The 1,153,433-nt window shown below is 45.3% G+C and overlaps 1 protein-coding gene and 1 long non-coding RNA gene across 3 annotated transcripts; both read right to left on the bottom strand.

The window, feature by feature from the left end:
- Positions 1 to 568,894: 568,894 nt before the first annotated feature.
- LOC138493241 (uncharacterized) lies at positions 568,895 to 1,066,323 on the bottom strand. Of its 2 annotated transcripts, XR_011276325.1 has the most exons (5): positions 1,066,185 to 1,066,323; positions 772,271 to 772,420; positions 719,322 to 719,467; positions 602,318 to 602,425; positions 568,895 to 569,358 (listed from the first exon to the last, which is right to left on the bottom strand). It is a non-coding gene; the product is annotated as an uncharacterized lncRNA (long non-coding RNA). The 2 variants fall into 2 exon arrangements; XR_011276326.1 differs by lacking the exon at positions 719,322 to 719,467.
- Positions 1,066,324 to 1,084,084: 17,761 nt separating this feature from the next.
- Positions 1,084,085 to 1,088,149, bottom strand: FAM43A (family with sequence similarity 43 member A). The gene has a single exon (XM_069618581.1). The coding sequence runs from the start codon at positions 1,086,872 to 1,086,874 to the stop codon at positions 1,085,756 to 1,085,758; it is 1,119 nt and encodes a 372-aa protein (XP_069474682.1). The 5' UTR covers positions 1,086,875 to 1,088,149; the 3' UTR covers positions 1,084,085 to 1,085,755.
- Positions 1,088,150 to 1,153,433: the final 65,284 nt, after the last annotated feature.

The raw sequence follows: 1,153,433 nt of genomic DNA, 5'->3' as shown, positions 1-1,153,433 counted from the left end.
CTCTTCTATAATTCTATTCTCCTCCTCGCTCTCTCCGTTCTCCAGCTCTTTTTACACTGAATGTTCCCTGTCCTCCCTGTGCTCAATCCTACTTTTGTTCTTTTCAACTCCTCGCTCCTCTTCCTCTTTGTTCCATTACTTCTTATTCTCTGTTCCGTTCTTCTTTAAAAACGTACTTGCTTCAGTCGCCTGATTGATTGTCATTGGCATTATTTGAACATTGATTTGCATTACTGATTATATGTACAGATTACCTTTTCTCATGTAAAGCGCTTTGGACAAAGGCGCTATATAAAGTAAAATGAAAATACTAATACAAATACAATTTCCACACACTCTCACTGAGACTTATCTACCTTTGGCTACCATACGGAGCTTCATGGTGCTGCCACACAGAAGGGTGCCTAACAGCCACAGATATCTTGATACAGTACTATGTGATGCGCTCGTACAATGGAATGTGATGCGTTAATAGGGACTCTAGCGACCCATCCACCCACTGGCTGTACTAATTGACACAATGCCCAACCATCCCATTAAAGTGTTGCGTACACTTACATGATGAAGACACCTATGTCCTAGTGTTGAGCTGAATGTGTGTTATCCATGCCAGTGTCCTGGCTCAGTGGTACCATACAGGATAAAGTTAATTCTTGCTGTCCACTCTGTTCTGGTAAAGAGTTACCTACAGCACAGTTGGCACAGCTCATCAGAGTCCCACCTATTTGCAACATGTGAGATGTGAAATTAAAACTGCTTTTGATAGCGATGGTCAAAGAGCGGACCATGCCAGGTGAGGGCCATGTACAATACTCAAGACTTGGGAGAACTCTGTTGGTTGGCGCTACAAGATCAGATACAACTCCCCTTGCTATAGATTACAATAGATACTGGTTTGGGACACAGAAGCTCTTTGTATTCCAATGTATCATGGGAAACCCATCCCCCAACATGAGTGAAATGCCATCATTCTTCCTCGGATCATTGTTGGTGGGGCCCAAATGACAGGTGTTACATTTTCAAATAATGCTAAAACTGGGTCCTGAAGTGGACAGGGCAGGCAAATGATGGCAATGTGATCAATTGTACGAAAAGACAATGCAGCTTGCTCTATACTAAACTAATCAAAGAAATCCTTAACATGGCAAGCGATGCATGCTTACAGAACACAGGGGCACATGATGAATACTGTGTGCCACAAGATCACACGTTTATACTGCACCACAATCCTTCCACCCAACCATTGATACTGTAACTGCTTTCCAAAAACATACTGTAGTAAGATACTGCCACTGTTGGACTCACTGCACGTCTGAGTGAAAGTTGTGATTCATTTGTAAAAATGCAGCCACTGTCTGTAAAGAAAATGAAACTCATCAAGGAGGAGAAAAACATACCGGATGCACTTGCACCTTGACTTTGTGAGATACCAGCCTGACTCTTCAGCCTCTCAAGCATGTAGACATAAATTGCTGGTGGGACCTCAGCCATATACCCTGACCCCTACTTTACAGTAGGAACACTTCACTGTATCCTTTAGTTTATAGATTTGCTCCAAATGATGACACAGCTGTGTTACTTTTTGTGTCGTTTCGTGTAGCTTTATTTTTGACTGACATCATAAAAGCATAAATAAAAATATAAACAATTACACAAACAATGTTAAAAATTACCTTCAGATAATTCATATGTTAAATAAAGAGGAAAACCTTCCTTGAGCACTGAGATCCTAAAAAAGGTAAATTAAAAATCCTGATTAAATAATGTATCTCTCCTGCGGCAAGCAAATAGAGGTACATTGCAACATGGAACACACTATCTCCCAGCAACCTAAATCATGCATTGCAGATGACAAATGTACAAGTATCTTGCTTCTCAACCATGGTTGTAAGTAACCTTTATGCAAATCATTAAGAGTAAGACATAGGGCCTCATTACGAGTTTGGAGGCAGCCATGCCCTTAATAAGGGCATGGCTGCCTCCAAACTCGGGTCCGGGTCCGTGGTCCATGAATGGGGAAATACCAGGCCATTCCAACCTTGGAGGACCCGGTATTTCCCCATTCAGGGAACACATTCCCATTCCCATTTGAGCCCCCACAGGGCTCAATGGGAATGGGGAGGGAGCTAACAACAAGCCTGTTGTTAGATCCCTGGCCCCCTTGCGGGACCCGTAAAGGAAGTCTGGTCTGACCAGACGTCCAGAGCGGGTCCCGCAAGAGAACCTTGTAATAGGGCGGAATGGGTCTTACGGTACGGCACCTTTACCGGCGCTGTTAAACCCATTCCACCTGGGTCGTAATGAGGCCCTGGGCAGTATATTGCCGATGGGGAGGAGACAAAGAGGGGCATTGCAACTGCCATTGCGGGGACCACAGCTGCCATCGCAGCGAACACAGCTGCCGTGAATGCATCGGCTGTGCTCATGAGGGACTGTCTGGGGGCAGTAACCCAAGTCCTAACTTCCATCCTGCTCCATATGCAGCGGCCACGCCATGGAGCAGGCGTGGAGCCTGCCTCAGGCACATCCACTGCCGCAACACCTGCATCCTCATTCCCCGCAAGCCCTGTGCGGATGACCCGAAGGAGTGCACGGCACTCAGAGATGCCACCCCCGGACAACAAAAAGTCCAGGAAGTAGAGTGCCCAGACAATGGGAGTGGGACACATGGTTGTGGGTGAAGGGAACCATTTCATGGAGTACATTTGGGGACTTTTGGGGTTTGTAGGGTGGGTTAGGGAGTTCACTGGGGGTTTTTGGGGTTTGTAGGGTGGTTTAGGGAGTTCGCTGGGGGTTTTTGGGATTTGTAGGGTGGGTTAGGGAGTTCACTGGGTGTTGGGGGGAGGAGTAGTAACATTTTCTCTGTTAGAATAAATACACCCGTTGTGTGGAAAAGAATACAATGGTTTGACATTGTTCATTTTGTGTATATCCATTTAATGTGTGACGGTGTTCAGTGGCCAACTCCAAACAATCCCAGTGTGCATGTCCACATGCACCCAGTGTGTCAGTGACACATGTCTATCATAGTCCCTGCGGTTCAGAAGTATTTGTGAATCAGTGCTTGGCGTACTCCATCCTCATCATCCTCACCCGGTGCATGCATGTCAATGTCAGGTGGCAGTGGTACATTTCTCCGGATGCACATGTTGTGCAGCATGAAACAGGCCAAAGTGATCTTTGCCACCTTCTCAGGACTATATAGGAGTGCCCCACCAGACCTGCTTAGGCAGCGGAAATGCGCCTTCAACAGGCCAAAGGTCTGCTCAATCACAACACGGGTACGGCTGTGCACACGATTGTACTCCTCTTCATGGCTGTTCTGCGGGTTCCGCACAGGGGTAAGTAGCCACAGCCTCAAGGGATATCCTCCATCACCTGCAAGCAAATACAAATAGGTGTGTGTCACTCTGAGCTGCCACCTTCAGGAAGCACAGTCATGGCCGCAGCTATTTGGTGTGGACATGCACATGTCCTTGTACGTATGCAAGATTGTTACGTTGATGCATACTATACTGTTATGAGGTGTGGTAGTCTAGATGGCGTTCAATAGATGATGCAGGGTGTAATGATGCATGCTGAGGTGGATGTACTGTGGTTGTAAGACAATGTTTTGCCTCCCGTTCAAGCTGTGTATTCTACACTGTGCATGGTCACACTAGCCACATTGGCACAGTTGCAATCCTGTTCAGTCATGCATTGCTTGTCAGACCCATGGTGGCCTGGTCGTGCCTCTTACTTGTTGTGTTCGATATGCATTGATGGTAAAATGTGTGCCAGTGATGTCTCATGTTCTGTTTGGGAGGTTCAGGTCAGGAGTGTTTAGCTCTTCATGCATTCTACAATCACCGACATGTCCCACCCAGGTGGAGTATGCATCCCCCCCTTTCCCACCCAGGTGGAGTATGCACCACCCCCCTTTCCCACCCAGGTGGAGTATGCATCCCCCACCCTTTCCCACCCAGGTGGAGTATGCATCCCTACACATCAGTGGCCCAAAACACTGCCATGGGCCAGTTGGGCAACACACCAAGAAGCCAGGCATGTGGTCCAGCATGTCGCTCCATGTGACGGGGTAGCATGGGGTTGCGCAGCACCATGGCATCATGTGTTGATCCGGGATATCGGGGGCAGCAATGTGTGATGATCTTGCTGGAGTCACATACCATCTGCACATTGATGGAGTGGTATTGCTTGCAATTGCGGTACACTGCCTCTATGGCATGGGGAACTACCAATTCAACATGGGTGCAGTCCAGGGCACCAACACAATTGGGCATGCCTGCCAGTGCATGGAAGCCTACTTTGGTGTCGGCTATCTCCTGGGCAGTCCGTGGTAGTGATATGTGGGTGCTTGCATGCTTCAGGAGGGCATCCAGCACTTGGTTCAACATGCGTGAAAAAAGTGGTTGTGAAATGCCATGCAGCTGCCCCAGTGTGTGTTGATAGGTGCCTGTGGCCAGGAAGTGGAGCACGGACATCACCTTTAGTAGCGGGGGATGGCAGTGCGTATTTCTATGAGGCTGTCAATGTCGTTGTGTATCATGTCCACTATGGTGGTGATGGTGTCACGGTCCAAACGGTACAGGGTGTGGATCTGCTCAGGGGTTAGGTTGAATGGGCTGGGTCTGATATGAGGGATTGGTGGCTGCCTACGAGGCACTGCTGGCTGCGCTGGTGGTAATTGCTGGGCGTGTCTCACCCTCCTTCTCCTCCTGCGTCTCCTCTGTGCTGCCTGTTGTTGCTGCTGTTGTTGTTGGTGTTGGTGTTGTTGCTATAGTTGTAGCAGTATTGGCATGTCCTCCAGCGCCATGATTGCAACAGCTAATGGTAGCATTTTGGTATTGGAAGGGGTGTGGTGTGTGGGTGTGCTCATTTTATACTGGCCCAGCCTCCATTGACTACATCTGTGGTGATTGTGTGCACCTGTGGCAGTTGGCTTGCTTGCTGATTGCTGTTTGCGGGTGGTCCGCGATGCCTGTATGGCCGGCATCGTGCAGCCCATGATTACCGGCTTCTGGATGCCGGTATTCGCATTTCCGTGTGGGTTGGGATGTCCTCCTAATACCGGCATGCTGGTATTTGCTCCCCGAAGGGGCACGTGTACGCGCCCACGCCACTATTAGAGGCACCGTTATTTCGGGTGCCGCTAATAGCAGGTTGCCGGGTCATAATACACCGGAGCGGTAAGCAATGCCGGTAATCCTTTACGGGCATCTTTTTTCCATTACCTCCAACCTCGCAATGAGGCCCAAAGTCTTGTGTGTGTAAATCCCTGACGACCACTCTGTCCAAAACTCCCTACTTGAGCCCTTCCCACCTGGAGGATTACCCTCCCCAGCACCCACGGCTTGTCCCCTTTGACCCTAGCACCTTTATTAAGCACTATCCCAGTCCACCTTGCCTTGACACCTAGCACTTCACCCACTCCTGTGCCTCCATCATTAGCTCCCATGCCTAGATTATCAGCCTTGCACCTCCCGTTGTGCATCATGCACATTTCACTTCCAGTACCATCCCTCCCGCCGACCAAATTGTGTGATCCTGAGCAAATAACTTTAACTCACACTGCCTTATTCCTCTTTTATAGTGTATAGGAGAATCTGAAAATGTTTCAGATGGTAGTACTTTGCCGGAAGGCCTCAATGATGTATAATGTATGGATCAATACTCTATCGTGTTTCTCCATAATTAGTATTCAGTAGTGAGTCGGTGGTTTTGTCAATGTGCAAAGTGCTTATGCAACCCATGTCACCTCTGGCTGCTGATCGGTATGTGATTATAACAACACTAATTTAACTGTACATATTTTGTACACATTTTGCTATCCAATTGTGGAAACCCATCAGGTGCAGGAAACTTGTGAACTTGTTCCTCTCTCTTTTGGAACCCAGAACTGCCTTTATTCCTTCTTCTCCCTTGAGTGGGAGACTGGGTTTTAGGGACCACTTACTTTACACTGCATAGGGCACAACTCTAACTGGATTGTCTTTTGACTCACATATTGGCAGTATCTCTAGTGAGCCATGGGCCTTTCCATAGTAAACTGTGAAGTAAATGATTACTTCATTCTATAATTACACTTCATGGGACATGCTTGACAGTCCTTAGATTGCAACCCCAAACAAAGATTTTTCACGACCAGTTGGGTCCCCCCTTGAGTTCTGGTCCCACTAAACGCGCTGCATGTAATGCATATCATTGATTTACACTATCGAAAGGATGGAAAATAATGCACCAGTGACTTTTTCTTCATTACATATATTTGTGGTCCCAGCAGCCGAAGAAGAAAAGAGATGACAGAACAGGTGCATGTGTATTACTCTAGATTAGCACCACATAGTCAATAAACCAAAAAAGTACCCCATTCACATGTTTGTTGCGCCACAATCATGCCACCTGTGTGTCAGCCTCGTACTTCTGCCCCTTAGAGGAGTAACAGACATAATTACACTACAATATGAAACTCACTGTAGGGCTGACCCAACAAGGTGGCGTTAAAAAGGGTTTGCTTTCATGAGACTAAGCCTGGCTAGATCATTGCTTGATTAAACGCCTTGTGAAGGCCAGCCATGTGCGCATGGGCGCCACCATTAACCTGCCTGAGTGAGCAATCATCACTGTTCACATCACACTGAATACATCAAGGAAGTTGTCGCTTGATGTGTCCTTAAATGGAAGGCAATCGGGTATGGACAGTTCTGTGCAGCCCACTAGAAAGACGGGTCCTGGCCAAAACACGCTCCAAGGTAAAGCTATTTAAAATCTCACTTCAAACGCTCCCAAGAACCCAATGTCCAGCTTCTGTTTCCATTTCACTGAGATGAGAGAAACAGCATTTTATATTTCATAACTCATACTTCATCCAAGAAGATGTGAGAATTAAATAAATCAAACAAATTAAATAAATAAATACATACATACATACATACCTACTTGCATACACAAATAAATTGAGTCGAAGAATAACCTGCTCGCCTGCTTACAGCAGGTGACATTGAGCTTTGTCATTTTAGGCAATACTTCGTATTCAGCTGACCCTCAATGGTACCCTGTGTACTGCAGCAGAGTGCTTAGTCGGCGATTATTAAAATGAAAATGAAAAGGGGTATGATATGATATGATACGACATGGCATTTATAACGTACCTATGCACAAGTGTTTCAAGTGTATCAACTAAACATACTGTACTGTATATTGAATTGAGAGAAAGAGCTCTGACCAGTACCATGTTGCACAGTGTATGTACTATGGTGCTCGTGTCCAGCAAAACACCTGCATCTCCTGTTACGGATGCAGAAGGGTATCCTTGTTTGGGACAGCTCAGCAAATCGCGATATGCTCTTGATTGCCTCTAGTGGATACAGAATGCATAGCATATCTCATTCATTTCAGGCACCACACTGCGGAGAGTGTGAATCAGCAACAAGAAAATGGTATAAATCAGCCAGAGGCTACTCGATGATACATGTGGTCTTGTTCAGGGCGATGGCGGCCGCGATTTATAGGCCGAAATTAGAAACCACCATTACATCAACTGTATGTGTTTTTGACTGGAAATGGGGCCCACTTTATTGCTTTTATTTTAAGTCTTGAGTTGATGTGAGGTAACAGCTTTTATTTATTATTGTAATATAAATGTGTTTGTACCCCCTTAAGACATTTGTCACATTATGCAGAACATCTCCCTACTTTTTCAAAACTTGGAGCAAGGACTGCTATCCGGTACCAGGAAAGACTGCTGAATTCGCAAGCTGAAGGTTGAGACGCAGAGACATTTATTGACAGACAGCCCTGGATTCTATGATCTTTATGTCAAAGCCTATTTTACCGTGACACATCATCTGGAAAACGACAAATTGAATCAAATATGGGGTCTTTATATTAGGCTAATAATACATTATTGAATTTTACTATGTATAATATTTGGGTAAAGATAGAAAAGAAATGGAGCGACATGACATTGGTATGTTGAAATGTGCTACACTGTTATTGGACTTGTTTTGTATTGCCTGCTGGTATTAGGATGGAGGAAAGTTTTTGGTTTTAGTGTAATTTATTTGCTTTTTTTCATGTAAGGAAATTGTGATAACAAATTGGTTTTTGAGGGATTTTAAGTGTTGCATATGAATTGTATGTGAATTGTATTATGTTTGATTATTATTGTAATGTAAATGTCAGTGTTAAAAAGGTTTATTCAACCATACAACGCTTTAATTAAAAAAATAAAAAGGTGATGCTGTTTGGCTCTCTGGAGCCACTAGACCAGGGTCACACTGTCTAGCTAAGTGGTGGTAGAATGTACGGGTGACATAATCACGTGGGCTATTACTCTGTCCAGTGGGGAATGTCGTTCTCTTCTTCTTTCAATGTTAAAGGTTGACATTGCCCATTTGTTTCCGCTGAGTTACGTAACATTTCAAGCACATTATGTGAAATACTTACCTTTGGGTAAAGTTCAAAGTGCATTCACAATAAATCACATAAAAATAATGATCCAAACATGGAACACAGCTTTTGAAAGAGCTTTACATATGTGCTGAAATCGTCATGTTGAAGGAAGACCTGCACTTGAACTCAGATAACTGGTCTTTTTTGTTGTGCTGTGTGATATGTGCAGCCAGGGTAAATATGTGTTCCCTTGGAAACACCAAGCATTTCCTAAAAATGAAAACTGTCTTTTTGTAGCTATCACTCTGGGGGAAAGGAATACCTCAGACATTTGAGTTAAATCAATATAGATGTGAACAGGCCTACCTTATTTGCCGTACCCCAGTCCCTCTTGTGTGTAGTGCTGTAGAGGACCTAAGCCAGACTAGTGATTGATGGTACCATCCTCTGCATTGCCACCACCTGAGCCAGCAGCAACAAGAACATGTACACAGTCTCTCAAATGTATTCACCCAAATTCCCCATAACCTGGAACTGTATTTGTGCACTGGTTGATCTTCTGCATCATAAGGACCCCTGCATTGCAAGCAAAGAGACTTGTCTTTCTGCTTCTGATGGTACCTCCTGCTGCGCTACACAAATTTACAGAATTGATACTGGGGATCATTATGAGATTGGAGGTAGTCATGGCGCTATTTGCGCCATGACTGCCTCCAATAACGGGACAGAGTCCGGTGTGGTGCAATGGCGACTTACCGGTCTAGTCCAACCCTGGCAGGACCGGTAAATCCCCATTGCACCAACCATTCCCCATTCCCATTTGATACCCCATAGGGCTCAATAGGAATGGGGAAGGCGCTATTTACGGGCTTGCTAATGGCAGGCCCGTAATTAGCGGCCTGGTCCCCTAACGGGACCCATAAAGGACGTGTGGTCCGATCACACCTCTCTTGCGGTTCCCGTTAGGGGACCTCGGAATTCAGAGGTAGGGGATTACCGGCACCGGTCTCCTTACCTGTGCCCGGTATCCCCTACCGCCCGACTCGTAATGACCCCCACTGGCAGTAAAGCACCCTAGATATTTGATGAGCAGCATGCTGAATGTTGGCCACTTCTCCACTTTGCCGTGCCAGCAATGCAGAGGCTCCTCGTGTATGTACAGCAGCTCCTTGTATGCGAGCTACTGCTTGAATATTTCCTCTGCTGTCATTCTTAATATGCACAATTATTCTTTAGACGTTGTCTTTAATCCAAATGTGGCTAGCTCTTTCCAAACACTCTTCAATGGCTTTGCCTAGGAAACCTCTCTAGAAGAAGACAGATTTGAACATGTGTGTCTGTGCTGCCTACTAACCGATGGGCTAGGCATTGGGGAAGCTAGTGGTTTCCACTTCCCTGCAAATGTGATGGAAGGGGGGATCCTTATGCCCCTGGGGCAGCGCTCAGTGGAGGTGGAAGAAGAGAGCATTTCTCCTTTTCCTTCCCTGGGAACTTGCAAGTAAGACTTTTCCCTCTCATGTGCCCCAGTTCAGTCCGGGACCCATGTCTTGTATTTTTCCATCTTACCTTGCAATAGAAAAGATCTACAGCATAGGTTTAAAATCGATGCACAGTTTCACTCAGTGGAGCCAACTTTGGCTGTGTTGTTTGTTTCTAAGCACCAGTGTATGCTATTGGTGAGACATACAACTTCGAATTCATCCCTAATTTCCTTCCCCATGGACTTGATCTGGTCTTTGAGCACATACACGATAGGGATCACATCACTGATGATAGTGTTATCATTTGTGTTGCAAATGGTAAAGGCCCTAGAAGCCAGATTTGCCGATACAAGATACCCCCATTGCTAGGAAACAAAGACCTTGATTCAATATTGTTTTGAATGTATACTCATTGATAGGTGTGTGCTTTTCAAAGAGGCATTAAAGCATGTCTAGGGCCAAGCTGGGGAGAAGCCATTTGTGGTCTGGCATTTTCTCAGCCCTTTGTGGGCTTTGACAGGATGGCTGAAATGGCCTCACATTATGTGATATATGACCACTACACTGGCTACCTATGTGTCTTCTTTCCAGGAAGTCCTCTACTATGAGGTAAAACAGGGCACATGGTATTAGTTATCATCTGCATTTGCAAGCACAATGTTGCTGCAATTGTTGCTAGGAATTAAAAAATAACTGTTAATACTTTTGATTTAAGCTATCGCAAAACTTTGGCTTTGAATATTGACAGCATGTTTGCTGATCTGTGTGTCTTTCCCAGCCTTTAATTGTAAAAATGCACCAAAGTATAGTTCTAAGATAGTTTAAAGACTGGTTCTGGGATAGTTTAAAGACTTGATGAAAGCAGTCTTTATGCTGGAGGATTGTTGAAGACTAGACTGTGAAAGCGTGCTGCCAGACCTGGCAGCAGGAGTGCCTGTGTGCCTAAGTGATAACCATGAACAAGCAGGAGCCACATTAATGTGCCACCTGGAGAAGGGCACGGGAGGGGGGTCCTTAATCCCCTGCACGCAATTTACGGATATCTTCTGAGTACTCCTTCACCATCATCATTTTCTTCTTGTACCATAAGCATTGCCCCCCAAAGAAATTCCAGCAGCCAACCCACTTTTCCTGATGAGGACACAGAGCCCTCACTGATGGTTTGCCAAGTGATTCCACACTCCCCTGTCCTATAATATGTGCCCAGATTACCAAGTCGCACATATCTTTTGCAGTGTGTGCAGAATTCAATATGGTTTTATCAACAGGCAAAACTGTCCAGGCCCTGCATTCCTATTGTATATTAGGCCGACTAATACAGGCTGTAATCAGTGAAAGGCCAACGGTACCCACATTAACTCTAACATTCTTTATCCATTATAGGACAACATACAATATCGCGGTGCTTTAAGGCTAGCCGCACCTCTATTCGCCCTCATTGTATTCAATTCAATACGGGTCTACTCGCCAGTTCCAGATGAGCCGTGAATACTGATATTATCATATTTGTATTTACTTTCTCCTTGCAATTTTAATTACAATGGATTTGGAAATATTTCATGATACAACAGTCCTGGTCCATGCGTACATGATGTTTTCTTCCTTTTTTTTGTGCATTTCCCTTGCATGTGACGTCACACCATGAATGTGACGACACACCGTACGTGTGACATCACACACTTTGTTTACACTATTTATAGTGCAACAAAATGGCACTGGATGCACGCCACGAAGAGACACACAGGATCAGGAATTTATTTTGATAGTCTGCAACCTATTTCTTAGGTATTAACACCATTTATTGACCTTTTGTGGACCTAGCCATAAGAAGCAGCGCCCCAACTACATTACAGCATATCGGCTCACTGCAATAATAGACGATCAGCAGATTAGCGGCCCTCTGGCTGCCATGGAATTGAATATTACCATGACATGGTAAGACCTATTTTAGCATATTGAGAAGACTTTTAAGCAATATCTTTCACCACTCAGCCCTTAGTCGTACAAACTTTTAGAATTTATTTTGTTTTCAGAACAAGTCAATTTAAGAAAAGTCAAAGATTACCTTCTCCACAACAAGTGTTAATCCGGCCTTGGTGATATATTACTTTCTGATACACCACAGGTAAGGGAACAGTTTGTTAATTCAAGCTTTGCATTAAGCACAACCTAGGATTTCCAACCTAACATTACTCCTTGCACTTCCATCTAGATAGAGAATTCAGCTATTGTCCAGATTGGTCGCTTCTCTGTTCTTCACTTTAGAGCACAAATTAACACACCAACTAACACTGGTTTTAGATCACATTTTCTCCAGCAATGCATTTCAGTCTGCCAACATAGAGCATGTGGTGGCCTAATGCAGGGGTCTGCTTAAGACACCCAAATATGGGTTAAGCCTTAATTGTCTGATGTGATACTGGCATCTCGTTCTTGCAAGCCTTTTCACTGATTACATCCTGTATTAGTCAGCCTCATCTTCGATAGGAATGCATGGTCCCAACCAATGGTACGGGTAGCACCCTCATTCTAGAGCATGCAATATTGCAAGACGCAACATAATAGTGGATGTGATTATAGGTTTGGTATATATTAAATAACTTATTTTATTTGATTTCAATTTTATCATTCCTTCCTCTGCACCTGCCTTCCATCCCTGATATTGACTGACATCTTGGTATCTAACTACCGCTCTGGTTTACTTTGTATTGTTATCTGTGTAACTTTGAGATAATTGGGCCTCATTGCAAGGCAGGCGCTGACGGAATGAAGGGGGCCGGTATGGGACCGGCCCCCTTCATTCCATTAGGGCTGATTACGAGCTTCCCATCGCAGGACCCGGATCGGATGCTGGTAAAACTCTTCCCGCGAGGGGAAGAGGGAGGTAACAACGGGACACTTATAATGTGCCTGTTGTTACCTCCTTCCCCATTCCCATTGAGCCCTATGGGGGCTTAAATGGGAATGGGGAATCGTTCCTGCATGGTTCCTATGTCGGAATGACCCAGTAAGTCCCCATTGCAGGAACCCGGAAAAGGAGCCCGGTTTGGAGGCAGCCATGGAGCTTATAGCTCCATGGCTGCCACCAAACTCGTAATGAGGCCCAATGTATTGATGCAACTTCACATTTTGTTTTGCAAATCATGGTTCCTTTGGACATAACAGCCTTGAGGACGACCTTCTGGTCGAAACACGCGTCGGCTGTTTATCTGTTTAAATACTTCCAATAAATCAAGACGTGTATATTGGACATTTTGAGATTGAACCCATTTTGTATTTTTCTGAAAGAATAGTTGATATATTTTACGTCACTGCACGGAACAACAGCATACTTTTCTCATTTCTTTACATTTATCAGGAGGCTTTAGGGGGGCCTAGTATGCTGTTACTGCTGCATTTTGACTGTCTTTTGGATTACAGGAGACTAAGCGCTCCCTAACTTGTTACTCCCTTTTTCATCTTTTCCTATACTATAAAAGTAAACTGCGGCCACCAGTTTGTCCTAGGCACACTTTGTACAATCACCAAAAAATCCTTACAGGGGGTCTAGGGCCATAAAACAAAAGGACCCCTATGTGCGGTACTGTAAGGTACTTGACACATAGAAAAAAAGTTACCAAGAAATGGCAAAATAGTCAAAGACCAAGGGAAACATAGTTTCCCTGTACTGACAGTCTGAAGGGTTACTGAGACCAAAGTATGAAACCAACAACAATCTGGCCACCTTCACTCCAAGCTCCAAAACTCCAATCCAAATTCCACTCACTCCATTCCGGAGAACAAGGAGACATACCTCATGCTCCCACCAACATAGTCCCTTCAACGACCTGCAAAGTGACCAATCCACTATCCAAAACACTTATAATCCTTAGCAGGCCTACCACAGACACTCCCACCAAAAAAACAGCCTTAACACTCAACACACCAACATTGCCACAAGATCCCAAAATAACACCCTCATTCATCCTGCTGCCAGTAACTAAGTTGTACTGAAACACAGCACACCCATCATCTTCTAGTATACTACCAGAACAAATTATCAAAGCTCAAAATGCGCAGAGCACAGGCACCCACCCTGTGCACAGCAGGCGGAGAGGGCCACCCCCTAAGGTAATGGCGTTCAACTCCCCAAGGCACTGGCAGGAAACACCCTCAAGTGCTGTGTCCAACACCCCATTATTTGTGGCACCGGTGGCAGAACACCACTATAAAACGTGTGCCGGGTTCCAAACCCCAGAATCTGTGACACGGGTGGCAGAACACCCCTTTAAAATGTGTGCCGGGTTCCAAAACTCAAAATCTGTGGCACAGGTGGCAAAACACCCCTATAAAACTTGTGCCAGGTTCCAAACCCCAAAACTGCAAACTTGCTCTGGGTTTTAAACCCCAAAGAACTGTGGCACGGGTGGCAGAACACCCCCTTAAAACTTGTGCCGGGTTCCAAACCCGAAAATCGGTGGCACGGGTGGCAAAACACCCCAATAAAACTTTTTCCCAGGTTCCAAACCCACAAAACTGTGGCATGGGTGGCAGAACACTAGTACAATTTGGACACCGGAGCACACCAATGGTAAAGAAAGTTTTAATCAGTCGTATTGAATATAACTCTATGGCCCTCATTACAACCTTGGCGGAGGACCATGCCGCTAAGGTTACGATTCCGCCATGGTGGATGGCGGAATTACCGCCCCATTCCAAGGTGAGTGGGGTGGTAATTCCCCATTCACCATTTGCCCTTCCCCATTCCCATTTTTGCCCCCATAGGGCATAATGGGAATGGGAAAGGCGCTAATTACAGCACCGTAAATTACGGTGCCGTTATTAGCTCCAAAGTCCCTTTGCGGGTTGGATTTTTAATGCCTGCTAAAAGCAGGCGTTAAACACCAACCCGCAAAGGGACACTTGTAATCAGGCGTTAAGGGTTAACGGCGCCGTCGGCGCCGTTAAACCCTTAACGCCTGAGTTGTAATGAGAGCCTATGTATTTTAGGTGCGGGGGAGGAACTGGGATGTTGGCACAAAACCCCTACAAAAGACAATGAGAGAAAGAAGATTCTACCTAGGAATCCTCCCGTCCCCTGCACACTTTCAAATGTTTGGACAAGATTCCACTACTGTAATTAGTCAAAAAAGTATGATTAAATATTATATGAATTAAATCAGAATGGGTAAATAAGATCTTACCAGAGGATTGTTTTAATAGGAAAAGCATTTAATTAAATGTCAAATACAAAAATAAATTTTAGTTTACAGAGAAGAAAACAATACAGCATCATAGTGTACATAAAGAAAGTAATACAAAAAATAAAGAAAAGTGGAGTCCGTTATATTCGGCGACGCGTTTCAAGGTTTTTTCCCCTTCTTGAAATGGCCAGTACAGACTCTTTAAAGGAAGGAGACAATAGTATATAATATTCTGCTCAACATATTGAACTATATTTATACATTTTAACATATGTTCTACAAAAAAAGCTTGATACAACAATTATTTCCCTTGAAGGAATGGTCAATATTCAAATGAAGTTCCGGTATTATCACAGAATTGCCATATTTAAATTTGGTATGAGCATTAAAGAGGTCTTCTACTGTAACTATTAGTGGGTGTCTTTTGTAAATAAGTGAAAAAACAGGTTGATCACTCAATTGGTGGTTATAATGGTAGGTATACCGAGGTTTCCCCGAGTGGTCCCCGAAAAAGGTCTTTCGGAAGGAAAAATGGCAGGAAGTCAAAGCGGGATAAATAGGGAGAACTCATTAGCGAAGGAAACTCTAATGGACAGTAAAGTATGGATAGTCCCGCAGGATATCTCTGGATAAGATTGGATTCATAAAGCACAATGAACATGGGAAACTTATCTGAGACAGAAACTCAAGTAGAGAATCAAACATAATTACCAGTTGCGGTCCGTGCTCAGAAGCACGGTGTGAATAAACATTAGGAAGCGTATCTTGATTAGGTAAATAGGCCCAGTCATGGGTAAGTACATCCAAGGATGGTCACAAAGTAATTCCACAGGCAAACTCCAGCCTTGAAAAGTAAGTGTTGTTAATGGAAGAAGTAATGATAAGTAGAGTCCCTCAATTCCTATCCCCATGCTATGACATACCCAATTGGCATCTGATAGTGGCTGATGAACGACCGTTCAGATTGCTAGAGAATATTCTTAATGTCTAAATCCACATCATCAAATGGAGAATTTAAAATGAGTGCTGGGTTCCAAACCCAAAAACTGCAAACACTTACACTATTCTCCCAATGGACTTCACCCTCAAGCACACACAAGTTGATAAACTCCAAACCAATTGCTGAAACGCTAAATATTTTGTGTGAAAAATCCATAAAGTACACGTTGGTCCTGTAGACGAAACTTAGTGGCTGTCATATCACAGTGTTAAAAATTGCATTGTTGTCATGGCATGTCAGAGGCCACGACAAATGTTCACCAAGCTCACCAACAAGAGACACATTCACCTTAATGCATCCACTATAAGGTATTATCATCAACAATAACTCTTAACCAAAACATTGCAACATTTCACCCAATAACAGGGCTCACATCACAACCTGCAATCACACCAAGTTCTGGCGACGTTGCAGTCCTTGGATTATTGGTTGACGTCATCATTAGTTCTCAGGCAGCGTTAACAAAAGAACTCCCACTCCGTGACATTATGCACCCTGCTGCGTCCCCCAGGAAACGCTCCAATGTCACACGGTAGGTCAGAAAATACTATTGTGCCGCCTCTCACTGTAACTTACCACTCTACACACGCCGCTGTAGGGTTGTACGCACTGGCCCGGTTTCACCTAACTTCTGTTTCAGTTTGCAGCGGATAGTCGGGTGCTCTCTTCATGCAGCCCCTCTCTCCCATTTTTCTGATGATGTGCTGCAGTTGCCATAAACTCACGGAAAGCCCGCTGTTTCCCAGTGCCATAGAACTCACTGATGGCCTCTCTTACTACGGATGCCCCACTGTTCTCCAGTGCCATAAATCATACGGATGGCCAGATACTTGTAGGTGGCGCCACTGATGCTGGTGCTTACCCATGGCCAAAGTCTTTCAAGGCTACCCCACTTATGCTCCAACTGCTCTCTTCAGTCTCTTCCCACCCCGGCTGCCGCCTTCCTTCCTTGTCACTGCTGCTGGGCCATGGGACAGGGGTCAGCCCATCTTTGGGATGCGGGGAGCCAGTGGACTTCTTTACGAAGTTCCAGTGACAAGGTATATGCATCAGGTAGGTCCAAGGGTCATTAAGTAGGGAGGTACACAGGAAATATCCACTGGCCTCCTCTCTTACAGGCTGCTTCACTCCAACTGACATTAATGGAGCTTACAGGGGCACTCACACCACAACATTCCACAGGCATACATTCCACCAGGCATTCTCTCATGCAAGCATTCATGCACGACCAAGATAGCGAAAACTAGACACAACACTGTGCTACACTGGAAAGGTCAAGTTAGGTTAGCAAACAAAAGCCAAATATTTAGGGGTCCACAAATGGAGAGAAAATTGCACCTAATGGAAATCTTTCCTAACACCCTCCTAATGGGAAATCCAGAAGTTGGTCTGTATAATATCACTGGTCCGCTGGCTTGCCAATCAACAGCATCACAATTGGGAGTATGATGTAAGTTTTACTGGGCCACAGTGGCTACATACACATTGGAGGTTTGTTGTTGGTCACTTTAACATTTTCTCAGGTATATTATTGACAATATTAGGAACTGTAGATTGTTTAACGATTCCATTTGTAATGCTCATGTATGTCTCTACAAGATAATACATATTCATAAAAGCTGAACAAGAGATTGAGAACATTATTAATGCATTTCTATTTATGAGTATTAAAGACACTATACTATTGGTGAGGAAGGATAGCTCGTGGGCAAATCATTTGTCTTGGAAGCAAGACAACGCACCCCAACAGAGGTTTGAATCACGATCCTGCGCTTAGAAACCACTCACTGGTATTTAGCGCATTATAAAAGAACAATTACTTTAATATTATACTGCAAGTGAAAACACTTGTTGGTTTAGTGATAAAACGTGTAGGGAAGTTATTGATAGTATCTAATGTTTATCGTACACACAAATACACACAAGGATAATACACATTGATACATAGATTCACCCAAAAGGTTGAAGCACAACAATATTGCTGTCCAACCGTAAACCTGTCCGGTGCTCAGGAGTAGTAGTATCTCTTACACTACAACGCAGAAACCTAACTTCCTACAGATCATTGTTCGGGTACAGCACTTTTCCCTCTGCTACAAAATCTACCACAGCCCTAGGTCGGCATGTAGATCAGTTTTGGGTCGATGTTAGACTGTGATATGCAGGGTATGATGCAAATAATGGATTAAACTACCGACATTCAGGGAGGCAGGAGACAACTATTAGTGACTGTTTATCTCTTGAAGGGAGTGAACTGTGCAGGTGCCCTTATGTGACTCTCGGATGCACTTTCGGGGAGTCACGACACAAGATAACATTGCTGGAATAGAGGGAAGGGCACAGGTGCCCTTGGGCAACAATCGTGGGCAAGAAGGAGCAGTGAATCCCTGAGCCTACCTTTTGCTCTTTGGTTGGCCACATCCCACTTGTGGCCAGAGAAAGATAAAGACGGTGAAAGCTGCCACATTCTGGAACTCCTTGCCACATAACTTGGGAGCAGATCAACCCTATTTACGCTTTAGAAGGAACCTCATCCATCATTTGAATTCCAACAACCCCCGTACATAACTGTATATTTTACACCGCTGTATAGATATTGATATTTTTCATGGCTGAGGATTTTGTATATTTTAAATTTTTTCTTTTTTTCTTTTTTTTTAATTGTATATATCTATTACTTGTCACAACTGTATATCTCTGTAACATTGTAAGCCTCGCATATTCGTTCTGTTTGCGCCCTGCTGCCCCTGGGTATGGAGCGTCCTATAAATGAATAAACAAACAAACAAACAAACAAACAAACATTCGGGGAGGCAGCAGGTGTTCATCAGTGTCCATCTCTTGAAGTGAATGGAAAGCACACATGTGGACAATGTGCCGGGAGTACCCAAAGATCTAGCGGCAGGGAGGGAACATGCTCCCTATGGTCTCTTTACACCGGCGGCAGCACTTGCTGTCTGCGCTGGTGATGCTAGAATATCAGAAGACCAATTACAGAGATCATCAAACAAACATTTCACCCCCAGACCCTCAAGTCATTCTGAGGAGCATGCAGTACAAGTACCTTCACACGTACTGCACCCCAAGGACTGTACACATTTAATTCCACACGCTATTGCAGGGGACAGCAAGCAGATTTCATGTAATGAAGATCAGGTCAGAACAACACCCAGTACCCTTGAGCTGCAGGCTGAACGTGAACATTCCAGGCCGCTATCTCCTCAAAGCCCATCCACTGAGAAGGGATCTGAGAAAAAGGGAAGATGTTTTGGATGTCAGGAGGAGAATCAAGATAAAGATCACAGCACATCAGAGTCTGCAAAAGAACGTGCATTGCTGCTGTACAGCCATAAATCTATTGGCAAAGAGCAGGAGGTGAATGTGACTACAAGCACAGAGGCAGTAGTAGAAATGTGCCCTCCCCCCCATCTGTGTACTGCCTCTTTAAAAAAGGAGGCTACCTATTGCACGTTAGAAAGTGCAACACATTATTACGTGCCACCTAATCGAACAACGTCAGCACTCACACCATCACCAAAGTGTTCGGGAAGTACCCAGCCTAGATGTAGTCAACCCACGGTGAAAATCCAAACTGTGGCAGTACTTCACACAGAATAAAATGCAAATGAATCTGACAACTTGCACAATATGGCAGACATCTGTGTGCCAAGGAAATGCAGAGACCAACTGGTGTACCACATCTATGCAAACCCGTTTAGCATGGCACCATGCACAAGCATGGGAAGAATTCAAAAGACACAAAGTGCATCCTTACCCCTACCAAATGTGAAGAAGCATACCAGTACCGGTCTGCACAATATCCCCCAAAAATATTACAGCTGTTGCTTTACTTGGGACCCCAAGCATTTAAGTAGTTCCCCAGCAATGCGTCCCAGTAGTACTCCATTGCACCAGGACACTGTTATTAAAGCATTTCAGTGTGGTCAAAAGTATCACCGGTCAGATGGCCGACAGTGCCTGCTCACTGCAAATCTTCACACTGTGTTGAAAAGCCACTTGACCTACTGTGTGGTTGAGAACCATGGATCCCAGTGACTTTCGTGAACAGCCAATCACTGCTGGGAGAGTCCCAGGTGCTGTTTTCTCTCATCCAAGGAAGTACCTGAATTGTGCACTGACGTTATGTCCACAGTATGATGGGTACTACAGCAAATGTTCCAAAATGCACCTTAATATGGACATATGTACCAATGGTCAGAGCTTTGACTGCATGGCCAGCACGGAACACTGGGTAGCCCTTCTATTCTCTAAAAGACAAGAGAGGTCTGTGAAAAGTGCAAGGACTTAGCACATGCTGGTCCTGCACCAGGCTACACTTTGCATGCAAGGATTTCAGGGCAGAGGCCACATTGGAGGTGACATCTGGGAGAAGGTGGCGGAGGTAGCAGCAAAGTGGCTAAGGCCTCATAATTTTTAGTTAGGCTTTGCCACGTTGAAATTGGATCAAATGTCACTGTTGCCTTAAGAATCGGAAATACTATGCACGTCCACTGCTTACATATGTACTGCACCAGGTCCTCACACGCTTTATTGACAGCTGTCAACCTGAAAAGGAAATGGCCATAGTTTCACAGAGGCTCAGCTCCAATTTCAGCCAGTCTTACCATGAAAAAAGGCCCTGTGCCATTTACATGTTGCCACAGCATAATCCAGAAGACCTCTAGAGCCATTCATTGGTGTTGCAAGTTGCAAAGGCTGTGGGAATGAAAGGAGCATGATGCTAAACCTTTGAATCTCAATTAGAGTGATCTGGTGTGATTTTCACATCAACTAAACTCTAGTGAAACTTTGAAAATTAGAAATGCCAAAATATTTTTGCAATTTGTTAAAGACTTTCAATTTGACAGATATACAAATTGGGTTTCCACAGACTGAAAACTAGGGACTTATTGAAGAAACTTTGCACCAGAAACTATAGTCTTTCATACACTTTTGTACCAGTGTAAAGGCCTAGGGCTAGCAGAAAAAGGTCTCTGGTGCAAAAATAAATTAAAAGATTATGGGCCTCATTACGAGGTTGGTGGTAATTCAGGGGGTCAATCCACTGAATTACCACCAAACAAGTTTATTATTATCGACACTTGGGGCCTCATTACGGATCCGGCAGTAACCCTGCCGGTGCTACCGGCGGGTTACATCCGGACACGTACATTTTACTGTCGCCTGACTTCCTGGTGCCACTGGCTAATTACGAGTCCAGCAGCCGGGAAATCAGGTGCTGGTAAATTTGTTAAACCCCATCCCCATAGAGTCCAATAGGACTCTATGGGAATGGGGATACAGAAGCACCGGCACTGTTGTTAACAGTCCCAGTGCTTCCGTGGCGGCTTTGCCTGTCATGACCGCTGCGCCCAGCGGGGTCAGACCTGTCGGGCACAGTGGCTCCGGCAGGCAAACACGTCGTTTGTCGGTCCGGAAATAAGGGTGCCGGTGAGTTTACCGGCACCGTTATATCCGGACCGGCAAACCTGTCATGAGGCCCTTGGTCTCTTGGGTTTAACACAGCATTACAATGGGTGGTAGGGTGGTGTAATTCGCCATTTCATGGAGGGCATAGCCTCATGGGGATTTTTGAAGGATCTACCAGCTGCGAATTTAGAACGCAGTAAAATCAGCACATTTTTGGATAATTTGGCAGTGTGGCAAAAGTGGCAGTAATTCCGTTACCACCAAAAAAGTGGCTGTTACAGAATTACCATCTCTTTTTGCCCACAATGCCGAACTATCGTGCAGCCCTATGTTTATTTGCACTGGGGCGTTAGCTCTACTTTAAATTGCACTACCACGGGTGCAACGTTCCTGTAATATCCCTCCAGCTGCAATTCAGACAGCAAACAAATGCCTGATGCATTTTTCGTCACTGCAGCTAAAGTGCTAATCTACTTATTAACACCAACCTATATATATATATATATATATTTTTTTTTAAGTGCTAATCTACTTATTAACACCAACCTATATATATATATATATATATGCATATATATATATTTTTAAACAGTATTAAGCATCCATGCTAATTGTGTTGTTAATAGTTAGACTTGGAAGGTCGTTGCGGCACGTCATCGATCGCGAGGTTTTGACCCCCGCACAATAGTGCACCGCTCTACGCAGAGCGCTCGAGGACAGTTTCACGCCGCGCTCACGTTCCGTACAGTCCTGCGCCGGGCGTCATTAGCATATCTGGGTAGCCTGGCAGAACACAGTGTTCTTCATGCGGGCGCTCATGATTTAATCTAAAAACCGCCTCAGCTGCGCATCTTGGGCTTTGCATCTGGTGCTAGGTCTCTGCATGTTTATTCATGAATTAATTATTCATGAGCATGCCGACATTAAAATGTGTATGAATTATGTATGTATAGTTTTGGGGGGTAGGGTGTTAAGAATAACGATTAGGTGAATTCTGACTTATAAATGTTGTCAAGCAATAACCTATAACACAGCATTTTTTGCTCAATCGCGTTCCACGGGTGTAGGCCTAAACGCGGGGAGATAAAATACCAAACGTATAGCACGTCAGTAAATGGGGGACCTCTAGCCGTATCTATTATGTACCTTTTCTCTGGGTCAGTGTAACAGATTGGTAATTACCAATGTACTTTTCCTAGGCAGTTTCCTGCCTGCTTTGGTGTCCCTCATTAGCAGTATTAATGTGGCTTTATAGAGCACAGTAAATGCACACTGGATGACAGCGTTATTACACTCAACTCCCTTAATGAGCAAGATGTGCTTCGGGCGAAGTTGTCTCTGAGGAGGACGCTATGTAGTTATTTAGATCAATTGTCGACGAGATGATTAAAGTGATGTGGATATTTTAGCGCGAGAACTGCATCTGACATCAGTCAACGCAAATAACAGAAAATAATCAATAGCATGATATGTTATGTGACATTTGTATAGCGCCTAATTGCCACTGTCATGGCCTCAGTGTGTGGGTTGTCTGGTAATCTGTTAGAGGGAAGTCTGAACATTGCACGCTGAACTGTAGGTTACATTGCAGGAAAATTGCACTGCGTCATAAACTTTGCTTTAAATTGCTGGGGAATGATGATTGCTTTGGCAGCGATGGCTAGTAAATATAACTCTTAAATATCTCTTTAGCAAGTTTGATGAGCTGTGTGCAGAGAACTGTGTGGGTCACTATATCAGCAAATCAGTGATTGCTAGCATGAGAACATCATTTGGTTGTGGGGCTCATAGACAAATATGTGTACACGGCTCTAAAAAGTAGAGCAAGCAGATTCAAAACAACTGACTGCAGTCGTGGACTCTGCGATTGCATGACAAAGTGTACAGTACACTGCTAACAAGTTCATTAGACAGTATCTATTTAAGTAATAAGCCCTGAGCGGGGGGGCCTTACCACTTCAGGTAGTGCACCAGGGCCCATAGTTACAGGCCCGAGCAAAGCAGACGCACTGGGGACAGAAGTGCTCCAACGTGTCCGCTCCCGAAATGGACTTAAAAGAAGGTAAGTGGGGGTGGGATGGGTGGGAGGGTCGGGGAGGGAATTCTGTGAATGGAGGGAGGAGGGAGTGTAGAGGGGTAAGACCACACTTACCTCGTTCCCCAGCGGGGGAAGATGGTGGCCTCCAGCTGTAAGGCAGCTCAGAGCTGTATTGCCCCCGTTCTGAGCCTCCTCATTGGCTGAGAGGCTGCCACCCCCACCCCCACCGGGTTCTAATACATAATAAACAGTACATTACATTGTGCGTGGTAACTTTGCATGGTAAACTATACATTACATTGCAGTGCAGACAATAACTCAGAGAGATGATTAGTAAGGGCAATGTTTTGTATATGTGATAGGATCAGTTTCAGTTCAGTAAGGCCAATGCTTTGTAGACACAGCAGTATTAAAGGAATTCCCACAAGAGTGGACCTACCTGTGCCCGAGAGCATGTACCCTTGGTTCTCCTCCCCATGGAATGGTTAAGGTTTGAAGTCCAATTGAGAAGCATGTTGGCTGCCTCTCATAGTAGGCAAGCAAAGCATTTAAGTCCACATTACATCAAAGTGGTGCAGAAACATAGCTCATATCATGACGCTGCAGAACAACGCACCATCTCCGGAATTTGAGCTTATTTCCATTAGCATGTAAGGTTATGATTGGTTGCATCTATTTCAATGATATGTTGTTTGTTTTTATTGAGTTCCAATCCTTCAAGTTAATTGTTATATGTTGTATAATGGTCATTTCCTGTGCAGTTAATGGTTTCAAAGTTCATGTGATGACACTGCCTGTAATATTGTAATATATCCAGGGCCAAAGGATCAGTGAAGTCATGAATGTGATTGTATTGCTGGGTGGATGAATTTAGAGCCTAGAGCTGGCCTTAAACATGGGGCCAGTCTTCTCTTTGCAAGTTTGAATCACGCTTGGACAGCTCAGTCCTTCCCATAAAGGTCATCTCAGCCCTTCTAAGGTCTATACCCTGAGTACCATTAAATTTGTAATAACACTTTTACTACAGTGTTTGGAAGCTGGAGGGATCAAAACTGAAGCACTATATAAACCTGGTATTATGAAGAATGAGTATGCTAAGTATCACTCACCTTCAGGTATTTTCACAACATCACTCCTGTATTAACAGGTATTTTGGCAACATCACTCCTCTATTAAACTTAGTGTGACTTGCTCAATGAATCGCCTTTACGAATGTCCCTACCCTTCCAGACATGATCCCATTACTTGCTCTGGGTCGGAGCGACCATTTGAGAAAGTGGTAGGGACTTCGAAGTAAACGGACATTGGATGTTTTTTTCAAGAAATACTTCTCCCTGCATCATAGTAACCTTTAGCACAGCTGTTTCGATTGTAAGTTGACTGCATATTGAACGAAGTGGCCACACATCCATTTGGGAGATCCCACTAAATAATGTGACCCGTGACATCATGGTAGGACGTGAACTTCAATTGCTCTTACATAATCTATGTGTACTAATGTTCATCTATGCGCCCTGCCTCCAGGGACGTCATTTCACCAAAATGTCAGGGGTAGCGCAAATGACATCACACAACCTTTAACCTATGATGACATCCCAGGAAGTGATGTCATTTGACCCCCACCCCGAAGTGACAACACGGCAAGCGATGGAACATGACCTTTCACCCCTTAACAAAACAGGAAGTGGTATCACATCGCAAGTACACTACGAAATATATGGTTACCATATCACTAAAATGTGATATACATTTCATACAACAATGGATCATCATATGTATCATTAATATCAGTGTGTATAGGCCCATATTACCAAATTACTGTGAATGCAAGCAGATGTCCAAGGCCAAATGATAATGATGTGTTATTATATGGGTGTCAGAAACTGGGTGCCACTTACACTAACTACTCGGATGACACCCAAATACTCCTAACCATTACCAGCAATTATGATACCGACTCCAACGTACTGAAATATACTTAACCATTCAAGCCTGGATGGTGCAACACAAGCTCTGCCTAAATGATGAGAAAACGGAACTACTCCTCATTGGCACTCAATCTCGGCTAAATATCCTTGCTGACTCTTATAAATCTTTTACCATTGATGGAAATATTATCACTGTGGCCAAAGAGGTAAAAACCTTAGGCGTATATCTAGACTCCTTGCTTTTCCTAACAAGGCAGGTAAACGCTATCGCCTCGGCTGCAGTTTACACCGCCAAGCTGATCAACAGCAGCCAACCAATCCTGAAAAGGTTTTCACCCTCACCAGAGCCCTTTATACTGTCTAGGATTGACTACTGCAACTCCCAATTTGCAGCTTCTAACTCGCGCAACATTGTCAAAATACAAATCATCCAGAACAATGCTGTAAGAGCTACACTCAATATCCCTAATAAAGATTATCATTAGCTAGACGCAATATCCACTGGCTCCTAGCCCGGGAACGCATTACATTCAAAACCTTATCTCTGACCAACAAATGCCTATCAAACAGTGTCCTGATCTATCTACCGAGACAAATCTCCAAGGCCCAAACCAATAGACCTACCCGTTCGGCATACACCTGCCTTCTTGCCATCTCTAGATTCAAGCACCTAAAAGCCAGAGGTTGCAGCTTCCCTGTGATTGTGCCCAAACAATGGAATTCCTTGCCTTTAGCGCTTAGATCAGATCCCTCCCTTTGGTCCCTCCACAAAGGCCTTAAGGCCTGGCTTTTTTCACAAGATACCTAGAGGAACGACAACTATACAATTCTTATCTTAACTGTGTACCAGCAATCTACCCGTACTGATACCTGCTACCAACTGTATATATATATCATGTCATGCATACAATGTCTTTTACTGGATATCTGCAGCAACAGCCGCACTGCCTGTAACCAACTACCGTAACCATCATTCCTATGTAAGCCAGCGCCCAGTTGCCTCTGGTTTAGGTGTGCTTTACAAATGTCAAAATAAATAAATAAATAAAGCTTTATATAGGACAAATATACATGCACTATCACCCAACCTGTGTTGGTCCTCATTTATCGACCTCAGAAGGATGAAAGGCTGAGTTGAAGTATTTAAGAACAGACTAAATCAGTGACTCACCCCCTGAAGTGTGCCTGAAATAAACCTTTAATGAGTCTAGCAATTATTGTGTAAAATTCCAGAAAGACAAATTATTTGTTATTCCTATTCTTTCTTATTTCAGATCACTGCTCAAATTGTTACACTGGTGGAACACCCTGTTTTTTTTAAGAGGGCTGAACAAGAAAGCCAGCCACTCCAAAAATAAAGAGCCAAATGGCACTGGCCACAGCCCAGGAGCTTACATTTAAAATACATGTGGGGTAGTGAGGGAGATCACAGGTGTAGTAAGTGAGACCTCATGCGTCGCAACTGCGACCCCTGGCGACCCCCCAATGATGGCCCTGCCTGCCTTATCAATCTGTCTAGCCTCTTTTATTGAGATCACCCTTCTTCCCTCAGTGCAGGTTCAGGCTGTGGCACGGCTTGTTTTCATTGTTTTTAGCAGTGTCTCTAAAGGGTAAAATGAGCCACACTGGACTAAATGTGCAACGAAAAATGATGTTTTTTCATCCTATAATTGGCTAAAGAAAGATCAGATTTACATTACATTTCATGTACTCCATGGAAGCCTAATTATGATGGCCTAGCCCAACAAATGAAATGTATATTCTGCCCCACTAATAAAGCCTCTAAGGTTTGTGACAAAGGGTGACTGCGGAACACCTGTACAGTATATGGAACATAGTAGCTGCCATTGGTGTAGGATTCACCAGCCTAGCAGATCCTGTTCCAAGTCTCTTTCTACTTTACACCACCCAGCCATGTAGACTTTAAACCATGCTGCCATCTAGTGGCAAAAAGGGTTTGCTTGCAACCTACTCCCACACATCCTTAGCCTTTTATACATATGGATGGCTATCCTTACATCTGGCAATGTCCCTTTGACACAATTTTCATTATACTCTAATATTATCGCACTGCAAATTCTATGCTAAGCATAAGTCTTGATCAGGCACAGCCTTTTGAAAAAGACTTCCGAGCTATACCTGACTAATTGCAAACCTTTTAGCTCCCGTATTTACACAGTAACTATGTCTACTTAATTATTTAATATTGGACATGACCTCGAACATGCAGCTCGGCTATGCAATATTTAATTTAAAGCTCATCTAAATATGCTCCTTTGAAGATGTGGTCCCCTGCAGATCCTCCTGCTTCAATTGAAAATACAATCTCAGGGTCTCACACCTTTTACTGAAATGGGGAGCAGGAAGAGGTCGACGTGTCGCTCTTTGGTTTTCACTTTCTTGTAACGATCCTAATCAGGCCTAATAGAACCATGATGTTAAGCAATTCAGACTTGGTCACTCTCTGTTTTTGCTTAAATATTCCTGGAAAAGGCAAGTGTATGTCTTAGCAACCACTGGCTCAGAAGAACACACAAACTGGTGATTCAGTCACAATCTTGGCTTTGCTTGCTCACGTGAGTCCTTATTAGTTATCAGTAGCAGTGCATATTTCTAAAAGCAACTGCTTTATGCACTTCAAATTTCCAAACTCTATGGTTCAGAAATTTAATAGGCCCGCAGAAGTGAATTGTATGGAATCTATTTCTTTAACCACTCTGTGTGTACCATTTAAACGCAACTCTAGGCCTCAACCAGCACCAAGGGGCCACACACAACATGCAGGGAAGTGTAACGAAAATCACATTGTTGATTTACATTAAACCTTCTTTATGTTATGTTGTCATGGTAACCGAAGGGATGGCCCTAAGAACGTCAGGACTATGGGCTATTAATACATGATACAAGGGGGGTTGTCCTGGCGACTGTGTTTCTGGGGTCTACTTTTTGATTGCAGTAACATACAGCTTTTATTTATTTAGCTGTTTATGCATTTCTTAGTCATGCATTTGAACTTTTTTTTTTGTGTGCAAATCCAGTAAATTAAGGGTGGTTTGTTCTTACCATGTGTTAGGTCACCCTCTAGCCTGGCTTTATAAAACTAATTGTGACACCAATTACTGCTTTCTGTTTGGTTGTATCCTGTATATGAACTACCACTTGTCACCATAGGTGGTGGTTACACATTAACCTCAAAGCACTACTTTGTTTTAGCTTTGTACAACTATATTCTGTTGCCAATTCAGTTATGTTAAGGTTTTCTGAATGTTAAGAACAAACCACCCTTAATATACTGGATTTCAAAAAATAAAAATAAAAAAAAGTTCAAATAAGCATGCATAGTACTTGTGAGTTATGTAGGAGTGGAGCAAGGAGCGGGTGATAGTTAGTATGTTGGTTACTCACAAAATGCTTCCAAGTATTTCCTCCTAGCTCATCCAGCTGTGACTCAATGGTACCCTCCAAGTCTTCCAGCTGCGGTACAGTGGCCGCCCCGCCACCTCTCCAAGCTCAGAGCACTACCTTCTCCTACAGGTTCCTCTGGCTGCAACACATTGGCTACTCCCATTAATCCAGATATATGCTGCAAGAATTATGAGATACAGTTGTGCTTCTGGGTGTTGTAAGATTAACAGCTAAAGTGACACATGTCTAATCGGCACAAACCTTCTCGCATTGATGTGTGTCTAATCTACCCAATCTATCTAAAAGACGCATTGTTAGTCTGCGTAATTCTATCAGATGTGGTGCATGGCTAACTCTCCCCAGATTTATTTATGCGGCATGCTGCTCGCAGTCGCAGTTTTCCCTGTTTCCTTAGGGTCCGGCCTTTGGGACATAACCTGAACCAACAACGTGATTAGTTCTGCCGAGGTATGCATTCTTGTTTTGGTAACACAGTGGGGAATCATAGCTCGAAGACTTACTTGATTCTCTAGAGACATGTCATCGCCCTCAAGTGGAAATATTTCCAGATTCTATCAAGAGAGTAAAATCAGGATTCTGAGGCTGGATTGAAACTCAATCAGCAGACAACGCTTCCAAGAATGGGAAAGTTCGGAGCTACCTCGAAGTCGGGTTCAATTCCTGTAAAGTTTAGAATGGATTTTCTGCCAAACAGGTGTATGCAATTTGATAAGAAACACAGAAATATAATCCCCCTTTCTTTTAATGTATATAAAAATAGTTGCAATGTATATGAATAACTGACAGTGGATTGGCAAAGGGAAGATAGTTTGGTATTGGCCTGACCCGCATATAGAAATGTAACATCAATGCATCACGTTTAGACCGGCTGAGACGAATTCCTGCATTGAATAAAGAATGCAATTGTGAGGTTAATTAAAGGCATTTGATACAAAGGGAATGGATCTGGGATAAGAATACAAGGATGTACAGTTAGTTGCGATAGAATGCATTCGGATAAAAATATGAATAATACAGAAATTGGTTTGAACTCATTTGTGAATGAGTATGTGCATTTCCTTTTAGAAAAATGTGCTCTGATGATATGATGATTAAGAAAAGCATTTCACGTGTGTGACGAAATATCTCATATATCATACATGTAAAATCTGCAGGTAGCCATGAAATCCAAAACCAAACTTTACTGAAGACCGCTTCACTCAAGCAAGCATACCTGTGAAGCTGCTGTAAAAGTGACTATAACAGACATCAACAAAACCAACATGTAATGGATAGAACGTTTTATAATAATCATAACCACTGACATTGCACTGCGCAACCTTTCAAAGGACTGTTGTTTGGTCTGTCTGTGGCACTACAGAAGCAGCCAAGCCACATGCACACCAGTCTAGGTCCTGACGCCAATGGAACCAGCTGATGGGGCTGCCATCTCTGCCTGGAAACATCAGCAACACCAAACATGTTTCAGTCTTGTTGTGCCTCATCAGTGAGTTGCAGTCTGACTCCCTAAGGTACAGAGAGCAGGGGACCTACATCTTGTCGTACACTCTGGCAGTACCCATTAGTTTCAGCTGCACTTCCAAAGGCTAGAATCCAAACTACATGTCATTTTTCGATGCACTTTCGCATGTCACAATGACATGATATGATATGATATGATTGTTTATTTATATAGCACCTATACACAATGTGTTTCAAAGCGCTTCAAGGCAAGGGAGGGAACAAGGGAAAATACAACCACATTCTTACAGGCCGTGAACAGTAAGGATGTGAAATTAACTATCGTACTCGGCCTGACGACATTTCAGATAGTGCAAGAGCTAAGACATAGATACGGAAGGGAGGGGGAGAGTGGGAAGGAAATGGAAACAGACAGGCGACTACCGTACTAGGCCTGACAACATTTCTGGTAGAGCCGGAGAAAAACAAAAGGTGAGGGAGAGGGGTGCAGAAAGGGAGGGGAGGAACAAAACAAGCGACTATCATACTAGGCCTGACGACATTTCAGATAGTGCTGGAGGGGTGGTGGGGAGGAAAAAACAGTAATGGGAGGGTGGAGGAAACAGACGAGGTTGCTATCATATTAGGTCCAGGGACAATTCTGATAGAGTAAGTGCATAGAAGAAAGTAAGGGGAGGAGATAGGAAAAGGGAGAAGGTAAAGGAGGAGAGAAAAGAGAGTAAGCAGTCAAAAAAAGAGTGGAGAAGCAAGAGTGGAGAGCGAATACAATTGCAGAAGTCAGTAGTAACACATAATGTTGCAAGCTAGAATACAAGATGAAGATGGGAACAGCATGATTCAGGGCCACCATGAGTACAAGATGCAAAGGAAGTAAAGTTAAGTGAGGCTCCCACCAATGTTTTTAAGGATACACAAATCTGAAATGGGGGATGTGTTTCTATACGTGTACACTTTCAAGTGAAACCTGAGGAGTTTCACATGGTGAGACTTGCAAAACATCATTACTAAAATTCAATAATGCATTGTGCACACATGGATGTCACTGCTGTCACAGCATTCAACTAGGGAGTGTGTCCTGTCATGTGTCCCCACTCTAGGCAGACTGCACAGCTTATAGCAATATCATATTAGCCATTTTAAGGTTGTGCCTAGAGCCAGCTGTATCGTTCCTTGAGTTGTGCTAAAAAGGGGAAGGGGACAGAAAATTGCACTGGCCAGGTACAAGGCTTTGACCATACCCATCATGTCACATTATCCACCATCCTGCAGACTGCGCATTGAAAGACATCCATGAGACGGTGCTGATGGGCATTTAGGCATATATGAATGCACTCTACGACTTTTGAATGTTCCCACAGGCGTCGTGACCATGGCATTAGCAGTGTAGAGGTTTGAACACTCGGCTTGTGTGGCTGAGTTCGAACTTCTTCGATTCTTTTTATGGCCAAAAGGACATCTAATGACCTACCTTCTAAACAAAATATTAAAAATAATGTGATCAGTTGTACGATGTTTCCATTTTAAACAAAGAGAGATGACAGCCTAAAAGTACACCATAGTGCAATGTAGTTCAGCGTAGGAACACCCAACGACCAAAGTACAGCATAGTGCAATGTAGTGCAGCTTAGGAACACCCAACTTCCACAGTACAGCATAGTGCAATGTAGTGCAGCGTAGGAACACCCAACTGCAAAGTACAGCATAGTGCAATGTAGTGCAGCGTAGGAACACCCAACTCTCAAAGTACAGCATAGCAATGTAGTGCAGCGTAGGAACACCCAACTGCCTTTGGGCTCTGGGGAGTCAGCCATCACGTTTCTATTTCAGCTTTCTCATGGATAAGCAACTCACGGCTTTGGGGGATGATGGAATGTGCTGCCACCTGTACATGGAATAGTTGCAGAAAGATCAAAGTACACAGGTTCCGAACACCTATACTACCAATGCAAGATTGTAAAATCTGTTTTCCCCTAAAAAATGCACTTTCATTACTAGAATGAAAACTAATTGATTAAAATGAGAGCTGTTTGTGCACAAAATCAGTGGTGACGCCGGGGAGGGGGTGACTTGACCTTTATCTGTATCCAGCAGGATCTGTACATTTTTGTCTTGATTGGCGCCCAAATGTCCCATAATGCATTTGGCAGTAAAGGCCCAGCCTTCTATCGTGCTTGTGTGGTGACAATAGAAGTGGCCAGCCACACCAGAGCACATGGACAAACATCTCTCTGAGGGACTGGGTGCAATGTGTGATATTGTTTTTCAACGAATTTGCTGAATGAAAAATAAAATAAACGACAGACTACAATTAACAATGGGAGGTGGCTCAAACCACTCAGACACACAGCTGCTTATTTTCCATAAAGCCACGCCAGAAACCATGTTGAGCATATTGGCTCAGTGTCTGTTGTTTCAGGGCTCAGTGTTCTTGCTCCGATCTTTCTGTGGCATGGTATTTTACCACTTAGTGGGGTTCCCATTGGTATGGAATCGCTGATGTGGAATTATGTGTTAAACTCCTGAAAAGGGATCTGCGTGAAATGACCAAGTTGAAAAGTCTGAATATCAAAAGTATGTACGCCCCCCATTTGTTCACATATAAATATGTAGGAAAGACCCCCAAAGCCCCCAGCTTACGCCTGTACGTTTTTTTATTAACTTTACCCCCACCCACACATACATATGAGAACAAATGTGGGTCGGACTTTTGGCACTCGGTCCTTTTGACCTCAGTCATTTTGGCCTAACTCCTGAAAAGAGCCTTGTGCTGCTTCTGGCATCTTGCAAGATGTTGATTGACAGCCTTTCAGATAGGCAAACTGGTGCTGACTGTTAGTGTGCCAAGCCTTGATAGGTGTGCTCAGCCCTGTGCTCTACGAAATAATTACCTCCCCCATAATGGCTTTAAAAGATCCAGGATGCCAACCCGATCCAGTAAAATAGTCACTGTGCAATGCCCATTTCTGCGGAGAGAGTGACCACGGGATGTCGACCTTGTGGAGGGAGAGCTGGATAGTTAGCGGCTGGAGAGAAGGACACATGAAGAGTAGCAAGCAGAGGCAACCCATGGGTACTTGTGAAACAATACAGTTGAGTTGGCAATCACCAGCCTCCCCCCCCCCCCCGGAACCACTGCTTGCTGACCACCTGCATACTGTGTCCCAGACTGCTGCTTCAGACACAGAACACATTAAAAGAATGCCCACTGGCCTCGATCATCACTCTACAACATTGGCTCATACCCTGGGCCTTGACTTGAATTTGATCTTCTGCCACGGGAAATTCTCTGCAGTCCCTGCCTTCTCTTTAGGTCTATGCTGGCATTATGTGTCCCTCTTCCTTGCAATGATGTGAGATGCAAACGGTGGTAAAATGCAAATGTCCTGCTGCACAAAGTCCTTTAATGAATTATCTTAACTTTTTGCAGTTCTAATTTGGAATACCACCATGATACACCGTTCGTTTACATGTTGTCCTTATTGTATCTTTCTGTGTGTAGTCATTGGGCTGTGAACAAGACCCTCCCATTTCGTTCCCTTCCCCTAAAGTCTCACAATCTTCTTGGAAGCCACATTACACTCCGCCCGTGCATCATCTTCACTACCACGGATGCTCCAGAAAATCCATCGCCTTCTTACCTAACATGACACAAAAACACTCATCTCAACCGTGGTACTCGGTTACCACGACTAACCATGGGTCTTCCTCTATACCTCCACTATGCGATATTTATCATTCTTCCAATTCCTTCTAACTGTCTTCAAGTCAGTGTTTGGCTTTGCCCTCCTCCCCCTTATTTAGCTGTCTCCAAAACCATGGGGGATGTTTGGGGGATAACTTTGTTTGCTCTCATATGGCATGTCATGCCATGGTGTGTTGGGTGGCGGTGCTGGGGAGGGGTTGGGTGACATGGCACTGTTGTCATGTTGTGTCTTGCAAGGGGGTAATGATTTCAGCAGCATAGAAGTGTTTCTTTTGAACACAGCATTGGTGCTGTTTGTGTAGTTTGGGAAGCACACAATGGAACACTTCCAGATGTACAATCTCAGGCTGGTATGGTTGTGACAGTTGACTGTCCATTGACACATCATAATTGTCAGTAACAATCATCATTGATTGTCAGCTGGTATGTGCCAGGGCTGTGTGCACTCCACAGGGGTGTGATTTTATGTGAAGTAATTAGCCAAGAGCTGCGTACGGGCTGCCTCACCCCGTGCCCTTTCCCCTCCCATGCGCAGTGGGCATGCATGTGGTTGGGGATGTGGGGGCACCACCATGTCCACGGCCAGGCCCCGGCGTGTTGCAACATTGTGCAGGACACATGCTGCCACTATGATCCTGCACACTACTGGGGGAGCGTATAACAGCTGCCCGCCAGAACGGTCAAGGGAGCGGAAGCGTGACTTGAGCACTCCGAATGTGCGCTCCACGATGCCCCGGGTTGCAATGTGGGCTGTGTTGTATCTTACCTGGGGTGGCGTGGTGGGGTTCCGAATTGGTGTCATCATGTGGGTGCTGAGAGGGTAGGCACTGTCCCCTTGGGAGGTGGTGATGAGTATCATCAGTGGGGTTGTGACATTACTCAGTATCTGACATGCATGCATGCGCAGTGGCATTTATACTCACCGAGCAGCCATGTATCGCCATGCCGCCCAACTTCTATGTCCCGGTTTAGGGTAGACATTCTGTAGATGAAACTGTCGTGGGTGGAGCCTGGATAGTTGGCGTATACTGAGGTGATGATTCCCTTGGCATCACATACTACCTGGGCGTTGATGGAATGCCAGTGCTTGCGGTTTCTATAGTTGTGCTCAGTTGCCCTGGGGGGACGTAGAGCCACATGGGTGCAATCAATGGCACCTAGCACTTTGGGGAATTGTGCCACCCTGTAAAAGTCCTGGGCAACAGCCTGCCTTTCTGCAGGTGTTCTGGGCAGGTATATGTGCCTGCAGACTGATGGGCGTGCAGTGATGATGGCCAAGACCTGGTGTAGGCAGCGTGACTGCGTGGCCTGTGACACCCCCCCACTATGGAACTTGTCCGCTGAAATGATCCAGTGGCCAGAAAGTGCAGTACATTGAGGACCTTCTCCAGGTGGCTGAGTGCTTGGGAGCACAGGGTGGTTGATGTGAGGTCATCCTCCCACTCATTGACCAGGTCGAGTATTATGTGAGGTGGAAACCTGTACCTCCCATACACATGGTCATCAGGCATCCCAAAAAGGCTGGTTCTGGGTGTAAAAATTCTGGCCCGGACTATCCTCCCCCTCCTCCTGCGGTATCCCACGGCCACTGCTGCTAGGAACGGTATGTTCATCCTGGCGTCTGAGCTTGTTTGTTGTTTGCGTGCACTTTTATGCTGTGCGGGTCGACGTACGCCGACTTCCGGCTGGCGTACGTGTTTCCGGATTGGCCACGTTCGTTTCCATGAATACGTGTTGTAGGCGAGCGTGTAAAACTTCCCGCACAGCCCTGGAATACCCGCACCCAGCCCAATGGTGTGTGGTACTTCTCGCGCACCCCTGAAATACACGCACACGCTCCCCCAGGCCCGATCGCGTGTGAAACCACCCACGAGCCCCTAAAATGCACGCACCCAGGCCAATCGCGTGTGGAACTTCTCGCGCACCCCTGAAATACATGCACACGCTCCCCCAGGCCCGATCACGTGTGAAACCACCCGCGAGCCCCTGAAATACACGCACACGCTCCCCCAGGCCCGATCGCGTGTGAAACCACCCGCGAGCCCCTGCAATACACGCGCCCAGGCCAATCGCGTGTGGAACTTCTCGCGCACCCCTGAAATACACGCACACGCTCCTCCAGGCCCGATCGCGTGTGAAACCACCCGCGAGCCCCTGAAATACACGCGCCCAGGACAATCGCATGTGAAAACACCCGCGAGCCCCTGAAATACACGCACCCAGGCCAATCGCGTGTGAAACTTCTCGCGCACCCCTGAAATACACGCACACGCTCCCCCAGGCCCGATCGCGTGTGGAACTTCTCGCGCACCCCTGAAATAAACACGCCCAGGACAATTGCATGTGAAAACACCCGCAAGCCCCTGAAATACACGCACCCAGGCCAATCGCGTGTGAAACTTCTCGCGCACCCCTGAAATACACGCCCACGCTCCCCCAGGCCTGATCGCGTGTGGAACTTCTCGCGCACCCCTGAAATACACGTGCCCAGGACAATCGCGTGTGAAAACACCTGCGAGCCCCTGAAATACACGCACCCAGGCCAATCGCGTGTGAAACTTCTCGCGCACCCCTGAAATACACGCACACGCTCCCCCAGGCCCGATCGCGTGTGGAACTTCCTGCGCACCCCTGAAATACACGCACACGCTCCCCCAGGCCCGATCGCGTGTGGAACTTCTCGCGCACCCCTGAAATACACGCGCCCAGGACAATCGCGTGTGAAAACACCCGCGAGCCCCTGAAATACACGCACCCAGGCCAATCGCATGTGAAACTTCTTGCGCATCCCTGATATACACGCACACGCTCCCCCAGGCCCGATCGCGTGTGGTACTTCTCGCGGGTGTAGAATTTTGGCGCACATTTTTTTCCTGCGCAGGGACGCTACCGCCTGCTTTCGTGTGGCGGACATGTATGGGCCTGTGCGCGTCTTTGGCCATGCGCTGTTTTTCCCTATTCGATTCCATGAATACGTGTTGTAGGCGAGCGTGTGGGCGTTCTGCGCCCTTGCCTCCTGTACTTCCCCCGTGACGCCCAGATTTTCACGAGTTGTTCCCCATTCTGCGTGTAACGCCCCGTGTTACGCCTACTTTTGTTATGTGCGCCGCGCTATGTGCGAATTCGCTGTGGCCTTATCGCACGGCGTTCGATGACCTGTGCGCCAGCGTGCGCCAGCATGCGCCAGCGTGCACCACGCACTTTTTCAGCGCACATCCCACATTTTGCGCATGCACGGACTTCCATGAATAGATGTGCGATGTTTTCTGTGCAATAATCGCACTTGCACCGCGATAATCGCACTTGCACTGCGATTTTTGCTATTTCACTGCGAATCGCACGTTTTCGCACGCGTGCGCCGTTTTTTCGGCGCACGTTGATTCCATGAATCGGCTAGTATCTATGCTGACTATACACTTGTTGTGCATGCGAAAGTAAGTTCTACAAAAAAGATTATTATTTAAACATCATGAAAGCCAAACATTGACACGCAAATGCACCTTGCTATAAATACATAAATAAATAATGAATAAAGTTAATGCACCTTGCTGTATGCGTGTACGTGTCTGTATATAGTGAGTATCCCCCTATGCATACTCCTCTCTGCACACTGTCCATCTGTGTCATCCCCATCTTTTATTACAACTCATAATCATCCTCAAATGGTACATTCTCAAATGTCCAACTATCTACTGGAAGGGCCATTCTCACAAAACTCTTACGATCTCTGCAAGGTTTGCTTACATGCGTGAGTTTGTTTGAAACGCCCTGTCTTTGCAATGCATGCAATACATGCAACCGTAGACCTACATCTTGTTCCCTCAGGATTGCATTACCTTCTTCGCTAGTTGTATCCCGGCTCGGCCCAGATATTCCAGCTTGTTTTGCTGGTGATTCTCTCTTGGGTAGGCTCCCTCGGCCTCTTGAGTCCAGAAACGTCCATGATTGCTTGGTGAATATGAGGATCTCATTCTGAGCTTGCTCTTCAGTTCTAAGCTTCACCTGTAACCATAGAGAGGATGTGATTCCTCTTTTCCAGTGTTCTCTCTCTTTGGACTTCTCTGGAAGTAATGATGCTCCTTCACCCCTTGTGTATTTAAAATCATGCGCCTATCTCCAAATGGAAGTATTTTTGCCGTTATCGTTTTTATATGTTTGTGATTATAGCTGACCCCCACATAGTAATCAAGTTGATGGTATCCCGTGTGCTCTCTCACCTCACAAACATGCATATAGTGACTGATTATTTTCCAAGTTCTGATTGTATCCAGTGTTACTGAAGGTCCTTTGCTCCTCATTGATCACCCTGTCATGCCCTTTATGTTAATTTTGCTGCTTCCTAAATGATGTTCATTGTCATCTTTCTTTTGCTCGACTTTTAGCGTTATGTTTTGGGGGTCTCCAAGGTCATCAATAATAATCTTTTTATCTATTGGAAGAAAGAAATGCCTCAGCTGTCTCTGGTTTATTCCCTATTTTTGCTAGAGAAGCATCTCCAGTGTGTCCTCTATTCTATGGTCCATCTCGCCCAGGATTTGTTTTAGGTAGTGTTCAAAGCTTCCATTCGTAGTTAGGCAGCTTGCTAGTTCACTTCCGTTTTGCATGGTGAACTTTTGCCTAGTTGTCTGACTTTTGACTCCAGTACAGCCCTTTGACTCTTCGTCACTGTTTCTGGTCTCCTCCCACCATGTGCTGTCAGTGTATTCTTGCTTGTTCAGTCATCCACCCATCTCTTGTCAATCAACTCTTCCTATGGCAAGATATTAGGTCCTATTGATTTGGAGCTGTCAACAGTACATCAGCTACAATCCTAGGTTTGATAATCTGGTTCATTTCAGCTCTCTGCAGCCTTTCTTCTGTGTTAACCCTATATTTGCTTCTGCAATTTGCGACAGGGTCACCCACATTTGGGCTGTCCTTTCGATGGAATCCTTTTGAGGCAAAACTCCTTCTGTGACCTCCAATGATGGATTCCCAGATTGGATCGCCTTCCATTCTAGCATGATCTGGGGCGGTGCCTTTCCCTTTCCTCACAGAATGCTTCATTTGTGTTATCTTTCAGCTGGAGTACCTTTGATGTCCCTGACTGCACCTCTCCACCCACTGAGCTCAGGCTCAGGCTCCTCAAAGTCCAGTTGCCCTCGCACTGCCTCCGGACTCCCCCAGCACTTAAGGGTCTGTATCTGCAACCCTACAGTCCCTTCTCTCTGCGCTTATGAGCCACCCGCTGGCAGCCCTTATTGAGTTACTTGCACTTCCCCCTCACCCCCGACCCCTGGCACGTCTCCCCTCCCTCTTCCCTGCACTTGTGTGATCTGAATGACACAAGGCCTAGTAAGATTGTTGTTTTGTCCTCCTTCTCTTTCCCCCTCCTTATATTGTCGGGCCTAGAAACACTTGTGTACAGGCGCGTTATAAATTACTTATCATATCATATCATAGTATGTCCAGTCTTGCCCCTTTAGGTCACCATAGCCCTTTTCTATTCCTTTATTCTGCTTTTTTCCTTTATCTGATAGGGCCAACCATAAATCACACGTGTTTTGAGAGCCCCCTTGCCAATCTACACTTAATTCTTTATGTGTCTTGTAACATAGCTGCTCCCTGGTCCTCCCATGGAATTTGCCCTCTCTACGGTCTCATCAGTGCATCAGCCCATTAAGGCATATGCTGAATTCTCTCCCTTTCCACTGCACCCCTGAAGCCACTCTGCGCATTTGCATGCGCACCTCAACCAGGCCATTGTCCATGACTCTGATTCTCCACAGCTTACCTGGAGACTGTGGCAGACATGTCTTGCTCATTTTATCTGTGTATCCTCTTTCTTCCTACGTAACAGTGCTCGCAGCTTCTCCTTACTTGACTTGCTGGCACCATGCATCCTCCCTAAACTTCACCTCCCACAGAGTTTGTCTTTCCCATCTGCAGCGTGACATTACGAGACTTTAATTTGTGTATGCATCTGTGGGGACTGATGCCCTACATTTTTTTGGATCAGTGCTTGGACTATCTTGAACCACCTGCTATAATGTCCCTGGTGTTAGGGATTTGGTCTAACTTCTTGTCTGCAGAGCTGCCAGACCCCGTTCACTGAACAATTCCTCTTTGTTCACCGTTGTCCCATTCTTTCTGAGCTTTGCTCCCTACCTTTTACTTCTTTCAGTCTGTGTAATTCTTTCTTTGTTATGTTTTTTCCTGAAACGAGTTAAAATCAGGATATTAGTGGCGCTCCAGAGAGAGTCTCGAGCTGGCTAACTAGGCCACGTCCTATTCCTGTGTTTCATTATATCTGAAAGTACTTCTGTTCCTATTTTAAAGTGTATTTATGGGTTGCGGGAAGAGTATTTAGCATCTGAGATGTAATTCTGGTCAATTTGAATAAAGAAGTAAAATCTTCATAGACAGTCTCTTAAGTGAGTATTTTTTCTGGAACTAGCAACAGGGATATGATATGATATGATAGGTTATTTATAACAAGCTTAATACCCAGAGGTTTCTAAGCTGTGGACCCGGGATCGAACCGGTGTTGCTCCATGTTGTCTTGCTTCCAAGGAGAGCACTTTGCCCCTGAGCTATCCTCCGAAACTCGATTGGAAGCTTAGATGGGAAGCTTCTCTTCATGCCACAGCAGTACTGCCAATGTACAGAGACTTCTAGTTAAGGTCAGGAAGTACTGAAAGAATGGAAGGGGAACAGAACACCAAAGTAGAGCACGACAGGAAGCAGCAATGGAAGGAGGACCTTCCATACAATTGTCCTCAGCAAACTGTCACCCTGGAGCCCCACAGCTTCCAGTGCATATGACATTGAAGGGAATTGCCTCAACTGAGTGGACAAGAGGCACCTGACGTTAGAAAGATATAGAGCCTCACCTTTCAGCGAAGTGGCCCATTGGGTTGATACTTTGCCGCAATAATACATAATAATATAGACAACAAGGCCCTTCTGATAAACAAGACAGATAAGTAGTACATTTCCGTGGTGTACAGTGGCATTTTCGGTGTTAGAGAAAATAGATTTATTTCACACCAAATATGCATATATGGGAAAGAGAAAAAGAAATGAAAGTGTATTTTGCAAATGAAAAGACTGAGCAAGCTTTCCATAAACGTCTGTGTTCTATCTTCCCTCTGGGTGGAATATTTACATTGCCAGGTCTTTTCTTTTGTACGGCAACCCCACAAACAAAAAGTAAAAATATGCATTTATTGGGGCACCAATGCAAAAGACACCTTCAGAGTCTACTGTTCCCTAATATAAGTGCTGACTGGAGTATCTGTATGTATTTATTTATTTATTTTGTGAGTTAGTGACAATTTCACAATTCAAATTTCTTTAAAAAGGATGAGAACACTTTGACATGAAATCACACATCTATTTGAACAATCCGTGCCCTCATCAAAAAAAAAAAAAAAAAAAACATGAATGCACCCAATGCAGAACACAGCCATTAGAAAACAAATACCTGTTGGGTGCTACAGGCCCAGTCATGGCAACAGCTCGTTTGAGGTAGGCAGTGCGACTGGTTCCTGTTGAACAGATGGCTTTCCATTGTTCCTCTGAGTCTGTCCTGATTAGATTCCTTTAGCCTATGAAATAGTGGAGGGCTACCACATTGGCGTAAATAATTCCTTCCATGCAAGTGGATACTAATAGCCATCGTGGTCTTCAATGCGCGGCAGAGGCAAAGGAATGTGAGATAATCGAGTGTTTATAATTAAGAGTAAAACAATGTAAAATGTTTTGAAAATGATATCCCAGAATGTTTTAAACTGTTAAAAGATTGAATAAATGAATACAAAAATTTAGCATGTTTCTGATTTATTTCCAATATACTAGGCCGCATTACGAGGTGGGCGGTAAGGGAAAAGGGTTTTTTTCCAGGCGTTAAGGACGGGATCCGCAAAGGGACTCTAGAGCTAATAACGGTACCGCAATTTGCGGCACCGTTATTAGCGCCTTCCCCATTTCCACTGAGCCCTATGGGGGCTCAAATGGGAATGGCGAATGGCCCTGGTGAATGGGGAATTACCGGTCCCTCCAGCCTTGGAATGGACCGGTAATTGCTCCATTCACCAGGGTGGAGTCGGAACGAGTTTGGAGGCAGCCTTGGTGTTAATAGCGCCATGGCTACCTCCAACCTCGTAATGAGGCCTAATGTTTCTCTACGTGTCCACTACTGCACCAGTTATAGTAATGCCAATGTTTATAGTTGTATGAAGGTTTTAGCCACATTTGCATACCAAAATTATCATATTACATCACTTTTTTGTACATTTTAGCAAGTTTAGAGTCTACAGATTAACATAAAATCTCCTTCAAAACAACTTACAAGGCCTCCTCTGCCTCTTCCCAGCATTCATTTGGGTGAAGTTACGAACAGCTCAGAGAAAACACACCCACTCTAGGCTTCTCATTCATTGGTACATGGGTCGCAACCTGTCCCTCTCCAAGGAGCCCTCACCATTCACTATGTTGGATATGGCTGATGGGAGTTGGAGTCCAAAACATCTGGGAAGCCAAAGTTTGTGGACTTTTGAATTTGGTTTTGGAACTCGTGTCACACTAAAGTGTGGAGAGTAGAGAATGGCAATAGCAGGTAAATGGTACTGTGTTGCTAATTTGCAAGACTCCCTTTTGTTCCCTTTCCTGATTTCCCTATTGGCTAGCCATAACGTGATTGTCTTTTGCCGTTTGTGTAGCAGCTGTTTTGTTTTCTCTCATCTTGTTTTCACTGGGAGTGGCACACTTTTTAGGTAACATTTCCGATGATTTTTTTCTGCAATTAGTCTTCCAACGGCTGCAAGCTGGACAGCAATTTAGATTCTGCTCTCTGTAAGAAGGTGCTTTAAAATCAGCTGTCAGTGACCTGGGTATGCATATTGTCTGTTTTATTTGTGAGACAAACTCAAAAACGATGACCTAAGTCAAAGCATAGAGTTCAAAGGGTTTTTTTTCAAAGGGTTTTTTGCCTAGAGGTCTGAAATCTAGTTTTTGGAGACGTCCCAACAGATCTCCTCCTTATTGGTTTTTGGGACTTTGGACCTCAGGTCCCACAGTGCAATCTGTTTCTTGGTAGTCGTTCAATTACAGTGCATTGGGATTTGGCCTTCAGCTTCAGGTCGCAGTGATCAAACCTCACTTCTTTAATGTCGTTTGGGACCTTGCACTTCAAGTTCCAGTGTTCAGTGAATCTCTTAACACTAAGGGCTCGATTCATGGAATTTTTTGCACGGTTCAAAATGACTTTGCACTGGCTTTGCACTGCGAAAATACACTTTGTACAGTTCCGTGAATCAGGGTTTGTGCCAGCAGTGCAAAGTCATTTTGAACCGTGCAAAAAATCCCATTAATCGGGCCCTAAATTGTTAATGTCTCTTGGGACCTTGAACTTGCAGTCCATTTACGCAACTGTACATGTTCTCAATGTTCTTTGACAACTGTGAGCTCAAGTTGCCCTTCTCAGTGTGCCCTGGGAACTCTAACTCCACACTCCAGCCTCCAACATTTCTTCTAAGGTTCAGTCCCTCAGTTTGCGCTCAGGCTCCACGTTGGAGCATATCACATTCATCGGTGTGTTCACTTTCTCAGCATATTCTAGGAATTCCGACTTCAAGTGCCCGCATGCAGGACTTCTTCGCATTGCATGTTCTCAGTGTGCTCTCACAGCCTTGACTCTGCTGTGTAGTGATTCTCGTGTTCACTTTCTCAATGTTCCCTAGGGACCATGACTCCTACATGTAGCTTTTCTTTTTCTGTGCACTCACTTAATGTGCAATCACAGCAATGAGTCTAAGTTGCATTGGGCACTTTGCCTTTCTTTACATCTCTCACTTTGTCTTTCTTTCTCTAAAACTCTCACTTTTTCCTTCTCTCTTCACCGTTCACTTTGTCTTTCTTTCTCTGTCTCTATCGTTCTCCCTTTCTCTTCACACTGTCTTTCTCCCTCTCTTTCTCTGCCACTTGCACTTTGTCTCTTCCCCTTTTTCACATTGTCTGCCTTTAACTTTTTCTCTTTCCCCTTCTTTCTGCCTTCCTGTGTCTTGAATCACAGATCTGAAAGTCTTGGAGCACCATTTCAGTGTTTGGGTGTGTGTGTCTTACATCCCCAAAGTTTCAACTAATTCCGTGTGAATCTCTCTCTTGAAAGCACATTCTCACTTGCAGATTGTCAGTCTCACACCTTTGAGCTGTCTCGGAAGGAAGGAAGGAAGGAAGGAAGGAAGGAAGGAAGGAAGGAAGGAAGGAAGGAAGGAAGGAAGGAAGGAAGGAAGGAAGGAAGGAAGGAAGGAAGGAAGGAAGGAAGGAAGGAAGGAAGGAAGGAAGGAAGGAAGGAAGGAAGGAAGGGAGGGAGGGAGGGAGGGAGGGAGGGAGGGAGGGAGGGAGGGAGGGAGGGAGGGAGTAGGGAGGAAGGATGGGAGGGAGGGAGGAAGGAAGGAAGGAAGGAAGGAAGGAAGGGAGGGAGGGAGGGAGGGAGGGAGGGGGGGAGGGAGGGAGGGAGGGAGGGGGGGCGGGAGGAAGGAAGGAAGGAAGGAGGGAGGGAGGGAGGGAAGGAAGGAAGGAAGGAAGGAAGGAAGGAAGGAAGGAAGGAAGGAAGGAAGGAAGGAAGGAAGGAAGGAAGGAAGGAAGGAAGGAAGGAAGGAAGGAAGGAAGGAAGGAAGGAAGGAAGGGAAGGGAAGGGAGAGGGGGAAGGAAGGAAGGAAGGAAGGAAGGAAGGAAGGAAGGAAGGAAGGAAGGAAGGAAGGAAGGAAGGAAGGAAGGAAGGAAGGGGGAGGGAGGGAGGGAATAGGGAGGGAGGGAGAGAGGCAAGGGAGGGAGGGAGGAAGGAAGGAAGGAAGGAAGGAAGGAAGGAAGGAAGGAAGGAAGGAAGGAAGGAAGGAAGGAAGGAAGGAAGGAAGGGAGGGAGGGAGGGAGGGAGGGAGGAAGAGAAGGGAGAGAGGCAAGGCGGGAGGGAGGGAGGGAGGGAGGAAGGAAGGAAGGAAGGAAGGAAGGAAGGAAGGAAGGAAGGAAGGAAGGAAGGAAGGAAGGGAGGGAGGGAGGGAGGGAGGGAGGGAGGAAGGAAGGGAGGAAGGAAGGAAGGAAGGAAGGAAGGAAGGAAGGAAGGAAGGAAGGAAGGAAGGAAGGAAGGAAGGAAGGAACGAAGGAAGGAAGGAAGGAAGGAAGGAAGGAAGGGAGGGAGGGAGGGAGGAAGGGAAGGGAGAGGGGGAAGGAAGGAAGGAAGGAAGGAAGGAAGGAAGGAAGGAAGGAAGGAAGGAAGGAAGGAAGGAAGGGAGGGAAGGAGGGAAGGAGGGAGGGAGGGAGGGAGGAAGGGAGAAACATCACATGTTTGTCTGCACGGTAAACATTGAGTCCAATAGCACTTAAACTATTCATACTTTCTTTATAATTTAGCATATGTTTAAGAGGGATTCAAACTCTGGTTTCAGGGTAACATCATTCATGGAATTGCCAAATAAGAAAATGTTTGGTTTATAATTGTAAATATATTGGCATACATATACAATTGCTGTTTTGCATTGAAAGCACAGCTCATGCATGGATATAAGATAGTGTATCGCTTGAAAGGTGCAATATTTCGATTTGATGGAAAATTCACTGTGAGGAGCCTCAGCTTTTAATATTGTCCTGCAACCTGCAAAAGTATACTCAACCTCAACGATGATGACCGGGTGAGCTACAGAACTCTAAAGGAACATTGATGAACCTTTTCCCTTAAATGTAATGTATTCTTTACTGTGTAAGGATGTGGGCATGAGGACAACATTTGTTATCAAAGCTTCCTGTTGTAAGAAAGGTAATAATGCCTAATTGGTGCAACTATTTATGTATAAGTTCTTGAACCTTTCCCCAAAACTTCACATTTAAAAGCGCAAGCTGCATCAGGTATATCAGATGCCAATCCCTCTCTCGCTCGTTCTGGAAAGGGTGCCGGGATTCTGACATTCCCTGTAAGGCACTACATGACAAGCCTGCATGGTCTGCAATTGTATTTCTTATTTTCTATAGGTTTTTGCGGGTTCAGCAGTACTACCAACTGTTGGGTATTTTGTGGATATTTGGGGCTTTGCGGTATTTTCTTACCGCCAAAATACCTTTAGCAATAAGCACTCTCTGTATTCATATTGGATCACACATAACAATAATACATTGCATTATTTCAGAATTCAGACCTATTTAGATAATGTGCGCAATCATTTGCGTGGTTGGTTTATTTGTGGCCCCCATATCCAACATCCCTTGTTTTTTATCTAGATTGTTCTTGATCACTAGAGAGACCTCAGGCCTACATTTTAGGGATACCACATTTTCAGTGTTAGTGTTGTGTGCCACCATGGGCTATTGTGGTATTTTTGTGGTAATTTCACTAGCTTATATACGGTATGGAACTATGTCCAGAGAGTCTCTCTTCCCGTTGGCTCATGTAGCTCCAACAAGCTATGCTACAAACAGTCACTCACAACTGTCCATACTGAATATAATCATGCACACATCTGTTTTACAATGACAATTGCACTGTTTAAAAATCTACCCACTTTTAAACCTTTTCCCATGCAAAATGAAAGAGAGAAATAATACACACTAGCTATCTGTTTTCAGATATTTTTGTATTATAGAAATTTCCTTTAAACACAGTTTAACTCTTTTTTACAGGAATAAATGAAATGGTACAACATTATTTGTGATAAAATGAACAGAGAACTGCGAGAATATATTCAATTGGTAACATTACATATGCTGATAAGGGACTGGGACTCCCTCGAATACACTGACTGATCAGTTTCGCACACTTTCGCACAGCTCCCACACTTCTGTAATTACCTTATCTGTTCAGCATGAGTTTTCTCCGGCTATTCTCTTTCTGAATTTGGCTCCCTTGAAGATTAACCCCAGTGAAAACAAGCGTCTGTCGTTCTCAAACCGGGGTTATTGCCTGGAATTCTCAGCTTTTGCAGCAGGAATGCTTCAGCCAGGAAACAGGTCCTTCTCCCAGCTCTGCCAGATCTCGATTGTTCTCCCCCTCTCCTCAAGCTTCCCCAGCAAAACTCTAATCACAGCCTCTAGCATGATACTTGCTATGACGCTGCTCCAATCAGAATCAATCATGTCATCTCCTCCCTCACTACACAATGGCTCATTTCTACAGTAAAAATTTGTAACCAACTGATTTCCTGTTCCTTCGAGCTCTTTGTTTCCTGTAGTTATGTGGACAGAGCAGCAGAGAAAAAAAAATGAATGTGCGTTTAAAAGTTCACTTTCAGAGTAGGCCTAATTCTGCAGTGGAGACACATTTTTATTAGTGGGTTATGTTAAATGCAGTTTTATTAGTCAGGTTAGTTATTAATAAGGTTAGTTATTAATTTTCAAATGTGTCTCTTGCACCATAGGCATTTCAGGTGAAAAATAGTGTGCATTTTTGAATGTGCACATGTGTTTTTAACTGTAAAAATAGATTTGCATCTTATATGTAAAAATCGTTTTTGACTGAATAGCCTGTCTTTACTTATATGTCCATGTTACTCTGGCAACACATATAGCCATGCACCACACCCATGTGGTGGTGCTGCATCAAACATCAAAAAAAATTGCTACCTGTGCAGTAGTGCTGTACTCTGTGCTGTAACACACCAAATATCCTTACATACCCTCCTTTTGTTTTTAGAACTTGGCTACGATCCAAGCCAATTCCTAAAAACAACTTGTTCTTTTTTTTCTTTTAAAATGCATGTGTATTGGGATATCTTTCTCTTCCTGACGCAGCTACTAAAATCAGGAACATTTTCATTTTTACTGATAGCACAATCAACCATCCACCCATGATTAGTACCAGGACAGCCAAACCCACTATTGAGCGTTCCCCCCAGGTTCCCCAATTAAATCTTTCCACTTCTATTATCCCCAGATTACTAATTGTAATATTGTTTTTTCTCAAATTCATTTTTATAACATGTCTTTCTTTGTGATTCAATAAATATTCCACATCCGGATCTATTGGAAAAGTATCCCTTTGAAAAAAATCGATATTTTCCACTTGGCTTTCCCAAACATCATTTGTTACATGAAACAATGTTAACCCCCCAATTGACACAATTGTATCCTTTGGAACCTGTAAATAAAAAACATTATATTTCACCTGTTTAACCACGTATGTTCCATGGTTTAAATGTACTACCGTCATGTTCTTTAAACAGGTGCTGACCAACCATTTACCTCTGACCATCTTAGCCTGTGCCATTTCATCACTCCCCATATTGCTAATAATCACTTCACATCCTTCTGATATACTTGGGTCAGATTTCAAACCACAAATAGCATCTGTGGCATCAGGAACAAACGGTTTACCTGGACACATATAATTTTGTTCTTTAAATTTGACACATGTTTCCAGGTTTGGTATTAAATAAACTTCAGGTTCCCATGACTGAAATGCCACCACTTCTGGAGTCTTAATCTTAATAAATTTGTCCTCTTGCCAAAATCCCACGTTGTGTACCCACTTCGTTTGATAAATAAGTTCAGGGGCTACACATGGGATGCATAGCAAAAATCCGATCTCTAGCCTTTCCAAGTCCACATATAACGGCATTGCATTACCCATTTCGAATGCAATTTTTACCTGTATTATATCAATTTCCCTCCTGGTCAATCTTTCTATCATTTGACGAATAATATCCTGCAAAACAAAATACAAGGGGATATGTCCTTGAATCAATTGTGAAACTGCAGTTTGAACTTCTCTCATATAATTCGTTAATAGTCTATCAACAGGACTCATTATGTTCAATATTTCATTTAAAGTTCTGTCATGCTTAGGTATTATTTTAGTCGCCCGTTGCATTACATCCGCTTGTTCATTTAGAATGATTGCAGTTTCATTTATGAATCTTACTTGCTCATCCAGTCCCCCTCTAATTCCATCTAATGTTTTTTGTATTATTTCTAGGTCAATACTCAGTTGTTGCGCTTTAGTACTCAGTGTTCCTACCGAAATAGAATTGGCTGTTGATATTGTGGTACCTATTATGGCTCCAACTATAGACATTACCAATGATATCACGAGCATCACCGCACCTCTCTTTCCTCTCCTCTTCTTAATGTCTGCTGAATTCACAAATGTTTTTTCCAACTGCATTAATATATCTCTTATTGACTGCTTAGTGTCCTCTTTTCTTATTTCCAGCCACTCTTTAGTCTGTTCAATCTTAATTCCGGTATTGTTCAAATGTTTTTCAATCAAAATCTCAGGATTCAATGGTATGTATATATTTTGGAAAATCATCCTTCTATCACTCATGATGAATCCTGGTGCCTCTTCCACCGCGATACCAGATGCTGGTCCAGGTTCAATGACAACCTGTGCTTCTGAATTCTTGAAGATCCCTCCAAATATCATCATCATTAACCATATCATCGGTATCATCTTCAATGCTGATCGCTTTGCAGCCTTGGTCTTCACCCCTCTTTGGGGCTTTCCCGGAATCCGTCCACGTGGGCTCCGGGACTCCATCGTCTCCCGTGGGCTCTGATCCCGGAACCTCCGACCAAATAATGTTAATTTTCTAAATCAAATAGAAAAGAAACAAATTAAGTACATAGCACAATACTAACTTCACCCTTTTGCCAAAAATAAAACATGCTTGGTAAAAACATTTTTTTTTTTTGTTTTTTTTTTCTGAAATTAAAAAGAAAACAAGCACATATAAAACAGCATTCAATATTTAATACATTTTCTCTCTGCACACCAACCATGAGCTTCCATTATATATATTTATTTATTTATTTATTTTATATTATATATTTTTACATATATTACAGTGTTTATGTGCCATTATAACAATCAACTTTTTAACTTCTTTGTCACTGCCTCCTGATTGTACCCATTTATTTTCTCTTTTTGTGTTCAAGGGACTTTATCTGTTTCTACATGCTCAAGCTGCCTGATCTCATGTCTGGGATGGCATGGTTTGATTTGATTTACATGGACGAACTGCTCTATTGCCGTTTCACCTTCATTTTTCAAAATTTTATAAACTACAGGAGAGACCTTATTTATAATTCGAAATGGCCCCTGCCAGGCTGTTAGAAATTTAGAATTTTTCTGTTTACTTTTTCCAAAATGAAACTTGTACACCTGATCCCCTACACTGTATTCCTTTACTGATGTCTTTTTGTCATAATAGGACTTTGCACTGTCAACAGCTCTTTCCAGATTTCTCTGCACAAAAGCAAATGCATGTTGCAAATGCCTCCTCAGTTCATCAATATATTCATGAACTGTGGATGCACTCACAAGTGTCTGCTCATGTGTTCTGTATAGTAGGTGTTGTGGTAACACCATTTTCCTACCTGTCAAGACCTCATGGGGGCTAACACCTGTTGCTTTGGCAGGAGTTGATCTGATTGCCATCAAAACCAACGGTAAACGTAAATCCCAGCTGGAACCTGCTTCTGCCACAAATTTCTTTAAAATATCCACAACAGACCTATTGCTTCTTTCAACTGTACCTGAAGACGCTGCCCGATATGCGATATGTAGTTTCCTTTTCACACATAATATTTGCCATACCTTACTCATTAGAGTACTTGTGAAATGACTTCCTCTGTCTGACTCAATTCTTTGTGGCACCCCAAACCTTGAGAACACATGGTTCACCAGCAATGTGGCTGCTGTTTGCACACTACAATCTGGTGCAGGAATGCATTCAATCCACTTCGACATCAAACATACCACACTTAAAATATAACGGTTTCCCCTGCTCGACCTTTTTAAAGGACCTACATAGTCTATTTGCAAATCTGACTATGGGAGAGTTAGGGCTCTTTTCATCAATGGTGCTCTATGCATTGGTGAAGCAGGTTTAAATTGGGCGCATACTAGACATCCTCTAGTATATTATTCCACATCTTGGGACATATGTGGCCAGTAAGCATAATCTTTTAGTATTTCTAATGTTTTTTGTGAACCTCTATGGCCTGCAGGTATGGCATCATGTGCATGGTGTAGCATTAGCCCTCTGAATGAAAGGGGTACTATCCACTGTATTTGTCCTGTTATGGACTCTCTAATCATGAATCCATCCTGTAATCTAATTCGTGTTTTGTTCTTTAATAGCACCCTCAACTCTTCTTTTCCCATACAATCATTTTCTGTTAAAGAATTTTGTTCAGGATATATCAAATGATTATAATAGATTCCCAAAATTCGATCATTCTTTTGTGCCTCAATCAAATCTTGGTCTGGAGTGTCATGACTCCACTGCACCACCGGTTGATCTACCTCCTTTGGTGCTTTAGAACGTGTCACTGCATCAATTTGTATTTCACCCATTAAATAATCAATAGGTAGCAATTCTCCCATCACAGCCCCAATCTTAGCCAGGTGGTCTGCCTTGTCATTTCCCTCCTTATCCTCTCCTGATGTTTTTAAATGCCCACAAATTTTTCTCCAGTATATTGTTAAATTATTCTCTGACACCAATTTGTCTATGGCTTGTATCATTTTCCCATGTTTAAGTGGCTTTTTGTTGTATGTAACCATGCCTCTTGCTTTCCAACCAGGCAAATACTCCACAAAGCTATTCCGTGCATAGTCAGAATCAGTCACCAGGACAATTTCACTGAACTTATTATCAACTGCAGTAGCAATTGCTTTATAAATGGCTGCCAATTCCGCCACCTGACTGCTCCTATCTCCAATCCTCATCCCTATACTGGGGACGCCTTCACATTTCAACCAGACATTTCCTATTCCTGCCACTAATTGTTTATTACTGTCATTTTCAATGTGAAAAGCACAACCATCCACATATACAGTTGGCAAATCCTTGCATGTTTTTTCATCAAAAGCTTTGTGTGGTGATTGTTCAAATTCCTGCAAACTAGTTTCCACTTCCATTTCATTTGGTATTTGTTCAGCTGCGCAGTCATGTAAGTCAGCTAACCCTTGAGCAATTAGGTTCTTTTTATTTTGTCCATATCTCATTTCTACGGGAAAACCTTGTAATGCCAGCGTCCATGAAGTGATTCTGGACTGCGCTAGATTACCTGATCTAATTCTTTTACTCTCTAAAAATTGCAAAGGTTGATGATTTGTTTCAATAATCACCTTTTCTCCCTGAACAATGGGGCGGAAATGTTGTAGCGCCCACACAGTGGTTAATAGGGCCTTTTCACATTCATTAAATTTCATTTCAACTTGGGAAAATTCCTTACTTGCATAGGCAATGGTTTTGTGATTCAAATTGTGTTTTTGTGATAACACTGCTGACATACAATGTTCAGAAAAACCTATTTCTATAAAGAAATCCCTGTCCTTTATGGGGTATGCTAAACATGGTGCCTTTACAAGACATTCCTTTAATTTAGCCACTGCATCAGACTGCTCTTTTTCCCATTTCCAGGGAGTATTCAGTTTAAGCAGTTTAGTCAATGGTTGAGTGATTTCTGCATAATTTTCAATGAACTTTCTGTTATAGCCTGTCATCCCTAATAAACTTTTTACTCCTCTCACATTTTTAGGATCTTTTAACCTTTGTATGGCCTCTATTTTCTTCTTTTGTGGATTTAGCTCATGTTCAGTCACTTCATGCCCTAGAAAGTTCACTTTTTTCTTGCACCATTGTGCTTTTTGCAAAGATACTTTGGCGCCTGCTTTCTGCAATTGGCCAAGTACATGTCTTATTTCATCAAAATGGCTTTTCAGGCTTTCATTTTTTATCAGGACATCGTCCACATAAACTATTGTTCCTCTTTCCGCTGCATCCGGCATGGCCTTTCTCAAAAATATGCCAAATTCACTCCCACTATTGATGTACCCGAACGGAGCTCTAAGCCAGGCATATTGAATCCTGTCAAATGTAAAGGAAAATAAATGTTGTATCTCCTCTGCCAATGGCACGCACCAATATCCAGAGGTGAGAGCTAATGTGGTAAATACATTTGAACCATGTACCTGAGCTAGGCCCTGATCAATGAATGGCAGTGGCCATCTAGATACTGGTACTCTTTTATTTAACTCTCTCAAGTCTGCACATAGCCGCCATTGACCATTTGGCTTTAACACACCTAAAATAGGTGTATTGGATGTGCTATGAATGGGCCTGATGATTCCCCGCGATTCCAAATGTTTAATAATCTCTGCCAATGATTCTAAACATGCCAGCGGTAGTCTATACTGGCGTACAAACACTGGATTTCTGCTACACCCTTCTGGTAGTGTGGCCACATGTAAATCAGTTAAACCACAATCATAAGCATCTTTTGCAAATACATCCTTAAACTCCATAAATATCTCCCTCAGATTGTCCCTATCCTCATTGCTTTCACACGCATCCGCTAAGGAGATCTGCTCTTCTACCATTTTGGAAAATTCTGGAAAATCTTCTGGTAAGGGAATCTCGGCGCTTTCCTCTAACTGTGTGGCTGTGTCTTTTTGTAAAGCTGCAACTTTTAAATATTTTGGCATATCAGCTTCCACTTCAATGGGCTGATTTTCTGTTTCATTTTCATTTAAATTAAATATTATGCAATCCTCTTGATGGCAGCACACTGTCTCATTTGAATCATAAGGATACACAGAATGAATTTTAAATATTCCTTTGGGCTGAGAGTCCAGGTGTTCTGGCAACTCACCCTTGGCATCTACATACTTTTCAGGGATATTTCCAATCACCATGTTATTTAAATCTGCCGTATAATGTGATTTTTGTATGGCCATTCCTAATGGGGAGTTTTCCTCTAAATGAATATCCTGACAACCTTTATTATTTACCATAATTTTTACAGATCCTTCACCAATGTCTACCAATGGAATGTATTCATAATACAGGCCTTGCTGTTTTATGGATTCATTCAGACATACAAATGCATCAGAGCCTTTCATCTGCTGTCCATTTTTGCATTTCAGTGTTATTGCAAACTGTTTTGTAAATGCAGGAATAATAGTATTTTTCCTCATTTGTAATTCAATTGCATAAGGAACCAGTTGTGCACAATGATAAGCCCTTCTTTTGTCTTCAAATTCAGGTGCCGGACCACCTAGGCGTGACCATATTTTTTGATTAAGGAAATCTAACACCATACACATTCTGTGCATGATGTCATTGCCCATGTAAAATTCATTTTGTGCTCCACTCACTATCCATACATTATGGTAAATTGTTTTCTGCCCAATGCTAATTTTAAGCATGCATCTGCCTGCAATTCGGTTTTCAAAGTCTGGACTGTCCAACCCAGAAACATATTGGTTTTTAATCCTAAATTTCGGGATATCTTCCCTCTCCATTATTTTTTGCAACAATTTCTCATTAATGAAACTCCTTTCATGTCCAAGCGCTAAAGTTGCTTTTATTGTTTTAAAATAGTCATTTATACCAACATGAACCCATGGTTGCTCATCTTCCATGTGTATTTTTGCCAGAGTGGTAATGTGTTTTTCTGAATCTGTTTTAGGAGCAATATTCTGTTTGCATGTTTTCTCTTTTAAATAAAAACGTAATGTGTGCTCATCTATGGCAGTCTGCCAATTTTTCCTTGGGTCCAAGTATATTTGTACAGGTAGTTTTTCATTGTCACTCTGCATTTTGTCTTGACACATTAATATAACAGTGACACTAGGTATGCAGCTATTCTGGAGATATACCTCCACAGCATCATTTGTTTTAGCAACGATGTGACATTCATTTATATTGCTGTTTTGTGATTTTAGTTTCTTAGGCCTCAATGGTTTTTTGGTTAAGGACCACAGCACTCCATTCACCCCATCTATGAGAGGAGACAATCTTTTCAGGCAATCTGTCCCCATCAGAAATGGAATTTCACAAATAGATGTGATCAATACCTCTTGTTTCATTCTGTGCTTTCCTATTTTTATGTCAACCTCAGTTACACCTATGATGGGCACCTCCTCCCCATTAAAGTTATGCACTGGGCCTTGATTTTCCTTCACTGTGATCTGACTCTGTGGGGGTCTCCCTTCATTGATACTCTTTACCAGCTCCTTGGACATAATTGTGGCCTGTGCGCCAGTGTCAATCATAGCAAAGGTGTGGCATTTTTCTTCTACAGTGATGGGTGCATAATATCTGTCCTCAACTTCCTCTAATACACATAAGAAGTGTGAATTCTTACTGATTTCAGGGCTCACCTTTCTCAGGTCTTTTTCACTTTTGGCTAAGCACATTGGTAAATGGAAAGACATTTTTCCCTCCTTTTTACCCATTTCTGCGTGAGAGACTTTATTCATTTCTCCATGATCAGAGGTTTTTTGGAGTGTGGCCACTGTTCGCCCATCCATCTGGGTAACATCAGAGACCACATTACAACCTTCCAACTGAACATGTGTAACAACATCATTCAGCAATTTGTCATTTTTTAATTCTGTGCATTTGTGATCATTTAGTGTGATACCAGCCCTTTCAGCCTCTTCAAAAATATGTGGCTCAAAGAATTCTTCAGGTGATTGACTTGTACCTTCCTTTTGAGTATTTCCTTTTTCTGTCTGTGTTTAGTCATTGTTTTGCTTGCCCAGGGAAGGAGTCATAGCATCCTCACTTACTTCCTGTTCACTGGTATTCCCCATGCATGAGTCATTTTTCTTAAATCTGTCCCTTTGTTTTTTTGGAATTCCTAATGTTTCTTTTTCATTTGTACAAATCTTTACTGTTTTATTTAGCTCCAGGTTAAACCGTACCTCTTTTTTAGAAGTATTTGCACTTTCTGTCACAAGTTCATTTACTGGCACTTTCATTTTTAATCCATTAGGCATCTCAGAGTCGTTATGCAAAATTATATCAGAGCAATCTGTCATTTTGGCACTGCAATTACCATGAGTACTTAGTCACTTTTCGGAAGCCCCCCGGTCATTGCTATGGCCATCAGCCCCCTCTTTGGAAGGTTGTTTTTGCGCTGTATAGAGCGTTCCTATTTGCTCAGCTAACATTTTCACTTGGGCCTCAAGGCACTGGAACCTTTCCATCTCTCTAGGATCCTCTTTCTGTGGCCTAGGTCGATATTGGTTGTTTTCCCCTTGATTGGATCTATTCTGATACCTCTCAGGTGATTGATGTCGGTTGGGATGGTTTCTGAACTCTTGATTCAGTCGTGGAGGGGAGCGGGTTGCACCCATCCTTTGATTATAGTCCCCTGGTGGGGAATCATTGTACTGACGTGGATTGTAGTTCACGTTTTGCCTCATGTCCTGTCTCTCAGATTGTGGGTACTGGCCCCTATGTTGATTTCCATTATCAGTAAATCTATCCACATATCGGGGTCTATCCTGATTACCATATATCATGGTGTTGGGATCAAATCTGCTCTGTGTCCCCAATGACTGGTAGGGACCATCATTTCTTTGATCTTGATTTTGTCTCTGGTTATTGTTCATACCTGCCATATCAGGCCGATATCCTACCCGGGGTCTGTCCCCTAAATACCTAGGGCTGATGTAGCTCTCTCTATTACTAGGTTCATGTGGTTGGAACATTGGTACAGGAAATGGCGATCTTTGTTGATTACCCCTTTGTTCAGGTGTCACATTATTTTTACCTTGGCTTTGAGCAGACTCAAGGGACATTGTGGCTGACCTGATTTCCATTACTGTGGCTGAGGGTTCTTTAGATTTAGGTCTAGTATCTTTCATTTTATCACTTTCTCTACCCTGACAATAGAGTACCTCATATAGTTTTGTGCTTTGATGTACAATCCATTCAATGGACTTGTCACGGTCAAATTCACGGACCAATTGGGATATGATGTCTTTCTGTAGCCCATAGAAGTATGCAGTTTTAAACTCATTGGAATTTGAGTCAAAAGATACATCAAAGCGAGAAAATGCTCTTTTTAAGTCTTGTAAAAATTGGCGAGGGGATGTATTAGGTCCAGCAGTAATTGTGTAAGCGACTTTCTTTGCCTCCTACAATGACTGAAAAGGAGAAAAATGACGCCTAATTTCTTTTTCAAACTCCAACCAGGTCATATTCTGCTGTTCATTTAATCCCCTTATGATGCTGGCCGTCGGGGCATCTAAAGTTAAATGAAAATATTGTCTGTACTGTTCCTTAGGTATCTGGAGTGCTTTAAAAATGTCATGCACCGCTTCTAAGTGATCCTCAATGCAGCATTCACCTCCCTTTTTAAATGGTTTGATCAGGGCTTTAATGGATTTCATTATTTTTATGGGGCTACTTGTTGCAATGCATGGAATTGCACTATTTTGTGATTCAATCCTGTTTTCAGGTGTATGAGATTGGTGGCTGCCCCCAATGGGAGTATCAAATCCCCCAAGGGCGGTGCAACCAAGTTCAGTCACCGGCCCAATCACTGGAGCACTAGCTCTTTGGGCAGAGCTAGAATTCACCTCCACTCCATTGAATGTGGTACCCTGCCGCCTCTCCTGGGACCTGGGAATGCACATTTGCTGTTCTAAGTCCTTACACTTTTTAAGGAGTCTGTTTGCTTCATTTTGCAAAGAGTTGTTTTCATCACTCATCTTATTAATCACCTCCTGCATGTCGCACATTTGCATTTGGCATTCATTGAACTCTTTATTTCTCTCGTCTCTTTCTTGAATCATTTTAATCATTTCTTGTTCTGCACTCTGGAGATCACATTCTTGTTCACAATGTTCTTTTTGTAAAATCTGCATTTCTGAAACAACCTCATCTTTATCCTGTCTAATGTGGTCCACTAAGGCTTTTAAGTGTACCAATTCTTGCTCACTATCCTCAAATTGTTTCTTGCTTTTGGATAACTGAGCATCAAAGTCTCTGCATTTTAATTGCATGTCTTTTTGGCATACATCCAATTCTGCTCTTAACATTTCCTGATTTTTACTTGCCCCATCTAATTCAGTCTTTAACCTGTTAATTAGCTGGGTATCATTCTCCTGCATTCGCAGGGACTTATTCAAAATAAACCATATTTTGCCGCATCGCCGTATTAAACAGTCTTTCTCTGCACTTTTATCGGCTGCATTCAATAATCTTGTAAGGCAGACCTGAATTATGCTGCCGTCTGCAAAAATATTGTCTAGTTTTTCTTTCTGCACCTCACCCTGAATGCGGTCACGCCATTCTAAGGTGCCGTTCGACAACCACGTCCCATGTGCAAACAACTTTGCCTCTAAATATTGCACTAGGTCTAAAAATGTGGTTTCCCTTTGTGACATTCTGAAATTCGTTTTTAGTGGCACACTGCTATTATAAAATGGGTTCCCTTTAATGTGCAAATGGCAGTGTGAGACACGCTTGCCACGCCCAGTAGGTACTCTATGATCACTTTCCCGGCCTGCAACGCACCATAAATATGTTGGGTATTTTGTGGATATTTGGGGCTTTGCAGTATTTTCTCACCGCCAAAATACCTGTAGCAATAATCACTCTCTATATTCATATTGGATCACACATAACAATAATACATTGCATTATTTCAGAATTCAGACCTATTTAGATAATGTGCGCGATAATTTGCGTGGTTGGTTTATGTGTGGCCCCCATATCCAACATCCCTTGTTTTTTATCTAGATTGTTCTTGATCACTAGAGAGACCTCAGGCCTACATTTTAGGGATACCACATTTTCAGTGTTAGTGTTGTGTGCCACCATGGGCTATTGTGGTATTTTTGTGGTAATTTCCACTACCTTATATACGGTATGGAACTATGTCCAGAGAGTCTCTCTTCCCGTTGGCTCATGTACCTCCAACAAGCTATGCTACAAACAGTCACTCACAACTGTCCATACTGAATATAATCATGCACACATCTGTTTTACAATGACAATTGCACTGTTTAAAAATCTACCCACGTTTAAACCTTTTCCCATGCAAAATGAAAGAGAGAAATAATACACACTCGCTATCTGTTTTCAGATATTTTTGTATTATAGAAATTTCCTTTAAACACAGTTTAACCCTTTTTTACAGGAATAAATGAAATGGTACAACATTATTTGTGATGAAATGAACAGAGAACTGCGAGAATATATTCAATTGGTAACATTACATATGCTGATAAGGGACTGGGACTCCCACGAATACACTGACTGAACAGTTTCGCACACTTTCGCACAGCTCCCACACTTCTGTAATTACCTTATCTGTTCAGCATGAGTTTTCTCCGGCTATTCTCTTTCTGAATTTGGCTCCCTTGAAGATTAACCCCAGTGAAAACAAGCGTCTGTCGTTCTCAAACCGGGGTTATTGCCTGGAATTCTCAGCTTTTGCAGCAGGAATGCTTCAGCCAGGAAACAGGTCCTTCTCCCAGCTCTGCCAGATCTCGATTGTTCTCCCCCTCTCCTCAAGCTTCCCCAGCAAAACTCTAATCACAGCCTCTAGCATGATACTTGCTATGACGCTGCTCCAATCAGAATCAATCATGTCATCTCCTCCCTCACTACACAATGGCTCATTTCTACAGTAAAAATGTGTAACCAACTGATTTCCTGTTCCTTCAAGCTCTTTGTTTCCTGTAGTTATGTGGACAGAGCAGCAGAGAAAAAAAAATGAATGTGCGTTTAAAAGTTCACTTTCAGAGTAGGCCTAATTCTGCAGTGGAGACACATTTTTATTAGTGGGTTATGTTAAATGCAGTTTTATTAGTCAGGTTAGTTATTAATAAGGTTAGTTATTCATTTTCAAATGTGTCTCTTGCACCATAGGCATTTCAGGTGAAAAATAGTGTGCATTTTTGAATGCGCACATGTGTTTTTAACTGTAAAAATAGATTTGCATCTTATATGTAAAAATCGTTTTTGACTGAATAGCCTGTCTTTACTTATATGTCCATGTTACTCTGGCAACACATATAGCCATGCACCACACCCATGTGGTGGTGCTGCATCAAAAAAAAATTGCTACCTGTGCAGTAGTGCTGTACTCTGTGCTGTAACACGCCAAATATCCTTACACAACCAATCAGTTGCAGTCATGACAAAATAAGCATTTCTTTCTTGTTTCTAACAGAAGAAAGAGATATTTGGTTTCAACCAGAGCATGGCCGTTTGAGAAAAAGTAAGTGCAGTTTGAGTGAGAAAATTGTGTGTATTCCCGTTATAGAAGCTATTAAAAAGACAATTAATTATACTAACATTATAGAATCATGTTTTCTTAAAATTGTCCAATGTTCATTTCTAATGATCACTTACAGTATATTGCAGTCATACCAATCATAATTAGGATATCCACTAGTTGACCATTTTGAAATACCACAACAGAGGTAAGGCAATAAATAGCACCAGTAAGGGTTCCTGATTAATTTCCATTAAACTAAATAGCATTTCTGGAACATGTGAGTGAACACATATCTTTATATCTGACAAATGCGTCTTTGATAAAATCGTTGTTTGCTTGAATCACGAAGTAGATAATGTACGCTGGGCTTAGTGTTCATTTTATTTTGCTACCATGAATCATACACGCTCTTTGAGACAGCCTCAAAATGTTGATGTAAGAATAAAACGGCTGCCATTATAAATCAACCAATCAATCACAGAGCCTAATTAATAGAGCGTTTTCCAATGGGGTCTTGCCATTATAAACGTTTTTGTCAATTAGGCCCTAAATCTTTATTTCGGGCACAGCCAAGAAAGCAATTCATTTCACATAATACATACATGTCAGCAATAAAAAAAACAGTCATGATAGAATATCAACCCACTGTTGATTGAATGGCTGCCATTGCTGTCACCCCGTGGCGGAGGGCCCTTTTGCTTCTGGTTTCCGAAGTCAGTTTTAGAAAATGATGGACTGGATATCATTGTAAGGAGGCCTATGGGCCTTTGCGAGTAACCCGTACCCAATGCATAGACCTCAGCACAGAGTAACATACAGGATGAGTAATACATACCTCTACACCTGGGTGCATCTTTTCTGAAGTCATGTGACCCATAATGTATGTAAAATACAGGTTGACCCAAGCTTGAAATAAAGATGGGCAGACCATATTAATGCAGACGCCTGGAAAAACAGTTCACAGGTGCAGAGTACAGCATGCCTCTTACTGTCATTTGCCTTCCTGAGACATGGCACACACTGGCAGCTATTTTAGGAACTGCTCATCCTTTTGGCCCAGTTCTCCCGCGCAGACGGGGATCCTTGTGTGCACTTTGCGCCTTCAGACACATGTCAGAATTTTAAGTGGATTCAGTGCTCTAATTGTGTCCCGTATTTACCTTCAGCTAGGAATTTGCATTGTGATTTAAATGCACAGTTACAAATAACATGTAGAACAGAAGCGTACTGTGTACAATAATGCATTAGAACATGGGGATTTGTATACACAATACATAAATTAAATAATGGTTCGTACATGTGTTTGTTTAATTTCACTGTCATGTCGAGGGTTAACTGTTTAATTCCAGTCCTAAAACTACTTCCAGGCTGTAAATGAAATGCTTTGCTCTGCCTTCTTGACATACGACCTTGAAAATATTACAGATGGGCCTCATTACAACCTGCCAGTCCGGGACCGTGCAAAATCCGTGATGGCGGTAAAAACGTTCCGTGTCCGCAAGGGTGCGGAAAAACCGTCCGATTACACGCTGTCGGTCGCGCGCACCACACGGACTCGGAAACGTTGTTACCGCCGTCACGGAATACCCCACGGAAATGGAAATAACTAAGCCACAAGTGGCGCAAAACCCGTTTCCGCCTCCGCCGCCACGGACACGGAACCAGAAATACCATGATCGCCAAAACAGGAAACAGAGAGGCGGCCATCATATAAAAGCACAATCCATTGCCATCCAGAGCCAGCACAAGCACAATCCTGCCTCTGAGAAGCCAAAAGGGACCACCAGCATGTCTGCCAGGATTCCTGCTCAGAGGCAGCGCAAACAGCGCTTCAGCGAGGCGGAGCTAACCGTCTTGGTGGAGCACATTGTGGACAATGCTGAGATGCTGTTCAGCGCCGACCAACGGCATGCCACACAGCAGCGGAGGAAGGAGGTGTGGGCCGAAGCCGCACGCAAGTGCACCGCCGTGGGCGTGGCAGTGAGGAGCGTGAAGGACTGCCACAAGCGTTGGGACGACCTGAGGCTGAGGGTACGCAACCTCATTTCCACGCACCGCCAACGCAGCAGTGGGACAGGCGGAGGACCCCCTTCCCCACTGAGGCTGCAAGCATGGTAGGAGCGTTGCAGCAGCGTCCTCCACCTAGAGGGAATCCATGGGATTGGGCAGGCTGAGGCAGGAGTGAGCCCACCTGCAGATGCCGGTAAGTGGCCAAACATGAATGCCTCATGTAAATATGCAGTTGTGAGTACTGGGCCAAAGGACCCATTAACAATCCCCCCCCCCAGGCAGTGCATGTGTGGGCCAAAGGACCCATTAACAATCCCCCCCCAGGCAGTGCATGTGTGGGCCAAAGGACCCATTAACAATCCCCCCCCCCAGGCAGTGCATGTGTGGGCCAAAGGACCCATTAACAATCCCCCCCCCCCAGGCAGTGCATGTGTGGGCCAAAGGACCCATTATGATCCGTATGGCAACCAATATCACTGAATGCAGACACCAGCAATCAGATGCATGTGACTAACACTATTCAATGTACAATCTTAATGACGCATGTGATGCACCCATCTGCCACCACAACAACACTAATTGCATGCCCTTTGTGTCCCCACAGCCGTTTCAAGTGACAGTGATACTGCACAACAGGCCAGTCAATCAGCATCGGCAAGTACACTAGCCACCGCCACCACACAGGAGGATGCTGCCGGCAGTTCTGCACCTCTGGCCACATTACCGGCCACTACAGATGTGCGGCACACCACCACCACCACCAACATCCCCACCGTCTCCACACTGGCTGAGTCCAGACAGGTGCCACGGGAACCTATCATGGCCACCCAACACAACACCGAAGGCAGCAGCACTGCAGAGGGGGCGGCCTGCAGTGATAACAGTGCCCCGCAAGAGCACTCGGAAACGGGGCCACAGGGGGAGATGCCCACATTGGAAGACCTGGGCTCCTTCCATGAGCTGGGGTTCAGCCCCACTTCACTGGGGAGTCCCATGAGGTCGCCCACCCCATCCATGGCCGAACTGAATGCCCGCATGCAGCGGATGGAGGACCAGCAGGCTACCCTCACCCAGCTGGTGGAGAGGCAGCTAGAGGAATCCAGGCTGCAGAGGGAGAGCTACAGCGCCTCAGTGCGTCGCCTGTCGAGGTCCATTGGACGCTTTGCGAGCACCATAGTGACCCTTGCACGCCATGTGCGGGAGGGCAATGACCACATCTCCAGGCTTGTGGAGGCCATGTTGGTTGGCCAACAGGCAAATCTGGCACGGATGCCCTCAATCCCTGATTCTGGCCAATCAAACACTACCACCCCATCCAGCTCCACTACTGCCAGTCCGAGGAGGCGCTCGAGTAGGCTAACGGGTCCCTTGGGCAAGGTTGCACAGAAGCGCACACGGAAGTGATGGCATGTGTGTGGGGCAGTGCAGGACACATGTGGACTACAAGGGTGTGAGAGGGGTGGGCATGTTTGGGTGGTGGGGTAGGTAGTTTTGGGGGTTTGGACAATGGGCTCTGATTGGGGGTGGGCACGTTTGGGTGGTGGGGTAGGTAGTTTTGGGGGTTTGGACAATGGGCTCTGGGTGGGGGTGGGCACGTTTGGGTGGTGGGTGGCCCCGGGTGTACAGCTTCCCTAACCAATGCACCTTCTTCCCTGTTGTTATTACATCAATACATCACCATTTCAAATCAAGACATACATGTGTGGACATTGATCATTTATTTTGCAGTGCAACTATTAATTCATTGTCGTCACCATGTTTGTGCATTACTGTGAATGTGCTGTGACTCAAAAGTAAATGCGAATCAGGGCATCCCGTGCTCTCTGGCCATCATGTGCACCCCCAGGGGGAGGCGGTGCCATCCCATCCCCATCTCCATCCCCATCTCCATCCCCATCCCCATCTTCCTCATCTGCGTCTGGTGGCATTGGGATGTTCCTGTGCAGGCATATATTGTGCAGCATGGCACATACCAGCGTGATTTTGCCCGTCTTCACTGGGCTGTACAGCAGTGATCCGCCAGATCTGCTCAGACAGCGGAAACGGGCCTTCAGCAGTCCAAATGTCCTCTCAATCATTCCACGTGTGCGGATATGTGCCCTATTGTATGCCTCTTCATGCCTGTTCCTTGGTCTCCGTACAGGTGTCATCATCCATGGCGTGAGTGCATATCCCGCATCACCTACATGGGATGTAGATGGGGGAACATGTCAGTGTTTGTGGCATCATGTCCTCATCTGCTGCTGTGCATTCTTGTATCATCATTCATTCATGCATATGTACCATGCAGTGTCTGGAGGTATGTTTTGGCCATCACGAGGAATGTCGCTGACTGCATATGGGCCTACACATTAACTTGCATGTTTGCTGTGCCCTGCGGGTGACATTTGATTGTGTGCATGTCATGGTGCAGTGCTGTCCACACATGGCAGAGTGACTCCACTGTACGGAAGTAGTAAATACACGTCGTATCATTTACACGCCTCTCGTGCTTTTTGGGGCAGTGTTTCAATTGAGGGTGGGTGTCTGCAGTGGCACAGGGTTCATGGGACAGTGACGGGATTGGCTGTGGCAGCGTGTGCACGGGCACATTGTGGTGCCCTGTCATGTCTCCCTTCATGATGTTTGGCATCCGCTGTGTATTTGGTAGATGGAAGGGGGGGGATGCATGTGCGGTCACAGCGGCACACTCACAAGGCTCATTGGCCTGGACACACACACACCACTCCGACAGGGTTGTAGCATCGTCAGCTGTACTCACCCAATAGCCATGTGCTTTGTCCGGCATAGCGTTCCATGTACCGTGGCAACGTGGAATTCCGCAGTACCATTGAGTCATGTGATGAGCCTGGGAAACGTGCACAGCAGTGTGTAATCAGTTGCATGGCATCACAAACCATCTGGACATTCAAAGAGTGATACTGTTTCCTATTGCGGAACACCGCCTCAATTGCATGTGGTACTGTCAGCTCGACGTGGGTGCAGTCAACTGCGCCTATGCAATTTGGCATGCCTGCTATGGCATGGAAGGCCAACTTGGTGGCAATGACCTCGGGGAGGGTGCGGGGTAGGGCTATGTGTTCCGACACATGGCGCAACAGGGCATCCAGTACCTGTACCAGGATTTTTGAGAAACACGGTTGTGATATGCCGTGCAGCTCACCAACCGTGTGTTGATAGGTGCCAGTGCCAAGGAAATGCAGAACTGAGACAACCTTCAAGAGGGGGGGGGTGGCGGTGGGGGTGTCAATTAGGCTGCTGATGTTGTACTCAATCATGGCGGTGATGTGCAGGATTGTTGCTTGGTCCAGCCGGTATAGGGTGTGGATCTGTCCTGGGGTGAGGTTCCAGGGTGAGGCCCTGATGCGTGGTATTGGTGGCTGGCGGCGGGGTCGGGCTGGCTGGGCAATGGGGTTTGCCATAGCTGCAGGGTTGGCTGGTTGCCGCCTGCGCCTCCTCCGCCTACGCCTCCTCCTCTGCGCCATTACTGCCACCATGTGCAGTACTGCCTGTTGGTTGAGTAGGCCCAGTCCCAGTGCTACTAGCCCTGCTGCCTGCATGGTTCTGTGTTGTGTTGGGCTGGGTGTGGCCCTTTTGTAGGCTCCCAGTGGCCTGCTAGGTCCAGCTGGGCTGATTTGGTGCACCTGTGCCCTGATTCAGTTCAGCAGGCAGTGTATAACGCCATGTTCGCGGTGGCGGCGGTTCCGCCACCGTGATCACGGTATTTCCGCCATTTTTTTCCCGGTATTTCCGTGTCCGCGCTAGTTGTGATGCTCACGGTGTTTCGTGTTGCCGGTAACGGAGGGGTTTCCGTGCAGGCGGAATTAAGGAGAACCCTATTTCCGCGGTGGCGGTTTAGGGTGGTGCTATTACCGGGGCCGCGGGTCATGATTGCGCGGACATGGAAACGGTGCCGGTATGGTTTTACCGGCAGTGTTAATTCCGGACCGGAGTACTTGTAATGAGGCCCACGGTGTCGGTGGTGTGAGTAGTGGATAAGCATTAAGGCAACTGACATCTAGCCTGTTTGATACAAAGTGCCTCAGGCGATTGGAAAAGGGTGAATCCCACACTTATTGGATAGCTGACAATACAAGCAAGTAAACTCCCAAATGGCGTTCATCTGGGAGGAAGAGCCTATTAAACAGATGAAAAGTTGGTGAATGCCGAGAGGTAACATAAGGATTGGAAAGGCCCTTACATTTATGAACTAAGTAAAAATGTGTGCAGGCCACTTCAGATCTTCTGATCCGAACTTGTGTTGCGCTGCTTTGTCTTGCTTCCAAGACAAACGTGTTGCACCTGAGCTATCCTTCCTCACTGCAAATGTTTTGGGCTACCAATGCCATTTGCCGTAGCCTGAATAGTCACTGGGAAGGAACATGGAGTTGCAGTCCGAAACATGTGGAGGACCACAGATTGGCAACAGCATTTGATCTAAGAGCGACCACCACGGAAAGCAGGGGCACGCAATGCTCCCGGGAAGGACAGAGTTGATGCAAACAACTTGGCAACATTTGCTCTCAGATAACTGAAGCAAGTATGCAAGCCTACCATTTTTAACAGGTGACTTTATAATTGGTTTGAAGATTTGGAAATTGAGGCGGGCAAGTTATGCATTTCTAAGTACAGGCTTGGCAGGTCGGGAATCCAGACCCCCATGCCCTTGTTGCTAAATTACATTGCTCCTGAAGAATGTAGGAGGCAGAGAGGCTCTCCAGTTAAGATCAGGTGAACTGACTAGGGGTCTGCATTGCTTAAGACACAAGAACAACTGCAAGCAATGATATTAACAGTGGTTCAGAGAGAACACGCTACAGAGACGTACAAGTTTGGCAGATTATAGATATGATAGGATGACAGGCTTCAATCATACTGTCAGACTCATGCCCAAACCCAGCCCAAAACCCAAGACCAAGTTCAGGAATTCCAAATAGCTCATGACCAAAGCCTAGTTCAAGAAGTCCAACCTCACAAAAGCTAATGACCACATTATATGGCTGGCAGTGTGAACTCACAGGCAGAGAATGAGGAGAAGCAAAGAAGCAAAAAATAATATCTTCAAGAAAATTAACAGCAATATGGCCTAAAATCAAACGACTGGACACCTCGTGGACCGTTTATCTAAGCAATAAAAGTTGCTGATAAGGATTTGAGGATAGGAATTTGGGTTACATGTATCTCTGGCCATAGAACTGTGCAACATGGTTAGATCAGCTATAACAACAATAGCCCCAAATTCCCCTTCTCTGTGGAAATGCCAGGCAGACGTCTTGTCCAGCCTATCTTTTCAGCCTCGTCCTTGTAACACGCTCCCAATTCTAGAGATCTTTTTCAAGCCAAAAAGAAGAACTGTGTAAGGTGCAAAAGGACTCACAGCCATATCCCTGAGCAAAGAACTACAGCGTACTTTTATAGTTTACTTCAGATATTACAAGAGATTAAGAACAGCAGCTGAAGCTTATGAATTCATGTTAAACTTCAAATATCCAGTTCAAAGCCTGCATGGCTTGTCGTGATGGAGGGATAAACAATGCTAACCGTGTGCTGGTTGAAGACACCCAACAGCACTCAATCTCATGGTCCACATTTTTACTTGACTCATTCCATTGTGTCATCCAACTCCCATTCACACTACCTTCATATAGATATTTGTTCTCTCTTTTCTCTTCTTCCCTTTTTCCAGTATGAAATATCTAAAAAAAAAATCATATAGTTATCTGTATTCCATAATAGAAACATATAAAACATATCAAGTAAGAACATAATTAAAATCATACATATTCTTCAGGATACAATTATAAAACGTTATAATTAATTACACAATCTCTAACAATGCTTGTATTTTCATCCACATATGGTATATCGTAAAATTCAATACCATCAGAGAGCATTAGCACCCAAGATTGATCCGAGGCATAATTTAGCAAGTCATGTCTCAGGTTTAATTAACCATTTTTCTAAATATCTCCTCATTTCCCACACATGGTTAGGGGGTGTCTCAGGGTCTCAATCTCTATATTAGCAAATCTACACAGCCTTTTAAAGCATGGGATGCCCCTCCAAGCTCAAATTTGGGAGAAAGTAGGGAGTAGCTCCAGTCTGAGCATCATTATAAACCTTCTTACATTCATGTCATAATGATTTATAAGACAGTTGCAAGGAGTCTCATCCCGAAAACTCTGTTTGATATATAGATCATACTTTTTGATCTTTCCCAGCTTTGTAATATTGCTCTCCAGATCCCACACCCTAGCCAGATTTGTTCTTTTCCTTTCAATCACCAAAATTGGGGTTGCTATCTCTAGCATATAAACCAATTTCATTAAAGAACACCATGTTATCTTTTTCCATTCTTTCTTAATACATGTACTACTATTCTCATTCAGTAATATATAGATTTATTATCCTCCAACTTGAGCAGCATATGAATATAGAAAATACCCGTCCTTATTTTCATTTGTGTATTTAATGATGTGAAACCAAGTTCACGGTCAATCCCATCTACTGGTGCATTTTTGGGTAACCCCAACACTCTCCGCCACAATTTTACCTCCAAATTGTTTGATCCACATTTTTTCTCTTAGTGTAAAGACTTCCAAACCATAGGACAGACATGGTATTAAACATGTTTTATATAGTTTAACCAGACCTTCAATTGATAGAACACTCTTATGTTTTATTAAATTTGATATTGTCTGAAACCTTTTTCAAGCTTCTGTCATATATAGCTCTACAACATAGACACATTTAATGAATCCGATATGAAAATTCCCAGATAAATTTAAGTATGCACTACCTCAATGTTCTCATGCTCCATCTTCCAATTATATTTCTGGGACTTTCTTCTATCAGAGCAGATCATCATCATTTTTGTTTTGCTATAACTAATGCTTAAATTATTGTTTTTAAAATATTGGCAAAGTTTATCCATGCTGTGCTGTAACACAATCATGGTTTGATCTAACAATAAGGTATCATCCGCGAAAGCAAGCCAGCTTACTAGTGTTCCACCAAATTTAGGTGGGAAGTTATGAGCTTCACTGAAAGAGTCATGCATGTCCGACACATATAGATTATAAGGTGGACACAATTGGGCAACCTTGCTTAAGTCCAACATTTGTGGATATTTTCTCACTCAGACTTCCCTCCTGATCAAGGCATACCTGAACAACATTTTTACTGTAGAGCTCCTGGATAAAATACAATACCTTAGCTCTCACACTTCTTACTCTCAACCTGGACCACAGGATTTCTCTATCTATTGTATCAAACAATCCCATGCACTCAATGAAGCAAATGTAAAGGGATTTATCTCTCTCTTTGATACTCTGATGTATCAAGTACAAGAATGTTCATACATTGAGCAATGTCTCCATACCTCGTCTGAAACCAGTTTGCATAATATGTTGTTCTTTCTTATCCAATCATTTAGTTCTAATATTAACATTTGGGCTAACATTTTTGAACAAGTATCATACATAGCGAGCATTCTGTAATTGTTGGGGTTGTCTCTTGCTCCCTTTTTAAATTTGGGATCAGGATAGAGGCTTTCCAGCTAGTTGGGACAATTCATGTAATTCCAGATTGTGGTAAACATGTTAGAGAAGAATCTGGACCATTATTGGGGCATATACTTATAAACCAAATTTGGTATACCATCCAGGCCAGCCATTCTCGATGGTTTCAGTTTAGTTATAATCTTCTCAAGATTCTCCATGCCAAAGTCAAAATGTACATCCACATCATCGTCACTCACTCTATTATATAGCTGTCGGACATGCATCATCCACATCAGCTCAGATATTGGGTTTATTTCCTTTTTCCCCATTACGAGTATTACAATGAGACCTATATAGTCCAGGAAATCTGTGACCGTCCGCAATTTTTTGACCATGCTATGCAATTGGAACCATCTTAATTCGGAATCTGGTGCCTTATGTCATTTAATAACATTTTTACATTTTACGTTTTTGTATTGAATATTTTCTTCTTCAGCATGAGGTCCATACAAATGCTCCTCTTTGCCAATTTAATTTCCCTATTAAGTCACTTTTTTCTCTATCAATCACAGCATTGTATGTGTTGCTCTTCATTATAATTGTGTCATCATATCTAGTTTCAAAATTGTGTATATACTGTTTTGCACTTTCTAAGCATATTGTAAACATATCAGGTCCTATATTGTCTTCAAGGTGATTCCATCCAATAAGTTATCAAAGAAAGAGACATACCTCTCCATGTTCTTAGTCGACCAGTACCCACTATAAGGTCTTTTTCAAATTGTATACCAAAGCTCTGTTCTACGTGATCACTTACATTTGTGGGAGTCAAGTAAAGTTGGCCCATCAACCCCAGCATTGAATTGGGGAAAAATACATAATCTATCCATGAAGATGTATTCCTGGCCGACCACAGCCCTCTCCACGCTCCACTCTGCTAAATCTGATACTCTTGATATCCTTGCCCGTGTCATGAGAATCTGCCTGAAGCCCAAAGCCAAGTGCAACTCATGGTACGACTCGGACCTCATCACCCTAAAGCGCAAGTGCAGGGTGGCCGAGAGGAAATGGCGTTCTTCGTGTACATCCTCTGACAAACTGGCCTGCCGCCTGCTCCAAAGGCAATACAAGCTCTCTGTTATAACCAAGAATAGATCTCATATCCAAGCCTGTGTCTCTGCGGCATCTAACAACTCGACCGGACTGTTTAAAATCTGCAAGGAACAGGCCAATCCTGCCGGAGTCTCTACCTCTCCTGTCCCTTCCCAGGCCCTCTGCACGGCACTGGCTTCTCACTTCATCTCTAAAACTCAGGACATTCTATCCTCACTCTCCCCCTATCCCCTCCCTCCACTCCCTACTCTTCCTCTAGCCCTTCTGCAGCCACCTCTCCTCCCTCCTTCTCTGCCTTTCCCCTGTTCTCTGCAGACAAGGTTTCCAGACAAGTCCGATCTATGAAAGAATCATCGAAACAGGTTCAGCCCTGTTCCTCCAAAACTATCAAGGACCACATCGACTCCCTGGCTCCTGCCCTAGGTGATTTATGCACTCACTCCTTCACCATTGGAGTCTTCCCATTCCCCCTGAAGCACTTCCTTGTGCACCCCCTTCTTAAGAGAACCTCTGCTGACCCCTCCTGCCCAGCTAACTGTCGCCCAATCTCCACCACTCCCTTCCTGGGCAAGCTCCTGGAGAAAATGGCCATCTCCCAGCTTCATCTCCACATTGAATCTGTTGGTTGTCTTCATGATCATCAGTCTGGCTTCAGAGCTGCCAGAAGTACGGAAACTGCTCTCCTGAACATCCGTGAAGACCTGCTCTCCAACCTTAACTCTAACACCCCTTGCGTCCTCATCCTGCTTGATCTCTCTTCTGCCTTTGACATGGCAACCATGCCATCCTGCTCAACCGTCTCCGGGGGAACCTGGGTATCACTTCTTTCCTCACTGACCGACCCTCTCAGGTCCAACTTGGGTCCTTCCTCTCTGCTATCTTTTTCTCTACCTGTGGTGTCCCCCAGGGGTCTAACCTCTCTCCCTGGCTGTTCACCCAATACCTGGCACTCCTTCCCCATCTCATCGCCACTCGTTGCCCCAAAATTCAGTGCTATGCAGATGACACCCAGCTCATTTTCAGGCTACCCTCAGCCTCCTCCTCTCCTTCCCTTATCTCTGACTGTCTGCCTGCTATCCAGGAGTGGTGTGCCGCCAATGACCTCTGCTTAATGCCAGTAAGACTGAGATTCTCCTGATCGGCACACCCGCTCCCTCCTTTCCTGCAGCTCTCTGACCAGCCTCTCTTGCTGCTCCCACCTGCAAGACAAAAAACCTCAGGGTCATCTTCGACTCCACACTCTCCTTCTCCCCTCACATCTCTGACTTCTCTAAGAAGTCACATTACCAGCTGCACCTCCTCAGAGGTATTCTTCCTTTCCTCTCCTTCCCCCAGAAGCTCACTGTCTCCAGAGCTCTGGTTCTCTCTAGGCTGTACTTTTGCAACAGCCTCTTTCTAAATCTGCCTGTTTCTACTCACCGCCCTCTGCAGCTTATCCAGAACAGGACTGTGAGACTTGCCTTTGGCCTCAAGCCCAGGGATCGTATCTCACCTGAACTGAAATCTCTGCACTGGCTCCCAGTGGCTGCGAGGATTAAGTTCAAAACCCTCTGCATCTTCCACAAGGCCTTTTGGGGCCTCGGGCCTCAAAACCTTCAACTCTCTCTCCCTAAATATCTTCCTTCTCGAGCTCTACGCCCATCCACCTGCAACTCCCTCAGGGTCAGTCGCTTCTCCAAGCAACGAGTTGGTGGTAGATCACTTTCCTCGGCTGGTGCCTCCCTCTGGAACAGCCTCCCTGTCACCCTTAAACTTGAGGAGAACCATCTCTGGCTCTGGAAACACTTCAAAACCGTTCTCTTTGCTTCTGCTTTTTCTCCTCCTCTCCTCTGCTGACCTAGCTGTAACAGGAACTGCACTGGCCACCTGGACACCCTCTGATCTCCCCCCCACCAGCATCACACACCTGCAATGCCCACCTGGCAACCCCCGCACTTGGGGACTGTTTCTGTATCCCTACAGTCCCCCCTACCAGCCTTGACACCTGATGTCTGCCCTTACCCATGCACTTGCCACAAGCTGGCCGTTACTTACTTATTGATATCTTTCACATGTACTGCACTGTCCTTGCCCCTCTCCCACGCACTTGCACGATCCGAATGAAACCTGGCCTAGTTGGATCGCTGTCTGTCCTCCCTTTGTTCCCCTCCCTTGCCTTTTCACGCCTTGAAACACTTGTGTATAGGCGGGTTGTAAATGCCATATCATATCGTATCATGTATATGGGGCAATACCATTCTCCACTTTATCTATATATAGTTGGCATAATCCATTGGTATACATAAACGATGCCCATAGATCATTAGGTTTAACATTCTCGTCCATCTCTTGTTTGATGGAGGCTCCTCGCTTATTTCTAATGATGGGATATGTCTCCCAAGTCTCTTTCATTGATTGGGTGAATCTTGTATGATTCAAATCCCCCATAATTATATATAGCGCCCCAGTATTTACCCTAGTCCAATCCTCAATGATTTCCAATAGCTCTTCAGTTACAGCCCCAGAATAAAGATTATTAGGTGGATTATATACATTAATAATGTGTAATTTTTTTCTCCACACCGTTCATCTTAGAGTTGTGAAGGGTTTTGACCCATGCTGAATCAATAGACTGGGTAGATGTGGGGATGAGCTGTCACCGCCCATCATTCCATCCCAGAGTCCAGGAGAACCGCGCAGTTGTGCGCATACCAAAAGCGCCAGGGGTGAAAGGTGGTGCCGAAGGAAAAATAGCAGCACCTGTCAGAGCAAAAGCGCTTTTAAATCACCTCTGTTTCTTTGAGGGCAAGCTCCAATGTCAAGTTCAAACATTGCAAGATAGCTAATACCGGAGACCTTTGTTCAAAAATCCATCTTACTGATTTCAAAAAGTTGCTGAAATCATGGGCACAAGACCACTCTAAAGATTCAACCTTCTTGTGGGGGGGTTCCACATAACCACTCTAATGTAAGGATGCCTATCAAAACAATAGCAAAAATCTCCTGTCAAATTCAAGACAACTCCTAAATGGATGCAGTACCGACAAATTCCACAAGGCGGCGCTAGCGGTCTAAACTCTGACAGGAGAACTGAGTTCAATAGCTGACAAAGGGACCTGAGTCAGCTGGACTTCAAAGCCTGTTGGTTAATTAAAAAATCTTAGCCACCTGCTGTTCCCAGAGGCCAAGAGGCTAGGAAACCTTAACACCTCAGAGATTCCCACACCAGGAGGCAGGATATCACATGGCCCTTCTGAGTGAGAAGGAGGGGTTTTCCTTCAGCTTGCTGGAGCCCATACAAAAGACTCTTTCCCTTGAATGGGGTATGTTAATTTTGAGTGTTTCCTGTCAACAGCCCTCTGCCAGCAAGGAGAGACATGTGATCACTGACCCACCCAGACTTCTGGAGGCGGACCCAAACACTTTGGGGAGTTGAATTGAAAGCAAATATATGTTTCATAAAAACACTGATAACTCTTTGTAACCAGATGACAGAAATGTGAAATTTGGGGATCCTTAAAATGAAAACCGTGCCCACAATTCAAGACCAAACTCCAATTTGTGTGATGTTCTGGGCAAAACCCTGCTAATTATGAATATTGTAGACACTGTATTTAAGCTAGAGACCTGGAAATTTACTGGGATATTTGGAGAAGGGGGGTGTACCTTTGTATAATTTTTGATGAAAAACCAATGTTGCAGAACCCACTAAAATCGAAAATAAGTTGCCATTTCTTAACCCAAGCTCCTAGAAACGCCAGAGTCGGAACAGAGACTACCTTAAGCAATGTGTAATATGTACATGTAATGTCAACCACTTGTGTACCTGGGAAATATGTATTTGGATCAGAAATAGATTTGTGTGCACATTGACCAGGGGAGTGTCATTTCTGCAGGTCATAAAAATGACATCACTCTGACACACTCTCCCTTCCCAAATCAGGGACCAAAGAATCTATTGACCTATCAAATTAAGAGAGGGGCCGGCTTAGTGAAGCTAGCCTCTCCACCCACTTTCTAAACACATAAAAGCAGACAGTGCAGGACAGATAGGGATTCAATTCCATTTTCTGTGGGACGCTCTGCCGGGAGACTCCAGACTTCACATCCATCAATCTCCAGAGACCAGAATTTTACTTCACAACTTAAAGCAGGGGCCTAAACCCACAAACTGAGAACTCTTCTCGGCAGGCCTCAGCATCCTTAAAATCATTTGCAAACTATTCCACAGCCGGGCAAGCTGTCTGAATTCTTTGCCAAGAACTTTTGCCAGTACCCAGAAAGCAGTGTTACATCCAGAATCCACTTGATCCGGACCGGAAAGCAGAGCAGTATCCAGAACCAGAGGCCGCTGTATCCAGAGAGGCTAGACCAGCAGAGCAGAGCTGACCCAGACGCTGTGAGCAGAACCGCCTAAGTCCAGTCCAGTTGACCAGATCCGTGACGAGGCCCATTCATTTCAAAATTAGGAGTGAGTATCCGCCAGAACTGTGCAGAACCCAATCTCTTAGTTAAAATAATCTAATCCAAACTAGTTTAACCTAAGTAGAACTGCCTACTAGAAATCGTGTCATCTGTCATTCTACAGCTGCGAGCTGTCATCTGTCATTCTAAAGCTGCAAACTATCACCTGTCATTTTGAGTTTTACTTTAAATCCGAAAAACTACCTTTACTAAATCGTCCGTATCTCTGGAACCGTTTGTCCTAGGAAAGTGGTTTGACTTCCATTTAAAAGCTAAGATTCTAGGCTTTCCAACGAACCTATAACCGACTTGTTATTCCTTATACTTATGCCGTAATCACGATTCACACACTCGCGAATTTTACCGCGATTTGCGATTTGGCCTGACTTCTTCACCTGTAAAAGTCAGCAGCTCCTTGCTTTCCTTGGCTAAAATCCATTTAACCTGCTAGTTACTCATAGAGCATTGCTAAAGTGAGCCTGAACTAATATAACATATCTCTCCCTCACCCTGAACCTCCTGCAGGGAATTAAAAGCAATTTTAGCACCTTTTCACTTCCTTGCAAACCACATTAAAGTAATGTGCCTGTGTTTCAAACTTCTACCTGTTTTCCTCTAAGCTTTCTGGGGGGGAACTGAATTTCGTGTTCCATTTGATTGCATTCCTGAGAACTGTGTGCTCCTCCTTCCATTTCTTACATTGCATAGGGGGGGTGAATTGCCAGAGAAAAAGTGATTATATTATCTTTTGCTAAAATCATATCAAGTTATTTCTGTACTGCATTTCATTCCTCATTGCTTTTACCTTGAAACCATAAAAGTATTTTCTCTGCCTTACCCATCCTATACCAACTCCTCATTGATTGTAAAGAGGTGTGCTAGTGTCAGATTACCCATTGTTGATCAACATTATATTCATAAGTGTGATATCAATTATTAATTTATTATAAAAATGTGATATATATATATTGTTTAATTTTTCAAATAAACCTTTTAAATTTGCAAAAAAAATCTACTTCTTGGCTCAGTGGGTTCAGGGGGATTCTAAGAGAGGGGTGTTATACAAGGGTTCATCATCCAGATTATAACTTGCCATAAAAATATATAAATAAGGGCTTCCCTGGGGCATCCCAGACAAGGTACTGACTTAATGGGATTGCTTGATTGGAGTCACTTACAAAGTGGGGGCTCGTCCGGGATCTTCTGGGTTAGTTTTAGCACTTGTGCAGCTTAATACAGTGTGCTAACTGACGGGATACATACATCCGGTCGGATCACCATGCTGTGTTACGCTGTAAAGCACTCCTCAAAGGAACGCTCTAAGGAAACGGTCTGTTTTGCAAAATAAAATACAAACTTCTGTAAGTCAGGAAGGAACTCAAATTCCAGAATGATGACCTTGGTAGATATGAAGATAGCTAGGGAGCACCTCTTACATAAACTGTTTGCGAGAGGTGAATGGTCTGAGCAGGACCAAAATGTATGGTTGCAGGCGATCACACAACAGGTCACTAAAACTGGGTCAGATATGTGAAGAGATCAGGGTCCCTTACATGTGGCCCTGAGTGAACTATATATGGCTTCTAAGGCCAAAGATGAACACAATAAGATTGCCAGGATAGCGGCATATTTGTATCTATATATGGGAGCCATGCAGGACAAATGTGCTGAAGGCCAAGATCTGGCTAATAGGCAACAGATGGCGTTAGAAAAGGCCCAATCTGACCTGGACTCTTCTGAGCAGAGGGTGCACAGGAGCCAGGAGTCAGAAAATGATAGTAGACAGTACTTCATTAAAATAAAGGAGGATATGGATATCCTGCAACAGGAAAAGGCTGACCAGGATACCAGAATTCTGGCCTTGCAGAAGGAGCACCAAGACAGTTTGGACTCCCTACTGCAGAGCCAGAAAAAGCTGGAGCAACAATTAGATTTCAATAGGGCATGTGCTGAGCAGGTAGTCACCCTGCAAAGCCACCTAGATAGGGAAAAGGCAGAGAGCAATAAACTGATCCTGAAAGACCTGAATACCAAGGCAGAGTTTGATCAGGAGCGCCAGAAAGCTGGTGCCCTTCAAAGGCAAAGGGACGACCTGGCGGCACAGTTGCAGACTCTTAGTCAGGAAAGGGACACCTTAGGCCAGGAAGTCTGCCATATAAAAATGCAGAAAATCACGTGGCCCTCCAGGGGCTGGGTGACTCAAAAAAAAGAATCAGAACTTGTTATAGCACACCAGGAGGGTGGAAGAGGCTTTGGCAAGAAAGGAGCAGGCCAGTAGGGATGGGACTCAGGAGGTAACCCTCCTGCAGCAAAGACTGGCCCAGTACTCCAGGACCAATCAGGAGGCACAGAGAGAGAATGAGGCTCTCTGCCAGCACAATGACAGGCTACAGCAACAGGTAGCGATGCAGGAGAGACTGATAGAGTCTAGTAAGGCCTTAACTGAGGAACTGAAGGTGCAGGCTCTTGCATTGCAACAGGGAGCAGGGGCGGATAGAGATGAGGTTCGCTGGGAAAGAGAAACTCCTGAGCATAACCTCAGGAGCCCTAGTACCAGAGGCCTTCATCTCTCCCAGTCCCTGGACTCTGCCACCCCCATGTCCCCTCGCGCACATGAGCCCAGGGCCACGGGGATGGCGGATTACTATCCAGCTAGAAGTATGGGGCTCATAGGCCAGTACCTCCCAGGAATGGATGGGTGGGCATCCGGGTATGGGCACCCAAGCACAGTGCAATTTAGTGGGGAACCCCAGGACAGTAGGCCCATTAAGGGCATCCTGAAAACCTCTGTCCAGTTAGGTCAGTGGGGGGGTACCCATCAAATCCTGGCAGCAAGGAAGGATCTGAAGACTCCTCTGAGCATTACAGGACACAGGAGACCAGGTCCCCACATTCTGCCAGCCATTCCCAGGCTCGCAGAATCCGGGAAAACCTGGAAGATCAGACGGGCACCTCTGGGAGCAGTGCTTCTGAGTCAGAGGATGAATGGAGCAGGGTTACCCGAACCAAAAAGGCCAATAAGGCAAAAAGGGCCTTGCTTAAGGACCCATTGAAACAAATAAAGGCAATAAGGAGTGTCATCACGCCTTATCATAAGAACGCCAAGTATTCTGTTTGGGAACACTTGGAGCTCTCTGAGCAAATGATGGAGACTTTCCATTTGAAGGACAGCAGTAGCTGCATCCAGTACGTCAAATGGACCTTCTCACCAGAATACTCCAGTTTCTTTGCAGGGCTGGAGGATCAAAACCATTCAAGGTGGTCCACATACAGGGCGGCCATCTTGAAACATTTTTCTGTGCACAGAAATCCTCAAGAGGCTCGCAAGGCAGCCTAAAATTTGCAATGTGGGGAGGATCAGGCCCCACAAGAGTTTGTGCAAGAATTAAAGCGTGCTTTTGCGCAGACCACCAGAAGGGTGCGCACGGATAGCAGAGTATTTATCAATACGTTTTTCCATGCCTTACCCAAATACATAATGACCCAGCTCGTGAGAGATTTTCATGAGAAAAGATCTTTAGACTGGGTTATTGAACAGGCTACCCGGATCTATGAGGTGCAGAAGCCCATCGAAAATAAAAATAATGTGCAGAAAAACCCCAAAACCAACACCACCCCTGCTGCTGCCAAGGTGGCAGAGGTAAAAATCACCCCCGTTTTAGATTTGGAGATGGGGGGTCCTAAAAACCTGCCTGCACCAAATAATTCACAGCCCAGAAGGCCCTCGGGCCAGTCACAGACAGGGAGTCGAGGAGGTAGTCCCACAAATGGGGTCCCTCGCTCCCCTGATTATGTAAGTCTCCGCTACAAGGGAAACCGACCCATCCTGGGTTATGTGTGGACTCCTCCAGCCCAAGGGGGGGGGATCCAGCCAAGCACGTGACCCAGGGAACTTCCCTCCTAACGTCCCCCAGGCGGGTAGAAATTCACCAAATCCTGGGCAGAACTTTTTCCCCAGGTATCCACCCAATTTCCAGCCCCAAAATCATCCATCCTTCTTTCCCCAATTCCCTGAGCCCAGACAACCTAATCCGGGAGAGGGGAGGCCAAGGGTGGAAGGGTACCTGAATCTTCCCAACCCAGGGTATTACCAGAGAAGGGATAGCTACCCTTCCCGGGATCAGCCCAGAGGAGAAAATAGAGCCCCGTATCAGCCTGAGCGGGTTTCCCAGTTAGAGCGCCAGGTCCAAAATATGGCACGGGATCTGGGTCACATACTGAGGGCTCAACAGAACCCTCAGATAAGCATGCCACTGCAGAATGCCCCAAACTCTGGACCTGGTGCTCCAGAACAATGACGGGGGCAGCACCCCGATAACCCACCGGTTCCCAGGGAGGAGGCACAAGGGGAAGGGGGGGTCTAAAGCCTTGGAGGAAGCTTCCTTCCCAACTTGTAAACAGCCCCTGCAAAACCAGGAACCGGAAACAAAATCTCCTGCCCCTGAAAGCCTGCCTCCCAAGGAGCAGAGGGGGGTAGGAGAAACAAAGGACCCAAACAGACCCACTTTGTGGAGGAGGTACAGGTCTTCCAATTTGAGGGAGAGGGATCCTCAGAAGATCCCGGGAAAAGGATCTTCTCCTTCAGAGATGGGGGAACTCCTCCCAAGGAAAAATGGGTCCCAAGGGATGCCAATTCAGACTGGGGAGATGTGGAGACTGAGCTACCGCCGCCCATCATCTCATCCCAGAACCGACAATACCAAAATCCCATGAGTCAAACCCATCCTGATGACTGCCTCCAAAAAGGGGGGGGCGGCCCAGAACCCGAAACCATTTCCAGTTGCCAACTTTTTCTGTCAGATTCCAAAGGCTCTGGAGGTGGCGCTGTGGAGCAGCCCAAGATGGCTGCCTAGCCACTGAGCTCCGTGTGGGATCGGTGAAAATCTGCTTACATCTGCGGCCACAACGTGCGTTTCGTTCCTGTTTTTACAGTGCCGCTACCCTACATCACTGTGCTGCCGCCAGGGGAACTCCGGCTATTCTTCGTCCCTGGGAGCCCCGGACTGGGCCTTCTGCCGGAGCGGCCCTCTACATCGCGGAAGCCGTGGCGCTAACCCGGATCCCGCCCCCGCCTCTCGGCCCGCCTGCCCCTCCTGGCGCTCTGTTGGGCGGACTGCGGCCCGACCGCGATCCTTGAGGCTCCGCGGCGAACCCGTGGTCTGCGGCTGGGGCCGTCGCGGCTTCGCCTGCCCATCCGACTGTGGACCTTCGTCGCCGTCCCCCGCAGGGTGTCGCGGCCCCTGGGGAGCGCGGAGCGGCTCCCCCCGAGGTGAGGATTGGCTGCCCACACCAACTTGGTCCCCTCCAGGGGGTGATCGGTCTGCCCCCCTTCCTCCCCCCGCTACTCCTCTGTCCATCCTTCCTGGGGGGGCGGGCGGACTGCGGCCCGAACTGACCCTGTATTGTGTGGCGCGCGGCGGCGGCCTCGTCCAGGCGAGCTGCCGCGGTTGCGGGTTGCTGCCGGAGCCATCGCTGAGCGCCCCCCGTCGCCCAACATCTCCCGACTGGCTCCGCTCCCCGGTGGCGTGGAACGGCCACCTGCTCACGTCCTGCTGGGGGCGGTACAGGGACCCCTCGGCGCGAGTTCTGCCCGGGGGGCGCACCTCTTGCCCCTGCAGCCTGGTAGACACTGGCTCCAACCCCTGTGTGACTCTGGTGTTTCAGCGGGGTGGCAGGCGGGATAACAACTACTGAGCCATACCCCGCTCCCGCATCTGTGCCGCAACGCCACCCCCCGGATCCTTCTACTGAGGCGGCTGACCCTGTGGTCTTAGCACCTTCTCATTGACAGTCCCTGGAACCACCTTACGCCACCGTACCAGTTGATCTCTGCCTACCCGTGCCCCTCCTGGGCCCTGCTCCCATCTCTGCTGGGGTAATCCCAACATCTACAGTCTGCACCCCTGACCTGGGACCACACTCTTCCCCCCTGTGGCCGGGCCCTCTGTCTGCATTTTCCGTGGTCCTATAACAACAATGCCTGGCAAGGCCAAGGGGAACCATAAGGGGGGTGCCATGGACAGATTCGCTAAAGCTGTCCCGAGGGGAGAGGCGGAACAGGACTCGCCCATTCAGGATGATCTGGAAGTTGACCATCACCCCACTCCCGCACCCCCAGACCTGACTACGCTCATGGAATCGATGGCCAAAAACTTTGCGTCTTTTCACGAGAAATTAGACGACATCAATGCCAATGTTGCCTCCCTAAAAACGCGGATGGATCAAGCGGGGACCAGAATCAGCGACGCTGAAAATCGTATATCCACCAATGAGGACGAAATACATGCACTACAGGACACAGTGGCGTCCCTATCACGTGACATGCGCAGTGTGAAAGCGAAGTGCGACGACCTTGAATCGCGCTCTCGCAGAAACAATCTGCGGATCGTCGGTGTCCCTGAGAATGCCCTCAAGGGACGCATGGAAGACGCCGTGGAATCCCTGCTAAAGGACCTCCTGGGCAACCCAGTCCTGTCCCCATACTTTACCGTTGAGCGCGCTCATCGGGCTCTGTCACCGAGGCCCAAACCTGGCGACATCCCAAGGCCCATTATAGCCAGGATCCTCAACTATCGGGACAGAGACCTCATCCTCATCCTCCGGCTGTCACGAGAGAAAGGTGACCTGCGCCTCGAATCTCATACTATAAGGATCTTCCCGGACTTCTCAATAGCGGTCCAGCAGGAGAGGCGTCAGTTCATCGGAGTTAAAAAGCTGCTCAGAGAACGAAACGTTCCGTATGCCATCCTGTTCCCGGCTCGCCTCAAAATCACACATGATGGGAAACTTTATTTCTTCACTGTTCCAGAGGAGGCTGTGAAATTCATTGAGACGCACCTACCGCTCCCCAACCCAACGGGGGCCCCGGTTGATGAGGGGTGAGGAGTGGTAACACAGGCCGGACACTATTTCTCCATCCGGAACATCCGTCACCTTGAACGTGCATATGGAAACAACACACTACAGATCCATCGCATCAGGCTCCCCCAGCGCCTGACCGGGCTGAGACTAGACCCAACCACGGCGGACAATGCTCCCCCTGCGGTTCGGAGCATCGTGTTGTCTACGAACCCTAGAACTTCCTTCATTCTGGTCTCTCCCGCAAAGCTCTGCTGGACATGGGCTCCTGTCTTTAGATCCGCTCATCGCAGAACCTACTCACGACAGCCTAGGCTGTCCTACATCTTTGTCTAAGAACCGCCCACACGGCTACAGCACACCTCGCTGCAATGGCAACGGTTTTGGTTTATTGGTTGTCACTGCTTCGGTGCCCCTGTTGGGCACAGAATGGGCCTTATCCCTGTTGGATTTCGCCCTCCGAACTCCACCCCTCGGGGAGATTCGGTACTGTTGGTGACACATTTTTTGGGGGGCAAGGGAGTTACACTGCAAGTTGGGGGTGGGCAGTGAGGGTGGGGGGAGGTATGGGTTGTTACCCGGGAAATGTTTTAGAAAAAGGCAGTGGCGGAATGGCAGGGCGCTACACACTGGCTCACCTATATTTGTGCATGCTCACTCTTTTATTTGAAATTCAACAAATTTCGTGGGATGTACATTAAAACCGTAGAGATGCATGCAATCGTCTCAATCACAATCACCCTGGGATCGGGGGTTGTGGAGACAGAGTTTGCGGCACACGGAAGGGGACACTGGCGCGAATGTCACCTAGTGGGAGATTGTCCTCCATGGGTATTGTGTTTAGCGATATTCTTGTCTGATGCGCTAAGATGTCAGTGACGATAATGTCATGGAATGTCCGAGGCCTAAGTAATTACACCAAGGGCCGCAGGATCATGGCTTATGCCAATAGACACGGCTGCAAGGTACTGCTCCTGCAAGAGACACACTCCACTGGTCCACTGGCCAGAAGCATTGCGCCTACCTGGGGACCCCACAGATATTTTACTTCTTATTCCACACGCGCCAGAGGAGTCCTAACATTGATCCACAAGTCTCTTAAATTTGTCCTCCATAGGAGCTATATAGATCCTTGTGGAAGATACACTGTGCTGTACTGCGCCATTGCCAATAGAGATTTCCTACTTGTAAATACTTATGGCCCCAACGTCGACTCCCCCGAATTTATTGACCAGGTGGTCTCCATACTGCTAGGATACACGGATGTGCAAATCATCTGGGGTGGGGATATGAACTTTATTCTGGACACCTCCCTAGACAGGACTGGCATAGCGCCCAGGCCCCCGTCGGGCGCAGCGCGCAGACTCCTATCTCACTGCAAGACACTTGACATGCATGACGCATGGAGAGCTCTACATCCGTTAACACGGGAATACACCTTCTACTCATCGGTCCACGACAGTTCGTCCAGGATCGATCTATTCCTACTATCTGGTCCTATGCTAGGCAGGGTTTCCAAGACATGTATACTCGCTCGCACACTATCTGATCACTCACCGATCCTGTTGTCTGTTGACATGGGCATGCCAGCCCCCACTATTAACACATGGCGCTTTAAATCTGCTGCCCTACAGGACATAGTCTTTAGAGCAGACATACTTGCAGATATCCAGTCCTACTTTGACAACAACTCACCACAGGACACCACCCGGGGGATCCGCTGGGACGCCTTCAAAGTCTTCATTAGGGGGGCGTCTATCTCTAGGGAGGCGGGGGTACTCAAATCCATAAGAACCACCCTATCACGCACTGAAACTAAGCTACGAGACCTGGAACGGGCCCACCCGGCCTCCGTTGACCCTGGTATACTCTCCCAGATCAGTGAAGAACTCAAGATCTTCAATGAACAGGCAATCAGGGAAGTGCAGTACTTCAGTCGTCCACAGGCTGCATGGAAATACGGTGAGGGAGATAGACCCGGCAAGACACTCGCTGCCCTGGCCAGGGGGGAGTGGGGCCAAGCCCACATTACCAGTGTTAAGGATAATCATGGAACGACTCAGTGGGCCGACCAGGACATACTGGAGGTCTTCACAAGCTTCTATTCCAAACTATACTCTCAACCCCCTGAACATAGCGAATCCCATATGCGCGAGCTTTTAGACCAGATACCCACCACTATCATCTCCCCGGCAACGAGGGAACAGTTGGATTCCCCCATTACACTAGATGAGATGGTGGAAGCCATATCTAGTCTCCCGAAGGGGAAAGCACCGGGCCCCGACGGGCTTACGGCTGAATTCTTTCAGGAGCATGTGGCCATTCTGGGACCCGAATTGCTTGAGGTATGGAATGAGGCCCTCCGGCTGGGATGCCTTCCCTCGTCTCTACGTGAAGCCGTTATTACGGTCCTCCTCAAGCCTGGCAAACCAGCCGATGACTGTGGTTCGTATCGGCCCCTGTCACTCATGAACTTGGATACGAAAATCTTCGCCAAGGTGCTCGCCAATCGTTTCATTCCTATTATGTCATACATGGTACATGAGGACCAATCCGGCTTTGTCCCTGGTAGATCGACATCGCACAATATTAGACGGCTCCTTAACGTCATGGCTCGTATCAATCAAAACGTGTGTGCGGTGGCGGTCACCTTGGACGCCCAGAAGGCCTTCGACATGGTGTCCTGGAAGTACATGTGGTTGGTCCTGGAAAACATGGGCGTCGGACCCGGGATGATCGCATACATCAAACTATTATACACATCCCCAGTCGCCAGGGTTCGCGTCAACTCCCAAACATCTGCCTTGTTTCCTCTCTCTCGTGGCACCCGACAGGGCTGCCCGTTTTCCCCGATCCTGTTTGCCCTTGCCATCGAGCCCATGGCGGACTATGTCAGGGAGCGTCACTCTTGCAAAGGGATACGCCTCCAGGGTACACCCGAAATTATCTCACTCTACGCTGACGACATCCTGCTGTTCGTCAGGAGCCCAGATCTCCACCTTGACCCTCTCCTTCGGGACATCACTCGTATCGGAACATACTCAGGCTTTACTATCAATTACACCAAATCCGAAATTTTCCCCCTCACACACTCCACGCTCCAGCCGGCCACTGAATACCCACTCCGCTGGTCCCCCAACGGGATTAAATATCTGGGAGTTCAGGTGTCTTTGACCAAGGAGACTCTCTTGACTAGCAATTACCTAGCAGTGGCAGAGTTAGCCGAAACCAAGATTGCGCGCTGGCGCCCTCTCCCGTTGTCACTTGCTGGGCGGTTATCACTGGTCAAGATGATACTGCTTCCCAAATTATTGTACACATTCACAAATGTTCCCATATGGCCTGGCAGGAAATACTTCACTGATCTGCACAGGCTGTGTGCGCAGTTCCTATGGCACTCCGGTGCTGTGCGGAAAAAGTGGGGGGATATGACTCTGCCCTACGACAGAGGCGGGTTCACGGCCCCTGACCTGATGCGATACTGGATAGCAGCGCAGGCACAATTTGCCACTTACTGGTACCCCGGACCCTCCCCTCGCCCGCACGTCAAGCTTGAAAACCTTGCTGCCTCCGGCGCAAATATCATGACTCTAATTTTACATCGTCGGTACGTACCTGACTCACCTATAGATCCAGTCCAGACCACACTATCAGCCTGGGGGCGGTTGTTTGCTGCAGGCTCCGCGGAACACCCATACTATAAGTGGCTCCCCGCCTGGCAGCTCCCCGGGTTGGAACCCACGAATGACATAGCCCTGGCGAGTCACTGGCGGTCCCTAGGATACCTGGCCCTAACTGACTTCTATCCGGATGGGGTGTTTATAACACCACAGACTTGGAAGCCATCCCACTCTGGTACACCGCTGGAACTGCTGCAATACTACAGACTCCGAGCAGCGTTCCGGACCGCTTGGCCTGTGTTCCCTAACGAACCCCCCGACCATCCCGCTGTTGCCTATATCGCCAACTCCGGTGGGGCTCGAGGGGTAGTTTCATCGCTATATAAACTCCAACTCACAGCTGCCACACCACCGCCCTTACGGGCTCGGGACGACTGGGCCTCTGAACTGGGGGTTGACATTACAGACCATCTGTGGGGTAAATTGTGTTCCCATACCGGCAAGGTATCCCTGAATTTCCGATACCGCACAATACAATACAAGTTGCTGAATAGGCTATACTATACCCCGCGTAGACTCTCCAAGTTTGCCCGCTCCGAGATGCGGCTCTGCCCCCGCTGCGGAGCGGAAGACGCTGGCCATCTCCACATGTTTTGGGACTGCCCCCAACTTGCCCCATTCTGGGATGAGATCTTTAAAACACTGTCGGAAATTTGCGATGTGACGATTGAGCCTGACCCGATGGGGGTGTTGTTCGGAGTGTGGGGTGAAGGAGGGGTCAGAGGGGAGGCCAAACTCTTGAATATATGTTGTATAATAGCCAAAAAATGTATCCTTCAAAATTGGAAATGTGCTGCTCCTCCCACCTTTCAGAAATGGCTGAATCTACTGACCTGGTCCCGAAACTGTGAGGAAGATTATATTGCTACTCTCCCATTCCGTTCCCGGCCAAAAAACATTTGGACTGCCTTCAACAGTTATCTTAACGGTCTTGATGTCCCCTCCTCCGGTGTCGGTTCTCCCTAGGTCTCCACTGTTATGTACTGAATTCTCTGCAACACTGTTTTGCTTTCCTCATCTTGGGGGTCATCCCTCGCTACCTATGTACACCCCCATGTATTACATTTGTCTTGCACTGTTATCTCATAATCGGCCTAATGTGTGTGTATGTCATCTACCACTGCCAGCAAAAATAAAAGTTTAAAAAAAAAAAGATTCCAAAGGCTCTCCACAGAATTCTGCCCAAATCTCTTCGCTAGCAATGTCCAAAACCAGAATGTTAGCCCACCAGTTGTCCAAAAATGTGCATTATCTGTGCCCCCTTGAGGAGAAGGAGGGAAGATATTATGCCCCGGTACAAGTACAGGGGCAGGGTACAATTTCGGCACTGGTGGACACTGGATCCCAAGCTACCCTTCTGTCCAAAAGGGCCTTTGATGAACTAAATGCAGGAAGGGGGAGAATTACTGTATTCCTCTCACCTCTCTTCCTGGACAACTGCAGAACTTTGACGGGAAGGAAATTCCTGTCAAGGGGACTGCAGATTTGGACATCAAAATTGGGCGACACAAGGTGAAACACGCGGTCATAGTAGTGACTCCAGAGGGCACCCCTTGTTTACTAGGGAAAGACCTCCTGAGAATGTTGTCACCCCTAATAGATTGTGTAAACAAGGTCCTCTGGACCCAGACTAGCCGACCAATAAAATTAAAAGAGAGTGTCAACCATGTTAGTTTAAAAGGCGCCTGCCACAAGGTTGAACAAAAATCTGACCAAGTAGAATTTCATTTCCAGAACAACCAAATTCCAGACGTGACAGTAATAGCAGTAGGACAACAGACTGGTGGTGGGGGGTCCTCTCTGTTTCTGAAAATCAACCTTCCTTCCAGTTTAAGGTGGTATTCCACACTGGAAGGAAACACTCTGAAATTCTTTACCAATCCACAATCAGACACTCCTACTCCTATAGTCCAGAAAGAGGTGAAATCAGCTCAGAGCCTGGCTGATATTCAGCAAATTGGAGAGCAGTTGTTCATCCCTGTTCAGTTAAATGATGGGAAGGACTCTGTTCTCGCCCGAGTGTGTGTGAACAACGGTAAGAGCTTCATCAGCAAAGCCATGTTCCGCCAACTCCCAAAAGATCCAGCCATTCCCAATTTCAAACTGATAGAAAAATGGGAAATGGACCTGGAAGCACCCAATTCGAAACATCTCCTGCCAAGCAGGTGTATGCTCAAAATCTCCATTGGCAACAAGAGCATAGCCCATAATTGTTGGGTCGTGAGAGATGTCACTGCCGCCTTTTACTTAGGCAGTGACATTCTCAATCGCTTCGCCATTAGTTTGGACCTAATAAACTTCAAAGCTTGGTCCCGATTAGCAGATAATCCCATGGGCCTTGCTGATCCAGAAAAAGCATTTAGGTCAGCTCAATTGCTACCTTATGCAGTTGAAATTCAGATTAAAGAGGAAGTCACCATCCCAGAAAGGACCCGACAATTCTCCCTGGAAGTGAAAGTTAAAAGTGGACAAAAATTGAAAAACCCTGATGCTTACATAGATCTAAATGCTTCCCTCCAACAGCAAGGGTTAGGGGTAAACCAGACTCCATTAGTCAACATAGAACATGACACCATTCCAATAGAGGTGGATAACAGCGACTTAAAGAGTATTACTCTAGCCGCAGGCACCATTATTGGAATGGCGGTTGATGACCGACATTTTTCCATTGATCTAGGAAATGAACTGTTAGGACCAATCCCCAAGGACTGTTTTGACAGTGACAGTGATGACAACACAACACCAGACAGGATTTTCACCCGGCATGGGGGGAACTTCCTGGTGTACACTTCTTGCCCTTATGGTATTATGGTAAGGAAGATGTGACTTGTGACTTCAGGAGGGATGAGGTGATTTTCCGGGTCCATGAGGGCTGCCTTTCCCACCTGAAGCCTCCGGTCCAAATCAGGACTCTGACCAGGGACTTCTCCACCCAGCTGGAGGAGGCCGCTGAGATAGCAAAACCAGAAGTCTTTTCAGGCTTCAGGCAGATGGTGGAAGTGAGAGTCAACCTAGCTGATGCCTGTGTGACTCTGGAACAGAAGCAAAATTTGAAACAAGTTTTCTTGGATTTCCAAGATCTCTTTGTGGTAGACTCATATGACTGTGGTCGCACCGACATCCACACAACAACAATTCCCACGGACCCTGGAATGACTCCAGTGTTTATGAAGCAATATCATTTTCCTCTCGCATCCATGGAGTCCCTTACTGAAATAATTAAAAACCTTGAGTCCCGGGGAATAATCTGTCCAGTACACAGCACCTTCAATAATCCGGTGCTGGGAATATTGAAGCCAAACGGCCAGTGGAGACTCTGCGCCAACCTTAGGGAGCTCAACAAACGGGTCCATACTTCCCGATGGCCTCTGACCTACATTGTCCAAGGGCTGGCCCAGATCCAGGGGTCACAGGTATTCGCAGCAATAGACCTGACCAATGGATACTGGACCGTGCCTGTCAGTAGGGAGGACCAATACAAACTGGCTTTTACCTTTGGGGACCAGCAGTACACATGGACCCGGACTCCCTTCGGATACCTCAACTCCAGCAATTAATTCAACATTTTCCTACACAAGGCCATGCCTGACCTGGGTGCGAGGGGTCACCTGGCTTATGTAGATGATGTCCTCATCAAAAGTTAATCTGTGGAAGAACACATAGCGGAGATCCGTTATGTTCTGACACAGTTGAGGGCCGCCGGAGCAAAACTTTCCTTCCAGAAAGCACAGTGGTGTAGAACCCGTGTTAATTTCTTGGGTCATGAGATTACTCCTCAGGGTCTCTGTCCCCAAGAAAAGAAAGTGGAAACACTTCAGAAACTGAAAGACCCCACAACTCTGCGGGAACTAAGGAGCCTCCTTGGACTGACTAATTACAGCAGAAAGTTAATTGAAGGCTACGCAGAGGTCACTAGACCCCTGATTCATCTCTTGAAGGTGGGGGTAGTCAAGTGGGAATGGGGTCCAGAACAATCCGAGGCAGTAAGACAACTCAAAAGAAGCCTCTCACAAGCGCCTTGCCTAGCTTACCCTGTCAGAAACAAGGAGTTCTTCCTGGAGACAGGGTTCTCTAATACGTGCTTGATGGCAGTATTATACCAAAAGCATGTCAAGGTCAATAAAGTAATCTCCTATGCGAGCAAAACTTTATCCTCTGTGGAGGAAAAATTCAATGATTGTGAGAAGGCACTCCTGGCAACAGTGTGGGCATTGAAGAATTACAGCCTGTTTATCCAGGGGGAACACATCATAGTTGAGACTCCACACCAGCCTCTGCAATATCTCCAAAGTGACAGAATCCGGGCCGGAAATGTGAGTAATTCAAGAATTACTTCCTGGATTCTGTCAATGCAAGGCTTTCCTGTAGAGGTCAGATATGGCCAAAACAAGAAGAGTCCCCTCGCGCAAGGTCTGGCTGACTTGCATGATTGTGCCAGAGAAAACTGTCTCGAGGACGAAAGTCTAAAAATCAAGGACAACATGGAGGCATACCTTAATTCCCCACACAAAGTCTTTGAAGAAGACAAGTGTGAGGGAATGCCCACTGTCTATGTGGATGGATGCTCGTACCATGTTGACAACAACGGGGAGAAAGAACTGGTGGCCCGCGTAGGGAATGCATGGGTGAATGAGTCCCCAGAACCCTCCGCTGGATACAAAATTGGTCCCCGAAGTAGTCAGGTGGCAGAATTGATGGCTGTGCATCAGGCCATCCTCACTGCTGTCCAACATCAACTCCACGAACTGGTCATAATCACAGATTCGGATTATGTACGGAACGGTTTCGCGGAGCACCTGGTTAATAGGAAAACCAGAGGCATGTTATGTGCTAATAACAAACCCCTGAAACATGGAAAGCTAATCCTAAATATTGATGATCTGGTCACATCGAATGGGATGACCATCTACTGGAAAAAGATCAAGGGTCATTCCAAAGTAGAGGGACCAGACAAAACTGGAAATGACTTAGCTGATCAGCTGGCCAAAACCGGGGCCATCCAAGGGGATCTAATAGAAATAGAGTCCCTGTTGGGGGAAATCCAGGTCACTGCTATCACTAGGTCCCAGACAAATGCTCACAATGATCTTTCAACTGCACAATGGAATAAGGAGACCCCTGATGCTGATGTGATTATAGCTCAGAAGGGGGATCCAATAATTGGTAAGTTTAACCAACACATTGAGGACCCTGAGAACTTTCCTCTGATGGATACCAATTACATTGGGAAAGAGGACCTAAGAGTGTTGATGAAATGTCCAAAAATGTTCCGCATCCAAGACGGTTTGTTGGTAAGGAAATCCCAAGCTGGCCATGATCAGTGGGTGGTTCCTACCTCATTCCGAAGCCTGATGTTAAGTCACGGGCATGATGCGGCCACCGCCGGTCATAGGGGGTTTCATGCAACACTTGAAATCTTAAGAGAGGTTGCATACCGGCCACACATGGGGCAAGACCTCGACCAATACTTGAAGGGGTCTCTTGTGTGTGTACAATTTCAGCCATCATCCGTCACGCACCGTGCACCTCTCCAAAAGACGGGGATGACACTGCCATGGTCAGATTTGCAAATCGACTTTGTAGGCCCTGTAATTCGCTCATCTAGAGGAAACAAGTACATGTTGACCGTTACATGCTTGTTTACCAAGTGGGTGGAATGTCTCCCGGCCCCAAACTGCAAGGCAGAAACAGCAGCTGCCCTGATGATTAACCACATCTTTTCCCGTTTTGGTCTACCTCAAAGGATTGAGTCAGACAGAGGTAGCCATTTCACCAGCGAGGTAATGACAAAGATGTGGGAGATTCTGGGGGTTAAAAGGAAGCTTCATATTGCTTACCGGCTAGCTTCTTCTGGAGCAGTAGAGAGATACAACCGAACCATTGTAAGCATATTAAAAAAGTTTGTGGCAGATTCTGGGCTAAGTTGGGATATCCGATTACCTCTGGTCCTAATGGCCATCAGATCTACCCCTTCATCTGCAACTAAAATGTCACCATTTGAGTTGATGACCGGACGCAAGATGGTGCTTCCCCAGCATCTGCTCTACAGGATCCAAGAGCAGACACTGATAAATGCCTCCACAACTCATGAGTATGTGGAGAATTTAAGGAAACACCTTCAGCATGCTTTTGCCTATGCTCAGCGGAATCTAGAAAGATCAGCTGATAGCATGAAAACCCACTACGACCTGAAGACCACCAGGAAGGAATATACTGTGGGGGAACGGGTCTATCTATACAATTTCCAAAGGAACCAGGCCAAACAGCAAACATTTTTGCCTACATGGAAGGGACAGTTTGAAATTATAGACAAGATCTCCCCTGTAGCGTATAAGATCCGCATCCCCAAAGGTAGTCTGGCGGAATGGGAAGACAAGTGGGTACATATAAATCAGCTAAAGTGTTGCCATCCCAGGCACACTCTGCAGCAACTGGAGGAGTCCTCTGCAATACCAGAGGGGACCGCTCCAGATTAATTCAGTTCCAACCCTAAAATATCCCACATATACTCTCTAAAATATTATGACGCTTGTAAGCCACTGTCTCTGAATTATATCTTGTTTTTCAAAATTGGAATGCTATGTCTATTAAAGTATAAAATGTATATGTCGCCCCACTATATTAATAGTGGGGGAGAAATGTCTATGAATAGGTATTGCCGCTTTCCTTTGTCGTCCTAGGAGAAAGAAAACCTGGAGACTGGCCAAGGAGGACGCCCAGGGACCGGGAGCAAAGATCCGAGGGGCCCGGGGTACCGCCCAATATTCCCATCAGGACCGGCGAGGAGGACCGATCGATCCAACTGGGTGGAGGAAAATATGCTGAACTGTGCCATCTACAGAATTGGAAGAAGATAATGTGGACATACCAGCGCAAGGGCTCAAAACCTCCTTTGCACCCGACTTCCCCTCGACTTGAATCAAAGCGTAGTCAAGCGGGGGGGGGTTTGTGAAGGGTTTTGACCCATGCTGAATCAATAGAGTGGGTAGATGTGGGGATGAGCTGTCGCCGCCCATCATTCCATCCCAGAGTCCAGGAGAACCGCGCAGTGCTGAATCAATAGACTGGGTAGATGTGGGGATGAGCTGCCGCCCATCATTCCATCCCAGAGTCCAGGAGAAACGCGCAGTTGTGCGCATACCAAAAGCGCCAGGGGTGAAAGGTGGTGCCAAAGGAAAAATAGCAGCACTTGTCAGAGCAAAAGAGCTTTTAAATCACCTCTGTTTCTTTGAGGGCAAGCTCCAATGTCAAGTTCAAACATTGCAAGATAGCTAATACCGGAGACCTTTGTTCAAAAATCTGTTTTACTGATGTCAAAAAGTTGCTGAAATCATGGGCACAAGACCACTCTAAAGATTCAACCTTCTTGTGGGGGGGTTCCACATAACCACTCTAATGTAAGGATGCCTATCAAAACAATAGCAAAAATCTCCTGTCAAATTCAAGACAACTCCTAAATGGATGCAGTACCGACAAATTCCACAGGGCGGCGCTAGCGGTCTAAACTCTGACAGGAGAACTGAGTTCAATAGCTGACAAAGGGACCTGAGTCAGCTGGACTTCAAAGCCTGTTGGTTAATTAAAAAATCTTAGCCACCTGCTGTTCCCAGAGGCCAAGAGGCTGGGAAACCTTAACACCTCAGAGATTCCCACACCAGGAGGCAGGATATCACATGGCCCTTCTGAGTGAGAAGGAGGGGTTTTCCTTACGCTTGCTGGAGCCCACACAAAAGACTCTTTCCCTTGAATGGGGTATGTTAATTTTGAGTGTTTCCTGTCAACAGCCCTCTGCCAGCAAGGAGAGACATGTGATCACTGACCCACCCAGACTTCTGGAGGCGGACCCAAACACTTTGGGGAGTTGAATTGAAGGCAAATATATGTTTCATAAAAACACTGATAACTCTTTGTAACCAGATGACAGAAATGTGAAATTTGGGGATCCTTAAAATGAAAACTGTGCCCACAATTCAAGACCAAACTCCAATTTGTGTGATGTTCTGGGGCAAAACCCCGCTAATTTTGAATATTGTAGATACTGTATTTAAGCTAGAGACCTGGAAATTTACTGGGATATTTGGAGAAAGGGGGTGTACCTTTGTATAATTTTTGATGAAAAACCAATGTTGCAAAACCCACTAAAATCGAAAATAAGTTGCCATTTCTTAACCCAAGCTCCTAGAAACGCCAGAGTCGGAACAGAGACTACCTTAAGCAATGTGTAATATATACATGTAATGTCAACCACTTGTGTACCTGGGAAATATGTATTTAGATCAGAAATAGATTTGTGTGCACATTGACCAGAGGAGTGTCATTTCTGCAGGTCATAAAAATGACATCACTCTGACACACTATCCCTTCCCAAATCAGGGACCAAAGAATCTATTGACCTATGAAATTAAGAGAGGGGCAGGCTTAGTGAAGCTAGCCTCTCCTCCCACTTTCTAAACACATAAAAGCAGACAGTGCAGGACAGATAGGGATTCAATTCCATTTTCTGCGGGACGCTCTGCCGGGAGACTCCAGACTTCACATCCATCAATCTCCAGAGACCAGAACTTTACTTCAAAACTTAAAGCAAGGGCCTAAACGCACAAACTGAGAACTCTTCTCAGCAGGCCTCAGCATCCTTAAAATCATTTGCAAACTATTCCACAGCCGGGCGAGCTGTCTGAATTCTTTGCCAAGAACTTTTGCCAGTACCCAGAAAGCAGTGTTACATCCAGAATCCACTTGATCCGGACCGGAAAGCAGAGCAGTATCCAGAACCAGAGGCCGCTGTACCCAGAGAGGCTAGACCAGCAGAGCAGAGCTGACCCAGACGCTGTGAGCAGAAAAGTCCAGTCCAGTTGACCAGACCCGTGACGAGGCCCATTCATTTCAAAATTAGGAGTGAGTATCCGCCAGAACTGTGCAGAACCCAATCTCTTAGTTAAAATAATCTAATCCAAACTAGTTTAACCTAAGTAGAACTGCCTCCTAGAAATCGTGTCATCTGTCATTCTACAGCTGTGAGCTGTCATCTGTCATTCTACAGCTGCAAACTGTCACCTGTCATTTTGAGTTTTACTTTAAATCCAAAAAAACTACCTTTACTGAATCGTCCGTATCTCTGGAACCATTTGTCCTAGGAATGTGATTTCACTTTCATTTAAAAGCTAAGATTCTAGGCTTTCCGACTTGCTATTCCTTATACTTTTGCCGTAATCACGATTCACGCACTTGCGAATTTTACCGCGATTTGCGATTTGGCCTGACTTCTTCACCTGTAAAAGTCAGCAGCTCCTTGCTTTCCTTGGCTAAAATCCATTTAACCTGCTAGTTACTCATAGAGCATTGCTAAAGTGAGCCTGAACTAATATAACATATGTCTCCCTCACCCTGAACCTCCTGCAGGGAATTAAAAGCAATTTTAGCACCTTTTCACTTCCTTGCAAACCACATTAAAGTAATTCGCCTGTGTTTCAAACGTCTACCTGTTTTCCTCTAAGCTTGCTGTAGGGGAACTGAATTTCGTATTGTATTTGATTGCATTCCTGAGAACTGTGTGCTCCTCCTTCCATTTCTTACATTGCATAGGGGGAGGGGTGAATTGCCAGAGAAAAAATGATTATATTATCTTTTGCTAAAATCATATCAAGTTATTTCTGTACTGCATTTCATTCCTCATTGCTTTTCCCTTGAAACCATAAAAGTATTTTCGCTGCCTTATCCATCCTATATCAACTCCTCATTGATTGTAAAGAGGTGTGCTAGTGTCAGATTACCCATTGTTGATCAACATTATATTCATAAGTGTGATATCAATTATTAATTTATTATAAAAGTGTGATATATATATATTGTTTAATTTTTCAAATAAACCTTTTAAATTTGCAAAACAAATCTACTTCTTGGCTCAGTGGTGTCAGGGGGATTCTAAGAGAGGGGTGTTATACAAGGGTTCATAATCCAGATTATAACTTGCCATAAAAATATATAAATAAGGGCTTCCCTTGGGCATCCCAGACAAGGCACTGACTTAGTGGGATTGCTTGATTGGAGTCACATACAGAGTCTAAGGTAGTCGCAAGTAAACATGGCTTGGTCACAGACTTGTTTTATTCTACTAGTGTCAGATGATTCTTTACTCCCAATGTAAGACCACCCGAGGGTCTACCCAACCCTAAGTATTTGGCGTTTTTCTGTATTATTTCATATCCATCCAAAATAAAATCATAACATAAGCAAGTTTCTTCGATTGCAAAAACAACCGAACTCAACAGGATGGCCATACCACAGCTATTAGAGACAAAAGAATGGAATCCCCTAGAATTCCATGTAACAAAGCATAATGCCTCCCTAACCCTATCATTCTGTCAATCAATATCCTCACAGTCACCATTTGGCAAAATCGTATTGTCAACATTAGTGTTATACAGGCCAAAAGCTTTTAGGTATTTAGCTTTCTCTTTAGGTCTTCCACAACTTTGTGTACCAGGTTCTCAATACTCATAATGCCAGAACCTTCCATTTCTGCAGTGGTTTGTTTTGGTTTAACTGTTACGCGCCTTCCATCCTGGCTCTTATGGAACGCTTGTAAGTTTCACTGCCATTAAACTAATACTCCACGCTGTTCACGTTGCTCTCTGCAACGTTCTAGTCTTTTTTCCGCTATGGCCGTTTGTTTTCCCATTTTAACCACTCCCCTTATTTCCTTTGGAGCATTGCAACCCTTACCACAACTTTGCTTCCGGGTATAACGCTTAGTTTGTGCTTCTCTCACCTTTCAGGCTTTGATCTTCCGCTGTTTCTGCCTTCCTCAGCCTTTCAGTCCTACGTTTCTGCCTTTTTTCTCTAACTGCTTCAGCCCTCTGCTCGGGTCCCGTTCCTCTGGGCTGATTCTGTTTTCTTTTCTTCCTTGGCAGCTTCTCCGGTCTGCCCTTCTCTTGTGTATTTTTCTCCCCCCTTTTGTGATTTTGTTTACTTTTCTTTCTGATCTTTGGTATCCTTTCTTATCCTGGCCCTTTGGCTTTCCGTTTTCTCTTCACGGCTTCATTTCTCCCTCTTGTTTACTTTTCCTCAGAGCTTCTTTCCGCTCTGTCTTGCTTTCTCACAGAGCCTATTCACCCGCTCCAGCACCGCTGCATATAACCACAGCGGCTTCTGTCTGTTTTCAGTGCTGCTTGCCGGTTTGTTAACGGGGTGTCTACGATCCTCCACTGGTTGCAGACTTCTGTGCAGAGTGCCCCATCTGTTTACGAGGTGTCTACTATCCTCCATTGATTCCAGTCTTTGGGATACTGCTTTTCTCGGATTAGTCATACAATCTGCTCTTCTCCTCAACAAGGCAGGGTGAACTCACCGAACGTGTTCTCAAAACTATCACAGTGAACACCTGTGAGGACTTCTACCAAGGACCAACTACTTAAGAGGTTTTTTCTGCCGCTGGCTTTTTCCTCTTCTCAGGCGTCCTCCGGAGGGTGCCTTCTTTGGTAAGGCAGCATAGTGGCTTACACCCGAGGGAGGCCGTATCTTTTCCAAAAAAAGCAGATTGACCGTAGGAAGAAGGGTAAGAAGCATCTTTCCTCGTCTGAAGACACAGGTGAGGAGGAGGGTGACTTAACTGAGTTAAGTGAAGAACAGGAAGAATCCAACCGTTTTGACAGTTTACAACGCCACCCAAACACCAAAATGGCTACAGCAGAGCAAATAGAGGAACTGATAAACGCTGTACAGGGCCTATCTGTTAAGTCAGGGTATATTCCTTGACAAGGTAACCAGAATCCTGACTTCAAGATTTTGAACTCGTCGTGTAGAGGACGAGTTCTTTTTGTCAATGTACCCAACAGACAGATAGAAGAAACTCTCTGAACGGTCAATTGACCTAAAGATGAGAGGACGTCACAGGAACCGGTCAACCTGCAAAGGAACCGTACATTAGTGACAGAAGACAACCTGAATAGCAATGTACAGACAACCCAAACTCTTAGTACCTGAAAATTGACTGTAGTTGACTGAATGGCAAATCAGAATAGTAACGTTGGCGTCAGAATTCTATGAGGACAAAAATAATCAGTGATTCACCGGAACCCAAACAAGGATCAAAACTTGAATTAGAAATATAGGAACAGTCTTACCGGTTGAGAGTTTCCAAGGAAGTTCAATATCCGGAAGAATAAATGAAGAGCAGGAGCGATCCGTAAAGCAGGAGCGTAGATCCACCTACCCACGCCGGCACGAGGACGCCTAAACCAAGAATCCGGTAAGCAACAATGTCCACCTGAAAACCGACGGCACGCGGACGCCTAGTACACTAGAGAGTCTCCAGTTCCATGGGACAATGAGGAAGTCTCTATCCACAGGTCAGTAGAAAGTTCCGGTAGCAGTAGAATGGAGGACGTAAATAGCAGCACAAGCCGAATGAGGACAAGAAAAAATCTGTGAACAGTTCCAAGACTCGAAAACCAAGTGGGCAAAATTCAAGCAGACATCCGTGATCCGTAACAATTACAATGAGCAGTTCCGAGGGTCGGGGCAACCAACAAGAGGGACAAAACAAGGGAAAACCAGCAGGAGTCCAGTAGGCGATCCGGGTCAAACACTAATCCAACAGAAGCAAAGCAAGGTACGTAGCGGCAAGAGAAATAACAATTTCAGAAGCAGCGAGTAGCGGGGAGGCGGGGCATAAGAACGAAAACCAAAAAAGTCACGTGAGTGTCTAACAACGTGCAAAGACACGTGACCTCAAGTACGCAGAGTGACTGTGTTTCCATGGTAAAGCCCAGCGCTGCTTAAATGACACAGAATGAACTGGCTGAGCAAACTTCCGTGTCCTGAACCAGCGTCTCCGTGACAAAAGCGGAGAAAAACCAGGTGAGGAAGGTAAGCGAGTAGGAAGGGAAAGACTGCCAGTATGCCTCCCTGATTTACGAATCCTGACAGCATCCTTCCCCAATGAAGCATTACCCTCACGAGAGGCCAAGAATCGTGACATGAGATCAGGCACATGGATATTGGAAGCCGGTTCCCAGGTCCTGTCTTCCGGACCATAACCTTTCCAGTCCACTAGAAACAACTGCTTGCCCCTGACCGTTTTAACATCCAGAATGGCCTGTACCTCATATTCTTCAGTACCCTGGACCTAACAGGTGGTGGACGAGGAGGAGAACCAATCGGTGAGAGGCAAGGTTTGAGTAATGAGACATGAAAAACTGGATGAATTTTCCAGGATGACGGGAGATCCAATTTCACCGCAACCGGATTAACCAAAGAAAGCACTGGAAAGGGACCCACAAAACGAGGCAAAAGACATCTGCGACCTGGTATACGGAGATTCTTGGTGGACAACCACACTTTGTTCCCTGGTGTATACTGAGGGGCTGGTTCCCTATGCCGGTCAGCATATTGCTTGGCATGATCCTTTGCTAATTTTAATTGGCGAAGTACAGCTTCATGAATGGTTGTAACGTCTCGTAGACAACCCTGTACTGCCGGATTAGCAATGTCTGTGGCCAAATCCAGCAGAAGGGTTCGGGGGTGTTGGCCATAGATAGCAAAAAATGGCATGGTGCCGGTGGAAGTATGAATTGAGTTGTTATATGCGAACTCGGCATGGATCAGCACCGAAAACCATGATTCCTGGAATTGCAATGTCAGACAGCGCAAATATTGCTCGAGGGTGGCATTGAGTTTTTCGGTCTGACCGTCAGTTTGTGGGTGGTAAGCAATACAAAAGCGGTCGTCAATGCCCAATGAACTAGTAAGATGCCTCCAGAACCTGGAGGTGAATTGAGACCCCCTGTCAGATATAATAATATCCGGGAGACCAAAATCACGAAAAACATGACGCAAAAATAGATCCGCAAGAACAGGAGCAGTAGGCAAACCTTGACAGGGAACAAAAGGAGCAAGTTTGGTGAAATAGTCCACAATAACCCAAACCGTATCAAAACCTTGCACAGTTGGGAGCTCGACAATAAAATCCATGGATATCATCGACCATGGACGGTCAGGGACAGGTAAGGGTTGCATAAGTCCCATAGGTTTCGTGGTAGATCCCTTGCACTGGGCACAGACAGAACAAGCAGAGACATAAACAGAGACGTCTCGCTGTAAAGACGGCCACCAACACCAGCGACGTAACAATTCTTGAGTCTTGCGTCTCCCTGGATGGGCCGCCAGCAAGGAATCATGGCACCATTGCATTGATGTGCGCCGCGTAGCCAGATCAAGTAAATATAAACAACCTTGAATACAAGGCAAAGAATTGACGATGTCCATGTTATATTCTTTTAACTCACTTGGTTCTGAGACCACCCAGTCCCGGATGGACGAGACTAGTGAGGATTGTGAGGTACAGGCGCAGACTACCTGGTAACCCTGAAGAATAGTACCCCCCCAAGAACGCGGTGCGTTTCCATGCAGTCTTGACAAGGCATCAGCCTTGGAGTTCAAGGGTCCAGGACGATATGTGAGAGTAAAGTTATACATGGAGAAGAACTCATGCCACCTCGAATGACGGGCCATAGTACACTGTAAGGACTGTAAGGCCAGAAGATTCCTGTGATCAGTGTAAACTTGCACAGGTAAGGCTGCCCCCAGTAAGTGATGTCTCCAAACAATGAAGGCATCCCTTACGGCCAAGAGCTCCAATTCCGAAACAGTATAATTCTGTTCATAAGGGGTGAGTTTGCGTGAATGATAAGCCACCGGGTGGAGCAAACCAGTGTCTTTACACATTTGTGACAGAACTGTGCCAACCACAACTTCAGACGCGTCTGCTTCCACAAAAAATGGTTGGGTCGAATCTGGATGCTGAAGCACCGGTGCAGTGGTAAAGGCTTGTTTCAAAGCGTCAAATGCTTGTTGTGCCTCAGTATTCCAAACAAAAGGCCGTTTACTACTGGTCAATGCAGTGAGTGGAGCTACTGTTTCAGAGAATGAACGAATGAACCGACGATAGAAATTAGCAAAGCCAAGGAAAGACTGTAATGCTTTGATAGTAGAAGGAGTCGGCCAGTCCAACACTGCTTGAACCTTGACATTGCTCATCTTTATGCCGGTGTTTGTTATGTCATAACCAAGGAACTCTACCTCTGTAACATGAAACAAACACTTTTCCAATTTGGCATATAAGCGGTTTTCTCGAAGACGTTGCAAAACTGCAGATACGTGTTTTACATGTTCTTCATAGGATGAGGAGTATACCAATATGTCGTCAAGATAGACAACGATGTGACGGTCCAACATGTCGCTGAACACGTCATTGATAAACCTTTGGAAAGTTGCCGGAGCGTTGCAAAGACCAAAGGGCATAACCAAATATTCGAATAACCTGTATTTGGTTTTGAACGCTGTCTTCCACTCATCTCCTTTCCACATTCTGACCAAATTGTAGGCTCCGCGTAAATCAAGTTTAGTGAACAACTCTGAAGAACCCAGCTGGTCTAAGAGAACAGAAATCAAAGGAATAGGGTATTGGTTTCTGATGGTAACAGCATTCAATTCGCGATAGTCTATGCACGGTCTCAGATCTCCCTCTTTCTTCAGCACAAAAAAGAGAGGAGACGCGGCAGGGGAACGAGAAGGACGGATAAAACCATTGGCTAGGCCTTTATCCAAATACTCCTTCAAAACGAGATTTTCCTTTTGAGTAAGTGAATATATGCGTCCTGAAGGTATTTTAGCACCTTCCAGTAAGTCTATAGGGCAATCGTAAGGACGATGAGGCGGAAGGGTATTGGCCCCTATCTTATCGAATACATCCTTGAACTCCTCATATACCTTTGGCAAGGCTGAAGAAACGCCACCAACCACAGCAGCCGTATCCAACAAGGAGATGCACAGCCCACAAGACTTCGTAGGTACTGACAGACAGTGTTTCTTACAATGGTCCGAAGAGAACGTAATACAACCAGACTGCCAATTGACCAATGGGTTGTGGCGCACTAACCATGGTAACCCCAAGATGATCTTATATTGAGTTGCGGAAATGACATCAAAAGTTATTGATTCCGTATGGCCAGATTCTAATGTCACGGTGAGCTCAAAGGTACGCTCCGTGACCAGACCTGACAATAGGGAGGTGCCGTCAACAGCGTTGACCACCTCTGGAAATTCCTTTGGTTCAACAGGGATCTTCCATTCCTGTAAATACTGTACGTCTATGTGGTTTCCCGTAGCACCTGAATCCAAGACAGCATGGACAGTCCATGGACTGGCAGACTGAAAGACTAAGGTAGCTGGAACAAAAAAAAGGACGGAGTGCCTGTAGTCCTGACCTAGTTTCCTCGGCAATGGGACTCCATCTATTGCCGGGCCATGGAGTTTCCCTGTTTCTTGGGTTTTTTAGGGCATTGTCTCAAAAAATGTTCGGCTGAACCGCAATAAAAGCACAAATTACTTTTCTTGCGATGTTCTCTCTCCTCCGTGGTTAAGGGACCCCGTACTGCTCCTATCTGCATAGGTTCCTCGCTGCCTGGCACAGGGGCATTTATGGAAGCGGGAGCAGGAACGGGGTCCCGCTTTTCACCCTTCCGTTCTGCCCGACGGGCATCTATCTGGAGGACTAGATCCAACAGTTCCGGAAACGTGGAGGGTACTACCGGGACTGTGGCCAATATATCTTTCAGGGATTCAGAAAGACCCTTGTAAAAAAGGGCTGCCTTTTTCTCATCAGGCCAACCGGCTTCTGCTACCAACTGGTTAAACCTAGCCAGATAATTCAATCACCTTGTTGCAAATAGAGAAGTTCCAGATCGGTGGCCCGGGTTTTATACCTGGTATCAAAAACCCGTGACAGGGCTTTAATTAATGCGTCACAATCATAGAGTAGATGGCTACCCTGCTCCAACAGGGGATTCACCCAAACTGCCGCTGTGCCACCTAAATAAGACAGTACGAACGCTGCCTTGGTAGTGGAATCAGGAAATGAAGTAGGGCGGCACAAAAAATGCAACCGACACTGATTAATAAAGGTCCGAAATGTTTTTGGATCCCCGTGAAACCGCTCCGGTGGAGCCAGAGGGAATTGGGCAGCAAGAACCACGGGAGCGCTCTCTGGATCAATAGGAGCAGATCCTGAACTGGCACCAGAACCAGAGGAGAAACCAGACGTGCCAGCCCCAGCAGATTGAAGGCCTAATCGCAACTCATGGATGTTGTGTTGTGTGTCCTCATGGGCTGCTGTCATGTCAGCCCGTAAATCAGCCACTAGTTGTGCCAATGCGGTTTACGGGTCACCTGTGACGTCCATAATAAGGCTTCTGAATATGTTAAGTCAGGGTATATTCCTTGACAAGGTAACCAGAATCCTGACTTCAAGATTTTGAACTCGTCGTGTAGAGGACGAGTTCTTTTTGTCAGTGTACCCAACAGAGAGGTAGAAGAAACTCTCTGAACGGTCAATTGACCTAAAGATGAGAGGACGTCAGAGGAACCGGTCAACCTGCAAAGGAACCGTACATTAGTGACAGAAGACAACCTGAATAGCAATGTACAGACAACCCAAACTCTTAGTACCTGAAAATTGACTGTAGTTGACTGAATGGCAAATCAGAATAGTAAGGTTGGCGTCAGAATTCTATGAGGACAAAAATAGCCAGTGATTCACCGGAACCCAAACAAGGATCAAAACTTGAATTAGAAATATAGGAACAGTCTTACCGGTTGAGAGTTTCCAAGGAAGTTCAATATCCGGAAGAATAAATGAAGAGCAGGAGCGATCCGTAAAGCAGGAGTGTAGATCCACCTATCCACCGCCGGGACGAGGACGCCTAAACCAAGAATCCAGTAAGCAACAATGTCCACCTGAAAACTGACGGCACGCGGACGCCTAGTACACTAGAGAGTCTCCAGTTCCATGGGACAATGAGGAAGTCTGTATCCACAGGTCTGTAGAAAGTTCCGGTAGCAGTAGAATGGAGGACATAAATAGCAGCACAAGCCGAATGAGGACAAGAAAAAATCCGTGAACAGTTCCAAGAATCGAAAACCAAGCGGGCAAAATTCAAGCAGACATCCGTGATCCGTAACAATTCCAATGAGCAGTTCCGACGGTCGAGGCAACCAACAAGAGGGACAAAACAAGGGAAAACCAGCAGGAGTCCAGTAGGCGATCCGGGTCAAACACTAATCCAACAGAAGCAAAGCAAGGTACGTAGCGGCAAGAGAAATAACAATTTCAGAAGCAGCGAGTAGCGGGGACGAGGGGCATAAGAACGAAAACCAAAAAAGTCACGTGAGTGTCTAACAACGTGCAAAGACACGTGACCTCAAGTACGCAGAGTGACTGCGTTTCCATGGTAAAGCCCAGCGCTGCTTAAATGACACAGAATGAACTGGCTGAGCAAACTTCTGTGTCCTGAACCAGCGTCTCCGTGACAAAGGCGGAGGAAAACCAGGTGAGGAAGGTAAGCGAGTAGGAAGGGAAAGACTGCCAGTATGCCTCCCTGCTTTACGAATCCTGACACTATCTGAGGAAGTCCAAACACTGAAGGCAGAAAACACTACCGTACGACAGATGATTACAAACAAGGATCGACAGCGTGCCAAACTCCCTTCAATGCCCCTGGCTTACGGTAAATATGATGAATCACCCAGAAGGTTAAAGTTATTTATGGAAGCCTGCATTATCCATTTCACCATCGGCCCCCAAATATATGCTTCGGACCAGTCTCCCAAAGGTTTCCTTATCTCTAATTTAACTGGTAACGTGCTGGCATGGGCAACTCCACTTGTGACCAGCGCAAATCCAGTCTGCCAAGACTATGGGGCTTTCACTGCCCAATTCAAACAAGCCTTTGAGAGACAGGAGTCCGCTCAGGTGACCAGCAAAGAATTACTTGACATCCGCTAGGGCTCCTCCGCTTTGCTCACATATATTACACATTAGAAACGAGTGGCTGCGGACACCAGCTGGCTGGAAGCTGCCCAATACATAAATTCTGACATGGGCTACGACAAGAATTTAAAGATGAACTGGTCCGAGTCCCGAGACCTGTCTCCTTTCCGGAGTTATTGTCCACCACTTTACAGATCGACTATCAACTCTCACAGAGAAGATCAGAAAGGATGAAGGGTTCAGTCCTCTGTTTCTCCCAGAGCCACCAGTTCCGACCTCCTCCTCATCTCGCCCTGCTAAAGAGGAGCCAATGCAGATAGGAGCCACCAGAGCTCCGTTTTCCTTAGAGGAACACAAGAGATGTAAGGAGAACAGCTTCTGTATGAACTGCAGCTCTGATCAGCACCTGCTTTGTGATTGTCATGAAGTCCCTCCTCGTTGGCCGGGAAACGGGCGCCCTCAGAACTAGCAGGGACGAGTGTCCGATTTGGTTCTTCCAGTCCCTACGTTTCCATGTCTGTGTCCTGCATGGTCTCGACGGAAGACAGTAGGCTGATGGTGGTGGCTATCCAGTTACTGATCAAACAGCAGATAGTTGATACATTGGCACTCATAGATTGCGGAGCTGCCGGAAATTTAATGAACATTTTGTGGGCCAACAAGATGGGTATCGAGCACATTGAGAAGGAAGAAGACCAGAAGGTGGAAGGGGTGGACGGCAAGCCTCTTAGTTCCGGGCTCATAACCCACACCACCACTGGGTTAAGCATGTCGGTTCTACAGAATGAGGAGACGATCCAGTTCGATCTCATCAGGGCTGCACATTTTTCAGTGATCCTAGGGGTGTCTTGGCTACGAAAGCATAACCCGGCAAAAGACTGGACCAAGAACCAAATAGCCTTTAATTCGGAGTTCTGCCATACATTCTGTCTGTCCTGTGGCAACTATGAGACTGTAAAGGCCTTAACTGGCTCACCTTCCCCTCAGACATCACTTGGTGTCCACTCCATACCCACCAAGCTGTGTGACTTCAGTGAGGCTTTTCTGGATAAAGATACACAGGAGCTACCACCTCACAGACCAGAAGACTGTGCCATTGACCTGCTACCTGATGGCCTTATCCCTTTTGGGTGGATGTTTTCTCTCTCACTAGAGGAGAAGGAAGTGCTCTGGAAATATTGCGACTCCAACCTGCACTGCAAAATGTCTTGATACAACCTTCCCATTCTCTGGCCGGGGCTTCACTGTTCCTCATACCCAAGAAAGACACCCAAGAATTAAGACCTTGCATTTACTATAGAGGCCTTAATCGTGTTACCATCAGGGACAGATACCCCATGCGACATATCAAGGATATTTTAGAGGCGGTTCAGGGAGCTGTGGTGTTGTCCAAGCTGAACTTAAGGCGGGCGTACCACTTGTTACGTGTCCGTGCGGGGGACGAGTGGAAGACTGCTTTCCATACCCCATACGGACTGTGAGTACAAGGTTATGCCGTTCAGCTTGGTGAACGCTCTTGCCATATTCCAGATATTTATGGACCGTTTGTTTTCGGATCTGTTGTTCCACAATATCATTGTCTACTTTGATGATATCTTGGTATTTTCTACCTCCCTTCAACTTCATCAAGAACACCTCCACAAGGTCCTCCAACGTTTCAAAGAACACCACTTACTGGTCAATCCAGAGAAGTGCCTTTTCAAGGTTTGCACGGTGCCCCATTTGGGCTTCATCTTGTCCAATTATGGTGTGGATATGGACCCTAGGAAGGTGGCAGCGATCCTGCACTGGCCTTCTCCCACCTCTGTAAAGGACATCCAAAGATTCCTGGGCCTAGCTAACTTTTATCGTAAGTTCATATCTGGCTTTTCCAGCATTGTACTTCCGATTACTAACCTCTTTAAGAAGACTTCTACACCATTTCTCTGGTGGTCAAGGGAGGTGGAAGAGGCTTTCCTTCACCATAAAAGGCTTTTTGCTCAGCCCCGGTCCTTTGTCAACCTGATCAGAATCGACCTTTGGGACCATTGGGACCGCTTTACTATAAGAATTCGAAGGAGTAGAACACCCTGTGGCCTACCTCTCGAAGACCCTAACCCCCAGTCAGGCCAACTACTCCGTCATCTAGAAGGAACTGCTCACCATGAAGACCGCTTATGCGGAGTGGCGTCACCGTCTCCAAGGAGCTGTGCATCCTTTTCTAATCCGGACCAATCACAAAAACCTGAAAGTTATCCAGCAGATGGAGTGTGTCAATTCCCGGCAGGCCAGGTGGACACATTTCTTCACCCAATACGATTTCACCATCATCTACCTGCCAGGCACCAAGAACAGTCTGGCTGACACACTTTTTGGGATACCCTTACCAGGTCTTTCTTCTGAACATCAACCAGAGTTGATCTTTCCACGCAAAAGAATTATAAGTAAGGTATCCACCTTTCTCCAAAGAGTCAGAGATGTCATCGGTCTCGCTAACACCCCTACCAGAACCACACCACGGGATGTTGTCTGCAGACATGACGGATTGATCTTCGTCAACAACTGTCTTTTTCTTCCGGATTCCGTTTCACGACGGTATGCCCTGGAATGGTGTCATGACAGTCCTATGGCAGGCCACAGAGGCTTTTCCACCACAGTGGATCTCCTCAAGAGGCAATTCTGGTGGCCGGCTCTATCGGCTGATGTCAAGAGATACGTCAGTTCTTGTCCAGTATGTTGCAAAGCCAAGTATAGCACTAAAAAACCTGCTATGTCTGTTACAGCAAGACTCTGCACCTACAAGACCTTGGACTAACATCACAACAGATTTCATTGTTGACCTACTTCTCTCAGAGGGTTGTACATGCATTATGGTTACGGTTGATACCTTTTCCAAATTGGCAAATTTCTCTCCTCTTCCCGGTTTACCGACCGCAGCAGAGATGACAGCCGTCTTTGCCAAATATATATTCCAGTTACTTGGATTACCTGAAAAGATTTCCTCAGACCGAGGAAGTCAGTATACATCTCATTTATGGAAGGCTTTGTGTGGTAAACTGGGGATTGAGAGAGCACTGTCCTCAGGTTTCCATCCCCAAACCAACATGCAAACCGAGCGATTGAATGCCTATTTGGATCAGTACCTCCACTGTTATATCAACTACTAACAAGACAACAGGGTCATGCTATTGCCCACCGCCGAGTTCTCTTACAATAACTCAAAACATACTGCCACCAAGTCTGTTTTACTGCACTTATGGCTTTCACCCCCGCAACCTGCTACCCAGGGATTCACAGGCCTCTCCCGTACCCTCAGTGGACGTCGTACTCTCCAACATTACAGAAGCACACAAGGTCACCAGAGAGGGTCTTCAAGACAGCCAAGTCCAGTTAGCATTAGCCATTTCCATTTTTGGGATTTGGGGTTTAGCAGCTGGGGGATATAAAACCATGATTAAATTAGCTTATCTAGTAGTTAAAGGGCTTAATGAGACCTCTCACGCGTTAACTGAATTGTTACTGGATAATAGAAATTTCAGAAAAGCTATTTTACAAAACAGAGCAGCTATAGATTATTTGTTTTTAAAACATAATTTAGGATGTGAAACAATGAAAGGAATGTGTTGTTTTGATTTGGGAGATCATTCTCAATCTATTGAAAAGCATATTAAGGGGTTGAAGGATCTAGTTGCCCGAGTAACACAAGATCAAGACAGGAATTGTTGGGAGGAATTATTTGCATGGATTCCTGAAGCACTGCATTCTGCTCTGATTTGGATTTTTGGTGTTTCTGCTGTAGTAATTAGTTTTCGTTGTGGTGCTTCATGTATTCCTAATTTATGGATGATGGTCTGATTGTTTTGGTTACCTCGTTCTCGCCCATTGGGTTATGATAGTTGATTGTCCAAGGGGTGGAGTGTAATGCTTATGCGAAATGCGAGCTTAAACAGCATGGCGCTGGGGGGCAGCCATCTTTAACACTCATCTCCCATCCCCATAATGAAAGCCTGCGTCTTCATGGGCTTTGTAAAGTAAATGAGCATTTCAGTAGCGAAGGCAGACCAAGGTCACATAACTGCATAAATATTGCTGCTGAGTGGACTCACTGTGGAGAATAGTTATTGTATTGTCTGCTGAGTAGCGCATTTGAGAGGGAATCGGAGCACTGCAGGTGCAATGATAAGGAGTTCTGGGAATGAATGCAAGGAGAGAGACGCTGGGTTTTTCCACTACCGGCTGTTTTTTTCCAGTCTTTGCCCCCTTAACTTGTGATCTGGTCTTCGGCCGAGCGCAGTCATAACTGCAAAGGGCGGGGAATGCCCCCATAAGGAGAAGAGGATTTTCCTCTGTGGTCAGCAGTTAGAATTCGGACCCCCAGGTGATGCAGTCTGGCTGAGAGGGAGGACGCTCTGCTCCAGACCCCATTATCACAAGTGATCTCTTTGCCTGCCTGCTCTGCGACTCAGCAGTGTCCTAGTGGCCAAGATGAAGGTGTCTTTTGCTACATTGATAATCGTGATGCACTCTTTTTCTATGTTTCTGTATATCTGACGATATTTTTTATTTTGTGTATGCTGGGTTCATATATACTAAGTGAATAAAGGGCCTATAACGAGTCATTTACATGTTTACCATAACTAATGGTCTGAGTGTGATTTCCTACCTATCTGAGTCCAGTAACTTGTTTTGCCAGGGTCAGGGGAAACATCAGTCTAAGGTTTTCCCCACGTGTCCAAGCAAAAACAAAACAGAGCCACTTCTGCAGACCCTCTGCTCAGACAAGAGCCATTGCAATGGTGAGCTAAACAACGAAAACCATCCTCTTTAAAATATTTAGTAGAGAAAACGCATTCCGTACGATGATCTGTGCACCACACAATGCCCTGAAATCTCGACTCTATTACCACTAGACCTCTTTCCTACTGGGTATTTTACTTGATAAAGGACGCCAATGTGTTGCTCTTCCACAAAATCTAGATTGCTTTGTAAAAAAAAAAAAAGAGTGTTAAATGCCTTCGTAATGTATAGGTTTGCTTCCAGTTTGAAGAAATATACTGGGATCCTAAACACCTTTGCCATTAAGAAGAAATCTGCAACTACAATATTTTAAAGCAAAAAGATGAAACCCAAAAAACAGCAGAAAATTGAACACACGTGCATGTCTCACTTTAAAAAGCAAACTACAAAGAAGACCTTAATGCTAGCATCCCTTCTTTTGGCCAATGCTGGGTGGTTCTTTTGCAGCTGAATTCAATCCATTTGAAAAGTGCGCTGTTGGTTACAACCTTTACTTTTCAAGTGTCCAAAAGGAAAGTGTTTTTTCTGTAACCTTCTGCAAAGTCACGATTTAGCAAAGCCTTGAGTTACTTGCAGCTTAAAGTGCTTTCTTAAGTAGAAAGTTGGAAGCCTTCGAATCTATACTTGGCTGGAAGCTGTTTTTAAGCTGCATATGCGGGGGCACATTTACAGTGCAGAGTGCAACCACTTGGGTTGCCCTCTGAAAGCAGTTCTTTGCCAATGTACTTTTGTGCTCATAGTAGCTTAGTTAAGAAAGCAAAACTTCACACCTCTACCAATAATTTATAGCGGTATTTTATGTCTTGGCTAGATGCATGGGGATAATACGAATTTGCTAATAAATCTACTTTGATCTTATTTTGCGCTTCCATTTTGTAACTTTTTTACTGTCTATCGAAAATGACTTTTATGCAAGCCATCCATTAGACTTATATTGAACTTCCAGCAACCTTGAATCTGTTTATGTTGTGTGCGAGGTATCATCACCACTGGAAACTCTAATGAGTCTCCAGAAGCTTATCTGTTTCATTCCAATTGACCCGGATCGGTGAATCACAGTGTGCACTGCCTTACCCGTGATAGCGCCTTGATGAATTGATTAATTGTGGGCAGTGCTTCGTTTGTAAAAATAAAAAAAGGTGCCTGGGCCCATTATTTCCTAGCAAGCGTGTGGCACATCACTGCAGCTACTCACCACCCACGGGTGCGTGGGTGCTGACCAAGGGCCCCACAGTGCCACTATATTTGGGGTTGCAGGTGCAACTCCCACCAGCTCATTGGTGGTGATATACCACTACCCATGGCAGATGGGCGACCTACACAAAAACAATGAATGTACTATAAAATACCATTACACAGCAAAAGTTTAACTCTTTCTTTAAACATATTGGACCTGATTTACAAAATAGTATTTTGAATGGGAATTCCCCATTGGAAAATGCTTTGTCAATCGGGTCCATTATCTTCCTTATCCTTTGATTGTACATGTTTTGAACGTCTAATGGCAGAGCACAGAGAAAACGTGTTTTGTTCCTATAGTAAGGTGATGGACAAAGGCAGACAAAATAATCACTCGGCTGATGAAATGGCTTATCACACGCCCGGCACCCAGCACAAACCTTGCTCCTGGCAGGTGTCTGTCCTGTTGTGACAAGTCTCGGTACCCGGTGCCCCTCTGGCCCACTAGTGGCACTGGTGGCTGTGCAGAGCTGATCACAGGCACTGTAATGTGCCTGTATTTAATACTCAGTGGGGCTCATTATAAATTCCCCGTTCTGGTCAGAATACCGGAAACAAATGCTAGTAGTTCCAGCACCAGCATTTTATCCGGACCGGTGCAACACATGTTTGCCGCTGGGGGCAGTGATCTACTGGCAGACCTGACCTGCCGGGAGTTGAGGCCCTTACTGGCAAATAAATGCCAGAATCACTGGCACCGGTACCACCGGTGCTGTTAATTCCGGCAGTCCCATCCCATGGAGTCCTATGGTATGGGACCTTGCCGGCATCTCCGTCGCCTGTAAAATCCCAGTAATGTTGAGATATCGGGCAGCAGAAACCGTAGTGCAGTTTTGCCGGCATGCTGCCGGAATTACCAGCTGGAAAACGGCAAAACTGTAAAGAGGGCCTGGCAGGTATGTGCACATTGGCAGACCCAATTGTGGCTGCTTACTGGGAAAGAGGGCCAGTGCTCAGCATGAGCCAGAAGAGTGCTCCGGTCTGTTGAAGCACAGCGATGCACGAGCTTGGCATTCCACTGAGTGTGGCCCAAATGCAAGCAGGTGCCTGTTGCCCACTGAACTAGGAAGCTGCCCCCGGCACTTCCACTGCTTGGGTGCTGCCTGCAAACATGCCCAAACCTGCTCCCTGATGTGCAAGTGATAGTGGGCATTGGCTTAGCAGAGGAGCACCAATGTAATTTAGGCTGATTTGAGCAGTGTGCGAATAGGCCCTATATGAGTGCCGAACATGGTCACCTTACAGCTCATTGTTACTTATGAAAATGTATAACTTGTACAACATCAGTGGTGTGGCTCATCGGGTCCATGCATAACAATGACCAGGACTAGGAGGCAGAGCCTATGCACACTGCTGTTCCCTGTCTCTGACAACGACTGGCTGATAGTTCAAATCATCAAGTTGCCAAACCACCACATCAAGCTAAGTCTGAGACAATAAGTGGCAGGCAAGCACCCCCACCTATCAAGGACTGATGATGGGTGCTATCTAGTCACAGTTTCCTAGAATAATGTTGTGGTCCTTCTCATCACATATGGACTAATATCTAACTGGTTGTTCTTTGGTTCTTTAGCTCTTTAAATCTGCTGACAGATGATGTGTTGAGAAATACATTAATCTTGTAATGACCTTTGAATCTGCTTGGGATTTTGGCTTCATAGCCCCAATATGTTCCTGCCCTTTCCCATAAACAGTGTATTCTTTGGGTAGAGTAGGGTAGGGCAATAGGTAACTTAGAAGTTCTTTCTAATAGTTTGCAATTTTAAAATATATCATTGCTTCCATATTAGAGTTAGTGCCGCCACTGGCTCCAGCTGCTTCGAGCTTTGGAATTATGTGTCAACTAATTGTATTCTAGTCTACACATCTATCCACTGGTGGCCCGTCCCCCCACCGACCTGGATAGCACTGTCTGTCTATTGCTACTCTTCCCCTTGCATTCTGCTATCTCAAACACTCTTCATTCGTTCAGCGCTCTACTCGCCCTCTGCTGCCTCTCTCTTTCATTCCTACACCCTTCACTACTCACCCTGGACTACTGGGCCTCCCGTCCTAGTGACATTATGCCCATCTCCACTGCGCCAGGCCTCACAACTGCCCTAAAAAGGCACGGATGAGAAGAAGGACCCAATCTGGTGACTGTCCTACACTTATCCCCTTGGGCTCCTAGCTTCTAACACCTCCTTTGCATACATGTATGCACTGTGCATGATAATCTCCTATTAGATCAAAATGGTGGTCAGTCATAATGTAGAATGCAATAATGTCGAAAGTCAAAATGTCGAAAAAACTTTTTAGAAAACAATAATGTCGAAAACCAATAATGTCGAATTTGTTCTACATTTTTTCGAATTTTTTGAAAAAAATAAATAAATATATATATAATTAAAATTTGTTGAATATGAGGGGTGAGAGGTAATAGGTGGGGAGGTGAGGGGGGGTGGCCGGGGGGTGTTGGGTGAGGGGGGTTGGGGGGGACCCCCCTAGTAAATGATACTCTTCTTGTTTATGTATTTATTGATAGTGCTAATAGACATTTTTTTTCGACATTTTTTTTTCTAAAAATTGACTCTTTTCATTATATGTATAGGTTTTCGACATTATTGTTTTCTACATTTTTTTTTCTACATTTTTGTAAGTCGACATTTTTTTTCTACATTATGACTATAAACCATCAAAATATGCAATATTTTCAATGTTGTTTTCTGCATTTATAATTCTTGTCATACCTGTTGGCGCCCTACTTTGCCGGGTTAATGTATCTGCCGCTGCTCCTCTGTACTAATAGTGTAAGGGACCAGGGCACGGCTATGCCGTGTCAACCATACGTCCTTGTGTTTAGTTTAGTTTATTATTTGATAATGCGCTCAAAACCCTGGGGTTGCCGGGCGCAGCGGTAACAAGAATACTTAAGCTTAGTTACATACAGAGAATACATTACATGTTATTACAGTATTCACCGTACAAATGTACAGGCTGTCAGTACATCCCTTCCACTAGTCTAAGGTGCAGGTTTCAAAGTAGTACAGGTTTCAAAGGTATTTACATGCAGAAGTCCAGTGTCTAGTACCGCAGAGCAGTTTGGAGGATGTCAGTAGTCCAGAGCCAACTTTTCACTTTACATCTGAATCTAACGTATGGCTGATCATCTCTTAGTGCAGAAGGGAGTGTGTTCCAGGCGCGGGCAGCTCTAACAGGGAAGCTCGCACCGCCTGTTTTTGTGAGTCTGAATCTGGGAGTTTCTAGTAGGAGATGGTTGGCGGCTCTGGTATGGTGACTGGAAGATTTTCTAGTCAGTCTAGCCGAGATATATGGTGGCGCGGTATTGTTCAGTCCTTTGTAGGTGATAGAGAGCGTCTTGAGGAGAATTCTGTCACTTATTTTTATCCAGTGGTGGTTTTTCCTGATATTAGATATATGTTCTCTTCGGGGTATGTGCAAGGCTGCTCTAAGAGCATTGTTCTGTAGTATTTGCATTTTACAGAGCATCTTGTCAATGCTCTCATTGCAATAAAGATACATTCCATAAAATGATAAATGAGCATATTCTACCTGTCAATGTTTGTGGATAGGAAAGGTGTGCCTCGCCTGCCCGCATTGTCGCTTGTTGAGCTCTTTGAAGGCAGTGGAATGGAGTCAACCCATTGATTGGGGAACTGTCCTGCTGTGTGACATCTTCTTCCTTAGTTGCATCAGATGTTTTATAAAACCACCATCGTTTAAAGAGTCAAACTAATTGATGGAGACAAACGTTGTCTGACACGCAACTCTTTGCTTGAAAATGTCAAGTGCCTTTTCTACGCTTCTCCTTTGTGTCGATAATGTATTATCCTTCCCCTTAGCGTGTGTCTGTGGAATCCACTGCCAGGCTCGGGTGCTGTTAAAATCCGTGACTCATGCCAGCTGCAAAGAGGGCGCCCCATCCTTTCACTTAGATACCAGAAACACGGGGAAATGAGCAAATTAAACAAAGTCAAAAAAGTTCCTGACAGCATTATTCAATAAACAATTAAAGGGAGGTATTCCAATGTAATTAATAAATCAGCAAAAGCAGTTATGCGAAATAAATTGTGTGGACTAATGTAATTCACACTCACCAAAAGCAAAAAATAAAACACAAAGTAATAGCGCTGTATCATAGATCCATTGGGGACATATCACAAACAAACAAGTAGACTCAACACACATGTAAACACCGCAACATTTAAACAATACATACAGAAATTCATCCACAAATGCCACAAACTTGTTTGGACTTTTTTGGGCCAGGAACGTTCATTTCTCATTACAGTGTTGTTCAATGCTAGGCGTAAAACAGAATCTGCCTCCTTATCATATAGTTTTTAGGCACGACTTCTCTTCTGTTAAATAAATACTACTAGGAGATTTGCAGCTTAAGTTTCAGCCACAACGACAAGAGATTTATATGACCGGCCTTGTTGTGATGGATTCATGTTGTCCTGTTTGTCCCACCATGCCATTCATGCAAGGTGTTAGAATGTCGGTGGTTGTATTGAGTGACAGCTCAGGGGAATGTTGGTCTACATGTGTGGGTGAATATTCCATGAATGGCATTTGGGGCCTGAGCTGGGGATGGATGAGGATGGCTGGTGGGACAAACAGGACAACATGAATCCATCACAAGAGGCCTTCTTTCGGGGCGAAGCGTACTGTAGATATGTTCCTCTTCTGCAGTTGATACTCAATTACTTTCTTAGGAGGATACATCTTAACAAATAAGAGACATTGCGCGGCAGGTGTCCATCGAGTGGGGCCCCAATCAGCAACGCAATAGAGTATAGCCTGTAATTTGTTTCTGCAGTAACCAGCACATTTTAGGATGTCACTCCCTTAGGTTTGCAGTTATTATAAACAAATAGAGTAGTTCACTGCTCGCAGCCAGGTGATCAACTTGCACACTCAACTAAATCCATTCACTGTCATCTGTGACAATGCACATCTTTAGGTTCTAGTACATATTACATGTTATATGTGCTGCTTGGATGGTATCAATATACCCCTGTGGCATATTGTATACTTAAGTGAATAGGCACAGAGTTATGGATGTTACTGAGAACTAAATCCTCATCACTATCTTGCCATCCCTCAACAGAATCATGGAAGTCTTTGTCACAACCCAACCTCAACAGCATTACCACAAACAACCTCCTCAAACCCTTCCAATCTGGCTTTCAGTCTGACCACAGCACCCAGATCACTACAATTCACATGCTCAACGACCTCCACAATCTCACAGACAAAGCATATACAGCCTAACACATGCTCCTCCACCTCTCTTCAGTCCTCCATACCATCAACCAAACCATTCTCCTCAAAGTCCTATCCCACAGGATGAAACTTCCAGGGACCATCCTCGAATAGTTAATCTCCTTCCTCACTGACAGAACACAAATGGTCTCCATACCCCCTTATCGATCCAACAGGATCTCAGTAAAGTACAAGGTCCCACAAGGCTGCCCCCTGTCTCCACTCCTCTTCAACCTATATGTAGAAACCCTCGGACAGACCTTTAGAAAATACAACTTCCACTTCTGCCAGTGTTATGCTGATGACACTCAGCTCTCTTTCAGGCTCCTCTCAGCCCCCTGTTCTCTCTCGCACATTCCTGACTGTCTATCCATGATACAGAATTGGTGCACCTCCAATGATCTCTGCCTAATGCCAGTAAGATGGAGATCCTTCTCATTGGGACCCCAGCTCCCGCTTTCCCTCCTTCACTCTGACCTCCCTCCTTGGGCCTTATTCCTTTGCCTTCCTGTGAGGCTAAAAACCTTGGTGTCATCTTTGACTCCACTCTCTCCTTCTCTCCTCACATCATGGACCTTACCAAGAAGGTCCACTATCAGGTGCACCTCCTCAGATGCATTTTTCCTTTTCTCACTTACCACCAGAAGCTCACTGCCTCCAGAGCCCTGGTTCTCTCTAGGCTGGGCTACTGCAACACCCTCTTTCTCAATCTGCTTTCCTCTACTCTCTGCCCTCTGCAAAGAATCCTGAACCAGACTGCAAGACTTGTCCTTGACCTCAAGCCTAGGGACCGCATCTCTCCAGACCTAAAATATGTCCACTGGCTCCCGGTGGTTGCAAGGATCAAGTTCAAGACCATCTGCATCGTCCACAAGGTTTTCTGGGGCCGGGGCACGCACTACATCCAACTTTCTCTGCCAAAATACATTCCTTTGCGAGTCCTTCTCTCAGCTACCTCAAACTCTCTGAAAGTCAGACACTTCTCCAGGCATAAAGTGGCTGTAGATCTCTCTGCTCAGCAGGTGTCTCCCACTGGAATGGCCTCCTTGTCCCTCTTAAACTTGAGGCGGACCACCTGAAGTTCCAGAAGCAGATCAAGACTTTCTGTTTTCTTCTCAGATTTTTCTCTCTCGCTCCTATGCTGATCTACCTGTCTCCTGCGCCAACTGGTTGCTTGGCCACCCTCAGAGTCCACCGGGTACCAGGTTCCTCCATGATCAGTCTCCCCTGCACTGCCTCTAGGCCTTCCGTTCACTTAGTGTCTGTAAGGCTGTAACTTTATGACGTAACAGTCCCCTGCCTCCTTGAACTTACCCAGAGCCACGCTGCCCTAGCTGCACTCACTCAGAGCAATGCTGCCCTGATATCACTTTCCCCCATACCTCTCCCTGGCACTTCTCCCTCCTCCCTTCCCCCTGCACTTCATGTCGTTGCACTTGCACAATCTGAATGACACAAGGCATAGTAAGATTGCTTGTCCTGTCATCTCTCTGTCTTCCCTCCCTGGTCTTGTCACGCATAGGAACACTTGTGTACAGGTGCGTTATAAATGACATATCATATCATATAATAAGCAGAACACACACACATATAATTCCAAATCTTGTCCCCCTTACATATCCACTCTCCGCACCGTCAAAAGCGGTCCCTTCACCATTACCGCTTGGATGGCCACCCACTTCCTCAAACTCAACCCTTCCTAAACGGAAAGCCTCCTCATCTGCTCCCCAGGCCCAAACCTGACTTCAACCCCTTGGATGAAAGAAGTCATCACAGACAACCCACACATTACCCTCCCACACATGTCAAATCCCTAGGATTCATCAGTACCCCACCTTTCCTTCACACACCACATAGCTGTTGTCACCAACACATGTAACCTACAACTGCACCTCCTATGCAAGAGGGGACACATCCTTCCCCCGATGACTTCCACACTGCAAAGCAAGCACACTGGTTCTGTCCAAGCTGCACTACAGAAGCACTCTCATCACTGGACTCCCCAACAGCATCCTTGCCTCCCCTTTGAATCATACAAAATTAAGCAGCAAGACTCATCCTCCACCTGCCCAAACACTCACACATCATCTCAGCTCTCTGCCAGCTCCTCTGGCTCTCCATACCCCAGATAATTCCCTTCAAAAGACTCTGAATTGTATTCAAAGCCATTTTACCCTCACGACAAACACCTAACAAGCTAGGCAGCATCGTCTACGCATTCCATGCTGCACACACACACAAGCATTTACCCAGTGGGCACCCAGAGCATGGAAAAACCTACCACTTCACATCAGCACGGCATCCTCCATCACCACTTTCAGAAAGAGCCTCAGAACATACCTGTTTCCCCACAAATAATCCAGTCCCTACATCTCCCCAGTCATCACTATCTAATCTAATCTTCCTATCCTGTGCCAAAAAAACGTTGCAACATCTGTTTCCCCTCCCCTTCCAACCTCCCTTTTGCACAATGTACCATGTAAGGCGCTCCAAGAACCTCTGGGTAGGGCCAGTGCTGAGCAAACATTATATTAAAATAAAACATTACAGAATTGATGTCAGTTTTGAAGATGTCTCAGTGTTTTCATGTTTCACTTGCATAGGGAAATTATATTCTTGCAAAACTCCCTCTCACTGATGGTTTGACTTGACTTTTTGGCTGCATTTTTCAGTCACACTGTGAGCTCCGCACTCTTTTGAAACAGACAATGTAAAACATGAATTCTGAACCATGTGCACTTTAAGGCCGTATTATTAAATTAGATCCCAATACTCAGATCCATGCGTTCCTGTTTTTTTTTTTTTTACAGAAATACGGGTGCAGGCTATTGCACTAATGAAGTTAAGCAAATATATCATTTTTACAAATCCACTAATACATTTCTGATTATATTAGAGTGTGGCTAATGGGCGTTATCCACTCGATATTTTGCCAAATAGACAGAATGCAGGCTAACTCTGTATGTGTCACAGTGAACCAGGGAAAACACACATTGACAAGATTTGCACATTACTTTTAATGCAGCAGATATAGTTCCCCTAATCACTTTTTTGGAGTGACATTTACTATCACATCGTGGGTGACTCATGCACAGTGGCGAAGTTAAACCAGAATCTCTGAACCCGTTGTGACATTGAGTTTCAAAAGGGTATGGCTTATTCATTTATTTATTTATTTATTTATTTATTTATTTATCCGGATTTATAAAGCACTTATGCCAAAGCTCTGTACACATGAATTGAATAAATTATAACAAATTCATGATAAACTTAAGGCTATTAACATGAAGCTGTATGATAAGGTTAAGATGCATATAAGAAATACGCTTTCAAAGAGGAGCAAAGAAGAGTGGGTGCAGAATGCAGTAGCAGAGGCATGGTATTCCACAGTTTTTGACCAAGAAGAGAGAAACAGCAGAATAGGATGAGCAAGGGAGGACAGGGAAAAAGACTGATGGAAATGGGACATCTAAGGAAGCATGCAATTCGGGGATTAGACATAAATTAAGGAAGAAAGAAAAAGGGGGGGCAAGTCCATAGAGACACTTAAAAACAATACATAAAAAGTGAAACTTGACACTGACAGAAAAGAAAGCCAATGTAGAGCCAAAAGAGAGGGAGAGATGTGAGAGTGAGGAGTAAGAATGCAGCGAAGACAAATAGCAGAGTTCCAGTAAGACTGAAGAGGGGATAAAGCATAAGCAGGAAGATGCAAGAGGAGGCTAGCAGTGTAATCTAATGGAGAGAAAACTGGTGACAATGTAAGAAATTCGTAGCAGAGAAAGTAAGAAAAGTTCAGATTTTACCAAAATTACAGAGTTGTTGCAGAGAGGAACAAGATAGAGAGGAATGTGATCTAAAAAGGAAAGGGATGGATCAAAGATGGCCACTGGAGTTTGAGCGGATGAAGAGAGAGTCAAGAAATCAGGAGGAAAAACGATAGAGGAGAAAATATGGAACAAGCGTGAGGGGAGGGGACAGAAAAAGAGAATATCAGTTTGGGTAAAATTGAGATGGAGGGAGTGAGAAAGCATTCCATTCATTGCTTAACCAGAGAGAGCCAATAAGAGAGAGAGACCTGATACGTGGAATACAAAAGAGAGAATGAGAATAAGGTCTCAAAGTCATCAGCATACAAATGACAGTGAAGACAGAATGAGAGAAGCGAGAGGAATGGTGTGAATGGAGAATAATAGGGGACCAATTACTGAGCCTGGTGGTACTCCAAAATGGAAGAGCAGAGAATACGAATAGTTCCAGCCCAAGAAACAGAAGAGCGTGGTTGGAAAGGTATGAAGAAAACAAGGGAAGAACTGAAACAGGTATTCCAAGAAAAGATAAATAGGAGCAACAACTAGAATGATCCAAATTGATAAAAACAGCAAAGAAATGTAGAGTGGGCAAAATGTGTTCAGAAGCAAAATAGAAAGATAGTGGGGACTAAGCAGTGCACTCAAAAGGTTTAGCTCGGAAGAAAGAAGAGTGATGGGTTTAGAAGCAATGGAAGGCTTTAGGAAGGGGTTCGTCAGGATTTGAAGAATAGCAGCTCGTGCAAATGAAGAAGGAAAGAGGCCAGCAGAGAAAAAAGAATTGAAAATAGAGCTGAGAAAAAGAAAAAAAGAGGATAGACCTTGGGATTAAAAGCCACAGCCAGTGATCTAATGGGACCGCTGTAACATTAGCGTCCTGAAGCAGCGGACTGAGAGAGAGGTGTGGAGGAGACAGGGCATAAGAGACAGACGAGAATGAAAGGAAGAGTTTGCATTTTACAGGTAAATGTGGAACTTAAGCCAGAAGCGTTAAGAAAGAGTTCAAAGTAGGGCCGGAAGGATGGGGAGCCATTCAAAAAGACAGGAGACACTCTGTGTGTGCAGTTGAAGAGTATTAATGAGAGAATGATAGTTGAGGTTATGTACATTTTTTGTGCTTATCTAGTTCCCATAGTTCCCAATAAAGATCAGGTTATCTTATTTATTATATATGTATTAGATAGTTGATTTATAAGGGTCACACACATATTTTAATAAGATAGTCCAGGGTACAGTGAGAACTATATTTCATTGTTTGATTAATTAATTAGTGCAGGATATGTTGTCATCAGTTCAATACTCACCCTGAGGTCTTCCGTTTAGTGACGCTACATAAACATCTTTTAGATTGATAGATATTCAGTCAAATGTTTTGTACTTGCTTTGCTCCTTCATGTGATCGTTGTATTTGTGCTTGATAATTGATTGTTCATTGTTTCTGATCGCTTCGGGTCAGATATCCTTCTTCCTTCTATAATGCTTCTCTGTTGTACTTCAACGTTATAGATGCCATTTTCTTCCTTCTGGGTGTTGTGTGTGAGTTCCTAAAATATATATTTGGGGTCCTAATTGTGTAGCTACCTAGAGTCCAAATTTGCTCACACAGATCGGTCTTTTGTAACCAAAGTTTGTGTAGTTTTGGTGTTGATGGAAGCGTCCCCTTTCATGTCCTTGCCCTAAAGTACTTTATGCTATTCGTGATGCGTCCTTGTTATTTGTGTAGTAGTGGCAATTGGAATCAGAACATAGACCCTCATAATGCCCCTTCTGTCAAGGGGAAGAAGTGATCCATGATGAGTGACTATCTCATCTACAGATGTTTCTAACTAGTACCCAAAAGACCACACTGTTCTTGTATTCCGTCAAATTATAACTACTGCAAGTCACAAACATTTTGTGTTATGAACCCATAATACTACTAAAAGGTGTATATATAACGAACCTCAAACCCACATGTTAATGTTCTCATTTTACTGTCGCACTCTGAACATGATGGTCACAGAACCATTCCAGGCAAAGTAGCGTTGTCTGGAAATTCTCTGTGACCAAGTAGTATGTACATTGTGGCAAGGAAGGTCACTCACTGCACTTATGCTTCGACCGCTGCCCATACTGGTATGCACCTTAAGGTGATCACTAGACAGCACAATGCCCATAACATTTGTAAATGTCAGTGGAGTGTGCCCACTTTTTCTGTGCCAGTTTACCCAGGTGCCAGAAATGTGGAGGAAGAGGGAGAAGAGCTCAACATGTGACCATTGCACACAGGAGAGAAATGTGGAAGAGTCAATTTATGCAGGAGTGACATACCTCAACAGCAAGATGCACAAAGGCGGGGTGGTTGCTCAACCCAACTGTGAGGAGTACAACAAAGAAAATGGCCAAGACCCAGAAATAGTCTGGATGCCATTCTTCATATCATGCAGGCTACTACCAATTACCATTCAGATCCATAATGGATGTACCAGTTAGTAGCCGTGACAAGTACCATTTGAAAGCACTTTTTATAGCACAAGACATTGCAGAGCATTTAGACACTGCACCTCAAATGCCTCTGAGGCCAAATATGTGATTACTTCTTGACTGACATACCATTCTGAGCTACATGATATGGCCTGGGATCTCTGAGTAGGAGACGGAACACTCCCATTCCTATTATTTCACCCAGCCCTCCAAAAAATCACCAGCAGGTGGCACCTCCAGAATCCATGTTCTGTATGATATGATATGGCATTTATAACGCACCTATACACAAGTGTTTCAAGGCTCGTATTAGTGTGGATAATATCTTATAAGGTTTTGTGACAACAAAATATATTGATCCTACATCACTGGTGAATGCTTCCCTTGTCCCCACTGTCCTTCACTGTTAGATGCTCCATTAGTTATGGAGATCTTTTCTCCTCCCATGCTGACTTTACTAAAGACAGATTCTTTCCATCCTCATCATGCTCATCTTTGTCAATCCAAAGTGTTGGTCACTGTCTATGGATGGATGGCTTTCTCCACCTCTACTCCACAAGAGATGGCCACAAGTTTGCATTATATATTTATATTCAGTGAAAAAACTTTGCTTTCAAGAGAATTAAGGTGATCAGATTTAACACAAAAAAACTTTAAATTCAGCACTCGCATTTGACGCAAGTCCACCTTAACTTTGCGCCCTCTATTGCGCAGTGTTTGACCACAATGTTGAAATCACTGATGACATCACTGGTGACATCACTGGTGACACCGCTGTACTTGTTCTACCAATTAGCTTCTTTGGGGCCCACTAACCACGGCCTTTGGCCACCAATAGGTTTCTTTGAGCCCACTAGACATAGCCTTCGGCCATGTCCACTGTTCATGTTGCACCAATAAGTTTCTTTGGAGCCCACTAGCTATGTATGACCTTTGGCCATGGCCAGTTGCAAAAAGAACCATTAGCCCCTGCCTAGTAGATGTGATCACAGTGTAAAATGTAAGTGTAAAATTTCCTGCGCACTTCCCCAATATTCCCATGATAATGGAAACAAACTACACACCCAGAAGCAATGAATTACCCATGCCCACGGTATACCCTTGATAATCCAAAAACTTTTCAAAATCAAAAACTCTTGCCATTCATGTCAGGCACTCACCAAGTGCCCTTCTCTGCTTTCCATGGTCCTTGCATTCCCGCTCAGCTGCTTTGTTTCCTCCCCGGTCCACTCCCATTGCCCCCTTTCACACTTTGATTTGTGTGACTCACATTCTTTTCCGCGGGCGTCTTCCATTGTAGCCACGGGAACTTTCGCCAGATTCCCATGATAATCTGAAAAGTTTGAACTGTAACTGGCTCCCCAGACCACCCTCAATTCTCCAATTTCACATGTTATCCTCTTTCCCCAACCCATTTGCATCATTTTCTCTCTTCCAAATAGCTTTTTGAGCACTTTTTTCATTTCCACATTCCACCAGTGTTACCCCATTAATCGCTCACATGGAAGAAAAAAACAGTGTTTTATCATTTCTGAAAAGCCTCTTTGCTGCAAAACACCATGACAGATATAATGATTTTTTTGGGAGCAGAGAGCCCCTCCTTTCCAGTCTCCCTGGGTGGATTTACCCCAGACCTGCCCCGGAAATTAAGTCAACGCCTCATGCCAAAGTTATTTCTTATTTGGTCGAAATCTGCCGATCAGTTTTGGGATTTTGGCTTTACCAAATTTGGACTTTTTCTCTGCGGGAAAATAAATGGGTGTAGGCCCAAAACAGCGTTTTTTGCTTTCTTAATAACCTTTTCATTTGTTCACGAATCTTCGCAAAAATGTCCAATCTGGGGATGCCTGTGACAAACTTTGAATTTTGAAAATGTCATCCAAATCCAACATGCAAGTCAAAAGTTATTAGCAATAGAATTTGGGGATTTCCTATGACTCAAGGCTATCAACTTAACTATAGGGCACAACAGCCGCCCTATGATGTATATATATATATATTACAATATTCCAAGAGAATCCTTTTCCAATGAAGAAAAAATAAAGGAAGTGGGGTGCACTCCCAAAAAGCAGCAGAAAACGCCTGGATGGCTTTCTGCAATGAAGGCAGGGACATCGTGCAGATTCCAGTAAAAAAAAAACATTTTTTTATTCAAAAAGGTCACTGTCAGGAAAAAGCAAAAGAACGACGCGTTTCGCGGTGCTCTCACCACTTGGTCACGTTGGGAAGATATATATGTAAATACAGCGTGAGTGAGAAGCTTACGTTGGCTATGATGTCACTTGGAACACAAAGGTGAAATACACCCCTTGGTTAAAAGCTATCCATCTGCAATTCTCCCCCTGCTCCCTTTGCCAACTCTTGCAATGCTCCTTATGGACCAGCATTGGAGGGGGTGTAGGGTGTAGGCATGAGGGACTACATACAACACAACAAAGGGCCTCATTCTGAGTTTTAAGGAGCAGGAAAACCTGGTGGTAAAGTTGCAGTAACAGCCATATTACAATTGATTTCCTGCCATGTCAAATTTCGAGGTTGGGGTAAAGTAGAGGAAATACCTCCAGGACTTGCTGGAGGTTTCTCCTCCACTTTAACTCCACAAAATTGAGGATTCACCACAGGAGGAATGACCACCATTGGTAAATCCCCCGAATCCCCGGTGGAGTCCTATGAAGTCCAGGAATGGGGATCACACTTGTATTCTGCCACTCATAATGAGATGAATTTGGCATTATTGTGAGTGGTGGAAATGGTAAAGGAGATTGGTGGTATTTGAACAGCAGCAACAGATACACCTTGTAATTAGTCTCCAAGCTCCCTCTGCCTTTGCCCTAAAGCACTCTAAAAGGGATAAAAGGGTACCGAGTAATTTCATCGCTGGAAATAAACATAATGGGGGAAAGGATTTTGTTTTTAAGCTACTATCCAAATTTAGGACTGGAGTCTGTCTATAAAATTGCACCATTCCTAAAATATGTTGGGGAGGGTATTTAGTGGCTTATGGAAAATATTGTTTACCCCTCGATGTGTACTACCAGCAATGAAATCGCATATAACCAGAAAAAGACTTGCAGAGGAAATCTTGTATCTCCCTGTTGTGATGGCATAGCAGTTGATTATGACTTTTATAATCCTCTGCTATGATAATACACCAGGGAAATAGAGCATTTGAAATAGAAATAGTTGCTAATGGCTTCCCATCAAAGCCATACAAAACAATATTATGCACTGGCATCCTACAAGGATAAATCCTCCATGTGGCATTATTCCTCAACCAGATCAAGTTGTGAGGCATAATCAGATAGGACCAGTCACGTCTCATGTAACATCACCCTGCATGAAGCAGACATTCATCCACAAGAATTAGTTAATATGAACAAATAGGTTCACTTGATACTCTCATTCAGAGTCATTTCTCCTTCAGGTTAGTCACATTAAACATAACATGGCACAACATGGCCCAATTACACATTAAAGTCCAAGGTACATACTTCATCCTCTCAAATAAGGGGAGGTATATGTACTTGCTATTTCAGAGGTTGTATCAATTTAGGACAGCTCTTCAGTTATTGAAGCCATACATCTTCACCCGAAAACCTTGCCTTTTGATTATTGGAAGTGACCCCCGATGGAACACTTAAATTAAGGACATTATTGAGTGGAATTAAGACCATGACAAACTCCCCAACAATATCCCCAAAGCAGCAGACAAACCCTTCAAAGAAGAATTGGACCAGGGTGTGGCGGTGTTCCAGTTCCCGCGTGATTATTCATTGTCCAATCAGAAGTGGTCTATCTTGTGAAAAATAATGGTTTGCGTTTGTCTGTGATTATTCAGTGAATCAGATGGCAAGAAAATCATAAAGATGTGTGTCCCCCTGTGTAAGTTCTGATCACTTCCTGTTCCTTTGTGGGTTTCGCTAAGCTGCGAAGGAAAGTGTTAAACCAGGCAGGCTGACACTTGGAGGGAGTTTGATGGTGTGTTTGAAGCCTTTGAGGATTTTGGAGGGGTTTTACTGGATTTTGGTTAGTCCTTTGTGTAGTTGTTTAATGTTTGTTGTGTTTTTGAAGCCATGTTTTGTGCCCCCATTGTCTAGCTGTTTGTTCAGTGTGCCTTGTTAGTTTCCTCTTGTGTTTTTCCCCTTTTGTGTCAACTTATAACATGTATAAAAGGCAAAGACTTTTCCTTCACCTTGTATCCCCACAACAAATCAGAGCATTGTCTACACTTGACCTATGTGTTTCACGTGTACTGTTTTGCATAGTATCATACTACTAGCATTGTATCAGTATAGCATTGTGGGTAGGGTTGTAGTTGTATTTGTTAGGAGTAAGATGGTTTGTTTCCTCTTTTGTTCACTTGGTGAGTCACTTGGGATTGTGCTGTGGTTCTCTCGTGGCTACACACTTTTGGGATCTCAGACTGAGCACATTAAAACACTGTGCTGGCAAAAGGCACAGAGGCAGGGGGGGCATCAAATTGACATTCCTACACAAGAAATGGGGGAGCAGTAGGGGCATGGTTCCCATGTAGAGGGGGTTTTAGCATCAGCAATGACTCTGATGGAAGACGTCTGCCTGTGTGGGGGGTAAAGGGGAGGATGTGGTCTCCATCCAACCGGGCTCAGGTGCTGTTGTGGATTAGTGGAAGGTCTTCCAGGTGAAGATTCAGGGTGAGGACCACCTTGCATAGGTGTGCTAGCAGGTGGTGGACCAACTTGAGGGGGATGAAGAGTATCAGGTGGAGGAGGACGATTTTGTTTACAGAGGGGGGGGCTTTCATAGCTCCTTTTGTGGCTGAGGAGGAAGGCCATGCCCAGGAGGAGCATGATGGGGTTGTGACCTCAACCTCTACAAGGCCCAGAAAGTCTTGGGTGTGGGTCAATTTTGTCCAGCAGCGGTAAAAGACCATCACAGGGGATGATCTTATGTACACGTAAGGGCTATGAGCAGGCAGTCAAGTGAGGGTGGAAGGAAAGGGGAAAGGGCCATGCCCTAGTGGTGACGGAAATGAGGAACCATGTGCGCCAGTGGAACTGGAAGGTGTACCAGACGCATATGTCTACAGAGCCAGCAAAGGTGGCTACCACTACTGTCCCCTTCAGCAGTGGCATTGAGGGAGCGGGTATTAGCATGCCCCACACCCGAGAGCATCAGGGTGGCAACATTGGGCATAATATTCCCAAACCACATCCATCCATCCCCCTAATAAGCGCCAGTGGCACTGACAACTGTTGATGGTACTGCCACAACAAGCAGTTGGGAATGGTGTGCCCACCGGACTGTGCATCTTTGTGCAGGCCCCCCTTTGGCACATCAAATTGCAGGGAGGTGCCCACTGGCTTTATTTTGGGGACTCTGTTAGGACTCTGTTAGTCTGGGTGAGCTGGACCATGTTGTGGCGGTGAACTTTCTGGGGTGGCACATGGAACTCCCCCACCATTCCCTCCTGTAGGTTGTTGTGCAGGAGGAAATGAGACAATCTTGGGGGGTGGACGTAAGTCATGGGGGAGTGACTTGCCCCACACTTGCAAGGGTGGCAGTGACCTGTGACAGAGCTCAAGATCTTTAGTGGGTGGCTGTTGCAGGGAGCTGAAGGCCTCGTTCCCTGAACCAATGGATTAAAGGTAGGAACATGTATTTTCTTTAAATGTGTGTAAGCAAGTGTGTGTGTATATATGTTAAAAATGTAATGTGCCTGAATGAGTGAGTGCATGATACATGAGTGCCTTCCTGTGTGTGCCTGTGTCAGTGTATGGTGAAAGAGTGCACATTGAAACTTAAATGTATGGGTGGCTGGGTTTGCATGTGAGCGCATGGTGAAAGGGTGCACACCTAAATGCATGGGTGGCTGGGTGTGCACGTGTGAGTCTATGGTGAAAGGGTTCACACTTAAAAGTATGCGTGGCTGCCTGGGTGTGCCTGTATGGTGAAAGGGTGCACAATTAAAAGCTATGGGTGGCTGCCTGGGTGTGTGTGCTTGTATAGTGAGAGTGTGCACACATAATACATAATACATGGTACACATAATACACATAATGCATAATACATGGTCCACAAGAGTTCCGGTCCTCTGCAACACCGGTAAGCTTCCCTGAGCTCCCTTGGGCTCTTGCGGTCTGCGCTCAGCTTTCGGTGGCTCCACCATGCTTTTTTCTCTCCATACATTGGGTCTCACCTGGACCACTGAGATGGCTTCCTTCCTACCACTGGATGTTAAGTTCTCAGCCGACAGGCGAGCCCTCACTCCGTTCAGCCTTCTCGAATGCCGGTTTCCCTCTCTCAGCATCCGGGTCTAAAGCGTATCCTCCCTGCGTGGCTTTGCTCTCCAGCTCAATGCTTTTCTGTGGCAGGACCTACCCTGAGGAGAGTCCTTCATCGGTTTTTAATGGAAGCCGTCTTTCACATTGCAGAAAACTAGTATGTATGTCTTGGTTCCACATAGGGCTCTTCATTGTCCTGCTCTTCTTTGTGTCAGTACTTCTGGAGCCATCTATTCTCACTCTTTCCCCATTCTTCCCCGTCACAGTATTTCCTATCTGAAAGACATGGTTACAATGCATAAAGTTACTTACAGAAGAAAAAGGAGACATGGAGGGCGGGGGTGGTTGGCCCTTATCTGTTCTGTTGGATGAGCAATACATGGCAGCATGGTAGTTAATATACCCTGTTCCCCCTTGATAGTCTTCCCTTCTCCTGCGTAGGATCCTCCTGCTGAGTACCACCCCCAGGGGGACTATCGGGTAGCGGCCTCCCTCCCATGCTCCATGGGAAGTCTCCCCCTCCAAGTCAGAAGTGATGACGCCAAGGGATTAGTGACATCCATCAGTCTTGGTAGATGCTCTTTGTCATGGTACTATACTGGTGTATTTTCCTGAGCTGGTGCATGTACCACAGAGTGATTTGCAACACATTGTGTGGAATGTCAGATGGATGATAGCTTCAATTGACCACATACAATTCTGGAATTCTCGGTGCACACTGCATGTGCAGTTACAGAAGTCAAAAGACCACAAGCAAGATTCTCGCCCTTCCTCTGACTTGTTCGGTTGCTGACATGTTGTTTTGAATCCATCCACATTTGGTCACCCATCTACTCAAACAACTACTGCTCCATTGCAGTAAAATAAGGTGAAAATACCTCTCCCACAAGATGCCTTCAGTGATTCCTGACTCCACCTGCCAGGTGTACATCAAACGATGGACTCTGACTGCTGTGTCCCTCACCACCTCCCTGAATCACTGCTACTCCCTCTCTGCTAAATCAGCCAAATGTTACTCCCACAGAAGCTTCCCACAGGGATTTCCGATATCCGTCATCTCCCGCTTCTACTTCCAGGTGTCACATGGTGGCCCTTATATTGTCCACTCGATGTATGACCCACCTCTGCGAATCTCTGCTGCTTACTCCCTGCAGCATCAGGGGAAGGTGACTCTCCCACAGGCTGCTCTCAGGGTACTGGGCTCCTCCTATTCAACCCCCCGGTGTCAAATTATAGCTTGTGTCTCATCCACTTACCTCAAGATACAGATGTTGCTGGTGTGTCATGCACCTTGCAAAATCTCTGCTTCTCCCTCCTAGCAAAATCAGGTGAGAGTGACACTCGACAGGCTCCTCAGGGTTTCCTGGCTTCTCTCGTTCCTCCTCCTAGGTGTCACCCAATGGCACGTGTCTCGTCCATTTACTTCAAGGGAAGGGCACTGATTGGTGTGTGTATTACCTTCCAAAATCTCTGGTGATGGCACTTGGGTTGCTCCCCTGTTCCAAATCACACACTACCTCTCCCTATCCTTGTTCCTACAAGTACTCTAAATGCTCACCGCTTTATTAAGCCTTGCCTAAATATTTAAATTTGGCCACCATCAATGACCTTCCACCTCTCTGAAAGCAGTATGTAACTGATTGGGTTCCGCAACCATGTGTCCCAATTTAAGCCATGGGGTCAAACTTCATTTTGAAAAGTGTTTGTCCATGATCAGGATCATTGGGTTCATTGCAGGAACGTTGGTCCAGGCCTAGTACCAACATCCACACTCAATGGGCCTCATTACAACCCAGGCGTTAAGGGGTTAACGGCGCCGTAAAAGTTGTCGGCGCAGTTAAACCCTTAACGCCTGAGTACGAGGTCCCTTTGCGGGTTGCACTTTAACGCCTGCTTTTAGCAGGTGTTAAAAAACCAACCCGCAAAGGGACCTAGAAGCTAATTACGGCACCGTAATTTACGGTGCCGTGATTAGCGCCTTCCCCATTCCCATTGAGCCCTATGGGCCAAAAATGGGAATGGGGAAGGGCCAATGGTGAATGGGGAATTACCACCCCGCCAACCTTGGAATGGGGCGGTAATTCCACCATTCACCATGGCGGACCCCGGCATGGACCATGGTGCTAATAGCACCATGGTTTAGCGCCGGGGTCGTAATGAGGCCCATTGACATTACTTTCATGACTTCTCCCTCATTTAGAACTCTGCACTCTCAGTATCTCAATCAACAACAACAGAGAGCATCAGCGCAACCACGTGTCCGAAATAGAAAGGACAGAAAGTCTGATTCCAACAAGCAATCTTCCGAGCAATCCATTTACTTTGATCTGCTTGTGAAGAGGAAAACTATCCAGACTTAATCCTTTCATCATGTACATTGTGTGCATGTATTTTAGGCGTTCTGCTAGCCAGTCTGGGACCTATACATCCCATGCCTGCCTCCTAATTCATGCTATGTTCGTTGGCTTATTTAAAATCGGATCTTTTACGCAAACACATACTTTTGACTGGGTCCTTTGGGTTGGCTTGCTTCCGCCAAAGAGCAGCATGCGCGGCAGATTTGCATCCTGACCATCTTCACTCCTTAGCTTGATTTCCTGTTGGCAGCGCTCTGTTGCTATGGCGCTCGCGTGAACCGGCAATCCTCAAAAATGCAAATGAGATGAAGCAGAGAATGTTACAATCTGTCTTTACGGATATGATTTTAGCTTTATTACTCCTCAAACGCTCAATTTTCTCACTGAACCTCAGAAGTCCAAGTCTCCTTTCTTAGCGTTGCTTCTGCTCTGCATCTTATTGCACAAGCCACAATCTGGGCCTCATGGGAATTACTATAATCAGATGCATTGTGCTCTTGCCCTCTTCTACACTTAAAGTGCGTCCTCTACTCCTAAAGCTACACCAATTTCTGATGATGATTTGTAGTTTCAATGCACAGATTATTCATTCAATATATGTCTAATACTTAAATGAAACCCTAGAACCTGAAATTGTTTATTCCAGCAAACAAGGTGCCTACACCACCCAGTAATCAAGTCACGTGGTTATATGTATTTCAATGAACAACTCCTGAAATAGAAATAAGTGTGTGACTAGATTATAGGGTGGTGTAGGAACCAGATGTCTTGTTTGATGAGATCTAAATTGAAGGCCCACCTCCTGTCTAAATTCCGGGGTCCCTACCATTTGATTTTTAGTCTTTATTCCAGACCATACAGTCACCGTGAATTGTGAATATCCAGAGCTTTTTCTTACGGTCGTGGCCATCTCTACCTGCATCCTGCACATGTGCAATGCTATCTTTATGTTCTTTCAGTAGGAAGCTTTAGATTACTGACAGAGTTCATGAAGATACATATTAGAAAGGGGCCATGGGTTCAGGCAGTTGCTCAGTGATGCAGAACGAGTGCATACTAGAGAAAGCTCTGTTATCGCAGCAGCTGTTGTATGGCGTGGAACGATCTGCATTGGCGAGAGATTGTTTCAAATGATCCTTTTAAGTATATGTTTTGTTTTCATATTGTTTTTACACTGATGTATATTTTCACTCTTGTGCGTATTGGTGTGAGATTTGTTAAATATGGCTTTCGCCCCGGCTGTGGGGGGCGGACATGGCCGGTAAAGGCCTGCTAGCCCGAGCCTATGTAGGCCCATGTGAAGCGAAGGCCTCGGCTAGGGCTGGAGGCCTTTACCAGCATGTCCGCCCCCCACAGCAGGGCTGAATACCATTAGCATCCTAGGTTTTATCCGTGGTGCAAATGTTTTTCCCCCCCTTAGGAGATTGGCGTTGCTTGTGCAGCCAATCTCCTGAGGGGAAAAAAACAAAAGGAAAAAAAGATGGCTGCTGCCATAGGGAAAAGGGACGAAGTCCATTTTCCATTACTATGCTGGAGCCAGGAGACGGGAGGAGAGCTCGGACCGCATCACAGAGCTCTGGTCCAGCAGGTAAGTGGGGAAGGAGCAAGGGTGTGGGGAAGGGATAAGGATTGTTTTGGGGGGGTTGGAGAGGTGAGGAAGCATCAGGGAGAGGCTCCATGTTGCCTCCTCACATAATATAAAATGGGGCTAACCGGGGAGGATCTCAGGTGGCTGGAAACAGTGGGCGCAGAATGTGTCTTTTCGGCCACTGTTCCAACCACATGATTGGCTCAGCGCCCTTTCCCGGGTGCGAATGATGCTTCTAAGAGAATGTCTTGTTTCCATGCAGCTTCACTTTGATGTTGCTTTTCACTTGTATGCTACATAATACTATTCTTTAATAATAAAATAGCTAATACATCCATTATCCCCTGCAATTGACTCATGCACAGGCGGTAAAACAGACACAAGGAATACATGTATGTTGAAGGGTGTGGTTCACTGAACAGCCAACAGATGTACTCACAACGGATAACATTGTGCCAAGAGATCCAGTTAAATGGTGATGTAGGATCCAGTTCACCAAACAGCAAAACACATGTCCTCAGAATTGTTAACATTGACCTAAGGGAGCTAGTTACATTGTGAAGTAGAGTGCAAAATAGATGACACTGAGCCCAAGGGATAGAGTTATACTTGGCTTACTGTGGATCCCACTCACTGTGTGATGTTAACAGACCAAACTTCCACCAATGATGGAAGCTTCCGCCTTCCGAGTATGCCAGAGAACCACTCGATCACCACAATGTACTGCAGCAGAGTTACTTCAGCATATGTTGCAACAGCAGAAGTGATGTCAAAAAACCTACTGCTGCCTGTCCGACTGCCGACGGAAGCCTCTCCGCGAACAAGCGCCCCTCACCAACATCCACCATGACACTGACAGGGGCCATGCAAACAGCGGAGGGGACAGCCAGGAACGTCATAGTTGATCAAATATGAATCCCATTGCCCATTGGCGGTGAGCAGAAATCCTGTTTCCAAACCACAGGACAGTGTTTATCAGAGAAATTCCATGTATCCTTTTAGCAGTTATCCTGAGAACCTGTGGTCACTGAGAGCCATATCCCAATTCGACATATTTTTTACATCTTATAATTTAGAGTCTGGATTCCAAGCAATGGCTCAAATCTTTCACAAATTATATTTTCCTGATTACTTTTGATGTCGAATGACGCATGAGGCGTTTATACTTATTCGGTTATTCTTATTTACATGTCCCACACAAGTCTCATGTGCTATGATTGGGGCAGATGTCTGAAAATGGGGAAACGGGGAAAAGCCAGCCTGCCTAACGCCCTGCCTGCTTCGGTAACATGCTTGCCTAGTCGTGCTGGATGTACAACGCAGCCTGTTAAAAAGGTACAACTTCGCCAGTTTGGATCTAAACCCGGTACTACCGTGAGTTTCTGTGAGACATCTGTGTAATGGGTTACCCCTCCGGGGAGCTTGGTATCTCCCATGCTCGTGCTCCTGTCTCGTGGCAGTGACCACGTGATTGGAAATGAATAAAAGGAATGAGTGGCCCCCCGCTCATCAGTCTTGAGAGCAACTAACCATGTTGTGCTGTGTCTTTATTGTGCAGCACCATGCTGGTGCTGCATATCTGGCAGAGGGCCTGCCCTGCAGGGCCCTCCACCATGACAGTGCCCCTGCTGGGTAACGCTGTCCCTCATGGCTGTCTGCCATGTATGTAGAGCCCATGCTGGACAACTCTTACCTCGAATGCCGGTGCCCAGAGGTATCTGGCATTGTAGGCCTGGGTGCCCCCAGGCCATGGAGGAGCCCGAGTGCCCCCGGTCTGACCAGGTGCCCCTGGTCCGGAGCTGTTTGCTGGGTGCCCCCAGCCTCGAGGCCATGTCAGGTGATCCCGACATAAGCAGGGTGATCCCTGCCTGCATTTCTGCTGTGTGACCTCAGCCCCTGTGTCTGCTGGGTGCCCCAGCCTTGGTCAGCCTGTCTGTCTCAGTAAAAACTGTATTGTGTCTTTAAATTACGTGTGAAGAAGGCTCTTAGCAAAGTGAAAGGCTCCACCAGCTGACTTGTCCTAGAGCGCGTCGAATATCTTCATCGCTTTGCATGCCCGCATTTCACATAACACTGCACAGTGTAACTGAATTCAGGAAGTGGAAAACATGGTCAGATCGCACAGCCCCTGGAATGTTCAGTACAGTGGCAGCCTCAATCCCGCCTGTGTATGTAAACATGCGTTGGTTCTATCGGCCCTCTCCACAGCAGGGATTTGTTTTGGTTGTTAGTTGTTTGTCCTGGCATAGTGGGACTCGTTGGGGGCAAGAATGGCAGGCCAGGTCCACCTGTGCGAGCCTGTGTTTTGTTTGCCTTGGGTTGTAATAATTCTACTGTTGTCCTGCGTCCTATCAGCAAGATGGTTGTTGTTTTGTTGAGTGGCCCGGTGTTATGAACTGCTTGTGTGCAAGTGTGGCAGGACTGGACTGATGGTGTCAGGCTCAGACATGTTTTGCGAGTATATCCCAGTATTGTGGGACTTGCTGTAAAGTAAGTCCATCACCAACACAAGTGCCTCTGTAGTAGATGTAGTCAAGTGTTGCTTATTACAAAGAATACCCCATGCATCAGCCCCCCGCCAGGCTCACAACTCAGTCACTACCACGTCTGAATCCAGTCGGTGCGGTACATTCCACCGTGAGGTCCTGCAGTCCTAACACCCTCACAGTCTACGTTCCACCCTTGTCAGTACTGATGAGTGAGTCACCTTTGCTTAAGGCGCATACAACACATTGTGAGGTTCCTTTGTCAGCCTGAAGGAGCACAGGGCCCTTGTTTCCTCACACCTTCACCAGTTTACATTCCACACTCAACATTTCTCTCTTCACAATGAATTATTTGGTACCCCCATTTCCTCACAGGCCAGCTCGTTTGAGGCCCATTTGATCACGTTTTCTTTTTTTACACATTTCAGCACAAATGTAGATGGGGGTTGGGATTAGGTATTTATAAGGGAGGGGGACTTGGGGGGTTGTGAGGGTCTCCCCCCACATTTTTCTGTGGTGAAATGCCTAGAAAAACTCGAACAAATGGGCCTCGAGCAAATTGCTGTGAGGAAACATCATAGAACCCACTCGGCCACACTCTGCGTCAAGTAGAAATGCCCGTCAACGTGACCCTTGGCCACAGGGCCTAAAGAATCCATGGCTAACTCATTCCTTGTACTCCTTGGCATGACATGGGGCACAAGGGTTAGGGTGCACACCGCTAACACCTTCCCTGAACTCTTACACTCCTGGAATTCTTTTGGGATCCTCTGCACCTGTCGGTCAAAGTGAGGCCGCCCGTAGTTAGATCATAGCACAGCTGTTGCATGGGACATACCTATGTGCCCACAATGGGGAATTCCTGTGAGCTTCTATCTCAAGTTTATACAGACGACCTGTCTGCCAGCACGATACCGTCTGCTTCCCTCAACAATGACCTAATCCATGATTTCCCAGAACTCCTTCTGGACTTCTGCCAGGCTGTTTGTGGCATGCAAACCCCCTTACATAAACTCTTTCACACACAGAATCTTACAGTCTTCGATGCATTCCTGTTTCCATTCCTTGCATCCAATGAAGCCATTGTGGGTCTTATACACTTGGTTATTCCACTTTAACGTGGCTTCCTCACAGTGTGAAAGACGGTCTGAGAAGCTATTCTCTCTTATGGGGCGATGCTTAACAAATCAGGACAGCCCACAGGAAACGCAACTTGCTCAGTGTCTTGACACTTCTTCCTATCCCTTTGCTATGTTATGTTATTGCGATTAATACCATGCACCACTGCCATTTTCATGGTCTCCAGGCGGTTTTGAAAATCTGAAAAGAAGGGGGTTGGGAGGGGTTAGTTAGTGGGATTGAGTGAGAAACGCGCAAGAGAGCTTTGATGTGCTGTTGGTAGCTTCAGTTCAGAAAAACGATAATTGTGAGCTAGTTTGTTTTTAGTTGTTCGATGTTGTTTGGTGTTTGCTTCAAGGTTGTATCTGGGTGGTTTATGTGCATTGGGTTTAGTGTCCTGTTGGGTGTTATGGAGTGTCAGTAGAGTGTCTGTAGTTTCCGGTGTTTTTTTTTTCTTCTTTTTGCAGTGCTTCATATATTTTTCTTTGAATGGTTCATGGTCCATCCTCAGGATGATGAGCGCCCCTTGCATGAACGTGCAAAACCTCTTTATTACCCAGTGACCGAAAGGATAGCTCAGGGGCAAAGCGTTTGTCTTGGAAGCAAGCAAATGCAGAACAACACAGGTTTAAATCCGAGATTTGCCTGCGGTATGAAGTGAGGAGGGGGGATAGCTCAGGGGCAACATGCTCGCCTTGGAAGCAAGACAACACAGAGCAACACAGGTTTGATCCCTGGTCCACACTTAGAAACCTCTGGGTATTAAGCGCGTTATAAATAACCAATCATATAAAGTGTGTTATAAAAGATAATTAATTCATGGCAAGCCAGATATTCCTTATCTTACATGGAGCACCTGAGTTAGAGACCCTTTAGCACTCTGGAGGCATGCATAATCACTACTTCGACACCTCCTTGGATCTGAACTAGCACAGACCCCCTATGCCTTTGTCACTGGCATCTGCAATTATTAAGGAGGTGCACATCGCATCAAACTGTGACAAGGGGAAACACAGATTGCTTTCTTTCTTAATGGCCTCAAATTCACTGGAACAATTTTAGTCCTATACAAATTCACATGTTCTCTTCATGAACTGTCTCGTGTTACTCTCTCTATCTACCCATGAACACTTTCACTAATTTCTGGTAAAACTCTGCCATGGCTAGAAATTACCCCAATTCCTCCTTAATATAGGTGCCCTTTCGTTGACATATTTGTATGGTGGCCACCAGCTGTTTTTTCAGGCAAACATCATCTCTGGAAATATTTTGTCCTAGATAACCTGTCGCTGATGTCCTAAACTCACACTTTTCCCTTTTGATGGTGGGACCTGGGCCTTTTTTAAGGTCTTCTCCTGCTCTTTCATGGTTTTCCCACTAATCAGGACAGGGCGTCGTACCGGAAGCACTGAACACGACATTCACCTTGGAATAGCTTGAACATTGTATTCTGGAATACAGAAGTGGCAGACACTAACCCTGATTGCATCTTTCGAAACTGGAAAACCTGGCATCGGTTACAAAGGCTGCGGGGCATCCGAACTGGGGCTGCAACTTTATCAGATAATAGGCTGATGCCAAATGGCTTTTTCATGAACACATCCAGGAAGAGCCTCTGTTCTTGTCTCACCTCTCTGATTACTCCCATATGCAGTGTGTGAGGCACAGCATTGGCCTCTTGACATACCTGCAGCTTCTCTGGCTTCTTGTATTCCAATAGGCGTGCCCCCTTGACTGCCACGCACACCTTGGCGCCAGCTTGCCACCCCTTGATACTCGTACACATTGTACCCTCCAGGGCATATTTGCAGAGGACGTCATTCCTGTACAATAACCCCCAACATCAGTTTCCACACACCCTTGGGCAGCTGGAAAGTCATACAGCATTTCCAACTCAATGATCAAGTATGGCGGCCTTTGGGTTCTCACAATCATTCACCACCTCAAATTCTTCGTCGTTTGATGTCTTTTCGATCATGTTTGATCATGCGCACATCATCATGTTCACACGCATCATCGTCAGGGGATGGGGGAGATGCCCTTCCATCTGTTATCATGCCCCGGCTTTTCCCTTGCAGGCTGCCTGTGAAATGGCCAGCTTGGCCTTTCAAACTAGGGAAGTATTGGCATTTTCTAGGTGCACCTTCCTTCAACACTTAAACCAGGCCCTCCCAGAACCCTTTTGGGAGCCTGGGCCAGACCCTTCAGTGTTGTTCTTGGTAACCCTCTTCAAGGATATTATTTTTCTAATATGTGAATCCACTGTTTGGAGCAAGGCATCCTCTTTCGCATCTTGTTCCTATAGTGTGAGATGTTATTTCATTTAGGAATTTGAATGTACATATCACACCACTCTTGCTATTTAATCCAGTGCATGTTTGTTTAGGCTACTGTGAATTACTTCTTCAGAGTTTTCGTCTATATCAGTTGTGTAATCCATCCCGAGGTAATATCAGGTATAATGTCAGTTAATACTAATTGCTCCCAGAGTCCTGTGAAAAATAATTATATTTATTAGGAATTCTCTCATACTACAGTCTAGAAAAATACAATGTTACCTGATCACATTCCAGGGTAGCAGGAACTTTGCTACTTTCGATTTTGAAGGAGAATGTAATTGTATATGCATAGCATCAATAGACATTCAGTACAGCAACATCATATTGATTGTATATTCACACTTCCAGTGGAATTTCACATTTCAATCAGTTCTATGGTCGATAATCACACATGTTTCCTTTCTGATATAGATAACAGCACTCACCATAGAGCGTTATACGGTGACCAAGTTGCGTGCTGCCCATGCTTCGGCCGCCTAGTGAAGAGAATTAGACGTGACTGGTTCTCAAGGAATGATCTACTCTAGTTGAAATGTTTCAACATTCGGTTGTGTTGAGAGTATTCCAAAATAACCGCTGGACTCGGATAGGGAAGCCTATCAGCCTATCAGTCAGCTCAGGTAGTAAGCTGTGGTTTGTGGTACACACCTGTGTTCCGAACTGGGGTCCCACCACTCTCTCTCACTTCAATGCTATTCACTTAACTTTTGTTCTGCTCATTTGTTGCTCCTTGGCTGACGGATCCACCTCCTTCTGTCCCTATTCTTTTATCGGCACTGAGGCTCCTACACTGTATTGCAAAAGGAAGCGCATAGTTTCTGTGCATGAGTTCCTGCTACATTTCCAAAGGACGATGGCTGCCATGTACACGTCTGGGTCTATGTAATCACTGTGAATATAACATGTCGAAGCCCAAAATACTAATTTATTCTTACCCCATTTCACTGCAAATATATGTGGGGGAGACCCCCGCAGCTCCCCACTCTACCCCAAACCTTTTTTATTAACTTGACCCACCCCCGCACCTGCTTCACCACATTGCAACAACAGACAGACAACACATAACGCGTATCAACAGCACATGGGAACTCTCACCGACCCGATAACCGCACTCAAGCTCAGCTTGAAAACCGAACTGAAGCTGCCAACAGAACATCACAACTCTCACTCTCCTATTCCCACTACACCCTACTAACCCCCCACACCTCCTCTTTCAGATCCGCCAGAGTGCCTGGGGACCACTCCGGTGGTGACTGTGCACGGTACAAATACCTTTAACATTAACTTAAATATACAATGAAATGGGGCTCTAGAAATTCAGGATTTTGGGCTTTGTAGTGATGGGCTGCGGTATTTTGTTGTGATAGCCTATTTTATTTCTTGTCTTAACTTTCCCAGCCACAATACAAATGCCATTGTCATTACAACAAAAACAGAAGCCAATTGAACCTGCACCAAAAATGCAGCCATTCAAGGCAGTGGCATGAGGGCCCTAAAGCACAAACCACTTCTACATGATCACATGTGTGTACTGTTCACACAGGATAGATTCTTGGCATTGAAGCAGCTGCACTTCAGAAGTTAACCACACACATTTCAGCCTGAAAGATTTAAATAGAGCTCTGAAAACTACATGCAAGCAGGCAAGAGAAAGAAGCACTACTGGGCTGCTCGCAGAGAGGCGTGAAAGGATTGGGTAGTCTCAGTCATGACATGTACAAACCTACTGAAGGCTGGTATGTTTTTAGGCAGAACCTGGTTGCATGTCCCTCCTGATTGAGCTGTTGCCCACCATGTCTATGTTTAAGCTCGGGATAAAGAACGCACTGAGTGACCAAATGAACTATTGTATTGAGAAAATGAATCAGGCTGTTGGGCACATTTCCAGTGTTGCCTCTAAAAGGCTGTTAAGACTGAAATAGAGCAAGCCATTGGCTGATCTCTTAGTGAGACTTGTGGTGGCACAGTCATCTACATGTAGAGGGAGAACAGAGTCATCTGTTAGGCCTTCTGCCTGTAAAGGCTTGCGTGAAAGGGTGAGTTCATAGAGAGTGTATTTCTCTGAGTGGAAAAAAAGACACACAAAAAAACATAATCTGACATGGAACAGGAGCCCTGGCAGAGACCTACGGGAAGCTTGTGGGGCATGGCTTTTAAAGTAGATGGAGGGCGTGGATAGGAGTGAGTTTGGGAACAGACTATTGCTTTTATTGCTTTAGAGAGGCTGGTGGGGCTGGGGATGTGTCAGTGAAGATTCATAGAAAATATTATGGGAAATAACAGGTCTATATTCTATCTCCACTGGTTCTCTATGGGTGTAAAACGTGTGAATCTTCTAACTGGGATAGTGACCCGTGAAGCCACGGTGTTGGATCAAACCATCTTAAAGTGCATTGAAAATCTTCATGCATTTGTATTCATGTTTTTCTTGCATTTTCTGTCCTAAAGATAGCTTTCAGCACTGTGATTTAAAATCATCAAGGGTGCGATTTGGTTCCAGAAAGTATTCTCCGATGTGTGCGTCCTTTCTGCGTCTTCAAATGCTTTGCCTCTGGAGATTCATTTGCTTATGTGGTTTCTGGCCAGTTTCCCCAACATACACATTATAAGATACACAACACTGCTGGATGCACATGTGAAACATCCCATAATTGTGTAATCCTGCCCTGTGTGAGGTATCTTTACTGTATTTGTACTGTAGATATTTGGACAGTTTAAACATCTTTTTTTTCATGGCATGGTTAAATTTCCTGTACGATGTGGATGTAACTTGCCTCTTATCATCATTTTCTTTCAGATTGGATGGCTGTGTGAAAGCAAGTAGGGACTTCTCAGGGTATAATTTCTAAGCCATCAAGGTTGTAGATCCTGAGCAATCTAAGAGGTGGGATTCTAAATCAAGATGTTATGTGACTTTTGCTCTGTATTTCTGGAGGTTTCTGTGTGGCATCCTTGTCTCTCTGTGCATCTGGATGACAATTCAACAGTTGTATCCAAGCCTTCAGCAGTCCAATCTCACAGATTGTAAATTCGTATCCCTGGTCCCTTGAGTCTGAGCATATTTGGTTATGTGTTAAGGACCGGCTGAATGTGTGGCATGCTTTGTGTGCACTGGATGGAAGCTGTTACTCTTCAATTGTTCATCACCCTAGCAGTTGCTAAAATTCGGCAAGGGACTTCGTCACACTTCCTACTTGGATTTCTAAATTAAGGTGTAAACTACGATATATATATATTTGTGCTGATTTATTCAATGAAAAGACTTTAGTTGAGGGACAGTTAAGGTAAATAAGTTCAGTGCAACAACACCCTTGCAATTCAGTGATGTCAAGGTGCTGATTTAATGAAACAAAACACCTGAAATTAGGCAGACACCTTATGCTACCTCAGCTATAAGGCCCACATTGCGCAGCCCCCAACCACACTCACTGATGTTACACTCAATTTCAATAGTTTTTGTTACTGAACACATCTCACCACCTGTAATGCCACGGTTTTCTCTCTGATAACACATTTGATGTAATTCCCTTTGTTATCAATATGTGCTCTTAAGCTATGCAACATGGGGGGTTTTCAAGTACCTCTTTTTTTACCACTAGATAAGAATCAAGATCTTCAGAGCTCATTGCCAAACAAAACAAGATCATCATTGTTCATTCAGATTCATCTAGAATTCTTCTATATTCCACAACTAGCATATTTTGTGCTTGGCACACAATTTCTTTTATATTTTTGAAGTATTTACTCTTTTATTTTGCCATACAAAAAGAATCAAGATCTTAGATCGCAATGAGACTTGAGATCTTTGAATAAAAAAGTGCATATTTTTCTCCCTCTTCACTGTATCATTTTCCAAAGAGACTCGACTGCTACCTCTCTTAAATGCTCCTTGGATGTTTGCTTGATCGATAAAATTGTAAATTAAGGTTCTATAAATACATGGGTTCTACACAAAGATCGAGATTTTCACCACTGATGTGCTCCTCGATGAGAAACAAGATATTAGATAGAAATGAGAATTGAGATCTTTGAAAAATTCGAGATCATCATTGTTAAATCACATGAAACCTTTGTTGAATCAAAACAAGTTACTCTCACTTCTGTGGTGCAGTTTTTTCAATTTAAATCCACAAATGTAAGCTTTCTTAGATAATCCCACATCCCCAAATCGCAACATCTCCGTAATAATGCACTCCCACATAATGTAGGTTGATTTAGGAAGGAATCCCTGACAGACCCCAAATATTCCCAAATCCTCGTCTCTTACCCTCCAAACATTATTCCTGCATTCAAAACTAACACTAGGCCTTTCCCTTATATCAATGCAATGGCATTTTAAAAAAAGAACACAGATTATTTTTCTCCCGCAACTCTTGATTTTTTATTTGGTGGATTTTTAAAAGATAAAAAATCTTGGGTCCAGCAATGCACCATAGGAGATATAATACATTTGTCACTGGGGGCACCGCACTCTGCCAAATTTTTACAAAACTACTGGATGGATTTACACCAAACAAACAAAAGATTTCTTTCTAATGTTTTGTGTCCAACTTTGCTCTTATTTGCCAAAAACTCATTCAAAATTTGGGCTGTGCACACAAATTTCACATTTTCCATATGGGAAAACCAAAATGCAAATACAAAATGTGAAAACAACTCTTTTTTTATTGTTTACATGTTTCGTACCATAACACAGATTTGCGCCTAATCTTCAGGTTTTGATGTGTCACGGCCAGAAATTCGGTCTGGAAAGTTTCATGCAGTTCTGTCATATAAGTTAATGGTTTTTAGATATAGAATATTGGAATTTCGTATGGATGATAGGTTTCACCTTAACCATCTGGTGACTAGTGTTGCTCTATTACATATAACATAATTTTAACAACTGTTGGTGTAAATACCAGGCAGGCCAGAGGCCATCTGGGGATTCGACCGACTCCCAAGGACCCAACAACCGTTTCCCCAGAATGAATGGATGACTCAGCCAAGGGCAAGTTAGACTGTGGTTTATTACACAAAACCAACAGGGATCATACAAGACAATCACGCTTCTCCAGTACATCTCAACTTGACAAGGCACGTTTCCCAGTTTTGATGCTACATGTCGTCATCACCTGTGCCCTTCCTCAAAAATCTATCCCCACTGCTGATTGGGTGTTGTGAGTAGTAACACATATAGCTATCCCCTATTGAGGTTATTCTACTGGCCCTCGCATGTCAGGTGGCCGACCTGCCCCGTCCCCAAAGACTATCTAAACATGGTTGCAGAGTCGTAGACATACCATTGGCCCTTGCTCTTTGCCATCCACCCCTGGAATTCTGCTCTTGATTGGCTGGATCTCTTCTCCCCCGGCCTAGGACACAGTTTGGTTCTCAGCCCTCTGTGCACCTCCTCAAGGTGATTTGAAATGACTATGTGTCTGAATTTTAACTGGTAGTACACCACCTTTGCCTATGAGAGTGTGCTCCCTGTTGCAACACTTATTTCACTTCTCGTCTGGGGTGCTGAGAACGGTTCATCTTCCCACCACGGATGAATGTCCATTGTCTAGTTCGGCTACATCATATGGTTGTGGACCGCAAAATTGAGCTCTTGGGTCTGCATGTATGAGGATTACATTTTCCTGCAGCTCCTCCAATGTCGTCTGGAGCTTGGAATGTGACTGTTTATCTCTGACCTTGCCTGTGATCTCGGCCTCTGCTTTGTGCAGCCTGAGCCTGCTAATTTTGTCTGGTGTACAATGGCTTGAGGCCTTCTGTCATTTTTCTTTAGACTTATAATATGATTTTGACATGCTTGTGCTGTGCTATGTTTCCTATAGATTAGTTGTGCGTGGTCCAATAGGCTCAATATATACTCCTGTAGTCCCATAGGGTTAATTGCCTATTAGCGTCTGTAAGCTTGCTCAGGATCTCTTGCTGCTTTGCGTTTCTACGTTACTGCATGTGGCTAATGAGAAAAATAATAAAAAGCTTCAACAGTATGTATAGGTATCTGTCCTCTACAGAAGTGTGTAAGTTCGTTCCATGTGTATGCGAGTGTGTGCTCAGGTATGCTGTGCAAGGCTGCGAGTATTCTTCATGGCTAACGCTGAAACGTCGTGTTGTCACTAGTGACATCAGCACAGTGGCTTCAAGTATTTCTGAATTATACGGCTTTTCCTATTAGCATACAAAATCATAATGGGTCAGTTTGAGGAAGTAGAAGTAACGCAAAGGCTCTACTCGGCACACAGCTGCAGCACTTCCTTTGTTTTGCCATTACCACATAGCAGTTCGGAGTGGCCAAAATCAAAAGTGAACCAATTTTCAAAAATTCATGAAAGTAAATGTAAGAGTATCAACATTGAAGACCACCTACAAACCACAAAATATTGCTGCAAAGATTGAACTGTGACACATTGGTGACAGGAATCCAATGAGAGATAAATATTTCTGTAGGAAACATGTCTGGGGTTGCTTGTGTTTCCATGCAGAGGGGACCTGGCCTACCTGGTCAGGCAGGGCTGCTACCATTGGTGGCAGTACTGTACTGATTTGCATATGGCTGGACCCCTTTTGTAATGGCCCAGACAGACTAAAAACCAGTGGTGTGGAAGGTTGCCTAGAGCAATGCCAGTGGTTCAGATTCATTCAAAACCTTCCACCCATCACTTTGGTGGTTGTAGTTTGTCTCACTATGTGAGAGAGGGTATGTCTAGACTTGGGTTCCTTGCTCACTGCATCATAGGGAACCAAACTGTACCTCACTGAGGAGGCCCAACAAGGCCAAAACCTGTCTGGGGTTGCTTTGTTTCCATGAAGAGGGGACCTGGCCTAGCAGTTCGGGCGGGGCTGATACAATTGGTGGCAGTACCTGACTGATTTGCATATGGCTGGACCTCTTTTGCAATGGTGCAGACCTGTAAAAAACAGTGGTGTGGAAGGTTGCCCAGAGCAATGCCAGTGGTTCAGATTCATTCAAAACCTTACCACCCCTTTGTGGTTGAAGCCACAACTATTGCCATGAATAACACCTCCGGGAGGGAACTTATGTCAGCAGTGTTGAAGAAGCCACAACGGGTCTGTGTAGTGCCAGGATCTTATTTAAGGCCCTTACATTGGTTCCCAAAGTCCAATGTCTGTGTTGTTTTATTATCATTGCAATAGGATCAGATGACACTGACCAAGCCAAGAGCTTTGATCACAGAACAGGTGAGTGGTTGTCATTTTTCACAATGCCTTAAACAGTAAATCTGCACCAGAAAATGCTTCATAAAATGCAAGCTATTAGTACTCTGGTCATGATGCTGATATCCTGATAGCAAATTAGGATCCAGTGCTTCTGGCCAATATGTGCCATTGTAGCCATTTTTCCTGATGCCTGTCAGGATTCCAGTCTTTGCCCTGGTGCACAATGCTCCTCCTGCACCCTTTCCCATTCCCCAACACTTACATTTTGCCTATGCTCACCAGCCACTCCTTCCTCCCTTTGCCACTTGTGTACATTTGCATTTGCACGGGTAACCCTGTGGGTCTACCTCCATGCTGCAGAATGAGGAACGGACTTCACTCCCTTAGTGGCCGAGAGAGCGAAGTCTGTTTTTCATTTTAATGGCATAACATCAGAGCCACGGTGGAGTCAGGGAGAAGGTGGATGCACCAAGCCTTAGCGACGACCACCTAGCACCCAGGGCCTAATAGGCTTATTGCCTGTGGCTAATACCCTCCTTATGCACCCTCACCTCAATCAGACCAATAGGTCGGGCTTGTAGGCACATAAAATGCTGATTTATGATAATGCTTAGTTACTATTGTTGTTTTTATCATAATACCAATCGTAATTAATACATAATGAAGGAATTATCTAAATAACAAAGTTTTTAGTTCTTTGTAAAATGTGATAAGGGATTTAGCATTCCGAATGTAAGGGGTTAGAGAGTTCAACAGTTGTGGTCTAGCTACTGAAAACATCTGTCTCCTCTTGTACAGTTTGCAGAAGGCATAATCAGCACATTTGTATTTGGGGAACGTAATGAACGCGAAGGTTGATACGGTGGCAGTTTTTGGGGCTAGTCGATGAAGACATTTGTAAACAACCAGGATTTTAAAAATGGTACGCTAGTTAATCAGAAGCCAATGTAAAGCCTGTCGGAATTCTGAGAAAGATGCCTATTTAGGTAGCTTGAATATATAATCTTACTGACATCGCCTGATTTTTTTAAGACCGTTTAGTAGAACCTGTGGCAACCCCACATGTAAGGCGTTTGCATAGTCCATTCGGGAGTTGATCAGGCAGCCCAGCACCATTGGGTGGTGGAAGTGCCTTGAAGGTTATTTGCAATGGAAATGTCAGCCTGTATTGTGGGCACAACATCATCAAAGTGATTAAAGTGGGGATGCTTACATATATTGAGGATATACCTTCATGAAACGGATTTGCAGTGTCAATGCTGACACATTGTAGGGTCAACCTCAAGTAATTGATTTTTATTTGTTTTTTTTAATTAGTTTAAAGTGCTATATTGGTTAATTAAAGCCTTATACACTAAAACACAAACGAATATAAAAAAAAATCACATACAAATTTGAAAGAGTTAGTAAATAAACATTATCTCCATTATTCATATTAATTCATCCTTCGAGGATCATATTTACATTTACACAATATTTACATATAAAAATGTACTTATGAAAATATCAAATATTCAGTGTCATCCATTTAAAATTGCTCTCTTCCATATATAAAAGGCTGCCCCAACATATACCATGGTTTCACCCTCATAGATAGTCGACCAAAACTGGTCTGATCTTATCATATAAATCTCACTCACCAAATTTCCATATCCTTTCAAATACCATTCCTGTAGTTTCGTACACTGAGTATCTGTTATATAGTTTCTATCTCGATGTTGCAATGCCTACACCATCTTTCTCCCCAGGGTATCTTTATCCAGGCCCCGGTGTATTCTTTACATGGAAGAATATTAAAACAAAGTTGCATAATAAATCTCACAATCTCTCTATTTCTCGTTTTAATAAGATATGTCCTTGGTGTAGCAGCTTTTAAACCCTGTAAGGTATATCCTTTATATAGTTTCTTAGTATAAAGGTATGTCTGAGTTTTACACAAGTCCCAAATTATTGGCAATAGTGCATTGTATTGTGGCACAACATCCATGTGATTTACAGAAGGAATGACGGCAGAAATTGTGGGTGCAGGTTAATGAAAGTGATTTATAGTGCAGCATACATGGGTGCAACTTCAGGAAAGTGATTTACAGTGGCAATGTTAGAATATTTGTGTGTGCTCCTGGCATATATTGGATGCAAAACATCAGCAACACGAATTACAGTGTGAGTACCCCTATATACTGCAGGCAGAGCCTAATTAAAGTGATTAAAATACAAGTGCTGGAATATATTGTGGATGCAGGTATCATGAACATTTTACAAAATGATTGTGTGCAATATTTGTGACCTAGTGCCTATTGGATTTTGTCATGTGTACCTTAGAGAACTAATGTTAATTGTATGGCGTTTTACCCTGTTTCTCTAAAAAAATATTCTGTAAAATGCACCATTTCAAACCAATATATTTAAAGCTCTTTCTCAGTGAAACGAGGGATCCCCTGGAACCATCCTGCATTTTATAGGGCTCGCTACTCTAAATCACTCGCACTAATTCAGAGGAGATCTTAATGCTTCGCCAAAGAAAATATACACACCCGCTGGCTGTAGGTCGTGGCCACATAGTGAGTGCTGTGTTGCCTTCCATTAGTGCTTTCTTGTACCTAACTGAGATTTCAGTAGAATGCAGTGTGAAACATTACATACATTGGGCCTCATTGCACGGAAGGCGGTGAGCCATGGCGCTATTAGCGCCATGGCTCATGCCGGTAAAATACCGGCACCGCCTTGGCGGAAAGGGGATTTACCGCCCCATTCCAAGGTTGGAGGGGCGGTAAATCCCCCTTCCGCCATTGCCCTTCCCCATTCCCATTTCTGCCCCATAGGGCTCTATGGGAATGGGGAAGGCGCTAATTATATTTTGCGGTGCCGTAATTAGCTCCAAGGTCCCTTAGCGGGTTGGTTTTTAACGCCTGCAAAAAGCAGGCGTTAAAGCACCAACCCGCTAAGGGACCTCGTAGTAAGGCGGTAATGGTTAACGGTCACCGTTACCATTAACGGTGGCCGTTAACCATTTCCGCCTTCCGTGTAATGAGGCCCATTGCCTTAACAATGACACCGTTATTATAAAATTAAGAGATGGTAAATTCTATCTGGTCTTTTTATCAATAAGCAATATGCAGAAGGTTTTTTCGGGGTTGTAGTGTGATTTGTGAGGTGTCGGCAGTGCAAAGTCACTTTTCAGCAGTGCAAAGTCACTTTGAACCGTGCAAACAATTGCAAGCATTCCGGCCCTAAATCTGTGGCTAGTGTTATATGTGTGAGGCTATTGAGACGGGAGCTGATGCTGCACCAGAGGCAAGAGGTATTTAGGTGGTTGGGGTGTGTGATCGTGTGTTTGTGTGCGACTCACACATTATGGGAGCATTGGGCTGCACCGAATTTTCACTCTGAGCCTGACCCTTCCACACCTCACAGATTCTTTTGTGCACCGGGTGCATCAGTCTTTCAGTGAATTGGACCTGGTCTGTTTGCAATTGTTTATTAAATCCAGGGAGATGTATGGTCATTTCCACTGATTGGACCACTGCTGAACAGGCATTTAACACTCAGTTCAAAGGAATGACATCACCGTTTCTTTTCCCCGTTCATTCCTTTTGTGGCATCATGTATTACATTATGCAATGATATCCTTTCTAGTCTATATATACCCCACAAATGAAAGCGAAATGCTCCTTTTGGAGTTTGGAAACTGCATTGAAGCAAGCAATATGCACATATTGCATTCAGGGCATGTGCACGTGGCAGACGCTCACTCTTTAACTCTGTACAGTAGCTGCATCCAAATGCAATTGAGAAGAAAGCGCCATATTGGAAGCAGGTACATTTCAAAGCTTTCAAGTGCACTTGATGGAACATGAATCGTGAGGTGACTAGAAACAACTCTCCAGAGTTGGGGGAACTTTTTTCAGGTTTGTGGAACCAATGTGAGTGGAAGGGCATTATTCCGCGCGTGCTTCCGGGTATACCGGCAGCGGGACCGAACGGAGGCGCTGCTGCCAGTTGGGCACTTAGAGTGAACCTTTCAAGGAAGTAATGCGATTCAGTAAATGAAGAAAAGATTAGATTTTTTTCAAACGCAGACAAGATGTCGCGCCAAGTCTAAAAACGTATGCTAATGGCGGGAACAATCGAATTACGCAGTGCCTAATCAGAAAGGGCTTTTAATGATCCAGTTCACCGACGTAGTAGAAAAAGAGGCATAGCTGTGAAACCAGGACTCCAATTACCAAACAGAGCAATGATTCAAATGAAACATGGGATTGGACAATGTGGCTGAAAAAAATACTATACTCTAGAAGACGATATCCACTGATGCTAAAAATGACTTCCTCGCGCCACTACTGTGCAGCCATTGGAACTCTCTGTGGTAAATATGCTTCTAGCACAGGCTACGAGCTAAGCAGACACGACCCCGAGAGTACCACAAGACGGTGCTGATCTGTACTCCTCGATGCGTTTAGGTGGGTTTGCTATACTTTGTATGTAGACATTTCAATGTGAGCTACACCTTTAAGAGAGCCACAGGGTATAGGTGCCACATGCAGTGCCGGTCTTAAATGCAAAACAAAAATGTGGCGCACACCACGCCACTGGTCAATGCCAACTCCCTGCTATTTTTTATTAAATCTGCCCCGCTCATGCGCTGGAAAGCCTGGCTCCAGCACAAGAGCGGGCCGCTTTTAATTTCAATAGGGCGCCTGCCGCTCCTTCTCCCACCACGCCTGCTCAGAGGAACCCTTGAAAGACTCCCTAGAGCTGGCGTGGCAGGGGGCTAATGGCGTCCCGGGCAGTCGTCCCGGGTAGCCCCGGGCTAAGGCTGGCCCTGCCTACATGTGCACAAGGCATTTCCACCTCAGCAGCGTTGCTTGAAGGAATGAGCCTGACTCATTTCTAATCCCATTATTTCCTCTACTGAATAATATAGCTTCCAAAATCAGTTGTTTTGCGCAGATAAAGTGGGAGCAAAAAAGACTGGGCAATATTTTTTTAAAAGTCCAACCAATGACCAGCCGGCACTATTTGTAGCACAGGAGCGGCCATGACCTTTCTGTAATAGGGAACGTGCAGCCACTGCTTAGTGGGCACGCATTCATTCACAATGAGCAATAAGCGGCTTTGCATGCGTATGTGGGTAACTGCCCTCTGGGGTGACAAAGTATGCCCTGTGTTTAGTCTTTTTCCAGAGCCCCATGTTAGAAAGGAGGGTGGGGATGACTTTTAACCTAATAGCATTCAGTTTTTCCCAGAACCCCTCTGTGCTCCAGATCCGGGAAGTGATGTCATCTCCCCAGTAACAGCTAGAAATCTAGGTAAAAGAACAGCCAGGGTTGTTCTAGAAGGCAGGTGTGGCCGGCCATCCCTGGGCGGTGTCCTAGTGTTGTGGGAGCCAACACAGGGTGGCCAAGAGAGAGCCATCCTCTGTTCAGCACATCTGTGAGTCCACTGTCCTGTAACCAGAGCAAGGTATGGTGAGAGCCTTATGCAGTGCGACTGACTGAGGGCCTCTTTACCTCATGTTCAAGGCCCCAGTCTGCAAGAGTACAGAGTGATTCACACATGCTGCATTGGACACCGCCTCCCCGAAAGCCCCCAAAGAGAGTAACCTTATTCAGCTACGACTGGCAGAGCCTCTGGCTCCAGAATAAAGGGGTCATTGTCCAGACACATGGCACATTTGCAAGCAGGCCATGGAGCAGAAGCTAGCACAAGCGTGTTTCTTAAAGTGTGTTTCTTAAGTGATAAAAGAAATGTCTAAATAATAAACCATTCATAGTATAGTTCTTGAGTTTTGCGTTGCTTAACATAAAGTCGATGGGATAGTTTTATGGGGAGTCAGATCCATCACTGTGGGGGAGATGTCTCTGCAACATGAAACTCCTTGAGGCTTCCTGTCTGACCAGTGGAACAATTGAAGACACAGTTAGGCAATATAACCTGAGGACAGGGGCATTACCGGATGGGTATTGACCCCAGGGCCATAGTCAGAAGCCCCTGCAGCATTACCCAAATGGCAATGCCTCCCTCCAAAGGTTATATTGCCATTACTAATATGTATTTTTCTCGAGTTGAGAAATCGTTTCTCGACTCAAGAAAAAAATGGCTGCCAGGGATCAGGGAGAAGGGACTACACGTACGTCTCCCTTTCCATGATGGCCATTGAAACAAATGGAATAGGGAGAAGGGACTTCATGGCGGCAGTCACGTTGAAGACGCTGCTACAGAGGCAGGATTACTGGTGAGGTAAGGCTTGAAAATGCACAAATGGGTGCGTAGAATTCATTATCAATTTGCCACACCGGATAATTATATGGCAATAAGCCCAGAGATTGCGAGCCATTACCGCACTAGGTCTTAACGAAGGCCCCGGGGCATTACCTTATGCAGTAATGGCCAGCAGTGTCAGGGCTTATAGACCGGGGTACTCATGTTTTTTCCAGCTGCGAGACGTGTTTCGTTTTGCTGCCAGAAAAAAAAGTTTAAAAAATGGCTGCCGACAACAGAAAACATAGTCTGTTTTATCTTTCCGTGCAGCCAAAGAAAATGGCCACCATGGAAAGGAGAAGGGAATACATGTAGTCCCTTCTCCTTTTCCTGGTGGCCATTGCAGCAAATTAAAAACAAAAAAATAAAAAAAATAGTGCAATAGAAAGGGATACGGGATCAGAAGTAGTCCCTTCTCCCTTTCCATTGCGCCCATTCCGGAATTAAAATGTTGCGTCGGAACCGGAGCGAGATGCACGCCATCGCATGCTTAGGATTACCATGCAGTAAGGCTCGAAATGTAGCCAATGACAGCTACGTTCTTCTCTGTTTTTTTCAACGCTGGGTACTAAAAGTCCTTAAAAAAACTACGTGAGGCACTTGATCGTTGACCCTACTGGGATGTTGCCTAGGTGCCATCGGGTTGTGAAAGATAATTTGGGAGAGCATAGTCCATAAGGCGCCTCCTGTCTGCAGAACAGGTGATCACTATTAAACAACGGAGTAAGGATTACGTCCTTGCTGATCCCGGCACATGGTCTCATTATGGATCAGGTTCTTGACCAAACTATCACCGTAAGAAGGAGGGAAATATATCCCACCCAGAAGGGGGATCTACATCATACGCCTACATGAATCAAAACAATTAGTAAAGGCACGAATGCTCTGGGTAGTGTAATTACACATCGGGGGTCACGTTCCTAGTAGAGTAGATTAAAGGTCATGCATAAAATCTATATATGAACCTTTTACTGGCAATTTTTATGGTACTGGACATTTTCACTCATTTGTATGGCACAGAGACATGGGCGTAATTATAGGGGAGAAGGGAGTTTTGTCCCCCCAACTTCTGTGGCATGCCTTTTTGTCCCCCCCAACTTTAGGTGGGAGGACAGGGGGGCCGCAATCATCAATTATGTAATTGGACAGTGCAAGCCCGGCTGGGGTGCCCAGCAAGGCTTGCGCTGTCTCATTACATAATGCTGAGATGCCTGGCAGCCGCGCTGCAACACATTCAGGGCCGGGATGCCCTGCATGGCTCAGTCTCACCCCGGCTGGCCTGACTCACTCAGCAGCCAGGGTGCTCAACTGGGTGTTGCAGGGCCTGGTGCCTGTGCTGCCACGCTAGCAGCAGTACTTCCATGGGCCGCGGCGCAGAGAATCACTTTCTGGCTTTGTGTTCGTGCGACACACAGACAGGAACTAGGAAGCTCATTCAGCTTACTGGTTTCTGTCTAGAGGTGCGTAAGTGCGAAGAGGTTAGGTCGGTGTAACATGAGACGTGGCCCGGACGGCATTTGAAAGTAGAGCAGAAGTACTTTTTTTTTTTAACTAATGTTTAATTGTGTTTGTGTATGTTTGTTGGGGAGCTGGGCTGAAGGCTGACCCTAGTCTGAGGCCGCGTGTCACATTTGGACAATGTGAGCAGAGCTCATAGTACACATTAAGGCCCCAGGTATCAAGACACACTAACAATAACAAATGGTGCATTCTCTGTGGCAAGCTACAGCTCAGCAACGCCTCTAAAATGAGTATTGCCTCTTTTCAGTTGCTTCTAAAGGACCACCATCCTAATTTCAAAAAGAAGTTGGCGGAAGGTGCGCCCTCCCAAGTAGAGTGGAAAGAGTCAAGCTGAGAAAACCTGTGACCCAAAACTGTCGCACTGTGCAAATTCTGTGAAATGAATTTGAGTGCTATACGCATTCCAAACCTGGTGATCCTGTAGTTAAGCAGTTTTTGCTCTAGGTGTGCAGAAGGAACTGTATGGAATTTTGTGTTAAAAGCACACTTTTAGGAGCCCTGTATAACTTTTCCCCCTGCCGCCAAAAATAATCTTCACCAAACTTGCAAAAAGTATTTCGAGTTTTGCAGACACTTTTTCAGGACAGTTTGGTGAAAATTAGTAAATGGGTGTCATGGTTTAGGTTACAGGCCACCAAAAACTGCTTCACTTACTAAACTAAGCAGGGGAGTATCCAGCATTGTAAGAGTGTGGGGGCTGGGGGTGAGCAACGAAATGCAGTGTGTGGAATTCCACATGGTCTCATTGGCGCCCCCAAACCGCCCACCCCCGACCCAATCTACTTTTTTGGTAACGTTAGTGGAAGATGCATTTTAACACACAACAACACAAATAAAATCACAGGATCATTCCAGATGCAGGAAACGCATCTATTAGAGCTCTGACCAAGCCCTCTGAGGCAAAATACATGCAAACTTCCTAATTATTATATGGATTGCAACAAGTGACTGCACAGAAAATGACATTGCAAGGCGCATCATCAGTCTTTGATACTTGGAGGCGCCGTGGAAGCGACTTTAGAATAAATTGCCATAAATAAGCAAAGTGACAAATAACTTTGTGTTGCAAAATACCTACATTTCACTTTTGTTATATGTGGAGCATCTCTATAGTCATTAGGCTTTTCCATTATAATACCATGATGCATTTACATAAGCTTTGAAGTGAATCAGAGTCACTTGCAGAGCTGCAGATAAGTCACAGTGTGATTAAATGATTTGCTCAGGATCACACACTTGGTTAAATGGTGAAACTGTGATGTGGACAATTTAATCGACTGTGCACATCTTTCCAGGTTTAGTTGATATTGATATTTATTGAGGGTTTGCTTTACATTTCATGTGCTTAACTAAGTATTGATAGCAATGCCTTGGAAGCAAACCACATTACATAATAAACTAGCCTTTCATAGTAAACTAACCATACACTATATACATTGTCATAGAAATATGTTGAGCAATGGGAATATGACTTTAGTTTTACTCTCCCCATTCTGTATGCAAATTCATAATAGCATCATGTAGATTAATGTGAGCCTAACAAATCCCCCTTGGGTTTTAAAGCCAAAGTCATTATTTCATAAAGCATGCAACATTACTCACCCTTCTCACTTCTGATCACTCCCTCCCTTTCACAATTCCAAAGCGACAAAAGTCCCTGGTAATGGTACCCCCCTCCCTCCCATCAGTGGCTAATCGCTCACATTGTAATGCTCTGTTGATAAAGAGCCACCTGAGGACCCTCTACTGCCCAGAGCTCCTTGGGATATTACCCTGGCAGCGGGACACCTCTACCATTCAGAACGGGTAAGGTGTCCTGCTGCCAGGACAACAAGCATGCTGAGCAGGAATTGCTTAGCACACATTGGGCCTCATTACGACCCAGACGGTAAGTTACCGCCTGGGCCGTACCTTTACAACCATGGCGTAAACTATGTTTACGCCCTGGTGGTTGGCGGACTTACCGCCCCATTCCGAGGTTGGTGGGGCGGTAAGTCCCCAATCCCCATTTACCCTTCCCCATTCCCATTTTTGCCCCATAGGGCATAATGGGAGTGGGGAAGGCGTTAATTACGCCACCGTAAATTACGGTGGCGTAATTAACAACAAGGTCCCTTAGCGCCATGGATTTTAACACCTGCTAAAAGCAGGTGTTAAATCCTCCATGGCGCTAAGGGACCTCGGAATCAGGCGGTAAGGGTCGGCACTGTTTACGCCGCCGTAAACCCCTTACCGCCTGGGTCCTAATGAGGCCCATTGTCCTGCCAGCGGGACACCTTTGCCGTGGGGCGCCCTCTTTGATGTGCCTAATGGGAGAAATGTCCCAATGACAAACATCCCAGTCTGGCTCTTAAAAGGGCTATCGGGGGAAGCTCCCCCCCTGTCTCTCCTGCTTGGTATTCCTGTTAAGCTGTGCGTCTCTGGAGCGCTGCGTACCTGAAGTTTCAGTTGCTGGTCTCGCCGGTGATGCCAGACTGGTAAACCTCCAAACTGAATGCAGAAATTGTAACGCTAGGAAGCGACCCCGACCCAACCCTAATGGAACAGGGATGGATTGGAATCACCTCCCAACGCCACTGGCTCACCTCCCTGCGGATTAAAGTGACGTCGGGACAGTGCAAGCACTGACAGGGAGGTGATGAGGTGTTGAGCTGGTATGATCCGGTAGAGGTTCACAACTGGAGGATGAGAGGTCTTCAAAGATGTCCAGGCACGATCCACCAAGGTAGTTGATAATCAGGAGGGCTGGCACCCAGAGCCAATATGACAAGAAAGATCCAGGCAAACAAGGAGATCAGGAAGAGAGTGGACCCAGGGAACAGGGGGGCCCAAGGGGAGGGAGAAGGCCAAGAGGGGAACCCCACAACCTCCTAAGAGCCACAGAGCCAAGGGAAACTGATCCCAATAGAAATGAACCCAGGGAGGGGAGAGGAAACTGGAGGGCAGGAACCACAAGGAAGGGACCCAAGAGGAGCTAAGGCAGCCCGAAGGCCAGAGAATTGGACAAGGAAGCAGGAACCAAGGAGCAGGAACCTGATGCAAGGCACCAAGCGACGTAAAGTGGGGAACAAACCGCGTTAAGACGCGATCAGTAGAGGGCTGGACGCTATTTACAGCGTCCGGCACGAAAGCGAGGCGTGGAACGCTAGCGGGACTGCGCATGCGTAATGGCCGAGCGGGCACCAGAACGAGGCTTGGAACACAAGCTTGTCTGCCCGTTCCTGGTTACCCGCGAGGTTCGCGCATGCAAGCGAGCGCTGGCCCGCTGCCTACAGCCACGCTTCCCAAGCCGGTAATATGGGTATAACTGCCACGTCCGGGAACGGATGCGACGAGAAGGCCAGGTAAGTGTCCTAACACCATACCCCCCTCCGGAAAGACCGGAAGAACCCGGCTTCCAAGGAAAACGGGCATAGAATTCCTTAACCAAACGAGAGGCATGAACGCTCTCAACAGGTTCCCAAGTGCGATCACAGGCAGGATAGCCCTTCCAGTCAATCAAATACTGCAATTTACCCCTAAAGAGACGGGAATCACATATTTCCTGCACCTCAAATTCAGGGAAACCTTCCACGTCAATAGCAGCGGGTCGGGGGCAGGCACGATGGAAGGGATCCGAATGATAAGCTTTCAAAAGAGATACATGAAAAACAGGGTGGACCCTCCAGGATTCTGGCAACTTAAGTTCAAAAGCTACTGAAGATATCCTCTTGACAATCGGAAAGGGACCCAAAAACTTGGGAGCTAGTTTCAAGGGTACGTTCCGTGCGGGCAAATATCTGGAAGATAACCACACAAGATCTCCCACCCGGAATGGTGGCTCAGGGCTCCAATGTTTATCGGTCTGTCTCTTCATGGCCTCACGTGCCTTGGCCAGGGTACCAGCCGCTCGACGTTGCAGATTCTGGATATCGGTGACAAGGTGATCCGCCAAAGGAACATTACTTGATTGTACTGGAGTAAAAGGCAGCAATCTGGGATGAAGGCCAAAAGTACAAAAAAAGGACTTAGTCTGGTTGCAGAATGAGCTGCATTGTTATACGCAACTTCGGCCAAATCGAGATGCGACATCCAATTCGTTTGGGAGGCATTGGCAAAACAACGGAGGTACTGCTCCAACGTTTGGTTCGTCCTTTCTGTCTGTCCGTTGGTCTGAGGATGGTATCCAGAACTGAGAGCCCTCTGAATGCCCAAATGCTGGCACAATCGACCCCAAAAAGAAGAGATGAACTGAGAACCACGGTCAGATATTATCTTAACAGGTAATCCATGCAGGCGATATACATAGTGCAAAAAGGCACGCGCTACTAGAGCAGCCGTGGGAATTCCAGGGAAGGGAATGAAGTGGGCCATCTTGGTGAAACAGTCGACAATAACCATGATGCAGGAATGACCTTCGGAGGGCGGAAGGTCGACAATGAAATCAGTGGCGATTGTATGCCAAGGAAAAGGCGGTGTTTCCATGGGATGTAAAAGACCCACAGACTTCATGCGTGGAACCTTGACCTGGGCACAGATGGGACAGCATTCCACATAACGTCTGACTTGCAAAGTCCATTTAGGCCACCAAAAATGTCGAGAAATGAGTTCTTGCGTAGACCGAATACCACGGTGACCCCCTATCTTGGAATCGTGAAAGCTTTGTAGGATTGTCTTGCGAAGCTCATCCGTGGGTAGGTACAACTTGTTCCGGAAAAAAAGCAATCCGTCCTTCTCCCTAAACTGGCGACGTCTCACCAACGTATCCCGAGAAGAGTCAGATAAAGTAGCTTGCCCACCCTATGCAAGAACGACGGCAAAGCCAGTAGAAAATGCTTGGGAGCGATCACAGGCAGGTCCCGTCCCTCATGTTGCACATCAGCAGCCAAAGAACGGGAAAGAGCATCCGCCTTCACATTACAGTTACTGGGTACATAGGTGACACGTTAATCATACTGTGAAAAAAAAAGGCCCATCGAGCTTGGCGGGAGGTCCGACACTGCAGAGAGCGTAGAAATTGCAAGTTTCGATGGTCAGTGCGTACCTCCACTGGAAAGCGTCCTCCGAGAAGATGATGGCGCCATTCTTCAAAGGCGGTCTTGATGGCCAGTAGTTCTTTTTCGATAATGGGATAGTTCCGTTCACTAGCCGTAAGTTTTCTGGAATAGTAGGCCACAGGAAACTCCATTCCAATGCTCGGATCCATCTGAAGTAGAACGGCTCCCACAGCAAAATCCGAAGAGTCGGCTTCCACGATAAATGGCTGGTCGTCTTGGGGATGATGTAAGATAGACGCGGAACTAAAGACCTTCTTTAGTTGCTCAAAAGAGGCGGCAGCATCATGCCCCCAAACAAAGATTCTCTTACTGCTGGTCAAACAGGTTAAGGGTGCAGTTAGTTGCGAAAAGGATGGACTGAATCTCCGGTAGAAATTAATGAATCCAAGAAAACGTTGAAGAGAATTTCTGTCGCTGGGGACCTTCCATCCTGGGATTGCACGAACCTGGGCTGGATCCATGTGTATACCCGACGCACTGATCACATACCCAAGAAATTCAATATGGTCTTGGTGAAAATGACATTTCTCAAGCTTAGCGTAAAGGTTATTCACATGTAGCCGCCGAAGTACCTCTTTTACTTGTACTATGTGCTCTTCGAGATTCCTTGAAAACACCAATATGTCATCCAAATAAACCCAGACTGAGGTCCCGATTAAATCAGAAAATATATGATCCATTAGACGCTGAAAGACAGCTGGGGCATTACATAGCCCAAAAGGCATAACTCTGTATTCATAGTGCCCGCTTGGAGTTTTGAAGGCCGTCTTCCATTCATCCCCGGCCTTTATCCATACCAAATGGTAGGCTCCACGGAGATCAAACTTGGAAAACATTCTTGACTCACGTAAAGATTCCAAAATGGATCGAATCAAGGGAAGTGGGTATCTATCCTTTCGAGTAATGTCATTTAGTTGGCGATAATCAACACACGGGCGCAGAGTACCCTCCTTCTTCCTTACAAAAAACAGTGGGAATCCTGCCGGTGAATTAGAAGGGGCAACATACCCTTTCTGAAGACATTCATCAAGATACTCCTGCAAAACCTCCTTTTCTTGAGCGGTCAGGTAGTACACCTTGCCGTGTGGAATCACAGCGTCGGGCAACAAGTCGATGGCACAATCGAAAGATCTGTGAGGAGGTAAGGGTATGTCCTTAGGTTCAGAGAAATTCAGCATATTCAGAGGGAACTGAAGAAACAGAGAGTAAGCGTGGCACACCAACCCCTTCAGTCTGGGTGGCGATTGAAGATTGCGTTGAAGAAGAACCGACATGGCAACAGTCCTGCACGCAACGATCAGAGCTGAAAACCAAGGTCCGAGTCTGCCAGTTGATGTTGGGGTTATGATGTAACAACCAAGGCAACCCTAAAATGATCGGATAAGAGGGAGTCTTGATAATATCCAAAGAGATCTGTTCATGATGTTCTTCAATCCACAAACTTAGTGTCTCGGAATGTTGATGGACCGGACCCGAAGACAACGGGGTACCGTCAATAACTTCCACCACCGAAACACAGTTCTTTTCAATCAAAGCAATACCATTCCTGATGGCAAAATCTGCGTCCATATAATTTCCAGAGGCTCCACAATCCAATAATCCTAGCACCTTTATGGGTTCTCTTCCTGACCAAGAGACCTTGAGTGTTAAGACCATAAGCACGACTGATTGCATGGGTTGTCGGACCTGTACCGAATCGGGAAGGACTGTAGAAGAAGAGGGGCCCATCGTCGCCTTTCCCCTAGACGATAGGCCATTCAGTTTTCCGACTTTCGAAGCGGTCTTGATGGACAAGTACTGAGATAATGGCCGGAGGCCCCGCAATACAGGCACAACCGTAGGTCACGCCTACGTTTCTTCTCGGCATCAGATAGGGGACCTCTGACCGCTCCTAGTTGCATTGGTTCAGGAGTTGGTTCAGACGAGGTAGATGCTTTGGCTGGTACTGGAATGAATCTTGATATTGACCTTTCCAAACGGCGCCTCTCACCCCTTCTCTCAGACAACCTGTGATCGATCCGCATCACTTGTTCTTGCAATGCTTGCAGGGTTTCAGGTTCTGGAATATGGAGAAGTTCATCCTTATATTCATCTCTCAACCCCCTACGGAAAAGGGTCTTTTGAGTAATCTCAGGCCATTGTGAATCGGTGGCCAGCTGACGAAAACGGCTGATGTAGGCGATTATATCACTGGATCCTTGCTTCAGGTCCATGAGCTCATTTTGCGCAGCAGCGGCGAGGTTGGGAGACTGGAACACTTCCAGAAAAGCCTTCTCAAAGGCCACAAAGTCTTCCAGAACTGGACTCTTGGCAGCTACCAAAGGAGTGGCCCAGGCCAATGCGTTTCCGGTGAGATTTCCCGTTTCAGAATCGGAACTGGTTGTTAGGCGTCTTAATCTGTTAAGCTGTGCGTCTCTGGAGCGCTGCGTACTTGAAGTTTCAGTTGCTGGTCTCGCCGGTGACGCCAGACTGGTAAACCTCCAAACTGAATGCAGAAATTGTAACGCTAGGAAGCGACCCCGACCCAACCCTAATGGAACAGGGATGGATTGGAATCACCTCCCAACGCCACTGGCTCACCTCCCTGCGGATTAAAGTGACGTCGGGACAGTGCAAGCACTGACAGGGAGGTGATGAGGTGTTGAGCTGGTATGATCCGGTAGAGGTTCACAACTGGAGGATGAGAGGTCTTCAAAGATGTCCAGACACGATCCACCAAGGTAGTTGATAATCAGGAGGGCTGGCACCCAGAGCCAATATGACAAGAAAGATACAGGCAAACAAGGAGATCAGGAAGAGAGTGGACCCAGGGAACAGGGGGGCCCAAGGGGAGGGAGAAGGCCAAGATGGGAACCCCACAACCTCCTAAGAGCCACAGAGCCAAGGGAAACCGATCCCAATAGAAATGAACCCAGGGAGGGGAGAGGAAACTGGATGGCAGGAACCACAAGGAAGGGACCCAACAGGAGCTAAGGCAGCCCGAAGGCCAGAGAATTGGACAAGGAAGCAGGAACCAAGGAGCAGGAACCTGATGCAAGGCACCAAGCGACGGTAAGTGGGGAACAAACCGCGTTAAGACGCGATCAGTAGAGGGCTGGACGCTATTTACAGCGTCCGGCACGAAAGCGAGGCGTGGAACGCTAGCGGGACTGCGCATGCGTAATGGCCGAGCGGGCACCAGAACGAAGCTTGGAACACAAGCTTGTCTGCCCGTTCCTGGTTACCCGCGAGGTTCGCGCATGCAAGCGAGCGCCGGCCCGCTGCCTACAGCCACGCTTCCCAAGCCGGTAATATGGGTATAACTGCCACGTCCGGGAACGGATGCGACGAGAAGGCCAGGTAAGTGTCCTAACAATTCCACTGCTTGGAGCCATTTGAACACAGGAAAACATACCTTAATTTTAATCAGTCAGAATCTTGTAGAAAAAATCTATCAGAACGTACACATATCAGGTGCTGTGCAGAACCCAAGTTTTGGAGATATATGGCATTTAAAAATTGATACCAAGTATACTTGGTCACCCACTTCACTGCATTACCCAATGGCTTCTGCCTTTGAATGAAAGGAAAAACCAAGGGAATTGCTGACATTCCAGTGAATCGGTTCCTTTTGGCCATAGCTTTATAGTTCAGCTAGGTCAAGTCAATTTAGCCCAAAATTTCAGGGGGTGATAAAGTCTGGTCTTCTCAATGGACGTTGAGCTACTGTTCCCATGTGTTATTGTATATGTACATATAAATGTTGTGTGCACACAGTGTATGTCAATGGAGGTGCTGGGTGCATTTGTGTGTGAGAGTCTATGCAAGCATATGTGTGTGGACTTTTGTTTCTGAATGAATGATAAATAATGCATTGGTTGTATGTTCTATTGGAATTAAGTTTGTGAATGTTATGTTGTGTCACTGAATGCATTGCAGGCCAGCTGGAGATGTGTGGGGACCCAATTGAATTTTAAAGATAGGCCACCAGTCTTATGAAAGTTAGTACAGAGCGTCAGCAATGGACTCTTGTGGTGTAGTACTCTAATGTTATCGCTCAGGGATTTAGGTTGTTTGACCGAGGTACAAAAACACGGCGAAATTGACGGTAGTCATTTTTACTGCAAACACGTTTTCTACCTTGGTACAAAAAAACAAAACCATGTCTGCCCAAACAGCCAGTACACCCATAAACCCCCCATACTTCTTTTCTCCATCCGCCGCCTCTCCTGTACCCTGCAGCGTTTTCTTCTTTTGTTTTTGTTGGGTGCCCTGCCACCAATGCTGAGGAAGCAGGGGACATCCCCGCAACCACAGAAGTAAAAAAAACTGAACATGGTGAGCAGGCGACACCCCTGCAGCCCCAGCTCTTAATGTTCGGTATCTTTGGCTTCAAACTAATGGTGGTGACCGAATTCAGTCAAAAATCTATCATTCAACCATATTTTATCAAACAATTTGGCCAAAACAATCCCTAAGAGCCCCCACCCATCCTCCCTACAGCCCACCCATGTCCCCCCCAAAATTTTCAGCAAAGTTACTCCACTACACAGAGAGTGCACAGAATGCAATTTCTGGGTCCTCCATCTTCATCACCCCCTGCAATGCAAATGACCAAGAAGTTATGCCAGCATGACAATTTCCTGCTGGCGCAAATGCTGTTTTTTACACCAGCAAAAATCATACAAATTCTCTAGGATTCCATCATAAATGCCGCCTGCCATATGTAAATAGCAGGCGGCATTTATGTAGTTTGGACTGCAGTGAGCAAAAAGAAAGCATAAGGACGATTTTGTCTGCTTTTCATGACTTGAATTTGCACTGTGGCATACATGATGAAAATGGCTTGGATGGGTACTGTTTTGCACATATGCGCAACCGTAACAGGTCCCCTCAGTGCTATTTACAGTGGCCTGCAGCATGATGTCCCCCATACTTTCCAGAGGGCAGGAGTGGAGAGTGAGAAACCCAGGCTCACTGTCAAAGTAGGCCCCAGGGTTCTCTGAGGGAATGCTAGGCAGCACCTCTACAGCCAAATAAGCTGGCTCCGCAAAAGGAATTCTTCCCCCCTCCACTGGTAGGGATCTGAGGTTCCCAACGTGGGTGAGTGCAGTCGTTGGCTGCCCCGGTACACATTCCATGTGTAATGTGAGTGCTTGCACATTTTAGCACAGCAATCAGAAACACTGTCACTCTGTAATGGCGCTCATTCTACTCAGCACCATGGTGAAATGTAGGGACCATGGAGGCAAAACATCTGCACCGCTTGCATTTATTTATTTATTGAGCATTTGTTAAATGCCTACACAACAAAATAGTATTTCCAGGCGCCACAAGACAATGGGGAGGGAACTGGGGAGTTAGTAGTAATGGCAAAACACAATAATATACAGTTGTGATCCTGGTAGGCCTTGTGACATTCGCATGTGCAAGTGCAATGAGGAGAAGTGCAGGAGATGGGGTCAAGGGGGCAAGGAAAGGCAAGTGCTGGTGAGAGACCAGGGCGGGAGTGCCGAGCGGTGACAGGGGGAGAGGCCGCTGGCTAAGTGCAAGGGTGGCAGAATCCCAAGGGTGGGATGAACAGTCGCCAGGTAGGGGTCCCAAAGGGAAGTACTGGGAGGGGGGGGGTGATGGTGCTGGTGTCAACTGGGCAGGGGCCTGGTAACCTGTGAGATTCATGAAGGTCCAGGCGGCCAATCTCATTGGCAATGGGTGATTAGCAGGGAAGGGAAAGAGATGGAGAAAAGCACAGTTTCAAGAAGTTTCCTGAATTTAGGGAGGTCCTGCTCAAGTCTGAGAGGGGCAAGGAGGCTGTTCCAGCGAGAGGCATCAGCTAAAGAGAGGGAGCTGCTCCCCATTCTCCGCTTGGAGAAGAGTTCGACAACGAGAGAGTTGGAGTTAGAGGAGTGGAAGGCTCTGGCAGGGAGATATTTAGGGGGAGAAAGTTGGAGAGTTGTATGGTAAGGTGCAGAATTCTTTATTTGGTCCCAAGAGTGGTAATGTGCCAAGGCCTTAATGGTGCTTCTTGTTTCAGGCAAGACTTCGATGGGTGCAAATATAGTCGCATAGTTTTATAGCTTGCACTGCAAGGAACCTCTGTCCTCAGATAGGCAGTGCCTTAGTCATGTCTACTGAAAATGTCATGTTCTGCCTACTGTACAACTTTATTACAACGGTTTGGTGTGTTCTTTTTATATTGTATGCAAAGTATGTGAGATGTGTGCAACTTGGAAACCTTTAGAATCATGCACACAATGACATGGGTTCGGTCTTCACTGTCAGTTATATGTATACCTTAAGAGAGGGCGTACATTACATATCTATTTTGTGATTTCAAAATGCATATGTTTTGTATTCTAGAATATACAGTGCTGGAAAGATATATTTTAATATTCGCTAGTCACTCGTGAACGCGCCAAGTCAAAGCAAATCTCACAGTTGTCCTCAGATATAAAACAAAAAAACGACCTTCTGGGATTGCATCTCAGTGGGTTAAAGTGTGGTATTAGTGTCCGCCATAATAATGCATGCGACAGACTGCGTGCGTTATTTTGATTTTCGTTCAGAGTTGGAGTGATTTCCCCGCTTATTGAAAAGCACAATAATTGCAATTTTCATTGCAACACATAGCCCTCATTACAACCCTGGCATTAAGGGGTTAACGGCGCCGTAAAAGGTGGCAGCGTCGTTAACCCCTTAACGCCTGATTACGAGGTACCTTTGCGGGTTGGAGATTTTAACGCCTGCTTTTTTCAGGCGTTAAAATCCAACCCACCAAGGGACCTTGGTGCTAAGTATGGTGCCGCAATTTGCGGCACCTTACTTAGCGCCTTCCCCATTCCCATCCCATCACCCAGTCAACCTCGGAATGGGGCGGTAATTCCCCATTCCGCCATGGCGGAGTCGGTAAGTTACCAGCATGGACCATGGTGCTATTAGCACCATGGCCCAACGCCAGGGTTGTAATGAGGGCCATAGTATTGCATTGCAATTCATGAATTTCTATTTCAGGTCTGGCAATAGAATAGAAGGATAGAAGGTGTCATGCTCTGCATGAGCATCTCCATTCAGAGGGCTGGGCTGCAGATTCTCTTACAAGGTGGGATAGGCACAGAGGACGAGGCAGACTGAGGAGCGCATTTCCTGGCCCATTCCTTCGCCAAGGAGGGATGGGAGTTGGTATGCATTCCACACACCACACGCATGCCCAGTGCAATCATATTTTGTGTGAGGGCCAAACCTCATTCTCAATAGAATGTTCACATGCAGTCATTCATTCTGTCAACTGGCCCTGGTGCAAGTGGCTTATATTTTTGACATTTATATGGGAACTTGGCACATGTGAGTTCTGCGAATATTTGGTGAATTTGTCCTTTTAATTTTAAAGCAAAATTGGCAAATGACACAGTTCTAACCTTGCTTGAGGGAACTTCTTAAGCCAGGGGTTTGCAATCTGCAGCTCTCATGTTGATTTGGAGTATGACTCCCCCGATTGTCTCGGGAGGATAGCTCAGGGAACCCGCCAAGGGACCTTGGTGCTAAGTACGGTGCCGCAATTTGCGGCACCGTACTTAGCGCCTTCCCCATTCCCATAGAGCCCTATGGGGCAAAAATGGGAATGGGGAAGGGCCATGGCGGCATGGGGAATTACCGCCCCGTCAACCTCGGAATGGGGCGGTAATTCCCCATTCCGCCATGGCGGAGTCGGTAAGTTACCAGCATGGACCATGGTGCTATTAGCACCATGGCCCAACGCCAGGGTTGTAATGAGGGCCATAGTATTGCATTGCAATTCATGAATTTCTATCTCAGGTCTGGCAATAGAATAGAAGGATAGAAGGTGTCATGCTCTGCATGAGCATCTCCATTCAGAGGGCTGGGCTGCAGATTCTCTTACAAGGTGGGATAGGCACAGAGGACGAGGCAGACTGAGGAGCGCATTTCCTGGCCCATTCCTTCGCCAAGGAGGGATGGGAGTTGGTATGCATTCCACACACCACACGCATGCCCAGTGCAATCATATTTTGTGTGAGGGCCAAACCTCATTCTCAATAGAATGTTCACATGCAGTCATTCATTCTGTCAACTGGCCCTGGTGCAAGTGGCTTATATTTTTGACATTTATATGGGAACTTGGCACATGTGAGTTCTGCGAATATTTGGTGAATTTGTCCTTTTAATTTTAAAGCAAAATTGGCAAATGACACAGTTCTAACCTTGCTTGAGGGAACTTCTTAAGCCAGGGGTTTGCAATCTGCAGCTCTCATGTTGATTTGGAGTATGACTCCCCCGATTGTCTCGGGAGGATAGCTCAGGGAACCCGCCAAGGGACCTTGGTGCTAAGTACGGTGCCGCAATTTGCGGCACCGTACTTAGCGCCTTCCCCATTCCCATAGAGCCCTATGGGGCAAAAATGGGAATGGGGAAGGGCCATGGCGGCATGGGGAATTACCGCCCCGTCAACCTCGGAATGGGGCGGTAATTCCCCATTCCGCCATGGCGGAGTCGGTAAGTTACCAGCATGGACCATGGTGCTATTAGCACCATGGCCCAACGCCAGGGTTGTAATGAGGGCCATAGTATTGCATTGCAATTCATGAATTTCTATCTCAGGTCTGGCAATAGAATAGAAGGATAGAAGGTGTCATGCTCTGCATGAGCATCTCCATTCAGAGGGCTGGGCTGCAGATTCTCTTACAAGGTGGGATAGGCACAGAGGACGAGGCAGACTGAGGAGCGCATTTCCCGGCCCATTCCTTCGCCAAGGAGGGATGGGAGTTGGTATGCATTCCACACACCACACGCATGCCCAGTGCAATCATATTTTGTGTGAGGGCCAAACCTCATTCTCAATAGAATGTTCACATGCAGTCATTCATTCTGTCAACTGGCCCTGGTGGAAGTGGCTTATATTTTTGACATTTATATGGGAACTTGGCACATGTGAGTTCTGCGAATATTTGGTGAATTTGTCCTTTTAATTTTAAAGCAAAATTGGCAAATGACACAGTTCTAACCTTGCTTGAGGGAACTTCTTAAGCCAGGGGTTTGCAATCTGCAGCTCTCATGTTGATTTGGAGTATGACTCCCCCGATTGTCTCGGGAGGATAGCTCAGGGACAACGTGCTCGCTTTTGAAAACAAGACGACACGGAGCAACACAGGTTCAATCTCGGGTCCGAGCTTAGAAACCTCTGGGTATTAAGCTCGTTATAAATAACCTAGGTGCCGGTGCCGGTAAACATGGTCTGCCCTATTACGAGGTCTCCTCGTGGGACCGGCAATGGGCGCCTGGAAAAACCAGGCGTCCTTACCGGGTCCCGCGAGGGGACCAGGGAGCTAACAACGGGCCCGTCATTAACGGGCACGTTGTTAGCTCCATCCCCATTCCCATTGAGCCCTACGGGGGCTCGAATGGGAATGGGGATGGACCGGGTCTGGGTTCCTCGGACGGGGAATTACCGGGTCCGCCAAGGTTGCGATGGCCCAGTAATTCCTCATTCAAGAAACCCGGGCCCAGATTGCGGTATGGAGACAATCACGCCGCTAAAAGCGGCATGATTGCCTCCAACCTTCTAATGAGGCCCACTGTCTCTCTCTGCCATTAATGTGCTACCAAGAACTGAAAAGGAGGTGCTAAAGTGCCACCAATGAGCCAAAAATATTTAGTCTTGCTAGTTGGAGCTAATACACAATTTATGAGCAAATACTAATGCTACCACTAAGCTGCTACTTATGAGTTAAGGCTAATGGTTGGCTGTAAACTTCCGTCTATGTGCTAACACTGTTACCTCATCAGATGGGGCCTCGAGGAACCGTCACCTATAAACCAAATGATGTGGCCACATTAGGAGACCTTGGGTATTCTACCCCGAGTGCACTGTTTCTCTTTTATACTTGTGGACCCTAACTTCACTACGTTACTTTTTCACACCACCCTTCCCTTCTTCCTTGTATTCCTTTTCCTCATAGTGCTTTGAAGCAAAGCTTAGGTGTTTTTAAGTGCTGCGAAAACATTGTAAGAAAAAATTAGAAAAATACTCCAGTGTCGCCTATGTGCCAAAGCTAATGGTGATATTAAAGCACCACAAAAAGATGAGCTAGCACATCGAGTAGAGCGCTCGAGTAGAGCGCTCGCTTTGACATCTGTACAGAGCCCGCCGATGCAGGTACAAATCCCGGCCGGGCCAAACTCAGCCTTGCATCATTCCGAGGTCGACCACCACACGCCGTGGTTAATAATAAGCAGCGCTCAGATGCCTGAGGGTTCGTAAAATAAATAAATGCCGATTATTATATGAGTCAAGCCTATTTTGCCTAAGGGCACTACAAGACCTTTCGGACTCTAAAATGTATGCTATCATCCCTCTCGCTAGACAACTTATATGAATATGTTTGCCCTACTAGATGGCTCTAAAGTGTATCTCTTCAGCCAGAGCTAAAAAGACACACCCGTTTTTAGAATGCTCTATTTGATTTTGTCAACCAATGACATCATCAAAAGAAACTATTAATTTGGATAACAAGCCTTGGTATGGTTCCTCAGCTTACATTCAAAGAAATTAAGTTACATTGTTAACATAGAGTAGACCCCTAAGGTTTTCCAGGGGGATGTTTCTGCTTTCTAAAGCCTCTGAATGCCGCGTCTGCATGTTACATTTGTCACTGTGCTACTGGTAGTAGGCCTTGTCAGTGATTGTGCAGAGGCAAGAGTTGATATTAAGAGCGGGCAGTGGCATGCTGGGTGACATTTAGCCGGGTAATGACGCTGCTGATGTACTTCAAGGGTTTTCCAGCCTTGCTCCATTTATATGAGAACCCAGAGATGAGATACTGGGCCTCATTATGAGGTAGGTGGTAAGGGATTACCAGCACCAGTAAGGACACCGGTGCTGGTGATCCCTTACCACCCTATTCCGAGGTCCCTTAATGGGTCCCTTCCTTAACACCTGGTTTTACCAGGCGTTATGGAAGGAACCTGTTAAGGGACTTCAGAGATAATAATGGTACCGCAAATTGCGGTACCGTTATTAGCTCCATCCCCATTCCCGCTGAGCCCTATGGGGGCTCAAATGGGAATGGGGAATGGTTCCCGGAATGGGGATTTACCGGGTCCTCCAAGGTTGGAATGACCCGGTAAGTCCCTATTTCGGGAACCCAGATCCGGAATGCGGTAAGGGGGTAGCCATGGTGCTAATAGCACCATGGCTACCTACTACCTCGTAATGAGGCCCACTGTCTTTGGTCCAGCATTTCCTGGGTTCTCAGTTTGCTTGCACAGAGTGGAGCAGTCCATACTCATTCTACATGATGAAAGTCCACACATTCGATGTGTCTTGTCGGCTGAGATGTCCGATGCAGTCTGGGCTTGGAAGTCACCTTGAAGCACTCTGCAAAGGTCCTGATGACGATGGTTTACTGGCATGGCGACCACAGATGACAATCTCACCCTAAAGCTCTAAGATCAGTGGTGGTGTACATGTGACAAATTGTAGCCAAGCAGATCTGAGTATCTTGCGTGCCACTCGCTGCTGCCAGGGGACCAAGCCTTGATCACTCTTTCCCATGTGTTCACTCTCTGGGCCTCATTACGACCCAGGCGGTAAGTTACCGCCTGGGCCGTGACTTTACCACCATGGCGTAAACTATGTTTACGCCATGGTGGTTGGCGGACTTACCACCCCATTCCGACCTTGGCGGGGCGGTAAGTCCCCAATCCCCATTTACCCTTCCCCATTCCCATTTTTGCCCCATAGGGCATAATGGGAGTGGGGAAGGCGTTAATTACGCCACCGTAAATTACGGTGGCGTAATTAACTCCATGGTCCCTTAGCGCCATGGATTTTAACACCTGCTAAAAGCAGGTGTTAAATCCGCCATGGCGCTAAGGGACCTCGTACTCAGGCGGTAAGGGTCGGCGCTGTTAACGCCGTCGTAAAACCCTTACCGCCTGAGTCGTAATGAGGCCCTCTGTCTTTTATCTCTATCGTTGACCTCGTTTGTGTCAGTGGCCTCCTAAGAGATGTTTTGCAACATTGTCCTGGGGAGGGAGCATACTCTCAGTCCTGGTCATCAGAGTTTGATTCAGTGGAACTTGTGGAAGGTGAGTACTGCATTGTGATACGCTACTTCCCTACGCAGTGCATGGATTCTTCCTGTCCCGGGCTCGATGCAATCTGATCACCTTCCCCTTTCGCTGCAGATACACGTGACTGGACCTCCTCCAAAGCACCCCCTGTGCATGTACTTCTCCATCTTGCAAACCAGAGTCACCCGTGCCAGAATGTACAAGACTCGGTGTGATGCTTGCCATTAATTAAGGGGAGAAAGGAGAGCTCAAGGGCAACACGTTCTTCTTGGAAGCAAGGCGGCGCAACACAGGTTTGAATCCCGATCCTGCGCTTAGAAATCACTTGCTTGTATATAATGCGTGTTATAAATGAACAATAAAATGAATTGCTGCACAATCCCACAAAACATGTGGACAACTCCATTGCATACAACGGATGCCTTGGTTGGTGTGCAGGCCCCCACGCTGCAAGCCTTTCGCTGACGCTGATAAACGTGGTGGTTTGGATATGTTGAGGACTGATAATTCATTTAACTTGTTCTCAATATCAATTTGATTAGGATCCTCTTTTATAAATTGTAGGTCCAGTTGTGGATAAGTACAGTGGTAGCGTATAGGGCCCAGTGCGCCGCCAGGTTTATGGACATTGATGCAGATTGAATTTCCTGAAGTGAAAATACTAACACACGGTTAGAGACATGTTGAGTAACAGTGAAGATGAAGGATTCTCAAGGACTCTCTGTCTTTCTAGTAAAGATCATTGCAACTGGCAGTAGCAGGTATCTTCAGTTATAAAACTGTCTAGGCTGGAATGGGTCTGTGCTACCCGTCAATTGGAAAATGCTGCCTGATTTACCACATTAGAGAGTTACAGGATTTAGTGCTGGTGGTATTCTGCGAATGGTGTATTCTGTTTGCAGGATGGAATACCGCCATAAAACACTTTCCAATCTGATGGCGCCGTATTGATGCCTAAACTAGGCAGCACTTAAATAGTACAATATATTCTACATAAAAAAATCAATTAAGAAAATCAGAAATTACGTGTAATGCTGCCGTTCTGAAAACTTCAGAAGACCAGGAGGCTATGGAGCAAGGAATTTGGTGGAGATAAACAGCAATATATCACAATTTCTATTCATAAAAGTTCACCTAAAGTAAAACAATCAATGACAGTAATAATTGAATTAGACATGAATACTACACCCTACAGATGTCCAAACTGATTTGTACAACCGATCTTTGATATTGTATTTGAAGCCTAGCATGACAGAGGTTGTACTTTCGCAACGGTAGCACATAGCGCCTGCTTGTTATTGTGGGTTAATCATATGTGCAGCGCTTTAGTATCCATAGACAGGAAAGGGAGACAATCAGCACATGAAGATGGAGGCATTCATTGCAGTCCACTTGGTGCTCCTCGACATGCACAACAGACACTGTTATTATTCTCATAGTTCTTATTATTATTATATTTATTGAGCGCATACCTAGCTTCGAGAAGCAACGGGGGGGCATTACAGAATTATCCAACAGAACAGATATACAGCATGGGGGTAGGATACAGCGGGACACTGACGAGGGGTACAGCTGCACAGGGTGGCGGGGAGGAAAGGGGCGGGTAGTGTCAGGCAAGTCACATGATGCGTGGGCGACGTGATGGTCTAGGGCCTAAATAGGTTTTGGGCGAATTTTAGCTCAGGAATCATTTTGGGGGTAATTACAACTATCACTTGAAGCATTCCAAAAGATCCACCCACTTCAGGGTGTTCCACTGCCACAGTGGTAACAACAGTGTATTGCTCGACTGTCACCAGCGGTAATGCAGTAATTCCAATGGCTCTATTTTTATGTCTATTTCTCACTCATGAGGGAGGTAAAATGGACAGTGTACACTAGTGGTTTGTGTTATGGCTGTAAATGTTTTAATGCACAAAATGCTATCTTCTGATCCGTTTATGAAACAAATGGGAAAGGTCGTGAGAGGGTTTGCATTAGAGACTCTCTTCTTTTTTGTCCCATTGCACTCTCCCAATTTAAAATGTGTGTTACTATATTGTGCTTTGCTTCTCTACAGGAAAAAGCGCACAATATATTACAGGCAACCATTGAAATATTTATCGCCACTTCTCGGTAGGATGTACACATTGGTGCAATTTCATTTTGGAACTCCAACTTGGAATTGGACAGTAATTCCAGCCGGCAGTATAATACATGCTATCGTGTAGATGGAAGGCTGTAAAACCAGATGTGCCCCTTACCCCTCAATTCACAATGAGGGCCTCATCTTTTGTGCTCCAGAGGGAGGAAGGAAAGAAAAGAAAATTGGTACAAGGAAATGAAGACACTCATCACAGTTCATCCATGTGCTCTTTAGCAATTCAAATATTATGTCCTCTTACATTGTATGGGAAAGGCAGAAAAGTAATCAGGCACGGGAGTTGGAAAGATTCATGACAAAAAAGCCTTGTGATCATAAAACAAGCAGTACATGTGAGGACTTGTTTTCATGGAGAGGCAAGGAGAGGAATCAGCATGTGGAGGGGAAGGGATTCTATGCAAAGCAAACTTGAGATCTTTACTGTCAGTCTATGTTGAGCCCTTGTTTTCCAGTAATGAGGCAGAAAGCCATCAGCACTGCAGTCGGTACTGGGGAAGGAGCGGTTCATTATAGTGCAGCCTTCTGATCTTGGACAAACAATACCTCCAGAGCTCATGTGTTGCATTTAGGTGGAGGACATGAACCAATCAGCATTGGAAAGGGAATGTCTTATGTTATGTTTTGTTATGTTATCTTAAGTTGTCTTATACCATGCACCGTTACCATTGGCATAGTTGCACAGCAGCCATGTGATCTTGGGCTAACAGTGTATTTTGAGATTGTGAATGTACAGCCTATCATGAAGCATGCCCCACAAAACTCTGCAGGAGACGTTCTTCTTGTGTGAAGGATTCCTCAACCTCATCCACCACTGCATTGATTCAGGTTCTTATCACTTAATCACCCCTTACTCTTTCCTTAGTCTGCAAGTTAAAATGGTTCCTAGAGCACCCTGCTTTCTGCAAATCGTCAAAAAGCAGATTTTGAATTTTGAATTTGCAGATAGCTACTTGGCAGTGATACATTCGAAACTTGGAGGTCCCGTTAAAAGGATTTTTTAAAAATTAAAATGTCTATAGTTTATATCTTAAACCTTACATTTATCTATACATATTTCAGTTCAGTAAAACATTCTCTGTCAAAGAAAGCACATTCTTAATGTTCACTGTTTTTTTTCTTCCTTCTTTTTCATTATTTAAAGTTCAGTTCATTTATCCATTATATCGGCATTAATGTCTGTCCAGAATCGGATGTTGGTCGTTACCATTTTTCAGTTGTTGCCCATTAACGTCTAACTGGGATGTAGATCTGAGATACATTTTGCTGTAGTGAAGGCGTTTCTCATTCAAAGCTGATTTCTGACCTTATGCCTCAAGAAGTTTGTGTAACCTACATTATGTAATAATTTCCTTATGTCTCCGTGAAACATTGCACAATTGTGATACAATATGATGCAAATCTTCAACTTAAAAATAGAGCAATAAAGTTAATAAACTATTTTATTTATTAATTTACAGTTTTTACATAGCATGAACAAGACAAGTGTATCAGAGCGCTGTAACGATGCTCTCAAATATACAAATATATAAAAAAGCCTATGCATAAAATACATTTAATCTCTATAAAGAAATATATAACAAGATAAAACCTATTCATTAGAGAACACTAACCTTGACAGTAAGTTCTAGTTTAGTAACAAATAGTATACCTCAAAATGCATTTATTGTAGTTTTATACTAAAGTTTCAAGGGTAAAAGCCCTGCTGGAATGACCACCGAAAGCCCCCCAGTAACGTCCCATGCACACCCCTGTGCATAATAGTTTTCATGAAGTTATATAAAGCTGCTGGAGAGGCGGGGTTGCATCACATGCATGTGATATTTATCTTCTCTTTGGAAGTAGAAGGGATGGATCTACGTGATAAAGTTACAGCGGATTTGAATGCGGCTGAAAAATGCAAAGCTGAACGTTTCGCATAATGAAAATTATGAAATGCCCTTATCCCCTCTACCCATTGTAGGATATTTTGTGTACATTAGGGGTTTGGCAGTATTTTTCTTACCGCCAAAATATGAGCGGTAGCTTGGTGGTAAATTATCCTTGCATTTAGATTGGGTTTGTCCTCATATCATTCTAGTGACCATACCTTGTTATTGTCACGACTCGCTCCCTTAGCTCTCGTTCCCGCCACTTGGGGGCATGTTTTGGGGTTTATTCCCTACTGGACATTTCCTCCGAACCTAATGCTACAGTGCTGTGATGAATTGGGAGCGCTAAAACCTTATTTTCCAAGTTACTTCCCTTCCGGATCCATTCCAGGTTTTTGGCAGCCAGCATGCTACTTTAATCAAATGACTATGCTTCCCAGAATGCCTGGCTCACTGCTTCACCTCCTCCCTTGCAGGACAAGGTTGGGTGGAGGATAGGCAACACCTGGGGCTGCAGGTGCAGCAGGTGGCACACCTGAGGGGTGTGCTCATTAAGCAGCTTTAAAAGCCTCAGTTTTCTTCAGTCCAGCGCTGGTCATCGTTGCAGTGTTCCTGTTGTGACTAGTCCCTTGTTCCTTGTTCCTAGCTTTTGTGCCTAGTACCTAGTTCCTGTTTCTTGTTCCTCCGCCCTGGATTTCGGACTCATGTGCTTAATTGATTTCTTCTTCCTGGATTTCCCTTTCTGTCTTCATCTGTCTGCAGGCAGCCTTTCTCTGTGCTTTACCCTTTGATGCAGCCCAATTTGCCTGTGTTTTCTGTTTCTTTGATGCTGTCCTTTGCTACTGAAAAACTTGATTCATTAGTCTTCCCTTTTTTAGGTTTAGCTTCCTGCCTTTTCTCCTTGGATGGGTGGGAAAGGTTTCCTTTTGTGATATTTTCCCTGCTCCTGATCCTTACTTTCTATTGGGATCCATTCCATGTTTTCCATTTCACTTCTGCTTTTATTTCCCATTTGATTATTTAGGTGTGGGGTGCTGTTGTAACTAGTCCCTGTGTGAATGCCTTTTGTTTTCCTCACTATTTCTTTAATCACAATTCCTACTTGCTCCTTGACTTAGGTCTTAGGTATTTAGTTATCCTCCACCCATTGCTGTTATAGCCTTCTGGGTCCCTGTTTGATCAACTGGGTTCGTGAGTTTACTGACATTCAAGTGGTCTTTCCGGTTCTCGTGAGTACTGTTTCTAAGTTCCTTATTCAGTATCATCCAGAGTGTCAGCACACAGATCCTATCCTTGCTTGCCCTCTACGTGGGCTTAGCGCTGTCAGTATCTGTAATAGCATAGTGGGTAAGGAGTTTGCCGACTTTCCTTTCAGTCATAAGGAGGTTCTAAGTGCTTACCCCACATCCCTTTTCATATATTGGTATTTTGGTTTCACTCTATCTGCACTCCTGGGTTTTAGTATATATGAGTCGTGGTTCTTGTGTGCACGTTGTTTGATTCAAGGTTATTCACTCTGCGATTTTGTGCACATTTCCCTTGCCATATTCGCTGCCTTTGTACTCACCTGATTAATCCTGACAGTTATGTTATATTGGAGAATCTAGTAATATATATTATTTGCGGTATTCTGTGGTGGTATGTTGTTTGCTGTATTTATTGGTGAGCATGGTTTCCTTCACCTACATTATAACCTCATCATAAACAAAACCTTCCTTTCTATTAGAATGCCTCCTAGTTATCTATAGAGATCCTTGGACCTATGCATACAATGAAACCCAACACTTTTATACAGAGTGCCACCCACAGTTTTTGGCCGGTATCACTTGCTTATCTACACCAGTGATCTATGCGCCCGTAGGCATTAATGGCTCATAGACCTCCAGTAATCTATATGTTATATTAGATTTCCTCCAAACAACATGCAAGGAGGACACACACACATACACACACACCTATGTAATCAATGCTTATTCTGGTTGTTATTCTATCTCCTTGGACAAATTGACAAATGTACTACCAAAGAGAATGAATCCCCCCTGTGTCTTCAGATGAAGTCCCAAATGCAAAAATGACACTAAACAATTGGTTTTTATATTCTGATTATATTATAGGCAAATACAATTCACAATTCAGTGCTTAACATGAACATTTCACCATCATCTGTAATACAAGAAAAAGAAACAGAACAAGCAAGCCTTTTAAGAACATGGTTTACTTTTTAAAATTCTAAACATGGCAAAGTAAAATGCAGGGGATTTCCTTTGCTATCTTGCCTAATTCAGTCATCCATAAGACCGTACACAGTGACCTCACTTAAACTTATCTGTTTACCAGAAGTATTTGTTTGAAGCTTCCCCACACAACCTTGCTTTGCTCGCCCCAGAAAGACAGGCCCAGTCAGCGAACTGCTCATGTAATCATGGGTGCTTTGAATGCGCGGCGAGAAATTCTCAAGCCAGCGCTCAGTGACACCAGGCACTTCTGTCTTTAGAGCCCAGTCATCCCGAACTCTACTCTCTCTGTAATCCTCCCATTAGAAAAACTCAGAGCCTCCCCACATTTGACGTGGCATATCTGCAGACACTTTCTTCCAATCATATTAGCAGAAAATGTATTCTGTTACCACCCTCATGTTCCAAACAATGAGAGCTTCAGAGCATAATAATAACTTTTTGGTTTCCTGCTGCCTTCTTCTTGCTTTCTGCATTCAACACAGAAAGAGAAAAGAAGAAGACAAATGTCAGTGCACATTTAAAAATGAATTTCAAAATATGTATTTTCACATCATTTTGTACATGGGACTACATTATAATGTTAATGGACTTAGAGTTAGTGTTTAGTAAATGTTAATTAAAGTTAGTCAGTTATATAAATAATGTAGTCTTCTACGTATGAGGTATTCAAAATAAGAGAAAAGAAAATGGTGCATTTTGCTCTCTGCAGTTTCACATTGAGCTTTTGCTGCGTTATGAATCCTGTACCTTGCATGCCACAAGCAACATATTCCCATGTTATACTGGCAACATAAAAATGACTATATGTGTGTGCCACATTACTGCTGGCAACAACAAAAAAATGCCATCACATTTATTGTAGCGCTATACATATTATAAAGCACTTTATATATTATAAAGCGCTATATATATTACTACACCACCACCCCGTTACCCCTTAAAATTATACCAAAATACCCGCACTTGCCTACTTTTGGCTCGCTGCATCAAGCTTCTCCCTACAACGTCAGTTCCATCTCCCAATTATGGGTGGAAACTGATGCTTTAGGGTCCCTTTCTTTTTTTTTCCTTTACTGTCCCCCGCTTTCCATGTAATGGAAGTGGGGGATATTCCTGGAACTACCGAACCCATAATGTCGGACAACGGTAGCAGGGTACACCCCTGCAGCCCTGCTCCCCTTGTTCGACATTTTGGAAATTTGTCATTTTTTATCAAGCCGAATGCACATAAAAAGTGACTTTGCTTTTTTTGACATTTTAGGGAGAAACGGAAATGGTTGGTCTCTATAGCACTATTTCCCAACAATTTCAAGATTAGTGTGTTTGTGTTTATTATCAGAGCACTGCCCATACACTCAACATTAATGTAGTCAGTGCAAAGTCTTTGTACTGCAAACATGACTTACAAAATCACTTTTCAGCAGTGCAAAGTCAGTTTTCAGCATGCAAAAAAATCAGTGAATCAGGCCATTGTCTTTTTCAAAATTATGATTTTAAGCACGACCTGGGGATTCAAGCGACAGTCGCCAGGTTCACAGGTCGAGTACTTCACCATTACGCCATATAACCTGCTGAAAAACAATGAACAACTAACAGTGAAATGTCACAAATTGGGATTGCACTCTGCAGGGAAAACATTGGCATTAGTTCTTTGGGTTTAAACGTGCACTTTTTTTTAACATTTCCAAACCCTATTAGAAGACAATATCCTCTCTTGTTTTTTTGTGCATGTTAATTAATAAAAGGCAAATGCCCTTTTGTCCTGTGCAATTTGTATGGTTATGCAAAGCCAATTGAATGACACTTGCATATTTCACCTTAATATGCTAATTTCTGGTGACTTTGTATTTTGTATTTTTTTTGTGTTTATTTTTATAGCGCGCCTGGCCCAAGGGCATTTGGACGCATATCTTGGTTACAATTACATGTTACACATAATGACAGCAGGTTAAATTACAAAGGGGTACAAGATTGGAAGTGTGAAAAATAGTGAAACTTACAAAGTGATGAAAATATAACAGCAAGGAATCAAGAGCTAATCAGAAACACAGTATTTACAAATAATTACAGTATTTACAGTATATTTACTTTGCATCCCATCACATATGTCAATGAGTCATCCCGCTTTCTTTTTTTAGGACTTGCCCTCTGCATGCAGAGCAAACAAGCAGCTCAACAATATGGAAGACGTTACATAGTGGAAGCAATGGGAATTCTCTCCAAGGGCAAAACTGCAATAATAGGTGTGTTGTCTCATTGATTAGCACACGCGGCAGAGTGACATAACTCCCTCACGAGTGGATCTTAACAAATGGGGCAGGTCACGTGCGCTGGAGAGAGCACGCCTGGAGCCCAGACGAGATGCAGAGCCTCACAAGTCTTCTGTTCGCCATGGGCCTCAAAGTGCACAGGGCGGTTCCTACTGAGAGGGTCCCTTCCACATTGGCGACAAGGTGGTCATCCATGCTGACACGGACCAGCTGGGCTAATGCAGCGGTGAGAGGATATGATATGATATGATAGGTTATTTATAACGCTCTTAATACCCAGAGGTTTCTAAGCACGGACCCGGGGATCGAACCTGTGGTTCTTCGTGTCATCTTGTTTCCAAGGCATGCACGTTGCCCCTGAGCTATCCTCCAGAGACTAGGAGGAGAGCTACAGCCGTGTTACAACTTTCTCTCAAGCTGCAGAGCTGATTCAAAATGGACGTGAGCAACAACTCCCTCCTGAGTTGTGCTGCTGCAGAAGCATTGGGCGTTGTCAGCGTTGCATATAGTGTGTATGTGGAAGATGTGCAGGTGGTCCTCGGAAGGTTTGGAGAGCTAGTCATAGCGATTGTCCAGATCGTGGGCAAGCCCATGAGGTTATACATTGATGACTCCATCCAACCTGTAATCTTAAAGCACCGAAGAGTCAATTTTCATCTGCGGGACCTAGTGGACAAGGAGGTGGAGAACCTTGTAAACATGGACATAATTGAAAAGGTGGAAGGCCTGACGCCCTGGGTCTCGCCCATCGTGAACACCCGTAAACCCAAGCAGCTGGAGTCCTTCAGGATTTGCGTGGACATGCGACTCCCCAACAAGGTCTTCAAGCGGGAGATGCACCTTGGCTGATGACATCATTGCAGAGTTGCAGGGAGCAAGGTTTTTCTTCAAGCTGGACTTGAGAGCAGGATACCACCGGGCCGTGTTGCACCCAGAATCTCGGTACATCACGATGTTCACCACACACCAGGGGCTGTACCGATGCAAGCGCCTCAGTTTCGGTGTGTCGTCAGCTGCTGAAGTTTTTCAAAACCTGATACGAGGGGCCCTGGCAGACTTGGAAGGTGTCTTAAACATCAGTGACAACATCCTGGTGTTCACCAAGTCAGCAGTGGAGCACATGGCACGGCTGGTGAGAACACTAGAATGCATCCAGGCTATGTGTTTGACACTGCATCGAGAGAAATGCGAGTTCCTTCGGACAAGCATTGATTTTTGCGACTTTGTGTTCAAAGAAGGAGGGGTGTCCCCGGATCCCCACAAAGGTAAAAGACATAATGGCAGCAAGGCCCCCAGAGAATGTGACAGAGGTTTGCAGCTTCTTGGGTATGGTCGTCTACTGTGCCGGTTCATCAAGAACCTGGCCACAAGGTGGAACCACTGAACAGACTGATGAGGAAGGACACCACCTGGCAATGGGGCCCTCTCGAGCAAGTGGCATTCGAGGATGTGAAAGGGACCCTCACGGCAGACAACACAATGGCATTTTACGACACAGCCTTCCCATTGGAAGTGGTGGTGGAGGCATTCCTCATGCAGACAGACGCCAAGGGGGAAGCAAGTACCATTGCGTATGCCAGTCGCGCTCTGTCGGACACTGAGCAGAGGTACTCCCAAATTGAGCATGAGGCCCTGGCGGTAGGTAATGTGGGGATGCAGGCACTTTCGACTCTGCCTGCTAGGGAAGCCAGTGATAGTTTTTAATGGATCACAAGCCTCTGCTGCCCATCATGGCAAGCTCGTCCTCTAAGCCGCCGGCCAGGATTGATCGATGGATGCTGGTGCTGCTGGAATATTGGGTCTCGCTGGAATACCACCCCGGGGGCAAACAACGCAGTGGACTATCTGTCGCATCACCCCTAGGATGAAGGAGAGGGCATGGATGCGTCCAGTGTTGAGGAGCCCGAAGAACACGTGCAGATCGTCAGGGAGTCGGCTAACCTGAATTCGATTCCTATCCAGGAGCTCGAAAAGGTGCCCAAAAATGATGAATGCTTCAGGATCCTTAGTAGCGCACTGCAGAGAGGGGAGTCGAAGGCAGTTCTGGCAGGTCTGACCAAGAGAACCCAGGAAGCTCCTATAACTCTGGAGCAACTCTGGAGGGTCCAGGACGAGCGAACATTCACAGACTCCGGATTACTACTGCTGGGAGACAAAATGTCATCATGGGCACCAGGGGATGGCCAAGACACAGGCCAGACTGCGGCAGAAGGTGTGGATCCCGGACTTGAAGAAAAGAGTGGAGGAGTTCGAGGGTGCCTGTGTCTGGTGCCAAGCAACATCCCCAGTGCAGAGGGACCCCCCATTGAGTCCACGCCTCGAGGAAAACGACCATTGGAGGCGGTGCATGTGGACTTTGGATCCTTGGGAAGAGATGTCCATTTCCTAGTGGTGAAGGACCAGTGCTCTAGGTATCCAGAGGTGGAGTTTGTTGACTTTGTGACGTTCGATGATGTGGCGGTAGAAAAGGTCTTCACAACCCATGGTCTCCCACAGACTGTGCTCAGATAATGGACCGCCTTTCCAAGGTGAGAGCTTCGGCGAGTTTCTGAAGGAGTATGGCGTACACCACAAACAAATCCCTCAGTGTAGCCCTGCACCAACGGCAAGGCGGAGGTGGTTAGAATCGGCCATGTATAGGGCCAGTGCTATCGCATGGCCATCTATCAGTTCCTCAGGGAATATCGAGCAACTCCTCACTGCTCGACTGGGGAAGACCCCATGGAAGCCATGTTAAGGAGATGCTCCATGGGCCTATTGCCAGAAACGGGTGACTGGGAGCTTGCTGTAATTGAAGACGCCCAGTTGGAAGAGGAGAAGAGGTGCCGGAATGAGGGCGAAAACATGAGAAGGGCCCTTCGACAGCACCAGTTGCCCCAGGGGATGAGGTGATCGTAAGGAACATCCATCCACGGGGGAAAGCTGTCGCTGACATATGAGACAAGCCCCACAGATGTGGTTGCAGTGAAGGGGTCGATGGTGACGGCCTCAGATGGAACGGCAACTGTTTCCAGAAATGTCAATTTTTTCAAGAGACTAGATGATGGCACACGGCTGGGGTCATCACCGGGCAGAGACTGTGCCGAAGAACCAGATGTTTGTGGTGGGGTTGACAGCCCTCAGGTTCCCATGGATCGAGGGGACTCAAGTAAGGAAAGGACGAGCTGGGAAGGGGGCAGGCGGTATCTACAGCAAACTGGGAGGGGGAGACCTGCCTGCGTAATTGACTATGTACTGGACCCCTGAGTCAAGCAACCGGGAGATGATAGAGACTGTGTTACTTGCATGTCAATGTGGGTGTTTGATGTGGTTTGCCACATGTTTTGAGTGGGTGGTAGTTGTTACATTTCTGTTTGTTGTTATGAAAAAGCAGTGTGGTGTGGTGTCACTTTGATTAGCACACTTAGAGGAGTGACGTAACTCTGTCATGTGTGGATCTTAATAAAAGGAGCAGGTCACGTGTGCTAGAGAGAGAACGCGTGGAGCCCGGACGGATGTGGAGAATATACTTTGTTGTCCTATGTAGGCAGTGCAGAAAATGTGTGCCTTCTACGTTTACACATCACAGAACATTGACCTGACAATGCTTGTTAGAGTTTTAATGCATGTTCATTGTGGTTCCAAGTTGTGTTAGGCTATATTTTGTTGCAGTACATCTAACATGACAACAGTACCCAAAAATCGAAATTCTTCAAAAGACCGATGTACAACGCTTTGTTGACTGTTTCCGGCTGATGTAGACGAAAGGGCAGTGGTGCGTGCGCTGATTTTTAGAAACCTTCCTTTGGAACCCAGAGGGAGAAAGAAAGTGCATTAGGAATGCGACGGATCTGCTCAGACTGTACCTGTTGAGAAAACATTAGGCTGCATAGCTCGTGGCTTATCCCATTCATTACCAAATGTTGTCCTCCCCCGGTGGAGAGAGTTCAAGTGCAGGCCAGGGAAGAGACAACATCACAAGGATGGTTTGGAATTCATCCAAAAGAACCCGGCCAGGCCTCGAGTTACTGCATTTCATTCCTATTTTGCTGTGTGATCCAGTTCAGGAAACTGCCTCCCTCACTGCATCAGGGCTCTCATTACTGCCACTTTGCACCAGTTCAAATACAATTTTCAACAGAATTAGCAGTAGGGCATTTTTGCACCAGGGCGATGCTTGGCCAAGTACCAATACCATGCCATATCAGCACTTGGGCAAACTTTGTACTGCCAGTGCAAAACTGCACTAGGGCAAATTCAGCCCTTTTGTAATGATGTGAAAAATTGCATTTGCACTGGGTCACCATTCTGTATTGAGGCCCTGACACCCATTCCCGCCTGCAGTTATGTGCCCATCCCGTCTAATCCTTAACCGCGGTTCCTCAACAGTATCCCAAAAGCCACTCTATGGCTCGGTCGCTGTCTCAGCTATTCAGTCACTTCTGCAGCAGGCCATATTATCTGCTCTGTTCCTATTTGCAACTTCACCTGGTGATCCGCAACACTTCTCACTATTCCAGAGAGGCATGCTAGCAGTTGGTCGCATGCTCTATATAAATGCTCTATATAAATAAACATGAACTGCACCAATTTATTTCCACAGAATCGCACCTCCAGACAGTGGCGCAACACAAAATGTGTGGGGCCCCTGCCAACCATGCTGAAGCGGCCCGCTCTCCAAGATCCTCAACAAAGCACCGGCCTTGCCACACTCCCACCAAGAACATGTTTTAAATAATGGGTTAAAATGGTGCATTAAGTAGCACACTCTGGTTGAAAAATTGGATAAAATGCCAGACAGTTTGCAATCGGTTTTGTAGGGTAATTTATGAAACAAATCGAATAGATGGAAGTCATCAACGGTACACATGAGCATTTTCCAATGCATTTGTGTGATTGCTTTCCTCACAATAGATACCAGTATGAAAAACATTTTCATTTTTGGCTCGCCCATATATCTCCCATATAAGAACATACTCATGTTTGCTTTGCACATTATTCCTGCAATGATAGTATCAGAAAATATGTCCAAGCTGGCTCTGACAATATATGCCAGTAGCCCCATGTAAGAACATACTACTGCTGGCTTTGTTATTAAAAATGCGAAGCCACAATAACAAAATAATATGCCTAAACTGGCTGTACCTATGTAGGCCAGTCTAGACACATAATAATACTTATCATGCTTGCTTTATCATAGATGCTCAATATAAATTATCATGCCACAGTAAGAAATGGCTAGACTAGCTACACCAAAATCCCATTCTAGTCACGTAAACACTCATCATGTCTGCCTCATCATAAATGCCCAGTAAAAATGTCACGCCAATGGAGAGACCTGCTGCACCAAAATGTCGATCTAGCCACATAATAACATTCATCCAAGCATGTCAATATAAGGAAATGTCATCATTGCTACAGTTGAATGGTTAGGTTTCGTACAGACACAGAACAAACCGCCAAGATTTTTCATAATTTATGGGATGTAAACTTGAGGTGGAGCTGGAAGTAGAAAATCAAATTTGCATTCCATGGTAATGTGTAGTTGCCCCAGTGAACCGAGCAGTGAGGTCCTGAAAAAAAGGAATTACAGTCCTCCACATCAGGGTTTCTGATTTTTCCTCAGTCATCATCTAAAATCACTGTTAGGTGATGAACAGAAGTGGCAGGGCAGCAACAAGGACAAGGTCAGAGATGGAACTGGAGGTACACACAATAGAACCTACATGAATGTAAATAGAGGCGGTAGATACCAGAGAATGTACTGTTAAAGCCAAGCCAGGGTTTCTTACTTTATTCTAATAGCCAAACAATAGCCGAGTTGACCAGAGACTCATACCTGGCATCATGTCTCCCCAATGCCAGAACATAAAACCCATAGCTTGAGTCTTGCCTCACCACACTCTCACGACAAAAAAGCCAAACATGACTTCCTGCCTCCCCAACCCCACAGCACAAGACCATAACTGGTGTCATGCCTCCCTATACACCTATGACACAAAGGCCTTACCTGCTCCACTGCCCCCCATACCCACTCCCACAAAGCAATCGCCCACCCTGACTCCTGTCTCCACCCCGTTAACACACGCCTCTGCACACACAAAAACCTTGACTGTCCACCCTGCATGATCATGGAAGTGTTCTCAATGTCTCCCATTGCTATCTTGAATGTCAGCATTGTACCCATTGCCCACACACCTATAGACTTCCACGCAAGCACGGTAACCCCACCCTGCAAACATACCCGCTTCCTATGCCACTCAAACACCGTTCACTGTCTAGAAATATTAGTCTGGCATATGGAATTTGGACCTGTGCTGAACTACAATGGCAAAAATTCCACTTTCTAGTGCCATTCATTAGTTTTATTGATGTCTAATATTGTGTGTTTGGGTTGCTTTGATTTACTGGAACAATATTCAATGATCTTTCCACTGGAAATATGCAAATGAATACAGACAAACTCGTATGCCTGAATTGGATCTAGTAGAAGCCACGTTCAACTGTTGAAGTGGAAATGAGGCCATGAAGTCAGCACAACACCCTCTTCCCACACCCTCCTAGGACTCAAAGGGATGCCCTCTGCACAGTGAGTAAGCCCTTTCCCATGCACATTCTCAAGGGCTTTCACACAACAGTACCTCCCGGGCAGCAGCACCCCCCTGCACCTTTGAAAACGTCCAAAATACTCAGTAATAAATCACAGTGACAAGGCCCGTCCGGGAGTCCTGAGTGATAATGAGGGTAACGACAAGAGAGCAATGGCACTGATGAAAGAATATCCAGAAATATTGCAACTTGGCAAGGAAACCGCACACCGCGGCTCATATAAGTCTTGATCCTGAGATGTTTTTAAGCTGGAACAATATTTACATCCAAATGAAGTCAGCTGGACAAAAGCGTGCACTCACGATACGTGTTTCCTTATTGAATTATCCCTGTGTAATTTGAGGGAATATTTTCTTGGTCATAAATGTGTATTTGTGGGTGATGGAAGCAGAGGAGTGTTTTCCTGATGTGTATTCGCAATTCCCTCCTACTTTCTGGGCAGCGCTGAGGAATTGCCTCAGACCAGAAAATGAATAGGGGCGTGCTGCTCGAGAGTTCACACATCTAAAGCCGCCTTTGACAGCAAAGCACAGGTGCTGCAAACAAGGCCTCAAAAAAGCAACATCGATAAATAATCACAAAACAGTGTTGGCAATATAGTTTCTGAAAAGCTCTATGTGTCTGGCACAGGGACGTCATTCAGGGGTCGCCAGGGGTCACACATGCAACCCCTGAGGTCTCCCTTGCTACCCCTGTGTTCTCCCTTGCTACCCCTAAAAAAACATGTTTTAAAGGACCATTTTCTTTTCTTTTTTTAAAGAAAATCACACGCAGGCTCCTGGACTGTGGCCAGCAGCATGTGGCTCTTTGTTTCTAGAGGGACTTGATTTCAGATAGCTATAGCTGGTAAGTAAGCTCAGTGGGCTGAGCGCTCGGTGTTGCAATGTGTGTGTGATCTGCTGGTTGCAGGTTTGACTCCCAGTAAGGTCAACTCAGCCTTTCATCCGGCTGAGGTTAATAAATGAGTGCCAACACAGGTTGGGTGATATTGTTTGTATATTTATTCTATACAAAATGCTTAAGCGTAAGTGCCACATAACACATCATTATCGTTTGGCCTTGGACGTCTGCTTGCATTGACAGTAATTTGGTAATATTGGCCTATATGCGCTGATATTAATGAGACATATGGTGTTCCATTCTTGTGTAAATGTACATCACTTTACAGTGATATCCTAACCATATTTTTTGAAGTGTACTTAGAAACAATGCTACGTGATGCCACTTCCTGTTTTGTCGAAGGGTGAAAGGTCGTGTTCCAATGCTTCCTGTGATGTCACTTTGGGGTGGGGTCAAATGACATCACTACCTCTGATGACATCAGAGGTCAAGGGTCGTGTGGTGTCACTTCCGCTACCCCTGGCATTTTGATGAAATGACATCCCTGGTCTGGTATGGCGTTACAACCCATACCCCCTCGAAAAACTCTGAGCAGAGGCTGGGAACTTTAGGCATGGGAATGATGCTGCCTTCAGCAGGGGCGTCGCTAGGGGGGGCTAGGGGGGCTATAGCCCCGGATGATTTGCTTGTAGCCCCGGATGAAGATCACGGGGCTACAAGCAAAGGCTAGCCCCGGCCCGAACATGATCCGAACATTTTTTCTGCCGCCTGCAGGGCTGTGCTGGAAAGGCGGGTGGGCTGCACTGTGTGCACACACTCACAGCAAGGTAGATAGACGCAGCAAATTAATCATGCAGGCAGGCCAGGAGGCAGCGCAGCAACGTTCGTTCGTGATTGTGAGTGACATGATTCGAACATAGCTGCCTGCCTCCTGGCCCTGGGCTGCTACTCGTGCTGCTGCCTGACAGTCTGCGCTTGCGCAGCAGGGAGCCGAGCCACCGCCCAGGCACAAACGCACGTGCCCTGGGCTGGGTCTTTCGCTGCATGCGCACTTGCGCAGCCACAGATCAAGCCAGTAGCAGCTCATGCCCAGCCTCGTGTGACCCCTCCCCCCCAGCCGTGTCAACGCGCCCCCCCACCCCTGTGAAGCTGCCGGCATATGCACTGGCGCCAGGCAGCTAAGGTAGGTGTCGTCACCCTGTGTGGCTTCGAAGTGTTACAGACTAGTTCTATATGTGCCCAGGCGTGCATTTGAATCACGTTCAGCCCAGTGAAACTGACATGCGTTCGGGTTGGCCCTTTTCATCAGTGCCCTTGTGTGCCACACCAGACACCTGAAATCAGGCCAGGCAACAGGCCACGCCGGTGTCTTCCGTTTAGTGCATTTGCCCTGCTTCTACGAGATGCCAGGCCTGTCACTGAGCTCCCTGGCCCGCACCATCCTCATGACCCAACTTGAGAATCAATACCATGGCACCCTCCACCCTCCTGTGGCCAGTCGCTAGTTTGGGGATGCAGTCTGGATTGCAATGGTTTGCAGGTGCTGCTGGTTTCACTCCGCACAGCACATGGGGGTGAATGGTTCTGGTGATGTTGGCATAGCTCTCAACTCACCCGCTTTTGGCATGTGTCACCCGCCTTGCAAAGGGCTGACTCACCCGCCAAGCCTCCTGCACGCCCATTCATTCCAATGGGTGTCTCACCCGGCAAAAACAAAATCGGGTGATTTCACCCGCCTTTGGGAGACAAATGGTTGAGAGCTATGTGTTGGACAGGTCCGTTGAGTTGGCTGTGAGTGTGACTTAGCGGGGTTTGCTGGTGGGTATGCAAGCAGACTAGAGGTTTGGCCCATCAACTGAACCAATACCGACGTGTGATAGATCGATGTCAAGCACACCGTCAATCACGCACATCATGTCTGGATGGTTCAAACCCATCCTAGCATGGCCATTGCAGTGTGCGGCATCCAAACGGCCCTGCTGCAAGCCAGGTGCAGGGGAGGGCGCACTGCTGCAAGCCAGGTGCTGGGGAGGGCGCACTGCAACAAGATGGCTTGCAGAAGGTGCCATAAACAGAAACGCTCAGGTAAAGCATGACGGTTTCTGTACTTTTTTCCATTTCCACTAGTCAAGCAGGGATGGAAATGTAAATAAAAACATTGACTGGGGCCTGGGATGGGTCTCTGCCAATTGAGCATACTGCACCCCTGCGAGTGGGTGTCAGAGGGCTGACCCCAGCCTTCCGCCTGTGTGGGTGTTGTGGGCCATTGCTTATGTGAGTGTCGGGCGCTCGTCCGACACTTCCATTTGCGTGGAGGGGCTGTCTGCAGTGCCAGTCCCTTGGGCTCGCAGCCAGGTAAAACCGGAGGTGGTAAAACAGGCGGTGGTTCGGGACGCCACCTGTTTCACCACTGGACTTAATTATGGAAGTTAAAGTATAACCACCACTTACACTGGCGGTAACGGACAAGTCGGAATTACCGTAGGCATTCATTCCGCCCATTACCATTGGAGTCCAATGGGACTCTAAAGCTGGACTAATCAAATGAGGTGTCAAATTGCGGTTACTGCATGTTATACTCATATGATAAAACTAGTAATTCAGTTTGGCGGTTTTAGCATAGCCAATACCGCCAAAACTTAAAAGAAGCCACAAAGGTAAGGCCTGCAGGGTATCTGCTCTGTTTTGGCAACAGCTTTATTCATTTTGGTGTTTTGTTGTAGAATGTATATGTCACCTTGCAGCCACTTTAGAACACTGGTTACCAGGGTGGCCATTGTGGTAATGAACGTTCCTTCCTCCTTTGTGTTAGCAATGGTAATTATTTGATTGGCCAGTGATTACACTTACAACTAGGCAGGACCATCAAGGTGCATTAGCCACGCATTATTCAATTAAAACATCATCAACATGTCCTGGCACTACCGAACATGCCCAGAGTCACGCACGCCGATGCCCATCCTGCCATCATACAGGGAGAGTACATGCTGCTGGGGAGCTGCTGTAATTCCATTGTTTCTAGCCAATGAGTTCTTTGTTTGTGAAACAGGGCACTCATTTACCCACTATGCCAGCCCCTTACAGCTATTCCAGTCCTTTACCCACTATGCCAGCCCTTCACACCTATTCCCATTCCTTTACCCACTGTGCCAGCCCTTCACACGTATTCTCAGTCCTTTACCCACTATGCCAGCCCTTCACAACTATTCTCAGTCCTTTACCCACTATGCCAGCCCATTACAACTATTCACAGTCCTTTACCAACCATGCCATCCCTTCACAGCTATTCCCAGTCCTTTACCCATTATGCCAGCCCCTTACAACTATTCCCATTCCTTTACCCACTATGCCAGCCCTTCACACCTATGCTCAGTCCTTTACCCACTATGCCAGCCCTTCACACCTATTCCCATTCCTTTACCCACTGTGCCAGCCCTTCACACCTATTCTCAGTCCTTTACCCACTATGCCAGCCCTTCACAACTATTCTCAGTCCTTTACCCACTATGCCAACCCATTACAACTATTCACAGTCCTTTACCAACCATGCCATCCCTTCACAGCTATTCCCAGTCCTTCACCCATTATGCCAGCCCCTTACAACTATTCCCATTCCTTTACCCACTATGCCAGCCCTTCACACCTATTCTCAGTCCTTTACCCACTATGCCAGCCCTTCACACCTATTCCCATTCCTTTACCCACGGTGCCAGCCCTTCACACCTATTCTCAGTCCTTTACCCACTATGCCAGCCCTTCACAACTATTCCCAGTCCTTTACCAACCATGCCATCCCTTCACAGCTATTCCCAGTCCTTTACCCATTATGCCAGCCCCTTATAACTATTCCCAGACCTTTAACCACTATACCAGCCCCTTACAACTGTTCCCAATGCTACCCACTATGCCAGCCCCTTACAACTGTTCCCAATGCTACCCACTATGCCAGCCCCTTACAACTTTTCCCATTCCTTTACCCACTATGCCAGCCCTTCACACCTATTCCCATTCCTTTACCCACGGTGCCAGCCCTTCACACCTATTCTCAGTCCTTTACCCACTATGCCAGCCCTTCACAACTATTCCCAGTCCTTTACCAACCATGCCATCCCTTCACAGCTATTCCCAGTCCTTTACCCATTATGCCAGCCCCTTACAACTGTTCCCAATGCTACCCACTATGCCAGCCCCTTACAACTGTTCCCAATGCTACCCACTATGCCAGCCCCTTACAACTGTTCCCAATGCTACCCACTATGCCAGCCCCTTACAACTATTCCCATTCCTTTACCCACTATGCCAGCCCTTCACACCTATTCCCATTCCTTTACCCACGGTGCCAGCCCTTCACACCTATTCTCAGTCCTTTACCCACTATGCCAGCCCTTCACAACTATTCCCAGTCCTTTACCAACCATGCCATCCCTTCACAGCTATTCCCAGTCCTTTACCCATTATGCCAGCCCCTTACAACTATTCCCAGACCTTTAATCACTATGCCAGCCCCTTACAACTGTTCCCAATGCTACCCACTATGCCAGCCCCTTACAACTGTTCCCAATGCTACCCACTATGCCAGTCCCTTACAACTGTTCCCAATGCTACCCACTATGCCAGCCCCTTACAACTGTTCCCAATGCTACCCACTATGACAGCCCCTTACAACTGTTCCCAATGCTACCCACTATGGCAGCCCCTTACAACTATTCCGACCTCTTTTGCCACATATTCTTCCCCCTCCACGCCCCAACCAATGCCTACGAGGTAGCACCTCTGATGGACGTTCTGCTGAGTAGACTGGAGACATGGCGGATGGCACTGAAATAGTCGCCACATGCTTCCAGGAAAAGACGGCCGAGGTGGACCTCGAAAGTGGGACTGTAGCTTGGATGGGGGCTGAGTCCACAGGGACAGCCACAACAGGGTGTCACAGTAGTGGGCATCGTCACAGTTAGATGGCATAGATGCTGCTCTGGGAGGCAATGATGGTGAAGGTGATACCGTGAGGGGACCGATCATGGGTGAGGTGCAGAGCCTGGCTCCTGGCAACGTTATATAGGAGAAGTGGCGCTCAAAAGAAGACATGTCAAACTGGCTGAGGGGGCAGCAGAGCAGGACAAGGCCGAACAAGGGGAGGCCAATCGGTAGTTCAGGAAAGAAATGGCAGACTTGACAGAGAAGCACTTCCAGCACACTGGACATGCTATGCCCCTTGTCTGTACGGAGGAAGAGTCTGTATTTGTTGCATGATGTGTGTAAAATGTGTGCACAATGCACAGCAGTCGATACCTTGTGCGTGTGTACATGAGGGGAGTCAGCTATGGGTACCCAGATTCCATTCATGTCACATGAGCAGTGAGGAGGAGAGTCCAGCTTCTGTAGCAGGGTAATCCAGCAGGTTACTTTAAATCTGTGTTCTTCAAACGTTTTCATACCGAGCCCCAACCTTGACGGAGTAGTTCCTCTACATCCCACTAGACTGTCGTGAAGTAGCAAACTTGTTGGTATTTTTGGATTAAATAGATTCTTTATTGTTGTGATCATAGGAAAGCACCTTCTAAAGACAAGGCGAAGTCGAAAATATGTGAGTCATTGCCTTTTTGCATATATTGACCACATCGAGATACAATCTCTGCGTTTATTTTATTTTTTGCCGGCTGATTGTATGCTTGGCTTGCTCCCTTGGTGCCTCACAGAAGCTTAATTTCTTCCCTCAGGCCCTGAGCTGTTTCATCCTGCTTTGGACCACCAGAGGACATTACAGGGGATGCCTGGTCAGGGTTGGACTGGGAACCAAGAGACCCTGGAAACATTTTTCAAAGTGGCTCCATATTACACATTTTCAGCAAGCCCAGCCCTCTTCCTATGAGAACATTTGAAAATAAAATAGTTTACCAGACAAAAGAGGCAGAGTGTGCAGAGGCCTACCAGGAAATCTCCATAGTTCCCTGTAGGCCAGTCCACCCTGTGCCTGATCGAGGTGGGCAGTATGGCTACATCCTCAGCAGTGTTTCAGCGATGAAGGTGGAATGTTAGGCAGGCTCTTTTTGGTCTGTGGCAAAATGTGTTATTGTGGGCCACTGTGTGAGACCACGTGGCTTTGCTGGTGTTATTAGCCACTATGGCATCTTGTGCCTATTTAACACACTGCCATGTGCATCCTCTAGTGCCAGGAGCTTCTGTCTCCCTGCACTCCTTTCTCCTTCACCTGCAGGACCCATTTTTTTCCTCTCCCTTGGAGGGTGTGAAGGCTGCATGGATGGGCACAAGTCCAAAAAAAATAAGTGGTGGAATAATGAGCATTCAGAATCCACATCAACAGGATGTGGCACCAGTGTGTGAAGTCGCACCTGGGCAATGTCCGCCCTGTTTAGCATGTGGTTTACCTAGCCCAAGGGCAAAGCCATGTAGAGGGTGCTAGGAGACTCATACCCCCCGAACCCTTTCCCAGACACAGACAGGATTTGTTTCGGAAGCTGATACCATGCCAGGATGTGAAATGGTAATGACTGGTGACCCATCTAGCATCATAACTTCCTTTACTTCGGCCTGGTCCCTTGGGTTAAATTCACTCACAGTAGTAATCTGCTGAGGAAGACAATTTGACAACGTTACTAGGTTTATTGGAATTCAAACTGCTACCCACTTACCTAAACTCATCCATTGTCCTTTCAGAGCTCTGCAATTGATTGTTTTTGCCGGTCCTGGCTTTTAATTTGTCATTTTAATTCCTCTGTGTAGAGTTTTCTTTTTTCCCAGTAATATTAACGCTTGAAATCGCAACTTGGCGCGTACGTTCAGATCATGTATTTATGTGAAGTCCAAACTTGCAATGGGCTCTAGCCCCGGATCATTTACAAACCTAGCAACGCCCCTGGCCTTCAGATTCATGGTGCAAATATATGGTGGGGAGTAGGGCAGCACTCCCCATGCACAAATGCCTTTTCAAGAAGGCACAGCAGAAAAGCACACAGATTCAATTTAACGTCATGTTAGAGCTTTAATTCGATTTCTTTTCTTCTATAAATATGTTTTTTTTACTAAGGGAGTCTCGGCGTATGATTTAGCCAGAAGATGGATTAACTATGAACCTAGAGTCCACCTACAGACCCTCCCCTCCCAGCCCCCCTGCCGTCTGGCTAGAGGTTTTCCTGGCTCCCCCAGGTGTAAATATGTGGGTGTGAGATGCACACTCCTTACCTACAGGCTGAAAGGCTGAAGAAGTGCAGGCGAGCGGATTCCTCATTGTGGCAGAACCATTCTCTGGGGTACATCAAATGCTGGAATGCTGACTGATGGCACGCATGCATAACACATTCTCAAATTCAACCGGAAGGAAGGCGGAACCAGGTAGTGGGCGGGGCTTTACAGGCCGTGTCAATCAAAGTGAACCAAGAGGACGCTGATTGAATGTTGCAGCTGACATGTACCTGTAACAGTAGTGCGATGTAGGCAGGACTTTGATGGTCAGTCAGTGAGAGGTACACGTCAATTACAGATTATTGGTGTCCATTAAGGAAGTTGACAAACATAAAGGACAAATGGCCTAATTTCTTGAGTGTCCGTGATAATTACGGATTTGTGGTGACCCTACTGGGCCCCTTACTGGGCATGGGGTGTTAGGGCCCCCTGCACTGTAGGTGGGGTGCGCGGGGCCCACGCTATACCAGGGCCTCCAGAGGGAGCTTGCTTGCTATGGTGCTATTGGGACAGTTTTATTAGGAATATTGGTTGCGGTTTTGCAAACATAGGGCCTGATTTACAAAAATGTTTTAACATGGCAAAGTCCCATTGAAAAGAGTTTTGTAAATCAGACCCAGAATGTTTACATTGAAACGACCCGCCGCCGCCTGGCTCACGAAATCTAATGAAGAGCCTTTTCCAGTTCAAATCGCTGACTTACCCCCGTAATAATTAAGGCGTTATCGGCCAAACATGGTTTTGTTTTGCGCATTCAATTTATTTGAAGAGGATTGTGCATCTTCTTATAAAACATGTTAATTCATTCTAAAACCAAATCTGAAAAAATAATGTCAGCCAGAACAGAATGTTCATTGCGATTCATTTGCACCCCAAGCGAGCAAGATAATAATAGTTTGTGTTCTTACATAACATGTCATGCCACATGTCTCCACTTTGTAAGCACTATAATAAACCAGTTCTGTGTGTTTGACTGAACAATGTTTCATCACAGTTTTTTTTTTTTTTACCACACTTTTATTTTACTGATTGCTGCAAAATGTGAGGGAATCCTCTCTGGCCCCTGCTACACTGCCACCCAGCCCATATTGCTTCATCCAAGTCTACCGCCTGGATTTAGCAGCAAAAATTCGGAAAAATTCTGCAGTGAGGTTTGTGTGGTAAAAATACTGAATACATGGGCCTCATCACAAGTTTGGAGGTAACCCTTAAATCCGGTGTTAGCGCTGTTACTGCCGGATTTAACGGTCTGCCAAATCAGGGCTTTGGCAAATTTTTCCCCAGCTCTGAGCTGCGGGGAAATCCGCCGGTGGTATGAGCGCGACATTTCCCCATTGAGCCCAATGGGGAATGGGGCATTCCCAAATGGGCTTAGTGGGGAATGGAGACTTCCAAATCCTCCAAACCCATGATCCGGCGCTAATAGCGCCGGTAGGTTTGGCGGTAGGGCAAATAGATCCAGCGCTATTAGAGCCGGCGTTACCACCCAACTCGTGATGAGGCCCATAATGACGCATGCTATAATTACTGAGTAACAACTGCTGTTTTTCAATACGTTAAAGTATGCATCTAAAAAATACGTCGACATTAAGAGTATAATGTGTCTTGAATAAGGATGTGTAATGGGACACCCTTAAACTCTACCTACAAAAATAAATAATTATGATCGAGAAAATAAGAAATATTTAGCATTAAAAAAACAAGTTTCAATTAGCCACTGGGAAGATACCGGCACCATCCAGGTGAATAGAATCATGAATTAAAGTCACTTTTGAGGTTAACACGGAATATGCTTCCAATCGAGGCTGAAATTGCAATGTCCCGACTGGTGATTTTACTGAACATTTGGTCAGAAACTGGGTAACTAATGCCATTTTGGCTCAAGGGTTGGTGAAATAAACATAACATGCATTACTGTAAGATCCAGAGCAGTTTATGGAGGGAAATTGTGTCAAATAATGTGAACAACTTTACTCAGAAGTTGTTTCTCCTGACTGTGCCATTTGAATAACTTCTCTGATAGTTTCTATATGGTTAAGATGAGTAAAGACCAAGCAGAAACCAAAAATGGTTCCTTAAATACCTGGTGTAATGAAAGTATCCAGCGAGATAAAAAAGAGTACATGGCAATATCAGGTTGTTATGCAGCGCTTCCTGCCAAATTCCTCCCACTTCCAGGAGCTGTAACATTTTCTGGTTTTTCTGCCCAATTTGATGGCGCTCAATTAGATTTCGGAAAGATGAAGGGCTTAGTCAGCCCTGCTGGGATTAAAAACTGTGTCTGGAAATCACGCGCACACACACACTGAGCTATCTCATGACTTACCTGGACTGTAGAGTCAGCCTGTGGATTTTATGACCACTGTCAGCACATATGGGGCCAGTGCAAGAATGCTTGTCACTCTAGGAGCAATTACATTTCGTCTCGCACTTGGCATTATGTGTTGGCTGTGGGGACAATCTGCCACCCTCTTGTTGTGGCACACTGGGCAGCTGTCTAGTGTAACCTTTTGCTAGAGGCAGGGCAATTCTGATTAATTTCTTGTTTCTTTGTATTGTATTGTATTATATTTTATTTATATAGCGCACCGAGCCCTGAGGCAACTGGGCACATTTCTTAGGTACATACAGATATGCATATATACAGTTACAGGTATAGAGAGTCAACAATTACAAGCATGGTAAGTAATCAAAATACATAGTGCATAGATATATCTACATATGCCAATCTCCGGAAGAATACCCTACAGAATGTAAGCTACCATTGTGACAGCGGCACAAGTGACAACAAGTCAGAGACATTGGGTCTTATTGAATTTAATTGAATTTATTAAAAATGTTCAGTCCACTATGGGCACTAATACAAATAGTTAAAACACTGACCACTGAGCTCCATATTACAGAACGGTTGCATCTGTGTAAGTGCACATAGAATGAAGGGGAGTCCACGGTGAAAATAACGTGTACTTGGATTTTTAAAAGAAAGTGATGGGGTTAAAAAAACAAGAAACTTCTTTACTGAAAGATTCTTTCAGAGCAAGCAGATCAACCAGGAGGTAAAGATGCCTGACTTCCTAAGTCATCTGTGGCAGGTCACAGTAAAACAATAAGAAACCTCTTTACTTAAAGATAATTTCACAGCAAGCAGCTCAACCAGGAGGTAAAGATACCTGACTTTCTAAGTCATCTGTGGCAGGACACAGTAAAAAAATAAGAAACCTCTTACTTAAAGATTCTTTCACAGCAAGCAGATCAACCAGGAGGTAAAGATGCCTGACTTCCTAAGTCATCTGTGGCAGGTCACAGTAAAACAATAAGAAACCTCTTTACTTAAAGATTCTTTCACAGCAAGCGGATCAACCAGGAGGTAAAGATGCCTGACTTCCTAAGTCATCTGTGGCAGGTCACAGTAAAACAATAAGAAACCTCTTTACTTAAAGATTCTTTCACAGCAAGCGGATCAACCAGGAGGTAAAGCTACCTGACTTCCTAAGTCATCTGTGGCAGGTCACAGTAAACAAATAAGAAACCTCTTTACTTAAAGATTCTTTCACAGCAAGCAGATCAACCAGGAGGTAAAGATACCTGACTTCCTAAGTCATCTGTGGCAGGTCACAGTAAACAAATAAGAAACCTCTTTACTTAAAGATTCTTTCACAGCAAGCAGATCAACCAGGAGGTAAAGATGCCTGACTTTCTAAGTCATCTGTGGCAGGTCACAGTAAAAAAATAAGAAACCTCTTTACTTAAAGATTCTTTCACAGCAAGCAGATCAACCAGGAGGTAAAGATGCCTGATTTTCTAAGTCAACTGTGGCACATCGCAGTATTTTTCAGAGTCTATTTGACAGCTTGACTGAAAATTAGCTCTTTCTAGTTCCGAAGGATGCCACAGAAATGTTGGAGTGACATGTTGCTCCATCAGACCGTGAATGTGTACTGCAGTGATCCTCTAGAAGTTGGTTGGGGTGGCCAGAAAAAAAGGTCTTTTGAGGGCTGCAAACGTGTTCTTTCACAGCGTGTAATTTAAGTAACTATTACCAAGGCCAGTAAGGATTAATTCTTTCATGGGATCCTAATCTGTTATACCCAGCTCTTTTTCAATTTCAATTTTTTATTAAATATGTACTCAGCCATCACTGTCTTTACATATTACACAGAAGTTCACATACAATTTCATAAATAATTTTGAACAATCACAATCACAAGTTATCTAAAACGGTTTATACATCACCCTTTTAAGTTAAAATACCAGCTGACAATTCTCTTAAAATGGATAAAATTAATTCATAAAATTTCCTCATATGATATTGTCCCGGGAGGATAGCTCAGCGGCAGCGTGCGCATCTTGGAAGCAAGACGACACGAAGCAACACAGGTTCGATCCCCGGGTCCGCGCTTAGAAACCTCTTGGTGTTTAAGCGCGTTATAAATACGTAACCAAGACAAAAAAATAAAACATAATTAGCAACTAAGAAAAACAAACAATTCTTGTAACAGCGCCTCGATGCCTGCGGGCTGTGTGAGCGCTTTATAAATGTAAAAATAAAAAAAAAAAAAAAAAATATAAGGTTAATAACATTACCATCAAGGAGATTCTGCCATATTACCTCAAAATGTTCTATCTTACATGCGTTATCGTGCCCAGTTCTTTTTAGTTTAGGTTATTAGTTGGTGCGCAACCTACATGCCGAAACTATTGCATTAGAGTACAGCTATGGAGGCATGGCATATGAGGAAGGGCACACCGCTTATAGGTGTTGTTTGGTTACTTACCCACCCCTTGACTGCCCATGGCCATGCTAATCCCTATGGCCATTCCCACCCACTTCCAGGCCCCTCCCTGCCCAAAACACGTCCTCCTGGGAACTCTTCAGCTCAATTTAATCAGGTTTTACCAACAAACTTTGCACTCAAAGGGCCTGATTCACTGACATGTTTTATAATGGTGCAATCCCATTGGAAAATGCTCTGTGAATCAGGCCCAAAGTGTTTACCAGTGTTTTCTTCAAAACAGTCTTCTGGGAGTTAATGATTTAGTTGGAGCTGTAAATGTACTAATGCAGCAATAAAAATGTATTAACCAGGTCTACCTTCAGCCTCTAGATTTATAAGCACTATTTGTGTATCCTTCACTGAAGTCCTACTAAAAACAAGCATTGTCAAAGGCAACAGTTTTGGCTTGTGTATAAGTACTAGGCATTTGCCAGGCACTTCTATCAAATGCCCTAGTTCTCATATCATTTTGCAGCTGTTAGTATCAATGGCCAGTTAATACCAATGCGGCAGTTCCTGGCAAGTGGCCTTCCCATGCTTATACAAAAGCCCAAACTGTTGGCATTGTCAATGCTTGTTTCTATCAGTTTCCTATCATATGTCCAGACTATTCCTGTAAATCGTTGCTCACTAAGCCATGGTAATGCTTTGCCTCTCAAAGCATCTCTGATTTTTCTCTTTACCTTTCCGGGATCGTTATTGATGCAATGTCCATAGAGTTCGCATTGCACTCCTCCAGCAGCCAGGCCTTCACTAGGCTCCAGACTAAACAGTTGTGCAAGGAAAAAAACAGGAAGCAGTCCTCCCTTTGCTGTGCCCTTGCCTACTGGGCCTACAGCACCCTGCTGGAAACCCTCCACTTCAAACGAATAGCAAACGGTCCCACCCACAGTGCTGAACATAACTTAAACAAAATATTCTGCAGTGATAGACTCTCGGCCGTTGCCCCACTGATACCTGCCTTGTGGAGCGATCTTCATATTATCCCATTCACCACCAAAATTCCAAGCCTCATGAGGCCCACAAACATAAAACTCCCTACGACAAACAAAAGAAACTTGAAGAGTCTTAACAATGAGACGCTAACAGACCGTATGGAATCAACCAAACCAAACACCTCCCAAATGAACAGAATGACTCCGGACTCAGCTGAAGAGGAACTCGACACCTGGATCACAGATGCCCTAGACCAATTAGCACCTGCAAAACTAACTCTTCAAACCCACCCCAAGGAAAATGGCAGCAAGGTGGTTCACAGAAGAACTGAGGGAACACAAAAAACATACTGCAAACTGGACAAACAATGGAGAAATCACTACAACCAATTGTACGAAAAAAAATGCTGACGACATATTTGAATTTACAAAGCAGCAGTCCTGAAAGCAAAAAAAGCATATTACACTACAAGAATACAATCGGCAACAAACCCAGAAAAATAATTATTTAAAATCATCAAAGAAATTAAAAACCCAACCTCATGCAACAAATGTGTGATACCTATTACAATCCCGATGTGACAACAGCACAACCCATCTAAGAATAAAAATAGAAGCAATATAACTGACCAATGATGCAAGCTGCCCTACCAAAAACACCCCCCCAGAACTACCACAAAGCAGCGCGCCACCAACAACCACAACACTGAATCGTCTTGATCCTATAAGCGAAGAAACTTTCAACAAACTAATTAAAGACACCAACCTCGTCAGATCCCCCAGTGACCCATGCCCACTGGGCATCTTCAAAAAACTCCTCAGCCACAGAACACCGGCCCCATATTTCTGACTACTAACAAACCTATCCCTAAAGACGACAATAATACCTAAGACATTCAAATCAGCATACATCAGGCACCCCCTAAAAAATGAAACAGGAAATGCAGAAGACCTTACCAAATACAGACCTATATTGAATCTACATGCCCAGTGGAATTCCTTGTGAACCACATCTACAAGGTGCTACTCAACCATGTAGAAAGCAATGGAATACTCGACCACTCCAAAGTCGTCTTCAGACCCATGAGAGGAACTGATTCAGCACTTCTCTCCATATGGGAGTGACCTAGAAATAAACTCAGACAACCGCACCCAGTAAGCCCTCATAATCCTTGACATATCAGCCACCTTCGACACAATCAGCCACACAGCACTAATGCAGCATCTGGAGGAAGGCAGCATAAAAGATTCTGCACTACAATGGCTGAAATCTTTCCTCACCAACCGATTAGAAATAATACACTTACCGCTGTTTACATCAACACTAAAAATAAAACCTGTGGCATACCACAGTCTCTCCCCGCTCCTCGTCAATATCTATATGTGCCTCCTAATGATACTCATTGAAACAAATGGACTGATTGACTACAACTACACTAACAATACCCAACTCATCTTCAAGATAACCACTGCCCAATATCCAAACAAGAACCTACCTCAACAAATGTCTCACTGACAAATGCACCTGGCTGACAAACACAAATATCAAGCTAAATCCGATCAAAACAGAATTAATGATCTCCCCTTCAGAAGACAATGCAACACGGACATTCCTGAGCTGGCCACAGTGCATGGGAGACCAACCGGAGACATCTTCAGTGATAACTGCCTCCCTACCACCTTGAAACTTGAGGACAACCATCTACGGTTCCGGAAGCTCCTCAAGACCTTCCTCTTCGCTTCTGCCTTTTCCCCGCTTCTCCCCTGATGATCTGCTTTCTCTCTCTGCACTGTGCACCTGGCCACCCTCTGTCCTTCGGGCCCAGGTACCTGCTTACCCTGCCACCCTCCTGCACTGCCTCCGGGCCATCCATTCCACTGGGGCCTGTATCTGTACCCATACAGTCCACCCTATTCTGACTAACCTAGCACTTTGCCACTTACCGGCTGCACTACCACTGTTTATCACCTGTATTTATTTATTTATTTGACTTATTTATTTTGTTCTTTCCTATGCTCTGCATTTTCCAATTTCTCCCCCCTTCCATGCACGTTCCCCCTTTTCCCTTCCCCATGCACTTGCACGTTCTCAATGTCACTGGGCCTAGTAAGATTGTTGTTTTTGTTTCTCCCCTGTTCCTCTCCCTTCACCTGGTCGGGCTCTGAAACACCTGTGTACGAGCGTAATCCTTATGGACAACAGAATTTCTCTAGAACCGTAAGTCAACGCAATAGCAAAAAGCAAAGAAATCCTTCTACCCCCTGTGACTAATAAGAAGGATAGTCCCCTACCTCAACTTCCCACACAGAAGCCTTGCAATCATGATAGGATATGACATGATAAGGCATTTATAATGCGCCTATACACAAATGTTTCAGGGCACAAATCATCTCAAGGTACTATCGAGACTAGACTATGCAAACAGCCTCTACCTTGGAAGGCCAGAACTCATCACAAACAAACGACAACGCAGCCAAAATACTGCAGCAAGACTACTCCTGAGACTAAATAGAAGACATCACTTCACACCAGCCCTAAGAATTCTACACTGGCTATGAGTAAAAAAATGCATTAACTTTAAAGCCCTCTTCGTTGCCCACAAATCACTACATGGGCAATGAGCACAATTTTACCAAGCTAAAATCAACCCCTACCAACCATGAAGAAAGGTAAGATCAAGCAATAACATGCAAATAGAAACAAAACACTACAGGAAATGGAAATTAGAGGAACTGCATACTCCTACTTGATAGCCAAACTATGGAACTCGGAACTGAAGGAAATAAGAAAGACAGAAGACCAGCTAACTTTCAGAAAAGGACTGAAAACTGGCTATGGCATAAATCATCGTAACATAGCATAACCTAACATACCATACTGCAACACAATCCCTGTGGCAGTCTGGACTGTGCCAGTGCTCTTGCAGTTCAGGAATGAACCTTAAGACCTTAGTCTCCAATGAATACCTAGTTTCTGCATAGGGTTGGTGCGTGTAGCTTTTCTTCCAACAGAAGTGGAGGATGCTTGAGTGAAATCTTTCTTGTCACGGGCTTTCGATCTTGATTAATCAGTTATCGTATTCTTCCATTTTTACTCCATTTGACAGCCAGGATTTCCTCTTAGTTAGGCATGAGGCTATGCCTGTGAGGTCTTTCTCTCTATGGCCTTGTCAATTCCTCCCACAGTTTATTTAAAACAGTATTTCTACAGGAAAGGAACATGAAAGTTTTCTCAGACTCAGCCTGTGCCTCACCAACTCACATCACCTGTGGAGTGCCGCAGGGCTCCTGTATCGCCCCCACCCTTTACAACCTCTTCACAAGACCCCTGTTCAACCTTCTTGACTCCCTGGGCATCTCATACACCAACTATGCTGATGACACCCAGGTGCTCATTCCCCTCACGGGGGACTATGAAGTAGACAAGACTACCCTTAACTCCATCTATAGCACTATCCAAGCATGGGTGGCAGAAAACTGGCTGTGCCTCAACAGCAACAAAACTGAGCTTCTGCTGATTGGCTCTCCTGCCATTTTGGGGAACCTTAACAAGAACTACTGTTCTTTCTCCATTGACAATATACCCATAGCTGTGTCCCATACAGTCAAAACCTTGGGAGTCTACCTAGACTCCAATCTCACCATGAACAGGCAGGTCAACGCCATTGCCTCTTCATCCGCCTACAATGCAAAACTGCTCAATGCAGTAAGACCTTACCGAACTACTCTGAACTGCCTCTCCATTGCTAGGGCTACTATCGGCTTGAGACTGGACTACTGCAATGCCCTCCTCAGAGGGACGTCTAGCAAAAACATTGCGAAACTCCAACTTGTCCAGAATAATGCCCCCAGGGCTGCTACAGGATTCGCTAGAAAGGATCACATTTCAGACCGGAGGAGACAAGTCCAATGGTTTCCCGTAAAACAAAGAATCATCTTTAAAATCTTATCCCTCACACACAAATGCTTACATGAACTTGCACCACCTTACTTGGCTTTGCACGTAGCCATGCCCACACCCGCTAGGCCGTCCAGACTAGCCTACACCAACATGATCACCAAGCCCATAACACGCAGAGTACGTGCAGGTGGCTCCAACTTCTCAGCCATTGCCGCGGCACACTGGAATGCCTTACCCGCGCACATCAGGGGAATTGACTCCCACATAGCGTTCCGCAAAGCCATTAAAACAATGCTATTTGCCTAAAACTGTATATGCCACCCAGCAAATCGTTACCAGATACATTATTGTAACCGAATGTTAATACTATGACTGTACTGTGTAACCTTGCCCACATGCTGTAACCAAGTAACCATTGCCTGTTTAATCATGCTTACGTACACCTTCTTGTAACCAGCGCCTCAATGCCTGCGGGCTGCAGTGCACTATATAAATGTAAAAAATAAAAATAAAATAAAGTATTGTGGCACATGATCGGTTCTAACAGTTCTCTCGGTGAAGGCCCCTGTCCTCGCTGCGCGATGTGTGGTTTGAGTCGCATGTGCTACCATGTGTCTTTGTTTTAGTCCTGGTACTGGATTGTGTGCTCTGTTCTCTTCTGGTTCTGTGTACTCGTCGTCCTCGGTCCGAGATTGAGTCTTCACGGGTTTGGCTTGGAATGCTTGGGTTTCCGCATGCCATGGCTGGATTTCAATTACAGGTTGGTCTTGCAGAATATGGCTAGGATATTGCTCTTCTCCTACTCATAGTTTTTCATTTTCATTCCCAGTTCTTGTTCCACTAAACAGGGTTGTCCAACTCCAGGCCTAGAGGGCTGGGAACCTGACAGGTTTTCAGGATATCCCTAATGAATATTCATGAGCAGAAATATGCATACATTTAGAAACATTGAATGCAAATGTATCTCTTGATTATTAAATAGGGGTATCCTGAAAATCCTTCATGGATCTGGCCCTCGAGGCCTGGAGTTGGACAACACTGCACTAGAAGGTATTTTCCCCTCCCTCTCTGGAGCATACTCCTGGGCTCACCCATACCTCTATGCAACCTAGACTCACTCTTATTCAGAAATGAAGTAAGCAAATAAAATGACCACTCAGCACATTCCAAGCCCCTTTCTTTATATTGTGCGTTGGTAACATTATGATCCTTCCTGTCTTCTCGGGTCAAAAACGTCCCTGCTTCGGAAGAACCTGGGGGCAGTAAACACTGATTTTGTTTTTGTGTGGATCAATATTATTTTAACATGGGCCCTTTGAACTGGTGGTTTTAGGGTCGATGTAATAGGTGCAATCCTCTCCTTCTTCATACAGATGTATGATAGCAATCTTTGTTGGACTAAGACAGACTTGGACTCTGATGTATACAAAATTCCAGAAATAAGTGAAAGGGGTTCCATGGAGTTGGGAGGGAGTTGCCACACTGGGATACCCTCCATTTGCGTTGTGCAAGAAAAATATGAGGGGCACCTATGGACAAAGCCTACCAAATTTCCCTAAGGTGCTCACAGTGCACCCTCCCACCATAACATCCACCGCAGTCTAGAGCAGACACTCCTCATGGCTCAAGGGATGCACAGGGAGATTCTTAGTCAGGAAATGAGAGGAAAGGACAAAAGATATGGTCAGAAGAAGGATCAGCACAACTCTTACCTCTTCAGTGCACACCATCACTTGACCCGTTGCCACTGGGTAAACACACAAGGAAACCTGGCAGCGTATGCTGGCTCTCCAACTCCTCCACAGACTTCAGGCTGGCCAAGAAATTCATAGGGACCCTCCTGTAGCTCAGGAGGACACAACTGAGCGATGACAAGGACGTTGGCATGTCTAGCGTGCTCCAGGAGCCAGGAAATGGGGAGAAACCCGTGGCAAGCCATGCCACATGGCAGTGTCTTCCAAATGACCTCTGCTTGCACCCCTGACACAGCAGCGTGTGAATGGTGGCTTTCTGCAGTGATCAAGTGTTGCCATCATGACCTGGTTCTTCTTTGATGACCTCCCCAAACGATGCTCATGAGTTTTAGAGACTCCTGTCGATCTTGGAATTGCATAAGTGCTGCAGGGGTTTCAAATCATCCTTTATCCTAGTCATATCCCCCAATCAGATATTAATGTATGAAAGAAATGGAAACGAAAATATCACATATGGCAGTGGAAAGACAAGTACAAAAAGATTCTGGATTGGCCATACATAGATGCATGCAGATGATCTGATACAGGGGTTATTGGGTGCACTGACAGAGAACACTGGAGGGATGGCAGTCACCCAGAAAACAGACCATGAATTGTTTTCTGCCAGGTGTTACCAATCTGACAAGTATGCTTCCCAATGATGGAAATAGGGAAGCACCTTCGAATTCATCCTTACTAAAGCACTTACTGTTCTTTTTTTAGAACAATTACGATGGATTTGCATTGCATCATTATTCTATCAGTATGTGAACAGGAAATTAGCTATAAATAAAGAGGTGTATGGGCAGAGTTTTTTTAATGCTAATTGTTATATAATGCATTGCAATCCAACAAAGTGAAAAGTCCACATTATAGGGAATTGTAATTTCCATTCCTAGCTGACTACAAAATTGACTTATCGTGTAGCGTTTGAAGTAATGTGCTGGGCGTTAATCCAGGTTCAGAGACTGTCTCAGCGAGGAATTAAGACTTGTGTTCAGAGTTCATGACTCAAGCGAGGCCCCCAAAGTTCAGGCCAGACATTGGTCATGGGGAAGAACTTCAGGCACTGGGAAGAGATAAGAAGGGGCTGGGGTAGAATGTCATACATGCGAGAAAGACTAAAGGATCATGGTTGAAGACAAGCACCTCTAGTAGCAAAAGTCAGGGGCTCATCTCAAATTACATAAAGGTGCACATCAGGGGTCAAGTCCCAAAAATTAAAGTGGGGGTCTCATCAACAAACGCAATTGGATGTGACTTTGCCAGAAATGAGCATAACAAGGAGAAATATGCACATTTCATTAAATTGGCTTTGCATAACCACCCAAATTAAACAGGACGAATGGCAAATGCCATTCATAAAATCAACACACACACAAAACCAAGAGAGGATATTTTCTTCTAATAGTGTTTTTGAAAACTTTAAAAGGTGTGCATGTTTTAAACGGCAAGAACCAATACAAATGTTTTCCCTGGGACTCGCAATACCAAAATCGGACATTTCACCTTTAGTTGTTTGCTGTTTTTCCTCAGGTTATAAAGTGCAGTGGAGAAGTGTCCGGCCTACAAACCTGACGACTGCAGTTTGATCTTCGAGGTCGGCTTTAATTCATAAATTCGAAGAGGATAGTCAATGTTTCTCATTTTAGCTAGGGGGACTGAGTCCACCCTCTGAATAAAGTGGGTGGAACCCGGCCCCCGCGTGTACCTCGCCTTGAGCCCTGGTGCACATTACCCATGTTCAGTTTCTTTTTGGTTGGCTGAGCGGGAGATCCAACAGCTAGCAATGACGTTAAATACTTTGAGAAGCAGCCAGGTGTGACTTAGCGGGGTTTGCTGGTGGGTATGCAAGTAGACTAGAGGTTTGGCCCATCAACTGAACCAATACCGACGTGTGATAGATCGATGTCAAGCACACCGTCAATCACGCACATCATGTCTAGATGGTTCAAGCATGGCCATTGCAGTGTGCGGCATCCAAACGGCCCTGCTGCAAGCCAGGTGCAGGGGAGGGCGCACTGCTGCAAGCCAGGTGCAGGGGAGGGCGCACTGCAACAAGATGGCTTGCAGAAGGTGCCAGAAACAGAAACGCTCAGGTAAAGCATGACGGTTTCTGTACTTTTTTCCATTTCCACTAGTCAAGCAGGGATGGAAATGTAAATAAAAACATTGACTGGGGCCTGAGATGGGTCTCTGCCAATTGAGCATACTGCACCCCTGCAAGTGGGTGTCAGAGGGCTGACCCCAGCCTTCCACCTGTGTGGGTGTTGTGGGCCATTGCTTATGTGAGTGTTGGGCGCTCGTCCGACACTTCCATATACGTGGAGGGGCTGTCTGCAGTGCCAGTCCCTTGGGCTCGCAGCCAGGTAAAACCGGAGGTGGTAAAACAGGCGGTGGTTTGGGACGCCACCTGTTTCACCACTGGACTTAATTATGGAAGTTAAAATATAACCACCACTTACACTGGCGGTAACGGACAAGTCGGAATTACCGTACGCATTCATTCCACCCATTACCATTGGAGTCCAATGGGACTCTAAAGCTGGACTAATCAAATGAGGTGTCAAATTGCGGTTACTGCATGTTATACTCATATGATAAAACTAGTAATTCAGTTTGGCGGTTTTAGCATAGCCAATACCGCCAAAACTTAAAAGAAGCCACAAAGTTAAGGCCTGCAGGGTATCTGCTCTGTTTTGGCAATAGCTTTATTCATTTTGGTGTTTTGTTGTAGAATGTATATGTCACCTTTGAAGGTGAGCCCGCATGTGTAATATTGTGCTCACACTTGGAGTTTTGTATTTTTCACTATGTGCGCTAAATGAATGTGCGTTTATAAAAAAAAAGAGGCTTTCCTTTTGATGGCGATACTTGCAGATGCCGAGACTAGCATGAGTTGTTGAGAATGTCCATATAGGGATAGTAATTGTAAATTAGACAGAGGCCTGTTTAACCTGACAAGAGCTTGTTTTGCAGAAGGATTGTGCTTGGTCCATGTGTGTCGAAATGAGCTGAGTCTAACTGAAACTGTCTGCAGGATGCGGGTGGGGGGAAGGAATGAGTAAGCACAGCCCAGAGATAAGGACACAGAGGGGCACGAGAGAGAGCGAATAACAGATAACAGGAAACCACAATGGCAGATGTTGAACTGTTGACCGTTGATGCAAAGTCATGACTGGGAGGAACCGCCTTGTGGTGGACATAATCTATGTGCAGCAATGTATGACAATGTAAAACAGATGGGTATAAAAGCACCACGATGTGCAGGGGAAAGGGCGGCACTTTGACGACTTGCTTTGCGAGACGGTTGAACTTGTGGCCCATTCGCAAATGCTTGTGTGTTAATAAAGCAATGTTTACTCAACTCTTTTCTGTTTGAGCTTTTATAGGGTCCCTCTTGTACTGGTTATGGTGACGGCGAGAAATCGCACCCACAATTTTGGTGTCAGAAGTGGGATGCGAAGGAGCGACAGTCCGTCACTGGGTGAGGAACGCCGCGGCGGAACCGGAGAAGGAATTGATAACGGGGCCCCAACAACTGAATCCGCACCTTTGATTGCAACCAACGCGTCATCCTTGTTTTTCCGGCTCCGTTGGCGGTGGAACAGCAGGCTGTCGCCCTTCGGGTCCGGAACACTCTGGCGGGACCCTTAAGATAAGTGGTATGGACGGATGCATGATGGAATAAGGAAATAATGATTCAGGGTTTGTGAAGAGGACGGTGGTAAGTCCGTCTATGAAGAAGTAATGTTGAAATGATGATATGATATGTTAGATACGCCAGGAGGATGTATTACTATTGTTAGCCAATAGGTGCATATTTGGGAAAGGTGAGTGTTTTAGGCAATTGCGGTATACCGCCAAGATGGGTCAAACGGCTTCCCACAAGGGAGGTATAGGCAAGAGACACTATGCCCCCCTTGAAGGAACCCCTGCATTTGATATGTTGATTAAACATGGATTGAACTCGACATTGTTTTTAAGGGAGTGGTCTGAATATACAAAAGATTCGATTGAACATAATTGGCCAGATACCGGGTCCTTTGACATAGACCGCATATCCAAAATAGAAATAGAGTTAGTAAAAAGACGGGTTAGACCCGCACAGTTTGAGGCTATACGACTATGGAGGGTAGAAGCAATGCGCAGGCGCAATGCTCAGAATAAACAAAAAGCAAAGGAGCAGAAGAGAACGGTAAATCAAAAATTACATGATCTAGAGATAAAAGAGAAGGGTGAGAGGCTAGATCAGTTGGATAGACATATGATGATTAAGAACAGTGGGGGTATGTATCCTGCCTTGCCGGCGCCTCGGTATGAAGATGTGATAGGGCTAGAAGCAGAACAAACAACGACTGAATTATTGTTTCCAGGAGCTACAGCTCCACCGGCAGACAGTGAGGGTGAAAGGGTGGAATTCCCAATGAAGTATGGAGACCCAGATAGGTTGATAGACCATAGGAGAACGACTACTGTAGAAAAGGATAGAGATAAAGACTTGCAAATCCTTATGACCGGGCTGTATGGCATACCCCTCAATGACAGCCTACGGGACCAATTGGGGCGTTTGACACCTTTGGAATTTAGGACAGTGGCCACTAAACTATATACCTTTTATGAGGGTAACTGTAAATTGAGAGGACAGAGTACTGCGGATCTGCCCTCAGCATATCAGGACGCTGTTGCGTTACTACCAGTGACTGCGTCCAGTGTTCAGTTATGGGGATGTATGTCCGACATAATAGCGGAAGTCATAAGGGGCGGTGTTGAATGGGAGAAGGGAAAGAGGGCATGGGAAAGAAAGGTGAAGGAAAGAGAGGCTAAACTCAAAGATGCAGACCAGGTGGGCCAAAACGTAGCTAATCGTATGATAGCATCCATACACTCGCAGTCCATGTCCACCCTGGTGAGTCTGATGGAGGGCCTTGGCTGGCCTATACAAGTAAACTTAATTAAATATCTTCTTATTAGGGTGGATGATATAGAAGAGGAAAAGGAGCCTAGATATGTGTCCCAGTGGAATAGGATTAAGACGGAATTGGATAAGAAACTGCTATCTAATATAAGAGTGGATGATTCTGGGGCGGAAGAATGGAGAATGGCTAAGGGGGAGAAACTGTTAAAAGATTATAAAAAAATAAAAGAGAAAAACCTTAGTCACCAGTCCTCTGCTTCATCACCAGTGCAGGCCCTTGTAAGTGAACAAACAAATACGGAAAAGTTACTATTAATGCCAATGAGAGAGTGCCAACCCACCATAGAGGCAGCCACTGGTAACATGATGCGCACCTATGTGTATGTCCCTTTATCCCGAATTGAATTAATGCATATCACCAAGTCCATCCCCAACCCCCGTATAGACCCGGCAGGATTCTACAAAGAAGTAGGAAAGTTATTCAGACCAGGGTTATTTACCGTAGAGGATGTAGATAACATATTGTTAGCCATTGTCCCAGAAGAAATATGGACCCCCTTTCGTGCCAAAGACAATGAAACAATAAAATGGAAAGATGTAATGGATGCGAGCAAAAATAGAAAACTGCATGAGGAATATCCTGAACCCCTAAGGGGGCATGGCATGGCAGTCCTCAGGGCTCTAGAAAAGGTGTTACCCCCATTTGATGTGAATGTGGAGAAACTGTCCGCTGTGATACAGGGTGCAAGTGAGGAAGTAGCACAGTACTTTCTGCGTTATGAAGCAGCATTCAAAGCGCACAGTGGGCTAGAGATAGGGTCTGAAACGGGCCAACGGTACTTTGCCACAAACTTTGTAGAGGGGCTCCACGGGCCAATTCAGGAGAACATTAGGAGGGCAGAAAGTACATGGATGACTAGAAACCCCCGGGATCTCCTCGAAATGGCTAGGTATTACGAAAGAGGGGAAAGAGTGAAGGGACAACAAAAGGCACGACAAGAGAAGGATTTAAAAACCAAAGTGTTGATGCAACAGTTGCATCAAGGGCCCCAAGGCAGGTATAACTACAATTATAACGGCCCGTCACAGGGCTATAGTAGCAACATGATAGGGGGCCAAGGGACAGGAAGAGGTACAGTGCAAGGAGGTGCGCTATATGGGAGGAGGAATGGGCTACCCCAAGATGTATGTGCCTTCTGCAAGAGACCCGGACACTGGAAATCCCAGTGTCCCCAGAGTGGTGGGAGAGGAAGGGGCGTACGGCCCCCTTCACAGACAACATTTGCCCCAGGAAATAGGACTGGTGGGTACGGCAACCAAGACAATAGAATGTTTAAACCCCCTCAACCCAATGCCTTTGACGGACAAGCAAGAAGGGGATGTTCCCTGGCCGGCCCCGCCTCCCCGCAATCTACTGTATCAGCCACGACAAACGACACAAGTACAAGGTGTATGCCAGGGTGAAGAATGTGGAGAAGGGGTATACTATAACGATGATTTTGAGGATAACACAAGCGATATGTCCTGAGGATGCCGGAATGAGATAACGGGAGTGGTGCAGGTTCCTATAGACCAAAGGGGGCCTTATGCCTCTATTAGGATCGGCCCCCACCGAAACTTGAGATGTCTGGTAGACACGGGAGCTGGAAACAGTTCCGTGAATATCAGAGCCGTCCCCGCTGTCCCATTATCGGATAAAAGCAAGGTATCAGTTGGATTTGGGGGAAATCCAATAAAGACTCCTGTAAGTGAAATAGTAGAAGCGGAACTTCATGGGGTAAAATGGGAGAATGGGTGGCTGTTGACCAATCACTGCCCAGAAAACTTGTTAGGTATTGATGCATTAAAAACGCTAGGGGCCACAATATATTGCTCCCCCCAGGGAGTGAGAATGACCATAAGCAAACCTATGAGTATGATAGGAGTAATGCAAACCCTGCCCCCGGAACTCCAAGACATCCCGAATGAACTATGGGCCACTCATGGGAATGATGTAGGAGTGTTGGATGTTTCCCCAGTAGTAATCAAACTAAAGCCCGGTGCCAGGTTGCCCAGGATAAAACAATATCGCATATCACACGAGGGAGAGCAGGCACTATATCAAATAGTACAGGACATGATACGGTTAGGGGTGGTAGAGCCAACAAATGATAGCCCTTGTAACTCTCCGATCCTTCCAGTACACAAGAAAGGTGATGAAGCCGTACCCTATCGTTTTATTATTGATCTGAGAGAAATAAACAAAATAGTAGAACCCAGATATCCAGTTGTCCCTAATATTTCAAGTGTACTCACTTTAATTCCCAAAACAGCGAAATGGTTTACGGTAATTGATTTGAAAAATGCCTTCTTCAGCATTCCTATTGCCGAAGAAAGCAGGTACCTGTTTAGTTTCACTCTTCGAGATAGACAGTATCGATTTACTAGAGCCCCGCAGGGATATACAGAAAGTCCCGCCATATTCAGCCAAGCACTAAAAACACAGATGGATAACCTAGCCCTACCCGCTAACACTGCTCTGATACAATATGTTGATGATTTGCTATTATGTGCAGCCACCGAAGAGGAATGCCATTATGTGACCAGATTGGTGCTAATGCACTTAGCAGAGAATAAGCACAAGGTAGCCCTAGCCAAAATGCAGTATGTAAAACAAAAGGTCCATTATTTAGGCTTTGAGCTGTCCGAAGAGGGGCGAACCCTGTCTACTGATCGCATTGCTTTGATACAGTCCATAAAAGGTCCAGACACGGCAAAGGGTCTCCGAAGGATAATTGGTGTTTTATCCTACTGTAGGCACTGGATTCCTGAATTCTCTGTATTGATCCAGCCCATGCTAAAAGCCTTAAAAGAAGTACAAGAAAACGGCCCATTAGAATGGACACCTGAGATGGAAAAAGCCCTGACAGCTATGAAAGATGTTCTATGCCACGCACCGGCCTTAGGCACACCTGATTATACTAAGAGATTTTGCCTTTTTGTTGATGAACAGGAAGGTTGCGCTGTGTCAGTCTTGACACAGGAACAAGGGGGTAAACAGAGACCATGTGCATATTTTTCTAGCACTCTGGACTCAGTAGCTCGAGGCCTACCCCCATGCATGAGAGCAGTAGCTGCAGCAGCGACAGCCCTAAAACAAAGTGCAGGTATCATCCTAGGGAGTGAAGTAACAGTAAAGGTTCCACATACGGTAGATGTTCTTCTGAATAGAGTGCATACACAGCATTTGACTACAGCTAGACTCACACAGTATGAGATGATCCTGATTGCCAGTAATGTAAAAATTGAACGGTGTAACACTTTGAATCCAGCGACACTGCTTCCTTTGCCCACCTCACCTGATGACATTAGGCATGATTGTGTGATCCAAATGGAAGAACACACTAAGGGTAGAGCAGACCTGCAAGACACCCCGCTGGTTGATAATGAGGGTATATTATTCTGTGATGGTTCCTGTTTCAAACTGCCAAATGGGGAGACAACAGCAGGGTATGCAGTAACTACAGGGGAACGGTTGATTGAGAGTGGGAAAGTGTGTGAAAAATCGGCCCAGGCAGCAGAATTGATTGCGCTAACGAGAGCATTAGTGTTAAGCAGCGGTATGAAAGTGACAATTTATACTGATTCAGCCTACGCGCACGGGGTGGTTTCCAGTTTTGGTAAACTCTGGGGAGAGCGTGGGTTTTTAACCTCCCAAGGTGATACTATTAAACATGCCCGATTGATTGCTGAATTATTGCAAGCCCTTACGCTGCCCAAAATGGTGGCCGTAGTGAAGTGCTCAGCGCATAAAAAAACACTGGATTATGTCACGCAGGGAAATTCTTTGGCTGACCAGATGGCTAAACTAGCTGCCACAAGGGACACTCGGTGGGAAGCCCGACAGCTCATAGTAGGGAGGGATGTGACTATGGAAGGGACGAAGGAGCGCGTAAAGGAAATCCAAGCAGATGCAACCATTGAAGAAAGACTATCTTGGCACAAGGATGATCAATATGAGGAGACGGTAGATGGGCTATGGGCACATACCAAAACGAACACCTGGGTACTACCTGACGCATACTTACCTGTGATAGTGAGTGTGGCTCATGGTCCAACTCACGTTAACGCAAGAACTATGGAAGAAGTTTTAAGTACTGTGTGGTACAACAAAAGATTGGGAATGTATTGTCGTCAATGGGCAAAACAATGTGACTGAAATGGCCGGATGCATTGCCTATTGCATTATTGAGTATGCGTACTATGCCTAAGCGTACACATGGTTTATCTCCTTTCGAAATTGTTATGGGGCGCCCACCAAGTATTGGGACCCCCATATCACCTAAGAGATTGTCTGAGCAAGCATGGCCTGCATTACAACAGTACTGTATTGGGTTAACTAATAGACTGATTTTTATTAATGCACAGGTGAACGCAGTAGCTCCATCTCCTCTGATAGGAGAAGGTCACGACGTGCAGCCCGGTGACTGGGTTGTTATAAAAGCCTTCGATCGCACCAGCGGACTGCAACCCAGATGGAGGGGCCCGTTTCAGGTGCTCCTCGTGACACAAACTGCGGTAAAAGTTGATGACAAACCGCACTGGTACCACGCAAATCATATTAAGAAGACGCTGCCACTATTGATTCCTCCAGAAAAAGGAACTGACAAACCGCAGGTTGCAAGTGTACTGCCAGATGCCAGTGACAGGTGTGCCCATCGCCTCCGATCCCGTGATGTGTATGTGCCAAGCAACGTGTAAGGACACTGTTTTGAACTTTGATCATTAGGGAGATGAACATTTGGACTCTCTTGTTGGTTTTAGCAGAATTGTGCCTTACTGAAGACGACGGGCTTGTAGCCTGAAGGGCCTTCAGCGTTCCCCTCCTGGGACAGGCACTAAGAGACGTGGGACAGATCGGATGAAGGTTTTCGGTGAGACCTACCACTACTAGAGTAATAAGGACACTGGTGCTTTAAATAGGGGATATTGCTATATCGCTAGGTTGCAACTGATATACGCTGTATACTGAACCATATACTGAACTATGTCTACACCCGTGTATGCTGGTTTAGTCCCTGAACGGATAAGTGTATGCTCCTCAAACACAGAAGGTAAGAGGAAAATACCAGTTTGTACCACAAGAGGCAAAATTTTGTTTTCTGTATGCACGATAGTAGTACTAATAGCATTTGCCATAATATTCTGGTATCTGGAACATCCATCTAGATATGAATTAAAGAACCTGTTGCCCAAGTCAAATGAAACAGGGAGAACAGATTGGGTCAAGAGCAGGAATCGAGATGCCTATGACCAACACGACCCGGAAGACTATGCTAAAAATGAATACGTGAAGATAATAAACACAACATATGGGGTAGTGAATAAAACTGATTGCTGGATCTGCACCCACATGCCCCGACATAGCAGTGAAGGCATCCCAGTGTACGCATCGCCAGTTACTGAGGATGCCGGGTGTACATTAATTTACATGAGAATAGTGTCAGCACAGCAATACATGATACCGAATACCGCTTGTTATGTTAGAGGAGAGAACAAAACCCTTCTAAAGGAAAAGATACGCTATAAAATCAAAACTGAGGGAATCGGGCTTGCACCTGCTATGGTACAGATAGTAAGAGAACCTCCTCCCCCTATCACCATCACACAAGAGTTTAGGCCAAAGAATATATGTTTTAAGAGGAGCGCAAGAGGTAATCAAAGAATGATCTCGGGGTGCAGTCAAATGGTGAATCTAAATAACTACACGAAGGGATTGTTACAGATTGAAGGACATGCCTACGTCTGTAACAAGAGGGCTTATTTGTGGTTAGCCAAAGATTTTGTTGGGGTATGTTACATAGCCAGAATAATGCCGGCTGTGATGGTATATGCCCTGTCTACTCTGCATAAAGAGATACACAGCAGAAATAAACGAGCAGTAAACCCAAAAATTCCTACGTATCAACCTACAGGATGGGAAACGTTTATAGATCTGATGGGGGTCCTGGTTCCTCCAGCGGGCATCTTTATGAACAGTCAAGAAATCCAAAAGCTAAACAGGGCCCTTGAGTTCGTAATCGAAGAATCTGCAGACCTAATGGAAAACATCACTTATGAAATGAAAGCAATTCGGCTAGTGGCTCTCCAAAATAGGTATGTCTTAGACATACTCACTGCAGAAAGGGGCGGAGTCTGTTTTTTGGTGGGATCCCAATGCTGTGTTTACATACCAGAAGGGAGTACAGGAATCCTGGATGGAGTAAACAAACTGCATAAAGTGGCGGATAGCATCCACCAGGATGAAGGGTCAGGAGATAGCTGGTGGATGAAGCTCCTGAAAGAAATTGGATGGCAACTTCTTACGCCTATACTGGTTCTAGCGGCAATAGTTGTAGGAATTTGTCTCTGCATCCAATGTTTCCCGGTATGTGTGTCGTGCTGTGTTTCCATGTGTTCCTCCACCGTAACACGCCTAAATGCAACAAACAAAAGCCATGTACAACAGGAATGCCTGGACATGGGAGGCCCGGAGAAGATTATGGTATACACATTATGTGATGATTAGAAATGCCTAAATTGATGCTCAAGTGTGAGCAAAAGGGTGGATTGAAGGTGAGCCCGCATGTGTAATATTGTGCTCACACTTGGAGTTTTGTATTTTTCACTATGTGCGCTAAATGAATGTGCGTTTATAAAAGAAAAGAGGCTTTCCTTTTGATGGCGATACTTGCAGATGCCGAGACTAGCATGAGTTGTTGAGAATGTCCATATAGGGATAGTAATTGTAAATTAGACAGAGGCCTGTTTAACCTGACAAGAGCTTGTTTTGCAGAAGGATTGTGCTTGGTCCATGTGTGTCGAAATGAGCTGAGTCTAACTGAAACTGTCTGCAGGATGCGGGTGGGGGGAAGGAATGAGTAAGCACAGCCTCGTGCACAGAGATAAGGACACAGAGGGGCACGAGAGAGAGCGAATAACAGATAACAGGAAACCACAATAGCAGATGTTGAACTGTTGACCGTTGATGCAAAGTCATGACTGGGAGGAACCGCCTTGTGGTGGACATAATCTATGTGCAGCAATGTATGACAATGTAAAACAGATGGGTATAAAAGGACCACGATGTGCAGGGGAAAGGGCGGCACTTTGACGACTTGCTTTGCGAGACGGTTGAACTTGTGGCCCATTCGCGAATGCTTGTGTGTTAATAAAGCAATGTTTACTCAACTCTTTTCTGTTTGAGTTTTTATAGGGTCCCTCTTGTACTGGCTATGGTGACGGCGAGAAATCGCACCCACACCTTGCAGCCACTTTAGAACACTGGTTACCAGGGTGGCCATTGTGGTAATGAACGTTCCTTCCTCCTTTGTGTTAGCAATGGTAATTATTTGATTGGCCAGTGATTACACTTACAACCAGGCAGGACCATCAAGGTGCATTAGCCATGCATTATTCAATTAAAACATCATCAACATGTCCTGGCACTACCGAACATGCCCAGAGTCACGCACGCCGATGCCCATCCCTGCCATCACACAGGGAGAGTACATGCTGCTGGGGAGCTGCTGTAATTCCATTGTTTCTAGCCGATGAGTTCTTTGTTTGTGAAACAGGGCACTCATTTACCCACTATGCCAGCCCCTTACAGCTATTCCAGTCCTTTACCCACTATGCCAGCCCTTCACACCTATTCCCATTCCTTTACCCACTGTGCCAGCCCTTCACACCTATTCTCAGTCCTTTACCCACTATGCCAGCCCTTCACAACTATTCTCAGTCCTTTACCCACTATGCCAGCCCATTACAACTATTCACAGTCCTTTACCAACCATGCCATCCCTTCACAGCTATTCCCAGTCCTTTACCCATTATGCCAGCCCCTTACAACTATTCCCATTCCTTTACCCACTATGCCAGCCCTTCACACCTATTCTCAGTCCTTTACCCACTATGCCAGCCCTTCACACCTATTCCCATTCCTTTACCCACTGTGCCAGCCCTTCACACCTATTCTCAGTCCTTTACCCACTATGGCAGCCCTTCACAACTATTCTCAGTCCTTTACCCACTATGCCAACCCATTACAACTATTCACAGTCCTTTACCAACCATGCCATCCCTTCACAGCTATTCCCAGTCCTTTACCCATTATGCCAGCCCCTTACAACTATTCCCAGACCTTTAACCACTATGCCAGCCCCTTGCAACTGTTCCCAATGCTACCCACTATGCCAGCCCCTTACAACTGTTCCCAATGCTACCCACTATGCCAGCCCCTTACAACTGTTCCCAATGCTACCCACTATGCCAGCCCCTTACAACTGTTCCCAATGCTACCCACTATGCCAGCCCCTTACAACTGTTCCCAATGCTACCCACTATGCCAGCCCCTTACAACTGTTCCCAATGCTACCCACTATGCCAGCCCCTTACAACTATTCCGACCTCTTTTGCCATATATTCTTCCCCCTCCACGCCCCAACCAATGCCTACGAGGTAGCACCTCTGATGGACGTTCTGCTGAGTAGACTGGAGACATGGCGGATGGCACTGAAATAGTCGCCACATGCTTCCAGGAAAGACGGCCGAGGTGGACCTCGAAAGTGGGACTGTAGCTTGGATGGGGGCTGAGTCCACAGGGACAGCCACAACAGGGTGTCACAGTAGTGGGCATCGTCACAGTTAGATGGCATAGATGCTGGTCTGGGAGGCAATGATGGTAAAGGTGATACCGTGAGGGGACCGATCATGGGTGAGGTGCAGAGCCTGGCTCCTGGCAATGTTATATAGGAGAAGTGGCGCTCAAAAGAAGACATGTCAAACTGGCTGAGGGGGCAGCAGAGCAGGACAAGGCCGAACAAGGGGAGGCCAATCGGTAGTTCAGGAACGAAATGGCAGACTTGACAGAGAAGCACTTCCAGCACACTGGACATGCTATGCCCCTTCTCTGTACAGAGGAAGAGTCTGTATTTGTTGCATGATGTGTGTAAAATGTGTGCAGAATGCACAGCAGTCGATACCTTGTGCGTGTGTACATGAGGGGAGTCAGCTATGGGTACACAGATGCCATTCATGTCACATGAGCAGTGAGGAGGAGAGTCCAGCTTCTGTAGCAGGGTAATCCAGCAGGTTACGTTAAATCTGTGTTCTTCAAACGTTTTCATACCGAGCCCCAACCTTGACGGAGTAGTTCCTCTACATCCCACTAGACTGTCGTGAAGTAGCAAACTTGTTGGTATTTTTGGATTAAATAGATTCTTTATTGTTGTGATCATAGGAAAGCACCTTCTAAAGACAAGGCGAAGTCGAAAATATGTAAGTCATTGCCTTTTTGCATATATTGACCACATCGAGATACAATCTCTGCGTTTATTTTATTTTTTGCCGGCTGATTGTATGCTTGGCTTGCTCCCTTGGTGCCTCACAGAAGCTTAATTTGTTCCCTCAGGCCCTGAGCTGTTTCATCCTGCTTTGGACCACAAGAGGACATTACAGGGGATGCCTCGTCAGGGTTGGACTGGGAACCAAGAGACCCTGGAAACATTTGTCAAAGTGGCTCCATATTACACATTTTCAGCAAGCCCAGCCCTCTTCCTATGAGAACATTTGAAAATAAAATAGTTTACCAGACAAAAGAGGCAGAGTGTGCAGAGGCCTACCAGGAAATCTCCATAGTTCCCTATAGGCCAGTCCACCCTGTGCCTGATCAAGGTGGGCAGTATGGCTACATCCTCAGCAGTGTTTCAGCGATGAAGGTGGAATGTTAGGCAGGCTCTTTTTGGTCTGTGGCAAAATGTGTTATTGTGGGCCACTGTGTGAGACCACGTGGCTTCGCTGGTGTTATTAGCCACTATGGCATCTTGTGCCTATTTAACACACTGCCACGTGCATCCTCTAGTGCCAGGAGCTTCTGTCTCCCTGCACTCCTTTCTCCTTCACCTGCAGGACCCATTTTTTTTCCTCTCCCTTGGAGGGTGTGAAGGCTGCATGGATGGGCACAAGTCCAAAAAAAATAAGTGGTGGAATAATGAGCATTCAGAATCCACATCAACAGGATGTGGCACCAGTGTGTGAAGTCGCACCTAGGCAATGTCCGCCCTGTTTAGCGTGTGGTTTACATAGCCCAAGGGCAAACCCATGTAGAGGGTACTAGGAGACTCATACCCCCCGAACCCTTTCCCAGACACAGGCAGGATTTGTTTCGGAAGCTGATACCATGCCAGGATGTGAAATGGTAATGACTGGTGACCCATCTAGCATCATAACTTCCTTTACTTCGGCCTGGTCCCTTGGGTTAAATTCACTCACAGTAGTAATCTGCTGAGGAAGACAATTTGACAACGTTACTAGGTTTATTGGAATTCAAACTGCTACCCACTTACCTAAACTCATCCATTGTCCTTTCAGAGCTCTGCAATTGATTGTTTTTGCCGGTACTGGCTTTTAATTTGTCATTTTAATTCCTCTGTGTAGAGTTTTCTTTTTTCCCAGTAATATTAACGCTTGAAATCGCAACTTGGCGCGTACGTTCAGATCATGTATTTATGTGAAGTCCAAACTTGCAATGGGCTCTAGCCCCGGATCATTTACAAACCTAGCAACGCCCCTGGCCTTCAGATTCATGGTGCAAATATATGGTGGGGAGTAGGGCAGCACTCCCCATGCACAAATGCCTTTTCAAGAAGGCACAGCAGAAAAGCACACAGATTCAATTTAACGTCATTTTAGAGCTTTAATTCGATTTCTTTTCTTCTATAAATATGTTTTTTTACTAAGGGAGTCTCGGCGTATGATTTAGCCAGAAGATGGATTAACTATGAACCTAGAGTCCACCTACAGACCCTCCCCTCCCAGCCCCCCTGCCGTCTGGCTAGAGGTTTTCCTGGCTCCCCCAGGTGTAAATATGTGGGTGTGAGATGCACACTCCTTACCTACAGGCTGAAAGGCTGAAGAAGTGCAGGCGAGCGGATTCCTCATTGTGGCAGAACCATTCTCTGGGGTACATCAAATGCTGGAATGCTGACTGATGGCACGCATGCATAACACATTCTCAAATTCAACCGGAAGGAAGGCGGAACCAGGTAGTGGGCGGGGCTTTACAGGCCGTGTCAATCAAAGTGAACCAAGAGGACGCTGATTGAATGTTGCAGCTGCCATGTACCTGTAACAGTAGTGCGATGTAGGCAGGACTTTGATGGTCAGTCAGTGAGAGGTACACGTCAATTACAGATTATTGGTGTCCATTAAGGAAGTTGACAAACATAAAGGACAAATGGCCTAATTTCTTGAGTGTCCGTGATAATTACGGATTTGTGGTGACCCTACTGGGCCCCTTACTGGGCATGGGGTGTTAGGGCCCCCTGCACTGTAGGTGGGGTGCGCGGGGCCCACGCTATACCAGGGCCTCCAGAGGGAGTTTGCTTGCTATGGTGCTATTGGGACAGTTTTATTAGGAATATTGGTTGCGGCTTTGCAAACATAGGGCCTGATTTACAAAAATGTTTTAACATGGCAAAGTCCCATTGAAAAGAGTTTTGTAAATCAGACCCAGAATGTTTACATTGAAACGACCCGCCGCCGCCTGGCTCACGAAATCTAATGAAGAGCCTTTTCCAGTTCAAATCGCTGACTTACCCCCGTAATAATTAAGGCGTTAACGGCCAAACATGGTTTTGTTTTGCGCATTCAATTTATTTGAAGAGGATTGTGCATCTTCTTATAAAACATGTTAATTCATTCTAAAACCAAATCTGAAAAAATAATGTCAGCAAGAACAGAATGTTCATTGCGATTCATTTGCACCCCAAGCGAGCAAGATAATAATAGTTTGTGTTCTTACATAACACGTCATGCCACATGTCTCCACTTTGTAAGCACTATAATAAACCAGTTCTGTGTGTTTGACTGAACAATGTTTCATCACAGTTTTTTTTTTTTTTACCACACTTTTATTTTACTGATTGCTGCAAAATGTGAGGGAATCCTCTCTGGCCCCTGCTACACTGCCACCCAGCCCATATTGCTTCATCCAAGTCTACCGCCTGGATTTAGCAGCAAAAATTCGGAAAAAATCTGCAGTGAGGTTTGTGTGGTAAAAATACTGAATACATGGGCCTCATCACAAGTTTGGAGGTAACCCTTAAATCCGGTGTTAGCGCTGTTACTGCCGGATTTAACGGTCTGCCAAATCAGGGCTTTGGAAGATTTTTCCCCAGCTCTGAGCTGCGGGGAAATCCGCCGGTGGTATGAGCGCGACATTTCCCCATTGAGCCCAATGGGGAATGGGGCATTCCCAAATGGGCTCAGTGGGGAATGGAGACTTCCAAATCCTCCAAACCCATGATCCAGCGCTAATAGCGCCGGTAGGTTTGGCGGTAGGGAAAATAGTGCCAGCGCTATTAGAGCCGGCGTTACCACCCAACTAGTGATGAGGCCCATAATGACGCATGCTATAATTACTGAGTAACAACTGCTGTTTTTCAATACGTTAAAGTATGCATCTAACAAATACGTAGACATTAAGAGTATAATGTATCTTGAATAAGGATGTGTAATGGGACACCCTTAAACTCTACCTACAAAAATAAATAATTATGATCGAGAAAATAAGAAATATTTAGCATTAAAAAAAAAAGTTTCAATTAGCCACTGGGAAGATACCGGCACCATCCAGGTGAATAAAATCATGAATTAAAGTCACTTTTGAGGTTAACACGGAATATGCTTCCAATCGAGGCTGAAATTGCAATGTCCCGACTGGTGATTTTACTGAACATTTGGTCAGAAACTGGGTAACTAATGCCATTTTGGCTCAAGGGTTGGTGAAATAAACATAACATGCATTACTGTAAGATCCAGAGCAGTTTATGGAGGGAAATTGTGTCAAATAATGTGAACAACTTTACTCAGAAGTTGTTTCTCCTGACTGTGCCATTTGAATAACTTCTCTGATAGTTTCTATATGGTTAAGATGAGTAAAGACCAAGGGGAAACCAAAAATGGCTCCTTAAATACCTGGTGTAATGAAAGTATCCAGCGAGATAAAAAAAAGAGTACATGGCAATATCAGGTTGTTATGCAGCGCTTCCTGCCAAATTCCTCCCACTTCCAGGAGCTGTAACATTTTCTGTTATTTCTGCCCAATTTGATGGCGCTCAACTAGATTTCGGAAAGATGAAGGGCTTAGTCAGCCCTGCTGGGATTAAAAGCTGTGTCTGGAAATCACGCGCACACACACACTGAGCTATCTCATGATTTACCTGGACGGTAGAGTCAGCCTGTGGATTTTATGACCACTGTCAGCACATATGGGGCCAGTGCAAGAATGCTTGTCACTCTAGGAGCAATTACATTTCGTCTCGCACTTAGCATTATGTGTTGGCTGTGGGGACAATCTGCCACCCTCTTGTTGCGGCACACTGGGCAGCTGTCTAGTGTAACCTTTTGCTAGAGGCAGGGCAATTCTGATTAATTTCTTGTTTCTTTGTATTGTATTGTATTATATTTTATTTATATAGCGCACCGTGCCCTGAGGCAACTGGGCACATTTCTTAGGTACATACAGATATGCATATATACAGTTACAGGTATAGAGAGTCAACAATTACAAGCATGGTAAGTAATCAAAATACATAGTGCATAGATATATCTACATATGCCAATCTCCGGAAGAATACCCTACAGAATGTAAGCTACCATTGTGACAGCGGCACAAGTGACAACAAGTCAGAGACATTGGGTCTTATTGAATTTAATTGAATTTATTAAAAATGTTCAGTCCACTATGGGCACTAATACAAATAGTTAAAACATTGACCACTGAGCTCCATATTACAGAACGGTTGCATCTGTGTAAGTGCACATAGAATAAAGGGGAGTCCACGGTGAAAATAACGTGTACTTGGATTTTTAAAAGAAAGTGATGGGGTTAAAAAAACAAGAAACTTCTTTACTGAAAGATTCTTTCAGAGCAAGCAGATCAACCAGGAGGTAAAGATGCCTGACTTCCTAAGTCATCTGTGGCAGGTCACAGTAAAACAATAAGAAACCTCTTTAAAGATTCTTTCACAGCAAGCAGCTCAACCAGGAGGTAAAGACACCTGACTTTCTAAGTCATCTGTGGCAGGTCACAGTAAAAAACATAAGAAACCTCTTTACTTAAAGATTCTTTCACAGCAAGCAGATCAACCAGGAGGTAAAGATGCCTGACTTTCTAATGCATCTGTGGCAGGTCACAGTAAAAAAATAAGAAACCTCTTTACTTAAAGATTCTTTCAGAGCAAGCAGATCAACCAGGAGGTAAAGATGCCTGACTTCCTAAGTCATCTGTGGCAGGTCACAGTAAAACAATAAGAAACCTCTTTACTTAAAGATTCTTTCACAGCAAGCAGATCAACCAGGAGGTAAAGATGCCTGATTTTCTAAGTCAACTGTGGCACGTCGCAGTATTTTTCAGAGTCTATTTGACAGCTTGACTGAAAATTAGCTCTTTCTAGTTCCGAAGGATGCCACAGAAATGTTGGATTGACATGTTGCTCCATCAGACCGTGAATGTGTACTGCAGTGATCCTCTAGAAGTTGGTTGGGGTGGCCAGAAAAAAAGGTCTTTGAGGGCTGCAAACGTGTTCTTTCACAGCGTGTAATGTAAGTAACTATTACCAAGGCCAGTAAGGATTAATTCTTTCATGGGATCCTAATCTGTTATACCCAGCTCTTTTTCAATTTCAATTTTTTATTAAATATGTACTCAGCCATCACTGTCTTTACATACTACACAGACGTTCACATACAATTTCATAAATAATTTTGAACAATCACAATCACAAGTTATCTAAAACGGTTTATACATCACTCTTTTAAGTTAAAATACCAGCTGACAATTCTCTTAAAATGGATAAAATTAATTCATAAAATTTCATCATATGATATATAAGGTTAATAACATTACCATCAATGAGATTCTGCCATATTATCTCAAAATGTTCTATCTTACATGTGTTATTGTGCCCAGTTCTTTTTAGTTTAGGTTATTAGTTGGTGCGCAACCTACATGCCGAAACTATTGCATTAGAGTACAGCTATGGAGGCATGGCATATGAGGAAGGGCACACCGCTTATAGGTGTTGTTTGGTTACTTACCCACCCCTTGACTGCCCATGGCCATGCTAATCCCTATGGCCATTCCCACCCACTTCCAGGCCCCTCCCTGCCCAAAACACGTCCTCCTGGGAACTCTTCAGCTCAATTTAATCAGGTTTTACCAACAAACTTTGCACTCAAAGGGCCTGATTCACTGACATGTTTTATAATGGTGCAATCCCATTGGAAAATGCTCTGTGAATCAGGCCCAAAGTGTTTACCAGTGTTTTCTTCAAAACAGTCTTCTGGGAGTTAATGATTTAGTTGGAGCTGTAAATGTACTAATGCAGCAATAAAAATGTATTAACCAGGTCTACCTTCAGCCTCTAGATTTATAAGCACTATTTGTGTATCCTTCACTGAAGTCCTACTAAAAACAAGCATTGTCAAAGGCAACAGTTTTGGCTTGTGTATAAGTACTAGGCATTTGCCAGGCACTTCTATCAAATGCCCTAGTACTCATATCATTTTGCAGCTGTTAGTATCAATGGCCAGTTAATACCAATGCGGCAGTTCCTGGCAAGTGGCCTTCCCATGCTTATACAAAAGCCCAAACTGTTGGCATTGTCAATGCTTGTTTCTATCAGTTTCCTATCATATGTCCAGACTATTCCTGTAAATCGTTGCTCACTAAGCCATGGTAATGCTTTGCCTCTCAAAGCATCTCTGATTTTTCTCTTTACCTTTCCGGGATCGTTATTGATGCAATGTCCATAGAGTTCGCATTGCACTCCTCCAGCAGCCAGGCCTTCACTAGGCTCCAGACTAAACAGTTGTGCAAGGAAAAAAACAGGAAGCAGTCCTCCCTTTGCTGTGCCCTTGCCTACTGGGCCTACAGCACCCTGCTGGAAACCCTCCACTTCAAACGAATAGCAAACGGTCCCACCCACAGTGCTGAACATAACTTAAACAAAATATTCTGCAGTGATGGACTCTCGGCCGTTGCCCAAGTGATACCTGTCTTGTGGAGCGATCTTCATATTATCCCATTCACCACCAAAATTCCAAGCCTCATGAGGCCCACAAACATAAAACTCCCTACGACAAACAAAAGAAACTTGAAGAGTCTTAACAATGAGACGCTAACAGACCGTCTGGAATCAACCAAACCAAACACCTCCCAAATGAACAGAATGACTCCGGACTCAGCTGAAGAGGAACTCGACACCTGGATCACAGATGCCCTAGACCAATTAGCACCTGCAAAACTAACTCTTCAAACCCACCCCAAGGAAAATGGCAGCAAGGTGGTTCACAGAAGAACTGAGGGAACACAAAAAACATACTGCAAACTGGACAAACAATGGAGAAATCACTACAACCAATTGTACGAAAACAAATGCTGACGACATATTTGAATTTACAAAGCAGCAGTCCTGAAAGCAAAAAAAGCATATTACAATACAAGAATACAATCGGCAACAAACCCAGAAAAATAATTATTTAAAATCATCAAAGAAATTAAAAACCCAACCTCATGCAACAAATGTGTGATACCTATTACAATCCCGATGTGACAACAGCACAACCCATCTAAGAATAAAAATAGAAGCAATATAACTGACCAATGATGCAAGCTGCCCTACCAAAAACACCCCCCCAGAACTACCACAAAGCAGCGCGCCAACAACAATCCTCAACACTGAATCGTCTTGATCCTATAAGCGAAGAAACTTTCAACAAACTAATTAAAGACACCAACCTCGTCAGATCCCCCAGTGACCCATGCCCACTGGGCATCTTCAAAAAACTCCTCAGCCACAGAACACCGGCCCCATATTTCTGACTACTAACAAACCTATCCCTAAAGACGACAATAATACCTAAAACATTCAAATCAGCATACATCAGGCACCCCCTAAAAAATGAAACAGGAAATGCAGAAGACCTTACCAAATACAGACCTATATTGAATCTACATGCCCAGTGAAATTCCTTGTGAACCACATCTACAAGGTGCTACTCAACCATGTAGAAAGCAATGGAATACTCGACCACTCCAAAGTCGTCTTCAGACCCATGAGAGGAACTGATTCAGCACTTCTCTCCATATGGGAGTGACCTAGAAATAAACTCAGACAACCGCACCCAGTAAGCCCTCATAATCCTTGACATATCAGCCACCTTCGACACAATCAGCCACACAGCACTAATGCAGCATCTGGAGGAAGGCAGCATAAACGATTCTGCACTACAATGGCTGAAATCTTTCCTCACCAACCGATTCGAAATAATACACTTACCGCTGTTTACATCAACACTAAAAATAAAACCTGTGGCATACCACAGTCTCTCCTCGTCAATATCTATATGTGCCTCCTAATGGTACTCATTGAAACAGATGGACTGATCGACTACAACTACACTAACAATACTCAACTCATCTTCAAGATAACCACTGCCCAATACCCAAACGAGAACCTACCTCAACAAATGTCTCACTGACAAATGCACCTGGCTGACAAACACAAATATCAAGCTAAATCCGATCAAAACAGAATTAATGATCTCCCCTTCAGAAGACAATGCAACACGGACATTCCTGAGCTGGCCACAGTGCATGGTAGACCAACCGGAGACATCTTCAGTGATAACTGCCTCCCTACCACCTTGAAACTTGAGGACAACCATCTACGGTTCCGGAAGCTCCTCAAGACCTTCCTCTTCGCTTCTGCCTTTTCCCCGCTTCTCCCCTGATGATCTGCTTTCTCTCTCTGCACTGTGCACCTGGCCACCCTCTGTCCTTCGGGCCTAGGTACCTGCTTACCCTGCCACCCTCCTGCACTGCCTCTGGGCCATCCATTCCACTGGGGCCTGTATCTGTACCCATACAGTCCACCCTATTCTGACTAACCTAGCACTTTGCCACTTACTGGCTGCACTACCACTGTTTATCACCTGTATTTATTTATTTATTTATTTGACTTATTTATTTTGTTCTTTCCTATGCTCTGCATTTTCCAATTTCTCCCCCCTTCCATGCACGTTCCCCCTTTTCCCTTCCCCATGCACTTGCACATTCTCAATGTCACTGGGCCTAGTAAGATTGTTGTTTTTGTTTCTCCCCTGTTCCTCTCCCTTCACCTGGTCGGGCTCTGAAACACCTGTGTGCGAGCGTAATCCTTATGGACAACAGAATTTCTCTAGAACCGTAAGTCAACGCAATAGCAAAAAGCAAAGAAATCCTTCTACCCCCTGTGACTAATAAGAAGGATAGTCCCCTACCTCAACTTCCCACACAGAAGCCTTGCAATAATGATAGGATATGACATGATAAGGCATTTATAATGCGCCTATACACAAGTGTTTCAAGGCACAAATCATCTCAAGGTACTATCGAGACTAGACTACGCAAACAGCCTCTACCTTGGAATGCCAGAACTCATCACAAACAAACGACAACGCAGCCAAAATACTGCAGCAAGACTACTCCTGAGACTAAATAGAAGACATCACTTCACACCAGCCCTAAGAATTCTTCACTGGCTATGAGTAAAAAAATGCATTAACTTTAAAGCCCTCTTCGTTGCCCACAAATCACTACATGGGCAATGAGCACAATTTTTCCAAGCTAAAATCAACCCCTACCAACCATGAAGTAAGGTAAGATCAAGCAACAACATGCAAATAGAAACAAAACACTACAAGAAATGGAAATTAGAGGAACTGCATACTCCTACTTGATAGCCAAATTATGGAACTCGGAACTGAAGGAAATAAGAAAGACAGAAGACCAGCTAACTTTCAGAAAAGGACTGAAAACTGGCTATGGCATGAATCATCGTAACATAGCATAACCTATCATAACATACTGCAACACAATCCCTGTGGCAGTCTGGACTGTGCCAGTGCTCTTGCAGTTCAGGAATGAACCTTAAGACCTTAGTCTCCAATGAATACCTAGTTTCTGCATAGGGTTGGTGCGTGTAGCTTTTCTTCCAACAGAAGTGGAGGATGCTTGAGTGAAATCTTTCTTGTCACGGGCTTTCGATCTTGATTTATCAGTTATCGTATTCTTCCATTTTTACTCCATTTGACAGCCAGGATTTCCTCTTAGTTAGGCATAAGGCTATGCCTGTAAGGTCTTTCTCTCTATGGCCTTGTCAATTCCTCTCACAGTTTATTTAAAACAGTATTTCTACAGGAAAGGACCATGAAAGTTTTCTCAGACTCAGCCTGTGCCTCACCAACTCACATCACCTGTGGAGTGCCGCAGGGCTCCTGTATCGCCCCCACCCTTTACAACCTCTTCACAAGACCCCTGTTCAACCTTCTTGACTCCCTGGGCATCTCATACACCAACTATGCTGATGACACCAAGGTGCTCATTCCCCTCACGGGGGACTATGAAGTAGACAAGACTACCCTTAACTCCATCTATAGCACTATCCAAGCATGGGTGGCAGAAAACTGGCTGTGCCTCAACAGCAACAAAACTGGGCTTCTGCTGATTGGCTCTCCTGCCATTTTGGGGAACCTTAACAAGAACTACTGTTCTTTCTCCATTGACAATATACCCATAGCTGTGTCCCATACAGTCAAAACCTTGGGAGTCTACCTAGACTCCAATCTCACCATGAACAGGCAGGTCAACGCCATTGCCTCTTCATCCGCCTACTATGCAAAACTGCTCAATGCAGTAAGACCTTACCGAACTACTCTGAACTGCCTCTCCATTGCTAGGGCTACTATCGGCTCGAGACTGGACTACTGCAATGCCCTCCTCAGAGGGACGTCTAGCAAAAACATTGCGAAACTCCAACTTGTCCAGAATAATGCCCTCAGGGCTGCTACAGGATTCGCTAGAAAGGATCACATTTCAGACCGGAGGAGACAAGTCCAATGGTTTCCCGTAAAACAAAGAATCATCTTTAAAATCTTATCCCTCACACACAAATGCTTACATGAACTTGCACCACCTTACTTGGCTTTGCACATAGCCATGCCCACACCCGCTAGGCCGTCCAGACTAGCCTACACCAACATGATCACTATGCCCATAACACGCAGAGTACGTGCAGGTGGCTCCAACTTCTCAGCCATTGCCGCGGCACACTGGAATGCCTTACCCGCGCACATCAGGGGAATTGACTCCCACATAGCGTTCCGCAAAGCCATTAAAACAATGCTATTTGCCTAAAACTGTATATGCCACCCAGCAAATCGTTACCAGATACATTATTGTAACCGAATGTTAATACTATGACTGTACTGTGTAACCTTGCCCACATGCTGTAACCAAGTAACCATTGCCTGTTTAATCATGCTTACGTACACCTTCTTGTAACCAGCGCCTCAATGCCTGCGGGCTGCAGTGCACTATATAAATGTAAAAAATAAAAATAAAATAAAGTATTGTGGCACATGATCGGTTCTAACAGTTCTCTCGGTGAAGGCCCCTGTCCTCGCTGCGTGATGTGTGGTTTGAGTCGCATGTGCTACCATGTGTCTTTGTTTTAGTCCTGGTACTGGATTGTGTGCTCTGTTCTCTTCTGGTTCTGTGTACTCGTCGTCCTCGGTCCGAGATTGAGTCTTCACGGGTTTGGCTTGGAATGCTTGGGTTTCCGCATGCCATGGCTGGATTTCAATTACAGGTTGGTCTTGCAGAATATGGCTAGGATATTGCTCTTCTCCTACTCATAGTTTTTCATTTTCATTCCCAGTTCTTGTTCCACTAAACAGGGTTGTCCAACTCCAGGCCTAGAGGGCTGGGAACCTGACAGGTTTTCAGGATATCCCTAATGAATATTCATGAGCAAAAATATGCATACATTTAGAAACATTGAATGCAAATGTATCTCTTGATTATTAAATAGGGGTATCCTGAAAATCCTTCATGGATCTGGCCGTCGAGGCCTGGAGTTGGACAACACTGCACTAGAAGGTATTTTCCCCTCCCTCTCTGGAGCATACTCATGGGCTCACCCATACCTCTATGCAACCTAGACTCACTCTTATTCAGAAATGAAGTAAGCAAATAAAATGATCACTCAGCACATTCCAAGCCCCTTTCTTTATATTGTGCGTTGGTAACATTATGATCCTTCCTGTCCTCTCGGGTCAAAAACGTCCCTGCTTCGGAAGAACCTGGGGGCAGTAAACACTGATAATGGTAAGTTTTTGTGTGGATCAATATTATTTTAACATGGGCCCTTTGAACTGGTGGTTTTAGGGTCGATGTAATTGGTGCAATCCTCTCCTTCTTCATACAGATGTATGATAGCAATCTTTGTTGGACTAAGACAGACTTGGACTCTGATGTATACAAAATTCCAGAAATAAGTGAAAGGGGTTCCATGGAGTTGGGAGGGAGTTGCCACACTGGGATACCCTCCATTTGCGTTGTGCAAGAAAAATATGAGGGGCACCTATGGACAAAGCCTACCAAATTTCCCTAAGGTGCTCACAGTGCACCCTCCCACCATAACATCCACCGCAGTCTAGAGCAGACACTCCTCATGGCTCAAGGGATGCACAGGGAGATTCTTAGTCAGGAAATGAGAGGAAAGGACAAAAGATATGGTCAGAAGAAGGATCAGCACAACTCTTACCTCTTCAGTGCACACCATCACTTGACCCGTTGCCACTGGGTAAACACACAAGGAAACCTGGCAGCGTATGCTGGCTCTCCAACTCCTCCACAGACTTCAGGCTGGCCAAGAAATTCATAGGGACCCTCCTGTAGCTCAGGAGGACACAACTGAGCGATGACAAGGACGTTGGCATGTCTAGCGTGCTCCAGGAGCCAGGAAATGAGGAGAAACCCGTGGCAAGCCATGCCACATGGCAGTGTCTTCCACATGACCTCTGCTTGTACCCCTGACACAGCAGCGTGTGAATGGTGGCCTTCTGCAGTGATCAAGTGTTGCCATCATGACCTGGTTCTTCTTTGATGACCTCCCCAAACGATGCTCATGAGTTTTAGAGACTCCTGTCGATCTTGGAATTGCATAAGTGCTGCAGGGGTTTCAAATCATCCTTTATCCTAGTCATATCCCCCAATCAGATATTAATGTATGAAAGAAACGGAAACGAAAATATCACATCTGGCAGTGGAAAGACAAGTACAAAAAGATTCTGGATTGGCCACACATAGACGCATGCAGATGATCTGATACAGGGGTTATTGGGTGCACTGACAGAGAACACTGGAGGGATGGCAGTCACCCAGAAAACAGACCATGAATTGTTTTCTGCCAGGTGTTACCAATCTGACAAGCATGCTTCCCAATGATGGAAATAGGGAAGCACCTTCGAATTCATCCCTACTAAAGCACTTACTGTTCTTTTTGCATCATTATTCTATCAGTATGTGAACAGGAAATTAGCTATAAATAAAGAGGTGTATGGGCAGAGTTTTTTTAATGCTAATTGTTATATAATGCATTGCAATCCAACAAAGTGAAAAGTCCACATTATAGGGAATTGTAATTTCCATTCCTAGCTGACTACAAAATTGACTTATCTGTAGCATTTGAAGTAATGTGCTGGGCGTTAATCCAGGTTCAGAGACTGTCTCAGCGAGGAATTAAGACTTGTGTTCAGAGTTCATGACTCAAGCGAGGCCCCCAAAGTTCAGGCCAGACATTGGTCATGGGGAAGAACTTTAGGCACTGGGAAGAGATAAGAAGGGGCTGGGGTAGAATGTCATACATGCGAGAAAGACTAAAGGATCATGGTTGAAGACAAGCACCTCTAGTAGCAAAAGTCAGGGGCTCATCTCAAATTACATAAAGGTGCACATCAGGGGTCAAGTCCCAAAAATTAAAGTGGGGGGCTCATCAACAAACGCAATTGGATGTGACTTTGCCAGAAATTAGCATAACAAGGAGAAATATGCACATTTCATTAAATTGGCTTTGCATAACCACCCAAATTAAACAGGACGAATGGCAAATGCCATTCATAAAATCAACACACACACAAAACCAAGAGAGGATATTTTCTTCTAATAGTGTTTTTGAAAACTTTAAAAGGTGTGCATGTTTTAAACGGCAAGAACCAATACAAATGTTTTCCCTGGGACTCGCAATACCAAAATCGGACATTTCACCTTTAGTTGTTTGCTGTTTTTCCTCAGGTTATAAAGTGCAGTGGAGAAGTGTCCGGCCTACAAACCTGACGACTGCAGTTTGATCTTCGAGGTCGGCTTTAATTCATAAATTCGAAGAGGATAGTCAATGTTTCTCATTTTAGCTAGGGGGACTGAGTCCACCCTCTGAATAAAGTGGGTGGAACCCGGCCCCCGCGTGTACCTCGCCTTGAGCCCTGGTGCACATTACCCATGTTCAGTTTCTTTTTGGTTGGCTGAGCGGGAGATCCAACAGGTAGCAATGACGTTAAATACTTTGAGAAGCAGCCAGGTACAGTAGTCACTGCACAGCGGCACTTGCCTACATATAACTCTCAAATAGCCGTCCAACTGCCGCCCCGTGATGGTATGATCCCTCTCCTCTCCACTCCACCCAGTGTACATTTGGGACATGTGATGGTATGATCCCTCTCCTCTCCACTCCACCCAGTGTACATTTGGGACATGCGATGGTATGATCCCTCTCCTCTCCACTCCACCCAGTGTACATTTGGGAAATGCTCAATCATTAGCATTGTCTTCCTCTTTGTTGTTTGCTCTAAGCTTGTGTTACAATAGTAAGTGTACCTCCTGACCTCTGGGTCCTGCTGAAACGTTCCCAGGTGTGCGGGTGGTGTAAGATGCCCAGCCGATGCAAGTAAATGCTTGATTCGTAGAGGCGGCGCCTCCTGATGAAACCGATGACATTTGTGGGCTCAGCATCAGAGGAAAGAACAGGTGCCTCAGCATGCCCCGGAAGGCTCTGCAACTGACAAATTCAGAAAGCTCCACGAGTCAGATAGAGAACTGGTACCTCAGAAGCCAGTTTGATGAGATCAGGGCAACGTGAGGCGCTTCAGCAACTGCGCACTACAGAACCTTCTCTCATTTATGTGTCATTCTCATCCTGAAACGTTGATGGCTAGGAGGAATGCAATGGAGGGGAGAAAGAGAATTGAAAAAGACAGAAATTATCATTTCTTCACTCACCCCTAAGAATACATCTCATATGCACCACAAGGGGCGAAGGGGTAATGGGAGGGTTGGCCGCAGTAGATTTCATCGAGGGAGAATTGGTCGAATTTATTTTGCCACCTTTGACTGCAAATGTGTATGGGGGTGAGGGAGGGTTAGGAGAATAATAAAGGTAGGCAGAGTTTGGGCAGGGGTGTGTGCATGGGGTCTCCCCCGCATACATTTACAGTTAAATGTCCTTAAAGGAAAACAAAAATTCGACCAATGCTCCCTTGATTCGAAGAAATCACATAGAATGGCGCAAAGGAAACATAGGAAGCATACCGTATATCCTGTCTTTGATCCGGTTCAGCCCCTGTGGTTTCCGGCTCCTACATATGTGCATGTTCAGCCTCATTCTTTCTGGCAGCTTTGAATACACTTCCTTTGCCTGCAGGTTTCCCTATCCCTGCCAATTCATCCCTCTGCTCCTGATGCATTCCCCAGCTCGCTGGCAACTCCTTGCAATGAACAGTGAACTCAAAGAAAATAGGTTCCATCAGTTGCACCCACATTGGCCAGGGAAAGAGGATTTCCAGCCTAAAATGGCTGGAGTCACTCTAGATCTTTCCTTTAAACTGATCCTGACCCATTGATCTTCTCAGAGTCTGCAGATTGCTGCATCACCAAAGAGCCATTTCAAGAGATCTTGGCTCATTTCTGAAACTTCTTGGGGTGCTTTTTTCCCCACACCCAACCTTGGCAGGCGAAAGACTAAGGCAATTTCAACCTCCTGACTCTTTTGGGTGCCTGTTTTAGAAAACAACACAACATTTTCTTTCGCTGGAATGGAAAGAGACAGGTAGAATGCCTGTACCAACGTATCTAACCCCAATCTACCCTTTGAAGGGCTTGTGGCGTCATATCCTACTACTCTCTTTCTCAGCGTGTTAGGGAGGATGGCAGTTGCCAATGAAGATGTTCTTCCAATACACTCTGTAGTCAAATAAGGCAAGGCCTCCCAAAGGAAGGCATGATCGTCAACCTTTTTTGTGATGATGGCTTGCACATATACGACAAAAGCATCTCGGGTATTGATGCAGAACGTTAACCCTCTTTGGTACAATATGCAGGAGAGGCTGAACTGCTCAGATCTCGTGGTGTTGAAGAGTAGTTTGGCCCAATATCTATCTGGCATAGATCACAGCATGATGAAAGCATCAGCCCTGGTGTGTTCATCTAATGTGGCTGCATTGTGCCAACATTTGATGAGAGGTGGTAAGATTGATGCCGCCAAATAGTTTTTGGGACCAGATTGGCGCAGTTTAAACATGGGAAATAGGGCCAAGCATGCTGCAGAAGAGAAGAACCTGGGATCACACATCCAGAACTCATCTTGCTTCATCTGAGTTGTGAGGACATATCCCAGAAGTTACCCATGCACATGTCCTTCTGTTTCTTCAGCTAAAGTCCATTCCAGCCGTAGTGGCTGGGGTTGCTAACATTCTTATCAAGGTCAAACCCAGAGGTTAATCCTGCCTCCCCCAGCAGTGTCAATAACCTTGCTGGCTACCTCTACCCATCCACTTTACCATCAGAAGGGCCAGTGGGTCAATACAATTTGTGAGGGCTCCATCTCAGATCAATGGGTATTGCAAACCGTGGCAATATGTGGTATAATTCCTTGAGACTCTACATCCATTAGGGTGTATACCCACTGCTGTTCCCAAGAAACCATATTCTCTGTTAAAACCAGAATGCTTCAGGGGAATGGAGGTCTCTTCTGGATCTGAAAATGGGGAATTGAGTGATGATGGACATTACTTTCATGATTATCACAATCCTATTTCCCATTTAGGGGAGACTTCAGCACAAACTCGCACATACGCATTCTACTGCGGGTTTCAAGTACTGAAAACCATTTTTCAATTTCCGACTCAGGCCTTTGGCCCTCAAGACAGCACCTTGAGCTTTTGCCAAAGTGCTGACTTCCCTGGTGCACACCTTACATTCTGAGGGTGTGTGCTCACCTCAGAAATGCAGACAGCCTGCACGTCAACATTTCCTATTCGGGCACTGCTGATTCAGTCCTTTAATCTTCTAAAATAGCTAAAAAGAGGACCATTGGAATGGCTAATGATAACAGCTGGCTGATTAATGGCCCATGCTCCTGAAATTCCCCCCCCCCCACCACACAAACACAGATGCTACTCAATTTTCTCTTGAGTCATTGGTGGGTAGTGTGATGTTTCACTAAGTGTCACCACTTCTCCCCAGGGTGGGGGGCCTTTGCCATGAGGCTAAGGAGCTACAGCTGCTACCCAATAGTCTCCCTAGCGGTGGTATAATGCAGACAGACCTCATTGGGAGGGACTACCCCTCTGGGTATAAGAACAAGTTGACACTCCCCAACATTCCTTAGCGGTCCCTAATGTCCAGAGCCACTACATTGAGAGCAAGCCTATGTATTTCTGTAGCATAGGCCCTAAGACCAAAAATACTAGGACGAGGAAGAGAGCAAGCATATGTATGGCTGTAACAAAGTCCCTAAAACCAAAAGTACTAGTACAAGGAAGAACACAGGAGACATAAAGATCATTGACTGTGAGAGCAGTGCTACAATGTTGCCCCAAGGTAGCATGAGGATTAAGTCAACAACAATGAAGAAAGGCTTGGGTATGCCACATGGGAGGAACTCGATACAAAGTATAAAAATGAACCAAGGACTGTTACTGAAGAGAAGCCCGGCCACGGAGCCTAACACAGCCATAATCAGGACCACAGGGATGGCAGGTGCAGCAGTATACACAGTCCTGTTGGGGAAAGCAGCTGGCATCTTAAATCTCCAGCAGGGAGATTCAAAAGCTGAACAGCAGCTGTAGAGAAATGGAGACTGCCAAGAAAATTCTCTGCCAGCCAAGTGAAGGTGGACCGAATACTGAAACCAGGAAGGCTCTGCAAAGCCACGAGTGCAGACGAGGAAAGCCCACGAAGCCAGAGAAGTGTGCTGCGATCCCACAAAGTCCCAGTAACGTATCAAAGCCCCATACGAGGTAAGGGGAGGTACAGGAGATCCAGAGGAAACCCAGGGGTTGACACAGAGCTTAAGGTGGCTTTTCCCCAGCCCAATATAAGTGAGGAAGTTAATGGGCACAATGAGAAAAGGGTCTGGGACCCCACTAGTAAGAAGGTTAGCATCAGAGGAAGTCTTCCTCAGCGCAGTGGTAGCGGGGAAACCACTGACCACCAGAGAAGGATCTTGACCCCGACAGTGAAAGAAAAGGCCTCAGAGTAAATCTTCTTTGGCGTAGTGGTATCGCGGAAACCGCTGACCACCAGAGAAGGGTCTCGGACCCCAATAGTGAAAGAAAAGGCAGCAGAGGAAATCTTCATTGGTGTAGTGGCAACGGGAAAACGAGTGGCCACCAGAAAAGGGTCTGGGACCCCAATAGTGAAGGAAAAGGCTCCAGAGGAAATCTTCATCAGCGTAGTGCCAACAAGGAAACCACTGGCCACCAGAGAAGGGTCTGGAACTTCAACAGTGAGAAATAACTTTATCAAGAAATACAAGGAGAAGGGAGGCATTCTCCTGATGTTGGATACTGAGTTGTGATTAGGACGCCTGGGGAGGGGAGTCATTCCCCCTGGTCATATTGTGAACTGAACCAAGCAACACCAAGAGAAGGGAGTCATTCTCCTGGTACAGGCCCAGAACTTGTTTGTTTGTTTGTTTGTTTGTTTATTATTTATAGCGCGCACCAAACCCGAGGGTAACCGGGCGCGTTGTTCAAGGATACTTTAAACTTTACAGGTTACGCATGCTTACAAATGGTGGTTATACATAGTAGAAATTACATAATGCAGGACAATAGGGAGAGTATACATTGTGCATAATATAAACATATAACATAATATATACAGGAAATATGCAGTAGGAAGATAGAGAGTATTTAGTTATGTACATAGTACGACTGTAGGACAGTAGTTATATTAGTGTAGGGCGGGACTATCGGTCATTTTCTTTGATCCAGTTGATACAGTTGGATCTGAAAAGGGCGTAGGATTGGGTAGATCTCAGGCCGGGCGGGAGGGAGTTCCAAAGCTGGGCAGCTTTGACCGGGAAGCTATTTCCTCCGGCCGTACTTAGTTTGAATGTGGGGATCACTAACTGGTTAGAGTATGCTTCTCTAGTGGGTCTAGTGGAGATTTTTCTGTTGAATCTGGCGGCTAGGTATTTGGGTGCTAGATGGTTAATACTTTTGAAAGTTAGAGAAGCTGTCTTGAGTTTGATTTTGTCCACTGTGGAGAGCCAGTTGGATTGTCTTCTAGCTTCTGAAATATGCTCCCTTCTTGGAATTCCTAAGGCTGCTCTAAGAGCATTGTTCTGTAGTGTTTGAATTTTTTGCAACGTATGTTTATTGGCTCCTAAGTATAGTGCGTTGCAATAGTCCAATTTCGACAGCACTAATGCTCGAGCAAGGGTTAGGCAGTTGGCAGTGGATAGGTATGGTTTTGCGGCTCTAATCAGCTTGCAGGTATATGCGGTGCTGGATGCCATTGCGTTCACCTGTTTGGTTAGGGAGAGGTGGGAATCAAGGTAAAACCCTAATGTTTTTACTTCTTTTGCCACCTTGATAATATTGCCGTCTATGATGAAGGAGGAGTATTCTTCTTTTAATCTATTGATGTTTTGTTTGTTCCCCAGTATGATAAGTTCCGTTTTGTCATCATTCAGGCATAGCCCGTGGGTGGCCATCCATGCCTGAATGATGAGATAAATCTTGTTCACCAAGGCCAAATCTTGTTCATAATCCCCTGAAAGTGGTATGAGAATCTGAGTGTCATCCGCATAGTTAGTGTAGGTAACACCCAGATCATCTAGATCATCGAACAATGGCTTCGTGAAGATGTTGTACATAGTGGGGGAGACACAAGAACCTTGTGGGACTCCACATGTGATGGATACAGGGTCGGCAGCAGCAGAAGTAGAGAAGACTCTCATAGTTCTACCGGTTAGGAATGATTTGATCCATGCGATGGCATGTGTGGAGAAATGGGCAGCTGTTTCTAGGTGGGTGCAGAGCACATCATGATCCACCAGGTCGAAGGCTGCAGAGAGGTCCAGTAAGAGGAGTAGGGCCATCTTTCCAGAGTCTCTCAGCTCATCAACCTGAGTTTTAAGATCGATGAGCGCGGTTTCAGTTCCGTGCTGGGGTCTGAAGCCTGATTGTCTTGTGCCTAAAAGGTGGTGCAGCTCCAGATGTTTTTGGATCTGTAGGTAGGCTACCCTGTCTAGGATTTTTAATAGGAAGGGTACCGTTGTGATAGGCCTGTAGTTAGTCGGGATGGATGGGTCCAGTGTTTGTTTTTTTAGGAGGGGGAGGACCCAGGATTGCTTGAGGTTATCTGGTATTGTGCCTGAAGCAAAGGAGGCATTAATAAGCTTAGAAATGAATGGGGAGAGGTCTCTGGCCGCTTCCTTTATTAGTTGGGCTGGGCATAGGTCGCCTCGGCAATTGGATGGCTTGAGTGAGAGTATTATCTTTTCAGTCTCGAGTATAGTTACTTTCGAGAAGTTAAATTTATAGTCTAGTTTAGTGCTGGTTGGAGGTTTGCCTCTTGGGTTAGTTGAGGGTGGGATATTCTGTTTCTTTATCTCAATTTTTGTTTGGAGTGTGGCAATTTTGTCATTTAGCGCTTGTTGGATGTTCGAGCACCATATTTTATTTTTGTCGCAATTATCTTGGACAGGAGTGGGGTTTTCTAATTCCTTTAGTATAAGGAATAGTTCTTTCGTTCCAGATTTGGCCTGCAGTATTCTGTTGTTGAAATTTTCTCTTTTTGCTTTCTTTATTTCATTTTTGTAGATCTTAGAGGCATTGATGAGTGTAATTTTGTTTGTCTCTGTTGGGGTTAGTCGCCAAGCAGATTCGCATTTACGTTTTTCAAGTCTTAGAGATTTAAGGTGAGGAGTAAACCAGGTGTTTAGGTGAGCTCTAGGCTTGCTCTTTCTCAGTTTCAGTGGGGCAATAGTATCTAGAGCTGTAGCCATAGAAGAGTTGAATTCATTTACTAGTGATGAGGTGTCCAATGAGTCAGGTTGAGAGTTTAATCTAGGGAGGATGAGTGGTAGCAGTTTTTCTGTAGTTATAAGTTTTTTGTTTCTAGTTGGCAAGGGGGGAGCCAGAGCATTTTCAATAGGTAGGGCCAAGTTAACATTTAGGAGGAAAGTTATCAGTGCATGATCAGTCCAGATTTGTGGGGTGATATCGACAATCGTTGTATTGCAGTTATAGTCAGCAACCCAGTCAAGTATACGGCCTTTTTCGTGTGTGGGTTGTAGGATTTTTTGGGAGAAGCCTAGTTCTGAGATGACATTAGTGATATTAGTTGCTTGCAGGTCTTTAGGGTCATTGTAGCCTAGGTTTAGGTCTCCCAGAAGGATAGCTTGGGATGAAGTTTTTAGGTTGTTTGAGAGGATTGTGGAAATGTCCTCCTCGAACGTGCCAATAGGGCCAGGTGGTCTATAGATAAGGTGAATAGTAATAGTTTGAGAGGGAGATGCGAGGAGTTTAGCAGTTAATGATTCGCAGGAGTTAGTTGTTGAACTTGAGTCAATTTTTAGGGTGAGATTATTTTTAGCAATAATAGCTAGGCCACCTCCTCGAGAGTTGACTCTGTCTTCTCTAAGTATGGTGTAATTATGGGGTAAGGCAAGCATTAGGGCAGGTCCTGCAGCTTTGTGCAGCCAAGTTTCTGTTATGGCGAAGATGTCATAGTCTCCTATTTGAATGAGATCCGCAATTTCAGTAGCGTGTGCTATTAGTGACCTGGCATTAATAAGGGCGCACTTCAGTTGGATGTTCGGCTTTACTGTGGCCTGGGTAGCATTACTTTTCTTTTTTGGTATGCTATTGTTAGTGTTGGGCTGCTTATTTAGGCGGTTGTTGCGATGGAGGTCAATTTTTACAGGGGGAGTGTTTCGGATGTTAGCGTTACTTCTATTGCAGGAGGTATTGAGTCTGGCTAATGGTTCGTAAATTTTAGGTAGTCTCGAGCGTAGTTTTGCGTTTCTATTTGCGATGTCACAGGGAAGGTGTGTTAGTGATTGGTGGGTAATAAGTGAGTGTGAAAGTTGATGGCTGGGCTCTAGGGGGGGAGTTAAGAGTCCTTCATCTACAGGCGGTATGCCCTGTAGTGTGGGCCTCGGATAGTGGTTTACTTTAGGCATTGTGGTCCAAAGGGCTGACAGGTAAATAAAAGTTAGTATCATTGTGGCCTGGTTTTAGGCTGTTGGTTTGCAAGAGTCAGGTATCTCTAGGCTAGGATGGAGCAATCATATGTAGGCTAAATACAGTCAGGGATAGGCAATGTAGTCTGGGGCGACCATAAGGCACAACATAGTTCAATGTGGTCAGGGGCGACCATAGGGCACAACACGGTTCAAATGTGGTCAGGGGCGACCATAAGGCACAACACGGTTCAAATGTGGTCAGGGGCGACCATAAGGCACAACATAGTTCAATGTGGTCAGGGGCGACCATAAGGCACAACACAGTTCAAATGTGGTCAGGGGCGACCATAAGGCACAACACAGTTCAAATGTGGTCAGGGGCGACCATAAGGCACAACACAGTTCAAATGTGGTCAGGGGCGACCATAAGGCACAACACAGTTCAAATGTGGTCAGGGGCGACCATAAGGCACAACACAGTTCAAATGTGGACTGGGGCGACCATAAGGCACAACACAGTTCAAATGTGGTCAGGGGCGACCATAAGGCACAACACAGTTCAAATGTGGACTGGGGCGACCATAAGGCACAACACAGTTCAAATGTGGTCAGGGGCGACCATAAGGCACAACACAGTTCAAATGTGGTCTGGGGCGACCATAAGGCACAACACACCTCATATACGATACGGTTGTGTGTTGGCTGGAGTGCGTCAAAGTATTTGAGTACGTGGCTATATGTGGAAGGTAAGAGGGTGGCAAGGTGGGTGCAGAGTAAGGCAATAAGCATGAGAGTGATACAGAGGCTGAGGGGCATTAACTTGTGTTAAAGAAGCAGGAAGGCATTCCCCCATGACTTGTGATGAACTGTGCAAAGTAGCCTCAGAAGAAGGGAAATATTTTCTTGACAGAAGACTGAGCATTGCACTGCATACACCAGGGGGAGGCCGTAATCTCCCCCTGGTTCTATTGGAAATTTCATACGTTTTTACCCAGAGGATAAACAATTGAGTGAAACCCATAAACAAGGGGAAGAGATACATTCCCCCTGGTATTTTCTGTTGAGAAAGGACAATTGGTGGACACTGTTCAAGACGCAAGAGAAGGGAGCCATTCTCCTAAAGAAGGAATGTTCTGTTAGTTTATCCTTTAGTTATAATGTGAGGGTTAGAGTAGGATTTGACCCAGGATGGTGGAACTTCAATTTGACAGACATTCTGACAACTCTTTTAGTTCAGTTCGAGGCAGGGAAACATCTCTCTATCTCTAATAGGGAGATTGAGGTTTTCCATTTAAGAACTAAAAGTGTATAACCAAAAACATGCCACCTTTGTGTCAGAATCATTCTTCGACACCCTTGCAGTAGTGAATTGAAAAAAGGCTTACCATATTCCAGCTAAGAGATTCAAAACTCTGGCAGACATACATTTGCTTATCTCTTCGCAGCCATACACCTAACTGGGTATCAGTACCTTCAAGTCCCTAGAAAATGAGTGTCTGCCCATGGTGGATCCATTATTATGGTTATTAGGGCACCATGAGGTCACCATCCTTCCAGTCGCCCTCACCTCAGCATACCTAACAGCATGAGCCATGCCATTTGGGAGTTACTAGTAAAGTCCTGGATTTAACTCTGCATTTTCCCATTATAAACCCAGAACTACAAGTCCTTGACTGCAATGTTAAAATCAGGACTGGACTACCATCTCCCGAATCAAATAGGACATGTTGGTGTGATTGCCACAGCTTACATTACTGCCTTTAACGAAGGAGCTGGTGCTCGTTCTGCTTAAAGGAGTTCTGTACGTTTTTTTACGTTTTGTAATGCATGTAGCTCAGCCTTGTGCATGTGCATTGATGTCTTGGGTATTCGCTCTTGGTGTGCATATGCATTGATAGATGGCGGGCTGGGGAGAAGAGGAGCAGCTTCTTTTTAATGGTAGGTTTAGCACTTCTTTCATCAGCCCACCCCTGTAGCTTTTCCTATCAGAGCACTGTAAGTCTTGTGCGAAATAGCAGGGTATCTTTCCTTCTCTCATAGATTGTGCAGTTCAATCTAATGGAGGCAAGCAGCGTCACCCCATTTAGGTGCTTTCAGCTGCTTGTCACTCATCAAAGCCATGCCCTGGGTGCTGGAGCTAGTCCCCTAGAGAAATGGGAACTCAAACAATCTTAAACTTAGGAGACAATCGTTCACTGCTGTCTTCAAGGAAAGGTAGATGAAGGTGGAGTAGTAGTCACAGTGCTTTTAGATGTTTGTGTAGTGGCATTACGGTGTTGCACAAGGAGAGTGGATATCATAGCCAGCATGGAACTGTCTTCTTACAATTGCATTACTGACATTGCTGCATGAGGCTGGACCTGGATTTGCAAGGCCCTGTGTGAGGAAACCCACACATATGTATTGGCATTGCCAGAAGTGACAATACATGAATAAGGCAATAGAAATTGAATCCTACCTGGCACCTCGCCAATTCTCTGTGTCCTGGAACAACAACACTTGTCACCTCACTCTAATTATTGGTGCTCCACAAGGCCCTGTCTTGGGTCACCTCCTCTTTACATTCTACATCTCTGATCTTGGGGCACTAATCTCCTTCTTTAGGTTCTCGTACCAACTCTTTGCGGACAACACCCAACTCTTCTTCTCTTTTCCGGATCTCACCTATGATTTCTCTATCAAAATGTCCAACTGTCTCTCTGCCATTAAATGATATGATATAATAGTTTATTTGTATTGCGTTCATACACAAGTGATTCAGAGCATGAATAATGGGTGGTTTTGTGCATTCTGATGTGGAATTCCACCAAAGCAGTGGTGCCCTTCTTTCCTGCCAAATACTCTCTCTCATCTCTTCCCGGCCTATCCAGCTCCCACCTGACACTCTCCCGTACTCTTCTTCAACTCAAAACCTCTGCATCATCTATGACCCTTCTCACACCCTGTGTACTTTAACCTCCAAAACCCCAAAAGCGTCTCGTCTCAACCTCCTAAATATTAGGAAAATCAGGCACCTCCTTCCTGTCAACACCACCAACCTTCTCTTAACTACTCTTGTCTTCTCTAAACTGGACTACTGTGCCAGCATCCGCTTTGGTCTCCGCAACTATGCTTTCTACCCTCTCGACAAGATTATTTAACTTCGCTACCAGAACTCTCTTTGAACTCCCTCATTTCACACCTACCTCCTCGTACTGTCACCAGATGGCATGGCTGATGATGCAAAACAGGGCCAGAGTTAAATGTCTTCTCCTATACACATTAATGCACCACTGTATCTATCCTCTATCCAACTCTATGCATTCTCGTAATCTCTACTCCGCCTCCTTGACTACCCTTGTGTCACCTTATCCTCCCTGTGCTTCCTCAATTCCTCTTTTTCTCGCTTCTTACTTCACTTCCCCCAAACATCCGAGAAACATTCCACACCGATTTGTTCAACACCAAATTAAAAGCATACCTCCTTGCCTCTGAGTTACCCACTTAACCTACCCCTCATCTACCTTCTAGCTAACATGTTGCCTTTGCTTCTAATCTGCCTTATTACCTCACGTTTTCTGCCCCCACTCTACCACTTCATCCATCATGGTCAAATCCCTAACACAGATAGCCGTACCACCTACCTGCACTTAATAATGTCTAATGTTGATTGTCCCATGTATTGTCCCAGGTAACTGTTCCATTTACTCCCCTAGTTCAGAATGTCACTCAAACTCACCCCATTGTAGTCGGATCACTGCTTTCCGTGAAATCTAATTTCTTATCTTTTGTATGTACTTTTGTGATCAAAAGAGCATTGTTCCTTCCTGTATATAAATAAATAAGTTCAAAAATAACTACAACTTCTATGATATGCATATGAATGTTCACTATTTTTATATTATATATATTATATTAAATGTAGCACCATTGTAATCTATGAATATATGATTCAGGCTTTTCCAAAAAGCATACAATGTATACTGAATCTCTACTATGCAGAATTTTGGCAGGTAAGGCACAGTAAGAGAAAATGATTTGTCCAAGGTCATGCACTTTTGACAAGTGGTGAAGCTGGCATTTGAGCTTACTCTGCAATTCAGTCATTTCAGTCACATATGGTTGCTAACACTATACAAATATGAATCTCTATAGAAATATGTTAGACAAAAAGTGAATGATTAGGCACAATATAAAGAATACTTGGCATGATGGAAATATACTCAATATTTTAAAAAGTCTGGGGTTTATTTGTCTTGTCAGGAGGCAGATTTGGTTGTAGGTCATTTGGTCGAAAACTAAATGATCGAATGCCATTTGATCGACAGTCAAATGGTCGAAAAAATGGTCGAATATTTTTTTTATTTTTATTTTTTTTTTTAAGGGGGGGTTCCCCCCCAACCGCCCGTTTTCTTTATTAAATTTTTTTTTTTACCAACCTAAACTAAAAATATATGTATAAATAAATAAAAAAAAGAATTGACCTTTTTTTTCGACCATTTGACTTTCGATCAAATAGTCATTCGATCCTTTGTTTTCGACCATTTGACTAGACAGCGGCAGATTTCAGTAGTCATCTGCATGATGATTTCAGATGCAAAATCCCCCATCAGTTCACATCACAGAGCATTAACAGTAACTTAGGGAGACTTGCTGACATTCTCAGTTGATGAAGAGCTAGTGTTTAAAAAGACTTTTCAGCGCCCCTATTGCTAATCTGAGGTGTTGGGGGAGTGGTGTACAGGGCACAGCATCCTATTAATTAGGAAAGCTGCAGAAGTGAGGCACCCAGAAACATAAGACCTTGTGCAGTCACACAGGCCCATGCCTCTTACTGGCTCTGGGTCACTGCCAGCCAGTGGCAGAGCCAGTAGGGCCCCCCTGCCCTCCCAGTTGTCCAGTACACCCCCAGCCTCCCGGTTGGCACCCTATTATCCACCCCCTCCAGGCACCAACAGCTGCCGCCGCCACTGCTGCCAACATGGACTGGTCTTCTTAAAGTGACATTACTGGCCTTACGGGGGATGGAGGTATACTGCCCATGCACAGGGGAGCTTTTGCAGACCACAGGGAGGGGCGGCTCAGACAGCATTGAATTATCTTCTTAAGGGAGCAACACTGACATTAGCATTATGGGCAACACCAAATTGAGTGTGTTCTTACCTAGGAATACTGACATGCATTGCAACTCCCAGCATAGATACATTGTCTTACACTGACATTACTGGAATTATGGGTACAGTCAGCATGACAGTGTCCTTAAATGGGAATAAAAGCATATATATGCACAGCCAGAATGGACTTAACTTATTACACTGGTATTACTGTCAATATGACAAAGCAAACATGAGTGTGTTCTTACATGGAATACTGGTATATAAGGGCACACCAAGCATGTGCATGTTTTCTTCCAGTAACATAACTCATATTAGGAGAAAAGCAAACATGAGTGTGTTCTTATGCTGGAATATTACAGGGCCTGCAGTATGTCGTTATGCTTAAATTGCTCAACCATAGAAAGAGCACTTTTTGGGTGGCTCATAACTTTGCCCCCCATGAACGAATCCTCACGGTACTTTGTGAATAAAGTATATGGCCCCGTCAGATCGATCCTGCGGAGTTTGGTGAGGTTTCGTCGAAGGGGTTCAAAGTAATAGGAGGGTCCTAAAATGTATGGTTTTTCCCATAGACGCAATGGAAAAAGGATTTTGCTCACGCCTGCAGCGCAAAACGCTGGATGGATTTTCACTGAATTTGTGCCAGGAGCAGCGGCCTGGTCCCGAAAGCATGCTTTTGTAAATTTGGTGTAAATCAGTCTAGTAGTTTATTTTAAAAAAACCAAAAAGTGGGTACAAATAAATGTGTGATAGCTGGGTTCGGTCCGTGGATTCACTTCCCTGTTCGGTCCACGGACGGGCCTTCGATTGGTGCAGAGGGTGGCATGATGTCTGTGGACATGGGACGCTCCAATGATTGAATGGTGATAAGCGTGAAGTGCATCATATTTTTGGAAATACCCGCCATGTTGGATCCGCGGACAGCAGAAGCTGTGCGCGAACAGCACAGTGGGAAAAAGCAAGGAAACACATTTTGGGTCATTTGGTGGTGGAAAGAGGGTCTAGGAAGGGTGGGGGAGTGGACAAAAAATAATATGGGGCTATTTGTATAAAAAAGGGCCGGGCAGGTGTCATACCTGTCCATGGACACCAGGGTAGTTCGCGGACAACACCGTGGGCGGACGGCTTGGAAAAGACATTTGTGGTTATTTGATGGCTGGAAGAGAGCATAGAAATGGTAGGGAAGTGGAAAGAAAGTAATGTGGAGCTGTTTTTATAGGTGTTTTTATAGGTGAAAAGCGGTTTGGAAATGCTGCCAGGTCTGTGGTTAATTTCAATGTTCAGATTTTAGGGGGTAAGGTGGAGTTGTATTACGTGATAGTGTATGGTACGTAGTTCTTATATAGTTTATTGTATTGTGGTGGTTGAGGCCAGTGGCCGGATTCTGGGGCATGCTGCAGGCCATGGCACCAAGAATATGTGCACTGGGCACAACCACCACAGCAGTAATATGTGTATAGTAATTATAGGTAATGTAGTACTAGTATGGCCAGAATAATTAGATTTGTAGCAATATGTGTATAGTAGTTGTAGGTAATGTAGTGGCAGTACAAAGTGTTTGTAATATGGAGGAATGATGTAATTGAACTGTATATGGTACTTATGATTGTAGTACAATTGAGGATAGTGCTTATAGAATATGTATTTGATTATAATTGTTGTGGTTACTTAGTGTTGTAGCGTTATGAAGCTGCAATCTCTGGTTTATTTTCTGTGGAGAAAAACAGTACAATTGGTTATGCAGGATAGTTCAAAAGCCGTCGTTGTATACAAATTTAAATATACAGTTTCTTTTTTAGACCCTCATAAACAGTACATTGTAAGTGCTATGCTTGGAAAACCATTAGTGTATGACACACTGCTGTTGTATTGTCATTACATAATCATTGGGTAATTGGGAAAAGAATCTGTACTGAACTAAAAAAAATGATTACAGTTATGTAAGTGTAAGGGTTACATTCAAACCAACCACTTCTTTTTTGGACATATGCAGTGTAGGGCCCTGAAGTTGTTGTGGCAGCAGTGTGGTATACTATACCTACTGTTGTGAAGGTTTTCTTTCCAAGAGATACTTGGTCGTGTGTGAAGCCTGTAAGCTTACAGTTATTTTGGTACCATCTGAATTGTACCTTAAAAGCATTAGTATGACATATTGGCTATGTGAGTTTATTTGTAGGGTGGAAGGATTGTCTGAATTGCAAAAAGGATATAACATGCCATGATTTGCATTCTGCAGAAGCTGGTGAAATGGAATGGATTCAAAATTTGGTATGGATCGTATACAAGTCATTCATTAGGGATGTGGTCTTGTGAAACATGATTGCATCGAGTGCATGTATGCTTGCACATGTATGACATTTTGAAGATGTCATTTGTAGGGATGTTTTTGGTGTCTAGTACTTGCAGTAAGTACTTTAGGAATTCTTGTGGCTCTTCCTGTGCAGTAGTCCAATTCTTCCCTTCTACCTGAGACACAGTGGGGGTCATTAAGAGGTTGGAGGTAAGGGAAAAACGATGCTGGTAAAGGATTACCGGCATCGCTGACCGCTACAGGCTATTCCGACCAACCAGACCGCTATTTACGGCACCGTAAAGTACGATGCCGTAATTATCGGTCTTGGGTCGCGCACGCGCCCCACCATGCCGAAATTAGCGCCATGGCGTAAACCGGAGCTGATCACAAGTAAGGAGCACACGTAAATTACGGCCTCCTCAAGCCCGTAAAGTACCTTACCGGCATGGAGTACATACAGGCATCTCAGAGAAGGAGTAAAGAACCCTGAGCAGTGGGTTCCAGAGCCACAGATGCACACAATCAGCACAGGTGGAGGCAATGGAGTCTGCCACAGCAGAAAAGGAACTCAGCCACACACCACACCCCCTCCCACACCAAGATGACACCAATAGAACCAGCAAGGGCAAAACCACAAAAACCCCACCAACAATACCAGGCCCACCCCATTGAGGAGACACAGTGGGAGAAGGAGGGGGAGACAGGCCCTGCATGCAGCACCAGTGCAGTCTCCGTCACTACCCCAGCAGCCCCCATTCCCACGCAGCATGTCCGGTCACTCAAGGAAACCCCTGAGCAGATAGACACCCCTGACCACCTTGCCTGTGACACCGTCACCACCATAATTTGCCCGATACATACTGAGATAAGACGCAGCATACAAATACACACTGCTATCCTGGCAAAAGAGACAGTGTAGCCTGTGCCCCACACCCATGCCACAGGCGCCTACCAGAACACAGTGGTGCCCATGCATGGCATGTCACAACCGTCCATTACACGGACACCAAAAAAATGCTGTATCACCTCCCCAAGCACACAAGGGCCCACCAATCCCCAACATGGACCACCCAGGAGACACACAACAGTAAAGTTGGCCCCCATGCATCTGCAGGCATACCAAATGACATTGGTGCCCCTGACAGCACCCACGTGTCGTAGGTGAACCAGCATGGCATGCAGATGGCGGTTAGCAACTGCACACAATACCACTCCCCCTACGTGCAGACGGAATGCAACGCAACCAAGATCACCACACATGGGTGGCCGCGACATCAAAGAATAACTCATGACTCAATGGCCCAGCTGATTACCACGCTAGCGTGCCACATGGGGCGACATGCAGGATGACGTGCCCGGCTGCCTGGTGAGTTGTCTGACTGTGTCATACCAGTGCATTGGTGGCATGAGGTGGGTGACTGCATGAACCAACTGGGCGGAAATGATGAAGCCATTGTACGATATTCACCCCACCAACCAACCCGCCACAGAACCAGTGCAACGGCACATGAGTACAGAGTCCCACATCAATGTAGTAAGGCACTCACAACACACTACATTTCCACCATCTGACAAGGCCAAATCCCTCTACACATGCACCAACCACTGGAAGCCACCACAACCGTACGTGCATATAGGTGGACACACTGCATATGCACAATGTGGCTGCCCCCAGCATGGCACCACATGGGAGACACATCCCTGGGAGTGGATTGAACTGAGGGCAGCAGGGAAACCCCACCATGTCACCGGCATGGCACACCCATAGGAGTGTTGGAATTCACCATAGTATGGATCAGAGCAGGATGATGACCATGAGCCACTGACTACATCCATCACACCCAAATACGAATCCACACAGTACACAGCACCACATGGTTCGAACATCAGGACTGCTGCATCCATCAACGAAGCCTGTACCACGAGATGACCATGCCATTCATTGTACGTGGACCATCTTGTAGACACACCCCCACCCACAGCATTCCATTGAATTGGACACATATTGGGTCCATGAATGGGAGAAATGCATCCATGGACATGTGTGTGTGGCCATCAGTGAAACCCTGCCATGTCAGCCAAGTTCAGTTCTCCACCATGACAGGTCAAACACTCACCTCAATTGGCTAGACATGCAGGTGTTGGTGGCTGTCCCTTGACACCATGGTACATGACCCCTGTCAGTAACCCACAGAACAGGCCCAAGGTACACCGAATCACTGGCCATACCCGTGCATGCGTGTAGATGAGGCGGCCACCTGGCTTGCGTAATGCACATATGAGTTGGCGAAGCTGGACTGGTGTAATGGGCCATACAAAGAGCGGACAAGATGTCCAGAACACAAGTCAGCAGAGGGTGGCATGACATGGGCACACAGGGCACTGGATGTGTGTATACTTGTACACCATGCACTGTCAGTCGTCATCATACGCATGCTCAATGATGAATGTCCACAACTGTTCAACTTTGGAACACCAATAGTGTATTGTGAAGAAGGAAATATTGTGAACATTAACTGCAGCCCCCTCCTCCTCTCCAACTGCACAACAAACCATCACCCCCCTCCCCCCAACTGCACAACAAACCATCACCCCGTCCCCCCCAACTGCACAACAAACCATCACCCCCCTCCCCCCATTTGCACAACAAACCATCACCCCCATCCCCCCCCAACTCCACAGCACTGGCACCCATATAGGACTTAAAGGCCAAATGTGGCAGCAATGACTATTGTTCCTTACTCCCCTGGCCCGGGGGGAGCATGTCCCTGCGCCGCATTGAACGCCGAGTGCGCCTTGCTGGGCTGCCTTGTGTGGCCTCACTGGATGTGGCCGTGTCCGCCTGCTCTGGCTGGGTATTCGAATGGCCTGCCTCAAGGGCATTGGCTATGTGGCCAAGGATGTGGCACAGAAGGGTTGTGCTGTCAGTTAGAGTGTCACACAACCGGTCGGTGCAGTCGGTGAGTGTCTGCCGCATTTCCCTCAGTCCATCATGCCATTCAGCGCGGGCCTGCCAGTTGTTCTCCATAAACTCCGTTATGAGGCCTGAGAGCTGATTCACCGGACGTGTGCCAAATGATGGGAAACCATCGGTGAAACCACTTGCCCCTGCATGCTCGGCTGAGGGCTGCACCGGTGGACTTGGGACATCATCATCATACACCTGCGGGTCGATTGGAGGACTACAGACAGGTGTTGGTACATCTCCACAGTCACTACATGAGGCCAGGGGTACGATGCAGGGCTCCGGGGTGTGGACTGTGTGTTGCTCCTCCTCCTCGGACGCCCCACAGATGGGTGACGGGCTATCTGCATTCTCGTCAGGGCCAGTGGCAGCAGCCTCCCCAGAGATGCTCGACTGCGCCGATGTAGGGGTTGGCATTGTGGCAGGCGCCAATGCTTGAATGGGTTGTGGTGGGGCAGCATCCAATGGCCTTTCCGGAGCTGGGGGGGCTGTTATTTTTGGTGCAGGGATTCGCCTGACCCTGCCACTGCTCCTGGAGGTGTTTGGCTGGCTTGATTGTGGGTCGGCGCTGTCATGATCAGTGCCTGTGGGGTTAGAAGAGAGGGACAACATGAGTGATTGTAAGATGTCCTATTTGCATACATGGCTGCATTCACATTTCAGTCGATCGCAGTTTGTGGACTTTTGGGTGTAGCTACGGCAGTGGTACATGTGCATGAGTATGTCATGTACGCATGTTTGGGAGTAACTCATCGTGGCCTGGTTATGTGCACTTTGGCTGGCACAATGCCGAGCCGACTGCACAGTGTGCATGATGGGATGTGCAAGTTAATGCACTATGGTTGATGTGCGTTATGTACTCGCACTTGGCCCTTGATTGCGTGGCACTTGCCTCTGCATTAGTTGGATGGGGGGATGGGTTGGATGGGGGGAGGGCAACATGAGAAGGTGCCTTTTATGGCCCTTGGGGCAGTTTGAATCATGCAATGGACATTGGCAGCGACACTGTGAACACTCACCTCCTTCGGCAGAAGTCGTTGCCCCGCACTTCATGTTCCCCATGCTCTCGATCGATTCTGTGCCAATCAGAGCCGCACACGTCTCCTCCCGTGGCTCTAGTTCCACAGGGGTACTTGGTCCGCCTCCCGTCTGCATGGCCTGGCTCCGGTTGCTGGAGAGGAGGCCCCGCACCTGCACCCGCAGGTCATCCCACCGCTTGCGGCAGTCCCTGGAGGTGCGGGGGGTGTTTCCTATGGCGCTCACCCTCTGTGCGAGTTTAGCCCAGATCTTCTTTTTGCGGAGGATAGACTCCCTCCGCATGTTGCTGCTGAAAACGACATCCGCATGCTCAGCCAGGTAGCCTACCATGGCCTGGAGTTCCTCTGGGCTGAATCTCCTCTTGTGGATGCGGTCCGCTGCCTTCTTTGGTGCTTTCGGCATGTTGGTAGTCATCTGGTCCTTTTCCAATGTCTGATTTGCTCCAAAGGGTGCTGGCGGATGAGGATGGCAACGGATTGTGTTTTTAAAGATGGCCGCCGCTCTCCTTCCCGTTCCTGTGCGATGACGTAATTTCCAGAAAAATACTGGTACTTACCTCCGATCTCAGAATGAGGGCCAGTAAGTGTTGTTTTAATTTGTGGCATTTCTGTGAAGGATAAGCATTTGCAAACACAACTGGTCCGAGTTGTTTAAGTAAATGTTGTGAACAATTGGTGTCAATTGAAAAAGAAGATTCATTGTTACATATCATAACAATTTACTCCATTTGTGTTACTGAATTTAAATGGACCAGAGAGTTCTGTTTGTGGATTGCAAAACACAGGTACAGTCAATACATTGTTTGAAAAGGTGTTTTATAAATAAAAACTATCAAATACATGTTACAAGATAGTGCAAATAAAAAAAATGCAATTGTGTTCATTCCAGTAATTTATGTCTGTATATGATACATAGATGGTACAGGTTTGTGGCATATCCTGCGTTTATATGGTGGAATCATGGCAGAATGGGATTTTGCATCCAACGAGTAATACCTGGTTGTATGGCTCGAGCCATTATTGATAAATTCCCCAGTGACAGTGGACAATACCGTGGACTGATGCAGCCAGTAGGTCAACCGCGGCAGTATAATATATAGTGTCATTAATATCCACCTTACCGAACTAAATACAAACATTAAAAAATAATTCAAGGTAAACAGTTGCGAGAAAGTTTTGTAAGTGCACTGCATGTTCAAACATATAAGAATATCATTACATATTGGTGTGCAATAACACGTGCATTGGCCTATTGTACTTGCCTCATCCTTATATGCCCCCCCAGTTTCAATGGCATTTGGCACCTGTGATCATGCACTGGCAAGGGGTCTGGGTGGATGGGGATGCTTAAGGTGCGGTACACCTCAAAGGCATCTTATGCACTGTGACTACTGTCCAAATGGCCACCGCAGTCCTGGTGTTGACAGATTCCTCTTAGAAGACCCTGTTCCTGCAATGTACCTATGTATGTGTCCCTTAAACATTGCCCTGGGCCTATCACGCTTGCCCCATACTTATCCTCCCATCTCACTTTTATCTCGAAGCTCAATGTCTGTAGAGCTCTGGTACTGTCTAGGCTGTACTATTACAACAGTTTCTCCTTTCATCTGCCAACTTTCTCTCTCTGCCCCCTCTATCTAATTTGAAATAAGGCTGCAAGACTTATCATTAGCCTGAAGACCAGGGACCACATATCTCACAGTGGCTCTTCAACCTTTACATGGCACCTCTAGTGCACCTAATCTCGACATTGTTTTCTAACCTTTAGTGTTATGTGGATGACACTCAGCTCTACTTCAACCTGTGTGCTGCATCCTCTTCTCTCTCGCTTATTGATGAATGTGTATGTGTGATTCAAGAATTGTGTGCCTCCAACAATGTCTGCCTTAATGCCAGTAAGACTGAGATAATTCTTATTGGATCCCTGCTATTGCTTTGCCTCTTTCACTCTGACTGTCCTCCTTGGGTCCTATGCCTATGCCTTCCGGAGAGGAAAAAAACCATGGTGTCATCTTTAACTCCACCCTCTCCTTCTGTCCTCACATACAGATATCTTAATAAGTCCCACTATCAGCTGCACCTACTGAGAAGTATTCTTGCTTTTGTCAATTTCCCCCAGAAGCCCATGGTATCAAGAGCTCTATTTATGTCTAGGCTGGACTACTGTAACAGTCTCTTTCCTAATCTTCCTGCCTTTACTCTTCGACCTCTGTAACGTATCCACAACAGGACTGCAAGACTTGTCCTTCGCCTTAACGCCAAGGGTTGATATATCTTCAGTTGTGAAATCTCTACACTGGTTCCAATAGGCAGCTGCAAGGATCAAGGTGAAGACGCTCTGCATTATTCACAACCCTTTCTGGGGCCAGGGACCACACTACATGCAACTTTATCTTCCTACGTATTTCTCTACTTGCGCCCTTCGCTGATCCACCTCAACTCTCTGAGGGTTAGATGCTTCTCTTGGTGCAGAGTTGGGGGGTAGATTTCTCTCCTCGGCTGGTGAGTCCCTCTGGAACAGCTTCCTTTCCTCTCTGAAACTTGAGCAGGAACACCTCAGGGTCTGGAAGTAATTGAAGACTTTCCTTTATGCTTTTGCTTTCTCTCTCTCCCCCCTGCTGATGTTCTTGCTCTGCTGCACTAACTGGTTACCTGGCCACCCTATAAACCTTATGGGAACCAGATTCCCTTATGAGCAGTAGCTCCATGTCTACCATGCACTATGAACTGTATCTGCAGGCCTATGGTGCCATGCCTATTTGCACTTAGTTAGAACCGACCACCCCGGCGTCACTTACTGGAGGTTGTTTATTGCACTCTCCCCTTCAATCCCCCTGGCACTTCTCCTCTCGTTTCCCTTTGCACTTGCACAATATGAATAACACAAGGCATAGTAAGATCGTTTGTTTTGCTTCCCTTTGTTTTACCCTTCCTTTTCTTGTTGCGCCTAGAAACAACTGTGTACAGGCACGGTATTAATTACTTATCATATCATTGTTGTTTTGTTCCCTGCCCCCCCCCACCCTCTTTTGGTCTTGTGGCAATGTGCACATTTTGTTTTGGTGTAGGTGCTTCACAAATAACCAAGAAATAATTGAATAAAGTAAATGAATTCTGGACATAGTGGAAAGTAGGTACAATGATAAATGGTTGCAAATTGCAATACAAGAAAAGTTTATGTGCCACAGTGTTAGTCAACATTGAAATAACGGGCAAAGGAATTTGCACTGGCAATGTGCATTGTGAACATGTGCCTGTGGCCTCTGCACATTTACATCTTACTGTGGGGGGCAACGAAGGGTCTGTGCAAGAATGCAGAAATTGATATGATTGTGGCAATAGATGTGCACAGAAGCTAGTAAGCTTGTACGCCACTGTTTGTGTGTATACATTGTTACGTGATCACTGTACTTGTCTTTACATCACTTTTATTCCTTCAGGTTCCAGCAATTACGATGGACAAAGTGTGATGCCTTTGTGGTTGGTTTAAGGATGAAATTCAAGACCCTTGCATTATCCACAAGGCTCTCTGAGGAGTGGGAACACACTACCTGCAGGTCTTTTTAACAAACTACTTTTCTTCACAATACCTTAGATCGTGTCGCTGCAAGTCTCTGCTGGGGAAATGCTTCTCATAGCAGAGAGCAGGTGGCAGATTATTATTGACGTGTAGGAAAATCGGTGCCTGTGTGGAACGCGCCTGAGGTTATTAATGAAAGAAAATGTAAATGTGTTGGGAACAGGGGCATTGATAGCGGTAAAATGGAAGTAAATATTGTGCTCTGTGGTTTACTTGGAATATTTTGTTGTTTTTCAGTACACTGATTGGCAGTATTATTGTCAAATTTTTTTGCCATGTTTTTCGTTTTTCTAAAAACCAAACTGACTCGGGCACTCTGTAAACGCTACATGAAGGGTCTCATTATTATGTGTACATGAATACACCACACTAAGAATTTGAAGGACTACATTTGTCAAAAATCCACAAAGAAATTATAAGATGTACTATATTGAAAGCTGACGTCGGAAAGTAAAGTTTCTATTTCAGAAAACTGTGTTTTGAAGCAGTTGGTCCTCTGCTACAAACGCAATGTAAGCAAGATTTAAAATAATATTTATTGAAATGTAGATTGAAAGTGTAATATGCGCCATATGATGACTGTCCTGACGGATGAATGTTCAATTTGACGCAAAGAATAGACATTGTACATGTGAATTGTAACTTAAATGTGTAGCCAAAATAAGAATGTACTTTGTATATTTAACTTTAAAGAGGTTTATGAAATATATTTTTGCATTCTCTATTTCATACAGTTATATAAGCCAGGTGTGCGCATGTCATGGGTAGAGTCTACCAGCCGACGGCTTTTGCAACAGTATTTGGACAATAATTTTCTTCAACGGATATGTAATAACAATCATCTGGGACAATCGCCAGATAACAATCTGTCCTTTCGCAAGGAGCAATATGGGAGCGCATAGGTTCTAAAAACGTGCGAATGTGAAAGTGTTGCTTATATTTCAATTTTAACGCACTCATTTCTCCTCTGCCATGAGCGTACATTACTCGCCGGTCATGGAAGATCATTTTTGGTGAAGAATGCAAAGACTTCCATGAATGGATCGATGATCACATTTAGCATTAGAAGATCACAGTTGACATTTTCACTGAAAATGAGAATGATGCAAAGTTTGGTAGCTATGAAGTGTGTTTGAAAAAGTTAACCAACTTTTTGTGGACTTAATTGAATGTTTTTATAGTTGTGTCAAGATGAAAAGTACTTGTTGCGGTCCCAACAATTGTCGTTTTCTTCAAAATAAAATGTTTCTAGCATTTTTGTAAAAAGAAACAAAAGTATTGTGTTTGTTGTGGATGTGTGTGTTTAAGTTCCTCATTTTGCATTAGATAAGCTTATGACGTTGGTGATGACAGGGTACATTTGGCTTTGCTGCCCACTAACGTTATTGAAATAGGTGGAGATCATTTTGAACGTACATTGATGTTAGTGTTATGGGCGGGCTAACATAATGAGTGCTGCGAGGGCTTTTGAAGTTAGGGCAATTGAATCGTATTGAATCTATCTACTTTATTGAGAAATGTTAAGTAGATGGAGTCTATAAGATAATTATTTTAGTTCTATTTTTTAACTGTGAAAGTTGGTTCCTAAAGGGAGCATTTTTGTGTTGTTTTTTGATAAAAGAAAATGTTTGCAGGTGATGTCCGATAGTAAGGTGGGGAGGGAAATGAGAGAAGAGGCATTGACCACATTTATAGAGGGGCAGGTGGACAGGGGAAGATGCTGCACATGTGTAACATCTAAGGTAGGGGGCAGTGTTTCTCATGCTCTTTGATTACTGCTTGAAAAGTGGTGTGTTGTATATAGAGAGTACTGCTGTCTTGGAAAGATATGGATGAACAACCTATTTTATCTCTTGTAAGATAACTGATGGTATTTTGTGTCCCATTGAAGTAGGCTTTGTGGTTACAGTAATGGTTGAGGAAGATGAGGTGGAGGAAGACAACCTACTATTTCTTAAGAAAGGAACATTCTTTCTGAGAGCTCTCAAGTGGTTTCATTGTGTGTGACGGCACATGGAGAAGGTCCCGTAGGAGTACTGTCCAGGTAGTTTGCAACTGAGCACAATGCTGCACTCAGTGCATTTTACTTTGGTAGCTTTAGCCTTTACTACATTCCCAACCGTGGTAAAGAACTGCCACACCCATGATTCTCTCTGGGTGGTAGAGGTAGGCATTTCCTCTAACTCATCTTCTTGGTCCTCTTCATTGCCTTTTGAAGTACTGCACTTATTTTGTTCTGTAAGTCCTCCAGCTGGTGGTGGTACTGACTCTTGGGGAGGAGGGATGGCAATAGCTGATGCCCTTTCTAAGATAAATAGCAGTTTTGCTCATATTCTTTCAAGTATATACTCTGTACTAGATTGTTAATGGACAATGAGTAGGAATAGGTGTAGGAGCTGTGCAAGGGTACATTTTGAGCTTGAAAGTTCCTAGATCAGCAGACAATGCAGTCCCGAACTTACCCGATCACGAAGTGCAGACATGTTTCCTCGGACACGTCATTGCGCCACTTGTCCGAGATGACGTTGGAGGATCGTGGATGTCGACGAACACAAAAACTGTGGAAAGAGTTGCAGAAAGTATATAGAAGTGTTAAAAATGATGCTAGAAGGTGGACTTTTAATGTGAAACTTTGTAAATTGGTCCAAAATGTTAGTATATTTAGGTAAGTATGATATTAGTAAATTGTAGGAAATTAGCATGCAAATCTTTGTTAAAGGGACGTTATGGTAAAGTTGCACTAATAAAAACCTATGAAATTTAATGAAAAATCTTTGTTAAAGGGACTTTATGGTTAAGCTGCACTAAGAAAATCCTATGAAATTCCATGAACAGACTTTGTTAAAGGGACATTATGGTTCAGTTACACTAATAAAAACCTATGAAATTAGATGAAAAAATGTTGTTAAAGGCACGTTATGATTACAGGTAAAACCGAAAAACCCTAGAAATTCACCAGTTAAGGTAAGCTAATCAATCATAACTCGTGCCACCACCAGACAATACTAAGACTAACACCCAGAACATGAAAGATGACATCACAAATGTCATTGATGACATCACATATCTGGACCACTTGTTTCTGTCTGCTGACATGATTACGCTAGTTTTTTGTTTTTACTGACAATGAGAATTTACAAAATGTAAACTGTGCTATATATCTCCATTAGCCTTTACACATTAAACCTTTTATATGTTCTTAAAGTACTTTCCTTAGAGTTTAATCTGAGCTCACAGTGCACATAAATTGGGCAATAAACATGCCTCAAAAACACAATTAATTTGTGTACATGATGATTAACTCTAATGTTATTGTCATTTTCTGGTGCTGTTGTTTCTTTCATCCTTAATTTAGTTTATCTCTATGTGCCTCTAATTTGTATGCATTGTGAACTTTCATATGTATTTCTTCTACTAACACAAGTGTGTGGTAAGGTTTCTATTGTTACCTATTTATTCCATGTTTAACATTGCTCAAAATAAGGTAGCATTTCTGATTTTACTATCAGAAATTACCAGATAAAAATGACTGCACCTCAATGGTTCATGCTGCAACCATCGTCTATATCTATGTATAATTAGGGTCCTCTACTAACAACAACACTAGAATATAATGATTTGTTTAAATGAGTATCTTCTTTAATATATTAAGTAGTTCATGATAGGTCTCCAAATCACCCCTAACATCTTCTTTCCATCATTATAAACTCAACCCCTTGTAAAGACTGTTTATTAAAATTAATTTAATGGGTGATGTAATCAGTGATGTCATCAATAACATTTGTGATGTCATCTTTCATGTGCTGGATGTTAGTCTTAGCAGTGCATGGTGGTGGTGCAAGTTATGGTTGCTTAGCTTACCATAACTGGCGAATTTATAGGGTTTTTCGGTTTTACTTGTAACCATAACGTCCCTTTAACAATGTTTTTTCAAGGAATTTCATAGATTTTTATCAGTGCAACTTAACCATAACGTCCCTTTAACAAAGTTCTTTAATGGAATATACATATGTATATATACTAGCTTAAGTACCCGGCTCCACCCAGGATGTCCATTCTCAGATTTATTTTCGTATTCCACCAAAAAAAGATGAACACATATTGTTGTTTGCCACAAAGATGAAACGTGATACATGTTAATTTCACTAATTAATTGAACACCAAATTATTATTTATCTCCGATTTAAATTCTCACATTAATATCATATTTGTATGCTTACTCTGATTATTTGCAGTGTTGTTAGCAGTGGTGGCCATTGTCCCTGCTAAACACACATTGCAAATAATCAGAGTAAGCATGCAAATATGATATTCATGTGAGAATTTAATTTGTAGCCAAATACAAATTTGGTGTTCAATTAATAAGTGAAATTAACATGTATCAAGTTTATTGCAAAAGAAACCAATGAAAAGAAAGACACACTCACTCCCTTCTAAAACAATTAGAAAACAAAAAAAAAAAAACACAAGACTAGTTCAGCAAAGACAGGGCGATATTAAGCACTTTGTACAAATGACCTGTAGATGGCGCACGGAACAACAAAAAAAAAGTAATGCCAAAAAACCAAAACAACTTAATTATCTCTCGAATGGGGAGACCTATCGAGCTAGAAATAGTTGCATTAATTCAGCAATGAAATAAAGAAAATTCCATGCAAAATTCATGATGCCAGACCGCACCCTTCAAGAGGAATTACGTCGCCAAGATCAATTCCACATACAAACCCACAAACAAACATGACTTTGTTTTATATATATATGTGTGCACAGCTAGAATCAATATATATTTTTACAGTGCTATTAGGGGCAAAGCCAACATGGATATGTTCTTGTGTTTGATAAATACTAGTGTATATTAGCACAGGCAGCATGGTTGTGTCTTCTTTCAATTGTATTGCTGGCATTATGGGCAATGCCAGCATAAGTGTGTTCTTACAAGTAAATACTGCCATATAAAGGCACAGCCAGAACGGACATATTTTCTTACAATGGCTTTACTGGCATTATGAGAATAAGCCATCCTGAGTAGTGTGCTCTAATGTGAGAACACTAGCATATATTTGCACACCCACCAATGGCCTGTCTTCTTGCAATGGCATCACTGCATTACAGAGAAACCTACCATGAGTATGTTTTTTGGTGGGAATACTGATATATATATTGGCACGCTCTAACAGTGGCATTACTGGCATCGTGGGCAAATCCAATATCAGATGAAATGTCTCAAAAGTAGGGGTAATGACTGCAAAAAGCACAAAATGTATATTATTTGCACCTAAATGATGTTACCAGCTGTAGAAGGATTTACCCCCCCGCTCCCAAAAAGCGCACAAAATCTACATTTAATAAAGGCTAAAACAAGAATATACAAACATGCTAATAAACACTAAACATACAACTATAAACATACATTTTTGTTCAGTATTCACATGTGGCAGTTCTCTACAGACACATTTTCAATTGTCTAAATAGATATGAAAATGGGGTTGTGAAAACCCCAAAGAATTGTGAAAACAAATACAAACAACAAACTTACGCAATCGGATTTGAGTGAGAGCTTCTAAGAGCGTGTCTGGCCTGAACTGGATACCTTCCCTCTGACCGTGACTCATGGCCGGTTTCCAAATGTCTCTCAGCTGTACGTTTCCTATGTTAACTATCTAACTGTTCCAGGTCCCTTGCCTTGTTTGAAAAGGTGAGGACATTTTGCGATAGCAGTCACTTGAGTTGCCTGTCTTGTTTAGGATCCTTTGCATAAAAGGCACATAATTGGCTTGCGTGTCCCACCTCTCCAGTCTTATGAGACCTCAAACCAGGGAGTGTTTTTTGTCAAGACAATTCTGCAATTTTGCAGGCTCTGAAGAAGGCTGTCATTGGATAAATGGCTATTCTAGCCAAAATGTAAGTTGACCTTTGCCAATCTTGTTCTTAGTGCTGGTTTGCTGTGGGGTGCTCATACACCTGTTTTTATAACCATGTAGCCAACGGAACTTGTACGCTAGTCGATTTGTTTCAGGTACCCACCAAACAACTTTGTAATGTTGACCTTATGTTATTAGTTTTAATTTAGCATGTTTTTTCGCAGAGGTCTGTCACACATGAATAGTGTGAGACTGTAGTTTAAATTCATATGTTTAATATTTATAAGGTCTTTAGTTCTTCCCATAGTCTTCTTGCGGTGAGCAGTTGAACATCCTGTGCTCCCACTTGGACTGCTAAGTATTTTCGTTAGTGCTTGGAACATTCTTTTTAGCATTGCTGCATCACAGCCTGTTTTGAGGGGCAATCGCTTCCTGATTCTTTGTTCCTGCCTCCCACCCTCCTTCCCCCCTCCACCGACCCCTGATTGGGCAAGCGGCCTGGTGTTGGCGCCTCTGTGAGTGCACTCTGTAGGCTGCACTCGGCGTGGCTCTTCCCATATTCTGCTTGTGGTGAGCAGTTCTACATCCTGTGCTCCCGCTTGGACTGTTAAGTATTTTCTTTAGTGCTTGGAACAGTCTTTTTAGCCTTTCCGCATTGTGGGCAGTTTTGTGGGTCAATCACTTCCTAATTCTTTGTTCCTCCCTCTCCCGGCCCCTGATTGGGTGAGTGGCCCGGTGTTTGTACCTCTGTGAGTGTACTCTGTATTCTGCACTCAGCGCTACTGTTACTTCCCACATTCAGCTTGCGGTGAGCAGTTGGACATCCTGTGCTCCCGCTTAGACGGTTATGTATTTTCTTTAATGCTTGGAACATTCTTTTTAGCATTGCCACATGGCGGGCTGTTTTGTGGGTCAATTGCTTCCTGATTCTTTGTTTGTCCCACCCACCCTCCTTACCCTTCTCCCCCAACCCCTGATTGGGAGAGTAGCCCTTGTAAGTGAATCCAATAGGGCAGCCCCACAGCTCCGGAGTTGCAGCTCCTGATGGTGTTTGCCGGTGTTCGCCATTGGACTGCCAAGGTAACTCGCTTCTAAGTGTCGCGCTTTCTGCTGTATAATGTGACCCAGGCCTTTTCTCTTCCTGGACACCTGACTGTAGATTGTTGCATTTCTGTGTGGCTATAGTTTGGTTGTGCTCTGCAGTTCCTTCTTCTCTCCCTTTCGCCCCCTCCCATCTCTCCACACTCTCCCTCAATGGTGCTCTCAATCTCCCCTATCTTATCTAACTGTTATTCTATCTTCTATCTATCTCCCTGTCAAAGTCTGAAGGAAAAAGTTCAAGAAGGATCTCCTCGTCTCCAATCCAGGCCTGCCCATTGCTGACAACTATGTCAATGCCTCTTCCAGGCAGACTTTCACCAACATCCTCTTTGTCGTTCCTTCTCAGACCTTTGGATTTCCTTTATGATCTCTGTTCTCTCCCCTTTCTCTTCCTGTCCAATCAATGGTGACACCCATTGGAAGGTACTCTTGGAATCTTACCTGTCCTCTAGGTTCATCATTAATGTCTACCTAAATGGCGCTATTATGGTCCAGGGCTCGCAGCTCAACCTCCTACTTCTTGATAGGCAGCTTCCATCTCTCATCAACTTCCTCTCCTCTCCTACCACTCAACCTTCTGCCACCCCTCTGGCTCCTTCGCCACCTCCGATGGGTTATCAAACTGTACTCTGTATTCCTACTTGGAAGACCTTCAAAACTGGTAATCTGCTCCACTCTCGCTCTGCCGTCAAACACTCCTCTGACTTTTGCCACCTCCTTGAAGACCTTGCTATAGACATCCTCGCTCTCACCGAGACGTGGTTCACTGCCAGCTCTGTCACAAGCTTTGATACTCTCCTCCCTGAGGGTTACAAGATCCTCTCTAAGGCCAGGCCAAACCGGCCTGGAGTGGAGTGCCCCTGATCTTCCCTGAGTGGGTCCCTGCTACTATCATATCCAGTCAGGGCTACTCCTCTTTCAAATGCCTAGTTTGAAGGCTTGGTGTCTCTCCTGGCCTCTCTCTGACTCCATCTACAGGCCCCCTGGCCATGTCTCCCGCTTCCTCTCGGAATGGGCTGACCTCACCTCTTCTCTCCTGGCTTCCTCCTCCAAGATCCTCGTCCTCGGAGACTTCAACATTCACCTCGGCTCCTCTGATGCAGCCTCTGGACTGTTCCACAACCTCTGTGACTCTTTTTCCTTCTCCATTCCTCCATCTGGTCTGATGTACTCAGCCGGACAGACCTTGGATGCTGTTGTCTCTTCAGACATCCTTATCTCAAACCCTCTCATTACTGGTCTGATCATGCTCTCTTGTCCTCCCACCTGGACCTCCTGGGTCCCCCCGGCTAAGCCCCTGACTGCATTCGAGCTCTCTTTCTCCGTCATTCGACCTATGAAGTGAGTGTCAGTTGCCGGTTTTGCCTCCACCTTCACTCCCCCTCCTACTCCTTCCACTGACTCTCACTCTTACACAACTCTTACTAACCTTCAACTCTCCATCTCCAACACTCTGGACATCCTTGCCTCTGTCATGAAGATCGACATGAAACCTTCCTCCAAGTGCAACTCCAGGTATGACTCTGACCTGACCACTCTAAAACGCAAGTGCAGAGCAGCTGAGCGGAAATGGCAGGCTTTGAGCATATGCTCTGACAAACTGGCCTGCCACCTCCTCCAAAGGCAATACAGACTCTCCATCTGCTCGAAGAAGAAGCCGCATCTCTGCAGCCACTAACAACATGGCTGAACTTTTAAAAATCTGCAAGGAACTCACCAACCGTACTGCAGTCTCTACTTCTATGCCTTCCATGGCCCCCTGCACTTCTCTGGCCTCTCACTTCATTTCGAAAACTCAGGACATCTTGTCCTCACTCTCCTCTACTTCACACCCTTCTTCCCATCCACTCTCAGGCCTCCATTTGCCCCCCTTCCCCCTGCTACGCTCCTCTTTTTTTCTTCCATAACACCTGATGAGGTTTCTAGACTAGTCTGCTCTATGAAAGTCTCATCCAAACAGGTGCTCCCCTGTTCTTCCAGAAATATGAAGGACAGCATTGTCTCCCTTGCTCCAGCCTTGGCTGATTTCTGCAATCCCTCCTTTGCCCCCAGATCCTTCCGCTAACTCCTCAAGCACTCCCTTGTGCACCGTCTCCTCAAAAAGCCTTCTGTCGACCCTTTCTATCTGGCAAAATACTGCCCTATCTCCATTACCCCCTTCCTGGGAAAACTCTTGGAGAAGCTGGCCATCTCCCAGCATATTCACCACACTGAATCTGTTGGTTATCTCCACAACCACCAGTCTGGCTTCAGAGCTGCCAGAGGCATGGAAACTGCTCTCCTAAACACCCCTGAAGACTTGCTCTCTAATCTCGATTCCAGCTCTCCTTCCGTTCTCATCCTTCTTGACCTGTCCTCTGCCTTTGATATGGTCAATCATGCCACCCTGATAAATCGACTCCATGATACCCTTGAAATTACTGACCTGGCTCTGGACTGGTTGACCTCCTTCCTCTCTGATCGACTTTCCCAGGTTCAACTGGGCCCTTTCCTCTCCACTATCCCACTCATCGCCAGCAGGCCCCTCAGAGCTCTATACTCTCACCTTGGCTTTTCAACATCTACCTGGCCCCTCTAGCCCATTTGATCTCTACCTTCTCTCCTAACTTCCAGTGTTATTCGGATGACATGCAGCTCTCATTCAAGCTCCCCTCCTCTGCCTCCTCCTCTTCCTCTTTCATTCCTGATTGTCTGTCTGCTATTCAGGCATGGCACACTGCTAACAATCTCAGCCTTAATGCTAGTAAGACAGAGATCCTTCTCATTCGGACCCCTGATCCCTCTTACCCTCCCACACTCTGGCCGCCCTCCATGGGCTCGCTCCCTTCACCCTCTGGTGAGGCAAATAAACTTTGGTGTCATCTTCGACTCTTCTCTCTCCTTCTCTCCTCACGTCATAGACCTTGCCAAGAAATCCCACTTTCTGCTTCACTTCCCCAGAGGCATTCTCCCTTTCCTCACCTTCCTCCAGAAACTCAATGGGCCTCATTACGAGGCTGGCGGTAAGGGGCTAACGGTGCCGGTAAGGATGCCGGTGCTGTTAACCCCTTACCGCTGCATTACGAGGTCACTTAGCGGGTCCCACTAAGGCTGGCTTGTAAAACCAGCCGTCCTTAGCTGGAGCTGCTCAGGGACCAGGGAGCTAATAACGGGCCCGTTGTTAACGGGCCCGTTTTTAGCTCCCTCGCCATTCCCGTTGAGCCCTATGGGGGCATGAATGGGAATGGGGATGGGTATTTTGAATGGGGACTTACCGGGTCCTCCAAGGTTGGAATGACCCGGTAAGTCCCCATTCAAGGAACCCGGACACAAGTTTGGAGGCAGCCATGGCGCTAATAGCACCATGGCTACCTCCAAACTGGTAATGACCCCCAATGTCTCCAGAGGTCTGGTCCTCTCCAGGCTGGACTACTGCAACAGCCTCTTCTTCAATCTGCCTAATTCCTTCCTTTGCCCTCTTCAACTAATCCAGAATAGGACGGCGAGACTTATTATTGGCCTCAGGCACTGCATCTCTCCAGCCATAAGATCTCTCCACTGTCTACTGGTTGCTGTGCGGATCAAGTTCAAGACCCGCTGCATTTTCGTGAGGCTTTCTGGGGCCTGAGAACAGTTACATGCAGCTCTTTCTCCATAAATACCTTTTGGCTAGAGCCATTCGATCGTCTAGCTCAAACTCTGCAGATCAGACGTTTTTCCAAGCAGAGAGTAGCGGGTAGATCTCTTTCCTCCACAGGTGCCTCCCTCTGGAATGGCGTCCCTGCCCCTCTCAGACTTGAGCCGGATCTCCTAAAGTTCCGGAAGCTTCTCAAGACCTTCCTTTTCTCTTCTTCCATCCCCCTCCTGCTCCGCTGATTTCTCTGTTCTGTCTCTTGACTGGCTGCCTGGTTCCTCAGAGTGTACAGGGCTCCAGACCCCCCTAGTCCAGTCTCCCCATGCACTTGGTCACTAGACCCCATTCAACCCACACTTGCACTCCATGGCCCCTCCCCCTACACTCACCTGGCTAGGCCTGCACATTGTAGCTCTTCAGCCCGTTCCTTGCCCTTAGCTTGTGGGCCTTCCTTCCACTAAGCTCTCTGGCTTCTCCTGCTCTCACCTGACTCTGCCCACCTGGCCTCCGCTGGAACTTACTTATCTCTCGGGCCCTTCAGCCCTATCCGGCTCTTCCCCCACCCCTCTCCCCTGCACTTCTATTAATGCATGTGCATGATTCGAATGTTACAATGCTAGTAGGATCGTTTTTGTTTTGTTCTTTTTCCCCTCACCCTCTTGTCTTGTTGCGCCTCAAAACACATTGTGTATAGGCGCATTATAAATATCCAATCAATCAGTGTATCCTTTATTGAATCTAGATATTGTTATTTTGTGTCTGTGAATTCTTGTATAGCTGGCACTGTTATTTATATGTAAAATAACTAATGTACAGCGTATTTTTTGATCATGAGTTACCCCCTACCTTTCAAAATGTTGTTCAATATTACATATTTTAGCCGTGATTCCAACCTAGGGAAAGAATGCTCTTACTGGGGCTGTTCTTTCTCACTTTTCACAATCATGGGCAAAGTCAACATCTGCGTGTTCTTATGTGGGCAAACAGGCATATACAGGCAAATTCAGAATGGCATATCTTTTCACGGTGGCATTACTGTTATCAGAGACAAAGCCAATATGATTGTGTTGTTGTGTGGGAATGCTGACATATATTTATGGCACAGCCAGCATGAAAACCTCTTCTGACACTCGTAGAATACTGGCATATATTGCGTATAAACAAGAAGAAGAATCAGAACTGAATCTGATCCTAGGTTCGCTCGCTCCCAGCTCTCCTAATTGGAGTTGCTTTAATTGTAAATATCTGCAATAATGTTCACATCAAAATAGACACTTGATTCCCAGTTTATGTAAAATTGTGAAGATTCTTGTCTTCCACTTTATTTGAGAGGAATAGGCGTTCCTTAATCTTATAGCACCAACAGATTTGTTTGCCAATGCATTTCGGACATGTGTCCGTCTTCAGGGCTCTTAGGCACTATATTTATCAAATGATATACCTACATTATATAAATGCTCCCTGGACTTAATCTTATTGACGATACAAGAATTAACCAAAAACATAACAACTTTGAATGCAGAAATAAAGGAGATTGAGAAAGAACTGAGTACAACATTAGGCAAGGAAGAGCTGGATGTGATAATCAAGGATATCAATTTGAAGTTGGAGACATACAAAACCAAAATAGAGGGGAAGAAGGTGAGGAAATTTCAGCGAGACACATATGATTACCTGAATGGGGAGGTCTACACTTGTATGGACAAGTATACAGTACCACCACAGAGGAAGCCCAATAGAGGCAGCACGGATAACTCTTCAAGCACTGATTCAGAAGACAGGAACAGTAGATGCAGACCCCCAGAAGAAGGGATAACAACGACAACACAAGGAGAGAATTTTCCCACAACAGCAAAAGCTACAACATCAGCACAACCTTTTTTAGGACGACACAGAGAAGAAAGAAGACAAGGCGAGGGAAAAGGCGACACAAGGGTAGAGACAAGAGCAGCACATCAACAACAAAAGAAAACTTAGTGATACATTTATGATCCAGGACACTCAGTCAAACAGAGATGGAAGTGTTACAGAAAGGCCTGAGTTTTGTGCCAACGCACAGCACAACATTGTGTGAGACTAAAATAGATCTCTTCAAATTGGTGAGGGAACTCAAGCTCAAGGTTTTCTTTGAAGAACTAGAACCACCGACCAGTAAAGACCCCAAGGAAAAGATTTTACAGGAATTTAGAAAGAAAAGCAACTTCATGCCACCGGTTAATATTCCTTTGATCGATATCTTCCAAAGACAAACTTTGAATGACCTTAAACAAATATCCTACTAAAATCCGAGATACAGCAACATGAAACGCAATGAGTTTGGCATATTAAGGGAGTTATTTGGAGATGATGAGATTACCATAAAACCAGCGGACAAATGGGGCACCCTAGTCACTACAAACAGTGCGGATTATGATAATGAGTGTGATAGACAACTTAGTGACACTAACACTTACGCTAGATTGGATGGGGACCCAACAATGGAGATTATGCGACAGTTGGAGAAATTACTTGACAAAGCAGAGGAACTTGAGTGGATTAACGAGAAGACCAAAGCATTTTTGCTAAATAAACATCCGAGTTTCTGCACACTCCCAAAGGTACACAAACACCCCACATTACCACCTGGCAGACCTATAGTGTCTGGCCTAGACAGTCTGTTACAGCCACTGGGCCAATATATAGACTTCTTTCTCCAACCCTTAGTACAGAAAACATGTACATATACTAAAGATACCACACATTTTCTGAACCGCCTGAGGGATATTGGCTATATGGAGAATTTGATCATGTTCACGATTGACGTTAAGAGTCTTTATACGTCTATACCTCATGATATGGGCCAAGAAGCCATTGAATGGTTCCTTGTGAATGAAGGTGAGATGAAAGCAGTAAAATAATTTATTCTAGTGTTGCTTGAATTCATCGCAGAGAACTCTTACTTTCAATATAGGAATACCTTTTTTCGCCAGACATCGGGAACGTTGATGGGGGCCACCATGGCCCCTTCTTATGCGAACTGTTTTATGCATAAATTCGAGAAAGAACATGTTTTATCACAAGCAAATTTGAAGAACAACATAGCATTGTGGACAAGGTATATAGTTGACATATTCGAATTATGGATAGGAACACCTGAAACACTACAACAGTTTTTTGCATACCTAAATACGATAGATCCACGAATACAATTTACCCACGAAAGTTCCTCGAAAGACATTCATTTTCTAGATGTGGCCATACATGTTAAAGAAGGGAGATACGAGACAAACATCTTTCGAAAAGAAACACATCGTAATAATCTCTTACACCGACTCCGTTTCCACCAACCTAGCCTACTCAGGAATAAACCATACAGCCAAATGAGGCGAGTGAAACGGATTGTGAATGACCCGGTGATGTGCGACAAGGAAATCGAGATTATGGGGAGAAAGTTTGAAGCTATAGGATACAAACAAGAAGAGATCACAGCGGCAAAAGAGCGCTTATCATCACAGGCAATTGGAACACAAATGAAAAACAAACCACAGAAATCAGATACCCCAATGGTTTTTGTATCATGTTATTCACTACAAAGTATTTGGATAAAAGCGACCCTACTGAAAAATTGACAGATACTGAGGAATGATACAAGAGTGCAATATTTATTCAAGGACAATCCGATTTTTGCGTACAAAAGGAGCAAAAATTTGAGAGATAGACTAGTGAAAACAAGACCACCGTCCCAACCTCTGGTAACACAGAGGACAGGTACTTACCCATGTCTACACTGTAGCAACTGCAGCTTCATCATCAAGGGAGATACAATCAATCATCCCGGACAGGAGAAAAGATTTGATTAAGGAGCTATGCAACGTGTGATAAAATCAATATAATATATGCCATCAAATGCCCCTGGGGTATTTACTACGTTGGACAATCAACAAGGTCAGGGAAGGTCCGGTGGAATGAACATAGATCATGTATACGCACAAACAACAAGAACTCTGCGGTAGCGAGACATTGGGAAATGAAGAAACACAACATCAACCAAATCAGGATTCAGATCCTAGAAGTAGTAAAGCCGAGAGATAAGCATGATGACCTGACCAGAAGACTTAATCAACGAGAAACCTACTGGATTGACAGATTGGACTCGTTAAAACCAGGCGGGATTAACAAAGAGATGAACTATGTATGCTTTCTGTAAAGGGAGCACATGTGGGGATGAAAAACGCCAGATATCTATGGATGTTTCTTTAAGAGATTGCTTTATTCATACATTTTTTCGTATAATTTTTATACAATTTTTGAACACACTGTGGGGGGGTTTTCCCGTGAAGCAATTCGGTCCAAGCGGGACCCAAAGCAGAGGCTAACGCTCCTGCCATAACTCACCTCGCAGCCAAGCAGTCTCTTTAGACATGAAAAGGAATCTAACACTTAAATGTTAAAAGTAATGCGATGTAGTTAAATATATAGCATGTTATAGTGACTATCTAAATACTAAGTGGAAGATGTATTCCATTTTTGCACTCAAGATCTGATTATGATTGTTGTATTCAGTTTTAATGCATAGTGATTTGCCCAAACACATAATGAACATACATTTTATTTTATTTTTACTGTATTTAAGTACACGAGTTTAATAGTGAACAATGCTCAGGATATCTACACACACGTAATCAATGGGGAGCAGTGCATAGAAATACCCAGCAATATATGTGGAAGTAGTACACACCTCTGCAGTTTCATAAGAATAACAGCGTTTCATTACTGTTCATTACAGCGTTGTAACTTGGCGGTCGTAAGCGAGCAGAAAGCGAAAGTAACTTTCCACGAACAACCTGCGCACACGTGGGTTGCTAGGTTACAACAGACAATAAACTAGAAAACCAGCATCCTACAACAGGTAGGACACAGACAGTGCCCTTTCGGAAGACAGTTACATGGAACACGCCGAGCTCATTACTATTCATCTTTATATGTTTATGTTTGTTGGTCTATTTCCTTGAATTTGAACAATCTGGATACTGACTGGAAACGGTATGTTATTACATTACTTGAATGATTTTTTTGCATATAGATTTTGGCTAAATGCAATTATCATGCACAAATATGGGGGAATGATATTACTTTGCGACTTTCCTTTGGTATAAAATATGTGAATTGCTTGATTAATGTTGTTAAATATATATTTTCTGTTTGATGCATATAATGTGATAAATATAGTGCCTAAGAGCCCTGAAGACGGACACATGTCCGAAATGCATTGGCAAACGAATCTGTTGGCGCTATAAGATTAAGGAACGCCTATGCCTCACAAATAAAGTGGAAGACAAGAATCTTCACAATTTTACATAAGCTGGGAATACAGTGTCTATTTTGATGTGAACATTATTGCAGATATTTACAATTAAAGCAACTCCAATTAGTAGAGCTGGGAGCGAGCACACCTAGGATCAGATTCAGTTCTGATTCTTCGTCTTGTTTGGATTCTATAACCTTGTGCCAAGGCCTCAAGGTGTGCACAAAACACATGAAGAAACATTGAACTCAAATTTAAGCACACAAGCAGTGCCCACCCCTCACATATAATATATTGTGTATAAGTCATCATGAAAATCTCTCTGCGTACTGCTGGTGACATGGTATCTAGAAAACAAAGTTTAATATATATATTGGTTTTTACACCATTTTCCACAAAATGTCAGTGCAGTAAAATGCACCCCTTTTGTCAATTACAATCAGTACATACTCAAAGAACCACCACAAACTCCACCCCCTTAACTTGTTGGAGCTCCCTTTGCTATGCTCAATCATTGTGCACATTCATGTGAATTATTTACACCCCTCCACTGGGAAAGCTTTCCAGCCACCACTGGCTTCTGTATTCCTTGCTCGCCCTTGGGCTCATCTCAAGCCTCTTACATCACATGCTGCCCGCATAGTCACCAAATCCACAAGATTACTGGCTGAAAGTCCGGGTGTTCTCTCTCCTACACAGTACTCTTCATTGGTGGCTCCTGAAGACAATGATACTGTGAGGAATGGGTCCATAGCTACCTGGTCTCCTGTTTGTCACTGCAGATACCAGCAGTATTGATTGGGATGCTATATTGGGAACTGGGATTGCCCAGGGTCCCTGGGATCAGATGTACCAAAGTAAATCCTTCAGCTGCAGGGTGTGGTCCGGGAGCTAACAGGCCCTCAGAACCTTTGCACTTCTCTGCCGGAGCAAGTTGGTGGTTGTACAAATAGACAACCTTGTCGGAAATGGCTGTGTCAATAATCCGAGGGGTGCTTACAGGATTTCTACTGGGGTTGTGGTTGTGCCTCTACCAGTAACAAACATCTCCAGTGTACAGAACGCGCTGCAGAGTCGGTTCATTGGGTCTTGGTGAACTCTCTTCCTCTCTCCCTGTAGAGGGTCTAAGGGCCAGTTTTCCTTGGTTGTACCTGCTTGCTTCCCTTCATGATATATTTGTATACATATATATATTTTTTTTCTTTTTTCAAATGAAAAAATTGTGCCCCAGAACAGGGCAAAACCAGCGGGCTGCACTCCCGAGAGCAGCTGAGTAAAGGGAAAACCTAAGGTAACATAACGACTCATTTCGCGGTGCTCCGACCGCTTGTTCACGTAGGTATATATATATATATATATATAGAGAGAGAGAGAGAGAGAGAGAGAGAGAGAGAGAGAGAGAGAGAGAGGGGATAAAAAACGCCGGATATCTATGGATGTTTCTTTAAGAGATTGCTTTATTCATACATTTTTTCGTATAATTTTTATACAATTTTTGAACACACTGTGGGGGTGTTTTCCCGTGAAGCAATTCAGTCCAAGCGGGACCCAAAGCAGAGGCTAACGCTCCTGCCATAACTCACCTCGCAGCCAAGCAGTCTCTTTAGACATGAAAAGGAATCAAACACTTAAATGTTAAAAGTAATGCGATGTAGTTAAATATATAGCATGTTATAGTGACTATCTAAATACTAAGTGGAAGATGTATTCCATTTTTGCACTCAAGATCTGATTATGATTGTTGTATTCAGTTTTAATGCATAGTGATTTGCCCAAACACATAATGAACATACATTTTATTTTATTTTTACTGTATTTAAGTACACGAGTTTAATAGTGAACAATGCTCAGGATATCTACACACACGTAATCAATGGGGAGCAGTGCATAGAAATACCCAGCAATATATGTGGAAGTAGTACACACCTCTGCAGTTTCATAAGAATAACAGCCTTTCATTACTGTTCATTACAGCGTTGTAACTTGGCGGTCATAAGCGAGCAGAAAGCGAAAGAGGAAAAATGTTTATGTTATGCTATTTTAAAGGTTCTTACACTGCGCACAGTTGTCACCTGCATGGTTTCTTGGTACACCAGTGGCTCTGTAAGGCAAGAGGGGAGGTAGGTAGGTTAGTAGGACAGAGTGGGAGAAAAGAGCAAGAAAGCTGTGATGTGCTCTTGGCGGCTTCAGTTTGGTTGAGACTGTTCACTGAGTGTAGGTCTGTTGTTTGTTTGGTAGCCGCCATGTGCTGTTGGGAGAGGCACTGTGTGGTTTGTTTCGTTGTTGCCATAGAAATTATTGAAAAATATCATGAAGGGAGTCCTTACACCATGGTAACTCTAGCTCTTCATCAGTGGTGACACTATTAAGGGGGCGCTCTGGCTTCACTGCACCCTCGAAAGAAGGGTGTGGACTAAGGTACAAATAGGAATCAGAACAGGGTGAACCTAGAACCAAAAACAGTTGTATCAGTCTCTACAGTGTGATTGTACGATAGTAAATTAGATCTGCGCCTTTATACGGTTAAGTCCGTCCTGAGCGCATTACAAATACTCAAATCAAATAAAATCTGATGTGAACTGAAAACTGACGGTGCCCAAAAGAATGTTTATGCTCTATTAGACTCTTTTGAGCATGCTTAAACTATGTCTTCAGCACAGTGTGTGTTGCTGGGGTGTAACCAGGGCTAGGGCACACTTAGCCACGTGCTGTGGGACTGCTTTAGGAACTCACAATTTTGGGACGAGGAACTCAGTAGAATGGACCGAGTCCTAGGTGTGGATGTTCTTAGAAACCCTGTGTTTCTTTTTTCTGTGATTTCTGGGTAGACATCATTGCTTTCGGTATCAAGCACTTTGGGCGGACCAGAGTTTGTTGATTGCTAAGAAACAAAATTTGAGACCTTGGAAAGGAAGAAGCTGAATGTGGAAGAGTGTATACAGAAATCTCTCTCTCTCTCTCTCTCTCTCTCTCTCTATATATATATATATATATATATATATATATATATGTATGTATATATATATCAGTGAAAAAAACTTTGTTAAAGGGACGTTATGGTTCCAAGTAAAACCGAAAAACCCTTGAAATTCGGCAGTTATGGTAAGCTAAGCAACCATAACTCGCGCCGCCACCGTGCACTGCTAAGACTAACACCCAGGACATCAAAGATGACATCACAAATGTCATTGATGACATCACTGATGACATCACATGTCTGGCTCACTATTTTTTCTTTTGCTGACATATCTAGGCCACATGGTTTTCTTCAGTAACAGTCAGAAACTAAGAATTATATTTTATTTGTAGACGTATCCTTCTAGTAGGTTCTTACAGTAATTCCCTTAGAGTACAGTCACATCATATGAAACATATACATATGGGAAAACACAAGCTTGAAAGACAGCAATCCTTTTTGTGCATAAAGATAATCACTAGGCTTATGAGCACTTTCTGATAGTTCTGTTGTTTTTTTTATGGCTGTACTTTCCCTGTGGGTACAATCACATCAAGTGATACATATACATAGGGTAAATAGCAGCTTTGAAACAGAGCAATCATTTATTTGCATGAAACTAATCAGTTAAGTTATGAGTTGTTTCTGCTACTTACTTGTGCTTTTTTGCTAACTTCACTTTCCCTGTATATACCCATATTGGTATGTGTTCTTGTGTCTTTGTATTTTGTCTATAGTAATGCAATTATGTAATACATGGGTTTTGTTAGCTACTTATTACATATTTCACAGTACACAAAAATCTATTAAGAAAACAATTATCATTTCATTATTCAACATATTAACATTACCAATATCATACCTTCATCTTGTACGCTGCACACAATGTTATGTTTCTGTATGAGTAGCTTAGTATACTAGATAGAACCCCATAATAGGATGCTATTTATATCAATGCATCGTTCAATGCACTTATTAGGGTATATTTCTTGCAATGATTCTTGACACTTTTTTCGCAACATAATAAGAATCCCTTCTACACATATTTCATGAGAAGTACATACACATGTGATGTCATCAGTGATGTCATCAATGACATTTGTGATGTCATCTTTGATGTCCTGGGTGTTAGTCTTAGCAGTGCACGGTGGCGGCGCGAGTTATGGTTGCTTAGCTTACCATAACTGCCGAATTTCAAGGTTTTTTCGGTTTTACTTGGAACCATAACGTCCCTTTAACAAAGTTTTTTCACAGAATTTCATAGGTTTTTAGTAGCGCAACTTAACCATAACGTCCCTTTAACAAAGTTTTTTTCACTGAATTTCATAGGTTTTTAGTAGCGCAACTTAACCATAACGTCCCTTTAACAAAGTTTTTTCACTGAATTTCATAGTTTTTTAGTAGCACAACTTAACAATAATGACTTTGACTTTATATACATGTCATATGGAACTGACTAGATCTCTTCTTATGAACTTGATGTCCGCGAACTTATTTAATATTCGCGGACATGTTCGGAGAACAGTACCACCACCTAAAAACTCTGGGGAGGTATTTGTAATAGTTATATCATAACATAGGAACATTTAACAAATTCACAAAGCAGCACACATACAAAGTATATGTAGTAATACTTAAAAAATGTTACCCATATATGTAACACACTAACCATTCATGTAAATACAATATGTTTTAAAATGGAATATACCAAAAGAAGATAAAGTGGCTTCCGCCATAATTACCTCACAGACGCTCCACAACCAACAGCAAGACCAGACGTATACACTACTGATTACATATCTCACCAGACATAGTAAGTGCACTTCTTTTTACTCATATATTTATAAACTTTCTATATTAGAAAAAAAAAACATATTACTTCTTTGTTTTCTCACAGAAATGTGTAGTACTCTGGACTGGCTAGAGGACCATTTCCCACGAGACGAAATGTTAGAAGATAGTCCACCTAATGGTACACAATTTACTGTATAAACCAATTGATAAATATGATTTTGTATACATTCAACATATACATTCTTTTTTTATAGACCCTACAAAAATTGCAACTTCCAAAGAAAAAGAAGTGGTGGATAACACTCTTGAACACATTACCCACAAAATGGACCAATTTATGGCAAATTTTATGGATTTAAAGAACTTTGTGGAAGATCACCTAAAACCACCAACAACATACCATTGTCCCACCTGTACTTGTCCCCCCAAACCATATCCCATTCATTTATCCCCAAACTCTCTCCATGGACCACAACGTTTTGATGAGATTTCCATCCCTTCTTCACCTGATCCCACTAATATTGAAAACCCTAATTCTCCTGTTTTTGTTTCCGTTTCTGCCCCACCTTCTCAGTCATAAATTGTTTATATATGTTAAATAAAGTTACTTTTTTATATTGTGTTGTAATTACTTTCAGTTCCTTGTAATAAAACCAATTTAGGTGTCCAAGGACACCGCGGTTGTTCGGAAATGTTCGTAAAGAAACGAAAATGTAACTGTCCTGATGACACTACATCTGTCCGTAATGTTCGCTATCAACTTAAAACTGTCCTAAGAACACAATTGGTGTCCTGAAATGTTCGTAAATAAACAAAATGATGTGTCCTGAACAACAGTACAACTGTTCGTAGTGTTCGCTACCCAATTGAAAGTGTTCTAAGAACACAATTGGTGTCCTGAAATGTTCGTACATAAACTAAATTACACCTGTCCTGAAGAACACTATATCTGTCCTTACTGTTCGCTGCCAAGTTTAAACTGTTCTAAGAACACATGCGGTGTCCTGAAATATTCGTTTCACGTGTGACGCACTTTTAATTACTTCAGAACCCGAACAGTGTCCGTAGGACATCAATGCGCATGCGCTAACCAATCTCTGTGAACTTGGTGTCCTGCGGACAGGCGCTTCCTTCGCAGACTAGTTCGCAAACAGATCATATGACCGCGCCCACGCTCATCATGTGTCCTGAAATGCGGACACTGTTCGTGTCCCTGAACAATTTAAAAGTACATTTTCAGTTAATCCAAAATACTTTTCAATAAAATCTCACCATGCCACAAGTCCCACATAGCAATCTTGAGTTTCTATATACCTTTTGAAACTTTCCAATCCTTTTTTTGTGTTCGATCTGTCCGCGCACAGTGCGCATGTCTGCGGACCGCGCACAAGCACCCCTATAAAAGACCACGCCCAAGAGCTTATTCCCATTGTGTTTCTGGTTATTCTTCAGAACACAGTGATTTTTGCTGCCACCTGCAGACTACACCATCATCGACATGGCATCCTTGGCTGCTGAACTGCCACTTGGTGCTGCACCTGCTTCAGCACCACCACCACCCCCTCCACCACCACCACCTCCCCAAGGGCCTGAAGAGGGGAACAGGACTGAGGATGCGGAGGAGGAAGAAGAGGATGATGAGAATGAGGTAGAGGAAATCCCTACTACCCGCACTAGACGTGAGTCTTGGGTGTGGCGGTTACTTACCATTCATGGGAATGGTCCTAAGGCTCGTGCGAACCATGTTACCTGCAATGAGTGCAAAATGATACTCAGTCGCGTGAAGCACGGTAACTACAGCTTTGGGACCACTACTATGAAGCGACACCTGAGGTCATTTCACTCTGGGGCTATTCGCAGGGTTGTACCTTGCGAAGAACGTAGCAGGTTGATTTCCTCTACTTCATCCTCTGTTTCTGATCCTGTCACCACAAGGACCACCTCTGTGGGACAGCGTCTTTTTCAACCTGCCTCACAGGCCATACAGAATGCTGATGACCCTTACCTTTCGAGGGTCGTAGTTGTATTTATGTACTGTGACACAGTACTCTGCAGGGGGGAGCGACTTCGGAGTGCTTTTGAGACTATCGTCTCAGAGCACGAGAAGACCTGCTCACTACCCAAATAAAACCCACTCTACATCTTCCTCTCTCAGCTCGCCCTTTCTTATCCCTGTGGTTGGTGTCCCCCCTTTACCCTCCTTTACCCTCCTCTCCTAGTGTGTCGTGTCTGAAAAACCAAAAAAAATACAAAATTACAAAAATCAAAAAAAAATAAGGCTCTTTTCAGAGCCGCCTTTCCCAGTTAAAAAATAGAAGTGAAAATAAATGAAGCAGGGCTCTTTGTATTTTTTAGAAGTTTGCGGACAGTTCGCGAACATTAAAAAAATTGGGTTACTACTCCATCACAAACATTGTAATTTTCTCTGGAAAGAAGTGGTGGCTCTGAAAAGAGCCTTTGGGTGGTGTTTGTAAGTCAAAAATTGTAAATGCTTAACATCTACTTCAAAATCGTTGTTGTAATTCCAAAAAAGGTCGCAATGCATTTTGTACATTTCTCAGAAAAATCTGATTGCCAGCATAAGTAAGATGGACTCCATCTCTGCGAAAAATGTATGTACTACAAAACATAATATTTTCATTGTGAAAAGAAGACATGCCAAAATCTCTTAGAAAACCACAAACAGCCTTATTAACATTGCGCCTTGCTTTTTCCATTTGTGGACCAAATGAAGAAGAACGAAGCCACATTTGTCTCTGCGCAATCCGTGAAAATATCACTTGAGAATTAGGAAACATGTCCATAACCTTCCTCAGTCCTTCTTTCATAGCAAATTGCAAAAAAATTCCAGTCACATGCCCTAAACTGTTCCCTCCACAATGAATTACAATTATGTCTGGATGTTGCTCTGTCTCCAAAGTAGCACAGAGAGGTAGCAAGTCCAACCACTTCATTCCACGTACTCCATGCCAGTGTACTTCCACATGTGGGAATCCAAGATCTACAGCTACTCCACAGCTTTCTGCATGCACCTTCAACCAATGTATCCACGAATCTCCTAAAATCCAAACAATCTGTTTTCTGAAACACACAGCAATAGCTATCTTTTGTTCTCTCAGCAAAAAGAGTATCTCAGAAAATCTCTCCTGGCACAACACACCCACCAAACTTTCCTGACCAATCCCTTTCAGTGCTTATTCTCATTTGCATGACTTCTGAACCCAAAAATCCCCGGATGTAACTCCCGATGTCCGGGAACTACCGCCATGTCCGCGGACATATCGTAACATGAACAGCCCTTCTACCATTTCCACTACACTCTCTCTGCCATTCCCTCATTGGATGTACCTCAAAAATCACATGACCATGCACCAATCACATTCAAGACCTCTACATCTAACTGCATCATCATAGATCAGCACTGCAAATGTACTCTGAATCTCTCTGAGTACAAGTGTCATATCATTGGCAAGCAGCATCTACCACAAATACTGTACAAGTCTTCAAGATTTCTACTTGCAGCTCCATGCATATCCATATGGATGAACACAAACTTCAGGTGTGCATATTTTCTGTATAGTAGATGACATAGCTCTCAACCATTTTTGTTTTACAGGAGGGTGAAATCACCCGATTTTGTTTTTGGCGTGTGTGACACCCATTGGAATGAATGGGCGTGCAGGAGGCTTGGCGGGTGAGTCTGCCCTTTACAAGGCGTGTGACACCCGCCAAAAGCGTGTGAGTTGAGAGCTATGGATGAACACATTTTCAAACAGACTTTTACCTTGTAAAATCTGTAAAATGAATTTACTGTACTTTTTTCAATTTCCTAAAATCAACTATCACTTATACACCTTTATAATTTTTACTTTCTTTATACACACACACACTCAAATCATGTTAAACTAACATTTTTTAAATGAAATATATAGACTACATATATTCAAACAAAATTGCATGCAAACACAATCTATGTTTAAACCTTTATAAAAATACTTATACAATTTCATATTTTTTTGTTTTTATTTATTTATTTACTTAATTACTTTATATTAGACATGACATTGAGGCGCTATTACCTAGAACAGTTTACTTACAGAAATAGTAGTATTCACTAATATATTATAAATTTCACAAGACATAGTAAAGATATTTTATTTTTGCTACAGTTAGTCATTCAATACAATTTGTTCATTAAGAACATATCACATGTACTGAACTGATGCAATGTATCTTATGTAAATAAATTAGTTTAATGGTTTTACAGAAGGCACTGAGGATTTCAATTAAAAAAATCAATATCTAAATTAAAAACAGTGTTATATACAAACAAAGTTACCAATTTGAAGCTTTTACAGTTGCAGTGAAGACCAGTTTCCTGAAAAGAAGCAGCCGAATTCGAAGAAGAAAGAAAAACTAAGAAGTTACCTGTTAATTTAAAAAAAAAGTAAGTAAAATATCACCATAATATTTATATTATTAATCAAATATACTATAACATTAATACCAGCTATTTTGGTTTCTTAAAATAGAGATTTTGTACCATTTTGTCCAAAAATGTCCATGTCGTAAACAGCGATTTACAACCAGAATGGCCCACAAATTTCTATTTTTGGACACACAAATTACCCAACTGAACCACTACAATTTTCATATTATAGAACAAACAACTGTTTTAATTGTATACATTAGATTTACTATTTGTACTTTTCCACACCACTAGCTTACATTTTTTGTCATCTGAACCCCAGTTTAGTGACACATAAATTCAAGAATACCTATCCCTACTAGTTTTAGTTCCCAATACACCATCACACACCATTACATACATCTTTATCATCTTACTCAAACACTCATGCACACAGCACACATACATTCCAGAACACCCCAACCCATATCTTCTTTATTTTTTTCAACAGACCCTAAAGAATGCCTACCAAAAGACAACTCCGTAGAAAGCAACGCAAAATTAGAGCAAATGAAAATAAAGGAGTCCAACATAAGCATCCATCTCTAGCAGAATTTGTAAAAAAAGTTGAAACAAAACAGCTAATACAATCATTTAGTGAAACACAAGAAGTTTCAAGTACAACAACTTCGCTTCCTCTATCAAAATGTAAAACAAACCAAAAAACAATTAACAGAAAATCAGCTATCAGTACAGATAAAACTACTTCTTCAAATTTTAATATAGTGCAAAGTAAGCATACCAAGAAAAGTATTTTAGCCAAAATATACCGTCACAAAGTCCTTCAAAATCTTATAAAAACAGGAGAGAAATCAGGTTCAAAGCTTAAAACCTACCGTAGGAAATTAATCTTATAAGCATTGATGGACAGTGCAATTCTTCTCAAAAGAAATTTATTTATTTTACTTTTAAACAAAATGAAACCACTAACAAAACTAATAACTAAATTACAAAAAAGACTTCTCAATAAGCGAAATGTCAACAGAAAGAACTTCTTAAGTATCTGCGGAGGTGAATGGAATCACACTACGAGCACAGAACCATATTTTAATGAAGAAGCGTACAAACAAAAGCAAACGAATACAATTGCCATAAATAGCAGTGGTCGAGGTTATGAAAAAGTGAATAATACCATAATGGAACAAGAAGTACTCCTTACAAAAATATGCCCTGAAAACTTAGAATTACCCCTCCATTCAACTGAATCAGAACGTCTAGTGTACAAATGGCCATGCACTTCAATGTGTAACATTCCCAAACAATGTTTCAAATCTTTACACCAATTCCTCAATAAATATGTAAAAAGCAAAGACAAAATCAAAATTAAATTACTGCAAAATATAGATACCTGTCCAGTGCGCAAGTACACAGGACTACAAGGACATTCATTGGCCTGCATTACAGGACCTACTTGTAAAACCACTTTCCATGATATCAAAAGGATATCAACACATCATTCAACTATAAGAAATCTAGTCTATAAACTGTACTATGCTAAAAGTCCTGCTTTAGCACTAGCAAAGTTAAATAACATCCTTCTACATGGTACAGCAAAAGACCTACTTGAAGAAATTCACTATATCCAGAAAAAATATTTTGGAAGTGAAAGCCATTTACAGAATGAAATAGCTTTAAACCAATTAAGCAACAATTCTACACATGGCAACCTTTTGCTAAACACATACAAAAAATAAATACTAAAATTTAAAAGTACATCAGCTGAAGTACCAAACCATGTATGTGTATGTTGCCGTAGAATTTTTTATAAAAGTAACACAAAAACTGTGGACCTATCATACAAAATAGAAGACAATGAAGATTCTAAATGGTTTGAATTAGCTCTCTACCTTCTAGCAGAAAACAAATATGAAATACCTGAGCCCTTAATACTTTGCAGTTATTGCACTACAAAACTTGACAGCAACCAAACTCCTTCACGTTCTATCACAAATAATTTGGAATTATACCCAGTACCAAAACCTCTACAACAACTTAATTTATATGAGAGCATCATAATTCAAACAGTACACCCATTTCAAGCAATAATATGCCTTCAACCAAAAACAGCAAAATTACCTCCCTCTGAATTGGTAAAAGGCATTCGTGGAAAAGTAGTTTATTTACCATTAAATCTAAAAGAAAATGTGCATACTCTAGGAGTGCAACGTCCAATGCAGCAATCTTTAATTATATTAGTAAATGGAGTACCTACAAAAGACAAAAAATATGACAACAGCTGGTAGATTTATATAAAGTTAGACAAGCCTTCCAATATCTTAAAGAGAATAATGAATATTACAAAGAAATTAATATTGAAGAAAACTTGAAAGATACAACTGAAATAATTCAAGAAACACAAGAAGCTGGTCAATTTGAGCTACTAGAACCTGCTACAATATCAAATACTTTAGACCATTATACAATTCATCCTTTGCACTGTAATGACACCGTACAAGATGTACTAGAAACTTACCAAATGCGTCAAACAAAAGGATCGCCAATCAGTATATGGGAAAAAAGTATAGAAGCACATGCTTTTCCTCTACTCTTTCCTACTGGCAAAGGAGAAAGGTATGATGATAGACCTATTCAAATATCAGCTTCAGAATACCGCTCATTACGGATGTATTCTGAAGATCCCAGATTTAGACAAAATGTGGAATACATATTCCACCTACTCTTTGAAAGTGAACTAGCAACTTTATGTTACTGAGTTGCACATATATTAAAATCAGGATCACACTTTCAAAATATGACAGCTACACAATTATTAGAGAAAGTGCAACAAAAGGATGAGGTTTTACAATCAAATATTACTAATTAATTAGCAAATATGCGTGGTACTAAAGAGTACTGGTTTCAACGTCATGGAGATGTACGTTGTATGATCAGAAACCTTGGCCCACCCACTTGGTTTGTTACATTAAGTTGTGCAGAATATGCATGGGAAGATTTGCATGATTTCCTACGTATATCAAATAAAAACAAAACAAACATAGATATTCTAACACCTGGAGAACTTTGTTCTTTGGATCCTGTTAATGTTTCAAGATATTTTCACCATCGCTTCATTGCTATGCTACATTTTATTTGTAATAAAACGGTTCCTCCCCTTGGAGAAGTGCAACACTTCTTTTGGAGAAAAGAATACCAAGCCAGAGGAGCACCACCTATCCACATGCTTTGATGGATTAAAGATGCTCCTAAATTCGGTCAAGACAGTGATGCCACTGTTTTACAGTTTATTGAAAAATATGTCACTTGTGAAATTCCATCAGAAGCCACAAATAGTGATCTTCGTGCACAAATTTTACAATTTCAAAGACACAAATGTGGAAAATATTGTCGTCGCAAATACAAAAACAAAGGGAAATACTACACCAAATGCCGATTTGGTTTCCCTAGACCAGTTACAAATACAGGTCAAGTAAACAACCTCATGTCTTCAGTTAGACATACTGTTAAAGGAATGTCACCTAAAAATACATATTACATAAAAAGAAAAGAAGAAGAAAAATATATCAATGATTATAATGCAATCATTGCCCACTTATGGAATGCAAACATAGATGTGCAGTACATTGCAGACAATTCTACTGCAGTTGCACGATATGTCACAGCATACTTAATTAAAGCAGAAAAAACAGAGCTCCAAGACCTCTGGAATGACCTGTCATCAGATAAAACAGTATCTCAGAAATGATACAGCTTGGGCATAAAAATGCTCACCCATAGAGAATGTGGATCTTATGAAGCAGCTGATTGTTTAACTGGTACTTCATTGTATGGTAAATCTGAAAATATAGTATGGCTAAGTCTTGGTCCAGCTAAATCTAGAAAAAGAGTTCTAAAATCATGTGAAGATATAGAAACAATAGCCAAACATGATCCCAACAGCCAAGACATTTTAAAAAACAATTTATTAGACACATACTACCCAAACAGAAGTAATACTTTGGAAAACATGTGTCTATACCAAATAGCCCAAAACTACACATACAAAAATAATATGAAACCCGATGAAAAAAAAGGTAAATATAGAGTGACAGACTGTGAAGGCAGCTTAGTTAAACTCACTAAACCAAATTTAATTAATCATATCAAATTGTCATTGAAGACTCCTCAACATAAAGAAGTATATTACATGTCCCTGCTACAACTCTTCAAACCATGGAGAAAAGAAGAACAATGAGGATGCTTTCAAAGCAAATGAAAGCACTATAACTGATGTAAACTTTACACAGTACAAAACAATGTTGCACAATGAACAGCAACATGAAGAGGAACTCCAAGCCCAACTAGATAAGGATACTCCTGACAGTAGTCAACCCTCTGTAACAGGAAGCCAAGAACCACTGGGAGAACCACTAATAACAAATGAGGCAGAATTAGTTATGATAGAAGTAGAAAACACCATGTGTCAGTATGAAGATAAGGAAGACTTAACTATACTACAATCAAAACTAAACAATGAGCAAAGTAGCATTTTTCAAGAAGTAACAAAACAAATTGCACATGGTGTAAAACATGAAAATAAAGAATGTTCCTGCCATAATTATAAACCTATACTACTGTACGTCAGTGGTGAAGCTGGTTCTGGCAAAACATTCCTAATCAAAATCATTAGTAAGTTCCTTCAACAATTGACAAACAACAAACTGTCAGCTGTTGTCACTGCCCCCACAGGTTTAGCTGCCTACAACATAGGTGGTGTTACATTACACCGATTACTACTATTACCAGTAGAACACCAGAACAAATTAGACTATTACAAACTTTCTGCAGAAGCTGCAATGGAATTACGCAGAGTATTGAAACAAATGAAAATGCTACTAATAGATGAAGTGAGCATGGTCTCCAACCTGATGTTAGCTTTGATTCACCTCAGATTACAAGAAGTACTCAAAACAGACTATGAAGAGCTCTTTGCAGGAAAACACATTATTGTTTTTGGAGATCTGCTTCAATTAACACCAGTAAAAGGTGAACCTATTTTTAAAACATTAGGGCACAAACTCTGCCGTAAAACTGTTGCCAGCATTGGAAATGTCAACCTTTGGCAACATTTCCAATACAGAGAATTAACAGAAAACATGCGCCAATCTGCAGACCTAACTTATGCCAACATTTTAAAAAGTTTGAGAGTTGGTATACTTTCTAAAGAAGCAGAAGCAACATTGAAAACCCGGCACATTAATGCACTTTATGGCGATAAAGCATGTGCTACAGATGTTATGGAACAATTAGCCCACAAAAATGTCAATTGTATGGCCTTAATGCCAACTCTTGCAAGCTGTTTCAAATTCAATGAAATCATGCTAAGTAAAGAAATGCAACCAATAATGGAAATTAGCGCCACAGACAAACTAGATGTACATGGTATGACACTACCCATGTGTGACCAAGCCACAACAAGACTAAATAATTTAGAAAAATCAATCTCAAACACAGCAGGCTTAGAAAAGATGTTAAAATTATCCTTAAATTGCAGAGTAATGCTTAAACGTAACCTTGACGTGGACCAAGGACTAGTTAATGGAGCACTGGGTACAGTTGTTGGCTTTCAAACATACCCACGTGACAACAAAATTCAGTTTGTCAATATACTCTTTGACAAACTTTCAGAAGTAAAACGGATAGGACGCTCAACAGCTAGATTCCTTCTCTTCAAAGATATGTATGTACGCAGAGAACAATTTTCTCTAACTCTTGCATACGCAGTCACAATTCATAAATCACAAGGTCTTACCCTAGACAAAGCAATGATAGATATTGGTAACACAGTCTTTAAAGAAGGCATGAGCTACGTAGCACTATCACGCTTACGTACACTTGACGGTCTATTTCTAATCAACTTTGATGCAAGTAAAGTAAACGCTGATATTCCTTGCATTTTAGAATATAATAGACTTCGCTCACTATACACTCCCCATCTAAACACATATTCTGTTCCACAAAAACTAAAACGGTGTAAAAGAAAACTAAATCAAACAGAAATGCAACAGGACGTCACTGCAAATCAAGTACCACAAACAAGTACCACAAACAAAAAAGAATCAATAAGAGAAAGTAAACCAGGGACTTCTTTAAAGAAGGAAGACAAACTCCAAAAAAAGCAGTTAGATACAGAACTACCTGGACCATTTAAATTCTCAAATATAGTTGGTGTAAGTTGCTATGCAAATGTAGCAATGAATATTCTATTTCAATTACCACCAATTGTTGACAACATTTACTCACACAGTACAGACCCATTGTGTTTGCAAATGTTAGTACTTCACAGAAATGCAGCAAACAATCTTGACAACACATATAGTGTTTTTGGAATAAGACGACAATTGGACTACTGTGCTGGAATGGTGAAATTCACTATAAACTCACAGGAAGATCCACAAGAATTTCTAATGTACTTACTACAAGTACTGGAAAACAAAAACATACCTATAAATGAAATCTTTCAGATTTCATACATGTGGAAACATACATGCACTCTCTGCAACAATGTGACACAAGAAGAAATCCCCAATGAACGCTTCATATATATATCAATACCAAATTATGAATCCATTCCATTTCAGCGACTTGTACAAAATGCAAACCATGGTAGATTATGCTCTACCTGCAATTCAGATAATCGCTCCACGTTAGTAATACAAACACATAGTAAATACGTAATACTAATGCTTCTACGTTACAATGCAGATGGTACCAAAAACAACTGCAAGCTGACTGGATTCACACATGGTCAAATATCACTTGGTAAGAAAACCTTCACAACAATAGGTATAATTTACCACGCAGGAGCCACAACCAATTCAGGGCACTACACTGCATACATAAAAAAGAAATGTGGATGGTTTGAATGTAATGATAGTACCATTACTCTAAAGCAGAGATTACCAGCAAATCTTACAAACGCTTATTTGATGTTCTTAAAACCAAAATTTGATAAATAAACTGTATTTAAACCTTTAAGTAAATTTGTGTTACAAAAATATAAACTGTTAGAATACTCCAAAAGCTATCTAACTGCTCAAAGATTCTACAACAACTAATCAGATAAATGAATACCACTAAATTAGACCAAAAAATACACAGTTAGAATACGCCAATTGGTATCTAGCTGTCCCAAAATTTAACAATATCCAAATAGGTAAATCAAAACCACTAAAATATATTAAAAAAATAGACAGTTAGAATAAGCCAATTGGTATCTAACTGCTCCAAAATTTTATATCAAAACAAATGAAGAATCTGTTACTGCTCCAAAAAAAATACAACAAAGCAAAGTATAAAGCATTAGCCAGAAACAACAGGTGAACACTGAAAACAAACAAACAAATAAACTGTAGCATAACAGAAAAAGGTTTTTTTTTTAATCCAACATGGATTTTTTTTTCTCCCACAGACCCAATGATTTTAGCAACAAATACAGAAACTGAGCAAATTGCACAGTACTCTGATTTGTACTCTACTAAATATGAGGGTCGAAAAAAAATAAAAGTATATTGCTTATACAATGTAATAAGTCATTACAAAATACTAATACTAACATGCTATTTTCTTTTATCACAGAAATGAAGAAGAAAAACATGGACTCCCATCACTAGACCAAACAGTAAGTATACAATAATAAGGACAACCATAGCAGCATATCACATCCATAGTATCTAATACCTTTGTTCCTTATACATTTGTTTTTCACCCAAAGTTATAAGCAAATATGAATGTGATATGCTGCGGTGGTTGTTGCCAGGGCATAGAGTCTTGGGTGCATGGCCAAATGGCCATGCACCCAAGACTCTATGCCCTGGCAACAACCACCGCAGCATATCACATCCATAGAGTCAAACATTTCAACTATGATCTATGGGAAACTTTTAATGTCCGCGAACAATGTGAGTGTTCTTAGAACACTTTGAACTTGTCAGCGAACAATACAGACACCGTTTTCAGGACACCCCCTACAAACATTTCAGAACAACGCGATAGTTCTTACAACACTTTCAACTTAACAACAAACAATACGGACAGCGTCCTAAGGACACCCCCTACGAACATTCCAGGACACCGGGAGTGTTCTTAGAAGCGTCTTCAGAACACCACCATCTTGTTTATTTGCGAACATTTCAGGACACCGCGAGTGTTCTTAGAACACATTCAACTTGACAAAGAACAATACGGACAGCGTCCTCAGGACACCCCCTACGAACACTCCCCGGACACCGGGAGTGTTCTTAGAAGCGTCTTCAGAACACCACCATCTTGTTTATTTGCGAACATTTCAGGACACCGCGAGTGTTCTTAGGGCACATTCAACTTGACAGAGAACAATACGGACAGCGTCCTCAGAACAACCCCTACAAACATTTCAGGACACCGGGAGTGTTCTCAAAAACAACTTCAGAACACCCCGATTTTGTTTATTTGCGAACATTTCAGGACACCGTGCGTGTTCTTAGAACACATTCAACTTGACAGAGAACAATACGGACAGCGTCCTCAGGACACCACCTACGAACACTCCCCGGACACCGCGAGTGTTCTTAGAACAGTTTCACTTTGCTTGCGAACAAAACGGACACATATTGACTCCTTTGAACACCCCCTAGTCAGTTTATTTAGAACATTTCAGAACACCCGTGATGGCCGCAAACAAATCGAACACAAAAAGAACGTCTAACACATAAAAAACACAACTTTCATCCTATCTCATACACTCCCACCCTCCCCAAACACTCCTACACACCAACACACTCTACAAAATACACATTTTGAACAAAGTTTCACCGCGCTGTCCGGGGACGTCCGCAAATCCAATATGGCGGGCGCTACCGAAAAATCTGACGCGCTTCACGCTCCACGCTGTCCAATCAGCGAACACGTCGCATGTCCGCGGACATGACGCAAGCCCATGGGTCAATCGGGGTGCTGTCCGCGGAGCGAACAGGGAAGTCCGTCCGCGAAGCGAACGCAGATATCACTAATTTTTTTGCCTTACATTTTGGTAATTTTTAAAAAATTACTGGACAGATTTACACCACATTTACAAAAGCACGCTTTTGGGACCAGGCCGCCGCTCCTGCCGCACATTTGGTGTAAATCCGTCCAGCCGTTCGGGCTGTAGCCGTGCGCAAAGTTTTTTCCCATTCAGTCTATGGGAAAAAAAAAGTTTTGGGACCCCCCCTATAACTTTTCCCCCCCTGGACAAATCCTCACCAAACTTTGCAATACAATTCAGAGTGACCCAACTACTTTTTTTGCAAAGTTTGGTGAGGATCCGTCCAGGGAGAGCGAAGTTATAAGCAGCCCAAAAAGTGCTCTTCCTATGGAAACAGCAACTTAACCATAACTACATGGCCACTACCGTGGCCATGTAATATATATATATATATATATATATATATATATATATATATATATATATATATATATATATCTTTCCCGCCCTCTCTCTCTCAAGGTTTGATGTAGTGATGCAAGACAGAACTATATATGAGGAAAATCATTTTTTTCATTGCTAAAAATTTAATATAATTGTTATAGAAAAAAAAATATCATTTTTTTACAAGTTGCTTTTAATTTGTGCTTGGCTGTGTAATGTCCAAGAGCTCAGTTGGCAGCCATTTGAATCCTTGGCGAGCCTTGGGGGCGGGGGTGGAGAGGAATTGAACAATAAGCTTGCCCTTTATTTTTCATAGTTTCCTTCTCTCTCGACCTCATGTCCAATCTGTGGTCCCGGCTTGGGATCTCCACTTAGTCACTGTGGTTGTTAATCAGTTCCTTGTGCACCTCTTGCAGAAGTGGTCCTAATGTTTCTGTCATTTTAAGTTGTATTTTTCGTAGCCATTAATTTGGATTGCATATAGGAGAAATGCAGGCTCTTTCGGCATTCGGACGGGCCATCTAGGTTTATTTAACTAGAACTGCTTCATTCCCCTCACCTGATAACCTTTGTTGCAACTTTTGGATCAGTCAACAAAGGCAAAAAGCCTGTCACTGGGAAAGGCAAAGTATATTTTTGGTTTAGGGCAGTAGCAGGTCCGCCTTTCCACGGTAATCGAGGGTAATCCTACTTGGGGCAGGCACTTCAGCCTGTTGGACATATATGAGATGCGTCTCTATGGTATCCATCTGAAAGGCTGTAACCTGGAGATGTCCCTCGACAGACATTACTCCAACCCCCATTCTTCGGTATGCCAATTGGATTCCCTTGTGCCCTATCCCCCTCTTCCCATGACACTGCAATACTTTACTGCTACTCAGGGGCTAAATAAACAGTGCTGTGGTTTTGAGTGGGAGGTGGTCTTTGTGTACCTCCCCCAGAGAAAGAGCCCTAAAGGTTTGTTTGAACATTATTGGCTTTGGGAGGGCGTCTCCAGAGACCCACGTGCCTTCCGTTGTTAGGAATGTGATGGGGAGTGGATGAGACTGGGAAGAGTAGGGCTTGCAGTAATGAAAATCACTGGTAGGTAATCTGGACACTCCGGTTCCAAGGGGGAGCTGTAACTTTAATGCAAGATCTTTGAGAAGGCAACATCCCTTTATATCTGCAAGGCGTTTTAGAATAAAAAATTAAGCTTCCTTTTTTATGAAAATGTTTTCATATTTTAACAAAACGTCCTGGCCTAGTTCCCTATTTTTAAGAATTAAATTCCTTGCTTGGCAATCGAGAGGCACAGTTTGGCAGAACACTGTTTTTTTACATTGCTAACAGTGTGTTCCTTTCAAAAGAAAAGCAGCGGAAAGTAGGTCACGTGGAGGAGAGTGGATGCTGACAGTTGCTGAAAGGAGCGCCGCGGGAATAATGCAGGTACTGTTCTTCATCGGCCTTGGGCTCAGGAGGGCATTTCATCAATTGCCTTGAGCATCTTATTTCCTTCTCCCTGGATCCGGGCAATGTCAGCTGGCCTCTGGCTCAGCTCTTTAACCTGGAGAGAGCGCAACTTGGGCATCTTTGACCCGGAAGCTAAGGAAAATGGATACCACTACCCAGAGGTTTCTCAAGTTGATCATTTGGTTTGTGCTTCAAATATATCTGTATATTTGGCCAAAAACAACGAGGACATTTGAAGTTACTATTTTTTAAAGTGTTTGGGATTTTGCCAGACAGATAATGTGTTCTTCATTAAATGCACGAGGTCGGACTTTCCTTGCAAAGTTAGTGCGCAGGGCACAATTGTCAGGCATTCCACAAATGTTTAAATAAGCCACTTGCTACTGCATATCTGCTACATGGGGGAGGGGGGTTCTATGCAGTTCTGGAAATGGAAATGATTAACTGTGAGATCCCACTAGCTGCAGGCGGTGGGGGGTGGGGGGACGTTATAAGCACGGGGGGTTTAAATTAGGAAGAGGGCGATCTCAGGAGATTTTTCTCAGCACACCCCAATTCCGGCTAAATAAAATAAACATTTCAGGAGATTATTTAATACATTATTTTAAAAAGGACGAGTTTCCTGTAATGTTGCAAGCAAATTAGAAAAGGTGCACACCTTTACCAAGCTGTTCTTGAACATTTTCTGCAGAGTACAATCCCGATAGGAATATTCCAAATGCTCAGATCAGAAGTTCCTTTAGTCTAGTGGGTAAATTGCTCCACTTTGATCCTGACAATCTGAGTTTGAATCCGGGTTTTGGAGACAAAAACAGATCGGTCACATTAATGAACACAAAAAGTTTCCCGAGACCCGGGGAGACATTTTTTTGCGGATCTAGGGAAATCCGGTCCAATGACCACCGTTGGTTCTATGTATTTTTATTGCAAATGTTTTCTTCCCTGCCCTTTTTACTGCAGATTTGTGAACTGTTTTTTTTGCTGCAAAATGCAGGGGGGAGTGCAATGCACCACATTTTCCCCAATGTACCATCCACTCACACCTCACCTCCCACTGCAGATTTCCTTACAGCAAACACCCCCTACTTTTTGCACCCCCCCTACTTTTTGCACCAGTAAAATAAATTGTGGTAAAAACATACTACAGTGAAAAATGTACGGCAAAAAGACTGGGTACCACATGCGTGGGCTCAAATTAATGAGTGCACATTGCAACCAGAGGTTACAAATGTTGCTGTAATCATTGGTGTTTAGAACAGGGGGGTAGTCCTGACCTCAAACATTTAAGCTACAATGATTTGCTGTAGGCACAATTCTCATACATCTCCATATACAATATTGCACACTTAACAGATTATGCATCTTGGGAGGAAAAACGTACAAATCCAAATTCTGAAAGGGCTGGAAAACCAGTTTTTAGACCTTTATTACTTTAGGTCACATATTACAGCGTAGTTTAAGTGCTACCACTGTCTTACAAACTTACAAATAAACAGTAGACAGAAAAACCAACAACTTAGTCATCAGCTTGCTCAATTGTGTACAGCGAGGACTCAAGTATTTAAACAAAGGGAGAAAGGCATTTAATGCAGCTTTTTGTATTTGTAGGCGTACCAAAATCAAACTGAACTTTAGGCATTCTACCTACATTTTAAGAAAGAACACATTAGAGAGAAGAGAGGTGTAGTTTGTTGGCTCCACAATACTACCTTTTTACTCTATTCTGTTATCTATGTGTTGGTTAAACAAAATATTAATTCATATTTGTCACCAGTACTTTGTACAAAACAAACATTTGCTTCACGGAGCCTGAAAGTTAGGTCTGCTGCGAGGCAACACTTATGCAACCACTGCTTGGTACAAAACAATTTTTTGCTTCGCGACACCTAAACATAGGAACTGCTAGGAGGCGACGTCAACACTCAAGGTGATAGGGATGATGTATGTCATAGGTCTTAGTGTTGTAAATATAGGACCACATGACGTGGGAAGTTTCGGCTGTGTAGAGATGGCTGCCTTCTTCTATGGCCCCGGATAGCAAGTCTTCCTTGCATTAGAAGGAGTTAGGAGCTCGCGGTGGATGGGCTCCTGATGAAACAAGGAGGGTGGAGTTGGTTACCCGTTAGTATAGTGCGATGTTGGGCAACCTTGTTATTGGAGCACCTAGGATGCGTGGTGCTGGAGGGGTCCCTCGGAGGGGAAGGATTCAGTGGAGAAGGGCTAAGTTTCCTGTCCGGAGATGGAGGGCGTCCAGGCAAGCGTTTCTGTCCGTCTATGTGTGTGCACACTGGATGTGCTGCGTCTCGTCTCGTCTCCGTCTGGAGACGGACAGAAACGCTTACCTGGACGCTTGCCTGGACGTCCTCCACAAGATGTGAAAATTGTGTGCCTATCCCAGTGATCCGTGTGACGCGATTGGGTACGCTGTTGCACAGGCTTGCCATGCAACAGTGCCGGCAGTTATCCCTCCTCATGCTCAGCTTCCTGTTAAGTGACTAGTTAAGGGAGTGCTGGTGATGGCTGTGTAGTCAGAAGTGCACCCACCACAGATGATGACGAGGTAGTGCCCAAGCAATACACTCCATTTTCAAAGTTAGGCTTTGGAGATATAAACCGCTCAATGCCCCTCAACCTCTAGGGCAGGCGATCCTACATGGTGCTCTGTTGGCAGGAAGCTCAGCTTCTTGGTGTAAACCTTTCCATAATGATGCTCCTGATGTACGTGACGGTCATGCCTCTGCCGGTGCATGGGGCGCTGCAACGTGGTTCATCCTCTGCCAACGGAGCAGATGGAACTGGTGATGGCATTCAGGAATTCACTGGCCAGATTGGAGGTATTTGGCGCTTCTCCAGGGTGCCTGCAGGCAGGACCTCCAGTGGCAATGTTTCTACTACAACGTGGTCCTATTATTTGCAGCCAGCCTGTGGGCCAGGACACACATCTGCGGTCTGCCCTGCCACGCCTGGCATCATCTTTCCAGCCACTTGATGATCATTGAGATGGCATTCGGTGTATGCATTTTGCTGTTCCTGGTTCTTTGTGATCTGCAGGATTAGTGGGCTTTCCATCTCCTGCCATGCTTGTCCAGCACTGGTTGTGCGAGCTGTCAGGGATATAGAATCCTGCAGCACACCACCAGATAATCCAATAGGAAACCAAGCTGCAAAGGTTGAGGCATGGTTCATTTCCGTACATCTGTACACAAATTGACAGATGAGCTGGCATAGGATCCCTGTCCCAAAAATGTTGCTTTTGAGCACATAAACCTGGTTTTTGATGGGGCTTTACACAATGAGTCTTCAACAGAAGAGTCAGAATGATCCATTTAGTTGGATACATTAACAAGGGACTTCCTAATTGTGCACCCTCTGGCCTTTGGGGGCATGGCTTTACAGTACCATTTGAGACCTGTCCAATTGCACACAGCCTACTCACGTGATATAACTAAACCATTGCCTCTAAAGGATCTTTTGCATTGCACGTAATGAGGTTTAGTCTGGCACTCGATGTCCAAGTAACTTTAGCTCCGGTGCTCAGGTGGTCTGGCCCGTCTCTAATAATGACATTGAGTCGTGAGCGTGTTCCCTATCCCGTGGACAGAGCCTGACATAACATCTGCACATCCTTATGGACACTCGTCTCTCTGCGTGACCTCCCTCAACATGAGTGCAGTCACAGTCATGCAGAAATTAAATGCTGTGAGCTTCAACAGGGTCTGGTGGATTAGAATGATCATCAACCTCATCTGCTGAAGGATCCTGACAGGATGCACTGGTGAAGTTGCATCAATGTCTCAAAACCCACAGATATCCACAGATGCTATGCATACTAGAAAATACTGATTCACATGTACCTGTCAAACACTAGTGCTTTCGAAATGTGACTCACATGTATGCTATCAAGGAGGTAAACACAAGTGACTGGCAACAGTGAGGCTATGGCAAAGGACCCACAGATTGATGCCTAACAATAATGACACCACTGGCAAACACCTGTAGGGCTGAGGACCCTGGATGTGCAGGCAACCTAGAGAAATTGCCTCGACAGGAGGTGGAGTGTAGGACATTTTGCTATTTGCACTTGTCTGGTCTGTGTTGCTTTGATCTGCTGCATGGCCCACACATTTAGAGAGATGAAACAGTCTTGCTGCGTGAGCAGGCCACATGCAACTCTTGCTTTTACACAGATGGTCCTTGTATCGCTATGTTTATTTGGGAGCACTTGTTGCAAACTGTTCAATAAATTGGACAGTGATATAATCATCCTGTCACTCTTTGCTACAATATGTGTATGTGTAGGTGCCTCTCAAGTAGGACACCTGCACAACTGAGCTGGGGAACATGTATGGTGTTTTCATATATGTTGTGTGTATACTCACCCTCTGTCCTGTGCAACAGCGACATCACTCAGACTCGACCTTTTATGGACTTGAGTGTCCGCCACACCTACCGGGCAACAAATATGTGATGTTTAATTCAACACCAATTTCAAAACCCCGCTCAATATGCAAGGGGATGTATGTTAGTCACCAGACTATTAAAAAATGTAGTAAATGTTTTTGATATTGTTATATATGTTTCATTGTTGGGAATTTGCTGGGTTCACTTATCTGTGACAGCTAGTTTGCCTGTTTGTAATACACAGAATGAGAGTTGTGTTATAAATACTTTTCAATTGGCTGTGTGTGCTTTTGTGTGGTGTCCAGTCAAAGTTTCGAAACAATAGTTTCGAATGTCAAAAGTTCCGACACAAAAGTGCCGGAAAAAAAAGTTTCGAATGTATTTTTTTTTTATATTAAAGGGTTTATTTTAATTTCGTATTGTAAGATAAGTGTTTTAAAAAAAAGAAACAGGGGTTTGTGGGGGGTCCCCCCCATAAAAAAAAGAAAAAAAAATCTAAACTTTTTTTTCCGGCACTTTTGTGTCGGACCTTTTGCCATTCAAAACTTTGACTGTCGAAACTATCACTAGGAATCCTTTTGTGCAACCAGGTCAGTTGCCTTTATACATCTTGGATCAGTGAAATCACTTCCTGTGGCCGTCTTGGATTGGTGGCATCACTTCGTGTGGGCATCTTGGATCAGTGAAATAACTTCCTGTGGCCATCTTGCATAAGCCCAATCTCCAGCCGAAGGCCACATAGAACATCAATGAGGAAGAAATCGCCTCAGCCCAGCAACACCAGGGACGAAAATCAGAGAGACCAAACAGTGATGGACTACGAGATCTACTGAACCTACTAGGGGTGTCCAGTTAGGGGTGTCCTGGTTAAGGGTGGAACAGTGAATGGTGAAAACCAGCTGTTGACCAGCCCCTTTGCCTCTTAGCCTATGCTTTGCTGCATCCAGCTACTTGTCCCAAAGTACCCATTATTGCGTCTTCTCAGCACTTCTCATGCTAGCTCTTCCTTTCCCTCCTACTTCTCTCTTCCCTCTCCTCCACTCAAAACCATCTCAACCCTCTCCCATCCCCATAATCTCTTCTCCTAAATTCCACAACACTCCTCACTCATTGACTCCCTCTGTTGACAAAACCTACTCTAACCCTAACTTACATGACACTTTCTCTTATCGCATCTACCCCCATTTCTTACACTCAAAGTCTCTATGCTTCTACATCTCCCTCTCTTTCTATTGTTCTTTAGAATGAACAGTCTGTCTGTGATAAAACCTCCTTTACCTCTGAATTCTTTCTTTCTCATTCACCTTCTCTTGACCTCATAACCCTTGAAAACTGGATACCTCCCACTGACTCTGCTACCCTTCCTGCCCTTCACGACCCTGGCTACACCTTCACTCGCTTTCCCCACCACACTGGCAGGGGTGGTAGTTTAGGGCTCTTTTTATCCTCCAGACTTCCTACCAATCCGAGTCCCCTATCTCTTGCTAATTCTCCCTCTTTCCAAAACACTAACTCCACAATCACTGTCCCCTCTGGCATAAATATTATCTCTCTCTTCTGGGCCACCTGGTCCGGTGGGTCAATTCTTTGACCACATCTCCAAACTAATTAACTCCCCTTTCACTCTGCTGCTCTATCCACTGACTTTAACGCTCTTCTAATTAACCACTCATTCTCTTCTGTCCACTCTCTGCCCATCCATTCAAATGGAAACTCCCTTGACCTCATTTTCCTCTCAACTCAACTCTCTTCCTCTAATATCTCCACTGCTCTTTCTCCCTCTGATCACTCTATCGTCTTTGCCTCAATCTCAACTCCGGCTTCTTCCACACTGACTCCATCTACTACATCTATTACTAAGTGCATGTTTCCCTCCTTCAAACTCCTTGACTACCTATCTGAACTATACCGCTGTTTCTGGTCATTTACTGAACTCACCTTTCCATCCATTGAAGAGGCCTTCACTAACTTTAACGTTGCTCTTTATGCTCCCTTCTCCTCTCACTACCCTCCTACTACACTCACTCCTAAATCCTCCCATCCACGGCCCTGAAAACAGCAATGCAGAAACCACTTTATACTTAGCAAAGGTCAAGACACTCATCTGATCGCCAACTCCATCTCAATGCTCTTCAGACCTATTCCTATATTCTTGACTCTGCCAAAGGTGACTTCTTTCTTGCTCTCATTTCGTCTCAATCCTCCAAACCTCTGCCCCTCCAAAGGTCTCCCAACTCAATTCTCTCACCTCGTAAACCCACCTCTATCTCCTCTACTCTTCTGCAAATGAAAATGTCTATCATTCACAATACCCCTGTGACTTACCTTCTATCCCTGCCTCCTGCTCACATTTCTCCATCACTCCTACTCTCCTCTCCCACTACTATGTCTTCCTTTGCCCCACCAACCCTGATGGTATTCTTCCCCTACTCCTCAAAGATAACCCCTGTACCCCCACTGACCAACTTTCCCCATGCATAGTGAAGCACATAGCTCCCAAGGTTGCTCAATACCTTGCTTCACTCTTCAACTCCTCTCTTGACAATGCCACTTGCCGCGCCATGCAAGTCCATCAAGTCTTTCAGCAGAGACAGTTTGGAGGAGCCTCTTGTGAGACTGACCCACATCTCCAGGATGCCTTTTCATTGTGTACACCTGCAGCTTCTAATCAGCATAGAATCTGAAGGCAACGTGCTCGGGCGCACTTCCTGTAAGTCCATCAGGTTTTTCAGCAGGGACAGTTAGGCAGTTTGCAGATTTGTGGATTGTGGACAGTGGTGAGAACTCAGTATATTTCTCCCCTTATCATTGTGCTATTCTGGCAGAATAGAAACCCTACAAGTTATATAGTGTAAATAAATTCCAGCTGTAAACTAGTAACAGATACAAGTAGGAGCTTTAAAAAGCGTGTTCGTAGTAAACTGCATGCAAACGCTTCAGCCCAAGGATTTGTAGCAGCAGCGGAAGAAAATCGACCGAAGTGCCAGCCACGTGGGGAACAGAGTAACATTACTGCATTGATGAAACCAGCAGTGCCGTTGCTTGAAACCTCATCTCCAGTAGTACCATTGAAAGACATGAATGAACTATTAGCCCAGGAGGAGGCTTTAAAGTCAAATCTAGTAGATAACAACTCGCTACTTAACATGTGCCTAGGCCTTCATAGGGAGTCCATATGCGAGCACTTGCAAACAAGAAATTCTATCAATCTGAATCCATCTAATAACATCATTGGTATTGCTCTAACCAATTTGTTTAACTTGTCAAAATCTCCTGATTTGGTATGCATTTCAGAGAACCTGTATTCATCATCGCAAGCATATGATACTTCTTCCATTGCTAGTACAAAGGACTCTTCCATTGTCGAAGATCAATTGGAGGCTGAATCTTTGATCATATTGAAGGCGGTGCTCTCCCTGTGTAATAATCTTTATGGACATCAATGGTTTTTGAAAGCAGGTCTAACCAAACAAGTAGATGTAGTAATCTCTGTGCACCAGTGTGATCTCAGCCAAAGAGTTAAGGATCAAAAAGAGTTGGAAGAAAATAGTTATGTCGACTTGGTAATTGGGTCAAATGATTTTGATGAAACAATGTCAACATACATTAGTAATCAAAGGTCCACGAAAGAACCAAAGGAAAAACCACTCCCAGCGGCAAACAATACTGTTGTAGCTGAAAATGACATAATTGAAAAGGTTGAAAACCCGAAACAGAACCCCTTCAGAAAGCAGGGACTCTCAAGAAGATTGTGGAAAAAGCAGAGAAGAGTATAATGAAGGCTCCAGTGAGCAAATAATAATCAGCCAAATGTGATTAAGAACGCAGATGTATTAGAGTTACTTACCCAGTCGGGCCACATGATGAATAAACAAAATCTAGCGCTTATGGAAACGGCAAAATGTTTTCAAGCCCTGTCTGTGGACTAACCTAACATTCATCATATGAAACCCACATGTGTCAAAAGGGTACGCTGGCTGCCTGGATATCACACCATAATGCTCCTTCATCAACTGAACCTAAAATGACTGAACAACTTTACTCTATAGACGAAAACCAAGCTAGCGAACCTAATAGGATTGAAACTTCTTTTAGAAATTATTATTTTAGCTCATGTGAGAACTGGGCCCAGCCAAAGCAGAACCAACTTATAAAATCTGACTTAATTTGCAACAAAAGGCCCATGAATTGTAAGCCACTGATAATAGTGCTTTTTTAAATCACTCTTGAATTTTTTGAGATTTTTCACAGTACAACACAATTGCACCTTATTTCAACAAAAGATCTTCTAGAGCTGGGACTTCCAGCCAGTTCTAAAGATGCAAATTGGGCTATATTGCACTTTATCTTGCCAATAATAGTAGAACTGATAATGGTAAATGGCCAAGAATTTCTTCAGCCGGGCTATGAATTGGGGAGAATTCCAGAAACAAGACCTAGCAACAAAGTAGCCAGAAAAGGACTGACTGGGAAGACCCAAGAAAGTGTTGAAAGTAGTGAATTAGAAGGAATAATAGGTAAACTGGCCCTGGCGCTGGAGGGTATAACAGGAATCATGGAAATATCTAAGACTGACCACTGAGAAAGGGGTCTGGGTGATCGAGTCTGTTCAGAAAGTGGAAATCATAGACGTTTGCTAATGACGGTTTGGAATACTCAGGGCTTCAATTCTTTTGTATGTAATCCTGTTGGCCAGAATTTGTTAATGAAGGTTAGACGGATACCAAGTCATTCAGAGATCATCACAAGTTGAACAGGGAGGTAGGCGTTTAGGAGGCCTCATTATTGGTGCGAAAAGGGCCTTAGTCTGGTGGACTTTGTGCCTACTCTTGATCACCAGTATGTGCTATCTGGAATTATATCCACCAAGTTAAATGCTCAAATTGGCCATATATTGCTAATTAACATCCAGGAAATACTAAGACAACAACAATTATCTCCAATGTGCAGCACATTTTAAATGTATTTGTATTTGTATTTATTTTGTTTATATAGCGCTTTACACCAAAGCGCTTTACATTATAACAACAAAAATACATAGAATGTAATAAAAATAAAAATAGAAGCAAATTACAAACATGAAACAAGCCAACAAAACAGTATATTTGGCAATTTACCTTGGTCAATAAACGAGAAAGGAAGGGGGAGGAAAGGGGGAGAAATGGGGGTGTCAGGTCAGGGGAATTAAAATAAAGTTATTAGGGGGGAGAAAGCATAAGAGGACATGGAGCGGGTAGGGAGAGGGAAGTAGGGAAAAAGAAATAAAATGGGAGAGAAGTAAAGGGAGGTAAAGAGGGATGTCTGGGTGGGGAATGGAGAAGAAGAGATTTCAGGAAGCGCGAAAGGAGGAGTAGGTGGGGATGGAGTGGATAGAGAGAGGTAGAGAGTTCCAGTGTGGGGGGGCAAGGAGCTGAAAGGAACAGAATCGAGAAGAGGCACATTGGGACAGGGGTACTGTAAGTAGGAAGAGATCAGTAGACCAAAGGAAGCGGGAGGGAGTGTAGCATGAGAGGAGAGATAAAAGGTAGGGTGGAGCGAGATCGTGAAGAGATTTGAAGACAAGACAGAGGAAGTGAAATTTAAGTTGGGAGTGAAAGGGAAGCCAGCCAAGGTGAGAAAGCGAGGAGGAAATAGAGTCATGAGGAGTGAGAAGACAGAGAGTACGGATGGCAGAGTGGTAAAGGGATTTTAGGGGGCAAGATGGGAGGCAGGGAGTACAAAGAGGAGAGAAAAGCAATAGAAAAGATGAGAGAAGATGAGGGAAGAGGTTACGATTTTAGTGGCATGGAAGATGAGGGAGGAATGGATTTTACAAATATTGAAGAGGTGGTAGCGACAGGCGCAAGAGGTAAGAGAAAGATTGTAGGTGAAGGAGAGGGAAGAGTCAAAGTAGAGGCCTAGTTTGCGGGCATGAATGGCTATTAATCAATCCTAGTGGCCATTTTTTGGTAATGGGTGATCTCAATTTCCTAAGGTATCTCTCTAGGCCGACAAACTAGAGTAAAGATAGTTGTGGTTATCTCAATAAAATCAGCTGTGACGTTATGTCATTAGATATGCTTATGGATGAGACCCATAGTTCTGGCACTAAAAATAATTGGGTTGATTTCATCTCAAATTGGAATCTTTTACAAATGTACTTAGACATTAATTCAAATGATCCTTGGCCTTTAACATGGACCAACAGGCCTTACTATTCATGGTTTGTCTATGTCCTTCTACAGGGTGAACTTTTTAAATACATTGAAAACTTCAAAATTATTTTGAATACCTGTAGCGATCATTGTCCAAGCAAACTGAGAACCAACACATTAGCGGCTGTGAATTTGGTACAAATGCATTGTACTTATAATATCAACAACGCAGCTAATCGCATTATCTGGTTGAATTAAAATGTGGACACATTTATTAGAGAAGCTACAAAGCTAATTGTATACTTCTCCAAAATGGAAAAGTTTGATCTTAGCGATTATTACGACGAGATGGAAATTATAGTCGAAAGGATGTGTGAAAACACAAAGAAAAGCAATCATGATAAGAATAGACCTGGAAGAATCCACAATGTAGCAATAGCACTGAAAAAGAAGAAGTATAGAATGAATTTCTCTGTTATTAATAAACAGGTACTCTTAAATATAGAGACTAGCACAACCTTAACTAAACTAAAGACAGGCTACAGAAACTGGATTAGGCAACATAAGCAATCCATGGCCATAGTTCAGTGGTATATAATGTAAAATGGCTTGCGCCACTCTGATTCTCGTACATTCTAGACCATATATAAACAACACACTTTCGCACTCATAAAATAAATGAAATTAACCCAATCTCTGATGAGAATTTGGAAAAATATGTGAATGAATTATATACGAACTTACTCCATTAGAAAAAGCAGAACAAAACCAAAGTGAACATATTTTGGAGAAGGTTTTTCAATCTCTGCTGAACAGTCCATATAAAGCAGCGACAGCATCCAAGCAATGAAATCTCAGAGCACTCTGAGCTTCTCATTCAAACAACGAATTATAAATCCAAAATATGTCACTACTGACATCATACTACAGTCTTGGTTACAAAAACCTACAGGGTGAGGGATTAATTAAGGGAATCAACTATGCATAATCACTTCTCCCAAGAGGCCACAACCTGGATAGCCTCCTTCTTAGAAGGAAGAACCATGAGAGTCTACTCAAACATTGCCAATACCCCTCCCACACCTATCCAATGTGGTGACCCACAAGGCACCTGCATCTCCCCCTCCCTCTAAAACATTTTTACCAAACCCCTCTTTGACCTCCTTGATTCCATCGGCATAGCCTATACCAACTATGCTGATGACACCCAAACCCCCCCCCCCACACTGGCACCTATGACACAGATTTCCGCAAAATCAACAATATTTATGCTACTGTTCAAACCTCGATGGCCATGAATCAATCATCTCTGCCTCAACAACGACAAAACAGAGCTCTTCCTGGCGGGATCTCCAACCATGCTGAAAAAACTAGATTCCAAATACTCAGCCTTCACCATTGATGGAATCCGCATAGCCGTCGCAACGTCCATCTTAACTCTAGGTGTCTATCTGGATGCCTCGCTCAACCTCACCAGACAAGTAAACGCTATCACCTCCTCTGCGGCTTACACAGCCATGCTCATTGACGCTTCCAGACACTTCCACACAACGTCCAGCTGCCTCACCATTGCCAGAGCAATCACTAGCGTGAGGCTTGATTACTTCAATGGCCTATTCGCTGGAATCTCGAAACATAACATCAGAAGACTACAGGTGATTCAAAACAATGGCCTGCAAACAGCGCTCAACATTCCCAGAAATGCTCACATACAGGAAAGAATGTTCTTCAAAACTCTTTCCATCACCCATAAATGCCTTATGAGCACTGCCCCAAATTACCTGTCCCAAAGAATTATGAGACCCACCTCTACAAGACCATTAAGATCGAACTACGCCCACCGCATTGTCCCTCCCTTGGTCAAACTAGCCAAAGTGGAGGGTCCAGTTTCCCTGCAGTTGCAGCACATCATTGAAACGCGCTCCCACCTACAATGAGAGTAATAGAATCCTCCTGGCCTTTCTAAAAGGCCCTAAAGACTTGGCTCTTCACCTAATTGAGACTGCAAGAAGAATGTAAGACTAAACATTTAAGCTATATTCATGTGTAACTGGTTCCTTTATAGCAGCCTGATGCCCCTGGGCTAAGGCGCTCTAAAATGCAAAATAAATAAATCAAATAAAAAATCTGTACATTGTATATAGGTTAGTCTCCTAATTGGTCATTACTTATCTGATGGCTCCACCTGAGACCACCTCTAAATTGATAATAGAGAATAAATGTAATTTCTTCATTACTTGATTGGTTAATGCAACATGTACTGGGTGGCATAACAATGAGAGTTTCTATTGATTGGCATCTTACTTACCAACCTTGAGCAATTGACATGTCATCAACACGTGAGCCGAAATGGGGGTAGGTGGACAGAGGTGCAGGAACTGCTTTCCTTTCCATTAAATAAGATACTATCCATTATTCCTAGACCAGGAGACAGAGCGACTGATTTGTAGTCGAACTTGCATGGAGCCTTGGTTCTAAGAATCTGTGAGGGATCGAAGCAGGTGCCTATTTGTGTCTGGGCAAATGACTAGACAGTGTTCTAGAAGAATGGGTCACGTGTGAGAGGACCATGGTCTTCAATTATTTCACTCCGCATTTATTGAGATTTTGGTTAACGTGAGCATGAGTGTTATTACTTTTCTGACAATTTAGGACTTGGTTGATCCATTCTTTATAAAGTCTGGGCTCGGAATTATCCTGCACCTGGCTTTCAAAGGCTAGTGGTTTTTTAATTGATCTTAGAGAAATATGTCTTGCGCCATAGGAATTATTATCTTGTGTTCTTCTCTGAGCCGTCCAAACCCTCCCTAATTATCTCATGTTCTTCTCCATGTTGTTGAAACCCTCCCGATTTTCTCAGTAAACTTGGCAGGGTCTGTATGGCTAATTGTCAATGCCCTGCATGGGTCTGTGTTTCAGTAAATTCTGCAGTTTGAGCTTCCATGAAGCCTCAAGGTCTTTTATTCATTTTAATGCATACTTCAGCTTCTATTTTGGAAAATATGGCTGCCTATTACTGTTGTGTTTCTATTTTAGTACACTATATCTGTGTATCATTTGTGTTGCATTTCAGTTTATACATTGCATATGTTATGTTCTTTGTGTCTTTATGGTTGTAAGCAATATTCTTTGTGCATACACGCATACAAGTATCATGGTGAGTGCATATTTACTTCATGTCAATTGCTTGCGCGTGTGTCAGTTAACAGTGAGGTTGCTTATTCTAGCCATCTTTAGTTACAAATTCAGAACTTCCTCGAGGTGAACCATCTCCTTGGCACCCGCCAATCTGGTTTCCACCCTCAACATGGCACAGAGACTGCCCTCATCGATTTAAAGGCCCAAATAGATTCACTCAGAGACGAGGGTAAATTAGCACTCCTCCTCCTACTAGACCTCTCAGTCGCCTTTGACTTGGTGGACCATAGAGTCCTGTGTAATCACCTGGACTCTGCGGCCCACTTTTCAGGGGAGGCTATAGTCTGGATACAGTCATTACTCAGTGACAGGACCATGAGGGTATTCTCCCCCTTGGCAGCAGCAGACCCAATACCCATTACATGTGGAGTGCCCCAGGGATCTTGTGTCTCGCCTACACTCTACAACATTTTCACCAAGCCACTCTTTGACGATCTTGATAATCTGGGTATCACCTATACCAATTACGCAGACGATACCCAGATTCTCCTACCACTTACTGGGGATTACGGAGAAGATCTGGCTTTGGTGAACAGAGTCTATAGCATCGTTCAGGCATGGATGGCCAACCATGGCCTATGCCTGAACGATGACAAAACGGAGCTCATCATCATGGGCACCGCTGCTCGCATTTCTAAACTCAATCCAAATTACTCAGTATTCATCATCGATGGGAACACTATTGAGGTCACCAGAGAAGTAAAAACGCTAGGTTTCTACCTTGATTCGACCCTATCCCTCACCAAATAGGTAAACTCACGGGCCTCATCCACGGCCTATACATGTAAATTAATACGAGCCGGGAAACAATTCCCATCAGATGACAGTTGCCTAATCCTATCCAGAGCGCTTATCCTATCAAAATTAGATTATTGCAACTCCCTCTACATAGGGGCAACTAAACAAACCATCAATATAATACAAGAGCTCCAAAATAATGCACTCAGAGCGGCCCTAAGTATCCCTAGAAGAGTACATGTTTCCGAAATAAGACGGAAACACAAATGACTCTCTACCCAGGAAAAAATTAACCTCAAATCTGCCTCCCTCATCCACAAATGTTTAAATAAGAAAGCCCCTCGTTACCTAACAGAACGTTTTACCAGAAAAATCTCCACTAGACCAACAAGAACAGTCAGTCCCAACTGCCTTCTAGTGCCTAGATTTAAACTGACCACTATTGGAGGGTCCAGCTTCCCAGTCAGGGAAGCTCAATTGTGGAATTCCCTACCTCCCGCCCTCAGATCTGTCCAAACGTTCAACAAATTCAGAAAGAACACAATAAAATGGCTCATTGAGAATTCTATGTCACCTTCACTCTCCCTACGCACCCACCACATGTTCTATACCAGATAAAGATTTACTATCTTGTGAACGTCAGCTATATGATGACCTGCTGTCTGCATACCGTTTTGTATATGTACTTTACTGCCTTACCTTCACCCGTGGAGCTAAGAGAATTGCCTTTACCATGCTCCGCACAGTTACAACCTCCGTAACCACTTTGAATCTGTAATTTACTGCCGTACCTTCGCCCTGTGGAGCTAAGAAAATGTGTTTATTTCCATGCTCTTTATATTGTAACTTCTGTATCCAAGTTGTAAGCCCTCTTGTCATATGTGCCCTGCTACCTCAGGGTCCGGTGCGCACAATAAATAAACCAACAAACAAACAAACAAACAAACAAACAATCAGGTCCAATGTCTCCTGTATCTGTCTGGCATAATGTCTGAACGCCTTAGTGAGTATCGTTTATCACCAGTGCCATATTGAGGTGGGGGATGGGCAGTTGCTATGAATGACGCATTTGTCTACCTGTCAACATTCTCTCCACTGGTCGAGCCCACAACCACACCACTTTTAGTACCCTCCACCACCTAAGGTACTTTGGATGTCCATATCCTGGCCACTGCCCTCATGTTGCCTGCACTTTTTATGTGTTTGGCCACACTTCAGGACATATAGCAGCACTCCCCATCTGGATTGCATCTGTTTAGGTACATTCATGTGCAGGAGCATTTACGTCAATTAATATTGCCATTCTAAGGATTCCTATGTCAGCCTTTTTATCACCCAATTATTGCTGTTAATTATTGCTATTCTTAGGACACAGAAAGCCAGTAGAATGAGTACTTCAATGGCAATCAGTTTCTTAACTGCATTGGCCAACCAAAAGGCTGTCCAGGAGAACAGATAATCCCACTAATCATTATTTTCAGGTAGATCTGTCTCCTCCATGATTGCGTGTGATTTGCTTAAAGTGGCTATGGCCTCTGGGAGGGTGCCATTTTCCCTATGGCGGGCAAGTGTGTATGTGCAGCAAGAAGGTCCTAATTTTGCACACACGTCAACCTCCATGGCCGTTATTAAATGGAGGACATACCTGTACTGGAGGGTCATGATGGCCCTAGACTCCTCTCATTTGGCATTAAAGCCTTTCACAGCTACATTCATTGTTTGCAACTACTCCCATCTTGTTTATGCAGCCATTTTATATTCACAGCTGCCTTCAATCCGGGGGGAAAGATAGATGTAAGAATCATTGTTGTTCTGCTGAAAAACTTGTGTTCATCTGATATACCCCCCGAGGCCTGTTTTGATTTTGTTGAAAAGTAATTATCTCTTCTTTCTTAAATGTGCATTCATCTGGGGGAAATCAACAATCTGTATGTCACTATAGGGTATCACCAGAGCTGGTGTACTTAAAAGTAGTGACAAACATAGGCCTCCCCAATTTGGGGGCTTTTGCATATATACTTTTGAACCACAAGCCCAATAGTGGTCCATTAGCACTGGTGTTCCTTTTTTCATGCCTGGCACATCAAAAATATGTTTGCACCCAGTGTTCTTCCCTTTGTTTATTTTACCATTATTTTGGAAGCATAGAGTGGCATTTTTCAGGGGTAGTATATGTACTGGTCCCCCCTCATTATTGACCCATGTAAGTAACTTTGTGATTATGGGACATAGGCCGATGCATGCTGTATTCACGTTTACCATGACTTCTTCCCACTGCTCCAAGAGGACTAGTGCTTTGCACACTACTAATCCTTCAGTCCATCCCTCAGGTGTGAGTACTGTTCCCTTCATCTACAAATAGGCCCTTTCCCAACATCTGGTTATTACCTTCCCATTCTTATTGTTGCGCTGGAAAATCTTATTTTCTTCTATTCTAATCCCTGCCCCATTTGTCTCAGCCAGTATATATCTCATCACCTTGTGCCGCGTCTTGGCCTTTATCATCATTTTCATTTATTGTATATAATTATCTTCCTGTGTGGATTTTGCTTTGTTCACCCATGCTAGTGAAGCAGTCTGACCTTAGAATTGCCCTCTAGTCAGACAAAGTGCAAGGTGTGTTAGGCAATGTGATGTGGCTGTGGGTACTTTGGTAGCCATAAATTCTCTGAATGTTCTCATGGCATAGGGGATAAGCAAGCATACATAACAGCTCTCATCAGATGTCTCTCTCGCCACTTGGGCCATGTGCTGGTACCATACATTATTAGTGACTTGAGCAGAATTGGTTATGTAGGAATTCATGTGCAAAAAGTCGTTCATCATACTTTGTTTAAGACTTTTGATTTGCAGAGTAAACACAGAATATTTGTGGGTGGTCATTTAATTTGCCATGGTAATAGGAGTTACATTGCTATACATGGGTTTGGATACATTACATAGAACCAACTCTCCTAATGCAATGAGAATGATAAAATAGAGACTTCAAAATGTAAAAAACGTTGCTAAAAGCATTACTGCCAACGTATCTACTCTTTGTAAATAACCATGTGCACTATTTTGTCTACAAGACAAAAGAGAATATCTAACAAAATTAAAAAGTCCCTTTTTTCTCTTTCATGAAGTTTCCTTTCGTTTTTTCAAATTGTCAGTGTTCAAAAGAAAAACTGTATCAATACAGTAAGAAACATTCTTTCAAAAATAAAATGTGTTTTGAAGTTCACTAGAAGAACAGCAAGGGTTATATTTCTCACTCCTGAAGTAGGATGCGTATTGACTAAATAAGATAAAGCCATAACAAATATAATTGCTCTAGAACAGATTTAATATATATACTTTTCTTCTCATGAAAGTGCTACTCTTTATTTTATGCAGGTATTGTTAGAACAAATTGTCCCCTAAATCTCATCTATTGCTATATATGAACAAACCCACACTGTCTCTTTATACTTCTGATCGTTGTTTGTTTTTAGTGGCCGATTTTGTCTGGATGCGTCTCATCTCTTCTACATCTTCAGATTCAGGGAGTTGCGGCAGGGGGGTCTCTCCTTTGTAGGGTTTGATGTCTGTCCATTTTCATGGCTGTTTGTGTCACTTCTTCCACAACGTACGTTAAGCCAGCGCCAAGTGAAGTGTCATCAAAGTACCTTGTCACCTACATACAGAGCAAGCAGTTTTGAAACTGTTGCAACATCAATTTGCATGTTGTCTTCACCAGTCTTCTTTGACCTCCCCTGCTGTGCACGAAGCTGCCAAGACATAAAAGTAACACTTACCGTCATAGCAGTCAAATAATCATGCATTTCAGTTCTCAGTACATTTGAAACACTGTTTGCACATCAGTTTACGCTCGAGTGGGAGGAGCAAGTGGCACACGCCTACAACGTCCCATCACCAGCTTGTGAGGAGTCAGGCGATGGTCAGAGCTGGGCTGATTACATAATGAAAATAGGGTTAAGGGTAGGCAATTGAGCCATACTTTTTTCAGGGTCACATTTAGTTTGGCAATGCGTTCCATGAGGAGTCCATTGAGGTGCTCACAAATTCTGTTTGCTTGTGGGTGGTAAGCGGAAGAGAGTGTATGCTTAATACCCAACTGAATTGTACTGTGCTCAAAACTTAATTTACAAAATGCAGTCCATTGTCAGACCTAAGCACTTTTCACTCTCCCTACTTTGGGAAGACATCACATATGAGGAACTATGCAGCACATATGACATCAAAATGTGTACATGGACCAGCTTCAATCCATCAGGAAAAAGGGCATACAAGTACTAGCATATATCTGTAGCTGTTGCAAACTTGGAGAATGTCGACATAGTTGATATGCAACTGATGGAACGGTCCAGTAAGATGGTGTATGGCTCTTCTCACTGTTCGCAGCATGTGCCCAGCAGTACACTGCTGATAACTCAAAGAATTCTCAATGAAAACAGCAGCATGCTCTGCCAGATTGGGCACAAACCATTCTTCCGAGATCAAAGCTGCAAGTCACTCTTGTATTATATGTGCTGGATGATGCAGTAGATCTAATGCTACTTTAAGTCCCATGGGCATAACTGGTTTCCTTTGCTGTCTTGCCACCACATTGCATCTGTGGAGGATAATGAACATCCCCTTTGTTTCCACAATTGATGCTCATCTGGTTTGGCTCTTCCTTGCAACTCCGTAATTTGGGCTATGGGTAGTCTATTAAAGCCTTCTTTCATTACCATGTTCCATGCCACGTGTATTTATTTGGTGAAGTATCAAATTCAGATATTTCAGGAAAATACGTTGCACTTTTGTCTTCTACATCAGTGACCTTGTTGCCGGTAGAAACTAAATCTGTACCCTTAATGTGGGCTGTGCACTTCACCACAGCAATGACCGATTGGAGCTGTAGTGCATTCATGAGCCTGTCCAATAACAGCGCAAGTTGCACTGGCATGCCGTCTGCACGTAAGAAGCCACGCCTCTTCCAACATGACAGTTCTGTGTGTACTGTTGGCGTAGCATAGGTGGAGTCAGAGTACACTGTTAGTGCCTCTTCTTCATGTGTTTCAAGTGCCAAAATGAGCACTACTAATTCTGCTGCTTGTGCCAGGAAATGCAATGGCAAACTACCACTATCTCAAAGCTATCATTCAATCTTGCTTTTACCACTGCAGCCCCAGTATGCCTTTCACCCCTGCTCTGATCAATTGATTATGACCCGTCAATGAAGAGGACTGTACCCGCTCCTAGGGAATTTTCTTTAACATGTGGTATCTCATCATGATATTTAGTATACTTGGTGCAGTCATGCACATTGTCTACTTCCTCCACTGGTTCTGCTATGAATCTTGCTGGATACTACTGCACATCTGACAATTTTGATAGCTGGATTTGATATATTTACCTCATAACGAGAGGCTACATATGTGGTTAATGTGATTTTAGGCTTTCTGCTTAACTGTTGAGATTTAATGAAGTCTATGCAAAAAGGAGGAGCATACTCGTACTTAGCACTTAATGGGTTAAGGATTACAAACATGGCATGCTCGACAGATAATGTTACTGTACAGCCCATTGTGATGCAAGCAGACTTTTCAATTGTGAAGACTGCTGCCGCCAATGCTTGTTGAGCTCTCATTTCTGGACCTAAAATGCCACTGTAAATGCTAGTGGTTTGTGTTCCATGGCGGTTTTTTGTACAAGGACTGCTGTCATTACTAGTCCATTTAAATGGGAGAATAAGAATAAAACCGCACTGTAATAAGGGATTCCTAACACGGTGCTGTGCGTATTGCCATTTTTAATTCGTCAAAGGCTTCTATCATTTCACCTGTACACAATATGTCACTGTTATCCTTCTGTGCTTCCTTGAGTTCTTTTAAAAGCAGTCTGACATACATACTGTGATCAAAAACCCATGCCCTGCAGTGATTGCAAAGGCCTTAAAACTGCTGCATTTCCCTCAATGTTTTTGGCCTGGCTGTTTTCATAATCACCACTGCTCTCTCAAGGGTCACTTTCCTCCCCTCTTGGGATATTAAAAGACCTACATATAGGACTTCTTTCTGACTGTATTGCAATTTCTCCTTGTCCGCCTTGAACCCCTTCTCTGCCAAAACTGTCATCAGCTGCACTGAGTCTTTCGTGCACTGATCCTCTGTCTCGCTGCACACTAAAATGGCATTGAAATATTGCATCACTGTACTGTCAAGGTGTATATTGTCCGTCTGTAGTACTCAGTTGAAGATTGAGGGGGGCTCACAGTACCCCTGAGGTAACCTTGTATGTTTCCCACTTGGTCCCGCAATAGGAAAACAAGGTCAATGTCACGACTTTCCGGAGACGTTGGTCTTTGTGGCATCGTTGGTCCCATAGACGGCGGATTTTGTCATTTTTACTTCCAAGATGGCCGCCGCAACGGAAGGCGTGGGTCTAGACGATGAACAGCCCAGCACCACGGAAACTCTGCCCTCCTACTCGGGATTCGGTTCATCTGTCCCTGCTGGCAATGCACGGATGCGTTGCTACTCTTCACAGACAATGCTACGTAAGTTCGCATCTAGAAACACCTTTCTAATAAGCCTTTTCTGCATTCAAAACTTGGATTCATTGCGCCTAATTCTGTCCTTCGTTATTTCCTGCTTTCAGACTCTGCCTTTCCACTCGACTCCTACCACAGAGACTCAAGCCCTCTCTCTCACACACCTGCTCATCAGCTCCATCGCGGAAACCGGCGAGCAGACTGCTAGGGAGTCTCAGGTCCCAAATTCTGGTACGAAGGATAGTTGTCACAGGAACTCCAAGATCCAAACAGCGAATCTAAGTTGACACATTTTCTTCCGTTATTCATTATTTAGGGATTCCGAGTTCGGTCTACAGACCCGCTCAATCAACACATACTATTGCTGTATGTACTTCCATGCACTTCTTTCAGAACTTGCCAGGTAAAGACCCCGTAATTTTACACTTCCTGTTTACTCTATACTCTGTTCTGTGCTAACAAACTTCCGCACTCAAATAGGTGATTACCAGAAGTTCTCCCTTCCAGCGTGATACCTCTCCTAATCCTTCTTAAGGGTAACTTGATATATACTTACCTTAATTTTCCTATCATTTACTTACCTTCACTTAACTTACCAAACTCTCTTCTTCTTCCGTCAAGACCGCTTTCCACCAGTCTTCACCTGAACATTCGCTGCACTGACGACATCGATCCTGCAGCCGCTGACACAGGGTTTTCTTCCCCAGAGGGTTTCCCTGAGACCTTTCTTCTCCTCTAGTCTTCTAGAGGTAGGGGAAAGGGTTTAGGGAGGCTTTTGTGCTCATCCCCCTGTTGGAAGAAATTTGAGACAGAGACATAGAGAAATAGGGGAGAGGAAGAAGACTATTAGTGAGTCCTTGGGGTTGCCCTTCAGTTACCAAACTTTGTTCTGAACACGCATTTATTATAGTCAAGCTTTCGGACTCTTCATGGAGGGGTATAGAAAAGAAGGCATTCTTTAAATCAATCACTGTGAAATATTTAGCTTTTGAATGGAATATTCTACAATATTGTGGCTGGGTTCGTAACCAATGGAAACTCTGCTTCAACTATGTTATTTAGGGCGCGCAACTCCCGAATAAATCTCCATGACTCTGTCACCTTTTTTACTGGATGCACTGCCGTGTTGCATGGGGATTCTGATGGCACTAATCTTGCTTGTTGCACTAGGGTGGCTATGGTGTAATACATACTTTATTTGGCTTCGCTTGGCATTGGGTACTGTTTCACCCACTGTAAAATAGCTCATGGCTTCAATTTAATTTTTACTGACCCTACTCCTTTTAATAAGCCATTGTCATATTAACTACTAGTCCACAGTATAGTTGGTACCTATGCCAAATCTTCCAGGAGAAACAACAGTTTCTTTTTTTACCAATAACATTCTCTGCGGCACTTCACTATTCTCAATTTTTAGCTGATAAGTAAGACTTATGTTAAATACTATTTTCATAATCTGAGTCATCGTCTGTAGACAAGTCTTCACCTGTCAAATCAGTCTATCTATCAGACCTTCCAGGATTTTGCGGCATGAAATGGCAAATTTTGCGGCATGAAATGGCAAATTTTGCGGCACAAATCTTTATTTATTGTGGCATTTTTGCGGGACATTTTGTATTAACTGGAGGGTGTAAGATTGCCACATTGCAGGAAATAAGCACAGTGCAGGGCTACAAGAGAGCCAGGGTATCATTATTATGTATCTTTTGTATTAATTTAATAGTAAGAGTCCCAGGTGTCTCTGGCTTGGCAGAACAGTGTTTGATTTGGCTACATTTCTGGTTTAATGTTCATGCCTATTTAATAGTATTAACTAAATTGATCATTATCAACTGTAATGCTGAAAATATTCCCCTTCTATGTTCTCCAATCCCCCAAACACGCACACACCTCTCTCACCAACACACATCTCACCAACTCTCTATTACAACTTACAATACTTAACCTCTCACTCTGTCATACAAATACTCACGTGCTAGGTCACACTGTCAAGTCACAATTTGCACTGCCCAGCCCCTGCCACACTCCAAATCATACTCCCAACTCACACCTTACACTCTACAATTCCTCCCGCAATATACAGTCCTTCATTTATTTGTGCTGCTTCTGCATCTTGCATCCTTTCACTCATGCTATCGCACTCTTCCCTCATCCTTTTTCCCAATGTGCAGCTCACTGCCTCTTTCTGGCCTACCGCTTCCTCTCTGCTTTCTGGCTCACTGACCACACGCTCCCTCTACTTTCTGTACCTCTGCTCACTCTCAGATTTCTCTCCCACCGCATCACTGCTTCCTCTGCTCTCTTGTGCAGCGCTTCCTCCTCTGACCCACTGCCCTCCCTCTGCTTTCTTGCCCATCACTTCACATCTCACGCATCACTCTCCCTCTCTCTCATAGTGTAACCATTTTTTTTATTTTCTTTAAATGTAGATTTTGACCCAGTTCCTCAAATAATGGGGCATTTAAAAAAAGAAAGGAGGATATGCTATTTTTAGACAACCCATTTTTGGAAATGAGCAGGTCACCTTATTCTCAAAGGTGACCGGCGCATTTTCACAGGCTTGAACTGGTGCGCAAATTGTGCGCTGGCCAGCTGCCTTGAATGGTGTTCTGGGTTGTTTGACCGAAGTGTAATTATTTGCAGCGGAATTGACCGTAGTCAATTTCGCTGCAAACTGATTTGCACTTCAGCCAAACAACCCAAAATGTACCTTTCACCACCACCCCACCCCCCCCCTACTTAACTGCTTGGTCGCTGCCGCTTCCCCTGCAACCTTGCGGTGCCAGATCCGTCCCTCGAACGCGGGTCGGATCCGACTCTGCAGGGTCCCTTTTTCGTTATTTTCTTTTTTTTTCCCACCTCCAATTTTGAGGAAAAAGGGGAAAACACTTCTGCAACCAGCCTAGACCAAAAATACTGACCACCCTAGACCAAAAATACTGAACATGGGGAGCAGGTGACACCCCCGCAACACATGTTCAGTATTTAGAAAAATCGATTGAATCGTACTGGACGAAATAGGTCAAATTGTAACATTCGACAGATTTTTGTCATCAAAATGGCCAGTACTTTGAATAGAATCGCTCTCCCGACAGATTTCTGCAAGCTCCCAGCGCCTTTCACAGGGGCAGGCCCTCCAGGTGCCTGCGCTGTAAAATGCGACCCAAAAAATGCATTTTTATCCTGTTTGAGGAACAGAAATGCAAGCGACAGCAGCGGTTCATACCTTAAAAGAAATGCATGACAGGGTCAGGAAAGACCCTGGGCCTCATTACGATCCTGGCGCTAAGGGATTACCGGTACCGGTAATCCCTTAGCGCCTGATTACGAGGTCCCTTTGCGTGTTCCCACCTTAACGGCTGGTTTTACCAGCCGTTAAGGAATGGACCCGCAAAGGGACCTTGGTGCTAATTACGGTACCGCAATTTGCAGTACCGTAATTACTGCCTTCCCCATTCCCATTATGCCCTATGGGGCAAAAATGGGAATGGGGAAGGGCCATGGTGAAATGGGGAAGTACCGCCCCGCCAACCTTGGAATGGGGTGGTACTTCCCCATTTCACCATGGTGGACTTGTTACAATAATACCGGCAGCAACCATGGTGCTAATAGCACCTTGGTTTAGCGCCGGTGTTGTAATGAGGGCCCCTGTCATACAGTGGCAGCCCCACATCCCGTGCGCATAGGGTTGCCTCCAATTGCTGCACATTTAAAAGTGCATCTTGCTTGGAAGTGAGGGATGCACTTTTAAATTGACAGAAACGCCACTTTATTTGATCAAGGAGGTGAAAAAGGCCATCTGAATGGGCGCACATATAAAATGTGCCTATTCATGTGTCCCTTGTGGATTGGGCTGCACTTTTTTGGGGCGCAAGTGATGAGATGTGTTAGCGCATTTCATTTCTTGTGTAAAAAAAAGTTGAGAACCTGGCACCCCAAGTATTATTTTTTTTAAAACAGTAATTTTTGCAGATTACTTTAAAAAAAATGTAAAAAAAAATAAAAAATAAAAGTTTTTTTTTAAGATGCTGTTTTTGCACAAAACGGCCGTTTTAGCGGCATTTTGCGCAAAACGGCCGTTTTAGCAGCATTTTGCGGGATCGCAAAATCACTATAAGCTGGAGGGTCTGATCTATGTCCCTCGTCAAGAGCTATCACTTTCCTCCAGTTTATACCCTTATCATCAACTCCATGCAGAATCACTCTGTCTTCTCTCACTATTGCTACTTCTAACTCTATTGTAATAATGTGCCCTTCTTCCACATCCATAGGTACCTCTGGTCTAAACAGAAACATTGTATGTGGTCATAGGAGTCTGCTATTTATTCTTGGAAGCCATGGTAACAATATGTGTGCTCTTTAAACGAATTCCTCCGGATCTAAGGGCACACCCTTTGTGCTTTCTGGCCATAAAATACTGATATACATTCTTGTGCATTTATGTAATGAATCCCTGGAGTAGAACATATTATTTCCTTGTCATTAAATGATTTGGCATGTTCAGTTTATTGATCAAATCTCTCCCTAGTATGTTAACTGGTGGGAATACAATAATGGCATGGAAAGATTGTGTTCTCCTATAGTAATAGATAAGTCGTCAGTGAGAGGAACCATATTTGTGCATTCATGGCAATGCCTGACATTGGGTAATTTCCCCCTAACAGAACCTGGTTGTGCCATATATACAAGGAAAGAAAAAATGTCACCTATGGTTACTCCGACTCGCGGCTCCTCTTGTGGGTCTGGTGTAGCTGATAGGATGTAACACATACAGTTTTTCTGTCAACTGCCCTATTTTGGGTATTAGTTCATACCTGTGCCAGTGAAAGGACTCACTCCCACCACTGTCACACCCACCCACTATTCTGGCATTACGTTTGCGTTCCATGATGTTATTGTATTCATTTTTATGGATGCTTGTGGTTGCATCAGTATCTGCTGTGTCTGCATGGGGGCTCGCTGTGCTTGTATTGGTGCTTGTTGCATTTGCATTGGTCTTCCCTGTTCTGCAGATTGCATTTGTGACGCTTGTATTTGATACAGTGTGTGATCTTGGACACAATATTCAGGTTGTTCTGTGCTATATGATGGGAATATGCTGTCCCCCCTATTTGATCTGGACAATCCTGTTGCATTCCTCCTCTGCTTCTACACACTCGGGAAATGTGTCCCATTTTTCCACATGTCCAGCACTGCTGGGCCTGTCCTTCAAACCAAGATTGCCCCCCATTAAATCCTCCTCCCTGTGAAGCCTGTAATTTAAACCCTCTACCTCTGGGTGCATCCCCTCTTCCTTGCAGGGCATAATTATATTATCCCTTTCCTGCAAAAGTGTTCAGTAGCTGTTGGCTGCACCTGCTGTGCGTTCTATGTAATCACCCCCACTCCACTGGTTATCACTGCTTCTTCCACTGACAACTGTTACTGTTGTTTCTGAACTAGATTTCATTCTTCCAGCTTTCTTTCCTCAGGTTTCTTTCTAGCTTTCTCTTGTTTCAACCAAAAGTGGTGGACTATAGACAAAAAAATCTCTGGCCATGGTTTCGCTTCCATTCCCACTATCTTTTCAATTGTCTCTGCACTGCTTGAGGCAGCCCCTGGCACAATATATGATAAAAAATCAATGTCATTTTGACCCAATACTCTCTAATTTTGAGCTGCAATTTCTCTTGAATCTCCTGAATATAAGAAACAAGGTCTTCGTTGTCTCACATTTTGCATGTCACAATTGTGCTCATGTCTGATGAATCAAGATACTGTACCCTAAGTGCCCTCCACATGTCAGCTCTACAATAGTTAAAAGGTGCTCTGTTATGAGTGGTGTTGTGGGCCGTCACTCAGGGATAGCCTGCTCATTTCCAAATGTGTCTGCCCTCTCCCCTGTTATGGCAGCAATCAAGCTCTTTATGTCACCCACTTCCAACGTCATTCCCGCTGTCATTCTTTCTAAATCATTAATCCACTTGACCGCTCCTGATGTCAGCATTGGTAGTTTACAGACTAAGTTGTTCTTGTCCATTGTTGGGGACTACATTAGCTCGTGTAAAGGTGCAAATAAGCAATTTAACTACTACCAAAGGTAATAACTGCTGAATTCTCAAAGATCGAGATACAGCATAAATACGTATATGAGTTAACAAAACCATATTGAGTTAAGGTCAAGAAGAGGATCATCAAAACATTATGCTAGACATAATGCACAGGTCCTAATGTAACAGCGAATTGCGAAACTCAGTGGTCAATAGCAAAATGGCCATTTCAATTTTAATCTTTTACTAACCCTACAAAATTGTGTGTTATTGGCAAACTAGGAGCTGCCTTTACCACGCTATAGGAGGGGTTTAACCCTGAATGTATGGCAGACAGATGATTATAAATGAAAGGAAGAAGGAAAGGATAAGAAGAGGATAACTTACCCATGTAGCCATTAGACTAAGACTGGTGACAAAAGCGTATATCCCACTCACTAGACTAACAATTAAGCTAATCATTGAAGGGGTTGTTTCACAAATGCACACCAAATAGAGAAGACAAACTAAGCATGGCACTGACTGGTAATAATAATCTTAAAGATGTACAAGGGGGTTTATGTATATATAAAAAATGCACTGAAATTAATTAAAATGCTTTCTAAAACGAGTGAATTAAATGGAAGACATCAGCTGATCTTGACATTTATATATTTTAATGTTGACATGTACATATTTCTCACTTTTTTCTTTTTGTATGACCTTTTCAACTGACCCCTAAACACCCTGCCCGTTCCCCATCCTCTCATCTCTGTGGTTTTATTTTGATTTGTTGACACATATTATGATTTTTTTTTCTAAAATGATTATTTCTTTTGGTCTGTTGTACCTAATTGAAACATTTACATGGTTGTACTGTTCATTTTGGTAATCAGAATATGTGACAATGCAACATATATTGCCCTGATTTGAAAAAGGCATATGACGTGCCGAAATACGTGTCTCACAAAGGGCCAAAAACAATCTAAACAAATAAAATCTGTGAAAGATTTCCTTTCATAATCAATGGTGCAGTTTATTGTGTGAAAGTCTTGTTTTGACTGCAATATCACAGAGTTGGGGAATCAATTCTCTGTTCTCTTTCAACCGTTTGTGTCATGGCAAAGCCTACTGATTAGACGTGGGCACAGAGCAATTTAAGCTGATATTCATCAAAACCACTCAATGAAGCAAGTTCCTTTCAATGTAATAATACACTATCCCTTATTCCTAGGCTATGAGCCAGAGCGACCCCTTCTGTAGTCGACCTTTCATTAATATTATTATTATTATTATTATTATTATTATTATTATTATTATTATGGTTATTATTGAGCGCAGACCTAGCTTCGAGAAGCAACAGAGCGCTTTACAGAGGTATACAACAGTACAGATACATAACAATGTGCTTTTCTGAGGTAACAACATAACAGATATACAGTGGGGTGTAGGATACGGGGGCACAGAGGAACCTTGCATGGCGTCTTGGTTCTAACAATCTGTGAGGAGTCGAAGCAGGTGCTGATCTGTGTCTGGGGGCTAATGAATAGACAGTATGTTCACATTATTGGTCACGTGTGGGAGGACCATGTTCTGAATTATTTCACCATGCCTTAATTGAGATTTTAGTTAATGTGAGCACAAGTGTTATTACTTTTCTGACCACTTGGGAATTGGTTGATCCATTCTTCATAAAGTTTGGAGTGCACCTAGCTTCCAGAGGCTGGTTGTTCCTTAATGAATCTTAGAGAAATATGTCTTGTGCCGTGAAAATTATTTTCCTGTGTTCTTCTCAGAGCTGTCCAAACCCTCCCTAATTTCTCAGTAACCTTGGCATGGTCTGCACAGCTATTTGTCAATGCCCTGCACTATTCTGTGTTTCAGTAAATTCAGCAGTTTGAGCTCCCATGCAGCCTCTAGGCATTTTAATATGTGCTGCGACTTCCATTTTGGAAAAGATGTCTGCCTATTACTGTTGCGTTTCTATGTTAGTAAGCTATATACGTGTATCATTCGTGTTGCATTTCAGCTTATACATTGCTTAAATTATGTTCTTCGTGTCTTTAAGATTGCAAGCAATATTCTTCATGTATAAATGCATGTTTAATCTAGTGTCTGTTTTTCTTCATGGTCAGTGCACATTTGCTTTGTGTCCATTGCATGCGCCTGTGTCAGTTAACAATGACGCCGCTTATTCTCGCCATCTTTAGTTACATCAGCTCCATCTCCTCCTGTATCTGTCTGGGATAAGGGATGGTCGCCTTAATGAGAAGCGTTTCTCACCAGAGCGATATTACCAGGGGCAGTTGCTAACAATAGGCATTCATTTGCCTGTCAACATTGGCCTGGTTTTGTAATTCAGGAACATATCCTTTTTGCACATTGTGGTTTTTATTGCCTTTTCCACCCCTGTCTCATTTTCCAGAGTGCTGCCTCTTGGTATCTTGCATATTGTGTGTTCTTTCTACAGTAGTGGATTTTTGTAGTATTTTGTATTTAGTTATTATTGCATATGGTGTGTTTAATTAAAGTATATATATGTTCATAGAACCTTAATTAAACATGTCTTTATTTTGGACTGTTATACTTTGCTGTTTGGGTTGCTAATGTTTCACATTTACATTGCTCTTTAGTGTATAGTCTTGCCTCAGCCCACGTAACCAAAAAAGGTGCCTATTTAACTTATGATTGCACTGGCTATTGGTTTGTAGAAGTGTGGCATTGAGACAAGTTGATTTGATGGCTTTACTGGGTAGAGTTAGGTTAGGGGGATTGCTTCTAGCAGGTCAAGTTACCATTGAGGTGGTTCAAGGTAATTGCTTCCAGCAGGTCGAGTCGGCCATGGAAATGTGTTGAGTCAATTGTTTACAGCCGGCCGGGTTGGCATTGAGATGGGTTGATTTGGTAGCGTCTACTGGGTCACGACATGTCAAGACAAATAGCAGGTTGAGTCAGTGTTTAGAGAGGTTGCATTAATAGTTTCCACTGGGTTGAGTCAGCGGTCGAGATGGGTGGAGACTATTGCTTCCACTGGGCCAAACCAACGTTGAGATAGATTGAATATGGATTGAAAAGTGGTGCATGTCAAAGTCAGCTTTGATTGCGGCTTCAAAAGTGACTTGAAGTGGTCATGCCATCTCGAAAGTGGGCATACAGTGCCCAGAGGTGGTTATTGAATTATGGGTGCTGGGGGGCTCTATCAGGTTGCTGGGGAGAGTTGTGTCCTGTTGAAGCAAATCTCCATCAGGATGGTTGCTAGAGAGAGCTTGAAGGGAATTTCACCTCCAGTGAACAGCGGTCACAGTTTGCAGCAGGCTCTGTCTAGTCAGCAGATCACCCAAAATATTCCCTTGGAATGCTTGGGGAAAGGAGTGTGCTCCTTTCTTTGGAAGTCTTTTTGGGCCTCATTACAAGTGTGGCGGTTTGGAAACAAAGGTGCCGGTAAGCTCAGCTGCACCCTTGTTTCCAGACCGCCACACTACGAGTCTGCCTGTCGGGGCCGCTGTGCCGGACAAGTGTGATCCTGCCAGGCGCAGTGGCCCTGGTAGGCAGATTTGTCACGGAAGCACCGGCACCGTTAGCAACAGTGCTGGTGCTTCCGTCTCCCCACTCCCATGCTCCATGGGAATGGGGACTTACAGAATCCGGTGCGTGACTTCCCGCACCGCCAGGACTTATAATGTCCCAGTGGCACTGGGAAGTCAGGCACCGGATTCGGTGCTACAGGGTTGGTGGCAACCTCGTAATGAGGCCCTTTATCTTCAACTCGACGGAAGAGGAATATGAGTTGGTTGTAATGGTACAATCCTGGCTTCTGTGTTCAGGGGTCGAGAGGGGGCACAGGAAGTGAGGCAGCTTTGGGAGATTCCAGGATAGTTGGATCCTTCTGCAGATGGATAGTCCTCTTCTGGATACTCTTATTCCGCCCTCACACCTGTACGCTCTGCTTCAAGACTCCCATGCAATTACCTCCCTTGTGTGAGCTCTCCATTGTCCTGGTAGGGTTTGTCTTTGATATCTCGCTGGGGAGATTTTCTTGTCCTTTGGAGCAGGTAACAAGGATTCCCAGAGAGATCAAAAGGTGGCAGGAGTTCCTGGGCTGGACCCCAATGGTTGTTTTGGGTAAACCCATAAGGCCTTGTCAAAAAATTGGCACAAATGTGTTTTGCCCAGTATAATCGTAGATTCCCAGAGGCCACCAAGTCAAAACTCAACATAGCTTATATTTAGATTTAACCTGCCACCGGGCTTTGGGAGCACACAATTATAGAATGTTAAGCTCAGAGCTACCCAAGGTTAATAGCAGTCGCTTGCTGTCGGAACAGTTGGTTACTGCAGGCTGTTAGCAAGAATGCTCATGCCACGCTATAACTGCCACTACAATGCAGCTGCTGAGGGGTGTCAGTAGAAAGGCTCAGCAGAGTTATATGTTTACATCATACTTTTCAGCATGGAGCATTATGAACAAGAGGACTCACTGGAAGATCTAATTTCCTAAAAGAGATGTATCTACATCGTTTTATATTTTAAAAAAATATCACAGATAGCATTCTATCACACTGAAAAGAATTTTAACAACTGTAGGAATAAGCATGTCTATGCATGGGGCGCAGGATCAAGCTTACCATTCCCATGGATACTTGACCAGGATATCATGTCTGTCTGCTGTCATTAGGGGCCAGGGCAGTTTGGAGCCAGGAGCAGCCATTGATGACCAGGAAGTCTACCCAGCACCTCTGCCTCAAGGGGGAACAAGAAAACAAGCTTGCTAGCCTTTTTAGCAGGGGACAGGCCTCTGCATCTGTCCTCTATTGCACTGGACTAGGGTTGTTTGAGGTGTCTTATTCATATTGATAAAATGCTTGCTAAAATTCACTGGGCCTCATTAGGACCGAGGCGGTAAGGGGTTTACGGCGGCGTAAACAGCACCGACCCTTACCGCCTGATTCCGAGGTCCCTTAGCGCCATGGAGGATTTAACACCTGCTTTTAGCAGGTGTTAAAATCCATGGCGCTAAGGGACCTTGTCCTTAATTACGCCACCGTAATTTACGGTGGCGTAATTAACGCCTTCCCCACTCCCATTATGCCCTATGGGGCAAAAATAGGAATGGGGAAGGGTAAAGGGGTTAATGGGGACTTACCGCCCCGCCAACCTCGGAATGGGGCGGTAAGTCCGCCAACCACCATGGCGTAAACATAGTTTACGCCATGGCGGTAAAGGTACGACCCAGGCGGTAACTTACCGCCTGGGTCGTAATGAGGCCCACTGTGTATTTCTGATCAATGTTCATGGCAATACAAGCCACATGCAATGCATGGCTGCATATCACTCTGTAACACTCATTCACTTATCCTAGGTCATTGTGGGTTGGTTTGCTAGTTTGACAGCCAATGTGTACATGTTTGTGTTTGGCAGTGCTGTGAACTTCAATAGTAATGAGGGTCAATACTCATCAGAGACTCCATGGTATTATGTGACCACATACGTTGTGCACGTCATCCAGTATTTCTAAACTTTCCAACCAAGGACCATAGAAGGAACAAAAGAGTGTTCAAAAGTGCATCCACTTTTAAGAACTCCGCAGCTTTACATTTGGCAACACAGCAAATCCTGCTTCTCCTGGCTTTATGGCGGCTGTTTAGGTGACTGCATGAGTATCACTAACTGCTCACTTGTAAACTGTGGTAATGCACAGCAGCCATGGTGACACATAAAGGATGGAAGAGCAGTCTTTGGAAGAGTTGAAGAAGTTGGAGGTAGAGGAGGGGCAGCTGTACTTGCCACCGGTTGCGTGGTATCAGGGGAGGTAAAAGATCGCATGTAGTGGAATGATTCATCAGGGCCAAGTGTGGAAAAGGAAGAATCTGTTGTCATCCTAACCCTCCATAGGTCACCCACTCCCCGCCATGCTTAATGACACCAATGGGAGACTTAACAAGCAACAAGAGAAAATTGGGGTCACGCGAACCGTGCCACTAGAAAGATCAAGCGGGGTAAATTGCTCTCAATCTAGGAGCTCAATGAGGGGATAGGCCAGGTCAAGGATAGTATAAAATCAATCAACCTTTATTATTCACATATCAAATTACATAAACATAGTGCTGAATCCATGGTAAAACAAGCATAAAAACAGTCAATCAATGTTAAATGTCTACAGTTAAAGTGCATAGTTATCTACTAGTCATCCTGAAATGCGGGATAGACATAAAGTGCACAGTGCAATTGCAATTTAGAGACATAGGAGGTCATAACAACCCCGGCGTTAAGGGTTAACGACGGCGTTAACCCTTAACGCCGGATTCCCACTTTAACGCCTGCTTTTGGCAGGCGTTAAAGTCCATGGCGCTAACCCGCCATGGTGCTAATTACGCTGCCGTAATTTACGGCGGCGTAATTAGCGCCTTCCCCACTCCCATTATGGTCTATGGGCAAAAATGGGAATGGGGAAAGGAAAATGGTAAATGGGGATTTACCGCCCCACTCACCTTGGAATGGGGCGGTAAATCCGCCATCCACCATGGTGTAAACGTAGTTTACACCATGGTGGTAAAGTTGGTGCACTTAGCACGAAGGTTGTAATGACCTCCATAATGCACAAATAAAAAATCAAATTTTCAAAATTAATATCAAACAATTCAAACCAAAAATATATATATAGAAAAAGAAAAAAAAAGATTTGCATTACTTGTCACCATTCCGACCTAAACAGTCAACGACCAGTACCTGATGCAGTTACCATCATTCTCGTGTACTGCAATGGTATTTAAGGGTAGGTAGTTTCGACGACCTGTAAAAATTGTCTAAGGCGTCTATCTCTTTAACAGAAAAGAGAGAGAAGACTTGACAGTCGTCTTCCTCAGGACAGGGCAGAAATTGTTATAATTAATCAGGAACACAAAACAATGTATAACAGACAATAGATTGACATCTTAATGTTGTTCCATGTGTCCTTTCGTAGCCGGGTTCTTCCTCTGTGTACATAGATAGTTAGTGCGTTCCATCTTAATCTGATTCAGAACTAAACCAGAAACATATGAGAAAAAGAAAGAAGAAAAAAACTGAAAATAGAGTTAAAAACACATAATTAAAAATCCTTGACCCAGCCTAGCAACCCCACAGTAACTCCATACAAGCAATTGTAATATAGTTCTAGACAATAGTTAAAAAGAACTCTTCACATAAAGCTCACTCGAAATCATCATGTGGAAACCTAATTAGGGCAGGGAATGTGAAAAAACATAGCAACCCTGCACCTTGGCCGCGGATCTACAATTAAATGAATCCAGCAAGGCGGGTTATTGGGAGAGGAAAGCCTGAATTAATAAGGACATTCACTGCAATCCCAGTAGCATATTAGCTAACCTACAGAACAGCTCACCTCAACAGCTAAAAAAACAGAGAATTCATACCTTCAGAATTGAAGAAAATCAGTCTTCCTCGGTAAGATCACGAAGAAAGAAGCGGAAAAAGCGAAAAGACCCCCTCAATTCTGGAGCAGTAATGTTTTGATAAAGTCAAGATTCATATGTTGGTGGACTCAGTATTAGTCTTAAGTATTGTCTTAATTGGCCATGGCCTGTACTCTCTGTATATAACTTTTTGCTAAAACATTTCTGTTAATTACCATGTATTGTGCTTTGTAACATGTACCAGCGCCCATTTACTCCTGGGTCCGGAGCGCTTTATAAATAAATAAACAAACAAACAAACAAACAAACCTGTGCAGCGTTTGCCGCTGCAAAACACAGCCATAAAGAAAAGAAGAAAAAAAAAAGAAAAAAAAAAAGAGAGAAGCCATGGATGAACAAATAGAAAAATCCAATCCAGTCAACTAAGGGCAGAGGGCATCTGCCTCAACGCATCATGGGTGGTTATAGATATTGATATTAAAGTAACCCAAGTGCCCATAGATAGAACAAAGCAATTGACAATATTACTGTACTATAACCCTCATTGGAAAGGAGGGAAATCACTGAGTAATACAACGTGAAACTAAACAGCATTCACTATCCCAAGTTGGCCATATGTTGGAAAACGGCCAATAAGCAGCGATAAAGACCCAATGGGAGACTTGCCGCAGTCTCTATTGCATGGAGACTACAGGGATGCTCCCTGTCATGCTTCCTAGTCTGTTTCACTTTAGGAGGGCAACTGCATCATTGATGTACCATGTGACTTTGTAGGTGGGATTTGGCAGATTGATCGGGTGCTTGATGACCAGCATAGGGCAATGATGAGTGTGAAGGGCTTATTGCTTCTTCCCGCTGCCATTTTATGGACTTTAACACGCTGCCCCTTGACATACCCTTCAGCTGTTCCCCGAGATTCAAGTGGGAGGTGATAATCTGAGTTCGCTGATTACGGATTGTGGGGAAAGCTTACTTGTGAACCTGTCTGTTAGACCTGCTTTGGGCCAGCAGGAGTGGAACCAGGTGGAACAGAGAATAATGAATGAGAAGATGGCTATGCAACTGACTTGCTTATCTTATTAGCCATGGGAACATGTTCTGTGTCATCCATCCATGGATGGAATGTTTTAAATCTTGCCATGGCCATTGTTTTTGGGTGTGCACTTTTTCTTTCCCCTGTTTTCCCTCCCACATTGTCCCCAACACCTGCTCTATGTTGATGCATGTTTTGAATTGTTTTATTTTGCAAAATCTTAGTAAATAGATACAAGCGGCTTGTCCTAATTTAATGCTCTTTCCGCCGCCTTCCATTTTAATAACCACACCAGTCGTTGCTTGTACGATCGTCTTTGTCGTCAGTTCAATCTCACACCTTATTGATATACAGTGATAGAATGTCTACATATGTGATACCCCTGAACAGGTGTGATGCCTGTGTACTGCAATAAGGTTGTCGATAGACCTGTGAGTGAGTCTTTACTTGTCCTCGATGTTGGATGCTTTAAATGACAGACTTCCAAAGCTAAGACCTCATTTAGTACCTCCCATACTGGTGTTCATCTGTCTGTATGCATACTGGTATCTGGTGTAGAGGTCTGTGCTACCATGAGTTCCGCACCCCTAGTATGGGCTCTTCATGATAAGTAGGTGTGTAGGTGGCAGTAACATGGAGGGATCATTGTGTCAACAAATTGTTGGAGTCCATATGTTAGCTGTTCATGCTTAAGATTGAGTGATATTATTTTACGGTGCATTTCCGATGGACGCATTCGTCCTACCCATAGGCATACAGCATGGTGGCGGGTATTGGTTTATGTTGATGAGGGGGTCCTCTGTGTAACTAATGGCTTCTTTTTAAGTTGCCGCACATAGGTCCGGAAAACAAAGGCCATGAATTTTAACAGAGTGTTTCATTTCAGTTGGGTACTTGGTCAATGTTGTCAGGGCTGTGCCGACATGATAACCTCATTGCCATGTAGAGTAAAACAGGCTTCTCACTGTGGCATGTTGCAATATTTGTATTACTTTGACATTCTGGCTGGTTGTGCAGGAGTGTTACGCATTTACTTGACTGGCAGATGTTGAACGTAGACTCCTTTAAACTCTGAGGCATGCGGTCGACCACACAGAGGCAACCATCCACACTCTCATGCATGCACCGATTTACGACCAATGTTGGTGTCAGGTTCACTTGCTCATAGGCTGAACTGGACAAGCTGGAGGCCTTGTGAAATGGTAGGCCAATCGAATAGAGTCACCACTGTTACCTGTTAAGTGGTGGGAGCCTTCAGTAGCAGTGTGACACAGTAACAGGGCAGCCACGTGATGTTCACGTGACCAAGTGTTCACTTGATTTAGGCCTATCTTTTGTGATTCGGGAAAACTGTGATGTGGTGATGGTCATTGCAATAGTGGGGTAAATGAATTGTGGCATTTCCAACATGGATGCTTTCTCCATTACCCACATTGTAGTTGTTCTACACAGGTGGCTGTGTGTGCGGACTGGGGGTTTCTTTTGCAGGCCTCTAGCATGGTTCAGGCGGCTGGAAAGGGTGGTCTCCCTCTGGAAGTATACTGACTGTTTGGCTCTGTTTTCCCTCCTTGTCAGGCGTGAGTTTTTACTGCAGTCTGATATTAGGCTTGGTAACTCCCTAATGGTGCAAATCAAATACAGTTGTATGTTTGAAAGAAAAGTAGGGACACAAGTCTGACCACTTTGTGCTACCCAGTCATCCCAATTAATGGCAATAGCAAGCTATTCACAAAGATAATCACTGACTGTCTCTCAACGGTTGCCTCGGTTGTAGTGCATAGCAATCAGCATGGATGTACACCTGGCTACTCCACCATTCAACACACATCTTATTTATTTATGTATGTATTTATTCTTTTCTTGTTAGGCGCTTATACAATAAGGAAATACTGTTTCAAAGCGCCCACATGGCAGGGAGATAGCAAGGGTGTGAAAAGAAAACATTAAAAACAGAATATTTAAGAGCAGAAGGGGGAAAAGGGTAGAAGGGACGAACCTACTGTGCCTTGTGAATATTCAGAATGTGCAAGTGCAGCAAGGAAGATGGAAGAGGGGGTAAGTGCTGGGGAGTCCGAGCTCATGGGTGAGACACAGATGAAGTGCTAGAAATGTTGAGTGCTACACGGACTGGGGCCACGGCAGGTGTGAGTGCGAACCTCCAGGGTGGAGGGTGTGTAGATACAAGTGCTGTGGATAGACAGGAGGTGGCCAGGATTGGTGTGGGAGGTCAAGGCCCGAGGGATGCATAAGGGACCAGGACACCGATCGCAGCAACTGTGGGATTAGCAGAGGAGAGAAGAAGGGAAGGAGGAGGAAAAGAGGAAAGTCTTAAGGAGCTTCCGGAATTTGAGAAGATCCTGCTCAAGGTGGAGAGGGAGGGGGAGGATATACCATGTTAGAAAGCCCACTGAGGAAAGTGAATGACCACCTACTCACTGTTTAGCAAAACGCTTTACAGACAGAAAGTTGGTGCCAGAGGAACATAGTGGTCTACAGGGAGAGTATTTAGTGAAATAAAGTTGAGGATAGTGTGGTCCCCGGGCCCTAGACAGCCTTGTGGATGATGCAGAGCGATTCTGAATTTAATGCGTGCAGCAAGTGGGAGCCAGTGAAGACATTTTAGTGCAGGAGAGATACAGTCCCTGGGCTTAAGACGAAGGATAAGTCTTGCTGCCCTATTCTGGATTTGGAGAGGTCGCAGAGTGGAAGATGGTAGATTCAGGAGGAGGCTACTGCAGTAGTCAAGCCTAGAGAGAACTAGGGTTTGGGTCATATTGAGCCTCTCAGGGAAAGTGAGAAAAGGTCAAATTCCTTTGAGAAGGAAGAGCTGAAAGTGGGACTTCTTGGCAATGTCCTGAGTGTGAGGGAAGACGGAGAGAGAGGAGACAAAGATGACTCCACCGTTTCTGGCTTCAAAATAAAGGTGCAGGGGGAGAGTCCAAGGAGGAAGGCCAGAGTTAAACATCTTGCAATAATTGATATGGCAGCGCAAATAGACCTGCCTGTCATGTGCCTTTTCAGAGCAAAGTCAGCTGATCAATGGGTAGAGTGGAAGGCCCACTGGGACGCAATATGTGCTCTGACTTTCCCCGAAGAGTACACATATGTGAAAGCCCCCGTTATAGCTGTGGGGCAACAGTCATAATATGTTCCTGTAACAAGAGCTACCAGCCAAGGTGTCCCCCATGACCCTGCTTGTATTTGCTTCATATGAGGAAGCATTTGCACAGCTCAGTGGGCAGGCTTTCAGCATTCGTGCATTTAAGACTCCTGTGGGAAGGTAGTTTATCCTACTTGATATGCCAGTGGTGTTGCAATTTATTCAGCAGAAGCAGGCGCTTCGAGGCTCATTGTGGGCAGGTCTGACCTGATGAAGAGGGTTGTACTGCTAACATGCCTATCATGTTTACAGGGCAGTCCTACATATCTTAATAGGGTGCATCTTAATCAGCTCTGTTACATCATTTCCAGGTTTATGTAGAATGACGAATGGCTGATGTGCAGCCTTCAGAACCTATCGTGGAGCTAGGATCTCAGAGAACATATGTGTCAAATTGCCATGCTAGCAACTCAGCAACTCGGATGCATCAGTTAAGTGGCTTCTTGAGGCCCAGGGTATTCCTCTGTGCTGTGTATTGGCTTTCAAGTTAAGTGCTTTACAAGAAAAACATTGTTATGCCGAACATTATTTCAATTGAATGATTTTTGATTAAAAACCTCATTTCGGGAATGCATCCCGTAAGCGTTATAAAAACAAAATTGCATAAATGATTAAACCAATTATACTTAAATCCATTCAATACAAATATGAAAGAAAAGGAAACAATTAAGTAGATTATTTCAAGCTCTATTCTTCTTCCTTCTTATATCTAAAGCACATCTTTCAGATAAAGCGTCGATTTGTGCAAGCAGGCACTGTCCTCCAAGTGAGCTAAAAATCCGGTCTCATATGCTAAAACTAAAAATAAGACGTGCCCGAAACACGGGAACAATTAATTCTGCAAAGGCCAACATGCCCTCTGGGTGTCCTCTGCCCTACTGTGGTCATGGTCAATTGTGCTCTTTGATCGGCATACCAGTGCAAAAAACAAGTTACATTTTGAAGACCTCCAAAATTACACTTACATTGCGCATTAACTGAAATTGATCCTCTCCATACCATACTTATTCAATCAGGCACAGATCACTTAACCAGGTGGTCTGGCAGAGGGACTCAGAAATCCTCTTGGAGGATCCCTGGAGGCAGTCCCTGATCACCTGTAGATGCTGGACCTGCTGTCCTGCAAGGTTTTCCATTGCTGAGTGGCGCTACTCAATTGCATCCAGCCTCGCCAATACCGCTGCCAGTGTGTGCTATGGCACTCATGGTGGGCTCTGTGGAGGGATAGGGCTGAAACAGGGTGACCCATGTCTTCCTCCTCCTCCTCGTCTGTTGAGCCATTGCCCTCTGTGTGCACCCCTGGCTGACATTGGGTGGCCTATTGTAGGGTAGGAGTGGTCCAAGGGACCCCCCTGGCCTACATCTCCACCCCAGGTGAGGGCCATGGCTCATCGGGCGTCCCCTCCTTACCACCCGGGCCCAGGTGGTGGATGGCTCACCTGCTGAAGACATTGCCCTCACGTATTGAATTTAGCTAGGCCTCAGAAACCATTTTGTCTAATAAAGATGGTGTGAGCGTAGCGCACTGTAGCGCGGCCCCCACCCTCGGAGAGTTTCAACTATCTCTGGTGCCGCAGCACCCTGGCAGATCCGCTGTGAGCACGTTCCCACGAACAGGACGGACATGAGCTAGCATAAGATACTAACACTGTAACATTTCACCGTCCGCAGTGTATCACTGCTCCCAGAATGACCCGGTCAGCAAGGCCTGGGTGATGGGAAGATCTGTAGAACGGTCATCCGATGAAAGCAGAAAGGTACCCAAATATGAATGTCTTCTAACATGTACAGCGTTTCCATACAACCACGTTTACTAAAGAAACCTGTAAAATTGTGCATGACACCAGCCATGAAGGACCCACACCCCTACAGGGGTGTGCAAATGATAAAAGCATTCCGGGGGAGTGTTCCTTATATGTATCATTGAAAACCGTACACCCCGCGGTCCCGCGCCATAACTAAACTAATGCTGCTAGAGTACACAAGAAAACAAATGTAACCATACAGGGGGCACATGTGAAGGGTGTGCGAGAATGCACTCGTCACGCGTGTATGTCTAAGCCCCTTGCGTGCCATCACCGTCGCATACGGTGGCGGTTCATTTTCTATGTACTACACCAACCGCAATGCTACCTCACTTACTGCAAGATGTATATGCATATAGCTAAATACTGTAATTGTTGAAACATAGTGTACGAATAAGGTGCTCAGACTGGATATAATTGAAACGCCTCCAGCGAAATGAAATGTATGTTTTCAAGTAATTCAAACAAATATTATAAAGTGTTCTAATGATTGTGATGTTTTCGCCTCCAAAAACCGGCAACACGCGAGGGAGATACCTTTGTAAATATGTGCAAGGCCATTTCCCCTCCCACCCTCCGAAGACTGCCAAAAATGAGAGCAGAGGCCCGCGCCGCGCTGCCCCACCTCCCCCAACTAGACTGGAGCCGCTTCAAAGATGTGTAGCCCCCTCTGCAGCACCCAAGGCCACGGGCCGCCACCTGCATTATTTACAGCACAGCAGTAAACCTCTACCTGAACCCACACTTCCAAAGGCGCCCCCTCGTAAACCCCACAACCCACCAGATCATCTTAGACTTATGGCCCTGAGCAATCAGGACACGCAACACTGTGGCAACACACAGCGGCACATTTATAACCACATCTAACAAGACAGGGAGGCTTGTCCCGTCCGTCCCATGCTCTGAAGCTTAGCCCCTCAACCCATGACTCCGGTCAACAGGACTCTGGTAACCATGCCCTGATGAATGACCATTAGACCCCTCACAAGGTGCATTCCTCCTGTGTTGCATTAACCTGTAGAATAACCTATTGGAAGATTTACTAAAGAAGATAATATTGCAATGACTGAATGACTGCGGTGTGCATGGCCTAGGGCAAATAAGTCAGGAAAAGACATTCATCTCTGACACTGGCCGCGATGGCACAACAACACCGCCCGGATGAACTCTGCCAACCTGCCAGGCCCAGCCCAACCCACGAGGCTGACCAGTGACGTTCTCCAGCCACGGCCAACCACATCGCAGAGGCACCTATAGTTAGTCATCGCCACCCAATCCCATTGAACTTGTGCCCCCTATAGTATGTAGGTTCTTATGACGTTTTTTGTAAATATATACGCCTGTCTTTGCTATTGTCGGACAGAGCGCTCTCGGAGTTTGCAGAGTTCTTTGCATGCCATATTCTGATTGATAAACTCCCATTTAAGCTCACCCGCACTCTGTCTTGGCCTTATTCCCTACTTGGGAGAGTCCTTCATTGTCTCTCATTGCGGGGAGGATCGTGCTGGCTGGGGACGCTTGCCTTCAGTGGTGACCCCGAAAGCGTGATTATTACTATTATTTTTTCCCGATCTAACATTACCGTCCCCTTTTGGCACGAGAATCTCCGGTTGAAACGGGATACGCACGGTGAGCCGGCTCCGGGAGGCTGGCCGCCAACGGCGACCGGTACACTAAGAAGTGCGCACTCAAAAGAGAGAGGGTACGGGATCCCAGTTGAAAAATCCCCTTTGAGTACCGCTCGCCGGAGCCGGGGCTGACTGTTGAGCTGACGGCAACACTGCCTGGACGGATCCAGTTTCGGAGACTATCGGTTCAAGACGGGCACGTGAGTATTGAGTGCGAGCGATTGTAAAGGGAGTGGGGGAAGAAGTGTAGGACAGGGGACGAAGAGGGGGTACGCAGATCTACTAAGGATCATCCTAAAATTTTCCTTGCTTTTTCTTTGCATATGGCCATTAGGATTAAGAGGTGAATAAGAGATAAAAGTGACGGGAACCTAGCTCCGAAAGGGGGTGGAAGGCGGCGCCGCATAGTGCTATCTTGACTAGTACTGGGGTTATATGAAGAAGTGGAATATAAGATAAAAAGTGTCCAGCAAAAGGGGGCACTGAGAATATATTAGGGACCGCTATTACTTCTTTCTTTTCTTTTCTTTAGGGTTAGAGGGAAAATAAAAGTGAGATTAGTACAAAACTCAGAGAGAAAGTAAGAGGGAGAGAGTCCTACTATAAGAGGGAAGAGCAGACCAATATATATATATATATGCGCATCCATATATCCGAATAAGAAGGATAGGGACAGCCGGCTAGGGAGGAAAGGGAGGGCAGCTTGAATTGTGAACAGAGCGTTACCGGGAGGTGTGTGCACCTCGTATGTGTCAGACGACAAGTTGATGTTGTAAGTGTGTAAAATGGCTATATATGTATAGAAATGGAATGGTCATGGTAAGTGTGACCGGATAGAACTTTTTGAAGAGAAAAACGACAAGGTGGAGTGAGTGTGTACCTATTTGATTTCCGGGTTAATGTTGTCGAAATAACTGATGGTTTGCTCTTGTATGTGCCCCCCAAAGAGAAGAAGAATAGAGACTGTGTACAGCCAGTTTTGTATTGCGCAGGCAGGGGGCAGAGCACAAAGGAGCCCATTATTGAATGTGAGGTAAAAGACGAAACCCATATTGGTAAGAGGTTTATATTGTAATTGTGGACACACAGATAGAAACAAGTACTAGGAAAATACACAAGATGGGGGCCGAAACACCCTTATCACATATTTGTAAGAACCTACCAGGCTACGCGGAGCGAATTAAGAAATATCATGACCAATGGATAACCGAGTTGAAGGGAGAGGGGTTACCCCAGATATGGCCCGAGGGAGGGTCATTTGATAAAAGTGTTCTGGATATGGTGCCACATGCATTTGTTTGAAGTATAAGGGGAAGCAGTTGCAAAATAGGAGAGAAGTATTAGATCTCTGGAGGTTATTTGAAGAGATACCACCGCCTAAAGCGCCAGCATTAAATCCTGACCTCCCGTCCACCACCGACAATCCACTGATGATACAGAAAGATGTTAAAGAATTGTCAAGTGTAGCGCCACCAATAGAGGTAATAAGTTTGTACCCGATATTAAACAAGCCTGTGCCTGCAGAAGGGTACAGTGACCCCACTTACGTGCCTCCCCCGACAACTACTACACCCCGCCGGCCCACGGCACCCCCGCCATATGAAAGTACAAGGGAGCGAGCCCAGGCAGGTACACAAAGGGTGGACATAGAGAAGCTCACAGATGATTTACAATCAAGACTTTCAATAGCAAAAGATGAGCTCTCGAGGATAAAAGACATATGTGAACAAACAGCACTTAATGCAGCTAGATCAGGGCGCACGTCTAGAGCGCCAGGTGAGAATAGAAAACCTGAAGACGGATGGAAAAAGGGCGAGATACTGTTCAGAATTGAAGAAGAACCGACACGAATAATAGAAGTAGGGACACGAGAGGGAGATGTTGATAATGAAGAAAGGCCTATGGGGGACAGAGAGGAATTACTATGTGATATAAGGGACGATTTAGAAGAAAGCGACAGGTTGAGTATGGCAATGGGAGGGGGAAGCGAAGGGGGGGATGGTACATGTTCAATGAGAACACTGGATGAGGAGTGGACGGGGCGATTAAGGAACAGGGTGGGGAAAATGGCATCACTGGGAACATCAGCAGCCAAAACGGGTCCAGATGTAACGACAAAAGGAAGGCTACAGCTCCCATTGATACATAGGGGAGGAGGGAGGCCAAACTATATCCCATGGGCTCAGATGGATAAAGCTAATTTATTAAAGCTATTGCCCCCGTTATCTGGAGGGGCAAGTAAGTGGATATACGCCTTTGAGAAGCACACTGCCGGGGTGCCCCTAGCAATAGGAGATGTGAAGAGCTTGCTTGTATCAGCAGTAGGGGATCAGGCTGAGAGAGTGTGGGTCAAGGCCGGTTTCCCGGGAGTAACATTAGACTGCGACCGCCATGACGGAGCCTCCTTTAATACAGTGCGTGCAAGGGTGTGGGATGCCTTGCGAGAAACGTTTCCAGACACGCCAGACTTACAGTCAGTAATGCAGTGTACAATGAATGATGGGGAGGAGGCTATGGATTACATTTTTCGGGTCCAAGAGATGTGGAGAGCAGAAACGGGCACGCCCTGGTATCAATCGACATCTTTATTTTATTTCATTATAAAAAGAGGGCTCCCCAAAGAAGTGCAAAAGGCGCTCGACAAGATAGCAGGTATTGAGGCAAAGGGATGGCCTGAGATTCAAAGCATAATAGTGCACCATTGTAAGAGAATAAAGGAAAGGGAGAAGGAGGTGGCGCAGAAGAGATTGGCAGACGAACCAAAGCTAGTGCAGACAAAGTTGGTGAAGGTCGCAGCGGCTGTAGCCGCACTCCCCCACAGCAGGGAGGGAGATGAAGAGGAGGAGGGGCTGATAGCAATACAAGGAAGGGTGGCAACTAATTGGGTTGGAGCAGGACAGAGGCAGTGGAACGAGCAGGAACAAGGCAGAGGTCACAGTGGCATGAGTGGACCCCTCGAGGGGGACGAGGTGGGTACAGGGGCCGAAGAGGAGGTGGACCGGGATACGGGGGAATGGGAGGAAATGGATGGCAGGGCCCTAGAGGTGCACAAGGGAGTTGCTGGAACTGCGGAAGATGGGGGCATTACTCTAGGGAGTGCAGAGCCAGACCCAACAACGGGTTCCAAGAGGTAGAACAATATGGCCACCCCCACCCGGGGAGCCCATATGGCCTTCCAATGGGACAACAACAACTGAGAAACCCAGGCCAAGGTAATAATGAGCAGCAACAGGGGCATCAGTATAGAACACAGAACCACCAACAAAATAATGACAATATGCAGTACACACCAGGCAACCCTTTCGCGACAACAGCAAATGGGGCCCCCACACCAGCACCCTACAACGGCATGTCGGTGGTTTCAGGAAGTGGCTTTAATCAGGGGGGGGGGCGATGAGACACCCCGCATAGGACATTCCATAGAGAACACTTGTCCAGTTCTATCTACAACCTACAATGCAGCAGAGGAACCATTGGTAGGGGCGCAGATAGGAGACAAGCAGTTCATATTCATGGTTGATTCGGGAGCGGAGAAATCATGTATCCGGGAGGGCTGGTTCCCGTTATCTAACAGGAAGTTAGAGACGCAGGGGTTCTCTGGGGCTGTAATTGAAGTTCCTTACACAGAAGCATTGGATGTAACAGTGGGGGGTAAAACTGTAAAGACACCCTTACTATATTACGAACATTCATCAATAAATTTATTAGGGAGGGATCTCCTGAGTAAACTTAACATGACCATATCATTTACCGAGAGAGGAATAGTGTGTTCTGCACCCGGTATATGCCCCTTGCGTGCAATGTTGGTAGTGCAAGCCTACACAACCACACAAGAAGTACGAGGGTTGCCGGAAAATGAGGAAATGTTTATTGAAGGGCTAAAATCATTGGCCCTCATAATTCCAGAGCTAAGAAGAATGGACTGGAGGATTCCAGCGGAGTTCCTCTTCCGACCCATAGTGTGCCCCGACACAGCACCAGGATCAGTGGTATCATTAGACTTGCACGCTGTACAGGTATCAGCGAAAAGGATCGCTGTGATTGGAGTGGATAGGGAAGGATGTGAGTGGCGTACAGTGCTGTGTACAAATGCCAACATCGCTCTACGAGAACGAACAGATGAGGATCTCTTTTCAGACACAGAAGGGGATGGTGAGATAGTAATGGAAATAGCGATGCCCTGTGACATTTTGATTCAAGCCAGGGAAACCCCCGTCCAACTGATGGCAGTGGTAGGAGCACCGAGTCCTTTTTTGATGATGACATGAGGCTCGTACCAAATAATTTGTGGACGACAGGCCCCCATGATGTAGGGCTGTTGCATGGAGTACAACCTGTGGTAATAAAGCTAAAGCAAGGGGCAATTTTACCCCGAGTGAAACAGTATCCATTGTCCCGTGAGGCTGAAGAAGGGATAAAAGAGACCATAAATGCACTACTAGCGCAAGGGATCATAGTGCCTTCAACACCCCCATGTAACACATGTATTTATCCAATCAAAAAAGCAAAAGGAGGGTCTTGGAGGATGATACAGGACTTACGCCCCCTAAATGATGTAATTCAGAAAGAGTTCCCTTTGGTCCCGAACCCTGCATCCATATTATGCAGCATCCCGAAGATGGCATCACATTTCACAGTAGTAGATTTGAAAAACGCATTTTTCTCAATACCTCTGGCTGAAGAGAGTAGATACCTTACAGCATTCACACTGGGGGGTAAAAGATATGAACACTGCAGACTACCACAGGGATACTGTGAGAGCCCGAGCATATTCAACCGCATATTGCATGAAGACTTGGGAAACCTATCAGTTGTGAGTACAATCATTCAGTACGTAGACGATTTGCTAGTGTGTGCACAAGACGAAGAAGCATGTAGAAAGGATTCAACAACGCTCCTGACACTATTGGCCAATAAGGGGTACAAGGTAGACAAGGAGAAACTACAGTACTGCCTGACAGAGGTCTTATACTTGGGACAGCTGATATCAAAAGATGGAAAAATAATAATTCCCGACAGGGTAGAAGCGATAAGATCAGTAGCGGAACCCGCAACAGTGAAAGAGATGCAGAAATTCTTGGGAATGTGCAACTATTGCCGAGCATGGATATTAGATTATGCAGCATACACAAGACCCCTACTACAAGCACTCAAAGAAGCACAACAGGAAAATAAAAAGATCGAATGGTCAGAAGAAATGAGCGAGTCATTCAAATCATTAAAAAGGTTAATTTCAAGCGCTCCAGTGCTAGCCAACCCTGATTATGGACGCGAATTTTACCTATTCTCACACTGCAAGGGAACACTCATGACAGCTGTTCTGACACAAAAGACGTCCCTAGGACACAAGCCCTTGGCTTACTATAGTGGTACTTTGGATGCCGTAATGCAAGGCCATTTCGCGTGCGAGCAATCGCTCGCTGCAGCCGCGTTCGCGATTGAGAAAAGTGCCACAATAGTAATGGGTTGCCCTGTAACATTGTTTGTAGAACATTCATTATTTGCAATCCTTGAGAGGTCAAAAAGCACACTGACAACACAGCGGGCAACAGTTTATGAAATCATATTGTCCAGCACCAACATCCATGTGGTGAGATGCAAAACAGTAAACCCCGCGACATTCATTACAGAAGCATACACACTAGAGGACATGCAGGACCACGATTGCGCAACCTACACAGGGGAGAGAGGGGAGGACACAGTGGTGTGTGAGAACGCTCTGAGCGAGGGGGAGGTGTACTTCGTGGATGGGTCTGCATCGATTGATGTGGACACGGGAGAAAAGCATGTTGGTATGGCGGTGGTGAGATTAGAAGACTGTGAGTATGAAACATTAGTGCAGTACCGCCTCCCATCACATTAATCCGCACAAGCAGCAGAACTGATTGCGCTCACAGAAGCACTACATGCAGCAAAGGGTTGCGCAGTGACAATATACACAGACTCAGCTTACATGACGACGACAGTACATGGAGGTCTAGCGAGATGGGGGCGGAGGGGATTTCGACGGGCAGACGGAACACCAGTACAGCATGCAGAATTGTTGAAAGAGTTAATTGAGGCCCTACAAAACCCTACTGCAGTAGCAATAGTTAAGTGCCAAGCACATACATCCAACACAGACGTTGTGTCTTTGGGGAACGCGGCAGCGGATGCTGCCGCCAAGGAGGCTTCTTATTTTCAGAAATATGAAGCAGGTGAGTACATGCTGCAGCACAAGACAAACGAAGAGCCCCCAGAAGGGTACAACATGATGCCCATATCACAAATACTAGAATTACAGGAAGGAGCTAGTGAAGATGAAAAATTGATGTGGACAAGACGAGGGTGCAGCAAGTCGGGAACAGACTTACTGTGGCGGCAAAATAACTCAGGAAAAGTGGTAATGCCAATCCAGTTACTAGAAATTGCGTTTCAACAACTACACTTCCCTGCACATAATACCAAACAGCATATTGCAGCAGAAATACAGGAGGAATGGTTCGTGCCCTTTCTCCAGGAGCACGTATCTCGATTAGCAATGGAATGCACAACATGTTAGATCTACAATTCAGGAATGACATTACGCACACTCCGGGGAACAATTCCTAAACCCATTGGCCCATTCAGAGAACTGCATATTGATTACGCGGACATGGGGGAAAGGTGTAATGGCACACGGTACATGATCGTGGTTGTGTGCCCGTTCTCAAGGTGGGTGGAAGCAGGACCATGTGCACGACCTGATGCCAAAAGCGCTGCAAAGTTCCCAGTGAGGGAAGTGCTCCCGCGCTGGGGAATTTGTGACGTGATTCGCTCAGACAACGGCACTCACTTTGTGAATGAACTCTTCAAGGAAGTCACTACATTATTGGGAATAAAACATAAATTGTGTTCGATTTATCATCCCCAAAGTAATGGCGTAGTGGAAAAGATGAACGGACTGTTAAAGGGCAGGTTATCAAAACTATGCTTTTCATTGAAGAAGAATTGGATCTACTGTCTGCCCCTTGCGCTATTTGAACTGAGAAATCAGCCAAGTAAAGATCACCATTTGTCCCCGCACGAAATCGTGACTGGGAGACGAATGCACACAGCACACTCTCCACTGCGCGAACACTCAGATGCACACAGGAGCGCCGCAATATTAGGAGAGGAATTCACAGACTATTTGAAAAAATTAACAAGGGCAGCGCGCGCAATATCAAAGCAGCTCTCCCCACCCTTCACTAGAGAGGAGGGGAACATAACAGGGTCTGTCACAGAGCCTGAGCAACGGCTACAGCTAATGCCGGGCGAGTTAATTTATGTCAGGAGTTTTGTGCGTCGATGGAATGCACCACGGTTCCACGGCCCATACGAAGTAGTGTTCTGCACACCCACAGCTGTAAAAGTGAAGGGCTTGAGGTACTGGGTACACTTGACAGATGTGCGAAGAGCATATAGTAATGTGCAAGAGGAGGCAGATGAGGAGGCACAGACAACAGCAACCGATTAAACTGAACAGAATGTCTGAATATTACCTTGTGTATGTGCGTCAGCAATGAACGTGAATGGGAAAGTGACTGATAAAGTATACATGCATTCTCTTTTTATATATTACGAAAAAAAAAAAAAAGGGGGGGTTTTGGACTTATATGTAATTAATGAAGTGATCAAATTATGACATGTCGACACCCTTGTCTGTGAATACCCTTCCCTGCAACCCTACCCGCTTCCATTACCCGTCAATATATATATTGGCACTAATGGTGCCAACAAAAATGTTTACATGCATGCACTTAATGCACTTTTATATCTCAAACAGGAACTACCATGGCATCTAACAGGCAGCCTCCAACAGATAGAATTAGTAGAATGAGAGAATTAGTAAATGAGAGATGCAGATATTCGTATGAGTGTGGATTATCAGTGTGCATTACGATGTTTTTTATGCTAATGTTTGGTCTGGTTACATATTGGTTTGTAGCGTTCATCTCTATCGAGATGAACGAGGCGGGAGGGATTAACAGCACTGGGATTAACAGCACCACTGGGACCATTGTAACTGCAAGTGTCAATATGAGGGAAGGTGATTTTCTGGTATGGGATGGAACTAAACTTGTATGGGGTTATCACACCACACCATCCAATGCTGTCATATCAGAAAAGAAAGAGCCACAGGGTGGAATGCAAAACAACACAGTGTCTCCACCAGTGATGTATAGGTATAATGCTTGCAGTTTAAATGACCGAAACCCATCTGCCATATCGTGGTTGTATGATACCCCCACCAGTCAACCTGCCCCCGTCTTAAAAAACAACCTGCAAGATAAACTCAGGGACGAAAAGGAAAAGATGCTAGCAGCACACGAAATCTTATACGATGAATGGGCCAAGGGGGGCGGGAATGAGAAAGGGGGGGTCTATTCTTTCCCTCGCCCAGGAGGCTGGGAAGTACATGAGGAACAAGAACAACAGACGGAAAAGGGAAACCGGGAGGAGGAAGTATGATGAGTACTATGGGTTAGGATTAGATAAAATGGAAGACCCACGACACCCCCACCAGACAAATAAGTGGTATGCAGATATGAGTGCCACCGCAAAACAAACAACAAATGAGAGCTGTTATGTTTGCTCCCTTATTCCTCATGCTTCAGGTACACCAAAAGTATTGCTACCCAAAGAGTTGCCAATCATAGATGCCCAATGTCTCCTTCATCTCACGTTGTGCAGGATTAAGAACACCTTCCAGGCACATGAAGTTACTTTTAAAATGCTGCAGAACGAGAAAACTTGCTACCCAAAAACGGCAGGGGTGGTATGTCTGGAGGAACCATTTTTTGTAATACAAGGGACACTTTTTTCAGACAAGAAGTGGAAGGATGAAGACGTAATGTGTAAAGCTGAAGCACTGAGAGGTGTGGCACCAGAGAAACTGCAGTGGATAGAAGAAACGTGCACACCAGTATGGAAGGAACACATTTCAAAACTAACTTGGGTAACCGCCATTGAAAAACCCTTCAAACTACAGAGCGAAATAGACTATGAACTATGTTTCAAAGGAGAGGGGAAAACCGCCATGGGAACAAACAAGAACTGTAACAAGACCCTCACCATCCCAGATCTGAGAAAAGGGACAGCGGCCCTAATGGACACGTACTGGGTATGCGGCAATCAGGCATACCTGCACCTTCCCCCGTCCTGGAGTGGCAGCTGCTCAATGGCCACTCTGCACTCAGCCCTAATGGTAATACCAGAAAGCCACATCGATGGAAGCAAAAGGACACAGGAACGCATACAACAAAGTGCAGCCCAGCCGACTGCGGAGTCACAAATGTATGTCCTGTCTTCCGGAAACAAGGGAGAGGTGCTGACCCGTAACAGAAGAGCATCAAATTACATATCAAAGGCATCATCAGAACTGTTGGCTCAGATCCCAGACAGATATCGATTATTCAGCTCAGCAGAAACATTCTTCGCCTCACTCATCTCAAGTGTCCAAGTAAGGGCAAACGCAAAATGGCTTCAGATAACACGTTGGGAACTGATTCAGTTGGCCAATGACACTGAAGAAGGGTTCAACGTAATCAAAGTGGAACTAAGGGCTTTACGGCTGATGACAATGCAAAACAGGTATGTCTTGGACCTGTTGACGGCGATGGATGGAGGTGTTTGCCGAAAAATTGGAAGTGCCTGTTGCACTTTCGTACCTTCCGAAGATGCAGAAAAGGGCTCCCTGTCCCATGTGATCGAAGCAGTACACAACCTAGGAGAAAAAATGAAAATGGAGGGTGGAGCAGAAGACAGTACGTGGTTCGACAACATTTTTTCCTGGGTCCCCTCATGGCTTGGAACAACTGTGAAATTTTTGATGCCAGCTTTGGTGTTCCTCCTTTTTATTTTTTGCCTGTGCCAGGTGGGTCTTCGATGTTGTGCTAACGCAGTACCTAATGGTGCAATGATGATGGTGACAATGGGCAACACCCATGGGGCAATGCATAACATGCAGGAAGTGCAGGTACAAACAGGAACAGATAACACGCCAAGATATCAGCTGGTGCCTATCTATCACGACAAAGATATCGTAGATAAAGCATGGCACACCATTAGAGAGCCCCGTGTACTAGAATGGTACCAAGAGGTGTGGGTAGATCTGGCGGGAGATGGCGGATGTATATACCTGACTTGTACCCCAGATGAATATGCCAGAAGAGGGGAAAGCTTACGGGGGTGTGTAGAGCATGGATGCCCATAAAAGGCACGCCTACATGGGATGAGGCAGTGATGGACGAAGCAGAATGCAGAAGGCTGGAAGAGTTAAAGTATTCGTTACTTAAGTAACGAAAGGGGGGAAATGTAGGGGAGGAGTGGTCCAAGGGACCCCCCTGGCCTACATCTCCACCCCAGGTGAGGGCCATGGCTCATCGGGCGTCCCCTCCTTACCACCCGGGCCCAGGTGGTGGATGGCTCACCTGCTGAAGACATTGCCCACACTTATTGAATTTAGCTAGGCCTCAGAAACCATTTTGTCTAATAAAGATGGTGTGAACGTTTACTAATGAAACCTGTAAAATTGTGCATGACACCAGCCATGAAGGACCCACACCCCTACAGGGGTGTGCAAATGATAAAAGCATTCCGGGGGAATGTTCCTTATATGTATCATTGAAAACCGTACACCCCGCGGTCCCGCGCCATAACTAAACTAATGCTGCTAGAGTACACAAGAAAACGAATGTAACCATACAGGGGGCACATGTGAAGGGTGTGCAAGAATGCACTCGTCACGCATGTATGTCTAAGCCCCTTGCGTGCCATCACCGTCGCATACGGTGGCGGTTCATTTTCTATGTACTACACCAACCACAATGCTACCTCACTTACTGCAAAATGTATATGCATATAGCTAAATACTGTAATTGTTGGAACATAGTGTACGAATAAGGTGCTCAGACTGGATATAATTGAAACGCCTCCAGCGAAATGAAATGTATGTTTTCAAGTAATTCAAACAAATATTATAAAGTGTTCTAATGATTGTGATGTTTTCGCTTCCAAAAACCGGCAACACGCGAGGGAGATACCTTTGTAAATATGTGCAAGGCCATTTCCCCTCCCACCCTCCGAAGACTGCCAAACATGAGAGCAGAGGCCCGCGCCGCGCTGCCCCACCTCCCCCAACTAGACTGGAGCCGCTTCAAAGATGTGTAGCCCCCTCTGCAGCACCCAAGGCCACGGGCCGCCACCTGCATTATTTACAGCACAGCAGTAAACCTCTACCTGAACACACACTTCCAAAGGCGCCCCCTCGTAAACCCCACAACCCACCAGATCATCTTAGACTTATGGCCCTGAGCAATCAGGACACCCAACACTGTGGCAACACACAGCGGCACATTTATAATCACATCTAACAAGACAGGGAGGCTTGTACCGTCCGTCCCATGCTCTGAAGCTTAGCCCCTCAACCCATGCCTCCGGTCAACAGGACGCTGGTAACCATGCCCTGATGAATGACCATTAGACCCCTCACAAGGTGCATTCCTCCTGTGTTGCATTAACCTGTAGAATAACCTATTGGAAGATTTACTAAAGAAGATAATATTGCAATGACTGAATGACTGCGGTGTGCATGGCCTAGGGCAAATAAGTCAGGAAAAGACATTCATCTCTGACACTGGCCGCGATGGCACAACAACACCGCCCGGATGAACTCTGCCAACCTGCCAGGCCCAGCCCAACCCACGAGGCTGACCAGTGACGTTCTCCAGCCACAGCCAACCACATTGCAGAGGCACCTATAGTTAGTCATCGCCACCCAATCCCATTGAACTTGTGCCCCCTATAGTATGTAGGTTCTTATGATGTTTTTTGTAAATATATACGTCTGTCTTTGCTATTGTCGGACAGAGCGCTCTCGGAGTTTGCAGAATTCTTTGCATGCCATATTCTGATTGATAAACTCCCATTTAAGCTCACCCGCACTCTGTCTTGGCCTTATTCCCTACTTGGGAGAGTCCTTCATTGTCTCTCATTGCAGGGAGGATCGTGCTGGCTGGGGACGCTTGCCTTCACTATCCACACAGGGGACGAGGCTGGCTGGCGTTGGGTGGCCTACCCACACAGGGAACGAGGGAGTGTCAGGGGGCTGTGGCTGGGTGCAGGAGTGTAGTCGGCACTCTTAGGTATCTTCACCGGCTGTGAGGTGAACATCCCAGAACAGAGCTTGCTAACGCAGGTTCGAATCCCGGCAGGGCCAAACTCAGCCTTTCATCCTTCCGAGGTCGATAAATGAGCACCACACACCGTGGGTAATAATAAACAGCGCTCAGATACCTGAGGGTTCGTAGCGCTATATAAATGCTAAATTATTTATTATTATTATGAGCTGTGCTTCCTGTATGACTGGGGAAGGAGGGCACTGGGCAGCAATGTGGGGTCAGTGGGTGTGACCACGCCTGCCACAGGTCGGACAGTGGTGTTCCCCTGTACCTTTGCTCCCTCCATCCTGGTCTTCCTCATGTTGCTCTCCCGTTAGGTCTGTGCAGGTGTGGAGGTGGGCGCACTGCCAGCTGTGGAGGAGTCCCACTCAGTAGAGTACTCGGCCTCTTCAGCATCAGTGGACTGTTTACCTGTTGGGAGGATAATGACATGCTGTCAGTCATCTTGCATACATGCAAGTGAGCGATCAGGACACTCATGCACCATGTTGTTTGTTCATACTGCACACATTTAGTATGATGGCCCTGGGTGATTTCAGGCCAATTAGTACAGCTACTGCTAGTTGGGTGTAGTGCCTTCTGAGTGTGTACACGGCACATGCATGTGCACATTGCCTGTTGGCCTGTGTGTTGCTAGCTGTTGTGGAGGAGCTGGTTGTTCATTTGGCAACATGCACTGTCACAGCACACATGGGTGCTTCTCATGATTCCCTGCCTTCAAATTTACATTTCCCCTATAGTGCATGTGCATTACTACATTTACTCACCTTCCCTGGCACATGCATGTAGCCACCATGGCTTGGTACTGATTGCTATGTGGTTTCCCATTACCTTGCCCATAATGCTCATCTATGTTGGGGGGGCACATACTTTTGGCCAGTGCAGTCACTTGGGAGTGGGGGCTGATGGACTTACCATCATCCCTTTGACCTGATGCTCCTACTTCCGCGCTGCCAATCCCTGCAATCCCCTCCATGTGGAGAAAGGAGCTGGCCGCCTTCTCCCATGGGGTCAGGAGAAGGGGGTCCACAGTGCCACCTCCTGTGGCAGATGTCTCCTGCCAGTGTTTGGACAGGAGGCTGTGGACCCTGACCTTCAGGTTGTTCTACCGTTTCCTGCAGTCCTCGCTGTCGCGGGGGACTGTGTTCGCAGCCGTGACCTTGTCATGGATGACTGCCCATATTGCTGCTTTCCTCTGCCCTGATATTCTGTGTTTCAGAGAGTCATATAACTCGTTGTCATGGGCCACAACCTCATCAGTGAGGACCTGCAGTTCAGCCTTACTGAACATATGCTTCCACTGACGTAGATCGGGCACCTTCCCTTTTTCTTGGGACATGATTTCCTTCGCTTCTAGGTCTCGGTGGCTATATTAAGTGCGAGAATCAGACTGGATTGAGTTTTTCAATGCTTCCCGTTCCGGTGATGATGCTATTTCTGTTATTAGTTATTGCATTGGTGGAATTAAAGCTAATTGTACGGCGCTAATGTTAATTCTGCTAATTCCAGCCAGAATTGACGTCAGGCACACATTTTTGGCAGTAATACCACCAGATAGAATTACTATTACCGCCAATGATGTATGCACACTCCTGCGTACTTGCAAGACAGTGATAATTCTGCAAGCAAGCTTCAGCAAGCAAGAATACAATAACGAACAATACAAACCAAGCCACACTCTGCGCTGCACTTACCTGAACTCTTGAAGAACGTATGCAGCGCAGCGCTATATGAACACTTACCTGAACACTATGATGAACACTTATCTGAACACTTGAAGGACACATGCAGTGCAGCGCTATATGAACACTTATCTCCGCACCTCGAGTGCATCTCGTGTGCCACAGCGGGTCTGGGCCACTACCTCCAGTGAAGTAACTGGGGTTGGATGCTTAGCTGGTACCTTAAGCATTCAGCTTCATATGAAAACGTTGAGCAAATCCGCCTGTGCACCAGCCAGCAAATCTAGGGGAGACATGAGAGGGAGATGGGGGGAAAGCAGGAGAACAGATACTGAATATTGTCACTTGCTCATCCATGGGTCCTCATCAAGTCCACTCAAACACCTTACCAGTGTCTTCAAATCCTACCAGGCCACTCCCAAATACACTGGTCACAGGGCTATACCTCTTTAGTGGTACATTTGGGAAGGAGTAGTTTGGGAACCCGTCATAACCAGTCCATTCCGTGAGGGAAACGCTCTGAACAGTCAGGACCAGGCACTCCTGCAGGGCACCAGAGGTAAGCGTTACACTCATAGACCTTGGGCAATTGTAAGGTGCAATTTCATTAAGGGTGTTATCTTGGGGGTGGCCATATGTACAGAAACTAGCACAGCCCCCATTCATACAGATGGTAGAATGATCTGCAGTTCACGTAACACAACTGACAGCATGCCATTTCATTTGTCCTGCAGGTAACTGGATATCCACAGCTACCATGGCACATTCACCAATGTGAAACCCTTGGAATCCTGGCAAACCAGAGCAGTTGGCATACAATGTGGCATACAACCACAATAGGTTGTACATCAAAGAGAGTTTGAGTTATTGACGACAATATTATGAAGCCTACAAAGGATAGGGCAGTCCTCATGTACAGCCAGGAAAAGGTGGACAAGTCTAAATAGTCTATTGTATGCAGAGGCATATCCATAGGCCTCAATAAGACAATTTACCAACCCAGGACTCAGAGGGGCATGGGGAGGATGATGCCAGGGACCATGTGCCCCCATGGAGTGGGACTGGTGAAGTAAGTGATGGATGACTGATGCTCAAGAATTCATAGAGCACTTTCTTTGATTGCTTTTGTACACGCCTTTCACTTAACTCTAGTCCATCACTAAAGGAATAGCTTTCACACAACCAAGATGACCCCTTCACTCATTTGTTTGTGTCCAAATGTCTATTCATGAACAAGTAAATACCCCACCTGTGGGGTTTAATGGCAGCCACAGGATCAAATGAACTGAAAGGCCATGTTAGGATCAAATGTGCAGAAATACATTCTTGTCATGGGAAAGCACACTGACAGGCGGAAAGCCAGCATCAAAAATGTAAACACTGCCAAATTGCCTAGTGAATTCGAATGTATGTACTTCTGCAATTGAAGAAAGTAACTTGTGAAAAATAAAACCAGGCTGCAGAAGGGAATTGAAAAGGCACATTGTTGACTGATAGACATAAGGCAGCATTTCAGCTCTCTAATGAAATGCATTTTATCCATATAAGTCTCTGTAAAGGAGTACAGCAGAATACAACTGTTTGGTCATTTTCTGAAGTTTAACATTTTATAAAGCCATAAAAGAGAAAAACAAATTGGACTAGCATTTTATTATGTGTCCGAATTATTGTTAAAACATAGACTGAGGTCCAACAGTTGGTAAGCCTATTTTACCACAGGCAGTAATTCACATTTTACCACATGTGGCAAAACATAAGGTAAATTACTCGTGGGAGTTCAGCCTTTCAGATGTCCTATGTCTGTGTGTGAATATAACTATGTTGTGATATGAAAGCCCCAATATATTTTGAAACACAGCCAAAAGAGCATAACTGTGATGTTGTAAATAAATCATCACAGGAGAGTATGAGCCTTTTATTCAGAGTGTATTAAGTCCAGTATTTGTTTGTTATTAGTGACCCTGGTAAAATAATTATTACGCAGTATTCTCGAATTAGCCTCACCACCATAGAAAATACCACCAAATACCACCACAGAAAAATACCACAATAAAATACCACGAGTCCTAGATATAACCCCAAAATATATCATACAGATGTGGTGCGTTGGCTGGGAAACTTTAAAATAATTACTGGGAGTGGCCTTGCATCCTAAAGCATAACCGATTGTGCACTCATTAATTGAATTAGTGCTGTAAGGTAGTTCAGTACTGTGTACTCATCTGACTATCATTATAATGCCATTGGCAATAGTGTCGCCATCTCCCAGATTCAGGATGAGTTTTCTGAATTGTCAGATTACCTTGAGGCAAAGCTTTATGCCAATGCAGTTTGGTCCTCAGAAAATGAGACAATATTGAAAAACAGAATTACCACAGGGGTAGGAAAGGAGGCATTTGAAAATATTTTTGATGAATGAAGCATTGTGCAGGTGTGCCTCCTTGGGTTATTCCAAGCGACAGAACGCACAGAGGACAAAAACTGCATCATCAGACTGCGTGCAAAACTGGTCTTCCTGCTACGCAGATCCAAGGGAAAGACAGTGAAATTATTAGCATGTTACAATGCAGTTTGGATAATGAATGTGATCAGGTGCACCAATTAAAAGAGGAATTAAAGCAGAGGGAGCTAGACACGGAATTGCAAGACAAACCCAGCAATCCTGCTACTCAATTGGCTCACCGAGAGAAACAATTTAATGAGAGTGAGCAAGCATCAACCCACTTAAAAGCAATATTAGGGGAGACCACCAGGGGGTGCAGACGACATGGCAGCCTAAGCCACTGTCTCCCTCACCGAGGTAGCTGTCATGGGAAAGCAGATCACCTAAACAGCACGTAAGAACTATCTGGCTGTGGAAACCGAGACTGACCCCCGCAGACCGCCGAGTGCAGGCGGGCTGATATTCAGGAGTATTGGAGACCCCCACCAGCTGGAACACAGCTCTGACAGAAACACAGCAGCAGCCTGAAAAAAGGAAAGAAAACATGGCCTGCGCGATGGCCCAGTGACCGGGATAGTGGATCCCCCTGGCTGGTGGCAGGGCCCAGAACATCAGCAGGCACCCACAGAGGGCTTCCACCCCCACCCCGATCAGAGGAACAGACAGTAAGGAGCAGCCGTGGCACCACCCACTCTGACCCCCACCACAACCTAACCGACTCTCACAAGCCAGATCTCCACACTGGCGTGAAACGCAAGCCGGTCCTAATGCACCACGTAGCCGGCAGAAGGAAACTTCTCCCTCCTCCGTCTGGTGTAAAGCGGAAGGAGAGGGGAAAAAGAGTATCATGGCACCCGGGGTGAGCAAAGGACAAATCGAGGCTCAATTAGCATGGAGGCAATGCCTGTCGGCAGAAAGGAATCCATCTCCTCCCCCACCCGGCCTAGCGCAGAGGGAGAGGGGAAAGTCATGAATCTAACAGCCAGGGGGAGCGAGGACAAGGTAAAGCATGTCCAGCACAACCGTGGCTCACAGCTGATAAGCCACGGTTTTAACAATGCATAACAGTCCCAGCACCCACAGAGATTTACACTCAGAAGAGGAGCGGCACTTCAGGTCCCAAATAAAAGTGGAAGCAACATGGAAATTGGGTTGGCAATACAGGGGCAACCAAGAAAGAGGGTGAACTTAAATATCAGACCCAGAGCACTCCAACCTGAAGTAAAGGATGGTGAGCAGCAGCCGGGGGGCACTCGCTATCTGGAAGATGCCCATGAAGGACAACACAACAGCTCCCACCCAGTGAGATAGCACACGCAGTAAAGCACAACCAGAGGTGCATGCAAACCACCCATTACGCCCTGGATAAGTGCACCATGATCAGGCCCCATAGCTATCGCTACGTACCAGCAGACGCTGAAGCAAGCAGGATGGAAGAGCAGCCAGACATCCCTGGCTCAGACCATGACAGCTCGACCAAAGCAGACATTCGGCTCCTATTGGGAGAAATCAGGTCCATCAAGTCCACCCTAACAGCGAAGGTTACAGATCTGCAGTCCAGGGTGGGGAAAGTCGATGACCATATAGAAGCGTTTGAAAATAATCAGCTATCCAGTGACCTCCAACTAATGACCAGTGAAGACCTATTCCAGGATCTGGAACAAAGAGAAAGAGACCTGGCATTGAAGCTCGATGATATGTAAATCAGGGAAAGGCGGATGAATATTCGGATCATGGGCTTCCAAGAAAAACCAGGCAAGTCATCATCCTCTCTCGAAAACCGAGTGAAAGCCCTGACATCCTCTCTTTTCGATCCCCCAGCAACTACAGACTTTGAGTTTAACAGGATACATAGAGCTGGAGGCCCACCAAAAGGCCGAGTTGGTCCTAGCCAAGTGTCATTACTATAAACAAATAGTAGACATTCTGCAAAAGGCGAGGGAAAGAGAGCCCATCACGTTTGAAGGATAGGCTGCAAAATTGTCCAGGATCTCTCTGCACGCATGCTCCTTAAATGGAAGCGCTGCTGACTGCTCATGGCCTGGTTAACAGAACGAGATGTCCGCTACAGATGGGGATTCCCCTTTTCACTTAACTTCGAGTGTGAGGGTGAGGACAACCGTATTACCTCTGAAGAAGAAGCAAAAGGATTCCTGGAAGAGCTGCGGACGAACGCACAAGAGAATGGACAAGGCTGTGCGTGGAAGATCAGAGGCACAGTAGACAAGCCAACAGCCTCCTACCCACGCAGAGGACGTGCTCAGGGCACAAGGAAATATAAACACTTCAACACCCCATGAAAGCATGTGAAGAGCAGACTTTGCAGAAGACTGAAAGATTTAACACTCACAACTCTTGGCCACCCAGAAATGGGTGAGCCACACTCTCCACAAGCCAGGGTCGCTCCAGAGAGAGGGTAAAGTGGGGGTGGCCCGAATTCTACCAAGAAAACTTGAGACTCTGTCACCCCGCAAATTAAGGTCGAAATATAATTTACAGTGACTAAGTTGGTTAGTTCTATATTACAACATGTTTATGGCTGTGGTCTTTTTACGTCGGCATGAGTTTTGTTTAGGCAACAGCTACACCAATCTCGGTGAGGGGCCCCTGTAGTGTGACCCTTATTACTTTTAGGGCATCTCCAACTATAGGAGAAGAGCTCATGGAAGCACTGTTCAGAAGAGGGGGGAGAGAGAATGCGCATCAGACAGGGGTGAAGGGCTCACTTAAAGCAAAAGTACTAGAACACTGCAGGCAGACCAAGTGCACTCCACATAGAATAAATTGGTCATCTGTGGGAAACAAACAGCTGGCAGATCTATGGCCAAAGGTAACAGAAAGACATCTGACACAAGGTCATGGCACAAGCTAATGGGATTAGGTTTGGGTCACTCAATGTAAAAGGTCTGAATTCCGCACTAAAGCACTCCAGGCTGGCGAGACAATATTAACTCTCCAAACTAGATGTCTTGTTTGTCCAGGAAACCAGATTTGTGAAAAGGAAGGAATTCAGGGTGGGCTATAGGAGAAGTGCTGTGGGCATCAGGAGAATACAAGAAGGGAGGCGTAGGCATTATCTATAGGAATTCATTAGATCTACAGATTACGCAGGTCCACAGAGATAAGGATATGATATGATATGATAGTTTATTTATATAGCGCCTATACACAATGTGTTTCAAGGCGCTTCAAGGCAAGGGAGGGAACAAGGGAAAATACGACAACATTCTTGCAGGCCATGAACAGTAAGGATGTGAAATTAACTATCATACTCAGCCTGACGACATTTCAGATAGTGCAAGTGCTAAAACATAGATAGGAAGGGACGGGGGAGTGGGAAGGAAATGGAAACAGACAGGCGCTTTCCGTACTAGGCCTGACGACATTTCTGGTAGAGCCAAAGAAAAACAAAAGGTGAGGGAGAGGGGTGCAGAAAGGGAGGAGAGGAACAAAACAAGCGATTATCGTACTAGGCCTGACATCCTTTCAGATAGTGCTGGAGGGAGGGGGGAGGGGAACAGTAAGGAGATAGGAGAGTGACAGACAAGGTTGCTATCATACTAGGTCCAGGGACAATTCTGATAGAGTAAGTGCATAGAAGATAGTAAGGGGAGATGGGGAGGAGATAGGAAAAGGGAGAGGGGAGGGGAGGACAGAACAGAGAGTAAGCAGTCGAAAAGAGTGGAGAAGCAAGAGGGGAGAGCAAATACAATTACCCTGTACACCACAGAAGGCAGTGGCACCGAAGAGGAGATAGCCCAATACTTGAAATGCTCCCCCGGAGCCCAATTGCCAGGTGAGATCCTAACAGCACTAAACTCCCCCATAACTACTGAGGAAATACAGGGCCCCATATCCAACCTTAAAGCGGGTTCTGCGCCAGGGCAAGATGGGTTCACGCCAGCATTCTATAAAGCCTACAGTTGCTCCCTAACCCCATTCTAAGTAAAACTCTTCAACGGGACCCTGCAAACTGGTCAGGCACCGGTCTCGTTCAGGGGAGTCCAGAATTGTAGTCATCCCAAAAGACGATAGATATAACGGGGACTGCGTAGAGATAACGGGGACTGCACATCGTACGGCTGATATCCCTAATAAATGTAGATGCCAAAATCTACGCCAGCATCCTGGCAGGACGACTTGCCCAAGTCCTCCCCCAGCTAGTCAGTACAGATCATATCTTCCATAAACGACCAAGACGAATGCCCCATCCTATTGTCAATAGACACGGAGAAGGCATTTGACAGGGTGGCATGGCCTTTTCTCCAGGCGGTGATGAGTTGGGTGTGACTGGGACAGCAATGGATAAGAGGTGCACAGGCACTATATTGGGAAGCTATGGCCAAGGTGGTAGTAAATGGCATCGCCTCTGAACCTTTTTCCTTGACACGTGGCACATGTCAGGGCTGCCCTCTATCTCCCCTCCTGTCTGCCCTGGTCCTGGAGTCGCTCACACAAATTATTCGAGCGAAAACCCAGATTCATGGGCTGGTACGATTGGGGCGAGAATATAAACTAGCATTGTTTTCCGACAACATCCTTGTATACTTGACCCACCCAAAGGAATCGGTTCCCGCCCTCATAACGGCTCTCACTGAATACTGGCCTCTATCAGACAGTAGCCCTCCCCCTTAATCAGCCTGCTACCCTCCCGAGTCATTTCACTACAGAAGGGGGATTCCAGCTACAAACAGAGAAAATACAATATTTGGAGATATAAATCACTAAAGACCTAGAAAATCTGTTCATTCCAAATGTACCCCCCTATGTGATGCAATCAAAGCAGATCTGCAGAGGTTGGCCAAAATGACGCTGTCCTGGGCCCAGGCCTGTTCGAATACAATAGACCATCTCAACTGCGGGTGCTGATAGACCATTTGAGGGTAAAGGTGGGAAAGCAGTGGGCAGGCCTTGAAAACGATTTATTCACCCCCGTAACCCTCAGCGAATGGCTTTGGGTCCAAGTTAGCTCCATGCCGCACAGAATTCATGAGCACCTAGAGCTCAAGGCACTGTGGTCTGTTTGGCACCCATCCCCAAAGATACAAGGGGTAACGACCTGGCATTCTCTGCCAAGCTGTACATGGGCACCCCGATAAGAGACCTGCTAGTGGACCCAAGTAGCTTTCAGCCCCAGTATGAGGGAGGCTTGGTGAGGGCAGGACAGATGTGGAGGGTGGGCTCCCTCATAACGAAGCAGGAACTGGAAACGGCCCTACAGGGGACTACCATCTCTCCAATGTGTTATCTGCAGCTCAGAAGTGTACTGCAGGACCCACGCTGGGCTGACATCCTCAGTAGGCCGCTAACCCTGTTTGAAAATGTCCTCAACGAAAGTCAAACCCCAAAAGGCTAATCTTGCAAGTGTATTCTTCACTCAGCAATAGAGGGCACCTCGCTAAACCGAGCAAAGACAGTTAATGGGACAAGAGAGCTGAGCCTGCACAAAAATGAGGAAGCCTGGGCGGCAATATATAGAGCTGTCTGGTCTTCCTCAATCTCAATGAAATACAAACAAGATGCACATGGGAGGCTACTGTTACAATGGCACCTGACCCCACAAAGACTAGCTAGAATGTACCAAGGGGTTGCTACGCATTGTTGGAGAGGATGCCCAGAGGTTAGTGACTACTGGCACCAGTTTTGGAGCTGTCAGAGGGTCCAAACAAACTGAAAAAAAAGTCTTAGGGTGGGTGCATGCCATTGATGGGGTGCACAGAAGCCTATCCCCACTACTCCGATTGTTCGGGGTGGAAACGGAAATAGGGGAGGAATGCACAGTGGTGTCACACATACCCAGAAACCTGTTCTTAGCAGCTAGAGTCTGCCTGACGATCCGATGGAAACACAGCACTCTACCCTCGAGAAAAGAGTGGTTAGCCAAAGCACATGAGATATACCAGATGGAAAGCATCACAGCCACATTGTTGCAAACACAATCCTGTATAGACATAGCCTGGCTGCCCTTCATTAAATATTACAGGGCGCATAGAAACACATACGTACACTAAGCAGTGTACTTAAGTCGAGGTGACCCACCACCCAGCATAACCAGAAAAGCTTTGCAGATGTTAGAAACCATGGCCAGACAGGAAAGGTCAGCGGTAGAAAGTTCCCCAACACCGCGCAGCTCAGTCCGCAAATAGGCAAAACAGACCAATAATACAAAAGGCGCTTGGCCAAGAGCCCATATCACCCCGCAGTGTTCTGTGATGTGTAAGGTGGGAGGTGGAGGAGGGAGGGGAATGGGAAGTGAATCGTGCTATCGAGGTTTCAGTTGTAATGAACAGCACAGACACATGAAGCATATCTTGCAACAAGGTCAATCCATTGTACTACTTCAGTATTGGACTTTCACAAGTTGCCTCGCAAGTACTGAAATGATATGCCACATCTGTAACTGTTTCATTAATGCATTTTTCCTCAAGCATTGTTCATGTTGTTTTACCAAATACAATAAAATCTAATTTGAAATAAAAAAGAAAGCAATATTAGATGACATAAAACAAGATAACGATGTTGCTATTTCAGGAATACAAGCCCTTAGAGATAATGGTAGGGAGAAAGATAACGAACTCCATGCTAAGGAGCAGGATATATTTAAATTACTGGAAGAAAATGACAAAAATGCCAAAGTGTTTAATCAGTCTCAGACACAAATCAATTAATTGCAAGCAATAATCAATAAGGTCAGGGATGAGAATTCTGATCCCTGTCATGAGGCAGAAGTGATTCATGGCCAGTGCAAGAACCTGGAACAGCAAATATTTAATCTCAGATCTCAGGAATAGCGACAGGGCACTACATTCAATGGAGCTGAACTCAATCAGTGCTATGGTCAAGGAAACAATGTACAAAGAGCTGTCCCTTTGACCAGGCCTGGTTATGACCCAGTGGTGGGGTCTGAATCACCTGCAAATATTCACATGCATTCTTGCCCACAAGCGAACAGGAATGAGCGACAAAATGACACACACCAGAATGCACCATGTAGTCCTATACAAATTATGAAATCCATCAAGACTTTACTGAAACCAGTTAAAACGTGAGGTGATTGTTGCATGGAAGAACATTCAGAGACCGTTCACAATATATTCAAAGCCCTTCAGATACCTAAGGAACAATATAGACAGCACTTTCACCTCACCCTAGATGCAGCTTCTGCCAGTATTATTCGTGGTCTCAATGAACAGGAACATTTGTCATGGGCGGACTTTGAGAAGGAGGTTAGACATCAAATCTCACTTTACCAACCTGTACAAGACGTCAAGAAAGCATTTTATACTATGATAGCAGAGCCAGATATGTCACCTCTCCAATACTTTCAAAATTTAAAAAGAGCTTTTTAATGCTTTGATGTGGCCTTTGACTCTAACATGACATCTAGCCAAAGGGGCCTGCCTCCACAGAGGACATCACCCCAAACTTCTATGTTCCAATCCATTGATCCCAGCAATAGGGATTCTTACATTAGTCCTAGATATCTTGGTAATTCTGCCAGAGTGGGATTTTGCCACGATACGCCAGGCCTAAATAACAATCAAGACCAAATGTACAATGGCCCATACCAGACATTAGAGGCCCAGAATAGACTGGACCCTAATACAATTGTATATGGATACCGAGAAAGACCAAGATATGTGGATAGATTAATTGAAAATGGAACCCAGCACAGGGAACAATTCCCAAAAAATGAAAGACAAAATATGAATTATGTCCCTAACCATTATAATCAATCACCACCACTAGTCGACCAGGGTCAAAGGAAGGTCACTCCGCGTTCTCCACCTCCTGTGTCACATTAATTCAGAGGTAACACAAATAGAAATCAATATCCTGAGAAATATCAGAACAGGCCTAAGCAGTGTGAGTTTAATCATTACCGGCCCGGGCCACAAAGAGAGGAATTCAGAGGCATGGACAGGATTCAATGCTTAGAGCCCCAACTTAAAACGTTGTCTGAACAGATAGGAAAATGATGTGCTGTCTAAAAGCAACAGCCAAGTGAAGGTGCAGAAGGACATAGGAGTGATCTTGTGCGCAGCGACAACAAGTGACTAGCTAATCACCTTTGCACTGATGAAAACACAGATGCCCATTACTTTGCCCTTGAATAACGGCACTGAATTGCTTGCTGATTGAAAAAGGATAAAACAAACAAATGAAAGTGAGACAGCGAATTTCAACACACACCACACAAAAAGGCAGTGTGGTTCAATTTAGAGCTGAACCAGGCCATTCAGGTGTGTGAAAATGAAGAACAAAAGGGAGAAACTGACCAAGAAAAACACAAATAACAGAGAAGCAGATTTAGAAAGAGTATCAAATGTGAAAATAAAATATGAAACAAAGAATTAAGATCAACAGATAGATTATCCTTACTTGATAGTTAAAATATTGTTGATACTCACACAGAGGAAACAATTGCCCAAAAGGCATGTGCAGGTCAGTTACCTGAGGTGTATTTTGAACCACGGCTATTCCAAAGGACAGAAATGACAGGCTCCTTGCAAAACACAGATAAGTGTAATATGCCAGAAGTTGACATGTTGTCACATGACACTTATGAAAATACCCAGTCAATAGGTTGCAGTGTAGATGTAAGTACAGAGGACCCAGACAGTGAGAAAGGGTTCTCTGTCCGATATGATCTTGGAAGGGAGTCCATGCAGTCAGAAGACGTGTTCCAGAAAAATACCAGCAAGTTCTGAGGAGGATGGTAATTTATACAGAGGTACAGAGGGGTAAAGTGAGCCATATGAGTGAATAGATCAATGGTGACCATGATAGTGGTATAACCTCTAGAAGGCGGCAATTCCACAATGAAGTCTGTAGCAATGATCTCCCAAGGTCTGGTTGGTGGTGTAGGCTGTAATAAGAGACCTGCTGGTTTCTGGTTATCATGTTTGTTCTGATTACAGACGGAGCAAGACTGAATATACAGTTGTATATCGGTCTTCATCTTGGGCCACCAAAATTGTCTTTGAATTAGACAGAGGGTGTTGGAAATACCACGATGTCCGGAATGAAGAGTATCATGGCAGAGATTTATTATTCTTTGTTGTAATTTTTGAGTAGGAATGACCAGATTGGTATCTTTGAACAAGTATCCATCCTTGGCTCTCAGGTTCCATTGATTCCTTTCTGAAATTCCTTTTAAAAGCTCCAAAGTCTGAGTTTGCATACAAATCTCTTCCAGTAGGTTGTTTGCTTGAGCCACGAATATGGTATGAGGAAACATCTTGGGATACGTCCGATCCTCCGGAGGCTCATAGTCTGGATTACGAGAAAGTGCATCAGCTATTACATTTTGGGTTCCAGGGACGTGGTGAATCTGAAACTGATATTGGGCAAAAAAGAAGGCCCACCGAGCTTGACGACTATTCCTACATTCCAGGGCTTGCAATACTTGTAGGTTTCGATGATCCGTGCGGACATGGACCGGAAATTTGGCTCCTAGAAGTAAATGACGCCATTCTGTGAAGGCTTGACGGATGGCTAGCAGCTCTTTCTCTAGGACGGAGTAATGGGTTTCACTAGAGGTTAATGTCCGAGAAAGATAGGCGATGGGATGTTCCAAATTGTCGTCGAATTGCTGTTTTAGGACGGCTCCAATGGCGTAATTGGAGGCGTCTGTCTCCACTATGAATGGTCGATTAACATCAGGCTGAGCAAGAATGGGAGCTTGTGTAAATGCAGACTTTAGCTGTTGGAAGGCTTTCTCTTGGGCCATGGTCCAATGAAACGGAACGTCTTTTTCCAATAAGGCAATTATTGGTTGGACAATCTCGGAAAAGGAAGGTATGAATTTCCTATAGAAATTAGCCAAGCCCAGGAAGGATTGTATCTGTTTCACCGAGGCAGGGCTAGGCCAGGATAAAATAGCCTTAACCTTGGATTGATCTATACCGATACCATCGGGAGTAAGGACAAACCCTAGGTAGTGAACAGTAGAAGTATGGAAGATGCATTTCTCGGGCTTTGGCAGGAGTTTATTTTCGCGTAAGCATTGTAATACTGCTTTCACATGTTCTTCGTGCTTGAGAGGGTCCTTCGAAAATATTAGAATATCGTCCAGATAAACAATCACAAAAAGGAACAGCATGTCCGAGAACACTCGATCCATGAAACGTTGGAACACCGCTGGGGCATTAGCAAGTCCAAAGGGCATGACTAAGTATTCAAAATGCCCAAAGGGTGTTCTAAAGGCTGTCTTCCACTCGTCACCTGCCCTCATACGAATCAAATGATAGGCGCCCCTGAGATCTATTTTGGTGAACACAACTGCGCCTCTTACTGCCTCCAGGATGTCTGAGATCAAGGGCAACGGATAGCGGTCTTTGAGAGTACATTGATTTAGAACTTGATAATCCAGACACGGTCTGAGTTCTTTAGTTTCTTTTTTAGGAACGAAGAACAGGGAGGCCCCTGAAGGAGATTTAGATGGTCGTATGGTGCCATTTGCGAGATTTGTATCCAGGTATTCACGAAGGGCTTTCTTTTCAGGTTCCGATAGGATGAACATCCTTCCAAAGGGAATCACCGCGGAAGGTTCCTTTTCAATAGCACAATCTTCAGGTCTGTGGGGAGGTAAGGCCTGAACAATGGCAGAGGAGAAAACATCGGAATATTCCTGGTAAGGGTCCGGGACCCGGATGAGGTTTGAGACTGAGATTGTGTTCTGATGAGTTGTAGAAAATCCCTTGGATGGGTTAGGATCAAGGTCTGGATGTAAGCAGTGGGACACACAAAACTCAGAACCCAGGAACAAGGATCCCGCTGCCCAATTGATATAGGGGTTGTGTCTTTGAAGCCAGGGCATTCCCAAAACCATGGGGTAATGGGCTGACTTGATGATGTCAAATCTTATCCTTTCTTGATGTTGATTTATAGCATGCTCGATCTCCTTGGTCTGCAGGGTTATAGGTCCAGAAGAAAGGGGTCTTCCATCAATTGCTTCCACAGGTTGCATGATAATCCGGGATTCTTAAGGAATATGATGTTTTAAGACCCATTCATGATCTATGAATACCCCCATAGCTCCACAGTCGACCAGTCCAGGATGGGGTATATTTCTTTCTTGGATGTTGTCAAGAAGGCCTGTAAGATTACCAAGGAATTTTGCCCAGGAGAGTTCAAGGATGGAATAGAGGTGGAGCAGACATCTCTCTCCCGAACCTGCGCTCCGTTTAGGATCGGGAGCTGGCGTTTCCCGAGCGCCATGGGGGGGCAATCGGACATTCTCTTACTAAATGTTTGTCGGATGCACAATACATACTTAATCCAGTATGAATCCTTCGCATCCTCTCTTGTGGTGTAATGGGTCCACGGAAGGCCCCTAATTGCATAGGTTCAGGCTCATTGCTGGGAGTAGAAATGCTTTCTGAGCTCAAAGGGGTTCCAATGGGGTTTTTCTGGAGTGGTAACTTGGTCTACTTTTTTTCTGCCTTTCTCTCCTGAATGCGAAAGTCAATCTGTAGAGCGAGATCCATTAGGGCTTGAAAGGAACCCGGGCGTGCCACTCTGGCTAGTTCGTCCTTGATCTCTTCGGTTAGCCCTCTTTGAAATAAAGTAAAACAAGCTTCAGAGGACCGATCCGCTTCCGTAGCCAGCTGTTTGAAGCGTGTGACATACGTGAGCAAGTCCTGGGTACCCTGATGAAAGTCGAGTAAACATTCCTGGGCACTGTAAACTTGTTCCAGCGTTCGAACATGGTCTTGAGGGCCTCTATAAAGCCGTCGTAGTCATCCAGGAGAGCATCACCAGTGTTAACAATGGGGTGGCCCAGGTCAAGGCATTCCCGGAAAGATGCGAAATAATAAAGCCCACTTTAGCCCTGGGTGTAGAAAAATAATAAGGCTTAAATGTAAAGTGGACCAAACAAGAATCTCGGAATCCACGAAGGCTCTTTGCTGAACCGTCGTACTTGTCAACAACGCCGCCTAGAATTATACCCTCCTTCGTGGCCGAATCACGGGATAACACCAATTGTTTTAACGCAGTGTTTTCTGCCTTTAAGTTTTGCACTTCAGTCGACAGCTCTTGCATGCCACGCATAAGATCCTGGACGGCCGCTTCCATGTCTGTATCGAGATCGGTTAGGTGGCGTCTCAATCTGTCACCGGTTTCCCCTTTTCTCACCTGTTTTCTCTGTTTTGCGGAGTCCTTTGTCGGGGTTTTCTTCCGAGCAGTTCGGGTCTTGTACAAGCCCGCTCGGCCGTCTCCGGATTCCAGGATTCGTTCAGCTTCTTCGTCCGGGATCTAGGAAACTCCAGGAAGCTATGAATGGAGGCAGCACGCAGAGGCGGTCTGCGCGGAATGCCGAAGAACAGGATCAAGGAAGGTAGAAGGAAAGGAGAAGGAGGAAGGTCCGGGAACCGGGAAGCAACACAGTAGAGGAGAAGAGGAGAACACTACGGAGCACGTCAGGCCACAGCTATCGGTAGCGTTGAGACACGCGGAACTGCAGGGGAGTGGCTAATTTATAGAACGTGCTGCATAGGATGTTAAAGTCGATAGACCGCGTTCCGTGTATACGGCTATGTTGGGTGTACTACAGCGAGTAACCCCCGATGTTCCAGGGACCAGGAAGACCAGAAAGGCGTGATCGACGGATCATGACAGTGCTAGAGGAGGTTGAAGACAAGTACTATGCTCCTATTACTATTGAAGAAAAATGTAATGCATTTGCAATGATTGACACCGGTGCCCAAGCAACCATAATGTCAAAAGAACTAGTGAAGAGTATCAATGAAGTTAGATCCCCACAAAATCATGTAAAGGTGAGGAAAATGAAGGCCCTGTGTACATTTCATTGGCGAAGAAATACCTATCAAGGGTGTCACTGAGGTTGACATAAAGATAGGGAAGCATCGTATGAGACAGGAATTGTTGTTCACATTCATTAATGAAATAACCTTTCTAATAGGGACGAATTGCCTGAAGAGGTTGTCGCCCCTCATTGATGGGGTAAATGGAGTATTGTGGTCCTTAGCTAAAAAACCATTGATGCCCAAGAAAATAATGACCCAAAGTGACAGTATAAAAGAATGCCACACCGTTGCTAAATCAGAAAGTGCAGTGAAAGTATATCTTCAGAATGGCTGTGTGCCCAGCATCACTGTCATTCTTGTGTCAGGATAAAATGTGAGGAGAAAAAGAGAAGCAGTCGTTGGAGATTTATTTGGACCCCAAGAAAAACCGGCAAACAGAAATAGATGAAAACACGTTGCGTTTTTGACTAAATGAAAAAAAACGCAAACCAAATGTCACTCCAGAGGTAAATAAAGAAAAACACATTTCAAAAATCTCAGAAATACACATGGGAGGAGGGCAGCCATGGATCCCTATCCATGTGAATGGGCATCATGAAATGATTGAAGCCACTTTGGTGCTTGAACATGAAAGGAATTTCATTAATGAAAAGATACTCTGGCAAATAATTGACAGGGAGGAGATCCCAAAGTTCAAAATAAAGAATGACCACATTTCTGGCCTAGATTACCCTGAGTTGGGACAAATAATTGTAGGTAGATGCATGTTAAAGATTACAATTGGCCCTAAAAGTATTCATCACAATGTGTCGATGTGAGTGGGACATAAAACAAATTCTATTTGGGAAATGACATCATGCTGTCTTTCTAAATCAAAAGGTTTGGTCCAGGTTGGGTGGAGCAGCACCTTATTTTGAAGACAAAATACAAGCTTACAGTTGTGCCCAAATGACACCATGTGCAATTGAGCTTCATGTGAAATAGGACATTACCATTCCCGCATTCATCAGACAATTTACAATAGCATTAAAATACAGGAAGGGAAAACAGATAATGGTTCTGATGTATTTGTATGCCTAAATGAATCCATGAGGCAGCAAGGGTTAGAATGCAAATATACACCACTGATAGAGATTGGGGTTGGACCCATTGAAATCCTGGTGGACAATAAAGGGTGTCAACACATTCATTTAGAAGAGAATTCAGCATTAGGAATGGCAATACAGGACTCTTACTATACTGCCGATTTCAGTAACCCAGTAATCGGGAACATTCCTGAAAGCTATGTGACTGCACAGGGTGAGTTGCCAGAATCATTGGAGTCTAAGCCTAAAGGAATCTTTAAATTTCAGTCTGTGTACCCTTATTAGCCAAGTGAAATAGTGTGCTGTCGTCAAGATGATTGTATCCTATTCGAATTAAGTGAATCTAAAAGAGAAAAACAGCATATTGAAATGGAGGTCAATATTCCTAAATATTTGAGCATAGCAACTCGCCAAAGAGATACTGCCCCACGATTAGAGGAAAGCACAGAGGTTCCTCCTTTGGAGGATTTCCCACAGTTTTCTAAAATGGTACAGTAGCAAATTCAAGCCGCATATGCTTGCACAAGTGAGGAAGAAAAAAAGAACAATTGAGAAAAATATTTATGGAGTTCCAACAGGTTTTTGACAAATATGCCTACCACTGCGGCCTGACCAATTTACATGGTGCCACACTACCTAAAGGACATGGTCAGGAGCCAGTATGTGTGCGACAATATAGGTTACCCCTGGCATGTTTGGCATCATTAGCTGAAATTATACAAATTTTGAATCTAGAGGAATCATTAGACCTACTCATAGTACATTAAATACCCCTATATTAGGTGTACTAAAACTCAATGGCCAATGGTGCTTGCATGCTGAATTAAACAAAAAGGTACCTGTTTCAAGGTGGCCCCTTCCATTTATTGATCAGGGTCTTACACAAGTTGATGGGTCAAAGGTGTTTACCACATTAGAAGTTACAGCTGGATACTGGCGTGTGCCACTAGCTGAAGATGTTCAAATTTCATTTGCATTTTCATTTGACAAATCACAATGTGCATGGTTCAGGAACCCTTTTGGGTATGTCAATAGTGGAAGTGAGTTTGGGATATTCCTGAGCAAGGCACTTCCGGATGTAGCTGAAAGAGGGACAATAGTCTATGTGGATGATATGCTAATAAAAATAAAGAATTGAAAAGCTGCTTCAATGAGATTAGACATGTGCTCAGTCAGTTACAGAAAGCTGGGGAAAAGTTATCTTTACAGAAAGCACAGTGGTGCAGAAAAAGGGTAAACTTCCTAGGTCATGAAGTGACAGAGCATGGGTTAAATCCGCAAAAGAAAAAAAGTGGAGGCAATTCATGAACTAAAGGATCCCACTAACTTGCAAAGTTGAAAGTGTTTTTTAGGAATGACAACTTACAACAGGAAATGTATTGACAATTATGTAGAGATTACACAGCCTTTAACTGAAGCAGGGATACCCTGGAAATGGGAAAATGAACAAAGTGAGGCAGTGGCTAGGCTAAAAGAGTGTCTAATGAAAGCACCATGTTTGGCATATCCAATGAAAAAACAAGATTTCTTTGCAGCTATAGGATTCACAGATCAATGCATGTCAGCAGTGCTATATCATAAATATGACCAGGATAACAAAACCATTGCATATGCTAGCAAAGCATTGTCACAGGTAGAGACCAAATTCAGTGAATGTGAAAATGAGCTTCTGACCACTGTCTGCGGATTACAACATTTCCGTCCCATAATTCAAGGGAAGCGGGTGATTGTTGAGACAAATCACCAGCCTCTGCAGTTTTTGCAAAGTAAGAGAATCAGAGCAGGGAATTTGGCCCAGTGAAGAATTATTTCCTGGCCGTTAGCTCTTCAGGGTTTTCTTGTAGAAGTGAGATATGGACAAAATAAAAAGAGCCCAATTGCTCAAGGACTATCAAAGTTGCATGATTGTGCAGCATTCTGGTGCATGATGACACAGAGATAGAGACAAGTTTGAATGATTTTGAGCAATCCGCACACAAGGCATTCAATGAAGAAACATGTAAGGATATACCAACTGTGTATATAGATGGATGTGCATACCTTGTAGATAATGATACAGAAAAAGAACTCAAAGCAGGAATAGGAAACACATTGTTTAAATGTGACAATATTCTTAGAGTAAGCAGCATGAGGATAGGCCCAAAAGCAGTCAAGTAACAGAATTGGCTATTTATAATGCAATATCTACAGCAGTAGAAGATAATCTCAAAGAAATAGTTCTAGTAACTGATTCTGATTATGAGCTAAATACGTTTGTGGAGTATTTACCTAGCTGGCAGGTGAAAGGCATGCTCACCTATAACAAGAAGCCACTTAAACATGGAAAAATGATTGGGGCTATAGACAAACTTGTGCCAGAAAATGACCTGATAATGCATTGGAGGAAAATACTTGCTCATTTGAAAACACCAGGTGAAGATAAGGAAAGAAATGTTAAGGCAGATCAATTAGCCAAAATTGGAGCTGTGATGGGGAATTATTTCCTATGGAACATCTGCTTGGTGAAATACAGGTAGATGCGATAAAACGTTCCAAAACTCAAAAAGCAGTTGAACAAATCATTTTTGATAGTCCAGGTGAAGACTTGATCAAGGCACAAAAGGAAGATCTTACTCTAGGCATATTTTACAACCATTTGCTAAATGCAGAACAAAATCCTCTGACTGAAGAGGACTGCAAAGGGAAAGAGGAATTGAATGTGCTAATAGGAAACAAAAAGAGAATTAGGTTACAAGATGGAATGATGATTAGAAAATCTGAGACAGACCAAATCAAATGGGTAGTTCCTTTGTCATTTCGGGGATTGCTGTTACATCATGCCCACGATGCCTTAACAGCAGTACACAGAGGTTTGGAAATTTTAAAAGATTATGCCTACTGGCCACACATGTCGAAAGATGTTGATCTCTACACCAGAGGGTATTTAGTGTGTGCACAGTTTCAACCTGTGTCACTGGCTCATAAAGCACCATAAATGAAACGGGGCTTGACACTCCCATGGTCTGATTTACAAGTCAACTGTGTCGAGCCCATGAGGTAATCAGCAAGGGGAAACAGGTACATGCTGACCGTCACTTGTTTCATTTCTAAACGGGTCGAGTGCATTCCAGCTCCAAACTGCAGTGCGCAAACGGTGGCCACTCTACTCCTAAATCATATTTTGTCAAGGTTTGGTTTACCTCAAAGAAGAGAATCATACAGTGGAAGTAATTTCACCAGTGCATTAATGACAAAAATATGGCAAGACTTGGGTGTGAAGAGGAAGCTGCACATTTCTTACTGGCCCTCCTCTTCGGAGGGAGTGGAAAGTTTGTAGCTGAAGCAGAATCTAGTTGGGATTTGCAGCTTTCATTGGTACTAATGGCTCTCAGGTTGACACCCTCTAAATCAACAAATCTCTGCACCCATTAAATCTTAACAGGAAGAAAAATTGTTTTGCCACAACACTTACTTTACAAAACAAATGAACAGGTGCTTGTAAATGCATCCACAATTCATGAATATGTGGAAGAATTGAGAACGCACTTGCAATATGCGTTTGCATTTGCGCTGTGAAATTTGGAAAAGGCCGCTGATGGTGCAAAGACATATTATGACAGGAAGGCATCTGTGAGAGAATATGAACTAGGAGACCAGGTATACAAGTTTAATTTCGGAAAGAGTAAACTCAAAAACTCTAAATTCCTTGCAGCATGGCAAGGGCGATATAGAATTGTAAATACGGTTTCACCTGTGGTCTGCAGAATTGCTAAAAAGGAGGGAGAATTAACAGTGGAACAGTTTGTCCATGTTAATCAAATTAAGCCCTTGCACCCGAAACGTGAAGTGAAAAGACGAGCACAAGTTGAGACTAGTAGGGAATGAAAAAGTGAAGCGCGTATCTATTAAATAGAATTACCAGCGCAGGTGCATAGGTGTAAATAGTGTGAAGATGTCAAAATTAGATTTAAAGAGGTAAAAAAAAGGGGAAAATATATCAAGTTAGTGAACAAAAATGTAAGTGAGTAACTAAGAGCAAGGAGTGTTGTGTTTGTACAAACTGAATTTGATTGCAGATCTTCCAGTGAAAAGGGAAAAGTAAAAAGGTTTGTTGTTTTCTTTTCTTTTTACTCTAGAAAAATAATTGTTTTCCTCATCAGCGCCGGATCCTTGGAGCGTGGGATCCCTGGATGATATCACTGGAATGGAGTCCCCTGGAAAGCCCCTGAACCGACGAAGGAGGTGGAGATGATGACCCCGAAAGATGTGAAGATGATGACCCGAAAGAAGAACGGTTTCGTGTATGATTATTTTATTATTTAAAGACAGATTTTTTTTATCAAAAACAGATTTTTTTATCACAAATTGAATTTTTTTCACAAACTGATTTTTACTGGTTTTTATATCTGACCGAAGCCAATGGCACTGTTTAATGGACTTATGTTTTCTGAAAGTGACAATGTTTTCTTTAATATTTCAACAACAACAAAAATCTATTCCAATACATATATGCTGTTATGTTTATTTGTAAAATGAAAGTTTTTGTCATGCAGCGACTTTTTAGGTGAAAAATGTAAATGTGTTGATGGTGAAGTCATGAATGGCGGAGCGCGATTAAAAATGACCAAAAAGAAAGTCGAACCACTGATTGACCATGTTTCGATGAGAATGCACAAAAGCAAAATGGCAGAACTGACATCACCGTTGAATTACACATTGTTTTTGCAGACTTCTGCTAGCAAAAAACAAAATCAGGCTGGTAATACGTGTCATTATCAGCATACATACAATAAGGAGTTAGTTGGGAAAAGGGGAGAACAACTTCAATTTCACCCACCCAATGATAATAAAGCCGTTGTAAAGGAGGTAAACAATAAATATAAAAACTGGGTCTGATGGCATAAGGCATTAATGCTTCAATGAAATACAGAGGTCATGCTAAAATCAGTATGTAAGAAAATCTAGCGATATCTGGAACCTAATAAAAAAAACAATGAAAGGGTCCAGGTTTTTAGGAAAACAAGTGGGGTGTCAGCAGCCGAATGGAAAAATCATTTTAAAACTTTGTATTCTGCGAAGCCAACAGGGGAGCACATTTCAGAGCAGAAACCTAAAGAAACTTGATATACTGACTACACCATGGAAGAAATAGTAAAACTAATAAGGAAAGCAAACAACTCCCGATCCCCGGCCCAGATGGGCTAACAAACTTTGCATTAAAACAAGAACCGAATCTATGGGTTAGATTCATGCGTATCCTACTGAAGTAGATTGGCAGAATAAAGGACATACCCACTTCATGGAGATGAGCGGTTATGGTCCCGATATATAGGAAGGGCAATAGGGACGATCCTAAAAATGATCACCCTATTGCCCTTCTGGACGTAACTGGAAAATCTATGGATCTCTGTTACTATCGAGACTAAACGAGTGGGCAGAGAGGGTGGGTCAGGTTTTTCAAATTTCAAACAGGGTTTGTGCGAGACTGGGAACAAGCTTAAGCATCACATTCCTAAATTTCTTAAAAGTTAGAGCACTGGAGGGTATATCATGAACATACCTGGCCTTTGTGGATCCGACCCAGGCATTTGACAGTGTAAGTAGGCCACGTATGTGGTGGAAACTGAAGAATTGGAATTGTCCAGCCAAACTTGTAGAGCAGTTGAAGTCACTGCATTCTGATACATCTCTGAGGGTGACATTGAATGCAGTGGGGTTTCTGACAGAGGAAATTAACACCTTAAGAGGCTTAAAGCACGGATGCCCGTTGGGTACCGCCCTGTTCAACTTATATAGGAACCAAATTGGATCAAGCCAAAGCTTTCCCCCCTAAAAATGGAGGAGAAAAAATAGGCTGGCTCCAATACGCAGATGACTTGATCTTGTTGGATCAGACGCCAATTGGTCTCCAGCGACAACTGGACAAACTAGGGGAATATGCTGCTGAAAATGAACTATCAATAAACATAGATAAAACAAAGATCTTGATACTAGGTAATGGGTATAGAAAGAAAAAACAACAGTTTAATTGGAGGTTGGGAACAAGAAAAATTGAACGTGTGGATCACATTAGATACTTGAGGGTAAGAATAAACATGAACAAAAACGAGACCCAGACTGGAAACCACCTACAAAATGCAGCTAAAATCATGGCGAACCAAGCAAGACTTTGAGAGCGAAAGTTCTGGCGCTTTTCATTGTTGTCTATTGTAGAATTTTATAGAGCGAAAGTTGTCTCCACTATGACCTATGTTTCGGAAGCCATGCTCTTTATCCCCAAGAATTTGTGGTCATTAATCGAGGAGATTTTTTGGAAACTAGTCCTCCAGTAGACTGGAAATCTCTAGCCCTGTTTAGGCAATGCATGGTAGAGGCTCCTCCCCCAATCTTTGCAATGTTGTGACAAGAAATTGATTTTCGAAATGGCAAACTAAAAAGGCGGGGCTCCTCCTGTAGAGCACTCCTTAAGGAAATATGTGTCTCAGAGAATGAATTAAGAGGAAAGCCTGCTGGACTGAAATGAAAGATTTGTGAAAGAGACTGGATCCATACATAAGATGAATCTAATAGATATAAAATGTTTAATCAATTATCAGAAGAAGCAAGAGCACTTCTTTCGACGCCAAAATATCGGACAAAGTTTCGTAACAGACACTTTATAATACAGTTAATGAGATTTAGGATAAAACTTGCTTCCAACGAAAGAAGTGCTCTCAGTAAGACAGGGTTGTAGACCAAGAGACACGATGTGCAGTATTTGTAAGAAGAAGGAAATGGTCAAGAATTTCCATCATTTATTGTTATTATGCACCGTTTTACCGTCTTTGAGATCTGTGTACTTTGGATACTTTGGACACTTCTTAGTTAATTCAAGTACTTTATCAGCTGAAGAATGGTGGCAGATTTTATTGAGAGGGGGGAATACCTCATTGGTTTAAGCATCAGTAAAATGTATGGAAAGAGTGTTTAATAAGGCATACAATGAAGACTCCGGTGGGTGAGTTTATCCTTCCCATCAATTCAACTTCATTACTTCTAGGCCTCTCCACAGAGAGGGGCTGGGCCTTGGGGAGGAGTGAACCATAGGGGTCCAATGAAAATTCAAGGCTAATAAGTTAACACCTCCTGATTTTAATATTTCAGAGGTGTGGCTTAGAGGGTAAAAAAAGGCCTTACACAATGGGAAAGGGCTGAAATGCCTAAAAACCATCTGTGTGAAAACTGAAAGAAGGTGTCAGAATTTAACCTTGCCAGGACAGCTCCCTAAACAACATCCGGATACAACTATTGAAAGCTGGATGGAGATTTAACATTGCCTGGGTGACAACATTTGGGAAAGACTAAAGAGGCTGGGATTTTCACAAAGGAGAGCAGAAGAGAGGGATGCATGCTGGTGGCTTTACATGACTGAAGAGCCTGACCAGATCCCTGTGCTTCCCCAAGAAAGGGTCCTGGAATGCTGAGTTCTCTTCCTGAGCGCCAGACCCAGAGATTTCCCATGTAAGTAGCTTGTCCAATAGAACCAAGTGGGGGGATTTGTTTGATTTAATAACTTCTCCTTAGTTAATGGGTGGGGATATGGAAGAGGATGCTTAGTATATTTGATGAATAATAATTCAATTCATTCCCCTATAGCCAAATACCACAGGGTGATTTTGTTAACATTTAAAATTAAATAATTTCATTCCCAGCATACTTTAAAAACTAGTCTGTTCATGTAATTGAGTACACCTATTTTTCCCGTCAACCCTAGACTCCCCTAAAGGAAAGGGGTGTCCTTGTCTAAAAACGAAATTCCTGTCACCATTCCTCAGACATGGCCTATAATCAGAGGGGTGCTGAATGCAACTGAAGTCAGGGTTTTTGGTGCTAGGTGGAGAAGTGCTTTGCTAAATGAAACCAATTGTAATTCCTAATTGAAAGATGCACACTCTCTCCTGAGAGTGGGAAAGGGACCCTAATAGAAGAGAGATGTTGCAATGCTTCAAGGTGAAGAAGCATTATCAAAAGTCTTTTGTGATTTCCAAACTGCTAGCATTTTCAAGTGTGCAGGGAAATTATACATACAAAGCGCTGCATGTGTGAAATTGATTTTTTTTAAAACAGAAAGATTTTACATTTGTGTTAAATCTAAACCTTATTAAGGAATGCTAATGCACATGCTCTTGTAATGTTCTACAGTATTGTTTAATTTTGACATAAAGGGGTTTGCGGGACAGGAGGTTTGAACTGTTTATTTGGCCTGTGTTCCATGAGACCCAAAAAGTGAAATCCCCCAAAAAAGTGGCTTTTTGTATTGAAGCGTTGTTTTGTGCCACAGAGAAGGTAGCGTGTGTGATCATTAGGTGCAAATATTAATTGAACCTATATTTAAAACATATATATTCTTTCTGTACCCCGGCCTGGTTCTTAGCTCATTGGTGGCACAGGGGGAGGATCTACGTGGCTCTATGTGAGTCATAGACAGGGTTAGCTTGAGCAAAATAAAGGATATCTTGTGGGGTGCTTTAACTGGGGGGCGAACTCCCCATGTTGAGGGTAGTTTCTAAATATATCATTACCCATCCCATATCCGTCACCCCCAGCGTACATTGCCGTCCACCTCTCTCTTCCCCAACATCCACATCCTCCCACCTCCCTCTTGCCCCATAACAATGTCTTGGAATAGTAATTTTTCTATTTGCACGGGTGCTTTGCAAGTGCCTATGGTACTGGTGGAGAAAACATGACAGTGTGCAGAAAGCACCTATGGGGACTACCAGCAGGGAAGCATTCCATGTGGATTTCTCCATGGGTTGGAGCTAGCAGAGTCCACCCGATGGAGCTACCACATTGTAAAAACCAATGCCCAGTGCATTTTAGATTGCCCAGTTTCTATGACATTACCCAGTTTCCTCACCCTCTGGCCAACCACAATTTTGGCAGCTGTAGCATTGGATATATGGTGTCACTGCCTCCCCAGTTCTCGGGCCACCCTTCTAAAAAGAAAACATCACTGTGTTTAACTCACTGCCTGCTAAGGTTCCAATTGCTCCTCTACTATTTGCTCTATGTTCTTGTGTTACTGCTCAATACTGTCAAGCTTGCCCCAGATGTTCTCCACGGTTGATTGGAGGATGGCCTGAGCAGAGTGGACAGAGGAAGCAGAGTTTCATAACTGCTACATCCCTATTTCACCCGCCCCAGCAACTGCAGTATCCTCATCATCAGGACCAAAATCATATTCATGATGGTAGTGCTACTGCAAGCCTGAGTAGCAGATGTGTGGGGGAAAAGAGATACTGAGAGTAGATGTATCAGGCAAGGTACCCATAGAGCTGCTCAAGCAAGAGCCACTATGCTGTACGGGTGCAGGCAAGCTAATAGGGGTCACAGGCACTTCACAGGGTGGGGTGCAAGGCAGGATGGTGGAGGTGGTCACAGGCACTCTAGGGGGTCAGGCTGGTACTTCTCCTGATGATGTCATATCTACCTCTGATGATGCAGTGGATGGCATAGTGGTGGTTGCAATAGGTGACACAGTGGCTGATGGTGTCTTTGCCTGTGTCTTGCAGCGGGTCCTGTTGAGAACTCAAGTCATTGACATGTGTCAAAAAGAGTGGAGTTCGATGGCTCTTTCTTTCAATACAAAATTATCAGGATTAGATGAATACAAAACAGGTACTAGCAAGAATCGAGTTTAATAAGTCTTTGACTTTCTAGGGACACCCTACATCTAAAAAGGAAAAACTCTAAAGCACTGCCAACAGAAAAGTCTCAAACCTAATCTGTGAGTCCTTAGCCCTCTGGATACCCTAAGATAGTAACATAAAGGTTGAAGGCTTGGCCAAAGCAACCATTTTACAAACCTAACCATCAAAGTTCATCCCTATTCTAATGCAAAAAAACAGACATGTCCCTTCATTTTCTCAGGGTTTACATTCAGAATACATGACAGGTCCCTCCCGGACCCTGGGTTTTAGGATTGATGACAGGACTCTTGTGGACCTTGGCTTCGGGATTTATGACATGTCCCTCAGGACTCAGAACATGCCTCTCTCCTAGACCTTTGATTACAAGACTCACAGTAGGGCGCCCTCATAGGCGTTGAGTTACAGCATTCACAATATGCCTCTCTCTTTGTGCCTCAGGTAGCAGCATTCACAACAAGCCTCTCTCCTAGAGACCACAAGACTCACAGTAGGACGCCCTCATAGGCCTTGGTGTCAGCATTCACACAGGCCTCTCTCATAGGCCCTAGACCCTCCTGCCGGGGCCTGGAACGTACTGTTATCATCCCCAAGCGGTCACTGGTGAAAAGCTCTGAGCTTTGGCTTTCCAGCTCCCACAAAGAGTTGAGAGAAACTATGGTTCCCTTCTGGTCAGTCTTCCATCCCCAGGTTTACAGCTCTCTGCCTCTCCTCCCAGCCTTTCCAGGATTGCACTGCCTTTCTGCAGGCAGCAGTCCCTCCAATATTGCTCTGTCAAGTAGCCTTTCAAGGGTGCATCAGCAGATATGTCTGTTTCCTCCTGGTCCAAGACGCTGAATGAACGTTTCCAGCCCCTTGTATACCCATGAGGCTTTGCAGTTGTGTTTAATCTGGCCCCTGACAGGTTATTCCCTAGCCCACTGTGTTCTCTTACCTAGGATTGGTTAGGTCCCCTGGGACTCCAAATTCCTCTTGTTAGTCTGTTATGTGTTGCTTTTCATTATTGGTTGACTATAATGGTTTGGACAGCTCTGATGCAGAGTTAACTACTCTATTGCTTTTCTCACCTCTGATGCAGATCTGTGAGGTTCTGAAGGCGCTCATTGAGTGCAGCGCCATTTTGGAAATCCTTTGTTCCACGGCCATAGCCCTGTGGTATTTCATGGTTTCCCTATCTCAGAAGGTTTGTCATTTGAATCCCTGGGCCATTTTCTTCCCACCTGCGTTATTCTGGGAACTGAAGACCTCCTTTCGATTGACCGGCCTGGTCAGTGTTTTACCACGTCACTGTGTGATTCCTGTTGTGTGTATACAAGCCTCTTATCTGCACTTAAGGTAAGCACAGCTGCTCCTCACGGCTGGTGGGCAGTGGCAATATAGTCTGCTGGAGTGATGGTAGCCGAACGCAGCCACATGTACTTGGGGAATGACTTGAGGACCCTTGATGTAAGAGGAGGACAAGGTTTCAATGAGACCCTCTACAATCAACCTCTGGGGCCACACCGGCAGTGGCTAGACTCACCACAGTGCCTGCACTGCGTGATACAGACGAGGAGGAAGAAGTGGTGTTAAATGTGGCAAGCAATTCAGGGCATGAGGTGGCAGGTGGCAGCAAGTTATAGCCTGGTAGAATTGCCTCAGATTTCCGCTTCCTGGCTGGCTTGGGTGCCTGTTGTTAGGGCTGTATCATGTGGTTAGTTGCCAACCAGACAAAGGTATTTCTTGTATGATGGGACTGGTGTACTTTGTAGATAACTGAATACATTTCAAGATGGGTTGGGTGTGCTCAAGACACATGTGGGGTATTTACTTGCCCACGTGGGTTGCATGTGCCTTCTGACTTGCACATGCCTGGGAAAGGCTGAGAAGACATGCTGTCTGATGTACGTTCTACTGAGTCTTCTTATGTATGTTCCAGCACTGTTGTGATCAATGAATACAGGATGCACATTGTCCCCCATGAGGCTTGTGGCGGGCTGGTATTATCCACCGACAACAGTTAGCAGACATATAGCTCACACATGTTCCTTCTGTTGATTTCACGCAGCGAATGTACAAGGTGGGCTGTATCGTACACAGGCTATTTTGGAAGTGGTAATTGGCCCCAGTGTTACTGAATGTGTGTGCCGTAATGATGTGTGCCACGCATGTAGTTGGTGAGTGAGTAAACAGCTTTGTTTTTATCAGTAAATGCATGTTTGACCTGAAAGAATGTTGATTGTGGAGTTCATAGGGCATGATGCATTAGATAGTAGATATCAGAAGATGCAAGGTGTAGGTGGATTGGTGTGTGCTTGGCTGCTCACTGGCACTAATGATTCCATGAGGCCATGTGAACATTGATGCTTTAGCACATTGGCAGGGTCCCATTCATCAAGCGATGGCTTCATGGTCAGCTTGTCCCCTGCATTGGGGTTGCATCACTTATCCAATAGTATTGGTAGAATTAATTCTACATGAGCATTGCCCCTGCCAACATAAACAGTGTGAATGCCCAGTGATAGCTTGGCACTATACTAGCCATGAATCTCATTTGCTCTTTAAGGGATCTGAATGGCCTCTCGCTATCACTCTTCAGCCAATCAATGCCGGAGACCATTTGCTCCTACATTGCAAGAGGTTCAGCAGCTCCACAGTGCCACCACCAATGGTGGTAGTCTCATGGTGGTGGATTGAGAGGGGATTGTGGACCTGGCCTTGAAGTCAGTCCACCTCTTCTTGCAGTCCTATATATCCGGCCCTCATCCTGTTTTGCTGTCTTCACTGCCAGCAACCAGTCCCTGATATTGCTCCATATTTCATTATTTTGATGCAGACTGGTTTTCCGAATGGATTCCACCTAAAGGTTCATTGACATTGGCCACCAGCTATCTGCAAGTACTTGCTGCTCCCCTTAACTAAATTTTGGCTTGCTTGCCCGCATTTCTGGCACATTTGCATTGCAATCATCCCTTGGTACGGTTCCATGTCATTTCATTGCGGGATTAACCCTCGCTGGGTTTTTCTCTGTGGCAATTTTATCGAGAAAACATATTGGGCCTCATTACGACCCTGGCGCTGACGGAATGAAGGGGGCCGGTACGGGACCGGCCCCTTCATTCCGTCAGGGCTGATTACGAGGTTCCGTTTGCGGGACCCGGATCAGACGTCTGCTAAAACCAGACGTCTTTTCCGTGTCCCACGAGGGGAAGAGGAAGGTAACAACGGGACACTTGTAATGTGCCCATTGTTACCTCCCTCCCCATTCCCATTGAGCCCTATGGGGGCTCGAATGGGAATATGGAGTGGTTCCTCTAAGGGGGACTTACCGAGTCCTCCTGTGTTGGAATGACCTGATAAGTCCCCATTGCAGGAACCCGGTAATGGTGCTAATATCACCATGGCTACCTCCAAACTCGTAATGAGGCCCATTGAATTTTTTTATTTTTTATTTATTGGGGGGGGGTCCTCCCCAAACCTCCCATCCCCTTTCATGTGTTTGTATTCCCAAACACCCACTCCCCATATATATATATTTGTAGACCCCCAAAAATTAGATGAGTTTTTTTTTTCGATAACATTTCCGCAGAGAAAAACCCAACGAGGGTTAATCCCGCGATGAAAGGACGTCGTACCCTTGGCACTGTGCACATGATGTGCACCCTTGGATAGCTACATGAGATTTAAAAAGGACTGAGTTATTAAAGATGACCTAACCTCAGATTTCTATCACCAAAAGGATGCTAGTTCCGCACACAAGTCATCATTAATTCAAGAAATTACTGTTAGAGCAAATCTGTTACAAAGTGGAAATAGTACATCCTCCAAAAATTGGATGATTTATCGTTTGCTCATGCTTTGGAATTATCGTTACCACTAGTGGTGCTTACAAATCCTCATGAGGGTTGCATTATGGCGGCAAATCTTCTGACCTCCATGCCAGTAACGCAGCCTGACTACTAATGAGGGATCACGCCTTCAATTAGTTGGCCGATGCGTTACTTTATGGGTTGACATGCTTCAGCCAGTCTCTATTTCCCATCCAAGGTCGGGACTTCAGTAAGTGTACAGCAGTGAGGTAAAAAGTGTCAGTAGAGTGGTGGCAGTTCTGTTATCCGCCCCTTTTCCACCATGTTACTGCACCACCGTACAATGAGATTTGGCGGTAAGGTGGATGACGTACCTCCAGCCAGAGGCATAGCCAGGATTGAAAAACAAGTGGGGACGGAGGCTAATGTAGTTGGGCCCATCGCAGTGACAGTAACACCTGTAAATGCCCACTCTGCTTTGCTGAGTGGGCATTTATAGATTTTGGATGGGCCTTGCCTGCTCAGAACCTACCCTGTCTACGCCTCTGCCTCTGGCAAAAAGTTGAAGGCACAACCCCCTCCTTACCACCACAAATCATCAGATTTACAGCACAGCGTCATGGCTCACCGTAAATCCACAGAAAATCCCCATGCAGTACCATGAACTCCAGAAATGAGGACTAAGACCGTGGCGCTGCCACTCGCTATCAAATTGCTAAGCATTCCCGAGTGTCAGCAAGGGTCATCGATTTTGGCACCGATGCACCACCAAAACTCGTAATCAGTCACAAAGTGCGTTTTGTGGCTGTCTTTGCTCTGTTTTTGACAACAGTGAGGTTTTCTGCCATTATGGCATTTCGCCCAAGCATGTTCTGGTGCCACGGGCCCATCTTATGTGGCTTCTCAATAGAGCCTGGAAACCAGAGGTGCCAGGAGTGGGAGAACAAGCAGGCGCAAGGCTGGCAAAAGACCATCCAGTCTGAGAGTGAGGGTTATGGAAATCCATTAAAATGGGAGCTGAGGGCCTCCAGTCCACTTAATTAATCACTGGCTTGTTTTGAAAAAGGATGTCTTAAGAATGTATAAAAAAATGCCATTGTTCCTTTGACCTGCCTCTGAACCTGCATTGCACAGCGATCATGCGATGCCGCAAAGAATGCTCGAGGTCACGAGCAAAGTGACTCCATCCCCGGGATTACAGCATGTGCACGTCGGCTGCATTCCTCCCGTGCTTCCCTTCAGCAATGCTCTCCGGGCACTGAAAAACGACAACCTCCTAGGCCTGCACACACGTCTTTGCTTCTTTGAAGCAAATAAGGACGTCGCAACAGGCGCATTATCAATTATTTCTTCTGATTGCGAAAACCACTGAAAATGACAAGTCGGGACACAGGCTCGATGCGTTGGGCAATTAACGCAGGCAGCCGGCACAGATGCTTCAGAGCCTTTTACAGACAAAACAGATAAAGGTGGTGCGTGCTTTCCTCCCGTACATGGATCGCAGGTCCTCAGCGTGGCTTACATGGAGCGCTTGAGCCCCCAGACAGTATCCATAATTGCACTGGAAAATGTGGCTAGCCTTTGTCTGACGCAACGCACAGTCGACGGCATGTTTATCAAATTCTCTTTGAGAGCCCAGGAGATGAAATGCAGCCCGAAAGGGGACACATATCAGTCTGTTCTTACACATAAAGCACGGTGGTTCAGATCGTCAATTTCACATTCTAAAATGTCAAAACAACCATCTGATTGTTGGCCTTTATTTTGCAAGATTTGGCAGCTCTGGCCAAAGAAACATTTAGCTTCCAGCTACCAAGGGCTTCTTGTTAATTAAAAAATAGTGATTAAACCCACAGAGTGCAGATGCCAGCGTGCCAATGTGCCCCTAGAGTCATTAGCAGCAAGAGGTTGTGTCAATGACAGACATTGCGCTTTGGCGCATGTTGTGCAGTCTATCTATTATGCCATGGTATGCTGCAATCGGCATTGCTGTGTTATTTGGAGCAACCACGAGCTCCAGACTGCTGCTTATTATATGTATAGCCACATGCATCACACAAATCAAGAACTCACTCAAAAATGATAACTCCAGATACCTACAGCCTAATCCTACTATATGAACATGTCACCAGGCGGATCGTGCATGCAACGGGTTCCAACCTGTCAAATACCTGCACCTAGTGAGAAGTTGCACACACACCATATACATACACACACATGCTCAGTGTTATGTGGACAACATTAACACCCGGCATACCAAATGGCAAACTTAGCTCCGCTGCCTCTGCTCCAACTACTACATATACATCCCCACTTGCAAGTTCTAATGCGCCACGGTCATGGAAAAAGCTGTGCCATAATACTTCCCAGTAACTATAGCTTTAAGTGGACTGGGGCTATCCAGGACCGAGGCCCGACAGGCTCAGAAAAATGGTTCTGCGTGTGGGCTTTGCCGGGGCTCACTAATGTCAGCCCCGGCCGCTAGAGGGCAAGGCTTTTTTTCTAAAGCCTGAAGGTCCCGTTCATGTGCGAGAGCTGTAGGCTTCAGAACAGCATGCCTTTTCTCCATAATGGTGGCAGCTGGAAACCGAGGCCTTATTTTTTCTAAAGCCTGAAGCTCTCGCTCATTCGCGTGAGCTTCGGCTTCAGGAAAAAAAGGCCTCGGCTTCCAGCAGCCTCACTGTTTCAGTCTTAATGGTGCTGCTGCCCTTCATCAAATGCCTGGCGAGGGGCAGCACCACCATTAGGTCTGGAAATATGTGGCTGCTGTTCCCCAACAGGCATCTCTTCAGGTAATAAATGCAGAGATCAGCACCCTCTTTCATATTCTAGCAGGCTTGGAGTATGAATACTAAGGTCCCCTGGTAGGTGGGTGCGGACGGCTCTACCAAACATGTGGTCTGCAGGACACACTTCCATGGTGCTATGCGGGATGTGCTGTTACTACCGGAGTAACTGGCATAGAGTCTGTTCGAATGGACTGTTGGTGATGTTGGCTACCTACAGAGACCATTTGGCATTCACCATGAAGCATTCAGCATTTCCATTGGCCTGTGGCCATAATTGCGTGACTCTCCTGTGATGAAAGCCCACCTACCTTGCAAAATGTGGAAACTCATGGCTGGTGAATGGAGGACCATTGTCAGATTTGATTACTTTGGGGATGCCATAGGTCAAGAGCATTCAATCCAGCACGGGTATGACACTGGTGGCAGAGTTGGACTCAATTATCTGAGCATCCGGGAAACGGGAATGTTCATCAATCAGCACTAACGTGTGTGACCCATCGTGCAGTGGCCCAAGGAAGTCCATGGTCAGTTCCTCCCATACCCCCTTCAGGAGCGAGATATGTGTGAGGGTTTGGGGTGGGGTGGTGATGCTACAACGCGACATGTAGTGCAGTTCTGGACAGTGTCCTCCACCATGGCGTCCAGCTTGGGAAACTAGACTTTCTGCTGTAGCAGTCGGTTAGTGGACACCATCCCCGGTACCTCTCATGAGCAAGATAGACAACTTGCTGTCAGAGCATGCTGGGCAGTATGACTCTACATCCTTTCATGTCAATGTGGTCTTCCACCAACGTAAATTCATTCTGCACCAGCTCCAGACTACGAATGACATCCTGCACTGCCACAGCCTCACTATTTGCCTGTGCCCTGGCATGTGGATAAACAGCCTGCGATTATGTGTAAGGCTGGATCACGTTCTGATTCACTCCTGAGAGTGACACAGTCCACGGGGAAGGGTTGCATGTGGTTCACCACATAGTTGAGGTATTCATCTGAGATGGATAGGCCTGACCCCACGGGTCTGTCAGGTGTTTGGACAGGTAGTCAGGCAGGTTTGCCTCTTTCCCTGGTTGGTGAACGATGGTGAATTTGTAATCCTGCAGTTGCAGGCCCCACCTTGCAATTCTCGGGGGTATTCTGGCCTTTGGGTTGCCAAAAATAGCCAGGAGGCCTGGTGGTCTATAACGACCATGAAAGCTTTCCCATACAGGAACAGATGAAAATATTAACAGTCCCACGTAACGGCCAAACACTCTTTCTCAGCCTGTGAGTATGCCTGCTCTGTACATGTGAGGCTCCAACTGGCATACGCCACTATGAAGTGGTGGCGTGCACTGTCTTGGTGGTCCTGTTGAGTCAAGATGGCACCTAGGCCGACAGGGCTTGCGTCCACAACCACTTGCGTGGTTCAGTCAATTTGAAAATACGCCATGTCTTCCGCTCTGGAGATGTAATTGCAGATGTTTTCAAAAGCTTCCTGACACTCCTGTATCCACTGAAATGCCTGGTTGTGTTTGTTGAGTTTTTGGAGGGGCGCACTAATGGTGGCATAGTCTTGCAGGTACCTGGTGCATAAACTAGCAAGTCTGAGAAAAGATCGTAACTAAGACATGTTCTGCGTTCTCGTGCCACTGTTAAGTGCCTCTACCTTGTCCAGGTCAGGGTGCATGCCTCTTTATGAGCAAATGTGTCTGAAAAACCTCAGTGAGCACTTGCGAAGCTCACACTTGTTTTTATTTAGTGTCAGACCCACTGCCTCGAATGTGGAACATGCCCTGTGAAGTGCACCATCATGCTCCTCAGTGGACTTTCTGAACATGAGGATGTTGTCCAAGTAGTTTAGGCAGTTTGGCATGTGCCAAATGACCTTGTGAATTTCGTCCTGAAAGATTTCAGTTGTGGACGATATTCCAAAACGGAGCCGTTTGTAACGGAATAGGCCCATGTGTGTCACAAATGTGGTGATGTATCTGGATTCGGGGGAAATATCTAGCTGGCGCTACCCCTTGCTCAGCTCCATATTTCGGGAATACCTTAGGTCCGTGGGCAGGTGAATTATGTCTGGCCTTCAAGGTGCCTGATTTCCTCTCTTTGTATCACCTCTTTTGCCCTCCTCATGTCTACACATAGTCGGACGGACCATTCCAATGCCTTTTTGGGTACTGGCACTATGGGGGATACCCAGGGGTTGGGCACTACAATGGGTTCAATGACTTGTTGGTGAAGCAGTTTTTTTTAGTTCATCCTCCACCTGTCTCTGTATGTTGATTGGGATGCCCCGATAATGTTGGGTTATCAGATTCACATTTGGGTCTATGTGAAGTTGTATTTTGCAGTTCTTGAGCTTGCCAAGCCCTGTGAATAATTTTGGGAATGCTTTTTCGATGTTATCAACTTTCTGCAGATATTTGTGTGCCATCAACTGGTAGGGGGTGTGTACCAACCCCATGTCTACTGCGGTCCTGAAACTGAGAATGCACCCACTGTTGGTCTCTGTCGTGAGCACATGGTGGTGGAGAAGTGCTGTGTTTTCCTTGTGTGGAACATACTGCTGAAATGACTCCTCTGCATGGCAGGAGTGCTGTGGAACCATACGGGTAGATGTCTATGGTCGACGGTCCCAGCTTTGGGGGTTTCAGGAGACTGTTATACGCCTATTCACTCAGGATTTTAACTGTCACCCCTGTGTCAAAGAGAAACTCAATGTGGGTGTCATTGACATGCAAGATTGTCGGGCTGTGCTCCTTGGCCACATCATTGTTCAATGTCCACATGTAGCCTTTCTTTCTTTGATCACTCATAGACGATACAGAGTCACTGCTTGATGGTGAGTGCACCTATGTATCGGACATGTCGTATGGAGCACCACTGGGGGTATGACCTGGTACTCCTGCGGTCCTCCACCCTGTATCTTCTTGTTTCACTGCCAGCCCCTGCTGCGCACGGTCTGGTATGTGTGGCTCTCCATCTTTTCTTTGGCACTCTTCTCCCTTGTGGCGGTAGAGGAGCATTCTTGCAGACAGCCTGAAAGTGATCCTCACCTCGACTGGCCGCCCACATTTGTCCTAGCACTGGCACACCCCATTCCAGCGATATTCGTAGCCACACTTGAAACATGTGGTGTCTCTGCATCTGGAGGCACTTCTGGTGGATGCAGTGAGTTTGTTTACACTCTCATCTTCTGCCTGTAGAGGCTGTATATTCACTTTGTTCATGTTGTCCATTTGCTGATCAATGGCGGATTCCATGTGGGCAAGTGCAAGTATTTCTTCAAGGGATCGTTGTTTCTGCAACAATTTCTTTCAGAATGCCTGACATTCACATCCTGCGATGACCTGAGAGCACAGAGCTGGAATTCACAATGTTTGATCGTGATGCGCAGTCTCATTACAAAATTGTCAAGAGTTTTGCCCTTTTCCTGGCATGTCATGTGAAAATTGTGCCTCTCATAGTCCACATTTGTGTGAGGTGCAAAATAGTTAGACAGCATTTCATGTAAGTCTCGGAATGATGGGTCTCTGTGTCAATTAACTCTCCTACAATGTCCCTCACCGCCAGGCCCACTGCGAGCAAGAGCATGTTCTTCACCCGCATATCGTCGGTGAGACCCATCACACCAATCTTGGTCTCAAATTGCTTGTGTCGCCAAGTCGATTCAGGGGGCAGGTGCATAACTTGGTGTCTCATCTGGGATTGCTGAAAAGCATCTGAGGGCCTTGCTGACACTGTTGCCGGTACATTGCTGTCTGACATGGTGAAGATATCTTTATTGGTGATGTGAAACACGTGGTTGACTTGATTTTATGGCACTTTCCTTTTCTGTTGATACACAGGCTTCACAGCCTCACCTGGAAGTGTCTTCTGGGACACCAAGAAGTGATGAAGATTCAGCCTGGGAATCCTCCCGTCCCCTGCACACTTTCAATTGTTGGACATAAGCCAATTACCAAAATTTGTTTAGAAATTCAGTGTATTAATGTACATCTTATACATAAAGTAATGATTAAATCACACACAAGGATATTTTTTTAGAGAGTGGGCCTCATTACAACTCAGGCGTTAAGGGTTAATGCCGTCGTTAACCCTTAAAGCCTGATTCCAATTTTAACGGCTGCTTTTAGCAGGCGTTAAAATCCATGGCGTTAAACCGCCTTGGTGCTAATTACGGCACCGTAATTTACGGTGCCGTAATTAGCGCCTTCCCCACTCCCATTATGCCCTATGGGGCAAAAATGGGAATGGGGAAGGGTAAATGGGAAATGGGGATTTACCGCCCCACTCACCTTGGAATGGGGCGGTAAATCCGCCATCCACCATGGTGTAAACATAGTTTACACCATGGTGGTAAAGTTGGTGTACTTACCGCCTGGGTCGTAATGACCTCAAGTGTCTATAATTCTTTAAAAAGAAGATTAATTTACAAACAAGCAAACAGTCCAGCATCAAAGTATGCACAGAAGTAATAAGGAAGAAAGTCTGTTTTTTCTAGGCAACGTGTTTCGAGGATTTTTTTCCCCTTCTTCAAATGGCCAATACGGACTACTGAAAAGAAATAATAATATACAGTATTACAATCAAATCATTACAAACGTATACACAAAATGCATCAATTTAGTCATATAATTCAAAAGGGTTTTTTTTCTCAAGATTTCGACATTAGTCAGATGAAATAGTAGTAAGATGTTTACCATGAACATAATTCTGAGTTTTAACTCTACATGAACTGTAAGGTATATTGAGACAGGGTTAGAATGCGGGAATCCCACAGAATGAACATATTAAGTATGGGTTGACCGACACTGCTCAGGAAGACCCTCGAGCTGGCACTGTATTGTAGGTAAAGAATGAGAGGATAGTGTGAAGGAGGAAGCATTTAGAGATTCTTGTCAGCGCAAGAGAAATCAAAAGCGGAAATTACAACATACATATAGGATTAGGGTGCAAAGGAAATCACCCAAGTTGAAACATGTTCTGTGTGTATGTCTTAATATAACAGGCGCAGCTGATGTTTACTCCAAAAATCAGTCCCGTTGAGGGTCAATTTGAGTGATCCGAGGATGAGGCTCAACCTGAGAAGGTAATAGTACATAAGTATAAAGATAAGTGCAGGTGTCTCTATAGAGTGAATAGATAGAAATCTCCTACTCTATGACAAAAACTAGGTGTGTTTCAGTTTCTTGAAAAGGGCTGGATATGCAAGACCTACCCGAGCAAATCCAACGTGTAACGAGTCTCAACGTCCAGCACAAAAAGGAAGTGTTCCAGAATGCGGGGATCAATATCACCCTGGGGTGTTCCCTCAAGTCACGATAACAAGGGCTAGCTAGGCTAGAAGGTAATTAGACAAAAATGTAAACACAGAATTTTACTTGAAGTGCAGCATCGAGTGTTAAGACTATTCTGGGACCGTGGATAGGGAAAAAGAAGAGAGTGTCAGCATACCTATGGTCGGAGTCAGTAATGTGCACAATGGCGAGTGCACAAGGGCGAGTGTAGAATCTACCTCTCCTAATTTCTGATGCACATCTGTGATGTAAACGCACTATTTCAACCTACAGGTTCTATTACCAAAGAGTGAAACGTAAATCAAAGGCTGAACATTTGTGGGGAGTCCCTAATAAGTGCACAGTCATCCGTTCTGGCACGTACCTTTCACAAGAGTGAGCACAGTGTGGATAGCCGACATCTGCAGCAGGCGTCTCTGTCCGTTGCCACAGAGACAGTAAGCGCCATTTTCCTGAGGGCTTTATGAAGCGAAAATAATGGTAATAGAAACTGGACTCATTCCATGGGGATGCAAGGTCCTCCATGATGTAAATGTCGAGCATATTTGACAAAGCCCGTGAGGGTAGAAGTATAAATGCAATGTAAAGGAATGTTTTGCCGCAAAAATAAATATGTATCAGTTTACCTAGAACAAAATGGTGGACTAGTTGTATTGAAATACAACATTCCTACATTATGGAAGTGTCGAACATGATGGGAATGATTCTCAGAGCCCATGCCGGCAAAAATAAAGATATAGTGTAGAGATATTCTAGTGGCAAAAATGCATTAAAAATCCAGTCATTGGATCAGAATAACTACAGTGAGATACAGTAATAATTGTAATAAAGAGATGTGTGGTATATAGCACTGAATGTGCAAATAAATCCTTGCATAAAAAGCCGAGTACATAGATAGAGAATTGGTAAATAGGTTACCAGTTTATAGAGTAGAATAAAGTACAGGCCAGTACTGGGCATTCAGAGTGTATTGGTCAACATCTTAAACAAAGCATGTTTTTGATCAGGGCAATCATAAACACATATAAATATTCATATAGTCACATGTTAAAAAGAATGTAGTAAAGATACAGGTGGTCAACAAACACAAGAAATTGTGTGATTCTACCATATGTGCCCGCCAACCTCAAACTGCTAAAAACCCTCAAGCACCATCTAGAACGGACCTGGAGAACCAATCCAACTTCCCAGAACAAAACAGCACTAGCAGGACTAATAAGGGTCTACATATTGGAAATACTAAAAACCAAGAAAGCATTCTATGGGAACAGAATCTTGAAATCTTGCAACCCAAGCAAGGAACTGCATAGAATCATTTTAGAATGTGGTTCCCCGGGCTGCCTTAACCCCCGTCCACCCAACTCTCAATCCATATGCAATGCCTTATCTGAACACTCAGAAATAACAAAAAGCTCGAACTAGTAGACAAAGATAAGGATGACGGAATACACAAACAATTTTTACCTTGGTTTCAATTGGTTCACAGACTTTTGTGATGCCCCAAATTGATGGGGATGTCCTAGAATGAATTGTAATCACACAAAAATATAACAGATGTATGACTGTTCTTTTATATATAGACCATTTTTCAAAGAATGAATTGTTGAAGAGAGACTGACGATGGAAGTATGAATGTGAATGAATGAAAAATAGAAAGGGCCATAGTGTTGTAGGAAATGTTTAATATGTTTTTAGACGTAGCGCATTTGCTTGAATAAATAAAAAGTCTTGGGAATTGAAACCAAGTTAAAAATTGTTTGTGTATTCCGTCATCCTTATCTTTGTCTACTAGTTTGAGCTTTTTGTTATTTCTGATTGATTGACCTGTAGAACTAGGGACGTTAAAACAGGTACCCCTCCTCTTTTTGCTTATCTGAACACTTCCACAACGTCACTATCAGCAGACACTCTGCCATCACCTCTAAAGGAGAAATAATGCCCCTCCCGTATCCCTTCCACCACCCCCTCCCCGTATAGAACCCTCCGGATATAAACCTTTGCTTCTTTCTCTTCAATATCACACTAGGAGTTACTCTCACTCCTAGCACAAAGCCGCCATCAGGTTCCCCCGAGGACCCCTGCCTGCCCACCCTCCTCAAAAACATTCTAGCCTCAACCTGTGCAGGCAGTATCACACACTCAATCCTCAATCATTCCCTAAAGAACCTTCCTGGAAGCCTTCAAAACCTCCTACATCAAACCCCTCCTAAAAAAGCCTAAGCTGGACCCTCTCCTCCTTAGAAGTACCAGCCCATTTCCAACACCTGCTTCATGGCCATATTCATGGACTGCACAGCATACAAGCAGCTTGGCCATTTCACTGAAGCCAACAGCCTCCTGGACCCTGCCCAATATGGCTTTAGACCGCCCCAAGGAACAGAGTCCTCCCTATTGTCTAGTGACCGTCTTGGGTGACCTAAAAAGAAAAGCAAAAATGTGGAAGGATGCGCTAGACTCATTCTCCTTGACCTTTCTGCTGCCTTCGATACCATCGACCACACCATTCTCCTAGACAGACTACACTCTTTACGAATCGAAGACACTGCCCTCAGTTTGATCTTTTCTTTCACCTCTAATCGCACGCAAATCATGTTCCTCCACCATTTCAACCAGTACCAAAAGTGGTTCCACTGGGAGCATCCCTATGTCCCCTCCACTTCAACATATATGTTGAAGTGGAGGGGACCCACTCCCTGTGTTCATCTGCTCACACTATCTCACCATCTACAACTACGCAGACAATACCGAGATCATCCTTAGAATGTCTAAATTGCCAGGCTCCAACCCCCCAGATGTGTCATCATGCCTCTCGGACATTGACCACTGGATGACAACCAAGCACCTCATCCGCAATACTGGGAAAATGGAAATCCTAGGTCTGCAGGAAAACAGCACTCCTTCCTCAACCTATTCTCTGTTCCCACTTCCTAGACTTCACCCCCGACCCCTGGCAACTTCCACCTCGGTGTAAAACCTTGGATGCATACTGCACATGGATTTATCCCTCTCCCAACACATCAATTCCTTATCCAGAATCTGTGCATCCTCAGATGTATCTTCCCATAGCTCACTACCCTCTCTGTTTCTCAGCCTCCTGGACCCTGCCCAATCTGGCTTCAGACCGCCCCAAGGAACAGAGTCCTCCCTATTGTCTAGTGACCGTCTTGGGTGACCTAAAAAAAAAAGTAAAAATGTGGAAGGATGCGCTAGACTCATTCTCCTTGACCTGTCTGCTGCCTTCGATACCATCGACCACACCATTCTCCTAGACAGACTACACTCTTTACGAATCGAAGACACTGCCCTCACTTTGATCTTTTCTTTCATCTCTAATCGCACGCAAATCATGTTCCTCCACCATTTCAACTCTACATCACGACCAGTACCAAAAGTGGTTCCACTGGGAGCATCCCAATGTCCCCTCCACTTCTACATCTATGTTGAAGTGGAGGGGACCCACTCCCTGTGTTCATCTGCTCACACTATCTCACCATCTACAACTACGCAAACAATACCGAGATCATCCTTAGAAAGCCCAAATTGCCAGGCTCCAACCACCCAGATGTGTCATCATGCCTCTCGGATATTGACCACTGGATGACAACCAAGCACCTCATCCACAATACTGGGAAAATGGAAATCCTAGGTCTGCAGGAAAACAGCACTCCTTCCTCAACCTATTCTCTGTTCCCACTCCCTAGGCTTCACCCCCGACCCCTGACAACCTCCACCTCGGTGTAAAACCTTGGATGCATACTGTACATGGATTTATCCCTCTCCTAACACATCAATTCCGTATCCAGAATCTGTTTCTTCCACCTACGCATCCCCATATGTATCTTCCCATACCTCACTTACCCTCTCTGTTTCTCTGCCATCATCTCCATCATCCTCTCCAGCTTAGACTATGTAAACCGTCTTTATCTAGGTGCACCAGTGTTTCAGCTAAGGAAACTGGGAAGAATCCAAAACATTTCCAGCCTGTCTGCTCATTAACCTCTCTCCCAGAGAACACATCCTACACTAAGAATCCTCCTTTGGTTCCCTATTGGTCAATGTACTTCCTTTAAAGCCATGTGCATCACTCACCGGGCCATACACAACATCGGCTCGGAATTCTCCCAGGACAAAGTCACTCGCTACCACCCCTCAAGGACACTCAGCTCTGGCACAGCATCTATCCTGGTTTTCCCACACTACAACTGCATCAGACTGGGCAGATCCTCCTTCTCTGTGCAAACTGATCATCTGAAACTCTCTGCCGCTGAACATCCACAACATTGACAATCACTTGGCATTAAGAAAGGCTCTATTAACCTGGCTCTTCCCTTCCTCCTCTTGAAACCTTCTCACACTCTATTCTGTCGATACGCACACAAAAACAATGGCCCAAACCTAACAACACACCTATCCACCGAAAACTCAATGGATGGCAGCAGCACTCGAGTGGGAGACCGCGATAATTTCACCCCCTCACCCACAGTCGATTGTACATTACATCACTTCCCCGTCCCTCTGGGCACCTCTCCCACTTCTCAGGATCTCAATCTAGAGAGACCAGAACTGGTGAGACCAGCCAATCATGTTGGACCTAGAAAAACAACATCAAAGATGAACTCCATCCGAGTTTAACGTATCTATACCTTGCACCACGTCTGTGTACACAGGATGCAGGCACGGCCACCCATCCATGCACTTTAGAATACAGTAATGGGTATGCAATTTATGGTCTAGCAGCTCGCATAGCTATCCACACTGAAACCCCTGACGTACCTCAATACATCTTCAATTTGTATACAGCAACAACTTATGAAAAATGTCGGTATAGCTGGGCACACATCTAATATCTAGCACTAGCACTGTATCCTTAACCAAAAACAGACCCCGTACATGTACCTGACCTCTGGCCTGCTTCCTGGAGCTTAGCCAGCCTACCTAAGTCCTAACCTGTGTGAGACACGCATGGTATCAAGAGAGACACAGTCTCCAAAGAGTTCATTCAAAAACCTTTCTTGACTAAAGTTCTTGGGGTGGTGTAATGCCTGACTGGCTTTAACTCTAAAGGGACAATTTTCTCAACTGATGTTTCTGATATCTGTCGCTGAATAAAAGTCCAAAGTGAAAGTCTGTCTATGCTTGCTCTCACTCTATTGCAAAAATGTGATAGGAAGTCTTTTAAAAAATAAGAAAGATATAGTGGTTCAACAAAAATGGAAACCAGTATTGGTTTCAGGTGGTCATTCACCAGGTGTTGTTGGGTGACTGACACACAGATAAGTTCAATCCACTGAGCTATTCATAAGACCTTCTCCACAGGCCCCATGCAGCTATTCCAATTACCTCCAAATTTCTTCCATTTCTTTGAAGTTACTTTGCCTAAACTTCAGCTTCATCCAGTTTTAAAACACCATTCATAAATAACAACACAGTTCCTTTTGTAAGCTTTCCGGGGCACCCTTGCCTATGCTTCAATCCACTTTACCAGTTCAACAATACTTAACAAGTCTCTGACTTGGTTAGGCCTCTTAGGATTCCCTTCCCCAAGCTGAGGCCCCTTCCAACTGGGAAACAGAAAACTCATTTCCTTATCAGGATGTACTTTGATTTCGTAAATAGGCCCCTCATGGTCTCGTTCCTTCATCAAGCTCTGGGCCTCTTTCAGCTTCCTAACACAACATGTGATGTATTAGAGTGCCGTCTTCAATTCATAAACCATTCTTTCATAGGGTAGAATCAGAGGTTTTCAAAAATGCCAGGCTTTTTGCTTTTCCTAGGCTTGATCACTCTGCCCATCTTGCCCCACTCTTGACTCTCACATTCTTCAACTACCTCTTTATTTCATTCCGATGGTCTTTGCATCCCTTTTCTTCACTATCTTTACCTTTCTCATGCCCCTTTCTTATTGTGGCCAATTCACTGTTTCTTTTCCACTTTCTCTCATCTTCCATTTCGATCAGGCTTCTATTTGCCTTTTGGCCCGATCTACTTTTCTTGCAAGCTTTTGTTTGCTTTCTGTCTCCTTGCTGCACTTTCAGCCTTTTCACTTTTCTCTCACGTTTAACTTTCACACTTTTTCTTCCGTTCCGGTTCTATGGCCCTTTTTGTTCGTAAATTGACAAGGGGGGGTCCTGCTGGAGTCCCTCTGCCAGACATTAGTCCTAGTTATGAGAGACTTACCCAGAGTCTTTAGCTCACTATCTTTCACAGAAGAGAAATATCCAAAACATATCAGTCTTTGTCCTACCCTGGGGCAGTCCAGCACCGAAATGCTTGGCAATTCTCCTCTGAACAAGAGTACCAACAGCAACTCCAGACACGTGTTTCAGTCTGGTTGAACCTCATCAGTAGGGTGGAGCTGTGCCTCTCTAAGAATAGTGAGCAAGGGTCCACGTCTGGATTCCCCTAGTAACTTAGGGTGAGACCCAAAGTTACTTAAATTATGTAAATTGAAAAGGGGGGTCCTGGGAGTCCCTCTGCCAGACGTTAGTCCTGGTTACGAGAGACTTACCCAGAGTCTTTAGCTCACTGTCTTTCACAGTGGAGAAATATCCAAAACATATCAGTCTTTGTCCTACCCTGGGGCAGTCCTGCACCGAAATGCGTGGCAATTCTCCTCTGAACAAGAGTACCAACAGCAACTCCAGACACGTGTTTCAGTCTGGTTGAACCTCATCAGTAGGGTGGAGCTGTGCCTCTCTAAGAATAGTGAGCAAAGTGTCGACGTCTGGATTCCCGTAGTACCTTAGGCATTGGCCAGTAGATAGATACTCCCAGGACCCCCCCTTGTTTGTGAAATTTTTTGTTTGTGCCTTTATCCTGCTCTGCTCTCATCTAAACACACGCTCCTGGAATCCTCTCACATTCTTTCCTGAAACTCGTCAGACAGTGTCGCGTAGAGTGCGGGCTCCTTCAGGCAGTGCAGGGTGGAGGTCAGGGTCTCACCAACTGCCCCTCAGGTTCCCTTGGGATCGGTCCCCAAGGGGAATGGGCACTTTGCTTGTCCTCCTCTGCGGAATGCAGGCAGAACTTCTCTGGCTCCATGGAGGCACAGCTCTCTCGCTACGCTGCAGCTACACACACCGGGCCAGCATCTCTGCGCTTCATCTTCCTCCTGCCTGCAACTTCTGCTTCTCTTTACTTCCAGGCTTCACTAGACCAGACTGTATCCCGAGCTCACTCAAGTTTCTGTGACTGGTCATACCTTTTATAGCTGGACACACAGTCAAATGGAGTCAAGTGTGAATGGTTACCAATCCATGCCTGACTCTGCCTGAGTCTATTAGTGGGACAGTGGTTTTCTCTAAAGTCGGTTGCCCTTACTTTCCCCATGTTATTTCTATGGGTAATCCTCATTGATCCTAGTGGCCTCCTCCTCACCTCAGTATTTCTTGGAAATGGGGAAGGGGAGATGAGAGTGTAAACACCCCCAAAGGCTGAGGGAGAGTGGGTTAAGGTATGGCACTTGGAAAATACCATGTCTCACCTTTGAGGATTCTCCTCCCAATCTCCCATGACCCTCCACTCAGGTGTTCCTCCCTCGCTTGTCCACCCCCAGGGTTGGGATCCAAAAGTGATGGCCCTTCCCTGCCACCTTAATAGAAGGTCCAGAGGCAGTGGGTGGGAGAATACCATCAAATTTCTCACACTTGGCAAAATGCACACACGCATCTTGTAAATTAACTCTTAGAATCTCCCACACATGGACTATGGTCACCGAGGGCGTTCCAACCACAAAGCGCTTTGAGGCCACACACATGGGTGAAGGAACTATATAAATGACGATTACAATCCAACACAATTATCAATATTTATTTTTTCTCTTGCTTTTATCTCCTCGATTTTCACAATATTGGACACATTTAAATATTCTTTATATACACTGGTTGTCATCCTCAGACATGATGACACAAAGACCATAAAAACCATAAAAACATACATTTTACACCATCTACAAGTTTATAAATTTCTGTTCCTAAACAAAATTATTTAAATTCCAGATCTTCGTTCGCATCCCGCTTTGCACTGAAATTAATGGTGAATCCTTAGGGTGTACTTTAGTTTTATGCCTGCTCCTATGCTGGTGTATCCAAGTCGGGATTGAGTACATAACTCGGTGAGGCCCATGGAAACGCTGCTCGTTCCAACGATGCACTTAGGAATGTATGTAGATCTGGTCCCCCGGGATCAGCTGTGTCTTGTGTTGATCATTGGTAATCTCATTGTTTTCTCCTGTTGACTGTTTTTGAGAAGACACAACCTGTGATGATATAATCGTAGCACTTTTCGTTAAAGCCCAAAGGTACTCCCTAACCCCTCTCATAGGACCGCTGCGGTCTTGTGTGCATCTCATGTAATGCATGCAGGTGAGAGAGGTGTGTGTACCCTACGAACCTCCCAAATTCCTATACGTGGAAAACCTCTCTCATACAAAACCTTGCTGCTGACTTAGCATCAGGATATACGCAGGGACCAGCCTCAAGCCATTGGGAGAATGGACAAACTACCACGATTAAATATTGGAAATTACTGTAACTCGTAATCATGTCCACAAAGTCAATGTGGAGCTCCTTGAATCGACCAGAGGGTCTGGCAGGATCCCCTGACAGTCCTCATGGTGTTTCCAGGATTGAATTATTTGCACGCTACACAGTTTCCTACAAATCTACTTACCTGGTCTTGTAGGTTAGGGAAAAACCAGTCGTCCTGGATCTGTGTTGCGATTTTGTTGCTGAGAAATATGCGACTGTTAGTGTAGCAGTTCTAGAGCCAAATGAAGCAGCTCCATAGGCCTTACCACCTTCCCCATCACCTCCTGTCACCTGGGCAAATCTGTGGATAAGAGAATGCATCTTCTCTTCTTCCAGAGCTCCTGTTCTTCTCCAGGGGCTTTCTCGTGCATTTCTATAATCTGAAGAACTGTGACTGCAGTGTATGGGCTGGTAACTGTATCTGTTGGGAAACGGTTTCCATTTTCTGGGAATCTGTAAAAGGTAAATATGCCACTTTCTTCGCTGCCTTGTCTGCGGTATCATTCCCGAGAGCTATAGAATTAGTGTGATTAGTGTGAGCAGCGAAATTTAACTAAACCTATATCTGTTGGCAAAGTTAATGCTTCAATTAGTCTGGATAGCAGTGCAGCATGCTGGACAGGGGACTTGTCAGACTGCCTAAACAGTCTTCTCTGCCACCTTGATAACCCAGAGTGTACAGTGGAGGTGATGTAGGTGGAGTCAGAATAAATAGTGAACGCCGTCCCCTTACTCATTTCTAGCACCTCTATAAGTGCAACTAGTTCTGCCACTTGCGCAGAGTAATGATAAGGCAACTGTCTCTTCAGGCTGACCTGGTACTCCCCATCCACAGTACCCATGACAGCTGTATCCAGATGCCTCTCACCCGTCTCCTGGTTGATGATTGGAGACCCAGAAACAAAAATCACCTCAACCCTCTCCAGGGCATCCTTTTTCACATTCACCCTCTCTTCCTCTTCTTCCTCATACATGGCACAATCGTGAACAATGTCCTCAGGCTGCACTGGCATGGCTACAAATGTCACAGGATTGACTAGGTGACATTGCACAGGATGAATCGATGCATTTGACTAAATTAGCTCATACCCTGAAACTCTCTGAGTCCTTAACGTGGACTTAGATTTCTATAAAATCACAAAAAACTGCATGCTCCACGTACAATGTCACTGGGCAACCCATGGTAGTGGTCGAAGAGATTTGAATTGCAAAAGCCACTGCCGCTAGAGCTTGCTCACAAGGGAACTTTCCCTGCATCACTGGTCTAGGAGTCAGCTACAGCACACTAAAGGTTTGTGGCTTAGCAATGTTGCTGGGCCAGCCATCACATGCCCATTCAAATGGGAAAACAGATAAAATGGCTTATTGCAATTCGGGGTCACAAGAACGGAGCATCGCTAATCGCAGCCTTGAGTTTCCGAAAGCAACTTACCATTTCTCCAGACCACTCTATCAGACCTTTCACCGCCTGTGCTTCCTTGAGTCCTTGCAGTAAGGGCCTCACATAACTAGAGTAATCGAAGATCCATGATCTACAATAGTTACAGAGCCCCAAAAACGCTGTATCTATTTCACCGTGATGGGTGGAAGCATATTCTGAACTACGGTAGCTCTCTCAGGGATTACTTTTCTTCCTGCAGGCAATATTACTTGTCTCAGATATACTACCACTATCTGCCATTTTTCTTTGCTCACTTCATACCCCTTCTCCATGAGCAGGTTGAGGAGTGTTATTGAATTTCCTTGACAATGCTCCTCTGAAGTGCTACAAACCGATAGATAGTCCACATACTGAATTACTGTACTGGACATGTGTATATTCCCGAAATCCATTTGAGCCACCCTGTTAAAGACACTCATCGATTTGCAGTACCCCTGGGGCAATGACTTGTGCTCGAATCTCTGCCCACGATACGCAAATGCATCGAGGTACCTAGAATCGCGGTGTAAAGGAACAGAGAAACATTTGTTTTTCAAGTCAATCAATGTGAAATGGGTTGACCCAGTAAGAATGTTACAGAGAATGGTGGCAGGATTCAGTACCAATGGAAATTCTGCCTTCACAATATTATTGAGGGGGTGCAAATCCTGGACCATACTCCAACTGGACCCCTTCACTTTCTTCACAGAGTATGGAGATACAGAAGTTTTATTCATACCCTCCAGCTTATAGCCATTTTGCGATCCCGCAAAATGCAGCGAAAACGGCAGTTTTGTGCAAAATGTGCAAAAACAGCATCTCTAAAAAAAAAATGTGAAAAAGTAATCTGCAAAAATTACTGTTTCAAAAAAAATTACTCAGGGTGCCAGGTTCTCTACTTTTTTTTCTCGCAAGAAATGAAATGCACCAACACATCTCATCACTTGCGCCCAAAAAAAGAGCAGCCCAAGCCACAAGGGACACATGAATGGGCCATTTTATATGCGCACCCATTCAGGTGGCCTTTTTCACCTCTTTGATCAAATAAAGTGGCATTTCTGCCAATTTAAAATCGCATCACTGTTTCCAAAAAATAAAAAAATGGTTACACTATGAGAGGGAAAGGAGAGAGCGGGAGAGTGATGGGTGAGATGTGAAGTGATAGGCAAGAAAGCAGAGAGAGAGCAGTGGGTCAGAGGAGGAAGTGGTGCACAAGAGAGCAGAGGAAGCAGTGATGCTGTGGGCCCGAAATCTGAGAGCGAGTGGAGGTACAGAAAGTAGAGGGAGCGTGTGGTCAGTGAGCCAGAAAGCAGAGAGGAAGCGGTTGGCCGTAAAGAGGCAGTGAGCTGCAGATTGGGTAAAGGATGAGGGAAGAGTGCGATAGAAGGGAGAAAGGATGCAAGATGCAGAAGCACCACAAATGAATGAAGGAATGTATATTGCGGGAGGAATTGAGTGTAAGGTGTGAGTTGGGAGTATGATTTGGAGTGTGGCAGGGGATGGGCAGTGCAAATTGTGACTTGACAGTGTGACATAGCACGTGAGTATTTGTATGACAGAGTGAGAGGTTCAGGAATGCAAGTTGTGATGGGGAGTTGGTGAGAGAGGTGTGTGCGTGTTTGGGGGATTGGAGAACATAGAAGGGGAATATTTGCAGCATTACAACTGATAATGATCAATTTAGTTAATACTATTAAATAGGCATGCACATTAAACCAAACATGTAGCCAAATCAAACACTGTTCTGTCAAGCCAGAGACATCTGGGACTCTTCCTATTAAATGAATACAAAAGATACATAATAATGATATCCCTGCTCTCTTGTAGCCTTGCACTCTGCCTATTTCCTCCAATGTGGAAATCTTACACCCTCCGGTTAATACAAAATGTCCAGCACAAAAATGCAGCAATAAATAAAGGTTTGTGCCGCAAAATTTGCCATTTCATGCCGCAAAATTTGCCATTTCATGCTGCAAAATCCTGGAAGGTCTGTTTATTATGCCTTGCTTCAGCAATGCCATAGTGATCTCATAAATCCCTTTGTTCGCTTCTCTAGACATGGGGTACTACTTAACCTGTGGTAATATCATACTCGGTAGCCCAAGAGAATCCCTGTGTGTCCATTGTTTTGCCTGGCATGGGAAACTCACCAATCTTAATGCAAGATTTTGCATCCCCTGTGTTGACCATAAATGAGAATGTTCGGTCACCTACCTGCACACCTATCCACGGTTCCTCTTCCAGATTGTTGTAACGGACAGTACTGGACACATCAGAGAACCCTCTGGGCTGTCCTACTCGGGGTACATATTAACAACAGGGAGAAAAAAAGGATTCCCTCCAAAAATACCTGCTCCTGTGTAGTGAGTAACCGTTCCTTGGGGTAAAGGATTCTTGTCCCATGTCTGCATTGATGCTTGTGCTGGCATGGTTGGTGGGATCCCATAGGTCTGTGCAGTCTGGGGTCTGTTCAACCCATGCTTAATGCGATTGCAGAGAGCCTGGGGCATATGGAATAAAAAAGGATTGTATCTGCTGTGCTCCTATGTTAAAATACTGTGGTCTGCCACGACAATTCTGTGACACATGTCCCAACCTTCCACATGACCAACACTGAATCCTATAAAATCCTCCATAATAATTTTGCATTGGCTCATTAAAACAGGGACCCATTCGTCCGAACCCGCCAAATTACCAATTTCCCAGTGGAAATCCTTCCCTGCCCCTCGGAAACCCTCTCATCGGTCTGGGACCAGGGACGCACCTGTCCATCCACCCCTGTGTCATACCTGGTTCACTGTGTCTATGTTGGCCCAATTACCCCTGCTGTCCCTCCATAGAATTCATAATTACTGCCCCTTATAGATAAATGATTGCCAATTTATTTTGAACAAGCTTAGTCTCTGCTTGTTGTGCCTGCTCTACACTCTCCCTTTCTTTGTCTTGTCTTCTTTTGCAAAAATGCACAATAGGTGCTTGAATCTGCAGCCAACTCTTGGCCTCCATTCCTAACACTTTATCTAAATTGTGCTGGATTTCTTTGGGAAGTCCCTTCTTTAGCATGTGGTAAATAATTGCCACATTCGTGTCCCAAGCTTCTCCTGTTCCTGCCCTCTACATATCCTGAATTAACTGGATGTGTTTGGCAGGAGCAACATCCAATTTCATTGTTTTAGGTCAAATCACATTTATATCAGGCATATCGGGATACATCATTCGGAAGGCCCCCTACCTGTGCCCCTGCAATGATTAAAAGCCACTCCATCATGGGCATTTGTATCCAACTGAACTTCCGGATACCCTGATCTCTTCTAAAACCTCTCTGACCGCTCCCTCACTAGGGCCGTGAATACGGTTTTGATGTGCCCCATAGCCAACATGAAGCCGGCAGTGTATTTCTCTAATGCATAAATGCACTTCCTAGTCACTGCAGTGATCAAAGGGAATGTCTTCATCAGGTTATGCCAATCCATGTGTGACCACGGGAAATAATATGCCTTTCCCAGACCCTTCTGGAGGAACCGAACTGGGTTACACCTGTTTTTTCTGGGGCTTCCCCCATCTCTCCCCGACTACTTGCTATGACCATGCAAGTTCCCTGGTGTTTGCTATGACTCCATGTCGTGCTCTCTATCGCTGCTACTGGAGCGTGAGGTAGGGTGACTATGCCCTGCTTTCCCTGCTGGACATCCCAATCCTCTCCTTCATCGTCTACTCCACTTACCACATCCCCTGAACCTTCTACAGGCACTAAAGCACAATCAGCACTACCATAGGGTGCTGTTCCCCATGTCCTCCCTGCTTGAACCATGTACCTGTGGCAGCATCCCTGTTCTCCATATTCACCTCAACCCTTCTGATAACTGATTTGTCCAACCTAACAAGAACCTGCCTGTTATGTTCAATGATCACCAGGATTCAGTGGTTTTATAAATAAGGTCTTTTATTTATATCCGGTGACGACCCCCGGGAGGGACTCCACCAACGTCCACAGCCTTGTCTTATCCCTGTCTCACTCGCGCACTCGGAACCCAGAACCCCTGAGGTTAAGGATCCACATTCCGAGCGCACGGACAAACAGCAACATACTAACATTATAATATGCAATAACTCTGGCAACTTGTTTCCATCTATGTAACATTGATATCCTAACACCTCCTTCCTTTCCTTGAACTAATGATTGAAAAACAATGTCTAAACATATAACTGAAACATATGTGCTATAAACTTAAGATAAGGTAGACCTCTGACTAAGTGAAAATATCTTACATTGTACTGGTAATATTATGTCTGTAGGTGATAATGGATTTGGTGGCACCATATGCAAGTCCATCACTCCCTTCCATTGCTGAACTTGACAATTGCTACTCTCTCCTTGTTCCAAATGCCACCACCTCTGACCAGTACTGATGAGCCTAAATCCTTTACCACTTGTTTAGGCTCAGAATATAAAGATGCTCCTTTGCGAACTTTGGTAGGTAATTTGATTTTGATCCACTCACCTTCATTAATCCTAAATTCCTTACAACAATTTTTCCGATCATATCTTTCCTTAGATTTAACTCCCGCTTCATGCATTCTGCTCCTCACTTTTTCCACCTCCACACCAACCATCTTGGATTTTCCCATCCATCCAGGACATAAATGTGAATTAGGTTTCCTACCTCTCAAAATCTCAAATGGCGTTAGCCCTGTGACGCTATGAGGTGTTATTCTATACTGGAATGTCCTTTCCATCGCTGTCCTAAACCAATCCCCACCGGTAGCTACCGCTATCCTTATGGCTTCCATCAGTGTCCTATTGAAGCGTTCAACGCAACCATTACTTTGGGGATGATAGAGAGAGGTGTTTGCCTGTTCAATTCCATTCTTATCCAAACATTCTCTAAATTCCTTGGATACTAATTGGGATCCATTATCCGACAAACATTTCCTAGGAAAACCCTCTCTCCAAAATAATTGTTCTAAGAATTTTGTAACACTGCTGCTGGATATGTCTCTAAGTAGACATATTTCCGGCCATTTGGACAGTAAATCTATGACCACCAGCAGATAACTGTCTCTGGTCCCTCCTATGTTAAATGGTCCTAAAAGATCTATAGCTATCTCATCCCATGGTACCCGCGGACTTTCCCTGATAACCATGGGTACTTTTTGTACGCTTAAACCCTTGTTTCCCTCCAAGCACTCTGAACACTCCTTAACTTGCTCTTCAATATCTTTATCAATTCCAGGCCACCAGAACTCAGATCTTATTATACCTTTAGTCCTAGCTAGACCTAAATGTCCCTCATGGGCTATTTCTAATGCCTGTTTCCTCATACCTTGAGGAACTATCATTTGATGTCCTCTATGTAGATATTTGCCATTGATCCATAAATCTCCTTTAACTCTGGCAAATCCACCCATGTCACCTTTATAGTTCATTATTCTGTTTTCTTTAACCAATGTTAGTATTTTCTGGTACATTAAATCTTCACTACTAGCTTTATCCCACTCGTCTTTTTTTAGGGAATCATGTACCTGGAAAATCTCAAATGTTTCCTCCTGATCTGATTGGTCTATACTGCTATGGCCTTCTCCGTGAACAGATCTTGACAAGGCATCTGCCACTACATTGACTTCCCCACTAATGTGAATCATGGTAAATTGCAAACCTTGAAGAGCCGTGACCCACTTCATAATGCGTCTCGATACTCCTTCCAGCCCACCTTTTGTAAAAATACTAACTAGTGGTTTGTGATCAGTGCAAATCTTAAATTTCCTTCCCCACAGAAACCTTTTGAATTTTTCAACTCCCCAGATGCAAGCCAGCGCTTCTTTCTCAACTACTGAATATCTAATTTCAGTGTCTTTAAGTGACTTTGAGGCAAATGCTATTGTGTGCAGACCTTCAGAATCTTCTTGCATAAGAACTGCACCTATGCCATACTCACTAGCATCTACAAATAGTACTGTGGGTTTCCCTTCTTCAAATGTCTTTAGAATGGGAGCATTGGTTATGGACTTTTTTATCATTTCAAACTCCAACTTACAGTCTTCACTCCATTTAAATATCACGCCTTTGCGAGTAAGTCTTCTCATGTGTCTTGACATGCCTGACAAATTCTTGATGAATTTGCCATAGAATTCAACTAACCCCAAAAACGACAACACTTCTGCTTTAGATTTGGGATCTTCCATTTTCCTTATTGCTTCAATGGCATCCTCTTTGGGTTTAACTCCCTCAGCAGTAATCTCGTGACCTAAATAAACCACTTTACTTGCTTTGAATGTACACTTCTCTAATGCTATTGTTAGACCAGCTTCTCCTAATATGTCTAGCACCCTTTTTAACCGTCTATCATGTTCCACCTCATCACTGCCACATACTAAAACATCATCTTGGTAGTACATTACCCCTTTTTCTCCACTTAGTAACCTGTACATTATACTCTGAAATACACTCACAGCTGACACCAAGCCAAACGGCATACGTACACATCTAAATAATCCATTGGGAGTGATGAATGCTGTTAAATCTCTGGAATCTGGATGCAATTCTATCTGGTGATAAGCAGACTTCAGGTCTAAAATTGAAAATATTTTGGATCCAGAGACACCCACAAGTAGGTCATCTATCCTGGGTAATGGAAATCTATCTGCCACCACCATACTGTTCAGATGTCTTAAGTCAATACATATCCTCAAGGATCCAGAGGATTTTCTGACTACCACAATGGGACTCACCCATTCTGAAGAATCTATTCTCTCAATAACCCCTTCATTCTCCATTCTCTTTAATTCATCTTCTACACCCTCCTTGAGTGCTAGGGGAATGGTGCGCAATCTCGCAATCTTAGGAACTGCCCCCTTTTTTAGTCGTATCTTATGAACAAATCCTTTCATACATCCAAGCTTTTGTTCCTTTTCAATCAGTCTCTCACCACTCACTGTTAAGACCTGTTCGGGATGACCTGCTTCAAGTCTGATTTTTAGCTCAGCTTGATCACTCCACGAGAGTAACTCTCCCCCTTTGTTGGCAACATAAATAGTAGTGGTGGCTTGCCTATCTTTAAACTGTAGTTTAGCGTCAAAATATCCTATTATCTCTATCGGTTTGTCACCATATGCATTCGCCTTAATTTTGTTTTCTCGTAATGTACAGCAATTAAATCTCTCTTTCCATACCTGCACTCCTATTAATGTGTAATCTGCCCCACTATCCATCAGCATCGATATTTGTATCCCATTAACCAATACTATGGCATAAGGCTTTTTCCTCTTCACTTTCCCATCAATGGCGTTCACCATAAACACCACTTCTCTACCACCTTCTATATAATCATCTTCCTCATTATTTACACTAACATCAAAGACTTGACCTGAATTGGAATTAAAGTTTTTACAACATCTGGCAATGTGTCCACGTATGCCACAATTGTTGCATATAATGTGCACTGCAAAACACTCCTTGTCCGATGCTACATGTGAGAAACTCCCACACCGGAAACACCTTCTTGTTGTGGAATCTCTGTTTGTCATTGTCTCTCTAAAACCTCTGGGGAAATTAGACTCTCTGGAAAAATTCTTGTTGTCTTTGACTAACCCTTGCCGATTCCAACTTTTCCCCACTGGAGGTCTACTCTCTTGCCGATCTTCGCCTTTTTTCCCAGCCTGGAACTGTTTCCTTGGAAAACTTGAGCTCATCCTCGGATTAACTTTTGATACTTTCTGAACTGCTCCCTCATTTTCCTCCAACTTGGGTTTCTCAATGTTTGAATGATTGTCTGCTTGGAGTAACTTTATACATTTATCAGTGTGTTCCACCATCTTGTGCAATCTCTATAGCTCTATCCAATGTGGGATCTTTCTCCTTCCATAGTTCTTTTCTAATATTGTCGTTGTTGCATTTGATCATTAATTGATCGCGTATATGTTCTTCCTGACAGTGATTAAATCTACATTTCACCGCTAATCCCCTCAGAGCTGTAATAAAATCTTCTATGTTCTCTCCATTCTTTTGCCCCCTGGTGGCAAATTTGTACCTCTCTAAAATGATGTTTTCCTCTATTTTATAATGTTTGTCCAGCTTGGCTAATGCCTTCTCATATGGGCCTGTGTCTGGTATATCTATAGGTTCTGGTAATTTTCTTAGAACTTCCTGACCTGCTGTCCCAAGACAATGAAATAACAAGGCTTCTTTCCTTTCATTAGAATAATTAGGCCCAAACACTGCTAACGCATATTTGTGGAAACCTTCTTTCCAATCTATCCATCGTACTCTGGGTTCTCCAGGTGAAGATAAGAAAAACACCGGAGCTGGAACATTTGCCATTATTTAATGATGCCAGTGACTGTAGTTACTATGCTGTGGTACGATTGGTTTATTCTTTTGTCAACTTTCCCTCTTTCACTCTTGTAAATACTGTGAAATTTGTAACTCACCAGCTAGATTATAGTATGTGGGGCTGTCCGCTCGTTCTGCCAGTCTTGCAACGTTCGTTGGAGCGTAAATTCGCCCGGCGTCCGGCTGGTTTCCTCTCTCTGTTGATCGTCTAGCGATGCGTCGATAAGCGTTCCGCTGTGCTGATTTGTTCTTCGTTGTTTACTTTTGGCTGCCACTCCGTATGTGCGTTCTCTTTTGTTGCGTGTAGACGTCGATCACGGCGTTCGTCACGCCGTAGGGTCCTCTTTTCAGCTGACTCAGTGCGTCGTTGGGTCCTGCTGTAGAACGCTACCGGTGCGTATAGCGGATCCGCATTAGAATGCGCACGCAAGTGTTTCAGCTTTAAATGTAAACGCTTCGCGTGTTGGCTTCTTTTCTACCAGTCTTTCATACTGTAATTTTCTGTGATAAATAATTATCGCCGGTACCTGTATTCCAGTTCGGGTGCCTGTAATCCAAACAGTTCTCCCAAGTGTATGTCGATGCGTGGCCGCTCACTCTTCTTTTACGATCCGTAGCCTTTCTAGCTGATCGTACCGGGGGTCGTCTGAAAAATCCTTTATCCTCGTCGCCAGTTGTTATGTTCAATGATCACCAGGATTCAGTGGTTTTATAAATAAGGTCTTTTATTTATATCCGGTGACGACCCCCGGGAGGGACTCCACCAACGTCCACAGCCTTGTCTTATCCCTGTCTCACTCGCGCACTCGGAACCCAGAACCCCTGAGGTTAAGGATCCACATTCCGAGCGCACGGACAAACAGCAACATACTAACATTATAATATGCAATAACTCTGGCAACTTGTTTCCATCTATGTAACATTGATATCCTAACACTGCCCATGTCTCCTCCTTCCTTCTTCTACATCCCTTAGCTGTCTTCTCACTTCCTCCCACTCTTCATCTCTTTGCTGCCATAGCAGCACTACCTCTCCCTCCACTAGCCTTAGCGCTTCCTTCATTTTTTCCCGTTCTTGTGCCACTACCACTCTTTGCAGCCTGTCCTATATCCTAGAAGGAAAAGGTATGACCTATTCTTTCTCTCTCCTTTTCAATACTTCATCCGCTTTTCTCACTGACGGCCTCACTCTTTCTCACTCCTCACCCTTAATCTATCTGCTAACCTAGCAGCCAGGAAAGTTATCCCCTTCCCGCTCTCCGTTGTCATCCTCTATGAAGCCCTAACCATTGAAGGAGTTGCCTTTCCACTTTCCTCAAAATCCCAATTCTTAGAAATCGTAACTGATGAAGGCGTTACATGTGTCCGTCTCGCAACCACTGTAGTAGCCGCTGGGGAAAATGTTGGTACAAACTCAGGGTCCGTGTACTCTTCTCATGGAAATAAAGGATAGCCCCCATATGGGGGCAGTGCAGAAGGAGTTCCTACACCCTCCTATTTCAGCCATCCCTCCACAATTTTGACGTTATGACCCTTCCTGTCTATTTCATACATCTCCATAATTCCAAGATATTTGGATATTGTCTAGCTTCAAGCTCTTGTGCCTTGTAGTCAAGAAAGTGTGCAAGTTCTCCAATACCCCTGTGTCATAGGTCCCCTCGATAGACCAAGAAGTGAGCATTTTCCCGTTAGTTTCCCACAACTCCTTGTGGCATTTTAGAAGTTTTGCCTTACAGCCAGGCAACACCTGGCACAAATGATTCAGTGGAGTTTCCATACTCCACCCCAAGTTATCAAAAATAATTTCACAGAAAAAATGTTGAGCCGAACCCGTGGCACAACAATGTTCACCCTAAGAATCCCCTTTTTACCTCTAACCCATTTCTTAGTCGTTCCCCGCAATCACTCACATAACTTGTTTATATCACAATTACCTCACTCAGCTACTTACTTAAATTTTACTTCTCACTCCTACACAAAAGACAGCATCTTTTTTAAAAACACTTGCTAGCCAATATTTCCGAGATATCCCCACCACTCAAGCATAGCAGGGGTGCAATGCTTTCCATTACAGCACTGCTGCTCTCACTCTCTTTATCACTAGTACAGCCTCCTCTACAATAACACCCTCTTTTCCTGACTACAGGAGGTTTCCCCTTCACAACTTCGACTAACCAAGAAAATCGAGGTGGGGTCTCTGCCTGCACTGCTAATACAAAGGAATGTCAAGGCCTACTTCAGAAAGGTATCTACGGTTGGATTTACCATAAAATGCCAACCCACCTGTAGACAAGGGCTCCTGCCAACCAGACAAGCAAACTAAACGGTATCAGGACAAACCTCACACTCAGTGTGCGGGGTAGGATACACCTCACACCTATAAAATAAAAAACTAGGTAAAAAATATATACAAGGGACTTACAACACAGAACAGGTCAATCACTCTGTAAAAAACATCCACTTTTCCAATCCCCGCCACCTCAACTCATTTCACACACACACACACTCCAAGTTTAACCTTACCAAAACCCCTGAAATCAAAGAAACACCCTTTACCCCTATGTCCCTCTTGCTTTACACCCCAAACATGCACTCAAGTGAACCGATGTGGTGCTCTGTCAAGTCCTCCTACACAGCTGAGCCACGGCACCACATCTCCAGGGACCAGACGGACCTTTAACAAATATGATGCCCATAGACTTCTTTTTCACTGTGCACAGAAGACTGGCCCCCACATTGAGGTGTTGCAGCTTAGTGGTGCTGACAGAAGACCCCCAACATCTTGGAAAGCCTGGGCTCCTGACTGGCTCACCAGATTTGTAGGGGCGGGTCCCTTAATCACCTCAACCCAAGCAGGCCCACCACTTGAAGAAGGAGTGCACATTTTGTACATAAAGCAAGTTTATTGTACAATTATCCAGGGAGCAGTTAGATGGTGTTGCAGGACAAAACCTACTCAAGTCTCAACAAACCACATCAGTTGACATCTTTTATACATTTTGGCAACAGTTTAAACACTCCCAGATACTGTATTACAGTCCACCCCCCACATGTGATTACAGAAAATCCTCTTGAAAGAAATCCCATCTTTCTCCAATTCCTAAGTTTGCATTGGTAGCACCTATCTTAACTATCATCCTCAGTTCATTTGTAAAAACACCTCTTGGTTAGGATTTGTTTGTGGTGGGTCATGACATAATTATTCAGTAAAACATTGTTATGCAAACATAATTCATTACTAGCCATAACTGGCCCATGCTCTTTTAACCTTAATGTTTAATTGCACATAGATTACGTAAATATTTCAAGCAATATGATGAAGGTTTGGTAAATAATTTCTCGTTGAGTTAATGATACTATCTCATCCCCCAGGTCTTTGGTTTCATTGGAAAATTCTAATCTAAATAACCACCTCTTTATCGCACATAGCACATTTGAGAATACAATTGCAACTCCTGGTTTCTCATTAGTTAACCTTGGGCATTTACTCACCCTCTGTTTTACTGTTAGCCAAAACAGTGAAACTCCTTCTGTCACACTCCCATTCATCTGGAGTATACCTCTGCTGTCAGCGATATTTATCAAACCATAAAACTCATGGGCAGTTTCTGCAGCTGAGCTGACCGCGAAGGATGTGAAGGTACTTATTTACCCATCCGCTGGCTTCTGTAACCTCACAGAACCAGTTCAACAGTCAAAGTTCACTTTGCAACCGGCCCCGACTACCGTGTCTTTGATTCATTTGTAAAAAGCCCACTACATTGAGATTCATGAATTCCCCATGTGTCAATCGTGTTTATGCTATCTTTGGTGGTTTTAACATTTTATTTTTCTTTGCGCATGCAAGCTAATATTTATCAATTCTAGACAAACAGTAACTTTAAAAGTAACACAGACCCATCCATAATTGCCTGCACTCAATATATACATAAAATTGCAACATCGCGCTCCGCTCGCCGCCACTCCTAGTCATCAATACGGTGCGCGCAACATAAACCCCTCGTAATCATGGATACACTACCTGACCACCCCAACAACACACATGAGGGTCTTCCTCCTGTGGGCAAATATTAGTGCACAAGAACTCCTGTTCAAGGGAGGAAAAGCCACCCCCTTGTTTTCTCTGCAGGTTCAAGTTCACTAAAGGGATACCCTACAATTTACAAAAGTGACAGCACAATGTCGAGACCACCTAACATGGCTGACCAATCGAAATGGTCCCTTTCTTTAGATAATTCCACACCTTGTCTATCATCTCTTTCCGTCCAGCAACTCAATAGGCAGAGAAAGAGACTAAACAATATACAGAAGACCCTTTAGGTATCCACACTGGCAGTGCCGGCCTTAGTGGCAGCAGAGCCCTGGGCAGAAAAAGAACAATTTGGCACCCCCTCCTCCCGCTGCGCCCCTTGTCAAAAGGGGCGGGGGGGTTGGTGTGGAGGCACCAACTGTCTCTTTTTGTGGTGGGAGAAATGTTATTTTAAAATTAAATGCGCTTGCGGGAGCCGGTGCATTTAACCACAATAGGGTGCTGCGGCACCCTATTAAGATTTTTGTCGCACCACTCCTGCATGGGAGCAGGGTGGTAATTATCTCAATAGGGTGCCGCAGCACCCTATTGTTGTTAAATGCACCCGCGAGCCCATTTAATTTCAAAATGACACTTCTCCAAACACGCCAGCTCGGGGAAGCCCCTGGGACTAATGGAACCCAGGGCAGTCGCCTGGCCCACGCTGCCCTAATGCCGGCTCTGCAAACTGGTGTGGGGGTGTCTCAAGGTGGAGCAAAGGACAACATTATATTAAGTAATGAGCTTCCCCTTCATCACCAGAGCATGGAAAGCTTGACTCACAGTGGAGATCATTAGAGATTTGAGGACATCTTCCACATTCCTCATCGGCCAGTCCAGGGCTTGGTGGGCACTAGTGCCCCTCTATCTCTTTGTCTGGATCAATAGTGTGGGGACTCAGATAACATCTAGGACATCTCTTGCCACTCCCCTGCCTAACCACACGAGGGCAGGTGGTTACCTGCTGAGTCCACCGACATTGCCCAGGGTTGGGGGGTCTTCCTCAACATTGCAAATAACCTAGACTGTGCCAGAATCTTCATACAGGCAGCTCATGCTGCTTGTGTCCTCCATGTTACTCTGGAGGCAACAGGGAAGGCATGCGTGCACCGCTTCTTATCCCATGTGAGCACATCCCAGGGCCGACAATTTGTCTTGTAAAGTTTGAGAGCTCCGCACTCCTTCTCACTGCCACCTTCACATACCAACTGGAGAAATGAATTCAGCAGTGGAGGGACAGGTGGACCTGCTGGCTTAGCTGCGGGCAGAGGCGTTGCTAGGGGGGTGGGGCTAGGAGGGCTATAGCCCCTGGTCTTTTGGCTGTAGCCCCGGATAGAATCTCAGGAGCTACAACCAAAAAGCTAGCTAGCCCCCAGTGCCAACCGTTCCGACATTAGCGTAGCCCCGGGTCTTTTCCAGACCTAGCAACACCCCTGGCTGCGGGGCACAACTATACACCAGCATGGCACATTCTACTGCTCCTGGCGATGTAACACTGCTGGAGACTGTGTGTGTGGTTTAAATGGAGAGGAGTAGGAAGAGGAATGCAAGCGCTTTGCAGCAGCGAGATGAGAGTGGCTAATGGTGCTTGTCACTGCTCTTGGCCATCCCAAAGAACTGAGGACAAAAGAGGATGAGGCAGGGACGGAGGGTAGACAAAGAGGGGGGAGGAGAGTGGGAAGGAGACAACACAATGCACTTTTTCCTTCTTTTGGACGTTTCGAAGCATTAGGGACGAGGAGCTAACAGGAAGGAGGGTGGGGGGGGGGCGTGGTGAGGGGAAATTGAGAAGCTGAGGGAGAGACGCGCCAGTGATAAAAATCATGATATTACAACATCAAAAATGTTTGGGAAATCATACAAGGTTTAAACAATGCCGCATCACTGTAGGAATTCCTTTGTCTAAATGTGTGCAAGTGAAAGTAAAACAATTCCAAGCGCCGGAACAAGGTGCTCTTTACTGTGAACAGGCGGAACAGCTTGTCACGGAGTTCACATAGAGGTTGACAGAGGCCCCCCTGCAGTTGGCAGGAACAATACATCCGCACAAGTCTGAAAAGTGTCATAATGGGAATTCTTTGCTCTGAAGGAAGAACAGGTGAAGTTGTCACGTAGGTTAGATGACACCACCCCATTGCAACCACGTAGGCAGCGTCCTAATTAAACATCTCTAAACAAGACATCCGCGAGAAAGGTTTGGCAACGTAGTGCACATTTCCACTGTAATATTTGGTAAGGCAATCCGCCAAAAAGCGGTACCTAGCCAAGAAGAGATCCTTTAAAAAGGTAGAGAAGCTTTTTTTCTTTTTTTAATATTTCACAAAGCCAGTCCCTTTAAAGGCCCCTCATGGTGACAGGCTCCCAGCAGCCAACATAGGTGCTGGGATCCTGTGACGCACTATTGTTTAGCGAGCGCTCCCCACTCTAATGCATGCAACGGGCCAAGCCATAAATGTGTCCTTGCTCAGTGAAAAATGCGCAGGTGAGCTTTGTGAATAAGATGATCTGCGCATTTCTCAGGCTGATGTGGGCACATCCTCTGCTTTTTTTGACGAGTGCAACTCTTTAAGAATCAGGCCCCGTGAACCCATTGTTCGTTTGACGGTTACAATAACCAAGGGAAGCAGCAATGATCCCACCAAGTTGAGGTGACCTCTTAAAGCCGTCAAATATGATATGATATGGCATTGATAACGCGCCTATACACAAGGGTTTCAAGGCACGATGTGGCAAGGGGGGGGAACAGAGGGAAGACAGAGACAGCGATCTTACTAGGCCAAGTGTCATTCAGATCGCGCAAGTGCAGCGGAAGGGGGAAGAGGAAAGTGCGGAAAGGGAGGGGGGGTGGCGCCAGTGCAGCACATGGGGTAATAGAATAAATACAACAATAAGAAGTAGGGCCAGCTGGTGGCAAGTGCAAGGGTAAGTGCAGACATCAGGTGTCAAGTGCATGTGGGGGACTGTAGGGATGCAGATAACAGTCCCCAAGTGTGGAGGTTACCAGGGAGGCAGTGCAAGTGTGTAACTGGCGGGAGAGGGAACTTGGGCCCGAGATCAGAGGGTGGCCAGGTAACCAGTACAGTTTCAGCCAGGAGTTCAGCAGGGGAGAGGAGGAGAGAAAGCAGAAGAAAAGAGGAAGGTTTTGAGGTTCTTCTGGAGCCGGAGATGTACTCCTCAAGTTTCAGGGCGTCAGGGAGGCTGTTCCAGAAGGAAACCCCAGCCGAAGAAAGAGATCTACCGCCAACTCGTTTCTTGGAGAAGCGACTGACCCTGAGGGAGTTGGAGGCAGATGAGCAAAGAGCTCGAGAAGGAAGATATTTAGGAAGAGAGAGTGGAAGGTTTTGAGGCTCCAGCCCCCAGAAGGCTTTGTGGACAAGGCAGAGGGTATTGAACTTAATCCTCGCCACCACTGGAAGCCAGTGCAGAGATATATGTTGATTATAGTGTCAAAGGTGACATTTAGCCAAGGACACTTTAATATAATTTATTTTAAAAAAAGGCGCTGAATAATAATGTCCAGTCTTGTTCTACCAGCGAACAAGAAATCTGCAAATAATGTACTTTAAGTTTTTCCATGCAAATGTGTAGGGTTCTTCTCCTTTATGGATGGGGCATATTCTGAGAAAAGACACTCCCTTCTACTTATGTGAATCTTTTATTGTGCCTTAAGTGGAGTGTCATTGAATGTCCATTAGCATACAGAGAGGGAGACCTCCCCCGAACCCTGATGGTTCTTTATGCCTTCTGAAAAGCAGAGTCTCCCCGGAGAAGCGAAAGGGTGTGCGTCTGGCAACACCCATAGCTCTCTCCCTCCCACTCACATTAGTTATCCCCCCCAGGTAAATGTATCCATCTGGGAGAGCAACAGAGAAGAGTCAGAGCCTGTCTCACTCACTATGGGTGAAGCAGGAGAGAAATGCACGCCAGTGGTTGCCCTCCTCACTGTTCTTCCCAACTAAGATGGAAATCACCCTCTAGTCCTTGTTTTTTCCCTTCTACCCACCTCATTTCTTTCCAACTTTACTCACGCATCTCCCCTCTCACCCTACACCCCTATGTATTTTCATCCTTTTCAGATTTCTCCCTATAGCAATTTGAAGTCGCCTGAAGTTGGTCTTAAGCACTATGCAAGAAAAATGTGCACATACTCAAGGTCTTGACTTCTTTTGACATACTAAAAGATCTTGTGCTGACACAAACTCTTCAAAGAATTCCGGATGGCCATTTTGTGCACTTTAAACAATATAGTTTTCTCCTACACTTGGTATTAAAATCTGCCGCAAATCCTATTGGTTGGCTTCTACAGCGCGACACTAGACATCTAACCAAATCGATTGTTCAGGATATGATTTTCAAAAAGCCTTCTGCCTCAATATCCCCTATGTTTGTGCATTCTTGTATGGCATTCCCACTAGGATTGTAGGCAGTCTTGATCCACTATCAATGAGGCGTCCAAACTGAGGACAAGTTCTCAAGAATGGTGCTGTTCACAGAAAAAAAACACATTTGAAGGGAGGATATAATATGTGACTCAGACCAAACATTATCTGAAATATCTAAAATGGATCTTCAAAGTTGAAAAAAGATGTTTTTACACAAAAATGTGTTAGCTTATAGTTGTACTAAAGAAATATTTTACATTCACAAGACATTACAAAAGTGCTAACACATTCCCCGTATGACAGCTCTGTAATTTGAGTAGAGCTAAAAGCTTGACACTTTCTATTCAATGATTGGGTGCCCTTTGGAGTGAAATCCAGACAGTAGGTTCTAATTTCAGATAGCTAAACTAGAGACATATAGGGCCTCATTCCAAATTAGCCAGTCAGGATTTAACGGTGCCGGTAAACCCATACCGGCACCGTTTACCGGACCGGCTCATTCTGACCCACGATGCCGGAAACAGCATCACTGCAAAGCGTCCCCTTGGTGTCAACGCACCCGGTAGCTCCATACACGTAAACAACTGAACGACTCGGCGGTGCACCCCCAATCACAGGCAATGCGCAACACCGGGCACATTATGAGTAGCACGGACACGGAAATACCACCATGATCAAGGCGGAAACACTGTGAACAGCGTGCTGGTACCGCCAGCACTGCAGACATGGCGTTAAACAGTGGAAGGTGAGCTGAAACAGGCCCTAGGTGTGCACAATCAGGCCAGCTGCAAGTCATAGGCCACTGGCAGCCTACAAAAGGGCCACACCCACACCCAAGCCACCTTCCAACACAACCATGCTGTCAGCTGCCCTAGCAGCAATTGGGATTGGCAACCTGCAAGCAGCAATGCAGATTGAAGCAGCACTGAGGCAGAGGAGGAGGTGGCGTAGGTGCAGGAGGCAAATCAGGAACCCGGTGGCCATCCAAAACATCAATGTGCAGCAGGTACCACCCTGCAACCAGCCAGCAATACCCTGCAACAGGGCCTCAGCCTGGAACCTGACCCCAAGTCAGATACATACATTGTACCGGCTTGACAGGGCCTCAATCATATTCATCGTCACTCTCATTGAAGAGGATATCAGAAGCCGCATCCGCATCCAGACTGCAATCCCCCCCCCCTGCTGAAAGTAGTCTCCGTACTGCATTTCCTCACCACCGGAACCTATCAGCACACTGTTGGGGAGCTGTACGGGCTGTCACAACCCTGTTTTTCCGGATACTGGTCCAGGCAGGGCCAGTCTTATAACAAATAGCATCCCAGGCGGGAAGCACCGTTGGCGCCCCCCTCTCCCTCGACCTGTGATTTCATGCATGTGTCATGGTCTGAGCAGCAGGAGCAGGGACTATGAGTTAACATAATTGTCAATTCTGGCATCTGCTGAATTTCATGAACCTCAGAAAACAGCAATAAGAGGGTCAAACCCGAACAGGCCTGGTTATGTTAGTCTGCTTTTGCTCTTCATTTTTAGTAACAATGACCAGTTTGCTGCTGTGACTCAGGTCAGAGAATCGACAATTTTAGATCTACACTAATGTCATTCGTATCACCTCAAACATTTAGCCACTCATAAAAGGAGATGAACTGGTCTTGAACAGTGTTACTCGAACCTCCAAGAACAAGCACATGCAACATACCCACTGATAGCTGTACAAGCCCGTCTATCTCAGCATTAAAATACATGCATTTATACAATATGTTTTGCATCAAATATTTCACGGGAAGTTAAATATATTTAGGAGGGACACACGTAAACAATATTACTACTCCATGTGAGTGGTAAAGTCTACTTTAAACATATTCAGAGAGTTGACATGCATGTACAATTCAACATAGCTCCCAATGTTAATGTTGGAGAGGTGGCGTTCTAAAATTATGACATTACAATGTGGACTTTACATTGAAACACACTGCAGTGCATTACCGCGGCAGAGAAATGGCAGTTCGGGCATTGGGGTTTGTTTCGCTCATGCTTGTGAACTCTCAAAATTCTTAAATGTTTCCTTCGTGATCACTCATTTTAGCTCCCGACAGCACCATGATATGTAAGATCGCAAAGAAAAACGATGTCTACCATCCCAACTTAAAAACAAAAACAATCCAATTCTTAAAGGGTGGAAGGCAACCTTTTCTTGGCACTCATTAAGTTTACTTTATGCAAATTACTAGTCGCGTGCTGCTTGAATAACAGCGGCCCTCGCACATTGTGCAGTTTATAGACGAATTTCATTTCAAGGGACTTGGAGTACTGCGGGTATCAGGGGAAGCATCTCCAGTGTACCCCAAGCGTAGTGCGCTTTGCCCTCCACCCTCACCCCCCAGCCTTGCAGCCATACGCCTTTTCACATTCTCCATTATGGTAAAGAACATTGTCTCGAGCTTGGGAGAGAAATGGACTATGCAGAAGGAGCTGCCTCCCCAGGATGTGTTTAGCTGCTGGTGTATCAACTGAAGAAATGGGTGATATCAAGAGCCCCACGCTTTGATACATCTTTTGTGCACTAGTTGGTCACACGACAGAAAGTGTGAGCAGGTGATTCCCCAACACTTGGACCATTCTTTGGAGACCTGGCTTCGATTAATGTGGCGCTAGCTAGTCATGGCCATTTCCCAGTGTTTCTGTTAAAGTAGATCGGAAGCTGCACCTTACGGGTTATTTTAAAGGCCATGAATTGATGCTACAGCATGTCGCCCCCAATGGAACAAAGAAAGTGAAGCATGCATCCTGCAAGTTTGGGTATTTGTATTATACGGAAGACGGGCCAACCGTCCACGGAGACGGTTTCTACTGTAGTTGCTGAGTCGCTTTCCCAAGCCAGCTGCTGTGCAGACTTCACTCAGCTTTTGGTCCAGCGCCTGCATGCATCCTTCACACCATCATTCACAAGGCGCGTTCGTGTAGGTATTTGTTTATCTCGTTAGACTAGCGTGATTGCTATTCCAAACAAAAGAAGCACAACAACAAAGAAGAGTATAAGACAAGTCTGAGCGAACAGTGACATGTATGAAACTCTTGCACTAAAATAAAGTCAGCAGTGCATGCCCAGGAAAGAGGGAACAACGAACAATATGCTCGGGAGCGGGAACTAGGGGGGCGTAGTAACCCCCAAACTGGCCAAAACGTGGTACCGGCCCCCAGTGCCTCGCCCTCGAATTGATTTTGGCCCAGCCACGGGCCGAATGGCCGATGGACGGACCAATCCAACCCTGCTGGAATGTGCAACCGTCTAAGATCTGCTGACGGTGACACTCTGCCCAGGTTTTCCGAGAACCGGCCTTTTGATCTCCTGAGGAGAGTCCACCACCAGTGCTCACTTCCTTTTTCATGACTACTTGAGCTTTGACAAAAGTGTCTAGTTTTGTGGCCTCCAGAGGCTGTTCTTGGATGGCCCAGTCATCTCCGCAACACCATTTTAAAATAAATAAAACGCCTATGCAGCAATAGGCCTCACCTGCGAAGACGGGAGCAGGATGAAAGAAGTGTGCTTGCCTCGGCAGGCTGTAGTTACTGCCGGATTTCCTGAAACAAGGCCCAATCAGAGAGGGCAGGATGCGGCAACTGTTTGTATTTGCTGATTCTGCTGCTGCTTGTCAGTGTGTTTGTGATGGGAACAACTTCAGGATTGAGTGACCCAATAGCTCCTCTTGGCTGTAATGGCCGGGGCCGACAACACCAGCCAGCCCCAATCGATCCACACTTCAGTGTCAGTGCGCGCCCATAGCCTGAAGGAGGGCACACCGCACATGCGCCCATGGGCCTGGCTGGCGCCAGCAGCGCCGGCACCACCCGGGGACGGGGGAAGGTAATAAAGCAACAAATGTTGCTAATTTATTTGCCAATTGCCCTGCCCGAGGGCCGAGACCAGGCCTGTTTCTTGGCCCGGGCGAGGCGGGCAACAGTCTCTGGAGGGGATGGAATTCCCCAGTTTGTGGGGAGGCGCATTGACGTGGAGAAAGTTCCGCAGGCCAGGTGCTGGCGCTGCCCCTTCCCACTGTAATGTCACGTAGTACAAAAGTACTACGTGACATTACAGAAGTCAGAGGCTCCCTCTGCCCACTTTCGTGCCACTTGGGGTGGGGGGCATAAGCACACCAATAAAAACACTGCAGCTAAAACCAGCCCCTTCCATCACAATGCCGGCATGAAACTGCTAATGGTGGCCCATTAGTCACTAAATGGTTTTGTGCTGGCATTGAGATGGGAGGGGAGGTGCAGTGGGCTGTGGGGAGTGGGTGTGCCTTGCAGGGACGCACCGTGGGCCCCGACACGGTACAAACGGAGACCCGTTTGGGCCCATGGTGCGTCCCTGCAAGCCCAGAAAATTGCCAAAATAATAGTTTAAAGCAGCGCTATTTCTTTCATGCCGCGTCTTTTCCAAACTATATATCAATTACACTTTATACCACTTCTGTGGCACTGGTGATGAGTTACTTCACTATGCGGATAATAGTTTTGACCAGTGTTGCTGAGTAAATATTCTTTAAGCCACAAACCGGTTTATTTATTTATTTAGGCAATGTTTGTCGGGTACATGGAGATAGATAATTTATTTATTTATACAATGTTTGTCGGAGAACTGTATCCGACACACATTGCATGAATAAATAAAAATGCAGGTACCCGACAAACATTGCATGAATAAATAAATAATCCTGGTCCATGTATCCTTACAACAGTCAAGACTTTACTATATCAAAGCATGCACTTGATTCCCATTCATAGAATGTTAAAGTGATTGTTTATTGGGTTCTGGTGTCTCCTGGTCATTGCCCTTTTGGCTTAGGTTGCCTCCAAACCCCCTTCAGCATCTTGTGTTCTTTGTTGGTTGTATATACTGCATCCTGTGCCATATTCATGGTCTCTTGGTGTGCCAATCCTCATTATCTGCAGCCTAAGTGGGACTGGGGCATAAAATTGTCTTGGGCACCAGTGAAAAAGTGGCCCACCGTTGCAAATGGCAATTCATTCCTTGTGTGACGGACTGTTTGACTTTGGGTTGAAGTTCCTTAATGGAGTAGTTTGGGAATGGCGTGCAGGGTGCAGTGGGAGTGGTGCGCGGTGTGCGGTGGGAGTGGTGCGCGGGGTGTGGCGGGAGTGGAGCATGGGGTGCGGTGGGAGTGGTGCATGGGATGGGGTGCGCGCATTCCTTGTGTTTCGCCCTGGGCACCAAATGGATTTGAAACTGCCCTAGCCGAGGCCACAGCCTGCAGCAGTAGAATACATGTGTAACACGTTCGTTTCCTAACATTATAAAAATGAACAGGCACATTCATTTTTATAATGTTAGGAAACAAACGTGTTACACGTGTATTCTAGCACTGGCACTGTGGACTGCTGGTGTAGCGCCCCTAGAGGCTGACTGACATCAGGCAGCCGCCTGGGCTGCCTGACGCAAAGACCGGCCCTGGGTCCAGGTATTGGACGGAATCTGAGCATCACAGAACCCGGCATGGGAATGTGATCCAAATGTGCACAAGAGATGAGTCAAACATCGAGTTACCAGAAGGGGCATCTGTGAACTGCATCTGATACAGGCAGTAATACCACAAACAGTAACATGTGCGCTTACTTTCATTCCCATGAAGGTGATGCCAGATATGCACTCATGCCATGACTGATGACACCCATACAATGGCCACAGAACAGGTATGAGAAGGCCTAAACAGGGTACACATACATACACGTGGCGTAAAAGAGCAGACCTTTGGACTGTTGAAGGCCAGGTTCCGCTGCCTGAGCAGGTCAGATGGCGCCTTGTATTACAGGAAAATAGTGGTAGCACGTGCTTTGCTGCACAACGTGTGCATACGCAGGAACATTCCACTGCCCCTGGACATCGAGCCAGCAGATGAGGATGAGGATGATGATGATGAAGACGGTGACGGGATGGGTGCACGACCAGGCCAGGGTGCCATTGATGGACAACATGCACGTAGAGCACTCATACACAATTTCCACATGTGCACATTCAGAACTTCATGTTGTAGCACTACAGTAAATGATTTCAATGCACACGAAATGTGAATGTCCACTCGTCATTTGCATTTGCACACCACTATATTGTTGGATTAACAGGGGAAACGGGATTGGGATTACAATGTAGACCACACGTGCCCACCCACCTCTCCAACGTTCCCACCCACCAACCATGCCCAAATTGACAAACTCCACTAAGGACCACCCCCACGTCCCCAACGTTCCCACCCACCAACCAGGCCCAAACTGACAAACCCCACTATGGTCCACCCCCACCTCCCCAACGTTCCCGCCCACCAACCAGGCCCAAACGGACAAACCCCACTAAGGACCACCCCCACCTCCCCAACATTCCCACCCACCAACCAGGCCCAAACTGACAAACCCGACTAAGGACCACCCCCACCTCCCCAACGTTCCCACCCACTAGCCCAGACCCCATCACAACTTGTGGACCAACAGTTCCGCAATGCACAGCCTATCATCAGACGCTAGTGCGCATGGTTGTCCCTCCCCGAGGCACCTGCCAGCTGTGATGACGTCCTACGAGGGCTGCTGGTCACAGAACTCGAGGGTGTGCTGCTGGCAGAGGCCACAGCAGGGTTTGTTGCTGGCACACGGCCCATGAAAGCCTGCTGGGCAACAAGCATTGTCTCAGCAATGTTAGATATGATGTTGTTGCCCTCCCTGACCCGCCGTGATATCACCATGTTTGCTGTGGCAAAACGCCCGATAGCACGTGAGAGGTGGCACACAGAGGTGGCAGTGCTCTCCGTTATAGATGAGCCTCCTCCCATTGCAGCCTTGCCTCCTGGAGCTGTTGCTGAACGAGTTGTATCAGGCTGGCCTGGTGCTCCTCGATGAGCGGTAGGTGGGCGCAGAGTTTTGGGATGGAAGGTGTGGGGGAGCGCATCGGACTGTGTAGTCCCATGGGCCTGAATGTGACCAGCTGTTCTGGTGTGGTGTTGCCCCCATCATTTGCATTCTCAGGTGCGTCTGCACCCTGTTCTCCTGGCGCACTTTCAACGCTAGCTGCGTCATTGTCGCTGTTGGGCCCACAGGCACTGGAAGGGGCTGCAGGTGTATTTGGCGTTGGCACATGCTGGACTGCAGGCGCAGCGGAGATGTTGGTGTCGGTGTCGTTGTGCACCGTCACTGTGGCGGATGCTTGTCTGCCGGAGGTGCTGGCAGCGGCATCCTGGGATTGCCTTGTTCAACGGCTTTGTGCAGTCTCCCTTGCCATTGGCTATTGTGCTGAGTCACTGTCGTTTGATGTGCCTGTGGGGGAATGTACGGCATGCTGTTAGTCATGTGACAGGATGTGAATGGGGCAGTCATATGCAACGTACTCATCATACTTTGTCCACTTGCAAGTACACACATTGATGGGTGATGCACTCAGGTGTGTAGATCACGGCTTGCACACAGTTGCACGCTGTCTGCATGTCCAGGTGGTGTTGTCACATGGGGGTGTTGGGTGTGGTGGGGTCAGTGGTGGATGTGTTGTGTGCCTCTAGGCCCTGGCTGGGGGGGGGGGTATGGTGCATGTGTTGTGTGCCTCTAGGCCCTGGCTGGGGTGTGGGGGGGACTGGTCTTCCTTCATTCGCACTCATGGCTTTGCACTCTGTGTACTTACCGGCCTCACCAGGTGTGCCTGCTCCGACCTCTGAATCACTGACTCCCTCAATCCCCTCAAGGTGCATGATGCTGCTACATCTCTCCTCCCAGGTCTGGAGCTTCAGTGGGGAATGTGGACCCCCCCCTGTGCCAGGGCTGCCTGTGTGCTGCCAACAGGTTACGGACACGCAGCCGCAGATCGTCCCACTGCTTGTGGCAGTCCTTGACCATCCGCACTGTTATGCCCACAGCTGTGAACTTCTGTGCAGCCTACGCCCATATCCCTTTTCTCCTCTGCTGTGTGCTACACCTCTGATCTGGTGCATTTTCCATGATGTGCTCCACGAGCATGGTCAGCCTCGCCTTGCTGTAGCGTGTTTTCCGCTGGCGAATGGCTGGGACCCTTGATGTCATCGCAAAAGCTGGATTTCTGCAATCACAGGAGCTGTGTGCCTTGTGGTTGCAGAGGATTGCAGTGGATTGAGCTTTTTGTAATGGCCGCTGCTGCCTTTCCGGTTTTCGCGGTCGCAGAATTTCCGTTTCCGATGTTTCTGCATCCACTGATTCCGGCATGGCCGTGGCAGACACAGATGTTGCGCTGTTATGTGGCCTGGTGATTCCATAACCGTGGGTGTTACCATGATGGCGGTGTGGCCGGTTCCACGCTGGTCGGGGAGCGCGACCGACAACCCTTGATTGTGCCTTGATTTTGCATACTTGCAGTCGTGGAAACAGTGTCACCGCCATCACGGTAAGACCGGATTTCAGACCGGCTAACTTGTAATGAGGGCCGTAGTGTTTTTTTGACCTTTAGTGAGCAGACAAATGGACCTTATTACAAGTTAGACGGTATTCGGGCGATAAATCCGCCAGAATACTGGAAAACGGAATGGCCATTACTGGCACTTGGTCTGCCGGAATTACCAGCAGATTACAAGTGCTGGTAAAGGTGGTAAATCCCCATTCCATGGAGACCCATTGGACTCCATGATATGATATGATATGATAAGTTATTTATAACGCGCTTAATACCCAGAGGTTTCTAAGAGTGGACCCGGGGATCGAACCTGTGTTGCTCCATGTCGTCTTGTTTCCAATGCGAGCCCGTTGCCCCTGAGCTATCCTCTCGAGACCCCATGGGGGGACTTTACTGCAATTACCGGCCATGCTGGTAATGAAGGCAGATTTTTGCCAGTACCAGTCAGATTTACCTCCAGCTCATAGCTGGAAGTAAATCATTAACCCCTATCGGCAAAGTCGTAGTCCATAATTCCAAGATATTTGGATATTGTCTAGCTTCAAGCTCTTGTGCCTTGTAGTCAAGAAAGTGTGCAAGTTCTCCAATACCCCTGTGTCATAGGTCCCCTCGATAGACCAAGAAGTGAGCATTTTCCCGTTAGTTTCCCACAACTCCTTGTGGCATTTTAGAAGTTTTGCCTTACAGCCAGGCAACACCTGGCACAAATGATTCAGTGGAGTTTCCATACTCCACCCCAAGTTATCAAAAATAATTTCACAGAAAAAATGTTGAGCCGAACCCGTGGCACAACAATGTTCACCCTAAGAATCCCCTTTTTACCTCTAACCCATTTCTTAGTCGTTCCCCGCAATCACTCACATAACTTGTTTATATCACAATTACCTCACTCAGCTACTTACTTAAATTTTACTTCTCACTCCTACACAAAAGACAGCATCTTTTTAAAAACACTTGCTAGCCAATATTTCCGAGATATCCCCACCACTCAAGCATAGCAGGGGTGCAATGCTTTCCATTACAGCACTGCTGCTCTCACTCTCTTTATCACTAGTACAGCCTCCTCTACAATAACACCCTCTTTTCCTGACTACAGGAGGTTTCCCCCTCACAACTTCGACTAACCAAGAAAATCGAGGTGAGGTCTCTGCTCGCACTGCTAATACAAAGGAATGTCAAGGCCTACTTCAGAAAGGTATCTACGGTTGGACTTACCGTAAAATGCCAACCCACCTTCAGACAAGGGCTCCTGCCAACCAGACAAGCAAACTAAACGGTATCAGGACAAACCTCACACTCAGTGTGCGGGGTAGGATACACCTCACACCTATAAAATAACAAACTAGGTAAAAAAATATATACAAGGGACTTACAACACAGAACAGGTCAATCACTCTGTCAAAAACATCCACTTTTCCAATCCCCGCCACCTAAACTCATTTCACACACACACACACTCCAAGTTTAACCTTACCAAAACCCCTGAAATCAAAGAAACACCCTTTACCCCTATGTCCCTCTTGCTTTACACCCCAAACGTGCACTCAAGTGAACCGATGTGGTGCTCTGTCAAGTCCTCCTACACAGCTGAGCCATGGCACCACATCTCCAGGGACCAGACGGACCTTTAACAAATATGGTTCCCATAGACTTCTTTTTCACTGTGCACAGAAGACTGGCCCCCACATTGAGGTGTTGCAGTTGAGTGGTGCTGACAGAAGACCCCCAACATCTTGGAAAGCCTGGGCTCCTGACTGGCTCATCAGATTTGTTGGGGCGGGTCCCTTAATCACCTCAACCCAAGCAGGCCAACCACTTGAAGAAGGAGTGCACATTTTGTACATAAAGCAAGTTTATTGTACAATTATCCAGGGAGCAGTTAGATGGTGTTGCAGGACCAAACCTACTCAAGTCTCAAAAAACCACATCAGTTGACATCTTTTATACATTTTGGCAACAGTTTAAACACTCCCAGATACTGTATTACAGTCCACCCCCACATGTGATTACAGAAAATCCTCTTGAAAGAAATCCCATCTTTCTCCAATTCCTAAGTTTGCATTGGTAGCACCTATCTTAACTATCATCCTCAGTTCATTTGTAAAAACACCTCTTGGTTAGGATTTGTTTGTGGTGGGTCATGACATAATTATTCAGTAAAACATTGTTATGCAAACATAATTCATTACTAGCCATAACTGGCCCATGCTCTTTTAACCTTAATGTTTAATTGCACATAGATTACGTAAATATTTCAAGCAATATGAGGAAGGTTTGGTAAATAATTTCTCGTTGAGTTAATGATACTATCTCATCCCCCAGGTCTTTGGTTTCTTTGGAAAATTCTAATCTAAATAACCACCTCTTTATCGCACATAGCACATTTGAGAATACAATTGCAACTCCTGGTTTCTCATTAGTTAACCTTGGGCATTTACTCACCCTGTGTTTTACTGTTAGCCAAAACAGTGAAACCCCTTCTGTCACACTCCCATTCATCTGGAGTATACCTCTGCTGTCAGCGATATTTATCAAACCATAACACTCATGGGCAGATTCTGCAGCTGAACTGACTGCGAAGGATGTGAAGGTACTTATTTACCCATCCGCTGGCTTCTTTAACCTCACAGAACCAGTTCAACAGTCAAAGTTCACTTTGCAACCAGCCCCGACTACCGTGTCTTTGATTCATTTGTAAAAAGCCCACTACATTGAGATTCATGAATTCCCCATGTGTCAATGGTGTTTATGCTACCTTTGGTGGTTTTAACATTTTATTTTTCTTTGCGCATGCAAGCTAATATTTATCAATTCTAGACAAACAGTAACTTTAAAAGTAACTCAATATATACATAAAATTGCAACATCGCACTCCGCTCGCCGCCACCTCTAGTCATCAATACGGTGCGCGCAACATAAACCCCTCGTAATCATGGATACACTACCTGACCACCCCAACAACACACATGAGGGTCTTCCTCCTGTGGGCAAATATTAGTGCACAAGAACTCCTGTTCAAGTGAGGAAAAGCCACCCCCTTGTTTTCTCTGCAGGTTCAAGTTCACTAAAGGGATACCCTACAATTTACAAAAGTGACAGCACAATGTTGAGACCACCTAACATGGCTGACCAATCGAAATGGTCCCTTTCTTTAGATAATTCCACACCTTGTCTATCCTCTCTTTCCGTCCAGCAACTCAATAGGCAGAGAAAGAGACTAAACAATATACAGAAGACCCTTCAGGTATCCACACTGGCAGTGCCGGCCTTAGTGGCAGCAGCGCCCTCGGCAGAAAAAGAACAATTTGGCACCCCCTCCTCCCGCTGCGCCCCTTGTCAAAGGGGGTGGGGGGTGGGTGTGGAGGCACCAACTGTCTCTTTTTGTGGTGGGAGAAATGTTATTTTAAAATTAAATGCGCTTGCGGGAGCCGGTGCATTTAACCACAATAGGGTGCTGCGGCACCCTATTAAGATGATTGTCGCACCACTCCTGCATGGGAGCAGGGTGGTAATTATCTCAATAGGGTGCCGCAGCACCCTATTGTTGTTAAATGCACCCGCTCCCGCGAGCCCATTTAATTTCAAAATGACACTTCTCCAAACACGCCAGCTCGGGGGAGCCCCTGGGGCTAATGGAACCCAGGGCAGTCGCCTGGCCACGCTGCCCTAATGCCGGCTCTGCAAACTGGTGTGGGGGTGTCTCAAGGTGGAGCAAAGGACAACATTATATTAAGTAATGAGCTTCCCCTTCATCACCAGAGCATGGAAAGCTTGACTCACAGTGGAGGTCATTAGAGATTTGAGGACATCTTCCACATTCCTCATCGGCCAGTCCAGGGCTTGGTGGGCACTAGTGCCCCTCTATCTCTTTGTCTGGATCAATAGTGTGGGGACTCAGATAACATCTAGGACATCTCTTGCCACTCCCCTGCCTAACCACACGAGGGCAGGTGGTTACCTGCTGAGTCCTCCGACATTGCCCAGGGTTGGGGGGTCTTCCTCAACATTGCAAATAACCTAGACTGTGCCAGAATCTTCATACAGGCAGCTCATGCTGCTTGTGTCCTCCATGTTACTCTGGAGGCAACAGGGAAGGCATGCGTGCACCGCTTCTTATCCCATGTGAGCACATCCCAGGGCCGACAATTTCTCTTGTAAAGTTTGAGAGCTCCGCACTCCTTCTCACTGCCACCTTCACATACCAACTGGAGAAATGAATTCAGCAGTGGATTGACAGGTGGACCTGCTGGCTTAGCTGCGGGCAGAGGCGTTGCTAGGGGGGTGGGGCTAGGAGGGCTATAGCCCCTGGTCTTTTGGCTGTAGCCCCGGATAGAATCTCAGGAGCTACAACCAAAAAGCTAGCTAGCCCCCAGTGCCAACCGTTCCGACATTAGCGTAGCCCCGGGTCTTTTCCAGACCTAGCAACACCCCTGGCTGCGGGGCACAACTATACACCAGCATGGCACATTCTACTGCTCCTGGCGATGTAACACTGCTGGAGACTGTGTGTGTGGTTTAAATGGAGAGGAGTAGGAAGAGGAATGCAAGGGCTTTGCAGCAGCGAGATGAGAGTGGCTAATGGTGCTTGTCACTGCTCTTGGCCATCCCAAAGAACTGAGGACAAAAGAGGATGAGGCAGGGACGGAGTGTAGACAAAGAGGGGGGAGGAGAGTGGGAAGGAGACAACACAATGCACTTTTTCCTTCTTTTGGACGTTTCGAAGCATTAGGGACGAGGAGCTAACAGGAAGGAGGGTGGGAGGGGGGGGGGGCGTGGTGAGGGGAAATTGAGAAGCTGAGGGAGAGACGCGCCAGTGATAAAAATCATGATATTACAACATCAAAAATGTTTGGGAAATCATACAAGGTTTAAACAATGCCGCATCACTGTAGGAATTCCTTTGTCTAAATGTGTGCAAGTGAAAGTAAAACAATTCCAAGCGCCGGAACAAGGTGCTCTTTACTGTGAACAGGCGGAACAGCTTGTCACGGAGTTCACATAGAGGTTGACAGAGGTCCCCCTGCAGTTGGCAGGAACAATACATCCGCACAAATCTGAAAAGTGTCATAATGGGAATTCTTTGCTCTGAAGGAAGAACAGGTGAAGTTGTCACGTAGGTTAGATGACACCACCCCATTGCAACCACGTAGGCAGCGTCCTAATTAAACATCTCTAAACAAGACATCCGCGAGAAAGGTTTGGCAACGTAGTGCACATTTCCACTGTAATATTTGGTAAGGCAATCCGCCAAAAAGCGGTACCTAGCAAAGAAGAGATCCTTTAAAAAGGTAGAGAAGCTTTTTTTCTTTTTTTAATATTTCACAAAGCCAGTCCCTTTAAAGGCCCCTCATGGTGACAGGGTCCCAGCAGCCAACATAGGTGCTGGGATCCTGTGACGCACTATTGTTTAGCGAGCGCTCCCCACTCTAATGCATGCAACGGGCCAAGCCATAAATGTGTCCTTGCTCAGTGAAAAATGCGCAGGTGAGCTTTGTGAATAAGACGATCTGCGCATTTCTCAGGCTGATGTGGGCACATCCTCTGCTTTTTTTGACGAGTGCAACTCTTTAAGAATCAGGCCCCGTGAACCCATTGTTCGTTTGACGGTTACAATAACCAAGGGAAGCAGCAATGATCCCACCAAGTTGAGGTGACCTCTTAAAGCCGTCAAATATGATATGATATGGCATTGATAACGCGCCTATACACAAGGGTTTCAAGGCACAATGTGGCAAGGGGGGGGAACAGAGGGAAGACAGAGACAGCGATCTTACTAGGCCAAGTGTCATTCAGATCGCGCAAGTGCAGCGGAAGGGGGAAGAGGAAAGTGCGGAAAGGGAGGGGGGGTGGCGCCAGTGCAGCACATGGGGTAATAGAATAAATACAACAATAAGAAGTAGGGCCAGCTGGTGGCAAGTGCAAGGGTAAGTGCAGACATCAGGTGTCAAGTGCATGTGGGGGACTGTAGGGATGCAGATAACAGTCCCCAAGTGTGGAGGTTACCAGGGAGGCAGTGCAAGTGTGTAACTGGCGGGAGAGGGAACTTGGGCCCGAGATCAGAGGGTGGCCAGGTAACCAGTACAGTTTCAGCCAGGAGTTCAGCAGGGGAGAGGAGGAGAGAAAGCAGAAGAAAAGAGGAAGGTTTTGAGGTGCTTCCGGAACGAGAGATGGTACTCCTCAAGTTTCAGGGCGTCAGGGAGGCTGTTCCAGAAGGAAACCCCAGCCGAAGAAAGAGATCTACCGCCAACTCGTTTCTTGGAGAAGCGACTGACCCTGAGGGAGTTGGAGGCAGATGAGCAAAGAGCTCGAGAAGGAAGATATTTAGGAAGAGAGAGTGGAAGGTTTTGAGGCTCTAGCCCCCAGAAGGCTTTGTGGACAAGGCAGAGGGTTTTGAACTTAATCCTTGCCACCACTGGAAGCCAGTGCAGAGATATATGTTGTTTATAGTGTCAAAGGTGACATTTAGCCAAGGGCACTTTAATATAATTTATTTAAATAAAAGGCGCTGAATAATAATGTCCAGTCTTGTTCTACCAGCGAACAAGAAATCTGAAAATAATGTTCTCTAAAGTACTTTAAGTTTTTCCATGCAAATGTGTAGGGTTCTTCTCCTTTATGGATGGGGTATATTCTGAGAAAAGACACTCCCTTCTACTTATGTGAATCTTTTATTGTGCCTTAAGTGGAGTGTCATTGAATGTCCATTAGCATACAGAGAGGGAGACCTCCCCCGAACCCTGATGGTTCCTTATGCCTTCTGAAAAGCAGAGTCTCCCCGGAGAAGCGAAAGGGTGTGTGTCTGGCAACACCCATAGCTCTCTCCCTCCCACTCACATTAGTTATCCCCCCCAGGTAAATGTATCCATCTGGGAGAGCAACAGAGAAGAGTCAGAGCCTGTCTCACTCACTATGGGTGAAGCAGGAGAGAAATGCACGCCAGTGGTTGCCCTCCTCACTGTTCTTCCCAACTAAGATGGAAATCACTCTCTAGTCCTTGTTTTTTCCCTTCTACCCCCCTCATTTCTTTCCAACTTTACTCACGCATCTCCCCTCTCACCCTACACCCCTATGTATTTTCATCCTTTTCGGATTTCTCCCTATAGCAATTTGAAGTGGCCTGAAGTTGGTCTTAAGCACTATGCAAGAAAAATGCGCACATACTCAAGGTCTTGACTTCTTTTGACATACTAAAAGATCTTGTGCTGACACAAACTCTTCAAAGAATTCCGGATGGCCATTTTGTGCACTTTAAACAATATAGTTTTCTCCTACACTTGGTATTAAAATCTGCCGCAAATCCTATTGGTTGGCTTCTACAGCGCGACACTAGACATCTAACCAAATCGATTGTTCAGGATATGATTTTCAAAAAGCCTTCTGCCTCAATATCCCCTATGTTTGTGCATTCTTGTATGGCATTCCCACTAGGATTGTAGGCAGTCTTGATCCACTATCACTGAGGCGTCCAAACTGAGGATAAGTTCTCAAGAATAGTGCTGTTCACAGAACAAAAACACATTTGAAGGGAGGATATAATATGTGACTCAGACCAAACATTATCTGAAAAATCTAAAATGGATCTTCAAAGTTGAAAAAAGATGTTTTTACACAAAAATGTGTTAGCTTATAGTTGTACTAAAGAAATATTTTACATTCACAAGACATTACAAAAGTGCTAACACATACCCCGCATGACAGCTCTGTAATTTGAGTAGTGCTAAAAGCTTGACACTTTCTATTCAATGATTGGGTGCCCTTTGGAGTGAAATCCTGACAGTAGGTTCTAATTTCAGATAGCTAAACTAGAGACATATAGGGCCTCATTCCAAATTAGCCAGTCAGGATTTAACGGTGCCGGTACGGGTTTACCGGCACCGTTTACCGGACCGGCTCATTCTGACCCACGATGCCGGAAACAGCATCACTGCAAAGCGTCCCCTTGGTGTCAACGCACCCGGTAGCTCCATACACGTAAACAACTGAACGACTCGGCGGTGCACCCCCAATCACAGGCAATGCGCAACACCGGGCACATTATGAGTAGCACGGACACGGAAAGACCACCATGATCAAGGCAGAAACACTGTGAACAGCGTGCTGGTACCGCCAGCACTGCAGACATGGCGTTAAACAGTGGAAGGTGAGCTGAAACAGGCCCCAGGTGTGCACAATCAGGCCAGCTGCAAGTCATAGGCCACTGGCAGCCTACAAAACGGCCACACCCACACCCAAGCCACCTTCCAACACAACCATGCTGTCAGCTGCCCTAGCAGCAATTGGGATTGGCAACCTGCAAGCAGCAATGCAGATTGAAGCAGCACTGAGGCAGAGGAGGAGGTGGCGTAGGTGCAGGAGGCAAATCAGGAACCCGGTGGCCATCCAAAACATCAATGTGCAGCAGGTACCACCCTGCAAGCAGCCAGCAATACCCTGCAACAGGGCCTCAGCCTGGAACCTGACCCCAAGTCAGATACATACATTGTACCGGCTTGACAGGGCCTCAATCATATTCATCGTCACTCTCATTGAAGAGGATATCAGAAGCCGCATCCGCATCCAGACTGCAATCCCCCCCCCCTGCTGAAAGTAGTCTCCGTACTGCATTTCCTCACCACCGGAACCTATCAGCACACTGTTGGGGAGCTGTACGGGCTGTCACAACCCTGTTTTTCCAGGATACTGGTCCAGGCAGGGCTGGTTTTATAACAAATAGCATCCCAGGCGGGAAGCATCGTTGGCGCCCCCCTCTCCCCGGACCTGTGATTTCATGCATGTGTCATGGTCTGAGCAGCGGGAGCAGGGACTATGAGTTAACATAATTGTCAATTCTGGCATCTGCTGAAGTTCATGAACCTCAGAAAACAGCAATAAGAGGGTCAAACCCGAACAGGCCTGGTTATGTTAGTCTGCTTTTGCTCTTCATTTTTAGTAACAATGACCAGTTTGCTGCTGTGACTCAGGTCAGAGAATCGACAATTTCAGATCTACACTAATGTCATTCGTATCACCTCAAACATTTAGCCACTCATAAAAGGTGATGAACTGGTCTTGAACAGTGTTACTCGAACCTCCAAGAACAAGCACCTGCAACATACCCACTGATAGCTGTACAAGCCCGTCTATCTCAGCATTAAAATTCATGCATTTATACAATATGTTTTGCATCAAATATTTCACGGGAAGTTAAATATATTTAGGAGGGACACACGTAAACAATATTACTACTCCATGTGAGTGGTAAAGTCTACTTTAAACATATTCAGAGAGTTGACATGCATGTACAATTCAACATAGCTCCCAATGTTAATGTTGGAGAGGTGGTGTTCTAAAATTATGACATTACAATGTGGACTTTACATTGAAACACACTGCAGTGCATTACCGCAGCAGAGAAATGGCAGTTCGGGTATTGGGGTTTGTTTCGCTCATGCTCGTGAACTCTCAAAATTCTTAAATGTTTCCTTCGTGATCACTCATTTTAGCTCCTGACAGCACCATGATATGTAAGATCGCAAAGAAAAACGATGTCTACCATCCCAACATAAAAACGAAAACAATCCAATTCTTAAAGGGTGGAAGGCAACCTTTTCTTGGCACTCATTAAGTTTACTTTATGCAAATTACTAGTCGCGTGCTGCTTGAATAACAGCGGCCCTTGCACATTGTGCAGTGTATAGACGAATTTCATTTCAAGGGACTTGGAGTATTGCGGGTATCAGGGGAAGCACCTCCAGTGTACCCCAAGCGTAGTGCGCTTTGCCCTCCACCCTCACCCCCCAGCCTTGCAGCCCTATGCCTTTTCACATTCTCCATTATGGTAAAGAACATTGCCTCGAGCTTGGGAGAGAAATGGACTATGCAGAAGGAGCTGCCTCCCCAGGGTGTGTTTAGCTGCTGGTGTATCAACTGAAGAAATGGGTGGCATCAAGAGCCCCACGCTTTGATACATCTTTTGTGCACTAGTTGATCACACGACAGAAAGTGTGAGCAGGTGATTCCCCAACACTTGGACCATTCTTTGGAGACCTGGCTTCGATTAATGTGGCGTTAGCTAGTCATGGCCATTTCCCAGTGTTTCTGTTAAAGTAGATCGGAAGCTGCACCTTACGGGTTATTTTAAAGGCCATGAATTGATTCTACAGCATGTCGCCCCCAATGGAACAAAGAAAGTGAAGCATGCATCCTGCAAGTTTGGGTATTTGCATTATACGGAAGACGGGCCAACCGTCCACGGAGACGGTTTCTACTGTAGTTGCTGAGTCGCTTTCCCAAGCCAGCTGCTGTGCAGACTTCACTCAGCTTTTGGTCCAGCGCCTGCATGCATCCTTCACACCATCATTCACAAGGCGCGTTCGTGTAGGTATTTGTTTATCTCGTTAGACTAGCGTGATTGCTATTCCAAACAAAAGAAGCACAACAACAAAGAAGAGTATAAGACAAGTCTGAGCGAACAGTGAAATGTATGAAACTCTTACACTAAAATAAAGTCAGCAGTGCATGCCCAGGAAAGAGGGAACGACGAACAATATGCTCGGGAGTGGGAACTAGGGGGGCGTAGTAACCCCCAAACTGGCTAAAACGTGGTACCGGCCCCCAGTGCCTCGCCCTCGAAGTGATTTTGGCCCGGCCACGGGCCGAATGGCCGATGGACGGACCAATCCAACCCTGCTGGAATGTGCAACCGTCTAAGATCTGCTGACGGTGACACTCTGCCCAGGTTTTCCGAGAACCGGCCTTTTGATCTCCTGAGGAGAGTCCACCACCAGTGCTCACTTCCTTTTTCATGACTACTTGAGCCTTGACAAAGGTGTCTAGTTTTGTGGCCTCCAGAGGCTGTTCTTGGATGGCCCAGTCATCTCCGCAACACCATTTTAAAATAAATAAAACGCCTATGCAGCAATAGGCCTCACCTGCGAGGACAGGAGCAGGATGAAAGAAGTGTGCTTGCCTCGGCAGGCTGTAGTTACTGCCGGATTTCCTGAAACAAGGCCCAATCAGAGAGGGCAGGATGCGGCAACTGTTTGTATTTGCTGATTCTGCTGCTGCTTGGCAGTGTGTTTGTGATGGGAACAACTTCAGGATTGAGTGACCCAATAGCTCCTCTTTTCTGTAATGGCCGGGGCCGACAACACCAGCCAGCCCCAATCGATCCACACTTCAGTGTCAGTGCGTGCCCATAGCCTGAAGGAGGGCACACCGCACATGCGCCCATGGGCCTGGCTGGCGCCAGCAGCGCCGGCACCACCCGGGGGCGGGGTAAGGTAATAAAGCAACAAATGTTGCTAATTTATTTGCCAATTGCCCTGCCCGAGGGCCGAGACCAGGCCTGTTTCTTGGCCCGGGCGAGGCGGGCAACTGCCCGGGGAGCAATTGCCCCGGTCCCTGGAGTCTCTGGAGGGGATGGAATTCCCCAGTTTGTGGGGAGGCGCATTGACGTGGAGAAAGTTCCGCAGGTCAGGTGCTGGCGCTGCCCCTTCCCACTGTAATGTCACGTAGTACAAAAGTACTACGTGACATTACAGAAGTCAGAGGCTCCCTCTGCCCACTTTCGTGCCACTTGGGGTGGGGGGCATAAGCACACCAATAAAAACACTGCAGCTAAAACCAGCCCCTTCCATCACAATGCCAGCATGAAACTGCTAATGGTGGCCCATTAGTCACTAAATGGTTTTGTGCTGGCATTGAGATGGGAGGGGAGGTGCAGTGGGCTGTGGGGAGTGGGTGTGCCTTGCAGGGACGCACCGTGGGCCCCGACACGGTACAAACGAAGACCCGTTTGGGCCCATGGTGCGTCCCTGCAAGCCCAGAAAATTGCCAAAATAATAGTTTAAAGCAGCGCTATTTCTTTCATGCCGCGTCTTTTCCAAACTATATATCAATTACACTTTATACCACTTCTGTGGCACTGGTGATGAGTTAGTTCACTATGCGGATAATAGTTTTGACCAGTGTTGCTGAGTAAATATTCTTTAAGCCACAAACCGGTTTATTTATTTATTTAGGCAATGTTTGTCGGGTACATGGAGATAGATAATTGATTTATTTATACAATGTTTGTCGGAGAACTGTATCCGACACACATTACATGAATAAATAAATATGCAGGTACCCGACAAACATTGCATGAATAAATAAATAATCCTGGTCCATGTATCCTTACAACAGTCAAGACTTTACTATATCAAAGCATACACTTGATTCCCATTCAAAGAATGTTAAAGTGATTGTTTATTGGGTTCTGGTGTCTCCTGGTCATTGCCCTTTTGGCTTAGGTTGCCTCCAAACCCCCTTCAGCATCTTGTGTTCTTTGTTGGTTGTATATACTGCATCCTGTGCCATATTCATGGTCTCTTGGTGTGCCCAATCCTCATTATCTGCAGCCTAAGTGGGACTGGGGCATAAAATTGTCTTGGGCACCAGTGAAAAAGTGGCCCACCGTTGCAAATGGCAATTCATTCCTTGTGTGACGGACTGTTTGACTTTGGGTAGAAGTTCCTTAATGGAGTAGTTTGGGAATGGCGCGCAGGGTGTGGCGGGAGTGGAGCATGGGGTGCGGTGGGAGTGGTGCATGGGATGGGGTGCACGCATTCCTTTTGTTTCGCCCTGGGCACCAAATGGATTCGAAACTGCCCTAGCCGAGGCCACAGCCTGCAGCAGTAGAATACACGTGTAACACGTTTGTTTCCTAACATTATAAAAATGAACAGGCACATTCATTTTTATAATGTTAGGAAACAAACGTGTTACATGTGTATTCTAGCACTGGCACTGTGGACTGCTGGTGCAGCGCCCCTAGAGGCTGACTGACATCAGGCAGCCGCCTGGGCTGCCTGACGCAAAGACCGGCCCTGGGTCCAGGTATTGGACGGAATCTGAGCATCACAGAACCCGGCATGGGAATGTGATCCAAATGTGCACAAGAGATGAGTCAAACATCGAGTTACCAGAAGGGGCATCTGTGAACTGCATCTGATACAGGCAGTAATACCACAAACAGTAACATGTGCGCTTACTTTCATTCCCATGCAGGTGATGCCAGATATGCACTCATGCCATGACTGATGACACCCATACAATGGCCACAGAACAGGTATGAGGAGGCCTAAACAGGGTACACATACGTACACGTGGCGTAAAAGAGCAGACCTTTGGACTGTTGAAGGCCAGGTTCCGCTGCCTGAGCAGGTCAGATGGCGCCTTGTATTACAGGAAAATAGTGGTAGCACGTGCTATGCTGCACAACGTGTGCATACGCAGGAACATTCCACTGCCCCTGGACATCGAGCCAGCAGATGAGGATGAGGATGATGATGATGAAGACGGTGACGGGATGGGTGCACGACCAGGCCAGGGTGCCATTGATGGACAACATGCACGTAGAGCACTCATACACAATTTCCACATGTGCACATTCAGAACTTCATGTTGTAGCACTACAGTAAATGATTTCAATGCACACGAAATGTGAATGTCCACTCGTCATTTGCATTTGCACACCACTATATTGTTGGATTAACAGGAAAACGGGATTGGGATTACAATGTAGACCACACGTGCCCACCCACCTCTCCAACGTTCCCACCCGCCAACCATGCCCAAATTGACAAACTCCACTAAGGACCACCCCCACGTCCCCAACGTTCCCACCCACCAACCAGGCCCAAACTGACAAACCCCACTATGGTCCACCCCCAGCTCCCCAACGTTCCCGCCCACCAACCAGGCCCAAACGGACAAACCCCACTAAGGACCACCCCCACCTCCCCAACATTCCCACCCACCAACCAGGCCCAAACTGACAAACCCAACTAAGGACGACCCCCACCTCCCCAACGTTCCCACCCACTAGCCCAGACCCCATCACAACTTGTGGACCAACAGTTCCGCAATGCACAGCCTAACATCAGACGCTAGTGCTCATGGTTGTCCCTCCCCGAGGCACCTGCCAGCTGTGATGACGTCCTACGAGGGCTGCTGGTCACAGAACTCGAGGGTGTGCTGCTGGCAGAGGCCACAGCAGGGTTTGTTGCTGGCACACGGCCCATGAAAGCCTGCTGGGCAACAAGCATTGTCTCAGCAATGTTAGATATAATGTTGTTGCCCTCCCTGACCCGCCGTGATATCACCATGTTTGCTGTGGCAAAACGCCCGATAGCACGTGAGAGGTGGCACACAGAGGTGGCAGTGCTCTCCGTTATAGATGAGCCTCCTCCCATTGCAGCCTTGCCTCCTGGAGCTGTTGCTGAACAAGTTGTGTCAGGCTGGCCTGGTGCTCCTCGATGAGCGGTAGGTGGGCGCAGAGTTTTGGGATGGAAGGTGTGGGGGAGCGCATCGGACTGTGTAGTCCCATGGGCCTGAATGTGACCAGCTGTTCTGGTGTGGTGTTGCCCCCATCATTTGCATTCTCAGGTGCGTCTGCGCCCTGTTCTCCTGGCGCACTTTCGACGCTAGCTGCGTCATTGTCGCTGTTGGGCCCACAGGCACTGGAAGGGGCTGCAGGTGTATTTGGCGTTGGCATATGCTGGACTGCAGGCGCAGCAGAGATCTTGGTGTCGGTGTCGTTGTGCACCGTCACTGTGGCGGATGCTTGTCTGCCGGAGGGGCTGGCAGCGGCATCCTGGGATTGCCTTGTCCAACGGCTTTGTGCAGTCTCCCTTGCCATTGGCTATTGTGCTGAGTCACTGTCGTTTGATGTGCCTGTGGGGGAATGTACGGCATGCTGTTAGTCATGTGACAAGATGTGAATGGGGCAGTCATATGCAACACACTCCTCATACTTTGTCCACTTGCAAGTACACACATTGATGGGTGATGCACTCAGGTGTGTAGATCACGGCTTGCACACAGTTGCACACTGTCTGCCTGTCCGGGTGGTGTTGTCACATGGGGGTGTTGGGTGTGGTGGGGTCAGTGGTGGATGTGTTGTGTGCCTCTAGGCCCTGGCTGGGGGGGGTGGTGCATGTGTTGTGTGCCTCTAGGCCCTGGCTGGGGTGTGGGGGGACTGGTCTTCCTTCATTCGCACTCATGGCTTTGCACTCTGTGTACTTACCGGCCTCACCAGGTGTGCCTGCTCCGACCTCTGAATCACTGACTCCCTCAATCCCCTCAAGGTGCATGATGCTGCTACATCTCTCCTCCCAGGTCTGGAGCTTCAGTGGGGAATGTGGTCCCCCTCCTGTGCCAGGGCTGCCTGTGTGCTGCCAACAGGTTACTGACACGCAGCCGCAGATCGTCCCACTGCTTGTGGCAGTCCTTGACCATCCGTACTGTTATGCCCACAGCTGTGAACTTCTGTGCAGCCTACGCCCATATCCTTTTTCTCCTCTGCTGTGTGCTACACCTCTGATCTGGTGCATTTTCCATGATGTGCTCCACGAGCATGGTCAGCTCCGCCTTGCTGTAGCGTGGTTTCCGCTGGCAAATGGCTGGGACCCTTGATGTCATCGCAAAAGCTGGATTTCTGCAATCACAGGAGCTGTGTGCCTTGTGGTTGCAGAGGATTGCAGTGGATTGAGCTTTTTGTAATGGCCGCTGCTGCCTTTCCGGTTTTCGCGGTCGCAGAATTTCCGTTTCCGGTGTTTCTGCATCCACTGATTCCGGCATGGCCGTGGCAGACACAGATGTTGCGCTGTTATGTGGCCCGGTGATTCCGTAACCGTGGGTGTTACCATGATGGCGGTGTGGCCGGTTCCGCACTGGTCGGGGAGCGCGACCGACAACCCTTGATTGTGCCTTGATTTCGCATACTTGCAGTCGTGGAAACAGTGTCACCGCCATCACGGTAAGACCGGATTTCAGACCAGCTAACTTGTAATGAGGGCCGTAGTGTTTTTTTGACCTTTAGTGAGCAGACAAATGGACCTTATTACAAGTTAGACGGCATTCTGGCGATAAATCCGCCAGAATACTGGAAAACGGAATGGCCATTACTGGCACTTGGTCTGCCGGAATTACCGGCAGATTACAAGTGCTGGTAAAGGTGGTAAATCCCCATTCCATGGAGACCCATAGGACTCCATGATATGATATGATAAGTTATTTATAACGCGCTTAATACCCAGAGGTTTCTAAGAGTGGACCCGGGGATCGAACCTGTGTTGCTCCATGTCGTCTTGTTTCCAATGCGAGCCCGTTGCCCCTGAGCTATCCTCTCGAGACCCCAAGGGGGGACTTTACTGCAATTACCGGCCATGCTGGTAATAAAGGCAGTTTTTTGCCAGTACCAGTCAGATTTACCTCCAGCTCATAGCTGGAAGTAAATCATTAACCCCTATCGGCAAAGTCGTAGTTGGCCAGTCCTGTAAAAGTGCTTGTAAACGTTATTACCAACACGTTAACTGTCTACCGTCCAACTCGGAATGAGGCCAATTATATGTTCACTCAGATAGTATACAAGCTGCGATACAATTTCCAACGAGGATGCCCCCCTTACTGGGCATCCAGCCGCACACCTGGCCCCCCTTTGAAGCAGCCTACCACGCTGCAGCCCGGCTAATTACAGGTATCACAAATTCGACCATATCTCTCCAACACTACGCACACTTCACTGACTCTCTTTTTCCGCAAGGATCATATTTAAAACTGCATGTATCACCTACAAAACAGTCTCAAACAGAACACCTACATACTTGGCGGCTAAACTCCAAACCTCTGGAGGCTCTTGCACCTCATGTAGCAAAACAATCAAAAGGATGGAGTCAAAGCTAGCCCACAAAGTAAAGACTCACAAGCATTCGTTCTCCTGCCATGCCCTAGCCATCTGGAACTCAATCCTGGTTGGGACTCAAAATGCCTCCACCAAGCTACAGTTCCGGAAAACACTAAAAACATTGCTCTTTCAACAATACCTGCCTGAAGAATAAAAATCCTTCTCTCCCGCCATCTACAGTACTACGCTACTGTATAAAATGCCAAACCGAATTTTGACACAGTACATTTGTATAGCACCCCCACTGCTCTTGAGCTATGTTTGCCCTATAAGTAATCAAATAACATAAAGAGAAGAAACTTCCATTGCATCTCTGTCTTACCTTAAAGGCTGTGTGACTTCCTACTAATTCCTCCAACTTTCCAAACTTAATTTTCTATCCCTATCTCAAGGTGTGATCCTTGTGTCACTCCTCGCTCAAAGGCTTAGTAACTGCATTATTCTGTTAGTTCTTCTAATGTTCCAACCTTGTTTATGTGTCCTATCAGTGAAGCCAGTGAAATAGTTGAGCAAGTTAAGTGATTTTGCGCTGATATTCATGTTCACCCTGCAGGGCATAAGGTCAAAACCCAGAAGGGCTGCCTCAGCCCTTCATTCCTCCAAAGAAGATAACTTGTGCACCATGTAATTGGGTAATAATAGTGCCAATATTCACCTAGTAGCCATTATGCCTTCTCTGTAGCCAATCAAAATACTTGCCATTCATTCTATAACTCCCATTAGCACCCTGGGAGGGGCCGCTGGTCAATCAGTAGGCTTGGAACGTGAGCTCTACTGTATGGTACAAGCCTGTCTTCCGAGCTGCCTGGGCAGCCAGTGCTCCCTTCGCTTCCCTGCTCCCCCTTCACCACTTAGCACCTGTGTAGGTGCCTGCAAGGGGTGCTAACGGTGTCTTTTGTTAAAAGGGTGCTCTGGAATGTCATGGAATTCTGGGGGTTTGAGGGAGGGGCTGGAGGCCCATTACAAAGACAAAAATGGCAGCATCTATGGAAGGGGCAGGGCTTTAAGTGGGCCGGGGCCTGCCGGGGCCGGGCCCCGGCAGTCTCCAAAAAGTGGGACTGAGCCGGGGCCCTGCCGGGGCCCCCCCTTCCACTGCAGGCAACATTGGCGGGATGCATTATCCCGTCGCGGCGATAGCCGCGACGGGAGATGCGCCTGCCATGAAGTCAGGCATCTGACAGAAGTGGCAGCCAACCACAGCGATCTGTGCCTGGCTGCCACTTCTGTAAGTCATAGTAACTGCCTCTGGTGACCTCTCGCGCGAGGGGTCACCAGAGGCAGTTACTGTCCCTTTGTTTCCCCAGGTCGCCGAGGCGTCTTTAACCCTCGGCGAACCTGGGGATTCCTCGACATTTTTCGAGGTTTATGAAAGATGGCTTGAAAAGTACACAATTCAAGCCATCTTTTATAAAGCTTTGCCGACGGACAATTTTGTCCGTAGTCAAAGTTTTATAAAAGATGGCTTGAATTGTGTACTTTCAAAGCCATCTTTTATAAAAACCGAAATGTTTAAAAAAAAATGGCCTCAAAAGTAGGCAAACCGTAAGGTATGCACACACACATATATATGCATGTTATATATCTGTGTGCATACCTTACTATGGTTTGTGTACTTTGCAAGCCATCTTTTCTCAACATAGAAATAAATATTTCTATGTTGAGAAAAGATGGCTTGCAAAGTACACAAACCATAGTAAGGTACGCACACAGATATATAACATGCATATATATGTGTGTGCATACCTTACGATTTGCGTACGTTTTAGGCCACGCCCCCCACAAGCCACGCCCCCAAATGAGGGCCCCCCCTCGATTTCTTACCCCACTTAAAGCCCTGGGAAGGGGTTACGGATGACTGTAAGAACGTGGGTTGACATTGGCAATTTCAACCCATGCTTCAAGCCAACTGATTGGTTGAGCACAATTCCTGGGTGTGAATGTTTAATCAAGCAATTGAATGATACATACGGCTTCACACTTGAATTTTGAGGCTAGCTTTCAGTGTTTGAATCTTTAGCAGTCTTGGCCCTAAGTGCCCACGTTTTCCTCAACCTGTGAGTTAAGCAGGGGGGAGCACAAGCAAGTTATCATTTGCCTTATGAGAGCAGCATGGGTAAGCACTGGAACCTGCTCATCTTTAATTCTCAGGACATCATTGCTTGCCTCACAAAGTTGGAAAAAATAACCCTGTGAAGTGCAACAAAGCAATCTGGGAATCACAAATTCACCAAAAAGACATTGGGCCTCATTACAAATCGCCCGGTATGGAAACAACGGTGGCGGTTAACCCGCCGCCACCGTTGTTTCCATGCCGGGCGATCACAACTCCTGCAGGCGGGAGGTGATGTTCCAACCAGGTCTGACCTGGCGGGTTTAACACCGCCCGCCTGCAGGCGGATGAGGAATCACCGGCAGCATTGCGAGATGCTGCCGGTGTTTCCATGATCCCCATTCCCATTGAGTCCCATAGGACGCAATGGGAATTGGAATTAACACCATTCCGCCTCCGTGATTCCCGGGAAACCGGGGTTGTAATGCCCCGGTAATTCCGGGAATCATGGAGGCGGAATGGTAATACGAGTCCGGTGGTAACCAGGCAGTTTTACCGCCTCGGTTACCGCCGGACTCGTAATGAGGCCCATTGTAGCTGTCTTTTCCAACAGGCAGAGTTGGTTTCATAACCGTCTCCACCTCTGGTTCAAAACACAATCATTTTGTACCCTAGTCAGCCAGGTATCACGTTAAATTGTAAACAGTTATGACATGGAGGCAGCTGAGGTTGCACAATTATATAGCCACACGCATTTGGATATCATAATAGAGCCAGCTTGGTGAGGTGACTCATTCATGACATGGCTTGTTTGGATAAGTTGTCTGACCTGGGTGTACCCACGAGAACCATGTGGGGCCCAGCCCTGGAATCTGCCCCTTTGACCCCCCTGAAAAAGGCTGGCACCTTCCTCCACAGCACTGAAACCATCCCCAGGAGGTCCACTGGGAACCGATCCCACAAAGACAGTCCTATAATAACAAAGACAGTCTCACACCAGAGAGCTGATTACTGCAGTCCTTTTAAAGAAGGCAGACATGGGAAGAAGGCTTAGTTAGAGGAGCCCCCAGAGTAGATGTTCTGGTCAAGAGAGGGATTCCAATACCTTAGATTCTGCTAATGCTCCCTAAACACTGTACATCCTCCCCACCTCCTGCATATAAAGCACTCTGGGTATGATATCACAATGTAAATGATACTTGTTAAATCAGCCTGGATTGGACTCCTGACAACCGACTTGCTTTGTACCAATACACTGAAGCATTTTGCCTTTAAAAGGGGGTAAGAGGGACCTACCCTTAGTTCATTCATATTTGTACTTCAAGACAAAAAGGGTTCACCCAGAACTCTGTTGGGGATACAATCTATTCAAAAGTGCTCTACCACTGAGTTGATGGCATGCATATCCAGGTAACAGGCAAGCTCTTCTCTTTACCCACCTCAGGGGCACCTTTGGGCACTGCTGTAGACCTTGCATCTGCCTAACCACTGGAAAAGTATCCTGCTCTCTGGAGGTGAAGTACACCGTGTAGGTATCAGACAATCTTCCTGAAGTGGAATTGTAGAACAAAAGGACTCCTTTTATCCCTAGGGACCCAGGACTGTGCCTCCCAGAAATCAGAAGTCCATAAGCAGTTCAGAATCCTGTTAAGGACCTCAAGTCCTCTTTGCGCCAGCTCATCTGTGCACGACTCACTTCAGAAAACTACAAGAGCTGAAGTGCTGTTTTTGTCATGCAATGAACTTTGAACCACTTACTTGTATCTTCAATCTGTATGAGCTCTGACTCGAACCAGTGAAGCACATCAGAGCAGTCACCAAACCGATGGCTCTCTGCTGTTGAAGCATCAGATTTGCCACATGACGAGCACTGATTAAACCCAACAGAAATATCTTCTTGACCCAAATCGAAAGCCAACCCAACCCAACCCAACCCAGCGAACTCTTTGTTCTGACCCGACTTGACCACTGACTCGACCTATTGGCAACCATTGACTCAACCTATCCAGAGTGCTGACGCAATCCTCAGAATGCCCCATCTTAAAGCCGACTCAGCGCTGACCTGGCACGGAAACAACGTGAGTCAATCATCTTGACACTGCCAAGATGTCTGGCTGTCCAGCACCGAAAAACGGAAATAAACTTATTTGCAGTGGTCCTGTCCCCGGTCAACTTTAAAGTGTCCAAGTGAATCGTAAAACCCCACTCTGCCTTTTCAGGACACTTTCAAATACCTTTGACCTTTGCTGCTCAAATCAAGTGCCTGCATCCCTGTCTCCAACCAGAGTGCTTCCATTACTATCAATGTCAGCATTCTCTGTTTTTCCTTTACAGGAGTGAGACTTCAGTCTTTTTAATTATTTGTGCGCATTGTTTGTTTTTATTAAAATTACTATTTTTGTAGATCCTTGGTTGGACATTATTTTATTTTAGTGCTACCACACTATTTGTGTTTGTGTTGCAACTGTATCCACTCACAACCCGTCTGAAGAATACACCCTGCCCTTGACCCAAGTTGCCAAAAAGAGCGATGGACTTATACCTGTCCGGCTGTGTCTTATCAGTGCTGATCTATTAGTAGTGTGGGTGAGTAGGCATTTAAGATACTATTCATCCCTGTACTGCTGCAGAGCAGTAGTTATTTAATCACAGGCCCCTACCAATAGAAAGCACCTGGAGCAAAAGGGGCCGATGTGCTGTAGTTTTCACAAGCCCACCACCCCAGGGCCTTGATGTAGTTGAGACTGCCACTACAGGAAATGCTTCAAGGATTTATAAGACCATCTGGCAAGGAAGATGCCCAGAAACTGTCTAGACATGGTCGATTCATAGTCTTTGGCTTGTCGCCTGGGGATGAATGGACAGTTTCTCCTCCACCACTTTTCACAGGGGCCAGTGATCTCGGGTGTAAGAATGATAATGAAGATATGGATGTTGATCCCATGATGAATACTAACATGGTGGATATTCAAGAACTGGGCCTTTCGGTCTTCTAAAACTGTCTGACACATCCTATGGGGAGGAAAGATAGCTCAGGGACAACGCGTTTTCTTGAAAGCAAGACAACGCAGCACTGGTTCGAATCCCGATCCCGTGCTTAGAATCCTCGTTGGTATTTAGTGCGTTATAAAAGAAAAATTACAATTATAAAAATTATAATTATGTCCAACACCTCCTCCATATTGTGGACAAACAATAGAGAGTAGGATTCCCTAGAAAGAATGCCCTGATAAACAGATATATTCATACCACAAAATGGTGTCCTCCACACAATAAAATGAAGGCAGAATACCCTCACCCCAATACACCTAATAGGACCACCAAATCATTGACGAAAGACCTTAAAATGGCAATTACTTTTCGAGATGTGGTAGGGACACATCACAGTGGATAGATAACACCTGGTCAAGCAATAGGTGGAGTATATTGTTCTTCTTAGATCAAAGCACATCCTGTAGTTTCCTTGTTAATAGTCTATGTGACAACACCGAGGGCTTCTGCTCTACAAGGGGCAAGTCTTTCCCTGTAACAGTGGGATTCTTCAAGCTCAGGAAAACGCACCTAGATATGGGACACACACAGTATTGGGTCTTTCATATTTGTCTAACAAACTGAGTTCGAGTCCCATATCTTACTTTCTGAAAATATAAAGAAAGCTTGGCTCACTCCGAGATTTCTAGCCGAACATTCGGGACACCTGAGTACCATGCACTGATTGAAACATGTGACACTAAAAGGAATAACTAACTCAATTGCTTTAAATATTAATTAATTAATCTTTCATAATGTACTTAATACCAGAGACCAGTCTCTAAGCGCATGACCGGGATTTGATGCGTTGTCTTGCTTCTAAGGCAAACGTGTTGCCCCTCAACTATCCCCCCACCCTGGAATGTTGAACATCTCAATGTAATGCCCAAGTTACTCATTGCAAATCTGATAGCCTGTGGCACTGTATTGCCTTCTAACAGAGCGTGTTTCATATAGAACTAAGTAAGTTCAGTGATCTAATAAGTAGGCTAACAATCGACAGTTCACAGCTCAATTCTGTAGTAAATAGGCAGTGGAATGGCCAAATGGAGACCATTTGTGCATTTTTTTGCTTATACAATCGAATCTAGAATCCACTTTTTGTTTGTTTTTGGCTAGTGTAGGCCGAACATTAGGGCACAGCGTAGACTGAAAGAGGCATGACCTACATTTTTTTTTTTGCACCTTTGCCAAAAGCCTTAACGGTAGATTTCAGAAAATTGATCAACCAACGCAACAAATTCATGAAGTCTGTGTTGGATTTTGTGAGCATTTGAAGAGCACAAGAAGTCCCTGCACTTAAAACCGAATCATCACTGTAGGATAGTATAGGAATCAGGATCTTAACAATTATTGGGATGTCAGCCATAAGTCTAATTGGTACTTATAAAGGGCATATCTTAAAATACTGAATAGCAGGGCAACCATGACAAACCCTTTCTCTATCTCCAGCGATAACTAAAAACCTGTGTGAGGTTGTGTTGGCAACAAACCTTACATTTGCTCTATTTCATACATGCAGGGTGTTAAGATCGGCCCAAACACCCCAATAAAGAGAAAACTCAATAAACGGAGAAACTCCAAGTGCACGAAAAAAAAACAGCTTTATTCCAATACCGACGGCCGCTGGGAGGACATACAAAATACAATCTCAGATTGGCATTAGGAACAACGAGTATTTGAACAAAGAAATCAGCATAGTTAGTACAGTTATAAAACACTTCTTCTCTCACACTTGATTAGTTCGTAGAGTATGTAAAATATAGTTATCTATAAGTCATCCCTTTACTATTGGTGCTTCTACAACTTATAACTCCTCCCTAAGTTCAGCCATATGCAGATAATACATTTTAATCTAATGGGCGATTGGTTGGCATTCTACTACGATTGGTTGGTGATATGCTCATTCGACCTAAACACTTTTATGCAATCCCATATTACATGGTGAGGAAGGAGAGATGGGGGCGAAACACTATGATCCAGTTTAAAGCAACTACCCCCTTTCTGTTTGCAGGCCTGAGGTCTTATCTGCCCATTTGTTCGTGGCCTTGGTATGTCATCTCGGTGTCTGGATATACTACCGAAGTGGCAGGTGCACTATCTAATTGGGCCTGGAATAAATACCCATTTTCCAGATTATGTGATAAAGGGCCACTGCACAGGGTTGAATTTCATCTAGTTATTAGATTTTCTGCTATCCTCACGTGTGTGCTTTTCTTCAATATCCACTCGGGACACTGTATATTCATTCATTATGGGATCAGTTGGCACTGTAGCTATATGCACCTGGCATTTAAGGATATCTCTCTTTCTCACTGATAACAACTCAAGCTAATTAACCTTGAAAGTTGTTTGCTGTATGTCCTGGGAAACGTTATCTGGTATGGCTTCAGCTTGCTAAGCAGAACATCCATTGGCACACTGACCTTGGTGTTTGGGGCTCGTATGAGCATCATGAAGCCTGGAATCTTGTTTTGAGCAAATTTATGTCAGGCTGCAGTATTTCACAATGGAGGCCTTGAGGGTCTTCTGTTCCGTCTCAGCCATGTTGTTCTTCATGATATACATGTCTTTGTTTCTACCTGTGAGTGTTCTTTGTGTCTACATGTCAGTGTTCTTCATGTCTACTATGTGTTGCACTTGGTTATTCCCTGCCTGTGTCTGCAGCAGCCCGCTACATATGTGACTGCAACTACCTGTTGCCCTCATTTTGGTGCACAACCTATTCTACTCTTAATGGTGGGACCCTCATCTCCATCATTACAAGGGACATCAATATAACCCTTAATTGTCAGGAACAACCATAAACCTTACATTTCTCAGAGCTTGGACTCATTAACAGAGTCGAATGCAGTCGCCAGATCGATATACCCATAAAAAGGGTCTCTCAGTTTAAAATCATTGATTTTAGCGAGAACTAAATATAAATTAGTGCAAAACAAAGGGGGGTCTGGGAATCTCTCTACCAGCACAAACACAGCCCAATGACCTGTTCTTGGGTGAATAAATTAGATGTCGGATGAGAAGTGCGTAAACTCTCTGTAAAGCCAGCCAGTATAGGAATCAACAAGCTATTCCCAGTGCCCCATCCCTCCAATTTGTATAAAATAACCTTACCAAATATTTTGAATGATTGGTCCAGGAGTGAGATAAGGTGATAACTCTTAGGCCCTGTTGCCCTTCTTGTAGACTCGGACTATGGTTGACTTATTCAACGAATCTGGATGCCTCCCAACCCGAATCATATCATTGAATGTATTTGTTAAAACAGGGTCCCATGTCTCTGAGTTCATTTTAAATAAGTGCACTGGTACACAATATGCGCCATAGACTTCTTTACATTGCATACTCAGGATTCCCTTTTGCAGATCTGCTGTCACTGTCAAAGCCCTTGCATTGCCTACATGTGCAATTACACTCAAAGATAACTTAAATGAACCTATAGATTCAAATGAGGAGCAAGGTTTTGAACAAAGCACAGGCAAATTAGAAATCCACACTACTCCTGCAACATTACTTTCAAGTTTATTGGCACTATCGAATGCTGAGCCATGGCTAATTAAATGTCAAAAGCACCTGGAATTATTTTCCCTTGCTGCCATGAGGACATCTTTGCTGGACAGATCATGGCTTATCTTCTTCAAACACAGTTTGTATGCCTTTGTTGCTTGAAAAATGGCCTGGTAATCCCTCAAACTAGATTTAAGAGCCTTCAGCAATGCCTTCTTGGCGGCCTTGCAGTCATTACCCAGCCAAGGTTTCTTCATTTTATAAGTCCCTGATTTAGGCCGGTGAGTTATCAAATCTCCTATGGGGATAAGAATTCTATCACAACCTTCAGAAACATTTGTCTGCACCATATCGAGGTATAAGCCTATTGTTACATTTTATAAAGCTGCAGGCATCAGAAACCAAGCTGAAGCCATTGAGTTAAAGATCAAAAGGGAGTTTATTCTTAGAATTCTTCATTTACAAAGTATGTGGGATTATTCAGGTCTCATCATTAAACCAAGATAATAGAAGAGCTCTCAAGTCTCCAGTAGCCATACTTGTGAATGCCATCCAGTCCTGTTTTTGTTTTGGATGTCTAGGAATTGTAGTTTTCCTAAGTTTGAAATGGGAAAGAAAAAACTGCAAAACCCAGAATCAAAAGGGAAAAAAACATAACTGGATGACCTTCTCATGCATTGCCACGGAAAACATGATTTCTCTGATAATAGCTGTAGCAGCAGCACCTAATAGACATCAATTTACTCTCTTAGGATCTGTGGACTCTCACTGAACACAGATACCTCGCACACAACCAGGCTGCATTGAATCATCCCATTAGTAACATCATTCACTGTGCCACTCAAGCATTTATTCATTCAGGAGACAATCCATCTCCTTTCTTTACACACAAGACACACACATGTTAAATGGAGATGCAACACTGCCAAGGTACAAACACGCACTGCATTTTTACACTAATTGTAATGACGACGACGTAATCAGTATAGTGGTGGTAGCAATGGGGAAAGTAACCAGTACAAACTTCATATTACATCTGGAAAGTGGTCATCAGAAGAATTTGAAATGGAGCATTCCACATGGGGGTTTTTTAAGGCTCAAGAGAGACTGTACAGAGGAAATGGACTGGCTAAACACTCACAGGAGGAAGCAACCAGATTTAAGGAGACAGAATATCCAGTATATGTCATCAACTGAGCGTATCAGAAGACAAAGAAAGTAAAAAGGGAGGATCTGTGGCAAGTTAAGAAAAAGATGGAGAATGGAAGGCCAGAGCTCCTTAGATGTATCACAACATATAATAACTAATCTGGACTCTTTGACGACCACTCTTTGACCACCACGGGAATACATCAGTGCCCATATAGGGGAAAGGGCAACAATTACACACAGAAAACCCTTATCTATTAGGAATCTACTGGTACATTTTATTCTCGCCTAAAGTGACCAAAACTAACTGGCTAAAAAAGTGAGAAATGGCTTCAAGGAGTGTATGAAATGCAAGTATGGCACTGGCTAGATGGACTATGTGCACCCAGGAACAAAGGATAAAGGGTTAATGAAACAGCATATGACATGCCACCGCACCCACGTCATATATGTAATTGAATGTGGGTATGAAAAATGGTATGTGGGAAGTACCAAACTAATAGAGAAAATAAGGATCTTACAACACTTACGTGCAATACAAAACAAACACTATGCATATCCCTGGCGAAACATTTTCAATACTTCATTATAGACCAAGTTGAAAAGCGCAGAGTGAGGATAGAGAATTAAAATGACGCCAGAAAGAGTCCCGATATATTGTGGACCTGGACACAAAAATGCCCAGGGGGTCACAATCTGGATGAGGAACTTTATGTATTTATAGGTGTGGTCTTAGCAGTAGTGGGCAGATCAGTATGGGATAGATATGAGCCAGCTTGTTTTCAGACAACCTACCTGGTTTTAACAAATTGTTATATTGTGTTTTGGTATTGGTGTTTGAAATCATTTTTTAAGGTTGGTGAGTGGGGAAATTACGTTGAAATCAAGCAAGGAAACAAATGTGTGTACTGATGATCATGGCTAACTACGATTATAACAAGATGGCTTAATGAATACCTAATGCAAATTCTAGAGGCACACTGCACTTATTTGCAAACCATTGCACGTTAGTAATGCTGGTGTGACATAGATGTTAGCACACTATGTGCCATGCATCACACTAGACACATGTGGATGTGAGGACTGGGTATTAAATCCAGAGCACTTAGTACCTTATTGTGAAATATTGCACTATAGATGGCACAATATGTGAGGTGTGCCATATTCGATCCTGTACTAGAAATGCACTTTATGGTGAAATATTGCACTATGGATGCACAACATATGAGGTGTGCCATATTCAATCTTGTTTCATAAATGCCATGTGCATAATATAATGTGCATAGAGAATCAGTGTCATGTACCATATGTAACAGAAAACAATACATAACACTTTACCTCATATGTAGGGAAGATGCAACATGATATGATGCACTTTATATTGTAAAATTTGATTTGATCCATGAACATTAATATATGTGTACTTTTTAGGAGCCATATGTCCTATTGAAGTAGAATTAGCATTATACATTTTGCATTGTACTGGGAAGGGAAGCTGCAATATGGCACAACGCACTTTCTGTTAATAGCATACACTGGAACACCCACTGAGGCTGGCATTATGCATTTACCAGTGTGTTTGATGACATATTATCCCGCATTCACCCATATAAAAATGCCATTATGACTCTGAGTGTACGGGAACAAATATAAAGTTGGATATTTAAATCTGTTCATACAAAGCATGCATGAGATTGAACCGAGAACATGTAACATATGGATACCACATTGAACATGATTTTCATAGAATGGTCCACTCTAAGATGGCAGCTGGGTTTTATGAAGTGACACAGAGGGATGCGTGGTAGTAGACATTGAAGCTGGACTTAATGTTTAGATTTGCATTTATTGCGGCAGTCCACACGACTCTGACAATTCTCAGGAAGCCCATGCGGGTGAAAAGCGTTAATTCAGTCTACCAAAGTCCTTTTTATTTTTACTTATGCTAATAAAGGAAAACTGAAATCGTGACAGACGGTGTGAGGCTCTTAATGATTTAGAGATGAGAACAACTGTTGCCCGGGCGAGAAAAGGTATAAAGAAGCAGTTTGCCTACACAGTGTGGAAATATATAGGTGTATTTCACGCTATATTTTATTTATTTTCTTTCACCTAAACATCCTTACTTACCCATCTAATGCAGATTCTTATTTACTGGTTCTTCATCTAATACTCACGTCTTATTCAGAGGTCTCCTCAACTATGGGTTCAGATGATTCCTCTATTTTTATAAGCATTTATTGGTTGGTGATTACATATCTTTATATGGTTAATGTGTACCCAGCATTCTTGTTTCTGAGCCCCTATCGTTCATTTGTATTTTGTAGGCACCAGAGATATTGTTCCTTGAATCTCAAAGGTTCCTTTCCACGAAAGCAAAATAATATTCTTCTTTTTGAGTTCTTGAGGACACAGTATGCCATACATACTGACTGTAGACTTTTCCAGCTTTCATTGGGCATAGATGAATGTGTGTTGTAGGTGTTTTTGAATATGTTGAATGTATTCATGAGTAGTAGATTCCTTAATCAGTGTCTGCTTCTTAGTTTGGTATTACAATTGCTGAGCTAATACCTTTTTTCTACCAGTCATGAATTCAAAGGTGGATAATCTGGAAGAACCAGTGGTAATCGTAAATCCCATCTGGGTCCAGACTCCACTAAGAACTTCTTTAGAATTCCCAAAATTGTCTTGTAGCACCACTATACCATCACCGCCAATAGCCGGGTGGTAAGCAATCTATACTTTCTTTTTTACTTTACAAATTGTCCACATTTTAGTAATCACTTCACTGGTAAAATGACTCACCTAATCACTCACAATCCTTTGAAGAAGTCTGAAACATGGAAAGATGTGTTTTATCAATTACCTAGTGGCAGTCTCTGGTTTACAATTTGGTGCTGGGAGACATTCAATCCACTTTGTAAACAGGCAAGTAATGGTCAGCATATACTTGTTTACACTTGCAGAACAAATCATGGGTGTGATTAAGTCAGTTTGCAAATCAGCTTAAGGACATTTAATTCCTCTTTTTTCCAGGAGACCCTGGTGAATGGGAGAACTCAGCTGAAACTGTGCACACGCCAAACAGCCCATCAAATATATATATTTAGGTTTTGACACATGTGTGGCCTGTAAGCAACCTCACATAGGATGTCCATCATCTTTTGAAATCCCCCATGGCTGGCTGTAGCCACATCATAGGTGTGGTTTAACATAATACTTCTGAATGAGGTAAGCACAACTCACTGGTCATAACTAGATTGGGGATTCCTAACCAACATTACATCTTGAATTTAAAACATCTTCTAAAATGCCATTAATGTTCTCAAATATTTCTTCCCCTCATAATTTGGTGCACGTATGGGACCATTTTCTGCGTCTTGCAGAGATTGATAAAAGTGTCTACTAATGGGATCTCCTTTTTGTTTTTTGTTTTTTTGTTTTTTTATTTGGTTTTTTGGGATCTCCTTTTTGAACAGTAATTAAATCAATATCTTTACTAATATATCAGCATCTCTACTCCACTGAAGATTGGGAAGTTGACGTTCAGCATGAGATTGTGACAAAGACACTGATGGTAATTGTTTTTCCCCCAAGAGGTGTCCCATATCAATGGATTCACCTTGTAGAGCTCCCGTTTTGGCTAATTGATCTGCCAAAGACAGTTCCTGGTTAGTCACCACTCTTTATATTTAGAGTGACCTATTATTGTTTTCCAATGTATTGTCATGTTTTTTGATGTCACCAAATCATCTATAGTTTGGATCCGTTTCTCATGTTTCAAGGGTTTGTTGTTTGTACACAGCATGCCCATGGCTTCACAATTTCTGAAATGTTCCATTAATACATGTTGGGCATAATTTGAATCAGTAATTATGAGTAGTTCCTGGAGTTGATGGCTTATGGCAGCAAGGACGGTTTGGTGTTTGTTCTTCAGCTCTACCACCGACATCTCCTGGGACCAATTTTAGAACCGGTGGAGGATGGTGAGGGGTGTCATTCATGCAAGCATTTCCGATGCCAGCTATTAATTATTTCTTGTCATTTTCAGTAATAGAGTAAAAATATCCATCCACATAAATGATGGGCATTCCATGGCAGGTGTTGTCTTCATACCACTTGTTCCAAGAAGCTAGAAATGCCTCCATCTTGTACGTTGTTTTTAAAATAGTAATGTTGAACACGCGCATGCAGGGTCTACTAATCCTTAATCCACCACTCAGTAATCCTTCAGTTAGACACATTCCTTGTCCATAGCCAGTCACTATGCAAATAGTGTAGAAGCTGGTGGAATGTAGCCCAGTGTATTTCTGCTCTGGCCTGTTGATGAACACTTTCCCACAAATCCACAGGGGCAATCTTCATGCCAAACCCTCCCCCAGTTCAGCGATAAGGCAACCTTCAGTAAATAACATTAATAGATGGACTACAGTCCTGAGGCCCTATGGAGCAGGTAATATTATCCCCATGAATAATGTCGCCATAAATAAAGTAGCTGGGAAACGGCATAGGTGACATTTTTTATGGGGTAAATGGGAGTGGGGTGTCCCCCACTTCCTTTAAATAAATATGGGAGCTGTGGGGGTGTCCCCCGCAGATTCCAATGGGCAATATTGCAGCAAAAAAACAGCGGCATTCTTGTATGGTGACATTTTTGTGGGGATATTATCATATGGAACCGTACACAAAGTATTTTTTCCTGGCCAAGGCCTTGTCTCCAAATCTTAAGCAACAAGCCCTCCAAGGGTCAACCTGGGATTAGAAGCTTTTCACCATACTACATACATATGATCCTGATAACACAACATAACTGTTTGAGGAACAGTGTACACTGCCTTGGGAGGGGAAACTAGAGAAAAGGGATAAGGAGGTGGAACAGGAGTTGATAAAGAAAGTGAAGGACTGGAAAGCAGGCCTGTGATCAATAGAAGAGGAGGAGGATTGAGTGCAGGAATTAAGGAAACATGCGGAGAATTGGAAAGCTGGGATATGGTTACAAGAATATCTAGGCCAGTTCTGGTTGAGCAAGCTATAGGATTAGAGGAGTGGGGTGCGAGCTGGGGAGTAGGAGGCTAGACAGAAAGAAATCACAGCAGGGAGAATTAGAGCAACAGGCCACACTCTTGCCCTACCACTGTCTCTGGTTCCACATCCTGGACTTTGGAAACCCCTCATTCCCTGCACCCAAGATGCGGATGCAATCATAGATCACTAATTTCCCAGTATCTGGAAGCACCTCGAGGTTGCAGAGATCCGGGAGGAGAGACCAGCAACCCGTAAGGAGAGGACAAGAAAGAAGAAGAGAAAGAAGCGAGCAATGTCTCCCTGAATACCAGTATTGCTGGGGACTATCCATGAACCTTGGGTGCAGTGGCAGGTGGTGAATTTGTTACCTGAAATGGCGTAAATGTATGTCTCTAATATGTGTGAGCAACCCAGCACAGTGAGTAAGCCCATACCAAACAGGCTGGGTCGGGGTGGTTCTCCCACAGAACATGTTTAGAATAATATGAACAATTAGTCAAAAAGCCACATAGTTTGTCATCGGTTTTGTATGGTAACACATTAAAAAAAACTGTTGATGCAAGTCACCAATAGTGCACAGGACCATTTTCCAATGCATTTTCATGGTGCTTTTGACCACAACATATGTTCAAATATAAAAAATGTTCATGATGGCTGTGCCCATACATATCCATGCATGCTGTACCAATATAGGCCAGTATTATCATCTAAGGACCCACAGCCAGTAAATAATGCCATGCCACAGAAAGAAAGTATATCCAGACCGGCTGTACCAAAATAGGCTAGTGTACGACGTATTCACACTTACGTTTGCGTTTACCCTTGGACTATCCTCCACCTACTCAAATGGACACCAGAGTTTGAACATTTCTTTTGTCCTGGATGATAAATCTAGTGACAAACACTACTACTTATAAATGTGCAACCTATGTAATAGTCTTGATCTACAAAAATCTCTCAGAAACTGTTAAATGTATGTAAAACATATTTCAACATTTTATTATTACTTATACTCATTTAAAATTAAACAACACATTCATGCAACATTTATATAACAGTTGTAAGGAACTCATGGTGGCAACAGGTAATACAAACACAAGTGATCACAGTTGAGGGGTGTTTATTGAACATTATAATGGGTAAGAAAAACACCTTAACTAAGCCTAAAGCTAAGATGGGAGCAAGCTACGACCATCAAATAATAATAAGGCAGTCCTAGTAGCATCTTGTCAAATACAAAGGGCCTATACTAAAAAACCTATTGCCAATCCTTATCACTAAATTACAAAAAGAGTCTGGGATAATGTTCACCAAAAAATAAAGAAGTGTTCCCAAAATGATAAGTCAGGGTGGTATGGCTGCGTCTCCCTTCCCCACGTTTTTAGCACGGGACAAGGCGGAACCTCTGATCTCAGCACACTCCTGGACATCTCCACCACAAGGCTCACAATTCCAGTTCAACTATATCAGAAGCTGCACGGGTCAAAGACTCTTCTCTGAAAAGTCTTTTGCCTTAGAGGGTCTGATGTATTAAAACAACAAACAAACAAAAATTCCATTGGTAATATTTTACCTTGGGTGATTGCTCTTCATACCTTGTATCTCCCTGCGCCAGACTCAAATCCTTCTTGCAACTTGGGCCTCTCTCTGTCAGGTTCACTACGGCCTTTCAAATGCACCTTGCAATATTCAAGAACCTTAATGTATTTTTAAACAACTTCCCACTGTGGACAACCCTCGACCGGGTCCACTCTTGCCTACACAATGTTCACGGGTGTATTACTTTTCACCCCAACTTGCAGGCATCCCTCAACCGGGTTCACGTTTCCCAAGTATACAGGTCACTTTACTTTCTCATGATGAAGGATTTGTTTCCCTTAGCTTTCTCTTGGCAATGGGTCAGAGACTTTCGAGTGTACAAGGGATTTGTCGTGACCCTTGTAGGTAGAAAACCAATTCCACACTACAGCTACCTACTCTTCACATGTTAGATTGTGCTTGTCCATACATACCGAGTACACAGGACTGTCATATATAATTTAGACAGAGATACACAAGGTACTAGAAAAACATATTCATATTTTAATCAATATACACAATATTTTAGCAAAACTAAAAACATATAAAATACAAGCATCATGGCAACACATATCTATGTCCAAATTTTTATCTCAACCTTTCTAAATTAGCTAATTGTTCGTACAAAGATAGAAGGTGAGGTTAGTGTTGGAGAGTGAGGGGCATTGTTCAAACCAAATATCACTATGTTTGCCCTCTCTGTTTTAATTATAAGCTAGCCATGTCAACACGTAATTGTGTTTCTTGGTCCAAAGATTTGAGTTTACTACTGAACAGATCTAAATTGTAGACTCTCTTGGGCCCGTCTTCAGGACACTTCTCATTGGACACACGTAGTGGACTTTGACATGCTTTGATGGTACATAATGAACTTTGCGTTGGATGCTGTTAAAAACTGAAACATTCTATGTTAAAAACAGAACTTGTACCTGTGTATTGTCTCTGTTGTCTGTGATGTGGACATGTTGCACTAACCTCCAATTATTTCTTTTGGATGTGTGAGAAGACTTGTTTCAGATGTTGTTTTTCTGAAAGTATCCCTTCAGTGGTTGTTATGGCACACTAATGGAGAGGAATGTAAAAAAGTAGTTTATGTTTTTAATCACTTCAACACATTGAAACAAATGTTTCAATACAGGGGGGCTCAATTCTCTTATCTCCCTCCGGCCGTTATTCAAATGGCAATTTATTTGCCACAAGTTATTTCTCTTTTTGCACTTTTCCTTAAGCACATAGTTGTCAATTTCTTTTATCATTTCTATTTTAATGATTAAGACCCTTGTAGGACCACTCAAACACCTCATGCCGCCCTTTCCTAGGGCCTTCTGGTACTTGCAGTTTCAACAAAAAAGGGGCCAGGGAGAGTCCTTCGAATGAGCACTCCTGCTGCGCCTGACCACTCTGCAGCTGGCCCTTCTCAGGCTTTCCTAAAAGTTCAAATGCACAAGTTCTTTGTTTTCAAGTTCTTGCGCTCATCTAATGTTGCCACTTGAAACCTTGGGCTCAACACACGTCAGTTTGCTATCAGCTTCCTCCAACTCACCAGCTTTGTTGAACCTGTTGGCTTGTCTTGCCTCTGGAGTCAAGGACAGTACCACGGTAGCCAGCACACCTCACCACCTGTGCAATCAATGTGGGAGGCCCCATGCACCACTCACATCTGTTCCTCCACACGCCAGCTGTAACTCCCAGTCTTATGCTTTCCCTCTCGGAGGCTTCATGGGTCTGAGTTGAAAGGGCAGTTCCCCCTTCATCGTCCTTTCAGGTCTTGCCGCCTTTCTCCTCCGTTTGAACTGCCGGTCCGGTATAGCTGTAGTCTTGTGCGTTCAGCCTTACTCGTAGTGTGCTCCCATGCTCTGCCTTTTATCCCTGTGGGGAAGGTAAGGGGCCGTCAGGTGTGTGTGATTATTATCAATTGCCTAACTCTGTCTGACCCTTGTGTGGGGATATGTCAGGTAAACGGCTCTGGTGTTTGTCCGCTGTCTGTTACAGTGCGTATTGTCAGAAAAGGGGGCAGAGGTTGGAACTTCTAAATATCCTACAGAGTAGGATAAGGAAAAGGTGTTACAAGGAAGGGGGTACAGCGTCTCATCCTTTGGTGTGTGGGGTACACTTACCAGCCGAGCAGAACTTCCCCTACATCACCAAACTGCATTTTCAGCCGTTACATGAAGTATGGCTGTCCTGGCTCTTCTGAGCACTGAACTGCGTTTAACAGTTACCAAAAATAATGGCTGCGCTGGCTCTGTTGAACACATATGGGGCGAGATGGAACCTGGAACACCCCGAGAATGACTGCAGTGTTTTCTTCATGTGCACCAAATAAAAGAATTCAAAGGGAGCGCTGCTATGCTGCTAGCACAAAACTTCCCACTGAAAAAGAAAATATTCTGTGTTTAAAATGACTGCGCACTGATGCCATTTCAATTTTTAACAGATGCGTCTACACAGTTTGGTTCCAGTAAGACGCATCTATGATCATCCATATTTAGGTTGTACACCAGCAAAGGAGGGCAGTCCTCCATGAAAGGCATTATGTGGCAAGTAAAATCTTGGAAATAGCAGGGAAATTCACTCCAGGCCGTATGGCAAGCATTTTCCTTTTGCAACAAAATAACACAGACAAACTCTTCACAAGACGCTCTCTCTCTCTCTCTCTCTCTCTCTCTCTCTCTCTTTGCTTATGTCAGTTTCAAAGAACCCTTGAGTTGAACAGATTCCTGTGTATTAGAAATTGACTAGGGCTATGGAAATGTTCAGAATAAAGATGGGAAGAAAAAACGCATTTGTAAAGTGACATTAAAGAAAAATTAAACCACGTGTAAAATGGTGCTTTTGCCAAGCAGGAAAATGCTTTTTGAAAGTGAAATGTTAAAAGGATGCCCTGTGCTTAAACAGAAATGTGATGGAAGATGGGGGTTTGCTCTAAAACATACATAATATGTACTCCCAAAAATTACTTTGAGACCAGCAGAACAGGTTTGACAGGCACTGGCCTCCCCTGGGAACAGAATTACCTTCCCCAAGTGGACCAGCCTTTTGGGCACATGAAAGGGGCCAAGGTGTTCGATGTAGCGACCGTGTCAGACTTCCTGCCATTTCTCCACCCAGGAACAATGGATATGGGGAACTGGCCTTGTCACAGGCAAGTGTGAATTCCTGGTGACACCTCTCTTCAGCTGCATCTGCCAGAATGAAAGGTTGCTGTGGTAGCCCTGCTGCCCAGAGCTGACACAGTGGGGGTAGGATGAATGGGGAAATCTTAAGGACCGCCCTCCAGTGACAGATGCCATCCATTTGATTTAAAGGATTTTTGATATCACAGCATTTATTTCAGTAACCTAAAGAAACAGTAATGTGAAAGTATGACCGTTTAAATGTCATTTTTGCCCCATTAAAATAAGACGTTGTATGTTCTTCTGACATGTGATGGACGCAAACACCAGGAAATTGTCATCTGGGGAAAGCGTATGTGGTACAGTTTTGCCACTTAATTAATATATGCCCAGTGATAATATGTATATATGTAGACAATTGTAGAATTTTAGGTGAATTGTTTTCCATGGAAATGGCGAAAGATTGCCAGAATGACTTAACAATATCGCACAAATTTGGCGTTTGGACAGAAATGTCCCCTGTGAAATATGGGATCTGCCTATCTAATTTTCCTGAGGATGACATTTGTAACTATACGTGTTTTGCTCCATAACAGATTTTGGCAAAAGTAACTTTGGTAGAACAAAGCATATTGTAAGAAACACACACACTAAAATTGAGTCACTCCCTTCAGTCCAATCTGCTGACATGGGGGCGGCGACATCCACAGGTTGACCTATCTGATTCTTAAAGGTAGGTCTAGCTTAGTTCTGCCCACATCATAAAAATCCTCTGATGTCAACCGGCCTTTATAAGGAGGAATCTTGGGGGAGAGAAAGCATTCAAAAATCCAAGATCCAAGAAAATCCAGCATTCATAAATCAACATCCAGAGATCCAGACATCCAGCATTCACTGTGCAAGATTCCAGACTCCAGAGCAAGGCCAGAACCTCTTACCCAGGCTGAACCTCTAATCCAGAATGAAACCCTACAAAAATCCCAATAATTTAGGGAAAAAGGGGAGAAGGCTGCTGAATCCTTTTTGGATTAACCTGCTTTGCACAGCTACCTGCTTTGCACAGCTGATGCTACCCGCTGTCTACTGAGACCAGACTCCAGTTGCCCCTCTGTGTCCCTAAAGGAGAGCCCTGCTGTTGCCCAAGTGACCAGATCTTTGTCCCATGTCCTGAGGCCGGGCTGACTGTTATAACTATTCCATTCAAGTGCTTGTTGTAGGTATTACCCTTCCCCAGTAACCAAAAACTGCATTTCTTGCTTTGTTACCAGGTATTTACTTTACTTTATTACATTTGTAATGTGCACAATAGACCCAAAGGTGTGGTGGCGCAAACAGAAACAAACACACATAAAAAAATACATAAATGGAGCATATCATGAGGATTAAAATTCAGCATGGCCAATCATTATGTCCAATCCCGTAGAAATCCTATAGGTACCCTAGCAAAATCCTTAAAAATTGTCAGAATCCTCGGTCTATGCTGTCCTTGGGAAAATCTGTGTTAATTTCCATGTGTTAGCGCCATTCTTTCCAAATCATTTCAGTCTGCTATATAAATTCTATTTTGAATAATTTAATGAATTCCCATATAGAGCTCAACGCGGCGTGGATAGGTTGACCTTGCAAGTAACCTCCTCACGTACCGTGTCTTTCTTTAACAATCTAGTCATTTAAAATATAGTTTCAGTAGAATGAATCCTTTTTTCTAACAAAACCGAGTTGCCTGTGAAACTGCTTTCATTTAAAAAAGAAGGCGATTTTTCCTTTCCCTTTAAGAATCCCAAACTGTCATCCATCCAGAGTTACCCTTTCACTTCCATATCATACCTGTGATGTGCCTTTGTACCTTAGCTTTAAAACCACATTCCAATGTTGTCTTTTTAGCTCCATTTCCAAGCCGTTTTGCCATTTTAAACCCGTGAAACGTTGCAATTGTAATCCTGCCACGTGCGATTTTGCTGCACTGTTTTTCCTTCCCAAAGTCGATTTTCTAACCGTATGCCCGTTGTGTAGTACTTTGCCTTGTAGCTTGTCAGTTTTCTTGCTTCTTTGATACAGCCATACACATTTTTGCCTTATTCATTCAGCCGCACATGTAAAACAACTGTTTAGTAATTCAGAGTGCCATTTTGCTCATTTTTCAAGGGAGCTCATTCTGATTTTTGACTCCCATTCAGGGGTGGTAGGTCGGATTTTCAATCCGATTTTTGCATAGTATACCTGCCTCCTTGCTACTCCACTCCACTCACACACAATGTGGTTAACAGGGGGTTGAGGGGGTGTTGCAGGGGGAATGCTTAACTGTGGTGCCATTTTAAAGCACTACTCAAAAAGTAATTTTGCTTTCATTCATTTGTGCATTGTATATCTTATAATAGCAGGTTAAACTAAGTGTATTCGATAATTTTACTGTGTAATTATCACCCCTTGGTAATTGCTGCTCTATATTGAATGTGTTTGATTTTTATTCTAATTAAAAATAAATAAATAGTTCATTATTACACATCGGCCTGGTTCATATTCCATTGCGTCACGGGGAGTACGTTAAGGGGATGTGAGACGGGTTGGCTGCCTTCTCAACGCTGAATCCAAATTCATGAAGTTAAAGCATTTTGATTGTGCGCTGCATCCTTGGCCAGTATGAAGAGTCCTGGTCTGGAGTGTGACGCCACTTTAATTTAAAATCCTTAACAGGTGTCCCACTTCCACTCCCGAAGACCCCTCATTCGGTGATCCTCCCCCTCTGGTCCATCCCTAGGAACTGGATCCAATAGAAATGGCCGTGCCCTGGCCACCTGGACGACAGATCTCTGGGGACTAGCGGTGAGACACCTTCAGGTTTCTCACACAGTACATTTTTTGACAAATAGACTCTGTGCAAAATGCAACAAACTGCAAAACAATCATACATAGAAACACCATTAAGTGTAAAAGCATCAAAGTGCTTTATCAGATACAACACGTTTTCAATAAACTGTATGAGGATATTAATGGGAGGTTTCTGGCTATTATAATTAATGTGCAGCTACATTTTTTCATGGTCACACAATGATTGCATGTACAATCTCCAGTCTTTCTGATCCTGCTTAACCACCCTATGCTAGAACAAATATAAATCACAGATGTTGAAGCCTAAATTCCTCAAGGGGAAACAAATTCCCACAAAGGATGACAGAAGAAAAACAAACATCAAACATATGATGTTAATATACAGGTGCGATACTGCGTGTTTCGGCCCTACAGAAACAGAATACACTCATCCATTGTAGTTCTTTCAACAGTTTTGAAGGCCTTCATCAGGACGTCAACTCGTATTTTACACTGAAATTAATTCCATGCAACACTTTTATTTTATTTATTTATTTTTGTATTTGTAAAGCACACTGCAGCCTTTAGGCATTGAGGCGCTATGAGAAGACTTAGGAAGGCTTGATTCAGGGTTACATGAATGCGGCCCCAGCAGATACTTTGAAACAGAACTGGTTGCGATTGACATGAACATTTTCATGACTGTTTCATAACAAATAGGCACAAATCAGAGTACATTGTCAGAATCATGTTACAGTACACATCACATAGGTTGTTAGACAAAGAGTCTAGTTTTGATGGCCTTCCGGAAGGTTGCATGGGAATCAATCCCCCTGATGGAAGGGGGAAGGGAGTTCCACAACATGGCCGCCATGTTGGGGAAGCTTGTACCACCCGCTCTCACTCTGCGGGTAGAGGGTACAGTGATTCTGTTGGTATAGGCCGCTCTGGGGGGCCTAATGGGAGTGTACAGGCTGATCCTTTCAGCTAGGTAAGGTGGAGCACGAGCGTGCAGGCACTTGTGCGCCAGGGCAAGTGTTTTGAAGGTATTTCTCTCCTTGACGGGGAGCCAGTGGACCTTCCTCCTGACCTCAGAGATATGGTCACGTCTTGAGATGCATGTTGCGGCCCTGAGGGCATTATTCTTTGCTAGTTGTAGTTTGGGCAGGTTTTTTTGGGAGGTGCCTACCAGGAGGGCATTGCAGTAGTCCAGCTTTGACCCATCTATTGCCCTAGCTATGGTGAGGCAATTTGGTTGGGAGAGAAAAGGTCTGGCTGCATTGAGGAGTTTAGAGTGGTACGCTGCGGAGGAGCAATTGCGTTAACCTGTCTGTTTATGGATAGGTCAGGTTCAATGTATACGCCCAGGGTTTTAATGAATTTGGAGACAGTGATAGGGACGTTATCTACTGCAAAGGATTTGTATTATTCATCTAGTTTCCCCAGGGTAGAGGGGGCCCCAATCAGCAGGAGTTCTGTTTTCTCGCTGTTGAGGCAAAGCCAGTTTTTAGCCATCCAGGATTGGATTGTGGAGTAACTGGCATTGAGGGTTTGGAGGTCAGATGTATAGTCGCCAGAGAGGCGGATCAGGACCTGGGTGTCATCAGCATACTTAGTGTATCAGATGCCCAGTGTGTCAAGAATTTTGAATAGGGGCCTAGTGAATACATTATAAAGTGTGGGAGATATGCATGATTCCTGTGGGACCCCACACTTGATGACGCTGGAGTTAGCGCATGAGGATTCCGAGAAGACCTTCATGACTCTATCCTGCAGGAAGGAAGTTATCCAGGCACAGGCCCTGGGGGAGAAGTTGGCTGCAGTGGAAAGGTGATGGCAGAGGGTCTTGTGATCCACCAGATCAAAGGCAGCAGAGAGGTCGAGGAGTAGAAGGGGCGCAGGTTTGACCGCATCTCTTAGGTCATCCATTTGGTTTTTTAGGTCGAGCAGAGCTGTTTCCGTGCCGTGCCTCGGCCGGAATCCGGACTGCCGTAGACCTAGAAGATGATTGCAGGTAAGCTGCTTTGTCCAGAATTTTGAGCAGGAAAGGCACCGTGGTAATGGACCTGTAATTTCCTGGGATCGATGGGTCGAGAGAGGGTTTTTTCAGGAGCGCTCTGACCCAGGCTTCTTTGAGTCCAGTTGGAACGTGTCCAGCCTTGAAAGATGAGTTAATGAAAGCCGTGATGAGTGGGACCAGAGGGGAGGCACAGTCCGTAATGATCTGAGCTGAGCAGGTGTCTCCTTTGCAGTTGGAGGGTTTAATGGAGTTAAGAAGGGCAGTGACTTCAAGTTCACTCATGTCTTTGAAGTCGAACATGGGCGCGGGGATTGAGGGGGCTTACACCGAGGCGGTGCTGTTACAGTTGTCAAGAAGGTTGGAAAGGTCATTTTGGTGTGCTAGGATTTTGGTGTGTAGGGTTTCCAGTTTGTCTTGCATGGCATTTTGAATTTTATTGTACCATGTGTCATCTTTTAGGAGAGTCTGAGGGGCGTGAGCGGGAAACTCCAACTCTCGGAAGATAGCAAATTTTCCCTAGTTCCTGACTTGGCACCTTCAATCCTTGTGTTATAGGAGGAGGCTTTAGCCTGAATGATGGCCCTTATGTAGTCTTTGGAGACAGCCTAAAAAACAGCTTTGGTAGTATCGTTTGAGCAGTTTTTCCAGTTAGCTAGGGCAGCCCTTTTTTGGAGCGAAGCTTTAAGAGCTCCTCGGTGAACCAGGCGTTATAGTGCTTAACTTTCTTAGCCTTTTTGAGGGTGAGCGGGACTACTTTGTCCACTGTTAGGGTAATGACTTGATTGAAAGTGGATGCTAGGACTTCCGGGTCATTAGGGAATGGGTGTTTAAGAGCGGGAATCGCGAGGTAAGGGGCGATGTTTTCCATAGTGAGTTAACGTGCACTTCTCGCGAGAGCAGCTGGGAGTGGGATAGTTGATCTAGGAGGCCCCTTGGATGAGAGGTCAAATTTGACGCAGTGGTGATTGATTGAGGTTGCTTTATTAGTAGGCAACATTGTTTGAAGATTAATTAAATTAATGAGAACCTTGTAACAGGATTCGCTAAATAAGGACACGAACGGTCTGGAGGGAGCAAATTCAGAATTCGAGAGCTCTCTGTTTTGTATATTCGACAGGTGTATGTACAATAGTGTATGGTGAAGAGAATGTGGACTAACATCTGTATGTGAGGTGTGTTAGTAGAAAGGAAGCATGTTTACACTTTGTGAGCTTCTAGCTGTGTGGTATGCATTTTAGGTAACCATTTGTCTATGTAAAGTGTTTTTTATTATTATGAATTGTTTATATGGATTGTTTAATACATTTTTAAATCTATTATCTTAATAAAATCATGTTTTGTAATATGCAATCTTTCCAGTGGTCGAGTGCATTTAGGTTAATAGGTGTACGTATTGTGATTCAATAGTGTTCCTTATCCCGCCTTTGAGGCACAGCATAAAGGCAACGGGATTCCTTAGTTTGGAAGCTTGCGCAAGCCCTTTTTAGGGGGGACGGATCCTGGTGCCATTAAATAATTTCCCCTCAATCTTTTGATTGTACATGTGTGCAGTGGTGATCCGACCATGGGATAGGTGAGATATCGGTGATCAGGAGAGAGCAGTTGTGGTGTGACACCCAGTCAAGGGTGCGGCCTTTGGCGTGTGTGGGCTGCGAGATGGCATAGGAGAACCCAGGGGTGGATAGAGCTTTCTGCAAGGCCACGGCATTGGCGTCTCTAAGGTAATTTAGGCCAAGATTGAGGTCGCCTACGAGCAAAATTTGGGATGAATTTTTGAGGTTGTCAGAGAGAGCATGGGTAATGGCGTCGTGGAAATCTGAGATCAGGCCTGGTGGGCGATACACGACATGGAGAGTGATGGTGTGGTTGGGCGTGAGCTGTAGTTTGAGACGGAGGTAGTCTGATTTGTGACTCAACTGACCTTCAATCTGTCTGAGGGCAAGCGTTGCCTTGGCGATAACAGCTACCCCTCCACCTCTTTGGTCTACCCGGTCTTGTCTGAAAATGGTGTAGCCGGAGAGGATGGCAAGGGATAGGGATGGGCCAGAGGAATCTTTAAGCCAGGTCTCTGAGAGAAAGAGCAGATCAAGGTTGTCAATGGTGAGATCATGTACATCCAGTGCGTGAGCTGGCAGGAGCGTACGTTGACTAGAGCACATTTAAGTGGGATGTCACGACTAGGGGACATGTTGCTGGGCATGGCAGTGGGCAACACTGGATGAGGTGCAGCAGGCATGATTACAGGCATAGACACAATATTAGGCATGGTGCAACGTCTGGAACAAAACATATGGAGAGATTTGTGTAAGAACTAGAGCCTACGAAGGCTTCTTTGTCTCAGAGTAGTCACATTCAGCTGCAGACTAACCTTATTAAGCATTCCACCTGGGCACAGGGCTATTTCAAACTTGCTGGTCACCCTCATTTCTTTGATAAAGTCCTCCACCTACAGCCAATTCTAGGCTTATGTTTATACCGACTTCTTTCTCCGGACATTGTTGTGCAAATCAAACAGTGTTGCATGATTAAATTATATGCATCATAAATTCTCACCATATCTGTGTCACTACAACATGACCAAATCTAGTGCCTGTTTATATTATTAAAGTTCCTACAGGTGTCTAAAAATGATGTACTAATTTACCAAATTCAAACGTTGACTCATAAGGGAGCATGCCTACACCTGTATATTGGCGGTGTATGTTTGATGTTTGTTTTTTCTTCTGTCATCCTGTTTCCCTTTGGGGAATTTAGGCATCAACATCTGTGATTTATATTTGTCGTAGCATAAGGTAGTTAAACACGATCAGAAAGACTGGCGATTGTACAAGCAATCATTGTGTGACCATGTAAAAATTGAGTTGGATATTAATTACAATAGCCGGATGCCTCCCATTAATATCTTCATATAGTTTATTGAATACTTGTTGTATCTGAGATAGCACTTTGATGTATTTGCGCCTGCCTAATGGTGTTTCTATGAATGATTGACTTGCAGTTTATTGCACTTTGCAGAGACCATTTGTCTAAAAATGTACTGCCACATGTATGTTGGAAAATGTATTGTTGAATTTTAAACGTGTGTAAATAATAATAAAATGTTGAAATATGTTTTTCATACACTTAACAGTTTCAGAGAGATGTGTGTAGAACAAAACTATTTAATCGGTTACAAATGTATAATTAGTAGAGTCTGTCACTAGATTTATCATCCAGCACGAAATAAATGTTCAGACTCTGGTGTCCATTTGAGTAGGAGCAGGGCAGGACAACCTGCTCCATGATCATGCTGTATTTAATATTTCCCCGTTTGCAGATTAAGTGTCCTCTTGATAGATAAATATTAGGGGCGCCCCGTAACAGATTGTGTACTTTGAATGTTGGTACAAAGCACAAAGGTGCCATGACAAACAAAGAATATATGGCCAGGTTCGAGCCACTAATGTAAAACAGTACAGTCACGTACTAACACCTGATGCCAAGTAAAAAGTAGCACATGCTATGCCACAGTACGAAAGTAAATGCACACTGACAACAGAGGCCAGACAAGCCATGTAATAACACTAATCATTTTTGCCTTGATGCCAAGAAAAAATATCATTTCACTGACTTTGAATATAGGCCAGTCTATGCATGTAATAGCAATTATCTTTGCTTTACTTTTTATGCACGGTACTGTGCATCAAGGGTAAAGCAAAATGAATTCAGCCCACACACACACACACACGTACACAAACAATACTTTCACCAACGCATTCAAATGCGCAAATTCATGAGAACAAGCATACCATTATACAGGCACACATACATACATGCATACATACATACGTACGTACGTACGTACGTACATACATAAAAACACTCACCTTACCTGCCCCGCCCCTGATATGTACTGCACCACAAAGGAGAACCACATGGTCCTTCTCTCTGCAAAGTGAACAAGCTAAGACGGTGGGGCCTGCCAGCCGACAGCCAACTGCCTCTCATTATTTTCCACTACGTTTGCTGTGGAGCCCAAAGGGCTCAGCATACAAATGAAAATAAATTGTATAGCAGGGAACATGCCCCTACCCAGAGGATAGAGGCACACACAGTCTCCTGTGTAAATAAAGCAAACAGGTGGACTGGGCTGCCTGTTACTCAGTCAAGGGGGCAGCCCCCCGCTCCCTGAGTCACAACTGCCCGGGGAGAAACCAATATCCAGAGACTTTTAAACCAGAGATTTTTGTTAAAGAATTGGATTGTATATAAACAACTGTTGACCTAGAAAGGAAACCTTATCAGATTCTAAGGCTTTTTGAAAGCCATTTTTGAACTTTTAGTGGTCCTGTAATTTTAGTGTAGAAACATTGGACCTATCCAGATAAATTTCAGTTGCACTTTATGCCATCCTCACATATTATGTTGCCCCCGCATTGTTATAGTTACCTAATAAAGCACCTCAAATTTACATTTTCTCTGTTTGTCTGTTTTCTCTGTTTGTCTGGTTGTTGATCCCCTCCTTATATGTCATAAGTGGTGTCAGATGTGGGATCACAGGCCTATGCAATATAGACAGGCCCACACCAGGATCCCCTAGACAATATACAGGATCCAACTTTCAACAAGGAGATCCAAATTGGGCCTAAACATGTTTGGGATGCTTGTGGTCTTGTGTAGAATGGATGTGACCAAACAGGTTGGACTGGTCTGCTCCTTTTGGGGTGGGACCAAGCCTGATTTGCATATGGTCTATCCCTTTTGTAATGCCTTGGCGGGTGAAGAATGATGGTCTGGAGGGTTGCTCAGAGCAATGCCAAAGGTTAAGATTAATTCTAAACCTTCCAGCCATCAACTCTTCTGTTTTGCTGATCCAAATTGGGAACCAAAATGTACATCAAGGAAACCGGAGGGTAATACCCACACTTCCCAACCCTACTTTCAAGACCTGGATTTGGGATTTAGTAGTGACCCACATTGAAAACCAAGAGGTAGGCAGTGGAGACCTGGGGAAAATACCCTCACAGCCCAACCTTACTTCTAGGTCCCACTTCACAGTATGGAACCTGCAGAGGGTTCCCAGTTTGCAGCAGGGACCCTCTGAGAGTTCCAGTGTCGAAGATTGATTACCCATCCAAGAAGGCAGGGATAGATCAGCGCTGGAGGTCTCCCATCTTACACTGCTAGCCAGACTACAAACACAGTGTATGCCCTGGAATACTGACTCTGAAATATTTTCACTTGTCAAGCTGAAAATTTCAGGTTATATCTGCATACTCCTCAAAACCAGCCTGAAGATGAGGATATCATAAAGTTGTTATGGGCTGCCTAATTCACCCTCAACCAACAAAATCTGCAGAGGGCTATAGGTTTCCAATTCCCCAGAGCCAGAAAAGCCAGAAGGCAAACTGGCAGTTTTCTTGAGAAACAAGTCCATCTGGTTGATACGGACCAGCTAAGTAGAGTTAATTGTGTGCCTACAAGTGGAGCCTTACCACTATGTGAGAGATGTTCTGATAAGCCATCTTGCCCAGAACACTGGACGCACAGTTGGCAGTCCAGCCAGATACTTCTGAGGACCAACAGCTGTTTCCAGGGACACCTGTAACGCTCACCTGATTCCCGTAGAGGCGCCGGTCTTGACTGGGCGTATACCGTATCTTCAAAGGTGATGTGTAACACACGGCTGGCTCTTTGGGCTGGACCTCTGTGCACTGTATGTCTGGCTCGAAGGGTAAGATGTCTGCAGATAGAAAATGTGGGATTAATGAACTGGGTTATTGAATGTCTCTCTCTTCTCCTGTAGAACCCCAAAGGTTAACGCCCTCACCTTAGGTAAGTGAACGCCGTGCTCTCCATCTGCCTCGAGGCAGGGTGCTGTAACCAGTTTCTTCACTGGATAAGGGGAGCAGGCCTCTTGACTTCAGAGGACTGCTGTCCGTCGTTTACTGCACGAACGGTAAGTTTCGAGTAATTCTAATGTCTTTAAAGTCTTTAGTAATGATGTCTCTTGTTTTGCAGGGTTCCGGCGATGGCGGATGGCGGGCTGAAGTGAGTTGAAGATGGAGCCCGTGTGATGAATAGAAGCGCCTGGAAGCACGTAAGTAAGCGCTTGTTGCCTGCTTCACGATGCGCTCTAACTGTCTTTTTATTTTGCAGGTACAAGTTCGGGGCGGCTGCAGGGTGCCGGAATACCCACTGGGTTAGATGTGGAAAGGAGTAATGGCACGTGAGTATTAAAGTTCCCCAATGTCTTTAAACGCACCTTGTTTTGTCTTTCAGATGCGGGATGCAGCGCCGAAGGCCTCCGGAGCGTGCGAAGAGTTGGTAAGCTTTTGTCTTTCAGATGCCGGAATGCAGTGTGAAGACCTCCGGAGCGCACGAAGAGTAGGTAAGCCTTTGTCTTTCAGATGCCGGAATGCAGCGCGAGGCGTTGGTGACAGCCGATGGACCAGGTAAGTGAAGAGCTGTCACTGAAGACCGTAATGTTAACCTGTTCTTTCTTGTCTTTATAGGTGTTGCTGAAGACTGGATTCAGGATGGTAAGCCTTTTTCCTTAGGCCCAGGATCAGATGCAGAAGACACGATGAGCGTTCTGCTGCTGAGGATGCAGAATAACGCAAAGCAAGATTCATCCATCGGGTGTGGTTTAAATAGCCTCCTGTAGTGCTTAGGTGTCTCCTTACACAGCCACGCCTAGGTAAGAAAAGAGTTCCTGCTTTCCAGAAGAGTTCCAGTGTTCTGAATCTAGGGAGTGGCTCCTGCCCCACCCAACAGGAAAAGTAGTTCCAAACAGAAGAGGATCAGAGACTCAACTGGCAGGCAAGTAAGCAGCATGGTCTGCTGCAGGTAAGTCCACCCAAGCATTATGAGCCCGGCGCTTCCAGCGCTGGGACTGGGCGTATTATGAGCCTGGTGCCACTGGCGCCAGGACTGGGTCCAAAAGGTCCCAATTGGGACTGGTTGGCACTCGGAACCTGGGTTATGGATCTGCTTCCAAGGGAGTTGGGAAAACCCTGACCTTTTGGAAGCAGAGATCATGACAACACCATCCCAAAAATTCTGTCCAAAATCCTGTCCTCTAGGGAGAAGCAATTCATCTATGCTCTAAAGGCCCAACATTAGAAAAGCACCCAACTGAGGGCAGAGAAGGTCCAGAAAGAGGCAGCAGGTGAAAAGCCATTGGGAAGAATAGAAGGCAGTGAATCAACTTCATGGAGAAAATAGGGCAGTGAGGTTGATTCAATGAGGCCTGAGGAAAGCCACTGGAAAATTCCAGAAGAGCTATTGGATTTCAGTTTTTAAACCCATTTGCTCGTTGTAAAGGTACACATAAATCCCTGTAGGTGGCCCTGAATACTATCCGGGTGTGGCCCACTCCAATAGCACCAACATTGGGAAAAGCAGGGAGAATTCCTGTGAATGTGTTGGGCTAAGGTAACCCAAATTGCCTCCAAAATTATTTTCTCAATTCCCTTGATGCCTCTCATGCTTTAAAACACCATGACCCAAGAGTCAGGATTCCTGGTGCTCCAAAATCCCCCTAGAAAATTCTCCTTTCCATAAACACTCAGGAAGCGTTCACAAGGGCAAGTACAGGGAAGGGGAGGGGAAATGTGATGAAGTCCCTTCCTCAATCTAGGGATGTGCAATGGATGACCAAGGGGGCCAGAAGCCTCTGCAAGCCAGCTCAAGATGGGCCCAGGAAGAATGGAAAGAATCCTTGTTGTCACTCTCACTTTGAGTCGGGTGGCATTCAAAGGGGTGAAGAAGATGCAAGAAGCAGTAGTGAGTCAGAGAAGAACGTTGGTGCCCAGAGGAGTGAAGAAGATGCCAGAAATGAATGTGATTTGAATAAGATCTTTGACGAGAGAGAGGGTGCCCAAAGGGGTCATGATGTGATGAACAATAGAGAGCCAGAGTACATTCATGTGGAGAGGAGAAAGTTAGGTGTTAAAGAGGAGCGTAGTGAAGATGGGTGTGGTGAAGAACATGGTGGAGATGTGGAAAATGGGAGAACATTGACTGCAAGACAGAAGGTGCTCAAAGTGGTGAGGAAGCCATCACCATTTATTATGTTGACGCTGTACTGTAATAGTTCCCTTATAAAAACAACTTTAACTTAAGTTTACTGTGTTTGTCCTGTCATTGATCCCTGCCACCTTTATCACATCCGCAAATACCATTAGCACATGCACACGTGCATGGAAAACGTGGTTCCATCAGTGCAATTCAAGGAAAATGGATCCCGTGCAGGCAGATGTAATTCAGGTGGTAAACATAAGCCTCATCATTTCTTTATCAAAACTTCAACGACTCGTTCTATCTTGATTTAGTGGATAGTTTACGTCTGGGCTTTCATCTGTGATTTTTTAGACTGCTTAAAGGAGTCATTGTTACTATTCCTCTCTAAAAAATGTTTAGGCTTTTGAGATTTCTATTTGGTTTTATCCACAACAATTCCCTTTCCATACAGGAACTGTCTTCCGAGCTGGCTATGCTGATGTTTCGGCTTTCCTTTAGGACAGAGCCTAATGTAACGGTGTGGGACATATTCGGTAGCTCTATCATACCTGATAGAGTCTCCTTTACAATAACAAGGATTAGAAAGACTAATTCAGCCATTGTTGAATTTCTTGCTTTTTCAGAAATGCTTTGCTTGTGTGTAATTCAGCGTCACAGAGAGAGGGTATGAGGACAAGAAAGCCAGCTAGAGAATGTCGGCTGACCAATTGTTCATTGCCTTTCAAAAGCTCAAAGGCTTGTCTCGTCTCCTAATTTGGCCGGGTGGGTTATGTCTATGGTGGGGATGTACATTTCCATATTTGGCCATCATTCCTCTAAGGCAGATGATGGTCATGAAAGCCTTTTATACAGGTGTTGGGCTGGAAGATATTCTCAGATTGGTGGACTGGTCCAACAGGTGTTACACAGATGTTAATACAAACCCTTTGTACATGCAGCTTCTGTATCAATAAGGCTCCATACCATGACATAGCATTTCAATTATTCCTAGTAAAGGTTAGAATAGAGAGTCAGGATTCTATTACTGGCACAGAGGTGAATATTACGCTTCCCTTTTCATCTTCTCTTATCCTCCTTTATCTATTGCAGGAACCAACAACCACTAGGGCCAGAAGTTCTTCTAAGGTTTGGCTTTGCAAATTGCTCAGACTTTACTAAGTGGATGCTGATGCTTCTTCCAAGACTGGGGGATAGATCAAAGATTCATCCCTATCAAAAAGAGAAGTTGCACTCGGAGGAGGAGTCTTATGAAGGGTGGAAACCTGTGTGATTGGGGGCAACTAAATATCTTCTGCGACTTGTGGAGAAAAGTGAACTATGGGAGTCGTAGTTTAAAATGTTCTTGTTCATTTTTACTGCTTTTTCAAATAAAAGAAAGTTCAGTGCATATGACTCACCTCCGTGCCATTAACAGAATCCTGATTCATGTGCATCTTTAAAGTTTAGATACAATAAAGTTAACTTATAATCACCCCAAATTCTGGGGATGTCACTGTCAGTACCAGGATATTAGAATGTTCTTGTCCTCTAGGAACATACTTTCTTTGGAATCCTGCCCTTTAGACATATAAGGTGAAAGAGATGGCCTATCTGCTCTGTTTCATGCAAATGTGTATAATAGTAGCTGTATTTTGTGTCAGGGCAATTTCGCATCTGGTGATAAGATATCACCAACTCATCTGACTTCTCTGCGTCAAAACCAGTTAAACAAACGAGTCACAATAAGGGCTGGGCAAAATTTTGAAATTCCGTTCCGCCTGCCGCAGAAGCGAAATCTGAAAGATTTCAATCCGTTCTGCTGAAATCCGCCATTCCACCACCCCTGCATATCGAAAAGCACAGCGCAAAGTGTCTCATGCTGTCCCACGGTGGAAAACGGGGCGTGCAAAGTTTCTCATGCTGCTGCGCGGACCCACCACGCGTAAAACAAAAAAGCTGCACAAGGTTTCTCATGCCGCTCAGCAGACCTAGCATGGTTAAAAAAACATGCAGTGTGAAACTAGTACAGATCTACAATAAGCCTGTGCAAAGTTTCTCATGTCGCTACACGGAACTAGCACAGATCTCGGAAAAGCACACAAGGTTTCTCGTGCCACTGCACAAATCTAGCATGGATCGATAATAGACTTGCATGAAGTTTCTCATGCCGCTATGCAAACTGCTCACAAATTGAAAAAACATGCAAGGTTTCCTGTGTCACTGCACAAAACTAACACAAGATCGAAAAGAAAAGACCCATACAAAGTTTCTCGTCGTGCTCCACGAAACAAACATGGGAACGAAACACCGCGCTCTGCTCGAAACCGCCCAAAACCGGGCAAAAAGTCATTGATGGCGGAAAAGTAATGCTGACTCCGCAGATCCTGCGGATCCCACACTTTGCTTCGAGGGGGAATATTTTGCTCACCGCTAGTCACAATGTGCTTTTTAAAAAAGGTATTTCAAGGTAGGGAACTCAGCCTCCTCAGAATTAGGGCTTCACTTTGGCCTTATGTCTTGGCTTGATTAGCTTAAGTGCCATTTCAACTAAGTAATATGAAACCAGGTATAAGTAGCTGCAAATCCATCAGATTTGAAGATCACAACATACTTAAATATATAATGAGAGGTATGAATCCTTGAGATAAAAAAAATCACTGTTAAATGGATTGTGAGATTAAAGAAATGCACACAACCTGGCTACAAAGATTGTGCACAGATAAAATCAATCATATAATTCAGCAGTGGTGAATAGATATAAAGGTGCTACTGGTGTGAGAAAATTAATCAAATTTGCCTGCAACCAATTGATTTATATATTGTCCTTACACTGGGGCTCTGTTAAAGGCAATCATTGACAAAGCGAACAGTTTTGGCCTGTGCGTAGGTACTAGATAGACATTTGCCAGGCACTGCCAACACATGCCCAGGTACTCACCCATTTTCCACCTTTTACATCTTATGGCCAGATAGTACCATTATGGCAGCACCTGTCAAAGGTCTATCCTGTCCCTGCACAAATATATTTGGCTTTGCCAATGCTTGGTTTTAATTTTCTATCAAATCAAAATAGCCCGTGCTAGCCCAAAGCAGAGGCTAATTACTAGTGAGGGCTTTGACCGAAATTCTACATTTGCAGTTTGGTCATTTCAGGAGCTGTTTGCGACGCGTTTCAGCGTTCAATTCAGAAACAATCTAAGAAAATTCCTTTGTGACCAATGGAGGAACAGATGCTGTCTGATGAACTTGAACTGTGTCAGGTCCGAGAGGAAAACTCACAATAATTAAATAATGGATTTCACCCTCGCTATTTGAGCAATCACACTAACGCTTGTCAAAATGTTGATTATTCATTACAAACATAATTGCAGGCTTAAGTTGCTTGTGTCAATGCTTGTTCTTTCTATCTTTTAGCAAATCAGATATCCGTTCAACCAATATTCATTGGTCGTACTGGGTCTCATGTTATTTGTGCAGAATATCTGTGTCTGTAGCGACACATGCATCATGCTTTTTCAAGGTTTTAATGATTTTTTTTCCTCCTGCCATTGAAAGTTTATATTTAAACCAGCCTGTGCCGCAGGGTTGGGCGGCATGTTTTTCCCTGACGTGCTTGCTTGCGATCATACATGCACGCTTGTAATTTAAGCCTAGGCTGATTTTGTATTGCACAGTCAACATTTTCACAAGGGCGAACAGAAGCGCTCATCAAGCTAGGGCGCAATCACTACTTCTATTAAACTTTCGGATAGTTTGCTTGAAGGCCTGTAACCTGCCCAACGCTGAGCAGCAGCAATTCTTACACATCAACCTTTATTTGGAAGTTCAGAGCAGAGCAAGCCAATATTGCAATAGGCCAAGATACCTATCTAGCCATTATTAACCACTACTTTCATTTCACCAGGGTACTGAACTCTACTAACAATACACATGTTATTGTCCTCTTCTGTGAGAACAGCGCCTAGATGCCTCCGGGCTTTGTGCGTTTTGCAAATTGCAAAAATAAATAAATAAATAAATAAATAAATAAATAAATAGGGCAGAGGTCCGTATGTTGCATACAAAAGAGCGTCAATCTGGAAGGCTGCCTTGTGAAGATCGGCCTCCCCCCGCAAAGGTCGCACTTTATCTTTCACCCGTCCCCGTGGTAATTTTCAGGGAGGGCTTCCCATGCCCTGTTCTTGCTGCACGTATCCCGTACCCCCCTGCTCCCCTCCTCCCACCTCTCTCACCACCATATTCCCCGCTCCCTCTCTCTGCCTCACCAGGCACGGATCCATTTTCCATTGCACTCGCCGCACTGCTGGGCTAAAGTTCAATGGGCCTCATTCATAGTTTGGCGGTACATCTGCCAACTCACCACCAAAAACAATTACAGTTACCGATATTTGGTCCTGTGGCTTTACCCCAGGGTTAGAAGTGGTGGCAAGGTGGTGTAATTCCCAATTTCTGGAGTCCATAAGGCTCCATGGGAATTTTGGGCAGATTTATTGCTGGCAGAATTATTTCATGGAATGCACCCATTTGTTTAGGTAAAATGGAGGTTTTGCCTGCAGCAACACGCTGGAGGTTAATCCGCCATGTTTCTGCCAAAGAGTGGCAGATGTCCCACATGGTAACTATGCCAACAGTAAATCTGCCAAAAATTATAATTAGAAGGATGGGAGAAAATGACGGTAATTCCCTTACTGGCAAAAAAGAGCTGTTAACGGAATTACAGCCACTTTTTTCCTGCACCTCCAAACTTGGAATCTGCCTGCACGTGACACACATTTGTGCATCACACTTCAGACAGGCGCTCTTGAGAAAGCAACCGATCATTCGCATGATCCATTACCACGATTTAGATCAGTGGTAAATCTGCTAGATTTAATGTGGAGGGTTGAAGGTGCTAATCCCCATTCATAGGACTCCATTGGGGATTTGCAGCGTTTACCCTGGTGGAAATGCTGATGTGGTAAATAGTTTATTTTATGGAGACTATTAGGAGGAAATCCCTCTAGCAATTCCCTGGAGGATTTTCTTCCACATCACCTCAACCCTGATAATATGGTACTGCAGTAAAAGTGGCAGTGATTCCACTACCACCAAAAAAGGGGATGTAACAGAATTACCAACAATGTTTAATACCGCAGAACTCATAATGACGCCAAACGTTCGAACGCCAGACAAAGAATTATGAAGAATCATTACAAAAATTGAATTCTAACTACACATTGAAGACCCTGCCGGTCTGGAAACAACGGTGGTGGTAAACCCGCCGCCACCGTTGTTTACGGACCAGCACACTACGAGTTCTGCAGGCGGGTGGCCTTACTCCCGCCAGGGTTGACCTGTCGAGAGTAACGCCACCCGCCTGCAGACAGAAATGGAATCACCAGCACCGTTAATTACGGTGCCAGTGTTTCCATGGTCCCCATCCCCATGGAGTCACTCCATAGGAATGGGGAGTAATGTTATCCCGCCTCCGGAATTACCGGACCACCGTGGCTGTAATGCCCCAGTAAATTCGGCCAGTCCAGAGGCGGTCATTCATTCCGGGTCCGGCGGCAGCCTGCCGGTTTTTACGGCACGGCTACTGCCGGACTCGGAATGAGGCCCAATGTTATGTATCGCACTTTGTTTTTACTTTACAATATCATTATCGGTGCTTGGTATTTAAGTAATTCCAGCTGGTCCAGACTCATAATACAATATTCCATTTCACAAGAAACACAATAAAATATTCCAAATTAAGATACTTTCCCAATATATTTACCATCGATTACTATAGAGATCAGCACGAAATTATGTTTCTGCTACGCACTGAAAGCGCAGGATAAGGTTTTCAATTATTTAACCATTTAAAAACAAGTATTGGCAGAGCCAATAATGTTGGCTTTTGTGTAAGCATGGGCTAGGCATTTTCCAGGAACATAGGATGGCAATAGCTGGCAAATCGTGTTGATATCTGGCAACATTATGGCTTTGCCTGTGCTTGTTTTGAGCAGGACTTCAATGCAAGGAACAAATGTAGAAGGTGCATGTTACTTATAAATTAAAGTGTCTGAAGAAGCTCTTGGTTAAGCCATTTGCATTACACCAGAAGTTAGTTTACAGCTGCAATTAAGCCATTGCCTTTCAGAAGACTGTCCAGAAATAACATTAGCATCCGCTTAAAAGCACAGAGGTAGCTCAAAGAGATCCAAGGAGTGTGTGTGTTTTAGATGAGAAGGGGGAGGAGGGTAATGGTTCGAAATGGCCATAGGGACTAGCTTGGCCATGGGCAGTCACATCCCAGATAATGTGTGTCCCTCCTCACATTCCATCTTTCTCCCATCTTCCTGTGCCAATAGTTTCGGATTGTGTGCACCGTTTAAGGCTTCACCTAATAGACCAAACTTAAGAGAATGGCTGTGCCCAGTAGAGGCACAGGTCTGCCAGGTCTGTGGCAAGAATGTGTGCACCCATATGCACAGAGACATTTTGACAAACCTTCCTGCCTTCTACCGCGATCGCCAGAGAGATTGGGGCGGGCAAATATGGACCACCTGTGCTGTAGGCATTGCCAATCCAACCCATCTGTGCTGATGGTGCCATATACCCACTCTCCATTTCTTTCCAAGTGTGTCGTTAGAAGTCCCCTCTTCTAGCTGTATTCATATTATTATAGCCTATCACTTTTGCGCCACACTCTGTTGCTTCACAGCTACATTTGCACAATATAAAACCCTGAACATACATCCATACATACATACATACATAGACAGCTCCCTAGTCCTGCCTTGGCTTAAGATAAAGCCTGATTACAGAGACTGTACACAATAGGGCTAAAGTCACATTAAAACCACACTAATGATTATCGACCTAGAGTTTGGTGTTGACCTAGGGTTGACCTTGAATATTGTAACACCTGGGGCCAGATTACAGAAACTTTGCACCGGTGCAAGTGCAAAGTTGCACGGTATTAGCACTAGGGCAAAGTGTGCCCTATTTTTATATACACAGGGACACATTAGAAAACTATTGCATCATGACAAGTGCAGTTAGACATATTAAAAGCACCAGGGCAAGAATTGCCCTAGTGCAAAAAGATACATTTTTTATGCATTTTTGCATCAGGGCAAAGTTTGCCCTAGTGCTAATACCATTCCGTATTAGCACTAGGGCAAACTTTGCCCTGGTGCAAAAATGCAGTAGAAATGAATCTTTTTTGCACTAGGGCAATTTTTGCCCTTGTGCTTTTAATATGCCAAACTGCCCTTGTCATGGTATAATAGTTTTCTAGTGTTTGCCAGTGTTTTTAAAAATTGGGCAAACTTTGCCCTAGTGCTAATACCGTTCCTCGCATTGGCGCAAAGTTTCTGTAATCTGGCCCCTGTTCTGTAATAGTCTGCTACCACCACCCATCTCCTTTCTCATCTGCTCCCCCCAAATACTCTGCACTCTTTCTACCCCCTTTGCTGTGCTCTCTGTATTATGTATTCTCTATGCATAGCTAATTCATTTTTCTGCTGCACAGAAAATCTAAGTGTTGATACCTTGTGTTGGACTAACTGAAATAATATGCTGAGATCATACAATGCATTAGTTTTCGAAGTCCTATAGACCTTTTCATCAGATGGTGGTCGTAGGCCGACTCAGACTCACCTGTAGGGCAACAGGGCAATGCCCGAACCAAAAACGCAAAAAATGCTAGTGTAGCCCAGTTTTTTGGGTCAAAGTGGGCCACTTTTTTGACCTATGTGGGCCCTTTTTAATAAATTACTTCACTATGTGGCTAGTAGTTTTGGCCAGTGTTACTAAATAAATATTCTTTAAAATGCACAATTTGCATCATATTTCATCAAAAACCTCCCCCTGGGTACTACTTAAACATTCTTTCTCAAGAGAAATGAATTGCCATTTGCAACTGTGGGCCACTTTTTCATTGGTGCCCGAGACAACTCTATGCCCCAGGTCGACCCTGGTCGCAGGGATGAGTAGCAAAAAAACTACATTGCACAATTCGTTTCTGTAAAAAAAAAAATCTTTCATTATTTTTTCTTTCTAAAAACTGGGCATGAAACCAAACACTAAAGGAAGGCCAGCGCCAGACTGAACTAGTTAATCCGTAGATTATGGTTGTGTGTTCACCTACTTTGCATCTGGATTAAACAGGGATTTGGCGAAACAGGTCGGTGTTTCATATCCCTCCGTTGATACTGCGTGGGAGATTTTTGTCCAGAAGTCTAGAAAAACAACTACTAATGAATTAGTCACCTTATTTACTCCCGCAGTAAGGACAAGTGGTGCAGTGGAAAAACAGAAATAGATGGCAGTTGTTGTGCTTCCCGTTGGATTCAGTTTGGCCTGTGGATCACAACACGAGAATTGAGAGGGACAAATATTGATAAAGCCAGTAGTTTTGCCTTTGTCTATTGAAAAGAATACTTGTTAAATGTATAATTATAGGTGTACAGAGGGAGAATCACAAGGAAGTAGGTACATATATTTGAAACTCCATTTTTAGACATGGGGCCTCATTAGGACCCAGGCGGTAAGGGATTAACGGCGCCGTAAAAGGTGGCAGCGCCGTTAAACCCTTACCGCCTAATTACGAGGTCCCTTTGCGGGTCCCCACCTTAACGGCTGGTTTTACCAGCCGTTAAGGAAGCAACCCGCAAAGGGACTTTCGAGGTAATTACGGTACCACAATTTGCGGTACCGTAATTACCACCTTCCCCATTCCCATTGAGCCCTATGGGGGCAAAAATGGAAATGGGGAATGGCCAATGGTGAATGGGGAATTACCGCCACGCCAACCTTGGAATGGGGCGGTAATTCCGCCATCCACCATGGCGCAATCGGTAAAATACCGGCATCAACCATGGCGCTAATAGCGCCATGGTTAACGCCTGGGTAGTAATGAACCCCATAATATTTTACACTTGTTTAATGTTTTGCTTCTTTCGTTTGTAAGTATTTATGCCGTAATATAAAGTCATTGGTAAATCTAGAAAGGGTTCTGGTCATCAGGACAGGTTATCAAATCATAAGACGAGGCCCCAAACCATCAGAAAAGTACTCTTACACTAAATACTACAGAAATCAGTCCTGTATTATCACCCAAAGCCAGAGCTTCCTACCATTCACTAACCCCGCCCCCTCATGCCCACTCCCAGAAACCACAGCTGAGTGCGCTTTTCTTACCCCCCTCCCTCGACCCCCAAGATGTCTCCCATGAGCACGCTCCTCTTTATGTGAGCTGGCGAGCATTGTTAGCCCTCCATCTTGATGAGCAATGGGTCTCCCGGCCTTACAGCATCATTGAAAGGATCAGACAGAGAAGCACCTGGGCCCATGCAGGACTAAGCAACGATGCTCTTGCTCCTGGCCCCTGAGCGGAAACGATCCTTGGTTTCAACTGTGGGTTGGGATGTAATGTGGCTGTGGGCACACAGCCAGTCTCACAGGTGCTGGGGGTGCCAGTACCTTGTTGGATTTGCCAGGATCACCAGGGTTTATGGTGAAGCAGGGCAGGACCCTGATAGTCCATGGGGGCAAGGCATGGGTGCCAGGGCACCATAGATGCTGGCAGAATCCGAGATGGAGGGTGCCTTGGCTGGGCCCAGGGCACCAGGCTGATCTGGGGGCCCCAGACCAGCAGGGACCTGAGGTTCCATGATCACACAGTGTGGGCCTGCAGGCCAAGGCTACAGGACCGTGGTCCAAGAGTGTGGGCCTGCAGGCCCGAAATGAGAGGCGGACACAGGACTTCCATTGTTGGAGTCTGCAGCTGTTCTGAGCCACGTGCAAGCAGGGGCTCCTTTTATTAGGTCGGGCCATGACCCAGGCATGGCCCATCTTAAAAGGGCAATACACCTGGGAGGTACACACCATCTTAAAAGGGCAATAAACTTGGGAGGGTCACACATAACATTCCTCATTTTTCATACCAAACAAGACAAATGGGAATCGTAGGGTAGAAAAATAGTAGGATAGACGGGTGCTATACACATAGGACTCAGGTAGTTGTAGACATATAACACATATCAAACACTCTAAACATAGCGGATGACAGTCATGGTTGGCGAACTGCTGGTGGTATGTTGGCAGTTCTACCACATTTTACAAGATTCTTTAATAACCTGAGGTAAGTGGAACTTCAACCACTGAATGATGCCAATGTTAGCTGCTGGCACCATTTAGAGCATGCCTACAAACTACGGGAGCACAGCTTCGCATCCATATAACTGGGACCACTTTATTTGCATGCAGGCTCACAGCATCTAAACACATGTTTGCTGAGTCTTCATTCAGGCTCCCCAGGCGGGAATGCCGCTGGATGTTGACAGGGCATGGGTGGCAGCATGTTACTCACACCCCTCTTGGCTATGCTCCCCCAGGCAGGAGTACCACCCTGTATGACTTAAGGGGTGGAGGGGCTGCCCACTTGTTTCTCTTCCCAAGACAGCAGGAGGCCACCCTCAATCTTTCCCTCTTTCAGGCGGAAGATGTTCGCTCACATTCCCCCAGGAAGGAGTCACTGTTATTGTTGAGGCAGCAGTCCTGTCCAGTCCTAGCTTCCTAGCTTCCTCTTTCCCCGGCAGGACAGTTGGGAAATAGATGTCCCAGTTCAGGGGCTGGCAGATACCCGCACCCGGGGGCCACATTGGCCTGGTCCATGGATGGTGGGGCAGGCAGCGAGACACTGGTGGCAAGGTGTTGGGGCCTCGCCACTTTCTTCACTCCCCCAGGCAGGAGTTGTTGGCAGGATGCTGCCGGTAGCAGAGGGCGCACAAGCACTGACACTGCACTGCAAACCCTCTTGTGTCTTTGCCAATTAGCATATGCCAGTTCACTTCTTCTGTATTGGGCCTGTGTAAATTCATCCATTCTCTTTTTGACACTCCTGTGGCAGAGCACACACTCTTTTCTTTTCCCCATGCGCCTGTATCACTAAGGCATTGAACGATGTGTTGGGGAGGAGCTAGCACCTTCCTGCAACCCCCAAGCATTTTACAATTAGGCAAGACTTCTGTTGATTGTTTCTAAGCACTAGAGCACTGAGAAAGCTTTTTTTCATTCAAATATAATCACACACAAAGACGTGGCCAGGCACTCAATGAAATAGTTAGTATTTAAATATAAGGTGCAAATAACTATTAGGTGAATACGTTTGTAAAATGTTACATTTTATTTAGTTTTTCTCAAAGCACGGTAAAGAGCAGCATGCTCTGTGCAAAAAAGAATGCAGCCTGTGTTGTGCTAAAAATAGAATACAGGCCTTTCTGTGGTGTTCACTAAGGCTAGCAGAGAGCACAGTGTAAAGCAGAAGCTGTTTGCTGCCTGTCAAAGAGCCCAGGCAACTAAGGCTCATGCACACAATGCAGATTTTTGGGAAAATAAGGTTTTAATGGGAATTACTGGACCAGATACAAATATGAATATAATGAGTGAAGTATGGGGAGCATGACGGGAACATGTGTTTGTATATAAATGTAGCAAAATGATGATAAACAGGAGCTACAATGTATTCTTGCATAGGTTAGCAGTATGTTAAGTAGTGTACCCTAAACGGAAACCCGGCCATGAAGGAAGGAAGACTGCAGCATCCCTTGTAAGGGAAGAAGGACAGTTTTGGATGAGCCATGCCAGTATCCAGTGACAAAGTTATCACTTTATAAGGCTCCTGCCTGGCACCAGTCTGGAGGAGCTGGGAATGGTTAGGGACAGAATGCACTGTTCAGGGAGCAGAGTTCTTTGTCCCATCCTCATTTCTGTACAGATTAAACTTGTTATACTTGCAGGATAAGACTCTTGGCCTTAATTCCCTAGAGGGGTGAACTTTAATCTGGTGTGAGCATGATTAGGGGTACCAGTATAATTAAGGGGTACCCCTGTAAATTGGGCTACCTTTCAGATGCCCATGGATTCCATTGCAGGCTTTGGTGCTATGCATGGAGCTTGTGTTGCTGATAGTTCCTACATTGTCTGGTGTTAGAACTGGAACAGAAGTTGCCAGGGTTTTCTTCATGTTGGTGCTACTCGGTTTGGCAGCAAAATTGCATTTTTCCTTGCTCCAACTGGAAGCACATTTACTTGTATTCATCAGCTCTCAGCAAGCGAACACACAGCCTTCACAACAGTAGGCAGCTTTATTCTCCACACTCCACTCCAGAGCACACCTCCGGCACCCACTCTTTTGTTGTTTTAGCTCCGGTACGGAGTGCTTTGATAGTCACCGCCTGCTTGGCCCAGGCCTATACACAAGGGTAGAGCTCTCACTCCTGGACAGGGGTTATTTATGTAATTACATTGGCCAGTACCGGCCACTTCTTTTCTACCGTCCGGTGAGAAATAATCCAATTATTGCTGCGGCGGGGTGTGCCGCTCCTTACGTCACCCTCAGACGGGAGTCTTCCTCATTCTGAGAGTCAGTGGCAACGTCCACACTGATTCTCTCACATATAATTTTTATTTTCTCTTTCAACTCACTGCCAAAGGCCAGCAATCTCTTCTGTGCAGCAGGGCCGCTATTTTCAAAGCCCTGAAACAGGAGCGCATTCATTTCCACATGCTCTGAAGTGGAGCACAATAGCACAAAATCACAGTTGGGAGGCCCAGGAACCTTGTTGGGGTTGTCCCGACTGCCGTGCAACTTCACCCTTCAACTTCTTGAGGGCACATTTCTTCTCGAAAACAGCTCAGATGACAGGAGCACTTTCCTTTACGCTGGCTGTCCACTGGGGCATCAGCGGCACGGCTACTTTCCAGCCAACACTGCCGCTGGCATGGGACTGGGCGAGGCACTCCCCTCCATTCCCTTCTCTGGTGGGAGATATTTATTTCAGCGGCGGATGCCGCAGGGGCTATACTTAGATTTGGAGCTCTGACCATGGAGCTGGCACTTTCTCCTACTGGTGGGAGCAGACATGGTGCTTGAAAGCCGATGCTACAGGGCTGCGGGCTACCCTCATCTCGGCTGCACGAGCACCCTCTCTTCACAGAGGGCCACGGCAAGGGAGGGTCTGCCAAGCCAGGCATTCATTTCCTTTCTTCTTTCTGTTTTTTAAATGAGGGACAGCAGGGAAGGGGTACATTGCAGGGTTTCCTCTCCCTTGTCGTCATTATTGTGGGGCCGGCAGTGGGCACACTGGGTGCAGGAGGTCTTATGGGGCTTGTCACCACAAAGGATGGGGCTACTATCTTTCCTGGATGCCCTCCTTCACTTTTGAAGTATGGGGGGAGGTGTGCCAACAATGCAGATGTTGCAGCAATCTCCCTCTCCCTGATTGCACACATTCATGGACATAGAGCTGCCACTTTTGTATTTACTTTCTTAGCTTTTTAGCAAGCAAAGGAAACAATGGTCGACTCCAACTCTCCCCCTATACGTTTTCAGGAAGCACCCAGAGGTACACTAGACAGTCAAAGACATTCATGTCTCTGAAGCTTTGTGGTGCTTTAGCTAGACACAACCCGGCCTTCTATTATTGTTACAATACTCTGGCCCTCATTACAACCCCGGTGCTAAACCATGGCACTATTAGCTCCATGGTTGGTGCTGGTGTTGTAACGAGTCCGCCATGGTGAAATGGGGAAATACCGCCCCATTCCAAGGTTGGCGGGGCAGTATTTCCCCATTTCAGCATGGCCCTTCCCCATTCCCATTTTCGCCCCATAGGGCTCAATGGGACTGGGGAAGGCGCTAAGTACGGTAACGCAAATTGCGGTACCGTAATTAGCACCGAGGTCCCTTTGCGGCACCCTACTTTAACGGCTGGTAAAACCAGCCGTTAAGTTCGGGTCCCGCAAAGGGACCACGTAATCAGGCGTTAAGGGTTTAATGGCGCTGACACCTTTTACAGCGCCGTTAAACCCTTAACACCAGTGTCTCAATGACCCCCTCTGTCATTTAGCTGCATGAAGACAATAATGAAATGCCAAACTAGTAAAAGACACAGAACTTAATGGGTCAAACATCCAGTGGGAACACATGTCTTAACCTTCATGCTCTGTCACTAGGAATGAAGATCTCAGCCTTCAATAAATGATACATGATACAGCCAATGAAGACTAAAGTGCTCAAAAATATTCAACAGTCAAGTAGATCTTACAAACAGAATAATTCTCAGAACCCTTAGCAGATTACAATAAGAAGAAAATGACACAACCCTCACCAAATCAGACAGCCATTACAAATGGAGGCTCACCCTCAAAAGATCCAACAGGCAATGGGAATGACAGAATACATTCCTAATAAACCACTCTGACCCATGAAAATAAAGGCTGTGAATCACAATCAGTCATTCTGCCCTTACAATTAATTATTCGTAGACCTGCTAAGTGTCACACATCACGTGTGACACTTTCACATAGTAACCATTTCCGCCCTATTCCGCCAAGGGGAGAACATAAGAGAGTCTTAGAAGCATGAGCAATAGATAGCTTAGTTTGTTGAATTACTTACACTTTATGGTGCTCAGCAGAAGGCTCTGTTGTCTATTTTCATCCCACCAAAGCCCTTATCTGTGACTCTCTCCTCTTCATCCAGCATCCACTTGACTGATGCCATCTGCTTTTTGCTCAGATGTGCATTGTGTTTAGCTTTCAGCATCAGGCTCCCCCTGTCTGAACTTCTCCATTCCAGCTGTATCTGCTGTGAACTTTAGATCCTGTGACACCTATCAGGAACCCCTCCAACTCTCTCAGGACCGCAACAAAAGATGTTAGAGGACTAAGTCCAGCGGTAAATGATAAAAGTGGTGATAATTGAGACACCACCACTTTCACCATTCCGCTGAGTTACAGATTCCTAGAAATGGGCTGTTAATTCCGCTGGCAGAATTACCGTCAGCGGAATTAGCTCCGGCTGAGGTGCCACTGGAAAGTGACGTAATTAGCCCAGCAGTAATTAATGCCATCAGCTAAAACAGTAATTATACCATATTACAAGTTGAAATACCGCAGAAGCACCACCAAAACTGGGTGCTAATTCTGCCAGAAACTCAGTGAAGTTACCTCCACCCAAAAGGACGAGGTAAATGCAAACAGCTGAGTCAAATGAAGCCACAGGTGCAGCTAATGGACTCAGAAAGGATACATAAGGCATGCTCCCTCTCCAAACAAACTTTCCAACACCATGCTGCTACTAGCAGTTGCCACCCTTGAAATCAAGCACCTGCTGCTGTACATTACGGTGAAGAGGCAGGAACAGCACCACAGACCACATGCAGCAGAAAGCCAGAGGAAGCTCCATTCCAGGGGAGCAGCCATCCCCTAGGTCTGGCCATCACCCTGGGCATTAACAGATATCCAGATCATAACAATGTAATGGATCAAAAAGGAGACTATTGCTGACCTACTCTCCTTGATCGACAATGACATCCAGAGGAGGGTAAATATCTAAACAGCCATATCACTGCTACTGAAACCTGTGTCTGTGCTGCACTTCCTTGCCACAGGCACCTAACAGCACACTGTGGGCATGCAGCATGGCATGTTGCAGTACACCTTTTCAATCATGCTTAGCCAGGTGCTGGATGCTCTGCTGTGGCATGCACCTCAGCACATCTCCCTGCCCACCAACCCAGCACAGATAAATGCCACAAAGTCACAATTGTACTCTGCAGCCCACCTCCCCAACGTTACTGCAGCCGTGGACTGCACACAGGTGGCCTTGGTGCAACCCACCAGGTAGCTTAAGAGGTATACTGAAACAGGAAGCAGTACCACTCCCTGAATGTACAGGAGACCTGTGATGCAGAGTTCACCCTAACACTCTGCTGCACCTGATTTCCTGTTTCCACCCATGATGCCATAGGTCCTATGGAAGAGCACACTGCCTGCCTACACACACAGGGCAACAAACATGCATCCTGGGTAAGTAGAAGCACCATCACACATTGCATACATGCACCACAAGTTAAATGGGTGCATGGAGGTGGGGGATCCATTACATTGACAAATCAGTACATGCCCTGTCACAGCCCAGTGCATGCAGGACATTCCCTCTAATGCGACACATAAGAGACACCACCCGCACAGGACTAGGCTCTGCAGGACAATGGTGTAGAGTAACACATAATGCCACAGCAAGTAGGTCAACCAGAAAGAGTGAACTACAGGTACCACAATTCATAGGGAAACTATACCCACAACACAAAAGCAACCATTGCACAATAATAATGCAACACTGGCAGACAGTGATGTATGTACACTGCAAACCATAAATGTAATTCCCCAAGAGTAGGAACGCTAACACCAAAATAATTCACAATAACAACTGTATGCCCGTCAGGGCAGATGCATAAGAGCAAAGCACAGGGCTGCCACAGACAACATGTATATTGCTAATCCAGTCAAAGTGTAGCACTGTTACTTCTGGTGGTTGAGTGATGTGTGAAAGGGTGAATCTCAAAGCAACAGTGCTCATGTAACCCGTAGTATATACCACATAGATTAATGTAGGGATATCCAACCCTGATGTTCACCAATGCGCCCTCACCTCATATAGAGAATGTTAATCAACATGCCATGGACAAATGCCACACATCCTTATGTTTCTGCTACTGTGCCCTTTGTCCTTGCAGGTGACTCTGAATACCCACAACTGCCGTGACTAATGACGCATGAACACAATCCACACACATCACAGGAGGTAGCCTCCAACGAGGCACAAATCAGGACCAGGCTCTATATTGCGCGTACCTTCATACTACTGAAGGGACATTTCCGGTGTCTCCATCTGACCAGAGTCACCCTGATGTATAGGCCACAGAAGGTTGGGAAAATATTTGTAGATTGTGCCATGTTGCACAACATGTGCATCAGGTGACATGTCCCACTTCCCAGATGTCAACATGGCTCCCTCAAAGTACAATGGAACACATGCTGTTGATCATGTGCCACCACACAGTGAGCATGAGGAAGCCAAGGACGGCTGTCTTGTGAGGCAAGAACTCATTCACAATTTCTTTTACACACATTTATGTGCGCTAATCTCACTCATTTGTAAATAGGCATGTATTTAATTTTCACAATCACTCACAAATCATTACCCTCACGTTCGTTCAAGTATAAATGTAAATTTCTTTGTAGAACTAAAAAAAAAATTGTCTCCCTCGAACCCCAACAGCCATTCCATCCAACCTTCTTCAATCCCCAGCACCCCCGTCCTCCCACCTCTCTTAATCCCCAACACCCTTGCCCCAGCGCCCTCAATCCCCAACACCCATTCCCTCCCAATTCCCTCAATCCCCAGCACCCATGCCCTCTCACCTCCCTCAATCACCCAAAACCTATGCCATCCCACCTACCTCAATCTCCATCACCCATACCTTCTGTAAATGATTTCAATCAGGCACACACCCAAGTCTCGCCCAGAATGTAGTGCGCAACTGAAACCCTTATTTATTTTTTATCTATAAATTCAATATTCTGAATGATATACCACTCATATCACACCCTCCTAAAAATACCCCGCAGGTTACACTGAACCAGGAATCAGGCTAGTTGTAAAGGTAATTATTTGTTTATTTATTTAGAATTTAAAATCTCAATATATTTTAAATAGGTAACAACAATCAACAAGGGGTCACAAGAACAATGAATAATATCTTTAATGCACTTGGAATCAAGTAATGTACACGAAAAGAATGCAGCAAAGAAAAGAATACTTCTGAGTTGGTTTTGAACAGATAGCACTATGGTTAGGGGTTCCCCCTGCAACACCCCTCAACCCACCAATAGGCAATTTTATAGATGTGAGGAGAGAGCAGGTATTCAGGAATAATGCAGACAAAACAGAATATCACTCCCACCTTTCCCCCTTAAACACAAGAGAAAAACGGATTTGACTTTCCAACTGTCAGCATGGCTTTAAAATTTGCTGAGCACAAACACAAAATATGTTCAAAATGCTTAAATGATTATAAATTCCTATAGGAGCCGCTTTGAACAGATGCAAGCAAACAGAAGCAATGATTTAATTAAAGGAAACAGTTGGGATCTCAAAGGCCAAGTGGAAAATAATTTAAATGTAATTCACACGTGTAAAACTTTTCCAAATGTCAATTTGCAACAAACATTTACTACTGCAATTTTTGATATAATGGGACAATCACATTATTTATGTAGCTAAGGATGTTGGGTATAAGTAGGAGTTGAAATTCCGTTTCTATCTTAAAAAGTGAAGGAGTTATAGAGGTTTCAGTGAGAGGTGTTTTTTGAAAATAAAGACACGAATTTGGATAAGGACTTCAGTTTAAAATCAGAAAATATGGCTTATGCTTTTACTCAAGACTAGAGCGTTCAGCCTAGGCAACCTAAGTTGGGACAAAGTAAGCTCGGAGACTGATTCATGACTTCAGTAACTGTAACGCTCACCTGACTCCCACGGAGGCGCTGGCCTGGTTCGCGCTGCTGTGACCTCTTCTAAGGTGATGCGCAGGGTTCGGAAGACGGACTGGATCGTGCCCCCAAATCTGGCTTGTCTGGCTCGCAGAAGTATCCTTCTGTAGACGAAAATAGGGGATTAACTGTCTGCGGGGTAATGCAATCGGCCTCCCACTTCCCCCTCTCACCCTCCTCGAAACCCTTCTGTGATTCCTCGTAGCGTCTCACCTTAGGGTCTGGAAGGACGAGCTCTCCATCCTGCTTCTGATGCAGGGGCGCGTTGGTATCCAGTTACTACACTGGATTTTCGGATTGGTGAGAACCAAACTTGCTTGGCTTCCAGGTAAGTTTTTTGATAAGAGGTTCCCCTTGTGTCCATGCATTAATGTACTAATGCTAGTGTCTTTTTCCCCATAGGGGCCGGGGTACGGAATGCCAGGGAACAGGCACCGAACCGAGATGAGAGGTGAAATCCTTGTAGAAATCAGGTAAGTCTTTAATGAGCGTTTTTTGGTAATGTCTTTTCATTCGCTCATTAACGCTGATGTCTCTTTTTCCCCTTAGGGGTCGGGGTTCGGAAATGCCAGGATGCGGCGCGGACCCGAAATGGAGAGGGAATGAATCAGCAGGTAAGTCTTAACATGGAGATTTAGCTTTCTTTATTCCCTTCTCTCTCTCAACTTTTGTTCTGGTCTTTTTCTCCCTAGGCGCTGGGGCGTGACTGCGAATCCGGATGATCGCTGCTGAACATGGAGGCACCCTGTAAAGGTGAGTGGAATGCGGCGCTGCAGTGATCGACGCGATGAGCTTTTAAATAAAGTCTTCCTTTTCAGGATTGTCGGCGAGATGTCTCCGGGATGCGGTTTTAGCAGGTAAGGACTTTTCCTTCTTCTGTTCTCTTCTTCTCTTCCTTTGCAGGTGATTCAGGTTGCTGGCAGGCGTGGCAAAAGTCAGGATGCAGGAGCAGACACGGTGAGCGTCCAGCTGCTAGATGCAGAACAACGCGAAGCACGTGTGGCTGTTCGGGTGGGGTTTAAATAGCCTTGGAAGAAGTTCCAGGTATGTATCCTTCCTCCAATCAGGTATTTATCCTTCCCCGACCACTCCCGGATGGTAAATTAGTCCCATAGGTAAAGTAGTTTATTTCAGGCCTCAAGGAGGCCAGGATCCTGCAGCATGGTCTGCATCAGGTAAGTGCACCCAAGCACTCCCATAATGAGCCTGGCGCCATGTCTTTTATGAGCCTGGCGCCATAGGCGCCAGGACACTGTCCAAAGGGCCCCTATATGAGGTTGCTCAGTCCTTCCTTGGGGACTGGATGTCCGCTTTCGGGGACGCAGGGCTAGAACCGGCTCCCCGGCAGCGGGCATCATGACAGCACTCCCCCCCAAGGCCCCTCCCAAGGTTGTTCCCTCCGGGGGTTTTGGTTTGTCTGGGAAGAGTCGGTGGAATTTCCTGACTAATCGAGGTGCATGCACATGTTCGCTGGGTTCCCACGACCTCTCCTGAGGTCCGTACCCCTTGCAATCAATTAGGTAGAACAGTTTTGACCTAAACATTTTTTAGTCTAAAATGTTTTTCACTTCGAATTCGGGCTCCCCATCTATTAGAATAGGTTCTGGAGGTTTGAGTAGTCGGGTTCCGGGTACCACTGGTTTCAGAAGTGACACATGAAAAACAGGGTGAATTCGCATACTAGCTGGTAAATCAAGTTTAACAGCCACTGGGTTAATTATTGCCGTAATAGAATAAGGTCCCAGATATTTTGGGTTAAAAGTTTGAGGCCCTTTGAGTGGTAAATGTCTGGTAGCTAACCACACTTGATCCCCAATCTGATACGGAGGTGCTTCACTCTGATGTAAATCAGCATTCTCCTTGTATTTTCTCTTGGCTTGTTGTAAATGTGTAGTTGCCTCTTTAAAGGCTTGGGTAATTGAAGAATGCAGATGTTCTACTGCAGGCATTCCGAGGTTCTGAGGTGAGTCAAGGTTTGAGGTTCGAGGGTGATGCCCAAACAAAGTATAAAAAGGACTGTGGCCAGTTCCAGAGTGTACCAAATTATTATATGCGTATTCGGCTATCCAAAGAATGTCTTTCCAGTTGCTTCCAGATTGCTGTAACATACACCGTAAGTACTGCTCAAGGGTCTGATTTGTCCTCTCGGTCTGACCATCGGTCTGAGGGTGGTGACTGGTCGATAATCTTACGTCGATCTGCGCCATTTGACAACATTTGCGTCAGAAGTGGGAAATGAATTGGCTTCCCCGGTCAGAGATTAGTATAGATGGGAATCCATGTAGCCGAACAATATTTTCGAGGAATTCTTTGGCTAGGACAGAAGCTGAAGGTAAACCTTTCAAAGGAATAAAGTGGGCCATTTTGGAAAACAAATCCACAATTACCAGAATAGTATTGTACCCCGAACAAGGAGGCAGGTCCGTAATAAAATCCATTGATAGGGTGTGCCAGGGTGCTGGCGGTATGTCTAGAGGTTGAAGGAGACCGGCTGGTCTTTTCTTTTGACTTTTATTTTAGGCGCAAACACCACAGTACATCACAAAAGATTTAACATGTTTTCGCCAAGAGGGCCACCAAAATTGTCGTTTCACCTTTTCCTCTGTCTTAACAATACCGGGGTGTCCCTCTATTAATGTATCATGATAACGGGAAATAACTAGTTCTTGTAATTCCTTATGTGGCAGGAATAAGCGTCCTTGGAAATAAGGTAAACCATTATCTTTGGTAAAGTCTGATCCCTTTTGTATCCAATCCTGTAAGGTTGTAGGATCCAGGAGTTGTTTCACTCTGGCTTGAATGTCTTCAAGGGTCTGTAATGAAGTCATGCCTAGAATCCTCTGTTCGGGAATTATTGGTACTAGTTCTGAGTTTGTATCAGATTCTCCCATTCCAATTCTGGATAAGGCGTCTGCTTTGCCATTCTTGCAGCCAGGTCGATAGGTAATCATGAAATCAAATTCAGCGAAAAACAAAGCCCATCAGAGCTGCCGTGATGACTGAGCCTTGGCGGTTTTCAAATACTGTAAATTCCGGTGATCACTGTAATGGTATGTCGAGCGCCAAGCAGATAATGCCGCCAGGCTTTAAAAGCAGACTTAATGGCTAACAGTTCTTTGTCCGTGATTGCATAATGAACCTCGGGTGCTGAGAATTTTCTGGACCAAAATGCTACGGGATGCAGTTGGTTGGTTTCGGGATCTCTTTGGGACAGGACAGCTCCCATGGCTAGGCTGGATGCGTCAGTCTCGATGACATAAGGGAGATCTGGACGCGGGTGTTTCAATATAGGTGCGGAGGTAAACTTAGCTTTTAAATCCTGAAAGGCCTGCTCGGCTTCTTCAGACCATTCAAAACGTTTATTTTTCCTCAAGAGTGCAGTAATGGGTTGTACCACGCGTGAAAATTCCGGGATAAACCTGCGATAGAAATTGGCAAAGCCGAGCATGCTTTGAACCCCTTTTACAGAGCTAGGTGATGGCCATTTGAGGATGGCATCCACTTTTCTTGAGTCCATTCGGACTCCTTTGGGTGTCAGGATGAAACCTAGAAACTCGACTTCTGTGGTATGGAAAACACATTTCTCCAATTTAGCAAATAGTTTGTGTTGGCGCAGTTTTTCAAGTACTGCCCTGACGTGTTTTCTTAGATCAGATTCCGAAGAGGAGTACACCAGAATGTCATCGATATATACGACAACACAAACATCGATGAGTTCCCGAAGGACATCATTCATGAAGTATTGGAAGGCAGCCGGCGCGTTACACAATCCGAAAGGCATCACCTGTTACTCGAATAATCCATATTTAGTACAGAAGGCAGTTTTCCATTCGTCGCCTTCTTTAACTCGTACCAGATGATAAGCCCCCCGTAGATCTAACTTGGTGTATATGCAAGCGTCCTTCACCTGGTCAAGGAGTTCAGGGATCAGAGGCAGAGGATAACGGTTTTTAACCGTTATCTGGTTCAATGCGCGGTAATCAATACAAGTTCTAAGGTCGCCTTCTTTTTTGGGCACGAAGAACAAAGCCGAGGATGCCGGGGACTTTGACGGGCGAATAAAACCATTAGCTAGGTATTGATCCAAATATTGTCTCAAATGCAGATTCTCAGGTTCGGTAAGGGCATAAATCCTGCTACAAGGGGGTTGTGCACCAGGCACCAGATCGATTTGGCAATCGTACGATCTGTGAGGAGGTAACGTGTTGGCCTGTTCCTTTTGGAAGACGTCCTGAAAGTCTTGGTATTCCGGAGGTAGTTGCATGGAGGCTGAGGTTACAGATGCTAGATTAATCTTCAGGTTTTCTGGGTAGCAGGTTTGTGTACAATCCGGGAAGGTTATACTCTTAGCTCGCCAATCAATTCGAGGATTATGTGTCTCTAACCAAGGGATTCCAAGAATAACCTGAAACTGTGGAGCCTTGATTTCATCAAACACAACACCCTCCCGATGGCCGTCGGGACCAATAAGAGTCACCTCAGTAGTGGAATGTGTTACCAGTCCAGAGGCAATTTCAGTTCCATCGACTGTGGTGATGACATCTTTGCTGGTTTTAGGACGGAGAGGGAGGTTAATCCTAGAGACCAATTCACGATCCACATAGTTTCCAATAGCCCCACTATCGATGTATGCCTTTATTGCATGCAACCGCTTAGGCTGTTCTGGATCTATGAGAACCATTGGCACAATGAAATGCGAGGTCTGAGAGTTAGTTTTCAAGCTCGGCAAGCGGACCCCTACACTTGTCGGGCGGAGTCATTTCCCGAAACAGAGTCTTCATGGTTTTTATCAGCGGCTCCTACCGCCTTTTGGGGCGGTTTTGCCGGGCAATCTCGTAGAAAGTGTCCAGAATTCCCACAATAAAGACATAATTTTAACTGCCGCCTCCTTTCACGTTCCTTTTGAGTTAAGGGTCCTTTAACCCCTCCAAATTGCATAGGCTCAGAAACATCAACTCCCTTAGGATTAGCATGGGTCTTGACCAACACCCGGGTCTCAAACCTGGACCGATCTGCTTTTCTGTTTTGAAGTCTGTGATCCAATTGGACCACTAAGTCTATATACTCTGTGCATTCTTGGGGTGGATTTACAACTTGGGCCAAGACATCTTTAAGTTCTCCGTGTAGGCCTCAATAAAACAACGTGACTCTTTTATCCTCTGGCCATCCCGTTTCCACAATTAGTCTATTAAAGGTTGCAATATAGGATAGGAGGTCCTGATTGCCCTGTCGCAGGGATAGGAGTTTGTCATCCAGAGCCTGCCCCTGAGAGTGTCGAGCAAATAACCTTTCCATGCTTGCTTGAAACCTTTGAAAATCACGGAGAATCGGGTCATCTTGAGTAACCAGTGGAACTGACCAATCGGCAGCACAGCCGCTGAGATATGACAATACAAAGGCTACTTTGGTCTGATCATTAGGGAAGGCCCCAGGTCTGCATAGGAAGTGCAAGCGACACTGATTCATGAATACGGCGAATCGTTTGGGGTCCCCAGCAAAGCGTTCGGGAGGGGGTAGCGGCATGTTTCCAGGTAGATTAATCTGCACAGGGTTACTGGAAACCACAGGAGCGGGGTTCCCTCCGGAACCGGGTAGAGGAGTTTGCCCAGCTTGACCTTGCAAAAGCTGTCTGGCCAGGTCATCAGTTCTTTCCTTTGATATTATTAATTCCCTCCTGAGGGCATTAGTCTCCTGACGAGCGGCATGTACCTCGGCCCGTAATTCCCCCAGTAATTGGGCCAACTGAACAGTCTCAGAACTTTCCATAGCGCCTGGGTGGGAATTTGTAGGAAGGCTTCGCGTTCTGCAACGCTCACCTGACTCCCACGGAGGCGCTGGCCTGGTTAGCGCTGCTGTGACCTCTTCTAAGGTGATGCGCAGTGTTCGGAAGAAGGACTGGACCGGGCCCCCAAATCTGGCTTGCCTGGCTCACAGACGTATCCTTCTGTAGGCGAAAATAGGGGATTAACTGTCTGTGGGGTAATGCAATCGGCCTCCCACTTCCCCCTCTCACCCTCCTCGAAACCCTTCTGTGATTCCTCGTAGCGTCTCACCTTAGGGTCTGGAAGGACGAGCTCTCCATCCTACTTCTGATGCAGGGGCGCGTTCGTATCCAGTTACTACACTGGATTTTCGGATTGGTGAGAACCAAACTTGCTTGGCTTCTAGGTAAGTTGTTTGATAAGAGGTTCCCATTGTGTCCATGCATTAATGTACTAATGCTAGTGTCTTTTTCCCCATAGGGGCCGGGGTACGGAATGCCGGGGAACAGGCACCGACCCGAGATGAGAGGTGAAATCCTTGTAGAAATCAGGTAAGTCTTTAATGAGCGTTTTTTGGTAATGTCTTTTCATTCGCTCATTAACGCTGATGTCTCTTTTTCCCCTTAGGGGCCGGGGTCCGGAAATGCCAGGATGCGGCGCGGACCCGAAATGGAGAGGGAATGAATCAGCAGGTAAGTCTTAACATGGAGATTTAGCTTTCCTTATTCCCTTCTCTCTCTCACCTTTTGTTCTGGTCTTTTTCTCCCTAGGCGCTGGGGCGTGACTGCGAATCCGGATGATCGCTGCTGAACATGGAGGCGCCCTGTAAAGGTGAGTGGAATGCGGCGCTGCAGCGATCGACGCGATGAGCTTTTAAATAAAGTCTTCCTTTTCAGGATTGTCGGCGAGATGTCTCTGGGATGCGGTTTTAGCAGGTAAGGACTTTTCCTTCTTCTGTTCTCTTCTTCTCTTCCTTTGCAGGTGATTCAGGATGCTGGCAGGCGTGGCAGAAGTCAGGATGCAGGAGCAGACACAGTGAGCGTCCAGCTGCTAGATGCAGAACAACGCGAAGCATGTGTGGCTGTTCGGGTGGGGTTTAAATAGCCTTGGAAGAAGTTCCAGGTATGTATCCTTCCTCCAATCAGGTATGTATCCTTCCCCGACCACGCCCGGATGGTAAATTAGTCCCACAGGTAAAGTAGTTCCTTTCAGGCCTCAAGGAGGCCGGGATCCTGCAGCATGGTCTGCATCAGGTAAGTGCACCCAAGCACTCCCATAATGAGCCTGGCGCCTATGGCGCCAGGACTGATGTCTTGACACTGTCCAAAGGGCCCCTATATGGGGTTGCTGATTCCTTCCTTGGGGACTGGATGTCCGCTTTCGGGGACGCAGGGCTAGAACCGGCTCCCCGGGAGCGGGCATCATGACAATAACAGATCCCCATCACCTTCCCAGGCGGAACCAGTCCAAACACTCAAAGTGGGATTTTTGAATCAGAGTTACACAAATAAAAATCACTATGAAATTGACACTTAGCAAATAGGCAGAATAAGATAGCACTAAAGATTTTGACACTGTTACTGGTTATGAAAGTAAGGATTGTTCAGAGATTAGGGTGAAACAAGATAATGCAGGGTATATAATAGTTCTCTAGTGTCCTATTAATACTCACAATCCACTGGGATTTAATATTTTTGGCTCGTCAAGATTCTGGTCAATGGATTGGATCTATCAGGGAAGGACAGCACATCAGTCTCAGGACTGGATCAGCTAGGCCGGTCACCGGGACTGCACAGGATCTGCCCTTCTTGTTTCTGGGTATTTCAATTCAGTGGGATTGCGAGTTCATCGGGCAAGTATTTATGGTAGCACGCTTTCCCACACCACAGCGCTACACTGGGTTGTGAGGATAAGTTTTGAGGATTGAGGCCTTGCTGAAAATGGTTCAGCTTTTGCTTGGCCTGGTCCTTGGCATCTGGATCTGGAAGGATGTTGAATGCTGGATGTTCAATGCTGGATCAGAGTGCTTCGCTGGAATCAGAAGAGAGAGTCCTTATATGTTGTCAGCTGTCTCTATTTATCCTTTCAAATGACATCACAAAAATGGGTGTATGGGCCGGCTTAACTAAACCCGCCCCTGTGGACTGGGATTGGATCAGAGCCTCATCTCATCTGAGTGATTGGCTCAAACACAGGTAATGTCAAGTTTATGGTTTGGTTTTTACAATCCTTAGAAACCTCCCCTAGCCACTAGTATCAAAATCGAATTTTGTCCTAAATACATATTTATACATTTGTAACCTCTGTGAAAATTACATACAAGGATGCCATATTTTATGGAGTATCTGTTCATCAAAATCCCGCAGCTGTGAGATCTTGTTTTGCCTTTTTGCAGCATTTTGTCCATTGCCTCATGAAAACAATTTCCAAACTTTCTCCAAATTTCCACAAATATGGGTGTTTACCCTAGGGATGTGTGTATAGAGTTTAACAATTCTAGCATAAATACAGTTCCCATAAAACCACATATATCACCATTCCTGTTCCAAATATGTTACATAGTTCCACTATGTTTTGAAACGTAGTGCCAAAAATTAGACTAACAAATCTGCCCTTTTTATATTTTTCACCCTTTCTGATAACAAGTTATGAGTCTCTAAAAATTGTCATTACATGTTTTTAGCAGCAGATGGTCTGCCTTTTGTCTCTCCCTGGGGCTCAAGGAGTAGCCCCCACCTTTGGATCCTTCTGCAAGCCAAGTTTACGACCTCTTCACATGTCCATTTCCTGACCTGGAGAATCTGCCATTGTTCAGTCTCTGGCTGCAGACAAAAGTCTGTCCTACCCCACAATTATATGTCAGTGAGTATCTGCTGAGAGGAATGCCCTTCCCTTGGGGGAAACCTGTTTTTCCACTTCTTGCAGCCCAGCCAGGCTAATTTATTCTTAAATTCTTGACTTCAAATCTAGCAGAAAACAAACTTGTTGCGTCAAATGACATAGATAAATTACGTTCTTAGATTTAAACCTGTGGGATCAAAAACGACTGAAATCTGTGTTTCTTTAAGCAACAATCCTTTCATATTTGCTAATCCGTCTGACTTTTAGTTTAAATAACTTTAAAGTTTCATCAGGAGAGCCCATTTGACAGGAACTGTCATTCACAGGTAGCCCAGTGTGCTACACTCAGATTTTTGACAGGAACTGTCATTCACAGGCAATCCAGTTTTGCAGAAATTGTTTTGGCTCTCAACCTTTCAGGACTTTGTACATTCACAGTGCTTCATTAGGTTAAATTAATTTTAGCCTGGCCACCAGGGGGCGCACGGATGAACAACTCCTTTGTGTGATCTCCATCCCAAGGTCCCAGAAAAGTGGATTGAGCCCCCACTTGAGACCCCCCCCCCCGTAAGTACGCTCGACGGAATGGGGTGGGAGAGGACGTCTACCATGACATGAAAAAAAATCCAGTGAAAATCGTGCAAGTATTCGTGGAGAAACGTTGAAGGTCCCGATCGCCGGCTTAACTGTGCAACGCACATGAACTCCAGAAGACTACGGAGGTGACTGGAAACTTGTACAGGGATAGGAACGGCCTGGAGGGAAGCTGGGAAACGTTGTGGAGAGGGAACATCGATCAGAACCATCACGACCGATTTGAAAAGGCGCTCACAAGCAACCAACATCAAACACAACACGGCGCCTCTACGCGGTGAGTTGAATCCACCCCCGGACTGAAACACTACATGGCCCCGGCCCTCTCAGCCTCATCGCAGCCCATAGCGGCGCCGCTTAAACACACCTGGCGCTCCGCGCGGAGAGTCAGCCACGTCCAACCGGGCCCATTGTGAGAATCGGCATTCGACCCCAGGTGAGAACAATACTACCAGAGCGGTTGCGAGGGCCGAGTGACCACGCCCGTGCGCCCACTTACACGGAGCAAGAGAGACCCTCTCTGGCGGGGTGAGCGGACCCGGAAGGGGGGATTTCACAAGCACCCCCAACCAACATAAAGGATATCATACTATAACGGAGGCCTCACAAGCGAAAACGCATGGTATATATAGCAGGGGACATAAGATAATCCGTAGGCACTCTGTGAACCTTGCGTATTAGTTGGAAGTAAAAGAGGGGAGGCATTGAACAAAGGTAAAGACCGTGATACACTCATATACGCATGGAACCACGCTGAATCCACCCACAGAGAGCGACACCCATCAGATCTTGGGAAAATCAGAAGACAGATAGAGACTAAATTTGGAGAAACCAAGAGTGCGAACGCTCCCTGTGACCCAGTAATTAGCGCTCCTCACCAAGTGACACATATCTCAGGGCAGACAACAACAGGGGAACAGCCCAGGACACGGGCGAACGACTTCAGCAGGACTGAGGGTTGGGCCCCCAAACGTGGGGCATGTGCCTCCTCACATACTCTCCTGGTGGTCGTGCCACCTCAGCCCCAAACTTGAGAAGTGGCATCGGGCGTCTTGAACCAGGTATATGAATGCGAAATAGAAGCTAGCCACCTACGCTTACAACCCGACTGCTTCCCACTCCACCGACCCCAAGATGGCTTCCACACCGACTCCGGGTGCCGAAACTACCGCCACCAAAGGGGACATAGCGGAGCTACTGACTGAAATAAAAACTATGAGTGCCAGTATTGGCGGCAAAATTGACAAGCTCACGCAACGGCTGGATAACATAGAAGACAGGTTTGAAGGAGTGGAAAACAACCAAGCCTCAATAGACACTTTAGAGACGCAACTGGCTCACAGAATAACGAGTCTGGAGGAGAGAGAAGAGGAGATCAAGCTTAAGATGGACAATTTGGTAAATCGGGAGAGAAGGAACAACCTTCATATTTTCAGAATCCCAGAGCAAGAGGGGGAGACAGAGGCAGACCTTAAAACAACGCTTCACAATATTATCAAACTTCTCGTAACAGATGATGACATTGAGGAGCCCAAAACGAAATGCATCCATAGAGCAGGTGGCCCTCCTGGGGGCCCGAGGTCAGTACTTGCGCGGTTCCACTGCTACCAAGATAAAACCAGAGTCCTTGAGAAAGCGAGGAGTGGAGGCACCATCACCCTAGGGGGAGCGCAAATAACAATATATAAGGAGCTCTCCTCCCTGACCTTAGCTCTCAGGAAAATGTGTAGACCCCTCACAAAGTGGCTGAAAGAACGAGATACCCGATACAGATGGTGATACCCCTTCTCCCTCTCCTTTGAACACGAAGGCACAAGGATCAGACAGAACTCGGAAAAAGATATTACAACATGCATATCGGATTTGCTTGGAACACAGGTCCATGGAGAAGATCGACAGGAATCTGCAAGAGAGGGGAGGGCATGGCATACCCAAGGCCCAAGGCGTGAAAGGGTGAAAGGTTCGAGGAAATATCGAAGAGGCAACGTATCAACAGATGGCGGCGACTGAATTTCAGTAATCATGGAATGTTTGACATATATGTCGCTTGATAATGATGAGCATGTACATTGTCTGGGGTAAGATTTCAATGACTGATGCTTGACATGGAACTCCAAGATGATACCAAAGAGGGAAAGATGGGGGCTCAATTAGTAATTTGTTGTATTATTTTTTGTACAGGGACCGTGAGGTAACGGTCCCCACTAGTGGTTCGGTGCCGGGACAGTTTCGTCAACTGAAACCAGTCGAATGGCACCACATGGAGGGAGGGGGGAGGCGACAGGGAGGGGAACACAGGCTAAGGGGAAAACTGAAGAATGGACTAGTGCAGAATACCGAATGCACAAAAATGTCACGTGGCTACTTGAAATTAGAACAAGTCGGCGGACACAAATGAATGATGTGCATAATCTCGGACTATATAAAGATGGCCGCCGCTGAATCCCAAAGCAGGGGCTCCATAAGGGTGGGAACGCTCAATGTCAAGGGTCTTAACTCACCGACCAAGAGATCACTGGTCCATAGAGAATTTTGTCGCACCAAAATTGCCATCCTCCTCTTACAGCAGACCAAGTACATGAAAAGTGATGAGAGGCCCGTACTGGGAACACGAAGTGGAATAGAATTCTGGGGCTCAGGCCCATTGAGGAAGGGGGGTGTGGGAATTCTCATTAGGAAAGGAATCGATTTCAATATTGCCAAGACCTGGTTAGACATGGACGGTCGCGCTTTACTAGTGACGGGAACCATTGGAAACGTGCCTATCACAATTGCCACAATTTACGCCCCCAATGTGAACCAGATGAGATTTCTCGCCAAAACAATCCCCAAAATCAAGTTAGAATCCTCTGGCCATGTCATCTTGGGAGGGGAATTTCAACATATGGGCCGACCCCACACTAGACCACAAAACTACGAACCCCACACCACAAGACACTACCAGACAGGCAAACACTAGTTTTGCCGAAATGATGAATCTGTATGGTATGGTTAATGTATGGAGACAAATGCACCCCAATGAGAAAGCCTATAAATTCTTCTCACCCCCACACCCGCATTGATTACATTTACCTCACCAAAGAAGTCCACAATCACTCAACACACTCAGAGATTACCCCAATCACATGGTCTGACCATGATATGGTCACCATTGATGTCCAGTGGGAGCATCTACCGCGTAAAAATGAAAAATGGAGGTGTAACGAAACTCTGTGGAAAGACCCTGTCTTTCAGACGGAGGTGGAAACCGAAATTACTGAATATTTTAGAATTAATAACACAGGTCAGGTCTCCAAGCAAGGTGTTTGGAATGCGGGGAAAGCAACTTGGAGAGGTATCCTTATAAGAGAGGGAACTCGGGAAAAAAAAGAGAGAACATTGATTGAAAAGAGAATTAGAGAGGAAATCCACCGGCTTGATAAAGAGGCGAAAGAGGGAGACCCCCCCGGACCAGAGTAGGATAGACGAGGCAAGGAAGAAAAGAGATAACCTCCGCCATCTAGAGCATGATCAAATCACCTGCAAACTCCTGCTATTAAAACAAAGGTTCTATGAGAAAGGGGATAAAGCGCACGCATTATTAGCGGCCAGATTGAGGGAACAATGAGCAGAACGCAGGGTCCGAGAGATAGTGGACGGGGGGCCTGACACGGATGTTAGTAAAACTACTATCCTTGAAGCATTCGCTGACTTCTATGAAGCGCTGTACACCCCGGAGACAGTCCCGAACTCGCATGACATTGAGTCATATCTAAACAACACAGCAATGCCCAAAATAACCTCCGCAGAGGCTGTCAGGGAGGAGCTACAGCTCAGCCACACTGAATTTGGGCTTTCGCAGACTTTGGATGTACCCTTTTCCGTAGACATATTCTGCGCAAAGTTCTGGCTTCGGGTGGCTACAGGAAATGGGCGATTCTGGATGGATTGTATTTTTAAAGATGGCTGCTGCAGGACGTTCTTTCCACCCGGCGCTAATTCGACTGGTGGAATTTCTGCTGTTTTCAAGGTGGTAACGGTAATTCTGCTGATATTTGATAGAATTACTGTCTGGTGTTGCTCTTTGGCATTACAGGTGGAATGACGAACTCGCATGACATTGAGTCATATCTAAACAACACAGCAATGCCCAAAATAACCTCCGCAGAGTCAGCCTGCCTGGAAACCCCCATAACGGGGGAAGAAATACAAAATGCGATAAAAAGATTGACCCTAGGTAAATCCCCAGGAGAGGATGGATATACGGCTGGTTTTTACAAGTCATTTAGTGCCCAACTTACCCCTTTCTTGGTCGAGCTATTTAACGAAATCCTGGAAACAGGCAAACCACCTGACTCCTTTGCTAGGGCCCTTATCACGATGATCCCGAAGGGGGGAAAGGACCCCAAAAAATGTGAATCGTATCGCCCCATATCTTTGTTAAATGTAGACGCAAAAATCTACACAAGAGTCCTTGCTGCCAGAATTGAATCACATATGCCCCATCTTGTCCATCCCGATCAAGTAGGCTTCATACTAGGCCGGCAAGGAGCTGACACTATGTGCAAGACACTACACCTAATACATGCCTCTGCAAACATGGTGGGAGACCCAACCTTGCTCTCCATCGATGCAGAAAAAGCTTTTGACAGGGTCAACTGGGACTTTCTAATGTACCTCCTGTGCAAGAATGGTATAGGACCCAGGTTTAGAAGGGGAATCCAGGCAGTATATACAACACCTAGAGCGTCGGTATCCGTCAACGGAGAATATTCCAGGTGGTTTGAACTAAAGCGAGGTACCAGGCAGGGATGCCCACTGTCAGCTATTCTGCTTGCCCTCTCACTTGAACCACTCGCACAAAAGATGAGAGGCGACACAGATAGAGGGAATCCACTTAGGACAGGCAGAGTACAAAGTGGCACTTTATGCTGACAACATACTCCTACATCTGACCAACCCGGAGACGTCAGTCCCCAGAGCCATGTTCCTCCTCGAAGAATATGGGCGCATTTCCGGTTTTAAGATCAATCGCGCTAAATCAATTCTGTTCCCTCTGAAAGGGTCTGTGGAGGAAAATGAAATCAAATATTCCCCTCTTGGCTTATGCATCGAGCACAATGAGTTGAAATATCTAGGGATACAAATTATAAAGAGCATAGAAACCCTATACGAAGCCAACTTTGGAGGCGGGGGTAAATTGATGAAACGAGAACGAGAGAAGTAACTCGTTGTACTCTGTCAAAATTAGTCGCCAGATCGACCTGTGAATGTACGATACTATGCCAGGGTACCAACAGGTACAATATTTTTATGTTCTTTTGTTGTTCACTTCCTCTTTGTTTGCTTCTTTGACAATATTTTGACGTACAAATTTGTATGTATGAACACTCATTGCTTACTCTCGAATGCGAGAAAATTGTTTCTTTTTTCTTCTATGTAAAACCTAATAAAACCAAATTAAAAAAAAATAATGAATTTTAGCGCCAAGCAAGATTTTGAGTGTTGAGAAGTGTTGTGTACAGGCATTTTGGAGTTTTAGCAGCAAAGTAAATGTCATTTACAGGCAAATTCTGGAGTTTCACTTGCAAAGCGCTGCTGCTCCCTCTGCACTCTATGTTTATTTGTCATGGAGCCCACTGGCCCTTTTTCTACAGTGTGTGCTCTTTTCCACCACACATGTACCAAGGGTGGTAGGTTATGCAACCATCTTTTTGTGTGTTGAAACGTCCCGGGAGGATAGCTCAGCTGCAACGTGCTCGCCTTGGAAACAAGTCCATGCTTAGAAACCTCTGGGTATTAAGTGTGTTATAAAAATGCAACTAAGACCTATTCCTGTAGCAGCGCCTCGATGCCCCCGGGCTGTGGGAGCGCTTTAAAAAAAAAAAAAAAAGCAAAAAAGAAAAATGCGGTTTTGGAGGTTTTGTTTGCGCACACAGGTTTTTGCCACCATTTTAATGTTTCTTGCACCATAGATAGCAGAGTGATGCTGCATAGTATAGCAAAGTGGGTCAAAACATCCCACACTTCCCACCTCCCTCAAACCCCAAACACCTATCCCCTGCACCTCTCTTGTGCCTGGTACAGATGTCAACTCAAATGCAGTATCATTTCTGTGCTCTCTTGGGCATAGCTGGTAGTTCAAGCTGTGTGCATGCCGCATTCATCTGTGAGCAGCAACATGGTCTGTCAGGCAGTGCGTCCTCAGTGGCGGTGACATAGGTGGGAGCCTCACACTTCTGGCCCTGGATGTGCCGGAGGATGAGGAGCATGGTGCTCTGCATGTTTTCCACAAATGTTGTGATAGCCTCTGTCAGCTCCCTGGCCCTCTGCCCCGCACATGTATTGGCATGTGCTGCGACAGAGAGGTGTCAGTACTGTCGGCCCATGGCCCTAGCAATCCTGCGGGATGAGGCCAGCACCAAAACCATGATTGCCTAGAGATGTTAGAGCTGCAGTTCTGCAATGTTTTCTATGCGCACCTGGCTATGGTCAATGGTATTTAACCTTCTCCATATGGCATGCAGCGAATGCTGTGGTGCAATCTCAGGGCTGTGTACAGGGCTGGGGCTGAAGGAGGGGCCCTGAAGCCCCTACTACCTGCATCCACTGCTCCAATGCCATCATTAGCATCCCTTGTGTCAGAGTCACGATCCTGGCGGCATTGGATCAATAACCAAGGCGAGGAGGGGGAGTCAGGGGCTGGATGCATGGGTGTACGTGTGTCACGCTATGGGTAGCTGTGGTGGCATGTGAGTCCTCAAGTGTCTCCACAGGGGCTGGCAGAGGAGCGGCCTTTGCAACTGATGCGGGTGCAGCTCCTGCAGCTGTGACAGCTGTTCTGGCAGCAGTGGCATGGGCATTGCTGTCAGAGGAGTATGTAGCCACCGTTGTTTGAATGGTGGCATTGGGCTGCTTCGTGCAGCTGGCATGCTGCTGCTGCTTGTGGTAGATGTATCACTCCTGGGTGTCTTTCTGCATGAGCCATGGCTGCAGGAGCCAGTGGTGGGGGCAGAGGTGTGTGCGCCGGTGGATGTTCCCTGGGATGTGCTTGAGCCAGATTGTTTGCCCTGAGTTGACTGTGAACTCGTTGGATGAGGAATGATATGCAGTCGGTCATCATGCATGTTGTGCATGGCCATGCAAGACACTCTTGCACTATGATGGATACTTACACATATGGTTTCACAGTCATTTGGCCTCTAAGGCACACACACCTTGCATGATGTGAAGGCTGTTTCTGGTATGACATGTTGTTAAGTGATAAGTGTCCTCTGTTGATTGCCCAGTGGGGTGGGCAGGGCACATGTGCAGGGTAGGTTGTTGGGTAAATGGCACTGCCCCTGCAAGGTTGGACTAGGGTCAGGCAACATGGAGATTATCCCCGTTGCGTATGCAGGCCCTCATTGGCGGATGGCTTGCACAAATGGCATTTACATGTGTTGGGCCAGTCACTGGTGTTAGTGTTTCCTATGTGGCTTCATTGGCTTTTGGGTGTTTCAGTGAGGCATGTGGGCACCGAGGATTCATGTCGGCCCATGGCTATGGGCTGCCCTGATGGGTGCATCTGAAGATTGCATAGGGTCACATCTGCATGTATACTATGGTAGATTTCTCTTATTACATTCTCGCACCTTCCCTTGCACATGCATGTTGCTGCTGTGCCATTGTCCCCATTGACATTTGGTGGGCCTTCTCCTTTTAATTATGCTCTTCTAATTATGCCAGAAGACACATGCATGGGATTAGGATGTTAGCCACGCATTGTTAAAGGGGAGGTGAAATTCATACTCACCAGTCTCAGGTTCAGTGGTTGCTCTAACTTTACCAACTACTGTGTCCTCGATGCCATCCATGTGGAGGATGCTGCTTGCCTTTTGCTCCCATGGCTTGAGGGCCAGTGGCTCAACTGTGCTACCTCCTGTGGCAGATGTCTCTAACAGATAGCTGAGAATGAGGCTGTCAGGGAGGAGCTACAGCTCAGCCACATTGAATTTGGGCTTTCGCAGACTTTGGATGTACCCTTTTCCGTAGACATATTCTGCGCAAAGTTCTGGCTTCGGGTGGCTACAGGAAATGGGCGATTCTGGATGGATTGTATTTTTAAAGATGGCTGCTGCAGGACGTTCTTTCCACCCGGCGCTAATTCGACTGGTGGAATTTCTGCTGTTTTCAAGGTGGTAACGGTAATTCTGCTGATATTTGATAGAATTACTGTCTGGTGTTGCTCTTTGGCATTACAGGTGGAACTACTGCTACCGCCAATGTCTTGTGCACGCTACTGTCCACTTGCAATGTGGTGGTAAGTCTGGCAGACGCCACGTGGTAACAGTAATTCCACCCAGCGGAATTACTGCAGTACTTACGGCCAGACACTTAATGAGGCCCTAAGTATGAAAAGCACCATAATGTGTAATAGAAAAGGAGGCAGAGAAAGAATTGGATAAAAGTGAGGAATGTGGACAGGAGAATGAAACAGAGAAAGAAGCCAGAAGACAGAGCAGGGAAAGAGACTGGTGCAGGTTGTTACATAGATGGGCAAATGTCTAGTGAGGCATAAAAAGAGTGGGGCTAGCCACAGTAAGGAAGGCCCAGGCAGTGATCCTGGGTCTTGGACAGAGTGGCACTCCAAACCAGGAACAGAGACTGTTGTGGAATAGAAGCTGGGTTGGTAAAAGACTTTTAATCTCTCTAGGTGAATGCTCACTGTAACATCGCCCCTGCCATATGTGACCTGTCCCCTCACATTGTCCACTTATGTATTGTCCCCGGTGACTGCTTCATTTACTCCCATCCATAACCTGGTCAGAATGTCCCTCAAACTCACCCCATTGTAAGAAGCTCACTGCTTCCCGTCTAATCTGGTTTCTTATCTATTGTATGTTCTTTTGTAATCAAAAGAACATTGTTCCTCCTGTATATCAATAAACAAATAAACATTCATGCCTGAGCCCATAACATAACACATTGGCTCCACCAATCACATGTTTAACTGCCTTTGTTTGCGGCATAGTAGGGTTGAGTAGGGTAAAAGTCAAAGAGTGAGTCTCGGGACAAAGTGATTACATAGGGGCAGAGCAGGGGTGGAGACAGGGGAAGAGGAATCACAGTGTGTAGGGTAAGAATACTACAGAAGAAAGTGACATATCAAGGATGTGGGACAGTGTGATGGATGGGAGAGACAAAGTGAAATTGTAGGAATGGGGAGGTGGGGCAGAGTGAGAGGGTAGGAGCAGAGCAAGGAGCTCTGTGTAGAGTCAGTGGTTATTGGAAAAGGGGTTGGTGGAGCGTAGTTCAGGGAGTGTGGGTAGACCAATGGGTGTATGAGCACAGGAGGTAAGTTGAGTGAGATAGTTAGAGAAAGCTGGTAAGCATGGGTAGGACGCACAGTGAGTTAACAGGGCCGAATGGAGGTGGTGGAAATATTAAGGGTTTAGAGGCAGGGCGAGGGACATAGGTAGCAGAATGAGGTAGAACAGCCTCCCATACTGTCAAAGAAACCAGGTTCACACATCAATTACGGGTGTTGGATGCCACCTCCTGTGCTATTATTCTGGTTGATTTACCGCTCACTACCTTCAAAACCATTTTATTCACTTATTGATTTCCTTTTAGGCAACGGGCGTGGACCTGTGCCGGGCACGTGACTGGGTGCTGCTTACTAGCACTCATGTTTGATTAGGATTTTACTTTTTTATTTATTTTAATTGGTATCATTTTCTTTATCTTCTTTTTTCCTTGTATGATCAGAGCTTCTGTCAGAGGGTGCCTGCCTCATAGGACATTGAGTCTCGCGCTCGGCTGAAAGCTAGTCCTATTTTAATTTCTTTGCCTGCACTCACTCCCTGGGCAAGTCGGTCTTCACTGCCTTCTTCAGGGAAACAGGATTGGCTACGTCAATATCATGTGTCTCTCCAGGGCTTTAAGTGGGGTAAGAAATCGAGGGGGGGCCCTCATTTGGGGGCGTGGCTTGTGGGGGGCGTGGCCTAAAACGTACGCAAATCGTAAGGTATGCACACACATATATATGCATGTTATATATCTGTGTGCGTACCTTACTATGGTTTGTGTACTTTGCAAGCCATCTTTTCTCAACATAGAAATATTTATTTCTATGTTGAGAAAAGATGGCTTGCAAAGTACACAAACCATAGTAAGGTATGCACACAGATATATAACATGCATATATATGTGTGTGTGCATACCTTACGGTTTGCCTACTTTTGAGGCCATTTTTTTTTAAACATTTCGGTTTTTATAAAAGATGGCTTTGAAAGTACACAATTCAAGCCATCTTTTATAAAACTTTGACTACGGACAAAATTGTCCGTCGGCAAAGCTTTATAAAAGATGGCTTGAATTGTGTACTTTTCAAGCCATCTTTCATAAACCTCGAAAAATGTCGAGGAATCCCCAGGTTCGCCGAGGGTTAAAGACGCCTCGGCGACCTGGGGAAACAAAGGGACAGTAACTGCCTCTGGTGACCCCTCGCGCGAGAGGTCACCAGAGGCAGTTACTATGACTTACAGAAGTGGCAGCCAGGCACAGATCGCTGTGGTTGGCTGCCACTTCTGTCAGATGCCTGACTTCATGGCAGGCGCATCTCCCGTCGCGGCTATCGCCGCGACGGGATAATGCATCCCGCCAATGTTGCCTGCAGTGGAAGGGGGGGCCCCGGCAGGGCCCCGGCTCAGTCCCACTTTTTGGAGACTGCCGGGGCCCGGCCCCGGCAGGCCCCGGCCCACTTAAAGCCCTGTGTCTCTCTGATAAACAGGCTAACCGCAGACAGCGCAGCGGTCATGCGCAGCAGGAGAGATGGCGTTGCACCAAATTTGCGCCTAAGTTAAGCCCGTCATGGGCCCATCTGGGCTTCGGATGGGCTCGGAGGACTTAATTTGGCGGGATGGTCACCGGCTACCCGTGATTTTTATTTTGCAGCTGGAGCCGTAGACTACTGTGTTTTCCAGTAGATTTAGGACACGATCTTGATGTGTAGCTTGAAACTTAGGTCTTTTTTAATCAATGCGCGGTCTCTTGTTGGGCATGCTTCTTTTTTCTATTACTTTTTGTCGACGTCTACCCCTGATTTGGTTTGCCTTACATAGGCCTGGCTAACAGATAGCTCCACCTCTTCCATCTCTTCAGCACTTCCCGATGGCTACAACATCCTCCACCCGGATAAGAGAGTTTCCCATCCTGGCAGCAGAGTGACCATTGTGTTTAAATGTTCTTTAGCATTTTCTATGCTGTCACTCCTGCATAGTGTTTATTTTTATAAACTTTATTTAATGCTTGTGGCACATAACATTGCAACAACATCACATATCGTATATCTCCGGAACAGCAACATCCAGTTCAATTGTATAACAAAATAAACAGTATCACTGATTTGACACATCACTTGGCCCTGCCCGGCTATTCCCGATCGAGTCTGCCTCGCACAGATATAATCTGAACGGGGCCCAAATGTCCTTTGGCTTACATGAATTCTGGAGTGACATAACATAGTGTTCTTCACATTCATTGACATACATCAATTCCTTAAGAAAGTGACTTACTTGTGGTGCTTGTGCACTCTTCCACTTTTGCAGAATGCACTTTTTTGCCACTGCGCACCACTTTTGCAGAATGCACTTTTTTGCCACTGCGCATGAAATGTTAAAGAGCCTTCTTGTTACCTCTGAATGTTTACCTATATCCCCAAATAAATATTTTTGTGGGGTGAGGTCTGCCGGTATCTGGGTTACTTCCTCCAGAATGTTTGCTACCTCCTCCCAAAATACACGCACATGACAGCTCCAGTACATGTGTAGTGAATCAGCCTGATCCGCCCCACACTTCTGACACTTACCGGGACTGTTATTCGTAAACTTCACAACTTTTTTGGGGGTATAGTGCAATTTGTTGAACATCTTAAATTGGATCAGCCTAAGACCCGCATTCATGGATACTCTCTTGGTCAGTTCACAGTACCTCTCCCAGGCTCTGTCGGTTATATTTCCACCCAGATCTGCTTCCCAGGAGGCCTTCATACCATTTACGGTTGGATTATTTGCCTGCACGGCCGCATATAGCCCTGATACGCTTGTTCCCGACTGGGTTGACAGGGTCATCAGGCACGGGTGTGGTGGGGGTTCATCTGGGAACATTGGCCATCTAGCCTTAAAAGCCACTCTCATTCTATGATATTGCAATATCATTAATTGGTCACTTCCCATCCCCGTTTTAAATTCCTCCAACGTTATAAACTTGCCATTAGGGAATATGTCCTTGATTTTAAATTCCTCCTCCGGGTCCCATTTGCTTTGTATACCTGGATCATATGTGGGTGCTATACCCGGGAAGTTCCAGAACGGGGCCTCAGCATAGATGGGTGTCTCCACCCCGAGCCTACGGTAGAGTTTGGACCATGCCTGGGTCGTTGTACTAACTGGATCGAATGGGCATTCATCTCTGTGTTTCCCTTCAAAGATGACTGACCTTATGTCAGTTGGGCGTGTGGCGTGCTTTTCCAGGCAAATGTGGGGTGAAGTGTCCTGCTCATCATACCAGTGCTTAACGAACTGGGCCTGTGCTACTAGATAATATAATTCAAAATCAGGAGATCCTATGCCACCTTTGTTATATGGTTCCACCATTTTTTCCCACTTCATCCTGGCCGCCCCCCCGCACCAAACAAATTCCACCGCCATTGATCTAAGAGTGTCAAATAACCGCTTACCAGGCCAAATCGGGATGTTGGTAAATATGTACAGTAGCTTAGGAAGAATGACCATTTTCAGTATAGCTACCCGACCAATAAGTGAAATGGGAAGTTTAGCACAGAAGCGGAGTTTAGTAGCAATCGTGTTCAATAGGGATTCGTGATTATTCAAAATTAAGGATGTTCTGTCTCCTGACACAATAACCCCTAGGTATCTTATCTTGTCCGGGGACCACTGTAGGCCGTGTGTGTTGTTTGGACATCTGGTAGCTGGGGTCAGGGGAAAAATTTCAGATTTAGAACGATTAGTTTTGTATCCTGAATATTCTGCGAATTTGTGCACTTCCTCCATCGCTGGACCCAAATATATGTCCGGTTCCCGGATATATAATAGAGAAGCATCTGCATATAGGGATATTGATTGGGTCAGGCCCGCCATCCATATACCCCTCTGTCCCTGATGTTCTCTAATTGCTGCAGCAACCGGTTCTATTGTCGGGGCGAACAGTATGGGGGAGAACGGGCAACCCTGTCTCGTTCCCCTCCCCAACCCAAACCATTCTGACATGGTGCGGTTAGTCAATACCCTATCTCCCGTGTCTGTGTATAGCACCTTGACACATTTCAGGAAATATGGGCCTATTCCAAATTTCTCAAGCACCATGAACAGATATGTCCATGACACAGAATCAAACGCCTTTTCGGCATCCAGAGACACATCCACCGCCTGGGCCTCTGGCTTAATCTGGGCCATGACACCAAATAGCCTACGCAGATTGAGTGCCGTCGATCTAGTGGGGATCAATCCGCATTGGTGTACCAATACTGGCATGTGAGGAAGGAGTCTAGTGGCCAGGATCTTTGCAAATACCTTAGCATCACAGTTTATAAGGGAAAGGGGCCGGTACGAGGACATTTCATTGGGGGGTCGCCTAGGCTTAGGGAGTACTGTGATTATGGCCTCTCTCATGGACTTAGGCAGCGTCCCTACCTCTATGGCCTCCTCCCACACGGACAGTAATATCGGGGCAAGTTCCTCACTAAGTTCCTTGTATAGCTCAACCCCCAGACCGTCTGAGCCAGGAGCCTTTCCATTGGCTAGTGATTTAATTGCTTCCTTTATTTCATAAACCGTAAGGGGCTGGTCCAACATTAGCTTGTTTTCTGCTAATAGCATCGGGAGTGTGATATTGTCTAAGTATTCTCTAATGTCATTGGGAGTTTTCAGATCGTGGTTGGCATATAGTTCTCTATAGAAATGGAAAAATTCTCTATTTATACCCTCCTCACTCGTTGCTACTGTGCCATCACTCGCTATTATGCTGGAAATCGGAGTGTGGCCCCTTTCCACTTTCAGTAGGTTAGCCAGGGTGTGTCCCGCCTTGTTCCCCTCTCCATATCGGCGTGCCCTGGCCGGAGTAGCCATATACAACAATTCCCTGGTAGCTAGTTTACTGAAATCTTGTAATTTACTATTAATGTCCGCAAGGATGTTGGCTTCATGCTGGGATGTATATTGTTGCTCTAGCTCCCCCAACCTTTTTTCCACCTCCGCCAGTTCCCCCCTGACCGCCTTCAACACCCCCGTGGATTTGGAAATCAGAATACCCCTCACCCATTGTGAAAACATAAAAATAATATGAGGCCGGGAAGCCCAGAAAGAAACACACCAACACAGGTTACAAAGAACATACGAGTGCTTTATTTACAACAGTTACCAAAGTCAATTGACAAACGGATAGCTATTCGGCTCTCAGAGTAACGTAACGAACTTCAACGAAGGTTCGATGCATTAGCGAGAGAGACCGCACATTGGAATACTTGGGTCTTTTATACTGTTTGTCCAGCCCTTGGCCAACCCTCTCGCGGGTTAACCATTCTATGAGCCGGGCCTATGGGTTCCTTGCCAGGTCAATCCTATAATATATGCATTTTGATTAGTTTCCCTGATATAGTTGTACATTTACACATAGGTCAATGGTAGGACAAGGTCTCAGTTCGCGACCCCGACAAGTGGCCTGCAGGCATATTAATTATTCATGTGTACGGAGGTCACAACAGCCAGAATCTTACTCAGAATGTCATTTGGCCTCCATTTTGATTTTCAGGTTCCATATAACAAGAGAACCTAAAATGGCGGCTTCACCAAAGATGGCGACTTACATTACTTTCTCTAAGGTCAAGACCTTGCCATGGAGTTTGTTCGCATACGATGTTTAGACAACTTGGCGTAGGCCAATACACATACAATTGTTGCGATAGGAGGCATAATATTGTTTCAATTCCGACAAACCCTGCATTTGGCCTATGCCAAGTGCTAATATAATTTCTAATACCTCTGTAAATAACTCCATGCATTGTCATCCATACATCCTGAATCATTATCTGTAATGTCTATAGCCGTTAGGTCGTTCATCAGAACCTCTTGTAACACAAACTCTTTAGATTCTGTATCTGGGGCATACATTTTGTGCCCTACTGTGCTCACTGCTTGAGCACAACATCCCCTTAGCATTGCACATACACTAGGTAAACATTGGAAACAGCAACAAAGAAATAGCAGGATTCCCAAAATAACCAGGATAACAGAAAGCACCTTCCAACCCCAGGATCATAGAGAATCCCAGAACCAGGCGCTAATATTCCAATCTCCCACAGGAACATGCACTTCAGAACTAAGGATGTGCAAGTTCTGTATTGCTTTGAAAATTGTCGGTGAGGAATCTGGTACGAAAACACAGCAAGCGGACACCACTAATTTGCATACTCCACCACGTTCTGCCAGGATGACATCTAATGCCATCCGATTTTGGAGCGCTACCAACCTTATTGCTTTTTGTTCTAGTGTCATATTGTAGAGTATATACGTGGTCCGGTTGATGGTTCTCTCCAGTACTCTTGCTAGTCCCCTAATATTTTCAGAATTTGCTATCTGTCCTCAAAACGGCACAACTGATTTTGCTTTATCTCCCAATACTTGCCCAGGCGTATCTCCGTTCTCGTCCCGCCATGGGCGAGCCTTAGAAACCTCCAAAGTACTGGCTATGAATACCCCAGGTAACACGATTCCTAAATAACAGGTTCCCTGCCAATCCTTGGGCAACCAGGGAAATGCTGAACTACCACAAATGAAATAGACAGGCCCCCCTACATACAGAGGCCTGTTCTCCCCGGTCAAATTTACAATGTTCACACAACCTTCAAAATCTCCCATTGACCGAGTGCCATTTCTTTGTACACAAAAGGGGACTGAATCGGGGCTATGATTAATAGAGTAGGAATGAGGCACAGCGTCCTTATTGCCTATCAGAGCCATTTTAAAGGAAATTAGAGTTTGAAAAGGAAGAGATAGTTTATCAGATGGCTTAATAGAAGCAACATTAGGTCTACTTCTATTTGCAAAAAGCGAGCATCCCAGGGGAGTCAATTCACGTGTTTCAAAATCATTTAAATTAGTTCCATCAAAGTTCCCCGAGATGCTATCACTCCAACGGCCAAAGAACAGTGCTCTAAGAGAGGCATAGCAAGCAGTCGTTAAAGGTAAAGGGTGAATATACCATCCTAGCCCCTTGTTCCCATGTTGCGGTAAATGGGTACAAATCCAGCAATTACTCTTATTAAAAATGGACTGAGTTGAATTCATTATTATCATTAAAGTGTTATTATGGTACTTTCGTCTATGCTGGGAGTCTCTTGGTGAGAAGGTGTGAAGGTGTACAGAGGGAGTCAAAGCAGTAGGTACAATCTCAATTGGCAGTAGAGGTTTTAGAGGGTACATTTCTTCGAAGTACCAAAGTCCCACAGCAGTAACTATACAAATTCCAATTATTATTAACACAACACAGCAATACGTTTTCGGGGCCCAGGCACATTGTTCGTTGTCTGAGTTGGTCACCCCCTTATTTACAAGTCCAATGCGAGGAGCAGCAGTGGAGGTGGCAGGCATCGTAGTTTCTCAATCGACGACCCCAATGTTCGTTGCTGGCGACACTGCAGTCGCGCGACTTCTTAGTCCTTCCCCAACCCTAGCCAGCAGAATCCCTTTTTTTCCTTTTGTTCAAAAAGAACTTTCTTTTACAAGAGAAAACTTTCAGTCACTTCTTCTTTTCAGATGCACAGGAAAGACCCGTGCCGTAGTTCTATTTTCTTCGTCGAAGGTTGTACCTGATGGTACCCGGTACTGTTTGATCCGGAAATAGAGTAGCGTCACTTCCTGAGGGAAGCAACGTATCGGAGGCGACGGAAGTCGCAGAACTTGAAACAGTGACCTTTTCAAAGAGTGCGGAGATGAAATGGACTGTTCCCCAAGCTCCACGGGCTCAGAGAAATTCTCCGACGCACTCACAGCGATGCTTGCTACTCCAGGATCAGAGATTGTAGCATCAGCGAGGGGTTCTGCTTCTTCTGTAGCGTGTGGCGTCGGGTGAGGAAGTTTCTTGACATGCGTCGCGTGGATCCAATGCTTCTTTCCAGCCACCCGCACTGCTGTTTGGGTGACCACCAGCACCTGGTAGGGTCACCTCCAGCGAGGCGCGAGACAGGAAGACCTTTCGTAGGCCTTCACTAGGGCCCAAGTTCCAGGCTGAATATCGTATCCTGGGCCCGTAAACCGTACAGGTAAAGCTGATTGTACCTGATGATAAATGAGATACAGATTTTTAGTCAACTGGTTACAGTAGTCTACAAGCAATACATTTTTGACCTCCTTCAGGGTTTTGGGCTTCGGAAGGCCCCAAATGTTAGCAGGTCTCACCATCACTACCTCAAATGGAGAGAGCCCAGTCTTAGTTTGAGGTGTAGTACGCATGGCTAACAATACAATAGGTAAGGCATCTGGCCATTTCAGTTTGGTGCCGGCACATGTTTTTGCAAGCTTATTCTTTAGGATACCGTTATGTCTCTCTACCAACCCAGCACTTTGAGGATGCCTAGCTGAGTGAAATCGTTTTTCAATGTGTAACGCTGTGCATATCTGCAAAATTACTGCTGCAACAAAATGGGGACCATTGTCTGACCAAATTACCCTTGGAAGCCCAAATCGTGGAAAGAAATTTCTTTACCATAGTCTTTGCAGTGGTCATGGCAGTGGCATCCTTAACGGGGAAAGCCTCAACCCATTTACTAAAGGCACAAATAATCACAAGAACATATTTTAGATTGTTACATCGTTCCATCTCAATAAAATCAAAGTGGATGACCTCGAAGGGAACAGAAGGGGGCCCAAAGCTACCCCTTGGAGTTACTGTCCCCTTCCCCACATTATGCTGTAAGCAAATCATACAATTCTGAACATGTCGCTGTGCAATCTTCAAAATTTTATCATTCACCCAGACTTGTTCTAACATTTTCGTGATCTGCTGAGCACACACATGCGTAGGACCGTATGCCATCGTAACCATTGCCAGCACATATGAATCAGGGAGCAACCATTTCCCTTCAGATGTATCCACCCAACACCCATCATCATCTAGTTTCCCCATTCCTTCGGCCCACTTTTTAGACTCTTCTATTGTGGCATCAGCTTGGATATCTCGCACAGACCTGATACCCTCATCCATTACATAGGCATCTTTTGTTTCCCTTAGAGCATACATGTCTGCGCTAAGGTCTGTAGCCATTTGCCTGGCTATCTGGTCAGCAAAAGCGTTCCCTTTTCCCACATCATCTATGACCTTACGATGTGCTGCACATTTCATGATCGCTAACTGACTAGGGAGTGAGAGTGCCGAGAGCAATTGCACTATCAGGGTACCATGCTGAATCTTGGTCCCATGTGAGGTTAGGAACCCTCTCTCCAACCAGAGCCTCCCGAAGTTGTGAGCCACCCCAAAGGCGTACTGGCTATCAGTATATATGTTTACTGTATGCCCTTCGGAGAGTTCACAAGCTCGGGTCAACGCTATAATCTCTGCGGCCTGCGCGGAGTTATGCGGAATTCTCTTAGTTTCAACAACCGTACTCAACGTAGTAACTGCGTAGGCAGCTGTAGATGTACCATCTGGGAGTTTGAAGCAGGAGCCATCACAAAACATCTCCCCTTCCGCATTATTCAAAGGAGTATCTATAAGGTCTATCCTGCCCTTCGTTTCCTGTTCAGTAGTATACAGGCAGTCATGTAATTCTTCGTCACCGCAAACAGTATTTTGTGGGAAAGGTAGGAGTTCAGCCGGATTAATAACACAACACCTCTTAATTTGAATGTGAGGGGCAAACAGAATTAATTCATACCTCGTCAGTCGTGCGGAGGTGAGGTGTTGCATTTGGGTTTTATTCAATAGAACATCTACAGAGTGAGGTACCATCAAAATTAAATCATGGCCTAGGACCATCCCCTCACTCTGTTTTACAGACGCGGCAGCAGCAGCGACAGCTCGCAAACATCTTGGCAAAGCGCATGCGACAGGATCAAGGGCGAAAGAGTAGTAGCCGCACAGCCTATTCTTCCCTCCGTGTTCCTGTGTTAACACAGCCAAAGCACATCCATCACATTCATGCACAAACAACACAAAGGCCTTGTCATAATTTGGAGTACCCAGAACCGGTGCAGAGCATAACGCAGTTTTGAGAAGCTCAAATGATTGTTGATGTTCCGATTTCCATGGCAGCGGCAAAGAAATGCCCTTCTTCGTCAAAGCCAACATCGGTTTTATCACTAGTGAAAAGTTCGGGATCCACAACCTACAGTAAGAAGCCATACCTATTAAGGCTCTGACTTCCTTCTATGTATTTGGAACATCCATGCCAGAAATGAGTTTTATTCTTTCAGGTGTCAATCTTCTCCCCTCCTTTGACAGGAGGTAGCCTAAATAGGTGACCTCCTGACAACAATATTGAAATTTTTTGAGCGAAGCTTTATGACCGTTTTCAGCCAGATGAATAAGCAACAATACAGTGCCTTCTTTACAAGCACTTTCAGAATCTGCATCCAAAAGCAAATCATCGACATACTGACGCAGTGTATAAGTAGGTGGCAATTCAAGGGTATCAAGCTGCTCTTTCAAAGCTCTACTATAAATGCTTGGACTTTCAGTATACCCTTGAGGTGCACGAGTAAATGTGAATGAACGTCCTCCCAAGGTGAACGCGAACAAATATCTACTCTCCTTGTGTATAGGAATACTAAAGAAAGCATTCTTTAGATCCACAACACTAAAGTGCGTAGCTGTAGCAAGGATCATTGTTAGTATCGTTGTTACATCAGGCACAATTAGAAATTGTGGGGCGACAACTTTGTTAATAGCACGTAGATCAATTATGAAACGGTATGGGATTGCATTGTCGCCTTTCTTGTATACAGGCAAAATCAGGCTGTTACATAAACTACCTGCAATCTCTTCAATCACCCCTCGATGCACAAAATCGGAGACAATGCACTTCAAAGCACACTCACCCTCAACTGATATTTTATATTGCGGAATGCGTGGTAGTTTAACTCCATGTTTCAAAACTATTTTAACGGGTTCGATCTGTAGCACCCCAACATCATTGTCGTCAATCGCCCACAAACATTCCGGAACAACGCTAAACTCAGGAGGCAATGGTGGAGTCAGAAACTGAGAATTGGGAAGTTGCTGTGGTGAAACCGTCAGTCGCACTCCATCAGAAGAACAATGAATTACTGCATTCAGTTTCTTCAACAAATTTAACCCCAGCAAATTCTCTCCACAGTTCGAAGTCAGGAGGAAGGGACAATGGTCCGTGAAGGGACCCAAAGAAACAGACACCGCGAAGAAACCGGGCAAGCAATTGGTATACCAGAAAACCCTACAGAAACATTTGTTTGCCCTGACAGTGGAATGTTTGGAACCCGGGAATGATCAATGGAGCACTTCTGTGCTCCAGTGTCTATCAAAAACTGATGTTTCCTATTCCCCACTAACAATTCAAAGTAGGGACCTTTCTGATTAACGGGAATAGGTGAAGGTTCCAAACCCTGCTTCGGGCAGTCCTAACGAAATAAAATGTCATCGGAAGGAAGCTCTTCAGAAAGGTAGGCAGCAGAAGGGTGATCAAATATGTTTCTCGTGTCCACATTCGAAATCTGATTTTCCCGTGAAAAAGGTTGCTGAGGATCTTGCGAAAACTGACCTCTATCAGGGCCCCCTGCTCCAGGGCGACCTCTAGGTCGTCTACCCATACTCCCAAATGCATTGTTTGACCTTTGTCGAAGGACGGGGCAAAGTGCTCGCCAATGACCTTCCAGGCGGCAATAGGCACATTGATTAACATTCACAGGACCCAAAGGGGCGTTTCCTTTCGGGACATACTGACCTCTGGTCTGTGAAGTACCTCCTCTGGGATTTCTAACAATTTGTTGTAACAATACTTTAGTCTTCAAATCTCCTTTTCTCTTCTCTATTTTCTCTCTTTCATTATGAACACGGTTCTCATAATACTGAGCCATGTGCAAAGCTTCGGATTGGGATTTCGCCTGCCAAGCGCTCTCAGAGGACATGATCTGTGACTGGATGTCGGGCAACAACCCACGTACAAATTTGTCCACAAACAACCTTTTCCCAGACTCTGTGCCCAAGTCCTGTCCACTGAAGTCAGAGAATACCTGTTTGAATCTATTAAAGAACTCAGTGGCACCTTCAGTTTTTCCTTGAACACAGGCCGTAAGCTTGTCCCAAATAATTCTTGTCTCAGGAATTATGGTTTTCAATTTCGTGACAATTCTATCAGGCAAAGTAAGTATTACCTGAGGTGGTTTCTAACCAGCTGGTCTTTCCCCATCAATCCTAGTCATGTTAGCCCACGTATCTCCCAACCCTGGTACGTCATCTATTGTTCGAACCTGCTTCCATAAATCTACGGGCAGGAGTACAGGGAACAGCAAGTTAATATCACTTAAGGTGAACACAGAGGACTGCAAAACGGACTCTATCTCTTTGTAGAATCCTGTCGGGTTTTTCCTAATATCGGGAATTGATTGTCTAATAGTGTTCACTTCCTGTCGTGAAAACGGGACGTGAACAAATTGCGATACATAATGTACTGGAATGTCCACAGCGGGCGCACCAGCGTTAACGGGAATCTCAACCTTTGGGACAAATGTCGGAGGAACCTCCCTCATAGGTAACTGAGATATAGGTAACTCTGATCGCTTACTAAGCAACAGAGCCAGGTCGAGTGCTAAGGCAGTCGAAGAAGTGTCGGGGGAAAAAGCCCTTTTACAAATACCCAATAACTCTATAGGACAACTAACCGTCTTCCTTACACATTCTTCCCGCAGGTACTGTACCATTACCTGAATCACCTTCCTCTGCATTTCTACTGTATACTGACTATATGTGTCATATACTTCATCTGGCGGTATCGATGAATCCGAGATCCATCGAATCGCATCTTTGGTACAAATTTGTACTTCCTCAGGTGCCGATCTACGACACGGAAGGAACCATTTCTGCACATACATACTGTGGTCTTCATCATCCTCTTCTCGTAATTTCTCAAAGTCCCTCCTATACTCAAACAATCTCTCAACATGACCATGTACTTTCTCCTCTGTGTCCCTCGAAAGTGCTAAAGTATTTAAATCCCTAACCCCTTGTGGGAGATCCGCATTATGTAATGTTCCCCACATTACACATAAATGAGTCCCCAAACCTTCGATAAAAACATTTTTCTCGGGAAAATTGCCCATACTTGATAATGTGGAAAAAACGTTAACTTGATCACCTTTCTCCATACAGTGCTTAGCCCATGCAAATAATTCCTGTTTCTTGTCTGCAGAAACAGTATTTCGAGTGACAATCTTTGACCCCGCACCCCGATCAACTTCAGTCAGTTCAGAACCACTCGGGAGAAGAGGTGCGGTCAAATTCAATGGGGGTGCAACTATAGGTGCAAGAGGTAGGGGTGGCGTGATAGGTGGAGGAACAACAACTAGAGGAAAAGGAATAATAGGTTGCACAGGGTGGAACAGGAATAACAGCAGGAGTGGGCAGAGCACCCGGGAGAGGATCATACGGAGGTGGCGCAGAGGCACCAGGCCTGCGTTCGTTTAACAATTTTTCAATAAATTCTTCAGAAACATGGAAATCTTTAGAGGGATACATTTTCTGGATACCGAGTGAGAAAGCCCTATCCATATTTTTAACTGACTCCGAATGTTTTTCCTTATCATATAACAACGCCTTTTCAGCATTTGTTTTATGACGGCGTGCATGTTTATCCCTACTTTTAAGCTGCTGCAACGCTACTTTTTTCCAATTCTGCAAAACATCAAATGCTGCAGGTCTGGCCTTCTTTTTTGGCAAAACCGATTCTAGGTATTCAATACGGGGGATCTCGAAACTACCATTGATTGGCCACTGAAATTCGGAGGCATGTCTGGTTTGTCTGTGCCAAATATCATTAAATACTATACTTTCAATGCCATACTTACAGTACATAGTACATGCCGGCGACCCCTCCTGTGGTGCCGGGCGGCTAAATTCCAAAGATTGTCGATCGCTGCGGAACAGAGCCCTAAAGCAGCTAGACAATTTCCCAGGCATTTCACAAAAGATTGGTGTTACCTGGTCAATAATTGTGTCTGCAGATACAATACGCCAAATTCAAATTGTCAGGGTTAAATTAAGAGCCGGGTCACGACTGCACCTGACCAAACCTAAGGAGGACCGTACGGTTTACCAAAGAACTTACCTAACGAATTTTACCTTGTGTTTGGTGATTTCGACAAATCTGCCCGCCTCAAAAAATGGACCCTCGTCAAGATGCCGTGTCAGACCACACGACTATCGTCCAAGGATCGGATCGTGCAGCGCTGCCGAGGTATCGCGTCTCATTCAGTCGGGCCCGCAGTATCACACCGTCCGATCCCGGTTCGATAGTCTGCGTCAACCTTCAATGATCCGGCATCAATCTTGAGGGTCCCTATTCGGGCGCCAACTGTGAAAACATAAAAATAATATGAGGCCGGGAAGCCGAGAAAGAAACACACCAACACAGGTTACAAAGAACATACGAGTGCTTTATTTAAAAGCTACAATAGTTACCAAAGTCAATTGACAAACAGATAGCTATTCGGCTCTCAGAGTAACGTAACAAACTTCAACGAAGGTTCGATGCATTAGTGAGAGAGACCGCACGTTGGAATACTTGGGTCTTTTATACTGTTTGTCCAGCCCTTGGCCAACCCTCTCGCGGGTTAACCATTCTATGAGCCGGGCCTATGGGTTCCTTGCCAGGTCAATCCTATAATATATGCATTTTGATTAGTTTCACTGATATAGTTGTACATTTACACATAGGTCAATGGTAGGACAAGGTCTCAGTTCGCGACCCCGACAAGTGGCCTGCAGGCATATTAATTATTCATGTGTACGGAGGTCACAACAGCCAGAATCTTACTCAGAATGTCATTCGGCCTCCATTTTGATGTTCAGGGTGACTTCCATATAACAAGAGAACCTAAAATGGCGTCTTAATCCAAGATGGCGACTTACATTACTTTATCTAAGGTCAAGACCTTGCCGGGGAGTTTGTTCGCATACGATGTTTAGACAACTTGGCGTAGGCCAATACACATACAATTGTTGGGATAGGAGGCATATTATTGTTTCAATTCCGACACCATGCCTTCAATGTCTCCCATAAAATCACGGAACTGTGTACTGAGTCTTTATTCGTCTCAAGAAAGAATTCAACCTCGGTATGTAATTCCTCTACCACTGCGGGGTCCCTAAGGATGGCAGGAGGCATCCTCCATCTCCTGACCGGGGGTCTAATGTTGTCTAGTGTTATATCTAACAGAATAGGGGAGTGATCCGACAAGGTGCGGGAGAATATTTCACTCTTGTTAATTTGGTGCATAAGAGACGCAGACACCAGCCAGTAATCAATACGGGATTCGGTGTCATGCACCAAGGAATAAAAGGAGTACTGTCTCTTTTGGGGATGTATTATTCTCCAGGCGTCCACCAGTAACAGTTGCGACATGATTTGTTGTACAGTATTAGCTGTTTTCGTGGGATTCCTGTGCGTGGAGGTGGAGCGATCTAGGGCAGGGTCTAATATAGTGTTGAAATCTCCCCCCAAAATATTTGCTCATTTTCACTTAGACCAATCTCTTGCATCACATTCGTGTAGAAATCAGGGTCATCTACATTTGGACCATATGTATTTATCAATATCAGCTCTTCCCCCGCAATGCTTCCCCACACTATAACGTAATGACCCAGTGGGTCTATTTTACTTTTCCCCAGTTGGAACCCAACGGATGGGTGAATCAGGACACGTACTCCTCTTGCCTGTGAGGAGTATTCAGTACAGTATCTATGTTTACCCCACCTTTTCAAAAACTCAGTATTAACCTTCTGGAGTGCATGAGTTTCTTGCAACATGACAATCTGGGGCTGATGACGAGTAACATATGCTCCCACCTTGTTCAACTTGGCTCGGTTGTTCAGACCACGGACGTTCCATGTAAGAAGTTTCAGTCTAAGCCCTTGGGCCGTTCTGACAGTGTTAGCCATGTCTGTACACCCATTGTGCGTCACTTGGCTTGCTGTTGCTTAGGAGAGTTTCATGTTTTGCAATGTTACCACTTTTTGTAACTCGTAGGACTCCTCCAACTGAGTCCCAACCCCTGAACTCCCCCCACCCTTCCCCGCCCTGCTCAACTGAGCTAAACATCCCAAAATATTTTGATCCCCCACCCACATCATCTCCCCCAACTTGACGATGCTGTCCTGTAACATACATCCCCTTAAACTTGTGGAGCTTTCCTGAGGGTCTCCTGTTGCATGCACCTGGCTTGCCTCGAAAGAGGCTCTCGGCTCGGTTCACTATAAGTTTTTTGTTCAGTCCGTTTACAATACAAGTTTACCCTTCTCCGGGCGGCAGGGAGTCGGCTTCCGCCTCTTAATATGGAATTCCCTCACCCTCTTCTGTTTTTTTCCCCATCAGTTGGGGCCCACGGATTTACTCCAGTTAGTCAGCTGATTCTGGTATCTCGTCTCCCGGTTGTGGCCTGGTGCTCTGATCAGACACCCGGCCTCGGGGAGGCAGAGGGATAAAGGCCTCAATGTATGCCATGGCTTCTGTAGGGTTTTCAAAGAAATGAGCTCTCCCACCATGTTGGATTCTCAATTTTGCTGGGAAGATGAGGGCATATGGTAGATTGCGTAGTCTTAGCTGTTTCTTAACTAGTTCATAGGACCGCCTTTGTGCCTGTATGCCAGCGGAGAAGAAGGATATATATGGATTCTGTTATGTTCAAAGTGTAGAGTACCTTTCTCTCTGGACAGTCTGAGTATCACATCCCTATCTCTATAATTAAGGAGACGGGCTATTATGGTACCGGGAGGCGCCCCAGGCTTCGACAGTGGTGCCAATGTGCGGTGAGCCCTTTCCACAAGGAAATGATCAGAGAAGGAATCTGTTCCCAGGATGTTTCTCAGCAGGTTTTCCACTTGTCTCTTCATGTCGCCTTTGCCAAAAGTTTCCGCGATTCCAACAATCCAGATATTATTCCTCCGAGATCTTGACTCTAAATCTTCGCACTTATTTTGAGTTTTTCGTAGCTCTGTCTGGAGGCGGGCTATGTCACGGCCATGCTGTGATATTGTGTCTTCGTTCGTGCTTATCCTGCTCTCCGCTTCCATGATGTGCACACTCTCTTTATCCACTCCAGCTTTCAGGGATCCAATTGTTGCGACTATGTCGTCCAGTTTGACGTTGACTGCCATGAAGCCATTCTGGACCAGCATTGACAAGCGGTTCAGGGGATCTTCCCCTTGTTGGTCGTGTTCCTGTGGCGCCTCCTCGGCCGCTCTGTGTGGCTGGGAACTGGCGAAGGAGTCCATCGGGCCGGTGTTTCTCCCCCCCGCGCCCTTTCTCTGTAATGTGGTGTGCAGCCCTTGAGTGGACTGTGTCCTCTCACGTAGTACGGACTTCTGTGTAATCGTTCGTAAACGAGTATAGGGTGGCCGTGCGGAAGCGCTGGCCTGTCACGCACTTTCCTTCCTCCGAGTGTTCAGTTGTCACTTTATACCTTCCCCAGGGCCACTGGGCTGGTCCCAAATGTGTGGCTACATAAATTCCCCCCACACTGCTTATAGCGGGGTGCCCCTCCTGCACCACTTCAGGATTAATGGGTTACTTCTCAGCAGGTGTCGCCAGTATCTATCTGCACACAGCCAGGCGTCAACAGTGCACCTGTCGTCACACCTCATAAGTTTCAATGGTATCTTATGCAGCGATCCTCGCCAGGCCCCCGGGGGAGGGGAGGTGGGCTCTGCTTCCTGTGTCCCTTCCGCAGTGGCTGCCCCAGCCCCAGTCGCCCGATGAGCACCACCCCAGCCTCCTCCACCGTTTTACATATGGCGAGTACCTGGCCTTGTATACACTTGGATGCAGTACTGGCCTCCGCTGTTTATTTATGGCAATAAGTCTCCCCTCGCCTCACCCTGAGGATTATACCGTGACACAGCAGTTCTCGTTGTGAGGGGGGGGGGCGTGTCCACCCCACTGCACTTAGTTGAGGTAGGGGGTGTGACACGACCCCCGCGTGTCTCAGCGCCGCTCCCCCGCGCTCTCCTCCTCGATCTGCTGGCACGGGAGAGAAGGGGGCCAGCCCTCCAGGAGCAGCCGCGGCACCGAGCGTATGGCAGCCGCAGTTGTGTGAAGCTCCCCAATCCGCTCCGCCGGCTCTCCGAGTTTCGTCCTCAGTGGCCGCAGCAGCATGTGTCGGCCGTCCCCGGCGGCGGCAACAGTGGGGGCCGATGTTCACCATCGACAGGCCCCCCGGTGTTCCAAATCAGCCGCCGCTGTGTCCTCCCTTGCCTGCAGGCTCCACGGTGCGAGATCACTGCTACGCCCCTCCCCCGCTGCAGCCCACTTCGTCTGGAAGATCTCTGGCACGCAGTAGAAATAATGTGGAGCCAGCGGCCGGCCGCGTCTGCTCCTCCAGCCCGCCCGAACTTCTTCAAGCAAATATGGTGGGTTCGCCTAGACATACAGCCTCAATTTTTCCTGTGCTTGTTCTGTAGGTCCTCCGCCGCAGATTTTCTCGTCTCACAGGCTTGCAAGACGGCACTGACAGGATATATTCCGATAAAGGTTTAATGTTGAGCCGGAGCTCTCTACTCAGGCAGCCATATTGGTCGTACGCAACAGCGCCCCCCACTCCTGCGTAGTGTTAAGATGGAGGCGATACTGGTCCGCCTAGTTATTTTGGCCACCTACTCGGTCCACTTTTTGATTGCTTATTGTCCTCCCGGTCCTTAAACCTTTTCTAGAACTAGTTGCTGCCCTCCAGTTGATTTATTCTAATTTGGTAGTACTAGGTGATTTCAATTTCAGGTTCAATGCGCCCCAGCCGATGCTATTGACCCCGTCTTTTGACTATATATCTGATTTTGGCTTACATCAGCTGTTACTTGAGCCTACTCATATGTGGGGGAATGTCTTGACCTCATTTTCTCTGCGCATTCTGTTATCACCATTGCCCCAGTTATACCACTACTGTGGTCAGACCACTGGGCTGTCCACTTTGGTGTACTGTGTCCAGTCACTTGTTTGAAAATCACTCCCACAATTAGTCTGAAGCGAACTTGGCACTTAGTGGGTCACTTTCATCTGCAATCTCTTATTGTTGAAAGATGTCAGAATTCCTCCTCGATTGATCTCTAATTTCTCTGTAAAGCCCTTAATATGGTTGCCGATAGTGCTGCCCCTGAAACATGTCTGCCTCAAAGCTCATCCTTCAGCACCCTGGTTCTCTGAGGAGCTTAATAAATTACACTTAAAACGTAGGCAAACTGAAAGAAAATGGCACATTGACTATAGTCCCAGGGAAAGGCTAGCCTATCAACAACTCTCAAGGGAATATCACGCAGCTATTAAATCTGCAAGACAAGTTTTTTTCACTTAAAAAAGTGGATCAGCTCTGAATCAGTAGAAAAAACTGTTCACTGTGGATAAAGTTTTTTCTTCGTCTGAGCTTTTTACATCTCAAACTGTGCCCACTCAGGTCCTCTGTGACTTCCTGTACAACTTTTTTATTACTAAAATTACCAATATTCACAAGGCTATTGTAAAGGACCCACAGGGCTCTACAAATGCCAACCCTGCTTCTCAAGAAATTCCCTCTGCCCATCACTGGTCTGAGTTTGCAGTATTCTCTGCTGAGGATGTGTCTTGTGCGCAAATATAATGAAGTCTATCGCTCCATCTGAGCCTATTCCTTTGGCTGTGCTCAAAGATATTTGACCTATCCTGCCAATCGGGCCATACCCCTATAGAATTAAAACAAGCCACGGTTATTCCACTATTGAAAAAACTATTGCTGCACATGGCAGTGCTGTCTAACTATCATCCTATTTCACTCCTCCCTTTCTTTATGAAGCTTCTGGAGTCACTGTTGCCCCATCTTCTTTCTTCGTTCCTGGAATCCTCTTGTTTTCTGGACCCTTTACAGTCAGGATTCTGGCCGGGGAGGGGCATGGAGAGTGTACTTGCCTCTGTGTTGGACGACCTGGTCCCGCATGGCCTTGACCGGCCTTTCCGGCCCCGTCCTGGCCTGGTTCTCGTCATTTCTATCTGATAGGTGTCCATTCTTCTCTCTGTCCCCCTTCCGTTCTTTCTCTCACTTGCTTTCATGTGGTGTCCCTCAGGGCTCTGCCTTGTCTCCTTTGTTGTTCAACATCTATGTTCAGCCTCTTGTCGCCCTGATTGTCTCTTACGGCTTCCAGTGCTATGCCTAGGCTGATGACACCCAAATTCTGGTCTGTTTGGATTCCGACCAGCCTGAAGTATTGCTGCGTCTGTGTGTGTGCCTGGTGGCCATGAAGAGGTGGATGGACAATTGGCTGAAACTCAACCGGGACAAAGCTGAGGTTTTGGTGGTGGGTTCTCCCCCTGATCCATCTCTCTGGGTGTCTTTTTTCTACCCTTCTGAATCGGGAAATCCACCTACCCCAGTGGCTGTGGCAAAGAACCTGGGTGTGACCTTCTCGGCTACTCTCTCTATTGCCCCCGCAGGTTGGTGCCACCTGCAAAACCGGTAATGTCTTTCTTAAAATACTCTGCAAGGTGCTACCATTTCTGCCAGCTGCGCTGCGCCCATGAGTGATATCTGTCATGGTTATGAGCCGCATTGACTATTGCAATGCCCTCTACCTGGCCAAACCTGTTGCAGTTGTTCATCAGCTACAGCTTTTGCAGAACCTAGCTGTCCGTGTTGCTACGTCTATCCCCTGTGGGGCCCACATCAGCCTAGTACTCTCTGCTCTCCACTGGCTTCCGTTGGCAGAGAGGATCAAATTTAAGTCACTATGCTTGGTGCATCGTGCCTACTACCACCAAGGTGCTGGTAATTTGCAGGATAAATCCCAGTCCTATGTCCCTCAATGTACCTTGCATTCCGCTACATACCATCGTGTTGTGGTCCCCAGGTTCCACCAGTCTAGGATGAGTGGTTGGGCCTTTTCTGTGGCAGCTAGCAAATTTTGGAATGTGCTTCCTTCTGCCCTAAGAGGAGTCGAGAATTATCTTCACTTCTGTCGCCTTCTCAGAACACTACTTTTCTAGCTCTGAGCTGTCTCCCTGAATGTGCGTTTCCTTTGCGCCAAGATACCCTAGGGTGAACGTGCACGTTACAAATCTGGTAACATAACATAACATAACAAGCATTGTTTACTCATTGGCCTGCAAGTCAAGGAAAACAGCATCCTGCATTTAACAGGACCACACGCATGATTGACCTGACCAACCCTCAAGACCCCTTACCTTTATAGGGTACTGGTCACCTAACCTGGTAAGGTTAGAGAACACTACAACTAGGCTTCGTAGCACACTCATAGCACCTCCAGTCAAAACAACCAACCCATTCATAAATGAACTGTCCTTGTTCAATGTGAGTGTGATGTCACCTGATGCCTTCCGGTCATTCGATCATTTCCAAGGGACAATGGACCTCCAATAAAATTACTAGTTCCGGTCAGCAAGGAGCAGTTCCATTGTCTGTACCAGATTGTACCAGTCCTGATCACGTGGGTACTGGCGAAATTAGCACCAGTTTCTGCTGAACAGCACTTTTCAGTCTGGGAATTTGCAGCTGCTCATAAAAGTCCACTGGAAGAATATGCTATGGCAAATCCAAAATGGAGCAGTGAAACCTATAACATCCACTAAAAGAAAACACAAGGGAATATGGGCAATGTAATTTCAGAAGGGTGGGCCAAAAATTATTTTAGCTCATCTCCTGAGAGCCCTCTTGCAAGAGAAATCCCCCTCATTCTTTATTCAGATATATCTTTATTTATGTGTTTATTTATTTATTTGAAACGTTCTGCTCCCACAATACCTAAAAAGGCTCTCATCTGCGTTACAGTTTGGGGTTTTAGGATCTTGTCTGCTGCCTCTTTCCTTCAAAGGGGCTATTGCCGTGTGTCCCGTTATGATGGCATGTGCTAAATAGTGCAGCCTTTCTCTGCGGATTGCATATTCTTGTTAGATGCGTTATGCTCTTTACTAGCCAAAGCAGCGGGCCCTGCCTGTGTGTCTTGTTTGCATACCTCATATGAAAGAAAAGCCAACAGAAAATCATCAACATATTGCATCAACACTGACTTCCTGGGAACATTGATATCATGTAAACCCTGTTCAAGCTGTTGTGAGAAAAGGGCAGGTGATTCTGTATACCGCTCGGGCGCCCTGCTCCATATGTACTGAATTACATGATGGGAAAATGGGAACAGCAATTGACTTTCAACATGTATTGGTATAGAAAAGAATGCAAAGCACAAATCTAGCACAGTACAATGTGTGGCAATAGACGGTATGCAGGACAGAATGGTAGTAGGGTTTGGAATGACTGGGAATAGGGGAATGACTGCTGAATTTAGATCCGGCTCAAATCAATATTTGCTTCTTCCAGCCTTCTTTACTGGCAAAATTATTATTTTTCACAAGGGCTAGTAGTGGGACAATAATGCCTTGATCTGATAGGAACTCAGTGATGGGCGCAATACCTTCTTTTGCTTTGGGATTCATTGGATACTGTGGTATACAGAGTAGTTTCCTGGATAGATCACTCGTAATTTTAACTGGCTCAGCATTCCTAATACCACCTACTCTGTTATCATGTACTGACCAAAGAGATTAAGGGACAGTCTCAAGTAACTCTTGTAAATGAGGTGACTGACCAATCACCCTTTACAGGTAACACAGATGTTTCTTAAAACATGAAGTGTTGCTAGAACAGCTTCAGTAATAATTATTGGGAACTCTTAGAAATAGCCCATCAGGTGTACAGTAAATGGTACAATTTAACTTATATGAGCGGTTAGGTGCGCTTTACAAATGCTAAATAAATAAATAACAAGTAGGTTAACAGGAGCTGAAGGACTGAGAAGAAATGCATGTGTGTCAGTGATCGGGCTTAAAGTAACTGTAATAAATGCAGTAACCTGATGTAGGGACATTAGCTATCCCTATCAGGGTCTCAGAGGTAAAGGGAACATCAGTAAAGCATTGTCTACTTCACTTGGAACAGAATGTCCATCCGCTGTATGCTGAACATAAGGGCCTTTCTGGTGTTCTGAAACCATAGGGTAGCTAGTGAGGGTATCCCTCAGGCCATCTCAGAACTGTTCCTATTCATTCTGGCGCTGAGGAGAGCTTTACTCTGTTTTAGTAATCATTTGTGATGTGGGATGTGAGATAAGGCGCCTCAGATGGCTTTTGAAAAGGAGGGCCTGAGAGTGGGAGATTGGGCTATATTCCTTTGGGACCAAACTTTCCTGATCTACTGGTAACAGAGGGCAGATAGTGAGGTTATCCCTTAGGCCATCTTAGAACTGTTCCTCTTCATTTTGGGTCTGAGGAGACCTTTGCTGTGTTTTAGTCATTATTTGTGGTTTGTAAGGCGAGGAAAGAAGACTCCCTGGCCCTCATTACGACCCTGGCGGTAAGTACCGGTCATTAACGGCATGAGGCAATTACCGTGTCCGTGCTGGCAATAGACCGCTAAAAGCGGCCCATTACGAGTTCGCGGGCACAAGCTTTGCGCCATGCCAGTAATGAACTCACCACCATGCCGCAAAAGCCTGAAAAATCCCCCTTTCCGGCATCGACTGCAGTGGAAATAGCACCTCTGGCATCCTAGCCATCGGCATTAGCGGTCACCGCTAATAGCGGTCACCTCAAATAGCGGAAACCGCTATTAGCAGTGACCGTAAATAAGCGGAACCGGAAGTAGAGTCATCGCACAGGAACGGGAAAGAGCATGGCGGCCATCTTTAAAAACACAATCCATTGCCATCCACCACAACCAGGAGCCATCTGACCCCCAGAACTCCCACACACCTCAACCACCACCTATTTGAATTTAGGATGCCAAAAGCTGTCAAAAAAACTGGAGATCGGCTGCGCCAGGAGCACTTTTCCAAAGAGGAGCTCACCATGTTGGCAGAGACACTGCAGGAGCATGCAGATGTGGTGTTTGCAACTGATATGTCCCGACCAGCGCTGCTGTGTAAAAAGCAGATTTGGGCATTGGTCACCCAGAGAGTCAGTGCTGTCGCCACCACACCCCGCACACCAAAACAATGCTGCAAGCGATGGGGCGACCTACGTCTACGTGTGCGAAGTATACTGTCGGCCAACCGAAACCTTGGGATGGCGACAGGTGGAGGTGCAGAGTCGCCCATAAAACTCCAACCATGGGAGGAGATATGTGCCTCCACCATAGGCACCGTCAATAAAGGGAGTCGGGGACATGGAGAGAGGAGCCCCGTCATCAGCCAATACAGGTAGGTGTCTCTAATCAAACAATGCCAATACCACCACAATGATGTCCACATGAACTGACGGTGCAATGATGTATATCAGGGTCCACCAGACACATAAGCACAAGACTGCCTAGAGGCAGTGCAGAGTATCACCTTGTCCCCATGCATGATGCAGCCCATTTGTGTTGCAACCCAAATGCCTCCATGCATCACCCACCCAAGAGTGAGGCAACCTGTATGTCACTCCCCCCAATGTGACTCCTCTACCAATCCATATCAATGCAGCCACCCCAATGCATGCTCAATGCCCGTAGACCCATCACTAACCCTCTCCCTCCTTTGGTCCCCCACAGGCACACAATCTGACAGCGCTGATGAGGACACCGGTGCCACACCACTGAAGAAGGCCAGGGCCGAGGAGGGACAACACCGCCCCTCCACTTCAAGGCCAACCGGCATGACATCAGAAGGCCAAGACCACTCCACAGGCCACAGCACCAATGTGCTCTACGTCCACCATTATGGCGCCCACAACAGCCACCATCACCCAAGTGTCGGCGGCAGAAGGGACTGCATCGGCTGCAAGCAGCACAGTTGGCGAAACAGCTGCCACAGCAGCAATCTCTGATGACGAGGAAGGGGATGTGCTGCATGTTGCAACTCCCCCCACTGGCCCCCTGCATTCTCCACCCCCGTTCCCATGCAGCCTGCCCGACACCAGCTTGCATGGGCTGTCTCCGGCTAACTCATGGCCAGCAACTCCCAGCCCCACCCCAACTGTGCCCGAGAAACACAGTATTTCGGGAACCCCTCAAACATCCACCCCAGCCCCAAACACCCAATAGGGGATCCAGGACATTGTAAGGCGCCAGCAGCAGCTCACTGGCCTCTTGACGCAGCACGTTACTGAATTTGGTAGTGTAAGGAACAACATCCGTGAATGTGCTGCATCCTTGAAGTCAGCAATAGAGTCAACCTCAAAGGACATATGTGCAGAACTGGCCGCAGTGCGGCACGTACTGTCTGAGATGGTGGCAGCAATGCGGGACATGCGTCCAACACAGTTATCCGAGCAACCAAGTACATCTTCAGCTGCTAGTTCCACTAGGACCAGCCCCGTGCGCAGGTTTGGCAGGAACCTGCGCCGATCAGACAGGGGGGCACCTGGTGCTGGAAGAGGGGGATGCCAGTAGGCACAGCCTTGCATACTGGTGCCATGTGGTCCACTGGTGGACAGTACTGCACACCATGTGTTGGGGAGTTGAGGGGGGTGGGGGGAGAGGGTGTGTGGGGGAGTTGAGGGGGGAGTGGGGAGAGGGTGTGTGGGGGAGTTGAGGGGGGAGAGGGTGTGTGTTGGAGTTGAGAGGGGGGGAGAGGGTGTGTGGGGGAGTTGAGGGGGCAGGGGGAAGAGGGTGTGTGGGGGTGTTGAGGGGGAGGGGGAGAGGGTGTGTTGGGGAGTTAAGGGGGGGAGTGGGTGTGTGGGGTGGAGGGCTTGTTCACTTAGTTATGCTTCTTCAATACACATTTTGGTTACTCATAATTCACATGTGTGGACATTGCGTATTGTGTACGTGTGCTTTATTGGTTAACAGTCTACAGTGTCCATGTCCCTGACACCCAGTGCCCCGAGTGCCATCTCCATGTAACACCCCCCGTCCATGTGTGCTAGAAACATTGGTTGATCAGAGTCTGACTCATGTCATGTCCCTCCTGTGCATCGCTGCCTCCCTGAGGTGCTGCCCCATCCCCACCCTCCTCATCATCTTCGTCAGGTGGTTGCAGTTCAGCGTCAGGGCTCTTCGTCAGGTGGTTGCAGTTCAGCATCAGGGGGCAGGGGCACATTCCGTCTGATGCACATATTGTGTAGCATGACACATGCCATGATGATCTTTGCCACCTTCTCATGGCGGTACAGGAGTGCCCCACCAGACCTGCTGAGGCAGCGTAACCGTGCCTTCAAGAGGCCAAATGCCTGCTCAATCACCACACTGGTTCGTGTATGGGCACGATTATAGTCCTCCTCGTGCCTGTTCTGTGGGTTCCAGACTGGGGTAAGGAGCCACCTCTTCAAGGGATAGCCTGCATCACCTGCATGTGGACAACAATGTATGTGTAAGTCATCACATCATATTTGACCTCATTAAGTGACACCATGGCATGCATTTATTTCTTAAATCTTAAATTCAACCCCATTTCCATGCATGAATGGAGACACATGATGTGACTGCTATGTGTGTATTCCTCTTATGGACTGGTTTGCATGCCATCAACTAGCGGGCGCAGGGGGGTCCAGTTCCTTGTGAGTGCTCATGCACTGTGTTAGTCCACGGCGGTTGTTTCTGTGATCTGGCAGATGTCCAGTAATTTGTATGCTTTCATCCTGGCACCGTTGATGTCAGCCTCATGATGACCTCACTACGCACAACAAATGGTGTCATGCAATTCAGTTGGGCCTCTGTGTCAGTGTAGTGGTGTATTGATGTATTTGACCCTCATGTGACTCCTTTGTACGCAGTAGTGGGGGACTGTCCTTTCAGTTGATGGTGTTTGGTACTGTGTATTGGATATAGTCATTGCTTGTAGCTGCATTTTGTTGAGGGTGATGCAGTCTGATTTGGTACAGTGCACATGCAGATGGCTGTGGAATGGTTGTGACACTGCTTCATTTACATGGTAGGGCTGCTTACATCTTGCATTATGTGGTCAGGTGTCATCTCCAGTCTGGGCTGCTTTGGGGTATGAGCATGCTCCATTCCCTCTGGCACTCGCAGCCAGGTGAAGTATGCATCTCTCCCCCCTCATCTCAGCCAGGTGAAGTATGCATCTACACCTCAATCACCTACCCACATCACATTCCCATGGGCATAACATGCGACTCACCGAGAAGCCAGGATCTCTGCCCTGCATGTCGCTCCACGTAGCGTGGTATCGCGGAGTTCCGCAGGACCATTGAATCATGGGTTGATCTGGGGAATCGGGCACAACAATGTGTGATGATCCTGTTCGAGTCACATACCATTTGCACGTTGATTGAGTGGTATAGCTTACGGTTGCAGTATGCTACCTCCATGGCATGTGGGACCATTCCACATGGGTGCAGTTGATGGCGCCAATGCAACCAGGTATGCCGGCCATTGAATGGAAACCTACTTTGGTGTTTGAGATCTCCTGGGTAGACCGTGGTAAGGAAATGTGGTCGTCTGTGTGCTTGAGGAGGGCATCAAGCACTTGGTTCAGCGTACGTGAGAATAATGGTTGTGAAATGCCATGCAAGTGTCCCACTGTGTGCTGGTAGGTGCCTGTGGCCAGGAAGTGGAGCACAGAAACTAGCTTCAGTAGGGGTGGGATGGCAGTGCGTGTTTCAATCAGGCTGACAATGTCATCATGTATCATGTCCAGAATGGTGGTGATGGTGTCCCGGTCCAGACGGTACAGGGTGTGGATCTGCTCAGCGGTTAGATTGAATGGACTGGCTCTGATGCGTGTGATTGGGGGCTGCCTGTGTGGTGCCACTGGCTGTGCTGGTGGGGCATGCTGGCCCTGTCTTGCCCTCCTTCTCCTCCTGCGTCTCCTCTGTGCTGCCTGTTGTTGTTGTTGTTGTTGTTGTAGTAAGACTTCCACTGCAATCAGGTCCTCCAGCCCCAGCATTGCTAGTAGTATTGGAATCATTGTGGAGTGTGACTGGGTGTGGGAAGGGGTGGGATGTGCTCCTTTTGTGCTTGCCCAGTCTGTATTGCCTCCACGTGTGCTAATTGTGTGCACCTGTGGCAGTTGGGAACACTGCACATGGCCGTTTACGGGTGGTCCGCGATGGTAATATTTGCACCATGGCGGTAAGGTATTTTACGGCCTTTACTAGGGCGTTAATTGCATGTCCGCGTGACTCGTAATGTTCCCCACTTTGCGCCATGCGGTATTTGCGGCATGGGTGGTCGCTTGCCCGCGCCGTTGGCGCTTTTAGCGGCACCGTTAATTACAGTGCCGCTAATAGCGCTTTATCAGGTCATAATCGCCCGGAGCGGTAAGCGATGCCGGTAATCCTTTACCAGCATCGTTTTTCACTTACCGCCAGGGTCGTAATGAGGGCCCCTGACTTTTGGAAAGGAGGAGCTGAGAGTGGGAAGCCTGGGCTATATCTATTTGGTGACCAAACTTTCAAAATCAAAAACCAGGACAAGACATAAATATAGGACTACAATTTGATTTGGTGGTGGTTGCCAACACAAGAGTGGAACTACATTTCAATAGCGTGGAAGGTGTAAGCATAGGTGGTTTTCCAGTTTTAAATGTCATAACTTTAGTATTTATTGCATCATTTGGAATGCTGACCGAGGTCATCTATATTTAAAAAACGATATGCCCAACTGCAAGTCATGCCATTAAAACCTTATTGCATTAATTTGAATTTAAAATGTGCTGGGGCATGGTTCTTCCATCCTGAAGATGTGCAGGCAGATGTGCAGGCATTGAAGCTCTCAGGGCACTTACCTGAAGTGGCATCATGATTCCATGGTGGGAGGGGTGGTTTCTGCAGCTCACGTACACCTTTCCCTCTTCATCTCCCCTCATCCCCTAACATATTTCTTTCTCCCCATTTCCAAGAGCCAACCCAGCCATTGCTGACAGTAGTGCGAACAGAAAAGACACAGATATCTTGAGGGGGCTGTATTTGTTTATGGTTAAAGTAGAATGAGAGCAGCTGTAAAAGAGGCAGCTCACTAGGACCAGATTGGTTTGGAGTAATTTATTTTCATTGGGCGTCTCCTGCATTAATGCTGCCATCATGTTGAGAGTACATTGTCTGTATGGGAGGAAGCGAGGGGTCATGGATAGGCTATGAAAGCGGCTGCTAGGGTTCCGACCTCCCTTCTTAAGAACCAGAGAACAATACTGCAGGGCCTATTCCTGTGCTTGTTTTTTTCTATTTTACTTTAAATATTAAGGCCTGTTCGTAATATAACAAATGTGCTGTTTTGGCAGCACTGCCTACCAATCAGTGGCCAGCATGCAAAATTAAACACTGGCTTAGTGCTCATATAGTAAACAAATCATTGGTTTTAATCTCAGAATGACCCGTTCCAAGGATCTGCGCATCCCAAAAAACAATGCACAATACACCATCCTGTCTCAGCAAACCACTGAGATGCCACTGACGCGACAGACATAAAAAAAACAATTCACTGAGAAATGCAGCATGATTTCTAAAGACTGGTCCTAATTAAACGGTCATTTACTGAGGAGCTGATGGTAGTGTCGACTCCCAATATAATTAAAATACTTATAGATCGGAGTGAATTGTTTCCGGTTGTACAGTGCCCTTCTTAATTCCCAGAAATTATTTTCCAGGGACTCTATCCTAGATAATTGTCTGCTTAATGTTTTACACACCACTGTGCATGCATTTTCAAGTGAAGCAGATATTTGCTTTCCTTTGAGTTAACCCCAATTGCTTAATGCAGTAGAAGAAAGGGGTGCTCCTAAGTGCATCTCTTGTAGTGCTAAGTGATTCTATCAAGGAGATTTAAATTAAAAAAAACATTTACATGATGTAAAGTGATAGAATATATTAGGTTCCAACATGATTACTACTCTCTCTGTGCATAACTACACCTGAGTCCTTCGTTTAAGTATTTGCAAATGGCATGCATTTCAATACCACTTTAAAAGATCATTATGGAAAACAAGAATTCAATGAAACCTCTTTAATATACTGTGACGACTATGAGGATGTTGACAACTATTCTCAGAGAGCGCTGTATGCCCCTGCTTCAATACACCAAACCCTTTCTCCAATGCCAAATCCTCCTTCCCCTTCTCTAGATAGAGCACAGGTGTTCTGTTGTCAAGTCAGTCAATCTGATATACTTGACAAGACTAAAATACCAACGAATATCAAGGATGCTGCATCTGGTTTTAAAATAAGTACTTTGTAGAAGAAGATGACTGAGAGTCCGAGGATCACGCTAATTTACCAGAGTGAGCGGTCTAGCTTCTAATGGGAGGTGGTTGGCAGGGTCGACTGGGCCATAAAATTGTCTCGGGCAGAAATGAAAAAGTGGCCCAATTTGATCCACAAAACTGTCCCACACCAACTTTTTGCATTTTTTATTCGGCTATAGGCCAGTCCAAGCCTGGTGGTAGGTCCAAACGAATATAACAACCCAGTGCGGGAGTTCAAAAGGAGCTCAGCTGGAACGCTAGAGGAGAGCTGTCCTGCGAGGAGCATGTGGGAGCCCTGCCCCGGGGGAGCAGACGAGAGTCTAAAGGGAAGTCGGGAATGGAGGAGAAGGAGAACCTGAACGTGATCCAAGATGGAAGGACTACTAAGGCGGCTCGCGAGATGAACCTCCGGGTACCCCAGGCTCTGGCAAAGCGGCTGAGCGTGAGGACACGCAGCAAGGCAGAGTCAGATGTCTGCAGAGCTGCTGCAGACCCTGCCGGTTACCCAAATGCTAGCGGAGCCTTGAGAAGCAATGCAGCTGCTCGGGAAATGCTGGTACCTGCAAGGAAAATACAAACATGTACACAGGTTACCCAAGAGGCGTGAGAGGACCGGAGAAGGAAGGAGGTGAAAGCAGAAGCTGGAAAAAGATTGTCTGGGACACTGAGATGAGATTGCGAGTTGGGGACCCGCACTCAAATGAAAGTCAAAGTACAAGAGGGTCTGGGACCCTGAGAACAGCCAAGATAGAGAAAGAGGAATCATATGTTTGGCAGGAGAGTCAACCAAACAGATATAATAACGGATTGTGCACCCATGTGAGAAGATGAGAATAAGAGGGTATGGGACCCTGATTGTAAAATAAGCCAGCAGGAAGAGTGTTATGCTTGACAGGGGAGAAAACCTAGTGGATACAATACTACATTGCAAGTCTGGGACCGCACCCATATGAAAAGCAAAAGCCTAAAACAACAAAGAATAAGAGGATCTGGGACCCTATCAAACAAAGAGAGACAGTCCATGAGAGGGCAATTGCTTGGCAGGAGAGTTAACCAAGCCATTCACAATATTCAGAGTCTGGGACCTGCACCCACACGAGAGGTTGAAAATAAAAGGGTTGAGAGCCCTGAAACTAAAGAAGAATAATTAATGAGATTTTGGAAACAAATGGGCCAAGAACCCTGGAGGTGAAAAGGACTAATGAGAAGGTTGTAATCCTAGTATTGGTAGGGAAGCGTGTCAAGTTGCTGGGATAAAGAACTGTGAATCTGAGAAGTATATCCTTGTGAATTGCCAAGTGACAGTTACCTAAAGCGATACAGGGCTCAGAAGCCCTAAAGGAAGGAAAGTAGAAGAAGAAGAAGTCTGTGGGAAAGGAGCACAGCTTTAGTCTTGGAATCCTATATTTGTGAACATTGTTTATATCATCAGTTTTGATTACCAAAGAGACTGGGAACTTTTTCGATTGGTTGGAGCCACCATGAACACTTTACTTTGGGAAGGGATCATCCTTGCACAGTTGGTTTAAGGTATTAGTGTTAGGCACAGAGGTAGGCTTTTGAGAGACGACAGTGACAGACTTTTTGGTTTTGGACATCCGACAATTTCACTACTTTTCTTTGAAGCAGGGAAACCCCTCTTAGCTTTATAAATAGAGAGGCATTTATCCAATCCAATCTTGATTAATAAAAGTCTGTACCCAAAAATATGCCACTATTGTGACCGAGCCTTACTTCTGCACCCTTAAATATGGTGTCAGCGGTGGAACCCGAACTAGGGTATACAAACAGGGGAACCCTTACTTTTACCAAACTCAGTGAGCCTGCTAGTACTCCCTCAGTCACCACTAAGGAATCTATAAGATTTGATCCCTCCAGTAGTAGGAAAGCAGTCCTAGAACCTGGCGAAATACAACTGATACCAACAGATTTAGTACTGATCCCCCTGCTGAGACTTACATCAGGTTGACCTCAAAAACAGGTCTGGCATGTAAGTGTGGTTTAAATGAGATGGCCAGTGTGATAGACCCAGATTTTAGAAGGGAATTCAAAATACTACTACAAAATAACAAGAAACAAACCTATCACATTAAGCTTGGGGACAAAGTAGCTCAAGGTTTCTTGGAAAAAGCCCTGTTCCCCGGAATAATAGAAAAAACAGACTTAGAAGATACTGAGAGAGGAACCAAAGGCTTCGGGGAGGCAGATATAGAACCAGTAATTGCCCCTCAGGTGAGAAAGGTTCCCCCTGGTGAAGATGATGCCAAAATCATACTTGTTTTTGCCTTCGCACAGCTTAATATAATAACCAGTTTTAGCAGAGGCCCTCCGCAAAGCCATTCCAGAGGAAGAAGAAAGAACTAAAGAAGGTCAGTTTTATTCCCTTCAGCATGGTTTAGTATATAGGGCTAATGTCGGATCAGATGGAACCCCCCGCTTCCAAATTGTAGTACCTTCCAGCCATAGGAGTATGGTCTTGAAATTGCACACACCCAACTTACAGCCGGACATTTAGGGGTAAGACACAGGCACAAATATTGAATCGCTTTTACTGCCCAGGAATATATGCAGAGGTTAAAGACCTTGTTCTGACTTATTCGCTCTGTCAGAAAACCAGTACTCAGTCTCCCCCAGCAGTTCCTTTAAAACCACTCCCCATTATTGATGTCCCTTTTTCAAGAATAGGAATGGATATTGTTGGCCCTCTGGTACCTTCCAAACTAGGAAACTGATATACCTTCTTCCCATCTTGTTCTGAGTATGTTGTCAGGAATAAAAGTTGGAGCAGGAGTGGAGGGTGTAGAGGGCTCTGAAAAGGCTGGGACATGGAATACCTTGAGAAACTACAATTCCCAGCAACACTTGGGAAATATGTAGTTATTCTGACGTGCGCGCGTCTGGCCAGCTGACTTTGATTGAGTACAGCTTATTAAGGGCCAACGGCGTGCGGCAGGGGTGGCTTTGTTCAGCACAGAGCAGGCATTGGAGGAAGACGGCAATCGGTGGCCTTGTAAGTATTTCCAGAGACAGAAGAAAATGATGCAGCGGCAGCGGGCGGAGAGAACGCTGTAGGCTGCTTTTGGCGTGACAAGACTGCGTCCGGGATTGCTCAGTGGCCTCCCGGACATAAGATAAGTGCGGGAAGGGCTGGTAGGGTTGGACGGTGTAGGTGCTTGTCAAGACCACATGAACTTGCTACAATGAATGGGGGCATGATGATTAGAACATAACAGGCTCAGTATATGCAAAACGAACTCTGCACAGTCTATTTAAGAGTCGTAAAGTCCCTCCGATGCGAAAAGGTTCAAGCAGGTTCTTACCTAATCCCTCCCAGGGACTTGAATCTGTTTGGGCTGCAATTTACCTCTAACCAGTGCGGTAACTGGGTTTTTGGGGTGATTTCAGGACAGGAGTGTACATGCTGCATATGTTTATGTTAAATGTCAAGGTTATGTCTTCTGTTTGTGCTCGCTGCTTCTGCTTGCCCTGAGGCCCATGTGTATTGTTAATCATTGTGGGAGTTCTCCCAACTGTTTGTGCTGATCCTGCTTGCTACATATGTTATTCATGCATTAAGGAGAAGTCAGTACCCGTATTAAGGTGTACTTATCATTGGTACTACTAAGCAGAGATGATTATGAGTAGAAACTACATGTATAGGGCAATTCCAAGGTACTAAGTTTAAGCTTTAGGTAGTTAGGGTTTTATACTGTTGCTTCCCCTGTCCTATCCAAACTAGGTGTTCCCTAACCCTCTATCCGCTGTTCCTAAAATCCCCTACCCTATCCACAACCTCTCCCTAACTCCTCGTCCCCCCATTGGCTGCCATGTGGTGACCTGTTTATATCTATCAGGTACCTGTGCAAACCACGTTGGGTGGGTCGAATTTATTCGGCTTCTGTGGTTCGGGGGAGAGTGTCGAATTCTCTTCCCCTCATTATTGTGTGCAATTGACATAGGTTTTCCTAGCGAAATCCTGACTGACCAGGGAACCACTTTCATGAGCCGGTTTATGACCGAAGTAAAAGAAGTTCTACAGATTTAAACCCTCACAACGTTGGTGTATCACCCACAAACTAATGAGTTAGTAGAACGATTTAATAAAACCTTGAAAACTGTCCTTAAGAAGTTAGTGGAAGCCGATGGGAGAATTTGGGACACTATGATACTGTGGGCCCTGTTTGCTGTTCAGAAAAAAAAAACAATCATCCCTAGGTTTCTCACCATTCGAGCTTCCATATGGGCGAGACCCTAGAGATGTTCTCGATATGCTAAGAGAAAAATGGGAAGATCTAGAAGAGGCCATGTTACCCCTATCCCATACCACCCAACATCTAAAGGAACATATGGCCATAGTTAGATCTATAGTACACTTAATAAATCTGAGGAACATTAAAGAGACAACTATGTACGGAACACAATCACCCATTCATTTTCTGTTGGTCAGAAAGTATTGGTACTCCTTCCCACCTGAGAACATAAAATGATCTCCCGTTGACATGGTCCCTATGAGATTCTTGAACAAACAGGACCCTGTAATTGTCAAGTGTCACAGCCAGATAGAAGGGTCAAAACACAGATTTATCATGTTAACCTATTAAAGGAGTGGAGGTAGGACCCAATTGAAACAACTTCTCTATTGATGGCCAGTCTCCTGGCCGAGAAAGTAGTCAGGATCAAATTAGTCCCTGCTCATCTGTCACCAAATAAGAAACAGGACATAGGAACCCTGTTAAATCAATTTACAGATGTCTTTAACAGCGAACCAGGAAGAGTAGAATGTTTTTTCATTACATCCGTACTCCTCCTGATATGTCAAGTCGCCATTGTCTGTTATTACTATTACAGCCTAAGAGATTCGGAATTAAATGGAGCTATTAGATGAAATGCTATTAGACAAATACAGATAGAATTGGAAGAAGGAGTTAGAACTATGAGTTGTTCTAAAAAATGTGCAATAACAAATAATAATCTGCATATACGTACGACTAGACTATCCCAGTAGAGATCACATATGCAGACTAATTACCTCAATTCGTTCATCTGCAGATTGTATATACAAGTTAATTACTTCTGATGGTAGTTGCAGAGCAGGTGCAAGTGGGGCTAGGTCACATGGCATAAGCCCCACCCAAGATTAATCACTTTAAACTGTTGGTGCCTTCCTGTGTTGCCACCCTCTTCCCCTATTTAAGCAGTCCTCCAGCCGCTTTTCATTTGCAGCGGGTGAGCAGGTGCAAGTGGCTCTAGGTCACATGACCTAATCCCCACCCACATGTCAATCACTTTACACTGTTGATGCCATCCTATTTTGCCATCCTTTTCCCCTACTTAAGCAATCCTCCAGCTTCTTCTCTTTTGCAGTTGGTGAGCAGGTGCTTGTGGTTCTAGGTCATATGGCCTCAGCCTCGCCCACCTGCCAATCACTTTAAACCATTGCTGCCTTCCTGTTTTTCCACCCTTTTTCCCTACTTAAGCAGCCCTCCAGCCTCTTTTACCTTTGCAGTTGCTGAGCAAGTGCAAGTGGATCTAGGTCACGTAGCCTAAGCTGCACCCACCTGTCAATCACTTTAAACTGTTGGTGCCTTCCTGTTTTGCCACCCTTTTCCGCTACTTAAGCAGCCCTCCAGCCTCTTTTGCTTTGCAGTTGGTGAGCAGGTGCAAGTGGATCTAGGTCACGTGGCCTAAGCCCCACCCACCTTCTTATCCCTGCATATTCTTTTGTGCTCTTAACTCTTAGATCAAGGGCATCTATCAGCCGGGTGTCTGAAGTGAAGGGCAGATGAAGAAAAGGGCAATTCCTGTTTGGACCTGTTCGGACCGCGAGGACCCAAAGCCTGAACCCCTGCTCAGACAACAGGTAAGCATGCACCGACATGTGTTTTCTACCTCTGTCCCCACCGGCCACCCCCATCATCACCAGGCAACACCAACGCCAGCAACATCGTCCCTCCTCTAAGGCATGGACAGCGCAATGCAGCAACCTCTCCCATATCAGCCTCAAGACCATCAGAACCCTCTCACCATCCACAACACAGAAGTTGAGTCAGCTATCACCCATACAGCAGACTTTGCCAACCTCATCACTACAAACAACATTGACGTCATCACCGAGACCTGGCTGACACCCACCTCCACCCAGATCCTAGACGTCCTTGTCCCTGACGGCTACAGCATCCAACAAAGAAATCAGCCGAACAAGACAGGTGGAGGTCTTGCAGTCATCCACAAGACATTGTGGCTCTGCATTAGACTTGACGTTGACAACATTGGCTCCTTTGAAGTCCTCTCCTGTCACTTCCCGCTCTCCCTGATGGACACAGTCACCTTCCATCTCATCTACAAACCACCCAAACCCAACACCACTTTCATTGGAGACTTCACCGACCTGGTTACCACCATGTCCCTCACGCATGCCAACAATATCTTCCTAGGCAGCTTCAGCCTCCCAGGCGACAAGGCCACCAAACCAATGAAAGAAGCTCTCCTTGGCCTTCTCAACAAACTCAGCCTCACACAGTGCATGAAAGACCCAAGACACGAGAAAAAGGTAACATCCTTGACCTAATCATCACAGCACTGTCTTCCTGCCACAACAATTCTCCTCTCCATCTTGAGGTCTGACCACCTAGCCGTGCCTTTCAGCATCCTGCACACCACCCCAGTGTCACAACCCTCACCCAAAACCCCCTCTCGCAAACCCATTGGCCAGGTGGACTCGGGCCTCTAGAGCCTGGCATCCTCTTTCAAAACCCTCTTGGGGCCAGTCCTGGCGCCTATGGCACTAGGCTCATACACCATGAAAAACAATGTGCTTGGGAACTACTTTATTGTGTTGTCAGCCAACATGGAGGCATACACATAGCTTGGTTCCTCGGAACCAAGCTATGCGGTCTAGTGTTTTGGGTGTGGTAGCCTAGGGACTACTTTACCTGGACTATTTTGTTGGGGCTATTTAAACCACACCCGAGTAAAACAACATGCTTCGCATTACTTTGCAGCTTGCAACGGGACGCTCACCGTGTCCAGCTATAACCCCTAACCTCAGATAAGCAGAACCTACATGGAGACAAAAGGAACATCATTAGCAGCAACATCTTACCTGGAGTCTTCATCTTTAGTTACCCGCAGCTCCTGAGAACAGCTTTCCTTGGATCTGCACACCTCCCGGACTGCACGACCTGAAAGAGGAAGATAGAGGAAACATTAAGAAGGCAGAAGAGACATTGCAAATTACGAACTGCTTAAAAGGCTTACGTGGCTGGTCGCCTCTCGGCTGGCACCACTCCGGAAATTCCACACTCGCCGAAGAACACTGCGACCTGCAAGGAAAGAAGACAAAACAGGTTAGCAAAGGCAAGCCATTGCAGCGCTGCGCATAGCGCTTACTTAATGCATCATAGCGCTCTTAAAGCGCCATCATTTACCAGTGGGGCTCAACAAAGCCAGTTCGCTGCGCTGAAGCTCCACATACCTAAGGAAGAAAAAGAGACATTATTAAACAAAGAGAGGCATGCAGGATAGCAACAATACTAAAGAACAGCAATAAGACCTACCTGAACGATATCAAACGGGCCGGCGTCAGTGAAGTAACTGGACCGCACACGCCCACAAAAGACAACGTGCCCCTGCAAAGAAGGCAGGACGGAGAGCACGCCTAACTCTACCACAAGGTGAGGAGAGGGCCCCTGAGGGGTTGAAATCATACGGGGGTGAATGGAGGATACTTACCCCGGTCGGCCAGGCTTGTACACAGTCCTCCTGTATTTTCAGGCAGAACCTTCCCCGCAGACCACATCTGGGCAAACTGAGAAGCATACCAGCGAGTAACCCGGCTGGGTGGGGCCCCAGTGGATACCAGGTGAGCATAACAGAACGCGAAGCCTACCGTAACAAATCCACCTGGGCGCCATGGAGACATCAGAAATGAACCAATTGGCCCAATTACTAGGAGAGCTTCATGCCGAGGTTCATTCTGCCCGACAAGAGACTAATGCTCTCCGGAGGGACTTGCTAGTGACCAAAGATCGTACGGAGGAGATCAGTAGGCAGATCCTGCACTCACAGGCAGGGCAGACCCCTCTGCCTGGGAGCAACCCACTGATGCAAAACTCCACCTTACCATCTACTACTCCCACTCCAGTACAGATCACGTTACCTGGAACAGTTCCCCTGGCACCACCGGAAAGGTTCTCAGGTGACCCACGGAAGTATGCAGCATTCATCAATCAGTGTCGCCTTCATTTTTTTGTAGGTCTGGAGCATTTCCAAACGACCAAGCTCGGGTAGCTTTTGTCTTATCATACCTGAGTGGTAGTGCAGCAGATTGGTCGGTGCCGTTGGTGACCCATGACGATTCTCTATTACATGACTTTGCGGGGTTCCAGAGAGAAATGGAAAAACATTTTGCTCGCCATACCCAGGAACAAGCAGTAGACAATGAACTCTTGTCCCTCCGACAGGGGAATCAGGACTTGTTAACGTACATTGCTACCTTCAACAGACTGGTTGCCGAAGCCAGGTGGCCAGAAAACAAAAGAACCACGATATTCCATCGATGCTTACTAGGCAAATTAAAGGACGTCTTAGCCCAGGTGGTTGATCCACCCAGAGAGTGTGCCGAATTCATAAATCTGGTCGTGCAGCTAGACCACCGGTTGCAGGACCGAAAAGCAGACCAGTCTAAGACGGACCATAGGACCGTGTATGTTGGACCAGTGGAAAACACACCCCGTGTACCTGAAAATGCTGTAAAACCCATGCAGATTGGAGGGATACGGCCTCCATTAACAAAACAAGAGTGGGACAAAAGAAGACAACAACAACTTTGTTTGTATTGTGGGAAACCAGGACATTTCCTGAAGGACTGTCCAGTACAACCCCCAAGAAGAACAGTCGGGCCACAGAGAAGGAGGAAGCTCAGGAATCGGAAAACTATCAAGCTCGACAAATGTAGAAGTCAGTTTGTCGAGTGAGAAGAAAGAGTTGCTGACCTCGCACTTTGCAATACCAGTGATCTTAATTAACCACCAACAGTCGTCAAGAATGCATGCCGTTGAAGCATACATCGATAGCGGAGCAGTTGGAAATTATATTGATCAAGAACTGGCAGAAGAGATGGGGCTTCCTTTGTGTTCTAAGCCAACTATGGACAAGGTAACCACTGTGGATGGGACAGAAATCGCTCCCGGACCAGTAACCCAGTGCACCGCCAGGGTAACCTTGCTGTGCCAGGACGGACATCGGGAGTCTATTTCATTTGATCTCATCAGGGCACCTCAGTTCAGGCTAATACTAGGGATGCCATGGTTGGTTGCTCACAACCCTTTGATAGACTGGCGGGCATGAAAATTAACCTTCCCCGGTGACTGCTCCCCTGCCTCCTATTACCAAGAGGAGAAACCAGATGTCTGTATCCCCATGAATCCCGGAGCGACAGTATCAACCCTGGGAGCAACTAATACCTTGCCAAGTGAATACCATGATTTCCAGGATGTATTCCGAAAGGACCAAGACAATACATTGCCGCCGCACAGCCCCTATGACTGTCAGATCGGCCTTGTTCCTGGTGCACAAATCCCTTCCGGCAGGATCTATGCTCTCACAGAACCGGAAAACTTTCATTTGAAATCTTATTTAGACCAGTACCTTGCGAACGGATTTATCTGTCCTTCGAAGTCCCCCGCAGCCAGTCCTTTGTTCTTCGTACCGAAAAAGGAAGGGGACTTGAGAACTTGTATTGACTACCGCGCAATGAACGAGATCACTGTGAAGAACCGCTACCCCTTGCCTATCCCTGAGATGCTAGACCAAGTTAAAGATGCCCAGATTTATACCAAATTGGACCTTCGAGGAGCGTACCACCTGGTCCGAGTCCGAAAAGGAGATGAATGGAAAACCGCCTTCCGTACTAAGTACGGCTTGTTTGAATATCAAGTCATGCCCTTCAGGTTATGCAACGCTCCTGCGGCATTCCAATATTTAATGAATGACATCTTAAGGGAGGTAATTGATGTGTGAGCCTTAGTGTACATAGACGACATCTTAGTATACTCAGCCTCGAAACAAGATCACGTCAGGCAGGTTCGTTCAGTTCTCACCAAGCTCCGTCAACATCGCTTGTTTGCAAAGCTTGAAAAATGCTTTTTTCACGTCACCGAAGTAGAGTTTCTTGGTTTTATCCTTACTCCAGGAGGCATCAGAATGGACGTGCACAAGGTAGATGCCATTCTGAAATGGCCTTCACCGATGTCTCTGAAAGGGGTACAAAGCATGCTGGGCTTTGCGAACTTCTACCGCCGGTTCATCCCAGACTTCTCTCAGGTTGTGCACCCAATCACAGTACTATTACGAAAAAATAATAAAAAGTTTGCTTGGACCGAAGAAGCAGAAGAAGCCTTTCAGGAACTTAAACAAAGGTTTACCTCTGCTCCAATCCTGCGTCATCCTCGTCCAGACCTCCCTTATGTCATTGAAACTGATGTGTCCAGTCTCGCAATGGGGGCTGTCCTTAAACAGAGAGACCAGGAAACTGGCCAGCTACATCCTGTGGCCTTCTGGTCGAAAAAGTTCTCACCTCCAGAGATTAATTATGCCATCACGGACAAGGAACTATCAAATCCGCCTTTAAAGCCTGGAGGCACTAACTTCTGGGGGCAAGACACACCATTACAGTCATCAAGACCACCGAAACCTGCAATATCTCAAAACAGCCAAGGCCCAGTCCTCGCGCCAATTACGGTGGGCCATTTTCTTCACCGAATATGATTATGTAATCACATTTCGCCCAGGAGTCAGGAACGGAAAGCCGGATGCCTTATCTCGCATGGGCATAGATGAAATGGTATATACATCTCCAGACCCAGTATCTATTATACCTGAAGACAAACTCTTGGGTATCACGACAGCCTTAACACAAGCAGAACTACAAAAAGAAATCCAACGGACAATGAATCCTGATGCCTTCTTCGCATGGCAAACTCAAGGAGAACAATATACCATCAAGGACCATCTACCTTTTTTTAGGGATCGCCTATATGTACCCAAGAAGGAATTACAAAAGCATATTATTTCAAACTATCCCGATTCACTGATCGAAGGGCATCCTAGGATCGCCAAAACCCTAGCTAAGGTGAAAGAGAACTTTTGGTGTTCTACCTGGCATAAGGAAATCATTCAGTATATTCAGTCCTGCGGTGTCTGCGCACAAAATAAATCAAAGAAACAAAAACCATCTGGTCTCCTACAACCACTGGACATTCCTCCAGTTCCATGGCACACTCTTTCCCTTGACTTCATCACTGATCTACCTCCAAGCCAAGGGTTCAACACCATCCTTGTAGTTGTGGACTTATTCTCGAAGATGGCCCATTTTATTCCTCTCAAAGGCCTCCCAGACGCAGCCACTTTAGCAAAAGTGTTCCTTGAGGGCGTGGTTAAGCTACATTGCTTCCCTTCGGTTCTGGTCTCTGATCGAGGCAGCCAGTTTGTTTCTAACCTCTGGAAAAAATGTTGTGCAATGGCGCAGATCGACGTTCGGCTATCTACCAGTCACCACCCCCAAACGGACGGCCAAACCGAGAGAACCAATCAGAAACTCAAGCAATATTTACGGTGCATGCTGCACCACGAACAAAGGAATTGGAAAGACCTACTATGCATAGCCGAATATGCATATAACAATTCTTTGCATTCAAGCACCCTTCTATAACCTTTATGGAAGCCATCAACTTACCTCTGAACTAGACCTTCCAGCCAGCTTGGAAATGCCAGCGGTAAAGACTTTACACACAACCATTACTCAGGCTTTCAAAAGGGCAAAGGAACTTCTTATTCATGCCAAAGAAAAACAAAAGAGATTCGCCGACCAACACCGGAAAAAGGCCCCTGATTATCAAGTAGGAGACAAAGTTTGGTTAGCCGCTAAATTGGTACCCATCAAGGGAACCCGGATCTTTCATCCCAGATTCTTAGGACCCTATACCATTAAGGCAATTATCAACCCAGTGGCCGTGAATCTGGATTTTCCATCTAATCTACAAATCCATCCGGTATTTCAAGTGTCTCTCCTGAAACCAATGCAACCCGGAACACGGATTAGAACACCACCTAAGCCCATACTTGTTGACGGAGAACCAGAATTCGAAGTCAAAGATATCTTGGATTCTAAATACTCTAGGACCAAGCTATATTATCTCGTCGATTGGAAAGGATTTGGACCACAAGATAGATCCTTGGAGCCCAGTGAGAATATCCACGCACCACGTCTAATCAGGAAATTCTATTGGAACTTCCCAACCAAACCTGGGCAAAACAGAAGGGACACCATGGGAGGGGCCTTAGGGGGGAGTGCTGTCACGACCCTCGCTCAAAACCCCCTCTGGCAAACCCATTGGCCAGGTGGAGTCAGGACTCAGGCCTCTAGAGCCTGGCATCTTCTTCCAAAACCCTCTTGGGGCCAGTCCTGGCCCCTATGGCACCAGGCTCATACACCATGAAAAACAATGTGCTTGGGAACTACTTTATTGTGTTGTCAGCCAACATGGAGGCATCCACATAGCTTGGTTCCTCGGAACCAAGCTATGCGGTCTAGTGTTTTGGGTGTGGTAGCCTAGGGACTACTTTACCTGGACTATTTTGTTGGGGCTATTTAAACCACACCCGAGCAAGACAACACGCTTCGTGTTACTTTGCAGCTTGCAACGGGACGCTCACCGTGTCCAGCTATACCCCGAACCCCGGAGAAGCAGAACCTGCATGGAGACAAAAGGAACATCATTAGCAGCAGCATCTTACCTGCAGTCTTCACCTTTAGTTACTCGCAGCTCCTGGGAACAGCCTTCCGTGGATCTGCACGCCTCCTAGACTGCACGACCTGAAAGAGGAAGATAGAGGCAACTTTAAGAAAGCAGAAGAGACATTGCAAATTACGAACTGCTTAAAAGGCTTACCTGGCTGGTCGCCTCTCGGCTGGCACCACACCAGAAATTCCACACGCGCTGAAGAACACCGCGACCTGCAAGGAAAGAAGACAAAACAGGTTACCAAAGGCAAGCCATCGCAGCGCTGCGCATAGCGCTTACTTACCGCATCATAGCGCTCTTAAAGCGCCATCATTTACCAGCGGGGCTCAACCAAGCCAGTTCGCCGCGCTGAAGTTCCGCATACCTAAGGGAGAAAAAGAGACATTATTAAACAAAGAGAGGCATGCAGGATAGCAACAATACTAACGAACAGCAATAAGACCTACCTGAACGATATGAAATGGGCCGGCGTCAGTGAAGTAACTGGACCGCACACGCCCACGAAAGACAACACGTCCCTGCAAAGAAGGCAGGACGGAAAGGACGCCTAACTCTACCACAAGGTAAGGAGAGGGCCCCTAAGGGGCTGAAATCATACGGGGTGGAGGGAGGATACTTACCCCGTCGGCCAGGCTTGAACACAGTCCTCCTGAATTTTCAGGCGGAACCTTCCCCGCAGAGCACATCTGGGCAAACTGAGAAGCATACCAGCGAGTAACCCAGCTGGGTGGCGTCCCTGTGGATACCAGGTGAGCGTAACACCCAGTCAAGCACTCCCAGCAGAAACTCATCACACAAACCTTCAGGTCCTTAAAGAACTTCCTGGTGGCAGCCCTCACCTTGCCAACCTCCACCTTACATGGACTGAACGCCACCCTCTTAACCTCCATCGACCGACACATACCTTTGAAATAATGCACCTGCAAACCGAAACCGTCAGCACCCTGGTACATGCAAGAAGTCAACCTTAGCAAAGGAGTCATTAGGAAACTAGAGAAAACCTGGCGCTGCTCCATGACTGCATCCGACCTGGCGCTCCTCAATGGACTCCAAGCAACCTGCTGACAATTAATCAGCACAGCCAAGGCCTCCTACTATCAGAACACCATAGCAGAAGCCTATAACTAAAGCAGAGCCCTCCACAAAGCGGTCAAGCACTGTGTCAACCCGCTACCCACCCCTGCCATACCACACTCCAATAAAAAATCCACTGCCATCCACACCTTCTTCATCATCAAAATCAGCATGATTTGCCAGCACATAGACACAAGCTCTGCATCCACAGCCCCACCTCACATTCCTCCTTGTGAAATCTCCACACCCTGGACAAAATTTGAAACACCCTTGACAGAGGACCTGGTAGAAATCCTGGCCACCCTCAAAACCACATTGTATACAGATGACATCCTCCCAGTATCCATTCTCAAAACTCTCCCCGCAGAAGCTCTCCTTCCCTACCTGGAGATCATCAACAGCTCACTAACTCAAGGCACCTTTCCAACAACCCTAAAAACAGGACAAATCCTTCCTCTACTAAAGAAATCACTCTGGATCCCGACAGCCTAGGTAACTATCGTGCTTCCGGCCCCTGTCCCTCCTTCTCTTAAAGGGTCCCTGTCAATGTCTGGACACAGCATCTCCCTATCGCTTATGGTGTTATTAGGTCAGATTTTTCAACCAGTCTGTGTGGTCTCCTGATGTGTATGCAGGGTCTCTCACCTTCAACTGATGCATGTGGCGCTCCCTACGCAGCTCTGTCTCTGGGAGCTGTGACTTCTTCAGTTTCTTCTGGTCAAGCCTCAACATTTTCACTCTCGCCCTCCCCTTTGTCACCTTCTTCCATTGGCCTCCTCAAGTGTTTGAAGAACAATGCATTCCTGATGACTTCATGATCACTTGATTGTGTCAGTGACAGTGTTTTCTCAATGGCAGCTTTCTGTATTGTTCTTTTGATCAATGACATGAATCATTCTGCCATGGTGCTTTCTTGTGGCCCCAACAGTGTCACATTTTGGTTTTAGGAAACCCAAATGGATGCAAAACCTCTGGAGGCCGTGACCATTGAATGCCAGACTGTTGTCGGTCTTTACAGTCTTTGAGATGCCCCATTCACTAAACATTTCATCCAGTATTCTGCCCACACATGAGAATGCTGTTGATGGAAGTTGTTTATCAGGTGGTATCACAAATATTCATCTATCACTACTAGGAGGTATCTACCCTCTGACAGGGGTTCGTAGAAATCAAGAGCCACTCTTGTCCATCGGCCTTCTGGGGTCTCTGTGAATGTCAACAGGAGTGGAGGATCCTTTGTCGCTTCACACTGGCATGCTACACACTGGTGCACCTTCTGCTCCACGATCTCATCCCTCATGGGATGTTTCAGGCAGGCTGTGTGCTCCTGAATGCAACTCCTTTGGTTTATTTGCACTCACCTTATTTACTTTTAATTCAGTTCATTTTAGGCTCTGGTTATTTTGACCGGGCCATGGCGGTGGGCTGGACACTTGTAGCACAATTATTGTTTTAGCTTGTTGTTTTAATTATTTGCTTTGTTTCCTTGTATGCCAATAGGGCGGAGGGTTCCTGGCCTGACCTGACACGCTGTAGCGTCGGCTAACAGAAGTGTCTTTATTCAGACCTGCGTTCATCTAGGGACGCAGTCTTTCTTTGCTGCTCACACGCAGCTGGCCGAGGGACGCCCATTTCGGGCTTATCTTCCCATGTCAATACGGCTCAGTGGATGTTTCAGGTAGGTTGTGTGCCACCGATTTTAACTCTTTTGGGTTATTTTCACTCACCTTATTTACTTTTAATTAATTTCCTTTTAGGCTCTGGTTATTTTGACCAGGCTGTGGCGGTTGACTGGACGCCTGCAGCACTATTATATTTTTAGCTCATTATTTTCATTATTTTCTTTCTTTCCTTGTACGCCGCTAGGGCGGCTGGTACCTGGCCTCACTTGTCATGCTGTAGCGTTGGTTAACAGCAGTATCTTTCTTCAGGTACTAAGCACTTTTTGACAGCAACTTTACATTGATACAGATATATAGATGGAAATTAATTACGTTTAGCAGTATCTGATAGGTTTTCTTTTAGACTTTTTTCTATGTCTAGATACATTTTATGATGTTACCGTGTGAATGATTTTTTACTCCATTGTGATTTTTTGATAATATTAAAATATGTTGATACAATTTAAAACCTGATCGAGCCTTTTCTCCTCCCTACACCTACCAGAGTCAATCATTAACTGAATAAATTGTGTATCTAACCGTGTGACCACTTCCTTTTGCTCTTTTATTCAGACCTGCATTCATCTAGGGATGCAGTCTCTCTATGCTGCTCACATGCAGCTGGCCGGGAACGCCCTCGGCAATACAATGTACCCTATTAACCAAGCCGCAACATGGGAGCACAGAGAACGGGCGCAGCGGGCACACACTCAGCACAACAAAGTTGTGCTTCAGTTAAGCCCATCTGTGCTCGTCCGTGCACAGTCAGTGCCGTGGGCCCAACGCAATGATTCAACTGCTCACATAACATGGACCAAGCAAAGCCTGCTAGCATTGGTTCCCCCAACCACGGTTCTACAGAACCGTGACTGCCCGGCAACCCCACTACAGAGAGTTACGCCCAACATGTTGACAGGGCTTCTTCTTAATGCTCGTTCCTTGGTAAAACATGCAGCCTCTTGCCATTACCTCCTTGTTGATTTAACCCCTGATGTACTATGCATAACTGAAACCTGGCCGAGTGATGCTTCAGGTCCAGCAGTGCTCCAGCTTCTTCCTGAATCGTATGACATCCTAAGGCTGGACCGGGCATCAACCCACCCAGGCCGAAGTATCGCTTTTATTTTTAGAACCTTGTTCAGTGCTACTATTGTACCAGTTACTCATTCCATTAAAATGGAACCTTTTTTAATATAAATTCCTACCTCAGCCTCTCTAGCTTGCATATCCTTGTGGTTTATCGTCCACCTGGAACGGCAAATCTCTTCTGTGACCAGTTTTTGGAACTCGCCACCGACTTAGAACTGAAATTCTTGTAACTGATAATTACTGGTGATTTTAATCTTCATTTTAATGCCCCACCTACTGTTTCCATAAAGCAATTTTTTTAAGCCATGAGCGACGTGGGGCTGCCTCAACTGGTCACCACCCCACCTACTCATTTGGCAATACACTTGATTTGTTTTTTTTCTAGGGTTCCCTTGGTCTCTACCTTTGTGCCTTTTCCCTTCATATGGTCTGACCACATGGCTGTCCCTTTTCTCTTACAGGTTCACACTCCTTGCGTTAACCCTGAATGCAAATACCAGCTGCGTCGCATCTGGCACAAAACCTCCAGCTTAAATATGCCTTATCTTCGGATGCCATCCCCCTTCGAATTCTAAAGGAAATTTTACTGCATAGTTCTGCCTGGATTACGGAAGCAGTCAACGACTCCTGTTGTTCAGGTTCTATCCCTTCTGAACTCAAACAGTCGATATTTATCCCTCTCTTGAAAAAGCCATCCCTTGATTCTTCTGTATCTGCCAATTTCCGTCCCATCTCGCTTCTGCTGTTTTACATGAAGCTGTTGGAGTCTCTGGTCCCTCCCCTCCTTACTTCTTTTCTGGAACATTCTTCTTTCCTCATCCCATTTCAATCAGGTTTTCGACCTGGTGGAGGCATGGAAAGCGTGCTGGTCTCTGTGCATGATACCTATCCCTGTTGGCCGACAAGGGGGCTAGGGTTGCCCTGATCTTGCTAGACCTATCAGTGGCGTTCAATACAGTTAACCACCAAGTGCTGCTCGACCACCTCGCATTTGCCGGCCTCTCAGGTCAGTTATTTGCCAGGTTCACCTCTTTCCTGACAGACTGCAGTCAGACATTTGCACTCTCCTCGTTCCTCTCTGCCGCCTCTTCTCTACTCTGTGGGGTACCCCAGAGCTCTGCCTGGTCTCCAGCACTTTTGAACATCTATATTCAGCCTCCTGTCTTTCTCAGCCCCTCCCGCAGCTTCAGGTGTTACTCCTGTGCCAATGATACTCAAATCATCGTCCGGCTTGATTCTACACAGTGGGGTACCCCAGAGCATCTCAGCTTAGGAGTTTCCTGTTAGCAATGGACAGATGGATGGGCGACAACTTGCTGAAACTTAAAAGGGCACAAGACAGAGGTCCTGATGGTGTACCCTCCTCATGGCCCCAACTCTGTCACTTCTCCTTTTGCCCTAGCCTGGTCCTCAGCCTTCTGGCCTGTGGAGCTGGGTCCCTGCCCCATGCCACTGCTTGAGGTAAAGAATCTGGGTTTCAATGTTCTTCCTCACTGTCCAGCTGTGCCCAGGTAAGTGCCATCTGCAAGGCTGAGTTCTTGCAACTTAGAGTCCTGCGCAAAGTTCTACCTTTTCTCCCGGTCCAGCTCAGGCCTGTTGTGAGGGCCTCCTTGATTCTTAGCCACTTAGACTATTGTAATTCTCTTTTCCTTGCTCATCCCTTATGTCTACTTCACTGATTACAGCTTCTTCAGAACTATGCAGCCCGGATTTGCGCAGGCACTTCCTGTGGCTCCAATACCTCACCAGTTTTCTGCTCGCTTCATTGGCTCCCTGTTCTTCAACGAGTACAGTTCAAATCACTTGTCGCAGTCCATCATGCTTTTTATGGCACAGGAGCAGACTATTTGCAGGGAAAAGTTCTGGCTATACTTACTGCCTTGTGTGCTTCGCTCTAAGGATGCCTGCCTTCTCTCAGTTCCTTGTTAACACTTTGAGTAGGTAGGTGGACGATCCCTTTCAGTAGTGGCCGCCAAACTATGGAATGATATCCCCCTTACTCTTCGTGCAACAAGCAATCATTTTGTCTTTCGGCGAACACTTAAAACTTATTTGTTCTAAATTGCTATCTCACTCAGTTCCCAAATCCTGGTTCAACTCCTTTTTTAGCGCCAAGATGCTTTGGAAAATGTGCACTTTACAAGTATAGATAACATAACATAACATCAGTAGAAACCACACTTGGTTGCATAGTTCCCTCTTCGTGTTTACTATGTCCCTGTGTCCCTCCTGGGCAGCATCCATCAGCATTTTCCTCAGCAACTTAGGTGCCATTAGCCTGTTCCCTCTCGTTGTTTGCGACTGCCAGCTCCTTGCCTATCTTTACCAGGCATTCTATATTCTGTATATTTGCTTCCGAATGTTGTAGTTTAATTTCCTTGTAGTTTCTCCACTTGTTTTCTTTTGTTAGGACCGCAGCAAGATGAACGGTTGGATCTCCCTCCATTTCCTTCCTGAACGTATCCGTACATATAGCTGGTGGCAGCCTATTCGCCGCTAAGTATATGAAGTTATTGTTCTGCTTTTCATGCCCTCCTCCTGCAAAGTAGTTCACACACTCATGAGTGTCTGCTCATGTTCCTGTTGTGATGTCCCAAAAACCAGGATATTGTCACTGTAGTTTAATGCAGTATTTATCGGCATTAGGAGGCATGTGATGGCTTCCTGAAATATTTTGGCAGCTGACGAGATGCCAAAGTCAGTCATTTATATCTGAACAGCCAGTCATGCATGGGGAAAGTCGTGTTTAGCCAGGATGATGGGTGTAGGACCAGCTAATGGTAGCCCTGATTAAGGTTGAGCTTTGAGAATTATCCAGCCTTGTTTAATTTGACAATCATGTCCTCGATGTTTGGCCCTGGGTGTATCTCTCTCTCTGGATAGCAACATTGGGAATGTGTATGTCGATGCACAGCTGAATTCACCTGTTGTCTTTGGAGACGAGCACTACGGGTGACACCCATGAAGTTGGCCCTTCAGCTCTCTCAATAATGTCATATTGGAGTAATAACGGTAGTTCTTCAGAAATCTTTTGTTGCAGATGGAAATCTATTTGCCGGGGGTGTTGTGGGTGTGGTGTGATTTCTCTGTTGATGTGTAGTTTGACAGCTGTATCTTTAAGATTCCCGAGTCCTTTGAATGGGTTTGGAAATTTCTTAATTATTTGGATCTTGGACACAGGATTTAAGGCCATCCTGCAGTGTTTCGTTTGGTATTGGGAGGCATAGCTCTACCTTTGAGGCCTCATATTGATTGTCAATTTGATTCAATGCTTTAGCCATTTTTTTGCTGAGCAGGCATCGGTCTGCATGGGGGGTCCTCAGGACATATATCTTTCTTTGGCAGAGCAGACATGTGAACTGTCCAACCGAGGGAAGTGGGAGTGTGTTTCCCCACTGGTACACTCTCGCTGTGGATTTCTTGAGTGGCCACGTTGTCATTATATATGTTTATTCACTGTCATCCATGATATAGACCGTGGCTCCCGTGTCCACAAGGAAGTGTTGGAATTCAGTTCCTATTTGGAGTGTAACTTTCAGAGTGGCATCATCTGCTGACTCATTGTTGAAGAGGCACACATAATCATATTTGTAGTACACATTTGTCACTTCTTGAGCTGTGTCACGGCACGCATATTCATTCATGTAGAGTGCATCAGATCCTTCCTGAGCTGCGTCGCACGTGATGTGTTGTTACAATCACCTGGTATCCACAGGGACGCCACCCAGCCGGGTTACTCGCTGGTATGCTTCTCAGCTTTGCCCTGATGTGGTCTGCGGGGAAGGTTCTGCCTGAAAATACAGGAGGACTGTGTTCAAGACTGACCGACTGGGGTAAGTATCCTCCCTCCACCCCCGTATGCTTTCAGTTCCTCTGGCGCCCTCTCCTCACCTTGTGGTAGAATTAGGCATGCTCTACGTCCTGCCTTCTTTGCAGGGGCGCGTTGTCTTTCATGGGCGAGGGCAATCCAGTTACTTCACTGATGCCGGCCCGTTTGATATTGTTCAGGTAGGTCTTATTGCTGTTATTTCGTTTTGTTGCTATCCTGCATGCCTTTCTTTGTTTAAAATGTCTCTTTTTCTCCCTTAGGTATGTGGAGCTTCAGCGCAGCGAACTTGCTTGGTTGAGCCCCGCTGGTAAATGATGGCGCATTAAGAGTGCTATGATGCGGTAAGTAAGAGCTATACGCAGAGCTAAGTCTTGCCTTTGCTAACCTGTGTTTTCCTTCCTTGTGGGTCGCAGTGTTCTTCAGCACGAGTGGAATGTTCGGAGTGGTGCCAGCCGAGAGGCGCAAAGCCAGGTAAGCCTTTTGAGCAGTTCGTAATTTTTAAATGTCTCTACTGCTTTCTTTAATGTTGCCTCTATCTTCCTCTTTCAGGTCGTTCTGTCCGGGAGCCGTGCAGATTCGAGGAAGCTGTTCTCAGTAGCTGGGAGTGTTTAAAGATGAAGACTGTAGGTAAGATGCTGCTGCTAATGATGTTCCTTTTGTCTACTTGCAGGTGCTGCTTCTCTGAGGTTCGAGGGAATAGCTGGATACCGTGAGCGTTACGTTGCAAGCTGCAAAGTAACACAAAGCATGTTCTGCAGTCACGGTGTGGTTTATATAGCCCAGGTAAAGTAGTACCAGGGAAAGTAGTTCCAGGCCTGCCACACCCAAAACACTAGAATGCATAGCTTGGTTCTTAGGGAACCAAGCTATGTGGATGCCTCCATATTGGATGACAATACAATAAAGTAGTTCCCAAGCACATTGTTTTTCATGGTGTATGAGCCTGGCGCCATAGGCACCAGGACTAGCCCCATGAGGGCTTTTGAAGAGGATGCCAGGCACTAGAGTCCCGAGTCCTAACTCCACCTGGCCAATGGGTTTACCAGAGGGGGTTTTGGGCAAGGGTCATGACAGCACTCCCCCCTAAGGCCCCTCCCATGGTGTTCCTTCTGTTTTGCCCAGGTTTGGTTGGGAAGTTCTGATGGAATTTCCTGATTAGACGTGGTGCGTGAATATTCTCACTGGGCTCCCAGGATCTATTTTGTGGTCCAAATCCTTTCCAATCGACGAGATAATATAGCTTGGTCGTAGAGTATTTAGAGTCCAAGATATCTTTGACTTCGAATTCTGGTTCTCCGTCAACAAGTATGGGCTTAGGTGGTGTCCCAATCCGTGTGCCGGGTTGGATTGGTTTCAGGAGGGACACATGGAATACCGGGTGGATGTGTAGATTAGGTGGTAAATCCAGTTTCACGGCTGCTGGGTTGATAATTGCCTTAATGGTATAGGGTCCTAAGAATCTGGGATGAAAGATCCGGGTTCCCTTAATGGGTATGAATTTAGCGGCTAACCAAACTTTGTCTCCTACTTGATAATCAGGGGCCTTTTTCCAGTGTTGGTCGGCGAATCTCTTTTGTTTTTCTTTGGCATGAATAAGGTGTTCCTGTGGCCTTTTGAAATCCTGAGTAAAGGTTGTGTGTAGAGTCTTTACCGCTGGCATTTCCAAGCTGACTGGAAGTTCTAGTTCAGAGGTACGTGGATGTCTGCCATGAAGGGTATAGAAGGGCGTTTTTCCCGTGCTTGAATGCAAATAATTGTTTTATGCATATTCGGCTATCCATAGTAGGTCTTTCCAATTCCTTTGTTCGTGGTGCAGCATGCACCGTAAATATTGCTCGAGTGTCTGATTGGCTCTCTCGGTTTGGCCGTCCGTTTGGGGATGGTGACTGGTAGATAGCCGAACGTCGATCTGCGCCATTGCACAGCATTTTTTCGAGAAGTTTGAAACAAACTGGCTGCCTCGATCAGAGACCAGAACTGAAGGGAAGCCATGTAGCTTAACCACGCCCTCCAGGAACACTTTTGCTAAAGTGGCTGCGTCTGGGAGGCCCTTGAGTAGGATAAAATGGGCCATCTTCGAGAATAAGTCCACAACTACAAGGATGGTGTTGAACCCTTGACTTGGAGGTAGATCAGTGATGAAGTCAAGGGAAAGCATCTGCCATGGAACTGGAGGAATGTCCAATGGTTGTAGGAGACCAGATGGTTTTTGTTTCTGTGATTTATTTTGTGCGCTCACACCGCAGGACTGAATATACTGAATGATGTCCTTACACCAGGTAGGCCACCAAAAGTTCTCCTTCACCTTAGCTAGGGTTTTGGTGATCCCAGGATGCCCTTCGATCAGTGAATCGTGATAGTTTGAAATAATATGCTGTTGTAATTCCTTCTTGGGTACATATAGGCGATCCCTAAAAAAGGGTAGGTGATCCTAGATGGTATATTGTTCTCCTTGAGTTTGCCATGCGAGGTAGGCATCAGGATTCATTGTCCGTTGGATTTCTTTTCGTAGTTCTGCTTGTGTTAAGTCTGTTGTGATACCCAAGAGTTTGTCTTCAGGCATAATAGGTACTGGGTCTGGAGTTGTATATACTATTTCATCTATGCCCTTGCGAGATAAGGCATCTGCCTTTCCTTTTCTGACTCCTGGTCGAAATGTGATTACATAATCATATTCGGTGAAGAAAAGGGCCCACCGTAATTGGTGCGAGGACTGGGCCTTGGCTTTTTTGAGATATTGCAGGTTTTGGTGGTCTGTGATGACTGTAATGGTGTGTCTGGCCCCCAGAAGGTAGTGCCTCCAGGCTTTAAAGGAGGATTTGATAGCCAGGAGTTCCTTGTCCGTGATGGCATAATTAATCTCTGGAGGTGAGAACTTTTTCAACCAGAAGGCCACAGGATGTAGCTGGCCGGTTTCCAGGTCTCTCTGTGAAAGGACAGCCCCCATTGCGAGACTGTACGCATCAGTTTCAACGACATAAGGGAGGTCTGGACAAGGATGTTGCAGGATTGGAGCGGAGGTAAACCTTCGTTTAAGTTCCTGAAAGGCTTCTTCTGCTTTTTCGGTCCAAGCAAACTTTTTATTGTTTTTTCGTAATAGTACTGGGATTGGGTGCACAACCTGAGAGAAGTCTGGGATGAACTGGAGGTAGAAGTTCGCAAAGCCCAGTATGCTTTGTACCCCTTTCAGAGAAGTCGGTGAAGGCCATTTCAGAATGACATCTACCTTGTGCACGTCCATTCTGATGCCTCCTGGAGTAAGGATAAGACCAAGAAATTCTACTTCGGTGACGTGAAAAAAACATTTTTCAAGCTATGCAAACAAGCAATGTTGATGGAGCTTGGTGAGGACTGAACGAACGTGCCTGACATGATCTTGTTCCAAGGCTGAGTATACTAAGATGTCGTCTATGTACACTAAGGCGCACACATCAATTAACTCCCTTAAGACGTCATTCATGAAATATTGGAATGCCGCAGGAGTGTTGCATAACCCGAAGGGCATGACTTGATATTCAAACAAGCCATACGGAAGGCGGTGTTCCATTTATCTCCTTTTCTGACTCAGACCAGGTGGTACGCTCCTCAAAGGTCCAATTTGATATAAATCTGGGCATCTTTAACTTGGTCTAGCATCTCAGAGATAAGTGGCAAGGGGTAGCGGTTCTTCACGGTGATCTGGTTCAATGTGCGGTAGTCAATACAGGTTCCCAAGTCTCCTTCCTTTTTCGGTATGAAGAACAAAGGACTGGCTGCAGGGGACTTCGAAGGACGGATAAATCCGTTTGCAAGGTACTGGTCTAAATAGGATTTCAAATGAAGGTTTTCTGGTTCTGTGAGAGCGTAGATCCTGCAGCAAGGGATTTGTGCACTAGGAACAAGGCAGATCTGACAGTCATAGGGCCTGTGCGGCGGCAATGTATTGGCTTGGTCCTTTCGGAAAACATCCTGGAAATCATGGTATTAAATTGGCAAGGTATTAGTTGCTCCCAGGGTTGATACTGTCGCTCCGGGAGTCTAAGGGATACAGACGTTGGGTTTCTCCTCTTGCTAATAGCAGGCAGGGGAGCAGTCACTGGGGAATGTTAATTTTCGTGCCTGTCAGTCTATCAAAGGGTTGTGAGCAACCAACCATGGCATCACTAGTATTAGCCTGAACTGAGGTGCCTTGATGAGATCGAATGAAATAGACTCCCGATGTCCGTCCTGGCACAGCAAGGTTACCCTGGCTGTGCACTGGGTTACTGGTCCGGAAGCAATTTCTGTCCCATCCACGGTGGTTACCTTGTCCATAGTTGGCTTAGAACACAAAGGAAGCCCCATCTCTGCTGCCAGCTCTTGATCAATATAATTTCCAACTGCTCCGTTATCGATGTATGCTTCAACGGCATGCATTCTTGACGACTGTTGGTGGTTAATTAAGATCACTGGTATTGCAAAGTGCAAGGTCAGCAACTCTTTCTTCTCACTTGACAAACTGACCGCTATGTTTGTCGAGCTTGGTAGTTTCCCGATTCCTTATCTTCATCCTCCTCTGTGGCCCCGACTGTTCTTCTTGGGGGTTTTACTGGACAGTCCTTCAGGAAATGTCCTGGTTTCCCACAATACAAACAAAGCTATTGTTCTCTTCTTTTGTCCCGCTCTTGTTTTGTTAATGGAGGCCGTATCCCTCCAATCTGCATGGGTTCTACAGCATTTTCAGGTACACGGGCTGTGTTTTCCCTTGGTCAAACATATACGGTCCGAGGGTCCGTCTTAGACCGGTCTGCCTTTCGGTCCTGCAACCGGTGGTCTAGCTGCATGACCAGATTTATGAATTCTGCACACTCTCTGGGTGGATCAAACACCTGGGCTAAGACGTCCTTTAATTCGCCTCAATGGAATAACGTGGTTCTTTTGTTTTCTGGCCACCAAGCTTCGGCAACCAGTCTGTTGAAGGTAGAAATGTACGTTAACAAGTCCTGATTCCCCTGTCGGAGGGACAAGAGTTCATTGTCTACTTCTTGTTCCTTGGTATGGCAAGCAAAAAGTTTTTCCATTTCTCTCTGGAACCCCCCAAAGTCATGTAATTGAGGATCGTCATGGGTTACCAACGGCACCGACCAATCTGCTGCACTACCACTCAGGTATGATAAGACAAAAGCTACCTGAGCTTGGTCGTTTGGAAATGCTCCAGGCCTACAAAGAAAATGAAGGTGGCACTGATTGATGAATGCCGCATACTTCCGTGGGTCGCCTGAGAACCTTTCTGGTGGTGCCAGGGGCACTGTTCCAGGTAATGTGATCTGTACCGGAGTCGGTGGTATGGCAGGGTTTTGCATCGTTGGATTGCTTCCAGGTAAAGGCGTCTGTCCTGCCTGAGATTGCAAGTATTGCCTGCTAATCTCTTCAGTGCGTTCTTTGGTCACTATTAGGTCTCTCCGGAGGGCATTAGTCTCTTGTCGGGCAGAATGAACCTCAGCACGAAGCTCTCCTAGTAATTGGGCCAATTGGTCCATTTCTGATGTCTCCATGGTGCCCAGGTGGATTTGTTATGGTAGGCTTTTCTGTTCTGTTACGCTCACCTGGTATCCACAGGGACGCCACCCAGCCGGGTTACTTGCTGGTATGCTTCTCAGCTTTGCCCTGATGTGGTCTGCGGGGAAGGTTCTGACTGAAAATACAGGAGGACTGTGTTCAAGACTGACCGACTGGGGTAAGTATCCTCCCTCCACCCCCGTATGCTTTCAGTCCCTCTGGTGCCCTCTCCTCACCTTGTGGTAGAATTATGCGTGCTCGCCGTCCTGCCCTCTTTGCAGGGGCACGTTGTCTTTCATGGGCGAGTGTGGTCCAGTTACTTCACTGACGCCGGCCGTTTGATATTGTTCAGGTAGGTCTTATTGCTGTTCTTTAGTTTTGTTGCTATCCTGCATGCCTTTCTTTGTTTAAAATGTCTCTTTTTTCTCCCTTAGGTATGTGGAGCTTCAGCGCGGCGAACTGGCTTGGTTGAGCCCCGCTGGTAAATGATGGTGCATTAAGAGCGCTATGATGCGGTAAGTAAGCGCTATGCGCAGCGCTGCGAAGTCTTGCCTTTGCTAACCTGTGTTTTCCTTCCTTGTAGGTCGCGGTGTTCTTCAGCGCGAGTGGAATGTCCGACGTGGTGCCAGCCGAGAGGCGACCAGCCAGGTAAGCCTTTTGAGCAGTTTGTAATTTGTAAACGTCTCTACAGCTTTCTTTAATGTTGCCTCTATCTTCCTCTTTCAGGTCGTTCTGTCCGGGAGGCGTGCAGATTCGAGGAAGCTGTTCTCAATAGCTGCAAGTGTTTAAAGATGAAGACTGCAGGTAATACTGCTGCTAATGATGTTCCTTTTGTCTCCTTGCAGGTTCTGCTTCTCCGAGGTTCGAGGGAATAGCTGGACACGGTGAGCGTCACGTTGCAAGCTGCAAAGTAACACGAAGCATGTTCTGCAGTCAGGGTGTGGTTTATATAGCCCAGGTAAAGTAGTACCAGGGAAAGTAGTTCCAGGCCTGCCACACCCAAAACACTAGACCGCATAGCTGGGTTCTTAGGGAACCAAGCTATGTGGATGCCTCCATGTTGGCTGACAATACAATAAAGTAGTTCCCAAGCACATTGTTTTTCATGGTCTATGAGCCTGGCGCAGGTGCCAGGACTGGCCCCATGAGGGCTTTTGAAGAGGATGCCAGGCTCTAGAGGCCTGAGTCCTGACTCCAACTGGCCAATGGGTATGCCAGAGGGGGTTTTGGGTGAGGGTCGTGACATGTGTGTATATTTCTTCTAGCGCTCTATTGACTCTTCGAGTATGGCTGGTGGTATTCATAGACTGGTTCTGGGACAATTGTATGGCAGGTCCATAGGGTTGAGTTTGCTGAGTCTCTGGGAAGAGTATACCATATCTACACACCAAACTCTAGTGATTTTCCCTTCCGTAGTTGGAGTATTGTTGCCCTGTGGCTGGGCAGGGCTCTCTGTGAGGGAATGCAAGGATGATCTGTAGCATGTCTTGAGGTTTGCGGCCTCGACATTGGTGGTATGGTGGCCAGTTGCTGTGCCGGTGGGCATTGTCTCAGTTGGACAGCTGCTATGGTTTCTCCTTTCCTTGGTGCCTCAGTAGCCAAAGCTTTCACATCCACCCTTTCGTATATCCTCACTAGTTCTATTATTTCATTTAGTGCAAGTGTTCTTTTTTCAGCAGGTGTTTACGGAAAGTGAATGATGTACATTCTTCTGGTATTCTCAAATGGATGGCTTTTTCATCTGAAAAGTTCGCAAATTGACACTATCTTACCTTCTTCTGAAGCCTGATGACATACTTGTCTATTGTATCCTGTGGGAGCGGCGGGCATGGCTGAATGCATTTCTTTCATAATCTCTATTCGGTTGCGCAACGAGTTTCCTATTAAGTGCTGCAACTGTCAGCTCATCAAATGTCCTGTCTTGTTCTGGTAATGTCTTGATTTCCTTGCCCACCAGGTTTGTGAAGATTTTGAGTAGAGCTGGTGACTTGTCATCTTTGGCCTTGACAAAGTATGATAAATCTTCAATGCACACTTCCCAGCAAGGCCTTCTGTCCTGCTGTGGTTGGAGTTGGAACGAGAGTTTTTTGCATAGGAATGGTGCTCTGAAAGCATTTCATTAGGGCTTGCACCTTGGCTGCATGGCCCCCTTCCACGTGGGTGCCTTAGGAGTCGCTATATGACGTAGGAGTCCTGGTTGGCAGTTGCGCTTTGGGAAATGAGAGGGGTGAATGTGTGCATCAACCGTTCTCTTCTATATCATTTCTTTTCTTTTTTTTTGTGGGCTTGAAGGATGCTCACTTGGCTGGAGGAGACGCACTCCCCTGGCGAGTGGACCCTGATGCTGGAGGACACTGATTCAGCATGGCTAGAGGACCCTGAAGGATGCTCACGGTCCTCATCATGAGCTAGGACATGGATGCAATGTCTGGAGGATGGAGAGCACTGAAAGACGTTCTATCGAGAGCTGGGAGTGCCATCAGTGTGGAGGGTGCCGTGATGGATGGGCGATTTTGTGTCTCATATGGAGTGCCGCATTCCAGCGCGGAGCCGGGTCAAGACTGAGCAGATGGTTCCTCTTAGGAGGGGCAGTAGGCAAGCAACCTCATGGCAGTCGGCGGGTGGGTGACCATGCAGCAGGGTAGGCTCTTGGACCCTTGTCATTTTATGGTGGGATCACCTCAATATAAAGAAATACACTGTAGCCCAAGTAAAGTATAACTATCTTTATTCTCTGTAGCTCCTAACTGCCAAGCCCTTCCTTGGTTCTTCCTCTTCCTATAGCTTCCCCTCTGGTTTCCGTCCCCTGTGCCTCCTTCTCTTAAAGGGTCACTGTCTTTGTGTGGACACAGCAGGACTCATGACAATATACAATATTGACAATTTTGACAGTCTCTTTCTATACAGTCTTTTTACCTTTGGCCAGTGCTGCGCCCTTCGCAAGTGTTGATCTCTTCTCTTTGAACTTGCCATACCCCTGGCCGCCGCATTTTGCCAAAGAGTGGCGTTTTTCACAGTTTTACCTTGGAAACTCCTGATTGCATTAATGACGTAGAGGCTAGTACTATGCCACACGTTCTGCTGCCCAGTGGGTGGTTGGGTGGTTGGGATACGCATATGCCACGCCAGATGCCCGAACCCTTTTCTATCATGTGCCTTTCCTCATGGAGCCTCGTGAACACCTGTCTGTCTCCCAAGCCCTTCCTGACTGCAGGCGAGCATTCTACGACTGAAAGGTGCGTGACAGCTGATGCGTTCTCTGCTTCAGTGTGATTTTCAAGGAGGTTATCTGCAAGAGGTCACTATGTTTGCTTCCGGTTTCTCATTCTGTTCGGATGATGTATACATGAGCTGTTGAGGAGCTTTTATGAACGAAAAAATCCACAATAAAAGCCTCCAGCGGTTTAATTGAATGATGATTTGCCTACATGAAAATGGAAACATCTCCATTCCCGCTAAATAGATTATACTACGAAAATAGAATATTGAAAATTAGATTAACAGTTCATAGCATATGCCATCTTTTTCCTCTATAAGTAACAATCTGAATGAAGAAACGTGTAAGCTGTTTGCGGCTGTATATGGCAAAGCTAATTTGACTTTAAGCGCATTATGCTGTTGTAATCAGCCTCACATAATAGCATTTATTGCATAAGGTGATTGTTTAGATTTAGAAAACATCCACATTATCTCTTTCCTTGTTCAATCCCCACTCTATGGGCCTCATTACACGGTACGCGGTAAAAAACAGCATTTACCGGCATGGCGCTATTAACGTGTCCGCCTAGTCAAGAGGGCGCTAATTGCGTAGCATTAGGAGTATGCGGACACGAGCATAGCGCCATGCCCGTAATGACCCTACCGGCATGCCGTTAAAGACCCCAAAAAAGCCCTTAGCGGCACCGACGAAAGCGCTGATAGCACTTGTGACCTCCAGAAGCGCGCAAATAGCGGACACCGCTATTAGCGGTCACCGTTAAATCGCGGAACTGGAAATAGCGTCATCGCACAGGAACGGAAAAGAGCACGGCGGCCATCTTTAAAAACACAATCCATTGCCATCCTCCGCCCCCTGGTCCTGTTTCGACAACTGTGCCATCCCAGAGCCACGAGGATCCCCTCACCATGCCAAAGGCCATAAAAAAAAACACCGACCACCAGCGTAAGAGAAGTTTACGAACGAGGAACTCATTATGCTGACTGAGACACTAGCAGAAAACTCTGAAGTGGTATTTGCCAACGACATGCGGCGGGAGACCCTGATCCGGAAAAAGGCCATCTGGGCAGAGGTCGCCCTGAAAGAGGTCGCACCACCGCCCGCACCGTCCGGGAGTGCAGGAAGAGGTGGGACGAACTCCGCCTCCGGGTCCGCAGCATACTGTCTGCGAACCGCAACCTGGCCATGGCCACAGGAGGTGGCGCGGATTCACCAATTAAATTGAAGGAGTGGGAGGAGACCTGCGCCAGCACGATTGGTGTCGAATAAATCGAGGGAGTCGGGAGCATGGAGCATGGTGTGGCCACTACATCAGAAGGAGGTAAGTGTACACATGAAACAATGCACTGTGAATGTTGAGGCACCCCCCAAATGTGAGGCCACATTCACCTCCTGGATGCGGCCACATTCATACATGCACACAACCTTGCCCATGTGAGTGTCACACCCCAAACACACACACATGCATGCATCACCACAGACAAGTGCCATACAGACCCATGCATGGAAGACCCACTCAACAGCCCCATCACCTGAATTCCCACCAATGAAGTCCCAATGCACAGAACAGCATGATGAACTGAATCTGCATGAAGCATGTTGAACCATCACCAATTCCATCCCCCTCTTTGTCCCCCACAGGCTCACATACAGACAGCAAAGAACCTTACACTGCGACTCAGGCCCCCCCCTGCAAAGAAAAAACCCAGGGCACAGGAGACAGGGGACACCCCCACCACAGCAAGTGACACAGGGAGGAGTGTGCCCCTGCAGAGGGGTAAACATCTCAAGATCGCCACTGTGCCAATCCCGAAGTCTGCACCAGCAACAATTGCCACACCCACTGGCGTGAACCCCTCACCACAGGTCACACTCACGGAGGGGCCACACTCTGCTGCCACAAGTTCCACTGGTGAGGCAGCTGCCACAGCGCCGCTGTCAGATGTGGAGGACCCTATGGAGTTCAGCATGCAAATGCACACCCCAACCCCCCCAGGAAGCCCAGAAGCAACTCCGCGGCCAACACCAGGATCCTGTGTCCATGGCCAGTCTGGCGAGGAAAACACGAGAGGGAGCTGGAGCCCACCGGTGGCCTCACCTGATGACCGGGACGTAGATGTAGGCGCAGCAGCCACACCACGAGCTGGCCACAGTGGCCATGACCTGGCCACCATCAGGCAGCGCCAGGAGGATATTACAGTGCTGGTTGGACAGCATGTGGAAGAGGCTGCCCGTCTCAGGGGGGACATCACAGAGACTGCTACGCAGTTGAGGGAGGCGATGGAAGCTTGTACCAACAGGCTGTGTGTTGAGATTGGCCAACTGAGGCAGGTCCTCACGCGTATAGCGGACGCGATGGACCGCCAATTCCCACCACCACCACAGGGACAGACAGCCTCCTCATCATCTGCGAGTTCAAGGCAGACAAGCCCCCTACGCCGCTCCATGCGCACCACTAGGCGCACATCATCCCAACCTCAAATGGTGGTGGTGGCAATGGCAATTAGGGACAGCAGGGTCTAGCTGGCACGTGTGCAGCACGACACCAACCTTGTGCAAGGCACACATGGGGTTGTTGTGGGGGGAGGGGGGAATGGGTGTTTCGGGAGTGTTGTGGGAGGAGGGGGAAAGGGTGTTTTGGGAGCGTTGTGGGAGGAGGGGGGAAAGGGTGTTTCGGGAGTGTTGTGGGGGAGGGTGTAAAGGGTGTTTCGGGAGTGTTGTGAGGGGAGGGGGGAAAGGGTGTTTCAGGAGTGTTGTGGGGGAGGGGGAAAGGGTATTTCGGGAGTGTTGTGGGGGGGAAAGGGTGTTTCGGGAGTGTTGTGGGGGGAGGGGTGAAAGGGTGTTTTGGGAGTGTTGTGGGGGGAGGGGTGTGGGAAAGGGTGGTGGGATAGTTGGGGACATGCACTTTATCATCTCATTATACATTAATACACTGGTGACTAGTCAAAACACAGGCTTGGACTTCGTCGTTGTGTATGTGTACTTTATTGATGACAGGGTCCATTTTGCGCTTCACCACAGACACCAGTACACTAATACCCATATCCATCCTACAGAGTTAAATTGTGTCTCAGAATATTTGGTTGATCAGATGCTGTCGCACATCGGGTCCCTCCTGGGCATTGCCTCTTGCATGACCACCATCCCTGTCACCTCCGTCCTCATCACCATCATCATCCTTATCAGGTGGTTGCATTTCAAGGTCAGGGGGCAGTGGCACATTCTGTCTGATACACATATTGTGCAGCATGACACATGCCATGGTGATCTTGGCCACCTTCTCATGGCCGTACAGGAGAGCCCCATCCGACCTGCTTATGCACCTGAACCGTGTCTTCAGAAGGCCAAAAGTCTGCTCAATCACGACGCGGGTACGGGTATGTGCACGATTGTAGTCCTCTTCGTGCCTGTTCTGTGGGTTCCATACAGGGGTAAGGAGCCACCTCTTCAGGGGATAGCCGGCATCACCTGTATGGGGGGAAGAATGGGGACCTGTTACTGTTCACCTCAAGAGCGGCCTGTACATATAACACAAATCGACTTTGCATTGTGATTGAAATCCACGATTACCAGCATGCATGCAGACGATCTGTGTGACTGCAATGTGCAAAGGTGAGCTCGACCCTGCAAGTGGACATGCCCAATTCATGCCTCCGACAGTAATTGACATGTCCTGGGTGAGGCCAGGTCTTAGGTGTCCCTGGGCCCAGGCAAAATCGGTACCACACTGTTAGTGTACTGCCATTCCGACATCGATGTTGCCATGCTGTGAAGCATCACTTCAGTGGTGCTATAGGTGTGTGGTTCAATGCTATGGCTAGGGGTGATCCCGTTGCATGCATTCAAGGACACATTGCTTTTTTGATGTTGTGCTGCGCTAATTCTGTATAACTATGTTGACGCCATGTTAATGATTTGTGTATTCTGTGGTGTGGCATGATGTGCAATGTGGATGTGGATGGATGTGTGATATTTGGAAACCTGGATTGTTCTCAATGTTGTGCAGCTTCAAATTGCATGTGGGTTCTTCTCAAGTACATTGTGGCCTTCCCTGATGGACATTGGCGTACATCTGTATGTCCATTTGTCCTACAGACGGCTGTCTGCACCCAGTAGGAGTATGCACCCCCCGTTCACACCCAGTTGGAGTGTGTATCTCTCCCCCCCAATCACACCCAGTTGGAGTATGTATCTCCCCCCAATCACACCCAGTTGGAGTATGTATCTCCCCCCCACAATCACATCCAGTTGGAGTATGTATCTCCCCCCATCACACCCAGTTGGAGTATGTATCTCCCCCCCAATCACACCCAGTTGGAGTATGTATCTCCCCCCCATTTACACCCAGTTGGAGTATATATCTCCCCCCCCAATCACACCCAGTTGGAGTATGTATCTCCCTACCCCAATCACACCCAGTTGGAGTATGTATCTCCCCCCAATCAAACCCAGTTGGAGTATGTATCTCCTCCCAATCACACCCAGTTGGAGTATGTATCTCCCCCCAATCACACCCAGTTGGAGTATGCATCTCCCCCCCCAATCACACCCAGTTGGAGTATGTATCTCCCCCCCCCCAATCACACTGCCATGTGCTTGCCCTGCTACTCACCAAGTAGCCACGAACGTTGTCCGGCTTGTCACTCCATGTAGCGTGGGATAGTTGAGTTCCGCAGGACCATGGAATCATGGGTTGATCCAGGAAATCGGGCACAGCAATGAGTGATTATCTTGTTGGCATCACATAACATTTGGACATTGATGGAGTGGAATTGCTTCCTGTTTCGGTACACTACTTCATTGTGATGTGGGACCACCAATTCCACATGGGTACAGTCGATGGCCCCGATGCAACTTGGGATGACTGCCAGTGAATAGAAGCCAACTTTGGTGTTTGCGATCTCCTGGGCAGTTCGTGGCAGGAATATGTGTTCACGTGCATGCTTCAGGAGGGCATTCAGTACCTGGTTCAGCGTGCGTGAGAATACTGGTTGTGATATGCCATGCATCTGCCCCCCCGTATGCTGGTAAGTTCCTGTGGCCAGGAAGTGGAGCACAATCACCACCTTGAGTAGAGGGGGGGTGGCAGTTCGGATGTCTATGAGGCTCACAATGTTGTTGTGTATCATGTCTACAATGCTGGTGATGGTATCCCGGTCCAGAAGGTACAGGGTGTGTATCTGCTCCGGGGTTAGGTTAAATGGACTGGCTCTAATCCTGGGGATTGGTGGGTGCCTCTGTGGTATGATTAGGTGCCGTGGTGGTGCTGGCTGTGCCTGTCTTGCCCTCCTCCTCCTCCTCCTGCGTCTCCTCTGTGCTGCCTGCTGCTGCTGCGCTGCGATCATGTCCTCCAGCCCATGTAATGCTGCTAGTATTGGAACCATCCTGGTGTGGGAAGGGGTGTGGTGTGCTCCTTTTGTGCTGCCTGAGTCTCCATTGCCTCCACCTGTGCTGATTGTGTCCACCTGTGGCAGGTAGGAACACTGCTCAGTTCTCTTAACGGGTGGTTCGCGATGGCGGTAAGGGGTTTTGGGTGCTTTTCCATGCCGCTATTGGCACGTCCGCCTGGCTTGTGAAGATGTGCTAATAGCGGCATGGTGTAAATTACGAGGGTCGCGCGCCCGCGGACTGGCCGCTATTAGTGGCACCGTACTTAGCGGTGGAACGTTAAATCCCTACCGCCTACCGTGTATGAGGCCCTGTCTTGAAAGAGTGGGTGATGAGAAGTGAGCAAGCTTGGACTGAGTTTATATTTAATGCTGATTTCAGAAGAGAAGCTAAAAGGTGAATAGATGGAGGGTGTATAGGTGTGTCCTTTAGCAAGCTGTAAGATGTCAGAATAAAAGAAAGATCACTGGACGAAGAAGAGATAATGGAGAGAAGGAGAAAGCCAGTGTTTCTGAGGTTTACCAGATGAAGTATAGGGTGGAACGAAATGAGAACGTTTGAGGATAGCAGTATCCACTTCACATATGAAAAGAGAAGAGAAGGCAGATATTGATGGAAGAGTGCTGGGCATGGAGTTTGAAAAGGCAGCAGATGTAACACAGAAGCATCATGACAAAGAAAGGCATACAGTGGAGGTGAAAATTGCATCGAGGTGGAGAAAACCAGTGAGTGGGTAAAAGCTAAAAGTAGAATAACATTATAAGAAAGCGACCAAAAGGGAGCTGCAAGCTTCAGGAAATCCAATAGAATAGAGCAGCTGGGCAAATGCCAAGCTAAGATCCATAGGTATGGGAAATATATTATTTAAGTATTGATGGAAAGGGAGAGTAAGAATGTGTGAGTCAAGAAAAAGATGCAAATTCGGGTGGGGCATGTGATGAATCAGAGATGACTCCCCAAGAAAACCTAGCCTGGGACCCTTCTCAGGTGGCCAAGGAAAGGCAGACGCTTTCTGATCCTGACCCTGGGGGTGGTTTTCTGTGGGAGGATCACATGAGGGGTGGAGCAGGTTAGGAGGAATGGCAAACTCCCCTTTTCAACGTTCCCTGAGACCCCACCCTTCTAATGGCTTATTGTAAAATAGTAAAGGTTAGAAAAGTAGATAGGGCTGAAGTAGCACGGAACTGCAAAATGCAGCTTATTAGAGGAAATGACCAACACCTGACGTAGGCTGGAAGGCTTTCAAGGCCCCCACTGGTGCAAGGCATTAGTAAGGAGATGGAGCAGAGTGGCAGTAGGAAGTGGAGGAGTTGTGAAGTCTCCACGTTGCCGCAGAAGCAGAATCTGGAGGAGAAAGAAGACACCGGGACCACTGTCGAGTGTTGAGCGGTTGCTGATCCTGAGAGGCTCTTTTCTTCTAGAAGCTTTAATTGCAGAGGTTGCGTGGGCAGGGAAATCCTCATCAGAGTAGGGAGAGTGAGGCGTTTATCCAACCTTTTGAGTTAATAAAATATAATCTTTTGAAAAATCTTTTCACATTTCTGAACCCTCACATTTAACAAGTGAGCAGTTAAGAAAGGGATAAGGAAGATGGGAGGGAGAAAGAGAGACTGAGACTAAAGGAAATTCAAGTGGGGATAATAGAGGAAAATAAGGAACAGTTGTGGAAAGAGAGCATGTGGAGATAGTGTTCATTTTAGAATGCAGAAAGTGGTATGTAAGGGCGATAACAGAAACACACAATCAAGTGGAGCAGCTAGAATGAGTGTCTAGAGAGAGATAGTAAAGAACTAGTCGGCAAGGAAGGGAAAGAAGGCAGAGCTGCATCAGACATGAAGAATCATTCAAAGGTGGACTTAGAATTGTTGCCCTCCTTCCTCAATTCTGAAGAGTGGGAGCACAGTTATAGAGTATACTTGATATGATGAGGCTCACAACCAATCTTCCTCCTCCTCCAGCAGATACTGCTTCTGCTGGTGTTGACGGTGGGACTGGTGGTGGCACAGGTGTTGATGATGGGGCTGGGAGCGATGGTGGGAATGAGGGTGATAATGGTGATGAGGGATGGGAGGAGGAGGGAATGGGGGAGAGAGCATGCAGGTGAGAGGGTGGTAGAGAAGGAAATATAGGAGCATGCATGAGTAGTGGAGGACGAATGGGAAGAGCAACAGCATACAGATTAGAGGGAAGAGAAGGAGATGGCGACACAGACAGTAGTACAAGGGTCAGGAGAATGAGGAGGCACAGCATCTGATGAGAGTGAAAGGCAGGCATGTCCCTTTGCATTCATTATATAGGGCTGGGGTAATTTGAAGGTGCCTCAAAGGATTTGACTAGTTTCTTTTTTATAATTTATTTATGGAAACAGTTACTGAATACAACACCAACACCAATTAACATAACTATCCCCCCAGGCCCCTGCCCATTCTGGCCCCTTCCCACCCTATTCCCATGCCACCCCCACCCCTGCACTCCCCAATGTGTCCCCTACTCGCCCCCCCCCAGGTGCCATCCGATCCGTATCCACATTCCCTGCAGTGCCCAATGTCTCTGCACGCTTCCCTAGCTGTTTACCATCTACTTTCAATGACTCACTCTTCTCCGAACCTTTCTATGGTTTGTATTAGCCAGTTCACAGAGGTTTTAAGTCCTGGGTAGATGCCAGTTCATTCAGCAATTGTCCCTGGCCTGCCTGGATGCCAACACTTTACCCAAAATCTTCACATCTGCATTTAATAAAGAGATGAGCCTATATAAGGCCCATCGGGTTGGGTCGTTGCCCTTCTTTAGAAGCACTGTAATCACGGGCTATCTCACTGACCCCAGAAGCGTACCCTTGTGGAGTGCATTTCCATAGACCCTTTTCAACTGGGGGACCAGGATATCTGTGAATGCTGTGTAGAACTCCACAGGAAGTCTGTCACTCCCAGGAGCCTTGGTACTCTGCATAGCTTTTATCACGCACAATATCTCTCCTTCTTCTAAGGGTGCCACCAGTCCATCTCTGGCCTCAACCTCTAACCTAGGCATTCGCACCAGATCTAGCACATCCAAGGCCTCCTGGTCCGAATAGGTGCCCTCCGTCGAGTACAGTCGCTTATTGTACCCTAGGAACACGTTGTTTATCCCCTGTTGCGACAATACCAAGTTACCCGCTGGGTCTTGTATCTGAGTGATCGTCACCCCTGGGTGCTCCCGTCTTATCACCCATGCCAGAAGCCAGCCTGCTTTGTCCCTCTCCCCATGTTTTCGCTCCATGTAGTGGCCTAGGTCAAACCGTGCAAGCGAGTCCACAGCCTCCCGATGAGCGCTCATCTTTGCCATTAACAACTCTCCTGCTGGTTGCGCCTTCGCCAAGTCTCCCTCCAGTCGTTGAACCTCCCCCTCAAGGTCTTTTATAGAGTTGTCCAGGGTTTGTCTGACCACCACTGCCTGAGACATGCACACCCCCCTCAGGGTTAACTTAAATGCCTCCCACTGCATCCCCACATCGTCACCCGATCCCTCATGCAAATCAAAAAAGGAAGTGATTGCCTGCCTCAGTGCCTGCATGTTAGCCACGTCCCTTTCAGTATAGCCTGCCTCCTTCTCCACAGCCCCATGCCAGGGTGTTGCTGCAAGCTCCCCTACTTAGCCACCAATGGGGAGTGATCGTCTAGGTTTCTGTCCAAATATTGAGGTAAGGGAAACCAATGAAAGTGCACCCTGCCAATAAGCAAATAGTCCAGTCTAGAATACGGAGTCATAGGAGTACCCGCTCTAAGACCTGTGTCTCTCCCGACACAGTTCCACCAGTTCCAGTATGGTTATTACCTGATGCAGTGCTGCCTTTGTGTGCAGTTTTGTGCCCCCCCTTTCCATCCGATCTAACTCTGAGTCCAGAGCGCAGTTGAAGTATCCCTCCCAAATATGCAACCCAGTGTGGTAACCTCCTCTCAACGTTATCACTGAGGGGAACTAATCCCTATCATCCACAATCGGGGCATAGGAGCTGATCACACATACTTTCTGCCATCCAACTGTCGCACTGTGGCTATTGTTCTCCCCTCAGTATCCCCTAGCGTCTGCGCCACCTACAGGGGGATCCCTGGGCCACCCAGATCAGCACCGCCCTAGCATACGTCACGTCAAATACGTAGAACCAAACACTTTGCCCCCCACTTGGACTCCAGTGTTTTCAAGCCTGTCCCCGGGAGATGTGTTTCCGGCAGCAATGCCAGCTGTATGGCATGCCGCTGCACACCACCCACTGTCCTCCGTGCCCAGGTACCTGCTCACCCCTGCACTTATCAGACCTACCTTGTCTACTTGCAAATTGATGGCTGCACTAAAACTGTTTATTGCCTTTATTATTTATTTATTGTTATTTATCTGTTGCTCCTCTGCTTCGCACTTTCCACTTCTCCCCCTTTCCATGCACTTTTCCCCTCCCCCGCCTTTCCCATGCACTTGTGCATTCTCAATGTCACCGGGCCTAGTAGGATCGCTGTTTTGTTCTCCCCTTTTCCCCTCCCTTGCCTTGTCGTGCTCTGAAACACTTGTGTATGAGCGCAATAGAAATAAAATATCATATAATGTCATATCATATCCCACACCTGCCTCTTAGTGTGGTTAGCAGAATCCTGGTGTCAGGGGTGGGGTAGATTCTCCACCCACTCCGGCCGCTATGCACTGTGAACAACAGCGTACATTATTCAGTGGATATCAATTCCTAGTCCTCAGTGGGCAAAACAGTTAGATCTCAGCTGCCCCTGGTGTTCCCGCACGACCCTCTGTCAGTCTATCACTGTCCTCCTTTGGATGATGACCCGGGATCCTCACGGTGCCCTCTTGGCCATCTTCTTTTCTAGCCAATCCCATGCTTCCTGCGGGGAGGTAAACAGGAAAGACTTGCCTCCCTCCATCACTCAGAGTTCTGCCAGAAGAATTGTCCTATAGCGTAGATTTAACTCCCGGAACCTGAGCGAGCCGAATCAAGGGGTTTCTGAACCTCCTGTGTGAAGTCCAGAAAATTTTTAATTCTGGCACTATCCACCTCGAAGTACCCAGCTCTGCATGCCACCTGTAAAATTGTGTCTCTTTCTCGGATGTTCATCAGCTTGGCCGCCTGGCGGTGGGGGCCTGCTGGGTATTCTATGTGCCCATTTCACTGTGGACAAGTTCGATAAACCTGTGGGGTGCAGTCACTCCAGGATCAACTTTTCCACTTACAGTTCAGTGCATGGCCCTTCCTGTCTTTCTGGGACCCCCACCAAATTAATATTATTCTGATGGTACCAGCCTTCAGAGTCCTCTGCCTTAGCTTCCAGCCCCTGTGTCATTCCGATTAGGCCATGTACCTGATTCTTGAGTGTGGCCAGATCATCCTCCACCATCCTAACCTGTTACTCCACCTCCATCACCCGTTCACTGACTTTCCGCAGATCAGCTCGTACCAAGGACACATCCGCTCCTATTTCCTGTATCTTTCCCTCCAAGGATATTCTGGACTCCTGTATTTCCGCCATTAGCCTTTCCAGCGTGACTCCACCACTCATCACCCCACCTACCCCTGTCCCTTTACTTTCTCTTCCTGCTGATAGAGCTGGCCTATGCTTGAGGGCAGCATAATGTTCTATTTTTTGTTACCCCTTCATCATGATGCCCTCCTCTAGGGTGCCAAGCCGGAGTGCCTGGAATTGGAGGGATTGCTTTTATCTGCCGTGCAGCTGCTTCCGAGATGTTTAAACCGCCGTCTTTTTTGAGTCACTCTGCTGCCCAATCAACGTAACCCTTCCCAGCACATTGTAGAGTCTTTTCCATGTAACCACTCAGGGGCATCGTCTCAATAATTGCGCTCAGGCACTCGCTCACTGCACCCCAATAGTCCTACCAGGGGGCCATTTACTATGGGGTCTGGGTTCAAGATACACTGAATGCAGCCCCCTGAGTCGTTTACTCCATTATCCTGCAGTCACACCTCCCCCTGCCTGTCTCCAAGATCCAGTGCTGTCCCTGCACTCTCAAGTATTCTTCCCCCATCCTCGGACCTTCAGTCAGTACCCTCACCTGCAATGTGTGCTCCAAACCCCCACTCAAACAGCAGGGCTCCCATGGGGTTGCTGCTCTCTTTCCTGTTGCCGGGCAGATTACATGCAGTTCACCCCAGTCTTCTGCACTACACATTAGCCTGCCTCCCACCGGCCTCTGTCCGTGATAAGACTGTGTGCATGAGGCCATTTATCACACCCACTCTGGTGCCAGGACCTTCCATCTTCGCCTCAGGGTCTGTTTCTGTGGGTGTTCAATCTCTCTACTGGTGCGCCTGGAGTGCCAGGGGCCGGATAGCACTGCCAGCACCCTGCACCTGCTGTGTGCTGTCACTGTGCTGCCAATAAGTGTTGCAGCCACTGTCGTCTGCAAGGAACCTCCGTCCTACGTCCTGCTGCCATCGGGCGTCTCCCAGCCTTCTCTGGTCAGTCACAGCACCACGGGACTCTCCACTTCACTTGGGGCCATTCCCCCGCTGAATCTCTCATCTGGATCTTGATCTGCTTCCACCAGCCCAGTGGGTCCACTGCTTCCCCTGTTGACCACCTGGAGCCGGGCCGCTCCTCTGCCATCCTGCACCACTGTTGTCAGCGCCCCGACAGTCTCACCTCTGCCAACGCTCACACATTCATTGATCCACTGGCAAGTGAGCACAACCCTGCTATGGTAAGGGGGATGCTTACGGAACTCTGTAGTTGCTAATGCAGCCTGCGGCACGCCACACAGGGCTCAATCCAGGCTTCACAGGGCCGCCAACCTTCTCACTAGGTGGCGACAGCCATCTTGCGTCCCTCGCCTTCTCCATTCCCCGCAGCCACTATTCACCCCCAGACAAACTGTTCCAGTGCTGGGGCATTCTGACACCCGTTTCGCCGTGTCTGCACCCTCAATGTACTGTTATACCAGGATAATTGCAGTATTTGCACGGCCTGGAGCAGGAACCTCGGAGCTTCGCTACAGCATCCGCTACTCGCCGGCCACACACCCCCAAGATTTTACTAGTTGAGGCTGATACCGTTGAGTGTACCTTGTGCAGGGTGTATGTCAGGCGGGCTATTCACTGAGTAAAACAATCCCCCAAAACCAACTGGAGAAGTACATGGCATACTCTATCTGGGAATTACGTTGCCTTTTAATTGTGAATCCAACAACAGTGACACCATGTCTTTTGGCGGCAACAGTTTTGATACAACTGAAGATGACTTGGAGCAGCACTTCAGCAAATATGGTGCAAACGAGGTGGTTGTTGTAATAAAAGACTGCAAAACACAGAGATCCAGAGGGTTTGGAATTGTCACATTCGGTAATTGTGATGATGCATGGATGATGGACAGATCGGAGTGGACCAGGTGGGCAAACCAGACAGAAGTCGTGGAGCCGACCGAGCCAGATCTGGGATAGAATGCTCTCATGGAGGAAGAGGGCAAGGTGGTGATAGTTATGGCAGCAGAGGTTATGAAGACAGAAGCATCGGATATGAAGGTGGAGGATACAGCGAAGGATGTGGTGGATCCAAGGATGCTTACAGCGGTGGTGGTCAGAGCGAGCAGTGGTGGTTTGGAGGTGGATCGAACAGAGACAATTATGATAATTAATGCTGGAAACGATCAAAAGAATCCTGACTCAAGATCATCCATCCAATGGTTGTAGTGATAAATCCTTTTCCTGCACCCGTTTTTATATTTACTGCATTGAAACTGGTCTGATCTTGTAAAATCCTTTATAAAACTTGCTCTACATTTATTTTGTCTGTGTTTCTCACTGTTTTAGCCTTTTGAGAAAAATCCACAATGCAAACTGCTTTTTTGCATGTCCTTACTGCAAACACTAAACAAGCAAGGAGTAGGAGACTGACCAGTCACCGGGCACTGGTAAACCATGTCACCAACATGAGCAGAGCATGTCCTTCCAGTAAGCGAACCCTGTTCCTACAGCAACCGTTTGGTACCCTTACACAAGAGACGACCCCATCAGCATCACAGGGAGGCGTGGCTTATAGAGTCCATGTCCCAGAAAGAAGGGGCATGAATAACATTGCCCGACAGCTGGAACCATGCTGCCTATGTATTGTGTGGGCACATTGTTAGCAAAGGAGAATTATTGGAGGATTGGCTTGTAGGTTCAACATTTTTTGAAGCACCACCCTGACCCCATTTGAAAATGCTGACATTGTGGTTGTGCTGGCATTGGCAGTAAGGTGAACTTCCTATATGTTTAATTTGAATTGTGGAAGGGGCTGGTCATGCTGTTTTCATTTGTTCCTTCCATTCCTTCTTAAGAATATAAATATCCCAAAACATGTTAAAGATCAAAACTTTAAAATATATTTAAAAACAAACACAACCCATTTTGATCAATGTAGTTTGCTATCATGTGTTTGCAGTATTGTGGGTGTCGAAGAATAAAGATTCAAGTGAGGATAGATATTTGAAAACAGGTGTCCTACTTCAGAAATCAGGAAGCCTTTTGTTTGTTGTAGTGATACATCAATCCCTGGGGATTTTAAGAGTCTCTCTACCCCCTTTTACATAGGTGCATATTGTTAACGTGGCTAGGGAGAGATGCCATATGTAGTGGCAGGTATCTTTCCAAACACAACAACTACTGATAAGTAATACATCTGATTTTTATTGTGGGAGTGGAATGCAAGTAATTGCAGAAGACAGTGACGAGATGCCAACTACCTGTCACACAATGTGCCTAAGAGGTCCTGTCATCAGAAGACCTTGTGCACGTTGTGCCAGGAAACTGAGAGGAAAGATCTCTGCCGCCACCCATTGACTGGGTAACACATTCCTGTCTTCTAGTTCCGAACTATGATGCTTTCGACCACAGAGCGTTGGCCCACATCCAGATACAAGATGAGGAGGCTTTTGTTGCAAGGACCTGGATGGTCAATGAGAAACAACATTGGCATCTTAAGCTAGGTTTAACCTGGTGCACTGCCTTAGGGACCTATATGGCAGGTCGAATCCTCCTCCCCAGTGGCAACCCTGGCCATCATCAACCTAGTAGTGGTTGGAAGCGAGAGCAGCTGTTCCTGAAGTGCTATTGTTATGTTTGTTACTGTGACCTCTGGCAACACTGTAGAATGGCTTGCTTGGATTTGGTAATGATGTTTGGCAACAAGTCCCACCACATAAGGCTACTTGACTCAAGCTTGAGAGTGGATTCTTCAAGAAACTCCAGTCTCCATTTGGCCTCATGTCTCCTGAGAAGCATGACGAGAGAGAGAGAGAGAGAGAGAGAGAGAGTGTGTGTGTGTAACCGTCAAGTAGACAAAGGCATAGGTTCTCATTAACACAGTTTTCATTCTGAGGGATCAAAATTACAAAGCAGGCAGCAGGAGAAGCCTTCCCTCACACTTCTCCGTTGACCAACCACCTCCCCCAAGAACCCTGCTACCATCAATCCTCCATAGAATGCTTGATTCCACAAGGCTGGTCAGTGATGGAAGGCAAGGCACAACCTTTGCAGCCACGACAAGTGCGTACTAAGGGTGAACCAAGGAACATGCACCAAGTAACATGCAATAACATTGTACAATGAATTAAATATGTTCAAAACATTTAAACAATGAGCTGTGAGTAACATGCACTGCCAGCAACACATTAGACCACAAGTCCTGTGTGACCTGTCTTCAACACGCTGCCCCATGGTAAATGCATCTTTCATCCAGGCAGGTGGCGCGTTGGTCAGTGTATTCAGATCTCCTCCTCCCTCTGTGTTATAGGAGTTCATTAGGGCACGGGTCACCAAGAGACAACAAACATATTTGAAAGATATGTAGAATACTGTTTCCAGGATAAACTGGAAACAGAATGGCAATTATGTCTACCCAGATACAATAAATATATTTGGGTGGGAGGGATTGTCTGGGCTGGTATTGAGTTTGCTTGCTCTAACAGTTTGTTTTTACGTCAAGCTCCTGTAGGAGGAGAGGTATAATTAGTAACAACAGAAGATGGGATATAGTCTCAGGTTCCCCACGTTTCAGAAATGTTGTGGTCCTCGGAAATCACTTTAATCTCTGGGTGCCCAAGTCATTTTATCTGGCAACTTTGGGAGTATCTGAAACAGTCACCAAAGCTAGAAGGGGCTATATAAAATCTAAGATAAATGTGTTCCATTCTGCTGTTTCCAGAAGTGTTTGGAGATTATTCATCTTGCTTGTTTGCACTAATCTTGCATCTGATCACTTATTTGTAGGCTGCTTATAGATAGAAACATTTGTGATCAGAAAACTAATGACAGGAATGTGGATAAACAAAGGTTCTGAACTCTGAAGAGAGCAAAATGTTGATATGATAAAGTTTCACAAAATTAGGAATAATTATAATAAGGTCACAGCCCTCACTTTCTCATGACACTTAAGACACCTACCACCTTTTTTTTATCCCATTTAAACCCTGTTTCTGAGGTGGTGCACACAGCATTGAGTGTTGTGGGTAAACAAGCGATGGGGGAATATGCGTATGCAGTGACTGATGTGCAGATGATAAATCGGATCTGGGTTGTTTGACCGTGGCAGAATTGTTTGTGGCGAAATGGACCGTAGACAATTTCACTGCAAATAAAATGTTACCACGGCCAAACTCACCAAATTTATGTCCTCCCACCCCCAGTACATCCCCATTCCCCCCACTTACCTTTTCTCGTCCACTGGCTATCCTGACCCTACAGTGTCAATTCCGTCCCTCAAACACGGGTCGGATCAGATGCCACAGGGTCCCACTTTTTTTTTGTCATCCGCCTCCAATCTTCAGGAAGCAGGGACACCCCTGCAACCGGCCAAGGTTAAAAATAGCAAACATGGGGAGCGGGGGACACCCCCGCAAACCCGCTTCCCATGTTCGGTATTTTTAACCCAACGTGATCAAATGAAATTGATTGAATGGGACTGGCCAAATTCGGTCAAATGTACCATTCGTTCGATTTGATGTGATCAAATTGGGTAATGCCAATAAATCAGATGTCTTATTTCCTGTAAACGCTGAACTAAGAAAGTGTGTCCTATGCTGAAGGGAGAACAGTGTTTGAGAATATCCTCTCAGGGCAGATAGGACTTCTGCCATCAAGGAAGGTACTTCCAATTCGCTGGTGTAAGTCCCTCATTCCAATGGGCCAATTGCCACCAATGTTGTACCTACAGGTCAACATGGGCTGTGACATTCATTCCCCCATCACAAAGTCTATGTAATTTTGTCCCACAGCATAGGCACAGAAGTGTTGAGGGTGTTATCACGATGTACGTTTCTTCTCGTTTTCCTCTGTTACCGCCATACTCTCAACAACCCAACCCAATCCAAGTGACTGAGGGAATGGCATAAATAGTCATTCAGAGGGATACACAAGTGCTTCAGCCACGTATGTTGCCTCTGACTTATGTGTGTCCCCTTCTTCGTCGTGCATGTCAACTCTGCTAGACATTCGTGTGGGTTCTCCATTGGTCCCCTGTGCCATAAACTCTGCACTAGTTGTTGGGATGCATGGGACTTGGCTTCCCACATCATGCTCCACTGTGATGTTCATGATGTTGTGCAACCCTTTGCTTTCACTTTTGTTTTCCCCTGAGGTAGAACCACGTCTTTATTAGGTCATCTTCAGCCCCCTGGGTCGCAGCAATAGCATGCACATTCTCTCGGGTGCCTTTCCATTGTCCACACTAGGTGTGCATGCTTATTTCCTGCACTAGTGCACAAGAACCTCCAGGCTCCTCATGAAAGAATTCTGTGACTATAGCATCCAGGTGCACCAGCAAACGTCATTCTATCCTGCCCTCCACTCATCTGATGTCTTGCTGATAGCAACTGCATGAGCCAACTGTGGCACCGCCCCGGGCACCGCAGTCTCTGTATCTGTGGCTTGTCACACAGCTGTTTTGTAGTGTTTCATAACTGTAGTGCCAATGGCCCGAGAGCAGTGAGAGAATATGTTTAGAGAAAGCTAGCATTGACGTGATAATTTCTCTTTTTGTGGTGCTGTTTTTGCCACACCCATTTACCGGACTGGTTTAGTCCATGCGGGATACAGTGCGGGATCCATGCGGGATACAGTGCGGGATACAGTGCGGGATCCATGCGGGATACGGTATCGGGTGCATTCAGTTTGTGCTGCTATTAATGACTGACACACAAGTCTATAAATAAGGGCCCATGTGCCTTGTCTTTTTGAGCAGGTAACCGTCTCATGAAGACGGATCCGAGCCAAATAGTAAACATAAACAAAAAAAAAACATTTACAACCTGTAATCTAGGATCTTAGCTAATGAAAGATGGGAGTGATTGACAGATTCTATTATTAACTTTATGTTCTATTGAGCATTCACTGGTGAGCTGATGTCAGGCCTCGGATCCACAGGTGATTAATGAGTACTGTCTGGATGTTATATTTAGACCAAGGTCCAGAATTAATCCATTATGAGGATACAGCTTGAGCGGAAAGGCAAGCGTACAAACTTTGGGTGACAAACAACCACAGAAATCAATAACAGGAGCAGTTTAATTTTCTAACCAGCTAAAGGTAGTTCCAAGGTTATTTTTAATTAAATTGAAAAAAAATAACTTACATCGGCGGCCCACACATTTTAAGTTGGGGGTCTCTGACGAATTGACTTCTGCACTGCAGGAGTACAACAATGAGTGGGGGCTAAAATGTCCATTTATACCTCGCACTTTCAAAAACCAACAAATCATACAGGTAAAACAGATATACCTTCTTCGCATTTGGGATTAACGTGGGCCGAGGGAAGACTATTCTCGCAAGAGGGGTGTGACTGTGGTTCAGTAGCAACCCAAACAGAGAAGTATAACAGTCCAAAATAAAGGAATATCCAATCAAGGTCCTATAAATACATGTTTACTTTAATCAAACCCACCATGTACAATAATAACTAACTAGAAAAGACTATAAAAACCCACCCCTGCAGAAGGAACACAGAATATGCAAAGATGGAATAGATGCAGCACTGTGGGAAACGTGACAGGGGGAGCAAAGGCAATTAAAAGACCACAGTGTTCAAAAAGGATATGTTCTTGGGTGCAAAAAGGGGTGCAAGTGACCTAGCCAGTCTCTAGGACCCAGAAATGGACTGAGGTGGCTGTTAGCAGTTAATGGTACCTTTTTGAGGTTCTTGGTGGTCCAGCAGCAACAAACCAGATTTCTTGGTGCCATAGGTGCTGTGAGTCCCAATCCAAGGGCTCAGGGACAAGATTAGTCCTTTTTTCGAGCTCCAAAACCTGGGTGAGGTTGGTACACACCTTCAGGGGTCCTTCAACACAGTGATGTCCTGAGTACTGCGGTGGATGGCAGAGAGGCAGGTTCTTGCTACAGCAGCAGGCCACTCCTTAGGTTGCTGTGAATCCCACTCACAGTAAATCGGGGACAAGGTACGTCCTCGTTCTCTAGCTCCCAAACACATGGGAGGTTGGCACACAAATGCAGGTGTCCTTCAACACAGTGAGGCCATAAGACATGCTGTGGCGGGCAGAGAGGGGGGTCCTGTTCCAGCACCAGATCACCCTCAATGGTCCCTGTGGATGCTTAGGGAACAGAAATCCCCTTGTCTCGGGAGGATAGCTCAGGGGCAACGTGTTCGCCTCGGAAGCAAGACGACATGAAGCAATACAGGTTCGACCCCCAGGACCGCGCTTAGAAACCTCCGGTATTAAGCATGTTATACATAACCTATCATATCAAAACTCACCTTTGCCTTGGAACACATGCCTTCACCTCTCATCTGGAGGAGTTTAGAAAGGACTGCTCTCTCAGCAGGTTCCAGCAAAACCTTCTCCAGTGATGATCCAAAGATGCTTCAAGATGATTCAAAGAAGGGGGGTGGAGACCCCTTCTTAAACTGGCAAACTTCTCCAGGTGATTGGACTAAAGTTAGCCAACTTTAAGGGTCCAATCCCTGATCTTGAAGTGAGTGGACTTTGCCCTTCTTATGTCATACCCAAAGTGCTTTGCTCTAGAGGAAGTGGAGGGGACAGGAAAGAGAAAGAGAGGCAGAGATGTTCCCGATGGTGGACATCGCCTTCTCTTAAACAGACTTTCCCTGACTACTCTAGCCCCATCCCCTTCCCTTCTCTCTAAGAACAAAGTCTTTTGGAAATGCAGCAGACTGGTGGGAGGCCTGACTCTGAGCATGAGTGTGCCCTTTGATTCCTCTTCAGGCCAGCATTCTGTGGAGTGGCTGTCGTTGGGATAAGCGTGTTACCTGCCCTTAGAGAGGAACAAAGAGAGGCAATCATGCCAGCTAACTTCCTGCTAGTAGAACAGGGTCTAGCCTGTCTGAGGGAATACACATAACCCCTCCAGAGCTGTGCTGGGCCCATAGGGCCTACACATATACAAAATCAATCTAATGTGGCTGGAATAACTCTGAGAGATGCTGGCCACTATACCCTAACCCATGGATTGCTTATTTTTACAGTTTAGCGTGCCACCAGGACAGGATCTTTAGAAGTATGCCATCTATGGAACAGGGATGCATATTTTCAATGCAGTGCCTACCCAGCAGAGACTGGGGTGTTACTGAAGCTGTCAAGAGGACACCTACGACCTTTGAACCTGATCTATGCTACTTTTAGAGCAGGTGCTGCTGTAATACAGATTGCAACATGCATTTGAAGGCACGACGGTGCTGAACTGTAACGTACACGGAAATGTGATCTAAAAGGGCCAGAACTGAGCAGCCCCGTCGCGTTTCATTCGCTTTCTGTAATCGCTGTGCCCCCTGTCAGCCTGTCCAAGACTCCTGTGCGTGTACAATCCCATTACTCACTAAATGAGATTAGTAGCTCTAGTGAGGAAGGAAGAGCTCACGTTAGCTAGAAGAGAATTCAGCCCAGCATGGTCGAAGTCATTCAAAAAGCTATGGGGGCAAGTCTGGGACAAGAGTCTCAGCAATTATCCCTTATGGAGGACTGGCAAAAATGTCCCCGGGACTTGGAGGAGCTGAGGGGAGCAGGTGAGCATGGGCGAGAGAAAGGGGGAATAAGAAAAGCCTGTAGGGCACGAGATGCCCAGACCCCACCGGGCACGCAACAGATAGTGAAAGGTGGCAAAAGGAAGGCAGTGAGGTTGAGGGTGAAGGAAAGGAGGTGGCAAGACATATCCTTCAGCAGCTCGAATGAGCAAGAGGACGATGACTAGCAGGATCAGTCCTCTGAGGAAGAGGTGGAAACAATGTCATCCTCTAGCGAGGGAAAAAACAAAGCTCCCAAGAAAAGGAAAACCACAGATAATGATGAGGAAGACGGGGATGATTCTGACCCGGATTCCCTCATTCATCCTGGGTCATGGCAGTGGGAGCCGCTGGCAAAACATGGGGCATATCTGAAGAAGTGACTCAGGATACCGCTAGCAAATGAAGCTAGAAATGAGCTTCAAGAAGTGTGTCCTCGACCACATCTGTCAGAAGGGATTACCGAAAACCACAGAGATAGATGAACGGAGTGTCACTTTCAGGGCAGATACATTAAGGATGTAAAGAAGGGTGTAGATAGATCCTCTCGTTCATGCTAGGATAAAATGCTGGTCATTGGGGGCCCGATTATGAAAATCCTAAAGATGGCAGAAGAAGCAAAGGAGAAGAACGAAAGCATTGACCCCAGGGCTTTGATGGGGTAGGCTCAGAGAGCCATCTGCCTGTTGGGGAATGCCAACAGTGTGATCACTGCAGAAAGATCCATCTAAGTTAAGATTGACCCGAAACTAATCAAGCTGGCTGCTGTAGAGGTGGCAGCGGCAGCCAAGGCAAACTTTTCAGAGATTCGTTCTTAAAGGAACTAACTAAGTTCGCCAACAGATACACGCCGTTAGATAAGGCACATGTATTGCTGAAGCGGGTCTTTGGCAAACAGGGTTTTGGCCCAGCTGACAGAGGCAGGGGCCGATCTGCCAGCTGCGACTCATGTGGCAGGTTCTACAGCGACAGAGACCACTGGAAGGAACAGGATGACCGTAAGCCGACCCCGATCTGCCACTCGAGGGGAAGAGGCAGAGGAAGGGGCTGGCGGCACACAGAGTGACAACAAAACAACACAGGTGAAAGCAGGGGCAAGGCAGCAAGCGCAAGAAATAAGCAAGGGCATACCCACAGTAGGCAGGGGCTAGTGCAATGCATAAAGAACTGGAATATCGTATCCAGAGATACGTAGGTACAAGACACTGTGCAAGGGTTTCACATAGATTTGTATACCTACCAGTGCAAGCAAGGCTACCATTATGCAGAGTGAAGAGTATCAGCAGTTGCTAGATACAGAGATAAGGGAGCTGGAGCGAAAAGCAGCTATTGTTCAGGCACAAGATACCGCAGACAACTTTATAAGCAATATGTTTCTAGTAAAAGGAAAACACAAGCTGAGGCTGGTTGTCAACCTAAGAGAGTTGAATGGCTTAATTGTAAACAGGCATTTCATAATGGAGGGTATTCACCTTCTGGGGGACATTTTACAACAAGGGGACTGTTTGTCAGGATAGACTTCAGGGACGTCTAACTAATCGTTTCCATTGCGGCAGAACACCAGAGATTTCTGAGGTTCCACTGGAGGGACCAGATATGGGAGTTCACATGTCTACCGTTCAGGCTAGCATTATCTCTGTGGTGGTTTACCAAGTTGAGGAAACCGGTGGTGAGCAACCTGAGAGAGCAAGGTATCCACTTGATCATATACCAGGATGACATATGCATAACGTGTCAAGACAAGAATTTGATCACAGATGAGGTGACAGTCACGATAGAACTGCTGCAACAGCTAGGCTTCTTAGAGAATTGGGAGAAATCCCAACTACAACCAGAGCTGACCACAGAGTTTCTGGGTTTCACACTACACATGAACCAGGGAACCCTAACTTTGCCTTTGAGCAAAGTGAACAGCATCAAATAAAATATCAGAAAATCTCTTACAAAAGAAATGATGTAATTACAGGAAATAGCCAGACTGGTGGGGTGTTTGGCATCATCAATTCAGGCTGTTTTCCCGGGACCACTACATTATAGGGCCCTGAAGATCCAGCCTCTCAAGAGGGGCTTATCCTATGAACAAAGAGTTCAGATATCGCAGGAAGCAAGAACGGAACTGGAGCAGTGGCTGCAGCATATGGACGACCTGGAATTGGAGGGCGATATTTGTCTCATCCCCGGACCTGGTAATAGAATCTGATGCCAACATTTGGGAATGGAGGGCCTGTGAGCAACCTGAGGGCATACTCACACCTACTTCCCTTGAATCCTCCTCTGAGCTGGCCAGGGAAAGGCCGTCGCTTTTGGATCCTGACCCTGTGGTGGAGATGCGAGTGAGGATCAACTGGGTCGAGGGTCCTTGGGGATTGGGGAGAGGGTGTCCGCAGGCAAGACATGGTATCCCCTTTACCTTGTGAGAACAAACCTTATCCTCCCCATACCTTTATAGGCTATGGCCAATCATGTCCTCTCACTTCCCCTCAGTCACACCATTCTAGTACTGGGACAAGGAAGAGACGACTAGGAGTTATGCGCATTAACATTCAGTCACACCACTCTAGTACTAGAACAAGGAAGAGGCTTGGAAACTATTACCAGGGTCAGGCATGTCCCAAGAACGTAAGTAATTGGCGTCAGGCAATTCAGTGGTAGGGCTCGCACCTGCAACCTGTTAACAGGTCACAGGTGCATAAAAGGTGAAGTCACCAGTAAAGAAGGGGAGACCAGCAGGAGAGAAGCCAGGCCGGGTGTTACGGGCTGCAGTGGGAAGAAATCCTGCTACTAAGGAGGCTGCCGAGGAGGGTCCTGCCTGGAGGCCAGGATGCCAGCAGATGGGAAGGAGAGACTGTGATGCTGGGGCCCGAGTGGGCCGTGAGAGGGTCAGCTCTGCCAGAGATCCTTGGTCGTGTGCTCAGAGCAAGAGCTGTGGAGCAAATAGGAAACCCCCAGTGGCACTGCATGCCACTGGTTGCCGCTCTGAGTGACAGGCGGAGCTACCGGCAACCCACAGCAAGACTTCTGAAGAGCAAGCTCTGCTTGCAAAGTGTTCCTGGGGCTACCACAGGGCAGATGTGAGGATACCCTGTCTGAAAAGCCAAGGTGAATGCAGATACCAAATCTTCACTGATGAAACAGATTACTAAAGTGAATACTGAAGTTAGCAATCTGTGTAAGATATTGAAGAGATTGAAGGAGTTAAAAGTTAATCTGTAACTGGTGTTGAGTATTAAGAGACTGGAACTGATTGTGAGTTGGCATGCTGGACAAGCTAACCTCTTGGGGAAGGAAAACCCAATAACTTGTGAATTGTGTTGTCACCTTGGGGAAGGGAACACCAAGACCATCCTGGAACTGTGTTGTCTTCTCAGGGAAGGGAACCCTGAGCCTTTGTGGAACTGTTGTTTGAACTTGGGGAAGCCAAGAGCTGGAGGAAGCTCAGAGCTTTATTTGGAACACTAATTATTTTGTTGTTGACATCCCTACACAGTGTTTAGCTTTAGTTGTGAGGTCAAGTATAGGTTTTGGACACAGACAGACTTTTAAGTTGAACTTACTGACTCTGACTATCCTTAGTTTCTTTAGGTAGGGAAATCCCACCTTAGCATAGGGCATGGTAGGCCTTATACCATCCTGACATTTAAGTCAATAAATACATTTTGTTTGAACTTTGAATCTGTTTTCTGTGTCTTGCTTCATGATGCCTTTACAGGCCCGATGCGTAGAGTTTTCTTCAGGTGGCAGGTGGTCAGAGCAGGAACTGGAACTGCACATCAACTGACTAATGTTGCTAGCAGGATAATTTGAAGTGTGGTGTTGGAGCCAGGAAAGGGTGCAATGTTATGTACTCCTCAAGATGGACAATATGCCCACAGTCAGATACATAAACAGGCTGGTTGGCACGAGTTCCAAGAGGCTGGCAGAGTTAGTGGACGACTTTTGGCCTTTATGCCTTGTTAAGGATTTCAAACTGGCAATACACCCGGGTCTTGCCTAGCATGTAACGCACAAATGAAATACTTATTTATTGTGTCTATAGATTCAATATTCTGAGTGATATATCACTCATATCACACCCTTCTCAAAAAAACTCCCAGGTCACATTGGACCAGGAATCAGGCTGGTTAGTAAAGGTATTATTTATTTATTTATTAAAATTCAAATCAAACACACGTTTTATATATGGGGCAGCAAACACCAATGTGGTGACAAAACATTTCAGAAAGTAAGTAAAGTAATTGAATTCACTTATAGCAATACAGAATAGAAAACACTGGAAAAAAACAATTTTGGCTTGTGAAAAGATAGCGCTTAGGTTAAGATTTCCCCGTGCAAAGTTCTTAATTCACAAATAAGCAATTCTACACAGATGTAAGTAAGCAGCAGGTATTCAGGAATAAAAGAACAGTATATAGGGTTTGAATGCAGTCTTCCCTCCCCAAACAAGGGAGAAAAGCGTTTTGGGAAATTTTACACTTTTTAAGATGACAGTTGAAAATGGCTTTGTGAAACAATGAAAAGTGTGCAAAAATCTCCTTAAATTGATATAAATTCCCATGGGAGCAATACTAATTTGTGCCTAAATTTCACAACGCAATTTTTAATAAAAACGGGTCAAATGCACTGTTTTTAGTTGTGGATGTAGCTACAGGTCTTAGGTTTAACTGGGAGTTTAAATTAAGTCTCTAGCTATAAAATTGAAAAAGTTATGCAAGTTTGAATGAGAGGCGGTTTTGAAAAAAATAGAACAGAGAAAAGCAGAAATTTGGTTTTAAAATGACAGATTGTTTTTATTTAAACTATATTAATGACTAAGAAAAAGAGAATGCCACCCGTGAATCTCCACAGTTAAGCACGGCCGATTGTAACCCTTCACCTGTCAGATACTCTGTTTTTTCGTTACAGGGATTACTGGCTTATGTTCTAGTAAAACAAATGAGAGAAAATCAGTGCTAACACTAGGCATTACAAACAGGGTTGCAAGAATGGTTCTGTCACTATTGGAGGTTCTTAAGTTAAAGATGGGATAGGTTGAGGTTGGGATAGGACAAGGCAAATATACTATGGGTCAGTAGAATTCCTATTGATACTTACAATCCACTTGTAATTTAAGATTGGACCGTCATGTTCTGGTCATCACGAATTGGGTCTACTGGCGGGATGATCAGCTGGGCGGTTCTGGTCAATTGGACTGCACCTCAGACTGGATTGGATTGGCCCTTCTGGTCACTGGACACTGTCGATTTGTGGGATGGCGAATTTCAGCAGGCAAGCATGTACGGTAGTAAGCCAAACTGGATCAGAATGATTTCCCCGAAGTGTGGGATGGTTCAGGATTTGGGCCTAGCTGAAAAGAGTTCAGCAAATGCTGAGGCTTGGCTTGGTAAAGAAATCTGCAACGGCAACAAGATAAAGAATTCTGGAACAGGGTGTCACGCGGAAATCGGGATGGAGTCAGGAATCAGTGTGTCCTGTGTGTGGTGAAGTTCCCTTATTTATCATGCCAAGTGACATCACTCAGTGTATGGTAGGGGTAGAATTACAAACCACTCCCACACGGCTCTGATAGGCCAAAGGCACTTGCATTTTTTCAGGTGGAAGCCAGAAAGGGCTGTCATATTTTATGATGTGACTTGGGAACTCCCACAATGATTTGGACCACAATTTAACTTTCCCACAATACACCTTTCTATAATTATGCCCTCTAATAAAATCAGACACATACATTACATATTTTGTGGGTTATTCTTACATCTAACTCCCATCTCAGTGAGAGCTGGCTTTGTTGTTCTGTGGAATTTTGTCCATTTTAATCATAACAGTTTGGCCTAACAATTCCTAATTCAGTACATATCTGTACAATCACCCCTAGAACACAGGCATACAATATTATATTTGCCGCATCAATAGTCTTGCCACAATTATTCTTTTTGTGTAACTTTTGTTCCTTATGTAGTACAGGGTTCACTCACGTCTTCACAGAAAGAGCATAAAATTAGATTTACAACTACCAATTTTTAGATGTATCCTCCTTCATGTTGGAAAGTTCAAGGTTTTCAAAGCTTAATTACAAATAGGTATTTAAACAACAAATGTCTTTTAGCCGTTTTATTTACTTTCCTTTCAACTGGCAACAGCTGTCAAATTCCTTTGATCAGGATGGGGGTCCAGAGGGAAGTTTCCTGCCCCTCCCCTGATGGGATCAGTGTTCAGCCTGCCATTGTCTCTGGCTGGGCCAGAGACAAATGTCTAATGAGTTCTTTGTTCTTAGTATGCGAAAACCTCCCAGCAGCAATTAAGCCTTCCTGCTAGCAGTGGAGTGTCAACCTGAAGTGTCAATCTTTCCCAGGCTGGGCACTGTCAAATCAGAATTAAATAGTTAACTCCAAACTGAGTTACTTTAAGTTTTACCTACATCTTTCATTAAACATATAAATGAACACAGTTGATAGGGGATTTTGACATTTAAAGAATTAGGCCTTTCACAAAAACATGCTTTTAAAGAGGCGATTTTGCACTTCTTCATGGAAAAAAAACATTTAAACTGAATCCTTTACATCAGAGTTCCCTCTGCAGCACACACATTTTATTCAGCAGCAGTTTTTCTCTTAAGTGCTGAAATTTGTTTGCAATCTGGATGTATGTATTAAGCCTTTGCTTGGAGTTTTCTCTGCACAGCAGAAATTGTTACATGTTTTGCCATTTCTTGCTGCATTTTTCCTGTGGAACTGAAAAGAAAAGTTGCTGGGCTGCCTTTTTCATGAGATACATTTCTTAGCTGCTGTCAGTCAATGAGGCCTGGCTTCTCTGGCCACATGGATGATCTGTAACCCTTTTAATTTCAATGATTCACTGAAATAAATGGATCTAGCACCAAAACAGCACTTTGAAGGTTACAAAGCTGCATTTTAAAAGGCATTTTCGGTTTATAGCCCAATTCTGTGGCCTTGCTTCATGTTAAAGGTAACAGCACCCACTGGCATGCTCCTGCAGTGAGAATTCTGTTTTTCTCCCCCACTTTGACTGTGTGTGGCAGGGTGTGCAGCCTTTTGTGATTGTGACCCACACACACAGGGGTTAGCACATCCATTTTTGGCTGTTTATTTTGCCATTGGTAAAGTGGTGCAGTGGGGCACATCAGCATCGGTAAAAATATCCTGCAGCCTACAGAGAAAAGTATCAGTGACAGCGGAGTATCTGGCGGGTCAACAGAACAAAGTGGCAGACTGGAACTCCAGGTTTCTCAGTGACACCAGTGATTGGACGGGAACGTATTCCGAGAACTGATGACACAATGGGGTCCATGATAGACTGACCTATTTGCCTTGAGGTTGAACAAACATTTATCTCGGTTTTTCAGCTGAAGACCAGATCTGTAAGTGGAAGCAACAGATGCGTTTCTCCAAGCATGGGGCACAGACAGAGAGTATCCATTTTCAACGATAGCCAGGACTTTGGCCCAGTTGAGGAGACAAAGGGCTCCTTAGATCCTAATGACTTCAGATTGGAGGGGACAAGCTTGGTTCCCCAATCTCCCAATAGTTCTCCTGAGAAGAAAGTTAATTTTGCAGAACTCCACGGAGGACAGCCATTTGATCGTACGAGCAGGCAGCCTCAACCTGATTGCATGGGCAATTTTTGGGGCTCCTGGGCTAGGCCAGGATTATTAGGCGAGGCTGAACGCATTATTGAAGAGTCGTGGGCCCCTGGAACAAGGAAGGCACATAGACCAGCATGGGCAATATGGCATAGCTGGTGTATGGAGAGGAACGTGCATTCGTCTGGAACAGATGTGGTGCACATAACAGATTACCTAGCGCAGATGGTAGCTCAGGAGAGAGCGTACAAGATCATGCTTGTCGAGGGACTAGCTGTTGGGGAACACCCTTTGATATGTACATTGTTGAGAAGGATAAAATTGCTCAAACCGCCTATGGCGAGATACTCCCAAATGTGGGATGTCGATAGGGTATTGAGGTTCTTTTCAGCATGGCCTGACAACACAGATTTATCCAGAAAGGCGCTGACCGCCAAAGTGACAAAGTTTCTATGTCTCATTTTGTGCAAGAGAGTATCTGATGTGAGAGCAGATGGAAGTGGCCAGGAAATCGGTATCTACAACAGTGTGGCATTCTATATCACGAAGAGAACAAAGACTGGTTTGAGAAAAATATCTTACAACTCATTCCTGAATTAACCTAAACTATGTCCAGTTTGATGCTTAACAGCATACGAAAACCTGACTAGAGATCTGCGACCCGCAGGAGTGACGCAATTGCTTATAGCATTATGGAAGCCCTTTGGGGCGGTAACCCTGGCAACCCTGGCGAGATGGTTGATGCACCAAGCAGGCATTGACATCGAAAACTATGGCGCACACTCAGTGAGAGGGGCAATGGTCTCCAAAGCATACAACATAGGGGCTCGACTGGAGGATATTATGAAAACAGCGGATTGGTCGAATAAGTCAACATTTAATACATTTGATATTAAACCGATTGAGAGGATTGCAACGCTGGTGGTAGGGAAGCTTTAAACAAGCATAATCTGAGCCTTGTGATAGAACTCAGATTTTCAATACTAACGTTATATTAAGTCATAACTGTAATAAAGACATGGAGGCAAAGGATTATCCTACCCTAACAATCATGAATGTTAATGTTCAGATGCACTGATGATGTTTATGATACTGTATGGATATGTATATGATGCTGTATCACGATTACCCACCGCGGGGACCAGATTTCCATGATTTTCTTTTGTAGGTTCCAATACTGATGGTAAGCTGTCAGGCACCTGAAAAGCTGCTCTGAAGTACATTTTTCAGTTCGCCGTTTACCAGTTGGGATGCAAAAAGTTGTACGAAGGATCAGTGAAAGAAAGAGGATGAGGACAAGATGGGTGCTGTGTTTAAGGGACTGAACATGTGCTGATGGTCGGGAAAGTCATATGCTGTGCAGAAGACTAATAATATATGAGCAACCAAAGACTCAAACTTGTTGGGATTTGTAGTTTATGCTTCATTATTATATATATTATTGTTGTAATGTTTTGCTAATCGAGAAGTGAAGATGAGAGAAAGCATAATCCTTTGCTTGTGTGTCTTTATAGAATTATGACTTTCTATAACGTTAGTATTCAAAATGTTAATTTCTCAAAGCTTGTTTGAACTTGAGTTCACATCCTTGACTCTGTGAGATCCAAAATATTTAATTGAGCATGCGCATGAAGCGCTCCACCTCCCAGTTGGCTCTTGGCCAGGCTGGGGTCACCTTCCGGTGCGTGATGCCGTACTCACTCATGAATTCCGCAAACTGTCTGCTGTGAAACGCTGGTCCCTTGTCCTAGCACGCGACTCGAGGAAGTCCATGGGTCACAAACATCTTTTCAATCTCTTGTATAGTTTGATCGCTTGACGTTGATTCCACAATCTCCACCTCTGGATATCGTGACCACTGGTTGATTAGTACTAAAAAGTGCATTCCCCTCCCAGTCGATCCAAAGTCGGCATGCACCGTGCCACATGGGCTTCCGCTACGTTCCATCGACTCAATGCACACTCATTGTTCACAGGTGCGGCTGCTTGGCACCAGAAGCACTGGTGTATGTGGTTATCCACTCTTTCCTCTAGCTCCGGGAACCACACCTTGGATCTCAGCCTTGCTTTGGTCTTTGCAGTACCTTGATGGCCACTATGGGCTAGTTCTAGCACTCTCCCAATCAGTTTCCGAGGTATCACAATTTTTCTCCCGCAAAGTAGGAGGCCTCTATCTGATCTCGACAGTTTGTGTCGGGCCTGCCATAGTGACTGTATCATAGTGACTGTATCTCACGCTGAGTGTCCTTATCCCTACGGGACAGGTCTGAAAGAGCTAACTTCCAGTCACTGCTGTTGAAGGCATTCTGAACGAGTTAGAAGCATTTGTCAGCTTGCGAAACATCAGCCACTTCTCCTAACGTTAGGGCTATTAGCATGGCCGCGTCAATCACTTGGTGAACATAGTCTTCACAGTCGCCCACCGACTTCGTATCTGGGATGACACGATAGGTAGTCTGCCGGGTTATGTGTTCCCGGTCTGTACTGCAGTTTCACCCCGTATTCCATGAGGGCGAGCATCCACCTCTCTATCCTCGGTGGTGGTTTGGAGGATGACCCCATTAGGATGGGAATCAGGGGTGTGTAGTCAGTGATGACGGACACTGGTTTTCCTGAAATATAGATGTGAAAATGTCTGCAGCCCCAAAATATGGCCAGCGCCTCCCTTTCTATTTGAGAGTATCTCTGTTCGGTTTCTGTCAGCGCCTTGCTGGCATATGCAATGGGTCTCATTTGTCCATGTGGATCAGGTTGGAGTAATACGACTCCTTGCCCCGTTGGGCTAGAATCCACAACCAGCTCTGACTCTTTTTCAGGGTTGAAAAACGCCATAGTCTCATCGCCCATAAGATTGGCTTTACTGGCGTTGAAGGCTGTCTATTCGATAGTAGACCAGGTCCAGGCTGTGTCCTTTTTTCTGAGGGCCCGAAGAGGTTCCGAGAGAGAGGCTAGGTTCTGGATGAACCTCCCACAATATGTTATCATCCCCAGGAAGCTTCTCACCTCTGAGGGGTTCTCTGGTGGCTTTGCATCCTGGATATCTTTGACCTTCTGTGGGTGCAGAGAGATTCCGTTGAAGTGGAAAACAAACCCAAAGAATTCTATACTTTCTTTGAGAAACTCACATTTCTCTCCTAGCCATGTGTTTTGTCTCTGATGCTCCGATGCTGCTTTCATCAATATGTTGTCACTTAGATTGATTACCCCTTCTAAGCCAGCGAGGGCGCCTCTGATGATGTTTTGGAAAACCTCTGCCGCTGAGGAGATCCCAAAGTTCAAACATTTATACTGGTGTAGGCCGGTGTGTGTTGTAAAAGTTGCTATATAGTGGGAGTCCGGGTGCAATTCAAGTTGGTGATACCCCAAATGCAAATCTAGCTTTGAGAAAACCTTGGCACCTTGTAGCTCGCCCACTATGCCATCTATCGGTGGCGTAAGGTGACGTTCCCTTTTTATGGCGAGGTTGGTTAGCCTCATGTCCACAAAGATGCGTATGGATCCCGGCTGCTTGGGTTTGGCCGCCACAACGAAAGGGGACACCCACGGGGTTGTGCCATCAACTTTCTCAATAATGTCTGAGTCTACTAGAGTTTATAGCTCTTTCTCCACTTGTGCTCACAGGTGGAAGGGTATGCGCCTGTGCTTCAGAGCTGTTGGGTGCACTGACTCGTCAGTGTACAATTTGATTGGTTCCCCATTTAATTTCCCAACTCCCTGAATAATGTCAACAAATCTGTTGATGATGTCTTTGATGTCCGCTTCATACACTGAGAGCACAATGTGGACAATGTCTAACGCCTCAGATGCGGCACAGCTCAGGAGAGAGTGTGGGCTGATATCTGTTACGAAGAATCTCGCTCTGATAGTGTTGTTGTCGTGAACGACTTGCACCACAAATACTCCTCGGAGCGGAAGTGGTTGTGCTCCTCCAAATGAGTAAATCTTTGCCCTTATTTCTCCGAGCGCTGGTGGTTCTGGGAGTGTCTCATAACGTCTTGTCACCAGCACGCATACTGATGCACCTGTATTAATTAGCACAGGAGTCGGGGTCTCAAAGATCTTCACCATGCACGTGGGCTGCCTCTTTTTCTTTGTTTGTGAGTCAATGTTCGATGTGAAGAACACTTCTTCATCTTCCTCCTCTTCTTCCGCAATTTCCAGTTCCTGGAATTCCCATTCCACCATGGCTAAATTTCTTTGCTTGCGCTGTCCCACGTTGCTAGCTCTGCTCGGGCCTCTAGGGATGGCAGCTGGGCTTGCGGCTCAGCACATTCTGGTGAAGTGTCCTGCAGCCCCACAGTGCCCACACATCCTCCATTTCGCTGGACAGCCACTGGAGTGAGGGAGGTTGTATCCACACTTTGGACAGGGCTGTGGCATGTCAATCTTCTTCTGGGGCCACCTTGGGCGTGACAGACCAGTGTTAGATTTCTCTCCAATCACACATACCTCTTCACTCTTCACCGACTTGACTGCGGCATCCATCCTGGTGGCGCGGCTGTCAGCCAGTTCCTAGGATCTTTCCACGTCGAGGATCTGAGTTAGTGTGAGTGGTGGTTCTCGGAGTATCTGTCGCCGCAGCTTCCCGGAGCTACAACCCTGAATAATCTGGTTTCGGACTATCCTCTCCTCATGTTCCCAGTTGCACGTACTGGCCAGGAGATGTAGCCTACCACAGAACTGGTCTAAAGACTCGTCCTCGTGCTGCTTCTCGCCACACATTATGAAGCGTTTGAAGTCCTGGTTCGCAAGAAGTAGGAAATGCTCCTTGAGTTTGTCCTTCATGGACAGCGTCACCACCTTGGCCCCGTCCTACATTTCTCCCGTGGCCTTGAAATACATTTCCAGCTTCTTGATCCAGAGTAGCCACCTCGGCCTAATTTTGATGGCGGGGCAGACATGTCAAATTCTGGCATGGGAGCCAGCGTGCCTTGTTGTATGGACGCTCTCCTGACCTGTGATGGTGATTCGCATCTTGAGCGTCGGCTGCAGGGTCAGTCATGGATGCGGACCACACAAGCACCTATCACACCAGCGAAGGCCACAAGTCCACAGAGGCGATGGCTTTCTGGGATCACAGTGGGCCTTTATATGGCTGTATCAGGCAGGCTCAGTGTAGGATGTCACTCTTCCTTGGCGTTAATGGCAAAGAGGAGAGGATGGCAACATTTCCCTGTACCAGGGATCCTGAAAACACAGGCTTAATGTGCACACAAAATGTTTTTTCGAGTGCCCCCCAGAGTCCTCCTGGTAGCACCAGTTGCTTTTTTGTAGATATTTAGCCTTGGAAGGCTCGAATAATTGAATGTGATGGCGCAGGAGCACCCCAAATGTCGGGCCGCAACCATCTACAACCCAAAATGGCAGTCAGAACTTTACTGCGCGGGTAACGCTTCTGGCAGGCATCAGGGCAATGTTCTAGACGCTGGTCTCGGTCGGTATCGGAAGGAGCCCTCCCTCCACAGCGGCGTCCTCGTTACCAGTGTTGCAGGCTTCGTAGGCCACGGACCCCCGTGACCAGGCCCTTCCCTCCCGTACCTCAAAGCATACGAGGGACACAGGTCTGCTCATTACGGGTCCCCGATGAGCTCTGAGCCCTGTGGGTCTGCCCATTTATTTTAACACGCATGCGCGACGGCCAACTGTGCCGCCGAACTCACGTGACTCTGTCACAGCATAGTGGGATGGAATTCATTTGACAGACGGGACTGGCTCTGAATTACACTGTGAGTGCGTGGGTTAATTGATATTAACTTGAGATACTAGTGTTATGCAGTTGATTTTGGGCGAATTGTCAATTGACAGGTATATGAATGTCCTGGTATTACACAGAGGACTTGGGGAGGAGGCTGGGTGGGATGTGAGAGTGGTGGGGGCATTTGTTCATCATTGTTGTGCTGTCCTGTTACTATCTATGTGGGAGAGCATAATGTGTCCAGAGAAACGAAGTAAACAGAAGTGTCCATTTTGAGGACATCTGTTGGCTGTTCAGTGTACAGCAGCCAAGTTGCAATTTAATTAGATGCCTTTGCTCAATGTGATCCATTGTGAGGCCATCTGTTGGCTGGTTGGTGAGCTGCATCCTTAATTATACATATCCTTGCATGCAAGTGTTGCCTTCTCTGAATGACCCCTCTGCCATAGATAACAGTTGTAAGGCACATGCTTCAAGGTGGTGCCCATGAAGAATTCTGCTGTTACTGAAAGTTATGCATTAGGATCCAAGACATTTAATTATTTAACCTAATTGTAGTGCAGTGCAAAGAGACAAGAAATAAGAGTACATGTAAACAAAACATTTTGTTCAAGGAATGTCTTCCCGACATAGGCAATTCCAATCACATTGCAAAAGTATAAAAAAAAGCAATGTCTAATAAACATGTTCTTTATATAGTCATTAAAAATGTTCTCCCAAACATGGAATATCCGACTTGAGCCGTCGAAATTTAAACTGCATTAAGAGAACTTTGAGTAGGATGTGCTGGTTCTCAGTGCTGAATTTGTAACAAAATAAGCGCCAAGGCCCAAATACTTTCTAACGTTCCTGTAACACATCGGGGCGGGCACCACCCATGCTTGCTCCATACACTGTCAACATATGTGGATTTCAAGCTGCAACTCCCACTGGTTCATTGCGGGTGAATTGAAGCACTGTGTGATTTACATATACCAATCCACATAACATATTAGTTGTGTCTTGAAATAAAATAAAAGTTTAAGTGTTTCTTTAAAACACATTGGGTCCGATTCATGGAATTATCTGCGTGGAAAATAGGGACTTTGCGCGACACACTGTGTGCAAAATCTTGTTTGTTGATTCATGGAATCGACTGCGCTGTACTTTTTCGTACTTTGCTGGGACTTTGCGCAGGCTTGGCACGTCATTGCGAGAGGCCGAGGGCCTTGCACGAGACACCACACAGAGCGTGGGCGTGGCTTACGCAGAGGGCAGAGTAGGGGCGGGAACTCGGAAAATGAGGAAGAACAAGGGAAAATGCGGCCGTTACGAGGGACGGCCCGCAGGAAGCCCATCGGATGCCCATTATTGCGTGGAACGATACATATTCATGGATCCGAGAGTGCAACCTCTCGGCGGGGAAATGGCCACGAAATGCCCTTATAATATCCGCCATCCGGAGGCAGGCGTACAGACACTTCCGCATAGGATTCACTGCACAGAGGTAAGATCGGGTGTCGGGTTTAGGGGTGCATGTATGCAGCCAGGGCTCCGATCTGACTTAGGGTTGTTGCTATGCCGTGTAGCGGGGTGCAGGAACGGTTTATCGGGGGTTTGCACGTAGATTTTCAGAGCTTTACCCAGCTACAATAAATTGTACGCATGGTGTCGGGGTGCCGGTACCAGTTACGGGGGACCCTGCGCATGGTCCCCAAGATGCAGGCCTGCTTGCGGGAGACCCCATGCACTGTTTGAAGGGTGCATGTATTTACACCCTGGAGACCACGCAAAGGTAGCTGTTCTAGCACTTTTTGCTTTGTATGGGGGTGTGCCAGGGGCGCTGTGGCCGCGACTTGCGTATACGATTACTTTGCGCAAATAATTCTGTGACTAGGTGCAGTGCGCAGATTGACTTATGCGCAGGCTTTGCAGGATCTCTGAGCACTTTTCCACAAATCGGGCCCATTATCATTAACATTTCACTCCGATCTTATAAGGGGCAAGTGAAATATATTATCCATCTACACACACTGCATTTTCAGCTGATCTAGGAAGTTTCAAGTTTACCCTTGAACAGCTCCTAGACCTATTCTTACTCATTTTTCATCTGCAATCCAGGAGAGAGCTCCTGCTTGGAAGACTATTAGAGCACCTGCTATTTAACTTCAGAAATGGCATCAGCTATGGCCATCCCTCCTCCCCAGGAGTCACCACCACCAACACCACCAGCTGGAGGGCCTGGACAAGGGAAAAGGTGCAATGATGCAGAGGAGAATCAAGAGGATACCAAGAAGATGAGATAGAGCAAATGCCTACCTCCAGCACCCAGAGAGAAACATGGGTGTGGCATTCTTTAAGACTGTACAAGGGGTACCAAAGGCTCGGGCTATCCATGTTGAATGCATTGAGTGTGGAATCATACTCAGTCGCGGGCAATACAGGCAGTACTATTTTGGTGCGGCGTCCATGCGCAGCCTCACCCGCTCATACCACTGAGGTGCTCTGAGAAAGGCTGTACCTTTATCAGGAAGTAGTAGGCTGTCTTCCTTTACGTCATCTTCCTCAACCGCTACTGTCACCACACAGGCTACTCCTGTGAGGCATAAGATTCCACCAGCTACCTTGCAAGCCATAAAAGAGACTATTGATCTATATCTTTCCAAGACCACAGTACTCTGTATATATTGCAACACACCATTCTGCAGCGGCGGGCAGTTTCAAAGTGCTTTTGAGGCTGTAATCAAAGAGCATGAGAAACACTTCCTCCTACCTTAGATTTAAAGCATGCCCAACATCTTCCTCTGTCCACCTGCGCCTCCATATCTGTGGTTGGTGCCCCTTCCCTCATTTCCTCACCCACCTTACTTCCTGGCCTATCCTGAAAAAAAAAGAAATACAAAATCAAAAAATACCCAAAAAAAGGTTCCTTTTGGAGCCACCTTTCACAGTTAAAAAATAGAACTAAAATAATAATCTTATTTACATCATCTGTTTTACATTTTTCAATAAAGTAGTTAGACTCGATAAGATTCTCCAACATTTCCATTAGCATTTTGTACTATGCTAATGGGAGTAATGGACACTTGTATACAAGAGAAAAAGAAAAAAGAACAGAAACAATTTTCTGTCACAAATACTTTTCTCCAAGCATACAATAAAGACAATAATCCATAGACCTTGATGACTATCCATGGGCTCTGCAGTCCCCTTTCCAGGCCAGGCATCTTTAAAAGACCCAGTTGGCACGTGCACACCATCGCACAGGACAGACCTTTTACACTCAATCCAAATAGCATCTTCAGACAGAAACATTAATGGCAGACACAGCACAGCTTTTCTTTCACCTATAAATATTGCTCTATATCAACTTCTTTCCACTCCCCCACCCTTTCCAAGCCCTCTTTGATCCACAAATGAACCCCAAATATATTTTCCAGACTCCTTTTCCTCACTGACATTTCCAAAATTATGACACACCTCATGTTTTCAAACATATAATCAGCATGCGCCTCTCTGCAAAGATTGGTCACCATTCGTCGAATGGTGCCACAGTTATAAGCTCCCCAAAAAGTATTCTTTCTATAAGTTAAGCAACTTAACCAATGATATTATTATCATTCATTATATAAACATTTCTCGCAAGCAAATATCAACATTTCTTGTTTTGAAAGAAATGGCAAACACACTTCAGTGGCTAGAAGAAAACTTTCCCAAAGAAGAAATGAGTGAAGATGACATTTCTAATGGTAAACAATACATCTTTCAATATGAACAAATACTGCAATTTATTCAGACCTCATTGAAATAATATTTTCTTCTTTTCTGATAGTACATAGTTTACATGAAGAAACTACACCAAAGATTAATTATGCAGAATCACAACAAATAGAAATACAATCCCAAATCCCAGCTATATCGGATGAAATAATCACCTTGTCTTCAAAATTGGATGAAGTTAGCAATGACTTTAAAGAACTTTTAAATTATGTTAAGAATAATGTTATTAGAAATGTTGTTTATCACTGTCCTACGTGTACCTGTCCCACTTCCTCCAGAAATCACCCCAAACAAATTCATAAAACAAAAATCAAAGACGCTTTGATGAAATGTCTCTCCCTCCCTCACCAGATGATGACTTTATTGACATTCCACACTCTCCCATTTATGATTCCCATTCTAATATCCCATCCCTTTCATAAAAAAAAATGATTTTTCCTACCATAAATATCTTGTATATTATCGTGTAATAAAGTCTTATTTTTTTCTCCAAATAGTCCACAGACATCACGACTGTTCAGATGGTCCGTTTACGCAATGGGGTATCTCCGGACATCACTTCCTGCCATGCATGTCAGGTCTTGCATGGTGCACTTTTAATTACTCCACGGACAACGTGCCCGTTTGTGGACCTTAATGTGCATGCCCCCTGCATCTCCTGCTCGACGGGATCCATGGACACCCGCAACCGCCACAGACGCCCCCGGACGCCATCATGTGACCACACCCGTGCAGCGTTATGGCATGTCCGCGGATGTATCCCATCACTGCTTACAGTTTGAAACTGCATTTTTGGCCAACTTAGGGTGTCAAGTTGAAAGTTTAACCTTTCAGAGCTCTTAGACCCATTTTTTGTTGATCTGTCAACTTTTGACAACTTTACAAGGCCTATTTTTGGCACGGTAGTTCGTGGACAGTTGCACGGTCCATGGACGGCTCCTCTGAAGGGACCCAGCCATTACCTTTAGTCATTTCCAATCTGGCACACCAGGAAAGAGCATCTTTTGACAGCTACTTCTAGGAGACTTCCAGGAGTTTAAAAATAGCATCTGTCATGGCCATCCCACCTGCCCAAGGGGCCAGCACCACCACCATCACCATGTGGAGGGCCTGGATAGGGGAACAGGCACGATGATGCAGAGGAGGATGACTAGGAGCAGGAAGATGAGGCAGAGGAAGTTCCTCCCTCCAGCAACCAGAGACAGTCATGGGTGTGGCGGTTCTTTAAGATGGTTAGGGGTGTACCACAAGCTTGTGCTGCCAAGGTTGAATGCATTGAGTGTGAGTTCATACTCAGTCACAGACAAAATGGGCACTACTCTTTTGGGACCACTTCCATGAGATGCCACACTTGATCCAACCACCTGGGTGCTCAGAGAAAGGCTTTTCCTTTCTCGACACACCGCTCTGCATGGAGAAGCAGTTTCAGAGCACTTTCGAGACCGCGGTCAAGGAGCACGAGAAACACTGCATCTGACCATAGATTTAAGGCACGCCCAACATCTTCCCCTCTCCATCTGTCCCTCTGTTTCTGTGGTTGGTGCCCCTTCTCCCCTCCCCCCCATCCCCCAACTTACCTCCTCAGCTATCCTAAAAAAATATATGCATATGAAAAAAAATATAAAAACCAGAAAGACAAAAAACGGTTCCTTTTGGGCCCACCTTTCAGATTTAAAAAATATAAGTAAAAATAAAAATCATAGGAACTTTTGCAGTCTGCATAGTTTTCAGACAGTACAAAAGTCCACAGACACATGGAAAATTCTAGGCATGGGGTGGGGGAATTAAAATCAATTCATTTGTTTTTCATTAAAAAATGGTGGCTCTTAAAAGAACCTTTTTTAAAAAAAAATGTGGGGATTTATGTACTGAACTTAAGTATTTTTTCTAAGATTCACAAAAACTGCTTCTAATTTTTTTCTGTTTTTGTTTTTTATTTCCTACACTACAAAAAAATACACCACAACATATTTCATGAGTTCACAAAAATAGTTTCAGTGCATTTAGAATATTTCCGACATTAGTCAAATGCACCACATCTCCTCGAAAAATATGTACGCCATCCAACTTGATATTTTCATTGTTAAAAGACGCCATTTCTAAAGCGTATACAAAAGCACATACACCTTCATTGACATGCTGTCTAGCTTCTTCCATTTGAGGACAAAATAAGTTTGGGCGTCTCCATATTTGACTTTGATTTCAGAAAAAATTATCTTCGCAGCTGGAAACAGTTCCATTAGGCTTCTGAACAGTCACATAGCCCAAACGGTTGCCTCCACAATGCACAATGCACAATATTTGGACGTTTAAAGTGAGTCATACTCTCACAGAATGGTAATAAAGTTACCCATTTTAAGCAACAATCTGCATACCACGAAACATCCACTTCGCCCAATCCAATAGTAGCAGAGATGCCACAAGATTCAGTATAGACCTTTAATGAATGTTGTTATGTTATGTTATTTTATGTTATGTTATGTTATGTTATGTTATGTTATGTTAGTGAATTTTGTAGAGCGCTAGCATTCGCCCAAGGGCATCTTGGCAGTGAGAGGAGGGAGTTCCAAGGGAAGAACAACCAAAGGAGTGGAGACCCTTTTTCAGAAAAGAAATGTCTTTATCGCTTTCCTAAAAGCAATGTGATTGGTTAATTTCTTGATGAAGGATGGAAGTTCATTCCATGCAACGGCAGCGGCTACAGAAAATGCCCTGCCTCCTATCCGTGCAGATGAGGTGGTCAATGAGAAGGTCAGCAGTAGTGGCGCACAACGAGCGAGTGGGGGCATAGTACTTAAACTTGACTTAAAGAAACTCAGCTCCCAAGCTGTGCACAGCCCGGTGCACAATACACAGAGCCTTAAACCTGATACATTGGCTCACAGGGAGCCAATGAAGGGACCATAAACAGGAGAAATATGAGCTCCATAAGGGGAGCCAGTAGCCATTCTTGCGGCCAGATTTTGTAAGTGCTGCAGTCTCTGAATAAGCCCCTTCGGTTGAGCCAAGTATAAAGAGTTACAATAGTCCAGGACTGATAGTATTTGAGCTGCTACCACCCACGGACAAAGAGGCTCAGGAATCAAGGGGAGTACTTTCTTCAGGACTCTAAGCTGAAAGTGGCCTGTCTGACAAATGGTAGTGATCTGATTCTCCATAGAGAGAGAAGCCGATAGTTTCACACCCAGATTTTTCACTTTCTTAGTAGGAATAGGAAGATTGCCAAAAGATATACGCCAGAAAGAGGACACCCAGAGTGAGGGGTCAGAGGAACACCCCACCACCAAGACCTCCGTCTTGTCTCCATTTAGTTTGAGCCAATTGTCGTTCATCTACTTACCAACAGCAGTAAGGCATCTACGCAGGCCCAACGCCATCTCAGCCTGATCTAGATCTAAACGTATCAGGATCTGAGTGTCGTCGGCATACGAATGACACCTGACGCTGAATGAACGGATCCTAGAATCTCCCACCATCCACACACTCTGCTTCTTCATAGCCATAGCCATCTTTTCTACACACAACAATAAAAACACTTCCTACCCTGTATTCCTGTACACTTCAAATCCTCCTCCAGACTCACAAAACCTGAATGACTAGTCCACCAATGTCCTCTTTCAATGCCAAATAGTACATATACAGTTGATCAGGGCAGCCAAATGAGGTCACTGCACCCATACATTCATAGAATTAGAAATCTGATACCAATCTAATAGAAAACATTTTTTTTGCAAAAGGATTTCTGTTTTCAAAAAAGGTAATTTAATATGCAAGTTCAAAACAAATCAATATTCAAAGGACAAAGGATGTAACAGCTCAACATGTAATTGATGAACTAAACAAAACTAGTGGTCATGGACATTTGATGTGACACCGACATCTAAAAGACAAACAACAAGAGACCCATACAATTTCATGGGACTGTACAATCGGATTCATAAATGAGTTGATTTGAACAACTGAAGTGGTGACAGTGTTAGTGTTGGACACTGTGAGAAGGAATGTCGACACGGAAGTGTTTCGGCCAGGGGGAGCAGCATGCGCTCAAAGGTAAATGGCCTTCATCGGGACAAACGGAAAAGGTGGTGGAACAATGAATGTATGGTCATGTCTTGGTCTGCCTGTAAAGAGTGCAAATATAAGATTGTGTGAGGATGGGTGCGAATGTTTGGATCAATGATTGAGCGTTTGCATGCTGGCATTTAATGCTACTTATTATGAATACAGAAACCCTCCCCCCAGAAAAAGGGGGTTGGTATTCTTACCATGTTCAACTAATTCGACATGGTCTAGTGGGAAACCCCTTCAGACTTATAGTGGGTTCCGGTCAAGATCAAATGATGCTACTTCGAGGCTTGACCTTGTAACTCCACGTGTTGCTGAAAAAGTAATAACAGGGTCAGTGATTTTCCAGTGCTGTATCCACGGTACACAAAATATCCCCATTTACAATTAATATATATGGTGTGGGTTTGTCAGGAATTGGATTTGGGGCAAGAGAAGGCGCACGTATCATCAAAAATGAGGTTTGAACTACATTACCCAGCAGCCTGTGGGCCAGGGTGTAGTTCTGGGTTGTTTGCACGGTGGTTAATTATTGAGACTTCTTAAACCGCTGGCCGCCTGTGCTCAGGCGCGGATAATTAATGGTGTGCAGCACGGGCGGTCACAACGTTCGCTATGAGGAAAACTGGAAAGAATCGGGATGCCGGAGGAATGCTGAGTTATGTGCCCGGGCCGCGGCAGTGAGCAAGGACGGCCCGGCAGGATCTTTGCTTCATTCTACTGAGTACGGGTGTCCTCACGAGGCACCCGGATAAACAGATGAGTGGGAAAAACCTTGAATACTAGTATGGGGAGTTGTACACATGCTGCCCATTCCTGGGGGGAGTTCAGATTTCTAACGTGTGGCGTTCCATATTGTTGTGCGATATATACTGAACTGGACAGAACTCAAGATTGGGAATGCTATCGGTAGCGCACATGCCAAGGATATAAATGCACGTTACACATGTTTAGAAACAAATGTGAGGAAGACGTTACTCCGCATATTACATGACACAAAGGGGTTGCTCCTTCAGACAATGAGAAAAGGGGCGCTTCTAAATGTATTGCGTGGCTGTATGTTTGCTTTTGCTCGCCCAAAGGGCCATGTGTCTTGTTGCTTCATGGAATAGGAATTCCCTTGCATGTGCCATACAGCTTGCTCACCGAGTTATGTCTAGCTTATTGTTCAACTAATCCTTATGTCTTGCATTGTGCTCAAGAAGGTGCTATGTTAGTGTGTCATGTTGCATTAACCTATGGGATATGTGCTTTCATGTTATATTAGATTTAGTTAAGTAGGAGGCAGGTTGCATGGTTCAAAGCAGGGAGTTAGGAGGCAGGTATAATTAGAACCAGTCAGGTCTTGAAGTTTAGGAGTACAGGAGCAGTGAAGTTAATATTGGATTGTTTTGTACATGCATGATTTCTCTTCCCTACCTTTCCCTTATATGTCCACACCCTTTCCTTAATCTCTCTTTCCCCCCACTGGCTGCCACGTGGTTACCTGTGTTATTAATATCCAGGTGCCCATGCCAACCACATTGGGAGGGTCAATCTATTTGGCTTCTGTGGTTCGGGAGAGGGGGTCAATACCCTTCATTCCCTTTGAGTTTTGACAGGGTTCATATGTAACAAAAGGAAGGTGCAAGGCCCATGCGAGTAGAGGGTCTGGGCATGCACTGTGATAGCATAAATGTTTTTAAAACGCAGCTGGGTAAGCAAGGACATATCTCTTCTCTATTAATTCACAGGGTGTTTAGTCAGTGATTTGTTAGAAATGATCAGCCGATACAGAGTGCCTTTTAAGGTCGCTATGATAATAGTTGTGAGTGGGTTTAGTCCCGATCGAGTGACTGTCAGTGGCATCAAAACGTATTGGAGCTTTGCAAAAACGGTTGTTGGCAGAGAAAAACGCTCCTGGTGACTGAAACCCTCTCTCTGACTGCTGAAATGGTCAATGCAGCATCGTCACGTTGCTCACAGCAACGGCTGATGACAGCTCTGGAACCGAGGAGAATTATACAGTTGGTGGGCATATACATGTTTAATATAGGTTGCAAGCATTGCAATTAGTGACGTAGTGCGCAACAAGTCACCCGGGGTTGGCATTTGGGTAGTTACAGTTATCGTCACATGATTATTAAACATAGATGTGTAGCAAGGTATATAGATTTTTCAAATTGGTAGTGGGCACAAGGAAAAAGGAGAGAAAGGGAGAGTGGTATTAGTTACTGTGGTTTGGGTAGCAGGCCATGCATTGGCCTGACAGGATGGAATGCAGAATGTTCAGGTTGCTTACCGTGTGTGAAAGAATAGAGGTTGGCTGGTTGTTGAGAGGAGCTCTTGAGTAAGGTTCTGGTTGTTTAATCTGTGGTCAAGCATATATAATCTGTGGTTAGGAGAATGTGGGGAAGCACATTTATTGTTGGAGGGGGGTAGGGATTAACAGGCAGGAACCGCTAAGTAGCTGGCTGACTCAATGTACACATAAGAAATGCGCCCAGATGCCCTTGGGCCAGGTGCACCATGCAAATAAACTAAATACAAATACAAATACACATTTTATAGGAACTGGCTAAATTCTAATTGTGTCACTTGTTGGGGAAAGGTACCAAGCTCCCATCCTGTTGAAGAGGAGCTATATAAAATGGGGAGGTTAGGTAGCTATGAGCTGCTACTTTGTGGGCAAGAAAAGCATGCGTGATATTCATGAGTTGCAGCTGGTTGGCATGGGAAGCGTGTGGCCCTGTCTACTTGTGTTGTATTCAGTGGCGTGTACCTAATAGCGCATGTTTGGCAAGTACCAGTCTGAAGTTGGGGAACGTGCAAGGTATGTGCAGTCCCGTGACTGGGAAGTGTTGGAGGGGCTGACACTGTTGTTGTGTCGTAAATGGGGATGGGCCCCCTGATATTGTGGCGATAGATGGAAATGCTGGTTTGATTTTAAGGAGAGGTTTCTGGGAGAAAGGTAAAACTTTGCTGGGTTTTAATAAATCTGTTGAACTGAGCTAGGAAAGTGCATAGTCGGAGATGTTCTCTGGGTAGAGGGGTGATTAAGGAGGTAGTGAATGAGAGACTGGGGAAGTGGGGGTCCGTGGTGCCAGGGACATACCCGAGTAGCCAAGGGGGCCTCTGCAAAAAGATGAGCAGTCACACCAATCCTGCGATCCAGGCCACCATCTTTCTTAGGGATTATAAATGATGTGGGGTCATCTGAATGGACCATGAGATAACCAATCTAATTCATTCAGAGAAACTAAAGATGCAGCACTGCATGATTCGCAGTGGTGAAGAAGAAAAATGAACATTGTAAATATTGAGTTGTGTCTTATTATATAAGAAGGTGTACAATTAAATACGAAGGAGGTAGACGTAAAGACGTATTATATTGGTTGTTGTCATGGTTTTTTACTGATCCTGGCGTCATGTAGAAGAGTGGTAGGTGGCACCCGCAGTTGCAAGGGATGGTAATACGCGTCTGGCTCTATGTGTGGGGCATGTGTGGATGATCGGGCTTTAAGGCCAGCTGAGAAGGAAATGTTGGCATTAGGAATGTGCTGTTGTAAAAGAGTGTCATGAAGAAAGTTTTAGTAGAAATCTGGTGTGAGTGTGGAGCAAAACATGATGATGACAATCTGTTGTGTGCTGAGCTAGCGGTGAGTGAGCTTATAGGAAGCTCAGGGTTTCCTGAGTTGATGTAATGATGCCGGCCACCATATTTGGTGTTGCCTGGTTGTGTATGAGGTATAGTCTTGTGAGTGAAGTTTGGAGTAGCTGGATGTCGAGTAGGTATGGCAATGTTGATATGGGCAAGTGTAAACATCTAAGGAGATCAATCCATTTGGTATAATGGCGGGGATAGCTGGGAGGCTCGAGGTCTTGATTGTTGTGATGTGGCAAGCAAGAGGGTTTTGGAAGCAAGGCACATTCTGCTTTGATATGGTAGGATGCAGGGTTGGCCATGTCTAATGCTGTTTAAGGGGTACCAGAGTACCAGAATATCAGAGTTGATAAGATCACTATGAGAGCTGCAGACAACACACAATTCAGCTCTGCAGAATCACTATCAGTGAAACTTTCCCTCTCTTCCACCAACACAGCAACACTCCATCTTGTATACAGACCCCCAGGTCCACTGGGATCGTTTATTGATGATGTTGCCTCCACCATGTCGGCTAATACCAAGCCTAACTCCCAGATATTGCTATTAGGCGACTTCAACCTCGGCCTCTCCGATCCCAAGGACCACATGGCCTCTGAAGTTGACACTACCCTTTCCAACCTAGGCTTCCAGCAGCGCATTCGTGATCCTACACACAACAAGGGCAGAACGCTCGACTGGTTAGCTGACCTAAATTGTAATACCAATGTCATCTCCAACGCTGCTTGCGCTTGGTCTGACCATCATGTTATTACCTTCCTCCTGCCAGCCACCAACTCCCAGCCCACACCTACCATAGCCCCCGCTATACCCACCAGAAATAAAAAGGATATCACCAGGGAGAAACTGCTTCTTCTCATCCTCCCTTGCTTGAACACTTTTGCTTCGCAGCATAAGGATAAGGAGCCCACTGTTTTAGTAGACGCCTTCAACAGCCTGATGATCAAAGCCATTGAGAGCATAGCCCCACTAAAAATATGCAAAGCCAAACAACAGTCCCCCCTAAACTCCTGGTTCACTCCGCAGCTTAACGCTTTGCGCAAAGAAAAGCGCAAGGCTGAAGCCCTCTGGAAAAGTCATCCCAGCTCAGCTAATAAAGCCTCCTTACTGATCACCTCTCTCAACTATAAGGAAGCCATCCTTCAAGCCAAAAAAGAGACCTATAATGTCATGAACCATGGACATAGCCCTTTCTGGTCTTCCTGGTCCTGGTAAAGACGGAGAGTGTGCTCCTTGATACTTCCAACATGGCCGTGCCCAGTGCCGTGTTCCGTACTAGCCTGTACGTCGGACACGGCACGTTCTATAAATGGGCAACGCCCCCGCGCCTCCGCGCATCTCAACGCTATCTCTAGGTAGTGTCTCGACGTTTGTGTGCTGCTCGGCGTTACCCTTCCAAGTTCCGTTCTTACTTCCCTTTTCCCCTGTTTCCAGTATCTCTTACCTTTCTTCGATCCTCTTCCTGGACGTCCTGGAACACGCGACTTCCTGGAACTTTGAACGCTCGCGCTGGAGTCAGACTCGACTCGCGCGCACTTATACAAGTCCCGGTCCGGCCGGGAGAAGGAGTCCTCCACGGAACGCCACAAGAAGAGAACTCAGGTGAGCCGGGGGGAAACCTTTGACAGATTGAGACGCCAAACGATCAACACTGATACAGCTATGGAGAAAGCGGTCCAGGACCTCATGCGCGGCATGCAGGAGCTAACAACCGAGGTACAGAACTTAAAGGCAGAGAACGCCGCCTTGAAACAATTAGTGCTGTCACGTGACTCTGCCAATAAGGAAAGCGTGATACTGGGTGGAGTGGTAGACAAATACGATGGCTTGCCAAAATCCTTACGTGGATTTCTGGATTCCTGCTTGGTGCATTTTACATTCAAGCCCTATTATTTTTCAACTTCCAGGGCCAAGGTGGGCTTCATAATCTCCCATTTTACAGGGAATGCGTTATCTTGGGCCACTCCCCTAGTGAACTCTGGAGACGTCCTCCTGGACGATTATGATGCATTTATCCAGGCGCTCAAGTCTATGTTTGACCTCCCCGAACAAGTGTTCAGCGCCCAGGAACGCCTACTTGATTTTCGGCAAGGATCCCAGGATATGCTAACGTTCGTTACCAGATTCAAACAGCTGGTAAAGGAGGCTGATTGGGGCCCTGAAGCGAGTTTCACCTTATTTCGCAGGGGTCCAAATGACGATATCAAGGATGAATTAGCCAGAGTGGCTCGCCCCAGTTCGTTTCAGGCTTTGGTAGATCTAGCCTTACAAATAGACTTTCATATCCAGGAAAGAAGGGCTGAAAGGAAAAAGGCTAAGACTGCCTTTCAACGAACCCCTCCGGAGTCGACTGTGAAATCCGATCCTGTCTCAACCCCTGATAACGACTCCGAACCAATGAAAATAGGCGCCTTTCATGGGCCAATTACTCCACAAGAAAGGATGAGAAGAATTCACACCGGCCTGTGTATGTATTGTGCCTCAGACAAGCATCTCGTTAGAGAATGTCCTTTAGCCCCTCCACGGCGTTCGGGAAACGCCAGCTCCCGGCCTTAGATGGAGCGAGGTTTCGGGAGAAAGATGTCTGCTCTACATCAATCACATCCTTGAACTCTCCTGTACAGAATAATCTGGTGGTGCTACAGGCTTTTCTATCGCCCTCCAAGCACAAGACCTATCCCATACTGGCCCTGGTGGACTGTGGAGCTATGGGAATTTTCATTGATCAAGACTGGGTTATCAGACATTAAATACCATATGAGTCACAGAACATTAAACAGCCGGTAGAAGCAATTGATGGGAGACCTCTCTCTTCAGGACCCATAACCCTACAGACAAAAGAGGTCCGTCTCTCCATAAACCACCACCAAGAGCAGATTACATTCGACATCATCAAATCAGCCCATTACCCAATGGTTCTGGGTATGCCCTGGCTTCAAAGACATAATCCGTACATTAATTGGACAGCAGGGTCATTGTTTCTGGGCTCTGAGTTTTGTATGTCCCACTGTTTATCCCTGGATCACTCCTTAACACCAGCTATTGAACATTCAGGAGAGCAAAAAACCTCACTCATGGTTTCCAACATTGTATAAGTCCCAGAGGTCTACCAAGGATATACTGATGTCTTTTCGACTGCCATAGTCCAGGCTTTACCCCCTCACAGACCCGAAGATTGTGCCATTGAGTCAGATCCCTCGGCAGTAATTCCCTTTGGCAGAATGTTTATCCTTTCAGAACCTGAGAAAAGCCCCTCTGAGAATACCTGGACATCAATTTGGAAAATGGCACCATAAGACCCTCAAAATCTCCAGCGGGTGCCTCATTGTTCTTCGTTCCTAAGAAGGATTCCAAGGAACTCAGACCCTGCCTCGACTACCGTGGTCTAAATCAATGCACCCTCAAAGATCGGTACCCTCTGCCTCTGATTTCAGATATCTTGGAAGCTGTCAGAGGCGCCGTAATATTCACGAAGTTGGACCTCCGGGGTGCCTATAACTTAATCCGTATGCAGGAAGGGGACGAATGGAAGACCGCCTTTAGAACGCCCTTTGGTCACTTTGAATATCTAGTCATGCCCTTTGAATATCTAGCTAATGCCCCTGCAGTTTTTCAACGTTTCATGGATAGGGTGTTTTCTGACATGCTTTTTCACTTTGTCATTGTCTATCTAGACGACATTTTGTTTTATTCCAAGGATCCCTTGAAACATGAAGAACATGTCATGGCGGTACTACAACGGCTGCGTGCTAACAAGCTCTTGGTCAAACCTGAGAAATGTCTTTTTCACGTGACTTCAGTTCATTACCTTGGATTCATCCTCAGCCCAGAAGGAGTTGGAATGGACCCTTCAAAGGTAAAGGCTATACTGGCCTGGCCTGCTCCTACATCGGTGAAACAGGTTCAGTCTTTCTTGGGACTTGCTAACTTTTATCAAAAGTTCATTCCTACCTTTTCTGAGCTCGTCCAACCGATCGTTGCTCTGCTGAAGAAGGATGTTCCCTTCATCTGGTCTTCCTCGCAAGAGAAGGCTTTTCAACGCTTGAAGACAAGATTCACGCAAGCCCCCGTCCTGGCTCAGCCTGACTTAGATCGCCCTTTCATAGTGGAAACGGATGCCTCCAACCATGCCATAGGAGCAGTCTTGAAACAGGTGCTTGAGGACAAGATGGACCACCCAGTGGCTTACCTCTCTAGAACCCTAACAACCAGCGAAACCCATTACTCCGTCCTGGAAAAGGAGCTGTTGGCAATCCGCCAAGCCTTCACAGAATGGCGACATTTACTCCTGGGTGCTAGATATCCAGTCCAGGTCCGTACGGACCATCGAAATCTACAAATTCTCCAATCTATGGAGTGCAGGAACAGTCGTCAGGCGCGTTGGGCCTACTTCTTCGCCCAGTACCAATTCCAAATCACTCATGTTCCTGGATCACAAAACGTGATTGCGGACGCCTTGTCCCGACGTCCTGACTATTTAACCACTGAAGATAGGACCTATCCTACAATGGTTCCCAACACAATCTTCATAGCTCAAGCGATCAACCTCTTGGAAGAGATTCGAGCCAAAACCCAGTCCTCTGACCTCTGGAAGGACGTCTCTAGGAAGAATCCCTGGAACTTAAGAATCAAGGAAGGATACTTATTCAAGGAATATGCCTTGGTCATTCCCACACCGAAACTTCAACATAAAATAATAACTCTCTGCCATGATACTTTTCATTCTGGACATCGTGGTGTAACCAACACGCTCCGTCTTATACAAGGACAGTTTTGGTAGCCGGAAACGAAATGCAAGATACAAGAGTACATCAAGACCTGTACTGTCTGCAGTCAGAATAAGCACGACAATAAGAGACCGGCAGGCCTTCTATTGCAACCTACACTGCCAACAAGACCACGGGAATGTATAGCTACAGACTTCATCATGGAATTACCACCTTCCCGGGGTTACACGACCATCATGGTAACCATAGACTTGTTTACTCATATGGCACATTTCACGCCTCTCTATAAACTTCCTTCCTCTTCAGAGCTCGCAGGAATTTTCCTAGAACACATTTTCCATCTTCATGGACTCCCTTCCAAGATCATATCGGACCGAGGACTGCAATATATTTCACAATTCTGGAAACATCTCTGTCGTGTTCTACGGATTCAACGCGCTCATTCATCTGGATATCACCCACAGACCAACGGGGCCACAGAACGTGTTAATCAAACCCTGGAGCAATATCTTTGTTGTTTCGCAACCAAGGTACAGGATGATTGGTCCCTCCTTATACCCTTGGCCGAATTTGCCTATAACAATTCAGATCACTCAGCGATCAACGTTAGCCCCTTCTATTGCAGTCAAGGTTTTCATCCCTCCGTGTTACCTTCAGTTCTACCACATCCAACTCCAGTACCTTCACTTGATTCCTGGATTGAAACTCTCCTCAACATCCACAAGGAAGCCAAGGAACAATTGGGAAAGGGCCAGATTCGCACTAAGCGATATGCTGATTCCAAAAGAAGACCATAACCCTCCTATTCTATTGGTGACCAGGTCTGGTTGTCCTCGAAACTATTACCACGACATCTACGCCCTAACAAGTTAGCCCCCCGATATTATGGTCCATTTTCCATAAAAGAAATCATCAATCCTGTTTCTTATCGGCTCAAGCTACCAGACTCCTGGAAGAGAATACATCCAGTTTTTCACACTTCTCTACTCAAACCCTACATCCACTCCACCCGGAAAACCGGCAAACCCAGTCCTGTGATTGTGGACAATCAGCTGGAATATGAAGTATCCAGAATATGTGACTCCAGGTACAAACGGGGTCGGCTTCAATACCTGGTCGAGTGGAAAGGCTATCCTCCTAGCGAGAGAACATGGGAACCACTATCCAACCTAAACACCCCTCGATTGCTGAGAAGATTTCATCTCATACACCCTGGCAAGCCTGGTGGGACGGGGTTTCGGAGGAGGCATGCTGTCATGAACCATGGACATAGCCCCTTCTGGTCTTCCTGGTCCTGGTCCAGACGGAGAGTGTGCTCCTTGATACTTCCAACATGGCCGTGCCCAGTGCCGTGTTCAGTACTAGCCTGTACGTCGGACATGGCACGTTCTATAAATGGGCAACGCCCCCGCGCCTCCGCGCGTCTCAACGCTATCTCTAGGTAGTGTCTCGACGTTTGTGTGCTGCTCGGCGTTACCCTTCCAAGTTCCTGGCCAACTCCCTTATTCTTTCTTCCCTTTTCCCCTGTTTCCAGTATCTCTTACCTTTCTTCGATCCTCTTCCTGGACGTCCTGGAACACGCGACTTCCTGGAACTTTGAACACTCGCGCTGGAGTCAGACTCGACTCGCGCGCACTTATACAAGTCCCGGTCCGGCCGGGAGAAGGAGTCCTCCACGGAACGCCACAAGAAGAGAACTCAGGTGAGCCGGGGGGAAACCTTTGACAGATTGAGACGCCAAACGATCAACGCTGATACAGCTATGGAGAAAGCGGTCCAGGACCTCATGCGCGGCATGCAGGAGCTAACAACCGAGGTACAGAACTTAAAGGCAGAGAACGCCGCCTTGAAACAATTAGTGCTGTCACGTGACTCTGCCAATAAGGAAAGCGTGATACTGGGTGGAGTGGTAGACAAATACGATGGCTTGCCAAAATCCTTACGTGGATTTCTGGATTCCTGCTTGGTGCATTTTACATTCAAGCCCTATTATTTTTCAACTTCCAGGGCCAAGGTGGGCTTCATAATCTCCCATTTTACAGGGAATGCGTTATCTTGGGCCACTCCCCTAGTGAACTCTGGAGACGTCCTCCTGGACGATTATGATGCATTTATCCAGGCGCTCAAGTCTATGTTTGACCTCCCCGAACAAGTGTTCAGCGCCCAGGAACGCCTACTTGATTTTCGGCAAGGATCCCAGGATATGCTAACGTTCGTTACCAGATTCAAACAGCTGGTAAAGGAGGCTGATTGGGGCCCTGAAGCGAGTTTCACCTTATTTCGCAGGGGTCCAAATGACGATATCAAGGATGAATTAGCCAGAGTGGCTCGCCCCAGTTCGTTTCAGGCTTTGGTAGATCTAGCCTTACAAATAGACTTTCATATCCAGGAAAGAAGGGCTGAAAGGAAAAAGGCTAAGACTGCCTTTCAACGAACCCCTCCGGAGTGGACTGTGAAATCCGATCCTGTCTCAACCCCTGATAACGACTCCGAACCAATGAAAATAGGCGCCTTTCATGGGCCAATTACTCCACAAGAAAGGATGAGAAGAATTCACACCGGCCTGTGTATGTATTGTGCCTCAGACAAGCATCTCGTTAGAGAATGTCCTTTAGCCCCTCCACGGCGTTCGGGAAACGCCAGCTCCCGGCCTTAGATGGAGCGAGGTTTCGGGAGAAAGATGTCTGCTCTACATCAATCACATCCTTGAACTCTCCTGTACAGAATAATCTGGTGGTGCTACAGGCTTTTCTATCGCCCTCCAAGCACAAGACCTATCCCATACTGGCCCTGGTGGACTGTGGAGCTATGGGAATTTTCATTGATCAAGACTGGGTTATCAGACATTAAATACCATATGAGTCACAGAACATTAAACAGCCGGTAGAAGCAATTGATGGGAGACCTCTCTCTTCAGGACCCATAACCCTACAGACAAAAGAGGTCCGTCTCTCCATAAACCACCACCAAGAGCAGATTACATTCGACATCATCAAATCAGCCCATTACCCAATGGTTCTGGGTATGCCCTGGCTTCAAAGACATAATCCGTACATTAATTGGACAGCAGGGTCATTGTTTCTGGGCTCTGAGTTTTGTATGTCCCACTGTTTATCCCTGGATCACTCCTTAACACCAGCTATTGAACATTCAGGAGAGCAAAAAACCTCACTCATGGTTTCCAACATTGTATAAGTCCCAGAGGTCTACCAAGGATATACTGATGTCTTTTCGACTGCCATAGTCCAGGCTTTACCCCCTCACAGACCCGAAGATTGTGCCATTGAGTCAGATCCCTCGGCAGTAATTCCCTTTGGCAGAATGTTTATCCTTTCAGAACCTGAGAAAAGCCCCTCTGAGAATACCTGGACATCAATTTGGAAAATGGCACCATAAGACCCTCAAAATCTCCAGCGGGTGCCTCATTGTTCTTCGTTCCTAAGAAGGATTCCAAGGAACTCAGACCCTGCCTCGACTACCGTGGTCTAAATCAATGCACCCTCAAAGATCGGTACCCTCTGCCTCTGATTTCAGATATCTTGGAAGCTGTCAGAGGCGCCGTAATATTCACGAAGTTGGACCTCCGGGGTGCCTATAACTTAATCCGTATGCAGGAAGGGGACGAATGGAAGACCGCCTTTAGAACGCCCTTTGGTCACTTTGAATATCTAGTCATGCCCTTTGAATATCTAGCTAATGCCCCTGCAGTTTTTCAACGTTTCATGGATAGGGTGTTTTCTGACATGCTTTTTCACTTTGTCATTGTCTATCTAGACGACATTTTGTTTTATTCCAAGGATCCCTTGAAACATGAAGAACATGTCATGGCGGTACTACAACGGCTGCGTGCTAACAAGCTCTTGGTCAAACCTGAGAAATGTCTTTTTCACGTGACTTCAGTTCATTACCTTGGATTCATCCTCAGCCCAGAAGGAGTTGGAATGGACCCTTCAAAGGTAAAGGCTATACTGGCCTGGCCTGCTCCTACATCGGTGAAACAGGTTCAGTCTTTCTTGGGACTTGCTAACTTTTATCAAAAGTTCATTCCTACCTTTTCTGAGATCGTCCAACCGATCGTTGCTCTGCTGAAGAAGGATGTTCCCTTCATCTGGTCTTCCTCGCAAGAGAAGGCTTTTCAACGCTTGAAGACAAGATTCACGCAAGCCCCCGTCCTGGCTCAGCCTGACTTAGATCGCCCTTTCATAGTGGAAACGGATGCCTCCAACCATGCCATAGGAGCAGTCTTGAAACAGGTGCTTGAGGACAAGATGGACCACCCAGTGGCTTACCTCTCTAGAACCCTAACAACCAGCGAAACCCATTACTCCGTCCTGGAAAAGGAGCTGTTGGCAATCCGCCAAGCCTTCACAGAATGGCGACATTTACTCCTGGGTGCTAGATATCCAGTCCAGGTCCGTACGGACCATCGAAATCTACAAATTCTCCAATCTATGGAGTGCAGGAACAGTCGTCAGGCGCGTTGGGCCTACTTCTTCGCCCAGTACCAATTCCAAATCACTCATGTTCCTGGATCACAAAACGTGATTGCGGACGCCTTGTCCCGACGTCCTGACTATTTAACCACTGAAGATAGGACCTATCCTACAATGGTTCCCAACACAATCTTCATAGCTCAAGCGATCAACCTCTTGGAAGAGATTCGAGCCAAAACCCAGTCCTCTGACCTCTGGAAGGACGTCTCTAGGAAGAATCCCTGGAACTTAAGAATCAAGGAAGGATACTTATTCAAGGAATATGCCTTGGTCATTCCCACACCGAAACTTCAACATAAAATAATAACTCTCTGCCATGATACTTTTCATTCTGGACATCGTGGTGTAACCAACACGCTCCGTCTTATACAAGGACAGTTTTGGTAGCCGGAAACGAAATGCAAGATACAAGAGTACATCAAGACCTGTACTGTCTGCAGTCAGAATAAGCACGACAATAAGAGACCGGCAGGCCTTCTATTGCAACCTACACTGCCAACAAGACCACGGGAATGTATAGCTACAGACTTCATCATGGAATTACCACCTTCCCGGGGTTACACGACCATCATGGTAACCATAGACTTGTTTACTCATATGGCACATTTCACGCCTCTCTATAAACTTCCTTCCTCTTCAGAGCTCGCAGGAATTTTCCTAGAACACATTTTCCATCTTCATGGACTCCCTTCCAAGATCATATCGGACCGAGGACTGCAATATATTTCACAATTCTGGAAACATCTCTGTCGTGTTCTACGGATTCAACGCGCTCATTCATCTGGATATCACCCACAGACCAACGGGGCCACAGAACGTGTTAATCAAACCCTGGAGCAATATCTTTGTTGTTTCGCAACCAAGGTACAGGATGATTGGTCCCTCCTTATACCCTTGGCCGAATTTGCCTATAACAATTCAGATCACTCAGCGATCAACGTTAGCCCCTTCTATTGCAGTCAAGGTTTTCATCGCTCCGTGTTACCTTCAGTTCTACCACATCCAACTCCAGTACCTTCACTTGATTCCTGGATTGAAACTCTCCTCAACATCCACAAGGAAGCCAAGGAACAATTGGGAAAGGGCCAGATTCGCACTAAGCGATATGCTGATTCCAAAAGAAGACCATAACCCTCCTATTCTATTGGTGACCAGGTCTGGTTGTCCTCGAAACTATTACCACGACATCTACGCCCTAACAAGTTAGCCCCCCGATATTATGGTCCATTTTCCATAAAAGAAATCATCAATCCTGTTTCTTATCGGCTCAAGCTACCAGACTCCTGGAAGAGAATACATCCAGTTTTTCACACTTCTCTACTCAAACCCTACATCCACTCCACCCGGAAAACCGGCAAACCCAGTCCTGTGATTGTGGACAATCAGCTGGAATATGAAGTATCCAGAATATGTGACTCCAGGTACAAACGGGGTCGGCTTCAATACCTGGTCGAGTGGAAAGGCTATCCTCCTAGCGAGAGAACATGGGAACCACTATCCAACCTAAACACCCCTCGATTGCTGAGAAGATTTCATCTCATACACCCTGGCAAGCCTGGTGGGACGGGGTTTCGGAGGAGGCATGCTGTCATGAACCATGGACATAGCCCCTTCTGGTCTTCCTGGTCCTGGTCCAGACGGAGAGTGTGCTCCTTGATACTTCCAACATGGCCATGCCCAGTGCCGTGTTCAGTACTAGCCTGTACGTCGGACATGGCACGTTCTATAAATGGGCAACGCCCCCGCGCCTCCGCGCGTCTCAACGCTATCTCTAGGTAGTGTCTCGACGTTTGTGTGCTGCTCGGCGTTACCCTTCCAAGTTCCTGGCCAACTCCCTTATTCTTTCTTCCCTTTTCCCCTGTTTCCAGTATCTCTTACCTTTCTTCGATCCTCTTCCTGGACGTCCTGGAACACGCGACTTCCTGGAACTTTGAACACTCGCGCTGGAGTCAGACTCGACTCGCGCGCACTTATACAAGTCCCGGTCCGGCCGGGAGAAGGAGTCCTCCACGGAACGCCACAAGAAGAGAACTCAGGTGAGCCGGGGGGAAACCTTTGACAGATTGAGACGCCAAACGATCAACGCTGATACAGCTATGGAGAAAGCGGTCCAGGACCTCATGCGCGGCATGCAGGAGCTAACAACCGAGGTACAGAACTTAAAGGCAGAGAACGCCGCCTTGAAACAATTAGTGCTGTCACGTGACTCTGCCAATAAGGAAAGCGTGATACTGGGTGGAGTGGTAGACAAATACGATGGCTTGCCAAAATCCTTACGTGGATTTCTGGATTCCTGCTTGGTGCATTTTACATTCAAGCCCTATTATTTTTCAACTTCCAGGGCCAAGGTGGGCTTCATAATCTCCCATTTTACAGGGAATGCGTTATCTTGGGCCACTCCCCTAGTGAACTCTGGAGACGTCCTCCTGGACGATTATGATGCATTTATCCAGGCGCTCAAGTCTATGTTTGACCGCCCCGAACAAGTGTTCAGCGCCCAGGAACGCCTACTTGATTTTCGGCAAGGATCCCAGGATATGCTAACGTTCGTTACCAGATTCAAACAGCTGGTAAAGGAGGCCGATTGGGGCCCTGAAGCGAGTTTCACCTTATTTCGCAGGGGTCTAAATGACGATATCAAGGATGAATTAGCCAGAGTGGCTTGCCCCAGTTCGTTTCAGGCTTTGGTAGATCTAGCCTTACAAATAGACTTTCGTATCCAGGAAAAAAGGGATGAAAGGAAAAAGGCTAAGACTGCCTTTCAACGAACCCCTCCGGAGTCGACTGTGAAATCCGATCCTGTCTCAACCCCTGATAACGACTCCGAACCAATGAAAATAGGCGCCTTTCATGGGCCAATTACTCCACAAGAAAGGATGAGAAGAATTCACACCGGCCTGTGTATGTATTGTGCCTCAGACATGCATCTCGTTAGAGAATGTCCTTTAGCCCCTCCACGGCGTTCGGGAAACGCCAGCTCCCGGCCCTAGATGGAGCGAGGTTTCGGGAGAAAGATGTCTGCTCTACATCAATCACATCCTTGAACTCTCCTGTACAGAATAACCTGGTGGTGCTATAGGCTTTTCGATCGCCCTCCAAGCACAAGACCTATCCCATACTGGCCCTGGTGGACTGTGGAGCTATGGGAATTTTCATTGATCAAGACTGGGTTATCAGACATTAAATACCATATGAGTCACAGAACATTAAACAGCCGTTAGAAGCAATTGATGGGAGACCTCTCTCTTCAGGACCCATAACCCTACAGACAAAAGAGGTCCATCTCTCCATAAACCACCACCAAGAGCAGATTACATTCGACATCATCAAATCAGCCCATTACCCAATGGTTCTGGGTATGCCCTGGCTTCAAAGACATAATCCGTACATTAATTGGACAGCAGGGTCATTGTTTCTGGGCTCTGAGTTTTGTATGTCCCACTGTTTATCCCTGGATCTCTCCTTAACACCAGCTATTGAACATTCAGGAGGGCAAAAAACCTCACTCATGGTTTCCAACATTGTACAAGTCCCAGAGGTCTACCAAGGATATACTGATGTCTTTTCGACTGCCATAGTCCAGGCTTTACCCCCTCACAGACCCGAAGATTGTGCCATTGAGGCAGATCCCTCGGCAGTAATTCCCTTTGGCAGAATGTTTATCCTTTCAGAACCTGAGAAAAAGGCCCTGTGAGAATACCTGGACATCAATTTGGAAAATGGCACCATAAGACCCTCAAAATCTCCAGCGGGTGCCTCATTGTTCTTTGTTCCTAAGAAGGATTCCAAGGAACTCAGACCCTGCCTCTACTACCGTGGTCTAAATCGATGCACCCTCAAAGATCGGTACCCTCTGCCTCTGATTTCAGATATCCTGGAAGCTGTCAGAGGTGCCGTAATATTCACAAAGTTGGACCTCCGGGGTGCCTATCACTTAATCCGTATGCGGGAAGGGGACGAATGGAAGACCGCCTTTAGAACGCCCTTTGGTCACTTTGAATATCTAGTCATTCCCTTTGGATTAGCTAATGCCCCTGCAGTTTTTCAACGTTTCATGGATAGGGTGTTTTCTGACATGCTTTTTCTCTTTGTCATTGTCTATCTAGACGACATTTTGTTTTATTCCAAGGATCCCTTGAAACATGAAGAACATGTCATGACGGTACTAAACGGCTGCGTGCTAACAAGCTCTTGGTCAAACCTGAGAAATGTCTTTTTCACGTGACTTCAGTTCATTACCTTGGATTCATCCTCAGCCCAGAAGGAGGTGGAATGGACCTTTCAAAGGTAAAGGCTATACTGGCCTGGCCTGCTCCTACATCGGTGAAACAGGTTCAGTCTTTCTTGGGACTTGCTAACTTTTATCAAAAGTTCATTCCTACCTTTTCTGAGCTCGTCCAACCAATCGTTGCTATGCTGAAGAAGGATGTTCCCTTCATCTGGTCTTCCTCGCAAGAGAAGGCTTTTCAACGCTTGAAGACAAGATTCACGCAAGCCCCCGTCCTGGCTCAGCCTGACTTAGATCGCCCTTTCATAGTGGAAACGGATGCCTCCAACCATGCCATAGGAGCAGTCTTGAAACAGGTGCTTGAGGACAAGATGGACCACCCAGTGGCTTACCTCTCTAGAACCCTAACAACCAGCGAAACCCATTACTCCGTCCTGGAAAAGGAGCTGTTGGCAATCCGCCAAGCCTTCACAGAATGGCGACATTTACTCCTGGGTGCTAGATATCCAGTCCAGGTCCGTACGGACCATCGAAATCTACAAATTCTCCAATCTATGGAATGCAGGAACAGTCGTCAGGCGCGTTGGGCCTACTTCTTCGCCCAGTACCAATGCCAAATCACTCATGTTCCTGGATCACAAAACGTGATTGCGGACGCCTTGTCCCGACGTCCTGACTATTTAACCACTGAAGATAGGACCTATACTACAATGTTTCCCAACACAATCTTCATAGCTCAAGCGATCCATCTCTTGGAAGAGATTCGAGCCAAAACCCAGTCCTCTGACCTCTGGAAGGACGTCTCTAGGAAGAATCCCTGGAACTTAAGAATCAAGGAAGGATACTTATTCAAGGAATATGCCTTGGTCATTCCCACACCGAAACTTCAACATAAAATAATAACTCTCTGCCATGATACTTTTCATTCTGGACATCATGGTGTAACCAACACGCTCCGTCTTATACAAAGACAGTTTTGGTGACCGGAAACGAAATGCAAGGTACAAGAGTACATCAAGACCTGTACTGTCTGCAGTCAGAATAAGCACGACAATAAGAGGCCGGCGGGCCTTCTATTGCAACCTACACTGCCAACAAGACCACGGAAATGTATAGCTACAGACTTCATCATGGAATTACCACCTTCCCGGGGTTACACGACCATCATGGTAACCATAGACTTGTTTACTCATATGGCACATTTCACGCCTCTCTATAAACTTCCTTCCTCTTCAGAGCTCGCAGGAATTTTCCTAGAACACATTTTCCATCTTCATGGACTCCCTTCCAAGATCATATCGGACCGAGGACCGCAATATATTTCACAATTCTGGAAACATCTCTGTCGTGTTCTACGGATTCAACGCGCTCTTTCATCTGGATATCACCCACAGACCAACGGGGCCACAGAACGTGTTAATCAAACCCTGGAGCAATATCTTTGTTGTTTCGCAACCAAGGTACAGGATGATTGGTACCTCCTTATACCCTTGGCCGAATTTGCCTATAACAATTCAGATCACTCAGCGATCAACGTTAGCCCCTTCTATTGCAGTCAAGGTTTTCATCCCTCCGTGTTACCTTCAGTTCTACCACATCCAACTCCAGTACCTTCACTTGATTCCTGGATTGAAACTCTCCTCAACATCCACAAGGAAGCCAAGGAACAATTGGGAAAGGGCCAGATTCGCACTAAGCGATATGCTGATTCCAAAAGAAGACCATAACCCTCCTATTCTATTGGTGACCAGGTCTGGTTGTCCTCGAAACTATTACCACGACATCTACGCCCTAACAAGTTAGCCCCCCGATATTATGGTCCGTTTTCCATAAAAGAAATCATCAATCCTGTTTCTTATCGGCTCAAGCTACCAGACTCCTGGAAGAGAATACATCCAGTTTTTCACACTTCTCTACTCAAACCCTACATCCACTCCACCCGGAAAACCGGCAAACCCAGTCCTGTGATTGTGGACAATCAGCTGGAATATGAAGTATCCAGAATATGTGACTCCAGGTACAAACGGGGTCGGCTTCAATACCTGGTCGAGTGGAAAGGCTATCCTCCTAGCGAGAGAACATGGGAACCACTATCCAACCTAAACACCCCTCGATTGCTGAGAAGATTTCATCTCATACACCCTGGCAAGCTTGGTGGGACGGGGTTTCGGAGGAGGCATGCTGTCATGAACCATGGACATAGCCCCTTCTGGTCTTCCTGGTCCTGGTCCAGACGGAGAGTGTGCTCCTTGATACTTCCAACATGGCCGTGCCCAGTGCCGTGTTCAGTACTAGCCTGTACGTCGGACACGGCACGTTCTATAAATGGGCCACGCCCCCGCGCCTCCGCGCGTCTCAACGCTATCTCTAGGTAGTGTCTCGACGTTTGTGTGCTGCTCGGCGTTACCCTTCCAAGTTCCTGGCCAACTCCCTTATTCTTTCTTCCCTTTTCCCCTGTTTCCAGTATCTCTTACCTTTCTTCGATCCTCTTCCTGGACGTCCTGGAACACGCGACTTCCTGGAACTTTGAACGCTCGCGCTGGAGTCAGACTCGACTCGCGCGCACTTATACAAGTCCCGGTCCGGCCGGGAGAAGGAGTCCTCCGCGGAACGCCACAAGAAGAGAATTCAGGTGAGCCGGGGGGAAACCTTTGACAGATTGAGACGCCAAACGATCAACACTGATACAGCTATGGAGAAAGCGGTCCAGGACCTCATGCGCGGCATGCAGGAGCTAACAACCGAGGTACAGAACTTAAAGGCAGAGAACGCCACCTTGAAACAATTAGTGCTGTCACGTGACTCTGCCAATAAGGAAAGCGTGATACTGGGTGGAGTGGTAGACAAATACGATGGCTTGCCAAAATCCTTACGTGGATTTCTGGATTCCTGCTTGGTGCATTTTACATTCAAGCCCTATTATTTTTCAACTTCCAGGGCCAAGGTGGGCTTCATAATCTCCCATTTTACAGGGAATGCGTTATCTTGGGCCACTCCCCTAGTGAACTCTGGAGACGTCCTCCTGGACGATTATGATGCATTTATCCAGGCGCTCAAGTCTATGTTTGACCGCCCCGAACAAGTGTTCAGCGCCCAGGAACGCCTACTTGATTTTCGGCAAGGATCCCAGGATATGCTAACGTTCGTTACCAGATTCAAACAGCTGGTAAAGGAGGCCGATTGGGGCCCTGAAGCGAGTTTCACCTTATTTCGCAGGGGTCTAAATGACGATATCAAGGATGAATTAGCCAGAGTGGCTTGCCCCAGTTCGTTTCAGGCTTTGGTAGATCTAGCCTTACAAATAGACTTTCGTATCCAGGAAAGAAGGGATGAAAGGAAAAAGGCTAAGACTGCCTTTCAACGAACCCCTCCGGAGTCGACTGTGAAATCCGATCCTGTCTCAACCCCTGATAACGACTCCGAACCAATGAAAATAGGCGCCTTTCATGGGCCAATTACTCCACAAGAAAGGATGAGAAGAATTCACACCGGCCTGTGTATGTATTGTGCCTCAGACAAGCATCTCGTTAGAGAATGTCCTTTAGCCCCTCCACGGCATTCGAGAAACGCCAGCTCCCGGCCCTAGATGGAGCGAGGTTTCGGGAGAAAGATGTCTGCTCTACATCAATCACATCCTTGAACTCTCCTGTACAGAATAACCTGGTGGTGCTACAGGCTTTTCTATCGCCCTCCAAGCACAAGACCTATCCCATACTGGCCCTGGTGGACTGTGGAGCTATGGGAATTTTCATTGATCAAGACTGGGTTATCAGACATTAAATACCATATGAGTCACAGAACATTAAACAGCCGTTAGAAGCAATTGATGGGAGACCTCTCTCTTCAGGACCCATAACCCTACAGACAAAAGAGGTCCATCTCTCCATAAACCACCACCAAGAGCAGATTACATTCGACATCATCAAATCAGCCCATTACCCAATGGTTCTGGGTATGCCCTGGCTTCAAAGACATAATCCGTACATTAATTGGACAGCAGGGTCATTGTTTCTGGGCTCTGAGTTTTGTATGTCCCACTGTTTATCCCTGGATCTCTCCTTAACACCAGCTATTGAACATTCAGGAGAGCAAAAAACCTCACTCATGGTTTCCAACATTGTACAAGTCCCAGAGGTCTACCAAGGATATTCTGATGTCTTTTCGACTGCCATAGTACAGGCTTTACCCCCTCACAGACCCGAAGATTGTGCCATTGAGGCAGATCCCTCGGCAGTAATTCCCTTTGGCAGAATGTTTATCCTTTCAGAACCTGAGAAAAAGGCCCTCTGAGAATACCTGGACATCAATTTGGAAAATGGCACCATAAGACCCTCAAAATCTCCAGCGGGTGCCTCATTGTTCTTTGTTCCTAAGAAGGATTCCAAGGAACTCAGACCCTGCCTCTACTACCGTGGTCTAAATCGATGCACCCTCAAAGATCGGTACCCTCTGCCTCTGATTTCAGATATCCTGGAAGCTGTCAGAGGTGCCGTAATATTCACGAAGTTGGACCTCCGGGGTGCCTATCACTTAATCCGTATGCGGGAAGGGGACGAATGGAAGACCGCCTCTAGAACGCCCTTTGGTCACTTTGAATATCTAGTCATGCCCTTTGGATTAGCTAATGCCCCTGCAGTTTTTCAACGTTTCATGGATAGGGTGTTTTCTGACATGCTTTTTCTCTTTGTCATTGTCTATCTAGACGACATTTTGTTTTATTCCAAGGATCCCTTGAAACATGAAGAACATGTCATGACGGTACTAAACGGCTGCGTGCTAACAAGCTCTTGGTCAAACCTGAGAAATGTCTTTTTCACGTGACTTCAGTTCATTAACTTGGATTCATCCTCAGCCCAGAAGGAGTTGGAATGGACCCTTCAAAGGTAAAGGCTATACTGGCCTGGCCTGCTCCTACATCGGTGAAACAGGTTCAGTCTTTCTTGGGACTTGCTAACTTTTATCAAAAGTTCATTCCTACCTTTTCTGAGCTCGTCCAACCAATCGTTGCTCTGCTGAAGAAGGATGTTCCCTTCATCTGGTCTTCCTCGCAAGAGAAGGCTTTTCAACGCTTGAAGACAAGATTCACGCAAGCCCCCGTCCTGGCTCAGCCTGACTTAGATCGCCCTTTCATAGTGGAAACGGATGCCTCCAACCATGCCATAGGAGCAGTCTTGAAACAGGTGCTTGAGGACAAGATGGACCACCCAGTGGCTTACCTCTCTGGAACCCTAACAACCAGCGAAACCCATTACTCCGTCCTGGAAAAGGAGCTGTTGGCAATCCGCCAAGCCTTCACAGAATGGCGACATTTACTCCTGGGTGCTAGATATCCAGTCCAGGTCCGTACGGACCATCGAAATCTACAAATTCTCCAATCTATGGAATGCAGGAACAGTCGTCAGGCGCGTTGGGCCTACTTCTTCGCCCAGTACCAATGCCAAATCACTCATGTTCCTAGATCACAAAACGTGATTGCGGACGCCTTGTCCCGACGTCCTGACTATTTAACCACTGAAGATAGGACCTATCCTACAATGTTTCCCAACACAATCTTCATAGCTCAAGCGATCAATCTCTTGGAAGAGATTCGAGCCAAAACCCAGTCCTCTGACCTCTGGAAGGACGTCTCTAGGAAGAATCCCTGGAACTTAAGAATCAAGGAAGGATACTTATTCAAGGAATATGCCTTGGTCATTCCCACACCGAAACTTCAACATAAAATAATAACTCTCTGCCATGATACTTTTCATTCTGGACATCATGGTGTAACCAACACGCTCCGTCTTATACAAAGACAGTTTTGGTGACCGGAAACGAAATGCAAGGTACAAGAGTACATCAAGACCTGTACTGTCTGCAGTCAGAATAAGCACGACAATAAGAGGCCGGCGGGCCTTCTATTGCAACCTACACTGCCAACAAGACCACGGAAATGTATAGCTACAGACTTCATCATGGAATTACCACCTTCCCGGGGTTACACGACCATCATGGTAACCATAGACTTGTTTACTCATATGGCACATTTCACGCCTCTCCATAAACTTCCTTTCTCTTCAGAGCTCGCAGGAATTTTCCTAGAACACATTTTCCATCTTCATGGACTCCCTTCCTAGATCATATCGGACCGAGGACCGCACTATATTTCACAATTCTGGAAACATCTCTGTCGTGTTCTACGGATTCAACGCGCTCTTTCATCTGGATATCACCCACAGACCAACGGGGCCACAGAATGTGTTAATCAAACCCTGGAGCAATATCTTCGTTGTTTCGCAACCAAGGTACAGGATGATTGGTCCCTCCTTATACCCTTGGCCGAATTTGCCTATAACAATTCAGATCACTCAGCGATCAACGTTAGCCCCTTCTATTGCAGTCAAGGTTTTCATCCCTCCGTGTTACCTTCAGTTCTACCACATCCAACTCCAGTACCTTCACTTGATTCCTGGATTGAAACTCTCCTCAACATCCACAAGGAAGCCAAGGAACAATTGGGAAAGGGCCAGATTCGCACTAAGCGATATGCTGATTCCAAAAGAAGACCATAACCCTCCTATTCTATTGGTGACCAGGTCTGGTTGTCCTCGAAACTATTACCACAACATCTACGCCCTAACAAGTTAGCCCCCCGATATTATGGTCCATTTTCCATAAAAGAAATCATCAATCCTGTTTCTTATCGGCTCAAGCTACCAGACTCCTGGAAGAGAATACATCCAGTTTTTCACACTTCTCTACTCAAACCCTACATCCACTCCACCCGGAAAACCGGCAGACCCAGTCCTGTGATTGTGGACAATCAGCTGGAATATGAAGTATCCAGAATATGTGACTCCAGGTAAAAACGGGGTCGGCTTCAATACCTGGTCGAGTGGAAAGGCTATCCTCCTAGCGAGAGAACATGGGAACCACTATCCAACCTAAACAGCCCTCGATTGCTGAGAAGATTCCATCTCATACATCCTGGCAAGCCTGGTGGGACGGGGTTTCGGAGGAGGCATGCTGTCATGAACCATGGACATAGCCCCTTCTGGTCTTCCTGGTCCTGGTCCAGACGGAGAGTGTGCTCCTTGATACTTCCAACATGGCCGTGCCCAGTGCCGTGTTCAGTACTAGCCTGTACGTCGGACACGGCACGTTCTATAAATGGGCCACGTCCCCACGCCTCTGCGCGTCTCAACGCTATCTCTAGGTAGTGTCTCGACGTGTGTTTGCTGCTCGGCGTTGCCCTTCCAAGTTCCTGGCCAACTGCCTTATTCTTTCTTCCCTTTTCCCCTGTTTCCAGTATCTCTTACCTTTCTTCGATCCTCTTCCTGGACGTCCTGGAACACGCGACTTCCTGGAACTTTGAACGCTTGCGCTGGAATCAGACTCGACTCGCGCGCACTTATACAAGTCCCGGTCTGGCCGGGAGAAGGAGTCCTCCGCGGAACGCCACAAGAAGAGAACTCAGGTGAGCCGGGGGGAAACCTTTCACATATAATTCACGCATATCCCTAGCAGAATCTAACACAAGAGAATTATTTAAAATTCTCAAAGAATTAGAATCCTCCTCACCTGCCCCTGACGTGTGCACCAAAGACAGCACGTGGTGCAATAATATACAAAACGCACTTCTCAACAAAATAACCACGTTGCAAGCCAAAATCAACGCCAAACAAAACTCCCTCCACACTCCTATTTCCAGCAATACCCTGCCACCTAAAATAACCACTCCAGTCTCCCTGGTGCCATTCAGCTTTACTCCGCTCACCGCTCAGGAGGTTGAAAAAATCATCTGCAACTTAAAACCATCCAATTGCCAAGGGGACGCATGTCCAGCCCAGATCATCAAGGAATCGGCTCATGACCTCGCACCTTTTATTACCACGTTTATCAATGCCTCCTTTCAATCGGGAGTGGTCCCTAACAACTTGAAGGATGCGTGGGTCATCCCCCTCCTAAAAAAGCCTACCTTAGATCCGGAGGTCCCAACCAATTACAGGCCCATCACGACGGTCCCTTTTCTGCAAAAAATCTTAGATAGAGCAGCGTATCTTCAGATACAGAACTACCTGGAAACGAACAATCTACTAGGCACGAGACAATCCGGCTTCAGACCTAAGCACGGTACGGAGACAGCCCTCCTAGATCTCAAAACCCAAATTGAGGACTTTAAAGACAAAGGCAAACTAGCCTTGCTATTACTATTAGACCTATCTGCAGCCTTCGACTTGGTCAACCACCAAATCCTCTGTCACCACTTGAAAACGGCCGCCCACTTCTCTGACAAGGCCACTAACTGGATTCAATCCTTCCTGGATAACAGGCAAATGAGGGTATTCTCCCCTACCGCCTCTGCTGACCCTGCGCCAGTCCCTTGCGGGGTCCCCCAAGGATCGTGCGTATCCCCTACCCTCTACAATGTTTTCACTAAACACCTGTTTGATGTGCTTGACTATCTGGGTGTCACTTACACCAACTATGCCGATGACACCCAGATACTCATCCCCATCACAGGCAATTACACTGTAGACTCAATCCTTAAATGACATATACTTCGTCATCCAAACCTGGATGGCTCAACATGAGCTCTGTCTCAATGACGACAAGACAGAGCTCCTCATCCTAGGCACACAGCAAAGACTTAACAAGCTGAACCCATTGTTCAACTCCTTTAATATCGACGGAAACTCCAAAGACACCAAAACGCTCGGAATCTACCTCGATTCCACTCTCTCCCTCCACAGACAAACAAATGCAGTTGCGGCCGCCGCTGCTTACACCTGCAAGCTGATCACAGCATGCCGCCCTTTTCTTTCCACTCATAACTGTACTATCCTTGCCAGGACTTCGGTCATGTCCAAACTGGACTAATGTAATGCACTGTACCAAGGCACTAATCAAGGCAACTTAGACAAACTCCAGGTCATACAAAACAATGCCATCAGAGCAGCCCTCAATATCCCGAGATCAGCCCACATCTCGGAAACCAGGAAGAACCTTCACTGGCTGTCAGTCACCCAAAGGATCTCTCTAAAATCGCTTGGCCTGACCTACAAATGCATGAATAACCTGGCCCCCATCTACCTCTCCTCACGGTTCACGCAGTATACCCCATCTCGATCTCTAAGATCTACCCTCAACCAGAACCTAATGATCCCTAGATACAAGCTCCAAACAAGCTCCAAACAGCCGGTGGATCTAGCTTCCCAGTTCTGGCAGCCAAATTGTGGAACTCTGTCCCCCCTACCATCAGAAACCTTCCTTCTCTGAATCTGTTCAAACACAAAGCCAAACATTGGCTAGTCACATCTGTTGACCAAGCTGCACTCTGAATACTTGATTACATATGTATCTCTGTACAAACTACCAATGTGTTTGATTACTATGTCAATTTAAATGTAACCTGAAATGTCGTAATATGATGTAACCACTGTTGCTAAGATATGCGCCCAGTAGCCTCCGGGCCTGGTTTGCGCTATACAAATAAAGCAAATACAAATACAAATACAGAAGTGCATACAAATCTGTCAGGTATTATTGAGGTCAGGGTTGGGCCATAATAAAGTTGTGATTTCACAGGAAAGCATTGAGCTTGTGTTCAGTATTTAGACCCATGCTGACACATCTATATTTACATATTGGTTTTGCTTCTCTCTGTCGAAAGTCTGAGCTCGCAATCCCTTCCTTTGGTGTCACAGTTGACCATTTCCAGCCCGATGAATTACATGTCCTTCTTGTTGTCCAGCAGGTGACTCTCTTGCCAATGTGCGGCCAGTGGATTTTGGTTGTCCTGGGAGCTTAGTAGGTTTAGATGCTCTTGCATTCTAGTTCTGAACTCCCTGATGGTACTTCCAATGTATTTCAATATACAAACACAAATGATGACATAGATCACAAATTTCGATATACAGTTAATACATTTTTGATCTTGTGACACTGGGAGTCGTCGTAAATGAAAGGCTTGGCATTAAGTGTGTGTGGGAACATGGAGCAAGTTCCGCGTTTGCGGAATCCAGATATTTTAGAGGTTGTGAGCCAGTTTTGGCTAATTGGTTGTAATGGTGTCATGTATGATGGACTTAGTATCGTTCTTAGTGTAGGTGCCTTTGTGAAGGAAAATTGTGGTTTTGCTGAGATCCATTTGTGGATATCTTGCTATGGCTAGTCAGTGCCAATGTCTGTTCAGAATTTTCTGCAGTTTGTACCTGTCCTGGTGGAACTGGATGATATATGTTATTGGTCCTTGTTTGGGTTTGGACCAGGCTTTTGGGGTTACAAGTGTATCCCTGGGGATTGATGTTGACGTTTTGATTGTATTGTCATGGTAACCTCTGTCTCTGAATATATCGCTCAGAAGTTGGCACTCCGCTTGGTCGTTGCTGCAATTTCTTTTTGCACATATGAATTCTCCTGTGGGAATGTTCTGTTTGACTGTCTTTCTGTGGCAGCTGGTGGAGAACAGAACAGAGTTGACCTCTGTTGGTTTTCTATACGTTGTGGTATGGAGACCCACAGCATCAATCGAGATTCTGATGTCAAGAAAGTCTATGGTGTCATAGCTGTGACTCCCTGTTAGTTGGGTACCAAAGGAGCTGCTGTTGAGGTATTATTTGAAGTGAGCGAGCAGATCCAATGTGCCCGACTAGATCATTAGTACATCATCGATGTATCTATACCATTTGTATATGTGGCATTTGAAGTCAGAATTAGCAAAATCATAGGCCTGTTTGTAAAAATTCATAAAGAGGTTGGCAACTACTGGGGCATAAGTCGCACCCATGGCAATGCCTTTGACTTGTTGGTAGTATGTTCCATTAAACAGAAAGACATTATTCATTCATGAGAATGGAGTTCCTTGGTCATTTTGAGATGTGAGTAAAATGAAACTGAGGCTTTGCATATGTGTGTTCTATGGCCTTTAGAGCTAGCCTGTGGTGGTTGGAGGTATATAGAGCTTTTACATCCAGTGTCACAAGTAGGTATCTGGATTTCCAGTCAATGCCCTGCAACATCAATAGCATATGGATAGTATCCCAGAGGTAAGTTGGGATATTAGGTACTTCTGTGTATATGACGTTGTTCATGTATTTAGCGATAGGTTCGGTCACCCATCCTATGCCGCTTAGGATAGGTCTACCCTCAGGGGTTCCCTCAGCACATTCCTAATACCAACATTTCCTTCGGTATTGCAGGATTGATTGAATTGAATTGAATTGAATTGTTTATATAGCGCACCTAACCCTCAGGTAACTGGGCGCATTGCTTAAGATACATAACAAGTTACAGTAAATGGTTACACAATCTAGATACAATATAATACAAGTACCAAGGATTGGTAGACAAAAGCAGTTATATACAGACATAGGGTAGATACAGCAGAGCAGGCAGGTAGCATTAGTATGCAAGATGATACATTGTTGAGCTATACATTTGTTTGTAAAGTAGGGTGGGAGTCATTCAGTGAGTCTCAAGGAGGATATGATTATTGATTCTCCTGGGTAGTGAGCCAATTTTTTACATGAGTCCTAAATCGAGACAATGAAGGTTCCACACTTAGAGCTATAGGTATGTAATCCATAATGTTGATGCTAGGGCAGGGAAGCTACTGCCCCCAGATTTTTGTAGGTTACATTTTGGGATTCTGAGGCAATATAGTTCAGCGGGTCTGGTAGGGTGCTCCTATTAGTTTTTGGTAAATCTATCAGTCAGATATTTAGGAACTGAATTGGATAGGCACTTGTGAGTAAGAGTGAGTGTTTTGAAAGAAATTCTGTTTTTAATCGAGAGTCAGCGAACATTACACCTGGTTTCTGATATGTGATGGGATCTCTGTATATTGAAGGTGGACCTAAGCGCATTATTTTGCAGTACTTGAAGTTTTATCAAATTTCTCTTGTTAGTACATAGGTAAAGTGCGTTACAGTAATCCAATTTAGATAAAATGAGTGCTCTAGCTAGAGTAGAGCAACTTGGAGTTGAAAGGAAAGGTCTGCTAGCGTTTATGAGCTTGCAGGTGTAGGCTGTAGCTGACGCTGTCGCATTTACTTGCTTGGTCAAGGTTAATGATGAGTCCAGATAAAATCCTAATGTCTTGACTCTTGACTTTCTTGGAGACCGGGATATTAATGCTGTCTATGTTAAAGGAGTTCTATCTGGTGTCAAGTTTATTTAGTTTGGCTTGGGAGCCAGTGAGAAGTAGTTCTGTCTTCTCATAATTGAGGCAAAGGCCATGAGTGGGCATCCATGCCTGAATGATGAGGTATATTTTGTTTAGTAGTTTTAAGTCCAAGTCGTAATTCTCAGTGATGGGTATGAGGACTTGGGTGTCATCTGCATAGTTAGTGTAAGTGACACCCAAGTGGTCTAGATCATCAAACAAAGGCTTAGTAAAAAATATTGTACAACGTCGGAGAGATGCAGGACCCTTATGGTAGTCCACAGGTCACTGGTGATGGGTCTGCCGAGGCTGTAGGTGAGAAGACTCTCATTGTTCTACTGTCAAGGAAAGATTATATCCAGGCTGTGGCTTTGTCAGAGAAGAGGGCTGATAAGGTTATTTTATTTTGTATTATTAAACGTGTTAGTTTGAAAAAAACTTTTACATTAAGGTTCATGTGATCCAGACTATTGCAAAATATATTTCTTTAGTTAATTAAAAGTCTTCAAGTTAATTTGACTTCATGATAGATGTGCAAAATTGAATTATCATGATAATCAATTGAATATTTTTGCCACAGATTATTATCATGATAATCAATTTAATGTTTTTGCCAGAGATTATATTTTTATCATGATAATCAATTTAATATTTTTGCCAGAGACGATGTAAGCTGGTCACACAGGACTTCGTGGCTGACAAGGTCAATAACAGCTTGATTGATCTAACAGCAGAAGGAGTGATATATTCCCTTTATCTTTTTGGTCATCTAGTTGGGTTTTTAGGTCTAATAGTGCAGTTACAGCGCTGTGTCTAGGTCTGAACCCAGATTGCTGCAGGCCAAAAAGATTCTTGGTTTCTATATGTGCTTGTATTTGTAAATACGCAGCCCTGTCAAGAATGTTCAGCAAAAAAGGTACAGTGGTAATGGGTCTGTAATTTGTGGGGCTGTCAGGGGCAAGGTTGTTTTTTTTTTAGCAAGGGAAAGACTCAGGCATCTTTTAAGTTAGATGGGACTCGAATGTGGCGTTTATAAATGTGGTGATGGAGGGAGCTAGTTCTTTGGCTGCATCTTTAATGATGTTTGCTGGGAAAATGTTGCCCTGACAACTTGATGGTTTGAGGCTAGATCATATATTTTCAACCTCATTAATGGATAGAGGGGTGAAATTGAATAGGCTACCAGGTTTAGGAATAGTGGGTTTAGGCCTAGGTGTGGCTGGCTTGGATGCAATACTGAGTTTTTTCTTTTCAATTTTAGATTGTAGCATCGATCTTTTATCTAGTAGTGCTGCTTGTATTTCAATGCGCCAGACCTTGTCCTTGGAGCAAGTTTTGGTGGGGGTAGGAGACTCAAGCTCTCTAAGGATGGTGAAAAGCTCTTTGGTACCGGATTTGGCATTGCTAATTCTGTTGTTATATATGTCACTTTTGGATTTGAGGATGGCAGACTTGTAGCAACTGGCAGTTTTTATGAATAAGTCTTTGTTAGTGAGTGAGGGGTGGTTTTTACACACTGTTTCTGCTCTTCTTTTGTTATTGCGTAGAGTTTTCAGACTCAGGGTAAACCAAGAATTGAGGTGTGCTTGAGGCTTGGCTTTATGCAGTTTCAAAGGAGTTATGGTGTTGATGGCTTGGTCAAGTGTTGAATTTTATAGATCTCCAAATGTTGAGGGGTCCAAGTTTGTAGATGGATAGTTAAGGATAGGTCATGAAAGAGGTAGTACGTTTTCTGTTGTAATGTTCTTTTTGTTCCTGGATAGCGCCTGTGGTGCTAAAGCAGTAGGCAAGTTTAGATGAGTCCTGGATTGTAAGGTGAATGAGCCAAAATGGTGGTCTGTACAGGTACAGGGTGTGTTGGTAAGGATGTTTGTATCACAATTGAGATCAGCAATCCAATCTAGGATTCTGCCTTTATTGTGTGTAGATTTAGTGAGGCGATGAGAAAAACCTAGTTCAGCTATCGAGTTGGCTATAGTGGTGGAGGTGTTGTCATTAGCATCTAGGAAACCTGAATTGAAATCACCAAGAAGTAAACTTTGCGAGCTAGGTTTGGTGTCAGCGGAGCAGAGTTGTGTGATATCTTCCTCAAAGTTCAAGATTGGACCCGGAGGTCTGTATAGGAGGTGAATTTTTCAAGTGCGTGAAGCTGACAGTGGGAGCTTCAAGGATAACAGTTCCGCTGATGGGAAATGGACGGGAGCCAAGGCTCTTAGTCCTAGGTGAGTCTTAGATATAACAGCGACTCCACCACCTTTGGAAGTTTCTCTGTCGAGTCTAGTGATATTGTTGTTATCTGGAATGGCTAAGGATAGTGTGGGACCGGCTGTGGTATGAATCCAAGTCTCTGTTAATGCCAGGAAGTCAAGCTGATTAGAAAAGATAAGGTCCATAATATCTATTGCGTGTGTAGTCAATGATCTGGCATTGATGAGTTTGTATTATTAGATATATTATGCAGCACTGTAATGATGAAAGAGCAGGAAGGGTCAGGTCTGGCTGTGTTTGTAGGGGTGTTCAAGGTCTTTTTCCTAGTGGACGTAGTGGAAATAGATTTATGTTTGATTAGAACTGTGTTGTTAGTCGCTGGAAGGATAGTCTGCCTGAATCTGGAGCCCAGTCTAAGGTTCCGTATTATTAATGGGCATGGTTGGTTGGGAACAGGTTTAGTGGCATAGTGGTTTGGTTGGTGTAAGGACATTAGAGTGATTTACTGTATAATGTTTAGTAGGCTGTGGTGAGCGGGGTGGCAGGAAGTAGGTTGGTGCTACGGAGTTGTGGTGAGGTAGTGAAGTAGATATGGACATAGATATGTAATGCTTACTACATAGGGTAGCATTGTCGAGGGTAGGTTGCATGGTTGTTCAATTCTTATTTGTACCAGGCATGGCTGATACGAGTAGGAGTATAGTAGTTAGGGTAGCTATAGTCGCAGTTATTTGCATAGGCTGGTACATAGGCATGACTGGCAGGTTTGGCAAGTTAGTTATGACTCTAGACTAGTACAACGTCTGATAGGGTAATAAAGTAGACAGACGGCGACCGTATCAAGGTGCAATATGGCAAAACAATTTTCTATCAAGATGCAATGGGCGAGAAACTATTTTCCGTCAAGGTGCAATATGCAACCATTTTTCTATCACGATGCAATGGGAATTTTCTGTCAAGATGCAATGGGCAAGGAGCAATTTTCTATCAAGATGCAATACAGGCAGAAAACAATTTTGCATAAAGGTGCAATAATCAACAATTTTCTATCAAGATGTAATGGCAATTTTATGACAAGATGCAGTGGGCAAAGAGCAATTTTCTATCAAGATGCAATACAGGCAGAAAACAATTTTGCATAAAGGTGCAATATGCAACAATTTTCTATCAAGATGTAATGGCAATTTTGTGACAAGATGCAGTGGGAAAGGAGCAATTTTCTATCAAGATGCAATACAGGCAGAAAACAATTTTCTATCAAGGTGCAATGGCAATTTTCTGTCAAGATGAAATGGAAAAGTTCTGACAAGATGCAATGGGCAAGGAACAATTTTCTATCAAGATGCAATACAGGCAGAAAACAATTTCTATTGAGGTGAAATTGCAATTTTCTGTCAGGGTGCAATAGGCAAGGGGCACTTTTCTATCAAGATGCAATACAGGCCAAAAACAATTTTTTATCAAGGTGCAATGGCAATTTTCTGTCAAATGCAATATGGGCAAAATGCAATAGGTGGTAGGCAAGTAACAATGTAGGCAGACTGTAATGTTGTGCAACCTTAACTTTAAGGCAGAGTTCAGGTGTAAGATCAGGAATAGACACTGGCAGGCAGAATGCTACCGAGGCAGTAGTATCACACTGAAGTTTAGACAGCGATGGATCTCCGTCTTTCAATCAGATGTGGCAGGCACAAGATAGGTGTGGAACTTAGGCATACAGTGAGTGTAAGGGCCAGGTAGATAGGTAAGTTCAGTTGGAGTTCAGCGACTTTGCAGTTCGCGAGGCAGTGAACAAAGTTAGCTATGAGTGAGGTAGGTGTGTTCGCAGCTGTGTGGAAGTGAGGATTACTTCAAAGAACAGTAAGGCATGGACGGGTTATACTGGTGATCCAAGTGGATGATGGGTAAGTCGAGGAGCAGTAGGAGCCATGAACAGTGCAGACATGGGCAAGTGGGTCAAAGTGGATTAGGCAGACTAGCTTGATGGCCGATGGGGGTGCACAGGACACAAAGACGTTCAGCGTCAAATTTAAAGATCAGAAAGGTGGCAAGAATGGTACGGCTGAAGTGCTTACCAGTACCACAGCTGCAAATATACTTGGCTTGAATGAGTGACAGGAAACGTACGGCTGCTGACTCTGACAGGCTCGGGACAGGGGCCTTGAGTGTGGGCCTTTGGTGGGGGGCGGCGTTTGCCTGCCGGCTTCCGATTGGTGGCTTTAAAACAGGCAAATGTCCAATCAGTGCATCCGCATGCTGCGATGAGGCAGTAGGGCAAGCACTCCAGTGCTAGATGCCGTCACAGCCATTTTAGAAGGTCTCATTGTGTAATATCAGCATCGGTGCGGCATACGAAAATAGAGCAATGCAAAGGATCAGCAAGATCTTTCAGTGAGCTGAATTCTGCAAATCATGATACACCTCTAACTAGGTATCGGTGGGGAATGCAGACAATTCTGAAAGTAATTTGTTTTTCAAACAAGGCACGATGGCAATATCGCGTGCAGCACCAGTAGGCTTGATGTGGCCGCTTATTTTCTTGCAGCTAAATCCCTAGCAACACGGACCCCACTGCCCCAGTCTCTCACTCACTACCTCCTTAATCACCCGTCTACCGTGCGAATGTCTCAGACTATGCACTTCCCTAGCTCTGTTCAATGTATTTATTAAAACCCAGCAAAGTTGTGCCTTTCTCCCAGAAACCTCTCCTTAAGATCAAACTAGCATGTCCAGTCTATCACCACAATATCAGAGTGCCAGTCCCCATTTAGGACACAACAATAGTGTCATCCCCTCCACCACTTCCGAGTCACTCGACTGCACATTCCTTGCACGTCTCCCAACTTCGGACTGGTACTTGCCAAACATGCACTATTAGGAGCATGCCACTGAATATAACATGAGTAGACTGGGCCCCAAACTCACCAAGCGAAACCAGCTGCAACTCGTGAATATCATGCATCCTTTTCTAGGCCACAACGTAGCGGCTCATAGCTACATAACCTCCCCGGTTTATGTAGCTCCTCTTCAACAGGATGGAAGCTGGGTACCTTTCCCCAACAAGTGGCACACAAAGAACTTAGCAAGCTCCTATAAAATTGAGTCAGCCAGATACTTAGCGGTTCCTGTCTGTTAATCCCTACCCCCTCCCAACAATAAATGTGCTTGCCCACGTTCTCCTAACCAGAGATTATATATGCTTGACCACAGGTTAAACAACCAGAGCCTTCCTCAAGAGCTCCTCTTAACAACCAGCCAACCTCTATTCTTTCACACACAGTAAGCAACCTGGAGATTCTGCATTCCATCCTGTCAGGCCAATGCATGGCCTGCAGTGCTACCCAAACCACAGTACCCATACCACTCTCTCTTTCTTCTCTCCTTTTTCCTGGTGCCCACTACCAATTTGAAATGTATATACCTTGCTACACATCTATGTTTAATAATCATGTGACGATAACTGTAACTACCCAAATGCCAACCCCGGGCGACTTTTTGCACACTATGTCACTAATTACAATGTTTGCAACCTGTATTAAACATGCATATGCCAGCATACTGTTTGCAATTTAAACATGCTCACTCATATGTCACAAAAACAATTGAACCATTAAAACTGCTCTGCTCACAAACACTTCACCTTGAGTTTTCACAGAACGGTGTGGTCCTTTTACCAAACACTTTTTTTTAAATGTATTGCACAACATGTATACTTACCACATCCTTGACATAGACCCCTGTTGGGTCAAAACACGTGTCAGCTTCAAGTGTGCAAATAAATCACTTCTCTACAAATGATATTGTGCTAATAATTGAAACCAAATGAAGTTACATCATCAGTGATCCAGCGCCCAGGTGACCTTGGCTCTTAAACAAACTCACAGTAAATTTGCTGAGACTTATGAGCCCTGTCTTCTAAGAACCTCTTGCCGGCTACAGGATCAATTCATAAACAAAGATCATCGGTGCAGTGATCTATATATTCTAGTGCTCTTTTACTTTGTTCGTACTCAACCCCTGTGATATATATATATATATATATATATATATATATATATATATATATATATATATATATATATATATATATATTACACGGCCACGGTAGTGGCCGTATAGTTATGGTTAAGTTGCTGTTTCCATAGGAAGAGCACTTTTTGGGCGGCCTATAACTCAGCTTCCCCTGGACTAGTCTTCACCAACCTTTGCAAAAAAAAGTATATGGGACACTCTGAATTTATTTGCAAAGTTTGGTGATGTTTGGTCCAGGGGGGGAAAAGTTATGGGGGGGGGGTTCCAAAACGTCTTTTTTTCCCATAGACTGAATGGGGGAACATTTTGCGCACGCCTACAGGGCAAACCGCTGGACAGATTTGCACCAAATTTGCGCCAGTGGCAGGGGCTTGTTTTGTGACAATCCATCCAGTGTTTCCCTGAAAAACCAACAAAAAGTATGTCTGTAAAAACTAGTGATATTTATGTCCGCTCCGCGGGCACACTTCCCTGTTCGCTCCGTGGATATGATTGCAATTGGTTATTCCGTGGCATGCTGGCCGCGACCATGTTGCGCGTTCACCAATTGGTTGTGGCACAGCGTGAAGTGCGTCATAATCTTTCCATATGGCCGCCATGTTTACATCGTTTTCTGTTCAATGCAAACATTGGCTCTAACAAACCTAACCAAAAAAGACACCAATGCACTTGTTGCACTTATGGAACACTGTTTGGAAAGGTGAGCATTAAAGAGACGTGGTAGTAGAAAAACAAACATGGAAGAATTATTGATAGCACTGTCATACGTTACGGTGCGCCTTACTACTCATTGTATGAAATGAACTTAATGGGTTCATTGTACAACACATACACATCATTACTGCGGTCAGGCTGGCATCCTACTGTTTGAAATCTGAGACTGCCACCTGCACTATTTTGTACACACAGCCCGTCTGCACGTGCAGAAGATTAGCCGTTCTCAAGAATAGCCGCTGATATGTTGTTTCAAAACTGAAAATGTATTTGCATTCAGAGTGAAGGCCACTGCGTTTCTGTTTTCAATATGCGCTCAGTAAGGCTGCATATTTGTCGACACCCATAAGGGTCCCTTGTTTTTTAACCTTGACGTACAGGGAAAGAGTAGAAAGAATGTAGGGAGTAACAGTTTGAAAAACATATCACTTGATAACATTATGCTTCAAAAACATATGCTTCGACCATGCAAAATTAGTTCCCGAAGAGCCACTGATCTCCATAACCTACTTTATGCCTGCAGCGCCCGCAATGGAGGCCGTCCAAATTATGTGTTTTTCTGCTGACTATATACTACTTTGACGTTATTTCATCACTTTGCCCATATAAAAAAAAGTTTGCCCTAATGATTTACAAGATTAATGCTCAGGTGCCATTTTTCTGCCCATTATGGACATTGCACATTGGCACCGTTTGTACGATACCACTACATTTTCCCAACTTCTAATAATATTTAATAAAAAAAGTATGTGTTAAAATTTTGTTTTGTAGAAAGGTTGGGTGGTGATACATGTTTTGTTTGCCATTCCATCGTGCTGCTACCTCCAAACAATAATTTTATTATTAATAAGGACATTCCAGCTTTCAGTCCGTTCCATTTTCTAACCCACATATGGTCATTGTACATTGTCACCTTCCATAGGTTCCCATTGCAATTCGTCCTATTGAATTAAATTTTGAATAAAAAAGCTATGTCATAACTTTGGTTTATCCAAAGGTTGGTAATTCATACATCTATTTTTCCCATTTTCCCGGTCAGATATTTCCTTCCCTATTGCCATTGTCACGGATTACAGCTACCGAGTGACGGATTTTGCAATCGTCAACTCCAATTGCTTATCTCTGGGAATTTTGAGCGTCATTATTCACTGGGATGATCGTGTCGGCCCTCTGTGTCCGTACGCTTATGTCATCATAATAAGTAACATTCCATCCTTTCCGCTGGTGTAGATCAGAACGGTTGACGTCGTCTTGCACATCAATGTGGGAGGAAAACTACTACTTTGGCAACACCGCTTACTTTCTGTGTCTGAAAAAACAACATGGCCTTTCAAATTTTCATTGTCACCCAAAGAGACAACCCTTCCACTTGTATGGAAATGTGAATAGGGCGATCATTTCGCAGAGGTCATTGTGCAACCAAACAACTTTACTAATTGCATAGGGCGATGATTTCGCTCAGTGTATTGTGAAATAAAACGTATGTACTAATTCTTATATGTTTGTGTTTTCTTTACAAATGTACTCTCTGTTTTTACAATGTAGTATGCTACGTTGCAGGACGTAATGTGTTCTTTTACAGCTGCTATATCACGACATGTCCATCCACATGGACGCATTTGTTTAAGCAGCCAAGGAGCATTATTGAGAAAGGTACTGCACACCACTACCATTGGGTGCGGGAGGGTAAGGCCCATCTCATATGCTTTAGTGCCATCCGCCCATTTTCTGTGACCATCAGGCCAATTTCTGTCACGCAGATGCGTATGGCCAGAAATGTTTGTGAAAAAATACATGATTACCCCCTCCAAACACACATATCTGCACACCTTTCGACTTGTTCCACTTGCGAAATTATATGTGGAAAGGTGAGTGGTAATGGTGTTGCTGCCAGTACTTCCGATGTCATTATGCTTCACATCACATAGTTTCTTTGGGATTTTATGTTAACAGTACAGTACTCCTTTGCGTTTTTTACACTCCTTTTTATAGAAAAAAAATGACTACATGTACAACACATGTCTGTAAAGGTCATTGACAACGACCGAAAAGCTTCGTATTGTGCATGTGATTGTGTTCTCATTTTTAACAAGTGTCATCATGTACATAATAAATCAACGGTACAGCTTCCGTCTCTGAGGGGGAGCCTCTATGTATGGTTTATGGCCACAATGTCGGGGGTGTGGCTACTGGTATTTACTGGTAGGGACTAAACATGGCATTCAGGTCGCCATGTCCACCAGGCACTGTCTTTGTGGTAAAGATCTTGCTCATAACCACAAATTTGTCAAGGAACACAAATGTGGTGCTCCCATTACGGGCACACCGTTTAAGTTTTGCTTTCTGCAGCCTGCAATGGAAAGCGAAGAAGGCTTTCCATCCTACACCCCTTTTCCCTTTCTATGGTGGCCATCTTGAGAAAGGATTTCTTTTCTTCAGCCGGGAACACCGGAGGCGTTCCGGTTGAAGAGAAAAAATCCTCTTTTTGATACCACGCACTACTGCTGCAAAATCTCGATTGCTAATGGCATTCATTCCGCACTCTTTGGAAGGGAATGGGGTTTAATGATCCAGATACGTCGGTATGCACTTGTGCTTGTATTGTGTTGCATTGTAGAATTCTGCGCCGGAAAATTTGGAATAACCAGTTCCAACCACAACACCCAATGTACTTTCCCACTATCAACCAGTTACACTTGTCATTGTGAAGTGTGTATGATTTTTCGAACACTCCCCCATGCGGTGCGCCAGCATAGGATAATGTACATTTCTTTGCAAGGTGGCCAGTTACTTCAAATATTCCTTTTCAGTGCTATGCTTATGTGTTACTATTAGAACTTTAAAAAGTGTAGTACAAAATGTTTGTTAAAGTACTATTATGATGCATTTACACTACTAAAAACGTATGGCATTCAGTTAAAAAAACTTTGCTACAGGGACGTTATGATTACGCTGCACTCCCAAAAACCTGTAAAATTCACTATAAAAAAAAACTTTGTTGAGGGGACGTTTTGGTTAAGTTGCCGTACCAAATACCTGTGATTGTCATTAATGATATTTGTGATGTCATGTTTGATGTCCTGGGTATTAGTCTTAGCAATGCACGTAGATGGTAGGAGTTATGGTTGCTAAGCTTAACATAATGGGGTAATGTGCAGTGCTGTTTGGTGTCACTGTAAAGTATAACATCCCTTTAACAAAGTTTTTTACCTAATGTACATAATTATATATGGCAGGGAACAAAAACAAAGGGGCTAAACATGTAATGCCGTCAGTGATGTCATGAGTGACATTTGAGATGACATCTTTCATGTTCTGGGTGTTAGAGTTAGCAGTGCATAGTGGTGTTGGCAAGTAAGGGGGCTCAGTCTGCCATAACTGGCGAATTTCAGGGGTTTTTCGTTTTTAATGTGAAGCATAAAGGGGAGGGCTAACCATAACGTCCCCTCAACTACTTTTTTTTGGTAGGGAATATATATATATATATTTTTTTTTTCAGTGAAAAAACGTTGTTAAAGGGACGTTATGGTTAAGTTGCGCTACTAAAAACCTATGAAAGTCAGTGGAAAAACTTTGTTAAAGGGACGCTATGGTTCCAAGTAAAAGCGAATGTCATCAATGACATTTGTGATGTCATCTTTGATGTCATGGGTGTTAGTCTTAGCAGTGCACAGTGGTGGTGCGAGTTATGGTTGCTTAGCTTACCATAACTGGCGAATTTCAGGGGTTTTTCTGTTTTACTTGGAACCATAACGTCCCTTTAACAAAGTTTTTTCACTGAATTTCATAGGTTTTTAGTAGCACATCTTAACCATAACGTCCCTTTAACAAAGAATTTCATAGGTTTTTATTAGCGCAACTTAACCATAACGTCCCTTTAACAAAGTTTTTTCAATGAATTTCATAGGTTTTTAGTAGTGCAACTTAACAATAATAACTCTGACTTTATGTACATGTAATATGGAACATATTACTGAATTTGATGTCCGCAAACTCTTTTAATGTCCGCGGACATGTTCAGACAACAGCACCACTACCCAAAAAGTCTGGGGTGTATGTTTAATTGTTATATCATAACATATGAACATTTTACAAATTCACAAACCAGCACACATACACATTATATGTAGTAATAAATAAGAAGTGTAACCTATATATATATATAACACACTAACCATTCATTTAAATACAATATTTTCTAAAATGGAATATACCAAAAGAAGAAAGATAGGCTTCCAACATGATTACCTCACAGAAACTCCACAATTAAGAACAACAGCAGATCTACAGACCACTCAGAACACACCTTACCTGAAATAGTGAGTGTACTGCATTTTACTCATATATTTGTAAACTTTCTGTATTAGATACAAAAAGAATTATATTATGTTTTTTTCTCACAGAAATGTCTAGTACTCTGGAGTGGCTAGAGGAGCATTTCCCATGTGAGCAAATGTCAGAAGATAGTGAATCTAAGGTAGCCACTTTACTATATAAACCAATTAATTCATATTATTTTAAATACATTTAACATATATATATTTTTTGTACAGACCATACAAAAATTGAAAATACTAATGAAAAAGCTGTATTGGATAAGACTCTTCAGCACATGGAAGAAAAAATTGACTTACTCTTGGCAAATTTTAATAATTTGAAAAACTTTGTGGAGGATCACTTCAAACAAACAACTACATACCATTGTCCCACATGTACCTGTCCCCCCTCACCATGTCCCAGTCAATTATCTCCAAACCCTCTCCATGAACCAAAACGTTTTGATGAGACTTCCATCCCTACTTCACCTAACATAAATCCTATTGAAACCCCTAATTCTCCTGTTTTTGTTTCAGTTTCTGCCTCACCTTCTGTCATAAATTTAACATACATGTAAAATAAAGTAAAATTATTATATTGTGTCCTAATTCATTTCTTTTTTGTTTTTTTAAATCAATTCAGGTGTGCGCAGACAGCGGGGGTGTCCGGAATGTCCATGAAGAAACGAAAATGGAGGTGTCCTAAGAACACTATATCTGTCTGTACTGTTCGCTAGAAAGTTGAAACTGTTCTAAGAACATAAGCGGTGTCCTGAAATGTTTGTTAATGGACGAAATGTGGGTGTCCTGATGACGCTGTCCGTATTGTTCGCTGGCAAGATGAAAGTGTTCTTAGAACATATTATGTGTCCTGGGATGTTCCTAAATAAACAAAATGGAGGTGTCCTGAGGACGCTATGCCTGTCCGTATTGTTCGCAAGCAAGTTGAAATTGTTCTAAGAACACAGGATGTGTCCTAAAATGTTCGTAAAGAAACAAAATGGGAGTGTCCTTAGGACGCTCTGCCTGTCCGTATTGTTCGCAGGCTAGTTGAAACTGTTATAAGAACACACCCGGTGTCCTGAAATGTTCGTCAATAGACGAAATGTGGGTGTCCTGAGGACGCTGTCCATATTGTTCGCTGGCAAGATGAAAGTGTTCTTAGAACATATTATGTGTCCTGGGATATTCGTAAATAAACAAAATGGGTGTATCCTGAGGACACTATGCCTGTCCGTATTGTTCGCAGACAAGTTGAAACTGTTCTAAGAACACAGGCTGTGTCGTAAAATGTTCATAAAGAAACAAAATGGAAGTGTCCTGATGACGCTATGCCTGTCCGTATTATTCGCAGGCAAGTTGAAACTGTTCTAAGAATACACGCGGTGTCCTGAAATGTTCGTAACGAAACAAAATGGGAGTGTCCTTAGGACGCTATGCCTGTCCATAATGTTCGCAGGCAAGTTGAAACTGTTCGTAGAACACACGCGGTGTCCTGAAATGTTCATCAATGGACGAAATGTGGGTGTCCTGACGATGCTGTCCGTATTGTTCGCTGGCAAGATGAACATGTTCTTAGAACATATTATGTGTCCTGGGATCTTCGTAAATAAACAAAATGGGGGTGTTCTGAGGATGCTATGCCTGTCCGTATTGTTCGCAGGCAAGTTGAAACTGTTCTAAGAACACAGGCTGTGTCCTGGGATGTTCGTAAATAAACAAAATGGGGGTGTCCTGAGGATGCTCTGCCTGTCCGTATTGTTCGCAGGCAAGTTGAAACTGTTCTAAGAACAAACGCCTGTCCGTAACTGTTCGTTTCACTTGTGATGCACTTTTAATCACTCCAGGACCCGAACAGTGTCCGTAGAACACCAATGCGCATGCACAAAATAGTTTCAATGCATTCGGTGTCCTGCGGACACCCGCTCCCTTCGCGGACATGTTTGCTAAGCTATCATGTGACCGTGCCCACGATCAGCATATGTTCTGATTGCGAACACGGTTCGTGTCCCCAAACAATTTAAAACTACATTTTCAAGTAATCTACAATATTTTCCAACAAAAACTCACCATAGAACAAGTCCCACATAGTAATCCTGAGTTTCTACATACTTTTTGTGACTTTTTGAACCCTTTTTTCTGTTCGATCTATCGGCGGACAGCGCGCATGTCCACGAACCGCGCACAAGCACCCCTATAAAAGACCATGCCCTAGAGCTCATTCTCATTGTGTTTCTGGCTATCCTACAGAGCACAGCGAATTTTGCTGCCAATTTGCAGATTTCCATCGCGAACTTGATGGCATCCGTGGCTCCACTACTGCCACCTGGTGCTGCCTCTGCCTCAGCACCAACCCCACCCCCTCCACCACCACCTCCCCAAGGGCCTGAAGAGGGGAACAAGAGTGAGGATGCACAGGAGGAAGAAGATGATGATGAGAATGAGGTAGTGGAAGTCCCTACTACTAGCACTCGGCGTGAGTCTTGGGTGTGGCGGTTATTTACCATTCGTGGTAATGGTCCTAAGGCGCGTGCGCACCAAGTCACCTGCAATGAGTGCAAAATGCTACTCAGTCGCGGGAGGCATGGTTCATACAGCTTTGGGACAACTACCATGAAGCGACAGCTAAAGTCATTCCACTCGGGGGCCGTTCGCAAAGTTGTACCTTGCGAGGAGCGTAGCAGGTTGACTTCCTCTACTTCATCCTCTGTGTTAGGAAGAATTCTCTGTATAGGCTAATTTCCCAAACCTAGTGAGTCCCCCAGCAGCTTTGCTGGATTTTTGGGGTTTATTTTTTTCTCCTGCTAAGAGTGAGACTCTTTTTCTCCCACTCTTAGACATGATTTGAGTTATCCTTTGACTTTGTAATGTGTTTTATGGGCTTTGGGGTCTTTTACTCCATAGGGTTTCATGTGTTTTTGGTAAGTGTGTTACACAGCACCCTCAGTGCAGTAACACAGGGGTGTCATAGTGACCCCCAAACATAGACGCCATACTCTGGGACTGACTACTGTCTCCCAGGGCATGTAAAGTCACCATTGACTTTACTAGTCTTAAATTGTGAACAGAACCAGTACAAACCATCATATTGTGGAAGTACTGGTAGGAGTAATTAGATTGCCCCTGGGTTTGTTTTTCGAGGGGGCACTGTGCAGTCCCCCCTTGTTGAGTTTCTGGCTGGTGGCAGTGGTTGCCATGCGAAATATTCCACGGGAATATTTCCTATGGGATTTTCCCATTCATTTTAAACGCACCACTTTTTTGGTGCAATGTTAAAGATACCGCCGGGTTATTTATTTAATATTTATTCCCCGGTTGGGTCTTTTTGCCAGGACTCGGTTTTAAAATGGCGTTTGTGTTCGCCTCTGTAACTCCAACCCAAGTCGAGCCCTTTGTTCCACTTTTGGCGGGCTTCTGCACAGAAGCCACCAAAAGTGGTGCCACTCTGTCTGGGTCTACAGGATGTGTGGGAGGGGGGTTTAGGCACCCTGGCTGAGTTGCCTCGGGATTGGCCCAGTGGTGAGCCGCCCGGCTCACCACTTATCATGTTTGAGTGACAGATAGGACTGATGAATGGGGGTTTTCTGCATAAAAGCAGGGCTTTGGGGACTGGAACTTCAGAAGTCGCCACAGGATCAAAGAATCTGAAGAGGGAGAAGCTGAGCCGACCTGCAACGACGACACCACCAGTGGAGCCCTGCTGAACCGCATCACCACTTCCCGACGACAGAGAAGATCTTCATCCCGGAGAGTCTTCTTCCTTTGAACTGGTCGGGATAACCAGTTCGCCCTCTTTTCGCCTTCCTGGATCGTCTCGAGGTCGAATCACCCATGCCAAGCACCCAGGCGGCCGGATAGCCAAGCTTCACCACTACCGCGAATAAAAGGGTAGTACCTTTTAACCGGGAAACTCTGCGGCTGGTTTCTTCCCTGGCAGTGCAATGACCTCCAGCTTTCCTCCACGTCGAGATCTTCTCTTCCCCTGGATGAAGCACCCGCTGCCAGGAACAACTGCCCCCGCTGGAGCTTTCTCAACATTTCAGGTACTGTGTCCCGCCTGGTCTCCCTTGCAGCAGACTGTTCAAGGTGTCCCGTAAATCCTTGACTCTCTATCCTGGGGTGACCTGGGACCTGTTAACTAACTTTCTCTGAACTGATCCAACCCTTTTTTAACTATCTGCAAAGACTTTTAAAGTATAATTCAACTGTGTGATCTTGGACACATTCCGCCTTGCTCTCTCCAAGAGTGGGCCTGGCCTATGAACTTTCTTGCTCTACACTAGACTCTGTCTTTCCTGACTTGCTGTGGTTCTTTTAAAAGTGTTGGTATTGTGTGCTTTCCTAATTCTGCCTTTTCCCTCCCTTTTTAACTAACTTATTGGAGTGCCATCTTAGGTTAAGCCCCCACATCTGTCTGCAAATAAGTGGTGTTTTAACTAAGACTTGTTCAATAAGTAATCAGGGATGTGTATATATTGATAGTGACTTTGTTTGGACTTGCTTGCCATATTAGTGTTAGTGTATTTTACAAGTGTGTTTTTAAATAAATAATTATATACTTTTATAACAAAGCTCTGGTCAGTGTTTGCTTGTGCTACTGTATCTTTGTACCTATTTTGTATATTCTATATACTGTCTAACTCTTCTTGAGAGAAGTCTGACTGCTCAGCCACAGCTACCAGGTAAATCTGGGTGGTACAGACTGCTACCAATTGGGTTTACTGCCAACACCTGTAGTCCTAAGCCTTTTGCAGTGGTCCCTAAGGGAACTGCAGAGGCTTCTGCCTAACACTGGTGGCAGCAGTGGGATTTATATTGAGTATCCATTTTAGTGTGCTTATAGATACCTTAGTGCAACTAACCAAAAAGCTTAGCACTAAAAAGTTTATTTTCTAACCTGTCAACTATGGAAAGTTATAGTCAAGAGTCCCTTGCTACAAAAACGGCAGATTGTTTAAGAGTTCCCTGTAAGCATAAGAATCTCCTGAATAAAGGCAAGAAAATGGAGCTAATAGAAAGGTTGTTAGCAAACCAAAGTCTGGATGGTGGTTCAGAGGAACCTACCACTCCAGCAAATGTAGATAGCAGTAATGATATTGATAATGAACAAAGTATTTATAATCTTGAGTCAGAACCAGAAGAGGAGGGTGAGGATGAATAAGTTGTTCCCCCCTAGGCCTCTGCCTGTGCTGCCAGCTGTACCTACTGGACCTTTGCCAGATCCCACAATTAGTCCTCAATGTCTTGAACTAGAGAAAATGAAACTTGAATTGGAGTTTAAGAGACTTACTGCTCAAACAGAACAAAGCCACCAAGAACTAAGGCTCAGAGAAATTGAGCTCAAGCATGAGCTAGAGATGTAGAAATTGTCTGTTGAAAATGCTTCTCTCTACGGATCCTCTAGGAGTTCCAGCCCCAAAAGACCCCGGATTCCTAAAGAGCTTGTGGGTATGTATGAGCCTAAGTTGGATGTGTTGGATTGGTTGAGCCTGTTTAAGTACCATCATGGGCTCCAGAACATCAAAGGAAATGAGTTACTTTCCCGGTTGTTCTCTAGGCTCCCCCCAGTTGCAACTAATGTGGTAATGGAGTTGGGGGAGGAGGATAAGAAGGATTATGAATGTGTGAAGCTAGCTTTGATAGCTAGATTTGGGAAGACCCCTTCCCAGTACCTTAAGAGGTTTAGGACCCTCAAAAAGCATGATGGTACCCCTTGGGCTACCTAAGTGAGTGAAAGTTTGAAGAACTTAGAGGGATGGATTAGGGGTTACAAGGTGAACACTTATGAGGGAATGAAGAATCTTGTGATGTTGGAGTCAATTTATGATATGATATGATAAGATATGATGATATGATATGGCATTTGTAACGCGCCTATACACAAGTGTTTCAAGGCGTGTCGAGGCAGGGAGGCGGGAACAGGGGGGAAGACAGACAACGATCCTACTAGGCCAGGTGTCATTCAGATCGCGCAAGTGCAGGGGTAGGGGGAAAGGAAAAAGTGCAAGGGGAAGGGGAGAGGGGGAAGTGCTGAACAGGGTAAGTAGAATAAAAAATAAATAAATAAATAAATAGGGCCAGCTGGTGGCAAGTGCAAGGTAAGTGCAGAAAAGTGCTGGGAGGGGGGGCTGTAGGGATGCAGAGACAGTCCCGCAGTGCAGGGGTTGCCAGGGAGGCAGTGCAAGTGGAGAGTGGCTGGGGCAAGGACCGAGGTCGGTGAGAGTGGCCCAGGTGCAGGTTCAGTGCAGATTCAGTGAAGAATTTAGCTGGGGAGAGGGAGAGAGAAAGCAGAAGCAAAGAGGAAGGTTTTGAGGTGCTTCCGGAACCGAAGATGGTTCTCCTCAAGTTTCAGGGAGGCAGGAAGGCTGTTCCAGAGGGAGGCCCTGCCGCAGAGAGAGATCTACCCCCAGCTCGTTGCTTCGAGAAGCGGCTGACCCTGAGGGAGTTGGAGAACGATGAGCGAAGGGCTCAGGAAGGAAGATATTTAGGAAGAGAGAGTTGAAGGTATTTAGGCCCCAGGCCCCAGAAGGCCTTGTGGACAATGCAGAGGGTTTTGAACGTAATCCTCGCGGCCACAGGGAGCCAGTGTAGAGATTTCAGTCCTGGAGAGATACGGTCCCTGGGCTTGAGGCCAAGGACAAGTCTCGCAGTCCTGTTCTGGATGAGTTGCAGAGGGCGGAGAGTGGAGGCAGGCAGATTAAGATAGAGGCTGTTACAGTAGTCCAGCTTCGAGAGAACCAGGGCTCTGGAGACCGTGAGCTTCTGGGGGAAGGAGAGGAAGGGAAGAATACCTCTGAGGAGGTGCAGCTGGTAGTGTGACTTCTTAGAGACGTCAGATATATGAGGAGAGAAGGAGAGTGTGGAGTCGAAGATGACCCCGAGGTTTTTTGCCTTGCAAGTAGGAGCAGGAAGCGGGCCAAGAGAGGCTGGCCAGAGCGCTGCAGGGAAGGAGGGAGTAGGTGTGCCGATAAGTAGAATCTCAGTCTTACTGGCATTAAGGCAGAGGTCATTGGCGGCACACCATTCCTGGATAGCAGACAGACAGTCGGAGATGAGGGAAGGAGAGGAGGAGGCCGAGGGTAGCCTGAAAATGAGCTGGGTATCATCCGCATAGCACTGAAAGTTGGGGCAGAGAGTGGCGATGCGGTGGGCAAGGAGTGCCAGATACTGGTTGAAAAGCCAGGGAGAGAGATTAGATCCCTGGGGGACACCACAGGTAGAGAAGAAGATGTCAGAGAGGAAGGGCCCCAGTTGGACCTGGGAGGGTTGATTGGAAAGGAAAGAGGTCAGCCAAGCCAGAGCCTGACCAGTGATACCCAGGTTATCACGGAGACGGTTAAGCAGGATGGCATGGTTGACAGTGTCAAAGGCAGAAGAGAGATCGAGCAGAATGAGAACACACGGAGTGTTGGAGTCGAGGTTCGAGAGCAGGTCCTCACAGATGTTCAGGAGAGCAGTTTCCGTGCTTCTGGCAGCTCTGAAGCCAGATTGATGGTCATGAAGACTACCAACAGATTCAGCATGGAGGTTGAGCTGGGAGATGGCCAGTTTCTCCAGGAGCTTGCCCAGGAAGGGAGTGATGGAGATTGGGCGATAGTTAGCCGGGCAGGCGGGGTCGGAAGAGGGTTTCTTAAGAAGAGGGTGCACAAGGGAGTGCTTAAGGGGGGATGGGAAGACTCCAGAGGTGAAGGAGTGGTTACAAAAGTCAGCCAGGGCAGGAGCCAGGGAGTCGATGTGGTCCTTGATAGTTTTGGAGGAGCAGGGGTGAACCTGTTTAGACGAGACTTTCATAGATCGGACTTGTCTGGAAACCTCGTCAGCAGAAAAAAGGGGAAAGGTAGAGAAGGAGAGAGGAGGTGTGGCTGCAGAAGGGCCAGAGGAAGAGCCAGGAAGAGATGGATGGAGGTGATAGGAGGAGAGTGTGGACAGGATGTCCTGAGTTTTAGAGATGAAGTGAGAGGCCAGTGCAGTGCAGAGGGCCTGGGAGGGGACAGGAGAGGTAGAGACTGCAGCAGGGTTGGCAAGCTCCTTGCAGATTTTAAAGAGTTCGGCCGAGTTGTTAGATGCATCAGAGATGCGGGCTTGGATAAGGGCTCTCTTCTTGGTGAGAACGGAGAGACGGTATTGCCTTTGGAGCAGGCGGCAGGCCAGTTTGTCAGAGGATGTACATGAAGCATGCCATTTCCTCTCTGCCACTCTGCACTTGCGTTTTAGGGTGACGAGATCCGAGTCATACCAGGAGTTGCATTTGGCTTTGGGCTTATGATGCCTACTCTCCTGAGCTCAGACAGCACTTGGCTGATTCAAATGAATTAGATTCCAAAAGACTAGCTAAGGCTGCTGACTTGTGGGTTGCCAACAGGGCTACTCACAAGGACTCTGGGGTAACTCAGAAAAAGGATGAGGGGAAATAGCCTAAAAAGGACTCCAAAGAGAATTCTAATAATTCCAATCCCAAAGAGGGCCTCAAACAAAACAATAAGGGTAAGTCACAAGGCAAACCGAATCAGGCTAGTGTACCTTCTGGTGCCAAACCAGAAGGAGGTCAGAGCAAGCCACCATTCCAGAAAGCATTTGGTAAATGCTATGTTTGTAGCTCGCCTGACCATGTGAAAGGGGATCCCAGTGAAAGGGTAAACCTCCAGGGGTCCACACTGTCTCCTTAGTCTTCGCTCCAGAGGAGGAAGTACAGATGGCCAGTGCAAACTTTCTGTTACTAGCTGATGAACCCATTGGAGTCTCAGCTAGTGTTTCTTTAGTCTCTCTGGGGTTGTGGGAACAACAGAATTTAGATGTATATGATTCTATCCCGGATAATACTAAAGAGTATTATAAGGACAGTGTCCAGGTGAATGGTAATGAGACTCCTGCCATTAGGGACACTGTGGACAGCATAACTGTGGTGGATAAATAATTTTTTCAGGCAGAGGATGTTGCTAATGCACCCAAATGCCTCACCAGGTTAGCTGGAGGGCCTGTGCAGATGCTTCCCCAATTACCAGTTCTCATCCAGTGTAATGACATGACTGTGAAGATACCTGTTAGCATACAAAGTGAGGTACCAGGAAGGGTTCTGTTGGGAAATGACCTGAAGACTCTTGGAGTAGTGTCACATACCCCCAGACCTCCTAGTAAAAGGCTACAGGAGCTCGCCAGACCTGCCAGGGAGAGAACCATGAGAGGTACTCCCAAGGAGATGATGAAGAAGGATATCACTCCTACTCCACTGGAGTTACAACTTGCTATCTCTGAACAACAAGAAGCAAAGGGAAACCCAAGACTTCTAGGAAACAGTCAGCAGCAAGCACTCCAGTGCTTCCAACCAGGACTTCCCCTAGGTTGTCCAAAGTTACACTTGTAACTCCACCTCCAGCTGAGGCTGAGAGGGAGGTAAAACCCTGTGTGGTTGAGCTAGACTCTGAAGAGGAGCTAGTGGAAGGCCAAGAACTCATTGGAGATCTGGATCCTGTTGACCATCCTGAGCTGCAGTCTTTACTGGCAGAAGGTGGACCCAACAGGACAGACTTCAGTAAGGGACAGAGAGAATGTCCAACTCTGGAAGGTCTTCGCCAACAGGCAGCTTCTCAGGCTCATGGGCAAGAGCCTGGGAAGTATAGGTTGCACTGGGAAGATGGCCTCTTCTACAGTGAACCGACTGAGTCTGCACCTGGAGACTACAAGCGGCTTGTAGTACCTCAAGAACACAGACAACAGTTCTTGAAACTGGCCCATGAGATTTCTTTGGCTGGTCACTTGAGTTTCAAGAAGACCAAGGAAAGAATCTCACTCTACTTTTATTGGCCAAAGATGGGGGCTGAGGTAGATAAGTTTTGCAAGAGCTGCCACACCTGCCAAACTTCTGGTAAGGTTGGTTCCAAGAATGTGGCACCTTTAGTGCCTCTCCCAGTAGTGGGAGTCCCATTTGAGAGGGTCGGGATTGACATTGTTGGTCCCCTTGATCCTCCAACCTCCTCAGGCAACAGGTTTATCCTTGTTGTAGTAGACCATGCTACTAAATATCCTGAGGCAATTTCTATGAGGACTGTTACAGCTCAGGCTATGGTTAAGGAACTCCTTGGTATTTTTACCAGGGTTGGGTTTCCTAAGGAAGTAATCTCTGACAGGGGGTCAAATTTTTTGTCCCACTACATGAAAGCCATGTGGAAAACCTGTGGAGTTACTTACAAGTTCTCAACCGCCTACCACCCTCAGACAAAAGGATTGGTAGAAAGGTTCAACAGAACCATGAAGAGCATGATAGGTGCTTTGGAAGATCCCCTTAAAAGAAAGTGGGACCTTCTACTGCCATGCCTTCTCTTTGCATATAGAGAAGTCCCTCAGGAGGGAGTAGGTTATTCTCCCTTTGAACATCTTTATGGTCATCCAGTCAGAGGTACATTGGCCCTGATTAAGGAGGGGTTGGAGAGTGCTCTTTCCCCCAAGCCAGTCAGAGTGACGGACTATGTGATAGGTCTCCGTAGGAGAATGTCACACATGATGGCAGAAGCTAGTGATAACCTGAAAGCTGGGCAAGCTTTGGTCAAGCATTTGGCATGATCAAAACGCTAACATGGTTGAGTTTAATCAAGACCAGCTAGTTCTAGTTATGATCCCAACAAGGCAGAGGGCCCTGCAAGATAAATGGATGGGGCCCTTCAAGGTTGTGGGTAAACTTGGAGAGGTGAACTATCTGGTGGACTTGGGCAATCCCAAGGAGGCTCCCAGAGTCTTCCACACCAACAGACTAAAGGCGTATGTCTCCAGGCCTGAAGTAGGAGCCTTGCTTCTAGCTTCAACAAAAGAGGAAGAAGAGAGTGAAGCTCTCCCTGATCTCCTCAGAGGCTTATCCTTGGATGAAAAGATTGAAGGAGTAAATCTCTCTTCAAATCTGACACCTGAGCAACAAGAGGAGTGCAAATCTATGTTAAATCAGTTTGCCTCCCTGTTCTCACTTTCATCGGGCTTGACCCCTTGGGGCCAGCATAATATACTCACTGGTGACTGTCTGCCCGTCAAAAGTAGAGGATATAGAATGTCAGAAAATGTAAGGACCCACATCAAAGGGGAGGTCAAAAAGATGCTTGATCTCGGTGTAATAGAGCCATCACTAGTCCATGGTCTAGCCCAGTTGTGTTAGTACCAAAGGCAGGATCCAATGAATTGAGATTCTGTGTGGATTATAGAGCTCTTAATGCAGTCAACAAGACTGATGCCCACCCTTTGCCAAGGACAGATGAGTTGGTGGAAAGACTTGGTTCAGCCAAATTCCTCAGCACATTTGACCTTACGTCAGGCTATTGGCAAATAGCCCTGACATACCATGCCAAGGAGAAAACTGCATTTTCTACCCCAGTTGGCTTATACCAATTTAAGGTTATGCCTTTTGGACTGAAAAATGCACCTGCAACATTCCAAAGGATGGTAAATCAGGTTCTGGCTGGGATGGAGGACTTCTGCATGGCATACTTGGATGACATTGCAGTGTTCAGCCACTCCTGGGAAGAGCATGTTAACCACCTACGGCATGTTTTGCAGGCTCTTGGGAAGGCCAACCTGACCATAAAGGCAAGCAAATGCCAGATAGGACAGAGTAAGGTGGTATATCTTGGGCATGAGGTAGGAGGTGGAGAAATAAGGACTTTGCTCAGTAAGATTGAAGCTGTGCACAATTGGACAACACCTACTACTCAAACCCAGGTGAGAGCCTTCCTAGGCCTCATTGGGTATTACAGGAATTTCATTGAGAACTATGGGAACATAGCTTCTCCACTGAATGTAATCTCCTCTCCAAATTTCCCATACAAGCTCAGATGGAATGAGGAGTGCAATCAGGCCTTTGAAAACCTGAAGAAAGCTCTTTGCCAAGCACCAGTACTGAGAGCTCCTGACTATCACCAAACGTTCATTGTGCAGACAGATGCTTCTAATGTAGGTATAGGTGCAGTCCTTAGCCAACTGGATGAGAAAGGTAGGGAGCACCCCACTTGCTTCATCAGCAGAAAGCTGAAGGATCCCGAGACAAGGTGGGCAACAATTGAAAGAGAATGTTTTGCTATTGTGTGGGCACTGAAGAAGTTTAGGCCATACTTGTATGGTTCTACTTTTGTCATTCAGACTGACCACCAACACCTGAGATGGTTGATGTAAATGAAGGGGGAAAACCCAAAACTATTGAGATGGTCAATCTGCCTTCAAGGGTTTGATTTCACCATTGAGCACAGGTCAAGGTGTCACCACCAAAATGCTGATCGTCTCTCTAGGATGTATGTCATCGACTAGAGATATGAGATTCATCCAGGAGTGGATTAAATCCTTCTGTCCCTTAGTCTGGGGGGGGGGAGAGCTAGGGAGAATTCTCTGTATAGGCTAATTTCCCGAACCTAGTGAAAACCTGAAGAAAGCTCTTTGCCAAGCACCAGTACTGAGAGCTCCTGACTATCACCAAACTTTCATTGTGCAGACAGATGCTTCTAATGTAGGTATAGGTGCAGTCCTTAGCCAACTGGATGAGAAAGGTAGGGAGCACCCCATTTGCTTCATCAGCAGAAAGCTGAAGGATCCTGAGACAAGGTGGGCAACAATTGAAAGAGAATGTTTTGCTAATGTGTGGGCACTGAAGAAGTTTAGGCCATACTTGTATGGTTCTACTTTTGTCATTCAGACTGACCACCAACCCCTGAGATGGTTGATGCAAATGAAGGGGGAAAACCCAAAACTATTGAGATGGTCAATCTGCCTTCAAGGGTTTAATTTCACCATTGAGCACAGGTCAAGGTGTCACCACCAAAATGCTGATCGTCTCTCTAGGATGTATGTCATCGACTAGAGGTATGAGATTCATCCACGAGTGGATTAAATCCTTCTGTCCCTTAGTCTGGGGGGGCGAGTGTTAGGGAGAATTCTCTGTATAGGCTAATTTCCCAAACCTAGTGAGTCCCCCAGCAGCTTTGCTGGATTTGTGGGGTTTATTTTTTTCTCCTGCTAAGAGTGAGACTCTTTTTCTCCCACTCTCAGACATGATTTGAGATAGCCTTTGACTTTGTAATGTGTTTTATGGGCTATGGGGTCTTTTACTCCGTAGGGATTCATGTGTTTTTGGTAAGTGTGTTACACAGCACCCTCAGTGCAGTAACACAGGGGTGTCATAGTGACCCCCAAACATAGACTCCATACCCTGGGACTGACTACTGTCTCCAAGGGCATGTAAAGTCACCATTGACTTTACTAGTCTTAAATTGTGAACAGAACCAGTACAAACCATCATATTGTGGAAGGACTGGTAGGGGTAATTAGATTGCCCCTGGGTTTGTTTTTTGAGGGGGCACTGTGCAGTCCCCCCTCGTCGAGTTGGTGGCAGTGGTTACCATGCAAAATATTCCACCAGAATATTTCCTATGGGATTTTCCCATTCATTTTAAACGCACCACTTTTTTGGTGCAATGTTAAAGATACCGCCGGGTTATTTATTTAATATGTATTCCCCGGTTGGGTCTTTTTGCCAGGACTCGGTTTTAAAATGGCGTTTGTGTTCGCCTCTGTAACTCCAACCCAAGTCGAGCCCTTTGTTCCACTTTTGGCGGGCTTCTGCACAGAAGCCACCAAATGTGGTGCCACTCTGTCTGGGTCTACATGATGTGTGGGAGGGGGGTTTAGGCACCCTGGACTGAGTTGCCTCGGAAACTCAAGTCGCACTCTTGTGTGATTGGCCCAGTGGTGAGCCGCCCGGCTCACCACTTAGCATGTTTGAGTGACAGCTAGGACTGATGAATGGGGGTTTCATGAATAAAAACAGGGTTTTGGGGACTGGAACTTCAGAAGTCGGCACATGACCAAAGAATCCGAAGAGGGAGAAGCTGAGCCGACCTGCAACGACGACACCACCGGTGGAGCCCTGCTGAACCGCCTCACGTCTTCCCGACGACAGAGAAGATCTTCATCCCGGAGAGTCTTCTACCTTTGAACTGGTGGTGATAACCAGTTCGCCCTCTTTTTGCCTTCCTGGATCATCTCATGGTTGAATCACCCGTGCCAAGCACCCCGGCGGCTGGATAGCCACGCTTCACCACTACCACAAATAAAAGGGTAGTACCTTTTAACCGGAAACTCCGCGGCTGGTTTCTTCCCTGGCAGTGCAATGACCTCCAGCTTTCCTCCATGTCGAGATCTTCTCTTCCCCTGGACGACGCACTGACTTGCACCCGCTGCCAGGAACAACTGCCCCCGCTGGAGCTTTCTCACCATTTCAGGTACTGTGTCCCGCCTGGTCTCCCTTGCAACAGACTGTTCAAGGTGTCCCGTAAATCCTTGACTCTCTATTCTGGGGTGACCTGGGACCTGTTAACTAACTTTCTCTGAACTGATCCAACCCTTTTTTGAACTATCTGCAAAGACATTTAAAGTATAATTCAACTGTGTGATCTTGGACACATTCCGCCTTGCTCTCTCCAAGAGTGGGCCTGGCCTATGAACTTTCTTGCTCTGCAGTAGACTCTGCCTTTCCTGACTTGCTGTGGTTTTTTTTTTAAAGTGTTGGTATTGTGTGCTTTCCTAATTCTGCCTTTTCCCTCCCTTTTTAACTAACTTATTGGAGTGCCATCTTAGGTTAAGCACTCACCTCTGTCTGCAAATAAGTGGTGTTTTAACTAAGACTTGTTCAATAAGTAATCAGGGATGTATATATATTGATAGTGACTGTGTTTGGACTTGCTTACCATATTAGTGTTAGTTTATTTTACAAGTGTGTTTTTAAGTAAATAATTATATACTTTTATACCAAAGCTCTGGTCAGTGTTTGCTTGTGCTACTCTATCTTTGTACCTATTTTGTATACTCTATATACTGTCTAACTCTTCTTGAGAGAAGTCTGACTGCTCAGCCACAGCTACCAGGTAAATCTGGGTGGTACAGACTGCAACCAATTGGGTTTACTGCCAACACCTGTAGTCCTAAGCCTTTTGCAGTGGTCCCTAAGGGAACTGCACAGGTTTCTGCCTAACACTCTGTTTGCGATCCTGTCACCACAAGGAACACTCCTGTGGGACAGCGTATTCCTCAAGCTGCCTCACAGGCCATACGCAATGCTGATGACCCTTACCTTTCGAGGGTCACAGTTGTGTGTATGTACTGCGACGCAGTACTGTGCAGGGGGGAGAGACTTCGTAGTGCTTTTGAGGCTATCGTTTCAGAGGACGAAAAAGGCTGCTCACTACCCAAGTGAAACCCACTCTGCATCTTCCTCTCTCAGCTCGCCCTTTCTTATCCCTGTGGTTGGTGTCCACCCTTACCCTCCTTTCCCCTCCTCTCCTAGTGTGTCTTGTATAAAAAACCAAAAAAATTAAAACAACAAAAATCAACAAAAAAAGGCTCTTTTCAGAGCAGCCTTTTACAGTTAAAAAATAGAAGTGAAAATAAATGAAGCAGGACTCTGTGTATTTTTTAGAATTCCGCGGACAGTCCGTGGACAGCACGCGGACATCTAAAAGTTTGGGGTGCTACCCTATCATAACCATTGCAGTTTTATCTGGGAGGAAGTGGTGGCTCTGAAAAGAGCCTTTTGGTGGTGTTTATTTGTGTTTGAAAAATTTGAAATGCTCAACACCTACTATAAAATGGATGTTGTAATTCCAAAAAAGGTTGCAATGCATTTTGTACATTTCTCAAAAAAATCTGATTGCCAGCATAAGTAAGATGGACTCCATCTCTGCGAAAAATGTATATACTACGAAACATAATATTTTCATTGTGAAAAGAGGACATGCCAAAATCTCTTAGAAAGGCACAAACAGCCTTATTGACATTGCGCCTTGCTTTCTCCATTTGTGGACCAAATGAAGAAGAACGATGCCACATTTGTCTCTGCGCAATCCGTGAAAAAATTACTTGAGAATTTGGAAACATGTCCATGACCTTCCCAAGTCCTTCTTTCATTGCAAATTGCAAAGAAATTCCAGACACATATCCTAAACTGTTCCCTCCACAATGAATTAAAATTATGTCTGGATGTTGCTCTGTCTCCAAAGTAGCACAGAGAGGTAGCGAGTCCAACCACTTCATTCCACGTACTCCATGCCAGTGCACTTCCACATGTGGGCATCCAAGATCTACAGCTACTCCAAAGCTTTCTGCATGCACCTTCAACCAATGTATCGACTAGTCTCCCAAAATCCAAACAATTTGTTTTTTGAAACACACAGCCATAGCTATCTGTTCTTCTCTCAGCAAAAAGAATATCTGAGAAACTTGCTCCTGGCACAACACACCCACTAAACTTTCCTGACCAATCCCTTTATCTGCTCATTCTCATTTGCATGGCTCCCAAGCCAAAAATCCCCAGACGTAACACCCGATGTCCGCGGAATTCTGCCATGTCCGCGGACAAATCGTAACTTGAACAGTCCTTCTACCATTTCCTTTTCACTTTCTGTGCCATTCCCTCATTGGAAATAGCTAGGAAGTCACATGAACATCCACCAATCACATCCAAGACCTCTACATCTAACTGCATCATCATAGATCAGCACTTTAAATGTACTGTTAATCTCTCTGAGGACACGTGTCATATCATTGGAAAGCACCTTCTACCAGAAATACTGTACAAGTCTCCAAGATTTCTACTTGCAGCTGCATTCATATCCATATGCATGAACACAAACTACAGGTATGCATATTTTCTATATATTACATGTACAATTTTTATAGATTCATATAAACAGATTAACTGACTTTTAGCTTGTATAATCTATAAAATGAATTTACTGTCATGTTTTCCATCTCCTAAAATCAACTGTCACTTCCAAACCTATCTGCTATTTAATTTCTTTTTACACACACATTTTCAAAGCATGTTGAACTAACAAATTTAAAGTACAATATGAAGAGTTAACATACTCAAACAAAATTGCATGCACACTGTATGTTCAAAAATCAAACAACAATACTTGTACAAAAATGTAAACATTTATTTACTTATATTCATATACTGCGCAAGCAGCCCATGGCATTGAGGCGCTGTTACTTACAAAAGCTTAGTTACAGAAGGCATACAAATGATATTTTGGTTGGTACAGTTAGTCATTACAATACAGTTTATGCATTAAGGACATATGATATGTATTCAACTGATGCGACGCATCTTATGTGAATAAGATAGTTTTCATGATTTTGAGGAAGGCACTGAGGGTCAATGTCAATTAAAAAAATCAATGTCTAAATTAAAAACAATGCTATATACAAACAAAATTCCTTATTTGTTTCCTTTACAATTGCAGTGAAGACCATTCTCCTGAAAAGAAGGAGCCGAATTTGAAGTACAAAGAACAACTAAGAAGAAACTTGCTCATTTAAAAAAAAAAAGTAAGTTGAATACCACCATATTATTTGTACTATTATTCAAACACACTGTAAGGTTAATTCATGCTATTTCTGTTTCTAGAAATAGAGATTGTGCACCATTCTGTCTACAAATCCCCATTTTTTAAATAGAGATTTGCAAGCAGAATGACACACAATTTCTTAGTTTTCGACACACAAATAACCCAACTCAACCCCCAGAATGTTCATATTATAGAACAAACAACTGTTTTAATTGTATACCATTAGATTTACTATTTCTACTTCTCCACACCACCAGCTTACTTTCTACTATCATCCAAACCCCAGTTTAGTAGCACATAAATTCAAGAATAGCCATCCGAACTAGTTGTAGTTGCCCAATGCACATTCACACACCATTACAATCATCTTTATTGTCTTACTCACACACTCATGCAAACAGCACAGATACATTAAGAACACCCCAACCCATACCTTCTTTATTTTTTTCAACAGACCCTAAAGAATGCCTGCCAAAAATCAAGTCCGTAGAAAGCAACGCAGAAACAGAGCAAATGAAAATAGGAGTGTCCAAAACAAGCATCCATCTCTAGCAGAATTTGTAAAAAAAGTTAAAACAAAACAGCTAATACAGTCATTTAGCGAAACAAAACAAGCTTCAAGTACAGAAACTTTGCCTCCTCTATCAAAATGTAAAACAAACCACAAAACAATTAACAAAAAATCAGCTACCACTACAGATGAAACTGCTCCTATAAAACTTGATATAGTGCAAACTAAGCATACCAAAAAAAGTATTTTAGCAAAAATGTTCCGTCACAGAGTCCTGCAAAATCTTATAAAAACAGGAGAGAAATCAAACTCAGCCCTTAAAACCTATTGTAGGAAATTAATCTTGGAAGTGTTGATAGACAGTGCAATCCTTCTCAAAAGAAAATTATTTATTTCAGTGTTAAACAAAATGAAACCACTAACAAAACTAATGACTAAATTACAAAAAAGACTTCTCAATAAACGAAATGTCAACAGAAATAACTTCTTAAATATCTGTGGAGGTGAATGGAGTCACACCACAAGCACAGAACCTTATTTTAATGAAGAAGCATAAAAACAAAAGCAAACAAATACAATTGCCATACATAGCAGTGGACGAGGTTATGAAAAAGTTAATAATACCATAATGGAACAAGAAATACTACTTACAAAAATATCGCCAGAAAACTTAGAATTACCTCTCCATTCAAATGAATCAGAACGTCTAGTATACAAATGGCCATGTACGTTAATGTGTAACATTCCCAAATAATCTTTCAAGTCTTTACGCCAATTCCTCAATCAATATGTGAAAGGCTGTTAAGAAAGGAAGAAGGCAATGAATATGGCAAGGGAAATGTGCACGTAATCGCACAGTGAACAACTTTGAATCTAACAACGTGCATACAATACCCAAGACTCGTGTATACTAAAACCCAGGAGTGCAAATAGAGTGAAACAATAATACCAATATATGAAAAGGGATGTGGGGTAAGCACTTAGAACCTCCTTATGACTGAAAGGAAAGTCGGCAAACTCCTTACCCACTATGCTATTACAGATACTGACAGCGCCAAGCCCACGTAGAGGGCAAGCAAGGACAGGATCTGTGAGCTGACACTCTGGATGATACTGAATAAGGAACTTTAGAAACAGTAATCATGAGGACCGGAAAGACCACTTGAATGTCAGTAAATTCACGAACCCAGTAGATCAAACAGGGACCCAGAAGGCATTAACAGCAATGGGTGGAGGATAACTAAATTCATAAGACCCAAGTCAAGGGGCAAGTAGGAATTGTGATTGTAGAATAGTGAGGAAAACAAAAGGCATTCACACAGGGACTAGTTACAACAGCACCCCACACCTAATAATCAAATGGGAAATAAATGCAGAAGTGCAATGGAAAACATGGAATGGATCCCAATAGAAAGTAAGGATCAGGAGCAGGGAAAATGATATCACAAAAGGAAACCTTTCCCACCCATCCAAGGAGAAAAGGCAGGAAGCTAAATCTATAAAGGGAAAGACTAATGCATCAAGTTTTTCAGTAGCAAAGGACAGCATCAAAGAAACAGAGAACACAGGCAAACTGGGCTGCATCAAAGGGTAAAGCACAGAGAAAGGATGCCTGCAGACAGAGGAAGACAGAAAGGGAAATCCAGAAAGCAGAAATCAATTAAGCACATGAATCCAAAATCCAGGGCAGAGGAACAAGAAACAGGAACTAGGAACTAGGCAAGAAAGCCAGGAACAAGGAACAAGGGACCAGTCACAACAGGAACACTGCAACAATGACCAGCGCTGGACTGAAGCAAACTGAGGCTTTTAAAGCTGCTTAACGAGCACACCCCTCAGGTGTGCCGCCTGCTGCACCTGCAGCCACAGGTGTTGCCTATCCTCCATCCAACCTTGTCCTGCAAGGGAGGAGGTGAAGCAGTGAGCCAGGCATTCTGGGAAGCATAGTCATTTGATTAAAGTAGCATGCTGGCTGCCAAAAACCTGAAATGGATCCGGAAGGGAAGTAACTTGGAAAATAAGGTTTTAGCGCTCCCAATTCATCACAACACTGTAGCATAAGGTTTGGAGGAAATGTCCAGTAGGGAATAAACCCCAAAACATGCCCCCAAGTGGCGGGAACGGGAGCGAAGGGAGCGAGCCGTGACAGTATACCCCCTCCCACGGCCGACTCCAGGCGATCGTCACCCGCACAAAACATATTCCTTCCATGACAGGAGCGCTTTGTCTTCGGAGGCGGCACTGACGGAAAAGATGACCCGCGGGCAAAAGCAGAAGGACTGGAATGAATAGAATCAGACCACAGTCTAGAAGAGCCATAGGCAGGTTTTCGGTGAGGAAGAGACTCATGGGTCGAAGAAAGGCATGAAGGACTTGCAGGACCCGAAGCTGAGTTGGAAGGTCCAGGAAGCTCAGACACTGGGAGCGAACACTCATACATCATTGAGGAGGGAGGCAGGCTGGTGCAACATGCTTTAGACAATGGTAGACGCTCTGGTAGCCTCGCTGCCGAGAGCGAACACACAGGAGGTGAGAAAATAGCAGGTTTCAGGAAATGTTCATGTTCAGAAAAAGAAGGTGGCGGCCGAGGTAGAGGTTCGGATCTTCTCCCGTCATCCATCTGGGTAAAGGCCTGTGGTTGAGGGTGACCAAGGTTCGACTGCATCTGTTCCACGCCTTGGGGGCCTGGAAGTCCAATGGGTTGTACGAGGCTGGCACTCCTGGTGTCAGTCATATAGCCACCTTGTTGCACGTGGGATACAACCGCAGGGACGTTTGGCCTACCGATAGGAGTGATAGACGCAGTACTTGGTACATCAGGCACACTCGCAGCAGGAGCAATAACAGGCACATCTTGAACTGCAGCAGTCATACCCTTCCTTTGGCTACTTGCACCCGACTGGTGCTGCAGCTGGGGCGCCGTGCCCGTCCCCTCCCTCAGGCTCATGTGGGATCCGGCAAAAAGAAAGCTGTCAAGCGGCTGATCCAAACCGGCCCCCAAATCCGAACCGCCCAGCCCGCTATCCAGGTCGGCTACTTGTTCGGTGACTGGGCCATGGCGGATGGTATCCGTCTCCCTCTCGTAATACTCCAGGCTAGTCCAATGGCCTCGCATGTAAGGCCCTCCCGAGTCGTGATCCAGCTTGATGTTTCTGAAGAGACAGCTGGCAGAAGTCTAAGACTCAGATGTTGCATATTCGGGAGCTACAGTCAAGCAGTTGGGAGAATCAACTTGTGTAAAAGGCAGGCATTCTGGTGATCCCCCTGCAGCATAAGAAGGGCAGGCTGGACGTTCATCCATAAGAAATGGTTGGGATTCAGGAGGTAACTCTGAAGTAGAAGAATATGTAACATGATCAGACAGAGTAGACAGGTGCACCTCCGATATTGGCAGCGAGGCTGAGCAGGATACAGGTCTCTCATGAACTGAAGCCAAACTAGCAGTAGGCTCTGGGACTGAAGACATGCACTCAGGATGTGCTACCGGAGGCTCCATGGCTGAAGGATAACCCGCTGGATGAGTCACTGTAGCCGAAAACAGGCATGCCAGAGGAAATTCTGAGGCTGAGGGCATGCAAGCTGGAGCCGTCTCGTTAGCTGAAGACAAACTTGTGAGGGTCTTTGGCTCTGACCACGTACATGGTGAAGGCTCTTGAGTGACTGGCAGGCATAGCAATTGTTCATTGGTTGAAGACACGTGTGTCAAAGATGACTGTAGAGCCGTGGACTGGATAATCGAAGAGTCCATGGTTGTAGGAGGACAGACTGGAGTCCCAGAAGTCGACAGACACATTTGTGGCTCAGGAATGTAAAGCACCTTTAGGGCGGTTGACTCCTTGGCACCAGTAACCAAAGACTGAGCTGTACCCATGCCGTCCCTCTCCTTAGTGGATGACACAGAGTCTCTTCCTTTGTAGAAGTCAAAATCAACCAGAGGAATCACCATAGTAAAGTGTCTGTTAATCAGGATTTCGTCAAATGTCAATTCCTCTGTCTTAGCTTCTGAAAGTGGCATATTAACAATCAACAGTTCAGGAATCGCCTGCCGGGTCTTTGGTTCAGTATACTGTGGAATGAGTCCATCAAAACAAGAATTATGTACTGTCTTTGACTGTTCGTTGTGACAAAAATTGGCAGAAGGAAGAGCGAACACAGAGGTAGCATCGTTTTCCACATCAGCTTGAATGTCTACTTCAGTCTCAGCAGCTAGATCAAGGGCAGAACCTAAGCCTACAGTAGTGACTGATTCTGTGTATGCAACCATTGTGGATTGTGTTTGGAAATCAGAAGCATGTATGTGTTCAAGCTCAGAATTATGACAAACTGCTACACAGGAAATCTCAGGTAAAGGAGTGGCTTGTAAATCTTCAGCTAACAGCAATTCCTGACAAACGGTAGAACAATTGTCAGAACCTGTGCCCTGAATAAGTGCTCTGCTAGAAAAAGGACTTTCACTCCCAATAGATTTTACATATTGACAAGTATCATGACCTACAAAAATCTCCGCACTCAGGGACTGAACAGTATTCACTTCATCAACGGATAAAGTTTGAGGTGTATTCAGAAAAGACTGTAAGGTTTTATTCCCCTCTAGTAAAGTAATGTATTCTTGTTTTAACTCCTCAAATTCAGCTTTTAGCATGCCCCGCCTTAACTGTACATCCCTATCAGTAGGCACAGGGGAAGGCATGGTGGCATCAGGGCTGGATCCTGCCCTAGCCATCCCGATGTGCACTGATTGTACATTGTCATTTACTGCTTGCAGGTTTTGTGATCTATACTCTCTCTTACCGACTTGGTCTGTGTTTCCCTTAAGCAGACTATTGACATCAGACCTCTTGGCATTAGGGACTACAGTAAGTACTTGTACAGAGGAGTAAGCTGTACACTGAGGGCTGAAAACAGAAGATATGCAAGGAACCCCTCCATTCTTTATGTTTGAATCATGAAACTGTTCAATCTGAGATAAAGCACAACCGGAATCATGGGGTTCAACAACAGAGGTACTCGGGTGTAATAAATCTAGCAGTGTGTTGTTTTCCGCTGCTAAGGCTTGTGCGTACATAGAATCTGGATCAAAATTGAAGACAGAACTAGGATCAGGCAATGTACGATGGGCCATGCTGTGGGAAAAATACTTTGCACGGAAATACCCATTCGTGTCAAGGAGTTCATTTAAGTCAGGATCAGTGATTTGATTGTCACAGGTAAACGTAAGGGAAGCTTTCTGTACACAATTTTTAGTGGCGTTGCTGCCTTTCTTTCTTAAACTGACCATATTCAAAAGGGAATAAGGCTGGTCATTCTGTTAAGAAAGGAATAAGGCAATGAATATGGCAAGGGAAATGTGCACGGAATCGCACAGTGAACAACTTTGAATCTAACAACATGCATACAATACCCAAGACTCGTGTATACTAAAACCCAGGAGTGCAAATAGAGTGAAACAATAATACCAATATATGAAAAGGGATGTGGGGTAAGCACTTAGAACCTCCTTATGACTGAAATGAAAGTCGACAAACTCCTTACCCACTATGCTATTACAGATACTGACAGCGCTAAGCCCACGTAGAGGGCAAGCAAGGACAGGATCTGTGAGCTGACACTCTGGATGATACTGAATAAGGAACTTTAGAAACAGTACTCACGAGGACCGGAAAGACCACTTGAATGTCAGTAAATTCACGAACCCAGTAGATCAAACAGGGACCCAGAAGGCTATAACAGCAATGGGTTGAGGATAACTAAATTCATAAGACCCAAGTCAAGGGGCAAGTAGGAATTGTGATTGTAGAATAGTGAGGAAAACAAAAGGCATTCACACAGGGACTAGTTACAACAGCACCCCACACCTAATAATCAAATGGGAAATAAATGCAGAAGTGCAATGGAAAACATGGAATGGATCCCAATACAAAGTAAGGATCAGGAGCAGGGAAAATGATATCACAAAAGGAAACCTTTCCCACCCATCCAAGGAGAAAAGGCAGGAAGCTAAATCTATAAAAGGAAAGACTAATGCATCAAGTTTTTCAGTAGCAAAGGACAGCATCAAAGAAACAGAGAACACAGGCAAACTGGGCTGCATCAAAGGGTAAAGCACAGAGAAAGGCTGCCTGCAGACAGAGGAAGACAGAAAGGGAAATCCAGAAAGCAGAAATCAATTAAGCACATGAATCCGAAATCCAGGCCAGAGGAACAAGAAACAGGAACTAGGAACTAGGCAAGAAAGCTATGAACAAGGAACAAGGGACCCGTCACAACAGGAACACTGCAACAATGACCAGCGCTGGACTGAAGCAAACTGAAGCTTTTAAAGCTGCTTAACGAGCACACCCCTCAGGTGTGCCGCCTGCTGCACCTGCAGCCACAGGTGTTGCCTATCCTCCACCCAACCTTGTCCTGCAAGGGAGGAGGTGAAGCAGTGAGCCAGGCATTCTGGGAAGCATAGTCATTTGATTAAAGTAGCATGCTGGCTGCCGGAAAACCTGGAATGGATCCGGAAGGGAAGTAACTTGGAAAATAAGGTTTTAGCGCTCCCAATTCATCACAACACTGTAGCATAAGGTTCGGAGGAAATGTCCAGTAGGGAATAAACCCCAAAACATGCCCCCAAGTGGCATGAACGGGAGCGAAGGGAGCGAGCCGTGACAAAGGCAAAGACAAAATGAAAATTAAACTACTGCAAAATATGGATACCTGTCCAGTGCACAAGTACACAGGACTACAGGGACATTCATTGGCCTGCATTTCAGGACCTACTTGCAAAACCACCTTCCATTATATCAAAATGATATCAACACATCATTCAACTATAAGAAATCTAGTCTATAAACTGTACTGTGCTACAAAATCCTGCTTTAGCACTAGCTAATTTAAATAACATTCTTCTACATGGTACAGCAAAAGACCTACTTGAAGAAATCGACTATATCCAGAAAAAATATTTTGCACATGAAAGCCACTTGCAGAATGAAATAGCTTTAAAGCAAATAGCAACAATTCTATGCATGGCAACCTTCTACTACACACATACAAAAAAGAAATACTGAAATGTAAAAGTACATATGCTTAAATACCAAACCATGTGTGTGTTATGTTGCCGTAGAACTTTCTATAAAAGTAACACAAAAACCTAACATATAAAATAGAAAACAATGAAGATTCTTCCTCACTCGAGGGCTGGGAGCACCACTTGAACAATCGAGCGGCTGCTCCTCACGGCGTGCAGTTCCTTTAATCCACCTATCGGACATATGCAGCCAGGGAGCTGAAACAGCACTATAAACTACGAGGGGGGAGGGCACCCTTGACTATTAGTGACTACAACTGGTAGCAAGAACGACACTAGGCCCAGGAGGGCCACACATTCATTGAACTTACCCAAGTGAGCCTCAACACCACCAAACACATTTCTGGCTACTCTGGAGCCCATCGGACCTCTCTCCAACTATCTCCACCGACTGTACCTACGGCAGTCACGGTGATCCTGCTAACCCCACTTTACACGCCAAAACTGCTGGTCAGCTGCCGCCCCCACTACTGCACTCCTGTACTGAGTTCACTACCAATCTGCCCATCTGAGACAGCAATGTCGAACAGAGCAAGAGGAGCGAACAAGGTAGGTGCCATGGACAAGTTCGCCAAGGCGACGCCCAGGTCAGATCAGGCGTCCTCCTCCATGGTGCAAGAAGATGGCGATGCCCTGCCGGATCCACCTCTGCCTGACTTAACTGTAATGATGGAGTCTATGGCAAAAAACTTTGCAGCCTTCCATGAAAAACTGGACGATATAAACGCTAACGATATACTAAGATATACTTCTTTACTGTTCCAGACGAGGCAGTTAAATTTATCGAGGCGCAAATCCCGTTAGTTGACCAAATGGAGGAACCAATGAACGATAACTGACACCCAAGGCTCTATGGCCTTACTATGAACATTATCAGCTATGCCTCTTCCAACTGGTCTCAAACGTTACCACCCCAGTATATCAGTTGGGGACCAGTCCACTCCAACAATGGCTTGGTTCTCATAACCTAAGTACTTACTTGCCTTCCTTGTAACCCTATGTTTCATTAGACGTGTAAAATATTTATGATGTATCATCATAACATGTGTTAACAAATGTGGGTCTTCGGCAGCGGTAGCCCCCACTGCAGCTGCAATGCCTTCTGAGGAGAAGTGTTTATGGTTGAGCCCCCGTTAGGCTGTTAGTCAAGCGTTGCCAAATTGGGAACAGCACGCGGTTGGTTGTATGGGGGGAGGGTATTATCACACTGCTAGTTCCTTCCGGGTGGTGAGGGTGGGGGGTAGGAAATTTGTGGGAAGTTATAAGAAAATCAGCAAGAAAGTGAGGACTCGGTTCGAAGTGAGGCGCAACAATGCCACACCTGCACATCTTTTGGTAAACAGACACAGATTCTTAAGCTCTCACAATTGGGATGCCCCATAAAATGTCAACATGGCTATTAAAATGTTAACATGGAATATCTGGGGACTGACACATTTTACAAAGTCCCGTAGGATCACAGCATTTGCACAAAGACACGGGATCAAAGTACTCCTGCTACAGGAGACACACACTCAGAAACTCCTAGCATCCAATCTTGCACTATCCTGGGGCCCCAATAGATTGTATACCCAATTCTCCACTCAATCCAGAGGAGTCCTAACACTCATTCACAAATCGGTGAAATTTAAACTCCATGCATCCCACATTGACACGGAGGGGAGGTATGTGATCCTTCATGGCTAACGAGGAATGCCTACTCGTGAATTCTTATGCTCCTAACACTGACTCCCCTGAATTTATAGATGCTGTGACCGCCATTATCGTGAAATATGTGGAAGTTCCCATTATATGGGGTGGGGATATGAATCTTATACTTGACAATGACATGGATAGGACAATCTCGAGGAGCATGTCCCGAGCCGCCAAACGGCTCCTCACACATATGAATTCCCTGAACTTACATTATGTGTGGAGAATGCTTCATCCCCAGGACAGAGATTACACCTTCTATTCCTCAGTGTACGATAGCTCTTCACGAATAGACTTGTTCTTATTGTCGGGGTGCCAAGTGGGTAGGGTGTCAAATGTTAAGATTCTCCCCCGCACTCTCTCTGACCACTCCCCCGTGCTGCTGCAGATCCAACTGGGTAACACTCTAGCCGCACGGTCAGCTTGGCGCTTTAAGCCGGAGGCCTTGTGTGACATCGTCTTGAAAGCTGAGATATTATCGGACATAAACACCTTTTTTCGAAAACAACAACACGCAAGACACACCTGAGGAGACCCGCTGGGAAGCATTTAAAGTTTACATCAGAGAGATGTGTATCTCGAGGGAGGCTGAAGTTCTTAGAACGATAAGGCAAGCCTTACACTGCTCCGAAACGAAGCTGAAAATCCTAGAACAACAACATGCCTCTGCCCCAACCCCGGCCACCCTTGCAAAAATTAGTACAGAACTAGAAAGGTTTGAATCCCATGCCATGAGCGAGGTGCGCTATTTTGCTCTCCCCGTGGCTGCCCGACGGTACGGCGAGGGTGACAGACCTGGCAGAAACCTGGCCAAACGGGTACGTGCGGAGGGTGGCAGATCCCAGATAGATAGCATTCTAGATGAACAAGGCAAACGACATTGGTCCGACCAGACCATAATTGACATCTTCGCTGGCTTCTATGCCAGGCTCTATGGCCCCCAACCAGAACACAACGCTCAAGATCTAGATGACATGTTAGAACGCATCCCTATGACCCTCATCTCCCAGAGTACCAGGGAACAACTTGACATCCCGTTCACCCTGGAGGAGATAGTTCAGGTGATCTCTGACCTTCCGGAAAATAAGGCTCCGGGTCCCAATGGGCTCACATCTGAGTTCTACCGTGAACACGTCGCTATCCTAGCCCCCATATTGAGAGGGGTCTGGACCGAATCCCTTCAATTGGCCACTTCCCCCCCTCGTTAAGGGAAGCCCTAATCACCATTCTCCCCAAACCTGGGAAACCCCCAGATGAATGTGCATCCTATAGGCCCCTGTCACTTATCAACACGGGCATGAACATTTTTGCCAAAATAATTGCGAATAGATTCCTCCCATTTATGCCCCATCTGATCCATGCAGACCAAAGTGGATTTGTTCCAAGCCGTTCCACTGCTCTCAACCTCCGCCGATTATTCAATATAATGGGCCTCATTAGGACCCTGGCGTTAAGGGGTTTGCGCCAGCGTTAGCTGCGCCGACCCCTTACCGCCAACTACGAGTTCCCATAGCGCCATGGTCATTTTTCCGCCCGCTTTTTGCGGGCGTAAAAATCCATGGCGCTATGGGACCTTGGTGTTAATTACGCCACCGTAATTTACGGTGGCGTAATTAACTCCTTCCTCACTCCCATTATACCCTATGGGGCCGAAATGGGAATGGGGAAGGGTAAATGGGTCAATGGGGACTTACCGCCCCGCCGACCTCGGAATGGGGCGGTAAGTCCACCATCCGCCATGGCGTAAACGGACTTTACGCCATGGCCGGAAAGTCCGTCGATGGCGGAAAAAATCCGCCAGGGTCGTAATGAGGGCCAATGTCTAAAATTGACCCAAAGGCGGACACAGTGGCGGTAACACTAGACACCCAGAAGGCATTTTACATGGTTTCCTGGAAATATCTATAGGCTGTACTGGAAAAAATGGGAATAGGTCCGAACATGCTTTCCTACATAAAATTGTTATACACTAACCCGAGGGCCAAGGTGCTTGTTAACTCCATCGTCTCCTCCCCCTTTGTATTACACAGGGGCACCCGGCAGGGATGCCCGTTCACCCCCATCCTTTTTGCGCTAGCCATCAAACCCATGGCAGATCACGTCAGGGACAGACATACTCGCAAGGGTATTCGCCTACAGGGCACGCCGAAAATTATCTCATTGTATGCCGATGACGTACATCTATATATCAGAGACCCCTCCACACATCTTGACCCGATTATCCGAGACATAACCAAAATAGGAACGTACTCTGGCTTTGCCATCAAGTATTCTAAATCCGAGATATTCCCCCTTACTGCGGCAACCCAGCAGCCAACATGTGAATTTCCCCTACGATGGTCCCCGGGAGGCATTAGGTACTTAGGGGTACAAGTTTCACTGACCAAAGCCTCCTTACTGGCTGATAATTATGAGGCAACGGCACAGCACCTTGAATCTAAGCTGCTCAGATGGCGCAACCTCCCTCTGTCTCTGGCGGGCAGACAGTCACTAGTCAAAATGATTGCGGTCCCTAAGCTCCTTTACATCTTTGCTAATGTTCCAGTCTGGCCCGGGAAGCAATATTTTAAGAGACTCCACGCTGCGTGCGCCCAGTTCCTCTGGCATTCTGGGGCAGTCTGCAAAAAGTGGTTACACATGACCCCTCCCTATGATGAAGGGGGTTTCTCAGCCCCAGATCTAACCCTGTATTGGATTGCGGCACAGGCCCATCAAGCCACACATTGGTATGCACACCTGAACCCACCTCCACACGTCAAATTGGAGGAACTGGCGGGGGACGGAACTAATATTATGAGCCTGTTGTTACACCATACGTTCCAGACCGAAGCACCTGCAGACCCCGTGGCCACTACGATTAGAGCATGGAATATGATTTTGAACCCAGCATAAGGGCACCGTCCATACTATAAATGGCTACCCTTACATCAATTCACAAATCTCTCCCCCACGCACGATCACCATTTCATCCAACACTGGGAAGCCCTGGGATACCGAGCACTCACAGACCGTAATCCAGATGGTAAATTCATCACCCCCCCAAACATGGAGACCCGGGCACTCTAACTCAGCGCTTGAGCTATTACAATACTTTAGGCTAAGGGCAGCGGTCCGGGCAATATGGGCTTCATACCCAGACGAGCCCCCGGATTCACCCGAACTCCAATACATAGCAAACTCCACAGGTAGTAGGGGTATAGTGTCCTCCTTGTATAAAATGCTGCTAATAAAGCGAGAGAACACGTCCCTCAAACCACGGGAAGCCTGGGCCAGAGAGCTGGGATTGGGAATCACTGATGGCATATGGTACAACATGTGCGCGCACACGCGCAGAGTCTCCCTAAGTGCTATATTCCGCTGCATACAATATAAATGACTCAATAGACTTTATTACACACCGCTCAGAGTAGTGAACTTCACATGCTCCCCTACCCACCAGTGCCCGAAATGCAACTCTGAAGAGGCAGATCATATGCACATGTTTTGGTCCTGTACTGCGCTGAGGGCGTTCTGGCTGGAAGTAACAAGAGCACTCACAGAGATAATTGGGTCCCCAGTAGACCTCGACCCACTGGGCCTGTTGTTTGGAATATGGTCTGGAGAAAATGCAAAAAAAAGTCTAAATTCTTAAATGTGTGTGCTATTGTTGCTAAAAGATGTATCTTGCAAGGTTGGAAAAGCTGCTCTCCCCCCAGCTTTGGAATGTGGTTGAAGGCCCTCACCTGGGTACAAACCTGTGAGGAGGAGTATATCGGATCCTTGCCCATGCCATCTCATCCAAAGAATGTGTGGACGGAATTCTGCACCTATCTGAACAATAAAGACGAGGTTAAGTGGGGCCCCTCTCCCCCGCCGGATCAGCCTGACACACTACCATGAAGACTAAACATCTTGCCTCCTCTGGAGATGTCAATACCCCCCACTCTAGAGTTATCTCAAAAGGTATGATATAATTCCCAACTGTGCTGTTGTGATTTCTGTGTATCTCTGTGTAAATGTGCTATTCCTGATTTAACTTTCTGCCAATAAACAAAAGGTTAAAAAAAAAAGAAAATTCAATCTCCAACACAGCTGGATTGGAAAAAATATTAAAATTATCCTTAAATTGCAGAGTAATGCTTAAACGTAACCTTGACATGGATCAAGGACTAGTTAATGGAGCACTGGGTACAGTTGTTGGCTTTCAAACATACCCACATGACAACAACATTCAGTTTGGCAATATTCTCTTTGACAAACTTTCAGAAGTGAAAAGGATAGAACGCTCAACAGCTCGATTCCTTCTCTTCAAAGACATGTATGTACGAAGAGAACAATTTTCTCTAACTCTTGCATACGCAGTCACCATTCATAAATCACATGGTCTTACCCTAGACAAAGCATTGATAGACATTGGTAACACAGTCTTTAAAGAAGGCATGAGCTACGTAGCACTATCACGCTTACATACACTTGACGGTCTACTTCTAATCAACTTTGATGCAGGTAAAGTAAACGCTGATATTTCTTGCATTTCAGAATACAATAGACTTCGTTCACTATACACCCCCCATCTAAAAACATATCCTATTCCACAAAAAGTAAAATGTTCTAAAAGAAAACTAAATCAAACAGAAATGCCACAGGATGTCACTGCAAATCCTCCAAAGAGATTAAAAGAAACTAATACTTCATCAAGTACCACAATCAAAAAAGAACCTAGTAGGGAAAGTAAACCAGGTGCTTCTTCAAAGAAGGAAGACAAACTCCAAAAAAGCACTCAGATACAGAACTACCTGGTCCATTTAAACTTTCAAATGTAAATGGTGTAAGTTGCTACGCAAATGTAGCAATGAGTATTCTATTTCAATTACCACCAATAGTTGACAACATTTACTTACACATTACAGACCAATTGTGTTTGCAAATGTTAGTACTTCATAGAAACGCAACAAACAATCCAGACAACACGTATAGTGTTTATGGAATAAGGCAACAATTGGACTACTGTGCTGGAATGGTGAAATTCACTATAAACTCACAGGAAGATCCGCAAGAATTTCTAATGTACTTACTACAAGTAATGGAAAACAAAAACATACCTATAAATGAAATCTTCCAGATTTCATACATGTGGAAACATACATACACTCTGTGCAACAATGTGACACAAGAACAAATCCCCAATGAGCGCATTGTGTATGTATCAATACCTAATTGTGAGTCCGTTCAATTTCAGCAACTTGTATAAAATGCAAACCATGGTAAATTATGTACTACCTGTAATTCAGATAGTCGCTCCGCCTTATTAATACAAACACATAGTAAATACGTAATACTAATGCTTCTACGTTACAATGCAGATGGTACCAAAAACAACTGCAAGCTGACTGGATTCACACATGGTCAAGTATCACTTGGTAAAAAAAACCTTCACAACAATAGGTATAATCTACCACACAGGAGCCACAACCAATGCAGGTCACTATGCTGCATATATAAAAAAGAATTGTGGATGGTTCGAAAGTAATGATAGTACCATTACTCTAAAGCAGAGATTACCTGCAAATCTTACAAACACTTATTTAATCTTCTTAAAACCAACATTTATTAACTGAACTGTACTTAAACATTAACTAAACTTTTATTAGAAAACTATAAACGGTTACAATCTGCCAACATCTATATAATATATAACCAAGATTCTACAACAACTAAACAGATAAATGAATACCACTAAATGATATAAAAAAATAAACAGTTTGAATACGCTAACTGGTATCTAACTACCCATAGATTTTCAATAACCAAACAGATAATTACCACTAGATTATAACAAGACAATACCACTAGATTATAACAAAAAATAGACAGTTAGAATACGCCAAATGGTATCTAACTACCCCAAAATTTTACAATATCCGAACAGATAAATCAATACCACTTCATTATAATTTCTTAAAACCAAAATGTATTAACTAAACTGTACGTAAACAATAACTAAACTTTTATTAGAAAATTATAAACTGTTACAATATGCCAACAGCTATATAACTGCCCCATGATTCTACAACAACTAAACAGATAAATGAATACCACTAAATTATATAAAAAAATAAACAGTTAGAATACGCCAACTGGTATCTAACTACCCCAAGATTTTCAATACCCAAACAGATAAATCAATACCACTACATTATAACAAAAAATAGACAGTTAGAATATGCCAAATGGTATGTAACTAACCCAAAATTTTACAATATCCAAATAGATAAATCAATACCACTTCATTATAACAAAAAATAGACTGTTAGAATATGTCAACAGGTATCTAACTGCTCCAAAAATTTGCAACAAGCCAATATATAGAGCATTAGACGGAAACAACAAGTGAACACTGAAAACAAACAAACAAATAGATTGTAGCATAACAAAAAAAGGTTTTTTTTTAATCCAACATGGATTTTCTTTTCTCCCACAGACCCAATTATTTTAGCAACAAAGAAACTGAGCAAATTGCACAGTACACTGGTTTGTAATCTACTAAATATGAGGGTCAAAAATAAAAATGTTGATTATTCAATGTTATAAGGTGTTACGAAATACCAATACTAACATGATCTTTTCTTTTATCACAGAAATAAACAAGAAATACATGTACTCCAGTTACTAAACCAAACAGTAAGTATATTATATTAAGTACAACCATCACAGCAAATCACACCCGTAGTGACTTATAACTATGCTGTCTATACATTTGATCTTATCCATGCACCCAAGACTATAGACCCTGCCCACAACCACCACATCATATCACACCCATAGTTGTTTATAACTTCATTGCTTATAAATTTGTTCTTGGATCCAAAAGTTATAAGCTACCTTGGGTGTGATATGCTGCGGTGGTTGTGGCCAGGGCATAGAGTCTTGGGAGCATGGCCATATGGCCATATGCCATATGGCCATGCTCCCAAGACTCTATGCCCTGGCCACAACCACCGCAGCATATCACACCCATTGAATCAAACATTTTAACTATGCCATATGGACACTTTTAATGTCCGCGGACATCATGAGTGTCCTTAGAACTTGCCTATGAACAGTACGGACAGGCATAGCACCCTCATTTCGTTTATTTACGAACATCCAAGGAGACATAATGTGTTCTAAGAACACTTTGAACATGCTTGCGAACACGTGTTCTTAGAACAATTTGAAATTGCTTGGGAACAGAACGGACAGGCATACCGTCCTCAGGACACCCCCATTTTATTTAGTGACGAACATCCCAGGACACATGATGTGTTCTTAGAACAGATTCAACTTGCCTGCGAACAGAACAAACAGGCTTACCGTCCTGAGAACACACCCATTTGGTTTATTTTTGAACATTTCAGGACACCGCCAGTGTTCTTAGAACACTTTCAGCTTGCTTGCGAACAATACGGACAGGCGTAGTGTCCTCAGAACACCTCTATTTCATTTAGTTAGAACATCTGCGTTGTCCGCAGACAAAGCAAACACAACAGGGGGGTCTACCACTTAAATAAATAAAACATTTAACCCATCTCTTAATCCCTCACCCTCCCCAAACACTTTCACACAACAACACACTGTACTAAACAGTATTTTTTAACAACGTTTCACCGCACTGTCCGCGGACATCCGCAAATCCAAGACGGCGGGCGTTCCTGAAAATCTGACGCTCTTCACGCTCTTCACCGTCCAATCAAAAACACGTTGCATGTCCGCGGACATGACGCAAGCTGATTGGCCAATCAGGACACTGTCCATGGAGCGAACAAGGAAGTGTGTCCGCGGACCGAACTTAGATATCACTAATTTTTTTGTACCTATTTTTTGCTCATTTTATAAAAAAACTACTGGACGGATTTTCACCAAATTTGCAAAAGCACGCTTTCGGGACCAATCCACTGCCCCTGGTCCAAATTTGGTGAAAATCCATCCAGCGGTTTCGGCTGTAGACGTGAGCAAAGTTTTTTCCCCATTCAGTCTATGGGAAAAAAAGAAGTTTTGGGACCTACCTCATAACTTTGCCCCCCCCCCGAACCAAAACTCACCAAACTTTGCTAAACATTTCAGAGTGACCCATATACTTTTTTTTCAAAGTTTGGTGAGGATTCGTCCCTGGAGAGCAAAGTTATAAGCCACCCAAAAAGGGCTACCGTAGCTGTGTAATATATATGTAAATATATATTCAATGAAAAAACTTTGTTAAAGGGACGTTATGGTTAAGTTGCGCTACTAAAAACCTATGAAATTCAGTGAAAAAACTTTGTTAAAGGGACGCTGTGGTTCCAAGTAAAACCGAAAAACCCTTGAAATTCGCCAGTTATGTTAAGCAAAGCAACCATAACTCGCGCCACCACCGTGCACTGCTAAGACTAACACACAGGACATCAAAGATGACATCACAAATGTTATTGATGACATCAGTGATGACATCACATGTCTGACTCACTCGTACATAAACGAAATTGAACGTGTCCTGAAGAACACTATATCTGTCCTTACTGTTCGCTAGCAAATTTAAACTGTTCTAAGAACACACGCAGTGTCCTGAAATGTTTGTTTCACGTGTGACGCAATTTTAATTAGTTCAGAACCCGAACAGTGTCCGTAGAACATCAACGCGCATGTGCTAGCAAATCTCTGTGCATTTGGTGTCCTGCGGACATGCGCTTCCTTCGCGGACTTGTTCGCAAACGGATCATATGACCGCGCCCACACTGATCGCGTGTTCTAAATGCGGACACTGTTCGGGTCCCGAACAAATTAAAAGTACATTTTCAATTAAACCATAATATTTTTCAATAAAATCTCACCATGGCACAAGTCCCACATAGTAATCCTGAGTTTCTACATACCTTTTGAAACTTTTCAAACTTTTTTTTGTGTTCGATCTGTCCGCAGACAGCGCGCATGTCCGTGGACCACGCACAAGCACCCCTATAAAAGACCACGCCCTAGAGCTCATTCTTATTGTGTTTCTGGCTTTTCTCTAGAGCACAGTGAATTTTGCTGCCAACTGCAGATTTCCATCGCATCTTTGATGGCATCCCTGGCTGCTGAACTGCCACCAGGTGCTGCACCTGCTTCAGCACCACCCCCACCCCTTCCACCACCACCACCTCCCCAAGGGCCTGAAGAGGGGAACAGGAGTGAGGATGCGGAGGAGGTAGAAGAGGATGATGAGAATGAGGTAGAGAAAAACCCTGCTACCCGCACTAGGCGTGAGTCTTGGGTGTGGCGGTTATTTACCATTCATGGGAATGTTCCTAAGGCTTGTGCGAACCGTGTTACCTGCAATGAGTGTAAAATGATACTCAGTCGCGGGAAGCACGGTAAGTACAGCTTTTGGACCACTACTATGAAGCAACACATGAGGTCATTTCACTCTGGGGCTATTCGCAGGGTTGTACCTTGCGAAGAACGTAGCAGGTTGATTTCCTCTACTTCATCCTCTGTTTCTGATCCTGTCACCACAAGGACCACCTCTGTGGGACAGCGTCTTCCTCAAGCTGCCTCACAGGCCATACAGAATGCTGATGACCCTTACCTTTCGAGGGTCACAGTTGTATGTATGTACTGTGACACAGTACTCTGCAGGGGGGAACGACTTCATAGTGCTTTTGAGACTATCGTCTCAGAGCACGAGAAGATCTGCTCACTAGCCAAATAAAACCCACTCTACATCTTCCTCTCTCAGCTCGCCCTTTCTTATCCCTGTGGTTGGTGTCCCCCCTTTACCTTCCTTTCCCCTCCTCTCCTAGTGTGTCGTGTATAAAAAACCAAATAAAAGTACAAAATATCAAAAATCAAAAAAAAATAAGGCTCTTTTCAGAGCCACCTTTCACAGTTAAAAAATAGAAGTGAAAATAAATGAAGCAGGGCCCTTTGACAGTTCACGAACATTTAAAAAATTGGGTTGCTACACCATCACAAACATTGCTATTTTCTCTGGGAGGAAGTGGTGGCTCTGAAAAGAGCCTTTGGGAGGTGTTTGTAAGTCAAAAATTATAAATGCTTAACACCTACTTCAAAATGGATGTTGTAATTCCAAAAAAGGTCGCAATGCATTTTGTACATTTCTCAGAAAAATCTGATTGCCACCAAAAGTAAGATGGACGCCATCTTTGCGAAAAATGTTTGTACTACGAAACAGAATATTTTCATTGTGAAAAGAAGACATGCCAAAATCTTTTAAAAAGGCACAAACAGCTTTATTAACATTGCACCTTGAATTTTCCATTTGTGGACCAAATGAAGAAGAACAAAGCCACATTTGTCTCTGCGCAATCTGTGAAAATATCACTTGAGAATTAGGAAACATGTCCATAACCTTCCCAAGTCCTTCTTTCATAGCAAATTGCAAAGAAAATCCAGCCACATGTCCTAAACTGTTCCCTCCACAATGAATTACAATTATGTCTGGATGTTGCTCTGTCTCCAAAGTAGCACAGAGATGTAGCAAGTCCAACCAATTCATTCCACGTACTCCATGCCAGTGTACTTCCACATGTGGGAATCCAAGATCTACAGCTACTCCACAGCTTCCTGCATGCACCTTCAACCAATATATCCATGAATCTCCCAAAATCCATACAATCTTTTTCCTAAAATACACAGACATAGCTATCTGTTGTTCTCTCAGCAAAAACAGTATATGAGAAACTCTCTTCTGGCACAACACACCCACTAAACTTTCCTGACCAATCCCTTTAGTACTCATTCTCATTTGCATGACTTCTGAACCCAAAAATCCCCGGATGTAACTCCCGATGTCCGCGAACTACCGCCATGTCCGCCGACATATCGTAACATGAACAGCCCTTCTACCATTTCCACTTCACTCTCTCTGCCATTCCCTCATTGGATGTAGCTAAGAAATCACATGACCATGCACCAATCACATTCAAGACCTCTACATCTAACTGCATCATCATAGAACAGCACTGCAAATGTACTGTGAATCTCTCTGAGTACAAGTGTCATATCATTGGCAAACACCATCTACCAGAAATACTGTACAAGTCTCCAAGATTTCTACTTGCAGCTCCATGCATATCCATATGCATGAACACAAACTTCAGGTATGCATATTTACTGTACAGTAGATGAACACATTTTCAAACAGACTTTTAGCTTGTGTAATCTGTAAAATGAATTTACTGTATTTTTTCAATTTCCTAAAATCAACTATCACTTATAAACCTTTATACTATTCACTTTATTTATACACACACACTCAAATCATGTTAAACTAACATTTTTTAAATTAAATATATAGACTACATATATTCAAACAAAATTGCTTGCAAGCACAATCTATGTTTAAATCTTTAAAAAAATACTTATACAATTTCATATTTTTTGTTTTTATTTATTTATTTACTTAATTACTTTAATTTAGACATGACATTGAGACGCTATTACCTAGAACAGCTTAGTTACAGAAATAGTGGTATTCACTGGTATATTATAAATTTCACAAGACATAGTAAAGATATTTTCTTTGCTACAGTTAGTCATTCAATACAATTTGTTCATTAAGAACATATCATATGTACTGAACTGATGCAATGTATCTTATGTAAATACATGAGTTTAATGGTTTTAAAGAAGGCACTGAGGATTTCAATTAAAAAAATCAATATCTAAATTAAAAACAGCTCCATATACAAACAAAGTCACTAATTTGAAGCTTTTACAATTGCAGTGAAGACCAGTCTCCTGAAAAGAAGCAGCTGAATTCGAAGAAAAAAGAAGAACTAAGAAGTTAACTGTTAATTTAAGAAAAAAAGTAAGTAGAATATCACCATAATATTTGTATTATTAATCAAATATACTATAATGTTAATACAAGCTATTTTGTTGCCTAAAAATAGAGATTGTGTACCATTTTGTCCAAAAATCTCCATGTCTTAAACAGCGATTTACAGCCAGAATGGCCCACAAATTCCTATTTTTGGGCACACAAATTACCCAACTGAACTGCTACAATTTTCATATTATAGAACAAACAACTGTTTTAATCGTATACATTAGATTTACTATTTGTACTTTTCCACACCACTAACTTACTTTTTTTTGTCATCTGAACCCCAGTTTAGTAACACATAAATTCAAGAATACCTATCCCTACTAGTTGTAGTTCACAATACACAAGCACACACCATTACATACATCTTTATCATCTTACTCAAACACTCATGCACACAGCACACATACATTCCAGAACACCCCAACCCATATCTTCTTTATTTTTTTCAACAGACCCTAAAGAATGCCTACCAAAAGTCAAGTCCGTAGAAAGCAACGCAAAAGTAGAGCAAATGAAAATTAAAGTGTCCAACATAAGCATCCATCTCTAGCAGAATTTGTAAAAAAAGTTGAAACAAAACAGCTAATACAGTCATTTAGTGAAACACAAGAAGTTTCAAGTACAAAAAAGTTGCCTCCTCTATGAAAATGTAAAACAAACCAAAAAACAATTAACAGAAAATCAGCTATCACTACAGATAAAACTACTTCTTCAAATTTTAATATAGTGCAAAGTAAGCATACCAAGAAAAGTATTTTAGCCAAAATGTACCGTCACAAAATCCTTCAAAATCTTATAAAAACAGAAGAGAAATCAGGTTCAATGCTTAAAACCTATCGTAGGAAATTAATCTTAGAAGCGTTGATGGACAGTGCAATTCGTCTCAAAAGAAAGTTATTTATTTTACTGTTAAACAAAATGAAACCACTAACAAAACCAATAACTAAATTACAAAAAATACTTCTCAATAAGCGAAATGTCAACAGAAAGAACTTCTTAAGTATCTGCAGAGGTGAATGGAATCACACTACGAGCACAGAACCATATTTTAATGAAGAAGCGTACAAACAAACGCAAACAAATACAATTGCCATACATAGCAGTTGTCGAGGTTATGAAAAAGTGAATAATACCATAATGGAACAAGAAGTACTCCTTACAAAAATATGCCCTGAAAACTTAGAATTACCCCTCCATTCAAATGAATCAGAACGTCTAGTGTACAAATGGCCATGCACGTCAATGTGTAACATTCCCAAACAATGTTTCAGATCTTTACGCCAATTCCTCAATAAATATGTAAAAAGCAAAGACAAAATCAAAATTAAATTACTGCAAAATATGGATACCTGTCCAGTGCGCAAGTACACAGGACTACAAGGACATTCATTGGCCTGCGTTACAGGACCTACTTGTAAAACCACTTTCCATGATATCAAAAGGATATCAACACATCATTCAACTATAAGAAATCTAGTCTATAAACTGTACTATGCTAAAAGTCCTGTTTTAGCACTAGCAAAGTTAAATAAAATCCTTCTACATGGTACAGAAAAAGACATACTTGAAGAAATTCACTATATCCAGAAAAGATATTTTGGAAGTGAAAGCCATTTACAGAATGAAATAGTTTTAAACCAATTAAGCAACAATTCTACACATGGCAACCTTTTGCTAAACACATACAAAAATAAATACTAAAATTTAAAAGCACATCAGCTGAAGTACCAAACCAGGTATGTGTATGTTGCCGTAGAACTTTTTATAAAAGTAACACAAAAACTGTAGACCTATCATACAAAATAGAAGACAATGAAGATTCTAAATGGTTTGAGATAGCTCTCTACCTTGTAGCAGAAAACAAATACGAAATAACTGAGCTCTTAAAACTTTGCAGTTACTGCACTACAAAACTTAACAACAACCAAACTCCTTCACGTGCTATCACAAATAATTTGGAATTATACCCAGTACCAAAACCCCTACAACAACGTAATTTATATGAGAGCATCATAATTCAAACAGTACAACCATTTCAAGCAATAATGCACCTTCAACCAAAAACAGCAAAATTACCTCCCTCTGAATTGGTAAAAGGAATTTGTGGAAAAGTAGTTTATTTACCATTAGATCTAAAAGAAAATGTGCATACTCTATGAGTGCAACGTCCAATGCAGCAATCTTTAATTATCTTAGTAAATGGAGTACCTACAAAAGACAAAAAAATATGGCAACAGCTGGTAGATTTATATAAAGTTAGACAAGCCTTCCAATATCTTAAAGAGAATAATGAATATTACAAAGAAATTAATATTGAAGAAAACTTTAAAGATACAGCTGAAATAATTCAAGAAACACAAGAAGCTGGTCAATTTGAGCTACTAGATTCTGCTACAATATCGAATACGTTAGACCATTATACAATTCATCCTTTGCACTGTAATGACACCGTAGAAGATGTACTGGAAACTTACCAGATGCGTCAAACAAAAGGATCGCCAATCAGCATATGGGAAAAAAGTATAGAAGCACGTGCTTTTCCTCTACTCTTTCCTACTGGCAAAGGAGGAATGTATGATGATAGACCTATTCAAATATCAGCTTCAGAATACCGCTCATTACGGATGTATTCTGAAGATGCCAGATTAAGACAAAATGTGGAATACATATTCCACCTACTCTTTGAAAGTGAACTAGCAACTTTATGTTACGGAGTTGCACACATATTAAAATCAGGATCACACTTTCAAAATATGACAGCTACACAATTATTAGAAAAAGTGCAACAAAAGGATGAGGTTTTACAATCAAATATTACAAATTTATTAGCAAATATGCGTGGTACTAAAGAGTACTGGTTTCGACGTCATGGAGATGTACGTTGTATGATCAGAAACCTTGGCCCACCCACTTGGTTTGTTACATTAAGTTGTGCAGAATATGCATGGGAAGATTTACATGATTTCCTACGCATATCAAATAAAAACAAAACAAACATAGATATACTAACACCTGGAGAACTTTGTTCTTTGGATCCTGTTAATGTTTCAAGATATTTTCACCATCGCTTCATTGCTATGCTACATTTTATTTGTAATAAAACTGTTCCTCCCCTTAGAGAAGTGAAACACTTCTTTTGGAGAAAAGAATACCAAGCCAGAGGAGCACCACATATCCACATGCTTTTATGGATTAAAGATGCTCCTAAATTTGGTCAAGACAGTGATGCCACTGTTTTACAGTTTATTGAAAAATATGTCACTTGTGAAATTCCAACAGAAGCCACAAATAGTGATCTTCATGCACAAATTTTACAATTTCAAAGACACAAATGTGTAAAATATTGTCGTCGCAAATACAAAAACAAAGGGAAATACTACACCAAATGCCGATTTGGTTTCCCTAGACCAGTTACAAATACAGGTCAAGTGAACAACCACATGTCTTCAGTTAGACAGTGTTAAAGGTAAGTCACCTAAAAATACATATTACATAAAAAGAAAAGAAGAAGAAAAATATATCAATGATTATAATCCAATCATTGCCCACTTATGGAATGCAAACATAGATGTGCAGTACATTGCAGACAATTCTACTGCAGTTGCACGATATGTCACAGCATACTTAACTAAAGCTGAAAAGACAGAGCTCCAAGACCTCTGGAATGACCTGTCATGAGATAAAACAGTATCTCAAAAATTATACAGCTTGGGCATAGAAAATGCTCACCCATAGAGAATGTGGATCATATGAAGCAGCTGATCGTTTAACTGGTACTGCATTGTATGGTAAATCTGAAAATATAGTATGGCTAAGTCTTCGTCCAGCTAAATCTAGAAAAAGAGTTCTAAAATCATATGAAGATATAGAAACAATAGCCAAACAGGATCCCAACAGCCAAGACATTTTGAAAACAATTTATTGGACACATACTACCCAAACAGAAGTAATACTTTGGAAAACATGTGTCTATACCACATAGCCCAAAACTACGCATACAAAAATAATATGAAACCTGATGAAAAAAAAGGTAAATATAGAGTGACAAACTGTGAAGGCAGCTTAATTAAACTCACTAAACTAAATTTAATTAATCATATCAAATTGTCATTAAAGACTCCTCAACATAAAGAAGTATATTACATGTCCCTGCTACAACTCTTCAAACCATCGAGAAAAGAAGAACAATTACTAGATAACTATGACTCATATGAGGATGCTTTCAAAGCAAATGAAAGCACTATAACTGATGTAAACTTTACACAGCACAAAACAATGTTGCACAATGAACAGCAACACGAAGAAGAACTCCAAGCCTAACTAGATAAGGACACTCCTGACAGTAGTCAACCTTGTGTAACAGGAAGCCAAGAACCACTGGGAGAACCACTAATAATAAATGAGGCAGAATTAGCTATGATAGAAGTCGAAAACACCATGTGTCAGTATAAAGATAAAGAAGACTTAACTATACTACAATCAAAACTAAACAATGAGCAAAGTAGCATTTTTCAAGAAGTAACAAAACAAATTGCACATGGTGTAAAACATGAAAATAAAGAATGTTCCTGCCATAATTATAAACCTATACTACTGTACGTCAGTGGTGAAGCTGGTTCTGGCAAAACATTCCTAATCAAAATCATCAGTAAGTTCCTTCAACAATTGACAAACAACAAACTGTCAGCTGTTGTCACTGCCCCCACAGGTTTAGCTGCCTACAACATAGGTGGTGTTACATTACACCGATTACTACTATCACCAGTAGAACACCAGAACAAATTAGACTATTACAAACTTTATGCAGAAGCTGCAATGGAATTACGCAGGGTATTGCAACAAATGAAAATGCTACTAATAGATGAAGTGAGCATGGTCTCCGACCTGATGTTAGCTTTGATTCACCTCAGATTACAAGAAGTACTCAAAAGAGACTATGAAGAGCTCTTTGCAGGAAAACACATTATTGTTTTGGAGATCTGCTTCAATTAACACCAGTAAAAGGTGAGCCTATTTTTAAAACATTAGGACACAAACTCTGCCGTAAAACTGTTGGCAGCATTGGAAATGTCAACCTTTGGCAACATTTCCAATACAGAGAATTAACAGAAAACATGCGGCAATCTGCAGATCTCACTTATGCCAACATTTTAAAAAGTATCAGAGTTGGTATACTTTCTAAAGAAGCAGAAGCAATATTGAAAACCGGGCACATTCATGCACTTTATGGCGATAATGCATGTGCTACAGATGTTATGGAACAATTAGCCCACAAAAATGTCAATTGTATGGCCTTAATGCCAACTCTTGCAAGCTGTTTCAAATTCAATGAAATCATGCTAAGTAAAGAAATGCAACCAATCATGGAAATTAGCGCCACAGACAAACTAGATGTACATGGTATGACACTACCCATGTGTGACCAAGCCACAACAAGACTAAATAGTTTAGAAAAAACAATCTCAAACACAGCAGGCTTAGAAAAGATATTTTTTTTGCTACAGTTAGTCATTCAATACAATTTGTTCATTAAGAACATATCATATGTACTGAACTGATGCAATGTATCTTATGTAAATAAATGAGTTTAATGGTTTTAAAGAAGGCACTGAGGATTTCAATTAAAAAAATCAATATCTAAATTAAAAACAGCGCTATATACAAACAAAGTCACTAATTTGAAGCTTTTACAATTGCAGTGAAGACCAGTCTCCTGAAAAGAAGCAGCCGAATTCGAAGAACAAAGAAGAACTAAGAAGTTAACTGTTAATTTAAGAAAAAAAGCAAGTAGAATATCACCATAATATTTGTATTATTAATCAAATATACTATAATGTTAATACAAGCTATTTTGGTGCCTAAGAATAGAGATTGTGTACCATTTTGTCCAAAAATCTCCATGTCTTAAACAGCGATTTACAGCCAGAATGGCCCACAAATTCCTATTTTTGGGCACACAAATTACCCAACTGAACTGCTACAATTTTCATATTATAGAACAAACAACTGTTTTAATTGTATACATTAGATTTACTATTTGTACTTTTCCACACCACTAGCTTACTTTTTTTTGTCATCTGAACCCCAGTTTAGTAACACATAAATTCAAGAATACCTATCCCTGCTAGTTGTACTTCCCAATACACAAGCACACACCATTACATACATCTTTATCATCTTACTCAAACACTCATGCACACAGCACACATACATTCCAGAACACCGCAACCCATATCTTCTTTTTTTTTTCAACAGACCCTAAAGAATGCCTACCAAAAGTCAAGTCCGTAGAAAGCAACGTAAAAGTAGAGCAAATGAAAATAAAAGTGTCCAACATAAGCATCCATCTCTAGCAGAATTTGTAAAAAAAGTTGAAACAAAACAGCTAATACAGTCATTTAGTGAAACACAAGAAGTTTCAAGTACAAAAAAGTTGCCTCCTCTATGAAAATGTAAAACAAACCAAAAAACAATTAACAGAAAATCAGCTATCACTACAGATAAAACTACTTCTTCAAATTTTAATATAGTGCAAAGTAAGCATACCAAGAAAAGTATTTTAGCCAAAATGTACCGTCACAAAATCCTTCAAAATCTTATAAAAACAGGAGAGAAATCAGGTTCAATGCTTAAAACCTATCGTAGGAAATTAATCTTAGATGCGTTGATGGACAGTGCAATTCGTCTCAAAAGAAAGTTATTTATTTTACTGTTAAACAAAATGAAACCACTAACAAAACCAATAACTAAATTACAAAAAAGACTTCTCAATAAGCGAAATGTCAACAGAAAGAACTTCTTAAGTATCTGCAGAGGTGAATGGAATCACACTACGAGCACAGAACCATATTTTAATGAAGAAGCGTACAAACAAACGCAAACAAATACAATTGCCATACATAGCAGTTGTCGAGGTTATGAAAAAGTGAATAATGCCATAATGGAAAAAGAAGTACTCCTTACAAAAATATGCCCTGAAAACTTAGAATTACCCCTCCATTCAAATGAATCAGAACGTCTAGTGTACAAATGGCCATGCACGTCAATGTGTAACATTCCCAAACAATGTTTCAGATCTTTATGCCAATTCCTCAATAAATATGTAAAAAGCAAAGACAAAATCAAAATTAAATTACTGCAAAATAGGGATACCTGTCCAGTGCGCAAGTACACAGGACTACAAGGACATTCATTGGCCTGCATTACAGGACCTACTTGTAAAACCACTTTCCATGATATCAAAAGGATATCAACACATCATTCAACTATAAGAAATCTAGTCTATAAACTGTACTATGCTAAAAGTCCTGCTTTAGCACTAGCAAAGTTAAATAAAATCCTTCTACATGGTACAGAAAAAGACATACTTGAAGAAATTCACTATATCCAGAAAAGATATTTTGGAAGTGAAAGCCATTTACAGAATGAAATAGCTTTAAACCAATTAGGCAACAATTCTACACATGGCAACCTTTTGCTAAACACATACAAAAAAGAAATACTAAAATTTAAAAACACATCAGCTGAAGTACCAAACCAGGTATGTGTATGTTGCCGTAGAACTTTTTATAAAAGTAACACAAAAACTGTAGACCTATCATACAAAATAGAAGACAATGAAGATTCTAAATGGTTTGAGATAGCTCTCTACCTTGTAGCAGAAAACAAATACGAAATAACTGAGCTCTTAAAACTTTGCAGTTACCGCACTACAAAACTTAACAACAACCAAACTCCTTCACGTGCTATCACAAATAATTTGGAATTATACCCAGTACCAAAACCCCTACAACAACGTAATTTATATGAGAGCATCATAATTCAAACAGTACACCCATTTCAAGCAATAATGCACCTTCAACCAAAAACAGCAAAATTACCTCCCTCTGAATTGGTAAAAGGCATTCGTGGAAAAGTAGTTTATTTACCATTAGATCTAAAAGAAAATGTGCATACTCTATGAGTGCAACGACCAATGCAGCAATCTTTAATTATCTTAGTAAATGGAGTACCTACAAAAGACAAAAAAATATGGCAACAGCTGGTAGATTTATATAAAGTTAGACAAGCCTTCCAATATCTTAAAGAGAATAATGAATATTACAAAGAAATTAATATTGAAGAAAACTTTAAAGATACAGCTGAAATAATTCAAGAAACACAAGAAGCTGGTCAATTTGAGCTACTAGATTCTGCTACTATATCGAATACGTTAGACCATTATACAATTCATCCTTTGCACTGTAATGACACTGTAGAAGATGTACTGGAAACTTACCAGATGCGTCAAACAAAAGGATCGCCAATCAGCATATGGGAAAAAAGTATAGAAGCACGTGCTTTTCCTCTACTCTTTCCTACTGGCAAAGGAGGAAGGTATGATGATAGACCTATTCAAATATCAGCTTCAGAATACCGCTCATTACGGATGTATTCTGAAGATGCCAGATTAAGACAAAATGTGGAATACATATTCCACCTACTCTTTGAAAGTGAACTAACAACTTTATGTTACGGAGTTGCACACATATTAAAATCAGGATCACACTTTCAAAATATGACAGCTACACAATTATTAGAAAAAGTGCAACAAAAGGATGAGGTTTTACAATCAAATATTACAAATTTATTAGCAAATATGCGTGGTACTAAAGAGTACTGGTTTCGACGTCATGGAGATGTACGTTGTATGATCAGAAACCTTGGCCCACCCACTTGGTTTGTTACATTAAGTTGTGCAGAATATGCATGGGAAGATTTACATGATTTCCTACGCATATCAAATAAAAACAAAACAAACATAGATATACTAACACCTGGAGATCTTTGTTCTTTGGATCCTGTTAATGTTTCAAGATATTTTCACCATCGCTTCATTGCTATGCTACATTTTATTTGTAATAAAACTGTTCCTCCCCTTAGAGAAGTGAAACACTTCTTTTGGAGAAAAGAATACCAAGCCAGAGGAGCACCACATATCCACATGCTTTTATGGATTAAAGATGCTCCTAAATTTGGTCAAGACAGTGATGCCACTGTTTTACAGTTTATTGAAAAATATGTCACTTGTGAAATTCCATCAGAAGCCACAAATAGTGATCTTAATGCACAACTTTTACAATTTCAAAGACACAAATGTGTAAAATATTGTCGTCGCAAATACAAAAACAAAGAGAAATACTACACCAAATGCCGATTTGGTTTCCCTAGACCAGTTACAAATACAGGTCAAGTGAACAACCACATGTCTTCAGTTAGACAGTGTTAAAGGTAAGTCACCTAAAAATACATATTACATAAAAAGAAAAGAAGAAGAAAAATATATCAATGATTATAATCCAATCATTGCCCACTTATGGAATGCAAACATAGATGTGCAGTACATTGCAGACAATTCTACTGCAGTTGCACGATATGTCACAGCATACTTAACTAAAGCTGAAAAGACAGAGCTCCAAGACCTCTGGAATGACCTGTCATCAGATAAAACAGTATCTCAGAAATTATACAGCTTGGGCATAGAAAATGCTCACCCATATAGAATGTGGATCATATGAAGCAGCTGATCGTTTAACTGGTACTGCATTGTATGGTAAATCTGAAAACATAGTATGGCTAAGTCTTGGTCAAGCTAAATCTAGAAAAAGAGTTCTAAAATCATATGAAGATATAGAAACAATAGCCAAACATGATCCCAACAGCCAAGACATTTTGAAAACAATTTATTGGACACATACTGCCCAAACAGAAGTAATACTTTGGAAAACATGTGTCTATACCACATAGCCCAAAACTACGCATACAAAAATAATATGAAACCTGATGAAAACAAAGGTAAATATAGAGTGACAAACTGTGAAGGCAGCTTAGTTAAACTCACTAAACTAAATTTAATTAATCATATCAAATTGTCATTAAAGACTCCTCAACATAAAGAAGTATATTACATGTCCCTGCTACAACTCTTCAAACCATCGAGAAAAGAAGAACAATTACTAGATAACTATGACTCATATGAGGATGCTTTCAAAGCAAATGAAAGCACTATAACTGATGTAAACTTTACACAGCACAAAACAATGTTGCACAATGAACAGCAACACGAAGAAGAACTCCAAGCCTAACTAGATAAGGACACTCCTGACAGTAGTCAACCTTGTGTAACAGGAAGCCAAGAACCACTGGGAGAACCACTAATAATAAATGAGGCAGAATTAGCTATGATAGAAGTCGAAAACACCATGTGTCAGTATAAAGATAAAGAAGACTTAACTATACTACAATCAAAACTAAACAATGAGCAAAGTAGCATTTTTCAAGAAGTAACAAAACAAATTGCACATGGTGTAAAACATGAAAATAAAGAATGTTCCTGCCATAATTATAAACCTATACTACTGTACGTCAGTGGTGAAGCTGGTTCTGGCAAAACATTCCTAATCAAAATCATCAGTAAGTTCCTTCAACAATTGACAAACAACAAACTGTCAGCTGTTGTCACTGCCCCCACAGGTTTAGCTGCCTACAACATAGGTGGTGTTACATTACACCGATTACTACTATCACCAGTAGAACACCAGAACAAATTAGACTATTACAAACTTTATGCAGAAGCTGCAATGGAATTACGCAGAGTATTGAAACAAATGAAAATGCTACTAATAGATGAAGTGAGCATGGTCTCCAACCTGATGTTAGCTTTGATTCACCTCAGATTACAAGAAGTACTCAAAAGAGACTATGAAGAGCTCTTTGCAGGAAAACACATTATTGTTTTTGGAGATCTGCTTCAATTAACACCAGTAAAAGGTGAGCCTATTTTTAAAACATTAGGACACAAACTCTGCCGTAAAACTGTTGGCAGCATTGGAAATGTCAACCTTTGGCAACATTTCCAATACAGAGAATTAACAGAAAACATGCGGCAATCTGCAGATCTCACTTATGCCAACATTTTAAAAAGTATCAGAGTTGGTATACTTTCTAAAGAAGCAGAAGCAATATTGAAAACCGGGCACATTCATGCACTTTATGGCGATAATGCATGTGCTACAGATGTTATGGAACAATTAGCCCACAAAAATGTCAATTGTATGGCCTTAATGCCAACTCTTGCAAGCTGTTTCAAATTCAATGAAATCATGCTAAGTAAAGAAATGCAACCAATCATGGAAATTAGCGCCACAGACAAACTAGATGTACATGGTATGACACTACCCATGTGTGACCAAGCCACAACAAGACTAAATAGTTTAGAAAAATCAATCTCAAACACAGCAGGCTTAGAAAAGATATTAAAATTATCCTTAAATTGCAGAGTAATGCTTAAACGTAACCTTGACGTGGACCAAGGACTAGTTAATGGAGCACTGGGTACAGATGTTGGCTTTCAAACATACCCACGCGACAACAAAATTCAGTTTGTCAATATACTCTTTGACAAACTTTCAGAAGTAAAAAGGAAAGGACGCCCAACAGCTAGATTCCTTCTCTTCAAAGATATGTATGTACGCAGAGAACAATTTTCTCTAACTCTTGCATACGCAGTCACGATTCATAAATCACAAGGTCTTACCCTAGACAAAGCAATGATAGATATTGGTAACACAGTCTTTAAAGAAGGCATGAGCTATGTAGCACTACCACGCTTACGTACACTTGACGGTCTATTCCTAATCAACTTTGATGCAAGTAAAATAAACGCTGATATTTCTTGCATTTTAAAATACAATAGACTTCGCTCACTATACACCCCCCACCTAAACACATATTCTGTTCCACAAAAAGTAAAACGTTATAAAAGAAAAATAAATCAAACAGAAATGCAACAGGATGTCACTGCAAATCCTCCAAAGAGAGTAAAAAAACTAATACTTCATCAAGTACGACAAGCAAAAAAGAATCAATTAGGGAAAGTAAACCAGGTACTTCTTTAAAGAAGTAAGACAAACTCCAAAAAAAGCAGTTAGATACAGAACTACCTGGACCATTTAAATTCTCAAATATAGTTGGTGTAAGTTGCTACGCAAATGTAGCAATGAATATTCTATTTCAATTACCACCAATTGTTGACAACATTTACTTACACAGTACAGACCCATTGTGTTTGCAAATTTTAGTACTTCACAGAAATGCAGCAAACAATCCTGACAACACGTATAGTGTTTATGGAATAAGAAAACAATTGGACTACTGTGCTGGAATGGTGAAATTCACTATAAACTCACAGGAAGATCCACAAGAATTTATAATGTACTTACTACAAGTACTGGAAAACAAAAACATACCTAAAAATGAAATCTTTCAAATTTCATACATGTGGAAACATACATGCACTCTCTGCAACAATGTGACACAAGAAGAAATCCCCAATGAACGCTTCATATATATATCAATACCAAATTGTGAATCCATTCCATTTCAGCGACTTGTACAAAATGCAAACCATGGTAGATTATGCTCTACCTGCAATTCAGATAATCGCTCCACGTTAGTAATACAAACACATAGTAAATACATAATACTAATGCTTCTACGTTACAATGCAGATGGTACCAAAAACAACTACAAGCTGACTGGATTCACACATGGTCAAATATCACTTGGTAAGAAAACCTTCGCAACAATAGGTATAATCTACTACGCAGGAGCCACAACCAATTCAGGGCACTACACTGCATATCTAAAAAAGAAATGTGGATGGTTTGAATGTAATGATAGTACCATTACTCTAAAGCAGAGATTACCAGGAAATCTTACAAACACTTATTTGATGTTCTTAAAACCAAAATTTGATAACTAAACTGTATTTAAACCCTAAGTAAACTTGTGTTAAAAAATTATAAACTGTTAGAATACTCCAAAAGCTATCTAACTGCTCAAAGATTCTACAACAACTAATCAGATAAATGAATACCACTAAATTAGACCAAATAATACACAGTTAGAATACACCAATCGGTATCTAACTGTCCCAAAATTTAACAATATCCAAATAGATAAATCAATACCACTAAAATATATCAAAAAAATAGACAGTTACAATACGCCAATTGGTAACTAACTGTTCCAAAATGTTATAATATCAAAACAAATAAATAATATGTTACTGCTCCAAAGAAATACAACAAGCCAAAGTATGAAGCATTAGCCAGAAACAACAAGTGAACACTGAAAACAAACAAACAAATAAACGGTAGCATAACAGAAAAAGGTTTTTTTTTTTAATCCAACATGGATTTTTTTGTCTCCCACAGACCCCATGATTTTAGCAACAAATACAGAAACTGAGCAAATTGCACAGTACTCTGATTTGTTATCTACTAAATATGAGGGTCTAAAAAAAAAAGTATATTGATTATACAATGTAATAAGTCATTACAAAATACTAATACTAACATACTATTTTCTTTTATCGCAGCATATCACATCCATAGAGTCAAACATTTCAACTATGGTCTATGGAAACTTTTAATGTCCGCGGACATTATGAGTGTTCTTAGAACACTTAGAACACTTTCAACTTGCCAGCGAACAATACGGACAGCGTTTTCAGGACACCCCCTACGAACATTTCAGAACAACGCGATAGTTCTTAGAACACTTTCAACTTGACAACGAACAATACGGGCAGTGTCCTCAGGACACCCCCATTTTGCTTATTTGCGAACATTTCAGGACACTGCAAGTGTTCTTAGAACATATTCAACTTGACAGAGAACAATACGGACAGCGTCCTCAGGACACCCCCTACGAACATTCCCCGGACACCGCGAGTGTTCTTAGAAGCGTCTTCAGAACATCACCATCTTGTTTATTTGCGAACATTTCAGGACACCGAGAGTGTTCTTAGAACACATTCAACTTGACAACGAACAATACGGACAGTGTCCTCAGAACACCCCCATTTGGTTTATTTGCCAACATTTCAGGACACCATGAGTGTTCTAAGAACACATTCAACTTGACAGAGAACAATACAAACAGCATCTTCAGGACACCCCCTACGAACATTTCAGAACAACGCGAGAGTTCTTAGAATACATTCAACTTGACAGAGAACAATACGGACAGCGTCCTCAGGAGACCCCCTACGAACATTCCCCCGACACCCCGAGTGTTCTTAGAAGCGTCTTCAGAACACCCCCGTTTTGTTTATTTGCGAACATTTCAGGACACCGCAAGTGTTCTTAGAACACATTCAACTTGACAGCGAACAATACGGACAGCGTCCTCAGGACAGCCCCATTTTGTTTATTTGCGAACATTTCAGGACACCACGAGTGTTCGTAGAACACATTCAACTTGTCAGCCACAACCCCCATTCATATTTGCGAACATTTCAGGACACAGCGAGTGTTCGACAACGTCTTCAGAACACCCCCATTTTGTGTATTTGCGAACATTTCAGGACACCGCGAGTGTTCTCAGAATATATTCAACTTGACAACGAACAATACGGACAGCGTCCTCAGGACACCCCCATTTTGTTTATTTGCAATCATTTCAGGACACTGCGAGTGTTCTTAGAACAGTTTCAGTTTGCTTGCGAACAAAACAGACATATATTGAGTCCTCAGAACACCCCCCATTCAGTTTATTTAGAACATTTCAGAACACCTGTGATGTCCGGAGACAAATCGAACACAAAAAAAACGTCTAACACATAAAAAAAACAACTTTCATCCTATCTCATACACTCCCACCCTCCCCAAGCACTCCTACACACCAACACACTCTACTAAACACAAATTTTGAACAAAGTTACACCGGGCTGTTCGGGGGCAAACGCAAATCCAAGATGGCGGGCGCTACCGAAAATCTGACGCGCTTCACGCTCCACGCCGTCCAATCAGTGAACACGTTGCATGTCCGCGAACATCACGCAAGCCGATTGGCCAATCAGGACACTGTCCGCGGAGCGAACAGGGAAGTGTGTCCGCGGACCGAACACAGATATCACTAATTTTTTTGTTACCTACTTTTTGGTCATTTTAAAAAAACTACTGGATGAATTTTCACCAAATTTTCAAAAGCACGCTTTCGGGTCCAAGCCACTGCTCCTGGTCCAAATTTGGTGAAAATCCGTCCAGCGGTTTGGGCTGTAGACGCGAGCAAAAAATGTTTCCCATTCAGTCTATGGGAAAAAAAAAGTTTTGGGACCCCCCCTATAACTTTGCCCCCCCTGGATGAATCCTCGCCAAACTTTCCAAAAATATTCAGAGTGACCCAACTACTTCTTTTGCAAGGTTTGGTGAGGATTCGTCCAGGGAGAGTGAAGTTATAAGCCGCCCAAAAAGTGCTCTTCCTATGGAAACAGCAACTTAACCATAACTACATGGCCAATACCGTGGATGAGGAACAGAGGGGAAACCTCATCAGCTGTGCCTCCCAATTCAACTTCAAAGGGGTGAAAGCTGCTGAGACAAAAGATGGCATTGTTAAAGTGAAAATGACCAGGTGGAAGAAGGTGTTAACCCCCATATTTACATCACAAGTTCAGAAATTACTCTTTTTCATATGACATTGGTACTGGGAGCAAGGAGGTAAAGGTGGACAATTATTAGCTATGCACCTAGTGAAACTGCATGGGAAGAGCATTGTAGAGGTGATACTAGCTATGTATGGATTCCTGGCTTCTACAAGTGAGGCCATTAATAAGGAATGTCAGTACTTCGATGAGAATCAAGTGAGGGATGTTGTGGATGATGATCCGTCATTCCTGGGCCAGTTTATTAGGGTGTCTGCCTCCCCTCCCTTAGCACTGCAGAGAGGTACAATCTAGAGGGCCATTTCCAATTGGCGAAGGTCTGTGCCACCATAGATGCAATGATCCTTGCTAAAAACCTAGCACCACATTTATTTCAGAGGGGCATGAAAGAAATTAAATAAGTGGTTGAATATGACAATGTGGAAGACATGTGTATAGAAGTGGAAGCATACAGTGTGAACTGGTCTGTGAGTTTCCAGCTAAGGGTGTGGACAAGGAGCCACATGCTATTGTTCTTGTAAATGGTGTTGAGGTGAACATGCTTATTGATTGCAAATCTGACTACACCATTATAATTATAGAAACTTGGCAGCACAAGTTTGCAGGCACAAGTTTGTGTCTGTCTAACATCAAAGCAAGCGCTTATGGTGGTGTTCACATTGGTATGGTAGGGTGTTTTGTAGCCACTTTAGAATGTTGACAGAGACGAACAAAGGCAAAGGTTTATGTCTCAGAGAAAGGAGGCAATTTGTTGGGTTGGTACCAGGAGAGTGACATGAATATTGTGAATGATCCCAGGGTGACGGGAGTATAGCTGCTGTGGCAGGATCTTCTCACCCAGAGGACTCATATGTTGAAGCTTTCAGAGAAAGTTTAGCGTGTTTAAAGGAATATAATCACAATATTAGATTCAAGAAAGATGCTATGCCGGTAGTGGCTAAACTTGCAGGAAGACGTATCTAAAGAGGTTAAGAGACTTGAGTCAGAAGACATAATAGAGGCAGAAGAAGCATCTGAATGGTGCTCCCCATTGGAAATTGTTCGGAAGGCCAATGGCAGCACTCGTTTGCATGTTGACTTAAGAGCCCTTAAGAGGAGTGTTGTTGTTAGCAGGATAAACAATCCATTACAAACCCAGCATGAGTGTGCTGAACCATCTGCACTGAATGTAAACACACCAGGTTATGCATAGCTGTAAATACACCTGCAGCAGTTACATCCATATTAAAATGTAAACACCTAACACAGGTCTCAGCTAACAATATCATATTCATTGGATGTGTGCTTCAGGAGGGAGCCTAAGAATATTAGACCCTCAAATGATCCAGGGATGGTCTTGCATGCTTGGACTTCTTAATGTTAGGAAATTGCTTTCGGTTAATCTGTTAGCGGTTTTAGATAGGATTATGAGTGATGTTATGAGATGGGGAAATCTTTACCTGACAGTTTGGGCTAAAATGAATACACTTATATGAATACACTTAAGATATGCCTCCTGCAAAGTTCTAAATGCCTTGCAGGTTCACTGCTTACACTTCTTAAAAAGAAAAGAACTTGGGTGAAATGGGTCTTCAGGCACGACAATTGACTCTAAATTTGAACAAGAGAGAGATGAAACGATTAATACAACAATATACTGTTCATTCAGCTCCAGTGATAGCCATTTCTCAGAAAACCAGACCGACTCCCACGAGCGATCAATAAACCTTGTATCAGAGTCCGCCAGCTATCATAGGCATCAGATGACGAAGGAACGACAGCCAATTTGGAAAGACATGAGTTACAAATCTACATCCACCAACATGAGCGTCCAAGAAGCCACCTAGCAACGACTGGCTCAACATCTATGCTCTTTGACAATTTGCTCATGGAACACCTGTGGTCACCTTCGTCTGTACCACTCGACGCGACCCAAACTAACAAATTCTGACATAATCTGTCTTCAGGAAACATGGCTTCACCAAAAACCAGTAAGTGATGGATACACTGTCTATATGAACCCAGTGATTTGCTGGCAAAAAGGACGCCCCTCAGTTGGTCTTCTAACTTTCATCAAAATGGGCTCTCATCTAAATGTAGCAGAAGCGCAAGATATCACTCAGTGGATCCAGAGACTCATTATACAACAAGAAGGGATTCCTGAGAAGAATTCTGTACAAGACCTTTTGATACCCGGCCACAAGCAATACATGGGTATTTTCAATCTATATTGGAATCCCAACAAAATATCTGACAACCTCTTCCCTGATTCTTTCTTTACAACAATGGATGAAGACACCTTGAAATATCCCGAAATCACATTTATCATTTGCGGTGATTTGAACATCCACCTTTTTTCCTCCAATGGCAAAGAGCTTGCTGACCACCTGCTAGAACCTTGTGCGCGGCGATGGTCTAAAGAAATGACAGATCAAAACATGATGCGGCTTGACACCCTAAATACATCTTCTAACTCATTTACTCCAACGTGGTCACGTGGAACCATTTCTGGGATCATTGATTATATTTATCGCCCACGGAGCATCAAAGAGCCTATACGGCGGATGGAAAATATTGCCACAAAAGAGAGCGATCATTACATCTTGATCAGATCATGGTCCAACAGCAAAGAACCATCACTGCGACTTCAATTACCTGAGTTGGAAGTCAATTCTAGGGCAACAAGATTGAAATTATCACCTGAAATAAAGTCTCTCCCAGATAAATTCATCAGTACGATGATAGACGAATCCAAATTAAACTACGAATGGATACTACAAAATTTCCATCAATGTCCAACTGCTGGACATCAACCGAGGAAACAACATCATCATGCCTACATCCGCATGATAGCACTAAGGAAAAAAGCTATAAAATCTCAGATCAGGCAACTGAAGAAACAACTAAATCCAACTAAATATATTCAGATTAAACACCTAAAACAAAGCTACAAGAATTGGTTGAAAAATGCGAAGATGACACTCAAACAAAATGACGCAGAGACCATATTAAGAGCTATGGGGATGCGAAATACACGAGGGGCCTCATTACAACCTTGGTGCTAAGTGCACCAACTTTACCACCATGGTGTAAACTCCGTTTACACCATGGTGGATGGCGGATTTACCGCCCCATTCCAAGGTGAGTGGGGCGGTAAATCCCCATTTCCCATTTTCCCTTCCCCATTCCCATTTTTGCCCAATAGGGCATAATGGGAGTGGGGAAGGCGCTAATTACGCCGCCGTAAATTACGGCGGCGTAATTAGCACCATGGCAGGTTAGCGCCATGGATTTTAACGCCTGCTACAAGCAGGCGTTAAAATCAGAATCAGGCGTTAAGAGTTAACGGTGGCGTTAACCCTTAACGCCTGAGTTGTAATGAGGCCCGAGATCTCTGGAAACTGCTGAATGAAACAACAAATACAGCCGACCATATGATCTCCAAGGTCCCTGAAACAAGGTGGATCACCCACTACAACCATCTATATCAAAAACGCCTCGTGGTCGGCTGCGAGGAATTAACAACCCTACAACCAAATGGTCGTTCGAGTGGGAGCTTGCGGATATAAATGATGCAATACATCATCTAAATGTATCTCGGGCCCCCGGTCTGGATGGCTTATCAAATGCCATTATAAAAAAGAATCCTGACACATGGGCAGCTTTCTGAAGCCATCTATTTGCGCTGATAAATCGCTCAAAAAAAATCCCTGCGCCATGGCAAAGAGCGACAATAATCCCTATCTACAAACAAGGACCAACTGAGAATCCACTAAACTACAGGCCCATTGTTCTTTTGGACCCATTGGGCAAAGTTTTCGCAAACATCCTTCTTTTGAAACTGAACCACTGGGCCACCATAGCAAACAGACATGCCATCCGGCAAACTGGTTTTGTTAAGAATGTTGGGACCAATATCAACTTTTCATCTTAAACCTGCTCAAACATGAAACCATCAGATCCAGTACTCCGACCTATGCAGCCTTCATCGACCTCCATCTCGCCTTTGCTAAAATGAATAGAAACATCTTATGGGACAAATTATCAAAATGGGGCTGCCCAAACAACATACTGGAACCAATAAAGTTGCTATATTCCAATACACAAGTGCAGATCCGTTTGAGCAAAAGTGGTCTTGTCGCACAACCAATGAAAACCTGGCATGGACTTAAACAAGGCTGCCCACTAGCTGCAGCCCTGTACAATTTGTACACTTCAGATTTTGAAGAGACTATAATTACTCCACAAAAGAATCCGCCTAAATTAAATTCAACATCAATTCCTATGATTCTTTATGCTGATGATATTGTAATATTTGCCAAAACACAGAGAGGCCTGCAAACTGCCCCGAATAACATTCAAAAATATATGCATACAAATCAGTTAAAAATAAATACCAGAAAAACCGAGATCATGTCACTAATCACTCAAAAGGGCCCTTTCCAGAAAACAACATCATTCTTTCTACAGAAGGAAAAAATTGAACAAGTTCAAACAATCAAATATCTAGGGGTTTGGCTCAATAAATCCTCTGTCGAACAACCATGGATTGACCACCTGAAAAGAAAAGCACATTCTCTAGTGCGTCAGGGCTTAGTACTACATAAAAAATTTGGGAAATACTCCACGAAACCAATGATAATTTTCTTTAAACAAAAAGTTGTACCCATCTTGACATATGGCGGAGAGTCAATGATAAACCTACCGACAACTGTATGGGATCAATTACAGCGAATCTTTTGGACAAAGGTCTTAGCCATTCCGAAATGTATTCCAGCATCTAGAATTCGATTCGAACTTGGCCTCCAATCCCTCCAATAAATCATACAGTGGAAACAACTAGATCTTCTCAGGAAAATAAACAATAACGACCAGATTCCCGCCTTGAATATTCTTCGTCCAATCGCTGGAAATATCAACACAATGGCTCTGAATAAATGGAAGGAATTTCTTAACCAAGAAAGGATGAGATATGACATTTCACTTGAAACCCTAATCTGTAGACCACAAAGAGCCAAACTCTAAATTGAAAGACTCGATTGGATATCAACAATAAAAGAGAAAAACGGATACAAACTTACGCTAAATTGTACCACCGAAGTAAGAGCCTTAAATGTGATCGCTCGTAATCTGAAGCTGTTTCCTGACCGCCTTATTAGAGACACCTTCATGAGGCTGCGTCTTAATGTACTTCCAACACAGCAAATCCTTGGGATACGTGCACAGAAAACCCTTTGACATCAAACATGCAGGCATTGCAAGGAGGATGACACTATTGAAAGTCTACACCATTTATTTATGCAATGCCCAGCTTTGGCAGACAAACACCTTGCAGTCACTACACTCTACATGAAATTCAATAAATCTATGGACCCTTAAGAACGATGGGCACACATCTTATCTGGAAACAACATTTCTATGACAACTGCGGTTATACGCTTCTGGCAAACAATACAGATACAATTAATGCCTGGTCACAGACAATTGCCTTGCCTCGGATAAATGCAGATTAATTTGTTAAACTTTTTTGTATGAACTAATTTAATGAGAATTTTTCTTTGTTGATAAATGTAAGGTTTAAAGTTATAAACCATATGCATTTTAAATTTTAAAAAAAGAAATGGGTCTTCAGGGATTTCTGATGGGGGAAGGGAAATGCTACAGGCTTCCTGTTTAGGTAATGAGATAGTGAGATCCCAAGCATTCAGGAATGTCATCAGCATTTATACAGAGAGACTGTAAACAGTTGTTGACAATGAGGGATTCCTACACCCCAAGTTTGGTACCGTTGGAAAGAGAGGTTTATTCTCCATGCCCTCCTGATTTACTGATATCCCTAGGTAAACATCATAAACAGCCAATTCCTTATTGGTAGTGGCGTATCATCCCAAATCGAGAGGAGAGAACATCTTCTCACATTAAGAGGCATCCATGCGGGTGAATCTTCCTTTGACTGTCAGTCCCCAAAGTTATTCTGGCCCACCTATGTTAAAGCGGGTATACTCAGGCTTTGTGATTTGTGAAAAAGATTGAAGATGGTAGACTTCAAGTACCTCAAATTCAAACACAAATGGACACGTAGGGGATAGACTGATACATACAATTGTGTGATCCTCTCGATGAGAGAGGGTGGGATGGAAGTTTGGTGGCCTTGCTGGAAGTCCCACTATATGTAAACGTCTTCGGGCCTCCCATGTCTCCACACTTATGTTCCTGCCAATAGAGAATCCTCAAATGACTGATAGTAAGCTGAGCATAGTCGAGCGATGGTGGAAAGACTTGGCATGAAGCTGTCTTATTCAGAGTGGAAAGCAATATGTCCCTTTACTAGGTATTCAGACTTGACCTACATCTGGGATATACTCAGTAGTCTTTTTGCCTTTCGGTGCTACTGGACGCCAGAAAGAATGTTTTGCTTTGGTCAAAAGGTCACACAGTTTTTGGTTGATCTGATGGAAAAGATTAACCTGGTGCTCAATAGTGATTTACTTCAGGATAGTGGCTTCCCTTGTTGCACGTGTACCAGCGCTTCTTCAGGTCAGTGAAGGCCAGCAGGCTATGGTTTATCAGAGCTGCTTTGATTGCTCAAATTGAAATCTTGAGCCTGTGGAAAGGTGTCACAAAGCCAACAGTAGAGGTATGGATTGAGGCTTTGCTTCTACAAGTACGGGGAGGAAACGTCTAATTCAAAAAGCATGGTGACCTAGAGTGAAATTAGGGTGTTTTCAGCCTGTTTAATGAAGTGTACATTTTAGTGACCTTGGAAACCAGGTTTGCGGCCAAAGGTGGCTGTAGTCAGAGAGGATGGGCCCGGATTGTTCCACTTTGTCTCCTTCCAACCCACTTCTCCTCGCCACTCACTTCTCCTGACTCCTACAGATTATGTGGCTTCTGACCTCATAGGGTCCTTTCGTGGGCGTGGTTACCCTTTGTTAGTTCCCGGTGAGGGGGTGTGGTGGCCTCCTGTCCCGTCGCCCTGGGCCTCCTCAATGCTGGCAGCCGCCATCTCCACTCACCAGGGAATGAGGTAAGTGGCTCCCCCTCCCCTCGCCCATCCCTTAACCTAATATTTCCCTTCCACCCCCACCCCACTTACCTGAATCCGTTTCTGATCAGGAGCAGACGTGCCGGGTACACTTCTGTCCCTGGTGCATCCGCTCCCAATCTGCAGCACACCACCATGGAAAGGGAGAAGGGACTACACGTAGTGCCTTCTCTCCTTTCTATGGCAGCTAATTGTTTTGTTTCATTTTTTAATGGCCGCCATGGACAGGGAGAAGGGACTACGTTCATCCTTCCTTGGCGGCCATTTTTGTAACTTTTTTTTACCTCCGTTGCACTGCATTTCGCAACAGAGAACAAAAATGCTCAGGCCTGTAACTATGGGCCCCGGGACATTAGCTGAAGTGGTAATGCCCTCCCCCCCCTTGCGAGGGGCTTATTGCTTATGTATTGTTCTTCAGAAGGCTACAGAACTCATTGGTTTATGCCGTTTTTTGAATTCCCACTGCTTTTATCGTTATTTTGATGCCATTTTACTGTATTTTTTTTTTGCTTACTTTGGGAAATAAAAGCATTTATTACAAAAAAAAGTCTGTCAGAGAGAAGTGTGCCACCCATTATTAACAACCGACAGAGGCGTCACGGTCACTCCAAGATTTTGTGCTTCTTCAGATGTAATGATAAAGCCTGCTGGTGGTAAACCTGTGTAATAGCAGCATCTGGTCTCGGCGTCTTGCTGGCAGGGGATAAGGGAGACCGGCTGTCACGGCCAGGCCTTTGCCATGGCCCAGCCCTTTCTGCAAAGGTTTAGAACCCTATGCATATTCAGTGAGGAGGCCCACTGTTCATCACACATGTCGCACACACAACCAGCCCCTGGCTATGGACACTTCTCTTTTGTGGCTATGCTAACTAGGCCATTTTGGAACTCTCCATATCTCCATAATTCCGCTGGCAGTTCCTATGCGACTTGTCAATTTAAAACAAAGCTGTGGTAGGCTGGACCTCCGATTCAACTAGAACCAGCAGCAGAGCTAAGTGCTGGCAAAGACGATACCCTCCTTCAGAGACTTTAGGAAATGGAGTGCCAAATATAGGAAAAATAATGTGTTGGCGCAAGGCCGGTCTTCAGGCTAATGAGTGCCCCTTCTGGTTTGTGAGGGAAGGGATGGCACATTCCATATGCTACAAACACCTCGAAGATTGCAAAACTGAAAACCTGCCCTAGTTGCAAATTAATTTCGGGAATATATTCTGAATGGGAACTCCGAGTACCAGTTTTAAAAATAGATTATTCTGTATCGCGTTACTGGCAAAGAGGGAAGAATTGGACAGAAAAATAAGTCAGGTCAGGAACATAAAAATGTGGTCTCCGTCTACAAATTGTAATTGATGACTTTTTAGAACGAACAAAGTAGCCTTTTACGCTCATTTTGGGGAACATTTATGGCAAATGGTGTATTTTAAAGAACATCTGCTGACTAAAATTTGGGAATTCTTCCACCTGCGCAACAAACAAAAAAATTGATACATGGACAAACTCAAGTAATAGACATAAAAGAAGGGCGTCAAAGACTGAGCCCCAAACATACATGACAGACCAGGATGGCTAAATGCCAAGATGGATATATTGGAGTTCATTTCAATAGGATTTGGGGTATCACTAGCCACTTTCAGAGACGTTTTGGAGCCATTGCAGACATTAGAGCAGTGTTTCAAATAAACATTTTCATTATGAATTGTGTAATTGTTCTACAGCGTACACGGGCGCACCCAAAATGGCAGATTCTGATGGCAACATTACCCTATTCAAAGGTGTTCATCTATCACCTTTGTGCTGATCTCTCCTTGAGCTCTCTTTACACTGTATTCACTCTCGTCTCTCGTCTCCAGTAACACATTTTCCTCAATCCTATTCCAACCCATCACTTCCTCACTCTTTCTTTCATCTATTTGTTTGTTTAACCACATGATCGACTGTTTAGAAAATGTACTTCTCGCGAGACTTTTGCTTTAGCTGCAACATGAAGGGCACAGGCAAGTCCCCAGAAAAGGTCCTATCCTCAAAGCCCCTAATCGAATCTGGGACATTTCACTGTTTCGCCGGAGTGTTTGTTGGGACACAGGGACATTCTTTGTTAACCGGGACTGTCCCTCTCAAACCGTATTTCTGGTCACCCTACTGTAGGATGCACCGAGTCATTAAACGCGCCCACACTGCTCCACAGAAGTAGCCCCTGCTGACCTATGCTACTGGCCCTTCAGCAATTGCCCTTTTGCTCTGTGGGTTAGTCCAAGTCAGCCGGAACACAAGCTATGACATCTACTGGAGCGCTACAGGAGACTACATTGTTTTTATTTATTTATTTTATTTATTGCATTGTTGAACGCCCAAACCCAGGGGTATCACGGTGTATGTTACATAAATTCAGTTGCGAGTACAAATTGCCTCATGTAACTAGTTTGTCTTGTCTAACGGTCTGGTTTTATTTGGTAACTTTATTCAACCAGTAGGTTTTCTCCTGTCTTTTGCTCTGGACATATACAGCCCGATCGTCAAAAACATATATGATGCAAAAGGGTGACAGGTCATGCTATCGTGAAATACTTTATGATGGTCTTGTTTTTTAATTAAAACGATGTAACATGTAATGCTACAATGATTTGTGCACTGCACCCTATTCAGCTTCTCTAGCTATGGTAAGAAATACACAAGTCATTATTACACAAAAAACGAATATGGTCATTTTTTTGCATTTATATTATTTGGATTAATGGCAATCTCATTACTTTTAAGACTCTCTTCCACCTCCAAGTCCTCTGAGGGTTGACTGAGCCTGAGCCTCACGAGACAAGCACCCAACTGCCAAGACCTTCGCACTCCAGTGTGATCAGCCCAATTCTGTAAGACTACGCTCCTTTCACTTGGAGGGCATACGCAGAACCACGCTTTACGAATTCTCCCGCTTTATATTGTCAAAGAAGCCTCATTACAGTCAGATGAACAGCCTGGATGGGAGAAGCATTGTAAGTACTGGGACGAGGAAGAGAGGAGTGGAATAAATGAGGTTATCAATCATTATCCAGGGTATTTCCTCCATCCTTCTTCTGATCCCTGTCTGTAAAAACTTAAGGAAATGCCTGAGCAATAGCCACATCGTTTGACAAAATTAAAAGGCCATGCCAAAGAACAATTATCTGCATTGCCATATGAATTGTGTAATTGTTACTGCTAATGAGGCTGATTATGTGACGGCACTTGGGCGGTTCCATGTGTTTTTACCACTGATTCTTTCGTCTCCGAATGTTGCCTTTTTGAATTTTCACCGTTTTTAAATTCACAGCAGCACCAAAATGCAGGCCCCCATTACCCGAATTCTAATCCATTTACCCAAACATATTATCTGTATGAGTTTGTAAATGATATATTCTCGGTGTGTGGTGAATACTCTGCATTTAAAGCACTAGGTACCCTTTTGGACTGTATTCATTCATTCTGTGGGGCTGATTCATGGAATTTTTTGCACAGAAAATAGGCTACCTGTGCCCAATCTGCACGCGCAACTGTGTCGATTCATGGAATCGAATACGCAGGACTTTTCATGGACTTGCGTGGATTTTGGCAGGCCTGGCACGCCTGTGCGAGCTGTCAAGGGCGTTGCACGAGACTCCGAGCAGTGGGTGGGCGTAGCCTGCGCAGAGGGCAGGGAAGGGGGCTGAACACCAGAAATGGGGAATAACTTGCGAAGAAGTGGACGTTCCGAGGGACAGCCTGCAGGCAGTCCCTCGCATGCCCACTATTGTGCGGCAAGAGTCGTATTCATGGAATCGATCGCGCAACGTCTTGGCTTTGAAATACCCACGCAACTCCATCATAGGATCCGCCACCTGAAGGCCGGCGTAAGTACACTTGCGCGTAGGATTTTCAGCGTGCAGCTGGGATTGCATGTTGTATTTCGGGGTGCATGTACTCAATCAGCGTTCTGATGTTAACGTATGGGTGCGCGTATGCTGTGTCGCAGGGTGCAGGGACGTTTACGTGGGTTCCCACGTGCATTTCCCAAGTTATTGCTGAGTTCCGATTTTTCATATGCATGTTTGTAGGAGTGCCGGATACAGTTATGGGGGACCCAGCTCATGCTCCCCAAGTCGCAGGCCTGCTTATGGGGGACCTCATGCACTGTTTGAAGGGTGTGTGTATTTGTGATCTGGCAGTTTCCTGCTTTGTGTGTGGGCGTGTCAGGGACGCACGAGCCGGGACTTGCAAATACGGTTACTTTGCGCTAACAATTCCATGAATAGGCTTTGGGCGCAGATTTAATCACGCAGGCTCCCGCAGTAGCCTTTTCAGCACGCGGCACTTGCACGATTTCTGCGTGAAATTCCATGAATCAGCCCCTGTCTGTTGAACACGATTGACGCGCTCACTCTGCTTGGGATGTGTGCGTATTTCTATTTTGGAATGCCCTGTTATGATGTGGCCAATAGCGGATATTGCCAAAGTCATAATTTGACTCCTACTGAAACAGAAATTATTCTTGTAAGTACAAAGGACACCGCTTTGGACCGTTTTCAAACTGAACATGGTCACAGAGTGACACCGTGTTTGCTGGATGTACTTAAAATTTGCTTTCAGCTTTATGCACGCTCGCTGCCTGCATGTCCCGACTTCAGCTCGTCCAATGACTTGTTGTACATTTTGCCTAATGAAAGGGTGCATAATCGTCATTCCCGCCAGTGTGCACCAGGCTGGACGCGTGCAGGCCATTGACACCGCCGTGAGAAGTGAGTCCCCAAGCCCGCCGTGTTATATTTAGAAGCGTGCCACCGAGGTCAGGCTACGAAACACAAGCTGCCGCCGGAGGAAGCTATGCCATGGAGATTAATCAGGGACGTGGAATCGATAGGAAGCACTCGTTCATATTACCAGGGACAATCTGGCTCCTGCACCTTGTCAAGGAAAGCAGTATAAGTGGCCCCCAGGGTGGGGCGGAAGAAACCTCGCACACCATGTTAGCAAAATTACCACAGCGAGCGTTGCAGCAACATGTCATTTATAAAGAACTACACGGTCACAAAGAAAAGTCATTCTTCAATTAATTCAGGTATTGGTGTATGGTACACGCCAGTAGAACGGAAGGGGTGAAATCTTCGCGCACCCCATCTCCCACTGAAGCCTCTGTTTGCTAGATCTATTCTCTCCACCCCTCCCCTCCCACTGAATGGCATCGTGCATCTATCCATTGGCTTTCCTGATTAGGTGTCCTTTGTTTGTTTCTGCTTTAGAAGAAGGCCCGCATTCTCCCTGCCTGGCAGTGCGTGACTGCCGTCTTCATTGCATGGAACAGAAATAAAACTGCCCCCGTTCATCTTGTCTCGCCGGTGGATTCAGCAGCGCAGAACCAGACAAGAGGTCGGGCACCTTGCCCACAGCGGGGGATTTGCAAAATGATACCTGGTTCCTAATAGCAGCGCTCGACTGTCCTGTGCAAGGGTGCTGAGTGGCATTGATGTGGCGTGATAAGGTTTCAAGGGGTCTGGCGCCGGCCTATTTCCAATGTGAATGATGTGATGTTTATTTTCATTGTTGCGTCAGAAAGGCTATGCAGGTAGACAAGTGGTTGGCTCAGGTAAGCTTTATCAATCATGTTTAAACTAAAACACAAATAGCCAAACATAAATACATATGCCATTAATAAAGTCACTTAAAGCTTCATTTCTGGAATAGAGGTAAGGGTAGAAATATGTTGGGTTTATTTTTAGTTGTGGCTATTTGCTGGTGTTGAAAGCCCTTCCTATAAAGCCAAAACTATTGTCATTAAAATAAGAGCTTTAACATGAGAGCTTGAAATATGGGCTTTGGATGCAGGTTTGTAATGCTTTTCAATGCAGGTTGACATATGAGGATGGATATTATGTGGTTTGGCTGTGTGTTCTACCCATTTAACGTCCATCGCTAAGTGAAATCAATTGGCTTTTCCACCCATTCCCACCCATCTCCACCCACAACACACATCTTTTTGCACTCTTTGACAGAATTTCTGTGTGGTGAATTTGTCAGCCATTTTTAATTCCAAAATGGCAGCCGCCATGTTTAAATTTTATAAAAAAGTTATTTGACTTGATTGATGCTTTTAAAAATATGTACAGCATCTTTTAAGTTATGTTACATATTTTGATGTATTTGGTTTACAAAATATAGACGTTTTGTTAAAGATATGTGTTTTGTAAAATGGCTTTCAAATTCTCCATATAGTGATTTGTGGGTTGTGTTTCCAGTGTCTCATGATGTAAACACGACCCAATTGGCTGCGCAGAAAATTTCAGAATTCAATCACTCGTGCCGAGCAATTCTCTACTCTGCTCTGTGTTTCTTCCTGTCTCCCACCCAGGAGGCAGCCAACATCTACCACACCAACTATGTGCAGAACTCATGAGCCATCTGCATGCTCTGGGCCATTTTCACGATTCTCTTTGCTATAGTGAAAGTGGTATGCTTCATCGAGCCCTAATGGATCGTTGATGGTTTGGACACCCCACAAGCCGGCTACTTTGGCCTCTTCCACTCCTGCATTTGTTGCAGCCTGGCCAAGGAACCAAGCTGCATGGGCAGCTTCACCGACTTCGGCAGCATCGCGTTGAGCGCCTTCAAGGCGGTCTCCTTCTTCATCAGCCTCTCCACGATGCTCATCGCTTGTATCATCTCCTTTATCCTCTTCTTCTTCTGCAACACGGCCACTGTGTACAAGATCTGAACCTGGATGCAGCTCACCGCTGGTGAGTGAGTGTGGACCAGGCACACCACTCTTAAACACAGAGTTACACACAGAGGCATGCATTCCAGGGTTGCACCGTCCTCTTTGCGGACTCTTTGCGGACCGAGATCCACACAGCTGGTGCCCGCCACACCCCCAGTATCTGTGTCGCCCACCCTAATGGCTTCCTCGCCCACACTCTTCAAAGTCACCCTTGAACCCACACATGCTCAGAAAATCCCTGCGAGCACATCATCAGCAGTACACTGCCCTTTTCGCTCTATCACTCGTACGGCTTCTAGCTGCAAGGGGTCCCGTAGCACTACCCACTTCCCAGGATACCTGTATGCAGGCTCATTTATTTATTTAACATTTTTAAAGCACTCACACAGCCAGGGGAATCAAGGCGCTGTTACAGGAATTATTTTTAGTTGTGTAATTGTTTTTTTTGTCTTAGTTGCGTATTTATAACGCGCTTAAACACCCGGAGGTTTCTAAGCGCGGACCCGGGGATCGAACCTGTGTTGATTCGTGTGATCTTGCTTCCAAGGAGCTATCCTCCCGGCACATATATCCTCATAAAACCACTCCTTATCCATTTAACACATTCTATTGTTTGGCATAACTACACATGCCCGTTCTCAACAGCTTAATCTCACTAATGTGGCATTGTAGCCCACTCTGCCCTCCCCAGACGCTGCCTGTCATGCTCGGGTACCCGACACTGCTCATGTATACCCCATGTCTCGTTTGTGCAGCATGCTACTAGGAGGTGGCAGACTGGGGTGTGCCCAGGGTAAGACTCTTGGTTGTGCTGGTTGGTGGCGGTGGCGAGTTTTCTGTGGTTGCCCGAAGGATGCGAGATGTAGTAGTAGGAGGCTTTGAATGTTTCAGCGTGAGACGCTTTTCTTTACGGTGGTTTAAGCGGCTGATGTATGGGTCATCCAGTGCCTTCGGTATAGTTCACTATCTTTGTTGTTCAAAGTTTCATAATTCGCACACAAAAGATATTGGCCGCAACAATGTTTTCAAACATGCCAAGGAGTGAACTTGTAACTTAATTCTGGGACAGGCTACAACTCGGGAGATAGGTTTTGATTTTGGCGACAGTGGAATTATGGAGCCGGAAAGCTACTTTCACTGAGTTAACTTATGTATTGGTTCAGTTACTAATCATGCCGGTTGCAAGAAAGATTATTGTGCCTCTCTTTGGTATACCTCTGTGCCCTACCTCTCTGTTTTCTCTATGTGCACTGCCTCTCTCTCTGTGCTGTCGCTCTCTCTCCACTGTCTCTCTGCGCTGTTTGTCTCTTTGCGCTGTTTGTCTCTCTGTGCTGTTTTTCTCTCTGCGCTGTCTGTCTCTCTGCGCTGTTTGTCTCTCTGTGCTCTCTGTCTCTTGGCACCGTCTCCCTCTCACTCTCTGTCTCTGCACCCTCTGTCTGTCTCTTCGCCCTCTCTCTCTGTCTCTGCGCTGTCCCTCCTTCCTCTCCCTCTCACCATGGCAACCTTCAAGATATCTCCCCTCTCACCCTTATTCCTTCTTCTCCAACTCTTAACTTTAGTGACAACCCTTTTTCTCTCTTTCTTCACACCTCATTTTCCCTCTTACCCTCCCACCCTTGCCCTTTCTCGTTCATATTTCCTCCTTCTCATCATTGATGGCACCCTCTCTCAATAGCTTCCTCCTGCACTCTATTCCACTTCTCATCCTCTTGCCTACCTGCATCCCTTCTTGCATCCTCACTTGAAATTTTGCACTGTCCTCCTTGTTTATGATTTGTAGATGATCATGTCTGCCTAGCAATATTTAGGCAGGCGGTCCAATTCACAAATGGTGGTGAAGTTGCAGAAGGCTATTGGGGAGTTTTCAAAGATAAAGGAGTAATTTCATATCTTCCATATACTAGATTTTCCTAATCAGCAGTAATGGCTGGTGGGGGTACCTCAAACAAAAATTAGTGTTGTTAAATGTAGTTAATTGTCCTAACCAATTGAATGATTGAATGGAAGCATCATGCGATATGGGTAAATGTGTACAATTGTAACACAATATTTATATCAAATGTTAATTATTATTTTAGGATTTATTAAAATTTACAAAGGACCTTCTATAAACAGAAGGTCCTTTGTAAATGTTATTTGTTTACTTCTTTGTAAGAAATATGCTTCTATCATGAGATATGCATCCCTTATAGAACCTTTCCAGGTGGCATGATTAGTGTCATTAGAACATCGCTTAAAGTACCCCTGGATTGGGCCCAAAGGGAAAAGTAGGGCAGGATATACCAGCTTCATTGGCTCTTAATGCATGGGCCATTAAAATCCTTGCAGTCTGAAGATGCAGGCCTGATTTACAAAGCGTTTTTCAATGGGATTGCATTTATTGATTCAGCAGTGCATGGAATTTTCAGATGTTGTCATTGTGACAATGGCAAGCAGTATCCACTGCTTCCTGAAAACGAGCATTGGCAATGCCAACAGTTTGGGCTTTGTTTTGGCATGGGAAAGGCACCTGCCAATGCCTAATACTTTCACACAAGCCAAAACTGTTGGCTCCGCCAACTTTCGTGCACAGCAGTTCCCGATGTGCAGTTTTCCTTGTTTGCAATACAGAGTGCAACTGTTGCATGTAAATGTTTTCATGAACGTCTTGCACGTTGCAGTCCAAACAAATGCCAGTGGTTCCCCCCCATGTAGACAGGGTCGGAGGAATTTAATATGGATTCCATAGAAACCAAAATCATGTACCCGAGCATCAAAATGAGATATTGTCGCAAATGCATTCTGTAGTATACTGGGACCGCAGGTGTCCCATGACATCTGGCCTGGAAGCTGGAAGGATGAGAGTTCCAGAATGTGGAGTGAGAGGGAGAACAGTTGAGATAAGGAATGAGGCTGGACGCATGGATACTGTGCTGCTGGTGGGTTTATGAATTTTTCTGAAGAATAAACATACCTTTTATCCTCACGTCTTCTTTTCACTCATACTTCAAATTGACAATGAGCGCCTACGAGCCTGAATCGCATGTGCAACTGCCTCCTTGGCTGACAGCCTGCCTTTCCAGTATCCGGTGTCAGCCAGCTGCCTGAGGGCCCGCTCACCCGGTAAGAGTGCAGCGTTCCCAGTGGTGTGTCGGATGGTTCCGCACACGTGATAGTGTAATTTTGGTGCTCCTCGCACCGTTTCCAGCGTGATTCAGAACATTGTTATTTTACAAATCTCCCCATCAGCCTGCATGTATGAGCGGTGCTGCCCAAGAAGCTGTTGAAAAAAGGACCTGCAACTCTCACGATGTTGGGTTCCACCTTGCTAGGCAGCGTATAAACAGAATTGCTTCCTCCAGGCGCGTGGCCACACACGTTGCCTGGCGACATATCCACACAGGAGCGGCAGCAGCATTCACGGGCCACATTGCTGTTTGTTGCCTGGCAACTCCCTACGCTAGCATTGTTCATACCTACTTCAGCAGTGCTCTACATGAGACGCGCTACCCACAATTAAGTAATGTGCTTTTAAAAGTGAAAATTGGTTGCAGAGTCACATTTAAAGCTGGATATCACAGCCTGTTATTTGGATAACCTGTCAAGGTAACCCAAATCAATGTAAATCCATTAACAAATTACATTGAAGCCCTCAAGTCCATCCTGGGCAAATGAAGGAATTGAAAGTAGCACACACTTATTGAAAACATGCAGTAACAAATAAGAACATTTCTTCTAGTGTACCTCCAGTCATTTGCATTCTGTAGATGTTGCCACTGCCATGCTGTAGCCAGTGCCTGCGAGGGAAGAACAATTGCTTCCTGTGATTGCCACACGGTGCCTCCAGGGTGTCAGGTTTTCACATTCTGTACCTCACATTAGCAAGGTTCCTAGGAGAATAGGATATTGCAAACACTATTTCAGGTGGTTAAAATATTAAATAAATTCTGTTTAGAAACTAGAACATTTTCTGTTTTAGTTAGTTAATTTTTTTTTGTTCCTTAACTAACTTTCATTAGAAAGATGAAATGTCCCCAAGCCAAGATGGAGGAACACTATCCCAATAGTGATTGGTTTAGTTTGCAGCGGGCAGTATTGTGATGTCACTTAGAATGTTCCTTACAAATCTAAACTGCCTTTCATTAAAGTATTCATCAGAGTAGGTCGTACATTTTTTAGCTCCAGTTAAAATAAAACTATAGTGTACTTTCACTAGGTGTAGAATCTTTTGTTTTAGTTCAATTTCTACCTTAGTAATCTCAGTCAAGAAAGAAGTTGATGAAATCTACTATAAGAATATTCCAGTTGAACCAATTGTTTGAACAGAGGAACCCAATTGAAGAACAAGGACTAAGCTAAGTGCAATTCCGTTGTTTAATGTAGAAAGCTATTAGATGTTGCTCAAAAGAAATTTTTACTTAAGACTTTACAAATTAATTCATGGTAATTTTTAAGTCAAGTAATTTTTATTCATATTTTGTCAAACAAGAGTAGTTGAAGATTCAAGAAAAAGAATTACATTTTCAATTTTAGATTTTTAAAACCAACTAATACTAACTAGGCGTGCGGATCGTTTTCGCTGCGTGTCTAATCTCTATTAACCTTATTTAACCTTTCTAACGTTTAGTAATTTTGTTTCGAGCATTCGTACGGAGCCGGAGCGTATAATTGAATCCTATGCACGCGGTTAGAGAAAAGGACCCTACGACGTCGCACGTGCGTCGCGGCCATTTTGAGATGAATCATTTTTTCTCTGTCGCGCTTCGTAGCGGACTCCAAGAAATAAAGACTTTCGTTTGGACAAATCGCGTCGATTCAAGGCTAGTCAGTTATTTTTATGAATAAGAGTTTTGAACTAAAGCCTTTTTTCGAAGGAGAATCTTTAAAGAAAATACACTTTGTAATATTTTCGAAAATTTAGTACTGGCCAGCGGAATATTAGAATTTCTTCAGGAAGTTATCCAAGGTATTTATATTTAATAAATATACTTATTTAGAAAATACACTAAAGGAAATATTCAAAAGCTGAGCAACAACTACATAAATGGGTATCACTATTTATTTGTTTTAGAGAGTGATAAGCTGTAGTGTGAGAGAAAAGAAAGAGAAAAAACTTCATATACAGCATCAAAAGCAGCAACATTTCTTACTGAAGCAGCCTAAGGGCAATTCAAGTTTAGGCAACAGGTAATTAGAGATATATTATAGTAATATAGAATAGTCAAAACATAAGTTTAAATATATTTTTCTTAAGGCTGTGTTTTCTTTTAGGAACACCACTGATCCAAAAAACCCTTCCAGTGAAGACAGTCTGAAGTACCTGCAGTGGGAGTTCTTGTCTTTGTTTTGTTATCCATTCCCCTTTCCCCTTGGGTTTGCCTGGCCAATAGTTGTATAGTATCAGGATTGTTGAGCAGGCAAGCTTTGGGGGCTAGGTGGGCCAGCTTCACTCCTGCAGGATCCAACTACTTCAGTATCTGACAGAATGAAAGGCCCACGTTTTTGATCCTGCCTGAGTGAAGATGGACCCTGGAGTCAGGGTTGAGTTTGATAGCTTTAGAAAAGATTTTATTAGAATTGAAGTCAGAACTAAGGGAGACAAGAAAAGATACATTGTCTCTGGGAGTTAAGGTGGAGGAGTTGAGTAGTATTGTGAGAAAAGAAGATTCAGCCAAAGCATCAGGTTTGAGTTTTGATTTTGAAAGGGAACCACCCATTTTGTATCAAGAAAAAGGAGAAATTAAGGAAGCCAGAGTAGTTACTGAAAAGGGAAGAGAGGCACATATATTTTCCGGAGGAACAGTAGTATCTACCCCTTTGGCACCATCAGAAAGATTTGGAGGGGATTTTAGGAAATTCAAATCATTTATTATGCAATGTGAATTACACTATATGTGCAGACCAGAAGCATTCTCTACAGAAACTTCCAGAGTAGCATTGTTAATCTCTTATCTCACGGGAGAAGCAGCTGCTTGGTCTGTGCCTTATGTACAGAGAAGGGCTGAAGAGTTACATAATTGGTTGGATTTTAAGAAGGTCTTTGGAAAGGTGTTTGATAGAAGAACACATTCCCAGTGTGTAGATGGAGAATTTTTAGAGTTACGTCAAGGAAATCGTGAATTAATTTCTTACATCACACAGTTGAGGGGATTAGTGTTAGAAAGTGGTTGGCCAGAAGAAAAAAGAGCTTCCATATTTTAAAGAGGTCTGCGTGATGAGTTGAAAGATGCTCTATCAAATATAGTAGAGGGACCCACTTCAAGTGAAGATCTGATAAATTTGGTGATGCAATTAGACATATGATTGGGTGAGAGGAGATTGGAAAAGCGAAGACATTTTTCTGAGAATAAGGTTTGGTTCAGGAGTGAACGTCCCAGAACAGTACTGGTTATTAAGGGGGGTAAGGGTTCAATGCGGACTGATGCAGTTAACTCAGTTAGACCTCCATTTACTAAGGAAGAAAAAGACAGAAGAAGAAAAGAAAATTTGTGTTTGTATTGTGGTGATAACTCACTTTGTAGGGAAATGTCCACGTGCCCCAAAGCGAGTTCCCCCATTTCCAGGAAAAGGTCAACAGGTGGTGAATACAGTTCAGACAGCAGTTCCCTACATCACTTTAAATGTATCCTTTACATGGGAAGGTAAGCCAAGATGTGGTGGACCGTGTGTGATTGATTTTGGGGCAACTGGAAACATTTTTGATATTGGTCTGGCTGGGAGATTGGGAATTCCACTAGTCAAAAAGGGAATACCTGAACAAGTACGAGCTGTAGATGGATCGACACTTACCTCTGGGTTGATAACTCAAATGACTGCTAAATTAGAGATGAAAATTGGGGAAGAACATTGTGAGGAAATTGAATTTGAACTAATTGATGCACCACAGTTACAGATTATATTAGGCATGCTGTGGCTTTCCTTACATAATCCTCTGATTGATTGGGGCAAAAGAACCGTAGAGTTCAAGTCGATTTTTTGTAGGGAACAATGTTTGATGAAATTAACTGAAGAAGGTCAGGGAGAAATTCCTAAATATATTGGGGCTTGTTTAGCTGCAGGATTGGTGAAAGAACATATAGTGGGGGCAGTAGATGGTGTTTTACCTGAGTGTTACAAGGAATTTCAAGATGTTTTTGACAAAAAAGAAGCTAATGAATTACCACCTCCTAGAGAATTTGATTGCAAAATAGATCTTGAAGTTGGAGCACCAGTTCATTGTGGAAGAATGTATGCCCTTACTGAGAAAGAAAATTAATTTTTAAAAGAATATTTAGAGGAAAATCTTGCTAAAGGCTTCATTAGACATTCGCAATCACCAGCAGCCTCACCGTTATTCTTTGTTCCAAAGAAAGACAAGAACCTGAGAACTTGCATTGACTACAGAGCTCTGAATAAAATAACTATAAAAAATCGCTATCCATTACCTCTAATGTCAGTGATGTTGGATAGGATTCAAGGAGCTAAAATTTTCACAAAATTGGATCTACAAGGAGCATATCACTTGGTTCGTGTTCGTGAAGGAGACGAGTGGAAAACTGCATTTAGAACACGTTATGGACTTTTTGATTATCAGGTGATGCCATTTGGTCTGTGTAACGCACCAGCAGCTTTTCAGTTTTTCATAAATCAAGTCCTTCGAGAATACTTGGATATATTTGTGGTGGTTTACATTGACGACATTTTAATTTTCTCAAAAGAAGAAGAAGAACATTTGGAACATGTTAAGGTGGTTTTAATGAAATTACGTGAGAATCATCTCTTTGCAAAACTGTAAAAGAGTCAGTTTCACACTAATTGTGTGGAATTTTTAGGCTTTGTGTTATCTCCGGACGGTCTAGAGATGGATTCTAGTAAAGTAAAAGCAGTAAAAGATTGGCCCCACCCAAGGTCAGTAAAAGATATTCAAAGTTTTATTGGATTTGCAAATTTTTATCGTCGATTTATTCAAAAATGTTCACAGGTGGTTTCTCCTATTACTAACTTGTTGAAGAAAGGAACGAAATTTGTATGGAGCGAGGAAGCTGAAAATGCCTTTAAATTTCTTAAAGAAAAATTTATTTCAGGACCAATTTTGTTACATCCGGACGTGGATCAACCTTTCTTTGTCGAAGCAGATGCTTCAGACTCTGCCATGGGAGCAGTTTTATCGCAACGCCATCCAGAAACTGGACAAATTCATCCAGTAGCATTCTTTTCAGAGAAATTTACATCGGCTGAGAAGAATTATACTACTACAGACAGAGAACTTTTGGCCATTAAGTCTGCATTCGAAGAATGGCGACATTATCTGTTGGGTGCACGTCATCGAGTTACAGTTTTAACAGATCACAGAAATTTGACTTTTCTTCGTGCTGCCAAGACTTTAACACCAAGACAACTTCGCTGGTCACTGTTTTTTGCGGAATTTGATTTTGTAATCACGTTTAAGCCTGGACGCTTGAATGGAAAGGCTGATGCACTGTCTCGATGTTTTCCAGGAAGTCTAAAGACTGATGATAGTGTTCCAGTATCACTCTTGTCTGAAAAGAATTTTGTGGTGGGTGAAGTGCATAAAGAAATAGACTTTCAAGAACAAATTCATCGTTTGTTACTTAAAGAAGAATTGGAAAAATGGGAAGCTTCAGATCCCGTGCGAAGTATTAAAGAAGGTTTGCCCTATGTAGATGCGAAATTGTATCTTCCTTCTGACGAATTACAGGAAGAGGCGCTGAAGAATTGCCATGATTCACCTTTGGCTGGTCATCCAGGAGTTAAGAAAACTTTGGAACTTCTTTGAAGGGAATTCTGGTGGGAGAAGATGCGTGAAGAAACCGAAAACTATGTTAGAACATGTGAAATTTGTATCAGAGCAAAATCCGACCATCAAAAGACTGCTGGTTTACTAGTACCTCTGCCAATTCCACCTCGTCCATGGCATACAGTATCAATGGATTATATTGTTGAATTACCATCTGACAAAGGGTTTTCTACAATTATGGTTGTAGTAGATGTTTTTTCCAAGGCACGACATTTCAATCCCATTAAGGGAGCTGCTACAGCTACGTCTTTAGCACAAGCCTTTTTACAGAATGTAGTGAAACTTCATGGTTTACCATATCAAGTGATTTCAGATCGAGGCACACAGTTTGTTTCAAAATTTTGGAAGGCGTTCTGTAAAGAATTGGGAATTGAGATTAATCTGACAACTAGTTATCATCCAGAGGGTAATGGCCAAACAGAAAGGGTGAATCTAGAGTTAGAAAAATACCTTTGTTGTTATTTGGGTTCTGATCACAGTTGGGTGGAGTTGTTGTGGTTGGCGGAATTTTGTTATAACAATACTGTAAAGGAATCAACTTCAATGTCACCATTTTTTGTTAATCAGGGATTTCATCCACGTTTTCTTAGAGGAGTAGTTTTAGAAGAAGTGGAGGTTCCTGATGTGGAAGACAGATTGAGAACTGTGGGACAAAATTTGGAGAAAGCAGTTCGAGCCTTGAAAGTAAGCAAATTGAGTTACAAGAAATTTGCGGATAAGAAACGTAGAGAGGCTCCTAAATATCAAGAAGGAGATAAGGTATGGTTGTCCACAAAAAACTTAGCCTTGAAAGGAAAGAACAAATTTAGTCCCCGTTTTATTGGACCATTTGAAGTTGAAAAGGTACTTTCCCCAGTTACTTTGAAGTTGAAGTTGCCATCTAGTATGAAAATACACCCTACATTTCATGTTAAATTGTTGAAACCATGTGGAAATGACACTAGATTAGTGGGTGTACCTAGTCCAGTATTTTGTGGTGATGATTCTGAATATGAAGTTCAAGCTATTTTGGATTCTAGAATTGTTCGAGGTCATTTGCAGTATTTAGTGGATTGGAAAGGGTACGGTCCAGAAGAGAGATCTTGGGTTAAAAGTGAAGATGTTCATGCCTCTAGGTTAATTAAAAAGTTTCATCGTTTACAACCCTTTAAACCAGGCCCTGGGACAGGGCTTTACAGGGGGGTACTGTCAGGTTTTCACATTCTGTACCTCACATTAGCAAGGTTCCTAGGAGAATAGGATATTGCAAACACTATTTCAGGTGGTTAAAATATTAAATAAATTCTGTTTAGAAACTAGAACATTTTCTGTTTTAGTTAGTTCATTTTTTTTTCCTTAACTAACTTTCATTACAAAGATTAAATGTCCCCAAGCCAAGATGGAGGAACACTATCCCAATAGTGATTGGTTTAGTTTGCAGCAGGCAGTATTGTGATGTCACTTATAATGTTCCTTACACATCTAAACTGCCTTTCATTAAAGTATTCATCAGAGTAGGTCGTACATTTTTTAGCTCCAGTTAAAATAAAACTATAATGTACTTTCACTAGGTGTAGAATCTTTTGTTTTAGTTCAATTTCTACCTTAGTAATCTCAGTCAAGAAAGAAGTTGCTGAAATCTACTATAAGAATATTCCAGTTGAACCAGTTGTTTGAACAGAGGAACCCAATTGAAGAACAAGGACTAAGCTAAGTGCAATTCCGTTGTTTAATGTAGAAAGCTATTAGATGTTGCTCAAAAGAATTTTTTACTTAAGACTTTACAAGTTAATTCATGGTAATTTTTAAGTCAAGTAATTTTTATTTATATTTTGTCAAACAAGAGTAGTTGAAGATTCAAGAAAAAGAATTACATTTTCAATTTTCGATTTTTAAAACCAACTAATACTAACTAGGCGTGCGGATCGTTTTCGCTGCGTGTCTAATCTCTATTAACCTTATTTAACCTTTCTAACGTTTAGTAATTTTGTTTCGAGCATTCGTACGGAGCCGGAGCGTATAATTGAATCCTATGCGCGCGGTTAGAGAAAAGGACCATTTTGAGATTAATCATTTTTCGTAACGGACTCCAAGAAATAAAGACTTTCGTTTGGACAAATCGCTTCGGATTCAAGGCTAGTCAGTTATTTTTTATGAACAAGAGTTTTGAACTAAAGCCTTTTTTCGAAGGAGAATTTTTAAAGAAAATACACTTCGGAATATTTTTTCGAAAATCCAGTACTGGCCAGCGGAATATTAGAATTTCTTCAGGATGTTATCCAAGGTATTTATATTTAATAAATATACAAAAGCAGCAACATTTATTACTGAAGCAGCCTAAGGGCAATTCAAGTTTAGGCAACAGGTAATTAGAGACATATTATAGTAATATAGAATAGTCAAAACATAAGTTTAAATATATTTTACTTAAGGCTGTGTTTTCTTTTAGGAACACCACTGATCCAAAAAACCCTTCCAGCAAAGACAGTCTGAAGTACCTGCAGTGGGGGTTCTTGTCTTTGTTTTGTTATCCATTCCCCTTTCCCCGTGGGTTTGCCTGACCAATAGTTTTATAGTATCAGGATTGTTGAGCAGGCAGGCTTTGGGGGCTAGGTGGGCCAGCTTCACTCCTGCAGGATCCAACTACTTCAGTATCTGACACAGGGATGCCGAATATCCCTCCGCCTATCAGATTTCTGCCTAGACCAGGGGACCCCCCAGTTCCATGGAAATACTGAAGAAATCTTTTGAGCGCTATGTCTCGGCTGTTTGTGGGTCAAGTTATGGAATAGAACGAAAGAAGTCTTCGTTGAGTCTTTGTTGATGCATTGCCTGTGCATGCCAGGGCAAGCACAATTCCATGATTTACCTGATTTGCCAGAAGGTGAGGCACGCAACCTTCATGAGTGTGAGAGGTGCATCACGAAGTTAGACAAGCACTATGAATGCAAAGCAAGCATTATTTCGGAAAGATGCACATTTGTAAAGAGAACTCAGATTGAGGGTCAAACAGTGGATACATTTATTACAGTACTCAGATATCTGGTCACGATGTGCAATTTCATCCCGATGACAGATTATGGACTGAGGGACCAGTTTATGCTGGAGTGTAGAGATGGGAAGATTAGGGAGAAACTCTGGTCCAAAGGAGATTCACCACTGGATGAAGTTTTGTACATTTCAAAAGAGGTAGAGCACACCAATAAATGTGTAAGAACTGTTGAAAAGAAAGTTCAACACGTGAAACTGCCGTAAGGGAAGAGCAGCGGCAATGCATCTGATTTGACTGCAGCTGTTTCTGGTGGAAGAATTTCAACCAAAGCAAGAGTAGTTAAAACAAGAAAACCTAACTCAAATCTCAAGTTCAATGTCTGGACGCCTATCAATTCGCAAAAAACAAGTGCTTCTGATGTGTTGTGGTAGGGCACTTTGCCAACAGTCCGACATGCCTGGCGCTTGAGGCCAGATGCCAGAAGTGCAAAAAGAAAGGACATTTTATCAAATGCGGCCGATTTAGCAATCTCCATAAGTTGGATGACTGGTATGAAGATTCGGAAGAGGCCGTCTTTGGTGGATGGTCCGAGAGACTGGGTGGTCATAGACGGTTGTAAAGATAAAATGAGGATCGACTCTGGAGCAAAATATACCCTGCTTCCCAGATAAGTTTTGATAAGATATTTCCTGGCAAACTATTATTGGAAGTTGACATCAAGCCACAAGCCTATGGCAGAGCTAAAATCAACATAGTTGGGTAGTTGAAAGCTATGATGGAGTTCAAGGGGAGAACAGCTCCAGGGAAGGTCTATATTACTGAAAGGGGATCTGTGACACTGCTAAGCTGGTTGCAGCAGAGGAGATTGAAAATCAAATTAAATCCCAACAATGCAGAATGTGTACTACAAATGTGTACTTGTGAAGTTGCAAGACCGAATGCTCAGTGAAAACTTGAAAACTGGGATGTCTAAAAGGATTTGTCCATTAAATTCGTCTGGTGTAGGATGCTAAACCTGCTGTTCAAAAAGTGAGGACCATCCCTCTGGCCTTAAGACAAGAAGTGAAGAAAGAATTGCAAAAATCCAGATGGGTATCACCTTTGGTGATTGTGGCCAAGCCCATTGGGAAGTTAAGACTGGGTGTGGATCTTTGCACCTTAATAAATGTGTGATATCGGATTGCCATCCTCTTCCCAACATCTTAGAAACTCTATCAACCATGAATGGTGCCAGTGTATTTTCTTCATTAGATTTAACTGCAGCAAATCATCAAGTTAAATCCATCAAGAGTCGAAACAATTTACAGCCTTTATCACACTAGAAGGTCTGTTTCAGTTTGTGAGGATCCCTTTTGACCTTGTATCAGCCGCCACTGTATTTCAGAGGATTATGCATGACATCTTTAAAGGTGAAGATGGTGTAATTTGTTTCCAAGATGAAATCGTGCCATTTTGTGTGGACCAACAAATACGTGATCAGAGACTATGCAAAGTGATGAACATGCTCATGGATCGTGATCTAACATTGAGTAAAGAGAAGTGTAAGCTGAATCAAAGGAAAATAGAATATCAGGGCCACAGTCATGGTTAATGTCAGGATTCTAGGTTTAGGCACACGGAGAGGGAGAATCAGGGCATGAACTACACTTCCCAGCAGGCAGTGGGTCATCATATAGTTCGAGGAAGCGTTCGCACGTCTAAGCAGGTGCACCTTCAAGAGCCTTCTTAACTGCCTACCGCCTGGCACCTGATGCAGATAATTAATGTATGGACGGTACGAGTGGCGGCGGCGTTTGCAGTGTTAGGAGGGAGCCGGAGGACTGCTGATGGGAATATTGCAGCAGAGCTCATTCTACTAAAACCATGTGTATGAGGGATTTTCCTGAGCCGCCGACGGTGAGCGTGGGCAGCTGCTTTAGCAGGGTGATGTTGCCGGGCACCTCGTTGCATTCATCTGGCGTGCGTCGCAGCTCCTGATTCCCCGGACCGCGGCGGTGAGACCGTCAGACTGGTTGATCTACTGCATCATTTTCACGTCCAGAGTGACCCCTGAGGCCTCCGGACACTGAGATAAGTGCATTATTTTATGTTTTACAATGTTTGATATTAAGTGCATGGGAGACATGGAAACACACAGACTCTATTGCCTTCATTTTTCCCTTCCTGTATGGGAGTGTTCTGAGTTACTGAACTGGGCCATATTTTCATTATGAACAGAAGGTGCACAATCAGTCAAGGAGAGTTGGCTTAAACCCACTTTATGTTTTGTTATGTGTTGCTTACGCTTGCCCAGGAGGCCATGTTTGTTTGTTTGTTTTCTCATCTAAGGGAATATCCCCTTTGTTTTGTGCCATCACGCTTGCAATTCATTTTACAGTCCAATGCTAATGTTTTGTATATGTTATATGCCAGAAATTAACCTACATGTGGCATGTGTTCTTTATGTGAACTAATACAGCATACTAGGGCATTTAGGTTTACAGGAGGTCAGGAATAAGGTGTAGCCTTGTGTATAGGAGAGCAGGTCAGCTGCTATGTTGCTCATGTGGTAATGTTGTGTAGGTAGATATATGTATGTTTTCTTCCCTTCCTTTCCTTTGTCTTTCCATCCCCTTTCCCTAACTCCGTCTTCCCCCCATTGGCTGCCACGTGGTTACCTGTGTAAATACAATTCAGGTGCCTGTGCCAACCACGGTGGGAGGTTCTATCATTTCGGCTTCTGTGGTTCGGGAGAGGGGATTGATATCTCAACCTCTCAGTAGTCTTGGCAGTTAAAGGTGTAAATGTGACAGAGAAACTGGTCTATCAACACTTTTTGGTGCTTTTCTGGTCTTATGTCCTATTGGGTATACACAACAGTATAGAGAAACTGGTCAACAACATTTAGAATGCATTGGAACCAAAGAATAAGGATGCCGTACGCACCTTTCTTGGCATGACAGAATACTATTTGAGGTTCATTCCCAATTTGACAGATATGACAGTGAACATGAGCATGTTGCTTAATAATCACACTCAGTTTGAATGGAACTCGAAATGTTCCCAAGAATTCACTTTTGTCAAGGCCGAATTGGAATCTACCCCATCGCTTAAGGATTTTCAATTGAGTAGGACAGCTATAATATCCACAGAGCCCAGCAACACAGTCCTAGGGGCTATATTTACACAGATGGAAGGGGACAAACAATGTGTTATCACCTTTGCATCACGTCTTAGGGAAGCTGAGGTGAATTACTCCACGATTGCGAAGGAACTGCTGGCTGTCAAGTGGGCGATAGAAAAGTTTGAAACATTTCTGAGGGGAAGCAGTTTCATCGTGCATACAGATCACAAGGCTCTGAGAGAAGCTTTACAAAAGAAGCGACTGGAAGGAGTATCTTTGAGAAAAAGTAGATGGGTTGTGGCCCTACAAGGATATCAAATCAATGTGGAATATGTGCCCACAAAGAGGAATACTCCGGCTGATTGTTTGCCCTGCATGAGTGTGGATGGGGAGAGTGAAGAGGGTGTTGAGGAGGAGGATTGTGTGCTATTTGTTGAACAAAAGATAATAACGAGTGAAATATCGGAAAAGAGCATTGATGAAGATGACATTCTCAAGACAGTGTAGAGGAGCAGCTGTATACCTCTGCAGGAGTACCCACCCCTTCCACCTCCCCTGTATTTGAGACATGAGACTGTGCCTTGCCCGACACCAGCTATTGTACCAATAGCGCAGCGAGTATTTGGAAGGAGATACCCGTTGAGACAACCTTATCAAATGTACCCCCATAGTGATGACAACCTGCAGTAGGAACTCCCTGAAGGAATATGAGAAAGAGCTAAGTGTGTCATGGTTATGGTTTATAATTTCTTACCCAGATTGGCTAACCATAGGTATTTTATGTTATTTATGTTGTCCGCGCCTTCATGCCTGCGGGCCCATAGAGCGCATTACAAATGTAATGTAATGTAATTAAAATGAACTGATGATATCATAAGAAAGTGTGCACAACGTCCCAAGATACTGACTGAAGACAATGTATGGATCCTAAAAGGACAAATGACGAAGTGAAGGATCAAGTGAATTATCAACGTGGAAAAGACAAAGATTATACGTTAACAAAGTGCTGTAGAAAACAGAAGTTCAATAAATTTACAGGCGCTGAAACCGAAGGTAGATCAAGTCATCATAGAGGCTAGCTATGAGTAGTAAATAGAATGCAAGCAAAGCCATCATTGTACAGAGACTGGACATTGGTATAATTAAATAAGCCAGAAACCGTGAAGGGAGAGTGGAAAGCTGTGTCACAGCCGAATAGCAGGCTCATGGAGCTGCATGGCAAGGCTGTCTGGCCTGAAGTCAAGATCGTAGAAATCGAGGTCAGCTATCTGCTCTGAAGAAGAATGAGTGGGCGGAGGATGAATCTTCTCACGTTAAGGTGCAAGAAAGAACACAAAGGATGCCAAGTTTTAATTCATTTAGAGCATTTAAAAGCTGCAAAACGGACCAGATTGTGGTCTCCTGTCACGTGAGCCAAGGATGGAAATAGAGCCTGAACTTAGAGTTCCAGACATGATAGCGAGGGCCATCACTCACGTGCATTCCCAAAGACGAGAATACTCTACAAGGCCAAGTACAAAACAATTTCATGGCAGAAGGCATGGGTGATGAGAGATGCTGGGCTAATTTGGTGGTGAGGTAGCTTCATGTCCAATCTCCCTGCATTTGGGTCTGGGCTTCCGTGCTTCTAAATTACCGAATGTTCCAGACTTGGCACAAGCGTGCCAACCAAATGTATTAGTCCGTATAATGAAGGACCTTCTAGCTTGAAAGACCAATGAGAAACTGTGTATCTAATGTTTCTGAAATTCCATGTTTTCAGAGGTAGGCATAAGTTGTCCACCTGATAAAGGACAGCCAATAACAATCCTAGCTCCTATATAAGTGTATATCTAGATGTTTCCCTTAACTATTCCAGACTCTTGATAGGTTTTTCACTATTGCCACATAGTATGACATCACTCTCATGCATTATTGAGTATAAGAATTGTATTTCTTGTGGAGATCATTGAGGGACTGAGCATACATCCTTTGATATTCATTGTAACCTCCCTGATCTAGATCATTGTTAATAAAACAGTGACTTTCCATCTTGTTGAGTTTTTCCGGTTATTTGGACTCAGAATTATTCTGGTGTAATCCCATCCATTACATATGCACGTTCCAAAGGGCCATAAACTCAATAGTCAAAGACATGTTGGAGAGATGTCAAGTGTTAAGGAAGGATATTATGAGTGGTATCAGGTTGGAGGGGCTATGTATGGTAAGGGGATGAGTTGCATGTGGAGAGAGGTTATGTGTTGAGAGGTGACAGACTAGTCCATCCCTTTTGTGTGCTGAAAAGAATTGCTGAAATAGCCCATGAGGGCCACCATGGTATCACAAAAACAAAACAGGTGGTGAGAGCAGTGTTTTGGTGGCCCGATTGTGATCTGGAGATGGAGAGAATTGAGAGGCACTGTGTTCCCTGTTGTTTGAGCGTGAGAAGTCTAGTGCCAAGGGAGAGCCCTATGACACTTGTGCGTGTGCCTAAAATGCCCTGGGAAAGAGTGGGCTTGGATACTCCTGGGCCTATTTGTGGCAGAGGTATTAAATACTGTATTGTTTTAGTGGACATTTGATCTAAATGGTAGGAAGTGAAAATAACACAGTCCATCATGACAAAAGATCATCAGTTTTATGGAGGAGGGATTCAGGAGGCAAGGATACAAAATGGAGTTGTTAACTGATAACAGTGTCCAATTAAAATCAAAAGAAATGAGCAATTATCTGACAGAAAATGACATACAGCATAAATTAACTGCCATCTATAATCCCGACAAATGGTGTAGCAGAACGTTTTAATTAAGTAATCAAGGAATGCATCAGGTGGGCCTGGGTGAATAGTGAAGATTGAGAAGTGGCGGTGATGAGCAGGATGGTGGAACATATATTTCATCTTCACACAACAAAAGGGGTATCCTCTTTTGAGCTATGTAGAGGAAGGAAACCCAATTATAAGTTGTGTTCTCCGTAGATGAGAAGGGAGAGATGGATGTGGGAGTGTGTGCAGCAGATGAAGGAACGAATGAGAGAGAGCAAGTGGCGAACAAACGGAGCTATGATGAGAGAAAATCAATCAAAGAAAATAAAGCGCAAGAAGGTGATTGTGTCAGAATCAAACTACTGGGTCCTTTAAGGCATGGACCCATGCGGTGGTCTCAACCATGTAAGGTACTGACAGTATTTCATAACTCAGTGAAGACTGAAGATGGGAGAATTTTGAACATCAATAGAGTGGCAAAAGTAGATTTGAGAGTGGTCAATTCGGAGGGAGTGAGAAGTTAAGATGTGAGAGAGCGAAGGTGTCAGGTAGTGAGAGGTCAATATGTGAGGGAGGAGAGAGATCATGGTGTGCCTTCCACAAGTGTTCAAGGTGGTAGACCACCCAGGTCAACAAATAGACCTGAGAGGCTCAAAGATTTTTTGTTGGGTTAATAGGAGGGAGGTGTGTAGTATACTGGCACTGCAGGTGTCCCATGACGTCTGGCCTGGAAGGTGGAATGATGAGAGTTCCAGAATGTTGAGTGAGAGCGAGGGAGAACAATTGAGATAAGGAGTGTGGCTGTACAGACAGATGCTGAACTGCTGGTGGGTTTATGAAGTTTTACTGAAGAATAAACGTACCTTTTATCCTCACAAGTGCCTCGCTCTCATACTTCACAATCCTTTTTGGCAAGCCGCGGCAGAGCGGGCCAGAGGAAATGTACATTTCCTTTTGTGCCCCTACTCTATCTGCCCAAAATTACAAAATCCCTCATAGAGGTTAAAATAGGCAGTACACCTTGTGCAAAGCTTATACCGATGGGTTTAACACCTATTTTACCACCATGGAAGATGGGATGATGACCCTGTTGTTCCTTACATTTTAAAGAGACCACCTAATTATGAGCTGGGATCACATATGAAATTTACTGGGTAGGATACATAAAATGTACTGCATAGGGTAAATAACCCTACCTCATGAGGAGCGGAACTCAGAAGCAGATGATATTTTAAAAACGTGTTAAAATAACATGTTTTACCATGAACTCCACACTCATAAAGAGGCCCTGTGGCTTAAAATATTATTCAGTGTTTATTTGGGCATCATATGGTCCAGTGTAGCCACTTGACAGTGTTGAAAAGGGGAGGAACCTCTCTGAACATGGATTTCCATGAGGACCAGTAGTACTGAGCTTCTGGGACTGCGGTTCCGATGTATGAAGGTGTTTCTGTGTAGGGATGGCTGAAGTCTTGTGAACTGCTGGGTTTTACTTTGGCAGATGAATGCGATCAGCAGTGGAATGGAAATTAGGGTAATAAAAAGGTTGGGGCAGAACTGAAACGTGAAGGCGGCGTAGGCGAGGTGAGTCGAAATGATGGGCAGAGGAAGATAGACTAGCAGGGAAGTAGGTAGAGCGCCAAGAGGAAGCTAGCAGGGAAGTAGGTAGAGCGCCAAGAGGAAGGAAGCACGGTAGTAAATGTAATCCTGGCTAGTCTGGACTGCACTTCCCTTTTAGATGCCATTGGATTCACAGAAACATCATGTGGTATTTTGCACATAGGTCCTCTTGATGATATCCTTGGAGGGAATCCAAGCTTTCGGAAGAAGACACCTGAGTACAGTGCAGTAAAACAAGCAATTCAACCCCGGTGCAACATTTACAACAGCGTTTCCCAGGCTTTTTGCTTCATGAAAAAAAAAACACAAATACACGCTTCTCAAGGCTTTCAATGTACACATATCTGAGGAAACAGATCAACACAAAGCATACAAACTTACCGTATAGGTTTCTTAGTTGTTTCTGTTGAGACAGGCTGAGTGTTGGGGCAAATATACATTGTTTACTGTCCGCCACACGAGTCCACCGACACCCCAGTTCTGCGGATCACCATAGAGAGGAATGCAATTAAACAGCACGTCTCCCTGGAAATGTTCCTCTACTGCTTATTTAATGCATTGAAGCATGCAGCGCTCCTGGATGTGCGAGTCTACTCTGGGCATGTGCAGTAGCACTACACACAGTGGAGCGTGCAGGATCCAAGTAGATCGTTATCATTGCATTTGTGTAGAATGTGGCCGGTCTGGATGAGCCAGATGCAATCATATGATTAGAATAAATTAAGATTAACAAAGTCAAAAGCCATTTCACATCTTCGTTGTGTGCATGCTCAGTTTACGGCGCATACATTGATGGTGTGAAGAGTTACCATGTATGTGCAGTAACGGATCCAAAACATGAGGGCTTACGGCAAGTCTGTTGCTTACTCCTTATTTTCTCTTGGTGGAACTTGTAATGTCTGTTCTGATTATTGGATTCCTGTACTTTGCCTTTTACTTGAACATTGAAATGCTTTGAGTCATGTATTACCCTGGTACACACCAAACTGTACCACTATTTGCCCCTGACACCCGCGGTGCGCATAGCCTTCTTCTTTTTTGCCAACTGTACAGCCTGGGCCTAGGACTTAACTTTGGGGTGCTCATATGGCTCTTGGTGTGTCTAGTGCTATAAGGCTCACAGTGCACTGTCTCGTCTCCCACCCCCTTATCTCTCCTTACGTTCCTTGTTAGCATGGCATGCACATGATACTAGGAGACTGGACTAACAGAAGTAACAGGGGGCCTCTCTGTAAGTTTATGTACATGCCCAGCCTTTTTAAATGTATAACATCTTCTGCTGAGCTGGAACTATAGTGGCCGAAAAGAAAATGGAAGGTTTAATCTCCTACCAAAGGACATTTTGGAGGCCAGGCTTATTGTGATTGTATCTCCTCTTAATCCCTATAGTTGGGCTGTGCATTATGTACTAGGCATGCCTTCTTTCTCTGGTTAATTACCCAGCTGCTTCCCATAAACGAGCTGCCATGCAGCAAACACAATATAAACTCACGGACAGGAGCACTAACATAAATTGAGGGCCCGCCAATTGGTTGAATAACAAGGGAGGGCTAGCGTGGCCCTTGCAGGGAAAGGGGTACCGACCACAAGCATTAGTGACCCATGACCAGTGCACACAGTGAGGATCAACCCCAACCTGGAAGACTTCATGGATCCCCCTTGCCCAGCAATTTACTTTCTGGTATCCGAAGCCCCAAACACCCTGGTCTCCAATGGGTTGGCTCTCACTGTGCTCTCAATGAACTCAGTGTTGGGGTGAAATCTCCACGCTGACATGAGGCAGTGGCTACGGAGAAGAACGCCATGCTGCACGCGAAGCAGATCTTCGAGCATGCTTGCAGCCCACTCCTCTGCCCACCTCCCACCTACCAACAGTGTTTGTCTCTCAGAAAACCTAGCGTTTCGTTTGCTAAAAATACCACCAGCAGTGGGCTATTACAGGTGTAAAACCTCTGCAGATGGAACCTGCGGGGGCCTTCAACACCAAAATAGCCCACTCTAGTGGCCATTGAGGCTACAATTCGCCCTTTAGAATTGTTAGCCTGCCTATCTGCACAGAGGAAACACAGATGTGATTTCAGATCAGGATTTGAACCTTTTGTTTCTAAGACTTGGGGCCTGATTTACAAAAAACCTTTTAATGGCAATTTCCCATGTTAAAACACTTTTGTAAATCAGGCTCTTGGTTTTCAATAGTTTCATAAACAGTTTTTGGTGTACTGATACCCAATGGATATAATATTGTTCACCGCAACAGAGTAAGTAATCAGTACTGTAATGATTGGTTTTGTCATTACCTTACTTATTGGTACAAAATGTATCAACCTCTGATGGTTGAAGAGCTGAGTCTCTAGTGTCAGGATTTGTATCTGTGATTGTGGATTTCAGACAGATATCTGAGGTAAGCACGTAACTCCCTGAGTGTGGAGTTACCTACCGGTTCTCTACATCATTCCATCTACAAACTAATATGCTTGTTGAGCGGTTCAACAAGATCCTGAAAGGCATGGTAGGTGGCTTGGAAGAGCACCTGAGGAGAAAATTGGATATTCTCCTGCCATGCCTTCTTTTTGCCTACAGGGAGGCGCCACAGAACTGAGTAGGGTTTAGCCCCTTTGAGCTTCTGTTTGGACACCCTGTACAAGGTCCCCTCATTCTAGTGAAAGAGAGATGGAAGGGCAACCCCTCTTCCCCTACACGAGATGTGGTGGACTATGTACTTGGCCTTCAATCTAAAATGACAAAGTATAAGGAACAGTCAATGAAAAACCTAATGACACGTCAGGAGCTGATGATGCACTGGCACAACCAGAAGGCCACAGTGACAGTCCAGGCCAGTGGGTGTGGATTATGGAGCCTGTCAAACCCAGTGCCCTTCAGGACAAGTGGACTGGGCCTTACTGTGTGCTGAAAAAGGTTAGTGACATGAATTACCTAATTGACGCAAAAGGACCTAAACAGATGTGCAGGGTCTTTCACGTCAACCAGCTAAAACCCCATTCTAGCCGGGATGACTTGATCATGGCATTAGTGATTTATGGAGGGACAGAGGAGACCAATCCCTCCCAGACCTCCTGCACACTGAAACCACAGATGCGTCAGTTGAAGGTGTCAACCTTGCAACAGCAACTGACAGACTGTTGCTGGTTACTGGGACAGTTTGCGGTCTGTTTTCGCTGACTCCAAGTCGCGCAGATTGCTGCACCCATGATGTGGACACAGGAGACAGTAAGCAGGTGAAGAGTCGATTTCACCGGATGTCCGATAAGTTCAGGGACACCATCAAGGAGGAGTTTGCAAGAGATACAGCCTCATTACGAGTCAGCCGGTCCGGAAAGAACGGTGGTGGTAAATCTGCCACCACCGTTCTTTCCGGACCGGCTGATTAAGAGCCCTGCAGGCGGGAGGTGTCATTCCCGCCAGGTCTGACCTGGTGGGTGTAACACCACCCGCCTGCAGGCGGACATGGAAACACCAGCACCATTACAGCATGGTGCCGGTGTTTCCACTTCCCCATTCCCATGGAGTCCTACTGGACTCCATGGGAATGGGGATTAACAGAATTCCGCCTCCGGAATTACCGGGTCACCGGGGTTGTAATGCCCCGGTGATTCCGGCAATCACAGAGGCGGAATGGTAATACGAGTCCGGCGGTACCCTGCTGGAATTTCCGGCACGGTTACCGCCGGACTCGTAATGAGGCCCGTTATCTCTAGAAGTGATAGAGCCATCACACAGCCATTGGGCTAGCCCAATGGTACTGGTCCCTAAAAAGACAAGTGGTGCGAAGACTGAAGTTCACTTTTTTGGAGACTACACGGGGGCTCAATTCTGTCATGAAGACAGATGCTCACCCCATTCCTCGGGCAGATGAGCTAATTGACAAGCTCAGCGCTGCCAAGTACATGAGTACCTTTGACTTCACGGAAGGGTATTGACAGGTCGACATGACAGATGGTGTGAGAGAGAGGTCTGCATTGTCAACACTGGAAGGATATTGTCAGTTCACTGGGATGCCCTTCGGATTGAAGAACACACCAGCCACTTTTCAGCGGATGCTTAAACAGGTTTTGTCTTTTCTGGAAAAACTCAGTATCGCCTATTTAGATAACATTGCTGTGTTCAGCCATACCTGGGAGGATCACTTATCCCACCTGAAACAAGTGTTTCAGGCGCTGCAGAATGCAGGTCTGACTGTCAATGCGACGAAGTGCCAGATAGCGCAGGGCACTGTGACTTACCTAGGCCATTAGGCCGGTGGAGGTAAGAAACAACCTCTTGAAGCAAAGGTACAGGGTGTGAAGGATTGGGACATCCCCACCACACAGACGCAGGTGAGAGCCTTTCTATGGCTCTCATTACAAGGTGGGCTCAAAGGGATACCGGGCACCGGTAATGACACTGGTGCCGGTAATCTCTATGCGCCCTAGTACGAGGTCCCTTTGCAGGTCCCGTTAAGGGACCAGGGAGCAAATAACGGTACCGCAAATTGCGGTACCATTATTTGCCCCTTCCCCATTCCCATTGAGCCCTACCGGGGCTCAATGGGAATGGGGAATGGGTCTGGTGAATGGGGAATTACCGGTCCCGCCGACCTCGGACTGGACCGGTAATTACTCCCTTCACCAGACCAGAGTCGGACCGATTTTGGAGGCAGGCATGGCGCTAATAGCGCCATGGCTACCTCCAAACTCGGAATGAGGCCCAATGTCTCACCGGGTAGTACCGGTCGTTCATCAAGGGGTATGGGACCATTGCCATGCCCCTGAATAATGTAACTTCCAAGAAGATGCTGAAGAAAATAACTTGGATCCCCGCCTGTCAAACCTCCTTTCAGGATTTAAAGGATGGATTGTCCAGGGCCCCAGTTCTGAAAGTGCCAAACTATGGTCAGGAGCTCACTATCCAGACAGACGCCTGTGATTTTGGGATTGGAGCAGTGTTAGTGTAGCTGTACTGGGTTGCCCAGCCCTTTAAGATTAATAGCAATACCCTGGAGATGGATGGGGATGCAGATTTTAGTCATACATCAATAATCAAAACGACTCAGGTAGTTTGGCAAAAGGGGACTCCATTTTATTAACAAATATATAAAACAGGGAGTACAACAAACATCAGCATTTGTTCGGTCCTCTTACTCGACTCATTTTAGCAGAAACTGTGGTTATATTGCATAAAATCGTCATGAGTGACGTATTGACCTGCATCACTACCTATGTGGAAAACTAAAAGAACCTATCGAGGACAGTGATAGGCTCTAAGTGGATATCTAAGTATAAGTTCCATATCAGTATAGAACCATGAAGGAAAGTGATAGGGTGTTTAACATCAGGTGGGGCAACTAAGCCTTCCCCTCAAAAATAGCCACTATGAACGTCACTAAATACACAACATTCCATTGGCTACACATACTATAGGAAACTTGATTACACGGTCCTCTACAATTGGCTGGCTTCTAAACCCCGTCAGTACTTTTCCACATACGTCTAGCAGCATGCAGACTGAACGTCCAGGTGCTGGTGGGCTTGTTTTAACACTAGCTTCCCACCAATTAATATATCAATTCATCATCACTTCAGTGGTCCAGTGTCAATTAGTGCTTTGAAGTTTGGCCTTGAGTTTGTACTGTGCTTGGAGAATTTTTAAGGAGTGAAGTCACAGCCTGCTATCGTGCATAGGTGTGACCACCTTGATCATCCAACTTCTTCCTTCCATGTGACTGGACACCATGAAATCAAGCCTTTTCGTGTATTTAATATTATTTTTTAATAGTCCTCTGATGTCTTTTGTTTAGCTCAAGCCTTCTGAACAGGAGTCCCTGTTCTTTAACACAATTTGTATCCAATGACAGCCAATTCCTGTTTGATAAGGGTTTGGCTTCTTGGCTCATGCAACTCCTTCTGCTGAGATTCATTTGCAATTAAAACAGCTTTTAAGTGCGACACTGAAGCAGTGCTGCAGTGAGGCCTTCTTGTTCATGTTCAGCACTGCTTTATAATGCATAGTGGAAACATCCATCTTTTATTTGTCCATATGCATATATATATATATATATATATATATATATATATATATATATATATATATATGTATATATATATATATATATATATTGGCGCTTGCCGCAATCTATTTACTATAAAGCTTGAAGCTAGCTTTCAGGATTACTTTGCTGCTTGCGTTTCTGTTGCATGTGTACACGTTAAAACTAGCTTAATATCTTTATCTGCTTCTGTGTCATAAGTGTCTTCACCTTGATCCCAAGATGTCACTTATCCTTGATATTTTCTTGATGCCTTATAAAATATCTGCATTCTCTGGTCTCTGCATCTCTTCTGTGTGCATCATCCCTTTCTGTGTGATTTCACCATTCATCCTTGCCTTTCATCTGCTCTGCTTCTTCAGGAATCTCATTTAAATGGCCATCATATTTTCTTGCATGCAGGTACGGTTTTCTCAATGGGTACCTTGCCTTCCAGATTCTCATAGGTACTGGTACTCTTACGGGTACTGCACAGAGTCCACTCTCTGCTCTTTGCTGGGTTAAATGTTCCACATACGTCACATACTTTGGTTCCCACTCTATAGGTAATAAGGGCGGGGCAGTTTGAGGGGGAGTACTTGGCTCCTCCTCTACATAGCTGATCTCTGAAGGGGTAGAGCAACCTGTCGCCTACATTAGCAGGTGATTGATAAAAAGGGAAAGGAACTGGGCTGTCATTGAAAAAGAGGTGTACATGGTCATGTGGGCCATAAAGAAGCTGAAACCCTACATCTTTGGGTCGCGCTTTAAGATCCAGACATACCACAGGCCTCTTCGGTGGTTAATGGCCATGCAAGGGGAGAACCCTAAGCTTATGTGCGGTGCCATATCCCTACAGGGATAAGATATGGACATCCAGCACAAGCCAGGCTCCCAGAATGGAAATGCAGATGGCCTCAGCAGGTACTTTCGCCTTGATGATGAACCAGACCCTCAGTAGGTTGGTGGTTCACATGTTGAGGCTGGGGGGCATGTGAGGAATTCTACCATCCGCACGGTGGGTGTGTGCCCACCTGGACTTTTTTTGAAATTTTATATGAAATTGAATGATGGTAGATCAATCTCTGGAAAATGTGTGGGGCTAATCTGCACACATTTTTCTATGCTCACCACATGACATGCAAATAGACCTGTGTAATCTGGGTGGATACAGCCTACAGGCTCGGTCCTCCCTGTCATTTTTAGTTGGGATCTGACAGGTGGAGTACACAATGCATCTCAGAAGGGGGAGGGCCAAACCCTTCCTCCTGCCATGGCCAACCTAATCCACTATCAAAGGCTCCATAGATCTGCCATGTCCGTTTACTTACCCTCTGCAGGTGATGGCAGCAATTAACATAATTGACATACTAATAGGGTATACTTCAAACAGGCCCATATGCGGCCTGTCTGCAGAGTTTTAACAAAGGTGATAGGAAACCCTAGCAACTTATGATATGCTCTGTGTCAACCTGAAGCCAGTTTCCGCCTCTCATTTTCAAGGGCAGTGACTGGTCATGTCTGAGACAGCTCTTTACAGTAGTCATCCCTGCAAGGGGACCCCATTCAGAAGGCACAAGTATGTGGTTTGGCGACGACCGAAAGTCTGGTCTTGCTGCAGCTTCAATGGAGATCTGATGCTTTAGTCAGGAACCACAGAAAGTTCCATTAACTCCAGAGACCCTTTGATCCACAACAGACAGGAAGATGGGTGGGACTTAGCATTACATGTTTTCACCCATTTACCTTTTCGGTTGCAAAGAACTCTGGTTTTGACCTCATGCATACAGGAAATTGTTGGTAGGGACCCAGGATTGGTTCATTAAGGTAGGCTTAGCCTACACCAATCACTGTGGCCCATTTGCCTTTAAAAGAGGGCTGAGCCCTTCTTTTGGGCAGATCATCTGAAGACTTTGCAAGGAGTAACAAGAAGAACTCAGAATTGGACCAAGTCGAAGGTACAGTCTGCCTTAAAGCTTCCACCAGTGAAGAAAGGCCAGAATTTCCAGAGAGGGAAGCAAGATCCCTCCCCTAAACATCTCCCAGGGAACAGAGGGAGGAACTGAATCCAGAGGACCCCCCCCACCTCCCAGCAGCTTCAGAACCGGTACCCAGCCAGCACACAGCGTGCCATGCTAGCCTCGTCAAGCAAGCTTCCTAGGTGGGAAGTGCCAGAGAATCTCTAACCAAACCCTGGACAGGGCCCGTGCCTGCAACACTTCCCTCAGCTTTTGGCCGTCCACCTTAAAGGATGACACAAGCCCAGCGAAGAAGCTTGGAGGAGTGCATCAACAATCATCAACCAGGGTCTGCCTTAAAGGACATTTACAAGCTAGTTGACTCCCTCGAGCTGCAACCGACTGCACTGCTGACTGTTGTCACGTTGTAGTCGCTAACGTCGTCCGAGACGTCTCGACCAGTGCTTCAGGCCCGCCAACCAGAATGGAGACAATGATTCCTGAGCCGCCATGTAGGCCAGCCTACAGCTGTCAGTCCAGCATCACTCACAGACCTGCCTGTCGCCTGATACCCACAGCTGTCACCCATCTTCAATTCTGTCGCAGGAGCTGCAAAGCACCCTGAAACCGACTCAACCCTTTCGAGCACCAAAAACTTCTACAAGCACAAGGTACAGAATCAAAGGAAGAAAAAGAGAAACAGATCTGGGTATCGTCAGCATAAAGATGAATAGAAAGATTGAAAGAAGAAATAAGAGCAGAAAGGGGAGCAGTGTAGAGAGAAAAAAGAAGAGGACCAAGTACCGAGCCTTGGGGAACACCGTGAAAAAGAGGGAATGAAGGAGAAGAGTGTCCAGCTCAATTGACAAAATATGTTTGTTGCGAAAGATATGAACACAACCATTCTAGGACAGACCCAGAAATACCTAAAGTAGAAAGAGCAGAAATAAGAAGAGAGTGGTCCACAGTGTAAAACGCTGCAGATAAATCAAGAAGAATAAGAATGGAAGAAAGCTTTGAGTGGCGGGCTGAGAAAAGATAATCAGAAACATGAAGCAGGGCAGTTTCGGTGGAATGAGATGGGTGAAAACTGGACTGCAAAGGTGGAAGAAGTGAGTGAAGACTCAAATAACGAGTTACCTGTGTATAGGCGGCCTGTTCAAGAATTTTGGAAAGAAAAGGTAGAAGAGAAATAGGATGGAAATTAGCTGGAGAAGACGGGTCAAGAGAAGATTTTTTTCTAAATAGGAAGAATAGATGCATGCTTAAAATCCACAGGGAAGCAGGAATATGCCAACAAAGAGTTCATAAGGGAAGTAAGATAAGGAAGAAGATGGGGATATACTTGAGAAATAAGAGAAGAAGGAAAGGGGTCAGAGGGAGATGCAATAGGATGAGCACGAGTCAGAAGAGCAGAGGTATCAAGATCCGTAAGAGGAGAAAAGGATACAAAAGAATGAGGTAACGGAGAAAGGGGAGAAGAAACAGAGACAGAGGAGGAGGAAGAGAAAGCGAGATGGAGATTAGCTACTTTAGAGGTAAAGCAGTTTGCAAAATCAGAAGAGGAATGAGATGAAAGCACAGAAGGACCTGGGTATTTTGGAGAAAGGATATTGTGCAAAAGCTCATAAAGATAACCAGGGTGATGAGATAGAGTGTGAGATTTCTTGGCAGTAAGCAAAGCCGAATCAAAAGAAGAGTGAAGCAGTGAAAGTGCAACAAGATGGGAAGGGGAGTGAAAACCTTTCCAGAGACGCTCGGCTTTACACAGACTACGGCAAAGGGAAATAAGACTAGACCTAAGCCAAGACTGAGAGGTTTTACAAGTCGGAGAAAAAGAATGTAAAGCAAAGGTAAAATCCAGAACGGATTGTACAACATAATGTAAGGTACTAGTAGCTTATTCAGGAGAAAGTGAAGAAAAAAGCAAAGTGTGAAGGAGAAAAGAACACAGTGATGAAAGAAAAGATGGGAACTCAAAGGAAAAAAAATCACGACAAGTAAAAGTAGTTGAGGGAGGAATAGACATGGGAGAAAGAGAAAGAGAGAAAGAAAGAAGTAAATGATCTGAAGCATAGAAAGGAAGAGAGGAAACAAGAGGAGGAGGGAAAAAGAAGAAAACAATCAAATCAAGACAAGAGCCAGACTGATGAGACGAAGGAGAAGAAAGAAAGTTCAAAGTGAGGGAAAGTAGCAGCGCAAGTGACTAATTAGAAGAAAGAAAATTAAAGTCCCCAAGAAGAAAGAAAGGGATGGAAGGTGGAAGAAGATGGAAGATGAGAAAAAAGGAGAGCAAGATGTTCAAGAAAATATGTAGCTGGGCCAGGGGGATAATAAGCAACAAGAAGAGAGACAGGAAACGGATTAGAAAAAGAGGAAAAATGATATTCAAAAGTAGGAAAACTAGGAAGATTAGAATAGGGGGATAAGAGTCCAAGAGAAATGAAAGAGAATTCCAGAATCCCCCACGCCTAAGTGGTCAGGGGGGTATCAGAGAAAGAAGTAGAAGGAGTGCAAAGAAAAGCAGGAATTTAAGCAAAAAAGTGAAAATTAGATCTAAGAAAAAGATCAAGAATAGAATGTGATTAAGAGACCAAAGTGGAATTGTGGAAGAGCATCAGGAGATATGAGAGGACAGGACAGATTAGAAGCATTACATAGACGAGCAGAAGGTGGCATTAAATACGTGCAATAGGTTATCCTAGATTGAATAGGACAAGACATAGAAATAGGACGAAAGAAGAAAAAGAAAGAAAAAATAGACAAACAAGTGATTAATCGGCAAATGGTTTGCCACAAACAGAAATAAATAATGAAAACAAAGCCTTACAAGAAGGGTCACCCAAAGAAAGGGGTGCCCAAGGCTAAGAAAGGGGTGCCCAAGGCTAAAGATGGCCAAAAAGACTCCTAAAATAGGAGTCACATGGTAACACATGATTACCTCAGTCACCAAACACTGGAAGCGGGGAAGAGTTGTAAACACTGCTACAGTGGCGGTAAAATGGCAACTGTCCGTTTTCAAGATCCAGGAACAACAGCACACAGTCAACAGCAGGTGGTAATAGGAGAGCAACACAGGCAGCAGGTACCAGTCCACAGAAAGGCGCAGAGTAGAAGAAGCCTGATAAGATGCTAGCGTAGAATCCGGTGAAGATGGATGCCGGGCCAGGAGACCTGAAAACACAAAGGGCCCAAGAGCAATTGCTTGCAGTCACCCGTGGTGCCCACCTCCCCAAATATCCTGACCAACACCCAAAGCACCAAGTGCATAGGAGGAGGAAGGAGGAATTAAAAGTGGGAAGAGGGGAAGTGTGAGCAGGTTAGCAGTAGGTGGAAAAAGACGTAGAGTGCAACAGGACACTGGGAAAGCTGGGTTGAGCTAGAAGACTACTAGAGATGGATTTGCACATGTCTTGCCGTCAGGCACCTGTGTGTCTGTAAAGCAGGGCCCCATGCTATTTTGCAGGACCATGGTGTCCCGTGATGATCCTGGAAAGCGTGCACATCACTGGGTAATGGAGAAGCGTGCATCACAGGTCATCTGCACGTTCGTGCTGTTCTGTCTGCCGCATCCAACTGCAAAATAACTGCTCCCTTGCATTGGCGTGAGGGGTGAGGAGGGGCGTGTGAGTGCAGTTGAATGCCCAAGAAGTTTAGGAAGCTGGCTTTGGTGGCACTGCCTGCTGACCTGGCAGTGGGGACGTAGATGTGCCTGTTGGCACGTGGCAGGAGAACCTCCAAATCCTGGCTGAGGCCTAAAGGGAATGTGGGCTAGAACATGGCATGCGGCACTCCCGATGTGGGCTGGAATGGCCCTGTAGCACGCACATGCCGCAGGGCCACCAGAGCAGGCGATGCATATGTGGACGCCCTATAACACTCTTTATGCAGCATACTATCAAGTTGTGGTACCCTAGTGTTTATTCGGAGGGTTGAAGTGTTGATCTCTGCATGGTAAATTAAAATAAGCATGCATTCTTTTGTAAACTGCATAAATATATTGATATTTTGATCTAAGCCAAAAAGTGCCGAGTTTAATACACAATCCTGTATCGACCCTTGGAACGTACCATTTTATTGTAAAAGTGGGCATGACTTCATGAATGAATTGGCGCTCTCAGTATCCCCCCAGAATGTCCTGCAGGATGGAGGTGATGGTCCATGCTGAGCATCCAGGATATAGGTCACCCTCCCTGGACAGTGACCTTCCTCATACTCTTCATCATCCTCCTTCTCCCCTGCTCAAGCCATTTCCTGACCACGATGCCGCCATTTCCTGGCTTCGTGCACGCCTACAGCTAGAAGTAGCTCATGTAGGCGCTCGCTGAAACCTCCAACCTCCGACACATTGGCACGTGATGTGCTTCTGAACGTGTCTGCCTTTTATACCTCTTGCAGGTAAATTGGCAGACCTGCGCCAGTACTGGCCTTGCCTGACAGTTATCGCTGCTACATTTTGGCTGGAGGGCATTGTAAGCTGCGGTATTTCAACTAGTGATGGCACAGCATTTGCTGCATGTGGTATTTAGAATGTGGCACCATAAGAAAAGGCATGGATCGTACACAAAAATCCGAATCAACTTTATGTAGAGCCATGTCTGAGGTGATAAAGAAATTGGTAAACCCTAGAAGCTTAGGTCAGAGGTGGCACATGTTGTTTAATTCTGTGAGGAACACATTCCTTCTTCTTTGAAATGTCGACCCTGCCTTCACCAGGTGATAGACACTTGGCTGCAATCAGCTGGCTGGACCCTCTTGTCTGCTGACAAGGAGAGATGCTACGGACTGGGCGGCATATGTGACCACCTTTATATGCTAAGTATAGGATGTTGGCAGGAAAAAGGTGCCACTATTTTTCAGAGAGGAGTGGGGTGGTCAAGATTTAGAGTAATTTTTTGTCGAATGAATAAAAGGTCAGTTCAAAAGAGAAATGGTGTAAATGCCTTATAGGTAAAAAATAAAAAATAAAGTACCAAGATTATTTGGGAAGGTAAAGGCCGCTGTCTGTACATGTACAGTTCAGGAATACCTAGTAGATAGGATTAGGCTCAACAGTCAGATTTCTAAGAGCTCCGTGGGGTTGAGTAGTGCCCATTCACATTTGGAAGTGCCCACCCGAGGTACGTCAGACCTTCTTCGATCAGGCAACAACATTGGTCTAAAGTCTGGGCTCATTGGCTGGCCATTAGATGGCCAGAAAACATTGAAACCAAAGGAGGGGGGATTTCTGGGGCTACAGCGTGGAACAGGATGCTTGGTACCCCACGTTCCCATTCCTTACCATCCTGCATGAAGAATTGGATCCCAGTGTCATAACCGGAAATCGAGTTTCGGTTAAACCAGCAGGATGATACAGGCTGCTGGCTCTGGTAGGGTGTTCATGGCTGGAATTGAGCGGCATCTGTCAAATGTTTGCATCATTATCTCGCCTTTGCAGTTCTTTGGCAGGTCTCCACTCAAGCTGTCAAAAACTTGACTCTGTTATGGCCAGTCACTGCTGCCATGATAGTCTCTGGTACTCTCACTATTGCCACCTCATGCCCAGCCCCGCTACTCATATGCCAGATACTGCTATGATATGCCCATGTCCTCTCCTCGCATGACTTGGGGCCTGCATGTAATAATAACAATAGTAAGGAATAATGTGAGAGGCTGTCCAGACATGGCATATGAGAAGACGTTCATGTATGAAAGGGTAGCTCGTGGGTGAAGTAGTTGGCTTGAATCGCGAGAAGACTGACTCAGCCCTTTAACCTTCGGAAGTTCGTGAACTGAGTACCATTAAGTCCCGGTAGGATAGCTCAGCGGCAACGTGCGTGACTTTGAAGCAAGACGACACGAAGACGAATCAACACCGATTCGATCTCCGCGTCCGCGCTTAGAAACCTCTGGCTGTTAAGCACTTTATATGCAACTAAGACAAAACATTTGCTCAACAAAAAAACAATTCCTGTAACAGCGCCTCCATGCCTGCGGGTTGTGTGAGCGCTTTAAAAAATGTCAATAAAATTAACTTTGGTGATTATAACCTTAATCATTACAGCATTTAGAAGCAGGGGCAATCTTGCACGAAGCGCTTAATAAAATGTGATATTTTATTTTTCTGAGGATTTCTCTTGTGTGAAAATTAATTCCAAACCTACACCTCTGTGGTAAATCACAAAAAACACAAATTAAAGCATACCTTTTAGCAGAACTCCTCCATCCCACAATGCCGAATCCCGGGCAAAATTGCCTGAAGATAGAACATGATTCTGAAATCGTGTAAACCAGAGTATGCGTCACAATAACGAAGAATGTATAAGCATGTCAGCTGAACCTCTCCCACTAGGGTTCCCTTTAATCATTCCCGTTTTTTTAGACAATTGAGCTCGGACAAGTAGGCCCATATCTATAATGGAAAAACTGGACTACAATCCCCAGCATGCAAAGCGATGTTGGTCCTGGAGACGGGTGCCTTTCCGACGTAAGGAGAATTGGCAGCTATGAAGGTGTTATCCTTTTAAGAATGTTCTAAGCTTGTTTGAGGTTTAAGAAAAATAACCGATGTTAAAATATTCTTAAGTACTGCATGCGCAACACTTCGAGAATGCACATTTGCGAAAAGTACTATACACGCACACACATTATTACTATAATCGGTATTCTTAGCAGCACTTCTGGAGAGCAGTGAGAACTTGGTTTATCGAGAGCTCACGCCCACAACGATGTAATGTTAAAAAAAAGGAGATTTTAGTAAGGAAATAGGCATGTCACTCTCATTGTAAACAACATTGAACAGCATAGTTTAACCTTGGGCAATACGCATAAGACACAGGCTTATATCAGACACAAACTGGCCCTGTGCACTATGGTAGGGAGGTAGGGAGGTAGCAAAGGCTGCATTTATTATCACTGCAGCAAGGACAGCAAACCGCGCGTCGCCTGCTGACAGAGACAGGCAGTAGGAAAACAACAGCGCGGGAGATACCATCTCCAATCATGTTTGCCCTGTGTGTGCAGAGAAAATGATGTGAAGGGTGAGGGGGTGGAGGAGGCGAGAGCTCGAAAGCTGAAAGCCCATGCGTGGGACACCATGAATAAGGTAGAAGCGCAGTATAAGTAGACTGAAAGGAGGAGGGCTGGGATGGCTAGTTCCCTCAAATGGTCTAAAACAGTGAGATGTCACGCCCAGCACCAACCCACAGGATCGGACTGGGACTAGAAATAGGCCTGGTCACCCAAAAAAAAAGTGGCCCACCCCTCGCCTCACGACCCTTGTTCTGATGACATCACCGGAAGTGATGTCATTTGACCCCACCGCAAAGTGACATCCCGGGAAGGGATGAAACACGACCTTTCACCCCTTGACAAAACAGGAAGTGGCATCAAATGGCATTGTTCCTAACTACCATGGGTGTAATTTTAGGGGCGGGCAGGGGTGTTTGTCCCACCCAACTTTCATGGCACACCATTTTGTCCCCATGCATTTGGCTGGGTCACCTTTTCTTCAGATGTCATGTCCCCCCCAACATTTTCAGCAAAGTTACTCCACTGCTAACTACACTACGAAAAATATTGTTATGATTTCACTAATGTGATATACATTTCATACAAGAACGGATCACCATATGTAGCATTAATATCAGTGTGTATAGATCCATATTGTCAAATAACTGTGAATGCAAGCAGACGTCCAAGGCCAAATGATAATATGTCATTGTATAGCACTTACGCTTAAGCTCTTTTTTATAGAACAAATATGCATATAATATCACCCAACCTATGTTTGTACTAATTTATCGACATAAGAAGAATGAAAGGCTTTTTGGAAAAAAAGAAAAATAAATTGAAAAAAAAAAGATTTTTCTTTTCCAATTTATTTTATCTCTAAACCTGCCCGGGAGTGGCCAGAAACCGGTCCCGAATCCCCAGGGAAGATTTCGGCCCGGCCACGGGCCAAAAGGCCGAGGTGCCAATCCGATCCTGCCAACCCACTCTGAGGACAGTAGAATGAGGGTGTTAACAAACGACTAATGCTGCTGTGTGTACTTCACAGTGAGACTCACAGGAGCTAAATCAACATTCTGCTTTTTTAGCAAAAAGAAAGTATATTTGTTGCTGGTTGAAGAATATTTTTAGGAATTGTGCTACGTTTTCAGCTGTTTCGTTGGCCACAGATTTAAATCCACCTCTAAGCCTACCGTAATTTATAACAACCGCTAGTAAAGCCAACAGTTTTGTCTTTTGTGTAGTCATGGGAACAACATTTTCTGGGCACTGCCGTAATGATAATTCCTGGCCGTCGGTTGGCAACCATTGGCAAATGGTATTAGTGCCTGGGCATATTATGGCAGTGGCTGCAAATGCATATCTAATGCATATACAAGAACCAAAACTATGGCTTTGCCAATGCTTACTTTAAAAATAGTTCAATGCAATGAACTGTTTAGTAAATGTGATGAAAAGGCAATAGGTCTCAGTGAAAGAACAGAAAAAAAACATTATTATTAGCAATTTGTGCTTGCAATCCAAATGGACAGCATCCCAGCGTAACCCAAAACCCAACCAATGTGCTGCACCCCCCTGCTTTGCTCCCCTTATACACCTCAAGAAGCTGGACTCTGAATGTTCAAGAAGGCCCAAATAGGCTTTCTGGCATGCTATTCCTGCCTCCCGCTTAAAACCAAACTATCACAAGAGTCTGTCTTCAGTTTCTGTGGCTCTGGGTATCATGTAGTAGTCTCCTACCGGGTCATGATGATGAATATGCTGACTTCCGTTTTCCACCTCCACAGATGAGGAGCTTAAGCCCTACAAACCCTGACACATTTCCTGTCCCCAATGAGGGGTTCACGGTCTAAGCCGGACAGCACTGCTATATTCTGCTAATGGCTAGCCGATGGCCTAGGCCCAGTTACCTTGAGCACATCGAAAAGTCCTAAGCAAAGCCGTTCTAGGGCACGCATGCCCAGTTCTTCATATCGTTTACAGGCATTCCTTTCAGCTACCGATGCAAGGGGAACCCTCGACGGAGTCTATTAGGATTTAAAGTAAATTAATAAATGCTAGGGCTTGTAATATAAATGGGTAGTATAGCTCAGTGGCAATGTGCTCGTCTTGGAAGCAAGACGATGCAGAACAACACAGGTTCGAATCATGGGTCTGTGCTTAGAAACCTCTTAGGTATTAAGCCTGTTATAAATAACCTATTATATATAATGGCATCACAATGGCAAGGAAAGTTTCCATATAGAAAAAAATATGTGAATCATCCCCATCAGTTTCATTACCCTCCCCACACCCTATCATATGTTGACAACATTCCACTTTATTTTAACTTCTAAGGTTGGGGCTCAGCATGTTAATAGACCCGTTTTTGCATTCCTTGCACAACTAAAACAGCATACGCACAAGGAAATCAGTATCATCATGTCCATTCGTCTCTTACAGGAAACTGGACATTCTGGGAAGGATCATAAACTCTCGGACTTTAATATTCCTCTACTTCTACAATCGAACCAACTGTAATCTTTATTAGTACCCGGCGAGGGTCAATCAGAATGTAACAAGTATTCTGATTGGCACTCACCGGGGCTTTAACTGACTGGAAATCCCTCGGCTGGGATTCCTTTCATTTGTTCCCATCGTGGGCGTGGCAGATCCTCAGCCAATGAGAAGGCTTGAAACAGGGCAATCCCTGTTGCGAGCCGCCACACGGCTGCAGCCTGCCATCCTCCCCCGTCGGGGATTCAGGTAAGTGTTTCCTTTCTTCCTCCGCCCTCCCATGTAACCAATCCCCTCGCGCCCTCCCTACCACACTTACCTTCTTTTTTCTACTTTTTCTGAAGCGAACACGCTGGGAACACTTCTGTTCGCTCGGGCCTATAACTATGGGCTTCGGGGCTTTACCTGACTCGGTAATGCCCCCACAGCTCGGGGCTTATTGCTTAATTAGTAGGCACCTTTTCTATTCATCATCAGCGAGTCTAGTCGTGATGAAGGGCATTTGTCTCTCTATGAACCTCCAAGAGTGCAAAAGAAGCAAACAAATCTGGGGTCGAATTAAAGGGAACAGACCTGGAGGGCGCTCTGTTTAAAATCACAGATCCGTTTCTGGCACAGCATCTGCAACAGCAGGAAAGAGTGCTTTCCAAGAATACGAAAAAGAGAGTTATACACACAGTGGTGATATAAGGCTGATCAAGCACTTCTTTTGTAACTGCACATACAATATTTCCTGCAGAGCAGCGAGTGGCCGTACATTCTGCTACTTTAAATGATCACTTCTGCTCATTCAACACTAGCTCCAGAACTTGCAACCTTTTCTGTATGTCTGTAATCTTCCTAACTTCTGATGCTTAGCACTCCAAATCTTCAAACCTGCTAGGCACTGGCTTTGGCCATTCTTTCAGAAAATCTATGTGGCTAGTCACTGACTTTCCCTCCACTGCTGGTTTCTGTGTGTAAATTCATATCAGTCTCAGGCACTGAAACTAACTCTAAACATCTGTCTTTTCTGTGAAACAACCCCCTGCCAGGTAGAGTCAACCCAGATGCTTCCTCCTTCAAACAGATTTGATTTCCCATTAACAGTACCTGTCCTAGATCTAACTTGCTGAGGCATTGCAACTGGGGTGGCTGAAGGTGACATCGTTTCCAGATTGAACCAATTCCAAACCACAAATCAGGCCTTATCCCTGGGGCTGACGTGCAGTACCTGCCTGAACCGCCAGGAGGCCTCACTTCCCATACCTCTCAGTATGTAATCCAGTCCGAGTTGCATCCTGCCCATGGGCCAAGTATTATCTTGCTGGTGGGGGCTGTGGTAGGTCAAGATCAGGAGACAGGCAAGGGGGCATGGTTTCCAACTCTTTTTTATTCTATTTAAACAACGTACTCTTATCCTAAACCTGGAACTCTAATTCCTACCCAAAACAGAAAGAAATAAAAAGGGTGCTTGTCAGGGTGTCAGGATGTATAAACAATATAAAGTCCTCTTTCCGGAAATCCTAATCTAACCTAGTTCCTTTACCCATCTTCTACAACTGAAAATGCAAAACAACCAAGTAGTGTTTTGGGGAATTATTCAAGGAAAGGGATGTCTGATGGCTTCTGACTCACATCCATTTGACTCTTAGCACGGGCCCTTGTCTATGTTCACAGTTCCAGTCTATAAAGTTCTTGAAGTGCTGTTGTGTCATCCTAGGCTCCAGCCAGGCCTCTCTCTTCCTTTTTAAACTTATAAAAGTCTCACAGTCCATCTCCCTGTGGGGCGATGGTTGTCTTTCTTATTTCCTCACTTTGAGTTTTGTTTAGTCTCTTCCTCCCCACTCTGGGACTCTACTCCTTCTGATTCCCCATGTCTGGCATCCCCTCCCTCCTACTGGCTACACCTCCACTGAGCCGTCCGGCTCAATTGAACGCTCCAGGCTTTGCCGAGCCACTCCTTTGATTGGTTCTCTCAACAATGCTCCTCCTAGGGGCTCGGTCGATTCACATTTCAGCTGTTTTCCAGGAGCACTGTGGACAGTTGGAGCCAGAAGCCGAATAAGCCATTACAAAGGGGGTTATAGGGTTATCCTAACCCCTAGTTCCCACATATTCCATAAAGATTTGTGTGTCTTGGGTGCATGGGTGGTTATTTGTGCTTTTCTCTGGGTTATCATGTCCACGAAGGGGGCAGTCACTTCCATATGGTTCACACTTACCCTCTCCCCTAGAAGGTGTTAAGCATAGCCGTCTCACCGCCCTAGTCCCAAAGGGGGTGGCTCACCCCTTGTATACAAAACAAAATAATGATAGTGTATTCGGTCAGAACCATGGGATTGCACTGGATACATTTTAGATATTTTGAGTACTGGCGTAGAATTAGCAGTGACAGTTTCACTAAGGGGAAGGGGTTACTGCTGAAGTCTGAGCCTCAGCATTTAAAGCATGGAGGTGTTCCTCATCTGGCATCCAATTTGCAAGTGCTTCACACAGATAAGGCACTACTCTTGGAGGACACATAGCTGGCTTTGGGAGAAACCCTAGTAACAAGTGAAACCCGCATTGCCAATCTCCCAAAAATCCACAAGTACCACCTATCGAGTAGATAACAAAGCGCATCTGACACAAAGGGCAATTTTGACCTCAGAAGTAGTAACTATGTTAGTAAAGTTATAGGTTTTCACCACAGGCTCTAGAGAAGAAGCATAAGACACACTGGTGATTAGAATATAATAAGAAAGAACAAGAAGACAAAATCTAAATATTCAGAATATCAATCTGTCAGAGATACCGCCCTTTTGCAGGGAGGAACATGGACCCATGTTGGGTACCCCTGTAGCTCGGCTCCTGAGTTTGATGTTAGGAGGACCTGGTAAAGGCATCCAGACCTTGGAGCCAAAGCGGATTTTCGCTGGCGGAACCTTATCAAGACTCAATCTCTGGATTGCAGGGAATGGCCAGGGACAAATGGTTATTTGGGCAGAGGTGCTTTGACCTGGTCATGGGTGGGACTGACAGAAGAAATCCAGGACGGTACATACTCTAGCAATTTGGCATCTGTCAAATGCAAACTATTGGTTACAGCTGTCACAGGAGGAGATATGTCACGATCCATGTTCCTGACCCCCTCAGGTATCACAGCCCCCTGGCAGCAGTGGGGCTAAAGCCCTTCACACTGGCCCCAAGGGCCTTAAAACTCCATCAGAAACATACATGGAGTCAGTCCTGGCGCCTTTGGCACAAGGCTCATTATCAGGAATAAAGCAATACCAGTTTTGGACCTTAATCCAACATGGAGACCTATCACACAGCTCAGTTCTTTAGAACCAAGCCATGCAGTCTAGTGTTTAGGGTGTGGCTGGGCCTGAAACTACTTGGCTTGGAACTACTTTACCTGGGCTATTTAAACCACACCCAAACAGCAGAACACGCTTCACGTTATTCTGCACTCCTGCAGCGTAATGCTCACCGTGTCCAGCTCCTGCTCATCTGCTTCTCCGGCGACCAGATCCTGAAGCCCTAGATCTGGATTCCATTAATAACCTGGAAGAACAAGAAAAGCATAAGCAAGCAAGAACACTTACCTGTGAAGTAACCGGTCTTGAATCCATCCTGCGCTTCGTTTACCTTGCCCATCTCGGGAGTTCGCTGCAACCTGCAAAAGTAAAGAAACAAGGACAGCATTAATAACAATTCTTACCTGGGAAAGCAGTGAGTCCTGGCAGCACCCTGCACTTCTCTTACCTCTCTCATCTCCGGGTTTCACCGCAACCTGCAAGGGAGAAGGAACAAGGTCAGCATTAACAAAGCACTTACCTGGGCAAGCAGCGCTTTTATCGCTCATCACTCTGGAACATCACCGCAACCTGTACAAAGAAGGGAAGAGACATAAGGGCACACGAACCAGTGAAGCAACTAGGTCCACGGAACGCCCCAATCAACCACGTGCCCATGCACAGAGACACAGGACGGAGAGTTCAACGCACAAAAACCTAAGGCGCTACCCAACGTCTGGCACATAACCAAGCAGAGAGGGGTCCGGGATAGCACTTAGACCTCCATCCAGTATCGTGTGGTGCCCCCGTGGATACTAGGTGAGCGTAACAGACAATGGCAGCCACATAGGGCTTCCATATCAAATTTCATATGGACTGAGTCCGGTGTTTCTGCTTATTCTCATGTTAAATAAAACTAGTGGCAAGGCATTAGGCCACTTCAAACCAGTTTCTTGATACAACTTATCTTGCTTAGTCTTCAACACCCCATTTCGTCTCTTTACTGCTTCTGTGGATTTGAGGCGGTGAGGGCAATGCAAATTATGCTGAATCTTCAGAGTGGACAGAAGTGCTTTATGACATTATTTATGAAGTATGTGCCCTGGTAACTATTAATGCTAATAGGCACTCCAAACCTGGGGACAGCATTTTCGGCCAACATCTTGACTACGGTTATGGCATCTGCTCTCCTGCATTGGTAAACTTCCATCCACCCTGAACAAACATCCATGATGACAAGAAGATACTGCCCACTATTACAGCATGAAGGTTGTAGAAAATCAATTTGGAGACCCTCAAAGTGCCCATAAGGGGGTGGAAATGCCCTTTAAGTGGAGGATACAGTCTTTCAAACATTATTCCGGAGACAGATGATATAACGCTGAAATTATTCTTGTGCCATCCTGGAAAAACCTGGGGGAAAACCAAGATTGAATTAGGGTCCTGACCATTCTGTCTCTACCCACCTGTGCCTGACCATGAAACAGTCTAACAAGGTGAGATATTAAAATCTTGGCCATCTCTCCACAGAAGGTCTTTGAGCAACCAACATCCTTTTCTTGTCCAGTCCTTTTCACAAGAAGGAGCACTTTCTTGTACCAAGGCCACATCTTCAAGAGTTTTATAAGGGGAAGGATTCAACCTGGCTTTGATAGGGAGGAAACATTCATCTTCAGAATCTGATGCAGCAGCCAGCTTAGCAGTATGATCTGCAAAATCATTTCCACAACTAATAATATCATCAAAATGTTGATGAGCGGCACACTTAATGAACACTATCTTTTCAGATATCATGATATCAGCCATCAAGGCTTTCACATACTGTCCATTCTTTATGGGAATCCCTGTCGAGGTTAAGAATCCTCTGTTTTTCCTGAGTTGACCAGGATTGTGAACTACCCCAAAGGCATATTGCAAGTCTTTGTTTGCTGTGCTGCTAAGCAACAAGCTCTGTTAAGCCAACTAATTCTGCCACCTGGGCAGAGGTGACTTTGGGCAGCCTTCCACTCTCTACCACCTCTCCAGTTTCAACCACACCAAAACCAATTTTCCATTTTGATTCCGATACTATGACTCACCAATGAAGTACAGTAGGTCTGGCTCAGAGAGAGGTACATTAGAGAGATCCATATGGGGCATTTACAAACAGTCTGGGATGGATACACAAACATGTAAGATATCATCATGTGGTTCTCCCTCATGGTCAGTGAGGCGTGGGGAAGCTGGATTAATCACAGAACACCTGGTCAGGGAAATATTTGAAGGGTTCAAAAGAAGGATTACATATTTGCTTGATATAGAAACAGACATGTTCTGCATGCTGGTTTTCAGTAACGGCAAAACTACAACATGAGGCACTGCGACCTACAGGGGAGATCATACATTTATTTTTCACTCCGCTCTACTGCCAATGCCGCTGCTTTAATGGATCTCAAACAAGGAAGCATTCCAGATGCCACTGGGTCCAACTCAATGGACCTGAAATGAAAACCATGTTTCTGGGTATGAAATGCTAAGGCAAACCCATCCTTTTCATTACAATACAAAGTAAATCATTTCTTTTTAGAAGTCCCTCAGCTAAACATAATGTTATCCACATGGAGGCTTCCTCCACCTCCTAAGTCCATTGTAAGGGCTCTGCAGTATTAACATGGGTATACTGTGGAAAGGGTTTGACTATTTCAGCATAACATAAAATTATGTGTTGGCAGTAAGAGACCACCCCCAAAAATGTGCATGTCAGTCAGAGATTTGGCCATTCTGTATACAGCCTCCTTCCAGGAGGGAGCTATCAATCGGTGACTTTTCATAATATCATGTCCTAAATAGTGAACTCTCTGTACGCACAATTGAGGCTTCTGTGTGGATGCTTTTTGCCCTTTCTCAGCCAAGGTAGTCAACATCATCTGTGTGTCCCGTTTACAAGTTTCATAAGAAGGTGATGCTAACAGTAAACCATCTACATATTGAATCAGTACAAACCTTCGAGGTAATCGTATATCATCTAAATCCTCTTTTAGTTGCTATGAGAAGAGGGCAGGCGACCCTGTACATCACTGGGGTAATCTTGTCAAGGTGTACTGGAAAATGTGAACAAATATTAGCTATCCTGATGTATGGCGATAGAGGAGAACAGTGAACAAAGATATGGTACCGTGATGTGGGCGTCATCACAAGAAATACAGGAAAGGATGGTGGCTAGATTCGGCAGCACTGGGAAAGAAGGGATCACCACTGCATTTACAGCCCTTAAATCTTGAACAAAAAGATAAGTGCATTTGCCAGGCTTTTTAACAGGAAATATACTAGTGTTACAAGAGGTAATAGTCAGGAGGATGAACCCCCGATTCAGGGGTGTTTCAATGTCAGAGGTTAAACCTAATTAAGTTCCAGGCTCCAAGATGTATTGAGGCATACTGGGCAATCTCTTGAATGGGTCTACTTTAATCCCAACAGGTTCAGATGTGTGGATGTTCTCCACCTCAATATCATATGTGAACCATAGAGAGATTGGTATAATGTCAATTCATGCTTTTAAGTCATCCAATCATCCCTCCTCTCATATTGCTAACTCTTCCCCCATTTCTACCTGAAGTGTAGCAAGAACTTCCTCATTCATAGCAGAGGACACACTCAAAAACACTACATCTGGGGGTGCAATATATATTACACCTAAACATACAAAAACAATCTCTGCCAAGCAGATTTACTGACACAGTAGGACTTAAAATGAATGTGTGCTGGTCAGCAATAGCCCAAGTGTGAAAGTGAATGGTGATCTATTAGCCCCTGTATCCACTAGGCATGGTACAGACATCCCCCCACATGGCACTGGACATACAGTCCATCTTTCTCTACTGGGATTAAAGGGATCTTCAGGATCCCACGTTCTTCCACTAGTCAGAAAGGCTCTTGGTCAATCTTAGTAGTAGTCAATGGACCAAGGGTAAAGGAGATAGCATTCAGATTAGGGAAAGAAGCTTGAGCTCTTTGAACACTATCTGGAAAGCAGGTCATGCCCCCTAATGCATGCAGGAATTTGGCTAACACTCTGTCCTGTATTTCCCTGATCGTACTGTCTCTGAAGTCTGTGGACACTTGTTTTCCAACGTCCTGTCTGCTTAGAATAGTTACAAACTGAGGGGTTTATTGGAGGTCCCCACAATCCCTGTGGATTGGGCCAGGCCCCTGACTCTGTTGATCTACCAGGCCTCACTATCTCAGTTGATCTTGTGGGCCCAACTGACTCTGCTTATCTGGTGGGTGCTACTGTCTTTGTTGAATTGGTTTCCTAGGGTAACCTCTAACGTACCCTCTTGTATGCCCTGCCCCACGGGGAAACGTCCATGACAGCTTTTTCGTGGTTTTCCTCCCCTTTGGGCGAGAGCTTGTGCATTCTGCATCTGTCCCTGTCCTAGCAAGCTCTGCATGTTTAAAGTCATGAATTTGCTTTCAAAAGTTTCCTTCTTTTGCTCCCTGCAGGCTACACAGTGATTTGCAAATACAACCAGTTCCACCAAAGCTTCAGTCTGCCACCAAATACAAACATTTTTAAGTTCTACTTGAACCTTTGGTAACATCCTGGTGACAAAGGAGTTGGCTATAGGTTCCTGTGCAGTCTTGTTTGGTTAAGTGATGCTTGAATGATGTGTTAACACTGCTGTGAATCTGTCCAGATAGTCTTCAGGGCATTCGCCTTTGTTTTGCTTACGATAATTTATCTTAGCCCACTCCTTTTTCTGTGGTCAGACCTCAGGGATCAAAGTGACTATTCTCTTTCTAGCCTGAACTAATGGGTCCCATGTCAGTGGATGCTGAGTTGGCCAGTTTGCATGGTCGTTTATCCCGTCTTACTTCGGGCAGCATGACTACCTTCATGAGCTGGTTTTTATGGGTCCATGAGTGATTATAATAATGGAGAACTGTTTTCCACTCTTCCAAAAAGTGCTGCGGTTCCTCTGTAATATGTGGGAATTCCTTATCCAGGTTTTGTAAATCACCTGGTGTCCTTGGAATGTGTATGGTAAGAAGGTTCAACTGTTGTTGCCGTTCCACTTCACTACCTGATGACATTTGTCTAAGATGCACTTGGAGGACTGGGGAGTCTCTCCTGTATTGTTTCCCTCCTCTTGTCACTGACGTATACAAAGGTGGGGCTCCGATCAGCCAATGGCCCCCTAAAGAGCCAGGTCACTCTGACCAGGTTGTTCGAGTGGCAGCTATGCCCCCTATTGAAGCTACCTCTGTCCTGCTGTCGTGGCTGCTTGCATGCTAGTAAAAAAAAATCAGCAATATCCTCAGCGAATGCACTATCCTGCTCTTCGTGTCTTGTCCTTTATTGTCTGAGGGTACAGATGTGTGTTTCTGTCTGAAGCTCCCTTTGATCATAAATACTTTTTTGTCCTCGTAATCTGTCATTAACTTCCTTCAAGCCTCTAATCTTTCAGTCATGAAGTCATGCTGTTGCTTCCGCTACTCATGTCGCAAATGCTCCCCCACCTCCTCAGAGTTATCTTCCCTTTCTTGTCTTCTAATGCCAGTCGGAGGGCTCCCAATGCGTCCAAATTAAAAGGCTCTTCAATTGGAAACTGAGGGCCTGATTTACAAAAATGTTTATCATGGGAAAGTCCCATTGAAAACATGTTTGTAAATCAGGCCCCGGGTGTGTTGGTTCTGTTCTGTTAAATAATGCCAGGAATCTAGCACTTTTAAAATGGGTGAACATAAAACGCGCAGGTGTCCCCTTTGGGGGTTCCACTGGCTGTTTTGACTGAGCTTTGCCCATTCCTTTCCCCCCTTTTTATCACTTGCCCAATTACCAGTTGCCCCATTTCCAATCACCCCAGTACCCTTCGCTCACCGACTCCCCTCTTTTGCGATCCTGAAAAGGAAGCAGACTAATAACCAGAGACACCGCAGAGTGGTCCTGACAGGGTTATACGGCACTCATCCTACAAGCATTTGTATGTCCCTATTCATTTGGGCTTCGGTTGTTTAATTTCCCAATGTTCCCCTTTTTAGTTTGCCACACTAAACCAGAAGAACACATAATAGAGGGGGACTGGGGGGCATGGCTAGCGGCCATGTGAAGCAGCGGTGTCTTCATGTGGCTCCGGGACGATCCTTCTGGAAATATTAGCAACCTGATTGAATAAAGCTTTTTCACTATTCCAAGTTGTTGGCCTCTGCACAGAGAACAGGCACTTGCGGAGGGCTCGATGAGGCCGGGTGGTCAGAGGAAGGTGGCAGAAGCTGGAGTGGTCTGCAGCCAGAAAACAGCAAGATGGCGGCTGGGAGGTGAACAGAGCGCTGAAAGAAAGGGCGCAGAGCTGGTGTTTGCATCCAACCGGCAAGAAGTGAAACAGTGGTGACCAGCGCACCTGTGTCGAGCGTGAGGTGCGGGTAGCTGAGCTGGGCAGATAGCGGCTGAGAGAGCATTGCACCCATGGAGAGGTGACTGGAGGAAAGAACTAGAGCGGCCAACGGAGGGTGCGAGGTGGCTGCCTGTGCACCAGGGCAGGAAGGAGGAAAAGAAACAGGAGTCTGCAGGAGCAGCAAACGAGAGCAGATCCCCACCCCCCACTGGGCAGCCTTGAAGGGGAGACTCGAGACCCAGTCAGAGCTAGCAGAGAAGGCAAGCCAGGCCTGGTTGGCACCACTGGGTTGGGTGCTGGAGAAGTTGACAGCATGATTGCACGCAAGTACTACACTGAGCGCCTGATGCTTCAGAAGGTGCAGTGAGCATCAGAGTACCTGGCACAGGAGGAAATACTATGGGAGGTGTCATTAGTCCTTATTACAGATCAGGTCCCAACATTGTCTAATGCAAAGGTTGTGATTTAATGGTTTGGTCCAACAAATCTACAGCCGACACGTGCTTCGACCGATGGGTCGTCTTCAAGGCTGTTGTTCCCACAAAAATATCAATTTTCAAAGCAAAGGTTCCATTTACAAATGGGATGCATATCCATGCATCACCCATATATAATACAATAACATAAATGCAATAAAGAGATGGTAGTTACATACCATAATGCCATTCAGAGTCAGGCAAGGTGAACAGGTGCAGAGGAATAAAGAAATGTAAGGAGTAGAAAATCACGTAAAATAATACATAGTAATTTGCTGTCATTACTTCTTTAAAAACATTGTATCTCATATTATTAGTCTACATGATTAACTGGTGCTCACCCAAAAGTCAGCTATTATTCTGTATGCCCATTACATGCCAAACAAATAATGCAATCCATAACTCCCACACAACCTGCATTATTAATGAGCCTAACTAAATCATATCAGTCTTGGAACATATACATTTTAAATATTCGATGTATAATTCCTACTGCATTGATACACTTCCATCAGTGTACGTTTCAGGATAATATATGCCGATTCCAGATCCATTAACATGGATTACCTATTGCTTTAACTATTTCATCAATCGCGGCGATGATTTTGTGCAATTGCACATGCGCGTGACGTCACACTGCGACCTGTGACGTCACGCGCTGCATATTACAATAAATAAACAAACAAGATGGCGCAATAGATATTGGGAACGCGATAACGGGAAGTAACACGGGATCCAACCTGCGATTTTACAAGATATGGGTATTTTGGCACATCATGACAACTGCATCTATGCAGTATATGGTCCTAGAATGAATGTGTGACCAATTGCTGTTATTTATATATTTCAGGTATTTGTACCATTTATCTATTGCACAAGATTTGGCATCATAAGTATCTGACAGGAAATCTGCATGTCACTACCATTGGATTTTTAAAGCAAGAGTGGCCAATGGACCTATATGGATTTGTGCATTTTATAATCACATAGGTAAGCCAAAATCCATGCTATTAAAAAGATCCATAGATGCTATTGATTGAAATAAAGCAAGGATGCTTATGGAATGTACCTATTATTTTCAGAGTGAAAAACCATCTGAAGCATTATTGATGGTTATGCAATTGGCAACACAGCATATATATTGAATGTGTATATGCACTACATCGGTTGGCATCATTGATCCCAAAGGGACACATCTACCTCATTAAGGGTAAGGGACTTCATTATGTCAGAGCACTTGAATTCGGATGGAACTAATACGCATAGATAAAATATTAAAATGTCTTATGATTTAATTCTCTGCTACAGAATACAGTCCTTTAACAAGATAAGTGAGTAGCTATTTACCATACTGAAGAATGGGGAAACTTGTGATCACGCACTGAGGCAGTATATGGTCATACAGTTGGATTTGGTCACCGTATTTATAGCCAATGTACACCAGGAGAGATACTAAGGTCATTTAACATTAATAAACTAATCCTCCCCAGGAGACGCACCCAGGTCACTCGATTTAATAGCCAATGCACATCAAATGAGCATCTAGGATCTAATCAATGGATGAGATGAGATTATGGGGCACACTAACTAGGGTCAGTCCCAAACTCCTGTGAATAGAACTGGCATTACATGCTTGCGATACCACAAACTGAGTATGAATTGCATTATTTGTTTGGCATGTAATGGGCATACATAATGATAGCTGACATTTGGGTGAGCACCCGTTAATCACGTAGACTAATAATATGAGATACAGTGTTTTTAAAGAAGTAATGACAGCAAATTACTATGTATGATTTTACTTGATTTTCTACTCTTTACATTTCTTTATCGCTCTGCACCTGTTCACCTTGCCTGACTCTGAATGGCATTATGGTATGTAACTACCATCTTTTTATTGCATTTATTTTACTGTATTATATATGTTTGGTGCATGGATATGCATCCCATTTGTAAATGGAACCTTTTCTTTGAAAATGTATCTTTTTGTGGGAACAACAGCCTTGAAGACGACCCATCGGTCGAAACACGTGTCGGCTGTAGATTTGTTGGACCAAACGATTAAATCACAACCTGTACATCAGACAATGTTGGGACCTGATCTGTAATAAGGACTAATGACATTATCATTATATTGATGGATTAATTCAGGGTCATTGCGCGGTTTGGCAGAATACACACATTCTCTTTCTGTACACTTTGGGAGACTTGGGGGGGACCCGTATTCTGCTGCTGCTGCACCAGACCAATTGAATAGTTTTAGAAGACTAGCGCATCCGAACCTTGTCACTCCCCGGTTTGTGTCTTCAAACTATGGGAGGTGTGTTGACACACCAGCACACACCATATGGTGGATAGGCAAGTCCTACGAGTGGGAAGTGAGGAGGAGAGATTCAAGGAGGAGCATGAGCTCATCGCCACATGCACACATGAGAGGAGTGCTGGAAGTATAAAGGGAGGCACGCATTACCAGGTGAACACTGGGGCCTGTTGCAGCGAGTAATGGTGTACAAAGCGGCTTGGGCCCAGCAGGTTGTGATCCGCCTGACAGTGGGGTCTGATTGGCAGATACTGTGGGAAGCACCTGAGCCAAAGGACAGATAAGGGTCAAGAGACAAGGAGAGTATGCAGGCACTGGTGTACCTTGTAACAATAATAAAGGGCGAAGAGGTCGGCGAGACAAAGGAGGGGAGAAAACGCAGAGCAGGGGATAATAACAAGACAAAGTAGACCAAGATGGATGCTTATGCAAAGAAGAGAGACACTAAACAGTGCCCATTGGGCACACTGGAACAGAGCATGGATGGTGACATGTAGGAGCAACAGGGAGGGGATAACAGGATTTTGGAAGCAATTGCAGCACTGAGAGCCTTCATTTTACCAATGAAGTAAAATGTGATGTGGGCCTACTGCAGCAATATTTACGATCCATGGTTGCCAGGGTCAGGGATGCAGAGACCCGGGGGGAGAAGGTGGCTAGCACCACGAAAGATTTAACCCAGAAGGTACGAGATCTGGTGACAAAAGTGAAAATGCTGGAAGATACGGCTGAAGACATGGAAGGGAGAGCACGGTGGAGCAACATAAGGATCCTAGGACTGCCGGAAGGTGAAGAAGGCAGAGGCACAACCACATATGTAAACAATATGTTGCTCCAAGAGGGAAGCACAGGCACGCTTATGCAAGGTTTCACAGTAGACTCCTTGACAAAGAGACCCCCAACACAGAGTGCCATCGAGACCGATAATCGCAAAAATCCTGAACTTTAAAGACAGAGAGAGGATGCTGGCGATTTCCAGGGAGTGAGGTGAGATGAAATGCGTGTCTCCACGGCATTGGCCATTTACCCTGACTACACTATTCAGGTACAGAGAAAGAGGAGCCAGTTCATTCCTACGAAAGAGAGACTCGGGCAGCAGGGCTTGAAATACATGCTCTTGTATCCATCCAAGCTAAAAGTTTTACATAATGGAAAGGTGCCCTTTTTGAGACTCCCGAGGAGGTAAAACCAATAGATGGACAGCAATAAGATGGCTTCAATGACCGAGAGGAAGAATAACAATTGCTGAATGGGGCGCGCACACTGAACAGGGGAGCCGGATGGGCGCCACAAGACAGCTGTGTTTATGAACATACGGGAAGTGAAGAGATGACTAGGAGCCTTGTTGTGGACAGGAATCTGCAGGGAACAACACCAAAGAATATCACAGGAAGCTGCCAGTTAGGCCAGCAGGTTGGGAGTATATATAGGATGTCGCGTTTGATCTCCGACTAGCATGTACCGCTCAGTGTTAGGTGGTACAAATGGCAGTTAGGCCTGAAAGGCAGGGTTATGCCAGGCCAAGTGTTTTAGCACAGCTCCACCTTACTGATGGGGCCCAACAAGGCTGAAACACGTGTATGGGGTTGCTGTTGGTACTTTTGTTCAGAAGGGAATTGCTATAGCATTTAATTACTGGACTGCCCATGTGGGCGGGAGAAAGACTGATATGCAAATGGCTATTTCCCATCTGTGCAAGGGACAGTGAGGAAAAAGGGAAGGCTGTGGACTCTCAAAGTGGGAAAAAACCACAGAACAGGTTATCATGTCATGTTCTTTCATTTTTGTATTTGTTTTTTGTGGGTGGGGTTTTGCTACGTTCTGAGGCAACATTCGAAAGGGGCACAGGGTTGTGGGTGAGGTTTGGGAGCGAGGGGCGGGAAGGCACGACAGGCGCGATAGGGGATAGTCCCTATGGGGCTCCAAAATAAGACACAGCATCAATGGAGAGTAACAGCAGGTGGGAGGAGCTGGCAGGGTGCTGCTGGCAGCGCGCCATTTCCAAATATGAGGGGTGAGTGGGACGCATGGAAGAGGAAGCAGGGTGAAGTGTGGAAAGGTCATGGCTGAAATGTTGAGGGTTGTCATCTGGAATGTGCAGCATCTGAACAACTACATGAAACGGACCAGGTGCTCACCTATCTGTGCAGGAAGGGTGTAGGAATTGCCATGCTGTAAGAAACGCATCTTACACTAGATAAGCAGGCTAACGTTTTGAGAAGATGGGGTGGACATGCATACAGGGAGATCTATCTGAATTCTGCTAGGGAGTGTTAATTTGGGTCTCTCCTACGATACTGTTCAGGATGACGGAGGTTAAGACCGACCATGAGGGTAGAACGGTCCCTGTGAATGCATTATTATTATATATGTCCCGAACCATGATGCTTCTACCTTCTTTAGAGCCCTGTATGTCAGGCTGACCCCTTCAGAGGGATGAGGTGGATTTGGGGAGGAGACTTCAATTATATGCTTGACCCACGTCTGGATAGGTCGGAGATGGTAGGTATGCCAACCCTGCATAGAGAATATTACAGAAGCTGCTGTAGGATCTGGACATGGTTGAAATGTAGAGGTGGCTGCATGGTTCGGTGAGTGAATACTCACACTAATCGAGCCCCCACGGGCTATATGCTAGAATAGATGACCTTCTCATGGGGAGGGAACAGATAGGTGAATTCATTGATGCTGCATACAAGGGAAGGACGCTGTCAGATCACTGCCCCTTTGTCGGCTAGGTGTGTAGTGCATGCTGATCCTCTGACAATACCAACATGAAGATTGAGAGCAGAGACACTTCAACATGACCACTTTTGCAGATATATGGAAGAAAATATAGAGGAATACTTTGAGGTTAACAATGGCAGTGTAGACAGAAAGGGAGTCCTGTGGGATGCGTTTAAGCTGGTGATCAAGGGGAAGAAATATCTAAGATGGGAGAGGTCAAGAGGGAGTTACTGAGGGATCTGTTGGCATTGGAGGCAAAGATCAAATGGCTAGAAAGCACGCAAATATAGAGAAATGGTGTGGAAGGGGAGCTCCTAAGGTTGCATCAGGAATGTCTGTAACATTGGGACAGGCTGGGTAAATACGATTGTGTAAGCTATATTGTCAGGCTGCTTCTGCAGGGTGACAAACCAGGCAGGATGCTGGCTTGGCTATGTCACAGAGAAGAAGCCAGACCTGTGATCAGCACACTGAGGCCCGCGGGCGAGTTGGCGCTTTATACAAATTCTGTAGAATAGAATAGAATAGTGAGTTAGCGGATGAGTGCAGTGAACTGTGGAAATCGGAGAGGGATTAACAACATATTTGCTAGATTCTACAAAGATATATACAGCATGTCAAAGAGGGAAAACATGAGGAAGGCAAAGGAGACAATATCAGAGATAACATTGCCCCAACTATCACTAGAGAAGGCAGAAGCACTGGGGGCGCCGCTCACTGAGGAAGAAGCGGGGATGGCGATACAGGAACTACCGTCGAGTAAGACCTCTGGAGGCAATGGCCTGCCCGCTGAGTTTTACAAAAACTTTCAAAATGAATTGACTCTGAGATTGCTGAAATGTTTGAGGAGCCGTATGACTGCGGGGAGCTGGCCCGGACTATGTGGTAATCAGTGATCATACCAATGTTGAAAGTGGGCAAGCCGCGTTGGAATTGTGAGTCGTGCCAGCCACTGTCAATAGTAAACCAAAATTGTAAGATTCTAGTGGCCATTGTTGTGAGGGGAGTTAACGGGTGGAATAAGCACTCAGGACCCTCGGTTAAGTTATGTGATTTTAGTAGGTTCGTATCAATAGGTAAGTACAATAGGTTACAATTTAGGACAAGTTCATGGTAACAGAAACATCCACCGGTCCCACCTGTGCCAAGCTCAGTTTCCAACTGAAACTATAAGAACCTAGGCACTCACACAATAACATTCTGGGTGGAACACTCTAATAAAAACATTGCTGATGCAGAGTCACACATACATAGGCAATGGCTACAAACACAGGATAGGTAAAACATAACAGCCATGCTGACTGGTAGGCTGAATAAGGTTATAGGGCAATTAATACACCCAGACCAGACCAAACATGTGCCGGAAAGAAACACCTCTACAAACTTGCAGAGATTGCATGCAGTGATTGATAGGATGAGAAATTGGGGAGAGAGATGTGCAGTGATATCGCTAGACGTGATAAAGGCCTTTGATTCAGTCAGATGATGTTGGCTAAATGCCACATTGGAGCGCTTTTGAGTAGAGGCGGGATTCATCAGATGGTGAAGCTACTCTACCAGGCAACCACAGCTAGAGTGCGGACAGGTAGAGATGTCTCTGAACATTCGAGCCTGAAGAAGGGCACGCAACAGGGGTGTCCACTATCTCCAATGCTTTTTATATTAGCATTGGAACCATTGGCGGAGTTCCTCAGAGCAGAATGTGGGGTTGCTGGACTGACGGTAGACAGGGTTAACCATGTAGTCTCATTGTATGCAGATGACGTGCTGTTGTATGTCAGGAACCCTGAAGATTACCTAACACTTTTTTCCCAAAGAAATTAGTAATTTCACTGTATTATCAGGGATCACGATCAGTAGAGTTAAGTCGTGCATATTCCCACTGGTGGAGTGGGTCAGGCAGGAGGGATCGAATCTGGGACTTCGTTGAGCGGTCAATACATTCAGATACCTGGGGGTGGATGTTTATCATGATCACAACACAGTCAAAGCATACAGCAGGATAGTAAGATCAATGGAATTCTGGAGGAAATTGCCACTGTCAGTGATCGGGAAGGAGGCGCTGGTCCAGATGGTGGTGCTACTCGTCTAGTATATTATTTTCATTTTGTGCCATTTGACATGACTTTTTTCAGGAAACTAAATTCTCCATTGAGCGGGTTCATCTGTGGGTCGGGTAGGCCTAGCGTGGCTTTAGACTCACTGTGTAAGGATTATTCAGAAGAGGGAGTCAAACTCCTGAATATGGAGCTGTACTACTTGGCAGAACAGCTGCAATGGCTGGCCCAATGGCTCTCAGATTAGACGCAGGAAGCCCAGTTGTTGAAAGCAGTGATAAAGCCACGCTTGATGAAGGAAGTGCTTGATTGGACTGCAGCAGACTAAAGGATGTGCCACAAATGTTAAGGTTGAGGAGAGACGTCTGGGCATGCACCAGGAAGATGTTGTCTTTGGGAGAGCCGTACTCCTCCAATGTCCTCATTGTTGCAATTTATGGGGAGAATGAAGAGGACCTCAAAGTCATTTGAATGCAGTGGGACGTCAGAGGGGTGGCGATATGGGGATATGGGGCATCTGTTTACGGATGGGAAGCTTCAGGAGTTTCACAAAGTGGTGAGCAATACGGGTGTGCACAAAAGACAGTATTTAACATACATAAGGATGCAGAGAGATGCTAATGCCAAATGGGTGAGTTCCCTGGCAGGGCTGGAATAAAATAGCATTGTGCAGCTGCTAGATGATGTATTAGTGGATATGGGGTCTTAAGACTGTACCAGGGGCTGCTGTCGGTGTCTCCGGTGGGGACTCAGAGAGTGAGGAGCAAGTGGGTGGAAGATTTGGGTAGGGGATTCACGGATCAGGAGTGGGCTAACAGGCTATAGTACGCCAAGACAGTGGGCCTCATTACACGGAAGGCGGTAAGGGTTAACGGTCACCGGTAATGGTACCGGTGACCATTAATCCTTACCGCCTTACTACGAGGTCCCTTTGCGGGTAGGTACTTTAACACCTGCTGTTTAGCAGGCGTTAAAAACCAACCCGCAAAGGGACCAGGGTGCTAATTACGGTACCGCAAATTGCGGTACCGTGATTAGCACCTTCCCCATTCCCGTTATGCCCTATGGGGCAAAAATGGGAATGGGGAAGGGCAATGGGGGAAGGGGGAATTACCGCGCTGCCAACCTTGGAATAGGGCGGTAATTCCCCTTTCCGCCAAGGAGGTGCTGGTATTTTACCGGCATGGACCAAGGTGCTAATAGCACCTTGGTCCTCCGCCTACCGTGTAATGAGGCAGTACCTCGAAACACCAGGTTCAAGTTGACGCAGCTCTGTGTTTTACACAGGGCATACTTAACGGCACATAGGATAGCACAAATTCCAGATGCACAGGACGCGGGTTGACCGAGATGTGCAGCAGAAGGGTCGGACATGATGCATATGTTTTGTGGGTGCAAGGTGATTAGGAGGTTCTGGGAAGAGGTGGAAAGGAGGGTGAGGAATGGAAGGATAACACGATTTACATCGGAAGCAGCAACATGTTTACTGGGGTTGTTTTCGAGACAAAGGGAGGCCAGACCGGCTGTTAAAATGATGGATTTGGCCTGAGTGTTTTCAAAAAGGTGGATTGCCAAGGCCTGTAAATCCATCAGTGGACCGCATATAGGTAATTGGTGGGGGGATTTTGAAGAAGTGGTCCATAGCAGAAACTACGGTATGGTATGGGGCCTTGCGAAGTGGGGCTAGAGAAAGCAGTAAAGATGTTGGGGCCTGAAATGCACTGATACAAAAGATGTTCCTCTCACAGGATGGCAAACCGCGTGAGACATTGGGGATGGAAGGAGGGAATGGCAATGGACAGGGGCATGAAGATTAACACGAGAGACTGGGCCTCATCACGACCCTGGCGCTAAGTGGTTAACGGCGCCGTAAAAGGCTGCGGCGCCGTTAACCACTTAGCGCCTTACTACGAGGTCCCTTTGCGGGACCCGACCTGAACGGCTGGTCTAGACCAGCCGTTAAAGTAGGGACCCGCAAAGGGACTCTCGAGGTAAGTACGGTATTGCAATTTGCGGTACCGTACTTACCGCCTTCCCCAGTCCCATTGAGCCCTATGGGGCAAACATGGGAATGGGGAAGGGCCAATGTTTAATGGGGAATTACCGCCCCGCCAACCTTGGGATGGGGTGGTAATTCCCCATTGAACATTGGCGGACTCGTTACGATACCGGCACCAACCATGGTGCTAATAGCGCCATGGTTTAGCGCCAGTATCGTAATGAGGGCCACTGTGTTTACCAAGGGGTAGTGCATAGGCGGCCATAGTGCCTTCGCAGAGTGGTGGGGGGTCAGTGGGGGAGGGAAGGTAGTGGTTATATGGGCTGAGTTCTAAGTGTTTGTTTGTTATTGCACTGTATCTGCTATTTCAGGACATTATTATGTTTTGGAGACTGTTTGACTAAGGGTTGCGTTGTTGGAAAATGCAAAAAGGCTTAAAAAAATATGATGGAGAGGATTAATATGGACACCTCCTCCTTCCCGAACCTAAAGGCATTCGTGTAACATACCAGAAATATATTCTAGACCTAAAGCAGCCTAACTAAAACATCAATCCCAATACTTTCCCAGGTTCATTCCAGGGCAGAAATAATAGACAATTGCTATAACTATTGCAAAGAAGCAGGCAAATACCGATGGCCAATACAACATACCCAACCCAGAACTTCCATCCCATCTCTGTGTATCCCCGAAATAAGCCACGTTTGTCCATCCACCCCCAGAATCAGTAAGGAAACAGTATTGGCTTCTTTGTGCGGCCCCGCGTGCACGCACACCTACCTGGCATCCTCCTCGAGATAACCCCCCTGGAGTTTTGAACGAGGACTCCTTGCCTTATTCTTGGTGTGCGCAAGGGGTCTTCTGGAGGAGGCAGCCCAATGGTCCGATGCTGTACCGCGCCCTGTGACCGGTTCGAGCCACAGAGCCAATCTGTAAACGTTCGGAAAAGGCAGTGATTTTAGATCTGGGTGAATGAACATGCAAACGTTTATTATAACCAATTTGTGCTTGCAAGCCAAATGGACAGCATCCCATCCTCACCCAACCAGCCCGCTTTGCCCCTCACCAGCCATGCTCCCCTTCTGCCCCCCAAGAAGCGCAGCCCTGAGTCTTCAAATTGGCCTACATTGTAGTATTGAGTCTGTCTTCTTTTTCTGTGGTTATAGGTGTAACTTGGTAGTCACCTTCCAGATCATGATGACAAACATGACAACTTCCATTTTCCACCTCCTCAGGTGAGGGGGGAACGTACTCCACCCCCTGATGTATTTCATGTCCCTGATGAGGAGCTCATTGTATATGCCGACCAGAACCGGTATAGTCTGCTAACGTCAGGCCGATTGCCTAGGTCCAGTTACCACAAGCCCATCAAAATGTTCTAAGCTTAGCAGTTGCAGGGCATGATTGCCCAGTTCTTCATATCGGTTGTTAGCATTACCTGTAGCCAGCGACACAAGGGGAGCACTTCAACAGAGTTTCCTATGATTTAAAGTAAAATAATAAACCCTAGGGCCTGTAGCATATAGACGTGCGAAGGCATGACAAGGGGTAGGAAAGTTTCCATATATCCCCAACAGTGCCATTATCCTCCCCACACCCAATCATATTCCTGTTAGTGACATCATTCCAGTTTATTCTAACTTCTAAGGTTGGGGTCTGTATGTTCACAGATTCAAGGATATGCATACTGCTCATATATCCAATGGCTGAAGAGTAAGGCATATCTACTTAGCCATGTTTCACAGAGCATCCGTACTTTTTTACTGCAGGGACTGACACATCCTCCTTTTCTTTCTGCAGTATCTGACAGGAAACTGACTAGTCTGCTAGTGAATAATGGGGCGGGGGAGAGTGCACATCACGTGGGCACAGATGTATTCACTGATAGGCTAGGGAGGAAAATTATTCTTTGAAGCGCCATTGGCTCATGGAAATGGTAGCTCATCCCAGCTCCCATTTTAACCCTTTATGGTCTGATGGGGATGAAAGACTGAGGGGCTCATCACGAGTACAGCTTTATTTACGTTAGCGCCCACTGGTCCGGCGGTATCACAGCCGGATCTTGGATTGGGCATGAACTGTAACTCCCCATTCCCTGTACCCAATCGAAAATGTTCATCGCAATTACCATGTGGTAATACCACCAGCAGTAATTGCACTGAAAATGGGAATTTTTCCAGGCATGTTTACCCCCAGATCTGAGCTGAGGGTAAACACGCAAAACTTGTGATTGAGCGGACCCTCAAATGCGGCGGTAAGAATGTTACCGCCGCATTTAAAGGCTACCCCCAACTTGTGATGAGGCCGTGAGTGTAATATATTTCAAAAAGAGAACTTGATAACAAGTGTGATCTGCAGAACATTTAAATGATACAAAATAATAGTAAGCTGTTACTTTACTTATACCATCTCAAAATAAAGCCATAACATTTCAAGTAGGACCACAAATCAACAACCAACACATGCAGGGCAAGCGCAGGTGAAGAAAATTCCTGCATTTGGTGAATCTGGTGATTTACAAAATGAATCTGTGTGTACATATCAGAGTCACTCTGTTAATGCAGTGTGCCTGCAAAATATGGGTGGGGTGCCCATAAGGAGGGATCGGCCTAGCTGAAACCACATCCACAATTCACAAGAGGATGGGCCTGCAATGGTGCCAGTCCCTGTTCTCACTTTCATGTGCCTAGCCTCCCCTGTTCCATTCTAGGGTTGAGGAAATTCACGATGCTGACAGTCGTCTTCTCAGGCCTGTGGTAGCATTTCACTACCCCAAAAAAAGCATTCATGCAATGCAGGAGCATTTCTATTTTTATTTTGCATTACACTGTTCAGAACGAATATGGGAATGTAAAAGCTGCATTTGCATTGAAATAATAATAATTTGGCACGATGTCAAAGCAAGCGCTCTACTCGCTGTGCCACTTGACCGGCCTAAGTGAAGAACAACTTATGTAACTGTGATCCATAACTTCTTGTGGGCGAGGAGCTGAAACCAACCCCTGCCTGCAGGTGGTCCGTAATCACTCACCCTTGTTGTCATATATAATAAAGCCAGTTAGAACTGTCTAAGCGTCCTGTCGTCCTTAGAGGCCACAACATAACTAGCGACAAGGATATCAGAGTACCCACGGACCCACTATGCAAGGCGCCACACCGCCCCCTGCGTTCCTCCCCTCACCAGGGAACCCGGCAATCCCGTGGATGCAGTGGGAGCCTCTGTTCTCCACGTATCTGGAGGCCGTAGGCGGCACAGGATATGTCCCCGCCAGGAAGAAGGCTATGCTGCTGAACGCAATGGGCGTAGAGGGACAGCGCATTTTTGCCAGTTTAACAGCCACACCAGTGGACGACGACAACGTCTACAAAGAGGCAACCCGTCGCATCGTAAAGCGGTTCACAAATAAAGAGAACGTGGTAAACAGGCTGAGATTCTACACCTGTAAACAAGAAGGGAGCGAACCCGTGGATGACTACATCACCAGGATGAGGGAGCTGGCATCCTTATGCGCCTTTGGCGATAATGCAGAACAAGTCATCTGCGACAAGCTGGTCGTTCACACAAATTCCAGGAAAGTGCAGGACAAGTTCATACAAGAAAAGGAAGTGACCCTCGACAAGGCCATCCAAATCGCCAGGGCTGAGGAAGAAACCTCCAGCAGGCGCAAAGAGGCAGGAAGTCATCTACCTGTACCCGAATTTACGGCGCTACAATGTAGGGGGCACAGAGACAAGTAGTCCCGTGACAGCCCCAGAGACAAAGGCCCCAGGCAGAGGGATGTGCCGAAATGCTACAGATGCGCCAGCACCAAACACATGGCGAACGATCGTGACTGCCCCGCCAGGAATAAGGAGTGTTCCAAGTGCGGACGCATTGGTCACGTGGCCCCGGCATGCATGTGGCGGAAAAAAAAACGTCTCCCGCGTCGATGGCGACCGCGCTTCGAGCGATGATGATGTGCTACAGGACAGACCCATGGTCATCATGGTCAACGCCCTCCATGCCAGGAGAGAGAAGCCCCACTGCACCATTAAAGTGGACGGCATGGAAACACGCATCATGGCAGACTCCGGATCAGACCTCACTATCCTTCCCATCGACACGTACAAGGAGATGATGGGACAAGCAAAAGTAGAGATTAGAACAACCAGGCAAAAGCCGACGGTTTTTGGAGGTGCAACTGTCGACCTTCTGTGTTACATCAGAGCCCAAATTGAATTCAAAGGGAGGTCTACCACCACCAAGGTGTACTTCTCACCCAAAGGTGCAGCCGTGCTCGGGTGGGACGATCAATACAGACTCAGCATTAAACTAGACCCCAGCACTCCGGAACAGGTACTCATGGTCTCCACAGGAGCAGCGCAAAATTTAAAGGAGATTTTCCCTAGCCTGTTTTCCCAGAAACCGGGGAAAGTGAGAGACTTTGTCCACAAGATTCGTTTGAAACCTAATGCCGTGCCTGTGAAACACAAAGTTAGACCGGTGCCTGCCACGGCGAGACCTGCGTTAGATGCCCATCTCCGGAAGATGGTGGAAGAAGGGACCATTGAGACAGTGGAATCCTCAGAGTGGCTGAGTCCGGTGGTTCTAGACAAGAAGAAATCCAGCAACGACCTCATAATATGCATCGACCTGAGAAGTCTGAATCTAGAGGTTGTTACCGATAGCTTTCCGCTCCCCAGCATCAGCAAAATTGTCCTAATGATGAAAGAGGCGGCAATCTTCTCGAAGCTGGACATGCGTGACGCCTATCACCAGATTCCACTACACAAGTCTTACGGCCTCTTACAGTGTTCATCACTCCCTTCGGCACCTTTCAATACACCCGAATGCCTTTTGGGCTGTCCTCTGAAGCGTCCGCATTTCAGAGAATGATGAATTCCCTACTCAGCATGCCCCCCAGAACATAAATATGGAATCGTCGCGGTCGACTACTTCTCTAAATGGGTCGAAGTTGATTTTACTTCGGACATCACCACAAACACAGTCATTGAAGCACTCACCGCCATATTCCAGCGCAAAGGCCTCCCAGAGGAAATTGTGACGGACAATGGTGTCCAGTTGGTCTCTCGAGAAATGGAGAAATTCCTCAAACTCAACAATATTCAACAGCGAAGAGCAAGTCTCTACCACCCACAGGCCAATGGCCTGGTCGAGCGGGCGAACCGCTTCATCAAAGGGGCGCTGCAACTAGCGCATGCCTCGGGCCTAAGCCCGCACAGGACTGTCAAGGAGGCCGTCGCAGCCCACTGTATCACTCCCAACGCCGTCACCGGCGTGTCACCATTCCATCTGCTAAGGGGTCGAAGGGCAGCATCCACACTGGTACCACCGTGGCTCCATCAAGTGAGGGCTGACGAGGATGTGGACATGGAAGACGTAGTTTTTCGCATGCAGAGGAACAAAGAAGCCATGAAGGCACACTGGGACATGCGTGACGCCTATCACCAGATTCCACTACACAAGTCTTCACGCCCTCTTACAGTGTTCATCACTCCCTTCGGCACCTTTCAATACACCCGAATGCCATTTGGGCTGTCCTCTGAAGCATCCGCATTTCAGAGAATGATGAATTCCCTACTCAAAGGACTCACAAACGTCTCATTTTTTCAGGACGACATCCTCGTGTATGCCAAGGACAACAAGACACATGACAAAGCACTCAGGGCAGTCCTGAGCAAACTTCAGGAGGCAGGCGTTCATCATCGCCACGAGAAATGTGTCTTTCGAGGGAGCAAGGTAGAATACCTTGGGTACTGCATCTCAAGTGAAGGGGTGAGCCCCAAGAAGAACCTTATGGAGGCCATAGCAGACGCCCTGGCCCCAATGTCCAGAGAAGAAATCTGCTCGTTCCTGGGCCTAGCGGAGTACTACGCAAATTTTGTCCCAAGGTTCTCCGAAACCACGTCCCCCATGAGGGAACTTCTGAAGAAAGGGGCGACCTACTCCTGGGGGCCACAGCAAGACGAAGCCTTCACTGAAATCAAAAGTAGGATTCTGCACGCACCATGCCTAAAACCCTTCAACCCTGAATGGGACACCTGCATGGTTGCCAGACATTTGGTCGAAAACAATTGGTCGACTGGACAACTGGTCGAATCAATTTGGTCGAAAACCAAATGGTCGAATTTTTTTTATTTTTTATTTTTACCCCCTTTTTTTGGGGGGGGGGGCCCAACCCCCTTTTTTTCTTTCTTTTTTTTTTTCTACACGAAAACCCACAAAACACATATATAAATAAAAAAAAAGAAATTCGACCATTTGGTTTTCGACCAAATGACGTCGACCAAATTGCAGTCGACCAGTTTGTAGTCGACCAAATGACTGGACACCCACCTGCATCACTATGAATGCCAGCGCGTACGGACTGGGGGCCACCCTGACCCAGTAGAAGGGTGACACTGAAAATATTGTGGCATTCGCATCAAAAGCACTATCATCAGCGGAGAAGAATGACTCCACCGTAGAGAAAGAAATGTTGGCTTGTGCCTGGGTCGTCGACTACTTCAGATCTTACGTTTGGGGTACGAAATTTAGATTGGTCACGGAAAACAAACCCCTCATCCACATGTTGAGCCCAGGCGGCACCAAGACTGCCACCCCGAGACTGGCCAGGATCGCTGCAAAACTGCAAGTGTACACATACAAGATAGCCCACATTGCCGGCTGGAAGATCGCACAAGCGGACAGCATGTCCAGACTCCTGAATCAAAGCGCCCCTGGGACCACATTCTTAGAAGACGAATGTGTCGTAGCCTCTATAGGCGACTTGAGGAATGGTGAGTACATGGACCTGAGTGAGCGCCACTGGCAGGAGGAGTTCGAGCAGGACGATGCCCTACGGCGCATAGCAGCCTGGGTCCGCGAAGGGTGGCCTGACGAAAGAGCAATTCCCGAAGGCCTACGTCCTTACTGGAAGGTGAACGACGAAATCATTGCCATGAACGGTCTCATTCTGAGAGGCGACCAAGTGATCCCGCCCAGCGGAATTCGCAAAGTAATACTGTGCAGAGCCTACCCTACTCAGGCCATCTGGGGTGCAACATGACCAGGTGCAGGATACGCGACGCCTACTGGTGGCCAGGCATGGATCAGGACATAAGACAAATGGTTGAAAGGTGCCATGAGTGTACAAACCGCGACAAGCGCCTGTCTGTGAGACAAGCCCCCATGCTGCCCACCGAAATCCCCAAAGGAGTGTGGCGCAAATTAGGGTTGGACTTCATCGGGCCGCTGGACAGCATGCCCCCCAGAACATAAATATGGAATCGTCGCGGTCGACTACTTCTCTAAATGGGTCGAAGTTGATTTTACTTCGGACATCACCACAAACACAGTCATTGAAGCACTCACCGCCATATTCCAGCGCAAAGGCCTCCCGGAGGAAATTGTGACGGACAATGGTGTCCAGTTGGTCTCTCGAGAAATGGAGAAATTCCTCAAACTCAACAATATTCAACAGCGAAGAGCAAGTCTCTACCACCCACAGGCCAATGGCCTGGTCGAGCGGGCGAACCGCTTCATCAAAGGGGCGCTGCAACTAGCGTATGCCTCGGGCCTAAGCCCGCACAGGACTGTCAAGGAGGCCGTCGCAGCCCACCGTATCACTCCCAACGCCGTCACCGGCGTGTCACCATTCCATCTGCTAAGGGGTAGAAGGGCAGCATCCACACTGGTACCACCGTGGCTCCATCAAGTGAGGGCTGACGAGGATGTGGACATGGAAGACGTAGTTTTTCGCATGCAGAGGAACAAAGAAGCCATGAAGGCACACTGGGACATGCGTCGGGCCACTCGCCACACAGCGGTCAACAGAGGCGACCTGGTCAAGATACGTCTCCCCCACAAAGACACTTCAACCGGCTCCAGATACAGCAGTCCCATAGAAGTCGTTGCCAAAGGGTCAAACCACATCTGCACCAGCGACGGAAGGAAATGGAATCTAGAAAGGGTGGCCATGTACCGCAGGAAAGAAGCTATTGAACCTCCACACTGGGAAACCGGAGAAGATCAAGGCCAGCAAGAGTCATCCGAAAACCCTTGCCAGTCAGGAAGAGATGCCTCAGAGATACCCTACGGCGACAAGCTCTCGAACACCAACTCCCCAACCCCACTCCGGGAGCTACAGCACAGGGCAAGACAAGGAGAACCTGAATCACCCACATCTCCCCAAGAGAACTCCTGCAACTCTGCCCCGCTTCTAGATCAAGGCAGACCACAGAGAGAGAAAAGGAAACCCATCAAGTTTGCAGACTTCGTCAGGGAATGCCCATCCATCCTTTTTCCAAGCAAGATCTCATCCCAACGTGATCTCGCGGACCTGCGCTCTGCAAAATAATGTTGGCGCCAGTAGCAGGCTGGCAGAGCGCCAGACAGCCGTGCGGAAGAGCGCTGCTCCTGATAAGGGGGCTATAGACCCGAGGCCCTCACTGCTTACACAGCAAACTTCCAGGGCATAAATCCAATGCCACAGGAGGACTCATGGGGGCCCTGGAAGTGAACAGCGTGCAGTACAACTGCACACCCTGCCTCCAGTGAAATAACTGGAGGCCCAGCCTGACATTGTGAGTACCTGCCCCTGACCAGCACATGGACCAGTGAGCTCACCCTTGTTGTCATATAAAATAAAGCCAGTTAGAACTTTCTAAGCGTCCTGTCGTCCTTAGAGGCCACAACACCAGTGTACACGGGCCAAAGTGCACGTTTTCATTAATGCGGTAGGACCACTATAAATCCTAAGCCTACAGCTCCCTCTAGCAGAGCATTCTGTGTGTGCGGGCAGCCTCTACTGTGCATGACGGCTTCAGACAAACATGCATCTGGCCTTTTATTGTATAGTATGATAGAATGACACTAATAATACATTATTACGGGGGGATCAGTAACTGCTTTGACACCTTAACTATGGCATTCACAACACGCTAGATTTTAATAAATAGGATTCCTAATATTGCCATGTCATATTGACAGAAGTGTCTGTACCCTTGACCGCTTTAAAAACATGTTTTTAGTTCATTTCTTCTCCTTCCTGAATTAAGTTGCCTGCACATATGGCTGTATGAATAACGTAGGGACCCTTGGGACTGGCTGATTCATTGTTTTAAAAGCTATTCCAAAAGTTCTTTTGTCAAGTAATGCAACCATTGACGTAAAATCCAATAAGTATCCATGCCACCTGACGGCCGGCTCCCCTGCCGCCATCTTCCCCCCACCCTCTGTTCCCTTATTTATTTATTTTTTGCCCTTTTCCCACCCCCACTTACCTGTTTGGTGTGGTGGCACAGGCCGCCGCCACAGCAGCTTCCCTGCCTCTCTGGCCACCAGGGAAAGGAAGAGGGGCTCGAAGAGCCTCGCCGTCCCTTTTCATGGCGCCCATATTGGAAAAGGATTTCATTCATTGAAAGGGATGCCTTGTGCGTCCCGTTCAATGAATGAAACCTTTTTTTAAAAAATGTTTTAGCACACCCGGTTACTGCTTTGCTAACCCGGGGTGCTAATGACATTAAGCAAGCTTTCCAGGGGATGGAAAGGGTGTTACCGTCCCGGGTCCCTCATTAAAAGCGCTTGCTTCGCTCAGGCTTTTAACATGGGCTGCTGGGCCATTAAGACCCTTTCCAGCCACATTATAACTTGAGAAGACATTGGGATTGACTGATATTACAAGCCATTAAAAACCTTTCTTCCAATCGAAACCCACCTTCCTTTTTCTGAAACTTCAATAACCTTTATAACTTTAAAAGACTTTGGGCCACATTACGAGTACGGCGGTAGGGGGTTAGCGGCACTGGTAAGGGTGCCGGTGCCATTAACCCCCTACCACTGCATTCCGAGGTCCCTTAGCGGGTCCCACTAAGGCCGGCTGGTTTTACCAGCCGCCATTAGCGGGAACCGCTAAGGGACCAGGGAGCTAATAACGGGCCCGCCATTTGCGGGCCCGTTATTAGCTCCTTCCCCATTCCCATTGAGCCCTATGGGGGCTTGAATGGGAATGGGAAATGGTTTTCAGAATGGGGACATACCGGTTCCTCCTAGGTTGGAATGACCCCGTAAGTCCCCATTCCGACTACCCGGACCCAGACCTGAGTTTGGAGGCAGCCATTGTGCTAATAGCACCATGGCTACCTCCAAACTCGTAATGAGGCCCCTTGACAGTGAAAGGTAAAAAGTTGTGAAGAGTTTCTAAAAGTCATTTAAAAACCAATAACAGTACTTTTGGAAGAATGCAGTAAAATGTTGAAGTTTCCTGAACAAAGCTTTCTATTTTTTTCCCTTAAGTTATTCATTTAATTTTGCTATTACCAGCAAAAATATTATACATGTATCAGCACCGAATCCCTTAGCGGGATCCCTTGTTTTTTTTATATAGGAGCTGCATTTGATTCTGTCAAAAGGGACCTACAATTGAACTCACAGCAAAGTAAGGGGCTATGTTCTGCCCTGATAACTATCGGTTGAAATGGGCTTTCTTCTTGCCTTTTCTTTCCTGATTGAATTGTGCGGTGTCATTAATGTATTACTTTATCAATGTTTAATGTATTCATTATTAATGTTCTAGGTGTGGAATGTTGTGTACCTGTGTCCTGCTGAGTGTTCTTGGAATGACAGTTGGAGAGAGGCTACTGGAGTGCGGGGGTATACCACTGGATGTCCCTTACCTGGGTGTGTGTGCGGTCTACCTCCGGGCTTTGGTATCCTGATCCTGTAACTGACCATGAAGAAGCTTTCATTTTGCACAACTGGTTCCGGTCATCTTGTGAAAGGACACACTACAAAAATATTTATGTTGCCATATCTGGTGGTAACCTACCGAGAGCCAGACTTGTTCCTAGCGGTGCAGCAGTCAGCGAGTTTCCCATATAAAAGGGTGTTCGACAAAGGATGATGGCTACGTTTGACCTTCTTCAGGTACTTCCTTAAAGATGCAAAAGAGAGTTTGCAGAGGGTTGGTGTGGCTGCTCACAGGGTGGGTGGGTGAAATATCCGCCTGCTGCTTTTCTGTCAGTGATGCCATGATCTATTCTAGAACTGAAACAGTCTTGCTAAATTACTGCCAGGTTTTTCAAGAGTACTACATTCAGAAGGGACATGCAATTAATAGTTTCAAATTCAAAACAAACGTTGCTTTAATAAAAACAGGTAGAATGTTGAAGAATAGGCTAAATGGTAGCACTCCACTTGAAATAGTCCCTTAGTAAAATGATGTAGATGTCCGCTTTTCCTATATGGGGCGTTAGAATAGCCAGGTTATTAAATCAGGCGATATTAAAGCAAGTGGCTTCAATGATAGGCTTGGAAGAAGCTCTGCATCTGCACCCCTTGAAGGCTAACAAGGCAAAGGCCATCACTGCTGCACTATTCATGAACAAGTTGTGGGGACATACAAAAATGACCCAACTAGAGGTGCCGGAAGACGGTTTCTGAAATCACTACTTCACATTCCCCACTCTTCATCATGGATCTTGACCCACGAGGAACTAGGACGATTCCTTCTGTGGGCACATATGTAGGCTAGTCCTTGCCCCCTGTGTATAAAACGCACGTGGATGAGTTAAAGGTCTTGATGATGGAGAGAGCATAAGCTGGTTCAGGCACATAAGGTCCTATATTGTTAATTTGGGCTCAAACCATTTGTCTGGGACATCACACAACAAAATCAGGCTTAGTTGAAAATTCTACTATTGAGTTTGCGCCCCCCAACCTCAGGCAGGATCTTAGTTTATTGCGAGATCTCGATTCCAATGCAAGCTCTTTATGCAAACTGAGGGTTGGTGTTCTCCTCCTGAAAGCACTAATGGGAAGATGGAAGACATTGTAAATAGTTGAATGTCTGTGCTCAAGTGACCACCAATCCCTGGAGATCTTGGCATACTGTGTTTCTTTTTGCATTCACCATGTACCCTTAAGGGCAAAACACGTGGATCCTTTGCTTAGGGACTCAGGAATCAGGGGACTCAAAGGGACTCTTAAAAGGGATTATAGTTGAGCCTCCCCAAAGCCACCTATGCAGCGGCACGTTTTCCTTATGCAGAGCTTGGTGGATCAGGCCAAGATTCATGAATTAAGTATGCTGCCGATGGGGATCAAGAGTTTGGCATGACAGATTAGGCATGCTCCATTCCCACCAAGCCTATCCTTGAAACCCGATGTCTTCACGTAAAAAACATGTGACCCCCCAGACCCCTATAGTCAGCGCTTTCTCTATTTTAGTCATGCCCGGAGATGTTTTGTCATAGGATTTCATACATGTATTGTTTTAAACAGCTAATAGTTAATGTTGTAATGGATACAAATCAATATGTTTATTAAATACACCAACATTTCAGGCATGTAGGTGCGTCTATATCAATTACATCCTGAAAAAAGATAATCCGCATTGCAAACATGTTTTCTTTTTCTGTTTTGAAGCTCTATCACTATTATCTAATCTAAACCACTCAGAATGCTGATTTTCACTTGAGTGGTATGTGTTAGTTACAAGTAACTTCCAAAAAGCTATTTTGCAAACTCTTTTGAAATTTCAAGTCACAAAGTGGCTCTAAACCTTGCTATTTGCACATTCTCAGAAGGTTACGTCGGTGTGTTCTCGGTGAACTTATTTTTTGTAACTCTCCCCAATGATTACAGCTGAACTAGGGAAACACATTTCACATCCGATCAAGAATCATAATGAATGTATTTAGGATGTGTCATTTATTATGCTGGGTGACAAAATATAAACACCGCGTGAACAAATTCACATGATATTGCCCCTCAGAAAAATAATTTTAAAATGTCTTAAAAATGATGAGGATTTGCTACCATTTATGTTGGAAATAAAATAGCTGCAGCATTATTTTAGTCATAAAAAGTTGTCTAACTTGTATGAACTTTTTATTATTACTCTTTATGAAAAGGTTGGGGTGGTTTCTTTTGTGTTAAGAAACAGCCTAAATCATTTGTTTGGGATTTATTGTTGCTTAGCACTGAAAATAAATCTCATCCTTAAAGTTAGAGCAAAGTTCCATACCTCGCCTATAACTGTAAAAAGCATGCGTTTATGAATGTCCGTTTTATATATATGTCCCCCTGCACTACTTGTGTTAAATGAAATGTGGCGTTGGAAAATCACGTTTTGCAAAAATAACTTTTTTTCTCCTTAAAACACAAAGGCTTCCAAAATATTTTCCATTGTCTCTCGTTTGAAGATGCCATTGTCCCTTTGATGACAGGATCCTCTAATGTTATTAAAGGAGCCCATTCTTCAATCCTTTTAAAATTAGAGATCTCGCCGAGATCATATTGGAAACTCAGTGGGCCTAATTTACAATGGCCTTTTCCAATGGTGCAATCCCATTAAAAACCTTGCTTTGTAAATCAGGCCCAGTGAGGAGACAGGCAGTTATAATATTTATTTCAGCACCTTTGAACATTGGTTCTCAAATTGAATGTTGAACTGCACATCCTTTAAGTTGGGCCATTAACATGACCAATCACATGGCGGGGCAGCAGATGTTGCATCAAAACAACATCCATACTGAAAAACGCCTTGCCACCTGGCAGCAGCAGCAAAAAAGAACGCGTGCAAGTCCAAAACACTCAGACAGCCTTAGACCTTATCATCCGTAATGAAGATTCGTGGTCATCACCACTAGACTTCTCAGTCACCCGCTGGCTGGGTTGTGTTTCCCGATAAAACAGGGTGTATATTTGAGGTGTGCCTGTGGGATTTTTTAAAAATATTCTTATAACGTCAAACTGCAAAATGGATCTCCCGTTCACTTGTGGCAGCAGGATACTCAATCCTCTATGGTGGAATGATGCCTACCCTATCACCTGACCACAAGGCGAGCGGCATTCCAGCTGCCCTTAGTTTACCGACTCCCTGTGCAAGAATGTGTCACTCGTCAGTACTACATTGTCATTGTGGCAATGCCAGTCACACATATAAGCTTGTCTTACTTAATCGACTTTGACAGACTGTACTTGCTGAGATTGGTGCCTTAGCAGCTAATTATATCATGTGTCCCGGTCCATAATGCACAGTGCATGTATAAATGGCAGTCAGCACAGTCTGCTCCATATAATGACTATGCTATACAGTGACACCTGTCATAATATGTAGTCGGTGTAATAAAGAAAACTGGCAAATTATGAAGTATGTGTTATTTGCTATCGGTTACCGGCCAGTGACCAACACTCGCTCAAGGTCAGCTGTACCAAGGCTCCTGCCCCCAAGTCATTTCGCAATCGGACATTGATAGCAGCAAATTCTGATTTTTTTTTTTTTTAATTTGAAGGTTTGAAGTCCGCTAGATTGTGGATGTGCTCATTGCAAGCTTGCCTCACTGGCATAGCACAGACTGCACCATTAAGAGACGTATTGCCATCTCATTATGGTATTTGCACATTTGGCCACTCTCTGTGTCAACCCGTGCAAATTAGGGCAGATTAGGGCCAGTGGGACTGAAACTGTTCTGTTGAAGAAGCACAGGACTCTGTGGGGGTAATTCATGGAATAAATGTGCACCGAAATTTGTGGCGCAAGCGTGAAAAAGCTAGCGCACGCGCACACGTGCGATTCATGCACGTGTATTTTTCCGGGATGTGTGCCAAATCCACACATGTTGCACACGGGCGCACACGTCACTGCGACATCCCAAATGCCGCGCGCGACGTGCACAGAAAAAGCGCACAACGTGTAGCGCAAACACCAAAAAGGGGGCTGAACACGCAGAATGAGGAACAACGTGTGAAAAAGAGGGCGTAACTGGAGTACTGCTGGGAAATACATGGAGCGCCCACACGCGTGCGAACAACACATATTCATGGAATCGAATAGGGGAAACCCGCACACGCCAAAATACACGCACAGGTGTAAACACGTTCGCCACACAAAGGCAGGCGGAAGCATCCCTGCGCAGTTTAAAAGCGCACGCAAACAACAAACACGTATATACAGCTACTATGAATGTCCCATTTCTCACAGCACTGATCGTGGGACACCGCAGGGGGAGGAGATCAGCCAGGCCCCGCATTTTTTTGCCCAGGACCAGCCTTTTTGGGATGCCTGATGACAAGGTTTAAGGCAGGTATAGGTTTCCACCTCATATCATCCTAGACTTAGTCACTGAGTGGGAGGATGGCCTCACATCACCCACCTTGTGCTCCCAAGCACTGAGCCCCTTGGAAAAGGTGCTCAATATCCTGTATTTTTTGGCCACTGGGTCATTTCAGCGGATAACTGCCATAGTCGGGGGCATCTCACAGCCCACGCAGGCACGCTGCCTACACCAGGTATTGGCAATCATGACTGCGCGCTCCTCAGTCCATAGGCACATATACATGCCCAGAACACCCGCAGAAAGACAGGCCTTGATCCAGGATTTTTACAGGGTGGCACACTTCCCCAAAGTGCTTGGTGCCATAGATTGCACCCATGTGGCCCTACGTCCACTTAGGGCCACTGAGAACATCTACCGCAACCGCAAGCACTGGCATTCCATCAACATACAGGCTGTATGCGATGCCCATGGAATCATCACCTCTGTCTATGCAAACTATCCTGGGTCTACCCATGACAGTTTCATATACAGAATGTCCGCCCTGAGCCGGGACCTGTAAACTGGGAAGCATGGCGACACATGGCTCATTGGTGAGTACAAATGTCTGTGCACATGCATGCATGTCACACACAGACAAATACACAAACCCAACTAATGACAGCCATCCTCATCTCCCCAGGAGACAGTGCCTACCCTCTGAGCAACCACATGATGACGTCAATACGGAACCCCACCACACCACCCCAGGTAAGATGCAACGCAGCCCATATTGCAACCAGGGGCATAGTGGAGCGCACATTCGGAGTGCTCAAGTAACACTTCCGCTCCCTTCACCGCTCTGGCGGGCAGCTACTATATACACCCCCGGTAGTGTGCAGGATCATTGTGGCAGCATGTGTCCTGCACAATGTTGCAACACAGCGGTACATACCGGTGGACATGTGGTGCCCCCACATCCCCAACCACAGGCACAGGCGCTGCTCATGGGAGGGGAAAGGGCAAGTGGCGAGGCAGCCCGGACCCAGCTTGTGGCCACATTTTTCACCTAAACTCCCACCCCTGCAGAGTGCACACAGGCCTGGCATATACCAGGTGACAACCGATGATGACAAAGAGACAGTCAACTGTCACAACCTTACCACCCTGAGAATGTTGCCATGGAAGTGCTACATTGTGTGCATCCCAGCTACTTAAACATAACCAATCCTGTGTGACCAAATAGAACACATGCAAGGTGCATATCACACCACCCCCTGCAAAACAGGCCATGAAAATCACTGGTATGTCACCCAACCCCCCCCAAACCCCATCACCCTCGTCGGCCACACCATGACATGGCATGCAATAGCAAAAGAGCAAACCAAAAGCACAACAGATGACCAATCAGATACGCCTGAGACAATCACACCTGACATGGAATCAGATGAAATGACTGACCAACAACCTCCCACACATACAAAGTCATACACAAATGCATGCCACCAGCGGTACCATCAACAAAAGACAGAATGCCTGTTGGCATGCACATTGCCCAATCCAAATCCGCAAATCCCAAAACCGTGTGCTGTGTGTGTCTCCTGCAACACACCACTCAGCAGACAGCATAGTGAGCAGCCATTGTGTTGGGGATACACCTTGAGCATCATATAAAAAGGACAAGCAACAAAAATAACCCAGTGACGCATGTACACAATCCCCAAATAGTAAGTGATCATGCGCTGCAGGGACACAGAGAGGAGGCAATCTGTGTGCACGTGCGGGCATGGAAGTGTATGTGTGGTGGTGCGTTGTGTAAGTGTGTGTGTCAGTAGGGACATGCACTCAATACATGCATGTGAAATCAAGTGACCCTCAGTGTCCTGTACACATCACATGTGAACATTGTCCATGTGGACACCCCAGTATGTCAAACCACAACAATCCCCTGACACCTGAAAAATAACCCCAACACAGGAACAGCCATTGACCAGCAGAACACATCATGTACATAGTACCCCACAATGACAATGTCAGAGAGTGCCCAATCACTGTAGCCCAAGCGTACTGTCCGATAACAAAAGCCCCTCCCTTATTTCCTCATCACCATGACCTTCAGAAGAACTGTGTCTGGGGTCCATCAGCTTCTTCCTTCTAGTCTACCTGGCTTCAGGATCCCCCTTCCCCTTTGGTTTCCTTGTTCTTCCTTACGTGTAAACCGGGTCCAGCCCCCTCAGATGCCACCTTGACTGGTAAAAATACCAAATTGCGGAGAACTCCAAGGTGCCAAACCCCTAAACCCAGGAAAAAGCCTCTAGGCACCAGAAAAACCCTGGAAAGAGTCTCCAGTAGATGACTTTAAGTCGCAGAATATGGCCAAGCACTTGTCCAAGCTGAAAGATAGAATAACTACCAAGGTAGAACAGTTGAACAATGGTTCAAAAGGATGGATAGCAATTTGAGTACACAATAATCAATGAGGATGCCACAACTGATGGGTAGTGTCACAGCTCCGGTCTCCAGCTGCAGGAGTGGCACGAACCAACCACCCCCTCCGTGGTCTCGGCGCTTGCAAGGTAAAACTTACACAGGCCTCCGAGACCCCGGCGGGGAAAGAGGGTTAGGGATCCGTTGGTTGGATATGTATCGGTATTTAGGATAATCGGAAAGAGGGTCAGGAGAGGGGAGGTGGATGGACAAGGGAAAGTAGGGAAAATACAACATACAACAATTGACAATTAAACTTACTCAATTAGAGAAACCATGCTCTTCATGCACATTGTACAAACTGCTCAAAGGCGAGCCAAAGAGAGACTTATCTCTGGGATGAGTCCTGGCCTCCTGCCTGCGCACTCTTAGGTCCGGTAACAGGAGCAGTTCAATTCTGCAAAGAGAGCGGGAGTTACTAGTCTGTGGGTGTTGCCTCACACACGCATAACACCATTCATGCCTCAAACTTAGTGACTCCTCCCCAAAGAAGCCCTCTTGTCTGCTGCTTCTTTTGTATTGTTTTGCTTGCCCCCGTGATGGTCCATACACTGTTTATGCGGTAAGGGAGCCGCACGTGGCTCCGCGGTAAACGGAAGACCATGTGTTAAGAATAACACATGATAGTATGGGCCTTGGATGTGCTGCTAGCCGCATGTGGCGAGGTGCAGCTTCAGTACAAGTCGCGTTCTGCCAGCCACAGCGTTCTATAGGCTGCGTACGTGGCTAATTGCATATTATAATGATATGCACTGCACTCAAGTTTGTGCGTCGCTGGGTGCCCCCCCTTGCGCTGTATTAGTGTGTGGCTAGGAACACTACTGCGCTAATAACTTAGCTTCTCTGGAGCAGGGGGTACTCGAGGATATGGACGATGCCCCCTGCGTGTGCCCCTGACAACTTGGGAGCTTCTTGGCATTTGCTCCTCAGGGTGGCTTTGCTGTAGTGTGCGTGTCTTCCTCAATGCCTGGCTAAGCTCCCCAGCATTGGCGCTACTTAGCTTCCATGTGTGAGGAACCTGGAGGAAGGTCGGCTGGGGCATGGGCCCTCGTGCTACCCCCTTTGCTCGGAGCTCCTGGAAACACGTCTGCTTCTGTCGGACGTCTGAGCACAAGCCCGGTGCTTCTGCCTGCGTGCGCAGCGTTTTGTAGTCCTTGGCCCCGTGTCTGCTGGGAAAGGTAGTCTGGAGGCTCCTTTTCCTGCAGAAAGGGCATAAAAGCCCTTTATCAGGATGGAATCTTTTCTGTGTGTTTCTTTTGCTGCTTGTTACTGGACCATGTCTGAGACCTACATCTGGCCTCCTCCCACACAACCCCAGGGTCTGTACCCTGACAGGTAGAGCTGGATAGAGCTGGAACTTGAGTAGAAAATAACCAAGGAGTCTGGCACAACTGGATGGTTGAGCTGAAACCCAATAAATCCTTGATAGCGTGAACAAAGAAAGGTAGAGACAACACAAGTCTGGAAAGGCACAGTGAATGCGAGATAGCCGGAAACAGCTGACAACAAGTTAAGAGCCACAACAGTTGAATAGCATTGGTAAAAGCCCAAAGTCAACATAAAGGTAAGGATGTAATAGATGAAAGAAAGGAGGAGTGACAGAAAGATGCTGTGGAACAGAAGTGTACTGAGGCAAACCGAGGCAGTGTAAGAGTACGTGGAAATAACTGCCCGAGAGATGGGCGAACAGATCTGCAGCAAGGACAGTAGCAGGAAGAAAAACAGGGACTAAAGGCACCAGAGTGTGAAAAACAAGTAAAAGAGCTGTAGTCCAGTAGGAAAACTGTGTCGTCAGACAGCCCCGAAGTCCAAGAGGGAAGACAGATACAACGTGCCGTCCAAACTGAACGGAGCAGGGTAGTAATATAGGCGGACATCTCAGGTGAGGACTGGACCGTGAGTTGTGCCTCTTGGGTCACATTCCTAATGCATCCTCCTTTGCCACAATCCCTAGGGGCTGAACTCAACACGTACCAACTTAACATTGTCACCACCCTGCCCCCTCCCTCCATCAGTGTGACTTTGACAGCTAAAGGGTGCAGGCTACCATCTACAGCATGAAGCGCATCAAGCAAGTATACAGGCAAGAAATGAAAAAACATCACAATCAACTTCAATAAATGGACAGTTCAAAAATGTACTCACCAAAATTGATTGCAGACATGCCGTGGAGAAAACATCCATAATCCCCACTAGGGGTGTAAACACAAGTAGTACAGCAGCAGACAGGCCACAGATATGATGAAAGTCCAATGCCCTTGTGTAAATTGTTGTCACACCGAACCATCCTTGCAAGCCCATTGAAAGGGGAAGCAGGAGTGGCATATGTGTCAGGACTCCAAGCCACAAACACATATACGAGACAAGCTTGAATGGGCCCAGCTGGAACAGACAGTGGATACTTTCAAAAGCCACAAAGCACCACACCATCACATGAATGCACAATAGACAAACGATTTTAAACTAATAAAATAAAAAATGGCCACATACTACTCAGGCAATGATGTTGAGATAAAAAAAAACCTCCATGGGCTCAACGCCTGCATGGCACGACCTGTGTGGGAGATAAGTCATCGTCCTGCTCACCCTCTGGTTGGAAATCAGGAGGTGGACGTGGCACACTACCCTGACCACGCCTATGCGCAGCTTGCCCCTCGACGGCAGCAAGTCTGTGGGACTGGTAAGCTTGGTCCTGTGTGGCGATGGCACGTTGGTCAGCATGCAGCACCTCACGGGATACGCGTGCTTCCTCTTGCAAGGTAGCACTTGTAACACAGACTTGCCTGCATGGCCTCGCATGACATCTGGAGCACCTCCCGGCATGCACGTATCTCAGCCAAGATGGTATTCTTAAACTGCTCCAACCTCTCCTCTGACCGCTTCCTCTGGGGCATGTTGAGCACACCCAGAGTAGATCTAAGGGATCGATGCTCATCCCTCAGGGCATTCATGTGTGCCTCTGCTTGAGCAGCAAGTGCGTGATGCAGAGACACCATTTTAGCCCGGCGTGCCCTGTCTGAAGCTGCTATGCACAGCCTGAGTGAGCATGCCGTGGACTGCGCTACCCGCTGCTGGAGAGGCTCCTGCCTAGCAGGGGTGGAGCACGGATTGGGCCACACGTTCCATGCTCTGAGCGATCTTATCAATAGCTGCCCCCTGTTGTTCTGAATTGGCATACATGGATTGTTCCCACTCAGTATACCCCAGTGGCGCACGGCCACCTCGTTGCCAGGCATGACACCCGCGGGGCCCAAGGAGCCATGGTCCTCGCTGGATTGGCACCGCCCGCGGCTGCAGGACTAAATCCCTCCGTTGACATGATGCCCCAGGTACATCAGCAACTGGTATGGAGTGTGACCGTGCATCCCGATCCACCACAGGCTGAGGTTCCAACACCGTCTGGCCCCTCAGTGCAGGTGTCGCGGACAGAAGATCGTCCACATAAGGATCACTCACCGTCGACGAATGGACATGACGCACATCCAACTCAACATTGTGCTTAGAGTCATCCTCAGAGCTAGACTGAGTGCCAGCCCTGGACACGATGGTCTGGAGCACAAGTGGGTTCTCGTGATCTACCACCCCATGACCCCCACTTGTGCCGGGTTGCTGATGTAATAGCAACCCTGTGTCTGAAATGACATCACCATCCTCTGGCTCCATTGAGTTATCATCTGTAATGTGGAAAAAAAACAAACATGAGTACACATGTCAGAAGCACTTAACCCACACACACATACACATCACATCGACATCCAACACATGAAGCAGACATGTCACACACAACTGAAATTCTGGCATGCATCCAGTGGCATTGATATGCAAACATATCCCAAAAGCCGAAATGGATGTGTGTACATAGCGAAGCCTACACATGTACTGAATGTAGTATATCATCTCCATCACACACCACCTCTGTCAGGTACATGTCACAGGCAGAAATGACAGATGGCAACAAAGAGATGGCACATACCATAAGTATGTCTGAACAGGCAAATGGCCACATCTGCAAGTGAATCCAAACACCCCACGACACACGTAATATGCATGTACACATTCATCACTAAAACATCATCACCAATATAGCTTCATCCATCTGCAGCTCAGCCCGTACCGGGTGTCATGGGCCATGTAGACATGGTGAATGTCCCGAGCAAAGCGAAGGCCTGCAACCAGGCATGAGGGACCATAACACCCAGCACGGTCCGAGCTGCCGGTCCATGAAGCCTCCAGAACACCCCTCAGGGCCTGATTGAGCACATTGTGCATTGATTGTGCCCTAAAACATTATTCAGTGTGTCAAATCATCACGGCCAGGCCCCACCAGATTAGCTAAGTGGGCCTGGGCGTACACATACTGCACGACAGTGCACCTTCAGGATTGTGCCAGTTGAACATAACATGTGTAAATGAACACTTTCACAGACACATAAGTGAGTAGCCGCAATGTTGCACTACACTACGTTGAAGCTGCTTGCATATGTACATGTGAAAGTGTTCAAAAACACCTGTGTTCATATACACCCGTATGGTGATAATGAACAGCATCCTAAACAGCAAAGCAAGCAGCTACAATGCTGCTTGCTTTGATGTATGTGAAAGTGTACACATACACATGTGCAGGCAGCTCACCAGTCATTTCAACCCGATTGGCAGGCTATAATCAATCTGCTGCCTATACCAGTTAATATATGCTGCAGATTGACCAATCAACTTTGCTAAACACCCGCTAGGGTGTTCCAATACTGAGTACATGTGTCACGGGGTGCACCTGTGCCCGTGCCTTTCATGACATTGAAGGGATGACAATCTGACCATACATGCCAGGTCACTTTGACATTGCAGCAGTGAGTAGGCATGTAGAACGGTGTAACATGCCACATAAATTGGTTGCTGCAATGCAGAACAAGGTTACGTTACCGACTACCTACATCAACAAGTACATTATGATGTCAATCAATAAATATGAAGGCAGTGTAAGGGCAAGTTCAGGCATCACGTGCGATGTGCATTCAATGGGTTGCATGGCTACAGGCAACCCCCCCCCACTTAGTGAATATGCAGAAAAGCATTGCATGACAGTGAAAGGTTGACCAGAGAACTGTGTATTGGGCGACAGTGTTGAGTAGCGTCAATTGCATCACCTGAGTCAACTGACAACACAGCAGATGAGAATGGGACAGTAAGCAGGACACATGAGGAACCCTCTGTAGTACTCCCATTTGTGCAGAAGGCACTACACCAGTTGAACAATCAGGGGGCCTGAAACAGGGGGAGGCCTGTGCCCCACACAGACTATGAAACCCTAAACATGTGCGTGATGCAGGACGGAGCCAGAGTGAGCATGGAATGGATGATCAAATGCCATAAAAGGTATGTCATCCTGGACACGTACTACAATGAACATCCTGCCAAGGACACATAGGGGCATGCATGGAATACACATGGAGCATGAATGGGCACTCATGTCCCTGCGGAGCATCTGCCATCTGCACAGTCCGAGTGAGACACCCTGCATCAAGGACAAAGGATGTACCCCACAGTATGTGTCGGGCAGGTTGGCAGGGGGAAGTGTGCATGTAGACAGGAGCGTTGAACAGGCCATTGCAGTAGTCCAACATGTTACCCACCAGTGCCATGGTGAAATTGGGGTGCAGGGGGGTGGATGGGCAAGGGAGCATGCCTACGTGAAGTACCCACATGCAGGCAGAACACACATGCACATTAGTCATGCGATGACATAGTCTGAGTGCTGAGTGGAAAGACACCCCAGGCTACATGCAGAAGGGCCAGTGAGCTGGAACATGGACCGGAGGGGCAGCCGCGTGACTAGCATGTGAGTAGGGTGCAAGTGTGGTGATGAGGACAGTCCCTGTCTGCACTACATGTCCAGCATGCTGCACAGCAGGCACACATTAGTGAAGTATTGCATGACTCGCACATGAGAACCATGTACATATAGCATGTATTGGCATTTGGCAGTCAAGCACAACGCAACACATTGCACAAGCAAACCACACATGGCCTGGACAAACACGCAACAACACTCACTGGACAGGGCATCAAAATCCAGCATCCCTCCCACTCCTTCGACCAATTCTGCCGGGATGAACTCTGCAGCGATCACCTCGTGTGGAGTGAGTTCTTCCTCCTCAGGTAGTGGCCCACTGCCAGTCACTCGAGTCATGGCATAATTGGAGGCATGCTTTAGCTTAGCACAGCGTCAGAGGTCATCCCAATGCTTTTTGCACTCCTGAGCTGTGTGCACCTCATGTCCGAATGCACTAACACCCTCCGCAACATGCTTCCAGTGGTCCCAACGCTGAGCAGCTGTAATTTGACAATGTGGGCCCACTAGCATATCACGGTCGTGTTCCGACACGTAGCCCACAAGGAAGTCCAGTTCCTGCTTGCCAAAAGGCTTCTTCCTAGACGTGCCAGAGGCCCGGAGTCGTGTCTGTGGTCCCAGCCTCTTGTGCAGGAGCAACCTTCCTCCTCTTGGGCAGTGGTCCGGACCCTGACTGGCAAATGCCGCCCTGATCAGTAGGGGCAGTGGTGCTGGTGGACTGGACCAAGGGAGTGGCAGGTGGAACTAGGACGGAAGCCCTGACTTGCGTCAGTGGCTGCTGGGTGCTCTTGACTGGACCGTGCGCAGCAACCGCCGATGTGCCAAGGTCATTGACCGAGACTGTCCTGGCTGGCAGACTCACAGCCGGGGTGGTGTCTTCTGCATCTGCCCATGCAGTTGCCAACACCCGGCTGCTTGGGGCAGCAGATGATAACACTGCCCCAGGGACATGTGCCTCGGTCAGAGCAGCCTTGCATGCACTTACCACGTGCCTCCTGACCACCTGGAAATCATCCTGGGACTCTTGAGGTGCCAACGCTGCATGCACTGGCCGACCCTGAACATGGGTGGTGGTGGCCACAGCTGCACCTGCAGTTACCACTACCCTTGGCCCGTGGCAGTAGATGAAACTGACTGCCGAGTCACATGGACGCCATTGTCAGATGCACTAGCTGCATCTCCCAGAACCACAGGGGGTGGTGGCATGATTGCACCAACACGTGGCAGAACATCCTGCCGAAGTGGTGCACACCTGCCTCTTCCCCCTCTGCAGCCACCCTGGACACCCTGGAGTCCCCTACTCACTGGTCTCCCCGGCCACGTACCTGACCACGCCCACCACATGGAAGATGCCCAGCAGAGGCACCCCTCACCTTTCGTGGCCTCCCAACCATGGCACAGATGTAGTAGTGCCAATGGGAGGTGTACACGACAATTGTCCTGGGCAATTGGGGTGAAGGGGGTGGGGTACTAGATGTAAACAGCACCCCTGCGCACCTGCAAGGCTGTATGTGACCCCAGGGAGAAAATGACGGGTCACGCAATGCTCAGGCACCCCAAAACTGCAGTAAAACCGTGTATGCAACCCCCGGTAGCCCATGTGTGTGGAATTAACCTCCTGCAGTACGCGGTGGCACCCAGGGACACAAAAAATACATATGCGTGGGACACACAGGCTACTATGACCTCAAAAACGGGTAAGCGATACACAGGGGGACACGCAGTGGGAAAAATAGCGTGCACGACTAGTGTGGTAATGAAAAACACGCGTAACCAATACCCCCGCCAAAAGAAGAGATACGTCCTTGATCCGCTGTGAAGTAGTGATGGCGCGTGAAACAACAAGAAGTAGCAACACACGTGTCGGTCTCCAAGCACATACAGTGAACTGCTGGGCCCCACTCACCTTTAACCTGTGCCAATGGAAACGCCCGTGTGCATCACGTCACTTACGCGCTTAGGCCATTTCCTCGAATTGCACGCATTAGCACGCGGACGTGCTGTTTTTGCAGAAGACTCCCGACTGCATTTCCATCGCTCCACAGCCCAGCACCAGGACCCAGTTGCCCACCCACACCTGCCTCATGGGTTGCCATGTCGGGGCAAACACCATCTGAGACCACTGGCAACCCCCAGCCAGAGAGGCAGAGGGCTGCCGGCTTCACAGCAGGAGAAGTTGGTATCCTGGTGGAGCAAGTCCTGGTGCATTATGATGCCCTCTTCGGAAGAACACGCGCCGAGAAGGATGGACGGAAGAGGATCTGGATCGACATCATGGTTGCCATCAACGCGGAGGGGGTGACAATCCACGACCTACCACACGTCCATAAGCGCTGGAAGGGCTTCAGGTCAAGGACCCTCAGGAAGGCCTGGCGCCTCTTGGACGCAGCGGATCCAGTTGGGTGCCGGGCCCAATTTACCACCGACCAGATGAGGGTCCTGGAACGCATTCGCCCAGCGCTTCATCTCCAGGCCCTCGAGAGGCAGACCCGTCCGGAGTCGAGCGGTAAGTGTCCATGCGTACTGACTGGACGCAGTGCATGTTGAGGTGTGCCAGGAGTGTGCAGCTTGGACATATGTCTGGAAAGGCCCATGTATGGATGTGTATGTGCAGGGACATGACCCTGCTGCATGTCAGTCCAGTCATGTGTGATGCACATCAATGGTGTATGTGTTCCAAAGCATGATGCACAACTGCATGTGGAGATGCACACATGTTAGCATTTCTGTGTATGTACTATGCCATGGGTGGGGTGTGACACATGGATGCTGGTTCCACCTTCATGTACGTGCACGGTGTACATGTGCTTGTGTGTGTGTTTGACATGTGTGCGACTGTGATACGCCATGGATGCATGTGACACAGACATGTAGGAACCCAATTGGCAGATGTGACATAGTTGCCGATGATTGCACTGTGACAGGTGGTGCAGATGTACAGATTCATGTCTCTCTGGTGGCGTGTGTGCATGTGTTCTGCACTCCCCATGTTGCTTGTGACGTCATGCCTACCTTTAGATGTTCATGCTGTTGTGTGTGTATGGATGCTGCTGCCTGCTGCACCATTCCTGTTAATTTGTGCCTGTGTGTGGGTTCAAATGATATGAGTGTTGTGGAGTGTGATGCCATCTGTGAAGTTTGACACTGCCACTCATGTGCAACTGTCATGTGTGTATCAGACCATTGTACAGTGCCCTGATGCCTGTGTTCTGTCTCTCCCTGTCTGCAGCGTCGACTGATGAAGAGGGCGGAGACAGTGCTGTGGAGCACAGCAGCAGGGATCCCACCGCCAGCCGGAGACGCAAGGCCCAGCTCCCCTCCCGGGTAGTGATCTCTTCTGGGAGTGAGGAGTCTGGTGCCACGTCCATGGCCGCAGCTGCCGAGGGAAGTTCCAAGAGGCGGAGTTTGGAGGTGGGCTCCTCAGCAGCAGTAGGGGCAGCTGAGCCCACACAGGGGCCTACGGAGGAAGATGGCACGGAGTCATCCAGGTTGGTGGGGGGTTTGGTTGAGGAGGAGGCTGTGGAAGGCCCACGCACGGGGTCTAGACGGGAGATTCCACTGGTGCTAGTGGTGCAGTCCAGGGGCAGGGACAGGAGGCAGCCATCTGTCATAATAACCGAAGACCATGGCACACCCCTGTAGTCGAACCAAGGTAAGGGCTTTCAATCTTTTTGCAGTGTCTGAATGTGTGCTACATTTTAATTGTCTGTTGTCCTTCATGGTAAATCTTTGCTTTCACTCTCCTTCTCTGCATTTCCCAATGGATGGACTCCAGTGGAAGGAAGATACTCCACTGATGTTCATCTGGATTTACAGTTCCCCACATAGAATGTAAAGTACTCCATGTTGTTAAACATATGTGTTTTTTCACCCCTCTGAAACACCTTCACCAGCCCTAGAGATCCCTACACATCTCTGGAACCTATTTATGGACTATTTGTAAACACTGGCATGCCTGCTAAAGTCACTTCTCCGTTTATTTTTCTGGACGAAATATTTCACAGGGTCACCACAACGATTCCCACCTCTCCTCACTTAGCTGCAATTTATATGACCCTCATCCTCCTCTGTGGTGACTTGTAGCTTTCACTAGCAGCAGTAACAATCATAGCTACCCTTAGAACACACTGTAAAAAATAAAAATATGCAAAATCATGAAATTCAGAGGTAAATAACTGAAACTATTCTAGAGATCTGGCCCTTAAATCGGCCTAGTTCATATTTAAATACGCATTGGTAATATCAATTGGTCTATGTTTGTAAATGTAGATGGTAATATTTATATGTAAATCCCCACAGGAATAAAGAATTGTTCCACTAAATTTGCAAAGCCAGGCCTAACGGCTTTTACCAATGCTTTCTATTGAATATTTGCAATTGAAGGGAATTTCCAGTAATTCCAGTCCAGATTATCGAGATCACTTGTTTTCCGTAAATACAGAATCTTGTTTTAATTTCTCTGACTAGCACCTATAATACACGTTCCAGAAATTAGCCAGATCCTGCATACCCATTAAGACCTGTTATTCATATTAGACACTGCTGCTTTCTACCTGACAAGAAATATCACAAGTTAATTTAACAAAAACAATGCACATGCAGCCACCTGCCCAGCCATTTTGTAAACAAATTACACTATTTTGCAGTGAATAGAAATGTGTGCGCAAATATTTTAGCCTAAAGTATAATGGAGAGTTACATCCATTGTGAGGTATTGTTGCCTGAGAACTTGCAGCTGAAAGTTATCACACACAAGTAAAATACATCACAATGAATAGAATTATTGTCATGGATCTGATATATTAAAACCTACTTACCTTCATCGTTATGTATCAGCAGCCTCATAATTATATTATTTTTACCACACTCACAGTGGCAGCCTTGGGCAAATGAAAAGCAACTTCCAATAACCTCCCCGGCGGAGTATAGCCCAAAATGTCCTTACCACTACGGCACCCTCTTCGTGGATGTAATCCTACTCTTAAGCAAAGGTTCCGACTATACGATTCCCACCAAGTAATGGTTATAAAGCAACCTATATATTATCAGGCCTCTGTCACATGGAGCACTTCCAGCTAGCTCCCGGGCCCAGAGGCAAAAAAAACTCACTGTTTGGGGTTATTTACTGGGGATGTGTAGGGTGGGGGTGGGAAATGAGGGGCTGGTAAGTTTCAGTTTCTGGCGTGGGTGGCAGGTGGTTGGGAATGGGGTTTATGATTGCAAGTTATTTTTTTTCTTTTTATTGGTTGGGGAATACGACGTGTTGATTGACTGTTCATTCAAATACTGTGGGCCTCCATGTTGGACAGAGGTCCATGTCCCGTTTAAATAATTCCAGACGTGCTCCATGAATACTGCACAACCTGCAATATAGGAACCCCTGACTGTGTTCAAGGGACTAACATGAACATAACATTGCTGGCCTGGAACATGCAGGGTTTCACTAACAGCAAGAAAGCACGCTTAGTAACGAACTATGCTAAGAATCATGGGGCAAACATCTTATGTCTACACGAAACACACCTCACGCGAGACGGCAAGTTCCCCAACTTGGCAGGCTGGGGTTCCATAGATACTGCACCTCCTTTTCAACACATTCCTGGGGAGTGGCTACCTACATCCATCACAAACTGGAATTTAAGCTCCACACCCAAATAGGGAATGAAGAGGGTTGCCATCTACTGCTTGCAGGAGAGTTTTCAGGATGGCGGGTTCTCATTATGAATATATATACTCAGAACAACGATAGCCCAGACTTTTTTCAGCAATGTGCTACCCACTTGCATACATTCCCGAACTACGAGGTCATATGTGTGGGAGACTTCAATGTTGCTATCTCCCTGGTTCTGGATAGATCCTCTACAGCCCAGCTCTCCCTTCCAAGATCAGCCCAGAAATGGGCAGCCATAGCTGAATACTATGACCGCCATGACTCCTGGTGATTAATACACCCCACAGCTAGGGAAAACTTGTACTACCTGGGGGTACACGGCAGCTCTTCAAGGATAGATTATGTTATGGTGTCATCAGACTTAGCTCGAGATGTCGCCATGCTCAGATACTTCCCCGGACCCTATCTGATCACTTCCCAGTGTTGGTGAGGTTCCTTAGCCCGATTCACCCCCCTAGACACCAGCGATGGCACTTCTGGGCCCGCGCCCTAGAAGACAAGTATTCCACAAAGAAATTAGGCAGGACATTCAAACTTTTTTCAGAAACTAACGTGGGCTCAGTACCAGACCCCAGGGTTATATGGAAAACCTTCAAAGTGTATATTAGGGGGTGCTGCATGGCAGAAGAAGGTGGTGTCCTGAAAACCATACGACGGTCCATATCTGTCCTTGAACAGGAGATTAAGAATCTAGAGCTACAACAAGGGCTCCTGGATTCTTGAGAGGTACGATACCTGCTCCGTGTGGCCGAGGATGAAATGTCTATGCTAACGACCAGGGAAGAACGATACATGGGGGACCCCATTGCGGCAATCTCATACACCGAGGGGAACAGCCCGAGTTGGACATTGGCCTGGGTGATCAAACATGACCGTAAATTGGACACTATCATGCAAATTGAGGGGCCTCCACTAGAAACTGTCAGGGGATCAACACTGTGTTCCGCGAATACTATGAGAGACTGTATAACTCCCAAACATCAGCTGGTCACAACTCAATAGGGCAATATTTGGATAGAATAGCGATGGGTTGGTTGGACCCGGCTATAGGGTCGGCCTTGAACCACCCCCCCACCAAAGAGGAATTCTTCAGAGTAATCCTCTCTCTCCCTAACAGAAAGGCACTGGGTTTAGACAGGATCACAGCGAAAATGTATAAAACATATGCCGATCTATTGATCCCTCGTCTACATGATATGTAAAAAGCGGCCAGAACAATAGGTGTGCTTCTGGAATCCACCAGGACTGCCCTAGTCACAGTATTGCTGAAACCCTCCAAGGATTATCGTAAATGCTCCTCATATAGACCACTGTCTTTAGTCAATACAGACAATAAAATGTTGGCAAAGATACTAGCCGACAGGCTCCTACCATACTTGCCTGCTCTTGTCCTCCCCAACCAGGCCGGCTTTATCCTGGGTCACTCAACCGAGAACAACCTCTGCCATTTATTCACACTCATGCACAATGTCAACCCAGAGATCCCAATTGCTGTAGCCGCCGTAGATGCTGAGAAGGCCTTCGACTCAGTGGAATGGCCTTTCTTGTTTGAGGAACTTCGACGCTTGGGTATTGGAGTCTCTTTCCTACAGTGGGTACAATTGCTATACACAGCACCTAGAGCAAAGATATACACGGACCATATGCTATCTGATTACATATACCCTACCTGTGGTACTCGCCAAGGTTGCTCCCTGTCCCCCATCATTTTTGCATTGACAATTGAACCCTTGGCCTGCACCCTCTGGGAATATCATGTCCACAGAGGAGTTAAAATTCACTACCACCTCTCTATATGCGGATGATATGATGTTATACGTAAAACATCCCAGTCAGAATTTACAACCTTTGGTGGAGGAAATAGCTCTGTTCGGGAGCCTCTCTGGCTTAAAGATCAACTGCACTAAGTCGGAGGTTCTCCCACTGACACCATGTGTTGACCTCTCCGACGTCGGTGAGGCCTTTAGATGGTGTCCTCAGAGCATCCGATATCTGGGTGTATTAGTCACACCTTCCCCTTTGGAATTGTATATGTAGAGGCTCTTGAAAAACAGAACCATAAGGTGGATACATGGATCCGCTTGCCTATTTCACAGGCAGCTCTAATGTCACTGGTAAAGATGTTGATTCTCCCGAAATGTATATTTATTTTCAATAATGTCCCAACCTGGCCCCCGCAGAGATTCTGGTTCCGATTTAGGAGCTTAATGATGCAGCAAGTTTGGGGGTGGGGGGGCATGCCAGGATCTCCTACGACACCCTGACCCTATTGTTTGAACGGGGGGGCCTGGAATACCCAGAGTTGTATGCTTGCTTCTTAGCAGCTCAGATACAGTACTCGGTATGGTGGCGGTCCCCTACACCTGAACTCCCCCATATCCTACTCGACAGGGTAACCTCATACCCAAATGATGTGACAGGCTTTCTCTGGGGCACAAGGGTTGGGGAGGTGAAAACAAAAATACAAGCAGTGGCGGTCACCTGTAGAGCCTGGGACAAACTACACAGAGTAACGGGTCAAGAGGGCTGGTTTTCCTCAAAACTGGCGATGTACCAGGTCAGCAGAATCCCTCTCACTCACAAGTAAATTTTTTGACAACACTTTGAGAAGCTGGGGATTCACACACTGGGTTATCTTCTTCAAGATGGGAGCTTCATCACGTGGAAGGATCAGAGTGGAAGAGGGGAATGGACTGTGGTCATCATGCTGTTATACTTCTGACTGCGCGAGGCCCTTAAGACCAAATGGCCAAACTTCCCACATGCACAAACACCCTCCCCAATACTCCAATACATCGTAGACCCCCCCACCCACTAAGAAGCTAATGTCATCCATATATAAATGTATCAGATCACTGAAAGTAACCCATATCCATAATAACAAGGTTAAATGGGAGACGGCTCTGGGGAGGGAATTGTCAGAATTACAATGGAAAAATAATAGGCATCCAAACACACAAAATATCCATGAACAATCAATTCTGATTGATATATTTCAAATTCATACACCAGGTGTACTACTCCCAAGCCCGCCTGCATAGGTTCTACCCAGACAGACCCCACAATGTATCAGATGTGGATATGACCCCGCTGATTTTCTCCATGTCTCTTGGAGCTGGCCGCAGCTACGTCCCTTCTGGGACAATATAGAGATAGCGCTATCCCAGATGCAGTACTGCCAAATGCAATACACCCCTGAACTATGGTTGTTGTGAAGTTAGTCGCGATGGCATCAGTAGTGGCGAGATCCCTGATAGCCAAGGAGTGGGGAAAACATAGGGCCCCTTGTGTCCAGGAATGGAAAAACAGCATGAGCATGTGCGAGAGGAGAGAAACCCAGTATGAAATGTGTCTCCCGGAGGGCTGTAGACCACCAGACTAATGGGCACCTTTCAGATCTTATATGAACAGAGAGGGCGGGGACACGACATGAACATAACTCCAGTGTAATTGAGGAATACTGGGTATTGTGGGGTGTGTTTCCATATTTTCCTTCCTGTTTTTTTCTTCTTTCTTCGTGCAGAATGGGCCGTTCCTTGGTACATATATGTACTGTATATGTTTCATCAGCTTTGTCGCTCTGTGCAGTCTCGACATGTCTCTGGGGTGGGGGGTGGAGGGAGGGTCACCATGACTGGATAGTTTGTATTGTTGACTGTTAAATGATTGTGGAACTATTTCCCAGTTTATGTTGTTCAATCTGCTGTTTGGGCCTCATTACGACCCAGGCGGTAAGTTACCGCCTGGGCCGTGACTTTACCACCATGGCGTAAACTACGTTTACGCCATGGTGGTTGGCGGACTTACCGCCCCATTCCGACCTTGGCGGGGCGGTAAGTCCCCAATCCCCATTTACCCTTCCCCATTCCCATTTTTGCCCCATAGGGGATTATGGGAGTGGGGAAGGCGTTAATTACGCCACCATAAATTACGGTGGCGTAATTAACTCCATGGTCCCTTAGCGCCATGGATTTTAACACCTGCTAAAAGCAGGTGTTAAATCCGCCATGGCGCTAAGGGACCTCGTACTCAGGCGGTAAGGGTCGGCGCTGTTTACGGCGCCGTAAACCCCTTACCGCCTGGGTCGTAATGAGGCCCTTTGTCTTTGTTGTGCTACTCAGCCTGCTTTATGTATCTGACAACTGCCAATATACCGATTTTGAAACAAAATAGAAACACGGATGAAAAACCCTGCTGGTGTACCGGAAGGACAAGTACAAGAAAATCACAACTAAAAGATCCGTACACCAGCATTCCTTTGTTTGCCTCTCCTTTTGTGTAACAGTTATTCTAACCTAGTATCTTTCTCCTTAGGGGTATTTGGGGGCATCCATCCTGCCCTACCTTTGTCTTTCTGTCCCTTCTCCATGCCACTGAGGGGCTCACCAGGGTGATCTCAAACCCAGGTAAGCAGGGTTGGAGACAGGTAAAATGCGTGTCAAGTATTTGGTAAATGCATATAAAAAGTATATTAAGTGCCCGCCTACACCTGTCTCCCAATAAGGCGCATGGTACGATCCCCCCGCTACACAAGTGTGACTTTTTACAGAGCTGTATAAGAACTTGCACTACTGTGGTTTCCATCTGCGCTGCTCTAATTCTGCACCCTGTACAGGTGTTTCGGTTCCCTACTCCTCAGGACTACATCACTCACACTCAGGCCCAAATGTTAGAAATAGACCAGTGCATTTAATTTAAAATAAATATACCATCAACTTCACACAAAAGAAATCGAGTGATGGCTCGAGGAGCAGGCTGCCTCAGTGATATGACCCCACAGTCCCAATAACGCATATACATAGACCGACAAAATAGTTGCTACAAAGTGAATTCTGTTTTCTTATTGCTCTGCCAATTGCAAAACTCTTTCATGTCTCCTTATTGGGATCGTCTGTGATTGTCACATTGAGGTGTGGATGTGCTGAACTCCTAAAATGTAGCCTCCTAGACCTAGGGAGGGGTCGTTATTCCAGGATAATGATACATCGCCTCTGGCCATAAATTCGGGAAGGGTCATAATTCCAAGCGATAATCACCCCCTCCCATGGTCTGTAAGGCTATTAGCACATTGGGCAATGCAAGTTTTAAAGTGTTGCCTTTGAACCAGAAATATTAGAAGTGAGTAAAAAAAATAGACAAACTAAATTAGTAAATTAAATGTGGTTTTATAGTATTTAAATAGCATGGTTGTCTTCATGATTTAAGTAATATAAATGCAAACTTAGTGAAACGGTTGTGGGTTTAACATCAGCGTTCATTGGGTGTCATTTAAAATTAAACAGTTTCTCTATTTAAAAAAGTGAATGCATTTCCCGTAGTTTAGCTTTCTATTTGGTGTGTTAAATCTGATGCTGCAGCAAAAAAAGGTACTGTTGAACAAAGTGTGTCTTGTTGAAATAAATAGTACCTGGAAGTTGCATTGTTGTGTCCTTGTCTGTTTTTGAAGACATAATGTTCAGAATTCAGTCAATAACAGCCGTTTTTGACTGCATTCTGAACATCCTGATAGGCTTAGAGATCGATCTCCATGTGCCAATATAATTTCTCAAATGGACACCATTACATGGCGGGTCATGAAGCCAGACAGTTTCTGTACTCCTTCCATGTAGGACAGCTTTCTCAGCATCACAACCACCTGAGGGATTAAACTAATGGGCAAGCAGCTTTTCTGAGGAATTCAGGTTAAGAAGGTTGTGCATCATGCTTAGTAATCACCGCGCAATGATATGTTTCCAACAATACAACACAATTACTCTACCGAGGGCAGTAATTAGCTCATGGCAGCAGAGACAGGCTGATGTACCCATCATAAACAGCCACTCTGCGTTTTCCACTTAAGATACATAAAACAGTATACATAAAACAGTGTTCATCGGAAAACGTGCTACCAACCACTTGTCAGAATGCATCATTTAAAGATCCCTAAGTACAGATAGTAAAAGCAGAACATGTAGTTTAATATGGTTGGTTGTAGTTAGTCCAGACACATTGTGTACAGAAAATGCCTTCCTAACGAGTCTTTTGGACAAAGTGCATACTCAGTGTTGGGGGTGTGTCCAGACCCCCGGCGATTCCCGTAAGCCCCCAGCACACGAAGGACTCACACGCACACGTCTTTCTTGCTCGGGCTTCCCGGTCGCACTGCCGCGGTAAGGAATGCCCCGTTTATTTATACTGCACACGGCGGCGTGCAACGTCACGCTGCCGCGTGCACGTCCCGTCACCGGGCAGCGCCACACTCCTCCTTTTTCAGGAGGACAAACAACAAAGCATTTAAGAACTACACACTGCAAACCAACACAACAATACAACTTTAACACCCACTTTCAAAAACACCCCTTTATTCACATCCACCCGGGTACCTTACTTAATTGTCCTCAGCCTCGGGCCGACCAAATAAATGTCCCAATACGTAGTCGCTGAGGTGAGCGGGTTTCCCTCGCCCAGTCCTCTGGTGGTACCTCCCGCTCACCTCCGGCACGGGTGGTCTGTCCATGGCCGTTCCCCGGGCCGGGGATTCAGGCAGGCAGGGTGCATTTCCTCCGTCCTCAGGGACCACCAGTAAGTCTGGATCGAGGGGTGGGTCAGTCCTTGGGTCCCCTAGCTTCTTGAAAAAGCTCACATTGCGTGTTACTGCAGACCTTCCGTCAAAGGCAGTTACCATAGAACCCTTGACCGCAATGACGTCCAGCGGCTCCGGCTCATATGGAAGGGACAGCTTTCCATGGGGGTGTCTATTTCGAATGAGGACCTCATCACCCGGCTCCAGCCGCTGCGGGTGAAGCCCTGGCCGGATGTTTTCCTGCTCGATCCTCGCTCGCCGGTCTGCCTTGACCTGTTGGTTGTCGATCACCCCTGGTTCTTTCTCACCCACTTCTGGTAACAGTCCACGAGGACACCGCTTGAATAAAGCCTCAGCCGGTGCCACCCCGGTGGATGCATGTGGAGTTGTGCGGCATCCCCTCAGGAACTGATAGAGAGCCCTTTGGAGGGACTGTCCCTGGCTTTGAGCGATTCGGAAGGTCTTGTTTAGAGTTCTCATTAGCCGCTCGGCTTTTCCATTGGCCCTCGGCCAGAGGGGCGTGATCTTCCAGTGGATTACCCCGCAGCTCTCCATCAGCTCTGAGAACCGCTCGCTCTGGAACGGTGCCCCATTGTCTGAGCACAGTGTGTGGGGGAATCCATGGGCCGCAAACACCTTTTCCACGGCCTCCACGATGTGTTCAAATGCCACTGACTCCACAAACTCCACCTCCAGGTAGCGAGAGTATTCGTCGACCAGCACCAGGAAGTGGGTGCCCATCGTGGTGGAGCCAAAGTCTGCATTAATGACTTCCCATGGTCGCGTCCCTCGAGGCATGGCTTCTATGACTGGCTCCTGCTGCAGAGGAGACGCCGCCTGACACCAGATGCAGGCCGCCACAAAGTCGTCCACTTTCCGTTCCAGTTCTGGGAACCATACTTTCAGCCTGAGGCGTGCCTTGGTCTTGGCGGCACCCTGGTGACCACGGTGGGCAAGAGTAATCACATCCTTCACCTTGGCTTGAGACACAACAATGCGGTCTCCTCTGAGCAGAAGGCCGGAAGCTGAAAAGGATAGCTTCTTGTGGACCTTCCACAGCTGTTCCAGACCGGTCCTGGCCTCCTGTGTGCGACCCACCAGAGCCTCCAGCACTGACTTCCAGGACCCCTGCTGCATGGAGTGCCTCAGGATTCCAAAACACTCATCCTCTGCTGCGGGTACCTCCAGCTCCTCGAGGGGCATTGCATTAGGCGTGGCCGCCTCCACTACCACACGGACATGTTCATCTGCCTCTTCTGCACAGGTGTCATGGTCTCCCTGGACTCCCTCCCCAGGCGCACCCGGGTGTCGCAAAAGATAGTCCGCCGCATTGTTCGCCCCCGGCCGATACACCAGTGTGACTCCGTATTCCAGGAGAGCAAGCATCCACCGCTCAATCCTCGCCGGCGGCTTGGACGACGACCCTGCCAGGATGGGAATCAGCGGCTTGTGGTCCGTCACCACCGTCACCGGGTGTCCAAGAACATAGAGCCGGAAGTGTCTGCAGCCCCAGAGCACCGCCAGCGCTTCACGCTCAATCTGCGAATAATGCTGCTTGGTATCCGACAGTGCCTTGCTGGCATAGGCCACCGGGCAGACACCTCCATCGCGATCAATCTGCGTCAGCACGGCCCCCAGGCCAAACGGGCTGGCGTCTACAATGATCTCCGATGGTAACGCAGGGTCAAAGAATGACATGGTGTCCTCTGCAGTTAGCACACCCCTGTTGTCGTCAAAGGCCGCCTGCTCAAGCGGGCCCCAGTTCCAGGTGGACCCTTTCCTTGTGAGCGCTCTGAGCAGTTCCGACCTGGAGGCGAGATTCTGGATGAATCGTCCACAGTATGTAACTATACCCAGGAATCTCCATCGGGCACGGATTCCGGAGGCCGCGCCTTTTTAATGTCTTGGACCTTCTTTGGATCTGGTGATACCCCGCCCTCTTTAAACACAAAGCCAAAGAATTCTATCGATGGTCGCAGAAATTCGCATTTTTCTTTATGGAGGGTGAGGCCCAGTGACTGCAACCTCTCAAACATTTTCACCAGCCGCCGCAGGTGGTCCACCTCAGTCTTTGCAAACACCAGGATGTTATCACTGATGTTCAAGACGCCCTCCAGATCTGCCAGGGCGCCCCGGATGATATTTTGGAAAACTTAACCACCACCGAGAACACACCAAAGCTCAGTCTTTTGTAGCGGTAAAGCCCTCGTTGTGTTGTAAAGGTGGTGATGTACCTCGACTCGGGGTGAAGAACCACCCCGTGATAGCCTGCACGGAGGTCCAGCTTCGAAAAGACACGAGCGCCCTGCACCTCCGCAATGATGTCGTCAATTGTCGGGGTGAGGTGCCTCTCTCTCTTGATCGCTTTATTCGGCAGCCTCATGTCGACACACATTTTGACGGCATCTGGTTGTTTGGGCTTCCGTGCCACCACAATCGGGGACACCCAGGGAGTCGGACCCTCTACCTTCTCAATTATGTCCAAATAGACCAAGTTGTCCAACTCCTTGTCCACATGTTCATGAAGGTGGAAGGGTACCCTGCGATGTTTCAGGGCAATGGGCTGCACGGACTCATCAATATGCAGTCTTACTGGATCACCAGCCATCTGTCCAATCCCACTGAACAACGCGGCATACTTTTCCAGCAGGTCATTAATGTCCTCCAAGTAGACAGAGTACGCAAAACTTACGATGCCGAGGGCCTCTGCCGCTGCACAGCTTAGCAGGGTGTTGGTGCTCACCGGCGTCACGTAGAAGCGTGCTGTGATCTGCAAGCCGTCGTGTTCCACTTTTGCCACAAAAGCACTGTCCAGAGGGATGGGGTCCAGACCACCGAAGGAGAATATGCGCGCCTTCGGTGCAACCAGCTTGGGGGGCATGACCATGGCGTCGTAGTGTCCCCGGGCCATTACGTTGACTGACGCCCCTGTGTCCACCAAGACTGGGACTGGAGACCGGTTAACCTCCACCACGCACCTCGGCTGTCTCCTGTTGTTTCCTTTCAGGGCCGCCACACTGGAGACAAAGAAAACGTTCTCTTCGTCCTCTTCGTCTGCTTCTTCTGCCTGGGCCTCCTCTTCACCCTGGTCCACCTGGGCAAAATTTGGCGGTCTATCCTGACGAAGAAGCCCGGATCGGGCCTCGTGGCACCATCACAGGCATGGCCGCCTTGCATACCCTCGAGAAGTGATCCGGCAGCCCACACCTTCTGCATGTTCATCCTACCACGGGGCACTCCATCGGGTGGGGCAGGTCGTACCCACACTTTTGGCAGGGCTCCCCTGCCCTTCCAGCTCTGTCAAGGGGTCCACCGCCAGGCCTTCTGGTGCCTCTGCCACCACGCCACATGGCACAGACCTCCTCAGTCTTGATGGGGCATGACCCAGCCTCCATTCTGGCTGCCCTTGCTTCAGACACCTCATGGCACCGCCCCAGTTCGAGGATACGTTGGAGCGTGATCCCGGGCTCCCTTAATACCTGGCGTCTGAACTTGCCTGAGGAACACGCCTGGATGAGCATGGTCCTAATCATGTCGTCCGCATCTCCCCATGCACAGGCCATCGACAGGCACCGCAGGCGTCCATAGAAAGTGTACAAACTCTCGTCCTCTTTCTGCTTGGCGGACAACATCACAAAATGTTCATAGTCCGTGTTGGCAAGAGGCAGAAAATGAGCTTGGAGCGCGGCTTTTGCCTGACCGTATGACCCATCCCCTGGTGGAAGTGATTCAAAGATTTCCTGGACTGAGGGCACCGCCGAGTACAGCATGGTTGCCAGCATGCTGTCGTCATCTGCCGCCTGAGCAGCTCGAAAGTACATATCCAGGCGATCCACCCACCTCTTCCATCTGGGCCCCAATCTAGAGGGTGGACCCGAGACATCAAACTCCGGGATGGGCAGCAAGGCCGCATGAGCACCTACCTGGGCCATGGCAGGAAGTCCTGGCTGGACAATAGGTGCAACCACTGGTTGCGCTGGAGACGGAGGGCCTGCTTGAGCACGCGGAGGCTGCTGAATCGGAGACTGCTGCACCGCTGCTGCTTGACCACCGTCCAAATCCTCAGTGTCACTTATGAGTCCGAGCACACAGGCACCCCCCCGCATGTGAAATGCGGGCCGCAACTCAGACTCTGACCCCATCCAGGCACAGGAAAGTTCACCAGTGGAGAAAACCACTGCAACACACCTTGTGACGATGAAGAGGACCAAAACAGCAGAGCCACCAGTCTGATGAGTGAAAAACACAACTGCAACACACCTCCGTGATGATGAAGAAGATGAAGAAGAACAGGGCCACCAGTCTGATGATGAAGAGGATAAAAAAGGCCCCAGCCTTCAGCTGGTCCAAAAATTGAGTCAAGAAAGAATTGTGGGCTATGCAGGCCCAGCCATTGTAGCCCTTCTTCTTGCTTGCACTCGACGTAGGAGACCCAAAATTTGAAGAAAAATCAAGAATCGGGCATAGGCATGCAGGTATAACTGCCTGCTAGGAGTTTGTCCAAAAATTAGGCCTGGATGCTACTCACCGCCCAAACCGGAGCTCTGTGAAGTTCCACGGCCTTGTATTCAAAATGGCCACCAGCCGCGTGGGTGATGCACGGCCTACGGCACGAAACGAAGTTACAGCAATACTCTGTTTCAGAGAGAAAAAATTGCAGATTCGTCACTGCCGGGCCCAGGCATCATCTCCCCACTCGTCGCCACTGTTGGAGGTGTGTCCAGACCCCTGGCGATTCCCGTAAGCCCCCAGCACACGAAGGACTCACACGCACGCGTCCTTCTGGCTCAGGCTTCCCGGTCGCACTGCCGCGGCCGGGAACGCCCCGTTATTTTATACTGCACGTGGCAGCGTGCAACGTCACGCCGCCACGTGCGCGTCCCGTCATCGGGCAGCGCCACACTCAGTATCGGCAGAGTTGGAGCAGTCTCTGCAGTCTGTGTCAGGCGAAGTCTAGCAGCAACGAGGTGATTAACAGCATAATATCCATGCACAGAGGCGTTGCTGGGGGGGGGGGCTTAGGGTGCTATAGCTCCGGATCTTTTGGTTGTAGTCCCGGATAGAAGTTCAGGGGTTACAACCAAAAAGGCTAGCTAGCCCCTAGTCCTGACAATCCCAACATTAGCAAAGCCTCGGATCTTTTCCAGATCTAGCAACACCCCTGTCCATGGACGAGCACGAGGCAAACGAGGACTCTGGACCCACAGAGACGCTGTTTTTGATTGTAACAGAGCTTTCTGATAGCGTGTGCAATCATATGTTGGCTAGCTCTGAGGAGAGTCTTTCTCCCAGTTTGAAAGGTGGGGACTACACTGCCTGTCAGCAGCTCCATGATAAGTGTGTGGTGGGGGGTGAGCCTGCTTGCCTGTTTGACATACAAGTGAGCATAGGAGCTAGCACTGCGCTCTTTATTTACAGTCTATAGGCATCAGGTCTCCCTAAGGCACCCGCCCTACTGATTCATTCTAACAATACCAGCCACTGTATTGAGTCTACGCCAAAGCCAGCTACAATGAACGTTGTAGAATGCCCAGCAAATTCACAGAGGGGAGTTGTTCAATCTTTGACAACACGGGCCAATTCAACTTGGACAAACGTCTCTCCCCTTCACCCACATTTACAAGCAACAACTACAGCTGGTGCGGAGCCCCTCCCTATCCTTGAGTTATCAACGCTAAACCCGGAGAGTATTCCCTCACCTAAATCTGCTCAAGATTGCACAGAGGAAAGACCGCAACTCCCCGAGTGGGAGGGAACGAGCTGATCAAGCCAAATGAAAGTAGGACGGCATCGCCACAGCCCACCACGATCAACCTATTCAATTCAGAAACTATAGTCCATAATGCTGCAGAACCTGTCTCTGTACTAACCAACTGTCAGGTACTGAGGGACTCCACCAATAGATCTTTACTGCCGAAAACCTCTAAACACCTATACAAACACTTACAACCATAAGCTAATCAGAAGGCAATGGGAAGATCGGGGCCGAGTGCTGCAATCAAAAACGTAAGTTCCCAACCAGCAAAGAACATCGGGAAACCGGCAGGCTAACGACTACGAGCCCATGAGCTATCCAGTGCTTTTTTTTAATAGGGAACCACCAGTGAGCAATCACCAAGAACAGCTCACCCATTCTAGAAGCATAAGTGAGGTCTCTGAATTTCAGGGAAAGGTCTCAGATCAAGCTATCCTGGAGAGTACTATACATATTGATCCGGGATCGGTCCCGCCCAGGGATCCTAGCATCAAAGAAGACAATAAGATCAGGTTGGCATACCTGAGGAAACAGGGTAATTCAAGAAGCACTCATTATTGGGCGGGGGCTGAGTCCGACAGCCTTAAAAGTACAGCTGAGAGAACAGGGCAAGGTTCCTTTGAGAGGACAAAGGAATCATTGGAAGCGTGGGCAGTCGACAGAGCCCGATTTGACCAGAGGACCCTGGTGCGAGATAATCTAAACATGCAGCTTCATGGAAATTCATCCTGGCATGAAAATGAGAAGACAACCACAAATGGGACAAGTAGCATTAGGCCTAGAAGATCTTCTAAAAGATTGAGAACTTCATTGACCAGTGAGGAATCCCTTATTTGTTTTGCAAGTAATAGGGATTGTGCTACCATGACTGAACCTATAAGGCTACCATAGATTGCCCCCGTCCTAACAGCTGGTAACCTCACTTCCAAACTCGGATTGGGCTTCCATATAATTGCGGCCCAATCCACTACCATGGTGCCTTTTATGAAACTTTATGAGAATATAGGCGACCAATTAAAGGACCAAACTACCATGATTGCAATGATGCATGGTGTTTGTGGAAGAATTTATTACTACCATTCAAAATAACTTAGACAACAGCTCAGCTTGGGTCTCTAACCTTCTCTGTGCCATATTAGAGCCCATCATCAAAGACAAAAACAAAAAGAGGAATTCTAGGGTGCCTCTGGAGCAAATGAGTTCTCCAATTGATTGATTGGCCGGCACGGCAGATGGCACCAGTACTTTACCAGCTGAAATGTCATCGCTTTCGGAAACTAATAAAGAAGATCAGTGAATCACAAACAGGCCTGATCCAACCGATCTAGCACACATCTCGACCATAGTATTGAGCCCAGTGATGACTGTAAACCCACGGGATCCAGGAACCATGATACTGCATCAGATAGTAGCTGATAGATCCAAAAGCTTACTATCGCGAGATGAAGGTACTGGGAGACCACAAGAAAAACTGACCAACTGCCAGACTTCAAAGCTAGGGGAACAGAATGAGGGAACACCCAGTCAGAACAACAAATCTAAAAAAAATACTTTGATATCGTCAAGAAAAATCAGGAAGGGTCAAGAAACATGAAAGAAGCATCAACACAATCAGCACCAAAGTCGAGGAATCCAACGGAGAAACATCCAGGGCTACTCCCCATTAAAGAAGCTGACATAAGATCAAGGTCAGAAGAAGCCGGCGATGAGGATCTGCTGGATCTCTCTACGTACACAGTGACTGAAGGAGAATCGATGGAAGAATCTATAAACCCAGAACATGTTTTAGCTGAGATTGACTTGGATAGTATGGTGGTTGATGAGAGATTAGTAATGGAAAGTGAACTAGGCCACGAAGAAAGTCTAAAAGTCACCACTCATCCTACAATTGAACCTCGACACTAGAGCAGAAAAATTCTGATGGTGAAAACTACAACTGAGAACCCTTGTTTACCCTTCAACCCGGAGGGAACCTCTAAAGTAGGGCCACGGGTGAAGTGGGGAGACTCACAAAAAGATGCCCCCCGCTACGTGGACGCTAGCCGTAATAGCACCAGGCCAATCAGGCTGAACACTATGGAGATCAAGAGAACATGGTTCACCAATCAAAGTACTATAGACGTTCATGAGTCTGCCAATCAAGACAAGATGGTGGGCATTGAAGGAAAGGGGTGGATGATCGGGAGGCAGTCACTCTTTCAAGACGGGGAAGCCAGTAATTGACAAGGAGTAAGAACGACATCGAAAAGGATGTAAGAGAACCTGAATCCCCCCCTTTCAAAACTATGGAGCAAAGATGGAAGGAAGTGTTACAGAGAGATAAAACTGAGACATTTGTGATAACCATGAGACAAACAACCAGAAAGGGATTGAATATCCAAGATGGGTCTCTCGTAGAGCCCCCTCACAAACGTTTAACAGTCTCTTACTAGAAAGAATCTTACACCTGAATGATGGATTGATTTTGAATCAGCCTAATGTGCTATGCCTTTTTCATCATGTCCCAAGTCTAAGGCTGTTGACAACAAGTGACCTAGACATTATTGAGTTTCCTGAGGAAGAGAGGCAAGACAAGGTGATACTCGACCTCACTTCATCAATATTAAAAAACTTTTTCTGCAAGAGGCTCCACGCCTGCATCCAATGGGTTTTGACTTGACGAAACTTAAAACATTACCAGTACAGATACAGGAAGATCGAAGTCAAACCCATTTACCATCGGGGACTAAAGATAAAATCAGGAATGGCAGGGGCCGATGGCAGGACCATAAAAAAAAATGGCACACCTCAAGCGCAGCTTCTTACAAAAAAACTAAAACAACAACATCATAATTGTGTGTATTCACACAATAAGTGGCTGCTTCAACAGGACTCTGAAGCCATGCTGCATAAGATTACCTCTAAAAATTCAGCAGAAATATGGCAAAAAATCAACTCAATGCATGCCCCACAAGATGCCCTAGTCATAAATGGCATACCAGCCAGTACCTGGTTATCCCATTTTTCCAGGCTTTTTTAATGTAAAGAAGAGGTCCTGAACCGAGAGCTACCGATGAACACTACTCCATGGTGTTTTGCTACAGAAATGGAAGACATTTTGGAACTTATAGCAAAGACAAGCAATTCTAGAGTGCCAGGCCCGGATGGGTTGACTTAACGCCATGTTGAAGAAAGAGCCAGAACTGTGGGCCACATTCTTACACAATCTTTTTGCCTACATTAAAAATCAAAATGAGTTTCGAGTCATGGAAAACAGTGGTGGTGATTCCCATCTACAAGAAAGGAGATAGGTCAGACCATAAGAACTATCGGCCTATCGCCCTACTGGATGTGGCTGGTAAATTATTTGCGTCCCTTATGTTGAAGGCTTTGTCAAAATGGAGTGTTTCCACTGGCCATAAAGACGTATGGCAGTCCAGTTTTTTAAGGGGGTCAGTGCCTCCTTAATGTCTTTTTGATGAACATCTTAAAAGCCTGTACAGAGAGGAAGAAAGAGACGAAAATTTACATGGCTTTCATCGGCCTGGCACAAGCTTTTGACACCAGAAGTCGGTCAAGGTTATGCAGAAAATTGGATGAATGGGGATGCCCTTGGCATATTGGTGACACAATGAAAGATCTTTATTCCAAGACAACTTTAAGGGTCAGGTTGGGTAAAACTGGCCTTTTATTGGATCAATTGCAAAGAGCAGATGTCCAAAGCAAGACTGCCACTTGGCACCGGAACTGTTTAATTTGTTAATTTCGAACGCAAAGGAAAGTTTTGTAAACCCTGGATGCTTTCCACCTAAACTAGTTGGAGACTCTATTGGCCGATTGTTGCATGCGGACGATGTAGTGTTAATAGACCAAACACCAATATGCCTACTATGTCAGCTTAATAGTATTCAAGACTATGTAGAAAGAAATGGCCTTAAAATCAACCCAAACAAATCTTGGATTCTGACATTCTGTAGAAAACAAGGAGGGAAGCAAGGAAAACAAAATCTATGGTAGCTCAGTGGAGAAAATGTAACTAAGGTAAGTTCCATCACCTTCCTGGCTGTGTGTCTGTATACCAGCAACAGTGATGCTCTGAGAGAGATCTGCCTAAGAAATAAAGGAGAAAACTTAGCCGCCGAGGGAAGGCTTCTTTTCAACAAGTATTGTGGCTTTACACTGGTGCCCTTGGTCTCCTACCGCATGAAGTTTATACCAATCCTGACGTACGGAGTGCAAACATCATTTGCACTGACAGCAGAGACTTGGCCAAAAATAGAAGGGCTATTTTGGAAGAGGGATTTGGGGCTACCGAGAAGCACTCCTATCCAGACAATCAGGATAGAACTCGGCTTAACATCAATGTAAACAACAGTGGTGTGAAAATCCCTCTCCTCTCCTTGTACTGCAAATGTATATCGCCAAACCCCCGGGAGGCTTCTCGGTGTTAAAGAAAGCACAGAAAGATCCCTGGATCACTGGAGGAGTATCTTTCAGGCAATTCTTGCAGATCTTGGAGAATCAGACATATGCTTGATTGTGAACCCCAACAGGACAAAACAGAAACTATATTTGCTAGACTGGATCAACACTCAGCAAGAGAGACAAAACTTGGATAGAATCCTTCCTTTACAACCGTACAATGATATATGATATGATATGATATTTTATTTATATCGCGCTCTTACACAGGTGTTTCAGAGCGCAACCAGGCAAAGGGAGGGGAACAAGGGAGAAACAAAAACAACAATCTTACTAGGCCCAATGACATTGAGAACGCGCAAGTGCATGGGGAAGGGAAAAAGGGGTATAGTGCATGGGGAAGGGAAAAAGGGGGAAAGTGCAGAGCATAGGAGAGAAACAAAATAAATAGTAAGTACATAAATAATTAAATAGAGTGTTAGCAGTGGTAGTGCACCTTGTAAGAGGCAAAGGTGCTAGGATAGTCAGATAGGGAGTATCTGATAAGTGCAGAAGAAGAGTGGGTGGGGAACTGTATGGGTACAGACACAGGCCCAAGTGCAAGCGGTGGCCCAGAGGCAGTGCAGGAGGATGGCAAGGTGAGCAGGTACGTGGGCCCGAAGGGCAGAAGGTGGCCAGGTGCAGAGTGCCGAGGGAAAAATTCAGATCAGCAGGGGAGAAGCGGGCGAAGGAAGAACCGAAGAGGAAGGTCTTGAGGAGCGTCCGGAACCGGAGATGGCTCTCCTCAAGTTTCAAGATGGCAGGGAGGCAGTTCCAAAGGGAGGTCCCGGCCGAAGACAGAGATCTACCTCCAGCTCGTTTCTTTGAAAAACGACTGACCCTGAGGGAGTTAGAGGTAGAGGAGCGAAGGGCTCGAGAGGGGAGGTATTTACGGAGGGATAGTTGAAGGTATTTTTGACCCAGGCCCCAGAAAGCCTTGTGGGCAATGCAAAGGGTTTGAAATTTAATCCTTGCATCCACTGGGAGCCAATGAAGGGATTTCAGAGCTGGGGAGATATGATCCCAGGGCTTGAGGGCAAGAACAAGTCTCGCAGTCCTGTTCTGGATTAGTTGTAAAGGGCGGAGAGTAGAGGCAGGTAGATTTAGAAAGAGGCTGTTACAGTAGTCCAACTTAGAGACAATCAGAGCTTGGGAGACAGTGAGCTTCTGAGGGAAAGTGAGGAAAGGAAGAGTACCTCTAAGGAGGTGCAATAAGAAGTTTGATTTTTTAGAGACATCAGAGATGTGTGGGGAGAAGGAAAGTGTGGAGTCAAAGATGACCCTGAGGTTCTTAGCTTTGCAGGTAGGGGCAGGAGGAGGGCCAAGGGAGGCTGGCCAGAGAGTGAGGGGAAAGGATGGAGAGGGTGTACCAATGAGGAGGATCCCAGTCTTGTTGGCATTTAAACAGAGATCGTTGGCAGCACACCAATTTTGAATGGCGATGAGACAGTCAGAGATGAGGGAAGGAGAGGAGGTGGCTGAAGGAAGCCTGAAAATGAGTTGGGTGTCATCAGCATAGCACTGGAAATGTGAGCAAAAGATGGAAATGCAGTATGCGAGAGTTGCCAGGAATTGGTTGAAAAGCCAGGACGAGAGGTTAGACCCCTGGGGAACACCACAGGTAGAGAGGGAGATAGAAGATAGGAAGGACCCAAGTTGTACCTGGGAGGGTCGATCAGAGAGAAAAGAGGTAAGCCAGGCCAGAGCCTGATCAGTGATACCCAGGTTGTCACAGAGACGATTGAGCAGGGTGGTATGGTTGACTGTCTTGAAAGCAGAGGAGAGATCAAGTAGGATGAGGACAGAGGGAATGTTAGAGTCAAGGTTGGAGAGCAGGTCTTCACGGATGTTCAGGAAAGCAGTTTCCGTGCTTCTGGCTGATCTGAAGCCAGATTGGTGGTCGTGGAGAGAGCCAACAGAGTCAGAATGAAGGTTAAGCTGAGAGATGGCAAGCTTTTCCAGGAGCTTACTGTCATGAACTTCAGATCACTCCCCTTTTGGACCTCCTGGTCCTTGTCTCAATGGGGTTTACATTCAGTACTACTTCCAACATGGCCGTTCAGAGCCGTAGCCCTTGCTCGCTGCATGCGCTGAGCACGGCGTGATCTATTTATAGACCACGCCTTCCGCGGCTCTGCGCGTCTCAATGCTATTGCAGAGTAGCCCAGACGTGTGTTCGTAGCTCGCGGTATTGTTTCCTTTATCCCAGTGCTATTACCCACTCCTGTCCCTTTCCCCCTTCCTGGTCCCGGGCATTTCTAGCCTTTCAGTCTCCCGGATTCCTGGGCACTGCGATCCCGGAACTAAACGCAACCTGGAACCAGACGAGACTCGAGCAGTGCTGTTCAAGACCAGGAGCGTTCGCAAGAAGGCAGCGATCGAAGACACTGGCAAACACTGGACCCAGGTGAGAAGGGGGGAACTCCTGGACAGTTTGAGACGCCACCCGATCGAACCTAAAAACGAGATGGAAGCCGCCGTGCAGGACTTAATGCCAAGCATGCAAGAGTTATCAACCGAGGTTCAAAACCTTAAGGCGGAAAACGCCACGCTCAAACAATTGGTCTTGTCCCGGGATTCTGCTACAAAGGAGGGTGCCCTGTTGGGCGCTATTGTTGACAAGTATGATGTTTCGGCAAAACACTTAGCGGATTCCTGGATTCATGCCTGGTCCATTTTACCTTTAAGCCCTATTATTTCTCGACTCCTAGGGCTAAGGTGGATTTCATCATATCCCACCTTTCCGGCAACGCCTTAACTTGGGCAACACCCCTTGTTAACTCCGGCAATGCCCCCCTAGACGACTACGATGGGTTCATACAGGCCCTTAAAGGCATGTTTGATCGTCCAGAGCAGGTCTATACTGCCCAAGAACGCTTGCTGGATGTTCAACAGGGCTCCCAAGATATGCTCACTTATGTGACCAGATTTAAACAATTGGCTAAGGAAGCAGACTGGTCCTCTGAGGCTAGTTTTACCCTGTTCAGGAGAGGCCTAAACGAAGAGATTAGGGATGAACTGGCCAGGGTGGCCACACCAAATTAATTCCAAGCACTAATGGACCTAGCCTTGCAAATAGACTTTCGCATCCAGGAAAGGAAGGCTGAAAGGAAGAAATCCAAGGGAAACCCACCCAAGACGTCCTTTGAGAGCACAGCCAGAACGGACGCAAACCCAAGTCCAGCCCCAGAACCTGAACCCATGCAAATTGGAGCCTTTCGTGGACCCATATCACCTCAAGAAAGATTGAGAAGGATCCATACGGGTTTGTGTATGTATTGTGCTTCAGACAAACATTTGGTCAGGGAATGTCTTCTGGCACCTCCTCGGCATTCGGGAAACGCCAGCTCCCGATCTTAAATGGAGCAGAGATTCGGGAGAGAGATGTTTGCTCCACATCAATTCCATCCTTGAACGCTCCTGGACAAAACAATTTGGTGATACTACAGGCCTTCCTGTTGCCCTCCAAAGACAAGACCTATCCCATTCTGGCCTTGGTGGACTGCGGAGCTATGGGAATTTTCATTGACCAAGACTGGGTTGTTAGTCATCATATTCCGTACGAGACACGAAACACCATGCAGCCGTTGGAATCAATTGACTGAAGACCCCTCTCTTCAGGACCCATAAGACTGCAGACTAAAGAGATCCAACTTTCCATAAACCATCATCAAGAGCGGATTACATTCGACATCATTAAGTCAGCCCATTACCCCATGGTTTTGGGTATGCCCTGGTTACAAAAGCACAATCCGTATATCAATTGGACAGCAGGATCATTATTCCTGGGCTCAGAGTTCTGTATGTCCCACTGTCTATCCCTGGTTTCCTCCTCGGTAACTCCTAAAGAACTACCAAGAGACCAAGAAAAACCACTCATGGTTTCCAATGTCATACAAGTTCCAGAGGCCTATCAGGGATATGCTGATGTATTTTCTACTGCCATAGTCCAAGCCTTACCCCCTCACAGGCCCGAAGACTGTGCCATAGATATGGATCCCTCAGCTGTAATTCTTTTCGGCAGAATGTTCATTCTTTCCGAACCCGAGAAAAAGGCCCTTCGGGAATACCTAGACACTAATCTTGAAAACGGCACCATAAGACCCTCGAAATCTCCAGCGGGTGCTTCATTGTTCTTCGTTCCCAAGACGGATACCAAGGAACTCAGACCTTGCCTCGACTATAGAGGCTTAAATCAATGCACCCTCAAGGATCGGTACCCACTGCCCCTGATCTCGGATATCCTGGAAGCTGTGAGAGGAGCCGTAATATTCACCAAATTGGATCTCAGGGGTGCCTACCATTTGATCCGTATCCGGGAAGGAGACGAGTGGAAGACCGCCTTTAGAACACCCTTTGGTCACTACAAGTACCTGGTCATGCCCTTTGGAAAAGCCAATGCCCCAGCAGTATTCCAACGTTTTATGGATAGGGTGTTCTCTGATATGTTGTTTCTCTTCGTCATTGTCTATCTGGGCGACATATTGATTTTTTCCAAAGACCCTCTGAAGCATGAAGGACATGTTAAGGCAGTTCTACAAAGACTCTGGGAACACCACCACCTCTTAGCCAAGCCTGAAAAATGTTTGTTTAACGTTACCTCCGTGCACTATCTGTGATTTATCCTTAGTCCAGAGGGGATTGGCATGGACCCTTCAAGAGTAAAGGCCATTCTCGCCTGGCCTACTCCCACGTCCGTGAAACAAATCCAATCCTTCCTAGGACTAGCCAATTCCTACCGGAAGCTCATAGCCACCTTTTCCGAGATTGTACAACCCATAGTGGCTCTGCTAAAGAAGGATGCCCCATTTGTCTGGTCAACATTACAAGAAACTGCATTTCAGCGTTTAAAGACTGAGTTGACACAAGCTCCCATTTTGGCTCAACCTGATAGAAGTCGACCCTTTTTAGTGGAAACGGATGCCTCTAATTACGCTATAGGAGCAGTGTTGAAGCAGAAGATGGAGGACGATTTGGAACACCCCGTTGCTTATCTGTCAAGAACCTTAACTCCTAGTGAAACGCACTACTCCGTCCTAGAAAAGGAACTCTTAGCCATTCGCCAAGCCTTCACTGAATGGCAACACCTACTTCTGGGAGCCAGACATCCTCTCCAAGTCCGTACTGATCATCGAAACCTTCAGATTCTACAGTCACTGGAGTGCAGGAACAGTCGTCAGGCACGTTGGGCCTACTTTTTTGCCCAGTATCAGTTCCACATTACCAATGTCCCTGGATCACAGAACCTGATCGCTGACGCCTTGTCTCGCCGTCCTGATTACGTGACCACTGAAGATAAGGCATTTCCTAAAATGTTCTCTCCCACGATCTTCGTAGCCCAAACAGTTGATCTCCTGGAAGAAGTCCGATCGCAAACTCAATCCTCGGAATTATGGAAGGACATTTCAACACAAAATCTCTGGAAATTAAGAGCCAAGGAAGGCTACTTATTCAAGGACAATGCACTACTCATTCCTACACGGAAGTTACAGCAAAAAATAATAAACCTTTGTCATGACACACTCCATTCCGGGCACCGAGGTATCACCAACACCCTCCGTCTTATACAGAGACAGTTCTGGTGGCCTAAAATGAAGTCTGACGTACAGCAATACATCCAGGCTTGTATAACCTGTGCCCAAAATAAACATGATAACAAAAGACCGGCGGGTCTTCTTCTGCAGCCTACTCTACCCTCTAAACCATGGGAAATCTTCGCTACAGACTTCATAGTGGAGTTACCACCTTCCCGAGGATATACTACCATCATGGTCACCATAGATTTGTTTACCCATATGGCCCATTTTACGCCACTGATGAAACTACCCTCCTCTTCAGAGTTAGCTGGAATATTTCTGGAACACATATTCCGACTACATGGGCTTCCTTCCAAGATCATATCTGACCGGGGTCCCCAGTACATTTCACAATTCTGGAAACACCTCTGTCGGGTACTAGGAATCCAACGTGCCCTCTCTTCAGGATATCACCCCCAAACCAATGGAGCCACAGAGCATGCAAATCAGACCCTGGAACAATATCTCAGATGTTTCGCCACCAAGGTCCAGGATGACTGGTCTCTCCTGATACCCGTTGCGGAATTCGCTTACAACAACTCCGAACACTCAGCGCTACAGACCAGCCCCTTTTATTGTAGCCAGGAGTTCCATCCATCGGTCTTACCCTTGGTTCTTCCTTACCCTACACCAGTACCTACTGTTGACTCCTGGATCGAAACTCTTATCAACATTCACCGGGAGGCTAAAGAACACTTAGAGAAAGCCAGATCACAAACCAAGAGGTATGCGGATTCCAAGAGAAGACCAGGTCCTTCCTATACGGTCGGTGACCGAGTTTGGTTGTCATCAAAACTACTTCCCCGACACTTACAACCAAACAAGCTGGCTCCCCGCTACTATGGTCCATTTCCCATCAAGGAGATTATCAATCCTGTCTTATATCGAATCAAGCTACCTGACTCCTGGAAAAGAATTCATCCAGTTTTTCACACATCCCTATTTAAACCCTACATCCAATCCTCTCGAAAATCCAGTAGACCACCTCCTCTACTGGTTGACAACCAACTGGAATATGAGGTGTCCCGGATTTGTGACTCCAGGTATAAGTGGGGCCATCTTCAATACCTAGTGGAGTGGAAAGGATATCCTCCTAGCGAAAGGAACTGGGAACCTATTTCAAATATCAAGGCTCCTCGGTTGCTCAGAAGATTCCACCTAATACACCCGGGCAAACCTGGAGGGAAAGGCCTTCGGAGGAGGCATGCTGTCATGAACTTCAGATCACGCCCCTTTTGGACCTCCTGGTCCTTGTCTCAACGGGGCTTACATTCAGTACTACTTCCAACATGGCCGTTCATAGCCGTAGCCCTTGCTCGCTCCATGCGCTGAGCGTGGCGTGATCTATTTATAGGCCACGCCTTCCGCAGCTCTGCACGTCTGAATGCTATTGCAGAGTAGCCCAGACGTGTGTTCGTAGCTCGCGGTATTGTTTCCTTTATCCTAGTGCTATTGCCCACTCCTGTCCCTTTCCCCCTTCCTGGTCGCGGGCATTTCTAGCCTTTCAGTCTCCCGGATTCCTGGACTCCGCGATCCCGGAACTAAACGCAACCTGGAACCAGACGAGACTCGAGCCGCGCTGTTCAAGACCAGGAGTGTTCGCAAGAAGGCAGCGATTGAAGACACCGGCAAAAACCGGACCCAGGTGAGAAGGGGGGAACTCCTTGACACTTACCCAAAAAGGGAGTTATGGAAATTGGGTGATAGTTACCCGGGCAAGAAGGATCAGCTGTGGATTTCTTGAGGAGAGGATGCACAAGGGAGTGCTTAAGAGGGGAGGGGAAAGACCCAGAGGCAAAGGAGATGTTGCAGAAATCAGCAAGGGCCGGAGCAAGGGTATCAATGTGGTCCTTAATGGTTTTAGAGGAACAGGGATGGACTTGTTTTGATGAGGCTTTCATGGATCGGACTTGTCTTGCGACCTCATCGGGGGAGAAGAGAGGAAAGGAGGAGAAAGAGGGAGGGTGGTTTGCTGAGGGTGGGTCAGCAAGCAGAGAAGAATAGAGAGGAGTGGGAGAGGAGGAGAGAGTGGACAAGATATCTTGGGTTTTCGAGACAAAGTGTGCAGCCAGGGCATTACAAAGAGCCTGAGAGGCGAGAAGAGGGGTGGCTACTGCAGCAGGGTTGGCCAGCTCCTTGCAGATTTTAAAGAGTTTGGCCGAGTTGTTAGATGTGGCAGAGACACGGGCTTGAATGTGGACTCGCTTCTTAGTGCATACAGAGAGTCGGTTTTGCCTTTGGAGCAGGCGGCAGGCCTGTTTGTCAGAGGATGAGCAAGAAGCCCTCCATTTCCTCTCGGCCGCCCTACATTTACGTTTAAGTGTAACTGCCACGGCCCCCCCTGTCCTAGTCACTTGTGGGGTTCCTCAAGGCTCCTGTGTCTCCTCTACCCTGTATAATATCTTTACTAAGCCACTCTTCGACTTATTGGACAAAGAGGGTATCTCCTATACCAACCATGCGGACCACTCCCAGAGATTCGTCCCTATCACTGGTAACTACGACACTGACTCCACTGCTCCGAGTAAAATATATCAAATCATCCAAATCTGGATGGCTCAATATGGTCTATGTCTCAACGATGAAAAAAAGAGCTACTCCTTGTTGGAACTCAATCACGACTTAACAAACTAAAATATTACTACAAGTCCTTTATTATAAAAGGAAACCCTGTCCCAGTCTCTAAAGCAGCAAAAACGCTGGGTGGATCCCTAACAAGACACGTGCATGCAATCATTTCTGCATCAGTATACACGACCAAACTTGTCAATGCCTGCAGACCCTTCCTAACACCTGAGAGCTGTATTACACTAGCCAGAGCACTGATTCTATCCAGGATCGATTACTGCAATGCTCTCTTCGCAGGCTTAACCACACATAATATCAAAAAGCTCCAAGTAATACAAAACAATGCCTTAAAAGCGGCCTTGAACATTCCCAAAAGGGAACACATCTCGTTTGCCAGATGGAATGGCCACTGGCTGCCGGTGCAGGACCGCATAATGTTTAAAACCCTATCACTCACCCATAAATGTCTGTCTAACATTGCTCCGTTATAAATATCGAGTGTAATCAACAAATCCCAATCCAGCAGACTGACTTGGGCTACCCACTCACACCTACTTGCGGTTCCCATATTTAAGAAGTCTAAGGCAGGGGGAGGCAGCTTTCCTGTGGTAGTTGCCAAACGCTGGAATGCACTCCCATTAATGCTCAGATCGGAATCATCCCTTTGGACCTTCCGAAAAAGCCTCAAAACCTGGTTATTCACACAAAACCCCTAACTTTTCAGGCAGGGAGATCGCATACCCATACAACTGGATTGCGCTCTCATGTAATCAGCAACCAGACACGTGTACCATCTGTTTGTTCATGATTTCGTCCTAAATGTGACCAGTGCACAGATGCCTCCGAGCTTGAAGCGCTCTACACATGCAAATAAATAAATAAAACATGGCAATGTTTAACAGGGCCAACACTGCCAATACTGGTACATATTTGGCAATGCCAGAGTGGACATGTGTTCCTACAGTGGGACACTGGCATATATTTGGCACATTCAGCAGCAACAATGTTTCACAGTAGCAGTGCTGGAATATGCATGGCGTAGCCAGCATCATCATGTTTCACTGTTGCAATATTGCTATCTATTGGGCATAGGCAGCCTACACATTTTCTTTTTCAATGCATTGCTGGCATATATTGGTGGGAACTTGCAGGATGAAAATGTGTTTTCCAGGGCAATAATGGCAAATATTGTTAAGAGGGGTTCATTGGTTTTCTGTGGACGCAGGCAGCATGTGAAATGTGCTGCAAAATGCTCCTTTAGACAGTTTGTGACCTGACATCTATTCAAGATGTTATGTATTTACCTACAGAACTAATTTAAATTGTATGACTTTTTAGGTAGTTAATTTGAAATGTATTCTATAAAATGCATCATTTCCGCACATTCTGAATAGTGCAGGCTTGCTCCTAGTGCACATTTCAGATAACGTGTTATGCTGCTCTACTTGAAAAAACTCACCAGCTGCCGTTGTGTAGGTAATAACAATACCAAGCATATCATCAAATTGCATGGTAAAAGGAAATATTACAGTGCTTAGAAGTGGGAGCAATCGTGTATGATGTTATGGTGTGAACATGCAACTTCAAGGTTCCCACTATCCAAGAGCAGAAAAGCATTCCTTCCAACATTACAGGCTTAAGAAAAGAATTTTTTAGAAGGAAAAAGCATCAGACTCGAAGCTGTCATATCAATGTTTAAGTGGGACCAAGAAGTAAAATGTGCCACCCAGAGGTGTGACCATTAAGGTTGTCCTTCCCAAAAAATACAGCTAATAATAATAGAGGGACATCTGCATTTTGTCTGCATTTTGTATACGCCCCTATAAAATCAGGAAAGTACAAGGTGCAGAGAGTTCCTGTTCTCGCCTTGTTTCCCATGACATCAGCAGTGCAGCCTCTGTGTACAACGCCTTCGACAGTCACAGCAAAGAAAGGGAGTAACACGTTTGACAGTTTGTCCTTGAGCCTCCAACTAGCTGCTCCTGAAACTAAGCATTTAGAAACATCTTCTCTTAGAAAGACAGTATCAAAACTCACAAAAATGTACTTGCAGGGCACTTTGCTGACTGATCACTAAGGTGTGAATGTATCTAGTAGCTCACACGTTGTCTTTCGCTGCCTGGAGATCAACAGATTGGAGGGACCAAAGATGACACTTTAGAGCATGATTTCTATGAATGCATGTGCAGGAGGCTGGCTGTTGGATTTTTCCCTTTGAGTGAATAAGATTCGGGCAAAGGTTGAAGTGCGGGGAACTCACAGTAGCGCCTCATAGTCTCTGGCACTTGTTATCATGCCAGTGCACGCTGATAGACATGCTAAGAGCCATCTTAAGCTAGGCTGAGATTCCAGTATTGACACCATATGCTAAATGTAGCAGCAGGCGACCATGTAGTGCCATAGCATGACCCATGCTGCCTCATATTCCATCTGCCATCATTTGCCCATGTGCAGCCATATTCCCAGTTGCACCCTGCGATGCACAGGCGCAGGGTAATATGTCCAGATACAGGTTTATACTCCCAGGTACAGCCAAACATGCCCAGGTCCAGCCAGCATGGGGCACATCCAGCCTCGGATCTATAGATATTTCCTTCATATTTATGACTGCTACGGTGGTTAGTCCCACAGTATAAAATATAGATAGCATAACGTATGCCACTTACAGCCTCATGGGCCGATCCAGAGCCTCACATGACCCACTGCTTTCACCATATACCAATGGGTTGCCTGAAATACCAGGACACTAATTCACAAGTCCAGGTTTAGCCTCATTGGCTCACAAGGGAATGCCCCTAATAAAAAGGTAAGTAATGTCCTTCTTGGTAGCAGTAGGTAGCAATCTTCTCCCGCAAAGGAAATTCCTTTAGTTCCCTGTGTAGAAGGACCGAGGACTAGTGCGCCCATGAATGTTTCCCCAAGCGCCCTTGTGCCTTATGGAACAATTAAAACAAGTTCTGGTTGTACTCAATGCAAGACCATTGTGGAAAATTATTTCTGAAGAGAAGGTGGTTTGCATGTTGCAGATCAAACCGGCAACCTGGGAATAAGCTGAGCTAGAGAAAGAGGATGTGATTGCAGCCTTACACACGAGGTTAGATAACATGTGTTCAACAACATGCAAACATCAAAAGCAAAATGTGTTCCAGATGCACACACAGATACCCTGAACGTTGCACACATGAATAATATCCCACAGCTAATGGGGCTTCTCTGAGCGGCCCCCATTCAAGCCTGTCTGTAGACCCCCAACAGTAAAGTGTGTTTGGTTGAAGAGATGCAAGGCGAGGGTTCTTCAGAATTGGTTGATGTGTGCAGAAGTTATTTCTCTTTCACACAGAAATTACACTGGAGGTTGGGATATGAGGATGCCTCCAATGAGAGAGTCCTCTTTGGGGATGTCAGGGTTCTGGTTTTAAGATCTGATGTCAGTCAGAAGTGTGGTAATACATGTGCAGCAAAATTTGTCTCTGGGGGATAGGTAAGCCAAATACTTTTTTAAAGGTTGAATTTGTTTCTGAAAATTGGCTACAGAACTTTGAAAAATGGGGTATGTCTGTTGAACTGTACTACACAGATCATCTGGAATCAGTCCTTGTATCCAATTCCTCGTCAGTCTTTTTACCTTCAGCGAAAGATCAAGGGACCGGCCCCATATTTGTAAACACCCCCACAAATCATCATTGCGAATGGCATGTAATGACCATAAAAAAGGAGACACTAAATTCTTGTATACAAAAATCGCTGCGATTAATTTTAGTATGGCTTCTTCAACATTTGGTGGTAGGTGCCATGTTTGTGTTTGATATGATATGATATTTTATTTGTGCAATTTATATTTATATTGATATGATTTATTTATATCGCGCCCTTACGCAAGTGTTTCAGAGCGCGAAAGTAATATAACAGAGGTTTTGTGGCGAGAAGGGTAGCTTACGGAAATATCTAGGGAAGGCACTGAAAACTGAAAACCGGAATAGAAGAAACGTTATCTGATTGAATGACTGATTCTGTTACTTAGCGGAAACATGTAAGATAGCAACTGTCATAATTCACTTGAATCTTATTATTCTTGGGAGACATATCAGTTAAATTAGAATGATTTAGATTTGCAGTACCATCACACTGAGATCCATATAGATGTGCGCTTAACCGTGGTATAAATACAGCTATAAAATGAGATAGTGGAAGGATAGGATTTTATAGTCTACCTATCTGGGAATGTGGAGCAATTAATTGGCGCATATTAGGAAAGATGGTATCTAGTGCTACTCTTGGTGAGCTCATCTTAACTACAGAAATGCTTTGCTAGATATGAAGGGATGGAGCCTCACTGTAAACGTGGGAAAGAAGGATGTGGGGATCAGATTGCTATAGAAAGAAGCAACGTGCCTCCCTCTGATGATTATTTTAGAGAAGATACAGCGTAAATTGAAGAAGCCACCGATTCACGTCCATGACCTGTGGGGCAATGTGACTGTGAGGCAGTAGACATGGGGGAATCTCCTTATGTGTTGCATCCAGTTGAACATAAATCTAAAATCAGGTTCTGGTAAAAGTAAAAAAAGAAGAAGAGTATTTTATTCCTCTTTGTAAAAAAAAGAATTGCGCTGGAGAGGGTTGGAATGCATCTGACACAATGCAAAGTTAAATTAATGTGGCAGAGGATGAAAGCCTAAAGAGTGTGATTGAAATGGTGGAAATAACTAAGAGGACCCCCTTAGGTGCAATAAGTCCTGGTCTATATGCTTTATTGACTAATGAGGAACCTGAAAAATAAATTTTGAAGTTGTAATTGTCTAAAATTACATGGAAAAAGATTCTGCCTCAAGACAATTTGCATAACCCGCAGAGCAATCTACGGCCAAAGAATGTAACTCATACAACAATAAATCTCCATTTACAAACCACATTGAACACTAAGATCCAGCAATGCCATCCGCTGTGAACCAAAACCGTACTCCAAGCTGAAATATGGTGAATCAGCCTTTTCCTGCATCTCAATAAACTTTGTAAGTCACTCCCAATTGAAATAAGAACAACAGAAGAACACCTAGCATTCAGAAAACTACTAAAGACATGGCACTTTAGCTCCCCAAACTAAACAGGAATCTCTTCAGAATAAAAACTGCCACCACAACCCAACACAAGAGAAATGCCAAAAACAACCTAAAAATAAAGAACCGAAAACTGGATACCCCAACGAAATACAGCATCTTAACCAGTGGTCGAAGTGGGCGGGAGCGGTTGGGAGCGGTGCTCCTATACTTATTTTAATTATGTTTTACCATTCCTATACTTTTATTTTAAAAAGAGAGACCGTTCCGGAACGGTTTCGTTTTAAAATAAAAGTGTAGGAAGAAGTTGAAACTTGCACTTTCAGTGCACTGCACAGGACGTTTCCTTAAAGAGCAGGCACATGTTTTTTTTAATTTTTATTGTGCACGGGAGGGAGCAAGGCAATGGGGTCTGTGGGGAGCGGTGCAGGCCAGTAGGGAACGTAGTTCCACTACTTCTTTTCGTACACTTCGACCACTGATCTTAACAGAGACCAGCATAAAAGAACTTGTATCTCGCCAACTAAAATAACCACAAGGAGAAGGGCACTGACCACCCTCATCACTAACCCCACTAATACAACTACCAATTTTCAGTTATCCTGCATACCCACCCTAAAACACCAAAATAAAACATGCATCGCTCTACCTCGACATAAACCCAAAACCATAACAAACAGCAAACATTCTGCAGTACAGCAACCACTACACACACAACAGAAAAACAAACCACGGACACACAAACTACCTATGCACACTCATATGCAAAACATTGCTTGACCACAACCAACCAAAACACGCCCAGCATACCGTGACTGTTTTTTCCAAACTGAAGCTACCAACAGCATATCGATGCTCTCTTGCACTTTTCCCTCTTGGTTCGGTTCCATGTAATAATGTCGCCACAAAAATCTCGCCATGCAAAAATATCGCCGAAAAATTGACGTTTTTTGTGGTGACATTATTGCATGGAACATGGGGGGAACACCCCCGCAACCCCCAAACTTTTTTTAATTTTTTTATTTTTATAAAAAATGTTTTGCCCCTCTCCCCATATATATGATCACCCATATAATATCGCTGCGACCTTTTCCCGGCGATATTATTTACGGCGACCATATATATGGGGATAATATTACCTGATACCCTTGGTTCCACTAGCCAACCCCCCATGCCCTCCCCCAACGCCTCCTTCCTTTTCAGGTCCATCAGCGTGCGTGGAGATCATGAAAATGGCAGTGGTGTGCGGTATAAATTGCAATAACATAATATGGCAAGGCTTTCCCTTTTATTCCCACTCGTCTCTTTGGGATTTGCCCCCATTGAAGCCGAGATGTATGACAAGTGCAACACAAACTTTTCTAGGGTTGCAGTATTTTAATATTGTTCCAGATAATGTTCTTTTTTCTTTCAGAGTGTGGGTACCACATCAGGATGAATATTTAAATTGAGAAAAAAAAGGACAAAATGTCACCCCTATTGGACGGAGTCAAATGGTAACAGGGAAAATAGTGTGGCAGTGCTGTTCACCTCTATGTACACCAGATGTTAACATGTGCAGCTTCATAGACCTCTATTCAGGGAGAGTGGTGCAATTGAACTGTACTATTGAAAGGAAGGATTTTCATTTACAGGATTGTGATATCATCTATAATCTTAGGTTTGCTGGATTTGCATCATTTGGGGCCCAGGCACATCAACATTCCAGGACTGACTCGATATTGGCATTATAATTACCACATATTTCACAGCCTTGGGGTCCTCTTTGACAGCAAACAAACTCCACAACTTTATGAATGCCACCCAGTGATAGGATTAACTTTCGAAATATCAAGAAGCTCTGCCCCCATCTCATCTACCAGCCTGCCAAAAGTCTAATTTCTTTAACCTCGTCCTCTGCAAACTAAATTACTGCTCTAGCTTACTCCCTGGCCCTTGGCCTTTCCCTCAGCTCTTTTGCTCCTCTCAACAAAGTACTTAACTGTGCCATACACACCATCCACAACCACCTATATTCTCTCCGACATCAGCATACTTCTTCTATGCCAGTTGGATTTCAATGCAAAATCACTTCCTCTTCAGGTTTCTAGTTCTTGTCTTCAAATCTATCCATGCCCTAGCCCCACTAATTTGCTGTCTGCATGCCTCTCTGCTCTTCCTTTTGGACTCTCCCCTCTTAAATAATGTTCTGTTACCTATTAGTGTTTGTGATTGCTGTAACAAATATGCACTTTCAGCACCACCATCAATCAGTGGCCAGCATGAACAATTAAATGTTGTCTTTGTGCTCTCTAAAGAAACTAATCATTGATTTTACTCTGAACATTACACTTTCCAGACATGACATATTAGGAGACACTATGCTATATTTTCTTGGCAAAAGGAGCTCTAAAAAAGGAAAATATGTAACTGTACTACCATTGTAAACTGGCTTCTTTACAAATATTACAGTGCAGTGCTCATTTCTAAAGCGCATGTCCAGTGTATATTGTAATCATAATAAGACTGTGACTGTCTTATTGAGCAAAACACATTATCAAAACTTCCCCTAACCACATACATCATTTCCTGATAGAAGGGTATCATTCCAATAAGGACAGTATATTATACTCCTATGCTACTCTTTAAAATATCCACACATGAAAGGGGAAGGTGACAAATAGCACAAATGAGGGTTCTCCGTGGCTTTACATAATATCAAAGAGCATTTTGGGAACATAAGAATGACCAGAGATCTTAATATTTGAAATACATTAAATGTACACATTTTATATTATAATGTACACATTTTATGTGATATGTAGTATATAGTACACCATGTATGTATTATGTAATACACATTTGACAATGTATGTACTTATATTTGGCATGCAACCCCTTCATTTGTGATAAAAGGAGTTGTATGCTTCAATCAGCAAGTACACAATACACACTGGGCTTGGTGAGCATTTCATTTTTCACATCATGCACTCTAACTTTAAAGTGTTTGCAACCATGAACCATATAAGCTCACTCAGACAGCCTCAGGATTTGGATGTGACATCTATCACTCCATTTTGGTCTGAGTGGAGCTCAACTGAGCCAGAGATTTAGAAGCATATACCTAGTCCTCAAATGTACAGACATCCTTAGAAATGTATATTTATAAGATAGCAGGGAAGAGAGTATTGATTGAAATAAAATATTTGTTATTTCTTTTAAGTAGTTTTGGTGGACAAAAATGTGTGGAGGAATGAAAAAATAAAACGGTGATGTTCTAGGTGATGAACAGAAAATGGATGAAGTTCCTACTCTGCTTAATTATAATTTGTATGATATAAAAATAAATCAATTATGTTTTATTAGACAAAGTGGTGACAATATTAGAGAAATATGCTATATGGCAACACAACTGTTTGAAATCAACATTTATTTTAAATTATATGGAAGAAGAAATCGAGGCCTTTACAAATTGGAAGACTCTGGTTAAATTTGGCCTTGATAAGGAACTCTGTGCAAAAATCTGGCCTTAGTGTGGTCTGTGTGATTAGGGTATTGAGCAAATGTCCTCCTGTGTTTGGAGAGGGGATAATTGTCTTGCTATTGAAAGAAGGTGATACGTTGCCCTACTAAAAACTGGAGGCCTATAATACTCTTCAATGTAGATTATATGATTTATATTAGAATTGTAGCATAGAGGATGGCTGTAGTAAATGGTGTGTCATCCATAGAAAACAGATTTTTGTAGTTCCCATAAAGGAGGAATGCAGGTGGATTAATTGTGGCCAGAGACATGATCGAGTACATGGTTGAAAAGATTTGGGGTTAGTCACCCTTAACCTGGACAAGGCCTATAATCGCCTTATGCATATATATTTAGTACACATTTGACATGCCTTGCGGGGCTGTGCTTGCTTTGTTCAAGTGATTGAAATGGTGCCAGCTGGATTTGTAAGTAACTTGTTATTCAATGGTTGGCTATCAGAAGTTGTAAAGATTAAAACTAATTTGGGGAAAGGATCCCTCGTGTCCACATTATTGTTTATATGTCAAAGTTAACCAATTAGAAATAGAATAAGTGCTGTGTATCACCCTGGAGAGGGTGGGCAGACTGTAAAATGAATACTTTGCATGGGTTACATGGAGACCTTTTCTGTAGATAACAATGTTTCAGTTGCACAGACTTTGCAGTGTGCCAATACATTTTGTGCAATTTCAGAGTCCAAATTTAACTTGAATAAATGTGAATGTTTTTGTATGAACCTTGTTGAGACCCTGGTTGGGTTGGTCAGGAAAGGCCCCAATAATGAAGAGGGGTTCATGTTGTGTGTGCCATATTTGTGACTGGGGGTGCAGCGAAATGGGAACGATGTCACAATTTCATATGTATCCAGTTTAGTTAAATGTAAATGGGATGTGTTATTTTAAGTTTTACTTTGTGTTCCAGATAGATACATGTTAGATTTGCATGCACGTAGCAAGATAAATGTCAAAATCACCAAATGAAATATAAACACGATCCAGATATGGTGTGCTATGAAGTGCCTAGAAGCTGGACAACAAGGAGTTTCATAAGGCGCATTTAAGGAAGGGGACCGGTCATAGAGAATCCACTGTAAAGAAAACATGACATTTATTAAACATGCATGCGCACTGATATACATACACAGTGAATGATAAATCTACATGTAGTGGGCGTCTTTATATATCAGTAGTCATGGTTTCATGAGGTGAATTTTAAGTGACTTGTAGAAACTGCTTTTTCAGAGTTTCAGAGGCCAGAGGAAGGGTAAATCAGTAACTATGACCTTAGCAGGTGGTCAGCTCAGCTAACAAACAGTCTGTGGTTTTTATGGCCTGGTGGTATCGCAAAGGCAGTTGGAATCTTTTTTAAGTGCATGGGGGCTTGCAGAGGGATCTGAACATTTGCTTTTGACCAACAATAAATGTAGAGTGAAGGACACCCCATTCCAGGGTTGACCGATACTCCATGCTTCAATTGTTTTTAGGATGTGCTATGCATGCTGAATTGGCAGTCGTTAGGTCAGAATTTTCCAATGACGTTAATAAGCAGGTGTGTGTGAGATGGTTATCAACAGTTCGAAGGGAACCTGTTTTTTTCTGCTCTCTCTCTCTCTCTCTCTCATGTCGTTTGAAGTATCCGTGCAAACCATGTGCAAATTACATTTGAGTTTAAGAGGTCTCAGACTAGCTGGAACTTGTAATGGATTATGTTTGTATGTGAATGTATAACTGTATGATGATGTCATGATCTACCACAGACGAATCCTAAAAAGAGCTGTGTTCTGCACATGAGCAAATGATGGTAGTTAAGATAACAACCACCAAGGAGAATAAGGGAATTGCAGAGAGATGGGATTTCTTTGTTTAGGTTTTAACCAATCACGTGTGGGGGTGGTTTGTAATAAAATATATGGGAGTGTTTTAACTGTTGCAAAAATGTATATAATGTGTCAGCTTATGTAGTTCATGGAGACTTGGCTTAGTTTGACTCCATAGGATTATCTAGCCCCTCTGATCATTTGTACAATAAACTTGCTTTCTGGACAAAACGTGCACTCGCTTCTTAAGAGGTGGGCCTGATCTGGGTTAAGATGATTGGAGGACCGCCCCTACACCCTCATCCAAAATTCCAGAAAATACATTCAAGAAAGCTGATGCATGAGAAATTCTATGGCAGAGAAGGAAGAGGCGCAATGGTTACACTTCAGACGTATATCGTATGTGCAAGACTTTTTGGTTAGAAGAACTATGTATAAAACTACAAAAAAGAAAGTGATCTCTGACTAAATTAGCTTTATTCATGTTTATCTTTTTAACAACACATATTCTAATATTAAATAAAAACCGGAATTTAATGTTTGATATCAATTTATGGCCAATTTGCAAATAATTAATAAAGGAAAACAAAACATATCATGGATCATATAGATCATTCATAAATTACAATCACAATCACATACAAAACACAACACCATTTTAGTTTGGGCTATTAGGTGGCTCACGCATACAGTGGAACTCTGCAATGGTGCATGCCATTGTAACGCCTCTCTCTCTTGAAGGGCAGTTATGCCTATTGGCTGATGAAGAAATGTGACCAGTGACAATCTGCACAATTTGACCGATTTCCTTATGACAAAATCCTCATGCACTATAGCATCCACTGTTACCCCACGTGCTGTTTATGTGCACACACAATAATTCATCATTGTGCGATACAATGGACAAGCAGACGCAATACAAACCTATTTTACCTAGATTACTAAGTTTGCACCCTGTAAAATGGGGGTGATTGTGCCAACACTGGCAAAAGCGTACACATGAGTAAAAGTAGTGTATTGTAATGTCTGTGGCAATATTTGCCCATCACAAAAACCACATCTGCCAGTATTGGTTGTTAATTTTGCTAAGCTGGCAAATGGGTAGATTTATGATTACTTTTGTTATTTTGACGAACCAGCCATCGAGTAATAAACGTGATTGCCTGTCTTCCTCGGCCATGTGAACGAGATCACCTCACCATTCAAAAGTGAAGGTGTACGGCACCAAATACAAAATGATGAACCAGAACTAACAGAAATTCACGGTTAAAAAAAAATGGCTCCTAGCAATCAATTATTTTGCAGACTCGTGTTCATTTTAACATGAGTTTTAAACGACATTGTGGTCTAGTTCTTGTGACAGCACACGTAAATTGGTGTTCCGATCCACCAACTGTTAAATCAGGGGTCTGCAACCTCTGTCTCTACAGATGTTTTGGACTATGAGACTAGGGTGACCAGCTTTCCAAAACGGAAAACCGGGACGACCAACAACATAAAAGAGCGACTACCCCATCGCAGCCCACCAATTACTGCCCCTCCCCAAACACGCCCCCACAACCAATCATATTTCCAGCACTTCTCCTTTCTATAAACTGTATCTGATCTCATTTGTGCAGTTTTGTCTGTGAATCTTGGCATGTTACTTCAACACAAGTGTTTGCTCTAATTGCTATTACATGCCTTGCTGTACAATCATTACCCAGCCAATCTCTGTGGCACAGTCAGTAAGTGTTGTGCCTTGTACCTGAAAAGTCGGGGGTTCCCGCCAATCATCCAACTTCAAAAATGTAAAAGTATTGTGAAAAATAATTACGATTTTAATTACTGTAAGCACCCAACTATGTAAACCCTGGACGGGGTTTCTAAAATGAAAAAACTCCTGGGACCCCGGGACCGAGGGTGATTTCCCCGGACTGTCCTGGGAAAACCCGGACGTCTGGTCACCCTCTATGAGACCCATGATCCCTCGCCATTCACTAAGCTGCCTAGGGCTGATGGGAGTTGTAGTCCAAAACATCTTGAGAGACAAAGGTTGGAGAACCCATGTGTTAAATGAATCATGTTATAACATAAATAGTAAAATATTTACCAGTCATGCATATAGGAAAAAAATCAATACACCAATAGAGATTTAATTTTGATATCATGTTCCCTTTCTCTTGGAATTTCAGACAGTACGTCCTTACCTTAAAATGCTTTCTTTCAGCTGTAGGGAATATCCCAGAGCAATAACCGGATGTCTCTGGGGGTTGAGTTTTACCTGGTCAACCGATTCCTTCTCTCAAAACCACCAAGGTATCATGGAAAGACACTGAGGTGTGTGGAAAGTCAACATGAAATGGCCTGGATGCCTCTTGCATGAAGCAACTCCCCACGACATCTCATCCGTACACCGTACCTTGACTGTGTGCACTGTGTAAATATGCGAAGGCGACTACAACTCCAATTTCCACAGTGCATTTTGACAGATGGAGTCCTGTTTTAGATGGCACAGCAAATCCAAGTGCAATCCGCCGCCATGCATTGAGCATTTGGGAATTTATATTTTCAGGTAGATGTTCATCGGTACCTTATTAGAAGAAAATATCCAGCCAAAGACGGTTTGCCAGATTTTTTCCCAGATGTACATAAACTAAAGAGCAGTTGGGTGACACATTAGAAAAATACCCCATTGATGACTTTATGGAGTCACCTTGCTCTTCAGTACTGATGTATCCATGAACACCAGCCTGGATTTTTCAATGGTCATGTCCTCAATGCACTATAGTGGATTAGATTTGATGTGCCAACTAAAACCGAGCTCCGTCCATCAAAATGCATTGGGGAGGTTCTAGCAGCAGACATCGCTGAATATTTCCATGGTGTGTTGTTTTATTTATCAATATGTTATGTGGCAATTTATATTTCTAAGTTTCCACTTGTGCCAACAGGCACTAGAGGAATAGGGACTACAAGACTGTTTAGGGATTGGAGTTTCGGGGGAACTGCTGAGTCTTTATCACTACATGCTTTGTTATTTTTTATTTTAGTTTTGGCTACTAGGTGGTGCTGAAAGTGCTACCTATAATGCCGAAACTATTGTCATTAAAATAATAGATTTAACATGAGAGCTTGAAACAGGGGTTTGGATGCAGGTTTGTAATGCTTTTCAATGCAGGTTGACATATGAGAATGGATATTATGTGGTCCCAAACATAAAACGCCCATTGCCAAGTAAAATCAATAGGGTTTTCTTCCCATTCCCACCCATCACTTCCTACAACACACCTCTTTTTGCACTCTGGCAGATTTTCTACTATGTGTTGAATTTGTCAGCCATTTTTCCTTCCAAAATGGAGGCCGCCATGTGTTAATGTCATTAAAAAGTTATGTCCTTGGCCTAGGAACTTTTTAGAGATATCAATTTAAAGACCAACCAATTTCTTTACAATTCAAACAGGGTGTCGCATGAGTGTGGAAAAGAACGGAGACATAGAGTCCCTCAACTCTGAATGAAAAATATGGAAAGATTGTCTCCACACAAACTCAATGCGCCACAGAAAATTCCTTGAAAATGTGTACTTCAATTAATCTTTAGTCAATTTTAAAGTTGTGTATTCATAGGTTCTTTATTGATGGCCCTTCGTGATTACACATATTTTGGCACGTTCATGTGCCTTCTTCAAATCAGGGCATGCCTTGATTCTTTGGTAATTAGTAAAAGGTAACATTGAATCTATGTCACCCAAATTTAACATAAAAAGTTGTCACATTTTCTGAAACCCAACTTTGGCTGCTGTAACCATGTGGTGGTCGCTACCTTGTCTGCTCCCGGAAGTAATGATGTACTTAAGTTTGTTTTAACTGTTCTTGGACTTCTGTAAATTATAGATGGACAGTCATCGATGTATTTTGAGATGTGTGGATCCAATTTGAGCAAATGCCAGCTTCTTTTGAGGATCTTTCTGATCAAGTGATTGTTCGCACAGTAGGTAGTAAAACATCTAACCTTGTCTTGTGTGGTATCTTTTGTTTTATGGGTCAATGTTTCTGTTCTCGATGTATGTTGTGCCTTATTGCACGCCGCTTTAATGCATTCGTTTGAGTAACCTCTAGCTTTGAACCGGGAAAATAACAAATCACATTCTGATGCAAAAATTCTTGAGTTGCTGCAATCTTCATGCTCTTATGAAATCTCCTTTGGGGATGTTCCTTAAAACGGTTTCATAGTGGCCACTTGTAGAAAACGGTGTGGAATTAACTTCCGTCTCTTTGCGATAAGTTCTCGTCATTAGATGATTGCCCGACACATAGATTGTTAGATCTAGAAAGTTGATGTTGGTTTTACTACATGTCCCGGTAAATTCAATTCTGATTCTCATTTATTCTGTTCATGAAGTTCTCTAGTTCTTGTGTTCCAATCCAGATTAAAAACACATCGACTATGTAACAAGTCCATTTGATGACATTCTTAGTATATGCATAATCTGCATATATGAATTGGCCCTCAAAGTACACAACAAACATATATGTGAAAATTGTATGAAACAACGTATTCATTTTATTTTTGTATATTTGTTTTCTTTTCCATGATGTCGTCTTTGTTTATCACAAAACCCTTAACGATCCTACCTGATCCCCCATCCCGCATCTCTCTGTTTTCATTTATATTGTATACTAATAACTTATTTTTTTACCTTTTGACATATGTCACTTTCCAAAATTACTTTGCTGTTGCATTATATGCACTGTCTATGACACACCACTATGGATATTCATGACAACTTTTTGTGTTAAATTTGGGTGACATGGATTCAATGTTACTTTTTACTTAATTAACAAAGAATCAAGACATGCCCTAATTTGAAGAAGGCACATGAACATGCCGAAACACGTATAATCGCAAAGGGCCAGCAATAAAGAACCTATGAATACACAACTTAAAACTTGACAAAAGACTAATTGAAATATACATTTTCAAGGAATTTTCTGTGGTGCATTGAGTTTGTGTGAGAAAATTTTTCCTTATTAAAAAGGTACTCGGCTAGTTAAATTTTTGATTTAAAATGGTTCTGAAAATGCTGATTTGTGGGGTTGCTCTGGTGCTTCCATATGTAAGCAGTAGCTGTTTGGCTGTCCAGTTTGCTAGTGATATTACTATTATGTGATTGGCTTTCGAGTAAGTGTTTTTTTCCCCACAGAGCAGCCATTTTCCTTCAATGAATCCAAGCAGGCTTTAGAGCTGTAGTGATTGAGTCAACCCGATCTTTAATGTATGTGTAATCTTTTTCTAAAGTTAGTAAAAACGAATTCCTAGCCGGCGGCGGCTCTGAGTGTGCTTTGCTAACCTTTGCTAACGTTAGTAAAAGTAACTCGTAGCCGGCAGCGGCATCAGGCTTCCCGATGCCACCGCAAGCTCTGAGTTTGCTTTGCTAACGTTAGTAAAACTAACTCTGTTTGCTTTGCTAACATTAGTAAAATTAACTCATAGACGGTGGCAGCATCCAGCTTGAATTTGCATTGCCAATGTTCTGGAAATGTCCTTAAATAATGTGGCGCTTCATAAATATGGCAATGTATCTTGGCATATTCATTAAATGAGCAATATCCTTGTGCTGGCAAACAGGACCACAATCTGAGTGTAACAGACTGCTGACACTTAAATACACATTTCTCTATGCAGTGCTTCCAAATGCAGCCCATCATCCACAAGCTTGCAAGCAGACCCCAACACACCAATAGCCTAGCACTGCAGTATCAGGCCATGTTGGCAATGACATAAAACAAATCTGAAAATAAACAGAGCTTCGAATCACTCCCTAGTGAAGCAAACATTGGCAATATCAACAGTATGGGCTTTTGTGTAGGCAAAGGAAAGGCACTTGTTTCTATGAGCCATGATTGCATTAAGAGGCAGTGGGTAGAAAGAACAATTGGTTCGGAGTCAGCGCTGGATCAGTAATGAATGGGTTGCAGAGTGCGAAGATCGGATGATTGCATTCAGTGGAATAGGTTATGTTATAGCATCTCAAATGTGAGTACCTGGGAGGAGGCAATGGCAGCCATTTTGTGATGATAATGAGCCAGGTGAAGATGGAAACATGTGTAATTCTTTGTCTAACTGCCCTTCACCTGGGCGTTCAACAGGATTGGGTCCTTCCTGAAGCATAAGGAAGTGCCAAGGTCACATGGTTCACTGGGACCCAATCTCCTTGGTAGGGCTGGTGCTGCAGGATGCTGGGTACACGTGGGTCACGCAGTGATCAGCCATAGGATGGCAACTTTCGGCAAGTTACGTTAACACCAGTGTTCATGTTAGCCTGCAAATGTCTGTCCTATGCCTATAGAAAGGCCAAAACTGTTGTCTTTGTCAAAGATTAGCATAGATCTGCACACAGACTGATGATAGCACGCTTTCAACAGATGTGTGTGTGTTTGTTGTTTCTGTAAGTAATCCCCTAGTGAAATAAAGAACTGTTTATGTATGAGCCATTCAATGGTTTTGACAAATATTTGTGGTGCTTGCATCACAAAATATCTGAAACCATTGTTACAGAAGAGAGAGAGAGAGGAATTGGGGGTTAAGAGGATTGTCTGGTTGGCATAGTAATGGGCAATGCCACAACATATAACTGCCAAATGAGTAAAATAGCTTTTTCAAACTCCTCCGTCGTTTCATCCAATGAGAAGTTCAATAATAATATTTGCTCCAATCAACAGCTTTGTAAGAAGCAAGTCGGGTGCCAGGATTTCCATTTCCCAGCTGTGCACTGATTTCATATTAGGCTTGTTTGGGCTGTTGTTTGTGGACACTTGGGCAATTTTGGGCTACTATGACTCAGCTCAGTGTTTTGTCCTCCTGAGGCTGCCATTCAACAGCCACACACTCACCCCACTTCCACTCTCTCTACACCCTCCAAACCCACCCCCATTACGTGTGCTGGTTGGGTTTTGTTTGGGCTATTTTGGGCTATTTTTGACAAGTTCTCCTGAGGCTGCTTTGTTCCTCATGTTTTTTGTCCCAACTGACTACCATCAACCAACCACCCTACTCTCTGTAACCCGACCCACTCACCAACTCCTAACCACCCCTAACCACCCCTTCTCACCCTAACCCTGCCCACTCAGCCGGTCCTCTCCCTCTCTACCGCCACCCATTCTCTCTACCCACACCCACCCACCCTAACCCCACCCTGTCTACCACCACACATCCTACCTCCACTCTCTCTAGCCCCACCCATGCTACACCCCCTTTCTCTATCCCCACCCACCTTACCGCAACTCTGCCTACCATCATCCACCCAACCTCCACTATCCTTACCTCCACCCACCCTCCCTGCCCCCATTCTATCTACCCCCACCCTGTTGGGTCCCCGCTTCGTGCTGAAGCGGGCCCAAGCAGCTGATCCGGCGCACGCCGGAATAACACGCAGGAGCCAGTCTACTGCACAACCTTCTTTATTGACAATGCCGGCGGAACTGCCGAAACTTCCCTCGTCCCTCCCCCTTCCCCTGACGTCACGTCTGGGACGTCATGTCCTGAGGACCCAACCGGGGTCCGCCCACACAACGATGTGGGCAACCTGACATCTCCCCCCTTTTTAACACGTTAGTTGAAGGGCCCCTCTCTTACCCCATCTCCTCGATGAGTCGCATCGGTTTCATGCGACTCCTCTGCGGTCGGATTGTCTTGCTCGGGGTCGACTCCTCCCTGGCGGGTGGGGAATGGGGCGCTTCGCCTTCTGACTCTTCTCCGTCACCCCTGATATGCTTCTTCGCGTGGTCTGTCCTCATCACTGTCTCGGTCCCATGTCGATTGGCCTGCTGGCGTCAGTCTGACTCGTTTGAAGTGCGAGCTGTTCCGGGTTATTGTTGAGTGGTCACTCCTTTGTGCAGTGACCATAGAGCCCTTCTTGTGTGTCACGACCAGCGGTGTGGGTGCGAAGGTGGCTTCCTCTTTCCTGTTCTTGGGTTGTCTTAGCCATATTTCGTCTCCTGGTTGCATTGTGTTCTCCCGAGCCCTCCTTTTCCTGTCCGTGATCTCCTTTGATTTCGCTTTGTTCACGGTGTCATTTGCTTGCGCTTCTTGTTCCAGTGGTGTTGGGCTTTGTGGTCTCGGGTCCTCGGGTAGTCGTGTGACGATCCGATCGGTCTTCGGAACATTAGGTTTGCTGGGCATACACCCGTGGTGCTGTGGGGGGTGTGCCTGTATTCTCGTAGAAGTTGATTGAGGGCCTGTTCGAATGGCTTGTTCTGTACATGGGCTATTTGTAGGGTCCTCTTTATGTTGGCCATAAATCTCTCGACCATGCCGTTGGCTTGTGGCCACCGGGGGGTTATGCGTCGAAGTTGAAACCCCATGTATTTTGCGAATTGTTGACTGATGAAAGTGGGACCGTTGTCGGACTTTATGATCTTGGGGATACCATAGGCAGAGAGCATCCTGTCTATAACTGGGATGACACACGTCGTGGCGCTGCTCTCTACTATCTGAGCGTCCGGGTATCTTGAGTGCTCGTCCATGAGTACCACCACGTGTGTCCCATTGTTCAGTGGTCCGAATAGGTCTATTGCCAGCTCTTCCCACACTTTACTGGGCAGCGGTGAGGGTTGTAGGGGGTTCGGGTGTGGCGGGGGTGCCACTTGTGCACAGACGTGGCAGTTGCCCACTATGTTTTCCACCAGGCGATCGAGTTGGGGGAACCAGACTTTCTGGTGCAGGAGGCGCTTTGTGGCGACTACGCCCCTGTGTCCTTCGTGGGCTAGGTGTATTATCCTTTCCCGGAGAGTTCTCGGGACGATGACCTTGCAGTCTTTTAGTATGACGTTATCCTCCACCACGGTCAATTCGTCGCAGACTTGATCTAGCCACTTGATGTCTTCTTTCGTGGTTTCCGCTTCATCTCTGGCCTGCTGTCTAATGAGGGCCGTCTTGTCTACCTGAAGGCAGTGCCGGGCGATTCGCAGTGCTGGGTCTGCTTCTGATTGCACGGACAGCTCCAGCCATCCTACCGGAAGTGGTTGTAGGTGGTGGATGATATAGTTGATGTACGCGTCCGCTATGGACGGTTGGGATGCCGTCGTGGGCATGGGATGTCGTGAGAGATAGTCCGCGGGGTTTTCCTCTTTTCCTGGCGGGTGTTGTATGGTAAACTTGTAGTCCTGCAAGCGGAGTCCCCACCTGGCAATTCTTGGTGGCATCCTGGCCTTCGGGCTGCCGTAAATGGTGAGTAGTGCCTGGTGGTCCGTGACGATAGTGAACTCCTTGCCAAAGAGGAATAGATGAAAGTATTCGCAGGCCCAGACAACCGCGAGGCTCTCTTTTTCCGCCTGAGAGTATGCCTGTTCTGTGGTCGTCAGGCTCCTAATGGCGTATGCTACCACGTGCGTGGACCGTGGTTCCATGTGGTCTTTTTACGTCAATATGGCGCCCAGTCCCACAGGGCTGGCGTCCACTATCAGCTCGGTATCATGGTTGGCGTCAAAATATGCCATGTCCTCTGCCTGTGTGATGGCTCTTCGTATCGCTTCGAATGCTGCTTGGCACTCCTTTGACCACGTGAACGCGTGTCCTTCCTGGTGAGAAGTCGTAGGGGATTGATGACGGTGGCATAGTCCTTCAGGTATCTGGAGCAGTAGCTGGCCAGTCCCAGGAACGATCTGAGCTCGGTAGTGTTGACGGGGGGCGTGGCTGAGTTGAGGGCCTCCACTTTCTCCGGGTCAGGCCTCATGCCTTTATCTGAGAAGATGTGCCCAAAAAACCTCAGCGATCCTTTGGAGAATTCGCACTTAGCTTTGTTTAGGGTGAGCCCTGCGCCGTCTAGCGCCTGGCATACTCTGTGCAGTGCCAGGTCATGTTCTTCCTGTGATTTGCCGTATACCAGGACGTCGTCCGAATAGTTTAGACAGTTGGGAACGTGCCTGATCACCTTGTGGATCTCCTCCTGAAAGATCTCAGCGGCCGAGGATATGCCAAAACTGAGCCTTTTGTATTGAAACAGGCCGAGATGAGTGACAAACGTGGTGATGTAACGGGATTCCGGTGCTATTTCGATCTGGTGGTAGCCTTTCGTGAGGTCTAATTTGGAGAATATCCTCGCCCCGTGGAGTAGGTGAATCATGTCCGTGATTCTCGGCGCTTGATGTCGCTCCCTTTCGATGGCTGTGTTGGCTCTGCGCATGTCGACGCATAGCCGTATGGATCCTTCTGGTGATTTTTTTGGGACGGGGACGATGGGTGAAACCCATGGTGTCGGGCCTGAAACAGGTTCTATAACGTTCATTTTGATGAGCTTGTCCAATTCCTCTTCTACTTGTCTTTGGATGTTGAACGGGATGCCTCGGTAGTGTTGGGCTACCGGTTTGACCTGAGGGTTGATGTGGAGGTGCACTTTTCGGGAGCGTAGTTTGCCTAGACCTGTGAAGAGTCTGGGGAATGATTGTTCAATTGAGTCCGGTTTGGCGAAGTACTTGTGGGCCATCAACTGGTATAAGATGTGTACCGGTCCCATGTCAACTGCTGTCCGGAAACTCAGTATGCACCCGCTGTTGGCTTCGGTGTCTAGGATGTATAGCGGGATCTTCGCCGAGTGTCCTTTGTGTGTGCATGTGGCCGTGATCATGCCTTTGCATGGCAGGGGTGTCCTGGACCCGTAGGGGTATATGTCCACTGTGGCTTTTCGGATCTTTGGTGGGGCGGTTAAGGACTGATATGCGCTTTCGCTGATGATGTTGACCGTCGCTCCGGTATCCACGAGAAACTTCAGTGGAGTGTCGTTCACTTGGAGTGTCAAAATGGGGCTGTGTTGGGTGGCCGTCATGTTGTCCTGTAGGGCCCACACGTACCCTTTTCTTCTCTGATCTTCCTCTGACGAGAGGGTATCAGTGCTGGTGGGGGATCGGGTCTCCACGTACCTTACGAAACGCCGCCTGTGTGATCTTCTAGTGTCCTCGGATGACCTTTTGTCTTCGCATGTGTAGCGACTTCTGCGGTCTCCTTCGTCTTTCCTGGTACGCCGCCTTTCGCTGTCCGCTGGCGGCCTGGTCGGGCTCTGTGGTGTGGGCCTGCGCCTTTCCTGGTATCGGTGTTTGGGCGTTGAGTGGGTCGGGGCGTTCTTGCACATGGCCCTGTAATGGTCCATTCCCCCGCACGCGGCGCACTTCTGCCCTATGGCGGGGCATGTGCCAGAGTGTGGATATTCGTAGCCGCATTTGAAGCACGTGGCATCGGGGTGTTTGGTGGTCTGACTTGGGTGGGTGTATATCTTGTTGATTACTTCTGCGTTGTCGCTGGGTTGGTGAATGGACACCTTGCCGAGGTTGTCCAGTTGCGAGTCCACCGCTGCTTCCATGCGGGCCAGCACCAGGATTTCTTCTAGTGACCGTTGTTTCTGTAACAGTTGCTTGCGGAAAGGCTGTGAGAGGCATCCAGCTATCACTTGGGACCCGAGCACCTCTTCGTTGGAGTATCTGTGGAATTCACAATGTTTCAGTTTGATGCGTAGTCGCATCACAAAACTGTCTATGGACTCCCCTTTTTCCTGTCTTGTTGTGTGGAACATGTGGCGCTCATAATCCACGTTTGTATGCGGTGCAAAGTATTCAGACAGTTTGGCATGTAGTTGGCCATATGTGACGGTGTCTACATCCAGCAACTCCCCCGCAATGTCTCGTACCGCCGGTCCCACTGCCATGAACAATGTGTTTTTCAGCCTCGTGTCGTCCGTCAATCCTATGGCCCCTGTGTAGAACTTAAAGTCTCGTAACCATATGTTCCATCTGGGCCCTAGGTTGGAGGTGTCTCTGATTTCAAATGGGTTGGGCATATGCATGACTTGGGCTGCACCTTCCTGGTGTGCCTGCAGGTTGTTGTCCCGCGCAGTGTCGGCGCTTCCAGATGCCTGTCCTGCTCCTACTGAGGAGGACGCCGGTGTGGTCGCGGTGTCCGACATGACTGTGCCGCCGTGAGGGTGTGGTGGCACTGACTTTTGTGCAATGTGAGATGCACTGTGGGCACCTACGTTGGTGCTTCCTCGTGGTGTGGCCTTTGGCCTGTGCTGTGGCCTTTGGCCTGTGCTCCTGCTGGGTGCTGGATCCTCGCACGTCTTCACTTGAACTCCCACGTGTGGGGGCGGGGCCGCTTGTGGCGGGGTGCCTGCGCGGGTTCAGAGCGCCCGTGTCCTGTGGGCGTCTCTGCGCAGGTGTTTGCCGAGTCACGCGGGGCCGGGGCCGCGCTCACGCTGCGCTTATAATGTCGGGGGCGGGGCCACTCGTGACGAGTGCTCGGCGGTGCCGGAGCGCCTGTGTCTCGGCTTGCAAAATAATGTCACGCGGGAGCCGGGGCCGCTCTCACACGGTGCACCCGTTGTAGCAGAGGGTGAGGGGTTGAAGGTGAGGCCTCTGTCACGCGGGAGGTGGGGCCTTGCCGGGTGGGCACCTGTGCCCGAGGCGCGCCGACGCGCTAAACTGCTCGGCTGCAGACCTCGGCACGGTGCCTGCGGGGTCCGCGCCCGCTCGTCGCCAGTGTTGGGTCCCCGCTTCGTGCTGAAGCGGGCCCAAGCAGCTGATCCGGCGCACGCCGGAATAACACGCAGGAGCCAGTCTACTGCACAACCTTCTTTATTGACAATGCCGGCGGAACTGCCGAAACTTCCCTCGTCCCTCCCCCTTCCCCTGACGTCACGTCCGGGACGTCATGTCCTGAGGACCCAACCGGGGTCTGCCCACACAACGATGTGGGCAACCTGACACGCCCAACCTCCCCACTCTCTCTGCCCCCACTCTCTCTACCCCACCCATTCACCTTTCTCTACAAACCACCCACCTGCTCCACCCCAACTCTCTGCCCCCTCTCATCCTTCCTCTCACATTCTCGCTTTATTTCTTACCATCTCACTCTCAACCTTTCTCTCTCATATTCCCTCTTGCTCATCATCGATGGCACCCTCTCTCAATCGCTTCCTCCCTTGCTCTATTCTCCTTCCTTCTTATCTTGCACCCCCGCGCTCCCTATCCCATCCTCCTTTGCAACTTTGCAATCTCCTTGCACCCTAGTGTCTATAAATGCAAAATGCTAAGAACAGAAATAAATGCCAGAACTATTGGCTTTGCCAATGCTTGTTTTGCATGGGAGTGAGTGGACCTGATTTGGAGGCTTTGATGGGAAGCATGGATGCTTGACAGACACATTTCAAGGCAAAGAGGATACATTTGGAGCCAGATAACGAACGTGCCTTGTATGACTTCTCTCCTGTTGCTTTCATCTGGGGTCACCAAAGACAGACGATAGACTCGTCTATAGTGCTGTTATGGAGCCTCCCCAGTTTTTTGCTCCCTATTGAAACAACAGAGACCATAGTTCTTTCCTGAAAAAAAGGATGACGGTCAAAGGAGGTGGTTCAAGACATATCACTTATTTATTGTGTAATTCTTTCAAATGTCATGTCACACATTGGAACCTATACATGTTATAGATAAAATAACATCACAACAGGTATAGTGCCACATCCAAGAATAAGTTACTATAATGAAAAGGGAATACAACTTCAATAACAATAAAAGAAAAGAAAGAGAAGCAAAGAAGAAGAAAAGAGGAGGAAGTATTTTGTCAAACAAGAAATGCACAACATAACTACGTGGAAAGATGAGCCTTAGGATAGGGTGATATGAAGAAATGGCCTTATGGGTCCATCGGGAGGAAAGCAAACATAGACTGTAAGGGAGCTCCATAGCTGCAGAGCTGTGGCTGAAAAGGCCCGATTGGAAAATCTGAAATTAGGGGATTTCTGAAAAAAATAGAATAACCCGACTACACATAGCACGAGAAGCGCCTCAAATCCTAGGCTTGTCTGGCAAATAGCATGTTCCTGGAGATTTCGTTCCGTGTGAGTACTAAAGGAGAATCAGTGAAGTTAGAGAAAAGGAGGAGTGGCGCTCTCTTACTTACAGGCGAGTGTCATGAGTCGAGTCACAGAGTAAAGGGGAGCTTTTAAAGGAGCAAAAGAAAAAACAGGAAGAACGGAAAAAATAGCATTTGCACCGTCCAACTTGCTCAAGACTTATATGGTGGTATGAAAATCAGAAGAAGAAATGTATTACCCATGGAGGTCATTTCACGAAAATGCCAGGGCTAGCAGAAGTGACATCACACGACTCTTGACCTCTGATACCTCTGATGGCATCACAGGAAGTGATGGCCCACAACCTTTCACCCCTTGTCAAAACTCGAGGTGTCATTACATAGCACTGTTCCTAAGTACACTACGAAAAATATGGTGTGGGTATCACTGTAATGTGATATACATTGCATACGAGAATGGATCACAATATGTATCATTAATATCAGTGTGTATAGGTCCATATAACCAAATTACTGTGAATGCAAGCAGACGTACAAGGCCAAATGATAATGATGTGTTATTATTTAGCACTTATAGATACAATATCACCCAACCTGTGTTTGTACTCACTATCAACCTCAGAAGTATGAAAGGCTGAGTTGGCCTCACCGGGATTTGGACCTGCAACCTGCAGATCACACACACATAGCAGTAGCGAGCACTTAACCCATTGACCTATCTAACCAGCTATAGCTAGCTCTCTTACCGGCCATTCTAAAATGAGCAATTAAATGTCTGAATGTTCTCAAAGTCAGAAAGCAAATTACACTCTGTAGTGGATACCATTAAACTGGTAACTGAGATTTAACAGCAGGCCAGTTAATCTGCAGGGCTGGTGCAAAGTTGGCCACATCTCAAGCGTGCGTGGATCTACTTTACAGGCTTCAGAGGTTGGCAAAATACATACTATTGGGAGGGTTCATAACTGTGCATTAAAGAAGTTAGAGTAGAGCAGGGAAAGCAGTGCACTTACACAGAATCCTATACTCTGGCCACTCTTTACCTAATACATGCAAACAAACATCCTGAACAACATGCCATGGAGATAGGAAAGATAGACACATTACAACAAAGCATTCATTGTGGCAGAATGAAATCAAGGGGCACTTTATGTGCTGTGGTCAAACATTTCTACACTGTACACAAGCTTTTAGGCACAAGGATTTTGTTAAGTGACGGAGGACACCGTGATGGAATGTCTTGTGATGATCAGAACAGAGACAACGGCAGAAAAAAAACATGCTATAATTGCAACTTGTGAAAAGCAAAATACATAGTTGGAAATGGATGCTTATCCTACTCGGTATGCTCTTTGGAAGTTTTTGTCTGCATTATAAATATGAGGTTTTTAAGAACAGACAGTGACTCAACCCGTGAAGTGTGCCTGAAATAAACCTTTAATGAGTCTAGCAATTATTGTATAAAATTCCAGGAAGACAAATTATTTGTTATTCCTATTCTTTATTATTTAGGGTCACTGCTCAGTGTTACCCTTGTGGAACTGTCTGTTTTTTTTTTAAAGAGGCCTGAACAAGAAAGCCGCCACTCTAGAAACAAAGAGCTGCATGGCGCTGGCCACAGACCAGGAGCTTCAATTAAAAAGAATTAAAAAATCCCTTTTTTTAGGGGTAGCAAGGGCGACCCCCAAATGACGTCCCTGGTATTACCCCTTCTCAAAAATGGAAGGTTGAAGTAGCCAGATTTAGCAACAGCTGCCACATTATAGTGAAAGTGGAGAGAAGCATCAAGCAAAAAACAAAGAGATTTGGCAGAACAAAGTGGGTGAAATATCAAAAGAAGAAGGTGATGTGAAGACTCGCTAATCAAGCAAGTGAGATGGAGGAGAAGAAAGAAAGATACAATCGGATTTATGCAGGTTTAGTTCAGAGAAAGTAGTCCCACCCAATCCCAAATAGTACAGAGACAGTTCCTGAGTCAGCAGACATACGCTAGTGATGACACCCCTAAATTAGAGTTCTATGTAGTCTGTGTATGGGTGCATGGAGATCCTGCAGCCCACAAATCCCCCAACAGCTCCATATAGGTATTACTAACATTGGGAACAGCATTGAACAATGCAACACACCACACAATCCATGTAGTGGTCGAAATCTGGGGCATCCCTTCTAGATTAACTGTGCGCAGAGAGCTAGAAACCTAACTCTAAGAGTTTGCCTGCCATCCCCTTGAAACTGGACAGTATAGAAATTAATTTCCCTTTGTTGGTGCCAAATGATGCTTAGTACATAGCACCAGCCACAATATTTAGAGTTTCTGTCTCAATTATATATTTTGGACGGAACCCGGCTTAGTATACCTCAAGAAGATTGTGCAGAGATCAGTGATTTTGCAGCTGCAGTGTGCCTCACCTTTCAAGGTGATTGCCCAAAACAGCAATCCCTGTAATGGAATGGGATTGTTCTAGACGTCCTTGGTCAGTGGCAAGTTTCTTTAAGAGAGAAAGACCTGAAACATATTTGATGCAGTCCCCATATCAGCCTGGCAGACCAAATGTTCTGGCAAGCCCTCATGAACTGGGATGTAGATTTTTATTGTAGCGAGCTGCCATATCCAAATCCAAGTGGACTCGTGCATGAGAAAGGGGAAGGGCTTAACCCCCGCCCCACCCCTATGTTTTGGAGTACTCATTACACCTCCCTTAGGGAAATGAAAGTCAGTGGTTGGCCCCGCGTTCTGGGTGAGGAAGAGTGCCACTGGAGGGGAGTGCAGAGGATAACAAGGGGGGCAGGAAACAGGAAGGTGTAGATTGTTCGGACAAGGTCAAGGGAGGAGAAGGAGGACTAATAGACCAAGTGGATGGACGATGGGGCAGAGGAGAATGGAGAAGGATTACTGGAGAATTGTGTAAGGTGAGTTGTCGGTTGGTGAGAGAAGGTGGTACCTGGAGGTGAGTGTGCGTGAAAGGGATGAGAGTAAGTACAGTAGAGTAGGGGTGAATGAGAAAGTGACTGAAGAGTAATAGGATGGTGATTGTGGGTGGAGAGTACTGAAAGTGTGGAGAGTAGTGATAGAATTTGTATGGAGGGGTAGTAGGTATGGAGAGGGGGAAGTAGTAGTGGTTTGAGGAGGTGAGAGGAGCAGAGAGGAGTAGAGAAAGAGATAGATATCATTGGACGGAGAGGCCATAAGAAGAACTGAGAGAGAAAAGAAGAAGGACATTAACTCATCTTTTATAGGACCCTTAATACCAGAGACTAGTCTCTAAATGTGGGATTCGAACCTGTGTTGCTCTGCATTGTCTTGCTTCCAAGACAAACATGTTGCCCGTGAGCTATCCTCCCAGCCAGGAAGGAAAAAGAAGGACAAATCATCAAGGCAAGGAGTACCAGGGTATGAAAGGAAAGGACTGAGTAGGCCTGAGTGTCAGAAAGGCACCTATTCCTGTACAAAACAGCTTTGGGGACCTAGGTTAGGGACCACGTAGATTGTTCCTTGAGGGAAACAGTTAGAAAGGGTGTTTGCCCTTAGGCCATCATCAACTTGTTTTGCTCTAGAGACCAAGTTGGGGTTGAGGGACGTCTGGATTCGGGAGGTAACCACTGGCACGAGACAAGAGAGAGGAACAACCCTTTGCAAGCTCCTTTTCAAATTTTCAAATAAAAAAGCCTGAACTATCTTTGCGATTTGGTGTGTTCTTGAGGCCATCTGTCGCACTAGTAAAAGCTGCAGGCTCATCCTGTAAGAAGTGTTTTTTACAAGACCAGCATACATCATCTTTGGCACTGCTAGTCTTTAATGAGATTCAAGTTGACATCCTTTCAAAAAGGAAGCATTGAGATAAGAGTGCATTCCAAAAGTTTTATTTCATGTGTGCGCTGTGAGGGAGGCCTTATCTACACATTTGGAAATCATTTCAGGTTGGTAACTTGTTGGCAAACTTGGCAGATCATCCATTAATGGCAACAATAAGTCTATTCCGAAGGATCTGGCTGATAGAAAGGAGGAATTATTGAACAAGAAAGCCAGTTTGACATTGAAACTTTGTCTTTGTGCGAAGGCCTAGCCTATGCTGCCTACACCAGATAAGTATTATTAATGGGAGGTTCATGTTTTTTTACAGGTTGCAGGGGAGAGTTTCAGGTTCTCTGCTCCTCCCACAGCTGACCTCTTAAAACAAACTTACCAAGAACTTTCACCAGACCACAAGAAGGACATATTTTCTCTGTAGCCAGGTGAAAAGAACTGTCCCTGGCATGTGTGAGATATATTAATTGATATGTTGTTCTTTTCCATGCTAGTGCAACTCAATACAATGCCCCCAGACATACAATCACAGCCCACAAATCTGGAGACAGGAAACAGGCTAGCCTGTGCATCCATGTATTGTTTTATTTAAATAGAATCAATGTAAAGTTGGTCCAAAGCTTCATGCAGGGGAAGTCACCACAATAGTACACAATAACAAGCATCTTGCCTACAAAAGCTAAAATAATCTGCCTGCATACATCTTGCTATTTCTCACACGCATGCACCATTTACATAGTCAAATCTATATATGTTTTAATCTGAGTAGCAATAGGCGTTCTAGTCATAATTCTTCTGCTTGTCGGTCACTGTATCACAACTCTCTTCAAAACAGTTCTAAATTACGCATACATAACTTATTGAATTATTGAATTAACTCTGTTTTATCCAATAACACCAACACATGCTCGAACTCAGAGAACTGTTTCGTGTCTAACAGTTCCCATGTAAATTTTATTCTATGGATTGTTTGTATGCATGTGTAGTTTAAAGTAATCTTATAATGAATTGCATCTGAATTCGGAAGGTTTTGATTAGGGAAGTCATGTTATCGAGTCAGAATTCACCCCGCAACCTGGGAGATTGGTTTTAGGATTGTATTAAACAGGTATAAGTACCCCACCCCTTTCACCTCACAAACAGAGTCCCACTGTGCAGTTTCAAGAATTAGGTTTACATGGGATTTACAGATGACAATCAACAATCCCATTGAAAGACCAAAGAAATATCGAGACTTAGTACCACAAATGAAATACGCCAATCACGGGGTGAAAAGATACAAGTATCTTTTATTACTGTACAGTTACAAAGCAAAACAGATAGCTATCTGGCTCCCAACACCTCGCAGTGTGTACCAGCAGACACAGTGAGGGGTGAGAGTGCTGGACATCTGAAACACAGACATATTTATGCTGTTTTTGCAATATTGTCCAGCCTCTCTCCACGCTAATAATTCACTGGCTAGAGTTTGTGCCTAGTTCATATAACAGATGTTACAATATTATATAAAGGATTAAACAAGTTTACATGTCCATGAAATCACAATGATGCTGTTGGTTCTTCGATCCACAGTAAGCCTTATTCCACTAATCACTACAATGCAGTTCAGCCAGAACATGTGACCAGAGTTTGCTTTCCATTGTCTTTGTGTTTATACGATGATGAAGCTTGTGAGCGCAGACAACACTTGAATGGCAGTTCATGTGAAGCACAAGGTTTCTTTGCATTAGTCAAACAGTCTGCTCTCGGTCAGCCTAAATGTTAACAGAAACTCAAAGGTTGTTCAGCTCGACTGCAAATTGAAAACACAGTCCACCATTTTAGAACATGAACACAAGTCGAAATCAAAATGGCAGATGTTTCCTAAAATGGCGGTGAAGTTAACCAAAATCGAAACATTACTGACGCGGTTTTATGTGTAACGCGAATGGGTTTAGGCCAATATTCATAATAAGAAGGTATTCTATAATTACGGTTTAACACCATAGCCAAATAAACAGTTTACCGGAATTATATTTCGCCTTTAAAAAATAAAATTTTTAATTTGTCACAATTTCACAGTCTATGTTTAACTCTCTCTCAAATGATGCCCATTGCATTCTAAAAAGAACAACTCGTCTCTTCTTGAGGGATTAAACATATAGTTTTGTGAAAATACTTTGGGTACAATTTAATGAGATTATAATTTACAAGGAATTGTGTGCAGCCTGCACAGAAGTGCTATCTGCATCACTGCACACACAGCTCACAAATGTATTTTGAGTTGGACTGAAATACATCTCACTTGATTTCAAATGCAGTGAGATTTCATGGTTCATTTCCCTTTTAAAATCAATCAATGTATGTTTAGTACACCTCCCCAAAGCCCCACACCTTTGGCACTTAAGCAAGGGAATCATTGGACAGAGTTTATATAATTTCTTTAGGGGAATTCTCACAGACACTTGGCAATGATATTTAACGGCACAGAGTCAGTAGAGATCCTCATGTGTTCCCATATAATTCCCAGTCAGGAGGCCCATGCTGGTCCCATCTTCCCTTTTCAGGAAAGCAAATCTGCCTTATGTTAAGTTGTCAATTTCCCACATGGATAAGGCCTTGTCATCTGCTAATATCCACATTCAGCATTCATCAAGTAGGAAGAAGTGGTGCTCTTTCTTGCAGAGTTTCCAATTCGCCCATGCTTATGTAACAATTATGTCACAGTTTTTGATGGGTCAGGTTCTTCTATTGCATTGCCTCATAGTCAGACACTCCTATAGAATACACACACCCAATCGTCATTGGTTGATTATGCGTTTGATGTGCATGTGTAAAGAAAAAGGTGGAACTGATTTGCCTTTTATACTTTTCAATGCAAAATAAATTGTGTGCTATATTTTCCTGTAGCAACATGCTACCTAGCTGAAACACTGATGTATGTAATCCTGGCCAAAATGCCAGTCTCGACACAGAGGATTAATTTGTGTGATAGTTATTTATAACGTTATTAATATTTTTAATGTTAATATTGTTTTATCAATGTAGAAAATTCATATTGAATCTGCTTGCTAGAGTATGGTCTCACAATTGCAATACACTCTTTGGATTGTTTGTAAATGGTATGGCTTCAGAGTTATCTTTAAAAAATAATTTATAAATACAAGTGTAATGTCAATTATAAATGGGGCATGGTTTTCTATGGAGTCCCATACTTCATTTTGTTTCTGGAATAATGAATCATTGAAATGTAATGCTGCTCTGTATGCCACCAATACTTTGTGTTTGGATATTGCTGTCCATCATATTGTTCCAGTGTGGCAGGAAAGTTCTCCATGAACACAGAGGGTGTTTTTACGCTAGAGTTTTCAGCATTTCCAGCTGTGAAGTTATTCAAAACCCAGTCTTTGGGTGAGTTCTCATGTGTTTCTGATATGTGTGAAACGTTTTGCTGTTTGCAGGGAGCAGTAGCTTGAGAGAGCACATCATTACTTGTATCCCACAAGTGCACCCTAGTTGGGGTAGCTAGTGAGAAGCAGTTGCATATTTCAGGCGTCTCTCTCAATTACATTTTAGACATTCTGCATTACACTTTTTCTCCCTTCAGAAAACATTTGCCTCCCACTTAAAAGAAGTAACGTAGTTTATGGACATCAGTTTGCTTTAGAGAAACCGTTTTAGATTCCATTTATTTTAACAGATGTAAACTAAAAAGTCAGAAATGTAAAGATAGAGGTGTATAAGTGAGTTGTGTCACTTTCTATTAACATGTCCTCTTTATTGTCAAGAGAAACAACAGCGCAAAGGAAAGATTCTCAGGAAAGAAGGACTATTGAACTGGAATAATGCCTTGCTTTTCCGTTCAGGAAACTGGGATCCGCCTGTGCAAGGATGGTCTACGGCTACCTTGCATAGTGTGGAAGAACAGGTCCAGAAGTGTTATCGCAGAAATAGTGTATGAAATGTGATACTGGTTGAAACTGGCAACGTTCTTAGTACTGTATTTTTCCAAATTGTATAGGTGCTTTGGGTACATTTGGGTCTAGATGATGATGGCTGTGAGGAGTTAAATCCCACTTACATTTAAGTCTCATTTAAATGCAAGTGTATTTACTAAAGGTCATGGCGGTTTTATGGTTTGGATAGTCTGATGTTTTGTATTTTCGTATTCTGCGTGAAATGTGTTATTGTATATATGTATTTTTCTTTCACAAAAGGCCTCAGAAACCAAAAGTGCAAAATGCTAGTGTGGGCCAGTTTTTTTGGTCCAAGTGGGCCACTTTTGTGGCCAATGTTGGCCAGTTTGATGAGTTACTTCACTATGCATCTTGTAGTTTTAACCATTTGTTGCTGAATAATATTCTTTAAATTGCACAATTTGCATCACATATAATTAAAAAAACTCCCCCTTGGGTACTATTCAAACAGTTTGTCACAAAAGGAATGAATTGTCATTTGCAACTGTGGGCCACTTTTTCATTGGTGCCCCAGACAATTGTATGCCCCAGTCCTTCCCTGGTAGTGGTCTAATAGCACCAATGCTTCTCCGGAGAGTGATTTACCATGCCGCCTCATTCAGACATTGATCTACGAGAGAATAGAACATTTCAACAGTGGGAGAGTAGCGAAAGGGCAAAGGAGAAAGGTGAAATGCCCATTAAATGAGTGCATGTCGTTCATACATTTACAACCCTTGGTTGCCGATAGAAATGTGCTTATTTTAGGTATAGCAATTTTGCATGAGGGACCAGTTAAAGTCTGTCTTGCTGATCTGCGCTTCTAGCAAAGTCTTGGAGCCAGCTGATGTCAGCAAGCTCAAGACCTCCCCCCAAATGGATTCTGGGAGCAAACAAAACCATCCAAGGCTTACGAATTCATGGACCCTAGCTGTGCAGCATTTGCACTACCCATTCAGCCCAACCAAATATAAGTTCATCTATGCAAGTAATGCGATTTTGGCAGCTTCTGAATGCATGCAACATTATGCAGTGCACATGTTCTGCACTGCACCGATTTTGGGACCTGGCCAGTGTTCTCAAGCTGCAGATTTGCTGGCTCAGTCAAAGGTCAAACTGCAACGTTTTCGAGGACTGTTTCTGGCAGGTAGGGTACAAATAATGATCATGATGATGATGTGTCATTTTTAGAGCTCTTCTGCATAAGGTTTTAAATAGAACCGATATACATACAATATCACCAACGAGAGTTTGGACTCATTTATTGACCTCCGAAGGATGAAAGGCTGAGTTGGCTTTGCCGGTATCTGAACCTGCAGATCACACACAGATCGCAGCATCGAGGATCAACCCACTGAGCTATCTTACTGGCAAATACTATTAAAAAAAACGCTCACAGTATATCAACAACGTATAGAGGTCTATCTGAACGCAAACCATTGAAGACTGTGCTCTACTTGGAAGAGTTCCAATAGCCACCAAGAAGTCAAAACATCTACAATAGGCTATAGATTTCATTTCACTGGCACATCATGTCATATTATGTCAATATTTCTATTGCCAGACAAATTGACCTTTTCACTAAGAAACAGAACCGAAGAGAAAAGCAACGTCACATGTCTTTTATTAGGGAAAACCGTGCGTCTTTAGGTTGCCACATTTTTTTAGCGGTAAGATGATTTTCCATCCCTTTACGTTCCTCCGGCACTCACTCACTGTGTGTCAGCAATCTGGTGGCATACTCTTTCCCCGGCTGGCTCCCTCCTATGGAACAGCCTCCACCTTCCTCTTTGTCTTGAGTTGGATCTCCTCAAATTCTGGAACCTCCTGAAGACATTCCTTTTCACCTCCTCCTTCCCTTCTCTGCTAAATCCCACAGTTACTGAGATGGGTGCCAGGGCCCTTATGTGTCCACCCGGGCCCTGGCCTCACAGACCCAATCACCTTCAGCCTCTGACCACTTTTAGCACCTGCCTTGGCACCCACTGGACCGTGCTATCACAGGTCGGCACTTATTAATTAGCAGTTGGCCCCTCTCACCAGGTCACTTAACAGGTGCTTACTCCCTAGCAATTCCCCCGTGGTACTGCTAGCATTTATCCCCCACCATCCTTTCTCTCTCTCTACAATTGCACATTCTGAATGCTCACAAGGCCTAGTAGGACCGCCTCTTTCTTTCATTGTTATATTTGCATTTCACTCCCATGTTCCCTCCCTGTGCCCCTGATAAGGCAGTAAGACAGCGGAATTACCTCCAGCATTTTGCTGAAGGTTTTTCCTCTGCTTCACCACCACATACGTGGGGCAGTAATGCTGAGGTAATGCAATGAAAGCATAGCACTGCATTACCACAGTTTTGTCCTGCACCTCTGTACTTGTGCTGAGGTCCAAAGTGCACTCCACAGTCTGGCAGTCATAACCGACAAGTGGCGTCCACCGTCCTGTGCTTTATAAATTGTGGGATGCAAACCAAATTTGCGGGGGATCAGCACAGAAGTATGATGGACTTTGAGGCATAGATATGTCTGCTATAAATTGTGAGTCCATACCGGAGAAGGCTCTAAGGGCCTCATTACGTGTTGGGCGGTATTCCGGCAATAAATCCACCGGAATATCGGACAAATGAATTACCGTTACCATCACTTGGTGGTGGCAATGTAATTCCCCATTTGAGTCCATTGGCATCAACAGGGCTTTTTTTAGCCTATTTACTGCGTAAGAATGTTGTCTATTCTGCCGATTTATCACTGGTGAGTTGGAGGATTTACCTTCTGGATTTCCCTGCAGGCAAATACTCCACTCCATGCCAAATCAGTAATTTGGTGTTGTGGTAAAGTTGGCAGTAACAGAGTTACCACCAACTTAACACTTACCGCCAAACTCGTAATGAGGCCCTAAATAATTAAACTCAATTTGGCCCTTGGCTAGCAGCCAATTCAATGTTTGCAAGGCCTGTGTTATAGATTCAAATTGCCCCGTCTCAGTAACATACAGGCCACTACGTTCTTACCCCTCTGCACGTTGCAGTTAGGGTGAAACGGTAGGCAGAGGAAATACTAAACACCAAAGCCACCATTGTCTGGACTCTACATTAAAAAGCCAGGTAACGTCAGTTTTTTCATTTTTTCAAACTTTTTTTAGCCTTTAAAACCTGCATGTGCATCTTCGCGGGTGCTAAAGGTGGCATGGGGAGAGAAGCGAGCAAGGGAGGCAGAGGGCGAAGGAGGCAGCACTGTGGAGGCTCAGAATGTGCGCTTATATCAGTGAATACAGCCCACGTTCCGGGCTCTATGATTGGCTAGTGTACCCGCGCAGAGTCTTAATATCACGCCGGGCGGCATGTCGACCCTGTCAGTTATGGCACACCACACAAGAGCCCGAGCAAAGCGAGGATCCCTTGATGCAGGACGCGATGCCGTTGCCAGCAGGGTCAGCCCAGCGCCAAGGGTTATATCGCCTTTATCAAAAAGCACACGCAGGTGCTAAAGGCTAGAATAAAATATAAAAAAAACAAATAAATGACTCGCCTATGGTCCTGCGACGTCACTTCTGGGAGAGGGAGTCAATTTTTACTGTTCATTGTGATGACATAATAAACACTGAAAGTGGACTCCCTGCCACAGAAACAGCATGGTGCAGGAACAAAGCTAAGTCCGTTTCGGTTTAATTTGTTTCTGCCGTTGGCACCACTGTGTGTGTTTCTTCGTGGGTGCTAAAAGTGGCGTGAGGCGGCAGCAAGGGAGTCACAGGGTGAGGGGCGCACAGCACTTGAGAGGCTCAGAATGCGAGCGTATCCCGGTGAATTCAGGAGGCATTCCGAGCTTCGTGATTGCCTAGAACCGCTACGCAGTGTGCTAATGGAATATACATCTAAGCATCTACAATTGGAAGTTTCCTTTTATAGCAACTGCTGAAATCTGTAGTGCCATTGGTGGCTTGTCATTATCTGAAAAACCTCAGTTATTTACCATGCGGGAAGTTTATGGTAGTTCCTGGGTTGGTGTGTCCAGATATGGGATAGCAAGATATTCTTGGGGGTCCCTAATACCATAATGTTGCTCTTGGTAGGGTTCATCAGTTGTTTCTCATCCAATGTTCAAGCTTAAAGATCAGTTGAGTGTCATTGGCATAGTTGTGTGCTCCAAAATCTAAACTCCCCATAAGCTAAAACAGTGGAATTAGATATACATTAAGAAGCATGGGTGAGAGGGAACAGCCCTGTGGAACTCTGCACTCCTAGGGCTAGGGTCGGGATTCAAATAGAGGTTTGTGAATGGTTGTCCTCTTCAGGCAAAGCAGAATTCCATTCAGTCCAAAACATGCTCCTGGACACCCATTGCCTGGAGCCGAGAGAGCAGGATAGCATGGCCTTCAGTGTCAAAGGTCACTGAAACATCTAACAGGGCTAGGGCTCTGAACCTACCTGCATCCATCCCTCTTTTCAGGTCGCCTGGAATTAAGGTAATTGCAATGTCCATCCCATGCAGTTGGTGGAATTCTGCTGGTGTATTACCAGGAGGTGGTTATCCTCAGCTAATCACTGCAACTAGTTAGTTATTGTTGTATCCCTGACACACCATGCCATCCCGACCTCACCCACCCCCCAAGAAATGTAACCTCAAGCAACAATAAGGGGGCTTCCACACACCTAGTACTCCCTAGTTTACCTATGCATGGGTCCTACAGCTGCTTTGTCACAATTCCCGAATTAATTGTGACAAAGGGTGAATTGTGCACTCTGAAGCAGATAAGGCTGGGATGAAACTCAAAACAAAATCATATAATATCAGAGTAGCACAGCCAAACATGGCATGGATATTGACAACATTACATCATCACATTTACATGAACATAACATCTTAACGATGGGGGACTAACAAAAACGTTTTCCTTTTCACAAAACCTTTATTGCCTGTGTGTGTATTTGTGCCAGTTTGTCATCTGCAGTACCTCTATGAAGCAACAGTGATTTGAAACTGGGAATGCGCGGGGCAGCCGGCAGCCAGCCAATGCCGGTGAGACTCCACTGATCCTTGATGATTTTCCATCACGATCCAGTTGGCACAAGCTGCTTTCCACAAAACCTTGGATTTTGCATTTTGACAACTCCGTCCTAATCACCTGATGAAGGCAGGATCCAGGAAATGACTCCGAGCAGCCAAACAGGCGCCTCAGCTCTGCTGAAATTGACGACCCGAAATGAACTTGCCTAAAAATGCAAGACTCTATAATTAAAACATGGTCCTGGGCCACTAATCAAACTAATTCCTCGGTTTGTTTCTGCTGCAGCCATTTATTTCCTGTCGCTACCCGTGATTTGTTTGCCGTGTTTATCAATGGCTGCCTGCACATCTGGGCCTTGCGCAGCTGAACGCTGGCCAGCAGTGACGTGGGTTGGCCCCTTTTCCACAGCCAGCTCCGATAACCTGTCAAAAGAGCTGGCAGGCTCTCTAGAGAGACTATTTACTGCAAGCTGTGACATTCTTCTTCACAGTTTTGCTTATTTACTTCTCAGAGTGCATGCGTAAAGCATTTTGGCACAGAAGATGCAAAGGACCCAAAAGAGGAAATAACTGCTTAGTTTTTTCCATTTCCATCTTTCGCACCTTAGACCTACACTCCACATTTATGGCGTATTATTCCAATATCCCCTTTCCTATCTTTTTCCTCTTAGAGGGAGATAAAAGTTGAATAAGCTGCGTGAAACCTATTTGTTAAAGAGGACATACATGTATATTTTATTAATAAAATATGTTGTGCCAAACTCTTGCTGTTTTATCCTTTGCCTATTTTCCAGTAACAAGATGGTTCTCGCCTATTAAATAGTCAAAATTGCTTTTACATTTTTTATTGAACTACTGTTCTCCATTTTGTGAGTTATTTTCAAGCCCTCAAACAGGAATGGACCTTAGAACAGGAGCGGAAGTGCAGTGTGCAGGCCCATTATAGAAGCAAAGTGCCAAAGTGAAAAGTTGCATTTCCTTTTACTTTACATCAGCAAGTTTACTCACTCAATAATCCTGCTCCACCAGCAGTAGTAGCACCAGTAGTAGTACTGGTACTATTAGTAGTAGTAATAGTACTTCTACCTACACAAGTGACAGTAGCAGTACTATTATTGCTTTACTCTCACTAATCAACACCATCCTCTTTCTTGCAGAGCCACGTGAGCACCTTGTCACTACACCTGGGTGGTAGTGGTGTGCGGTATAACACAACAAAACTAATAGAAAGGTTACTTTTAGTAACAATAACATGAATACTAGTAAAGCTACTAGTAATAGTAGCAGCATTAGTGTCAGTAGTAGCACTGTTGTAAGTAATAATAACAGCAGCAGTAGTAGCAATACTGCCAGCAGTGGTAATAGCAGCACTACTGTTAGTGATACTGATAGTAACACTAGAAGTATTATCACTCCAAGTATTAGTAGTATTACAACTGCCAGTACTAGCAACAGTACTTCCAACCGACAGCAGACGTAGCAATACTGCCAGTACTTATTCTAATAATGCTAGAAGTAGTACTACCAGCTGTAGCAACCTTAATACTACTGGTAGTACTGGCAGAAGTACACTCACTGGGGCAGTACTACTAGTACCACTACTACATTTACAGGTAACAGTAGTGCTACCACTATTGTGGGTAGTACTGCCACTATTGACTGTAGTATTTATTGCAGAGTAGAGTCCTGTAAATCAAAGCATAACCCCGGTTCACTCATGATTTACTGCCTCTTAAGCAGGAAAGTAGGCATTCAGAACATGCCCGGAGGAAATCTCAGTCTTCCATTGATCAATGTAGATGCAAAACTCAATCATTTAACTACGAAAGGCTATACCTCTGGCACAAAAGACGTATTACTCTACTCAAATATTGGAAGCCCAATCTAGTGACACAGAACTGTTTCAAATGTATGGGGAACTAGCCTTGCTGCAAGATAAGAACAAAAATGTTGCTCCATCTGAATTATTGTCTGACCCACTTGCAGTGTTCTTTTCGTCTACAGTCTCTCCTGCTCTAGTTCGGCTAGCTCAAGAGGCTGGAGCATACGCTTCTCCTGAATTGTGCGATGGGACCGTACTTAGTAAGCTCACTTCCTTTAAACTCTTATGCAGAACTGGTCTTATTTGCAAGGTTACAAACTTGAAACCCACTTCTTCCTCCTCCGATCCCTATTAAGAAAGATTCTTAAAATACCATGGGCCTCATCAAGGGTTGGGCGCCATTACCACTGCATTACCACTCTGCCCAATCCCGAGTTTGGGTGGAAGGTTGGGTATTTGCCTCCAGCTTTAGGCTGGAGGTCATCTGGCCACTTTCAGCCCATTTCTGGCACAATTACCGGGGCGCAATTTGCGCCGCAGTAATTGTGCTAATACTGCACCATAGAGTCCTATGGACTTTAAAATGGCGAGTGACAGCCATACCGCAACTTGGGATCTGGCTCTAATGGCACCGGACTAAGTTGCGGTAACGCTATTTGCGTTGGGCAGTATCTCGGAGGATTTACCACCGGGATACAGCCCAACTTGTGATGAGGCCCCATTTCGAGACATTTGCTGATGTTCATCTGGTCACAACTGGTCATGTTGTCATAATCAACGCCTCGTTGCAGAGAGGTTTCTTTCCCAACTGTCCGAAAGCAGCAGTGGACTCCACATTATTAGACCAGTCCACACTCGATCCTTCAAACCACTTATCTAGGTTACTTATCAACTATCTACATACTTGGTAAAGTCCTCACTTTTATCCGACTTTCAGCATGGCTTCTATCTAACAAGGAGCACAGAAAGGTCTGTTCCATCTCCGTGACCGGGGCACGCCCACTACCTTTAAATTATTTGACTTGTGGCCAGCATTTGACACTGTTTCTTAGGCGCCCTCTGGAGCATATGTTAGGAATAAATGGTCTAGCACTGTGTTCTTCAAACTGTGGGACGCGCCCCCCCCCCTGACCAGGTTGGGCGTGGTACCAGGCCGGTCTGGGAGGGCGCAAATCCCTCAGCCTGTAGAACTATTTGCAGCCGTTTATCGGTGGTGTTGCGTGCCGTTCAGTCGGGGCGCTGTTTTCAAGAAATAAACACAGCATGGTGCTGTGTTTACTTCCTAAAAGGAGACCCAGACTAAGAGGCAAAATGCTAAGGCAGGACTTACCATAACAGACCTATTGATCAGCTGTCAATCAGCTCTCCTATGGCAATCACCGCCTTTGCATTTCGCGTTTCAGTGGGGTGCCTGCCTCCCTTTCATAAGTGTGCTGCAGACCCAGATCACACCCACAGAAGAGTCCATGCTGTGGTTGCTGTCTTTATCTGCGACACCCTTTTAAAAGAGAGGCAGGTGCGGTTACCTCTCCCCTCTCCCGGCAGCATGTATAAGAAGGACTGCTGCTGGTTAAGGCGGACTGCGGTGGATTAAGGAACCCGCAGCAGTCCTTCTTAAGCATGTTGCGGGAAGATGGAGGAGGTTACCAAAAATGGGTAATACTAATGCAGAATGGGAAGAGAGCAGGGCCATGACAAGATGCAATGAAGGAGGTGGAAAGAGGCCCAAGGCTGAAAGGGAGGGGGGCTTATGAAAAGGAAAACAAAGATGCTAGAGAGAGAGAGTATGGCCAGCAAGAGAGCCAGAAAGACAAACAAAGGAGATGAGAGCGAGTAGGAGGAGAGTAAAAGGGTGTTCGAGAACAGGAGAGAGACACCCACAGAATGGGATAGGATCAGGGATGTAATTTCGGGGTTGCCGGGGGTCGCATGAGGTCTCCCTCGCTACCCCTGGGGTCTCCCTTCCTACCCCCAAAAAATAAAAAATAAAACATCTTTTTTTGTTTTTTATGGACGCTCCTGGGCTGTGGCCAATGCTATGTGGAACTTTGTTTCTGGAGTGGCTGGCGTTCTTCAGACTTCGTGAAAAAAGAGAGGGTTCCACAAGTGTAACACTTGAGCAGTGACCTTAAATAAGAAAGAATAGGAATAACAAATCATTTGTCTTTCTGGAATTCTATACAATAATTGCTGGGCTCATTAAAGGTTTATTTCAGGCACACTTCAAGGGGCGAGTCATTGATTTCAAAGTGGCCCTTGATTTAATTGTCCCACAATTAATGTTTTGTTGTAATGTGTCTATTTCTCTTATCTCCCTGGCATGCTGTTCAGGATGTTTGTCTGCATGTATGAGGTAACGAGTGCCCAGAGTATGGAATTCTGTGTGAGTGTGCTACTTTCCCTGTGCTACTAGAAATTCTGTAATACACAGTTATGAACCCTCCCAATGGTATGTATTTTGCCAACCTCTGAAGCCTGAAAAGTAGATCCACGCACGCTTGACATGTGTCCAAAATTGTACTAGACCTGCAGATGAACTGGCCTGCTGTTAAATCTCAGTTACCAGTTTAATGGCATCCAGTACAGAGTGTAATGTGATTTCTGACTTTGAGAACATTCAGACATGTTATTGCTCAATTTACTATAACCAGTAAGATAGCTATAGCCAGTAAGATTGCTCATTGGGTTGAGCGCTTGCTGCTGTGATGTGTGTGTGATCTGCAGGTTGCAGGTTGGAATTCTAGCAAGACCAACTCAGCCTTTCATCCTTCCAAGGTTGATAAATGAGTACCAACACAGGTTGGGTGATATTGTATGTATATTTGTTCTACATAAAGCGCTTAAGTGTAAATACTATATAATAACACATCATTATCATTTCACCTTGTACACCTGATTGCATTCACAGTAATTTGGTAATATGGGACTATACACACTAATATTAACGATACATATGGTGATTCATTCTTGTATGAAATGTATATAAAATTACAGTGATATCGTAACCATATTTTACATAGTGTACTTAGCAACAATGCTATGTGATGCAACGTCCCATTTTGTCAAGGGGTGAATGGTCGTGTTCCATCACTTCCTGTGATGTCATTTCAGGGTGGGGGCAAATGAAATCACTTCCTATGATGTCATGAGATGCCAAGGGTTATGTGATGTCACTTCAGCTACACCTGGCCTTTTGGTGAAATGACGTCCCTGGATCGGATAGAGGAGAGACGGAATGGTATTAGAGAGGATGAGCTGAACGAGGAAAGGAGGAAGAGAGAATGTGAGGGGCAGAATAAGAGACAGAAGAGGGATCAGAACGTGAGACAGAATAGGAGGAAGATGAGTGAGACAGATTGCCAGAAGGGGAAAGGAAAGAACACAGATTGAGAGTAAAAACTATGTGAGCTTGGGGGAAAAAGAGAGAAAATGGAAGGGTGATTGAGGGAATGGGGAGAGAACTTAAAGAGGTGATAAGAGGATAGAAGTTGAAAGATGAGGCAACCTGGAAACGAGAAACTAAGAATAGTCAAAACAGCAAGGGAAGAGCCAGGCAGAATGGGACAAAAATGAAAAGACATAGAATGGGTGGGGAAAAGAGAGGATTTGTTCGGCAGCAGAGAGTGAGAGAAGAAACATCAGGAGGGAGAAAAGGAGAAGACACAAATCAAGAATGAAAGCCTGTGTGGACAGCAAGAGATGCAAGAGACCCAATTGAAGGGGATGAGAAGGAAACATATTGCAAGTGGTAAGGTGAGAGAACAAGAGAATGGGAGTTAAACCCAGTGAGGAATATGGGAGACAGAACAGGTGCAGTAAAGAAGGAAGGGAGACAACCGCAGAGAGTTAAAATTGTAAGAGTCTGTGTAAGGACGAAGTTTGATACAGAAGGGATTAACAGACAAGCTTCTGCCTCAAACCACCCACCACATAACCAAACTTCTCAACTTGGAAAATCAAGAGTTTGAGAGGTGAGTGTGAGTAATTAGTTTCTTGGCATACTGCCTGCTCAGAGCTATGTATGCCTGTGACCATGGGCAGATGGTCTCTAGAAAGCTTTGTCCACTTCTCATCCAGCGAACTCACTGACCATAGGGGACACAACTTCAAAACTTTTCTTCAAGGGGGCCTTGGCATGATAACGGTTGAGGACCACTGGTGTAGCCCTCCATTGGTTCAGTTTTTCTTGAGGGAAATGACTAAAAAACTGTAATTCTGCAATTTCATTTCACCTATACACTCTGGTATGTCTACGGTAGCAGGGCAAGGAGCAGGCACAGGGTGAGAGCCCTGATATGTTCCAAAACAGAGATCATGCACAGGGAGAGAGACCTGTTCTATTCCAAACTACAGAACAGGCACAAGGTGCAAGCTGTAGCCTGTTCCAAAACAGTAAGTTCACAAATCTGGAGGCCGGGTGCAGCCAGGGGTTGGTTGTTCAACCAGTCCCCAGGAGTTTCCTACAAGGTTTTCCTGAAAATCTGGCTGTGCACTTGGTGGTGACTGGGGCATCTAACAGACTGTCAGATCATTTATATTGGCCTCAGGAGGGTGTAACTATTCATAATTTACTGTGCTACTTCCAGTCTCACCAACATTCTGGTTAGTGAGGAGGGGAGCCCCAAACCCCCTTAAATCTACTATCTCTGGTTGGGTGGTCTTCTAAGAAGAAAGGGGAATTCTCTCAGCTAGGATACCCAGAAAGTCATAACTGAGAGAGGACCCCACTTAATTCTGTGACTATGCAGGACCACAGGAAGGGCAGCAGGCCTGTGCTTTGCCGCAGTTCTAGAGTTCCCAGGCTACAAGCTGGGAATCATATGCCAGACAGGAAGCTGTAAGTCTGTAATTGGAGCAGACACAGAGCAACTGAGCTGAGAAGGGGCTGGTCATGGGAAGAGGGATCAACTGAGTGACGGCGAGAAGAATCCAGAGCGTTTGCATTGGGCCATGTCTCTATAGAGATGTCAAATGGATATATTGTCAAAGCCTGTATCTCAATGCATAAAAGCAGATGGCCTGAGATTCTCTCCTTGAGGATGAGCCAGACCCTTAGAGGTTTAGAGGTTTGAGGCTCAACATTAATGGCTATGGTGTGTATGAAGGATTGCCATCTGTAAGGGCATGATAGCCGAAACCTTTTATATTTTAATTCTAGTTAAATAATACAGATAATGCTGCTTCTGAGAGGGAGGCCTGCTAATTAGCCTCCCGACTTTCAAAATGCTCCATGCCAAAATGATAGTGTCTACAGGCTTCTTGCTGTAACCAGTCACCTTACCTCTACAACACCAGCTCTGTTGTACCACAAAGCAGGTTCAAACGTCATCTATGCATCTCTGACAACATTTTAACTGTCTGCAATCACGTATCTAAATTTTGATAAATGTGTACCTTAAACAATCTGGTGGCATGTAAATCATTATAAATAAGACATGACTGATTGGGGTCTGGTAACTGGCAAGCACACACAAATAAGTAACATTCATTTGATATCACACCATTGTCAACTATGTAAGCAAGGCTTAACTATGACAGACCTGATATGTATTAGTGTTTGGCGTTACTGTCTTCAGGGCTGCCATATGGAACAATAGCCAGGATGCTTCTCCTTTGATTCCCCAAGCAGGAAGCAGCCTACTCCAGGAGGTCTATTGGTAATGGCACTTCAGACGCTGGACTGTCATAACAAAGCCAGCCTCACACCAGGGCACTGATCTTTGGAATTCCTTTGAAGCTTCCAGGCATGGAAAGGGTGCAAATTAGAGTAGCCTAAAGGGAAGTTAGGCCTGGAGAAGGGTCCCAGCATCTTGATTTCTGATGGGGATCTCTGTATTTTGCTGTCCCCTCCATTTCCTGCAAGCAAGTATGATGTTATTAGGCAAAGGGCATTTGTTGCAACAATGGGGATTGGGCCCCTTGCTTTGAACCAATCCCCATGAAATGCTCCCTTTAAAATCAACCCCTCATTTAATGATTCATCTATGGACTTCCCCAATGACAAGAAGAATGAATTTGGACCTCTGTTGGGGATACAGTCTATCCCAGAGTCCTCTGCCTAGATGGTGAAGACAGAAGACATCCAAGGCAGAGGTGGCCTCTGCTCTCTAACCATCCCCAGGGAAGAGTGGAGGTAATGGCCAGGGACTAACTCTGGCTGCACTAGAATCAAGACCCATTCCCCAGAGGTGAAGGAATCCCTGTATGTGCCAGTAAATGAACCCATGTAGGTGCCAGCCAAGCTGCCTGGAGGAGGAATGCAACAGAAGGACTCACCTTGTCATAGAGCCCCTGGATGGGGACACTCAGCAACAGCAGAGCCAGGAAAGTAACCCCCGTCTCCCCCTGCATCTCTCAACTGCCTCAACACTGGTTTCAGGAACTTCAATGCTGTCGAAGCTGCTTCATGGGCACCACCTGAGTCATCCTCGTGTCTACAAACACTTGTGTCCAGGCGCGTTATAAATGCCATATCATATTATATCCTTTACCTTCAGCTGTCACAGCATCTCTGAGTTCACTCAGCGCTGATGCAGAAACTCCACCGTATCCGCATCTGAGACAAGCCAAGTCTTCTAGAGTCCCCAACTAGACACTGCCACCCGGTGACCAGCTTCTTTGAGCTCCAAGCCAACGCTGCAACAATGCCCAATGCCATGTTGAGGCATCCAAGCCTGCTCACTGCCGAAGTCAAGTCTCTGCTTCTCCATCACCGAGTCTTCCAGCCTCTTTTTCAGAAATGGAATTAGCTGCATGATTTTATAATAATACAATTTAAGAAAGCTAGGAGTTTCACTCCCTTTCCAGGTGGCATTTAGACACACCCACACCATGTGCCAGCTATGGACATCATATTTCCAACCAACAACATATGTGACTGAGGAAATAAAGATTCAATTAGAGGGGGTGGATGGGGCGAACACCTATTGGAACAGGGGTTTACTCAAACAAAACTGGAATGCCCTCTCCAAGTCCTATCTAAACTAATAGTGTCAGGGCGATCACAGATGAAGGTGTCAGGGTTCATCCTCTCGCTGGGATACTTGTCTGACCTAGGTTTTCTAAACACAAGACAGTCAATGACATAATGGCTACGCTTCCTGTCACAGGAATATCGTTCCCAAATACTTCTTTTCTCAGTTTGCAAGCACAGCGCAGTGCACACATGCTTACTTTTTTCCAGTTGCAGTCAAAGGGATATAGTGCTCAGCCACTTCTTTGCCATAGACTCTCTTCACAGGGATATACTGTCAAGGTAACTAATGGTAATCAAGCCAGGAAGACAGATCCTGGCCCACCTCTTCCTGGTCTGGAGTCAAAGTGCCTAGTCCAGTGTTGAGTGATGTGGGATATTTCCCATTATCAAAGATCTCTGCTCTCTTTCTCTCTCTCGCTCTCTCTCTCTCTCTCTCACGCTCTTTATCTCTCTCACTCTCATAAGTGTGATATATTGCCCTTCGAACTGTGAAGGACCACTTTCCCTTCTTTATCTCATTAGGACTATGGTGTCCTTTTCACTGTCAAGGAATGTAGTCCCCTTTACACTCTCAATGAATAAGCTGATACCTTTCACTGTAGCAAGCACTGTGGCCCTTGTCAGGATCCAAAGGGGGTCCAACTCCTGGGACCTTCCTTCAGTTGTCGTCCACAGCAAGTTCCCCATTTGCCTAGTAGCTTTAGGGGTCTCCTTAAGACCCCTTTCAGACTCTTCTGCCCAGCAGCTGCCTCGTGAATCAGAGCCTCTCGTGATGGTGTACTCCTGGCTGCTCTTTATTCCCAGGGTTCTCTCGCCTCCCTGGCTCCTACTTGCCTTTCCCTATTCACATTGGCTCCTTTCTCCTTCACCGTCCAGCAGCATAGCCTCGCCTCTTGCTCTTCTGGCCTAATGTAGGCTTTCCCTCTAGCAGCCATTCTACTGCTTCTTCTGATTGGCCCGCCGCTGTTCTTGGAAGTGTGGGGCTCTCACGTTGTCTTTATCCATCGATCACCTCCATTGCCCAACCCCTGCAGACCCATGGCCCTCTGAGTAGTTAAGAATTCTGCTTGACATGTTAGTGGCATGTAGCAGTCCTGCCCACTCATCAGTTCCACATTGCGCTTCTCTGAGGGGTAGACTGGGATCACTGAGAAGGTTTATAGTGAAAAGGTAGAATTTAAAAAAGTCGAATGTCAAAATCTCTAAAAAAAAAAATCTCGAAAAAAAAGTCGACATTTTTTTAATGATGTTTTTTATTCGAAATGGGGGGGTGAGGGGGGGTTCACCCCCCCCCAAACCCCCTCCCCTTTTTTTTACACATTTTTTTTATTCCCGGACCCCAAAATAAATATATAATTAAAAAAGAGGGATTTCGACTTATTTTTTTCAAGATTTATTTTTCGAGATTATTGTCATTCGACTTTTTTTTCAAGATTTTGACTGGATACCCACTGAGACCTGTCCGCTGCTGTGTGCGTCCGCTCCTCGTTGACCGGGCTCTTTGTGAACAGTCTGCTGGTATATGTTTGCCCAGAGCCCAACTTGCAAGCGGGACTAGCACTCGCAGTCGGTATCTTCTGTCTTCTTTCAGGTTGTTTGCTACACTGGGTCCCTTTTTCCCTCAATGTATTTATTTATTTATTTATGTATTTCTTTATAAAGGGTCGAGAGGCCCAAAGGCAAGGGGTAGCTAAACCTACCAGGCGCCACAAACCAAACACACAGACATACAAACAATAACAGGACACACGGACTACCCCCCCTCCCTCCCCTCCACACACACACACACACACAGTCCCTGCCCCGTACAGAGGGGCAGAGCAGATAACAAGCCACCAGAGCCGTTAACTGTGTCGGGTCCCACAAAGAACTTGCTTGAATTCGCGCCAAATCACTGTCTTCAGAAGATGGTGACGTCCTCTTGGGCGCTGTTGCTGTTTTATTCCACATATTCACAGGCTTTAAGAGCAGATGGGTTCCTGAGCCTCCATGACACACACATTGTCTAAGGGGGTAGCTCCTTGACATTGTTATTGCCTTCTATATTGTGCATGCCTAGAAGGGCAAGGTATTGACCACATGGCCGTAGAGCATGGAGGTAATTCTGTATTCTGAGCCTGAGGCAACATCACTTACATTAGGGCAGGGCTTTCAAAGGGGTGCATGGCTCTGCTGTTGTGCATCCAGGTAGCACTCGGCTCTGGAGTGATTGTCCCTATTGGCCAGCTTCCGTGGGGGGTTGTGTAGTGCTCTTGTGGTCTTGGGCTGAACTTCGGAGGCCTGGTTTTGTCCCAGTATGCACACTAATCGCTATTCATTGGAATCATGTACACAGATACTCACTCCATTTGCATGAGGCTACCAAGTTTGGCAGGTACACCTTTTTTCAGGTATTCCGAAATGCCTCGACATTTTGGAAACTTTTGCCATCATGGGCCCAACTGCTCCCCTCGTATTCCTGTGAAATGCCCAAGTGCTCTCACCATTTCCCTGGCATTGGCATCATTTTTGCAGCGACTTGCATCGTCTGTTCTGGTACACCATGTGCTAGGTACTTTTATAATTGTCCCAGGTAGTCACATCATTTCGCACGAAGCGGCGTCGAATTTCCAGGTACTCACACCTCTGTGTGTGAGTGCAGGGGAGGAGTGCAGCATTCCTGCGGCTTCGCAACAGGTTGCCCTAGCCACTCGCCTCCACGGCCCCACTGCCTGGGCAAAAGCGCTGCGACACCAAGGGTACCACTTTTTACCCCAGAAGGGTGAAAAGAACACATCACCTTGGTTTTCCTCCTCCTGGATGCTGGGCTCTTCCTGGTAACCTTTTTCTGGCAGTGTCCACCCTCCTTTAGTGATTATCCAATAAGAGACCAAAGTTCAGGGGACAGGCAAGCCATGTCGTACTCTCCAATCAGCCAACAGTCTACTTCCTCCTGGTGCGACTTGTGGGTAGCAGGAGTAACACTTTGCAGAGCCTACTTGAGTAGTGGCCATTGCTTCTATGGAGGGGCTTGTAGTCCGTCCTTGCTTTCCACAAATGCATAGAAACTAAGGCATTCTATGAGTCTATCACACTAGAAAGCGACACTGAAGACCAGTGTGTGCTCGGATGTTCCTGAGAGGAGCGGCGTCAAATAGTGACGTTAGCATATTGATTTGAGAATCGCCTGATGCCCTGTTGGAAAACTGATGGGATTTCACTAGCATCACAGTACCATCAAAATACCACCAAAACAGTACTGTTTGATTTGAAACGACCCACAGCATTGAAAAGACTTAGTAAGAAACACAGACCAGAGTAGTTTTCTAAGTTAGATTTTATTTAGCAACCTTTAATGTGTGCTACCACCAGAACATTGGATAGCCCGGCCAATACAAAAAAAGTAGGGGGTGTTAAATTTCGTCTTACCATATGTTGTTCTGGTTATTGTACTCATATACTGCAAGTGAATGTTTGCCACTTTATTGAATGGCGGATCCCCTGCACCAGTCTTGCCAGACCAACAATACTATTCCTCTGTGATGATTTCAAATACCGGCCATAGCAAAGGCAGTCTCCACGAGAAGTATTGATCTTCCCAAAAGCAGCCAAACAACTTTCTAACCAGTCTTTGATATGATATGATATGATATGATATGGCATTTATAACGCGCCTGTACACAAGTGTTTCAAGGCGCGACGAGGCAAGGGAGAGGAACAATGGGACATCCAACGATCCTACTAGGCCAGATGTCATTCAGATCGTGCAAGTGCAGGGGAAGGGAGGGAAGGAAAGTGCAGTGCATGGGAATAGATAAGACAATAAATAAAATAGTGGCCAGCAAGTGTCAAGTGCAAGGGTAAGTGCGGACATCAGCTATCGAAGTCTGGTGGGGGGACTGAAGGGATACAGAACAGTCCCAAAGTGCGGGGGTTGCCAGGTGGGCAGTGCAGGTGTGTGACACTGGCGGGAGAGGGACCTGGGCCCGGGCTCAGAAGGGTGTCCAGGTAGCCAGTGCAGTACCGGTTTCAGCCAGGGGTCAGCTTTCCTTCCTGAAGAATGGTGCGTTACTTTCACTACAAAAGGATCATTGTTCACAATATGCAGCGCCGGAAATAAATAAACTACCACCCTAACACAACATGTACAACTTGTTTTTCCGTATCACTTACTCGAGTCTTGCAACTTCAAGCCCTTTAGATAATAGATGTTACTGTTACTCGATTAAATAGTGCCATTGTATTGACCCCAGGATGATGCACTGAGCCAGGCTTCAGAGGATGAAACCAGTGATCAGCAGGTTGCGCTTAGATTTCTGGAGAAGGTGCATCAACCCACCCTGCTGACATCATATCAGCGCGTGTGATGGATACTCTTGAAAAGTCATGGTGCAGACCTCCACCTTCTCTTATGGGGCAGTATTATTGTATATGCTGGGAACGTCTGCAGTACATGCTACCTTCATGTATAGAGGAACCAGCTGATCTCATTCTCTATTGGGTGAGGAGTGATCTATTAATTGGGTGCGGTTGCCCATTGTATAGAGAATATTTGCCCTTCTATTCAACAGTGCAGTTTGGCCTGTTGTTGGTGCTAGAAGTGTGCAACCCTCGTGTCCAATGACTCTTGGGTATGGCTTCCCTGTGAATCTCATTCAATCCTTGGGTTTTCTATGGAAGAAGCAACTTTAGCGGCTAACGAGAGATTACGGCCTTGTGATGCATCCAATCCTCTATCCAGTGCTTTAAGTGGGAGGCAGAATTGATGAGGGGGTACTAGATAGGGGCGTGGCCTAAGTATGGGTGGGTGTACTTAGGCCACCCCCCCAATTAAAGCACCCCCCCATGGGAAGGTGGGGGGGGTGGTACTTGCTTGGCTCCCAGGCAGAGACAGGCACAGCCTCCACATTTTGCTCCAAGTCACGGACTCATAGCATGACTGGCAGGCGGCCTGTGGCAGCAGGGGGAACGTAGGGTTGCGCTTGTGATTAAGAAACAAAAGGAGAGTCTGGGAGAACAAAATATATGATACCAGTGAATTCAAGCTTTACTTCTGCTTCTTAATGAGAGGTACTAACCCCCTACACGCATCCCTTTTATTCAACGAGCCACATGGTTAAACGGATGCCTGCAGGGGTCAATGACCCCCGCAGACAACCCTTCAACCACGCATCTCCTTCTGTGAAAAGGCTGCCTGCTGGAGGCTAGCACCTCCCACTAAGAAACAGAAGGAAAGCTGGGTTGCTCAGCCTTTCCTTTTGTTTCTTAGTGAGGAGCCAACACCTAGCAGGTAGCGCTTTCATCAAGGTGGTGCATGGTTAAAGGGAAGCTGGCAGGTGTCAGTGCTTCTGATTAGAAAAAAGGAGAGGACTCTTCTTTTTTCTAATCAGAAGAGCTGACGCCTGCACGCATCCCCTTAACCATGCTGCGCTTTAGTTAAAAAGGCTGCCTGAGGGGCAGCGTATCTGGGGCTAGCTGGGGGTGGACTTTTTGGAGATTGTCGGGGCTCTCTCCTAGCTAGCCCCAGCTCACTTAAAACCATGTCTCTATCTTGCTGTAAAGGTGACGAGTAAATAGCAGTGCAGTTCAGTCTTAGTTCGTGTTCGCTCCTTGGCCTCTCTGTAATGACGTCATGTAGGGTGTACTAAAGTGCCGTCTCCAATCTGATTCAATCATTGGCATCTCTGGAAGGATCGTGTCTAGATAAAGAAGTTCAGATTCAAGTAACATTCAATCTTTGGCCGCCTGAGCAGCTTCACAAGTAGGTAACACTGCCATTGACTCCCACCACTAACTCAGTCCTCTGCCATTCTTGAGTTATCGCATTTGAGTTTATTTATTTTATGTTATTAATTTTAAAATGTATAAAGCGCCAGCACATATCAAAGTGCATCAGAGCCCTGTACAGTAGAAACAAATATGGAATATGCATCTTAAAATATTATGCACGCATAGTATACTAGGCGCACGACAGCATAGAGTTCCATCCAAAACACAGAGAATGCAGACCTAATCGTAAATCAACAAGATAAAAAGTTGCTTCCAAAGAAAAGTCCTGACTGATTTGTGAAAAGGTAATACGTGAGAGAATTGGTGAAGGGACATGTTGGGGTGGCGGGCCTGCAGACCCTGAGAAGGATCGCTGCCAACTGGAAGAACACCTGAACCCGTGCACTTCTAGACGTAACCAATCACTACTCTGTGACCTTGACAACCACCACAGATCCTAACTGCAACCATCAAGTAAGATAGGGATTATGCAATGTTAGCCCTGTGCATGAGGCAAGCAACTTTAAAATGCATCTTGCAAATTATACCACAGCGCAATCTCTCGTAAATGATCACAATAGGAAAAATGCAGGACAGTCACATGCACAGTCTATCTTTGGATTTTTCTGAAATGGTACTTATCACTCTCATTGTCCAATCAATTAGTCACCCATTATGAATGAGCACAACTAGGTAATACTGCTGACCAGTCTCTACGTTCATTCAGTCTATGCTTTTTGATAGCTTGGTCGAAAGATCAAGGAGCACTTCCACTGTTAGATTTTACCAAAGCACAGTGGGCGGGTACAGACTGGTATTCTATTTTACTGTGTGGGGACAAAAGCTACTGATGTGTGCTTCTCAGCTTTGAATGTCCTGCACAGTGCACACCTTGGTATACATGTGTGTGAGTCGGATTGTGTAATGTTAGTTAGACTAATTGTAATAGAATATACAGGTGTGGGGGAGAAAACACAGCCCTGGCACATGGGCTGTACAAATACACCATGGAAAATAAGTTCCCAAGGAAGGGAACTCGCGTCGCCTTCACACCATCTAAGGCCAGACTTTTCAATATATATAGAGACAAAATATTACAAAGAGTAAGATATGTTTGTCGAAAATACATTAGTATATCAGTAAATCGATTTCAGAACTTCTTCACTCAATAAAATAATACAATAGTATTCATCATAGTGCAAAACATTTTTTTAATGTGAAACCCAATGTTTTTCGAGAGTTCATCTCTTCATCAGGGGTATTATTCATTCAAAATTCTGGAAATAATCAAAACATAACTCATATAAGTATATTCATGTAGTACACCAAATGAGAGCAGTTGGAACAAATATAATGAAGTGAATTTATTAAGGGGATACCATGAGTTTGAAAATGTACCTCATAGGTTCCTTGGTCAAAACGGCACCAATGTAAATAAGATAAAAGGTGGTCAGAGATGAGCAGTGTAAACATAGGCACACTGTTCCTGGTCATTTAAAACAAAATAATGATATATTTTGAATATGTGCTGGTATGGAGCAATTCAACAAAATATACAAAAAGAAAACCTACATCCTACATACAGTCCCTTGGTCCTCCAAGATTACATTTTGGAGAAGATGTATTGATGATGTGTTTGCCATCTGGAAAGGGGCACACACAGAACTGAAGCAATTCTTTTAATATCTGAATCAGTGCCACGAGCACATCAAATTCACTCTGGAGATAGGAGAACCAAGTATACACTTTCTAGATGTAATGGTCAACTACTCAGAAGGGACGCTGTTCACAAGCATTTACATAAAGCCGACAGATGTGAACAATACATAGCATTTTGGCAGCATTCATCCCTCGCACCTGAAAGTAAACTTGCCATACAGCCAGTTTTTAAGACTCAAAAGGATTGTTTCATGTGTGGATGTATTGCAGAAAGAAAACAATTTGATGTCAGAGAGGTTCCGGAATCGCGGAAACCCCTCTGACATTTTAGATAAAGGAGTCTCCCGAGCAGAAACACATAGGAGACAAGGGCTACTAAGACCGGGTCCCAGAAGAGAAAACCCCCGGATAATACACACCCTATAGTACAAAGTTCCAACTGTGATCATTTGGTGTACTATATGAATATACTTATATGAGTTCTGTTTTGATTATTTCTAGAATTTTGAATGAATAATAGCCCTGATGAAGAGATGAACTCTCGAAACGCGTTGGGTTTCACATAAAATAATTGCACTATGATGAATACTATTGTATTATTTTATTGAGTGACCACGTTCTGAAATCTATTTACTAATATAGTCATGTATTTTCGACAAACATCTTACTCTTTGTAAAATTTTGTCTCAATACATAATGAAAAGTCTGGCTTCCTTGGCCTTAGATAATGTGCAGAGGACGCAAGTTCCCTTCATTGGGAACTTATTCTCCATGTTTCAAAGCTTTGGTCAGTTTTTTATATAGAGAAATAAAGAAAGTCCTATATCGATCGCTGATCACAGGCAAATGCAATACTTAAGAATGACTGGCTGACCCCCAACTGCAAACAATAAGAGCAGTATTTAAAATATTCCGGGCACCATCTGTCACTGTTCAAAAGACAATAAATGAACCCATTGTTTCCAAAGATATCTATCATTGATTAGCAGGTTCAAATATGCCTAACTTTCAATGAAGGAAAACAAAACCACCCCCTTCATGTAATCGAATAGTGCCAATTCAGAACCTTGATCTCTGTGAGTCCCAGATGCCTGGGTGTTTCTCCTTTTGAACTATATCACTTTTTAACTTTGAAAAGTTAATGTGCCTTGCAATATATAAAAGTGTGTTCATTAAAGGCGCTGTCCGCAGGGGCGTGGCTAGCTGCAGAGCAATGAGGACGTGAGTCCCTGAAGCTCCTGCGGCCGCCGAACACATCCTGCTAAAACAGCTTGCTATCCGTGTTAGATCTGCACGGAAAACCCTCCTGCTGCGACATGAATATATGAAGCACGAACAGGCGAAGTGAGGAAGCTATAATCATCTTCCTTACAGACTTCTGGCCACCGAAACGACCCATGCTCACACGGAATGGAGCAACTAAGATGGCCGCGAGTGACAAACAGAATATGTCGGAGTGCTGAGTGCGCGCCGGGAACATTGAGAAGACGAAGCCACAGTGGTTTGAATTCAACTGGCAAAGACTGGTGGCGCCTGGTTCTGGTGGGATCCGGGGGGACAGCTGGCCCATCCGGAGACTGCCGCAGTGCGCCCCTGGGATACGTGTTAGCACCATCTGCATACCCTATGCAAACTGCTGCTAGGCGGCGAAAAGTAACAGATGGACTAATCCGCCTGCGGACGGAGGAACAGAGAGCTGCTGCCCGAGTCGCGAGGGCTAGCTGCAGAGCGGGCTAACTCAAAACAATGAGTGGAGTGCAAGCCTTGTCCGAAAAGAGGTGATTGACTGTGGCCCAAACTGTTGCAGTCCGGAGGACTGTCCAAGCACCAGCCGACCCCTGCAAAACGTTGGCAAATGAACTGGAGGCTTCCCCTATCCATACTGCGTGGGATACTGCCTGACTACGGCAAATAGAGGGAGAGCTGTTGCCTGCAAGCTACACCATCAGAGGGGACAGCAATACGCCCTATGGGCGACTGCAGATATTCCAGACTAGTCCGCCAAAACATCCCGAAAGGAAGACCGGATCCTGCAGCCTCGGGGGCCTACCCACACGCAGACATAAAAACGAGAACCTGATAGAGCCCAACTGCACCCAGGCCCTACATGGTGGATAAGGCTGAGTAGCCACGAGGACGCTAAAGCCTGAACCCCCCGCACAAGCAAAAGTGACCGTTCTATGATGACCCATGAGAACAGACCTGCAAACAGGCATTGATGATTCCCCTAGCTGAGAAGGGAGGCGTCGCTGCGCGGTGACCCCCAGAAAGGAAGACACTACCGATACTAAGAGGCATCTGTGAGCCAAACGAGGTGCAGGCGGATGTTAGCCACCACAACACAGGCGGAGCATCACAAACGGACTCATCTACCAGGGGCGAAACAACAACTGTGGAACCAAACTGTGAACGCCCTGGTCAATGCCCACACAAACCCTACGCACCAAGAGAGATGGAGCTGGCTGCACTGAGAAACAGAGCAGAGGAAAATCACGGAACACAACTGAAGTGACTCCGTCGTGCTGACGGGGGAGGGCTGCCGAGCAGAGGAGAGCCGACACAGTAAGTGCTCTATACGCTGCACCATTGCCCCTGATGTGATGCAGCCTCGGTCCCCCTAAAGACATTCTAATTTAATGAAATAGCCAGAGAGCGAGGGTGATTGAGACTTTTGCCCCCCTCACCGCAACCTTGCGGCTGCTTGCAGCCCCTACACTAAAGCACTGTTTAACCCAAACATAAGGAAAGGGGTAGGCCTCATGTGCACAACCGAGATGTGCATTGTCTGACACGGTGGGAGGATAGCGCGGTCTGGACATGTACGGGCCCACTTAACGGGACGGACAGGGAGCGGACGGTGCCTCCTGACGCTGCGCCGCTCCCGCCACGCCTGAGTGAAATGGTTACACCAGCCGCGGCAAGGACAGCAGGGCGTGAGACGCCCACACCTTGGCCGCGGCGAGCAGCAGGGAAAACAGCACAATCAGCTGCGGCGGTGTCAGCTGGGCATGAGACGCCCGCACTACGGCTGCGGCAAGCAGCGGGGAGAGGACCCTCCCCTCGCTCCGCTGGGGTCCGGCGGCTGACAAGAGACACACATGCCCCATACCTTGCCTGCCAGACCCGCAATGGAGGGGAAGCGGTCCGTCTCCTCAGGAAGACCACCCATAGCCGCGAACCCCTTACCTTACATGCCGCACACATGGACACGGCCTACGTGGCCTATGCAGCTTCTGCAGCGAAACTTCCTCGGAAGGGGCGGGGCCGGAGACATGCCGAAACTGGGAGGGGAAAGACCCACGGCAGCCTGTGGCATCCCAGGAACGGGCCAGGGGGAAGTTGGGAGCTGCAGAGGCATGCTGGGAAAGCTCCAACACTGAACTCACAGCAGCTGGAGAGGAGGTGGGTACAGCAGCTCCTTTTAGCAGGATTGGCTCCTGTAACCAGCAGCCTATCAGTAGGGGAGAGATTTGGCCAGAGACTGATTGCTGGGGACATAAGCCAATTGCAAGATATAAAAGGGATAATGTGGACTCTCCGTTTGTGTTTTTTCCAGAACCCTGGAGAGGAGAGAGGAAGTGAATGGTGGGCCTATCTGGGCTCGAGTGACTACAAGGAGCCTCTTGAGAAACACCCTATCCCCAAGACTATGAAGTAGTGAAGAAACTACCTTTAAAATCCTTACTATAATTTGTTAAAGAGAACAGGACCTTCTGAACCTTAAGAATAAAGTATCATTTGAAGCATCAACCGTCTCCCGTCCTGGTTCTTACAAGTGGCTTAGTCGGCAGGATAGCGACATCACAATGGAAACCCTCATAAAAACATTATCGGAAGGTCAGCAGCAATTGCAGCAGCTGCTACAGTTGCAGTCCCAACAAGCCGTTGCCGACAGACAGGCTTTCCAACAGGCAATCCAGTTACAAGATCCCTGCAGACGGCATCCCAAGACAAACAACACAAGACAATACTTCGACTGACGGATGCGGTTGCGAGTTCCCGTAACCAACCACTGGTTCCCTCCGCTATCCTACAAAAGTTCAAAGAGGGAGAAGATCTTGCATTCTTCTTCACCGTATTTGAACGGGTAGCCCGGAAAGCACAATGGCCAGTGGAAAGATGGCGACAGTATGTGGCCCCCTTATTGTCAGGAATAATGCAAGGGGCCTACCAGGCCTTAAACCCCAATGGGAACACATCTTATGCGGAAATAAAGAAAGCTGTTTTGGATAGACTAGGCCTGGACGAAGAAGCATACCACATACAACTGAGAGACACCAAACTAAAGCCCGGAGAAAGCCCACGTCAGTTGTTTTACAGGGTCAAGGACCTTGATATGATATGATATGATATCTTATTTGTATCGCGCTCGTACACAGGTGACCTTGTGGAAAAATGGCTTCAAGCTCCTAACCCAGCCACACAAAACGGATTGGATAAAGTTACGTTGGAACAGTTCGTGGAGGCCCTGCCTCCCCCCATGAAGAGATGGGTCCGCCAGCATCATAGGCCCTCCCTAGCAGAGGCCGTGGACATTGCCTCCGCCTACCAAAAGGCTGGGGTAAACAGGCCGTTTGTAACTAACGCACCTGCCAGAACCATGGTACCCCTCAACGATCCACTACCAACTGAAGGAACCCGAGCGGTAATGCCTAGGTGGAGAATCCCTGAGGAACACATTCACAGGCCAGAGGAGGAGAGAAGAATCGGGACTGAAGGAAAATCCTCTATCACAACCACTGGGTTCCGCCAGCCACAGTGTTATGATTGCGGCAACTGGGGTCATATCGCCCGGTTTTGCCCAAAGAGAAGAGGGACGGAACCCATGGAGATCGGGTACATGAAAGCAGAAACAAGAGCTCCCTTTGCTGGACCATATACTATGGACATCCGAGTGGACGGGATTCCGGCTCGAGCACTAATAGATAGCGGAAGCAGACAGACCACCATTTCAACAACTGTAAGTAAAAAACCCTACTTACCTAATATACAGGTACCTATTCATTGTATACATGGGGACGTACGATCATACCCTATGAAAAACAAACAGGTGGAAATAGGCCATGATACGGCTAATCTACGAGCTGCCGTCCTACCCTCCCTACCAGCTCCAGTCATTATAGGGACAGATCTACCCCTCTTCCATCAGACAATGAAGGCCATGGATCCCGATTGGTGGGTTTCGGGCTTTCTCCCAAGACCTGGTAGACGCTGAGATAAAGGCCCCGAAGAGATCCGTGAGCAAGAGAAGAGAGAATAGGTTTGAATGGAACCCGGAGGAACACGAAGACTCCATTCGGGGAGAGACTTTGGTAGACCCCACCCTTAAGGTAGCAAGAGAAAGGGCTGTCCAAGAACCAAACCCTGATCTGAGACAGGGTCCTGGGTTTATCTCCCAAGACGGTCTGTTATACAGAGCCTATAAAGCAGAAAACGGGGTACAAAGGGAACAGCTTCTTCTACCCAAAACACACCGAATGGTCATCCTACAGTTAGCGCATAATCATCCATGCGGAGGCCATATGGCCTCGCTGAAGACGCAACAAAACATATTGAAAAGGTTCTATTGGCCAGGGATCTATGGTGATGTTGCCAAATTTTGCAAAGAATGTACAACTTGCCAGCTGACAAGTGGGGACAAACTGGCTAAGGCACCTCTTCAACGCATGCCCCTCATCACTATTCCTTTCCAACACATTGGTATGGACTTGGTGGGACCCCTGGAACCAGCTAGCAGGGGGTATAAGTACCTGTTAGTCATCGTGGACTACACTACCAGGTATCCGGAAGCCTTCCCCTTAAAGGGGACATCAGCAAGGCAGATATGTGACCAACTCATCCCATTCTTTGCCCAGGTAGGATTACCCGCTGAGATCCTCACGGACCAAAGGACAAATTTCATGTCACCCGTCATGCACCAGGTTTGTAACCGATTAGGGATAAAGCAACTCTGCACCTCAGTATATCACCCTCAAACCAATGGGTTGGTAGAGCGGTATAATAAAACCCTCAAGAAAATGCTAAGGAGAGTAAGGGACCAGAAGGACAGGATTGGGATTGGGTGTTACCTCTAATACTAATGGTATTGAGAGACACACCTCAATCCTCAACTGGGTTCTCCCCTTTCAAACTGCTCTTTGGAAGACAACCCAGAACAGTGTTGGACATAGTGAAGGAAGACTGGGAAAACACCCAGGAAACCTCATTGACAGAGTATTCTGAAACCCTAAAAACACACCTAGCTGCCCTACGAGCCCTAGCAGAAGCTAATCTAGGGCAAGCCCAAGCCAATCAAGAGCGAGCATACAACAAAGTAAGTTGTATGAGGAGCTTCCAGCCAGGCGAACAAGTACTAATATTATTACCCACGAGCACAAATAAACTACTAGCCAGGTGGAGAGGACCATATGAGGTGAAGGAGGCCCTAGGACCAGTCAACTACAAAATCCACCAACCGGATCGAACCCCCTCTACCAAGGTACACCACATCAACCTCTTTAAAAAATGGACGGAACCTACACCCATGGCTGTATTAATCCCTGGTGGCATAGAAGGTGAGGATTTTCAGCCAAGGGACGAATCCCTGGGAGGGGTAAAATGGGGGGAGACCCTAACACCCAAGATGAAGAAAGAGATATCAGAGACCCTGGATGTGCACAAGCAACCTTCTTCTCCTTACCCGGAAGAACACAGCTGATAGAGCACTGTATCGAGATGACTCCGGGACAGACAGTCCGCCTACGTCCATACAGAATCCCGGAAGCCCAAAGAAAAATAATAAAGGAGGAGTTAAGGGAAATGTTACGTTTGGACATCATTGAGCCTTCCACTAGCGCCTGGTGTTCCCCTATAGTCCTGGTACCAAAACCGGACAGATCGGTCCGGTTTTGCATGGACTACAGACAGCTGAATTCCATCTCACAATATGAGGCATACCCCATGCCTAGGGTGGATGAACTTCTAGAAAGGCTGGGATAGGCCCAATATCTCAGCACCCTGGACTTGACCAAGGGATATTGGCAGATCCCACTAAGAACGGCAGATAGAGAAAAAACTGCCTTTTCAACACCCCAGGGTTTGTTTCACTTCAAAGTGCTACCTTTTGGATTGCACGGAGCACCGGCCACGTTCCAGCGTTTACTGGATATACCTCTCCAACAGCACAAGAACTACGCAGCAGCATAACTGGACGACATCGTGATATACAGTAGAACCTGGGAGGAACAAAAATCCCATTTAGAAAGGGTGATTGGAACCTTAAGACGCTCTGGCCTACACATCAATCCAAAGAAATCCTTACTCGGGGCTCAAGAGACCAAGTACTTAGGTCACCTGGTTGGGAAGGGAACTATACGTCCTCAGGTCTCCAAGCTTGAGGCTATATGGAACATTCAGACACTGACCACAAGGAAGCAGATAAGAGCCTTCCTGGGCTTCGTCGGCTATTACCGACGCTTCATCCCCGAATTCTCTACGCTAGCAGCCCCTTTAACTGATGCCTTGAGAGCAGGTGAATCGCCCGATCTCTCCTCCAAGCCATCGACAACCTCAAATGGTGTATTACGTCATTCCCAATCCTACTATGCCCGGACTTCACCAGACATTTCTTTCTGCAATCAGACGCCTCTGGACAGGGACTAGGTGCAGTCCTCTGACAGGAATCCATGGGAGTCCTCCGCCCGATCTGTTTCATTAGCCGCAAACTCCTGTCACACGAGGCGGCTTATTCAATGATTGAGAAAGAATGCTTGGCAATCAAATGGCAGTGGAGCCCCTGCGTTATTACCTGTTGGGTAGGAAGTTCACACTGTACACCGATCACGCACCCCTGCAATGTCTGGCTAGGCATAGGGACTCCAATCAGAGGGGGCTTCGTTGGTTTTTGTCACTGCAACCCTTCAACTTTATTACCCTTCACCTGGCTGGCTTCCAGGTGGTGGCTGGTTATCTGTCCCGTTGCTCAACCCTGCCTGATCGGCCTGGGTCTGTGGTGGGGGTATGTGAGGATAGCGGGGTCCGGACAGGTATGGGCCCGCTTAACGGGACGGACGGGGAGCGGACGGTGCCTCCAGACACTGCTGCGCCGCTCCCGCCCCGCCTGAGGGAAATGGTTACACCAACCGCGGCAATGACAGCAGGGCGTGAGACACCCGCGCCTTGGCCGCAGCGAGCAGCTGGGAAAACGGCAGCACCAGCCATGGCGGTGTCAGCTGGGCATGAGACGCCCGCGTCACGGCCGCGGCAAGCAGCGGGGATAGGACACCTCCCCCGCTCCGCTGGGGTCCGGCGGCTGACAAGAGACACACATGCCCCATACCTTGCCCGCCAGACCCGCAACGGAGGGGAAGCGGTCCGTCTCCTCAGGAAGACCACCCATAGCCCCAAACCCCTTACCTTGCATGCCGCACACATGGACACGGCCTACGCAGCTCCTGCAGCAAAACTTCCTGGGAGGGGACAGGGCCGGAGACATGCCGAAGCTGGGAGGGGAAAGACCCACGGCAGCCCGTGGCATCCCAGGAACGGGCCAGGGGGAAGTTGGGAGCTGCAGAGGCCTCATTGCCCAGAGGCATGCTGGGAAAGCTCCAACACTGAACTCACTGCAGCTGGAGAGGAGGTGGGGGCAGCAGCTCCTTTTAGCAGGATTGGCTCCTGTAACCGAGCGACTTGGCCAGAGACTGATTGGTGGGGACATTAGCTAAGTGCAAGATATAAAAGGGGTAACGTGGACTCTCCATTTGTGTTATTTTCCAGAACCCCGGAGAGGAGAGAGGAAGTGAATGGTGGGCCTATCCGGGCTAGAGTGACTAGAAGGAGCCTCTTGAGAAACACCCTATCCCCAAGACTTTGAAGTAGTGAAGAAACTACCTTCACAATCCTTACTATAATTTGTTAAAGAGAACAGGACATTCTGAACCTTAAGAATAAAGTATTATTTGAAGCATCAACCGTCTCCCGTCCTGGTTGTTACACACGGTGAAGCAGCATAGTGAGGGCGTGCTAAATACACAAACTGGCAGGGACGACCCCAGGGGAAAGACATCATCAGGCTATGATGGGCGATTAAGAACGGCAAACGAGTCAGATTACCTAATCACCTGCTCTCTGTGGAGTTTAACCGGATATCGGAAAATAATGTGACACTATCACGGCAAGAGACAGGATCCGCAGAGCTACGATCTCTGCACAACGGGCACCAAAACACTACGCATCAGCAGCACTGATGGAACACCTGTGAATCCACATGCATTGAACAGCTCCTACAACCAGCAATACACACAGTGGACACCACCTGGAACTGCCCATATCAGCGTGGCTGCCTCGAGTGGGGACTCATAACAAGCAAAAAGTAGGCCCCTCCCGGGCTCATAAGAAATTGAAACTCGCTGGGTGTCTTGAACGGGATGTACCAGGGGGCACTGTGTGCTCATGTGAGGGGAACAAAGAGACCATCAACTAGCGGACAAAGTGTACTCCCTGTTGGGGGCACGTGATGGTCACGCCCACACCCGTACTCCGGCGCTCTGCCGTGACGGTCTGGAACTGCTGACACTCCAGAGCGGCAACAAAAGAGAAAGGGCGAACCATGGCGATTGTGTGACCTGCCCTCTCACACTCCCGAGAATTGGGAAACAAACCAATCTCCAGGGCGAGAGACCACAGACAAGCTGACCACTTACATCGGGCAAAGAAGTAGGACATCATTGACCAGGAGTTGGGATCAAAACACCATACCAGCTAGCTACTGTCTTGAATCAGTACTCCAACTGCAACGTGAAATCCCATACCGCTTCGCCCAGACGACCCTCACATTCCAAACAGGCAGTGGTCGTGCCCATCATGGGCAAGGATAAGGCCAGAAAATAGCCTACTCAGAGCAAGACCGACCAGTGTACGACACCAGTCACACAATCCCAAGATGAACAAGACCAACCGAACACCATGGCTGAAGCTGAGAACACACTATCTTTAAAGGACGTTATGGCCAACATTGCGGATTTGCGTGCCTCCATGGAACAAAAGACGGATGGCACCAACATGGATGTCTCACTCCTCCGTCATGACCTACAGAAACTAATGTCCTGCACTAACGAGGCAGAGCAGCGCATATCTGGGGCAGAAGATGCGCTGCGAGAGCTACAGCAACAGCTGGCTGGAGTCAAATCACAGCTGAAAATGATGGAAGAAAGAGTGGATGAGGGTGAGGGGAGGTCGAGGCGTAACAATATTCGGATCCTAGGTCTGCCAGAAAATGCAGAAGGACCAAACATGGAATTGTACCTGGAACAATGGCTCGCTGACATGTTTGAACCAACCTCGTTCTCCAAGTTTTTCTCGATAGAAAGGGCCATCGCATGCCAACTGGACGACCGGTGCCCGTTGCCCCACCGCGCACCGTGATCGCAAAACTCCTGAACTGCAGAGATAGAGATGCGCTGCTCTACAGGGCACGCACCAAAGGCACATTGACCTATAATGAATCAAAAATCGCTTTCTTTCCTGACTATACCAGGGAGGTGCATAACGCCAGGCAATCGTTTGACCAGCTCAAGAGACAGTTGAAAACCCTAAAAGTGAAATATGGCCTTCTATTCCCGGCCCAACTTAAAATATACCACAAAGGCACGACTGTCCATTTCACAGATCCCAAGGAGGCGTGGAGGTGGGCAGAGCAACATATCGAAGGGGACTGGAGAACATTGCGGAACAACAGGAACAGAAACCCCCGGGCCCTGCCAGAGCGGGGACCACTGCCATTACAACTGCTGGCACAGGATCATGACCTGCTACCACAAGAAGGTAAGAGTGATAGCCAAGTGCGATTAGATAGTGCACACTGATACCTCCTCGACTAGAAAAGAAGTCTGCACTTGCGATGATCGCACGACACGCAACCATGCTAACCAAGGATAGGCAACATTTGAGCAGCCGTCGCAGACAGAGGCCCCCCCCCCACCACCCAGAGTGAATGCCACTCCAGAACTAAACGTTTGGGTGTACTCTGGGGGATTTTGGGGACAGATATTATTGTAGAGTAGTTTGTTTGTTTGACAGATGATTGTTCTCCTTTTTTCAGCTGTCATCTGTTGTTTGGGTGACAGATGCTTCAAGTTGGGTGGAGTATGGAGAGGGGGATTTATTTGTTCTTGTTAGTCACGGATCCAGAAACCATTTCACATGTATTCCTCCAAAATCGCAATACATCATAGAACTGCCTACCCAGGAAACACGGCGCTGTGCTCACTAGCATCCACCCCACTCATGATGGCCTCACCTAGAAACAACGTCAGAACCCTAAGATTTCGGACATGGAATGTCAATGGGCTGGGCAGTGGACTCAAAAGACGATTAGTGACACAGTTCCTGAATAGACATTCACCGGATGTAGTACTCCTCACCGGAACCCACCTGGCAGGCACAACCTGTAATCTATTTAAGCGCACCAATTATTGCACTGCGATACACACTGGCTTCACCATGGGCTCACGGGGAGGGCTCATACTACTACACAAAAAGCTTCCTTTCACTCTGCATACATCACAGGAACGTTATGGAACCGAACCATAGCCATGTTGGCAGTCTATTCACCACCCTCAGTGATGACTGCGCTGATAAATGATATTACACCTATACTCACCAAAGACACGTCAGACACTATGATCCTGGGCGGAGACTTCAACGAAGTCATGGACGTGGAGATAGACCACACACACTTAAGAGGGAGAAACCCTAGAATTCGTACCAAACTCGCCACCTTCACAGCCGCACTGGGACGAAGGGATGTGTGGTGACATTTACACCCTAATGCACGGGAATACTCATACCACTCTGGAGTCCATGCCTCACTTTCGAGATTGGACTATTTCTTTCTCCCAGTGACTGACATACATAATGCAATTACTGCGACCCTGCTGCCAAGGGGTATTTCGGATCACTACCCCCTACTGATGGATCTGACGACAGCGAGACCACTCCCCCCCCCCCATTGTGGCATCTCAACAGTTACTAGCTAGGTTTTCCAGACCTCATAGAACATGTACAAACAGCTACAAAAATGCATTTCAAACTAAATACTGGGTCAGTGGACAATCCTGGGGTGCTATGGGGGGCATACAAACTGATATTCCGAGGAGAGATCCTCTCCTGTACTACAGCGCACAAGAAAAAACATCAAAAAACACTGAAAGAAGCTGAAATGAAGGTAAAACAAGCGGAAGAGACCCATCTTGCACTTGACCTGCCCGACACACATCGATCACTAATACTAGCCCAAAAACTCTTGCAGAACATAGCCCTAGACTGTGCCAAACAGGCACACAGAGCGATGTGTGCCAGAGTATATGAAACAGGTGATAAAGCAGGCAAAATTCTGTTGTGATTAGAGCGTAGAGACGAGGGGCGTAGCCAGGTGAGAGTAATCAAACCAGATAACGCAGATCCACTACTAACTGATATAGCAGAGTGCTTTGCCACCTATTACGCTGAACTGTATAAAACTCCAAATACTCCTATTGACACCTCAATACTAGACGGGATTAACCTCCCCTTCATAAGTGTCGACCAAAAAACCCTACTAGAAGAAGATATCATGGAAGAGGAACTGATATTAGCTATGCCACAACTCCAAATGGGGAAAACCCCTGTACCGAATGGTTTCCTGATAGAGATTTGGAAAAGAATAGGGGTGAGTGAGGTAGCCTCACACCTGCTACGCATGTACCTGCACTCGAAGGAACAGGGTCACCTTCCTGCATACTTCAGGAAAGCCACCATAATTGTTTTTCCCAAAGCAGATAAACCCCCAGATAAATGTAGTTCATAAAGACCAATCTCCCTCATAAATAGCGAAACGAAACTCTTAGCGAAAATACAAGCTAACCGATTGCAACAATTCATAACATCACTGATACACCCGGACCAATGTGGATTTATGCCACAGAGGTCCCCGCGCATGAATATACACAGACTGCACTCAGCACTGGAAAGAGCACCTGCCCTCCAGGATTCCCTAGCGCTACTGGCAATAGACTTTGAAAAAGCCTTTGATTCAGTGTACTGGGAGGCACTATGGGAAATAATGCGCCGCATGGGTTTTGGTGAACAATCTATGGGCTGGGTACAACTTCTCTATAGCTCCCCCAAAGCCGAAACTAAGGTAATGGATGGGCATCAAGAACTTTCAAACTGGGGAAGGGAAGGAGATAGGGTTGTCCCCTATCTGCAATGCTTTTTGCATTAGCAATAGGGCCCCTACCTGGACTTTTAAGAGATACGCGGACATGGAACGGTTTCCGGTGGACAGACGAATGAGAAGACAAGGTCTCCCTGTATGCAGACGACCTGCTGATCTACCTGAAGGACCCAGCCAACTCTTGTCCCATAGTGACACGTCTGCTAGAGCCATATGGATCTTTCAGTGGTTTGTGGGTAAACTGGTCCAAGTCTCAAGTCTATATTATTCCCAATTGGAGGCAGAGGGGACGTCGTCCCGGATGACTGCCCTTACCGCATTGCAACAGGCCACTTTCGCTATCTAGATATAGAGTTCACAAAAGATTTGAATGAATATGTGGTCAAAAACCTTCACCCAGTTGGGGAGAGATTCACGGAAGATGTACGCCACTGGGTCTCCTTGCCACTGACCCTGCTAGGAAGAGCGGCCCCATTTCCTATACATTATACAGAACGCCCCACTTCACAATCCAATGCGTGAGTTCCACATAATCTAAAGCATACTCAGGAAGCTACTGTGGGGAAGTGGACCCCTGCGGATAGCGCTCGTACACTTCAACGGTCCATATGGGAGGGAGGATTTGGGCTGCCCCGCCTGCAGACCTATTACTGGGCAAGTCAGATGGCAGTAGTTAATGGCATGTTACATGGTGACACAGCATTACCGCACATTAGAGCAGAGACCATTGGGAGATTAAGACTGCCCCCATTGCAATGTCTCTACCAAACAATAAGCGCCCCCCCCAATCCCCTTGGAAAATGCTAACACATACGGCGCTAATCTGGGCAGAGACACATAAATATATTGGTTGGGACAAGAAAATCACCCCAGTACAACCCTTGTGGGAAAACTGGAATCTCCCCGAAGTAGACAAGCTCCCTAGATGGCCGAGCTGGGTATTATTGGGGATAACAAAAGTTGGTGATGTAATTGTAGACGGCAAACTGGTGCGCTTTGAAACCCTAGTTACTCGGTTCAATCTCCCTGCTACTGAACGGTATCGACACATACAACTACAACACGCATTACAAAACCATCTCCCGGCCCTATCCGACATGCCTGAATGTACTCCCATGGAGAGGAACATAGTCCTGGATCGTATCGACACTAAAATCACCTCTGTTATGTACAGTGCTATAACCTCCTTTGCTACACCTGAGTTATTAAGCCGAAAATCTAAATGGGAAAGGGACGTGGGTGCAATCCTGCCAGAAAACTGGGTCATGATTCTGAGGTACCCCCGCAAAATGACCATATCATCTAGACTCCGGCTTATTCAGCTAAAGATACTACGCAGGATGTACTACCCGAGAGTAGCACTCCATCGTTGGGTAAAAACTGCAGATCCAAACTGCCTACGCTGCCAACACGAAGAGGGCACCTTCTTTCACATACTATGGGACTACTCCCATATCCAACAGTACTGGCAGCTCTGCTGTGATGAGCTTTCGAGAGTCTTGGGACGAGTGTTTCCCAGAGACCCAAAACTACTGTTACTAAGAGTGGAAGATGAAGGGGCAATGACACGATATGAAAATAAAATGTTTTCAACCACTACAGCATTGATTAAAAGGAACATAGTGAAACTGTGGGGATCTGATATAGCCCTGCAATATGAGCAATGGGTTACAGATGTGAATTTATGTATAGCAATGGAACAGCGGGATGTCAGGGGAAAGCCCGAAAGATCTGGCAGAAATGGGAAGATGCTCAATAAGATGACAAATATTGACTAATGCACAACCCAAAGAAATGATGTGATACTGCTGATAATAATATATTGTGATAACTGTGAGTGGTATTCTTGGATCCAAAAACTTTTTGAAAGTTGTTGATGATCGACTCCCCTAGAGTCTAATGTTGTGTTATGTAATGTTTAAATTGAAAACCAATAAAAATGTGTTAAAAAAAATAAAAGGTGCTGCCCACACAATATATCAGTTTCTGAACGTTAAGTAGAGAAGAACACACAAGTGTATTGTGATGAATCAACGTCCGGGGCACCAGTGGCCCACGGATGAATATCGGTTTCTAAACCATCAATCAGACCCACACCTCTAGTACACAGAATCCAAACAGATTGGAAAAACAAACAAATTATAAACCTCCTTGTCCAATGTTGGTAGCGTGGATGGAACGGCAGGCTTATCTCCAAAAGGTTGTGGATCGTTGGTTAGTTGCAACACAGCAAAAATACAATTATTACCCAATGACAAAAGGGACAGTGGAGTCAAAGTTGTATAAATATATCTACTTTATTATTATCAAAACAGACAGTTCTAGCACACTAAAAAATACAGCCCACCTTGTAAAGCAATGCAGAGGACAGACAATTTCAAAGAAGGAAAAAGGAGGCACTCTGGATACTGACAGTAGGATAGTGGGTATAGTAATTAATCACAATAGCTCACTCAAGAATACTTGATTCCAAAACAAATAGAGCAATGGATCATAGAATGGCATTAGGGGACCTTGAAGGAGGACCAGGGGGACAGAACTACAATGTATCTTGTGCTGTAGGAGTTCTTGGTGCTCGAAAGGGTCGAGTCGGTTTCAGGGCGCTTTGCAGCTTCTGCGACACAGTTCAAGGCGGGCGATAGCTGTGGGTATCAGACGGCAAGCAGTTTGGTGAACAAAGCTGGATGGAGAGCTGCAGGCTGGCCTACACGGCGGCTCAGGGTCAGGAATCGTCTCAGTGCTGGTCGGCGGTTCTGAAGCACTGGTCGAGGCGTCTTGGATGGCTTTAGCCACTGCGGCGTAACAACAGTCAGAGGTGCAGTCGGTTGCAGCTCGAGGGGCCCCACACCTCTAGTACACCAGAAAGGATCCGAACAGATTGCAAACCCAAGCAAATTATCAACCTCCTTGTTCGATTTTGGTAGTATGGACGGAATGGCATGCCTATCTCTGAAATGTTGTAAACCTTTGGTTAGTTGCAACACAGCGAAAATACAATTACCCAATGATAAAAGGGACTGTCCAGTCAATGTTGTAAACAAATAACTACTTTATTATTATCACAACAGACAGTTCTAGCAAGGAACCAGCCCATCACTGCGACTCTAAAATGTTGACTGTGCTTTTACTGTGTTGTCAGCATTTTAGAAAATGCTGACTCCCATTACTGTGCCCAAGTGGAACACGGGTTGCGGGAGTGTCCCCTGCTCTCCTTGGTCTCAGTAACAGGAGTCAGGGATTGTGGGGGGGTACACTGCTTACCATTACAGTAAGCAGGGGCTAGGAAAGAAAAAAGTAAAAGGACCCGGTGGTGTCAGCACCTCCCCGCTTAAGTGGGAGGAACTGGTGCTGCAGGTGTACAGGACAGTCGGTGGTGCACACAGAAGTGCGCCGCAGTACAGGTAAGTGGGGTGGGGATGGGGGTTTGAGTACTGCGGTGCATGTGGGCAAAAGTGATCTTTCTGATCACTGCGCCACGCCGTAATTGGCGTCAACATTTTCGTTGGTGCAGTTTCAAAGAAGGAACAGGGATGCACTCTGGAAACTGAAAGGAGGGTAGTTGGTATAGTAAATAATTGCAACAGTTCAAGGTTACTTGACATGAGCACAAAGGGAGCAGTATATATTAATATATCTCTGGGGTCCTTTCGGGAAGGACCAGGGGGACAGAGCTACAGTGTACCTTATGCTATAGGTGTTCTTGGTGCTCAACAGGGTCGAGTCATCTTCAGGGCACTTTGCAGGCTTCTGTGGCAGTGTTCAAGATGGGAGTCAGCTGCAGGTATCAGGAAGCAAGACAGTTCGGCAAGCAAAACTAGATGAACGGCTGCAGGCTTGCCTACAGGGTGGCTCAGGGTCAGGAATCATTGTCTGAGTGCTGGTCTGCAGTTCTGAAGCACTGGTCGAGTCGTCGTGGATGTCTTAAGTGACCGCGGCTTGACAATCCTCGACATTGCAGTCAGTTGACGCTCGAGGAACTCGACTGGCTCAAAAATGTCCTGTAAGGCAAACGTCGGTAGCTGCTTGTCGAGGCACTTCTCCCAGCTTATTCAATGGGCTTGTGCCATCCTTTCAGGTGGATGGCCCAAAGCTGAGGAGGGTGTTGCAGGCAGCTGCCTTGTCCTTGGTTTCGGGTTCAGAGACCTGGCACTTACCACCTAAGAAGCTTGCTGCAGTGCCTAGCAGGGCATGGTGTGTGTGGGCTGGGTAGTTTCTGGAGCTGCTGGAGGGTCCTCTGGATTCAGTATCTCCCTCTGTTGCCTGGGAGATGTTTAGGGGAGGGATCTTGCTTCCCTATTGGAGGTCCTGGCCTTCCTTCACTGGCATATGATGTAAGGCATACCTTGAGCCAGGGTTCAATGAGAAGTTCTTCCTCTGCTTCCGGTGAAGTCTTCAAATGTTCTCCAAAAGAGGGGTTCAGCCCTCCTTTAAAGCCAAGTGGGCTACAGTGATTGGTGCAGGCTAAGCCTACCTTTAATGAACCAATCCTGAGTCACCACCAACAACCTCCTATATGCGTGAGATCATAACCAGAGTGCTTTGTAACAGAAAAGGTAAAGGGGTGAAAACATGCAATTCTAAGTCTCACCTATCTTCCTGTCTGTTGTGGATCAAAGGGTGTAAATTTAGGGGGGGGGCAGGGGTGTTTGTCCCCCCACAACTTTCATGGCACACCATTTTGTCTCCATTCATTTGGCTGGCGCACCTTTTCTTCAGATGTCATGTCCCACCCAACATGTTCAGCAAAGTGGTTAATGGAGCTCTCTGTGGTTCCTGATTAAAGTGTCAGGTCTCCCTTTAAGCTGCAGCAAGACCAGACTCTCTGGCCCCTGCAAATCACATTCTCATACTTTATGAACAGGGTGCCACTGCAGGGTTAACTACTGTAAACACTTAATCCCAGACATGACAGCTCACTGTCAATTGATACTGAGGGTAGGAGCTGGTTTCAGGTTGACACAGTTGCATATGAAAGGTTGTTGAGGTTTCCTATCTCCTTTGTTAACTTCTGCAGCCAGGCCCCATGTGGGCCTGTTTGAAGTACATTCTATTTGTATTTTAATTGCTGTCGCCAGCTGCAGGGCCCAACAAAAGGACAAAGTGGATCCATGGAAACTTTGTTATTTAATCAGGCTGGCCATGGCAGGGGGAAGGTTTGGTCCTCCCCCTTCTGGAGCTGATTCGTGTACTCCTCCTGTCATATCCCAACTAAATATGACAGGGGGAACTGCACCTATAGGCTGTGTCCATCCAGAGTACACACGTCTGTGCGTATGTCATGCGGTGAGCATAGGAAAATGTGTGCAGATTAGCCCCACACATTTTCCGGAGGTTGATCTATGATCATTCAATTTCATTTAAAAAGTTCAAAAAAGCCCATGAATTCCTCATATGTACGCATTTCAGTTTTCTGCAAACACACTAGGTTTCGGGACATGGAAAAGAGAATTCAGGAGATGAAAGGATGAGTTATGTTATCTTGTCATGTTATTTTGCGTTTGTATATCACCTGCTTCCATAGATTATGACTTTGAAAGTGCTCTGTGCCTGTCAGAGAGGCGAAGGAGGAGTATGGTAGAACATTCAGTAGTATTAGGGAGAAGCAAAGTTGGGTAGATATTTGGGATGAGGGTGAAGGACAGATAAGATACACAGGAAGGCATGAGAAGGAAAAGGGAGAGGAGCTATGTAAACAATTGGACCACATTTATCGTGGGACTCAACTCTATTTTATGTGGCACAGCGCCAAGAGGAGAGATAGCTGGAGAGGAGGTGCTCTCTGTGCAATGGGGGTACAGGTGGACATTACTCACTGCATGGTGGGCCTGGGCATGTTGAAGCCATGCCAAAGAAAACACATGCGTCAAAAGCCCTTACTCTTACTTCTCAAAGGACCCGAACAACATTTGGCAGGGGCTATATGTCAGAAATCCAAATGCCCCAATTTTGAAAAAGCTCCTTGAAAAGCAAGCAAAAAACCCTCAAATTTTGGAGTTTTCTATTTTATGTCATGGTTAGCAAAACTCTAGATTTATGCACAAAGTGCTTATGGCCAGACTTTGTGCCTTCCACAGTTTCGTGGTGAGCCAACGCATGTAGATTAACATGCCCAAGAAAACGCAGAGTGCAAAGCCCTCTACTTATCCTTATCTTTTGTCCAAATTGGGAGCAATCATTGTTGCCCATCTAAACTTTCCTAGGGCGATTTATTTTTCTATCCCCATGAAAATCAAGATATGCCACTAGTACAGAAGTGAACTAAAAATAACAACCAGTGCATTATCTGTTGCATCTCATAACCCTTTTACTGTTATTGCATTAATCTTGGCTGCTTTTGAATGGTGCTCAGGTTACAAGCAGGAGACAAAACAAAAATGTTGTTCTTACCATATGTAGACATTACATCATTTAAGCTAATCAATGAAAAGGTAAACAAAGAGAAACCACAAAATGTATATATGGCAGTTCTATAAATGCAACATAAGTAAAGTTAGGTGCATACTTGCTTTCAGCTCAGAGTTTCACACCTTTATTAAACTTCCATCTGTATACTGAATTGACCTCACCTTTCATCCTACCTTCTTGGAAAATCCCTGAAAAGCCCTTAGCTCTGACTAGCCTCTTGTGCTGAAGACGAATGCGAAAATGAAAGGATTAGATGCTACAAGAAAGTACATGTATATATGTTGCAACAAAACAAGAGACACAATTGTATCTTATATGCGCTCAGTGGGAATCACACTGTGGCTTTCCAATCCTTTATGTAATGGTTTAAAAGTGGCTGCCAAAATGTTGCCATGGACATGTTCATAATCCGTGTTTATTTTTAACTCGCTCAAGCATGGATCGCAAAATATAGACAAGTGGGCTACTGTGTTCAGTTAAAGCCCTGATGAGCATTTACCAAATGCTGATGGAATCGGATTATTTTACAAAACATAATTGCTGTTGTTTTAAAGCATTAAGCTTTGCCTAAATCTGCCTGAGGTCATCGAGTACGAGGTATGATTAAATAAGCAAGATATAATTATGTTGTCGGAAAATATCCCATACCAAAAGTAGTAGTTATTCAAGTAGGACAACATGCTTGCACGGTGCTCTGAAAAGTGGGGGTTCCCCACCCCCCTGCAAATTGTACTTCAACAATCGCCAGTTGATCCAGGAATGTGCGGAAGTGTTGTACTGTTTATGCCATTTGCAATATATGGGTCATGATTCAGTGTTTGAGAACTACATGTCACCATGGCCACTAAATGCACTTGCCCATCCTGTGTGATTCTCACTGTCATGAAGCAGTGTGTGAGAACTACATGTCACCATGGCCACTAAATGCACTTGCCCATCCTGTGTGATTCTCACTCCATGAAACAGTTTCTGAGAACTACATGTCACCATGGCCCCTAAATGCACTGCTCATCCTGCGTGATTCTCACTGTCATGAAGCAGTGTGTGAGAACTACATGTCACCATGGCCACTAAATGCACTTGCCCATCCTGTGTGATTCTCACTCCATGAAACAGTTTCTGAGAACTACATGTCAGCATAGCCACTAAATGCACTTGCCCATCCTGTGTGATTCTCACTATCATGAAACAGTGTGTGAGAACTACATGTCAGCATAGCCACTAAATGCACTGCTCATCCTGCGTGATTCTCACTGTCATGAAGCAGTGTCTGAGAACTACATGTCACCATGGCCACTAAATGGACTTGCCCATCCTGTGTGATTCTCACTGTCATGAAACAGTTTCTGAGAACTACATGTCACCATGGCCCCTAAATGCACTGCTCATCCTGCGTGATTCTCACTGTCATGAAGCAGTGTGTGAGAACTACATGTCAGCATAGCCACTAAATGCACTTGCCCATCCTGTGTGATTCTCACTGTCATGAAACAGTTTCTGAGAACTACATGTCACCATGGCCCCTAAATGCACTGCTCATCCTGCGTGATTCTCACTGTCATGAAGCAGTGTGTGAGAACTACATGTCAGCATAGCCACTAAATGCACTTGCCCATCCTGTGTGATTCTCACTCCATGAAACCGTTTCTGAGAACTATATGTCAGTATAGCCACTAAATGCACTGCCCATCCTGCGTGATTCTCACTGTCATGAATCAGTGTCTGAGAACTACATGTCAGCATAGCCACTAACGACACCTGCTCATCCTGCGTGATTCTCACTGTCAATCAGCCAACAAGCACATTTCTTGGTGAATACGTGTACCCGTGTAAAACTGGCCAGCATCAGTGTACTCTTTGATATCCAGCCTTCAGTCTTCAGTGGTTCAACTTCCCCATAGGTGGATGTTTATACCTGATCAATGTGGCTCTGTCTCACACCCTATTTCTTTTCATAAGCACTACTTCCGGAAGGATAGCTCAGGGGCAATGCTCTGTTCTTGTAGACAAGGCAACAGTGAGCAGCATATGTTCAATTGATACTGTACTTAGATGCTGGAGGCTGGCATGAAGCACAATATAATAAACAGACTTGATTAATTATTTATTTATTGCTGGGTAGTTTGTCGGGCCATGCTGCCTCCATTTTTTATTTATTTAGTGTGATTCAGTTCACGTAGAACTTTACACAAATCATTATTAAATGGCAACATTACGCTGTCAGCAAAAATGGATAAAAAGAAAAAACTTCAGTTCTAAAAAATCAATACAGACATAATTACACTAAACATAAAACTAGATTAAACATCTTCTACAATATATCAAACAACAAAGTGTAAAAAAGAGAAAGAAATGTTCACATATTCGAGATATTCCATCCGAATTTCAGACTGACGTTCAACCATACTCTGTAAAGCGCAAGATGCAGTGCTCTGCTATTAGAATTCAAACAATATAACCAAAAATAATTCTGCCTCAATTGAAACATGGTGAAATAGGGGTCACGTTGGTTATACTTGTAACATTCTTTCAGAATCTATCTTGGAGTGCCGCCTCAAATCTGTACAATATAAGTGGGGCCCAATTGTGAAAACCTTGCTTGGCCACGTGGTAAGAGGCGCAATCGCATCCTTTGCCCCGAGCCCAAACAACCGAGCAAAATGCACACAAGAACAAAAATGAGAGGGCATTTCTGATCCCTGAAAAATGCATACTGATATCACAAATGGAATCTGCTTGCAAATGTGCAGAAAACAGAAGCATTCAGCCTGCACCTGTTTGAACAGGTACATGACAGTGCACAATTCAGCAGAGTCTTCCCAGTCCAAGCATGTCTTTTAAGTGGGAACGGAGCAGAAGGAATGAATGCTGCCTCACTTGCATTTCCATCCTCCAATCAAAGGGGGTCATTAAGAGTTTGGAAACAGCCATGGTGCTAATAGCACCATGGCTGCCCCCTAACCCGTGGCCGGGTCCGTGGTGTCGGAATGGGGACTTACCGGGACATTCCGACCTATGCGGACCTGGTAAGTCCCCATTTCGAAAACCATTCCCCATTCCCATTCGAGCCCCCATAGGAATCGACATTCATGTTGAGATCACACGCCTTACACTAATGTATTAATATATGCAAGTGGGCTGGCCAGCGCAGCATTTCTGCTGGTGCACGGCTCACACGAAATGTGCAGGTAACCTTAGTGTATAAAATGGGTTACATGTCTTTATATCGAGAGATTATATATAGAATGATTATATAGCAAAACCTTTATAAAGAAAATGTTTATAGTGAATGCATATTTTTTTCTTTTTTTTTTGGGATCTTCCATACCAAACCACCATTTCTGACCCCTAAACACCCACCCCAACCATTTCTCAAAAATATTTAACTCTTTAGCCCACCCCTAAATGCATTCACTATAAAATGTTTATATATTAAATATTCAATATATGATCTTACAATATAAAATGTTTGATATAAACACTGCTTACCTATAAAAAGACCTGTGCTCTTGTAAATAAATCGGTGCATAATCTGTGATCATTTTAGATGCCACATTTTCTGTAAAACAGACACATAGTGTGGAAATCGTGCATCATCAAAGGTTCCTTTCAACCTAAAAATCTTTGGTTTCATTTAGGCCGTTAAATAAAGGGAATGAGATAAGATAAAGGCCCTCATTACGACCCAGGCGGTAAGTTACCGCCTGGGTCGTACCCTTACCACCATGGCGTAAACTACGTTTACGCCATGGTGGTTGGCGGATTTACCGCCCCATTCCAAGGTGAGTGGGGCGGTAAATCCCCATTTCCCATTTTACCCTTCCCCATTCCCATTTTCGCCCCATAGGGCATAATGGGAATGGGGAAAGGCGATAATTACGGCACCGTAAATTACGGTGCCGTAATTATCGCCAAGGTCCCTTTGCGGCATACCGCAAAGGGAACCTTGTAATCAGACGTTAAGGGTCGGCGCCGTTTACGGCGCCGTAAACCCCTTAACGCCTGAGTCAGAATGAGGGCCAAAGTCTGGGAGCCAGCACATACTGAGTAAAGATGGCAGAAGAGGGACACGCAAAAAGCAGGAAAGCAACAGGGTTTTCTCCTTTCACCTTTCAAGCACCTGTAGTAGCAAAAGCATCTGTGTTTCAGCTCAGAACGGGATGAAAACAACTGAACAACATCCACGCACCATGAAACGAATACACAACAGAAAAGGAGTGGCAAATAGGCAGGACCGGAGCCGAGGGAAGGGGAGAAGAGAGGCGTCTGACTGGGAAGGGTGGTTTCAGACCTGAAGCTTATCCACCCTGATAGAGGGCCAAAGATGGAAACATGGGAGGGAGATGTGTCCTACTTAACCCGACCAACAAGGGTGTGAAACTCGTCACACTTAAAAGGAATACGGCTGGACGCAGAAACCAGGCAGCCCACGGACTGACCCCGGGGCACAGGGAACACACTACTCCTGGAGGACCTTCCAAGGTCGATAAAGTGAGTACCAATTTTAATTGGGTAATAATAATGTATGTAAATAAGTTTGATGTAAAGCGCTATATAAATAACAAGTTATTATTATTTGTATTATTATTACCTGCTTCAGAGGCCAGCGGGGCAAGGACAGTACAGATGACCCATTGGCAGGTACACACACAGGCAGAACATCCACTCATTGTCACCAAAAAAGCAGACACGCACATGCACCAAATCCAACTCTTGATACACACATACACGTAAAAAAACAAAAATGTATATATAGATGAAGGGCCACACAGAAGCAGGCCATGTGCACACACAAACAGGCAGGTGCGCTCCGTCACAGTGTGCCAGATAACATACAGGAATCCTACATGCATGCTATTCGTTTTTATTGTGTATATCTTTATTGTTTATGCTTAAATTGTAAGTGAACGATGGCATTATGACACACTTCATACTTAAATCACAACAGCTAACTTCCTAACCCATCCCCTCATATTAACAACTTGATGACTCCTGTGAATCAGTGCTCATTGCATGCATTTATGTGTACTGTATTGCTGCCTCTGTACTAGCGTGTTCTAATCATGCATATCTTTTTTTTCTGCAGAATGTAGTTATCTGAGGAATTAGCTACATGATATCACTAAACTACAACTACAAGTTCATGTTAGAGCACACTAGACAAGCAATTTCACAGTGGCATTAAACCGGATGGAAAATGGACAGATATTATTCCTCCCATACAGTATACAATACACCATTATGTTCTTCCTGTTGTTGACTGCACCTGCAACCAGAACACTGCGGGAGGCCTTTACCTCATCAGAGCCCCCACAAGGCTCATTTTACTGCAGCTGCTCACAGCTATAAGTCTTCCTTGGTGTGATGGCACTTGCCTGGGCCTGGCTACCCCTTTGCCATAGCCCATACCTCTATTTTGTCTGTTTCCTAATCCCCGGGCCTTCAGCCAGCCCCTTTGCCTTCTAGCCCTCCTCCATCCATTCTCCCTCTCTCCCCATTCATGGATTGACTGCTCCATGCACCAGGTGACAGGAACACCGTCCTCTTTTGGGGGTTCTCCCGGGACAGCCTTACCCAGGCACCCGGTCAGAGGCCACGGCAAAGGGCACCCCACATAGGGCACCTTCAAGCGACTGTTTGCCTTTTCACCCTGGGTGCCCAAGCCAGGCCCCTAAAAGCTGTCTGCAACAACCTCCAGGTAAGAGGCAATCAATAAATTGCATAGTAGTGCGGTATTTGTGACTTTTAAATTGTATTTAGTTGCATTTTTTGGGGTGTATAATAACAGTGTTTAAACCTAGCTGCACATTTGTGTACAGCCACTGTATGGAATTTAGCTTGATACTTGCGTATAGCCACCATTTATATATTTATTGGTTATTTATATGGCGCCTATACAACAAGACAGTGTTTCAAAGTGCCATGCTGCATTTAGGTACTTTTTGAGTAAAACAACTATATTGAAATAACTGAATATTTGAGTATAGCCACTGCATTGAATTCAGGTGCATATTTAGTTACAGTCAGTGTATTGAACTTAGTTGCATTTTGAGGAAAGCCATTGTATTGAATTCAGCTGCAATTCTCGAGTATAGCCACTGTGTTTAAACTGAGCCGCATAAGTGACTATAGCTACTAAATTAAATTCAGCTGCTCTTTGAATATAGACACTGTGTTGAATTTAGCTGCTGTTTGAGTTTAGCCACTGTGTACTATTTCAGTGTGTAACCAGCATCTGTCGCATATGTATCTGCATTATTTAGCATAGCCACTGTCTCTTATTTAGCTGCATTTTGAGTAGAGCCACTGTCTCTTATTGCATTTTGACTAGAGCAACTGTGTTATATTTAGCTGCATTTTTTGTTATAGCCACGGTCTCATATTTATCTGCACTTTTTAGTATAGCCGTTGACTCATATTTAGCTGCATTTCTTTAATAGAGCCACTGGGCCTCATTACGACCTTGGCGGTAAGGCAACAACGGCGCCGATAGTGCTACCGGTGCCGTTGTTGCCTCGCCGCCTCATTACGAGTTCTGCTCGCGGGACCACCCTGTACGCCTGGTCAGAGCAGATGTGCAGAGCGGCACCCGCTAGCAGAACAGGATGTTAACAACGGTCCCGGGTGCCTTACACGTGGGCAAATGTTGGATCGCTACCTCCAGCTCTTCCGAGGTGATAGGGGCGTCCAATTCTGCGCGTTCTAGGTCATCCAGGGGGGGCAGCTCTATGTCCTCTAACGTGTCCAGTATGTCTTGGCTCCTATCCTCCCCTGCGTCCTCATATAAGTGTCTGTAAAACTTGAAGAACTCCTCATTCACCCCCTCCTGGGTATTACAGATGCAACCTTCCTCATCCGTTATCTCACTGATCACTGTGCGGGGGGTCTCACTCTTATACAGCCAGGCCAGCAATCTGCCCAGCTTATCGCCCCCTGCGTGTAGCCTCGCCGTGTATTTCTTGTAATTTAGTCTACATAGCCTATCCCAGAGTGCCCCTCTGGAGCCCTTTAGATTTCGAAATGGCCACTCCACGCACCACCACCTTGAACGCCTCCCATACTGTTCCAACCGAACGCACACTGCCCATGTTTATATCAAAATATTCCTCGATGGCTTCCCTCAAATCCTCCCGGAACCCCTCATCTTGTAATGCCTCAGTCCTAAGTCTCCATGTCGGGATCCGCGCTCTGGGGGGTTGGTGTCGCCACTCTACCACCAACGTCGAGTGATCAGATAGTACCCGGCGCCTTGTATTCCGCTCCCACCATTTCTCCCGCTATCTCAGCCTCTACGAACACATAATCTAGCCTCGTGTGCAGGTCATGTGGTGCTGCATAGTGCGAATATTGCCTATCCATTGGATGCAACCTTCTCCACACGTCTTCTAGGCCTAGATCTTTTAACAATGTCCCCAGTGCTTTGGCCGCCGGCGCCGGCTTCCCCGCTTTGTCGACTGACCTATCCATTTTGGGATTCAGGGTGCAATTAAAGTCCCCTCCCCACACCACCCCCCCAACCAGGGGGCTAATTTTGCTGTGAAGGGATCTAAAGTAAGCTGCTGTATCATGGTTGGGGGCGTTCAGATTTATGATATGCACTTCCCTGTTCTCCAGGAGTCCTGTCACCGCCACCATTCTGCCCTCTGGGTCTACTGTTGAGCTAAGCACCTGGAGCGGCACGTGCGGCGCCACCCAAGTGATAACCCCTCTAGCGTACTCAGAATACGTAGCCCCCACAACATGTCCCCTCCATTTTCGCCTGACAACCTCCAACTTCTCCCTTGTGAGATGAGTCTCCTGCAGCAGGGCCACATCAATGTGCATCCTTTTTACATATAGCATCACTTTGTTATGTTTCAGATAGCTATTAAGGCCCCGTACATTCCAGGTCCCAATTCTGAGGTTACCCGATGCCATCTACTCGGTTTGTTCCCAACCCACCTCTCCCTTCAATGCTTCCCTTGGTGGTTTGTTTTCCGGCTCTCCTCCTTCCCCCCTCAACAGTTTCCCCCCTCCTGTTCCCAACTCCCATCCACTGCACACAACCCAGCCCCTCCTCCCACCCTGCCCTACCCCAACAAATGCCCAGCTCCATCCCTAGATCTCAGGCCCACCCGCGTCTGGTCCTGTCCCGTCGCTGAGGACTAGGACCCCGCGGGGCATCACCAATCTAACAGTGACCTAACTAAGTATATTACTATTGGGTACAAGGGATGCCTCCCAGGAGCTCCCAGTCGTCTATTTTAGGATTGTTGCGTCCAGCGGGTCCAGCCAGTTGATACTACAACACACGCCCCACAAGCTTAATACAACTCTATAATCAAGTCCCAATGTCTTGGCCATGTCACCCCAGGTACCACAGCCGTCCGCTACTTATCTCCTGCAGCTCCCATCTGGACATCCGGCTTCTGAGGTCGGCCCTGCATGTCCAGCCAGTCCATTGCCTCGGTCGGCGTCTCGAAAAAAAGGGATCTGTTCTTATAAAACACTTTCAACTTGGCTGGGTAGAGCAACATGTAGCGATGGCCTGCATCCTTCAGCCTCCTTTTCACTGATCCGAAGTTCATCCTACTACACTGTACAAGCAGCGTATAGTCGAGGTAGGCCGTGATTTTTGCAGAACCCTTTTCAATCGTTCCTCCCCTCCGGAAAAATTCGAGGATCTTCTCCCGTTCCCGATAGTTCAGGATCTTTGCGATCAGCGGCCGCGGAGGGGCTCCAGGGGGCGGTCTTCTTGTCAAGGCCCTGTGCGCCCTTTCAGCGCGAACCCCTGGGTCAGCACCCCGCCTGTTATCTCCTGTAACGGACCACTCTCAGCAGGCCAAGCATGTACTTGTATGTACTTGTCCCTTCTCTCGCGCTCAAAGTGGGCCGTCTCCTCCCATGTGCTCATACCCTCTTGGTGTCGTGGCCCGGTCTCTGTCGTGTTCCTTCCGTGGCCAGTGCTCGATGCGCTCACCTATTCGCCGCACTCCCTTTGTTCCCCCTCTTCCGCGATCACAAGACCATCCGGCCCACAGTGCCCAGGCCCAGACCACTGTGTCATACTTAGCCACATTCTCTGAGTATGCCACTGCGTAGCCTTGCTTAAAACTCACCCCCATTTAAACCCAGCTACCTATGAGTATAGCCACAGTGTTATACTTTGCTGCTTTTCTTCAGTATAGCCACTGTGGCATATTTAACAGCATGTTCTAGTACATCCACTGTTAAATTTAGCTGTAATATTTCATTTAATTTCAGCTTTATTTCGATACAAAATTTATCATAAAGGCCAACATAATACCAAACAATACATTCAATATACACATTGCCCAAATATAAATGTTTAAAGCGGGATGGAAAGTAGATTACCTATCCTCAATATGGAACAAAACTGAGATGATCGACATCAATATAAACTTTACTTTAATGTATTTGTATAGCGCAGCAATTGACCCTTAGGCCTTAGGGTGCATAACAGGACAGAAAACAATAGAAAAGCATGCAGGTGGGGGGGGGGCAGGTCATGCAGGAATGCTTACATGCATGAGAAATACATGACCATTTTATCAGGAATACACAACAATCGCAATAGGCCCCAACACAGCTTAATATTAGATTTCCGCAGTGGTGGACAAGGGTAAAATGCACCCTGTCACAGAAGGAGAAAAGAAATACATGAACTCATGAAACCAAATTACTAAGTTTCAACATCCTGCGCCAGGCCCTTAAAAAAAACCAGCCTGCAGTAAACGTGGCTATGGGAACTTTAGCACCCAACAGAGCCCAATGGCCTCAGCAACAGTTAGGACCTTTTTGCTGGAAGAGGAGTTTTAGAGGCCTCTTCCTAAGGTCCACATACACAGGGCAAAATAGCAAAAAATGTACTCTGTGCTCCCTGACACCCAGGCAGAATGGGCAATGTGGGCTCACAGAAACAGTCCACTTTGACTTCACTGAGGCAAGGGGCAGAATACCAAGTTGCATCTTAAGATATAATGAGCATATAATCTCAGGGCTCATGCAGTCCAGATAGGATTCGTACCCCTGCTCCTGTTTCAGTGCGTACCAAATTGAAGAGAGATGGACAATCTTCCCTCGATTGCCGCAACCCTTTCCAATTTAAGGGCTTATTGGACTTTGGCTTTTGAGCCCAGGCTAATTGTCACTGGATGAACCCATATGTTCCCAAGGCCAAGGGCAGAGAATTCCCTCTTGAGGTGCACAAGCCGGGGAAGCGCTAAACCGCCCTCCTGGGCCATTACATCCTCCAGTGCTCTCAATACAAAAGCGGTTTTGCCCTACAAAATTGTTGAATAGATTGAAGATCCACCTCGAGGAGGATTTGAAGAGTTGGAGCACTATTGGGCAAACCCAGTTTGTTTTTAAGAAAAGCATTCTCGGTAACAGACAAGTGAGAAGCATTACTCCATCCCCAAAGCTAAGCCCCATAGACAGTAGCCTGTCTGGCCTGAGCTTTGTAGGCCTCTATGGCCACACGGGGAGCGCCTCCCCCATCTTTGCAAAATTGGCAATTGAGCCACTATACCTAGATAAGGTCAAGCTTGACTTTTTCAATTGTTCACCTCAGGAACAGGTTTTGTGCACCCTTATGACTAGATAATCGTACATCTTTACCTGGTCAATGCGCGAGCCTTTAAGCACCAGGTAAAGCTGACACCCTTTTTCCCCCCCGAGTCCCTTAAAGATCTGTACTGTGCGTCTAGTGACTGTTATATTTAGCTGCCTTTGAGTATATCCACTCTGTCATATTTACCTGCCTTTTGAGTATAATCACTGTGTGTAAAATCCAGCCTCACCACAGTGTTAATCTTACCTTCATTTGAGTAGAGCCACTTTGTTATATTTAGCCGCATTTTGAGTATAGCCACTGGGTTATATTTAGTTGCTTTTTTAGTCTAGCCCTGCATTATACCTAGCTGCATTCTGAGTATAGCCACAAAGTTTATTGAGCCATATTTTCAATATCGCCAATGTGTAGAATTTAGCCACTCTTTGAATCCACCCGCTTCTAAATTCAGCTGCCCCTACGAAACCAAGAAACCAGACAGGACACACGAGTACTTATCACACTCCATGTTCATGGAAGATAGCTGAAGGCACGGCCAGCCAACCGCACATGTCTGCTATCATGCACAAGGCACCTATCCCCACGACAAGAAAATTCGGTCTAGCTGCACACATAATGATCCTCCTGCTCCTGCATACTCTCCAGACTACCTCTCAGCACCTATACACATGCCAGCTCGACATGGGTGCCTAGCAGTGGCTTGGCCACCCCTACCTACCTTCATATGGGCTAAAATGCAAAAACACATTTTAAACTCCTCTGACGAATTTCCCATAGCTGCGCTTCGGTCCATCGAGGGCGCTCAATTTACAGCGCTTGGAGACCATACCAATGGGAAAAAGCGCTATACAAATGACAATTACATTACATTACATGACATGTTGGTGAGCAGCTCTGTGAATTTCATTTTCAGCTATGGCGCACTTGATTACTCCTTTAGCCATATGTTAAAGGCAGGAGCCACTGTGATTTTCCAGTTCTGTCCTAATATACGCTGCAACAATACAATACCAAGGGCCAGAAATGGAGCAATTTGCTTGCCTTTTCTATGCTTTTGAATCAAGCCTAGTAAACACACCTTAGGTGACAGTGTAATGTCCCATCGAGCCAATTCTGTAAGATGTTATAGCACCTTGCGCCAAAGTTCCCATACAGCTGCACAGTTTACCCTATGTGCATCGTCAGCTGTTGGATCAGAGCATCTGGGGCATGCTGCCCTTCTATCAGGTGCAAACTTATGTACTACTGCAAGAGGTTCATACATTCTATGCATAAAGGGGAGGGAGTATTTCTATGTGGGTTAGTGCCAAACTGGGACGTCATTTCACCAAAATGGCAGGGGTAGCGGAAGTGACATCACATGACCTTGACCTCTGGTGACATCACAGGAAGTGATGTCATTTGATCCCACCACGAAGTGACATCATAGGAAGCGATGGAACACGACCTTTCACTCCTTGATAAAACAGGAAGTGGCATCACATAACATTGTTCCTAAGTAGGTTACGAAAAATATGGTTACAATATCACTGTAATGTGATATACATTTCATACAAGTATGTATCACCATATGTATCATTAATATCAGTGTATATAGGCCAATATTACCAAATTACTGTGAATGCATGCAGACGTCCAAGACCAAATGATAATGATGTGTTATTATATAGAACTTACGGTTAAGTGCTTTATATAGAACAAATATACATGCAATATCACCCAACCTGTGTTGGTACTCATTTATCAACCTCAGAAGGATGAAAGGCTGAGTTGGCTTTGCCGGGATTCGCACCTGCAACCTGCAGATCACACACACATATCGCAGCAGCAAGCAGTCAACCACCTGAGCTATCTAAACTGGCTATCGCTAGTTTACCGGCTATAGTAAAATGAACAATTACATGTCTGAATGTTCTCAAAGTCAGAAAGCAAATTACACTCTGTAGTGGATACCATTATACTGATAACTGAGATTTAACAGCAGGCCAGTTCATCTGCAGGTCTGATGCAAAGTTGGCCACACGTCAAGTCAAGCCTGCATTGCTCTACTTGTCAGGCTTCAGGGGTTAACAAAATACATAGCATTGAATGAGTTCATAACTGTGTAGAAAAAAACATGCTATAACTGCAACTTGCAAAAATCAAGGTACATAGTCTGAAATAGATGCTTATTCTACTCTAAATGTTTTTTGGAGGTTTTTATCTGCATTGTGAAGATGAGATGTTTAAGAACAGGCTAAATCAGTGGATCGTCCCCTTACGTGTGCCTGAGATAAAACTTTAATGAGTCTAGCAATGATTGCAATTATTGTATAGAATCAGGAAGACAAATTATTGGTTATTCCTATTATTTCTTATTTAGGGTCAATGCTCAAAGTGGTACAGTTGTGGAACCTCCTGTTTTTTTAAGAAGCCTGAACAAGAAAGCCAACTACTCTAGAAACAAAGAGCACAGGCCTCAGCCAAGGAAAAGAAAAGTTGTTTGTCAAAAATAAAAACAATTAGGGATAGTAAGGGAGACCACAGGGGTAGCAAGGGAGACCCCCAAATGATGTCCCTGGTGCCGATTCCAGCAGAGTGCCGTTATGAAATGTCTCACGTTTGTCACAAGCAGCAGAAAAAAGTTGGACCTTATCCTGGTAACGTAGTAATTTGATGATCATCACCAATGATTTTTTAATGGTTGTGTTATTGTAATGATTCCACCTCCTCCCACTGGATCATTATCCAACATCAGAGTTTTCAGTTCATCAACAGCTTATTTAAGAGAGCTGAGGAACAATTATGGACCAATCTGAATACAAAAAAAAGTCTTACAGTAGTAGCAGAGTAGATCATTCTAGCGTTTAACATTCTTCCAAAGATTCATAAAAGTCTTCAATTCACTATCTTCCAGGATGTTCTTGGATTGCTGCTATTAGTGGCTTAATAAAGCGTGTAGCACAATATAAGGAATATTTTATTCAAGCAATCATTTAGCAAACATTGATATAAGACAACACATAATGAAATCGCTGCCATGAATTGGCAAATAGGTCTTATTTAGTCTGGATTTAAATAGAAATCAATACTTTGAACAAAATCAGGGGCCATGCACTCACCTTGGAAGCAAGATGAGACAGTGCAACACAGGTTCCATCCCCGGGTTCGCGCTTAGAAACCTCTGGGTATTAAGCACGTTTTAAACAACCAATTACAAAGAGAGCTAGCATGGTGCCTTCATGTGAGAATAAATTCTTCATAAAATGTGAAACTTGCCACATGCTGAAATAACCAGATTGAAAAACAATACTGTTTTATGGTCTTCACGTCGATTAAATGTGTGCCACAATCTCAGTGGGCGAACTTCATGTTTGTGTTAACAAGTTCAACACTCGACATGAAAGAATGTAATTTTCATTAGAAATTGCACAACCAGCAAAATTATTATATGTGTTAGCATTTTTACTGTCAAGGAGCTCAATTTGTTATAAGTCTTTATGAAAAAACGTGCAGGCCTCAACAATGTTCTACATTGCCTATGGTTCCAGCTGAAGAACATGACCTAAGCACTTAATAGCAGTTAACGACTTTTCTACGCACTTATTACATCAGAGCAGAACATCTGAGACAAAATCCATTGAACAACTGTCCTCTAAGGTCTTAGCTAGAAGTTATCAACCTGAAGTCCAACAACATTCAGCTGTGGTAACTTCCAAATGTTCATGGGTCAATTTTTGAGACCTAAAAAGAAATATAATTTCCTGCTTTGATGATTGCCACTAGAAACTCAAAAGAAAGTGCCTGATTTAAACAAAAAAAGCAAAACCATCGAAATATTTTAGGTGGAGATGCTACTTTGTCAGAATTGTTCAAAACCTGGCCTATGTTTACATATATATGCCTTGAGAATATATGAGACTTGGTCAATAAATCAGAATGTCCTGGGTATTATTCTCAACTAACTCTGCAGACACAGAAAAAGGGTACTTTCCTAAGATTGAATTGCATCGAGAGCAACATTCTCCCCAAGGCCAAAGTATCACTGCATCTATTGCTTCACCATTTTAAAAATTGTGACACCATCAACCTCATTTGCAATATTGAATCGCCATGTGACCTATATAATGTGGGCAAACAAAACCGCAAAGGATACAACAGGCAGTATGAAGGAACATGGGGCCAATTCATAGAATCTGGCGCAGATGTAGCGCAAACGGCTGGCGCAGAGAGGTAGCGTGCGTCGGCGTGCATTAGCCGCGTGCGCCAAACAGCATTCGGGTACACCGCGTATCAATAGATTTCCCATGCCATTTGTAGTCGTGGCGCAGCGAACATCCAGCAGCGGCAGTTACTCCCCCAAGAACGCCCCTTGCGCCAGAAAAAGGCATAGAAATCCCCAATACGGCACAAAGAGCCGCAGTAACCCTTGCGGCAGCCAAAACGCATGAAAATATCCCAGCGCACCCTCTTGAATACACGTACCCCGCTCGTGGCAGCCAAAACGTGTGAAAATATCCCTGCTCACCCCCTTGAATATGCTTACTCCGCTCGCGGCAGCCAAAAAGCGTGAAAACATCCCTGCGCACCCCTTTGACTATGCATACCCCACACGCGGCAGCCAAAACGCGTGGGAGGGGCTGTGCATGTGGGGACAGGTGTTGGGGTCCCCCCTGTGGTGTGGGCTGCCTGCGAGTCATGGTCAGGAATGGTGGACTGCCTGCGGGTCATGGTCAGGGGTGATGGGGGACCCCCTGTGGTGTGGGCTGCCTGCAGGGCATGGTCAGGGTTGTTGGGTGTTCCCCTGTGGTGTGGGCTGCCTGCAGGGCATGGTCATGAGTGATGGGTGGTCTCCTGGGGACACCCAACACCCATGACCATGCCCCGCAGGCAGCCCACCACCCCTGACCATGACTCACAGGCAGCCCACACCACAGGGGACCGCTATCACCCTGACCATGCCCCGCTGACAGCCCACACCACAGGGGACCACCCATCACCCCTGACCATGCCCCACAGGTAGCCCACACCACAGGGGATCCCCCCATCAACCCTAACCATCCCCCGCAGGCAGCACATCACCCCTGACCATGCCCCGCAGGCAGCCCATCACCCCTGACCATGACCCGCAGGCAGCCCACACCACAGGGGATTCCCCCCATAAACTCTGACCATACCCCACAGGCAGTCCACATGGCACCAAGCACCTGCAAGCCTAGACTCATGTCCCCCCACCAGTGACGGACACCTGCCAGCAGGCCCTGACTCATGTCCACCCACCAGTGATGGGCACCTGCCAGCAGGCCCTGACTCATGTCCCCTCACCAGTGACGGGCACCTACCAGAAGGCCCTGAGTCATGTCCACCCAACCAACACATTGTCACAACATACATGCATGTACCAAATGCCTACCCAAATGCCACCCCAGGCTGCCCCCCCCACAGTGCAACTCCACACCCATCCATTTTGCACAAATCCCAGTACTGGCCCCATGGCATGTCATTCACAGAAGCACACATGCATGCACCCAAAGACATGCCCAACATGGCCACACATCAGCCACACATGACTGAGGCAATGACGACTGACACATGCACCAAACAAATGAGAGCAGACAACAGAAATATGTGAACGGATGAAACTGTATTAAAAAATGTACATCAACCAAACGAAAAGCAACCATGTCAAGGAAAAATAAATGAATGTGAACATAACTGAAATGCAAAATGCCAAAAAAGTGAAATCCCCAAAAGAATTCAAAATCCTCTAAGTGGTCCATGTCCACAAACAAAAATTCTTAATCCAAACGGTAAAAAAAGAAAAAAACAGTCCATCATGGGTGTGAAAAACTCAAAAAATAAAAATCTGCAGTTCCTGTACCATTTACAATGAAAGTACTAAGGGTTCATGATCTCAAAAACAAATAGAACCTAGTAAGAACCCTACAAAAATACAACTATGTACAAAAAGTGGAGCAATGTCTGTCGACTCCAAAATAAAAATAAACTATATACAATGGTGGTGGGCTTGTCCTATGGCTCACCTTCCTTCCCAAGAGTCTTGGCCAGGACATCATTGAACTCTGAGTCTATGGCCCCAAGGCGGGACTGCGCCCTGTCCTCGAGGGCTCGCAGGGATGCCGCCATGCTCTCCTCCAACTTCCTGCGACTCTCCACGAGGAACTCTGCCTGCCTCAAGGCTCTCCACATGGAGTACTCCGCCCTGACCATAGTGAGCCGTGCCCTCTCTGCCCGCCGCCGCTCTGCATCTATGTGCTGGCCCAACCGCTGCCATACGGGAGACACACTTTGTCCAGGGTCCTCCTGCCCTTCGGCCGATGCCTGCCCCCGTGATGTAGTCAGCCCCAAGTCATGATGCCTCCCACGTCGAGCCTACTGCTGCCTTGATGACATCTGTCTGTGCAACCACGGCTGCCTCCGGGAAGATGGCAACACCGGGGTTGTCGTGCACGTGCCCTGTTTGATGATGCCTGCACAACCTCCGTTGCCAGGGATCCAGTTCCTTGGGTGACCACCTCTGCTGGACCTCCACTCCCGACTGGGGCAGGGAAGGTATCTCCACCAGCCTGGCCGTGGTGGCTTGGGGAGGTCCACAGGGGGCCCTGGTGGCATGTGGGCCAGAAGACGGCATGGAGTATGACTGGCACATAATGTGTAAAGAGGAGGAGAGGGTCCCAATAGCGGCCAGCACATGCTGGTAGCCCCCAACAATGAACCCTCCTAACCGGTTCATGTTGGCACACACCTTTTCGTGATGAAGTGCGTTGTCCCCCCTGGAAGCACGCACATCATCACAAATTGAGCGTGTGCACAACGCGATACCGATTAGGATGGGCTGAACCCTGACACGGATCGCCACGTCCGCAGGTAGAGGAGTGTCAGATGAGGTGGACCTCACCCCTACCTGCGGACAGGCTTGGGACGGGGCATCCCTGCCGGTGCATGCTCATGCAGTCTCAGTATCAGGGACAGGATTAGGCATAGGCCCCTTGGTGGAGACTGGTGCTGCCTCCTGCCCCTGGACTGCACCACTTGGACCAGTGGAATGACCCACACCAGGCCCCATGTGGGTCTAATTCGGCATCCCCCTCCTCCTCACCCACCACCAACCTGGATGGCTCCACACCGACTTCCGCTCTGGACAGCCCCTGTGGGGGCCCACCTACCCGTACCGCTGGTGAGGAGCCCACTTCTGACCTCCGCCTCTTGGGCAATCCCTCGGCAGGCACGGCTTTGGGCGCGGCACCAGTCCCCTTGCTCCCGGAAGATGACATGTCCTGGGCGGGTGACCGGGCTGCCCTCTTCCTCAGTCACCGCTGTAGATAGGGAGAGATTGAACACAAGCATCAGGGTACTGAACAATAGTCTGCAAGACACAAAGCAATTGCACATAAGTGGCACTGTGAAACGTCACTTCCATCATCACCCTCCACAACACATGGGTCAGTGCAACCAACACACATGCAGAAACAGGCATGGCACATGCAACAGACATTTGTATCCATATCCAAGGCACCATTGGAACATCCGATGGGGGGCTGAACGTCACATACATCATGGGACATGCTGATCACATGCACACACACCACCTGACATTCATGCATCTGGCCATGTCTACATCCCGACATAGTGGGTACATGGACAACTAGGCGGCATCAGTGAATTCACACATTATGATGGTCATGTGTCATGCATCCATGGCGTTTCCTAGTCACACACACACTACTCAGACACACACACATGTACACCATGCGTGACCATGATGGTGACATCAGCATCCATGTCCCACACCCCAAACATGGGCAAGTCCAGACACAGGCATGCAAAAATGTCTGCATCGTCACATGCTGGGCACATCATGCATTGCAACACAGACACCATTGACGTGGAAAAGGTTTCAGTGAACTCACATGCAGTACTGTCATGGCCCTGCACACAGACATACATACATGGGGCATGCTAGACATGAGGCCAAGGTGCACACTCCTGCCACACCTCAACAAGCATTACGCTGGACAAGAACACATGGACACTAACCACTGGAGTCCAAACGGGTCTGCAGCTCAAAGACCTGGTGGTGATGCACTGGGCGGGTGTGCTCAAGACCCGCATTTGGATGTTGGACAACTGGTCCTGGCGCACCACTTCTCCACAAGCTTCTATGAGGCGCCGGCCCTTGCTGTGGGTCCTGGACTTGATGTCCTCCCAGCGCGTCAGGACGCGATGGTAGTCACGGGATGCTACCCCCTCCGCGTAGATGGCATCACGATGCCCGACCAGATCCTCCTCCGTCCATCCTTGTCGAGGCGGGATGTTGATGAGAAGAGGGCATCATAATGCCCCAGGACTTCCTCCACCAGGATGCCAACTTCATTTGCTGTGAAGCTGACAGCCCTCTACCTGTCTGCCGGGGGTTGCCACTGGCCCCGGATGGTTTTTGGTCCGACATGGAAACCCCGAGGCAGGTGTAGGTGGGCAACTGGGTCCTTGGGCTGGGCTGTGGAGCGATGGTACACCAGTCGGGAGTCTTCTGGGTCAGCAGAGGTGGTCTCAGGAACATGATCACTGGCAATGGCTTCTGTGCAGGCACCAAATAGCAGGGCACGTTGGCAGTAGGCAGGCTGGCAGCAGCAGATGGCTCGTAGGAGGCTGCTCGGTGCTCTGGGGGGCAGGTAAATGGCCTTTTGGGCAGAAGCATGGTCTTCCGTGTGTTGTCGCTTGGCCAACTTGATGCAGAGTGAGTCCGCACATGAAGAAACAGCATGTGAGCGTGTAATTCGAGGAAAGGGCCTTAGCACGTAACCGCGTAAGTGACGTGACGTGCGTAGGCGTTGCTTTCCGCACAGGCTAAAGGTCCACGTAGGATGCCATTTTGCTGAATGTGCCTTTTGAGGAGAGCGAGCATGTGATTCTTCTACTTCTTGTGGGTTTACATGTGATTACTTCACAGCGGTTGCAGTGCGTACTTCTTGTTTAGTGTGGCAGAGCTTACTTCTTGTTTTGGCAGGGGAGTTGCCAAAGCGCATACACGCATAATGTTTTCATACTTTTTCCAGGCAGACGGTGAGTCGTGCATGTATTATTTCCACTGTGGTTGCCCCCGTGTGTCCCATACCCCATTCACGAGGTCATTGTAGCCTGCGTGTTCACCGCATATGCATTTTATGTGTTTCTGGGTGCCACAGCGTACGGTGGGTACTTAATTACACACACGTAGGCAACCGAGGGGTCACCTGCACGTTCGTTTGTGTTTTTTGGGTGCCTGAGCATTGCGTGACCCGTCATTTTTCCCCAGGGGTCACAGACAGCCTGGCAGTAGCACAGGGGTACCTATTCCATCTAGTACCCTGCCCTCTTCTCCCCAATTGCCCAGGACAATTGCCTTCTGCACCTCCCATTTGCACAAATACATCAGTGCCATGGTTGGGAGGCGACCAAGTGCTAAGTCAGGCAAAGCTGGGCGACCTCCAAGAGGTGTCCGCGGTAGGGGACGTAGCCAGGATGACCAGGATGGCCAAGGTGGCAGCGGTGTGCGATGTGGGCAGGGTGGCCCAAGAGGGCAGTGTGTCCAGGACCATTCAGGGACACCTATGCTCCCCCCAGTGGGTCAGGGAGATGCAACTGACACCATCCCAGCTCAAGCCCTGCTACCCCGGCCCGCATTGGTAACGGAACAGGCATGAGATGACTCACAGACCGACTTCCACCTCACAAAGTGCATGCCACGTGTGGCAGTGAAAGTTGCTGTCAGCAGGCCACGTCGATTTGGGGCAGTAATGTCATCTGCTGCCCTGAGTCACCCAGCCGGGACAGTGTTGGACCCGGCCCCTCACACCAAGGCAGTTGTGGCGCTTGCTCCTGCCAACAGCACCTAGCAGCCAATGCCTGCAGTGAGACCTTTGGTCATCGTGACATTGCCTGCTTCCAGTGGCCAGTCACCTGCGCTTCAGCCCCTACAGACTGGAGCACCACCTCTCAAGAGGAAGAAGCGTGTTCTTGTGGAACAGGCTGGGACCCCAGACACGGCTCGGCCCTCCGGCACGTCAAGGAAGCGGAGTTTCAATAATGTGCAACTGAACACACTTGTGGGCTACGTGTCAGAACACGGCCGCAACATGTTGGTGACGGCAGGGTGAAAAACTATGCCTGCTCAGCGTAGGGCCCACTGGCAGTGCATCGCAGACCACATTAGTTCCATGGGATTTGTGAAGCACACAGCTGATGATTGCTCGAAGCGTTGGAATGACCTCAAACGACGAGCTAAAAACAAGCTGGCGTCCAATTACGCCTCTACTCTGCTGACTGGCAGTGCGTCATCACCAGAGGAGGATGAACTGACAGAACATGAGGCAATTGCTGGAGAGTTCATCGCAGAGGATCAAATCCAAGACGTGGGAGCCCTCCCAGACCTTGAGACAATGTCCATGCATATGTGCCCAGACCATGTGTATGTTGCTTGGGTGATGTGTTGTGATCGAGTGCCAGGTCAGGCTATGTAGTCATAACTGCCATATGTGACCCATGTTGTGCCTCCAAGCCATCTCCAGCCCTTGGGTTTGGGCTTCACTGTATCCATACTAACCACTGTAAACACTTTGCAAATGATGACTGCAATTCATCATGAAACAACATTGTAATTAGGTTTTTTTTCTCCTTATTGACTGCTGAGGACCTACACGTGTACTGTACCCACTCACTTCTGAGCCCTGTTTCAACCTTCAACATGGCAATAAACTTGTGTCATGTCAAAGTGACCTACCATTGATGTATCCATGTGCCTCCCATCAGTGTATTTGAACACACTGGTGTTGTTGCAGCGTGTGACACATGCGTGTTTTCTCCCACTGTTTTGCAAGTTCTGTTTGATGAAATACATTTTACATGGATGGGGCACACTAGTGCTTCACTCCCATCTGGGTGTCCTTGTCAGTTATGCCATGGCTATGCTACGTGCCATCTGTGTGCTGGCATCTGTCATGTTTGTGGATGGTCCGTGCCACTCACAGGCTTATGTGTGATGCAGGTGCTGTGAACCATGCAGCACATGTGTTGCTTTCCCATTTTAGAGTAATCAGTGTCTGCTTTCAGGGTCCCCTTCCACTTCATTGCCACTGCATGCATGGCTGAGTTTGTGTCATGTGTGACATGTCTGATTAATGTATTGGATGTCAACATTGTGATGCCTATGTGTGTGGCCTATGCTGTTCACGTGTGTGTTTATGACTTCTTTTTCATTTTATGCAGGTGATGAGGCACTGGAAGCTGTGGAGGAGGAGGAGATGGCACAGGGGCAGGAGTATTCAGAGCCCGAACCAACCACCAGTGGAGGATGTGGGATGGTGCCGCACGAGAATCCATTGCTACTACAGACCGTCCTTTCCACGGGTGTCTCTGGGTACACCTCTGAGGATCTCTATGACACAGGTGCTGAATCACACATTAACAGACATGTCCCGTCGCAGCTGAGTGTTTCTGGCAGGGATGCTTTCTGTCCCACGCACCTGCACCGGGGGTAGACCCCTCAATGGGCCATTCAGTGTTGGATTGTCTGCCTATGGTGGTTACGGATGCAGGGTCGCACTCCACACTATTTGCTTCTGTTCCTGGGGCAGCAGATCAAAGGAGGAATGCAGTCCTGCTGGCCACAGGCAGCGCCAGCACAGCAAGGTGCACGTCTCCTTGGGCCCGACAGGTGTCGTGTCCGGCAACGCGGTGGCTGTGTGCCACCGGGCAATACTGTGTGGGAGAACTCCATTTATGCAATTGCACAATAAAAGGGGGCATCATGTGAGATGATGGCTGAGGTTGTGGAAAGGGTGGCCACTTCCATTCTCCCTCCCGAAAGGCAGGTGGAGCTCCAGCAGCAGGCAACGCGGTCCACGTGCCACTCACACAGGCAGGACATGTTAGCCACCAACAAGGACTGATGGGCTGAACTGGGGCTCTGCGCACAGCCATATCTGCAGAGGCACAGGCCCTCAGGGATGCCCTGAGGGAAGATAACAGAGCTACTCTTGGTGCACTTGAGATGTCCCGGTGTACTCTAGAGACCCCAGGCCGGCCCATAGAGCCGAATTTTGCTCCGAAAAATACTTTAAGACGAGATAGCTGCAACCTTGAGATGGATGGGGGTGCAGATTTATTACTCCAACACCAATCAATAAGGACAACTCAATGGTTTGGCAAAGGGAGTCCGTTTAATGACAAGTACAAAAAACGGGGAGTCATGGAAATCAGCAGTGATACGATCGTCTTTCTCGCTTCAACTCCAATGAACTTCATAAAAATCATAGCATTTATACTGAAAACTTGTCATAATTGACGTATAACACTCAAAAGTTAATATGCAATTCTATTGGTTAGGAAAAGGTAACTTTAATATAGGTATATGGCCACGGAGTGAGGGGATTGGGTAAACACTGTGAGGTGGTCATCTAAGCCCTTCCTTCAAAGATGACTACTGTAGACATCACTAAAAGTACGTCTCATTGGTTCGACTCACTATAGGACCCTAGATTATTTGGTCCATTGTTATTGGGTTGGCACCAACCCCATGCATACATTTCCACTTTGGTTAGCAGCATGCAGAATGGTCAGCCAGGTGCAGGGTGCTCCCTAGTTACCCGGTCTTCTCCAATTAAGGTTACAATCAATCATCGCTTCAGCAACTATGTGTCAATTATGTTACTGTGTTTGGCCTCGAAACTGCATCTTCTGTCTGGGGAAGTTATGATATCTCTTCATGGGTGGATGCCAAGCGTAGGTGTGAACTCGTGCTTCTCCTCGCGCAGATGGCAACGTGCTTCCCACACTGTGAATTTGTCTAGTTTCTCTTAATTTTTGCATTTGATTCTTATTCAGCTTGTCACCTGCCTATGCCTCCTTATCTTGACCTTTCAGAGACAGGATATTCTGTTCTTAAATTTCAATTATATGTAGCTACTGTTCATTCCTTCTATTAGTATGACCTTGGCTCTCTTGGCACAAGTTGCACCTGCCGAGTTTCGATTCAGCCGTCTCTTCTCGTTTTGCTAAAATATGAATCTCTGCTTATTCGGCCTTTAGTAACCTGGGTTGATTCTGCTTCGTTTGCAAAGTGGAATTACACTTATAATACTGTGCTTCATTTTGAGGTAGATTATGTATAATGGCGCTTGCCGCACTATTCTTCTACTTAGCATTGAAAGTCGCATTGTTTTCTTAGCTTTCTTGTGGTTCCAAGCATATGTACAGGTGTTAGCTGGTTGAATATCTTCATCCTGTTTACAGCTTCATTCTCTTACGTTTGGACATCATCTTTTATTTTAGGTTCACGATATCCTTACTCATGGCGTTTCGTCTCTGTGTGTCATTCTCGGTTCGTCATTTCTTCTACTTGTACGTCTGTCCGGGTCCTTGTGACGTCACCATTCGTCTTCCATTAAGACCTTTTTGGTTTCTTCCGGGACTGTACTTAGACAATATTCATTTCGTCTCATTTGCTGGTAAGGTTTCCTTAATGGATTCCTTACTGTCCATGGTTTTCTTGGTATAGATACTTCAATAGGTGTTGCTCTCTTAATAGGTACTGGGCAGAGCCCTACTGCAGCTCTCTGCTGATTTATCTGCTCATCATACATCACATATTTTGGGGTGAACGTTCCTGGTACTTCAAAATGGGCTACTGGAATGCAGGCTGCATTTGGGACCTCCTCTACACTCCCCCCTCTGGGCGATTCATCGACCACTTTCACCTCCGTCTTTGGATTCAACTTACTCGATTCTTCTGTATTTATCTTCACTCCATCATCTGGGCTCATTCCTTCTTCATTTTCGGGGTCTGTACATGATGGTTTGAAGAAGTGTCTCTTTGGAGTCCATATTTTTATTACTCCTTTCAGGCTTCCTGCTGTCCTTACATGTTCGTCTTCTCTGTGAAAGATAGTGAGCTAAAGACTCTGGGTAAGTCTCTCGTAACCCGGACTAATGGCTGGCAGAGGGACTCCCAGGACCCCCCTTGTTAATTTGCATATTTAAGTAACTTTGGGTCTCACCCTAAGTTACTGGGGGAATCCATACATGGACCGCTTGCTCACTATTGTTAGAGAGGCGCAGCTCCACCCTACTGATGAGGTCCAACCAGACTGAAACACGTGTCTGGGGTTGCTGTTGGTACTCTTGTTCAGAGGAGAATTGACTAGCATTTCGGTGCTAGACTGCCCCAGGGCAGGACAAAGACTGATATGTTTGGGATATTTCTTCTCTGTGAAAGATAGTGAGCTAAAGACTCTGGGTAAGTCTCTCGTAACCAAGACTAATGTCTGGCAGAGGGACTCCCAGGACCCCCCTTGTTAATTTGAATATTAAAGTAACTTTTGGTCTCATCCTAAGTTACTAGGAGAATCCAGACGTGGACCCCTTGCTCACTATTCTTAGAGAGGCACAGCTCCACCCTACTGATGAGGTCCAACCAGGTCGAAACACGTGTCTGGGGTTGCTTTTGGTACTCTTGTTCAGAGGAGAATTGCCTAGCATTTCAGTGCTGGACTGCCCCATGGCAGGACAAAGACTGATATGTTTGGGATATTTCTTCTCTGTGAAAGATAGTGAGCTAAAGACTCTGGGTAAGTCTCTGGTAACCAGGAATAATGTCTGGCAGAGGGACTCCCAAGACCCCTCTTGTTAATTCATCTTTATTCCATGTCATTAGTTGACATTGTCCATTTGGGCTACAGTAGAACCATCTTCCCACATAATTTCTGTGTTTCCTGGGATAGAGAAACTTTGTTCCTTCTGGTGCGTGAATACTGGTCTTCACAACGTCTCTTATTTCTTCATCAGTCAGGTCTTTGGGCTTTTATCCTGGCTTGACATCAATCATGATCTTCATCCCTATGGCTTTCTTCGCAGTCTTCTGGCATTGTGAGATCATTATCTTGATAACACAAAATCCTAGCAATATCATCACTAACAGGGCTCTCAACAACTTGAATGTGTCTGCCATCTATTGTGGGACCCATGAAAACAGTGATCCAAACCAGCTGTCATCATCAACTTAATCAGTTTCATAGATCATCTGGTTCTGCAGGTTTGTCAGCATACCTATGGCTTCAGTTAATGTTCCATTCGCCTCATCGTGAGATGGTATAAATGTGCAACATGATTCTCTGATTTTTGCACAAACTCCTCCATCCATGGCTGTGATCATGTCAAGGACATATCTGTTCTGAAGAGTCATCAGTCGGATGGCTCTCAGCTCTTCCTTGATCGCATTGAATCCTTTTTATGGTTGTGTTGATGGTCTGCAGTAACTCCCATCTGGTTATCTGCAACCATTTAGTATTTGCTCCAGTTTGGATTCTTGGCATAAAAATCATTGTAAACACTGATGAGGTGAGGCTGAACAGCCTGTGTTCATATTGGATTGCATGAAAGGCTTCTTCTGATTTTGCAGAGAAATAATTCTTTCTCTTCGTCCGAGTTATCAGTTCCACAGATCTCTTCTTCCTCAGGTGAGCATCTGCTTTCGGGAAACTGTCAATATTCAGGTCACTTTTCGGGATCACTGGTGCTGGAACGTGGACATTCACTATTGTGCATATACCTCCCCAGTCTCTTGGCAGTCTGATGTATGTCTTGGATCCGCATGTCCAATAATGATCCATAATTACTGCAGTTCCATGCACCATTCCTGGAGCATCAAAAACTTGTCCACAGTTCTTATTCTCTCCCATCTTTCTAGTGCCATTATTCCTGAAGCAGAGTTTTTGCCTTTTTAGTGGCACTATCTGCAAGGGTCCTCCTCTGTCTTCGACCCATGTCAATAGTTTTGCAAGTTTCAGCCATAATTGCTTGCAGCCATTCTGCACAATGTCAAACGTTTCTTTGTAAAGTCCAGTGATCACCCAGGCTCTGCAAATCACCACTTTGTTTTCTGACCCATCTGGTGATAGCACTGTTCCCCAAATGTGCATTTGGGCTCTATTCTTCCACTTTCGAGCTTCCTCTGGAGTTTTTCCTTTGACATTTAGTCTCGGGTTCACTTCTCATCTTATTCCTGCTCCTTTAACTCCAGGCTTCTCGGACCTGATCACATGATTCCTAGTATAAGCTCTATTTCTTGTCTTTATGTCTTGAACATAATCATCTCCATCGGGATAGGCTGTTTCAGTTGCCCATATTAATGAGGCATCACTACCCAGGAACTGTCCTCTGGTCCTGCACATTGCTACGTGTGACAGACAATGTGCTGTCTGGACATCGATTTATACAGCTACAAAGATCTTAGATTTCCCCATGCTGTATGGTAGGAATGCACAAACAAAGCATTCCCCTTCTGAATTTTGTCTTCCAACTTCTTTCATATGCTGGTACCAAATGTTGTTTCCCAAATGTGCTGTGCTGTCCAGGTAGTCGTTTAGTTCATTGTCATCTCCATACATGCTGCTCTTGATTCTTAGTGTTTTCATGTAGTTTGCTATTACTACATCTCTGAATGCATCTGTATGGCTCTTTCTTGCTGGAGGATTCTCAAGTATCCTGGTCCATGGTGCAGGCTTCCTCATCTGCGCCATTTGAGTGGATAAGAATCTGTCAGCTCTTTTCCTCTCTTCATACATCCTTCTCCTGCTGGTTACAAATGCCCATTCCAACCACCCTGACGCTGGTCCGGTGTATGGTTGTGTCGTAGAACTTGTACTTGTCCCTCGTGTTGGAACGTATAGATTTGTGACTACTGTCTCTGGGGTTTTTTTCTTCAGTTCCTCTAGTCTTTTCCTTTCTCTGACTAATGACAGCCATACTGCGTCTTCTATTAGTTGTGCTTGCGAGATCTTCTTTGAGTTTGTCTTTATCTCCCTCATTGTTGTCTCAGGTGTGTTTATCATTATCATTTCTGTTGGTTCCTTTTCTGCTTCCTCTTGTCTTTCCACAATGTCTGTTGTGGAATTTCATATGGCAAGCAGTCTCTTCTTTTCTACTGTTTTGTGGTTCTGCTGTCATAGACAATAGGCCTGTTTTGAGTGCATTCAGTGTTTGCATGCGTGTGGTTGTCAGTAACCTTTCTTCATTCATTCTTTGCCGACCTTGTCTCCGGCTTATCTGTTTGTTTGTTTGTTACCACAAGTGTGTGTATACCATTATTAATCACATCCATTTCAAGTTCATTCACTCCACCATCAGATCTTCTAGGGACTGGAATGACTATGTAAGGTCTGGGTGCTTTTGTGGGTTTCGTGCATGCATCATTAGGTTGGTGCACTGGAATTGGAATGCTTTGTGCACCAATAAAAAATGCAGTTCTGATTGTTAATGACAGTAAAACATTGATGAATATGATACATAAATACATTATGCCCCTGTATGTCAGGCAGCAGCATTTACTTCCAGAGAAGCGTGGTTGTCTCTCCTCCTGCGTAAGGGCCAGATTGCTACTTTGGATCCCCATCTCAATCATTCAACAAATGTCAATGGTTTGTTGTATTACTTACACAATATTGTCTTTTAGGACTCTGTGGTTAAGGGTCTTAGGTGTTCACAAGTGTCCACCCTCTTGCGGGTGACGAATAGTCTCTCATTTCAGGATACATTTCCTTTGCTAGACAATGGCAAAAATCAAATTAAATAACACTTCAGTAAGTCATTTTATTCTGCATGTTCAAAGTAGGTAAGCTCCCAGTCCACTCCTCGGATTTGCTTCAGTCCTGCGGACATATTATATGCTTATCAGTATGATGAAATAAGGAAAAAGTAACAACAAATGCAATAAGTGAAGTCCTTTACAATGATTCCTTGACCTGTCCCTCGGCAGAAGGCTTTTAGAATCTCCTCAGATAATTCTGCTGATGGTTAGAGAGTTCTACTTGGAGCACAATTCGATGCAAGACCATGCCCATCTGTGCAACATTAGCTGGATCTCTGATGAATGTGAGGACATCAACATCGATCGGTCTCCCCACTAGTTCTGGAAAGTCCGTGAATAGGCGAAAAAAAGGACTTTGTAGCCAACCTGCTGCCTTCTAGTGACAGGGACATCTGTCCTGTCTTGCTGAGGTTTAGGATTATATGTTCTCTCCTTGATGTAGACAATGTCTGCACTGTCCCGTCGCGTGAAGTGCGACTAGGATCAAGATTTTATTTAAAAGTTGGCTTAAATGTTCTGTATTTGCTGGGTCCCGAAGAAATGTGAGTGTGTCTGTTTTTCTTCCGACAAGAGTTAGACAGTCTTCGATTATGCAAAAGAACAATGTGTTGATAAGCTCATTTATTTCCGTCTGTATTTGGGACATTTGGTTTCTCCTCACTGTACTCAGGAAGTAGGAGAAATTGTTCGGCAACGACAGTAAGCAGTCTTCTTATTGTCTTTTCGTTCTCAGGATCTTGAAGAAAGTCAGTGACATTGGTGAGCCTCCCTACCAATGACGGGTATGATCTTAGCACTATTTATTTTATTTGTTTATTTGTAGTGCGCACCTTACCCGGGAGTATCTGGAAAAAATAGGTGACCACATCCTTGGCGATGTCGCTACTGTGGGATACCATAAGTGATTCCGGATAGGGTCTCGGTGTGAAATGAGTCAGGGTATTGTAGTTGCTTCCAATGTAAGTGTCCTTGGTCAAAATTTGGCATATTCTTTTCTCATCAAGGCTTGAGTGTGCCTCAGTCCAAAGTTCAAAGTCAACAGACTGTGTTGTGGCTTATACGTGTAATTTTCTTCCTCACACTGCAACGAGGATACACAGAGTGTCCGTTTTTATGTCCTTATCCCCTTGTTTGCTTAGACAAAGTGTCCAATTTAAGCCACAATTTGCAAAAAGTTCTTTGTCTTGGTTTGGCTAGTCATGTGTCCTGCTTCCTCGTCATGGATCTCGTCTGCGCATGCTATGGTTCTTCCCCGTCGTTCATCGATTCTGCTCATTGGGTGCATGCAGGGGGCCTTCTCTTTTGTAGGGTTTGATATCACCGAGAAAAATCCAAGCTCTCCTGCCTTGTTGTTTCATTGCGGATGGGGTACAGTCCTCCACCGTGAAGGGACCGTTAAATCTTGGTTCGTCCCACCTTTTCCTGGTATGATTCCTCACAAGGACGGTTTCTCCAGGGAAGACGGATGGTACACAAAGCCCTTGAGCTGTGTCTGTAGTAGTATCTCCTTCTGTGTTCCGTGCTGCTCTGCACCCCTTTTGTCGCTGCTGCAGCTGGTCTGAAATTGCAGTAAGGCAAGATGTGATGCAGTTCAGATAGTTTTGTATTTCAGACCCTAAAATTTCTCCTGTTGATTGGGCATCACATCTAGCTCTATCTCGGGGTGTCAAGGGAGTTCTCATTCTTCTTCCTGTGGCTATCTCGTGTGGTGTAAGATGATGGTCAGAACCGGGTTGGTTCCGAAGTGCATACAGTGCCAAAGGAAGGCAGTGCAACCATCCCTTCCTTAGAGTCACTTCAACTTGGCTATCCTTTCCTTTAACAAGCCTTCAGCTTCTCACAGAATCCTTTACCTTGCGGATGATACGCTGATGAGAACTTGTTCTTTATACCAAGCAGCAAGATAATCTGTTCAAATGTCTCGTTTACAAAATGAAATGAGTTCCGTTATCTGATCTCATGACTTCACACACCCCCCACCTGGGAACACCTCTCTCACTAAAAATGTAGCCGCACAGGTAGAGAATGGATGTGTACATGGACCTGCCACAATCCATCTAGAGAATGGACACACCACAACAATTAAGTATCTGTACCCATTATATACTTGAATCATGTCGACGTAATCGACATGCAAGTGCTGAAAAGGCCCATTTGGCCTTGGGATGACTCCTCTTATTACTTTTAATGTGTGCCCAGCTGTGAATTGCTGGCAGATGCAACATGCTCAGCTAAATTCAGGATGAACCAGTCTTTGGCAAGCGTTGCTGCTAAATTCTCTTTTGTCATGTGTGCTGGATAATGTAACTGTTCCAGCGCTATTTTAATAGGGCTACAGGCATTACTGGTTTACCAGTGCAGTCTTGTCGCCACAAGCTGTCAGAGGGGTTTAAAGAACACCTTTGACGTCTCCAAATATTTATCTCTTCCTGTGGTGCCTCCCCTTGGAGTTCCATTAGCTGTGTTTGCCCCAAATTACTGTAACTTTCAGGTGCAGTTTGTGTAACCATCATTTGTTCGTTGGCATGGGTAACTTCCACTTCCATGATCATTTCACTTTTGGATGCCATATGCTTGGTTTCCGTGTCTGCTGCTTGATTTCCATGTAAGATAAAATCTGTCCCCTTCATGTGGCCGGCGCATTTCACGACTGCTATGCCCACTGGGAGCTGTAGTGCCTTGATCAGCCTGTCCAATAAGGCTGCGTGCTGCACTGGCGTGCCGTCCGCTCGGAGGTAGCCCCTCCTTTTCTAGCATGCTAAGCCTGCGTGCACTGTTGACGTCACATAGGCAGAGTCACTGTACACCGTTACTTCCTGGTCTGCGTGATTCTCAATGGCGAGTATCAACGCCAATAATTGTGCAGCCTGTGCTGAATAATGAGATGGTATTCACGTACTAATAAGCACTCGAAATTCTCCATTTGCTGTGTGCTTCACCACATCAATGCCAGTATATCTTTGTCCGTCACTTTCATCGATCCTCGAAGACCCGTCAATGAAGACATCTCTGGGGATTTCATCATAGAATTCTTCATAGTTCGCACAGTCATGTATTGGCTCTCCTTCAGTGACTGGCTCTGCTATAAACATAGCTGGGTTCACTATCTTGCATCAGACTACTTTAATCAATGGATTTGATATGCTCACTTCATAAGCAGAAGCACTCTGAAATGTCAATGTGCCCTTTGGTTTCTCTAGAATGGCAAATAGTGAGTGCTCGACGTACAATGTCATGGATCATCCCATCACAATGGTTATAGCCTTCTCCATGGTGAACGCTGCGGCAGCTAAACTTTGTTTGCACAGGAAATGACCTCTCATTGCTGGGTCCAAATTCCCACTGTACAATGCCAGGGGCTTGTACCCCAACGTGGTTATCTGTGAGACCACTGCCATCATAACGCTGCCATTTGTGTGTGAAAACAGGTAAAATTCCTCTGCATAATTGGGAATCCCTAGAACTGGTGCTGTGCAAATGGCTCTTCTGAGTTCAGCAAATCCTTTCTCCATGGTCTCAGACCATTCAATCTTTTCTTTCGTCACTTGGGCCTTCTTTAGGGCCTGAAGTAAATGCTTAGTGTAAGAGCTATAGTCGAAGACCCATGCGCTAACGTAGTTACATAGGCCTAGAAAGGTCTGCATCTGTTATATCGTGTGTGGCTTGGCCGTGTTCAGTATGGCTTCAGCCCTTTCTGGAGTCACTCTCTTTCCTTCATGTGAGATCAGCTGGCCTATGTACAGCACTTCTTAAGGACAATATTGTAACTTTTCCTTGTCGACCTTATAACCTTTCTCAGCCAGTATAGTCAATAGCTGAACAGAATTGTACCTGCATTGCTCTTCTGTGGTGCTGCAAATTAAGATGTCATCTACGTATTGCAGGACGACACTTTTTAGAGCAATATTGCTCAAGTCCATCTGCAGGACTCTGTTGAAAATAGATGGAGACTCACAATACCCCTGGGGTAGTCTTGTGCTTTTCAGATGCATCTGTCTGAATGTGAATGACGTCAGATGTTGTGAGTCATGGTGCAACAGGATTGAGAAAAATGCATTTTTCAAGTCAATCACCGTGAAATATTTTGCCTCAACAGGTATAATACATAGACTTGTAGCCGGGTTAGGGACTAAAGGGAACTCGGCCTCAACAATATCATTTATTGGGCGTAAATCCTGGATTAGCCTCCAAGACCCCCCTTTGATTTCTTGATCGGATAAACCAAAGTATTGCATGATGAATCTGACGTTACTAAGATACCCTGCTCCATCATAGCTGAAATTGTTTTAAAAATCCCTTCATCTGCCTCTCTGGACATAGGATATTGTCATGCTCTTGGGAGAATTGCTCCTGGTTTCAGTTTAATTTTTACTTCTCCCATCCCTTTCAATAGGCCTACGCCATAGGGTCCTGTGGTCCACACTGAGACAGGCACCTGGGCCATGTCACCATCAAAATATTCAGGACGGTTTTGTGCCAACATCATTCTTTGAGGTACTTTCCTTTTGATCATTTTCACCCAAAAGTTGTGGCTGACTTCCACCATTGTCTCTCCCATACCTGCTTTTTCTTCAAACAGATCGTCATCGGTGACGTCAGTCAATCGATATCCTTCTTCGATGGCAATCACTGCACACCATTGTCGTCATATCCGTCAATCAACCCCACCCTCCCTCTTATTGCAGCTGTGTGTATCATCAAGGGAAATACTTGTCCCTTTTCCTCTTGGCCGCAATAGGAATTAATCAGGGGTTCTCATGATTCTGTCTGCAAGACCTGGCAATCCAGCCATAAGCACACGCATACCATATGCGAATATATTTCTGGTTCTAATGGTATAGTCCTCATGGCTGTGTGTCCTGCATATGCTCTGATTATTTTGCATACATTTGAATAGTGCACTCCTGGAGTTAAACATATTATGCCCTCCTCCATGAACGAGATTGTCATGTTTAACTTCGTCATTAAATCTCTACCCAAAATGTTTCCTGGGGTCTGACGTGAATATAGTAAAGGCATACTGATTTTGTATTCTCCTATAGAGACTCGGACAAGGAAAACTTGCCTTCACGTATGCACAAGCGTGTTGCATCCATGTCAACTAGGAAGGAATATTCTTTATCCCCTATAACGACATCCTGGGTTCCCTGTGAGGGTCTGGAGTCAATGATAGGATAGAAGACATCAGGGTTCCCAGTGAGCTATCCTAGTCCATATACAATTTTGGGCCAATGTGTTCTGGTGGATTTCCCCCATTTCCGTTGTTACTCCCATTCCAGGGTTCGTGGTCTGCCCTGTACTTATTGTCTGTGATAGCTGCAACGGTGCCTGTTGGGATTGTCCTTGTGGAAAATTCCCCATGCTCTGAGGTTGCACACCTTGTTGTGCCCCTGGTGCTTGGTGTTGCACCGTGTGAGTCTGTGCACTACCCTGCTGTAAAGCTGCAGGTGGATTCGCCATGCCTGCTCCTGTTCCTTGGCCGTTCTGCATCATGCCTTGGTTTCTGCATGTGCGAGCTAAGTGCCCTGTCATTCCACACTACCAACATGCTGGTGGTGGTCAGATAATTTGCCTGTTTGACATATCTTGATTACCATTTTGCATATTTTGAAAACCTCCTTGATTATTTTGGAAACCTCCCTGATTGCTCTGCCATCCTCTTCTCCTAAATCCTCTTCCCCTAGGCTAAAACCCCGTATTGCCCTGATTATTCTGCTGTGGATTAGTCACTTGCTGCCTGCTTGATTCAGCTGTGCTAGTTATCATGGCTCCCTCAAGGGCATATTTTGACAATTTCATCTGCACCAATTTCGCTTCCTCCCCCTTACGTGCAGCTTCCTTTGTGCAATTCTTTTCTTGCAGTAATCTGCAATAGTGTGCAATGGTCAGCTGTATTTCAGCCCAAGGCTTGGCCTCAATTTCTACCAATTTCTTGAGCTGCTTCTGTACCGGCTCTGGCAGCCCTTGGCACAATATATGGTAGAACCCGGTATAGATTTCATCCAAGATTCATGAGTCTCGAGTACCCATGGGTCTTGAAAATTCTGTGTATAAATCAACGGATCCTCAGACTCCTTCATTTTTCGTGTCATTATAACTCCCATATCAGAAGTTCTGGGTATAGCACTCGTATCACTTTCCATACTGCGGCTCTACAATTGTTAAAAGGAGCTCCGTCATGCAAGGTATTAATTGTGGTTACACCAGCGTAGCCTGCTCATGCCCACACATCAGCTGCCCTCTCACTAAGTATGGCGATTAGACGACCTTTGATATCCCCTATAGCTAACGTGTTCCCTCTTGTCATTTTTTCTAACTCATGTATCCACTTTCCAGCTCCCGATGTCTGCATTGGAAGCTTGCTTTTCAAATTTTCTCGATCCATGTGTGGCCATGGAATATATTGTGGTCTTACTCCCCCCTTCTCGAGTTGCGGAAATTTGGATGCATAGCCCTCTCTCTCTTCTGTCATTGTTCTCCTGGCTATTGCAGGGGTAATGTTCCCGCATCGCCGTCTGCCTGGCAATGTCCTGAGCCTGTCTACATAGGGCGATGAAGACACCCACCTCTGACCGTGAGATACTCCCTTGGGAGTCGTCTTTTGCTCCGTTTCTCTTCCTCATTTTCTTCGCGCTCCTCCCTTTCTGAATCAGACATTGTTTGTCCCCTATTTGTGCAACTTCTTGTATCTTCTTGGTTCCTACTTATTTCTAATCTATCCAGGGATAGTTCCCTATTCCCACTACTTTGGGTGACATCCTCAGTGTCGTAGAGCTGGGTGCTCTCCAGGCGCTTGTCTTCCCCCTCCCCTCGGAGTGTTTGTTCTAACCCCATTTCATCATATATTCTATTGATCGTTTCTCCGATGCTTCTGGTGTCAAAAGTCATCTTCCATATTTGCCCTAGATGTGCCTGTTACTGAATTGTACGCAGGAAAGAATTCTTCAATGTCTTCCCAGTCTCCTACTGGAGCAGGTTTTCTAACCTCTCTCCCCAGATATTCAAGATCGTATGCTCTCTGTCTCCGCTTACTTTCTATGTCGTCATTGAATTCTATGCGCTTCCTCACCTCTTCTCTTACTCTTTCTTCTTCCTTTTTCTTTTCATTTCTACGTTCATCTGCCCTTCGAATTTCCTCATCTCTTCGTCTCTTTATTCTTTTCTCTTGTATCCTTTGTTCTTCCTCTGACCTTTGCTGTTCCTGTCTGTCATGATTAGTTGCTGCTCTTTGTTTGCGATCGAGCTGTCTTTCTTGCTCTTCGCGATATAGCTGTTCTCGCATTTGTCTTTCTTTCTTATTCTTTCATCTCTTAACTCATTCTCTTTCCCTTTTCTCTGTACATCATCTAACCTCTCCTTTTTTTCCGCGTCATCAATGCCTTTGCCACCAAGTTTCAATAAAATGTGTCCTCCCATCCATTTGTTTTTTGCGAATGCTATCTCATCAGTTCTGTCTTCATTTCCCTTCCATCTCTTCCCTTCCCTCCCTTTGTCGAGAGATGCGCTTGTCTGTGCTTGACGTCTCCCCTTGTCCCGTGGGACTGTGGAGGTAATATCCTTACCCTTATCTTTCCCTTGATTTTCATCACTACTTTGCGATGGTGACTCATATGCCGGATTGCTGTACTCCGTGGCTGCTTTAAGCTCTCTCAGCGGGTATAATCCTTCATCCTTACTTTCTTCACCCTTTGTCTTGGATGGGGCGGGTGGCGCAGTAGGTGTCTCAACCACCTCTGAGCATATATTAAGTATCCAATCTATTGGCGGCTCTTCTTCCTTTCCCTGTTCATACATTTTCCAAAGTTCTAGAACAGCAAGGCGTTTGTCTAACATTTTGCACGTGTATGTGGCATGCAAATATGTTGTCATGTGTTGCAAGACAGCTTTAGATAAGGACCCACCCTGTGGCCATGGCATAAACATCTTGTGGGCGGTTCCTTTAACCCGCTCTGTAGTGTATTTCTTCAGTTTGGGTGCATGTTTGGGCAACTGTTTGCATTAGTGTATCAATGGAGTTATGTCCTCCATGCTCAAATCTGTTCCCTTTCCTCTTTTATAATACTTGTCAACACTTAAAGGCATGGTCTAGTAAACATTTTTATTGTCCCTACGGGTCGGCCATGTTTTTTTAAGCCTAAGTGGCTCGATTTTACAAAACTTTCCTATGGACCTAACCCGAGTTTTCGTCCATTAAACGCACGCAAAAACAGGCACCAGGGAGCCGCCATTTTGTGATAATCCTTTCACTTGCCGCATCGCCCTGGCTGACCTGCTTCTGTGGCACTAAATCAATTCCCCTGCCCCTGAGCCTGTCATCAGCAGACTCGTACCGCCCATTTCCCAACACCAAAGCACGTCTTGTGTCAACATTCGCTGAGCTTCAGCTAATGACATGTCGCCATGGAAATTGCAGGACGCCTCTTTCCTCAATAAGTATAAACAGACCGTTTCACAACACACAGCAGCAGATTTTCGATTCCATTCCTCTCTCTGTGTTACTTAGAGTATTTTGTGACTTGTTTCTGTGCTCTGGTCAGCTACCTTCGCCACTTGTAGCCCGTGTGAACACCTGTACCATCTTGGTAAATTATTTTACTTTGTTTACCACACAATGGCTACAATAATGCCCTACATGTACGAGCCCGAGTATACCGAGGAGGAACTACTGGAAAGGGAAGCACGCGAAAACGATGGGGATTCGGACGGCAGTTGGCAGGACAAATCAACAGATGAAGAGCCTGGGCCTAGTCGCATGGACGGCGTCTCCACCTGGTGCACATGCAATCGGTGCGAGCTAATGCCAACCGAGGAGGAGAACTGCTGCTGCCGAGAAAACTCGGGATGCCTGGCCTACATTTCGGAAGGCGAGCCACGACCGCAATGCATCACCGAGCTGCCAGACTTCAGGGCAGCCTGCCTGACACGGGCCGTGTTGAGAATAATGATGGTGCTTATGTACGAACTTCGCGCAACTGTTCGTCCTCGTAATCCGAGTAACCATTAAGTATACTCTGCTTGTCATGCCACTCCTATTTCATGTTCTTCTACTATATCCAAAATTACATCTACATATCATTGTAACGCATGTAAGTCGTTCAATAGTGTGCATTGTCTAGATAGCATTTGTCCGTGCAGAATGCCATTAGTTACAAGAATTGTCATTGACAACAAAAGTTTATTAAACTTATCTTGGTCATTTAAAAACAGTTTGTTTCATTCCTTTTCAAAGGTGGTACAGGCTGGTGGCCTATCGTTCCTTTACATGGTGGCTCCACTGGAGGCTTGGACACCGCCTTCGAAGAGTGATACCCGCCTGTGCCGTTCGTGCCATAAGAGAAAAGTTCCCGAGTGACAGCGGTCAGTACAGGGGATTTTCTCTCGCTGTGCTGCAACCTGACCTGTATAATCTTTAAAGTCTTGTATTTTTGTGTCATGAAAATAAGATACAAAATAAAACACCACATATATTTTAACAACGGTTGTTTCGATTTTTTTAAATGAATCAAGTGTGTCTCAATTCAAGGATGGACGTCAGACATCTGTGCTCCGAATGGGTGAAGGTCTGGTCGCTGTGAAGCAGGGTGGTCACTATCTAAGCTAACATAAAATATTCTCGATAATGCATGCACTAAATAACACTTGTTCAAAGTCTTTCAGTAGGTTATGTCTCTATAGAAGTCACACATATATCTATACTAACAATTAACATTGGATTATACAGGCCTTAGGTTAAGGGTCTTGACCACTGTAATACACCGGTTGAAGTGTGGGTCTGTGCTCACAAGAATCTCTGGTATGTGGCATTTGTTATTGATAAGCAACGATATACTGCAGTAGGGGTCTAATGTTAATTGGGGATCTGCTAGGTGGGCATCATGTCGTGGTCAGTGGTCTGGCACTTGAAGAGAATACCTTGCAGGTACACAGGGTCACAATGGCAGTAAGTTTCCACTGGCGAGGGTGTGTTGGCAAGGACACGTTTATGGAGATGAACGAGCGATGTGCTTAGTTCAGGCTGGTTCACATGCAGGACAGTGATCTCAGAGGAAGAGTCATGCTCAGTGGTCCCATCTATGCGATTGTCAACCAAAGTTATCACATAAGGGCAAGGGGTGAACCCACTACTGGAGGCACTTGGTCCGAGTTTCTACTGAGAAGTAAAGCATGAACGGGGCCATCGAGAGGGGCCTCATGGCCCCTCGTTCCCACACACTTATCTGCACGCCCTCCGGCCCATCCATCCACCCCCCCTATCAAAGGCAGTTCATACCCGTGGATGAGCGCTGGCATGCGGGGCTGTCTGGGGCGCGAACGGCCAAGGTGCCAAACAACATGTACACTTCAAACGGTATCTTACGCCCAGGGGCCATCGTTCACATGGTCTCCTCAGACCCCGTGTCTCCAGGCAGGCCTCCCCAGAGGTAGGCCGCCCCCCTGCAATCCACATAAGTGTGTCTCCATTCAGCAGTCTTCCTGTGCCTTTTCTGCACGCCCCAAGCCCATCCAGCCCACCGCCCTCTATCAAAGGCGGTTTGCGCCAGTGGATGCGCGCTGTCCGGGGCGCGAAAGGCCAAGGTGCCAAACAACATGTACACTTCAAAAGGTATCTTACGCCCAGGGGCCATCGTTCACATGGTCTCCTCAGACCCCGTGTCTCCATGCATGCCTCCCCTGAGGCAGGCCGCCCCCCTGCAATCCACATAAGTGTGTCTCCATTCAGCAGTCTTCCTGTGCCTTATCTGCACGCCCCAGGCCCATCCAGCCCACCCCCCTCTATCAAAGGCGGTTCGCGCCAGTGGATGCGCGCTGTCAGGGGCGCGAAAGGCCAAGGTGCCAAACTACATGTACACTTCAAAAGGTATCCCACGCCAAGGGGCCATCGTTCACATGGTCTCCTCACACCCCGTGTCCCCAGGCAGGCCTCCCCCGAGGTAGGCCGCCCCCCTGCAATCCACATAAGTGTGTCTCCATTCAGCAGTCTGACCTTCTGCCAAAAATTAAATGTCTCAATTTGGGCTGCAAAGCTCGCAGACAACGGGGGCAAAATTGGGGCACTTAGAACGCGCCAAGCGGGCCGTGGCATTTGGGAGAGAAGCCAGTTCGCATTTGCACATTGATGCGCACTACATAGAGGGATTCTAAACTTCAAATTCTCACAGATGCCTTTACTATGTGATGTTGCAAATAAAGAATGCGAAGGACAGCGGCTTTGATTTTCAGCTCGCGCCCAGATGAGGCCCACAAGTCGCACTGGAAGTATAAGGGTCTATTGTTTTTTGACCTTGAGACAGGGACCATGCCGAAAGAACTACATTTGAAGGGGGTGCGCAATAACGTAAGAGACGATAAGGCAGAAAATTCAGAAACTAGACCGAGTTTCATTTTAGTTCAGTATACGAAAAATCGTTGTCAAGAGCACGGTCCATTTTACAGACTGCATTGCGAAGAGACACAATGGAAATTTCAAATATAATGTGAGTAAATCTTTACACGCTTTTATACCGGAATGAAGATTTAATGAATGGATGCATGAATAAATGAATGAATGAAGAGCTAGGAAAAGCAAGGAAAACGTGTTCGTAGTGGGCACATGGGCATGCAGGTCCACTGGTCTCACCGATCTCGGTCCTTGGCCCAGCCACTTTTCCCTGCACTGCCTACCTGCACTACGGGATGTCTCTGTATCCTTCAGCCCCTTCTCCCGGCATTTACCTTGCACTTGCCACCAGCTGGCCCTATTATTTAATTTGTATTCAACTAACCATGTACAGCACTTTTACCCCCTCTCTCCCCTTCCCATGTGCGATCTGAAAGACACCTGGCCTAGTAGGATCGTTGTCTGTCTGCCCTTGTTCCCCACCTGCCTCGTCGCGCCTTGAAACACTTGAGTATAGGCGCGTTACAAATGCCATATCATATATCATATCATTTCTCACGCATGTAGACTAACTGTCGTTTATCATTGTGTGTTGGCCTCGATTTATTTTGTTACTTTTCGCATTGATTTTAGAGCCGAACATACTCCATTGAACTATCCTTGCAAGCAAATAGTTTCTGATCGGCTGTAATAAATAAAATGAGTAATATTAATGAAGATCGGCTGGCGAGACTAATTATAATTGTTTTGTTTTCATAACAGGTATTTGCTCCCCTTCTGCTACTGCCATCGGTTTGAGACACCAGCAGACGGTTTCTTCGTGAGACACCTGCAGCTTCGTGTGAACAACTGGAGCACACTGACAATTTTATGGGACGATCGCCAAGGGCCCACATGCCCTTACGCTGTACTAGTGGCTAGAAGCAACATATCAACCTTTACGATGGACTAGTGCCTAGTTGATGGAACAGCCTTGCGGTTCACCGTGCTTCCAAAGTGCTTCTTTTAACAAAAAGCAACACCCTGTGTACCATTGCGGATACAGATAAAAGAAAATAAATGGCTTTCGGAGTTCATATGGCAATTGCTGAATATTCTCTAAACATTTAATGTCAAATAAATGTACTTTACCAAATGTACCGTGTTGCTGTTTGATTTTAAAGTACAGTTTCATATTCCAAATTGTGGCGCGCTGTGTTGTGAGATGGTCTGTGTTGGTTTCCGGGTTCTGTGGGGAGTCTTGTCAATAAACGAACTCTTCCATTAAGACCTTTTTGGTTTCTTACGGCACTGTACTTAGACAATATTCATTTCGTCTCATTTGCTGGTAAGGTTTCCTTAATGGATACCTTACTGTCCATGGTTTTCTTGGTATCGATACTTCAATAGGTGTTGCTCTCTTAATAGGTACTGGGCAGAGCCCTACTGCAGCTCTCTGCTGATTGATCTGCTCATCATACGTCACATATTTTGGTGTGAACGGTCCTGGTACTTCGAAATGGGCGACTGGGGTGCAGGCTTTATTTGGGATCTCCTCTACACCGGAGTAAACTGTCAGAACAGCAGCTGGAGCAGCTAACACAGAACATCTCAGCTGAGCTCCAGGCAACCCGTGAGAAGATCCGTGCATCAGGTGAGGCCTTGCAGGCAGAACTCCGTGCTACACGTGAGGTGCTGCATGGAGACCTCCGGACCATCATCCTGCAGAGCAAAACCTTTCAAACCCTCATGCTTGCTGCCATGGCGGAGCATGCCAGGGCTTTGCGTGGTCTGCCTCCAGTACCACGCACACCTTCTCATGTTGCATCAGAGGGTGAAGACAGCAATGGCAGTTCTTCCACTATCAGCTAGCCGTGCAGGCCATGAGCCCATGGTGGGATTTTTATTTCTCAACATCCACGCATGCACCTCCTCCCTCCTTCCGAGGGCATCCACTGTGTGTTGCAGCTGGGCCCATACAGGCTTGTCTTGTGTTTGTGTTTGAGGCTTGGGGTCCAGACACATATGCCACTCCTGCTTCCCCTTTCAATGGGCTTGCAAGTAGGGCACCGTGTGACAGTAACTTACACAGAGGCATTGGGCTTCCATCAGTTGTGTGGCCAGTCTGTAGTCCAAACTGTGTATACACCCTTAGTGGAGATTTATGATGGTTTCTCCACTGCATGGTTGACATGTATATTGTATTTAATATTGCTCATTATACATATTTACATGTTGCTTCTTCATGTGTTACCTTGCCTGTCTCCATTGCAGATGCAGTCATGCTGTATGCAGTACCCTGCCACATTTACCTACCAGCAACACACTGAAGATGGGAGGGGCCCATGTGGTGCCTTTGTCAGATTGTGACACTTGGGCTATTGTGAGTGGTCACTGTCTGTCTATGCCACTGTTGGGTCCTGTATTCATGATTAGTGATGCTGGAAAGTATATATTCATGTGTGCAGTTTCATTTTCATGTGTGAGAGGGAATTGTCTGTGGCCTGTTTCCATTTGTGACGGTGCACTTTGTGACAGTTGTGTCATGTGTTGTGCATTTATTTTGTTGCTTTCACATTGCATGCCATGCCATGGTGTGTCGGGCAGGTGACATGGGGTTTGGGAGGGGTTAGGTGACATACCAGTATTTGGGTGTGCTGTTTTGCAAGGGTGTAGTCCATTATGCAGAATGAATGTGTGGCTTTTGGTCACACCGCATTGGGTTTCTTTAAGTAGCTAGGGATGCACACAATGTAGCACTTCCAGGGACACATTCTCAAGGTGGTAAGGTTGTGACAGTTGACTGTCCCTTTCTTATCATCGATTGTCACCTGGTATGTGCCAGGCCTGTGTGCACTCTGCAGGGGTGGGATTTTAGGTGAAAAATGTAGCCACAAGCTGGTTATGGGCTGACTCGCCACGTGCCCTTTCCCCTCCCATGCGCAGCGGCCGTGCGTGTGGTTGGGGATGTGGGGACACCACCATGTCCATCGGTATGCCCCGCTGGGTTGCAACGTAGGGCAGGACACATGCTGCCACAATGATCCTGAACACTACTGGGGGCGCATATAGCAGCTGCCCACCAGAGCGGTCAAGGGAGCGGAAACGTGACTTCAGCACTCCAAATGTACGCTCCACTATGCCCTGGGTTGCAATATGGGCTTTGTTTATCTTACCTCGGGTGGGGTGGTGGGGTTCCGTATTGGCGTCATCGTGTAGGTGCTCAGAGGGTAGGCACTGTCCCCTGGGGAGGCGATAATGGGTGTGATTAGTTGGGTATTGCAATTGCGCCTTGTGTGACATGCATGCATGTGTACAGACATTTGTACTCACCAATGAGCCATGTGTCGCCATGCCTCCCAGCTTCCAGGTCCCGGTTTAGGGGTGACATTCTGAATATGAAACTATCATCAGTGGACCCTGAATAGTTTGCGTAGACACAGGTGATTATTCCCTTGGCATTGCATACCACCTGCACGTTGATGGAATGCCAGTGCTTGCGGTTGTGATAGATGTGCTCAGTGGCTCTAGGTGGACGTAGAGCCACATGGGTGCAATCAATGGCACAAAGAACTTTGCGGATGTGTGCCACCCCGTAAAAGTCCTGGACTTTGGCCTGCCTTTCTGCGGGTGTTCTGCACATGTATATGTGCCTGCGGACTGAGTGGCGTGGAGTGATGATTGCCAACACCTGGTGTAGGCAGCGTCACTGCGTGGGCTGTGAGATGCCCCCAACTATGGCAGTTGTCTGCTGAAGTGACCCAGTGGCCAATAAATGCAGTACATTGAGCACCTTTTCCAAGGGGCTCAGTGCTTGGGAGCACAGGGCGGGTGATGTGAGGTCATCCTCCCACTGAGCAACCAGTTCTAGGATAATATGGGGTAGAAACCTGTACCTGCCATAGACCTGGTCATGGCATCCCAAAAAGGCTGGTCCTGGGTAAAGAAAATGCTGAGCCTGGCTATTCACCTCCTCCTGCGGTGTCCCAAGGCTGCGAGGAACAGTACATTCATTGTAGCAGTATGAGCTTGTTTGTTGTTTGTGCGCATTTTTATGCGTTGCAGGGGCGCTTACGCCAGCTTTCACCTAGCGTACATGTTTCCAGCTTAACGCATCTTTTGTGGCGTGCAGGTATACCCTGTTCGATTCCATGAATATGTGTTGTTAGCGCGCGTGTGGGCGTTGCGAGGATTTTGCAGCGGTACTTCCCCCGTAATGCCCACATTTTCGCTTGTTCCCCATTCCGCGTGATCCGCCCCCTTTTTAGGTGTGTGCGCTGGAAGGTGTGCAGCGTCACCTTCACTGGGCATCTCGCACACAGCCTTCGGGATGTCACAATGATGTGTGTGCCACATGCGGATTCGGCGCAGGTCACAGGTAAGCCACGCGCAGCACCTTCCATGAATCGCCAAACAGGCACTTGCGTGGCTTTCGCGCGTGTGCGCTGCAATTTTCACGCTTGCGCCCCTGTTTTCGGTGCTCATTAATTCCATGAATTACTCGCCTAATGTTCTATTTACACATCTGAAGTACTCTGTTGCAAGACATTTCAATGGGAAACCACATAACCTTCCCAAAAGTCAATTTCAGGTATTATGAATAGTTGACCAACTGTCCCAGGAAGGGAACGATGGAAGGAGATTTCCTGACAGGTAAGCCTGCTTGATTGACCTCTTTCAATGCGAGTCAATTTCCCCTGAATGAAGAATTAAACCTGAGATGCTTTGGTTAAATCTACCGCTGTTAGTTATTTGACAGGTGTTGGTTCTTTGCATGTCGACGTGCACAGGCAAAATGAAAAATAAATGCTCTGTTCAGGTTAGCGTTATTTCGTACTTTAAAATAATCCATAAAACCAGAACAATACAACAACAATAATCATCAATTTCATATACAGCGACCAGAAATCTAATTTTAACCTCCCCTCCCATGAATAAATAAGTATTTACCAGATAATGCCCATGCAAGATGATTTACTAACTCTCTGGCCAATAGACTCCTGAGTATATCATGGGTGGGGGAATTTGTGTATTTTAGCTTTAGCTTTAAGTTTTAAGATCCTACATCAAAGGCTCATACCAGGATTATACAGCACAGCAAGGAGGCTTCCTATTATGTAATCTCTATTTTGCATTCAATAGAAGTTAGAAAATAGTGTCTTTTCTACAGGATTATGAATGTATTTATGGTAAGAACTACCACTCCCAGGATTCCCAGCACTAGCACACTGTTCCTTCACTGATTCTCCAAGATCGTGTCCAAGGTTTCTGGGAAGTGTTGGAAACAAAAACCTTGTGCAAACAATGTAACTGGGCATTGCAGTACCCATTTTGGATTACATGTCATATATATGTCGCTTGAACATCAGAACAAAATCTCTCAATTCATCAAATGCTCAGCACCTACGGTCTAATCCCTTTGATCAGTGTACTGCTATACTGAGGCCAACGGACGAATTCAGGTGCACCAGTCACTCTTTATGCAACAATGCGCTGAACTCTGTGCCGCTGTTTGGATCCAGCATGTGGATTTATTTATTTGTTTATTTATTGTTTGCTTGTTAGGCGCTTATACAGGAAGTAAATACTGTTTCAAAGCGCCCACAGGGCAACAGAGAGGGGGCAAGGAGATGTGAAACAATTAAACAGTTAATACAATTAAATAAATAAAGAAATATTAAACACAGTGGGTGGGCGGGACGAACCTACTATGCCTTGTGAGTGTTCAGGACGCGCAAGTGCAGTAGGGATGCAGGATATTAAGAAATGAAAATAACAGGAGTTTAATAGAGTAGCATTCTTCATTCAAATGATTGGACTACATTAAAAAGCCAGAATAGTCTCTCCTCCCTTTAAATTTAGTTTCTGGGGAAAACATAGAAGTCACTGTATGGCTATTTTTTTTATTTGTCCTATTACATATATATATATATATATACATTTGTGATGTCATCTTTGATGTCCTGGGTGTTAGTGTTAGCAGTGCACGGTGGCGCGAGTTATGGTTGCTTATCTTACCATAACTGCCGAATTTCAGGGTTTTTTTGGTTTTACTTTGAACCATAATGTCCCTTTAACAAAGTTTTTTTCACTGAATTTCATGGGTTTTTAGTAGCGCAGCTTAACCATAACATCCCTTTAACAAAGTTTTTTCACTGAATTTCATAGGTTTTTCGTACCGCAACTTAACCATAATGTCCCTTTAACAAAGTTTTTTCACTGAATATATATATATATATATATATATATATATATATATATATATATATATATATATATATATATATATATTATCTATTATATATTATAAATTGAAAACGTGTGAAACTGTTGTGCAACAATATACAAGGTTATATCAGGTTTTACAAAGAAAGGAAAGTCCAAATGGCCCCCTGCCCTGCACATTTTCGAAAATCTCTAGAATTTGAGGTGAAAACCCTCCAAATGTCCCTCGCAGTCCTTGTAGCAGTTGCCTCCCTGCCCCAAACCTACTAAAACCTGTTGGTCCAAACTCCTGCCATCCTCTCTTTTCAACCCTATTGAATCACAGTGCTACTACTGCCCTTTGTTAAGATTCTAATTCTGATGTAGGATGAATAGTTTCCTGTCTAACTTCCGTATTCACCCCATGCAGTGGCCAGGAACAAATGTGGAAAAATAACGATTTCCTTTCCCCCCCCCCCAATCTATGTTATTTGGTGTGTGAGGCTCAGGCTGCTGCGTGGCTACATGACAGTGGGAACTCTGTAGACATGTGTTAACAATGGAGCAGTCTGTGCAAACCCCAAAACCATAACAAGTCTGCTCACAGGAGATCCATCATACATGTGTGATATGCCTGAGAATATCCTTGCCGCTTGTGCCGCCTCTTACCTGGCACAGTGCCCTAGGGAAACATCTGGGAGGTGATGTCGAGCCTCACAAATGATGTTCCTAGTTAATATGGGTTCTGTCGGAGTGCCAAAGATGTGGGCGAGAGTGGGTGGCCAAGGAAGAAAGGCATTTGCATTTGAGAAAACGAGCTATCCAGACATATATATACGGTGACTCCCCCGGGACTCGGTATGACTATAGAGAAACCTGCCTGAATCCGCATTTCAAGCAGACTTCCCATTAATGGCCCAAGAAGTTGATGTAGTAGCAGGCAGGATCATATCCAGGGATTCCTACAAGCAGCAGAATAAGGCTGCTGGTGCTACAATTGTACTGCTGTGAAGTCAAAGAGGTTTGTCTGCTGCCCTAAACCCAGCACTTGCCACTTGCTGCCTGCACTACCACTGTTTGTTGCCTTTATTATTTATTTATTATGTATCTGTTTTTCCTTTGCTGTGCACTTTCTACTTCTCCCCCCTGAACTTTTCCCCTTTCCCTCTCCCATGCATTTGCGCCTGGTCAATGTCATTGGGCCTAGTAAGATCGCTGTTTTTGTTCTCCCTTGTTCCCCTCCCTTGCCTTGTCGCGCTCTCAAACACTTGTGTACGAGCGCAATACAAATACAATATCATATCATATCACATTCTCAGAAGAGTGGATTGCCAATTCCACAAGCAACACCACAATATCTGTGTGACATGCTATCTTAACTCAACAAACATGGAAGATTCTGTGGTGGCGTGCACATATCGAGGCCACTTAGCCTGGGCAGTGCAGCACATACATGGGATTTTTACAATGAGCATTTTGTATATTCAAGTCAGCTGTTTCAGCCCCTAATGATTCCCAGAAATGTGAATGGGAAAGGTGTTATGAAATGAACATAATACAGAGCCATGCAGATGATCTGCTCCAGTGATGGACATGTCCATCGCTAATTCAACCTTCCGCGTGATCACTGCAGCTGATGGAGCCAGGCTGGGCAGATTAATGGGAACACTATTCTCGTGAAGCTAACAACAGGACAGGCTATCCGGACGAGGAGCCAGCATTACTTTCCAGCACTCACATTAATGGATGGAAATTATCTCTCAGGACAGAGGGCCATGAAAAGGCATCTTACCACTTATTACACCAATATTCTGTTTTATGATGTGATGGAGAGCACAGAATGGACCTCTCGCTAATAACCAGTGATGACATTCTGCGATACAAAATCGCTGCGGAACGAAGGGGAAAAATGTATGAAATGGTGTAGTTATCTGGCGCACCAAGTGCAGACACATTACCCATGTGCTTGGCTGCTGCTCAAATCAATATATTTAATCTTAAAAAATGCATCGAGAAAGGGATATTAGAAAACAATACAAAAGTGTAATTTATTAATTTGCATTGCAATTATCTGGCATGAGATGTACGACTCATCATTGCTGGCAAAATACATGTATATAATTGTCTTGCTTTGTTAAGTCATTGGCATATGTTATGTTTTTGGGCATTTGTATAGCGCTTTTTCCATCATTGGTATGATCTCCATAAATAAAAACGTTAACATCCACACAGGACTGTACCATCAATACGAACATCACTGTAATCCTGTGTGTGGGCTCAACCTTCCCCGTTATGCTGCTCTTACTGAAATATCATGAAGCAAAAACACAAAATGGCTTCTTGCTTCACTTTTGAATAAGCAAGGTTTCGAACAAAAGGGATACTTTGTATATTCGGACACACAGAAGGAATCACATATACTGCCAAGACTCATTGTCGTTCGTGGCCCTTGTGAGGAGACCTGCTGCCCGACCCCCTCACAAGGGCTATATCCATTGGCCCTGTTTGTAGTTGATCACAAAGATCTGACGATGAGGACGTCCCCTGCCCCCTGAGTGGACGTCACACTGAGGAGGCCTTGTGCCGGCATCGTTGTGGGGGAGCCGTGCAACTGAAAAGGTGACGTTGCTGATTCAGAGGAACCAGCTGGAGACTGGTGGAACGGCCAAGTTGCCATAACAATGCAATTCACAAGAAGTGCCTTCTGACTGGTGATTTAAGACTATTCCCTTGTTTTCCTCGTATTCTGGAGAAGCGTTCTTCCCTCCTGAGTCATCTACCATTCTCCTCTGCTGCTAGAACAGTGAAATACCCTGGTCGGCGAACTGTGTGACATCGGGCACCTGATTCATCTGCGCCTGTCTTACTGCTACGCCGCCTGGTGAGTTCATTGTGCATTGAGCAGTTTCTCCATCTCTCTCTCTCTCTCTCCCCCCTTCCATCTTTCTTCCCTCTCCCTCCATGGTACTCTCCGTCCCCCTTATTTACTTTAACTGCTACTCTATCACCTATCCTACCTCTCTTTCGAAGTCTGGAAGGAAAAAGTTCAAGAAAGGTCTCCTGGGCTCCAACCCAAGCCTACCCATAGTTGACACCTATGTCAAAGTATCTTCCAGGCAGACTGTCACTGATATCGTCTTTGTTGCTCCTTCTCTGGACCTATGGACTCCCCATATGATCTCAGTCCTCTCCTCTTTCTCTTCTTTGCCCATTAATGGTGAAACCAGATGGGAAGTACTCTTGGCACACTTCCCATCCTCTAGGTGCATCATTAATGTCTACCAGAAGGGCACTGTCATGGCCCTTTGCTCTCAGCCCAATCTGCTCCTTCTTGATAGGCATCTTCCACCTCTCATCAGCTTCCTCCCTTCTCCTTCCACTCATCCTTCTACCACCCGCCCTTGCCTCTTTGCCACCACCGACAGGTGCACCACATCCCTGTACCCCTCCTCGGAAGACCTTCAAAGGTGGCAACCAGCTTCACTTAGCTACCCTCAACTCTCGCTCTGCATTAAACACTCTCTGACATCTGTCACCTCTTTGATGACTTTGACCTTGATGCACTCGCTCTCACTGAGACGTGTGACTGGGTGTTCCCAAACAGCCCTTTAAGATGAGTAGCAATACCCTGGAGATGGATGGGGATGCAGATTCTATTCATACATCAATAATCAAGACGCCACAAATAGTTTGGCAAAGTTTGTGTGTTTTAATGTCAAGTATCTAAAACAGGGAGTTCAATGAACATGAGCAATCGCTTGATACTTTGACTCCACTTACTTCATAAAAAAATTGGGCTTTTGTACCCAAAATTGGTCATCACTGACGTTTTGGCCTGCATCATTAGCAACGTCATCCTACATGGCAAACTACAAAAACCTAACGGGGGGTGGGATTGGTTCTAAGTGAATAACTAAGCATAGGTTCCATATCTGTATAGGGTAACGGAGAGATGTAATTGGACAGTTAACATCAGGTGGGGCAACTAAGCCTTCCCTTCAAAATTGCCACTATGAACGTCACTAAATGTAGGCTGTCCCATTGGCTACACAAGCTATAGGACCCCCAACTACATGGTCCCCTACAATTGGTTGTCTTCTAACTCCTGTCAGTACTTTTCCACCTATGTTAGCAGCACGCAGACTCGACAACCAGGTGCGGGTGAGCTCGTCTTAGCACCAGCTTCCCACCAATTAGCATATCATCCATCATCACCTCAGTGGTCCAGTGTCAATTAGTGCTATGAAGTTGGCCCTGAGTTTGTACTGTTCTCTGAGAATTTCTAAGGAGCATGAGCACCAGCCGGCCTCCGTGCTTAGGTGTGATCATCTTGTTCATCCAACATCCTTCGATCATGTGACTGGACACCATGAAATTGAGCCTTTTCGTGTATTTTATTCTCAATAGTCCTCTGACGTCTTTTGATTTTGCTTGACCTCTCTGAACAGGAGGTTCTGTTCTTTCACATTAATTGTATCCAATGTCAGCAAATTCCAGTTTGAAAAAACCTTGGCTTTCTTGGCTCAGTGAACTGGTTTAACTGTTCAGTATACGTCACATACTTTGGTTCATACTTGTCAGGTAATGTAGGTGGGGCAGTTGGAGTAGGGGTACTTGGCTCCTCCTCTACACTCCCCCCTCTGGGCGATTTATCAACCACTCTCACATCGTCTTTTACATCTAGACATCCTGGTCTGAAAAAATGCTTCTTAGGGATCCATATTTGTATGACTCCCTTCAAGCATCCAGCTGATTTCACATGATCATCCTTGTTTCATGTCATCAGCATGCACTGTCCACTTGGACTGCAATAGATCCATCTTCCCACATACTTCTTATAGTCCTTTGGATACAGGAACGTTTTTTCCCTCAGGTGCATGGATACTGGACTTCACAAAGTCTCTGATTTCTTCATCAGTCTGATCTTTAGGCTTCCATCCTGGTTCAACATCATTCATATTCTTCACCCCTATAGCATTCTTTGCTGTCTTCTTACACTGTGAGATTATTATCTTGATCACACAGAATCCGAGCATCATTAATTGTAACAAAGCTCCAAGAAATGTGAACATATCTTCCATCCATTGTGGAACCCACGAGAAGAGTGATCCAAACCAGCTGTCATCAGCAATGTCTTCGACCTCTTCTATCATCTGGCCATGGAATTTCGTCAGAATGTCTATGACCTCTGTCAAGGTTCCATTCTCATCATCATGAGAAAGTATAAATGTGCAATTTGATTCTCCAGTTTTGGCACAAACACCTCCATCCATAGCTGTGATCATGTCCAAGACGTTTCTGTTCTGGAGAGTCATCAGTCGTATGACTCTCATCTCTTCTCTGATTGCACTGAATCCCTTTATGGTCGTATTAATCGTCTGCAGAAATTCCCATCTGGTGATCTGAATGTGCTGATTCCTCCCCAATGTTTAGGCAGTCTGATGTAGGCCTTGGATCCACAAGCCCAATAATGATCCAAGATTACCGCTGTTCCGATTTCAATCCTGGTGCATCGAAGATTCGTCCACAGTTCTGATTCTCCCCCATTTTTCTTGTACCATTGTTCCTGAAGCACAACTTAGAACTCTCCAATGGTACTATCTGCAGGGGTCCATCTCTGTCTTCGACCCATGTCAGCAGTTTAGCAAGTTTTGGCCATAATGGTTTACACAACATTTATGCATTCTCGATTGTTGGTTGGTATTGACCTATTATTACTCAGTCTCTGCAGATTACTACTCCTTCTTCCCACCCATCTGGTAATAGGATAGTTCCCCAAATCTGCATCTGCATCTGCATCTGGCCTCTCTATGGATGACTTCTGTAGATTGTCCTGGAACGTTCCGTTTTTTATTTAATTCTCTTCTTATTCCAGTTCCTTTTACTCCAGGTTTCTTGTATCTGATCACAATATTCTTTGTCTTGGCATTGTTTCTTGTCTTTATATCTTGAACATAGTCATCTTCATTTGGATCTGTCCATTCAGTTGCCCATTTGAGAGAGGTTGTTCAACCCATGAACTGGCCTCTTGTACTAAAGAAAGCTAGGTGCGCTATGCAGTCTGCAGTTAGGACATCTATTTCAATAGCTATGAAGATCTTTGACTTCCCCATGCTGTATGGCAGGAGTGCACATACGAAGCATTCTTCATCTGATGTCCTTCTTCCACCTTCTTTCATGTGTTGGCACCATATGTTGTTTCCCAAATGTGCTGTGCTGTCCAGATAATCATTCAGTTCATAATTATCTTCTTGGGTGCTTCTTTTGGTTCTCAAACTCTTCATGTAGTTTCCTATGACTACGCCTCTAAATGTATCAACATAGCTTCTTCTGGTTGGAGGAACATCTATCCGGGTTCCCTGTGTAGAAGAAAGTTCAACAAGTCTTTCATTATCCATCTGTCTTTTCCTAGCAACAGCTAATGACGGCCATAAAGATTCTGCTATTATCTCTACACGTGACTTTTCTTTGGGACTTGTGCTTGGGGCTCTTGTCACTGGACCAGGTGTGTCTGCATGCATTATCTGTGTAGGCCCAACCTTTATTAAGCCCTTACTTTGCCTGCTCCGCCGACCCTGTATCCAGCGTTTAAAAGCATTTTCTGAAACAAGTGCCGTGAGTGATTGATTACTAACAACATCCATTTCAAGCTCAGGTATCTTCCCCTCTGTACTTGGGACAGAAATAACTTTGTAGGGTCTAGGCTGCCTTGCAGTTGCCACGCTCATCTATTCCTTCTGCTCAGAAACATATATAGGAGTCTTGGCCCCATGTGCTACTATATAAAATGTAGTTGTCACTGTCAGTAAAAGCAATATGAGTATGAATATAATGCATGTGTAGATATCACAAAAGAAAGGTATGTCACTTTCCAACATCTGCTTCTTGGACAATGTGTGCGTCTGCTCTCATGGGGCAACACAACATTACTATTGAAATTCCCCATCTTGATTATTTGATGCTAAAGAAGGAAAAACAAACCTTAATGGCTCTGCATTTTAGATTGCTTTCTGGAAGCTGCTGTCTTCTTCAGCATTTGTCCTCGATCAACCATCTGCTTTCTGGATGCTAAGAAATGACTTTATCTATCTCTCTGGCACCACTTTTTTCACCAGTCGGGATGCAAATGTTCCTTTATCGTGAAGAAAAATAACCTCTGCAAGCCTCTACAAGCTCTGCTTCATATATCAGCTCCCAATCGATGCCTCGAATCTGCTTCAGTCCAGATGACATGTTGCTTCCCTGTCAGCATGAACAAAAAGTTTGGTCTTTTATTCACTTCCTCGATCTGTCCCTCGGAGGAAAGTTTCTACACCGCTCTGTGATTTCTTTCAGAATAAATGCTCACCTGGATGATAATACTTTCCAAAATTATGTTCAGATTTGCAGTGTTTCTTGGGTCTCTAAGGAATGTATGCACATCAGTGTTCCTCCCAACAAAATGCAGAAACTCTTCTATTAGCCAAAAGAACCCCACACTGACCAGTCTATGAGCTGCCTTGTCTGATAGGGGCATTTGTGTTTTCCTCACTGTACTCAGGCAACTTCAAAAATTGTTCTGCAATGACTGTGAGCAATCTTCTTCTTATTTTTTCATTGTGAGGATCTCAAATGAAAGCTGGAATGCGGCAGGTTCTCCCCACCAGTGACGGATTAGAACGTAACACCAACTCAGAATACGTAAGTACATTCCTAGAAAGGTCATCACTGGATAACACTATGAGTAGAGCCAAACAAGAACTCCATGTGGAAAGAATCGAGGTATTGTACCCTCTTCCAATTGCTGTATCTATGATCAGAATCTGGCATATTGTTATTCTTATCAAGGCTTATGCATGCCTCAGTCCAAAGTCAATAAACCTTTCTCACTTTTGTTGTTATCAAGGCTTAAGCATGCCTCAGTCCAAAGTCAATAGCTACTGTGGCTTTAAGAATGCAGATTTTCTCTCAACCCTGCAACTAAGATGCACAGAGTGTTCAAATGTGTCCTTTGACCCTTTTATTCATAGCTCAAAAGGGAGTGTCCAAAATCAAGCCACAGTCCAATTTAAAGGGTTCTTTACACTTTGCACTTGTCAGGTTATGCTTCCTTCTTCCTCGTCATAGATCTCGTCTGCACATGCTCTGGTTCTTCTCCGATGATTGTAGCTTCTTCGTGGAGGGGTGTAGGCAGAGAGGTTTCTCCAGAGTAGATTTTTATATCTCCCAAGAGGATCAAAGCGTGCCTACCCTGCAATTTTACAGCAGATGGCATTATGTCCTCAACGACAAAAGGACCGTTGAACCTGGGCTGGTCCAATCTTTTCCTTGTGTCGTTATGAACTAGGACCTCATCTCCAGGGTAAACTTTGAGAATATGAAATTCCGGAGGTTGGGTTGTTGAAGCATCTCCTTCTGTGTTCTGTACTTCCCTACACCCCCGTCTCTGCGACTGTCGTGAAATTACAGAAAAACTGGAAGACATACAGTTCAAATAGTTTTACAATTTCAATCCTAAAAATTCTGATGTCGGCTGAGCATCACTTCTAACTCAGGATGGAGGCATTAGGGGTGTTCTCATTTGCCTTCCTGTCACAATTTCGTGAGGCGTAAGATGGTACTCAGAACCTGATTGGTTCCTATATGCATATAATGCGAGTGATAGGCAATGCAGCCACCCTTTCTTCAGAGTAAGCGTCAACTTGGCTATTCTTTCTTTTAACAGACCATTGAGCTTCTCACAGATCCCATTTCCTTGTGGATGATAAGCTGAAGAAATTGTGTGCTTTATACCAAGCAACAAGCTGATCTGCTCGAAAACTGTATTAACAAAGTGAGGTCCATTATCCGATCTCATTACCTCACACACTTCCCATCTAGGAAACACGTTTCACACAAAAAACTTAGCTGCACAGGTAGAGTCTGGGTGTGTGCATGGACCTGCCTCTATCCATCTAGAAAAAGGACACACTACAACAAGCAAATATCTATATCCATTGCATACTTGTATCAAGTCGACATATTCAATATGCAAGTGCTGAAAAGGGCCATTGGGTCTTGGGATTACTCCCCTCACTATGCGCAGTGTATGCCCAGCCGTGAATTGTTGGCAAACAGTACAATTTACCATAGAAAATGCAAGATGCTCCATTAGGTTCAGCACAAACCAATCCTCAGCAATAGTTACAGCAAGATTCTCCCTAGTTGTTTGCACTGGGTAGTGTAGCTGTTCTAGTGCCACCCTTAATAAGGCTATAAGCATCACTGGTTTACCAGTGCTGTCTTGTCACCACAATGCTTCAGAGGGGTTTAAAGAACACCCTCTTTGCATCCACAAATTCTTTTCCTCTTGCAGTGCCTCCCGTTGGAGCTCCATTATCTGTCTTTTGGGCACATGATTGAATCCTTCAACCACAGTCATTATTACATTCATCCTTTCATTCACACCAATGTTCTCAATATTCATCATCCCTGTATCTGTATTTGCTATGTGCTTGTCTTCAGCGTCTGCTGCTTAATTTACTCGCGAGATAAAATCTGTCCCTTTCGTGTGAGCTGCGCGTTTAATGACTACTATGCCAACTGGGAGTTGTAGTGCCTTAATAAGCCTGTCCAATAGGGCTGCGTGCTGCACTGGCGTGCCGTCTGCTCAGAAGTAGCCCCTCCTTTTCCAGCGCGCTAATCCTGCGTGCACTGTCTACGTCACATAGGCGTAGTCGCTGTACACTGTTCCTGGTCTGAGTGATTCTCAATCGTGAGTATCAACGTCAATAATTCTGCAGCTTGTGCTGAATAATGAGATGGGAATCGAGTACTAACGAGCACTCTAAATTCTCCATTTGCCAGAAGTTTCACCACAGTGGTACCTGTGTATCTTTGTCTATCATTTCGATTGATTCTCTAAGACCTGTCAATGAAAACAATCTCTCCCCCTGCGAGTGAATTCTCCTTTACTCTAGGAAGCTCATCACAGAACTCTTCATAGTTTACGCAATCATGCATGGGCTCTTCTTCTGTGATTGGCTCAGCTATAAACATAGCTCGGTTCACTATTTTACATTAAACTATTTTAAACGCTAGATTTGATATGACTACTTCATAGGCAGAAGCCCTTTGAGAAGTCACCGTGCCTCTCGGTTTTACCAAAATGGCAAATAGTGCGTGTTCCACAAATAACGTCATAGAACATCCCATCACTATGCTTGTAGATTTTTCTATGGCAAACGCGGCAGCTGCCAAACTTTGTTCACATGGAAAGTGACCACTCATTACTGGGTCCAAAATTTCACTGTAATATGCAAGGGGCTTGTACCTCAATGTGGTTCTCTGTGTGAGTATTGCTGTCATACAAGTACCATCTGTAAGCGAGAATAAAAATAATTCCTCTGCATAACAGGGGATCCCTAGCACTGGGGCTGTGCAGATTCCTTTTATCAATTCATCAAACCCTTCTTTCATTGCCTTAGTCCACACCATTTTTTCTTGAGTTGCCTGTGCTTTCTTCAAGGCCTGTAAGAGAGGCTGTGTATACGAGCTGTAGTCAAAGACCCATGCCCTGAAATAATTGCATAGTCTCAGAAAACTCTGCATCTGTTTTATCGTGTGTGGCTTAGCTGTTTTTGAAATTGTCTCTGCTCTTTCAGGGGTGACCTTCTTTCCCTTATGTGAAATTAATTGGCCGATGTACAAAACTTCTTGTTGACAATATTGTAACTTTTCTTTGTCAACCTTATATCCTTTGTCAGCAAGTATAATCCTCAGCTGAACAGAATCGCATCTACTCACATAAGGCGGGGACTCCCCCCTCTGACCGTGGGGTTGGCCCTTATGTTGATCTGACTGTGTCAGTGGCTCTGGTGCCTTTGACATAGGTATTTTTAAATCTGACCATCTTAATCCCTTATCCATAGGTGAATATCCCTCTGGATCACATTTATCACTTCTCTCTTTCCTCTGGAAGGTTTCCCTTCCTTTGTCTGAAACCTCTTGTGCCCAACTCGTGCGACTTCTCTCATCATCATCTCTATTTAATGTTAGTCTGTCCGCAGACAGCTCCTTGTGTCTCGCACTACAGGAGGCTTCTTCCGTGTCATACAACTGAGTACTTTCAAGGCGATCATTTTTCCCTTTCCTTGTGATTCATTTCTGGGCTTGCATTTCGTCGTATACTTTGTCAATCGTTTCCCCAATACTCCGCGAGTCAAACTCGTCTTCTAGATTTACTCTAGACGTGCCTGGTAATGACTCGGATTCGTGAACAAATTCCTCTATGTCTTCCCATGCTACCTGTGCATTGGGATATCTTTCTTTCCTTTCAAATAATTAAGATCGCGTGTTCTCTGTCTTCTTTTACGTTCTATGTCGTCATCGACTTCTCTGCCCTTTCTCGCTTCTTCTCTCACTCTGTCTTCCTCTTTCTTTTTCATATCCCTTCGTTCATATGCCCTTCGTATCTCCTCATCCCTTCGCCTCTGTATTCTTTTCTCTCTTATCCTTTCCTGTTCATCATCTTCTATTCTTTTTCTTCCTAACCTTTCCTGTTCATAGGCTGTTCTTTGTCTATTGTCACGTTTTCTTTGCTCTTCAGCTCTCTCTTGTTTTTTAGCTTGCTCATCTTTATATAACTATTCTTGTCTTTGTCTAGATTTTCTTTTCGCTCACTCATCTTTCAATCATTCCTTTTTCTTTGTTTTTTCTGTCTTGTTCGTCTTGATATCCCCTTTGTCTTACATCCTCAATGCCTTTACCATTGAGTTTAAGTAAAATCTGACCTCCCACCCATTTGTTCTGCTAGAGCGCTATCTCATCAGTTTTATCCTTGTCTCCTTTCCATCTCTTTATTTCTCTCCTTATATCTAGAGATGTACTTGCTCGATCACTTCTCTCCTTGTCGCGTCTCTCCTTGTCCCTCAGGACTTTAGAGGTTGTATCTTTCTCGGTATCTTTCTCTGGGCCCTCGTCACTAGGGTAGGGGACTCATATGATGGATTGCTACATCCTGCCACTGCTTTAAATTCCCTTCATGGGTATAACCCTTCGTCATTCTTAGTTTTGTCTTTTATTTTAGACAGTGTGGGTGGAGCAGAAGGCTCTTCACCCCCCTCTTTTCATATTTTGTGTATCCAATCTTAAGGATGCTCCTCCACCTTTTCGTGTTCATACATTTTCCAAAGTTCTAAACTCTCTAGGCGCTTTCCTAACTTTTTTCCTGTGTATGCAGCATGCAAATATGTCGTCACATGCTGCAAAACCTCCTTTGATAATGATCCACCTTGTGGCATAGGCATAAACATTTTATCTGTGCTTCCTTTAACCCACTCTGCACTGTATTGTTTAAGGCTAAGCATGTGCTTCAATAGCTGTTTGCAGGGATGCACTAATGGAGGAACCTCTTCCATTTCTAACCTTCACGTTTCTCTTTGCTACCACTCGCTTATGCTTTAGTTACAATTTCCAATTCACATCTTAATCAAAATACACTTATGAGCGAGCACTAATCGTTGCAAGCTCCAATCCTGTCACAACACAATTGTTTACTTTAATCTTGCTAAGAAACAACCATCAAAGTTTAATTTTAAAACAAGCAATTTTCGTGTCTCAACTTCAGGCTTCTCTATTACATAAAATGTTTTATTTCAACTCTGACATCATTACACTTTAGAATCACATAAAACAAACAGACAAACTTGACTGGCCACATGTACTGTTCACAATCTTCTTCTTAAAACTCGTCTTGCCCTCTAAGATTGCTCCGATTGGAACTTAAACCTATCTCTTTCTGGATCGTCTTTAATTAATCCCGTCTCCTACGTCATCCACTTTATGGGACTCTAGATAAGGGTTTCTGCTAGCACTCTTTAAAGTCTAGGAACAGGGCGTATTCTCTTATCGTGGCCTCACTCACGACTATTCTTCTTTATATATATTGCTCAGCCACACTCAAGTAAATGGGACTGATCACGACTTTGGCGGTAACGCCGGCGGTAATACCGCCGGCGGTATTAGCCGTACCACCGAACTCCCAGGCGTTAATAGCGCCGGATCACAAGTTTGGCGGTAATGTAATTCCCCATTGAGCCCATTCGGGAATGCCCCATTCCCCATTGGGCTCAATGGGGAAAATGTGCGCTATTGCCGCTGGCAGGAAATCTGCCGGCGGTAATAGCGCGAATTTTCAGCGGATTTCCCCCCAGCCAAGAGCTGGGGCGAAATCCACCAAAATCCTGATTTGGCAGACCCTTAAATCCGGCGGCAATAGCGCGACCACCGGATTTAAGGGTTACCGCCAAAGTCGTGATGAAGCAATATCTTGTTTCCCATATCCGTATATATTACACTCTTACTCTTTCGTTATATTTTATACCTCCTCCCTCCATTACTCTCCATTATTTACTATAATTGCATCCCTTTGCCACACTCTTTGGGCTACTTATTCACCCTCGGGATCACCGCCTTCATTACCGCCTCTTCTAATCGCTTTTTGAGCCGCTTCACGTAGATGTGGGAGGGGTTTCTATCTGAAAATAGGGGTCCCGTCAAACCGTCCCTTGCAAGGAGTTGTCCATTCTAACCACTTCTACGGGGAGCTTCACATCCTGTCAGCTCAATGGCAAAGGTTGTGCAATATTGCTGACACTCTCAAGTTACTTATGTCGACGGCCAATGGTTATTGTATCTAACCATCCTATCTCTGCTACCAAGTGAGCTGGTTGTTCCCAAACAGTCCTTTAAGATGATTAGCAATATCCTGGAGATGGATGGGAATGTAGATTTTATTCATACATCAATAATCAAGATGACACAAATAGTTTGGCAAAGTTTGTCTGTTTTAATGTCAAGTATCCAAAACAGGTAGTACAACGAATATCAGCAAGCGCTCGATACTCTGACTCCACTTACTTCATAAAAATATTGGGCTTTTGTACCCAAAATTGGTCATCACTGACGTTTTGACCTGTGTCATTACCAACGTCATCCTATGTGGCAAACTACAAAAACCTAACGGGAGGTGGGATTGGTTCTAAGTGAATAACTAAGCATAGGTTCCATATGTGTATAGGGTAACGGAGGGAAGTAATTGGATAGTTAACATCAGTGGGGCAACTAAGCCCTCCCTCCAAAATGGCCACTATGAACGTCACTAAATGTATGACATCCCATTGGCTACACAAGCTATAGGAGCCCCAACTACATGGTCCCCTACAATTAGTTGGCTTCTAACCCCCGTCAGTACTTTTCCACCTATGTTAGCAGCATGCCGACTGAACAACCAGGTGCTTGTGTGCTCGTTTTAGCACCAGCTTCCCACCAATAAGCATATCATCCATCATCACCTCAATGGTCCAGTGTAAATTAGAGCTTTGAAGTTGGCCTTGAGTTTGTACTGTTCTCGCTGAATTTTTAAGGAGTATGGGCACTAGCCGGCCTCCGTGCGTAGGCGTAATCATCTTGTTTGTCCAACTTCCTTCTATCACGTGACTGGACACCATGAAATTTAGCCTTTTCATGTATTTGATTTCATTCTCAATAGTCCTCTGATGTCTTTTGATTTTGTTTGACCTCTCGAACAAGAGCTTCTGTTCTTTCACGTTAATTGTATCTAATGTCAACCAATTCCAGTTTGATAAGATCTTGGCTTTCTTGGCTCTGTGAACTCCTTAGCTGAACTTTGATTCTGTTTAATTCAATTGCTTTTCTTAACTGCGACACTGAAAGGAGACCTTCTTGCTTTGTTCAGTACTTTGATATGCGTAGTGGAAACATCCATCTTTTCTTAATCCATATGTATCTATAGAGGTATATATGTATATGTTGGTGCTTGCTGTGGTCTAACTAGTTAAAAGCATGTGGCTAGCTTCATGATTGCTTTGCTGCTTGTGTTTCATTGCATCTGTACACGTTTAAACTAACTATCTTCCTCAGGTCTGTGGCATAAATCTCTTCAACTTGATCCCAAGATGTCACTTATCCTTGGTACCTCCTTGTGCTTTATACATCGTCTGCCTCTCTGGTCTGGTTATATTTCTACATGGGTGTCAATTCAACTTTGTATGATATCACCATTCATCTTTGCTATTTAGTTCCTCTGCTTCTTCAGCAATCTCGTTCAAATGGCCATCACATTGTCTTGTATGCAGGTATGGTTTCCTCAATGGTTCACATGGTTCACGGCCAGCTACAAGATCCTCTCTAGGCCCAGGCCAAATCGGTCTGGAGGCAGAGTAGCCCTGACCTTCCCAAATTGGCTTTCTTGCTACTATCATACCCACTCAGTCCTACTCTTCCTTCGATTACCGCGTCTGCAGGCTTGGTGTCTTCAATATCCACCTTGACTCTCCTGATGTGGCCACTGCACTCCTCCACAGCCTCTGTGACTCTCTTTCCCTCACCATTCTACCCTACAGTCCGACCCACTCAGCCTGACATACCTTGGATGCTCTCATCGCAGCAGACATCCCCATCTCCAACCCTCTCATTACACCTCTCCCCTGGTCTGACCATGCTCTCCTGTCCTCTAATCTGAATCTCTTGGGTTCCCCGGCTAAGCCTCTCCCTTCATTGCCAGTCTCCTCATCTGTCATTCGACCAATGAAGCGAGTGCCAGTTTCTGCCTTTGCTGCCACTTTCATCCTCCCTCTCACTCCAGCCATTGACTCTCACACTGATACAGGGTTTACTAAACTTCACCGATCCATCTCCAACACCATGGAAATCCTTGCCCCTGTCATGAGGATCTACATGAAGCCTGCCTCCAAGTGAAACACCTGGTTTGATTCTGACCTAGCCTCTCTGAAACACAAGTGCAGAGTTGCTCAACAGTCGTGGCTGGCTTCAAGCAAATCCACAGACAGACTGGCCTGCCGCCTGCTCCAAAGGCAATACAGACTCTCCATCCGCTCAAAGAAGTGGGCCGATATCCAAGCCCATTTCTCAGGGGCCACCACATACATGGCTGAGCTCTCAAAATCTGAAAGGGACTCACCAATCTTACCACAGTCTCCTCTTCTCCTCTGTGATTCCAGGCCCTCTGCACTTCACTGGCTTCACTCTCCTGTACTCCCCTTCCTCCTCCCTAAGCTGCTCTCAGTCCTCCCTTCACTCCCCTCTCCCATTCCCTCCTATTCGCCTCCTTTTCACCCATAGCACCGGTTGAGGTCTCTAAACAAGTCCTCTCTATGAAAGTTTCCTCCAAACAGGTGCTCTCCCGCTCCTCCCTAATGATCAAGGACAACTTTGCCTCCCTTGCTCCAGCCTTGGATAATTTCTCCAATCACACCTTTGCCAGTGGCACATTCCCACTACCCCTGAATCACTCCCTTGAGCACCGTCTCCTTAAAATGCTGTCTGCTATCCCTTCCTGCCTGGCTAACTACCTTCCTATCTTAATTACCCCCTTCCTGGGCAAACTCTTGGAGAAGTTGGTCATCTCCTATACTGATCCACCACACTAAATATGTTGGTTGTCTCCACGACCACCAGTCTGGCTTCTGAGCAGCCAGAGGCACCGAAACTGCTCTCCTGAACACCCGTGATGGCTTGCTCTCAAACCTCGATTCCAACTTTCCTTCCGTTCTCATCCTTCTCGATCTTTCCTCTGCCTTTGGCACAGTCAATCATGCCACCCTTATAAATCAACTCTGAAATTCCCCTGGCACTGGACTGTTTGACCTCCTTCCTATCTGACCGACCTTCCCAGGTTCAACTGGGCCCTTTCCTCTCCTCCAACGCACTCTCCACCTGCAGCACTCCCCAGGCCTCTATCCTCTCGCCGTGGATCTTCAAAATCTACCTTGCCCCTCTGGCCCACCTAATCTCCACCTTCTCGCCTCACTTCCAGTTTTATGTGGAGGACACGCAGCTTTCCTTCAAGCTTCCCTATACTTCCTCCTCTTCTTCCTCTCTCATTCATGACTGTCTGACTGCTATTCAGGCATGGTGCGCTGCTAACAGTCTCTGACTTAATGCCAGTAAGACTGTGATCCTTCTCACTGGGACCTCTGTTCTCTCCTAACCTCCTACTCTCTGGCCAGTCTCCATGGGTCCCCTCCCCTCACCCTCTTGTGAGGCTACAACCCTTGGTGTCATGTTCAACTCCTCTCTATCCTTCTCTCCTCATATTGCGGACCTTGCCAAGATGGCCCACTTTCAGCTGCACCTTCTCAGAGGCATTCTCCCTTTCCTCACCTTCCCCCAGAAACTCAATGTCTCCAATCCTCTGGTCCTCTCTAAGCTGGACTACCACAACAGCCTCTTCCTCAGTCCACCTTTATCCTCCCTTCACCCCCTTCAACTAATCCAGAATAGGAGTGCAAGACTTATCCTTGGCCTCAAGCCCAGGGACCACATCTCTCCAGCCCTTAAATCTCTCCATGGGCTCCCGGTAGATGCAAGCATCATGTTGAAGACCCTCTGCATCATCCACAAGGCTTTCTGGGGCCTGGGACCCTGCTACATTTAACCTCTCACTCCCCAAATACTTCCCTGCTACGGCCCTTTGGTCCTCTAGCTCCAACTCTCTGCAGGTCAGCCCCTTTTCCAAGCAGAGAGTGCGGGGTAGATCTTTCTCTTCAGCAGGAGCCTCCCTCTGGAATGGCCTCCCTGCCCCTCACAGGCTTGAGCTGGATCGCCTTTAGTTTCAAAAGCTTCCCAAGACCCTTGTTCTCTCTTCTTCCTTCCCTCTCTCCTTTCCCTGCTAATTCCCCCCTCTGCCGCATTGACTTAATGCCCAGTCCCTTTTGAGTCCTACAAGACATCAGGCCCTCCTCGCCCAGTCGACCCCAGCACCCCAGTCTCTCTGACCCCCACATCCCTAACCTGCACTTGCCCTTCCAGGACTCCCTTCTCCCCTGGTTAGCCTGGCAAGGTGTGCATCCCTACCGGGCCTTGTCCACCCAGTCCTCGCACTTAGCTTGTGGTTCTCACTCCCTGCATTCCCTGCATCCCCTGGCACTTGCCCACCTGGCCCTTCCTTAGCACATGCCATGCCCCTGACCAGAAATAGTGTGCTTCCAAAGTTGCAACTAACAAATCTTTTTTATTTTTAGACAAGAAAGCGTCTGCAGCTCGGTGTGTCCTCGTTTTGTGACAAGTCAATCGAGGTGCAGAGAAAAAAAAATCGTATAATTCTGGATTGGAAGAAGATTATCTTTAATGGCTGTAAATAAAAGCAACATCTTTTTTTGGCCAGACCAAATACTTGTCCAATTTGCAAAACTGTAATGTGAATAACAAATCTTAGAATTAATTTAGGCCAAGAGTGTGTAGTTAGTGGCTGTAACTGGGCCTGCAATGTACTATCTTCTGATGGCTATAACGAAGTGGCCATTGTGAATGCCAACATGTCTGAGGCACCATGGGGAGAGGGAGGCATGTGGAGGAGGATGTATGTGGGGCAGAAGCGGATAGGAGTTACAGATTGCATTTATTGATGAGCCAGGAGAAACAAGTGCAGAGGTAAAGAAAGCGTTATTTTATGATCTCCACTGACACCATCCAGGGACGTCATTTCACCAAAATGTCAGGGGTAGCAGAAATTATATCACATGACCCTTGACCTCTGATGACATCACAGGAAGTGATGTTATTTGACCCCACCCGAAGTGACATCACAGGAAGTGATGGAACATGAGCTTTCACCCCTTGACAAAACAGGAAGTGGCATCACATAGCATAGTTCCTAAGTAAACTACGAAAAATATGGTTACAATATCACTGTATGTGATATACATTTCATACAAGAATGGATCACCATATGCATAGTTAATATCAGTGTGTATAGTATTACCACATTACTGTGAATGCAAGCAGACGTCCAAGACCAAATGATGATGTGTTATTATACAGCACTTACGCGTAAGCGCTTTATATAGAACAAATATACATACAATATCACCCAACCTCTGTTGTTACTCATTTATCAATCTCAGAAGGAGGAAAGGCTGAGGTGGCCTTACTAGGATTCGAACCTGCAACGTGCAGATCACAGACACATTGCAGCAGCGAGTGCTCAACCCACTGAGCTATCTTCCCGGCTATCGCTATCTTACCGGCTATAGTAGAATGAGCAATTACATGTCTGAATGTTCTCAAAGTCAGAAAAGAAATTACACTCTGTAGTGGATACCATTAAACTGGTAACAGATTTAACAGTAGGTCACTTCATCTGCAGGTCTGGTGGAAAGTTAACCACATGTCAAGCCTGCGTGACTCTACTTTTCTGGCTTCAGAGGTTGGCAAAATACATACCAATAGGAGGGTTCATATCTGTGTATTAAAGAATTTAGAGTAGCACAGGGAAAGTAGCGCACTTACATGGCATCCCATACTCTGGGCACTCGTTAACTCATACATGCAAACACACATCCTGAACAGCATGCCAGGGAGATAGGAAAAATAGAGACACAACAAAATATTAACTGTGGCACAATTAAATCAAGGGCTGCTTTACGTGCTATGGTGTAACATTTCTACACTGTACACAAGCTTTTAGGCACAGGGAATTTGTCAAGTAACCGAGGACACTGAGATGGAATTTCTTGTGATGATCGTAACAGAGACAATGGCAGAAAAAAACATGCTATTAATGCAACTTGCGAAATGAAATATACACAGTCCAAAATGGATGTTTATTCTACTCTAAATGCTTTTTGGACATTTTTGTCTACATTGTGAATTTGAGGTGTTCAGGAAAGACTAAATCAGTGACTCACCCCCTGAAGTGTGCCTAAAATAAAACTATAATGAGTCTAGCAATTATTGTATAGAATTCCAGAAAAACAAATTATTTGTTTTTCTGTTTTTACTATTCTTTCTTCATCAGGGTCACTTCTCAAAGTGTTACACTTGTGGAACCCCCTGTTTTTTTAAAGAGGCCTGAACGTGAAAGCCAGCCATTCCAGAAACAAAGAGCCACATGGCATTGGCCACAGCCCAGGAGCTTCAATGTTTTTTTAGGTGTAGAAAGGGAGACCACAGAGGGAGCAAGGGAGATCTCAAGGGTCTCAGGTGCGACCCCTGGTATCCCCCAAATGACGTCCCTGACACCATCTAAATCTACTAATGATGAGTCTGAGGATGGTGGTGATGATGATGAAGAAGATAAGGTAGTGACCCTTAAGAGTCCAAGCGACTGTAATTGTGGCGAGGGAACTATTATCAGTCTCCCCGTTTACATGCAAGAGGAACTAGGCCCCAGAAATCCCCTCCCCCAAGAACATATGACCCAGCCATAGGACAAAGTTCACTGTCTTTATTACCAATTCAATGACAGGGACTGCAGCATGAACAATGCAACTTTCTCCAAGCGCTCTCGCTCCCCAGGCGCCTGTCGTCCAGTTTTGTTAACCTATGACGTCACAAAAATGAGATTAACTCCAAAAACCTAACAGGGGAATTTGTTAGCGAGGTGAACTATACATGCATTCAACAAGGGGTTAGTTCAGTGATTGGACAAGCGATATCTGGTGGCTCCTCATGAACAACCTCTATGTGCTGCGAATTCAAAGTTACAGGTTAGCGTAAGGAGTTTGGTCAGTGCAACCTGGTTCAAGCTTAGCTTGGAAGGTGGTTAGGGATTGGAAAGAAAGGGTCTACCAAGCCTTGGATTTTAGACAGTTACCAGGCCAAGTCCAACTATTGAAGGTAGTGGGAACGACCCCAAAGGTGCTGCATGTTCCCAATAAGTTACCAACGCTGATCTCTTAGGCTCTGAGACAGACCATTCAGCTTTGAACCTGTATTAATTTTGTATCCTCCTGGCTTTCCTTCAATGGGAACAGTCTTCTCAGTCTGCCTCAAAATAATAGGCTCTGTCTTGTAGGTTTAGATCACGTGTGTAGGGACCACAAAATGGAGTTCTCTTGCTTACAATTATGAGGATTTTCAGCTTGTGTTCCCTGCATGTGTCCTATCTCTTCTGTTAACTTGAAACCTTCCTACTCTCAGTGTCCTTGGAGAGACTATGCGCGGTGTCTGTGCTGGAAGCCTGGTCTGCATGCTTCCTCAGGATCAACCTGTCAGCTTTTCTCTGTGTTTTTGAGTTCGTCCTGCTTTTCCCATTCACTTCAATGTATCTGTGGCTTCCATCTTCATGTGCATGGCCGCCCGTGTTGCGTAGTTGAGGTTAAGCGCCAGCAAGCTGTTCAGATGTATTCTTATGCGTCTTGCGGTTTCCGCGTAGCAAAAGTTATACGCGTGTCAGTCCTTTACCTATGTGCGTCATAAGCATATTCTTTGTGTCTATCAGCAATAAAAACGAAATGTTTAACTTCATGCAGGGATGCCTATGTGCTTCATGTCTAACCTATCTATGCCATGATGTCAGTCGTGACTTCATTGGCGTTCTTCGAGGTTGCAGTCAGTCACCTTGTTCAATTGATGACAGCTGTACCTTTTCAACACTGTCATACGGGTATGGTCTGAACAGTTGTCTGAGTGAGTAGCGCTTCTCACACCTGAAATACATCAAGTTGGGGTGGAAGGGCCCAGAAGCAATGTACAGCTCTCGTTTCTCTCTCGTTTGCTGAAAGTGGGATGGGTGTAATGAGGGCCACGTTTGGATCTCCCTATTCACTACAACGGGACAAGGAGGCGGAAAATGCAGTAGTTACAAAGATAGGAGGGAATGACAAAGGTAATCTTCCACTTGTGTACAGCTTCTTTCAAAGGATAGGTGGTCAGATCTGAACGTGTAAAATATCAGTATGTGAAAACCCTAGTAGAAACTGCATCACCACCACCATGACCTTGCCAGCCAAAAGAGCATGGAGGGCATCTCTTCAACCACCAGCAAAAGCATCTGAAATGTGGTGGTTCTTCCTACTACAGCACTAAGAATGACAACATCTCACCTCCTGCACTCTGCAATAAACCTCTATGCCAGGGAAAGTCTTCGACCAAGTTTAGCAGCAAAACGTCAGTGTCATGTGACCATGCACAGGATTGGGACAAGCCTGAATACCTCTACTGTGGTCCTCTAAACAATGTAAGAGATGCAGTCCTCCCTCTAACCCAAGGAAATGCTGCTGCTCTCATTTTCACTCTCTCAAACAATCAGAGAGCCACTAGAAGAGGCGTTGCTGGGGGGGGGGGGTTGAGGGGGCTGTAGCCACAGGTGTTTTGGTTGTTTCCCCAGATAGAAGCTAGCGACTACAACCAAAAGGCTATAGCTAGCCCCAAATCCCGCCAGTCCCAACATTAACTTAGCCCCTGATATTTTCCAGTCCTAGCAACACCCCTGACCACTAGGGCAATATTTGGGCACTTTAATTCCAGCTCTCAGTGTGAGGGCAGTGACTGCCCTTGCCATCTTCCTACCCTTTGCCCAATGTCCAGTCAGTCATCCACAAGAGGCAAGTGACTCTCACACTGATACAGGGCTTACTAAACTTCACCGATCCATCTCCAACACCATGGAAATCCTTGCCCCTGTCATGAGGATCCACATGAAGCCTGCCTCCAAGTGCAACACCTGGTTTGATTCTGACTTAGCCTCTCTGAAACACAAGTGCAGAGTTGCTCAACAGTCATGGCTGGCTTCAAGCAAATCCACAGACAGACTGACCTGCCGCCTGCTCCAAAGGCAATACAGACTCTCCCTCCGCTCAAAGAAGTGGGCCGATATCCAAGCCCATTTTTCATGGGCCACCACATACATGGCTGAGCTCTCAAAATCTGAAAGGGACTCAGCAATCTTACCACAGTCTCCTCTTCTCCTCTGTGATCCCAGGCCCTCTGCACTTCACTGGCTTCACTCTCCTGTACTCCCCTTCCTCCTCCCTAAGCTGCTCTCAGTCCTACCTTCACTCCCCTCTCCCATTCCCTCCTATTCGCCTCCTTTTCACCCATAGCACCGGATGAGGACTCTAAACAAGTCCTCTCTATGAAAGTTTCCTCCAAACAGGTGCTCTCCCGCTCCTCCCTAATGATCAAGGACAACTTTGCCTCCCTTGCTCCAGCCTTGGATAATTTCTCCAATCACACCTTTGCCAGTGGCACATTCCCACTACCCCTGAATCACTCCCTTGAGCACCGTCTCCTTAAAATGCTGTCTGCTATCCCTTCCTGCCTGGCTAACTACCTTCCTATCTTAATTACCCCCTTCCTGGGCAAACTCTTGGAGAAGTTGGTCATCTCCTATACTGATCCACCACACTAAATATGTTGGTTGTCTCCAGGACCACCAGTCTGGCTTCTGAGCAGCCAGAGGCACCGAAACTGCTCTCCTGAACACCCGTGATGACTTGCTCTCAAACCTCGATTCCAACTTTCCTTCTGTTCTCATCCTTCTCGATCTTTCCTCTGCCTTTGGCACAGTCAATCATGCCACCCTTATAAATCAACTCTGAAATTCCCCTGGCACTGGACTGTTTGACCTCCTTCCTATCTGACCGACCTTCCCAGGTTCAACTGGGCCCTTTCCTCTCCTCCAACGCACTCTCCACCTGCAGCACTCCCCAGGGCTCTATCCTCTCGCCGTGGATCTTCAACATCTACCTTGCCCCTCTGGCCCACCTAATCTCCACCTTCTCGCCTCACTTCCAGTTTTATGTGGAGGACACGCAGCTTTCCTTCAAGCTTCCCTATACTTCCTCCTCTTCTTCCTCTCTCATTCATGACTGTCTGACTGCTATTCAGGCATGGTGCACTGCTAACAGTCTCTGACTTAATGCCAGTAAGACTGTGATCCTTCTCACTGGGACCTCTGTTCTCTCCTAACCTCCTACTCTCTGGCCAGCCTCCATGGGTCCCCTCCCCTCACCCTCTTGTGAGGCTAAAACCCTTGGTGTCATGTTCAACTCCTCTCTATCCTTCTCTCCTCATATTGCGGACCTTGCCAAGATGGCCCACTTTCAGCTGCACCTTCTCAGAGGCATTCTCCCTTTCCTCACCTTCCCCCAGAAACTCAATGTCTCCAATCCTCTGGTCCTCTCTAAGCTGGACTACTGCAACAGCCTCTTCCTCAGTCCACCTTTATCCTCCCTTCACCCCCTTCAACTAATCCAGAATAGGAGTGCAAGACTTATCCTTGGCCTCAAGCCCAGGGACCACATCTCTCCAGCCCTTAAATCTCTCCATGGGCTCCCGGTAGATGCAAGCATCATGTTGAAGACCCTCTGCATCATCCACAAGGCTTTCTGGGGCCTGGGACCCTGCTACATTTAACCTCTCACTCCCCAAATACTTCCCTGCTACGGCCCTTTGGTCCTCTAGCTCCAACTCTCTGCAGGTCAGCCCCTTTTCCAAGCAGAGAGTGCGGGGTAGATCTTTCTCTTCAGCAGGAGCCTCCCTCTGGAATGGCCTCCCTGCCCCTCACAGGCTTGAGCTGGATCGCCTTTAGTTTCAAAAGCTTCCCAAGACCCTTGTTCTCTCTTCTTCCTTCCCTCTCTCCTTTCCCTGCTAATTCCCCCCTCTGCCGCATTGACTTAATGCCCAGTCCCTTTTGAGTCCTACAAGACATCAGGCCCTCCTCGCCCAGTCGACCCCAGCACCCCAGTCTCTCTGACCCCCACATCCCTAACCTGCACTTGCCCTTCCAGGAGTCCCTTCTCCCCTGGTTAGCCTGGCAAGGTGTGCATCCCTACCGGGCCTTGTCCACCCAGTCCTCGCACTTAGCTTGTGGTTCTCACTCCCTGCATTCCCTGCATCCCCTGGCACTTGCCCACCTGGCCCTTCCTTAGCACATGCCATGCCCCTGACCAGAAATAGTGTGCTTCCGAAGTTGCAACTAACAAATCTTTTTTATTTTTAGACAAGAAAGCGTCTGCAGCTCAGTGTGTCCTCGATTTGTGTCAAGTCAATCGAGGTGCAGAGAAAAAAAAATCGTATAATTCTGGATTGGAAGAAGATTATCTTTAATGAATGTAAATTAATGCAACATCTTTTTTTGGCCAGACTAAATACTTGTCCAATTTGCAAAACTGTAATGTGAATAACAAATCTTAGAATTAATTAAGGCCAAGAGTGTGTAGTTAGTGGCTGTAACTGGGCCTGCAATGTACTACCTTCTGATGGCTATAACGAAGTGACCATTGTGAATGCCAACATGTCTGAGGCACCATGGGGAGAGGGAGGCATGTGGAGGAGGATGTATGTGGGGCAGAAGCGGATAGGAGTTACAGATTGCATTTATTGATGAGCCAGGAGAAACAAGTGCAGAGGTAAAGAAAGCGTTATTTTATGATCTCCACTGACACCATCCAGGGACGTCATTTCACCAAAATGTCAGGGGTAGCAGAAATTATATCACATGACCCTTGACCTCTGATGACATCACAGGAAGTGATGTTATTTGACCCCACCCGAAGTGACATCACAGGAAGTGATGGAACATGAGCTTTCACCCCTTGACAAAACAGGAAGTGGCATCACATAGCATAGTTCCTAAGTACACTACGAAAAATATGGTTACAATATCACTGTATGTGATATACATTTCATACAAGAATGGATCACCATATGCATAGTTAATGTCAGTGTGTATAGTATTACCACATTACTGTGAATGCAAGCAGACGTCCAAGACCAAATGATGATGTGTTATTATACAGCACTTATGCGTAAGCGCTTTATATAGAACAAATATACATACAATATCACCCAACCTCTGTTGTTACTCATTTATCAATCTCAGAAGGAAGAAAGGCTGAGGTGGCCTTACTAGGATTCGAACCTGCAACGTGCAGATCACAGACACATTGCAGCAGCGAGTGCTCAACCCACTGAGCTATCTTCCCGGCTATCGCTATCTTACCGGCTATAGTAGAATGAGCAATTACATGTCTGAATGTTCTCAAAGTCAGAAAAGAAATTACACTCTGTAGTGGATACCATTAAACTGGTAACAGATTTAACAGTAGGTCACTTCATCTGCAGGTCTGGTGGAAAGTTAACCACATGTCAAGCCTGCGTGACTCTACTTTTCTGGCTTCAGAGGTTGGCAAAATACATACCAATAGGAGGGTTCATATCTGTGTATTAAAGAATTTAGAGTAGCACAGGGAAAGTAGCGCACTTACATGGCATCCCATACTCTGGGCACTCGTTAACTCATACATGCAAACACACATCCTGAACAGCATGCCAGGGAGATAGGAAAAATAGAGACACAACAAAATATTAACTGTGGCACAATTAAATCAAGGGCTGCTTTATGTGCTATGGTGTAACATTTCTACACTGTACACAAGCTTTTAGGCACATGGAATTTGTCAAGTAACCGAGGACACAGAGATGGAATTTCTTGTGATGATCGTAACAGAGACAATGGCAGAAAAAAACATGCTATTAATGCAACTTGCGAAATGAAATATACACAGTCCAAAATGGATGTTTATTCTACTCTAAATGCTTTTTGGACATTTTTGTCTACATTGTGAATTTGAGGTGTTCAGGAAAGACTAAATCAGTGACTCACCCCCTGAAGTGTGCCTAAAATAAAACTATAATGAGTCTAGCAATTATTGTATAGAATTCCAGAAAAACTAATTATTTGTTTTTCTGTTTTTCCTATTCTTTCTTCATCAGGGTCACTTCTCAAAGTGTTACACTTGTGGAACCCCCTGTTTTTTTAAAGAGGCTTGAACGTGAAAGCCAGCCATTCCAGAAACAAAGAGCCACATGGCACTGGCCACAGCCCAGGAGCTTCAATGTTTTTTTAGGTGTAGAAAGGGAGACCACAGAGGTAGCAAGGGAGATCTCAAGGGTCTCAGGTGCGACCCCTGGTATTCCCCAAATGACGTGCCTGACACCATCTAAATCTACTAATGATGAGTCTGAGGATGGTGGTGATGATGATGAAGAAGATAAGGTAGTGACCCATAAGAGTCCAAGCGACTGTAATTGTGGCGAGGGAACTATTATCAGTCTCCCCGTTTACATGCAAGAGGAACTGGGCCCCAGAAATCCCCTCCCCCAAGAACATATGACCCAGCCATAGGACAAAGTTCACTGTCTTTATTACCAATTCAATGACAGGGATTGCAGCATGAACAATGCAACTTTCTCCAAGCGCTCTCGCTCCCCAGGCGCCTGTCGTCCAGTTTTGTTAACCTATGACGTCACAAAAATGAGATTAACTCCAAAAACCTAACAGGGGAATTCGTTAGCGAGGTGAACTATACATGCATTCAACAAGGGGTTAGTTCAGTGATTGGACAAGCGATATCTGGTGGCTCCTCATGAACAACCTCTATGTGCTGCGAATTCAAAGTTACAGGTTAGCGTAAGGAGTTTGGTCAGTGCAACCTGGCTCAAGCTTAGCTTGGAAGGTGGTTAGGGATTGGAAAGAAAGGGTCTTCTCAGCCTTGGATTTTAGACAGTTACCAGGCCAAGTCCAACTATTGAAGGTAGTGGGAACGACCCCAAAGGTGCTGCATGTTCCCAATAAATTACCAACGCTGATCTCTTAGGCTCTGAGACAGACCATTCAGCTTTGAACCTGTATTAATTTTGTATCCTCCTGGCTTTCGTTCAATGGGAACAGTCTTCTCAGTCTGCCTCAAAATAATAGGCTCTGTCTTGTAGGTTTAGATCACGTGTGTAGGGACCACAAAATGGAGTTCTCTTGCTTACAATTATGAGGATTTTCAGCTTGTGTTCCCTGCATGTGTCCTATCTCTTCTGTTAACTTGAAACCTTCCTACTCTCAGTGTCCTTGGAGAGACTGTGCGCGGTGTCTGTGCTGGAAGCCTGGTCTGCATGCTTCCTCAGGATCAACCTGTCAGCTTTTCTCTGTGTTTTTGAGTTCGTCCTGCTTTTCCCATACACTTCAATGTATCTGTGGCTTCCATCTTCATGTGCATGGCCGCCCGTGTTGCGTAGTTGAGGTTAAGCGCCAGCAAGCAGTTCAGATGTATTCTTATGCGTCTTGCGGTTTCCGCGTAGCAAAAGTTATACGCGTGTCAGTCCTTTACCTATGTGCGTCATAAGCATATTCTTCGTGTCTATCAGCAATAAAAACAAAATGTTTAACTTCATGCAGGGATGCCTATGTGCTTCATGTCTAACCTATCTATGCCATGATGTCAGTCGTGACTTCATTGGCGTTCTTCGAGGTTGCAGTCAGTCACCTTGTTCAATTGATGACAGCTGTACCTTTTCAACACTGTCATACGGGTATGGTCTGAACAGTTGTCTGAGTGAGTAGCACTTCTCACACCTGAAATACATCAAGTTGGGGTGGAAGGACCCAGAAGCAATGTACAGCTCTCGTTTCTCTCTCGCTGTGCTGAAAGTGGGATGGGTGTAACGAGGGCCACGTTTGGATCTCCCTATTCACTACAACGGGACAAGGAGACGGAAAATGCAGTAGTTACAAAGATAGGAGGGAATGACAAAGGTAATCTTCCACTTGTGTACAGCTTCTTTCAAAGGATAGGTGGTCAGATCTGAACGTGTAAAATATCAGTATGTGAAAACCCTAGTAGAAACTGCATCACCACCACCATGACCTTGCCAGCCAAAAGAGCATGGAGGGCATCTCTTCAACCACCAGCAAAAGGATCTGAAATGTGGTGGTTCTTCCTACTACAGCACTAAGAAGGACAACATCTCACCTCCTGCACTCTGCAATAAACCTCTATGCCAGGGAAAGTCTTCGACCAAGTTTGGCAGCAAAACTTCAGTGTCATGTGACCATGCACAGGATTGGGACAAGCCTGAATACCTCTACTGTGGTCCTCTAAACAATGTAAGAGATGCAGTCCTCCCTCTAACCCAAGGAAATGCTGCTGCTCTCATTTTCACTCTCTCAAACGATCAGAGAGCCACTAGAAGAGGCGTTGCTGGGGGGAGGGGGTTGAGGGGGCTGTAGCCACGGGTGTTTTGGTTGTTTCCTCAGATAGAAGCTAGCGACTACAACCAAAAGGCTATAGCTAGCCCCGAATCCCACCAGTCCCAACATTAACTTAGCCCCTGATATTTTCCAGTCCTAGCAACACCCCTGACCACTAGGGCAGTATTTGGGCACTTTAATTCCAGCTCTCAGTGTGAGGGCAGTGACTGCCCTTGCCATCTTCCTACCCTTTGCCCAATGTCCAGTCAGTCATCCACAAGAGGGGCAGGCTTGTCCCAGAACACGTGCACCCCCATGACTTGCTCCACTGCCATGATGTTCATGGTCCTTTTGCAATGCAGGCAGTGTGCGCCAAGATTGTGCATCATGTGGTGCCTTCATGCCAACCTAAAGAACAGCACACTCACATGGCTACCACCATCAACAATAAAAAGCTATGTTGGTGGTGGTGCCAGTGGCTGGGCCGAGATCTCCTAATGGATTGTGCAAGAGGTACAATATGCAGGGATGGCATGGGGGCTCGTGTTAGCTAAGAGGGTCCATCAAACTACAAACGAAATCTCAACTCACACTCCACCACTCTTTCTCAACTCTCACGTTAACTACAGTACTGATGTAAGATACCTGATAACTTCCCTCCTTTTTTTAATAATAAGGCTGCATTTACGGTGGGCAGCCCAATACACTAAAAGATCCCAGCGTTATCGGGTTTGTAATGACCATATTCACAGCTGTTTATATTGGACAATGCACACAAAATGGGGCTCATGTTCAATTGGGCCGTAATGTCAGCCGAAGGCATGAAAGCCTTGCGTAAGACTTTTACGCCTTCCATTGACGCCATGGCTCATTTTCAATATTTGTACGGCAGAGAGGAGGGGGCGGAACGCAACTCGACTTCCGCTGCCTCTCTTCCTCTCTGCGTACAAATGCTCCAGCATTTGCGCCCGTGTGGTTTTTCACACGGGTGTAAATGCTCGAGAAACCTGTGAGGTCCGCCTGCTTTATTCACAAGCATAAAGCTGGTGGACCCCAATTGGGACCCATTGTACATGCTAGGGAGTGTGTACAATTATAATAAGCCCTCCCCGACATGCTTGCATGTCGGGCAGCGATTAATTTCAATTGGGAACTGTATTTAAGTAAGCAGTGCTCCCAATTGAAATCAAACCCTCCCTGACGTGTGAGAGGCGCTCACAATTAAAAGTAAAGCTGCCTGGCATGCTCGCATGGCAGGCAGCGTTTACTCACCAAACGTGCAGGGCAAAAGGTGGCGTACATCTTGCAATGCACTTTTGCATCCCACAAAGGATGAAAATTGGGCAGCGGGTAGCCGTATACGTTGCAGTGCAAACGTAACAGCTCCCCGCCATCAAATTACGCATTTAATTAAAATGAGCTCCCATGTGCCTACCATATTGTGTTTGCGCTACCCAATTTTTCATCCTCCATAAAAGGACAGCCTTCATTGCTCGTGGCACAAACAAAGCAAAAAGGCGCGCAAGTAAACAGGCTCAGTGTGGAGCAGAGGCCAGACCACATGAAAATGCCTACTTGTCAAACAAGAGCACGTTCGGTGGTTGGTGACGTATAAGTCAAAACACACACCAGCAGCAACACAGGCAAGCAACGACATCAACAAATGCCTTAATGCCTTTGGCACTGTCCATGAACAGTGTGTCTGATTTTAAAAAGGGACCGATGTAGAGGAACGTTACCCTGTAGTTCATGCTATGGTGCACCAAGGCTAAAATTCCAGGGGGGGGGTGTAGGCGGAGGTAAACCCTTTAAATGTTGGCAGAGAGGCTAACTTCAGAGTCTTTGGGGAAGGGGGAAACTTACTTGTGTGGGGGCATCTAACTTCTTTGCAAATTGTAGTGAGTTTATTCTGGTACAGCTTCAATGTTACAAGCAGTTAACTCTCCCCGTGTCTGAAACCACACAAGGACTGCTGTGAGAATGAGCTGTCTCCTGTACCCCTAACCTGCCAATCACTCCCCTGACCCGCAAGTGCTAACACCCCATCACCATTTCTATTGCCTAAACATGTATGCCTACGAATGCAGTTGCTAATAATTAAATACATACCTTAGTAATTGCAGGGCCTTTGTTAACTGTGCAGCTGGAAGGCACTGTTTATTGTCTGTGTCTGTGTCCTGTCCTGTACTGCCACGGCTCTGTAGGTCAACCAGGTCAAGTCAACATAACACAACATTTCTAGGGGAGCGGGCTAAAGCCCAATCTGCATAATGGTTGTTGTGCCACTTGTTCCCGCCCAATTCTACCTCTACCTGGAGGTAATTCTTGGAGGACTTTTGGCTGAATTAGAGGTGCATTTGGAATGCAGCAGTGTATATGGATTGCAGCAGTGTATTTGGAATGCAGCAGTGTATATGGAATGCAGCAGTGTATATGGAATGCAGCAGTGTATTTGGAATGCAGCAGTGTATATGGAATGCAGCAGTGTATAATGCCAATGACATTTCGGTGAAACTGGTGCTATGGCAGAATGTCTGGTATATCAGAGCTCAGAGTGTCCAATGTTCTTTACCAGCAGATTTTTGGGGGGGGCAATATTCTACGTGTAATCCGGTGGAGAGGAAAGCTGGTTACTGTCAGAAATACCGTCACCCCCAACTCTGAATGAGGCCCCCCCTCCAAGCTCGGACTGGCCTATAGGGCAATAGGCCCATGGCCGAATCAAAAATGTAAAATGCTGGTATGGGCCAGTTTTATTGGTTAAAGTTGGCCACTTTTTGGACCCATAAGGGCCAGTTAGTTGCACAATTTGCATTGCATTTTATCAAAAACTCCCCCTTAGGTGCTATTCAGTGTCACAAAAGGAATGAATAGCCATTTGCAACGGTGGGCCACTTTTTCATTGGTGCCCGAAACCATTGTATGGGCCAGTCCGACCCTGCCCCCATCTATGTTCACACTGCAAAGCAAACATTGCCCCTTGGCCCCACCATCGGCGTGATGAGTAGTGTTTGATGATGAATATGTTCACTCTGTGTTCATGCAATGGAGCGTTAAAGAGTTGGCAGCATCCGGTGCCAAGCTCCTTCGCTAACTTCACATCTTCCAGCAAAGAGAGTTCACACACATTCTGTTCACAATGTCCCGCTTGGAAAGTAGCGGATGTGCCCAGAAAGAACGTGAACGTTCTTCTCTTGATGTGGCCCGTGGTCCCCTTTCTCCTTTTTATACCCATTGTCAACACCTGTTTGTTCCTCAGAGCTCTGCCATGGGCCGGCCATTCTGCAAGTTTATAGCGTTTTTAATATGTTTGGCTAACGAAGAATTGAGATATCAAAGGCGATGTATCGCCATTTGTCGTTGTGGAACAGCATGTAACCGAACGGAATGTAATAATTGGTCATTCTTGGAATTCTAGAATAGGAAAGGTTTTAGTTTGGTTTCATACCCGATTACAGGATTAAACAAATATCTTGGGAATGAAGAACAACAATACCCAAGAGACCAGATATTTTTGCCGATTTTGAAATAAGGCAGATAAAATGCTGGCTCTATGCATCATACTGGACGGATTCAGTGGGGGTAAACCCGGCAACAAACACAACGGGGGTGGCATTGCTGGCATTCACTCCGGGCCTTTTTGCATTGGGCAGCCTGACAATTGACCCCCACCTTGACTGTAACTGCAGGTATCATAATCACCCCTCCGATGCTACTTAATGTATTGACTTCTTAAGAGTGATAGGCCAGCTTGACTTGCTGGGATTTGAACATGAGAATGTTGTGTTAAAGAAAGGCACCAGCAACTGGTGCATTAATCCACGGATCTAGCCCATAGGCCATAGTTCAGATTATATATTTTACATCAATTGCCATTACGCCAAGATGATATGTCTCAATGGAATCGTACATCGCTTAGACACAGTTGCAAGTCTAATGCGGCTAAACTGGACAACAGCCAGTCTCCACACCAATCTCAAGCCAAATCTTATCAATATCCTTCTGTTTGGGTTACAGTCTTTCTTTGAAGGCATAACGTGCCCTAACATTCACACAGGGATGTCATTTGGGGGTTGCGACCCCTGTGGCCTCCCTTGGTACCCCTGCAGTCTCCCTTGCTACTAATATATATCTGGATGCTCCTGGGCACTGGAGTAGCAACTCCCTCCCTGCTTCTCCAGTGCCCAAGAGCTTCCATTGGAGCCCCACCATACCAGGTCTGGGGGGCCCCAGCTCAGAGAGAGAGAGTGTGTGTGTGTGTGTGGATGTAAGAGAAGGTGTATGAGTGAGTGACCAGTGAGTACATGAGTATGAATGTGATAGTGTGTGTTTGAATGTTCTGGGTGGGTGGGTGTGTGCCTGTTTACAGAATGCAGTGAGAGTGGGTGTAAGAGAAGGTGTATGAGTGAGTGACTGGTGGGTGAATGAGTATGAATCTGATAGTGTGTTTCAATGTTCTGGATCGGTACGTGTCTCCGTGGAAAATGCTGTGTGAGTGGATGCAACAGAAGGTGTATGCGTCAGTGAGTGGTGAGTGAATGAATAGGAATGTGATGGTGTGTGTTTGGATGTTTTGGGTGGGTGGGTACATTCCTGTGTCGAGAATGCAGTGCAAGTGGACGTGAGAGGCTTATGGGTGAGTGAGTATGAATGTGCGTCTGTCTGTATACATGTTCTGGGTGGGTGGGTGTCAGTGTTAGTGCATGTGAGAGAAGGTATATGGGTGAGGGACTGGTGGGTGAATGGGTATGAATACAATTGTGTGTGTCAATGTTCTGGGTGGTTGGGTGAATGCCTGTGTGGTGAATGCAGTGTGAATTAATGTGAGAGGAGATGTATGGTTTGGTAAAAGGGGATGCGTGTGTTTGTGTAAGGCCCTGTGAGACTGGGGATCACTAGAGTTGTTTTCTCACATCTCTTATTGACTTTGCATCTTTTACTGGTATTTTGGGGCAAAGCCAAGTTCATGTGTGTCATTACCTGCTGAGACTGGCATTTTGGTAAGGCTAGTCTACCCATTGCTTACTGTGACATGACATGTATTACTTGGCATCTTTAATAAAGCAAGCATGATAATTAGTATTACCTCGCTAGACTGACGTTTTGGTGTAGCAGCCTGTATATTTCTTATTGTAGCATGACTTTTTTTATTAATTGAGCATCTATGATGAAGCAAGGATGATAAGTGTTCTTATGGGTCTAGATTGTCTTAGATTTGGACATGTTTTCTTATTGTGACATGTCGCTTTTAATGGCCAAACCAACAGGAGTATTTTCTTACATAGGAGTACAGGCATATATTGAGGGAATATAATTCCCACTCTTGAGGGGAGTGCAGTCCTCCCTCCCCACACCTCACCCTGTTAAAAAAGGTTGAAGAGTCATTTATCAAAGCCTAGGACATTAAGGCGCTATGTTCGGTTGTGGGGGACAACATGTGGTTTCTTGTCACAAAACTTAATGCACGCGGAGACAGGTGGCCTCAGCTTACACCAGCACAATAGGCTTCTTTTATCGTAGTGGTAGCTGGCTCATACATACATTTATAAGCAGGGAATTTTGTTGCTACTAAATCCTGGTCAATGATTTAATTCTTGGCCATGCTCGTGCAGCATTTTGCTTCTGGGTAAACAGACAGAGCACGCCTCCTCAGACCAGTCCTTTTTTGGCTTGTTTTAACACATCAAAGCCGCAGATAACGAGTATGTCTGTGTCCATTGTTCTATAGATGTTTTATACACTAGCTGTAGCCTGCGTTAGAGATTTCGGTTACCCTGATACACGTACTGCATTATGTATGTCTTACATATAGGCCCCACATCAAATCTGGAAAATGACATTCCCTAAATGTGTGATCGTGGACAAATCACATCTCCCTCTGTCCCTTGGTTCTTAAATCTAGGTGATATAAGAGCACCTGGAAACATGGGTGTTAGACGCATCTGAAAGTCATGTGCCATCACTTCCTGTTATGTCCATTCGGGGCGGAGTCAAATGGCATCACTTCCTGTGATGTCAGCACAGGTCAATGGTCATGTGATGTCACTTCCGCTACCCCTGGCATTTTGGTGAATCGACGTCCGTGCATTCCCCCCGACCCTCATGCCTCCTACGCTAGTGTTGGAGCAGAATGGCAATAGTCATGCGACTAGGCAGCTTGGAAATGATCTGGACACTAAATTATAATCAAAGGGAAGGGAAGTTAGGTCAAAAATGAGGATTGAGATTGGGAAAAGCACCTGAAAAGATACAGGATAATACAGCAAGCTGTATGCTGTATGCTACTGATCATTTGTGTTTTTAAAAAAATCAATAAAGATTATGTTAAAAAAGGGTACAGTTGGAAATGACACTAATAGCATTCTGTCAAATTAGGTTGCATAGCGGCACAGCTAAAGAAATCCTAGGTAGAGTAAAGCCAGCCAGGCCTCGCTGTAAGAGCCAAACATACACCTAGCTGGCAAAAGACCCATAGCTGAGATCCTGCCCTATGCCCTCCCCAACATAAGATCCATACCGTGTGTCCTTCCTCCACACAATAAAACACCCTTACCTGGAACCCCACTTTTGGCCATTATGACAACATGCGATAGAATGCTTTTAGTTAAGAAATGAAGATATGGGATATGAGACCAGTCTGCACTTTAGGCACATTACACATATCTTCTAGTTGGCACAAACACGGGTTAATGTTATCTTTTAATAGATATTCAAATATTCTGTTTTTTACGAAGGACCTGAAAAATCACATAATGAACCAACCTGACAAATATATAAATCCTTAGGGAAACATGCTAAGCAAAAAGTACTTAATTGTAGATTCCTTCTCCTCACTCCATCCTGAACCAGAATGCAGTGTGAAACAATCAAAACAATCTCCTTTGCATTTTTCAAACATACTTTGAGAGCTTTAAGGGAAGCAAACAGAAAAAAATCACCCGTGATTGTTTTTTAAAAAAAAAAATATATATTAATTTTATTCAAACCAAACAACAATACAAACAAACCCAACACGCAGTGCAGTTTACAACAATTCCATTAAACACCATATGTATTTCCATTTTTGCCACTGCTCCCATAGTCCCACCCTTCATTATGAGCCTATTTGTACTTCGCATTCATTATCTGCTGCATGTGGCCGGGTCTCATTATTCTCGGATTCCGTTGGGTCCGATATAGATCAGAACAGTTCCGCTATTAATAATCCCATGCCATCAGGGTACCCACTTCTTCCTCCCCACTCATATTGCTCGCCTCCTGCCATACTGTCGTTTCGGCTAACAAAGTTCAAACATACTATAACTTGTGTATGTGGTAGATACTATTTAAATCGGTGGTATGCGCAGAAATATACCTCTGATTCAGCCTAGTGATGCAATCTAAAATCCCCTGGGGAGTGGACAAGACAATATAAATTGTATTGTATGAGTAAGTTCTATGTTATTACAAGAAACCAATTTTGTGTGGTGCAGTTTTTTTTAACATTGCACTCTATTTTCTTTATCAAAACAACAGAGACCAAAATACAGTGTCCTGATGTGGTAGAAAAGCAAAAAAGTTGAGGCAGTAATAGAGCATACGTCTTAAGCCTGTTCTGTACCAGAAAGCAGAATAGCTGAAATAGGGTAATTAACTTATAGCATCATCATTTACATGGTAGGATTCTTTACCAACAACAGTAGGGATACATTTGTTTTAGTTACAAAAAAGAAGTTAAACAAATTGTTTTCCCATTCGGGGAACTCTGTAACACAAGTAAAGCAAGACAGAGAGATGGTGTGTTAGTAAAGTAGTGTACATTTACATATAGGCGAGAAACAGTTTTCCTCAAAATATCAATTATGAGTCCTATATAGTTGTACACTGATATTTAAATCTATGAGTGACCAATCCTCAGTCGGTCACAATTCTCAGAGATGTATGTTTGGTCAACAGTGGTGGTTCTGGACCCTAGGACGTTTCGGCTTCCAGTGTAGGTGCCTTCATCTGGGCCAAAAGAGGATTGTATCTCCCTGAAGCATGAGTCCGGGGGGGATAAGAGGAGGGAGAAGAGGAGGGCGGAAGGGAGAACGCAGCAGTCCCGTCTCGTAGAGCTGTAATTATTCAGCGGCTAGAAGGCGGCAGGATCTGCGGCCCCTGTGTGGGGTGGAGGAGAAATCCCCACCTTATATCTGAAAATGGTGTTAACTCAAAACCTTCCAGTGGGGGCCAGGAATAATCGAGCTACGGACAGCTCCTCTCAAACCTTTGAGGATACACCGCCTGTCCATCTTTACAGGGGTGCTCTCTGGAACCACGGCCCCATAACTCATCTGTGTTGGGTCTACATTCCTGCAGCCCTCTACCTGCCCATGGCCTCAGTTGGGCCTCGACTAATTATACAGACGACATCCAGGTCCTCATCACGCTCACTGGTAGCTATGAAGAAGATGTTGCAAAGCTTAATGATATCTATTTAGAAGTCCAAGCCTGGATGGCCACACAAAGTCTCCTTAACGACGATAGGACAGAATTGCTTATCGTAGGCTCCCAGGCTCGCCTCAACAAACCGGACCAAAGGTACCAATCCTTTACCATTGATGGAAACATCATAAAAGTTTCCAAAGAGGTTAAAACATTAGGTGTATACCTCGACTCTACCTTATCACTAAAGAAACAAATAAACTCTGCCATCTCAGCTACCTCATACACCAATAAATTGATCAATGCCTGTAAGCCTTTTCTCTCCACCTCTAGCTGCCTCACCCTATCTAGAGCGCTGATATTGTCTAAATTAGACTATTGCAACACACTCTACTTAGGCACTACCACTAAGAACTTGAATAGACTCTAGATCCTGCAAAATAATGCACTTAGATGTGCCCTCAACCTCCCGCGCAAGGCACACATATCCAGGGTTAGAAAAGAAGTCCACTGGCTCCCGATCCGTCACAGAATTAAGCTAAGAACACTGGTCATCACCCACAAGTGCCTATCACGTACTGCCCCACGTTACCTTTCTGACAAATTCTCTAGACACTGCCCCATTAGACCCACCAGAACACCTTACCTGCACCAACTAAAGATCCCTAATTATAACCTAAAAACAGCAGGAGGCTCCAGTTTTCCAGTGCTCGCAGCACAATGTTGGAACACCCTCCCCACTACAATTAGATCGGAAAGCCGCATTCTGGCCATTCAGAGCCATGGTAAAATCATGGCTACTAGCCTAAACATCCAGACTCTCACTGACACGGCCGGCCAGCCGCCGCTCTCTACCTGTAGTAATGTTTACTCTATCTACAGCTTATTCAGGACCAACTTGTAACCCGGTCCGCATTAGCCATTGTAACTTTTTTTGTGCCTATTCTCTGTACATACTTTTCTCGGTATATTCTACTCTTGTATGTAAACATTCAGAGCCTGGACTAATGTATGCTCTGTCTGTTGTATTATGATGTTCATGTAACGATATGCAACTCTGCTGTGCACATGATTATGCGCCCAGCTACCTGAGGGTTCGGACGCGCTTTATAAATAAACAAACTAAACTAAACTAAACTAATGGCCACTTAACAATTAGTATTTCGGGGGTGGGTTGCTTCCATTCTGTTGCTCCTATTTCCAAATTTATTACGCATTGTGTTAACCCTTTGCAGCTTCCAATTACATTTTGCCCACTATATTCCAGTCCATGCCGAGCACAGGGCCCGAATGCTACCCAATGTTCAACCGGTCCCGCTTCTCGGTATAATCCGGAACCCCCTCCCACTTACCCCCTCAATGTCCGTGGCACCAGTTCTTCATTCGTCCTGTTCCTGCCGGTCACGGTCCACCTCTTGTTCCGGGCAACCTTGCAGATCCAGCCACGTTACCACCTCCTCAGGAGTGTAAAAAAAAAGCGCTCTGCTCTTATGTAGCACCTTCAGCTTTGCCGGGTACAGAAGCATGTACTTAATACCTGCTGCTCGCAGCCTCCTCTTGACGGCCACGTAGCTGTATCTCTGTCTCTGCACCAGCATCGTGTAATCCGGGTATGCTGTAATGTTGGCGGATGCTTTCTGTATTGTTCCGCCTTTACGGAAATATTCCAGGATCTTCTCCCTGTCTCTATAGTTCAAGATCCTCGCAATGATGGGTCTCGGCGGAGCCCCAAGTCGTGGTTTCCTCATTAAGGCGCGATGCGCCCGCTCCACCGTGAATCCCTGCGAAAGCTTGTCTGCTCCTATTTCCTGTAGGATCATGTTTTCCACGTAGTTTGTGGGGTCTTGGCCCTCCTCCCCCTCCGGCAGGCCGACCACCCGTATATTATTTCTTCTCGCTCTTCCTTGCGCTTCTTCCACCCGATTTTCAAGGTTGGCAACCTGCTGTTTGAGCACGTGAACTTCCTTAGCATTATTTCTGCTGACATCAGTATTGGTCTTTACAGCACTTTCCAGACCACTTGTTCTCTCCGCCAGCCCCCTGACATCTTGCCGTAACAGGGCAAGTTCAGTTCCTACCGCATCAATTTTGTTCTCCAGGGCTGTCTGTAAGTCCGCCATTGCCGCGCCCCATTTAGTGCTCAGCTCCGTTATAGCCTCCAGGATCTGGTGCTTATCTCTTTCTGGGGCTTCTTCCGCAGTAGTTGCAGCCGTGCTCTGCCCCGATGTTGTAGGGGTCCTCTGCATTTTCGCAAAGACCTCCATCGTGGGTTGCTTGGTCTTGGTTCTCAGACTTTTTACCGACATGATACAACCTGTCCACGTGTCTGGCTCCGGCTCGGTGCTGTTTAGTTGTTGTTCGAGTCGTTGGGGTCTCTGTATACCTAATGCGGCACATGAAATTGTTATTCGGGTGGATTGTAACTTCCCACATCACTATTTCCTCTCAGTGTCCGTGCCTATTGTCAGCAGGGTGCTGACTTCTGCATCCCTGATGCTTCTTTCTGGTCTCTGTGCCTATCAAAGGCTGGTGGTACATACAAGGTGCGTATGCCCACTTAATGCGTCTGCAGGCCGCAATGGTTGGTCTAAGCAGCATGTGTGTCCCAATCCTTACGAGGCCGTTCATGGTCCATCAGTGTAATCCTTTGTTCAGGATCGATCGCCATTTTGTTTCGGACGGTGCGGGTCTCGACGTCGCTTGTTTTGTCTGTAGTTGCTCTTCCACTCCTTGGTGCGGCTTCGGGATGTAATCCCTGCGTGCCCGTTGCTTCCAACCTATTGTGGGTACGTTGTCATTCCTCTTGTACGTTCAGTGTGTACATCGTCCCGGTTCAGTGGGAGCACGATCTCGTGGCCAGTTAGCCCGACACTGCATATGTCCTCTCGAAAGCCCGGGCTATTCGTGAGCTTCTCTCGGGTAGTTGGCCGTTCACTGTTCCATCAGCTGCTGCACGCCTGCAGCCCGTTCAGTACCCGCCTGGCACCCGATTTCAAGTGCCACCGATGGTCTCTTTGTGCTGGCGCGCCGCCATCTTGGTATCAATTACGCCACTCCCGGATCAGGACACAAAGTAGCCTAACTCCCGCTATTGTGTCCACCTTCTCCCGCCGATACGCTCATCTGCTCCCTGAGGTATTCACGCAAATACAGTATCTTTTTCCGCTGGAATCAGCCGTCAAAACATGCGTTTTGCTTCGGATCAATAAGTCGGATCACGGAGCTCCAAGGAATCACAGCCTACTCCATGGCTGCTTGGCCACGCCCCCACCCGTGATTGTTCATTGTTTCACTCAGGCATGCAGCTTTTGATAATGCCTGATATGGAGAAAATGTGAATTTCCTCAAATTGCATAAGGGACTTTGTTCCAAAGAATAAAACAATGATGTTACTGCTACTCGCCGAGAAGCATTCCATCAGGGAACTAAATATCCCTTCAGCAGATGCAACATGTAGACAATGGCGCTTCACCCTGACACCCTCTGACACCTGAAGGACTACAACACGATAACTACACACATGCAAAGCAAGAAACCCTCCTCCATGGGCATGCAGGGAGTATGTCTCCAAAGATCCTGGCGCAAGTGCAAACTGTACCAGAATGGTCCCACACTTATCACCAAACAGACCGTGAAATGACAGCCTCATGTCTTGGAGATCAACCATAGCCCCAGGCCAATTCATCCAGCCCATTCTGGAAAAGCAAACAGCCAAGCAATATGGCTGCCAAATTCCCCACTGGGTCAGTGTAAAACTCTGCACAGGATTCTGGAGGGTCAGATATGGACCAAGAAGGAGGAAGACCATGGGGAACCCTAATCGGTCCCCCAACCCCAGAACGATACTATGGAACATATACCTACCCCATGCTTCTCAGACTATATAAACCATGACGAACAGCACTATATCTCCCATAATCCCTCATCATCCCTCCCTCCTACGAAATGAAAACACAGACTGAACTAATGAAAAGCAATCACTGATCTGTAGCCAGTAAGAAAGTGGGAAAGGCCAGACTACCTAAAAATACTTTACTACTCCACTTAGGACATTCATGGGGAACCCGTGCTCCCTTCAAGTGAATACGCAGAGTGGTAGAAGGACGTGCGAGCTGCAACCAGACACCTAGACAGTGCTCTCCTTCTTCACTACATTCAGGAGAGACCTGGAAACGGGAGGGGTGGGGGGGGATTATGCTTTCTTTAAAGATACAGGCACGATGGGGATAGAGGCCTGGTAAGCCCCTCCACTTATTGGAACTGAGGGGAGGAACATTCACACCAGGATACATGCAGGAAAATTGGATCTATTTATAGGATCCTCCCAATGCTCACAACTACAAGGCATACGTTGGATGGAGCATTATCACCTGACCCCTTCAGCCATTCACAGTAAAGTCATTCACCACAAGCCATACATAAGAGCCATCCTCCAGCACAGCATTGAGTTCTGGAGTGGCAGGGTGCGCGTTTGGAGGCAGAAAATAAACATTTGAGGCGAGAGCAGAAGGTGTAAGAGTGGGAGAAAAATGGCTAGAGAGCAGTCACCACAGGGCAGGAGATAAGATTGGTGGTGTAGAAGAATAAGGAGGTAGATCAGAAAAAAGATAAGGATGGTAAAAGGAGTGGTGAGCAGAGGAGGTGAAAGAGCGGTTACAAAAGAGGAGGAAGGTGAAAGGAGAGGTGAATCAGAGTGGTGCAAGACAAGTAAAAGAGAGGAGAACGACGACAGGAGAGATGAGGGGGAGAGGAGAGGTGGTTCCGGGAGGTGGGTGGAGGAGACACCAGAGAGAGACAGAGGAGGGTTAAAAGGAGGATACTGGAATGAGAGTTGAGTAGGAGAAGGAGGTTGGAGGCAAATAACAGAGAAGAGAGAAGCAGACACATCCTAAGTTTGAAGGTTGTGAGTGGAGTAGGGACTAGAGGCATGAGCTTGAGGCGGAACATCATGGAGGTGACATGAAGACAGCGACAATAGAAGAGAATGGGACATACAGAAAAGTACCACTGACACAAGACTATTGGGGCTCATCAGGGACATAGACATGGATTGGGTGTTGAGCTCTACAGTCAGGATCTCAAGACACGGTTAGTGAGGCACATCCTCCTGATCACATCTGTACAGAGGTTCAGGTGGCCGGCCTTCTGGTGGGAGCTCTGAGGCTCACTCCCACATTGCTCAGACCTAGTGCTTGCCACGGCCCAGGTTGAATTGCAGGCATGTTTAGTGCCCTGAGAGTCAAGTGAAGGAGCCATCTGGGATATGAGGAAGAGAATCAGAGGATCTTAAATTCCAAAAGGAGAACACCAGAAACGTGTGTACCCTCACAGACTTTCTTTGGAACCCAGAGGCTTATGTGTTTGAATCCAGAGACTTTATGAGAAAATGAGACAGTTTAATTGAGCCCAAGGATAGGCCATCATCATGTACAGTGTTGAGGAGGATATTTAGCCCCCCCACCCACAATCCTAACATAGGAATTAAATAACTTGAACTGCACTGATTATGTGATTGTGTTTACAAAACACGTACAGCTTCCGCAAGAGTGCACCCCACAGTCGTGCATGAGAAAGACAAAAATAAAAGAGAGGACATGCAACATGTACATGGCATGCACTTGCAGCTGACATTGAAGGAGCATGGCCTACAAAGCATTGCTTCCTGTCATGACCAGCTGAGAAGGCCATATACAGTACCAATAGCTGCTCCAGTGCCCCCGGAGATGTGCCAGGACTTCGGATCGCACTTCCTACCTGTGAAGCTCCATGCCCACATTCATCTGGATACCCATCAGACTTTTCACCAACTTGAAAATAGACATCATTACACAAGCAGGCGGCCACGCAACAACAGAGCAAGGGATAGGCAACTCTGCGATGCACCTGAAACACAATAATAGGGTTATCCACTCAAATCCACTGATGAAAGACACATAGGTCATTTGACCTTGCTCACATGGAAACATTGTCATATCCCTCAAACCTGCAGCTGTCATGATGAGGCTAGCATCACAGGACAACCTGGACCACTGGCCTGGACCACTGCAGGAAAAGGAACAATTGGCACCCAACACGTTAGGAGTGCGACGGCGCCCAAGCCATCATTGAACCATGAAGTACTATATGCACATTACCAGTAACTGGATTACATGTCTTTATACCGAAATTTTTTATAAAGAATTAACAGATATTGAATATTTTATGATGAAAACATTTATAGAGAATGCACTTTTTCCCCCAAGCCCCTGTTTCCCACCCCTAAAATCCCACCCCAACCGTTTCCTAACAATATTAACCCTTTACCCCACCCCTAAATGCATTCTCTATAAACATGTTTGTTATAAAATATTGAATATATGTTCACATTCTTTATCAAATATTAGATATAAAGACTGCAATTTGCTCCGCACATCACCAAACACCTGCATGCTTGCCTTTACTTTACTTTATTGTATTTATACTGCGCAGCCACTGACCCATAGGTTTAAGGGCGCCCAACAAGACAAAACAAACACACAAATGATCAAAAACGAGCAGAGGCCATGGGAGTCCACACCTTTATAGGAACCAGGAAATCATAATGCAAAACAAAGAAATGAACCTATCTGAACAGAAATGTCTTGAGCCTCTTCCTACACAGGGCAGTAGAACATTCTTCCCTGATGTCTAAGGGAATTGTATTCCAGACAATAGGAGCTGCTACGAAGCTACAACAAAAGCCCTTTTTTTTACTTCTGACATTCTAAAGGCTGGAGTTCTTAGTTGGGTAGTGTTATTTGATCTGAGATTTTGTACATTTGATTTTAGCTCGAGCACTTCCCTCAAATACAGTGGTGAAGAGCTTGTCAGGCATGTATGAGTAATCAGGAGAAGGCGAAAATCAATTCAAAGCCAATGCAGGCTTCTTCTTGCCTCAGAGACATGATCTCTCCTTTTAAATTCTATAATGGATCTGAAGCCCGTCCATATCAGATTTAAAGAGGCCAGCTAACAGACTGCTACAATAATCAAGCCTAGAGCCCATCATGTTCCTGGCTAATATCTCTTGGTTGAGTCTTGAAATAAAAGGCTGTGCTTGTGCCATCAATTTTATATAGTATGAGGCAGAGGAAACCAGACTACTGACCTCTGCTTTCATATTGAGGTTACAGTCAAAGTAGACCCTCAGGGTCTTCATTTTTGTTTGTTTTTTTATAATGCAAGCATCAATTTGGAGCTGGGAGTACTGGGTTCCCATCTTTCGGGTTTTGGCCTCTGTACCTAGCAGCATCAGTTCAGTTTTGCCAGTATTCAGAGCAAGTCCATTATTGCACATCCACTGCTGGAGCAGGCCATAGATCTTATTGATGGTTTTCTCATCCTCAGAAAAGTTGCCAGAGAGGGGGGTGACACATTGTGTGTCATCTGCGTAGTTTGTGAAATCTATTTGATTTTCTTCTAAAAGATTGAGAAAAGGAACAGTGAAGATATTGTAGAATGCAGGAGACAGACTGGCCCCCTGAAGTACTCCTTGTGTGAGCCCAACAGGTTCTGCAACCACCATTGTTCTACTGACTCTACACCATCGATTGCTGCGAAATGATTTGACCCAGTGTGCCGCTGACCCTGAGAACCCCGCCCCCTCCCTTAGTCTAGAGATCAGTGGTTCATGATCTGCCAGGTCGAAGGCGGTGGAGAGGTCCAGCAGCATCAGCATAACCGTCTGCCCATTGTCCATGAATCGAAGAAGTCTAGACTTTAAACCCAGGAGGGCAGTCTCTGTGCCAGGATTCTCCCTGGATCCTGACTGCCATTTGTTCAGAATATTATTATTTCGGAGATGTGTCATAACTTGAGTGTATGCAACATGATCAATAATCTTAAACAGGAATGGGGAGTTAGAGACAGGCCGATAATTCAACGGATTCAGTGGACATAAACCTGACCTTTTCAGGAGAGGTGTGATTCATGTATTCTTAATGCCAACTGGGACACAGCTTTCCCTGAAAAAGGCATTCACAAATTTGCACAAGGTGCCAATCAGCATGGGGGAACAAGTTTTTAAAATCATGGCTGGGCATACGTCCCCCTTACAGTTTGTCATTTTCAAACTTTCTATTATCAGTGCTAGTTCTGATTCTGTCACTGGTTTAAAAGCAAACTGATCTTCTAGCCCCCACAGATTCTGGGTAATGTCAGTAGTTATCTCATCGCTGGGTGCCATAGCTTTCTTTACCTGTTCAATATTAGCTTTAATAGTATTTAGTTTGCCAAACATAGCATCCTGAATCGAGGTACACCATTCAGCATCCCTAATGATACCTTCTGTTTTATCCTGACTCAGGTGTTCCAGTTCCTTGAAGATTTTAAACAGTTCCTTTGACTGGGATTGTGCCTTATCAATTCTATTATCAAGAGAGGATTTTTTTGCTAGGACAATGGCTACCTCAAATCTTTTTTGCCGTGGTTATGTAAACATCTTTATCCATCTCACTAAGAGAGTTTTTCCATCTATAGAGGCTTTTAATCTTGACCTCTGATGAGGTCCTCATGCAAATCCCAGCCTCACCCAATGGGCCTTCATAATGGCACCAGAACCATCCTATTCAATGCACTGTTGGGACAGCATCCAGCAACAAGCAATCCACCACAATTAAGCAATAAACCCCCACGGGTGGGGGATTCACTGGCCTGTGTAATGCGTGAGCCATCACAAGGGCTTTTAATGGGGGACCAGGCATTGCCTGTCCCGTTAATGTCCCCCTACCCCGAGGGGTTTATTGCTATTAGCATCCCAGCATGTTATACCGAGATGCTGAAAGGGTTTGCCGTTTACAACTTGAAAAACACTACCGACCAAGATGGCCACCATGAACTAGGAAGAAGGGAACTACGTGTAGTCCCTTCTCCTCTTCCATGATGGCCATTACCACAACAGGGATGCCACAGGGACACTGATTGCTTCTGGTGATGGCGAGGGACAAGGGAGAACCAGGTAAGTGAGGTGGGGTGGGGGTGGGTGATGAATGTGAAATTGGGGGTGGGGAAGGGAGAAGAGGTTGCGTGGGGTGCACTCACCTTCATTCCAGCGGGGAAGATAGCCTCCTGCTCCCGAGGAGGTTCAGAGCAGGGACTTTACAGAGGCCGTCATCACACTCGCCCCAGCTGGGTGCTAATCATACTTAATGCACTGCACAAGTCCCAGAACATAAATTTTGATAACAATTTAAACATTAACTGCCCATCTAGAGCAGAATATCACCCAGAAATGATGAGAAGCCTTGTTGGGGATAGCACACCATGCTACAAGCAAATCTGAGGATATTGGAAATGACACCGGCAGAGCAGGACAGCACTTCGGATCTTTCAAGCATTGCTGACGACACCCAGAGAACTAGACCACCGGCTGTTCCGGGTCAAGTTGAGGCTGATGCACACAGGGGTCAAGTCCTAAAAATTAAAGTGGGGGCACTCATCAACAAATGCAACGGGATGGGACGTGGTCAGAAATTAGCACATCGAGGTGAAATATGCACATTTCATTAAATTGGCTTTGCATAACCATCCAAATTGCACAGTATTAATTGCATTTGCCTTTCATAAAATCAACACACACACACAACCAAGAGAGGATATTTTCTTCTAATAGTGTTTTTGAGAAGGTCAAAAGGTGTGCATGTTTTAAACTCCAAGGACCTAGACAAATGTTTTCCCTGGAACTTGCAGTACAGAAACGGGCATTTCACCATTAGTTCTTTTGTTAATTTTCATTAGGTCAATATAGTGCGGTGGTGAAGTGTCCAGCCTGCAAACCTGACGACTGTGGGATCCCTGAGGTCGGCCTTAATTCATAAATTCAAAGGGGGCATTCAATGTTTCTCATTTTAGCTCGGGGGACTGACTCCACCCTCTGAAAAAAGAGGGTGTACTCCGTCCACCCACGTGTACCCTCGACTTGAGCCCTCCACAGGCAACATGGCCGACAGCAACCCACTTCCAAGGCCTCACCCGATGGTGCACTAGCTAAACGGGGGCTAGAAAGTGCCCGACTTCTAAAAAGTGTAACTGCTGATACTGGCTTAAGAAGTATAGTCTGAGCCATGTCCCGCTGCAGCACAAAGGTAAGGAAAAATACAGGAGTAACTGAATAAGACCTGGTAGGACAACCATAGGTACTTCTGTGCCTAGGCTCAGGTCACTGTCCATCTTGTGCAACTCAAGATTAAATACAACCAAATGTGCGCACACATCAGATGGTGTCGAGAGCAAACACATCTGCATATGGTGGCTGCACACAAACTTTGAGCGAATGCACCCAATGGGAAGACAGCTTCACAAATGGCCTGAGCCAGAACAGCTCATTGCACATCTCTTCCACAGGGTTTATTTATTTATTTGCATTTTTAAAGCACTCACAGAGCCCCTGGGCATCGAGGCACTGTTACAGGAATATGTCGCTTAGTTGCGTATTTATACCGTGCTTAATAGCCAGAGGTTTTTTTTAAGCACTGACTCGGGTTCGAACCTGTGTTGCTTCGTGTAGTCTTGTGTCCAAGGCAAGCACGTTGCTGCTGAGCTATCCTCCCGGGTTGCTGGTCAACCACATGTGCAAGCATGGAGACCTGAATATCAGTGCAACTGTACTGAGCCAGCTGAGGGTAGGGTGTTGAGAGCTAAGGGTATTGGCGGGTGGATTCATGGACTTCATGGATTGCTAGCCTGGCACCATGCGTGTGCACACATGTCCTCACAGGCAATTACACAGGGTGTGATGATCAATGAGGTAATTGCCCCATGCATTTGTCTACCAAATTGACATGTGCTGGTACTGCGCAACATGTCCACAGCAGGGCCCACACACCCTACTTGCCAGGGGTGTTGCTGGGTCTGGCAAAGATCTGGGGCTACACTAATGTCAGTACCGTTGGGACTCCGGGACTATCTAGCCTTTTGGTTTTAGCCCCTGAGATTCTATCTGAGGCTACAACCAAAAGACCCGGGGCTATAGCCCTCTCAGCTCCCCCGCAGCCCCTAGCAACGCCTCTGCTACTTGCCATCATCATAGCTATTGCCCATGCGATACAGCATTCAGGGAGGGTAAATGTAGTCAGCGGGGAGGCCACTGCATTCTATCTGATCGACGCCTAGTTTGTGTGCGTGGGAGACATTGCCAGCCCCTTACAACGCTCCCCTTCTCCTTCTGCCTACACAGAAGGGGTTGGAAAGTTAGAGGCCTGTGGAACATCGAACAAGGCCTGCAAGCTTAGCTTCAAATAACCCAGAAAACAGGCATCTCCAACGCTCCACAAACACCGGAGCAAGAGTAAAATCACACCAAATCGGAACACTGTACTACTATGCTCTAAAGCTCCTGCGAAAAAGGCAGAGGAGAAGGTATGACGCGCATGAATTATGAAGAGAGTCTGTTTCTTTTATATAAACTCAAATGAATCAGGGATGCGCACTTGTTTGCATGCCGTCCTTTACAGTTCTGCCCCATCCTAATTTGCCTGCGTCACACTGCAAATCATATACTCGTGCGCTAGCATTTAAGTGTGTGTCATCACCAAATCTGAGCTGTGTACTGCTTGTTCCAGCACCTTGCGCGGGAATAGCGCGGCGCCAGAGAGCGGGGGGCTCTTTTCTCCGATTGCACGCGTCAGCCGTCGCACTTTTTGTTATCAGCCTAAGCACAGTTTCGAGGCATCTTATTTAATGGCTATCAAAATACCATTGTTGTGGTAACTTTACGTGCCTATTTCTGAACTAAAACAGTAAACGCTGAGAAAAAAGCAGCACAAACAATATCCCCTGCCCTGGCAATGTTAACCATGTTTTGCCGCAGGTCTGAGTGGTCCCAGGGAGAAGAATTCTTGAAAGTAGTGCATTGCTTGTTGCGTGGGCCTGTGGGTGTCTCGAGACTGTCCAATCACAGCACATAATAACTATGTGTGCATGTGAACATCTCTTTGGGTCAAAACAAAGCAGGCACATTATAATGCAAATACACACACTTCATTGTATGTTCGTCGGCGACAGAAAATAATTCAAATAAAAAGATAATGGTGTGTGGGGCTTTCAGGAATTTATTTTAACAACATACAAATTGGGGTTCCGGCACCAAAATAAGCAAGTATGGCCACTATGTAGAAAACAGAACTAAGAAAAGAGCTTCAAAGCAGTGTCTCTGTGTCAGAAACCTGTCTGGCATCTGCTGAACCCCAGGCCCTTAGCTTTTCTGTGACCTTTTTTTAGACTAACAAGCAGATGTTGTGCAGTACAGCCATTATCATGTATGCTAGGGTTCCGAAACCTGTGGCTTTCCAGATGTTTTGGACTACAGCTCCCATTAAGACTTCCGAATAAGTATACTGGCTAGCGCTGATTCAGGGAAGTATCCAGCATTGCAAGAGTGGGGGTGGTGGGAGTATGGGGGGCGCGAGGAGAGCCACAGAAAAAAGTCCTGCTACTTTTCCCCCAAATGCAGTGTGCTGGTATCATTTGCAGCCACCCAATCAACATTAGTGGCAGATGGCATTTTAACACACACACATAACAACAACAAAAAACTGCAGGACTATTACAGATGCAGGAAACTCATCTATTGGAGCTATGTGGGGCAACATATAGGCAAACCTCCTAATTTGCATATGGATTGCACCAGCAGAAGTGACTTTACAGAAAAGAACATTGAAAGGAGCATCATCAGTCTTTGATACTTGGAGGCACCATGAAAGTGACTTTAGAGTAAGTTTCCATAAGTAATCCAAGTGGCAAATAGCTTTGTGGTGCACCATACCTAAATTGCACTATTATTATACATGGAACAACTCTTTAGTCATAGGCTTTTTTCATGATAGCATGATATATTAACATACGCTATGAAGTGAATCACTTACAGAGATGCAGATAAGACACAGTGCGATTAAATGATTTGCCCAGGATCAGACACTTTGGTTAAATGGTGAAACCAGGAAGTGGACAATTTAAGTAACTGAATACATCTTCCTAGGTTTATTTGATATACATATGTATTAAGTTTATGCTTTGCATTTCATGTGCTTAAATAATACTTTATTTATTGCAATGCCTTGGAAGCAAACCACATTGCATAATAAACTAGCCTTTCATAATAAACAGACTTTTCACTGTGTACATCGTCATAGAAATATGTTGAGCAATAGGAGTATGGCTTTCGTTTTACTCTCCCGATCCTGCATGCAAAATTACAACAGCATTAATGTGAGCCTAACAAATCCCCCTTGGGTTTTAAAGCCATTGGGCCTCATTACGGCTTTGGTGGTAGCCAGGCCGCTATTGGCGGCATGGCTGCCTCCAAAACCGGGTCCAGGTCCGGGTTCCCTGAATGGGGAATTACCAGGCCATTCCGAATTAGGAGGGCCCGGTAATTCCTCCCTCAGGGAACCCGGGCCCGGACCTTCCCCATTCCCATTCGAGCCCCCATAGGGCTCAATGGGAATGGGTGCAGGCAGCTAACAACGGACCGATTACGACCGGCTCGTTGTTAGCTCCCTGGTTCCCTCGTGGGACCCGGTAAGGACGCCTGGTTTTACCAGGTTTTACCAGGCGTCCTTACCTGGTCCCGCAAGGGGACCTCGTAATCAGGTGGAATGGGAATAACGGGTCTGCATCCATTAACGGACCCCGTTAACCCATTCCACCTGACTCGTAATGAGGCCCATAGTCATTATTTCATAAAGCATGTTGCATTATGCTGCATAATGCTGCATGTTTTTTGAAACAATGACTATGGCTTTAAAACGCAAGTGGGATTTGTTAGGCTCACATTAATGCTATAATGTATGCACCCTTCTCGCTTCTGATCACCACCAGTCACATGTCTTAAGGGACAACAGTCCCTGCTAAAATTCCCCCTCTCTTCCATCAGTACCCAATGGCTCCCATTGTGATGCTTTGTGGACACAGAGCAATGTGCCACGTCCTTGGGAGAGCCGCTCTGCTGCCCGGAGCTCTGCGGGGTATTGTCCTGGCAGGGGAACACCTCTCCTATTCGGCACCCTCATTGACAATGTTCGGCAACCTTCTTAATAAGGGTTAATGAGGGTGCCGAACGGAAGAGGTATCCGGCTCCAAAATGTCCTGGTCCAGTAAGCCATTCGGGCTGATGGACGTTGTAGTCCAATAGATCTGGAGAGCCAAAGGTTGCAGACCCCTGATGTACAGTTCTACTTAAAGATAGACAGGTCACGTTCACTGAAAAATGATGGCCCTGAGAGTTATCAGGCTTTCACCCAAGTTAAAGAGGCATGCAGCTCACTAACTTAAACTGGTGTTCACAGGCCAAGCTTAAAAGCGAAATCATAAATGTAGACATGCTTACAGTTTTTGCAGATTTGCAATAAGGATTACTGCCATTGGTAACAACCATCAACATCAGAAATAATCTGGGGGTCAGTCCTTCATTACAGGATAACTGCTATTATAGCGCTAACCTTTTCGTCCTCTGCATGCAAATTCAAAAGAGAATGTACAGTAACACAAATCAGGGATCTATGAAACTTCCTGGTAGGTCACTTTTGCCGAGACGCAAATTCCCACACCCGGCTTTGGCATGATGAGCAATCTTTGTTCGTCCCCTGTTTCCCACCCTGACATCGTCATGTGTAGCGGAACAACCCCATAGCCCCTGCCGATCAGCCCTTAACCCAACGACCACCACTCCTTATACTTCCGTTGTGCGGGGGGACAAATGTATATAGCGATTAATGCAGGGACATCATTTAGGGTTGCCAGCGGTAGCGACTGCGACCCCTACGGTCTCCCTTGCTACCCCTTAAACATTTTTAAAAATTCAAAAATAAAAATATTTTTTTTAATGCAAGCTCCTGGGCTTTGGCCAGTGCCGTGTGGCTCTTTGCTTCTGGTGTGGCTGGCTTTCTTGTTCAGGCCCACTAAAAAAAGAATAATAATAACAGGGTTCCACAAGTCTAACACTTTCAGCAGTGACACTAAATAAGAAAGAATAGGAATACCAAAAAATGTGTCTTTCTGGAACTCTATACAATAATTGCTAGACTTATTAAAGGTTTATTTCAGGCACACTTCAGGGGATGAGTCTCTGATTTAGTCTGTTCTTAAACACCTCAGGTCAGCCTTCCATCCTTCTGAGGTTGATAAATGAGTACCAACACAGGTTGGGTGATATTGTATGTATATTTGTTCTATATAAAGCTCTTAAGCATAAGTGCTATATGACAACACATCATTATCATTTGTCCTTGGACGTCTGCTTGCATTCACATTCATTTGGTAATATGGGCCTATACACACTGATCTTAACGATACATATGGCGATCTATTCTTGTATGAAATGTATATCAAATTATAGTGATATCGTAACCATATTTTTCATAGTGTACTTAGGAACAATGCTATGTTATGCCACTTCCTGTTTTGCCAAGGGGTGAAAGGTTGTGTTCCATCGCTTCCTATGATATCACTTTGGGGTGGGATCAAATTACATCACTTCTTGTGATGTCATCAGAGGTCAAAGGCTGTGCGATGTCACTTCCCCTACCCCTGGCATTTTGGTGAAATGACGTCCCTGGATTCATGACCAATCCTTCTCTCTCTTTTAAGTCTTGTAAACTGTTAATGTAATGGTACTCTGTCTTCCATGACCTTGTCTACAATGTCTTCCTCTCTCCTGAACAATCGCTGGTCCAGACTATGGCGCCTTTCATTTTTGTTCCTTCATAACTCCTTGCACCTCACCATTGGAAGTCTATATCGCAGGCATCAAGGACAACCCCAGCATGTCCAGCTTTGTGATCACCCTTAAGGACACATCCTCTCCTCTGAGCCTACCTGTATTCTGATTACATCATCTCCCCCACCTCTTGCAATCACCTTCACTGTAACTGGTGAACTGCGTAATGTTACCCAGCTATACATTTTCCTAGTGTTATCATGGACAAAATCTATACCCTTTTACCAGAATTATCAACCTTGATCAACGTGTGTCTCTGGATTGTGGTGTCTCTCCTCTGTGCTTTGTTGAAAACACTCATCACACCTTTGCTTAAGGAAGTTTTTGATTTTCCTAAAATCCCACTGAACTATCAGCCGGTCGCCAAGACCCCGTTTATTAGGAAGCTAATTGACAGTTTCTCGCTCATTACCTCTGTGGAGACCATAAGTCTGGTTTTAGACATGAAGGAGGATGGGACCAGTTTTGCTCTCCATGAGTGATGAAATCCTGACAACAACTGAACTATTATCAACATTCTGGATTTATCAGTGTCCTTTGACACTGTTAATCATGCCATCCTACTCAGGCATCTTTAGATCTCTTTTCACATTCCTGGTTCTGCCTTTAGTAAGATCTCATCTTTTCTGACTGAGAGAACCAAATCGGGTCAAGTCAATTTCTTTCAAACCCTTCTAATGTGCATAAAGCCTTGGAGCTTCTTCCAATCGGCTTGGATATTGCCGAACCTTTGAATAACCTCATTATGCCACACAGTCAAATTTCAGACTTATGCAGATGATATGCAAATTGCTTTAGACCTCCCACCTTCACCCTGATCTATCCTGCTGACCTGCCTCAGACCACAGACTGCCTTCTACTCTTTGCTTGCTTCTTGGGAGCCCACTTTCTCGACATCAGCAAATAATTTAGGAATGGTTATTGACAGGCCTCTGACATTTGAGTCACAGTTGTTGCTTATGTATTTATATCTCCTGTAGCACAAAGATAGTTTGTTTCATAGGAATTCACCTATTTTAGACATGTTAGAATTGTGTTTTTAATTTTGCTTTACAAAACCGCTTTTACATACCTCTTGCACTTTACTTCACTGTGTGCTTGTAATACTTGTTTACACACTTCATCTTGCCTTATTTAGCTAAGGGCCCACATTTTTCGTTTCGCCACATTGCTGCATTCTGTGTAGTCCTTTGAACTACATATCCCCATAATCCAAAGGCCTCAGTTAAAGTATATATACGCCTACCAGGCGCCTTAGCAGCACTTGCGCGTTTGTACAGTATAAACCCTCGTTATCGCTGGTTGCGCCTGGATGTGTCGGATTCCCCTGATGTCATTTGGTAGAGCACATCATTTTTACGATTTTGGGGACTACTATATTAATTTTCACTCTATTGAATAAGACTGAAAGCAAGCTCATGTCCACTAAATTTGACGAATCCACTCTTATTCATGAGTTTGCTAATATTGATATTAGTTCTCCCATACCAGCTTTGTCCAGGGATGTAGGAGCAGATTTTGATCTCCTAAAAAAATTAAACATTGAAGTTTATCCATCCCTGACCTCTACAACTACAGGAGCTACAGGGCAAACAAAATTTGACTTCACCTACACGCAATAGCAAAACTATAAAAATAGCTTGGTAATTGCTTTTCTGATATTCCGTTTGATAGAGAGGCTAATTGAAAGATTTTTGATATTATTGAGCAATGCCCATAAGTCTTGCAATTTCTTTGAACAGACATATTTCAACATTTGTTCAGCATCATGTTGATGCCTAGCACGAGGAGAAATCCACCAATTCTTATATCATAGTTTCCTGGCTCTTATTAGCTTGATTTTATCCTCAGTATGGCTTCTTTTGATTTGCCACAGGTCTGCTTCATATTTCCTCCTGATTATTGTCAGGTCTTTATCATGAGCATGTAGTCATTTGAAGGGCTCACAACAAGTTATTTTATGAGTTGATTTAAAGGCTTGTAGAACACCAGTGTAATCTAGTGGGGTATTCAAGGTCTTTAGCTTTTTCCGATAAGTCTCATTAATGAAATGATTATCAGATGGACTAATTCCTGGTCTATTGCCTCTGTATTCTGCTTGAAGAGGAGGTAATGATAGAACCTCATTATGGAATTGTGCCTTTTTCCAAGTTATCGTTAGCAAGTGGTGATCGCTATTCGTTGTCGGGCTGATTGTAAGCGTATCTATTAGTGATCTCATGTTTCGAGAAACAAATTAATAGTCCAAATATGCCCTTTGTTCATTTTGATGCCATGTAGGCTTGGCAGGTATATCTCCTTCAGTCTGGCCATTTAACATAAGAAAGTCATGTAGACTTAATTATTGCTCCCACTGGGCTGCTCTAGTCTTTAATTCAGATTGTTCAATGATCTTGCTGTTGATGTCTATGGTTCTAATGTTACGGTCACCACATATAATGATATGTGGATTGGCAAAATCAATGTAAGTGTTATCAATTAAAGTTGTTAAGGTATCCTGGAAGGTTGGGGTTTCTATTTTAGCTGAATTCCAATAAAGGTTAAATATGATCAATGTGTTTTTGATCACTCTAGAGGGATCTTGGCAATAAAATGGCAAACACTGTGTAAATAAATGTGGATTTTGCTCATCGAGAAAGTCCAAACCTCGTCCTGATTTTATTAGTGTCATCAGTCCTGAGTTTGGCCGCCCTGATAGTCCTTTTGGTGCTCGGTTTTGATAAACACAGAATACATCACAGATAGAAATTTCTCTTAGCCATGTTCATGTTTCTTGGCAGCATATGTTGTGAAATGTTTTAGGGTTCAGCTAGTCTTCATTAAAGAGGTGAATTAACCTTCGGTGTTCCAGGACACAATTTTTAGCATTCTTTTCTCTTTATTTTGTGTTGTTACTTCATACATTTGTTAATCAGGGCTGCCGAGATCAGGGACCAGTCTTGTTGGAGGGGCTTTGATACATCTTTTGTTTGGTCATCTGTTAACTCTCTTGTATAATCAATGTTCACACTGAAAGTTACCCTTAACTTAGTTCCCATTCACTTCATGGATTCACTTAATGATTTTCCTTGTTTTGTTTGTTATTTTTCTATTGTTTGACGGCCATGGTTTGTCATTCAGTTTGATTTTTATTGGACCTTCTCGATGTGCTGTTCTTAATGTTGTTTGCACCTTATCAATCTCTGAATAATTCTGAAACTGATGTGCCCGCGCACTTATCTCAAAGCCAAAAGTGTGTAAATCCTGTGTGGCATGTAGCAGAGTAGTTTGTATGAATCTGGAGTTCAGGTGAAAGATGACCCAGTCCGATCTAGATTTGTTAACAAATTGCATGATACAGATGCATCAGAGTCAATTTCTTGTAACTTGGCGCAACACTGGAGCAGTCTCAGTACGTTTGAATGGTTTAGAAGAAGCCTGTCTTTAGAGAGTCATAACCTCTCAATAGTTACTGTCATTGGACGAGGATTGAGGCTCAATTCTGAATTTTCGCTCATGGGCTTTTTCCCCAAGTCGATCTTGAAATCTGATCTGGAGAGGGTAGAGTTTTATTCATTGCAGCATCTCTATTCTGTAGATCTTCACTAAAAGTATGGGCCTCATTATGACCTAGGCGCTAATGGGTTAACGGCACCGTAAAAGGCTGCTGCGCCGTTAACCTATTAGCGCCTAATTACGAGGTCCCTCTGCGGGACCCGACCTTAACGGCTGGTGAAGGACCAGCCGTTAAAGTAGGGACCCGCAAAGGGACCTTGGTGCTAATTATGGTACCGCAATTTGCGGCACCGTACTTAGCGCCTTCCCCATTCCCATTGAGCCCTATGGGGCAAAAATGGGAATGGGGAAGGGCCATGGAGGAAGGGGGAATTACCGCCCCACCAACCTTGTAATGGGTGGTAATTCCCCCTTTCTCCATGGCGGAGTCGGTAACTTACCGGCATGGACCATGGTGCTATTAGCACCATGGTCTTCCGCCAGGGTCGTAATGAGGCCCTATCAGTTGCAGATTTAGATATGCTATTTGTGTCTCTACTTCCGGTTGTCTGGTATTGTTAGTAACACTATTCCTCTAAGGATTAGTTATTCATCTCGAATATAGCATTCTTCATCAGAATATGTCGACAAGTTCATTAGGTCTGTAGTTTCCAAGGTGTCATTTCCTTCGTAGGGCAGTGTCATAATGACCTTAGTGGAACATTTGTTTTGGTTCGCTTGAATTTGGAAATGGGTTTTCCTTGATTGAAGTTTGTCTTCTTGCAGCCGATTTATCAGTTCGAGGAGAAGCTTCAAATGTCCTCGGTGGTGTAGATAGATTTCTTAAAAAGGCACGTGATCCATTTGTCTTGATTTTCTTTTTTGGTTGCAGGTTTTCACTTTTTGATTTGCAGAACATCTGGCTTTTATCAATTCTTGTTTTTTTTCCCCCACTATTTCAAAGGTAGGAAAGAATCTTTGCACCAATTGTTCGGGGTCTGAAGGGCATGATTTCTGTGTGTCTGAGATTTGCGGATTCTTGTCATGGGTCTCACGTTGTTGAGTGCACTGTTCACTCAGAGGGGGCAGTATGTCTCTCGCAATATCGTGAGTTAGTCACATTGCTAAGAGGGACTGTTGAGTAGCTGCACTCTGTGAGTTTTCTTTGTCATTTGTAGAAGGGTGCATATTCTCGAAGCTTCTACATGAATTAAGTTGTTGATATTCCAGGGAGTCAGGTCAGTTGGTTAATTCACCCAAAAAAGCGCAGTCGTCCTCTGTGTACGATGACCAAATTTGGACGGATCTTACGGTCTTTGTTTCAGAGCTATCAATGACTTGTTCTGCTCTGAGTGTTTGTTCAGGAAGCCAGGATTGAATAGGTTCTGAGAGCTTTGTCAAGACTTGGTTGATGTCAGTATTGTGGTTGTTATGTTGGTTTGCATTTTCAATTGAGTCAATACACAGCGTTGCCGAGTTCACCTCATTATTGGCGAGATCAAAAAGAAAGTCTGTGGTTTCAATAACACGTTGTCAGCATTATGCAGTCGTCTAGTGGTTAGTTTTGTGAACGGCAAAACTATTGCTTGCTCTTGCTGCAAGTAAAAATCGACATCGACCATGTTTGCAGCATAATCTGCCGTGGCATGTAGGTTGTGTTTCAGGGAGGCGGAGGGGATTCTCATTTGTATATAGTGGCTCTTTCCCAGCCCCCTAAACGTTCCCCATCCAATTCCCCCAACTCTCCCATAACTTGCTGGTTGTGCGGTACAGGAAAACAGTCAGGATTATGATCTAGGGTGCCGCAAATGGTGGTGTAAAGTGTTTCAGTAGCCAGCGACGGGCCATTATTTCATGACTTGCTCGCACTATGTGCAGATGTAAATGTTGCATTAGTTGGGGGACTCACCTCATTCATTGAGGCTGATAATATAGACGCTGAGGTCGTGTCATCCCAGCGTTTCCCTTTCGCCTGGAGTTGGGTACATGGACCGTTTTGTATTTATCGTATGGCGAATGCTATTTAGAGCGATGGAAGTTAACTCTAATAGCTCTCGATTTCCCTCACTTTACCTTGGTTGCAGAGACTGTGAGATTGCTCAACTACGCGAAACTCCACGCGTTCCGCACTTGTAGGGGTTTTTGTAGCCTGTCACTCCCCTTTACAGCAACAACTGACCTTAGACTCATGTAAGAGAAATCAGGCAATCTGCTATCTGCTAGACTACTCAGCTCTGTGAAATTGTGCGCTCCTCGCTTGGAGGGGTTTTTGTAGCTTGCCCCCCGCCCCCCTTTACAGCAGCAACTGAAGGCAGACTTGTGTAAGAGGCGTCAGGCAATCTGCTATCTGCGAGACTGTGAAACTCTGCGAAACTCAGCGCACTCTGCGCTTGCACAGGTTTTTGTAGCTTGTCACTCACCTTTAGAGCAGCAACTGAAGGCTGACTCGTGCAAGAGGAATCAGGCAATCTGCTATCTGTGAGACTGATCAACTCTGTGATACTGGGAGGCATTTGTTTCGATGTTCGAGCAGCCAAAGCTTGGAACGGTCTGCCAACCGCCTTACAAGATTTGTCCTGTCCATTGACGTTTAAGAAAAACTTTAAAACTGTTCTCTTTGAAAAAGTAACAGGCTAAGTGTTGGTTCATTTTTTATTCTTTCTTCTTCTATTCTTGTTTTCTAGCCTCCGGGTTTTGAAGCCTCAGGGTTAGTGGCGCGTTATGAAAGTTGGTATAAATAGTATAAATAAATAAAGAAGAATTATCAAATAAGTCTTACCTCCAACTCCATGTTCTATGGGGAGTCCTCCCTCTCTTTGCTATGACTCAAAGGTTGCATGTGGCTTCCGCAATAGTACTTTCAAACTTGCACTGTTGTAAGCAGCCTGTTGGTCCACCCTAAAATTCTCACCCATCAACTCCTATCTATACAGAACAAAGCAGCAAGGCTTTTCCTAGGTCTCAAGCCCTGCTCTTCTCTCATTGCACTGGCTCTCTGCTATTGTGTGCATCAGCTTAAAAACCCTTTGCATTATTCACAAAGCATACTGGAATCAGGGGCCAAGCTACTACATCCAAGGGAAAGTCCAAAGATCCCTTTGCCCTAGTCTTCCGAGATCAGCTACTCAAGGTCTTTGTTAGGGGCTGCCTTTCATAAAGGGAAGCTGGATGAAAGGACTCTTGGCTGAGATGGCGGTTCGATCTGGAATAGCTGCCCTGGTCCTATCAAAGAATCACTTGAATTTCTGCCTGAGGATGAAAACCTACCTCTTCCTTCAGGAAATCCTAAGGACTTGACTCCTAGTCAAGGTGCTTCCTTTTGACTGGTGCACTGTAACTTCGATCTGACACTTTTACTTTTTGCAATGCCTTTTCCCACCATTGTATGACTTTACCCCTTCTAACATCACTCGTTGATGGTTATTTCTGTATTTATCAATATATATATGTACCTTTCTATGCTCTGTTCAGGCTCTATATTGTACTTTAATATGCTCTTTTGCATGCCCCCTTTGCCCACACTTCACTGATCTGAATTTTTCCAAAGCCTGTGATGACAAGACCCCCTTCTCTTTGGTGTGGAGTAACAACATAGCAACTGAACTCTGGGCGGGTACCTTATAAACAATATATAAATAAACATTTCTTATTTTGTGTTGTCCTGTTCTATGATGTACCTATTTTCTGTATCCAGCTCCTTCCCCCTCAACTTGGCTCTATTCCAGCAGTAGTATGCGTTACGAAAATTACTTGTTAGAAGCACCCACCGGCAACATTAAGGGGCCGATTCATGGAACAAACGTGCGCCGAAAATCTAGGCACAAGCAGGCGCAAGCATGCGCAAGCATGCGCAAGCGGAAAAAAACAGGCGCACACGCACGCGTGCGATTCATGGAAGTCCCTGCGCGTGTTCACCGCGGGATGTGCGCCAAACCCGTGCATGGCGCACAAGTCACTGCAACATCGCGAAAGGCGTGCGCGACGCGCACAGTGAAAGCGCACAACCTCAGCGCACACACCAGAAAGTGGGCGGGACATGGGGCGTAACGCGCGGAATGGGGAACAACACGCGAAAATAAGGGCGTAACTGGGGATGTACTGCAGGGAAGCAGACGGAACGCCCACACGCACTCGAACCACACGTATTCATGGAATCGAATAGGGCAAAGCCACGCACAGCCAAAGACACGCACAAGCTGAAACAGGGCCACCACACGAAGGCAGGCGGTAGAGTCCCAGCGCATCAAAAAAGTGGCGCGCGGGAAGTCAAATACGGGATTGAGCGGGGTATGTGGATTTCAGGGGGGTGCGCGAGAAATTCTACACGCGATTGGCCTGGTTACGTGTATTACAGGGGTGCGCGAGAAAATCTACACGCGATTGGGCTGGGTACGTGGATTCCAGGGGTGCGCGAGAAAATCTACACGCGATTGGGCTGGGTACGTGGATTCCAGGGGTGCGCGAGAAATTCCACACGCGATTGGCCTTGGTACGTGTATTACAGGGGTGCGCGAGAAAATCTACACGCGATTGGGCTGGGTACGTGGATTTCAGGGGTGCGCGAGAAAATCTACACGCGATTGGCCTGGGTACGTGTATTACAGGGGTGCGCGAGAAAATGTACACGCGATTGGGCTGGGTACGTGGATTCCAGGGGTGCGCGAGAAAATCTACACGCGATTGGGCTGGGTACGTGGATTCCAGGGGTGCGCGAGAAATTCCACACGCGATTGGCCTTGGTACGTGTATTACAGGGGTGCGCGAGAAAATCTACACGCGATTGGGCTGGGTACGTGTATTACAGGGGTGCGCGAGAAAATCTACACGCGATTGGGCTTGGTACGTGGATTTCAGGGGTGCGCGAGAAAATCTACACGCGATTGGGCTGGGTAGGTGGATTCCAGGGGTGCGCGAGAAATTCCACACGCGATTGGCCTTGGTACGTGTATTACAGGGGTGCGCGAGAAAATCTACACGCGATTGGGCTGGGTACGTGTATTACAGGGGTGCGCGAGAAAATCTACACGCGATTGGGCTGGGTACGTGGATTCCAGGGGTGCGCGAGAAATTCCACACGCGATTGGCCTTGGTACGTGTATTACAGGGGTGCGCGAGAAAATCTACACGCGATTGGGCTGGGTACGTGGATTTCAGGGGTGCGCGAGAAAATCTACACGCGATTGGCCTTGGTACGTGTATTACAGGGGTGCGCGAGAAAATCTACACGCGACTGGGCTGGGTACGTGGATTCCAGGGGTGCGCGAGAAAATCTACACGCGATTAGCCTGGGTACGTGTGTTCCGGGGTGCCGTGAACTTTCACACGCGATTGGTTGAAATCCACGTGTGTTCTGTCATCACGTGCAATGAGGGATACACCCTCGCACGTCACGTCACAGACGCGCTCACGCGCTGAGGGCCTTTGGTCCAATGAAAATGCGTATGCGTGCAGACGCGCTTACGCGCTAAGGGCCTTTCCTCGAATAACACGCTGACGTGCAGATTTTTCATGTGCCAAATCACTCTGTATCAAGCTGGCCACGCGTATGCACACGGAAGACCACGCTCCTGCCCAGAAGGCCGAACTACTGCCCCCCAGAGCCCCGAGCACGCTCCCACCTGCCATCTGCTGCTGCCTGACTGCCTGCTGCCCACGTGCACTGCCATTTGCTGCCTGCACATCAGCCAGGGGTGCTGTTGCTGTGACCACCCCTGCTGGAACCGAAGACTCCCGACTGGGATTCCATCGCTCCACAGCCCAGCCCCAGGAACCGGTTGCCCACCCACTCCTGCCTCTGGGGTTGTCATGTCGGGGCAAACACCATCTGTGACCACTGACAACCCCCGGCCAGAGAGGCAGAGGGGCACCAGTTTCAGTGCCACCGAAGTTGGTGTCCTGGTGGAGCAAGTCCTGGGGCAGTATGATGCTCTCTTCGGAAGTTCCCGCGCCGACAAGGAAGGACGGACTCGGATCTGGACTGACATCGTGACTGCCATCAACGCGGAGGGGGTGGCAGTCCGCGACTTACAACATGTCAGGAAGCGCTGGGAGGACTTCAGGTCCAGGACCCTGAACAAGGCCCGGCGCCTCTTGAAGGCAGCGGATGCCAAGGGGCGCTGGGGCCACTTGTCGGAAGAACAGATGAGGGTCCTGGAACGCATATCCCCAGCGCTCCACGTCCAGGTCCTAGAGAAGCAGACCCGTCTGGAGTCGAGCAGTGAGTGTACATGCATCCTGATTGTGAGCAGTGCGTGTGGTGATTATTCGGTAGTGTGCAGGTTGCACATCTGTTTGTATGGGGTCGAGTATGGGTGGGGGTGTACAGGGCCGTGGGGCTGACACATGCGAGGGCTGGAATGTGTGAGACATGGATGGTGCTTGTGTGTGTAGGCTTGCATGCCAAATGCAGTTGTGTGGGCACACATGTTTGGATGAATGTGTATGTAAGTAGACATGTCCGTGATATCACGCATGTATGTTGTTTTCGGCTGCATGTATCAGCACTGTGTACATGTGCATGTGTGTGTATTTGACAAGGGTGCAACAGTGTTGCAACATGGATGCATGTGACAGCGGTATGTGGAAGCCTGATTGGCAGATGTGACATGGATGCCAGTCTGAACAGTGCGACACTTGGCAGAGGTGTCCACATGCATGCAAGTGTGGTGGTGTGTGTACATGTGTGGTGCACTTCCTGTGTTGCATGTGATGTCTGGCTCACCTTTGGCTGCTCATGCTGTTGTATGTGTATGGATGGTGGTGGCAGTTGCGATATGGCCGTGGTATGGCTCATGTGTGCGAGTTGTAATGACATGTGTGTTGGGGATTGTGATGACATGTCTGAGGTTTGCCAATGCCACTCATGTGCAACTGTCATATGTGTATGTGTCCATTGTACAGTGCCCTGATGCCTGTGTTTTGTTTCTCCCTGTCTGCAGCGTCAACTGATGAAGAGGGCGGAGAAGGTGCTGTGGAGCACAGCGGCGGGGATCCCACCGCCAGCCGGAGACGCAAGGCCCGGCTCCCCTCCCGTGTTGTCATCTCGTCGGGGAGTGAGGAGTCCGGTGCCGTGTCCCAGGCCGCAGCTGCCGGGGGGAGGTCCAAGAGGCGGAGGTTGGAGTTGGACTCCTCGGCAGCAGAAGGGGCAGCTGGGACCCCACAGGGCCCAACAGGGGAAGATGGCACGGAGTCATCCAGGTTGGTGGGGGGTTTGGTGGAGGAGGAGGCCGTGCAAGCACCAGAGACAGGGTCTGGAGGTGGGGATCCCACTGGTGCTAGTGGTGCAGTGCAGGACCAGGGACAGGAGGCAGCACAGGCCGCCGCGGAGGTGCCTGTGTGCAATCCTGTCCCCGATCCTGTCCCTGCATCATCTTGCACCAGCAGGGATGCCTACGTCCAGACCCGTTTTCAGGCAGGGGATGAGCTGACGTCAACTGGCCTTCCTCTGCCTGCGGACGTGGCTATCCAGGTCCGGGTTGAGCCTGTCCTGGCTGGTGTGGCGTTGCGTCAACAGGCCATGCGAGGTGACCTGCAGTCTTTTCATGGAGAGACTGCACGTCATCTCGAATGGCTCGTTGACCACGTCAGCCTGCTGGGACAGGTCACCCAGGCCGGATTCCTCCATCTGATGGGGCTTGCTCCGACCCCCTCCTCAACTGGACCCCCTACGCGCCAGTCGTCCTCTGTGCCATCTTCCCACCCATCAGTCACCTGGGTGCCCTGTGGAGCTGCCTCTGACGGTGCGGCCAGGCTGGTGGAGGAGGCATCCCTGCCACAGTCGGGAGTCGGACGTCCAGCAGAGGTGGCCACATCTACGACTGCACCCCAGCCGGCGGAGGATGTGCAGGCAGCAGGAGGCAGTGTACGGGCAGAGGCAGAGCAGCAGCAGCAACATGGTGGGAGCCATGAATGCTCGGGGCCTTTCACATCGGAGGGGCAGGCATCGGCCGGAGGGCAGGAGGACCCAGGACAGAGAGTGTCTTCCGTGTGGCAGCGGTTGGGCCACGCCATAGATGCGGAGCGGCGGCGGGCGGAAGAGGCGCTGCTCACAATGGTCAGGGCGGAGAACTCCATGCGGAGGGCCCTGAGGTGGGCCGAGTGCCTCGAGGCAATCCGCAGGGGGTTGGAGGAGGACACGGCGTCGTCCCTGCGGACCCTCGGGGCCATGGAACAGGACCGCCTCCGGGACATCGAACAGGAGTTCGATGATGCCCTGGCCCGGAACACCACGGAGTGAGCCGCTGGACTTGCCCGCCGCCTTTGTATATAGTTCTTTAGTTTTAGGTTTCCTTTGTTTGTTCTTATGATTTGGAGTCGACGGACACTGCTCCACTTTTTGTATATAGTTGCATTTTAGTTAGGGTTTTTTGTAGGTTTCCTTTGTTCAGTTGGGCTCATGGACCCTTGGAAGTTTTGTACATAGTTCTTCATTGGATTGATTTTATTTTTCATTTGACTTTGGACAACATTTTTTTGGATTAGGATTTGGTGTTTTTATTTTTTTAAACGGACATGCAGCTTCTCTTTTTTTCATTGGCTTTGTAGTTTGTTTCATTTCTTTTGCATTCTTTTTTTTTTAATACAATTTTGTTTTCATACTTCACTGTGTGGTATCATCTCATTGGTTTCATGCATGTCATGTTGGGTGTTTTCCCATTCAATTGCAACCATTGTGTGTGACGGACATGGGTTCATTTGCTTTATGAACATTGGGGGTGTAACATGTAATTTCCATTTCCATGTGGGTGAATGGGTTACTTGGTAGGGCTTTTTGGCTGTGGAGGCTGACCATAACGTACATGATTGGGGATTGTGAGGACCTGGTGGAGGCTGCCCATGGTGGCTGGGGGGTGGGGGTGATAGGGGACATGAGTGGGGGCCTGGTGGGGGCTGGCCATGGTGGCTGGGGGGTGGGGGTGCAAGGGGACATGAGTGGGGGCCTGCTGGGGGGTGGGGGTGCAAGGGGACATGGTTGTGGGCCTGCTGGCAGGTGCCCCACAGTGCCGGGGGGTGGGGGTGCAGGGGGACATGAGTGGGGGCCTGCTGGGGGGTGGGGGTGCAAGGGGACATGGTTGGGGGCCTGCTGGCAGGTGCCCCACAGTGCTGGGGGGTGGGGGTGCAAGGGGACATGGTTGTGGGCCTGCTGGCAGGTGCCCCACAGTGCTGGGGGGTGGGGGTGCAGGGGGACATGAGTGGGGGCCTGCTGGGGGTGGGGGTGCAAGGGGACATGGTTGGGGGCCTGCTGGCAGGTGCCCCACAGTGCTGGGGGGTGGGGGTGCAAGGGGACATGGTTGGGGGCCTGCTGGCAGGTGCCCCACAGTGCTGGGGGGTGGGGGTGCAGGGGGACATGAGTGGGGGCCTGCTGGGGGGTGGGGGTGCAAGGGGACATGGTTGTGGGCCTGCTGGCAGGTGCCCCACAGTGCTGGGGGGTGGGGGTGCAGGGGGACATGAGTGGGGGCCTGCTGGGGGGTGGGGGTGCAAGGGGACATGGTTGGGGGCCTGCTGGCAGGTGCCCCACAGTGCTGGGGGGTGGGGGTGCAAGGGGACATGGTTGGGGGCCTGCTGGCAGGTGCCCCACAGTGCTGGGGGGTGGGGGTGCAGGGGGACATGAGTGGGGGCCTGCTGGGGGGTGGGGGTGCAAGGGGACATGTGGCTTGGCTGGGGGGCATGCCCATGGTGGATGGGCTGCCTGCGGGACATGACCAGGGGTGCAGGGTAGTCCCCTGTGGTGTGGGCTGCCTGCAGAGGTCGTGGAGGGGGTAGAGGGGAGACCTGGGAGGACCCACACTGGCAATTCACCTCTTCAACTTCCCGCACACCCACGTAATACACTGCCCCACTCGCACAGGCCCAATCGCGTGTAGGATTTCTCGCGCACCCCTGAAATCCACATACCCAGCCCAATCGCGTTTAGATTTTCTCGTGCACCCCTGTAATACACGTACCCAGGCCAATCGCGTGTAGAATTTCTCGCGCACCCCTGAAATCCACGTACCCAGGCCAATCGCCTGTAGATTTTCTCGCGCACCCCTGAAATCCACGTACCCAGCCCAATCGCATGTAGATTTTCTCGCGCACCCCTGTAATACACGTACCCAGCCCAATCGCGTGTAGATTTTCTCGCGCACCCCTGAAATCCACGTACCCAGGCCAATCGCATGTAGAATTTCTCGCGCACCCCTGAAATCCACGTACCCAGGCCAATCGCGTGTAGAATTTCTCGCGCACCCCTGAAATCCACGTACCCAGGCCAATCGCCTGTAGATTTTCTCGCGCACCCCTGAAATCCACGTACCCAGCCCAATCGCATGTAGATTTTCTCGCGCACCCCTGTAATACACGTACCCAGCCCAATCGCGTGTAGATTTTCTCGCGCACTCCTGCAATACACGTACCCAGGCCAATCACGTGTGGGAACACCCGCACACCCCTGAAATACACGCTCCCCGCTCTGCGTTTGCTGCTGCCCTTTGCGCTGGATTGGGGATTTTGATGGCTTTTCCCTGCGCGAGGGGCGTTCTTGGGGGCGTAACTGACGCTGCTGCAGGGTCGCTGCGCCACTCTGCGCCACGGCTGGTTGTGGAGGTTGGAATCCATGAATACGCTGTGCGCCTGAATGTGTTTCCGCGCACGCGGCTGGCGCAGACTACCGCACGCGCACACTGTGCGCCAGCCACGTGCGCCACTTGTGCGCCGAATTCTATGAATTGGCCCCTAAATAAGTACAAATCAGTGCATTGTCATTAAGCTAAGTCGTTCCCACCAAAAAGCACGACATGAGAAGGACAGCTCAGCAAGGTTTATTGAGTGGGGATTTGCAGGTTTGGGCCGAAAAGGGCAAGCGAAAGAAGGAATCTCAAATTAGAATGTCCCTCAGATCTCCTCTCCTTGGGGACCGTTTGCCCCCCACGCCACATCACTAACAGTCTTTGGGCAGTGGGTTATTTCTTGATCTTACGGCTTTCTTTGTGGTGTATATAGGCCTCTTCAGCACATTGGAGAGTTCTCCTCCCATTCCCTTCAGTCCGGAATGATGCTTCCACTCAGGGTCTGTGCTAGAAATGCTGGTTTGGAGCAGGATGCTTACAAAGGAAGTTTGGAAGCCACCTCTGAGTTTCCACTGGCTTTCCCCTGGGCCCCTAACCATCTTCCTTTTGCCTAGTGCAGCTTCTCTGGCCTACAAACCCAATCTCCCTTCAACGTTCCACCATGTGCTCAGAACCACAAGGCAGCCATCGATGTATTTCTTCTTCTCTCTAGCCTCTATTTTCAGCTATACTACCTCAACGGTCCACAACATGCTCATTCCTACACCCACGCCAGGCACCCTCTATTTTCTCTTTTGTTACTATAACTACCCTTGCTATGCCCCCTGTCTCCTCACACTCTCTCTGCTGTTTGTTTCCTAGTTTTCCCACTCTTCTCTCCTCTCTCCTTAGTGCCTTCTTCCACGTTCTCCTCATTCTAACCCTTCACCTCCTCACCCAAACTCTAGTTGTTACAATGCTCCTCCTTTGCTGTCACCTTACCCTCCTCCTCTCTACATTTCATGATATGCCTCAGTCCTTCGACAGCTCTTGTCTCCTTGTTTTATTCCTCCTTTCCCCAACACTTGGTCTATCTGTGTTCTTCCCCTCCTATTCTCTCACCTTACCTTTCTGTCCTCCAGCCCCGGAAATTGCTCCTCTTCGCCTCTCATTTCAGCCTCCTCCCCCTCCTTCCATCAGTCCCTAACGTTCATCCTCTGCTTTCTTTCAACCTCCTCCTTACATCCTCCTTCCACCTCTCTCACACTAGGACTCTCCTCCAAGCACTTCCAAAACTATGCTTTCTCCTTGTCCAAACACCCCATGTCTGGAGGAATCCCTACCGTTATATAGGGTTCAAGACCTGGTGCTCCAGTCTTTCCAGTTACGTGGTTTTCATGTTGTGGAGTGTCAGTGGTAGACCTAACTCAATCCATGTAGGTGTGCATGTTCTGCCCCCCTTCCTGTGGCTCCACAGTTCCACCCAATAAAGACTCACATTGTTATTTTGGATTCTCATTGCCCATATGCACTGGGACAGGAGAACATGTTGAAGCAACCCACTCTGCAAAGTCAAGCTCTCTCTCCCGCCCACATGGCCCACACCCCAATGTCTATGCATCCAGGTGTGTCCCTGCTATTTGGGTGGTGCTACCCATTTCTGTTGCTCAAGAGGACCACACTTTATATTCTCTGTGCCCTTGGATGAGAAAGAAATATGACGCTATTAAACCAGACACTTAAGACTTCAGTTGGGGCTGCCTTGGTAATTCAGTGGTCACAATACGCGGTTCCCTATCTCGCGATGCCCTAACTGGACAGCAAATATATAAGCACTGTGTTTTAAGGTGGAACGAAACTTCAGTTTTGTTACCCCAAATAGCGGTACTCTGTCGTCACATAAAATGAAGTGTATCTTTTAAGGGAATTGCACTACAAGGGGTTCCTTGTGTCATTCCTCTGCACCCTATCAGTGGTATGGTGGGGGTCGCCAGAGGTTTTTCAGCATCTGGCCCCCTTGGCAGCATCCAACCCTCTTCGCAACCTATCCATGCTTTCTCAAGCCCAGTCAGGGTACTTCATCACATATCTCTCCCCTTTTATTCACACTCAAGTCAATGGAATTAATTTGAAATCTGCTCAGGTAATTTGCAGTAGTTTGCAAGCAGTCTTGCCTTACAACCGCTATAAAGGTATAGGGTTGGAGTGAGAGGAACGACCTCATAATCTCAGGGGTGGTGTCTTGTACTTGCTAGCTATGTGATAGGGGCACAATCGCTAGCTAGCGTACATTTTCTTCCAGACAAATATTATTTAAGGGACTCAACAGCCCACTTGATAGCCAGATACTTGAATTAAACTGGAGCATCATTTCTTCCCATGGGGAAGAGTGTTCTGCTAATGAGAAGAATTGGTTGCTCTACCTTATAATGTATTTGGCATAAAACCACGCCAAGACAAAGCCTGGCCGCATCTGTTTGTAGGATTAAAGATATTTCAAATCCAACAAAATGGGTTGGGGTATATGACACAGGGAGTTCTTCAATCGTCTGAAAGCCCCTTCCGGAATTTTAGTCCACTTGGGTTTAAAAGTGGTTAGTAGTGTACAAAACGCAGGAAGGACACCATTCCCTTTTTTTCTTAGACAAGGGAATCATCTCCATACCCTCGATCTTTGTCTCCTCTCGTTGCACAGTCATTCTTCCGACTTCAAACACAAGGTACTTCATGGTGGTTGGAGCCCAATGGTATTTCTTAGGGTTATCTCCATGACCCGATCAAACATGGCCAGGTCTGAATGGCGACCAAAAGATAACACTGTGAATTGAATAAAGATCCACAGGTATTATGAAGACAGACTATTTGCAGTTCTGAAGACCTAGCAGTAACTGCCAACACTCCTTTGTTAGATCAAGGGCAGATATGTTCTTGGATGTGTTGATCCTTTGAATAATCTCATCGATTCTGGGCACTGGTTATGCACGAATTTCTAAATCTCATTGGCTTTTCTAAAATCAATTTAAAATCTCTACAAACTCTCTGGCTCATCCATGCGGACTATGTGTGATGACCAGTGAATCTGAGAAGGAGTGATGACTCCCAACCCCAGCATCTTCTGTACTTCTTTTTACACTGCCTTATATCTAGCTTTTGGCAGTGGGTGGGGTTGAATACCAACTGCTAAAATAGGCATACCATCTCTAATCCCCTAGAACTCTCTGAGGCTTACAACACTGCTGATCACAACATCCTTCTGCACCACCTAGAATGGTGCCCTTGATTGTACCTGATCATTCTTTTACACCGGTGGGGCAGAGTTATCACTGGCCCCCGGTCCTTAGCCCTCGACCAGCATCCCCAAGGAACCGCAATCTGCCCAGGCTTTTCAATGCCTACATGAGGCCTTTTTGCAACTGTACTGGAAATACTACCCATCCTGTACCAACTATAGTCAGATGATTCTCAGGTCCTGACGTTAATACACAGGTAGTGCTGGCATACTATTTTGAATCCAAGAGTAAATGGCTAAAAGTGTTGCCTAAATGGCAGCAAAACAGAGATGCTTATTTGCAACCCCAACAACCATAAAAATATACAGGTCCACTGATCTCCAGCCTGGGCACCTCCCCCAGTCCAACAGAAGCTGTGAAAACCCTTGGGTAAACTTTGATGTTGACCTATCTTTCAGCACCAAATGAGGACAGTCACCAAAATTGCCAACTACCACATACATAGGCCGAAACATACCTTTCTTTATTGGTGTTCTGGCACAAGGCTGAGGCAGATGGAACACTTGCCCCGAATACAGTGAACTACAGCGACAGTCTATTGTGACAAGGTTTTCAAAGCTCACATGAGAGCATCAGCAGGTTTTCAGTCATTATTGGGATTAACCATACAACTAAGGGCAATTGGGGCTCTAAGTCTAGAGTTGCACCATCTACACATGCCCTCAAACTTGAACTCCCAAAATACTTAATGCAGTATCATTTCACTAGAGACAGAGCACCCCTGCTAACTAGGCTTGCCCTACTCTTTGGAGGCCCAAAGAACAAAGCCTTATCGATCTCCCTTGGGAACTTTCAAAGTGACCAAAACAGGGGTGTCTTCAAAATCTTGTTGAAACCTTAACCTCTCCAATGGACTTCCAGTTCTTATTCTCCCTCCAATACTACTCTGTACTCTGCCTCTGGGTTTTGCTCCTCCTCACACTGCTTCCATCTAGTCTCCTCCTCCAACCTGATCTTCCATTTCCTCTCACTCTTCTTACTCTTTTCTCCTCCAGCCTCCTGATCTTCGTCCTTCTTACACTCCTCGAGTATCTATTCTCATCCAGATCTCACCCCTCCTCTCACTCCTCCTGGAATCCAGGGATGGTGGTCCCTTTCAAACCGTGACATCACCTCTCTGGTACGTCTGACTCTAGCATTGTCCTGGTAGGCCGTCGATCCAAGGTTGATGAGGGGTCTTTGCACCCGATGGAAGAGTCCTATCCATGACCCGGTCACACTATACACTGGTCTCCTCACGGCCTACCCAAACAACTGCAAATCATAAATGACAGAGCCGCCAGAATGATCCTAGGGAGGAAACAGAACAAACACACTTTGCCTGGATTGTGAAGATTCCACTGCATCCCTGTGAAAAGGAGTCGAATTTAAACTCCTGCGCCTGCCCCACAGTGCAATTTAGCAAACAGTCCAGAATATGTGTACTTAGAGCTGGAGTGGTACACTTGTATAAAAACTCTCAGACCTGCCAACCCTGGCTTCCTTCACCAAACCAAATATAAGTGGAAACGGAACAATCGGGGTGGCAATGCTAGCCCCCTGTATGTGGAACACCGTAACCCCTACACTAAGGCTCCAGGCCCACCATTGTTGGCTCAGGAAACACCCACAATCCTTAATGTTCCAAAAGGCTTTCCCACCTTTGCTTTAGTGCCCGCTGTTCAGAGAGCTCTCTGGCTAAGACTTTGGTGTCAATGTCGCACCCCGCCACCCACCGAACTGCAGGCGTTCCCCCTTTCCAGATAGCACTTTAGCCTTACTGCAAGAAACACTCAAGTCTGCAGCTTTCAGGCTGGGTTGAATGCAGTGCTTTTTTGTTCTCACCTCCTTCCATCCTTGTGCTACAAAATAGTTTACCTCTGAATGCCTGTACAAAACAGTAATAAGCAAACAAACACATGAATAAATAAATAAATAAATAAATAAATAAATAAATAAATAAATAAATACTAAAATAAGCTGTCTCAAGGTTGAGAACATCATTGTCATGTCTTAGAGCTCCACTGGTATTGCACACATTGAGGTCAATGTATGGTATCCAGTCCTTACTACACTTCAGATGCCACATTCTTAATTCTTATTAGTGTCACAGCCCAGTGGCCCAAAAATGGACTTTAAAGCAGGTAAATGTTAACAGTGGTTAATTTTTCACACCAACACAAAGTCTGTCGTTTGAGTGCATCATGGTATGTGGTGCATCTTCCCCTTCCATTTGACTTTCTCTCCCCTCTTGCTTTGCCGCTGCCCGTCTCTCTCTCTCTCTCTCTCGCTCTCTCTCTCTCCATATAGAGACGAAGCCCGTAAGGGTAAAACGCGTTATTGTTTGTTTCTCTCTGTCTACCTGTCCAACTCTTGGAAGAATAAAGGACTAATGACTGAGATTCCTTTTTGGCTTGGCTGATATTTTATGCATGGAAGGGAGTGCCGCCGTAAAGCCTTTTTTTCTCTCTTTTTTTGATATACATATATATATATATATATATATATATATATATATATATATATATATATATATATATATATATGTGTATTTCAAAAGAAAGAGGAAAAGGCGAACCGCACTCCCGCAGGCACATAAATTAGTGCCAAGTTCAAAAATACAAAACACACCGGACACAGTAGAAAGATTACTGATGTCTTTAATGTTTTACAAAATTTTAAAAAATGCATCGTGCAGAAACAAATGCACAACACATGAGCAGCACATAGAAAACAAAACAACAGCAGGACGCCTAGGTGTAGCAGCCTGCAAACAACACGTTTCGTGCTATACTGAGCGCTTGATCACGTGAGGGGGAGTGGGTTTGGCAAAAGTAAATACACTTCAGAAATGCAGTCCCTTAACTATGTCAATGGCAACAACTGTTAAGACAACATGAGGAAACAAAGGCGGCCATATTGGACTGTAGTAAAATTACAGGCAAAGTCAAAGAAATGAAAGCACAGTGCATTAACAAATTCTCTGCAAGTTATCTGCAAGTTGAAAGTGGCCCTGACCACGATGTGAGACACTGTATGGAACATAATAGTCCCAATATAAAGTCAAAACCTCATAAAAATAAAAATATTGATATGAGGGACATGATAAATATAAATGCACAGTGCATTATATTACAGTGTAATGACCACAGAGCAGACCACCATAATGTAGTGAACTATAATAGCCACACTCAGAATAACAATGTACCTGCATTAAAACTATAATTACATAGAATGTAAAACGGCCAGATCTGTCAAATAGCATTCAAATGAACATATGGCCCTAAGTGACCCATGGACACCCTGTTGAGAAAAAATGATTAACATCAGTAGTAAAATCATGTCACATGGGAATCACTAGCATAAATAGGCAATAATACCAAGGTCCAAGCATACAAATGAATGCCTGCCAATGTTCAATCAACCTCATGAGGTAAGTAAACAAGTCATGTGTTCCCATCACTCAAGTAAAATTACAATAAAAACAGGCCAGCCGAGTTTAGATGTAAAAATAGATCAAAGATAGGGCTGGACCAACAATGTTAAAAATGTCAGCATGGCAGTGCAAAAAGGCAAGGTATTATGTGCAAAAAGGCAAGATCTTATGTGCAAAAAGCAAGAGTAGCAGCTAAACCATGAAATGTCTGTTGTACAGTGCAAAAAAGCATAGCGAACAGCAGGACAACAATGTGTCTAGCCAACTTCAAAATTGAAGATGTCTTAAAGTGCAAGTGCATCAACATGGTTGACTGTGCAAAATGCAAAAAATAGCAGGTATTCCGTCAAAGTGCAAGTGCATAAGCAGTAATAACAGGCCATGATGTAAAAAGCATGCAAAGGCAAAAGCTATATAAGCAGCACGACAAATTAAAGCCAAAAGGTAAATAATACAGAGGAGAGAAAGGAAAAACATAGATGTGTAAGAAGACTGCATGTAAACCACCAAGATAAACTAAACATGGTTAATAAAGCACTCCCCCTATAATGCAAAATAATCAGCTAAAACAGGCAGGTAAAGAAAAGTGAAAATTGTACAAAATGTGAAAAGGGTTAATAAATCAATACCTGCATGAGACCAACAAAAGTGAAACAGGAAATATAAAGTTAAGGAAGTGTCCTACTGGGAAAGCAAGAAAACCCCAGCAAACGAAAATAAAGCAAAAAAGCAGGAGAGACAATAGAGTAACTGAGGCAAATAATTAAGTACTCAAAAAAGTATAAAGCTCCTCGTCTACATTGTGACCCCTGGGATATTTAGTGTCAAGATCTAAAATAAATCTGGTTTCGAGTTGTATCAGCTTCAAAATATGATCACCACCCCTTGGATGAGGAGGTACATGTGCCACAGCAAAAAACGTTAACATTTTCACATCATTGTTATGTTCAGATTTAAAATGTTTAGCCATGGGGTATGTCGGATCAGAATTCTTAATGGCTCTCAAATGTTGCAGAATTCTGAGTTTCAATTTGCATGTAGTACTGCCAACATACCAAAGCAGACAGGGGCAAGAGAGTACATAAACAACAAAAGTGGTATCACAATTGATGGAATGACGTATATATATTACATGGCCTGCAGTAGCAGCCATGTAGTTATGGTTAAGTTGCTAATCCCATAGGAAGAGCACTTTTTGGGCGGCTTATAACTTCGCTCCCCCTGGATGAATCCTCACCAAACTTTGCAAAAAAAGGTATATGGCCCACTCTGAATGTTTTTTGCAAAGTTTGGTGAGGTTTGGTCCAGTGGGGGTAAAGTTATAGGAGGGGTTCCAAAATGTATTATGGGAAAAAACTTTGCTCACACCTACAGCCCAAACCGCTGGACGGATTTTCACCAAATTTACGGCAGGAGCAGTGCCCTGGTCCCAAAAGCATGCTTTTGATAATTTGGTGTAAATCCGTCCAGTAGTTTTTTTTTATATGACCAAAACGTAAGGCAAAAAAATGAGTGATATCTATGTCCGCTCCACAGACACACTTCCCTGTTCGCTCTCCGGACAGGACACCGATTTGCTAATAGACTTGCGTCATGTCTGTGGACACACAACGTGTTTGCTGATTGGTTGGCGTGAAGCGTGAGGTGCGCCAGATTTTTGGAAACGCCCGCCATCTTGGCTTCGCGGACATTGGCCGGTGACCGCGGACATCGCAGTAAAAACAGATTAAAAACACAACAATGCACTTGTCAAATTTATCAAATAATCTCTGGGTAGGTGAGGGGTGATGAGGATGCGATGGAATATGGCTGCAAGAAGCAAAAAAACGGGTGGTTTTTGCCACGAAAGTCCACAAACAGTTTGGATGTTCGCGGACACTCCTGTGAGGTTCGGTGACACTTCAGATGTTTGGGGCCAGTTTTTGGATGGCTTATAACTTTGGCGCTGCTTAATGAAAATGCATGAAACTTTGCAATTATATTCCTGACCTGATTCCGAACGCGTTTACAAAGGTTGGTGGGATTCTGTCAAGAGGGGGCAAAACTAGAGGGGGGTCCCACAATGATGTAAAGGCTTATAAATGAGGTGCCATTTGACGAATCTACACTTAATTTGGCAAACTGATAATACATATAGATATAAATGTTTTTGTGAACTTTGGTGGGATTGTGTCACGAGGGGGTAAAATTAGAAGGGGGTGCCAAAATAATGTAAAGGATTATAAATGAGGTGCCATTTGTCGAATCTACACTTAATTTGGCAAACTGATAATAGATCTAGATATACATGTTTTTACAAAGTTTGGTTGGATTTTGTCAAGATGGAGCAGAATTAGAGGGGGGTCCCAAAATATTGTAAAGGCTTATAAATGTGGTGCCATTTGACAAATCTATACAAAGGTTTGCAAAAAGATTATAGATCTAGATATAAATGTTTTCGTAAAGTCTGAATGGATTTTGTCAAGTGGGGGCTAGGTTATATGACGATTGTATGTGCATACATTTGACACTTTTGGAAAAAAAAAAACATGGGTGGATTTCCAGCAAACGTGTGTAAGGAGCGTTGGCAAGGACCTGAAAGCATGGTTTTGCAAATGTGCCCATGTTTTATTTTTTGACAAGTGTCATAATCTAGGTACACAAAATAGCAATATATCTTTGGTGACTGAGGTGTAGCCTGTGGCCATGGGCAGTGGCCAGATTGACCAGGTCATGAAATAAGGTCATGATCTGGACAATCTGGCTACTGGCCATGACCACGAGGGACAACATATGGGGTTAAAGTGGCCATGTCCACCTGGAACTGGCTTTGTGGTGAGGAAATGAGGGAAGAGGCACCAAACACTAATAAACTATCGGACTCCACGGGAATGGGTTCACGGAAGCACCGGCACCGTTGTTAGCAGTGCCTGTGGTTCCATGACAATTCTGCGGGCAGGCGCCGTTGCGCCGGGCAGGTCAGTCCTGCCGGGCATAACGGCCCCGGCCTGCAGAATTGAATGTGGCAGACTGGAAAGGGTGCCAGTACGCTGCTACCAGCACCCTTATTCCCAAACCGCCACACTCATAATGAGGCCCAGTGTCTTGATTTCACTTAAAACCACACCAGTTCACTGAATACGCACCACAAACCCGGTTAGCATATATAAGTACAATTGTTCTATTATAACACTCTTTATTTGTGCACGGCTTGTCTGATTCAGGGTCCCGTGAGGCAAAGAGAGGGACCTGGGGCATAAACAAAAAATGGACAGAGCATGTCACAATTACGGTGACTCAATCTAATTTCTAATTTACAACATTCGAAAATGCCAAGAAGATGGTTACAACACACACAAACACTTTTTGGCAAACAACTGTATACGTGTGATACTTAATTTTATCTCACAATCTATGTGTTACCTACCAATTCCTAATCGAAGGCCACTCTTTCACTACAAGTGGGGTGTCTGTCCCTAGGCTTCGAGTGGTGATCCGCCTATCTAATAGGGATAGAGAAGAAGAGCAGTCCCTATCTCTACAAGGTTATTGAAGTCTTGATAAAAAGCAAATTACTGCCTGATTCAGTAATGCAACATTTCTGGGATGACCTATTTCTCAGGGCCCGTAAACCCTCTATATAATTTAATCAACCTTCCAAGAAGTGTGTTGACAATTTACTATAGATCAGTTGCTTGGTTGCAAGGAACCATAAAAACCTTCTCGAAAAGCTAAACTAAATATGAACTAATAAAATTCAACTGCTCTTTGCCGAGTAGCGGAGTATTCCATATACCCGTGGTTTTTGTATACCAGTCAAGGGTCTTATTTTTGTAGACAACTTTGTCAACTGGTGAGGGGCGAAGAAGGTCTGTTCTTCACTCCAGTGGTGTTGGATTTTTCCCCGTATCCCGTGTGTCTTCGGGGATATCGCCCGTCCAAATGGTCGACCAGTTTCGAATATTTTCACAAATATATCACCTTCTTCAGGACGAATTCATTTCATTCTGTCTGGGTCAGATTAGCGTTCCCAATGGATATGGCGGTTGCTCACTACATCTGCCTAGGAAAACATATTAAAATCTAGTTGTAGTGTAGGTCCGGTAGGTAACCAATTTCTTTTAAATATGCAAAGGATTGTAAAACAGCCTATTCTTGGATTAGTAGCAGCTCTGTCTATAGCCTCCTAATGCTCCCATCCCGCCTAGAAATCTGATGGCTCAAAACCCAACATAAGGTGAGTATTACCTTCAATCCACATGAGTGCCTCGTGTGTGGGTGATCTTATTGCAGGGTCCCGGTCTCGGGTCGTGTGGGCGAGATCCAGGAAGCTTGCTGTCGTGGTCTTGGGTCCCCTAGGTTAGGAAAAGAATTGATGTAACATTTTCTTCTTCCATTCTCTTGTACCAAGTTTTCTCTAAGGTAGCTATACGCCTGCCTTTTGGTTCTATTAGGCTATCCACCGCTGTGCACTTGGATCAAAGCGAGAGCTACTAGGTTTGCAATGCAACGTTCTTTTCTAGAGGGCGTGCTCACATCTTAACGTTACATGTAATTGGATGAAGCACCATGTATTGGTTGTTTTGCAGTCAGTCCTTATTTATAGCACAAGCTTTTTTCGGAGTGCACACAGTGTGTAACCGGATTTTTATCTTTTTCTTTTTATAGTGTTCTTCATACGGTCGGCATGTCTAATCTGTATATCATTTTACATACTGCTAATGTTTGTGTAAAGTGTTGCCAAACCGTACACATTTTCATTATTCAAGCTGGTGCTGAAATGCGTGGTGTTCGAGGGTGGCAGTAAGAGGGCACACTTCTAATATGGTGTAACAAGGTGCGGAAGTGGGCAGTGCATACAGGGATAATTCTCCTGTGGCATGCGTCTTTCATATTCGTAAAACTTAGTGTATGTCTGCTTTTACTTTCCTCACAGTGCAGTAGCATTTCGCGAGTTATCTCTGGTCCCTTCGCATTCTCAATACTGTATACGTGTTTACAGGGTGCGCGGTTGCGATCCTTTCCTCTCCTTCCCCCCTCACTGTCTCCAGAGCTCTGGTTCTCTCGAGGCTGGAATACTGCAACAGCCTCTTTCTAAATCAGTCTGCCACTACTCTCCGCCCCCCTGCAACTCATCCAAAACAGGAATGTGAGACTTGTCCTTGGCTTCAAGCCCAGGGATCGTATCTCTACAGAACTGAAATCTCTGCACTGGCTCCCAGTGGCTGCGAGGGTGAAGTTCAAAACCCTCTGCATTGTCTTCGCTCATCCACCTCTAACTCCCCCAGGATCAGTCACTTCTCCAAGCAAAGAGTTGGGGGTAGATCTCTTTCTTTCAGCTGGGCCTCCCTCTGGAAAAGCCTCCTTGCCTCTCTGAAAATTGAGGAGAACCATCTCCTGTTCCAGAAGCACCTCAAGACCTTCCTCTTTGCTTCTGCTTTCTCTCCTCCTCTCCCCTGCTGAACTCCTGGCTGAATCTGAAACTCCACTGGTCACCTGGCTACTCTCTGTTCTCTGGCCCTGGTCCCACCCCTGCCAGTTGCACACCTGTAGTGCCCCCTGGCCACCCTTGCACTTGGAGGTGTTTCTGTATCCCACCAGCCCCTTACCTGATGCACTTACCCTTACACCTGCCACCAGCTGGCCGCCCTTCTTACTATTGTTCTTATTTATTGTTTTATTTACTGTTATCCTTTGTACTGCACTTCCTGTCCCCTTCCCCCTTGCACTTTTCCCCTTGCCCCCTTCCTCTGCACTTGTTTGATCTCCATGTCACCTGGCCTAGTAAAATCATTGTCTCTGTCTTCCCTCCCTTCCCCTACCTTGCCTCGTCACGCCTTGAAACACTTGTGTATAGGCGCGTTATAAACGCCATATCATATCATATCCTGATCTTCGCACAGAGCCAAGAAGTCTAGTTCGGTGCTGCCGAACAATCAAGACTGAAAATAAGGTACTATTGACTGCTAACTGCCCACGTAGTTCATTTGTGATTAGGTCACCTTTAACTTTTTGTGGCTCCTTTTTCAAGAACACTGTTGCTTTTGCTTGCCTTTCACCCAGAGCGCTGTCTACTACCTTGGCTTATTGTGTGTTTCTTTCCTTAGGGGTGGGTGGGTTTAGTGTAGTGTTTTTCTAATTAGCTATTATTGTACATGGTTTGTTTAATTAAAGTATATATATATATATATATATATATATTCAGTGAAAAAACTTTGTTAAAGGGACGTTATGGTTAAGTTGCATTACTAAAAACCTATGAAATTCAGTGAAAAAACTTTGTTAAAGGGACATTATGGTTAAGTTGCGCTACTAAAAACCTATGAAATTCAGTGAAAAAACTTTGTTAAATGGACGTTATGGTTCCAAGTAAAACCGAAAAACTCTTGAAATTCGCCAGTTATGGTAATCTAAGCAACCATAACTCGCGCCACCACCGTGCACTGCTAAGAGTAACACCCAGGACATCAAAGATGACATCACAAATGTCATTGATGACATCACTGATGACATCACATGTGTATGTACTTTTCATGAAATATGTGTACAAGGGATTTTTATTATAATGTTGTGAAAAAGTGTCAAGGATCATTGCAATAAATATCATACCCTAATTAGTGCATTGAACGATGCATTGATATAAATAGCATTCTATTATCGGGTTCTATCTAGTATACTAAGCTACTCATGCAGAAACATAGCATTGTGTGCAGCGTACAAGATGAAGGTATAATATTTGTAATGTTAATATGTCGAATAATGAAATGATAATTGTTTTCTTAATAGATATTTGTGTACTGTGAGATATGTAATAAGTAGCTAATAAAACCCATGTATTACATAATTGCTTTACTATAGACAAAACACAAAGAGACAAGAACACATACCAATATGGGTATACACAGGGACAGTGAAGTTAGCAAAAAAGCACAAGTAGTAGCAGAAACAATTCATAACATAACTGATTATTTTTATGCAAATAAATGATTGCTGTTTCAAAGCTGCTATTTACCCTATGTATATGTATCACTTGATGTGATTGGACCCTAAGGAAAGTAGTGTGAGTACAATGTCTACAAATATGACCATATACAGGGAAAGTACAGCCATAAAAAAACAACAGAACTATCAGAAAGTGCTGATAAGTCTATTGATTATCTTTATGCACAAAAAGGATTGCTGTCTTTCAAGTTTGTGTCTTCCCCTATGTATATGTTTCATATGATGTGACTGGACTCTAAGGGAATTACTGTAAGAACCTACTTGAAGGTGCGTCTACAAATAAAATAAAAATTTTAGTTTCTGACTGTTACTGAAGAAACCCATGTGGCCTAGATATGTCAGCAAAAGAAAAAAGAGTGAGCCAGACATGTGATGTCATCAGTGATGTCATCAATGACATTTGTGATGTCATCTTTGATGTCTTGGGTGTTAGTCTTAGCAGTGCACGGTGGTGGCGCGAGTTATGGTTGCTTAGCTTACCATAACTAGCGAATTTCAAGGGTTTTTTTCGGTTTTACTTGGAACCATAATGTCCCTTTAACAAAGTTTTTTCACTGAATTTCATAGGTTTTTAGTAGCGCAACTTAACATAACATCCCTTTAACAAAGTTTTTTCACTGAATTTCATAGGTTTTTAGCAGTGCAACTTAACAATAATGACTTTCACTTTATATACATATCATATGGAACTGACTGAATCTCTTCTACTGAACTTGATGTCCGCGAACTCATTTAATGTTCGCGGACATGTTCGAAGAACAGAACCACTACCTAAAAAACTCTGGGTTGGTGTGTTTTATTGTTATATCATAACATAGGAACATTTAACAAATTCAAAAAAAAGCACACAAACACATTATATGTACTAATATATAAGAAATGTAACCCATATATACAACACACTAACCATTAATTTAAATGCACTATGTTCTAAAATGGAATATACCACAAGAAAATAAATTGGCTTCCAACATAATTACCTCACAAACACAACAGAACTGAGAACAAGAGCAGACCCACTGAGTACATAGGACATATTTTACCTGAAACAGTAAGTGTACTTAATTTTATTCATATATTTATAAACTTTCTGTATTAGATAAAAAAATATATTACCTTTTTTTTTCTCTCACAGAAATGTCTAGTACTCTGGAATGGCTAGAGGAACCTTTCCCACATGAAGAAATGTCACAAGATAGTGAAACTAATGGTAAACCATTTAATTATTAACATATATATATATATATATATATTTTTGTACAGAGCATACCAAAATAGAAAATACTTCAGAAAAACCTGTTATGGATAACACTTTTCACAGTATAGAAGAAAAAATGGATTTATTGTTGACTAATTTTAATAATTTGAAAACGTTTGTGGAAGATCATTTTAAACCAAAAACCTCGTACCATTGCCCCACATGTACATGTCCCTCCTCACCATATCCCAGTCAATTATCCCCAAACCCTCTCCATAACCCAAAACGTTTTGATGAGACTTCCATCCCTTCTTCACCTAATAACAATCATGATGAAACCCCTAATTCTCCTGTTTTTGTTTCTGTTTCTGCCTCACTTTCTCTGTCATAAATTATTAATATATGTTAAATAAAGTTCAATTTTTATATTGTGTTGTAAATAGTTTCGTTTAAAAAAAAAAAACAATGTAGGTGTACGCGGACAGTGCAGGTGTTCTGAAATGTTCGTAAATAAACGAAAATGGAGGTGTCCTGAAGAACACTATCCCTGTTCGTACTGTTTGATAGCAAGATGAAACTATTCTAAGAACACACGCGGTGTCCTGAAATGTTTGTAAAAAAAATAAATGAAAGTGTCCTAAAGATCACTATATCTGTCCGTAGTGTTCGCTAGCAAGTTGAACATGTTCTAAGAACACAATTGGTGTCCTGAAATGTTTGTACATAAACGAAATTGAACGTGTTCTGAAGAACACTATATCTGTCCTTACTGTTCGCTAGCAAATTTAAACTTTTCTAAGAACACACACAGTGTCCTGAAATGTTCGTTTCACGTGTGACGCAATTTTAATTAGTTCAGGACCCGAACAGTGTCAGTAGAACATCAACGCGAATGGATCATATGACCGCGCCCACGCTGATCGCGTGTTCTGAATGCGGACACTGTTCAGGTCCCCGAACAAATTAAAAGTACATTTTCAATTAATCCATAATATTTTTCAATAAAATCTCACATGGCACAAGTCCCACATAGTAATCCTGAGTTTCTACATACCTTTTGAAACTTTTCAAACTTTTTTTTGTGTTCGATTTGTCCGCGGACAGCGCACATGTCCATGAACCGCACACAAGCACCCCTATAAAAGACCATGCCCTAGAGCTTATTCTCATTGTGTTTCTGGCTATTCTTCAGAGCACAGCTATTTCTCCAGCAACTTGCTGATTACACCATCGAGATGGCATCCCTGGCTGCAGAACTGCCACCTGGTGCTGCACCTGCTTCAGCACCACCCCCACCCCCTCCACCACCACCACCTCCCCAAGGGCCTGAAGAGGGGAACAGGAGTGAGGATGCGGAGGAGGAAGAAGAGGATGATGAGAATGAGTGTTGTAATATTCCTAAGGCTCGTGCGAACCGTGTTACCTGCAATGAGTGCAGTCGCGAGAAGCACGGTAAGTACAGCTTTGGGACCACTACTGTGAAGCAACACCTGAGGCCATTTCACTCTGGGGCTATTCGCAGGGTTGTACCTTGCGAAGAACGTAGCAGGTTGATTTCCTCTACTTCATCCTATGTTTCTGATCCTGTCACTACAAGGACCACCTCTGTGGGACAGCGTCTTCCTCAAGCTGCCTCACAGGCCATACAGAATGCTGATGACCCTTACCTTTCAAGGGTCACAGTTGTATGTATGTACTGTGACACAGTACTCTGCAGGGGGGGTGACTTCGTAGTGCTTTTGAGACTATCGTCTCAGAGCACGAAAAGATCTGCTCACTACCCAAATAAAACCCACTCTACATCTTCCTCTCTCAGCTCGCTCTTTCTTATCCCTGTGGTTGGTGTCCCCCCTTTACCTTCCTTTCCCCTCCTCTCCTAGTGTGTCGTGCATAAAAAACCCAAAAAAATACAAAATATAAAAAATCAAAAAAAAATAAGGCTCTTTTCAGAGCCGCCTTTCACAGTTAAAAAATAGAAGTGAAAATAAATGAAGCAGGGCCCTTGGTATTTTTTAGAAGTCCGCAGACAGTTCGCGAACATTTAAAAAATTGGGTTGCTACCCCATCACAAACATTGCAATTTTCTCTGGGAAGAAGTGGTGGCTCTGAAAAGAGCCTTTCGGTGGTGGTTGTAAGTCAAAAAATATAAATGCTTAACACCTACTTCAAAATGGTTGTTGGAATTCCAAAAAAGGTCGCAATGCATTTTGTACATTTCTCAGAAAAATCTGATTGCCAGCATAAGTAAGATGGACTCCATCTCTGCGAAAAATGTATGTACTACGAAACATAATATTTTCATTGTGAAAAGAGGACATGCCAAAATCTCTTAGAAAGGCACAAACAGCCTTATTAACATTGTGCCTTGCTTTTTCCATTTGGGGACCAAATGAAGAAGAATGAAGCCACATTTGTCTCTGCGCAATCCGTGAAAATATCACTTGAGAATTAGGAAACATGTCCATAACCTTCCCAAGTCCTTCTTTCATAGCAAATTGCAAAAAAATTCCATTCACATGTCCTAAACTGTTCCCTCCACAATGAATTCCAATTATGTCTGGATGTTGCTCTGTCTCCAAAGTAGCACAGAGAGGTAGCAAGTCCAACCACTTCATTCCATGTACTCCATGCCAGTGTACTTCCACATGTGGGAATCCAAGATCTACAGCTACTCCACAGCTTTCTGCATGCATCTTCAACCAATGTATCCATGAATCTCCCAAAATCCAAACAATCTGTTTTCTGAAACACACAGCCATAGCTATCTTTTGTTCTCTCAGCAAAAAAAGTATCTGAGAAACTCTCTCCTGGCACAACACACCCACTAAACTTTCCTGACCAATCCCTTTCAGTGCTTATTCTCATTTGCATGACTTCTGAACCCAAAAATCCCCGGATGTGACTCCCGATGTCCGCGAACTACCGCCATGTCCGCGGACATATCGTAACATGAACAGCCCTTCTACCATTTCCACTTCACTCTCTCTGCCATTCCCTCATTGGATGTAGCTAAAAAATCACATGACCATGCACCAATCACATTCAAGACCTCTAGATCTAACTGCATTATCATAGATCAGCACTGCAAATGTACTGTGAATCTCTCTGAGTACAAGTGTCATATCATTGGCAAGCACCATCTACCAGAAATACTGTACAAGTCTCCAGGATTTATACTTGCAGATCCATGCATATCCATATGCATGAATGCAAACTTCAGGTATGCATATTTTCTGTACAGTAGATGAACACATTTTCAAACAGACTTTTAGCTTGTGTAATCTGTAAAATGAATTTACTGTATTTTTTTCAATTTCCTAAAATCAACTATCACTTATAAACCTTTATACTATTTACTTTCTTTATACACACACACTCAAATCATGTAAAACTAACATTTTTAAATAAAATATATAGACTACATATATTCAAACAAAATTGCATGCAAGCACAATCTATGTTTAAATCTTTAAAAAAATACTTATACAATTTCAGATTTTTTGTTTTTATTTATTTATTTACTTAATTACTTTAATATAGACATGACATTGAGGCGCTATTACCTAGAACAGCTTACATACAGAAATAGTGGTATTCACTGGTATATTATAAATTTCACAAGACATAGTAAAGATATTTTTTTTGCTACAGTTAGTCATTCAATACAATTTGTTCATTAAGAACATATCATATGTACTGAACTGATGCAATGTATCTTATGTAAATACATTAGTTTAATGGTTTTAAAGAAGGCACTGAGGATTTCAATTATAAAAATCAATATCTAAATTAAAAACAGTGCTGTATACAAACAAAGTTACTAATTTGAAGCTTTTACAATTGCAGTGAAGACCAGTCTCCTGAAAAGAAGCAGCCGAATTCGAAGAACAAAGAAGAACTAAGAGGTTAACTGTTAATTTAAGAAAAAAAGTAAGTAGAATATCACCATAATATTTGTATTATTAATCAAACATACTATAATGTTAATACAAGCTATTTTGGTGCCTAAAAATAGAGATTGTGTACCATTTTGTCCAAAAATCTCCATGTCTTAAACAGCGATTTACAGCCAGAATGGCCCACAAATTCCTATTTTTGGACACACAAATTAGCCAACTGAACCGCTACAATTTTCATATTATAGAACAAACGACTGTTTTAATTGTATACATTAGATTTACTATTTGTACTTTTCCACACCACTAGCTTACTTTTTTTTGTCATCTGAACCCCAGTCTAGTAACACATAAATTCAAGAATACCTATCCCTACTAGTTGTAGTTCCCAATGCACAATCACACACCATTACATACATCTGTATCATCTTACTCAAACACTCATGCACACAGCACACATACATTCCAGAACACCCCAACCCATATCTTCTTTATTTTTTTCAACAGACCCTAAAGAATGCCTACCAAAAGTCAAGTCCGTAAAAAGCGACGCAAAAGTAGAGCAAATGAAAATAAAAGTGTCCAAAATAAGCATCCATCTCGAGCAGAATTTGTAAAAAAAAGTTGAAACAAAACAGCTAATACAGTCATTTAGTGAAACACAAGAAGTTTCAAGTACAAAAACTTTGCCTCCTCTATCAAAATGTAAAACAAACCAAAAAACAATTAACAGAAAATCAGCTATCACTACAGATAAAACTACTTCTTCAAATTTTAATATAGTGCAAAGTAAGCATACCAAGAAAAGTATTTTAGCCAAAATGTACCGTCACAAAGTCCTTCAAAATCTTATAAAAACAGGAGAGAAATCAGGTTCAATGCTTAAAACCTATCGTAGGAAATTAATCTTAGAAGCGTTGATGGACAGTGCAATTCTTCTGAAAAGAAGTTATTTCTTTTACTGTTAAACAAAATGAAACCACTAACAAAACTAATGACTTAATTACAAAAAAGACTTCTCAATAAGCGAAATGTCAACAGAAAGAACTTCTTAAGTATCTGCGGAGGTGAATGGAATCACACTACGAGCACAGAACCATATTTTAATGAAGAAGCGTACGAACAAAAGCAAACAAATACAATTGCCATACATAGCAGTGGTCGAGGTTATGAAAAAGTGAATAATACCGTAATGGAGCAAGAAGTACTCCTTACAAAAATATGCCCTGAAAACTTAGAATTACCCCTCCACTCAACTGAATCAGAACGTCTAGTGTACAAATGGCCATGCACGTCAATGTGTAACATTCCCAAACAATGTTTCAAATCTTTACGCCAATTCCTCAATAAATATGTAAAAAGCAAAGACAAAATCAAAATTAAATTACTGCAAAATATGGATAACTGTCCAGTGCGCAAGTACACAGGACTACAAGGACATTCATTGGCCTGTATTACAGGACCTACTTTTAAAACCACTCTCCATGATATCAAAAGGATATCAACACATCATTCAACTATACGAAATCTAGTCTATAAACTGTACTATGCTAAAAGTCCTGCTTTAGCACTAGCAAAGTTAAATAACATCCTTCTACATGGTACAGCAAAAGACCTACTTGAAGAAATTCACTATATCCAGAAAAAATATTTTGGAAGTGAAAGCCATTTACAGAATGAAATAGCTTTAAACCAATTAAGCAACAATTCTACATATGGCAACCTTTTGCTAAACACATACAAAAAAGAAATACTAAAATTTAAAAGTACATCAGCTGAAGTACCAAACCATGTATGTGTATGTTGCCGTAGAACTTTTTATAAAAGTAACACAAAAACTGTAGACCTATCATACAAAATAGAAGACAATGAAGATTCTAAATGGTTTGAATTAGCTCTCTACCTTGTAGCAGAAAACAAATACGAAATAACTGAGCCCTTAATACTTTGCAGTTACTGCACTACAAAACTTGACAACAACCAAACTCCTTCACGTGCTATCACAAATAATTTGGAATTATACCCAGTACCAAAACCCCTACAACAACTTAATTTATATGACAGCATCATAATTCAAACAGTACACCCATTTCAAGCAATAATACGCATTCAACCAAAAACAGCAAAATTACCTCCCTCTGAATTGGTAAAAGGCATTCGTGGAAAAGTAGTTTATTTACCATTATATCTAAAAGAAAATGTGCATACTCTAGGAGTGCAACGTCCAATGCAGCAATCTTTAATTATTTTAGTAAATGGAGTACCTACAAAAGACAATAAAATATGGCAACAGCTGGAAGATTTATATAAAGTTAGACAAGCCTTCCAATATCTTAAAGAGAATAATGAATATTACAAAGAAATTAATATTGAAGAAAACTTGAAAGATACAACTGAAATAATTCAAGAAACACAAGAAGCTGGTCAATTTGAGCTACTAGATCCTGCTACAATATGAAATACTTTAGACCATTATACAATTCATCCTTTGCACTGTAATGACACCGTAGAAGATGTTCTGGAAACTTACCAAATGCGTCAAACAAAAGGATTGTCAATCAGCATATGGGAAAAAAGTATAGAAGCACGTGCTTTTCCTCTACTCTTTCCTACTGGCAAAGGAGGAAGGTATGATGATAGACCTATTCAAATATCAGCTTCAGAATACCGCTCATTACGGATGTATTCTGAAGATCCCAGATTTAGACAAAACGTGGAATACATATTCCACCTACTCTTTGAAAGTGAACTAGCAACTTTATGTTACGGAGTTGCACACATATTAAAATCAGGATCACACTTTCAAAATATGACAGCTACACAATTATTAGAAAAAGTGCAACAAAAGGATGAGGTTTTACAATCAAATATTACAAATCTATTAGCAAATATGCGTGCTACTAAAGAGTACTGGTTTCGACGTCATGGAGATGTATGTTGTATGATCAGAAACCTTGGCCCACCCACTTGGTTTGTTACATTAAGTTGTGCAGAATATGCATGGGAAGATTTACATGATTTCCTATGCATATCAAATAAAAACAAAACAAACATAGATATACTAACACCTGGAGAACTTTGTTCTTTGGATCCTGTTAATGTTTCAAGATATTTTCACCATCGCTTCATTGCTATGCTACATTTTATTTGTAATAAAACTGTTCCCCCACTTGGAGAAGTGCAACACTTCTTTTGGAGAAAAGAATACCAAGCTACAGGAGCACCACATATCCACATGCTTTTATGGATTAAAGATGCTCCTAAATTTGGTCAAGACAGTGATGCCACTGTTTTACAGTTTATTGAAAAATATGTCACTTGTGAAATTCCATCAGAAGCCACAAATAGTGATCTTCATGCACAAATTTTACAATTTCAAAGACACAAATGTGGAAAATATTGTCGTCGCAAATACAAAAACAAAGGGAAATACTACACCAAATGCCGATTTGGTTTCCCTAGACCAGTTACAAATACAGGTCAAGTGAACAACCTCATTTCTTCAGTTAAACATAGTGTTAAAGGTAAGTCACCTACTAATACATATTACATAAAAAGAAAAGAAGAAGAAAAATATATCAATGATTATAATGCAATCATTGCCCACTTATGGAATGCAAACATAGATGTGCAGTACATTGCAGACAATTCTACTGCAGTTGCACGATATGTCACAGCATACTTAACTAAAGCAGAAAAGACAGAGCTCCAAGACCTCTGGAATGACCTGTCATCAGATAAAACAGTATCTCAGAAATTATACAGCTTGGGCATAAAAATGCTCACCCATAGAGAATGTGGATCATATGAAGCAGCTGATCGTTTAACTGGTACTGCATTGTATGGTAAATCTGAAAATATAGTATGGCTAAGTCTTGGTCCAGCTAAATCTAGAAAAAGAGTTCTAAAATCATATGAAGATATAGAAACAATAGCCAAACATGATCCCAACAGCCAAGACATTTTAAAAAACAATTTATTGGACATATACTAACCCAAACAGAAGTAATATTTTGGAAAAAATGTGTCTATACCACATAGCCCAAAACTACACATACAAAAATAATATGAAACCTGATGAAAAAAAAGGTAAATATAGAGTGACAAACTGTGAAGGCAGCTTAGTTAAACTCACTAAACCAAATTTAATTAATCATATCAAATTGTCATTAAAGACTCCTCAACATAAAGAAGTATATTACATGTCCCTGCTACAACTCTTCAAACCATGGAGAAAAGAAGAACAATTACTAGATAACTATGACTCATATGAGGATGCTTTCAAAGCAAATGAAAGCACTATAACTGATGTAAACTTTAAACAGTACAAAAAAATGTTGCACAATGAACAGCAACACGAAGAAGAACTCCAAGCCCAACTAGATAAGGACACTCCTGACAGTAGTCAACCTTCTGTAACAGGAAGCCAAGAACCACTGGGAGAACCACTAATAATAAATGAGGCAGAATTAGCTATGATAGAAGTAGAAAACACCATGTGTCAGTATGAAGAAAAGGAAGACTTAACTATACTACAATCAAAACTAAACAATGAGCAAAGTAGCATGTTTCAAGAAGTAACAAAACAAATTGCACATGGTGTAAAACATGAAAATAAAGAATGTTTCTGCCATAATTATAAACCTATACTACTGTACGTCAGTGGTGAAGCTGGTTCTGGCAAAACATTCCTAATCAAAATCATTAGTAAGTTCCTTCAACAATTGACAAACAACAAACTGTCAGCTGTTGTCACTGCCCCCACAGGTTTAGCTGCCTACAACATAGGTGGTGTTACATTACACCGATTACTACTATTACCAGTAGAACACCAGAACAAATTAGACTATTACAAACTTTCTGCAGAAGCTGCAATGGAATTATGCAGAGTATTGAAACAAATGAAAATGCTACTAATAGATGAAGTGAGTATGGTCTCCAACCTGATGTTAGCTTTGATTCACCTCAGATTACAAGAAGTACTCAAAACAGACTATGAAGAGCCCTTTGCAGGAAAACATTTTATTGTTTTTGGGGATCTGCTTCAATTAACACCAGTAAAAGGTGAGCCTATATTTAAAACATTAGGACACAAACTCTGCCGTACAACTGTTGGCAGCATTGGAAATGTCAACCTTTGGCAACATTTCCAATACAGAGAATTAACAGAAAACATGCGGCAATCTGCAGATCTCACTTATGCCAACATTTTAAAAAGTATCAGAGTTGGTATACTTTCTAAAGAAGCAGAAGCAATATTGAAATCCCGGCGCATTAATGCACTTTGTGTCGATAATGCATGTGCTACAGATGTTATGGAACAATTAGCCCACAAAAATGTCAATTGTATGGCCTTAATGCCAACTCCTGCAAGCTGTTTCAAATTCAATGAAATCATGCTAAGTAAAGAAATGCAACCAATCATGGAAATTAGCGCCACAGACAAACTAGATGTACATGGTATGACACTACCCATGTGTGACCAAGCCACAACAAGACTAAATAGTTCAAAAAATCAATCTCAAACACAGCAGGCTTAGAAAAGATATTAAAATTATCCTTAAATTGCAGAGTAATGCTTAAACGTAAGCTTGACGTGGACCAAGGACTAGTTAATGGAGCACTCGGTACAGTTGTTGGCTTTCAAACATACCCACACGACAACAAAATTCAGTTTGTCAATATACTCTTTTACAAACTTTCAGAAGTAAAAAGGATAGGACGCTCAACAGCTAGATTCCTTCTCTTCAAAGATATGTATGTACGCAGAGAACAATTTCCTCTAACTCTTGCATACGCAGTCACGAATCATAAATCACAGGGTCTTACCCTAGACAAAGCAATGATAGATATTGGTAACACAGTCTTTAAAGAAGGCATGGGCTATGTAGCACTATCACGCTTACGTACACTTGACGGTCTGTTTCTAATCAACTTTGATGCAAGTAAAATAAACGCTGATATACCTTGCATTTTAGAATACAATAGACTTCGCTCACTATAAACCCCCCCCCACCTAAACACATATTCTGTTCCACAAAAAGTAAAACGTTATAAAAGAAAAATAAATCAAAGAGAAATGCAACAGGATGTCACTGCAAATCCTCCAAAGAGAGTAAAAGAAACTAATACTTCATCAAGTACCACAAGCAAAAAAGAATCAATTAGGGAAAGTAAACCAAGTACTTCTTTAAAGAAGGAAGACAAACTCCAAAAAAAGCAGTTAGATACAGAACTACCTGGACCATTTAAATTCTCAAATATAGTTGGTGTAAGTTGCTAGGCAAATGTAGCAATGAATATTCTATTTCAATTATCACCAATTGTTGACAACATTTACTTACACAGTACAGACCCATTGTGTTTGCAAATGTTAGTACTTCACAGAAATGCAGCAAACAATCCTGACAACACGTATAGTGTTTTTGGAATAAGACAACAAATGGACTACTGTGCTGGAATGGTGAAATTCACTATAAATTCACAGGAAGATCCACAAGAATTTCTAATGTACTTACTACAAGTACTGGAAAACAAAAACATACCTATAAATGAAATCTTTCAGATTTCATACATGTGGAAACATACATGCACTCTCTGCAACATTGTGACACAAGAAGAAATCCCCAATGAATGCTATATATATATATATATATATATATATATATATATATATATATATATATATATATCAATACCAAATTGTGAATCCATTCCATTTCAGCGACTTGTACAAAAACAAACCATGGTAGATTATGCTCTACCTGCAATTCAGATAATCGCTCCACGTTAGTAATACAAACACATAGTAAATACATAATACTAATGCTTCTACGTTACAATGCAGATGGTACCAAAAACAACTGCAAGCTGACTGGATTCACACATGGTCAAATATCACTTGGTAAGAAAACCTTCACAACAATAGGTATAATCTACCACGCAGGAGCCACAACCAATTCAGGGCACTACACTGCATATATAAAAAAGAAATGTGGATGGTTTGAATGTAATGATAGTACCATTACTCTAAAGCAGAGATTACCAGGAAATCTTACAAACGCTTATTTGATGTTCTTAAAACCAAAATTTGATAACTAAACTGTATTTAAACCCTAAGTAAAATTGTGTTAAAAAAATATAAACTGTTAGAATACTCCAAAAGCTATCTAACTGCTCAAAGATTCTACAACAACTAATCAGATAAATGAATACCACTAAATTAGACCAATAAATACACAGTTAGAATACGCCAATTGGTATCTAACTGTCCCAAAATTTAACAATATCCAAATAGATAAATCAATACCATTAAAATATATCAAAAAAATAGACAGTTAGAATATGCCAATTGGTATCTAACTGCTCCAAAATTGTATAATATCAAAACAAATAAATAATATGTTACTGCTCCAAACAAATACAACAAGCCAAAGTATAAAGCATTAAGCAGAAACAACAAGTGAACACTGAAAACAAACAAACAAATAAACTGTAGCATAACAGAAAAAGGTTTTTTTTTAATCCAACATGGATTTTTTTTTCTCCCACAGACCCAATGATTTTAGCAACAAATACAGAAACTGAGCAAATTGCACAGTACTCTGATTTGTAATCTACTAAATATGAGGGTCCAAAAAAAAAAGTATATTGATTATACAATGTAATAAGTCATTACAAAATACTAATACTAACATGCTATTTTCTTTTATCACAGAAATGAACAAGAAAAACATGGACTCCCGTTACTAGACCAAACAGTAAGTATACAATAATAAGGAGAACCGTAGCAGCATATCACATCCACAGTATCTAATACCTTTGTCCCTTATACATTTGTTTTTCACCCAAAGTTATAAGCAAATATGAATGTGATATGCTGCGGTAGTTGTTGCCAGGGCATAGAGTCTTGGGTGCATGGCCAAATGGCCATGCACCCAAGACTCTATGCCCTGGCAACAACCACCGCAGCATATTATATCCATAGAGTCAAACATTTCAACTATGGTCTATGGAAACTTTTAATGTCCGCGGACATTATGAGTGTTCTTAGAACACTTTCAACTTGCCAGCGAACAATACGGACAGCGTTTTCAGGACACCTCCTACGAACATTTCAGAACAACGCGATAGTTCTTAGAACACTTTCAACTTGTCAAAGAACAATACGGACAGTGTCCTCAGGACACCCCCATTTTGTTTATTTGCGAACATTTCAGGACACTGCGAGTGTTCTTAGAACACATTCAACTTGCCAGCGAACAATACGGACTACGTCTTCAGGACACCCCCTACGAACATTCCAGGACACCGCAAGTGTTCTTAAAAATGTCTTCTGAACACCCCCATTTTGTTTATTTGCGAACATTTCAGGACACCGCAAGTGTTCTTAGAACACATTCAACTTGACAGAGAACAATACGGACAGCGTCCTCAGGACACCCCCTACGAACATTCCCCGGACACCGCAAGTGTTCTTTGAAGCGTCTTCAGAACACCACCATCTTGTTTATTTGCGAACATTTCAGGACACCGCGAGTGTTCTTAGAACACATTCAATTTGGCAACGAACAATACGGACAGTGTCCTCAGAACACCCCATTTTGTTTATTTGCGAACATTTCAGGACACTGCGAGTGTTCTTAGAACACATTCAACTTGCCAGCGAACAATACGGACTACGCCTTCAGGACACCTCCTACGAACATTCCAGGACACCGGGAGTGTTCTTAGAAACGTCTTCAGAACACCCCCATTTTGTTTATTTGCGAACATTTCAGGACACCGCTAGGGTTCTTAGAACACATTCAACTTGACAGAGAACAATACGGACAGCGTCTTCAGGACACCCCCTACGAACATTCCCAGGACCCCGCGAGTGTTCTTAGAAGTGTCTTCAGAACACCACCATCTTGTTTATTTGCGAACATTTCAGGACACCGCGAGTGTTCTTGCAACACATTGAATTTGACAAGGAACAATACGGACAGCTTCCTCAGGACACCCTCATTTTAATTATTTGCGAACATTTCAGGACACCGCGAGTGTTCTTAGAACACATTCAACTTGTCAGCCACAACCCCCATTCATATTTGCGAACATTTCAGGACACAGCGAGTGTTCGACAACGTCTTCAGAACACCCCCATTTTGTGCATTTGCGAACAATTCAGGACACCGCGAGTGTTCTTAGAACATATTCAACTTGACAACGAACAATACGGACAGCGTCCTCAGGACATCCCCATTTTGCTTATTTGCGAACATTTCAGGTCACTGCGAGTGTTCTTAGAACAGTTTCAGTTTGCTTGCAAACAAAACGGACACATATTGAGTCCTCAGAACACCCCCCATTCAGTTTATTTAGAACATTTCAGAACACGCGTGATGTCCGCAGACAAGTCGAACACAAAAAGAACGTCTAACACATAAAAAACACAACTTTCATCCTATCTCATACACTCCCACCCTCCGCAAACACTCCTACACACCAACACACTCTACTAAATACACATTTTGAAAAGTTTCACCGCACTGTCCGCGGACGACCGTGAATCCAAGATGGCGGGCGCTACCGAAAATCTGACGCGCTTCACGCTCCACGCCGTCCAATCAGCGAACACGTTGCATGTCCGCGAACATCACGCAAGCCGATTGGCCAATCAGGACACTGTCTGCGGAGCGAATACAGATATCACTAATTTTAATTTGACCTACTTTTTGGTCATTTCAAAAAAAACAACTGGACGGATTTTCACCAAATTTCCAAAAGCATGCTTTTGGGACCAAGCCGCTGCTCCTGGTCCAAATTTGGTGAAAATCCGTCCAGCGGTTTGGGCTGTAGACGCGAGCAACATTTTTTTCCCATTTAGTCTATGGGAAAAAAAAAAGTTTTGGGACCCCCCCCTATAGCTTTGCCCCCCCTGGACGAATCCTCACCAAACTTTGCGAAAATATTCAGCGTGATCCAAATAGTTTTTTTGCACAGTTTGGTGAGGATCCGTCCAGGGAGAGCGAAGTTATAAGCCGCCCAAAAAGTGCTCTTCCTATGGAAACAGCAACTTAACCATAACTACATGGCCACTACCGTGGCCATGTAATATATATATATATATATATATATATATTATTTTTCATTTGTTTCACCTGGTTTTAATATTAAAAACGTTACCCAGAAATGTTAAACATTTCAAATTTCAGGCGAAAATTACAAGATATAAATTTAAGTTAAAATACATCACAATCTGATACATTAAGATACATCACAATCTAATACATTAAAAGCAGTCTAAATTCTATTTTGTAATTAAATTAATTTGTGATGCATTACAGAGTGGAAATTAAGTGGCTTCAAATAATTTTTCCCAAAGATTTTCCCATGGGTCCATTATCATGTCAGCCACAAAGTTTGCAAAGCATAGATAACACAAACTACGGAGAGCTTCACATTTAAGTACTAAATGTCTGGTGGTTTCTATGTTGGTCAGGCAGTATCGACAATAGGGTGTGTCATATCCCTGCATGATCCACAAAAATAGATCTCGTTCGTGGGTAATATGTTTTTAGGAAATCTCAAGATATAACCTGCAAAACGTCAGGAAGGAAATATCATCAGATAGGGCACCAAGGAGCCCAAGCTTCTATGGGAACTTGCTAATGCAGTACACCACCTGAATGTACCAATACTATGCAAGTAGTGCAGCAATCGTGCCGCCATAGACGTTTTTTGTTGGCAAGTGGATTTAAAAAAAAACTCTTTTAAATCAAGGCCACCTTGATCCAGAAGGTACGAGCATACATTCACATTTTAATTATCCATCCTTACTTCAATTACATTTAGGCAACCAGACACGGATTGAGGAGGAGAAGAGAATATTTATTTGCTTAACAATACACGCCACCACAGCACTTTTGTGTTCAATGATACGATTCCAAACTCGAAACGCATTGCGATTATTGAAGTGGATTTCGGCTAAAACCAGAATTCCTCTCCAAAACATTCCCTCTAAGAAATTTAGATCCAAATCTAATCGTTGATGGTAAATATATATTCCATAAGTTAAAGCCAGTATAATTTTACCCTGATTTCTTGATTGGGCATTCATTTATTTTGGAATGTAATACTTTGCTGTTTGGGTTGCTACTGAACGACATTCCCACCACTCTTAACAGTATAGCCTTCCATCGGCCCTTGTTACCACAGAAGGCAAAGGGATCACTTTTCAGGCATCTCTTGACTGTGCCTCTATTACCTTTATGATTGTGTTGGCTCTTGGTTTGTGGAGGTGCGAGGGCTGAGTGGGTGTTCTAGCCTCTTTTCATCCTTGTACTCCTGCAGACCCATTTAGACAAACCTAGAGATTAGACAGTAGGTGTTACTGGTCGATATCACTAATCAGGGTTTTGGGAATCTGGGTTAAAGAGGGAGGACCCACAGGAGATGCGAGAGAGAGAGGGATGACCGTAGCGCCATTTCCCAAACGCCTTTTACAGCCCAGTGTGCTACATTGAAAAATATATTTATTGGTTCCGTGAACCATCTTACAAGTCTTTCCATAAAGCTGTTTTTGAGATTCAACAAAAGTATCTGTGAGTTATTAAGCCCATCTGTGGCAACACCGTAACGCATACCAAAGGCACCAAAGTGCCCAAGCTTCTCCTGACTGATGAGGCCCAACAAGGCCAAAACATGTCTGGCGATGCTTGTGGTCTCATGTAGAAGGGATGTGACCTAGAAGTTCGAGCTGGACTGCCCCTTTTCGTGTGGGACCAAGCCTGATTTGCATATGGTCTTTCCCCTTCTGTAATGGCTTGGTAGGAGAAGAACGATGGTCTGGGGAATTGGGATTAACTCTAAACCTTCAGTCATCACCTCTTGTGTTGTGAATCCTAGTATGCAGCCCTACAGAAAGATGACGCAATGAGTGTGTGTGTGTGTGTGTGCGTGCGCGTGTGCATGTGCGTGTGCGTGTGCGCGTGTGTGTGTGTGTGTGTGTCGTGCACACACTCCAGGATTAATTCATCCTCCCAAAAATAGTTCAGTAAAACTCAGAAACACAGCCTGAGATCCAGAAAATCAAGTCCACCTTTCAGACGGATTGGCTCATGTTCTTGTACGAAAGGCATTACCTGTTCAATTCCCATACAATAATGACCTGCTACTTTGGCACCTCTGAAAATAAGAAGCTCCTAATATTGATGTAAATTACAATGTAAAATTCAGTAAATAACAAAATGCAGATGTAATCAGTCTATGGTGAATTGCAATTTCCCCACTGCTCTTAAGTACTCCCTTGTGCACCCTCTCCTTAAAAAGCCTTCTGCTGACCCTTCCATTACGGCAAACTATCAACCGATCTCCATCACTCCTTTCCTGGGGTAACTCCTGGAGAAATTGGCTATTTCCAGCTTATCCTCCACACTGAGGCCCTTATTCTCATCCAGGTGTTAAGTACCGAAAAGGACGTTAAAAGGCTTAACAACCTTTTCGGTACTTAAAACCTATTCTGAAGGTGGCACATTCTTCCGAAGTCAGAAGGAATGCGCCACTTTCGGAATACATGTGGCGGTTGCTAGGATGGGTTGGAAACCAACCTATCAACCGCCACATGCATAATCTGGCTTTTTGGGAGGGTATTCTTGTGGCACTCCTCCAGTTTAATATGTGCGCTAAAATAGCGCAAATATACGGTACCCTGTTGGTGGCGTTAGACTGGAGGAGTGCCACAAGAAGCCTTGTTTTGGGGAAAATTAAAGTGTTCATATACATCCGTGTGTTGTATATGAACACTTTCATGTACACCAAAGCAAAGATATCTACAGATGTCGGATTGGCCAAAGTTAGCAGCAGAGGATGAACCACTGTCCAAGCCTCTGCCGGGGGTCAAATGCTGGAGGCGGTGTGAAATTGAGGACAGCAAAGAGTAAAATGTTTCATTCGATAATTTGTTTTCAAACGGATTGCTCAATATGTGTCGCCACGGGGTGTCAGGTTGCATGGAGCGTACAAACAGTGTTCTTGCGCATCTAATGTGTGGATCCCTGGCTTTATGCCGTGCAAGAAGCATGCCATTAATAAACAAGCATGCACTCTATGTGGCCTTAGTTCAGTGCATTATGGTATTAACAACACATTTGCAATTTTCATTTAAAACCAATCACCCTGAAATTAGCACTCGTGCTGCAGAATGAATTCGGTCTGCACGCGGCAGTGGTTTGATTAAAGGTAATTTTGGTGGAGGATTCAGGAATGAATGGGCACTCAAAACAAAAGAAAGGTAAAGTGTAATGCAGTATGCTAATTAAGAGCGTAGCTAATTGGTTAAAGTGTTTTCACCCTTGAGTTGAATATAAATGTGTCCAATCTTCATTGGCTATGCCTGCATGCCGTGCGTGCACATAAAACAGCAAGGCATGGGGGATCCATATGAAACCTCACAGTGTTTCTAGTCTCAAAGCACATCAAATGCTAATTTATTTCAGAAATGTTCCAGGTTAAATTCCTAAAATAAGGCAATACTACATAGATAATTCTCTAAGAATGGCTGTGCATTGGGGACTGAGCTGGCAGGTATAGACATCCCCAGGAACTCCTTTTCTAAAATTCTGCAAGGCTCCCCTAAAATGGGCGAGAGGACATTCACAAACCAGGGCATTGGAGCCTAATGGGGCAAGAGATTGTTTTTGCAATCACACGACATCCATAAGCACATCCTCAATTCGACCTTGCTCCCACATTTGTTACAGCCCGATATATTTTATTTTATTAGTTGTTTTATAACGTGCCTAATACCACACCTGAGTTTGGTTTCTAAGCGCGGATCCAGGATTCAAAGTTCTGTGTTTCTGCTTGGTCTTGCTTCAAAGACCAGCACGTTGCCCCTGTGCTATCCTCCGTTGACTACACTACACTACTATGACTCATGGATGTTCTGCACTTGCGCGATCTCAATGTCACCTGGCCTAGTAAGATCGCTGTCTGTCTTCCCTCTGTTCCCCCCTCCCTTGCCTCGCCGCGCCTTGAAACACTTGTGTATAGGCGCCTTATAAATGCCATATCACATCATGTGGTCCGAACTCATGTTGTTTGCGCACATGTTCACTACACGGTCCCATATCGCCTGCTGGATCACAGTCTGTCTCTCATGTCTACCGTGGTCATTATTAAAAATGTGCCCATCCGTGATCCTCTAGCGTGGCCAGCCTCAGGGGGAACCCTGGAGGGAGTATTTCTCCCAGCCCTACGTCCTCACTTGCAAGCCTACCCCCATGTATTTAACAGCCCTTTCCAGAACTACACTACCCACCCTTTGGGGTGTTCTCACAAGTGCTTCCTCATTGATTGGCTGTTGCCATGTGCCTAGCAGGTATTACTGTGCAGCAAAAAATACCGAGGACGAAAATGTCGAGTTCTTTAGTGCGAATTTCAACGCAATTCTATGTGGAGAGGGTGGCTTAGGGTAATAAATAATGTGAGGGAGTAGGGGGTGGCTGCAGGGCGTCTCCTCTGGATATAATTGCATTGAAATGTGCAAAAACCTAAAACAAAAAGAATTTGACATTTTCGTGTTTGTTATTTTGGATTCGAAGTAATCACATAGATCCCGTCTGGCACACCCCATGTGCCCGACATGTGTTTGTCCCTTGGAAGATCTCTCATAGGTTTTATCCACATAGTCCCCTTGGTCGCACGAGTCACAATGTTCCTGCCCAGGTGTGGTGTAGTTTAGCACCAGCCGGTACTAAGTGCTGGGGTTTGCACACTTCTGTGCCGGTTTGGCAATTTTGACAGATACACAGCTGTGCTCTATTCTGGACATTGCCTGCCCATCACTCCCCTGTTGGGACTAGTTGATGTTGTCTTAGGTTTAAGTTCACTGTACAGCGGAAGCTTGTCTGTGCCATTTTCCTACACATTGAACAATTCTGGGCCTTCCCTGCAGAGACGTTTTTATAGGAGGGCAAAAGGGGCTCTTGCCCAGGGCCCTCCCCTTGGAGGGGGCCCCCACAAGGGGGCCTTATCTAAAGAACTAAGATTGCATTGTTCACCAGACTTAAATAGCAAGTGTCAGGAAATGTTTTGACATGCTGCTGAGGTTCTAAACCCACTGCCTGTCTGTTTTGACAAGTACATTCTTCCTTGATCAATTCATCATGTAAGGACTTCTGTGTTCACTGTGGTATACATTGTTTTGTGTGTTCCTACCGGCACAACTCTGTGGCATTCTTTCTTTCCTGTTGGAATTCTGTTTATCATGTGAAATTGCTAAAGTTGAAATGTATATTGATAAATTGAATGCCACAATTGTTTAGATGTCAGCTCAGTGTGTCAAGCACTCATTGTAGGGAAGATTAGAATAGCACATTCCAGCAAGGCTAGATGAGCCTTTCATATGTTTGCATATGTAATTGGTTTTATAGCACAACAGGTGCTATTATCAGCAATGTACCTGTACCAGTTAGGGGTTGCTATAAAAACTAACATATAATCTGTATGGTGAAGGTCTAGAAATTGGTTTGTTCAGATGGTGTAAAACCTAGGCATTCGCCTCCAACGATGAGCATAAACTGTTAGTCCAAGAGGTGAATAAGTATCCAAATTCAAGACTGGAACAAAAGTGTTCATGCTTGTATCCTGGTTTGGCAGCAGACAATACATTGATCCTGGTCAAATCATCTAATATATTTTACATTACTGTGCTGTCTTATGTGAGATTTGCCTTCTTGCATGCAGTGGCATTGTTTAGCCCATTACATGATCTTTCTTCTTATGTAGGCCATTTGACTGGAAGGGGTGGTAGACAGAAGAGAGCAGACCAGATGTTGCAGGCCTCGGGCAAGCATATTTTAAGGTCTGCTCGTATCACACAAAAACGGTTTGCTTTTTTGATAAAAATCCATTTTTTATGCACGTTTATAAATGACAATGTCACAAGCCATTATTTTGGAAGTAGTTAAAGCTTTAAAATACGAAAGACAAACCCATATTAAATGTGTTAAATCACACCGATTGGTATGCTGGTACTTATATACTTCCCTTTATGATGGAGAGAATGAAGCTAGAATCATTCCCATTTTGCATACACACCATTCTATATATTTTGTTTTTATAAATGGTCATGTTTGGTAATGTGATTTGTGTACTTTCCAAGTCAGTTTTATAAAATAAGATTCTTTTCCAGTTCTTATCATGAACTAAAACAAAGTGTTCAACTGCAGAAATTGCAGAGTTGGCCCAAATCAACTCCTTAACCAATGTGGGATCCTGGGCATCTCATTTAATCTTGTATTGCCTAACCTCTCAAAATTGCCAGTCCCTAAACCTTTAAAAATGGTCAGCCTTTCAGGGTGATATCCTTTGCAGGGTATGATCTTCATAAAAGCCTCACTCATAGGTTCACAGGCTTTAGTGTTCCTTCCACTGTAATCGTGAGCCTTGATACCTTGCATACCACAACACTTGTTCCTTTGATCTCTAATGGCAACACTGTTTAAAAACCATATCCCACTTCTTATCTCAGTCTGGCTGGATACAGACACCTTCCTGGTAGCTTCTAACCTCCATTCACTATCCATGCCATGGTGTGTGTAGATTTCTCTGTCCTTCCAATTGGTCTTCTCTATCCATGCTTGAGCACTTTTGCATTCAGTGAGGTAGCTAATGTGAGTTCTCTGTTATGTTATGTTATTTGGCAATAATATAGAGCTCAGTCTATTCTGGGTTACATCTAACTTTTACATGCGGTCCTGCATTAATACTACAGGCTGCATACCTTCCTGGATGCTATTGATAAAAAGTATCATGTATCTATACTAGAACAGAAGTAACTTATTCGTAGACTGCTAATGTTGGCCTTCAAGTGCTATTTTTTTATTTTTCTGATTAAAGCAAGAATGAAGAGAGTAAGGGGACTTAAAGGGATTAAACATGCTTATTTTATTTTTTCTTAATTCAATTTTATTAGTATTTCAAGGCAACAGAGAGCTTATTCAAATCAACAACTTTGGGCACATGCCCGCAATAACCAAAAAAGGAAGCCATAGTTCCCTGATGTATTCATGGAGCCTCCCTGCTCCCCCCAAACCCATTGTCTCGGGACGCAGGATCCGCTTGTCCATGGTGAACCTCTTTAAGCAGCTCCGACCGGGCTCAAAACCGTCGGTAGCAGACCGACTCCCCTAACTCAAGCACCATGTGTTCTGTAATGAGGCGGGTTTCGGGCCGTGTCGAGGGCCCATGTGGTCCTCAGGGCGTGTCCTCCGTGTTAACAAACGCCTTTGTGAACTGTAGCCAGTCAGTCTCTATCTGTGCACTTGAGCCCTGTATTGCTGCTGTGATTCTTTCCATAAAATAGATGTCCTTGGCCACTGCCACCCATTCTCTGCTCGTGGGGAGGGCGGCCCTCTTCCATGTTCTAGCCCGAGCGGCTCTGGCTGCCCGAAGTAGTGAGTGTGTCAGGTCCGGGAGTTTTTCCCAGTGTTCATCCCTTTGCTGTAGCCCAAATATTAACAGGATTGGGTCTCGTGGGTAATCGCCCTCTCCCTCCTCCTTGAGCCAGCTGAGCACTTCTGACCAGTAAGCTTGGACTTTTTTTGCATGACCACCACATGTGCCAATAATTGGCTTTTTCCCCACACCCGTGCCAACACACAGGGACGACATCTGGGAACATCCTAGAGAGTGTGATCGGGTCGTACTGCCACCTGTGGAGGAGTTTGATGGCATGCATCTTATATTGGCAAGAGATCGATGTCTTAAATGGCCTGCTGCAAAGTCGCCTCCACAGGCTACCCCCGATTCCACAGCCCAGATCCCTCTCCCATTTGTTTCTAAGGCCTCTGGTTGTTCCCTCACGGGGGGTCATGAGCGCTCCGTAAAGGAGGGTTTCTACATAGGTGTCTAGGATTTTTTCCTCAGGGGTGAGCTTTCTTTGTATGCATGGCCTTAGTTTCGACTTCATTAGGACTCCCTTAAACTGTAGGTATAGGAGCGGAGAGAGCCTGCCAATTCCCAATGCCTCCTCAAGCTCCTGGATACTTATGAAGGTGTCTTCCGTCACCAGTTGGCCGACTCTGCAGAGTCCAGCCTCAAACCTGGACAGATAATGTTCATGTCCTGGGATTACTTATCTCACTGACGGGGACCAAATGTGGCTCAGTGGCGAGGGCCACGTGGTCACCTTTTCTCTAATTCCCTTCCCTCTAACGCTTTCCGCATTGTTCCTAGTATTGGGTGGTCCTTTGGGAGCTTTTTCAATGGAACCCACAACCATTCCCCTACTGTGACTGGGCGCAGGTGAAAGTTTTCGAGGTAGACCCATTGTTTGTTGGCGTCCTTTGTAAGGTGGGGGGCTAGTGCCCTTAATTGGGCCGCTCTGTGATAGGTCTGCAGATCTCGGAGGGCGACCCCCCTCTTTCTTTGGGGAGGGTAAGGGTCTCGTATCCCATTGTAGGTCTTTGGCCTTGCCATATGAATTTTGTTATGCGCTTTTTGGCTTCTCTGAGGTAGGTTTCTGGAGCCTCCAATGGGAGCATCGGAAAGACATATAGCACCCTGGGGAGAAGATTCATCTTTATTGCGTTTATCCTTCCCATCCACAATATTTGCCCCTTCCCCCAGCCCTCCATGTCCCTGAATAATTTATCAAACAGTGGGGGGTAGTTTGCCTGACTCAAATCCTCATTGGGTCTGACTGTATTGATCCCCAGGTATTTTATCCCCTCAGTGCAGATTTGGAGGCCCAAGGGGGTCAGTTCAACCAGGTTCCTATCTGTATCTGCCACGAAGGGGAAGATCATTGACTTGCCCACGTTTACCCTGAAACCTGAGAAACGTCCAAAATGTTCAATAACCTGCAAGGCGGCTGGGACCGACTTCTGAGGTATTCTATGAGTATCTCCATGGTCATGGCGAAAAGGAGCGGGGAGAGGGGACACCCCTGCCGGGTCCTTCTTTGGAGGCTAAAGATGCATGACAGGCACCCATTCACCGTGACTCTAGCTGATGGGGCTATGTATAGGGCCTTAATAGCTTGCCGGATCCCCTCACCAAAACCCAATTTCTCGAGTACACCGTGTAGGAACCCCCAGTACACCCGGTCGAACGCCTTTTCAGCATCGATGGCCACCAGGACCGGGTTATTCCCCCTTGGTGCTGCCTCCCTCATGAGATGCAAAGTTTTGCGAAGGGTGTCCGCCCCGGTATGAAACCCACCTGATCAGAGTGGATAAGCCCCGGCATATGGCCGTCCAACCTCGTTGCAATGATCCTGGTGAATAGCTTTGCATCCACATTCAGGAGGGGGATTGGTCTGTAGGACCGGCAGTCCGTCGGGTCCTTTCCCTCCTTCGGGATCACCGTGATTAATGCTTTGCCAAAGGATAGGGGAGCCCTCCACGTCGTCATTATGTTAGAAAATAGACCTGCTAGGAACCCCACCAGTTGACCCGAGAAGGCCTTGTAAAATCCTGCTGTGAACCCATCCTCCCCTGGGGCCCTACCCAGCTTCAGGCCCGATATTGCCTTGAGTACCTCCTGTTCTGTTATCGGGGCGTCCAGGGTGGACGCCTATGCGATTCGAAGGACGGGGAGGGTAACCCCATTAAGGTATGCCTCCAGTACTTCCTTCTCTGCCTCCCCTTCCCTCCCGTACAGGCTCTCATAGAAGCCAGCAAATTTCTCTGCGATGCCTTCCGAGTCCGATCTTTCCCCCTCTTCCCCACTCGTAATTCTTGCCACCCATCTGTCCGCACGCTGGCCTCGAAATTTGGCTGCCAGCATGGCGTTGGCTTTGTCGCCTTTTTCATAATATCTTTGTCGCAGATGTTGGAGTCCAGCTACAATTTTGCCCATCTCCAATTCTCTCATTTCTTGTCTCTTCCCTCTTGCAATAACCAGGTCCCTATCCTTCTCTTCCTCCCTTTTCCCTTCCGACCTCTCCAGTAGGTGTATCCCTGACCTCAATCTGTGAGCCAGGAGGGTCCTGACCCTCTTTTTGGATGCCCCTTCCCTGATCAATCTACCCCTCCAGGTTGCCTTCGCCGCCTCCCATACTATCTCCCGATTAACTTCTCCAGTATCATTCAGCTCAAAGTTTCCTCTGATCGCCGTTATCATCTTCTCCTTAAAAACCGCATCCCTAAGTAGGAAGTCATTACATTTCCATAGGGATTCCCTGGGTTTCAGGCCTGATATGCTAATGTCTGCCCAGACCAGGTCGTGGTCCGACCTGCTGACCGGGCGGACTTCACGAGCATCTATTCTGCTCATGTACTGGTGCTCCTTGAAAACATAATCTATTCTCGTCCTAGTGCCATGGACTGCAGAGTAGAAAGTGTATCCTTCTCTGATTGGGTGTAGCTCCCTCCATATGTCCACCAGCCCATGCTCCCACATTAGGTCCTGGAAACCCCCCATGCGGTCGTCACCCTCTACTGCCTAGAGGGATGGTCTTCCCACTGTGGTCCGTCCACATGCCGTCAGTCCACATGCTGAAGTCCCCACCCAGGAGGAGGAGCCCTTCTGCTTTGGTCATCACCTCTTTCAAGGCTTCTTGAATAAATTCCATCTGACCCACGTTGGGGCAGTATACGGCTGCTAAGGTGACTCTGGAGTTGTGCAAATTGCCCGACATCACCATGGCCATTCCATCCGCCCGGCCCCACCAAGTTACCTCAGTGAGCTTATGTTTCCTGTGTAGTATGATTCCGACTCCACCTTTCTTTGTGTGGCCGGATGCCCAGAAGGTCTGGCCCACATGCGATCCTGGGATGGTCCTCTCCTCCCCCTTCACTGTTCTAGTTTCTTGCACGAAAAGAACTTCTACTCCTGCATTCTTCATTTCCCTCTACAGAAGGGAGCGCTTTGCTGGGGAGTTAGGCCCCTTAACATTGAGATAGCCCATCCTGAGTGTCTCAAACCGGCCCTTCCTCTCACTGTCTGCCATTGAGTCTTCGCCTTGTGTTTGTTGTCCTTCTGGTCATGTGGTGGCTGCTTTGTTCCCTTTTGACACTGGATCCGTGATGTGCCCGAGAACCCCTAACCCCAACTCCCTCCACTCCCTCCTCCCTCACCTGTTCAAGACGCCTGCCAACGGGCAAGCCACCAGGGTGGATAACCATCCGTCCACTGCAGCTCCTCTGGTGAACTATGTGTCCCTGGCCGGGGTTGATTGGCTTTTGCCCTTCCACGCACTAATGGTGTGTCTTTGTTCAACTAGTCCTGTCCTTCGTTCATCGTCGGGGTGTTTAATTTTTTGAATTTTCTCCTGCCCTTCATCTTCTTTGTGGTCCATGAGCCCTCCGGTTCTCTCCTGGGTTCTGGTAATACCTGTATGCCCTCCTCGTTTTCTTCCCCTGGGGCTTCTCCCTTGAGCACCTGCAGCACTTGTGAGGCCTCCTTGCCACTGGTAACACTGTAGTCTACGCCTGCTCATTCAAAAGAAAGGGCAAATGGGAACGACCACCTGTATCTTATGTCCTGGCTGGTGAGCCACTGGGTGAGCGGGCGGCACTCACCTGCGGGTGAGGGTGGACAGGTCTTGGTATATCCTGATGTACTCCCTTCGAAGATGAATCTCCCCAGTCTTTTTGCCTTCTCCAGAAACTCCATTTTCTCTCTGTGGCGAAGGAACCGCACCACGATGGTTCTTGGGCCACCTCCACCTCGGTGTGCCCTTTCCAGCTGGACTTCCTTGCCCCCTTCTAATGTGAAGAGTTGGTTTATCAGACCTTGGACTTTCCTCCCCACGTCGGCTGTTGTCTCTCCTCTTTGCTGGGTCACGCCCATAATGCGCATATTGTTTCGGCGTTCCCTATTTTCATCCATCTTCAGGATTATGCTGTCCTCCCTTATTTCTATGTCTGTTAGCCTCGCCTCGTATTTCATGTCCAGCAGGTCTGTCTGGAGATGGTTGTTTTCCATACCTTACATTTTTTCTTCCAGGGTATCCACTCTCCATCTAAGGTCTACTATTGAGGCCTGTATATCTGTGCAGATTGCATTGATCTCCTGGAGAATGTCCTTGAGGCCGTCCTTGACATGAGGGCATCCGCAACAAAGGCATCCCCATAAATAGAGACCTGACTGGTATTCGGAGGCATGTATTGTCATTTTGTGTGCCCTGCAGGAATGTTGCTATCCGTCAGGGGATGCATTGTCTGTACAGGGTGAGGCAAAGGGAAGGCGGATAGGGTCTGCAGAAGGTGCTTGCATTCCAGTAGATGCTGGGGACCAGAGGATCCAGCTGCAGAATTTACAATTGTATTTTCTAATTTCTATTTTTGTTCTTTGTGACGTTTGTGCAGTCTTTGCAGGAGCTGCTATGTGGTGATCATTGGTTTCTCTCTGCGGTCTCGGTGCTCGTCTACCTGAACTGGGCTGACTGGTACAAACTTACCTGGACACCGCATCAGCATTCTGTGCGAAGTTTGTGCAGTCTTTGCAGTCCTTGCAAGGCGCGGTAAGACCCATCCTTTGGTGTGTGATATCTGGTAAGAGGGAGTGTTTCCCCTCTTATTTCTTCGCTTTTTTATAGACTTGTGACATTTAAAACCAGATATGAAAGCCAAATAAAGGAAAACAAGTGGGGCTTACAGTTAACAGTTTTCGCCTAACCCTGTGTTGTATAGTGATGATACAACTCCAGTGCTATTATGGAGCCTTCAGCACAAGGCAATATGGTATAAAGTGCATTGTTTAAAGGAGGTGCAAAGGGGAACATCACTGCTTTCTTTGACCCAAATAGCAAAAAAAACAGAGGAACCCTTCTGCGGAGGGATATGGTCGAAGGAGGTAATACATCTGAAATGGAGACTAGTATTGCGGACAACTCATGATTGAATGTATGTCTCTCACAATTGAAATCAGGCATTTTGACCCACCAGGAGTAATACAAACTAACACTGGGATGACTAGCCACCTCAGTGTGTTCTGTCGGCTTCTTCAGGGGCTAAGCAAGTCGGGCCACAGTCTTTGTCTAATGATGAGAATGACTTACACATGGATACTGCTCCCCTGGCTCAGCCTTCAGATAGATTATCAGCATCTCCCAGATTATTTGTGCAAGTTAGTAAAGAAAATGATGAAATCTCGTATTGGACAGCTTGTGAACCTCTACTTCTATGTGGTCTGTGTTGCATTTTGCTGTCACAATTTTACTAAAGCTTTGTGGAAAAATACATGGTGACGTCAGGTCACAGTCAAGCTATCCACCCGAGTGTGGGGAGCTATAAGCTGGTCGTGTCTGATAAACAGTGTAGTAATTTAAGCAAAAACTCTATTGTAGTTGAGGATAGCATTCAAAACGAGCAAATAAAGGGACTATCTAATGAATTTGTTGCTATTACTACAACAAATGATAATGTGGCATGCGCTCGTATCGACATGGTGACAGCTTTGGAAGACAAAAGATTAAGCTTCAGGGGAGTGGCTTACCTTGAGTGCAAGCCACTCCCCCGAAGCTTAATCTTTAATCTTCACTGTTATACACAAACTTTGTGGGAAGTTTGAGGGCATAGGATTTGTCTTGCTGCCAGGGTACCTGAACTAATGTATAGGCTGGGTTTTGGAATTAATCCAGAGTGGTCACTAGCGCACCAACACGGACCGATCCCACAATAACAATTTTTTGTCCGCTTTAGAAGACAGTAGCACAGAATGGCATACATAACGCGAGGAGAGCAGAAGACAGCAAGGTATAGATCAGTGCCAACGTTCTCGTCTTGGAAGCAAAACGATGCAGAGCAACACAGGTTCGAATCAAGGGTCTGCGCTTAGAAACCTCTCTGGTATTAAGTGTGTTATAAAATAACAATTATATGGTAAAGCTGCTGAAAGCTAAACGTGACAACAAAAAAGCGTAAATAGATGCAGGCTCTGAAGTGAATATTGCTATTCAAAATGCTGAAAACCAGAGGAGTTGCTAGGGGGGGCTGAGGGGGCTTTAGCCCCGGGTCTTTTGGTTGTAGCCCCGGATAGTGGTCCCGACAGTCCCGACATTAGCTTAGCACCGGATCTTTTACAAACATAGAAACACCCCTGCTGAAAACAAAGATGTTCATAACTCTTGATTGGGCCCAGAACACGCAGAAAGGCTACACCGAGAGCTAAATGACTAAGTAACTAAGAAGGTATGCTGACTAGGCGGTTGGTGAAAACCCCATGTACTGCTATCCCTGAAAGGCACAATGTGCGATATACGCGGCACTGGAAATAGATGAAAGCCTGAATGCACAATCTTTACAACCCGAGTGGAAGGCAGCGTAGCACCTGTAATCTGACATAAGCAAGACAGGCCAGGCATGGAAGTTACTGAGAAGTCTGCCTTGACACAAGAGCAAGAAAAGTGTGAACTTTGGCTTAATCGGGCACCGAAAACTATCCCTTTGTTGCGTGTGTTCAATATTGGTGATTTTGCGTATGATCTGTGAACGGTTGGACATGAAGAGACAAAAACAGTTTGGCTTGGGCCACAATACTTTTATTAAAATAATAAGAGAGGAGGGAGAAACGCCTCACTATCCCTAACTCTATGAGGGGTTTCTCCGCCTCAACCGACCTACTTAACGTGACAGTCGTCAGGATGTCAAAAGAAAATGTCCACAGTCCTGTGACCAAAATCTATTCTAGCCCTCACACTCAAATACCACAAACTATTCTCTGGAAACTGAATGGACGGTTGGCTGCTTTCCTGCAGCATTGCTTTCCTCCTACTATTTTGGTTAACCAACTACATGTTAGGTATATCAAAGTACCACCGCGCTTTTATAAAACCAAGGGCACAATCCACATCCCTGGCCTTTCCTGTCCTTTTTGCTACAAGGAACTTTAGAGCTTCACTCTTAAGGTCCCAACGTGATAAGAGATGTTTATCCCATTTCATCCACTATTTGGGAAGTATCATGCCAGGGGGACAATTCTCATCCCTGGTCTTTCCCTTCGTCTTACATAAAGTATACCTTTTTGGTTGCCACTGATGTTTATGGAAGGCTCTTTATCGTCCCGCAGTCTGAACCTGCTATAAGTATAGATCCCTCACTGTGTATTTTGGTCCCACAGCCCTGTTATGCATAAACAATTGTGTATGTCTGATGGTTTTATTTGGGTCTTGGCAGTCTTTTATTTACTTTCTCCCAACTCCCTGTGTTGATTAGCCAGGTTTCCTGTCCTATCCAATGCTGTTTTTCCTGTTAGTCAACCCCTTTACTCCTGTAAACCATTTCACACGATACCTGCCAGTGATATTTACCTGAAACCATGTCACCGGCAGAAGCGTCTCACTTCTTTTCTCTGCAATGTTACATCACGTTGTTGACACCAACCGGCAAAGCTCCGGTCCTCTATCCTTTCCTGGATATGTTGTGGCAAAACTACTGGTCCTTGTGAAGGGCGGCGAATGACAGTCCCCGTTCTCCATTGCATACTTTCATTCTTAGGCTGCCACACTTGTTGGGAGTGTTGTCTGCACTTGGCCTCTGCCCTCACGGGTCGGTCCCCAACTTCTATGGTGGAGGGCTTGATCCGTTTTGTTTCATCTTCTTTATGCTCGCACTATCCCCGCTCAGCCCACCTATGACCCACAGAGGTTGTCCACAAGGTCTGGGTCTCTGTGACTCTCAGCACCTTGGCTCTCCCTGGTACCCACTGGGAATCGCTTTGATTGTCCACTTCTGCGCTTCAGGATTTCCTTGTTTGGGGATTGGCCTCTCTTTAGTTCGTCCCCTATAGTGTTGTACCCTCCGCCACTTCAACTTCTTCTCCTTCCTACTACGACTATGGTCTCCTCTAGTGCAGTAATCCTCCTCTCTCCCGTTTTCGTATTCTTCTACTCTTTTATTATTTGAAATCTTCCTGGAAATAAAGAAGGGACTGCCATGGTGAGTATGGTATTCCGCTCCTTTTCCCTCTGGACAGGGTTTCCTCGTCTCAGTGCTTTTGGAGTTCCACATTACAGGGAAGGTAATACAGAGATACATATAGCCATATGGCATGGTGCGCCTTTCTTCATGGAGTGTTGGGGAAACTTCTAATGGCTTCCTAGGTTTGGGTATGGGGCGTAGTTGTGTCTTCTCGCTATCGGGATGATGTCCTTTGACTCGTCACAGTGGAAATGATTGAGATTGCGGCCAGACCGACTTCTAAAGTGCATTGCTATTCAAGTGATAGAGTGGACTTGATCATGTCCCAGGTTGTCAACTTTCCAAGAACGAGCTATGATAAAACTCTGGTGAAACTACCAGTAACCTCCATAGCCAAGGGAAGAAATATGCCAGAAGGGAAAATTACTAAGATCTTTATTCTTAAAAGGCTGCGTTTGAAACTGCCTACCCAGGACAAATCTGGGAACGATCAGCAATGGGTTTGGTTTGCGGGATATATTCCTGCTAACCTTGGTACTAAACTCGGATGCTTAAAAATAATATCTTGGAATACTAGGGGACATTGCCATTTTGTGTAGTCAGAAGGGCTCTGCATCTATACTTACAGAGGCCAATGTGTTCTTGATCCAGGAAAGCTGGCTGTTGGGATCATTTTTTATAGATGGGTTTTGTGTATTTAGCAATTTGGCAGAACGTGGATAAAGTGGTCGCCCTTTTGGTGAGATGTAGATAGGAGTCAAACATAGTTCACAAGCTACTCCGGTTACTTTACCTTCAAAGAGCAAAAAGGTTATGGCAATGTCAGTGTTACTCCCGAATGAAACAAAACGTAGAAAATGATTGGTTATCAACATCTATGATCCCCCAGGTGGGGCACATACTGAATGTATACAAGAGACTACCATCTCTATTTTGTTGGATTGGGTAGAGGAAGAACACAGTGAATATATAACCTTAGGAGGTGATTGTAATGCTTCTAGAGATAATGTGCACGCTGAGGAAACTGCTTTCATAAAATCATGCAGTATTTTCAGCAAAGGCCAGGATAATCCTCAGGGACCTGGATGAGTTGATTTGCTGTTAGATTGGGATCTGCTTATGCTAAATGGGAGAACAGTGGAGACTGCCGGGGGAACTATACGTGCCAAAGTAAGCTTGGGAAGGCAATGCTAGATTACTTAGTTGTGAGCCATAGGTTAACTGCTTATGTAAGATAAATAAAAGTGAGTAGGACTTTGTACAGTGACCACTCCCCTATTGAGTTAACGTTAGAGATGGATATTAACACAGAAAACTAGCAACTTCTCAGCGAAATCGAATGTAATGGGGTGGGAACCGTATATAATGGTCACATAACAACAAATCGGAAATTAATTGTAGTGTGATAAAATTGTGTAACAATGAAAGATGAAAATATGCGCTGTGACAGCTGAAGAGATGGAAGGTTGGTTTAAGGACACAATCACACAGATAGCAGTAGGAGGAGGTTTGCCCTGTGTTAGGGACGGCAAGACACATAATAATAGTTTTGATATCAAGGTAAGAGACGCAACGCACCAATTGAGAAGACAGTTGCGACTGATCAGATGCTCTAATATAGGGATGGTAGAAATAGGTGTGAAATGTAGGAAATTGAAATGTAAATATTGTTATTGGATTAAGCGAAGGCGGTCTGTATTGGTTAAACAATGGCAGGATATGGTGGAGATATTGAAGTGTGGAAAAAAATTGCAGATGTGGTCGCTGGTAAGGCGATACAGAAATAACAATCAGGCGACTCTGATAAACCCTATAGGGGAGGCTGGTTGGTTAGAGCATATCATCTCCTTGCAGCCCCCCAGTAAAACAAAGGTCTGCAATATTGGAAAAATTCAGCATAATGGCAGTGCTTTTTTAGGAATCGAGGTTCATAGTGATGCGATATAGGACATAATAAAAAAAGCTTTCAAAATCGAAGGCTCCAGGCCCAAATGACCTGTCAAACACAGTACTAATTAACGATAAGGAAACCTGGGCAGACATACTAACCCTCTTATTTAATAAGGTATGCAGAGAAGGCAGCATCCCACCATTGTGAAAAGAAGCCATATGGGTGCCTATCTATAAAAAAAATCAAAATTAGACCCTAAAAACGATAGGCTTCTTTCCTTATTAGATGTTGCGAGGGAATTATTTGCTACAATGTTCTTACTTGAGCTTAGTAGCTGGGCAGAGGAAAAACAAATATTAAGCCCCCTGCAGACGGGTTTCTGCAAGTGTTGCTCTACTTCCCACAATGTATTGGTACTAAACCTGCTGACCACAGCGGCTAAAGAAATTGATATCCCCTCTTTATTTGTGGCGTATATCGACTTTTATAGCTGCTTTCAGCACAGTGAATAGAAATATCCTGTGGTAGAAAATGTCGAAGTGGGGAGTGCAAATTATGATCACTTGGGGAAACTGAAACAATATCTACCTTTTCGTTACTTATGCCAACGATTTTTGGAGGTGCAATATTATTTGATCTTATTTCCTGCTGCTGAATTTATGCGCTTTGTGATGCTGTTACATTAAGGTAGAAGGCCGACACTGGCTGTCAAAAGGCCAGAGTTAAAAATCCAAGAGGATGCCCGTACATCTAGATTTTGTGGTTTAACTAGCCAACTGGAGACTAATCAGCATGTACTGACCTCCTGTATTCAATTCAGAGACATGTATGTGCAGTTACTGGCATGTTACATGCATGACGTGGATGGCATACAGTCGAATGTGTTTTTGGAACTATTGTCTGAACACAAGAAGCGTGAGTGTTAAGACAGCTTTGTATAGAGTATGTAATCTTCTCTAAAATAAATGCTATAAGGACTAAGCAACAGAATTGGTGATGAAGCTGCAAGAAAGGACAAATTAGAACTATGCTTTTAGATTATGCATGGAAGTAGAAATGTATATATCACTGTGGTGTTGTGATTTTTGTTGTGATATATCTTGAAGATAAAAGTTACTGTGATGCTAATATCATATTGTGCTTTTTGTACATTTTATGTTGAAGTTTTTATGTGTTTTCATGATTTGATGAGAAAAGTTCAATGAACTGACACACATTAAATAAATAAATATAATTATTCATTACTGTTTGGGCATGCTGTAACACATGTGCAGGTTCAGAAAGCATACAAGGCAATTCATGGACATCCCATTAACTTAAGTGTTGCCTTTGTGCTCACAAAATAAACAGATAATTGGTTTTAATCTGAATATGACCCTTTCCTAGAAGGAATAACATTTTGAGAGAGAAATGGTGTGTATTCTCGGCAATAGAAGGTATTGAAAAGGAAATTATGTAATTGTACCAGCATTGTACTCTGTTCAAAATTATAAAATGTTCATTTCTAACAATCAATTCAAGAATATATTGCAGTCATAATAAGAAAGGGACACATCTCTAATGGAGCAATGCACATTATCAAAACCTAAAAGAAATATTTACATTATTTTTCATATTAGGTTATCATTTCAAGAAGCACAGTCTGGTGGACTCCCTTGTACTCCTTTAAACTACCCCTCTGAGAGAAGGCCAGTGCCCATTTGCCTAAAATCAAACAATATTTTGGTAACATAAAAACGAACACAGATCTGTACTTTTTGACAAATAGACCCGTTCATTTGTCCCTACACTCACCCTAACATGAAAGTATTTCTATCCTTTAACCATATATATTCATTCGGAGAGCCTCGGGATTTGGGTGCAGGAATTCAATTTCGGTGGCATCTGGCCCCACATTAGCATCTGGGGGCCTGGAATTTCGGAAGAAGGGGGGGGCTAGGTCTTCAAGTAAGGAAACCTGTGTGTGCTAACCCAGTCCTCAATGCACAGACATCCACAGAGAATAATACAGGCATAGGAATTTCGCATGTGCTTTCATGGACAGGGATGGTTTCAAAAGGTGCCCAGAAGGACTATTGATCTGTGTTTACAAAGACAATTGTTTTAATTAATTTGTTTTGTTTTTTTGACCGATATGCAAAATTGTATCGTTTTTATGTTTTATTTCAGTGGCCCTGTGTGGAATACTCTATGCCTTGGATATCCAGATTTTGCATATATAGCCTCCATGTAAAACTTGCCTTATGTTGCCAGGAAGCAGATTCTCTTCTTTTTCATCTGTAGGTTTGACCCTTTCGTCCATGTGATTGCTCCCTTTTAGTCTGGGTGAAGTTGAAGCAAGTAGACCTCTATCAGCAGAGGAAATGAGAACATTGCTGAAAGTGGTCCGATTGCTAATAATAATAATAATAATAATAATTTGGCATTTATATAGCGCTACGAACCCTCAGGTATCTGAGCGCTGCTTATTATTACCCACGGTGTGTGGTGCTCATTTATCGACCTCGGAAGGATGAAAGGCTGAGCGTTAGCAGGCTCTGCACGGATGTCAAAGAGAGCGCTCTACTCGCTGTGCCACTTGACACGTGGCAATGTGTAAATGCAGTGTTTTAGGTGACTGTGATTTCTGATTAGGGCCTGTAAAGGAACCCCACATTGTGGACATCAGCGTTAGGAACAAGTTGTAAAACGTTCCTGTGTATTGGTGGTGTCCTGGCATCTATTCGATTTTTTCATTTGCAATTCAAATGTAAATTGCATGTCTTCCTACCCAATTGTTCTCAAATTGTGCCGTAAAATGCACAATGTATCGCATTATAAACTGCCATGGGTTTTCCCCCCAGTGCCAAGGCCTTTTTGGTGATTTCAGTATTTCACCATGCAAAGCCTTCTAACATTTTCTCCTTCATTAACCTATTCCTCAGGGTGCACTATCCTGAATCCCCCCACTATATTATTCAGGGGTCCCTTGCTACGCTTAGTCTGTGGCGCTGTTTCATTCCCTGCCCCTAGAAATGTTCATCAGCCACCATAAACCTTGAATCATTTAGAAAGTCGTGCCACGTGAGGAGCCACCCTTTCCTGCTTGTACCAAAAGCCGCATCTGCCACTGTGTGACAACATTAACTGCAATCATCCTAGGTAGGGCGGGGGTGTGGGTCGAATGAGCAGTTGATGCACACCCATCTCCACTCTCCCCACAAACTCCAACTGTGAAAAAAAGATGGCGGGCTGTTTCTGAAAGACATGCATGCATCTTGTCATGCTCAGTGCATTTGTTTAATTAGCACGTGTTATTGGCTATTTATAACACACTTAATACCCAGAGGTTTCTAAGCCCAGACACGGGGATTGAATCTGTGTTGCTCCATGTTGTCTCGCTTCCAATGCAAGCACATTGCCCCTGAGCTATCCTCCCGGCAGCATAGCCTGTGTTATTATTCTCATGCCATTGCATGCTGTGTGACGTATGCTTAAATGTCCTGGCCGGTGAATGGTAGATTGTGGCTCACATGACGCAGCCATGCTCTACTCACAAATACACCCGTCCTCACATTCAGATTAGCTTTCCCGTCATCACACTCATGCATCCATCCATGCATGCTTTCAGGGATAATGCCCAGTGTGAATTATGTAGGCCTTGAGGAGTTAAACATTCAGAGCAAGGAGGCAAAAGAATTGCGTTGCCTTGAAACCTTGTGTTATGTGACAACCCACTGATATTCACAGCTCTTATGTACCGGGAACTGCAGTTTCAACTGCCCATTATAGCTGTTACCCACTCAATTGCATAGCGGGGCTAGCCCCTACTATTGCCCACAGACCCATTGCAACAGTGTTACTTACAATTATGTATGAATAGACCACTGCTGATTATTTCAAAGAAAACAGGTCACTTTTTTAAAGAGTCGGCTTAAGGTTGATCCTAGCAATGCCCAGGCCCCAAGGGGACCTAAGCACATTCCCTGGATGGCCTTCTGTAATTTCCAGGCTTTAAACTGGTGAAGTCAACACTTTGGCTTACCATTCCTTCTGGGAGATCTATATCACATCTGGTTAAGTCCTTCCAGGTCAAACCCTGCTTCTGATAGTCTTTTTTTACCAGAAGATACCAGAACAGGCTCTTAACTGTCATACATCTGTATGGGGCATAAGCCCAGGCAACTGCAGTAGTTGAGGAGTCCAACTGTCCTTAAGGGTGAAAGAGCCCATTGCACCTGCCCTGGTTCCTGCAGCCAGTGCGTAATGGTCACGGCTACCATCCACATTGCGATTCATTCTCAGCTAGAATTGCCCTGTAACTCTGCACCTGTGACAAGTAACAAAGAGAACCATAAGTACACATAACCTACCTAACCTACTTCTTACCAACCTACTACATGGAGTGGGTGGGTGCTGTGTCCTGACCGTCCAAAAAAGAGGCTGTGTCTGGCACAGACAGGCATTTTAAAGGCCTGCCCAAGCCGGACACTTTTCTTAGCTAGACTAGCAGGGGCAGGCTTTCCATTTAAGGCCTCCCATTGCCAGTAGTGGAGGCCGAAAGGTTTAAAGGGGCCAGAGGGGCAGCCCACTTTGTCAGATGCTCCTCTAACGCCACTTAATGGGAGCGTGTGCAGTTGCTTAGTGGGGCTATCCCCTAGTATGGCCCACATATCCATTCCAACAGTTTTACTTACAATAATTTACACATAAACTTTTTATTATTTAGAAGAAAAGCAGGTCACTTTATTAAAGAGTCAATTTACGGGTGATACTAGCAATGCCCAGGTCCCAAGGGTTCCTGGTCCTAAGCACATTCCCCGGATGGTCTTACGCCATTCCCAGGCTTCCAACCGGTGAACCCATAACTTTGGTTTACCATTCCTTCCGGGTGAACTACGTTACATCCGGTTGAGTCCTTCCAGGTCAAAACCTGATTCTTGTAGTGGCTTTTGGTGCAAACAGGGATGGGTGGCTCCTTACGGGGCTGGTGCAGCTGCTTAGCGGGGATAGCCCCTACTATGGCCCACACATCCATTTCAACAGTTTTCTACCAGGAACAATCTCTTAACTCCCATACCCTTGTTTGGATCAAAGGCCAGGCCACAGCAGTTGTTGAGTCCAACCCTCCTTAAGGGTAAAAGGGTCTGTTCCACATGCCCTGGCTCCTGCAGACAGCTGGTAAGGCTCGTGGCTAGCATCTGCGGTGTGATTCCTCCTCAGCTAGGATCACCCTGTAACTCTGCCATGCTTTGAGGGTGGCCCCTCTGCAACCCACAACGCCCCCCTACTCACCCTTTCACCCTACTTGCATCCAGTTTTCAAGAGCGCACCAAAGATATCTAGCAGAAAAACATTGTGTCATCTGTCCAATAAGTGCAGCCCATCTGAAGAGAAATTGGCCAGATCCTTCATACCGAGCATCCTATGTCTGACGAAACCGCCCCTCCATCTGCATGAATTTCTCCATTGTCCTATTTATTTTCTGCATGGATCTCTCCACTGTAGTACCTGACCATGCTCCTCACCATTCCTGCATGGAAATTATTTCAAACCTGCCTGGGAATTATTTCAGATCAAACTATTTCAGTGTCCCCTAACATTTGTGTCAAGGTCCATATGACCTCCTGTATTCGGCACAGCAGCAGACCCTTTCCCAGCGAGGTAATGTCATTACCACCCAGGTGGATCACCAAGACGTTAGGTGTTGCGGCCGATCTCAGGTGCTTTTTCACCGTGTGCAGATGGGCAGCCCACCACATACCCGACATACCATGCCAAACCATCCTTGTCCTTTTCAAACCAACGTCGCTACCCCTCCATGGACATTGTCGTCTCTCTTTTCCGCTCGTGCCACAAATGAATGCTGATGACCCACACGGTTGCATCTGCTGGGGGTAATCAGAAAAAATTAAAGCACACATCCAGCGACATTGCACAAGTCATTTTATTTTCCCACAGAAAACGATAAACAATCCATTTGAGATCCTGATCAATGGCCCAGTTATCATAGCAACCCCCTATTCATGCCCCCTGCCATGTACTCACCATACATGGAATTCTGAGAATCATGCCCTCCCCTTCCTGCACACCGGGTCGGATATAAGCCTTATACCTGTCCGATGCCCATCTGACCAACCTTTGTATTTCCTGTCTGGACATCCCTTATTGAAAGGCTGTTGTGGCCGTACCAATTCTGAAGGAATGTGAAGACCAACCCCTCCCTTGAAGACCTGCCCCCTGTAACGTCATTGACACCCTCCTAAACTGGAAAGGAGTTACAGGGGAACCCTCCTCACGTAGTAGGTACCCCCCCTTAACCGGTCTGACAGACAGGTACAGGGAAAGCAGCGTGGTGGGGCAACTACTTGTGTCTGTTGAACTATTCAATGTTATACTCCTACCCTTTACATTCTGATCCGGTTTGGACAATAACCTTGATCACCACCCCTCTGCCCCCCAGTATTAATGGAGACATCACCCAACATCAGTGCCCTTCACGTTACGTCCATCTTATTCTGTGCAACTAACGCACTGACTCAAACAAGGCAATGGCAAATGCTGCCCTAAACAATGTCACCTCAAAGGTATTGCAGCAGACTTCAGACATTACTCCCAAAAGCTTAGTCAATGCTACACAATCTATGGGAAGTCAACCATCCTTCCTAGGCCCTTCCAACCTAGCCAAGCCCTTGAGCACTGTACGCACTACAGAACTCTTAGTGGGGTCTTCCTGTGCCTCAGCTTTGTGTAAAATGCCACAGCTGCTATGTGCCCTGCTGCCCAACTCTTAAATCTTCCTGTGGTCTTCACCCAGGACACACACTCCTGCACCTGCTCCTACAATGAGGACCATGAACCCCCCACCCCCCTGTATCATTCAGGGTCCTTTGCTATTAGTAGTCTATAGCGCTATTTAATTCCCTGCCAATAAACATTTTCACCAGCCACCACAGACCTTGAATCATTTAGAAAGGTGGTGCCACGTAAAGAGCCATCCTTTCCCATTTGCACCAAAAGCCGCTTCTGCCACTGTGTGACAACATCAACTGCGTACATCCTAGGTAGGGAAGGGGTGTGGGTCGAATGAACAGCTAAAGCGCACCCTTCACCACTCTACCCACAACCTCCAACTATGAAAAAAGAGATGATGAGCTGCAGCTGAAAGACATGCATGCATCTTGTCATGCCCTGGGCATTTTTTTTAATTAGCACGTGCTAGTATTCTCGTGCCATTGCATGCTGTGTGACGCATGCTCAAATTTCCTGGCCAGTGAATGGCAGATTTTTGGCTCACATGACGCAGCCATGCTCTGGCCTCCTGCACTCACAAATACACCCCAACCTCACAATCAGATTAGCTTTCCTGCCATCACACTCATGCACCCATTCGTGCATGCTTTTAGGGATAGTGCCCAGTGATCATTATGTATCGCTTGAGAAGTGAAACATTGAGAGCTAGAAAGTGAAAGAATTGCTTTGCCTTGAAACCTTGTGGTATTGAACCTATGATATTCGCAGCTCTTTGGGAACTGCAGTTTCAGCTTGCCATTATAGCTATACGCGCCGAATTGCAGTGTGCAAAATGCTAATAGATAAATTGCAAGGCTGCCTGAGGATGGCACACGTGTCTGCGAGGCCACTTGACGCTGATGAACAAGAAATCGTGCCCGGTAATCGTGCAGGTTTCTTGTAAGGTAAAATGGCCGCGCTCCAAATGCAGTCTCACGAACTGACTTTTGAAGGGGCCCGTTTCTGTGCAGTGGCCGTTTCCCAGAGCCAGAGAGTACCGTCGTGATGCATGCACTAATTAGCCGGGTTTTTGGCAATATTGTTGGCCGATTGTCAGCTAATGAAACATCTTTACCTTTTGCGGCGTGTGTTATGGATCGGGCGCACTCCGCCTCATGCATCATTAATCGCCTGCTGCTCGACACGGGTATAAACTTCAGCTGCCGAGTGATGGATGCACTGCCTGTCCTTTCGGAGGCGGCAGCGGCGTCCCCCGCCCATGAATTCATAATGGCCGCGTCTATATTTAGGCCGCGTCGGGCCGGCCGCTGGGAAACGTATGCGCGCGGCAAACGGCTGCCGGTTTAATCTCTTAATTGATCCACGTTCGGTTTAAATAAGACGTGTGCCATTGTGTCTGGGGAGCTCGCTATGTACAGGTCTAGGGCCGAAAACAAATCCTCTCTAATAACAGCACTGCCCTGAAAGGATTAATGTAATGCACTTTGCGGGGTGGGGCGAGCGGCTTCTGCTTTGGAGTGCGAGGAAAAATCAACTGGGGGGGCGTTTCTGGAATCCACTCACATCCCGGGCCTAATTTAAAAAAAACATCCCTCACTGCCTCCGGTTGATGCCCCATAAGGGGCTACTGAGTGGCTACTAACACCGAACATGAGAGGAAGCGGTTACATAAAATCACATTTTACAGAGAACTTAATTGCTAAATGACCCCATGCTGCGAGTGTTGTCTTTATCCACTCCTGGATTTTCACTAAGGCACTTTGAATGCAGGTATAAGGGGGCTCATACTTGAAAGGGCAAGGCAATCTTGTCCCCACTCCATCGGTCAAAGTGGCGTTTGTTAAAAAGACAGTACTCAATAAAAGCCACTCTGATTACATTGCGCTTAATTAATATATGTTTTTTTGGAGTGCTTGGAGGTGTACATGAATTTTGAGAACCATACAAAAAATCCAAATAGCTGCATGCTGTGTGTTAGCGTCCCCCACCAGTCACCGGGGCAGGCCGCACCGTTGACCGGGATCACCCGGAGCACTCATACACAGTGCGGACTCTCAGTGGATGGAACGCAGGGGACACCCTGCTGCGTCCGGGACACCGGACAGACTTACCGTGGCTGGGAGCACCCAGCTGATGGAAGACTCGGCTCTGGGGGCACTCGGGCTGGGGCTACGACAGTAGGCTGTGATCACACGGCAAGGCAGACCAATAAAGTACACAGACATGAGTTGCCACTTCCCGGGGCTCTGCTGCACTGCCTCTCGTGTGCCAGAAAAGTCCCTTTTATTGAGGAGTGTCATGATGAGGTCATGACACTCTTTCTTAAAGGGGCAACGGGCCCACAGTTAAATGGACCATACACCACATCCCTCCTTTATTATAACAAAAGAAAACCCACAGCACACATAAAACAACAAACCTATACAGGGGTCCACTACTATGGTGCAAGCCAGTCCACGCACCACTCCAATGAACATGAAATTAAATTATATTTTATTTATATCGTGCTCATACACAAGTGTTTCAGAGCGTGACCATGCGAAGGGAGGGGAACAGGGAAGAACAAACACAACAATCTTACTAGGCCCAGTAACATTAAGAGCACGCAAGTGCATGGGAAAGGGAAAAGGTGGAAAGTGCATGGAAGGGGGGAGATGTGGAAAGTGCGGAACAGAGGAGAGAACAGAATAAATATGAATAAGTAAAACAAATAAATACATAAAGGCGATAAACAGTGGTAGAGCAGCCAGCAAGTGGCAAGTGCTGGGTTAGTCAGATAGGGTATATCTGATAAGTGCAGAAGAAATGTGGGTGAGGGACTGTATGGGTACATGAACACTCAATCACTGCAAACTATGCTGCATTCCAGTCCACGCACCCAGGGGAGGCCCAGTGGCCAGCATAGGGATCAGAAAATGCCTGGGTCAAACTGATTGCCTGAGCTGCTGCAGGACAAGAAGAACACATTCTCCTCCTCTTCATCCTCTGCATAGTCGTACAGTCCCCTCCTTTGCTCCTCTGTCACCTGGACCGCCGCTACTCTGCGGGATTTCCTCCTGGCAACCTACCTTGACGTACTTCCTCCTGATGGCCCGACCATGATGGCCGGCTTTGGGGCTGAGCACACCCGTACAAAGTGATCTACCTTTCCACACCTCCCACATGTGTGTCCTTTGGCTGGGTACTCCTGCATGTGCGGGAGGTCCGATCCACACTCATGGCATATTGTGGCACCAGACTCTCTCCTTGGCCAATCCCCTCTTCTCGTTGGCCTCCCTCCTTGCCATTTGCTCACGGCCGACACCTCCTCCAACTTCACCCATTGCATGGGGGTTTCAAGCTTGAGATGCTGCCTGGAGAGGTCCATAGACGAGACACGCACCTCCGCCAGTTCCTGGGCACGGGCCAGCTCCAGTATCCGGTCGAGGCCCAGCCCTGGCTCTCTGAGGACCTGTTACCGCAGTTTAGCAAACTCAGACACATTGCGGGCTCGCAGTGGATGGAACGCAGGGGACACCCTGCTGAGTCCGGAACACCGGACAGACGTACCATGGGTCGGAGCACTCAGCTGATGGCAGCCTCGGCTCTGGGGGCATCCAGGCTGGGGCTGCGACATTAGGCCGTGATCACACAGCAAGGCAGACCAATAAAGTACACAGACACGAGTTGCCACTTCCTGGGGCTCTTCTGTACTGCCTCTTGTGTGCCAGCAGAGCCCCTTTTATTGAGGAGTGTCATGACTAGGTCATGACACTCTTTGTTAAAGGGGCAACAGGGCCACAGTTAAATGAGACACACACCACATCGTTGTGAACTGAGAGCCAGAAGATGCCCTTGAAATCATTTTCAAAGTGGCCCCATTTTGCACATTCTGTGCAAGCCTAGCCCCTTTCTCATTAGAAAAATTGGAAATAAAATAGCTAACCACACAAAAGAGGCCCTTGGTGCAGAGGCCTACTGGGAAATCTCCAGAGTTCCCTGTGGGCTAGGCCACCCCAGGTGCATGGTAAAGAAAAAGGTAGTTCATGAGTGTGCATGTTTTCCAATTGGCAAAACGTCATGTGTGACACGTTCGCCAGCCTGGGTTTCTGACGCCCACTTGTTTCTTATCATCTTTTTCTGTGTGGGTCTACTAATCCCAACATGCAAAGTTCTATTATCTAAGACCAGCTGAAGATGTCATATGTGACAAGAAGGCATGTGGTAGGTTATAGTGTCTGTTTCTTGTAAAGAACATTACCACTAGTGTGCTATCTTGCCGGTGTCACTTGGTAGATGCAGGGACCATACATGCCATTTTATAATGAAAAAGTCAGGGCTACAAGTCTCAGAATGAAAAGAACATACCAGGAATGGACCACCCCTCCCAAAATGAATGGTGGAGGTTAGTATGCATGCCACTGCACACCCACAAAATATCATACTAGTGTGGGCAATCTTGTTTTCATTGCATTTCTAAATTAAGGAGTCATTAAACACAATAATCTAAATAGTAAGCAGTTTTCAGAGTGTCTCAGCAGGTGCCGAGAACTCCCAACCACCCACTATCTGCCTTTTGGTGTAAGGCAAATATACCAGCATGGATTATTCCAATCTGGCGATGATCTTGCTAGCCTTTTTTCCCCATGAATTCCGGTGTTTGTAGTTCTGCTTTTACCATAACTCTAGGAGTCAAAGACCTATGGTACAAAGAAACAGAAAGACTGGCCATATTACGGGCGATTGGAATTGGAACGTCAGCGTGCACGACCCATGTATGATGGGTTGGAATGCTGCTGCGATGCAGCACAGGACTTGGAGCTCACCACATTAGAAGCATCGACCTTCTATTTGCGACAGATTGTGTCTCCTCGTTCAAATGTGACAAAAATATGATATAAATAGCTCTGTTTACCATACCCAGTAAGCCACAAACACTGATAAAGTGTATGGGCTGTACTTCTGCAGGTTACAAACAAGTGGATGCCATTGCTCACGCTGGCCCCTGATTGGGTGCACTTCGTTTAGCACATGCCGCAGAATGGGTGACTGCTAGGCACCAGAGTTCATTCATCATCCATGCAAGGAGCAGAATGTGGTGCATTAGAAGTGAAGTCTGCTAAATTGAGCTCTGGAGGTTTTCCAGCACTGCCATCCCGCGCATACGTACCATTACCAACAAGCCGTGTTCCATTCTGGAGATGGTATTCCAGTCCTGGTTTTTTTCTTTTTTCATTGTAGACCTGGATTTATAATGAGGAATCCAGGACTGCAAGTCCCAAAATGTAAAGCAATAAAAAGCAAAACTGGACTACCCTTTGCCAAATGAAAATGGCATGATAGTTTTACAACAGTACGTAACAACCAAAATCAAAGGCAACGTTTCTACACATAATTGACACATTTGGAAGGACAGAGGCTTCCCTACATGAGATGTTTGTATTAAACTGCAAGAATAGACTGTCTTGTAAAGCATTTGATTACTCAACCCATAGAAGAGTGAAACTAGTGGGCCTGGCGTTATTGCAGTAGGCGAACGGCTGTGCTAAGGTCTCCAGAAGGGATATTCTAAACCGCTTCAGTGGGTGATCAGCAGAGCTGATCACCCAAATGGAGCACACCAGTGGCCCCTGGTGTGCTCCATTGGGTGATCAGCTGGTGTAAAATGGCTCCTGGTGGGATGATCTAACCAGCCGGAGTGGGAGATTGACAAGGTTACAGAGTCTCTGGGTGTCCTAATTGAATACCTAGTCAGTTTTGCAAAGGTCAAATGTCTTCTGGCATGCTCACGCAAACAGCTTTAGTGGGCGATAGGCCGGGACGTAATGGTAATGCGTTATTTATAAAGCGCTTTACAGAAAACCTATTTACATACAATATCACCCAAACGAAGTTGGAACTCATTTATTGACCATGCAAGGATGGAAGGCTCAGTTGACCTTGCCAGGATTCGAACCTGCAACCTGCAGAGCACACACAGATAGCTGCAGCGAGGGCTCAACCCGCTTAGCTACCATACAGCCTGTATACTAGTGTGCTGGCTTAAACAGCTCGAGTGAGAGATCAGCAGATCAGAGATACATTCTCACTGTGAGGAGCCAAGCAGCGTAACAGGTGGATGATCTGCAATGCTACAGTGCCTCTGGGCGAGTTCTTCTAAATGGGTCCAGTGGGAGAGAAGCAAGATGCACGGGCTTTTGCCACCTGATAGATCAGCAGAGTTGTGTTGCCTCTGGGTAAGGCCTTTATCAGAGCTTCAGTGGAAAAGCATCAAGGCTAAAGTTTTTCGTGGTCGACTATTCTAAATTGCAAATGTCAGAAGTCAACAAAATGCAATGGGCCTCATTACGAGTTTGGAAGGGCATGGCTAACCCCAAACTCGGGTCCGGGTCCCGCAAAAGGGGATTTACCGGGCCATTCCGACCTTGGAGGGCCCGGTAATTCCCATTCGTGGGACTCGGGCCCGGTACGTCCCCATTCCCATTTGAGCTCCCATAGGGCTCAATGGGAATTGGGAGGATGGTAACAACGGCCCTGTTGATAATGGGGCCGTTGCTGCCAGCCGGAACTGCTCGCGGGTGCCGCTCTGCACCCCTGGTCTGACCAGGCGTCCAGAGCGGCACCCGCGAGCATACTTGGAATGTTGCGGCGAGGTAACAATGGCGCCGGTAGCACTACCGCCGCCGTTGTTGCATTACCGCAACACTCCTAATGAGGCCCAATGTCTCCAAGTCTGATGTTCTAAATTCCGGCAGCTCGAAATCATCAGAATACAATGTCTGTGGATATCCTCTTTTATATTAATTTGGTGGGAGATAATCAGGGATAGAATGTCTCTGGGTGCGCTATTCTGGACAGACATAGAGGATGAGCCGATCTTTGAGGGTGTTATTCTATCTAAAAAGCTTCAGGGGGAGATCGGCAGATGTGCAAGGGGGGCCCTGGGGAGCAAACGGTATGCGTTTCTCCCCTGGGAAGTTTGGGCCCTGCACTCCGGCCAACGAGCCGCACTCCCCTCAAGTCTATTTGTATGGGTGTCGGCAAAGGGTCGGGTAAAGTCGGCAGTTGATGATGAACGTGTTGCCTGGACCTTCACCGGCCCGGCTTTCTGTGATGGCATTGTATCGGCCCCCGGGATGGGGATAAAGGGAGTGCCGGTGACAGGATTTGTGTTTTCTGTGGGGGCGGGAGGGAGGGTGCAGGGTTTTATGTGCAGCATCACGTGTGGGCAATGCGGGGGATGAGAGGATCAGCAGAGAGTTTGAGCTCAGTTCGCTCAAAGGAGCAGCTGCGGCTGGCTCCGGGTGGAGCTCAGCCCTGACATCATGTGAGGGGCAGTGTTCCTCCCCCAATGTGCCTAGTTAACGCTGCAGCCCTCCTGGTTGGGGCAGAGGAGCAGGTCACATGGTGATCAGGGGACCAGAGCGGTGCAGGGAGGCCTGCTGGGCTGTGTGGCACATTTAGGGTCGGTGCCGGTCTTGGGAAGCAGGGGGTGGGGTCAGGTGGCAGCCTCTTAGGCCCCCACCTCCACCATGGACCATGGTGCTGGAGATCGGGGAGAGGTTTAGGGGGAAGGCTTCAGCTCATGTTTGTGGCTTTAACAAAATAAAATGTATATAGCTGGCTGTTTATATGGGTAGTGAGACAGCACTGTGGCAGGTGTGGGTGGTAGGGGGCAAGCAAGAGGATTGGTAGCCAGCACAGCTTTGGATGCCAAGGGCAGCTACGGGTCCAGGGGTGAGGAATTTCCGAGGAGGTAGTCAGGGGTTGGGGCATGACATGCAGAGTGTGGGCACGGGTAGAGCGGGGGGGAAGTGAGGGTTGAAGTTTACGGTCAGGGGTACATTGGGGAAAGTAGGAGTGGGGGGTCAGGGTGGGTTGTGCTAGCTTGCAAGAGGGGAGGCAGACATAGGAGTATGAGCTGGGGGAGAGGGAGGAATAGGTGCAACGCCATCCTCCTTACCAAGCAGGGGCACAGAATAAACCAGGACGGTTCACCATGAGTGATAGCTGCAGTCGGAGATGGGGCAGGGCATCCCCAGGAAGGGGAGATGGGTGAGGGCACCATCACCCCAATGTGCAGAGGGGCCGTAGCCTGGGCAGCTACCTCCAGGTCCTGAGTGCAGCAGCGGCGGAAGGGAGGAAGCATGGGGGCTACCCCCAGGTGGCGACTTCAGCAGCAGTTGTTTGGATACTCCACAGCAAAATAAATGGTACATCCACGCATGTGTTATTTTCTTTCTCACAAGCAGGAAGCTGGCAGTAAGAGACAGAAGGAGAGTAGGTGGCACGGTTGGGACCGCGCAGACCTGGGGCAAGGAGTATTTTTGCCAGGAGGAGGGAGAGGAAAGAAAGAGGTGCGGACTGAAAGGGATGGACGGAAAGGGCGTTCCAGTGGGGAAAGAGGTGAGCAGGGGAGTGTAGTGGGTAGTCGAAATGGGGTAGGCTTGGTTTCAGGGTTACAATGACAGTAATGGTGAAGAAATACTTGGTTTGAATAATGCACTTTCCATTTTGAAGGAGCAAGAGTAAAAGAGGGGTTAAGCCCGGTATTACTGTCATAATGATGACATTGGGGTGGGGGCAAATTTCAGGTTGGGCAGCAGAGGAGAAAGGAGGGGAAAAGGGAGCTGATGGATGGAGGGGGGGAGATAATAAATGGATTTCACAATGAATGAAGACAGGAGTGGGAGTCCGATTTCAAGAGTCAGGATTCCCCCCCCCCAACCTTACCTTCACTTCCCCTCCTCCACCTCTGCCATTTTCTCTGTTACTGCACTTGCACAATCCGAATTGTCTCATGACCTAGTAGGAACGTTATTGTTTGTCCTTCTTCCCTGTTCCCCCAACCTTCACTTCCCATCCTTCCCCTCTCCTCTTCCTTCATGTTACAGCACCTGCACAATCCGAACGTCTCAAAGCCTAGTAGGAACGTTATTGTTTTGTTTTGTTCTTCCATGTACCTCCCCCTCCCTTGTCTTGATGCTCCTTGAAACACCATTTTGCTGTATAGGCACATTATAAATACCCAATAAATACATTTTAAAAAATGGGTGACCAGTGAGGTGTGGTCCTCACTTTGATGCGAGCAAGTGCTGTAGCGGAGAACAACCAACAAGGACATATTTCAATTCCAATAGTACATCAGAATAAACAGTCATAACTGCTTGCAGTCTTAAATGGAGAATGGATAGCATTAAAAAAAACAGGCTAACTTTCTCCACAATCTAAAGTTTCCTTTGCGAAGTATGTGTCCCAGTTGGCAAACGACCATGCAGGGCTTAGCATGGGCAGGGTGTTGGGGACGAACGGGCAATATATATATGAAAGAAGGGAAGTGGGGAGCTGGTCAGATTGGGCCCAGGCAGGTGTGATGATGCAGAGGAGTTGTGGAACCAGGTACCTTACCATAGAAGGACTTGACAGAGAGAGAGGGACAAAAGGAGGGTGCAGGGAGGAGGGGCAGGCATTGGTTTTAAGGAGGGACAACTGAAGGAGGACAGCGCTAGCGGGTTGTCTGATGGGGAAATGAGATTTAATGGAGTACCCATTAGGAGGGCAAGACTTGGCCCCTCGATTGGGTGGTATGGCAGAACATTGAAGGGGACTGTGACAAATCAAGTTCCGGGGCACCAGTAGTCGAGGGATGAGTATTGGTTTCTAAATCATCCATCAGCCCACACCTCTAGTACACCAGAAGAGATCTGAACAAATTGGAAATACAAGTGAATTATAAACCCCCTTAACCAATTCTGGTAACGTGGATGTAACAGCAGGCTTGTACCTGCAAGGTCGTGGATCGTTGGTTTGTTGCATCACAGAAAAAATACAATTATTATCCAATGATGAAAGGGACTGTCCACTCAAGGTTGTATAAAAATATCGACTTCATTATTATTACAACAGAAAGTTCTAGCACACTACAAAATACAACCCACCCTGTAAAGGAACACAGAGGACAGACACTTTCATGAAGGAAAGGGATGCACTCTGGACACTGATGGAAGGGTAGTGGGTAAAGCAATCCGTCTTAACTGTTCAAAGTTATTTGGTTTCAGCACCAAGGGAGTAAGGGGTCGTAAATGTCACTAGGGACCTTCGCAGAAGGACCAGGGGAACAGAACCACAATGTACATGATGCTTGAGATGATCTTGATTATCGACAGCGTCGAGTCGGTTCCAGGACACATTGCAGCTCCTGCAACTGAGTTCAAGATTGGAGACAGATGCGGGTATCAGGCAACAGTCAGTTCGTCAAGTGAGGCTGGATAGATGGCTGTAGGCTGGCCTACACTGTGGCTAGGGGTCAAGAATTGTTGTCTCCGGGCTGGGAGACGGATCTGGAATGCTGGTTGAGGTGTCTTGGGCGGCTTTAGTGACTGCAGTGCGACAGCAGTCAGTGGTGCAGCGGTTCGCGGTTCAAGGGCTCAACTGTCTCGCAAATGTCCTTAAAAGATGGACGCTGGGTGATGCTTATTGTGGCACTCCTCCTAGCTTCTTCACAGGGCTCATGTCCTCCATTAAGATGGACTGCCCATAGTTGAGGAGAGTGTTTGTAGGCATTGCCCTTGTGCTTTGTTCAGAGCATCTCTGGCACTTCCCACCTAGGAAGCTTGCTGGCAGAACCTAGAAGGGTACGCTGTGTGCTGGCTGGGTATCGGTTCTGGAGCTACTGGACGGGTCCTCTGAGTCTGGTATCTTCTTCTGTTCCCTGGGAGATGTTTAGGGGAGGGATCTTGATCCCTCTTGGAAATCCTGGCCTTCCTTCACTGGCAGAAGCTGTAAGGGACAGTGTACCTTCAGCCAGGGTCCAAATGAGTCCTTGTTCTTACTGCTTTCAAAGTCATCGGATGATCTTCCAAAATAGGCGCTTAACCCTCTTTTAAAGCCAAATGGGCCCCAGTGATTGGTGCAGGCTAAGCCTACCTTAATTAACGAAATCCTGGGTCCCCACCCACATTCTTCTGTTAGGCGTGAGGTCATAACTAGAGTGCTTTGCAACAGGAAAGGTAAAGGGTGACAACATGTAAAAGTCCCACCAATCTTCCTGTCTGTTGTGGATCAAAGAGTCTCTATGGTTAATTGAGCTCTCTGTGGCTCCTGATCAAAGAGCAGGTCTCCCTTGAAGTTTGTGGCGAGAACATTCTTTCTGTCTCCATCAAATAACATAAATCTTCCCTCTGAAAGGGGGTTCCCTGCAGTGGTTGCCTACTGTAAACAGTTTTTCGCAGACATGACATTCACTGCCTTTCATACAGAGGGGTGAGAGCTAGCTTCAAGTTGACACATTGCATAGCAAATAGGTGTTGTGGTTTCATGCCCTTTATTAGTTCTGTTAACAGGCCTCTTTGCAGGCCTGCTTCAATTAACTCTCATCAGTATGCGCTGCCACCACACAGAACTTAGACAATAGAGCAAGGTAGACCCATGGAACCTTTGATATTTAATTAGGCTGGCCATGGCAGTAGGAAGGTGTTGCCTTCCCCCTCCCTGAGATGCTTTGATGTATCTGTGGCTGTCACAATCCAGCTAAATGTGACAGGGAGGACTGCGCTTGTAGCTTGTGTGCCCCCGGAGTGCACTTGACAATGTGTTTGTTATGCGGTGAACAGGAACATTTGTGCTGTTTAGCCCCACGCATTTTCTGAGGTTGATCGCCCATCATTATATTTCCTAAAAAATGTCAAAAATAGGACAGGCGGGCGCACTCTCCCCATGTGGATGATCGAATGCCACACAGGGACAGACGATTTAATGGAGTACCCAAGAGGGTAAGGTTTGGATGATGGAATGGACTAGCAAATGAACAATAAGCTTTGGAACGAAGGAAAGTGGTGAAATGGGGGTAAGGGCATGGAGAAGAAGGGAGCGCTGGCATGGATAATAAAAGGAAGCGGGCAAAACTGAAAAGAACTGGGGGCGTAATGATCTTTAAGGAGCCTTAGTTATCTGTAATGGGGAGAGCATGGTTTAGGTCAGACAGGGCAGATGCAGATGGTTCGTCGGATGGCACCTAGGGTACTGAAAGGGCAATAGAGGGGGCATCATGGTTGGTAGCAAGAGGGGCATTGATGTTATGCAGAAAGTTGGGGGAATAGGGCAGATCTAGCACATGGTGAACACAGTTGAAGATGAGGGATGTGGAGGTGCTATGTGAGGTGCAAACTAAGGGCATGGACAGAGGGTGCGCAGATGGCCCCAGGTGAATTGGGGGAGCAGCAGGTGCTGGATGATTGCATGGGCAACCATGGGGCGGCATGGGCAAAGGAGGAGGGATGAGGACGTACTACGTGAGGTGCAGGAAGTGCAAATTAAGTGCACGGACAGAGGGTGTGTGGACAGCCCCTGGTGCATTGGGGGTACAGTGGTCTGGTGGTGCATGGAAAAGGGAGTGTGGGTGCCCATAGCAGGATGGGGGTCGAAGGTGGTCAAGGAAGTACCGGTGCAGGAATATGTTGAGTGGTACATTTTCCTGGGACGCTGTTGAACGTGCTGTTCCCAAAACTAAACCAACTGGAAAGGCATGGGATAAAATTGATAGTACAGTGGTAGGGGAGAAGAGGGGGGATACAGTATAGTTGAGAAGATTAATATTGGAAAAGTATATAGGGTGGTCACAATAACCGTGGTCAGTCACGGCGGGTAGATACTGTTTGTAAAAGTTCAGTCCTAAGTGAAGAGGTCGTTTTTAAAAAAAACGACTTTAAAAATCAAATTTAGAAAGACTGCTCTGTGACTGAAGCGGTCTTTCTAAATCAAATTGTCATGCACCCGCTGCACACAAGTTCATTCAGCCAGGTAGTGGTGGGGGTGAAGGTGGGGGGGAAAGAATTGTTTTTTTTTTTATAGCCCACCTGAAATCGGCCGGAAAGAATCAGTCTTTTTGTTAGGCGAACTACAAAAATCGAAAACAATCACATAGAACCGAAAGTACACTTGGTGGTGTTGGTGACTTGGTCAAACCTGTTTATTACCTTGTTAGCGTATTACTTCATTGCTCTTATTTCATGTGAATGGCAATATTCATGGGAAACATCTAGGGGACCACCTGGATCCAGCCCAGACATTATTAGTTTGGCGTCAGTAGATTGCTGTGGGATAGGTTGTCCCAGAGGAAGGAGAGCAAGTTGGGGGTGTTAGGAAGAAGAGGGTATCTGCCTAGTAGGTAGGGAATATGAAGGCGTAGTGCGTTACAGATGGTATGCTCAGGTGGTATGGGAGCACATATCTAGGGTTAAGGTAAGAGTGCAATGCTGGAATGTCTGGCTATGATATCAGGCTCAAGAGTCCGTAAGGTGTGGACATCTGGTTTCGGGCCATAGGGCCTAGGTGGTTCATGGCATTGTAACGTAAAAGGTTCAGGCGTACGCTTCACAGAGTTTTTGGGGGTTGTGTGGGAGGTAGGAATGAGGGTAGGCCAGGGAAAGGAGGTGTAAGGGGCGGTTGTAATTTTGTTTAGAATTGGTTAGACAGACATGGCAGGTAGGTATACAGTGCATTAGCAGGATGGAGGGTGGGGGTTTGCTGGGGGGCAAGGGAGGGGCTGCAGTGTGCCCGGTTAGGGTAGAGGTAAAGGCTAGGCGCCAGTTATCATTTCAGGCAGGGGTGGGAGAAAATGGACAGCAGGGAAATGTTCGGGGGTACGGAAAGTGTTGGTGGCACTGGGGGTACAGAGGGCAGTGGAAGGGGTCACACTCCTCGAGGTGGGGAGTTCCAGCTGGGGGCCCATGAGTAGGGAGATGGATTGGTGGCTGAAGTGCCAGGGGTATGGGGCGAGGGGGAGAGTATAGGGGTTTATAGTAAGGAGCGTTAGGTGCAGCCAAGGCAGAGGAACAGAGGGCTGTAAATTGGGGGGGATTTCTTTTCAAATGGTACTCATTTTGTCGTTTCTTTTCACAGATGCAGTGCAGAGGGGCAGTGTTCTGGAGAAGAGAAAGGGTAACCGGCTGCTGGTGGAAGTTGTCAAGGAAGGCTAGGGAAGTTTGTAAGCTGTGGTCTGTCGCATTAAAGCCACCTTTTCCACTAAAGGTGAGGCTGGGTATTTGTGCAGTTTAGCCCAATGCCTCCCAGTGTGCTCTTATAGACAGCTGCAGTGGTAGAATCACAGGGGCCAAGCAAAAATAGGGGTGCCAGTCTAAACCAGGAGACTAATATCAGATCCAAATTAGGTGATCGGTAGGGGTGTAATGCCTAGGTTAGTCATGTTTTATGCAATTCGTTGTGCAGTATGGGCAGCAATGGGTGTTGGGCCTCATTCCGAGTTTGGAGGTAATCATGGCGCTATTAGCGCCATGACTACCTCCAATACTGCTACCGAGTCCGTCCTCATTCAATGGGGACTTACCTGTCTATTCCGACCTTTGCGGGACCGGTAAATCCCCACTGAAAAAGCAATTCCCCATTCCCATTTGAGCCCCCATAGGGCTCAATGGGAAGGCGCTAATAACGGTACCGCAAATTGCGTTACCGTTATTAGCTCTAAAGTCCCTTAACGGGTCCCGCCCTTAACGCCTGGTAAAACCAGGCGTTAAGGAAGGACCCGCTAAGGGAACTCGGAATAGGGCGCAAAGGGATTACCGGCACCGGTGTCCTTACCAGTGCCCAGTATCCCTTTGCGCCCAACTCGTAATGAGGCCCAGTGTTAACATAGTTCTGCTCCCTAAAACCACACACACCCAAAAGTTCTTAAATGGGAAACACTGAACCTGTTGTAATCAACATCAATATTTCTTTTTTTTCAGTCATCAGTTAGCTTCTGAGCTTTGACTTCAAATCGCCTGTTTTTCATCATTTCCAATTCCATCTATCACTACATGACAGGGCTTGCAAAATCAACTCGCCCACTCGCATTGGCGATAAGATTTATTGAAGGGGGGAGGACCATTTGCTGGGTACTTGACCTTGCAGGCGAATATGGGGATGTTTGAAACTTATTTTTTTTAACATTTACTGAAAACAAACTTTGTTTGCAGTAAATGGCAAATATAGGCTTCACTCTGCGTGGCTAGCCCTTGGGTGGCAGCATTGTACTGAATTTTAAGTGTGCTTTTGGTGACCAGCAACGTGTTAAAGAAACCAGTTGTAAATATTTTGACACCTGTTACCATGGGGCGAGTGAATTTCGCTTAGGTAGAGTATGTAATTTAAGGAACTCGCCCTGCAGGTCTAGTGGAATTTTAAAGAATTTCCGAGGCCTGCATGACCCCATGTGCCTCCTATCATCTGTCTTCTTAAATTCCACACCCATCATTTACACTTCCCGATGATATCCAGTTTATCACATCCTCTTCTATTTGCATAATGCTGTCCATACCTTCAAACATAGTTAACCTTTTGCTTTTCTCCCCCATTCTCACAACTGTCCAATGCCTCATCCCTTCAGTGATATTTTCCTTGTCTCTCTCCTTCCAATCCATGTCCACCTCTACGCTCTTGCCCCTTCTTTCTTCCAACGTGCTTCTCACTGTTCCCTATTCTCCTTCTTTGGAACATATCCCACCCGTCCCTTCTCTCTTTTCTTCCAACCCATGTCTCACTGTCCCCTTCCCAGCCCAACATCCCCCGCCTCCCCATACAACCTTTTCTTCCCTCATTCCCCTATTCCTTTCTCTTGCACCTTTCAGCATAAGTCCCACTGTTCTCAACTTTCACCTGGTATAGCCATTCTTTCACTCCTTAAATGTGTCCCGCATTCCCCGTCTTGCTCCATATTAGCTATTACAACAAACGTCACATCCTTATCTTCTCTGAGACCCATTGCATCATGTCTCTCACCATTCCTTTCCTTGTCGATCTTTCAATGCAAGGCCAACCTTTCATGTTCTCTTACTTCTTCCAAAACCTCAGACTTCTGGGCTTCACTGTATTCATTCTATTCTGAATAATAACTTAATTTGTATATAGCACCTTAAACCCAGATTCCTCCAGTTTGTAAGCACTACACAGCAGAAATTATTACCCCACTCCGGTGAATCTCGATTTATTGACTTTGGAAGGATGAAAGGCCGAGTCGACTGGGCCAGGATTTGCACCTGTGAGGGGAGGTTGCAAACTGATCTGAAAAGCAGCTCTTAACTATCTGAGCCATTTTACGGGTTTCTCTATTTTGTCAGTTTCTCTATTATGTTTCCTAGTCTTTACGTCTCATTCTCATACCGTGAGCCTTTCCTCGGTTTGCTCATAGTTCATGTTTTGCATTTCGTACATCTTTTATAAAATACAGATGATAGCCCACTTTTTTATTGCTCCTCTGACTTGTGATTTCTTTTTTTTATTGGTTCTTGACATTTCTATTTCGTTTTTGCCCATCTTGTAGGTGGTCTATATTGTTGCTTGGGTGCTTTCTATTCAGTGACACCTCTTACTTTGTATGTGTACTCTCTTGCTTTTTTGAGTTTGGTATTGTGTGAATAATCAATTAGTGGTCTTTCCTTTTTGGTCAATTTTTGTGGCGGGGGTCTGTATCTGGCACGGTGCTTTTATGTTGTTTAGTCTCTTTGGTATTTTTAGGAGGCAACACTTTCTTATGTTTTGTTCTGTTGCGTGTGCTCAGTCTCTGTGTATCCAAAGCTTGGGTGTTTGTCACATAGGTCCGCTAGGAAGATTGTTTTCAAATGCATGCCCCACGCAGAAGAGGCTGTCGCCACTGAATGCAAAAGTAACACCGAAAGTTGGATCATAGGAAATTAGACACAGTGGAGAAAATTGATTCAGCTGTATACATTTGCAGAAACTTATTAAGGATGTCTAAATAGCTTAAATTTGCCTACACCGAAATGTCCATAAATGGTGACAAGGTAAGGAGAAAGCGACAATTGGGTACGGAAAACAACAATATTAAAACAATAATTTACCTTTGTTGTAATCAAGGAGTGCCGGATAGGTTCTCCCCCATTGACTTTTGCAGAGATATGGCATCGGGTTTCAGGCTTCAATTTTTTTTTAATGTGCCACTAATTTATTCAGCACAACTTGCAGCAGTGTGGTGCTGAGTCCAGAGGCTCAACATACAACTGTAAAGTCAGCCTATAGCTTTTAGAATTGGTTGCTTCTCCAAATACTAATGTTATGATATGTTATCTGGATGGATAATGCATGCTTGCCGCCATGTTTGGGCACCTCTGCAGGATTGCTCAAGGGCAGGCTTCGTCCTTGCTGGGTGCATCATGATTTTTCAGCCACTAGTTTCACTATTCACAAGCACAAGACCGTCCATCTTGATGAAGTGGTGTGTTGGCCATCTTCTAAATGAGCAGAAATACAAGTCTTTTAGATCATAAAAATAAATATCTATAGAAGTGTGTTGTGTATTTTATGCATTCTGTTAAATGTACTAATCTGGATTTGTATGCCTTCATCTCAACCATGATTAAGGAATCTAGATTTGATTTGAATGCCCTCTCCAAATTTCTCCTGTGCGCGAAGTTGGTGCTCGTTTTCACCCAATGTTAACATTCAGTGGATGGTGTAAACCAGCGCCTAGAAGCAGGGAAATGATCTTACTCCACTCCCACGAGGCATGAAGTCCCAGGTTATGGTGGTGCAGCAAATCACACTACAGTAAATGTTACCTGCAATTTTACATGGATCCAAAGTGATTTCCCTTCTGAAAATAAATCCTACCCATGATACATTATGTCGCAGATCAATGCACAGATGAAAAGGGTTTGCAGTGTTTATCCATGTATTAAACAGCCATTTTTGTGGGAGCGTCTCCCAAAGCACCTTTTCATCCAGGGGTGTTTAGGTTCAATTTAGGATAGGAGTCACCACCATTGCCAAATGCCAAAAGACAGCAGCCAGCAACAGGGACAGCCGCATTTTAACCAAGAAATCATTCCAACGAAATTGCCAGCATTCGAGGGACCCATACTGCGGCAAGTATTATTTCTGGTGAAATGGTCAGTGCATCATGACAATGTGTTCCATTGATGAGGCAGACAGTGGCATGGGCAGCTAATGGGTTCAGGCACCATTTGCACATATACTGGTTATCAGTGGAGGATCAGTGTCAGATGGAGGACAGAAAATAGCAATTAATGGATAATAGTAAAATAAAAGGGGACTCTTTTAGACTAAAAGCTGAACACCAATCAAATCATGTATTTCTTTTATAAAGTAGACATTCTTAAAGAGACAAAAGAGAAAGGCTCTAGAGCACAGAGTCCTGCCTATACTGTAATGTCATTTAATTCATTCAGAATTTAAGATGCGGCAGTGCTTTCTTTTGGGACTTTTCTAGATTTATAGAAACTGTGATATATATGATATGATATGGCATTTATAATGCGCCTATACACAAGTGTTTCAAGGCGCGACGAGGCAAGGGAGGGGGGGACAGAGGGAAGACAGACAACGATCCTACTAGGCCAGGTGTCATAAGTGCATGGGTAGTTGGGATTGCGGGGGGGAGAAGGAGGGGGGGACAGTGCCGTACATGGGATAAAAGAATAAATAACAATAAGTAGAAGTATGGCCAGCAGGTGGTAAGGGTTAGTACAGACAACATGTGTCAAGTGCTGGTAGTGGGACTGTAGGGATACAGAAACAGTCCCCAAGTGCAGGGGTTGCCAGGAGGGCAGTGCGGGTGTGCAGCTGGCGCGGTAGGGGACCTGGGCCCGAGATCAGAGGTTGGCCAGGTAACCAGTGGAGTTTTGGTTTCAGACAGGTCTTGCAGTCCTGTTCTGGATGAGTTGCAGAGGGCGGAGAGTAGAAGCAGGCAGATTTAGAAAGAGGCTTTTGCAATAGTCCAGCCTAGAGAGAACCGGAGCTCTGCAGACAGTGAGCTTCGGGGGAAGGAGAGGAAAGGAAGAATACATCTGAGGAGGTGCATCTTGTAGTGTGACTTCTTAGAGAAGTCAGATGTGAGGAGAGAAGGAGAGTGTGGAGTCCAAGATGACCCCAAGGTTTTTAGCCTCACAGGTGGGAGCAGGAAGAGGGCCATCTGTGCTATCTACTATTCTGGGACTAGAGGTGGAATGGCCAATACAAAAATCAGGAGATTTCTCAGACAGGTCAGATGGGACAGACGGACACATACCAAGCATGCAGTTATGTGACTGACTCTGTCCCAGCCCTCCCACCCCCGCCATTTCATAAACACACCCCATTAGGAAAACATCACATGTATTAAAGGGCGGCCTACTTGCCTCAGAGTCCCAGAAGCCAAACAGCCCCTGTTCTTCATAATGGTTGCTGCCCCTAACACTTTAAACAAGCACTGGCAATGCCAACAGTTTGGCCTTTTGTGTAGGCATGGGAAAGGCCCTTGCCAGGCACTGCCCTGGTGGTATTAACTGGCTATTGATGGTAACAGGTGCAAAATGGTGCAAAAACTTGAACACCTAATAGCAGTTCCTGGCAAATACCTAGCCAAAACAGTTGGCTTTGCCATTGCTATTTTTTTTTAACAGGACTTCAGTGAAGGACACGAATAGTGGTTACAAATCGAGTGGCTGAAGGCAGACCTGGTTAAGACACTTATTACACGAGTAGCGCATTTACCGCTCCAAATAAATAATTATTTCTCAGAAGACTGCCTTGAAAAAACACTGGCAGGCATTTCGTTGCTAAGTTTGATTGTAAGGCTTGAATAAAGCCAACTCAAAGAGTTCCCATGGGATGGTGTTTTGGGCAGGGCGGAGCAGGGCCTGGGTGGGAATGTCCATAGGGATGAGCATGGCCATGGGCAGTCAGTGGGTGGGCAAATAACCAAACAAAACTTACAAGCTTTGTTTCCCTACTCATATGCCATTTCTCCCTAGCTGCACTCCAATGCAGTAGTTTTGGCTTAAAGGTGGCGCTTTAGCGCCACCCAATAGCCCAAGAGACAGCTGTTAATATGACATGCTGAAAAATTAAATGAAGGAGAATCTGCTTACGCGGCAGTAAGTTACATAAAAGCTAGATCTATGGACAAGGTGTTGACTTTACCCGACACTATTATACCTTTTTTTATGTTCTTAATGTTCACTGAACTTATAATCAAAAATACATTTATGCATTTAAAAAATGTATACCGTACGAAATGAAGTATATCTTAAATTATTCTTTAATTGTTTTCAGATGTGCAAACAGAACAGAGCTGTCCATAAAAAATAACTCCTGTATTTTATATATATTTATATATATTTACATTTCACTATGTACAGTTGAATACCAATAGGCCATGTTGTTTCTTTTGCACAGCAAAGATAAAAAAAAAGACGTACATTCATGAAATCACTATGTACGGAAACATGTGAAACACTGGTAAAGTAGTTCACGACAGTGCAAATAGTTACACAAAAAAATATGGAATGAGATTTTAAAGGAAGAACCTCTCAAGTGGATCGTTCTGGAATGTAAACAAAAAAGTAATATTTCTCCAAGAGCGTTTTGGCAGGCCTTCCTTGAGAGGAGTCGGAGGTAAACAAACCAAGAAGTTCGTGCAGTCCAAACCGGGCAGGAAATGGAGAAGAAAAAAAAAAGAGTTCTGTGTTGCTGCCTTCTGGGTGAAATCGTTTAGTCAATTTGGGATGAAAAGTCCCCATTCACCGTAGTTATAAATTAAAGGGTTGTTTTTCGTGTTCAAATAACCTCCTGTCAGAAGTCGGTCGCCTTGAGTTGGGCTGGCGTTGCCCACAGCATTGCACGTTGTCCTCTTCCGGCATAAGAAGCTCCAACAACAAAAATGGGGGTTGGGAGGGGGCTTGCCAGCAGAGCAGCTAGTGGCAAAATCACAGAGGGGTATCAAGTGCAGAGGAGGATCCACATTCGGGAGGTACACCCCATCATGTTTGGGGTGTAAACGGATCTAGGAGTTCTCTGCACAGGCAGAGTGGCTGTTGAAGACAGGTAAGCAATGCAGCCCCCACCCCCCTGCAGGAGGTGCACACACAGGGTTTCTTGGCAACTTGTGAACCCAAAAGAGGATCACGGGATCTGCGTTTACTGCCCAGCTTTCTTCACAGCTAGCATTCAAGTGGAGAAGGGCTGCCCGGGAGATTTTAGGTGACACATGAAGAGACAAAAGCCCCACTGCCTGGGATGATCGCCCTGACCATGCATCCCCGGTGGCCAGCACTGTGCTTCATTTGTTATAATTGGTCCCTTTAGGCGGGCTTCCAGCTTTATCATCGTCACTGTGCCTCAATGCAAGGCCATGAGGAGGTGGGGGGCTTGGCATCATGCCAGCTCTCCGAAGTCACAACCCAGGGGGACATTCTCTCTCTGCCAGGGTCCCACATTACATGCTCAGCATGCCACCATTGTAAAGATAGTCGTCTGCATGCCCCAGCTCAGTACCTGTGCCACTTGGTACATGAGTCGTATGCCCCATTCACCCCACCCCTGTGCCAAGCCCCTTAGCCCTAAGGTATGCCCCTATGCCTAAGGATCTCGAGTCCAATGCCTGGATCCCTCTGCTTCTGAGACTCAAGTAGAAGTAATTCCTTAGACTTTCAATCCTCTGCCCTACTATTGTTCCCCATCATTTAGACCCTGAGCCCCTGTGGCCATTAGTCTTTTCGGATGAGTCACTCAATTGTGGTGAATGAGACGCTGTGCCCCTTTACTCAATCCGGGCATTCCGACCACTCAGTTATTGCACCTCAAGCTGCCTTGTCTACTTCCATGGTCTTGAGTCTCAGGCTGGCTCAGTCCATGATGCCCAGCCCTTTATTTATTGTGCCTTGGGCTGAATCAGTTTATGCCCCTTAGACTCTCAACCAGTGTCTCCTTCTTCTTCTTCCTCCCCATCGTCGTCCTCTTCACCCTCCTCCCCCTGCTCCCCACCAGGGCTGGCTGGCTCCTGGCTGCCACTGCTCTCAATGGAGGACTCGCTGCCTGTGCTCTCCCCAGAAAGAAGGCGGGTGACCCTAAGATCGGCACGCAGACTCTGAAGATCATTGCCGATGGTAAGTGCACCCAAGCCATGGATGAGCTGTGCCAGTTCTGGGCTGCGGGCCCGCTGCTCACCCGGGCCCCGTTGTAGGGTGTCCTCACAGTGCTCTCTGCGCAGGGCTTCGCGTCGTTCCTCCTCCTCACCATACGCGTCCTCAGCAATGCAGCCTAACTTTGGCGCACTACGGCTGCGCTCCACAGGTGGTTTGTAGCAGCACTGGCCATTTAGCAGCAGCTTGCGTAGTGGCACCAGTGGCACGCCAGTTTGATCTCCACTGCCGGGAGGTGCCCCGCCACCCAGTAGCATCTGCTGCTGCTGGTGCCGGGCGTCATCGCGTCTCTTGAGCCGCTTGAACTCCTGTAGGGCAGCTGCCGAGGTCTGGTAGAGTAGCAGCGCCATGGCTCGAGCCTTCTCAGGCCGTGACACTAGCACAGCATGGCAGCGCAACATAACGGCCTTGTGGCGCATCTCATGCCGGTACACCCAGGCAAAGACACGCGGCAGGCGTGGATCAGCCACACAGTAAGTGACACGGTGCAGCAGGTAGAGATGTCCTGGCCTCGGCGGCTGGCGATCCTCGGCATGCACCATGCGCAGGCCCTGTGCGCTAACAGTCAATCGCATGCGGCTGCCCTGCCGCCCTAGGCCACTCTTGGCCCATATTTTGGCCACAGCTGCCTCAGTGCATCCATCACCACGGGATTGTAGCGTTGTGGCATTGCCCAGGTAGAGAACAGTGTAACTGGGGTCCTCGGCCGTGATGCGGATCTTCTTGCGCCGAGACTTGAACATGCTTCCCACCCGACTGAGGGCACTCTCGGGGCAGCCCTTGGCCAGCGTGGAGAGCGCGGAGCAATGCAGGCTCACAGCGTAGGCCTTGGGCTTGCTCTGCTTGTCTTCCTCGATAAGCTCGAATTTGTTCTTCTTCCAAGGCAGCATTTCTGCCCGGGGCCAGTGGATGCCTGTGCTGGGCTCAGAGTCTGGGCATGCCTGACCAAGGGATCAGCTTCTGCAGGGTATCACTGGCAGGGAATAAGTTCTACCAAGGCTTCTCTTGTCTGAGGGCAGATTGTACGAAATCCACTTGATGTCCCTGCTTTACCTACACAACCAGCCCCAGTTCCACAGTTTCCTGTTTTGCAAGCAGGGTCTCAGGGGTGTCGTTGCAAGAAGCACGTCCCAGCTTCCTCGCTTTCCTTCCTCTGCATCCAGAGTCTGTCTGCTTCACTGGTTTATTTCTGTGAATTAAGTCTCTTTGGCTCGTTTCTCTCTCGCCTATGCGCAGTCGCTGGGTTTCTCGGCGCTATTCCCTGTCATGCAATCTCTCACAGTTCCTTGCTGTCTCCCTTCTGCACGCAGTGGGTATCAGCATGTGGTCGGTTCTTTCGCATCCCCTTGATTTCCCACCTTGCAGAGCGTTTGGCTTGCACCCGTGTATCACTTACACTCACCCCGCCTCAATTGCTCGGTTGGCTTTCCTGCATGCGCTCAGCCAGCTCCTTGAATTCCATGGCGTGGGCACATTCTTAACTCTGCGGTGTCCTTCGACGCTGGGAAGGGTGTCCCAGTTCCGCTCCTTGTTCGTTAGCATGTACAGTCTTGTTTATTCGGGGACCTTTCCAGCATGAAGTGCCTTATAAGTAAGTCCTCTGCCCCCGTGCATGCACAGTTGTGGCGGTGGAGGTCGTGCCGCCGCTTGCAGAGGGTTGACGTTCCCTGCGTATCCCTTCACATTCACGCAGGGTGGGGATCGACGGGCGGCCGTTTCACCGCCCGCGGTGTATCCTTGCCCGCGCGCCGTTTTCGCTCCCTTTCTTGTGGTGGACGTGGGTTGCTACGTATATGCTTTGCCCCAAAGGCGCGTCTCCTCAGCGGGGCCTCTGCCTGCGTGCGGAACGCGGTATTTCTGCAGCAACCTCTCGGTATGCGCCTTCCAGGTACGCACTGGTTGCCGTCACCGCCCGGCTCCGGTTTCACAGCACAGCCGGCGCAAGTTCAGCTCCTGTCCCGGTTCTCTGTGCAGGCTCAGCCCCTGTGCTCGCTCGGGGAGCGCTGCTGCCCCTCTCTCGCTGCACGGACACCGGCTGGCTCGCCTCCTGCTCCGCTTCCCTGAATTGAATTGGAGGCAGCCGGCTGCTTCCCCTCTCCCGCTACGGACTTCCTCTGCTCAGGCGGCTCCAGAAATGATGCTGTCAGAGCAGGGGAGTCAGTAAATATAGGCAGGAGCAAACCGTGCGCTCGAAGAAGGGCAGGGGGAGGGGGGCGGCGGGACAAGAGCGTGCCACTTCTTAAAGCGACAGCTGTGTTTTCCTGAAAGGATCGTGGGGGAAGGGCAGCTTTGCGGCGGGAGAGGACTCAAATCGCAGACAATGCGGCACGGCAGCAAACGGACAGTCGGGACGGTTGCACAACTGCGACAACATCAACACTATAAAAACGAATACTATATGTGTAGCCTGTGATGCACACATGCACAGTAAAAGTATGCAATGTGTGTTTTGTGCGAAAATAGTGGTCGCACGTTTATTTTTGGGCAATTATTGGTGGTTTGCCAGTGGTTTTTGTTTGCTGAACCAGAAGGCCTGATTGCTAATCCTTGCTTTTCTAATTGGCCAACAAGTGCCACACTTAGAGAAAACTGTGAATGTTAGCATGCTAAAGGTCAGGTAACCCACTAACCAATATATGACCTCAAACTCTGCATACTTATCTCACTCAAAAACTCACACAACCATCTCTCGCACCACAAGCCGCACGCACTTCACAACACTGCATCAACACATAAGCCGGAGCAACAGCACATGCGGACTGACACCGATCCAAGACCTGCACCAAAGCTCAGTATCTGGTGTATACCGAGCTGAAGCTGCCAACAGAACACCACTCCTCTCACTATCCTACTCCCTCTTCACTGTACTAACCCATTCCACCTTATCGTTTCCAGATCCGCCAGAGCGCCTGGGGACCAATTCCATTGGTGACGGTGCGAGGTACAAATACCTTTAACATTTAACCAAATTGGAGGCCAGGGCTAGCATAACCCGCCATACCCCCCTCTTTCAAAGTTACTGTATCCGCCAAAAGGAGTGCCACAAAACAAGGTATGTGGCTGCACATTGCACACTACAGAAGATTAGATAGCCACGTGATTATTATTTTGTATATGGTGCATTTGGTTTATTGCAAACCTTTTACACAAATCATGATAGTATGCTACAAAGTAAGGCATGCACATTCCTTATATAAAATCAAATCACATATACAAAATATAACATCCATGCTCTTACATTTTTTTAATCATTTTTTGGAACTCTTTCCAAATATTGTACGCCGCAGATGAAATTACTGGTGATTCTCCAGAGTATAACACACTCCAAAACTGATCCAGCTTTACATTTTCAAGGTCAGAAACAAATGAGACATATCCTTTTTATACATATCACTTAGTTTAGGACAATTTGTTAAAACATGTCTAATTGACTCTTCTCCCGAGTTACATAGACTGCATGACCGCTAATCATAAGGCATTTTAAACCAAGCACCTACGTTTTCAAAAGTGTAATGCAATTGAAACCTCAATCTCATACTAACATGTCTTAACAGCACACATTGAGACCTAATTAAATAGCTAAAGGGATGCAGAAAAGGAAAACCGTGTCTAGCATAATCACTATATTTAATTTCTGAAGCCAAATGTTCCAATAATGATCTTCTATCCCAAAGAAGCGCCGCCTTCTTCATACTCAATAAAGCAATGCTCAGATTAAGAGGTAGCTCAATACTGTAAACAATCTTTTTTATGAAACCCTACTACTTAAGTCTTAACATTATCAAAAGTATGTGAAACCGTTACCGTTCCTTTTAAAATCAAAGTGAAATGGCTCAAAAGAGATCATGGTTTTCCATCCTCCGCAATGATTTTCAAATATTGAGTGCTATGCACAACTCTCCATAATTTCATCAGGGAAGTGAGTCCCAGTTCACAACAAATGGCTTCAGTCGGCACACAATTAGGCAAGCCTAGATTGCCTCTCCAAATTCTTCCTTGAAGTCGATGAAGCCATTTCACTTCCCTCTATTCAAAGGCATCAAGACCATACTAGATGCCAGGATTACTACCAGGTTGCTGCCGTTGCACCTTCTGAATACTCACAAGGCATAGTAGGTTTGTCCTGCCCCACCCCCCCGCTGCTCTTACTTGTTGTATTTTCAATGTATTTTATTGTATTTCCCACTCCTGCTCCCTCCCTTGCCCTGTGGGCGCTTCAAAACAGTATTTTCTTATTGTATAAGTGTCTAAAAAGCAAACAATAAATACATTAAATAAATAAATAAAGGTACTCTTGTAAAGCTTAATAAGTTATTCAACAGAATAAACCCACTTGGGGATAATGAAGGATTTAACTAATAGCATTTTTTCCAAAAAGTTTGGTTCAATAAGCCTAGATAAAACATGTTCACTCAAACGAGAGCAAATAGGCAAACATAAGTAAATATATTCATCCACTACTTCCACTGGAATCTTATCAATTATCCTTATGAATATTCACATTATAATACATCCCATATAAACAAAAGGGTGGTGTTCAAGTGTAGATCCCCCCCACCAATGTTTTTTCAAAGTATGAACAGTAGGCCTATTTCTTTGTTGGTCCCTTTACCAGTTCTGCTCTATTCTCCCTGAATAAAGTCACATAATCATCAATGTCACATACTAAACAGTAGTATCGGGCGGCACATGGTGGACCTAGGAAAATCAGTTGATTCCCGAAAATGTAATCAATCATTTGTCAGAATACTAATATGTAAATTATGTGACCAGTTTAAACCATTCTGGACTTTCCTTTCTCCTCTAAATGTATTATAGACTTGCAGTCTTTGGTCACATTAGTTGAGTACAGGGAGCAATATCCACCCCCAACAATGCTCTTAATATTATTGCTAAACAAGAAACAAATTTCCATAGCCTGCTGTCAATTCAATAAAGAAGACAAATAAATAAATTGCATAATCTTTATATATAAAGATGAATGTATGTGTGTATGTTTGTCCGGCTATACAAATCCACACGGTTGAACCCATTGCTACCACATTTTCCATGGATTCCTCATTTGTCTGGGGCAAGATTGTAGTCTGTGTTTGGATGCAAAGAATTAGCTCCGTAGACAACCTAATTTACTGATGCTCACCCCGATTTACTACAGTAAGTACTAGAAGGAGGGAACATTTGGAAAAGTGTCTGAAGCAAAATGTTAGATGTGTTGGTTATTCCTTTGAAATGTATTACTACTGTATACAGTTCCAAAGTCTTTATTAAAGCATTCTTAAAGGGAACTAAATAAATGTAATTTTCTTTCATCACGCCACTCCAAATATGGGAAATGGCAAGGTTACAGTTTACTTAAGTTCATTCACGAGAAGAGAGCACAGTCAATCAATCTTTCTTGGACATTTTCTCAAATGTGCTGAAGCCATTAAGTGACTGAAACATGCCACCCAAAAACGAACATCATTTGGAAAAGCTCCATCTGATGCAAAGTGAAAATCACTATCAAGAGCTTCTAAAACACATCAACAAACAGCAGCACGACCAGAGGACAAAAGCAACTTTCTACAGAGCAAATTAGATGCCAGAGCAAATTGAAGCAAGACTTGCTGACATGAGGACAAGAGCAACATCCTCCAGAGCACATGAGACACCACTCGATCAGGACACGGGCAATGTCGGGTACCGCAGCTAGTAGAGATTTAAAACTGAAGACATTAAACAAGATATATGTCCTTTCTGCTGGGCCCTGTAAAGTAAATCCGCCAATCTCTTGGCTTTATTTCTGCCTTCACCCTCACCACCTGTAATTGGTTATTTATAACACGCTTAATACCCAAACGTTTCTAAGATCTGTTAGTTCTTTCTAGAGCCTTCCTGTAATGGTAATTTATATATTTTATTTTGTACTTGGACAAACCCCAGTGCACATTTCAATCAAGCAGTGTATTTTAATTGTGGGCAATTGTAGAGTGAGAGCCAAGTCGTAAAAATAAAGCGTTGTGTGTTGCTTGGTTAAGGTATAACATTATACGTTGTAAAACTGGCATATTCTTATTAATCTGTTTACATTTTTAGCCATTATAAGCCATTTTAGGTCATAACAGCCCACATCACAAAAATAATTGATGCAAAGGTCGAACCCAACTCCCATGTTACTGCCTTTTTCAAGTCAAGTGGTCAAACCTCTACACTACCAATTCTGTGCTCACGATGTGTGTGGAGCAATGTATAAGCTTAACCTCAGCACAGTATGGCACTATGCTATTAACATCATGTTGTTGATCACATTGAGTGCCTACCATGCAGGGCAGCAGGTGATGCAATGTATTAGATGTGGCTGCCACTTTATGCATAGCCAGTGTGGTTTGCCACGCTGTCGAGAGAGTGGAAAAGTGCATTTAATTTGCTTTTAGGCATATCAGCGATGGGGAAAGAGAAATGATTGCATGGAGACTGCTTGCTGAGAGGCAGGGCATTGTATTGTAGCAAAGGGTGTGTCTCTTGTCACCGATATTACAAACAGCAATGGCAAGTACTTTACTAATATTATTTTGGAGATGGAATACCAGATGGTCCACCTAGTGACAGCAAATGCAGTGGAATGTAGTAGGTCCAAATATGCCTTTGAATAAAACACATATACGGTCCTATCCCAGGGTCCACTCCATGGGGCCACTGTGCCAACCGGAGCATAGCTCTTCATCCAATATTGGCCATTTTGGAAACTGTGATGTCGCTTGCAGAGTACTGCACTGGTAGACACTGCAGTTCAGCATATATGACACTGCTTTGGCGGAAACGCTCATTTAGGTCTCTGCATCTTAAGAGAACATGGTACAGCCTCTAATTACAACATTTGGGTGCTCGCCTTCTTGTGTGACTGTTGTGTAAACCAATTGCTTGCCTCATGAAACCCTAATTTTGTCCTCAACTATGTGTAGACATAATGAGGTTGTCTTGTGCTACAGAATAATGCACTCTCACTGAGAAAAATATATTTACTGACGTACAAAATCCGCTTTGAGATTGTACAACCTTAGAACCCTCGAAGGTCTCAGTGGCCTATGATCGCTCTTAGAAGTCTCAGCATTTGACATGTTGACAGGCGGATAGTTCATTATAAAAAAAAAATACAGTTTTGGCAAACTGTTTGGCAAATGCTTTTATGTGAGATGTCTCTCACCATTATTTATGCAGGTGAATAAGTAAGAAGAATACACTTTACTCTGCCTCAGTCATTAACACACCTTTTCGTACATCATCATCCATTATAGTCAATCCCCCCTGACTGCAAAAACACTATGAAACATAATGACAATAAACCTATTGATTCTTGCTTAAAACTACACGCATCTCATGTCAGACTCGAACAGCAGAACACATTTTAAGATTAATGAATAGTTCCTTAAAAAGACCCGGCACATCCTTTAAAAATTCACAAACATCATGAATTAAATTAATATCATTATAATTCATACATTGAGACAATGCTTCCCCGCAAGACCTGACTTCATTTTTAATTTAAAAAAATAGGTCTTGAGCCATAACCTTCGAAAATCAGTACATTTGGGGCAGTTCCATAAAAGAAAGCGTAGAAGGTCCTTTTCAAAGCCAGACCCACAGGCACACTTCTTATTTCCCCCAAACCATCTCATGCCTGCCAACAGCGCTCCACTTGTAAAGGAGTCTTCAGAATAATCCTTCTGTGCACAGGCGACCTAACATGTCCTATATCGCTATTGCCAGCTGAAACCTGCCATGTTCAAGAAAAAATGAAATTGATGAAAGGTTGCCAACTGGCTTCATTGGAGCGCCATGTTCCAGCTGCGCCGCCCTAATGCTGAGGACAGACTTTAAGCGTACCCTGTTGAAAGCCGAGAGGCTGACAAAACGGCATTTCTTCAGCAGCGCTATGCTACGTATGAAGCAAGAAAATGCCATAAGCTGGTGAAGAAACTAGCCCTGCAACAGCCTTTTTAGAGTTAGGGTTCTCATTAATATCTAGTTGTACTTCCAAAAAGAAATCTAAAAACCTGGGTTAAGGTGAGGCCGCTATCCTGTGTACCCCCAATTCCAGCATCAAAACATCGCCCAGGCCACTAACAGAAAGGTCTGTCACTTTAATTAGAAACTGGGTTGAATACGCCCAAGAAACAGACAATTGGAGTAACCCTAGATTTCGCTGCAGCACAAAATGGGGGCGTATGTTTTTGCCTCCATCGCCTTTAAGAATTTGTTCAGTCTTTCCCTGCCACACCTATAATAACATATTAAGTGCTCACCATCCTTATGTGAGAGAGTCAACTACCATTCATGGGAACAGGCGGCTGAGATAGTTATAAGAATCCCACACTTCTGTTTTGGCCTTGTTAATGAGATTACGAATTATCGGAAAACGCCTTCTAAAAGACCGCTATGCTGACTTGATTGAGTTCTGTGAATTCCTCAGTATTCAATCGATTGTGCTACCAAGTTAGTTTAGAATAAACAGGAAGCAGCAAAGGTTTCGGCCACTTCTTCCGGTGGCTCTTTTCTGGTGCATTGCTCCAACTTGCAACGCCTCAGACTGCCCTCCCTCCACTTGCATTAGAACCCGCATCATTCTGTTAAGCGAGCTAGCTCTGTCACCCTGGGGAGGGCTCAGCACAGACAGGATCACACATTCACTAGTCAAATGCAGACACACTGTCCATGCGCCTGATGCAGAGCTTCCCAATGCTAGACATACACGTTGTGTGTGTGTGCCTTTCTGCTGATACTATGTTACATGCCCCAGGATATGATGGGGATGCGGCTGAGAATATTATTTCGCTACAGCACTAGACATTACACAGTACAGGTGATTCGTACAGGCATGAGTGACACTTTTGTCCAATTTGAGATGCAAGTAAATAAACATGATTTTCCGACAAAGACAACTATATTTGCTGGAGTGTCTATTGTGGGTTTTGATGCCAGGTGCTGGGGTTTTAAAGGTCAGGTAGAGTGCTAATAATAGTCTATGTTACTTTTACTGTTCATGGGAATGACTAGTGAGCTGGTGGACTGCAGGCACGTCTCCTTCTTTTGGAGGCTTGAACCTGGAAAGTACCTTCTGCGATTCCCGTGTGCCGCTGTTCATCAGTTCTTGACAGGAGCGCTCAAGTTCTTCAGTTAGTATATAAGCTTCTTTCAGTCTGTCCAACCCAAAAATGCATGACTGTCCCTTTTGGGGTGGGACCAACCCTGATTTGCATACGATATTACGATATTTCCCCTTTCTGTAATGGCTTGGCAGGTGAAGAGCGATGGTCTGGAGGGTTGCCCAAAGACATGCCAGAGGTTATGATTAATTCTAAACCTTCCAGCCATCACCTCATTAGTTTTGTTATTTTACAATCCAATCAAAATAAAACCGAAACTGACTCCCATTCTTCACACCCACTCTTCCTCCCAGTAGCAAAACTCAACCAAAACCCCATTCTTCATGTCCACTCTTTTGAAGAGCGGCAGTCAACCATGACTCTTATTATACCCACTATTCATCCCAATACCAGCACTCAACCAATACCCCCTTTCCTCATGCCCACTCTTTCTTACAATATCAGCTCTCAGCCAAAACCCACATCCTTTATGCACACACTTCCTCCCAATAGCAGCACTCAACCTAAACCCCCATTCTCCACGCCCACTTCTCCCCATATACCAGCACTCAACCAAAACCCGCCATTATTCCTGACCACTCCACCTCCCAGTCCTGGGCACTTAAATAGCAGATTTTTCATTTTGTTGATCAGTCTTCAGTACTTAGTCAACAAGGCTGCCAACCACACTTCAACAGTGCTCTGCTTTAGCATAAAATGAATGCACCAGGATCAACACGAAAGCATGCAAAGTGCTTAAATCATTCTTCTCTTTGATGTCAATTCGCCATTTGTTATTTTATCAACCCATGGGCTATTCTTTTAACCTGGGAGATTTTGAAATTAAATTGACTTTGAAGTAAACATGCCAAGACTCAAGTGCATGTTATTGCTCATCAAAATGCCGCCCATTGTGGCTGTATACACTTCCAGTTGGCCAAGGATTCAATGTTGCTTCCAGTATTCACCAATGGGGTTTTATATGTTGGTTTAAATTGGTTAGCTTGTACTGTCTTGGGTTGAGTAGGACTAGTTCTGGAGCTTTTGCTTTAAGTTATGGTATTATTTTCTGAGTTATTCACTGACTGGTGTTTGTTAAGGGCTCAACCATTTAGGTAACTAATCAATAGTTATGCGCAAGTCATGCTTCACGAGGCACACAAACACAAGGAATATAAATGTGTTCCTTTCTTCTCTGAAGTTCAGTAGGAGAAGCTTTCTCACTGCAGGCATTGAACGGAGTATGTCCTGCCAGCTGGGCATCATGACGGAAAACCACATGGATTCCAAGGGCTTTATACATGAGAAATCTTGCTTAAATCCCTCACTAAACATAGGGCGGAGAGCGTTCCATCAGGTTCTCAGAATGCTCACATCTAGACTGAACATTTGGAAGAATCTCCTACTTGATCTGCCCAAAAAACATGGCCCACAGGCAGGTGTTTCAAAACGGTGCATCTTGATTCGTGTTTGTTTTACATAAATTCAATCACATATCTGGAGTTTCAGAATAACAGTCCAATCACGCATCACATGTACAGTCCCGTCCATCATGAGGAAAGTGGTCAGGAGGTCCTGGCACGTGAACCACATTAAGCCCTTGACCAGATACCATCCAAACCAATCACTGCAGCCCGGCTCTTTAAACAAATTCTCCCCATCACCCTACACAGAGAGAAGCCTGGGACAGGCGCCTAACCACTTCAGAACTGCTCTTGGGAAGGCTGTACCATTGCACCTAAGATTAAAATGGAACCACTTGACCTTCAACAATGGTTAAAAACTCTACTTTTCACTAAAGCATTTCCAGTCACTAAGGCATGCCCAGAAGCCAAATGGTAGCCAAGGCAAATCAAAGCAAGACAATAATATTCAAAACACTCAAAAATGTCTCAAATTGGACTGTTTCTTTCCAAGATGGTAATTTGCTCTCCACTCAGCAGTGGGAAAACCTAGAACCTCTGTTCCTTCTTGAACCCTCTGTTAACCCCCTTGGTTTATTCCCATTCCCCTGCCATTCCTCAACACTCGGTATGTAGTGCACACGTTGCTGAGATACAAAACACAGAAAAAGAAATATAATGCAACAAGTGGTTTGTAGTGGGGGACCTTTTTAGCAACTTGTGAACTGAGGTTGGGACCTTGAATGAAGTTGGCAGGTACTGGAAGCTGAAGTGGGAGTTTGAGCCTGCAAGGTGTAGGAGTTCTTCACTTGCATTTCATCGCAGTTCTGGTGGCCATTTTGTTTTTTAGCGATGTTTGAGGCGGTTTGGTGTAGTGACATCTTAAAGGATGTCACAGTCATCCACTTGGACTTCAATGTTAGTGCGTGATGTTATGGAGATGTATTACCCTTCGAGAAATGGTTGCAACCATCTGCTGTATTCAATCTAATAGTGATAGGCAAGAAAATCCTTTTTTAACTGTTTTCTGTAGTGAAAGACTGGTCAAAGTAACACCGTAAGATTTTGACAGATGCACGGGTTGGGCATTGGTTCAAACAGCTGCTTTGTGCATAGGCTGGTTGTTTGGTATACGTTTGGAGAGAGCTTATGGACCAACTAGTGAGAGCTCCATATTGGCGTCTTTCCGTTGCTCCTTACCCAGTTCACAATGAGACTGAACATTCGCTTTTATTTGGTGGTAAAAGTTACTTTGTCCCCAAAAAACCTGAGAAATAAGTCAGTGCTATATGCATAGGTGAAAAAGCTGAATTCGAGATGTAAGTCTAGGAAGGATTTCAAAAATAGTACGAATGGGACTGGTCCCACATTTACTCTGTATCAGTCTAGGGTTAGCTGGTGCTGAAGGTGACATTAGATATTAAGTAATTTAGGGTGTTTTATATAGAACACTAATTGTCTCCTTTACTTTGCTTTTCAGCACTTGTGGACAGGAATCATGGAAGGAACAGATGGCGATCAAGGGGGGAAAATGCAAAGTGCAGAGGGTTGGGTAGCCACCAAGATTAGGTCTAAGGGAGGGGTTACATACACGTGGGATCAGTCTGCGCTTATGGGCAAAGGGTATAGGAATGTGAAAGGGATGTCGGGGGGGAAAAAGTAGTCGAGTGAGCGAAGAGCAGATGAGTAGGAAGGGGGTGGAGATATGCTGGAGACATTTCCAGAAAGGAAGGGTCCACTCTGTGCTAGAGCTGGTATACACAATGTTGTGACTAATACATCTATGGGTCAGTCGCACTACAAACAGAATCACACCTAGGAGCCCTTCCCTGATAGATTCATAATTCCAAGTCAACTGGGGTTCATATCCTTCCTCTGGAGAACCTTAACTGTTCCATACAGGTAGGCAGAACATAGGAACCCCAGTGGTTTCATCTGAACACAATTTCAATTGGTGAGTGCGGTTGTTGCAAACTAATCACGACGATCATCTACAGAGTAATATTAGCCATTTTAGCTAGGTCACAAATGGCCACAGTGCAACCCAATAATCATTGCTAGAAGTTCACCTCAAGCTATGGGGGCAGTGTTATTTAAGCAATATGCCAGGAGCGGCGGGGACATTACTGAGCCAGGTAATGCCCCAGGGCCAATGTTATAGGCCTGAGTGAAGTGATGACCTTAACGAAGGCCCCAGGGGTTTACCAGACCCAATATTGCCCCCCCCCCTGTGAGGGGAATATTGCTATTAGTACCCCGGCCAAAGACCTGGGTACTGAAAACTTTTTTTCTGTCCCAAAACGCTGCAGTGTTTCAGGACAGAATTAATTTTTTTACAGAAAATGGTCACCGGGAAGGGAAAACAGAGTCCGTTTTCCCTTTCCATGGTGGCCATCAGGAGCAGACACGCTGGGAACAGAAGTGTTCCCAGCATGTTCGCCCCTGAAAGACGACAGAAAAGAAGGTAAGTGGGGTTGGGGGGAGAAGAGAGGGAGGGCAAAGAAATAAAAATAAAAAAAACTTGGCTGAATCCCCGGCGAGGGAGGAAGGCAGCCTCCAACCGTGTGGAGGCTCACAGCGGGGATGGCCCCGCTTCAAGTCTCCTCTTTGGCTGAGGGGCTGCCACGCCCCCCGCTATGGACAAAGCGGCTGAATCCCAGCCGAGAATCAAGGGGTTCTCGGCCAGGTAACGACCCGGCGAGAGCCAATCAGAATGTGTGTTACAATTCATAATAGCACTTTTCAGCACCTAACAAAAAGATGCTGACAACTACAAAAGTGTCAACCCTACTAGGGTTCATGAGTGCAATCAAAAAATCCTTCTGGTTGAAACATTGGGAGTGTTTATAATACATCAGCAAAGTTATGGTGGGTTAGTAATGTTTTGAAATAAAACGTACACCGGAAATGTGAAAGTAAATTAGTCATTTCAGCCAATTAACACATGCTATAGTGCCATCCACTAACCACCACTGGAACTTAATCTCCAGTTCAGAGTGAAATGCCCAATGCACTGTGAGTATGCAAATTAGCTCAAAAGGCAAGTCTTTGATCCAGGAAACTCGTTTTGTCTATAGGACAGAGCTATCTCATACATAGCCCTTTTCAACCTAAGACAGAACGATCTCAAGGATTTAGAGAACTGCAAATGTGTTTCACCCTCATTAGGGATCATCAGTAATATGTACATATATATATATATATATATATATATATATATATATATATATATATATATATATATATATATATATATATATATGGGAGGATACACGGTTATTGGGGGTGGGATAATGGGGGATGGGTTGGCAGGTCAGAAGAAAAGGGACTATGGTGGTACCTCTCATAAAAAGAACCCAAAAAGCATGCAACGATGAATTTCAAGCAAGCAAACTTACCCCTTTTCATTTTCTGTAGATGAATCGACATAAATCCGTCCTTCCACTTATTAGAGTAGGCTCAAGTTATGGCTTTACCAGAAATTCGTTTGCCCTGTGAATTACAGTGCATGCAGGCCCTGATTATTTTTAAGGGGACTCTGGTGCAAAAATGCAACTCCAATTGATTTTACTCATGATATGATAGGTTATTTATAACATGCTTAATACGCGCGGACCCAGGGATCAAACCCAAGGTGCTGTGTGTCGTCTTGTTTGCAAGGCAAGCACGTTGCCCCTGAGCTATCCTCCCGAGACTAAATTATTATAATCATATATGAATCATTGACAATCAGCATGATGGCTGGGTGGGTATGCATTCGTAATTTAATAACTATCAGAAACTTTCATTTACATTAAAGTGCTGAAGTGCTGAACTGGGATAGCGCAGACCAATAAGCATAGAATAGAGTAGAACTAACATCGGGCTCGGCATTGTGGAATCCTTCACTGCATAACGTCTTTAACACGCGGAGGGCACTATTATGCAGTGCTTGCTACGTTCGTGAACAAATCCATTGATGTTTTCAAAAGTTACTGCGATTTCAACTCCAAATCTTGCACAGAAATAACTGTTTTTTTGGTATAGCTCTGCTCGTATTAATTTCATTTTTTTTAAAAAAGGGCTCCACAGGGCACCTCAGCCAGCATTCTTAATCAATTCAAACATCACATTGAGGTGACAAACTGAAAACAGAAATGTGAAGAGTGGGAGAGTACAAGACACTATGTCGCTATATATGTCGCACAAATAAATGGGTGAACCCCAGAAACTATTTGGAAAACATTGAAACAAAAAACGGGATGAATGGTATCTTAAAAGCACTGGCAGTGCCAACAGTTTTTACTTTTGTGTAAGCCTAGAATAGGCTTTTGTCAAGCACTGCTATGATGGTGCTAAGGGGCCATTAAAGGAATGGTTCGCCCAAAAAAAATTATTTCAAAAATAGATAGGCAACATAAAAAATAAACGATTGCCATTTTTTTTCGAAGTCCCTATGTAAAATTTTGAGCAATTCAAGCTCAAAAATTGAAAAAGCAAGCACTTGGGCGCATCCATTTTGTGAAATGGCTGCCCGCCTGTGCTGGCTTTTGCGGCACTAATGAAGGAAAAGCCACCCAGCTGTAGTAAACAAAAGCTACCACTGGGTGGCTTTTCCTTCATTGGTGCCAGGATTTGGAGGACGCGGACCAGAGACTACAGGAAGAAAAGCTGCAGCTGCATCTCGGTAAGTGCTATTTATTTATTTTTTTAAAATAAGCACTAGCTGCATTTTTTTTTCTACGTTTTCCGGGCTGGAGGGTCCTCCGAGCCTGAGAAACTTAGAAAAGAAAAACTGCAGCGTTTTCAAACACAATAACGTTGTATTTATGTTTGCGGTCGCTTCAAAAGCGACCGCAAACATAAATACGTTTTTAAAGCTGCAGTTTTATTTCTAAGTTTTCCGGGCTCCTCCATCCCGGAAAAGTTAGAAAAAAAAATGCAGCTAGTGTTTATTTGTATTAAAAAAATAGCACTTACCGAGATGCAGCTGCAGCTTTTCTGCCTGTAGTCTCCGGTCCCCGTCCTCCGCATACAGCACCAATGAAGGAAAAGCCACCCAGTGGTAGCTTTTGTTTACTACAGCTGGCTGGCTTTTCCTTCATTAGTGCCGCAAAAGCCAAAGCAGGCACAGCGGCAGGCATCCATTTCACAAAATGGATGCCCCCATGTGCTATCTTTGAGCTTGAATTGCTCAAAATTTTACATAGGGACTTAAAAAAAAATGGCAATCGTTTTTTTTTTATATTGCCTATTTTTGAAATACATTTTTTTGGGCGAACCATTCCTTTAATGGTAGCAGCTACATAATGGTGCAAGCACGTGGGCATATAACAGCAGTGCCATGCAAATACCATACCTCTCAACCTTTTTTGATACCAAGGCGGGTGAAAACCCAGAAAGGCCATAAACATAAAAGTAGGACTGCCGTAAAAACATGAAACGGCAGTCCTACTTCTATGTCGCTGACCTTTTACGGGAGGGGGGTGGGGAGGAATGCTCCCAGGCACAATCCTCTCATTGGAGGAGAGCTCCAGGGAGGGGAAGGGGGAGAAAATGGGGGCGTGAAAAGCATGACACTTGCTTTTCACGCCTCCATTCGCGCAGGAAGAGTCGCGCCGGGACCCGATTTCGGGATCTCGAAATCGGGTCCCGGCAAAAATATGAATCGTAGCTCCCACCTTTGCCAAGGCGGGTGAAACAGATGAGCTGGCGGGTGGGCGGGTGTGTAGATGCTTTGGCGGGTGACACCCGCCAAAAGCGGGTGAGTTGAGAGCTATGCAATACCTATCTAATACGTATACACAAGCCAAAAATGTTGGCTTTGCCACTGCTTGTTTTTAACCAGACTTCAGTGAGGGACACACATTCTGTTTTTTAAATCAAGTGGCTGAAGGCACACGTGGTTAAAACATTTGTATTACCCTAGTAGCACATTTGCAGCTCCAAGTAACCCATTCACTCTGAGAAGACTGCGTTGAAATACCACTTGGAAGGTACTTCAAGCATACAGTCTCATGTTACTGCTTCATAAAGATAGCTCAAAGAGATCCCAGGAGAATGTGTTTAGGGCATGGAGGGGCAGGAAGTGGGTGGGAATTGTAAAAGGGATTAGCATGTCCATGGGAAGTCGATGTGAGGGTAAATAACCAAACAACGCTTACAAGCTTTGTGTCCCTCCTTATAAGCCACCTCCCTCCTAGCTGGACTCCAATGAAGTCGTTTCGGCTTGACCTAATAACAAACCCTAAAAAGAATGATCCTCATTTCAATCTCTCTGTGGACACAGGATGACCGGCTGCATAATTGCGGAATGTGCCAATGAGAATTTACCCTAAATCCTGGGGAGAAATGCAGTGCCCGGAAGAAAATGATTACATTTAAAAACAACCGGAATGCGAAAAGAAGCTTTTGTGTGGAAAGTACTAGAGAGTTGTTTACAATTTGGGGCAGAGGTCGCTAAGGATATTTGCCCAGAATAAGACGTGGGTATTCCAGTGCCGAATCTGCGATTGGAGTTCAGGCCGCCAGGTTCCAATTTCAGCAAATAAATTAGTTTGCCACACGTCATTAGGGCATCGCATGCAACTTTGTCACTTTCCCTGAGGCATTTTTTTTTATCTCGTGTGTGCATGATCATGACAACACTGACTGGGCGCCTTTTTAAAGAGGGGTGCAAGTTGGTGAGGACCGAAATAACAGTTAATGTACAGGCTCCCTCCCACCCAACAAGCACACACCCTCCCAGCGCACCCTTCTCCTCCTTGCAGGCGCTCGGCTTTGACAGGAAGCTTAATCTTGTGAACATCCAGGACCTATCGGCTCCACCAGAATACCGCCTGTGCTCAACCACTTGATTTAATCCCAGAAACAAACCAGTGGCAGAAGTTGCCCGTACGCAAATTGCACATAGCAATTCCCACTTTTGTCTTCAATGATTACAAGCAAAATCTCCGAATAATGTCGCAGTCTTAAAGGCATTGTCAATTTAAACACGGCAATAATCGGCTTAAAGGGGGCTCTCTTCGAGTGTGTATTGTGTTATTGTACACTGCCATCTAACGGACTTTGAGGAAAGTGCAGGCATTTCGCTATTTCATTTCATATTCAGTTGATATAAAATACAATCTATGGGCGGCTTGTTCGTGAGCGCAGAAAAAGGTTAACAAAACTACTAATACCAGAGAGTACCCTCACCGCAAACAGACCACGAGTATACTATTTATTCTTGAATGCATACAAAACGCGTATGTACAATGCATATGTTTAATAGTCTCTCATTTTCTCCAATATAAATATATACACACAATTCTACTTCTTCTGGATGAAAATGTCTGTGGGCCAAAGTAGAACCCATCTCCACAGTCCAGCCAATCGGATATCTTCACACAATGCATGTACCCATTGAAAAGGAACAAGGAGATTATGGAGGACAGTGAGAAGAAAATGCCTCACCTCCCGTGTTGAGCTGCAGTGAAATAAAAGAGCAACATCTAACCAGAATGTGGAATGGTTAGAGCTGAGGGAGCCAGAGATTTCATGGGTAGGGTCGAGCCTGGGCGTCAGGCCTGGCTCTAGGAGGCCACTACGGACTGAGCCCGGGAAATGGCTGCACAAACCGCTTTCTCCAAAGCACTGTACATACAGCATATTTGCATGTCGATAAATGTATACTGGAGTTAGTACCCACTTATCTACTTCGTAAGGATGAAAGGCTGAGTTAGTCTTGCCAGGATGTGAACCTGCAACCTACATATCACACACAGAGTGCAGCAGCAAGCGCTCAACCTGCTGAGCTATCTTATCAGGTATGGAATAGAATTAGGACAGTCCCTGTTATTCTTTAGTATGAGCCCACAAATAAAGTGATGGTGACCTTAACTGTTACCATGTACGTTTGCAGGACATGTCTTTTGCGCCTGCCACTGCATTTTCATGGACAGAATGAATGAAGCCTTGGTGCCTGCAAACAGTGGAAGATAGGGGCAGCAATTCACTGACATTCAGAGATGGAGGTGCAGTATAAATTATTGGGACGCCCGACCACTAGTTTCTACAGTTCTTGACACTTTTTCTTACCCCCGAGCCAGTTATGGAATCGGCTCAGGCCGGATAGTCACACACTGGCAGTTTCCCGGGTCTCAGCTAGGCAGACACACACACAGAGTCCTTGGCTTTGCAGGTCGTTATGGTGCCCATGCTGCAAACGCTTTTCTTTTATCAGTGCCAGTCAAAGCTTTTCACATGCCTGATGGAGCATTTCCAACTCAAAGACCTCACAAAGCACCAGCTACCTTGCAAATCTGTGCTAGCTAAAGTGAGAACACAAAGAGCCCATTTAAAGATTTGTTTATGCCCACGATGTCCCTACTAACTTGACATGCCAAACAATAAAGTTGCTTTAAGTCACTAATTAACAGTTTTCAACATGAATAACCTACGAAAAAGGACAGAATGTGACTCATGGCATCACAGCACCACAGTGTGGCCATGGTAAAATAGTTGCGCGGAGAGATGAAACGGCAGAAGAGGTGAACAGCTGTTGGATACAGGAAGCCCGGAGAGTGGTGAGTAGGGTGTACTCTCCCGGCAGGGTAAGTTTGGGCCAGGCAGCCAGGATAAACGCAGATGCAAGCGTGTTTCTTTAAAAAAAAAAATAGGAGTGGGTGTGCACCCCATGTGGCTCGTGGCTGGCCCCTGCTTTGGGCAGGTATTGGCCCCGGAGAGGGGGGTCAGGCCACAGCCCTTGGTGGGGCTCACTGGGCTCACCAAGCTCTAGGAATGGTACAGATATCTCCTGCAATGTGCGGCTGGGAGTGGTGATCTGATAAGAGCATAGGCCACCCAATAGGTCTTCTGTTGCTGTATCCATCATAAACATGGTGAGAGACCAGAAAAGGGAAAGATGTTTTCTGCAAATATGCAGTCATGTCCAATCTATAGGGAAAGGGACAGAGAAAATGCTAGGCCACATGTTAAAAAGGAGAGATCCACCTAAGGATGTGAGGAGAAAAGGGGCGAACATTGAGCAGTGGAAAGGAATGCACTGGAAAGGTGCCCTTTTGGTGTAACCATAGAAGGAATGATAAGGTAGATAGCACAACATATTCTAGAGAAAGGAGTGTGCACAAACACAAGAGAAAAAAAGAAAGAAAACAAAATGTGAAGAAACGGTTGAATGAATGAGTCTGGCAAAAGGATGAAATCTGAGGTCTAAATAACAGATTGTACGGAGCATTGAATATGGAAAAAGGCAAAAGGTCTGATCTAGGGAGGTGGCTGGGGGATAGCTGGTGTTATGAGTGCATAAAAATAGCTAAGATTTACTACAAGACAGGTAGGCTTAGAGCTGCACACATGGCATAATAATGCCATGTGTCATTGTGCCATTAGTATTCCCTCTCACACATGTTTACTCTTACTGTGGAAAAGTAACTTTATTTCTTCTCTGAGTCCTGAATGTAACATGGAGATGTTCTGCGTTGCAATTCATGTGACTGAAGCTAGGTCATGTACATGGGCACTCATTAAAGTGTAAATCTTAATGTATGCATCAAAGTAGGCACTTAAATCATCTTGTTTTCAACAGGGTCACATGTAGTTTTGTTCAGAATCCAAAAGTACCACATACATTTGTAGACTGACCCGTCTGTGCCAGACACCATACCTTTCATGTACTCCAGAAGGCCATGCCATGCCATCTGTGTAGTGCAACATTGCCCACCGACCCCTTGTGCAAACTGTACATGCACTACGGGAGTGCTTCCATTATATATGTCCTCATATTTTCCCGATGGCCCGATGGGGGCTACTTAGTAATTCCTTGTAGTTATCAAACCATGGTCTATGATGCGCTGAGCTATATTTCTTCACTGAATTTGGCATCCATGGAAACGAGTAAGGATTCTTTTTTAGACAAACACAAAGTAAGCAGAACAAGCAAACACACACACACACAGCCTTAAACTGAAAATCATCGTTCAGCGCTAGAAGGGGTGGAGGGTGAAAACATCAGAAAATATTTGTCATTTGAAGTCCTACAAAAGCAAGAGAGCGATGTAAGAAGAACATATTGATGACATATTCTAGCCTATAATTATTTCTGTGTAGCTATATCATGTCTGAAAAGAAACAGAGGGCCAGGTTGTGTCACTGCCCTGTACAATAAACAAAATGACTGAAAATGAAAACTCTGACGAGGTTCACACATTCAGAGAAAGAGAGATGGAGCTATATGTGTACTGTGTAAAGCAGTGATACCATTTGGGTCTGTGTTTCCTTTCATACAGCAAACAGCCACACATGAACAATGCCGATTTTCCAGTCATCAATCTATTCTTGTTACATTGTAACAGTTGCCGCTCCGCAGATGTCACCACGTATAGAGTTGAGGGTTCATTATGGGGTCAATTCTGCATATTTAGACTTTTGCCTTTCTCCCTGAGGCACCTGTGAGTGAGTACCCGGACCTTCCTAATTACTGTACTGTCTCTCCACACTGTGCTACTAACCTATAATGCATTCACCCCTGCTCCTACTGCTGCTCCTTCTACTCACCTCTCCCTACACTTTCTCCAATCACGCTACAACTTTCTCCTTTCCTATCCATATTATGAAACTCACAACTCAAAACTCCCACTACTCCATCCCATTCATACATTCTCTCTGCACAGACATGTGTCAGCTGCTGCACAAACGGAAGCGTACCCACTCACTTGAGGACCTGCAACTCTAACTCTGCCCTGAACTCTCTGAGTTCCACTCTTGATACAGCTAAAAGGGAATTCTACCTAACCCTCATTGACTCTCACTTGACCCATCTTCGCCGTCTACAGGGCACCCTAAACGTACTCCTCTCTCCTCCTAAATCTATGACTATCAACTCCAATCTCACAAATAATGACCTAGCTGAATACTTTGCTGCAAAATTTTTCAAAATTAGAGACTCTCTCACACTCCCTCCTCCTACATTGTACTCTCTTCCTACTCTACCATCCTCCTCTGCCTCTATCACCCACTTTAGTCACACTAATACTGACAACGTGCTATCTCTATTGATGAAGGCTAACCCACCTTGTGCCCCATCAGATCCTCTCTTGGTCCTCAGCTAGTCAAGCCTACTGCCCCTAAAGTGTCCTCTCACCTCCTGAACTCTTCAACCTATCCTCCGACTCCGCTTGCTTTAATTGTTTTCAAAACAGCCACGGCCATCCCTCTGCCAAAAAAACAAAGGGGGTGACCCAAACCTACTGGCTAACATTTGCCCTGTGTCTCTCCTTCCACACTATTCTAAAGTGCTTGAAAGGGTTGTGTTTAACCGTCTTACCAATTTCTTAGACATTCACAACCTTCAAGTCCCCCTACAGGCAGGTTTCCACTCCTGCCACTCTTTGGAAACTGATCTCATGAATGTGTTCAACTTCATCACCTCTGCTAAGCACTCAAACCTATCATCTATCCTAATTATCCTTGACCTGTCTGCTGTCTTTGACACTGTCGATCACTCTGATTTCCTTAATACTCTCTTACGTCCTGGATTTCGCGATCAAGCCCTTGCCTAGATTGAATCTTAGCTTGCATCTTGCCAATTCTCTGTCTCCTGGAGCAATAACACCTCTCAACTCACCTCTCTAACTGTTGGTGTTCCACAAGGCTCTGTCTTGGGTCCACACCTCTTTACACTCTACACTTCTGCTCTTGGGGCACTAATTTCCTCCTTTGGGTTTTCGTACAAACTCTTCGCAGACAACACCCAAATCTTCTTCCAGTGGCGTAGACAGGGTAGGGCCTGAGCGGGCAAGGCCCACCCAAAATCTATAAATGCCCACTCAGCAGCACTGTGTGTCATGAACCGCCGTTTGCGTCCCTTCTGGACTTCGTGGTCCAAAAGGGAGGCAAACGGCTGAATTCAGTAGTCCTCCCAACATGGCCACTGAACGCGGAACGCTGTTTGCCAGTCTCTGCGTTACACGCTCTACGTTCTACAAAGCAGACACGCCCCTGCGGCTCTGCGCGTCTCAACGCTATCGCTTGCAGTAGTCGGACGTGTGTGGCCGGAGCTCGTTCAGCGCTTACCTTTTATTCCTGGTTCCCGGTTCCCTGAATTCCTGTTCTTCCTTCCTTCCGCTTATCCTTACCTTTGCATATCATGGATTTCTATCGCATTCGGGTCTCCAAGTGCGAACCTCATTATTTCCTGGTCTCCGAAATCTGAACGTATCCTGGAGTTGGGTTACGAACCACACACTGGAATCTGAGGACCCACAGACAGGGTTATATAAATCCCGAACTGTGAGAAAGAAAACATCTCCGAAAATCACGAGTAAACAATACAGACAGGTGAGAAGGGGAGAGACTTGTGACAGATTGAGATGCCCACAAATTGATACAGTTACTGAAATGGAGGCCGCAGTTCAAGACCTCATGCGAGGCATGCAGGAGTTAACAACAGAAGTCCAAAATCTTAAGGCTGAGAATGCTGCGTTGAAACAGCTGGTCTTGTCACGTGACACCGCAACCAAAGAAAGTGTGTTATTGGGAGGAGAAGTGGATAAATATGATGGTTCTTCAAAGACCCTTCGTGCCTTCCTCGATTCATGTTTAGTTCACTTCACCTTTAAGCCCTACTACATCTCCACTCCCAGAGCAAAGGTGAGGTTTATGATCTCACACCTCACTGGTAATGCCTTGACCTGGGCAACTCCCTTAGTTAATTTGGGCGACGCCCTCCTGGATGATTATGATGGCTTTGTGCAGGAGCTAAGGCCATCTTTGATCGCCCAGAGCAGGTTTACAGCACTCAAGAACGTTTTCTAGAATTTCAACAAGGATCCCAGGATATGCTTACCTATGTGACCCCCTTTAAACAACTCGTCAAGGAAGCAGACTGATCTCCAGAGGCCAGCTTCACCCTCTTTTGAAGAGGATTGAATGAAGAGATAAAGGACGAGCTAGCCAGGGTAGCTCTCCCAAGTTCCTTCCAGGCTCTCATGGATCTTTCCTTGCAAATCGACTTTCATATCCAGGAAAGAAAGGCAGAGAAGAAGAAATTTAAGTCACCCTTCCAAAAGGCCACTGCTGACCATCCTTCTAGACCTGAGCCTTCAGCTTCTCCGACCACAGACCCAGAACCCATGCAACTTGGGGCATTCCGTGGACCCATAACCCCGCAAGAGAGGATGCGACGGATTCACACTGGTCTGTGCATTTATTGTGCCTCTGATAAACATCTCATGAGAGAGTGTCCTATTGCTCTTCCACGGTGTTCGGGAAACGCCAGCTCCTGATCCAGATTGAGCACAGTTTTGGGAGAGAGATGTTTTCTCCACATCTATTCCATCCTTGAACTCTTCTGGACAAAACAACCTTGTGATTCTGCAGGCCTTTCTATCGCCTTCCAAGAAAGAATCTTACCCCATTTTGGCATTAGTGGATTGCGGGGCTATGGGGATATTCACAGATCATGATTGGGTCACTACTCATAATATTCCATATGAAACTCGAGAGATCATGCAACCTGTAGAGGCTATTGATGGGAGACCCCTCTCTTCAGGACCCATAACCCTTCAAACTAAAGAGATCCTGCTTTCTATAAACCACCATCAAGAGAGAACCAAATTCGACATCATAAGATCTGCCCATTACCCAATGTTTCTAGGCATGCCCTGGTTACAGAAGCATAACCCCTACATCAACTGGGCAGCAGGATCCTTGTTTCTTGGTTCAGAACATTGTATGTCCCACTGTTTATCCCTAGACTCCTTGTCAAGATCCTTGGAAGACTTGCAAGCAAACCAGCAAGGTCCACTCACTGTCTCTAATATCATCCAGATTCCCAGGGCCTATCAGGCTTATACAGATGTATTTTCGACCGCCATAGTTCAAGCCCTTCCCCCTCACAGACCTGAGAACTGCGCCATTGATACTGAACCCTCAGTGGTGATTTCTTTTGGGAGGATGTTCATTCTATCAGAACCTGAGAAAAGAGCCCTCCGAGAATACCTGGATACTAACTTGGAAAATGGTACCATACGACCATCCAAGTCCCTGGCGGGAGCTTTGTTGTTTCTCATTCCCAAGAAAGATACCAAGGAGCTTAGGCCCTGTCTAGATTACCATGGCCTTAATCAATGCACCCTCAAGGACCACTACCTGCTGCCCCTCATCTCGTATATCTTGGAAGCAGTAAGAGGAGCTGTAGTGTTCACAAAATTAGATCTCAGAGGTGCCTACCATCTTATCCGTATAAAGGAGGGTGATGAATGGAAAACAGCCTTTAGAACACCATTTGGTCATTTAATACTTGGTTATGCCCTTCGGACTTGCCAATGCCCCAGCAGTCTTCCAACGTTTTATAGACCGGGTGTTCTCTGATATGCTGTTCCTCTTCATCATTGTATATCTGGACGACATACTGATATACTCTAAGGACCATCTGAAGCATGAAGAGCATGTAAAGGCAGTCTTACAACGTCTACGTGAACATAATCTCCTGTCTAAGCCTGAAAAATGCCTTTTCCATGTATCTACTGTTCACTATCTTGGATTCATCCTTAGCCCAAAAGGAATTGGAATGGACCCCTCGAAAGTAGATTCCATTCTATCCTGGCCTGTTCCAACTACAGTAAAACAAATTCAATCCTTCCTGGGGCTTGCTAACTTCTACCAGAAATGTATACCCTCCTTTTCGGAGATTGTACATCCGATCATTACATTGTTGAAAAAGGATACTCCCTTTCACTGGACAGCAGCCCAAGATTAGGCGTTTCAACGGTTAAAGTCAGAGTTCACACAAGCCCCCATTTTAGCCCAACCTGACATTGATCGACCCTTTCTTGTGGAAACTGATGCCTCCAACTATGCCATCGGGGCAGTCCTGAAACAGGAGTTGGATGACAAGTTAGAGCACCCCATCGCCTATCTTTCTCGCACCTTGACTCCTAGCGAAACCCATTATTTCATTCTAGAAAAATAATTGCTAGCCATCCGTCAAGCCTTCACTGATTGGCTTCATCTACTCCTGGGAGCAAAACACCCTATTCAGGTCCACACGGACCATCGGAATCTTCAAGTCCTGCAATCCCTAGAATGTAGAAACAGTCGTCAAGCCCCTTAGGCCTTCTTTTTTGCTCAATATCAATTTCAAATCCATCATGTTCCTGGAACACACAACATAATAGCCGGTGCCTTATCCCGACGTCCTGACCATGAAATCCTTGAAGATCGATCCTTCCCAAAGATGTTTCCCCACACAATATTTGTTGCCAAAGCAATCAACCTCCTGGGGGATATTCGGGTTCAAACTCCAGACCTGGAGGGAGTTTAATGGTAATAATCGATGGAATCTCAAAACGAAGGATGGATATTTGTTCAAGGACAATCGCTTGGTCATTCCCACTCCGAGACTGCGACAAAAGATCACAAGCCTATGTCATGATACCCTTCATTCAGGACACCGTGGCATCACCAACACCCTCCGTCTAATACAAAGACAGTTTTGGTGGCCGAAGATAAAGGATGTTGTCCAGATTTATATCCAAAACATGTGCAGTCTGCAATCAAAACAAACATGATAACAAGAAACCGGCAGGTCTCCTACTCCAACCAGCGATACCAACAAGACCTTGGGAATTCATCACCACAGATTTTATCGTGGAACGGCAGCCTTCCAGGGGCTATACAACTATCATGGTTACCATTGATTTGTTCACTCACATGGTTCATTTTACACCCTTATATAAACTGCCATCTTCTTCTGAACTTGCCAAACTCTAGAACAAGTACCTTTGCTGTTTTGCTACCAAGGTCCAGGACGATTGGTCACTCTTAATACCTGTGGTTGAATTCGCCTACAAAAATTCGGATCACTCGGCTATCAAAACCAGCCCTTTCTTCCGTAGTCAAGGATTCCACCCTTCGGTTCTATCATCCATTCTCCCACATCCTACCCCAGTTCCTACGGTTGATTCCTGGATTGAAACTCTTATCAACATACACAAATAAGCAAAGAAACACCTAGAAAAGGCCCAAAAAGACATTAAACATAATGCTTACTCCAAAAGAAGACCAGGGCCTTCCTACTCAATAGGTGATAAGGTCTGGGTGTCCTCGAAACTTCTTCCCCGACACCTACGACCAAATAAATTGGCTCCCAGGTATTACGCCCTTTTTCCATAAAGGAAGTCATTAACCCAGAATCTTGGAAAAGGATCCACCCATTCTTTCACATTTCTCTGTTGAAACCGTACGTCCAGTCCTCTCGAACTGCTGCAAGATCTACCCCCGTGATTGTCAATGATCAGCTAGAATATGAAGTTTCCAGAATATGTGACTCTAGGTACAGACGTGGTCAGCTACAGTCTCTGGTCGAGTGGAAAGGGTACCCTCCCAGTGAACGCACATGGGAACCCGTCTCAAACATGAATGCGCCCAGGCTGCTTCGAAGATACCACATTATACATCCGGGCAAACCCGCTGGGGCTGGATTTCAGAGGAGGCATGCTGTCATGAACCGCCGTTTGCGTCCCTTCTGGACTTTGTGGTCCCTGACCCACAGGGGACTGAATTCAGTAGTCCTCCCAACATGGCCGCCAAACGTGGAATGCTGTTTTCCAGTCTCTGCGTTACACGCTCTACGTTCTACAAAGCAGACACGCCCCCGCGGCTTTGCGCGTCTCAACGCTACCGCTTGCAGTAGTCGGACGTGTGTTGCCAGAGCACGTTCAGTGCTTACCTTTGATTCCTGGTTCCCAGTTCCCTGAATTCCTGTCCTTCCTTCCTTCCCCTTATCCTTACCTTTGCATATCCTGGATTTCTATCTCATTCGGGTCTCCGAGTGCGTACCTCGTTATTTCCTGGTCCCCGAAATCTGAACGTATCCTGGAGTTGGGTTACGAACCACACACTGGAATCCGAGGACCCACGCACGGGGTTATATAAATCCCGAACTGTGCGAAAAAAGACATCTCCGAAGATTACGAGTAAACAATACAGACAGGTGAGAAGGGGAGAGACTTGTGACACTGTGTGGGCATTTACAGGTGTTAATGTCACTGCAGTGGCCCAACTACATTAGCTTCAGGCCCCACTTGTTAGACAATCCTGGCTACGCCTCTGTCTTCTTCTCTATTCCTGAACTCTCCTCTGGTTTCTCTATTAACATTTCCAACTGTCTCTCTGCCATTACATTTTGGATGGCTTTGCACTCCTTAATGTTAAACTCTACCAAAACCAAGGTACTCTTCTTCCCAGCCAAAAGCTCCCTCTCTCATTTCTTCCTCTGCCTATTGTAAGAAACCTGAAGGTGTCTCACCCGCTAGGCCCCGGCAATGTCATCCAAGTGGCCAGGACATGGCCATCGCTTTTGGATCCAGTGCCTGGGGGTGGACCAGTGCGGGAGGATCACCTGGATGAGGGGTCGTCGGAGAGTGGAAGTGGGATACTTAGGAACTCAACCACCGCCCCCTTTTTCGACACAAACCGCAAACACTTTCTCACGGACAGCTTAACGTGAGAGAAAACAGACTAACACCGAGCCGTATACCTGACATGTCCCAATGCAATGGTCAGGCAATTACTGATCATTACACACACCTGACTTCCATCACACCTCCCCACACGGATAAAAGGCGGAGCACCAAAGCACACTATAAGCAAGGCAAAGGACACGAGGAAGCAGCTGTTCCAAGATGGCAGTTTAATACAAGGAGAAAGACGGCAAGACTGAAGGGGGTTGCAAGGAGGGAAGTGCCCTTGACCTTTTCAGAGAAAGACCGTTACTTTCAAGAGCCTTTGAGAATAAGAAACATAAGACCCGGAATCAAAGCTGAAGAAACCTGCATTGTGTGTCGGAGGTACCCAGGCCTCTCCCGCATCGATAGCCAAGGCGGGAAGGATCGTTTGCTGCTGTGGTACTGTTCTTGACTTCGACAGCAAAGCAGCACCAGTAAAGTCAGCAAAGCCGGTGAGTTGTGGAGACTGATAACAGACCGGTCTGTGTTAAAGCCAAGGTTGCAAGAGGCAACATTGTATAGAGAAAACTGAAGAGAACAGTGTGTGACGCGTATGTGACAAGCAGTGCAACTGTCTCCGATAAACAGCAAATGAGTGACTGAACTTTTGAAGCCAAGACAGATACTGTAAACAGAGTGGTCCCGCGCCACGTGGGTGCTGATTCAAAGTTCTCTGTTTGATCTCCAACTGAAATGTGGCAAATGTAAAAAGGATTTATGAAATCGAAGTGGTCCTGCAACGGATCAAGTCACCCCCTGTGCACATTTGAAAGTCTTACATAGTCGATGCTAACTGAAATTGGTCTGAATCGGGCCGAGGGAGACTTATCGTATTAAGAAGGAGATCTGAGCCTTGCTAAGGGGGATCCAGGAGAAACGTGAGTCACCCGAGAAAGAATATTCTATGAACATTGTGAAAGAGGATCTTAGCCCGGAAGAGGGGGATCCAAAGTGCCAATGATTGTATTAAAGGGATCTGAGCCAGGCTGAGGTGGATTTGGGGTGAATAGTGAATCACCTGAATTGAATACTTGTAAGAGGAAAGGAACTTTTTTTGTTTGTTTTATCATATCATATCAGGCCCTCTGTATGAAGAGACTTTGATAGGCAAAGAGACTTGGGCACAGAAGGCCCTGATGATAATGACTGACTGTATCCTCGTGCTAAAGAAGCCAGAGATTGTGCTACGCTCGAGTGAAGCGCCTTGTCCCATGCTGAAAATGTGGGGAAGGGAGGCCAACGGCCTGAACATCCTGACATGTCCGTTTGTGAACACTTCTTTCTTTTTCATAAACACTACCCCCACACTATTTGTATTTAGAGGTAAGGATTGGCAATGGCTTTTTAGTATAGGTCCTCTTTATTATTATTATTATTTGATGGTGGTAGCTTGCTCCCATGGGTAGATTTAGGATTAGGTAGGCGTTTATCATACCCTTGTTGGGGTTCAATAAACACCCTTGAACTGTGGTCACTTGTGTCTGTCTTACTGTTGATACCATGCCTTCCTTACACTATTCAGTTCCCACCTGACTCTCTCCCCTACACTTCTTCAGCTAGAAACCACGGCATCATCTATGAACCATCTCACACCTCTACTTTCATCTTCAAAACTGGAACAGCAGCTCGCCTCAACCTCGTAAATATTGGGAAAATCAGGCACCTCCTTCCTCGCAACACCACCAAGCATATCTTAACCACTCTTGTCTTCTCTAAACTGGACTACTGTGCTGGCATACTCTTTGTTCTCCCCAACTATGCTTTGTGTCCTTTTGGCAAGAGCATTGACTTCGCTACCAGGGCTCTCTTTGAACTCCCTCACTTCACACCTACTTCCTTGTACTGTCACCAGGCTGGATGACTGATGATACAAAACAGGGCCAGATTTACATTTCTTCTCCTGGTTCCCTCCGCTCTTCCTTCTTGCTCCACTTTCCCCGTACATCTGAGAAACAGTCCACACAGATTTGTTCAAAACCAAACTAAAAGCCTACCTCCTCACTTCTTAGTTATCCTCTTAACCTACCTCACATCTGCCTGCTAGCTAAAATGTTTCCCTCGCCTCTAACCTGCCTGTGTCACTCACATTCCCTGCCTCCATTCTAGCACTTCACCCATCATGGTCACATCCCAAGCACAGCTGGCTGTACTACCTACCCGCACTTAAACATGTCCAATCTTGGTTGCCCTTAATCTATGTATGTCCACTTGTGCATTGACTCTGGTGACCGTTCCATTTACTCTTCTCCCTCAAACACACCCCATTGTAAGAAGCTCCCTGCTTCCTGTCATATCTCATTTCTTATCTAAACTACATTCCTTTGTGATCAAAAGAGCATTGTTCCTCCTGTATATACGTAAGTAAATAGTCTATTTCTATTCTCCAAGGTGTCACAGATGATTCCTTCATTTGTTTTAAAAAATGATGCACGATACCACTCAATTACCTTTGGTTATTTTCAGAGAGGTAAATATTACATAAACTCAAACATAAAGGTTAATGCTAAGCTACGTTATAATTATATCATATTTATAATTGTTCTTTTATAATGCGCTTAATGCCAGAGATTGCTTTATGTGCGCGGGATTGGGATTCAAACCTGCGTTGCGCTGCGTTGTCTTGCTTCCAAGACGAACGGCTTGCCCCTGAGCCATCTCCCCTTACCCAATACATTACTCACCTGTTGGGGAGAAGCTGGATCCCCCCCCCCAGGGCAGTGGGGGGCCAGCAGCCATACCCTCACCAGCTATGGGAGGCCCCAACACCTCCCATATGGCCCTCAGAAATGCAACAGAGTCCCAAGCAGGCAGCAGCATGTTTCAAACTGCATTTATTTCTAGGCAAAGAAAAAAGAAAAAAGCAAAAGAAAAGCACAGAGCATCGTGCATCGCGAGTTCAGGCGCCGTCTCCCCCGGGGCTGTCTTGCAAGTCAGTTTTATAATCACACTGCAGGCTGACCTCACAGAATTGGATCAGCTCCCAGAAACCTATCTCCTCCTGCTATTGGCTGCAAAGTGGTAGGTTACATATGTAGCCTTTATAGAGAGCCTGATAATTGGATATTAACCTCTTGCGTCAGTGGGTTGATTTAGCTGTGCCAGCCCCCATTACCTAATTCTTAACTTGTTGCAATGTGACTTTGTTCCCATAACCTTTAGCTGAACAAACAGTTCGCACCTGGGCTCTTGCTTGTTACAATTCATGTTTCAATGTTGTGCGAGTCCTTGAGAAAATGTCTTTCTTTCCCGGAAAGAAAAAAAAAAGCACACTGGGTTGCCGTGATTTATTCGCATTTGTGGCAGTCTTATCTTGAATGTGCGGCCTTGGCAGGTCGGACTGGGTTTTTTTCGAGGAACATTGATGAGGCTCCCGCAGCCAGTGTTCAGTGAGTGAAATGAGCTTGGCTGTAATTTTCCTGAAACATGATTTTACACTGTGCATTTAGACCATGTTAATTCATGTAGGCATTTGCAAGTCTTTAAACAGGGATTTTTGTGCTGGTAGATTCTGATATTGCAGCATTGATTCTAATGTAGCATGGAAGTTGCACTGTTGGTGAAGTGGGTGTGTTTCAGCATATTTGTCACCCATCGGTGCGCAGGGGCCTGGTTCAAATGATAAGTGCGCTCCTTGTTCTTCCTGTTGTTCTTCTATGTATGCGCTTGGGGTGAGGGGACATGGATTTGGTCTCGATTTTCCCTCTTCAGTCCCCCCTCTGGTCGACTTTGTCGACCACACCACCAAGCAACATTCACCTCCTTCCGGTCTGCATATCCTTGCCAATTCCTTGAAGTGTCCATAATTTTCTGCATTGTTGTTGATCAACAGTACATATAGGAGTGTTCTCCTTCTGTGTTCCACCACACTCACTTCCCTTCGTACTTTCTCTGATCACAGGGAGTGGCCACCTTTATTACTGCTGGAACCATGTTGCACACCGCTATCTTCTCCCTTAGTCCGGCTCTTCCTTTCACCATGTCTCTTATTTGCATTCTGATGTCTCCTTCTGTTGTTCTCTTGCAATGTATCTCTATCTTGCACAATGGTGCTGTGCTCGGTACTCGTCCTTCCGTTATCACCTTCAATCAACCAGGCAGACATGATGTCATCCATTACCATGCAAGCACTAGCTAGTTCTTTGCTTTCTCTTTTCAGATGCATTTTTTGCTGATCATTCTTTGGTATGTTGGTACTGCACCCACTCATTCTTCTTTCTCGCTCGAGAAGTAATTCCCCCCTCTTTTTACTTCTCTGTCTGTTTCTCTTCTTCCGTTGTTTTCCATCTTGGTGAATGTGTCACTCTTCACATCTTCCTTGGTCATTCCCAACAAGGGCATGCTGATGCGCACCAATGAACACTCTCCTCCCCAATTCAGTGGTAGTTTCTCTTGATCTTTGGATGCATGTGCTCAATAGTAGTCCATAAGCAGTGATGTTCCTGCTCTCATCTCGCAACTTCTCTCAACCTTCTCGCATCCAGAATGATTGTCCACTTCTTCTCACTGTTGTGCTGGTAACATAACGTTGGTACCTTAACATTATACGTCCTTCTTCAGTGACCATCTTTGCTCCTTTCTCTCACTCCGTTAGGCACTTATCATATTTTTGTCTCTTTTATTTTATTTTTTCTTCTCTCTTTTTGTTTTTCTTTCTTCTTTTATTATTTATTTATTTATTTATTTTTATTTTTTTTTCAATCTCAATGTTGCTGTCTTCCCTTGCAATCTTCTTCGCACTTTGTCATACATGGGCGTCGTGCTCTGCTGTAGTAATTTCTGTTGTAATCAATTCTCTTCCGGCATATGTTAAAGAACAGTCAGGACAGCTCTCTCCAGTGGTGTCCCTACCAATTTTGTACATGTGGGCATGTTGTTGGTCACTTCTGATATGTGTGTTATGTGTATGTTTTACTCCCCTTGTGTCTGCCTTTAACTCTCCTTACTTTAGCAGCAGCTTTTCCTCACCCACTGACGCCGTAACTCTTCCTGCTTAGGTTAGGGAATGTTAGCAGGGGATACAGCGGTAATGCTCATTATTACAACTAATTTTCAAATTACCACCCCCATCATTTCGTTCATCAGTAATAGTCCCATCGTGAAGGTAAAAGTCCTTATTTGCTTGCCCATAACCACTTACGCTGCTGGGTCCTTGCAGCTGATGAGATGATAAAGTTGCCCGCCTGAAAATCGCAAGAAAGGCGTTAATACGTTAGTACTTGTTAGTAACCTCAAGCTCCGCGAACTAAACAATCACTAAGGCCAAAAATCAAACCTCCCCCTGGACATTTCGCCTTTTCAAAATTTCTCAATATGGGTAGGGAAAATCTTGGGCTGTTTATTCAATGGAAGCAAAGAAATATACTTCAGGGAAACATGCTCTAAGGGGTCTGAGGTTCTTGATAGGGTGGGCAATTGAGTGGGGAATGCTACACAATGTTTTAATCAGTAGGCCTCACAGTTTCTAATGGAAGATAACATCAAGGAAATTTCCTACACATTTCTAACAGCATACATACGCAACAACCTGCATGTGCGGGGAAAAGAGAAGAAACAAAACAGTGTTACAGCTGTAGGTGCACAAAATGTAATATGAAACTCAATTAAACTTGGAAATGCGTGTGTCGGTCCCTATTCTAGTTGCTAGTGTGCGTTGGACCATGGGATGGCCATGTTTCCCTAACTCGGGAGTGTTCGTACTATTTTGCAGTTCATGAAAATCTATTGCGTTGGCCCTGTTGATCGTTGCTCCCTCGTTGCCAGGGTGGCCACCGCTTTGTAGGGCTTGACGCCTTACACTTCTAACAAAGTCTGTCAGGAGGAGAAAATGTCCCACTGTAGTCCATAGCCATTGGGTGTTGGTTGTCCGTTGTCTTCAGGCCTGCCCTGGGTCCTTTGTATCTGGCGAGAAATGAAATAGAAGCGCTTGAGACCTGAGAATTTACATATTCTTCAATTTCTTGACCTAACCTCTCTGCACTACTCTCACACTATTCAGTGTCCTAGTGGGAGGAGCCAATGGTACACCTATGCACCATCCTGTCACCACCTGGTGGCGTTCAATGGCGGTCTGACTGTAAATTATTACACAATTCGGAATGTACCCAGAAAATGGGTAGGCACTTAACTTATGTGAAGACACTCATTACACACTTGGATCATATATATGCAATTTGGGTGCTAGTGTACAAATGGGCCTTTGGATCTTTATATTTACTGTGCTTTTGTTGTAAGCTATTTATAGTGCGTGCCTTTGTCCCGTGGGGCATCAGGCACTGACAAGCTAAATAGGGAAACATCAGGGTGGTAAATTTGTCATATAGGGTGGCTGTGTTTCTAAATTAAGTGCACCATGTTACTTAGTTAAAATAATCGCAGGGTTTTTAAATCCTTTTTTTTTTTTTTTTTTATGGCTCCTCTCACACTTCTCAGGGCGTGCCTCGCAGTGAACTGCAGGCACTTTAAGCTGGTACTAATGAAATCCGCTACCAATTTACTCCCATTCTCTCTATCCCACCCCTTGTCCACTTTTTAAAGCCTACCTACTCTGTTAATTACTCAATTAGTCTAGTTTTTTATTACTCCACTACTGTAATTACTGTTACATTTAAACAATATATATTTCTCCCCCCAACATCTGCTCTCAAATTTTAATACAACCATTATTCTCCAGTTCGTGCAGCAATGACCTCTTTCCCTATGTGTGTTGGCTAATGCATTTGTGCCAGTGTTATTTTCAAAAGTGCTAGTGGCAGTACCACTTGCACTGTTATTGTGTCGCCAAATTCATTCTGTTGGGAACATGGATCATCCACCCTTTACCTCCATTTCTCTCCTCCCGTGGTGAACTGTCAATGAAATGTAGGCCTCCCCCCTCAAGTGCACCTTCTTCCACCTTGTGTGTCTCATTTAATTGTTCTGTGTTAATCGTGTATTCATGAGCCCAGTCTCCTCACTGAAAGATGTGTGCTCAAAATGTAGCTAAATGTACTCTCTTGTGATGTGCTATCATTATGCACCCCCCTCTGTACCGTGCACCCCCATTATGCTTAAACAATCTTCCTTACTTTCAACATGTGTATGTCTGGTGTTTAACAAGTTATGGATTTCTCTGTTAATAGGGTGGTCATATCCACATTGCTCATGATGTCACAAATCTCTCTTCCCTAATTCATGGCCTAGTCGCCCCACTGCCACCCAGAAAAGAAAATGTTTTGATACCTATTACCACCCCTATGCAATTGTCCTCTGCATTATTGAGCGTGCGTGAGTGTGTGTGTCGGCGCGCGTCTCGCCCGCTCTGTCGGTGAAGTGGAGCATGAGTGTGTGTGGCAGAGTGAGTCAAATGAAGTTTGTCTTGGGCTGTCCTATTAGCGGTATAATGTCAATCTATGTCCTTTGAAATATTTGTCCCCCATCAGGAAGACCCCTCCCAGTCATGCAACCGGTACCATTGCTATTGTGTCAGTGTTCTGTATGGGTGCTGGCTGCTGTGCAGTGCCCCTGTGTTGTTATTCTAGTCAGTGCTGGGGTAGTGGTGCTGTCATTTGTTGTGTCTGTACATGTAGTGGTGACAGTACCTGCGTTAGTGCTTGTGGTGTCTGCTGAAATGATCCCATCCTGCCCCATGTATCCTCCCCACATGGGCGGTGCATATTGTGGTGATTGTTGACACTACTATTGTTATTCTTGTGCGTGTGTGTTGAGGCTGTTTTTAACTGCCCCTCCCATTGCATACTTTAATAATTTATTTTGTGCCTACTTGCCCTCATCTGCCTTTCTCTGCCCCTGTGTCATCAAATATTACACTCCCGGAGGTTCAGAAGGGTGAGTCCCCTCTTCCCTCTGCTCGCGCTGGTTCAGCATCAGCTGACCCCTCGCATTTTCCCTTTCCTTCGTGCACACAGTTCAACTGTAGCCATGTGCTTTTAAAGCTATTCCCGTGTAAGTGCTGTGTATGTGTGTCCTTAGCGATTGCTGCACGCTTCTGGAGAAGCCGCCTATGAGCAGCCATGGTCTTTTTAATTTACCTTCAGTACTTTTGAATCTTTGCACACTATGTTTTACTGACTTATTTCGGCATGGAAGCTGTGTGCTACACAACAGGTGAAGGGGAGTCATTTCTGTATTGTGTGATACATTTTACCTCTATTCAATTCGAAAATTTCGATAGTCCGCTGTTCAGGGAGCAAAAGTTAGAAGATAATTGAACATTATTCAACTTCTGTGAGCCTTCTTGGCTCCGCACCTTAGCCAGTGCACTCCACGTGCAACCCATCTTCACCAAACCATTGCCTTCTCCGGCACACCCCCACAATCTTGCGCATGTGTCTTCCACACACCGCCTCTGGGTCACCTATTCTCCAAATCCAAAACCACACCACTATCTCCTCACCATCAAAACTTTGTATCCTATGCATCAATCTGAGGGTGACGTCACCAAACTAAAAACACAATGCAAATGAACAGACAAATGTGCATACACAGAACAATAACCCATTTCTCCCAACCCCACAAAAATCCCAAAATAAAACCCCACAATCCCCACAGCTGTCTTCCTGTCTCAACTGGAACAAGGTAAACCACAAAAACTCTTATAATTGGACTGCACACGCTGCTTCGCCTCACGTGTGATACGCTCCTCACCAGGGGACCTTAACCAGCCAACTATCTTCCGCACTCGGGAACAATCTAGCTACCTCCTGCGGGAAAACATCATCCACTCACTGAACTAAAACGCTCAATTAGCAGGGAACCTCATCTACTCATTGATCTATAACGTCAATTCATAGGAAATCCAGACCCCGTACATGAAATCACCATCCAGACCAATCAGCGCGGCACTCCTGTTCTATGTGTAGGGAGTCACTACCCCACCCAATAGGCTCAAAAACACAAGAAGGGACCACTGCCACCACCCCAGTCCCAACTACAATTCACGTGCCGATCACCACCAATGCACTGAATTTTGCGACAATGTACAATCACCCACCACCCAATTTACAATCCCTCCCTCAGTTTCTACCGAAACAAAACACTTTAACATTTCTACTTTAAACATTTCCCCCCCTCAAAGCCCATGTTGCTGGTTGACTTACATTTTCCTATGCTGCACTGGCAGTTGCACCGCTGCTGGACACCCCCTCAATGCGCTTCACCGGACCCCTTCTCCTGCAGGGCTCTCACCTGCCCTCAAGCGGGGTATTTCCAAGTGGCCCCCGAAGCCTTTAGCCGGTTACGCGTTTTCCGGTGGTCTTCAGGTGCAGGCGAGGGTCCCACAGCTTCCTTGAGTCGGCGGCAGGGAGCTCAGTCCACCGCAGGGCTTGCGCAGGCAGAGCTCATTCACCCATGTTACAATGAGCAATGAGCCTCACAGAGGGCACCAACTTGTTGGGGAGAAGCTGGATCCCCCCCCCCAGGGCAGTGGGGGGCCAGCAGCCATACCCTCACCAGCTATGGGAGGCCCCAACACCTCCCATATGGCCCCCAGAAATGCAACAGAGTCCCAAGCAGGCAGCAGCATGTTTCAAACTGCATTTATTTCTAGGCAAAGAAAAAAGAAAAAAGCAAAAGAAAAGCACAGAGCATCGTGCATCGCGAGTTCAGGCGCCGTCTCCCCCGGGGCTGTCTTGTAAGTCAGTTTTATAATCACACTGCAGGCTGACCTCACAGAATTGGATCAGCTCCCAGAAACCTATCTCCTCCTGCTATTGGCTGCAAAGTGGTAGGTTACATATGTAGCCTTTATAGAGAGCCTGATAATTGGATATTAACCTCTTGCGTCAGTGGGTTGATTTAGCTGTGCCAGCCCCCATTACCGAATTCTTAACTTGTTGCAATGTGACTTTGTTCCCATAACTTTTAGCTGAACAAACAGTTCGCACCTGGGCTCTTGCTTGTTACAATTCATGTTTCAATGTTGTGCGAGTCCTTGAGAAAATGTCTTTCTTTCCCGGAAAGAAAAAAAAAAGCACACTGGGTTGCCGTGATTTATTCGCATTTGTGGCAGTCTTATCTTGAATGTGCGGCTTTGGCAGGTCGGACTGGGTTTTTTTCGAGGAACATTGATGAGGCTCCCGCAGCCAGTGTTCAGTGAGTGAAATGAGCTTGGCTGTAATTTTCCTGAAACATGATTTTACACTGTGCATTTAGACCATGTTAATTCATGTAGGCATTTGCAAGCCTTTAAACAGGGATTTTTGTGCTGGTAGATTCTGATATTGCAGCATTGATTCTAATGTAGCATGGAAGTTGCACTGTTGGTGAAGTGGGTGTGTTTCAGCATATTTGTCACCCATGGGTGCGCTGGGGCCTGGTTCAAATGATAAGTGCGCTCCTTGTTCTTCCTGTTGTTCTTCTATGTATGCGCTTGGGGTGAGGGGACATGGATTTGGTCTCGATTTTCCCTCTTCACACCCAATCCAGCTGGTTCACACCTAGGGTATAACGAATTAGGCCAAACACTATTTAAGGCAATTTCTTTGAGATTTTGCCCACTTGACCCTATAGCCACAAATGTTTCAATCAGATTAAGGGGGTTTGGATTGAACATGCAGTATTTTATAGTGAAGCCATCTTGTCACACCATGCCACTATAAACTCTTTTAATGTTTCCAACATGGATGGTAATCTCAAAGGGTTCCATCGCAAGCACACGAGACACAGAGGGTACAGTTTTCTAGTGCCCTTCGTATAATTTATAGTTCCAAAAACTATACTACATGCACATAAGCTTGTGCAAAAACTAGCTTTACAGACTTCAGGACCAAACTTTGATACTTTTAGCACTTTAAAAAGATAGGCTCATCCACATTACTGAATGCTGTTTTAGTGTCTCAATTTAAAAGCATGCTTTGTTTTTCCACAGCCTGGCTTATTTTAAAGTACATTTATCATGCTGTTACTGTCTGAGCACCTCCTAGCCAACCGAACTTCATCTATATTTATTAGTGCTTTGATGAATGTTTCAATCCAATCTCAGCCCATGCTTCTAAAAATCGTATCATATTTGTTTAGAAGTGAAATGGGTCAATCATTTACACAGTTGTGATGCCGGAAATGCTTTGGTGGAGCAGGGCCTCCTTGTCCTTGTCCCACTACTGCCCTAGTCTGTGTTTTCTGCATGTCTTTTGCACAGGACTCGAGTTTGGTATCAAACACCAACATTCTACATTCATTCAGCAGGCAGGTACCTTCATGCCGCCGAGTTCCTGGCGTCTATGGAGCCGCTGGCGACGCAGAACTTAGTCCCGTTCGCCGGCAGCTTTCGGCCACACCCCCTGTTTCCTGGTTTTACTTTCCTTCGGTTCCCATTGGTTGGGCGCTCCGCGGCCCGGTGTTTTAACCAGCCACTTCCGGGTCACGGATGCGTCGCAACGCTTCCGGTTTCGTCCGTTAGCCCTGAGTTGCTTGCTACCTGTTGCTATCTTCCTGGGTTACTCGCTTTTCCCGCCGGTCGGGTCCTCGAGCCCACTCCGGCTCCCCCTCTGTTCTTCCTTCGTCCTTCCGCTGTTCTATCTGCCTTTCTCTCGCTCCCTTGGCTTTGTTTCACTCACCCGCCTCCTCTGCCCTCCTTCCAACTTGCTTACCCTCCCTCCTTCCCATCTTCACTTACCGCTTTTCCTCCTCTTGTCTGTTCCGCTTGCTCCGTCCTTCTGTTTCCTACTTCCTCTCGCTCTGCTTCGTACCTTCCGTGTGCCAGTTCCCTGCCTTGTCCATTGGACTTGCTCTCGCCTACCTTCTGGATTTTTTGCTGTGACCTTCCGTGTACCAGACTCCGGCCTGTTCCCCTGGACTGCCTTTGCTTACCATTTTGTTACTTCCACTTCTAGCCTCGTGTACCAGATCCTCAGACCGCTTACTGGACTGCCTGTGTTCTGGGGGGGTTCACTCCACGTGTTGCCTCCAGACAATTTCCACCAGCTCTCACCCTTCAAGGATTCCTGGTTCCACACCTCCAAGGCACCCAACGATAACACAGGGTTTTTTTGTGCCTAAGGGCTTTTTCCCCTCTTGGTCGATCCCGGGGGAGGGGCCCCCTGGTCTCCCCTCTTGGGGGGCACGGTGGCTTCCTCCCGGGGTCATCCCTATCTACATAAAAAAAAGGTGCGATCACGAAGAAAGGAAAAGAAGGGTTCTTGGAAGGAAGAAGAAGGTGAGGAGTCGGGGGAGATCTCAGAATCTACACTGTCGGATGAAGATATCACCGACCCCGGTGACAGTTTGCGACGCCAAAAAGAGATGGCCACCCCACAGCAGGTACAAGAACTCATAGCCGGTGTACAAAGTCTAAATTTGGAGATGCAGAACCTTAAGACAGCTAACACCACCCTTCAACAGCATCTGACGGGCAGGGAAAGACCTTTAACCGATTTACCTCCACTTCCCCTAGTATCAGGGAAGTTCGATGGTTCCCCAAAAAAGGTTAAGGAGTTCCTGGACGCATGCAATCTTCATTTTTCCTTTCGCCCTCAGACCTTTGCCTCAGACCACGGCAAGGTGGGGTTTATTCTCACCCACATGACCGGGAATGCCCTGGCTTGGGCTACCCCTCTAGTAAACCAGCCAGACCCGGTTTTACAGGACTACAATGCCTTTAAGGCCCTGATTCAACAAACCTTTCTGCGAACAGAGAGTACCTACTTGGCCTCAGAGGACCTCCTTGACATCCGTCAGGGGAATTCTGATCTACTGACATACATCACCACTTTCAAACAGGTGGCAGCTGAGGCAGGTTGGCAGGAACAGGCCCAGTATGCCATATTTCGGCGAGGTTTAAGGGAGGAATTGAAGGACGAACGAGCCCGGATAGAAAGACCGGTGTCTTTTGCCGAACTCCTGACAGCTGCCCTCCGAATTGACTTCAGAATGACGGAAAGAAGAAGACCAGGTTAAGTGTACCCCCTCTCTTGGAGACTCACTCACCCGCGTCTGTATCCTTCCAACGGACCGCTTAGGAAGAACCTATGCGGATCGGAACCACCAGAGCCCCGCTCACACCTGAAGAAAGGAAACGGCGCAGGGAGGGTTCCCTGTGTATGTACTGCGGGTCTTCCTCACATCTATTAAGAGATTATCCGGAAGTACCGCCCAGAAGGTCGGGAAACGCTCGCCCTTGGTAAACATTGGGACGCATTACCGAGGGGCTGCTCTTAGTCCCTACGCGCCTCTTTCTGTATCCTCTACTGAAACATCTGAGGACTCCTGGTTGATGGTGCTCACAGTTTCTCTCAGAGTGGGCCCCAAGGAAGTAACCACTTTAGCCTTACTCGACTGTGGAGCAGCAGGGAACTTCATGGATACCCATTGGGCAGAACGACATGGAGTGAAAAGGATAGCCAAACGAGAAGATCAAAAGGTGGAAGGGGTTGATGGTGAACCTTTGAGCTCGGGTTTGATCACTCACACCACAGAAGCACTTACTTTGTCCATCCAACAACATACCGAAAGTATCACATTCGATATCATCAGGGCTGCTCACTTCCCCCTAATCCTGGGTATCTGTTGGCTGTGCAGACACAACCCCAGTATAGACTGGTCTAGAAACTTACTTAGTTTTCATTCCTCACTATGCAAATTGGAATGCTTGCCAGAACCAAGATTCGAGACCGTCAAGACCACAAGTAGCTGCGAGGTCAGAACAGTACACTGTCTCCCACACTACCTGAAGGAGTTCAACGAGGTGGCAACTGAAAAGATACCCATTGAGCTCCCTCCGCACCGGCCTGAAGACTGTTGCATTGATCTCACCCCAGGTGCATTGGTACCCTTGGGTAGGATGTTTCCACTGTCTTTAGAAGAAAAACAATACCTCCGAACGTACTTGGACAGCAACATGGAAAACGGGCTCATAAGGCCTTCAAGGTCCCCTGCAGGGGCATCCTTGTTCTTTATCTCTAAAAAGGATTCAAAGGAGTTGAGGCCGTGTATAGATTATCGCGGTCTAAACAAGGTTACCATAAAAGACCGGTATCCTATGCCATTGATCACCGATATCCTACAAGCTGTACAGGGTGCTACCATCTTTAGCAAACTCGACCTGAGGAATGCTTATCACCTACTCCGGGTGCAGAAAGGAGACAAATGGAAGACAGCATTCCGGACTCCTTTCGGACTTTTCGAATACCAGGTAATGCCGTTCGGGTTGGTAAACGCCCCGTCGGTATTCCAACGGTTTATGGACAGACTATTCTCCGATCTCCTGTGCCAAACCACATTGGTATACTTAGATGACATTCTGATCTACTCTCGGACTCCTGAAGACCATGTGGAACATGTCAGGGAAGTATTCAGAAGGCTCCAGAGAAATCATTTGTCTGTTAAACTCGCCAAATGTGTGTTTTCAGCCTCCTCCATTCCTTATTTAGGATACATTCTGTCAGACCACGGTATCTCCATGGATCCTAACAAAGTGTCTTCCATCACTGAATGGCCTTCACCCACCTCAGTCAAAGAGATACAGAAATTGCTGGGGTTAGCAAACTTCTACCGGAGATTTATCCCTAATTTCTCTAAAAAGATACTACCCATCACCTCACTTTTAAAGAAGTCTGCAACTCCATTCAAATGGTCAGCGGAGGCGGGAAACAGTTTTGGGAATCTTAAGCAAGCCTTCTGTTCGGCACCCATCTTACAACAACCAAACCAACATCTACCCTTCATTCTAGAGACGGACGCTTCATCAGCCGCAATAGGGGCTGTGCTTCTTCAAGAAATCCAGGGTACAGAACATCCGGTGGGTTATTTCTCAAAGACCCTAAACACCAGTCAAAGGAACTACTCGGTCATAGAGCGAGAGCTACTAGCCATGAAGGCGGCCTGTGTAGAATGGCGCCATCTGCTTCAAGGAGGAAGGTTCCCGTTCACTATTCGGACCGATCATAAGAACTTGCAGCTTCTCAAACAGTTCGAGTGCTACAACACTCGACAGGCCCGATGGGCTCACTTCTTCGCCCAATTCGAATTCCACATAACCTACATCCCCGGCAAAATGAATGTTGTAGCCGATTCTCTTTCCCGCCGGTGTGATTACCTTCCAGAGACAGATATGCCTCTTGAACGGATGTTTCCCCAGTCCAGGACTATCGGAATTATTTCTAAATTCCTTCAGCAGGTACAGGAGGATTCTGGAGGTCGTTTTGAAGTGGAAAGACATTCTAAGGATCTGGCCTAAGGATGAAATCAGGAACGGCCGTTACCTTGTCGGAGGAAAATTCTATCTACCCACACCGGCTTTCCACAAAACAGCACTTGCCTGGTGTCACGACTCTAAACTAGCAGGACACAGGGGAGTGGCTGGCACTCTCGAATACCTTCAAAGACATTTCTACTGGCCTACGATGAGAAGGGATGTAGATCGGTACATTCAGTCATGTATCGTCTGTCTGCGGAGTAAGTCATCCCGTCAACGACCAATTGGTCTACTGGAACCAAGTGCTGTACCTAAGGGTCCTTGGAGCACGATCTCTACGGATTGTATTGTGGATTTGCCCCCGTCTCAAGGATGCACCTGTGTCATGGTAGTAGTGGATTCATTTACCAAATTGGCTCACTTCTCCCCATTGCCTGGTGTTCCTACTGCAGCCAAGATGGCGGAGGTGTTTCTCCAAGACATATTCCGGTTACACGGTCTGCCTAACAAGATAATTTCAGACCGGGGTAGTCAGTACACCTCCCGGTTCTGGAAGGCACTGTGTGTCAGACTAGGTATCGAAAGAGCTCTCACCTCTGGATTCCATCCGCAATCCAATGGGCAAACTGAACGCCTGAACGGAACCCTGGAACAGTACTTAAGGTGCTTAACCCCACACATACCGCTCTGGGGTTCAGTCCTTTTTTTGGTACTTATGGTTTTCACCCTCGCTCCATTCTTCCTGTCTCGGGCCTCTCTACTAGCAGTACCATTGGTAGATTCTTCCCTCTCCCTCCTTAGAGAGACACACAAGAAGGTAGAGGAAGGCCTTAAGTCAACCCAAGCTCAATATTGCATTCAAGCCAACAAACACTGTAGACCTGTACCAGGATGGGATGTGGGCACCAGAGTCATGCTCTCCACTAGATATTTACCTCGTTGGGTACATCCCTCCAAGTTATCTCCAAAGTATCTAGGGCCATACGGGATCATACAGAAGATCAACCCTGTGGCTTTTCGCTTAAAATTACCCAACAACCTCAAAAGGGTCCACCCTGTTTTCCATGCCTCTCAACTCAAGTCATTTCATGCTGACACATGGGCACGACAGGTTAGACAGGCCCCGATTCCTCAGGGTTCCACTCGGGCGGAATATGAGGTCACCCAACTCTGTGACTCCAGGTATCATAAGGGCAGGCTGGAATATTTAACGCTCCTGTTTTACTTCGCAAGTACCACTTCTTTCATCCAGGGAAACCAGGGGTAGGATCTTATAGGAGGGGGCATACTCTCATGCCGCCGAGTTCCTGGCGTCTATGGAGCCGCTGGCGACGTGGAACTTAGTCCCGTTCGCCGGCAGCTTTCGGCCACGCCCCCTGTTTCCTGGTTTTACTTTCCTTCGGTTCCCATTGGTTGGGCGCTCTGCGGCCCGGTGTTTTAACCATCCACTTCCGGGTCACGGATGCGTCGCAATGCTTCCGGTTTCATCCGTTAGCCCTGAGTTGCTTGCTACCTGTTGCTATCTTCCTGGGTTACTCGCTTTTCCCGCCGGTCGGGTCCTCAAGCCCACTCAGGCTCCCCCTCTGTTCTTCCTTCATCCTTCCACTGTTCTATCTGCCTTTCTCTCGCTCCCTTGGCTTTGTTTCACTCGCCCGTCTCCTCTGCCCTCCTTCCAACTTGCTTACCCTCCCTCCTTCCCATCTTCACTTACTGCTTTTCCTCCTCTTGTCTGTTCCGCTTGCTCCGTCCATCTGTTTCCTACTTCCTCTCGCTCTGCTTCATACCTTCCGTGTGCCAGTTCCCTGGCTTGTCCATTGGACTTGCTCTCGTCTACCTTCTAGATTGTTTGCTGTGACCTTCCGTGTACCAGACTCCGGTCTGTTCCCCTGGACTGCCTTTGCTTACCGTTTTGTTACTTCCACTTCTAGCCTCGTGTACCAGATCCTCAGACCGCTTACTGGACTGCCTGTGTACTGGGGGGGGGGTTCACTCCACGTGTTGCCTCCAGACACTTTCCACCAGCTCTCACCCTTCAAGGATTCCTGGTTCCACACCTCCAAGGCACCCGACGATAACACAGGGTTTTTTTTGTGCCTAAGGGCTTTTTCCCCTTTTGGTCGATCCCGGGGGAGGGGCCCCCTGGTCTCCCCTCTTGGGGGGCACAGTGGCTTCCTCCCGGGGTCGTCCCTATCTACATAAAAAAAAGGTGCAATCACGAAGAAAGGAAAAGAAGGGTTCTTGGAAGGAAGAAGAAGTTGTAACGCTCACCTGGCTCCCACGGAGGCGCTGACCTGGTCTGGATTGCTGTGACCTCTTCAAGCGTGATGCGCAGGATTCGAAACACCGACTGAACTGGACCCCCAAATCTGGCTTGTCTGGCCCGTAGAAAAATCTTTCTGTAGGTGGAGAAAGGGGATTAACTGACTGCAGAGTATTGTGATTGCTTCCCACCTCCCCTTTGCTCTTCTCTGACCACCTCCGAAATACCCAATCAAGGCTCACCTTAATGTTTGAATGGATGAGCTCTCCATCCTGCTTCTGGTGCAGGGGCGCGTATTTGACCAGTTACTTCACTGGTTTCGGAAGGCGAAATGCCGTAAGTATGCAGTTTAAAAAGTTCCAGATTAGAGTCTTCTCTTTGTTTGCTTTTCTTAACCTGCGATCTGTCCTTATTTTCAGGTGCAGAGTGGAAGTGATGCTTCGAGGGATATTGCCGGAGATAAACTCAGGTGAGTTTGTGATAAAATGATCCCTTTAAATGTCTTTGAATCCTTCTAGTAATGTCTTTCTTTTTTCCCCTTAGGGGCCGGGGTGCGGTACCAGGCCAAGAAGTGGCGCCGACCCGAAATGAGGAGTGGTTCCGTCAAATATGGCCAGGTAAGTCTTGTGACGGAAAATCAGGCTTTCCTCATTTGTTCCTCCTGCTCACCTTTTGTCTCTTCTTCTCCCCTGCAGGTGCAGAGATGTGGCAGAATGCCCAGAAGGTCGCGGTGGATAGTGAAGAGCCCATGAGGCAGGTGAGTGATGCGCGGCGCTGCAACAAGTAGCGCGATGCTTTTAAAAAATGTCTATCTTCAGGATCGCTGGCGTGATGGTTCCAGACACAGGTAGGAAGTTAGATTAAGTTCTTGGTTTTCACTTTTTCTCTTCCCTTCCTTCCTTTCAGGTATCCCAAGATCGAGGCGGGCGTGGCTGGAGGCAAGATGCAGGAGCAGGCACGGTGAGCGTTCAGCTGCTAGATGCAGAGCAACGCGAAGCACGTGTGGCAGTCCGGGCGTGGTTTAAATAGCCTTGGAAGAAGTTCCAGGTAAGTATTCTTCCACGGTCCCCACCCAAGTAAAATAGTTCCTTTGATAAAATAGTCCCTCCTAAGCCTCATTTGGCTTGAGGCTTCATGCAGCATGGTCTGCGTCAGGTAAGTGCACCAAACACCCTCTTTTATGAGCCTGGCGCCTATGGCGCCAGGACTGATGTCCAACATGAGCCTGGCGCCAAAGGCGCCAGGACAAAGTCCAAAGAGCCCCTATTAGGGGCCGCTGGGCTTTTACCCGAGGGCATGATGCCTGCTCCTGGGGGTGCTGGGCCTGTCCTGGTGCTCCGGGGGTAAGCATCATGACAGCACTCCCCCCCAAGGCCCCTCCCAAGGTCGTTCCCTCTGGAGGTTTCGGTTTGTTTGGGAAATCCCGATGGAACTTTTTTACCAGCAGAGGTGCATGAACGTGGTCGCTGGGTTCCCAAGACCTTTCCTGAGGCCCGTACCCTTTCCAATCAATTAGATAGAAAAGTTTTGATTTTGAAATTTTAGAATCCAAAATGTTCTTCACCTCGAATTCAGGCTCCCCATCTATCTGAATTGGTTCTGGTGGCTTTATTAATCTGGTTCCTGGTTGCACTGGTTTCAAAAGTGACACATGAAAAACCGGATGAATCCGCATGTTAGCTGGCAGATCGAGCTTGACTGCCACTGGATTCATGATAGCTTTGATCGAATAAGGGCCCAAATACCTAGGATTAAAAGTGCGAGGTCCCTTGAGCAATAAATGTTTGGTATCTAACCATACTTGGTCTCCTATTTGGTATGAAGGCGCCTCCTTCCGATGCAGATCTGCATTTTTCTTGTATTTTTCTTTCGCTTGTTGCAAATGGGCAGTTGCATTCTTGAATGCTTGAGATATAGTGGAATGCAAATGGTCTACTGGGGGCATTTCAAGGCTCAGAGGAGAGTCCAGGTCTGAAGTACGAGGGTGATGTCGATATAGGGTGTAAAAGGGGCTATGTCCAGTTCCAGAGTGCACCGAGTTATTGTATGCATATTCGGCCACCCATAACAAATCCTTCCAATTACCCTCCGATTGGTGCAACATAACCCTAGGTATTGTTTAAGGGTCTGGTTCGTTCTCTCCGTCTGACCATCGGTCTGTGGGTGATGGCTGGTTGAGAGTCTTACGTCGATTTGTGCCAGTTGACAACACCTTTTCCAAAAATGTGAAATAAACTGGCTTCCCCGGTCGGAGACTAATATGGACGGGAATCCATGCAAGCGGATGATATTTTCGAGGAATTCCTTAGCAAGGACAGAAGCTGAAGGTCATCCTTTCAATGGAATAAAATGAGCCATTTTAGAAAATAGATCCACCACAACCAGAATAGTATTGTATCCATTACAAGGGGGCAGGTCCGTGATAAAATCTAGTGACAAGGTGTGCCAAGGCGCTGGTGGAATGTCTAAAGACTGAAGAAGACCGGCGGGTTTTGTCTTTTGGCCTTTGTTTTGGGCGCAAACTCCACAGGACATCACGAAAGATTTAATATCCTTTCGCCAGGAAGGCCACCAGAATTGTCGTTTAATTTTTTCCTCAGTTTTGGCAATGCAGGATGTCCTTCCATCAGGGTATCATGATGACGGGAAATAACCAGTTCTTGTAATTCCTTTTCTGGCAGAAATAAGCGTCCTTGGAAGTAAGGTAGGCCATCGTTGACCGAAAAGTAAGACCCCCTTTGGATCCAATCCTGCAAGGCGGTAGAGTCCAGGAGTTGTTTTACTCGTGCTTGAATGTCTTCAAAGGTTTGTAAGGAGGTTAATCCCAAAATTCTTTGTTCGGGAATGATCGGCACAGGTTCTGAATTAGTGTCTATTTCTCCCATTCCTATTCTAGATAGTGCGTCTGCTTTGCCATTCTTACAGCCGGGACGGTAAGTGATTACGAAATCAAACTCAGCAAAGAACAAAGCCCATCGGAGCTGACGTGATGATTGAGCCTTGGCAGTCTTTAAATATTGTAAATTTCGGTGATCAGTGATCACGGTGATGGTGTGCCTGGCGCCAAGAAGATAATGCCGCCAAGCCTTAAAGGCGGACTTAATGGCTAATAATTCCTTATCGGTAATTGCATAATTTACCTCAGGCGGTGAGAACTTTCTGGACCAAAATGCTACAGGATGCAGTTGGTTGGTTTCAGGGTCTCTCTGAGACAGGACAGCTCCCATGGCTAAACTGGACGCGTCAGTTTCGACTATGTATGGGGGATCGGGACGCGGGTGCTTCAAAATAGGTGCAGACGTGAATTTAGCTTTCAATTCCTGAAAGGCCTGTTCAGCTTCCTTGGTCCATTCGAAACGTTTATTTTTCCGCAAAAGTGCAGTGATGGGTTGTACTATATGTGAAAATTCCGGAATAAATCTGCGATAAAAATTGGCAAAACCAAGCATGCTTTGGACCCCTTTTACCGAGCTAGGAGATGGCCATTTGAGGATGGCCTCCACTTTCCGTGAGTCCATTCGGACCCCATTAGGTGTCTGGATGAATCCAAGAATCTCCACCTCGGTGGTATGGAAAACACACTTTTCCAGCTTAGCAAACAGTTTGTGCTGGCGCAATTTCTCAAGGACGGCCCGGACATGCTTTCTGTGATCAGATTCCGAAGAGGAGTACACAAGAATGTCATCGATATATACGACAACACAAACATCGATAAGTTCCCGAAGGACATCGTTCTTGAAGAATTGAAAGGCAACAGGCGCGTTGCACAACCCAAAAGGCATCACCTGGTATTCGAATAAACCATATTTTGTACGGAAGGCTGTTTTCCATTCGTCGCCTTCTTTTACTCGCACCAGATGATAAGCCCCCCGGAGATCTAACTTGGTGTATACGCAAGCGTCCTTCACCTGGTCAAGGAGTTCAGGGATCAAAGGCAGAGGGTAACGATATTTAACCATTATCTGGTTCAATGCGCGGTAGTCGATACAAGTTCTAAGGTCGCCTTCTTTTTTGGGCACGAAGAACAAAGCTGAGGATGCCGGGGACTTTGACGGGCGAAAGAAACCATTGGCTAGGTATTGATCTAAATATTGTCTCAAATGCCGGTTCTCAGGTTCAGTAAGGGCATAAATCCTGCTACAAGGGGGTTGTGCACCGGGCACCAGATCGATTTGGCAATCGTACGATCTGTGGGGGTGTAACGTGTTGGCCTGTTCCTTTTGGAAGACGTCCTAAAAGTCTTGGTATTCCGGAGGTAGTTGCATGGAGACAGAGGTTACAGATGCTAGACTAATCTTCAGATTTTCTGGGTAGCAGGTTTGTGCACAATCCGGGAAGGTTATTCTCTTTGCTCGCCAATCAATTCGAGGATTATGTGTCTCTAACCAAGGAATTCCAAGAATAACCTGAAACTGTGGGGCCTTGATTACGTCAAACACAACTGCCTCCCGATGGCCGTCCGGACCAATAAGAGTCACCTCAGTAGTGGAATGTCTTACCGGTCCTGAGGCAATTTCAGTTCCATCGACTGTGGTGATGACATCTTTGCTGGTTTTTGGACGCAGAGGGAGGTTAATCCTAGAGACCAATTCAAAATCCACATAGTTTCCTATAGCCCCACTATCGATGTATGCCTTTATTGCATGCAACCGCTTAGGCTGTTCCGGATCTACGAGAACCATTGGCACAATGAAATGCGAGGTCTGAGAGTTAGTTTTCAAGCTCGGCAAGAGGACCCCTACGCTTGTCGGGCAGAGTCGTTTCCCGAAACAGAGTCTTAATGGTTTTTATCAGCGGCTCCTACCACCTTCTTGGGCGGTTTTGCCGGGCAATCTCGTAGAAAGTGTCCAGAGTTCCCACAATAAAGACATAATTTTAACTGCCGCCTCCTTTCACGTTCCTTTTGGGTTAAAGGTCCTCTAACCCCTCCAATTTGCATAGGCTCGGAGACATCGGCACCCTTGGGAGTGATGTGGGTCTTGACCAACACCCGGGTTTCAAACTTGGACCAATCCGCTTTTCGGTTTTGGAGCCTGTGATCCAATTGGACCACTAAGTCTATATATTCTGTGCATTCTTGGGGCGGATTTACAACTTGGGCCAAGCCATCTTTAAGTTCTTCGCGTAGACCCCGATAGAATAATGTGATTCTTTTATCCTCTGGCCACCCAGTTTCCACGATTAGTCTGTTAAAGGTTGCTATGTAGGAGAGGAGGTCTTGGTTGCCCTGTCGCAGGGATAGAAGTTCATCATCCAGAGCTTGTCCCTGAGAATGTCGAGCAAATAATCTCTCCATGCTTGCTTGAAATCCTTGGAAATTGGGTCATCTTGAGTAACCAGTGGTACTGACCAATCGGCAGCTGTTAGGAAAGATTTCGTAATTGAAAGTAATTTTCCTTCCATGTGGCAACCCCTAAACTTTTTGCTGTTGTTTTTCACCTTGTTCTTGACTTTGCCAGAGAAGTGCAGCCTTCTGCCGCACTCCTCTGGGCTTTCGCTCTTTTCTTACGGGGGAAACTGACATGCCCTTAAGACAGTCAGTACCGGGGAACGCTGTTTCCCGTAGTTTCTTTTATCATGTTGCGGCTTTAGTGCAACATGACACAAGAGGGCACTGTAAGCTAAGTTACAGCTCTCTTGGGTCTCTAGCCTTCTACAGACCCTAGATACTCTTTTAGGATGGTATTTGATCGGTGCAAGTCATTCAGGGACTGGAATGGTGGCAGCGATCGTTTTGTTTATTTTGAGCTCCTTTTGGCGTTCTGAGCACGTTTTTCGCACTGAACCCAAAATGGTGGCCTGGCTCCCAAAATGGCCAGACCACGAGGCTCCTTTGTCCTGTCCGCTGACCGTCTTGCTCCCTTCACCTTCCCCAGGTCGAGCGACCCGGGGCCTTCCTTATTTGGGCATGTACTTTCCCGCGAAACGTGGTTGCTTTTGCGGGCTTCTACATGTCGTTTGTGTGCCTCCAGGGTGTGGGCTGGGATGTCTGGTCCCAATACACATCCTGGGTGCCAGAGAGTCTAGGGTGGTGTGAATGCCTGGGACCACCGTGGTCCGTGATTGGTCCACGTATGGTATGTGTGTTGATGAGCGGATCTCCCATTGGCTCCCCTCCGTTTTGGCGCGAAGGGAACCGTGGATAAGAGGGGGCTGGAAACACCACTACCAGGTCGATCTCCTGAGTTCTCACGAACGAAGGAATACAGGAGCCAAGTATCCTGCAACCAAGAGGCTGGACCGAGGAATCGCTGGTGACCCGCTGAAGGAATCCTCCTTTGCACTGCTGTTGTCCTGTGAAACCCTTTCTTCCTTGGATCGAACCAGAAGGCCTGTACTGGTGCTTCGACCTTTGGAATAGCAGGAACAGCTATTCCCGGCGACTTCATCATCTCCTGCCAAGTAAGCCTTCGGAAGTGTCTCTGGGCCATCCAGTTGACTGACCAGCTTACAAGGGAGTCCTGCTCTGTAACCGCCGCCAGGTTGTGTTGTATTTCGAGTCCTTGTCACTCTCCCACGCTTCGTACACTTGGCGTTCCCAAGTCTGAAGGGAGGAGTGTACATTTGGCTCGAATACACACGGCCGCTCCGTTGTCCTGCTGCGGCAACAAACTGTGCTGGTTTCGTCGATTGGGACGTCTTTTTGCTCTACACGACTACGAGGCGTTCCCTGCTCTTCTGAACCTGCCAGCTGCTGAAACTAACGTGGAGAAGCCTGGGTCTGCTTGCTTCGGGGACCGGTGAGTAGTTTAGCTAGGATCTGGTCGCCCTCCTGCAGTATCCCATTGCTTTTCCCTGCTGTGTAAAAACAGCACCCTTTTGGCCGTACTCGCGCTCTGCTTCTGCCCGCTGTGGAGGCTGCGCTTGAGTTGCGGAACCTGTTCTCCTTCTGCTGTGCACTAACCCGAACTGCCTGACTTCCTCCGAAGAGCTTCCCCTTTTGCCCGTTGGCACCGGCGTGGCAGGTACTTTGAGCACAAGGCTCCACTCTTCTCAGGGCTCGGACTTCCATCTAGTTAGGTGCCTCTGAAGGCGAACTGAGTCTAAAGCGTTATCGCACTGCCTGTTTTCCTTCCCTTGCAGGTGGACTACACATTTCGTGCCTCTAATGCTTAAGACTGTCGTATTTGTATATATATTGTGTTGATATGGTATGCGTTGGCTTAATATTGTGATATTGTGATTTTCTCGCTACGGTCATTATTTTAAAGGCCTTAAAATAAATGTGTATATATTTTTGATATAACAACTGTTTGGAGTAGTTTGTAAGCGCTCTTGCTTTGTGTGCTCATTGCGGGCTTTCAGTCACCCTCACCCCTCTTGAGACCTAGTCTTGACCGCCGCGATCGCTACCTTGATTGGTCTGGCTCGTCCAGAGGTCACCCTGTTCCAAGTAATTAGGTTGGCCTTCTGAACTTCTGCGCCACCAGGACAGAGTTCAGAAATCCGTCTTAACAGCAGCACAGCCGCTAAGGTATGACAACACAAAAGCTACCTTGGTCTGGTCGTTACGGAAGGCCCCAGGTCTGCATAGGAAGTGCAAACGACATTGATTCATGAATACGGCGAACCGTTTGGGGTCCCCAGCAAAGCGTTCAGGTGGGGCCAGCGGCATATTTCTAGGTAGATTGATTTGCACAGGGTTACTTGAAGCCACAGGAACAGAATTCCCCCCGGAACCAGGTAGAGGGGTTTGCCCAGCTTGACCTTGCAATACCTGCCTAGCCAGGTCATCAGTTCGTTCCTTCGATACGATTAGTTCCCTCCTGAGGGCATTAGTCTCTTGACGAGCGGCATGTACTTCGGCCCATAATTCCCCCAGTAATTGGGCCAACATATCAGTCTCAGAAGTTTCCATAGCGCCTGGGTGGGAATTTGTAGGAAGGTTTCGCGTTCTGTAACGCTCACCTGGCTCCCACGGAAGCGCTGACCTGGTCTGGTTTGCTGTGACCTCTTCAAGCGTGATGCGCAGGATTCGAAACACCGACTGAACTGGACCCCCAAATCTGGCTTGTCTGGCTCGTAGAAAAATCTTTCTGTAGGTGGAGAAAGGGGATTAACTGACTGCAGAGTATTGTGATTGCTTCCCACCTCCCCTTTGCTCTTCTCTGACCGCCTCCGAAATCCCCAATCAAGGCTCACCTTAATGTTTGAATCCATGAGCTCTCCATCCTGCTTCTGGTGCAGGGGCGCATATTTGACCAGTTACTTCACTGGTTTCGGGAAGGCGAAATGCCGTAAGTATGCAGTTTAAAAAGTTCCAGAGTAGAAGAGTCTTCTCTTTGTTTGCTTTTCTTAACCTGCGATCTGTTCTTATTTTCAGGTGCAGAGTGGAAGTGATGCTTCGAGGGATATTGCCGGAGATAAACTCAGGTGAGTTTGTGATAAAATGATCCCTTTAAATGTCTTTGAATCCCTCTAGTAATGTCTTTCTTTTTTCCCCTTAGGGGCCGGGGTGCGGTACCAGGCCAAGAAGTGGCGCCGACCCGAAATGAGGAGTGGTTCCGTCAAATATGGCCAGGTAAGTCTTGTGACGGAAAATCAGGCTTTCCTCATTTGTTCCTCCTGCTCACCTTTTGTCTCTTCTTCTCCCCTGCAGGTGCAGAGATGTGGCAGAATGCCCAGAAGGTCGCGGTGGATAGTGAAGAGCCCATGAGGCAGGTGAGTGATGCGCGGCGCTGCAACAAGTAGCGCGATGCTTTTAAAAAATGTCTATCTTCAGGATCGCTGGCGTGATGGTTCCGGACAGGTAGGAAGTTAGATTAAGTTCTTGGTTTTCACTTTTTCTCTTCCCTTCCTTCCTTTCAGGTATCCCAAGATCGAGGCGGGCGTGGCTGGAGGCAAGATGCAGGAGCAGGCACGGTGAGCGTTCAGCTGCTAGATGCAGAGCAACATGAAGCACGTGTGGCAGTCCGGGCGTGGTTTAAATAGCCTTGGAAGAAGTTCCAGGTAAGTATTCTTCCACGGTCCCCACCCAAGTAAAAGAGTTCCTTTGATAAAATAGTCCCTCCTAAGCCTCATTTGGCTTGAGGCTTCATGCAGCATGGTCTGCGTCAGGTAAGTGCACCAAACACCCTCTTTTATGAGCCTGGCGCCTATGGCGCCAGGACTGATGTCCAACATGAGCCTGGTGCCAAAGGCGCCAGGACAAAGTCCAAAGAGCCCCTATTAGGGGCCGCTGGGCTTTTACCCGAGGGCATGATGCCTGCTCCTGGGGGTGCTGTCTGGTGCTCCGGGGGTAGGCATCATGACAGCACTCCCCCCCAAGGACCCTCCCAAGGTCGTTCCCTCTGGAGGTTTCGGTTTGTTTGGGAAATCCCGATGGAACTTTTTTACCAGCAGAGGTGCATGAACGTGGTCGCTGGGTTCCCAAGACCTTTCCTGAGGCCCGTACCCTTTCCAATCAATTAGATAGAAAAGTTTTGATTTTGAAATTTTAGAATCCAAAATGTTCTTCACCTCGAATTCAGGCTCCCCCTCTATCTGAATTGGTTCTGGTGGCTTTATTAATCTGGTTCCTGGTTGCACTGGTTTCAAAAGTGACACATGAAAAACCGGATGAATCCGCATGTTAGCTGGCAGATCGAGCTTGACTGCCACTGGATTCATGATAGCTTTGATCGAATAAGGGCCCAAATACCTTGGATTAAAAGTGCGAGGTCCCTTGAGCAATAAATGTTTGGTAGCCAACCATACTTGGTCTCCTATTTGGTATGAAGGCGCCTCCTTCCGATGCAGATCTGCATTTTTCTTGTATTTTTCTTTCGCTTGTTGCAAATGGGCAGTTGCATTCTTGAATGCTTGAGTTATAGTGGAATGCAAATGGTCTACTGCGGGCATTTCAAGGCTCAGAGGAGAGTCCAGGTCTGAAGTACGAGGGTGATGTCCATATAGGGTGTAAAAGGGGCTTTGTCCAGTTCCAGAGTGCACCGAGTTATTGTATGCATATTCGGCCACCCATAACAAATCCTTCCAATTACCCTCCGATTGGTGCAACATACACCCTAGGTATTGTTCAAGGGTCTGGTTCGTTCTCTCCGTCTGACCATCGGTCTGTGGGTGATGGCTGGTTGAGAGTCTTACGTCGATTTGTGCCAGTTGACAACACCTTTTCCAAAAATGTGAAATAAACTGGCTTCCCCGGTCGGAGACTAATATGGACGGGAATCCATGCAAGCGGATGATATTTTCGAGGAATTCCTTAGCAAGGACAGAAGCTGAAGGTCATCCTTTCAACGGAATAAAATGAGCCATTTTAGAAAATAGATCCACCACAACCAGAATTGTATTGTATCCATTACAAGGGGGCAGGTCCGTGATAAAATCTAGTGACAAGGTGTGCCAAGGCGCTGGTGGAATGTCTAAAGACTGAAGAAGACCGGCGGGTTTTGTCTTTTGGCCTTTGTTTTGGGCGCAAACTCCACAGGACATCACGAAAGATTTAATATCCTTTCGCCAGGAAGGCCACCAGAATTGTCGTTTAATTTTTTCCTCAGTTTTGGCAATGCAGGATGTCCTTCCATCAGGGTATCATGATGACGGGAAATAACCAGTTCTTGTAATTCCTTTTCTGGCAGAAATAAGCGTCCTTGGAAGTAAGGTAGGCCATCGTTGACCGAAAAGTAAGACCCCCTTTGGATCCAATCCTGCAAGGCGGTAGAGTCCAGGAGTTGTTTTACTCGTGCTTGAATGTCTTCAAAGGTTTGTAAGGAGGTTAATCCCAAAATTCTTTGATCGGGAATGATCGGCACAGGTTCTGAATTAGTGTCTATTTCTCCCATTCCTATTCTAGATAGTGCGTCTGCTTTGCCATTCTTACAGCCGGGACGGTAAGTGATTACAAAATCAAACTCAGCAAAGAACAAAGCCCATCGGAGCTGACGTGATGATTGAGCTTTGGCAGTCTTTAAATATTGTAAATTTCGGTGATCAGTGATCACGGTGATGGTGTGCCTGGCGCCAAGAAGATAATGCCGCCAAGCCTTAAAGGCGGACTTAATGGCTAATAATTCCTTATCGGTAATTGCATAATTTACCTCAGGCGGTGAGAACTTTCTGGACCAAAATGCTACAGGATGCAGTTGGTTGGTTTCAGGGTCTCTCTGAGACAGGACAGCTCCCATGGCTAAACTGGACGCATCAGTTTCGACTATGTATGGGGGATCGGGACGCGGGTGCTTCAAAATAGGTGCAGACGTGAATTTAGCTTTCAATTCCTGAAAGGCCTGTTCAGCTTCCTTGGTCCATTCGAAACGTTTATTTTTCCGCAAAAGTGCAGTGATGGGTTGTACTATATGTGAAAATTCCGGAATAAATCTGCGATAAAAATTGGCAAAACCAAGCATGCTTTGGACCCCTTTTACCGAGCTAGGAGATGGCCATTTGAGGATGGCCTCCACTTTCCGTGAGTCCATTCGGACCCCATTAGGTGTCAGGATGAATCCAAGAATCTCCACCTCGGTGGTATGGAAAACACACTTTTCCAGCTTAGCAAACAGTTTGTGCTGGCGCAATTTCTCAAGGACGGCCCGGACATGCTTTCTGTGATCAGATTCCGAAGAGGAGTACACAAGAATGTCATCGATATATACGACAACACAAACATCGATAAGTTCCCGAAGGACATCGTTCATGAAGAATTGGAAGGCAACAGGCGCGTTGCACAACCCAAAAGGCATCAGCTGGTATTCGAATAAACCATATTTTGTACGGAAGGCCGTTTTCCATTCGTCGCCTTCTTTTACTCGCACCAGATGATAAGCCCCCCGGAGATCTAACTTGGTGTATACGCAAGCGTCCTTCACCTGGTCAAGGAGTTCAGGGATCAAAGGCAGAGGGTAACGATTTTTAACCATTATCTGGTTCAATGCGCGGTAGTCGATACAAGTTCTAAGGTCGCCTTCTTTTTTGGGCACGAAAAACAAAGCTGAGGATGCCGGGGACTTTGACGGGCGAAAGAAACCATTGGCTAGGTATTGATCTAAATATTGTCTCAAATGCCGGTTCTCAGGTTCAGTAAGGGCATAAATCCTGCTACAAGGGGGTTATGCACCGGGCACCAGATCGATTTGGCAATCGTACGATCTGTGGGGGGGTAACGTGTTGGCCTGTTCCTTTTGGAAGACGTCCTGAAAGTCTTGGTATTCCGGAGGTAGTTGCATGGAGACAGAGGTTACAGATGCTAGACTAATCTTCAAATTTTCTGGGTAGCAGGTTTGTGCACAATCCGGGAAGGTTATTCTCTTTGCTCGCCAATCAATTCGAGGATTATGTGTCTCTAACCAAGGAATTCCAAGAATAACCTGAAACTGTGGGGCCTTGATTACGTCAAACACAACTGCCTCCCGATGGCCGTCCGGACCAATAAGAGTCACCTCAGTAGTGGAATGTTTTACCGGTCCTGAGGCAATTTCAGTTCCACCGACTGTGGTGATGACATCTTTGCTGGTTTTTGGACGCAGAGGGAGGTTAATCCTAGAGACCAATTCAAAATCCACATAGTTTCCTATAGCCCCACTATCGATGTATGCCTTTATTGCATGCAACCGCTTAGGCTGTTCCGGATCTACGAGAACCATTGGCACAATGAAATGCGAGGTCTGAGAGTTAGTTTTCAAGCTCGGCAAGAGGACCCCTACCCTTGTCGGGCGGAGTCGTTTCCCGAAACAGAGTCTTCATGGTTTTTATCAGCGGCTCCTACCACCTTCTTGGGCGGTTTTGCCGGGCAATCTCGTAGAAAGTGTCCAGAGTTCCCACAATAAAGACATAATTTTAACAGCCGCCTCCTTTCACGTTCCTTTTGGGTTAAAGGTCCTCTAACGCCTCCAATTTGCATAGGCTCGGAGACATCGGCACCCTTGGGAGTGACGTGGGTCTTGACCAACACCCGGGTTTCAAACTTGGACCGATCCGCTTTTCGGTTTTGGAGCCTGTGATCCAATTGGACCACTAAGTCTATATATTCTGTGCATTCTTGGGGCGGATTTACAACTTGGGCCAAGACATCTTTAAGTTCTTCGCGTAGACCCCGATAGAATAATGTGATTCTTTTATCCTCTGGCCACCCAGTTTCCACGATTAGTCTGTTAAAGGTTGCTATGTAGGAGAGGAGGTCTTGGTTGCCCTGTCGCAGGGATAGAAGTTCATCATCCAGAGCTTGTCCCTGAGAATGTCAATCAAATAATCTCTCCATGCTTGCTTGAAATCCTTGGAAATTGGGTCATCTTGAGTAACCAGTGGTACTGACCAATCGGCAGCACAGCCGCTAAGGTATGACAACACAAAAGCTACCTTGGTCTGGTCGTTAGGGAAGGCCCCAGGTCTGCATAGGAAGTGCAAACGACATTGATTCATGAATACGGCGAACCGTTTGGGGTCCCCAGCAAAGCGTTCAGGTGGGGCCAGCGGCATATTTCTAGGTAGATTGATTTGCACAGGGTTACTTGAAGCCACAGGAACAGAATTCCCCCCGGAACCAGGTAGAGGGGTTTGCCCAGCTTGACCTTGCAATACCTGCCTAGCCAGGTCATCAGTTCGTTCCTTAGATACGATTAGTTCCCTCCTGAGGGCATTAGTCTCTTGACGAGCGGCATGTACTTCGGCCCATAATTCCCCCAGTAATTGGGCCAACATATCAGTCTCAGAAGTTTCCATAGCGCCTGGGTGGGAATTTGTAGGAAGGTTTCGCGTTCTGTAATGCTCACCTGGCTCCCACGGGAGCGCTGACCTGGTCTGGATTGCTGTGACCTCTTCAAGCGTGATGCGCAGGATTCGAAACACCGACTGAACTGGACCCCCAAATCTGGCTTGTCTGGCCCATAGAAAAATCTTTCTGTAGGTGGAGAAAGGGGATTAACTGACTGCAGAGTATTGTGATTGCTTCCCACCTCCCCTTTGCTCTTCTCTGACCGCCTCCGAAATCCCCAATCAAGGCTCACCTTAATGTTTGAATCGATGAGCTCTCCATCCTGCTTCTGGTGCAGGGGCGCGTATTTGACCAGTTACTTCACTGGTTTCGGAAGGCGAAATGCCGTAAGTATGCAGTTTAAAAAGTTCCAGAGTAGAAGAGTCTTCTCTTTGTTTGCTTTTCTTAACCTGCGATCTGTTCTTATTTTCAGGTGCAGAGTGGAAGTGATGCTTCGAGGGATATTGCCGGAGATAAACTCAGGTGAGTTTGTGATAAAATGATCCCTTTAAATGTCTTTTTAATCCCTCTAGTAATGTCTTTTTTTTTTCCCCTTAGGGGCCGGGGTGCGGTACCAGGCCAAGAAGTGGCGCCGACCCGAAATGAGGAGTGGTTCCGTCAAATATGGCCAGGTAAGTCTTGTGACGGAAAATCAGGCTTTCCTCATTTGTTCCTCCTGCTCACCTTTTGTCTCTTCTTCTCCCCTGCAGGTGCAGAGATGTGGCGGAATGCCCAGAAGGTCGCGGTGGATAGTGAAGAACCCACGAGGCAGGTGAGTGATGCGCAGCGCTGCAACAAGTAGCGTGATGCTTTTAAAGAATGTCTATCTTCAGGATCGCTGGCGTGATGGTTCCGGACACAGGTAGGAAGTTAGATTAAGTTCTTGGTTTTCACCTTTTCTCTTCCCTTCCTTCCTTTCAGGTATCCCAAGATCGAGGCGGGCGTGGCTGGAGGCAAGATGCAGGAGCAGGCACGGTGAGCGTTCAGCTGCTAGATGCAGAGCAACGCGAAGCACGTGTGGCAGTCCGGGCGTGGTTTAAATAGCCTTGGAAGAAGTTCCAGGTAAGTATTCTTCCACGGTCCCCACCCAAGTAAAATAGTTCCTTTGATAAAACAGTCCCTCCTAAGCCTCATTTGGCTTGAGGCTTCATGCAGCATGGTCTGCGTCAGGTAAGTGCACCAAACACCCTCTTTTATGAGCCTGGCGCCTATGGCGCCAGGACTGATGTCCAACATGAGCCTGGCGCCAAAGGCCCCAGGACAAAGTCCAAAGAGCCCCTATTAGGGGCCGCTGGGCTTTTACCCGAGGGCATGATGCCTGCTCCCGGGGGTGCTGGGCCTGTCCTGGTGCTCCGGGGTAGGCATCATGACAGAAGGTGAGGAGTCGGGGGAGGGGGAGATCTCAGAATCTACAATGTCGGACGAAGATATCACCGACCCCGGTGACTGGTACAGCTAGGATATTACATGTGCCTCTCCCCTTTGTCTGGGTTTATGTGCGAATGGGCCTTTAATCACCTTAACCTAGGTAGGACCACCACTTACGGAGTGAGTACACGGTTGTACATAAAGCAAGTTTATTGTAGTTAGATGGTACTGTAGTACCAAACCAACCCAAGTCTCAACAAACCACACCAGTTGACATCTGTTATACATTTTTGCAACAGTTAAAACACCCCCAGATACTTTATTACAATCCACCCCCCACATGTGATTGGACAAAACCACCTTCAAAGACACCCCATCTTTTTCCAATCCCTAAATTTCCATTAGCCAGTTTTATCTCAACTAGCTTCCCCAGATCATATGTAGAACACACCTCTTCTTAGGATTCGTTCATAGTAGGTCATGACAATAGCACACAGTTAAACATTGTTATTGACAAATAATTAATTACTAGCAATAACTGGTCTAAGCTTTTTAGCCTTAACTTTTAATTTGCGCATGGTTTCATAAGAATATTCCCAGCGATATGAGGAAGCCTGAGTAAATAATTTCTCTTTGAGTTAGTGATGCTATCTCATTCCCCAGGTCATTAGTTTCATGGGAAAATTTTAATCTAAATACCCAGATCTTTATCCCACATAGCAGATCTGACAATCCAATTGCAACTCCTGGTTTCTCATTAGTTAACCTTGGGCATTGGCCCACCCTGTGATTTACTGCTAGCCAAACCAAATAGTGAAACCCCTGCTGTCACGCTCTCATTCACCAGTGTGTGATGTTTATCAGATCATAAAACTCATAGGCAGTTTCTACAGCTTGACCGCAAAGGTTGTAAAGTTACCTATCACTTATTCACCCATCCCCAGGCTTCTAAAACCTCACAGAACCAGTTTCAAAGTTCACTTTGCAACACAGTCCTTGGCTGCAGTGTTTTTTATTCATTTGAGAAAAGGCCACTATATTGAGATTCATGAATTCCCCATGTATTTGTATTAATGTGCATGCATGTTTTTATATTTGGTGGGTTTAACATTTTATCTTTCTGCGGGCCTGCAAGCTAATATGTATCAATTTCTAGACAAACACTAACACTAAAGTAACATATTCCATCCATAATTAACTACACTTCAATGCATATGAAATTGCAACATCGTGTCCAGTTCACCGCCACCCTCAGTCATCAATAAGGTGGGTGCAACATGAACCCTATATAATCACGCGGACCCTTCCTGCCCACCCCAACATTCCCACCTTTAGTTAGTACTTTAACTAACAAATCATAATCCTCTTCTTGGAGAACAACCCTACAACCATCTCTCACACTGGTCTCAATATGGGCATACTTCTCCGCTGAATCGTCCCCCACCATTCCCACAATCTCCCCGCTGCTCCACACAACCATGCTAATTCGGTGTAGGACACAAGACACCTTCAGTTTGAGTACTGTGAGAAACCAGAAGGTGTCTCACTTACTAGTCCCCAGGGATCTGTCATCCTGTTGGCCAGGACACGGCCATCACTTTTGGATCCAGTTCCTGGGGGTGGACCAGTGCGGGAGGATCACCTGGATGGGGGGGTCTTCAAGGAGTGGGACACCGGATGGTGAGATGTGGTATCCCCTTCCTTATAACACCTGTACCCTATCCTAGCAAGTAGGATATTTAGGAACTCCAACCCCTCACCCTCCTGTACAACACACACACTTTCTTACTGACAGCCCGCTATGATAGAAAACGGACTAACATCAGAGCCGTATACGGGACGTGTCCCAACACAATGGCCAGGCAAGGTCAAGCAATTACTGACCATCACACACACCTGACTTCCATTAAGCTTCCCCACACGTATAAAGGCGGAGCATGAGAGCACAATCTGAGGGAGGCAAAGCACATGAGGAAACAGCAGTTCCAAGATGGTAGTTTAGCAAAAGGAGAAAGACGGCGAAAAAGAAAGGGATTGCAAGAAGGGAAGTTCACTTGACCTTTTCGACAAGGAACTGTTGCTTTCATGAGCCCTCAACAATGAAAAGCATAAGACCAGGAAAACAGGCTGAAAAATCCTGCACTGTGTGTCGGACATACCCGGGGCCCTCCCGCGTCAAAAATCAAGGTGGGGAGAATTCTCAGCCAATGTGGTACTGTCCGTGGCTCTAAGAACAAAGCAGCATCAATTAAATCAACACAGCCAGTGAGTTGGGGAGACAGATACAAGACCTGTCTGTGCTGAAGCCAAGGTTGCAAGTGGCAACATTGTATGGCGAGCGCTGGAACAAACATTGCTTGAAATACGTGTGATAAAAGATGCAAGTTGAACTGCTGATGAGTGACTGAACTTTGAAACAGAGATGCAATATCTTTGACAGAGCAGTCTGGCACAACAAGGCTGATCAATCAAATGTCTCTGTAAGTGATCCAGTTGAAAATTTAAAGTGTTGTAGAGAATTGTGAAGTGAAGTGGTCCTGCGGTGGGGCAAGCAAAACCCTGTGTACAATCGAAAGTCTTCGATGTTGATACAGTGAAGAACATTTATGGCAAAGTTGATAAAGTGGGTCTGAACCCGATGTAGGGGTATCTGGGGTGAAGCTAAAATCACCCAAGAAGGTTTTGTGTTGAAATGGGTCTGAGCCCGGAAGAGGGAGACCCAGAGTAAACAGAATATCAACCGAGAATTTGTATGTGTGAAATCAAAGAAGTTGGGTCTGAGCCTGGCAGAGGGGGACCCGGGTTGAACAGAAAATCACTTGAGAATTTGTACGTCTGAAATCTAAGAAGGTGGGTCTGAGCCCAGTGGAGGGGGACCCCGGGTTAACAGAAAATCACCAGAGAATGTGTACGTGTGAAATCCTAAGAAGGTGGGTCTGAGCCCGGCGGAGGGGACACGGGGTGAACAGAAGATCACCCGAGAATTTATACGTGTGAAACCCTAAGAAGAAAGGAAATTTAGGAACTTTGTTATTTGTTGTATTACATCAGGCCCTTTGAAAAAGAGAGTTCGAATGGCAAAGAGACTTTGGCACAGAAGGCCAAGATGTTGAAGATTTGAACTGTACCCTCATGCTAGAGAAGCCAGAGACTGGGCTAAGCTTGAGTGTGCCGGCTTGTCCCGTGCCGAAAATGTGGGGAAGGGAAGCCAACGGCTTGAATATCCTGACATATCATTTCTTGAACACTTTTCTTTTGTATAACATTGTTTCCCACACTATTTGTATTTAGAAGTAAGGATTGGCAAATGTTTATTAGTATAGGCCCTTTTATTTTGACAGACACAACTAGGACAGCGTTATTATTATTTGATGGTCGTAGCTCGCTCACATCTTTAGATTTAGGTTTAAGTTAGGCGTTTTTCAAACCTAATTGGTGTTCAATAAACACCCTTGAACTGTGATCACTTGTGTCTGCCTTACTGTTTGATATCATGCCTTCCTTACATTACCCATATGGGATGAAGTGGTGGTGACACTAGCCTTGGACAGGGTTACAGTCATCATGGCAGCAGCTGTCAGTACATGGGCAGAGCCGCATCATAAGAGCATTTGACAAGAACAGAAAAGAATGAGGAAAAAAGACAAAAATAGGAAACAAGATCTTCACAGCAAGGCTCAACGAAGAAGGTACCCAAGAGAACAAGGAGTCGATCTATGAATCGTTGGTGATCCAAGCCTCAGTTTTCATGATCGCTTTCAGTTTAGGCAAGGCAGCAATAGTTCACATGAGGGTACCATTTTCTGTGTCATTGGAAGGCACAAATGTGCAGCAGGTACTCCCAATCTTCCGGCATACTCCGCCCATCCATTGCTGTCTGGAGGTTGAGTATATACAGGTTTTGCAGAGTCATAAGCCTGAGTGTCCTCAATTCTTCCCTAATGGCGCTAAACGCGGCCTCAGAAGTGTTCACGAAAAGCAAGAGTTAATATCTGGTCACTTGGAGCCATTTGGCATTGGCTGCTGCTTGAGCGCTAAATGCCAGAAGGGAGGCAAAAAACGTCTCACTGTCAAACATAGTCATTTATTTGTCCATATAAGGTGATGAAAATGAAGCAAGGGGCACAGGGGACAAAGGGTGCATAGATGTCACTTCAGGCTTTAAACAAGTCAAAATTAGGTGTTCTTCAGGGATTATAAGGATGGGCACATGAAGAGTAGAGAAGCTGCACACACCTCGGCAGGCTGGAGGCAACTGCCTAAACACATTCTTTCCACAGGTCCAAAAATTATCTAAAAGAGCAGCCATACCTCCAGCCAGGCCTGCAATGTGATGGATATACTAGAGATACAAGGGGGTCGTACTGTCACCAGAAGTGGGACTTTTACTTAATAGTTTCAGTTAACCAGATGCTATGTTGTCATGTTTTACACAATCAAGCTAGTACTGTGTACCGTAGTGCTTTGGTAGTTAATACTCAGACACTAATATTGAGCATTTCCAGCATTTTATTATGCACTAGCACCCCACTACCTTAGGTATTCTAATTTACGCAATACACTAACCTTGTCCTCCAATACAGAGGGAACACATTAGCTATACAAGCTCTCAGCCAAATTAACACTTTTCCCATACCATCCGAAGGAGTTGCCTTACTTGTTTTACGTAACATTTCGCTATGTTACAATAGAACACACAAATAGGTTTTTTCTACAAACAGCCACATACAATACAATTCCTTCGAAAACCCTCCATTGCTACCTAGGCAACGGGACGCTCTAGATAGCGCATGCGCATAGTTGCAATACTATGCCTGTGTGCGCATGCTCGGTGAAACGGCCTTACACAGCTCGGTTTCTTCACGCCAAGAGACTCTCATTTTCTGATGCAGAGCACGGTTCCCGGAAGTACTCTTCAATGCATCGAAATCAGCTTCCTAGAGGTAAGCTTCATACAAGCGCAGTCTCACGTATTGTAGCCTTCTTTCTACTTCACACAATATATTGACTGACAATGTTCCTGCACACCAGGAAACTTTCCACGAGATTAACACGCTGCATTTTCCAGTTACCATGATCCAGCTCAGATCACAATACAAGTGAACCTAATACGCCCGCCCAGCGATGTATGCTCTTTCATGCTATTAACAATTGCAGATATGTATTTCTTTAGAGAAACGTGTACTGTCTAGCAGGTGAATCTAGGTACCAGGGTCTTACAGCAGTGCATACATTTCTCTGCCCTACAGCATCTTTGCTCCAGTACACTAGTGGACTCATCCTTAACCATGCCCTGAGTCTAATGCGTTGGGACCAACCATTAAGGATTCATTAGGAAACATCAGAAGGAACACTCTGAAGGTCAGTACTAGCCTGACCTGTGCATAATTTTATGGTGTACCTAAATCTAGGTTTGTATGTGCCTATACACACTATAACACTTGACACTAATAGAGCCCTTCACATGTTTTTATGTCCCACTTATAGGGAGACCTACTCCAGGCCCAAGAAGAAGGCATTTAGCCGAAACATCTCAGGATATCACACCGTTGGTGCCCTCATTGTCCTCAATACTATAATATATACCATCACAAGTCACTAAAGGTGGATGTTTTCAAATCTTTTCACTGCACTACTTTGTTTATGAATGTTACATATCTTTATATGATTGTTCTCGAAAAAATGTATTAAGAAATTCCAGGAAAAAGAAAAAAGAATGGAATACGAATGAAAGATGCTTAAAGAAGCTAACAGAAAAATAATAAAATGCTGGAAATGCTCAATATTAGTGTCTGAGTATTAACCTCCAAAGCACTACAGTACACAGTACTAGCTTGATTGTGTAAAACATGACAAAATAGCATCTTGTTTACTGAAACTATTAAGTAAACATTGCCCTTCTGGTGACGGCACGACCCCATTGTATCTCTAGTATATCCAGCCCATAGTCCTGCCGCCCCAAGGGCTGTCCCTTTTGTTTCAAAGGTCTGCAATGTGAAGCATGCAGCTGCAGTTCCATTTGAGGCATTGTCTGCCGTGCCATTGCCCTTAAAACACAGTGAAAAATTGGTGAGTGTCTGTATCTTAACAGGTATTTCTGGCTCCTTGAGCCACGTCGGATATGTCGGATATGATTTCTCCATACTGTCACACTGTTGGGATAAACTCCCAGGTATGCCAGACGGCCGCTAGGAGTTCGCTGACTCTCGGAAGGCCCAACACCTTCCACAGGACAAACGAAGGACTCAGTCAACGGCAAGTTCAAACTGCGGTTTATTAAAGAAAAACCAACAGGCATTAGCACAGGGACAGAAGAAATCCGTGGGACGTCTCAACTTCTCCTGGCTCGCAGGCCAGTTTTGATACAAAAGTATGTCACTGCTCCGTCACTACTTAGGCCTCTCTCCAAAAACCTATCGACGTGTGGGATTGGCCATCAGTAGCCTAATGACCTATATGGTCACCTATATGTGCTATTCTACTGGCTCTCCCATGTCAGGTGGCTGGCCTGGTCCATCCCCAAGTCACTATCTATAACAATGTTGCAGTGTGAGTGTCTTGCCATTGGTACCTGCCCGTTGCTACCCACCCCTAGGATACTGAACTGTGGTTGGCTCGAGCTGACATCCCCAGGCCCAGCATCTGCAAAGGTTCTCAGCACTTGGTGTACCTTTTCAAGGTAATAAGAAGGACTATGTGTCTGCATTGAAACTTGTGTATACCACCTTTGTCTATGAGAGTGCTCTTTTTTGCTCGGTGCAACACTTGTCTAACATTGTAGCATCTTTGTTGCAGTTTTCTGTCTGGTAACCTGATATCGGCTCCCTTTCATAGCACTGTCCATTGTCTGCGTTGGCCGGGTCACATGTTCAGCGACCATGATTTTGAGCTGTGCAGCTCTGAATTATGAGCAATTATTCATATTTACTGCAGTTGGTGCTTTTGTCATTCAGGGAATGGAATGTCATCCGTATCTTGTGGCCTTGGCAGCGGTTC

This window comes from Ambystoma mexicanum, chromosome 10 (assembly GCF_040938575.1).
Source record: "Ambystoma mexicanum isolate Mex_15411 chromosome 10, UKY_AmexF1_1, whole genome shotgun sequence".
Classification (NCBI taxonomy): Eukaryota; Metazoa; Chordata; class Amphibia; order Caudata; family Ambystomatidae; genus Ambystoma; species Ambystoma mexicanum.
The sequence above is the reverse complement of the archived record's forward strand: the minus strand, read 5'-3'. Positions and strand labels throughout refer to the sequence as shown.

Excerpts from the sequence above, each read along its gene's own strand:
- FAM43A (XM_069618581.1), bottom strand. The coding sequence starts at position 1,086,874 with ATGCTGCCTTGGAAGAAGAACAAATTCGAGCTTATCGAGGAAGACAAG.